Source organism: Castor canadensis, chromosome 3 (genome assembly GCF_047511655.1).
Source record: "Castor canadensis chromosome 3, mCasCan1.hap1v2, whole genome shotgun sequence".
In the NCBI taxonomy this organism is placed as follows: Eukaryota; Metazoa; Chordata; class Mammalia; order Rodentia; family Castoridae; genus Castor; species Castor canadensis.
In genome coordinates, this window is record NC_133388.1 from 33,860,603 (window position 1) to 34,800,663 (window position 940,061).

At 42.6% G+C, this 940,061-nt stretch overlaps 3 protein-coding genes, 2 long non-coding RNA genes and 1 pseudogene across 22 annotated transcripts; 3 read left to right on the forward strand and 3 right to left on the reverse strand.

Moving 5' to 3' along the window:
- Positions 1-2,800: 2,800 nt before the first annotated feature.
- LOC141421531 (uncharacterized) lies at positions 2,801-6,961 on the reverse strand. Its single transcript, XM_074067620.1, has 2 exons — positions 5,050-6,961; positions 2,801-4,259 (listed from the first exon to the last, which is right to left on the reverse strand). Exons 1-2 carry the CDS (start codon positions 6,548-6,550, stop codon positions 3,628-3,630), a joined length of 2,133 nt encoding a protein of 710 aa, XP_073923721.1. The 5' UTR covers positions 6,551-6,961; the 3' UTR covers positions 2,801-3,627.
- Positions 6,962-44,724: 37,763 nt separating this feature from the next.
- Positions 44,725-303,162, forward strand: Dpf3 (double PHD fingers 3). Of its 4 annotated transcripts, none has more exons than XR_012446106.1 (11): positions 44,725-44,779; positions 147,901-148,061; positions 166,595-166,702; positions 185,665-185,792; positions 192,914-193,009; positions 209,406-209,484; positions 229,110-229,247; positions 250,254-250,382; positions 253,096-254,480; positions 261,467-262,115; positions 291,823-291,935. XR_012446106.1 is itself a non-coding variant. In XM_074067621.1 (11 exons), the coding sequence occupies exons 1-10, from the start codon at positions 44,748-44,750 to the stop codon at positions 301,492-301,494; spliced, it is 1,200 nt and encodes a 399-aa protein (XP_073923722.1). In that variant the 5' UTR covers positions 44,725-44,747; the 3' UTR covers position 301,495; positions 301,880-303,162. The 4 variants fall into 4 exon arrangements, 2 of the variants coding, with proteins under 2 accessions (XP_073923722.1, XP_073923723.1); XM_074067621.1 differs by lacking the exons at positions 253,096-254,480; positions 261,467-262,115 and adding exons at positions 301,279-301,495; positions 301,880-303,162; XM_074067622.1 differs by lacking the exons at positions 253,096-254,480; positions 261,467-262,115 and adding exons at positions 301,279-301,360; positions 301,880-303,162.
- Positions 103,231-106,407, forward strand: LOC141421532 (uncharacterized). Its single transcript, XR_012446104.1, has 2 exons — positions 103,231-104,008; positions 104,322-106,407. It is a non-coding gene; the product is annotated as an uncharacterized lncRNA (long non-coding RNA).
- Positions 303,163-359,528: 56,366 nt separating the features above from the next.
- On the reverse strand, positions 359,529-922,318 carry Rgs6 (regulator of G protein signaling 6). Of its 15 annotated transcripts, none has more exons than XM_074067626.1 (21): positions 922,026-922,318; positions 897,424-897,527; positions 546,749-546,817; positions 544,014-544,113; positions 464,242-464,292; positions 460,810-460,916; positions 459,232-459,283; positions 453,225-453,289; positions 449,476-449,552; positions 447,177-447,258; positions 445,681-445,755; positions 443,282-443,374; positions 442,189-442,250; positions 424,768-424,878; positions 411,542-411,667; positions 403,947-404,133; positions 386,360-386,449; positions 382,707-382,760; positions 371,650-371,716; positions 363,457-363,625; positions 359,529-362,934 (listed from the first exon to the last, which is right to left on the reverse strand). In XM_074067626.1, the coding sequence occupies exons 2-21, from the start codon at positions 897,505-897,507 to the stop codon at positions 362,871-362,873; spliced, it is 1,785 nt and encodes a 594-aa protein (XP_073923727.1). In that variant the 5' UTR covers positions 897,508-897,527; positions 922,026-922,318; the 3' UTR covers positions 359,529-362,870. The 15 variants fall into 15 exon arrangements, with proteins under 15 accessions (XP_073923727.1, XP_073923724.1, XP_073923726.1 ...); XM_074067623.1 differs by lacking the exon at positions 922,026-922,318 and adding an exon at positions 921,381-921,840; XM_074067625.1 differs by lacking the exon at positions 922,026-922,318 and adding an exon at positions 921,018-921,317.
- LOC141421791 (small nucleolar RNA SNORA51) lies at positions 647,575-647,695 on the forward strand (annotated as a pseudogene).
- On the reverse strand, positions 657,992-663,628 carry LOC141421275 (uncharacterized). Its single transcript, XR_012445884.1, has 3 exons — positions 661,885-663,628; positions 661,342-661,416; positions 657,992-660,840 (listed from the first exon to the last, which is right to left on the reverse strand). It is a non-coding gene; the product is annotated as an uncharacterized lncRNA (long non-coding RNA).
- Positions 922,319-940,061: the final 17,743 nt, after the last annotated feature.

The following is a 940,061-nucleotide window of genomic DNA, read 5'->3' on the forward strand; positions in this document are numbered from 1 at the left end:
TTTTTTCGAGATAGGGTCTCAAGAATTATTTGCTCAGGCTGGCTTTGAATGTTAATCCTCCTGAACTCTGCCTCCTGAGTAGCAAGGATTACAGGAGTGAGCCACTGGTGCCTGGCCCTCCTTTTTCATTTTTGTTTTGAGACAGGGTCTTGAAAATTTGCTCAGGCCTTGAACTTGGGATCCTTCTTCCTCAGCCTCCTGAGTAGCTGGCATTATAGACGTGTATCAGTATACCCCCTCATTCGATATCTTTTTTCACAGACACAATCCAGTGTTCATGTTTAATAATGCTCAGTGAGACACTCCAATGATCTCTAAGGGAGACAATTTGGCAATATATTAGTACTTATCAAAATTTTAAAATGCAAATACCTTTGACCCACAATTACACTGTTAGGAATTTATCCTAAAAATATCTTGCTCATACACAAAATGACTTAGGTAGGATGCACAGATTAAGAATGGGGAAATTAGGGGGTGGGGGAGGGGGGAGGAATGGCCCAAACAATGTATGCACATGTGAATAAATGAATAAAAAGATTAAAAAAATGGGGAAATTAATAAATATTAAAATGGCCAGACTCCAACATTAGAAACAGGAAGTAAAAGCTGAAAAACCAGAACAGCAAGCAACTCTTCCACCACCTTTTCCATGTTAAGTTACAAGAGTAGGAAGACATAAAAGGGCCTTTGAGATGTTAAGAAACTGCAAGGCTCTTTCAATGGGGAGAGAAAACCAGAAGGAAGACTGACAAAGGGAAGGTCCTGAAACTCACCTATTGGCCTTGTGTTATTTTAGAATAATAAACAGCACCCACCTCGGCCACCCAAAAACCACTGTCTCTATGGGTAGGAGTTGCTAGAGCTCCACTTGAGGCTGTGTATTTCCCCAGCTCAGAGCATAGAGAACCCACAAAAGGGTAGCCATCTGAGCTTCTCTCCCACTCCTGCCCTTTTAGCAGGAGGTGCTATTTCTCTGTCCTTTTTTTCTATTTCCCCTTCCTTCTATCCTGTTTGAAATAAATCCTTGTTAAAACTTCCACTGTGTGAGACTTTCCTTGTTGTGAAACACCCTGAAGTTCTTTCTTGTGTGGATCTCTAGTTCCTATGGTTTTGTGGCAAGCTGAGGGAACCCATTCAACCCTTCTCCATTGACACGTGGAACATTGTTTACAATAGCAAAAGTTTGGAAGCAGCCTTTGTTTTCTTTTCTCAGTAGGTTTTTTTTTTTTTTTTTTTGAGCTCAGGGCCTTGCACTTGCTAAGTAGCCCCTCTACCACTTGAGCCACATCTCCAGCCCTGGAAACAGTCTTTTTTTTTTTGGTGGTACTGTGATTTGAACTCAGGGCCTGGTGCTTGTTATGCAGGCACTCTTAACTGCTTGAGGCACTCCACCAGCTCTCCCGGAAGCAATCTTAGTATCTATTAGATTCAGGGCTTTTTTTTGGGGGGGGGTTTGGGTTCTGAACTCAGGGCCTTGAGTTTGCTAGAGTGCATTAGTTTTTTAAAAAGCTGATACATTACTACACAACTTCCTTTTTTGCTAAAGCAGTTGGTCTACTACTTGAGCCATGCCTCCAGTCCAACAACTTCCTTTTTTGTTTGTTTTGCAGTACTGAGGTTTGAACTCAGGGACTACACCTTGAGCCTGTCCACCAGCCCTTTTTTGTGATGGGTTTTTTAGAGATGGGGACTGGTGCACTATTTGCCCCGGGCTGGCTTTGAACTGTGATCCTCCTGATCTCTGCCTCTTGAGTAGCTAGGATTACAGGTGTGAGCCACCAGCACCTGGTCCTGGCTTATTTTTTGAGATAGGGTCTTGCTAACTTTTTGTCTGAACTGGACTCTTCCTCCTATCTCCACCTCTATAGTACCTGGGATTGTAGGAATGAACTACCATGCCCTTGAAATTGTCTATTTCAAGAGGCAACTTGTAGCCAGATGCTGGTGGCTAATGTCTGTGATCCTAGTGATGCATGGATGACACGTGCAGGAATTTCAGGTGCTCAGGGTTTTTGAGCCTGCTCTGAGAATGAAAGCACAGACAGACTCTAACAGCAGAGGTCGGAAAGATTTTATTTGTAGAGAATTTAGTTGGAGAAAAGAGAAGAGAAAGACTGCATATTGGAGAATGCAGGGGGACCCGGAAACAGGTGATCCTGTGGGTCAGGGTGGGGAGTGGGTTTTATAGCCTATTTGCATTGCCTGATGGCAGAGATGCCTTTCAGATGCAAACAGGCGTTTCCTGGGAGGAGAAGTGTCTCCTTGACCACTTATCGCCTTTTGGGACCTCCCGCAGTCCGTCCTTCTGTCCTTCATTCCCCCCTCTCAATGGTCGCCCTAACTTCTGTTAGGAATAGGGACGACGAGGTCTATTCAGTAACTGCTTCCTGCTGACAGGGGGCAATGAAGGGGCCCGCAGCGTCAGGGCTGACCACGAGAGGGGTTGTAAGGGGACCGTGGTAGTAGGTCATTTTCATCTCCACCAGAGGTGTTTGTAGTTTGATGGATTCTAGGCGAGAAGAAACAAACTTGACAAGTAAGTTTAAAATGCAAGGCCCAAACACAAGCAAGGGAATAATGGCAACTATAGGCCCCAGAAAGTGTAGGAACCAAGTCCTGAAGGGAAACCAGGATTTTATTTGTTCCCATAACTGAGTAGAAACCTGAGTTTCAAGAGATCGCTCCTGGAGCCATTTAGCATGTTAGAAAATGTAATCTGCACATTCCTCTACAATGTTTGAAGTGTTATGTTAGGGTCCGAGAATCCTATTCCTCCGAGAGACAGAGAGTCATGCGTGAATGCAATCAACAAAGCAGAGTTTATTGAGCTGGCAAGCCAGGGTCAAGCTCCCACACAGACACACAGGTCCGATTGGGCAGACAAGACCCCGAGCCTCTTTAGGGAAGATCTTATATAGGCCCCTACCGGCCGTTACAGCAAAAGCCCGCACAGTACATAGCCAATGAGTTTGTAACACCACATACATTTCCAGCCTATCCATTTAAGAGTACATTACTTCTTAGCCTATAGATTCAAGGGTCAGTATTCGCGCACACGGTTACATTTAGCAAGCAGGCGGGGCACATCTTGCACGTACTTCTAGTCGTCTTTCGCAATCTGCTCACATTCCTCACATTCCTCACATTCCACCTGCCCCCATCCTCTTTATCTTATCCTGCATGGGGCATCCTGTGCTGGCTTTACTGGTTTCTGCTATGGGGATCTGCTGGGGCAAAGGGCACATCCTTTCATTCCCCCCTTTTCTTTGGGCTATATTGAGGAATCATTCTCAAGGGGATGAAGAGCCTGGTATTGTTGGCGGAGGACCAGAAGTTGGACAGTGTTAATTCGGTTTTTGATGAAAGTCACAAGTCGGTTTAGAATACAAGGTCCTATTGTTAGAGTAGAGACTGATTGTCGCACATGCCGCAAGGTAAAAAGGGCTCCTGGATGATTTGTTTTGTAGAGTCTGACTCCCCAGGATTTACCCAATTCCCAATTTGTCGCCTTTTTTCCTAAATCAGTGAAATTTATCATAATGGGATTACAATTGGGGGGAGTTGGGCATCCCTTATTTATAGGTCTAGGTTGGTGGTATGTAATACCAGATTGAGAGACTCTACCTAACTGAATAAGGTCCCCCTGTTTGGGGGGTGGCCACCATATGTCCCCTGAGCTCTCACAACCCCATGACTTACAATAATAGTCTGCGATTCCTCCATATTTTTTCTGTGGTTGGGTTGGGGAGCAGGGCAGACATAGAAGTAACTTTGGCACAAATCCCATTGTCCCCTGCCAGCGAATAAGGCCCTTAAGTCAAAGTATAATTCTGGGAACCAGGTGCTGGGAGGGGTCACCTTGGAGGTCTGGTTAAGAATGTCTCCTGTGGATACATCTACAATTATCCAGGTCAGGTTAAAAGGTTGATGTGGATTCGTATGCCCCAAGCAAGTGGTGGACAGGGTTAGAAAAAGGAATAAGGTTACCGAGGTCCAGTTTGCTGAAGTTTGAGTTTGAAGGAATTGTCCTTGTGGTGGGACACCCTTCTTGTTGGCAGGAAGTCTTCCTTCACAGCTACCGGGTCCGCCGGTCTGATGTGGGTGTAGTGGACCCAGGTGATAATCCCATTCTAGGAGGGCTGCGGAGCATCTGGGGTGTTTTCGTTTTCCGGAGCATCTCGTATCAGCCGGAGCTTGAGTGGATTTGTGGGATGCTGTCGTGCAGTCCAATTTCCCTGCTCCTCCTGAGGACGTGCCTGTCTCACATGGGAGTGGTGTACCCATGGTGCAATTCCATCATGAGGATGGTGGGGGTAGTAAGCAGTACAACATAAGGTCCTTTCCATCTAGGCTCTAAGGTTTTGGACTGATGCCTTTTAACCCATACCATGTCACCCGGGACTATGCCATGTTCCGGAGTCGGGACCCTCTCAGTAGTATGGTACGCTTGAATTAAGGGCCATATTTGTTGTTGCACCTTAGCTAGAGCCTGTAGCATAGTCAGGTAATTTGGGGCCAGATCACCTAGTCCCGGGCTTAAGGTCCTTTGAATGATGGGGGGTGGAGCCCCATACAGGATCTCAAAGGGGGTTAGCCCGTGGACATAAGGGGAGTTCCGGACTCAGAAGATGGCCAAGGGAAGGAGTGTCACCCAATCACCGCCAGTCTCCAGGGCCAATTTGGCTAAAGTCTCCTTTAGTGTCCTATTCATCCTTTCTACTTGCCCTGAGCTCTGGGGGTTATATTCACAATGTAGTTTCCAATTGGCCCCCATAGCCTGGGCTAGTCCCTGCAGGACTTTACTAACGAAAGCCGGACCGTTATCTGACCCAATTGCCTCAGGCACCCCGTACCTGGGTATGATTTCCTCTAGTAAGGCTTTTGCCACTACCTGACTCGTCTCCCTCTTTGTAGGAAATACCTCCACCCAGCCCGAAAAGGTATCTATGAACACTAGCAAATATTTGTACCCAAACTTCCCTGGTTTCACTTCAGTAAAATCCACTTCCCAGCTTCTTCCCGGGGCCCTCCCCCATTCCCGAATACCTGTGTGGTGCCCCTCCCTTCGTCCTGGTTTCATAGTTGTACAGCTAGCACAATCCTCCACAGTTTGACAGACGGCCGTGGTCTGGTTTGGAAATCGGAGTTGTGCAGATGTCAGCAAGTCTAGCAACTTTCTCCGCCCCAAGTGGGTGGACTTATGTAAGTTAGCTAACAGGAATCGGCCGAGTTTCTGGGGCAGGATTAGCTTGCCTTCCAAGTCGCTTCTCCATTCATCCTCCCTTTTTCTAGTGAGGGAGTGGGCTCTCATCCAAGTGAAATCCTCCGAGGAGTACTCTGGTCGGGGAGGTAGCGAAGGGAGCTCGGGGACAGGCACATCTATAGCCGTGACCATGGAGGGACTCACCATTGCTGCTCTCCTAGCTTCTTTATCCGCCCTGTTGTTACCGACAGCTTCCGGAGTCTTGGCAGACTGATGGCCTGGGACATACATCACTGCCACTGCCTTCGGTTTTTCCACTGCTATCAATAGACGCTGGACTTTGGCCAGGTTATTTAAGCCTTTCCCTTCTGCTGTGCGAAATCCCCTTTTGCGATAGATGGCTCCGTGGACGTGGATGGTACCGAAAGCATAGCGGCTATCGGTGTAGATATTGACTCGTTTTCCTTCTGCCCTTTCCAGGGCCTCGGCCAAGGCAATTAATTCTGCCTTTTGGGCTGAGGTTCCGGGTGGGAGAGCGCTGCTCCATACCATGTTTCCTTCTTGGTCGACCACTGCTGCCCCTGCCCTTCGGACTCCATTTTGGACAAAACTGCTTCCATCAGTGTACCAGTTTAATTTACAGCCAGACAGTGGGGTGTCCTTTAGGTCAACCCGTACCTGGGTAACTTCAGAGAGGAACTCCTTGCAGTCATGGACAGGTGTCTGTAGTTCCGGGTTGGGCAACAGGGTGGCAGGGTTCAGAGTTACGGGATCTGTGAAGGTGATCCAAGGGGAATCCAGCAAGAGCCCCTGGTAGTGGGTGAGCCTGGCATTCGTCATCCATTTCCCAGGGGGTTGTTTAAGGACTCCCTCCACCGGGTGAGGGGCCGTGACCCGGAGGGCCTGTCCAAAGGTTAATTTGTCTGCTTCTCTCACTAACATGGCAACGGCAGCTATGATGTGGAGGCAGGGGGGCCATCCTGATGCTACTGCATCTAATTTCTTGGAAAGATATGCCACGGGTCTCTTCCAGGGACCTAACTGTTGGGTCAGGACTCCTTTGGCTACCCCCTTTTTTTCATCCACAAACAGAGTGAACGATTTTGTGGGGTCTGGTAGGGTCAAGGCAGGGGCCTGGAGAAGGGCGGCCTTTAGCTGGTCAAAGGCCCGCTGTTGTTCCTCTCCCCACCTCCAATCCGGAGCCTCTTTGGTGGCCTCATATAGGGGTCTGGCTATCTCCGCAAATCCCGGAATCCAGAGTCTACAGAACCCTGCGGAGCCCAGGAACTCTCTCACTCCCCTAGTGGATGTGGGGGGTGGAATAATCAAAATAGTCTGTTTCATGGCATCAGTCAGCCATCTTGCCCCATCTGCGATCCGATAACCCAGATATGTCACTGACCTTTCACAGATGTGGGTCTTCTTGGCACTCGCCCGATATCCCAGCTCACCTAACTCCGTTAGCAGGTGTTCAGTAGCCTCGCTGCACTCCTCTTGGGTTTCTGCCGCTAACAGTAAGTCATCAACGTACTGTAGTAGAGTGACTCACAGGTGACTCTGGCGAAAGGGCTCCAGGTCCTGGCTCAGGGCCTCATTAAACAGGGTGGGAGAATTTTTAAATCCTTGTGGCAGTCTGGTCCAAGTGAGCTGTCCGGTCCGGCCCCCATCCTCTTGCCATTCGAATGCAAATAGCGGCTGGCTCATTTCTGACAATGGAATGCTGAAGAAAGCATCTTTCAAATCAAGGGTTGTATACCATACTTGTGAGGGCCGTAGGTGACTGAGCAAGGTATAGGGATTCGGTACAGTGGGATGAATGTCCTCCGCCCGCTCATTTACCTTTCGCAGTCTTGCACAGGCCTATAGTCCCCGCTTCCCGGCTTTTGGACGGGGAGCAGAGGAGTATTCCAGGCAGACCGACAAGGCCGCAGTACTCCTTCCTTTATTAGCCTGCGGATATGAGGGGCTATGCCTCTTCGAGCCTCTTTGGGCATAGGATACTGTTTTACCCGAATGGGAAGAGCGGAAGCCTTCAATTGTATAACTACGGGAGGGAGGTGTTTGGCGAGGCCAATTCCCGCAGTCTCTGCCCAGGCCGTGGGAAACCTTTTTAGCCATTGGGCTATGTCCCCTCCTGGCTCCTGTCAGCTCTCAAACAGTCGATATTCGTCAGCCAATGATAGGGACAGGACGTGTATCGGGCTCCCCTCCCGATCAGTCACAATTATTTCATCTGGTTCAAAATAGATACGGGCCCCTACTTTGGTGAGCAGGTCCCGTCCGAGCAAGGGAGTGGGGCTCTCAGGGACAACCAGGAAGGAGTGTGTGACCTGGTGTTTTCCTAAGTCTACCTTTCTTTTGGTAGTCCATGAGCATAACTGTGTACCCGTGGCCCCCTGAATGACACTTGTTCATTCCTTGTTCAAAGGTCCACATGCCTTGTTTAAGACCGAATACTGGGCGCCGGTATCCACCATGAACCCCATCGGCTTCCCCTCCACACATACAGTTACCCAAGACTCGGGGAGGGGGCCCGAGCCCCGTCTCCCTCAGTCCTCTTCTCCGGCTAGAAGGACTCTGGCCTGCTCCACTGCTCGTTCCCTTTCCCTGTTACCTCCCGGTCTCCTGCCAAACCCTCTTCTTCCTTTTAACTTAGGGCACTCTCTCTTCCAATGCCCAGTCTCCTTACAGTAAAAACAGTGTTCCTTATCCGGGGTCCTGGCGTGGCCCCCTTCCCCGGGTTGGTCCCGGACACCCACTAGAAAAATACGGGCCATTTCTCTTTGTTGCTTTCGGTTCTCCTTAGCCTGGAACTCCCTGTCCTCCTTTCTCAATTTCTCCTGGGCCTCCCTGTCTTCCTTTCTCCGCCTTTCCTCCCTTTCTTCTGGAGTTTCCCTTGCAGTAAAGACCTTCTCTGCTATCTGTAACATTTCCCTAATGGTTATCTCCCCTAAGTTTTCCTGTTTATTGAGTTTTCTCCTAATGTCTGGAGCTGCCTGATTAATGAATGAGAATACCACAGCAGACCGGTGGATCTCCGCCTCGGGGTCATTAGGGGTGTACTGACGGTATGCCTCATAGAGGCACTCTAAGAAACCGGCCAGGCTTTCATTTTCCCCTTGGACAACTGCCTTTACCTTTGCAAAGTTGGTGGGCCTCCTAGCGGCCGCTCGGAGACCTGCCATAAGAGTCTGGCGGTAGATTCGGAGACGCTACCTACCTTCTGCGGTCCCGAAATCCCAATCAGGGCGGCGTAGGGGGAAGGCCTCGTCTATGGCCGGTTGGAGGGTTGTAGGTCTCCCATTGTCCCCCAAGACGTTCTTTCTAGCTTCGTGGAGGATGCGCTCCCGCTCCTCCGTCGTAAAAAGAGTATTGAGCAGCTGGTGACAGTCGTCCCATGTGGGGCGGTGTGTATGCATGACGGACTCCAGGAGATCTATGAGACACTTAGGGTCTTCTGAGAAGGGTGGGTTCTGCGTCCTCCAGTTATATAGATCACTGGAGGAGAAGGGCCAGTACTGAAACTGTTGCCCCCCTCCCGGTCCTCCTTGGCCTACCGTCCGGACTGGAAATGTGGGGACAGTTTCCTCCCCATGTGTTGATGAGGAGGGCCCATCTTCTCCCTCCCTTTCCCATACCCCTCAGGGGCGGAGTCTTCGACCCATTCCTCCTCCGGCCGTTGGTCCTGTTGAGGAGGATGAGGAAATTTCCTCCTCCGGAGAACTGGCCTGACCAGGGGGAGTCACGTATGGGGGCAGCCGATCTTCCTCTACCCCCGCGAGGGATGGGTAAAGGGGGGAACTCTCCGGTAAGACCGGGGGTGGTAAAGAGGGTGTCCTATTTTGAGGACTGGTCAGGGAGGGAAGGGGAGGTTTCTCTTCCTCTTTTATGACCAAGGCAGGCGTGACTGGGGTTTTAGCCCCAGGAGCCGAACTGGAGGGGTGAGTCAGAAAAGCTGTTAACCAAGGGGGGGGTTCCCTGCTAAATCTTCCCAAACCAAAATGTAGGGGACCTGATCTGGGTGGCCTTGATTGCCTGGTCGGAAAACGACAGCCTTGACCTTAGTGATTAGGTCTAGGGAGAGGGAACCTTGAATGGGCCATCCGACTCCGAAGGTGGGCCATTCTGCAGAACAAAGGGTGTCGAACTTACCTTTCTTAATGACCAGACCTGCATTTAATGCCCTTTTTTTGACTTCTGGAAAGTGAGAGAGAATCAAAGACTTTGGGGTTGCTTGTCCCTGTCCCATTGTGGGATGAGAAGCAACCACCAGGAGAGATAGAACAAAAAGGGTGAAAGCAACAATAACTCCACACACACAGAACACTCTCCACCACTTGCTTGGACCGGTCCTTCTGTCACGCTGGTGCGCACCCCATTCAATCTCCTCACCGTCCAATTTGGATATCAGGCCGAAAGGCGTCCACTTGATGGGTGGTCGGTCGACTAGTTCAATTAGTTCTTCACCTGGCGCCAGGATTCCTGAAATGCTCGAGCCCAAATGAGAGGAAAGCCTCTCCCAGCAGGACCTCGTGGTCCCCTTAACGTGATTCCCAGAATGAATCTCCCCGGGGATTGGCCAAATCCCCGCCGCGGCCCAAACGGGAACAATCATCTACCAATTAGTTCCCTCCAAATGAGAATCTCAGACTCTCCCAATGCCTAGGACTTGGAATCACCTCTGCTTTCTCGTGGACGGTCTGCCTTCTCGAAAAAGGGTATCTCGGTGGGACCTCCAAATGTTAGGGTCCGAGAATCCTATTCCTCCGAGAGACAGAGAGTCATGCGTGAATGCAATCAACAAAGCAGAGTTTATTGAGCTGGCAAGCCAGGGTCAAGCTCCCACACAGACACACAGGTCCGATTGGGCAGACAAGACCCCGAGCCTCTTTAGGGAAGATCTTATATAGGCCCCTACCGGCCGTTACAGCAAAAGCCCGCACAGTACATAGCCAATGAGTTTGTAACACCACATACATTTCCAGCCTATCCATTTAAGAGTACATTACTTCTTAGCCTATAGATTCAAGGGTCAGTATTCGCGCACACGGTTACATTTAGCAAGCAGGCGGGGCACATCTTGCACGTACTTCTAGTCGTCTTTCGCAATCTGCTCACATTCCTCACATTCCTCACATTCCACCTGCCCCCATCCTCTTTATCTTATCCTGCATGGGGCATCCTGTGCTGGCTTTACTGGTTTCTGCTATGAGGATCTGCTGGGGCAAAGGGCACATCCTTTCAGTTATATATGTGCAACAGAAAGTATTGGCGATGGCACATAACCCTCCACCCCCTTGCTTGGCCAAAAGAAAATCTAGGGCCAGGCGGTGGTCCATTACCATACAGGCAAGGGACGACAAAGACCTTTGAACATCCTTAATAGCAAGGCCCACCTGGTCTGAGGTGTCCTCTACCACTTTGGTTAGGTTTTTTGCAGTTACATGATTGGCAATCACCCCATAGCTGATTCCAGCAAGGGCTGCAACTAATGCTGTTATCCCTAAAACTATTAAAGTAACCTCCCTTTTATCCCTATGGGAAGCTGTTCCTCTTGTAGTTAGCATTTCTCTTTTCTTCCAAATGGCTGCATGAGCATGCAGGATCAGGAAGGCATACTTAGACTCTGTATAGATGTTGACTCTCTGTTCTTTTGACAGTCTTAGGACTTCTGTTAGGGCCACTAATTCTGCCAATTGAGCACTTGCATTAGGAGAAAGAGGACCTGATTTGAGGATGCCAAATTCTGTCACATTCATGTCACATGCATGCATGCATGTCTGACACCATTCTTGACAAAGGAACTGCCATCAGTGTATAATTCTAGATCTGGGTTTTTTAAGGGCTGATCAGTTAAGTCAGGTCAGGCAGCATAATTTTCAATAAGTACCTCCTCACACGAGTGCTCAGGATTTCCCTCTGCCTCTGGTAGAAGCGATGCAGGATTTAGGCTCTGACAGGTCCTTAAAGTTATTTCTGTCCCTCCCAGAAGCTGGGCCTGGTATTTAAGTAGGTGGCTGTCAGATAGCCAAAGTTCTCCTTTAAAATTCCCCCTAGGTTGTGTGGGGTATAAACCATTAGGAGGTGGTTTAGGATAAGTTTCTGAGCTTCAAGCACTAGAAGTTTTACTGTAGCCATTACTCTGAGGCATCCTGGCCATCCCTTGGCTACCTGATCTAACTCTGCTTAAGTAGCCTACTGGCTGGGGAGTGATGCCCCGGAGCTGAGTCACCACACCCAAGGCCAGTCCTCCCTTTTCATAGACATTTAATTGAAACTTGTCTTGTATTGGGAGACCCAGGGCAGGAGCTGTCATAAGAGCCTTTTTTAACTTGTGGAATGCATTTTCTGACTTGCCATCCCATTCAGTAAAGGGCTGGATATCCTTCTGTGCTTCCTTAAGGACTTGATATAAAGGCCTGGCTAGGTCTGCATATCCCAGGATCCAAATTCTACAGTATCCTATGACCCCCAAAAAGGCCCTCAATTGTTTTAGAGTTTTAGGTAGAGGAAACGTCAGGATTGGATGGATTCTGTCTTCTCCTAGAGACCTCATTTCTTTCTCCAGGACAAGACCTAAATATGTAACCCTAGACTGACACAATTGGGCTTTTTCTTTAGAGATTTTATAACCTCTATCTGCTAAGAAGTTTAGTAAGGACTCAGTGGCTCATGAAATGACAGGCTTATTTGGTTCACAGAGCAAGGGGTCATTTACATATTGTAGCAGAGTAGCTTGTAGATATTGCCAGGTCTTGGGCTAGAGCTAACCCAAAGAGGTGGGGGCTGTCTCTGAATCCCTGGGGGAGGACAGTCCAAGTGACCTGTCCAGACTTTCTTGTGGGGTCCTCAAAGGCAAAGATAGGTTGACTTTTAGGGTGTAAGGGAATGCAAAAAGAAGGCATCTTTTAAATCCAGGACAGAGTAGTAAATAGTACCTGGAGGTATTTGGGCTAAAGGCGTATAGGGATTTGGAACTACAGGGTGGAGAGGCACTCACTACTGCTTCATTGATCAGGCGGAGATCCTGGACTAGCCTCCATTTGTTAGGTCCCTTCCTGACACCGAGAATAGGAGTATTACATGGGCTGGAGCATTCTATTTACGGTCCCTGTCTCTTTAAGTCTTTGATTATGGGAATTAGCCCCTCCTTAACTTCTGGCTTTAAAGGATGTTGTTTTTGATGGGGAAACGAGGAGGGGTCCTTGAGATGAATTAGGACTGGGGCAGCTGTTCGTGCCCGTCCCACAGTGTGTCCATCCGTCCACACCGTGGGTTCTCCTTGTTCCTCTATTAGGGGCAAGCGAAAGTACTCTCCTGGGGGTAAAAGGAGCTGTACCTCCAATTTGGATAGAAGGTCTCACCCTAACAGAGGAGTAGGGGTTTCTGGGACAATTAAAAAGGAGTGACAGAAATGGAAATCTCCCCAGGAGCAGGCTAAAGGCTGAGTGAAATAACGTTCTAGAGGCTGGCCTGATATGCCTCGGACAGTAATTTTCTTGGAGGACCTAGGTCTGGGAGAGAAAGGAATAGCTGAGATGCTGGCTCCAGTATCGATAAGGAGGCTGACCTTGTGCTTTTCAATCGTGAGTAAAACCCGGGGCTCCCCTGCTTTTATGGTGGTCACAGGAGCCTGTATAGGAGGCTCCGGGACCTGTCATTGGGTAGGAGGCTCTGACCTCGGTTCCCCTGGGAACTGGGGACAGTGTGCCTTCCAATATTTTCCTCGACAAATGGGGCAGGGTCCTGGAGGTAGCTTTCTCTGGGGGCACTCCCTTCTAAAATGGCCTGCCTGTCCACATTGAAAACATGTCCTTGGGTTTGGACTTTGCTCTGGAGGAGCCTCTCTGAGCGCTGAGATCAGAGCCTCCTGCCACTTATCCTTTCTCTTTTCCCTTTCCAGGTCCTTCCTTTCTTTTTCTAAGTCCCTGTTATAGTATACAGATGTGGCTACACGGACTAATTGGTCCAGATCTCTGCTCCCTTCAGCCACCAATTTCTGAAGCTTTTTATGGATATCAGGTGCTGACTATGTTAGAAATTTATCTTTTAGGACAATTTCCTCTTCCTGTGACTATGGTATAATGTTGGTATGCTTTTGTAAAGCATCCTTAAGTCTCTGTAGGAAAGCTACTGGAGTTTCTAAGGGTCCTTGCTGTACAGCTATGACTTGGGAGTAATTAAGAGGTTTTACCTTGGCTCTCCTTAGACCCTCAAGAATGCAGTGGATGAAATGGTTATGACTCCATTCATCCTTGTCATTGCCAGGGTCCCACTTAGGGTCATACCTAGGCACTGCCTGATCTCCTGTTGGAATTGGAAATTGAGGCTCCCTTCTAGGTATCCAATGTCTTTGTCTTTCTTCTTCCTCTCCCTCCTCCTGTGAGGGCCCAGTATGAGACAGGCCTGTAGGGCCGCTTTTATCTAAGTGATAATTGTCTCCAGCTGTGACTGCCTGATCTAGAACCTGCTGTTTCTCCAGAGAAGTGAGGGTCTGAGACAGCAATAGCATTACATCTTTCCAGCTCAGTTCAAAGTTTTGGCTGACTTCTCTAAATGCCTGGATGTACTGATCTGGGTTTTCTGTGTAATTTCCTAAATCTTTTTTTATTTCTTTAAGTTCACTCACTCTAAAAGGAACATGTGCTCTGTCCCCTCCAGGAATTAACTGGAGGGGTAGAGTCCTGTGGGATATCATCTAGTGTGTGAGGTGGCTGGGTAAGGGGGAAGGGGGGAGCTGATGGAGCATTAGATGGGTTTTTTTGCTCAAGGGAGTTTGGGGGCTTTTTGCAAAGGGTTACCATGGTCTGGGTATCTAGCCTGCATTTGTTTAGCCATTCTGGGTGGTCTCAGGAAAAAGAACATTTGAACATATGGAACTTCAGTCCACTTTCCCTCCTTTTTACAGAACATATCTAATTGAAGAATGGTATTATAATTAATGCTCCCTCCTTCTGGCCATCTTTTCTCATCTCCCAGAGGATGCTGTGGCCAAGCCTGGGTGCAGTAAAACTTGAGTTGCTTTTGCTGAAGACTTTCTGGATCAAGATCTTTCCAATGTTTTAATAAGCAGGCAAGGAGGGATCCTTCCTGGATCCTTGAGGCTTGATTTCCCATCTAAAAAGGGAAACAAGTTTAAATTGGTCACCTTAACAGAGGTTTCTCCTTTTATCTAAGTGTCCCCAGATGAGGAGAAACTCTAGTGGGAGAGGGCGTCCCGCTCTCCCTTGCTCCTTCCACTGCCACTCGTGGGGAGAGTCGTGGAGGATTTACAGATAGATATCTTAGATGCACCCACCCCCCTGAGATGATCTTTGACCATCTCTCATCTATTTTGACTTGCCTGCTTGCCCTGCGACCCAAGTAGGCCTAGTTCTCCTCTACCAGTTGAACACTTGTAATTAAAAAATAACTCTATCAAAGTAACAAAGAGGGCTTGCATGGCCAAAAGGAGGACCCCTTTAGAGGCATGGATGGGGACTCTTGATGAAGTAGACTTTTGTTCCCCCTATATATCCTGTGAGGCATATATGCTTTCTATGAAAGGAGAGAGAGAGAGAGCATCTGGAGGTTTGCTCAGGTAAGGGGCAAAAACAGAGATCTGAGGTTTTTGCCTTTTAACTGTTTTTTTTTTCTTTCCCTGAGGGCAAGCTGCGAAACCTGTTTAACCAGTTAATCTGATGCTTGACAAAGACAGTTAAGCCTAAATTGGAGATTATCACTTTCTGCTGCCTGTAGGGATTTTTTCCAAACTCCCTGAAGAAAGAAGCTCACTGCTATTTAGAGCAAATGTGGGGAGGGAGACACTCATCCTGAACTGCCTGGGAAAGGGGAAGGAGAGACTGAGGGTTGGGGAAAAAGAGAGTTTCCAGGCTCAATGCATGAGGGATTATTGATCACCCTTGCTGTCCAGGTTGATCCTGCCCAAAGGCAGTACTGGAGCACTGGAAGCAAGAGTTGACCTCCACTCTCGGGCCACAGAAACCATGAAGAAAGCATGAGAGATCTGGTTGTCTGTTTGCCACGGACATGGCTGGGGAGGTCCAAGACTTAGCTGCCTTTGGGGCCTCAGGGTGGGTCAGGAAGTTGCGTCTCCAGCCTTTGGGTGACACTGGGGAGTGCCCTGGCCAGAACACCTTTTGTGGCTTGAAGACAAACTTTCCTTTCCACCTACTGTTCTCGGACCTCCCCTTAAGCTGGTCAGATCTTGAAAGAGAGTCTTGGCGTTTAAGGAGAGGAAAAAGGAAAAAGCCTTGGTGCACTGAAGTCGAGTTCCGCCCACGTAGCATTGGCAGTGCAGTACAAATCCCTGCCTGGCCTCTGAGTTTCCTCAGATTGCCTGCCGTACAGCTGTAGTGGGCTCGGACCTTTTCCTTAGTTTCCCAAGGAAGAAACCCTCCTTAACAAGACAGAGAGAGAGGGAGAAAAGGTCGACCTGAGAGTTCCACCATAGCTAGGCCCTGGTGGGGGAATCTCTCCTGGAAAATATACTCCATCGGAGTGCTGGATGCTCACGGTCACATTCCTAGGCAGTCTTTCCCAGTTTGGTACAACCTATACTGACCTCAAGTGACGGCTGGTCCCTTCGTGCGTCACCAAATATGATGCATGGATGACACGCGCAGGAATTTCAGGTGCTCAGGGTTCTTGAGCCTGCTCTGAATATGAAAGCACAGACAGACTCTAACAGCAGAGGTCAGAAAGATTTTATTTGTAGAGAATTTAGTTGGAGAAAAGAGAAGAGAAAGACTGCATATTGGAGAATGCAGGGAGACCCGGAGACCTGTGATTCCTTGGGTCAGGGTGGGGAGTGGGTTTTATAGCCTGTTTTTGCATTGCCTGAGGGCAGAGGTGCCTTTTAGATGCAAACAGGCGTTTCCTAGGGAGGAGAAGTGTCTCCTTGACCACTTATCACCTTTTGGGATCTCCCGCAGTCCGCAGTCCGTCCTTCAGTCCTTCACTAGCTACTTGGGAGGCTACTTGGACTGGGACCAAGAGAAATAAATTAATGTAGCCATTGCATGGCAGTAGCCCACTGCCTGCACAAATCTCCCATATCACACTCAAAAAAAGCATCCTTCCCTTCGTAATTTGTTAGCGTTTTTTCAGTAGTATCCAAGGAGTGTGAGTGTCTTGGTCACTGGCAATCTTGGTCCAGAATAGTTCTCTAGTCCCTTCCTTCACCTGAATGAAATATCCCACAAAACTCTCCAGATGCCTTTGGATGATTACATTGCAAAGGGAACTTTACCTCCACCTTCTGAATGTTTGATTTGATCTAAGTCTATGCAAGTGAGCTAACTAACAATTTACAGATTAACAGGAGAAAAAGCATACATAATTATTATGTCTGTGTGAGGAGCACATAAAGAAAAAATGAATACCCAGTGCCCATGGTAATCTTATATGCCCTTTTCACAGGGGAGAGGAAAGGGAAGCAGTGCTAGGTGACCTAGGGAGAGTAATTGATTGCTGGAAAGATGAATGGGAACCGTGAGAAGAACAGACACATTCCTGAGACAAAGATCCACCTGGGTGGAATTCTTGACTTTCAGTCTTTACTTCTGTGATATGATTCTGACTTTCCTTGGTTGAGGAAATCACAGGGAAATGATGACAGCAATCATATTCTCTTTTTTTGAATGATGGTTTTTTCAAAATAGGGTCTCATGAACTATTTGCTTGGGGTAGCTTCGAACTGTGATCCTCCTGATCTCTGCCTCCTGAGTAGCTAGGATTACAGGCGTGAGCCACTGGCGCCCAGCCATTATTCCCTTTTTGATGGATTGGATTTTAAATAAATAACAGAACTTCAGAGGAAAACCTTCTCTATCATCTCCTGATTCCCAAGTCCTATCAATTTTAAGTAATTGGCATATCATTTAGAGATTAGGAGTCAGGAACAAAACAGGCAGACAGGGGAAAGGGGCAATCACTAATTTAAGGCTTTACAATAGCCAGGTTCTGGAAATCCTAGCTACTCAGGAGGCAGAGATTGGGAGGATTGTAGTTCGAAGCCAGCCCAGGCAAATAGTTTACAAGACCCTATCTCAAAAAAACCCTTCACAAAAAAAGGGCTGGTGGAGTAGGCCCTGAGTTCAAACTTCAGTGCCACCAAAAAGGAATAAAAAAATAAAAAATAAATAAAGCCACAAAATAAAACAAAGGAAGAGAATTAGTCACCCAAAGTTTTTCACCCCTGTTTCACCATAAAGCAAGTGTTCCAGAATGGGGCAGCAAAACAGGATGACCTAAGACTGACTTACATAGAAGGGGAGGCAAGGGGCAGGAGGAGAAGCAGTTTGAGGACTATTGCTGGAGTTTGAGAACCAGCCCCCTCCAAACTTCATTGTTCATTTAGGACATGACCATAAAAGAAACCAATATTTCAGCATTTGAAATTGGGTAACACCCAACCCTGGTGAATAAAAATTCCTAAGCAAGCTGGACACCTCCAGTGGCTCACCCGTGTAATCCTACCTACTCGGGAGGCAGAGATCAGAAGGGTTGGGGTTTAAAGTCAGCCTGGCATACATTTCTCAAGACCCTATCTCAAAATACCCAACACCAAACAGGGCTGAGAGAGTAGCTCAAGTGGTAAAGCACCTGCCTAGCAAGCATGAGGCCCTGAGTTCAAACCCCAGTACTGCAAAACAAAACAAAATAAATGAACAAACATCCTAAGCACAGCAGAGTCACCAGCAACCCCCTTAGGGTCACTTCTCTTCCCACAGGAGCTTTAATTCTTTTGCTTAATAAATTTTCCTACCTGTATACTCACCCCCCCCAACTTGTCCACGAAGTTGATTCTTTGACCTTGGGAGACATAGAACCAGGATCTCTGCCACTACCTCTGGCTGAACACTTAAAGCCAGCAAGGTTGAATGGAGGCTTTCAGTCCTGCACAAATCTCCCATATCATTATGGCCCCACGCCTTGGGTGAATCCCCTAGACTCAATGTGTTCACCAAACTGTTGCTGATTGACTGTACTACTGTGGTTCTGGAAGAGGGAGTCCTAGGTAATGAGCAAGAATGTTCTATGTACTTGGGTAAACTAGAGAAGTTTCCAAAGATCTTGTTCAAAAAACTGATAACATAAAATGTTGGAAGTCACAAACTCAAGGTTAAGACTTGGGCCTCTAAAATATTGGTGTTAGCTGGCTAGCAGCCTGACTAATTGAACAATTAACAATGTATGCTTAATACAGAAAACTTAAGGAATACAGAAAGCAGAATAGTATAAAGAAAAAAAATCCTCAAACTACTTGGAATAAATCCATCCGTTCAGATAAGCATTGTTAACAGTTGGATGTCTTTCCCCACTCCCCCAAGCATGTGTTTGTTGTTCTTGCTTAAATACTTCTTTAGCACATTTGACAGATATTTATTAAGCATTTGATATGCCCAGACTGTCCTAGGTGCTGGAGATGGCAATGTTTCTTCTTCTTTTTTTTTTTTTTTTTGGTGGTAGTAGGGTTTGAACTCAGGCATCCTCCACCAGCCCTTTTTTTGTGTTGGGTATTTTTGATATAGGGTCTTGCAAACTATTATGTCCAGACTGACCTCCAATCCCCATCCTTCTGATCTCAGCCTCCCAAATAGCTAGGATTACAGATGTGAGCCACTATGCCCAGCTATCATTATTTTGATGCACAAATAATCCTAGTTTGGCTAGCGGAAGACTTTCAAACTGCTTTCTGTGTCCTTTGGACAAGTCTTATCAATCTTTGAACATTCCCTTACTTGCTGGTAAAATATATTTCAGGCTTATCCTGCACTTTCCCTGCTCCAACTCTGGATGAGTCATATCTCTAAGGAGTCCTTGTCCCACTTAATGGAGGTTGGTATCTAGAAGCCAAGATCTGAGCGCTAAGTGTGCTCATTGCAATTAGGGTGTTCTCGTCCCAAGCTCTCAGTGGTTACAGTTGGCAATATACACTCAATACTCCCACACAATGCAACACGTGTTTATGACTGTATTTATTTGTTCATGTGTCTATCCACCCATCCATTAATCTTAAAAAAAACATGAATTCACACCAATGCCTCTCTTTCCAATCCATCACTACAGGGATGATTCTAGTTTTCTCCATTTTCATGTTTGTATTTTCCTTCTCTAATAGTGAAGTTCCCATTATCATAATTTATTCCTTCCTTCCTTCCTTTCTTTATTTTATTTTATTTTTTTGTACTGGGGTTTGAGCTCAGGGTCTACACCTTCAGCCACTCCACTAGCCCTTTTTTTTGCCATGGGTTTTTTTGAGCTAGGGTCTTGTGGGCTGGCTTCCAACTGTGATCCTCTTGATCTCTGCCTCTTGAGTAGCGAGGATTGTGAGCACGAGCCACAGCACCAGACCTCTTCGTTTCCTTGATAAATCCCTTTATCTAGCCAGTTCTTGGCTCTGTTCCCACCCCTGTTCCAAAGCAGGTGCCCATCACACTCCACTCAAGCTCTAAAAACCTGGGCTCCACCTATCACCTATGAGGATGCCCTCCTTGTTCCTCGGGCTCAATGCTCCATGTGGGGATTGAACATTTCTTGCAAAAATGTATTTCAGGTTTTGCACAAGACTGACAAATTCTCTGATTTCGAGGAGCTTACATTCTAAAGGTAGGGGTAAGCTGAGAGCATGGCTTAAGTGGTAGAATGCCTGCCCAGCAAGTGCAAGGCCCTGAGTTCAAACCGCAGTACCACAAAAAAAAAAAAAGAAAGAAAAGATAAAAGTTGGGGGGAAAGGACAAAGAAATGAGTAAGACATTAGGTAATCAGGTAATGAAAAGGGGTGATGTGGTAAGAGGTACCTGGATGCTACTTTGGGTTGAGTTTTGTGTTTGCTCTTCTGACTTTGTGCCTCCCCTCCCCAACCTGCTTTCCACCTTGATTTTTTTTTTTTTTTTTTTGGTGGGAATGGGCTCAGGGCCTTGTGCTTGCTAGACAGGTGACCTCCCACTTGAGCCATGCATCCAGTTCATTTTTGCTCTGGTTCTTTTGGAGATGGGGATCTTGAGAACTATTTGCCCTGGCTGGCCTTGAACCTCAATCCTCCTGATTTCAGCCTCTCAAGTAGCTGGGATTATAGGCATGAGCTACTGCACTGGCTTTCCACCATTTTGGGCCTGCTCTTTGCTTCTACAAAACGCATTACCTTGGTTCCTCCATTGTTGAGTGTAACCATTGGTGAACACTAGCAGTAGTGGGTGGGAGGAGAGAGAAATGAGGATTTTGTTTCTCCCTCCTTACTCTGGGATATGTTTTCTGGATGTGGCTCCTCCTCTAGGATCCAGAAATCCATAGTCTCCCTTGCTCCTTCAAGCCTGCTGGTGGTCATGGCTTCCCACCTTTGGTAATCCCTGGGCCTCCCCACGATGGTCTTGCTTCCCTTGGCAGCTTCCTGCACTTGTTAATGGGCCCTTCATTGAAGTTCCCCAAGCTGTCTCTGTTATGTTCTGTTGCAGGAAAGGGCTCTTTGAGGAAATTAACTTTTTTTTTTTGGCAGTACTGAGGTTTGAACTTAGGGCCTCACACTTGCTAGGCAGGTGCTCAGTACTGCTTGAGCCACTCTACCAGCCCTGTTTAGTGATGGCTTTTTTTTGAGATAGGGTCTCTCAAACTATCTGCGTGGGCTGGCTTTGAACCTCGATCCTCCTGACCTCTGCCTTCTAAGTAGCTAGGATTATAGCTGTGAGCCACTAGCACCTGGAGAAATTAATTTTTTTTGTTTAAAAAATTTATTATGAACAATTTTTTAAGGTCAGCATATTTTCTTATATAATACATAGAAGGAAGAGTGATTTTCAAAAATGTAATCTGATTAATTTAGACAGGAAAATATTAGGCCAGGCACTGGTGGCTCAGACCTGTAATCCTAGCTACTGTTGAGCATTTGCAAGCCTGGATTCTTCTTCCAAAAACGGTCTAGACTAGAGAATGAGGGGGCTTGTGGGAAGAATCCCTTGCTATAGCTTCCATGAGGATCGTTCATTTCCTCAAGATAGGAGAACCATCAAAGGATGTTTTTCCTGAGCTTTCTAAACATAAAAAGCAGTAGATAGAAAGAAGGGGAAGGGACCCTCTAGAATAAATGCAGGGGAAAAGTGGAGGCAGGTAATTATTCCAAGTCTTTCTGCTTCCCTGGTTTCTTCTGAATTTAAACATCTGTTTAACACTGATAGGGTTACCTGAAGGGAACATGAGGAAGGGAGTGGAAAGAATTCGGATCAGTCCAGCCCTAGGAAACTATAGAAGGACTTGAAACTGAACTGAATTCCTCAAGAAACTGGTGTGCCTATGTGCCTGGAAGGCTCTTAAAAAAAATCTGATGGAAAGATTGTTCTTGGTTGAGGGGAGGGTACCAGGGACTGTGTTGAACCTTTCTTCCTTTTTTTTTTTTTTTTCCTATACTGGTTTGAACTCAGGGCCTCACTATTGCTAGGCAGGTACTCTTACTGCTTGAGCCACTCCACTAGCCCTTTTTTTTTTTTTGGACTTTTAAAAAAATTTTATTCATATGAATATTTATTTATACATACAATGTTTGGGTCATTTCTCCCCCCCCACCTCCTTCCTTAACCACCCCACCCCCTCCGTCTCCCCCCCACCCCCTCACTTCCAGGCAGAAACTATTTTGCCCTTATTTCTAATTTTGTTGTAGAGAGAGTAGAAGCAATAATAGGAAGGAGCAAGGGTTTTTGCTGGTTGAGATAAGGATAGCTATACAGGGAGTTGACTCACATTAATTTCCTGTGCATGTGTGTTACCTTCTAGGTTAATTCTTCTTGAACTAACCTTTTCTCTAGTTCCTGGTCCCCTTCTTCTATTGGCCTCAGTTGCTTTTAAGGTATTTGCTTTAGTTTCTCTGCGTTAAGGGCAACAAATGCTAACTAATTTTTTAGGTGTCTTACCTATCCTCACCCCTCCCTTGTGTGCTCTCGCTTTTATCACGTGCTCAAAGTCCAATCCTCTTGTTGTGTTTGCCCTTGATCTAATGTCCACATATGAGGGAGAACATACGATTTTTGGTCTTTTGGGCCAGGCTAACCTCACTCAGAATGATGTTCTCCAATTCCATCCATTTACCAGCAAATGATAACATTTCTTTCTTCTTCATGGCTGCATAAAATTCCATTGTGTATAAATACCACATTTTCTCAATCCATTCGTCAGTGGTGGGGCATCTTGGCTGTTTCCATAACTTGGCTATTGTGAATAGTGCCACCAGCCCTTTTTTTGGTGGGTTTTTTTTATTTAGATAGGGTCTCTTGAACTATTTGCCCAGGCTGGCTTCGAGTCTCAATCCTCCTGATCTCTGCCTCCTGACCAGCTAGGATTACATGTGTGAACCACTGGTGCCTGGCTCCACCTTTTAAAAAACATTTCTAAAATTTTATTTTCAGATTAGCATACATTAATACAAAGGGGTTTCATTGTGATAATTCCATACATGCGCACAGTGTAACTTGAACAAGTTCACCCCCTTCATTACATTTCCATTCTCCCTCGTCCTCCCCTCTTCTTTAGGGTCTGGTGGGTTTCATCATGCAGTCTTCATATGTATATAAGCAGTGTGTGCTTCCATCCTCTTTACCCCTCTGTATTCTTTCCTTTCCTACTCCTCCCACTGACCAACCACCTCATTCTAATGGTGGAGGGTTCAGCAAAATAAGGCTCTTTCTATAAATGGCTTCTTCTTACACCTCTGTGGACGGTGTCTAATGGTGGGGTTGGCTCATTTTCAGGAACCAAATAAACATTTGTTCCTGCTAGCCCCACAGTGCTAGTGGCACGGTTGACGAGTTTCAGTGCTGCCCAGTGCTGTGGGAGTCATTAGGGATGCCCCGATAGGGTTCTGTTTGTTGCCAGGGGAGGAGTGGGAGACAGAGAAAGCACAGCTGGGGCTCCCAGCCCTCAGCAGATCATGCAATGCTGGCAGCCAGAGCAGTCATTCTCGGACTTGTGAAGTCAGGCCATAAATTTCAAGAGGAATAAAAGTAGGTGAGATACAGGCGTTGAGTGGGGGAGTAGCTGTGTTACTGTCAGTTTTTAGGTTTCTGAAATTTTGAGGAAGTGAAAGGAACAGGGCAGTACATCGAGAGCGCACTTTGGGAGGTGGTTGCAATTTTCACGATGCCCTACTGAGGAGCAACTAAGCTCTGAACTGCTTTCTTGAACAGTGATTATGCTCTCTGCTGATCAGGAAATGTGTATTGTAGGTGCCACAGATTGGCTGAGGCACTGGGGACATCATGAAAATGAATAGGGTCTGTCACCGTACAATGTATGTGGTGACAAAATCCATTGGTCCCTTCACTAGAAGACCAAACAAGTCTGGAGACATGTCAAGATTGTACCCTGATGGCTGGTTGGCAAAGAATACTGCATTTATATAAAAGCAAGACTGCTACAGAAATAGGTGCCTCCCTTCTTGTTTAAGGCATACTAGAGTATCACAAACCATTTTTGGTGCTGGTTTTAGATGCGGTTGCCTTTGGCTAGATGGATCTGCATTAGTTTGTTAGGATTGCCATAATGAATATAGCAGACTGGGTGGCTGCAAGCAAACAAAACTTATTTTCTCAGTTTGGGAGAGGAGAAATTCAAGATCGGCTGGTTCACAGGTCTACTTTCTTCTGAGGCCTCTCTTCTTGGCTGGAAGATGGACTTTCTTCTGTGTGCATTATTCCTGGTGCTTCTCTTTGTGTTCAAATTCAGTCGAATTGATTTTGGGCTCACCCTAATGACCTCCTTTTAACTTAATCACCTCTTTAAAGACCCTATATCCAAATATAGTCATATTCTGAGGAACTTGGAATTAGTGTTCCCTGAATGGTGGTGGTGGGGGTGTGTGCACAATTCAGCCCATAATACAATAAAGTAAGTAAACACAATGAGAAGACAGAATTGTCACTGCTGGAGAAGGAAGGTATAAATGGAAAAAAAAAAAGTAGACTGGAACTGAGACACTCATCTATATCCATGGATCTCTGAATGTCCTGCTTACTGAGGCAAATGTGTGTCTGTACACGTGTGTAGTCCCTGCCTCTGGCCACTGAGAGGGTTCAGGAGAAGCCATGTCGCAGAAGAGATTAGTACACAGAGTATTCAGATCTTGGTTCCTAAATACTAATTTCTGAAAGGATCCACAGTTTTTGTTACTGTCATTGTTTTCTGAGAAATGACTGATTCCAAGATTAAGGCAGGGAAATTCTTGTTTTTTCTTTTTCTTCTTCTTCTTCTTTTTTTTTTTTTGATGGTACTGGGGTTTGAATTTAGGGCTTCACACTTGTTAGGCAGGCACTCTAACACTTAAACTACTCCACCTGCCCTTTTCTGTGGTGGGTAATTTTGACATAGGGTCTCATGAACTGTTCGCTTGGGCTAGCCTCAAACCTCTGCCTCCTGAGTAGATGATAGGCGTGAACCACCAGCGCCTAGCTAAGGCAGGGAAATTCTTAGATGAGTCTGGAATTTACAGATTGGTGGTCTCCTACTGGCTAGATCTGGGACTATATAAGCATCAGGTGACAGCGATGGATTATAATCCATTGAATCCATACTAGTATACCCAGCTGAGTTAGGAGAGCAGGAAACTTCTGCATATAGTAGAATGAAAATGAATAAATGGAGAAGGGATGCCTGTTAGAAAATCAGTATTTGACAACCATCAAGAAATAACAGCAAAGAGCCAAAGTTTGATGAGGTAAGCATATATAGGTAATTTTACACTATCTCCAAAAATACTGATTAACTACGAAGGGAAAAGATTAACTATACAAGGGAGAAAGCTGCCAGATACCACTTTTAGTCAAACATCAGAGTTAATACTACCAGGAATGACACAGTCTAGATAGAATGCCATCTGAGAAGGACACCGCATCACTCTTGTGATATTTCTGCCAAACAACCCCACAACCTGAATCTAACCAGGAGGAAGTCAGATACACCGGGAACAAGGGTCATTTTCAAAATAACTATAATTTACCAAAGATCAGGAAAGAAAAGGAAAGTTTGAAAGGTTTGAGCCCAGCCTTGGCTACACAGAGAGACTTTGAAAGAAAAGAAAAAGAAAGATTGAGAGAGAAAGAGAGAGGAGGGAGGGAGGGAGAAAGAAGGAAAGAAAGAAAGAAAGAAAGAAGAAAGAAAGAAAGAAAAAGAAAGAAAAGAAAGAAGACTTTGTTGAGGTGATTATCAACATTTTTTTTTTTTATTGTACTGGGCTTTGAACTCAGGGTCTAATGCTTGCTAGGCAGGCACTTGCTAGGCGCCTGGCTCAAAATATTTCTTAATAAGATCTATCATTTACATAATGGCAAAAACCCATATATCATATCAATAGATGCTAAAAAGGCATTTCATAGGATTTATCTCATTATCAACAAAACTCTAAGAAAATAGTAATTGAAAGAAGTTAATATGTCAAAAGTTATTTACCAAAACTAACAGCAAATATTGCCCTTCAGAATGAAACATGAAAACAATTTCCATTAAAATCACCATTATGGCCAGGCACTAGTGGCTCATGCCTGTAATCCTAGCTACTCAGGAGGCAGAGATCAGGAGGATCACAGTTCAAAGCCAGCCCAGGCAAATAGTTCATGAGATCCTATCTTGAAAACTCCATCACAAAAAAGGGCTGGTGGAGTGGCTCAGCTGTAAGAGCACCTGCTAAATGACCCAAACATTGTATGCACATGTGAATAAAAGAAAAAAAAAAAAAGAGCACCTGTTTAGCAAGTGTGAGGTGAGGCCCTGAGTTCAAACCATAGTACTGCCAAAAAAAACCAAGATTTGAATAACAGCAAAGGCATACCATGTTCTTGGATATGGAGATAATAGTTAGAATATTAGCTCCCTACAAAATAAAATATGTCCAATATGTCCTTTTTTTGGTGGTACTCAGGTTTGAACTCTTGGCTTCACGCTTGCTAGGCAGGCCCTCTACATTTGAGCATCACCTTTAGCCACATAAAATATGAACTTAATGCGATTCCACTTAGAGCGCTCATAGATTTTTTTTTCCCCCTATATTAAATACAACTATCTTAAACTTTAAGCAAAGGATATCTGAGATATCATGGGAAAAAATATAAAGACCAGAATTTACTGCTCTAGGAACCATCAGACAGAACAGTGCAACAGAACTGAGATCCAGAATTTTCACATGAGGGGTTAATATACAATAAAGGAGACATTTGAATCCAGTAGTTTAAAGATAGGCTGCCTTTTTTTGTTGTTGTTTTTTTTGTTTTGGTTTTTTTCCCCGGCACTGGGGTTTGAACTCAGGGCCTCATGCTTCCTAAGCAGGAGCTCTTACCACTTGAGCCACTCCCTCAGCAGATAGGCTGCCTTTTATACTTCTTTTCTTTTGGCAATCCTGGGAATTGAACTCAGGGCCTGATGCTTGCTAGGCACAAGCTTTACCACATGAGCCACACCCCCAGTCCTACTTTTTGTTGTAGCCATTTTTCAGATAGAGACTTGCATTTTTCCCCTATGGCTAGCCTTGGACAGTGAACCTTCTACCTATGGCCTCCCATGTAGTTAGGATTACAGACATGAGGCACTGTGCTCTGCTTCTTTTATACTTCTTATATAATGTTGGCTTAACTGGTTATCCAAAGTAAATTTGGACCCTTATCTTACTTCATATATGCAAACAAATCTCAGATAAATGTAAAAAGTAAAATAAATAAGAAAGGTAAATGTAAAAAGTAAAATAAATATCTTGGGCTGGTGGAGTGGGTCAAGTGGTAGAGTGCCTGCCTAGCAAGTGTGAAACCCCACCCCCACCAAAAAAATACATAGCTCCAACAGCCATATGTGAAGAAGGTGAGCTTTCATAGTGGTCAGGACCAGGCCATTGGCAGCACTGTCCTATAACAAGAGAAGGTCAGGCCCCCCCACTGCACTGAACACACCCAGGATGTTTGATTTTGCAAGCTGTTTGTGGGCCCCATCACCCTATGCCCAAACTGCAGAGTATATGTAGCAGTCCAGACTCAGAAAAATGCAAATTAACAATGAAATGTTGCTTTCTAGCCAATAAACTGACAAAAAATTAAGAAACTATAATACCTGTTGCCAGCAGGAAGGTGGAGTAAAATGTGTTTCCATCCATTGCTGGTTGAGTTGTAAAGCAGCTCAGCCTTTTTATGGAAAGCAATCTGGCAATACCTATTAAAATTAAAAATACATATTCCCCTTGACCCTCGAATCCCACTCTTAGGAATCTACCCCATAAACTAAAAGTGCTAATTTGTAAGGACATGTGTGCAAGAATGTTTATTGCAGCATTGTTTGTAGCTGCCAAGAACTGGAAACATGGTGAATGACCATTAATCAGGGAATGGCTGAAAAATTAAAATACATTACTCCATAGAATATTACATGGCCATTAAATGGAATGAATTATAGTCTTACCAGATGTCTGAGACAGATTTGCATCAGATACATGGAAGTGAGAAAAGTAAGATGCAGAATGAGTGTAATGTGATTCCATTATTGTAAAAAGAACAAAAATCTTCCCTGTCTCTGCTGGTATATATGAAAACATAGGTGTGTGTATGATTACAAAGGAATATATGGATATGTGGACACACTCCAGGTTGTTAATGTTCGGGGAGGAGAAGAAAAGAGAACAGTTGCTCATAATAAAAACTGTAAGTAGCCAGGCATTGGTGGCTTATGTCTGTAATCCTAGCTACTTGGGAGGTTGAGATCAGGAGGAACAGGGTTTGAGGCCAGCCTTGGCAAATAGTTTGTGAGACCCTCATCTCCAAAATAACCAGAGCAAAATGGACTGGAAGTGTGCTCAAGTGGTAGAGTGCCTGCTTTGCAAGTACAAAGACCTGAGTTCAAACCCCAGTACTACCAAAAAAAAAAAAAGTAACCAGGTGCATGTGTCACACGCCTGTAATCCTAGCTACTTGGAAAGCTGAGATAAGTTCAAGGCCAGACTAGGCAGATAGTTCATAAGACTGCCTCTCCAAAATGACCAAAGCAGGGTTAGTGGAGTGGTTCAAGTGGGAGAGCACCTGCTAGCAAACATGAAGCCCTGAGTTCAAACCTTAGTAACGCCAAAAAAACCCCTAAAAAATAGAAACCAAAACCAAAACAGCCAGGCTCCTATAATCCTAGCTACTCAGGAGGCAGAGTTCAGGAGGATCCAGGTTCAAAGCCAGTCCAGTCAAATAGTTCGTGAGACTCTATCTTGGAACCCATCATAAAAAAGTGCTGGTGGAGTGGCTCAAGGTGTAGGTGAAAGAAAGAAAGAAAGAAAAAAGTGTACTATGATCCCATTCATGTAAATTATGGGAATGTCTGTGCAGGTGTATGTACACAAGATGGGTATACATTCATGTATCAAAGGATACTCACTTCATAGTTACTGGTTAGTATGGTGAGATTTGATTTTATTTTGATTTTTGACTTTTATTTTCATGATTGTATCTTTATGTTCATTCCAATTCTTTATAATGGGTGTGCATTATTTTTATATCCAAGGGAAAAATGAAGTTATTTTCACTTCAAAAATAAAATAACAGCAAAAAGCAAATAAAGCCTAAACTCGTAATACAAACATGACTCAGTAGAGCACACATTCTTATTTATGGTTGCCTTGAGGGGCTCAGCTTGAAAAGGGCTGGAAAAGGATGAATAAAGGGAACACCGATGGCTCCGAAGTATTACCTTCATTGCATGTTATGGGGCAGTTGGGAAAATGTTTAAAGTCACACCTACATTTGTTATAGGGCATCTTTTTGATGGCTTTGCTGTGTTGGCAGAATTATTTGCTGCTTTTGACAAACTTTAGAAAACTTTAACACAAGGATGACTTGCAAATTCGTGCAGTATTCCATATTAAAAAAAAAACACTTTAAGTAGAAGTTTGGTATTTAGGTACGGATTTTTTTTTTTTTCCTTATGGGCTATGTACTAAACTGTTTTTGAAATTCCCCACTCTCTGTGCTCACCTTGGCAGCCCATATACTAAAATTGAAATTCTCCACCTTCCTGAGATGGGGACCCAGAGGTGGCAGAATGGCCCTAGGAGGAGAAAAAACAGTATGAAGAGAAGGTGAGGAGGCCTCTGCAATGGCTGAGGGACATTGCTCTGTGCTGCCTGCTACTTTGAAGGTATGAGGGTGATGGTGGCAGTACTGGGGTTTGAACTCAAGGCCTCACACTTGCTAGCCGGAGCTCTGCCACTTGAGCCTCTCCACCAGCCCAAGCTATACAGTTTTATTGGGTTAAGGAAAAGATTTCTCCCCTGCTTTCAGTAAGCTAATGGAGATAGGATTATGTGATATTACAAACCAGCATTGCAAGTTTTAGACTCAAGAGTAAAATTCTTTCTGGGTTTTGAATGTCAAGTTATTTGGATCTCAACTTAAAGACCAAGAAACTTGCTGATCCAGTCTGAAGTCAAATGTGCTAGTTAGTTGTGTTTGCATTTACTCAGTTATCCTTTTGCAAAGGTAGAAAGCAATCGTAAAAGTGAGGGTCCTGAGAGCATGTTAACGAGGTGTTAAGAGTTGCTTAAAGGAGCTCATGCCTGTGATCTTAACTACTTGAAGACTGAGAACAGGAGGACTGAGATTCAAGGCCAGCCTATGCAAATAGTTCGTAAGACCCCCATCTCCAAAATAGCCAGAACAAAATAGACTGGAGACGTGGCTCAAGTGGTACAGCATCTGATTTTTGAATGCAAAGCCCTGAGTTCAGACCCTAGTCTCTCCCGCCCCCCAGAAAAAAAAAGTTTACTTAAAGGGCTCATAGGGACAAAGGGCTGTAGAGGTATGCTGGAACCTGGAAAGCACTCTATGTGTGTGTTATTACTATTATTAGTAGTAGTCATTCTTTCTCATTCTTTTCTTTGGTGGACTGGGGTTTGAACTCAGTGCCTCATACTTTCGAGGCAGGCCCTCTTACCACATGATCCACTCTGCCAGCCCTTTTGGTGATTTTTGTTTTGTTTTGTTTTGTTTTTAGATAGGGTCTCATGAACTATTTGCTTGGGCTGGCTTCAAACCAGTATCCTCCTGATCTCTGCCTCCTGAGTACCTAAGATTACAGGCATAAGCCACTGGTGCACAGCTGCTTCTTTCTCATTCTTGCATAGCAAGCACCTTCAAAACTTTATTTTGAAATGGGCTATAATATATTGATGTTATTGATCGAGATTTTGAGATACTGTCTGAATTACTTTGTGTATAATATTTTACACAATACCATGAACTTGAGGGTACTATGTTCTACTTAATGGTAAAATTCAATCAATGGTTATATAATGAAATTTTGGGATTTAATAGGATGTTAATTTTTTTTTTTCAATACTCTGGTGGTTTGAACTCAGGGCTTATACCTTGAACCACTCCACCAGCTCTTTTTTTGTGATAGGGTCTCATGAACTACTTTAAAAATATAAAAATATTTAAAAATGCCTTTGATAGCCGGGTGCTGGTGGCTCACATCTGTAATCCTAGCTACTCAGGAGGCAGAGATCAGGAGGCTCGAGGTTCGAAGCCAGCTCGAGCAAATAATTCGGAGACCCTTTCTGGAAAAAAACCCTTCACAAAAAAGGGTTCAAAGTGCAGGTCCTGAGTTTAAACCCCAGTATGACAAAAAACCCAAAAACCTTTTGATAGTTAAATAAATGTATTTTTATGGACTGGCAGAGTGGCTCAAGAGGTAGAGCGCCTTCTTAACAAGTGTGAGGCCCTACGCTCAACCCCCAGCACCACCAAAAAAAAAAAAGTATTTTTACAATAAAATCAGGTGTTACTTATGCTGTCTTTGATTTATGCAGTATAATACAATTTAGCTGTATGGGATATCCTAGCAGATGTCATCAAGTGTATTTTTTTTAATAATTAAAACTAGGACCTCTCACAATATCAAGCTATGAGGATGAACGACAAGGTTTGGTGTTTTGTTTCATCCTTTTACAGTGTCCTGCTGTTAGTGGCGGGGTGCAGTCTGTGATTAGAAGACTTCCAAATTCTTTGTGTCGCACTGGGAAGAATCCATGGCAGAACACATGGGTGTAAACGGGGTTCCTTAAAAATTAGGGAAGGGAAATACAAAAGGGAGCGTGATAGACTGAGGTGGAAGCTGGAAGCAAAGAGCGTGTGCTTCTTTTCTCCAGGCGCTTTTAAAACTTATGCTGACCTATGGGAAGGGAGGAACCAGGTGACTCCCATCCGATAATCAATGAGTTGGGAGGGGCATGGGTGGCTCTGGGCCAAATAAGGGCAGTCTGAGCCATCCCTGGGTGAGGCATGTGTAACCTACACACATATACAATATTAAGTCATATTTTTTTATGAGTCCCAAACTTTCCCTAATTCTAGCCTGCCTCACGACCACCTAGATGACCTCTATAGTTCTGAGAGCAGTTTCTTCAAATGCTATTACTACCTCTTCTTCTTTCCTTCCCTTCCTAATTTCTGGCTAAGCTATTTGAGCCCACCTACTGGGAGAGCCACCTAGTGTTGGAAGGTCAGGAGCCCTGAAAGTAGGCAGGAGAGAAGACTCCATTCCCCAGCATTAGCTGGGAGCCTGCAGAAGAACCCCCCCTGCTGGGTTCCCAGATTTTCTAAGCACCCTGGTGAGTAATGGCAATTGAGATGTACCCAGCAGATGCAGGAAGTCTGCCCTATCTCCCACCCCTGACCTTGAAGTCAGACCTACTCAAAATAGTCCTCTCCTTCCGGCCTCACATTTAGAAATTTAGAGTATGTTCCAGCCTGCATTGGAGGGTGTCCTGCACCCTTTCCTAAAGGGCTCTGTCTGGGGAACAGATTTGTATCTCTTTCCAGTAGTAGTATGTGCACTTAATGCATTCAAAGAATTTGTTCTCCTTTTATTCTCCTGGGCCTAGAAAGAAGATTGGGTATAATCAGTTGAGTTTTTTTGTATACTGGGGTTTGAGCTCAGTGCCTTGTACTTGCTAAGCAAGTGCTCTACCACCTGAGCCATACCTCCAGTTATTTTTGCTTTAGTTATTTTTCAGGTAGGGTCACGTGTTTTTTTTGCCTAGGCCTGGTCTTGGACCTTCTTCTGAAAATATGTAGCTGAGTTCACAGGTGCAGCTAGTTTATTGACTGAGATAGGGTCTTGCTAATTTTTTGCCTGGGATGGCCTCGAACCAAAATTCTGATTTCACCTCTGAAGTAGCTGGGATTACAGATGTGGGCCATTTTGCCCAGCTATTATCTGAGTTTTCTTGCAATCTGTGCCCTGGGTATCTCTCTGCACAGTGTCTGAGGCATAACTCTGTCTGTGACTTCCAAGCCAAATGAATAGCCATGCAAGCCATCACTCTTCAGTAGGGATAGCTTTTAGAGCTGAGTCAAGTCAAGAGACAAATATAGGCTATAGAACCACATGGTGTTCACATGGAAAGAAGCAGAAAGTATAGACTTCAGGTGCAAAGAGAGTAGCATGGTGCATGCTTTCTCATTGAGGAGGCATGGGGCCTGTCTCTCCAAGTTCTCAAAGCAGGGAGAATGAAGGTTCCAATTATTGCAGGACATTCTAGCAGTCCAGGCACTCCACTCAAAATGGGTCTTTGCATGCTAGGGTTGTTAGGTTTTGATTTTTTTTCTTCCATACCAAACTGGAATAGCCAGAGAATACTTGCTCCCTATATTATTGAATTCAATGAATGTAAGTTTTTGGCACCTGAAGAACTGAGCTGGTAAGCAATTTGAGGTAAATCTGTGTGTTTAATTTTTTTCTTCCCATGTCAATGAAAAGCAGATTTATGCCAAACTGGCTTTGCTTATGCAACAAGGAATGTTTTTTAAGCATAGATGACAAACACATTGAATCTATTTTATGACCCTCCCAATGTGTGGGACTCTGGGCAAGAGGCAAGCCATGCTTCCCACTCCCCACAATATTACAGACAGGGCTGGTGGAATGGCCTAAGTTGTAGAGTGCCTGCCTAGCAAGCGGGAGGCCCCTACTTCAAACCCCAGTACCACCAAAAAATAAAAATTTCAAAAACAACATTGCAGACAGACTCATCAAAGCTCAGTGAGGCAAAGACGACTCACTCTAATGACAGCACACACATGACATTTTGGTTGACCCAGTAGAGCACTGTTTAATTTCAGCCAGGTGACCGAGCCATGGTTCTAACCCAACTGTATCACTCAGAAATAATCTTAAAATCTGAGCAGTCAAGTTTTCCCTTGCTGCGTGGATTTGACAGGTGGTGTATTCATTACACATCAACACCCTGATGTGGCTTTAATCCAAGGCTTTCTGCCAGGGACATAATGCCACCTACTCATTCAATAAACATCTGGAGAATACCTACTCTGTTCAAGACCTGTACCCAAAAAATACTCATGTGTATCATATATATGTTTGTGCTTTTTTAATGTTTCTTGTCTTCCAGGTATCCATGTAGACGCTGATTGGCAGTTTCTTCTAGGGCTTTCTCAATTTTCTGTCCAAGGGTGTCTTCCCACTAAATGACACTAGAGGGTGCTGCATTGCCAGTAACAAATTTAGGCCCAGGAACTCGGTGCACTTGTTCAACTTAGGTTTTACGTGGTTTTGAAGTAAAGAAGATTGGCACAGCTCCACTCTCTCCCAGTGAGACATCAAAAGAGGAGACATTCTCTCAAGATCTAGACATTGGTTTCCATCAAGTCTTTCTCAAAAGCCAGGCTTTCAAGACATCCCTGTCAACAGTGAATAACTAACTAGTAACTATACATCTGGGATGTTATATTTAATCCCATCCCATTTTCTACACCACATCCACATCTAACTCCCTGATAGCCAGAAAGGAAACTTTTGAAAGGACTGGCTCGTTTGGCTCCTTCTAAACCTCAAATGATTTACTACCAGGCCAGGCTGCTCTCCTTTCGCTTTCTATTTGGTCTAATGCCCCTTTCCTCCAACATAGGCCAACTCTCAGCTCCCATTTGGGCCCCAAATTATCTGACTTCTGCTGATTTGGTGGTTTATAATCTGTTAATCCTTGATTGTTCCTTTCACCATTCCTTGTCTTCAGTTCTTTCCCTTCCTGGACCACCTCAACACCAACCAGTACTCAATCTTTCATTCTCTAAGGAGCAGGGAGAAATATTTCTCAAGTGCACCAGTTACTTTTCTTTGTCACCTATGTACCTATCACATGTAACAGCTAAGATGCATACCCCACTTTACAGATACATAAAGTAAGGCTCAGGGTGATGTTACCTGCTGGAGGGTGTGTGCCTTGAAAGTAGTTGGGCTAGGATTTCATTTTAAGGTTTTGTGATTTTGATTTCTTCTGTACCACCTTACTTAGACATTCATATTCTTTGCCAGTGTCAAAATTCTTTCAGTTTGAAACACTTCAGTTTGGAGTTTGAACTCAGAACCTCATCTTTGCTAGGTAAGCGCTCTATCACTTAAGCCACTCCATCAGTCCTTTTTTTGTGTTGGGTATTTTCAAGGTAGGATCTCATGGATTATTTGCCCAGACTGGCTTTGAACTGTGATTTTCTTGATGTCTGCCTCCTGAGTAGCTAGGATTATAGGCATGAGCTACTGGCACTTGGCTGTCCAATGCAATTTTGAAGGAGAAAATAGCCATAGAAATTTCTGGGTTCATAGACTTCTGCATTTGTTATGAATAGAGATAGTAAATAACAGCTTCATTAAGATGTAACTAATATATCATACAATCTTACCACTCAAAGTGTACAGGTGATGGTTTTTAGTACAACAATTTAGTACAGGTATAACCATCACCACAGTCAATTTGGAACATTTTTGTTACTTTTTTTTTTTGGTGGAACTGGTGTTTGAACTCAGGGCTTCCACTTGCAAAGCAGGTGCTCTACTGCTTGAGCCACCAGTCCATTTTGCTCTGGTTATTTTGAAGATGGTCTCAAAAACTATTTGCTTGGGCTGGCCTTGAACAGCAATCCTCTGGATCTCAGCCTCCCAAGTAGCTAGGATTACAAGGGTAAACCACTGGTGACTAGCTCCATTTTTATCACTTAAAGAGAAACCTTGTATCTGTTAGCTGTCACCCTCTTCTTCCCATTCTTATTATTACCACATACCTGCCTCCAGCCCTAAGTGACCGCCAGTGTTCTGTGCCTCTGCATTTCCCTATTCTTGAATGTCATGAGAATGGAGTCATTGGTGCGTGGCCTTGTGGCTCATTTCTTTCACTCAGCATAAGATCTGTCCATGTTGTGGCATATAACAGTACTCCATTCTTTTTTTTTTTTTTGTGGTTCTAGCATTTGAACTCAGGGCTTCCTACTTTTGAGGCACTCTACCACTTGAGTCACACTTCCAGCCCCAATACTCCATTCTTTTTTATGGCTGAGTAATATTGTATGAATATGTAACCTTTTGTTCATCCATTTGTCTGTTGGCTTGTTTGCATCATTTGAATATTACAAATAATGTCACTATGAACAGTCAAGTACAAGTTTCCATGTGGACACATTTTCATTTCTCTTGGATGTATACCTAGGAGTAAACTTCTGGGTCATATGGTAACTCTGTCTAATCATTTATGGAATTGCCTGACTTTTCCAAAACAGACAGGCCATCTTCCCATTACTGCATAGTTTCTGATATAATAATATCTGAAACTGAGGTAATACTTATTACCTAAGGTTTTTTGTTTTGTTTTGTTTTGCTTTGATTTGCTTTGCTATGTTTTAACATGGAGTCTTGCTCTATAGCCCAAGTAGACTTCAAACTCAATTCCTCCTGCCTTAGCCTCTAATGTGCTGGAATTATGGGTGTGGACCAGGCCTGACCCAGGACTTTTTGAGTCTAGCCATCCTAATAGGTGTAGAATAGAGATTTCTTTTTTTGATAGGGTGGGATTTATGTCACTAGATTTAGTTACTTATGTTTTAATCTACTATTTCAACTACCAAACAAGTATTTTTACAGAGCTATGGACAAGAACTTTGGGCAAGAGCCCAAAGTAGCAAGAAACTAACTCAAGATCCATTTAATCCAAATAGGTTTAAATTTAAGTTTTTGAATGGGGAATACAATTTAATATCAGCTTCCTAAAAAGCTTTCTAGAACAATGACAATCTAATGAGCTTATTTGTATCTAGAAAACAGTCTTGGTTTTCAGAATTGACTCCCAACTCTTACAACATAGGACTATGCAAATTTTATCTGTTATACAGGGTTAAAATAGCTTGTGTCATTCTTTGATTGATGAGAATATGAAACCTATGATGGCTCTGGGAATTCAGGTACCGAAAGTTAATTTTCATTGCTTCCTAGTTCTTTAGTAGCCCCAATTCATGGATTTTTGCTTTTCCTCTTGCCAGAACCAATAATGTCCATTTTGGCTCTTTCCCCCCAGGAAGTCCCACCTCACAGACTTCCCCTGCTCCATTCCTCTATTCATTATTTTCTTTGGAGTTCTAGACCTTCTGGATGTGTCTCTATCTCAGAATCCAATGTGGCCTTGGAGAAGTTGTATTCTATTCCCCCCATCCCATCTTAGGTGCTTTAAAATGCACTGGGCCCTCTGTCTTTAGGAACTTTTTCCTCACCTCCTTCTTTTTTTTCTCTCTGGAGTAAAATAAACATGGAACTGAGGTCCTTTTGCAGTTACACAGACCAGAGTTCATCACCTGGAGTGTCAAGAAATAGAAAACTGGCTGATGGTGGCTCAGGCCTGTAATCTTAGCTATTCAGAAGGCAGAAATCATGAGGATCATGGTTCGAAGCCAGCCCCGGGCAAATATTTCACCGACCCTATCTCTAAAAAACCCATCACAAAAAAGGGCTGGTGGAGAGGCTCAAGGTGTAGTCCCTGAGTTCAAAAAGAAAACATTGCTTTAATTGAGCAGGCCTCTGTCTCCCTCTTTGCCAGGGTGTGGGACATTTTAGGTCTTGTGGCTTCTGTCCATCTTTCCTGCTTGTGGATTGTGGACACCTATTTTTATATGGTGGCGTAAATATCTGCAGAACGACAAGACTTAATATGCCCTCCTGTGCTTGGCTTGTACACTTCTGGATGATTCCTGCCTAATGACAGAGCAGAAGCCTGAGGTCATGTAAATGGGGTGAGTGAAGGAAACAGGTGCTTGGAAGTGTCACCACACTTAAAGCAACACCCTGCAGAAGGCCATCTTTGGGGGCACTTGAGATGATCACCTTTGCAGATGAAAAGATTACTCAGGAACTGACCAAGGGGTGCATTTATTTCTCACATGGGTGTATAGTCTTAGGGAATTCTATTCTTCTGTGTCTTGGACAATTCCCATGGTGGAAGTGGCTGGACAGTTTTTTTTTCCCCCTTCTCCAATCTGTCCTCACAGTAGGAGGCCTTGGCAATTGTTTTAATTTAAGATGGAAAACTACCAGAGTTTTATCCATGTGGATGGGCCAGGGGAAGAATAGGCAAATTCAGACTTGGCAGGTTATTTTTTTTAAAAAGTGACATTGCATGAATTCTGCCACCAGTAGCTCTACCAGGAAGAAGAACTGAGGACTACTCATGATGGTCTGGCTTTAGTGGCTGGTCCTCAGAGTGGACTGGGCTTGCTAGGTGTGATTTCAGTGGAGAGAGCTCTTGGGTAAAAATATCCCATATGCTGCCTTTCCTGGTGTCTGAGAATCTATTGAAGCTACTGCTTATTCACAGCTGGGGAGAAAGTGTACGTGTGTGTGTGTGTGTGTGTGTGTTTATGTGTGTGAGCTAAGTATCTCATGAGATTTTTTTTTTTTTTTTTGCAATACTGGGGCTTGAACTCAGGGTCTTCACCTTGAGTCACTCCACCAGCCCAATTTTTTGTGATAGGGTTTTGAGATAGGGTTTCTCTAACTATTTGCCTGGGATGGCTTCAAACCACGATCCTCCTTATCTCTGCCTCCTGAGTGGTCTTGAGATCTTCTTCCTTCTGAACAGTTTAAGGTGTTCCAGAATCTCTTAAGATGCAACTGCCCTTCCGGGCACCAGTGTCTCATTCCTGTAATCCTGTCTATTTGGAAGGCTGAGATGGGTGGGATCATGGTTTGAGGCCAGCTGGGGCAAATACTTTGCCAGATCCCACATCCAAAATAACCAGAGCAAAATGGACGGGAGGTGTGGCTTAAGAGGCAGAGTGCCTTGTTTGTAAACATGAAGCCCTGAGTTCAAACTCCATCCTATCAACCCCTCCACCAAAAAAAAAAAAATGTAACTGCCAAGGAGGAAACTCCCTAAGCCATTTTAGAGCATGTCCTGAAGGAAAGGGGGGGATCTGCAGGATCCCCTCAATGGAAGAGGCCCTCAATGAAAGTGGTGTCCACAGAGACAGGAAAAGCTGGGGGGTAGGGTGGGTTTAAGAGAATCCCAGCCCACTTTGCCATAGCTCCAGGGAAAGAGCTTTATCCCAATGTCACTAGGAGGGGAAGGTGCATTAAGGTCCTCACAGAGGAGGTCCCAGTTTTTCCTTGGCCCCTACTGACTCAGGCCTTAGCCAGGACTTCATGTTTCTTTAGTCAGAGGGACTGACTGATACAAATTCCCCGGAGCATCATCCTGGGCTCCTTCAAGTCCACAGCCAGTGGATCACCAAATCCAACAAGCTCTACTGCCCCGGAAATCTCTGACTCTGCCCTTTATCTTCACCCCCAGGCTTAGCCTTCTTCTAAAGGTTTTCAGACCTGCAGCCCAGCCTGCTCCAGTCTGCAGTCATGCTGCTGCTGGAATGAGCTTTCTGAACAAGCAAAGCAATCCATTTTCACCCCTAGTTAAAAAATCTTTCAGTGTTGGCTGGTTGCCTTCCAGACACAATGCCACATTTCCTAGCATTCACAGCCCCTCCCTTATCTCTACAGCTTTTTCTGTCTCACTGGTCCCCTTGCAAGTACCTTCCTCCCAGAGGGATCCTCTGAAGTCACAATGCCCTCTCCCCCTTTTCCAAAGGTGCAGGCATGCCCTTTCCTTCTCCAGGTCATTCGGGACTCAGTTTAGCATCCCCTCTTCTAAGGGGACAGTGACCTTACCTTCTGGTCTGGTTGGTGCCCAAAGCTTTCCCCTGATCTGATCTCTTTAAAGGTGGAGATTGTCCTTGGTCCTTCTGTAACCCAAGGCCCAACAGTGGGGAATCTATAAATCTTTGCAGTATGAATTAGCTGTTGCTAGGTTATAGTTTGGTCTGGAAGTCCTTTCATCCCTTGACTCATTTTTAAGATCTCCCCAAGCAAGGCCCAAATTAAATGTGAGCTTCATAAAGAATTACTGGCTTCTTCCACTGAAGTCCTTTGACATGTATCACTTCTCCTTTGTTTTGTAATAATGTATTAAAGTGTCCATACCTTGAAGCCTTGACAACTCAAAGAAACAAGTGCACCCAACAAACACTCAAGGATTTGTCCATTGGGATTGTGGGCACCTGGCCAGGAGCAAAGACTGGCTGGGAGACTGCTTTTCCCTTTTCAGTAACATCAAGTAATCTCTCTGCTCGTTTGTAGGATTGGGGCTACTGTCTTTATTCTCTATCCAGATGGATGGGAATTGCTTCTTGAGGGTTGTTTCCATGTCTGGTTTATTTTTATTTCACCACCTGTGCCTAGCACAATGCATCCTTCAGAGATAGCCTCCAGTGGATGAATGAATGAACCGGTGAGCTCAGTGGGAAGCAGCTGGCATTGTTTCACTTGGCTTGCACGTGAGATAGGTTTCACAGGCCTGGGAGGAGCATCTCCCATACTCAGAATGGTTTTTTTTTGGGGGGGGGAGGGGGTATACTGAGGTGTGCTTTGAGATACTGTAAAAAGAGTAAGAACCTCTCTGCTCACATTCCCCAAGGTGAGAGAAAACCAGGTCACTGTTTTGTTTTGTTTTGTTTTGTTTACTAGGGTTTGAACTCAGGGCCTCATGTTCGCTGGGCATGCACTCTACCACTTGAACCATGCCCCCAGTTCATGGGCCACAGTTTTGATGGCCCATTTTTGTCCAAACAATTCCTCTTCAGCTCAGTGCCTAGAACATATGAGGGCTGGTTCTGGGTCTTGGGAAACCAGCTACAGTCAACCACTGACTGAGGCCATGGCTGGCTGTGCTGTGTGGATGAATAGATGGATTGAGGGCAAACTTGTTCTTGTTTTTAATCCTCACAGGTCTTAAAACTCTTCCAGCTCCCAGATCCCCCTAGGAACTGCATTTATTTTGGATGGCTTTTGTGACACACTTCCTTTTGCAAATGGACCCTCTGGCTGTTTGGGAGGCCTGCATCTCCTTCACTCCGCCCTTCTCTCTCTTGTTTAGTTTTATATGATGGTCTGCATGGCTGAGGCAAGAGGATCTCCAGTTCAAGGCCAGCTGGGTCAAAGGTAGCAATCCTACCTTTGAAAAAACAAAAGGGTGTGGCTCAAGTGGTAGAGCGCTTGCCTCTATCAGGCACAAAGGCTTGGGTGCGCAAAGGTGGACATTTGTTATAGAAATGTGTTGTCCCGTTGTCCATCCTCCCCACTTCCTGCTTCTGGGTGGCCATCTCCTCGGAAATTTGACTTTCCCTGGTCACACCCTAAGTGCTTCTTTAGAGGGTTGGCATTTCACGTGTACTTGAACTGGGTCAGGGAGTTTTGTTAACATCAAGGTCAAATCATAGAAAGCTATACAGGATGAGTTATTGTGATTGAGAATGGCCTCACACTTCTTCCCCTGGTTACACACACAATGCTGTACACTGTAATATAACCCAAGCCACATGGGTAATTTAAAATTTCCTAGTAGGTACATTTTTTTTTTTTTTTGCAGTGTTGTTGTTTGAACTGAAGGCCTATACCTTGAGCCACTCCACCAGAACTTTTTTTTATGATGGGTTTTTTTTTGAGATAGGATCACTCAAACTATTTCCTGGGACTGGCTTCAATCCTCCTGAACTCTGCTTCCTGAGTAGCTAGAATTGCAGGCATAAGCCACCTGCAGCAGGCTCCTAGTAGGGACATTTAAAAAAAGTAAAAAGGAACAGGTAAAATCAGTTTTTAAGAACATTTTATTTAGTCAGGTAAATCCAAAATATCATTTCAACGTGTGATCGATGGAAAATCATTGAGATATTTTATCTTCTTTTTTGTACTAAGCCTTGAAATCTGTTTATTTACTTACAGTAAGTCTCAATTAGAACACATTTCAAATGCTCAGTAGTCACCTGAGGCTCATGGCTCCCACATTGGACAGCAGAGGTCAACACTATCCAGCTGATGGTTTTTTTTTGGCAGTACTGGGGTTTGCACTCAGGGCTTCATGCTTGTTAAGCAGGTGCTCTACCACTTGAGCCACTCTGCCAGTCCAACACTATCCAGCTGAGAGGGAGAAGTGATTATTTTGGGTCCACTCTGCCCTCCAAATTAAGCTGCCTAACCAGCTAAAACAAGATAAAAGAGATGAGGTGTGAAGGAGTGTATTCAAATAAATAGATTTCTAAATAGAGCTTTAGAAATGTGATTTTATTTATGTATTTACTCTGGTGCTGGGGATTGAACCCAGAGTCTCACTCATATTAGGCAAGTGCTCTACCAACACTACCCCTAGAAATGTGATTTTAAAGATGTTTTGAGCTGGGCACCAGTGGCTCATACCGGTAATCCTAGCTACTTGGGAGATTGAGATTGGGAGGATGGACGTTGGAGGCCAGCCTGGGCAAATAGTTGTGAAACCTCATTTCCAAAATAACCAGGGCAAAATGGACTGGAGGTGTGGCTTCAGTGGTAGAACACCTGCTTTGCGAAGCATGAAGCCTAGAGTTCAAAACCCAGTCTCACCAAAAACAAAACAACAACAAAATCTTTCAATGATCTATGACCTAAAAAGGAAAGTTAAAATAACAATTCCTTCATGTCTTAGAATTGATAAAAGGTGAATTTAAAAGTCATGTTATTGATAGTTAAAATGACATTCCATCAGGTTACAAAAAGCAAGGCGATTCTAGCTTTAAAAAATTTACTATCTTTGGACTACAGATGTGGCTCAAGTGGTAGAGCACCTGCTTTGCAAGTGTGAAGCCCTGAGTTCAAACTCCAGTCCCATCCAAAAAACAAACAAAAAACAAAACCAAAAACATCCTCTTTTGGACTGGTGGTGGCTCAAGTTGTAGAGCGCCTGCCTAGCAAGTGTGAGGCCCTGAGTTCAAACTCTAACTACCAAAACCACAAAATATTTGCTATCTTTAACTCATTGTTTTCAGTTCAGTCAGTTTTTTTTTCTTTTGAATGGGACTGGGGTTTGAAATCAGGGTTTCCTGCTTGCAAAGCAAGGGCTCTACCACTTAAACCCACCTCCTCCAGTCCCAAATTCAGTCATTATTAAATGTAAGTTATGTTTAAGTTTTGCATTAAAATTTCTCAAAGTAAAGATCTGATTTGCCATTTTTTTCCCCTCTCTCCTCTTTCTCTGCATCAGGGCCTTAATCTAATAAAAGACAGGCACATGTACTTTTTCTTTAATATGTAATCTAAATTTGTCTCTTCTTTTAAATTGCAAACCTTGTTCAGGGCAGCATCGACATTTTCCTACTTTTGCAGGCTGTATATGTTAAAATATGTTGTCCTTTAATTTGAATTGCTGTGCCTTTGATAGAGGTTGCTGGGAATTCTAGCTATGCCTCAGACTCATACTTCTTGTTTCTTTAGTGATGTCAGGCTTATCCCAGGCAAAGTACCTACTTTTGTACCATCCCCTTGATAAATTAATAAGGAAGGGTTCCTTTCAACTTTAACTTAATTTTTTAAACTTTATTGTTATTTTTTTGGAGGCACTGGGGTTTTGAACTCAGGGCCTTATGCTTTCTAGGCAGGCACGATATCACTTGAGCCATTCCACCAGCTAATTTATTTATTAAAAAATGTTTATTATCATATTATTGTTGTTTGGGTACACTGTGACATTTACAAAAGTTCTTTCAATATATCATAGCTGAATTCACCCCCTCCATCATTCTCCTTTATCCCCATTCTCCCTCCCATTCCTGGAATAGTTTCAAACTTTAAATTTAGAAAAGGAGATAACTTTTTCAGACTGTAATGTTGACAAGATGCTATACAGTATACAAAGACATCCATACAACTTGAGTCTGCTAATAAGTAGAGAGAAAGGGTTAAAAAAGTCAAATCTGTGGCAAACACACTGAGTCAGCCTTGTTCTGCTAATCTGTAACTTTAATAGTGTATGAAGTTGAACTCTGAAGTTTCCGGAATGTTTTAAAATTTTATTTTACTTTATTCATTGCCTTGAGAGATGCAAAAGTGAAAAGAAGGATCCTTGAAGAACTGGCAATTTGGCGTCTTTTCCTCCTCTGACACCTCCCCCACGATCTAAGCGATTTGACCTGATTAAACAGCTTTGGGAGAATAGCCAGACTTCTATATGCTTATGAGGCCTCTGCCCTTTTCGTGATTTAGTGTGATTTCATCCGCCCAGAGCTTCCCGGTGCCCCCTGGAAGCTTGACTTCTCAGAAGCCTCCCAATTTTGTCAAGGATTCGCCAGTGAAGAGTTCACACAATTTTGAAACAGACACAGACTCTTTGGATGCCTCAGTCACATCGGATTATTCACTATCAAATTCTTTTCATCGTCTATCTAAGTAGTGAAAGGTGGCGCCAGAATCGCTAGTGCCACTCCCCGAAGGGACTCTGGCAACACCCAGTCCAGGCTCTACAACTTCTGCCTAGTTACTCGCTTTTGTAGTAGCCGAGAGCAGTTTCCAAAAGTCCCCTTAAATATTTCCTACCTGTCAAGCCTATAGGTCAAGCGCCAGGTCCCTCCCAGCTCTCCAGCGTCTGATCATTTCGGAAGTTTCTGCTGAGGGTGGGAACAGAATTGGTGGTAGTGGTGGGTCCGCGCAGAGTACCACCGTGAATTACGTAATGAAAGCCCTGGCTGCAGGAGGGAACGAGCCTGACATTGAGACATTCCTGGGGGAGAAGAGTAGATGTCCTGGAGTCTCCAGGAACAGTGGCAGCTGTTCCAAGAAACCCAGAGAGGAAGGTGGCGGGGATAAAGAAAACACTTCGGGAACAAGAATATTAATAGAGCCGCAGAACCTAGAGCAAACCGCAGGGCACAAGTAACAATTTCTTGGAGCCTTCCAACTTTTGCACTGTAACCCGGGGATTTACCCTGCGGGGGGAGGAGTTTAAAAACGGTGATAGGCAAAGCCAAAAGCTAATGAATGGGATTCAATGATTTGTTAATATGTAAAGATTTCTGCCCGGGAGCGCAAACTCTCTGCAGTTATTTAGAAAAGTAGAGGCTCAAACCAAGGTAGATTACTATCCCGTGTGTCTCCCCTTGCCCCAATCGGAAAAGGAGCTGCTAGCGTGGTACTGCCCCTTTAAGACCTGCTAGCTCTCGGGCTCTACAAAAGGGAGTGACCTCTGGGCTTTGACAGCTCCCCTAATAACTACCACCGCGTAGGCCCCGCCCACATGGCGACCAGCCGCGCCGATTGGTCGGCGGGCCGGTATCCCGTGCTCTGATTGGCCCGCCGCTTCCCCTGAGCGAACCTTTAGAACTCTGAGACAGACAATATTCTGTTACATTGTAGCAAAATGGCGACTGTCATTCACAACCCCCTGAAAGCGTAAGTAAGACTAAAAAATGTACATATTCCGCGTGGTTTCAATATGAAAAAAAAGGCGCCTTCTGCGTGCAGAGCGCTGCCAATGCACGGCGCTTGCAGGCGCCTCCAGCTGCGGCAGGGCTTCTCTCTTTTCTTTCTGCTCTTACTTCTTCATCTTTTTTTTCCCTCCCAGCGCGCAGATACGTCAGGAGATGCAATTAACAAAAAGAAAATTATTACATTTGTGTTCTGCTTAATTGGAGGACCGAGTCGGGGGGTGGGTATAGTAGGTGAGTAAGGCGCTCCAGCGCTCTACATCTTGGAAGGTCGTGGGTAGCTTGGGGACTGCACGATCCCCGGAGTCCCTTGCCTCGCCGGACGGCGAGTGCCGCGCAGGGGACAGCCGAGCCGGGGACCGAGCGCCGGGCTGGGGGCCACCTCGGTGCACTTGGTTGAGCCTAGCGCTCCGGAGCCGGAGGCCCCTGCCCCGCTGTTAGTCCGCCCGGGCGAGCGGAAAGACCGCTGCGGCTCCGGAGTTTGCAGGGCGCTCTCTGCCTTCCGATCTTTCGCAGGGAGTTTGTGCAAACCTTCCGGAGTTGGGAGGACCGCGGGGGGAGCAGCGGGTCCCGCGAGCCCTGGAGCCCAGAGCCCTGGAGCCCAGGTGGTTGCCCCGGGCTTTTCTACCCTGGCAGCCCGGGATCATGAAAGAGCTCCGGGCGGTCGCCGGTGTGTCTGCGTATTTGTGGGCGGACTGGCTATAGTAAATTAACGACTCGGGTTAACTTGAGGTTGATTTGGAGGCAGGGAAGCTGCAGGTCTTAGGAATGGTGTTCTCTCCTGCTCTGGGTGAAAAGCCGAGGCGGGTACAGAGGCGGTTTGGGGCTCCCAGTCCGAGCGGGCAGCGTCTGCTCTCTGCAAGAGCTAGAGGCAGGTGCCTCTGGCCGCCTCGGGGAGACTTTGAGCGGACGCCCAGATCCCGGACAGAGGGGGTCGGGCTGGGCGAGGACTCGCGGGGGCCAGTCGCCGAGTCCGACAGTCAATTCCTGCCTGTCTTCCTTCCTCCTCCTTTTTATCCTGGCTTCCTTCCTTCCTTCCAGTCGGTGGAACTGTTAAGCCGCCAAGTCCGCTGGCGATCGCGGAGCGGGGGGTGGTCTCGGAAAACTAGTGTTGCTCTAAAAGGGGTGCTATTGGCGGGTATGTTGGCGGAAGGTGGCTCCCTGTGTATAGCCGCGCGACGTGGGCTCCGGGTCAGCGCCTGTTGGACCAGGACTTCCCCCGCGGGATGAAAGCTTCTGGGAGGGGGAGGTGCGGATGGGTGTATCGTGACGAATTCTTCGCGGTGTGTGGCGTTGTCCACCCTGGCTCTTTTAACTCTGTGCATCCGCGTCCTAACTAACCCCGGGCTCCTCCGGAATCCGAAAACCAGGATCGCACTGAGGAGCTGCAGGGAGAATTCCTAACGCAAAGAGACACTCAGGGAGAATCCAACGTTTTTGCACCAGCATATCTGCTATCTGCAATAGGGAACGGGGTAGAATGTCCCAGGTCTCGGAGTTTATGTATATACATCGCAGTTAAGAGGACGTTGGAAGCTGAGACTGATCAGAGAGGAGCTCCTGGCTTCACTTCTCGCTCTAAAACGCAGATACACTGCACTTGAACGCCACAGCTTTTCACCCAAGAAAGAAAATGTTTTATGGCAGAATAAATGGGCGTAACTTCGCCTCATCCTTGCTCCGGGTCGCTCGCGCTGCCACACCGCTGATGCTGTTTCTACCGAATCCACAGCAGATTTGCAGTTCCCCCTTTCCAGCCGAAATCTCGGAGCCTGGCTAAGGTCACCTGGTAAACTCAAGTTAGAAGACATGTATTTCACATGTGCGCCGGGGTTCCTTTTGGGAAAGTCCTACCCTTGCTGCCCGGGTTGCTGGCTTACGCACGGACGAACGCAGTATCTCTACGCGCCAGGGTTCCCCTGCTGGTTCCCTTGCTGGTTCCACTTTTTTTTTCTCTTTCTTTTTTGACACCAAAGGGTGCGTGTTGAGGAGGGTGGGGGAAGGGACAGAGAAGCAGGAAGAAGGTAGCCAAATCCCGGCTGGTTAGTGGAATTAGTTATGAATTATACTTGTACTCTGTATAATTAGAGACAGTTGCAATGCATATATTTGTAATTCTGGATTGGCACACACACAAGTCCCGGCCTGCTTTTTCTAGGCGGGAGTTGGGTGGTCATTTATAATTTGCCGCCCTCTTTCTCATCTCAACCTCTTTCCCAGGCGGTACGGGTAAACAATACCCACATCAGCCAAGGTTTCTGCGCCCTGGACGGGGATTTTAAACTCCGTACGGAGGAAAACGCACGTTGTTATTGGGAGCCCACACTACCTACCTTTATTTTTGGAAAAAAAAAACTTGTTTAATAAAACATCTTAATATATTTAATTTGTTTTTAGAAGTTACTGATCAGGAAACAAAACACACGTGAATAAATTATGCATGGAATAAATTAGAACAAAGCGCAGAGACACATCAAGCTGGATGGTGGTGCCTGGAGGAGGGGGCGCGGGGAGAGTGGTTTGGAGAGCTCTGTTTTTATCTTCCTGGGGCCCTCCTGACAATGAATCGGAGTGCAGCGACATTAGCATTTGCTCTGTGTGCGTTTTGGAGTCTCTTTCTCCCCTCCTTTAAAAAAAAAAAAGTCAATATCACTGACGCCCCCTACAGAAACTGGTCACGCAAAGGTTTACCCTAGAATTGGGGGATAAAGTACTTACTGTGCTAGGGAGAAACAAGCAACACCTATGTAGGTAGGGCTCTACCGTCTCTGACTTGGGGCTCCATTTCATTGTGCTAGCTTATTCCATATGGGACATCTGATAATTCAATTAGCTGGGGAGACTGCTTGCCACAATTTGAATCTCTTTGCTCTGGGGTCTTCTTAGGCCCAAGCTCCTGAGCCACACACCCTTTCTTAGCAGTTTGGCTTTCTTCCTGGTTCTTTGATCTCCCCTCATCTCTCTTTTTCCTCCTTGTTTGTCCCCTTCACCCCTTCCTCTCTGAAGCTGACAGCCTGGTTTCTCTCTCTGTTGTTGCCTTTAACATCTTATTACTGCCCAACAGGGTGTTAGAGGCAGAAACAGGAGCTGCCTGGACTGATCAGATCACAAAGGGGACTCGGCAGGTGGCCCCACAACCAAGCAGTCACATCTGGACAAATAGAATTTAAAAGCACCGATGAACATGTATGATGTGTAAATGTGTATTAACACATTATTTAATTTAGCAGCTAGGTTATCTGAGTGAAGATATGTGAGTCCCCTTCATTTTTACATACACAAGCAAATTAGGGCCATATAGGGAAGTGAATACATGTAGGTAAGTCGAATAAATACATATTTGCTAAGGGTCTGTGTAAGTCATATTTTGTATTTTGGTTGATTTCTGTATACTTAGGAAATATAATGCTTTTCCTCTCTCTCTCTCTCTCTCTCTCTCTCTCTCTCTCCCCTCCCCCCTCCCCCCTTTGTAGTACTAGGGGTTGAACTCAGGGCCTTTTGCTTGCTAGGCAGGCACTCTACCATTTGAGCCATGCCCCCTAGCGAAGTTCTGATCTTAATATTCTAGTTTTAGGTAAACTACTTTCCCCCAAATCTTCAAACATCACTTTAAACAACTTACTTTTTGAGTAAGTTATCAGAACTCTGGTTTGTATGCTTTAGCTGGGAATGTCTGCCACCTTCTGCCAGATTTGATTATGCACAGATGTATCTATTATTATAACTGTCTGGTTAGACAAGAATAACTGTTATTATTTAATTAGCCCATCTAAATCAATTAGTTTTACCTTAAGTTAATTACTTATTTATAAAGAATGAAACAAAGTATTTGGTCATGCTTATAACGAAGAACATACATATTTGTAATTATATCAAAACATTCTTGTGAGGGCTGGAGGTGTGGCTCAAGTGGTGGAGCCCTGCCTAGCAACACAAAGCCCTTAGTTAAAACTCCAGTACCACCAAAACAACAAACAAACAAACAAACAACAGCAAAACTGTTGAGGTACTGGGGGTTGAACTCAGGGCCTTCACCTTGAGCCAGTCTGCCAGCCCTATTTGGAGATTTCTCATTTTCCTCTAATTTTCTGGAATCATGCAGGTAGCTGGAATTTGGATGCTTCTGAGAAAAACCATAATATCTGTTTCAGAGCTGTCTGCTCAGATCAATGCAAAAAACAAAATGCTACATTCCGCAATGTTTTGTTTTCAGAATACACCAGAAAAAGAATGGAAACTGAGGCCCATGTTTCATTTTTACAAAGTGCAGCCATGCTGAGCATAGTACTGGTGGGGGATGGGTTGCAAAAAGTTACCAGAATGGAGGCCTGTTTATTATCCCAACCTCTGCAAAGTAACTTTTGTGGTTTTTGAGTGTTTTGAAAGTCACTAGAAGACAGAAATGTAGCCAAATGTGGCAAACCTCTGGCCAAAAAAATCCCACAACCACTGAAATATTTTTTACCCAGCTGCGATTTTCCATCAGGAGTCTTATATAAGCATGACCCTAGTTTTAAATAATCTTTAAATGTGGAGGTATTTAACAAGGAAAGATAAAGAGTGGCCTGGAGGTGGGGAGGGAGAGAGGATGGATGAGTGGATAAAACCAATGTGTGGTCTGGAACTATGAAAAGATGATTGTTTAACTGAAAGACACTGATATTATGACCCATTGCAAATTCCAAAGTTTTCTAGTTGTGTGAGTGGAGAAGAGATGAGGTGTTGCGTTTTTCTCATTTGTTTTTCTTATTGGTCCAGTTATTGGGGTTTCACAGTTTGTCAAACCATGTGGATGAATGGAGCTAGTGTCGTAAAACTGTCACCAAGGGAAGGTTTTGAAGCCTGTGATTTGCATTAGAGTTTTAAAAGCAGTGGTTTGGAGGTGTTGGTGGGGTAGGGAGGTGGGAAAAGACCCAGAGTGTGGAGAATTTCTAGGTTGTGTGTTTGTGAATAGTAGTAAGGTGTGTTGGGGGCGGGGGTTGTTGTTGGTGGGCTAAGCAAGGGACGCTGGGGAGGCTAAGATTCAGGGGCTCTGTGGAAGCTGGGAAGGGTGAGGAGATTATGCTCAGAGCCCTTAATAGTGGGGTTCAAATAGCCTGTATTGAGGCCTCTTCCACCCAGGCCTCAGTTCTGAGCCTGGGGAACAATAATGGCACATGTCTAATCCTCCTTTCACACCTCTCTTTCCCCCTGCATCCTGGGTTGTGGTCATCTCAAGTTGCTGTGAAATGATGATTTTTTTTCTTTTTTGTTATATTCATCTTGAAAATCTGCTGTTTGTGTTATCTGCAGTTGAAACTCCCTATCAAAAAGTTTTTCCTGTCCTTAAACTTTTACCTGCCATGGACATTGGCCCTGTCTCAAACTATCTCTCTTCCATGTGCATTTCTCACCAGAGAAATATTTTTCTCTGGTCTTTTGAAGCTTTGGTGACTTCAAGGTAATAGAGGGGAAGAGGATCAGGGAGAGGAGTCCAGAACTTGATCTCTGCTCTTAGCCCTCTCCCATCTAGTTCTGTGATCTTAGACGTGTAACTTCTCTGGACTTTGCATTCCTTGTCTTTAAAATGAGGAGGATGTATCTTGATTATCAAAATTCCCTTCAAAGTCAAAAATTTCCTGGCTCTTACTGTGGTCAATTAAGACAGGCAGGACAGTTGGCAGCTAGAGTTCTGATTTATTCTTGTTTTTAAAGTGTAGCACGCAAGCACAGTGTTAAGGCTAGAAAATTGCCACATGGTGCTCCCACTTGGAGTTCTAACCTGGATGGAAGTTCTCAGGGCCTAAGGCTGAGGACCAGGTTGTGGGCTGTTTAGAATGTGGGCTTTTCTCTGATTCTTCTTCTTCAGTGCCTTTTTTCTCATTAGCACTGCAACCATAGGCTGAGGAGAGGGGAGCTAGAAGACCAGGTAATGTTTTTATTGTAAAAAATACTGGAATCACTGAGGACATTTTTCTTTTTCTTTTCTTTTTTTTTTTTAGTACTGGGATTTGAACTCATGTTTGCTAGGCAAGTGCTCTACTACTTGACTTAAGCCATAATCTCAGTCCTGTCTTTTTCTTCCTTTAAAAAAAAGTGTTTTTTTTTTTTTCTTTTTGCTGGGCACCAGTGGCTCATGCCTATAATCCTAGTTACTCAGGAGGCAGAGATCAGGAGGATCATGGTTTGAAGCCAGCCTGGGCAAATAATTCAAGAGACCCTATGTTGAAAAAACCCATCACAAGAAAGGGCTGGTGGAGTGGCTCAAGGTGTAGGCCCTGAGTTCAAGCCCCTGTACTGAAAAAAAAAAAAAAAAAAAGAGTGAAAAAAAATTGGCAGGGGTGGGAGGAGTTGGAGAGAGAAGTGGAATCAAGCCTCCAGCCAATCCTCTGAATTTCATTTTGCTATAATCTCTCTGGCCTGCTCCTCTACCATGGCACCTTCCCAGTTCACGTGGAAATAAAGTGCTTATTTTCCTTCCATTTGCATGGCTGCAGGAACCCTGTTCAGTGAGCAGGTGTGGCTGGACTTGTACTGATGTCTCACTGAGCTTCCTGTAGTGCAGCCTCTCTTACTGCTGAGGAAAGACACATTCAATGGAGATACAGGAGTTGGGCTGCACCTATGTGGGCATCAGCAGTGTCTAGACAGGACAGCACTGTGACTGCAGTGCCTCTGCTCTATCAACATGCCCCCAGAGCACCCCAGATTCCACTAGGGGATCATTATCAGGCTCTGACAGTTTTATACAAACCTAAGGCAGGAAGAAGGGATTGCAAAATCCACCAGCAAATGCACAGAAGCCAGTGTGTAAACTTTGAGACTTGAACCAAAAAGAAAAAACAAAACAGTCACTCTAACCTCCAGGAGAGAGAGGCCTCTTCATTTTTTGTTAGAGTAAGATATGCATAATATAAAATGTAGTATTTTACTTTTTTGGCTGTACTAGGGTTTAACTCAGTGCCTCACACTTGCTAGGCTTCTTAGGCATGTGCTCTACCACTTGAGCCACTACACCAGCCCTGTTTTGTATTGAGTTTTTTCCAGCTAGGGTCTCAGGAACTATTTGCTGAGCTGGCTTCAAACTCCATCTGAGTAGCTAGGATTACAGATGTGAACCACAATGGTGCTCAGCAAAATGTAGCATTTTAAAATGTGCAGTTCCAGTGGCATTAAATACCCTTATAATGTTGTACAACTACTATCCATTTCTAGAACTTTTTCCATCATTCCAAGTAGAAACTTTGTATATACTCATTAAACAGTAACTTCCTTGATTGGGGCTGTAGCTAGGTGGCAGAGTGAGTGCTCAGCATGAGCCAGCCCTGAAAAACAAACAAACAAAAACAAAACTAACCAACCAAATAAATACTTCCCTATGCTTCCTGTGTGCTCTGTTAAGCACCATTTTGCTCTCTGCCTCTTTGAATTTGCCTATTCCAAGTACTTCTTAGGAGTGGAATCCTACAGTGTTTGTCCTTGTGTGAATGGCTTGTTTCACTTAGCACAATGTCTTCAAAGATTGTCTACGTTGTAGCATGTATCAGAACTTTATTCAGGGGCAGGCAGAGTGACTCAAGTGGTCTAGTGCTCAGTGCCTGGCAAGCTCCAGGCCCTGATTCCAAAGCCCAGTACTGTGAAAACCAAACCAAAAGCCCTTTTTATGGCCATTGTACGTATAGGCCATATTTTGCTTATCCATTTATCTGTCAATGGACCTTTTGCCTGTTGCAAATAAAGCTGCTATGAACACTTGTCCAAAGAGTACCTTGAGTCCCCATTTTCAATTCTTTCAGGTAGATGTATAGGTTCCCTTCATTTTTGGACTTTTTTAAAACTTAGGGGCTACATTTCTCAATAGTACAGGTGGCCCCCACCTAATAAAACTTAAAATACTGCTAATAGCATTGTAGAATTCAACCTCTCACTCCTCCCTCTATAGCATGTTTTCCTCTCTGTGTGTAAGTATACTGGGAACCTGGAACCCACTTCTCCCATCCCCCATCTACAAGGATTGCCTTACCCCTGTGCCACCTCCCCATGAGGGTGAGGGTTCCTTGGGGGTTTTGGGGTTTGGGTTGGGGTGATAGTTGCCTGGTGAGACTAGGAATGAAGGTTCCCTAGCCAGATGGAGATGTGTTGCTTGGCAGCAGGGGGAGGGAGAGAACACCTGGGATGACAGGACAGCTTTGAGTCAAGAGTGAGTGAGGGAGGCCTGTGGATTTGTACAGTGAGGGGGGAGCATCCTCTTTCTTCTCCCTTGCCCTTCCCCCAGCCCTGTTTACCCCCTGCCCCCAAGGGCTCAAATGAAATAATAAACATGAAAAACATTACAGAAGGCAGAAACTACAAGTAAGTGTAGGTGTTTCTGGGAGAACTAAAAGGTTTCACATGGCCTTTTCGCAGGGTCAATGACACCTAATCTATGAAACATTATCTTAAAGATACTTAACCTATGAAGCATTATTTTAACAGACTAAAACTAAAATAAATGTTTCTGGCTTTATGTCTAATCATTGTTTCTCAGGAAATGCAAACCTTACTCATTCTGCTATGGGTCAATAGCCCTGGATCTCAGTGGGATTTTCCCACTGTCTGGGTTTGAAATAGCTCAGGGGAGGCCTCATTTCATTTCCCCTGGCAGTTTAAGCTGAGTCCACCCACAAGATTAGCATGAGTAGAAGATCAGCTGGTAGCCGGGTATGCTTTCCTGGACGTTGGGCTTGGGCTTGGGTTCTCAGCCAGCTCCTGGCTTCCCCTTCCACCAAGATAACCGAGAAGAGAGAAGGGGTGACAGTTAACTGGAGCTTGGATCTGCTGGTGACCAAAGCTGTTGACATAGGCGGCCAGAGGAAAGTATTCTTTATAGGAGTGTAGACTATGGAGAGCATGTTGGTGGGGTTTAGACCTCCAAATTATCAAGTTCACAGTTGCCAGCCTTGGAAACGCTTCAGATTCAATCTTGCTGCAAAGCAACAACAATCCTTTATTTTACAAAAGCAAATTAAGCAAAAAATAACACGTCCCTATTCCCATGATCCTCAGCTCATGACTCCACAAATCTTAGAGATGAGCCCAGTGAGAACAGTCTCACCCACTTGGGCTTTCAAATATCCCTCATCCTTGTCCTGGTTAATGCTGATTTCCTGCCCCATCAGAACCAAGCAGTACAGTGACTTCGCTGCCTGCATCTAGAAAGTTTCCATCTCCAGAAAGGTCTTTGGTCTGTCTGTTTCTTCTAGATCCTTGCTCTTTGGTAGGGCATAGTAAGTGCTTGTGAACCAGGGACTGACTGCTCCCCTCAGCCTCTTCCAGGGAAACCTCCGTCAGTTGGGGGTCCGTTGGATTGGGAGAGGGGAGGTGGTATGCTGCTGGAGTTGAGGGAGGGTGGGGTGGATGGGGCAGTGGGAGTGGAGAGAATATATTCTCTCCTGCTAATTATTTTCCCTGAGGACTTAGCCAATGCAGAACCATCTATTATCGCGGGAGCGCTCTATGGTGGTTTTGCCTGTGATGAATGCTAAGTGGAAACAAGCAAGAAAAATTAACAGGCTGCTGCTTCTGTCCACCTAATTAAAATGCATATCCAAATGCATAATTCCTATGTTTCCCCATGCACACACTCCCCTTCCAATCCCAATTCTATGAAAGAGAAAAACCACTTCCCCCCAATCATTTCTCCTGATTATATTTTCATCAAGGAAGACTTGGGGTTTCCCTTAGAATAGAGAAGGGCCAAGTCTTCTAACATGTCTAAAATTGCTGTCTTTTGGACTTAAATTGGGCCTACAATTCTGAGATTTCTACCTTCCTTCCTTTCTTCCTTTCTTCTTTCCCTCCCTCCCTCCCTCCCTTCCTTTCATCCTTCCCTTTTCTTTTAAAAAAACAAAACTTTATCTGACTGTAGAAAGAAGAGGAAACAAGGAAGTAAAGAAAGAAAGAAAAGAAGAAAAGAGTTTTCACTATTTTTGCTGACCTTTTACTTTGGTGTTAAAAGTCTGGCTTGGATCAGCCATGGGAATTTTGAAGTTTTATCTCCATTCTGTCTCTTGCCCTCCATTCTTTTCCCTGATTGATGCTGTTTTCCCCAGACCCTTAAACAAACAAACAAACACAACAACAAAACATAGCCCAAGGTTTTGTAGTGAGATTTTAGAAGACAAAGCCTCATCTACCTTTGCAGATCAGATCAAAAGAAAAAAAGTACAGAAGCCTCTGCATTTAGGGACAATATCACACATCATATACCCAAATATGTTTGGAATCAAACAAATAGTACCTCTGCATTCTTATCTTCCCCACTCTTCCTTCACTCAGCCGATCATTTTCTCCTTCTCCAAAGAACAACTGTATTCAGTGATCATAAAATATTTAATAGAACGTGAAACTTAAGTCATTGTTCAATTCACCGTCACAGCCGTCTCTGTCACAGAGCCCCCTCTCCTGGCCAGCCCCTCCTTCCCGAAGCCCCTCATCTGCCCTCCACAGCAGCCCCAGCTGTTGATTTATCAGGGTTGGCCGGCTCAGCAGTGCATGGAGATTGCTTTTAATTAACTCTCTTCATTTTTCCCAATCTTCAGGGAGCAGCAGTCATTAAATGATTTTAATATTTTATCTGGATTTATATCCGCCTTATTTGTTGTTGTTTGACTTCCGCATTTGCTCTTCCTGCATTGCTTCCAGACTGATATATTTATTTGCCCCTTTCCCTGCCCCTAGGACCTTGCCAGAGAAGGGATGATGGATTCCAAAGGTCAGCCTCCCTCAGTGCTTCCCACCTGCCCACTGTTGGCCTGTGTAGTAGTGTGGATTGGAAACTTTGTCTTAGGAACCCTGTCTCACTTGACTCTTGGTGGAAGGAGTTTCTGAGTTTTTCATTAAAAAACCAAAAATAAATTCTGAGTTTTAGAAAGTGTGGCTGGCCTCTTTGCCTCTTTTGTGCTTTCTTGTGTCCAAGGGAGTGGGCTGCCCTGGAGAACTGGATAAAAACTGCTTCCTGGGGTTCACTCTGAGTTGGAGGTCTCTCATTCTCCCCAGTCCAGCCCTATATCATTTAATGGTTTTTATTTTTATGACTTTTTTTTTTGGTGGTGGTGGTGATACTAGGGTTTGAACTCAGGGCCTCATGCTTGCTAGGCAGGGCTTTACACTTGAGCCACTTTCCCAGCCCCCCCCCCTTTTTTTTTTCAGACTTTTTACTGCACCAACCTTTTTTGTGTTGGGTATTTTTGAGATAGGCTCTCTTGATCTATTTGCCTAGGCTGGCTTTGAACTGTGACTCTTGACCTCTGCCGACCGAGTAGCTAGGATTACAGTTGTAAGCCACCAGCACCTGACTTTGTTTTATTTTTCAATAAGAGATAGGCTGTCACTGTAGTGCCCAGGCTGGTCTCAACCTTGGTCAAGTGATCCTCCTGCCTCAGCCTCCTGAGTAGCTGAGACTACAGCTGTATACCACTATTCCTGTCACAGTGGGGTTCTTGGAGCTGCTGCAGGATGCTGGCTTTTAGGTAGGGCTCGGTTCAGGTTTAGCCAAGTCTTCCTGCCACATGTATGTCTTTAGGTATGACTGGGATCTGTACTTGGGAGAATAATTGCTGGTCTGATCTCAGAGAGGAAGTGAAGAGGCAACTAGTACTTTCTCTATGTGAGTGGCTTTCTCCTTCAGTCCCCAGTTCCCTATTTCATGCTCAACCACGCTCCCCACCCCACCTCCCACCTCCCAACCCAGCCCTTCCCCATCCCACCCCTCCCCCCACAGTCATCAGCACAGCTTCCCAGCACCCCTCTGGCCTCCATTGGGCTGCCTAGTTTGCTCAGAGAAATCTGGCAGACAGGCTTATGTGGGGCCTAGTTTTTAGAGCCAATGGGTCCACCCGATACACTTTTGGCATCTTGGTTTGGTGATGTGTCTTCAGGGTTACCTGTCGCTAGGCAACTGCCAAATGAAGTTTGAGCTTGATTTGGGCACTGCAGTGAATTGCCCTGGGTGGCTTGTATCCACATTTAGGGACTTTGATTTGCAGTATTGGCTCTGGGAACAGGAAGCCGGGAAGATATTCTTCCTTGTGTCCTTGGGATAGAGGGTTTAAAAGTCTAGACCACGGTCTGATTGAAGGTGCTTCTTCCTATAACCTTACACTGGGGTGCTGCTCTTCTCCCTTTAGCTCTGCCAGTTCTGAAAATCTGTATGACCCATCTATGTCAGGAACTAAGCTTCATGTAGGAGACAAGTGAGGGGAAAACATGGCTTCTACATTCAGTCTGGTGTTCAGGCTACTCAGTGTTTTTTGGGGTATTTCTCCTTCACCCTTCCTTGGCAGAGACAGACCCTCTTGAGAACCTTATGAAAGTTTCTGGGAGCGGTGGCTCCCATAATCCCAGCTACTTGGGAGGCAGAGGTAGAATGACTGTGGTCTGAGTTTGACTCCAGCAAAAGTGTGAGACCATACTTGAATAACAAACTAATGACGAAAGTATTAGAGTGTGAGAGTGCTTACCTAGCAAATGTGAGGCCCTGAGTTTAAGCCCCCAGTACCACCAACCTCTCCCCTCTGAGAATCTTATGAAGTTCGTTGATCATATCCCTAGGGGGACCAATTGCATCTAGATGCAAATCTCTGCATATGTTTTTGTGGGGTTCACAGTCCCCAAAGAGCTCATCTGTGGATATCCTACAGATATCTCTTCTGGGTGAGAGCCTCAGCAGGAAAGATGGGGATGATGACCTTGTTAGTCTGAAAGGATCTTTGTATCCATTGCACAGCAGTCCCTTCCTATTGTCTCACCAACCTGCTTGTGGTTCTTGTAGGCTGTCTTCCAACTCCAGACTGCCCTAGATGCTTTGGGTACACACCTGCCTTCTCCCCTCTGGACAGTTCAAGAGACCTGTGTAGTCCTTGCTGACCCTCAGATGTTACTTTGGCCCTTGTCCCACAGTCTGAGCATGGAGCATGCTCCTTTTTTTTTTTTTTTTTTTTTTGTACTTTTTTCTTTTTTTTGATGGTACTGGGGCTTGAACTCAGGGCTGCACACTTGCTAGGCTTTGGTAGGCAGGCACTCTATCATGTAGCCACTCCTCCAGTAGAGCATGCACAGAATTACTTGACTGGTTGGTGACAGTGCAAGGCTGTGAAAGGCAGGGACAGAGGCTGCCTGTGCCTTTCTTTCTCGAGGACGTTTAGTTTAGCAGATGTTTAGTAAGTGAGGGAAGAGAGCAGGCAGGTACACTGTTCTGCCCACCTAAATTTGCTTACAGAATTGACATGTTGTTCATCCTCTGACTTAAATGTAGGAGTCTGAGAAAGGCAGTAGACTTTCTTCCCAAAAGTCTTCAATTTCAGGTGTCAGGAAGCAGGCGCAGGTTTGGACTTGCCTGTGGTAAGAGGTGCAGCTGTGATGCGTATGTGGCCACATGTCTCATCCCAGCCTCTTGTGTCTTGACCACTTCAATCTTGTAGATCTAAAAGGCTTGGCTTTCCCCATTTGGTCTTGGGAAGTAAAAGCAAACCGTTTTTGGTTTTCTTTTTCTTTCTGGTACTGGGGTCTGAACTCAGGGCCTACACTTTAAGCCATTCCACTAGTCCTTTTTGGTGATTTTTTTTTTTTTTTTTTTAAGATAAGGTCTCTTGAACTATTTGCCTGGGCTGACTTGGAACCATGATCCTCCTGATTTCTGCCTCTTGAGTAGCTAGGATTACAGGCTTGAGATACCTTGCCCGGCTTGGTTTGCTTTCTTTTAGGGAAGTAGCCTAGGCTTTGTGAATAGGTACTGATGAATCAATCATATGGTGCCTAAAATTTCCTTTAGCCTTACTGGAGAACTTTTTTTTAGTATTTATTTATTTACTTGGTGGCACTGGGCTTTGAACTCAGGGCCTCATGCTGGCTAGGCAGGTGCTCTATCACTTGAGCCACTCTGCCATCCTCCAATCTTTCTGTGTTGGGGGCAGTTTGGAAGAAGATTCAACTTTGGAAAGGCATAGCTCTTTGTCCAGAGGCAGGTGAAGACAGGAGGAGGAGATGGACTCTCAGAGTCAAGTTTTAGTCCAGATCCTGGTCTGCTAGTTCTCCTATGTGGAAAGCCAGAGAAAATGCTGACAATGCACAAAATGTAGGTCTATAGAAACAGAATGTGTAAAAATGTCTGTCAACTTAGAAAGGTCACACTGCACTAACACCTATTCTAGAAGATATGCGATCCCCAGTTCCAGTGCGTAGTTCTTCAGTACGGAGGGTGCACACAGTGCTGTCCAGTTCCCGGTGCTCATTTCCTTTCTGGGAAGCCATCCCAGTATAAGAGATACTTATACATATTCTGTCCTCATTTTATCTAATTACACACATCTCTGGGGGATGGGAAACAGGTTTGGACCATTCAATTTTAGGTCAGTTGTGCACAGGGTAGCTGGGATGAACGCTGATCTATAATGTTCTATGAAATTTGGAAAGCTCCCATACTTCCCTGGCCCAGAGCACACAAGGGGACCTCATTTGCCATCTCAGGGGCTGGAGATCCCTACCAGGGTAAGACTGGTTTGTGAGCCTGGGTTTCAGAACCTTTCTGAGATCTAGCTAGAGCTCGGAGTGATGGCACTCTTGTTTTGTTCTTTTATGATCCGTTGAACAGAGAGGACCCAATGGTATTGGTACCTCTCCTGACGATCATTCATTCTCACCCCTTATCTGTCCGGAGTGTATTCACATTACAGAGTAATACAGAGCCACAGAAGCTCTGATGGATGGAGCAATTGCTATTATTGCCCAGGGTTGCCCTGAGTGCCTGTCTCCTTTGCTCCCCGGATGAGCTGGTCTGGACCACGTGAAGAGTGTTGACCACTCTTTAAAACCCAGAGCCACAGCCTTGGGCAGCCTGATGTCCTGACATCTCTCCCCTGGGCTCCACTGTAGCTTTCCAAATCCCCAGGAAGAAAAAGCCTACTGGTGACCTGTTATTTCTCTGTGGTCCTGTTTCTAATTTCATTTCTTAACTCTGGGCTAAGCTTCCCTAAGGCTCTCTGAGTCCTGGATAGAGAAGTAATCCCCGTAATGCTAATGTCAAGGTGTGTACCTCCAGCCCAGGTTTCCTTCTGACCCCTTGTCCCCTTCATCTGCTCCCCATTAGCGTCTTCCTCCTTTGATAGCACCTGAAGGGGCACAGAAGGAAAGGAAGAGTATTCTGGCTTTGTTCCCAAGGAGGATCCACAGGCTCTCATAGATATGGGAGTTGGGGAGGAGGGAGGAAAAGGACAAAACTTACACAGAACAGAGGGCACTTCTGTGAGAGAAGAAACAGGGTTCTCCTCTGTGGTAAATAACTGCTCCAAATGATTGCTTCAGGCCACACAGGGACTGTGAAGTAGAAGAGAGAAAGCAGAGTCTGCGGCAGGGATGAGAAGGATTCAGGGAGGAGGGGGGCTCTGATTGGCAGTCAGGACATTGGGAACTGGGCAGGCTTGGAAGGGGTAAGGCTGGGGACTTCACACATGGAGGGGAAGGGAACCAAGCCTGTGACTCAGTAGAGGACCCCTGCTTTTCTAGGGGAAGGTCAGGTGGGAAGGAGCAAGGCTGTGGGGGATCAGCAAAGGATTCGACTGGTTGCATGGGAGCATCTAGGGCCAGAGTGCTCCTGGGTTTGGCAGTTAATTCCTGGGAAGAACTCAGACACCTCAGGACCTAAAAGAGGGGCTGAGGGAAGAACAATTCAGTGGGCTGTGATTCTGTGATCTGCAGCAAGGAAGGTTGTTCAACTCCAGCCACTTCCCATCCTAGCAGGCTTGAACTGAGTCCTGGTCCCTGGTGTCCTTTGTTATGTGTACTGGATACTTTCCAGGGCACCTTCGGAGAAGTAGGGGGAGGAGGATATGCCACAGGGCCTGCACTGGTGTGAACCATAATCCTGCTGTCTATGGGGCAGCGCTGTCCAGCCATCAGGGTGGACTTGCATCTTAGGGTAGAATTGCAGGGAAAGCCCATCTGCATTGGATCTAAATGACTTCTTTCCCTTCTATGCTTCAATCCCATTCTTTTCCTTCAGAATAACAACAATCTAGAAATGGTGTGAATAAAACAGTATACAGCCTGCCACTGGTGGCTCACACCTGTAATCTTAGCTACTCAGGAGGCAGAGATTAGGAGGATCATGGTTTGAAGCCAGCCTGGGCAAATAGTTTGGAAGACCCTATCTTGAAAAAACACATCATACACACACACACACACACACACACACACACACACACACACACACACACAAAACAAACAAACAAACAAACAAACAAAAAACCCAAAAAAGGGCTGGTGGAGTAGCTCAAGGTGTAGTCCCTGAGTTCAAACCCCAGTACCACAAAACAAAACAAAACAAAATGAAACAAAACAAAACAGTATATAGACACAATCAACCATGTAGATGTTGACCTTTGAAGCTCCAAGGCTGGTGGCCCAAGGTTGAGTTTTGTGGTTCAGGTGAGAGAGAGGATGAGACACACAATCTTCCTTCCACCTCCAACCACCCCCCCGTGTGCCAGCCACTTCCTGCTAAAAACAGCTAGCTTTCAGGGAGAGCCTGGTGGTACCCAAGTCCTTGGGGGTCTCCAGAGACTCACAGTCTTTGTGAGTTCAGACTCCCAATCCCAGGGAGCAGGAGTGTGTGACCTATGGCTTGGGTGCAGCTGGAGCCAGAGTCTGGTTCAAATCCAACCTTTATGACCTTGGTTAGGAGTCCTAACTTCTGCCTGATTTCCTCATCTGTGAAGTGGGAAGGATAGCTTCTGCCTTTATGGGGTTGTTGGAAGAATTAAATAAGTTAATGTATGTAAAGCCCTTAGAATTGGCAGGTGTTTGCAGTGACTCAGTTTTCTTTTTCTTTTTTGGGGGGTGGGAGAGGGTGGTACTGGGGTTTGAACTCAGGGCCTCGTGCTTGCTAGGCAGGCACTCTACCACTTGATCCACTCTGCCATCCTTGTTTTGTGTTGGGTATTTTTGAGATAGGGTCTTGTGAACTATTTGACTGGGACTGGCTTTGAACTTCGATCCTCCTTATCTTTGCCTCCTCAGTAGCTAGGATTACAGGCATGAGCCACCGGTGCCTGGTTGTGACCCTCGTTTTCCATCTGTAAAATGGAAAGATGTATTAGTTGATATTTCCCCCCATATTGGCGTCTTAAGGAAAATGAGATAAGTAGGAGAAATTCTAATTTTGGTAGAAGAAAGAAGCTCTAGAAATGTAATAAGAACCTGGCATTATTATTATTAATGATAATTTTTTTTACTAGTAGAACAAGCATTCTAGAAGAGTCTTTGAGGATTTATCTAGAGGATGTGTTGTCCTGGAGCCCATTATTACATATGATTTAATTGGTGCTGATATTAGGTCCTTATGAGGAAGAATGAGAACTTCACAGATGCCTTCATGGCACAGACCTGAAACACAGCCCCCAGAGAAGTGACAGTGCTCCCCCACAGAGCTCCTGGCTCCAGCTCCCATGCATTGCTGCCTCCTGCTGCATGGGTGACTCCATCCTTCTGTCCTACAGCTAGAGAAGGGCTTGAAAGTCCCTCAGACCACAGGTGGAGTGTTGGTCTCCCGGGTTGGCCATTGCCAGGGTAGCAGGTCACAGGGTGGCACCTTGCTCCTCCCTGACCCTCCTGTGCTGGCTGGTGTGTGTGTGTGTGTATACAGAATTCCCAGAATACACTTCGGGTAGGCAGGGCCCTGTGCTTGACAAGCTGGCATTCCAAACTCCAGATCTTCCAAACACCAGACCCCTATGTTATTTTTAACTGTCCCAAGTTTTTTCCACGTGGTGTAATTGATGGGATTCAATAGCTCGGTCAGAGAATCTAAACTTCAGCTTGTTTTACATCCCTTGAATGGGCATGTGTCTGATAACCAAGCAGAGAGGCACCCTGTTTTCTGAATTGACTGTTCTAAATCTCCCCGTCCGCCCTTCCCCCCACATGTCCTCAGGGAGAGAGCCAAGCTCAGAGATAACCTGAGCTCCCTGTGTCTGCGGCTCCAGATAGAGGCCAGGGGATCATTGCTTTCTGTGACCTTCTCCCCCCTACCTCTCTTGGAGCCCTGATAGCCAGGAACAAAGCTGCATTTTCACAGAGATAAAAGGAAAGGCATTGAGAAGGCTGGCCCTCCCTCTCTTTCTCTTTCTCCTGGCCCTCTTTTTCAGCTCCCTGTGTCCCCAAGAGGTGAGCCACTTTCTCTTTGTCCTTTGGGGACACTCTCAGAGAGGTGCTCTTATGTAAGAGAGCATGAGATCTTGGGGTGTCCGGTGACGACCATCCTGACAATCAAGACTTTCACTTGCCCATGTGTAGGAGGGCGTGCACCTTCTCACGCTGGCCCATCACGTGCGTCATGACTTTCAACAGCTCGGACCTCACTTTTCTTCATCCATGTCTCTCCAGACAATATACTTGGTGTTTATCCTATATTAATTGAGCATGCACACTTTACCAGCTACTGTGGTCCTAGGGGTACAACAGTAAACAAAACCAATGTGGACCTTGTCTTCATGGATCTTATGGTTCATTTGAGGACACAGTCATGAATCATACAACCGTACACATATATACAGAAAAGTGGGATCTACGTTACGTTGGAAAGTCCAGGAAGACATAAGAGAGTGTAGTAGGGGTAGTGTTTTGGTCAGGTATGTTAAAGGAAAGTTTCCTTGAAATAATTCATGCCAGGCAGTGGAAATTATATGTGCAGGTATCCTGTGGCCTGCTGAAGGATGTGAGGAAGGCCATGTGGTTAGGGCACTAGAGAAGGAGGGAAGCCTGGCTCATCACCTCATAAGAGAGGTCAGGAGAGGCCAGAACATGCAGGGCCTTGATGGGTCATTTTAAGAATTATGAACTTTCTCCTAAAAGCAGTAAGCAGCCCTGGCAGCGTATATGTTAGACAGTGACATGATCCAGTTCATATTCTAAAAATTCCCTCCCAGCTACAGAGAGATTTAGCAATGGAGCCTGGGAAGGACAGGCCAAGTGAGTTCCGGGGAGGTGTTTCTGGGTTAAATGTAGAGTTAAAAGTGAGACACACGCACAAAGGATGAAGTGTTAGACAGAGACGTCTTCTGCTCCAGGCTCTCCTTTTAATGGTGTCCCTCCTCGTGTCCTCCCAGCCTCACTTGGTGGCTTAAGTGAAGGGACACCCCTCCCCATCTTTGGAAGTCCTGGCTGCTGTGGGTCGAGCAGTTGGCCTCCCTCTGGTGTCCCTGCTGCCTGCTCCAGCTCTTCCTTGGGTTTTCAAGTATGATCTGAGGGCACTTATGTTAGGGACACCTGAGACAAAGGAGAGGCAGACTCCTGGCCTTTGCTCCAGACTCCTGGCCTTTGCTCCAGAGCTCTCTGAGGAGGCTATGCAATCTGATTCTTTTCTTTTTGGTACTGAGGTTTGAACTCAGGGCCTCATGCTTTGCTATGCAGGTGCTCTACCACTTGAGTCATTCCATCAGCCCTTTTTTTATGTTGGGTATTTTCGAGATAGGGTCTTGCAAACTATTTGCCTGGGCTGGCTTAAAACTGGATCTTCCTGATCTCTGCCTCCTGAGTAGCTAGGATTACAGGCGTGATTCACTAGCACCTGACTCTGATCTGATTCTTATGCTCAACACTTTGAGTCCCTGGTTCTTCCCAGTCCTGCACATCCAGCTGCAAATGGCAGTGTTTGCTGTGTGGGGACTCTTGGGTGCCAGGTGCTTTGGAGGCTCAGTGGTCTCCTTTGGTCTGCACAATCGTGCAGTTGAGGACACCAGGGCCCTGGCTACTTGTTATCCTAATTGACAGTGACAAGTGTCAGAGTTGGTGGGTGGAAGGGCCTCAAAGCCAGGTGTCCAATTCCAAATACAGCCCACCCTTGTCTTTTCCATCGAGGGATTCAACCAAGTGCAGATAGAAAATATTCAAGAAGAAAAACTTCATTTTTTGAATGCATATGGACTCTTTTTTCTTGTCATTTTCTGAAGTGCACAAGAACAACTATTTACATGGCCTTCACATTGTCTTAGGTATCCTAAGTAAACAGAGATGCTTGAAAGTAAGTGGGAGATGTTTGTAGGTGCTATGCAAACACTATGTCATTTTAGCGTATCCTACTTTACCCTTCTTTCCTTGTTTTTCCAGTACACAGGATAAAAACTGTTGAATACTTACAATTTCCAGATGGTGTTTATGTTTTAAGAAAGATCAGTGCCTTCTTGAGGGTTTATGAGTTACATCAGGGAAAGTGAGCATGCAGGAAGATCCATTACTATTATTATAACTTTCTTTTTCTTTTTCTTTTCCTTTTGCAGTGGGGCTTGAACTCAGGACCTCATGCTGGCTAAGGAGGCACTCTACCCTCTGAGCCACTCTGCCAGCCGTTTTTTGTGTTGGGTATTTTTGAGATAGGGTGTTATAAACTCTTGCCCTTGGCCACCCTCAAACTGGAATCCTCCTGATCACTGCCTTCCCAGTGGCTAGGAGGCATGGTGGCGTGAGCCACCATGTCTAGCTAAGGATGCTCTTGTTCTTATGTCTGTTGAATGAAATACTTGAGAGTAGAAGGGGCAGAGGGGATAGGGAACCTTTCTATCTGCCCTCTCAGATGTCGACTAGAGAGGGAGAAAGACCTTTGACTCATCTGTCCCCAACAGCCCAGCTCTAGGAAGAGCTAGTGCTCCAGGTAGTGGAGCTAGGAAATACCTTAGAGACTGCTGTAGTCTCCCTGTCTGGACACACAGCAGAGGCCCGGCAAGTTCTGTGGTAGCCCTTGGGCCTCCCATAGCGAGTACAGAGTGCAGTGGACCTGGGCTCTGAGTCCTTCTTGTATGTGAGCATCTTCCTCATGCAGCTCAGAGGATCTTGACCCATCTGCAGCATGCAGATACAGGAGACAGAACTATAATAAGCTGGTCAGAGTCCGTGTGATTTAAATGCCAGTATTTGGCCACATAGGCCTTTGCCTTCTTTTTGTGTAAAAGATCCTTAGTGTAGCCCAAAGGGCTCACAGTCTGATTGGATTATAACATGAGACACAGAGGAGACGAGATGGCCACAGGTTGGCCTCCTGTGTGCTGCCTGCTCTGGAAGGCCAGAGGCTCCAAGGCGGATAACACAGTGCTGGTTCACCAAGGTCCTGGAATTTCAGGGAAGGAGGAAATTGGCTTTGCTGGCCAGCAAGAAAGAGGCTGGACTTGGGGGCTTTGGTTGATGGGCAGAAGTTTGGGAGCTGAAGAGAGGGAGTCTGCCTTCTGAAGAGCCCTGCCCACCACCCAGGACTTCATCTTCTTAAGTGGAGTTTCCCACTGTGGAGGCCACTAAGAAGCGGAGAGCACAGTTACTGTTTCTCCAGAAGAAGTCTCTCTGATTGGGGATCAATCAGTAATAGTAATATAAATTGAAGACTGCAAGTCAATAAGATAGAAGTTGACTTTTTTTTTTTTTTTTTTTTGCGCCACTGGGGTTTGAACTCAGGGCCTACATCTTGAGCTACTCCACCAGTCCTTTTTTGTGAAGGGTTTTTCAAGATAGGGCCTCTAGAATTATTTGCCTGGGCTGGCTTTGAACTGTGGTCCTCCTGATCTCTGCCTCTTTTGAGTAGTGGAAATTGTCTTATAAGCCAAGGAAGAGTGCAGTGCTAACCAGGGATGAATCATGAAGCAGAACAGAGTGACAATATTAATGACCATGTAACCAGTGCCGTGTGTGTGTGTGTGTGTGTGTGTGTGTGTGTGTGTGTGTGTGAGGGGCGAGGGGGTGCACTATGCTAGATGATGTTATCTGTCCACGGCAGCCATTTTGGGGGTGGAGGTGCTGAGGAAAGAACCCAGGGCTTTGCACCTGCTGAGCACGCACATTACCACTGAGCTGCCCCCAGCCCTATCCCACTTCTGGCTGCCATTGCTTGAACACCTCTACTTGGCTCAGTTGCTCTGTGGACCCCATACACATTAACCCATGGAATCTTCCTCACACCCTTGGAAGATGGGAGTACCAACTTGCTTTTTAAATGAGGAAATGAAGTGTTTTTCTTTTTGAGACAGGGTCTCCCTATGTAGCTCAGGTTGGCCTTGAACTTGAGATCCTCCTGCCTCAGCCTTTTGATTGCTGGGATTACAGGTGTGTGCAAAGTGGTTTTCATAGAAGAGAAAACTGAGACTCCATAGCAGGCAGAGGTGGAGCCAAGGCATGGAGCTTAGGTTGTTTATTCATTCAAATGAACTTGGGTTTGAAAAGGAACTGTAAGAACACAGTCAGCCCACAGGGGTAGAGAGGAGGCTGGACAGGCAATGAAGGGTCTTGTTATATTTTCTTCACAGTGCATACAGTATCAGAAATTATCTGGTTGTATTTGTTTGTTCACCTGTCTTTTGTCTGCCTTTCCTTTTGGAATTAAGTTCCATGGGATCACAGATCTGGTCCATCTTGGGCAGCCTGCCTTGCTCTTAAACCTCTTAGACGTTGTACTGGCAAACGCTGAGTGAATGAGCGATTTGCCCTGGCTTTAGCCAGCACTCATCATCCAATCTTCCTCCCTCCTCCTGACTGTCCTACTGCCTAGATGTCCTCTCCCAAACTTACATCCTCAAAGCTGCTCTCCTTCGGCTTCCTTGTCATCTTGGCTCCTCCCTTCCTTGGTCCCCACTCACACTTGTCCCAAGTCCTATTGACTTCACTTTGGCCAGGTCTCTGGATTCCATCCCTAACTTTTTGCCTTTTATTCGGTTCACAGGCTGGCTCATGGGAACACTGGCAGGAGCTTCCCAGCCTGCAGTGTTTCTCTCCCATCAGGCCATCTCTCTCCACAGGAGAGCTGTGAGCAGCAGTCAGTTTCATTATACCTTTCATGGCACCTATCAATTATGGAATCCATTGGTCCATCCACCCACCCCTCCACCCATCCATCCATTCATCCATTCATCCATCATCTGCTATTTACTGAGTGCCAACTCTGTACAGCCCTGTGTCAGGTGATGGGTAGAGCGCTGGAAGCACAATTTTTCCTGTGTATCAATCTTTAGTCTTGCAGGAGGAACAGAATAAAGCACCTTGGTCACAGAAGCATTCCAGGCCCTTTTTCTTCATTCGTTCACCAGTTACTTATTGAGCTCTCCCTGTGAGCCAAGCACTACAGGTGCTGGGGCCATGGAAGTTAGTAAAGGAAAATCCCTGCCACTGGGGAGACTGGCAACAATGGCCAGGTACATCGTATGACTGCTAAGGAGGACAATGGAGGGAGGAAAGGGGCACAAGTGTGGGTGTGGCCCCCTAAAGAGTGTGTGCAGAGATGCTGCCCTGTGGCAGATACCTGCACACAGCAGGGAGTGGCCTTCACAGGTACCTGGGGAGCAGCAATACTTGTGCCGAGGCCTCTGGGAGTGCACTCTGGGGAGGGTATGGGGTGCAAAGCTGTGTGTGTGTGAGGGAGTGGGGGTTGAGGGGACAATCTCAGAGAGAACAGCAAGCTCCCTAGCCTGATGCCACCATTCAGCCTCCCATTCTGCCACCTGTCCCTGGACTGTGAACTTGAATCCTTCCTGGCCATAGAATTCTGTGATGCTCTCTGCCAGAATCTCCTCCCCTGATGAACTCTTCCAGTCTCTTCACCCTTCTAGGCCTGAGCCTTCTCCAAGGAGCCACCCTCTCTGCTGGTCTCCAGGTGCTTGCCTAATGTACTTAGAGTGGTGACATCTAGGGAGCAGTGCCCTGTTGGCCACTACATCTGCTTGAGAGAAGGAAAGGTGTCTTATTTATTTATTTTTGGCAGCACTGGGGTTTAAACTCAGGGACTCATGCTTACAAGGCAGGTGCTCTACCACTTGAGCCTCTCCACCAGCGCTTTTTTTGTGTTTGTTGGGTGTTTTAGAGATAGGGTCTCACTATTTGCCCGGGGCTGGCTTTGAACCTCCTGATCTCTGCCTTCTGAGTAGCTAGGATTACAGGTGTGAGCCACTAGTGCCTGGCTAGTCTTAGACATCCCTTAGTCTGCTGGACACAAAGTAGGTGGTTCATTGCATGTCAAAGTAAGTTCCTTTCGAAAACAACTTGCTTTTTTGCCAGATCACTCTAGACAGATGTGGGCAGACATGCACACCCTTTTTCCACACATTGCTTGTTTTTTTTTCTTTTTTAAAGAGTTCTGCAATTCCCAGTGAAAGCAACCGCCTCATGAAATTAATTTGTCACCAGTGCCAGCGTCCCTTGGTTGACTCACAGCCTGAGAAAGAGTTTTTAAACATGTGTTTCTCATCTATGTGCTAATTTCTCTTCCTTTCTCAGTAATCTCTGGCCCTCAGACTTGTGGGTGGCAATCCTGCTCAGGTTGGTGGTACCTACAACTCCTCCTCTGTCCACTCAGCAGAGGTCTCCCAGCTCAGGTCCCTGACTTGGGATAGGTGAGAGGGGGTAAAAATGAAGCTGAGACATTCATTCCTCTTGGAGTTCACTGCAGCATACTTGTCTGAGAAAGGCTTAAGAATCTACGCACATTGTGCATACGTGCACACTTTTGCTGTGAACTGAATGTCTTTAAGGGGATTCTGTGATTTTTCCTTCCCTGATAGGGAAATAAGAATATTTCCAGAAGTTCTAGGATTCATTTATTAAGTTACTAATTCAATATATACTGATCATCCAGCATTATTCTGGGGCCCAGGTATATAGCAGAGAACAAACTGGGCAAAATCCTTGCCTTTGTGGAGCTTTCCTTCTTTGGAGTGGGGCTCCCAGAAGAAAATTTAAGTAGAAAAATCAGATGGTGGTAAATCCATGGTGGAAGCCAGAGCAGGGAGCTGGGACAGGGAGTGTGGGGGACAAGGATTTTGCCCAGTTTGTTCTCTGCTATATACCTGGGCCCCAGAATAATGATGGATGATGAATATATATTGAATTAGTAACTTAAAATAAGGCCAGGTTGGGCCTCATTAAGCCTTGATTTTGAGAGTCAGCTGGGAGAAGAGGAATCAAGGCAGAAGGAATAGTAAGTGCAAAGGTCCTGAGGCAGGTGTGTGGCTGATGTTTTGTAGAAAAGCAAGGAGGCCAGTATGGCTGGAGCAGAGGGAGAGGAGTTTATTTTTAGAGTGGGGAGCCCATCAGAGGGCTGTAACAGCACCACCCTGGCTGCTGAGTTGTAAGTAGGTGGAGGAGGGAGAACAGTACACAGCCAGTGGCTCAGACACAGTGGGAGGAGTAACAGGGTTGGGAGAAGTGGCTGGAGTATTGAATACATATTGGGAGTACAGGTGACAGCATTTGCAAAGGAATTGTGTGAGTGTGACAAGACAGGTATCATGGATGACCCCTAAGCATGTGGCCTAAGCATGTGAGTTGTAGTGTTGATGGGGACCTTGGGGCAGCAGGTGTGTGTGGGCTCAGCTTTGCACTTGGGACGCTTTGGATGCCAATTACACACCCAGGTGAATTGTCCAATAGGCCGGTGCATTTAGGGCCCATGCTTGTGGAGTTTCCACCTAGGGAGATTAGAGCACTGCCCATTGGTGTTTATTGGGGCCCGGGTGCAAACCAGTTGCTACAAAGGCATAGGAAGCTAACTGTGGGGCAATGAACTTTAATTAAACTTTAAAAAAAATTTCTTAAAGCATATTTGGAGTCAATCCAAGAAATGTTTATGAACACCAGTCATTGGCCAACTATCTGTTGACAGTAGTGTGTGTGTGTGTGTGTGTGTGTGTGTGTGTGTGTGTGAGCATGTATGTGTTTGTCGGTACTGGGGTTTGAGCTCAGGGCCTCCTGCTTGAGAGGCCAGGCCTCCAACTCTGCTAGCAGGGGGCTAGGTGTGAAGACTTTCACATAGTAGCACTGAAATGCTTTGCCTTCTGGAGCTGATAGTTGATAGGCAAAAGTGTTCAAAGTTTGCGTTTTTAAAGAATGTTGTTAAGTCCACAACTGGAATAAATAAGACCCGTTATCTTGATGAATAAATTAAAATCTTTACTCCTGGCATTCTATTTTCATTATTGAGATAAATTAAGAGAATTTGAAAATGGTTGTGGTTTTTCCAAAGTGATTTTTTAATTTGTTGCCAAGAAATTCAAATTGGAAGTCCTTGTGCTCCAAGTGTGGGATGAGTGGACTTACCAAACAATGCCGAGAGTCCTCCCACGCTCAGGCATTTGCATAGGAGGTGACTGCTACGTCATTGAGATCATGTAAGATTTCCCTTGTAGGGAAACTTCTACAGTCATGTATACTCGTCCAAATTTACCTCATTCTTCCTCAAAAGTGGGTGAGAAATGTGTACTCAATGTATTGAGAGAGGGCATGTATAACTTTAGGAAAGCTAGGGGTGTGAACTGGTGTTGAGTACAGATAATACTATGCAAATGAATTAAATAAGACAGTTGTAAATTCCAGAGAGTGCAAGTCCTAGGGGAGGAATGTAATGCAGAATCCTACAGGTCTCAGCTCTGAATGCAGTTCACGTAATCACGGTCATAGAAACAGTAATCATTGAGAAAACTGTCTATTCAAAAGCATACACACACACACAGAGGGGAGGAAAGGAGATGGCTAGATAGATTGATAGATACAGATAGATAGCAGACAGATAGATAAATGATAGATCTCAGGTGGGCAGGAGGGGCTGGAGAGGAAGGTGGTGTGTGCATGTGGAGGTAGCTAAATAAAGTGTAGAGCTAAAAAGTCAAGACATAACAGCTAAAAACACATTATTTAGAGATGTGTATGTAGTCTGGATGTCCTGGCTCATGCTTGTAATTCCAGCTCCTTGGAAGGCAGAGATTGGGATGATTGTGATTTGAGACCAGCCTGGACAAAAGTTAGTGAGACACCATTTCAACAAACAAGCTGGGTGTGATGGCGCATGCCTGTCATCTCCAACTATATGGGAGGCATAGGTAGAAAAACTGCTGTCTGAGACCAGCATGGGCAAAAAATGTGACACCCTATCTGAAAAATCACATAAAAGCAAAAAGGGTTGGAGGTGTGGCTTAAGTGGTAGAACATTTGCCTGGTGAGTGGGAGGCCCTGAGTTCAAACCCCAGTGCTGCTCTGAGAAAGAGAGAGAGAATTATATCTAAAAGTAACCTATGAAAGGAACTAGACAGCAGTGGGCCACTGTTTTGTATAATAAACCAATAACACCAAGTATACATTGTTAATAAAAATAAAATGAGCTGAGCACTGGCGCTGGTGGCTCACACCTGTAATCCTAGTCACTCAGGAGGCAGAGATCAAGAGGATTGAGGTTTGAAACCAATCCAGGCAAATAGTTTGTGAGAACCTATCTTGAAAATACCCAACATGTAAAGAAAGAGCTGGCTCAAGTGGTAGAGTGCCTGCCTAGCAAGTGGGAGACCGAGTTTAGACCCCAGTACTGCATTAAAAAAAAAAAAAAAGAAAGACAAAAGCTAATGAAAAAAAAAAGTGAATGGGAAATTTTGTCAGCATGACAGCAGAGGCTATGAAAACTCTGACACCCAGTGGGCCTGACCTGGCGATGCCTGGGTGTGCTCTCCTGCCACCATTTGCCTCCATGGCAGGGCTTCCACCATTTGGTCTTTGCCACCCATGACTTGGGTAACTGGATTGGGGGGGCAATAGTTGGGTCGCCCACTAGTTCTTGGCCTCTGATTATGACTTTCAGTTGGGGAAGCTCCCAAGTGATTCAGGGTTGTCCTAGAGAGTGTCCTGCTACCCCTAAATCTTGAAGGGCTGGGGAGATGACATTTACAGCAGCTCCTTCTCTAGAGTGAAAACTCCCAAAATGGCAGTTTCTACTGGTTCATTGTTGGCTCCCCAGCACCTGGCTCTGTGCCTACCACAAAATGGGTAATTGGCACGTACTGATGTATACCCATCCCACCAGGAAAACTGTTCTGTCTTAGACAGAGCTGACTTTGGACAGAGATGTGTGGGAGCAGACTCTGTGGGGATGGCCTGGGCCAAAGACTCTATCAACAGATGTGACATGTGATTCTAGGAGATGAAGGGGATGGTGTGTGCATGGGAGGACGTGCAGAGAGTAAGTTCAACAGTGATGGTCAAAGGGAAGAGGAGGCCAAGGGTCACCAAAAGCCAGGGACAGAGGCTGCCAGCGAGTGAGGGGCTTAGCTCAGCTTTGGGGAAGTATTGCTTCCTAGCAGGCCTTAAAAGATATTCCTTGGTTTTTGTTTTTAACTATATAGAATGGAAAATTTCAAGCATAATGAATGATGCACCTTCAGAACACTCATCATTCAGCTCATAGCCAGTCTAGTCCCACCTACAGCCTGCCTCTACCTCCCCACACTGGGGATTACCTAGAAATAAACCTCACACACCATTTTGTCTGTAGATATTTCAGTGTGTTTGTACAAAAATAAGGATTAGTAAAAATGTGGTCACAATCTCAGCCAAGTTAACAATAATTACATATCCAGTTAGTGTTAAATATACATCTGTGTATATGGTATTGCTCAACAGTACCTTAAAGATGCTTTGTTTTTATAGAAAGGATGTGTATTTGTTACTAAGAATTCAAGCAACTAGAGTAAAAATATCACCCCGCATCTTTTAGGAGATATCATTTCAGTCACCTCCTCATGCATAGATCTATATAGAAGAGAGTAGAAGTGCTGTCAGAGCTACTTTTTTTTTTTTTTTTTTTTTGCATTACTGGGGATTGAACCTAGGACTTCAGGCATGCTAGCAATACTCCATCACTTGAGCTATGTCCTCAGCCCTTTCATATGTATTTTGTTTTTGATTGGGGATCTTGCTACCTTTGCCCTGGCTGGCCTTGAACTCTTGCTCCTCCTACCTCTGTCTTCTGAATGGCTGGGATTACAGGCAGGCACCACCATGCCCTACTAGAAATAACTTCTCATGTTCAAAGGAATCTCTGAGTAATATCTTAGAGCTGGAAAGGCATCCATGGCTCTTTTGCTTTTGCTTATGGACTGACAACTCCTGGAGGGAGTATCTTAGTCATGTGTATTTATACTGCATGTCCCATCATGGTGCCTGGCACTCAGGTGATCAGGCAATAGCTGTGGTTTGAATTGAAGGGTCCCTTAGGAAACCCATCAATCATCTTAAGAGCTAAGGAGTTGCAAGCACTTGCTGTCTGAGCCCAGCAGGGCACATGTGAGGCTGGAGCCGGGTCCCCTGAGTCTTCTTACTGAGTGTTCTTTCTGCAGCCCAGGGGATTTAGCCATGTCGCAGAGTGCCTCAGTGCGAGTGTGGAGTCACACACACCTGGGCTTGATTCTGCCCTGACTCTTCGAAGCTGTGGGATTTCTCTTCTTCACAGAGTTTAACCCACCTCTAAGGCAGCCGTGAGGATTTCATGACAGGTCCGGCCTACGAAGCTCATTGTACAGTGACTAGCCTGTGCCAGGTGCTGAAGAAGAAATGTGCTTCTGTTCACTGTGCTTGCTGTTGTTATGTGTCTCCATTGCAGCAGGGGTGGTCACAGCATCATTATTTTCTAATTCTGCACCGATGGTCAACTGGAAATCAAAGAACGTCCCCCACCGATCCCCCATCCCACTCAGGTTTCCAGGTGCGGATAGGACCAAGTTTAGAGCTTTGACTTTTGCTTCCTCCCTGGCAGAAGGAAGAAAGGATTATTTTATGCCAGAATCCTTCTCCTGCATTGTGTCAGCCTCTGGTTGGCCATTTGCGTGTGGTGGTCAAGGTTCTTGTCTTCTCTATACATGGTGTAGAGGTACTGACTAACGTGAACTTGGCAAATAGTTATCCTAAGCTCTACAAATAGAAATCCTGGGCAAAGGGCTGGGTGCAAGACGACTGGCCTTCCCTGTCACCCCTTCTGTCTGCTGATTCAGCAGCTCTTCCTGGGCCCTCCTTCAGGCCCCAGGGTCTTCCAGGTCACTAATGGAATCTGCTGGAAGCAAATTAACTCACACACACAAAAAAGCTAACAAATCATCTAGCTGTTGGTATCTGTCCCGGGCCACCTGTGAGTCCTCTCTCCACCTTGGGAGCCTCACTAGCTCTTGTCTGGTTACTGAGGTGTGCAGAGGCAGCGGTGGAGTCCCAGTTTCTCCACTGCACAGCTGTGGCCTGTGAGGTGAGAAGCTGGCCTTGGGGTCTGCTGTGCCCTTGCCTCGTGCATTATTCACATGGCTAGGGTTGGGTTGGCTGGCGACAAGTGGGGGCTGGCAAGAGGGGGCAGATGTGGGGAAACAGTCATGGACTCTTCTTCTCTGGTTAAATGTGTGCTCTTTCCAGAAGACTGGTTTCAGCAGGGCGGGATCCACACTCCTGTGGGTCTGTCCAGTATCCCTTCCTTCCAGACTGCAGCAGGGTTTGGGGGGCCTTCCCAAAGCAAGCTAGGAAATGGCTTTCCTCTTCCTTCACTCCTATGCCTCCCCCAAAGGTACCTCATGGGCTCCTGGGTCGATTGAGAATGCTGTGGCTGGGCGTCTTGAAGGGGTGAGCAGAGAGGAGGGTCCGTGGGAAGGATTTTTGGGGTTGGAGGAACCCACAGCAGCATTCTGTGGAAAAGGAGTGGGGGTCGATGGTGGTTGCCATTGTGCCTTGGTGGAAGGAGTCATAGAGCACGTCCCTTCCATCTGGAGATGGAGTCTTCAGAAGTAGTACTGTCCTGTAGCCATCGCAAAGGACAAGCTCTATGACTGCCCTAACACATAGCCTGGCAGGTGCTTCTTTCTTTCCTTACAGTTCATGCAACTCTTTGGTAGCAGTGGTCAATCTAGATCCTGGAATCTAAGTGTCTGACATTCCCTGCCCAAGAATGGAAGTGACACTTGAGTCCAGGCATCATGCTGCGACTTCACTCATGTCATTAAAACCCCTGAAGGATGAAGTCCCAGCTAACAACACCCTGAAGCTGTCCTTTCTCCTGTCCTGGTGACCCAGGGTGGTACCCAGGGCTGTTGCTTTGATGTAAGTTTATGTATGAACTATACTGACTCAGTAGTACCTTTTGCCCCCACCTCAAGTCCCCACATTTCCTTGGCTAGTGGGTTTCTGAGATTGATATAGTTAAAAGGCTTCCTATGAAATTAAGCTGCATAAAGTAGGTTGAGCCCATGGGACTGGTATGAGGAGGACTGAGGTTTTTTTTTTTGTGGCTGCACTGTGGTTTGAACTCAGGGCTTCATGCTTACTAGGCAGGTGCTTTACACTTGAGTCACTCCACCAGCCCTTTGTTTTTTCGGACTTTTTATTGCACCAACTGTTTTTTGCATTGCGTATTTTCGAGATAGGGTCTCTTGAACTATTTGCCCAGGGTGGCTTGGAACTGCGACCCTCCTGATCTCTGCCTCCTGAGTAGCTAGGATTACATGCATGAGCCACTAATGCCTGACTCTCTTTCTCTTTATTTTATTTTTTTTGTGGAACTGGGTTTGCACTTGCAAAGCAGATGCTCTACCACTTGAGCCACACCTCCAGTCCAGTTTGCTCTGGTTATTTTGGAGATGGGGGAGGGGGTCTCACGAACTATTTGCCCAGGCTGGCCTTGAACCTTAATCCTGATCTCAGCTTCCCAAGTAGCTAGGATTACAGGTGAGCCACTAGTGCCTGGCTGAGGCCTAGGCTATGTGTCTCCCATTGTGTGCCTGGGCTTCCTAGACACAACCCAGGTTGTTTTTCAAAGACCAGTATCCCTGGAAGCATTTCAGTGTTCTAAACAGACCAACGATCCTCCTGCAAACCATGCTGTTTTGTCAGATCACCACTCTGTGCCTCAGTTACTTTTTCTGTAAAATGGGGCTTAATAATTTTCTAGTGTTTCACCAGGGAAATGGCACATGGGAAATCTCTTTGAAGAGAAGGTAAGGATTGGGCTCAGTTCTTAGTTCTTTCATTCTCATTTTTTTCTTTTATTGTCATGACAAATAAAGCATTGGGATTTCATTTTGCTCCTCTCACAGATTAAAAGGTAGAGAGGTAAGTGTAGACCATCCTGCCTTAGTAAACAGAAGTGATCATCCCTGTGAAAGTCAGAGGCAGAGCTGGCAGAAGTTGGGCTCTAGGCCTCCCAGTTTGGTCCCTACCACCCCTCTTGCCTGTTACTTTTTCATATTCTATATCAAAGTCTTGATCATTCTTTCAAGTCCTATGTAGTCTAGGTTCTGATCATCTGGGGACTACACAATTCTTATTAATATTAAAGGTGACAGTTTTCTTACCCTACTTCCCTGCATTTCTAAATCAGACATCGAAAGGAGAGGATAAAAGTAGAATCTATGCCCCCAAAAGGAATGCATTCTGGTTTGTTGCAAATTTGGGTTCCCTCTGGTAGCTTCAAGGATTGTGATGACAAGTGTGAACAGTAACTGATTAGCTGCAGAATTTCTGTGACTATTAGAAGGTTTTGATTTCAGGGCCAGGCTGAAATTGACAATTTGATCCTGCTGCCTAGCTCTGCCAGATATCAGGAATCTAAGAGACTCAGAATGTACATTTACCTATATTTCAGATTCCAAATCACTGATTGGCTGATACCAACTCTATCTGGCTATATTCATGAGAAAAAAAGAGTTGTAAGCACAAACTTTGTAGATATACTGGATTTTCTTTCTTTTTTTGGAGGGGGCAGTACTGGAGTTTGAACTCAGGGCCTACACCTTGAACCTCCACCAGCCCTTTTTTGTGAAGGGTTTTTTTTTGAGATAGGGCACGAACTATTTGCCTGGGCTGGCTTTGAACCACAATCCTCCTGATCTTTGCTTCCTGAGTAGCTAGGATTACAGGCGTGAACCACCAGCACCTGGCTGACATTGGATTTTCTTATTGGCCTCATCACTTCAATCTGGTTTTGACTAAGTGAATTTTCTAAGTGAGTTGCTAGTGGTAGGGGCCCTCGGAGTTTCAGTGTCCATTTCTGAAGCTTCCAAATGAAATTTCTCTAATTAAACACCTAAATGGCCAAAGAAGTTGGTATCATTTAACATTTTCCTCTTTAAGCGAAGAACAAAGCTTTAATAACTGGAGGGAGTCCAGTCTACTGGTTGGTTTTGTGAAAGCCCATGTTTTGGTGATTTGGAGGGTCTGGGGAGTCGGAACCAGAGCTATGCTCAACTTGTAATGGACCGAGGAAGAGAGTGATAGCTCTCCAGTTGAGGTTCTCAGATTATCCTTAAGGAAGTCAGGCCAGGAAGCCTGGCTAGAGTATTATCCAGCTGTAAAGAAGAAAGAAATAATGTCATTTTCAGGAAAATGAATAAAACTGGAGATGATCTTGTTAGGGAATCAGCAAGAGGTAGGAGGGGGAGAAGAGAGGGCAAGGGGAACAGAATATGACCGAAGTACATTGCATGCATGTTTGAAAAGGTCTTAATGAAACCCATATTAAAACATTGCAAGAAAGATTAAAAAAAAAAGGAGCGTATGGAAATATCACAATGAAACTCCCTACATTGTAAATTAATATGTGCTAATAAAAAATGTGGGAAAAGAGAGAAGCCAGAGTTGTGTCTGAGGACTTGGAGGCATGTGTGGGACTTAAGAGTCCTGTCAAATACAGCTTCAGCCTCCTCCTGTGTGTGGGGTTGTTTGAAGATACTGTCTTTAGTGTGGCACATTCCAGGTAAAGTCACCCTAGCATTGACGGTATTGTGACAAAAGTTTGCAATTTGTGTGTGTGTAAAAAGTAGCAAGATGTTTCCAAAAATCTACTAGCTTACTTTGCCCAGGATAGGGACAAATTGCCACAGTTTGGGAAAAATAAGTGATTCTAGCATATATATGTATATTTTCATTTTGTGAATTTAAGCGTTTAAAAAGCCACGCACAGTGCTGGGTGTGGCTCAGTGGTAGAGTGGTAGCCTAGCATGAACAAGGCCCTGGGTTCAAGTCCCAGAGCCAGAGCTACAAGAATTATAAAGCATATAAAACAAGGGTGAAAAAAGTAAGAAGAGTCGGCCCCCTGTTTTCCACGGCTGGGAGGGTTTTGTGCTATCTTTCCAGATACGTTCTGTGCCTTGTAAGCTTGCATATGTGTATGCAAGGCTAAGTTAGAACAGCAGTTGATAATTGAATTGAATTAAAAAACATTAGTTGTAAAGCAATCTCCCTTTTTCTTCTTCTTCTTTAAATTCATTTATTCATATGTACATACATTGTTTGGGCCATTTCTCCCTTCCTTATTTCTTTGACTATTGGTAAATGGAGAGAAATCCCATTCTGATCCTTTAGGAAAACCCTACGAACACTTCAATATCACCAATAATCCTATAATGGTGCACACTGTGTGGGCTCTGTTTAGTGATGCAAACAGTACACAGCATATGGCAAAGAAAGTTATTCGAGTGTTACACCTAACACAGGCTGAAAGCATTCAGTGCAGGAATCGGTGTGTAAGGTAGCCGTGCTACCCAGGCCAGTGGAGAAGAGATTGTGGGGTGTTTTTATGCTTGACTAGAGACACACCACTTTTTTAGGAATCTCACAGCAAAATGTTAAAGGTCTCATAAACATGTAATATGAGAATGTGTGACGTTTATGGCCAAACACAGTGACAGGTGTGGATCCCTTCTTTCAAGATACAAAGACCAGCCAGGCAAATTATCACCACTGTTTACCCGCACAAATCCCACTCCTGCTCCCTTTAGGAAAAGGGGTGGAGGGGGGCGTCTCAAAACAGTTGGCAAATTGGATCCAGGCTATGGTTTTCCTCCTTCCACAGACTTGGTGCTCATCCCACTGGGGAAGGGTCTTGGAGCAGGTGAAGTAGTAGGATCTCTTTCTCTGGTTTCTGTGCCCAGGCCTCCAACCCTGTTTGGTTTGTGACCATCTTAGTGTATGGAACTCAAGGAAGCGGTGAGGGACACCCTCAAGTGGCTTCTTGGCCCCCTTGTCCTTTGCACCACCTTCTCATTTGCTTCTGTAGGTTCATTCTGCTCCTGCAACTTGACTCTCCCTGGAGAACCGGATCTGAGGCCTGGTGCTGGGGCTCCTTTTACCTCCTCCTGGGTCTTCCCTCCAGCTACCTGAGGTACCTCTTAGCAATCTTGGCTCCAAAAGGGAGAATGTTCGCCTTGAGAGAGTCTTTGAAGATTAATTGACATGTGCTGTAGGCTTTGAGGAAGGAGAGAGAGAGAGAGAGAGAGAGAGAGAGAGAGAGAGAGAGAGAGAGAGAGAGAGAACCCTGTCAATTTGCTCTGCTGTTCTCAAAGCTTGCCCTGATTCTAACGGTGCCAGGCCTGGCCAATGGGGACAAGAGAGAAAGCTGTCCTCTCATGGCTGCCTTCCTGGGCATAGTGTTTACCTCCTCATTACTGTTCTGAGAAGGGCGATTGCCCAAATAGGGTAGGAACAGGTCCTCGGGTACACATTTATGCAGTGTAAGTTTTCACTGGAAAAAGGAGTATTTATATCAAAATGATCCTCCCCAGGGAAGTTAGTTTGTGGCCATGGGTGACATTTTCTCATTTGGAAATTGTTCTTTTCTCTCTCTTTTTAAAAAAAGCTTTCTAAGTGTAGGGGCCCAAGTAGTTATAATCTGCTACCTCTCAAAGAAGTCCCTCTGCAGGCCATTTATATGTTAATTTGGTGTGGTTGGGAGAGGAAAAGGATGGTACCTGCTTCAAGATAAGCATTTTCATCTCAATGAACTCTTTGTTAATCAAAGAAATGGAACTGGCAGCCTACTTATTGGAAAGGTCCAGATAATGCAGGTTCTAAGGTGGAGATGGATAAGAAAAAGAAAAGAAATGTTGGCCTGGCACCGGTGACTCACACCTGTAATCCTAGCTATTCAGGAGGCAGAGATCAGGAGGATCATGGTTCGAAGCCGGCCCCAGGGAAATAGTTCTTAGACCCTATTTTGGGGAAAAAAACAAAAATATGATAAAAAAAAAAGGGCTGGCTGGAGTGGCTCCAGCAGTAAGAGCACCTACCTAGCAAGTGTGAGGCCCTGAGTTCAAATTCCGGTGCTGCTCCCAAAAAGAAGTGTTCGTTTAGTTGTCCTGTCATATAGAGGGCAAGGCTAGTGTGCCAAGCCAGGCTGCCATGCTAGGGTCCTCTTCCAGGGCCTTGGATGAGTGTTGGGACGTGAGGAGGGATGGAGGACCCAGGGTAACTTCTTCAACAGGACATTCAAAGAGCATCCTTCATTTTCTGGCATTTGCACTAGCCCTGTGGCACCCGATCCACTTAAAGTCAAGCACTATGAGACTTTTTTCTCAGCACAGGTTTTGTTAATTGAGACCATTGTTCCTCTCTTCTGAATGATATTCCTGGCTTCTTGAAAAATCCAAAGATCTGGCAATGCTGAATGTTCCTTCTACCAGGGTGACCACCAGGACCTGCTGCTACTCCTTTACAGAGCAGTGGGATTGCCACTTTCTGCTTCACCAACTTGGGCAAATGTTGACTTCTCACCTGTTTGGAAAGTTAATAAGAAGGAAGAGTGTTAATTTAGAAGCACATGTGTGAGTATGCATGGGTGAGTGCACCCAAGCACCAGGATTCAGACCCAGAGGGGATTAACCTTATAAAAAGGTCATCCCTCAGCAGGTTGAACAACAGATTTTCGAAGAGTTAATCTTGGGGTGAGGCGAGGAGAATAAGATTATCATGACACACTATTAAAGATATTTGTGACCTGTATCAAAAAATGGAATGCCTCTCTCTGGCATGCACATAGCTTTCATTCGAGTGTAGTGATTGGAGAGAGGCTAGAGACCTGTATTTCTGCCTCTGTGATGTCTTGGACAGGGCCTGGGACATCCAGGAGCTTGATCAATATGTGACAATAACCAGCATGGGCTTGCTGATGGACTCAACTCTGAGACTTAGAGGACCAGTTTCTCTTCTCCCTTTTCTAGTTTGCTCCTTAACTATAGCAAGTATTGCAATCTCAAATCCCCAGAGGGCCAGGCAGGCCATGCATTCAAGTAAATGGGCATCTGGATGAAAGAAGTAGAATCGGGGGTGGAGGGGGAGGGAACTGTGGTAAACTGGGAAGTTCCTGTTGGCCCAGCAAGATGTCCAAGTTCAACTCCAGTCAATTTTTACATGGGAAGGGGAGCCCAGGGTTGCCAGGGCTCCTGATTCTCCATCAGGAGTTTGAAATTGGAATTTGCATATGACCAGTCAACTTTAAATGTAAGGAATTGACTTTTCAAAAATCATAGTATAGACCAAAGGAAACAAACCCTAGGGGCATATTAACCCATAGCCTTAGGTTTGCAATCTCTGGGATAAGGTTTTCTCTGCTTTGCTGAGTCCGGGGCACAAGGAGGAAGGAGCTGTTGGGATGCAGGATGCTGTGAAGACTAGGGTGGGCTGTGAAACTTGGACCACACCATCACTAGCCTAAATTGGCAGATCTGGACCCTGCAGACTTCAGTTAGGAGAGCTGCAAGGCCTGGGAGGAATTGTGTATTCAGAAAGGTAGGCAAATCCAGGGAAGGCAGCTGAGGGGAAAGGGTACAGGTTGTGAGTGGAAGCTGCGTGGGCAGCAGGGTGCAGAGGTCAGGGAGGCAACTGGGGCAGCCCAGGGGGCAGGAGAGGACTGGAATGAGCTGGCACGGATCCTGGAGGTGAGCCTGTTTGCCTTCTGACCTTATATGGCCTAATAGGTATATGAACTCCCTTGCCAGCTATGCTTAGAGGAAAAGCATCACAGCCACTAGGAGAAGCCCTGTGCATTGGGCATCTGTGAGGCTAAGCACAAAACTTAGTCTTACAGTTAAGAATCTAAGCCTGTCATACATGGAGAGAGACAGCAGCATCTCTCAGAGGAGAAGATAAGTTTTGGTTTAGACAACTTGGGTTTGAATCTCACCCCTTGTCACTTACCAGCTTGCTGCTCGGCCAAGTTACTAACCACCCTTGTTTTTTGGCATTTGAACTTGGAGCCTTGTGCTTGCTAGGCAGGAGCTCTACCACTTGAGCCACACCCCCAGCCCCTTTTTTTGTTTAGTTATTTTTCAGGTAGGGTTGTGCGTTTTTGTCCAGGCTGGTCTCAGACCCCATCTTCCTAGTGACGCCTCCTTCATAGTTGTGATAAGCCACACACCTGGCTTATCAGTTGAGATGGGGGGTGGCTCTCGCTGACTTTTTGCCCAGGCTGGCCTTGAACTGCAATCCTCCTGAACTCCACTTTTGGTGTGGCTTGGGATTACAGTTGTGAGCTATGGTGTTTGGACTTTTATTTATCCCATTGTGTGTGTGTGTGTGTGTGTGTGCGCGCGCATGATGGCTGGCTTGTTTGGGGATAGTAATTGTTCCTACTTTGTAGGGTTTTTGTGAGGATTAAGTGAAAATGAGTACCGCAATGTATGGGGAGTGCTTAGTTCAGAACCTGGCACATAGCAAGTGCTCATACTGATCTCATTACTATGAGACAAGCAGTATCCTTGTGGTTAAGGATAACTTGTGGTTAAGCACAAAATCCATTGTCTCAACAGAGAGCTGACAACAAATGCAGTAAAAGCTCACCACCTTCTCCCCACCCCCATTGCAAACCTGTTCCTAAACACAGACTCGGGCTGGAAGTGTTGCTCAAGGGTTACAGTGCCTGCTTTGTGAATGTGAAGCTCTGAGTTCAAACCCCAGTCCCACCAAAACCAAGCAACAAAAAGTAAACATGGACTCTTCAGCCAGAGGTCCTGTTTTCCAGGAGAGCAGCAGACATTGTACTCACCTGAATAAGGGTCATCTGCAGAGCCTGGGTAAGCCAGTTTGTTTGGCTCTGGTTCTCCCTATATTACATAATGGCCATTTTTCATTCAGTTAACAAATACTCACTGAGCAAATACTATGTTCCAAGCACCTAGATGGGGTTTTAGAGATGTTGAACACAGTAAGACAAGGTGTGAGCCTTTAGGTGCTAAATCTAACATATAGGCAATAACAGAGATGCCCAAATAGAATGGCTAAATAAGACAGGGGTCTACTTATCTCTCAAGTGAGTCCCAGGGCAACCACACAAGGCTGGAAAGCAGATTCCCCCCCGCCCCCCCGTTTTGCAGCTCTATGCCTGTGTTTCAGGATGTGAGAAGAGGTAGAAGTTTGTCATTAAGTACGTTCTACTCACATCCTTTTGGCTGGAATTAGTCACATGGCTATATCTAGCTGCAAGGGATGCTGGGACATGTAGTCTGGAGCAGATGGCCATGTGCTTAGGTGAAATTGGGGGTAGAATTTATCATAAACAGGAAGGGGAGGAATTAGCAGGTCATGCTTCAAGTAGACAGAGAAACAAATCAACACTCATAGGACAACTGAATCCTTAAGTAGAGAAAAATGTGGCCCTCATAAAAACTTGGACTTTAGAATCAGACTTCTGAGTTCAAATCCCAGCTCTGTCACTTATGTTTGGTACCCTCCCTGCAGAGTGGATGTGAGGATTGAATGAGTTTAGCTAAGAAAAGCTCTTAGGATATGGTCTGGCCCAGAGTAAATAGTTCAGAAGTATAAGCCATTACCCTTGGGCAGTAAGAGTAGGAGGTGTTGTAGAAGGTCAGTTGACTCCAGGAGATCTGGGGACTCTCTCACCCACTCACCACCGTCCTCAGTTTTACAGCATCCTGCAGGCCTTCTCTCTGTGCATTGAACCATTGGCGCTTCTTATAGTGGGGAATGTTACTGAAAATTAAACCAGGCCATCTGAAGGGGCTGGTGTTCTGAAAAACAAAAACATAGAGCCCCTTTGGGTTTGCCTAGACTGGAACTTGGGGAGCAAGCTAGGGAGGATTTTTAGGGTTCAGCTCAGTTTCCTATAGCTTGAATCAGAGCAAATGAATTTAGTCAATGGTCTATAGGCCTTTGACTTAAGTGTCTAGAAATCGTTTAAAAACTCTGCCCCTTAGCTAAATAAAAGGGAGAATTTTAATCTTGAGGAAAGATCTGGTGGGCTTTCTAGGGCCCCTTCAGCAAGAAGAAAAACACGGAAAAGCTGCCCCCAGGTGCTGTGCTGACAAGAGTTGGGGTGTCTTCTTACAGGGAGCTTGGTGTCCTATGATATGCAGAAAGTATCACATTTTCAAGCTTCTGCAGGTGTCATGTGGACACAGAACTTTCCTTGTTTTAGATCAAGAACTTTAACTTTTCTTGGTGACTCATGCAGTGGATGGATTTTAATAGAAAAAGAAATACTTTGGAAATGGTTTCCCACCAACTTTCTGCCCCATCACATCTCTCAGGGTCTGAGGAATTTTAATCCCTTTCTTCCCAGGTCTTTGAATTGAGCTTCCCACTACTCTAGAGAGGAGTGTTGGGTACCACGTTGTACCTCATTACTTCTCTATCAAAGTTTTCCAGCTGGGTCTTTACCGTTCTTTCTCATCACTGGCCTCAATCTTAAATTCTCCTTTTCTTGTTTTTGGTGGTACTGACGTTTTGAGCTCAGGGCCTCACGCTTGTTAGGCAGGCGCTAACCACTTGAGCCACTAACCACTTGAGCCACTCTGCCAGCCCTTATTCTCCTTTTTCTTAAGCAGGGCTTAAGAAGAGGGTTCGGGCAGCTGTGGGAGCTGGTTCAAGTTGGACTTGAACTTGAAGGCCTTGGAGGCCTCCAGTGAGGTCTGGCATTACCCCTGCACTAGGTTTTATGGGTAGTCATCAAACTGCTTGTCACAAAGTGTCATGTGCATAGTCACAGCGCCTGTTACCATGCCATCCATGGTGCGTTGTGAATTAATGTTTAAAAAATAGATCCTATAATGTTCTTGTGCTCATAATTATTTTAGTGTGTTTGTGTTTGTGTATATGTGTGTATGAGAAGTGTGAATTTGTTAAGTGTGAGCATTTATAATGTGCCTTAAATGTTGTTGTCCTGCTCTGTATTCCTCGTGTGTCAATCACCTGGTATTTTCCCTTCCAGTTCCAATGAAGGGAGCGTGGCTGAGTCTCAGGGGACAGGGGTAGGTGGGTGTCAGGAATGTTTGCTCTTACAATTTACTCTGTTGGGTAGAAACATCAGTGAGAACACGACATTGCCTTTCAGCCTTCGAAAACCTAATATCCAGGCACAGACAGAGCCTGTGTGGTCCTCATCACCTGTCAACCACTCAGTGTTTTATACATCCCAGTACCCCTCCTCTCTGGCGTAGTACCTGCACATTGCAGGGACTTAACATTTGTTAGGAAACAATGTAGTATAAAGCTTAAGAACACAGACCCTGGAGCCAGACTGCCTAGCTCCTTCTTAGCTGTATGACTTTACTTGCCCTCCCTGGGACTGAGGCCTAGACCGAACAGTGGGGATGATACCAACTCCTACTTTAAAGATGGGGACTGCATGGGTTAATGTATGTGGGCTCTTAGAGAAATGCTTGGCATCTGCTTAGGCTTTAGCTGTTCTTAAGTTATTAACGACTAAATGGAGATTCAAGCTTGTCTGAGGTGTTGGAGCCTTGTGGGGATCTTCTCTGTCTCTGGCTATCATTTGTCATCATGGATCAGATCTCCTCCTGTCTCTCCTTGGGAAAACAGATTTGATTTCCACATTAAACAATTATGTATTTTTCTCTCATCCCAAACAATTTTTTAAAAGGAAAACAATACCCAATAACCCAGGTGATTTTGAAGCCATCCTGAGCCATACTGCAGGGGGTGGTATGTACAACTACCTGAGGCAGAGGCTGTATGTACATGTAGATTTCAGAAACCACTTTTTTTCCCAAAGAAAATGTCAGTTCCTGATTCCTTTTCATCTCTTCTCACAAAATGCTGTTCCTCCATGCTTTGTGTCTTCAGGAGAGAGCTCCTGGAATACATCAGATGAAAATCTCTCCAAGAGATGATGTTTTCCTTAACCATGTTTATTTTTGTTTCTTCGTTTATTATTTTAATGTGTTTTTTTGTTTATTTGTTTTTTGAGACAGGGTTTTGCTATGTAGCCCAGCCTGGCCTCAAACTTTCAATCCTTCTTTCTCAGCCTCCTGAGTGCTGGGATTATAGGCGTGTAATATCACATCTGGGTCCCTTTTAAGGGTTTAAAAGTTGAGGTATAACATACACACAGAAAAGTGCATGTTCAGCTAGCAAATTCTCAAAGAGTTCAACGTGCTTGCGTCACCATTATTCAGATTAAGAAGCAACACTACAGACCCTATGGAAGCCCAGCTGTGTTCCTTCCAGTTATTCTAACACTCTTTACCCAATCCCCGCCATAGGCAGCTTTCCTGCTTTTAATCTCATTGAGTGGAATCTTCTAGTGTGTCCACTTTATTGTCTGGATTTCCCCTTCAACTCTGATTTTGTGAGATTCATCCATACTGTTAGCTGCAGTTGTAGTATTTCATTGTGTGATATGCCATGATCTGTTTGTTCATTTTGCTTTTGATGGGCACATGGTAGTTTCTAACTGGGAACTTCTGTGAGCAGTACTGCATAGACACATTGATACAAGTCTTTTGGAGACATTGTGTATACCTCTCAGACGTTAATTGCTGGGTTGCTGGGTAGGCATATGTTTGGTAAGTGCAGCTGTAGGGGTGCCAGTCATCAGCTTGGCTTTGATGAAGGAAATTGTTCTATATCCAGATTTGATTTGGGGTTTAAAGAAAAATCCCATTTTGCTAATTCTATTGAGTTTCCCATTTCTTATACTGTCCACTCCTGCCATAAAAATTCAAATTGCTATAAGTACTTCTTTTTGGAGAGGCTCTCAGAAGACTTTTAGTACTATACTTGAAAGGGAAATTTTAGGATTCCTCTCCCAAGTCCCCTGCCTCACCTTTCCCCGCTGAAGAACAGAAAATATAATCACTGCAAAAGAAGTCTTATCCTTCTTCCCCTACATATACTTATGAATGAAATTTATGGCTTAGGGAATGTGATCTCCTAAGATCTAATGGTTGGATCATTCCACTCAACTTCAATTATACTTGCCTCTCTTTAGGAGCCCACAAAAGTGGGCAAGTGGAGAGTCTAAAGTCCCTCTGTTCAGCCGGGTGCAAGTGGCTCACACCTATAATCCTAGCTATTTGGGAGGCTGAGATTGTGAGACACACGGTTTGAGGCTAGCCTGGGCAAATAGTTTGAAAACCCGATCTCCAAAATAACCAGGGCAAACTGGACTGGAAGTATGGCTCAAGTGGTAGAGCGTCTGCTTTGCAAGTGTGAAACCCTGAGTTCAAAGTCTACTCCCATTCCCCCATCCCCCAAAAAAGTTCTCTGTTGGGCTCTCAATGTTCCCTTGTAAATAGTAGCCACAAGACAAGGTGCTTCAGAAATGCAGAGATAAAGAGCCTTGCTCTCCTGCCCTAGATACTTTATAAATAGTGACCTCTGAGTCTCAGAGGGGCTTTAATTGAATCTGTTAGTTTTGACCTGCCCTCTCTTTCCTGACCCCCAAACAACATCCCTTAGAATAGCAAAAATATCATTTCACACACTGCTCCCCCATAAAAATCTCTGTTGCCAAAGCACTCTTAACCCTGCAGCCTGGGCCAGTTCCTGTTTTATTTTACAGACAGGAAAATGAAGGCTTGCTATTGACTTGACCCAGGAGGACCCTGGAAGAGCTGAAGTTTGGAGGCCGGGCCCATGTCTGGGGATTTGTGTCTCTAGGAGCTGAGAGTCCCTTTTCTAAGGAGAATTTAAAGGATGATGTGTTGGATCAGCTCATCATGAGGTCCTTCTGATGGCTGGTCTTCGCACTTAGCATTTTGTCTGGTTAGAAAGTGATCTTTGGTAAGGATGTATTTGTTATCAACAATTGAAAGTGACTATCCACCAGTAGGGAATGGCCCAATAAAGTTGAAACCTTCATACCATGACTTATAATAGAACCATTAAAAGGATTTTGACAAAGCAGAGTAGAATAAGAAAAGAGGGAGAAGAGTGTATAATATATAATTCCATTTTTGTTAAATGAACTATAGCCACCCACAAAAAACTAAGATGCTAACATCAATGTGTTAGTCAGGTTTCTGTTACTGTAACAAGTACTTTAGATAAATCAACTGATAATGAGGAAAGAGTTCTTTTAGCTCATAATTGGGGAGTTTTCAGCCTATGACCAATTGGTTCTGTTCCTTTGAGCCTGTTGGTGGCACAGTACATTGTGGAGGGAGCATGTGATAGAGGAAACTCATTCATCTCATGGTGGCCGGGTGTGAAAGCGAGGAAGAGGAGGGGGTTGGGAGGCCCAATATCTTCTTTAAGGGCATGCCCTCCAGTGACCTATCTTCCTTCTAGTAGGCCTCTCCTCTTAATTTAGGATCCAAACTATAGCAATGAGCTACCTAGGAAAGCAAGGCTGAGGATGCTTATGTGACAGGGTGGGATATAGGAAATGGCATATGTGACATAATGCTATTTGAATAAATTATGTACACGTAGATATGGATACAAAAAAAGACACATAAATATACATGGATAAATGAAAAAAAAAATCAAACAGATAAAAGTGCCATTCTAGTAAGAACCACCCTGAGCTTGCATGGGTCAGCTAGATTGGCAAAGGCAAAAGTTTAGTCTGGAAGCCTTTATCCTCCAGCTCAGTAATGGTGTAAGGAGAAGGCATTGGTCAGACTGGGTACTGAGCACAGGCACACTGCTGTGCTTGGCAAGCCAATAACCATAATGATCTCTGAAGTACATAGTATGTGCTGACATTCTCATAATTCCTCAAGGTTAGATATTTTTATCCCCATTTGATGGATGAGGAAAAACAAGTACTTAGTCTGTCAAGGCCACATAGTGAGTAGTGCTGAGATTCAAGCTCTGTTTGAGCTCCTGTGCTTTGGTGTCACATCGCTGCCTGGTGATAGCTTGGAGCTGGCTTCCTGGGGTGAACAGGGTTGGCCTGCTAGGGTCTAAGTTGAAACTTCTGCAGGGTCCTCTCTCACAGGTGTGGATTTTGCTCTTAAAAAACTAACCAAGCCACTACCCAGTGACTGTTTCCTGTGTGTCCTTGCTGGCCTCGTTCCTGGTTGTGGATGGCAATGCTTCTGACCTGTGTAAGGGGAGAGGGCTGCTCCGGCCTGTGTTCCCAGGGCATCGGGCTGCACAACAAAATAGGGCATCTTGATGTCCTGCCTCAGGACAGTTGAAAGGTAGATGGCTTGTCAAAAAGGACAGCGTTACTGAGTCTGACGTCTGGTTCCTAACCATTTCACCAGCTTCTCGGTGAGCAGTTGCTTTGGTTTTCACAGGGCTGGCTTTATCTTCCATTTCTGCTCACCATTTTCCCCAGCCCTACTAACCACAAAAGAACTAACAATAGTGGCTTGTTTGGTGGCCCGATAAAGGGACTTCCACACAAATTGCTGAGTGTCTCAGCTAACGTCAAAAATCCCCCAAAGTGAATATTTAAGATAAAAATCAGTTCTGCAAATTGTTGTCACTTGTGGTGACCCTTTCTATTTCCTTTTCCTTGGTTTTCTCATTCATAAGGTGCTAGCCATTAAAAGAATAGCAAGAGATTTGTTAAAGACCAGAAAGACAAGGCCAGTTCTGTGTGTGAGGTTTTGGCTGAAAGTATCAGTGCTGAGGACACTGACAGTAATCATTTTATGAGTAAGTCTGCATTTGCAGCGGGACTGGAGAGACCACTCTTCTACAGGGTGCAATGTTTTAACAGTGGCATTGGTGACTTCCAGGAGCAGGCCAGATTTATAAAGGTTAACTCTACTGCAGAGGGTAGCTGGCTGCAAGGACAGCCTGCCCTGGGCCATCCTGTCTTCTCTGTGGCAGATGGCCGCCATTCCCTTGGTGGGGTTGTGCCAGCTGGCACTGGAGCCCCCGCCTGCTGCCTTCCTTCACTGCCTGTGGAAGTCACCACAGAGCTCAGGAAGGGGACAGAATGATGAGAATGTGTGCAGCAGGCTGTGGTCTCCACTGGAGGATTATGGGCAAGGTCTGCCTGTCCGTGGCCAGCCCTGCTCTCCTCTGCCCACATATTGTAGACTGAGCCTCCTGACCATGGATGAGCTGCCTTTCAGTGCATCTTCCGGAGGGGTCAAGTTCTTTTAAATGAGCCTGTGTAGTCATGGCAATTGTGCCGTCATTATGAACAGTGATCTTATTTTGAGTTCCTTACAGGCTGGGACTGGGTCTCCAGTACCTAGCACAGTACAGTGCCTGGTATGTCGTAGGACCTGGAAGAGATGCTTTCACTGGCATGGAACCTCCTCGAGCTCTCTGTGTGGGCGGCATGAAAAGTAATCATTTAGGAATCAGTTTTCTTTCTTCCTTTGCATTCCTCTGTGAATGATCAAGTGTGGGGTCCGTGGACATTCTCCCCTCCTTATTCCTCTGCCAGTTAAGTCAAGCCCATGGTCCTCACCACCATCCTCTGTTTTGTTTGATTCTGCTTCAGTGAACTGATTGACCAGACTAGGAGAAGAGCCTACATCCTGGCAGCCACTCCAACGAAGACCATAGAGTCTTCTGAGGTCCCTGGACGGTGTGGTGTTCCCAGAGCCAGGGAAGACAAGGACTGAATTCCAGTGAGCTCCCAGGAATGGTTAGCAGGGTATCCTGTAGAGAAAAGGGGGGGGGAATCCATCCAGATGGAATGATAAAAGGAGTGACATCACAGTAGGCATGGCAACCATAGGGTAATCACAATCTCCCCACGAGGTGGTCAGAACCCCAAGGGAAGGCCAAGTTTTGCTGCATTCCTTTTCCCTTTGGGGACAGGCAAAAGCAGCCTCGCATGGAAGAGGGGCTGTTATCCATTGACCAGAGCTGGCCAGGGCCTTGGGCTTTGTCCCTAGATCTGCTTCCCTGCTCTGACAATGTCTCAGGGGTAGTGAGGGCCACCTCAGAGCATTTTCATTCTGTTGCTTTAGTACCCAGGGTGGCCCTGGAGTGGGGTGGGAGAAATCTGTTCATGGAGAGTGAAGTAGAGGTAGGTCAGGAAAGTCTGTCCTCCTCCCTAGGGACTCCGACCCCCTCTGACAAATGCATAGCCATCTCCTTCTCCTCATTCACCGTCCTTGGGTCGAGAATTCAGCCTCAGATGCTGTTGAACTAGCATAACCATGCAAGTTGTGCTCATTTCAAAGTCACTGTGTCCCGAGCTAAAATAGATGAAAGGTACATACCGCAGATGTAAGTGAATGCTGATACCTGGGGACAGCTGGAAATGTTGTCTCAGACAGGTGTATCTTGAACACAGTCCGAGGGTTCAGGTGTCAAGAGTTGAGAAAAGGACATGAGCTGTGGGGCTGGCCTTCCTGTCCACATGTGTGACCATGCCTGCTCAGGTCTGGTCACTAACCATCTACAGGTCAAACCATAGCTGCTGATCTGCCTTCCTGCTACCCTCCCAATTTTATTTACTTATTATTTTTTTGTGGAACTGGGGTTCGAACTCAGGGCTTCATGCTTCCAAAGCAGGCACGCTACTGCTTGAGCCACACCTTTAGTCCATTTTGCTCTGGTTATTTTTGGAGATGAGATCTTGTGAATGACTTGCTCATGCTGCCTTCAAACTTCAACCCTCACGATCTCAGGCTCCCTAGTAGCTAGAGGCTAGAGCTGGATGATCCAGCTCCTACTCTTCAGTAGAGCCCTTTGCTCCAACATTGGTATTGGAGTTGGAACTCAGGGCCTCACACTTGCTAGGCGGGCACTCTACCAGCCCCCTCCCCGCCACTGCCTTTTTGTTGTTGTTGTTGAAGTTATAGCCAGGATTTATTTTAGTATAATGGGATAAAGTAAGGACGAAGTGGGGTGGGGAGAGAAAGAGAGAAACATTTCCTGTTCCCTGTACAGGAAATGGGAGCAAAGACTCCCACCAGCCCTTTTTTATGTTGGGAATTATTTATTTATTTATTTATTTGTGGTACTGGGGTTTGAACTCTGGGCCTCATGTTTGCTAGATAGAAGCTCTACCACTTGAACCACTCTGCCAGTCTGTGTTGGGTATTTTGGAAATGGGGTTTCATGAACTATTTGCCTGGGCTGGCCTTAAACCTTGATCTTCCTGATCTCTGCCTCCTGAGTAACTAGGATTATAGGCCTGAGCCACTGGTGTCCGGCTTATTATTTAATTTTTATTTAGTAAGGTTCACATAGTGTAAAACTCGTTTTTAAAATGTATAACTGAGTGGTTTTGAGTATATTCACAATACTGCACAACTATCATTACAATCTAATTCTTGAATAGTTTCGTCACTCCTAAAGAAATCCCATATTCATTAAGCAGATTCCCCATCCCTTCAACCCCTGGCAACCACTCATTTACTTTCTGTCTCTAAGGACAGAAAATATTCTGGATATTTCATATAAATGAATCATACACTATCTGTGACCCATATGTTGGGTTTTTTTCACTTAGTATGTTTTCAGTGTCCAGCCATGTTGCCCCATGTATCAGTATTCCATTGTTTTTTATGGCTAAATAATATTCTACCATGTGTATATAATGCATTTTATTTATCCATTTTATTTATCCATTCATTGGTTGATGGAGATTTGTGTTATTTCTACTTGCTGGCCATTATGAATAATGCTAGTATGAACATTTGTATACGAGTCTTTGTGTGAACCTGTGTTTTTGGGGAGAGGTTTTTTTTTTTTTGTCTTTTCTTTTTTGGTGCTGGGATCGAACCCAGGGCCTCACGCATGCTAGGCAAGCGCTGTACCACCGAGCTACATCCCAGCCCTGAACCTGTGTTTTCAATTCTCCTGAGTGAAACCTAATTGGAAAATTGTTGAGTCATATGATAATTCTATGTTTAATTTTTGGAGGAACAGCCAAACTCTTTCCCACAGTGGCTGTACCATTTTTTTGTTCTCATCAGTAGTACATACCCTTGCTGGCATTTATGATTTCCATCTTTTTCATTGTACCCATCCTAGTGGGTTTGCAGTGGTATCTCACTGTGGCTTTGGTTTGCATTTCCTTAGTGACTACTGATGGCATGTATCTTTTCATGTGCCTATTGGCCATTTGTATACCTTCTTTGGAGAAACATCTGTTCAGATAGACTGTTTATCTTTTTGTGTTGAGGAATGAGTTTAACTTATCAAGGTTCCTCCCCACCCCTACCCCTGCCCTGTAGCATGGTGTGATTAGTCTATAGAGATGGAGTTTAGTGGATCACTTAAGTGCAGGCTTTAGTCTTTGCCTCTTTCATTGCTCCTCAATGTTCTTGGGCGGGGGTCCCCTTTTCCTTGGCTACTCTTAAATATTTTCTTCTTCCCAGAGAGTCTTGTTCTTTCCCAGCTAACCTCATCGGCATTCATGGCATCTCTCATCATATATATGTTTACTCTTGCATGCATTTATTCAACCTGTAGTTCTCTCTGAAGCTCCATATGTCTACCCAACCAGAACCTGAACATGTTCAAAATTTGGCACATTCCATTGCCAAGCCTTCGCTGCCTCTTGAATTCCCCATCTGGATGAGTGTCACTGTTATCACTGAATCAGCCAAAGGGCGACATCTTGGACTCCTTTCTCTCTCAGGCACATCTGCCCTCTTCCCGCCAACTCTTGTCAACTTGCTCTTTTCAAAAATCCTTTCTAATGTGTCTATAGTTCTTCTCTCCCACTCTTCTTTAGTTCAGGTCTTGGGCATTTTAACAAGACTCCCTAGTTTTTTGTTTTGTTTTTGGGAAGACTTGAGTTTGAAGTTAGGGCTTTATGCTTGTAAGGCAGGCGCTTGAGCCACATTTCCAGTCCATTATTTTGCTCTTTTTTTTTTTTTTTTTTTTTGGAGATGGTGGTCTCTTGAACTATTTGCCTGGGCTGGTCTTGAACCTCTATCTTCTTAATCTCAGCCCTCTGAGTAGCTAGGATTATAGGTATGAGCCACCAGCACCATGCTGATTCCTTAGTTTTGAGTTTGTCTTATCCATCCATACCCTGCTAAAGTGATCCAAAGCTGTCACTGCCATCTTAAACTCCTTCAGTGAAAGAATAAACGTAGGTCTCTTTGTTGAACATACATGTCCTCCTGGATTTGACTTCTGTCTGATTCTCTCTCCAACCTCACATTCCTCTGATCATTCTCCCCCGGTCCCTATTTAACGCCGTAAGGAATTCCTTGCAGTTTCTTGAATGGGTTGTGTTCCCTCAAACTGCCATGTCTTAAATGTCATGAATTGGGATGAGTTTTGTTATGTGGCCAGTGACAGATTTTCAGGGCTGGATTATGGACCTACTGTGGCCCAAATTAAATACTGCCATGGATAGAGACCTTGGTGACTATAGCACAGATGTGGATTTTGATTCAACAATTTATTTATGTGAAAGAGACTCCAAATCAAATAGAAATGAAAGTGCATTTTATTGTATGTATATATACCATATACATTTATATAAGTACATATGTTGCATATATAAACATGTATTTGCATACATATATATATCTTGCCTGCATTCTGAAGGTGATGGATTCTTTTGGAAGCATTCTGACATTACCCATCCATAACCTGGAGTTACTTAAGTTACATTCTGAGTCAAAGCCAACAAGATACATAGTGTGACAAGCATATGTGTGTCTTGGGAGCTGATGGGACAAGTATTTAAGTCAGATTTAGCTCTCCAGGATACCATAGGTATTGACTACTGTGAACACCAGCATCTCATCCTTGTTTGGAATCACCTTTAACCTCTGGGATACCTTATAACTTTTTCTGGGGGTGTTAGTCCCTAGATAGAGAAAATAAATGAAACTGAAAGAGAGGTTCTTGACCCTTTCAATACAATTAATTTTTAAAAAAAATCTTAGATTGCTACTTAGTGTTTTCTCTTTCCCTTCAACTCTTTCACTTAGAAAGCTTGAAGGCCTTCTGACAAGTTGTGCAAACATTCTGGTGTACACCCCTCCCCTTTGCTTGGACTGGCCATTACTGGCACTTGGCCACATTTGCTTCTTCCCTCTCAGCCCACCCTTCGTATACATGCATGCACATATGTGAACACACACACACACACACACACACACACACAGAGCCCACACATGGTCTTCACAGTTCTCTCACACTTTGGTCATTGTATTAAATAGTCTGGAGAAGACAGGTGACATGGGGGAGGGTTGACAGGAAGTAAAGTTGCTGCACGCTCCTGTGGAAGGTGCAGTTCTTTTTGTGCAGTTTCCAGATGGATGGCAAAGCTACAGGACAGATCCACAGTCTTTCTGAGAGGTGGTCGATGCCTGTCTGCTGAGGTTGTGAGTGTGATCCTCTCTGTTCTCAGGAAGAGGGAGTTTACTCCCAGCATACCTTTCTCTTCTCAGGTGTCTTTTCATGACTGTGGTGGAACTCTGTGCCAAAATCCAAGGCTTGTGTTCTTGGCTCAGTGTGGCCCCTGATTGGAGCACAGTTGATGAAACAGGAACGCCTTCCTCTTTCTAAGTCTTAGTTTCCCATGTCTTTTTTTTTTTTTTTGGCAGTACTGGGATTTGAATTCAGAACCTCACACTTGCTAGGCAAGCACTTTATCACTTGAGCCACTCTGCCAGTGCCTTCAGTTTCCCCATTTTACACTGAGGGCTTGGATCACCTGCTCTTTAAGGCCTCTTCCTCTAATCAACTTCCCATGGCCCTGTGATGGCCAAAAAAATCTTAGTCCTTTGGGAAATTGTCAGAAGATACTTAACGTCCTTGTGAGATGAACCCCCAGAATTTATAGCTGGCTGGGCTTTGGCCAGGACCGTGTCTGGTTTATAACGAGAGTTTTCTCCCTTGTAAGAGCTACCAGGCCTTTGTCTGTGGAGGTGGGGTGGTGGGCTTGGTGGGGGCAGATGAAGCAGCAGGGACTCTGACCTGCTTGCTGCCAAGCAAATAGCACAGAGGCTCCCAATCCGCCTCCCCCACCTTGGCTCTTTGAGGTCATCCGCTTGTTGAATTTCTTGTTTGCCTTGCTTCCCCCCACACCCTTTTACAGCTGCTTTGTTCAAGGATTTTACCACCTCCTTTTTCTGTCCCTGGCCCACCTCCAGGTTAAATATCCGAGGACGGCAGCAACCCGAAGATGTCTTTCATGGCTGGCCCTAAATTGGCTACACTCTTGCAGATAGGCGTGAGAGTTATTCACAGGCCAGGTGGTGAGTCAGGTGGTATACTGCTTGCAGTGGGCTTCCACCGTGTTTCCACCCAGAGAGCCCAGGGTAGAGGCCCTAGACTGGCCAGACTCATTGTATGGTTTTAATTCCCAGAAGCAGAATCTCAGAACATTCTGGTAAAGGAGAAAAGCACTTAGGAAGATCAGGATTGAGTAGGAACTGGCAAGAGCAGGGTGATTGGGATTTATTCATTCAAGAAATGTTTTCTCTGTTATCTGTTATGTGAAAGGTCGTTTTACCTAGAAAGTCTTAAATTTGGGTAGCTATCGTTAGTAGAAGTTGGCACTGTGCCGTGTGTTTTAGAAATGGTACAATGGGTGTATCTAACAGTCCCATGCTGCTCCATTCGGTCCTCCCAACAGCCTTGATGAGGTGGTGCATGCTCTCCTCAATCTGCAGGAGAAGAAAGGGTTATTACAGAAGTCCCTCGTTCAAGGTCAGGCAATGAGTGGAGGCACAATTGCGATTTGAAATCAAGTATGATTTCCAATCCCAACCTCTTAATCTCTGTGTCTGTTTCCAAAAGCTGATTTATGGCTTGATCCCACTCAATGACAGTTTCCGTTGGTCTAAAATATAAGGATCAGGCAACTAGATTGCTAATAAACTTCATGTTATTTTCTCAGTGGTCCTCAGCTGATTTTACCCTCAGGAGACATTTGGAAATTCCTGGAGACTTTTTTTTTTTTGGTTATTATAAGTAAGCCTAGTATGCTAATTAGTAGACCATAGGCAGTTGAGTTAATTCAGATTATACTATTTTTTAAATAATGTAGTACTGGATAATGGATAATGACCAGGGATGCTACTAAATGTCCCATAGTGCACAAGACAGCCACCCATGACCCTTCCCTAGCCAAGAATGATCTGGTCCAGAGTGTCACTAGTGCTGAGGTTAAGGAACTCAGATTGAGTTTGAAGGATTATCTTTAGTCTTAAAATTATATTATTGTGACCTTGAGGATATGTCCTTTCTTTCTGGTCAATAAACATTTTTTTATTGACATATAGAATTGTACATACATATGGGGCACAGTGTGATAATTCAATACATGTATACATTTATAATGATCACGACAGCATAATTAGCATTTCTACCCCTTAAACATTAATCACTTCATTGCATTGGGAACCTTGAACTCCTCCCTTCGAGTTCTTTATGAAATATATAATAAGCTGTTGTAAACTGTAGTCACTCTACTGTGCTAAGCATTAGAGTTTATTCCTCCTCTCTAACCGTATTTTGGTGCCCATTATCCAGTCTATCTTCTCTCCCATCCCTCTTCTTAACCTCTAGTGACCATAATTCTGTCATCTATGAATTCAACTCTTTTAGCTGCCACATATGAGCAAGAATAAGCTGTATTGCTCTTTCTATGCCCTCCAAGTCCATCTTTGTGCCACAAATGTAAGTGATCTCTTGTTTAAGAAACAATGGTGTTAAAAAAAAGAAAGTTAGTAAGATTATTGTTGATTCTTCTCTCTCTCTCTCTTTCTTTCTTTTTTTTTTTTTTGTTGTTCTTGTTAAAAAGTTCTTGGCCAGTGCAATCCAAACATCTAGGAATTACTTGCAGTAAGAACACTGCTTAGTAGGGATTAAAGAAGGAAAGGGACTCATGTTGCAAGTAAGGCAGTGACTAAGGTGACTAGTTCTTGGGGTTCCTGGAGTTTGGTTTAACAAAAAAATGCAGAGACTGAAAGCATGGCTCAAGTTGTAGACCACTTGCCTAGCAAGTGCAAAGCTCTGAGTTGAAACCCTAGCAACACACACACACACACTTACTGGCCACTTATGGCCCCGTATTATACCACAGTTTAGGAGAGGTCAAAAGGGATATTGTGCTGGGTCCGATGCACGCAGCTCTAATACCAGCACTTGAGAGGCTGAGAAAGAATTGTGAGCTCAAGACCAACCTGGGTTATGTAGTGAGACCCAGTCTCAAAAACAAAAGTAGTTTTGCTAATCATCTTAATGATTTCCAGAGGACAAAAAGCAAGCAAGTGTCAAATTGGGAACAAGGAAAGCCTGGGAAAAGGTGGTTAAATTTATTTGAAAATATGGCAGATCAAGGGAAAGAAGTATAGATCTGCCATTAAATAACTTATATGACACTTGTAATGCCTCCTGCTTTCTTACTGGTTTCTTATCTTGGGTGAGGGCCCCTTAAGATGGAGTGAGGCAGCCCTCCTGATATCTCCTTTTCCTCTTTCCTTCAGTCCTGTTGAAATTCCTGTTTTGGTGAAGTGCTTCTGGAGCTAGACTGACCCTTTCCATTCCCCTGCATTTTCCACTGAGCAACTGGAATAATCTTGCTAAAACGTAAATCTGATCAGGTCACCCACCTCTGCTCAAAACCTCTCCTCGTTTCCTCATTGCCCAGAGGGTGAAGTCCAAACTCCCTGGCAAGGCATTCTTGGCCTGCCTCTCAGTCTCTGCCCAGCCTTTGCCCTGCACTGCCACTCACCTCATGGTCTGGACAACACACATTTTTCTCAGCACAATTTGCTGACCCACCTCCCTGGAGTCCTTTCTTTTTACCACCTGACAAAACTCAAAATCTGTTAAGGCTAGTCTTCATCATCTCTGCAAGCTGCCCCAGGCCCTGGAGATAAACTCATTTCCTCCTCTCTTCCCCACTGGACTGGGAGCCTGTTGAAAGCAGGGCCTTACTCCGTCTTGGGGACGCCATCCATAGCGTGGTGCTTAGCACAGGGCATAGGGCCAACCATTGTTGAGTAGAAAACATACGGGCAAATGAGGGAAAATTTAAGGTGGAGATAGTAACATTCATCTTTTGTACCACTCATGCTCGTGGCATGAACATGAGACATTTATTGAAGAACTCTGAAAAAACTGGGAGGCTCTACAGATATATGGTATTCATAACTTCTTACCCTCTCTTGGGACCCTTCCCAGCTCTGCGAGCTCTACTCTTTGCTACTTATCTATCTTCCATAAACTCCCCTTTACTCAATAAAAAAGGAAAAAAAAAAGATATTACAAATATTTGGAAAACCTGATGAGAAATCATAGAATTTCCACCATTCTTTTCTTCCTTCCTTCCTTCCTTGTTTATCTTTCTTTTGGTGGAACTGGGGTTTGAACACTTGGCCTCATGCTTGCTATTAAGGCATTCTACCACTTCAGCCACTCTGCAGCCCCCTCTTTTTTTTTTGTGTGTTGGGTATTTTCAAGACAGTCTGGAGAACTGTTTGTCCAGGCTGGCCTTGAACCACAATCCTCCTGATTTCTGCCTCCTGAGTACCTAGCACGTAAGCCACCTGCACCCGACCCTGAGCTGTATTTCTAAAAGAAAGGGGGAGTGACTGTTGAGTTCTGGGAGTTGGTACCCTATGTGGAAAAACTTATGTGGTCAGAAGTTTGCACAATTCAGCAAAAATATACCTTGTTGGTGCAGGACACAAACATGACTTGAATTGTGACTCAGTGGCCTGGACCTGCCCTGGGGCCTCTAATGACAACATATCCTTTTGTCTTCCAAAACTAGAGCTGAAGTCAGAGAGAGCCACGGGTGGCAGGAGGGAGGGGCTGGGTTTTCTTTCTCTTGTGTGTTTCATCTTTCTCCTTTTTCTGATTCCTTTATTTTCGAATATTATTGTTCCAATCACCCCAAATAGAACATGGTACATAAAAGAAAGAAGTAAAGTATTTGCCCTTTGCAAATACTATTGGTATTAACTTTTATGATTGATAGCTGAGAATGCATCTTTACCTCTCTCCCTCCTTCCCTTCCTTCCATTCATCTTCTTTTTGGTAGTTCTGGGGATTGAACCCAGGCCCTCTCACATGCTAACCACCTGCTTTGATCACCAGCTGTGATCTAATCACCAGCTGTGATGCTGTTGAGGGCAGGTGTTATCCTTGTGTACTTTTGTACCCTCTGTAGGTGCCTTGGTGCATAGTAGATGTGCATGAATGTTTGCTAAGTGAATGATTGAGCTCAGTGAGCAAGAGTGAAGCTTACCTCCTGTATCAATATCAATTCTTTGCTCTATCATCTTTCTCTCTCTCTCTCCACTCTCTTTTCTAAGGAGGAATTCTTTCCCCTTTTATCCAGATTAGGATAAAGACAATTTTTCCAGGACCCTCCCTCTGTGCAACCCTCACTGTTGCCCTACATTCTCTGGATAGCATCTGAGAATTCTGAGACATTGAGTCTTGGGGCTCCACGCCTTCACTTTTCAAACTCCTAAAGGTTGCCCAGCCCAGGAAAGGGAGTGCAAGAGTAGGCAGAGTGTAGGGCGGAAGCCTAAAGGATTAATTGGTTAAATTTTATTACAAAGGCTGGTACTATTGTTTACAGGCCATTAAAAACCATTATCATCTTCCCAGGCTGGGCAGACAGTTGTGAGCTGCTTTGATGCATGTCTTAGAGAGATAAGGAAAATATATCCCTTGTTTTGACTTCAGAATTTTTTCTTAGTTTATTATCTGACATGGTATTCAACTTTCTCTCCAAATGTCCCTGATCTCAGACAACTTTTTCAAGTTGTTGGCAGGAAGCTTCAGATTAGAATGCTACACTCTGGGAGTGGGAAGAAACCTCTGAGATAAATGACTGGCCCTAACCTGCCACCTCCCTGTCTCACCCCCACCTTCGTCTGTATTTTTCTTTCATAGCAGAGCAATTCCAGGACACACCAGCTTCTCATGTAATTCGCCCTTATTGATCCCTGAGCAGGGCAGACTTTTCTCATGACCTTCAGTTGATCCTCCCACCTCTATGACCATGGAGAAGACTTCCTAGAGTTCGCCCTGCCCTACTCCAAGTTCCCAGCTCCTTACGTAGTGTCCCCTGAGTACTGTGCCCATAGATGAATGATTCTGCCATCTTCTGGGATAGGTATAGTCCCTTGTGTGGGATGGGCAGATCCCTTGCAGGCCCTTCCCTTACTCACACGCTAGGCAATCTATCTCCCCACGCGCCTAGTTGAGGGTGCGGCTTTCCGTCTGGACAGGTGCAATGGGATGGAGCCTGTGTGCACCCTGTGGTGATCATATTTTTGCCTTGTGCTCTAGTGGGATTTTCTTAAGTCTGAAAAGAAGCCCTCAATCGATGCTGAGCTTACTTTTAGCTGATTGATCAAAGTGTGCTCTGTGAGAGAGCTTGGCAGATACGAGGCACTTGAATGTTTGATGAACAAATGAATGAATGCAAGAAGGGATTAATGTTCCCAGTACCAGGTCGTTCCTTGTGGGTTTGTGTATTCAATTCGGTAAGTATTTTATTTACTAAGTGTCTGTCCCGGGGACGAGTTGATGCTGGGTGGTGGTGGGGGTGGTGGTGCGTGTGTCAAAACGTTGTGTAAATCATGGTTCTTGACATCTGAATGTTTCCGTCCAGAGGGGAGTGAGACCAGTTATAAGACAAAGCAGGAAGGCAAGGCTGACAGTAGAGAAACCAGCCACTTGTTGAGGGAATGTGAAGGACAATAGATACCTCGGAGTGAGGGTATTAGGAGCATTTTGAGGAAATGATTCGGAAGAATTTCAGTGAACAAGGAAGAGATGGGTTAAAGGGCATCCAGGCTGGTGACTGGCAAGGGCAAAGGTATTTAGTCCTGAATGTGTCCTTAGCTTACTAAGATGAGTCCTGGCAGCCCTTGTTCAAAGCCACATCTCCCTCCAGTCAGGGTGGCTCCAAATCCATCTCAGACAACACTGAATAATCCTAGGAATTTTTTCCAGGCGTCCGACCCTGGGGCAAGGCTAGGGGCAGACATTCCTTTCCTCCAGACCTTGCTCGTGGCTGAATTTTTGTTCTCTGTTGAGGTGGGTAGGACAAACTCAGGGGCGCTCCAGAGTTGGTGAAGGTAGATAAGCTTCCAGTGCCAGATCCCTCAACTTTAAGACGACATTTCTCTGGCCCTCCCCCAGCCTTCCCCATTGCCAGGGTGCGAATCCCCCCTTCCCACTGTCATTCCATTTCTGGATGTCCAAATGCATCCCTCCTTCCCCAAGGACCCACTTTCCCTCCAGCTGGAAGGAAGCACACTATTTTTTGGACTTCCAAAGCCTGTTCCTTGCTAAGGACAGGACTAGATACTGGCTCTTACCTATATCTCAGAATGCATGCCAATGGGTGGCTGTCCCATAGATGAAGGGAAGAATGGAGCCCCCCTACTCTGTTTTATTACAAAGATGTATCAATGGAATTTTAATACTTTACATTAAAAAACCCTTACAAGCCCCCTCCCCTGTGATTTTTCCATGTTCTCAAGGTAATCTCTTAGTTATGATCCGGGGAGTGGGAGGAAGCCAAGAAAGAGGATTCTTAATCTTGGGGACCAGGACCAAGTGAGAAAATGCCTTGGAAATGGAACATTCCCCAGGCTCCTCACCACAGTAGTGCTGCAGCCCATATATAACTGTGGGCAAGCTCCCCCTCGCCGCCTGGCTTATCTCTGCCTCACATTCACGGACTCACAGGCCTGGAGTCTCTCTGGATGTTGGCCAAGCCAGTTGGGAATGCATAATAGCTAAGATAGGGGATGGGAGGGGGGTCTGCCATGTCCTTGCATGGTGTAGTGAAGGTCTCCCTTCTCCCCCTTTTCCTCCCTTCTAGCCTTTTCTCTGGCATTAGGAACCAATCTTCCTGATCTCACTAATCTTCAAAAGAAGGGGGGCCCAAATTCCATGCTTGCAGGTGGCAGTGCTAATGATTATGGGTACTCTTTGGAGAGTGGAAGGTTTGGGCAAGCAGACTCAGAGCAAATGGCGTTTAGCTAGCTGCCATTTTGAAACCTCAGCTACAGGGTTTCAAACTTTCCCTACATCCTGCCTTTCCTCCTACTCACTTGCCTTGGGTGACCTAGATGTTGCTGTTGTTGTTTGTCCTGGTAGCCATACAGATGAGCAAAAGGAAAGCCTTTGGAGAGAAGCTTCTAGCCTGGTGGGAGCAAGGGCTTCTGGGAAGTTGGGTGAGAAGTTGCTGGGGATCTGGCGCCTGCACTGGAGGTGTGGATGAGATAGGTGGTGCAGGGTCCTTCTGTCATTGCCCTTGCTCTGGTATTTATTGTCTCTGTGTTGGACCTGTAGCTCCACCCACCCTCCCCTGGCTCCAGTTAGAATCCTTGATTGTTGATAGAACTACAGACCAGTTGTAAAAGGTGTAGCTTCCCTTTTGGGCACTGATGGAGTGGATAGTCTTCATTCTACAGACAAAAGCTCAGTCACTGGCTGGAGTTACAGGGCTTCTTTTTTTCAATTTAATTCAATATCAAGGGATTCTGGACAAAGGCCTAGTTCCCCTTAGGTGAGTGGTGCAGTACTGACTCTTGGAATTGTAGTAAAGTTCAGTGCCTTTGCTTGCTACTTTACAATTTTAAATTAAGTGTGTGTGGCTATACATATGTGTGTGTGTGTTTGTGAGTGTGTGAGCATGGGAGTATGTGTGATTGAGAGCACGTGAGTGTGTGTGTAGCATTTCCTTCATAGTTACAGGCATGGAAGTGGGGCTAGAAGACGGGTTGGCTATGGAAGAAGATACTGGTGATGCACTTAGGATGGTGGGTTGGATTTTTGTGAACTTTTAAATTTGATTTCATGTTTGTTTTTCCCTGAATTAGGTTTTTAGGGCTGCTGTAATGAAGCACCACAAACTCTGTGGCTTCAAGAACAGAACATTATTACCTCATGATTCTTGAGGTCAGAAGTAAAGATGTCGGTCTTGGCTGGGTGGGCTCCTTGAGAGCTGTGAGGAAGAATCTGCTCTATGCCTCTCCCTGCTCCGGGTGGGTTGCTGGCAGTCTGTCATCCATCATCCCATGGAATCATGACCCCAGTTTCTGCCTCTGTCATCATATGGATGCTCATCTGTGTGCAAATTTTCCCTTTTTATAAGATACCAGACATTGGATTGGGCCCACCCCAGTGATCTCATCTTGACTAATTACATCTGCAATGATTCTATTTCCAAAAAAGATCACATTTGGCAATATTAGGGGTTAGGACTTCCATGTATGAATTTTGGGGGGAGGGCACACAATTCAATCTGAGACACTAAACGTGTTTTTTGTTTTTTTTTTTAATTTTATTTTATTAAAAAAAGACTCATTGGGAAAAATTCAAACACTTAGTAGGGGACTAAATGTGAAGAAAAAAGTAAATCTAATTCTTCCCTCTCCTGTGCCTGCACTCTCTGGCCTTCCAATGCACAGTTCCAGTATTGTTTCTTCCCTATGTCTTTCTTGGTCATCTTCTGTAGATAATGCATACATATACTTTTATCTTTTTCCTCCCTTCAAAGACTTGCTTTTCAAATGCCATGTTTGGCATCTTTAAAAAAATTTAACAATATAGCCCAGAGACTATTCTATAGCATCAGATATACATTTGCCTTTTTTTCCTCCCAGTACTTGGGGATGGAACCCAGGGCTTTGCACCTGCTAGGCAAGTGCTCTGCCATTGAGCTACACCCCCAGTAGCTACACCCCCAGTCCTATCTTTAATAGGTACGTGATATTTCATTGTGTGGCTAGATCATGAATTATTTAATTTCACTTCTCTTGGTAGATATTTAGGTGATTTCCAACTTTTGCTGCAATGAAAAAATTTGTATATACGTCTCTCTACTTGTGAATATTAAGTTCTGTAGATATCTTCTTCCTAAAGTTCTTATACAGTATATAAATTGAGTGTATTAAGATATAGTTGTACCCCCACCCAGCACAATAATAAAGGGAAAAAAATAAAATTGCCAAAGGAAAAAAAAGAGAAATAATTGTTATGTTCTTACCATGAATAAATATTTGATATTTCTTCATATTGATCTGTCAGTGTTTACTCTGTCCAATGGTTTATCTTAGAGTGTTGTTTGTTGGTGTAAACTCGTATGTAACAACAATTCTTGCTCAGAGATCTCTATTTTTGATTGTTCTTGCTTGATTATTCCTTAGCATAGATTCCCACAAAGGCATGAAATAATTGGAAAATTGTTAAAGTTCTGGACCATATTGCTAAACTGTATTCTAGCCAGGCAAAGTAGTTCACGTCTATAATCCTAGCTACTTGAGATGACAGATCCCAAGGTGGAGATAGGAGGATTATGGTTTGAGGCCAGCTTGGGCCAGAAGTTATTGAGCCCCTGTCTCAAAGAACATGTATGTTGGTACATTTCTGTAATCCCAGCTACTTGGGAAGTGGAGTTAGGAGGATCGTGGTTCAAGGCTGGTCCAGGCAAAAGTGAAAGACTCGATCTAGAAAATATCGAAAGCAAAAAGGTCTGGGGATGTGGTCCAAGTGGTAGAAACACTTGCCTAGCAAGACAGAGTCCCTGAAGCCAAAGCCCCCGTACCACTGGGTGCCAGTGTTATTACTTGGGAGGCTGAGATCAGGAGGTTGAAGTTCGAGGTCACCTTAGGCAAATAGTTCATGAAACCGCACCTCCAAAATAATCAGAGCAAAAATGGACTGGAGGTGTGGCTCAAGTGGTAGAGCTCCTCCTTTGCAAATAAGAAGCCCCAAGTTCAAACCCCAGTCCCACAAAAACAAAACAAAACAAAACACAAAACCAATCAAACAAAAAATTCAACTGCGGTACCACCAAAAAAATTGTTCTCAAAAAGTTCTTTTAAAACCAACTTTATGGGATGGGATGTAGCTTAATGGTAGAGTGCTTGCCTAGCATGCCCAAGACCCTGTGTTTGGTCTCCAGCACACAAAAAGACTTAAGACACAAAACAAAAAACTACCCCCCCCTTTATCAGCTGGGCACTGGTGGCTTACTCCTGTAATCCTGGCCACTCAGGAGGATCACAGTTCAAAGCCAGCCAGGCAAATAGTTTGCAAGACCCTATCTCAAAAAAACCCATCACAAAAAAGGGTTGGTGGATTGGCTCAAGTGGTAGAGTGCCTGGCTCACAAGCATGAGGCCCTGTGTGCAAACCCCAGTACCACCAAACAAAAACAAAACCAACCAAAAAACCCAACTTTTTAATGGTATAACTTACATTCAGTAGAATGCACTCATTTTAAGTGTGTAGTTCTGAGTTTGACAAGTGTGTGAACCTGTGTTACCTGTGTAACCATAACAGGATACTTTCATTATCCTAAAAATTTCCCTTGTGCCTCTTTGCAGTCAACTCCACGGTTGCCTCAGGCAACCATTGATCTGCTTCCTGTCATCATAGATTAGTGTTGCTGGATCTAAAATTTTATATAAACACAATCCTACAATATGTATGCTTTCTCTACCTCTTTTTTTTTTTTTCTAAGACATCTTTGTTTTGTATGTGTGAGTAGCTTTTTCTTTTTATTACTTGTTACTTTTATTACTGTGGTTGATATGAATAAACTACATTTTTTTATCCATTCACCAGTCGGTGGGTATTTGAGTTGTTCCCAGTTTTGGAATATTATGAATAATGTTACATCAACAATTGTGGATAAGTCTCTTTTTTGGGATATAATTTTTTTTTCTTTTGTGGTACTGTGGGTTGAACTCTGGGCCTTGCACTTGCAAGTCAGGTGCTCTTAACGCCTGAGTCACACCTCCAGCCCTTTTTTGCTCTGGTAATTTTGGACATAGTGTCTTGCTTTTGGTTTTGGTGGTACTGAGGCTTAGCACTTCACGCTTGCTAGGTAGGTAACCTACTGCTTAGTCATGACCCCCGCCCAGGGTTTTGCTTTTTGCCTAGGTTGGCTTAGACTATGAACCTTCTATTTTTAGTGCTTCCTCCTGCCACCTTTTGGTGGAGATTGGTCTCATGAACTTTTTGCCCTGGTGGCCACAAACTGCAGATCCTCCTGATCTCAACTTTGCAGCTTCCGAGGAGTACTAACTAGCACCTGGCTACTCCCCACTTCTCCCCAGTTCTTGGGTAAATACTTAGGAGGGAAACTTCTCAGTCATGAGGCAAGTACATGTTTGTTTGTTGTTTTTTAACAAGCAATTGCCATCGTTTTTCCCAAAGCGGCTGTACATTTCATATTCCCATGAGTGATGCGTGAGCGTTTCGGTTGCCATCATCCTTCGTAGCAGTTGCTATGATCGGTCTTTTGATTTCAGCTATGGTAGTGGGTGTGAGCAGTATTTGCAGTTTTAATTTACATTTCTCTGGAGCCTAGCGACACTAAGCATATTTTCACATCCTTATTGGCTGGCTGTCTTTGTTTGTGAAGGGTCTGTTCTAATCTTTACCCATTATTTTCATTAGGCTGCTTGTTTGCTTAGGACTGAGTTCATAGTGTTCTTTATTTTTCTGGATTCATGTCCTTTGTCATATATGTGTGTACATATGTGTACCAGGCAGGTATTATGTACACTTGTATGCACCATGTGTACATGTACTGTGTACATAGACATACTACGATTACTTTCTCCCTTTCTGTGGCTTTCCTGAACTCATCATCTTTATAGTGTCTAAAAATCATAATAAAATATATAAACATGAAAGGTGCCATTCTTGGGTTGGGGGCGTAGCCCAGTAGTAGACTGATTGTCTACCATGAATGAGGCCCTGGGTTCAATCCTTAGCACTACACTAAAGAAAAGAAAAGCCATTTTCACCTTGGAAATTATATTATTTAGTAACATTAGTAACATTCTCATTATTGTGCAAGCATTACTCCTATCTGTAACAGTGAGTGTGTTTGGAAGAACAGAAACTTACTCTTGGTAAAGCCTGCATTACTTTTTCTGCTTGTAGTTTGTGTGTGTGTGTGTGTGTGTGTGTCCTGGGAATCTTCCCTTATACCAAGGTCATAAAGATTTAACTCTATGTCTTCTTCTGGAAGTCTTATAACTTCAGAATTCACTTTGATTTTAGGGTCCATTTTGAATTATTTTTTATGGAGCTGGAGGTGGGCCTCACACAGTAGAGTACCTGCCTAATAAGCCTGAGTTCAAATCCCAGTATGTCCCTTCCCCCCAAAAAAATTGAGAATGACTTATCTTTTTGGGTATGACATGAAGTAAAAGTCAAAGTTAATTTAATTTAATTTTATTAATTATTATTATTATTATTATTATTTTTGATGGTACTGGGGTTTAAACTCAGTAGGCAGGCACTCTACCACTTGAGCCACTCTGCCAGTCCTAAATTTATTTTTTAATATGGATATCTGGTTAAAATAAACAGTTAAATAAGTAAATGTTAATTATTAATCATTTTTGCAATCCTCTGATTTATGCCATTGCTCTGTAGCTTAGAAATTCCAACTCCTAATCAGCTATCAGGTAAACATTCACCTATATAATTTTTTTTTCTGGTGTTGGGAAAGAACCCAGGGCCTCACACCTACTATGGTAAGTACTGAACTACAGCCCTAACCCCTTTCTACTGAATTTTTAAAGAGTTAACTTAAGCTGTACACCGGTGGCTCACGCCTGTAATCATAGCTTCTCAAGAGGCAGAGATCAGGAGGAGCATGGTTCAAGGCCAGCCTGGGCAAATAATTTGTGAGACCCTATCTTGGAAAAACCTATCACAGTAAAGGGCTGGTGGAGTGGCTCAAGGTGTAGGCCCTGAGTTCAAACCCCAGTTCCACAAAAAAGAAAAAAAAAAATTTAAAAAACAAAAAGCAAACCTCGATCTTTTGGTTCACTCGGTCTTCCATCCAAGTACTAACCAGGCCCGACCATGCTTAGCTTCCGAGATCAGACGAGATTGGGCGAGTTCAGGGTGGTATTGGTTCACCCGGAATATGTTGGATCTATGTAAGAAGAGTTGAGGGTCTATCTTGCCCCTTCCCCATAGTTAATTGAACAGGGAGAGTTTAAGGTATAGTGGGCACATAGAAGTGGAGCGAGGGCAGAGCTGTCATGGGAGAGGAGCTGGAGAGCTTGGATCAGCGGCATGTGGAGGACCCTGTCTCCATGCAGGGGGACAGGAGGTCTGAGGCATGATCTGAATGACGCTGGAGCATCACGTAGTAGGCAGTTCTGATTGGAGAGACTCCAGAGGGAAGAGGACTGACGACAGCTAGCCATGGCAATTTCTAACTTTAAAGAGGGACTGATTGCAGTGAGATTGAGGCTGGGATGAGTGGGCGGTGATGTGGGGGACTACCAGTTCTTGATTTCAGAATGGGTAAAGATGAAAGGAGGAAATGAAGATTGACCTTGAGGTTGAAGCTGAAATGTTGGGTAGAATGTCTCTTTTTAACCAGAAGGAAAGACAACAGGAGCACAAACTGGATTTGAGGGAGATGAAGTTTATTGGTTGGTAGGGTGCTTATCTATGGTCAGGAGGACCTAGGTTCAAACCAGAGAGAGAGAGAGAGAGAGAGAGAGAGAGAGAGAGAGAGAGAAACAGAGCTTGGAGAAAATCTGTGATATTTCTAGAGAGTATAATAATCAGAAAAGTTCATCAGATTTTATTAAAGTATTTTTAAGGTTTTCAGAGTACTTCTGCATACTACTTCTTTTCTCTTTTCATTTATCCCTAGTGTGATAGGCAGGGAAAGTTTTCCACATTTTCATCTTAGAGATGAGGAAGGGGAGGCTCTGCTAGGGCTATGGGGTGACCTGAGTTCTATTCTTTCAGTTAATTGGCATCTGTGGTGTCAAGGGGCGTCATGGGGTAAGATTCCTCTCGGCTTCTACCCTCTTGCTGTACCAGAATGTACTTGGGCTTTCTTATGTGCTTAATGGGTTGATAATATCTGTGCCATTAACCTTCACACAAGGGGGAAGGCCAAATAAAATAACGTAAGAGAAAGAGTGCTGATAAAGACACAGTAGGGTGCAGATGTTGGGCTTGGTAAGCTTACCGTTTTATCACCCTGGGGCTGGGAACCATCTGGCCCTGGGGTGGGCAGCTGAGACCTGGGGCCATGCCTGGCTGTACAGGCTAAACTGCTGGTGAGGTGTGCAGAGTAAGGCTCTCCTGAGGAGTGGGGTGTAATGCAAGGCTTTGGGACCTGGTGGAGCTGCCCAATCAGCTGAGGACCCTAAAGTCAAAGCAGGGAAGTCTAAGAACTCACAGGTACTAGGCGAAACTCTTGGTTTGAATTCAAAGGCCTTGAGACTGAATTTGTTTCACCAGGCCCTGGACCCAGGGTAAGATCCTTGATTTTGCTGAATCTCAGCTTACTTATGTTTGAAATGTCACTCTAAACACCCTGGAAATACGGGAGACTTGCTATGCCTCTCTGTGCCTTTGACAAACACCTGCTCCTTTAAGCAGAAGTTAAGGGAGAGAAGGATTGGAAGATGCAGTATTGCTGACCTTTGGAGGGAAGGACCACAAGCCAATGGCTGCAGGTGGCCTCTGGAGCTGAGAAAGACAAGGAAACAAGATTTTCTCCACAGAGTCTCTGGAAGGAAACAGACACGCCAATACCTTTACCTTAGCCTAGTAAGATTGACTTTGGTCTTGTGGCCTCGAGAATGCTATGTAATACATGTGTGTTGTTTTAGCCACTAAGTTTGTGGCAATTTCTTGTAGCAACTATAAGAAACTGATACAGTGCACCTAAGATCCACCTCTCTGACTGGATGTATGGGTGGTTTCCGGCGTGCGGACGTATCACAACTGCTGAACGTTGGGTTGTTTCCAAGTTGGTTTCATTATGAATCAAGCTGCTGTGAACATTCCTATACAGGTCTTTGTGTGGACATATGTTTTCATTTCTCTTGGGCAAATGCCTGAGAGTGGTTGCTGGGTCACGAGTGCATATTTAACTTTATGAGAACCTGCCAGACAGCTTTCCCAAGTGGCTGTCACATTCAGCATTCCCACCAGCCGTGTGTGAGAGTTATAGTAACTCCGAATCCTCGTCAGCGCTTGGCATTGTCAGCCTTTAATTTTAGCTATACAATGGATGTTTAATAAGTATCTCATCGTGATTTTAATTGCATTTCCCTGATGACTAATGATGTGGCACATTTTTTCATGTGCTTTTTGGCCATCTGTAGCTCATCCTCTGTGAAATGTCTGTTCTATTCTATTCCTTTGCCCATTTGAAAAAATTGGGTCATTTGTCTTATTATTGAGTTTCAGGAGTTCTTTATATATTCTGACTAGACATCCTTTATCAGATATCTGTTTTGCAAATATTTTCTTGCAGTCTGTGGCTTGTGTGTTAATATTCCTATTAGTGCCTTTCAAAGAGCTGACATGTTGATCAAGTCCCACTTAGCAGGTTTTTTCTTTATGACTCATGCGTTTGTGTCCTCGTTAAGACATTTTTGCTTAACCTAAGGTCAAAAGGATTTTCTCCCAAGTTTTCTTCTAGAAGTTTCACAATTTCAGCTCTTTACATTTAGCTTTAAAGATCCATTTTGAGTTTATTTTTATATAATGTGTGAGGTAAGGGGTAAGGTTATTGAAATCGATTTTTTGTAATGTTTCTAATATCAGGGTAATGCTGGCTTTATAAAATGAATTAGTGTTGTTCTAGGTAGTACAGGGAATATAAAGGTAAGAGTCAATCTTTGCTGGAATTTCAAGTGTGCATGCATGCACACACATTCCAGAATTTGGTGAGATTATAAAAGAAGGGCAGATGAACTGCTTTGGGCTTCCAAAGAAGGGACAAGCCATGAGAAACTTCAGAAATGTCTAAGTGAGGGAGGTGACACTAAAGGAAGACATTAGTAGGCCTGTGATGTCCAGTGATAGGGGCACTATTCAAATGACAGTCCACTGAATAGTGCTCCCACCTGGGTAGATAGAAAGAAGTATGGATGGTGCCTGCCTGGAATTGTAAATTAAAGTGATCCTGCTAAAAATGAGTCTGTCACCTGAGACATTATCAGCTGGTAGAGGTGGGGGACGCCGGGTGGGTGGGTAGCAGCGAGTGCATTAGGTTAGATGGGTGGGGGAAATGGGGGGGGCTTCTATTAAGTGCATCACTGTTTTTTCTATGTGTATATGCTTCTGTCTCCCCAAATTCTTAATTAAACTCCCATTGATCACTTCTTCCTTGCATTGCATATGGTGCCTGGAGAGGGGGAAGAAGGGGACACTCAGGGTCTGGAACAACCCAGCATATGTCATGTCATTTAGCCCTCCTCCCAACTCTACAAGAACAACTTCATCATTTTCACTTTGTAGAGTAAAACACGGGTCTCAAAGGGTCAATGCTGCCGGCAAGTGGTGGAGCCGAGACCCGGCCCTGGCCCTGGCTCCACGTGGCCTTGCAGTGACCACCACCTCCCACTGCTGAGGAAGTTTCACTTCTGAGGAAGGCAGGCATATAGACCAGAGAGGCATGGGTGCCAGGGGGAGGTCAGGACTAGATGTTTGTGAGTGGGCTTGTTCTGATTTGGCAAAAGCACTCTGAGCACAGCTGGCCGTGTTGTGGCTGGCTGGCTGTGTGGTCAGCGTTTACAAATCTTCCAGAGGGCCTTTCACTAGAGGGGCTTTAAAAGCTGCAAGCACTCAGCAGTTTCTATCCGTTGGAATTTTCCCTTCCAGATTGAATCCTGTCAGGGTTTTATTGGCTTATGTGTTCCCAGAATGACCCTATATCCCCCTCACCTGAGCAGCATTGATGTGTCACTTGCTATACTTCCTGTCACCAAATGGTTCCAGAAGGAATCTTTGGCAGTCTTATCTTTTGGTCTGTCAGCCCCCTTTCTCTCAAAGCCCGCTCCCTCTGTTTTCTCTAAGAAGTGTAGTGTGGAGCTTATGCCAGGACCTTGTTAGATCTCACATTTGGGGGCTGTCCTCCTTCCTGGCCTCATGGTTTGAACCATACTCAAAAAGCCCTTGAAAAGCAGAGACACTGTGGAGGATCGTGTGTGTCTGGGACACTGAGTACATGGACGGATGTTCCCACTGCCCCTACGATGTCCCCACCCTCCGAGTCCCCCGACCTCTCACTGGGGCTCTTACCCTTAGACCTCTTTCAGTGTAGGGATGTCTTGCCTGCTTGCTGCTGGGCATTTGGCTTCTTGACCTTTGTGTTTGGTCACCATGGGCCCTACCCTACTCCTGCCAGCTCAGGCAAACTGAGCCAGGGCCAAGCCCTGGCCACCCGGACAGCATTACACACTGGTCTCCGTCAGCAGAAAAAGTATCCACCACAAGTTGCATTCTAGAGAGCCCTGTCCCCAGCCCCGCCTGCGAGGCCTCTGTGCCCTGCAGAGCTCTGCCTACCAGGCTGAGCTTGCTCAGTGCCTGCCTGCCTGCCTGCCAGCCACACTTTAGGAATCCTGAAATGCAACTCGGTGGCTCTTGGTGACTTAATGGGAAGTGTTCTGGGTTGGTTCTCCCTGCCTCCACCTCCTTCCCAGTCTTGCCAGGGATGCCTCCAAGCCCCTCCCAGCTCCCAAAATACCAGCCTGCCTCTTGGCCCTGCCAGAGAATGCTTTGCACATTAGCGGGTTTAGCCGTCCCAGTGGCAAGGCATTTAGTAGGCTGCAGAGAGAGGCACATAGATTTCATCCTGGAATTCTTTCCAGCTCCTCGCTATTTTGACAACGTGGGGCAGCACTGTTACCAGGAAAATGCCCTGCCTGTGAGATATTGGGGGTTGGAGGCCTGGGTGGGGGTGGGCAGAAGGCAAAGAGGGGTGTTGGAGCCACAGCAGGGAAGGGACCATGATTGAGGGTCTCTCATTTCACTGCCACTTGTCTTCAGCAGGCCTATCTGGTAGGCCTCCCTTCCGGCCTTCTGGAGCTTACTTGGAATAGATCTCGAATGCTAGCAACTTTTTTCCATAGTTGCCTCAGTGCAGTGCCTTTTGTTTGCAGGGAGGCAAGAGGCTGCAAGACTATCAGAGAGGGCAGGTGCCGGTGGCACACACCTGTAATCCTAGCTACTGAGGAGGCAGAAATTAGGAGGATTGCAGTTTGAAGCCAGCCTAGGCAGATAGTTTGTGAGACCCAATCTTGAAAATACCCGACATAAAACGGCTGGTGGAGTGGCTCAAGAAGTAGAGTGCCTGTTTTGCAAAGAGGTAGCAAGGCAGGCTGTGAGAAACAGCTGCCCAAAATGATCTTGGACTCAGAGGACTTTGTAGTAGCACCTTCTCTGTGCTTTGCAGCTGGCTCTGAAGCAAGTCACCAACTCTCTAAAACTGGGCATTTTCACCTGCAGGCTGGGACTGGTTTACCCTTCCTACCTCCATATAGGAAGGACCTCTTGAGGAACTCATAAGAGACAATTTAGGGACTCAAGGTGTGGCTCAAGGAGTAGAGTGCTTGCTTTGTAAGCACGAAGCCCTGAGTTCAAATCCCTGATTCTGCCCCCCCCCAAATAAACAATTTATGTGGAAGTGTTTGGTGAAGTGTCAAATGACAAACATTTGTATTCCTGTGAGCTCCTGGAAGGCAGAGACTATGTCTTGCATATCTGTGAGTTCCTCTACAATGTCTGGTTTGTTGGATAGGAAATAAATTATGGTGACTTTGTGGAACTTTCAAATTTGTCCCATTGGTGACCAGTGTGGTGAAGATTATCAAAGGTCTGGTGAATTAGTTTGTGAGGGCTGCTTCAATAAAGTAGCACAGACTATGTAGGTTAAATAACAGGACTTTATTCTGTCACATTCTGGAGGCTAAATGTCTCCAGACTTCTGGGTTCCTTTTGAGGGCCCCTCTCCCAGTTTTTGGTGCTTTTGTGGCAATATGACCTTCCTTGTCTTGCAGAAGCATCACCCTGACCTCTGCCCTCCTCTGCATGTGATATTTTCCCCGTGTGCATTCCTGTGAGTCCGAATTTCCCTTTTTTTATAAGGATACCAGTCATTCCTGAATTTTTTGGGAGGGTCTTTGTCTCTTACAGTTAGTTTTATCTTTTTCCCTGATAACTCTTGTGAAGTACAGTCAGTCTATTTGTGTTTTGGACCCAAATAGTACCTGCTCCTATCCACTTCTTTCCTGTGCCCCTTTGTTCCTTCAAACTGCAGATGTAAGATCCCCCATGGTGAGAATAAGGTTCCCACTCTCCCCCCTTTCCCTTCTTTTGCCACCCACTTTGTCCTTCCATTGCATATCACTGACAGGGGAACCTCCATCTGTGTGTGTCCCCATTTGTCCTGGGTACTGACACATTAGCCAGCATGTTCTGAGTTAGAGAGGTCCAGAGCTGGTGTGTTGCCTGACCATTGGGCTGGTGATGGCATGGGTAGCATAGAGGTAGCTTGGCATCCTGCCCTCTGTATTTGAGGCTTCCTTGCTGCCCATTTGCATCCTCCTCATGACATGAATCTAGTAAGAGATGAATATGGATGAAGGCATTTATTTGTCACCCTTTAGTAATAAGAAGGCATCTATGCAATTCTTAGTATGTACCAGGCATGAAGCTAAGTCCTTTCATTCCTTTTCTCATTCATTCTTCTCAATAATCCTAAGAATTAGTTACTTTCACTATTTCACCTTTCAGATGGGCAAAGTTTTGAACAAAAAATACTCAGTCACTCAGCTAGTAAAAGACTGACACACGTGTGTCTTAACCTCCAGTTCCACTCCCTATCCACAGGACACCTCAGAGCTTGGGACAGTGGCCCACTTGCATCAGAATTACTTAGAGAATTTTGTTAAAAGCCAGATTCCTGGGTCTCTTCCCCAATCTACTGAGTCACAAGGGAGTGACTGGCCACACACACAGGGCTGAGACCTATTGCCTGCAAGGAAGGGCTCCTCCCAGTGCCACCTTCCCTCCCTGTTCCACCCAGGCTGTTGAGAACCTGTCATTTGCCACACAGGACTCTGAACTGAAGGCATGGGTGACCTGATCCCCATCTTTTCCAGGCCTCCTTGTTTCCTTGCTGTAGTGGCCTGGGAGCTGTGGTGGAGGGCAGGTGATCAGGACTGCACCTGGTATGGAGGGAAGGGTGGCATGTGTAGCCTGCTGACCTGCTGACGTCTCACCTCTCCCTAGAGCCTGTGCCCTTCCCCCATTTTTCTGGCCTAAGGTCCTAGGTGGGGAGGAACCCAACCTGGTGCCTGTCGGCAGCAGCCAGAGCAGGGTGGGACAGGGTGGGACAGGCCTGAGTCCTGAGATGATGTGGAAATGTCCCTGTGATTATACAAGAGTGAATATTCCAGAGTGAAACTCTAGGGGTTCTTGGCAGAAGCAGGGGCTCCTTCCTGATGGTGTCCACTGAGAACTACGTACCTTCTTCTTCCCTGGTTTGTGGTCCTCTGCCCTCATTCTACCTTCCTCACCTTTACTCTCTCCTGCTCCTGTAGTTCCATTTGGAATCTCATCAGGAAAAAAGAAATCATGCCAAAAATAAAACATGCATCTCCTCACCCTCACTCAGTCCATTCTACCAACTTTAAAAGAAATCCAAAAGAACAAGTGCTGTTGTCTGTTTACTAACTGGACAGAGGTTACTTGCTCACTCGTGAGCTTTAAGTTCTGTTGCATGGAGCTCCTGCCCCATCTCTTTTCTGAGATACATAAACACATTATGCTAGACTTAGTCATCACAGGCTCTTAGGTGCTGGGACCCTGGAGTTAGGATATGGTCCAGCGAAGACAGGAAGCTGCTACATCCCCAGTGTCAGGTGCTCAGTGATTATTTATTGACTGAATATTAGAGCTGAAAGGCATCACCAAGTTAATCTTGTCTAGAAGGACCAGATGAGCATACAGATGTACAAAATAGTAAACCAACTTTGTGAGTGCTTTAGTCTATTTTCTGTTGCTAGCAACGTAATACCAGAAACTGGGTAAGTTATAAAGAAGAGAGGTTTATTTTGACTTACAGTTCTCATCCATAGTCAAGGGACTGCATGTGGGGATGACTTTCTAGTTGTGGGGATGACTGTCTAGTCCTGAGACAGTGCCGGGTATCACGAGAGGGACGGAACATGCGCGCATACGAGTGTGTGCACGTGTGTGTGTGTCCTCTGGTCTTTCTCCCTTTAAGTATAAAGACTCCAGTATTCATTCATGGAGGCTGCACTATTGATAACCTTTTCTAATCCTGATCACCTCTCAAAGGCCTTTCTTGTAAACAACAAAGTTGGATCATTTCCATCCTTTTAATACTTTGCAATGACAAGAAACTCCAATATGAGCTTCAGAGGGGACAAACCATAACACTGAGTTTGCACAGAGGTATGCGGTGGGTTTGGGGCTAGAACTTAACTAGTAGAATTGATCCTGTATACCCAAGTGTGCCAAACGGTGAGCTGTGGCTTCTGGAAACAGACGTGCTCACACAGGTCAAGAGGCCTCTGACTGGTTCCCTGGTAGAAGAAGCCATTTGGAGCCTTCTGTCTGGGTCCATGTCCTTGGATTTGGATAGAATTAGCAAGCTGTTTTTTCCCCTCCCAGTTAGGCAGCATTCCTGAAAATGCTGGCGTGGGTTTCCAGGCTGACATTCTAAACACTACCTCATTCTAAGAGTAAATGGTGAACCATTCTCACACACTATTAAAATTTTAACTTGGAAACATGTCCTTAGTGCACACATTTTACTAGGCATTTCGTATCCTGCATGGTGAGCTGGATTTTAGAGCTTCTGTGCAGGTTCCATTATGAACCCCACTTACAGAACTGCAGCCAGGACTGGTGGGATTTACTCAGCTTTGTGCCTTTACTATTTGAGTTCAAATGTCTTGTTTGTTTTAAGATACTCAGCTCATACTCAAACATCTCCCCCACTCCTTCACAAGGCTGCAGTGGGGAATGGTGGAGCAAAATTAAAGTCCTTAAAGAGATCATCAGTGAGCTAGTCCTAAATTTCTGCCACCCTCAGCTTTGACTCTTACTCTACTTCTGAGTTTTTCCCCTCCAGGCTTTGAATTGTGTTTGATCCTCCCCTTTCCTGATGATTCTCACTCCATCTCTGACCTTTATCCCTTTCCTAACTCCCACCATCTCCCTTACCCCACCTCTGGGCTTATCTCTCCCATCCCTGAGGTCAGTGTGAGGGTGACCCTCAGTGAGAGAGTGAAGGCATTTGCTTCTCACATTACTTGGCTTTTTTTTTCTTTTTTTTTGAGCTGAAAGCTTAGTGACTTGTTTTCTAGGTGTTGTCAAGAGGTCTACAGCACTCCTCCCCCTCCCCGACAAAACTAGCCAAGCCAAAGGGGCAAAGTGTGCTGGAGTCAACAGCATTCACCCTTTTTAACAGTAGTGGTAGTGGTAGTAGAAATAATGCCATTATTAAACCTCTGTATGTATCAAATACACTTCTAGGCATGTTCACGGGTTAATTTGTCAAATGTTCACAATAATCATTGTAGACAAGTATTTCACTCATTATTTTAAGACTCGGAAAACAGGAGCAAATATCTTAAGGAGTTTCCCCAAAGGCATGCAGTTAGTGAGTGGGGCAATTGCAGAATGACTAAGCGACACAAGGCCATTTAGATTCTGTTCTGAATAGGTGAAAGGTTTGCTTCTAGATCCTTGCATGTGCAATTTGTGGGGCTGCTTGGTGGGTTTAGTGTGGTTTTATAAAATGCCCAAGGTCAGACAAAACTTGCTTCCTTCATTGTGCCAGGTAGGCCAGCCCCTCTCTTGGGCCATTCGAGAAACAATCCTGGGCAATTTTCAGGGTGAGGTGTGTGTGTGTGTGTGTGGGACTGTCATGAGGAAGGGAGGGACAGAGATGAGGTTCCCAGGAGCAGACAAACAACTGATGCTAAATTGCTCCCTGAGCTTACTGTGTTTCAAGAAATATTTCAGCACCGGGTGATATGGGGACTAAAAAGAGAACATTCTATTCCAAGCTTCCAAGAGCTTGCAACTTAAAGAGACTGACTAAATGAACTCTGTTCTATGTAGACAGGCAAAGTGGGGGAGAGGGGCAGGAAGAGGAGAATTTAAGGGAGAGAATGACACAAAAGCCTGTCCAAGTTTAGGTATCATTTGGTTGTACTTTTATTAGGTGCCTTCCATGTTTCTGAAATAGTGTTTGTTGCAAGAATTGGCTTTCTTCTTCCCCAGTGGGGGAAAAAAAAATTGCAATGCAAAGTATTTTTCTAACACTGAATTTTCAGGACTTAATTTTGTTATTACTAGAGCTATTGAGTGCGGAGGTGCTTTGAGTCTTTTAAAGCCCTTTGCGGACTTAAAGGTGAAAGGTGGAGCCACTGGAGTGTATGTGGAGAGAGAGTAGAGGGTAAGGGACTGGGCTGGTTTTTTACTTAGTTCCTACCAGCCAGGGGACTTTCCTGGAAAGAACTAAATGCATGAGTAGAGTCAAAGTTTACAGAAGATAAAGGAGTGTGATGAAGACTGAGAAGCATTGGTTGAGCAGAAGTGGCCACTTGGTTTGGCAAGGAGGCAATGAGTAACTGATGGAAAGTGGCTATGGTTAGATGGCAGGGTCTGTTGTGTATTTAAGGAGTTTTCAGTGCTAGATGTAAGGAGTGAGGTTAGAGCATCCCTAGATCTAAATAGGATCTGGATGATTTAAGGAGACTGCCAACTGTCATGTAGTCCCTGTGTCAGTGTGTAGCTGGGATAAAAGGAGGTGAGGAGTGTGGAGGCTTGGGAAAGAAGGAAGAGTCCCTGCCTGACTTTTAGAAGAGGCAGTACCTGTGGGACCATATTTCAAAAGGAGGTGTCCCTGTTGAGAGAAGTCAGCTCTTTTCCTTAGAAGCTAGAGACATGTTGGAAAACATGGTCCAGTTTTCACAGGCCCACCATTGTGAGGCCTGGCGAGGAAGGCCCTTTGTGGCCCTTGCATGCAACTCCTGTGCCTCTTCCCTGCCTGGAAATGGCAACCTTCAGTTCAGCTTAGGAGCAGCAGGTTTTCCCTGTCCTGGATCTTGGCCTTTGGAGGCAGGTCTGACCCAGGCAAGGCTACACCCAGAATTCAGAAGCCTGTGTGTCTCCACAGCTGGTAGGACTCCTTTGTTTTCCCTATGAGGACACCAAGGTGGAGAGGAAAGTGGTGTTGGTTTGTTATTTCTCTCAGTTCCTGCTCAAAACCTCACATGTGGCAGACATGGAGCACACATCTTTTGACTCAATCAAGGAGACAGCTAGTTAGTGACAGTGATCTGGGAATTCAGATATTCTGATTGCTTGTCACTGTCTTGTCCATTCTACCACCCAGAGTCCTGCAAATTTTATACCGAAATCCCTGGAAACTCGGTTCGCTGGAGTAGTGAAAAGGAATTTCTTTATTTTAGGAATGGATTCACCCAGTAGAATCAGATTTACGTAGCTTCGAGGGTTTCCTCTGTGCCATACCCTAGAAACGACATGCCTACCCTGGCATTTCTTCATGTCCTTTACATCTTCCCATACTTTCTGCCTCTTTTGTGAAAAATAAATACAACCTCTCAACCCCTTCCCCCAATACTCAATCAGTTCCAGAGAAAAAGAAGGCCTTGTGTTTAAATAATCTCATGCAAAGCAAAATCCCACCCGCCTATTAATGTGAGTGGGGACTGACTTAGGCAACTTTCAGTCTTTATTTAGAGATTTGGTGGCTTGTTGTTGTTTTTGTTGTTGTTTGTTTCTTGTGGGATGGTCTCCACTATGCCAATGTTCACAAATGCTCGCTATCGCTTCTCCTAGGGTAATTAGAGGTTGGCATAATGTACCTATTGTTCTGTTCCACAAAGAGGCACTGTCATAGAACGCTAGGCTGGGCTGGGGGCGGGGGCTGTGCAGAGAGGATCTGGAAGTGGGAGATTTTGTCTGTATTTGTGTGGTGTGTGTATCCTGGATGGCCATGCTGCTATTCCCTTTGGGTTCCTGTCCACTATGCCCTACTTCTCAAGTGTTGGTCCCCCATTGTCTTCTCTAGGTTCCTGTTTTTGGCTTCTTTACACCCTTCCCTCCTGGTTTTATCATGGAGGGCTGAGTATGGTGATTTTAACCTTAGATGTGGAGCTAGGGTGTTGACGGAAGTACTTAAAATTCTTTCAGTAAACTTATTTGCCTAGTATGACAGGCTCAAGGACTCATGCGTTGCAGATGACTTCAGAGGTCATGCAGGTCAACTCCTTTCACCGGATGTGCTGCGTTTCTCAGTTGAGTCGTTCAGAGCCTTTGTAGGACATGATACCTGCTAGGACATACTGGGTAGAGTAGGCATTTATTCATTTGCTTATTGCTCAGTCATTGGGCGACAAGGTGCTGAACTAGATGGCCAACCTATAGCATTCCTGCCCTGTGGGTCTTCCACTTCCACGGCTATTCTAGCAGGTAAAGGTTTGCAGGGGTTGTGTCCTCATGTCCCTACCGAATCCACAACTGGGAGACGTACTGGGCTTGTCTCTTATAGCTAGCGATTAGCCATGACTGGGTCTTCCTGGCCACATGCCAGCCATCACTAGGCAACACATTGTGTATTTTTTGTAGTGAGATCTCTTAGACTGAGCTCTCCCCTGCAGGTTTTTATGGTACCTCCTGTATCTCATTTCTCCCCTTCCCCAGATTCTTCTGCACTGGCGCTAGTTATCATGCTTGGAAATGTTTTTGACTCCAGCCATAAGCAATTTTTTTTTTTTTAACCCAGCACCATTGGCATCTGAATGAGATGGCCACTTATGTCACTATCAGCTTCAGAAGCTGTGGCCTTCATCCCTTGCCCTGAGACAGAGAGGCAGTGGCATGCTTCATTGAAGCCTGGGACACAGAGATCACTTCCTTGGAAGGAGGGGACATGCCTTTTCTGTGCTTGGGAGGGTCTGCCTCCTGTGCTGCCTGGAAAGCCTGAAAAGTAAATGCTCTGCGAAAATGGTTTGTTCTTTGCTCTGAAGCTCACATTTAACTGGCAGTCCTGTATTTGGTTGTCAACCTTAGGATCCCCTACCCAGTATGAGAGTGAGTATGGAGTGCTGAGGCCCTGAAGGGTGCTTTGAGAATTCTCCATGGCTAAGGTATCAAACAGAGGCAGGCTAGAAGCCCAAAGATCAAAGATCTCTGCCGTTTGTGGTCTTTGGAGAAGTTACCATGGAGGAATGGCACTTACATGAGCCGAGAGAAAAGAATGGTCTTTAGCCTTGCTTCTTACCCAGTCTGTATCTGAAAATACAGCCTGTAAAATAAACAAATGCATTCGCTTTGTATATATCTTAAAAAGAATCCAAATTCTTTCCTCCTAGTAAGTTAAAACAAATGCCCAGGGCAGAAAGTCCATGTACTCAGAGACATGTGTCCTAGGCCTGGGGTAGTGTGGGGGTGTGTACCCGAGTTGGGTGCTTACCTGAGGGGCTGGGGCAAACTGTCTTTGCTCCCATTCCCAGGAACTGTTTCTGAGCAGCCATAGCTATAGGCTTCACAAGTACAGGGTGTGGGCACTGGGTTGGGCCCTGGAAATCAGCTGATTTGAGAACTAGACACTCACAGAACTTATCACCTGTGAGGGGTTTCACTTTAGAGACCAGGAAACTGAGGCCCAGAAAACTTTTAGTGGTGGGCTTCAAGGCCCCAATGCAGCAGAGCAGGGTAAGAACCTGGGTGTTCTGGCTCCCAGCTTTACTGTGACTCTGCATCCATGAGTTTTATTGCCTCTGGAGGGCAGAGACCATGAGTCCCAATGTTTCTGTGGTGTCTTGGGGACTGGTGATAGCCCTATACACCCAGCTGTCCTTTCATTGGTATTTGTGTGCCCACACTCAAAGGCTGCCATTTGTTAGAGCTAGCTTTACTACTCAGCAGGAATTTATTTCCTGTAGCTCACCCTGTGCTTGTGTTTCCTTGGCTCTGAGATTTAGCCACCCCGAAGGTGGCTACCTCACAGGGTAGCATCAGCCATGAAGGATGGCCACCTAAGAAGTTAGCACAGTAGGCCCTCCCTATCCATGGGTTTCACACCTGTGGATTCACCCAACTGTGGATGAAATATGTTCTGAAAGAAGCTTACATAATGTTTCTTGTTCTTACTCCCTCAATGGTATAGTGTAACAGCCATTTGCAGAGCGTTTATATCGTATTAGGTATTACAAGTTACCTAGACGTGAGTTAAGTGTACTTACTGGAGGATGTGTACAGATTCTGTACAAACACTGTGCCATTTCACATGAGGGACTTGAGCACCTGCAGATTTTGGTGTCCAAGGAGGTACTGAGAATGACTGTGCTTCTTACAACCTCTTGGCAGCAACCCTTCTTTGATATTCTTGGAAAAAATGTGTGTGCAGTAATTTTAATTTCTCCCATGGTCATTTGCCTGTAGTCTGTTGCTGTATGGAGACCCAAGATGCAGATTTGTGTTTTGTACCTGTGTCCAGGGCAGCATTCCCAAGAATGATGGATTGGGTCCAGGTGCCACTCATTATGGGGCTGATTTCCTGCTCTGTCCCCACTGGACACCATATCCTGGGAAGAGACAGTTGTAGCCCTCTGGTTTTGGTACCGCTGCTTGGAAATCCCTGGCAGTATTTTTCTGCTTGGGACTTGGGGATGCTACACAGAGATAACAAAAGGAGCAGACATAACCTCTGTGAATGAATTCATAGGATGGTTCTGTGCAAATCACCAGTCATAGTGATGCCTTCAGCCAGGTGACTGAGGGAACAGGCCTTATCTCGGGGCTGCCCCTTGTCTCACTGCTACTGGGCTTTATTTTTTTTCTCAGGTTTTTGGGCCAATTAGTATTTCCTACCAGCCACCTCGGATTCCACACACTCTTGTTTTGTGACCAGAGCCTAATGGACACATTTGTGCAGTTATTCCAAGTCCAGACATTGACACACACCCTGCCTGCATCTTCTGCAGCCTTTATTGTTTCTGTGGCTGCTGCCTAGATCTGAGTGGATGCCAGGGATAGAAGAAATAGGGGCTGCTTTCCAGGGCCTGCTGTCCATCAGCTGCAGCCTGTGATTGCCAGGAATGGTTTCTCCTTGTGTTGGATTATGGGGTGATTGTGTAAGTACCCTGGTTTGCGAGGGAGGAGAGAAGCAACTGGGTGAGTAGCTTCTCCCCCCAGAGGGCCATCCCTCACTATTTCAAAGACCAAAGTGATACAGAGGTCTCTGGTTATCTCCTTTCCCATATTATCAAAGTGGTCTCCGACTTCAGTGGCCTGAGATTTTAATTCTTTAGTGTGTCATGTCTATTTGTATGTAGGCTTAACTCACAGGTAAATAGTTGCCTATCTGTCCATCCATTAATTAGTCCATACATTCATCCATTGACTCATCTGTTCATACTTCTATCCATGCATTCCATAGGGGATGGAAACATGTACTTAAAGGGACCAGGCAGGTAAAGTAAATCAGGAAAATGAGCTTGGTAAATACGATAGGGAGTGGTGGAGACTGCGGCAAGATGGAGAATGCAGTTCAGTGAGCAGCCATCGACAGCATTCCCTGGTTCAGATTTCCTCTAAGGTTGATGTGTAACATCTGATAGCCACAGTGACCCATCTTTATTTCTAAAGTGTTTGAGTTCAAGAAGTCTAGAAGTGTTTGCATGGAGCCCCTGTGCCCTACCCCAGTCTCTGAAGACTCTGTTAGTGAAATCAAACATTGCAAGGCATGTCAGTCAGGAAAGTTGCAAGTGGCAGAACCTCACAGTGTTTCAGCACAGGAGGAAAGTGTGGGCCCCCATAACTAAAAGTTTGCGAGAATATCGGCTTCACTCTTGCCTAGGTCTAGGGACTTATCTAGATCATCTTGACACCAGCATCTCTCTTGTCTTTCACCTCCACTTTCCTTTATGTTGGCTGACTTTGCAGGCAGGCCTACTTCACAGGTACCTCTCAGCAACCTCAGCCATATATTTTTGTCTGCTTTTTCATACCTGGAGAAAGAAATTGCCTATCCTCCTTAAGTTTCAGGAGGACTCCAAGTTGCTTGCCTCAGCCCATGAGGCTGGGGAGGTGGTTTTCTCCTTGGTCAGTGGTGCTCACGAGCCTGTCTCTGAAGTTGGGGGTAGAGCGGCATTGATTTTGCATAGCTGATGCTGAAGGAACGTTGTCTTCAGAGAAGATGGAGGTATTGTTACCAGGAGGAGGTGGAATGGTAGCTGGCTAGGCAGACAACCCATGGGCACCACTGGGAGGGTAGCTAAGGATGGAAGGATTGGGCTCATAGAAATATACTGTGAGGTAAGACCCAGAACTTGGAGCAGGGCCAGAGCTGTCCATTCTTTCAGCCCCGTTCCCCACCCCTGCTTGAGTAGGGGGCACTTTGACATCTTCTGTCCAGCCTCATCACTCACAGAGTGAGGACAGCAAACTGCACAGCAGGCCCAGGCTGTCTCTCCCTGCTTCTCACGCACTCCCAAGATGTATGGGTCTGCTGGAGAGGGCAGTAACCCAAGAGGGAGTACTTGGAGTACTCTGCGAACCTCCAACCTATTATGCCAAGAAGTCAGACTTCTTTTTTAATGGCACCAGGCCTGGGCTCAGAACTTGACTACACAGATCCCGTGAATTGCTCCAGGCAGGACCTCGGACCATGGAAGAGCCATGGAATTTGGATCCTCTGACTTCCCAAGCTGAGGGGAAGCTGCTGAAGGTCCATCAACCAGGCTGTGTTCGCAACATGTGATAGCCCCTGGTGCAGCCCAGTGAAGACCCCGAGTTCTTATGAACTCTGGTCTCAGAGAAGCAGTTGTGTAGGTGTCAGGTCTGCCCTTAGTCCTGTGTGATCCTCAGTACCAGAAATACTAGCTCTTTTCAGTTAGACTGAGAATGACTTTTTCTCTCTATTAAGGATAATTGTAGTTATTTCCTACCTTTGTTTTTCTTGAACTGGGATGCAGAATATTTTTCTTAAAAAGGAAAGGTAGCAAAAGCAGAAAATAAAGATCATAAGAGCATATATTATAAAAACACTAGAAACTATGAAAAAAGTAAAACTCTGCTTAGAGAGCAAGTAAAATTGTTGACGGTGGAGAGTACCCAAGAGCCTTCACACCTTGTCTTATTTGTTATAATAACCCAGTGAGAAGACATGGTAGTTTTCTTTTAATATCCGTTTCACAGATGTAAACATAGAAATTAAGAGAACAGGAAGGTCTTCCAGTATTGAGAAAGCTGAATCTAGAACTCAGAACTCTAAATACCTAGTCTAGTTTTAATCACTGCACCTTACGTTATAGTTTTATGTGAAACTTTTTCACTTTCAAAACTTGATGGAAACGAATGTTAACTAGAAAGAAAATGAACTTTGAGGTAACTGGTTACCTAATCTAAAAGTATCTTGATAGAATTGGGCAATCGTATTTAATTTCAGCTTTCTAGCACATGCTGTTCATTAATTCAGTTTTGTTGATCCCATACTTTGTTCATGAAACGTCTATTGTGCAACGTGCCAGGCTCTATATTGGCTGTTGAGGATGCAGAGATGAAAGGGACACTGGTTCCTGCCTGGATCTGTTAGTTTTGCTTTTTACTGAAACACTCCAAAGTGTATTGACTTCACATGGCAACCACGTATTTTGCTTACTGTTCTGTGGGCTGGTGATTGGATCGGGCTCAGTTAGGTGGTTCTTCTGGTCTTGGCTGGGCTCCCTTAGGTGTCTATAGGCAGCTACTGAGCAGATTGTAGGCTGGCTGTACTAGAATAGCTTCAGCCAGAATAGCTTACCTCTGTTCCACATCTCTGCTCATTCCCCAAAAGGTTGGTCTATGATTGTTTTCAGGCCAGGACCTAGGTAGGGTTCCAGAAAAGCAGGGCACAAGCTCAAAGGCCTCTTGAGGCTTGGCCTTGGGACTGACATAACCTTACTTCCGCTCTAGTCTATTGGCCAAGGCAAGTTGGTGAGTGTGTCTTAGGAGAGTCTCCAGCTGCAAGAAGGCTGGTACTTAGTCTCCCATCCATGTGTGGGGCTTAGTCCTATCCCACCAGGCCTTGCTTCTGTTGTTATTTCTCTATCCCACCTTATCCCACCTGCCTCATTCCTTCCTCTTTTCATGAAATCTGCCTACCCTCTAGGTTCTACCCTCATAAACCTTTCTGGGGGGACTACAGACTCAACTTGACCTCTCAGTTCTTTTTTTTTTGAATTTAAAATTTTTATTTTATTCATATGTGCATACAATGTTTGGGTCATTTCTCCCTCCTTCCCCCACCCCCTCCCTTACCCCGCCTCCCTCCCTACCCCTCGCTACCCGGCAGAAACTATTTTGCCCTTATCTCTAATTTTGTTGAAGAGAGAGTATAAACAATAATAGGAAGGACCAAGGGTTTTTGCTAGTTGAGATAAGGATAGCTATACAGGAGTTGACTCGCATTGCTTTCCTTTGCATGTGTGTTACCTTCTAAATTAATTCTTCTCAAAATAACCTTTTCTCTAGTTCCTGGTCCCCTTCTCCTATTGGCCTCAGTTGCTTTAAAGTATCTGCTTTAGTTTCTCTGTGTTGAGGGCAACAAATGCTATCTAGTTTTTGAAGTGTCTTACCTATCCTCATATCTCCCTTGTGTGTTCTCACTTTATCATGTGCTCAAAGTCTAATCCCCTTGTTGTGTTTGCCCTTGATCTAATGTCTGCATATGAGGGATCCATACGATTTTTGGCCTTTTGGGCCAGGCTAACTTCACTCAGAATGATGTTCTCCAATTCCATCCATTTACCAGCAAATGATAACATTTCATTCTTCTTCATGGCTGCATAAAATTCCATTGTATATAAATACCACATTTTCTTAATCCATTCATCAGTATTGGGGCATCTTGGCTGTTTCTCTCAGTTTTTTTGACTGGCAATAATACTTGCAGGTTGCACTTATCACTCACTGGGACTTGAGTGAAGGGCTAAAGATGCAAAAACTCTGCCTGTCCTCAACAGGGCTGTTTTCTACAAAAATGGGAATAGTAAATGTTATCTGCCTTATGGAATTTTTAGGATTGTATAATTCAAAACATACATAAAACATAGCATGCTATGTGAGACATCGTACACAATCTACAAACCCAACATGCCAAAAGGTTTATGTGACATTTAATCCAAGCTGTAGTCTTAAGAGGCAATTTTTCCTGTTTCCTCTTACAGAGGAGAAAAGGGATGCTCTGGTAATTTCCTAATATTTAATGATTTCCCCAAATCATCAAACTAAATAACAAAGATTGAGACCCAAATTCTAACACATATTTGTTTTTTTTTTTTTCCTTTTTCTTTTATTATTCATATGTGCATACAAGGCTTGGGTCATTTCTCCCCCCTGCCCCCACCCCCTCCCTTACCACCCACTCCGCCCCCCTCCCTCCTCCCCACCACCCCCTCAATACCCAGCAGAAACTATTTTGCCCTTATTTCTAATTTTGTTGTAGAGAGAGTATAAGCAATAATAGGAAGGAACAAGGGTTTTTGCTTTTTGAGATAAGGATAGCTATACAGGGAGTTGACTCACATTGATTTCCTGTGTGTGGGTGTTACCTTCTAGGTTAATTCTTCTTGAACTAACCTTTTCTCTAGTTCCTGTTCCCCTTTTCCTATTGGCCTCAGTTGCTTTTAAGGTATCTGCTTTAGTTTCTCTGCGTTAAGGGCAACAAATGCTAGCTAGTTTTTTAGGTGTCTTACCTATCCTCACCCCTCCCTTGTGTGCTCTCACTTTTATCATGTGCTCATAGTCCAATCCCCTTGTCTAACATATATTTGTAAATGTCACCTGAGATACTTCAATAATGGAATCAAATGAGTCTTGATGTTGTAGTAAAATAAAATCTTTGTTCTGTTGCTCCCTGCCTCAGTTTCTCCATGTTTAAAGTGGGAAGGCAGAAAGATACATGAGGGGAGCTGTTAACTTTAAACTGTAGCCCAAATTTATCACAACACAATTAAAAAGAATAAGCAATTATTTCTCTGAGAAAGACATCTGGGCCAGTAGAGTCTGCGTCTGTGGAGGAGAAGGGCTTGGGCCTCATAGTATCTTCTTTTGGTACTCATTTTCTGAGATCTCTGTTTCTGGGGCCATGTTTTAATAGGATCACATCACCATGATCCTATCAGTAGATCTTCAGTGTCTCTGCAGGGACCCTCAGTCTGCCTTGGATCAAGCAGCCCCTCCAAGTTCTTGTCTTGGACTTGACAGCCTGGTGGTGTTTGCTGCCAGCCAAGTAGCTCATGTCAACCCGGCTAATTTAGAGGTCGGGTCTGACACAACCAAAGTAGCCAAATAACAGGAGCAGTTCATTGGTACCATCTACTAAGCATTTATGGTGTGCTTGGCATTGAGTGAAGGATTCTCCATGCATTTCATTCTTTTTTTGTGTGTGTGTGTGTTACTGAGATTTGAACTCAGGGCCCACACTGTGAGCTACTCCACCAGCCCTTTTTTTGTGATTTTTTTTTTTTTTTTGAGATAAGGTCTCACAAACTATTTGCTTTGGCTGGCTTTGAACTGCCATCCTCCTGAGCTCTTCCTCCTGAGTAGCTAGGATTACAGGAGTGAGCCACTGGCACCTGGCTCTTGTGGACATCTTGATTTAGCCTGGTAAGACTCATTTTGGATTTCTGACCTCAGAACTGTAAGCTTATAAATTAGTGCTGTCTAAATCCATTCGGTTTGTGGTAAGTTGTGATTGCAGTGACAGGAAACCATTTCCACGTGTACTGTGGAGTATTCCAAACTTTCAGCCCATGAAGGTTCAGACTGGGGATGAGGCTTAATGGTAGTAAGGTTGCCTGTCATGCATGAGGCTCTTCCTTGGTGACCAAGTGCCTCTTAAACAAAGGTGACAGATCCTTCACTCATTCTGTGAGGATCTGTGCTATGAGTCAGGTTGCTGCTGGTGAGGATGGTTTTGTACTGAATTATTCACAACCTGAGGCTGTGCTTCTGATCCCTGACTCTTCTGGCTGGACAGCTGACTGGCCAGCTGATGTGGTCAGTGACGACTGAACCAATGGCATTGCTCTTATTTCTTCTGTTCCTGCTCATCTATGTGGACAGAGAAGCCCCTGGAACAGACAGTTTGGAGGCAGTGAATGGAAGGTGGAACCCCACTTCATAGGAACAATAGCTAATGTTTACTGATCATTCATGGTGAGGTTCGCTCATCTGTTCTTGTCAGTGAGCCTAGGAGGATGGTGCTGATTGTCCCCATTTTACAGATGAAGAGAATGACAGCAAGAAAATAAGGAGCCAGGACTCAGACCTGGCTTCCTAATGTCAGGGCCCTACCTCTTCTCTAATGCACTTTGCTGGCCACATGTGGCCAAGTGCCATGAAGTAGGTACCTTTTAAATGTTTCTTGGCCAGATGGATGACTCGGGGGCCAGGAGCCCCTGTATGAATCCCCATTCAGAGGCAGCTGATGTCAGGACCTACTGGTCCCCCCACCTTGCCTGAATTCATGGGCAGGTCCCTCTAGATTCTTGTTGAATTCACCAGTGTTCTCCTTGCTGTGGATCCCCAGGTAAGGAGCCTAAGGAGGTGAGGAGTGCGGGTGGTGATCTTGCAATGTGTCCCTTCCCCCTGGGGCATCCCACCCCATCCTGGATGCTCCAAAGGTCCCAGCTAGTGATCTAGGATGTTGGGCACAGATTTGTTCTTTTCCTTTGTTTCTCTGGATGTGAACCTGTAGAGTGATGCTGGAGATCAAATTAGCCTGCCTGGAAATCACCAGTGCCCTTACTATACTGGTGGCTGGTATGGAGGCTCCCTGCCTTTTGCTTTCCTTTATGTCTCGCTTCTGCGAGAGAGATGAGAATTTACCACCAACCAGCCTCCTGCCTATGATGAATAGAAAGCAAGTGACCTCAGCCCTCTCTTCCCTTCCTCAGTCCCTCTGTCCCCAGGAGTGTCTTGTCAGCTTCAGTGATCTTCTTCACCCAGCCAGTCCATATGGGACAATGTCGCCTTATTAAATTGCCTCACGGCTGCCGAGTGACAGTTTTGGTTTCCTTCCTCTGGAAATCACCCTCAAGTTATGACTTCATTTGCAGCAGTGGTCAGAGCAGGGCAGTTCTATTGATTTTCCTTCTTTTGTTCTTGGTTTCTCTATAAATTAATTGGACCTAATCATGTTTGCCATTCTATATTTGGAGGGGGCATTAAACTTTCGATGTTTAAAGGGAGGCAGAAAGAGTGTTTTTGATTGCAGTGTTCAAGTTCTAGTGCAGAGACTTTAAGCTGACACTCAGTTCTATGTTTCAGCAGTGTTTTTTTTTTCTTTAATTTTAAAGAATTAGAGTGGAGGTGAGGGCAGCTTCAGAGATGTGGCACCATAACACTTGGGGTCACTGGAAACAGTCTGCTTACGTGGCCCCATCCTGTCAGGACACACAGGCGGGGCCACCCTGTGGAGGGGGAGTAGAATGGTGTGTAGGAACAAGCACTTTGCTGCCAGATCCTGGGAGCACTTGGCTACCCCTGGGGAAAACCAACCAGCTGTCATGTGGTTCAGGGTCAGGTGGCTGTGCTGAGCTGGGTCCTCCAGGAGCCCAGGAGAGCCAGACCCAAGTGTGGCCTATTTTGGGTTGTGTGGTGGCAGCTCAGTGGGATGTGTGTGTGTGTGTGTGTGTGTGTGTGTGTGTGTGTGTGTGTGTTTACGCAGGCTTGGAGTACCTCCAAGGTGGCTCCCAACACTAGAAATGTCTTGCTTTTGCCTTTGTCTTCCAAAAAACAAAAGGCAAAAGTGTTTGTTCTTGTGTGGTGCTGAGGAGAAAACATTTAGCTTCAGGAAGGGCTTGAAGAGATCTAGTCCAGCTCTGGGTCCTGCTGCAGGAAGTCCCCCTTTGTGCCACCCTGCTCCTCACCCTCCCCTTCAGAGTTTCCATGTGACTCTCCTGGGCATGGTGTGCAGAGGTCCATGGCTGTGTCATGTTTTGTTGCAATGCTGGTGTGTACCCAAGGACAGGCACACGGCTCTGGCTGGCTCCGCATATCAGCTGCTCAGCTCTGGCTGGGGCTGAACAATGCCATTCCTCTTAGTGTCAGCATGGAGCCCTCCACACCCATTTTCCTTTCCCGCTATTCCACCTGACCTCTGGGTCATAGAAGGCCAGCATCTCTGAGCTTTGTGGCTTTGGTTAAATTCCTTTATCTCTTCGAGCCCCACTTTTCTCATTTGTTCATATCAGAGTAGATGTATGCAAATGGCAGTCCAGGACAGAACCTGCCATGTGGCACTTGTTCAACAGGTGAACTGTGATTACTGAAGCTGTAGTGTTCACTTTGTTTGAACACCATCTGAGGGTCCCCCAACACCTTGCACAGGAGAGGCCTGATCCCAGCCCAGGGGAGCCCCGCACCACACCCCTTGGGCAGACAGGCAGATGTGATCCCTACAGGGCACTGCTCCACCCCCATACTGCCTTAGCATTAGTGAAGGGACTGATAGGACCCAGGAAAGGAGCAGAGGCTGCCAGGGCAGACTTTCAAGTTGCAAATCAACATTTATTTATAGGACTGGGGGGAGACGACAACCCCAAGCAGCCGAAAAGGGCTTGTGGAGGCAGCCATGATGTGCAGTGAGCAAGGAAGGGACAGTAAGTGGTGGATGGACTGGAGGAGGGGGAGGGGCCAGGTGTCATTAGCATGTTGGACAGTCATGGTGTCAGCGGAAAGCAGCAGATTCAAATTAACCAAGGGACCCTTCCAGACTGTGGGCAGGGGTGGGACCTGAGGGCGAGGTCAAGGGAGCGGAAGGTCACTAGGATGGCAGAGTTAGCTATATGGAGAGGGCTGCCCACCTGTATGGAGAGGGCTGCCCAGCAGCAATTGTGACCTAGAGTAGAGTTCAGCCTCCCCACGTGATCCAGCAAGGAGGGGGCTGAGAACTGAGCTTCTATCTCTCTCTCTTGCACCTCTCTGATCTGCTGCTGGCACCTGCCATTGGCCCAGACCACCAGAGCAAAGGGAAGGGGGCAGTGGGTGATCCTATATGGCAGACTGCTGGTGCCTACCAGGAGAAAAAGTCAGAGGAGCCCAGGAAAGGAAGCCAACCAGAGAGGCAGGTGGATGAGGTGGTGGGACCCCGAAGGGAGAACTGAGGCTGGGGACATTTTAGGGATATGTGGGTGAAGAGTTGAGTTACTGAGGGGACCCTACCAGAGGCAATGAAGGTGGATAATTAATGCTGTGGGCTCAGGGAGGCAGAATTGAGAAGGGACTGTAGCCAATTTCTGTGTGATCTTGACAAGCTATGTAATCTCTCTGGTCTCTAAAATGGGAGTGATGAACACAATATTCTGTAACTCACAGAGGGGCGCAGTGACGTCCTCCAGTCCTTAGCAAGTGCAGTGAAAATCCTCATGATAAAGAGCAGATAGAGGCTTTGCATAAAGGAAGTGTTTAAGGCTCCATGGGGATCTTAAGCAATCCATTTATCCAAGTAATTCTTTTGCACCTGCTATGGGCCAGGGACCAGTTTCCAGTACGGGGAGGACATGGGTGAACAAAGTGGACCGTTCTTTCTCCCAGGGAGCTTATGGCTTATGTGTTTATGGGGAAAGATGGAGCAGCATACAAATAAAACAGTTTTTCAGAGTTGGCATAAAAGGCCATCATGGAGAAAGAGCGAATGCTGGAGGCCTGGGAAGGTCCCTCAAAAGAGGTAGGAGTGAGCAGTGGCCTCAGGAGCAGGCTAGTGGCCCGGGAACAATGAGAGGAGAGTGCTGCTGCTGCACAGGCCCTGAGGGGGCTGGTGTTTGTGGGACCGAAGGATGGTTCAGGGGGTGCAGCGTGGAGCTGATGGTGGCTTCTCCCTCTTGGGTTGATGCAATTCTAAGGGGAAAACTCTGAGCAGCAGGACTGGCTCCTGTGCTTGCCCAGTGGCTGTTAGTTATTGGCAACTATTATTATTACTTGAATAAAAATGATTATTGTAGAGAAAAGATAGTGTAACTAAGGGTATAGATGTAATGCAAGTAGTTCCAACCTGTCAATAAAATTACCAGAAGCAGCGTATGGAGAGGTTAAGAGCCCAGAATTTAAACGATCACCTGGTTCAAATCCTAACCTGGTGATGTGCTAAGTGACCTTGGCCAATGGCTTCAGCTCTCTAGATCCCTGTGTCCTCATCCGTGTGGTGGTTGTGGTGTGTGTGTGGGGGGGGGGGGCGACAACAGTGATGGTCCCTTTTCTAGGGTTGTTGTAAAGGTGAGCTACATTCCTATTTATCCACATAGGACAGTACCTGGCCCACAGTGAAGATGACCTGAGTGTCATCCCTGTCACTGAGGATACACCAGCACACACAGAGATATAAGAAAGGATTCTGGTCCCAGCGAACTCACAGCCAGGCCTGGGACACGCATCAGAAGCACCCCAAAGCTGCATAGGAGGCTTGATGAAGTAGTCAGAGGTATCTCAGAGGGCTGGAGTGGGATGGGAAGATTTTGAGGAGAAATGTGAAGACAAGAAAATAAAATTAATACCAACCAGATGTAATGGCATTAGTCAGGAGATGACGGAAACAATGAAATCATCTGCCTGATAGCTTTGTACCTGCGCTTTCTGCACAGCCTTTGAAACTGTCTATACTTGCTCAGGCCCTGCCTCAGCTTCAGGAAGGTTCTTTACCTCTCACGTCTATTATTAAGACCCCCTCCCCCCAAATCCTTTGCCAGCACCTGTGGATCTGGATGGTGTTGAGACCCTTCTACCCTCAATGTTGCCCTAGGGTGAGAGGCAAAGACAGGGTGGACGTCAGAGAGGAAAGGAGCCAGGGAGCAGGGGGCCAGGCGGAGGTGGAGGGCAGCGCTGATGGAATTAACTAGAACCCTGTGCGTCTGGCATCTGGCAGATTCTTTGGGTAAGATAAGTGGAACCCTCTGCAAGATAATTATTAGAGAGCATAAATTCCCCAGATAACCTGTCCTCGGAAGAGATATTGATGACTGTGGGGCATGTGCTGGAGGCTGCTCTCCCCCCACCGTATTGACTCCTGTCTGCAGACCTCCTCTTCCCCCTCCTCTTGCTTCTTTGTTGCTACTTCGCCCATCTCTCCCCCTCCACAGACCACAGCCTTCTGCTCTCATGAGCTCTTCTGGAGCTTTCTTTTTGCTTGCCTTCCAGCTCGCTCTGTGACGGAGGTCCAGAACATAGGATGGCCTCTTGGGTCCCTGTGATCCAGCAGGATTGGTGATAGAGTTGCAGCCCCTGGAGGGAGGAGTTTCCTATCAACAGCCGCAGGTCTTGACCTTTGCTTGGTCCAGGTTCACAGAATGAACACTTACCAAGTATGCACCAGTCAGGATCAGGCGCTGCCAAGGTGGGGACTGTACATTGGCCCAAAGATGGAGAGAATATAGGCCCTGTGCTTAGCGTGGATGGGTAGGTGGTAAGTACCTATAGCACTTCTCTTCCCGTTCAGTCCTTTCTGAAGACCTCTCCTTCTTCAGAGCCTGTGGGCCTCCCAAGGGCCCACACTTAGGCTGAGGTACTGGGGTTTGAACTCAGGGCTTCACACTTGTTAGGCAGCTGTTCTGCCACTTGAGCCATGCCTCCAGCTTGCTAACTTTTCTTTGCCCAGGCTGGCTTTGAACTGCAATCCTCCCAATATCCAATGCCCAAGTAGCTAGGATTACAGCTGTGAGCCACTGTGCCTGACCAGGGCTAATATTCTCTTAAGTATTTGACAAGTTATAGGAAAAGAAGGGGCGATGGGGGTTGGGTATGGGGAAAACGGAGAAGCAGGGTGATCAGAAGTGGCCTTTCCTATCATGTCCTGAACAATTCAGTTCTGGCCCCAGACCTGCACCCTGACTCTTAACCAAGTCAGCTTGTCTTCCTTAGAAGCTGCATACTGCCATCACTGCTCACGACTGTGTGTGTATGTCACCTCATTGTGACCCCAAGCAGCTTGCCAATGGGGTGACCTTATCTGTCAGCCAAGCCAGGCCACTTTTGAGAGGGAAGGGGCAACGATAATGTCACTGGGACCTTGCCGTGGAGCAGGGAGGGTCCTTTCATGTGAACTGAGCCCTGCTCATCAAAGTTCTCTACCTGAGAACTACCTGATGCAGTGAAGTACCAGGTTCCCCGGTGTTTCGCCTTCCTGGTGAAGCATTGGAGTTTGGCCCAGGCACTGACCAGCCTGCAGTTTGGCTCTGCACATATCCTTCATTGGGAGATGGGAGCCTGGGGCCCAGGGAGGTTGAGAGCCTCACTGAAGACTCAGCTGAGGTCGACCTAAGCCCCTTAGGGTGACAGAAAGCAGCACGAGGCTGGGACTTCTGTGAGCCTTGTGTGTTCATTGATCACTTTGGTGGGGGGGGAGGTTGGGGGATGGTGACACAGGAGAGAGAAGGAGACTGTGGGAGAGCCCCTCTTATGCCTGGTATGGAGTGCAGGGAACAAGGAGGCTTTGGTCACCCCAGGGGGAGGGCAACACTCAATTTCCCAGCCCCTCAGAGACAGCCTTGAACTCAACAGGAGGAAATTAAGGCTGGGCCACTGTGGGGAAGGATCGTCTCCCTGCATTGGCCTGCAGTATTCCAGGGAGTCTAGAAAAAAAATTAATTTTCAGTGATGAGGTTTGCTTGCTGTGGTTAACAATAATTATTAAATAGGCAGGGTGAGCTAGTGCTTGCTTTCCTTATTATTAGCTGTATTTATGGGTTTTTTATTAAGATGAACCAAGCTGGGATAATTGGAAAACTATCTGCTTAAGCTATATGACTCTCTCATCTCCTGTTCCTTTTGCTCTCGTTCCTAAGGTGGGGTGTCTGCATTATCCTTGTGCTATAAACCAGGGGCCAGCAAACTGTTCTGATTTGCTTATTTTTGGAGGTGGGATCTCACGATGTATCCCAGGCTGGCCATGATTTTGTGGTCCTCTTGCCTTCAGCCTCCCAAGTGCTGGGATTACAGGTGTTCATCACCATGCCTGGGTAGCACACTTTTTCTGAACAGATCCAGATGTAAATATTTTAGGCTCTTCGGGCCAGGTGGCCCCTGTCAGAAGTACAGGAGTCTCCCTTGTCCTTGAGGTTCCATTCCAAGACTCGCAGCCGATGTCTGAACCCACGGATAGCACTGAACGCTGTGTATACTGTTTTTCCTACACGTATACATATATATCTATGTTAAAGTTTAATTTGTAAATTACGGTGAGCTATTACCAACAATAAATTAGAATAATTCTAACAGGATATTGATACTGTGACAGTCGATCTGATACTTGAGATAGCTACTAAGCTATGGGCTGGTGGACATGGCAGGGGTGTGGGTGGGGCTAGATAAAGGGGAGATTCATGTCCCAGGCCCGATGGGGCAGGATGGCATGAAATTTCATTCCACTTCTCAGAATGGTGTGAAAATTTGGAATTTCCATTGGATATTTTTGGATCATTGACTGTGGGAAGTAAAATAATGGATAAGGGGGAGTATTGTATTCCCTTTAGCCATTGCATCCCCAAAACAGTCATGGACAGTTATTAGTTTCTGTAACCAAACCCATTAGATAAGACCTTACCTATTAGTACAGTGTGTTACCCCTGTACAAATGGAAAAATAATAAATTTAACATTTTTAGAGCAATATGTCTCTTATTTTCTGTAAAATGCTGACTCAACATGGTAAGTTGGGATACTATATTCCAAACTTTTTTTTTTGAGACAGCATCTCACTATGTAGTCCAAGTTGACTTCAAACTGGTGATCCTTCTGCCTCAGTCTCTCCGGTGCTGGGATTATAGGCATGTACCACTGTGCCTGGCTGTTAAGAGTCTCTTGATGAGGTAGAAGAGCTGGGAAGGAAGATGGTAGCAGGAAAAGGTGTGTGAGGAAGGGAGCACTGGGACTTGGAAAAATAGTAATGTGAAGACAGAACAGTCAATTTTAACTTAGGCCAGGCTACCTGATAGTTTTGAGGGCTTACAAATACGTGCTTCCAAGAAAATGGTAGGGTGGAGACAGTTTTCTTAAGGGTCTACCAAGAGAAATTGGGGTGACGCTCAACTTTGTGGCAGGTTAAATGAGACATTGTCCTTCTTTGTTTGGCTGGATGTCCTTAGAAGGGCAGCTGGGGCATGTGGGGCATTGCTCCTGCAGCTGACGTTAACCAGCTCTGACAGGAGGGCAGAGGCCCCCAAGCGAGGTCAGGACCACAAATCCCATCCCGGCAGGTGCCTGATGGGGAGACAGTGCCCTCCGGATGACCTTCAAGTTCCCATTGATTTTCTGTCAAGCCGCTTCCCTGGCCTAGCCTGCCGCTGCCCCTGGCACCACCCGCAGGCTGGGGCTCTGCAGGAGGACATGGATTGGCTCTCGGAGAAGGAATGCAGAGGAGGTGAATTCTGAGAGAGGCCCTTGAAGGGAGGTGGAGTGGGTACACTGGACACTGGCTTTCTTCTGGCGCTGCTGGCTTAGGGGGACTCTTAGTCCTGGCATGTCCCTTTTGGACATAGAGTGACTGGTGTCATCCGTGGCACTGTTTATCTCCTCATCCACAGCCCCTTCTCCAGGTTTTGGGGTGCATGGGTGGCATAATGGGGCCACCAGTGAGATGTACCATGGACTGTGGAATGGGTGGCTAACCTGTCCTGAGTGTGCTGGGCATTTGTCTACCTACATCTTACATCATTTGTTCCATGATAAAGTCTAGCATTTCCATTGCCCAAACCCTAGGTTGGGGACAGGGGATCTGGAGAGACTTGGGCTTGGCCCTTGCAGAGCTTGCAGTGTAGTTGTGTAGAGACAAAGAGAAAAAAACTGATACAAGTAGCTATTATAAGAAGTAAAATAGGATATAAGATAGGAAGGGGTAAGGCACGAGTGGAGTGGGGGAAGGGGTCTACTCTAGATATGGTCAGTCAAAGAAAACTTCTTGAAGAGAAGCCAACCAGAAGATCTGGGAGAAGGGTATGGTAGGTAGAGGAGACAGCATTTGCAAAGGTCCCGAGGCGAAGTCATCATGAATATGGATCCCAGTGGGCAAGAGACAAGATGCACTAGGAAAGGTGAGCCCAGCAAGACAACAGTCTGAGGGCCTGCTGCTGTGGGAAGGAGTTCGGATTTTATTCTCAGGGCAGTGAGAAGATAATGAGGGGATTTAATAGGAGAGAGTGCCATGGTCTGATTTCTGTTTTATTTTATTGATTTATTTGCAGTACTGGGGTTTGAACTCAGGGCCTACACCTTGAACCACTCCACCAGTGTGGGTTTCTTCGAGATAGGGTTTCCTGAACTGTTTACTCAGGCTGGCTTTGAACTGTGATTCTCCTGATCTGCCTCCTGAGTAACTAGGATTGCAGGTGTGAGCCACCAGCGCCCCGCGTTGATTTTTGTTTTAAAAAGGTTGCTGTATAGAGAACTGGCCACAGAAGAACACGTTTGTTGTGGCTGTGTTAAATGCCATATTATTCCCTCTGCTGGGGAGGGTGGCACATGCACCCCCACAGCAAAGGCGGAACTGAGGCTCTGTTTGACCTCTAATCAGATTCTATAGTGATCACACCCAAGGGTCAACATCCGGGTGCTGGGATTTCAGCAGGGACTTACTCTATGAACCAGGAAAACTAAAAATACTTTCTCAGTCAGTGACGTCTCTGTGGTGGGGGCGTGTTTTCTTTCTAGGTATGATCCACCCGAGATAAAGCAGGCTTGGTTTTGTTTCACTTTTGGAAGTTGGTCTCACTCTGTACATTCTTTGGCCTCCAGAGGAGAGGTTTGTTTTGTCATGTCTGGGTGCATTTGAAAGGCAAAGCTTACATATAAGAGGAGCTAAGTGTTTTTTCTCCTGGGGGCACCCTGTTTTCTGGCCCCTCCTCCCCCTATGCACTGGAAGGAATCACACTGCTTTTCTTCTGATTCCTGTCCTTGGTAGCTCCTTGACTTCAACCCTGAGATGCGTATATCATCAGAACACCCAGTGGCAGCTCAGAAATCAGGGCCAGGTTCAATATAAATTCCGTCTTGCTTAGGCAGCTTTGCATAAAAATCCCAGAAATGTCCTCACCAGGGGACATGTGGGAAAAGGAATTTATGGGGTCCACTGTGCTTGAGCATCATTTAAGTCTCGATGGAAGTTTTAGGGTTCAAGTTCTTTATCTAAGGTAGCTTTCACGGGGGATACCCTTGTCCCCATCCCCTTCCTGGGACATTAATGAAGGCAGAGGTCAGAAGTCAGGGTGTTTTCTATACATGCACCTTGACAAGGCCTCTTGGACCTTTTGTTAAGGACAAGGACCTCTGGGGGACTCATCTGCTACAAGTTAGTGCCACCACTTTAATCCATGCCAGCTGCCTAAAAGTCATTTTCCAGCAGGGATGAAACCAGTAGAGTTAAATAAAGTCAGCTAACTGGGCTTTCCAGCTCTGCCATTAAAACATGGTTGCTGAAAAACATGGTGAGGCCCTTTTCCCTTGTAGAATTGGAGCAGCCAGTCTCTTATTTCTCAAAGTCACTGGTAGTCTGATGCCACCCTCAAACTCCAGAATCAGAATCTGCTCCCTAACTGATTTCCTTCACAAAACCAAGTTTGAGACCCACTGCCTAGGCCATTTGGAGAGTGAAGCGATGGCATTCTTTTTTATTCTTTGAGACTATGTAGAACTGTGATCCTCCCTCCTGAGTGTGGGGATTACAGATGTTCATCACCATGCCTGGAGTGCTGGCACTGGGCTTTGAACTCAGGGCCTCACACTTGCTAGGCAGCTACTCTTATCACATGAGCCACTCTGCCAGCCCTGTTTTGTGTTGGGTATTTTCAAGATAGGGTCTTGGAAGCTGTTTCCCCAGGCTAGCTTTGAACCATGATCCTCCTGATCATTGCCTCCTGAGTAGCTAGGATTACAGGCGTGGGCCACTGGAGGCGCCTGGCTTGCTTAGGGGATTTTATTCACCAGGTTGGGTGTTACCCAGTTTTATATGCTGACCAGGTTCCTTTTATGACCACATCCTGAATGAACAATGGGGTTTGGAGGGGGAACCCATGATGGCATTCTTGATAAGCACAGGGGGTGTTTCCCGTGTCAGCAGGAGCTAGGTGTCTCGGGGCAGGTCCCACGTTGCCACAGTGTTCAGGGAACTTCTTATAAGGCTTGGGGCAGGGAATGGTTTTTCTATGGATCCGTAGATGGAGAAAGGAAAATCTCCACAGCTGAAGTGGCAGTTTCTTTTTAAGGGGATGAAGAAATTTGGTGGGATTTGGTGTCATAGGCTATCTGTTTTCGGATACCCAATCCTGTGCTCTGGAGAAGAAGCCAGACACCTTCAGGCACACCCCATGCTCACGTGGAGGACGCATCTCTTATCTGTGATATCCACTGGTTTGCTAGGGACAGCATGGCATGTCAGTCCTTATCAATCACATGCTTCTAATCCCCAGCTCCACTCTGTCCCTGTCCTCAAGACACTCACAATCTAATTGAATGAGGAGACTTCAGGAGGGTGGCAGAGATGGACAGGACTCCAGGAGACAATCAGGTAGCTCCCAGAAGGCAGAGGAGCAAGGCCTTTTGGCAGGACACTTCCTGGAAGAGGCAGGACTTCAGCCAGTCTTGAATTGGCTAAGATCAGCCAGGCTGAGAACAGAAGGCAGGAATTGCAGGTGGGAGGAAGGACATGAGTGAAGTATTTTGTTGGGGTACAGGGGTGGGACCTTCATTTATGCAGGAAGTCAGATGAGGATTGAGGCTTGGTTGATTCATCTATTTGCTCACTCATCATGCAATCCAATATGGCGGGCTCTGTCCAGAGCTTTGAGACAGAGCAGCAAATAAGCCAGATGCAGTCTCTGCATTTAAAGAGATACAGAGAGACGGACAGACACACTCTTTTGTGTTTTCTTCTTTTTTTCTTGCAATACTGGGGATTGAACTCAGGTCCCTTCATGCATCTAGGCAGATGCAGGTGCTCTGCCACTTGAGCCAAATCCCCAGTCTGTTTGCTTTTAATTTGTTTTTTCAGATAGGGTCTTGTGCTTTTTCCCAGGTGGTCTCAGACCGTGATTCTCCTCCACCTGTCTCCTAAGTAGCCAAGTAGCTGGGAAAGTAGGTGTGTACCTCCAAGCCCAGCCCTTGTCTGTTTTCATAGGAGACCTCATCCCATCGTGACAATGCCACCCTCGGTACTCCACCTAATCACCTCCAAAGGCTCCATCTCCAATACCATCACAGTGAGGGTCAGGGCTTGAACACAGGGAGTTTCCATGTGTGGGGTAACACAATTCAGTGTGTAACAAACACTGCACTTGGTTTTCTTTTAAGGGTCTCTTTCAGGAACAGCTCAACTTTGAGGAAAATAAAACAGTTCCCCCATCTTGCCAAATAGTGTCTCCATTTGCCCAGGTGTTACTGAAAGCTAACTGGAAGCCAGAGCTCTCCACGCCCACATTAAACATGTTTAAGTGCAAACAGCAGGAAGTTAGGTGAGCCTTAATGTGTGTCTGTGGGAGGCTGTGGAAGAGTGGGCAACCACGTGAGACTCAGGAAAACCAGGTGTCCAAAGAGAAGAATCTCCCCAGGCAAAGGCGGGACCAGAATCTGGTCCTGGCCAAGGCTTCCCTTTATCTCTTCTTATCTGTTTACATACACAAATAGCAGGCCAAGGTCCTGTTATTGTAGTGAAAGGAGACTTTTTGGCCACATAGTGGGAATGGAGAGAAAGGGACAACTCTCTGAGAAATGAAAGAACTCAGTGGCTGCTGGGATGAAGCCAAGGAAAGGCCCATGGGCAGATGGCACCTGGCCCCCACCAGTAAAAGAATGGAGGCTGGGGAAGGAGGAGGAGGATCCTGGCAGAAGATGAGGAATTTGCTTTGGGACTGTTTTTTTATGAGAGAGGATCTTTCTATGTAGCCCAGGTTTACCTCAAACTCACTATGTAGCCCAGGCTGGCCTCAAACTCAAAATCCTCCTACCTCAGCCACCCAAGTGTTGGGATTACAGGTGTATGCCATCATACCAGGCTGGGCATTATTTGAAATATGGCAGGACACCTGTCCTTGGGTCTGAACAGACAAGCAGAGGGACAGTGAGAACAGGTGTCTTGTTGAACAGTTGGGCCTGAGTGTTAGCTCCCTGAGTGTTATTTCGTGGTAGTGGACAGGAAGCCAGGTTAGCAAGAGCAGGAGATTAAGAAGTGGTGCTGAGCATCCCCGAGGGGGTACACTAGGCTCTGAAAATCACATTTGGAGCCTAGTTGGTAGTCATTTTGGAGAAGTCTCCTTTTTCCTTTTTTGACCTCTGGAATGGGTGTCCCAGAAAGGTCGCTGGCTCCCTCTCTTGGATGGAGCCACAAGGGGCCCCTGCCCCGCTCAGAGACTGCTGGAGCTGAGCCAGGGCTGCTCCAACCACAGGCTGCTCAGAGAGCAGCATTTTGTCCCCCTTGCCTTTCCTGGTTCTGATCACAGCCTGGAGTAGTCTCGGGTCAGTTGCTGATGAGGACATGGCTCTACGCTGACTTGTGCAGCTTCCTCAAGCCTAAGACACCCCTCATCCCCTGGTATCCAACCCTCTAGGTTTGGTATAGACAGGTGATGTCTGAAGCTGGTCCATACCTGACCCAGCCCAAGGTACACTGGCCACAACTCCACAAAATCAGTTATTTGCTGCCAGCCTGTCCCTGTTCCCTCTGCCCCTTGGGACTTTAATGCAAATGTCACTTCTGGGATCCTATCCTTGTGGGATTTTTTTTTTTTTTTTTTTAAGAAATATGGTATTGGAAAGGACATTTGTCCTCTCTCCTGTTTAAATTGCTTTCCACAGGTTTGGGAGAATGAGCCATTGATTTTCTTCTAGCGTGTACAGCAAACCCTGCACAGATTTTGGCTAATTAACTTTTGAAGAAGTGCTGCTTGAATTTATCAAGGAGGTTGAAGTCCTTTTTTCTCCTCCCGTATCTTCAAAAAAGGCTTTTTACTTTTGTTTTGGAATCTTTGCCAACACCTGATCTGTTTAAATGTGACTTCCTTGGAGACAATGGTAGAGGGGTTGTTGGATGTCACCTTTCTGTGGCTTTAGTCTTTAAGACAGTTATTCCAGTCTGCAGAAAGTCTTTTCTGTTTACCTAAGAGAAGTATCAGTCATATAAAGATTACACTGAAAAGTATACATTCCCCCCAGTGTGCCTGTTACTAATTACATTGCATATTATGAAAGTGGAAAGTATTTCAGATGAAATTAATTTTCACCTGGTGTGCTACTTTGTTTGACTTTCTTGTTCTATTTGGTGCGAGGTGCAAATGTTGGCCAACCTCAACTCTTCATTTTCAGCGAGTTCACTTTCTTGTTCTTCTCATCTGGGCCAAAGCTGTTGGAAATGAGTAGCATTACAGGAAAAATTTAATTTGAAATTGTACTCTATATTTCTTTTGTATTGGCTTCCAGAAGTGTATATGGAAGAGACACTGTCTTCTCCAAAAGATGAATTTTAGTAGTTTTCCTTTTCCTTTCTTTTTTCCTTTTGGCAAGCAGAATTTCTGGGTTGGAGTAGTTAACATCTTTTTTGGTGGTTTGTCAAAAAAAGATCATGGTAAACCTCTCTGTCATGTACTCTTGTCAGTTCTCACCAAGGTGGCATGGCAGGCGTAGCCAGTGTGGTTGGTCACTATTTTGTGGAGGGACCTTAGACAGTCTGTGTCATCTTGCCTGGACTGAGCTTCAGATTCTGTCCCAATGAGCCACATTGCCTTAGCAAAAGGAGGCCTTCAAGCTGGTGTGACAGAAATGAACACTGGGTTGAACAAAGTTCTTCATTTTCGATCAGTCTCATGGTTCTTGTTACCAACTTTGATTACATCAATTTATGCGCCATTCTGTTTTATAGCACTTTAATGGGCTTTCATCTCCCCTCCCCAATTCATTTCCAGCTGTGTGACTATTATAATTTGACGATAGTTTGCTTTTGTAACTGGCAAGATACTTTCTGAAAATGCTATAGCTTCCGTGTGAGCGTGAGGATCTTCAGAGGTGACAGAGAAGCAAAGGATCCTCTCCCCCACCCCCAAATGCCTGTCAGCAATTATTTTCAAATGATGCCTCAGAACATCTGGTGGGAAATGATTCTCTCACCAGAAGATATTTGATGCTGGCTCAGTGGCTCACATGGTACTGCACCTGCAAGCATGAGTCCCTGAGTTCAAAACCCCAGTACCCGCCCCCGCCCCCAAGATATTTGCTTAAACCCTTTGGTAGAATTAGATCCATTGATTTAAAAAAGGGGGGGGGGCTAATAGAAAAGTCTATTTAAAAATTTGCTTTTTTAACGAGTGGTAGCAGGCATGTGCAGTAACTGGAACCCTTGTGCATTGCTGGTGATACTGTAAAATGGTTCAGCCACTGTGAAAAACAGTATGGTAGTCTTCCAAAAGTTAAGTATAGAATTTCTATGTGATCCAGCAATTCCATTCCAGTGCATGTATCCCAAAATAAAAATGAAAGCAGGGCTTGAAGAGATATTTGTACACCTATGCTCATAGGAGCATATTTCACTATCATAAAACATAGAAACAACCCGGGTATGCATTGCATGTTGAGTGCATGAGCAAATTGCAGAATATACAACCCATGGAGGAGTACTCAGCCTTAAGAAGGATGGAAGTTCTGACATACACTACAACATAGATGAACCTTGACGATATTGCATGAGTGAACTGTGCTGGCCTCAAAAAGACACATACTGTATGAATAGACTTATGTGAGTGTCATGGTGAATCTTGATTGTTGACTTGATTGGACTGAGAGACGCCCAGGAGATTAGTAAAGCACCTCTGGGTGTGCCCAGTAGGGTGTTTCCAGAGACAATTAGATCATGAAAGGCTCTGACCTAATTGACGGTTTAATCCATTGAGGGATTCAAAATTTGAATTGACTGTGGAAGGTGGAGCCTAGTTGCAAGAAATGAATCACACCTTTAAAGGGTAAATCTTCGCCCTGGCTCCTTCCTGTTACCCCTTTCTTCCTGGTTCTCATAAAGTGAGATCATGGTCCACCATGCCCTTCTACCATGGTGCTTTGCCTCACCATCAGCCCAGCAACAATGGACCAGGCAGCTACGGACTGAAACCTATGAAACTGTGAGGCAAAAGAAATACTTCTCCCCTTAAGTTGTTTTCTCAGGTATTCTGTCACATTGATGAAAAACTGACTAATGCTTCGAAGAGTCAGAGTTATAGAAACAGAAGCGAGAGTGGTGGTTGCCAAGACTAGGAATAGTGGGGAAAGGGAATTATTGTTTAATGGGTATACAGTCAGTTTTGCAAAATGAAAAGAATCTGGAAATGGATGGAGAGATGGTTGCATGACAATGTGAATGTATCTAATAGCCCTGAAGTGCACACTTAAAATGATTAAGATGGTAAATTTTATGTTAGATGTATTGCGCTGCAATTTACAAGGATTGAAAAAAACTCCCAACTTTGCTTTCTTTATTTCTTAAATATTTTGGTTAAGAAAAGCATTATTTTTAACATAGAAACCTCCCCCCCCCTTATATTTTGGCTTCCTCAAATCTACACAGAACCAAAACATAGGGACATTCATGATTCACCTTGCATCAAAATGAGCTACAGCTTCGTTTGCTCCTGTCATCCCTGTGACTCCTCCCCCTCCGTTCCTCTCCTCCACTCCTCCCAAGAGACTTGAGTTTACCAAGTAGAGGTTACGTTATTATTACATTTAGATTTCCTTCTGCACTTAACAGCTTCCACTGTGAGCCTATGCCTTATTTATTAGGTATTTGATCTCATTGATTATACTTTATATTTCATCAATTATATCAGTGTTTTATTTTTGGTCTTTGAGAAGGACCCTGTCCACCACATGTCCAAGGATACCAAAGATTCAGGAACATAAAATTTATAGTGCTTAAGCAGGACACCACCCTGCAAACAAGAAAGATGTATTTGAGTCTTTTGATATTGGGATGGAAATATTTTGCATTCAGATACTATTTTAAATGGTGCTGTTCATATTTTTCATCAAGAAAGATATTTTTTCTTTAACTATATGGTTTTAGAAGATGGGTGTGTGTCCTTCTCCTCCTCCTCCCGCCATAACTGGGTCTATCTTTGCAGAATGTTTTCTTTGTCCTGCCAGGTTTCATTTATGTGGAGTGCTTCTTTTCCCTTGTAGTGGGAATATGGGAGTCTTTGCAGGTTATTTGGGTTTATCTAGAGTGCCTTTGCTAGTGACCTCTGAGAAAAAAGTGTGGCTTATGGTGGGATGTTAAGGACCATGCTGTAGAAGTTTGGGGTCCTGTAGGTTCCTGGCAGAACACGCTTCTTGAGCTGCCTCCCCTCTGGAGTCAGACCTGAAGCTGCCTAGATTGGGGACTGCTCACTTTTACTGATGGTTTGTTTTGGGGCCCTTTGCTCTATGTTAAAGGAGTTTCTAAGTGACCTGGGGGATTTGGACAGGAACTGGAACAGGTAGCCACCTGATGCCGACTTGGCAAGGCTCTTAGTGCTCATGGCAATTCTTCCAGGGAGGACGTTGGGAGACCCCAGTTTGCCCCGGCCTCACTCCTTCACTCTCTTGTCTCCTGGCAGGCTCGGGGACCAGTTCTACAAGGAAGCCATTGAGCACTGCCGGAGTTACAACTCGCGGCTGTGCGCGGAGCGCAGCGTGCGCCTCCCGTTTCTGGACTCGCAGACCGGCGTGGCCCAGAACAACTGCTACATCTGGATGGAGAAGCGGCACCGCGGCCCAGGTGAGCCCTGCCACTGTGCCACGTGCGTGTCCGGCTCCCGGGATGGTGCAAGGACGCCCAGTGTCCAGGAGGCCCTGCCGCAGGGCAGGGTGGGGTCGGGCCAGCGGCACCTGCTGTCCAGAACGCAGCTGCCTCCATAGCTCCTGGCAGGTGTTTGAGAAAAGAGACAAGGGGCCACCGAAGCCGTGGGGCAGGGGGTGAAAGAACGAACTCAGGATATTTGTCCCAAAGAAACCAAGGTGGATACATGAGAGCAATTTTGCACTCTTTACCCTTGGGACTTGGTTACAGGTTGGAAACCTGCAGTCAAATAGGAGTGTGAGGCTAGCTTTGTCACCAAAACTCTGTCCCTTGGGTTCCTCATCTGGAAAATGTTGATAACATTAGGATTTACTATAGAGGGTTTTGTCAGGATTAAATGAAGATATTCATAAAAAGCTCAGGAGTTTAGTGTGTAGTATGTGCTCCAAAAATGCTGGATATTATTGTTGATATTACTGTTAATTTCATTACTACTGCAACTATTATGACAATAGTCTTGTAGGCTTCAGACAACAGAATAAAGATCCATTGTGGAGCTTAGGGAGGCAACTATAGGAACGCAGCTTCTGGCTTTCTATATACATAATTAAGGATTTTTAATTTTGAAAAATTTCATACCCTTGTAAAAATGAAGACAATAGTGAATTGTAGCCTCAACGATGACCAACCAACTCATGGCCAGTTTATTTATTTATTTATTTATTCATTTTTCTTTTATTATTCATATGTGCATACAAGGCTTGGTTCATTTCTCTCCCCTGCCCCCACCCCCTCCCTTACCACCCACTCCGCCCCCTCCCTCTCCCCCCACTCAATACCCAGCAGAAACTATTTTGCCCTTATTTCTAATTTTGTTGTAGAGAGAGTATAAGCAATAATAGGAAGGAACAAGGGTTTTTGCTGGTTGAGATAAGGATAGCTATACAGGGCATTGACTCACATTGATTTCCTGTGCGTGGGTGTTACCTTCTAGGTTAATTCTTTTTGATCTAACCTTTTTTCTAGTTCCTGGTCCCCTTTTCCTATTGGCCTCAGTTACTTTAAGGTATCTGCTTTAGTTTCTCTGCGTTAAGGGCAACAAATGCTAGCTAGTTTTTTAGGTGTCTTACCTATCCTCACCCCTCCCTTGTGTGCTCTCGCTTTTATCATGTGCTCAAAGTCCAATCCCCTTGTTGTGTTTGCCCTTGATCTAATGTCCACATATGAGGGAGAACATATGATTTTTGGTCTTTTGGGTCAGGCTAACCTCACTCAGAATGATGTTCTCCAGTTCCATCCATTTACCAGAGAATGATAACATTTCGTTCTTCTTCATGGCTGCATAAAATTCCATTGTGTATAGATACCACATTTTCTTAATCCATTCGTCAGTGCTGGGGCATCTTGGCTGTTTCCATAACTTGGCTATTGTGAATAGTGCCGCAATAAACATGGATGTGCAGGTGCCTCTGGAGTAACAGTCTTTTGGGTATATCCCCAAGAGTGGTATTGCTGGATCAAATGGTAGATCGATGTCCAGCTTTTTAAGTAGCCTCCAAATTTTTTTCCAGAGTGGTTGTACTAGTCTACATTCCCACCAACAGTGTAAGAGGGTTCCTTTTTCCCCTGCATCCTCGTCATGGCCAGTTTTTATTGTTACTCACCGGCCGCGTTCCTCCCTGACTCCAGATTATTTTGAAGTCAAGCCAGGACAACATATTATTTTGTTTTGTTAGGTATCTCTATATGGCAAGGATTTAAAAACCAAACCAACATATCACTGCTATCTAATTTCAAAGGGACTTTAATAGCACCAAGTTTTAAATTTTATTGCTATTAAATATTTAATATCACCAAATATTTCACTACCCTCTCTGGCTTAAATCAGAATCCAAATAGGATCTCTACACTGCAACTGCTTGAAATGTCTCTTAAACTCAATAGGTTTCTCTTTGCTCTCTCTCTTCTCCTTGCATGTTATTTGTTGAAGAAATGGGGTTGTTTGGACATAGAGTTTCCCAGAGCCTGGATTCAATGACTACATCCTTTGATGTCATTCCTACGAATTGGTAATTAGGTCTAGTGACTTATTCAGGCTCGGTTTTTTGGGCAAGAACAATTCTTAAGTGGTAGAGTGTACTTTTACCAGCCATCATATGGTTCTCTCTCTCTTTTTTCTTTTTTTGGTGGTACTGGGGCTTGAACTCAGGGCCTCATGCTTGCTAGGCAGGTGCTCCACCGCTTGAGCCACTTTGCCAGCTGTTTTTTGTGTTGGGCATTTTTGAGATAGGGTCTGGAGGACTATTTGCCCAAGTTGGCTTCAAACTGAGATCCTCCTGATCTCTGTCTCCTCAGTAGCTAGGATTACAGGTGTGAGCCACCAGTGCCTGACTTGGTTATCTCTTGCTTATTGATGTTTGCAACCCTTGACAATTGTCTAGATTTTTTTATTTCTTTCACTCAAGACTTTGCACTTCCAAAGCGGATGCCCTCTGCTTTACTCTTTGAGCCACACCTCCAGTCCATTTTTCTCATTGTTTTGAAGATGGGGATCTCTTGACCTATTTGCCCAGGCTGGCCTCAAATTTTGATTCTCCCAACCTCAGCCTCCCAAGTAGCTAGGATTATAGGCATGAGCCAGTGATGTCTAGCATTGTCTAGATTCTTATTCCATTGGAAGTTGTGAAAAGGTGGCATTTGATTTGAGACCTTATTATTTCTTCCTTTATTAATTCTATATATTTTGTAAAGAAAAACATCCCTTCATTAAAATTTTGGTTATTATGAAATACAGCTGACATAAAAAGGCAGGATAAATAAATTCTTTTCTCCTTTATTTACCAGCTTTCAAAATAAAGAGTTGGCTTCTGGCATTTTTCAAAGGTGATCCATGATCAACAAACCTTTTTTGCTTGTGTTGCAATACTGGGATTCAAGCCATGCTCCTAGCCTCTTTTTCTTTTTCTTTTCCTGGTAGGGTCTCACATTTTTTGCCTCAACTGGCTTGACCGAAATCTTCCTACCTATTTTTCCTGTGTAGCTGGGGTGACAGGCCTGTGCCACCACACCCAGATTTTTTGTTGAAATGTCTTGCTAACTTTTTGCCCAGGCTGGCCTTCAACTGAGAGCCTATCTATCTCTGCCTCCTGAGTAGCTGGTATTATAGGTATGAGTCATTGTACTTGGCCCAATGCCATCATGGACTCACAGATTTAAATATATTTGTTACAGTTTAATTCATGGCAGCTGTTGTTCTGATTGATGCTTACATTGTCCTGTCATTGGCCAGTAGGGATTTTGAAACATTCTCAGAAGTTTCTGATGGCCTCCTTGTCACCCTAATGTCAGGACAAAACGTTTCAAGCTCACCTGTATGTGCTCTGCCCCAGCCCTGGACAGAGCCATTTGTCTAAAAAACCCTAGTACCTTCCACAGGAAGTGCTATTAGAGACTATAGTCTGTGGTATTCATTGCTTCTGGGTTGGTCATTGCTTTTAGGCCTTTTCAATCAGTGGAACTAAGAAATATGATTTGTTTTTTCTTTTTCTTTAAAGTGAAAATCTATTATGAAATTATACTGATTTTCCCATTCAATTAAGTTACAAGCAATTTGTACTTAACCATCTCCATTTGTATCTCTTCCTTCCCATATCAAAACCCCCTGGATATTAAATGATACCAGTGTACTTACTTCGTTACTTTTCTCCACAATACACACACAATGATATCAGAATAATAATTTTTGTTATTACAATTTTATAATTCTTCTTTCCTTAGTATATACAGTGAAATTACCTTAGGCTGTAGAGTGAAGTTACTCTGTCTTCATGTCACTTGGAATAGTTTTCTCTGTACATAGTTGGATTTATTTATTTCATTTTGATTTTACATTTCAGGGATTTCTGTGTGTGTGTTTCAAAAAATTTCTTCTTTTTTATTTAGAAATTATTATATGCCTACTGGAAACTGCAAGCATAGTACAGAGAGATCCTTTATAGTTTTCATTCCATTTCCTCTAAGATGTACACACATCTCACTATGTCATGCCCAGAAACTGACAGTGGTAAAATGTGTGTGCATAGCTCTGTGCTGTTCTGTCACATATATCATCACAAGATGCAATATTATTTCATCACCACAAAGTTCTCCCTAGAACTACCCCTTTGTAGTAGCCCCAGTGCTCCCTGTCATCATCAAGTCCTGTACCCTCCCCTGTTAAAATACAGCTGTTTGAAGCATTTCCTTTGTACATATTGAGCACTGGAGCAGATAGGGTAATGTGTGCTCCAAACATCTTTATTGCATTTCCTCACAGGTAGACTGGTGACAACTCTTAGTTTTCTTTCATCAGAGAATGTCTTGATTTTTCCTTCATTCCTTTTTTTGTGTGTGTGATGGGGTTTTTTTTGAAATAGGGTCTTGCAAACTATTCGCCCTGGCTGGCTTTGAACCATCTTCCTGATCTCTGCCTCCTGAGTAGTTAGGATTACAGGTGCTGGGTAAATTGAAATTTTTTTTTTTTTGGTGGTCCTGGGGCTTGAACAAAAGGCCCCACGCTTGCATAGGCTTGCTAGGCAGGGGCTCTACCAGTTGAGCCACTCTGCCAGCCCCTTTCCTTCATTCTTGAAGGATATTTCGCTAGATATAAAATTCTGGGTTGAAAGCACTTGAAAAATATTTGCCATTCAAATGGTTTTTCCCTTGCATAAGTAGTAGCATTTCTTTCTCATTGCTTTCAAGATTTCTTTCCTTGTCTTTAGTTTCAGAAATTTATTCTTTGTTTTTGGCTGTGCTGGTGTTATAAACTCAGGGCTTTGCACTTGCTACACAAGCTTTCTAACTGCTAATCCCCTTTTTTGCTTTACTTAGTTTTCCAAAAGCATCTCACTTTTATGCCAGGGCCGGCCTGGACTACCATCCTCTTATTTGTGCTTCCAGTGTAGTTGAGATGACCAGTCTGTGTCACACTGGGCCCAGCTTTGTATTAGCTGAGATGGGATTTCCAAAACTTATAGATGGGAACCACCTATAAGTTCAGAATCTGGCTCAGAAATTTAATTTTTATGTGTCTTGGCATAGATTTCATTGGGTTTATTTTTTATGAAGTTTACTCAGCTTCTTGGACCTGTAAGCTATTTTTTGCCAAGTTTGGGAAATTTTTAGCCATTATTTTTTCAGCCCCTCTCTCCCTCTCTCTTTCTTCTGGGACTCCTGTCCTTTTGCTCCTGTGCTGTTCATTTTGTTCTGTCTGTTTCTCAGATTGTATAAATTCTATTATTCTCTTTAGTTCACTGATTCTTTATTCTGCATTGGGTTAAGAATTATTTTGGGTTTTGTTACTATTTTTTTTCAGTTCTCAAATTTCTATTTGGTTCCTTATATCTTCTGTTTTTTTGCTGAGACATTTTATTTTTCACTTGTTTTATGTGTTCATAATTTTTTCTTGAGACATTTCTATGATGGCTGTTTTAAAATCCTTGTTGGACAGTTCTTACATTTGTGCCTTTTGTCATTTAAGTGAAATCTTTCTGGTTCTTCATATGATGAATGGTTTTGATTGAATCTTGACATTTTGGCTGTTTTGAGATTCTAGCTATTCTTTAAATCTACTATTTTAGCAAACTTTTTGTGATACTATGCTGATGGGGCTGGGGAGTGCTCTTTGTGACTGTAGGATGGATGTGGGAGTCCAGCTTCTTCACTTGATCTCTGTTGACACCCCACTGGGAGATGAGCACCTTGTTGTTGCTGGCTGGAGGCATAAGTTCAGGCTTCCACTTGGCCTCCACTGACACCATGTGGTGTCAGCTTCTCACTTGGCCTTTTCTGATGTGAACCCAGAAAAAGTTCTGGATGCCAGGTTATCTTGTGAGCTCATACTTTTCCTGGTCCTTTTTGGTCTGCACTTATTGTTTTTTTCAGGTTATCAGCTGTTCCCGAATCCACTCCTGGACACATGATGCAAGAACACCCAGGGAGCGCACCATCCTCATGCCCCTCAGGCCCCAGAGTCCCTTGCTGGATGGCCTCATTCCCTTAACCTTTCGGTGTCTTCTTGTGTTTGTGATATGAATAACAGTCCATATATTTAGCTGTACTTACGAAAGAATATGAGAACAGTTATCTACTCTCTGTCTTTCTAGATGCAGGAGTCCATGGGACTGCTTTTTCATTTAGAAAATTTAGCAGCTTAAGTACAGGTTGATCATCCCTTACCTGATTTGTGTGTGTGTGTTTGTGTGTGTGTGTGTTACTGATTATCAAACCCAAGGCTTCATGCATGCTGGGCAAGGCTCTACCACTGAGCTATATCCCTAGCCTGAAAGTCTTAAGATATTGAGTTTCAGATTTTGGAGCATTTTGAATTTTAGATTTTTAGATAAGGAGTGCTTGATTGATAAAGTTTATACATATATTTCAAAACCTAAAAAACTCTTGTGTCTGAAACACTCTGCTCCCTTTCACCAAGTAGTTCTCCAGTTCTCTGCAGACACCAACTGGGTGTCTCACAATTTAACTCAACCTTGACGCTCTATCTGGAGATGTCCTGACACCCCTCAGGTGACAGCCTCAGTCCCACAAGACTGTCCCCACTTCATATGCCAATTGAATGTGCAGATTGTCATTCAACCTGTGCTCTGACCAACTGGCCACCAATTGGGCATTTTCATGATGTCAGCTGTGCTCTGATCAGCTGGCTAGGAATGGGGCTCCTTGGGTTTGATCATTTACGAGAGTGGTTCACAGAACTCAGCAACAACTCACTTCACCAGATTGGTTACCAGTTTATTACAAAGGATAAACCTCAGGAAGAGCCAAATGGCAAGGGTGCATAGGGCAGGGATCTTCCCTCCACTCTCTAGGTACCCCATCCTCCCAGCACTTTCATGTGCTCACTGTGGAAGCTTCATTACATAGGCATGGTTGATTATAGTGATGAATTCAGCCTCCAGTGCCTTTCCTTTTCTTGGAGGTTAAAAGTCAGAGATCTGGGAATGGATCTGAAAGTTCAAGCCCATAATCATGTGTTTGGTTTCCCTAGCAATATTCCCCAATCCTGAGGCTATCCAGAAACTGCCAACCAACAATTATCTTATTAGCATAAAAAGACATCACTTGGAGAGCCCAAGAGTTTTAGGAACTGTAAATCAGGAAAGGGGGATTAAAATAAAACCGTAGAGTTCTTATTAGATATAACAATATCTCACCATCCCATGCAGGTGTTTTTTGATAAAGGATTCCAATCTTTCTTTTTTTTTTTTTCCAGTTTTTCTCTGTTAGTATGATGTTGGCTATGTATTTGTTGTATTTTACCTTTATTTATTTATTTTATTTTTAAATTTTTAAAAATTTCTTTTATTCATATGTGCATACAATGTTTGGGTCATTTCTCTCCCCTTCTCCCTGCCTCCTCCCTTTCCCCCCTCTCTCTCCCCCGCCACCCTCTCGCTACCAGGCAGAAACTATTTTGCCCTTATCTCTAATTTTGTTGAAGAGAGAGTATAAGCAATAATAGGAAGGACCAAGGGTTTTTGCTGGTTGAGATAAGGATAGCTTTACAGGGAGTTGACTCACATTAATTTCCTGTGCATGTGTGTTACCTTCTAGGTTAATTCTTCTCAAACTAACCTTTTCTCTAGTTCCTGGTCCTCTTCTCCTATTGGCCTCTGTCACTTTAAAGTTTCTGCATTAGTTCCTTTGCATTGAGGACATCAAATGCTATCTTGTTTTTTTTTCGGGTTTCTTGCTTATCCTCATACCTCCCTTGTGTGCTCTCTCCTAATCATGTGATCAAAGTCCAATCCCCTTGTGTTTGCCCTTGATTTAAAGTCCGCGTATGAGGGAGAAATGATAAGATTTCATTTTTCTTCATGGCTGAGTAGTATTCCATTGTGTATAAATACCACAGTTTCTTAATCCATTCATTGATAGTTGGACATCTTGGCTGTTTCCATAACTTGGCTATTGTGAATAGTGCTGCAATAAACATGGGTGTGCAAGTGTCTTTGGAGTAACCTGTGTCACATTCCTTAAGGATTCCAATCTTTTGTCTGTCTTTAAATTTCATGCTTAGCCAGGCCCGGTGGCTCAACCCTGTAATCCTAGCTTCTCAGGAGGCAGAGATCAGGAGGATCACAGTTTGAAGCCAGCTGGGCAAATAGTTTGTGAGACCCTATCATGAAAAAACCTATCACAAAAAAAGGGGCTGGTAGAGTGACTCAAGGTGTAGGCCTTGAGTTCAAACCCCAGAATTGCAAATAAATAAATAAATAAATAAATAAAATTTATGCTTAGCAAGCATGAGGCCCTGAGTTCAAACCCCAGTACTACAAAACAAACCAAAACCAAAACAAACTGCTTAGTTTCTCTTATTGAATTTGAATAGTCCCTTATATATCATAGCTACAAAGCCTTTATCTGACATAAGCTTTGCAAATATTTATTCTCAGTCTGTGATTATATTTTAGTTGCCTAACAGTCTCTTTCAAAGAGCAAGAGTTTTAAATTTTGGTGAAATACAATTTATCAATTTGTGCTTTTGTAAACCATACTTTTGGTGTTACATTTTAAGAAATTACTGCCTATTTTTTTTCCTAGAAGTCTTCTAATCTTAGCTTTTATTTAGGCCTGTGCTTTCAAGCAATTTTGTATATGTTGTGAGGTAGGGGTCAGTTTATTTTTGTTCAGATGAATATCCACTTGTTCCAGTATAATTTATTGTAAAGACCACCCTTTCTCCTCCAACAAATTAGATGTCCACATGTATGTGACTCTATTTCTGGACTTTCAATTTTATTTCATTGATTCATTTGTCTATATTTTTACTTTTATCACAATGTCTTAATTATTTTAGTTTATAATACCTTTTGAAATCAGTGGATGTTATTCCTCTAAATTTGTTCTTGGTTGAAATTGTTTTTGACTCATCTGTGTCTTTTGCACCTCTATGTGGATTTTATAGTTTGTTAATTTCTACAGAAAAATCAGCTGGGATTTTGATTGGGATTTGAATCTATAGTTCCATTTAGGGAAGTTGACAGTTCTCACTATTGATTCTTCCAGCCCATGCATACGGCCTTTACCTCTCTGCTTGTTCATATTGTTAATTGTTTCCATCAGTGCTCCTTAGTTTTCAGTGTAGAGATTATCCACACTTTTCCCACATTTATCTCCAAGTATTTATTTATTTTTTTGATGCTGGGGATCAAACCAGGGCTTCATAAATGCTATACGACACTCTACCATGGAACCATACCCCAGCCCAGTACTTAATGTTTTTTCATACTGTTATACATAAGTTTAAAATTTTTTCATTTTCTGATTTTTCTTTGCTACTATGCAGAAATACAATTTATTTTGTATTTTCATCTTGGATCCTTCAGCCTTGCTAAACTTATTAGTCCTAATAGCTTTCTGGAGATTCCATAGTATTTTCTACATAGTAGATCATGTAAGTGAATAAAGTCTTTTCAATATGGATGGCCTTTATTTATTTTACTTGTCTATTACGTTGTCTAGACTGTCTAATACAATATTAGATAAAAGTGGTGAGTGGACAAAAGGGAAGCAGTCATTCTTTTATTAAGTATGGTGCTATCTGTATGTCTGCCTGCCTTCCTTCCTTCCTTCCTTCCTTCCTCCCTCCCTCCCTCCCTGCCTCCTGGCCTCTCTCCCTCCATACCTCCCTCCCTCATGCCTCTCTCTCTCTCTCTTTCTTTTGTTGCTATTCTTTTTTATATTGTGGAATCTCCCTTCTATTTCTAGTTTGAGACTTGTAAAAATCCAGAGTGCATATTTTCTATGTCTAGTGAGATGATCTTTTTTTGTGGTTTGTTCATATGATGAATTATTGATTGGTTTTTGAATTTTAAACTAATATTGCACTTCTAGGAGAAACCCCACTTTGTCATGATGTATTATCCTTTTTCTACATTTTTGGGTTTGTGTTGTTGATGTTTTATTAGCGTTTTTATATCTATCTTTAAAGAAATATTGGTCAGATTGGGGATATAGCTTAGTTGGTGTGCTTGCCTTGCTTGCACAAGACCCTGGATTCAATTCCTAAATAAATAAGCCAGAAATTCCGAGTGACCATTAAATAAAAGAGATATTGGTCTATAGTTTTCTTGTAATGTCTGTTTCTGGTTTGGTGTCAGAATGATGTGGGCCTGGAAGTATTTCTTCCTTTTCAGTTTTCTGGAAGAGTTTATATTGAATTTGTATTACTTCTTCCATAAATATTTTATAGCACTCACCACTGAATCCTGTGTAATTCCTTGTAGGAATGTTTTTAATTAAAATTTTTAGTTTCTTAAGTATACATAGGGCTTTGCAAGTCATCCATTTCATCTTGAATAAACTTTGGTAATTTGTGACTAACAAAAAATTCATCTATTTCATCTAAGTTGTTTAAATTAGTTGTATAAAGTTGTTTATAATATTGTTATATTGTTCTTTAATACATATAGAATCCATGGTGTTGTATCCTTTCATTCCATATATTGGTAATTTGAAATTTCTCTTTTACTTTATCATTCTGAATTGAGGGTTATCCATTTTAATGATCTCAAAGACATAGTGTTTGGTAGAATTGATTTTGTTTTTTTTTTCCTGTTGTCTATTTTATAGTTTTCTGCTCTGACCTGGTTTAATTGGGTCTTCTGTTTCTTATTCTTTTTTTGGTGGGACTGAGGTTTGAACTCAGGGATTCGTACTTACAAAGCAAGTGCTCCACTGCTTGACCCACACCTCCAGTCCATTCTGCTCTGGTTACTTTAGATACGGGGTTGTGCCAACTATTGACTTGAGCTGGCCTCAAACCTCCATCCTTCTGACCTCAGCTTTCCAAGTAGCTAGGACTTCAGTTTCTTTAAGGTAGAAACTGAAGTCATGGATTAGAGACTTCTTTTTGCCTACTGTGTTTTCTAATATAGAAATATCCTCCTCATACTGCTTCATCTTCATTTCACAAATTTTGAGTTTGCATATTTAATTTCATTCAGTTGAATATATTTCTTTTTGGTTCCTTCTTTACCCAGGGAGTATTTAGAAGTATATTGCTTAGTTTTCAAATACTGGAGCATTTTCCAAAGATGTGCTCATTAGTTATTTCTAGTTCAATTTCAAATAGTCTGAGAAAACTTTGTATGACACGAATTTCAAAAAATTTATTGAGGCTTGTTTTTTTTTAATCCCAAAATATATTCTTTCTAGGAAAGTGTTCTCTCTGCTCTAGAAAAGAGTGCTTAGTTTGTTGGTGGTGGTTAGAATATTATGTTTAGGTCAGGTTGGTTGATAGTGTTGTCCAAATCTTACATATCTCACCAGTTTTCTCATATGGCTAGTCTATGAATTATTGAGGAAAATGATTGAAAAAATTTCTGGCAGTACTGGAGTTGAACTCAAGGCCTTGTACTTGCCAGGCAGGTGCTCTGTACCACTTGAGTAACTCTACCAGCTCTTGAATTTTTTTTGTCGGTGTAGGTTTGTGTATTTTACCTTTTAATTTTTGTTTTCAGTGTCTCAAAGCTCTGTTACTAAGAACATAAACAGTTAGGACTATTATGTCCTCTTATTAAATTGATCCCTTTTTCATATGAAATTATTTTTTACTATGAATATTATTTGCTTTGAAATCTACTTGGCTTATTGGTACAGCCACTTTCTCTCTCTCTCTTTCTGTCCTGTCTCTCGCCAGTGCTGAGGTTTGAATTCAGGGTTTTGTACTTGCTAGGCAGGCACTTTACTACTTGAGTCATTCCACCAGCCCCGTCTGCATTGGTTATTTTTAATTTTTTTGATGGCCCTGGTGTTTGAACTCAGGGCCTCATGCTTGCTAGGTAGGTGCTCTTACTGCTTGAGCCACTTTGCCAGCCCATGCGTTGGTTATTTTTGAGATAGGGTCTTGCTTTATGCCAAGGCTGGCCTGAACCATGAGCCTCCTATTTGTGCTTCTCTGTTTAGCTCATTGTGCACCATAGTGTCTAGCCATTGGTTGAGATGGGGTCTTGTGACTTTTTTTGCCTGGATTGGCCTTGAACTGTGCTTCTCTTGATCTTTGCCTCCCAAGTAACTAGTATTACCAGCTTGAGCCACTGTACTTGGCCCTGGCTTAACAACTTCTCTTCCTTCTTCTCCCCTTCCTCCTTCTTTTTTTTGCTTTAGGTATTTTTTGAATAGGGGCTTACATTTTTGCCTGACCTGACCTACAGAGTGGTCCTCCTATGTAGCAGGCACTCACCATCATATTCAGTTTTTATTGATTGAGATGAGGGTCTTTGAACATTTTTGTCTGGGCTGGGCTCCTACTGAAGTCCTCCTTATCTCTATCTGCTGAGTAGCTAGGATTACAGGTGTGAGCTATTATGCCCTGCCTTTCTTAATAGTCTGTTATGTTTATATACTATTATTTATCTAACCAGGTCCTTATAGATGGACACCAGTCTTTTATAGAATAAAATAGGCTAGAATGAACACACGCTTTTGTATTTTTACATGTGACTCTGTGATAGAGATTCTGAGAAATGGAATTGCTAGGTCAATGGGGCAATACCTATGTAGTTTTGGTGGACATGCCAAATTCTTCTAAGTAATGTGCCATTTGCATTCCCACCAGCAGTGCATGAGAATGGTAGATTACATTTCTAACAATGGAGTATTTCAAAAGTACAGTTGGTTGCTTCAAGTCAAATTGAGAACTAGAATTATTTAAAGAGTGGTCCAGGAAGGGGCGTATGCCAGGGATATTGTACAGGTGATTCTTGTACCTGGTGGGTGTCAGACCCAATGACTTGTAAGTTCACATTGTAATCTTATTATACTTCAAACATTTCTCTGAGGAATTTAGAAAGTAAGTCCTGGTCGTTCTCCTGCATCTGCATACATTTTATATGCCTTAGTACAGTATTATTAGGATGTATTTCTCTTTGAGCAGTTCTACTTGGTGAAGTTGGTGATGTGGAAGAAAAAATAAATTCCACAAGACGTGGCTTGGCAGAGGTGGATGGGTGGGTGGCTGGGGGTTCTTTTCCTTGTGGCTTTGGTGTAGGGAGCTGTGAGGACAGGACTCTGGGTGTCAATCCTGGGAATTTAGGTTGGGTAGTGGGTTGGATTTGTGTCTGAGCCTTGGACTAGATTTCTCTTAGGAGCTCTGTGACTTCAGGTTAGTTTCTTAGTCACTGTTAGTCTCCCTGGCCTCAGCCTTAAATGTCTCATGGGGTTGCTGCTAGGATAAGATTAGGGTGAGTGTGAGGCGCTGGCTGTGTATAGAGTAAGATCTCAGTGAATGTCAGCAGCCGCTCCATGCCAGCTTTGAGTTGATAATACCACAAGGCCTTGGGAGCTCCTGGGTTGCAAGAGGCAGGCAGCATTCTGGAGTCGAGGTCTACTTTACCTGGACAGTCTTGGCACAAGGAATAGGGAAATTGAGTCTTACAGTGAGAGAGAAATTCAGGGAGAGCAGCAGGAGGGCAGGCAGGGAAGGACATGGCTGGGAGCCATGACAGAGCAGCAGATAGTGTCCTGGAATGTGGGGGGTCAGGAAGGCTTCACTGAAGAGGTGTCCTTAAAGACAGGGCAGCTCTTAGATTAGCCAAAAGAAGCAGGGAGGGCAGAGCTGGATGGGAATGCCTTGGTGTGGTTGTGAGACAATCTTGCCTACTTTCCAAGTGCTTCCTGGGGTCTTGTGCTCATCCCTGTAGCTTCATAGAGATGAGCCAAATTGGTGTTTTTAGTCACAGTGATGGACACCTATTTTGTGGCAGGCAAACCCTGGAAACATATATGAGTGGGATTCAATCCAGTGCAAAATTCCTTATGCATGAGTTTTTCTTGGTAAACTTCCTTGGTGGTTTCTGGTGTTCTGCCGTTCATATGGTCAGTCTTGGTGAAGAATCCCTCACTTGTGCCATTAGAAACTTATAAATGTGGAGGCTACTAATGACTCATTATGTGACACATAGTAGGGCTGAGATGTGGAAGAGGTCTTTACATGGCACCGATGGCCCAGAGAGGACACTCTCCCCACTCCTGTCTGGGAGGGGTTGGGGCTGGGGACAGATGGTGAACGGGCAGCAGAGTCTGGATTTGCAGTCTCCGCTCCTATACCTGGCTCTGGGCAGGTGCAGGCATACCTCGCCCCCAGTCTCCCCTCTCCAATTCCTTAGCTTCTTGCCTGGCTCTCCTTCTAATCCAGCTGGGCACATGAAATGGAGGGTGAGGATACAGGTGACTTTGGTTGGAATAGAGAGTCGCATAAGTTCAGGAAGGTGGATTTTGATTCAAAATGAGAACAAGGTGCTCTCCTTATCACAAAAGTGTTGGCCAACAGTGGGACAGGCTGTCTTGTGAAGTAATGAGTTTTTCACTGTAGCCGTGGTTCACCAGCAGCTGCAGGCCCACCTCTTTGGGATACTGCAGGGAGAGCCCCGTCCTTGAGTGGAGTTGAACGTCCATGGTTCAAGTCTGTTCGGGGGAAGAGGAACTGGAGTGATCCAGTTCTTTTCTTCCTCACTTCAATGGCTGTTCCTCTCACGTCATTCTTCTCTGTTTTCCATCTCATTTCATCTTCTGAATTCTTCCTAGCTTAGGCTTTGTTTGTCATAGGTACTCAGAGACCCACCTACCAAATTTGGACATATTCAAGATACTTACCTAAAGTTTGCTGACCATTTAGGCTTCAAGGTCATCATTCCCAATTTTTCTATGGAACCAGTTCTCCTGGCAAGTGTGAACAGTCTCTCTCTCTCCTCTCTCTCTCTCCCTCCCTCCCCCCTCCCTTCCTCCACAGGTGTGTATGTCCTTGTCATGCCTATGCTTTCACATAGGCAGTGTGTGGTAACTGGAGTTGCTCCAGGCAACAGGAAAGCAGTTTGCACAATGGTCCATGAATGGAGGGGTAGCCGTGGCCTTGGCTACTAGGGAGGACTGCCCCTCCTTGTCTCCTGCTTCCTGCCACCCCTCCTCCATATCCCCCTTGGCCCCCAGCTCACTCCTCAAGGTTAATTTCCCTGACAGCAGCTGTGCCTCCATCCTCCTCCTCCTTCCTCTACCGTGTACACACAGGCTTTTGAGTTATTCACCTCCTGGTCTAATGAGATAAACAAGATGAGTCTCACGAGGCTCCGCTCTTCTCCCCACAGTGGAACCCCAGGGCTGAATGTGCTGGCCCTATAAAGGAACCCTGATGCCTGTCAGCTTAGTGAGGAGGTCAAGGAAGGGCATGAGGAGCCTCAGGGGAGTTTCCTGGGGGCCATTTACTCGTTGAGACAAGATGGCTTCAAAGTGTAATTCAAAGAGAAGCCTGTTTCCACCCACCCTCAGCGGCATGGGTGGGTGTTGGGGTTGGGGGCCTCCTGCCTCGGAAGCATAGGGTCTTAGACTGCCTGAGCCAGTAACTTGTTAACCAACCTTAGCTTGCTCCTAGGTCTTGGTGTTCCCCATGGCAGCAGCACAGAGGCTGGTGTTACTGATGCCCTGATTTTACAGCTGAGGAGATAGACTCAGACAGGTGCTGGGTATTTTCCAGGCCTCACGAGCTTTCCTCTGCACCATTGGACCTCTCCTGTCTGTGGGAGAAAGAACGAAACATTCAGCGGACATTTAAACTACTTAGGAAAATTGTCTGCCCAGGAGAGTGGGCTGCTGTTGACCCACAAGTGCGGGGACTACAGTCTGAGGGAGGTGTAGGACCTGGACAGGTGTTGACATTTCCCAATTCTTGCCTCTTGGACCTTTTGAGAGCACTGGTCAGGACCAGCTCCTTCTCACTCCCTTGCTGTGGGGTAGGTTGCTGTGGGGCAAGAAGGAAGTGTGGGACCCAGGCCTGTCATGCTTTGGTGGGGTGGGCTGGGCTCTGGGTCCCCACTGCAGTCCCTCTTGGATAGTTTGAATGTGAGGCTCCTAGGCAGGTGCTTCACCACTTGAGCCTTTTTCGCTTGTACTTAGGGCCTTGCGTTTGCCAGGTGCTCTACCACCTCTCGATTGTTTATATCCAGATAAGTGAGTCTCCTGGAGCCAGGACCAGCAGGTAAATGGTTATTCACGTCTTGTATTTCTGAGCGAGGTTCAGCTCTGGTTGGATTTCTTGGATAAGTATTCCTCAATGTGTCTGTCAAGCGCTATGTGCTGTGTGTTGAGGATACTAGAAGTGGATGTGGTTTTGGACATCCTGGATCTTATAAAACCAGCAGGGGAGATCATCAGTAAGCAAGCAACTAATTATAATACCTGAGAAATAAAGGAACCTTGGGATCCTATAGGAAAGGCCATTAAATCAGACGTGGATACATGCAGGCAGTAATAGATGGTACTCAGACGTCCCAGAGCTTCTGTCAGACACTGGAAAAATCTATGAAGTCCTTAGAAAATAGTCGCCCAATACAATCTGCCTCCATTCAGATTAGAGAGGTTTGGCATGAATTTTAGGCATTGGTGCTTTTGAACAGTTCTCCAGGGGATTTCAGTTTTGGCTGGGATAAGAATCACTAATCCTGGGCTGGGTGTGGTGGCTCACGTCTGTTATCCCAGTTACCTGGAAGACAGAGATAGGAAGATTGAGGTTAAGGCCAGCACAGGCAAAGTTAGTGAGACTCTATGTCAAAAAAGTCAGGCATGGTAGCGCATGGTTACAATCCCAGCCACTCAGGAGGCAGAAATAGGAGGATCATGTCCAGTGTGGGTCCTGGGGGAAAGTGCCAGACCTATTTGAAAAACAAACTAAAACAAAGCAGGCTGGGGGAATGGCTCAAGTACAATGCCTAGCAATAGCAAGGCCCAAAATGGGGACTGGTGGGGACAAGTTCTTAGGCATAGTACGTTAGTACTTGGGCCTTGCCTCAGATTCTGGGGGTACGCCATCCCTAGGGGTGACCTGAACATTTGGAAGGGACCCAGGATGAATGTGTCCCTTCAGGAATGATGGACCAGAGAGGACACAATCATGGAACGAGCCACCACAGAAACACTGAGCTATTTGCAGAGGTGCCTTCCCTCAGAGAGTGGTCACAACGGTCACAGCAGGAGTGGCCAAGGCAGGAAGCTGTCACTTCGTTTGGCTCACTTGGTCTTCTATACACTGCTGCAAGCCTGGTCCTCAGAGTCAGGGTGCTCAGAGCCAAGGGACCCTCCCTCTGCAGAGCCCAGGAGGCAGGAGCCCTTCAGGCCCCAGCTGTAATAGTGTCTGAGAATTAAGAGGGGAGGAGGGATCAAGACCTCCACCTTGTCCACAGTCTTGCACCCTGTGAGCTGCTGTGTGAATAAAATGGTGCTTACACGTGAAGCTACATCAGCATTGTGATTCCTTTGTTGCTGGAATCACTGGTTTTGCTTGAGACCCAAGTAAATGAATGAGTAACGTTCACAGGTAAAATTGGAATGTGAGCGGATGGATATGTAGCAATGGGACTTTTATAGATTTACAAAGGCAAAAAAAAAAGTATGAAAGCAGTACCCCTTCTTAACATTTTTTTTTTTTGCGGTACTAGGATTTGAACACAGGGCCTCACATTTGCTAACTTGAGTCCCCATTAACTTTTAAGAGTCCTAAAAGGAAAACAGCAGATACAATAGGTCTTGGGGTTTGCTGAGCCCCATGGTCCTTGGTGAAGGCAGTGACACTCTCACGTGGGGCTGCCTGAATCTGATAGCTGTCATTGTCACTTTTATCCACAGAAGGTAGAGTAGTGACTTTAGAGCAAAGCTGGACCATTTCATTCCTTCACTGAATATTTAGTTGGATTCTTCTATCTGTGGGGCCCAGTTTTGATTCTGAGGATTCTAATAGTGTCAGACAGCAAAGTCCTGGTTACTGGGCTTTTCACTCTGCCAAGGTAGGTGGGTGGGCTTACTGGCTTGTTTGGAGAGACATCAACCTTTTTAGACTGCAAATCACCTCACTGGTTTAAAACACTTTCATCTTCTCCCCTCAGCCTCTTCCCCCCGCCTTTTCTCTGAGAATAGACTCCATCAGTCTGATGTGGAGAGTCCACACCTCTCTAAGGCTGATGGCTGCCACAGATACCAGAGGAGAGTTGTCTGATGAGCAAGAAGACTCCTTGTGGGGTGCTAGGCATGACAATGATGCTAGTGGTGTCAGAAACCAAATATTAATGGAGGCATCCGTTGGGCAACAGTGTGGTTGCCCAAACTGATTAACTGGACCTGGATGGAGGACAGTCACTGGAGGGTCACTGCCTTGGCAGTGCAGTGGTGAGGTTGACTCTGGATAGGCTTCCTTAGGGTTTGAATGTCCCTCTGGTGGTCTCCAGGGGCCAGAGAGAACTGGTTTTGGTGAAGGCTATGGCTTTTTCTGGCATGGCCTTGCTGAACAGCATGGTGGAGCAGTCAGAGCAAAGGTCTGGGCTGTACCATCAGCCAGCTGTGTGACCTTGACCTGTCACTTCACCTCTCTGGGCTTCAGTTTCCTCTCTCTGTGAATGACAGGGCTAGTCAGGTAGTTCGCAAGTCTGCTTGCAGCCTAGAGCCTTGAGTCTTTACGTTGTCTCTGTCCACAGGTCTGGCTCCAGGCCAGCTGTACACATACCCTGCCCGCTGTTGGCGCAAGAAGAGACGATTGCACCCGCCCGAGGATCCGAAGCTGCAGCTGCTGGAGATCAAACCTGGTGAGTGCCCCGGGAGCTGGGCTGGGCCATGGCGGGAGGGCGCAGAGGCCTGTGCCGGCCCAGCACAAGTGGTTGACCTCTCTGTCCACACAGTGGTTTTTCTGGGAGAACAGAGGTGCCCGTACGGCACTCAGAGACTCTCTGTTCCCACCCTGTGTGTAAACATGTCCATGTGTCCTCTGGGCATCTCTAGGGTCCCCTGCCTTCTATTTCTTTGTTTTCCCTCTTTGTTTTTCAGTACTAGGATTTGAACTCAGGGCCTTGCAGTTGCCAGGCAGGCGCTTTACCACTTAAGCCATGCCTCCAGCCCTTTTTTGGTTATTATTCAGGGAGGGTCTTACATTTTTGCCTGGGTCTGGTTTGGGCCACCATCGTCCATCACAAGCTCCTGCATCATGCCCAGCTATTGGTTGAGATGGAGGTCTTAGTAACTTTTTGCCTAGGTTGGTTTCAGACTACAATCTTCCACATCTCTGCCTCCTAGTAAGTAGCTGGGAATACTGTTGTGAGCCACCACTCCTGGCTCTGTCTTCCCTCTTTTGCTACCCCAGGGAAGCAAAGCAAGGAGCCACAGGGACCAGGCTAGGTGACTCCCTTTCTATCAGAGCCCAAGGAATTGCAACAAGTTTGGGTCAGGTGTTACCTTCCTTGCACTTAAGTAAAGACACGTTGTTTGTGTGTCCAAGGAGAGGAGAGTGACCTGGGGCACTTCTCCTCCCTGCCCATGTGAACTTCTGTGCATCCTACTTGGGAAGAGGCCAGTTGTTAAAACTGGAACCTGCCTTGGCTACATGGAAGAGCTGGGGCTCAAACCTTATCCCTAGGGGTTACAGATGCTTTGTGGCTTATCTTGACTCTCCTGTTATTGCACTTCAGGCTACAAGGTTGTCTTCAGACCTGGGTTTTAAGGGGAACTCTATTTTGCAGGGTGTAGGGCTGAGATGTGACTCAGGGTTCAGCAAACAGAATTGAAACATTCCCTCCCAGTGTCATCAAAGCATCTCCAGGCACCTAGCAGTTACCATGCTCCTTTCTTTCCACTGTGACCCCATAGCCTGTGTTCATGCTGCAAATTCTCTACCCATAATGATTGGAAGGTTTGCATGCCCCATTCCTTGGGTGACCCTGCTCTGCCTGTCTGCTTCCACCCAGCTGTCACATGGGCAGCAGTTTTATTTGTGAGGGGCGTGTGGAGGCTAGATTCTTCCAAGTGCTCTCAAATGTCTGTGCACAATATACAGATCCTCACAAATACTCCCGGCTCCAGGTGATGGCTTAGTTGTTCCGCCCCTCCCCCCACCCTGCCCTGCCTTGATGCAGGTTTTAAGAGCTCCAAGTCTCCTAGAGTGACACAAGCCACAAAGATATGGTGCAAGCTACACATGTCACTTTGCATTTTCTAGCCCCAGTACAAAAAGGAAAAAGACAGGGGAAATGAATTTTAAAGAGAGTCCATTTAACCCAACTTGAAAAAAAGTGCTATCATTTCAGCATGTCATTAGTGTAACAATTGTGAATGAGATCTTTCTGTTTTGAATTGCGGTGTGTATTGTGCACTTCTCACGTCTTATTTTGGACGAGCTGTGTTTCAGGTGCTCAATGGGTACCTGTGACTGGTAGTGCTGTATTGGTTAGTATGGTCCTGGGAACTTGGGGAAGAGGCACGTTCACCGAGCTGGAATCTGTATTTTGTCAGAAGTTTGGAGTGCATCTCCAAAACACACCTGAAGTCTGAGAAATTCCGCTTTTGAAGAATTACAGGTAGTTTGGGATTTTGTACATCGCCATGATTTCATTTTTAATTAGTGTATATTTATTGTACAAAGGGATTTCATCATGATTCTTCTATACATCCATAAAATGTACCTTATTACTCTTTTACTCTTTCTTGTCCTTCTCTTCTCCCCCCCAAAAAACCCCCACTTTTTAGTGGGTTTCGTTAAACTATTTTCATATATATATATATAATGTATTTTGATCATATTTATCCCTCATCACCCCTTCCTTTTCCCTATCCTCTTCTACCTTCCTGATAGTCCCCCTTATCGTGTGATAATGCTATTAGTATTATTTTTTGGTGGTATTGTGGTTTGAATTCAGCGCCTTGCACTTACTAGGGAGATGCTTTACCATTTGGGCCATATTCCCAGGGTGCGCCCTGCCCACCACCTTATTTTTGGATAGGTCTCATGTTTTTGCCTGGGGCCAGCTTCTGACCTCCATCCTCCTACCTATGCCTCTCGTGTAGCTGGGATTACAGGTCTGCACCACCACATCTGACTTGTTGGTTGATATGGGATTTTGCTAGCTTTTGCCCATGCTGGTCTTGAACCACAGTCCTTCCAATCTCCCTCCCCACAGAGTAGCTGGGATCACAGGCATGAGCCACTGTGTCTGGCTTATTAATTGTTATTATTATTAATAGATTGCAATGAGAGAAAACATATGGTATTATTTCTCTTTCTGAGCTTGGCTTATCTTGCTGAATATGGTGATCTCCAGCTCCATCCACTTCCCTGCAAATGACATAATTTCATTTTTGTTTGTGGCTGAATGATAGTACATTGTGTATATGTACAGCTTTTCTTTTCATCATCATCTTTTTGTTAGTCATAAATAATTGTTGATATGAACTGCTCCTTTGGGCAGCAAGGATGCCCTCCTTCTTTTTCCCAGCCCCATTGGTTGTGGTTTGGATGGATGGTGTTGATAGTCCCTGGTTTGAACCTGGACCAATTCAGGTCTACCCCATTCACAGCTGAGTTGGCTGTGTGGCCTTTGTGGGAGGTGTGTCTTTGTTTATGTGAATCCTCTGCTGTATTTCCCCATGTGTGGAATAGGCCCAGGGTTACCAGGAATTCAAACAAGTCATGTGCATTTTTAAATTTATTTAATTTTGAGTAGCTAATACAGCCACATGTTTTGTCATTTGAAAGGTAAAAAGGTTATCTTGCATAGTGAAAAATAAGGGCATGTCTCCCAAAAGGCACTCAGTTTTACCAGTTTGTGAGATTCCTTGAAGAAGCAAGCAGTCTTGTGTACACACCAGGATCACATCTGTCTGATTTCTCCTCTTTTCACACAGCATGACCATCCTGGATTTTTCTGTTTCCACTGAAGTATGCACCTTAGATATTGGCCATTCCAATATATAGATTTCCATATTCCTTTTCATAATTACGTAGTATTCCATTGTATGAATGTACCACAGCTTATTTAACCAGCCTGTTTCCAGTTTTTATTTCCAGTTTAATCAGTATGCTGTGAGTGTACATGAGGCTATCTCATATGTGATTTGCTAATTTAAAGGCTTCCATTATAAATATGTGACACTAATTTATATGATTAATCTTTACCATTTATATTTATATAAAAGCTTTTTATATGAAAGCTCTTCATTAAGAACACTTTATATCAGACCAATTGGGTCTTCTGTCATAGAATCAAATACATTTAGCACAGTGCATATCATCAACTCCAATTCCTTGTTTTATTAAGGTCCATATAGGTTAAGGAACTTGCTCAAAGCCGTACAGTAATTCCTTGGATCCAGCAGAGAATCTAGGTCACCTGAGTTCCCTATTCAATGTTTTTCTGCTTCTTCATGCTGCTGGTAGGTATGTTAAAATGAATCCAGAGCTTTACACATATGAGGCAAGTACTCTACCACTTAAGTCACACCTCCAGCCCCTTGGTTAGTATTCTGTTTTTGAGGTAGGGTCTTACTAAATTTGTGCAGGCTGGCCTCAAACTTGTGGTCCTCCTGCTTTTGCCTTCTGAATAGCTGGGATTATAAGTACATGCCACCATGCCTGGCCTAACTTAAATTTTAAAGGTTTTTACTCTTAAAACTTTATGATTGCAAAACTCATATATATATAATTAAAATGCATTGACAGATACTGGGAATTCCTTACATCATAAATGTTAGAAACTCAAATTCAACTAGGCTAAGCAAAACAAATTTGCTCACTTACTTTGGGCATAGTTACCTTGCTCTACCTTTAACTGTTCTCCTCATGGGACTGACAAGGTGTCCACCAGCAGCTCCAGACTCAGCCCAGACCCAGAAAGACAGACCTTCCACAGCTGGGGCAGAGAAGTTCCAGGGAGGGCTGATTGGCGAACTGGGTTTATTATGTCTTTCCCACCAGTTGCTGCCACCCTTGGATGGGACCCCGATCCAATCATCAGCACTGTCATAACAACTGTTTGAACGACACACTCACTTCCAAAGCCCTTTACAAAGCATTTCATTCATGTAACTTACTTGGTCCCACCATAGCCCAGGGTGGTTAGAGAGGGAGAAAAGAGCAACTGTGTTTCTTAGAAATCAGGTTGTGGACAGAGCCAAGGGGAGTTCACTGTGTGATTCTTGCATCTGAGAGCCAACAGATCACTGCTTGTGAGATGGAGGCAAGAGGCTACTTCCTAGCTTTTGCTCCTTCTGTCCACAGGTATTTACTTTGGGTGTCCTGGCCTCCCAGTATTTGTGCCTTGTGTGTGGTTGAATAGGGTGCAGCTGCTTTCATAGTGGCTGCAGACCTGTCCCGTCCTCAGCTGCTGGTGATAGACAAGGGTCGGACAAAGGAGAAGCCAGAACTGGCCACCTTCTGCACACAGTGGCTGTATCTGTGACCATTTGAAAGATTTTCTCTATGTCTGCTTCAAGCTTGAGGCAGAGGTGACTGTACCAGGTTCAGGGGGAAAGACCCAGCTCCAGAGATGCTCAAGGTCCTGGGTATGACATGCTCTAGAGAGACAAACACTGGCCCTTGTGAGGACATGGTTCTCATGGTGCTATGTCCCCAGGTGGGAAGAGCTGAGCTCTGAGTCTGGCTCATGCCTCTAGCCAGCACCTAGCCGCCTGCAGACAGTAAACAGCTCTGGGTGGGAATAAGGATCTTTTCAAATGATCAGGCTCCTCAGATGAACTTGTTCCCCTCTTTGGGTAATAAGACCTACTACGAAGCCTACTAAAAAACTAAAACCAAACTCCAAGCCTCAAAGCATTTGGCTGTTGTTTCCCTATCCTGTTCTGAGTCTCTGTCACTAAGTCCAGCCAGGTGCTCAGGGTGCACCCCACACCAGCCTGTGACTCCAGGTGGTGAGTGAAGATGCCATGGGAGTGTCCTGGGCCCTGGGATAATGAGCCTCAGCCTGGCACCTGGGAGCAGTTAGGGCCCATCTAGAGAATGAGAGAGCATCATCAAGGCTGTCCCTCTTCCCCCAAGCAGCTCAGGTTTGCATTTGAATTTTTCACAATAGCCAAAATCTCAAAAGCACCTTTGTCCAGGCCTCAGCTACAGCATATGTCATCTTTGTGCCAAAGTAGATGGTGGTGCCCCTTCTGGCTGGATGCTTACAAATGATGCCTCTTCTGGGGGTGGGGTGGGGATCTCAGACCCTCTTATGGAGTCCTCACAGGTGTCCCTGTGTCATATGCCCACCTCTCAGTGGCTCTGTCCTCGCCATTCACAAAATACTCTTTCCACCGGAGGGGACCTCCTCCCTTTTCTGGGGTACGTCCACCCTAAGTGTAGGTTGAATTAGACGCTCTTTAAAAATGACCACCTTATTTTTATTTCATTTGAGTTGGGCTCAAGGAGAGTTCAGTGTTTTGGTTGATACTGTTGAGTGTGACTCTGGGTTAAGTCACTGACAGAGCCCCTGAGAACTTCCCAAGCTACCTTCCCAAGGAGAGGAGCAGTGAGGGACATGGGGAGGGAGAAAAGGAGGGAGATGCCTCCTTTTACACATGACAGTGCAATAGGCAGGATGTCTTTGTAGGACACCAGTGAGCAGCCATCAGTATTTCTTAAGCTCATGCCAGTCGGCCTAGAGATTCCGCTAGGAATTTATTTTGCACATTGTTTACAATTTAGTTTTAGATACATATGTATCTAAGTTATAAGTACATAATTGTCTAAATATAAATATAAATAGCTAGCCATTGTGGCATTGTTTAAAACAACAAGGAATGGAAACTACCAGAAGGTCCATTGATGGGAGCCTAATTAAATATCTAGTCCATTCATAAAATGGAATGCTAGTTTGTCTTTTAAAAGAGTGAATAGAAAAAAAAAGTGGAAAGCTGTCTAAGATACATTGCTAAGTGAAAAAAGAAACAAAGGTAAATTGTACACCATTATGTGTAATCCTCTTTGGATAAAACTTATTGAAAATCAATAATCAATTTGCCCATTCTGGCCTGAATGTCTTTCAATTTATGGAAATTAGAAGACTGAGTTTATGTTGAAAGAAAACCAACCCACGGCACCTTCTACCACCAGTCCCCAAGGATGCGCCCTTTTCCCTGTCTTCCCTCCTGGCTGCCTGGGTGGGCACCCCCTGAGCGCTCCTTGGCATCTAAATTTGTCCATGACTGTTGAAGCCCCCTAGAGTTCACCATCAACACACCCTGAGGTGTCCTCACCTCCTTGGAGGAGGGGGGTGTCCCTTGGTGTGTGGGAGACTGAGGGGCACTGCATTGTCTCAAAGTGTGAGTATTCTCCACATCAGGTCTTCCATGGACAGGGAGGAGCTGCCATAGCTGTGTTTCATGCCAGTTCTCAGTTTGTCCTTCCCATCTTCCTTTTTGTCCCTGTCTGAGTCTGGCAGTGAATGGCAGCTTTCAGCAACAAAGGGCAGTGTGTGTGAGGGTTAACACTGGCCCTGAGTCTGCAGAGTTGTCAGGAAACCAGGTCAAGGTAGGAAGGAGGGGACAGTTTCAGGGATCTTGAGTGACTTAAAGAAGGTGAAGACAGGGCTGAAGAGCCATCACTTCCGGCTTAGCCCCTAGTGCACAGAACTCATCTGGGATGAGAAGGCTTGCAGGGGTGGGCAACTGAATGGATCCCGGCTGCCGTTAAGTTGTTCGTTCTGGGTTAAATTATACCCTGATGGAGGGACCTCCCAGTCCTGCTGTCCTCATCCCATCTGTTTCACTGTGACTATGCCATCCCTCCTACGTTTCTTTACTACTTGCTGGAAGGAAAAATGTGTTCGTGGGGTGGGGAGGGGCTGCGAGCTAGGGAGAGCTCTTTTGAGGCTGAAAGCACTCTCGGTGTCCCTGGACCTCTGTGTTTCTCACGCCAAACATCACCCCTCCAATCAGTCTTGAACAAACATCTTCCAACCTCCTGCTTGCCTGGGCAGCTGAAGGACAACACATGCAACATTATTTCTCTCAGCTGACGAACAATTGAGTTCAGTGTTCTCTGCAGCTTGCAATTGGCCACAGAGGCGACGCAAGGTGTTTCACGACTCACACATCACAATTCTTAAAATGCCAAGGCTAGGGCAGGAGTATGAGGCCAGTGAGAGTCCTCCACTAGACCACTACCCCAAGAACTGGGCTCTGTCCTTGAGTGGGGAGTGAGCTGGCAAGCAAGAGAAAGGTAGATGGCGAATGTGCCCTGAAGAGCAGGGCAGATGATAGGCAAAAGCCAGCTGATTAAAAAAAAGGAGGCTTTTATTTATTTATTTTTTTTGAGAGAAAGAGAAAAAGGCTGGGAACAAACTTTTAGTTATGTCCCCTTGGATTAAATGCTCAGATAGTCTGCTTAGAACAATCTTTCAACCCTAGACCGTTGGTCCCTGTGGTCTTGGGAAGATATTATCTTTATTTTAGAAGTTGGGAAACCATGGTGAGGATTAGGAAGTTAATTTCCCAGGGGGCCTTGATGGTGAAGCCAAGAACCCTAAGGGGAACCAGTTAGGACTGACACTTCTTGCTCAAGACTCAACACGCACGTTCATCCTGGTGCTATCAGACCAGATGGGCTTTGAAGGCCCGAGTTCCTCACTGAACTCCCTGACTACCCAGGGCCTGTTATTTCCTTCTGCCTGGGGGCAGCTGGGGAGCAGCTAGCTCTTTGCCTTGCTTGCCCAATTCCAAGGGTGATAGGAGGGAAGGCAGCCCAGAGTAGAGTTCTGGTTCTCTCTCTCTCTCTCTCTCTCTCTCTTCCCCCTTGTTTTTGGCAGTTCCTCAATGACTGGGATGAATGACCAGGATTCCTTCGGCCCCCCATGTTGTTGGGGAAACCCATAGGAGGACCGGATCCCTAAAGGGAACTATAGTTTATGGCACCCAAAAGCAGAGTGGGACATAAGCCAACTAACAAGCCTGTTACAGGGACCCTCAGAGGGATGTCCCCAAGGGGGCGATCCAGACAGAGAGGCCTGAGTCCTGCCTGCCTCACGTGCCTAGGGCACTGTCCCCGCTGTGCTGAACTGCCAGAACTCTACAGATGGGAGCAGGCTGCGGCCAGCTCCCCCAGCTTTTGAAAATCCTGCATCTTAATTCGATCCCTACTGCTTTTGTACATGGCCCACATTTTAATAGTCTCCAGGCTTCTTCCGCCATTTGCTCTCTGATGTTTGGTGTGATTTCTCTTCTCCCCAAGACAGTCACCCCCCTGGCTCCTCCAACACTCTCCTGTCCAGGAACAACTTAAGAAATGCCGTTGTGCCAAGCATGTAGGCTGAGATTGATGAGACTTTCAGCAGGCTCCTGTGCCCCCCAGCCTTCCCTCTCTGCCATGCGCTCTTTTAGACTGATGAGCTAGGTGGGGTGGGCACAAGCTGGGGAGGTGAAGGAAGGGACCTGTGGAGCCTGGAGCCAGGTATGAGCCAGTGGACAGCATGACCTTCTCCCAGCCTGCAGAGGAGTCTGGCTGTGTCCTTCTGAGGAAGAAGGACACTCTGGCTCCCACTCCTGCCTGTCACTGCTTATCTCTCTCTGCACGGGGGGTTGCCTGAGCTTGGTACGGCCGGGAGAATGGATGCCTTCAAGTGCATCAGGGGGAAATGACCGGTCATTTATCTTTTTCCTGCAGTGTCAGAGCCTGCAGCCATCCATCCTGCAGGCCTGCACAGCTGCCTCTTCTGCTCCGGCTAGCCTGATGAGTAGGGCAGCGGGGAAGGCGTGGGCAGGCCCCCAGCCCACTTCATGATGCAGCTGCCTGTGCTCTAGGGACTTGCTCCAGTGGCCTCCCTGCAGTCTCAGGGATGGGGCTTGGGCTCAGCTAATGGAGTCTGGGGGTCCTGGCCATTGCTTGTGCTCTGCAAGGCCCTTGGAGCTTGGGCTGGCAGGGACACAGGCCTGCAGCTGAAAGTGGGCAGGTAAGCCACATGTGGTGGTTTCCACGTCCATGTTTTGTGGTCAGACCTGGCAGAGCCTCATTTAGAATAGGCACTAAAGCCTGAGGAGCCTTGTGGTTCAGCCACTGGCCTTCACCTCTGTCTCTCCCCACTGGCAGCTACCCAGTTTGAGGGCATGGGTCCATCTGCCCTTTCGTCTGCATCCCTAGCAGCCCGTAGGAGCCCTGCGCGTAGTGGATGAACTGTAAAGATTTGTTAAAGGGATGAAGGAAAGAACTGATCTGGTGCTTGATCTCAAGCTTGGAGAATGTACTGAGCTCTCATCACCTCCCTTTCACAGATGAGGGAGACTGAGTTAGGGAGGAGAAGCCTCGAGCACTGAGCTGGCTTCCCATCTAGTTCCCATCCTTGCCAGTGGGCCTGTCCCAGTTCAGCCCTCTGGCTTGTTTTTGACTGTAGGCTGTAGGGCTTTCCCTGTGCCAAACAGCCACACTGTGCAGGAGAAATGCCACTGAAGAGGGATAACAAGGCTCAGGTTCAAGTCCAGACTCTTCCACCTACTGGCTTTGTGATTTAGGGTAATTACCCAGGTGCTCCTGCCTCTATTCTTTAGTGAGATGTCAGTCATGATAGTTATTTTGAGGGTCTGTGGGATGAAGGATTTGTGAGGGGGCACTGCAGGGTAGGCCCAGGGGGTCTCAGCTAAAGCCTCTCCATTCCTAGGTACCAACAATGAGCTCACTGCATGAGGCTCACTGTCCTGCTGGAAAAATGTGCAGTGTCTAGCCTGGAAAGGGAACATGTCCTGCCTCTTTCAAAAGCTGGAGTCTGTCATCTTATACATTGAGGTACCTGGCTTTGAGGCCCACTTTCCCCAGAACTACAGCTTATGTGACCTCATTCCTTGGGTCTTAAAACTCCGCCCTCCAACATCCATTGCCCAGAACACAGAGTTGAACTTGGAGGGCTTCCTTTCTTTTTTTTTTCCTATTCTGGTTGTCTCATGGTGTGCAAGGCCAGGCCCATCTGTCTGAGTCTTTTCTCCTGCCTTGGTGTAGTTTGGCCAACTTGTTCTTAGAGAACCATTCTCTGTGGTCTTACCTGTACAGCTCCACACCATGGCCCCCGTAGTAGTCAGACACCTGACCTCAAAATCAGGCATTACCCAGGGTCACCATGTGTGGAAGCCCCCTTCCCAGGGGACTTGACCCCAGTACACACTGCCCCAGGATGAATCTGACTACGAGAATGTCAGCACCACAAGGACAGTTTTGTCCATATGTTGCGCAGCTCCTTCCTAAGACTAGGCCCATTGGTGGTGGATTCTGTACATATCCCAGTACCTCCTAATTGGCCTCCCCACTTCTGCTGCCACCCTCCCGCAGAGTGATCCTGTTACAGTCCAGGCATCACCATGCCCCTCTTTGCTCAAAACCTCCAGGGGGCTTGCCTTTGCATTCAGAACAGAAGCCAGCACCATTGCTGCTGCCTACACAGCCCTTTAAGGGCCCCCGCCACTCTCTGAGCTGATCTCCCACTAGTCCCCAGCTTACTGTGCTCCAGGCCATTGGGCAAGCTTCAAGGTCCTTGCTTGATGGCTCACTGTCTGGAATGTCTTTGTGTGGCTGTCAGTGCAGTTCTGGTCTCTTCTGTACCAGGTTTGTGCTTTCTTGGCCATATTTAAAAGTGTCACCCACCTTCCTGTCACTCCCATCCTTCAGCTTCCCCGCCTCTGCTCTGTCTTTTTTCCAAAGTACCAATTACCAAATGTCATCAGACTGTAGGTTTTACTTGTTTATTTCCTGTATTGTGTCTCTCCCGTATGGATTGGTTCTCATGAGCGTGAATGTAAGTTCTATGAGGATGGGAATTTTTGTCTCTTTTGTTTACAACTGTGTCCGCAGCACCTAGAACAGAGCCTGGTGCATAGTAAGTACTCAGTCATTATTTGTCAAGTGAATTACTAAAGCAGAGTGTCTTCCACTATGGTTCTGCCATAGTTTTCCCCCAGAGTGGCAGGAGCTTTGCTCACTGTGGCATTGAAATGGGGCCAGTTTTTCAGCTTTGAGCTGTGTCTCGTGCTCTGCCATTTCTATCCATTCCATAGCTCTGAATTCTGCCTCGTTGCCTCTCTGTCCTCCTCTGGCAACACCCATGCTGAGAAAAGTTGGGCGTTACCACGTCTGGTGTCTGGTGGCCTGAGAGTGTCAGAAGGTGAGGAGTCACATATGAATAATAAAAGAAAAATGAAAAAAAAAAAAAAGAAGGTGAGGAGTTTTGGTTTAGGAGCATAAGAAGAGGGAGGTTTGAGAAGGTGAAAGCAAGAGAGCTCATTTTTACTGAGCACATGCTTATGCTAGACACTGTATATCTGTTTTCTTGTTTGACCCATAACAACAGTGGGAAGTGGGGTTTGTTCTCCCAGTTTTATAGATCAGGAGATCAAGGCCAAGTATGTAGTTTAGGGTAATAGCTGAGATTTCACCCGAGAATAGCTTCTGGCACTTGGCCGATGTCTGAATTCCCTTGAGCTACTTATTTTTATTTTTTCCCAGCTTTATTAAGGTACAATTGACAAAAACAAAAACAAACAAAAAACCCCATGCATATAAAGCTGGGTGCTGGTGGCTCACACTTGTAATCCTAACTACATGGGAGACTGAATTGAGAGGGTCAAGGTTCTAGGACAGCCCAGGGGAAAAAAGTGTGTGAGACCCCATCTCAGTGGAGAAAAGTTGGGCCTTGTGACATGGGCCTGTCATCTCAGTGACAGCAGGAAGTGTAAAATAGGAGTATCATGGTCCAGGTGGCCTTGGCAAAAAGTGAGACCTTATCTACAAAATGCCCAGAGCAAAAAGGAGGACTGGAGGTGTGGGTCAAGCAATAGAATACCTGCACAGTAAGCCTGAAGCCCTAAGTTCAAACCTCAGTGCAGCCCACGAAACAACATACACATACATATGTATTTATTTATATTGCCACGTACATATGCATGGTGTTTTTTTTTTTTTTTTTGGTGCTTGGGATTGAACCCAGGGACTTGGACATGCTAGGCAAGTACCACCGAGGTACACCTCCCACCTGCCCTGCATGATGTTTTGATAATATGCAGACATTGTGAAATGATTAAATGAAGGTAAGGAACATACTTATCACCTCACATACTTATCTTTTGTTGTGTGGTGAGAACATTTAAGATCTACTCCCAGCAGTTTTCAAGTCTACAATAAAGTGTAGCCACCATTAGACACACTCATCCTGTCTAACTAAAACTTTGTATTCTTCACCAGCATCCCTCCACCTGTCCTTGGAAATATTTTACCCACTCCGTCCATTTCCACTCCCCTTCCCTTGTCCTGCTAAACGATACGTACTTGGTCTGTGGACCAGCCCAGTGGTGCCTCCTTTGACAGCGTGGGTGTTTTTTCTGTGTCGGGGCTAGGTCCCAATCTCAGATTCTCAGATTCTGGCACCCACCCTTCATGCCTACTTAGGGAGGCGTGAGTAGGCACAGTAGAGGCCATTTGGGGGAATGATCCGTTCCCCACCATGTGACTATTCGGAGATAAGCGGTAACAAGGGCCTGGGTGATGAGTCCTCAAGGTGAACCTCATCTATTTTGAGCTTTATGAATCACAAAGCAGGGAGTCAAATGCAGCCAAGAAAACGGCTCCCATAGGGAATGAACAGAAGGATTCCTGGACCTGCTTCCATCATAGAAAATCAGGTCTCTGTCTCCCCATCTCTTCCCCTATGAAGTGAGAGAGAACAATACCTCTCCCTTCTCCTTCCATGAGCCTGAGAGTCTGATGAGGATAAGTGAAATCGGGATTCCTAAGCTTCTTGCTCCTTGGTGTAAGTTGATGTATAAATCCAAAGATATATGATGAGCTTAACTGCTCAAAATAATAAGTACCCAGAAGAGAAAACTGTACATTTGTATTTTTAAAGAAAAACCAGAGGCAGGTTTAAGAAAAAAAACATCTGAGCACTCACTATCTAGCAGGAGGATTTGTTGCCATTGTCTGTGGGATCTCTCCCTCCCTTTTGCACCATAACTCTATCTCCAGGCCCCTGCATCAGAGGGAGCCCATGATGGATGGATGGATGGATGCGCCTTGTCGTGGTGTTTCACCACAATTTCCCTTGGGGCAGGCTGTCTGTTGGCAGAGCCCAGCCTCCCGAAAGATGGTATCTCTTGCAAACTCGACAGCTAACAGACAGTTCCTCTCTTTGTATATTTCCCCAAAGAAGAACTGTCTTAATCTGTTTTTTATATGGCATATTTTATTATAATCCATATATGACTTGCAGGTTCCCAGACCTCCATCCTGAGCCTCGTAACGAAGGCGAAGGAGTCAGAGGCTCCGTGAGCCTGTGACATCCAAGGCGTTTGCATTTTTAAATGACCTGGGATTTAATTACTCACTGAGCTCCCACGTTGCACTTTCAGACTCATCTCGCCCGCATCCTGTTAATGAGCTCAGTGGCTCCAGCAACCTAGTGGAAGCTTTTCTTTCGGTGCATTGGGTGGCAGGCTTGGGGCACCTGTGTCAAAAGCTTGTGGCTTTGATCTGTACCCAAGTGGATGGCAGCCCTGTCCAGAACCTGGGGAAAAGCTACTGTGCTTCACTAGTGTTATTTTTTCCTTTGCTTTTATTTGTGCATTTTTTTTCTTTAAAAAAAGACTTTCTATGCTTCAATCCTTGTTTGTCTAAGAGGTTTTTTTCTTATTTGGAAACTGATTTGCTTCGGTTTGCACAGAAGCTGTCTCTGGTGTGATGGATCGTGCTGGAAGTCACCCAAGGAGTATCTCTGTTCCCAATTAGAAGTGGAGGCAGAGCTGCTTATGGGAACCCAGGGAGGCGGCTGGCTTGGGTGACAGCTGCTGCCACTCTGGAGAGAGTAACGATCCGTAGGTTTATATCCATGTGTATAAAATCAGGCTAATTTAAAGATGAATTATGTGTGTGTGTGTTTTGGACCATTTTCTTTTAATGTTAAATCTTTGATGGCTCCTGTTGGGTTATGTGATCTCCAAATATGTGTGAGGTACAACGTGAGTACACTTTTAAGGAATTACTAAATCCTGTGTCCAGATGAGCCATTTTAGTATAAAATTGAATCAACGAAATCCCTTAGGTTGCATCAGAAGCATGTCTAGGATGTCCGTTGTGCTGGAGTTTAGAGCTGTCACCCGTTTTCTTCCTTCACTCTGGGACCTACAATGGTTAGGAGGCCGACAAAGCACGCTCTGCCAGGTTGGTCATCCACGCTTTACTCATACTGCTGGTCAGCCAGGCCTTGCCTGTGGGCAGCTAGAATGCTGTTCCTGGAATTGCACTCCCTGGGTGTTAAGTAGGAAACATTAGGAACTATACTTCAGTTTGATCCATGTTTTGGAAGCAAGACTATAATGTAGTGTAATAAACCTGCACTGTCCAATATGGCAGCCGCCAGCCACATGTGGTTCAGTCACTGGAAATGTGACTTGTCTGAGCTGAGACCTGCTGTAAGTGGAATGTATACACCAGACTTTGGGGTCTTATTGTAAAGAAAAGAATGTAAGCGATCACGTCAGTATTTTCCTTATATTGATTTCATGTTGAAATGGTAATGTTTTAGAATTGTTAGGTTGAATAAAATATATTATTAAAATTAGTTGCACCTGCTTCTCTTTGCTTTTTCTTTTTGGTTGTATTGGGGTTTGAACTCAGGGCCTCGTGCTTGCTAGGTAGGTGCTCTACTACTTGAGTCAGTCTGCCAGCCCCTCTTTACTTTTTAAAATGCGGCTACTAGAAAGTTTAAAGTGAAAGAAGTGGCTCACATGGACTGTACAGCTGTAACATTAAAATCAGAACAAGTCAAACTTTGACAATAACCTCCAGCATTTGCAGGGCACTTACAATGTGCCGGCTTCTTGGCGTGTATGATCTTATTTTGAATCCAAGTTTTGAATATAATAATATAATAAAAATTGATAAACTTTACTTTCCACCCTGTTTGTCACAATAGTTCTTTTGGTAGGTCCTTCTGGAGTTTCTTTATGTTATGTATTATCTTGTTTGAGTCTCACACCAAAACTCTGAAATAGATATGGTGGCCAACCCCATTCATCCTATAAGGAAACAGAGACCTAGGTTAAGTAACTAATCTGTGTCCACCTGCTAATAGGCCAGAGTTTGTTTCCAGGGCTGTCTGAAAGCAGAACCTATCTGGGCCAATTAAATATTTTGGCAATTAGGGAGGAATGATGGTACCAGATTTCTCTGTGACCCTGGGAAAGCTTTTCTGTCTTTTTGTGCTTTGCTTTCAGCGTGAAGGGATTGGATCCTAGGCAGCACTGGAGATTCTTTAAGCTCTCTGTATGCAGGAGAGCCCGTTGCAGTTTTTTTTTTTAAATTTTGGTTCCATTTTCCCTATTGGTTCTTACATTGTGTGTACCTGGTGATGTCTGGATAAAGAGGACCAAGAGAATAGACTGAGTGAAGGGGAACACAGCATGAAGGAATATTTGGCAGCGGGGAGGAGGAGGAAGAAGTGGAGGTTCACAGCTGATGGAAAATTCTGTATAGTGTCAATACCGTTGCGAGAGGGTGAACACCATGTGAGATGTTCACACAGAGCAGAGCCAGCACCATGCTGCAAATCACCCTTAGCCTCAGCGGAGATGTGCCTTTCATGCCAAAATTTGATAACTATGGAGAGAGTCAGGGAATGCAATGGAAATACACAAAGGCTTGGAAATGATCTTTCAAGGGAGGACCAAAGAGAGGCAGGTGGTGCCCTTACAGCCTGGTTACCCAGGGGTTTCTGGAGACAGATTGAGTTTAAGATCAGACTTTGCCCTTCACCTGCTGTGTGATGTTAAGCAGGTCCTAACCCTCCCTAAGCTGCACTATCCATATCAAAAAATGGGATAACTGTGTTCTTGGGTATGGTAGGGATTAAGTGACACATAGCAATGGCAGTTGTCACATTTCGTGTGTTTCCCATGTGTCAGGTCCTCTGCCTGTACATAAGTGTATCAAAGCCCAGTCGAAGTCAGTCTGGGCTAGTCATCTACCAATATGATTACAATGAATGGAGTCTTGAAAGATCGTTCGATTGTGTTTTTGTCTTGCTCTGTGGATTTTGGTGAAGTTACTCAACTTCTCTGAGTCTAGGGTGACTCATTTATAAAATGACATTAGTAAATTGATTGATCTATAAAACCCCTTCCAGCCCTAACGTGCTGTGCAGTTCTAGAAACAGGATTTATTTAGTGTTGTGAAGGCTAAGAATATTGAAAAATGAATTTCACATAAACACATATGATTGGTGTAAGTTTGGGGGATGGTGGCCAGCTGTTGTCTTTTGACTGGAGATAGGACATGGGGCAACACACTTGAGTTGTTTGAGGTTAGACATTTGGAAGACTTTTCTGACTTGGGAGAATAATAATATGTCATCAGAGCAGGCTGTGGAGCTGCATGCTCCAAACTCATTAAATCTGACAGTTGACTATTTTTCTGACACTCGTTTTAAATGTAACTTCACAGCACAGGCTTTCCCTGATTCCCTGATCTAAAGTAGCCCCCCACCTTTGTTTTTTCACATTTAAGTCTGTTGTTTTCCTCCATAGCACTTGTGACAGTTCATAATTGTTATCTTTATTTTGCATTTAGCATTTTATGTCTGTCTCTTTAGACTGTAAACTGCCCCAAGGCAGGGCCTATTTTTATTTGGTCACCTCCTGTGTCCCTACTCCTGACACAGTGGTTGCCACACGGCAGGTGCTTAGCAAATATTTATTGAATAAATGGATGGGTATGTTTTGGAGATGGTTCATTTAGTGGTCATGGTTCTTGATTTAGGTGGAAAAAAAAATCCCAAAGCCTTGTCTCTTAAGAGCCTTCAGGTACTATTTCTTCTTCCTTCCTTCTTTTCCTGGGGGCTGGTTACCCATGGGTGCATTTCTTCAGTTTTAATGGGATGCCCAAGCGTGCCTTCCTCATGGATTGGCCAGTCTGTACTGTTTCAGGTGGAGGAGATGGAAGGGTCAGGTAGAATATTTTTGGCATCAGAAGAAAGCTTTTGAAGCAGAGCATGATGGTGCTTTGTAATACCATTTGCCTTTCTAGATCCACTGTTTGTCCTTTCTGCTGCCTCAGGAAATTGACCTTGGTGGGTTGCATCAACCCGGTTCCTGGTTGAGGTTGGCCAATGGGAGAGGGCAGGGTCAAAAGGTGGAGGATGGGAGAAGATAAGTGATTGGGTGATGTGTTGGTTCCCTTGGTTCCCTGGCCTCTGGGCTCCTGTGCTCCAAGCCATAGCTCCTGTTGGGGGCCCTGCTCCGGCACTCTCTCTGGGTACTTGCAAACACTCCCTCTGGAATGGCTTCCCTGGTGTGCCTCATCATTCATTCTTGATTACTTTTATCTTGCCCACACCTCTGTAAATAGTCCCTACCCTAATTTTTCAATTCTCCCACATAAGTGGCCATTTGTTTCCCTTGACTGTCTTCTGGGACACCACTGTGTCATGTTCTTGGCCCTTCTCTCACCTGAGAGAGAATAGGGACCACACATCTAATTGTGGGTATGTATATGGTGGTTGAGAGTTCTGTTCTTATTTTTTAAAAAACTCTCTGTTAGGTTGGGGATTTGGGAGACATCTTGAGGAAGGGGTTCAGCTACTCACTGTGATCTCTCTCAGGAGCAGGGTTGGCTAAGGCTACTTCGTTTGCCCAGCTGGTCAGTGTGTTAATCAGCCTTCCATCACTATAATGAAATACTCGATACAATTAACTTAGAAAGAGAAAAGGTTCACTTTGGCTCACAGTTTTGGGGCTTCCAGTCTGTGATTAGGCAGACCCATTGCTTTGGGCTTCTGGTGTGGGTACCAGATGGCAATGGTGGGGAGTATGTGCTCACCTCATGATCAGGAAGCAAAAGAGGAAGAAGAGGAAGAGACAGAGGTTGTACCGTCCCCTTCAAGGCCATGCCCCCAATGACCTAAGGACCTCCCACTAAGCTCTATCTCTTTAAGGTTCTATTACTCCCAATAGTGCCATCCTGAGGACCAAACTTTTAACACATTGACCTGGGGGGATATTCATCATCTGAATTATAGTAATCAGTGACCTTATGCCTCAGATAGCCGATCAAACTCCTGATGTATTTAGGAAAAAGTGCTCTGCAGCTCCCACTTCACTGATCTGCCCTGGTGTGGGGGCGCTGCAGCTCCTATCCTGCTCATCTTTCCTCTGGACACTGCACACACACACTACTGCCCTGGGGCTGGTGGACATTTATTTTCCCTTCACTTCTTTTCCCTTGGCTTTGAGCTTTCCACTTCCCAGTGAGGTGGTGAGAAGAGCCGCTCTGAGGCTAACGTAACTTTGCATGGAGCAAATCAGAGCTGGGTGGCCATTAAGGCCAAGTGGAGGTCATGAAGATAAGAACAATTGAGGCAAAGGTGGGTGATACACTGCTTGGAAGTGACATGAAAATGAATATTGCTCTGCCTCACAGAAAGCTCTGTGGCTCAGGCATTGTAGTGCTCCTTTGTGGATGGAGAGTCAGGCTCCTTGCTCACCCAGAGTTGCCAGAGAGTGGCAGAAGCAAGGCTGATTGATCCCACATCCACCCAGCACCCTTTCTACTCCACCTCAGTTTTCACTGAGGGCACAGGCAGGGTGCGGTTCTGTCTCTGGGCTTGTGAATTGGACATGGAAGAGCTGCATTCAACTCCAGGAGGAAGTACAGAACCTTTGAGTCTTACCGAGGAGCTCCGGTCCCCGCATATCCTAAAGTCATCCTTCCTGCCCCACTGCTTCTATTGGCCTGACTTGCCTTTCTGGGTTTGTTTTTCAGAAGTGGAACTGCCCCTGAAGAAAGACGGGTTCACCTCAGAGAGCACCACGCTGGAAGCCTTGCTTCGTGGTGAGGGGGTAGAGAAGAAGGTGGACGCCAGAGAGGAGGAGAGCATCCAGGAGACACAGGTACTCCTGCACCTGCTGGGTGCTCCTGTGGCATGGAGCATTGCTGCTGGGCTCTGCATTGCTGCTCAGGGCCAGGGCTGCTCTCAGACAGCCTGTAGCACCACTGCCAGGGTCATTGCTCCCTCCAATTGGGTCCTCTCTCCAACTTCCCTGTATTTTCATTCAAAATGTGTTTACTGAGCCTGCTGCATACCAGGTACTGTGCTAGGTCCTGGGAACAGAACAGACTGACCGTGTCCTTGCTACTGTGGAATGAGCAGTCCATCATCTAGGCTCAAAGCTTGAGTCCCTGCCTCAGCCCTGCTGAGGTTCCTTAGACCGCAACCTGGGCTCCAGCTTGCCTTTCCCAGACTAGATTGCAAGGCCAGCCTAGTTGTCCCACTCCAGGCGGGGATGGTGTTTCTGTCTCTCTGTGCCTCCCCCCATTTGCACTAAAGCCCTCCAACTTGGAACTATAATGGTGGGCCCCTACCATTCCTTATGCACACTCGCCTCAAGTCTCCAGTACCTATTCCTATGTGGGAGGCAATAATGTTAATTAACACTAATATAAAACAACAGCCTTAACAATGAAATATGATTAAATAAGTAAATTATATTAAATTTGTATTGCATATTAAAATTTTATACTTTGTGTCATATACATTATGTATTTCTTAGCTTTATATTCAATTTAACATTTAGTTAAATTCATGAACTTATTAAAAGGCTACTTAAATTAATAAGAACAAGAATACGTTTTTGGTTTGCTTGGTAAGTGCCAGCAGCCTGTGTGTTCTGTAGAGTCAGGGTTCACTATAGTATCCTTGCCCACACAGAGGTGGGCATCAAGACTTTGAGTGAATCAGTGAGCCTGTCCTTCTTCTGCCATTGTTGTGTTAAGATGAACTGCTAGGTCTTTTCCATTTGGTTGCCACCACCTGCATTGTATGTGTTCCCTCCTCTCCGTTCCACAGTTGCAATCCTAGGGGATGTCCTTGTTAGTGCTAACCTTTATCGTCCAGCAGACTTTGGAGTCATCTCAGACTCTTGTCTTCCTCTCACATCTGTCACCCTAACACATCAAGGAACCCTGTCAACTGTGCATCAATGTAAATGCAGGGCTCCGCCTCTTCTCCCCATTTCCCTGCTACTGTGAGGTCCAGACACTGTAGTTGCCTTTTCTTTCTGCATCTCTCTTTGGTGGTACTGGGGTTTGAACTCAGGGCCTCACTCTTGCTAGACAAGCACTGTACCACTCGAACCACACCTCCAGCCCTACAATTGCCTTCTCAGTGGTCTCCCTGCCAACATCTAAGAGCCATTAAAACAATGATTTTATAAAATAGTAATTTTAGGTTCACAGCAAAGCTGAGAGGAAGGTACAGGGGTTCCCATCTGCCCTATTCCCCCATACATACAGTCTCCCCCATTATCAACATTCCCTGCCACTTTTGTTATGATCAGTGAACTACATGGACACATAATTCTCACACAGAATGCACTCGTGGTGTGGTACGTACTAATATGTCCTTTATAGTATTATGCAGATTAGTTTCACTGCCCTAAACCTGCTGTGCTCAGCTCCTCATTGTTCGCCATTCTTATCCATGGCAATGACTGGTCTGTTCATTGCCGCTGTAGGTTTGCTTTTTCCAGGATGTCATACAGTTGGAATCACATAGGTAGCCTTTTCAGATTTGCACAAAGCTTCCTCCATGTCTTTTCATTTCCTTTTAGTGCTAAATATTATTCTGTTGTCTGGATGGAGTACAAGAAGGGTGCTTTTTAAATTAAAGGTTAAGTTGTCTCCTGCCATTCTTGGCTTCAAAGCCCTGCGATGGCCGTTGTTGTATGGAGTGAAAGCAAGGTCCTTCCAGCTCTCTCTGGTGGGACATGGTCCCTTCCTTTGGGCTTCTGCCCTGCCATTTGCTCTGCCTGGGAAGTCCTTCTCCCACATCCATTGGGCTCTCACCCTCGCCTTCTTCAGGGGTTTGTTCTTGTCCCTTCTGTGAGAGGCTCACCCTGAGCGCCGTGTTGAAAGCCAAATACTGTGCTCCACCTGGCCCAGCCCAGTTCTGCACTCTGCTTTTCTAGTGTTCTTATCACCATCTAATGTACTTTGCATTTTATTTATTTGTGGTGTGTGTGTGTGTGTGATACTAGGGTCTTTTTTTTTTTCCTCCATGTTTAAAATTTTTTTTGGTGGTACTGAGACTTGAATGCATGACCTGGGACTTGCTAAATAGATGCTCTACCACTTGAGCCAAACCCCCAGCTCTTTTTGCTTTTGTTATTTTTTAGCTAAGGTCTGACCTTCTTTCCCCCTTGCCACCCTGGACAATAGTCTTTCTACTTATGCCTCTTGCATAGCAGGGATTACAGGCATGTTTTTTCATTGAGGTGGGGGTCTTGCTTCTTCTCCCCCCGCCCTTTTTCTTTTTTTTGTTTTATTTTCAAGACTGGTTTTTAACTATGATCCTCCTGATCTCTGCCTCTCTCTGTAGCTGGGATTACAGGCATAAGCCACCATACCCAGCTGTTTTGTGTTATTGTTATTGTGTTGTGTTGTGTTGTGTTATTGTTTCTTCCGATAGAATATAGAGTCCCCCAAGGGCTCACTCATGTGGCTCAAGCACCCTAACATAGTAAATATTTGTTAGGTGAGTGATGAGTGGACAGGTTCTGATGAGTTGTTCTCTCCTCGTTCTTCTGCTCTCCCACATGTCCTCCTTTGCTACCTTGTGTCCTAAAGAACAGCCCTGCTTAGGCCACTGTGTTGCTAAAAAAAATATACCTTTTGTTTCCCACTAAATAAAATCCAGAACGACACACATGAACTTCCTGGGTCTCCCTTCTCTGCTTGGTGGCTAGTCCCTGGCTTCTTTTTCAGGACCCCTTTTCTTCCTTTGATCCCAGGCCGCCTTTCCTCTGTTTAGGTTGTGTCCTGTACCTGGCCTGCCTTTTCTTCCATTTCCATATGCACAGATTCCACTCTGAGTGTAGGTCAGCCTCAGTACCACCTTCCCTACCAAGCCCTTCCTGGTCTCCCCACAGCCAGAGGGGTACTTATTTGCCTTTGATGTTTAGGACACCTGCTGCTTTCTCCTGCATTGGTGTTTGGGGTGTGTGTGTGTGTGTGTGTGTGTGTGTGTGTGTGTGTGTGTGTGTGTGTGTGTTGCGTGTTGCTAGTCACACATTAACCCTCAGTTTTGGACTTTCAGGGTTTGAAGATAAGGTTTGTCATCTCTATATTACCTGTGAGTATTTTTTGTTTAGTTAGTGTACTTGACAGAGTCGACTCTAAGACAGAACTGCTACCCATAGTCTGGATATGTAGTGGTATGTTTCCTTTTTCCTGTAAAGCTGGAGGTAGGTCCAGTTCATCCCATGGAACTCTGGGCCAGGATATAGGCTATCATCATTGTGTCACTATCATCACCATCAGCCCCTGTGTCAGCTGCATGGCTGTCCCGTGTGGAGTGTGGGGCTGCTAGCTACTGTGTTAGAAGCTGAAATAGGACCATGAGCTAAGCAAGTTTATGTGATTTTGTTAACTTTACACTGTTAAAGTACATATGTAGTAAGTGAGCTATCATTTTTCTTTCTTCTTCATTTATCCATCCATTCATCCATCCATCCATCCATCCACTCACCCATCCACCCATTCATTCATTGATTTGAACAAAATTTAATGAGATCCTTCTCTGAGCAGGCACTGTGTTAGGTGCTGGGGCACAGAGAGACCAAGAAAGACCTGCCCTTTCTATTTATATTCTTGTGTGACATCTTAGACAGAAAAGTAAAACAAATAAAATAATTTCATTTTTGTATAATTTCCATAAGAAGGTGAGGCAGTGTCATAAGAGAGAGAAAGGGTTTGACCTCAATCCTGTACTGAGAAGAGGCGGCAGAGAGAATCCTGGGGAAAGCTTTCTAGTAGAGGAAGAGTGTGTAGGAAGTACTCAGTGTGCAGCTGAGGTAGGTCAGGCCTGGTTAGATTGAGAGAACAGAGAGAAGGTTGGTATGGCTAATGCATGGTACTAGGGAGAGAAGAGCCCGGGGAGAGCCAGACCTCAGAACTCAGACCTCATGGGACATAGAAGTGGCTTTTGGCTTCATGTAAAATGAAAAAGGAAGCCAATGGGAGGATTTTAAACCAGGCACTGAATTTATATTTCATGAATTTCCCTCTGGGCCTGCATGGAGAGGGGACTGGATGCAGGGCCCGCAGTGGAAGGAAAGACGTAGGTTAGAAGATTGGTAGTATTCCTGGCTGGAGATGAAGGACTCTTTAAAAGGGAATTTGCTCTGTCTCTCTTTTGTTTTAAACAGAAGCACAAGCTACTGCTTTCATCACTGTAAAGACTATTTAGAGTAACCTGGGGGGGGTGAAGTTATTTTGAATGTGTTTATTTCCCAGGTGATGTCCTTGGACAGTGACTGCCAGCAGGTTACGGGAGATCAGCTGATTCTTCTTTGGCCCCTGCCCCACCTTTCACACCTAACACTAACTCCCCCTCTGTTTCCTGAGCCCTGGAATGAGCTTTGTATGTTAGGAACTCCTGGCTCCTCCCAAGCTGCATGTTGTGTGGAGAGGCTTCTAGGGTCAGGGACAGCTGTCAGCACATCTGAGGCCTGGGTGTAAACTGGGGGGTTCTTGAATCAGAGGGAGCTGATGAGAAGAGGGAGGGGTAGGACATCAGGGAGAGAAGTCAGTTCACTCATGGACCGTGAGGCCATGTGGTCCTTGGGGTACCAGCTCAGCTGCCTTCACCCATCTTTCACCTGCCAATCCAAGTCCATGTTGTGGGTAATAAACACTATTATCATGAAAAATGATAGTGGAGTCAGAACTGTACGGAGATGCCAGATACAGTGACCTTTAAATTCCAGGCACTTGGAACTTACCGTGATTAAATGACTTGGGAGACCCAGAAAGTACAAGATAGCTGTATGGTCAGCAGCAACAGTCCTAATAACTATACCTTAAACTTACACCACATTTTTTCGCTGAAGGTCGCAGAGCATTTGACCTGTCATTGTCTCTCTTGGTTCCTGCAGGTCAGGAAGCCAAGAGGTTTGCTCTGGACCTGGGCCAGTATTTTCTTGCTGTGGGCTAGGGGAAAAGACTATTTGTCCAGAAGGCAAAACCATTTCTCTTTGTTGGCTAAGGCTGGCCCAGCGTTTCATACGTAAATCAGCTGGTGGTTTCATTAATAAAACTAGTGGAGAAGGCAGAGAAGAAGTCATCAGGACCATTTCAAGTTCTTTAGAAGAATTGGTTATCTGACTGTTGCAGTGGGAGCAGAGCACTGAGGCAGGAAGGCAGTAATTCTCTCCTGGGCTTCCTGCCTTGAGGACAGTCCAGAGCATTGTCCAGGAGGTCACTTGGGCAGTAATGGTGACATCAGATGTCTGTGCAATGTGTGTTCCTTTTTAAGCCTTGTCATAGTCGGTGTGACTGTTATACCATCACCACAAGGTCCTGGAATATGGTTCCTGTCCACCTTTTTAGCTTCATCTTTGCCGTCTCTCCCTGAGCTGCTGAGCTCTGGTCACACCAACTTTCTGCTCCTGGGTAAGACAAAGACCTCTCCTTTCCCCAGGGATTTTGCTCTTTGCCATTCTCTTGGTCATTCTCCATATCTCTCCTCCCTGTTTCTTGTCCTCAACACTCAGGTTAGGTAAAATTTCCTTTGAATACCCTCTTGTAGCACTTTGGACTTGACTTTCACTGTTTTTATAACAGTTGGAATTATGTGGTTATGTATGTTGTTTAAATGTGTCCTTCCTTCACTGGCCTCTAAGGTCTACTTGGAGCCAGGACTGGGGCCATTTCGTATAGTGCTGATATGTAGTCAAGAGTGGATGAATGCTTGTAGATTGAATAAATTTCTATTGTGTAACTGGGGAAACTGAAGCATGAAGAGGTGGTGACACACCCAAGGTCATAAAGACCCCCTGTGTAGGGGCCCAGACATGGGCTTCATCGACTCCTCCCAAGTCCATTCCTTCTTATCTTCCTCTTGTGGTGAGGCTGGGTCCTCTGCCATGACCTTTCATCCTGCCATTAAATCTAGAGGAGCACACCCTACTCCTCTTCTCCTCCTGTAAAGAGTGAAATTCTCAGGCCCTGCACAAAGAGTTTGCCATGAGGTCCCTTGGGTTGAGAGATGTATGGGAACCTGAGTTCATGAACCTGACTTTGCTCTGGTCATGGCTTTGCTGTATGATCTTGAACTTGAAAAACTGTTTTTAGCCTCAATTTCTTCACCCATAAAATGGAAATTGGATTCCATGCTGCCACATGATTCTCAGGGCTGCTGGAAAAGGATAATTTGAATTTATGATTGTTAAGCCCCATTACAAGTCATGGACTGTAATGAGAATCTGTTTTTCTTAAAAAATAATAGATTGTTACTATTATTTTGGTGGGGCTGGGGTTTGAATTCAGGGCATTGCACTTGCAAAGCAGGTATTCTGCTACTTGAGTCATACCTCAAGTCTATTTTTGCTCTGGTTATTTTGGAGGTGGGTGAGGGTCTCATGAATTATTTGCCTGAGCTGGCCTTGAGCTATGATTTCTCCGCCATTCTCAGCCTCTCAAGTAACGAGGATTACCTGTGTGAGCCACTCTTGACAATGGATTATTATGAATGGTGAATGGTACATTTGCATCAGACAAACAGAAATTTACTTGCTTTCATCAAAGAGGGCAGAATTCCAGAATGGAAGGGAAAGGAGAAACATATTTTCATATTTCCCTTTAGGAAAAAGAAAAAATTACATTAAAGAAAGTTTTGATCCAGTGACTTGGCCCTGCCTAGAAAACATCCCTGCTAGAGTTTGCTCTCATTAGAAAACTCTTTTTGGGCAAAAAGAGTTAAAAAAGGTCAGTGTTCTGACCTTGGCTGGAAGAGGCCTACATGCTTGGAAGAGCATTGGTGCCACCCAAACCTCAAACTCCTGGTCAGCATTTTGGAGGCCCAACTTCCCAAGCAGTGGGCACCCTCACTTTGCTAAAAACAATGAAACAGTAATTGTCCCCTGCTGGTTTCCTTTTTTTTTTTTTCCCCCTGCTGGTTTTCTCGTTTGCGTTTGATTTCTCAACTCTCCTATTGATTTTCTTGTCATTTCAGAGGGTTTTGGAAAATGATGAGAATGTAGAAGAAGTGAATGAAGAAGAGGATTTAGAAGAGGATATTCCCAAGCGAAAGAACAGGACCAGAGGACGGGTGAGTTGGAGATGCCATGGGGGAGGATGGCAACTAGGAAGCCTAGGCCGGGCAAGCGATCGATCCCACCTGGATTGACTCCGGGTCCTTCTGCAGCTAGACAGCTAGACAGACACTGCATCCATGGTCTTACCTGGGAGTACTCAGAGGAAAACTCAGAGGAGCTCTGATCCAAGTCACAACCTGGAAGTGTTCAGAGCTGGCAAGAGAGAGGATAGGGGGCAGAAGGCACTCTAAGGGCCTGGATGTCAAGGGAGGGGGAGGGATGGGATTATGCAAAAGGTGGGGGATGAGGAGAGTGTCTGTTGAATCCCTCTGTCATGAAAGAAGGCTGAAAACTTCCTGCCTTCCTGCTCCTGGGATTGCCCCAGAATGCAGGGTCAGGACACCTGCTTTGGGATGCAGTTCCCTAGGCAGGCAGACAATAGGAGCTGGGGAAACAGGGAGGTTGTGGCTGATGGTCCCCAAGAAGGTTTGGTTCTGGGATGGGCAAGGAAAGGATCAGAATTGGGGACTGGCAGAGGGTAACGTATGGTGGTAGGATTAAAGTAAGGGCTGTAAACCAAGCCAGGTGATGCCTTCAGCGTTCAGGTTGCTTCTCCAGAGCCCTCTTGTGGGGCATTCTGTGATCCCCGTCAGGTATCTGCAAGGGCATCAGATGGTAACCAGATGGAGGGGCCCTCCAGGAGTGGACTGTGGCTCCCCACCTGCATGGTCACACTCTTAGGTCTCAGGGTTTGGCTTCTACAGGCTCTAGTCAGGACCCCCAACCCCATGGGTGAGAGGCTAGCTCTGTGAGCCCTGTGGTTTGGGTCCATTACTAATGGTGGCAAGCCCTCTCTACCTTTAGGTTCTCATGCTTTAGTGCACTTTAGTGTCACAGAGAGCATATTGAAGAGTGGATTCCTAGGACCTGTGCTCAGAAATTCTCACTTAGCAGGTCTTCGATAAGACCCCCCTTCTTTAGCAATTATTAATTGTACAATGGAGTTTCATCATGACATTTCCATACATGCATATAATGCACTTTGATCATTTTCACCCTATTATTCTTTCTTATCTCCTCACTTATCTCCTCATCTCCTCTCCCTTACCGCCTTCCCCCACTTTTTTTTTTTTTTACAAGTTTTAATGGCTTTCATTCTTTTCTTTTTTTTTCTGGCAGAACTGGAATTTGAACTCGGGCCTCATGCTTGTTGGGCAGGTGTTCTACCACTTGAGCCACTCCGAAAGCCCTTCATTATTTTATTTGCACACTCGATTGTATTCACTCCCCATCTCCCTCTGATTTCGCCTGTTTAAATTCGTGTCGTCTTTTTTCTTTTTCTTTTTTTTTTAGGTTTAGATTTTGCATGTGAGAGAAAACATGGTATTTGTGTTTCTGAGTCTGGCTTATTTTGCTTAATATTATGGTTTCCAGTTCCGTTCATTTTCCTGCAGATGACATAATTTCATTCTTTCTGGCTGAATAATAATCTGTGTATATACATATAATATTTTCTTTATCCAGTCATTGGTTGATAACTCCTAGGATGATCCTGTAGCTGCCGTTGTGAATAGTGTTGCAATAAACATGGGTATACAGGTATCACTGCTGTATGCTGACTTACATTCCTTTGGATAGATGCCCAGAAGTGGTATAGCAGGATCATATGATAGTTCTAGTTTTAGTTTTTTGAAGAGCCTCCACACTGATTTACATAACAGCTACACTAATTTAGATTCCCACCAACACTGTATAAAGGGTTCCTTTTGCCCCATGTCCTTTCAGCATTTGTTGTTTGTTTTCTTGATTTGCATTTCCTTCATGGCTAAAGATGCTGAACATCTCGTCATGTATTTACTGGCCATTTGTACTTCTTTTGAGATCTGTCTGTTCAGTTCATTTGAACATGTATTAATTGGATTGTTTCCTTTTTTGGCATTTAATTTTTGAGCTCTTTATGTATTTTCAGATATCAATCCCTTGTCCAATGAGTAGTTGGCAAGGATTTTCTCCCATTCTGTAGGCTGTCTCTTCAGGCTGGTAATTGTCTCCTTTGGCATGCAGAATCTCACTTGTCAATTCTTGCTTCTATTGCCTAAGCCAGTGGAGTCCTATTCAGAAGTTGTTGCCTATGCCTATAGGCATATTGATATATAGAATAACTGAACAGGCTGATAAAGAAATCAGAGAAATAATCTCATTCATAATCACCTCAAAAAATTATGGAACTAGGAATAAGCTTAACTAAGGAGGTATAAGATCTCTACAGTGAAAACTATAAAACACCGAAGAAAGAAATTGAAAAAGACACTAGAAGATTGAAAGACCTCCCACGTTCATGGACTGGCAGAATTAATATTATAAAAATTGATATACTGATTTTTGTATGTTTTTTTTGTCCTAGTATTTTACTAAAAATCTGAGAGTTTTTGGGTGGGATCTTTAGGGTCTTTTAAGAATAGAAGAATCATATCATCTAAAAATATGGATAATTTGATTTCTTCCTTTCCTATTTGTATCTCTTTATTTCTTTTTCTTGCCTTATTGCTCTGGCTAAGAATTCAAGCTTTATGTTGAGCAAGAGTGGAGAGAATGGATACCCTTTGTCTTGTTCCTGATTTCAGAGGAAATGCTTTCAGTTTTTCCTCATTTAAAGTGATGTTGGCTGTAGGTTTGTCATCTGTAGTCTTCCTTATGTGAGGTACATTTCTTCTTTTCCTAGTTTCTTCAGAGCTTTTATCACGAAAGAGTGTTGGATTTTGTCAAAGGTCTTTTTCTGCATCTATTGAGATGATCACGTGATCTTATCCTTTGTTCTGTTTATGTGCTGTATTATGTTAATTGGTTCATTTATGTTGAATCATCCTTGAATCCCTGGAATGAAACCAACTTGATCATAGTTTATGAAGACTATAAAAATATTTTAATGTGTCATTGAGTTTAGTTTGCAAGTTTTTATTGAGAATTTTTATATCTATGTTCATCAATGAAATTGGTCTGTAATTTTTTTGTTGTGTCCTTATCTGGTTTTGGTATCAGGTTAATACTGGTCTCATAGAATGATTTTGCTAGCATTCCTTCTCTTTCTATTTTCTGTTTGAGGAGCATTGGTGTCTGATAGACTTCAGAAGTGAATCCATTTTGTCCTGGACTTTTCTTTGTTGAGAGACTCTTTATTACTGCCTCAGTCTCATTGCTTGTTATACATATGTTTAAGTTATTTTATATCTGCTTGGTTTGATTTTGGTAGGCCCCATGTGTCTGGAAATATATCCATTTCTTCTAGCTTTTCCTGTTTTTTTGTAATATAAGTTTTTAAAATATTCCATAGTATTCTCATATGCAGTGAATTTCACTGATATTTGTTGTGACATCCCCTTTTTTCATCTCTTTATTAGTTTGGGTCTTTCTTTCTCTATTTTGGTTAGTTTGGCTAAGGGTTTGTCAATATTTTCAAAGAACCAACTCTTTGCTTCCTTGATTCTTTGTATCATTCTTTTAGACTTAATTTCATTGATCTTTATTATTTCTTTCCATCTCCTACTTTTGGGTTTGACTTGTTCTTATTTTCTAAGACTTTGAGGTATATCATTATATTTATTTGAGATCTCTCTGATTTTTTAATGTTGACAATCACAGCTATAAACTTTTCTGTTAGTATAGGCTTTACTGTGTCCCAAAGTTCTGGTAAGTTGTGTTTTCATTTTCACTTGATTCTAGAAATTTTCTGATTACCCCCTTTATTTCTTTGATGACCCATTGATACACTTAAAAGTCTATTGTTCACTTTCCATGTGTTTGTATATTTTTAGTAGTTTCTCTTTCTGTTCATTTCTAGTTTTATTCCATTGTGTTCTGATAAGATACAGGAAGTTATTTTGATTTTCGTGTATTTGTTAAGACTTGTATTTGTTATGCCCTAAAATATGATCCATTTTGGAGAAAGTTCTGTGGGCTGCTGAGAAGAATGTGTATTCTGTGGCTGTTTGGTGAAATATTCTATAGATGTCTGTTAAATCCACTTAATCTATAGTGTCATGTAATTCTGAGTTTCTTTGCTAATTTTTTTGTCTGGATTTCTCATCTATTGATGAGAGTGGAATATTGAAATTGCTCACTACTATTATGTTGAAGTTGATGTCTGGTTTACATCCAGTAGTGTTTGTTTTATGGGACTGGGTGTGCCAATGTTTGGTGCATGTATGTTTACAAGTATTATAGCCTCTTGATGGATTCTTCCCTTTATCAATATGAAGTGATCATTTTTGTCTGACTAATTTTGACTTGAAGTCAGCTTTGTTACATGTTATAGTTATTTCTGCTTCCTTGCAGGTTTCATTTTCTTGGAATATCTTTTTTCCATCCTTTCATTTTAAGCCTGTGCTTTTCTTTGCCAGTGAGGTATATTTCTTGTAGGTAATAAATGGTTAGGTATTGTTTCTTTAATCCTTTTCTCCAGTCTGTATCTTTTGATCAGAAAATTGCGACTATTAACATTTAGAGTTATTATTGAAAGGTATAGAGTGATTCCTTTTATTTTGCGGTTTTGGTAGCGTCTGATTCTTTTCTAATCCTCACTAGTTTGTCTATCTAGTGAAGTTTATTCTTTCTTGTATTTTCATCTTCTGTGTATAGGATTCCTTTACATATCTTCTGCAGTGCTGGCTTAGTGTCATAAATTCCTTTAGTTTTTGTTTATTATGGAAGACTTTTATTTCTCATTTGATTATAAAGGATACAGTAATCTAGGCTAGCAGTTATTTTCTTCTAGGGCTTGAAATACATCATTCCATGCCCTTCTTGTTTTTAGAGTTTCTGTTTGGAAATGTGCTGTCATTCTGATGGGTTTGTGTTTGCATGTGTGTATTAGTGCTTTGTCTTGAAGCTTTCAATATTCTTTTTTGGTGGTAATGGAGTTTTAACTCAATGCCTCACACTTGCTAGGCAGGTGCTCTACCAATTGAGGGACTCCTCCAATCCTTTTCTGGCTGGGTATTTTTCAAGACAGCATCTTGTGAACTGTTTGCCTGGGCTGGCTTCAAACCACAATCCTCCTGATCTTTACCTCCTGAGTAGCTAGGATTACAGGCATGAGCCACCAGTGCCTGGCTTAGGTTTAGTTTTTTAGTGGTGGCCCAAACATCTTGTTTCACTCACAGTTTCTGATTTTTTTTTCTTATCATTGTCTGAATATTCTAATTCATCTACCTTGTCTTTAAGACCTGATATCCTGTCTTCAACTTGATTCAGTCTATTGGTGAGGCTTTTGACTGAGTTTTTTGTTTGACTTTTTATTTTTTATTTGAATTTTTTTTTTAACTCAGGCCCTTGTGCTTGGTAGGCAAGCACTTGAGCAATGTTTCTAGCCCTTCTTGAGATTTTCATTTCAAGAATTTCAGTTTGATTTTTTTCAGGATTTCTATACCTTTACTGGCTACCTTGTTCATACCCTGCATTGTCTTCTTTATTTTATTCAGTTGTATTCTCTGAATTTGTTGATGTTTATTTGTATTCAGGTGTTTATGTGTGTCCTCTTTAAATTTGTTGAACATTCTTTTTCTTCTTCTTCTTCTTCTTCTTCTTCTTCTTCTTCTTCTTCTTCTTCTTCTTCTTCTCCTCCTCCTCCTCCTCCTCCTCCTCCTCCTCCTCCTCCTCCTCCTCCTCCTCCTCCTCCTCCTCCTCCTCCTCCTCCTCCTCCTCCTCCTCCTCCTCCTCCTCCTCCTCCTCTTCTTCTTCTTCTTCTTCTTCTTCTTCTTCTTCTTCTTCTTCTTCTTCTTCTTCTTCTTCTTCTTCCTCTTCCTCTTCCTCTTCCTCTTCCTCTTCCTCTTCTTCTTCTTCTTCTTCTTCTTCTTCTTCTTCTTCTTTCTTCTTCTTCTTCTTCTTCTTTCTTCTTCTTCTTTTTTTTTTTCATGGTACTGGGGCTTGCTAGACAGGCCCTCTATCACCTGAGCCACTTTGTCAGCCATTTTTGTATTGCTTATTTTTGAGATAGAGTTTTGCTTTATGCCCAGGCCAGCCTGGACCACAACCCTATTTGTAATTCTGGGATGACAAGTAGTATCTCTGCATCCAGCCATTTAAGGAGTTTTTTTTTAGTGGTATTGGGGTTGAACTCAGGGCTTCACCCTTACTAGACAGGTGCTCTACTGCTTGAGTAGCTATTTCCTGGGATGAAGTTTGTGAACTTTTTCTCTTGTGCCCAGGATGGCCTTGAACCATACCACTCTCAATATCTGCCTCCTAAGTAGCTAGGATTACAGTCTAAGCCACCACACCTGGCCTGTTGAACATTCTTATAGTCATTATTTTAAATTCTTTGAGATTTCATCCACTTCACTGTTATTAGAGCCCATTATCGTGGAATTGTTGACTTTAGAAGAGTCAGCTTGCCTTGTTTTTTTTTTTTTTTTCACATTTCTTCTGTTTCTGCAGTAGGATTACACAGTTTTGCTAACCTCCCTTCCACAAATTGGTAGAGTCTGAAAGTACACATCTACAGCCATGCTATTAGTTGAAGGTTTTGATTACCTGTATTTTTTCTGTTGAAATATTCTCAATGTTCAGGCACAACTGGGGGTTGATGTGTAGTTTCTTACCACTGGACAGGGGCATAGCTCAGTAGCCAAACACTTGTACATGTGCCCAGGGCACCAGCACTGCTTTGAGAGAAGTAAACTAGCTGGAATCTCTTGTAGTTCCTAAGTGTATAGTTGGTGCTGTATTTGGGCTGATGGTGGGTCTGGCTAAAGGTCAGCCATCTACTTCAGTGCTGCTTTCACTTTAGAAACTTTCTTTCTTTGTGTATGGAGCCTCTCTGCCACCAGGAGCTTTGAAGTTTGTCAGTTAGGGACGGTTCCCACTTGCTCCTCAGTCCTCTCACCCCATTTTGCCCCCCATGGTTATCAAGCATGCAAGCATAGTGGTCCTCTAGAGGCATTGGAGAGCAGGGGGGAGCAAATAAAACACTGAGTTCTGGGCTGGAAGAGGAGAACTGAGGGGCTCAAGCACTCTGCCTGGATCTCAGAACTTTCTGACCCTGCCCAACAATTAATCAACCTGTTGGAGGGATGAAGATGGTGAAATTGTGTGACCCAGGTGGCTTGGCTAAGAGCTCTCAGTCCCACTGGTAACAACCCTCATGCAGCTGGGAGGTAGAGGCCTAGCATTTTGCTAGTCACAGACTTGGAGCTCTGTTTCTGCAGTGATCCTTGAATAGGACTTACTCCTCATCACAGAGGGTGGGGCCACTGACTACCATGCCCATCAGTGGCCAAGTTCTCCTCTGCTTAAACTCCTCACCCACTCTTATGGCAGTCTTCTACCCAGACACTGTGGCAGGGTGTCACCAGGCTCCTGAGCCATTATTCTTCCTTGTTTTCAGGTCCCCAGAGTAGCTTAGTGTCACACAATAGGCCCCCTCTGAAGTGGCTGTAGCACTCTGAGATATAAAGTGTAGATGAAATCCCTGCACTGGGTTGAAGGTTTGCAGAAAGTATGGACTTATCTTGTAGCTAGGTGTGCCAGTCTGTTGCCAGGGCTGTCTGGCTTACCTTGTGGTTGTGGCTTCAGCTACCCTTCCTCACTGGGGAGCCAGGATTGGCACTGCAGAGTATCTCCTACTTTTTTCTGCCACCTTTCTATTTCTCTGTGCTTTTCAGCTGTTCTTCATCCCCTCCAATGCTCTTCTTTTCATTCTGTCTTCAGAATGTAGTTTCTCCTTTGTTACCCTGTCTCTTCTCATTTATGGAGTCAAACAGAGGAAGCTTCAATCCACCATCTTGCTGTGCCTCCTGGGATAGGACTTCAAACTACATTATAAGCAAGTTCCCAGATGACCATTGCATTAAATCCAGCCCTGCCCACGCTGTGAGCTAAGATGCTTCCATCTGATGACAGGATAACAAGAGCTGGAGTTCTCAATCTGAGCAGGGCAGCTTTGTACTGCTGCCCCCTTACAGAACTGTCAACAACTTCATCAATCACTAATATCCTGATTATTTTGACTAAACTATTCTTTTCTCCTACTTTTTGTTGGTGTATGTGTTTGTTCTATTCCCCAGCCTCCCTGGAGTATTTGAAAGTAAATCTGAGACATTTCACCAAATACCTCAGTATGTATTTATTTCCAGTAGATATTTTCATACTCTATAAAAATAACCATTGTTCCAGTGTCTACTAGCCAGTCCCTTATTAGTTTCCCATGATTTCTCAAAAATGCCTTTCTATGGTTCTTTGTTTGAAACTTAAGTCTCATTTATTCTACAATATATCTCTTTCTCAGTACACCCACTGCACACAGCTTTCCCCCATGTCATTTAATTGTTGAAGAATTTTGGTTGGCTTTTGGAATTTCTCAATTCAAGATATGGTGTCTTCCTTTATCCACTGTATTTCCTGAAAACTGGTACATTTCTACAGTTTTGCTTTCTGTAGCTTTAGTTACCTGCAGTCAACAATAGTCTGAAAATGTTAAATGGAAAATTTGAGAAATAAATAATTCATAAGTTTTAAATCACTTGCTGTTCTTAATAGTGTAACGAAATCTTATGCTCTGTTCTGCCTGGGACATGAACCATCGCCTTGTTGAGTGTATCCACACTGTGTAAGTCACCTGCCTGCTAGTCACTTAGTAGTTGTCTAGATTATCAGGTGAGGATTACACTATTGTAGAGCTTGTCTTCAAGTAACACTTACTTTATTTAATAACATCCCCAAAGTGCAAAAGTAGCAATGCTGGTAGCTAGGTGCTGGTGGCTCACACCTCTAATCCTAGTTACTCTGGAGGCAGAGATCAGGAGGATTGCTGGTCAAAGCTAGCCGGGCAAATAGTTTGTAAAACTCTCTCTTGAAAATACCCAACACAAAAAAGGGCTGGTGGAGTGGCTCAAGTGTATGTGTGTGTGTGTGTGTGTGTGTGTGTGTGTGTGTATCTGCTCATGTGTGTATAAATATTTATTTTGAGGCATGCCTCTTTCCTAGGGGGTGATAATTCTTATTACATTGCCTCAGGTGGTACATACTATCCATTTTTGTCTGCTTTTAGAGGTGCTCCAATTGATCTTTGGATTTGGGTGTTGTCTATCTAATCTCTTCCTCATAAAGTTCCTTATCAAGTTTTCATCTAATAATTTTTACAGTTGTGAATGAGCTTGTCTAACTCATTATTTCATTGAGGGGGCAGTTACAAAACAGTGGCAATCTGTTCTATCGTCAAAGGAGACCTTGCCTTGGCATTCGGAATTTCTGGACTTTTGTGAACTCTCAGAGCTGTATATTTCCCGACTACTTCCATTCTTCCCCACCAAATTTCCTAGAGTAGATTGTGGAAAATGGTCCTGCTTACATTTTCTGCACCCTGACATAAGCGTAGAAGATGGAACTCGGTCATGAGAAGGAAGTGGGCACCTTCTCTGTGAGCATGTCAGCAGTAGCAGCAGCTGCTTCCTGTGCACTTACTGGAAACCAGACAGCATGATGGGCCCGCAGTGGACATTGTGAGGGTGCAGTGACAGCTACTTCATAGAGAGTGATGACTTTGCACTGAGTACTTTACCCTACGTTTTATTTCTTACTGTCCTTTAGAACAGCCACATGTGACTGCTGAACACTTGTCACGTGTAGGCCAAAATGAAATGTCCTATAAACGTAAAATGCACACCAGATTTTGAAGACTTAGTGTGAGAGAAGAAATGCAGACCATTGCATTATTGATTTTTTTATAATGATTAAATTTTAAAATTATAATATTTTAGATATATTGGATTAAATATATGTATTGAAATTAAATGTATCCATCTCTGTTTTAGTGCTAAGGATAGAAGCCAGGATCTTAAGCATGCTGAGCATGTAGTCTACCCCTGAGCTACACCTCCAGCTTCTCCACTCTTGTTTTGAAAGTGTAGTTACTAGAAAATATGAAATGATAAGTATGGTTCATATATTTCTATTGGCTAGAACTTCTTTTGTTTCTATAAGTTGGTATTATTACTCCAAGAATGGTTAAGTAACTTGTTCAGTGTTACTCAACACAGTCAGAACAAAGCCAGGATTTGAATCCAGATCTGTGTTCTTTCTACTGAGTCCTGCCTGGCCCCGTGTCCAGCACGTAGCCAATGCCCAGGTTGTTGAATGAACAACTGAATGTTAAAAAAAAAAAAACATCATCTTTGAGCTTCATGGGAGCTGAGGGGAAGGCCTGAACACAGCAATGGGACTGGATGGAGCCCAGACTAGCTCTGAGTCCACCTGATGTTTGCCAAGCAGCAGCTAGTGACTCCATGTTGTACAGTGACCTGGTAGACAGGTCACTATGCTGGGAGATATGGAAGGACCCAGAGCATGTGGACGAGGCTCTCTGCACTGACTGCTTTACCCACAGCCTCTATTATGGTATATGTCCACAAGTGTTCCTTCCTATCACCTGGGAATTTGTTAGGGATAGAAGCACTCCCCCCACCCCAGTGGACTCGATTAGAGTCTGCATGTGCTCTGATGACACGTGGAGGCAATGAGGATTAAGACAATGATCACAGCAGGCTTTCCCTTATTTGAACCTCCACCCCATGAGTTCATGAGTTCAAATCCTAGCTCCAGCACTTACTATACCTTGGGTGAATTATGAAACCTCTGTGACCTGGGCCAAACTGTATAAGTGCTCTGGGCCTCAGTTCCTTTATTAGTAACTTGAGAATAACAACACACAGTCCATTTTGAGTACTTCTCTTTTTGATTTTGTTGGTGGTACTAGGACTTGCACTTGGGAACCCACACTTGCTAGACAGGTGCTCTACCACTTGAAGCATACACCGGGCATGAATACTTAAGGCTAGATATTTGTAGGAGAGAGTAAGCAAAGGGTTCAGATCTCAGAGTTTTGACAATGCATGGTCCCTGAGGGGTGAAGGAAGTTCAAACCCAAGAATTAATAATTGAGTCTGTGGTAACTTTAGCCTGAGAAATCAGCACTCTTTAAAATCATGAAATTCTTGGGACTCACCCATGTGAGTATTATCAACCAATTAATCAATCAGTATTTACTGATGTATTGTGGGGTAGCCCAGTGCTTCTCAAACTTCAATGTGCATATGAAGCCCCAGAGATTTTGGTAAAGTGCAAATTCTCATGCAGCAGGTCTGGGAGATGGGGGATGAGCTCCTTCCTGTGAATAAGCAACTTAGTTCTGCTGGGCTGAGAACCACACTTTCAATAGCAGGTATGTAGAGCAATGTTCTCTCTTTGGTTCTGGCCTTGGGAATTTCTTACATTCTTAAAATTATGAAAGTCCCTTGGAACTGTTGTTCTGGACTACATTATTGTCTAGTGATGTTTATTTCACCAATGATTTGCTTTGAAATTAAGACAGAAGAAAATTTAAACTTAAGAATACACAAATTGGGCATGATGGTACATGCCTATAATCTCAGCTACTCAGGAGGCAAAGCCAGAGAATTGAGAGTTCAAGGTCATTCTGGGCAAACCCTATCTCAAAAAAAAAATAATATAGATAAAAACAGACTGAAGCGTGGGTCAGTAACAAGCTCGAGACTCTGGGTTCGACTCCTAGTACTGCAAAAACAGAACAAACACAAGAAGACACAAGCTCAAAATGAAATTCACTATGAAAGCCCCATTACGCATCATAGCTCTGGAAAATGCCATTGTACACTTGTGAGAGAATGAGAGTGAAAAGGCAAAAAATAGTTTAGGGGCATTATGAAAATAATTTTGATACTGATCCCAGGCCTGCTATTTGAGAACAACTGGTTTAGAAGAATCAGCCCTTGGTTGGTGACTGTCCTAGTTCAGGGTCTTTTAGTTGTAGGAAACTCAATGGTTTAAGCAAAAATAAGAAGGATTTGAAAAGCTGCTGGGTCATTGCCCCAAACTTCAGTGATCTCTGAAGATCCAAACCATGGGAAGGGCAGGAAGGACTCAGGAGGGAAAGAGTAAGGAACACAGGCCACTTCTGGTCTCTACTTTTCCCTCCTAATGACTTGGCTTTCCTGAACCTCTGTGCACAGGGCCCCATTGCTCCTGAGTTTATGGGTCCCTACAGTTCAGGTGGCTTGTGTGACAGAAGTCACTGCTTTCCAATTCCAAGTCATTGGGGATAGAATCTGAATGTTCCAGCTTGAAGGTAGCATCTGATTGGCCCAGTGGTCAGTTGACTACTCCTGAGCAGCCAATCAGCTGTGGCCAGTGGGGTACCAATCATGGCTGCCATGGCCCCACTGCTCTGTGAAAGGAAAGTAGGCAGTTCTCAAGGACTCAAGATATGTTTCTTTTGGAGAGTCAGCTTCAGAGTTTTCTGTAACAGAGTCTGGAAACCCTGTGTCCTGCTGCTTCTACCGGATCTGTGACTGTAGACATGTCATGGATTCTCTCAGAACCTGTTTCTTCAAATGACAAATAAGAATAATAACACTATTGGCCTCACTTGTAGGGTTATTTATAGAATTACCTGAGCTAACTAACGTCCGTGCAGAGCTCAGTATATGCCCAGCACAGTGTTGAGGGTTAGGGTTTCATAATAATTTTTCAATGCTGTCTTTGTCTGCAAGACAAAAACCAAATTGAGAAGATGCTAAAATCTTTGATACAGTGAGAAGACAGCAGGCTTCTGACCATGCACTAACCAAAGGCAACAGGAATCCAGAGATGAGAGATCAACCCGAGGGGAAAATAATTTCTTGAGCACTTCCTGTGGTCTCAGTGCTGTCCCTGTGGTTTCACACCCTTAACTCCAGCCCTTTTGACAACTCAACTGCAGAGGCGTTGCTGTACCCATTTCATAAATGAGAAAACTTAAAGCTTAGAGAAGTAACTTGCCCAAGACCCATCACTGGTGCTGTGGTCTGGATATGGGTTGAGTGTCCTCCAAGACTTCATGTGCTGAACTGTAATCCCCACTGTCAGGTGTTGAGAGGGTGGAGACTTCATCTGACTATGGTGTGGAGAGGTGGTGCCTTTGGGGAATGCCTAGGATCAGATAAGGTCATCACGCAGCTTCCTTTATTGAATCCCAGAGAGTATATAAGAAGAGGGAGAGAAGCCTTGTGCTGGTGGCTCACTCCTATAATCCTAGCTGTCTGTGATTGGGAAGATTGAGGTTTGAAGCTAGTTCATGAATATAGTTCATGAGACCGCATTTCCAAAATAACCAGAGAAAAATGGATGTGGCTCAAGCAGTAGAGCTTCTGCTTTGCAAGCACGAAGCCCTGAGTTCAAAAAAGAAAAAAAGGAGAGACGTATACATCTCCGTCTCATGTCATGATGCTCTCTGCTGCCTGGGGATTTTGGCAGCAAGAATGCCATCACCAGATAAAGCCCTTAGGCCTTGCACTTCTAGAACCATGAGATGAAATGAACTTTTTTTTCTTATAAAACACCCACCACAGTTGTTTTCCTATAGTGACAAAAAACTAATACGACTAGAGTTTAAATGCATGTCTGTCAGACTTTAAAGCAATGATGTTTTCACTTACCATTGTGGCAAGAGGATGATTTTAGGAAGGGTGGAATGATTAGCAGGGTTGGAGAAGAGATTGGATGTGGATGGACAGTGGAGAGGCTGGCCATGACACTGGTCAATAAAAACAAAGATGTGGCCCGGAGTGGCTAAAGTGGTAGAGCACCTGCCTAGCAAGCGTCGGGCCCTGAGTTTAAGCCCCAGTGCCACAAAACAAAACCAAAACCAAAGACATGGACATAGCCTGAGCCTGGGATGTGGAAGAGGGTTGTGGGTGGCAATGAAAGAATGTGTGAATGAAGGAATGGCCCCAGGCTCCAGTTGTCTCAGTGGCTAGGCAGTCATTCAGGGTAGGTTGGGCTGGCAGGGTCAAGGTAGGACACTGGCTGGTCAGTTCCCTGAGCAGTTCAGGATCAGCTGAGCTCCGGCATAGAAAGGAATTGCAAAACCTGTTATGGCCTTTTAGGGGAGAGATAATTGCATTTGGATACAAAGAATGAAGAACACCAAAAATGATCCCCTCACTGCCTGCCTGATGGATTGATTCATTTCTTTGGCAATCAGTTAAGGGTTGCTTGTGGGGCTGGCTCTGTGCCTGATTCCAAGAATAGTGGTGACTTAAATCGATGAATCTCCACCTCACATGGGTTTGAAAATCCACAAGTAAACCAACACATATATAATTTGGTGCCAGCATTGTGATGAAACAAAGTAGGGTAGAGGAAAGAGAACAAAAAAAAAAAGACAGTATGAGTGGACATCCACTGGGCAGGGAGGGCCTTTTGGATGAGGCCATGATTGCTGTTTGCAGTTGGGGAAACTGAGGCACAGGGAGTGTGGGATCATGTACTCCAACTGGTCAGCCTTACAGCAGGGGAATGCAAGCTTGGCTTTCTGTGGGGCCGCCTCTTCCCCCTGGCAGTGCCCCCAAAGCTTGGCGCTTCAGCTCTACCCAGCTCTTCCTCTTCTCCCTTGAGCTGTTGCTGGTCTCCCACAGCCCCTCCCACATCTGCGGTGGCCTTGTCATTCTGCTTGACTTGCTTTCACTTGCTCAGAAGTAGCTGTGACAGGGCCGTGGGCTGCACACATCAAACTGTCCCTGGCTTCACTGTGGCGACGTGTGTGGGGGGGGGCAGGACAGGAAGGGTGAGCACTTTTGGCATCACAGACCCAACGCCTGTCAGCGCCCTGGGGTGATGGCCAGTGCCCATGGGTCGCTCTTGGTCAGCTCTGGGAGGAAGACTGCTGGCTGTCAATGTGTGGGAGATAGGGACAGGAGGGGATGGAATTTTGTCATTTGTTTTAGAGAGAGACAAGCTGAGGAGGTGGCAGAGGCAGTAGCTTGGCAAGTGGGGTTGGTTGTGAAGAGTGTGTGTTTTGAGATTGTGGGAGAGTACTGCAAATCTAGGATATTCCTCGGTGGGGTTTATGCACTTGTGTGTGTGTGTGTGCACACGCACTCGTGAATCCCAGGCCAGGTCCTAGAACAGCCCCATTTTCCCTCTACCCAGGCTGTTGGCTCTTCTTCTGTCCCCAAAGACCTTAGCTGGCCCTTTCTTTGGCTGGGAGTTGACTGGTACTCATCACCAAAGAATGACCCAGAGGAGGTAGGGTGCCACACACGTGACAGTGTGGGACTAACACAGGTTTAAAAATAAACCTTGTTGCCTTCCTGTAGCCACTGTCCTGGGGGGCAGAGCTGCCAGCAGCCGTAGGGGCTGGTCTCCATTATTTCTGAAGGTGAGTACATCCTTCCGTCCCTGCAAGTTAGCTGGCCCTTCATGGGAGATGCTCACAGGGTGGGGGTATGGAGTCCAGCCTTAGGACATCATCAGAGTTAAGGCTGTAGTCACTGGCTGGAAGTCCAAGGCCAACCACACAGAAAAGCCTCAGTTGAAGCCCACCCCTACTGAGAATTCCAAGCATGGAGGGGGAAGCGGGGCTCCCTTGTGCCTGTGGTTTTGCCTTGGCCCTGGATGCTAGGCCTGGCTGGCTCGTGGGACCCTTGTAGTGTGGGCATTATGGGCACAGGAGCCTGGGGTGACAACTGAAATTGTACTTCCTGCCCTTTAGGGCTTGATCCCAGTTCATTCACAAGCTGATTAGTGGAGGTATGCTGTGTTAGACTTTTTGTCAGTGTGGCAAAATATCTGACTTAAAGGAGGATTTATTTTGGCTCACAGTTTCAGAGATTTCAGTCTGTGGTCGGCTTGCTCCATTGCTGTGGGCCTGTGGTAAGGTAGCATCATGATAGCTAGAGTGTGTTAGAACAACGGGGTTCAGCTCATGGTGGTCAGGAAGCAGGGAGGGGCAGGAGGAAGGGGACAGGGAGAAGATATAACTTTCAAAGGCATTTGCCTCCCCACCCCCTTCCAGTGGCCTACTTCCTCCTGGCAGTCCCCAACTCCCAAAAGTTTCCACCACCTCCCAAAATAGTACCCCTCTCCCCACCGCTGGGCGTCAAGCCTTCGACACATGAGCCCTGGGGGACATTTCATATTCAAAGCATAACTTGGGCTTTTTTAGAAGTCAGACCGTCCTGTGTTCATGTTCTGATTCTGCACTTGTACCATCTCTGTGTCTGCTGCACCGTGTCGCAGAGGGAGCTCTTCCTCTATTGGCCATCACCCTTGGGTAAATTACTTCATCTCTCTGTTGCTTCAGTCCCCCATCTGTAAAACGGGGAGCATAGTGGTACTTTTATCTTGGAGCAGTTGTGAAGACTTAATGAGATGGTCCGGGTGAGTAGCTGTGTGATTTGGGGCAAGTTTCCTAACCTTTCTGGGCCTCTGTTTCCTTGGCTATGAAGTTGGTGTTGGTCCAAAAGCTGTGATGAAGATGGCGTGAGGAGACACAGGCGACCCTCTCAGGGCCTCACAGAGTGCGTGCTCAGAAGCCGAGTATCATAGTAACAAATGCCCTATACCCTTATGTTTCTCCAGGCTCGTGGTTCTGCAGGAGGCAGGAGGAGGCACGACGCCGCCTCTCAGGAAGACCATGACAAACCCTACGTCTGTGACAGTAAGTACAGCCTCCTCTGCCCCTGCTCCTGGCCCCTCCCATGCCTGTGCTTCCTTGGTTGCCTGCCCACCAACTCTTGGACCTCCCCAGACTTGTTTTTGTGCACCTCCACTACGGTCACCCACTCCTCTTGCTGCCGATCAGACTGGGCGTCTGTGCGTGAGCGCCATGTCTGTCGGGGGCCTCTTGCCTTGATGCTGTGATCTTTTGGATGATAGTTGCCTTCTTTGTGGCCTTCCTTGGGCTCTCTATCCTTCACTCTCTCCATCTCTTTTAAGATTCATCCCCTATTTCTTTCTTGATTTCAGAGACTTACGAACAAAAGCATAACTCAAAACCTTCTGACAAAGGTACTTGGCTCTTGTGGCTTTCTATTTGTTTCCCTTTAATTTCCTTTCTCTCTCTCTCCTGTCCTAGTAGGGCAAGTTATGAATCTCTGTATGGCGCTGATTTTCTTTAACAAATGGCCTTCCATCCATCTCCAGCCTTTCTTGCTTGCTTCAGAAACATGTTTTGGACAAGCAACAGCCTGGCTCCTGGGTTAGGGTCTGCAGACAGAGCCGGGGGGATCTGAGGGAGAGGAGTAGAGGCTTTCAGCTTGAAGTCAGCTGGAGACAGCAGTTTTGTCTCTTCTCACTTTCCGGGGCATGGGGCTGTGTGTTCAAAGTCCTTGTCATAGCTGTCTTCTCATCGTAGCAGGCACCCTCTGCTTATTTCATGCTGTGGGTGTCCCTCAAACCACACTCCTGATTATCTTCCCCGTCTTGTCCTCTGAGGTGGCAGAGCCTTGCTACAGGAGTGGCAAGGGGCTGTCATGAGAATGGCCGCAAAATAACTGAGGCAGGACCTGGCATGGGAGTCTCTCTGGACACCATCCGTCTTGCCAGGGTTTATGATCTCTGTGATGGCAGGGAGTCAGGGGAGAGTGGGCACAGGGAGTACTATGGGGGAGCACCTTTCCCCTCTCTCATCACTGGCATCTTTTGATTTCAAAATGTTCTGTGCCCGGTGGGGTGACAGCTGGTTGGTGAACATTTTGCAGAAGAACTCAAACTCCATGACCCCATTTGGCTGCTTAATACACCATGCAGATGACATTCCTGAGAAGACATCTGCAGGTAACCTCACTAACCTCAAGTGACTGTGTTCCAGGATGAGGAGAGAACAGGGCATGGGGAGGTTGCTGCCTCTTGGCAAAGCCAGGAGATGCCTAATTTGGCCTGGGTCTTGCTTCTGGATTGGATTCAGCTTTGTTCTAGCAAGCTAGTGCTTGGGAGACCGGTTGTGGGCTGTTCAGCCCCCACTGAACAGGTTTTCCAGCTGTGTCTGGTTGGAGCAGCCTGTCCATCAAGAATGCCAACAGCTGCTTTGGGACAGGGTGTTGTCATTCTAGCCCCCCTTTAAGAAGCTGTATTTTCATTACGTGATTTTCTGCTGTCATAGATAGTGAGATTAACTTTGCACTCTATCTCTGTATCTTTCATTGGATTCCAGCCAGTAATAGTCCCATATATTCCCAGACATACCCCATGTCCCCTTCGCTCTTGCCTTACTCACCTCTCCACTCTCCTCTTCCCGCCTTTGTCTCTTGACACCTGCCTCTGTGTTGTTGCTATGAAGCGTCCTTGGTGGGCAAGCTCCTGCCTGGCTCTCCTCTTCCTGCACAAAGGCTTGCACTGAGCCCTCTCCTCTAAAGCTTCGTTGGGGGCTCTTAGTGCCCTTTGCTGTTTCCTGATCCCCTCCCCACAAGCTATCTTCCTTCTCTGTTTACCCTGTAGGACTTGGGAGGCTGACATTGACTTTCTGGAAGTCTTGCAGCTGCTTTCTTGGCTCTGCTTGCACATGTGCTGCCTCACTCGGCAGAGCAAGGTCCACTGTAGTTGCCCTTCTCCATTCTGGCTCTCTTAGGACATTGTGTGGCAGCTCAGTGATTAATAGACTTTATTTTTATCTGGTGCCCTTCAGACATGTGATCCCTTGGGATAGAAATGACCTTTGGAGAGGTCATGAGCCCATCCCACCCCCCACCCCTGAACTAGGCAAAGAATGCTTTTAATAATCTCTAACACATCCTAAGTAGAGAGGTGTCTGGTCGCCCTTCTTGAATGTCCCCAGGGATGATTTTACCATGAGCTGCCCTTTTCCCATGATTCCAGCTGTGCGTTGAAATGATTGCTTCTCCCTAATAGGAGCTGGAAGTGTCCTCTCTGACAGGTCCCCTTGTCTTTTGTGCATCTGTGCCCAACAAATAGACACATTCAGCATTATTGTCTAACATCCCTTGTAGACTTGGTGGACCCAGGGTCTCATCTGTTATCTCTGTGCCATCCTGTTCCAATTCCCTTCAGGGTCTACATCTAAGCATAGCACTCCATTGCAAGTAGCAGCGAGGCTAAGTAGCTCAAAAACGACAGATGCTTTTCTTAGTTTGTTTTGTATACAGCTCTTAGCACAACCCACACCTGTAGAGAGTACCCTACTGCCCTGAGCAGTCAGTGCTCATCTGCCCCATGCCAGGGTCTCTCCAGGTGGTGTTCTTCTCTACTTCTGTATTTGATTACCTGGCCTTCCATAAATCACTGTGCATTTGGCCCTATGGAGTCTCAATAAACAGATATAATAATGTGTGACTTCAATATACAAGATTCAATAAAGGCAAATGTAAAAACAGTGCCCAGTAGTTAAATTTCATTCTCCACAGATTTGCAATCCCTGCCATTTTGGTATCATCTGTGGTTTGATTTGCATAATTCTCACTCCATCTTTTGAGTTATTTATGAAAACATTAGGTCACCTTGGACCCCAACACCTCTCTCCGGGTTTATAGGGAGTGGTAATTGCTATTTTTCAGATGCGATTGGGTTTAACCCTTCCTGGTTTGTGTTTCTGCATATGGTTGTCCTGTTGTGGTCCAAGCTTCCCTTTCATGATGGGTGTTGAAAATATCATCTTAGCTGATGGTTTCAGGTGATGATAGCTTGCTTCCTGCCTTTCACTCAGCTATTGAATTTATTCCATCTCAGAAATATTAAATCATCTGAATGTAACTTATTTTTTACGTAGTCTATGGTGTATATGTGAATGCTTCATTTTCCAGCAAGTAACCAGTGTCTCTTAATTATTTTGAAAGTTTACTCGGCTTAAAGAATAAAGTTCTGTTTCATTCTTCATGGTCTCTTGCCTACGGAAAAGTATTCATTGCCCACAAATAAAGCAGTTGCATGGGATTTTGGGAAAGACTATTGGTGTTTGTCAAAATGGGACCTGGACCACTTTCATAGGCATAACCTAATACTTATTAAAATGCAGATCCTAGGGCCTCACACCAGGCCTCCTGCATCGGGATCACAGGGAGTAGGCCTGGGGCCTGAATCTTCTGAGCCCTCTGGCATTTTTTTTTTTTTTTTTAATTTTTATATTTTGGCAGTACTGGGGATTGAACCCAGGGCCTTGCACTTGCTAGGTAAGCACTCTACCACTTGAGCCACACCCCAGTCCTTTTGCTTTTAGTTTGTTTTTCAAATAGGATCTTGTGCTTTTGTCCTGGCCTCCACCTCCCAAGTAGCTGAGATTATAGATGTGCACCACCATGTCTGGCCTCATGGCACTCTTACCTATGCTGGTGTTTGAGAATGACTGGTCCTCTTCATTCAAACTTGAAGGCTTCTGGCTTCTGACTGCTTAGCCTTTTTTATTGTTCCCTGCTCTTTTTGCTTGGAAGTTTGTTTTTTTTTTTTTTTTTTTTGGCTAGGTGAACACTTGAGCCATGTTGTTCCAGCCTTTTTTTGCCTTGGACTACGATCCTTCAGGTCTCTGCCTTCCGGGTAGCAGGGGTTATAGGGTTATAGATGTGAGCCCCTGTACCCGGCTTGCCTGGAAGTTCTTGAGGCCCCAGGATTCTCCAGGCAGATGGCACTGGCTTGCATTGCTGTCGGCCTCTGTAGAATCTTTTCTTGCTATCCTTTTCTACAGTGATAAAACTCAGGAGCCTTGTGTCAAACTCAGTAATGCGGTGCTTGATTTTAATTTACTTAGTAGCTTTCAGTCCTCACAGGATCACTAGCCCATTTTATAGGTGGAATGATTGCAGCACAGGCACGTGATTTGGGGCTCCTGGGGTGCTTTTGCAGTCATTTCAAGAGTTTTTCTTTCCTTTTGCTAACTGCTCCCAGCCCTGAATTGTTCTGTGAGCATCACGGGGCAGACTCCTGATGAGAGACCACTTTTTCACTTTCTTTGCTCAAGGAACATGATGGAAAAGAAGATGGTGCTGCTCGGAGAACATTCTGTCTCTAAGTGTTAGCCACTCGGAGGAGCAAAGGAAGCACCTGTGCTTTTGCTGGGCACAGTGAATGTGACTTGAGAAGTTTTTTTTCTCAGCTTTTTTCTGAATCACAGTGACAATTCCTGGTAATGGCAGCCCGCGCAGAGCACTGCGTCTAACATTTTACATGTATTTATGACATGAAGATCTGTCCACTATTGACGGATGACTTCTAGGTGTCACATTGGCTACTGGAGTCAGATAGTAATTAATAACTGAAGTGGAGTGGAATGGATTCTATGATTTCCAGCCTCTTTGATTTAAATCTATTAAAATCACTGCTCCCACCCCACAGTAGGGCCTTAGGTTGGATTAGTGACAAAAGGCAGGCAAATGTGACTGAGGTCCTCCTTGGAACCTGACTCACCTCTGAGTCACATCCGGTGTTCACATGTCAGGAGGGGTCCCCTCAGCTCTGACTTCCCATCAGTGGGATCTTGGGTCTCCAACACCTTGCCTGTGATGGAAACTGTGACTACACACAAGTGGTTTTCCTTCTAAAACCCCAGTGGGGGTGTCGCTGCATCCAGTGGAGCAATGTCAGAGTCAGGTCTGAGTTGCTTCCTGCTCTGAAATCTTGCTTCCTGGTGGAGGTGTGCTGGAGGGAGAAGGGTTTCAGGCTAAATCAGAGTCCAGTGGTTGTCTCGTCTTGGTTCTGCTCTCAGTGGCAAAGGTACTGCTTCCTCATTTGTCTACGACAGGGCAGCTGGTCTCTGGGGGGCTCTAGTCCTCCCTGATCAGCACCTGTTCCCCGTACTGCAGGCTCCTTTCCTCCCAGGCAACCATTCACAATGAGACTCTTCACCCAGGAGAACCAGCTGTCTCAAGGACAGGAAAAAAGAGGGGATTGGGGGACATCACAGACACTGTACCATGGGCCTAAGGAGCTGTGTGATGGGTGATTGACAGATGCGGCAGCCACACCCCGATCCCACAGCAGTCCCAGGAAATCCACTTGACATCACTCGGCCCCTTTCAAATGACTCTGGTTTCACCCAGACCCGAGCAACAGGGAGAATCGGACAACTATCACAATCTTATTAAAATGTTTTGGAGGGCATGAAGACCCACATTCTGTAAGGCTCATGTGCTCTGCTTCAAACCGCGGAGGAAAAGCCAATAAAGCGGCCTTCAGGCTCACTGCCCTTGTCACTGAAGGGAAGCCGGGCCCATCACTCAGCTGTCTCCGCTGTTGTCTTGCAGGTCCTTGGATGGAGCGATGTGGGGGAGGGCTGGGGAAGGCTTGTGCCCCCGAAACTTGATTTGTGGAGCAGGGCTAGTGGCATGGGATTGGTTCCTGGAGAGAGTACATTTGTTTCAGCAGCCTGGGCCCTTTAAATATGCAAATGCCATTGCATCCTGGACACTGGTCACATGTCTCTGCTGGGGTGGCCAGCAGCAGGGCTGGGAGGGACTCTGGTTTCTTTCTGCTCTACACCCTTGCACCTTCCTACCTCAGCTTCCTTTGCTTCTGCTTCCTGTCCTTAACCACCCTGTGCTCAACACTCTCCTCTTGCCCATTCCCCTCTGATCCTGCCACCAAAGCCAGCCTCTCCTGGCTGTGATCTGCGCCCTCTGCACTTTCTCATCTGTCAGGACCTTGTTCTCACTAGTTGTTATTTGATGCCAGCTTTGTGACAATTGCTACTAAGGTATGGATGACCCATACTAGGGAAGGTGTTTGTATTAACATTTGTAAAAGTTCTTTTTATTTTTGAGAAATAACTATTTTTCCCGTGGAAGTAGCGTTTGTTTATACAGAAGAAGCAGCAACTACACAAAAAGGGAAAGAGGGAAACCTGGGAAACAATGATCCATAATCTTAATCTTCAAAGATTAACATTTAGCAGCTCACATTGTGCTTTCTGTATACTTGCCGGGGTCCGTTCACCCCTTCCCCCGCGCTTTCCCACCCAACAGTATGTGGGGAATATCTTTCCGTGTCGATAATTCCATTTCTATGGCATCATTTTTTAGGACTACATAATATTTCCTGATGTGGACATGGCACAATTTGTGGCTGTGTCCCAATGTGTGCAGTCCATGCTGTGCTCATTAAATGTTTAGACAGTTTAAAATTTATTCACTATTAAATCACAACATTGCAGCTATTTCTTTGCATAATATTTTATTATCTGCTTGAAGCAAAGAGACTAGTGCCAGTCCTGGTGGGCACTAGTCCTGGTGGGGGAGTGTGGTGAGAGAACTGAGGAAGGAGGTGATGCAACTGACTGCGGAGTGAGGTGGTAGATGTCACACTGTGACTGTGCTGCTTGTTATCTGAGACTGAGATGATCCTTTGCTGCTGGGAGTTTGTTTCCTTGGGCATGGTGTGGGGACAGCCCCTAGTGGGGAAAGCGGACTGTGATAATGTCTACAGGAAGGTTTGCACATGGTTCCTGCTTAAGGAATGTTTCTCCCACTTTACCATTGCCTTATTTTTCTCTGATGTTCTTGGAAAGATGAGGCAGATGTCACACAAGGAGGCATTTCATTGGTCACACAGTGAGTGCTGTAGGGACAGGGGAGGAGTGACCAGGGTGACCTCTGGGTCATAGGATGCTTCCTTCAATGCCAGGAAGACCTCAGCTAGCAGATTCAACTGCTCAGTGATGCAGCGGTGTGGGGGTGGGAATGGAGCTATAGGTAATGGGCTTGGAATGGTCTGTGGGCCTCATCTGTATGAGCTGTTTCTCCCTCACAGAAGCACCATGCTTTGGTCAGCTCCATCTTACAGATAAGGAGACTAGGAAAAGAGGGGTTAACTCACTTTCCTAGGGTCATATAGTGAATAAATGGCAGAGCTGGGATTTGGTCCTAGGTATCTCCTTCCCTCCCCTTATCCCCTACAGTCACAGTCACTCACCTCTTTCTAGACTCTATGGGTACCATGTGAATACCTCCACTAGACTCCCTCATACTGTGCAGTAACAGTTTGTCTACTTGTCTGTCTTGTCAGGCTAGACTGTGAGCCTTCTGAAGGCAGGGATTACATCATAGGCCACTGGCACCCCAGCTCTAGCGGCTCCAGATCCGTTGATGAATGGCTGGAGAAGGGAACATGGGGTATCCATGCCAAAAGTAGGGATAGTCAGACTACCTTGGCCAAAGCTGTGTCTTTGGGTAGCAAGACTGGGGTGGGGGTGGGGCAGCGTGTCTGGAATAGGACGGGGATTGCCAGGACGCTAGGCTGAGTTGTTCAGAGGGTGGCTTCGTAGTTGGTGGTGAAGAGTGTCAACCCCAGAGACAGGTCTGGAAAGGTTAATCTGTAGGATTTGGTGGTCAAGGGAGAGAGCCTGAAGCCTAATGTCTGAGAGGAGCCTTTCCTGTCAGCCAGGAGAAGATGAGAAGTCAGGATGATGGTGACAGCAGGAACAGAATGGACAAGGCAAACAAGAAAGGCCTTAGGAAAGAAAAGTTCACAGAACCTGGCAGGTGGCAGACAGGAAGCAGGGGCCAAGAGAGAGGAAAGAGGGGATGGCAACCATGGCACCTGCCATCTTGGATTTGGGTCGTTGAGACATGAAGGGAGGCTTGACTGGTAATTTGAGGCAGTGATGAAACTTTGACATGTAAGTTTGTGGATATGTCAGGGAGGTCTATGGACTGAGGCTATTACCCTTATATGGGTGGCCGGGGCTACGTCAGTGAGGGTGATGAGTCTTATTAGATGACTTGGGACTCACAAATAAAGCCATATTTCTGCCAGTCACCCAGGTCTGGCAGGTACATAGAGATCTTGAGAGAGAGGACAGACAAAATTCCCAAATGGTGGGTCTGCCATGCCTGATGACATTTGAGTCTAGTTTTTGTCTTTTTTCTGGTTACCATCCTCCAAAATGTTGATGATGTATCATTCAAATTATTTTCATTGTAAGAGAGAAAAAGAATTCTATTTTACTCTTTCAAGTAATTAAAGACTTGCTAACATAGAACTCACTAGAATGAGGAGTCAAAGACACTTCCTTAAAAGGGATGATGGTTGGAAGAAGATGGTTCTGGGATCCGGAGCCCAGGATTCAAATCTTTGTTGTGTTGCTTCCTAGTCATGACTTTGAGCATATCACAAAACCTCTCTAAGCCTTGGTTTCTCTGTCAAGTGAGGACAATAGTATGAACCTTTAAGGGTTTCTAAGAGGGTAAATGAGACTTTATAAAAGCAGTTAGCTCACTGCCTGGTTCATAGACACTCTCAATAAATATTTATTGTCTTTATACCAAATCAAAAAAGGCACTTATTTAACACCTCAGCAGAGCCCCTGTTGGCATTCTGTGCACTAGCTGTTGGAGTTTTCAGGGTCTGGGAAAATGGCCTGAAAAAAAACGGAATTAGCAAAATAGCTAGCATTTGCCGCACACAGACTGTATGCCAGGCACCATACCATGCACTCCACCAGAATCACCTCACTTCTCTCAGTGCCCATGTGATGTATGGACTGTGACTATCTCCATTTTACAGACAAAGAGACTTGAGGCTTAGAGAGATGACACTTGCCCAAGGTCACATAGCATATTTGCTGACCCAGGAAGGGTGACCCAGGAGTTTGCTAGTACTCTGTTCCTCTGCCTCTTAGGAGGGTGGGTAAGAGTCCCACTAACATATTGAATGCGTTGGGGCTTCCTGCATTTCTCTGCTGGGGATCCAGAATCAAGTCCTATAGTACTTTGAAATGAAAGGCTGTTGCGTATCTCTGTTCTTCCTGTTATGAACTGGGAGCTACATTCATGTAGAATAAGTTCCTAAAATAAGCAGAATGCCCTCCTTTGATGAAGACGGGACTTACAGGTCCCCTGGAGCTTGAGAGATACTGGGTCTGGCTCACTCCTAAGATAAGGGTTAGTGCCAGCCTCAAGGAATGTGATCAAAAAAATCCGGATGTTATACCCTAGCGCTCCCCCAGTCCAGCCCCTCTGTTTCTATCCAGAAGAATTCAGTTTAAAATAAGAATCAAGGGTAGCCTAAAAGAAGAAATGACAGCATAGGAAGGCAGCTGCAGACCTTGCTTGGTGGGTGGGGAGATGGGCTGGGAGCCTGTATCAGTTTTCTGTCATAGTTGAGGGAATAATAGGTTCTGGAGGTTCATAGGCCTTCCAAGACGTAGAGAGAACAGAGCCATGAGGTGCTAGAATGGAAATGTCTTACAGATCATCTGAGCAACCGCCATATTTTACAGATGGGGAAACCAAGGCCAGGAAGACATGCAATTTGTGTAAGGGTGCATGACATTTTAATATCAGAGCTCAGGTCTTCACTCACTGGGTTGGTGTCTGGGCTTCAAGGACAGAGCCCTGAACTTGCCCACAAGGGGCATCTCATCACCTACACAGGGGCAGCAGAAGCATTGCAGGACCTGGATGAATCATGAAACCTTGACTTCTCTCACTTTGAGTTCTGTGGAGCCACACTGTTGGCTCTTGAGAAAAGCCTGGCCATTTAAATGATTCTAGGGATTGATGAGCCCTGGGCACACAGTCTGACCTGGTGGCTTTTGAGGTCTTTCCTGGTTTTTGTCCCAGTCTGAGTTTGTTTCTGAGAGTTACAGGACATTTCCTACTTTGAGCTGTCCCCTCATCCCCCCTTGGAGAAACTAACTGTAGGCTTTCGTCCACTCCCAGATAGTTCTGCAGGAGGAGAAGGGATGTCGGGAAGGTGTAGGATCCTCCAAACTTCTATGAAGCAGCCTGGTAGGGTGTGATTGTCCCCATAAAAATGGAATCTGTCAGGCCCTGCAGGACGTGGATTCCATTCAGAGGGGCTGAGTGGAGGAGAATTTGATGACAGGATGATTACAGAGGCTCACTCCAAGTAAAAGGGGAGTGGGAAGCCCTCCTCACCCCAGTTTCAAGGAGAAAGGCAAGGATATGTGGTTCACAAAGCCAGGGAGGGTCAGAGCCTCAGAGTTGGGAGCCTCTGCATAGGGCCCAGCACGGGCAGGATGCAAACCCCACTTTGTCTGTCTTCTCACTCTGTTTTGCCACTGCCTCCTTCTGGCCGAACTCTACCAGAAGCATTGGAGGGCACCCTAGGCACTGGGGATAGGTGGGGGACAGGGGTGACAATCTTTCAGTCATATGCTTCAAAGGTGAACAGACCTGGATTTAAGTCTTGGCTCTGCTATTTAGGGAGTTGCTTAAACTTTCTTAGACTCAGTTTCCCCATCTGTAAAATGAGGTCCATGCTTCATTAGCTGTGGTGAGACTGTGTGTGGGATGAAGGTCTGCCTGATTGTCTGAGGGTGTGCTGCCTGCTGATCTGTGTCACAGTTGAGGGAGTCAAGCTGCAGAGAGAAGGGGGTGGTGTCCTCAGGTTTGCATGTCAGTGCCACGGGCAAAGCAGGGAATGAGATGCGGCTGGTGGCTCCCCAGGCCCAGGCTTTGTCTCTTGGACGCTCATCTGTAATTGCTTTCAGTCGCAGCTTTCAGTCTCTGGGAACCACTGGCGCAGATACCCACTGTGTCCTCCAAGTTGGGCTGATGAAAATGTACCAGAGTCATTAAGTTATCAGTAGGGAAGGCGGCCGCTTCTCCCCGGCAGGAAGGATTCTGCTGTCTGTGCAGCAGGCTTTGTTCACACAAACTGCCCGAGGCCCCCTCCTCCTCTGCCTGCTCCCCACCTTGCCCCAGACAAGGGGTGCATGGGGTAGGACTAGGCGGGCAGGGGCGTGCTGGAAATATTCTGGGGCAATATTGCAGGCATGCGGAACTCCAGCCAGGAGGTCTTGAGTGGAGAAGCCAGCTCTGGATAGGGATGTGGGCAAATGCTATTTCTGTAGCTTGACAGATGGATCCGCCCCGGGGGACAGAGAGAGAGGGAGGCAAGCTGGACCTCCCTTATTGTCACAGCCACTGCTCTCCATGCGCACCGTGCCAGGAACACAAAATCCAGGTGCTCGCCTGCCAAGGTGAAAGAAAGGAGCTTAGGCTGTGCACAGGCAGTGCTGACTGGTCCCAGGAGTGATGGCTTCAGAGGTGTGTGATGCAAAGGATTGTGCCCTGGGGAAGGAGTTTGGAGTGGGGAACATGGGGGCCTGGCTTTCTCTGCATGCTTCAGCAGTCTTGGGGCTCAGTCTGATTCCGCATGACAGATATTTCCAGAGTGAGACTGCTGACATGATAAAGGGATAGCAGATGGCTCCAATACTTTATTTTCAGAATGCTTTTTACCCACCTTTTTTTTCCTTGCTACACTACCACCCCAGACTTCAGAGGGGAAATGACTAGATAACCCCGCTTTGGGGTTTATTTTCTTTGCTGAGCACCTTTGATGGCAGTGGTGATGATGACAGCTGACGATGGCTGAGACTTACCGTGAGCTGAGTCCTGTTTTAAATCATTCTCTCATGGCATTCTCACTACGATCAGTAGGCTGAATACAATAAGCCCTGTATTCCAGAGAGGACATGTAGACACAGAGATACATAGGTAGTCAGCGGGAAAGTCAAATTTGAACCCAGCCCATTAGATGGGGCCATGTACCCACTGTAGAACCTGCTTCTCCAAGGGTGGGGTTGGCCAGAAGCATGGCGGAACAGTTGGTCACACTGGAGTAATGATTGCTGAGTGGCTCGCCATTTTAGGTTACTTAACGTGGGAATTCCACTCCCAATTCAGGGTTGTTTGGGACTTCTTGGGTTTATCTTGGTGGCTCTCCTGCTGTCAGTTGGAGTAACTTACCACCAGATCTACACTCCCAGCCACAACAGATTTCCAGGGCCAGCTACATGATTTGTGGGGTCCAGTGCAAAATGAAAACAGGGACCCTTTTTTTTTTTTCATTTTTCTTTTATTATTCATATGTGCATACAAGGCTTGGTTCATTTCTCCCGCCTGCCCCCACCCCCTCCCTTACCACCCACTCCGCCCCCTCCCTCTCCCCCCCCAATACCCAGCAGAAACTATTTTGCCCTTATTTCTAATTTTGTTGTAGAGAGAGTATAAGCAATAATAGGAAGGAACAAGGGTTTTTGCTGGTTGAGATAAGGATAGCTATACAGGGCATTGACTCACATTGATTTCCTGTGCGTGGGTGTTACCTTCTAGGTTAATTCTTTTTGATCTAACCTTTTCTCTAGTACCTGTTCCCCTTTTCCTATTGGCCTCAGTTGCTTTAAGGTATCTGCTTTAGTTTCTCTGCGTTAAGGGCAACAAATGCTAGCTAGTTTTTTAGGTGTCTTACCTATCCTCACCCCTCCCTTGTGTGCTCTCGCTTTTATCATGTGCTCAAAGTCCAATCCCCTTGTTGTGTTTGCCCTTGATCTAATGTCCACATATGAGGGAGAACATACGATTTTTGGTTTTTTGAGCCAGGCTAACCTCACTCAGAATGATGTTCTCCAATTCCATCCATTTACCAGCGAATGATAACATTTCGTTCTTCTTCATGGCTGCATAAAATTCCATTGTGTATAGATACCACATTTTCTTAATCCATTCGTCAGTGGTGGGGCATCTTGGCTGTTTCCATAACTTGGCTATTGTGAATAGTGCCGCAATAAACATGGATGTGCAGGTGCCTCTGGAGTAACAGTCTTTTGGGTATATCCCCAAGAGTGGTATTGCTGGATCAAATGGTAGATCGATGTCCAGCTTTTTAAGTAGCCTCCAAATTTTTTTCCAGAGTGGTTGTACTAGTCTACATTCCCACCAACAGTGTAAGAGGGTTCCTTTTTCCCCGCATCCTCGCCAACACCCGTTGTTGGTGGTGTTGCTGATGACGGCTATTCTAACAGGGGTGAGGTGGAATCTTAGTGTGGTTTTAATTTGCATTTCCTTTATTGCTAGAGATGGTGAGCATTTTTTCATGTGTTTTCCGGCCATTTGAATTTCTTCTTTTGAGAAAGTTCTGTTTAGTTCACTTGCCCATTTCTTTATTGGTTCATTAGTTTTGGGAGAATTTAGTTTTTTAAGTTCCCTGTATATTCTGGTTATCAGTCCTTTGTCTGATGTATAGTTGGCAAATATTTTCTCCCACTCTGTGGGTGTTCTCTTCAGTTTAGAGACCATTTCTTTTGATGAACAGAAGCTTTTTAGTTTTATGAGGTCCCATTTATCTATGCTATCTCTTAGTTGCTGTGCTGCTGGGGTTTCATTGAGAAAGTTCTTACCTATACCTACTAACTCCAGAGTATTTCCTACTCTTTCTTGTATCAACTTAAGAGTTTGTGGTCTGATATTAAGATCCTTGATCCATTTTGAGTTAATCTTGGTATAGGGTGATATACATGGATCTAGTTTCAGTTTTTTGCAGACTGCTAACCAGTTTTCCCAGCAGTTTTTGTTGAAGAGGCTGCTATTTCTCCATCGTATATTTTTAGCTCCTTTGTCAAAGATAAGTTGCTTATAGTTGTGTGGCTTCATATCTGGATCCTCTATTCTGTTCCACTGGTCTTCATGTCAAACAGGGACCCTTGATACATATCAAGCATTTCAAGATGGCATCCATTTCAAGATGGAGGCAGGTCTGAATGCCCAGGTCACATGCCCATGGAGCAGAAGCTGGCCTCCAGGGTTTGGAGTGAAGGATGATAGGGTTAAATATAGGAGGTGAAACAGTGCAGGCATTTCTAGTTTTTCCAAGCCAGCCAAAGCAGGATTTTCAAAGCATTTCTCGCCATCAAGACATAGTAGTCTGGGTTGGGTGCCAGTGGCTCATGCCTGTAATCCTAGCTGCTTGCGAGGCTGAGATTGAAAGGGTCACAGTTCAAGACCAACCCTGGAAAATATTTTGTGAGACCCCCATCTCAAAAGTAACCAGAGCAGAGCAAAATGGACTAGAGATGTGGTTCATGCAGTAAAGCATCTGTAAGCATGCCCTAAGTTCAAACCCCAGTTGTACCAAACAAACAAACAAACATCAACATGTAGCAATCTGATCTGATGCAATTCAACCAAAAAAATCGTGGAAGTCTCAGTCCTCTCCCTTGACCCTATAATGAAGCCATTCAAAGGTCTAGTCTTGGGGTTAGAAACTTTGTTTTGGGGTCAGCATCTGATCCATTAACTCCAGTCTCTCCTTTCTCACCCTGCCTTTCAAACTGTCTTCCTTCCTGCTGCCTCCCTTCACCTTATGACACATTCACAGATCCACCCCAGGAAAGCCCAAGTACTACCCACTCTCCCCTGTCCCAAGGGGTCCCTCCGTCCACCAGCTGCCCTTTTCCTTTTTCCATAGCCAGGCTGGCAGGAGCGATTTCTGGGCTCCATTGCACTTCCTTTTTCCCATAAGTGTACTAGCCCTGTGGTCTTGTCTTGTCCTCCATGAGGTCATGGATACCCATCTCATCGAGGCGACCTCCTAGTTGGAACATGCAGTGGTCTCTTTGTCCCCATCCCTCTTGGTCCTTCTTAGACATCTCACACCATTGTGTCTCTGGGACCAAGTCTACTTGTCTTTAAGATGGGGATTTAGGTTGCTGGGTGTTTGCTTAACACACTTGGAAGAATCCTGGCATATGGCGGCCACTCAGTAATTGGGGGGCAGAGCTGTGACTGCTAGCACCATTGTTGTTGTTGTCCAAAACCTTCCTCCTTTGGCTTATGTTGCTCACTTTTATGTCTTTCTTAGCAAATCACAAAAAGAATCCATTTCTCTTTGTCCAGTAGTCTAAGATACTGGTTTCTTCCACGTTCTGCTCTATGACCACCCTCTTCCTTGACTCAACTTTCCATACCCATAACTTCCAGTGCCACCCTGCCAACTCCCTAGTCCACATCTCTTTCTCAAACTCTGGGAGACTAAAGGCAACACTGGACTGAACTCACTTCCTTTGTCAAATCTGTTTTTTTTAACCCCTGCATCCTTCTAGTCAGTCACCCAAATCAGGGACCTGGGCATCTTCCTTGATTTCCTTAGCTGACATCAAATACCTGTCATAAGTTGTGCCCTGAGCTGGTCACTGGGGATGTAATGTGTGTGGACACACAGGGCCTGCCTTGCTTGCTGTTGGTGGAAGAGATCTGTATTGAAGGATCAGTCCTGGGAAAGTAGAAACCCAGGTCCTGATTTTGATTGTAAAGTCTTCCCTGGGAAAGGATTTTGAAACTTAGATCCAAAGGATGATTAGGTGTTCATTAGGCAAACTGGGGATGGGAGACATGCTAGGTAGAGGGAAGACCATGTATGAAGGCTCTGGCATGGGGAGAAAACTGTTTAAGAAATTAAAAGGCCAGATGGCAGGAAGGAGGAAGGACCTGCTGACAGATGAGGCCAGGCTAGTCTTTCCTGGCTCTTCCCAGCTTTCTTACACACACGCACACACATCCCGTTTCCACCAGATCCTCTCTCTTTAACTCCTCTCCACTCAGCAGTTCTTGTTGTTGCACCCATAGGTGATGAAAATAGCCTTCAAATTTGCCTTCTGCCCTGTCATTTTATGCAGTATTCTAACATGTGAGTCTGATGAAGTTGGTTCTCTTGGTATAATTCTCCCAGGCCCCCATTTTCTCTCTTGTTAGCCTCCCTCACACCCGCCTCAACCTTTCCTTTGCTCCATCTCTCTGGAACTTCTTGAAGCCCCCACTGTGGTGCTGGGTAGATGTGCTCTGAGGCCTGGCATGCCCTGGATTCCTTGGTCCATTGCTGAAGTCTTGCTCACCTCACACACCGCAGCTCAGGGCCTCCTTCTCTGGCAAACTGTATCTCCCAGCTCAAGCCATCTGCTGCCAGCTACTCTTGTGTCTCCTCTTGGCCCCACCTGCTCCTACAGCCACATCTCCTTCCCTTTCTTTGCTTACTGGTGAGTTTCCTCAGTGAGACTGTGACTCCTTGAGGGAGGAATCTGGGGCTTGTTTATCTTTGTCCTTCTGGTGTCACAGGCCTGGGCATATGTTAGGTGTTTAATAAACATTTTGTTGAACATCTAGTGATGAGGAAATGACATTGTTCAAGAGGGCAGCCAAAGATGAAGCGCCGTCCTGAGGACTTTCATAAAGGAGTCTGGTTTCCAGGACCTCCCTGTTCTGTCTGGTTCTGGATCTTCTAATGACCAATCACAAGTCTCAAGCTGAGTCCACTGTTTCTCCTGTTAAACCACCCTTCCCACCACCAGGAGGGCAGGTGGATACAGGGTGGGTGGAGTCAGGCATACTTAGATTCAGTCTTCTCAAACTTTGGGGTACATCAAAGTCACCCATATCCCCTGGTTTAAGCCACACATGGCTAGGTCCCACCCTCAGGGCTTCTGATTCAGCAGGTCTGTGTGGAGCCTGAGAATTTGCTTCTGTAACAAGTTCCAAGGTGATATTGATGCTACTGGTCTAGGGATTACACTTTGAGAATCTCTGTTCTTGCAAAAGGATTTGCTCCAAAAATTATTGCTCCCTATGGTGTTGGGGAAGAAGATAGAGGGAATTTTTTGCTTGGGTTTGACTTTGTAGGTTTTAAGAGCCATTAGTATGAGATTAACGTGGATGGATGGATCAGTTACTACAAGCTCACCTCCACCCCGCTACTTGCCTTTCCTACAAGGTGTTTCTGTTTCATTCATCACCCACTCAATACATAGGCTTTTTAGTAGGTGCATGGCAACAGATGAGTGGAGTTGTTGATGTCAACATGAAAACAATACAAAACTGTCTGGAAGGAAGGCCTTCCAGGAGAGATGCCTGCTTTGAGGATGAGATGCCCATCCTGAAGTTGTCCCCAAACAGGTTTCTAGAGCGTTAGTGGGAAAAGACAACTGGATAGATGGTTAGGTAGGCCAAGTGACCAGTAAGACCTTGAGTTTCTGTGACTAGGGAAAATAGTGATGATTGGCATAAGAAATGGCACAAATGAAATGCTATGGAGTTTATAATGGGCAGATCTGCAGAGGCAGCTGAGTCTCCTTGTGTAAATACTGTATATATTACTACCTTTAAGAGACATGTGTTTCTCATCAGCAGTATGCTTGGTGACTAAATGGGTTTATATGCAATGGCCTCATCTTTTGCTGCTTATTGACCTCAGATCATTTAAAAGGTTAAATGGAAAAAGCCACAAGCAGGCCCAGAGTGTACCTCAGGGGCCTCTTTGGGTACACTTCCTGAGTCACATGGAACTGAGATACATGGCACCATCTTATTCTATGTCTTGCAATATTTATGTGTGTGTGTGTGTGTGAGAGAGAGGGAGAGAGAGAGAGAGCTTGAATTTGACTTAGTTGCTAGGTTACCAACTCATCTTACCTTTTGAAGGAAGCCCAACCAATTGCCAGATTCTGTAGTATGAAGCAAGATGCAAAGTTCCTCTTTCAGAGTGACAAACAAAACTGATGTCCCTTGCCCCTCACTTACCATTTATTGAGTATCTGTTATGTGCTGGATACCTTGTGTATGTGCCTTACACATACTACTTACAATCTTTTTAACCATCCTTCAAGGTAAGTATTATTACCCTCATTTTCAGAGAAAAGGCACAGAAACCTTACATGTCTTGTCCAATTTCACATAACAAAACTCTTCAGTTTATTTTTGGAAGTTGACGTCGTCATACACGTAAATCATAAAACTGAAACCTGATAACAATAGTCCAAAAATTATAGATCTATGTCAAGTCCTAGTACAGGTGCAATATAGCAAATGGAATGCAGCAGTATATCAAATGAATAATATCCTCTGACCAAATGGAGTGCATTTTAGGAATGCAAGAATGGTTCAATAATAGGAAATCAACATAATTCACCATATCCGTAAACTAAAGGAGATGCTTAAAGGGCAGTTGGTAAAATTTTCCTATGATAAAATTTTAAAATAGGAATGAGACCTACTTAAATTTAATAAATTTAAATAAAGGTAATGAGACCTACTTAAATTTAATAAACTTAATAAAGGTAATTTTAATTACCTACAATATTCTAAATGGTAGAATATTACATCTAACTTCTTTAAAATAGGAAATGCTTGAATTTGCTATGTAGAAATATTGTCCTGGTGATTTCAAAATGAATTAGGCTAACATAAAATAGTTCATCTAAGTACAGGAAAGAAGAGATGATGCTATCTATTTTGGCCAATGGTTGTTTTCAAAACAAAACAAGAATCTGGTGGGAAAAGACACCCTATGAGAAGTTGTAAGGGTATTGAGTAAAGTGGCGTGGCAGCTCTTCTCCATAGGGTGAGGTCACATGGCCATTGAAGCTGGGCACCTGGAACTGGAATTTGAACCCAGGTCTGATGTTGGATTTAAGCATTTGTGCTCACTGGCACATGCCATTAATGTCAATACCAGTAGAAGGGAGCTCGCCACCCTCGATCCCCTGCAGAACCCGTCTGACTTTCTCTGCTGAGTTGGGGTAGGATAAGACTGGACAGTTGGGATCACATCATTTTTGTGAAGACCTGAGGCTTCTGCTACCTGCAATCCCATCTCCCAGAAGCTGAGATTTGGGCTGAGTGTGGGGGACCTGTGGGGTGATGGTCTGGCCTTAGGTCATTTAGCCAGCTTTCTGCTCCCCAGGTCCCGAGCAGCCAGCTGATGGAGCTGCCCTCTTTCTTCTTGGCTCCAAGAAGCCATATCCATATTACCTTTGTGTCAAGTTGTCTCAGCTGAGTGGTAGTACTTGTGAGAACACCTTTCAAGATTTGAAGTGTCAAAGTTGCCTGGGGTGCTGAGATCACAAGCTCTTGGTTGGCATATCTGCCAAGGATGCCTTTGCTTAATGGTTTTCATGGTGGAAGTAGAACATGTATTTCTGGGACAAAACACTGGGTGATGAATCAAAAATATCCATATGAAACTTTCCTACTTCATACAGAGTCAACCATGGGGCAGTGGTAAGAGCACTGTAGAGGAATCCAGCAGACCTGGATTCTGGTGGCTCTGCCACAACTGCTGTGTGTCCCAGGCAAGTCACTTAGTGTTGCTGGATCTCATGTGCCTCTTTGGTGTCCTGAGATGTTGGACTGGATGAGCTCCTGGTACCCTTTGTATTCAAAGTTATGGTGATAGTCCCCCTCACCATCTGCCCTGCACAGTTCTAATCCTTTTTGTGGGGGCCAATAAGGTAAGTACTATTATTCGGTTTGTCTGAAGTCCCTGAGGCAGAGTGGTTAAGTGACTTGCCAGGTTCTCACAGCTAGGGGGCAGTAGAGTGCATACACAGCCCTTAACCTCTGTGCTCACCTTTTCCGGCTTTTCTTTACACAGGTCATGTTGTCATAGTGGTGCTGGTCCTGTCGTGGGCAGGAAGGGGTGTTGGAGATGGGAGGCACTTTTCAAGGGAAGTCTGCCTCTGGGGTGGATGGCTGGGGGGGTCTCTGCCTTGGAGACGAGGAGAAGTTACTGACATGGGCACCTCCACCTTTCCTCTCTTTTCTTTTCTAGTCTGCGGCAAGCGCTACAAGAACCGGCCAGGACTCAGTTATCATTATGCTCACACCCACCTAGCCAGCGAGGAGGGGGATGAAGCCCAAGACCAGGAGACCCGGTCCCCACCTAACCACAGAAACGAGAATCACAGACGTGAGTCCTTTTGTGTAAGGTTGGGGCCGTGAGGATTTGGGGTGGTCAGGATGGGGAACATTCCTTTTTCCACCTCTTCTGATGGCAACAGTTGATGGGTCTCAGTGATCTGCTGTGATTTGGCTACCACAGCTCAGCTAACCACGGTGTCTGTGGCTATGCTGAACCATTGGCTTAGGGTGAGCTGCACTGGGTTGGTGTAGCCAGCTCTGGTTCCAGACAGAGGAAGGAAGGAAGGAAACCTTCGGCAGAAGGAGAGGGGCCTTAACTGGCCATCATCAAATCACTCTTTGATTGAGTTCGGTGTAGCCTTTGGGTGTGTTGATTTGGACAGCCAGTCCTAGTGTCTGCATGTCCACTGTGAGCCTTTGTATATTTTTTTCTAAAATTAATACCTAATATATGTTAATCTATTGCTGTAGCTTTGTTATATGGGTCATAATTTGGAGTTCAGGGCTCTCTTGTACCCCAGCCTTAGAGATGCTGCCTGGAGCTCTATATTCTTTGCTTGAGCACTCAAATGGCAGATGGGATTTGGGTAGATTTGTCATTTCGGATGACAGTTGTCTCTGAAGACCCAAAATGATCCTGAAGATTTGTGTTTCCATATGTGCCCTTTCATTCCTTCCTTAACTTCCAATTAAGAATCAGGGAATCAAAAATGAGCTTAGCACATACCATCCTACTTGCCTGTACAGCATCCATTATGTTCTCTGGGTCCAAAAAACTTAACATGAGGTGTGATAATAGAATCTTTTGGTTTGCTTCAAGATATCATGAGTCCGCTTGGTGAGGAGTATTTGTGGACATGCAAAGTGTTTTTTTTTTTTTTATTTTTTTCACAAGATTTGGTAGTAGGTATTCTTAAAGTGAACAACTTAATTCAATTAAAGGGACCAGGCTTTAAAAATACTCAGACTATAGGATTTAAAGATGACTCTTAGGCATTTCAATCAGTTTACCTAAGTTGATCGATGTCAGTTGGGCACTTTCACCAAGTATTTGAAATAATTAACACACCTGTGACCAAGGGCTTTCTTTGGGTTTGTGTGTGGTTCCCCCTGACCATCACCTCACTTCCCCTTGTAACACTGCCTTCTTCATTAGTTTCTCATGGTTGACAGAACACAGTGCTGCAGGCTGGGAGGCTTAAAAAACAGAAATTAATTTTTTTCCCAGTTTTACAGGTTACAAGTCCAAGATCGAGGTGCTGACAGGGTTGGTTTCCTCTGACACCTCTCTCCTTGACTTCCATATGGCTGCCCTCTGGTTACCTCTTCACATGGTTTTTCTCCACTATGCACATGGGCCCTACGGTCTCTGTTTACGTCCGAATTTTCTCTTCTTAAAAAAGTCACCAGTCAGATTGGATGCAGGCCCACCCCAATGGCCTCATTTTGATTTTACTTCTTTAATTACCTGTTTAAAAACCCTATCCCCAAATATAGATATGTTCTGAGGCACTAGAGGTTAAACTTCCACATCGGAATTTGGAGTGGGGGACACAACTCAGCCCTTAACTCTCTTAATTCTTACTCATTCCCAGATTCCAGCCTGTGACAGACCCATGGTTGTTATCTGGGCAGAACTTGAAAAGCAGTGCAGGGAGGTATCTGATAGCTCTTCTCTTCTCTGTGCCAACTCCTGAGTAGCTTTCACTCCGTGATCTCTGTCTTTCCTCTGGGAGAGCTGGCCTTGCCTTTCGGAAAGGAAGATCAACCAACCTGTACCCGGGCAGCTGGTACTTCAATTCCCCAGTCTCTTCTCTTTTCCTTCTCTGGTCTAAGTGGTCAGGAAGTCACAGGAGCTGTTGCTTCCTACCAGGTGGAGGCTGAGACTCTCCTTTGATTTGGGGTGTGATCTGGAAAGGATTTATTAGTGATTGTTGCTCCCTTAAAGTGTTTATAGCTTGGTGTTATTTTCACTTCCCAGTGCTAGCTCCTGTCCTGTGTCTTCAACATCCTGTGTATAGATGTCTTACTCATGCTATAGAGTTTGGAATGCTTCTCTGTGTCTGTGTCTTGTTCCCCGTGCTCCCGTAGCCTCACTATCGTGAATGGTGTGCACGTGTGTGGGGATGTGTGTACATTTGCGTAGTCTTGGCAATAGCAGAGAAGGGTAGACTGCAGATAGTTGCTAAGAAAGCAGCCTTCTCCCCAGCTGTTCCTGCTACCCTCTTTGGGTTGGTTGTTGACTTCTGAGACTGGCACCAGCATATTTTCCTCCATCTACCAAGATTTCCAAACAGGCTTTCATACAGAGGTGTCTTCAGCCTCCACATGCCCTCTCTGTGAGTCCAGGAAGCAGTAAGGACTTGCTTGTAAGGAAGTAGTGCCTATCTTTCCTATTCTTACAGAGCGATGCCTCCTGAGAAATGTCTGCTGCTTGTCCCCATCTCTCTGTGAGCTTGAGGGTGAGCACACTTGCTCTGATGCCTCTCTGTTCCTTTTCCTTTCTCATCCTGCTGATGAGAAACTAGGTTCTTCCCAGAGGACCACTGGACTGGCCAAGGGTAGTAGCTGTGCCTATGCCGATCTGGGGCCTCCTCATGCTAAGAAGGTTCTAGAGCTCTCACAAACACCTTTTTATGACATCTCTTGAGAGTTTCCTGTCTCAGACTCTGTGATCAACCCCAATTTCACAGCAGAAAGATCCTTAATGTCTGGAGAAGCCATCTTCCCCCATCCACAATGTCTTTGGACAAATGCTGAAGCAGCTGCTCTCCCTGGGTTCTGTGCACCACACACATCACTGATTTGCTTGCTGCTCTGAATGTGTGCTCTGTTTCCTCCCACATTCCTCTGGTGAGCAGCCCCCCACCATTTTCCCGTGAGTGCTAATTGCCAGCATCATTAATACCCAGTCATTAGCTGCTCCCACTGTTTGGGGCTTGGGGTGGGCTCCCATCCATCCTGCCCCTAAATGCCATCGGGGCTGCGTGGTGAACTGAATGTGACAGCTCAGCAGCATCCTGAGGTCTCAGCTCTGCAATCCTCCCCCAGCAAAGCTTCAGCAGTGGGGGAGGGAGGCAGGAGAGTTTAATCCAGGAGGCTAATCTGTGGTTCCCCTGGGAGAAGGTCTGGATGCTGTTGAAGTGGAAATGCTGACTTTCCCCCTCTTTCGCAGAGCTGCGGGGTGACCCAAGCTGCTCTAATGCAGAAACAGCTCAGCAGACACTGGAGTGTGCAGGGACATGGGCAGCTAGTTCACACCACCTGCAGCAGTAGAGACCTTTCGACTTTGGTCCTCCTGCTGTCCTTTGCTCTATCCCCTCCAACTGTGTCCTTGGCAGAACTCATGGCTCACCCCCATGCCTGCTGCCACCACTGCTGCTGCTGCAGCAGCTGAAAGGGCAGAGTGGCCTGCTGGAGCCAGCACTAACCTTCCCGTCCCCCAGATGCCGCCCTGAGCTGCCAACTCAGCAATTGACTGTCATTCTTGCTGTCCTCCTGCCCCTCCCAGAGGATGTGTTCTCCCCTTTGTTTCTCTCCTATTCTCACATTTTCTCCCGAGTATCTACTTCTGTGTCCCCTGTAGATCTGTCCTCTTTCTTCTGTGCTGGGGGCTCTCTACCTCAATGACAGGCAGCCTGGGAGTGCCTAGAGCTCACATCCTTTCTGATAAGGTCTTCTTCCCTTGGAGAGTCTTCTTTCTCCTTGCATTTCTCTTGTCATTTTCATCTACTTTCTATAAATACAACTACCCTGTGCACGTGTGCCTGTGTACGCATACCCAGGCATACAGGTATGCATGAATGTAAGGAGGGAGGGTTTAGGGCTCAGGACTCTGAGAGGTACCACACTGTATTGTAAACCCTTAAGGACAACATTAGTAAGCAGGATTAGAATTCAAAATCCCAGTGACACTCTCTCACTTTCAGAAATCTTCTTACTTTTTCTGTACAGTGAGAATCGGGAATGGAACTCATCCATGTGCATGCTAGGCAAGTGCTCTACCACTGAGCTACACCCCCAGCCCTTTACAGATGAGGCTTTCGAGATACTTTTTGAGATGAGGATGGACATTTACAAAGTCCTAGAGTTGGGTGAAAAAGCTGGGTCAATAAATTCAGAGTCATCCATCCATCCATCCCTCCATCCATCCATAATCCATCCACCTGTCTGTTTGGTATCCCTATATTGAATATTAACAATATTGAAACTAGGAAGTACAGATATGAGTAAAATGTGGCTACGTCCCTGAGGAGCTCACAGTCTCAACCGGGAGTGTACAGAGGGTGTATAGACTGTGAAGGCACTAAGGGCTCAGGGCACAGTGTACTTTCAAGGCAGAGGTGCTCTGGGTGTGGCATCCACATCACTTGGTGGGTGACTCATTGGAAACGCAAATTTTCAAGTTCCACTTGCACGTCCCGCTCCTTCCTTTGGCTGTACTGGGGTTTGATCTCAGGGCTTCACGCTTGCTAGGCTGGCGTGCTCTACCACTTGAGCCATGCCCCCAATCCTTTTGCCTTTCCAGTTTGTTTTTCAGATAGCTTCTAGCACTTTTGCCTGGATCAGTCTTGAGCCTCCCATCTTTGCCTCCCATGTAGCTGGGGTGACAGGTATGTTTTTGAGATAGGGGTCATGCTAACTTTTCGCCAGGCTGGTCTGGAACCATGACCCTCCACCTCCCAAACAGCTAGGATTATGGGTGTGCACCACTATGCCCTGCCCTCCACCAGATCTCTTGAATAGAGACTCTGAAGGTAGGACCAGCATGCTTTGATTTAAAATACCCTCTAGGGTATTCTGATGCACCTTAAAGCTTGAGGCTACTGTCACAGATCAAGGGATTTGTGAAGGCTTCACTGAGGACATGACATTCAAGTTGGAAGTTGAGAAGGAGTTTTCAGGAGGAAATGGCCGTCCCATGTTCCAGGAGGGAGCTGGATGGAGCAGGCAAGGAGGTGTTCAGGCAACATTCAGACAGTTGGTAGTAGTTGGGTGTGACAGTGGTATTGAATTCAGGACTCCAGGGGCTACCGGTGGAGGCTGCATTGTCTTCACCCTGAAGAAAATGGGAGCCACAGCAGGAATCACAAGAAGGCCAGAGCAAATGATTTGAAAATAAATTCATTTAGAGTCATTAATTCTTATGTGGTATATCTCTTTTATTTTACAGCATAAATAAATACAACTTGCTCTCAAAAACATACTTAGAGCTCCTAACAGGGAACTATATATATATTTAAATATGGCTCTATAAAATGTATTTCAAGCTTGTTTTTCAGGTCCATGGAATTGAAGTTGGGGTGTCCTTGGTCCCTGATGGTCAGGCCTCTGCGCAGCAGTACAAAGTTAGCCTTTCTGCCTTGAGAGAGTAAAAAACAGGCTCAGCTGTAGTCAGCCTTTGGAGGGCACAGTGTACTCTGCAGAACTGAAAGGGGAGAACCGAATTGATTAAGGGTAATGTCTGCTGATTAGATAATCTGGAAATTAGTCTGATAATGTGCAAATTATCTAAAAGCAGTGCATGATGTCACTGCCACACTGATGGGGAAGATCTAACAGATGTTAGTCTTCTGACATCTCTTGTCCTCTAACATATGGCCCAGGGGTAGCTAGTATGGCTTTAGATGCTAGAGTGAAAATTACCTTTGAAATGTGCTTAAAAAATTTGAATCACTATGAAAGATGCCTAAAAGCTATAAAGCTCACTCTGCCGACCACTTATCAAGCTCGATATGGGGAGTTCAATCTGTTTATTATGAGGGAGACCGGAAGACTCAGATTTGGGGCTCTTTCTGGGGAGTCAGCTACTTCTCTCCTCCCTCCCGAAGAGCAAATTTAGGAACTGGCAACAGATGTTCTTTAGATGAGTTATTATTTAGCTGAACAGTTCACAGGTTACAAAGTAAAGCACCTGGTTCTTGCTCTGGTTCTAGAAGGCACAAGTACATGAAGGTAATTTTCTAGCCTGTGGGTCATCTATACCTTTGACCCCGTGGCTCAGTGAATGACTTTGGAATTGTTCAGTGCAGGGTGTGACTTTTGACCCTGCCACCCTGCCAGTGCTACCGTGAAAATGAGGGTCAGTTGCCCCTTAGTTGCTTCATCTGTAAAACAGAAATGATATTCACACTGACCTCAGGGGTTACCATGAGACTTCAGTGAGATGATGGGGGGGGTGGGTCATCACCATGCTTGCCTATCATGAGTGCTATTGTCCTATTTCTGTCCCATTTGGACCAACAGAGCATGTCTGTGACCACAGATGGCTAATCTGAGTCAGGGACTCCATCTCAGGGGATTTGAGGGGACTTTCCTGTCACTATGAAGCTAACTGCCTAGGATGATTCACAGACATTGGTAGTAACTATTGGAGTCTGAGCTGGCCCCAGCACATCCTTTGCTATATAGGTGAAATCCTGCCTGCCTATTTATTGAGCACTTACTGTATGTGTGTTCAGCTGTATGAATAAATTTAACTGGGACTCCAAAAAGGTATAACATGGTCATTGTCCTTGGAGAACTTCCTGGGTGATTGGAGAGATAAGATGGATGCACAAAACACAGCCAGAGAAAGTGGCAGAATGGAACTCAGCCACAGGTGGCTGTTCTTTATTTGCCATGCCATTTCCCCAGGATTGGGTAGCCACATGTCTCCTGGCTCTTCTCTGATTTCTCTCACATTTTAGACATAATTACCTAGAATGTTCTGCATTGAAGAGTTCTGTATACTGAGCAGTGGTGACGACAATAACACTTGCTGGTATCTCTTGAATGAGGTAGACACAGTGCTAGGCATGCTATGTTTATCTCATTCCTTCCTCACAGTAACCCTATAAGTTAGGTTCTGTCCTTCCTATGGGATACCAAGCTACACACAGAGACCAAGTGATGTGCCCATGGACATGGAGCATGAATGTGAATTCACAAGTCCTGTGCCACTTCTTGGAAAAGCTTACTTATTTAGGTTTTCAATTCTTTCCCCTTCCTTATCAGAAATAGAAGTATTTTGCCCACAGGATTGGAAAGAGGAGGAATGGAATACCAATTCACTTCCAGGCACTTTTCACATATCATCCTCTATAATGGTCACAAGTCTATGAGGCATGTGCTATCATTTTCATTTACAGAGGAGGAAACTGAGGCTCAAAGAGGCTTGAGAAACTTGTCCCAAGTCACACAGCAAGATAGGAAGCTGAGATGGGCATAAGTTGTATGTCATTCAGCTCTGTCAGGAGCATGGACCCCAAGAGATGGATCCCAGGTCAGGCCTGTCTTACTGATATCCCTTAATTTTCACTTAGCCAATTGTCAATATGTTGTTCTACATGAGGCTTTTCAAAAAGATGAAAATATAGACTGCCACAACAGAATTCTGGACTGGGTGGCTTAAGCAACAAAAATTTTTTTCTTGTAGTTCTGGAGATGAAAGTCTAAGGTTGAGGTGCCAGCAGAGTTGGTATCTGGGGAGGGCTCTGTTGGGTTGCAGACAGCCACCTTCTTGCTGTGTCCTCACACAGCCTTTCTTGGTATGTATGTGGGTAGAGAGAAAGGAAAGCAAGCTCCCTGGTGTCTCATGAGGGTATTAATCCCACCATAGTGACCCCTCCCTGCCATGACTCACCAAACCTAATTACCAAAGCTAATCACCTTCCCAAAGGTCCCATTCCAGATAACATCACATTGCGGGGTAGGGCTTCAACATAGGAATTTGGGGATGTGGGGACACACTTCAGTCCCTAGCAGGCACACTTTAAACTTTTGCTGTATATGATGGTTATATGGACCTTACCCCACATTGCAAATTCTCCTTGAGATTTTAACCGGTAAATGAGTTTTACCAGTTAAAAATATTTTTCTATTCAATATTTTTTCCTGTATCTTTCATTCTTATTCTGTATCTCATCACCTTTCTTTCCTCTTCACTGTTTTTGTGAATTTTTTTTTTTTTGGTGGTACTGGGGTTTGAACTCAGAGCCTTGCTCTTTTTTTTTTTTTTTCATTTTCTCCTATCTTTTCTTTTTTTTTTTTTTTAACTTTTATTTTATTCATATGTGCTCACAGCCTCACTCTTGCCAGGCAGGTATTCTACCCTTGAGCCTTCTACCAGCCCGCTTTTTTTTTTTTTTTTTAAATAATGCATTAGCCCTGAAGTGAAAATCCTAGGATTTATCTTTAGCTCTTTGTTTTCCTTCACCATACACATCAGCTTCCCCTTCAAAATATACTGTATGTCTGTCTCCTTATCTTTTTCTCCTTGCCAGCACCAGCTTCTGCCTAAGTGACTACAACTTCCTTATTAATCACCTACCTCTATTCTTGCCTTTTCTAGTCTGTTCTCCATAGAGAAGCACACCTGTGCTCACATGCTTTTATCACTGTGCATACATCCTCATGCCTCACCACAAGGGCCTGTGTTTTGCTTCTTCCAGTGTGGTCAGCAGATTCGGTGTCACTTGGGACCCTGGTTACTAGCTTGTCCAGGTTTGCCCAGTTGTAGTGCTAAAAGTTCTGCCCTTGGAAACCTCTAGGTCATAGGAAAACCTTGGTATTTTGCCACCTTACTGGGAGCTTGTAAGACACATAGGATCTCAGGTCCTATTCTGGTTATATGAATTCTAATCTGAATTTTAATAAGATTGCAAAGTGATTGCATAGCAAAACTTAGGAAGCCCTGACTGATAAGGTTCTGTGTGCTTGGGCCCTGCCAACCTTTCAGACTTGACTTCCCTCAAGTGTGTGGGGTTGTAGGTGCTCATGGTAGGGTAGTAGCTGTGGGACAGCAAATGACCACACTACCTGAGTTCAGAGCTAAGACACTGAACTTACTAACAGTTGGCTTTCGACAAAGCTGCTAACTTCCTTATGCCTTCAGTATCATCTATGTAAAATCAAAACAGTGATAGCTTCTACCTCATGGGCTGTGATGAAGATTACGTAATTCATATGCAGCACAGCATTGACAGAAAATATGTATAACACAAGGTGATATGATTGTCACATGTCCTGCTAATACCATGGGTAATAGTTTAGATCTGGAATGTCCACTGTGAAAGGCCCATGTGTTCAAGGATTAGTCCTCAACTCATCGTGCTATTGGGAGGTGGTGGAACAGTTAGGAGGAGAGGTAGAATGAAGTTAGGTCACTAGGGGTGTGCCCAACCTGACTTCAAGCCTTGGCTGCTTCCTGTCTCTCTCTCTTTGCTTCCAGGTTGCCATGAGGTGAACAGGCTTTCTCTCTCACATGCTCCCACCATGATGTACTGTGCCATTACAGACCCAAAGCAACCAATTGTGGAGTCTCTGAAACTATGAACCAAAAATAAACCTTTCTTCTTTTTAAGTTGACTGTCTCAGGTATTTGTAACAACATGAAAACTTGACGTAACACATCGTGGTTCTCAAGCTTGCAGGTGTGACAGAATCACCTGGAGGGATTGTTGTAACATAGACAACTAGATCCACCCCAGAGTTTCTGATTCAGTAGGTCCAAGGTGGGCCTTGGAATTTGCATTGTTAACAAGTTCCTGGATGACTGCTACCTTAGATAAATCTAGCTTTTGAAGACTAATATTTGGTTAACCTATTTCCTCATAATTCTTTTCCCTTTTGGATCCACTGAGTCAGGTAACTGTCCAGGAGTCATGTTATACTGTTAGGTCTATGGGGTAGGTTTGGTTTTCATTCTTTTCTTTTTTAAAATATATTTTTATTTAAAAAATTGACACATAGTCTGGGTGTGCTGGTGGCTCACACCTGTAATCCTAGCTACTCAGGAGGTAGAGATCAGGAGTATCGCGGTTCAAAACCAGCTGGACAAATAGTTCTCGAGACCCTATCTTGAAAAACCCTTCACAAAAATAGGGCTGGAGGGGTGGCTCAAGGTGAAGGCCCTGAGTTCAAGCCCCAGTACTGCAAAAAAAAAAAAAAAAAAAAAAAGACACATAATAATTGTACCCATTTATAGGGTAGATGTTTCCATACACATATACATTGTGTAATGTTCACATCAGGGTACGAATAACTGTCTCCTCAACCATTTGTCATTTCTTTGTGGTGAGAACATTCAAAGTCCTTTCTTCAAGCTTTTATGAAAAATACAGTATGTTATCTGTATGTGATGTGCTGCTGTGCTCCTGTTTACTAGCCCACCAGAACTTATCTCTCCAGCCTAACCTCTCCTCGTTCCATTCTCTCTCTAGCCTCTAGTGATTTTACTCTTAATTTGTATGAGATAGACTCTTGTTCATACTCCATCTTGTAACAAAAACTTTTTGGCTCCCAGCATCTATTTCCTGGCCTGCTCTGTGGGTGTGTCCCTCTGCCTGGGCCATCTTGCCTGGACTGTGCTGCCCCTTGGTCCCCTGATCTCTTAGCTCTTTCCTAATCTTTAGATCTGAAACATGAGGCTGCCCTTTCCTTTTCTTAAAGACTCTTTTTTTCAGTCTGATGGGCGTAGAAAATGTGGATTGAGTGCAGAGCTGGTGGTGGTAAAGAGAGGTGGAGAGAGGCAGGGCTGAGCAAATCAGGGGTTTGGCTCAGGCTGACCTGGGACTGTGACCCTTCCAATCTCAGCCTCTTGTATAGCTTGAGATGACAGGTGCATACTAATGCATCTATCTGTGGTTGAGATGGGGTCTTGTAAACTTTTAGCTCCGGATGACCTGGAACCGTGTCCTCTTGATCTCCTCAAGCAAGTAGCTAGCCACTGGCACTCAGTCTGACACAGTTATTCTGAAATGAATGTTTTCCTCTTTGACTGACTTCTGGGTGACAGCAACAGGTCGCTATACTAGGACATACACTGACCCATGTGATCTTCCACTGGACAATGGAAATATCTCACTGCACTTTCAAACAGCACTGAGAACATTCGTAAGTTTTCCTTGGTCTCTCCTCATTTTTCTGAACCATCAGTGACAGACCCAGGATTGCTGCCTTAGGCTGGAGTAACCACAGCGCCATGGGCCTTGTAACCTCAAAACTGGTGATGTGATGTCCAAATTCACGGAAAACTGTTACAACTTTTTGTCCAACTGCAAATTTCAACTCTTACTAAATACAAGTGGAGTATCCCTTACCAGAAATGCTTGGAGCAGATTTTAGAATATTTGCATATATATACAAATGAGATATCTTAGGGGGTGGGACTCAAGTCTATATATGAAATTCATTTATGTTTCATACATACATCATATACCTAACCTGGATGTAAATTTTATATAATATTTTAGTGAGCCTGCATTTTTGACTATGACCTGTCACATGAGGTCAGGTGTAGAATTTTCCAGTTATGGTGCTATGTCAGTACTCAAAAAAAGTCTTGGATTTTGGAGCATTTTGGATTTTGGATGTTTGGATTAAGGGTGCTCAACCTGTATGTCCATTGAGATGGTGACATCGATGGGAGCAGATACATGTGTTCTGTTTTTATGGTGATTTTTAGGAGCTAATACAAGGTTGATATCTAAGGTTTAAGTTTAATACTTGATAACAATGGGGGTAAAGGAGACAGGCATATCAATCGGGAAGGCCAACAGCAAGTAGCTAAACACATAGTAAGACAGAGCCTGCTTTCTTACTGGCTATGGTGGGCTGCAGGCGAGGGCCTGAATGGAGCCACCCGAGTGTGGGAAATCTGAATTCCTTCCACTGTGGTTTACCAAGAAACGTCTCAAGGAGAGGATTCCTGTCTCCGGGAGACCCACAGGTTTCCACACTATAGCCTTCTTCCCTGCAATTGCTTCTCCTTCCCACTATTTCTTGTCTCTCTCCCTGATAGGAAAGGGACTAGTGCTTGCAATGCCACAGGACGGGTCACTCAGTACTCAGGACTTTATACCCACTCAGTTCCTCCTTATCTTTAACTTCTTTTTGTCTGGCAGATCTTTTTGTTTCCTCCACAAAAGCTCTGTGCAGATTTGTCCGTGTTTTCATTAAATGCTTATTGTCAGTTCTGGGTGAATGCTGTATGATAGGTGCCAGGAGTGCAGAGATGAAAGGCAGCGCCCCTGCCCTCAGGGAGCTCCTGGCTGATGGGGAAAGAGACACATACACAAATACAAAACAGTGGCGGAAGCCTCCGTCCCTCTGGGTTGACAAAACTTGCTTTCCTGTCTTTTCTTTTATAATCCTCAAATATTATAGGCCTGAAAGGAACCTTAAGTCATCACTTAGCACACCCTCTTTCCTCTGGATAGCCATGGCCTAGGGACCCACCCCACGTACAGAGGCCTCCTCAGAGAAGGCCCCTCTCTTAACTGTTTCTTCATCTTTATTTCTAGTTTCCCTGCAGTACATGCTGCCATTTCAGCTCATTTTGTCTCCTGTTGTCCTTGACAATATGGAGTGTGGCAATTTATCAACCTCATCCGTAAGCTTGAAGACTTATTAAAGCAGCCCTCCGCCTTCTCCGGGCAGACTAATCTCCATGCCTGGGATCATTCTACACCAGCAGCCCCCATCGTTACCCTGCACTCACATTGTCCTCAGTGTTCGGTGGTCAGATGGCACAAGAGGAGTGAGGTCTCTGCCATCGAGGACTCTAGATGGCCTAAAGGTCATGTGGTGAGTGGACCCTGGTGTCCATTTCCCCACTGGGCTCCTGGATCCCAGTTTCTGCACATTTGGGGTATAAGGCATTGTTTGTCTTCTTTCTGGAGCCCTGGGACAGGGCCTGATGGTTGAGAGGTGACCAGCAAACAGCCTGAATGGAATCCCAACACTTTTTTATTCCTTGGATCTACAGGATTTATTTTTTCATCAGTTCTAGGGAAGCAGTGAAGGAAGGTGTCGGGCCTTGGGGATAATTTATATGAGTAAACACGTAAGGAGTAGGTGAGAGAGAGCATGAGAATTAAGGCCATTTATCCAGGCTTTGATGCTCTGCTTGCCCTCTGGTCCAGCCTTCCACACAGTCTTGATCACGCCACTTTTAACCCTCTCCTGGCTCTGCTGCACATTGGGCTGCTTAGATCTCTGCCCAGCTGCCTTCCCTTCCCCAGCCTGCTGCCTGCTCCCCACCCCTCCCACAGCTCTCATTAAAGGCTGGGAGAAGGTAGCGGATGTGGCAGTGGCCTCCAGCTGAGGCCAGCTCACTGATTTTGAAGGAAAGGCACGTTGATTTACGCCCTCCCCATCTCTGAAGCTGCCTCCCCCAGCCTGGCCTGTCCAGTGTGTCTTATGTGGCCAGCCTGGGGCTGCCTTTCCCTGTGCCCTCTGTTCCTCTCCTCCTTTCTTTACTCCATCTTTTAAAGATGTGCTCCACACAAGCAAGTGGCACCGGGCTAGGATGCTTTACACTTGAGAGATGAAGTAATAACAGGTGGCAAGAGCAGAGGCTGCCAGAGCCCAGGATTCCAGTTACCATGGAAACATGTCAGCCGTGGAGGGACATGGGGACTGTCAGCCATGGAGGGGAACAAGTGAGAGAGGCAGAAAGAGGCGCATCTCTTTCTGGAGAACTCTGCTCATGGTCCCCAAATTCCCCAGGGGCTGTACACCCCAAACTATCAGGTTCTAGGAAGCAAAACAAAACAAAACAGCTGCTGACCTGGGGGCTGTGGCTTGGGCTAGCCGGTGGACACTGAGCATGACTGCATCCTTGTCCATGCCAGGCCCTGGCAGGCAGTCCAAGAGTCTGCTCAGAATGTGAGGCCATGCCTTTGTGTGTGTGCCAAGGAGGAGCCTTAACTTCTGGCCTGCTTCCTGTTTCCCCAGGACACCTGGGATGTGGCTCTGGTCTCTGTAGAACTCAGGTGAGGGGCTGCTGGTAGCCAGACTGTTCTGCCCTTCATTCTTTCCATGAGTGTCAGGTACATTGCAGCAAAGATTGCTCTGAAAGGGAGAAAGACAGCCCTGTCTGTGGTAGTTTTATGGAAGATTTGAGGCCTTATTTGCCATAGACACAAGACCTGATTTAACTCACAATTCCCGTAGCACGCACTATTCTCTTCTAGAATGCCTTTGTTTCCCTTTCCTGAGCAGGGTGGTGAGGCTCTTTGAGGCTTGGCTTTTCCTTTTTCTTGCTTTATTTGAATGTTCTCTCCCACATTCTGTTATTTATATATTTATATATTTTTTGTATTTCTTCATGAACTTTGTGCCTGATTTCCATTTTTTCCCCTCTGAGCTGTTTTAGAGTTATCTCTCCAGGTAAATTCCTAAACTCTTAAGGCTCACTTTATTTTCTCGGCAGTTTACTTCTATCTGTTCTATGATCTTAGCCCATGAACATTAATCAGCAGTAAACCAAATCCATCACTGTGGATGCTGCCATTGAGATATCACCTGGGTCTTTGCCCTCCCTGTCATGTTATTCTATAAAGTGGGACTCAATTTCTCATAAGCAGAGTTTCTATTTAAATCCCACTTGCCAGGTCTGGGTGAGTTTCCTATTTATAGTAAAATCCTTTTTATAATGATCTCATATATAGTACCAGGAAATTATTCACGGCTAGGTCAGGCCATAGGCCAATCTAGCCATGGTGTGAGCTGGACTTAGCATCTTTCATGAGTCTCTGGAATTCTCCAGAGAAGTGTTTTCACAGAGTATATGACAATAAATAGGGTCACCAGGATGAATTACTGTGATAGGGACATTAAATTTAAATTCAAAAAGAACTTCTGCTTTTATCAGGCCAATCTCAGCAATTTTTTTTTATCTCTTTGGACTTTGTAAATAACATATTGGGTGAATCAAGTTGACTATAAAGAGATTTATGAAATACTTTATATGCAAGGTATGGCCAGAAAGTGTTTGCCTCTAGACTTCCCGGGAGGCAGAGAAGTGTGATTAGAGACAAAATCTCTGGGGACACAGACAACCATGTATAAATTCTGTCTCTTCCTCTTTATAACTGCGGCCTGGAGTCAACACCTTAATCTCTTTGGATTTCAGATAACCTCATCTGTCACATAGTTCCTACTTCACTAAAGGTCTGTAAGAGTCAAAGAAATACTGTATGTAAAAGCATTCAGTGTAAGCTTTACCACAGTTTTGTAGTGTAGTAGGCACCTGCTTCTTTTCCTTCTCAGCAAGCAGTTGAGCAGAAGGGAGGCGGAGTGGGTAGGTGTGACCTGGCATTCCTTTCTCTCGAGATAATGAGTTATGGTTATATATTTTCCTGTGTGGTTGTTCTGTTAGACTTTTGTCACTGTAGCAAATACCTGAGAGAAACAACTTGAAGAAGAAAAGATTTATTTTGGATCACAGTTTCAGAGGTTTTAGTCCATGCTCACTTGGCTTCATGTTTCTGGGTCTGTGGTAAGGCAGAACATCAGGGTGGAGAAGGCATAGTGGAAGGCATAGTTTCAGAGCTGTGTACCTTATGGTGGCTGATAAGCGTAGACACATACTAGGAAGGGGCCAGGGCCAAGATCTACCCTTTAAAGGCATACCCCCAGTGACCCACTTCTCCAACTAGGCCCCATCTTTCACAGTTCCACCACCTTCCAGTAGGCTATTCAAATTTTAAACCCATTAATGGATTAAACCACTGATGAATTCAGAGTTCTCATGATCCATTCATGTCCTCAAAGTCCCACCTCTGAACACTTGCTGCATTGGAAACATATGAACATTTTTGGGGGATATTTCACATACAGATCATAACATTCTGCCCCTGGCATCCAAAAGGCTCATAGCTAGTCCAGGTTAAAGAATCCTCAAAGTCTTAACAATTCCAACACTGTTCAAAATTTCAAGTCCAAAGACTCCTCTGAGTCTCAAGGCAAACTGTTAGCTGTGAGCCCCTGTGAAAATAAAAATGGAAAAACTAAGTTACATACTTCCAAGATATAATGGCACAGAATACACATTCCAAAATAGAGGACTAGGAGAATAGCAAGGAAGAATCTGACCAAAGTGGGACAGGAATTCAGCAGAGCAAACGTTAAATCCTGGTGGCCCATATCTAACATCAGGGAATGTAGTAGCAGGATGTGATCTTCCAAGGACTTGGATAGTACCACCTATATGGTCTTGTCAGCTGCAGCCCTCATGGCCTGTCTCTTGAGCTGACTTCACTTGTTGCCTGCAGCTTTCCTCAGCAGACATTTCACACTCCTAGCACCTCCAACTTCCTTGAGTCTCCATTGAAACTTGGGCTTCTCCCTCACAACTTCATGTCTTACCTTCTCAGGGCTACATAAAGGGACTCCAACCCTGTCTCACATTGCCTGGCCTCTCAGGCTTTTCTTTGAAATCTGGGTGGAAGCCTCCATGATCCTGTAACTCTCATTCAGTACGCTTGCAGAACCAGCATCACATACATAATGCCAAGGTTGGCTGTCAGCTCAAGCAGTAGCTGGGCCCCTTTGGACCATGGTACAGTGGCCTCTGAGTGCCTGGTGGTTCAACTGGGAAAACACTTCCCTAGGCTGCCCAGTGCACGTAGAGTACCCCAACACTCTGTTCTAAAGGAAAGTCTTTCAAACAGCTTTACATGCTTGACTGTGCAATGACTGGGGTCTCACTGTTTCCTGGGGCCCCAGGCATCTTTCCTATTGCCCCACTGAAAAGTACTTGGTGGTTTCTCCTCCTCTTCCTCCTCCTTCACATGTGGTGTGGGGTTTGAACTCAGGGCCTTGTGCTCACCAGGCAGGTGCTTTACCACTTTAGCCACACCCTCAGTCCTTTTTGGCTTTAGATATTTTTTGAATAGGGTCTTGCATTTATGCTTGGGTGGGCCTGGACCTTGATTCTCCTATTTACTCTTCCTATGTAGCTGGGATGACAGGCATGTGCCCCACGTCCAGCTTTTATTGATTTAGATGAGATCGCATGAACTTTTTGTTCTGGCTGTCCTCGAACTGTGATCCTCCCCATCTCTGCTTCCCAAGTAAGTAAGATTACAGGGATGAGCCACCACACCTGGCGTTGGCTTCTTTTTAATGGCATTAATCTCTTTAACAACCTCAATTTCCTTGGCCCCAACTTTACACATGCTTCTTTTCTGGCCAAATTGCTAGATTTAAAAATCTTTTTCTCTGCTTTTTGTTCTAAATTGTCACTTAAACCTGGCTAAAAGCAGCTGGCAAAAACACACCACAACCTGAATGCTGGGATACCTTAAAATCTTCTCTACCAGATTAATTAGTACATCACCTTTAAACTCACACTCCCACAAAGTCTAGGGCATGAACAATAGGTAGAAAAGTTCTTTGCCACTATGTAACATGAAAGGTTTCTAGACCAGTTCTCAAAAGAGTCCTTCCTCATTCCTATCTGAAACTTCATGGGCATAAACTTACTGCCCACATTCCTATCAGCCTTCTGATCTGAACTCCCACCAGAATTGCTCATTAAACTCTGCTTGCAGCTTTCTAAATTTTCTGTAGCCCATGTCCATGAATCATTTCCAAAGGCTCTGAACCACATTGTCAGTTAGTCACAGCAATGACTACCAAAGTTTTCTGTTGACTTCTGTTGCTATGACAAATACTTGAGAGAAACAAGTTAAGGGAGTAAAGATTTAGTTTGGCTCACAATTTCAGAGGTCTCAGCCTGTGGTCACATGGCTCCGTGTTTCCAGGCCTGTGGAAGGCAAAGCAATATGGTGGAGAGGGCACAGTGGAGCAGAGCTGATCACCTCATGATGGCCAAGAGGCAGAGAAGCGTAATAAGACGGTACCAGTGCTAAGATGTACCCTTCAATGACATACCCTTCAAAGGCACATCCCCAGTGATCCACCTCCTCCAACTAGGCCCTACTTTCCACAGTTCTACCACCTCCTAGTAGTCTACTCAGATTTTTAATTCATCCATGAGTGAAGCCATTGATATAGTCAGAGCCCTTATTATCCAGTCACTTTTCCCAAAGTCCCACCTCTGAACACTGCTTCACTGGGAACCAAGCCTTTCAATACATGAGCCTTATTCAGGGGATACTTCATATCCAAACTAAAACACTCGTGTACACTGTTATTCTTCCAGCAATATTAGGACCCTCAGCTACTCACTCTTGAGTACTCTGAGAGCTGGCCCTGAGTTCAGGTCAGATGACTGACCCCTGCATTTGGACACAGACCAATTCTTCTATTTGAGAAGTTGGTAAATAAACCAAGGGTAGTGAATGACATCCAGGGTGACAGATAATTCTGCCACAGGGGAAGAAAACACTACTCACGGGATGAGGTCCTAGGGGGCATCACTGTGATACCTGTTTGCATCTCTGCCGTCCCTTTCTAATTTATTCATCCCACAAATTGTCAGTAACCATTTCCAGCACGTAAGCAAGGCACATAGGTGATCCAGCAATGGACCTGAAGGAGTCGATCATTTAATGTGGGGAAGAGAGGCAGTGTGCACATTAATCAGTGAGAGAAGGATCATAACAGTGATGTCAGCAGAGTGCCTTCCACATGGTCATTGCTAGCTGGGAATTGAGAGATGTCCTTGGGAAAACCTTCACCCCAGAACCAATCCTAAATTCTAAAGAGTGTTAGAGAACCAGATGCGTGAGCTGTTAGTTCCTCCATGCCATTTACGAAGATGTAAGGATGCTTTGAGTTCATTGCCACAAGAGAGTAGCAACTGAAACAAAAAGGATTTCTTTGAAAATAAAGCAAAGCTGTTTGCTGTCAGTTTCCGTACTGGCCATTGCCAGACCAAAAATGCATTCCTCACCCCTGCTGGCTTGCCATATCACAACTCCAGGGTGTGAAGTGCAATTGTAGCCCTGCCCTCACTTGCTTGGATAGGTACTTTGTATGGCCAACAATCAATACAGATAAATATAATTGGGAATGCTTGCAAGAAACTTTTCTTCAGAGGAATTGAATCCTGCTTATTTAAACAGGATCATTTCTTTTTTCTACTCTTCATTTCTGAAGTTTTAATTTCTTGCAGTACTTGAGTTCTTAGCTCGATAGGATATTCTACCAATGGTTTTTTGTTGGCGAATACTGTGAAAGATTGTCAGGATCTTTAACTTCTTCATTCTCATACAATCACAGGGGACAGGGCATTGGAGATAATAAGATTCTTTGGTTTCTTGGAGATTTTATGAATGGAGAGGAAATCAGATATTACAGGAAATCTCTAAGAAGATAGGAGACAACAGAGGAGGAGACTGGATGCCCTGAGTGTTTTGGGGGGTTAATGTATATGGGATCCTTTGATCACGTTTATGCAGGAAGCTACCTAAGTTGTGATTGATATCTGTGCATTTTACATGTAGTTCATATCAATTGTGAAACTTAGCTTGGGTTTGCTTTCAGCTCCTAAATTTAATAACCACACCTCTAATTTATGTTCACCATTTGAAAGGTTTTCATCTGTCTCATGCTTGTAGTAAGAAATTACTAAAAATAGCAAAGATGGTAATTGGAGAGGACACTCCAAAGGGACACTGGTACTTCTGGAATTGGGCGAAGCACATTTTATAGGCAGTGTAAGATTTTTGCAGGTGTGCTGGGTTTGGGAGACTATCTGTAGAGACATTTGGTATGCCATGCAGCTGTCTTCGAGATCTAGTGGCTGAGGAAAGTCCATACTCAACAGACCAAAGAGGGTGACCAGCTCCTCAGCCTCCCCCAAACAGCCAACACTTTTCTTGCAGAGAATTATTTGCCTCTCTGACGATGGCAATCAATGAGTTAGAAACTGATTAAACAATCCAAGTAGCAACTGATAAATGGATTAACCCTCTGTAATGTAATTCTGCTAGCTTTTGTCTTCCGCCTTCCCCAGGTAAGTTTTCTATTCCTGGAGGCAAAGCAAAGGCATGGAGGAAAGCGAAGGCCAGAGGGAATCATATTAAAGTGGGTGAATCCGTTTATCATTTACTGTCTGGCTGGTATTTCTGCTCACATATCTGCTTCCTTTTACAGATTTGCACCCTGTGAGACCCTGATTAACGTTAGCCAGTGAATAATGAAAGATTGCAGCAGACCTTGGGGATCCTGAGAAGGAAGATTCCCTGGTGGTTAAGGCTGATCCCACAAATGGAAAGACTTCTTTTTCTTTTTAGTCACAATCAGGGAGCATGAATGTGACAGAGAAATGTCCAAATTAGGGAGAGAGAAACACAGGAAAATGGAAGCATTTCTCCCCTGCAAGTAACCTGTCCAAGGCTTTTCAACCAGTCCCTACAAATTGAGAATGATTTGAGTGCTCAAAGACACGAGCTGTTCCCTTAAGGCTTTGTTTTCAAGGTCATGTCCCAAGGTTTTTCTTTGCCTTTGTTTAAGGACTTCAGCAGGGATAGGTTATAGGGTTAGTGTAGTCAGTTACATGTGAGGGTCTTAAGTCTAAACCCAGGCTCACTAACTTACCATTTGACCCATCTCTGGCAGGATTCTGAGCTAAGCATCTAGTAAACCTGATTGCAGTTCTGATTCTAGGCACTTGGGGACTGCAGATTAACTTGTCCTAGTGTTTTTCATGATCTACGAGTCTGGACTTCGGGGTATAGAGGATGAATGAGAACACATACCTGTGTTCCTGTCAAGATGCTCAATAATGTCCCCAAACTTTCTCCTGTGACTTCATGAAAATGACCAGCCACTGATCCATCCTTCCTTCCTCTCTCCCTCCTTCTATCCCTCCCTCTCTTAGGGGCAGGAGGAATATATCCTAAATAAGAACATCTTTCCAAATGCTAGGTCCAGCCATTGGCCATTCTCTCCCTCTAGTCACCCATTCTCTCCCTCTAGTCACCACTGTTTATGGTTTCCATCTGATGTGTGGGTCCTTGGCTTGGAGGGCTGATTAGTTGTACAGGGTTGCAAGAAGTTCACTTGACTAATAATCGTTCAGGATAGTCAGTTCATCTAGAGATGCAATCAGAGGAGCAAGGTGGTTTCTATAAAAGAGTAGAACTGGGGGACATTGCAAAAATCAAACTCTGGAAGAATTGCAAGGCATTAGTAGCATTGAACCAAGAAGGATCAAAAAGAAAATCTTAGTATCACAACTTGGTTGTAACAAAATCGTACGTTCTAAACTTCATATTCTTTCTGGAGTCAATTCTGCTACATTGTGGGAGGAGAAGAAGGGGCAGTAGGAACACATCTCAGCCTAAAATTGGAATTTTTTTTAATGTTTCCACAGCCCAGAAAGGACCAGATGGGACAGTCATTCCCAATAACTACTGTGACTTCTGCTTGGGAGGCTCTAACATGAACAAGAAGAGTGGGCGGCCTGAAGAGCTGGTGTCCTGTGCAGACTGTGGACGCTCTGGTGAGTGTGGCCCCTTCCTGCATTGCGTGCCCACAGACCAGGAAGGCTTCCACTTGCATTTCTCCTGCCATCTCGTGGTGGTGGGGTGGGAAAGTGGAGTGGTGATGACTTTGAGTGGAGAGGGCTTGTGTCTGGCCTTTCTATGGGGTGAACATTACTTTGTGTGTGTTGCTGTGGTCACTAGTGAGATAGAGTAGAAATACCTGGAGACAAAGGCAAAAGGCTTTCTTGTTTGGATGATGCACATGTAACAAAAAGATGTTTGTTCTGTGGAAGTATCTAGGGCAACCTGGGGAGTATGGAAACATGAATATTGGAAAAACAGCCACATCTTGAATTGTGGGAATCAGAGACCTCTGGGTTCCCGGGTGGTGGCATAAGCATGCCACTTCCATTGGCCACTCATCTCATTTTTCATGTGGGACAGAAAAAAGAATACTTACAAATCAAGCAGGCACAAGGACAGGCATTCCTGGGGCTAATCTGGAGTTGACTTGGCTTACTGTTGTCACATTTAACCTATCCACAGACTGAAATAGTAACAATACATTTCCTTCATTCTTCAGATGAGTTCAGGTCTTTGTTGTGGTTTTGGTTTTCAGCTCTAACCAAACCATTTATTTTTGCCTGAACATGGTTCATTGCCGCTACCATTTTCCTATTGTTTTATCTCATAACTAGACTAAAGCAGACAGTAGGGAGGAGAGAGGATTTCAGACTCATCTTTAGTCTTAGCAACTGCTGACTAGTAAGTGAAACATTTGGCTTGGGTGGTTGGTTCCAGCATGAGGAGTCATTTCTCCTACTGCCTTTTCATCCACTATCATTTCCATTATTCCCAAGAGGACAGAGATGACCACATTTTGGTTTGCCATAGTGACTCAGATCTTTCTTGCCAGGTCTACAGATCTTACCTTGAGCCTTTTTATGTTTTGTTGCCAGGATTGTTTAGGGTTCAAGACTTCCTTGAATTGCAAACCAGTAATTGGAAAGGGACTTGGCCTCCATTACACACAGCCCTCAACATTTACCTCTCAAGGGCCCTGCCAGCATGTCCTTTTTGCATAGTTCTGTCAATTAATTTTTAGACCAAACATGATACCTTATGTTGAACTTTTTACTCTACTAGTGCCAACTTCTGAGATGGGGCCCTTGTGATACTGGACTCTGGTTTTTAGATATTTGTAAAGAAAATAAAACAAATGAAATTAAACTCAGTGTTATTTAAGAGCAAGCAATCAGTCAATCTCCACTGCCAGAAGCAAGGTCACATGGTAGAGGGATGCTCTAAGCAGGGTGCACGGACTGCTGTAGGCTTGGATGGGTTAGAGAAAGCAAACTGCTATAATTTCCCCCTTTTCTGTCCTACAAAAGATGGGGTGCTTGAATCTGTTGAATCTGATCTATGAGCATCAGAAGTGGGAAGTTGGTTATTTCTACATCAAGCCTCTTTCCACAACCTTCGTTCAGGTTCTGTCTGCTACGTGCTTCAAGGGTCATTTTACACCAGCCTAGATATTCTCACTGCAATTGCTGATGATTAATTTTGGTGGCTTACTTAGTCAAGGTCTGACTCGGAAGTTCCTGAAATAGTTGATACCTTGGGAAAGCACAGGTGGCATTAGCCCACGGGGTGTGCCTGTTAAGGCAGGTGGGTGGATATTTCTCCGGGGCCTCCCCAAGGTCCTTTCCGAGAAGTATTAGCCTGAAGAGCTGCCTTTTCCTTCCCATCCACCCCATTGCCTCTGTTTCCTGGGAGAAAGTGGGGTGTCTAAAATTGCTACCAGAAGAAGTGCACTACCGCCTTGTGGGGAGGCATCTCGGGACCTGGGAGAGTGTGAGCAAGGTTCAGCCTGAGTTTTACAGATTTCAGGAGACTGTAATTTATTAGGTTTCTTAAAACTCAATTTTTCATCTTCTTAGTGTTGTAAGTTAGATTTGATAATCCAAACTTTCTGGAATAACCAAGATTTGGACATATTTAGTGGTGTGGGGTGTGTGTGTGTGTGTGTGTGTGTGTGTGTGTGTGTGTGTGTGTATACCTACATGTGGAGTATAGATCACAGAAATTTCCTCCAGTGGTTAAAAAAATGAGAAACTCTTTTATTACCTACCACTTATCAGATTTTCCAACTTCTTTTTGCTTTCAGTGCAAATGAACTACATGGTGTCAGGGTAGAATTGAAAGGGTTCTGAAAGAATGGGATTAGAAGCAGGTAAAAATAAAAATAAAATGGATGGAGGTTTAACCACTTGAATGGGTTATCTGACAGTAATACCTTTGTAAAGCTGACTGTCAAAGTGACAGACAAACATTGTTCAGAGGCACATCAATGGAAAACACCAAAGAAATACCAACGAGGCTTAAAACCCACTGAGAAAAACCACTGTGTGGGGCAGGGGAGGGAGTGTGCACATGTCTGTGTGCATGCGGGAGAGAAGGGCGGTCATGCCTGCACCGCTTGCTGTCGGAAGCTGTGGACATAAGTGTTATGGTAGGGATGAGGCCTTTTAGGGGAGGGGGCATCCTCTTCCCTGCAAATGTGTGCTTTGTCTCAAATCCCTGTCACCAGGTGATGTACCTGCTTAGTCCCGTTTGGTGTGACCCTGGTTGATTATCTTGCTCTTAGGAATAACATGTAATGACGTAATGAGAGTATTGATGCTGTCTGTTGCTTAACCCATGTGCTGATATATTCATCATACATGTCAGCTCATTTGGGAGGAGAAGGCAGGAAGGAGAAGGAGGCAGCAGCCGCAGCACGCACCACGGAGGACTTATTCGGTTCCACGTCAGAAAGTGACACCTCAACTTTCCACGGCTTTGATGAGGACGATTTGGAAGAGCCTCGCTCCTGTCGAGGACGCCGCAGTGGCCGGGGCTCACCCACAGCAGATAAAAAGGGCAGTTGCTAAGCCCACGGGACAGATTGTTTGGCCAATTAGCCACCCCCTCTGACTCTGGTCATTGCTCTGTTTCTGATATATATATATATGTATATATATATATGTATATATATATATATATATATATATTTTTTTTTTTTAATGAAAGACAACTTAGATTTTCCCTTTATCCTTGCTTTTTCCTCCCACCTTCCTTGTGCCCCTTACCCCACTATCCCTTTATTTTGGGTATATACAACTGAAGCACAAACTACTGAAACAAAAAACAAAACAACAAAAGAGCAGAGTGAGAGTTCTTCAGAGAGATGGCATCATGATGTGCTATTTATTTTCCCTAGAAATAGGAAGCTAGTCAGATTTTCTCTTTGTTGGGTGGAGGGGATCTTTGTGATATGAGCAGAGTTGAATTCCTCAGTTTTCATATTTATTGGCAAAATGAAGAGAAGAGGAATACTGGTTTGGAAACAGAACCAATAACATTAAAATTATTATTTATATATGCTAGCTATTATTAGAGTCAGACTTTTTTTGGAGAGAGAGAAGGGAAATCAAAGAAATCAAAGTAATATCCTGTTTAGCAGCAGGCCACTGGGGGGGAGAGTTTCCTCAATGGGAGATGACTGCCCCACAGAGCTGGCAGCTCCCCATGGCAGACCCCTCCCCATGTCTCCTCCCTGACCTTTCCATCTTCCTCTCTGCTTGAGAGAAAATGGCAGCAGTCCCAGAGAAGCCTGGCTGCCTATGTCTGGCCTCCCTCCAGCGCCATCCCTGACCAGCAGTGGCCTCTTCCTGGGGCTCCTCCTCCGCTCAGCAGAGCTGCTGTTTCCTCCTTGCTGGCTCATCCACACATTCCTCCTGGTGAAGAGCAACTTCCAAATGCAGGAATGGAATATAAGTGAAAATCAAGGGCTCAGCAATGACAAAGCAACCTGAGGCCGCGCTCACGGAAGGAAGAGTGACACAGTGAATCCCCTCCCCTCACCCCTGTTTAAAAACATCTAACTGCCTATGGATGATCAAGCCTCCTACATTTCTTCTATTTTTTTATAGTGCCTGCCAGGCACTTTGTTTTATGTTTCCAATAGCATCTCCTGAAATAAACCAAAGCAACTCTTGCTCAAGGTCCCGGGGATGGCGACCGTCCACCTCACTGGCAGTCCCAGCAAACAGCTGCGAGGCCTGGCTCAAAAGGTACGTCCTGGCTCGCCTGTCTCACCCAAGGGCAAAACCATCAGAGTTTTGGTTTGTTCGTTTCAGTTTTCTTTGTTTTTCTTTTTCCTTTGGTTCCCCATAGCTTGCTCTTTTATTTTGCTGGATTTCCTCTCCTTAGTGTGGGAGTGGCAACCGGAGTGTCCTCTGCCTGGCCCGTGGTGGCCTGTGTGTGCATGCGTACCCATGTGGGCCTGGGTCTAGGTGTGGGGCTTGAGGCTTGCTTTGGCTATGGGAGGGGCTCTGTGTAGAGAAACTGGCTGGGGAAATGCTTGGCTGACTCTCTGTCCTTTGCCTGAACATAGAAGTGGAGTCCAGGGAATGGAGGTTGGAGTTGGCTGTTGGCCTTGGGTAGGGACAAGGTGTAGCCACGGGGCATTGCATGGCCAGGGTATCAGTTTCGCAGCCAAGGGGATGAGCCCAAGTTAAAGAAGATCCCTGGTTAGGTACAACACTCACTAGGATGATTGGAAGATTCTGAACTCCTATGAAGCGTGGGTCTCCAGCCTCCATGAGAACACAGGCCATGTGACACTGATTGGGTGATCCACATGGCTGCCTAGGCAACAGGCTGCTTGTACAGGTCTGAGGAGATCTGCTGAGACCACCCAGCCTTTGCAAAAACCCCTGAATTAGATGCTCATTGACTTCACACGTCAACCCACCAAAAGCAAAAACATGCAGATTAAACCACAAATGGACCCTTCCTGCTCCCCTGGGAGCCTGAGACAGAAAGGGCTTCCACGCTCTCCTGTTTCAGATGGGCACAAGTGTGCCTGGGCATCGCTTTGGGTTTAGAGAGAGTGAAAGTAACAGCCCCACTCACTGTTCAGGTGCTCTGCCTGATCTCTGCGTGGTCCCATTCCTAGGGACTATGGCATAAGCCTCCAGTGTGGTGGTAGTCCTGCTTGCTCACACGTGTGAATGCCACAACACAGTTGGTTCTAGTAGGTTCCTGCCGAGGGGACACAACCTGCTCTTGTACGTTCCACCTCTTCACTCTGTTTCATTGATTCAGATATTAGATTCATAGCTTATGACTTTCCGTGGTGAAATGTGAGTTTCTTTGTTAATAAAAGTATGTTCAATCCACATGATCATTTGAACTTCGTCTTGGAGTTCATGGTCCTGCAATTATCAATGATAACTTGACTTTGAACTTGGGATTTAAAAAAAAAATCCTAATTAAAACAAATTATTGAAAGGCCACCTAATTTCTGAGTCTAGCTTATGGTTCCAATGAAGAATTTAATACCAGGAAAATATTTCTCTGAGGATGAGTATTGCTTGATTTTTAATCTCTCTTGCTAGGGGTAGAGACGTCCTCACCTCTCTCTGTTGGTATAGCCAATTTGGGCCTAGCGGTGCCACTGAGCATTGCCTGAGCATCTTGTCTCACATTCCTTCTAGAATCTTTCAACAGAAACAGAATTTATATTATTTAAAAAAAAAAGAAATATAAGAAGCCTTTTTTTTTTTGTATGATACTGGGGCTTGAAATCAGGGCCTTGCACTTGCTAGTCAGGTACTCTACCACTTTTTGTTTTAGTTTTTTTTTTTTAAGTAAAGATTCACTTTTATGCTCAGGATAGACTAGACCACGACCCCCCTATTTATGCTCTCCACATTGCTGGGGTGACAGTCATGTACCACTGTGCCCAGCTTTTTATTGGTTGAGATGGGGTCTTGTTAACCATTTGCCCCAGCTGATCTCAAACTGTGATCTCAGCCTCCTGAATAGCTAGGATTACAGACATGAGTCATTGTGCCCAGCTTAGAAGAAACTTTTAAGATGGTCAAGTTCAAATCTGTTACTTTTTAGTTAGGAAAAGTCAATCTGGAGAGGTTAAGTGAGTGAAGTTCAAGAGAGTGAAATAGATATGGCTTTAGATACAAAGAAATGACACTCTGAGGGACAAGGCTGGCTGTCCTGGGATTCCAGCCACCATGACGGTGATGTCATATCTTTATCTCTTTCACTGGAGACCAGTGGTCAATGTGTTCGTATTGTACATTGGTAATTCCCACATCTACCTATGAAATGAATGCTTATATTATCCCCAGTTGACACCCAAATGAAGAGGTCAAGGCTTAGTAATAAGATTAATATGTGTACTCAGGGCTCCACAGATAGTAGAGAGCCAGGTTTTGATCTCTGGCAACCTGATTCTAGAACCCGTTGCCATAGTGCCGCCTGTGCTGTCCCTTGAATGGTCTTTAGTTAAGGAATATATATATGCATATAGCTTGCTGAGTTCCAGTTGACATAAAGGGCACTTATAATGAATATATCTTTAAAAGGGGGCTGAGCTCAGGGCCTTGCACTTGCTATGCAAGCGCTCTACTACTAAAGTCATGCCTTTAGCCCTTTTGGTTTTTTAGGTTATTTTTCAGATAGGGTCTCATGCTTTTTGCCTAGGCCAGCCTGTGATCCTTATCCTCCTACCTATGCCTCTCACATAGCTGGGACTACAGGTATGTACCACTGTACCTGGCTTATTTGTTGAGATAGGGTCTTGCTAATTTTTTGGTTGTCTAGGCTGGTTTTGAACCACAGTCCTCCTGGTCACTGCCTCCCAAGTAGCTGAGATTATAGGCACAAGCCATCATGCTTGGCCCTAAAAGCTAATCTTCTTAAGAGCAATTTCAGTCACTGAAGAATAAGAAGTAAGATACTGTAAGAGAGAATTCTGATCAAGTTCTGTGCAGAATACTGTAGACAACTCACCTTCTAAACCATAATTTCCAAACATCCCAGTGCCTAGAAAGGACAAAGAGAGCTCCTTTTTTTGTGTGTGACTTCAGGAAAATCATGAGCCACCAACTCACCTATCTTTTTGTTTTTGTTTTTGGGTGTTTTTGGTTGGTTTGTTAAATGAATTTCACTACTCAAATTTCAAAATAAAAAGGATATTAGAATCACCAAGAAGAAAATGATCCAATCAGTGTCCTTTTCTTCAGCTCAGAAAAAAACCCACCAGAATGCTTCAGAAATGTCACCTTGTTTTCTGAATCCCAGTCCAAAGATAGAGGACTTCCTAAATTTTCGATATCATCGGACAGTTCCTGAGGGAACTGTTGATGTAAAGGTGACTATTGTTGTGATAGGTGACTGATGTTTTGTCCAACCCAGAATAATGAAATTCTTTATTTCTGTTCCTGACACTATGCAGAGGTCAGGGACTATAATCACTGCAGCACTGGGAATGAGGAATATGCATTTAATTTTTTAAAGGTACTTTAAAGTCAGTAATCCAATTTGCTGCTGGTATTTTAGAGAGAAGAATTTAATAAAAAACCCACAATGTTCACATCAACAGTTCCCTTTAAGTCTTCCTGCTCGTTTTGCATCTCTCTACACACCTAACGGAATGCAGCCTGGTATTGCCTTCACACAGCACTTGAGGGAATGCAAGCTCATTACTCAGGGAGAGTACTAAAGGCTGTTTGGACCTTCTCACTTCACGGTGGAATAAAATTAATTAATTTTATCCCAGTAGCCTTCTGTTACATTGGATGATTATGATCTTGAATGTGTACTTCTAGTTTGAGCAGATTCCTGCATTAGGAATTTTTCCACAGAGGATTTTGTTTAGTCTTTGGAAGTGGAGTGGCTTATGTTGTGTTTTTTTCTGAGTAAGCTATTTTTGATCTGGTGAGTAGAAGCCTAGTGGAAATCAGAAGTTCTAAGTTCTGAACTCGGCTTCCTGTTTGAGTCTGTTGCCACAGAGCTGTGCCTTAGTTTTTCTCCCTAGTTGGTGGACATTTCTTTCCTTGTCATAATATGTAACCAACATTATCTTATGATGGGATTGATGCCACTTAGTCCCATTTTACTGGTGGGGAAGCTGAAGTACAGTTAGGTTAGATGGCTTGACTGAAGTTCCCAGGACAGTAAGTGCTATCTGGGCCTTCTAATACTTTTTTCAGTCTATATCGACTTCCCCAGGGATCACATTTCAAAGGTTTCTTGGTTAAAACTAATAAAGGGCTCTGACATATTTTATTTAAGACTTCATTGGGTTGAAAGGAGGTCTTCAAAAACAAAAATAAAATCAACTGATTACACATTAGAATCCCACTGAGAAGAAGCAATGTCTAGGTTCTCAGGAACTTTCTGAAAGAATGAAGGTTGAGCTTCCTGAATGGTCAGGGTTTGGGTGGTGAGGGATCAGGGAGTGTTTTGGTCACATGCCCAAGTCTTCTAACACCAAAACGTTGTATTATATGACACTGGTGTGGTTACTAAAAGTGATTTGTGACCATCTACTCAAAATAACAATATAGGAAAAATCATTCTGCTTAATTTATTTACAAAATAACAATGAATGATGGAAGACCTGAATTACCAGTAAAAAGCATGGACAGTAAGTTTTCAAATTATCTCAACATTAACTCTATCTCAACATTGGCTCTCAACCAATGACTAAAACTTTTTAAAAATAATTAAATTTTGAAATAATCTCACAGTTACAAAAAACTTACAAAACTAACACAAAGAATTCTCGTACACCCTTCACTCAGATTCTCCAAATAACCACAGTACAATGATCAAAATCAGGAAATTAACATTGAGACAATGCTATAATCTACAGATTTAATTCAAATTCTTCTGATCTAAGATCCAATCCAGGGTCTGCATGTAGTTGTTACATCATCTTAAGGTTCTTTTACTGAAGTTAGTTCCACAATCCACCTTTAGATTTATTTGCCATCTAATTGAGTAGACTACATACACACAAATAGTTCACATGCAAGTGTCGTTTATGTATGATCATTTTCATTGTGGATCACAGGAATCAGGGAGATTTTCTTGGAGGGAGCCATCCAGATCAAAAACCACATGAAAACATTCTTAAATATTGTTCTGTAGCATTTTGTTTCTGCCATTAGTTTTTCTCCTCCAGTGGATGGTGTGTTCCTTGAAGGCAAAAAAGTCACATCACTCATGTCCCCAGACAGTGCCTGACACCACTCAGTTTATTTTTGAAATAAACTGAGAATAGACCAATGCTTCTAAGCTAATTAGTGGAATTTTTATTTACGCTCACTGTATATGTAGTGGTTGCTCAATTATTTTTGTTGACAGAAAAGTTGGAGACATCATCTCTAGACATAGCATCCATTGGTCAAGTCAGAGAGAGAGAGAGGGAGAGCCAGGAGGCAATGAAGTGGTGGTGAGGATGAAGGAGAGGGAATGAGGATGGCAAGACAGTGGTGAGTGAGAGCTGATGGCATGTGGAGGGATGGAAAATTAAGTCTTCTTGGAGAGATTGAGATCAGGAATCTGAGAACATAGTGGGGCATCTTCCATGGCCTGTAGTTGGCCTTGCCAGAGAAAATGAGATAATGGATGTCAAGAATTCAAAGTCAGGGATAACCAGCTATTTTCTAGATGGCTTAAATGGAGCAAAAGAAAAAAAAAAAAAACTGTGTGTGTGTATATGTGTTGGGGGAGTGATGGTCAGGGAGAAAATTTGTGGAAGCTAAAAATGCCTCATGACATGGTTATGAGGCCAGCTAACAAAATGGCAGATGACACCCATCCAGAGGGCTCAGAGATGTTGGAAAGGGACAGAAAGACTCCTAGCAAGGGGCAAAATCATGACCAATGCCTAACAAGAGGACAATTGGCAGGCACTCTGTGGGAAGTCAGAAGACAGGCCACACTGGCTTATCTCTCAAGTGAAGGGGCTAGAGGCAGGTGGGAATATTCAAGAGGAGATGACCAGGAGGAAGAGGAGGGGAGCCAGGTAGGGAACACCAGAGAGGTGAGACTGTGAGATGGGATCTGGTAGAGGGAGAAGAGTGAGAGCAGATGAGGAGGGAAGACTTGGAGTGAGTGGCTATGGGACCCTTCTTAGCCTTTCTTTGAAAGCACAAGTAGATGGATGGAGTCTCAACCTTGAATTAAGTGCACTTAATTCAGGCCTGTGCACCTGGCTAGGGTGTGAAACTTTGGGTACCAGAAGGAGAGATACAGCAGGCAGGGGATTTTCAACTTGGAAGAGACTAAGCTGATCATTTGGTTTTGAACTTGATTCCCACCTTAGTCATTTTCCATTCAGGTCCCTCTTGCCTTAGTCCCTCCCTCCCCAGGGAGCTCAGTGTGATCTGGACTCTATTAGGGTGCCCATCTCTGTCCTCAGGAATTACTTTTGGGGAGAAATGTGAGTGCACTTGCTTTCATTGCCTGCTCTTTATACCAAAGACTCCATGCTAAACATAATTTAGCAGGTTCCATTTCAACTAGAAGCAAAATCTATAGCTGGCTTGTCTCCATCCAGGCTAAAGGACTCACATGGTTTGAAGTGCCACCAGGTTCCAAGGCTTACACTTGGATCACCGTGGCCAGTAGTAGAGACTGGAAGGGACCTGGAAGCATGGTCTCTCTGTGGGCCATTCTGACCCTCTCAGATCACTTGGTGACAAGGTTAGAGGTTTGGGGGTGTGTATGAAGCAGTGTCCTTTTGGCTGTGGACCAAATGGACAACAGGTTGTCTGTGATTGTAACTGGTCCTATACTCATTTCTACTTACATGATGAGCAGACAGATGGCATCATACCGGTCCTTTCTGGGATGTTTTCACTTAGGAAAAGATTCAGTGTGGCTTCCATGTAGAGGAGGAAAAATATTTTTCCTTTGTGAACACCCAGTTTTGCCTGCTGTGCCATCCAGGAATTGAAAATCCAGTTGTATTCTCTGTGTCTTGGGCTGTTCAGTGGCTGACCTGCCCCGTTCCTACCTGGTTTTGTGCTGCAGACATTGGAGGCACCAGGGAGCCCAGCCTGGTTTTCATAACCCATCTTCACAGCTTCATGAGCTTGGTCATTAGTTGGTGGTTTTCTTTTTTTCTTTTCAATTCATTTTATTTTCACCATGCTTTTAATTTTAATCAGTCTTTCTTAGGTAGCTGTTCTGTGTTATTGTTTTTTTGTTTTATCTTTCCTTGCCTTTCCCTCTGCAGTCAATTCTGTCACCTGGGAACTGCACATCCTTCTTCAAGCAAGTCATTCCTAAGAAGGTGAAAAGAACCAGGATGAACACCATCTCCTTCTCCTCCTCCTCCTCCTCTTCCCTTGCCCGGCCCCCTCCTGTGCGTGTGTTTCAGCCTACACTGGAGCCTGGATTGTGGAAAAGCCTCTAGCACGACCACTCAGCTCAGTGAAGTCTCGGGAAAGGCCTAACTTTGTGCAATAAGAAGATTTTTCTTTTTTTCCTTTTTAAAATTCATTACATTTTGTTTAAATGTCTGTGAGAAAATACCCAGATCAGACTGGATTTTGCTCTACAATAGAAATAACTGAACTCAACAAACTGACAAAAAAAAATAGAGTTAACTATTTTATTTATTTCAATATTTAAAAGAAAAAAGTGCTGACATTGCACAGTATTTTTGTTTAAAATACCTTCTACTTCAAAAGTTAAAAGCAATTTTGTGAAGACGTGAAATCAAAAGAATACTTACTGTAAAATAAAGAGTACATATAAACTCTTAAGGAAACACCCCACATTTTTCAAATAAGAAAATAAAGATCAACTGTGCTGTCTCAGGCTTTTTAAAAAGCCATTCATGTATGTGCGTTAGGTATTTTTATTTCTGCGAGTTGGATGTGGTAAGTGAGGAGTAAACATTTTTTTTCTTCAAACGTCTATCGAAAGTGTTGGTGATGTTAAATGGTTTTATGTTAAGACTTGACTGAAATAAATTGGACATAAATAGCAGGGTCTGCACCCCCCCCTGCCCCTCACCCCAGGCAAGCCCCATTGATCTGAACAAGGAGAAGCAGTAGCCTATGTCCCAGCTATGGTGCCTCGTGGGATCTGGTTCTGAAAGGAATTCCATCTAGTGATCGGATGTATTGCTGCAGGTTCAACAGATTCAAACAGAGGCAACTTAGTTTAAAATAACAGTGAAGAAAAAAAAATGCAGCCAAAATTTCAGTATCAGCTGAGATGGTAGTGGTTCCGTTGGCTAACTCCTAGGAGTTGGCCAAAGGAGCCTTCTGCTGAGCTGGCTTTAGGGGCCTGAGGTTCTAGAACTGTCCTCAGGGCTAAGAAGTTGTTGGCCTGAGTGATGGAGACCTCAAGTTGCTTGTGGAGGAGAAGGAAGAAGGCAAATGTTTCAACATGTTCTTTATGGGCATACTAGTGGAAGTGAGTGTCATGGCCAGTGAAATAGAATCTGGCATTGCGTTTGTGGCCTCGCCAAGGAGGTCAGGTGATGGACTGGGCTACTGGGTTCTCCCTCATGGTCCCACTGGGCTGGTCTTTTATACATGCATGCTTTTGCCTTCCCTTATGCTGGATATTCTTGTAGGCAAGGGTCGTTGAGTCAGTGTTACTGATATGTTCCTCCCTAAGAATCTCTTTTGCCTCTGAAAGGACTTCCTACTTGTCCTTTCAGATTTCTCGTTCAAGGTCAGTCCCTGGGATTGGGGATAGGGGGACAGATATATCTCCAAGATTGTCTTTGTATCATTCTGTAGCCCATTTCTGTGACATTTTCTGATAGAAAATGTTCCTTGTCAAAATGCTATTAATTTTAATAATAACCTCTCTCAACCAACTCCCACAAGTTATAATATGTGTAGAATTGTGATAGAGCTTTGCACAATATAGGGTTTGTATGAAGTTTGTATAAGATTCTGTTAAATAAAAGTCTGTTTCCAATGCTGTAAAATTCCTTCACCAACCAACTTCATCCTGCAGGAGTGCCTTTCACACGGACTCCTGGAAGGATTCCGCCCACTTTCCTGCTCAAGATTATTGTTTGATTCAGAAGCATAGAGTAGGACAGCAGTTGCCACTGGCTTGGCTGCCAGATGGTGGCAGGGAAAGTGAACAATGCCCAGGGGTTGGTGTCACCCATCCATCATCACCACCACCACCGTCACCTTACCATGGTGAAACAGATGTATTGAAGACCTGGTTATGTTATAGATTTAACATACCTGTTTAATATTGCTCTCATACCTGTGCCAAGAACAGAAGTTTTGCCAACAATGTGAGATTTAGCATGTGCTTTGGAACAAGATGGGGGTTAATGTTTCCATTGCCTGAAAGGTGCTATTGAGGCAAGTTCTCCAGTCCTGCTGTAAGTCGTAAGCTGGGCCCCTCTGGTAGGTTTTCCTGGCATACAAAATGGACACTCCTGTCTGATGTGTCTTTCAGGTCAGATAGAACAGATTAGCTTGACAGCCCAGGTCTAGCACTCTGAGTACTGCCAGCCCCCATTGGGGCCAGCTGGGGTAGGACGATGACATCACAATGCTAGTTGGGTCTATCATATTCTTTTAGAATATGTGTGTCACATATGACTTTAAACTTAAGCTTCTTAAGCAGTAAAAGGGAAGTCTCCACCCACTGCAGTATAGTACCTTCCTTAGAGTTCCTCCCTTTTTACTGTGATAAAATATACAAAAGATAAAATTTACCGCTTTATTTTCTATGTACAGTTTTGTGGCAAAAGTACATTTATCTTGTTGTGCAGCCATCACTCCCATCCATCTCCATCTTCTGAAACTGAAATTCTGTAACCATTAAGCACTGACTCTCCTTCCTGGCCTCCCCAAGTCCTGGTAACCACCATTCCACTTTCTGTCCCCGTGAACTCAGAGACTCTAGGTGCCTCAAATGAGTGAAATCGTATTTGTCCTTTCGTCACTGGCTTCTTTCATTTAGCATGCTATCTGTAAGGCTCATCTGTTGCAGCATGTGATATTTCCCTACTCCTTCAGACTGAATGATACTTCATTGTAGGCAGAAATTGCACTTTGTTTATTTATTGTCAATGGACACTTGCAGTAAGAAGAAAGTTTTACACATATATTACACATGATTCAAAATTTGAAACATTGGACACAAGTCAGAGGTCACCTAGGGAATTAAATGTCTTTTTCTGGAGAGATGAGATTGCAGGTGAAATTTACTCTGCAATTTACATCCTAGAAAAGGCTCTCTATCTAATGCATATCTTTCCTCATGACCAAGGCTTTCTTCGTAGACACTATCTTTGGGGGATGTTTATGTGGTCAAAGGGTTGCTAGCACGGAGCTGCACTATCAATGTAAGTAACCAAGAATGGAGGAGATCCAGGATAACCACGTCTTCAGTGGCAGGCCATGAGGGCAGGGGCTGCCTTTTTCAGATGCCTGGAGGTGAGCTGTTGGCCACAAATGCGTGTGCTTTATGTCTGTCTGTGGTCACTGACCGTGAGGGAGAGGGAAGTGTGCACGTGAGCTGAGAATGAGAGAGAAAAAGAAATCACTCTCCTTTTCCATAAAGGGTTAGCTCTGGGGTTGTAGTTTAGTAAGTGAAGCAGACAAGGTGTGAGGAAAGGAACAGTGCCAGGGAGATGGAGACCAGCCCTCCGTGCTCAGCCTCAGTTCGCAGACAGACAACAGGGAGTGGTAGGGAGTGTGGAGGCAGACAGTAGCTGTGCTCTGAGTGGGACAGCTACGACTCAGTTTGAGGGATGCTGCATGTTTTTAAGTTGTTGATAGTATGTTAAAAACAAACTCAAGATCAATACTGTGTGGACTAAACTGGATATGACCATATCCTAGACATATTTTGATGATTTTGGGAAAGCTTTCCCTAAGGGCTAGTAGTCTGGGTAAGTTGAAGTTGAGATTGAAATGCTTGTCCCAATCCTTTCCTAAGGGCAGATCCTCATTTTTACCCAGCAATGCATCTACTGGTACCCTGACTTAAAACTGATGTGTGGTGGGGATGGGGTGTTGGGCTGGTCTCTGGATGGAGTGGAGTCATTTTTTTGTAGCACATGGTAAGGATTCAGGATATGGTTCCAGTAAAAACAAAATTTCTGCATCCAGGCCCTTTCTTCTGCATGTACACAAAAGATCTTCCCTTTAAAACTCTGGGTAAATTTGCACACTTTTGTTTTTCATTTCACTTTATTCTTGTTGCAGATCAGCACGTATCAAATCACATTCCTCTATCTGCATTTTCTAAGAGCTCCAAATCACTCCACATGACTAGAAATGAATGAGTTTTATCTATTCCCAAATCAGCACATTCCTCTGATTAAAGTGTGGGGGGGGGGAAGAGAGAGAGAGAGAGAGAGAGAGAGAGAGAGAGATCTATAAATGTGGATTCTTTCAGAATTTTTTTATATTTAAATTTGTCTTTAAAACATTTTATATCTTATATGCATCTTATTCCAGAGGATACTTTGTAAAAGAAATGGACCAACTTGAGTCAGGGCTTTTTTTTTTTTTGTCAGGGCGAGGAAGAGGTTATTCTGAATAAAGAGTTAATTTTCCTTATGATTTATTATGGGAATTGGCAAACTTTTTCTGTAAAAGCCCAGATAGTAAATATCTTAGATTTCGCAGACCAGGCATCTGTTGTAGCTGTTCAACTCTGGGTTTGTAGCATGAAAACTGCCATATACAATATGTGTGTGAATGAGTGTGGCTGTGTAAAAATAAAACTTTATTTACAAAAGTGGGCAGCTGGATTTAGCTCATGGGGATTACTTTTACTGATCCCTGAGTATTATACTGTTAATTTGGGGGCGGGGTTGGGTTGGTGGTAATATTTAGGGCATTTTCTAGGCCTCAGAACTAAGAGAAGAACCTTGCATCACCAGGAGGAGGACTTAAGGTACATTTCATCATTAGTATTACAAGCTTTTTAGGCCACAATACAAAAATGTTTTAGGGCCAAAAAGTCCCACCACAAGGTTTTTGAAAGTTCTCAGTGCTGATCCCAAAACACAATAGTGCAATGTTAACCAAAGTGTCTGAGTAACCAAGCCATACATGGCAGTGACTCCCCAAAGACATGGTAATGAATATCACTAATTTGTAGCAATTGATGTTGTTTTTCAATATGAAAATGGCAAGTGGCTGCTAGGGATGAAGTGAACATAGATATTTGAATTTTGTCTGTATGAGATAAATGATGAATGACATTTAGTGGTCCCCACCTTGACAGGTGTAGAGTTGCTACTAAAAGAGATGGTCTCTTGCTGGAGACCACTGATGCCTGCATGGCTGTGGCTTCCTGACATTGTTAACTATGGGATGTTGGGGATGTTGCTGAGACTCATTCTTCCCCAGATCTCAGATTCTTGTAATTGTATTCCACAACTTCTTACTTCACCTTCTAAAACAGCCCTCGAGACAAAAATTTCCTCCTTGGATGGTGGAGAAAATTTCTGACATCAGACCTACTACTGAATGGAAACCTTACTAATTAAACATGGGATGGTCCTGAAGTGGGACCTGTGAGCTAGGGATACTAGGTGGCAGCAGCCAGGTCAAAAATTATTGAAGAGATGCTTTTCAGCCACTACTAAAGGACACTCAAGTGTCTTAAGAGGGTCAGTGACTTTCAGACCGAAGGGTACTTTTTAGTGATGTTTGTGGCCAAGTTTCCTGAGTTTCTTTCCTGAAAAGAGTAAGTGGTTGGGATCAGCATATAAAGTGTCTGTCCCATTTTCTCCAGGTTCAATTCTGTGTTTACAGCTGAGGTCACTCAGAAGTCAGGTTATCAGGTATAGACTAGGAGGAGAAAGATTGTTCAGAGAAAGGTAGACAATCTCATTCTTTGCATTTTACAGAAGTGTGATTTTACAGCATGCATTCCTTTGTAACATAATTTCTGGTACACTAGAATAGAAAATACTTTAGCATAGACCCAATTGAGCCTAGTATGTTGTCTATGTATGAGCTAGATCTCAAATCCTAGTGGAACCCTAGCAAAGTGCTATTTTTAATAGCAGGTGAAGTTGGGAATAATAAGCAAGGTCTTGGTAGTAATTCTCCAGCCCGATTTATTTATCTATTTACTCTTGCAGTACTAGGGTTTGAATTCATGGCTTTGCACTTGCTCTACCACTTGAGTCACACCAGCAGCCCTTCACACATATTTAATAGTTAACACTGTCATGGTCAAATGGGCTGAAAAAGACCAAAAAAGTGCAGAAAAGACTTTTTCCTAATGATAAAAGTCTTTTTAATGATATGGACTCACCAATATTCAAGCATTTCTCCTGTGTGAAGTTATGGGTGGGGGCTAAATGACCTCTCCAGGTCCTGTCTAGCTCTGTAATGTTTTCAATTACACTTGGGGAACCTGAAAGCATTTGTTTCTAACTCAATACCAGCAAGAGAGGTGACATGGAGAAAATTAGTTCCAAAAACATGTATTTTGGTCACTAATGACAATTACATCTCTAGGCAGGTTCTATTCATCCTGAAGCAATGGCCGAAGCCTTTTGTTGACTACAATTGTCTTGGTAGTGTGAGATACCAGCTGAAAAGTGAATACAGTGTCAAGACATTTTCTTCCAGAGAAACTCCAAGTATATGAAAAAAGAACAGTGAGAAGCAACAGAGGAGGAAGTAAGGCCAAGAGGTCACCAGGTGAATTGGTTCTGCTGTGTTCTACTCCAGGTCTCATCTCACTGGACTCCACCACATCCAGTGTCATCCTTGGGGGGTGAATTTCATAATTGCTCATAGATCTGGGTGTTATTCTTAGCTTTATTTTAGTAGGATGATCTCACAAATATTCATAGTTGTCTACTAGCTGTTCCTCAACTTAGGGGAGGAGAAAGATCTTATTGAAAGACAATGTTAATTATACATACAGTATTCTGCTTGGGAAAAGAAGTGGTCAGCATTCTTTCTAAGTAACTTAAATTATTTAAAAGAGAATTACTATATAAATTTTGTGTGTTTGGTTAAAGAAGTAGCCAGGATTGTGCTACATTTAGTGAGTGAGGTGAACCTTCAGTGGACCAGAACAACAGGAGCTAGGAATGGAAAAACTGGTGGGAGAGAGTGAAGGATGAATTGCTACCATGAACATTGATGCTGGAATTTGTGCTTGGCTGGGTTATGGGCTCAGAGAGACTGTGACTCTTTATAATTTTGAAAAGTTCTCTAGTTAAAATAGATTGTTTTATCTCCACAAATAGCAATCTTATATCCATAATTGAAAATAGATCAATATATTTTGACCACGTGCTGTTACTTTATATTATGACTCTCCTATTATTGGTTGCTTCATGCTACTAATCAATTGATCAATTTATTGAATGCCTTCTGTGTTGCAATGCTGTGTTGCAAGGCTTTGAAGGACATAAAAGAAAAGCAAAGGAAACCTGGAGACAAACTTTAGGGATACTTTCTATGTACTAGCGCTAGTTACCAAGTCTGACTTTTTACACATCAGCTTGTTAAAGCCATACATTAGCCCTTTGGGGTTAAGATTACTATTCCCATTCTATAGAAATGGAAACTGAGGCTCAGGAAGATTGAGTTGAGAAAGGTAGTAACAGCTGGGCAGGTCTGCTTTTTTACCAGTTGAGGATTTTCTGGCTCTAAAATGCTCGCTAGTACATATGACATCTTTTTGCTTTTGAGGAGAGATAGGTGGTTAGCATATTATAAGACCATTTGTAACTAAGTGCCAAGTTGGTGCAAAGTAGGGTGTTAGACAGGTTGATCGGGGGCAGTTACCAGGGCAGGCTGAATTAGTGGGGAAGTCTTCATAGAAAGCTGAATGTAGTTATGGAGGTAGGCTGCTGAAAGCAGAGTGGAAGATAGTTGAGCAGAAGTGCCGAGGGGTGAGCTGGCACAGTAGGTTCAGATAGGAGCCTGGACAGAGTAGAAGGGAGGTCCTGGGCTGTGTGAGGAGCTCCAGGCACGTGACTAGCATCCACATTATGGCGAGGTTTGATTCACAATAGAAAAATTAGGAACATTAGCAAGTAGGGGGCCCGCCATGAGCTTGTGAGCAGGATGGATCTGATGTTTAGGATGGGTAAGGGAGGATGGCCAAACTTGGCCTGACAAGAACTTTGGGTTAATCTCCTCTTCATCATTCAGCTGCCTCTGTCCTGTTGTGGTTGTAGGATCCTAGCCCATGTGGGGAAAAGCAGCAACCAGTATCCCTTCTAGGGGAGTTGGAGCAGAACCCCAGTGCTTCCCATCTTCTGTGTGACATTTGTCCAACTGTGTTCATAATTCTGCAGGTCAAAGCTTGTAGTTAATGATTCCATGGGTATTTCCCACCCACTATTCTTGTGAAAGCAGGCAACTGCTATCACACTACCTACTGGTTTCTAATGTACTTGGTGTACATTCAGAGTGTATATTCAGAGAGGTGGGTTGACCAGTTGGTTCCAGAAAGCTTTGTGTCTAAGCAGCCTCTATCCATTTGGGGATCAAAATCTACGATTATTCTTCTAGTCAAGTTTGAAAAGAATTATTTGGGAAAGTGCCCTTTAGGCCAATGAGTCACTGTGAAGTAAGAAAAAGAGGAAATCAGGCTTAGTTGCTGCTGCGGCCTTTTTTTTGGGTGTAGAAGCACCTTGCAACTTCATTTGTGTAGGCATCTTAGCAAATTTATCTGCTGGAGGAATTGACAATTCCTAAGCTTGCAACCCTGAGTCATTTTCTATCACTTGTTCTCTCTTCCCTTCACCTTATCGATGGCCCTGAGGCTAAAGAGGTGTCTCCATGGGTGAGGAGGGTGGATTGTGAGTCCAAAGAACATAGGCTGGCACTTCCTGACATGCTAAATCAGTGCCATTGCACTCTCAATGTAACCTTCCTAGCAGCCTTGTCAGAAGTTATTGTCCCACTTGAAAGAGTTCAGTGACCTGGCCAAAACTGTGCAGATGTGGTTGGGCCCACCCAGATTCCATGTCTTTTTATTGTTTGCATTGGTGTTTTTGCCATTGTATGTTACTTGCTCAGAATGTTCAGTGCCAGTTATCTTGCCTTAGGTATGGCTAAAAGTGGCAGAGCACAGGACAAAAAGTTTGACAGCATAGAACTGAAACCTACAGTACAATAATACCCATCTTTTCTCTAAGAAAGGGAAAAATAATTGAATATGGGCCTCTGGATCAGTCCCCTCCCCATCACTTATGCAGCAGGCCTTGTACAGATTTCACCAAACACTTGCGTACACCCTCTTTCCTTCTTCTCTCTTCAGACTGTGATGTCTGTATGGAACTGCTACAGCCTGCACTGGACCCTGGGGTCCAGTGTTAACTCTGCATTCAGCACAATGGACTATGTTCTGTATCTGTTTCATGCACCCATCTAAGGTCACCTACATATGGCCTTGAAATTTCACTGAGTGAACACAGAAAACACCCCAGGCCTACCTCTGATGGTGTATTAGGTAAATCATAGGTAGCCTCAGTATTGACTTTGCCCTGCTGAGGTTGTGAAGGTTGACTATAAGAGAAGTTTCTGCCTGCTGATTTGCACAGGGAGAGATCTTGCCACCACCCCCTGCTCCTCCTGCATGAATTTCCAGGAAACTCTCTGCAGATTGCTGCTCTTTTTACCCCCCTGGTCCTTCTGGCCTCTGCTGTGCTAATCACAGTTCATTTCTGCTGCATGCCTCATTTGGTGGAAGAGCACTCTGGGGCTCCTGAAATGTGAAAAGGAAATTAAGAACATGTGGCCAAATGAGTCAACCCACTACCACTGATGAGTGCCTGAGTCTGCTGCCCTCTCTCTGCCCTGGAAAGCCTCTCTGCTACCTCTTCCAGGGATCATGGGGAAATACTTTTCTCCTGGGCTTTTCTCTGGACCAGGTGATGCCTGCTGTTTATTTTAAAGCAGAAAAAGGGAGGCAGGCTCACTGAATGCCAACTACACCCAAGTTATCCCAGGTTCTCTACAACCTTGTGAGCAAGGGATTGGTTCATTTTACAGCTAGGGATCTAAGGTTGAAAAAGGTTAAGTAACTTGCCCAAGATCAGACAAATGCATATGTCTATTTGACTTCAAAGACTGCATTTCTTCTGTTCTGATTTTGCCATTGCCCAGGGAGTGGAACCTTCCTGTGCTTCCTCCCACCCTCCTTAAACCAAGGGTTGTCTGGTCAGTCCTGGTGGGTTAAGCCAATATGAAAATGAGCTTGGGCTCCCCAGCAAGAGCAAATTACTTGGTTGCAGAGCCAGCTGCTCTGGCCAGGCCCATCCATGCCTGGCAACTCTGCAGGCCCATTCCAGGTGACTGTGACCCTGTAAGGAGGGGAGCAAAGAGCCCTTTTTCACTCCTGAAGGATTCTTCTTCTTTCCCCATTTTCATTGCCTTTTAGAACCTCATTTTGGGCCACAGGCATCATTTGGTTGACCTGCTTCAAAAACAATTCAGTCTCCATCTTGGTAAATAATGAATCCAACCTGGTATTAGTCTAGTTATCTTCAAAGTCCCATGAGGCCATTTTGGTACAAAAGTGACATTAAAAACATTACATTCTTGTTTCATACCCCTGTCTTCCTGCCTTACCCTCAGAGCCCAAACTGAAGAGTACTTTATGGGGACCCCTTTCTGTAAACTACCTTGGAGGTGTTTCTTCTGGAAAGTTCTCCCTCCCAGGAGGCTGGGTGCAGAGCAGACAATACTCAATTTGGTTTGGCCTTGTGTTTTTTATATACATTTATCCTCTGGAAGGGAGGGTCGTGGAGGAGTCAGTCAGCTGGCCAAGGTCAGCTTGCTGTCGTGACCGGACAGGAGAAGCAGCAGCCCAGAAGCAGGACTCCAAGATTCCAGAGCCCTGCTCTCCCCATGCTGGGCCTCCCTCCGTCAGGGCCCAGTGCCATATTATGTAAAGATTTGGCAGATCTGGTTAGATTCCCAGTTCTGCTGTCACCATCCTCTGTGACTGTGGACAGGTCACTTCTCCTTTGGGGGCCAAGTTTCCCTCACGTGTTTAAAGAAGGGCGGTCTCCAACGTTGGCTCTGGTTCTGACAGGGTCTGCATTGGTTAAGTAAGGAATCATGAGAATGCTTTCCTGTCCAGGAACTTGTTTGCATTTCAATTGGGGACTTGGGGGAAGTACTGTTTTTAAGCCACTGGAGCAACTTCAGTGTGAAAGTCTGGGGCACTGTCATAGGGTCTCTGGAGAGATGATTCACATCCTCTGTCCACTCACACCACTGACTCCTTCTGACCCCCTGCCTCCATCTTGCCCTGACCGAGAGGGCAGGTGGAGAACCAGATGGATCTGGGGCATCTGGGGGCTGCACACCTGCAGAGAGGCATTGGTCTCTTCCCACCTCTGGCTTCATAGGAGCCAAGTCCCGTTGTCCTCAGGCTACACTCCCTGTGGTGGCTGCAGGTGCTGCCCTGTCCTTGAGTATTGGGTACAGAGGAGAGGCCCTAGGGCTATCCAATGGTGGAGGAAACAGGGACATGGGAAGAGTCATTGCTGAGATCTCAAAGCTTTCCAGGGGCCTGGCTGGCCCTAGTTTCTGGACTCCCAGTTGAGTGCTCTCTTACTCATGGGGATCCCCTTCCAGCCATCTTCTCTATACAGGCCTTCTTTCCTCTTTTGGATTCAGGGCCTTTAAGACATTCCAATTCCTCACCTTTAAGTCTGTGAGGGTGGGGTTTGGCTGTGGCCCTGACCTGGTTTTGTTCAAGGTAATTATGAGAAGGCCTTTAATCCAGGATGCTAGGTTAGCTGTGAGGCTGGGATGAGCTGTTCTCCCTCCTCCCCTCCCTACCCTCTGAGTTCTCAGCTTTCCCTCAGGGACAGCTTAGGGTGTGGATAGGGATGACAAGGTGTGGAGGGGAAGCAGGAGACATCCTGGTTCAGGTGGGCCTTCATCTTCTGGCCCAGCCCCTTGCTCTGGGAGGCCACTAGATGGTCAGAAGCCAAATATCAGAAAGGTATTTTCCACTGCCTGTCTCCTGTGGCCAAGGGGTGTAGTGATTCCCCACATGGATGTTGGACTAAACTGTGGGTTTTCCTTTGCCTCTGCTTGCCCCTTGCTTTGCAACATGAGTCATAGATTGTCTTAAGAGTTAAATGAGGAAGTGTGTTTAAAATGCCTAGCACTTAGGAAGCACCTCATTAAATTGTAGCTACTAGTATTAATAATACTAACACTGTTCTAGGTTAAGAATTTAATCAGAATTCTTGCCATGTGTCCTGAATAAGCAAGGATCAATGTTCTCTTTTCCTGCTTCTTATGCTCATGCTTTTCCCCATTTCTTCTAGCTCCACCTTCTTTGTCTTCATTCTTCCTCTTTTCACTTTCTCTATCTTCTTTGCTCCTGCCATTCTAGAACCTGCAATGATCTTTATTCTTATTCATGATCCAAAATGCAACCAGGTAGTTCACAAATCTGGTGCCATACACCTCATTTTCTGCTTGCTTTGAATTCTGCTTCCTGCCTCCAGGAAGATTCCACAACCCCGGAACCAAAGCCCTCCTGACTGTCAGTGTTCCCATCTTGGACCTTTTCTATTTTTTATCCTTCAGGTTCTTAACTACTATGGCAAGTGAATCAATGAATCTGGAATCACCAAGTGGTTCTTGCTTCGGTGTAAGTTCAGAAATTACAAGTATGTAGATGATGTTTAGAGAAGTGAGTGTAACTAGACCAAAAAAGTTAGAGTATGTGGGAGGAGGACCATGTGGGGTGTGGAGGAGAGAGAATGCAGGAAGGAGATGGAGAATACCAGCCCTTTCAAGTTAGGCTGAAGGATAAGCAAAGGAATTGAACCATCAATGGGTGGGGCTTCTCAGTCAGGAAGAGTGTCTTTAAAAGATGGCAGCTTTTACAGTTTATTTGCAGGCTGGCAGAATGGTTTGTGTGTGTGTGTGTGTGTGTGTGTGTGTGTGTGTGTGAGAGAGAGAGAGAGAGAGAGAGAGAGAGAGAGAGAGAGAATGAGGAGAGAAATGACAGAAACAAAGTTCCAGGGTGAGAAGTTGGGATCCTGGCCCATGTAGGGAATTGACCTTTTGACCTTGGGTAGGAGCTGGGGCAGTTCACTCCTGGCAATGGGACGGAGATAAGTACAGGGTTCAGGTTCAGGGAGCCTGGAGGATGTAGCATGGAGAAATAGGTAGTTTGATTCTGCTTGTCTACATATTCCAACTAAATAGGGAGAGCATGAGAAGGGGATGTGAAGAATGGGAGAATTAAGAGGATGGAGAGACGTGGGAGAATGTTTTGACCAGAGAAATAGAGGGTACCGCTAAGATTTGTGGTCACCAGGTGAGCCAAGACTGGGCAGCAGCACAGCAGTGCATTTTCCTCTGCTTGGAGCATTGGGCTTAACCACAGTTGGGGTAGGTAAGAAAGAGGGAGATATACACAGGAATGTGAATTTAAGGATGGATGGTAGAATCTAAGATGGATACAGGAATATAGTGATGTGAGGAGGTAGAATGTGGGAGATATGTTAGGGTCAGCTGATTAGAGAACCTGGCAAAATTGAAGATTGACGTACCAACTCCTGACATCTGTAAGTTAGGACCAAGCTGGCTAATACTATTACTTTTGATTCTGGCCTAGTATATGCCTCTTAAAATAGTTGAATAGACTCTAAAATAGGAAATGGCAAAAAGCAATGCTCATTCTGGGGCTGTTTAATTCATTCATTGTTTACTTAGGTTGCAAAGATATTCAGTGCTTCATAATAACATGAAGAAAACTATTTTCTAAGTCTATCTTGCATCTTTCTCACTGCAGTTGCATCAGTCCCACAAATAGTGGGGTGGACATTTCTGTTTATTTTTCATAATATAGAAGCAGTATTCTAAGTGCTGTGTTGTTGTGGGGAAGAAGAGTGGATGTTGCTGTCTCAAGCTGCTGCAAGGAAGGTCAGGCCTCTTTGTGTTCTGGCCAACAGAACTGCTCTCAGGAAGACGGCTTGTGTCTGAACTCTGCCCAGTATGAATTGATGTTTTTTGCATCGAACAATCACAGGTCTGTCTGAAACACTTAAGAATATGTTGACAGTGGGCTCTGAGGTGGAGAGAAATACAGACTTTCTGAGAATGGGATCAGAGATATGGAGGTGCCAAAACAAAACCGAGGAATGGAAAACCTTGTCTTTTTTTCTAGGTGTTCTCCAGTTTACAAAGCAGTAACACACACCCTGTTGCCTTGCTCCTCATGATAAGAAGAGAACATGTGTTGGAAAGGATTTCAAAGTCTTCCTGACCAAAGTGGACTCAGGATCAGAGTGGTCAGCATCACAGCATAGCTTGCTGATCTGCAGGAGCCTCCAAATGTGGCCAGAGGACCACTTGCCTAAGAGTCGCCTTAGAACACTTAGCTGAATAAGCAGAACCACCCGTCCTGGGACTGGTGGATTAGAAGCAGCGGGACTAGGGTATCTGCAAGTTTAAAACACTGGTGCTTCTTATGCACTCGGAAGTCCGAAAGCCACTGCATCATCAGAAAGGTCTGGCTATGGACTGGAGAGATGAGAGACAAGTGTCTGACATTTCCATCTAGAAGTCCTTATTCTCTAAAGGAGAATTCCCCATCAAGGCAGAGAAGGAATGAGATGTGCTTGTGATGTGTGTTTGAAGGAGAGCAGAGTGTGGTCTTCAGGAGGGCTAGGAGTTATGGGTAAGAAATGGGCATCATGGCTCTGAACCTAGAAGGCATTGGGTCCTTTGGGTCCGCTCACATGAGACATCACCATCTCCAAAGCAATGTTTGATTTACTGCTTCTAACTGCAAGTTGCCGCCCCTGACAGTGGCAACGGGCTTCTGTGGGAGCCCCCCACCATCTCTCCTGCTGCCATTCTTTAAGGCAGGACCCTGCAGGTACTGATAGCTCTCACTAGGTTTGGAGTCAGGTGGTTCCACTTGGTAGCAGTGCAACTTCAAGCAGGTTCTCCATCTTCCCAGAACTCTGCTTTGGAGAACAGAGAAGGCTTCTTGGAAGTGGGTCATTGACACTGGAACTTGAAGGATGAATAAAAGTCCTGAGAACAGGCAAATGGTAGAAAATGAGAGTTCATTATTCTTTTACTCATATATGCGTTGATGGATTCACTCATTTGATAAAAATTTTTGTTGGATAAGTGAGGAGAGGAGCTAGATGAAAGAAAGGATGAAGACTGAGTGGGTACCCTGGAAAGGGGGAATTTAGAGCCATGCATCTTGACATTAGCTGTACTTGAAGCCCCTTGGGACCTTGTTCAGTTGCAGATTTAGATTCAGTAGGTCTGGGGAGGGCGTTCCTAACAAGCTCCCAGGTGGTGCTCATACTAATGGTCCACGGACCACACTTACTATTGCCAGAGAACAGACAACCTGTGTGACATCTTTGGCTGTGAATGGGTGTTGAGAAAGGACAGAAAGATCTCTGTGTGCAAAAGAGCAGTTTTTTTTTGGGGGGGGCATGGCTCCGTTCCCTCCCTCCCTCCTTTCCTGACAGTACTGGGGTTGAGCTGAACTCAGCCTCTTTGTTTTTGTTTTTGAGATAGGGTCTCAAGCTAACTTTATAAGGCTACCCTTGAACTTCCCTGTCTCCCCTGAGTGGCTGGGATTACAGGCATGTACTGCCCTACCTAACTTGCAATTACTTTTCTGGGTGGCTTCTGAATAAGGTGTAGTGATGGTTGGAGTCAGTGGTGTGGAAGGATATGGATCTAAAAAAGATAGTGGTGACCAGACAGCAAAGAGGCTTACAGTGCTAAGAGTTTACTGTAGGTAGTGAGAAACACAATAATTACTTAAGAATTACCTATTTGTTGATAGAGAAGGAAAAATATTATCCACCATTAAAAAATATCTTTTTTGAAAGGGTATTTCAGATTATTTTTTGTGAAAGCAGAAGTATGTGACTCTAGGAATACCATCTGTCAGGCCATCCACAAAACAAGGCCATTTGATCTGTGGTCCTAGTTGTTTTGAGAGGGCCACTGACTCACAGAAAGGAAAACAGGAGTTATGTATTTATTTGATCAGTGACCTTAAAGTTTGAATCCTTGATTCTCATGCAACGCTGCCAACCTATTAAGCCCAAGGACTCCTAGTTCATAGATACCATGTAGGTTTCTTCTTGTGTGCAGACTCATACAGGGAGGGCTGCCTGCAGGGCTGTATTGAAGGATCTCAAGGTCTTCCAAGTGGGTTGGAAGACAATGCTGAATTGATTAGTGATGTCTGCCATAGTGTGGGATGGAATGGTGGCATATGTGCCGTACATTTAGCTGTCTGTGAAGGGAAGTCAGATTTCTGGTGATATATTCCTAATTCCCCTACAGCCATTCCTCAAAACCAATTTTAGAGCTAGTTGGTGCCTTCATTTCCCTGGTTATGGGTTAGAATTGATCACTACTTATCCAAGGGCTTTGTGAATCTTGCAGTAGTTGTGAGGCTCTTGCCTACATTTATAAAGTACCAGGAAAGGCTCTCCCTCTGCATTACTCTAATATCGATGGTTGTTTTTTTTTTTGAATTGAGTAGACCGAGTAGGCTATGTGTCTTAGGGCATCATTTCTATTAAATCTGAAACCAGATACTGGTAACTGGAAATAGACATTGATTTGCTTTCTCTTGTGCTATCCTATATGTCTAATTTCTCCAGAGGAAAAAAATAAAGCCCACATAAAAATCAACTCCTCTAGCTTTCAAAGTAAACAAGGAGATCAATTCTCATTCATGAATTTGTTGGGTAAATATTTGTTCAGTTGTCAGGAAAAGTTGGGTTAATCACAGATGAAAATTTGGCTAGTGGAAATAGACCTGTCAGTTGGCTTGAATGACCAAAGATACAGGAAGATTACAGACCTGGAACTGCCAGGAGGTTGGGGGTTGGAAGCAAATGCTCAGGTAGTGTAAAGCCAGACGGCACTGGCTTTGATGGCCTTCCATGATGCCCCAGGGAAGTGTCTCCTTTAAGCAGTGTTACTTTGTTTTCTTCTTGTGGAGGGTTGTTGAAGGACATCAGGGACCTCGGGCTGAAGAAGCCTAGTTGTCACTATTGTGATCCTCATTTTCCATTCTCCTGCCATTCCAATTGGGAAAGTGAATTAGTGGCTTGGAAAAATTGGGAGGTGAAAAGAGAAAGGGAAAAGGATTAAAGGTGCCAGTGAACTTTGGACTCTTTTAGGGCCTTGGTAGTGGGTGGTAGAGAGTGGGATTGAGTGCAATAGTCTGGTGACTGTGAAAAGGAGGGCTCTTCTTGTCTGTTCTTTTGTTCTATCCTAAATAAGGAACATTCCTGTACTTTCTCCACTGACTGTGTAGTGAATGTGTCTGGGCTGGTGTGAAATTGGCTTTGGATGCCAGATGTCTTTTATGCTCCTCTCAGTGCTTCACAACATTGCTGGTGAAGGGCAGTCCCTGGGATGACCCTAGGGAAGAACTGGACAACTGGCTGCATGTGAGAATAACTGACCCAGTGAGACTGAGTGGGACTGTGACATGGGGAAGGAGGATGACACCTCCTGCTGCCACCACAGGGCACTGCTGTTGAGGTTCTCAGGAGCTGAAGCCTGGTACTGCCACAGTAGGCTGCTGACCTACTTCCTGCAGCCCCTAGGGTCTCTGCGTGGGCTGGACTGGCTCACTCCTGGGCGACTCTTCCCCAGGGTTTTCCAGGATTAGTACCTGCCAGATGGTGAGGACTTGATGCCCTCCCTGCTTCCTGGGGGATTTTGACAGAGGCATAGAGCACTGAAACCCAAATAGGCCTTAGGGGATGGCTAGTACACCTTTGTGTGGTACAAATAGAAGAAACTGAGGCACAGGAAATTTCAGTGACCTATATCTCCATGACTTAGTAAATGTTTGCATAAAAAGGAAAAACATTATATAGTTAGCAGCTTGAAATAAGGAGCTAAGAGGAGGTTGGACTGCTGTGTTTGGCCATTGTGGAATAAGAGGTAGTGAGTGACTAAGGACTAAGATGTGAAGACCTGGATTCTTGCCCCGTTCCACTGCTTGCTGACTGCCTGAGCCCTTCTGAGCCTCAGTTTCTTTATTTGTAAATTAAGAATATCTGTCTTGCTTACCTCAAAGAATTATTGTGAGGAACCAAATCAAATCAGTGAATATAAAGGTGCTTACCTGGAAGTGGCTGGAGTAATGATTGTTAAGGGATCCAAGCACTACGTTCTTTCTTATTTCTTTTTTGGAGGGCTACTGGGGGGTTGAACTCAGGGCCATGCACTTGCAAGGCCCTTGAGCCATGTCCCCATCCCTTTTTGCTTTAGTTATATTTTGAATAGTCTCCTGCTTATACCCAGGGCAACCTCCCACACAGCTGGGATGACAGGTGCATGCCACCATGACTTGCATAGGTCATAGAAGAAAGTAGTCCAGCTCTTTTCAAAGAGATGAGTAACCCTAAACAAAAGGAAAGTTCAATCAATCCCCTCGGGTTCATAAAATACGAATCAAAAAGGCTTGTCTCCCACAAACCTCCACCATACTGGACCAGTGTTATACTGGCAAAAACTCTTTAATCTGTTGCCAGCTATTAAAAACAGACTGGAATCAAGGGCAATTAAGGTCTCACTGCAGTAGGGGACAGATGGACTTCTGGCATTAGTTGAGATAGGGTCTTACTAACTGTTTGCCCAGGTTGGCCTTGAAACATGATCTTCTTGATCTCTGCCTTCTGAGTAGCTAGGATTATAGGTGTGAGCCACTGAACCCAGCTAAGCACTGCTTTCTTTAGGTCAAAATATTGGCTGTGGATCTTGTTCTGCTCATGTCAGTTTGACTATACTTCCAGGAAGCTGCTGGCTTTCTAATACTGGGGACTAGTTCCAGAAAACCTGATTGGAAAGCTTATTGGAGGTGAGAGACAAGCTCAGGCAAGTGGAAGTAGGGAAGAAAGAATGGGGGTGAGAAAGGAATAAAGGACAAGACCAGAGGCCAATGATGGTGGCTTCTTTGGTGGGGTGGGTCTCCTTAGGTTCACATAGAAACCTAAGGACCCAGAAAACTGAAGGTGGATGCACTAGTGTTTCTATAGATTGTGAAGGGTCACCCCATTTACTTCATATTACTTATCCTTATATCATCCCACTTAATCAGCTGGGCTCCCACTATTAGCTCTTTTAAGAAGATCTATTAAAAATATGCCCTCCATGGAGGAGAGGGAATGATCTAAAAATCCCAAACCCTGCTTCTACCCTTCATTATTTAGCCCAGCACTGGGGCTCACCATGGTTGGGAATGCACACTGGACTCTGCCTATATGGGAGTTATATCAAATGTATGGTTTTTTAGAGTCTTCCATCCAGACCCATTTACTTCTTTGTCACTGTATTAATTAATACTCCCCAACTCAGCAACTGAAAACTACATTTATTATCTCACCATTTCTGAGGGTCAGGGAATGGCTTAGCTGTGTGGGTGGTCTTTCACAGGGCATCTCCTGGGGCTGCAGGAGTTGCTTTCAAGCTCACTCATGTGTGGTTGGTTGGCTGTAGTTCCTGCGAGCTGTTGGATCAGGAGCCTAAATTCTTTGGGCAGAGGCCTCCCTCAGTTCCTTTGCATGCAGACCTTTTCATGGAGGGCAGCAGCTGGCTTCCTCAGATGAGTGATGGGAAAGAGGGAAGGAAGAAATGGAGGGAGGGAGAGAGAGAAAAAGAGAGAGAGATCAAAATGGAAGCCACAATGTCTTTCTAACTTAGCCTCCAGAATTGCATATCATCACGTTCTCCTACTGTGTTTGCTAAAATCATTAAGTCCAGTCTACATTCAAGGATAGGGGAATAACTTCTATCTCCTGGAGAGAGAAGGGGAGAATCAAAAAACTTGTGGGCATTGTTAAAGAGCACCATGGCCAGAGCACTGCTGTCTGGCCTTCACCCATCCTTGCCTTTCAGTCAGTGAGGTGAGCAGTTGCTGCTCCTGCTGCCTTTGGTTTGCCTGAACCTGATCTGGTACTGTGGGAGAAGCCTCTACCAGGACCTGTTGTTGGAGCAGGGCTTAGATACCTAGGACTGAGGAATTTCAATCCAAAATTAAAAAAATGCTTCCAGTGGGACTTGATTCTTCTTGTGGGGAAGATCTTTGGCCATGGAACCTGTACCAAAAATGCCCTTGTAATTAACAAATGGATTTGGATGATACTCCTAACACTCTTTCCCTTGGCACTGCCAAGCTTAAACATGGTGAACAAAGCCTGTGGCAGGACATTGTGTTGAGATCGTCTGCATGCAAATTCTTCTCAAAACAATGGGGAGACCATTCAGCCATCTAGAGAGGGATGAGGGGCCACTGCTCCTAGACACTGCCTTAGTCAGAATCCCCATTGTCTTGTCCAGGGCATCATGTCCCTCTCTTTCTTATCTTACCTCATGACTCACTTGATGGTGGTACCACCCTTTTCCCTTTCTAGGATTCCATCATATGTCTGGTCCAGGTTCTCCTCCTTCCTGGCCATGGGGTTTCTGTCTTTCTCGGTGGCCTCTCTTCTTGTTGCCCCTTATTACCTTATTTTCCATTAGTTAAAATGGAAGCTCTTTAATTTTACTCTGTGGTCTCTCACTGACTATCTCACCAAGTTCCAAAGCTGCTTCTGCCACACAAACCTGATAGTTTCTAGATTTATATCTCCACTCTGATCTTCTCTCCTGAGAGTAGACACATATTTTCTCACTGATTCCTAGATCGCCACTGAATGCTCTATCTACATAACAAATGCCATGTGCCCTAATGGAACTCCAAAAATGCACTTAAATGACAAGGGCATATTCTGAAAGATGTGTCGTTAGGTGATTTCATGGTTGGATAGATATCATAGTTAGTTAAGCTAAGATGACTATGATGATTCTAGGTGTCACAGTCTTCCAGGGCCACCATTGTCTATTCTGTGCATAATCGGCTGAGATGTCATTTTGCAGTATATGACTGCATAGCTTCCATTTCTCTCCTGCCTAACAGGTTTATCATCTACTCTGTGGTCCAACCTAGTAACCTTGGAGTCATTTTTGACTCTTCTCTCTTCTTCACACTCCTGTCCAGGTGAGCATCATGTCCTAGTGATTAATTCTACCTCTTAAATGATTCATACTTTTATTCCCACAATTACCAGGCACTCATTACCCCTCTAAAACATCAGCTCTTTTACAAAGGCCAGATTTTGTCTGTGTTTTTCTTTGCTCAGCACCTACAAATAGTGATCAATAAAAGTTCATTGAATAAATGGATATTGCAACTGGTCACCCTGCCCAGCTGCCTCTACCACATTTACCCTCTGCCCTACCACTGGATACAAGCAAATCAATCCTTGCTCAAAACTTCTGAGGAGTCCTCACTACCACAGAGTCAAATTCAGAACCTTATGCCTGCAGAAGAGACCTGTCACAATCTTTCTGGCATCATCTGCTACCATTCCCTTTTCGCAGGGTTAGAACTCAGGGCTTTGCACTTGCTAGGTAAGTACTCTATGGCTTGAGCCACCCTTCTAGCCCCTAAATTTCTTTGGAAGGAAAAAAAAAACCTACCTCTAAGGTTCTCAGACAACTCAAGAACTTAAACCATTCATGAATTCATCTTCTAATCCATGGAAGGTTGGCAATTAGAGGATCACAGGTAATCAGTGTTGATAATCACTGCTGCTTCCTTCCAGCTACCAACCAATTACAGACATCACAAAACCCTCCTGAACCCATTGAGAATAGAAGGAGACACAGGGAATACAGCTTCTTCTTTGGGTTCACTTTCCTAGAGAAAACCCACAACCTTTCGGTAGGACCCATGACTGTATGTTCCTGATATCCAGAGAGACCTGAAATGCACATCCAGTGTCAAGGATTTGTTTCTGACATTGATGTCAGACTCTAGTCAGGGTGGCCACCTCATCCTATTGAGGGACACACATCATTTTGGCACACGATCACTAACAATCTATAATTCTAGCTAAGAATTTAAAAGAAGAGTCAGCCAAGTTGCTTCTACTGTTGGCCCTCTTCTTTCCTCCCTGCTGTTACTAGAAGGTCAGTGCAGCTACCTTGGTTCTTGCGACTATTGGGGCCTGGGAGAGAAGAATTCAGACAAGACTTGAAATGCAGTGAAGGTGATAGTGAAGTTTATTAAGAAAGGAATACACTCTCAACAAACTGGAAGTGGGTTGTCTCTAGTGTGAGAAGGACAATATTAGATTTTGGAGTTTGAGTATTTATTGAGGTTGCCCATGAGGAATTTTTATCCCTAGGTGTAGCCTACAGGGCTGAGGTCAGGAGTGAGCAACAGGGTCACTAGGCTAGGACAAGTTTACAGAATTACAAGTTACAAATGATTATTGGGCCTACAGAGTATGGTTTGCTCCAGACCTGGTCTTTGTTCTGTTGTTAAAGATCTATTGTGCTTGAATAAAGCCTTTCGTTAATCTTTAGGTGTGTGGGGGACTCAAAAACCTCTTGTGACCTCTTATGGCCTTGATCTTAACAGCAGCTTGTCACCTGTGAGTTGGAAAGTTTTATTTTGTGTATATGTGTGTATGTGGGTGTGTTTGGTGGGACTGAAGTTTGAACTCAGGACTTCGAGCTTGCAAAGCAAGCACTCTACCTCTTGAACCACATCTCCAGTCCATTTTGCTCTGTTAGTTTAGAGATGAGGTATCTCAAACTCTTTGCCCAGGCTGGCCTCAAACTGTCATCTTCCTGATCTCAGTCTCCCAAGTAGTTAGGATTACAGGCAATAGCCACTGGTGCTCAGAAAGTTTAATTACAGTTTTCTTTCTGAGACCTTGTGATCTCTTCCTCCCATGGTCACCTCTAGGGTTTACTTGCTACCTAATATTTTTCCTCACTCAAGGGCTCAAGATGTTGAACATCCTTCATCTTAGGGTCTATTTGCATATCCCCATTGCTTATGGCTAACTGCTATCTACCATCTGTCTGGTGGTATCTTCCTACTGTCATGCACCCAGCTCAATTCAGGTCCAATATTCCCCGTGAAGGAACCTTACCCAAGCCTCTGCCTGCCTGCCAGTCCACGATGGCTCATCTGATCAATTTATTGCATGGGGATGAGTGGAGTGTTGATGAGAAGTGCTTTAGATTTCTAGATTTCTGTGCCTTTCTCTCATGGCCATATTTTTGTTGATATTGGACTAAGACTGGGTTGGTCAACATGGGAAAGTTGACATGAATTCTAAAAGTAATTATTGGCTATTTTCATTTCTTCTTATTTTTCCACATTGGGTTTTATGTGGCAAACTGCAGAAAACTTGTTTGAACTCTCCAAGCAGATAGCCAATTTGAGATCAATAGTATCTCTAAGAATACCATTTATGGGGGTCTTAGATGGACACAGATTCTTGGATAGCAGATTTCAACTCTTTAACTCAATATATTGGAAAACTAGAGCCCAGAGAGGCAAAGTGACTTGTCCAAAGTACTCAGCTGCTGCAAAATATCTCAAGTTGTGGCATTTTTTTTCCATGAAGTAGGGATTTGGGTTTTCTCACTGCTATATTCTCAGTACCTAGAAGAGTGCCTGTCATGTGTATTTTTATTCAACAAATACAGTCAAAGGAATGAATAAATGAATGCATTATCTTTGATCTTTGGCTGCAGTGACTAATTAGAGGCTGTGGAGTTGTTACTATGCCTTGACAGTAATGGGACAGATGTCCAGGCATCTGGACATCTTTCAAGTGCTGTGCCTTGGATCCAACTTGGGCCAATCAAGTAAGCCACATAAATCAAGGTCAAGGCTTCCCCATCCCATTACTTCACTTTAAGAGGACCAATCACAACACCCTCAGGTTTACAGATGAATATAGATCCACTTTGAACCATAATTGACTGTGAAAATGGGGAGTTTCTCCAGCCATTTGAGAACGGCACCATGAGGTCTTAGCTGTTTGGTCCATCAGCAGTGCCTCTGATGTATGAATGTACTTTGTATGGTGTTTATGATAACAATTGGTGCAGCAGCCCCTGTGCTTTGCATGTCATGTGATACTTAGGTGCTGTAGAGCTTCACAGCTTGAGGGGAGGATAAGGGACCTCAGAGGACTTGAACTTGCTGTGAAGTAAAATGTTTTGTTCATGAAAAAGGCAGCCATTTTCAACACCACATGGCTCACATTGTTATTTGTTTTTATGTGTTTTTGTTTGTTTCGTCTTTATACTTTCTACTCTCTTTCTCTTCTTTGTTCTCTTTGAAATACATAAAAATGGTAAGAAGAAAAAGGAGCCATTCAGGTGCCTCTGGAGTGCCATTGTGGTCATCAGTTTGCAGTCTTAACATCAGAAGTAACATCCAGGCAGATAGAGGTAGGCCTGCAGGCCAGTGCAGAAGGCTTACAAAGCAAGGCTTAAGGAAGAATCCGTGAGAAGCAGTGCCTGTTAACATACTTGTCATCATGTATGTGTAAAGAGGTTGGATTCCTGATTGCTCAGAATTGGTTCACCCTTTACAGATTAAGAGTAATGACTCAGAGCTGCCTTCCTTCCACATGATAAGCTAGGTGGAGGAGAGTGAAGGGCGAAAGGAGGAAATGAGAGAGAGAGAGAGAGATAAACTTGAGAATGAATGAATGAATGAATGAATGGATCGGACTGAATGAGTTGCCTTCCCAAAGTAATCTAGTAATATTTTTTCCCACTCCTCAAATTTCTCTTTAGCATGATGATTCAGATTTCACCATACTTTGCATAAACTCTTTAGCTAAAGCTTTACATATATTTGCAATATGTGAATATTAGAAATTTTGTATGTGTTTGGATATAGAGCAGTGTTAGAGATTTGAGCTGAATTGTTTTTTGATGAATGCACATGGAAACTGGTTTTTGGTGCCATTTCAGGTTAGAATTGATACTATGCATTTTATATAGTATGATTTCTCTAAACCAAGCATCAAAGCAAGGAGCATAACTTGAGTTTTGCACTTGCTTGCCTGAGATCCATGGATATTTAGGTTCTCCTTTCCTGAGAAATTAGTTTTTAACAGATCAGCATTGACAAATAAGGTAATAAAATATAATTAGATGTTTATAATTTTTCAATGAATAAATAATAAACCATGCAAGTTCCACAGTTATTTGTATCTATTTTATTTATGTTCTCAGCACATACCAAGAAGATAATTTTTTTTCCGAGACCTCTAATTCAATCAGTGGTGTAGCTTGCCGGCAATAATGAAATAAAAACTTTTAATAAGAATCATAATGTAAAAGAAACACCATAGTAGTTTGTGTATTTGTTTTTGCCCAGGGTTTATTGTAAATGAACTGTGTTTTTCTCTAGAGAGAATAGAGGAATCCAACCTCTTTGTACATAGAGTGAAACTGACTAGTTAATGCCTTCTGTTAGCTTCTAAGTCACAATCATAAGAGTGAGCTGAGTCAACAAAGTATGTTTAGATCCTTACTTCCCCAAAAGGTTGGAAGTATTCATGTGTGTGAGCAGCTATGAATGGGTATGTAGGCAGGTATGAATATGAAGCTAACCCTGGTTTTGTCTGGATATTTATTTGTGTGCCTCCTCACTCACATGTCATGAAATCCCATTTGTCATACCTTGAATATTCTCGGTATCAATACACATGTTCTGTAAAAACCTGGTATGTGTCCTTTGAGTGGCAAGCTAGCAGTTACTGCTTCCGGGTGCCCATCTTTTTTTATTGAACTCAACAGACTGTGGTGCCATAAACACCAGGTATTCCCAGCCTTCTGGTGTATCTTCCCCTGTCTGAGAAGTTTTCCATACTCTGTAGGCTCCCCTTTTCTTCCCAGTGGTTGAAATAACCCCCTGAAACTGAATCCCTAGTGTCTGAAAACCCAGGCCAAGAGTTAGGTCTCCTGCCCAGGATAGCCATAGGTGACATTTCCCATTTCAATGTTTAGGGAGGATGGAGGCCAGTTTTGGAACGGGTTAGGGCTCAGTCATGAATGCCTCTTTATACCAAATTCACTACTAGACCAACTAAATAAGTGGGCCCCCCTGATAACTCAGCTTTGAAATTTCACTTGGTTTTTAATGATCTGGCTAGGATAAGTCACACACACAGCATCACTCTCTAAATTCATTTTGTAATTAGAATCTTATAAATGTTTTGAATCATTGCAGCAGGGGGACCTGGGATAAATTGTCACATTTCAATATATTGGGCTATTTAACTAGCAGTTTAAGTATTCCTTACTTGAAGAAAACTAGAGGTATGAAAAAAATCTAGATTTCCAAACAATATCTCAGAGAATTATGTTATCTTTATGAAAGAGATTAAAGTAGGAATCCTCAAGTAGTGAGTGACTATAAGTGAATAACTTTACTGCAATGCACTTTTTTTTTCTTCCACCCTTCAACTGGAAAGACTGTAGCTGTTCTTCTCTTACTTATACCTTTAGGAATTTGTCTGGGTAAAAATAAGGAGTTCAAAACTTGGAAATGAGCTTCTACCAATTTCCTTGGAAACTTTGCCTTTTGCCTAACAGTGTGCAATTCTAAGTCATTTCCATAGTGTGTAAGAAGTTTGTTCTTGTAGTTTTAGATGGCAACTGATTTTTCCAGTTTGTGGAAAGAGGCAACAGACAGATAACCTGGTATAATGGCACAGGCAGAAGGATTTAATTTGGGGCATAGTTTTAGCACCTGCAGATGACTGCTGGAGTGACTTAACTTTTTGCAACTCCTCCTCCCTGGCTGAGAAGTTGCAATAATATTTTTATCCCCTACTTTCCTCTTGCACTTGAGTGAGGTCCTGAGTTCTGAGCTAGAGCTGAAGCTCCTCTTAATCTCACAAGGAGGCTGGAGGCTGTGTGAGCTTCCTCTGTTCCTCCCGGGTTGAAGGTCTTGTTCTTAAGACAGGAACACAAACAAAGCCCACAGGGTTTTGTTCAAAGACTTCCAATAGGCCTTTCCAAACCCCACTGCCATTCATTGATCCCAAGCTATCTCAGAAGATGTCTTGAGTTCAGCATAGTGTAAGACACCTTGAACACAGAGTTGGCTCTCAACAAATATTTGCAGAGTGTTGCTGGATACATGAAGCACACACACCAGCCCCCTCCCCACACATGCACAGTGGGCTATTGAGTTCTATGTCATTCTCTGGAATGTGCTGACCTTCCTTCCTTGGGAAGAGGGCACACTGCAGAGTGTTAGTATTAGTAAGGCAGCTTTTGCTCTCATCTGTCAACACTTCCACACTCAGGAGCATTATGGAGCAATAACAACTGGAGGACCAGTGGCAGTAACACGACTGACCCTTTCCCTCTTGAAATCTCTTCTCCTGGCTACAGTCACCCCACACTTGTTCAGTTTGCCTCTTGCCTCTCTGGCCATTGTTCTGTTTCCTTTGCCGGTTCTTTATTTCGATCTTCATAAATAATTGATTGAGTTCCTCAAAGTGTAGTCCTAGATCTTTTCCTGTCTTCTCCTTTATTTTTTCCTCTCCCTTTCTCCCCTTGTTCTTCTTTTCCTAAATTCATTAATTCTCATGGTTTCAATTACCACCTATTTAGAAAAAAACTCCTAAATTTCATTCTCTAGTCAGTACCTATTTTTGGACTGTAAATGCCCAAGTTCCATGTGCTGCTTGACATTTCCACTGGAAACCTCATGGTCTTCCGAAATTCAACACGCTCAACACAGAACGAACCTTCCCCTTCTCCACTGGGCCAACACATTCTTTCTCTAGAGTTTCCCATCTGAGCATGTCATCTACTTCATTTCCTGAGTCAGACATTTGGGAATATCTCTGATCACTTTCCCACATTCCCAACATTCAAATAGACAAACTCCTATCATGTATTTATTTGTTTCTCAAATTTCCACTCTGGTCTAACCATCCTTGTCTTTCTCCTTGTAGCTGCATAAGCCTCCTAACCAGTATCCCAGCAAAGATTATTTTTTTCTTATGTATTATTTATTCATTGACAGTATTGAGGTTTGGACACAGGACCTTGTGCTTGCTAGGCAAGTGCTCTATCATTTGAACCACATCTCTAGCTCCTGGTAAAAATTCTTGCATCTCTGTATCCCCCCACCTCAAAGTTCTTTCCTTAGAAGGCCTCCCTTCCCTCCCTTCCTCCTTCCTTCCCTCCTTCCCATTCTTCCTTCCTCATGATTTACATCCTTATTTGTGTTTTCTTATTTTAAAAGATCTTTTCAACTACGTATTTGGAAATAATTATAGCTTCATAGGGAACTGCAAAATGTATTACAGAGAGGTCCCATGTGCCCTTCATCCAAATTTTCCCCAATGGTTAACATCCTACATACCTATAGTACAATATCAAACCAGGAGATTGCCATTGACGCAATCATAGACCTTCTGCAGATTTTCTTGGTTCTGTGTGCTTGCACATGTGCACACACGTGTCTGTGTATAGTTCTATGAAATCTTACCACATATGTAACCACCAGGATACAGAACTACTTCATCCCAAAGATCCTTCATGCTGCAGAATGCTCCTTTATCAGCCCAGTCATTCAGCCTCTACCTTGCTTAAAATCCCTTAATGACTTTAAAGCCCCAAATCCTTAAACAAGGGCTATAAGTGCCTGTGTAGTCTGGCTTCAGCTACCTCTCTGGCTGCCTCCTGCATACTTTAGGCGGCATACATCAAGCCTCAGCTCAATGACCTTTCTCTTCTTTTTAATTTACAAAGCTCTTTCACTGAAGGAGCTGTCTCCCTACTTGGATTCTGCCCCCCTCCTCCGCCCACCCCCAGCTAACTTCCCTTTGTCTGTCAGGGATTGGCTTGGAGCTTTCCTAGGGAAGGTTTTCTTGACATCTCAGATGAGGTTAAGTTCTCCTATTTGTTTTCATTGTCAATTATGCTTTTTCTTCGTGGCACTAATTGCACAATTGTAATAACAGATTTGTGTGGAGTTTATGACTTTGAGGTCCCTCTGGCTCAGCTAGAAGGGGTTAGGGTGTGTTGCTTACTGCTGTATCTTTGTCTGGCAGAGTAGTTAAGTATTTCTTAGCAGGTGCTTAAGAAATACTTGCTGAGTTAATGAACACTTAATGTGAGTTGGCTGGTTGTGGCTGGGGTGTGGCCAGAGGCCAGGGAAGTTACAGTCACCTTTCCCAGATGGATATGTTCTCGATGACCTTGTCTTCATCCTAACAATGGAACCCTGTCAGAGAACCTAGACATTTATGGCCCATGCAACCCAGAGTCCCCAGCTGAAAATTTCTCCCCTGATTCCCACCCCAGACTTCTCTCTGAGAGGCTGGAGAGGGAGCAACCTGGCAAGTGTTCTTCTTAGACAACTTGTCTAAGAAGATATGATATGCTTTTCAGGATATCAGCTGGCTATTCACCCAGGATTTCCAAGTAAAGCTATTTGCCATGGTGTCATCGTGGGAGGGTATGGGAGTCTCTGAGTTGGATGGCACCAGAGAAGCCCTTGAAAAGCTTTTAGATAAGCCCTCTCCTTGATGCTCCCACTTATATTCCTAAGTGTCTCTACCCCACCATCCAGTCATTTCCACCCCCACTCTTATACTCTCAGAGATACCTTGGTATAGTTTGTATTTGTAGAGGCCAAAGTTTACTAGGTCCTTATGCTGATTGAATAGGCAGTATTTCACCCAAATGGACATGATGTGACCACTCTCTGAAGCTTTGAACGGGATGACATGGGGACTTTCTGCTGGGAAGTAGTGCCATGGGGTAGTGGTTCCATGCCACAGCCTATCTGCAGAGCACCCAGGTTTTGTGTACTCTGGGCAGATTCTGATGTCATATTTCTCAGGACTGGGAAACCTGAGAACACTGGCTAGTTTCCCTTCCCTGTCATGTAGATGGCTACGGGTCTTCACATTTTACAGCTCACAGCTGTCTGCTTACCGTTGGTATCTCTGTTCAGGGTGAGTGATGGTTGAGCACATAGTCCAGATCAGCAGGCCAGGCCTCAGGTGTTTCTTTGAGGCTGTGTGCTCTAAGGTCACAGGGTACTATCCTGCCCCGATTTGGCTATTGTTTTGGCAATGATACTTGGGATGGAGGAGTGACAGTTTCTTTTAGGATACACCTGGCTGTTTGTTCTTTCTGCCAGTCCTTCTGATGTCCAAGAGACCGTTCAGGGCTTGGATTTTTGCTAGTCTCTTGCCTGTGAACATGGATATTCTACATAACAGTGCAATGCCACTTACTGCCTTGAGCATATGCCTGGAACCTATGTGAGCCTTTTGACCTCCTCCCCTGTGTTCCAAGGCAGGGCTAACAGGAAGCCCAAGCTCAAAGTAGTTCTTGGGTGTTGCTTCTGGAACTGGGGCTTGGGAGGTAATACTGGTGCCTCTCACAGTGTAACCTTGTTCTCTGTGCTCTGCAATTTCCTTTTCAGCTCTCTCTGATCACCACTTTCTGCTCTCATCAGAGCATATGTAGGGGTGGGAGGATGTGGTTCTCAGGGTAAGGGGATTGAATGGCATCTACACTTGTTCTTGTCCTTGAGGCTCAATCTGACACGACTGGTGGTGATGGTGAGGAGTCTGAATAGGGCTCTATCCAGGCCCCTGTTGGTTTCCCAGCCTCAATCCATGCTGGCACAGATGTGACTTGGATTAATTGTCAAGGGAGACAGTCCGGATCCTCTGGCCCTAATAGTGCTGCTTCTGGCTTCCTTCAGGTCACCCAACCTGCCTGCAGTTCACCTTGAACATGACCGAGGCCGTCAAGACCTACAAGTGGCAGTGCATAGAGTGCAAATCCTGCATCCTCTGTGGGACCTCGGAGAACGATGTGAGTTTGGGGCTTTCCTTGTGGGAGGGGGAACCCAAGGAGCTAGAAGTCCTCTGGGGAGTGAAGAGGAAGGCAGGACTCTTGGCACTCGGTTCCTGGGAAAATGTCGCTTAATTTTTTTCATCTCCACCACTCTTGGGATCCTTGTGCTTTGGGGACCATGGGTACCTTTTATGCTGTGGAGAGAGATGCACAAGTGCCTGGCAGGGGCTGCATTTATGGCCTTTGCTCTTTATCCTGACACTTGCGAACACCTAATCATTAGCCCTCAAAGGTTCAGAGACTGGAGGTGGTAACCATGACACTTATGGTTGGGATGTACTTGGCTGTGTCTACCACATTCCACATCTATGATCTCATTTCACCTACATGTTAAATATGATAAATGCAGAACCTTCAAACACTTTTTGATATGGAAACTTTCAAACATATACAAAAGTAGAGAAAATGAAACTGATATACTCCATCACTAGCTTCAACAATGGTCAATATATGCCCAATCTTGTTTCTTAAATACTATTACTTTCTCCTTCTTAATCCTGGTCATAGTATCATTCTACCTATAAATTTTCATATGTATCTGAAAAAGGCAAGGACTTATTTTTTAAACAAAATATTAATGCAGCTAGAAATCAATAATTCCTTAATATCATCAAATGTCTAATAATGACTCCTATTTTCTCAACTGTCTTAGAAATGTTTTTATTTGAATTAGGAACCAATTAAGGCCCATATATTACAGTTAGTTGATATGTCTTTGAAGTTTCTTTTAATATGCATGAATCTTTCTTTCCATTTCCCCCTAAATTCTGTGTGGAAGTAATCAGATCATTTGTTCAGTAGAGTTCCTATGACTGTATTTTACTGAATGCATCCTTGTGGGGCTGTTTGCTATTTCTCCTTGTCTCTTGTATTTCTTGTAAATTGGAAGTTAAGCTAGAGGCTTGACTTAGGTTATCTCTGTCTTTTCTCTCCCCTCACTGTCTCTATGTCGGTCCCTGTTTCTTTTCTGGAAAGACTGCTTTATAGGTGGTGGTGTATCTTTAATCAGGAGGTCTACAATGCCTGGTGCATCTCTCTTTGTGAGAGTGCATCTATTGATGGTCTTCAGTTAGATCAACTATTTCATTAGGGGTTGCAAAATAGTGCTACTCTTATTTGATAATTACGTCTTTGTTTATTAGCTGGAGTAATTCTATAGAGAGAAACTTGCGTAAGCTCAGGTGTAGATCATATAGAAAAGGCAGGATAAATGCTTGCTTCTTTCGCTTTATCAGTTTTTAAAATAACATGGCAGTTAAAATACTTATTCATGATTAAAAAGAAAACAGTCAAAACAGGAATTATAGGATATCTTCTTAAAAATGAGAAAACATTTATACCTTAGAACTAAAGCCAGAGTCTTTTTTTTTTTTTTGGCAGTACTGGGATTTGAACTCAGGGTCTCATCCTTTCAAGGCAGGTGCTGCACCACTTGAGCCACTCTGCCAGCATATTTTATGTTGGGTATTTTTTAAGATAAGGTCTCATTAACTATTTCCCTTGGGCTGGCTTCGAATCACCTCCTGATCTCTGCCTCCTGAGTAGCTATAATTACAGGTGTGAGCCACTGGCATCTGGCTAACTCTAGAATCTTATTTAATGAGGAAATATTAGGAACCAGATAAGGACACTCACTATACTACTACCGTTATACATTATTCTAGAGATGCTAGCCAGCACCATTAGATAGAAGCGATCAATAAGAAGCATAAGAACAGATAAAATATAGGTTGAGCATTGCTAATCCTAAAATCTAAAATGCTCCAAAAGCTGAAACTTTTTGAGTACCAACATTATATCATAAGTGGAAAATTCTATACCTCAAAACTTTGTTTCATGTGTAAATTGAATAAAATTACCTTCAGGCTATGTATATAAGGCATACATGAAACATAAATGAATTTTGTCTTTATATTTTGGTTTCATCCCCATTATGTGTTTTCATCATGTAAATATAAATATTCTAAAATGTGAAAAAAAAACCCAAATCTGAAAAAAATTGAAAATATGAAACACCTCCGGTCTCAAGCATTTCAAATAAGGGCTACTCAATCTGCAGCTACAGGATATCTGAAGAACCTTCGCGAATCAATGATAGTGCTAGCTCAAGCATAAAAGGTAACAGGTATCAACATATAACTAATAGCCGTCATATACACAAGCAATACCCAGTTAGAAAGCATAATTCCATTTATAATGGAATTATAAATACTTATACATTCCTAAGAAATGCATACAAATGTACTTAACAACAAATTTGCAAAATGTATATGAAGAAAAGTTCTAAAAATGTTTGAAAATATATAAGGAACAAATAGAAAGATGTCCTATGATCTTGGATAGAACAACTCAACACTATAGACATGGCAGTTCTGCCTAAGTTATTTTGCAAGTTTATTTCAGGTCCAATAAAAATATCACAAACTTTTTAATGGAATTAGACAAATTGATACTCCAATTCACATGGAAAAAGAAACATGCAAGAACAACCAAGAAAGTACTATAAATTGTGATGGAAATAGGTGCCACCAGACATTGAAACTTTCTAGGGAAGCCTCTACAGTTGAAAAAGTGTGATACTGAAGCATGAGTAGGCAGATAAACCAGTTGGAATGGAATAGAAAGCCCATAAATAGACCCACCTACATAAGGAAAGACAGTATAGGATAAAGGTTGCATCTAAAATTATTGTGTCAAAGATGGACTTTTAAATGAATGGTGCTAGTACAATGGGGGAGTCACTTGGGAAAAGGCAAAATTAGATTCATATCTCACACTAGACATAAGAACAATGTCCAAATAGACAGGACACCTAAATGTAAAAAAGTTAAGCCATACCAGTACTAGAAGAAAATGTATGAATTACTCTTTAATCTAAATATAAGGAAAGTTTTCTAACTGTGACTCAAAATTTAGAAACATTGAAATAAGCTATTGAAAAATTCGACTCTAAATATTTGCATAGTCAAAAAATGTGATAAAGTCAAAACATTACCTGGGAGAAAGTACTTGCAGCATATACCATAGATAAAGGGCTAATGTCCCTACCTACTAGAGAAAGAACTCTTAAAAATGAGGGACAAAAAAAATGAAGGACAAAGAACCACAAACTTGATAGAAAATGAAAAAAATGTGTAAAGGATGAGTCACAGAAGATATAAAAATGAGTCTTAAACATGTGAAATGAATGTTCAAATGCATTCATAGTTAAACTCAAAACAAAGCAAAGTCCCCATTTTTTTTACCTATCCAATGGGCAAAAATCAAAGGTATGACAATATATTCTGTTGGTGAAACAATGGGGAAATTGGCACCTTTATATATTGTTGGAAGACATATACAGTGGTGTGACCTGTCTGGAGAGAAATAGCAATGCATAATAAAACTACTCTGTACTTAACTTCTGACTCAGCAATCCCATCTATAGGAATCTACCCTGAAAATCCCCCAACACTACAGAAATACAGATGCATAGGGTTATTTATGGTAGCATAATTACAAAATATTGGAAACAACCTCAATATCCACACATAGAAGAATGATTGAATAAACAATGGCACAGCCACACAAAAAAAGTATTATGTGCCTTAAAGAATAAGGACGATATCTATGAATTGATAGGTACTCATTCTATGATATATTGTTAAATGAAAATTCAAAGTAAAGTATAACGTCTACCTATATCATGCTGCCTTTTAAAAAAGAGATGTAAGAAAATTGACATCTATGCACTTGTATAAAAGAAATAAAGAAAGAATAAACTGGAAGTGAATAAAAGAGGTTTTCTATAGGGGTGGGAGGGAATGGGGTACAGGAAGAATGGTGATATGGAAATGAAGTCATATGGAAGGATAAGGGATGCGCATTTCTTTGATAATACCTTCTTGTATAGCTCTGACTTTCAGAATTAAGATAAGGCTGCAAATAACCCCCAAACAGATATATAGTCAACCAGGATGTGGTGAAAACCTTAGATGGAATATAAACAGTAACAAATTAACCTAACTATAATATAAATGAACAACATAACCATACTGAAGAGTGGGAGGAAAAGAACTAGCTTAAGTAATTTTGGAAAAGAGTATTTTTGATGATGAACTAGAAGGTTAAACACAAAAATATCTGCACCAAAAATATTACACTCTAGTTTGTACGTTTGCTTTCATAAGTATATGGATTTGTGATTCTGAGACTACTTTACATGTGTGGTAGGTTTGCACTAATAACTGTATATTGTGACGAATGTAAGGTTTCTCAATGTCAGAAAAAAAGAATAACCTCATAAAGGGGGACGGGACTGGCTAGAGGATATCAGTATGATTTCATGGTTTTTAATGTAACATGTGAAATATATCTAGCTATTTGTGTGTATATACACATTGGATAGATACAGAAATACATTTAGATGTACGCATGTGACCGACACATACATTTAATTCCTAGATCAGTTGCCAACGAGGAATGTTTTCGTCAACTTTGCATTATGACAAAATACCTGAGCTAGGTAATCCATAAACAGAAAAGATTTATTTAGTTCATGGTTCTGGAGGTCCCATTGTTTTGGGTTTCTGTGAGGGCACTTGTTGGCAATGCCAAGGAGTCCCTGTTGGAGTAAACTGCTTAGATCATGAACTAGGAGGCAGAGAGAGAGAGAGAGAGAGAGAGAGAGAGAGAGTGCAGAGGATACCAGGGTCTCATAATCCCTTTCAAGAGTGTGCCTGCAATGTCCTAAGTACCTCCCACTTGGTGCTACCTCCCAAAGGTCCACGGCACCTCCCAGTACTACCACCCTGGGGACCAAGCCTTTAACACATAGACTTCTGGGGAACATTATCCGTATTCAAACCACAGCAAGAACCTGGAAACAAAGAGGATATATAGCATCTAGATATTCCTTTTACCCATTCTCTAAAGAAAGGAACTTGGAGAAATGACTGGTTTCCAGGGCTGGGACACAAAGTGTACAGGATGAGCCTGGATGATCTTGTGGTACCAGAAGGTAAGGCAATGTTCCAAAAATGATAGGGCTTGTCTAAAGGACACAGGAGCCAATCTGAAAGAGTTCCTGGTGGCCAAAACCAGGAAAAATTAAGAAAATAGATAATGTTTTTGGATTATGGCTTAAAAATAAAATAAAAATTCATACTTACATAAAAAATTGAGTTGGTAAAAAAATAAGTAAATTAAAAAGGGAGAAAGTAAGTTCTTCTTTAGAGCAGAATTCTTTAGAACGAAGAGGGAACTCACCATTAGGCAAACGTCATAGGATTGTTATAAGCAAGGACTTAATCCCTACAAAAATCAGTGGGCAAAAGTATGATGGGAAATAAGATATTTGCATAATCTAAAAATATCTTTCCAACAAGATTACTTACTAACATATTGTAAAGGGGAAAATAGTTCTTTTACAGAGGGAAAACTGTCCCCCACTGCTTTAACTGTATAGTCACAACTATATTATTCGTAATGAGACAAACCAGCATCAATGTCCCCTGATGTGTGCCCTGAGAAGGGTATGACATAACTTTAGTGAGATTCTTGCCAAAAACCACGCACACTTCAGTCTTCTTATGAGAAAAGATCCAGCTCAAACTGAGTAACATTTATGAAATCGCTGACTTACACCTTTCATAAGTGTCAAGGTTATGAAAGACAAAGAATCGGAGGAACTGTCACAGATCGAAGGACAATAAAAACACAGGTACGTGCTACATGGGGTCTGAGGAAAATGGCCCTAACTAAGAAAACTGGCGATGTTAAAATAATTTCTGTAGATTAGTTAACAGTGTCTTGCCAATGGTAATTTCCTGATTCATGATTTATTTTGTTGTTCTGGGGATTGAACCAAGGGCTTTAAGCTTTCCAGACACATGCATTGCCACTTAAACCATGCCTCAGCTTTTTTGTTTTTATTTTGTTTTGAGATAGGGCCTTTCTAACCTTTGCCCTGGTTGGCCTCAACCTTGTGATCCTCCTGCCTCTGCCTCCTGAGTAGCTGGGATAACAGGTGTGTGCCACTATGCCTGGATCCTGCTTTATGGTTCTACTATGGTAATGAAAGATGTTAATATCATGGAAAACCAAGTAAAGTGTATACAGAAACTCTCTGTACCATTTTTGCAAATTTTCTTTAAAATTATTTCTAAGCAAATAAAAAATAGTATGATGTCTCCCTAACATCTTCTTAAGGTAACTAAGTTTTTTAAAATTACTGTCTTTATGAACTCATCTTTAAATATATTTTATTTGTTTTAATCCATTACAGTTAAAATGGTCCCATCTTTGGCCAATAGAGACATATTCAAGCTGGAATCTAGTCCTTATGACATGATCCTAATGGCATTTGATGGTTTCCTTGCTTCCTAATATGTAAAGATAGGTGCCAGACCTGGAATTACCTGTTTCTATAAAGACTCCTGGCCCTTTCAGTGGGCAGTGGTGTGTGTGTGTGTGTGTGTGTGTATGTGTGTGTGTGTTACTGGAGTTTGAACTTAGGGCATAATGCTCACTAGTCAGGTACTCTACTACTTCAGCCACTCTGCCAGTCCCTAATGGTCTTTAGAGAACATAATATAGATGCTAGAGGTGCTAAGTTTTATTGTATTTGTCACTGTTTCGAGATATTTCCAATTGACAGAACTATAAAAATTTTGTGTGTTTTAATATGATTTTGTACTAATTCCTCCAATTTATATCTAGGACTAGCTACAGAGTTTTTTAACTTGACCTCCTTGATCTTGCATCTGTATGTTTGTTTAGTCATGTAAAAAAATTCTTGATTCTCAATGATACCAACATAATCACTCATTTGATACACATACAACAATGTCAATATTCTAATTCCAGTATGATCACCCACAATATAATTGCTGAAAAAAATGTGCATATTTGCATTTATTTTTGTCTTTAAGATATATTCTACTAAGGAAGTACAGTCAAATTTCTTATTTTAAAGTCACTAGAAATAGTTTCTGTCTGTGTGGTTATGCTATCAGCTCAATACACAATTATATTCATTTATGTTATTTTTTTGTTTTGTTTGTTTTATGGGAAATATTACAATTTTAATTTTGTTTCCTGTTTATGCAAAACAGTTACTGGTTCTATAATCAAGTCTATAAAGAAATACTATATTCAAGAAAATCTAGCTTCTATCCTTACTCCACATTATTCTTTCACTCTGCTTATGGGTGAACATTTGGAAAAAAATGTGTGGCTTATCTTTCCATTTTGTTTAAATGTAAGCATATGTGTTATACATAGGAATCCATGAGAAAAAAACTAAGATACATATATGTTTTTTTTCCCACCTTTTCCCACTGAATATCTTTAGATTATTCTAGAGCAATCTACAGACATATTCTTCATTCCTACCCACAGCTTCATGGTTCTTCATTAGCTTATTCAACAGTCCCTTATCAGCAGGCATTTAGTTGAATCTGATCCTTGACTTTACAAATAGTGTTAGTGAAGAGTTTTGTTGACATGGCAGAGCCTTAGTGTAGGAGTCAGGGGATGAGTCTAGTGTTGGGAGATTGCTTGGGTATTTGGATCTCTTTTACATGGTCAGAAATTCCCTGTGTACCCCAAGATGAGATTCCCATTTTAGTGACTCTGTAGCATAGGTGGATTCTGGTTCTTGATACATGGGAGTAAGGGGTTTTTAAATTGTGTTTCTCATAGGAGTTAGCATGAGCTGAGGGTTCTTGGTGGTTTCAACAGGCAATTTTTCTGAAAAGCTAATGGAAAAGAAGGGAAAATCGTGCTAGACAATGATCAACTGATGAAAAATGCATTAAAACTCTAGATGTTTGGTTTTCCCTTGGGAAAGTCCAATCCAGAGTTTTCTACCTTCTTGTAGTTCTCATGTCATCACTATAGTAGCGATTGTTAATGTCTTTAGAACATTAGTAATATGGTTTCTAACAAGTTCTCTCCGCTTTCTGTCCCCATCCTAACTTGCTTCTCTTGGTGTTATTGCTAAATCATCTGTGTCATAGTTTACTTCAGTTCTGACATGATGATATAACTTTCGGGGGGGTACACCTCAGTGTACTGGTTGTCATCCTGCTTCCCTGACTGTGCATCTTAATCTCTTTGTTCTCTACCTGTCCCTTAAAGTTGTTGTTCCTCAAGGACCTGTTCTTGGCCTTCCCAGTAACCTCTTTTGGGTCCTTGATCTTTCAGGGAATTCAATGAAAGCTATAGATTTTCTCTTTGCTCGGAAAATGAACAAAATTGTGTATATTATTTCAAGGGGATCAAGGATACCCCTCCATGAGCACACGTTCAAAGACATCTTGCTGCCACACTCTGGGCCTCTTCTCCTAGGACCTTCATTTGCCATCTACTCACCAATGACTTTCAAATCCATACTTTAGGCCCAGATCTCTCTCCTGATCTCTGGCTGCCCCAGACCATCTGTACCAGGTGGTCTGTAGATCTGTGGAACATGTCTACAGCTGAGGTTCCCCCACCCACATGGCTTCACTCTCCTGCCCATGTCTCACTGGTTGGCTGCACTATCTGGCTTGCTGACCAAGCCACAACCCAGACGCCATCTTGGATTTCTACCCTCTCATTCTTCGTATCTAATCAATGACTCATAAGTAGGAGCAAGCCTGTTTCTCTCCCCTCACAAGTTTACTTCAGACCATCATATCTTACCTGTGTTGCTATGGCAGCCTCGTAACTGGTCTCTGGAACCAACCTCTCCTATTATCTCACCTGGGATCCAGCCCTCAGCCTGTGAGGAAGCTTTTGAAATCAAAGGATGCCACTACTTGCTTCTGTCTACATGTACATCATGAAACCCTGAAGAGTTTCCACGGAGTCAATGGATGTTACTGCCTAGTATAGCTGATTCCCATTCCAGATAGAAAGAGTAGAGTTCAGAGGAATTCAATTAAAATTTTAAAATATTTAAAGTACACTAGGCAATCATAGGAGGAAGAGAGAAAGGCATAACATCGGTTTTCTGCTTTTGGAAGCAGTTATTGGCTGTGAGTTCAGAAGAACAAGGAATCCCTATAAGCTTGGATATGAGGTGATAGCCAAAGATGGCTTCTTATGCAAGGTTCTAGAATGGGCTAGGATTTGTGTAGTTTTCAAGGCAAAGGGGGAAATCCCAGGTGTGGGCCAAGTACAAGCCATGTCAGGGGATGATGAGGATTTCAAATGTGGCCTGGAAAAAGGTATTGGGGGGGTAGTCAACCTATGGAAATAAGACTAGAGAACAGATATTGTCCCTAGATAATTGAATTTCTCTCGCCCCACCTCTACCTGCTCTGTATCCCACCAGGACCAGCTACTCTTCTGTGATGACTGTGACCGTGGCTATCACATGTACTGTTTAAATCCCCCAGTGGCTGAGCCCCCAGAAGGTAATGACGATGAGGTCAACAATAACAACAACAACAGCTACTACTTCTACCTCTTATTGAGCCCTCACTATGGTGCAGACCTTGTGCTAAGGGCTTTTCATATCTTGTCTCATTTAATCATCACAACCCTATGAGGTAGGTACAACTACAACCATATTACACATGAAGAAACTGAGGCACAGTTCAACCAGCTGAAATTTCAACTTGAGGGCCAAGGAGCTGTTTCTTAGACATGTGGCTGAGATGGTGGGGAGGTGCGGGCTTCCAGAGAACTAGCCCAGGTCTTGTGAGGCTGGTTAAGAGGCATGACCAAGGAGCAGGGTTCTTTACAACAGTTCATCTGATCAGCTCTGAGCATTTACTTTCTGCTGAGTGACAGTTTCCAGCCATGTCTTCAGGACTTCATGGTCTCTGAATTATGAAAGTCAAAAGGAAATAGGCTTTGTAAGATGTTAGAGCCACTGGGCTGGGGCTCAAGAGTTAGAGGGGCTGCTACTAACGCCATCTTGTCTCTTGTAGGAAGCTGGAGCTGCCACTTATGCTGGGAACTGCTCAAAGAGAAAGCCTCAGCCTTTGGCTGCCAGGCCTAGGGCCCCAGGTCACAGAATGTGACTTGCTGCTGGAGAGGCTAAACCAGAGCCCAGTTCAAATCAGATGGAACCCTTCTCCCACACATCCACACAGACCAACTGTAAGAAAACGAATAGTTACAGAAGGTCATGGACATGTGCAACCAAGAGGGCAAGCTATCTACTTACCTCCCACCCCACATAGGGTACCTCAGCCAGCACTTCCTTGTGTTTACCAGAAGGATCTTGCACTTTTGAAGAACAACCCCGGCCCCAGCCCTGGGGAATCCCTCTCACTTTTACCCTAGCACTACAATTCTCTCACTAATTCCCATTTCAAGGGAAACCATTTTGTGAACACTCATTGATCACGTGTGTATAGTTTGGTGATTTTTTTTTTTAATCTAATATATTCTAAGAAATCGTCACACAGCCTCCTTACTCAGCTTAGACTCTTCATCTTGAACTCTCACCAGAGGAACAAAGTGCCGTGGAGAAGTTGTTGTTTATTACAAGCCTCACTGGAAACTTCTAGGCTTGGATCCTGAAGGCCATCTTGAAGACGGAGCCTTGAAATCTCTTCTTGTTCCTTGGTCTCTGAGAAGAGGAAAACCTCAGCAGTGACATCCACAGCTGGAGTCATCCTGATATACTGAGTTGCCACTTGATGGGGGGTGGGGAAGGACTGAGAGATGGGAGAAAGCATTGGGAATAATACTAAAGTCCTACCATGACCAGGCAGTATCTGTTATTCACCAGGAGAGACTTCGCAAGGGATCAGGCTGGCTCCCTGACATTCGAGCTGAGGCAACCTTGAGGTAGGACAATCCAGTCTAGGGACAGAGGAAGGTGCTCAAGACTGTGCCTCTTAACCCCTCTGGGTGTGGAGGCCTGGCTGAGCTCGCCCTGGTGGGACACAGGCACCAGGAAGGCAAGTGGATGTTCCCCAGTCAAGTGTCCAAAGGTTGGATACAAGAGACTGCAGCTTTGAGAAACCTTTCAGTATTGGCGTGACCTTTGAATTCCTTTCGCAAGCAGTTCCTTCCTTCCATATGGTTATGTTTGCCATTGGCTACTGAGACCTGACTGGAAATTTTAGGATGGAGGAGAGAGGATTGATGTGATTATTTGTGATTAGGTGGCAATGGTTCAGAACCCAGTGCTCATGGGCTGTTCTTATCTCCAATCTCCCCAAAATGAGCTGGACTCTTTTGTGGTTTTTTTTTTTTTTTTCCTCTTTCTCTCTCTCTCTCTCTGTTTTTGTAATGTTTCTAGAAGAAAAAGGTAGGGAGGCCTAGATTCCAAGAACTCTGTTGGAAGACAGCCCTGTGGGCTGGAGTGGATTGGACTGTCTTTGAATCCCAGCAACAGCACAATAACTGACATATTTCTGGAAAAATCATTTGCCCAAAGGGCAGGTCTCGGTGAGCAGGACCCTCACGCATGCTCGGCCTTCGCTCTGTGGTCCAGCAGCTTACAACAAAGGCCTGGGTTATTTTTAGTCCTTTAGCTCCTGAAGAAGCTCTCCTCCCCAACCCTAGACTTGGCTAGTTGGGCCACTTCTGCCCACTGCAGTGTTTGCTCTGAGACTCGGCAGGAGCCTTCCTCCCCCTGGCTAATTGCTCTTGGCTAGTGGAGCCAGGGCAGCTTGGCATGGAGCCAAGCAGTGTGGGTCTTCCCCACTCCTTTGCAGAGTGACCTATGGTGAGAGAATGGGGGTCACTCTCCTGCAGGCCCTGTGGCCTTAGAGTGAGTTACATGCATACATAATTGTCTCATTTAAAGGGCCCTTGTCCAGATGGGGTTTTCATCTTCCTTGTAAGCTGTTTGCTTCTTCCTCCTGGCTACTGAGCCCATCTGGAATCTGAAGTCCAAGGGAGGGTTAGGAGGGGCTCATCCATCACAGAGGGGCACATTTCTTCTCCTGACCACCCTGGCTCTCTCTCCTTACACAAAACCCAACACAGGCTGTCTTCAAAGGCTACTTATTGATTGTGAGATTCATTTAAAATTAATTTTAGAAAAAAATATCCCCCAATTTTTCCAAATGGAAAAGCAAATCTGAAAGCAAAAGTTGTGACTATACAACTTGACAGGTCTCCATTTGGAGCAGGTGCAAATCTGTTCCTCCACAGAAAGCAGATGAAGGGGTGCCATGTTTTCTGTCCAACTATGTCTGCTCTGCTCACAGAGGATGAGGGTGGATGAGCCTTCCAAGCCAAGGTAGGGGGCTGGAGCTTGCCCACAGTGCTGGGGCTGGTCAGCATTCTGGGATGGTATTAGGAAGCCCCCAGGGTTCCTCTCTCAGTTTCATTACTTCTACAGAATGAGCCCAGCCCTTCCTCCCTGGAGGCCTTAGTTTCCCCATCTAGAAAGTGGGACTGCAAAGCAGCTTATGGAGTGGCACTATTGGGGTGCTGTACTCAGACAAAATCTCTAGAGTTACACTTGCCTCCTTCTGTGTTGGAAAAAGGAAAGTGTTGATTAACTTCAAATTGGTCTCTTTCTTTGGGCCCCTGAGAACCAGCTAGAATCATAGAGTACATTTGACCTCTGCCATTGAGGGCAAATCAGTTAACAACCCCAAACCTCAGTTTGCCCACCTGTAAAATGGGATGGTAATACTTGCCCTGCCTATTCCACAGTGACATGGGGGTCTTGAAAAGCATCACGATGCACAAACAACCACTGCAGAGTTCAGCTTGCCTCGGGGGGGGGTACCCCAAATGCTTTTCATGTCTGCTATCTTGTGTGACAAAGTTAGATGCATTCTTGGAATCTCCCTCTGATCAAAGGGGTTTCAAGGGTCAGTCCGCCTGTGGTCAGGATCAATGGGCCAGGGCTGTGACCATGGAGACTGAGACTGGGCATGGGCTGTGGGGAGGTTGGGGATTTACCATAGGAACTTCAGGATGAAGATACTCCCAAACCCCCCTTCTACAAGGCTGACTAGTTTGGTCTGGAGAACTAACTTCTGTCCAGGGCGTAATTCAGGTGAAACACCCACTTTTACATTGGTTTAAATACAGCTCTACCACTTTCTAGCTGGTTGACCTTGGGCAAGTGACTTTGCTTCTCTGAGCCTCATTGCCCACATATGTAAGGTAGGGCAATATGGCCAACCAGGTCACTGCAGGGATTAGAGCAGTGCTGGTGAAGGCCCTGGCTTGTCTCCGATACAATGAAGGTTCCTACTCTGTGGTTGGTAGCTCTTGTCACTTTATGCAGAGGCCACCAAATGAAGATAATGATGCTGTTGTCACCAAGATCAAGTCTCCAGCACAGCCTGGGACAGGCCCTGTCTTCAAGCCCCAGGATGCCAACAGCTGAGAAGTAAGGAGGGAGGGCCTGGCCAATCCTGTTCCCACCAACTGGTGGGTGAACTCGACTCCTTTGTTCTCCACTGTGTGTTACGCTTTTTGGAATCTTACTCCCACCCAAAGGATACTTTGGGTTTTCAGGTGAGCCCAGTTCCACCTTTGTTTCTACCTTTGTTCCACTTCACCTCTATGCCATGGCTACCACAGAGAGGTGAGGCTGTAGGATCCTGACAGGAAGATGGAGTACTTTTTCTTCCTGACATTTTTGAAACACTATTTTTTGGGCCAATAGCAAATCCAGGGTGGGCAACTCTGTGAGGAAGCAGGAGTAAGGCCCCTGCTGGGAGATTGACATCCTGGTCTGCTTCTCAGCCCACACTGACTCATAGTACCTGAGGCAGGAACTAGCATGTCCCAAGGCTCTTCTGTTCTGTTGTTGCCCAAGGGCCAGGTTGGAAGCCCAGGGAGGCTGCGGAGACAAGCTCAGAGCGTGTAGGTAGGTGGGTGAGACACAGAGAGACCAGATTCATTCAGAGCTGGGGAAGATGGCAGGTTTTGCTGTGAGGGAGGGTCTGGATTTCACAGTGAAGGTTTCAGGATCCCCAGAGAGTTCACTTTTATCTTTGATATAGCACGATTCGTTCCAGCTCTCCCCTTAATAAGCGTGGATATTTTAAGGAAGCAAAATGACATGATTGTTATTACTCTTCCTTTGGGGGCAAGTTTAGGGGACCTATGCTCCTCTGTGGTGTTGAAGAACGATCACTGGCAACCTCAGTCTCCAGGATGCAGAGCAGAGGGACAGTGCTTCATTGCTAACCCAGGGCAGTGGTCTGAGACCACCTTGCTGGCCCCAGGCAGCCTTCCAGATGCTTTGGAAGTACTGAGATGACAGTGTCCATCTTTCCTCTCCCACTACCCAAATGCCCACCTCTGATCCTTCTTTGGGAGTCCCAAAGTCACAGCTTAGGGAGAATTTGACTTCCCAGGCCAAAGCCACACTCACACTCCTGCTGAACATGCAGTGTGTCTCAGGCCTGGCTTCTTACAAGAGCAGTGTACTGGTATCTTTTTTTAGTAGGCTGGCATCTCTGGAGAGGGATAAGAAGTCCGGGGAAGTGGAGAAGGGCCAGAGTCCGAGACAGAAGGTGGGACATGGTGGGGGTGGGGGTCTGGTTTCCTTAGGGGAGAAAAATCCAGGAGCTAAGTAACTAGAGGGTGTGGGGGTAGGAATGGAGAATTATCATAACCTCCCCCCGCCCCCTGAGGCCTATGACCTTACATGACAAGATTGTTTAAAAAAGAGAAAAGGGCCAAACCTTTGCCCAGTTCTGGACACTGAGTCAGATCTCCCTTTCTTGAGGCCCCTATTGGTTGGGGACCCTTTAGAGGGCAAGGCAGTCAGTAGCAGCACCCTTCCCAGCTGGAGGTGGGAGGAACCCTCAGGCTCTTGACTGGCTCTCAGTGAATTTTCTCGCTCCCACAGACAAGTGTCCTTCTAACTCTGAGAGAAGCTGATGAGGTCTCTTTGATCTGGACTGGCTGAGTTAGGGGAACAGATGGCAGCAGCCTTAAGGAGCAGAGGAATTCCAGGCAAGACTGCCAGAGAGTTTAAGCTCAGTAGGCCCTGTCCGCAAGCCCCAAATGCCAGCAGCCGGGAAGGGAGGAGGGAGGGCCTGCCCTGTCCTGTCCTCACCACCCGGCGGGGTGGACGTAGCTCCTCTGTCTTTGGAATCCTACTCCCCCACCCCAAGGATGCTTTGGGTTTTCACAGGAGTCCAGTTCCACCTGCATACCAGGTGAAGACTGGGGAGGATGGTAGAAGGACCTGCAAGTCTCCTTACCCAAGCCCAGCCATTTTGGGTCTAATTTCTCTGGAGTCAGAGGAAGGCTCTGTAGTGATCTGTGAGACAGGTTGCTTCCCGTGTTCTGAGCACTCCCAGAACTTGGAGTCAGTATAGTTTTCTACTAAAGGCCATTGCTACCTGCTTTGAATGTGGGAATGGCCAAGCAGGTGGGTTGGTTCAGGGTCTAGGGGCCCTTTAAGAGCCAGGAATTATTTCTAAGGAGGCTGAAGACCCTCTGATCTAGCTGCAGGGAAACTAGAAGGAGAAAGGAGAGGAGGAGAGGAGCACCCTGGGTGTGGGAGGGTGAATAGAGATCCCCCTTTGAGCATCTCAGCAGCTGCTCCTGGGAAGGTTTGGGTGTGAGGGTCCTTCTTCATGCTTCCAGCCCAGGCTGCTGGGGGGAGAGGCCTAAAGGAAGTGCCTTCAGGAAGTCCTGGGGGACTAGGGGCCCTAGTTTGCCAGTTCTGAATCTAGAGAGTCTCCTAGAAGGAACAGAGGACTCCCCAGGTGAAGAGGAAGATTTGAAGGTCAGTGAGTTCTTAGAAAGACCCCTCTCGGTTTTGAGTGAGCCCAGTTGTGTCCCCTCAGCTGACAGACTTGAGGTGACCTCCAGGGCCTGTGAGGTTGTGAGGAATGTCACAGGGTCACAGTACACAGGAATGGCCCTTGCTTCAGCCTCTTATTTCCCTCTGTTTTCTTTGCTCCAATGCCAGCCTCAGGTTGTGGAGCCAGTGGCCTTGAAAGAGGGACTTTCCATAGTTTCCCCTCTTTGGCCCCACCATGAGAAGGGAGCATTCCTGCTGATGGTGACATTTCCCAGGGCAGGCCAGAGGAAGGCAGGACCGGGACTGGCAGGCAGCCAGAATCTTCTTGGACAGAGATATAATTACTATTAATGATCTCTAGCCCAGGCGGCCAGCAAGATGGCCATCCAGATTGGCACCAACCTAGTCTGCAAATAAGCCCTGCTGTGGCTAGGAAGGGACTGCATAGAGGAAGAGGTCCATGTAGAAAATGGGGGGAGAAGGGTGTGAACCCCTGAGGCCTATGCATTTCCTCAGCAACACGACCCTCCAATCCCCTAGCGTATAGTTACACTCATTTCACTCTATTATTTGTATTCATATTAATAACTGATAAGAACAGGGATGTACACACACACACACACACACACACACACACACACACACTGCATGAACTGAAAGGAACCACTGGTGTTGCTCCTGCATGAGTGGGAAGTGCTGGGAGTTGCTAGATGAGACACATCTGTCCCTGAGGTCTTTTGTCACCCAGCAACTCCAGTGCCCATTCCACTGGAGGCTGAGAGGGGGCTTTGAGCTTGGCAAGCCCATGACTCTGGCACCTGTGCATCTCTCCTCTCACTGCCTGCTTCTTCGGGAGAGATGTGTGGCAACAGTTGAGGACTAGAAGAAAGAAAGTCCCAACTTTGCTATCAAAGGGATTCAAAGACTTTATGGCTAGAATTGGGGTTGGGGCTTGTACTGACTTTGTCCTTTCATGCGTATTCCCTGCCCACATTTTCTGTCTTGTTCTCCTGTCTTCGCTCTTCCTGGCACCTCTCCTGCCCTTCCCTCCTGCCATGTTAGATGAATAGTGGGGTGGTAGAAGGAAGAAATGGTGGCATAAAAGAAAATGTTCCTCTGTGCATTTTCAATATGTAGTTGAGAGCCCTAAATTAGACTCTAGAAAAGGCAAAAGACACATTGCTAGATAATATGTGAACCAGAGCATAAAAATCTAGAACGGTTATCTCAGAGCAGAAGAGGGAGAAGCAGGTGGGGCAGGTAAGCAGGGAGTCCTGGCTTGCCAATGTATCTGATGGTCCATGTGGCATTTGAGAAAGCAGGCAGGTAACAGTTTTGCAATAAATGGTCAGAGAGCAATAGATGCTTAGGTAGCATCTGTGCTCCTAAGGCAATGCAAGGGAAGCCAGTCCACCCTAGTTGTCTACCAGTCATCTGCCATAGTTGTCTACTTTGGACGTTTTTTCTCTGAAGACAAATGAACACTTCTCCTGCCCTCTGAGGGTGAGTGCCAGGCAGGGCGGCACTGGCTAAAGCATTTAGCAGGGGCCCATCTATGCACAAAGCAACCTGGTAGGTCTAAAGGAACTGGAAAAAGAGTCCACCATATCCTGGCCTGGCCTTCAGGTTTGTTTTTCAGCGGTAAAATAAATTAAACTCTCCCAAGGAATTCTGACCACATGTCAAGTTTCATGCCACCAGGGAAGGCTTCTGCCTATCCAGGTGTTTGTTTCGGGCACACTGTTCATTGGTAGAAGACTGGCAGGTGAAACCATGTAGCTATTTCCATCCTCTGGAGTTTGGGGAGAAGAGCACAGAAGACCTCAGCCTGCTTGCTTTTGTCTGCCATGGAAGATGCACACCCTCCACATCAGAGTCAGGAGATGATGAAGGAAGGCACCTGGCTGCAGTGTGTTGGGCAGCCAGAGAACCTGCGAATCAATGCTGCCTTTGGGTTACTGCGGTGAAGCGCAGGAAGGTGCACTCAGCAGGGCCTGATCAGGGGTAGAAAGTGACCCACGTAGTCTTGTCCAGTCCCCAATAGAGACTGTGGAGAGGTGGGTGGGGGTGGGGCTCATGAATGGATTGACTGGACTCTCACAGGGATCCCAGTGAGGCTGGCTGTCATGGCTGCTGTGTGTCAGAGGCATTTTCAGCAAACCTCCTCTAGCCAGAGGCTCAGCAGATCCTAGTACAGGCTTCATTGGCCTCGCAGATGTCTACGTTGACAGCATGGGGAACAAACTATTACTTTCATCTCCTGTTTCCTCTGCACATGTCACAGCCAGGTTTTAGTGTTAGCTGTTCCTTCATGAAGCCACACCAGGCTCTCTTGACAGCTAAATGCCTGGCTTGGGGGACGGCATGGATCTGCTGGTCAGCTATGGGCTGGCCTCTGTGGGGAAGGCTCAGGGAGGGCTCTTCTGGGGCCCTGGATAGCACCTGGCACTTAGCAATGGGGACTGTGGAGATCTCTGTGGAGGCTTGGTTGTGAATCTGGTTTAAAAGTGCTTAGGGTTTGAGCCACAGGGCTCATTTGAACAAAACCTCCTTTGAATGGCAGGCTTCCCCCTGTCCTTAGTGCTGGTGGGGGGGGAGAGGGAAAGGCCACCCAATCTGGATCCTATCCAGGCCACACTGTCAGCACTGTTCCCAAGCAGTTGGCAAATAGATCCTGAGCTCATAGGCCCCGGCTCCATGAGGGCTAGAGTTGTGAGTCTGAACATACAATAGGCTGAGCTCTGAGAAGACCCTCTGTGCCCTGTACCCCCAGTGTACTCTGAGTCCTCTTCCTAGCCTGAAGCTGGCCTGCTGGGCAATGGGAATGTAGACCTGAGAAGTGACTGGCCTTTCCATGTCACACAGTCAGTTGATTGAGGACACAAGTTCTCAACCAGCTCTGTACCTTCTTCCCAAATGTGCTTAAAGCACATTTTCAATAACTGATGGCCAAGACATGGAGGGTGTCTGCCATGAAGCCAAAGGAAATTGATTTATCCTCTTCTAGTCACCTAAGCCCCACTGTATCTCTCCTCAGAGAGAAAGCTGCTGCAGTGGCTTTGGTGAAGGCTGACCCTGCCTATGACTCTGGGGTTCTCCTGGATGGGTCTTGGCAGGAGGCCCCTGGCATGGGAAGGTTCCTTGCTTAGGGGAGACTCCATGTGCTGTGAGGAGGCCTATGTCTGCACAGGCTTCTCCAGAGGCATGGAAGCCTTGGGCTTAATCAGGAGCATGACACATTTGGGAAGGAGTGGTGTAATTTTCATTGCCCTGTCCTAGCTGGTGATATGAAGCCTTAGGAATGTACCACCCCTGGATTGCTTGGGGCTACATTTGGGAAGGGGACCCTGGCAGTGTTCCAGTGATTTCCACAACCACTGGGTACCCATTGGTATCTGTTGACCTGTAGATGAGATGCAAACTTCTCCCACATGTGGTGCAAGAGAGAGAAGCCATTCCAGTATGCTATCCCGTTGTCCCCATGCTTTCTTGTATTTTTCCCACCCTCCATCTCCTCCTTCTGAAGCTCTTACTCATAAAAGGATGGCCAAGAGATGTGGCCTCCAGTACTAGAAATGCCTGCAAATGGAGGTTTTCCTTTTATGCCTTTGAAGACTTTTCCTACTGGACCTTGGGACCAACACCACATTGCCTCTTGCTGGCTGAACAACTTAGAGTTTTTGCCTTGAGCTGCAGGACTAAGGCTGACACAGCTCTCATGGGGTTAGAGAAAAGGGCTGCGGATTTGAGAAGCTGTGGGTAATAGTCCGAAGACGATATTTCCATTTGGCTTCTCTAAAAGGCAACCACAGCAACAAACAAGAAGCCCCATTCCTTGCTCCACTAACTCTGTCTTCTTTCAGGTGTGATGTGGTTGCTTGTAGTCTCAGTCTATAAGTGTGCAGGTACCACTCTTGTCCTTTGTCTTCTAGAGATGCTCCTTTCTCCCATGTGTCAATTCCCACTTTTTTGTGTCTCCTACTGTGAAAAGTGCTGTGATATTTCTCCCTTGTCTAAGGGATATATTATGACCTCTTGGTGTTTCAGTATTAGTGATGAGGCTGTGCCACATCTCCCACTAGCCTACAGGGACATGCTGGTTCTGTGACTTTCCAGAGAGCTGACATATTGTGAGTGTCTCCAAGAGAATCTATAGGTTGGAAATAGCCCAGATCTGCATTTGGCTCACTGACCAGAACTTGTCCAGAAGACTGGCAACTGCTCTTCATTCAGAAGTTTGGCTGGAAGGGCTGCCTGTGAGCCAGGCTGCTCCCTCCCCCTGCCTTCCTCCTTCCCTGACTAGGTTCCAGTAGAGGAGCCTTGAAGCGGTCAGGAGCTGTACCTGATGAGTCGACAAACAATATGGGCACTGAGCAGCCTTTAGCTTTGGAACTGCTGGATACCCCAGGCCCTCAGTGGGACCCTCGCCTGTTCATAATGACTGAGTCACAAGCCCCCTGTCTCTTCCTTGCTGTGCTTAGTATCTTGTTCTGTGATTGGTTAGCAGTGTTGACTACCCAGGTAGCAAATCTTTTGTCTGTAATTTAGAGAATGTGTAAACTAATAAAAGGCTTTAAAGCTCTCAGGAACTCTTGGTTATTTTCCCCCAATCTTTAAAACAATTGCAAATGTATAAGTTTATAAATATTAGGGTGTGCCGTGGGACTGTTATGAGTGTGTGCAATTCGGTTTCCAGAAAAGCACCTAGTGCTTACATGTTTGCAAGGAGACTGCAGGAGCAACAAATTTCAGGTCTCGGTTGCTCCCTGGGGATGAAATTCTGACCCCATCATCCACAAGCTCTGGGGAAGCGAAGGTCATGGCAATTTTCATGGGCATAGCAGGCTGTACAATTGCAGGCCTCAACCAAGAACTTCATTTGCGGGAGTGCAGAAACGCTCATTTTCTGGAGACTCCCTCTCACCTGTGATCTTCTGATCACAAGATACTCCGAAGGGAGCGCACTGGCATTTCTGGGAGAGAGATAAGTCTTGGAAGAGGCAGGGAAAACAGTGGAGAAAAGAGAGGCCGAAGGTTCAGGATCTTCTAGAAGCTAGCTGAGCCATATTCCTTCCCTCTTGGGTCAAAGACCACCTTCCATAAAAGACAGTGAGCTGGCAGCACTGGGCAAGGAGCAAGAGGCTTCTCAGAGGATGCGCATGCCCTGAGAGGCCCCAGAATCTGCTTAGTTACAGGCTTAAAGAATAGCTTATGGGTGCAGGACTTCTAGTCTAAGTGGGAATTGGTTTCCTGAGGCTGTAAGTGAAGAGACGGTCTTCTAAAACTAACTAAAATAAATAAATCAATCCTCTACTATGAGCTGGGCACTGGGGACACAGCAGAGAAGACAAAGCTGTGACCTCACGGGCCTAACAATTTTGCCTAGCAGGCAGGCACCAGGTACCAGACAGGCAGTAAAACAGTGGCTAGTGGTCCAGGTCAGGGGTTAGCTAAGGGAGCTGAAGAACAGCCTCAGTCAACATGCTTTTAATAGGAATCTCCTTTTGAGTTTCAGGAAGATGCAGGCAGGTAGGGCAGAGGAGAGACACCAAGTCTGCTTTGCATCCTCCACGGGGAGTAGGCCAAGGAGCCATTCCTGTTTCTGTTCCTCCAGGACCCATTCACCCGCCTCCAGCTTTTGAATTGCTCAGCACAATGTGGCCTATTGTTTAAACAGAGGACTGTCCTCGGCTTCTGCAGACACAGGCCATTGAGCAAGTTGCAGTCTTCCCTGCAGAGGGGGAGTGAGGTCCACATCCAGGGACCAGAGAAGAAAGGCCAGGCCTTCACCCAAAGTGGCCTCAGGTGACAGCTAGTTTCCAATGCTGACAGTGGGTGAGGGTTGGGGACCTAGGCTCAAAGCAAAGTCCAGGAGGAAAAATCATGCAAGCATCTACATGCAGGCTCTCCTCTACGTGGAGGGCTCTGTATATTTCTGCTCCAACCCCAAGGACAGCGGTGTCACATCCCCTCTGCTATGAGCTGAGTGGTATGACCCCCTAAGCCCTTATGTTGAAATCTGTCCCCCAAGTCACTGTACTAGAAGGTGGGGCCTTTGGGAAGTTGCTAAGACATGAAGGCAAAGCCCTTATAGCTGGGATCAGTGGGGTGGAGGCATGGTGGGGATATAACACAGTTCCCCCTCTTTGGTTAGGAGGAAGAATATAGGGAGAAAAGCCACAAGTTCTAGATCTTGTAGTATCTAGCTGGGTGACTTTTGACTTTTATAGATGAGGCTGGAGGTTCAACAAATCCAGCCCTAGATTCAGGCAGGTTTGGGTAAAGAGTTGAGCAGATCAAGGCACATGTGCACACAATTCTCCTGTCCTTCAACACCCAGAGCTGGCTCCAGTCAGCGGCCATCTGGGGCACTTGACAAACCTGTCTTTATGCAGACCCTTGGGAAGGCATGGGGTGGAATGGTGCCAGAGGCTTAGGTCGTTCCAACTCAATTCTACAGAGGCTTAGGATTCCAGGATGGATTTGGGAGATGCCCACAGACCCTGGGGACAGAAGGTTCCTGAGCCCCAACTTTAACTGTAACCATTGGCCAGCATAGCTCTGATTTGATCTGTGTTATATTGGTGGTACTGTTGCTTTAAAAAAACAAAAACAAAACAAAACAAAACAAAAAAAACAATAACAATTTGAAACCACCTTTGGGCTAGATGGTGAGAGGAGTGTCCCCTGAGGCTGCAGAAGGCACTGTGATGATGAAGTAGGCCAGAAGCAAACAGACATAGTCTGTCCAGTCCTCTCCAAGGGGGCCTGACTTCTACCTGAACTTCTTTTGGGGTTTCTCTTATGCAGAGGGGAGGGACACTAATATCATCACCAGGAGGTCTCACTTGGTCCTCTCCTGGTGTCCCTGCAACCCACAGCACTCACTAGCCTCCCAACCCCCACCCTGGCCTACCCTAATGCTCTGCTGTCACAGCTTCGTCATAAGCCTCAGCCCAGCAGGGCCAGAATAAAAGTGTGTCCCCCAAGGCAGGTGGGTTGAGAATGTTCAGGCTAAACTTTAGGTAATTAGCATTGTTAATGCTCGTTCTGTGATATTACAGCTGTGAGCCTCATTAAAGTGTTCTCTAGGGGGAAGCCAGCGAGATTCAGGTGTCAGCCCTGCTCTTCCTGTAAGTGCTGCCTGCCATCTCCAAGCCTCTGCTTGGGAGCTTGGCTCCTTCCCAGACCTTGCTCTGCTCCTGATCCCTGTCTGCTGGCATCTGGGCCAGGCCTGCTTCCCTCACCTGGGGCTCGCTCCTTCCCAACCCTTCTCCAGCGTAGAAAGCTCTGTCACCTGGTTTCTCCCCACCCCTCCACCACCCAAAGAGAAACGTGCTCAGAGCAGAGAGGGCCATGGCTGCTGCTGGCTCTGAAGCAGCTTTGAAAGAAAGGGTTCTCAGCTCTGGGCAGGAACCCGAGCCTGCGCTCTGCAGCATTAGGGCATTGTATCTAGGGCTTGTACCCTCCTTTGCCCTCCAGAAAACCCAAGACCTGCCTGGTGTGTCACCCTTTTGGCTGTATTTTCTGGGCTTGACTGGCATCTGCAACAATGGCCCCTCCTCAGAAAGAAATCCGAGTCCCTCTGGCTTCAATTTCTGGGATTCCTGATTCCTGGGAGGGGAGGCAGGGGACTAACTATTTGCCAAACAGAGAAATATGAGATGTTCTTCAACCCCTAAACCTTGAGGAAAATAATGGCTGCCCCTCTAGGGGCTAAACACAGCCTTAACCCAAAACAGAGAGGGAAAACACAATTCCAGAGCCTCCCTGGGGTCTGGGAGAGTACAGGAGGGGCTGTGGGACCTAGACTGTTAGTTGCCTCTTTTGTGTTTTCTCTAACCCCTAGGTCCTTTCTGTGCACAGAGATGCTCACAGAACTGTTCTGCACCATTTGTGATGGGTGTTTCTTGACCGTCCCATGTGGATGCAGACTTGGAGGATGCGAGAGCTCAGTGTCAACACAAAAGCCTCCAATGGAAGCAGCGGGCTAGCTGAGGGGGAATATCACGTAAACTGGTGACTTTAATTCAGAATGGAGTGACTGACATGTGGGTCCATAGATACACCAGAAGGGAAATCATGTACAGAAGGCTTTCATGCGTGGATGTACTGGCGCAAACTGCGAGGGTGCTTTGGGTCAGATCCCAGCCCCAGGTCTTCCTTGGGCGTGTAGGACTTTGACAGCAGTGATTTGGGCTTTCTGAATAGAGAGGGTAATGCGAGCAAAGGTCCCTATTTATTCTAGGGGCATTGGGCTGGGCTGGGCTGGGCTGGGACCTGTGCCTTGGACACCGATGCCCAGGTTGTACCCCAGATCAATGCAAACTCTCCCATAGAGCCCTGGCTGCCCTGTGACTGCATAGAGGGCTTCTTCTGTAGCTGAGGGTTGATGTCAAGTGGTCTGTTCAAGTCTTTAGCCTGTGAGGAAAATGCCTGAGATCTTGCAGAACCTCGCCTGCCATTTTGTTTGATGTGTAGACTTGGAATAAGTCTAATTAGAACTACACTCCCCTGTTCAACCCTCTGTGCATTCTCCTGAAAGACAGCCCCTTCAACTATCTTCAGATCCTTAACCCTTCCTCTGAATCCTTTTTATGTGGTTTCTTATAATCCTCAGTTCCCAAATGGAACCACTCCATTCTTCCGTTCTGTCTTTTGTCCATATGTTTGAGTTGTGTTCTATCTAGAATGCCACTCCAAGCCCCCAAGCTCCTGTAATCTCTCTCACACACTCTCTCTCCACCTGCAGACATTGGAAAGGCCCTCTCAGCCCTCTCTCCTGTGGAGCCTCTTCTGACTTGCCCAGGGAGCAGTCAATTTTTCCACCATGTTTGGTCTGGACCTCTCTCCCTGCACCTGGTACTCCTTGCACCATTTGTCAAACTTTCTTGCTGGCCTCCCCCATTGGACTGAGCTCTTTCAGGGAACACACTACGTCTGGTTTACTGTTGAATCCCAATTGTTTTATTACACATCGAATAAAAGGACAGTTGGATGGATATGTCAAATGATTGAACAAATGATTGAGTAGGGAATGAATGAATGAAAAATGAGAGGGAATAAAGTGGCCTGGGGAACAAACCACATCTGCCTCACAGACACAGGTCTTTTCCTGTGCGTGGCCTTGGCGCAATCAGTGCAGGGGAAGGCTCCCTTGGACTGGGCAGCAGAGCCTCTACCCATCTCTTTATGCTGGGTCACTACACCCCATTTAAAGTCCAAATCCTTCAAGTCCCACTGAATTATTAAACAGGATCCATTTTAAGTGGGCCACTTGCGTTCTTCTTAAAGGGAATTCACTATGCACTTAAAGAAACAATAAATTATGAAAATGATCTTCATGCGTCTCTGGGGGTGAAAAAAGACCAGCTCTTTCCTTAAAGAGCCTGAAAAAATACATTATTAACTTTGTCCCTAAACAAGCACCCACAGGTTAAAGCTATTTATAGAGAGCACCTAAAGTATAGGGTTTAAAACTGGTGATTTACAAGTACCCTTTGATTTTAAAGGACTAGGTGAGAATGGAGGCCTGCCTCTCTCCAACTGGATCCAACTTTGGAGGGGGGCTGATTGCAACTTCTGGGGCGATCTTTTAGTTGTGTTTTTGTTGTGTCGTAAAATCATTAGCTTTCCTCTCATTGTGCCATTTAAAAAGATACACTGTACTTCTGTACACTTTTAATTATATCTTAAGACCCAAATTATTGCCCTTGGGAATACATTTCCAATTATGTAATGGAAGTCAGTAAGAAAATACTTTCAATTACCAAAAAAAAAAAAAAAATCATTGAACTCTAACATTTGGGGACCCATTTGTTGACTAAAGGGAGGCACTGGGAAAGCTCACCCTGCCTTAGTGCTCATGATGAGAATGCCTGTGCAGGCAGCCTTGCAGCGTGAGGATAACCAGAGAGAAGACTGCCCACGCCACGCACAGGCTGAATGATGGGTGGTGGGCAAAGCTTCAGCTTTCTTAACTGTGAAATGGAGAAGGTGACATCTACTGTAGGGCTGTAGGAAGACGACAGGTGCCTGGTGCTTAGCATCTGATGTTCTTCCTCTCTCGTCCTTCTCTGACCACCTTCTTCTTACCACTTACTGACAGATTTGGTCATAGCTTGGCTCTTGGATGGAAAGTGAAGAAGATTCTGCCCTCAACACTTAAGTTCCTTTAAGAAACTTAGATGGCAGAACAGGAAAGATGGCAGAGAAGAGGAAAGCGTGTGGGCTTAGGAGTCACGGAGACCGGCTTTGCCTCTTTTTTACCTCACCTTGGAGAGAATGAACCTGTCTGCCATCTTGCATCTATGGGACAATTCAATGGGACAACTAAGGAAAGTAGAGTTCTTGGGTTTGTGCTTAGTGCACAGTAAGCTTCCACTGAATAGCACCATTGTCTCTTATTGCTCATGGGAATTGAGGATAATGTGGCAAAGGCTGCAAATGCAGTTAGATGTCATGTTACAAGAGTTCAGTGGGGAGAGGGCTCCACTGGAGACAAAGCTCCACAGAGTGGAGATGGTGTCTGAGCTCACTTGGATATTAAGTGATAGCACATGTGCAGAGAAGAGAAAGGGTGGCTGAAAGTCTAGCCTGGTCCATAGGCAGGAGAGTTTTAGGGATGCAGCAGGAAGGCTTGGGACCAAGTCTGATCTGGAGAGCCTTGAGTGAGGGGTTGGCAGCTTTGGTCAGAAGCAATAGAAAGTCACTGAAGGTCCTGACCAGGCAGTGCTGGGAGACATTTTGGGGGGACCACTGTGTTTGAGGAAGGGTTGCAGGAGGCCCCTGGTTCTCAGGCCAGGATGCTGTCACTTGGACCCTGCTGCCAGGTGATGACTGTGGGAGGCTGGATTTGCCTGGCTATGGCTGACCAGGTACTCAGTGTTGTGGATGAATACACTGCGGGCCACACTCTCTAGGTTAGGCTTAGCTCCATTCTGGGGTTAAAATGAAGGGGCTAGAGGCCACAGCATGCACACTGTCTACAGAGGAACCGAGTGCCTTTCCACCTCCTCCTCCTCCTATCCTTTCCTGTGCTCCTCTTTCATGCAGGCGAAGCAGGTTGGGGAAGGGCTAGAGACAAGTGTGTGGGGGATAGGGGCTATGCAGGAAGCAGGAGTGGAAAGGAGGATGAGGAAAGGCTGGGAAAGCTGGAGTGGCCATGCAGGTGGCCACTTGGCCAACCCTTGTCTCTCCTTTGCTGTTTCCAGCCCAGGACATGAGGAGGTACTGCTGGCATGGCAGAGGAGCTGGACCCAACTTCCTAGACTCAGAACATGGGCATGGATGAGACCCATGGATAGCCATCCTCCAGTCCATGGATGGGCTTCAGGGGTCCTTGAACTTGTCGGTAAACTTCTGTGGGGGGTGTGTGTGTGTGTGTGTGTGTGTGAATATGTATGTGTGTGTGTCTGCCTGGCTTCTACTCAAAGCAATCTGGAACATCTCAAAATCTTAAACACCCCTTGTCAGTGCAACCCTTCACTCTCCAGATGAATAAACTGAGGCCTAGACAGGGAGAGTGGTTCACTGGGTCCCACAACTAGTTAACAGCCACCCATGGCAGAGCAGAAGAGAAGAAGGACATCTGTCAAGAGAGCAGGAGTGCTGGGAGCTGGCCCAGGGCTGGAAACAGAGAGGAGAGAGGGAGGGAAGGAAGGAAGAAAGGAAAGCCCAGAATTGCCTGGGGATTAACCATCTATGTGTTTTGTAGGGACCAGTCTCCACCAGGATACCTGATCCCCTTCTCCAGGTATGGTTCATGTACTTTCCCAGGGTTGGACTGGGCTGGACTGGGCAAGGGGTGTGGGGGTGGGTATTGAAGGCAGTAACAAGCTGACTCTGTGTGTGTGTGTGTGTGCATGAGTGTGTGTGTGTGTGTGGGTGTGTGCATGTGTGTGTAAGATGGAGACATAGAGAGAGAGAGAGAGAGGGAGAGAGAAAGAGAGAGAGACAGAGAAGCACACAGCAGATGGGTAGAGGGAGGCTGAGGGCACTCCAGTAGGGCAAGCCTTCCTTCCCAGCCTTCAGAGGGGAGTTCTCCAGGCTCAGGAAGTCTTTCTGAGACCTCAGGGCTAAGACAGGTGTGGATAGAGCTTAGAGTCTCTGCCAGAATTTTCCTGAGTACTGTTCCAGAAGTATGAACTTGAGGATTGAATGTGTGTTGACTAGCAGGACTTGGAGGCTGGTTTTGGGGCTTGCCATCAAAAATCATTTAGCCCATCCTCAGCCCTCTTTTCCCTCCCTACTCTTGTCATGAGGCCATGATGGTCCTGGAAATCAAAGACTAGCAGCAGGCAGAGCCCTTGGGGACCAGTGACCCAGTGATCCGAAGATCATGCTCTGATGGCTCAGGATCGTCAGATAAATGGGAGTGGGGATGAGAGGCTGACTGTCCCCACACTGTGTCAACCAGAGCAGAGCACTTTCATTGATTAGTGTCCAGCTACAATCTTGTTGGGGAGACTCCCTTGACTAAAACACGATTTCTAGTACCCTGCCTTCCTCCTTGAAATTTTATAGGAGGGAAATGAGGTCCAGACTTGGGAATCCCAGGACTAAGATGTGTCTCAGTTTGGGGCTTCCAACTCCCAGGTCGATCATCTGGTCTCTTCTTTCACCCCAGAATGAGAAGGGTGAGGAGACTGAAGGCCTTAGGAATGGGTGGTTTTTGAGGGAAAGGGAGAGGGAGATGAGGAGTGTCCCCAGAAGGTGGCAGCTCTCCTGCTGGCATAGCATGGAGAAGTCTGCTCCTGTCCTCCCAGAGAGGATCCTGGACATCTGTTCCTACCCAGCAGAGAAAATGCTGCAGGGCTGGGAATGAAAGGAGGCCCCATTTCTTACTCTGGAGGTTTAAGCTCTTTATTTCTTAGCCCAGGGGGTTGGGATGCCTCTGTCCTTGTCATTTTGGTGAGAAGCTGTGGCAAGCCTGTCTCTCTTTCTTCCAAGACTGAGCAGATAAATAAAAGCAGGCTCTAGCCTGCTGAGCTGAGTGCTCTAAGCAGAGGTGGCTTCTGGACAGCTGTGGAAGGCCTCGTTTGCATATATGCAAATGATGTCTTGCTCTTCATTTTCCCAGCATCATCCAGGCAGGTCCAGGTGCTGTTGGAAGAATTCCAGTTCCTGTGCTGAAATCAGCCTTTTGAATGAGGGTTTGGGCTCCTAATGTCAAAAGTCATTTGCTCTTCCCAGTCCCCAATTCAACCCCCCCCCTTCCAGTCATCTTAGCTCTCAAACTTTGGGAACTGGAGCTAAAGAAATGGATTTGGAAACAGCCAGGCAGTCAGAAGGTTCTAGGTGCTGGTCCTGGCTCTGCCATGTTTCAGTTCCTGGCTGAGCCTCCTGACCTCTCTGGACTACAACGCCCCTCATGGGTGAAAAGAGAGGGGTTGACAGTCGTTTCCAGCTCCCACATCTGCAAATGTTTGCATAGTCTGCACCTGTGCATTTGGAATTCTTGGTTGTAAATAACACTCCCCCCAAGGACCCTGAATTGAAATAGAAGGACATGTTAGGAGGACGCAGGACGTCTCAAGGACACTCTTGAGTGGGAATGGGGCAGGTACAGAAGGGGAGGGGAAAGCGGCTGTGGAGATCTGCCTGGTCCCTCCATCTCGCCTCACAGCTTTCTGAGCCCCTGCTTGCTCCTCTCTGAAGACTGGTTTTTCCCTTGCTCTGCAGTGCACATGGTGAAAAATGAATGCCCCACAGCACTCAAACCCAGGAAAAATGACCTATAGACTGAGTTCAAATGTCTGAAGGGGACCGGATTCCAATTTACTGGGAGAGAACAGCTATTAATTCAGCCAGTGTCAGGTGGCCACTTCTGGTCCAATCATTTGTGACCAAGAGGTCAGGGACATGTAGGAGCAGTGTGGCTGCCTGAGGCCCAGAGCCCTGGCTTCTGGAGAGGGCTTCAGTGCTAGGCAGACAGCCAAGGAGCCCGCTACATCCTGCTAGGCTGAATTCTAAGCACAAAGCCTTTATAATAAGGCCTTAGATTGTGCTAAGCATATTTCATCCTATAGTCCACAAACCAACGAATGAGATGCTGTTATGGTCATATTTATTCTCACAAGTGTCCCATGAGGTCAGTTCCACCATTCTATCCATTTTACAGATGGGGAGCCTGAGAACTGCTGAGGCTAAGTCGCTAGTCTAAGGTCATGCAGCTGACGTCAAGCAGAGCTGGAATCCTCACCTGAGTCTCTCTGAGTGTCACATTTATCTTCCTTAAAATAATAACTTCTGTTTAGGAGTACTTTCATGAAGAGTAGGTAATATAAAAATCACAAGTGCTTACCAGAGACCTTGGTGAGTAGTAACCACTTATTTATGAGGAAGTTGCTCTTTGATCTGTCCTTGAAACTCTCTAAAAACTAGAAATTCAGTTTCTTCAGTAGCAGTCAGTTCTACCTCTAGGCAGCTCTATTTAAAAGTACTTTTGTTTCTCGAACTTTTGGACTAGGCTGAAAGTGGACTCTAAGTAACTCCCATCCACTGACCTTAACCACTTGGGGCTTGTAGTCATGACCTCTCAAAAATGCCCCCTTTCTAATCCTCAGAATATGTTATGCTATGTACATGGCAAGGGGAAATTAAAGTTGCTGGTGGAACTAAGTTTCCTAATCAGCTGACCTTAAAAGAAGGAGATGGATTTGGATAATACAGGTGGGTCAAAATAATCACAAAGCTCCATAAAAGATGGAAGAAGGAGGCAGAAGAGTCAGTGTCAGATTGATGGGATATGAGAAGGACTTGACTCGCCACTGCTGGCTTTGGAGATGGAAGGGGCCACAAGCCAAAGAATGCAGGCAACCTCTAGAAGATGGAAAGTCCAAAAACAACAAAAAAAGATTCTTTCCTAGAGCCTCCAGAAATACAACCTTGCTGATGCCTGGCTCTTTGGACCTCTGACCGAAAGATAATAAATGTGTGTTTTTTAAGCCACTTTGTTTATTATAGAACCAATAAAAAAAGGATACAGGGGAATTATAAGTAAATTAGATCCTTGAAACCAATATTCTCTTCCCCTGAGTGTCTTTTCCTCTAGGCTGTATAATCCTGGTTCTTCCAAATACTCCTCACATGAATGTGTCAAAGAGTTCAAGCCATACTAGGAACAAGTTGAGATCTTTAAGTTTGTCAACTAGTGGCTCACTGGTGACTTTCCATGCAATTTAGGCAGTAGAGAATGGATGGAGTCTCACCTGAAGGGTTTGCACCTGCACGATGGTGGTGGCATGGAGCAGAGTAAATGCAGGTATAATTTGTCACATCTCAGGCTCTCTCAACACCCTGCTAAATACCAGAGTAACCTTTAAAGAAGGCAGAAGCCATCAATTAAACAAACAGATCTCTTGATGGAGAATAGAAGTGTAAACACAGGCATGGGCTCATAATTTACTGATGGTAAATCAGCTTTATTCAGTGGGTGGTCTGTTTTCTATCTGCAGTAAAGAAAAAGGAAGGAATCTATCATGACAGTTCAAGGACCTTCCAAATACCAGCATTGCTTATTGGCATCTTCTTCCTGGGTTAAATATTTTTTTTTAACCAAGAGGTTGCATTTTAGTCTGCCTGGGATGATTTAGGCTATGCCTTTGGAAATATAGGGGGATGGATTAGATGACCATTAGAGGGTTTATTGGCCTTTTAATTCCAGAATGCAAGGGTCGTGATTTATGTCTGCATGCTCTCATTCATGATTAAAGCATATATACAGGTTGCTTAATACAAGTAGAAAAATACATGGAACCAGTGTATTTCGTTCCAGTGACCTGAGGATGTGTATGACATACTCAACCAAATTGGGCCAGGGATTAATATTGCTAAGGTCGGGGTGGCCATTTGGGGCACACAAGGGGTAATCTTTCATAAGGGCTCACCATTCTTCCATATCTTAGTTCATCTACAGTGGGCTGGCAGAGAGATGTTATCAGAAAATAAAGTGTACTTAGAATCCTCCCATGAATCATTTATGGAAGACACCATGCTTAGCAAAGACTGTGAAAATGTGACCGTTCAGGGCAACTCAGGCACTATTTTTGGATGGATTTCAGTCATGACTACTAACCACAGAAATGAACCCATACACAATGGAAGGAAGGATTTTAGCCTTGAGGGTGGAAGGGAACATGTGTAGGCAGAGACTGAAATCCCAAGAAGTAGCCTTCACAAGTCACCATGTGGTGGGAGCCATACTGTAAGGGGGCCCTCACCTGAGAAGGGACCATACTTTCTGCACAGGAAGCCTCTGGTTGTATTTGCATATACCCACTATGGACTGGAGGAGGAGAGAGAAACTGAAGAGGCAATTAATTCAACTGGACTGAGGTTTGGCATTTAACTTTTAAATATGTAACAGTTCAGGAAAGAGAGGAAGTGGTTTTCTCTCAGCACAGACAGTGGAAGATGGTGCATGATGCTATCAAGGCTTTTAGGTAACCAACAAAAGTTTTTTAATCCTCACTTTGCCCACACTCAGAATATCAGAACCATGATAGCCTAAAGATAGAGGCCTCTGGAGCCCAAAAAAGGAGAGAATTGGTGCTCACTGGGTCAACTATAAATAGAACTTGTTAAGATCTTTCTAGAAGGTAGGGGAAGCAATCAGCCAACTAAACAATTGTGCAGGAGTATGCCCAAGGGTACAGTCTGACCTAGGCATCTTATTACCCTTACAGTTGATAACTAAGGGGGAAATGTATTCACTTCTCTTAGGTGTGCTTTGATTGCAGCAGGTGCCTGCTGGGAAAGGGCCTGTGGGGGAAGAGGAAGTGGAAGCCTTTGCTTGAGTGTAGGAGGAATCTGCTTTGAATCTGTGCTCTACTAGGTGTGAATTCTTGGACCCTGGAGAGGTCACTTTATGTGTTTTGGGCTCTTCTATAAAGTAAGAGTGAAAACACTTCCCTCACAAGATACTTCTGTGTTGTAAGGATTGGTGGGTGATTTAAAAATTCACACTATTTTGTGGGGACACAGACACTAGATTTTTGACAGTTAGAAGTTCTTTGGTCCTACTTTTACAATCAACCATGTTGGGATCCTAGGAAAGTCATCCCCCTCTGGTAAGCCCTCAGTTTCCTTTAACATAGAATGGAGGGAACACACCTTGCTGATTCCCTGGCTGATTCAGCTTCCAAAATATTCTCCAAGAGGATTTGATTCAGAAGGGGTAAGGTGGGCTCAGAAATTTCTTGTCAAAAGGGGTGTTTGGGAAAACCTGGATTGGATAGGGTGACTAGAACCTATCCATAAAACTTAGAAAGTTGCATTTTAAACCAGCACATTAGGTGATTTATATGGTCAGTTATGTCTGGGAAACACTCTAAATGATCTTTAGGGCCAAAGTGTATGAATAATATGCACTCAGCTAAGATGTCCAGATCTGGCCATACTGTATGTAAAGAATTGAGATTCTTCTATCCAGTTAATAGATGACTGCCACACTACTGCTCCCTAGTCTACCATGCCAGCCTCCTTGGTTCCTTTCTTCTATAGGTTGAAAGATGAATGTCCCCTAAAGGCCCAAGTGTTAAAGACTTGGTCCCCAGCCTTTGGTGCTACTGGGAGGTGGTGGAACCTTTAAGAGGCAGGGCCTAATGGAAGGTCTTTAGATCATTGGCAGGGATGTCCTTGAAAGGGAATGTGGGACTATGGTCTTTTCCTCCTCTTTTCTTCCCTGTCTTGCCACGAGGTAAGTGGCTTTGTTTTGCCACGTGCCCCAGCTATGTTGTGCTGCCTTGTCACAGGCCTAAAAGGATCAGAGTTGACTGATCATGCATTGAAATCTTTACACCTTCTGTCTTCATAAGTTGATTATCTCAGGTATTTGTTAGAATAACCAAAAGGTAATCAACACTTTCCTAGGACTCTGTTACACCTCGGCACAACTTAGTCACTAAAGGCTTGACACTTGACCAGGGTCTTCTCTGTTTGCTATGGTTAGATACATCTTCTCTCTGAGTAGTACCTGTGCCACAGCAGCTATAAAATCCTTAACACTTCATTCAAGTAAGAATCAAGTCTTAGAATGACAGACTATGTGAGAGGAAGCAGAAATCAAGAATAACTCATGAATTTCTTAGTTTTCCCCTGCCTTGGTTTGGTCTTAGTAGCCAACTCCTTTCTGTACTTGGGAGGTAGGCAGGACACCTCATTCCTTCCCAGAATATCTGTGTTACACTCTTGGTTGTATCTCAATACAGAGATTGTGTACTGGCAGTGAGGTCCCTGCCAATGACTATAGCCTCTGATGTCCCCATGACTGCCCACTACCTACAGAGCTCTGCCTGAATCAGAGGATTGGAGGCTCAGCACATCACTCCTGCTAATCACAGCTTGGTGAGTCATTTCACCAGCAAATATTCACTACCACTGCAAACTGTTCTCGGATATTACTGTGGGTAAAATGTAAAGCAAAATCTTTTTAGAGCCACCTCTTTTCTTGTATGTTCCTTGCATAAAAATGCGTGTACTCTAACAAGGTCCAAGGAACTAGCAGTGACAATGTGGCAGTATAGCTTAGGAGTTCCAAAAACAGATTCCAGAATCTAGCTGCTGAGTTTGAATCCTCTTTACCACTTAAGACCTAAAGAAAATTATCCCTTAATATTTCCAAGCCTTTGTTTCCTCATCTGTAAAATCTGGGTAATGAAAGGATGGGGTCAATTTCCCAGGAGCTTTTGTGAGAATTAAGTGAGATTTCACAAGTAAGTATTGAGAACAGTGTCTGCTTATAGAAAGAGCTCAGTAGTAAGTGTTATCTAAAGACAAACTTGTTTGGTAAAGAACCAGGTAGTAAATATCTCAGACTTAATGGATTATGGTTTCTGTCACAACTATTCAACATTGCCACTGTGGTGCAAAAGGAGTTATAGACAAATTTGTAATTGAATGAGTGTAACTGTGTTGTAATAAAACTTTTCAGTAGTCTAGATTTGATCCATGGCTATATTTTGTTGATACTTGTTTTAGAGGAAGACAGGTGTCTCATGGAAAGTCAAGAAAGGCTAACTCACCAGGTCTTCTAGGTATTGGGATATGGTTCAGGGACTGGAAGCTGTATAGGGGCTTTATGACCTGGATAACCTATTGCTTACACAGCAGCAAGAACTCTTGACCTTTGCCATTTTGGAGATCCAACTCCTCTGTTTCCACTTCTGCTACTTCCACTGTCAATGTCCACACTCTTGTTTGTAGACATCTTTTCTTCATCTTGGGACTTCTCTCCAGTCTCTACTTACTCTTACATCTGACCAGTATGCTTCTATTAGCTTCTGCTCCTACAACTGCTTCCTGACTCTGTCCCTGTACAGAGAGAATTCAATTGGTTTGACTAATCCCAGTTGTCCTTGTCTGGGTACAGATTTTTCTCCAGATCCTTTCATAGGCCTCTGACCCATATACAGGTTGGGAACATTGGTTAATCAGTACTGTGGTCAAAGGTAAGGGCCAGGGGGCCAGGGCCTGCTTCTCTTCATCAAGGGGCTGTGGACAGGAGTCCTTTGGAAGGGAGTTGTGTTCTGGCACTTGGCTGCCTTGCACACTCTCCTCCTGGATTAGTTTTCTCGTATCACTTGTAAGACCATCAAGAAGCATCCCATAACACCTCACATTACACTGTCCATTAGTCACTCTCTAAATATTTAACAATATTGAGAGGCAGCTTTGGAGGGTAGGAGGTGACAATCTCTATAGACAGATGCTGACCAAAGGCACTTAACTTTTATGAGTCCCAGTGTTCCCTCTGTAAAAGGAGATAATAGCATTATTTTGTATGATAGTGGCAAAAATTAAACGAGATGAGGTATGTGAAAATTATTGGCACAGGGAAGTGTTCAACAAAACAGTCATTGTTTTCTTGGAAAGAATATGATATTTACTTTTGATGTTGCTAGTAGGATTTTCTGGAACTTTTGTTTTGGTGCTGTAGAATACCCAAGTCCTGAGAATAAGAATGGTGACTAAAATGACCTTATGCCTATCTCTGTAGGGCTTTCTGCATTCATGATGCTTCTGACTGTCTCTGGGGTTGCCTTGTGTGTCCCTTTGAACATTTTCATTGGCCAGGCTGTATCTCTATATGAAGGGTGGCACTGAGTCCGTCTGTGGGGAGGAAATATTGTTTGGTTCTGGAAAAGCAATAGATTCACAGTAGAGGGGAAGATATGGATTTTGAACAATTGAGACTCCTAAAATGTAATTATATAGAGCAACACTATTTTCATTTCTCTTTATTAGTGTATTTTAAAATGTTTTTGTGGAAGAAAATCCTTCTCTCCCCCTAGATATAAAGTCATGCATTCTATGACTTTTCTGCTCATTCTTAGATGACAAAAAGTCCTGCAATCACTTTAAGTCAAAGTTTGAGACAAGCAGTGTCTCAATCCAGAAATCAGAATGCTCAAGTTCATGCAATGTCAGAACTCCCCACCTCAACTGCTAGGGCTACTGCAGGCAGGAAATCTGTGGTTGGTGAAGGTTGGGGTCGGAGGATTTCTTCTCTATTAGTTCCTCTTCCTCTAGCCTCCATTCAGAATTGGGACCCTTTTGGAGTTGGACAGGCAGGGGAGAAGACATGAGAGGGGTAGGCAAACTTTTACTGGAGTGCACCATGGAAAGACCCATCGCCACACTCTTCCCCCACCCTGCCTTGTGCCTCCCTTCTTTGTGGTAGGGAAGTGGTGCAGGCAGTGGAGAAACCAAAGCTTCTCACTGTGACTGCAGGAGAGCCCCTGTGCCTCCATCAAAGAGCGGGAACTCCAGCCCCTCACTGAGGGAGAAAAGAGACAATTGGCACCACAACAAGAACCCTGCAAGGGGTAGCTTATCCAGCCCACCCCTCTCTGAGGAACACTCCTGGAGCTCCAGGAGGAAAAAAACCCCCAAAAACTCAAAACACCAACTACAGGGGCACAAGAGATTAAAACCATAACCAAAACCAACTCCAGACATGTAAATCTCAATGCAGAATGAAACAGCAAGACAACTGCTCTCCATCAAAAGCCAATTCCACCACTAAGGATCCAAATGCCTGTGTAGAGGAAGAGATATCAAATGAGGAATTAAAAAAAACAATAGTAAAAATGATTAATGATCTCAAAGAAGAAACACAAAAGTTAATATTTGACTTAAGAGAGAATGTGAATAAACAATTAAATGAGCTCAAAGAAAATACAAACAAACAGATGAATGAAATTAAGCAGACTATACAGGATATGAAAGACTATCAACAAAGATATGGAAACCCTGAAAAATAGTCAATCTGAAATAAACAACTCAATATACAAATAAATACCACAATCGAAAGCTTGGTGAACAGAGTGGAGCAAGGAATTAGACCAAATAGTAAAAAATCATAAAAAAATGCTAAGAAAACATGAATGGAAAATGCAAGATATCTGAGACATCATGAAAAGACCAAACCTACAAATCATGGATGTAGAAGAAGGAGAGGAGATACAAACTAAAGGCATAGATAACCTGTTCAATAGACTAATAGCAGAAAACTTCCCTAACCTTGAGAAAGAGAGAGTCACCCAGGTGCAGGAAGTTTACAGAACACCAAACCATCAGGACCAAAAGAGGAACAACCCCAGACACATCATAATCAAAATACCCATAGAAGAAAGCAGCACAAGTGAAAAGACAAGTCACATATAAAGGCAAATCCATTAGAATAACAGCAGATTTCTCAACCCAAATTTTAAATGCAATAAGGTCATGGGAAGACATAATCCAGGCCCTGAAAGAAAACAACTGTTAACCCAGACTAGTCTACCCAGCAAAAATATCCTTCCTAATTGAAGGAGAAACTAAAACTTTCCACAACAAGGAAAAACTAAAGGAATTTGTGACCACCAAGCCAGCACTACAGAAGATATTTAAAGGACTTTTACATATAGAAGAAGAAACTAGAGTGAGACAGGTAGACTCAAGAAAAAATAAACCCTTTTGAGCAAGCAGACCAATAAATAAGGAATAGGTAAAACTAGACAACAGGGAACAAAAATGACTGCAAACAACAGGTACTTCTCAATACTAACACTGAATGTAAATGGTCTCAATGCTCGCATCAACAGACATAACAAATTGGATTAAAAAACAAGACTCAACCATAAGTTGAGTCGTATAAGCAACCATAAGTTGCTTATAAGAGATTCATCTAACTGAAAAAATTAAACACTGGCTCAGTGTCAAAGGATGGAAAAAAAGTTTTCCAAGCAAATAGACCCCATAAACAAGCAGGGGTAGCTATACTCATATCTGACAAAGTAGACTGCAAACTAAAATTAATCAGAAGAGGCAATGAGGGTCACTTCATATTAATGAAAGGAAAATTCATCAAGAGGAAATATCAATCCTTAACATATATGCACTAAACACAGGGTACCCATCACATTAAAAAATCTCCAGTGGCCCTAAGAGCACAGATAGACACTAACACAGTGATAGTGGGAGACTTGAATACCCCATGTCACCAATAGATAGATCATCCAGACAAAAGATAAACAAAGAAACTTCAGAGCTTCTATGCACATTAGACCCAATAGACATGGCTGACATCTACAGAGCATTTCACCCAACAACCAGGAAATACACATTCTTTTCTGCAGCTCATGAAACTTTCTCCATAACAGATCATATATTAGGACACAAAGCAAGTCTCAACAAATTCAAGAAAATCTAATTATCCCCTGCATCATATCAGATCACAACAGAATAAAACTAGACCTCAATAACAAAAGAATCCTTAGAAAATACTCAAACACATGGAAACTGAACAATACATTGCTAAACAAAACAAAACAAAACAAAACAATGGGTGACTGAATTCATGAGGGAAGAATTTAAAAAAATTCCTAAAATCCAATGAAAATGAAAATACAACAGACTAGAATCTGTGGGATACAGCAAAGGCTGTGCTAAGGGGAAAGCTTATAAGTGCCTACATTAAAAAACAGAGACATTTCAAACAAACAATCTAATGATGCACCTTAAGCTCCTAGAAAAACAAGAACAAACCAAACCCAAAATCAGAAGGTGGAGAGAAATAACAAAGACCAGGGTTGAGATTAATGAAATTGAAACCAAACAAAATATAGAAAGAATCAATGAAAGAAAAAGTCGGTTCTTTGAAAAGATTAACAAGATCAATAAACCTTTAGCCAACATGACAAAATGGAGGAGGGAAAAGACCCAAATTAATAAAATCAGAGGTGAAAAAGGGGCCATAACCTCAAATACCAACAAGATCCAGAAAATAATTAGAGAGTACTTTGAAAACTTATATTCAAGTAAACTGGAAAATATACATTAAATGGATAAATTTATAGATGCATGCAACCAGCTGAAATTGAATCAAGAAGATATTTAACCACCTAAACAGTCCTATTACATGCAATGAAATTGAAACAATAATAGTCTCCCTATAAGGAAGAGCCAGGACCTGATGGATTCACAGTTGAATTTTACCAAACCTTTAAAGAAGAACTAACACCAAACTTTTCCAGGAAATAAAAAGGGAAGGAACCCTGCCAAACTCATTCTATGAAGCCGCATTATATTCATTCTGAAACCAATAAAGATGTAATAAGAAAAGATAATTATAGACCAGTATCTTTAATGAATATAGATGCAAAAATTCTCAACAAAATACTGGCAAACAGAATTCAACAACACATCAAAAAGATCATACACCATGACCAAGTTGGTTTCATTCCAAGGATGCAAGGATGGTTCAACATAGGTAAGTCCATAAACGTAATACAGTACATAAACGGATACAAGTACAAAACTACATGATCCTCTCAATAGATGCAGAAAAAGCCTTTGACAAAATCCAACATCCTTTCATGATAAAAGCTGTGAGAAACTAGGAATAGAAGGAACGTTCCTCAACATAAGAAAGGGGAACAACTGAAACTGTTCCCCTTAAAGTCAGGAATGAGACAGGGCTGTCCACTTTCTCCACTCCTGTTCAATGTAGTTTTGGAGTTCCTAGTCAGAGCAATAAGACAAGAGCAGGAGATAAAAGGGATTCAAATAGGGAAGGAAGAAGTCAAACTATCCCTATTTGCAGATGACATGATCTTATACCTAAGAGGCCCCAAAAAACTCTACCAAAAAACTACAAGAAATCATAAACTCTTTCAGCAAAGTAGCAGGATACAAAATTAACATACAGAAATTAGTAGCCTTTCTATATACCAAAAAATCCACAGACTGAGAAAGAAATCAGGGAAATAATCCCATTTACAATAGCCTCAAAAATAATAAAGTACCTCAGAACAAATTTAACAAAAGAAACCAAAGACCTTTTCAATGAAAACTATAAACCACTGAAGCGAGAGATTGAAGAAGACTTCAGAAGATGGAAAGAACTTCCATGCTCATGGATTGGTAGAATCAACATTGTGCAAATGGCCAAACTACCAAAAGCAATCTACATGTTCAACACAATCCCTATCAAAATTCCAATGATGTTCTGCACAGAAATAGAAAAAACAATCGTGAAATACATGTGGAAACACAAAAGACGTCGAATAGCTGAAGCAATTCTGAGCAAAAAGTCCAATGCTGGAGGCATCACAATACCCGACTTCAAACTATATTACAAAGCCATAACAATAAAAACAGCATGGTATTGGCACAAAAACAGACAAGAAGACCAATGGATCAGATAGAAGATCCAGACATAAGCCCATGCATCTATAGCCAGTTGATCTTCATCAAAGGAGCCCAAAACACATGATGGAGAAAAGACAGCCTCTTCAACAAATGCTGCTGGGAAAACTGGATATCTACATGCAGAAGACTGAAACTAGATCCCTGTCTTTTGCCCTGTACCAAAATCAATTCAAAGTGGATCAAAGACTTTAATATAAGGCCTGAAACTTTGAAACAGCTCCTAGAAGCAGTAGGAAATGCACTGGAACAGATAGGTATAAGGAATGACTTCTTAAATAGAACTCCAAAGGATTAGCATCTAAGAGAAACAATGAACAAATGGGACTGCATCAAACTAAAGAGCTTCTGCACAGCAAAAGAAACAATCACCAGACTCAAGAGACAGCCCACAGCATGGGAGAAAATCTCTGCCAACTACTTATCTGAAAAGGGTCTAATATCCAGAATCTACAGGGAACTCAAAAAATTCAGCCCCCAAAGAATCAACACCCCAATGAAGAAATGGGCACATGAATTAAACAGGGAATTCTCAAAGGAAGAGGTGTAAGTGGCCAGTAAATACATGAAGAATGTTCAACTTCTTTGGCTATAAAAGAGATGCATATCAAAACAACACTTAGATTTCATCTCACTCTAGTTAGAATGGCCACAATCAAGAGCAATGGCAACAACAAATGCTGGTGAGGATGTTGCAAAACAGGAACCATTATACACTGCTGGTTGAATGCAAATTAGTACAACCATTATGGAAAACAGTATGGAGATTCCTCAGAAAGCTAGAGCTAGAACTGCCATATGATCTAGTGATACCACTCCTGGAAATCTACCCAAAAGAATGTAAAACAGGATACAATAGAGACACCTGATGTTCATTGGAGCACTATTCACAATAGCCAAACTCTGGAAACAACCCAGATGCCCAAGAACTGATGAATGGATCATGAAATTGTGGTATAAATATACACAATAGAATATTACTCAGCCATTGTGTACTTTCATCACAAGGGATGCATGTCAATGACATGTAGTTTGAAGGTAAATGGATGCAATTGGAGGACATCATTAGTTAAGTTTGCCAGGATCAGAAACACAAAAGATGCATGTTTTCTCTCATACATGGAAGATCGATCCAAAGGTAAACATATATACAAAAACAAACAAGGCTATATGCAAACTCAGTTGTAGAACATGTTTGCAACAGTGGAACTACTCAATGGAACTTGGGGAAGGAGAGAAAGGAGAAGAGAACGATAGAGCATCAGTGATATTGCATACCGCAAGAAGTGAAGGTAGAGGATGTAAGAATGTGTATTGAAAGGTGCTGAAAAGTGGGGTGGGGGTAGGAGGTGAAGGGGTAGGGGAGAGTATTCAAAGAGATTGAACAGACCAAAGTAAAGCACACCCACAGAGGGCAAACATTGAGACACCCCTCTGAACGTCAACTCAAATATTAATTATGAAAACCAGGACTGCAAAATAGGTGCAGTGTGTGCAGGGGGCAGGGAACTAGGGGGAGGAGGGAGGGTGAACTGAGGAGATTAAGGTGAGGGTAGATGGCAGATGGACTTCATATACCTGTATGAAACAGAACTAGAAAACCTCTTGCAATTGCTTTAAGTGGGATAGGGAGAGATGATGAGGGCCATGTAACTGATGTACAATATAAGTCTAATTGGAATTGTCACTATGAAACCCCCCACCCCTTTATCATGAATATATGCTAATAAAATTTATTTAAAAAAAAACCTTTTACTGGGGTGCACTATGGAAAGATGGCCTCTGGGCTGCTAGCACTCTTTCTCTCTCATGACCATCTTTCTTGTCTAGAGGCGCACTCTTCCAGTACATTCACAATGTGCTTCCCTAGCTCATGGGAAGTAGATGATTTCAGCTTTCCAGGCAGCTCCTCTCAAATGGCCCGCTGTGATCATACCTCTCTCTTGCACCAGTGACTCACATCTGAGCCAAGGGAAACTCTTGGGTGTCCCTGCTCAGACCTACTCTGAGAGTTTGTAAGTCAGTAACCTCTCTTTCCTTCCACAGTGGGAGCAACCAGTCAGCCTGCCTTTTGGATCTCTAGGTTGGAGTTCAGCACAGGTCCATTGTGTACCTGCATCATGAGGGATATGTGTCAAGTTTTCTGAGCGGTCTTTCTGAAGTCCCTTTTGCAGACTTGAGATGAGAGACAGGCACCTCTTATCACCCTCCTCCACCACCAGGAGGGGTGAGGCTTACTGCACATCAATATTTCTTTTCCAAATAAATCTTCTCCAGAACTCTGTCCATTAATTTCTAAAAGTCAGACTGTTTTCTGGCACAAAAACAGATATTAAGACCAGTGGAACAGACTAGAGGACCCAGATATGAAGCCACACAACTATAACCAACTTGTCTTTGACAAAGGTGCTAAAAATATATGATGGAGAAAAGACAGCCTCTTCAACAAAAACTGCTGGGAAAACTGGTTAGCAGTCTGCAAAAAACTGAAACTAGATCCATGTATATCACCCTATACCAATATTAACTCAAAATGGATCAAGGACCTTAATATCAGACCCCAAACTCTAAAGTTGGTACAGGAAAGAGTAGGAACTACTCTGGAATTAATAGGTATAGGCAAGAACTTTCTCAATGAAACCCCAGCAGCACAGCAACTAAGAGATAGCATAGATAAACAGGACTTCATAAAACTAAAAAGCTTCTGCTCAACAAAAGAAGTGGTCTCTAAATTAAGAGAACACCCACAGAGTGGGAGAAAATATTTGCCAGCTACACATCAGACAAAGGACTGATAACCAGAATATATAAAAAAACCTAAATTCTCCCAAAATTTAATGAACCAATAAAGAAATGGGCACATGAACTAAACAGAACTTTCTCAAAAGAAGAAATTCAAATGGCCAGAAAACACATGAAAAAATGCTCACCATCCCTAGCAATAAAGGAAATGCAAATTAAAAATATACTAAGGTTCCACCTCACCCCTGTTAGAACAGTCATCATTAGCAACACCACTAACAGCAGGTGTTGGTGAGGATGCAGGGAAAAAGGAACCCTTTTACACTGTTGGTGGGAATGTAGACTAGTACAACCACTCTGGAAAAAAATTTGGAGGCTACTTAAAAAGCTGGACATCGATCTACCATTTGATCCAGCAATACCACTCTTGGGGATATACCCAAAAGACTGTTACTCCAGAGGCACCTGCACACCCATGTTTATTGCGGCACTATTCACAATAGCCAAGTTATGGAAACAGCCAAGATGCCCCACCACTGAAGAATGGATCAAGAAAATGTGGTATTTATACACAATGGAATTTTATGCAGCCATGAAGAAGAACAAAATGTTATCATTCACAGGTAAATGGATGGAATTGGAGAACATCATTCTGAGTGAGGTTAGCCTGACCCAAAAGACCAAAAATTGTATGTTCTCCCTCATATGCAGACATTAGATCAAGGGCAAACACAACAAGGGGATTGGACTTTGAGCACATGATAAAAGCGAGAGCACACAAGGGAGGGGTGAGGATAGGTAAGACACCTAAAAAATTAGCTAGCATTTGTTGCCCTTAATGCAGAGAAATTAAAGCAGATACCTTAAAGCAACTGAGGTCAATAGGAAAAGGGGAACAGGTACTAGAGAAAAGGTTAGATCAAAAAGAATTAACCTAGAAGGTAACACACACACACACAGGAAATTAATGTGAGTCAACTCCCTGTATAGCTATCCTTATCTCAACTAGCAAAAACCCTTGGTCCTTCCTATTATTGCTTCTACTCTCTCTTCAGCAAAATTAGAGATAAGGGCAAAATAGTTTCTGCTGGGTATTGAGTTAGGTAAGGGGGGATAAGGGAGGGAGCAAGGGAGGAGGGGTAAGGGAGGGAGTGGGGGGAAGGGAGGGAGAAATGACCCAAACATTGTATGCACCTATGAATAAAATAAAAATTAAAAAAAAAAAGAAAAAAAAAGTCAGACTGTTTTATACTCTCAGTATGGGTGTAGGTGAGAAGCATGAGTTAAATAGTAAGTTTTTATATTGTTCCTTGAAAATTTGTTTCTTCTTCTGGCACCTAAGTCTGGAAGGTCATATCTAGTGTGTCATGGTGCCTTGGGCAAAACTTCCAGCTTCACATCTCATTATGGTATTTGCTTTGGCCTTGATGTAACTGCAGGTGGAGATACAGACAGCCAAGCAATGATCTGATGCTTGTCATACAGGCTACTATGCACCATGCCATGTATTTCTTCTTGTTGATGATGTCTTGGGAACCAGCAAAGCTGGCTGAGATAATCAAAATCTTGTCACTTCTCCCTCTGCCTATCATACAGTGATGGAGAGATGGATGCTCTGGGCCAGAGAACACAGAGAAGATTTCTCAGCCCTCTGTGGGAGAACATTTTCAGATGGAGCTCAGGATATTCACTTTCTTCTTATTGTCTTCCTGATTTCCCCATGGGAAGACTGATTAAGCCTAGGTCTCCTGGAGTCAACTGTAGCTGAATGATAAGAGAATCCTAGGTGTTGCTATTCATCCTGTCTCAACTTTCCAGGCCTCTATTGGTGTTAGCATGGCTGAAGGGAAAATGGAGCTGGAGGGAGAAGCAAGAGTGGAGAGGAGAGGTTACCAACTAGGAATTCACTGAGGATTTCCAGGGTGGAGCTGGCCTGGAAATGCCCATCCCTTCAGAGTAGATGGATTCATTGGATGTAGCTATGGACATGTCACCCACATGTTTTTCACAAGTGGGTGTTTATTCTCCTCTGAAGACATGGCAGCCACTCAGTAATAGTAATAGACTTAGAGTCTACCTGTATCATCCACTTCCAGCACCCATACTGAGTCTCTTGTGCAGGTCATTGGGCATAGTAGGTGCTCTGCAAATGCTGATTGAGTGAGGCGAACAGGCTCATTTAGAAACAGTTGCCAGCAAATCTCATTACATTCAGTTCCATAAAAGCCACAAGTGTTCACTGAGGGCTTTCTAGGTGCCTGGCACCGCATGGAGTCATTACCTAATTATTTTGATCTGAAGCCAATACAGAGATCAAATTTAGTTCTCCAACCAAACCTGGTTTGCTTGTTACAGAGAAAATACTGGAAAAAAAGAAAGAGAAGATGAAAAGATTACACATATCCCACCACAAAGATAATTATTGTTAATATTTTCTTAAATCTCTCTTTGATGCATATATATAATTGAATTCATTTTTACATTCACTCTTGTTTCCTTCACTTCATTTCCAGTATCGTTTTAAAACTTGATCCTAAGCATTATTTTGATTCTTTATATAACATTTTCCCCGTTCATAAAAATAATATATGCTCATCATAGGAAATTGGAAAAATAAGAGTGTAAAGAAGAGGCTAAATGGCATCATAAAATTTCTACCAAGACTTTACTATATTGCCCTCATGTTTTTCCCTATGAATTTATTTGTATGTATTTTACAATATTGGCAACCATATGCCATGTACGGTTATTTCAAATGTAATTTTTATTTTTAGTGAAGTATTACGCTGTGCACAAGGTTAATAAAATGACAATTACAAAAGAGCTTAGGATGAAAAGCAGGCCTGCAGCCTTCCTCCCTCCCTTATCCTCAAGGAAGCTGTTTTTAGTACTTCCGGTATTTTCTTCTGGAGGTTGTTAGTCTGTATGTTACATAACTTGGGTCTACCACTATTTCCTGCTTATCAATGTTAGATCTCATTTGCTAGACTTCCTGCTCTCATGATGGGGCTCTCTGTCTCCACCTCTCCTATGGCTATAATTTCTCTGTTGGTTACTTTTTTGTTTTTTGACACTGGGGATTAAACCCAAGGTCTCTCCCATGCTAGGGTAAGCAAGCACTCTATCACTTGAGTGATGACCCCAGCCCTTTTTGCCTGTTTTTAAAATTTTTTTCAGCACCACAGGGATTTGAACTCAAGGTCTCACACTTTCTAGGCAGGCACTCTTACTGCTTGAGCCACTCCACCAGCTGTTGCTTACTTTTTGTTGTAAGCAACTCACTTTTATCTTTCAATCTTGTTACATCAACTCTATACAGTTATTTTGACTCTTCATTTCATACATGGAGGATACTGACAGCCCCTGTATCTTCTTCCCACATTCCCCAGATCAACTTCTGGTAATGGTACTTTGAGTTTTTCAGTATCAGCATTTATGTGATGTTTGGCAACAATCAAGTTTTCTGCTTCTCATTACATAGGTTCGTCTGGAAAGTTAAGAATCAGTAAACAGCACTTACATCATTGACTCTGTGTCATTATGGTTTGCTCCACTGACACCTGTGCCATCTTGAATAGCTGTTTGGGTTTCATTGTGGGTTTTCTTTGTCTTTTCAAATTCTGTATTTCACATCAACTTTTTCGTCCTATTAGGTATGGCAAGTTTTAAAAATTGTTTCCCAGAGAGTTTTCCTTCCCTCTGGGGTCTTTGTGTGCTCCAGTCTAGTCATAGTATCTGTCATTCTGGTGTTTTGGCTTGGTTCATCTTTTTCATGGTTTTCGTATTTTATTTTTCTGGTTTCTGTTTGGTTGTAGCACATCAAGCAACTCTGAATAACTTGGTGAGCAGGAGGCAAAATGTTTGAGTCCTTGCATCACAACACTTGCTTGTTATGTTCATTAGGTCTACACCTAGGTTTCGGGTAATTTAGTCTTAGAACATTGGAATAATCGTCACCTGCTTATGAGAAACTTGTAGGTCAGCCTGATTCTGATTCCCTTGCAGATGGCTTATGTTCTACTCACTGGAGGTTTTTAGGATTTTATCTTCGTTCATGGTATTCTCAAATTTCACAATAAGGTGTCAAGGACAGGTTTTTTTTCCCTAGTCATTGTGCTAGTCCTCCATGGGTCCTTTTAACCTGTTCTGCTCTGGAAAATCATCTTGTATTATTTCTTTGATAATTTTACAACATAGTGGGGCATAGACTGTTCTGCCTACAGGCATTCAGTTGGCTCTGCAGTTGTCACTTCTGCATCAGATTTCCAACTTGTCCACATCTTTTGAAGGTGGGCCCCTCTTTTTCTTTGCTATCATTTAGTGGCCTCTTGAAGAGAGGTGCACTCCACTGATGTGCCGTCTTTTACTGGCAGTTTCTATATACATTTTATAAAACCTTAAAAAGCTTTATTGAGATAAAGTAAATAAATGCAGCCCCTCTAAGTGTATAGTTCACTGAATTTTAACAAATGCATCACAGTCAAAATGCATAACATTCCCATCATTCCACATATTCCTTCACACCCCTTCCCAGCCAATCCTTGCATCTGCTTCTTTGCCCAACTCCAGACAACTATTATTTTGTTTGTTCCAGGATTTCATATAGATGGAACATGTAGTATGTGTACTTTACATTTGGCTTCTTTTCAGTGTTATAACGTTCTACTATGTTGTTGCATTGTTCCTTTTATTGCTGAGTACTAATCCATCATAGGTAGGTGCTATAATTTGTTTATTCATTTACCTATGGGTTGTCACTTTGGGACTATTAGGAATTGTGATGACTATCCATATTTAAGTACTTTTTACAGATCTACATTTTTATTTCTTTTAGTTAAATACCTAGGAATAAAGTAAATGGGTGTGTGGTAAGAGTATATTTAACTCTGTGACAACATGGCAGACTGTTCTCCTTCCTGCAATAATTGAGACTTCCAGTTGCTCCACATTTTTGCAAAAGTTGGTATTATTTGTCTTTCTAATTCTAGGCATTTAGTGGGTGTACAGTGATATCTCACTGACTTAATTTGCATTTCTCTGTGGTTAGTGATGGTGACTACCTTTTCATGTGACTGTATGCATATCTTCTTTTGTAAAGTGTCTCTTCAAACCTTTTGCCCACTTTTTTTTTTTTTGGCAGTCATGGGGTTTGAACTCAGGGCCTCATGCTTGCTAAGCAGGTGCTCTACCACTTGAGCCAAGCCACCAGTCTTTTTCACATTGATTATTTTTGAGATAGGATCATACTTTATGCCCAGGCCAGCTTGGACCTGTCCTCCTATTTGTGCTTTCCTGTGTAGCTGGGATGACAGGCACTTGCCAGCATACTCAGCCATTGGTTGAGATGTGTCTCATGAATTTTTTTGTCTGGGCTGGCCTGGTATTGTGCTCCTCCCAGTCTCTGCCTTCCAAGTAGCAAGGATTACAGTCATGGGCCACCACACCTGAATTTTATTCACCTTTTAATTGAGTTCCCTTAGTTTTCAGTTGTGAGATTGTTTAATATTTTTGAGTGAGGACTTTCGTCAGATAGTACCTTTGTGTTTTTGAACCCCCACTTACTATCGCACTGCAAGCAATTTTTCATGCAACAACTTTCTTTGAAAATACGTTTGATACTTATTTTTATCATATGGTAATAGTTCTCTTTTTGTTGGACCTTAATGCTTCCTCTTCAGTTTTCTGATTTCTCTAATGTATATCTTCAATGTATATCTTCACACAGAAACCTGGCGTGCTTCATAGGATAGACTCCTAGACGCAAAGCAGCAAAGTCAAAGGGCAGAACATTTTCAGATTTTTTGATATTACTGCTAAACTTCCCAAGAAGTTGACATGACTTTGAAGAACCACTAGCTACAGGTGAAACCTCCCCTTAGCCCACCATTGCCAGCTCTGGATAGCATTAGAATTTTTTAAAATGCCAATTTAATGGGTGGGAACGGTGGCTGGTTTTAAACTGCATTTCTTAAATTATTAGTGTAGTTGAACATTCTTCCAAGTGCTCATTAATTTTTCCTCTTCTGAGAATAGTATATATAGAGAGAGTCTCAAATGGGTATCTCAGGCACGTGGCCCACTCTGCAAAGAAGTTCCAGCAGGTGGAAATGTTTGGTATCAGAATCAGGCTGCAGAGGAATGTGCTGACTGGGGCCAGTCCAGAGCCCTTGCCCAGGACCCTCGCCCAGGACTGTCTGACCATGCACCCCAAACAGTCCTTTCTTCACCCAGACCAACCAGTTTGTGAACGTTCTTATTATTTTCTTTAAAAAACAAGAGGGCAACAAGGAAGGGGTCCCCAAAAGGTAGAAACAGAGGCTTGTCTTCTGAAAGTTAAATTATAATTTTGTTGCCTAACTGTAGCACAACAGTGATAGGCAAGGTCACTAGTCAGGAACAAAGTAGCTCCTGGCTGGTAAGTTTTAATAGCAGCCTCAGTGAAAGAACTGCCAGACTCCTGGTGGGCATGATTTTGCCTACCTGTAATTCCAGCATGTGGGAGTCTACAGCAAGAGGATCACAAGTTTGAGGCCAGGGTGGGCCACAGAGAGAAAACCTGTCTCAAAATAATAATAATAATAATCACCAGACCCATATAATAGGTTTGCCATTTTGTCATTCAGGAGAGAAGGAAGTGATGTGGGTGTTAGTAATCAAAATAAGTGCACAAATGCCCCATGGTTAGGCCTGGGGTATAGCTCAGTGGTATAGCTCTTGCCTAGCATCCAAAAGGCCCCGGGTTTGATCCCCAGCACTACAAAGGCAAAGAAACAAACAAAACAAAACACAAAACAAAAATGAATGCCTCTGAGCCTAATAACCTCAAATTTCTTTGGCTCTTGCAGCAAACTGATCATGTAGAATATCTAACTCCTACAAATGCCCCTCCTACAAATGGTTGGGGTCCAGGAATACCTCACATACTTTCACAATAAGTCCCAACACACAGAGGTCCCCAGGGTGTCCGTCATGAGCTCATTTATGTCTGATAGTCCTTCACAGGCCTTGCTAGGAATCCCAAGGGCATATCCCATGTGTGCTCACAAATGAGGGACATTTTGACAATATTTATGGGAGTTCCTGAATGACTCCATACAAGAGCTCACAGAAAAGTCCTCCCAAGCATTTCTGGGAACTCTTTGGGAGGGTGTCTCACAGAAGATCACAAATGGGAATTCCCTCTAAAGTACGTGATCACATGGCTAGAATTCCTGGGATTCCCAAGGGAGAGCTGTACCTGAGGTCACAAACACGGCATCCTTTCTTTCTTTCCTTTCTTTCTTTCTTCCACCCTTTATTTTATTTCATTCCTCCCTCCCTCCCTCTCTTCTTTCCTTCCTTCCTTCCTTCCTTCCTTTCAACAGGAGCTCTTTATTTACTCAGGCTGACCCAGAACTATCTGTGTAGCCCACAGTGGCCTCAAAATCATGATCCTCCTGCCTCTGCCTCCTAAGTGCTGGGATTATAGTATGTACAACCATGTCTAACACGGCCTCCTCTTTCCAGTGCAGCCACTGTTCTAGCCAGAGGTGCCCTGGGTCCTACAGTTTTCCACTAGACACCTGACCAGGCACTGCTATCTTTTGTTTGTCAAAAATGTTTGCCTTCTTTGAGAACAGAGGATGCATTTGATTCTTTTTCATACTTTCAATACTACTTTCGCAGTGCCTTTCTCAAAGACCTTGCTGTCTCACAGGGAAGATGAGCAAGGCATCAGGCCACAGACAGAGGTGAAGACTAAGAGGTCCTGGGTGAAATGGGCTGCATTGTGTTGGGTACATTGTTTCAGGATGGAGTGAGGCCTAAAGATCACAGAGGGTGAAGACTGTGGAGGCCTTTCTGACCAAACAGCCACATGACCAAAGGATCAGGGTACACTAAGTCATGCAAATAAGGCTAAGTAGAGTCCTGGGTAGCATGGGGATACATGAGGACAAAGGAGTCAGTAGGGGCCAAGTCACAAAGGGCCTGGGTGATGTGATCTGAAATTCAGATTTCATCCTGAAGAGAATTCAGATTGTCTTCTGAACATAGTCGATAAAATTTTAAATCACAATGGGTTCGTATTATCTTAGAAAGAAAATTTTAGCAGTCATAAAGAGTGGAGGGGCCAGAGCAAGTAGGTTAAAGACATCGTCCAGGTAAGCAGTTTTGAGAGCTGAACTAGTGGCAAGATGGAAAGGAGGGAACAGAATGGATGGGAGAGGTATAGAGGTAGACACGCGGGTTTGTCCTTCATGGATGATGAGGATGACACAAAGGGAGAAGAAGGTAAGGATGACTGAGTGTACTTTGAGATGCCACTCAGAACCCCTCAATACTGAAGGACTCCTTCCCCCAGCTTCTGGGAAAATTGTCTTTAGCTAAAGATAGCCATCTTGTTCAAGTTCACACTGCCTTCCTAGAAGGGTACAACTAATGACGGGCCCATATCTGAGTTTAAAAGCTACATATGTGAGCCTTGGCTCCAACTCAAGACCACTCTGAAGGGCCTTCTCAGCTCCAGAATTCCTGAAGGGTTGGTGAAGCCTCATCATAACTCAGCTTCCTCCTCTGTCCAATCCTGCCTTTTCTCTTCCTCCCCATATGTGGCTCTCAAGGGTACTTTCTAATACCATCTCCACTTTCTATGCCCATCTCCATCTCAGAGTCTGTTTCTTGAGAAAACTCACACTTGTAATGCCCATCCTCCTGGCCTGTGAGGAGCATAGATGGTAGGACCGGTCATTCACTGCTATGTGAACTACAAGGAGCTTTGGAATGGATGGGGGGGAAATCATGACTTCAGTTTTGGAAAAGTTGAGTTGAACTTCCTGAGACACTAGAGAGTTGAGACTTGAGTTTAAAAAGTGTGTAGACTCTAAGTAAAGATATGGGAGTGGGTTAGTTGAAGTCTTGAATTGGCCCTATCCCAATAGGAACCATTTTCTTAATTCTTTGAAATGAAAGATCCCTGTATCCCTTTGTCTTGGTCTTTATGTGGAGGTCTTGACTGCCTCTTGAGTTCATTAGGTTTATCCTGGCTTCTAGCTTTATTCACCTACACTCTGACCCTGGGCATGGTTCAACCTCATCCTACAGATGTATCTCAGATCTAGTTTCTCCTATACTTGCCTACTTCATTTTTAATCTTAACCCAACTCCACCAAACCTGGCTTTCCTCCCAGTTTCTGTGGTCTCCTCCCAGTGAGAAGCCTAATCCTGTTGTGTGAATCCATAATGTAATTCTGGGCATTCCAATAGCAAATATTGTTAAGCAAGGCATTGTCAATCCCTGCCTTCCCTGGACTCTTTGCTACAGGTGGTGATGCCTTCAGCCCATGGTTGTATCAGTTGTGGACCCCCTCCACTGTTGGATAGAGTTTTACTCTTGTAAGATCACCCATTTCAGGATCCTGCTGTCTTAACCGTCTTTGAGCATCAACCTATCTTACCTTGGTCCTTTGCACTAGCTATTCTCCCAATCCCTACATTAGAAGCTGGTCTCTTCTTGTCATTCAAGTTGTCATTGAGCTTCAAATGTCAGCTTTTCAGAGAGGACTGACTTCCTCGACCATCCAACCCAAGGTAGCCATGCAGTTCCTTTCTATCGCATCACCCATTTTTGCTTTTCTGTTTAGCACTTATTACTATCTGACATTTTTGTATTAACTTTGTTTCTCTGTCTTCTTGTGGCTAGAATATAAGTGTCTAAAAAAGAGCTTCTTGTGAAAATTATTCACCATTCTGTCCCCAGAATTCAGAATGGTGCCTGGCACTTGTTATGAGTTCAATAAACATTGAACAACTAACATACTAAGTGAATCTGAGTTTTGGCTGCTGTGGATCCTTACTAGATTGAACACCACCAGAGATTGCATCAACTGGAATGAAGTCTGAAGTCCTCATATCCTCTGTCTGAGTTTCCAGCATGCTCTGAAGTACGCCTGCCTGAAATATGACTACGAATGTTACGAGAATCCAGGTTCATCCCCTGCCTCTTGGCCACCAGTTCATTTCAGTGTTTGGATGATAATTTTTTCTCATTTTGTTTTCTCTTGCCTCTGGCTTGATTGGTGGTGATTAGCAGAGGGTGGTCCATTTATGTGAAACACCTGCTTCCCACCTGAGTCCCCATGAGAAGTCAGCTCTGGATCCTGTACAGGAAGCTTGTGGTGTCCTTCATGGTTGAGTGGGCTCCCAGAGTTTTCTCCAGGAGTCAGATCCAAACTGGCACCATATGTGTGGCCACCTGTATAACATTTTGCCAGCAAGGAATTGAACACATCTGCAAGCTTGTGAAAGAGGCCTGGCAGGGGGGACGGGGGCATCATGAAGGATTGGCAGAAAAACTGGCTCAAGAAGAAGGCTGAGCCAGAGTGAAGCACTTTCCACTTTGTGAGTCACGTTGTAATTTAATTGGCCTCTCTTCACTTCTTCATGAAACTAGCAAATGTCAGCTCAGAAGATATCCTTGCATTATTCTCATTTATGCACTCTGAAGAGAGTGGACAAATATGGCTGCGGTTATTTTACCCCAGTCTATGTTGAAAAGTGTGTCCTGGCACAGAAATGTTTCTATGTGTATTAGTCAGAGTTCTCCAGAGAACCAGAATAGAATCTGTCAGTGATGGATAGAAGGAAGGATGGATGGATAAATAGATAGATAGATAGGTAGATGATAGATAGATAGATGACAGTTGAGAAGGGATTTATTATAGGAATAGATTCACACCATCATGGAGGCTGAGAAGTACTTGACGTGTCACTGCAAGTTGGAGAACCAGGGAAGCCAGTAGTGTTGCTCAGTCCAAGTCCAGACACCTGAGAACCAAGGGATGGTGTAAATCATTCTGAAGTTTAAGGCCCTGTAAGCTCTGGGGACTCCTGGCACAAGTTTGACTGTGGAGTCAAAAGGCCAGAGAACATGGAGCTCTGATGTCCGAGGACAGGAGAAGGGTGTCCAAGCTTCAGGAGAGAGAGAATGAATTTGCCTTTCCTCTACCTTTTTGCTTACCTGGGCCGTTAGCTAACTGAATGATGCCCACCTACAATGAGTGAGAATGGATCTTCCTTACAGAGTCCATTGATTTATTGTCAGTCTCTTCAGGAAACATCTTCTGAGACATACCCAGAATAATGGGAGAATCAGAGAAGGCTCCTGAAGAGAGAAGGCTTCTGAGAGCCAAGTCCTAGAAGAGGAGTAGGTTTTAGTCTAGTAGAAGGGAAAGTGTTCCAGGTAAAGGCAGCAGCATATTCAAAGGCTACTAGTGAGAGAAAAAAAAAATTGCTGGGACACTTTGAGTCGTTTCAGTATGTGCAGCATAAGCTCATGAGGAGTGAAAGGGATCAGAGGAGGCATTTCAACACTATCCTGAGAACAACAGGATCTGTGGAAGGATTGAACGGCAGCTTGACAGGATCAGACCTGACATTTCTGAAAGATAATTTGGGCTGCAGAATGCAAAGTGGGTTGGAGAGGAGCTGGACTGCACACAGCAGACCCTGTTGGGTTGTTTGGGTGGGAGCCAGAGATACTCCAGTGTCAGCGGGAAAGGAAGAAGTCGGGATGAAGACATAAGAACAGAATTTGCAGCTGATTGGATGTGGAGATGGATGAGGGGAGAAGCAGGTGAGAACATGCCTTTTTCTTTCTGCAGCCTTTGAAAGTCTGGGTCCACCAAGTGCCCAGAAAGGGCTGGGCAGGAGGATTCATCTCCTGGGGTCTCTGAGGACCCCTCTCCCCTTAAGAAGCTGCCCCTAGAAATGAGACTGCTGTTGAGTCCCTGGGACACGAAGGCCACAGTGAGTAGTGGGCACTGGGTACTGCCCATCCAGGGGTGCAGAATGTTGTTACCTGCCTGTGAAGTAAAGAGAAGTATTTCTGAGCCAGCCAGCCACACAGGACCTCTGGACCCTGCCTCTGAATCTGAGAAAGGGGTTTGTGCTCTGAACCTTCTCACACGGTGCAGGAGCTGCAGGCTGAGGGCTGAGTTTGCCTAACAGATCTTGTTTCCTGATAGTACTGTGTTTGCTGGTGATTTGGGTCCTATCTTGGTTACATAGGAAGCTGAAGAGCTACTTGAAAGAGATTTTATGCATAGATGATACCAACACAGGTTCTGCTTTCTCTGAAAAGCAATTTTAAAGCCACTTCATTTTCCACCTGCATTTGGCTAATAGCTGATTACAGCCACACTAATAACCTTCAAACACTCTCAGGTGCAGCCTTAGCTCTGACAAGATGCGCCTCCCTTCCTCCTTGCCCTACTTCATGCTTCTCTGGGGCAGCAAGGGCAGCAGCTGTGCGTTCCTCCCAGGGCCTGAGTTACTGGCAGGAGAGGCAGATGGCTGTGGGCTCATTCCTGAAGTACCCTTCTGGGGACCATCAGCCCCCGCTCCCAGACTGCCATCCCACTCAGGGCTACAGGTCAGAGCACAAACAATTCCCCATGAATATGGATGCTGAGGATGAAGGCTGATTGCTTCTGTTCTACAGGACAAAGCTACCATCCTGTGTAGGGGTGATATTTTTACTCAGTTACAAGGTCAGGGGAAGGGTGGTCTTCTGAGTCACAAAGCAGGACATTTTAAGATTTGGGATGCTGGCCACTAGGAGAAAGGTGTTACCATCAGGAGAATCTGTGTTTGTTGTACAGTCTTTCCCTTCACTTCTTGCCTTTTGCCCAGTTAAGAGGCTGACTGACCAGAGTGCTGCAGGAGGATTTTTTGCAGTGGCTAAGAATTTGGGTGGATGAGCATCAAAGCAGCTTCCAATTCTAAGGAGCTCACTGGCTTACCCATCCAGAGGCCCTGAACCATTCAGGAGCATCAGTTTGGTGGTCATTAAGGGCTTGGGCTTACTCTCAGATTTCTTTTGGTTGTCAAGCTGGGGTCATGTATTCTCCTGGAGTCAGCCAGTGATCAAGAACCTAGTCAGTTAGATCTAGAGCATAGGAGAGGAGAGGAAAGGAGAGAAGAGGAGAGGAAAGATGAGAAAGAAAGGGAGAGAGAGAGGGAGAGGTGCTTTGGGACCTTGGTATAGATGGAAGGAGTAGCCAGAGATGAGACAAGAATATAGGAGTCCCGACTCGTTCTCATCTTGGTCCTCATTCTCCAGGCTCTCACACCAGACCGTTTGCTTATCCCTCAAAGCCAAAGTGATTACAATACTATGGTTTTGCCCAACTCCCTTTCATCAGAGTTCACTTGACAAATGACTACTTAACATATAAAGGCTCAGCTCCAATATCACCAGTCTTCTATAGTTTCTGTCCCTTTGCCCCCCAGAATTCCTAGAAAATCCCCTTTTCCTAGAAAGCCCTGTTCCTTTGTTCATCTGTCTCACTGTGAACTCTTTTTTGTTTATTTATTTTCAGCCCTGGGGCTTGAACTCAGGGCCTTCATCTTGAAACACTCCACCAGCCCTTCTTGTGATGGGTATTTTCCAGATAGGGTCTCTCGAACTATTTGCCTGGGCTGGCTTTGAACCATGATCCTCTTGATCTCTACTTCCTGAGCAGCTATGATTATAAGTGTGAACCACCAGTGCCCAGCTCACTGTGAACTCTTGAAGGGCTCAGACCATATTTCATTCACCTCTGCGCCCCAACACTAGCACAGAGCCTTGACACATTGTGGGTGCTGAATATAGGTTTGTAGAATTGAACTGAGTGAGTTCTGAAGCCAGTAGGGAGCCATTGGGATGTTTTAAAAGGGAAACAAATAAATTTTGCTAGTTCTGGAGGCTTTTGTCTGGAGTTAGAGGTGTTACTGCAAGTTAGGTCAAGGGCAAGGTCTGGTCTGGATCTCAGCTAAGGCAAGAAGGATGGAGCAAAAGCAAGATTGGCAGGATTTGTTGAGGTGGCTTTGGAGGCTGAAGAAGGAGAGTTAGAGGTTGACTCTCAGGCTCCCACATTAGGAAGTGGGACCCATGGGGTGCCATTAAAGACGGTGTCTCATGCAGGAGGGGGAGTATAGGGGTGTGTCTCAGAAGGTAGAAAGATACTAAGAGAATTTCCTTTCTTGAATTAGTAAAATTAGGATCTTTCAAATATGGAAGCTAAATTCTAATGGTCGCAGCAGGCAGATTGGCTGTTTATATTCGAGGTTGAAGAAAAAAGTAGACAAGCCCTGCATTAGAAACTAGAGTAAAGGAAGGTCAGCTAATGTCAGTCACTTACTGACAGAGGACCAGAGCATTTCAGAGGTCAAGGGCTCTGAGGCCTGGAGGGGGAGCAGAGGCATTTATCATGTACCAATCCAGGACACTCCTGCAGCCTCTGTGCTTTGCTGAAGGTCACCCACACCAGAAGTCTCACCTCTGACTTCTGGCACAAGGTGAGATGTGTTCTGAGTTTTGAAACCAGTGAGCCCATCTGTTGGCTCAGGTTAGATCTCTACTCCTCTGGCTCTTTGTGTGTCCTTCAGACCTGGAAATAGCAGTTCAGCTCTCTGAGGAAGTGGCTTTCTCCTATGGGGACTGTACTGGGCTCCTTCCAAAGACACCAGGACATGTAAGTCACTGTTTGGCTTGAGCAGCCCAACAGATAGGTAGTACTTGTGTACCTGGACCACTGATGTCCCGGTTCAGATGAGTGTGTGGTGTGATCTCACTTCTCCTGGATGCATATTTATTCCATAGATGGGCGGCCACATCCAGCTTCCTTCAGTTTAGACTCTTGATATTTCCTGGGGGCTTTTCAAGCAGTTTCCTGGTCAAGATGTTACAACTCTTGCTGCACTACAGATGAGTGCTTTTCAGAGGTGAAATAAGAAGGCGCTGACAGGAGAGGTGAGAAGGGAGAGAGAGAAAGAGGTCAGAGGTCATCCCTGAGTGGTCTAAGCTACAGGAAAATAGAACCCTGGCTATAGTTAAACAGAGATCTCTGTGCATCTTCTTTGGGAGATTTTGCTCTTGTGTATGGAATTTAGTCACAGAGGACCACCCTTAGCAGGTCACATGTCAGATTTTCCATTTATTTGCTCAGAGAATTTTCTTATAGATATGAATTTCACATGGCCATGGATATAGAACTCTGGGCAAGGGAAAATTACTGATAACATTGTGTCGCTCAGCAGTTAGATATAATAAAGACCATTAGGGGCTTCATTGTCATGGCCAAACAGTATAGCTGCCTGTTACAGCCCCCTGTTGGGGATTTCAGTGCAGATAGGCATGAAAATGACTTCAGTAGACAAAATGGGGGCACAGCCTCATGTGCCTGGGAGCCTTTGTCCACAGCCTCACTGTTTAGACCACATGGATGATTCCAGAAATAAAAGGGAGCTCTCCGAACAGAGGTAAATGCTGTCACAACACCCATGTGTTCGTGTCACCTGGAAGGCAGAAGGCATCTCAGAGCCTCAGGCTCTCAAACTTGAGCCTAATAGTGTACATTAATACTACTAACACTTAATTACTAATATTTATATTACTAATACCTTTAATATCCTCTGAAAGTCATTCATTCTTTGCAAATTTTAAAGAGTAGCAGCAGGTTAGAAGCACTGAGAAGTCAGGAAAGGGCAGTTGATCTGTTGTGCAGAGATCCCACGTTGAAAGTGAGGAAGAACTGGAACAGATGTAACTCAAGCCTCTGCATCTTGGGAACACAGCACAGCTCTCAAAACGTATGTCACAAAACCATATTGTGACACATACTCATTTTGACACCACTTTTGCAAATATTTTGTTCCATACAGCCAAAAGAAACAGACAAAAGGGTTTATGCTTCAAGGAGCTGAAATCACTTTATGTGATTACAATGTTTCATAATTGCTGCTAACAGAACATTGAAGGGACAGCATTATTAAGTCAGAGACCTGGGTCCCTTTGCTACAAATTATTATTTATTTCTAGTACAGATTAAAGGGTGATGTTATTGACTGACTCCTCTGTATGCAGCATTTTGGGGAGAACAGCAAGATCTTGTTTTGTTGAGAACTCTGTAGGTAGGGTGGGTTCCATAGGTGGGAGCCCATCTTTACATGACCAAACACAGAGATAGCTAAACTGGTTTTATAAGAAGCTAGATAGAGGAAATGTCTCCAAAAGAAAAAAACTGAGAATAGAATGTGTGCTATTTTTGGGAAAGGAAAATAAGAAGAGTTTTTTCCTTAATTGTGTTCCTGGAGATTGAAACTTGGTGTGAGTTGGTTCACCTTGAGCTCCATGGAAGAAGCTAATGACTGGAAAACTCAAAAGGATGTCACCACTAGAGTGTTCTGCTAATGAAGCAGTTCTACCAGATGGCTCTTGAAGACAGGGATGGCAGACTCTAGCTGTTTTAGGAGTTCCCAAAGAGATGTAGGAAGGACTAATGGGATGCCAGAGGAGAACAAGGTCAGAGGCAGAAGTCAGCTAGTCTGGGGCTCTGGTCTGTGCTGAGCACTGGAGCTGGCCTTTATTTCTAGAAGTGATGGAGAAGGTTTGGCCCAGCAATACCTGAGGGCAATGTGGATGAAACTGGAAGCAGGCATGTCCTCCCCTCTCTCATCACTGCCTTCCCGCCATCAGTCATGAATTCTCACCTGGAGCCCACTTGTCTCTTTCTGAAGGAACACTGGTTGGATATTTCATCCTTGACAGCCTCAACGCCCTCATCTGTGGACCCCCACATCATATCTCCATAGTCCCCCAGGACATGACTCTAGTTTCCAACTCCCAGCTCTCCCTCCCACTGTTGTTGGAAGTGACCCCAGCATCCACCTAATGATCTGCACAATCCCTAGCTTCCCAGGCCCTTGCCTGCTCTACTCCTACCCACCTGCTCCTCTCCAGTTTAGCCAGCCCATGGCCATCCCCTGTGTGCTCCAAAATTGCTCCTCCTGTGAGTGACTAAGCTCTTAAATGCCCTCCCTTTCTGCCTGTCTTTCCCGGGTGACTTCCCCCATCTGCCAGCTGTGTCCTCGTGCCCTTTCAGACCAGCCCTTATAAAGACTGGCTTCACGTAGTTCTTCCACCCTGATCTGAATCTTCTTCAATTCCCTGAGTCACCAAAAGGCTTTGCATTTCATCATGGCATCTTGTGCACCCATCCCTCCCTCCACCCTCATTGCCAGGCCCTCCCTGATCTTTCTGATCTCTGGATCCCATCTTTCTTCCCCTTCATGCCCGTTCCAGCCCTACACATAACTGCGTGTGTAGTCATGATATCACCTGTTGGTCCCTGAGTAGGTCAGGAGTTTTCATGCCACCTCCATCCCCATTTCCTCCTGGGTAGAATAAGTTGTCCCTTTTGATGTGTATTTTATTTGTGCCTGTGTCCTCTGGCTTGTGTCACCATGGGTTGGTTACATATCTATATCTTATACTCACAGGCAGCTTAGAGAACCAGACCCACTTTTATTTAACTCTGTAAGCCTGGCAGCCAGCACAATGGCTGCCATGTGACCAATCTCATTATTATAAACTTGAACTTCCTGGGACATGCCTTCTGTGAGACTTGCCCCTGGATTATAGTCAGGCTAGCCACTCAGCCCAGCCTCGCTCTTTCCTATGTGTTTCTGGGAAGAAATGCATTCCTGCCTTCTGCCAATTCATCCTTCCTCCTTGCAGTATGGATTGCTGGGTGGTCATTCCTGGTGTGCCGTACATGAGGAAGGGCTATGAAGGGACAGGGGGAAACAGCAGGGACTGGGGAATGTCACAGAACACCGTGTGCATGATCTGGCAGAAGTTTTGTAGGCTCGCCAGCTGGCACAATGAGGGACAGCCAAAGAGAAAGTTCATGTTTTCCTGCCCAAAGCTGAGAATCCTGAGAGCAACCATCAGTCTGAGTGCTAAAGGCTTAGGAAGGAGAAGTGTCAAGGTCACCTCTGCTTTGTGTCTGACCAGGGAGAGGCATTGTGGATGGGGTGTGTGTGTTCTTGTGTGGGTGTTGTAAGCCACTGGGCATGTCTAGATAGCTAATAGCATGCTTCCACGGCAGAGTGGGAAGAAGATCCACTAATCCGATTTGTAATTTATCTTTTGGTTTGATCCCAATGTTTCCCTTTGTTTCTGACTTGATGCATTTATCTGAGGGCTCAGTGAGTTCACCTTGGCAAAGACTTGCATGAATAGAAGCATTTAACTTAATAGATAAGCTCATAGTGTAAGTGTGTGTGTGTGTGTGTGTGTGTGTGTGTGTGCGCGCATGCTGCACACATGTGTGTGCAGTTACTTTAACTCTTAAGTGAGGGCCTCCCTCCCACGAGGGGAACTCAGAATTGTTTGCTGCAGAGCTTGGTTCTGTAAGGACAGCAAGTGGAGAGTCATCAAATTGGGCTGGAGCTGGTTTAGGGAAATTCTGGATGCAGCCAGAGCACAGCTAATAGCCGTTGGTCCCCTTTGTCTTAGAGACTGGAGAAGAGGTAGAGAAGAGGCATTTTTCGGCACTCCCATCAGTCCCCTTCCTCAGGCTCAAAGAAACATGCAGCGTGGAATCCAGTGCTTCCCACCAGCTGGGAATCACCTAGGTCTGCATATTGGAAAGGCAGATTCCTCAGGTCCTCCTCAAACATCTTGCATTGTCACCTCTGAAGATGGGGCAACATTTACCTCAGGTGAGCTCAAACCACACTGCTAATGGTGGCAGGTCCAGGACTAGAGTCTGGGCGTTATGAACATCTAGGGCGTTCCCTCTCACAGCCCAGCTGTGCCTGGGGCTTGTGGCTTTGGGATCGAGGCTCATCCTGAATGCAAGAGAGTGTGTTGAGTGGATTCTGATCCTGCGGACCACTAATCTATCTAATTACATTAGTTTCCTGTAAAGAGGGCTTAAGGGTTTTAATTTCTAGAGTGGGCAGACACAGGTGAAAAGGATCACTTGTTCTGGGATGACCTGGCATCTCCTGACCATGTCGTTGGCACCAGGCAGGATTTCAGGGTTCTCTGCAGCTACTTTCACCCACTTTCTCTACTGACCTGTGCTGTTCTCTTGATGATTTAGAAAAATGGCTTGGATTTCTTCCTGGCCTATAGCTATCTCTGCTGCTCTTCTCCCTCCCTCCTTTCTCTCTCCTTCCTTCTTTTCTCCCTCCCTCCCTTCATTCCTTCCTTTTTTCTGTTTTCTTTTTTTAAAAGCTTTGTTGAAGTATGATTAACATACCATTTAATTTGCTCACTTAAAGTGTATATTAATGCTTTCAGGTACATCCATAGAGTTGTGCAAACATCACCACAATCAACTTTAGGACATTTTTGTCACCCCAAAACGAAACTCTATATCTATTAGTAATGACTTCACTTTCTACCCAATCTCCTTAGCCTTAGGCAACAATTAATCTACTTTCTGTCTCTACAGATTCACCTTCTGGACATTCTAAATAAATTGAATCATACAATATGAGTCTTTTATTACTTGCTTCTTTCACTTAGCATAATGTTTTCATTATTATTGTCCATGTTGTAGCACGAATCAGTATTTCATTCCTTTTTAACGCCAAATAATATTCCATTGTATGGATATACCACATTTATCAGCTGACAGACATGGGTTATTTCCATGTTTTGGCATTATGAATAATATTGCTATGAATACTACTATTAACATTTTTATGTGGCCATATGCTTTCATTTCTCCTAGGTATATTCCTAAGAGTAGAGATACTAGTAGAGTCATATGGTAATATGTTTAAACTTTTGAGGAAACGCCAGATTGCTTTCCAAAGTGGCTGCAGCATTTTATATTTCCACCATTTTGCATTCTATCATTTTTTTTACATTGTGTAAGAGCTCCAGTTTTTCTACTGACACTTGTTTTGATCTTTGTTTTTTTTAACTGTCATCCTAGTGTGAGAAGTGGCATCTTATTGTGGTTTGGTTTGCACTTGTTTGATGTGTTGAACATCTTTTTCTGTGATTGTTGATTATTGTTATGTTTTCTTTGCAGGAATCCTATAGAGATCCTTTGCCAATTTTTAATAGCCTATTTATCTTTTTACTATTGATTTTTAAGAGTTCTCTATGTATTCTAGATATAAGTACTAGTCAGTTATATGATTATCAAATATTTTCTCCCAATCTGGCGTGTGTTTTTCATTTTATTGATGGCATCCTTTGAAGCATAACAGTTTTTCATTTTGATGAAGTCCAATTTATCTATCTTTTTCTTTTTGCTTATGTTTTTGGGATTATCTCTAAGAATTCATGAATGAATTCAAAGATCATGAAGATTTACTCCAACATTTTCTTCCAAGGCTTTTATTGTATGAACTCTTTGATTCGTTTTGAGTTCATTTTTGTATATGGTATAAGGATCCAATTTAATTCTTCAGCTTCAATTTAATTTAGTTGTCCTGGCACATTTGTTGAAAAGACCACTGAGTTGTTTTGGTGCTCTTGTTAAAAATCAACTGACTATGAATGTATGAATTTATTTCTAGATTCCCAATTCTATTCCTTCAACCTTTATGTCTACCCTTATATCATACCACACTGTCTGACTACTGTGGCTTTGTCCTAAGTTTTGAAATTGGAGTATTTCCACTTTTTATGTATACCTTACAGTACACACAACAAAAGAGGCTGAAGTGTGATCTGGTAGGAAGGGTCTGACTAGGGCTGAAGACATAAAAGGCCCATGGGAAGCACAAATGATTGGGAATCAGGGAATCTGGTTTTTAACCCTGGTCCTGTTATTGCTCGGAGTAAACTTCTATAAGTCATTTAATGTTTTGGGGCCTCGATTTCCCATTCTGTAGAATGCAGGTTCTAAGCTAGTTGGTTAATTTTCAACTATATTCTGGAGACATGGAAGAGTCAACTTATAAAAGCCGAGACCCCATGATTTTATAATAAAGTTTTCATACATGTTCACTCACTTGGAATTTAGGAATGGGACATGAGATACACACATGATTCTGGATTGTACTGTCGTGCCAGAGAGCAGTGAAATTACCCAAAACTGCCAAGGTTATGTGTAAAGGACTCAGGTTCTCACTGGCCAAAGATGGGGGCACTTTGGATATCAAGAAGGACAATAAATGTGAGAATCTAAATGCATCAAATATATGTAACTTTGTGACTTCATAAAGCTGCCCTAAAAATGCCCATTATTTGGAATGTCTGGGTTCTGAGATCTCTGAGAGACCCCACGTCATCTCCACTTGGCCTGCTTTTCACAGCTGCCCCACTCTACCTGGATCCCTCTGTCCCTGGGCTCTGTTCCAACACTTTTCTGTCAGTTGCCTTTCATCACTTTTTTTATTCCCTTTTGATCTGTTTGGAGAAGGAATGGGGGAGCTTCAGAGATATTGGTAGGGGTCCACCCACCCAGAGTTGCCCCAAGCCCTGCCTGTGGAGTAAATATGCCTCTCTTTGATAAGCACCATTGCTTAGACAGTGATGTCACCACCACTACCAAAAATCAAGACAGAGAATAATTCCATCACCGAGAACCCTTTCCTTGTGGCCCTTCATAGTTAATCCCTCCCCCTCTCTCAAAATCTGCTATGCACCGTTGCTTCCCTTTGTTTCCAAGTCAGCAGCTTCTGTGAGATGAATAAACCATGCACTCTCTGCAACCTGCAGGTTCTGGGGTCTTGTGCTTTCTCCAACAGGGGCTTGCAGATTCCAGGAGGTTGCAAGATGACTTTTTGATGAAGAAGTGTGGCCAGTGCACCTGAAGGTGCATACCTGGAACTGCACTTCAAGACTTCTTCCAGCTCTCTCTGTTTATCCCCCTCCGGGCCTCAGTTTCTTTCCATACAAAAACAAAATGTACATGAATATGTTGCCTATACCTCTCACAGTGTGCTCTGAGCTAAGTGAGAGAAGCCAGACTCAAAGGTCACTTACTATATGATTTCCTTTATGTGGCTTTCTGAAAAAAAAGGCAAAACTACAGAGTCAGAAAACAGATCAATAACTGTCAGGAACAGAGTGGGGTGGGGAGGGATTAACTATAAAGGGACATGAGGGATCATTTTGGGGTGAGCAAATTGTCCTTTATCTTGATTTTTCATGGGTGTTGTTACATCATTGTGCAAATTTGTCAAAACTAATAACACTATATGTAAAAGGGATGAATTTTACTATAAGGAAATTGTAGGTCAATCAACAAACAACAAAAAATGTTTCATATACACAGTTGGACCTGAAAATCTCAGCGGTCCCTCTCAGTGCTGATATACAGTGACCGTCCTATGAGGGTATGACCATGGGAAGGCATCAGAAAGAGATATCCAGTGTCTTGATTCACTTTAAATTTCTCTCCCTGACCCCCCCACCCTTCCCCAACTCAAAATGATCTTTTCCCATGATGGTAGAAAGAGGAAAAATGGGCTTCATTTGCATGGTTGGCTGTTTAAGGAATGAGGCTTCTGCTGTGGAGGAACATGTGTGTCTCTGTGGATGCCAGACTTTCTCAGGATGGAGGTTTTGCCTAGCAGCCATGAGACCTGTAGGATAAATGGCACACTAGATGGAGAGTGTAGGTCTCTACTGATTCGACTTCCATTCAGGTCTGAAGGAGGGTTATTGATTGAGGTCATCCAAGTGACACAGTGAGGGAACCAGGCCCTCACTGGAAAGAAGAAAGCCAGAGTCTTGTCATAGGCAGAGAGATGCCGCTTCTTGCACAGGCTAACATAGCCTGCAGCCGTCTGCTGGTAGAAAGAGCCAGCACTCAGGGAGGCCAAGCTGCCCGGAGGGGCGGGGGGTTGGGGGGGCGTGTTAGGGTGGGGATGACACCCTGTCCGCCTGGCAGGGGTTTGTATATAGATTCTACCTTCACCCGCTCCAAAGCCTGTCTTAGATATGTCACTAGCTAATACTAAAACTCGTTTCAGGAAACTTATTTTATGCAAGGCACAAGCTAATCCTTCTATATTAGTTTGAAATTCTTCTACCTGTTTTATAAATGAGGAAACAAATGCTTAGACTGAAGGTGTATAGCTCAGTTTCTGCAACCAGGGCTGTTTCTTTGTTTTGTCGGATGAAATAAGCCAGACCTGGCCAGGGCAGCTCCAGGGTTCTGTGGAAGATGAAACAGGAGCAAACCAAATAGAAAGCTGTGTTCTAGACGGAGCTCACTTCGAGCTGCGTCCCCCACCCCAGGCCCCTTTAAATTAACCAGACCCCGAAGCCTCTCCGTGGCCAGGGGGCCTGTCCTTCAGGGTGTGGGGTCTGTGACAGATCCTGTAACGCCCACTGCAGGTGCTAAAGAACTGGAGTCAGGAAAAGGACTGGCAAGCTGCGTGGGAAGTGTTACCGAGGGTCAGGAGTTCCCACAGGTGCTCCTGCTGAGGGGGCAGGCTTTAGGAAAAGCACACCAAGCAGACCTCTGTGGGCCCAGGAGGGGCTGTACCCATCTGAGGACTTGCCTGGGTTTGCAGACTGTCAGATACCAGGAAAAAGTCCTAGGATCAGAGACACCATTAGAGGTCCTGAAGGTTCCTTGAGGTCTGGAACCTATAAACAATTAGAAGCTGGCACAAAGGAAGGGCACACTTAGGCCTATTAGACCAAAAGTCTCCAAAAGGGTGTATGGAGAGAGGAAACAGTGAGGGTGGCTCTCAGATACTCTTGGATGGGCTCAACTCTTTGGGCTGTTATAACTGGTACCCCCAAATTCTCTCCTTTACCCTGGACCTGAAAGTAGATCTCTGTCCTTGGTGGTCTGTAGCATACACAGTGTCAGTTTGATAGATGAAGATTATAGAAATAAGATGGTTGGCTGGGAAGGAGGGACTCTACGTTCCCTAGAGGGTGTGGCCATGGTTGAAGAGAACAGGCCATGACCTCATAGTGGGACCCACTATGTATGGAGGACACAGCGTAGGTGTGACCTTGATCTTGACCTGTCCATCAGGAAATGCTGCTCAAGGAGGTGACCTGTCCAGAATACGACTGAAGACCCAGTCCCATGCCTTGGAAATCATTTTTACCTCTGGGAGCAAAATTTGTGTCACTGAAACATGCTGCTAGGTGCCAGCCTCATCATTAATAGAGGGTCCTTTTGACTTTGTTCTCTTCCTTCTCTCATCAGCCGACTTACAGCCTTCGGAGTCCTGCTGCTTTGGTGTTAGTGGGAAATGAGATTGTTTTGTTACTCAGGAAACTACTGCTTGAGCCACTCCACCAGCCTTGTTACTCAGGAAACTAAGACTCCCTGTAAGGAGCACCGACTGTATGCAGCAGACTTTGATCTTCAGACTTTATTCAAGAGCGTGTCAGAGAAGCTGCTGGGTTTTGCACCTGAACACGGGGACCACTCAGACAAGGACACCATGGCAGCCCTTCAGGGCCTTCAGCCTCTGGTGACACTGATGTTCCAACCTACCTTGATGATCTGGCTTTTCTGAACTGTTAAACATCCTTAGGCGTGAAACGGAAAATGGAAACAGTCTCTCTCTCTCTCTCTCATCTCCTCTCTCATAACAGATGGATCATGGCGGGGTGGGGGGTAGATTTGTTTTTCTAGAAGTAAATCCTGCCCAGTGAACCCCCAAACCAAGAAGTCACACACAGTTGGATTGTAGAGGGTTCAAGTCATTTATTTTTAGATTGCTATTAGCAGGTTTGGTTCTGAATCCCCAAATTCCAGAAAAATAAACTAATGAGAACCACATGCACTATGAGGAGGTCATTCCAATATGTCTGTGATCATGCGGTGACTGGGCATAGAATATAGGACAGGAGCCTTCGGAGTGAGCAGGGCCTCTCCTCCCCAGCACAGCTGATAGCAGTTGGCTCTGAGCCCTTGCTGAGGTTGGGGAGAGGGCCAAGCCCCAGTCATCTGGACCCTGCGCAGTTAGGGCCCTGGGCCCCTTATTGCTACATTTGCTACTTTGCTACTTATGACCCTTGGGTCTTGCCCAGGGGATGCCTTATCACTGGGTGGCACTAATGAGTAGGTTGCTGGCATCTGCTGTTGCCATGGTTACATGAGCACAGGCTTCTTTTCAGATGGTCCTGTGGTGAGTTATTAGTTATTTATTTGGCCACTGTTTGACTTTTCGATGGTCCATATTCATCTCAGCAAGATCCTTTTAGAGGCTGGTGGTACATTCTCTTTCCCCAGGCCAGAGCTTCCCAGCTCCTGGAACTTGCTAGAACATGTTTCTCCACTACATTCTGCAAGGCCCCAAGACCAACAGCCCTCAATTCTTTCTATCTTCTGGGAAGGCTTCTTGGTGGTGGCTTTTGTAGCCCATGCATGTAAAGCAGAAGTGGGGGGATGCATTTTAGGAAAAACATCAGCTTCCTCAATAAACAAGGGGGACACGTCTCCTGGCTCAGTGTCCTGTTGGTGAGGTAGTTTGAACATACCAGGAATCCTGCCAAGAAAAGCCCCCAGAGCACATTCCCATGTGTACAGCTAGTCCAACCAGCAACTCAGAGTTGCAAGAGACCCCGTCAGGGTGCTAGACCAGTACCTGGCCTCTCAGGAGTGGGGAGCCTGGAACACAGGTCCAGCTGACTATACTGGCAGCCGGGCTCCACTTTGTTCCTGCAGTCCAGCCATGTTTTTCCAGGAGAACAGAGATGATGCACCACATTTGGGAAAGGCAGGAAGCTTCACCCAAGCCCTGAGACTTCTAGCTGCTTGGGTTGAGGCCACCTGGGTGCTGCTGGGCATTTAACCAAGCAACCTACCAGTTGTACTTTTCCCATGTAGGGAAGGCTTATTTCAGCCAGATGTTCCATACCTGGTGCCTTGTGTGTCTCACCTGGGTCGGGGGCGGGGCTGGTGGTTGCCTGCTAAGGTTGCCCTGCTGCTTTGGTCATGGGGCTGCCAAAATGACTTTCACTCTGGGAGCTCCCAGGGGAAAGAGTCTTGAGTTCAGAGATCACACTCAGAGGAGTCAGTGGGCTTTTAGGGGGCAGGTAGGGAAGGGGAATTTGCTTTGCTAAGGAATTATCTTCAAACATCTAAAGCTAGTCTAGATTTTTGGCTATGTAGAACAGGGCAATGGGAAGCTGGCCAAGACCTAATTTTCTGCATTTTTGCAGAAGGTGGGGCCACCTTTTTCTACTTCCTTCTTGTAACCTCTTGCTTGATCTACTGAGGAGCAATGTGGTAGTGGTCACAGTACTGAGCCTGTCTCTGTTTTCGGGTGCAGGTGAGGGGTTTATTGCTCTGGGTTTGGATACATCTAAAGTGTCCTTACCTCTGTTGAGCCTTCTGACCCTGCCCTCTCCACTGAATGTCACCAGGGGTATTTGGAAGCCTTCAGCCTGTTCTACCTCAAGGCCACAGTTCACGTAGTTCTGGGCAGTTCCTTTGGGGACCTCTAGGTGAGGCCAATCCTCAAGCCAGCACAAGCTAAGGAGCAGCATACATGAATTTGGGGGAGAATGAGGCACAGAAGTCATGGCCAAGAAGCCAACCCTTCCCTGTCTATATCCTGACTTACGATGCCCTGTATCCCATGGGGAAGGCAGGAGGCAGCCAGGCCCCTTGCCCTGAATAATTGTGGGCCTGGGGGTGCCTATTGCTTGGAACACTCTTGTCACGTATCCAATGCCTCAGTGTCAGCACAACTTGGGGACCCTTGGCAGGGAAGAGCTTCTTTTGGGCCATGTTGGACAAAGTTAGACTGAAATTTTGCTCTGAAAGAGGAGATTTGTTTGAAGAGGAAGGGAGCAAAAAAAAGTAGATTGAGGAGCAGAGCAGCTGAAAGACCCCATAGCTTGGGGTCTTCATTTCATTCATTTACTCATCATGTAGTTATGGCGTGTCTGCAAAGTGCCAGACTTGGTGCTGAGTGTGTGGGAGTGTCCACCAAAAATCTGGGTGCATATGGCCACCTTTGGAGACGCTCCCTAATTTCCACTATTTCCCAAAGAGACAGGAACTACTGCCAGTGAGGGAAACTGAGATATGTGGTCAAGAATTCATCAGGATAAAATCACAACGAAGAATCTTAACATCCACGGTGGCTCCACTGTAAGAGATTGGAGACTGCCTGGGGACAGGGCTGTGCGAAAACAGATGCAGATAGGACTTGGTGGAAAGATGGGTCACATGAAGCACCCAGGATTGCAAATAAGCCTTTGAGCCTTTGGTCACCAGCTGGTGAATTTGCCTGCATGCGTAAAGAAACACCAGGGATTGCTTGTTTCCTTCTCTGTTTTCTGTTTATATACTCTCAAGGGAGATTGTTCACCTGTGGCCAAAAATAAATCAAAGGAGGATCATCATAGCAGGTGGGGGGAGGGGTGGAGTGAATGTCTGAATACAGCTCTGTCCAACAGCTCATGGATGTCACAGTAATAACAATGACAATGATGACACTATTAGCTACCATTTGCTAAGCACCTACTACACATCTGGCACCTGACTTGGTGCTTTACATTGATGACCTCACAGTCAAGTTGGCAAAGAGTCATTTTGACACACATGGAGGGAATACGGGGGGTCTTCTGCAGGTTTTGCTTTCTTCTAGATGATGGGCTTTGTTTAATGGGGTGCTTTGGCTGGGCCCTCAGATCAAAACTGGGAAGGGAAACTTGTGGCCCTGGCCTGTACCTGCCATGGCACACTTTGCCCCAGCTTCAGGCACAATGGAGACAGCCAGAAAGGGGTCTAGCTATGCCTGGCAGGATGCTACCATGTTGGGGGTGGGGGGGTAGTTACTAACCCTGAAATCCAGGGCCCCTCCTAGCTTCCACCTAGGGCTGCCAGAGGGGAGAATCCCAATGGTCCTTGAGTTCATGGTCATGTTTATTTTGAATAAAACATGAGGGAACAAACCAAGGAGCAAGGGTGCAAAACAGGATAAATAAAGAAATAATCATTTTAAAAAGATGTCACCAGAACCTCCATGGTTGTTAAAGAACACGCTCTGTCACGTGCACTGGTGCTTCCTCAACTGCTGGACCCTTAGGACATTTGCAGAACCTGAGGGTGGCCACAGGGCCCATGGGAACCTCTTCTAAAGTTGGTCCTGAAGGGGGTGGAAAGAATTTAAAGTGAGGTTTCATTGGTGCTGAAGACATGGTTTGGACATTTTACATGAGAGCAGTGCCTGGCATTGACCCTAACAGGCCTACTGGGTGGCCACAGAGCGTGGGGCAGGGGGACAGGTGGCAGTGGGGACATGGTGGCTGTAACTATGGTGTGCACCATGGGTGCACCAGAGAGAAGGCAGGGAGGTAATGCATAATACTGAATGTGCCCAGGGTCCCCTTGTCCCTCTTGAGTTTGCCAGGTGTGATCCCCCAGATGGTGGGAGTAGTGAGGATAATAAGAATATAATCTCATGTGACAGCCGGACAGGAACCCCATGAGACGATCTCTCCTGACCGAGTTAGAGACAGGGCCTCTGAGAGAATGAGCGCTGGTGCCCGACTGGACAAAGAACAGAGGCTGTAAACAGGGGCCTCCTCCGGTGGCCTGGCCCCGTGTACTTTCTTATGTTCCCATTCACCCACCACATCTCCCCATCATTGCCCTCCATGGCCCTCACTCTTTCTCCTTCACAGTGACCAAATCTCCCCGCAAGGAAGCTCTGTCGGTGGATGTGGAGCGCCGCCGGCTGCCCGGGTGCTCTGCGGGCTCGGGCCCCGGCCCTGCTGTGGGGACGGTCAGGAGGACTGCATCAGGCCGGTGAGGCGCTTGCCCGCCAGCGACTTTCCCTGCAGAGAAAACAGTGGACAGAGGCACACACAATCACACACACACACACACACACACACACACACACACACACACGCACACACACACACGGACAAAGACAGAGAGCCAGACAGGTGAATTAATTGTTGCATGAACCTCAGAGGCCAAATGACTATCCAACCAACCCGATGACCACCTTGAAATGGAATCTGTTGGTGTGGAGGCCCTAACTGGGGACAGTTGGAGAAGCCAGGACTGCTGGGTAGTCAGTGGGGTGAGGGATGTTTCTGGTACTCTTTTGGGGGTGTAGGAGTTTTACTTACCAAAACCTCAGGTAGAGCATCTCTTAATGCTGTGTGTTATCCCTGATCTTGGTTTTACTCAGGGGAGGAAAAGCTAGATTGGGCGTATTGAGATCAGGGAGGGTGGGTTTCCCCTAAAGTTGGTGGCTAAGATCTGGATTGATTAGAAACCAGGGAATTAATCAGTCTTGGGAATGCTGAGCACATATGAATCCTGCTTGATAGACATGCAGGCTCCTCTTAGTGATGGGTGCTGAGACTGTGAAAGTGGTAAGGGTATTTGCTAAGGCTTGGAGCCACTGCGGGTCCCAGTGCAGGTTGCTCCTACCATTGTCTATGTTTTGACTTCCTTTTTGTGACACCCATGGGCAGAGTTTGATGACTCCACGCTAAGAAGTCTATGAGCTTTTCTCTTACAACCAATGTGGCCGTTCTCAAAAAGCAAAATACAAATTGAACTGTGAGGCTCAGTGCACGAGGCATGTTAGTTGTGGGAGAATCTAATTGTCTACATGCCCCGGAGAGGTGGATGAGAAGTGTCTGATATGAAAGGGGACTTAGGACTGGGAACCAGGAAGAGGGAGAGGGGAGAATGAATGATACTCAGTTGCTCTGCTTATTTCCCTGACACAGGCTGCACCTGTTCCCTGTTCACCATTTTTAGAAATCCATATTGTTGAGCAGGGGTCTAGAGGAGAGCCTAGTTGGACCCAAGTTGATTGATCACTGTGTCTGGGAAAACACTCAAACCCAACTTGCTATTGACAGTGGGTCAGTGACACCATCGCCATCTGCAAAGGGTAGCAGATGATCCCCCGTCAGCAGGGACTGCAGGGTTTGGCAATGAGGTTGCAAGGGCCAGCAGTTCCTCACGTTCATTTCCAAGTGAGGTGCTGGGGCTCATCTTGTTTACTGGGTTTGGCTGTGTGTAAACTGGATGTAATTAAAAAAATTGATCTGGTTGGTGAAGCCTGCTAGGGTACTCAATAAACCTGCTGATTGATGAATTGATGGATAATGGGCATATCTAATAAATGAACAGCCCAGGATTGCATTTAGCTGGATGCAGAATAATTGTGTCATTTAGCTTAAATCTCCATGGTGGGACATGGCCAGCTTGACTGGGAATTCTGATGGCATGGATGTGGCTTGTCCAGAAACAAAATTGCCTTCAGGAGCTGTCAGAAAGTCTGCATCTACCTCCTCTTCTTTTTTCCTTTGTTTCATTTTCCCATTTCACTAATGATACAAAACCTTTTCATTTCTCCCCTATTTTAAAAAAGCAGACATACGTGAACACACATACATGCGTGCACACGCACAATCTCCCCATCAACAACCTTGTCTGAATCTTCAAATAACTAAACTTAGCCCGCAGCAAGGTACATTTATACTTGGCTAAGGATTTTTTTAATCAGTGTCAGTCTTCCAGAATCATTGAACAGGATGGTCACTCCTTTGTCTAGAGCAAGGAAGGTATTATAGTAGCTCTTAGAAGGCAGAGGTTGACTCTCAAGGCCTCCCCTCAACCATGGGTTCAATGGCACAACCCTAGCTGTCATATTCCTGAGTGTCCTTTCTTACATAGAGATTGAGGCATTTGTCATTTCATTGGTTCACTTGGGAATGTGCCTTCTCAATGCAGGCTTGAGGGTTGGAGGTGTGGAGGAGGCCTGGGGATGGCAGACTGTTTGCTCTAGCAAACACAAGGTCCTGGGTTTAAAGTATCAGTACCACCAAAAAAAAAAAAAAATGCCTGAAGGCAAGAAGCATGGACTGTGTGGTATAAGGTCCTTTTCCTGGAAAATGTGAGTCTAAGGGTCTCCTGGTGTGAGAGCTCCCCATCCCTTATCACCCATGTCCATTCTGTTCACATGAAAGGCATTAAAAATTGCACTTTCCTCTTGTGTGCTGCCTATTACCGTAGTCACTACACACCTAATACCAGCTCCTCCCTTTCTTCTCACTCCTCCTATACCAGGGCCTCAAACTACACGTTGTATAGCCAAATATCTATGTTCTGGATTGCCATATGAGGCATTCAGGACTCTGATTTAACCAGAAGATGTGAAAAAAAAAATCACTGAACCTGATTAAAAGTCTGTTGCTAATGAATATGTAAAAAGTCCAGAGACAAAGAAGGTAAGGTTTACCAGTTGCCCAAACTCTCATTATAGCTTCATCCTCATTAATGAGGTCATTTTGGCTGAAGAGGGACTGTGGGTTGAAGGAGGCTGGAGATTTTATTTTTGGAGGATTGTGTGTCTATTTGTTCTAGGTGAATTTGGCCCTGAGGCACCCCCACCTTTAGCCCCTCCCAGGTCTACAGAAGGGACCAGGCTGGGCTTAGAGGAGCTAATTAATCTTCTGCCAAGTCCTGGAGCTCGGCCTCACAGCTTTGACTTCAAGGACCTGTAGCCAGCCTGCAACTGCCCTTCTCCTTCCTTTCTTCCCACTGCTTCTATTTTCCAGGACTTCAGGGCCAAAGAGTTTAGCTGACCAGCCTAGAAGCCACTCCTGGGATCATTCCCAACTTCTCAGCACTGCAGGTGGTGTGGCTTTGCATTTTTGTCTCTCTCCTCACTGCTGAGCTCACACATTTACCAAATGCCAGTTCTTCAGCTAAAGATGGAGGTCGCGAGGGTTCACGATGGCTGGGGAGGCAGCTCAGCCCAGCTGCAATCCACCAGCTACACAGTGACCTCCAGGGTCAGTGAGGGCAGGCTGGGGCTGGAAGGTATTATTCACCCAGGATGCAGGCATGGATGACTGCCTGGGCCAGGGCTTTGGGAAAAGAGAGCCTGCAATTCCACTGGCTCAGCAGCAGTCTGCCTTCTGAAGAGCTGAGGCTCCTGCAGCGTTCAGGGATCAAAGTGAAATCTGAGAGCAGAGACTACCTGTGTTCAGAGATGAGATGCCCCAAAGGATATGCCCCAGGGGCTTGCAGGCAGCTCCTACCCAGAGACAGGAAAGTTCCCATCCACACCCTCCAGTGCTCCCCTCTCTATTCTCCTGCCATTCCTGCCTCCAATTTGTATAATTCTGAAAGAACCACTCAGGAAGGAGATTGGTCCTTCTGCCTGTGCCTGGCACTTGCATAGTTACAGAGGAAACATTTTTTTTTCAGGGTGTGAATGTGTGAGGTTCCTCAGTGCTGGTCAGTTGGGAATGGATCATGGTGCCAAGGAACACAGCCAGCTCAGCCCAAAGCCTTGGCATGGCTGATGAAGCAGCTGAGGGTGGTTGAAAATGCTATTAGCAGGCAGACTTTGTCCAAGTGAAAAAATATACAGTGATTAAGAACTGAGCTGTGGAAGGTACATTCCAGAGACACCAAAGCTTTGCATACAGACAAAGCGCTTTTCACCTTTGAGACATTTGGCAAAGTGTAATGCCACAGAACTTGGGATCCTTCACAATTTCATGGGCCAGGAGCTCAGTGCAGGGTTCACAAACACACATTCAATTCCCACCCTCCACTCTGACTAATCATTTCAGCTCTGAGGCCATCTTGATGGCCAGAAGCCTGGAAGAAGGTGGCCATGGGATCCTTTGTTACCGAAAGGAAATACACAAAAGGAATAGCTCCCTTTTGTGGTGCTTTAAGAAAAGTCAGCGTGCTGCTGGACAGGCTGTGGCTCTCTGCATTGCACTTCCAGCTGTTAACCAACAAAGCATGCACCATCTGGGTTACCAAGAGCTGTCGCCACTTACTTACCTGGGAGACTGATGCTAACCTCATTGGTTGAGAGGAAGGCTGTGGCTCAGAAAGTAGCCCTGGGGGTCAGATGGCATACTGCAGACAGCAGAGCCAATCACTAGGGGCTCAGAGAAGACCCTTTTCAACACTAAGGGAATAAAGACATTTGAGCTGCTGACGGGATTGATTCTCTTGCTGATTTGCCCAGATGACCTAAGACCAAAGTTGTATGTCTGGTGTGCATCAAGTCCAAATCTAGGCTACAAGGAAGACAGAAATCAGCAGTGGTTGCCTCTGCTTAGTGTGACACACAAGCATTTTTCAACCTTGTTAATGAAAAACAGTGTTTTGCTGAATAGGGCTCACTACATGACTTCACTGGGCAAGAAGTGGGAGGCCTCAGAGATGGGTTGTCCTTTCAAGGTCATCTATGAGCAGATGGTGCTCAAGGTCACAGAGGAAATGTATGTGTGGAATTACAGGTTTTGGGGTACTTGCCAAGGAGAGCAGTCAGGAATCCAAGAGCAGAGTGGAAAAGTGAGGGGTCCTGACTAGGGTTTGGCTGGCAGGGGAAAAGCAGAAGACCCGTCTAACTTCATCAGGTGACTCCATGGGAGTACCAACCCTGGAGGAGAAAGGGCTCCTGGTGCCCCTTCTCCACTGAACAAGGCAAAGGAAATATTTAAATAGGGAGGACAAGGAATTCTGTGATCTCTCCTTTCCCAATGATGTTTAAAAGTGGGGGGAAGAGAGTGTCACCTGTTTGGGATGGTTTAGGGGTTTAAGGACCTCTGGAAGGGGTTGGCAGGAAGATCCATACCTAATATAGAATCATTTCAAAACACTTAAAACTCTCTACCACTCACCACTTTCAACTTTGTGAAGCAAGGTAAGGCCCATGAAATGGAAAAACCAGGTAATGGGATGAGTCAAAAACTACACACTGCTAATCTGTGGCAGAGCCAGGGAGAGAGGATGCTTCTCTCTGTCTTACCCTTTGGTGGGGAGTTGGGGCAGAAGCCCTATGGCAAAATTCATACCTGAGGTCTGTATTCCTCCTGGGTCTTCACCAAGCTTTCTGATCTCTCTCAGGGGCTGAAGGGCATTTTATTTAGTTTTAAAATATTCTCTTTATTTGAGGATTTTTTAAAATAAGAAGACATCACAAACATAAAACAACATCCAAACTTAAAAAAAATTTGAGTCATAAGTAAAACTTGAATTAACAAAAACTTCACTGACTGAAAAATTGATAGGCATTCACATACAGTTAAACCTGAATATGTTGAAAAGTAAGAAAGATGATCAAAGTAAAAATCATGGACTTTAAAAGAAACGTTGCATGTACAGTGGTAAAAATGACCAGGTTTTGCCATATGAGTGGTGGGACTATGAATCTGCTCAACAGTCACATCATTTGAAAGCAGTTCCCACAATGGCACTGGACACCTTGCTCCAACACCTACCAGTGATTTGGTTTTTAATTAAAAAATCTGAATTCAGATAAGTTGTCACCAGCAGTCCTAGTTGGATTAATGTAAATGGACCAATCTATATCCTGATCCCCCAGGGCCTCTCTCTTTAAATTTCTTATTCTTCCCCAATGGGGTGGTATCAAGAATCTCATGTATCTCCCTTTTCAAGTATCCTCCTCTTCAAGTCATCGATGCCTTGGTAGCTGCAGGGTGGGGATGGTCTCAACACCAGATGACCACTAAACGGCTATTGTGTGTCAGGCATGTGACAAACACTTGCACGAATGTCCACAACATTCTCATTGCTTAACTCCTATAAACATGCAAGGGAATAGTCTCAGAGCTCAAGTAACTGCCTGAGAGCAGACAGCTTGTCAGTGGAGGGGCTCGACCTCATGAGCTATGCACCCACTTTGCATGTGGCCATGACTACAAAGGGAGGCAGATGGAAATGCTCAGGAACTAGGGACTCCTCCATGCCCACTCATATTGCCCCAGCTCTCTGGGCAGTGAAGGGTAATTTTCTTTACTTTCCTGAGAAAGAAACTTCAGCACTTGAGCCCACATCAGGCAGTTTCTGCTCTGCTAAGGGGCTTCCCCTAGTCACATTTGGGAAATGGAGGTCAGAGGAAAGGCCCCCTTCTGACTGACAAGTCTGGCAAAAGGAGCCTTTGATTACTGTACTGAGCTGGCTTAGTGCATATAGATTTACAGCAGTGGCTGATGGAAAGGCTAAATGAAGCCACCCTTTTGTTTGTGGCCCTGTGTTACAAGTGCCAATGCCTCTGAGATCTTCTGTAATAACCAATCCAGGGAGGTCAGAAACAGGGGTGACATTTACCTAAGGTTGGCCAGGTAGGGTGGCCTTACTGCAATTAGAACGGAACCCATTTCAAGCCATTCTAGGCCAAGTGCCTCATTCAGTGTGTCCCAGACAGGCAGGGGAAGCCCTCCTTTGGTGGTATTCCTGGTCTCTGGCTCCTGCCAGAGCCAACTTCTGCTTGTGAGTTTCAGTGAGTGATGAGAGAGCGTCCTCCATAGCCCTCCAGCTGTACAGGGACAAATCTGGAACCAGGCAGGGATGCTGGGAGTGACAAGGGCTCAGCAGCTGAGCCCTATGTTGGTGGCAGAATGCCCAGGTACAGACCCTCCTTTCCAAGTTGTGCATTTCCTTTTCCCTTGCTACTTTGCATCCCCTGCAGTGGAAATGCCTCCTTTCCTGCTAGATCTCTGATCTTTCCTTCCTCTCCTCCCAACTGAGAAACCCCATGGCCCTTTCTACACTCAGCTTGCAGCAACATCTTGGTGGCCTCAGGAGTGGAGTGGAGGGGGTATTCTGCTTGCAAAGTCCTTCAGTAGCATGTCTGCCTGGGGCCCACACAATGCCCACCCCTTCATCTCTCCTCCTCCTCCTCAAATGTACTTGGGTATCTAAGTTCTGGTGTACTCCAAATTAGGCAAAGGCCAAAGACTCAAGGAAACAGGGACATGACTATGTTGCTATTGGCAACAATTTGATGTGCTTTTTTTCCAACTGAGAAGTTCAAGTAACCCTTGACTATGACTCCAGGGGAATGGACAGCTAGTTTAGTAATTCGGTATCATGGACAAGGCAGCAGAAGAGGGAGTCACTTGCTTGGCAAGAGTGAAGTTCTCCTGGGGACTTCACTCCATCTTCCTTAAAGGCGCTTATCATCTCCTCCCAACATGTTCATCTGCTAAGGCAAAGTCTAGGTCAACTTGCTAACTAGTCCCTCAATCCGCCTCCCAAATGGCATAATGCTTTAGTGAATGTCCCTGTCCACTTGGCTGCTATCAAAGAGCATGGCTCATTTCCCTTTCCTTCCTACCACTAGGAATGCAATTCAGCATTTAGGAGATAGGTATTCCCAGCCTGAAAAAGTGCAACAGGAAACAAGTGAAGCAGCATTTTCAAGAGTTGCCTGAACAGAAACTTGAGTCACTGGAATTCCTATTCACAGAGAACCTTCTTCCTTTCCTGTACCCTGAAGACTTTTTGCAGGGGACAGTGGATGGGAGTTTTCCCACCTTCCTTCTCCCCTGGTGGTCCAGTATGTAGAAATATGAAGCATCTGAATTTCCTGCAGGACTTGGCCCTGGGCCCACAGAGGAAGGGTTATGGAAGACTTTGCTGGGAGAGGAAGCTTAAGGATGCTGCTATTGGATTTGGAAACCTTGGCAAAGAAAGTGGTGCTTCTTGCTCATTCTGCTAGGTAATGGACACCATGAGGAGCAAGTTACAGGTTCAATACCTCAGGATGGTACTTGTGTACTGCCACTAGGACAAGGTACTTATCTCAGCATCATTTCTGAGCCCATCAGCTCTGTTTCTTAGGAAGGAAAAACTAACAGGTACCAAAAAAAATGGTCAGAAAAAGTGGTGACACCAAGAAATAGCTGCCATGGATTGTCCATGGGACCAGAACAGGAGCAGTGGGCAGAGCTGAGGTCACAGGCCAACAGACCATCTCTGCTAGATTTCAGAGCACCTTCTGTGCAGAAGGATCCCCAAGGTTAGAGAGTGTGTGGACGCCGAGATCACTCACCCACTGCTGGAAGGAAGCCACCTCGGGGGTGCAATGCAGCGGCCATTCTGACTCTGCGCCAGCAGCACTAGGCAATTGTGTTTGGGGGAAGGGAAGTGAAGAATAACTTATCCAGCTGAAACCATTTAGACCTGTGGCTTTAGAGGCGCCCCTGCCCAGACACGCACACAGGTGCAGCGGGCATGCAATCCATGCACAGAGGTACATGCAGGGCTGCAGAGCATGGTCACATAATGTACCATACATTAAACATGTGGGCAAGTATCAGGCTGGAGACACATGCACCTGTACACACTATGTGCATGTTCACACAGTAGGCACTCACACAAGCATCTCATGCAAGGTATATAAGCAGCTACTTGATTGGCCATAGATTTGATATCATCTCTCATGAAGCCAAGCTTTGACAAATACCACAAATTGAAAGCGTTTGCCTTGAAATACATACATAAGATTGGATTCTCCCCAGGAAAAAGCCATTTGTTGTCAGTGGAAATGGCCTCTCCACTTCTGTTTCTATAAGTGCTATAAGCAGTAGGATCCTATACCCTGGGGGTCTGACTTATCAAGAGATTCCAAAGCATCCTCTGCCACTTGCTTCTGATTCCTCCAACAACCTTGCTGTGTAATAAGTGGCTGAAAAATAGAAACCTGTTTATCTGGCAGATGGAACAACTGGTCTTGGTGAGGTTGTATTGCTTAGGGTGGTTCCAAGCAGGCAGACAGCTGAGAGGTGAGTTTTTTGGGAGTGAGGTTCTATCATGTGGAGGACTACATTTGAAGGACTGGATTTCACACTTATCTCATGAGTGGAACCATTCCTGGTCTCTGTCTGTAAGCAGCTGGCATCTTACAGTTCCACATCTCAGTAGGAGGCCAAATGGCAGCTTCTGGCAACATATGCAACTTTTTACCTGAGTCTATTACCACTTTCCAGGCTGATAAGGCCTACAGTCCTCAGGGCTTCCTGAGATATACTTAGGGGTCACGAGAAATCAGTCATACAGCAAAAGTTGGCCTTCCGGGTACCACAGTCCACTTCCCAGGAAAATAGAGAAGCCAGCTCTCTGAATCAACTTTAAAATAGGACAATAATAATAGCTATTATATATTGAGTAGTTACCATGCCAGTCATTGTATTAAATGTGCTAGTCATATTATCACAGGAGGTGCTCATTTACTTACACTCAACTGCAAAATAAATACAATGACACCTACTTCACAGAATTTGTTGGAAATTAAATAAGGCAACAAGTGGACAACTAAGCATGGGTTGCAAATAACATCATGTGTTGAAAATAACAGTAAGAGCTACACTCGAGCACACACCCTACAAACAGTGCTCTGAGCACCTTCTGTTTTTTTCCCCCTACTTAATCTTATCTCCCTGTTATGGATGAGAGAACAGAGACTTAGAGAAGTTGCTCATGTCATATAGTAAATGGTAGAAAATGGAGTAGGACCAAAGTCCATCTCAGGCCATGCCCAGCATGATACAGTGTAATATTGTAAGCTCCCAAAAAATGGCAGCTATTGCTGGCATGCCAATGGCTCCCATGTGCAGTAGGCTTTTCTGTGCCCATCAGACATGTGACGGACTTGCCCAGAGTCTCATACCAATAGCAGGTGGACAAATGGGAGCTGTCTGCCTCTAACTCAGCTTACTTCTCTGCATTTCCATGGGTACTAAAAGGATGTTGTTCTCGGGAGGCAAAGAAAGCAGGCCATCTTTAGCAGTGTATGAGAATGTAATTGGGGGACATGTCACATCCGGGTTTTAAACATTTAATTCTGGGCAGTTGATGCAGCTCAGCTACAACCTAGCTCTTTTCTCTTTAGAGACATAGCAGTAAGTACCCAACTAATATCAGGGTAAGGAACAGTCTTGGATGGCTCAGGGCAGCCAGCCACAAAAGGCCAGTCAGGGCCTCTCAAAGACACACTCCTGCTGGAGCAAGGAGTCATCTCTGTAATCCCTGGGGAACCAGGAAATGAAGGGAACCCTGCCACCAAACCTGGATCAAGCTGCTGAAGGGCAAGTTGGGGGCTCTGGTGGCTACCACCCAACTCCTACTCCTTTGTGGTGGTCTTATCCTGGTGCCCTATGGGCCTAGGAATTATTTTAGAAAATCAGGCTGAGGACTAGCAAATAATGGGGTCTAAAGCCATATCATTACCAAGGAAACTTTCATCAAGTATATGACCACTGGATCATGATCACCCACACATGCTAATATTTGACTCTTTTATATATTTAGAATTATGAATGCCCTAGAACCATCCAATATCATCCAGGACAAAATTTGCCTACTACTTTTGCTGTAGATTACAGGGTTGGGTTGGGGTTTGTATGGATGTTACATTTGCACTTCCAAACTCAATCTGCCAGGAGTTCTGGACTTGTTTGACAATCTGTTGGATCTATCGACTGTGTAGAATGGTTCTCCAACTGTGTGAGTAAGTCCCTGGGTCCCTATCTCTTTCTCTTCTCCATCTTTTAGACCCAAGCACCAATTGCACCAGACAGGGTTTTAAAAGGATGTCTGAGAGAACACAGTAAACCATCAGCTTTGACTGGGTTTTCTTTTGCTTTAAAAAATGTCTTATTAAAACTTTGCTGACTTTACTGGGATCACCATGTTTAATGAAGGGCCTCAATGGATTTGAAAGCAAACGATGAAGAAAAGAAAAAAGGCATAAGCTGTAATCACCATAATTATACAATCCCATGACAAGTTGAAAGCAGTCCTGGTGAAGCCTCAGAGAGGAGGGAGTGTCATCTGTGATCAGGTTGGTTCTTAGGACAGCTGAAAAGAATGTGACATGAAAGCCCTTCCTTCCCTTCCCCGGAACTGGGTGAATCCCTAAGGCAGGGCCTACGAGCATGGGAGAACAGCGTGGGCAGTTCATCTTTGGTCTGAGGCCTCTGGGAGTGTGTTCTTCTCCTGGCCTTGTTGAGATGACTTGGTGTCAGCTTGTCCACTCAGACTCTGTAAGTGGCATTGAGTAGAAGGCAAATGGCTTTATCATCTTTTCTGCTTTCAACAACACCCTTTCTGAATGAGAACTACGACAAGCCAGGCTTCCTTCAAGCCAGGTCACTCTGGGCTCCCTGTGCCAATGGGCATCTGTGTCCTCTATTTGCTGACTTCCTTTTAGGCATTCAGGGGAGAGATCCCTGACACCCAGGGCTCAGCTGCTGCAGCAGCAAATGGTGTGTGTGTGTGTGTGATTGAGAGAAACACATACACAGAGATGACATGTGAAGGACAGTAATTCCAATTCTTGACAGTTTTCAGTGTCATCATCTGACTTTTTCTCTCTCAAGGCAGTCTAATCTGAATCTTCTGGATCCTTCTCTTCCAATCTAAACAAAATCCATTATAATCCATTCTCCTTTCCCCTATGTTATTCATAAAACACTGAATGAAATGCATTAAGGTCCATTTAAGACATATTTAATGCAGCATAGAATTCTAGTTGGAAGAGATTATAGAATTCAGCACAGAAACCTATATTCCAATAGCCTTGACCATTTAGCTTCTAAGTGTTAAACCTTGGAGCTCATTGCTTCTTGAGGTGGCATATTCCATTGCTGGGTAGTTGCTACTGCTAGAATTTCTTCAACAGAGACCCTCTCCATATTTTCCACTCGTTTGTTCTAGCTTTGCCATCTAGATCAATCTAGAAGTATCCACTTGTTCTGGAAAACAAATGCAAATAGATCTCATGATAGCTACCAAGTTTGCTTGGAGGCCAGGCATCTTTATCTACTCTCATATCTTCTGATATGGCCTCCATAGTTCCTTTCTCATGCCAGTTATTTTCCTCTAGCTTATTAAAACCCTGGATAAGATGTGGGGCCTTAGCACCAAGACTCAGTGTAGCTTAGAGTAACACAAAGCAGTACAATACTCCTCCACTCTTGGATCATTTCTAGTTTTATTATCATAGACTAAAGTTGCCTCTTTTAAAAAAGTGGTAACATCCTGCTTTTGCTTAAATTAAGCTGGTAGTCAACTACAACCCCCTCCCAATTTTTTTTACTTGAATTACAGAGGCTACAAACACATCCTGTAGTTTTAGATTTGAATTACTTTTAAATAAGTAAATTTTTATCTAGTTGTTTTAACCCATCATCCAGTTGAAAGAGGAGATATTTTTCAAATATCATTCCATTATCTACCAAATGGCCAATACCTTCGAAGTATGTGTCTTGGAATATTATTGGTATGTTTGTGTCTTCATTCAAGACATAAAGAAAGGATGTTGGATAGGTCAAGGCCATTGTGGCCCGTTATCAGAGATCATCTTTCTGGTTGACATAGATTGATTACTTCCCCCTCTCCACAGCTATTAAGCATTGTGAATATCCTTGCATTACCTACATATGGCAAACAAAGAAAGCTTTGGAGGTGGGCAGGGTGAGTCGGAGCAGGAATAGATATTATTTTCAACCTTATGGCACTAATGACACATCACAAAAAATATTTTCTGGAGCAAAGGATGCAAAGCAAGCCCATTCCTATTTGGGACTGTGATTCGGGAGTGTGGAAGACTCACTGCTATTTGGGTCCTCACCCTCGCCTCCCATTTTCTCACCCATTAGGGAGCCACTGAGCCAATCCCCAAGGACCCATCTCTCCTTGGTCTTCTGGAAGACATCGCAATGCTGAAAGGGCCACTGCTCTGAGCTCTTCTCAGCTCCCCAATACTGCCCCATTTAGCCATTCTGCTTCAGAACACCACTTTATGGGTTGTCTCTAAAGATAGACTCATACACACCCACAGTGTTGGGCTTTCCTAAGACTGCTTAGCTGCTTTAACAGAGGGAAGCATCCCTTTGTTTCACCAGGAACTCAGTTGTGGGGAATTTTTAGGGGTGTATGTCTTTCGTCTTAGTTTTCCAGGTCCTTTGACCTTGGGCTGTCTGACCTTTCTTTCAACTCTCTAGTTGGGACAATAGGCAGAGTTGAGTCTCTTCTCCTTGACCTTGTCATTAGCAGTGTTGTCTCCTTCCCAAGACTGCTGTTATAAAGTCTGCAAATGCCTGGGGGCATCTCTCTCGCTCTCTCTGCCCTTCTTTTGTGATGCCCTGCTCTCCTGGCAGGACTGGGGTGGATTTTGTCCTCTGCAGAGGAGGGCATTCTGAGTGGTCTGCCTTTCTTGCTGTTTATCCTGTGCTAGACCCTTATTCACCTTCACCCTCTGCCTTCTCACTGGACAGATGGGAGCCCACGCCATTCCTGTGTGATTGCATTGGGACAGGTGCCTGAATCTGACTGCACCAGTGATAAAGAGCAGGCTGAAATCCCACAACCCCATCAACCACAGCTAAAGTGAGAGCTCCTTCTAGAAGGATGTCTTTCCTGAGTGGGGGTGGGGAGGAGGCAACAAGATGGCACAGGGCTGTAGGTCACCTCCCGAAATAGATCCCCTCCTGGCACATATACACAGTTTGCCCCCAGCCTGCCTTGCCAGGAGACTGGCAGGGACGCGATTTGGATCTGAATCAGTGGCTGTAAACACACAGCTGTGCCTTTCTGCCTCAGAGGAGTTCGGTTTTCAGTTGACTGCGCGGCATACTGGGGTCTGGGGAAAGCAGTTGGGGTGGTGGTGGGAGGAAGCAGGGAGTAACCCCCTCACCTCCCAGAGCCTTCTTCACCTCATGTGTCAGGAGGCTGAATCATGGAGGGATTTTTTTTTTTGAGTGGGCACTCAGTGGGGAGGAATTTTGGGTTGCTTTTGGCCGACAGGCTGAACCATCAGTGGCAGCAGCTGGGCTTCCTCCTTCCAGGAGAAATGGCAGGGTCTGGGGCTGAGTTTCCTCAAAATGACAACCAAATTCTGACCTTTTTGATAAGTAAAAATTTCCTTCCTCCTGTGGCTTGCCATGGAGAATCACTTTGTCATGGTGTCTGTCTGCGTTCTGTGCAGATTCTGTTGTTTCACATTTTATAAAGAATAAATTTTTGCATTTTCATTCTCCAGCTACAAAACTATGACAGTGAATAGGCCTTTCCATTCCTCACAGAGCCAGGATAGAGAGAAGGATTGAGGTGGAAGAAGACTTTGCCTACCACTGGCTGTGATGAGGACAGAACTGTCTGTCACCACCTTTTCCCATTTGTAAGAACGTATAGTGACAGGAACCTTCCCCAGGGAACACAAAGAAAGTGTGGAAGCAGGCAAGACACAGTGATGGCTTCCATAATGATTGCAGTTCATAAGGGCCCTGAGGCCCCTCAGGGTGTGTGTGTGTTGGGGGGGGAGTGTATGTGTGGGTGTGTGTAGGTGTGTGGGTGTAGGGCTGTGGCAGCAGCAACCCAGGGGCCCACTTTTCTGCCCAGCTGACTTTGACCATCCTCCTCCCAACATCCATGGCTGGATATCCAGATCAGAAGGATGGGGACTGCAGAGCTGGCAGAGCTGGCATAGTTGACAAGGCACTGTCATTCATCCTGTTCTTGGTGACCCCTCTATGCTATCCAGCTACTTACAAAGCAGGAGTGTGCTCTGCTCTGCACAACTGAGTGGGCTGGTCCTTTAGGGGAAGGAGTCTATGGCACTCAGTTTCCCTGCTGTGCCTGTCTAGGGCTGGTAAATATTCCCAGTTCCATTCTATCTGTGGTTTATATCCCAGCCTTCAAGGCTGGCCACTCTGAACCAGGTAGCTACTGGTTAGTGAGGCATCTTCCCTCTAATTCTAAGGAATGACTCATACAGGTCCCAGGTCCCAGGTCAGAGGGAAGCACAGACCCAGAGAACACTCCCAGCTGGAAGGGATGATAGAGATTATCTAGTCCAAATCCTTAGACAGAGGGAAGAACCAGGTCTCAGAGAAGGCTCGTGATTTGCCTGAGAACACACAGCTAGCCAGCTGAGGTGGGAGGCAGGAGCCACTGTGCATGGGGGCTGCTGAGGCTAGGGGATTCAGAGTCCCCAGGGACATCCTTGCTGCTCAGGAGAGGCAGATTTTCATGCTTTTCCTCCCAAATATCGGTATGGAAGTCTACCTCCATGTCTAGTTAGGGCAAGAGTTCACTACAGCTGGATGGATGGGGGAGGCTGGCACTCATATCTCTGACCTAGTGGTCCCAGAGGACCCAGAGGGGTCCAAGAACTGTTTGCCATCAAAATTAACCTGTCTAAAAATCTTTAGCTAATTGTCCTTTCTGAAGGCCTGCGAAGATTTTTTGGTGGAGGCCCAGGCCCTCTGGGCTGTGCTGAGTCTAGTTATTTGAAGACTTATTTCACTATGCAACTACTCTCTGTGAAATGCTAAGAAGGGAGGGAGCAACCCCTGGGGAAGGGAGCTTCTGCTTCCAGGTTGATTGCCTTGGATGCCTGTCTTCTCCATCCCTCCTCAGAAGCCTCAGCCTTCCACATCTGGCCAGCACAGTCAGGACCTGGGAGATGGTCTCTTCCTGCAGAGCTGCCCAGAGGTGGTGGTGGAGGGTGAGCTGTTGACCTCAGAGACTGACAGCTGCACCACCTGACTTTCCCCATTGCATTTCTTGGCAGACAAGACAGAAAAGCATGTGCTGAGATGCCCTCAGATTCTGGCCCTCGCTGCTACAGTTCCAAGGAGCACCTTGGCAAAGCTAACTCCCCAGGTTCTCCTAGGAGGTGGATGAGCAACTGGTTCCCATCGTCTTTGTCCTCTGTGGCCTTCTGTGTTTGTTCAGGCACAAGCAACTCCTTTTCCCATATTTGCAGCCCAAGGCTAGAGCCAATGCATCCAGGGAGATAAAGCCAGGGTCACCCAGGGCTGCCATTTCTCCTAACTTAAGTGTCATTATGTTGTGATACTTCCAAGGAACTACACTGGGGCAGAGGACTTTCTCTAGCTTTTCCTCCCTACCTGGGAGTTCATACCAGATGACTTCAGCCACCATCCAAAAAAGGGAAATCACATTGCTGTTGCTGTAGCTTCGTTAAGGGCCCTTTGTTTCCTCTCATCTTCCCTCTAAGCATCTCTCTGGTCCTCCCTGTCAGAGTCAGGCCCTGGGAGACCCCAGCCCAAAGCTTATGGTCAACCCCATGGAATCTGAAGGGTCAAACACTCCTAAGAGAAACCAGGGATGATGAGCCTTTTAGTTCTGGCCACTCTGTGCCCCCATTGCCATCTGTCAACCTCAAAACTAGGAAGATGGCAGACACTGGCAGGCTGGTTGGTACTGAGCAGCTGGGAATGATTTTAGTTGACGTCTCCTTTTCTCCCTGGTCAGTAATGTCCTACAAAGAACCCAAAGGAAGGTGACATAAAGGCAGTCCACAATGACTAGCTAAGCGTTTCCTGCTGAGGATTTCGTATTTTACAACCACAGTGAAAAGAAGCTTCTCAGTGAGCAGGGTTAGGGAAAGATGGGCTCTGGTTCATAAAGGGATCCAGCTTGACCTTACTACAGCCATCTTGGTTATAATTGCCATCTTGAATGCCACATGACCATGGCACACATTCCAAACCCTTAACAAAATCATTAAGATAGACAGCCAAGCTGAATGGTTTCACTCTCTCAGTTTTCCATAGTTAGTGGATATGAGTGGTCTTTTTACATATCTTTCCCAGAAACATGGGAAAGTTATTAAACTCTTCATTTAGTTTGATAGTTTGTAGTCAGAAGCAGATGAAACACTGGTGTACATCTTCTTTAAGAGAAGTTGAACACTTTATGTAGGTAGTGTTCAGAGAATGGATATCAAATTGCAAGGCATATTGGTCAGTTATGTTTGATTAGAATATTGGGTTGTTGAGACCAAAATCTTTGGCTCCAGCTTATGTAGTCTGACAGCCAATACTATTCTATAGCTATGAGCCATGTCCCCCAAACAGTCCTGCTGATGGAGTTGTGGTATCACCCCAAGAGCACAAGGAGCATGGATGGGTCAATGGAAATCTATCTCCAATGCAGGAAGCAAAAAGTTCAAACACACCATCCATTAGAGTCTCCTGTTCATAAAAGAGTAGCAGGGAATTCAGGAACATATTTTTTAAAATTTCAGTGCTTTATCATATAAAAGCCCCAAATCTCAGGAGCTTGGAATATTTTTCTCCTTCTGCATACCCTGATCAACATCTCTGTAAATTCTCTGCACATCAGATGCTTAGAGAGTGGCAGATACTTTCCTGTTCTGCTTTGTTAACAGACCTTGGAGAACCACTGAGCCAACAGCACTTCTGGGATGAAAGACGTCAATAACTGCTCCTTACAGAACTTCATTGAGACCATTCTTACCTTTCCTGATACCTACTTCTCATGAGAAGCAGCCTGAAGATGTTTGGGCATCTACCAGGTTTTCTCTCTTATAGCCTCAACCCATGCAGTTAACCTAAAGGGTCTCAACAGGACTGTCAGAGTTCTGCTTTTCTGCACTTTTCCTGTGCAGCTTGCACGGAAGAGTTCAGGTTGCTTTGACAGTATGCTCTCAGCTTATCAGCTAAATCCCTAAACATCCTCCATCTGCAGCAGTTGGGTCTCAGAAAGAGAGATACCCCAACACTTTCTACCAAACCATGTGTGGCATTTTCTTGGTGTGGGAAGCCACAAGGCCATAGAAAACCAGCTATGAGGATAGACAAGAGGCCAGTGGCCTTGCATTCTGAATATTTTGATTTCTCATGAGGAAAGACCACAGAGAGGGAAGACCCATGAAGAGACAGGTTGAGCACCCATCTCTAATTGGCACCTACTGGAGTTATTATGATGTCTACATCTAGTTAATTCAAAATAATGTTTAAATGCAGTTAAAATGCATCTAGCTATGACAAGCAAATGACTAGGTTGCTTTTAACCCATGATTTTGTGTTAAAGGTATGAAGTAAGGCTACTGATCATATAGTAGTCATATTTTACAAGGACTTTCCTCTCCATAGACATGGGAAAACAATGCAAGTTTGTACCACTGGGTTTCCACTCTTTGGGAAGAGAATGTGGCCAGGTCCATGTGCCTCTTCCCTGGCTGCCATCTTGATACCCTCTGATTTGAGGTTAACAGTGCAGGCTTGATTCCATAAATTCAGGGACTTGTTTTTGATTTGTCAGTGAGTGAGTAGATTAAGTACTTCCTGTACACCAAGCCCTGTTATCAAATTTTGGAGAGACCAACATGGAAAGGGGAGATGGGGGACATTGGTCTATATAGATCGTAGTAGATTGATACAGGATCGCTATTGTGCTCCATAGGAAAGACCCCTCTCTGACTGCCCGTGCCTGTTACGGGACACTGTGTGGGTGTCTACCTCTCTAAGCTGGGTGTGTGCGTGGGTCAGGCCACTTCCCTACAAGTGCAGTGAACTTGAGCCTGTTTCCACTCACTGTCAGAATCAGGGATTGGGGAGCTTGACAAGGCCTCGCCCCTGGGGAGAACAGGGGTGGGGGGGCAGTTCAGGGACTGGGCTACTGCCCTCCTCTCCTGTCATACTATATAAATGAAATTGACAGGGGTCCCTAAGGGAGGTAGGAATTCATGCAGAGGCCACTAACACACACGCCAGCTAGGACCACATCGCCAGAACCCATGCAGCAAGGCCGCTTTCTGCACGCAGCCAAAGTCGCGCACACAGCAACATCAGAGCGCAACCCGCACCAGCGTGACTGAGAGTTCACAGAGGGGAATTTGGATTTTTTATTTTTTCTTTAAGATGAGTGATGGTTGTGAGCCAATTTGTTTCACGGTATGTTCCATGGTCTTGTCCCCAGGCTGCTGCAGAAGATGCACAAACCACTCAGCCCCAAGAGCAGTGGGGTCTTTCCTCCTCATAGCCTTGAGCAGAGCTCACAGGCCCTGGCCTGAGGCTGGGTGGACAGCTGTGCACCTTCTGCAGAGGGGGCCGCTTGATCTTGGGAAATCCATCCCTAGAAGAGAAGCTGCAGACACTCGCAAAAGAAAAGGGGTGAGTTGAGGGGGAAAAGCACTGGATCCCTCCCGCCCCGAAGAAGACAACAACCAAAAAGGACAAAATATATGCATATATATATATATATATATATATACATATATCGAAAAACCAAAACCAAAAGAAATGTTGAGGGGAGAAAACCGACTGAACTTACCACACTGCGAGTGAACTTTTCTAGGGAAGTTCTACGACCTTGCTCACTTTCTGGCTTTAGGAGGGGGGAAAAATAAGGTAGGGAGAAAAATACAGAAAAAAAAAAAAAGTCTTCAGCTTACACATGGTTTCCAAACAGCAGCAAGCCGCAGCTAAAGAACAAAACACAAAAGCCAAATGGGGCGAAAAACAGGAAAAGAGAAGCAGCCAGAGCTGTTGGCAGAGTGGATGGGAGAGACAGAAAACAGAAGCTCAGAAGAAATGGTGCCGCCTCCTTGGAGCAGTGGGGAAAAAGGGGAGCTGTGCCCACAGCCTGGCCTTTACACAGGGCCTCATTTGATAGTTTTGAGCTGCTTGCTCATGGCTTTCCCTTGGTTGTCCCCCTATGCAGGAGCCCCAGGTAGTTGTGGCCAGGAGGCCCCAGGCAGCCATCTGGAGCTCCAAGTGATGACATAGAACAGACTAGCTATGAGGACTGATGGGGTGTGTTTTTGGGGGGGGGCAGTTGTTGGTGGTGGTGATGTTGATGGGATGTCAAGAAGCATCCACTGGGGAGGTGAAGTCCATTAGTTCATCTGCAAGTTTGGGTCAGGACTGTTTTCTCTCTTGAGATTTTTCTGCCCAGAGGACAGTATGCTAACTTTAACTTCCTGTTTGTGTCCTTTGAGTGACAAAGGGTCTGGGGTCTCAGAAGACAATAACATGGGTGTATTCTGACAAAAGATGCTCTCTCAGTACCTAGGCAGGTGACACTCCCAAGGCATACTACTGACATGCACCAGAGGCTTAAGATCCTCCCTGGGGATCTCTTAGCTGAAGTTCCTGTGTCAGGAGCAAGAAAGGCAGAGGCCTTGAATGTTCTCCCAGGCCTACCTGCTCTCTGTAACAGGAGGTAGAGAGGTTTGGGCTGTGTCTGATATTTTCCCTAACTTTTCTACCTGGGAAAGTAGAATTCCATCCCAAAACACCTGCCAACTTATCTTAGAGCCCCGTTATGGGGTCTTGAGGCTGAGACTGGGACACACACATACCCCCAGCAAATAACTGAAACTGGGGAGCTGAAGAAAGCAGCCAGGTGTCTGTGAATCTGCAGGGTGCATTAAAAGCAGAGTGGACAGGCAGAGTGGGCACTTGTCAGAGTGGATCATGTCAGAGGGCCTCCTTGGCAGTTGGAAGCTGGAATAGGAATACGAGGTTGCAGAAGGAGAACACAACACACATGACATGCCACCAGAGTTGGGCTGGCTTTCTCCTCATCAAGGACCTGAAGGACCAATGCCTGACCCTGGAAATCATACCAAGATGGCAGGGCTCAGCTTTAATCCAATGGAGTTGGGGAACATGTGTTTAGCTCAAGTCAGGCCGATCCTAGATCTAACATTCTGTTTTTATTATTCTTGTCCCTTAGCCACTGAGTTGCTGCTCTCAAAGGGCAGCCACTGGCTTGACTTGTTTGCTTCCTCTGCATGGCCCAGGCCTCCATGAGCTCCCTGGAAACTCATCATTGCTGGTACTTAAATTTCTTGGAGTGACCCTCAAAACCCAGCTCACCTACCCCTTGAGAACCTGGTTCTTCAGAGCAATCCTCCTTTCCTCTGAAAACATCAGAAAAGAGGAAGAATGGAGGAAGAAGGATCTGCAGGCTATGCCTCCAGATCCATCAGGGGCTGCACTCAGCAGAAATATGAGGTGGTTCCATATATTTTCCTGCCTGGCACTGTGAACCTCACATACCTTTTATGACCTGGACATGGATAACACGTGGTGGCCCACCCCTGAAATCAGAAGATACTCTAGGCCTACCTGGAGGTGCCGAGTTACAAATCTCATCCATGCCTGGAGACTCTCGGGAAGAAATGGAAGGAAAAGTAGGTTTTGTCACTGTTTTAGAAAACAACTCCTCAATATTGAAAGGGTGTTGCCATCTGTAAGGCTTTCTGCCCCAAGAACATCCCTTAATTTGAGGTCTGGAAGGACAATTGTAATGAACTTCACTCATTAACACTTCCCGGGAAAGCCCTCTGTTCCTTCCCCACTCAAATGACCTTAAGAGTTTTCTTCTTGTTGTGGGATCTGCAAGCTCAGGTGTGTTGTCCCTTTGTGTTCACACCTACAGGAAAACTGCATGGCTTCTGCTTTCACTTCCTCTAGCTATGCCACCAGGCCCAGGTTTGTGAAACTGCTAGAGCCTTGCAATGTCCCCAGACCAGGATCAGTTCAGGTGACTTGAGCCACAAGAAATGGGAAACTTCTTTTGACCTTCTACCATGAGCTCTGGTCTGGAGCTATCAGGAGTCTCTACAACCTCCAGTGCTTGAAGAAGTGGACATCAGAGTCAATTGCAGGCTGTCAGAGCCCTTTCACTGACATCCTCCAGCAAGGAAGTTGGCACAAAGCCAGCTTTCACATTCTCCTCACAGCAGCCACACCTGCCAGAGGGACCCAGGAGCCAACAGAGCTGGGTTTCTGACATTCTGGACCTTCTGGATGCTCTTGTTTCTTTCTCAGACTCTTAGGGTTCTTCTGAGAGCTACCTAGGGGCAGGCAGGCAGGATATAAACCCCTGTCCTAGACTCTGGAGTCCCATTGTACCAACCAGGTATGCAGACAGGATCCTCGCACACAAGGTTGACAATACACAGGGAAGGGTGTGTGGCTGAGAGGCAGCCCAAAAGAGAGCCTGAGGATGGACAACCACATGCTTGGGGACTGGAGTTGGGAGGCTGTGAAGGGAGAAGAAAGGGATGCATGTGCTCCTATGTGATATGGCATGGAAGGTGTGGAATTTGGTGCAAGTCAAGCCACACTTAACCACACATGGGCCTCAGATTGCAGTTGAAAAGTGCAGAGTGTTGGCAGGTATTCTGGAATCATGAGCCCTGTCTCTTGCTTCCCCTTTCCCAGCCCCATGCATCTCCCTGCTCTTACTTACCCACCCCCAAATCCAGCTGAATCCCTGCTTTAGTTGCTTTCATCAACTGCATGCTGAGGGTCCCTAGGCCCACAGATTCATGACTCCAAGGATTGTGGGAGCCATGGCTTAATTTTAAGTGGAGAAGGCAGGAACTGGGATGCAGTTACTTCTTGAAAGAAAAGGGAAACACTGCAGGGCAAGTGAGGGTGGGGAAGGGTGTGTCAAGGAGGGACCAATCCTGGGGATGACTTCAGATACTGCATTGCTCCCTTGAAACGAACAAGGCTTTCTGCCCCATGACAGACTGCCCTGATTCTTGCCTCAGACTCCTCCTCTCTAGGCTGGTGAGGAGAGGTTTGTCGGGAGGAACCTGGATTTTGCAATTAGTTGCTCTCTCTGGTGTCCTGAGATTTGCTGGGGTTACTGCCAGCTCAGCACTCCTGTGCTGAGCCACTGTGGCCATGGTATTTGGTCACACTCCCCTCTCAGTAGGCATAACATGCAGACAGAGGCAATGGGGAGATGGAGGCAGGCTAGATGCCACATCCTTTTGTCCTTGACTAGGGCTGGGGCAGTGACATCCTAACTCTTTCCATTGGAGTGGAGCAGAGAGAGAAGGAAAAGAGGAAAGGAGAAAATAAATAAAACCCAAGGGATGAAATTCTCATTTCACACCAGCAGCAAGCAGCAGCAAGAGTCAACAGTGCTCAGAAAGACAAGCCTGCCCTTCCCAAAGATACCTTTTTCTTGGCCAGCAGCAGGTCCTGGTAAGCATTGGACCGGAGGAAGCGGGCATAGCTGTCACTTTTCATCAGCTTGTAGATGTGCTCCTAGGGAAGGAGGGAAGCAAGGAGACGAGAGAAAGAACTGTCAGCCAAAGCTAGAGGAACTAGCTTTGACCACTTTTTTGGGGGGAAAGAAACAAAGGAACCTAGGTATATTTTTTGTCTGCATTTTTTTTGGCAGTATTGGGGTTTGAACTCCGGGCTTCACACTTGCTAGACAGGTGCTCTACCACTTAAGTCACTCTGCCAGTCCTCAGGTATGGTTTTTGAACCTAGGAAAACTTGTAACATGTTCTACCTCTCCCGCCCACACTCTCAGAAGCACCAAAAAAAAAATTATTTTCTCTCTTAGAGTAAATGGTCCGTGAGGATCACATCCCAAAGGATTTGTTATTGGGTCTAGGTGTCTTGTTGGGGTGCAATAAGAAGAAACAAACTATTGATATTTTCCCCAACAACTTGGAAGAATCCAGGGGCGTTATGATGAGTGAAAATGCCAATCTCTAGGTTATACACTGTGATTCCATTTTTTGGGGGAGGGCAGGACGTGGGACTAGGGTTTGAACTCATGGCTTCATGCTTGTAAAGCAGGCACTCTTCTGCTTGAGCCATGCCTCCAGTCCATTTTGTTCTGGGTGTTTTAGAGTTCAAGAACTGTTTGCCCCAACTGGCCTTGACTGCTATCCTCCCAATCTCTCAGCCTCCCAAGTAGCTAAAATTACAGACTTGAGCCACAAGTGCCTGGCTGTAAAACTTTCTCAAAATGACAACTTATAGAAGTAGAGAGCAGATTAGTGATCACCAAAGGTTAGGGATGGGGGAGGAGGGGAAAGGAGAAAAGGGTGGTTATAAAAGGTGACAGAAAGAATCTTTGTGGTGATAGATGATTCTGTATCTTGACACATCTTACACATACAACGTTATATAGAATTAAGTACATACACACTACACGGGTACAAGTAAAACTGAGAAATCTAAATAACTTAGTGGACTACAGCCATGTCAGTATCATGGTTGTGATACTGTACTGTAGTTGTGCAAGATCTTGCCATGGGGAGTCTGGATAAATAGTACATCTCTATTTTCTTTCTTCCTTTCTTCTTCCCTCCCTCCTTCCCTCTCTCTCCTGCCCTTCCTTCCTTCCTTCCTTCCTTCCTTCCTTCCTTCCTTCCTTCCTTCCTTCCTTCCTTCCTTCCTCCCTCCCTCCCTTCCTCTCTCCCTCCTTCCCTCCCTCCCTCTCTTCCTTCCTTCCTTCCCTTCTTTTACTACTGGGGTTTAAACTCAGGACCTTGTACTTGCTGGGCAGGTGCTTTATCACTTGAGACATGCCCCCCAGCCATTTTTTGCTTTAGTTATTCTTCTGATAGGGTCTTTTGTTTTTGCCTAGGCCAGTCTCAGATGGGGATTTTCCTATCTATTCCTCTCCCACAGCAGAGATAACAGGTACAGGACACCATGTCTAACCTAGTGGTTGAGATGAGGTCTTACTAACTTTAGCTTCAAACCATGATCCTCCTGATCTCTGCCTCCTGAATAGCTGGGATTTCAGATGCAAGCCACCATGCTCAGCCCTCTATATTATTTCTTATAATTGCATGTGAATCTACAAGTACCTTTAAGTAACAGGTTTAATTAAAATATACATTCATATGCAATGATGCAATTGGATCAGTTTGTGCATATTAGATCCATCACCTTGTCCTGGAAGGGGGCTCTTGGCAACCAGATTAGGGAGCACGTGGACAAATATACCAGACCTGAGGGTGACATCCAGGGGGAGCAGGTGTGGTGAGATGGTGCTGCCTCTTCTCTGCAAATGCTCCTAGATGCATCTACATTTTGGCCTTGACAACAGATTTCACCCCTGACTTCCAGCTAAGTTCTACCGGCACATAGTTCCTTCCTAACATCTATTCTCATCAAAGGCAGGAAAGTCTTGGCAGAGAACTTGGTGTTGGAAAAGGATTCTTTATCCATTGAGGTGGAATTCATCTCAGCTGCACAGGACAGCTTGATTGTTCCAAGAGAGGACCTGTTAAGTGGGAGGGTGGGATTGTTAGCAGCTGCTCTTATAAAGGAAGCATCACCCCCATGGTCTCACTGCTCATTCTACGAAGCTGGGCAAAAACCTCAGTGTTCAGCAGGAATGGAGGGCTGGTCAGTGAGGAGGGAGGGCCCGACTGAGAGGCAGGATTTTTGACTGGGAGCCTCTTCCCAGAGTAGGGCATGGAAGGAGGAAGCAAAGACCTCCCCTCAGCTGAGAGGCACATTTTCAAGATGCCTGGTCAGATGAGGCTAGAGCAACAGCCAGGGCTTACCAAGACCTTCTCCCTAGCCAGATTAAAAAAAAAATGAGAGCACAATAGCCATGATAGAAAATCAACCTGGGTGTCTATGAGCTGGGGAATAGATAAAGGAGATGTTACACACACACACACACACACACACACACACACACACACACACACACGCAGGAATACTATTCTGCCTTAAAAGAGAATGGAATCTTGTCATTAACCACAGCATGGATGAATCTATAGGACATTACATCAAGCCAGGCACAAAAAGACAAATGTTGCATGACTTCACTTAAAAACTCATAAAAGCAGAGTGTAGGATGGTGGTTGCCAGGGCTGTGGGGAGCAAGGCAGGGAGGGTAGGGGAAATGTTGGTCAAAGGACAAAACATTTCAGTTAGACAGGAGGAATAAGCTCAAGAGGTCTATTGTATATCAGGGTGTCTAGAGGTCTTAACCATATATTACATACTTGAAAAATTGCCAAGAGTAGATCCTAAGTGTTCTTAACCAAAAGCTAAGCATGTAAGGTGCTATATATGTAAAATTGCTTTATTTAGCCATTCCAAAATGTATATGTATATGAAAACACTGTAAATACATTCAATTTTTACTTATCAGTTGAAATTAATGAAAAACAAAGAAAATGCAAGCAGAAAGTAAGGAATCTTGGGGTCACATGTAGGGCCCCCTCTCCTCCCAAAGAGTTCTGTTTGGGACCAACTTTATTCCTCCTACAACAGCCCAATATTTGCAAAATCAGAGGAGTAACACCTCTCCCCACCATGGGAATGGACTCACTGCAAAAGGAACCAAGCAAAATTAAACAGTGACTTGGTTCTGAGGCTACTTTAATTGTCCAGATGTCTTCTGATTTTACAAACTTATTGTGTAATGTTTTTATGAAAACTTCACACAGAAATCCAGTCCACCTTAGTTTAAGTCTCTTAAGGGTATGTTTACTATTTTTTATGGATGTAGTTTGTCCCTTGTACAGTTGAACATTTACTTGAATTTACATGGTGCCATGGATTATGTGTGTCCCCCAAAGGTTCAGATGCTGGAAGCTTGGTCCCTAGTGTGGCAGTGTATGTTGAGAAGTAATGGACCCTTTAAGGGGGCCTACTGGGAGGTAGTTAGGTTTCTGGGGACAATGCTCTTGGAAAGGATTAATGTAGTTCTTGCAGGATCTTGGTTAGTTCCTGCAGGAGTAAGTTGTTATAAAAAGAGCAAGCCTGGCCTGATTGCCTCTTGCCTTCTGTCTCACCATGCAATCTTTCTCCATACCCTGATGCCATATACTACTGTGATACAGTGGTAGTGATGGAGGTGGGAGCAGTAGGGAGCCTAACCAGAGGCCCAACAAATGGGGCAGTCTGATCTTGGACTTTCAGTCTCCAAAACTATAAGCGAAATAAATTCCTTCACTTTATGAAATACCCAGATTCAGGTATTTTGTTATAGTAACAGACAACACACTAATACACATCGTTTCTTGATTCACTGAAATGCTTATTTGAATTTAATGTTTAGCAAGTTTGCAATCTCCATGCTTACTTTGGCTTATGACTGGATCAAGTTCCTACTCTCTGTAGGGAAGGAGAAGGAGGCTCTCATTCCTCACAAAGGAGTGTAAGCATTTTGGCTCAACTGTCTCTAACAGCCCTAGAGCCCAGACTGAGGGGCGTCATTGGTCTTGGCTTTCATTTGTTGTCTCTTTAAACTGTTCTAACGTTTGAATCTTAAGTACAAATGTTAACCCCAAGTGAAAATGACTCACTGTCTCTTGTGTCAGGCATTGCTTCTGTCTGGCCTGCAGAGCCAGGTGGCTCCTGAATCATTTGGAAAGGTCTGTGCTAACACTTGGACCCTCTCCAAACCGCTGTTCAAAACAATGGTCACTACTTCTTGTTTGGCTTTTCCTAGGAATCTAAATCCCCAGTGTATGTCTCCCAATACCACTCTGCTTCTGTAAGAGGAGTAAGAGAAACTCTCTTAGTCTAGCCTTTCTGGCCTTGGCAACAAATTTTAACCTTGATCCAACTAATTCCTATGGCCTCGTTGTGGGCAGGAAAAGCCTGGTACATTAAAAGCAAGACTTGTCCATGAAATAAAGCAGGATAAAGCACAGGCCTAAACATTTCATGGTGACAATAGTCAGCAAATATTTATTGAGCATCTCCTGTATTGGTGCCATGCACTGAGATTACAGGCTGAACAAGACAAAGAGGACTCTTTGTCACATAGCTTAAATTCTGTAGGCAAGGTGGACTTTGCACCAAGAAGACCATAGCCAATTGAGTTAAGATCTGCAGAGAAGAAGAAGTACATGTGCTGTGAGTGGGTGTGACTTTAGATGGCCTAGACTCCCAAGGGAGGGGAAAGGTAGTCGATGAGCCAGAAAACTCATCAAGGCAGGGAGATTTGAGCAGGCCCAGAGAAATGTGTCTCCCAGTTCTACAGGAGCTGGGAAGGGAGGCCTGGTGTCATGTTGCATCGTCTGATCAACCAGGACAGGAGGGATGATGTGGCAAAGAGGAAAGAGCAGCAGGCATCGATCTACTTTCCTGGCCAGGAGGTGGTGGGTCCAATGGAGCATTTGAGGCACTGCTGTCACAGTCCCTATGTCATATGCCCAACTCCAAAGCCAGCTCTCAAGGCAAGGATGATATGGGGAGAAGGCAGGGAGCAAGAAGAGTATGAGCCATTGGAGGGTGGGTTTCTTGGTGGTCTTACCCTGACAACTCCATCACTAGGCCTTCACCACCATATGACAATCTCAAATCACCTCACAAGGGAATAGAATAGGGGCAGATCCAAGGCTCAGATGTGATAAAAACAGAATCCGAGAAGCTCTGCAGATCTCCTAGCCCCCTTGCAGGACCCATGACTTCAGCCTTCCTCTGACATGGGCCTCCCTTTTCCACAGCCTAGTGATTCGTGACTCCCCTGTCCTGTTCCTCCTCCCCCAAACAAAGAAATGCAGCCTTTGATGCACCCAGTTATAGAACTGTGTTCCTTCCTCCTTTCCAGCTTTGTCTAGGAAACACAAAGACAGTAAACAGGGGGTGGATGAACAGAGCTGCGACTTTTCTGGGAATGAGAATTAAGATCAGACTCAGGGTCTTTGGCCATTTCCCAAATGCAATGAGTTTATCACTGCCAGGGACAGCAAGTGTACAGAGCTCTTGGCAGTGACCTCTACTGATTTATGAGGGGCTCTGGTTTGTTTCCCCTGCTCTGCAGACAACCAGTCTTAAGGGAAATGTATATCCAGAACCTGCAAAGTATGAGGGAGCCGCTGGCAAGACCAGGGAGCCCCCACTGGGAGGGAAGTCCTAAGGGGATGAGGGAAAAGAGGTTTTTGCTTTTCTTCTTTTGCTCTCTTTGTCTTGTCTTCCTCACTCCTTTCCCCTCTTTTCTCCCTCATCATCCTCTTTTTATAAGAGAGATGATTGAGTGGGTTATGAACCAGCAAAACTGCCAGAGGTCACACCTGCATCTGGATCCAGTGGAGAAGCTTCTGCTCCAGGGAGGATGAGGTCAGCTTTCCACATGTTGAGAAAGCCGTGCTACAAGGCCTAAATCACACCAGACACCAGGGGTGGGAGGGACTCACACCCCTGGAGTGGTTGACAGTTGTAATGCAGGATGCCACCCTGAGGCCACACCACCATCATTTTCCCTTCTTGGGCCAGGCTGCTCTGATGATGGGGTGCTCTGCTTGCCTGGGATGCTAAGGCAGAAGCAAAACCAACTGGGATTAGTAGGGTCCAGAGGACACACGTGGGAGCTGGAGGGAGCAAGCAGTACATGCTGTCTCCAAACCACACCTGCTACAAATCAATATTTTGCAGTGAGAGTCCTCATTTGGAAATCTCCTTTCTTTTTAGACAAAACACAGTGACTCGCACATGAGATGGGGAAGGTAATTAGACAAAAGCCTAGGGCCTGGACCACAGCATGCCAGAGCAGCTGAACCACTTAAGAATACCCTTACATCCTCTTCTTTGCTGTGGGCTCCTAAAAACAGCAAAGATCTCATTTCCCAGCTTTAGAACATCCTCCTGGAGTAGGGAACCACTCAGCTGGAGCTGTGCACAGCAGCCAAGAGCCCTTCTTGTGATTTTCAAGTGCCCTATTTTTCTTTTTGCAGGTGTATGTGCCTCATTGTTGCCCTCCATTCCTAAATTTCCTGGAATAACACCCAGACTTTGGGAGCTGTTGGGTTGCTTGTAGTCCCTTGAAGGAAAGGTGGGGGACAGAATGTGATTGCTGCGTTGTGTGGAGTGATGGGAAAGGAAGTAGATTGGGAGCCAAAGGCTTGGATTCAGGTCCCCGCATGGTCCTTTTTAGCCTTGACAATCACATTTTAAATACAGAAATATAAGTGGAAGCACTACAAAGACAATTATACATGCAGAGTAATAACAATAAACTCATGTTGTGACTGCCCTTGTGAGAGATGGCATGTGGATGAGTCAGCAGGCTGGAAGAATCTAGACAAAGGAAGGAAGAAGAAGAAAGGAAGATTGGAGAGCAGAGTTCAATTGCACGACCTTAGTTGTTGGTGCTGTTCACTCTGATGCAGTGTGCAGGGTTGAACAGCCCCATTTTAGAGATGAGATACTAAAACTCTTAACAGCTGAAATGACTTCCTCAAGGAAAGGACAGAGCCACCATCTGAACTCAGGGCATATGCTCTACCCACTTGGATGTTCTGCTTTTCATGGTGCTTGACTTTTCATTGTCCTTAACTTGAGTTTCAAAGGGAATCAGCGTTGCTTGGTTGAGACAAAGTAAGTCCCTCCCTCCGTTTATGGTTGCAAGGATGTGAGGGATCTCCTCTTCAGTTCTAAATCTGAGTCATCGTAGTGGTAGATGTAGCTTCTGGAGAACCCTCTGGAGAACCAGTCAGGACCACCACCATTAGCTATAGTAATTGCAAACACACCTGGTGAACACCGAGGCTTTGGTTTCTTGCCTAACAGCAGATGGCACACAACTTGCCTTCCGTGCTTGAAGGCAGCTGTGAACATCCTTTGGAAACAAGACCTCAACCTGGCAAAGCATTGAGGGCTGAGGGGCTCTTAGGAAGGCATAAGTAGCAAGTCTGTATTCTTGAGTCTCACCTTTCAAGAGACTCAACTATCTTCAACCAGAGGTCTTCAGACCTTAGGCATGGTTAGGTGAAGCCTAGGGAAAGTTAAATTGTTTCCACGTGGGCCTTGTAGGACCCAGTACTGCAGAGAGAAAGGTCTTGAAAAGGATCACAATGTAGTATCTGTTCAGCAAACATAGAAGAGGCAAAGAAAAGATACCACAGCAACATATATCCATGTAAGGAAGATAGATAGGTGTCCTCATGAATGTGGCTTTGGATGAGCATTTTAGGATCATGTGGATAAATGAGGACCTCTCCCCACTGTATTTCCTTGGCCTCTTAAGCAAGACATGGGGATCCCTTGTTTTCATGTAAGCATCATTTCCAACAGGTGTAAGAGTAAATGAACATTTGTCTTTACCTTGCAAAGTATCTTATGGACACACTCAACTGGCCAAAGATCACAGGATTTTCCTGCTGCTCAGTCCCTACTCTTAGATCAGGGTAATTTTAAAGACAGCTTCAAGTATTTCCTTTTACCCAATGCCATAGGTATTAACTTAGAAAATTATTTTCCTTTTCCTCTTCAAGATTATGGGTCTTAGTGCAAGAAATCTATGCTTAGAAGAAACCACAAAGAAATTTTGGAATTTAATTCTCTGATTCCTTCTCTCCAGGAACTCCTACTATGTATGATAATAAACAGAACCAGATCGCAAATGACTGATTTGTTCTTTTCAAAATGTATCCCTCCCTCTACTGTTCATCTTCCTAAAATAAAACCCCCCACAGAATAAAATGAGTACGTTCTGAACCAAGAAGTGCCATGGTTTTCATTATTAAAATAAGTCTGGCACTGGAGTCTACCAGGAAGCATCCTCCAATAGAGGCTTAATACCAGGAAATTTGGTATGGTCTTGTGATACTGGAACATGATATCAGCACTCCATCACTGGAGCAAAGATAAACAGTCTTCACCAGAACTGGGAGAATTCTACTTCTGAGTAATCTGGGGCAAGCATAAGATTATACTCTACTGGTTGAGACAAAACAACTGTTAGAAACCTTACGTTCTTTACTTAAATTGCCCTTAAACATCTGTTTAGGTAATAATAGAAGATTTGACTAGAGGCCTCTTGCTTGCCTCTAAAAGTTGTCTCCACTAGGTGGGTAGAGATAACTTTTTTTGAGGGGTGGTAGTGGGGTTTGAACTCAAGGCCTCACATTTGCTAGGCAGCCCAGTGGTGGGTATCGACTTGATGGTATCTTTTATCACCCAGACCTCATTCTGGCCTTGAGATTGATCTTTTGTCATTCCATGAATTGTTGATGTCTAAGTTGATTGATGAGTAGAGTTCTGGTAACTTAGATTGAGGGTTGCTTAAGGAAACCTATACATCTGTGTTTTTTTTCAGTGTCTAGCATACCTGGCACTTAGCGGGTACTCCAAGTTTTGTTGAAATGTGATACTTAGAAACTTAATTTAACTGGTATTTATTGATTACCTACTTTTTTTCTCCCTAGGGCTCCCCAAAGTTAAAAGTGAAGGGACAAATTGCCTCTTCTCCCCTTTTCAATGATAGGTGTAGCTAAACATGTTATAATTCTAGATTGAGTTGTCAAGAAAATTGTTTTTAAAAACTCCAATAGCATATGCAGCATTACCTTAGTGCTGTAAAGACTTACAAAGGATAAAGAAGACCAAATTCCTGCTCCCATCAAATGACTGTCAAATACAAAGGTCTGGATGTCCCAGACACTCCAGGTACAGAGTAGGTTGGGCATGTCAGCATCACTGCAGGTCAGGAAAGCAGTGGGGCTTGAACACTGAGGAAGGTGAGGTGGGAACCTCTTGAAGAGACTAAACCACACCAATGTGTGTGGTTGGTCCACCTGATTCAACTGTCCATCCATCTATTTGAAGGATAAATTTCCAATCTAACCCAGGCTCAGTGACCATTTGTCTTGTTTGTAAAGAATGATGTACTTCTAGAAAATCTCTATCTAATGGCAAAAAGTCACTCAGGCCTCCTGTTTCTTGTGTAGTTTCCTTCAGCATAGAATTTCATAGCCCATGGGTCAAGTTCTCTCAACTCAAACAAAAGAATGGATGTTCATAAGGTAGATGGATGGGTAGGTGGATAAATGATTGAATGGACTCATGGACACAGTCCTTGGAACATTGTTTAGATCCTCTGAGGCTTTGGAAACTGAAGTGAAGTGGCCTCTGTGCTGCACTATGCTGACTACCCTTTCCCTTTTAGAGCCCATGGAGGCTCTGGAAAGAGACATGTGCCCTAGGAAGAAGCCTTTGGTTCTGAATACTTCCCAGGGCTTAATTATCTCCTCTACACATAGCCAGCAAAGTTTTAGACTGGCAGCTCTGAGATTCGGATCCCTGTCGTGGTTCCGGCCCATTCTGCCTACCAGGGTCTGATTTACCACCTTCCAGCTCAAAGCCTTCATTGTTTTCCTACTGCTTTTGGATGAGGAAGTTCGAGTTCCTTAGATGAACACTAAGACCTTCCACATTTATTTCTTACACACTTCTTATAAGAACAGACATCTTCTCGAGAGAATTTCTTTTTGATATTAGCTTGGAATTATGAGATCCCAGGGAATTCTAAGGCCATTAATTTTGTGACTTCACACTTACAAATATATAGCACTTTTTACTCTTTCAAAGAATTTTCAGGGCTATTAGCCTTTTGGATGTCTCCAAAATCCTTAGCTGGCTGTGGAGATGACACCTTTCTCAATTTACAGATGAGGAAACCGAAGTACAAAAGGTCAGGGTCCTTGCTGGCACCACAAAACAAGGAGGTGACAACACAGATCTTCTGATTTCCTATAGTTGAGAAGAAAGAACTCAATTCTTAGAGTAAACATGTGAGTCCTTTAAAAAAAAAATCATGGCTCATTTTTTCCCTTCCCTCACAAGCCTAAATCTATGAAATTGGAACAACACAGCAAACAGCTGAGGGCTATGGTTACAGCCCACAGACCTTTATGGAAGATTTGGTTTGGGCCGAAATTTTCAAAAAGCCAAATGGACACCTGCACACCCATGTTTATTGTGGCACTATTCACAATAGCTAAGTTATGGAAACAGCCAAGATGCCCCACCACTGACGAATGGATTAAGAAAATGTGGTATCTATACACAATGGAATTTTATGCAGCCATGAAGAAGAACGAAATGTTATCATTTGCTAGTAAATGGATGGAATTGGAGAACATCATTCTGAGTGAGGTTAGCCTGGCCCAAAAGACCAAAAATCGTATGTTCTCCCTCATATGCGGACATTAGATCAAGGGCAAACACAACAATGGGATTGGACTTTGAGCACATGATAAAAGCTTAGCACACAAGGGAGGGGTGAGGATAGGTAAGACACCTAAAAAACTAGCTAGAATTTGTTGCCCTTAACGCAAATAAACTAAAGCAGATACCTTAAAAGCAACTGAGGCCAATAGGAAAAGGGGACCAGGAACTAGAGAAAAGGTTAGATCAAAAAGAATTAACCTAGAAGGTAACACACATGTACAGGAAATCAATGTGAGTCAATGCCCTGTATAGCTATCCTTATCTCAACCAGCAAAAACCCTTGTTCCTTCCTATTATTGCTTATACTCTCTCTACAACAAAATTAGAAATAAGGGCAAAATAGTTTATGCTGGGTATTGAGGGGGTGGGGGGGAGAGGGAGGGGGCGGAGTGGGTGGTAAGGGAGGTGGTGGGGGCAGTGGGGAGAAATGACCCAAGCCTTGTATGCACATATGAATAATAAAATTAAAAAAAAAATCCAAAGTTTTTCAAAAAAAATAAATTAAAAAAAAAAAGCCAAATGGATGAGCAAAATGCAAGTGCAAATTCTGGGGCCATGCTGACAGGGTATCTTGTGAAATATTTCCACAGGAAGCAAACACAGGCAATTGACCTTGCTCTAACAATGCATGTGGTTAAATAAAACACAAAATCAAATCCTCAGAGAGGGGCCAAGCCCACCCTAGTCTCCTCTTCCAGTGAATGCATAAATCTGGCTAGGCCTTTGCTCAGGCTTCTGGCCACCAATATTAGAGCACCTGCTCTTACTTCTGAGAATATTATAAACGCTGTGAGTGTGTGTGTGTGTGTGGGGGGGGGTGTCTGAGAACCATCACTGACTGAGGTAGCCCCAAGAGTTCCTGATCTCAAAGTGGGAGCTCCAAATGTATAAAGGTCACTATCCCTACTTAGAAGATGGGCAAACTGAGGGGGAGAAATTCAAAGGACTTAAATGTACATTTCTAGAAAAAAGCACAGGGCAGAAACAGGAACAGAGCCTGTACCCTGGCTCTGGGCCCTCTTTTAGGAACTCAAGTTTCTCCAGGTCTCAGGGTGACAACCGAGCCCTCGGCCCTCAGTATGAGCAGAGCTGCAGACTCTTGGCCAGCAAGTTGGAAGATCTACATGCAACTCCTTGCTGGCTGTTCATGGGCTGCTACAGATTTTAACCTCCTTTCCTTTCCTGGAAACTTCTGTGCTGGTCTTGGTGCAGACAACTGGTACTGATCAGAAAAGGGAAGGCAGTATGAATACCGTGACACTGACCAACTGCTGCTCTGGAACTTTCAATTCTGACACAAAAATTTTCCCTGAGATTGCTGTATCGGGTGACCACACAAAAATGAAGTCTTTCCTATCTGTCCCATAGAAATGTAAGAATAACCATTCCAAACCCTTTTTTGGAAGGGGAGGCAGGACACAGCCATACTCACTAATTTGTGTGTCTACATTTTTATACTGTAGCTGCTTCTGTTTGGCAGGATTGAATAATTGTGACATAGACCAAATATCTCACAGTGCCTGAAATTTATACTATCTGGCCCATCACAGAAAAAAGTTAGTTTTAAACTTCCCTTTTGGTGTAGCGTAAAAGGCAGAATCACATTATTTGCATAGTCACTCTGTTAATGGACTAAGTTTGTGTCCCCCCCCCCCCCCCCCGCCACCAGAAAAAAATTCATAACGTTGAATGTCTAACCCCCAAGGTGATGGTATTGGAAGTGGGGCCTATGAGAGTTCCTATGAATTGAAATGATATGTCTCACCCACAGGTTTACCCCATGTAGTAAAACCTAGGTCTCCAGCTATTTTGGGAGATTCCAAAAACTTTAAGACTGGGAGGAAGTAGTTCACTGGAGGTGGGTCCTTGGGATTGTCGTCCCTGGTCACTTCTATCTCCCTTTCTCTGCTTCCTGGCATCATGACGTGAGCTGCTCTGCATCACTATGGCCTCTTTGTCATTATGAATTGACAGCTCTGAAACTGTGAGGCAAAATCTCCTCCTTCAAGTTGCTTTTCTTGGGTGTATTCGGTCACAGTGATGCAAAAGCCTGACGGACACAGAAGATAATGAGGTTTAGAGGTCATGAGGATCAAGACCCATGCTGGGATTAGTCTTCTTGTAAAAAGAAGAAGAGCGGCCAGAGTATTCCCTTTCTACTGTCGCGAGAGAACATAGCAAGAAGGTGGCCACTTAGAAGCCGGGAAGAGGAGCCTCATCAGGAACCAAATCTGCTGGCACCTTAAGCTTGTATTTCTCAACTTCTATTACTGTGACAAATACATGCTCACTGTTTAAACCACCCAGTCTGTGAAGTTTTGTTATAATAGCCAATGCAGACCTACCACACACCCATACGTATTAACTGAGGGAAAAAATGATCCATAACTTATAATGGATGATCCCATTTATAATATTTTGACTTTATGGTGGTGCCAAAGCTATATGCCGTCAGTAGAAACTGCACTTTGAACTTTGACTTTTGATCTTTTCCCAGGCTAGTGATGTGACACTTTCTTGTGATACTGGGCAATGGTAGTGAACTGTAGCTCCCAGTCTGCCACGCGATCACGAGGGGAAAGAACCAATATCTAGCGTGCTGTGCAACTAAGCTCAGCTGTTTGGTAGGTTAGGTGAAATAAGGGCATTTTTGACTTACAATATTTTCATCTTGCCATGAATTTATTGGACGGAACCTCACTATAAGTCAATGAGCACCTGTATGCCAAAACAGGAGTTGCCTGTAGGTACATTACATGGAATTATATGAATTTTCCACCAAATATGTTAAACACAGAAGAATAAAAAGGGAATATTAATGGTATTAGGAAAAAATAGTTAATATTTGCCCTATCTCACTATGGGCCAGTCACTGTTAGTTGTTGACATGTTTCATTTTATCTAGTCCCCATTCCATCCCATGTTTAAGTTCCATGGTATCACTGCAGATAAGGAAAGGAAGACTTGGGGAATTTAGGTAACTTGCCCAGGTTACTCTGCTAGTAAGGAGCACCTCGTATACTTATGGTAGAAATACACTTAAGAAGCAATAGGGAGCAGGATGAAATTGGAATGGGGTTTAGGAAGAGTGTTTTATTTGAAGCCATGGGCAACTACATGTAACAGATAATGAGGAAGTTAGACCTAGATCAATCCTTATGCCTACTCTACTTCATGAGATTGCTGTAGAAATAATATATCATGCATTTGGAAGTACGTGAAAATTATTGAGCACAGTACTGATGAAGCCTGGGTATTCAAAACCTTGTTAAGACACAATGTGCTGAGTTTCAAGTTCTACCATCAAGTCTTTCTTGAATTAGAAACATGTGTCCAGAGGGGAGAACTGATTGACTAAACTTTAGTGCCTCCACACAATGGAATACTATGCAACAGTTAAAGGATCAGACAATAGTCATATTGTTGACTGCTCTGTGTCCATGTATGGTAATCCTGAGTAATTAAATGAATAATTATGCTGTTATCCACAGTGTCCTTGAGAACTAGATTCTCAGCATAGAAAAAGCAGGCACTGATTTAAGAAAGAAGAGGTCAAATAAACACTGCCCCCCCATAGTTCTGAATTTGGATTGAAAGTATCAGTAGGAACTCATGAAGTATCTTTATTACAAACAACAATATGTTTCTTAGCTCCATCTATTGAAAAGGCCTAGAAGCAAGGAACAATCCAGGAACAATGAATACACCTAAGTGGCCTCTAAAAACCATTTCCCACTAAGAGGAATCAGAAGTGCTTAGAGAGATGGCTTCTTCCAGGTCTGGCAGACAGCCTGGAACATCTTCATTTCCTTGCTATTTGGACAACATCAAAGACTAATAAGGTCATGTCAGAAGGCTCCCACTAGCCAGAGATGGCACGATCCAAGCATCAAAAAAAACAATACAAAAAATAACTGGATATAGTAGTACATGCCTGTAAACTCAGCTATTCTGGAGGTGGAGACAGGAGGATTGCAGTTTGATGGGACAAAGGTTAGTGAGACTCCATCTCAAAAACAAGCTGGGCATGGGGGTGTGCACATCTGTAATCCAGCTATGCTGGAAGTATCATGGCTTGAGGTAGAAGGATCACAGTTTGAGGCCAGTTCAGGCAAAAATATGGGACCCTATTTAAAAGCAAAAGGACTGGGAGTGTGGCTCAAGTGGTAAAGTGCTTGCCTAGCAAGTGAGAAAGCCTGGAGTTCAATTCCTAGTACTGCAAAACAAAACAACAAACAAACAAAAACCCCATACAAAATAGATTAAAACACAGATCTGCCTGTGTTTCTGCCTGATGGATTCTTTCCTTTTATTTGCTAGTTTTCAACATGATTTCCTATCACTTCCTCTGGTAACCAATTCATTTTTTGTTTTGTTTTTAATATCAGGAAAGAATCAATCACCTATCCACCTTGCTTACATAAACTGTGCTACTACTTAATCAAACAGTAGTTGAGAGAATTTCTCTTTATGGAAGTACTCCAGCTAATAAATGAAGAAAGAATGATAACATGAGAACATTAGCATTTTGTGACCCTAACTAATAGATCTAATCAATAAACACCAATAGTTGCTAAAATCACAAAAAGAGTCAGAGGTTGTGTGCCCTCTGACAAGAGAGTATAACACAATCCATGAAGTAGTTTTGTCCACAAAAATCAAACCTAAATCTGATTAAATATCTAAGTCAAGCAACCAATTTATAAGAAATATAGATGATAAGAGGTCATGTGAAACAGCACCAGAGGGATGCAATCAGAAAAGCCCAGACTGAAAATGTTTCCAGAACAAAGCATCTAATTCCTTCATCAGCTACATTGCATGGAGACGAGGCAGGACAGAACTAAAGGGAAGTTTCATTTAAAAGATACCAAAATGTCAATCTACTGCAACTTGTGCACCTTATTTGGATTCTGATTTTAAATAATGATTTTTTTTTCAAAAGGGCATTTATAAGTTTAAACACTTGCCTGACATTTGGTGATAGGAAGAGATTATTGCTAATTTGTTAAATTGTGATGATGGTATTGTGGTAATGCTAAAACAAAAGGGCCAGTCTCTTATAATCCAGGTTTAAAAAAAAAAAGGAAGTAGAGACACAGATAAAAGGAGATGGTTGAGGTTGGGTAAGGGCTCTTTAAGGTTTGTGGTTCTGCTCTTTCCACTTTTCCATATAGTTTAAGGTTTCCATAATAAAAGATTCAAATAAATCCTTCTTGATGTCGTGCTTAGAGCAGTAATTTGCTAGGTACATCATGGTTCTGACCAGCATCCCTGAGGTTTCATGAATGATGAAGTGAGTTTCATGTTTCAGACTATCCATGGAGGGAACCCCATGGAGCTTCCCCAGCACCTTCTTCACAGGGCTACGTCGATATGGCACTTGGGAGCATATACACAATCATATACAAAAAAAAAAAAGGGAAAAAAAAGAGTTCTTGTGACTCAGATATTTTGCTGCACAGCTGCACATGAAGGACCCATGATGTCATAGGGTAAAGATACTGACTGAGTTTTACCGAATCGAATCTGTCTGGCACAGGCATTTGGTGGAGTTCATGATGAGAGAAGAAATAGGTATGGAGTTAGGTTGTTAGGGGTTTCCATTCTGAAGTTCTGAGCAAATGACAAGGGTCACCGGCTGTGTCCTCATTATTTGCATTGGTGCAGCTACACTGAGTTTCCTAGATTAGATACAATGTCTGCATTGGAGCAAACCACCCCAATTCTCTATCCCACAGGTGAAAGAAATGAGGAGGAGTAAGGTCAAGAAAACAGCAAGCTCTTAAGCCCTGTCACTGAGTGTGGGATGGTGGGAGGAGCTAAAAATTAGGGGACAGGAAGTAAGAAACAAGTCTGATGTCTATCTTTAGAAGTGACATCTCTCAGCCCTTGAGATTAAGCCTGCTGTTTAGGGTGCTTCTGTTCCTTTTGCCAGCCCCCCAAGCATCTGTGAGCATCCCAATTGTGCCTGCAGGGCTGGGAACGCCCCCTGTGGGCTTGCTTTAACCCTGTGGATTGAAGACTTCCCCTCCGCCCTTCAGGGCTCTTCTCACACCATTGAAATGGTCCATTTACTTGTTGGTTTCTCACACGAGTCCATAACCAGGGCCTGGATTAGAAAAGTGCCCCCAAAAATATTAACTGTACAGTTGGAGACCCCCGTGGGAGCAGTGCAGAATGGTGATTGTGAGTGTGGACATTACAATTACATACATGTGTGTGACTGTACCCACTTTATCTATATGGTTTTCAGATTCTACTACTGATCTGTTTCAAGACTTCAGATTTTGGAAAACTTTGAGATTATCTAGGAAAAGATAAAGCATATTCAGATGGACCCCAATTATGGTGGTTGGATTTACGAGTTTTTTTTACTTCCCAATGCTGGTTAATTGGTAGACATTGGATCTTTTCCAAGCCTACCAATAGACAATAAGATCTCAGATGCTGGGCAGTGGCAATGGGCTGCAGGTTCCAATCAGCCATGAGCTCAATAGTGCACTGTGAATGGTAAGCTCTGATAGTATATAATTGCATCTTATGATGGGTTTACCAGGCTGGGTTTACCCAATTCATCTTAAGTTGTGGAGCATCATTAGCTATAAATTTCTGTGTCTATGTAATAATGTAACCTACAAAAAACAATCTTGGAATCATTGTGTACGTATCGAATGTTGTCCATTGATAGACTTACAGATAATAAAACCTAAAACTATAACTATTCATAAGACCTTGAACTTGTGTTAATGGGCTGAGTGGTGAAGTGCACAAAGAACATCTTACGACACACCATTCGAGTGGAGAAGCCAACCTGGGCATCTTCAAATGTGTGTCTCCCTCCATCTTTGACATTCTGACTGGTGATCTCATAGCTGTGAGAATCCAGGTTGATTGCACTTGGGGCTCCTGGAGCCAGAAACTCTTGCCAGATTTCTTCCACCCTTCTAGCCACATCCTGGAGGGGTTGTTTCTTTAGATCTTGAACAGCCAGCCAGAACCTGGAGTGGATGCAGAAAAAATAGTCAGTTTTACCTGGACCCTGTGAGGGTGGTCCCAGGGCTGATGTCACATGAGATTTATTCTGTTCCATTCCCCAGCCTGTCCTGATGCCACACATGGTTCACAAAGACCATGGGGACTGCTGAAAACACAAAGCATGTTTCACTACTATGGAGAACAGAAAAGACATACATGCTAGAAGACCAATGAGCTCCTGCTGACCAGTGAGAGGTCACTCTCCCTGTAGAATTTTTTTTTGGTGGATAATTTTTTATTGGGGTAGAGGCTATCCTGTGCATTATAGGATGTTAAGCAGTAACTTTGGCTTCTACCCACTAGATATCAACAGCACTTCCCATGTTTAACAACCGAAAATGTCCTCAAACATTACCAAATGTTCCATGGGAGGCAAAATCACCCCTGGTTGCGAACTACTGCTCTTGTGCACACTTCTGCTCAATGTGAGTCCCTTTGCCAAGTCTGACTGGGATAATTGGAGGTATCAAAATGAAGAAAAGACCACAGAAGCAGGTAGAATTCTGGAATCATAAAGAATATTTGAACTGGAGTGAAGCAGTCATTCATGTTAGAGATGGATAAATCAAGCTGTTCACAACATTAGTGTGAACATGGTGACAGGCATATACTAGGTGCTCAATAAATGCCCTTTAGGTTGAAGATGGGCTTGTCTGGAACAAAGTTGAAGGGACACATGTGGGGAATCTCTCTACCAAAAGATTCTCCAGGGACTGCCAGAGAGAAAAATCTCCTGCTCACTTCTATTTGCCTCTCCATAATCCCCCAACATCTGCACAGGAGCCCTGTGTGAGCTCTTTCCTGCAGAGAGCTGCAGTTCTCAGGTCCTGAGGATGGTTTCCAAGGCAGCCTTTCAGCAGGACCCAGAGCTGGGCAGCACACTCTGTCCCCTGAGAAGGGGACAGGCCAGTTTCCCCAACAATGAGATAAGAGAACAGGTCCCATGCTGTGTGGTTTCCACAGCCACCAGGAATATCACATGTCTAGTCAATGAAAAGCAAGGACAAAAAAAGCTAAACCATGACACCATGGAAAACGCATTCAATCTGCCATCAAATTTCACCCAAAGTAAGATGTACTTTTTTTTTTAAAGGTTAAGCATTTTTCTGTTGCTGTTCAGAGAAATGTCTTTGGAGCCAAGTGCATGGCCCAAAAGCACCACTCAGTGGCACACTGGGGTAATGCAGCCCCATTTCCACAAGGCTTGTTCTCAGAATTTTAGTCTCCAACTCTTCCTGATTTGCCCCTGGGGTTCTAATGATCTCCTTAGAGGGGTATGCCCATGGCTCCCTCACTGACCCAGGAGAGCCAAGAGAAAGGCATTTGACCGGAAGGATAGGGGGCTCAGTTCTGTCCTCGTCCTGGCTGTGCTGCTATCTTGAATTGTACCTTTCTAGGTGCCTCTTGCCTCATCTGTGAAATGGACAGAAAGTAGGTGTAGCGAGATGCGGCACAGGCCTGAAAAATTTCCTATCCAGACTTCATTCAGCAATGCTTTCAGGCCCCAGGGGGTGGGCGCTGAGGAGACTCAGAGTGGCAGCCACAGTCTCAACATAGCTCAGTTTGACCTCCCAAATTTCAACTCACTCTCCTCCTGACCGTTGTTGCCAGGATGCTTGCTAAGGCCATCAGTCATCTTCTGCTTTTCAACCCTACTCTCCCTGCTTTCTGCTGTAGGTCCTGGGTGCCCATGTTCTTCCGGCTACCACAGAGAAAAAAACCCAGTAGCTATGATTCAGTTGGAGTCCAGAGGACTTTGCAGGATGTGCTGGACAGATGGAGACCCCGCCCTCCCTCAGGGGGTTGCCTCTGAGCCAAGGCTCTGGCTGCAAACTACTTTCTTGGTCAGCACCCTTCCCTGCAATTTCCCATCCAAATGCATGACATGTGGGTGACTTTCTTGCGCCTCCATTAATGTCATGTGGGACGTCATCCTCTGTCATCTCTGTCTCTTGCTCCAGTCTGCTCCGAAGAGGAGCTGCGGACCCCTCTGGGGAGGCTTTGAGGTTCCTGAGACTTCAGGGTCCCTTTGCAGAATTATTTGGGAACCACATTAATGCCACCACTCAGCTGGGTATAGAGAGGTTCTGGAGCCAGTGCTAATGCAAATTTCTTTAACAAATGTAAGGTTTACATAAAAATCAAAAGGTCCTCTCTGTCAGAAAAGAACAAGAGTTTTTTTTTAAAGGCACAAGGAGAAACAAACAACAGGCATATCAGTAGATGGGGATGGTGTTGGAGTGACATCCCTGAACAATGTTCTTTCCCTGCAGACACAGGGATGTGGCCCAGCCTTTTGTTTGCCTTGTTCCTCCTAGGTGACAGCAAAAATGCAGTCACAACAGCGTCCTGACATCCTGTATGTGTTTACCATCATGCTGTGACGGTAAGGAGAACCTTTGTGTCAATTAGAAATGCAGAACAGGCTTTGGTGTGTGTTTGTATCTTCCAGCCCACCCCACCCACAAAGAGCCACAAAAGCTTCTCTCAGCACATCCACTGCGGACTGGTGGCTCAGTGGGGCTCCAGAAGCTTCTGCTCTTATCAAAAGCCTCCAGGTGCCACTCCTTTGAGAACGAGGATGCAGTAGGGCATCAAATGCCAGCAGCAGCATCAAATCCATCCATCCTGCACTAAGCTCCCTCTCCTGGCAGGACACAGGGACTCCTGGGTGCCTGAAGACCACCTGTCTGCCAATCCTTAGAGCTAGTGGTTGCTGCCAATCCTTAAGCAGTGGGAGGCAGCCTGTGTGCTGGTGTTTGATCCGTGTTAATGGCTTAGAAATGAATGCAGGCAGGGAAACTGGCCTTAAGCAAGAGCAGCCAGGCTGGGAAAACACTGGAGCAAAGCCGTGGTGGTGGACTGGTGGTCAGAGCTGTCTCGGGTAGCCTCCTTTCTCCCTGGATGCTGACAAAGAATGGGATTTTCTCCTCTAGGCTGGCTGGAGCATGAGGAACCAGGAGCCATTGATCATTTTCCATCCTGCCAGGAGGAAGCTCCCCCAGTTACCAGCTTACCTATCTTTTCACAAACTAGAATTTTCACGGGTTAGAAAATACAGCTTTGGGTTTGTTCCCAGAGAAAAGCGAACTCCGCAGCAGAATGAAGGGTTTCTGCGCCCTCTGCTGGTCACTCAGGAATTCAGGACAATGGATTAAATTTGATTTTCATCTCCGGTTGGGCTGAAATTTTGCAGGTGTCCACATCTGTAACTACCATAAGTCACCGAAGCTGAGCTCTGTTAACTGGGTAGTGGCCAAAGTGGTTCAGATGGGCAGGGTATTGTGGGAGTCACTCGGTTCCCATTCATCATGTGTTTGGTTGGTGGGGTATCCCACAGGGCCCAATGAACCTTCTGGGGTCTTCCTAGGACTTGGGGCAAATGCTGGAGATGGAGCTTTGAAGGCAAACCTGGCAGCCCCCCTGGGCTCTCTTTTAATTGCTTCTCCCTTCAGCTGACACCATGTGGAACTAGGATCATCAATCTGCAGGTTAGAAGAACAACTACATTCTCTCAGGAGACGTTACAGCTCATAAAAAATGTACGTGGAAAGCTCTTTGTGCAGGTTTTGATTTTTAACTCGTGCCCTGCCATGCAGTAGAGGGTTTGAAGCCAGGGAGGACAAAGATTTGTGTTGGGGGAGGAGAGATGGCAAAACACACAAAGCTGGGAGAAGGATGAAGTCATCAATTTAGTGGCACTTCCTGCTTGAGAATTGTGAGGCTCCCACCTGATTGGTGAGGGACTACATCCATTCCCATGGCACCCAGCTGATGGCTGCCTCATGGGTCCACCCAGGAGCTCTGGACTTGGATCAGGGTGATTAGAAACAGAGAGAGGCAGCCCTGCCCCAGATGGTCATAGCAAAATGTGCTACTGGCCTGCCCACACCCTGTCATCTGTAGATGACAGCCGTCACTCATCTCACAGACACACCTAGAAGAAAATGATCAGAGAGAACTTCCCATGATATTATATCATCATATAATTCTTTCATTAAAAGGCCCAGGGGACACTTTGGGTCTCTTTTGCTCCTCATTTTGAAGCTCTGATGTAAATTCAACCTCTTGGCTACCTCACTGGCACCCCATGTGCTGTGCAGCATGTCAAGATGGAAGTATGCCTTCCACTAGAGAGATGCGAGATCTGCCACAGGAAGACAGATGTGGAGAGGCATTTTGCAGTGTGTCTGGTTGGGTTCTGGCCAGTCTCTCCTCTTTACTCTCCTGTTCTGATTCCAGTATCCTGGGCTCTTGACTGGCCCTGGAGGAAAGGGTTGAGCCCAACACTGCAGATGGGCATTTTCCTCAAGTTATGCCATTACACAATTCCACATCGGGCCATGTGGAGGTTCACCTACCCAGCCTACATGGTCCCTCAGATGACGGGGGAAGTGTGGCGAGCTCTGAATCCTGGGACCTGGGTCATGAAAGATCTGCGGCCAAAACGATGAACAGAGAGGGGAGGGAGGCAACTACTTTGTGATGTGTGACAGAGGTCCTGTGGTTGTTAGTTAAAACTGAGCTTTCCTCTCTGTGTCCAGTTATGCTGAATATGATAAAAGTGGAATTTGGCCTCTAGAAAGAATTTTAGAAGTCTTAGGCGATACTTTCTCTCTCTGCTGTTCTATTTTCTTTTCTTTTTTTCCTCTTTCCTGTCGTGGATCAGAGGGGCCCTCTTTAAGTCTGGATTTATGCATGCATGCTGGGGGTCAGCACATTCCCACACAATCCTGCTTTTTCTTTCATCCCAGATTAAATGTGGCTCTCCTGGCACTAGGCAAGGAGCTGGCAAAGGTGCAAGTGGTAATGGCAGGAGGAAGTGTTGAACACATGCCAGGGATGCACTCTTCAGTGTACTTAGGGGCCCTAAGTGTCGTGTGTATTTCCTGAAACTAGTCTGATTTGATATGTGGCCCTGGTCACATTCTGGCTTTCCAGAATGAATGTCCAAGATTGGGCAAGGTGGCAGCTGAGCATGCTGATGCTCCTCAATCATCACAATGACCAAGACCCTCTAGTCATTCTCCAAACTCTCTGTGAAAGTGCAGGTGGCAGAGGGTTTGAAGTCCACTCAGGGGCTGGGAAATAGTTAGGCAAAGGGACCACTGTGCCACTCCATCTTGGGGACCAAAGGGGAATAGGAATGTAGAGGAGGAGAAGGACTCCTAGATGTGGCTCATGGGGACCATGCTGAGGACAGAAACTGGGACTGAACTGGCCACATGGAGAAGCTACCTAGATGCATTAAGCTGGCCACATAGGGGTTTGCTTCCTACATAGCCTGGGAGGCTGACTAAGCACTGATCTAATGGACAGTATTAGAAATCAAGGCTTCTTTTACAAATACTTCATTACAAATCAAAGCAAAGCTCATTATTTTATTATAAAACAAGGCTTCAGCATAAGGAGAGAACTCTTGCATCACAACCTGAAAATAAAATAATCAACCCTGTCTGGTTTGTAATAGGCCCAGGGATGCTTAGAAGGCATCAATACACAGTTAGTTGGCACCTTTGTATTCTCCCAGGACTTCACGTATGGGACAGTCACACTGCCACCTTAAATACTTAATCTTGATTGTCATCTTAATTGTGTTGAGAAGTGCCTAGGAGATCAGTAGAGCATACCTCTGGTGTGTCTATGAGGGTGTTACCAGGGAGAATTAACTAAGGGGAAAGACCCACCCTGAATGCAGGCAGCACCATCCCCTAGTCTGGGAGCCTAGGTGGAATAACAGGGAAAAAAGGAGAGAGCTCACAGTATAGGCAGTCTCTCCCTCTGCTTCCTGGTTGCCATGATGTGACTGAAACCTAGCTACTCAACTCTGCTAAACCCTCTCTGCCACAAAGGACTGAAACCTTTGAAACCGTGAGCAAAATAAGTCCTTCCTTCCTTAAGGTGTTTCTCTCAGGTATTGGTCACAGCAACGAAAAGTTTGACTAACACATACCCCTTAGCTGATTTAGTCTCTCAGCTTAGAATATTCTTCCTGCTTTCTTTGTCTACAGATATCTTGTGTGTTCTTCAAAGTCTATCTTACCACTTGCCTACTCTGGTTTGCATTGATTTCTCCTCCTCCTTTAAATACCTGCAAAATGGTTTTAAAGTTTACACTTATTTATATCCATTTAGTGATTTAATCATTTCTTGTGTTTGTTTCCTGAAGGAGCTACAAGGTTCTTGCAGGCAAAGATCATGCATCCTGACTGCCTTGCATTCTTCAGTAGACCCTAGTGGGGCTTGATATACCACAGATGTGCCGTAATTGCCACCTGGTTGATGTGTGGAACTTCAAATAAATACATGAATTTTGCACATGAACATTGAAGAAGAAAATCTTTTTCTACAGTAGATACTTGGATTTTTTTAAAAGCAAAACATTAAAAATGAATAAAACTCCTTTTTTAGAAAACGGCATTTAAAAATGAAAATTAACCTAGTCTATAAAAGGGGGGGGGGGAGAGAGAGAGAGAGAAAGAAAGAGAGAAAGAGAAAGAGAAAGAGGTTGATTTTCACCTTACCCATGGAGAAGTCACAGTTTGCTAAGATCACTGAGAGGTCTTAGGTAAGCCAGATTTCCATGAGTCACTCTGGTTCTTTATCTAACACAATAAAAGGCTGAATAAACTCCAATTTTCTCAGTTTTTCGTAAGTCGGAACCCTTTTCCTTTTAATGTATCACCTTTTCTTTCTCACATTGCACCCTACTTTTTGGATTTTTTTTCTCTTATTAAATAGTAATCACAAATACATTTTCCCCACAAAGTATTAGTTAGTTATAGACCAAAAGAAACAATTGAATGTTCTCGCTGGCCTCGGATGAGAGTAACCAGCACATGAAGTTAATAGAACTTTCTCCAAAAGGAAAACACATTTTAATGAGCTTGTGTAATTACATCTCTGGTTATGGAGTGATACTGACTTCGGTCCTTTGAAATTCTAGAATGAGCCCATAGACTCCCTTCTCTTCTGTTTAACCTTTTAGGGCCCTCTGAATCTCTGGGACCAGGAAGAGATCCCATGAACTGCCTCTCTACTCTGAAACGCCATGCTTCTGTGGTTTTACTTAATGAATGGTGTTGTCAAATCCATTTGGCTATTTAATTATTATCGAAGACATGTTTCCAGGTGGTTGAGCAAATGTCATCCAGACCTAAAGAACTAAAAAATACTGGTGTTGGTAGTTGCTATCAGGGTGGTAACAAAATTGCATATTCTAATTTGTTCTCTGTTTTCACTTCAGCCAGATTAGCTGTAATGTGAATTTGGGCCCTAGTCATATTTTATGGAAAAAGGGAGGTGGAGAGACTGATTATGTCAATTCCTTCACACACAATCTGCATAGATTTCAAACCTTTGAGAATTTACCTGAGGTTTTCTGAACTGAATTCCGACTCCAGGAATCGAAGGAACTGGTCCCGCCCCACCTGGTCCTTCAAAATCTCGTCAAAAGAGAAGCCCCATCTTTTTACTCGCTGCTGGCTGGGCTCTTTGCTTTGGTATGAGAGAAAAGAGAAAGTTTGAAAAATGAGCAATACCAGGCAAAAGCCTGTGTCACACTCTCTTCAACAATGTAAGTCCATTTTGCTGCTACCTATTGAAGAGAAACATCTCGCACTTTAGTGACATGCCATAAAACTCGCATAAAGTCCAAATGCAGACTTTTGCACACCAACAGTAACCACAGCAAAAAGTTTCTTTAAAAGAGGGGCATGTGAAAGGACAGTGTTTGGTGAGGGTCACCAGGGTGCCAGTCAAGTGGCTGTTGTTGGTAGGAAATTCACTGCCACCGTTAATTGGGCATCTCTGGACCACAGTTGCCAATTATGGGTCCAACTTTTGACACTGCCATTTTTTTTCTCACTTTTACTACAAGCCAGGATGCTTCATGAATACAATCCTTCATCAAAATACTGTCCCCGACCTCCTGCCCCTTCCTCAATCCATGAAGGAGAAATTAGCATCTGTTTAGAGTTGAGCGAAGTCTATCTGATCAGAAATGCATCGGCTCATCCAGAATAAACCATGTTCACCTGATTAGAAGCAGAATGCCACATTTACTTAATGATTTAATCACCAGGTACAATGCTTATGATAGGCTAGAAGTTGTTCTAAGCATTTTACATCTGTTAATGCACTGAGTCCTTACAACTCTTTGTGAGAAAGGTATTAGTGGCACATGTCTGCAATCCCAGCTACTCAGGAGGTAGAGACAGGAGGATCACGGTCTGAGGCTGGCCCTAGGCAAAAACAAAAGACCCTATTTCCCAAAACACTAAAAGCAAAAGCACTGTGGTATGGCTCAAGTGGGTAGGGAGCTTGCCTAAGTGCTTGCCTCAGTATTGTCAAAAATAAAGGTATTAACATTATTCTCATTTTCCAGAGAGGACACTGAGGCCTAGTGATAATTTGCCTCAGGACACATAGCTAGGAAGTGACAGAGTCTAGAGTCAAATCTAGATGTGTGGCTCCAGAGTTCAGCCTTCACTGTCATGCTTTTCAGTTCATTCGTGCTCTGTGATCTCACATGAAAGAAGGGGGCCGGTCTCATTCTTCTGGTACTGAACCAGGAGAACACTCTTTCAGCTTCTATCTTTCCATGTAAAGTCCACTTGCTATATTAATCCCCCTCACCCTTCATGCGGCAACAGGGTTCTAATTCACAAGTTACATGCTAGAATTAGCATGTAAGATCTGTGGACATGCAGAATTTAGGCCCCGCCCAGAACTGCTGAATCAGAACCTGCAGTTTAACAGGCTCCCTAGATGATTTGTGTCCACATTAACACCTGGGAAACACTGATCTCTCAGTAACTATTTTTCCTCTTTTTGGAAGTAGACACATAGTATATCTCTAACAGCAAGTGAATAAAATCATGGTTTCCTCTTATTATGGAGTTGATATAGTTTCAATATTTATGTTAGAAAATTACTCTCAGTAAAAAGGGGAAGAGAACTTGTGTGTTAGAAGGCTTGGAAAAGCAAATATCTCTAGACCAGCGCTGTCCAAGAGAACTTTCTGCAACGGTGGAGTTCTGCATCTGTGCTCTCCAATATGCCAGTACTCACCATTTGGCTGCTGAGTACTTGAAAAGTGGCTAGCATGGCTGATGGACTGAATTTTACATTTAACTTTGAATCATTAAAGCTTGAATTTAACTAGCTACATGTGGATAACCACTGTATTGGATATATCGTAAGCTATTGAAATCCAACCCTTTCTAAACCGATAGATGTGTAAGTGGCAACAGCCGTGTCTTCTAATTCTAAGATGGTGACTTGGGGATCGGGGAGGCTCTTGCTGTACACCTTTGCATTTCTGGGCACAGCTCAGTAGGATGATGGTGCCAGGCTCTGCCCATCAGGTCAAACAATGGGGAATTTCATGAACGATCTATTCTAAAGGACCAGGCTGAGCCTTTTCCAACAACACATGAAGACAGATACTGGATTCTCTCAAATATAAGCCATAGAACTAATCAAGCCTAATAACTTTCCAGGAGACCAAAATTAATGTTTATGGAGACATTTCACTGGGATTGGGGCTAGCAGCAAATTTAAGCCCCAGAGAGCTTCAGGACATCCTATTTTTCTGCCAGGGTCATGCCCTGACCTAGGATAGACACACTAACTTCTCTTTGCCAGCCAAGGATTTAGGGTTCTACACCAATGGTGCTGGTGACAGCTGTACCCCCATCAGAGGTTGTGCCCCGAAAACTGGGCATGGGAAGTGACTCAGTCTTTGTAGTGACTGTCTCATGGACGTGGACATGGACATGATGAGTCTCACTGGACTCAACGCCAATGTCACCACTTTCTGATATCAAGCAGTGAGTCCACATTCAATCCCTCCAGATTCCTTGTGACAGCAGGAGTGGGAAAAGGGAAATTTGGGGTTAGGCCAGAAATCTTAGGATGTCGGAGAGCAAACTGGGTAGAAGTCAGAGATATCTAGAAAGCTGCAATGTTTCAGCAGAAACTAGGGGGTCTCAAGAGAGAAGATAGCCTGGTGTATTAACTTCTTAGGGTTGTCATAACTCAGTCATAACAAACGGGGTGGCTTAAAACAGCAGAAGTTTATTGTCTCACAATTCTGGGGGCTAGAAATTCAAACTCAAGGTGTTAGCAAGGCCATGCTCTCTCTAAAGGCTTTAGCAAAAAATCTGTTCCATGCCTTTCCCTCAACTTCTGATGTTGCCAGCAATCCTTGGCTTCAGGTGCAGGAATGCCTCACTACCCCTGTTGCACCACGTGTGTCTGTGTCTCTGTTTTCTTTTCTTACAAAGATACCAGTCATATTGGAGTAGGGGCCCACCCTACTCCAGTATGACCTCGTCTTAACTAACTGCATCTACAACTTCCCTGTTTCCATAAAAGGTCAGATTCTGAGGTTCTAGAAAGACACGGACTTGGGGGTGATACTGCTCAGGTATACCTGGGTCCTCCAAACTACCCACTACTCACCATCCTATTCCTACAACTGTATACTCCACATCTGCCCCTCTTTTTTCTAGTATATTTGCCATTGAGATTTTGTTCAGTTAAAAGTTTCTTGGATACAACTTCCATATATATATATAGCTGAGAAAATGTCTAAGTCTTGTGTTAAAGGTGTAGCTTGGCTCCTCTTGGCTACTTATAGTAAATATAACAAGAGATAATGAATTAAAGATAGAATTATTAAGGAACCAAAATCTAAATAAAGTTTTAGAAACATCAATATTGAAAAAAATAAAGGCAAAATGACCTTGCATTAAGATCATTACTTACTGCAACATAAGTAATGTAAGGTCCATTACTATGGATAAACTATCTCAACAAAAGCCAGAAGCTATTCTTCAAGATAATGGAAATCTTACCCTGAAGGGAACTCAGTGGTCACCAGAGCTGCCACTCTTACCACAGGCCCAGAGTGTCATGATCATGGGGAGTTGGGGACAGTACAGTCACCTCTCCAGTTCAGATAGGCCAGGATGTCCTTGCCAAGGGCCTCTAAGGTGGGGTCCTTGAAGAGAGCTGCAGTGTGGGCTGTACCCATCAGGGTCATGTGTATTAGGCTGTCTGAAAGAGCTGCAGCATGGTGCCCCAACCTGGGAAAATGTGAGGCCTCAGCAGAGAGCTGCTGCTGTGGAAATCTCACTGAGCTGTGAGGGGATGTTGATACCAAAGAGGACCTGGAAGGCAGAGCATCAGCCCAAGAAAACCATGCACACACAACTCCAGCCCAAAATGCTGTGGAGGTGGGACAATGGCCTTATTGACTCTAGAAGGCAGAGCATCAAGCCAAAGAGGTTATTCTTTAAAAAAATTTTTTATTAGGATATATTAGTTGTACAGGGGGGATTCATTGTGACAATTCCAAACACGATCACATTGTACATTGGTTAGATCTCCTTTACCATCCCTTCTCCTTGACCCGCTCTCTGCTCCACTTAAAGCAATTGCAAGAGGTTTCATTGTTCTATTTCGTATATGAAGTCCATCAATTATATTCTCTCATCTTAATCTCCTTCATTCACCCTCCCCCCTCGCATAAGTACTCCCCCACTGTACCTATTTTATAGTCCTGTCTTTCATAATTAATTTACAAGTCAATGTTCAAAGAGGTTTCTTGATGTATCCCTGCTGTGATATACTTTACCATGGTCTGTTCAACCCCTTACATTACTCTCCCTTACCCCTTCCCTTCCATCCCCCACTTTTCAACAGCTTTCAATACATATTGTTATATCTCAAAGAGGATTATTCTTAAGTGCTAAGGTTTTAATATTGCTTGCTGTATTATACTTGAACTTTCTTGGGACCCATTGCCCCTTTCTTCTTTCCTATTTCTCTTCTATTGGAATGGAAAAGTCTATCCTATATACCTCTTCCACCATTGTAGTTTGGAAACACTTAACTTGTTAGTTTCACAAGGGGAATTTGCCTCAGGATCAATTTTATCTTGAGTTTTACCTTCAACTGATTTAGATGATAATTAGATGGGACTATGGACTTTAGACTTCAGAGTTGATGCTAGAACAAGACTTTTGGGGCTTTGGGGATGGAATAAATTTATTTTGTATGCTAGAATTCATAAATTTGGGGGAGGGTGAGGAGTGGAATTTTATTTACTGAATGTATCTCCAAAGTTCATATGTTGAAATCCTGACTCCTGATGTGATAGTATTAGGAGGTGAGGCCCTTGGAAGGTAATTACATCATGAGGAATGGGATTAATGTCTTATAAAAGAAACCCTAGAGAGCTCTCTTGACTTTCTGCCATATGGGGACCAAAAATTCTGAACCAGAAATCAGACCCTCACCACACACCAAACTTGATGGTGCCTTGATCTTCCAAAACTATGAGAAATATTTTGTGTGTGTGTGGTACTGGAGTTGAACTCAGGGCCTTGCACTTTCTAGGCATGTACTGTATGACTTTGGCTCCTCTGCCAGCCCCAGAAATAAATTTCTTTTGTTTCTAAGCCATACATAGTCTATGGTATTTTTGTTATAACAGCCTCAATGGATTGAGATAAATTATTAGATGAATTAAGAAAAAATAAAAAGGATAGTTCCTGTAGAGAAAAATAGTCAATGACCCCATCTCAGGGTCAACACTATGAAGAAATAATCACAATTTTATTTACTGTCCCAAGGACAACTATAGGCCTTGAATACTCCAATGGGGAGTGGTCTAGTTATTTATTGCTGTAGAACAAAAACATCTTGAAAACAGAAGCTTAAAATAGCATGTTATGACACACTCTTACTGTCCTACAGGCTTCCCAGGCTCAACTGTGCAGTTTTCACTGTGGTCTCTCATGTAGCAGGAGCTGGAATGCAGCTGCAGGGATGATTGAGGGTTGGACTCAGCTAGACATCCAAAATGGCTCACTCCATGGCAGCTGACTGGGGTTGTCGATCAAGAACTTATTTGAGACTGTCCCCACATGGCTTCCCCAAATGGCTTGGGCATAGCATGGCAGATAAGTTCCAAGAAGGAATGCCTCCAAAACAAATGTTTCAAATAACCAAGGTAGAAGCCATGGGAGTTCTGCATGGTTAGCTCTCAGAATGTCACTTCTGCCACAGTCTGTCTGTCAAATTAGACATCAAGACCTAGATGAAAAGAGATGTCCCTTTTGATACAAAGAGAAGCACATGCAGGCAAAGAGGGAATTCATTGAAGGGGACATATTTGGGGATTGACTGTCATAAGAAAGGAGCTTGGCTAATATCCTGGATTAATAGTTCTTTCTGTGCATGGGCAACACAAGGATGGCCTCTGCCTCTTAGCAGGTCAAGCTGGCTAGGAATGATGCTTGTGGCCAAGCAGGACAAGCCAGGTGCCCTGTAACCATTGGCTTATGTGCCTGATATCCAGCAGAGAGAGAGCTAAACCTGTATGTGGAGAGAGCGAATAGCAACCACAATTCTGCCAGCAAGCTGGGTTTCATTAAACCCCACATTGATTAAAGGCACTACCAGAAACATTTCCCAGAGGCCTCCGAGACACTCTTTGCCAGTGTTTAGACTGAAGAGCATCTATTCCACTGTGTTCTGGAAACTTTTGGCTGATTTTTCCCCAGTGCTAAGCCCTTGCTATCACTGTTTTCTTTCATTAAACTTGATTTATCAAAAGTTTCATGAGATAGGCTTGAGGTATAGTTTGCTCATGCTTAAAAATGGTAGCTTTTTATTTCCCCCTGAATTGCACTTTCTTTTGCTTGGACTTTTGAACCTACTGAGAAGGAGAAGGGATCCAAGAACAATTTTCTCCTACTTAGGGTATTTATGCTATGACATTTTGTCCATTACTCTGTAAAACTGCTGTTGACGTCCTTCACTGGGCTGTCTGCAACCTCCCTATGGCAGACACAGTATGCTCTTTATCTTTATAGAATCCAGATTTTGTCTGTCATGTCCTCTGCCCTGGACATTGTAAAGTTCACTTGGAGCCCTTTGAAAATCCAAAGCCTAACCCAGATTAATATGAATTTCCTGTGGAGTCCCATTTGCTCACACACTTCCTCTCCTTTGTTACACATCTTGACCCATGTTCAATGAGAATCATCCTTCATATGAACTCTCTGGGAGGATGGCAGCCATGACTGAAATCTCAGGGCACTGAGAAGGAAGCGTGCATTGCCCCTCTGACCAGCTGACAACTCAAAAGTCACATACTCAATATTCCTGTTTTTTCTTCTTTTGTTTGTTTGTTTGTTTTTGGCATTGCTGGAGTTTGAACTCAGGGCCTTGAGCTTGCTAGGCAGGTGCTCTACCACTTGAGCCATGCCTCCAACCCTCAATATTCCTGTTTTTTAAAAAAGTGATGGATGAGGGGAATTCAATTATGATATATTGTAAGAACCTTTATAAATGTCACAATGTACCCCGAGCACAACAACAGTATAGAAAATAAGTAAAAAGTAAATCTTTGATCACTGGGTGCTAGAACTTTCCTGGTCTTGCACAGAGGCCTGGTTTCAATCAGCTTCTCCCCTCCCCCTCCTTTTCACTGCTCTTTGTTCTCCCCTCTCAGAACCAGAAAACACACTCATCTCATTTTCTCCTTTGGCACAGTAGAACCCTCTTGTTGTTTGAGTCTGCCAACATCCCTGCTCATAGGGCCTGCTTCCTGCCCCAAGTGACTGAATACCCTTTGCCAAGCAAGGAGGAATTCCAGAGCCGCATGGTAAGATGGCAGGTTTGATTTCCCTTGCTATATTTGTATCCTGAGAATTTCTTGCTCACAACATAGGTCAAAGTAGATTTTGATAAATTTGTGTTGAATTAGACTGAAACTGAGAAAAAAGGTGACCTTTGATTACATTATTTTATTGGTCATCTCCAGCCTTTATTTCAAGGCCAGGAACTATCTCTAGGCCAAAGTGTGATGTTGGCAGTGATCTCACATTCAGTTTCTCTCAACATCAACCGCCAGCCTCTGTTGTGTTGGGAGAAGCAGCAGGGCTTCATTTTCACTTGCATCTATGTAACTCCATTCTGCTTGCAGGTTGGTGGGGTCCTGTACCTAGCTTAGGTTATACATTAGATTAGAGTAGAAGCCCGAACAATAAGTGAGAACTGGACTTCTTGTTGTTAAGAGGATAAAGTGCTGAATAGGTTGGGATAAGCCAGGAGGCCAGGTGATCACCATGTTCTGAAATGGTTCCATGCTTCTTTGCTGACTTAAGAACAAAGGACGGAGTTCATATTATTATGGTGAATTGCACTCATGCACTTATCTCTCCTCCTCTCCCAGATATCAGTAACAAGGCCAAAGAATCACTTGATCATCCATCCTCCATTCAACTGATATTTCTGAGGGCCTACTTGTATGTCAGGCAGAAGTCTAGATGCTAAAATAATTTTAAGTGCTGTTTAAAAGTAAACTTGGGGGAGGGGTGTCATATACAATGGGACGGATGGACAACCACTTCAAATTGGGCAGTCATGGAGAGTTTTTCTTGGGAAGGAACACCAATGCCCTGTGAGACTTGAATGAGAAGGAAAGCTGGTTATGGGGGAAGGATGGTCCAGGAAGAGGAAACCAGCGAGACTTTGAAGTTCAGTGAAGTACTTTTAAAAAATCCTAAACATAGTATGTAGAGATAAAGAAATTTCCTCTTGCAGGTGGTAAGTCTGAGGTATCACAGAAAGGTATGAAGCAGATGAGTCAAACTTGTGTCAAAGCTGATTGAGAGCAACCTATTGGAGCCATCAAAGAAAATAGCTGTGTGCCCCAACAGAAGCCTGGGAAGACAAGCTCTGAGCAATAGGACTGGAAGTAGAGCCTGTTGGTAGACATTAGACAGGGGCAGAAATATGAAACAGGCTCCACATGGCAGAAAAGGTTCGCTAAGCAAAGGGGGTGTTTCCCAGCCAGCTTCTAATATAAGCAATAACACCAGAGGGTCTTGTCTCTGCCAACTTATGGCATATATAGAGAAAGGGAAAAACATCTCAGCAATGCAGGGACACTTCTAGCGACACCCTAGCTCTTCATGGGCTTCAGCAGATCCAACAGGGTTCTCCTAGGATGGATCTCAGAGGGAGAAGAATAGATCTGTTGGGAAGCATCATGGGGACAAACCTGAGGACATTAGAAATCCTACCTGAGCTGAAACAGAGCAGAGCACATGGCTGTAAGGATGTCATGCATCCTTACATGCTCTACCCCGCCCCCCCCAAAGTTCCCAAAGCTTCTGGTCTCACTTGGAAAGACAACCTAATCTTTCAGTCTGTTCTTAGACCCAGAAGGGAACCTGTGCCTGCCCACTAAGTCACACAGGTGAAGCCCACAGCTGCATGAACTGCCCAGGGGAAAGCTGCCAGGGGGAATCATACCAGGGGCTCAAATGGCAGTGCCCCAAACTCTCCTAGAGAGCTTGCTAAAAATGCAGCTGTCCAGAGCCACCACCGGACATCTGTATATTTAATGCCTGTGGTCTAAGAACCACTGACACATGATTGCTGAGTTAGTTCTCTGCAGCTACACAGTCTTCTTAGGCCAAGACTACCTGGAAAGATGAAACAACAAAACAAAAACAACAAAAATCAATGTCCTGTTGCCAGAAACTGTGAGTTCATTGGCCTTGGGTGGGCACTGGTGGTTTTTGTTAATTCCCAGGTGGTCCGAGAATATGGCCAATGTTGAAAGTCCAGACCTCCATTTATACCAATATTCCAAATTGTTGGTAATATGAAGGACTGTTCTGAGCTGTGGTTTGAACAATAAAACGATGATCAGGAAGACCAATCCTGTGATCAACGACCTTTGATGAACAGACTAGATGGCAGAAATAGAGTAGAGATAGGAAAATATGAAGATAGAAAATAGAGGAAAAAATCTTATCATATCTTCACAAGGTTCAGTAGAGTACAGCAGGCTGCTAAGCCAAAAACACAACAAAAAATATGCAGACATTTGGAAATAAAAAACACGGTGTTGACCACCCCTTTCAACACTCAGTAGGGAAAGAAAAACTCATTATAGGATGAAATCACAGAATGGACACTCTTGAAACCCAAGCTGGGGACTCTGAAGAGCAACTCCAGAAATTCTATCATTTTAATATAGAATGAAAAGACCAGGGCTGGAGTGTAGCTCAGTGATAGAGTGCTTGACTAGAAAAAAAAGACTAAAGATGGAAATTATAATTGAGAAAATATAAGAGGTATGGCAGTTCCATTCCAAAGGCCCAGAATTCTTATGAAAGGATTTCCTGGAGAGAAAGGAGAGAGTGGGAAAACAAGAGGCAATAATAAAAAAGAAAGAAGAAAGAAAAGTTAAAGAAAGATTTAACTTCTTGGATCAGAATGGAAAGAGACTACCTCGGTCACATGAGAAATGTAAGTAAAAAGGTAGAACTTCTTGTTTACATATTATTTATTTTTAAGGTGATATTCCAACCAAAATGTTGGAATATATATATGTATATTAATATAAATATATTAAGTGGCCAGGCATTGGTGGTTCACACTTGTAATTCTAGCTACTTGGGAGATTGAGATTGGAAGAATTACAGTTTGAGGCCAGTCTGAGTAAAAAGTTCAGGAGACCTCATCTTAACCAATAGCTGGGCATGGTAGTGCATGCCTGTCATGCCAGCAACATGGGAAGTGTATATAGAAGGATCACAGTCTAATCTAGGCCAGCCTGGGCAAAAAGGAAGATCTTACGTCAAAAATAACCAGAGCAAAAGGGGCTGGCAGCATGCTTAAGTGGCAAAGAGCCTGCCTAGCAAGTGCAAAGCCCTGAGTTCAAACCTCAGTACCACCAAAAAAACCAAAATAAACAAACAAAAAAACACCCCAACATATTATGTGGCCATGTTTGGGAAAGAATTGGATGTGAAGGAAGTGAAGGGAAACATCTAGTTTTAATGTTTTACTATTACTTAATGCTACCAGAGATTGAACTCAAGGCCTCAGCTTGGTAGGCAAGTGTTCTCCACTTGGGCCACACCCCCTAGTCCTTTTGCCTTTAGTTTGTTTATCAGATAGGGTCTTGAGATTTTGCCCAGGTAGACCTTGGACTGTGATTCTCCTGTCTCTGTCTTCCAAGTATCACCTTTTTCTTTTTGGCAGTACTGGGGTTTGAACTCAGGGCCTGGTGCTTGCCAGACAAGTACTCTACCACTTAATCCACATTCCAGTCCTTGACATTTTGAATTAAAACACTTAAAAATAACTATGACTATAATAGAAACTATAGTTTAAAAACGGACCAATACAAAATTTGACTTAGTAAAGCAAAAGTCAGGGAAGGGAAAAAGAAACAAAAAGAAAGAAGGAAACTTAGCAATCATAAAATATCAGGAAACAGATAAATATAAGTAAACTTATATAAGTAAGTAAACTTTATATAAGATAAATATAGTAAACTTTTCTATTCCAATATCCAAAGCAAAACATGTCTCTAAAAAATGGGCAAAGAACACAAGAACCAGCAAGTCACAAAAGAATGAGCACCTAATAACCATGTGAAAAGACTCTAAAGTACATTAATTAAAAAAAATAGAAACTAAACTGAGATTCGTTTTAGCCTGTGAGCTTTGTAAAGTTGAAAAGCTTCTGAATGCTTGGGCTGGCAAGGCTGTGGGGAAAGGGCACTCTGAAACCAAGGGCATGAACAACTGTGCTGTGTTTTTGCTCAAGAGAAATCTGGGCCCATGAGCTACAATTAAAACAGGCTATCATTCCTAGCAATTCTACTTCTAGAAAACTATACTGAAAAATAACTGGACCTGTGTAAGGAATGTTTCTTGAATCTTTGTGTTATAAAAAAAAGAGTCATGACTTAAATATTTATGACCCACAGGTTGGTTAAATACATTTTACTTCCCTCATGCCAGGGATATTATGGAGATAACAAAAGTATGGCTCTAAATCTGTTTATGTGGAAAGATTGTCATGCTAACTAAAAAAACATTGGACTATATCTATATTTGCATATATATACATTTATGCATACCTATATATAATGAACCCAATTATGCTGAAAAGTTGTATATTTTATATGCATAAGAATCTAAAGAGACACTTAATCAGAAGTTCCCAAACTTTCTGAGTTCACGGCCCCCTTAGTATCTCAGGAGCTTTGGTACTCTTGGGCCAAAAGAAATACCTAACACTTTTATCAAGATCAGGACCAATCAACTTAATATTCAGTTATGTCTTAGCAACTTATTGCCATGTGAAATACACATAAACTGAAAGAAAAATAATTTTTAAATTTCATTTATAAGTGGCTCCAGGGTGCACCTATTGGGCACTGCACGTTTTCTCAAACTTTAAAATCAGATTGGACTCTCTGGTTTTCCTATTCCTAGTCCTAGTCCTTGTTCATTTTTGCATAGTATTCACTTTTTATCCTAGCAATTGCTCTGAAAACCTACACGTGCAAAGATGGAACTTCACAGAAAAGGAAGAGGTGTGCTCTGATGTGGACACTGGCCTACCCCAAGCCATAGTTCACACAGTATTTGACACACATGTCAGACATGTCCTTCAGCAATTCACACTCCCTTGTGCTAACACTAGGAGCTACTTGCAGTTCTCTGGGGTACCCTGGTGCAGTTTGGGAACCAGATTATCAGAATATTCAAAGGTTCTTCCTGGAAGATAAGAGTAGGTTGGGGGAAGAGGGGGGTTTCTTCTTCTTCTTTATGCACATCTACAGTTTTTTTTTTTTTTGGTGGTACTGGGGCTTGAACTCAGGGCCTCATGCTTGCTCAAACACTTGAGTCACTCTACCAGCCCTTATGCACATCTAGATGGCGTGAATTTTTTACAGCAAGCATCTATGACTTTTGTTAGTGTTTATAAGGCTTTTCCATTTCAGGGAAAGATGCCAAAAAGAAAGGGAATGTGAGAGTGACAGCTAATGAAAAAAGAAAGAAGTGGTCCACCTGATTGTAGACCACATGAAGCTGTCTGTGTGGCTTTTTCTGTAATTGTGAAAGGTCCCTGTATCCCTCTGGGCTTCGGTTTCTCTGCTATTAAGTCACTACACGTGCCTCCTTCCCAGGGCATGGCTACTGGATGATGGAATCACTGCTGCCAAGTGCTCCAGAAGAGCAGAGGGATGAAAACCACAGCTTTGGTGCTCTTTTCTCAGGTTCCAATCCCAGTGCTGCTGTGGACTGGCTGTGTGACCCTTGGGCAAGTTCATTAACTATGCTGTGCCTCAGTTTCCTCATCTGCTCCATGGTAAGAAGAATAAGCTTTACTTGCTGAGGGGCTTCAATGGAAGGCACTTCCTGTGTGGTGTGGCCAGTACAGAGAAAGTACTGGTAAGCGGTGTTGTTACTGTCTAATATGAAGACAATAAATTGGGCCACAGATTCTTCCCTTCCAGCACTCAGAACTAAGAAATGGTGAGACTGTCCCAGGTGTCAGGCTGTACAAAGGGTCAGAGAGAGTCAGAGGGCAGTCACAAAGGACCCACATTCAAATATAAGGAGGTAGAAACCATGACCAAGAGACTAGAGGTAACTTCAAGGGTTTCTGTCAAATGAAGACACAGAATAAGGTAATCTCCTGACCTCATGGATTCCTGTTTACATCCCTCCCACTCCCAAACCGTAAAACAGTTTTGTTACCTCATCTCTATGTCCCATAGAGTGATGTCATCGCTGATCCAAGGGTTAGATGGTTCTGCTGGCGTAATGAAAGGATCGTATTCCACGTACTGTTCCGTGTAAGCAATTAAACTGCGGGGGGGGGGGGTGGGGGAAGCAGAGCAAAAGTGCCACTAATTTCCTGGAAAAACTTTAACTCTTTCACACAGATACAATAGCAGTTTTCCTAGAGTTGAAAATTAAATGAAAAAATATTCCCACCCCATTTCTGACAAATCAAACTCTTCTCATCCGTCCTTGTCCCCTTCTTGTTATGAAATATGTCAGTTTTCATTTGTTGCAGTCTTAGTAGACATATGCATTTTATGTGGGTTTTTTTGCCAGGTAGTGTTTTACCGGAGCCTTGGTGCATCTCTTCCTGTTGATGCCAGCCTTGCTGATACGCTACTCCAAACCTGCTTGTGTGCCACCCTGCTATGAAGACTAGGGATCTCAGAGGAGACACCACCGTTCCACCAGATGCCTAGCATTCCCCGCTGGCTGACTTCCTTATTGTAAAGGCTTTGAAATCCTAGCAAGCCACAAGGAGTTCATGTACATGTTATTCCAAAAAGTAACTTAGTTTTTTCTAGTTATAATTATATTCAAATAGATCTGAATAGATAATACACACCTGAAGACAGTCAAAACAACCGCATGGCACTTGATTATACTTTTATGTGCAAAAAAGCAAAAGCAATGGCTTTCCTCATATCTTTTCACAGAAACAGGTTTCTTTACCTGCATGTTTCTAAATTGCATACTGTTGTAGCTGCTCTTGACCTGCTGATTTAAGGTAAGGCTTTACTTTCTACTCACTGGCCCCCAAGGCCCCATTCCCTGCTCTCCAGAGAAAGTCCAAATAAATTCATTGAATAGTTTTTGTTAAATCAATGGCCAGTTGTCCTCATTACTCAACCAGATAAAATTATATACTGTTTAGTTTAGAAGCATGCTATTTTTTCAAGTGTTTTAACACCCCTGTTAAAGCGTCTAGTAATTTCTCCCTTCATCTTAAACATACTGCATAATTGATCGGTTCTATCTGTTTTCTCCTGGTAGTTCTTTCCCCACAGCTTTTAGTTGTCTTGCTCCTGTCTGGATCACATGCTCTCTAGGCCTCATGCAAAATCCTCGCCCTGGGACTTTCATCCTTTCTGTGTTGAGCCATGTTTCCTGGATTCCATGTCTGGCTCTTGGTTTTACTCTTTGGTTGTGTTGAAACACATCCTTCAGCAGTTTTCTAACAAAGTATGCATGAGAGCTAATTATTTTCAGTCTTTGTAAGTCAAAAATGCTTTTATTTTTATCTCCATATTTGACTGATAGTACTGGTCCTAGATTGTTAGGTTAAAAATCATTTTCCTTCAGAATTTTGAAGGCATTACTGAACTTTTTGGCACCAGTACGGTTATTGAGAACTTGGGATCCATTTTGACTCTTAGTTTTTTGTTTGTTTTTTTTCTCTCTGTCAACTCAGAACCTTCTCTTTATTGCCATAGTGCTCTGAAATTTCATGATGGCAACTTGCTTGTTGTTTTTCATTCACTGTGCTGGGCTCAATATGTAATAAATGAAAAAAATTTTTCCAGAAATTTTATATTATTTCTTTGCTAGCCTCATATCCTTCTTTCCTCTGTTTTCTTGCTTTGCAATTATTTTTAGTTAAATATTGGGATATATATCTTGAATTGTAAGTCTAATTTTCTCTCCTATTTTTCATCTGCTTGTCTTTTAGTTTGACTATCTTTTGACCTATTTATTTAGATTTATATTTGGGCTGACACTCTTACTGTTCAGAGTATCAAGTTTCTTGTATAGATAAAATAGCTTTTCTTCTTTTTGTGGTACTAAGGTTTGAACTCAGGGCCTCATGCTTGCTAGGCAGGCACTCTACCACTTGAGCCACTCTGCCAGCCCTTTTTTGTGTTGGGTATTTTTGACATAGGGTCTCTTTTTTGAGATATTTGCCTGGGCAGCCTCGAAGTGCGATCCTCCTGATCTCTGCTTCCTGAGAGCTCAGAAAACAGGCATGAATCACTGGCGTCCAGCTATGAAATAACTTCTTACATCTCACTGGATACTTACTATGTATTTTTATTGTAAATTTCTTGTTCATTGCATTGTTTTGAGTTCCTCCAAGTTCCTTTTTTTCTGTTTTTTTTTTTAGGTAAAAATGATGCTCTTTCACACTATGACTTTCCTTGAATATCTGAAAAGTCTTTGGACATCCATTTGTGCTTAAGAGTGAAGTACTGGAACTTCCTTAGCGGGTCAGTGTGTGTGTGGACAGAGCTTGTCAACTGGTTTGTGGTTGGATTGTGGTGTCAGTCTTTTCTCTAGGGCGCAAACGAGGAATCTGGAGCTTTTTTTCTGGGAACATCTATTTTTCTCTAAGCAGGGGTCAGCAAGTTTTTTCTTTAAGGTCTAGGTAGTTAATATTTTAGGATTTATGGGCCACATAGTATCTGTTGCAATTACTCTGCTTTTCTTTGTGGCAGAAGTATAGACTATTCACAAATGAATGTGTATGTGACTGTGTTCCAATAAAACTTCACTTGCAAGAACAGAGAATGGAGTAGGTTTGGTGCACAGGTTGTAGTTTGACAGTCTCTTGCCTGCAAGTGTATATATCTGATTTCTGGAGACCTGACAGAGGGCAGGGGAGGGGCTCAGAACACAATACCCAAAAGTATGGCACCTTGGCATAATGAGCACTTTGAGTTAAAGGAGACTAAAGAACCTCAGTGCAAGGTCTTTCTGACCTCCTGCCTTCCTGTCTCCAACCCTTTTTCCTCCCCTGAAGTGAGTCATAGAAACCAGAATTCCTCTTCTCTAAGGCAGGTCGTACAGCCATAAGCCAAAGGAAGACATACAACCTAGAAAGGCCACCCATTCCCTTCTTCCCTGATGACTCTCATTCTGGAGGAATCCTGCCCTGTACCCAGGAGGAAGGAATGCTACATAGAGAGGCAAAGGAGAATCTGAACAGACAGGCCTTGCTGGTTTCTGTCCTTAGTCTTTTACCATCCAATCATACACATTTCACATGGCTGTCCATTCTTCACAAAACCTAAGCAGAAAAACAACTTTCCCTGGGTCTTTGGGTCTTCTTTCTTGAAGGCTCCATGTCATGTAGAACTTTGATTAAATACATTTGCTGTGCTTTTCTCTTGTTAACCCGTCTTTGTTATAGGAGTGTTGGCCTTGAGCCTTATGGGATGAGTGAGAAAAGGTATCACCCCTTTCCATCCTTGCTGGTCCCATAATTCAGCACATAGAGATTCCACTACTTCTCTTGTTTTCACCTGGCCCCTTATGATATCTGAGGTGCACAAGTTTTGCGGTTACGTGGCTCAGTTTCTCCAGAGATTAATCTGTGCATCTCTTATGGTGGTGGTGAATAGGGAGAGATTGTGTTCTAGATGGGTCAGAGATCGAGGGACCCAAAGTCTCCAGAGGCCAACTTGGCCCATTCTACTGCTGGCAGCCTCTTCCCTTGCTTTGTCATTCATGGCCCCACTGCCTTCAAGAGCCAGGGCCAGCTTCTGTTGGGTAAATGGGCTTACTCAGTTTAACATTTCTGCTCCCAGCACAGGCACACAATGATCTTCACTCTAGCTCCACATAATTTCTTTTTGATTAAATTTCAGGTTTCAGAAAGGTAGAAAATCGTCAGAGCTGGGCATGATGGTTCACACCTGTAATACCTGCATTCTGAAGGCTAAGGCAGAAGGATCATGAGTTCAAGGCCAGCCTGGGCCATGTTAGCAAGGCTGTGTCTCAAAAACAAACAAAAACAAGCCAAAACTCCAGACATTGTAAGAAACCACCTTTGTACTCACTGCCCAATTGAAAAAGTTTAACATTATAAATCAAGAAAAGGGGGCCTGTGGTTATGTTCTCCAATTCCATAGATTTTTCTATCTCAGAAAAATGAGACAGAAACCATTAGTCTGTTAATTTGTTGAGATTATAAGTTCATACCATTTTTATTCTTTGGGGTGGGGGAAGAGAGATGACAAACATGTCCACCATATTGTCTTGGTTGACTTTCAGGGTCAATTAGCTTAATAAAGAAACTGGAAAGACCTTCAGCAGAGGCTCCATCTCATTGCCACTGAGTGTGGGTCACAAGCAGCAGCACAGGTGATACCACTCCTGGGCATATATCCAAAGGAATGTGCTCCAGGATATGACAGAGCCACCTGCATGCCCATGTTTATTACAGCACTATTCACAATAGCCAAGCCTTGGAAACAGTCCAAATGGCCTATAACTGGTGAATGGATTAATAAAATGTGGTAATGTACACAATGGAGTTTTACCCAGCCATAAAGAAGAATGGAATTATGTTGCTGGCAGGTAAATGGATGGAACTGGAGAGCATGATGTTAAGCAAAATAAGTCAGGCTCAAAAACTACCCTTATAGATTAGACTTTGAACATATGATAAAAGCGAGAGCACAAAAGGGAGGGATGAGGATAGGTAAGACACCTAAAAAATTAGCTAGCATTTGTTGCCCTTAACTCAGAGAAACTAAAGCAGATACCTTAAAAGCAACTGAGGCCAATAGGAAAAGGGGACCAGGAACTAGAGAAAAGGTTAGATAAAAAAGAATTAACCTAGAAGGTAACACCCACGCACAGGAAATTAATGTGAGTCAACTCCCTGTATAGCTATCCTTATCTCAACCAGCAAAAACCCTTGTTCCTTCCTATTATTGCTTATACTCTCTCTTCAACAAAATTAGAAATAAGGGCAAAATAGTTTCTGCTGGGTATTGAGGGGGTGGGGGGGAGAGGGAGGGGGGGGAGTGGGTGGTAAGGGAGGGGGTGGGGGCAGGCGGGAGAAATGAACCAAGCCTTGTATGCACATATGAATAATAAAATAATAAAAAAAAAACAAAAAAAACTACCCTTATATGTGGAAGCTAGACCCATAAGATAAATGTACACATAAACACATGTATGATCATATATATATTTAGTGAGCAAGAGGACAATATTGTATTAGTGGGTCTGTTTGAGGGGACTATGGGAAAGAAATGTTAGGGAATGAAAAATATTGAAGCATCCCAGCTATATATAGATATAATATAACTTAATGTGCTGTAAGCTGTTGAATAATAGGGGAGCATGATGATAGTGAAAGAGTAAATAATGGGGGGGCTGATCTGACTAATGTACAATATCTACATGTCTGAAATGCCAAGGTGAGCCCTCCTTGGACTATCAATATCTACTTAAAAAAATGGACAGGAAGGTAAAACAGGTCTTTTCTGGGAGTGGTACCAGTGTGGGGGGGGGGGCGGGTTGCAAAAGAAAGGGTGAATATGGTAGATGTATTCTGTATTCGCTGCATTCATATATGAAAATAGAATAATGAAACCTATTGAAATTGTTCTAAGAAGGGGGGAGGGAGAAGAAGGAGAACTATGGATGGGCTAGTCTAACTAAGGCATATCGTAAGCCCACATGGAGCATCACAATGTATCCCCCTGTACAACTATTATGTGCTAATAAAAAAAAAAGCACAGGCATGCAGACACACAGACCCAAGCCAACAACTACTGAGTCAGAATCTGTATGTTAGTGAAATCCCCAGGTGACTCACATGCACATTAAAGTTTAGAAAAGAATCCCATACTTTATTCCTCAATTTTCTGAGGAGCTCAGGATATACAGTATTTTGTTCATCAAATCAAAATGAACAATTTTGATTTGCTAATTTGGGTTTTTAAAGAAGGATGAAAATTTCCTGTCACCCCAGAGCCTTCTTGCCATCCTAGGCATAGACCCTTATCCAGTGGGCTAGAAGGAGCAGTGGTCCGAGTTGGAAAGCCTTGGTTTTAGTGAGTCATTTAGCTGATCTTTATCAAGTTCATCCTATGTTATAGGATGGGTCTTGTTGAGTACTCAGGACCACTGTGACTAAACAATTGGTAGGCTCTTAAAAAGAATCTTTAAAATCCTCTACAAATATGAAAACCATGATTGAAACCACTATGCCCAGTGGAGGCCAATCCTCTGTCCTGTAAGCCTCCTTCAAGATACACATTTCTGCCAGGCAGGACTTCATTGGTAAGAGCTTTTCAGGCATAGTGTTCAGTAAAGGGGCCCTCAGGAAGAACCCTGGCAGGCAGGAGCAGGTTGCAAGCCAGTCCACAACAGGGAGCCACTCATTTGTCACCTGGGCTGATTTCATTCTTCCCGAAAGAGATGAGGTTTCACATTGTGCTATAACAAATACCACAAGTGTGGTGGCTTAAAATAGCAGAAGTTTGTCCTCAATTCTGGTGACTGTGACTCATTTGGGGATCGATAGCATTGTCAGAATCTGAGATGAGACATACAATTCATGGGCTCCCATCAGCCATGATACCTTTGTCCTGCCTTTGGCTATTACAATGACCTCAGCCTCAGTTGGGTTTGTATCTCAAATAAAAGGCCTCCAGTTGGCAGCCCAAAGCAAAAGCTAGGGCCTCTTTTAACTACTTAGTTACAAGTTATGGGGGAATTTTTATTTTATTTTATTTAAAAAAAAAACTAGAGACAGGTTTTTCTATAGTAGAACATAGGGATGGAAAAACCAAATTTCCTCCCCTTCATCCCCCATCCTTTCTCAGATTTCTGTGAGATAGGCTGGGGGTTTCATTGGATGCCCCTCTGTAGCTTGGTTTTAATTAGAACTTACACATGGCCATACTTACAGCCTGGGAAGGAGGGATCCAGATAGGCAGATCAGGCTCCAGGGATAGGTCCCCAGATGGAGTTCTGAATGAGCTCTGGGGCAAGGGGAGAGCATGGGAGGCTTGGGAAAGGCTGAGATGGGAAACTAGGGAGCTCTCAGGTATCCAGAACAGCTTGAGCCTTTCTCAACTGTTATCATAGTGACACTGGCTCTTCTGTCTCCCTCTTCTATCTTTTAAGGGTTATTGTGATGATTTTGGGTCCACCTGGTTAATCCAGAATGATCTCCCTATTTAAAAATCAACTGGTTAGCAAACTTGACTCTATCTACAGCCTTAATTCTCCTTGCCATGTAGCATAACCTACTCATAGGTTCTGGAGGTTTGGACATGGACATCTGTGAGGGGCCACAATTCTGCTTACTACAAGTGTCACTTGAGAGGAACTGGTGCAGAAGGTAAAAGATACAGTCCTGAGCAGGTGGGTATGGCAGTACACAAAAGGTGTACAAAGGCCTGCATGGATGTTTAGGAAATGGAAGCAACATGTATTGCTTCACTGTCATTGTCACATCCGGTGCAAATTAACTCAAGTGTTCAAAAATCTATGCTTCATCCTCTGCCCTGCTTGCCTTCACACTACATGGAAGACAGAAGACAGCAATGTACATTTTCTTGGAGGTTCCTATGGGTAACTCCAGTGGTTGATCTTCCCAGAGAGAGTTGGAGAGAGCATTTACTCCACAACTGGTGTGGCAAGGGGCTGAAAGGAGGGGAGACAATCCCTTGCACTGGGCAGAGGGAAGGTGGTCTCTTTTTTCTTTGTGCAGAAACAGTGTAAGGCATGAAGGCCAGGACTGCATGTCTTCTTCTTGCTCTTTGTCTTCCATGTGGGCTGCAAGGGCCTTGGGCTTGAGAGCTAGAGCTTCCAAGGGAGGGACACAGAGGACGGAAACAAAAGGTTGGCTACAGTTATGGAAACAGCCAAGATGCCCCCCCACTGACGAATGGATTAAGAAAATGTGGTATCTATACACAATGGAATTTTATGCAGCCATGAAGAAGAACGAAATGTTATCATTCGCTGGTAAATGGATGGAATTGGAGAACATCATTCTGAGTGAGGTTAGCCTGGCCCAAAAGACCAAAAATCGTATGTTCTCCCTTATATGTGGACATTAGATCAAGGGCAAACACAACAATGGGATTAGACTATGAGCACATGATAAAAGCGAGAGCACACAAGGGAGGGGTGAGGATAGGTAAGACACCTAAAAAACTAGCTAGCATTTGTTGCCCTTAACGCAGAGAAACTAAAGCAGATACCTTACATGCAACTGAGGCCAATAGGAAAAGGGGACCAGGAACTAGAGAAAAGGTTAGATCAAAAACAATTAACCTAGAAGGTAACACCCACGCACAGGAAATCAATGTGAGTCAATACCCTGTATAGCTATCCTTATCTCAGCCAGCAAAAACCCTTGTCCCTTCCTGTTATTGCTTATACTCTCTCTACAACAAAATTAGAAATAAGGGCAAAATAGTTTCTGCTGGGTATTGAGGGGGTGGGGGGGGGAGAGGGAGGGGGTGGAGTGGGTGGTAAGGGAGGGGGTGGGGGCAGGGGGGAGAAATGACCCAAGTATTGTATGCACATATGAATAATAAAAGAAAAAAAAAGAGCTCTTAAAAACAATGATAAAAAACAAAAACAAAAGGTTGGCTACACACCAACCTAAGCTTAATTAAGCTTAATTAACTAAGCTTAATGCAGAAATATCGAAAGGCTTTGGGGTTTGCTTCTAGGCTATCCAGTGTCATTTGTAGTGTGAAAGGAGAAGCAAAGAGCAACAGAATCATTTCCCAGGAATATGGTGAACAAACTTGGCTGTGCTGAGCTTATACTAGGTCTCTAAGAAATCTGAGAGAAGCGGGTAGGGATCCTGGGTGTTGAGAAGTCCTCCAAAATGGGTGAGCAGCATAGAGGTGCCACTGGGTTTCTGCCCTGTTCTACCCATCTCCTGGTAATTGCACCCTGTCATGTACACAGGGCTGCCACGGACCTATCTTTAAGCCCTGCTCCTGGCCATGGTTGATTTGTCCAGGAACCAGACATCTTCCCCAACCTAGGTCAATGTGTTCTCTCTCTGGCTTCAGCAGTGGAAGTAACACAGTCATAAATGACGGGGTCGTCTTGTTTCTTAGCACAAGTTTGTAGTGAAAGACACCGAGGCTGTGTGGAACGGGAGCAGGACCACAGCTAGAGAAGGAGACTCAGAAATGCTCAAGGTCCTCACTTCGCATTTCCTGAGCCTAGAGCTCAACTCTGCTGTCCCTCCCTGTGTTCTGGGAGCCAATATATACTCCTTTTTGCTGAACCACGTTGAAGTTGGTTATTTCGCTTGAAATCTAGCTAGTACGCTTGAGAAGAGGAGAAGGTGAAGACAAGTTCATGAAGGCAGCCCTTTGTAGCACTGAGCAGAGAGGCTCCCCATGCACCAAAACGTGTTCTTCCTGGTGGTGCACGGGCACAGAATTAACTGTCTGTTCAGGAGGCCCAAGACAAAGAATAGGCAGGCAGGCAATGAAGGAGGCAGCCATGGTCGATACTCAGTACTATGTGTGTTCAAAGTCAATACTAATGACCACAGAAAGACTTGGGGAAGGGCAGCAAAAGCAAACAGTGAAAACAAAACAGAGGTATATAAAGGGCTTTGCTGGGTGAGCAGTGCATAGCTGCACAAAGCAACAAGGGTCCACAGACAGATAGATGTGCACAGTACAAAAGCAGAACTAGGAGGCAATGGAAAAGAGAAAATAAATGTAAGAAATCTGGAGGAAGTCTGTTGGGAACAGTATTTCTCAGTGAATGCCTCTCAAATTCTTGTCCTTTTATCATGACTCCTACTGATCAGTATCTAATTTCCTTATTTTCAAAAAACAAGTTTATACTCCGTAAGAAGATACTAACCTAGCAATTTCTGGGACCTTGAACTGACTCTTGGGTGTAGGTACAGAGTTAACCGATCTGTCCACATACTCTTGCCTCATTTCCCTATAGTCAGTGGCAAAAATCTACCAGATGCTGTCAAGGGGACACTCTGTGGTCACTCAGACATTTGGTAGACAGTACTCAGCACCTACTGATGTCATTAAATAGCAAACAGCTCTGTGGATCACAGGAAGATGTTAGCACTGAGCTAACAGCAAAGTCAGTTTCTAACTACAGACACCAGTTACGGAGGTGAGGTGGTTATTCATTGGAAATTTTCCCAAGTTAGATTATAATCATGGTCTGTCTTTGATAAACTTGGAGAGGGAGGAAATATTGAAAGGGAGTCTAAGAATGTTTAGTTCGACCTCCTAAAAAATTTGGAAAAATGTTTTAGATTTCGTCCTGTCTTAACAACAACAATAAAAAAAAAAAAGACTGATAATTTTGTGACAAATTATGGGATGTGACAAAAAAGTGTAATAGGTGAGTTGGAGGAAGACGAGAAGCTGTCCAGCATGGGATGAACCGTATTGAGGAAGGAGTGCTGAGACCTCAGTGCGCACAGGTGAAATTTGGCTTGGCTCACAGAGCCAGTAGGGGACAAGGTGAGGAGACACTGACATTGGTAAGTGCCAGGGAAAAGGGACAGTGAGTGTGGCCTGCAGCGATGGAAACCACTATTGAAGGGAGAGTAAGACACAGACTCTAAAGCACTTTGGCATAGTGGCATCATTTCCACTTCAGAAATACAATACAAATTCTCTAAGCTTTTGTGAAGTCAGCACCTCTAAACAGCAGGAAACCCAGAAACCAAAGGTGAAAGAAGGCAAAGAGGAGGGCAGGTTTGCACCCTCCCCCTGGCCCAGTGCAGATTTTAAACTATGATGCACAAAAGAAAACCAGGACAGAAAGGATCTGATGAGAAAGGAGAATGAAAAACAGGGTAGCTTTGGAGAAGGGGAAGAAGAAAAACTTGGTTCCCATTAATTAACTAATTAATTAATTTCCAGATTGGAGAAGGCAGGGAGGAGACAGAATAAAGAACTCCATAATGACAAGGTACCTAGAGAAATTACATCAGCACAGCAACTTGGGATGAGTGAAGGAGCATGAAGGTGAATTAGTCCCTCAGAAAGAAAGTGTATGCCAGGCCTGGTCTCCTGGCCCCTTTCCTTCCACAGGCTACTGATCCTGGATCTCAGTCTGCGTAGAGGCATCCTGGCTAAAATGTTACCTCTGGTCCTTTTCTTTTTCTTTTCTATCAGCTAAGATGGAATGGGAAGAAAGAGAAGCAAGGACCCCATGGTTTCTGGAATCACTTAAAAGCAAAGTTGTAATGACTTCTTTGACCTCCTTTTTCTCTCTCCCCTGAATCTATCATTAGACATGGAGTTCATGGACTTCTATCACCTTAGCAGCTTTTTAATAGAGCCTTAGGGTATCCAGTCCTTGCTGTCTTATCTCATTTCATTAATTACATTTCATGATCACTGAGGGTCAAGGGGCGGAGGAGGAACCAGCATCCAATTTCAGGGAGCAGCAGCAATCTCAGAGATGGGCAAGCAAGATGATGCCTAAAAAAAATCAATTTGGCAGTCATCTGTGACACACAAATGGCTCCTGGTAATGGGGTAAGGATTGAGCCAAGTACAGAAGCAGACATCAAATGAAGCAACTTGATCTCTCTGCATGTGGGCAATGTCACAGTATACCTGGGGCAATTGTGACGTAGCTCTGCATCACTATGGATGGGAACAAGACTCTGGTGGGGAACAGGGCAGAGATGCCCATGGAGATACCAGACAGTTTGGACCTAAAATGCACAGATTTTTGTATTCTCAAAGTTCAAGTGCTGTAAGACTTATGTGAATAAAAATGGGACACCCTTAACTCTTGCAAAAAGGACCTCATTTATTCAGCAACTTCAACTAGCTGGAGAACAAAGATGAGATAAGTGACCAAAGGGGCTATTATGGTTTGGATCATAGATGTCCCTCAAGGCCATGTGTGAAAAGCTTGTCATTGTGTTGGGATGTGGTGGAACCTTTGGGAATGGGGCCCAGAGGAAGGAACTGAGTTCACTCAGGGTGCGCCCTTGAAGGGGATATTGGGACTTCTGCCTGTTTTCCTTTTTCTTTGCTTCCTGGTCACTCCAAGGTGAGTAGCTTTGCTCTACCATGTGTTCATGGGATGTTCTGCCTTGCCACAGGCCTAATATGATGGGGTCAAACAACCATGAACTGAAATCTATGAAACTGTGAGCCAAAATAAATGTTCCCTACTTATAAGTTGATTATTTTTGGTATTTTGTAATAGTAAGGGAAAGTTGGCTAACACAGAGACCCCTCAGTAGAGTGTAGAGGTAAAATCAACTCCATGCAGGGTTAAGTGTGGCTCAAGAGATAGAGTCCTTGCCTAGCAAGTGTGAGGTCCTGAGTTCAAACCCTGGTACCACCAAAAAAAGAAAAGAAAAGAAATTTAAAAAAGAAGCACAGAAGCACACTTCATGGAGAAGGCTTTTCACCCTGGCTTTAGGATCAAGGCTGAGGTATTGGTTATTTGATTTCCTGGTATGGTAAATTGATTTCAATAACTGTCTCTCTTGCCCCAGACTTTGAGTCTACATGGGCTTGTGACTTATTTTATCTCATAAATTGCAGCAGAAATGGCAGAGTGCCAGCTGTGCACTGGAGGTTCTGCATGCTGCCGCTCCCGCAATTCCACTATCCCCAACTGAGCAATATCAAAGCAACCAGCTCGAGGACGAGAGTCCATAGGAAGCATAGGGCAGAAGCCAAGCATGGGAGAGGGCCCAGACAAGATCAGCAGAGTCACCAAGCCAGTCCACAGCTGCACACGGCCATATGGCTGAGCCATGTAACCAGCTGGCACATGGCCATGAGAGAAGTAGTACACCCCTGTATCAGAGTGCCCCCTTGCCATGGTCTCACTTTCTGCAGTTTCGGTTACTCATGGTCAACTGCAGTCTGGAAATATTAAATGGAAAATTCTAGTAATAAACAATTCATGAGCTTTAAATTGGATGCTGTTTTGAGTAGAGTGATGAAATCTTGAGCTGTCCCACGTCTTTTTTTTTTTCATTTTTCTTTTATTATTCATATGTGCATACAAGGCTTGGTTCATTTCTGCCCCCTACCCCCACCCCCTCCCTTACCACCCACTCCGCCCCCTCCCTCTCCCCCCGCCTCAATATGTCCCACATCTTATAGCACTTGACAAACCAACTTTGAGAATACAAAAATCTATGTTTTAGTTGTAAGGTGCCTAGCATCTCTGTGTATTTCCCTGTTCCTCCCAGGGCAATGAACAACATCAAAACAACCAGCTTGATAAGGAGGAACCCCCTTAGCCATGATCACTGTAGGTATCATGCCATGCTGCCTGCACACAGAGTGATCAAGTTGCTTCATTTTATTCTACTTCATTTTATTCTGGACTTGGCTCATCTTTACCCCTTTACTGGGAGCCATTTGTTTGTCACTGCTGACTACCAAATTGACTTTTTAAACTACCACCTGTCTCTGAGATTGATGCTGTCCAGCCAGGACCTGAATCATCCCTTTGTCCAGTGTATCCATGCTGTATACACTACCCGCCATCACTTAGTTGCAGTCTGGTTTTCAGATCAACTGTCATGCATTGCAGTGCTTGTGCTCATGCAACCCTTATTTTACTCAATACTGTCACCAAAGTGCAAGAGTAGTGATGATGGCAATTCAGATGTGCCAAAAAGAAGCCATAAACTGCTTCCTTTAAATGAAAACGTGAAAGTACAAAAAGATACTGAGAGAAACCACATAACATAACATAATATACTGTTACCATTGTTCTGGTTTTTTGTTAATCTCTTACTCGTCAAATTTATAAATAGAACTTTATTCTAGGTATGGATGTATGGGAGAAAAACAGGCATTCAGTACTACCTGCAGTTTCAGGCATCCCCTGGGGGTGTCTTAGAATGAATCCTCTGTGGATAAGGGGAGATTACTGTAGTTTTAAGCCACTGAGTTTTAGGGTGCTTTGGTAGTGAGCCATAGCTAATGGATACATTTGGTCTGCTACAGATTAGAAAGTGATGTTGGCTAGAGAGGAGGCAAGGCTACCAGAGCAAGTGTGTTGACAGGAACCAGAAAGTCACCCCGCTAGTATCTTTTTAGGGACTCGAAGAACATGATGGTCTGGGGCCATGTAAAGAGAGGAAGGCAGATGTGGCACATCCAAAGATTCTGATCACTGAAGAAATTTCTAGCCAAACATAAGAACACTCACTTGACTCATCCAGAAGGATTAACTGAAGTGCAGCACCCTTTCTTTAGGAAGGCAAGTGCATGCACCCTATATAAGAAAGATTTTTAATTTAAAATAGTTAAAATTAAAAAAAAGCTTAAGGTGTTAAGTGGTTATCTGAAAAGCTCATTTGTGTATGCAGGGACTATTCTTTCTGAAGCAAGCATAGGGCAAAATCTTAGACAGGTTTCTGCACTGCTTCCAGGTACAAAAAACAATTTAGCAAATGTAGTTTGGTTGCTATGATGCTGGCATTTTGGGAGCACTTAAACACTGATGGGGACAATGGACAGAAATCTGAAACTGGGATAACCTGAGAAGGCCTGTGCAGAAGAACCAGTTTCCTCATGTGTGTTTTGCCCTTTCCAAAGGTGCCACTTTAGCCATGGCAGAGAGGCATCACAGATTATGGGCTGCAGTGCCAGCCTGCAGGCCTCCATGGGAAAGAGATGGAAAAGAGAGAGAGAGTGGGCAGGAAGAACTGCATTAGTATGAAACTGCCATCTTCAGGGCCAGCCTCCCTCTTGGCCTCCCCTGTGTTCCTCTGAGCACCATACACCAGTTCATTTCATCTCAAGTACATAAATTCAGCTTCTTTCCAAAGTGCCATCAATCACCACCTGGGAAAATAATCATTCCTGGTCACTGTGTGGGTACTGAATGTTCAGGACTGGAGCAAGCTCTCGAGATGCACTAATCCACTGACCTTGGAAGTTAAGCACTGCTACTGTATTCCCCTTCAACAGGCAGAAGCAGAGGCTCAGAGAGATGAAGCAGCTTGTTTCATCTGCTAGAAAACAGGTGGCTGAAGTAGCATTCAAACCTTCGTAGCCGGTTCCAGACCCATCCTCTAAACCCTCTGTTCTGCCCCGTTAGTTTGTAAAGCTTCCTATTCTCTCCCTGCTGGGTCTGGCTGTGCCCGACAACTCCACCCCAAAACTCTAGCTTTTTCAGAACTGGACCATCACAATCATCAGGCCCTGCCCCTCTGTCCCCTCCCCCTCATCAACTCTCAGGGAACTAAGTGAAAAAAAGCCATGAGGACCTTTTCTCAGGGGGATGGGATCCTGACTAATTACCACTTATCACCTGGAGCAGGCCCGGAAACCTGATCTGGGACAGGACTGTGTGGCCTACCTGACAGATCTCAGCTTTCACCTCTGGCTGGCTGCCAGTGCCTACTCCCATAGCAGAGCCACGGACAGACCTGGCTCCTGCTGCTTATCTCCTGCTAACACCTGGCTCCTCTCCCTCCTCCTCCCTATCTGGGAGTTTCCTTGTGGTTCTAATGAAAAGCCTTCGTGTGGTCACATTGAGAAGTTGCCAGTTACTGCTGCCGGGAATAAAAATCCAGCCTCTGCTTGGGTCAGACTCATGGAAGCTTCTAGCTGGGGAATAAGGAGCTGGGCTGGGTAATCCCTCAAGTGTGAGCACCACTCAGCATAATTAGATGCACCAGGTGGGGGTCCACCCAGACAGCAGATAAACAAATAATAGGATGTGCCAGCCCCCATCCCTGCCCCCACCTGGGCCACCTTGGCCTCAGCACACCTGGGAGGTGCCTGCCTACCGCATGCCATCTCAGGCTCTGCCCCTACACTCCCAAGATAAGACAAAATTGATGCGTCGTGGGATGTGAGCTCTCCATTCGGTCTGAGGATCTGAATAGCTGCCAACGGTGTGCCTTCACCAGCACTTCAGAGACCAGACCAGTGCACGTAAAGATTATCCAGAATACAGCTTCCCGGCTCTACCCTGGGACCACTGCCTCCAGTCCCGAGGCTTGAGGCCTGGGAACTCCCATTGTTTAATGCCCTTATTTACCCAGATCATGGGGCTCAGCTCACTGGACCTGGGTACCTAGAACCCAGGAGACAGCACCGCTGTGTGCACTCCCTCCCATGACTGTAACTCTCAGGCACCTTCTAGGGCCAGGCATTTCCCTGGATTGCACACCAAACCTATATCATGCCATGGAAGCCATTTCTGTCCCTGCTTCACACAGCAAGAGGCTTATGGTTCCTCATGGACTATGACATCAGGAGAATTCAGTTATTTTACTCTCAACCATGCTTTTGGAGCAAAGGCAACTACAGTGAGTCCTAAAAAGCACTTTCAGAACCTGGTGCTCTGGTCAGAAACCCCACATGTTAACAACGGGGTAAAAGGGGACTCCAGGACAGCTGGTACCTAAGTGTAAGGAGAGCTCCAGCCATCAGCTCTTTCAGAACCATTAGCATTAGGAAAGGCAGGAACACCAGTTGATTCTTAATGGGGGTGATTTTTCTGCTCCTCTCTGGATCATTTTTGGCTGTCAGAGTAGTGGAGGCAGAGACCACTGGCCCCTGAAGCACAAGGGGTCAGAGATGCTGCTAAATATCCTACCATGCCCAGGACACTATATAAACACAGTGAGCAATGATCTGGTCCAGAGTGTCAATAATGCCAATACTCAAGAATACACACCAAGATAAAATAGCTACAAGATGCCATCAAAAATAAGAGCCCAAAGCCACAAATGTCCTTGGCCCCCTAAGGTAGAGTGCTAATTCAGGCTTTGGATCTGAGGATGGGGTTTTCTTAGCTTCCATTTGACATTATTTACCCAAAAAGATGTGGGCCAGCAGAGAAAGGCTTTCAGCTGGATCATACGAACTGAGCTTAAAGAACTCAGTTTAGCCCTTGATTCTTTCAGAGATTGGTCATCGCTTTAACAGCAGTGTATGGATGGACAAATGTTCAGGTCTGGCTGTCTGATTAGATGTATTCCCCAGGTGGTCTCTTCTATTCACTGTAGAGTTCAAAAACAGACCATTTAGTTGCTAAAATTGAATCTCCCACGAGTTAATGGAGTGGAACCAGCTACTGGTGCTGACTGTTGCTCAAATGCTTCTGCGGAATCCAGGCTAGAGGGGCCAAATATTTTCTTTACAGTTGATCCGATGCATTTCAGTGCTTGATGATGTGTGGTGGCAGAACACCTTCTGAGGATCCAGTCCCCTTCTGTTTAGGTGGCCAGCACCTCAAAGGGCGTGCATAATTTATTTCCCCTATCAAGTGAATCTGAGCATTTTATAGCTGAAAAGGGAGTGATTCCACTTGAATTAATCAGGGAGCTGAAGGCAAAGGTGCATGATGGAGTTTTTAAGGACATTCTTCCCTGATTGACAAGGTCTTGTGGCCACCCTCTGAGAAGTTTTAGCAGCAGAACAGTTCTTGACATCACTCAGGGGAGGCCTGTTCTATTAGCTACACTCACAAAAGCCTCTGTGTGTGTGTGTTTTACACATCAGATTAAGGAGTAACTCCAGTGTAGCAATTGAACACCTATAGTTGTTAGCTATAGCCCTGTAACATTTCTCCCTTGTAAAGTAAGAAGCAAGCAATAAAATTATCCAGGGGGAAACCTACCTTTCAGCCACTTTGGACATTTTCAAACAGTGTCTGTCAATCTGTGCATTCAAAAATGTTATCTGGGGAAAGATAGAACAGGGATATTGAGTCCCAAACAGACTTCTTCTTTCCCCTTCATCTCATGAACCCAACTCCTATATTTCCACCAAGATCCAAACAGTCCTCGGCAAGACTTAATACTACCCTCCTGCTTTGTGCTCCAGCAACCAATTTGCCCTTTTGGAAATGTCTACCACACTTAAGATTCATACTCTACAATTTAGCCTCTGTCATGTGTTTGCCGATACTGTTACCATTTAAGTCTTGATTCCCCGTAATTATTCCCCAAACTTAAAGGCAGCACATAATCCTACAGAGCTTAGCAACAGGATGGACAGGTAACACACGCACCAAAAACACTTGTGTGGAGCAAGCCTGTGTTTCAAGTGGACATCATATCCATGTGCTTGGTATGTTCGACTAGGATCATCAACAGCTATTTCTCTTGTTTCTCTTCCCCACCTAGTAATAAATTTGCTGAGAGAAGGAACCTAGTTTACACCTTTGCCAAACTCATGCCAGCAGCCAGTAATGCATAACGTAAAGAGTAAGTCCTCAAGTTGCCGAATATACTGGTAAATGCGAGAAGAAATAATGGTATCAGCTGTTCTCCGTTGACCATGAAGGAAAGTAATATTCAACCAGATAATGCTGAAGTGGTATTGCAGCATTCTTTATTCTTAAGCTTCCCTTTTGAATCACACCCATCGAGTTGGTAGTCCCAAGCCTGTGTACTCTGGGTGTGCATTACAATTTTAAGGACCATGGGACATGATCCCCTCCCTCTCTAGCTCCCCAGCAGTCAGCCTGGCATCTGGATAACTCATTTACACCCTTCTTTAATAACTGCTGGAGGGACACAGTAGAGAATACTTCCTTTCAGCTTTCCAGGGTGGTTCATACCCAGCACTCATAGGCTCACGTCGCCCACAGCTGGATTCCACTGCGGTTTCCAGAAAATCAAAGTTCACTCAGCCTTCAGAGGTGAACATAAAAATGGTTTTAAATAGGCCATGTCTGCCCATGGGAGTGCAGGAATCAGTTCATTCACCTGTTTCCGGATGTCGTCTTTTGTTGTTCTCCTGATTGGCTGGCTGGGTATGTGCACAGGGCTCTGGGATTCCTCAGTCACGCCATACACTGACTAGAACAAGAAGGAAGAAAATGCATCATGTCTCCTCAGAGTTGAGGGGCAGTTCAGATGTCAGCTAGTCTAACCCCTTATCTGATTCTTCCAATGCCTTTTATGACATCCAGACAAAGGTGACTGGTCTCTGCTTGAATTACTCCAATGGTGGGAACTCTGCCTCTTAAGGCATTTCATTCCACCTTTGGGTTACAACTGTTAGAAAAATCCTTCCTTTTATTGCATTGAAATAGTCTCCTTGTATATATCACTGTTTTTCCTAATATGGTCCAGAGCCCATCTGCAAAGAACCATCTGGGGTACTTGGTAAAGATGCACTTGTGAGCCCCACCTCAGACCTATTGAATCAGAGGGTTGGTGGGTGGGTTTGGGACTCTGCACTTTAATCAAATACCACAGGCAATTCTGAGGCAAAAGAGAGTTCAAGAATGACTGTTGACATGATAAAAGCGAGTGCACACAAGGAAGGTGTGAGGACAGGTAAGACACCTAAAAAACTAGCTAGCATTTGTTGCCCTCAACGCAGAGAAACTAAAGCAGATACCTTAAAGCAACTGAGGCCAATAGGAAAAGGGGAACAGGTACTAGAGAAAAGGTGAGATCAAAAAGAATTAACCTAGAAGGTAACACCCACGCACAGGAAATTAATGTGAGTCAACTCCCTGTATAGCTATCCTTATCTCAACCAGTAAAAACCCTTGTTCCTTCCTATTATTGCTTATACTCTCTCTACAACAAAATTAGAAATAAGGACAAAATAGTTTCTGTTGGGTATTGAGGGGGTGGAGGGAGAGGGAGGGGGCGGAGTGGGTGTTAAGGGAGGGGGTGGGGGCAGGGGGGAAAAATGACCCAAGCCTTGTATGCACATATAAATAATAAAAGAAAAAAAAAAACAAAAAAAATCATTAGTGCCAATACCCCCCCCCCCAAAAAAAAAAAAGAATGTAAAAGATCCCTTTTACACATCCTGCTGGTCAGCAGGGGACAAGTCCATCTGGTACAAATTTGAGATGGCAGTGTTCAGGTTTGCCCCCATTTAAGTTAAACAGCTTTCCTTGTTAAATTTCTTTATCTGTCCACGCTTGGTTCCCCTTTAAGTGGTTCTTAGTGTTATGAACAGACTAAAGACAATCTTTGCTTTGGGAAAGAAACCAAAGCCCTCAAGGACATGTTGTTTGTATTTGAAATCTGCGAAATCAAGACAGGTAGAGATGAGACGCATGCTGCTCTATGTAATTCTGGAATATTAGAATTAGGGGCCCTTAAAAATTAAATAAGGATATTTAAGACAAATAAATATAATATACCGGGCATTATCTCAGTGAAGAGCAGATTCAAGAAGTGTGCATACACACACACACACACACACACACACACACACACACACACACACACACACATGCCAGGTCTCTGTTTCTCTGTCTCCCTTTCAGAACTTGTGGAAATGACTTCATGTCATAGGTTTTGGCCTAAATACAGGTTCACTAAAATATTGTATAAAATTACCTTCAGGCTATTGTATACAATTACTTTTAGGCTATGAGTATAAGGTACTTAGAACACATAAATGAATTTTGTGTTCAGACTTGAGTCCCATTCTAAGATACCTCAATGTGCTTATGAAAATATTCTGAAATCTGAAACATTTCTGATCCCTAGCATTTTGGATAAAGGATTTTCAAATTAATATTTGGAGTACATCCTTGATGTGATGGTAGAGTGGATGTATGGATAGGAATGAAGTTTGAGTGTGGCACCCATGGGTGTGCTATGGCCACTACCCTTTTCAGTAAAGTGAAACACAATTGATCATGGGGTGATTTATATTTGGACAAAATGGTGATGTAAGTGTGGATAATCTAGCTCTACTAAAAATCTCTGTCACTCGTGGGCTTTTCCATTTTGTTCCTTTAGTTTCCTTTCTTCTCTACCACCTCCCCAGAGCCAATGGCTATTTACCCTTCATCTCATTGACCCTGCTTTCATGAAGCTTCTGGGAAGCCCCAGTCTGGCTTAAATATTCTTCTAGAACCATCCATTCTTCCTCTGCTACACTTGTGGCCCTGTGGCCTGTGGCTGGTTTCATTCCCTGCCAGTCTGTGGGCTCCATGAGGACCTGCCACTGAATCCCAGCAGCAAGTACAATGCCTAGCTCACACTCAAAGGTTTCTAGAATTTGTCAATAAAATGATTTCCAAAGATACAATAAGGAAGAATTCAAATAGCAAATTATATTCTGAAGAGTACCAGAAATGGAAGAGCTATTTACATTAAGAATTTTTTGTTCAGCTAAACTAGCGAACCTTTTTAACCTTTTGTGGATTCTTCAAACGTCGACATTTTCTAATATCCATTTCCGTTGTGTTCACACAGCCTGGCTGAGAGCAAAAGAAAATCATATAAATTACAAAGTGAAAATTACTCTTTTAATTGAGTCCAAGGAACACTAATACAACCAACCCTCTTCTTTCCCATTATAGAGAATGCATGATGCTTTTCATTTTCCACCATAGAGTAGCAATATTTGTTCCACCATAGAGTTCCCATACGAAATAGGAAAGCTGATACTATAATAAGGATGGTATGTAGATGGTATAGTGTTCAGTTTCTAAGAACAAACTTGTTATTATTCAAGTGGCAAGATTTCTTTGGGCATGGCTTCTGCTATTTCACATACCTAACTATTTGAAAAGACTCCAATATCAGGAAGCTATGTTTTTGCTTTTGTTTTTGATCCGTTTTGAGGAAGGTTGAAATCGTATTAGTTCACGTTTATTTCCATTACATGAAGGAAATGAAAGATTTGTTTTAATGATACAAAATTAGAAATCCAGTTAAACCTTATTGTTTATGATTTCATATTTGTAAATTCACCTACTTGCTAAAATTTACTTATAACCTCCAACTCAATATTCGCAGAGATTTAAGGATCATTTGTGGACAGCACAGCACACCAGCATGAGTTGCTTCACATGTATGTGCCCAGCTGCAGTTGAACGAGGCAGGACTCTGCCTTCTTATTTCATGCTATAAACCAGTCTATTTAGGGTTATTTAATGCAAAGCTTTCTGTATTTTTGTGCTTCTTGTTGGTGATTATTTTCTGTTTAAATGGTCTTCAGGCAGAGTGCTAAAGAGCTGTCCACTGTTCCCAAGCTCAATGAGGCTATGATGTACCACAGAGAGCATGTGTGTTAGATAAGCTTCATTGTGGCATGACTTATAGTGCTGTTGACTGTAAGCTCATTGTCAATGAATAAACACTATATGTTATTAAATAAGCTATCATTATATGGAAACACATATTAGACAAAGTTATACATTGATCAGTTGACAAAAATGCTGTGACCAGAGGGTCACAGGAACCAAGCTCTGTATTTCCTTGAGGAACAATGCTTCTGTATTCACTAATTCAGTGTTCTCAAATACTTTATAGAACATAACCATGGTGAATAATAACTAACAAGCTATGAAAGAGAGTGTTTTAAAGTTTAGAGTTGGATGACAGTGGAAATGAAAATTGTTGACTTAGGGTCGATAGTTTCTTGGTAGAATTCCTATCCCCCCCATTTCCAATTCCATATTTTCATGGGTGGAGAATTTTTTAAAGATAGAGCTGGCATATATTCCAGAAAATTTACTGAGATTATATAAGTGAATGGCAAAACCAGTCTCTTGAAGCTTAGCAATTATCTTAAGAATGAGACACTTGGTCACTAAAGACAGTCTTTGCTTGAAAAGAAGAAAGAAGAAAATTTGAAAAAAGATACACCCTAAAGAACCAAGCAGAGCTTCCTCACCACTGGCCTGTGGACATCCCAAAAGGCCCGTTCTTGACTATCCAATATTTTCCTTTCTGTCTTGTCCTTTTTTCGATCAATCCTGAAAGAGTAAAGAGAGGAAAAGAGATACTTTTGTTTGTTTCTCCCTCTGGCCCTGCCTCAGCTCTCTGCTCCTGTTCCTAGGAGCTAAGCTGTACCCAAGACTGTTGCCCCCTGCATGGTCCCTTGTCTCTGCAGGTGTACAGCTCCCTCCGGGAAATCTCAGGAACTCCACACAAAAATTTTCACAAGATTACAAACTGCCATACTTACACCACCAACATGGTGGGTCTTGGGGAAGAACAAGAACAAAGCTGTCCATGTGAAGTATTGAGGTATCAATTATTAAGAGCCGAATTATCTATTGACACAACCCCACTTCAAAGTGAATATTGCAAAACAAATTTATAAGAAGGAACATAACCACTGGCTTACCAGTGTTCCATCTCAAATTTGAAAGTTTGCTTTAGATTTAGGGCAGTAGAAATGTCTTCAAAATGCTGCAATTATGTGTTTTGAAAGTCATTTAAACCATCTGGCTTTCTAAAGGCAAAGTAATGGCCCTAGCATGAGATAAGACCCAGAAGGCAAACATCACAGGCCTCAGTTGGGGAAGGCATAAATTTCAGAAGGAAATTACAGGTGACAAAGACAGATTCTTTATGTTCTCATCAGCAACTCAGATAATACACTCCCTCCCACCCCCCAAGCATTACTTCATATTATCTAAGTAAAAAGCAACTTGAATTAATTGCCGTGTAACTTCTGGTTCTCAACTCTCTTGGGAGCACTTTGGTTTACTGGACTGAAATAAACCCATAATCACCCTGTGATTTTAGTGATAATTACTGTGTACTTAAATGGCCCACAATTCTAATGTAATCACAAAGTTAATCAAAAAAGCTAATGGAGAAATACCATATATGCAGGAAGTGACAATCTTCCCTCCCTTTATAACATGTGGTGCTGTTTGATTCCAGAAGAACAAATTTGTGTTCCTCTTTGCTTCTCTGTGGCTTCTGAGTCCACAGGCACAATTCTCCTTCAATCCATCTAAATCCTGTCTCCTCCCCAGCTTCTGCTTCCCCAGATGCCTCCTGTGCAGCTCAGCACCCAATGCCTGGCACCCATCTCCACTTGGGGCAGCTGGGAACACTGGGGTGACCAGCAGGTGGCTGGCTTCAAGGGGAAAGGCAGAGACTGTAGACAGAAGGTGACAGCAATGACAGCATGCAGACCATTGAACTAGATGATCCCGTGCCATTTCAACCATGACCACACCTGTGATTGATGTCCATCCACAACAGTGTCACCCACAAAAGGTGAAAGGGCTCCTCCAAAGCCCCACAGGGCTGCTCACATGTAAGTGGTACCCAGAAAACTGTGCTGGCATTCTCCCTGCTCAGCTTCTGTGTTCTACCCTTCTGTCCCACATTTCCTATTAACACTGGCTAAGCCAGACACCATTATTAGAAAGAACAAGAGATTTCCTGACGACAGTGATTTCATGTCTCAGAATTCAATGGATCTGGTTGATGACCATGTTAGAGTGGAAGGAATTTCTACTATGCATCTGGGAAGGAAAATGGGTGGAAAATTCCTTCTAACTTTTTCCTGTCATCTCCTATCCTTTGGGGAAGAAGAATGACTTAACTTATTGGACTTGAAAGGAGAAACTGAGAAATCTCAGCTAGTCCTTCTGTGTTCCCATGTGTGGATATCTCAGCATATCTGTTCTCTGCATGTAGTAGGCTTACAGGGGTCAGCTGTGCCTGGGTGGGCCTACAGATACCCACGTCTACCCAGGAAGGAAGAGTGAATCTATGACCACAGATCCAAAGCTGAGTGCTTCCATCTAGCTTTTAATTAACAGACTCCAAATGTCTAACTTCTATGCCTTATTTTCCAATTGGTTCTAAACTCCTCCCATGAAGGGAAGAAGGAGGAGGAGTTACTTGTTCTTCCTAATACTCTAATACCTTTACCTATGAAGACAAACTCTCCAGCCCCAATGTTTTCCAAATAAAGAAGAATAATTGGAAATCTGGGCAGGATCCTCCTTGTCTGCTGAAGCATGTGCTTTTGAAATTTTAGAGTCACATTGGTTCCAAAGATGAAACTGGTCCATCCTGACCCTTCTTTCTATTCAGTTGTCCTCCTGAGAGGTGAGAGAAACTAACCTAGCTGGAAACCTCACTTTGCAATCCCTCCCTCACACCATCTCCAAATTCCAGAGAGTCATTTTCTCTCTGAAAGCATTTCTGTTAAGTTCACCTACTTTACTTGTGCTTCTGCTTGCATAAAGATGAATTCCCATTTCCTTGCAAAGGCTCTCTGGAGTCTTGCTAAGTTTTCCTATTGAGAAATGGAAATTGACAAGAAGTCATTAATCATCATAAGTTAACACATCAATATCTATGCTTATTACAAGGCAACCATCCATTTTGGTTATTCTCAACAAAATAGCAAGGCTCTACATTAAATCCCCTGCATGTGAACCCAATTTGAATTTGCACCAGACCCTGTTGTCCAGAGGTGATTAATGTTCGCTTACGCATCCATTAGGTCTGAAGTCTCTGCTTCACCTGATTCTCTCTTCTTGTGTGTTTTATAAAACACAACTCACATAGCACTTGTCATGAAAGCTACTGAAAATGATGGTTTGTACTATTGGGGGAAGGAATGACAGGGGCTTTGCAACCTGTTGGTTTACAAAGCCAAGGATGGATCACTCAAGGACACATCCAGCAGGGAACTGAGAAAGTCACAGGAAAAGAAAGCCAAGAGAACATGGCAGAGAAAGTGGAAGGCAGAGAGTTAGGACTTAAAAGTAGACCAAAGGGAGTGTCTATGTTTGGTATAGCCAGAAAAGGAAAAACCAAAAACAGAAAGACAGAAAAACTATTCAAGATTGCTTTCAGGGCAAAAGTGAAAAAATATTTTCTCTAAATCTGCAGACTTACCTTCCTGAACATTAGGACAATGAGGAGGGGAGTTTGACAGGCCCCCTAATGGTCCTCCTAATTCTGATTAATGCATGGCTGGATCCCACATTATGCTATGTATTTTCATAGAGCTCAGGCCACCACTAATTGATTACCCTCATTAGAGGATTATTAATATAAAAGGAGCTTCAACTGAAGAGCACTGCACATGAACTCACAGCTAATACCAAGGCTTTTCGTGAAAGTATTTCTGAAACCTGTCCCTGTGACTCTTGCACTGTTGATAGGAAGCCAGGCTGATGATGGCTAAGTGTCAATCAACTGGGGAGAGTAATATGAACTACAACACCGTCACACCACAAAGTACTAGGCAGCCATTAAAAATGATAATAAAGATTAATATTACAGACATAGAAAGATTCCTCAGACACTACAGTATTTGTTTGGGGAAAAAAGTAGCCAACACAATAATATTGCTGATATGGCCCTATTTTTTTGTAAAGGAAAATAAATGTAGGTATAGAAAAAAAAAACTTATGGGAGGGGAGAATGACAGGTTTTTCTCTCTCCTTTCTTTTTTGTTTGAATTTTTGTTTTCTACAAAGAGAATACATAACCAGAAAAATGTAATAAAATTAGTGGATTTTGGAAACAAGATGCTTTTTAAGTTTCTAACCATTTTATGCAGAACTTTAACCTGAAAAAAATGTTTTTTTTTTTTTCTTCGGTGCTACGGATCAAACTCATGACCTTGCACCTGCTGGCAAGAGCTCTCCACTGAGCTAGAGCCTAGCTCTATAGGAACATTTTATTATTTGAAGAAACATCGTAATACCATATTCTTTATAAAATACCAGGACAGAACCATTATAGGGCAAGAGAAGAGAACGTCCAATGAAATACGTCATGAGTTGAGCTGCCTTATTTCTGTATAGGATCTTTTCTAACACATAGAAAATGTGAGCAAGGGAGCAGACGGAGGGGCCACAATTCCTCTGCAGCCTGGCTCTTTCTTCAAGGCTGTGATAGGAAGTAAAGCAGTGGTGGCCGAGCTCTTTGCCCTGGGCACACAGAACAGTAGTCTTTGGAAAGAGGGGTGATGAGACTATGGAGGTGTCAGGGCAGACAGGGATAGGACTGAGCTCCCAGGATGCTCAGAGAACAGACCCACCACTGCAAGTTTGGTTGGGAGGATCTTACTCAATATTCCATATTATCTGATGTGTAGATTTAGGCCAGGTCCCAAGTTTCTGGTCAATCTGCATTGCATCCTCCTTTACTCTTCCCCACTTCACAGGTCTGAGGTGCCAGTGGGATCAAAGATGGTGGAGAGCAGGCTCTTACACATTTGCCTTTGGGCAATGGAGAAGGGAGCCATGGTCTGGTTGGCTTGGGCACAGGGACCTGACAGAGGCAAGGCCTGACAGTGTGGGGCCTCATGCTTCTTTTGGAAAACTGAGGCAGGAAAGCGGGAGGGGCATTTGGAGGTGGGTGGGTCTGAGATGCTGTTAATTCTGGACTTTCCAAGGAAGGATTGTTCACCACCCATAACCGTTGCCTCTTGACCCATAGCTGCTGGCTCTCAGTTATTTCATGGCTCAGTGACACTGCCACCAGGCGGTGTGTAGGGAGAAGGAAGTGACCCATATAAAGTTCAGTTTTGAGGAAAGATTCTACAACCAAAAGTTAAGCATTTGTTCTAAATTATCTGTGACTCTTTGCATTCTCTGTGTTTTGGTTCTGGGCTCTTTCAGATGGGACTGGTTATGAATATGCTGGTGAACCTCAAATTCTTGAAGAAACTACATCTTATGAAGGAAGATGGAGGAAGGTAAGAAACTGGGGACAGGACATATCTCTTGTGACATACATTTTATTTTCTGGATTGAATTTTGTTCTGGAATTCAGTCTCTACCCCCAAGCATAGAGTGGGATTACGATGCAAGTTTTAATTTACAAAGTCATTATGCAGCAAATTTGACATATTTCCTTTCAGGAGATATCTGTGAATTTTAACACAGGTATAGATTCCTACAACCACCACCACGACAAGATGGACACAGAATAGTTGCATCATTTCCAACAGTCCCTTGGGCTCTCTCTTTATATTCACACTTTACCACGTTCATAACCACAGCCATTGATCTGCTTTCCCTTGGGATAGCTTTGTCTTTAAGAGAACATCATATCGATGGAATGGCTGATTTAAGAGTGGATTCTTCCACTCAGCATGTTGTCTTTGATCCTCAAATGGTTGTATATATCAACAATTTATTCCTTTTTATAGTAGCATAGTATTCCATTGTATGGATGTACCATGGTTAGTTTTTATCATGGTACTAACTGTTAAAAAGTGTTTCTGGGTTGTTTTTAGCTTTCAGTTTACAAATATAAAGCTAGTGTGGATATGGGCCTTAGGTATTTTTGTGTGCAAATAAATTCTGATTTCTCTGCTTGGTTACATATAATGAGAATATGTTTAATTTAATAAGAAATTGCCTACCTGTTTTCCAGAGTGACTGTACCATTTTGCCTTCCCATCAGCAATCAAGGGATTTCTGGTTGTTCCACCTGCTCATATCACTTGAGCTTGTCAGTACTTTTTATTTTAGCTATCTTAATAGGTGTGCAGTGTTGTCTCACGATGGATTATCACCATGTTTTCCAAATAGCTAATACTGTCGAACATTTTTTCATGTATTTTTTTTGTTGTTACCTTTTTGTCTTCTTTGGTGAAATATCTATTTAAGTTCTTTGCTTTTTGTTTTTGTTTTGTGACAGGGTCTCACCATGTAGCCCAGGCTAGCCTTGAACTCTTAATTCTTCTGCTTTAGTCTGGGATTATAGATGTGTGCCAGCATGCCTAGCTTCCTTTGTCAATTTTTATGTTGAGTTGTTTATTTCTTATTGTTGAGTTTTGAGAGTTATTTATATAAAGATGCAGTTGCATTATCATGGTGATAAGGAGAGAAGCAGAAGAGACTTCCCCTCTACTGTCTGAAAGGGGAATGAAGCTTAAACAGAGCTGCAGTTAGGACATTGCTCACCTCCCAGACCAAGCCCGGGAAGCAATCATACTTACTGCTTCATAATCCGCCAGTTCCAGCCTTGCTTTATTCTGCATGGTCCTCTTACAGAGATAGATGGCTAAGGGGAGAAGAGGAATTGCAACAGGATAAAATCAACAGGGCAGTGGAATCATAAACCCACCCATCCAGCCCTCATCTATTCATACAGCCAGCCCCTACATGCGCTCAGCTCTGTCTGGGGAGGAATACATTTTCTAAGTGGAAGCCATGATACCTGACCTCTAAAAATCTTTCTGTGGGCCAGGATCAGATGAGATTCTGCTAATCCTGACAACTCCTCTTCATCCTCCTCTGCTACATGCCAAACATCCTCCATTCAGAGTGACCTTTCCCAAGAGTGATAAAGTTACCCCTGTGCCCAAAAGCCCTGCATTGAATTCTCAGTGACTTCACAAGAAAGATTGGGATCCTTAGGGTAGAAAATGTGGTTCTTTTTTTCCTTTTTGGTGGTGTGGTCCTGGAGTTTGAACTCAAACTCTTGCACTTACCAGGCAGGTACTCTACCACTTGAGCCACAGCTCCAGCCCAAAATGTGGTTCTTTATGCCCCTATCTCTGTTCATCTTACCACCCGTTTTCCCCCCTCACGTAGACATTATGAGGCCAGCAAACTTTCAGCTTACTCTTTTGCATATGTGGAAGGTCTCTCTCTTCTGTCTGTCTAGAGACATCACACTGATCTCTAAAGACCCAGCCCAGTGTTCCAGATTGCCTCTACGCCGCCTGGACCACATAGCCTAGTTCCCTGCACTGAGCGCCTGTGTTTACTAGACTGCTGCCTGCTTGAGACTCTTAAGGGACAGAGATTGTGTCTTACATAGTTTTAACCTGTCCCTGGAACCCGGGCCTGTCCTGTCAGTTGGAGTGAAAGAGCAATGCAAAGGGAGGATAATGTAGGGCTCTTAGCCCTCAGTAGCCAGGACACCCTTCCTCACACATGACTTCTCCACCCCCTCTCTATCTCTGCTTCTTCAGTGTCTTTCCCAGGGAAGTCAGGAGGTGAATGGTAAGAATGAATAACAGAACGACCAAGAGGGAAAGGCAGAGGACATGTGACTTCCTCCATGGTGGTCTGACAGCTTAACTATGCTAGATATCTCTAAGTCAACTGGATTTGCATCCTGCCTCCACTTGCTCTGAAGAATTTGCTGTTGGAAGCCTATGACTCTGAGGAGTCTTGCAGCTGGCAGTCTGCCCACACTTCCGCTTTCCACAAAGGGTCATTTATGGTAGTTCCCAAATCTGCTATGTCAGGCACACTTGCTATTTTAATGGTGTAAGTTCACTAAGTATTACATATACACATGGTCCCAGACTTTTCGGTTCAACATATTTGACTTTTTCACTTTACAATGGCATGAAAGCCATATATGCATCTGGGAGAAACCATATTTTGAATTTCAAATTTGATCTGTTCTTGGGCTAGGTATGACACCCTCTCTCATGACATGGGCAGTGGCAGTGAGCCACAGCTCCCAGTCAGCCATGCAGTCGCATGAGAAAACAGCTGGTATTCCACAGTGTGTGGGGCTGCTAGCCTGGGGTGTTCAGTGGTTTAGATGGACTTAATGCATTTTTGACTTATGATGTTTTCAACTTACATTGGGATTATCAGGACACAACCCCACCAGAAGTTATGTAGGTTCTGTACCAATGAAATTAATGTGAAAAGAGACAGTTATTTTTATGAAGACTCAGTTGAATGGTTTGGAATGACTTAATTAATAAAGGAGAGTTGGCTAAGGCAATTCTTAACAAATTTGGGACAGGTGAGATAGCTGGAAAAATTAAGAAACAAGTTTAATCTGGGAGAGGGCAATATTCAGGTGACTTCAAAGTGTCTGTAAATTCTCGATGGAATTTAATACCAGAACTGGATGTTTTATTATGGGTGTGGTTTATTTAAGAAAGCAACGCAAGTTCTTGTGGTTCACAGTAAAGAGAAGTCCTGGTTCTACTTCACACATGAAGGGAGTCACATGAACTCCCTTTGCGTATCTTATTCATATGAAGTACTCAAGGTATGTATACATTACTTTTGTTTGAGACAGGGTTTCACTATGTGTCCTAAGTTGGCCTTGAACTCACAATCCTCCTGCCTCAGTCTCCCAAGTGCTGGGGTATGAGCATGAATCACCACACTCAGCAGTGCATTTATCATTTTTAAAATGATGTTCAATTTACCAACTCTTTCAATGAACCAAGGAGCCACGGTTTTGCACTAATTCTGACAAAGGGCTGTCTGCTCTATTACAAGATACCTCCTTCAGCCTCTTTGACCACAGGCAATCTGTGAGATTGAAGGCAACCTCAGGAAGGAAGCCTGGCATGTTACTCCCTACCCACCTCTGGTCTCAATACCTGTAAGCAGTGCAGGCTAGTAGTGGCTACTGCTTCAGCAGAGTCCGGGTCAGATGGTATTTTCTATTGGCAAACTATAAAACTAAGAAACAGCTAGCCCAGATTTGGACTATGGGTGCTATACAGGCAGAATCATCCCAAGAAATTTCCAAGACACTTGTGTCAAAATGGGCCAGCCAAGAAGTGAAGTACTATGTAAGGAGCACAAAGCTGGTGCCACTCCTGATGATCACCAGGTCATGGTCACAGGCTGGCAGCTCACCTCCCTGTAGCTGAGGTCACACATCAGGGAGTCTGTTCACCACACTAGGGAGGAGGGGTGCAGGGGCTTGTCTGCACCACTACGGTGCCTTTGCCAGTGCTCCCTCTAATGTCTATATAACTCAAAAGACTAGAGACCACAATGGTCATTCCTAAAAGACGGCCTCTGGGGAAATTGTCTGAAGCTCAGATGTTGGTTTCTCTTGACTATTTAACTTTTTGCTGAAAAATCTTTGTCTCCTTGCCCTCCCACCTGGCATCCCAACCTTACCCGTGTTTCACTTGGATGAACCCAATCCTACCTCAAGCTCACCACATATCACCCTGACAAAAATGAAATATGTTAAAAAATGTTATAAAGGACACAGATTCCTGTACTATATGTGCAGTTAACATTAAAATACCTTGAAATAGCTGAACCTATTTCAGTGTACATAAAAACTGACCCTTTCCCAAACTTTCTGCCTTTGCTAAGACACCACTGTTTCACTGTCTCCTAAACTAGGGAATATAAGTCACTTACTCCTCTGTTTCCCTCGTACTTTCTAATTGCTTTTTAGAATAACACAATTTGAGCATTGGAAGTAGCCTCAGCAACCATCAAATACAGCCCCTTTTTATAGATGGGAAAACTAAAGGGCAGAGGAGTGAGGTGATTCTCCCAAGGGCTGCATAGTGATTGAGCTGGGATTGGAATTGAGGTCAAGTTCAGACTTTCCCCTATGACATTCACTCACTCACTTATTCATTCATTTACTCATCTTAAAATCTATGGAGCATCTCCTTTGGCCATGAACTGTATCCTGTGCTGAGAATCAGAGTGACAGCAGTGACTGTTCATGCCGAACTCATTGAATGTCAGGCACTGCTCTGGAGACTTTCCAAATGTCCATTTTATACAGTCCTCGTGATAACTCTATGAGGTGGGTTCTGTTATTACTCCCATTTTATAGATGAGGGGATGTTTTCAAGATATTCCTCATGTTGGAGGCCTACAATGGCTACTACCCCCCAAGTGCTGAGTCCACTCAGTTCTCTCTCCTTGACTACCAAGGCTTTATGACCTGTCCCTCCCAACCCATGCATCCTTCTCAATCATTCTCCATCCTCATGGAACTTCTGAGGACTCAAGCCAAATTCTTCTGCCATCATGCCGCGTCTCCTAGCCTGGAATGCTGGGCTGGCAAGACTGTGATCTGGTCAAATGTGTGACACAGAAATGGACAGAAATAAGTTACCAGTAAATGTTGAATGAATGTTCATTTCTGAATCTTGAGCAAGCAAATCATACCTACTGTGATTTCTCAGCTTCAATTTCACCTCCTTCCTGGTGAGAGGACCTTCACAGTAGTAATGATATTATATCCTGCAGTAGTAATAATACCAGCCACCACTGCCATGGTAGTGACAACACCATGCCACTCTTAACTCCTCACTATGTGTCACCCTCTGAACCTTAAGTGCATTTCATTTGATCCCAAGAAAGCAACACTAGAAGACAAGAAATATTATAAATCTTGGAGGTACAGAGAGGTTAGGTAACTTGCCATGATCACATAGCTAGTGGAGCTAGTTGATCCTAGGGCTCAACTGTGCTCTTGGAAAACGGATTTTCTGACTAAAGTACCTCAGAACTATTGTGAGTATTTTTGTATCCTGCACTTTGATTCTCTTTCATACAATGAGATACAGAAATTCAAAATAATTTTGCTTTAACAAGGGCATGAAACCAGCTGTCATTTCTATCCTTGTTCATGCTGTCCACTAAGATTCTGAAAAGAAGAAAATGTGGAGAGAAAGGAAAATGATATCCTGGTGTATAGGTTTGAGATGGTGTAAATATTTTTACTCTTACTTGGGCCAGGTCTCTGGTCTTGCCTCCTCCCACCCTCTGTACTGCCTAACACATCGGATTTCACCTTCACAAGGGCGCAGACTGTACCGTGGAACTGAGCTGTAATTAGTCAAATGATGACTTGGGCCACCTTGGTGGTGCTTGGCCAAATGTGCTCCCACTCTGAGCCCAAAGCCTTGTAGGGCAGCTTGTCATTTTGGGAGTGAGTAGGGGCATGGCCCTTTAAGGGGCCAGAGCAGGTGGCCTACTCTGACAGCTAAGCCAAGATTCTGAGGGCCCTGCTCCTCACAGGAGCCTAGTCCCCAGTTCCACATGAGCGAATGAGTCTTACTAGGTAATGCCTCATTTGCCTTCAATCTCACGACTGTGCCTAGAGGCTGGTCTCCATCCCTCAATAAGCTTCAGAACTATGGCTTATCCCATGTGTCTCCAGGACAGGCCCCTGGAGCCCCATTCCCTGCAGTCTTCCTATTGCCATCAATCCTCCCTTGGGGGAGAAGCTGCAGGGCTCAGAGTGTCTGGGGCCCCATGGGGGCTATGGACTAGACAGCCACCACAGGCTGAAAGGATGTCATGCAAAGGGGAAGGTGCTGCTGTGGCCTTCTGGCATGACATAACAAGTGACCAGGAAAGGATACCAGTGATGGAGCCACTCAGATATGAGTTCAAATTCTACTGTTTACAATGAGTGTCTGTCCATCCCATTCAGGAAAAAACCAGAATCATCGTTAAATATTTACTGAGCACCAACTAAGCCTCAGGCATGTGCTATACATGGGGGGCACGAGAATGCCCAGGTAGACCAGACCCTGCTCTCTTGGGGTTACAGGAAGGAATTCACCTGGGAATTTAGACAAATTTGATTGATGTGTCTTTCTGGGCCTTAAACACAGGGAAAAATATAATTTCTCTGGAGAACTGGCACATAGAAGCATCAGTCTCCACTGAGAGTACGTGGTAGAGGTCTACGAGGTCCCTGTCTGGACAGAGCTAACTCCTTACTTTTCCAGCACCCAATTTTACCCACTTTTTATCTCCCTAGTCCAAGGTGACATCTGTATCCATTTCTGGTTTGTCTCACTTTCCCCCTAACTTCCAACTATCAAAAGCACCAATGGGTTCTTAATAAGTTTTAACAAGCACATGAGAACAGAAAGGGCCAGGGAAAGATGGTTCCTTGATCCAGCCCTCTCTGAACACCTGCCTCTGGAAGGAGCAACCAAAAGTCCCTGTCACATGACATTGCCTTGGGGTTCGTAGTTCTTCAGGCCCCACAGAATGAACACAACGACCACCCTTGATAAAAAACTTTTCTTCCCTTTGCCCTTCTCTGCCAAGGACCGCATCCTTCAGAGTGCTCTGTCTGCCTTCGTCATGTGGAACGGGAAGGTTATTACATGTCAGTGACATCAGAAAGGGCTAATCGGAGTAGACCCACACCCCACCACAGTCACTCAGACACCAAGCTTTTGTCTCTGGCACTCAGGAGTAACAGGAGGTGTGGCCTGTGACTCCAGTTCTCACCATAGTCAGTGTTTTCAGGTTCCCAGCAGTTTGAAGGCCAGAAGTAAGGAGCCTGTGAAAGAGCACAGGGGTCAGGACCTGGGGGCACTCACTCTAGCCTCCCCTGCACCCCATGAGACCCTGCCTCTCTCTTCATCTCCTTCTGGCTGACTCCATACCCAGCTCTTTCCTGTTGTTTAATGAAGTTGAGGCCAGTCAATGTTTTAATCTAGGTGTTGAGCATGAAATCCAAGGCAAGTTAAAGAAATGCAAAAGGGGAACAGGTACTAGAGAAAAGGTTAGATCAAAAAGAATTAACCTAGAAGGTAACACCCACGCACAGGAAATCAATGTGAGTCAATACCCTGTATAGCTATCCTTATCTCAACCAGCAAAAACCCTTGTCCCTTCCTGTTATTGCTTATACTCTCTCTACAACAAAATGAGAAATAAGGGCAAAATAGTTTCTGCTGGGTATTGGGGGGGGGGTAGAGGGAGGGGGCGGAGTGGGTGGTAAGGGAGGGGGTGGGGGCAGGGGGGAGAAATGAACCAAGCCTTGTATGCACATATGAATAATAAAAGAAAAATGAAAAAAAAAAAGAGAAATTTAATTTATGGGGAAAACATTTCTTATCCTGAAACAAGAGAAATCTATAGATTTCAGGTTGGCACAGTGTCTAGGTACACATAGCCTCAGCTCCCTTTTCCCCTTTAACCTGTCTGAAGAACTCTGCTCCCAAACCCGTTGGTTTAGATCTTGACACAACTCCTTCCCATTTCCCCACCCCCAGTTCCCTCTAGGGCAGGATGTGGGAGAAGGGGTGAAAATGGGAGGGGAGGATGAATATGTAGAAAATAGAAGCACTTAAGAATTATGTGTAGGAAGGTCAAGGGTGGTGGCACGATCAAGTTCACCTGCCTCCCAGAGTTACTAAATCCCACATCTCTGAGCTCCTAGTTTTCTCATCTGTAAAATGGCAATATTTATGCCTCCCAAAATTTGTTCTTCAAAATAAATGAAGAAATGTGTGAAAGTGCTATGGTCTGAATATTTGTATCCCCTCCCGGGTTTATATATCAAAATTCTAATCTGGGAGGTGAGGATGTTAGGAGATGGGGCCTTTAGGAGGTGATTAGGTCATAAGTATAGAGCCCTCATGAGTGGGATTAGTGCCTTTATAAGAGGCCTGAAAGAGATCCTTGTCCCTTCCACCATTTGAGGACATGGCTAGAAGGTGAGAGACAGAGTGGGCCCTTACCAGACACCAAACCTCTGGTGCCTTGGCCTTCCCAACCTCCAGAACTGTGAAAGACAAATTTCTGGTGCGTAAAGCTACACAGTTTAAGGTATTCTGTGTTAGCATCCCTAAAGGGCTCAGACAGTACCTCAGTTGTAGGCTCCCTTTGAGGGTCCTTTGCTATTAGCTAAGTGGGTCAACCAGTGAACGGCCCAGATCAATGTTTTCTTGAGTTTCCTAGTGTTGGTGAAGGGAGAGCTTTGCTCCCTTGTGTACACCTTAGTTATTCTAGGTGCATCTCAAGTGAGAAAAAATGATGATAAGCAGAAAAGGTCCTTCAGAAGGAGGAGCCAGCACCTACCTGGAAACGATAAAAGGTGCCATCATCCTTCATGGTGAGAACATGATCTGAGATCGGAAAGATGTAGCCCTGGGCGGCTATAAGGCTTCCCAAGTGTATTGCTTCAACTGCAGGGACAGAGAGAATCAGGAAGTAGATTATTTCACTGAAACATATAATGGGAAAGCAGAGAGGCAACCTGAAGCCAAGTGTCACTACTACCCCCAGGTGACTATGCTGATGATTGCACTTGCTGCTGGCAGGGGTTGGAGGGGAGGTGCAGAGCTGGAAAGGCCATCCTGTGTCTGGGCTCCTCTGAGAACCTGACAGTGCTTCACCTCCCACCCCCAGACATTCCAGAAGAAAGCCAGGTCTAGCTACATGGTTAGGAGCCGGGGCTTTGGCATAGATAAACTTGTATTTAATGGAGTGAGATATTTCACATAAAGCACTTAAGCAGTGTCTGGTACAGAGCAAATACTCAGTAAATGCTGGCAGCCTGATTCATGGTTTTAGTTTCATCCTCTGAAATCATGAGTGTGCAGCCTTGCTGTCTGGAAAGACCTTGGACTCACATTGCATCCCCAATGTGACAGTCCCCTCAGCAAGGAGAAGCGTGTTTCCCCTCCTCTTACTGACAAAGAGCAAAACTTCACTTTCTGAGAAAATTGGAAGGACACTGGGGTGGGCAGTGACATTCCTATAACCAGCCTGTCACTTTGTTACCTTAGCACCAGCCGTGAATACATTCGTGCTTCTCCTAAGCAGAGCTAAGAAGAAAACAAACCTAAGCGCTCCTACCATGCATAAAAAACTTCTGCAAATCTTTTATTAATTAGAAACTAATTTTGGAACATGGAAATTGACAGCCTCAGAGGGTCTCTAACGATCACTAATTTCATAAGCTCTGACTTTTTGAAAGTACTTGGTTTGGCCCTCCCTTGCCACCTTTTCAGGAGGTTGAACAGAATCCAAATGTTTTGGTTACTCCTCTTTGGAAGAAGTGTACATTGCACAGTGGAAAGGGAATGAGAAGAGTTTTATTTCACCTGTTTAGTGAGGACAAGTTTTGCTTTTTAATTTCTAGACAGTGGTCCCTTCGAGTCCCTGGAGGATGGGCTCCAGGACCCCCGGGGATGTCAAAATCTGCAGATGCTCAAGTCCTTATATACAATGGCATTAGTAGCTCCTTATAATCCAAGCATATCCTTCTGTGAAATGCTATGCAAATAGTTGTGATACTGTGTTTTTAGGGAATAATGACAAGAAAAAGGTCTGCCTATGTTCAGTATAGGTGCATGTTTTGCCTGAATACTCGTAATGCAAGGTTAGTTGAATCCATGCACAGATACAGAACGCTGATGGTAAGCTTTAAGAGCCACACGTCTGGTGAGGTTATAGCTCAGTGGTAGAGAGCTTGCCTAGTCTGCCAAGGGTTTGATTCTCAGCACCACAAAATAAGTAAATAAACATGGTTTGTTTATTTATATAATAATATATGGTTATTATAAATAAATAACCATAGTCCAAGAGCTGGGCATGGTGACACATCTCAGCAGTGGGAAGGCAGGAGGATTATGAGTTCAAGACCAACCTGGGCAATATAGTGAGACCTTGTCTCAAAAAGCCAACCTTCCCCACCCCACCCCCCAAAAAAGAAAAATCACAAAAAAGCAAAACAAAAACACCATCCCGTGTCCAGCAAGAAAGGAAGTTTCATTATTTGCAGCTGTTCCCTTCCCTTCCCAGGAGCGGAAGAGCAAATTCAGTGTGAAGGTGACTTTTGTGTCACCAATATGGAGTTAAAACTTATTCATTCTTTGAACAAAAATGTTTTTATTTAGAAATTTAGCATATGGAAAGAAAGAAAGGAGGGAGGGTGATGTTGGACGTACTTGGTTTCCTACGACCTTAGTTTGCCTCATCTGTACTCCTCTGGTTCCTGTGGGCAAATTGTTCTTAGCTTTTCCTCCTCAGCTACTTCTCAGAAGTCCAAACTGGTCCCCACACCTTGCTGTCCTCCCAAGGGCATCAGAGTCGAATAGTTCTTCATAGACATGACATTCCCAATTCCAGGTCTTTCACAGAAACTACTCATGCCAGGGCCAGGGGATTCTCACCTAAGACCAGCTGAGTAACAGTTCTTAGAATAATAATAATGTCACAAATACAATGATTATTTTAGAAGGGTGAAGAAACCAGTGCTCTTAGAGAAATGCCACCATGAGAAACAGTGCTCAAATAAATGTAACTACATGGGCAGGTGCTTATCTGGTCTGGGTGTCACAGGTAGACCATCGGAAGTCCAGGCTGCAAAAGGGAAACACATAAGGTAGTTGATTTGGGTTCTATCCCTTAAAAGGATTAGCATTTGTAGGGTAATCCCTGCAGACTAAGAACTTGACTAGAATTAAGGATTTTTGCTAATTGCCAGAATGGCTAAGATTGTAGAAAGGCCGGGATCACTTCCATGAATGACCTGCTTTTCTGGGACTCAAATTTCTGGCAAGTATATTTGGTTGAACTGTAGGTTGTATTGTTTCACAGTTAACAGTAGATTAACAAGATCAGGTTAAAATACAAGAAGACCTGAGCTGATACACTGATCCCAGCAAGGTTCACAGCTAAAGATCCAACATCTAGGGTGGGCACTCGAAAAAATGCTCAGAAAGCAGGGGCGTTGAAGGCCATTTAATTTGGGGAAAATAATATTCCATCAATAATATCAGAGTTGATCCACATTAGTGGATTTTTATAAATGTAACCTTCAGGTACCAAGAATACCCAGCTAAGCCAAACAAAGGAACGAATGATAAACTCAGAAAAGAAGTAACTAACAGCACATGGAGCATCGCTCTACTCATCTAGAATTTTTGTTTTTCTGGATCCCCCTCCCCCCATTTTCTAATTATACTGTGAAAATAGATTCTCCTGCTTGTTTTCTAATGGGAGGACAGGTTTGAAAACTGTCTTATTGGCCAGGGTTTTGTTGATATTTTTCTGGTAGGGTTTGCCTAATTGAAATGCACAATTAGAGCTGAAGGAAGCATAATTCCTTCACTTCTTGCAGAAGCAGAAAACAGAGGAGTCTTAGCAAATAATTAAACACCTTAATTGTGGATCAGGCAATCTCATTTTAAGAGCTGGCTCTAGAAGGCTGTTCGGTGACAGAGCTACAACTTATCTTTAATTGCTGCTGCTAACGAGAATTCAACTTATTTCCCACACTATTGTATTGAGCTCGTTGACATTCTAAATGGTTGCTCATTTCCTCAAAAGGTGATTTAAATGTGAAGATAGATATTCAGGGGAGAAAATAAATTAATGTTATTTGTAAATAGTGATTCCATATCTTGGAGTTCACATTGTTAAGTTGGTAGGAGAGTCCAGTTCAGAAGTTGGTTATAGGATGTATACTGACAGTAGGGGAGATAAAGGTCAAGGGTAATGTACCTGGGTCCTCTATGGAAAGGTTCTTCATAAGCCACTGCACAATGTCAGTACCTGCAATGACAAAGACAAAGCAGTTTTAACCAAAGATTTCGTGGGTGCTTAGCCATGTGGCAGAAAAAAATGTGTTTGCCTAAAAAAATCCTAATTCCCTTCAGTCTATAGCCTGAGAGCTAGATTAAAATCCAGAATAGAAATTTTCTCTATTTTAACCAACCCTTTCCAGCCACTGGTAATTTCTGTAATTACTATATCATTCTCCCCCCAAAATTCACTTCTGATGACTCAGGTTATAGCTACATTGCTAGGGGGCTTGTGTAAGAGACTTCCTGGGAACACAGATTTCCCCAGGACAGGCAAGGTGAGGCTTTATCATGCCTGGACCCTAGACCATTTCCTGAGGAAGCAGGCCTCTTCAGCATCCTGCCTTTACTGACAGGCCTGATCAATACAGGTGACCTCATAGTGTCTTGCAAAACTCTGTCATCTCTGCTGGCATGGGCCCATCCTGAATCAATGTGCCCCTGTGTCTGTGGAAGAAACTTCTAAGTGTTCACCAAAACCTCTTTCCTCTACCCCTGGGTCTCTGCTTAATTACATTTCCAGGCTCCTCTGCAATTGGGTATAGACTGACTTTTGCCAATGGGATGTGGGTAGAAATGACCTATGTCATTTCCAGACCTGGATCATAAAAACTCCCGGGTGGCACTCCACATCTCCACACCCTTCCCTTCCCCATACGTTAGATGGAGAGGACTCTAGGGAGTCTGGGGGGAGGGCAGAGCTACAATATGGAGGAGCCATGGTTTCACCAGAAAAAAATTAATACTCATTTGGGGCTTTTACTTGATTAAGAAATAAATTTTGTGGGGTTGCTCTTCAGAAACTTGGTGTTTATCTATTTTGGCGTGTAGTATTATTTTAATTAAAACAAAATTGTAAGGGTCAAAAGGACTTTTAGGGCTTAACTACTCCAATCCTATTCAATACATGATTCCCATCATGACAGCTGAACAAGAGGCTTAGAAGAACCCCAGTACCTGGGAACTCACAAGTTTCCCATCAGCTAGCCTGTTCCAGATAAATGGTCCTTGATTCCTCTGAAGAGAAAGTTTATAACTCTCTCGCTTCTTCCCTTTGGTTTTAGTTTTGCCCTCTGGTGACAGAGAAGCAAACCCAAATCCTGACATAACCACTCTGGAAGAGCAGCCTTTCAGACACTTGGACAGAGTCCTTCTATAAACCATCGGCGTCCTCACTCCAGGTGAGATGGGCCTGGATCCTCAGCTATTTCCACACGTGGTATGGCCAAGAACTCCTCACCATTTTAGTCATGGTCCTCTGAATATGTCCCTCCTGGTTTATTTATTTCCCTTTGAAAACAAGGCACTTAGCACCCAGGTTCTAAGAGCAGCACAGTTCATATGGGAGAAGAGTCCGATTTTCTGGAAGGTTCTAATCCTTTGGTCAATCCACCTTTATCATCCAAAGATCTCACTTTATACCAGTGCAGACCATTAAAGGTAGTTGTGTTACTTCAGGTAAAATGTTGATGGAGAACAGCTGAAAGAAATGACATTCCCAGATATCTGCATCCTGCTGTGGATCAGAGGCCTTGGTATGAGATGAGGGGCTGTGTGTGTGCCAGCCACTTCTCTGGGATGGATTCCCAGAGAGGACTAGATATCCTGCAGAAGGCTTCAACAGTGCCCTTTCCCCAGAAATCAAATTTCCCAGGATTTGACCAGTAGCCAGAGTGGGACCAGCATAGGCCAGAGAGCTCACACATTTGGTTTCTGTTCAGCTATGTGGGAGGTGAAGTCACTGCACAGTGGGGCTGCCAGGGCCCCTTCCCTCTTTTCCTGGAATCCCCCCAGGTCCAGCCCCTACTGACAATGCCATTTCCCCTCATTTCAACCTCAAAAGCAGGACTTCTAAGCTTCTCCCTACCCTTGCTCCCGGATGGTGTTTTCTATGAGCCAAACCTTGGATCAAAAACACTCCCTCTCATTCACATTCTTTGGGAAAGCGAGAGTGTGTCCGTGCGCACGCGTGCGTGTGTGTTCATTTCCTCCAAATTACCAAGCTCAACATTTGTCCTAGGAAATGAAGAACAAAGCAGAAATCAAATAAGAACTGTAATCCCAAATTGGGGGTGGGGAGAGACACTAACCTGTTTTTTTCCTCAAAAGAAAAATAGTTCTTTTCTGTGGGTTGCCTGGAAACTGTGAGGTTTCCAGCATCACTCCAGCCCTCTCCAGGGCCACAGGATTATCTTTCTGCTGAGCTTGCTCAGCTATTATTTATCACCTGCCAAGATTGATTACTCACCGTGGGACAATGACAGCCCTTCCTTTCCCCTGTTAATTACTGTCATCATTAATATCCATGTCATTAATTAGTATTCATTCACATTGAAACTCCTTCCTTGCTATCATATCCGCTCCCCCACCCCAATCCCAGCCCCCAGCACTACTGTCTGTGTCTCAACCCCCTTTTGGCCTTAGTCTGTGGCCTCCTTGTTCTCCCCAGCCCACCAGACCTCCTTGAGTTAAAGGATCACATTTAAGCACTTTTCTCATAAAGAAGAGAAAGTCACAAAAGCTCCCTTTCTTTCCCCCTAGCACTATGAGGACCACAGAGCTGGGTTTCTTGTCCCTAGAGTAGCTACCACAATAGTCACTCTATCATCTTGTATGATTGTATTCAGGCCCAGGTGAGGACTGAGCTACCCTGGGTCACTGCACTCAATCTGCAGTGGCAAATTGTCCCTTGCATGCTGTGGGCACTGTTTGGTGGATATAGGAAACACAAGGGACAAGGCTGAGGGACACGTGGATATGCTTGCTGTCATGGGTGTCTGTTACTTCAGGCTTCCTTGGACTGGTCAACTCCAGTCCTGTGGCAGGAAGTGAACCACTGTGTGCTCAGCCCCAGAAACAAGTGAGGAAGGTAAATCTGTCGTAATATTATGTCCTTTAAGAGACCTCCAATTACCACAATGTAGAATCAGAGAAGCAGAGTCTAGTGCTGGCAGGAAGAAGTTTCTTTTCCATTTTCTCTTTCCCAACCTACCAGCAACCCCAATCATTCTTTTGTTCCCACTCTACAAAGAATTTGAAGTGGATTGCTTTCTGTTCTTTCTAAAATTAATCGTTGCTTTTGGTTCCCACTGTTGGATTTGGCTCTTATCTTAGTCAAGCTACCTTGCTGAGGACTTAAAGACAAGATAACACCATAACAGCATAACAAATGCAGGAGAGCCACCCTGTATTTCCAAAGGCCACAAAAACACTTGTTTGAAAGTTGTCTATTTTGAGACTAATTTATTAACATGTATTTCAGGGATATCCATGAAATGATACCAGGGTACGCATAACAAATGCAGGAGAGCCACCCTGTATTTCCAAAGGCCACAAAAACACTTGTTTGAAAGTTGTCTATTTTGAGACTAATTTATTAACATGTATTTCAGGGATATCCATGAAATGATACCAGGGGGTACCCAAACCACCTGTCCATGCACACATGCTTTAGTAGTATAGTTAAGTATATGCTTATTAGATGCAGGTATGCGTTATGTTTCTATATGTGTTATATGTATGTATTTCAGTTATATCTTTTATATATAAACATGTTTATTGAATGTGTATTTGGGATCAATTTAAAAATCCTCTAACAGGGAATTTAATGAATTATGGCTCATTCATGCAATAAATATTTATTGAACACCTACCATGTTAAGTAAAAAAACATAAGAACAGTATATATTATAAACTGACACTTTTGCAACAGAAAATATTTATATTACTATAAATGGGCAAATGTATACAGAAGTGAAGAAGAAAAGCTTTGGAAGTACATTTAAATCGTTAGGTTATCTCGAGCAGAGGAGAGGCATCAAATTATGGAAATTTTCTATGTTTTACACATCTCTATTAGCTGATGTTCATAGAATATTCACATAATATATTGCACTGAGAAAATACTTTTTATTTGAAAGAGTAAGAGGAAAGAATTGGCCTGGGAGAGTCAACTGGAGACAACATGGGAACTTTGGCCTGCCTCTCCTACCCTCAGGCTCTGGGCATTTTCTGCTCTCCAGGGCAGAGAGGAATGAAGGCAGGATTCTCCAGGCTGGTTTTTTTCCCCCTAAGTAGTAAACAGGTGGGGCTCCATCACAAGGCTTGATCATGAGCTGCGAGTTGGTCTTGTTCTCTGGTCATCTGTGGCTCCTGTAGCCTCCCAGTGGACTTTCATAGACACTACGGGGCTGTTCAGCATGGTCCTGGACCAGGAGAGTGACAATCTGCAGCCCTTTCCTGAGTCTGTTTACTTATTTACCTGGGAAGACTAAGCCCCAGTGGTGGTCTGATAAATTCCCATACCGAGTTAGCTCTAGATCAATTCAAACTAGGTGTGAATTAGCACTGATATTCTATATTCAATTTTTCCCTAGATCAGAGGTGCTAATTTAATGATAATAATAATTACTACTGTTATTAGCAATTGAACCAAAATTTTATTGAGCACTTTCTATATTCCAGGCTTTGGAATAATCCTACTATAATAATCCCATGATGTAAATAGATTATTATTATCTCCATTGAGCAGATGAATAGAAAGATATTCTAAGTAGGGTAGTCTTCGCAATTTTAGACCTTTTATACCTGAGTTCTTAAAAAAAAAAAACAAAACAATGAAAAAAATGTAATAATGAAGGCTGGGGATGTGGTTCAGTGGCAAGGTTCTTGCATAGCATGCACAAGGACCTGGATTTGATCCCTAGCCCCACAAAAAAACTACCAATGAGCTGAGAACGCTTAAGAGGAAAAGTTAAACTTGGCTTTGGAGAATGGCATAGTGAAGAGTTGGCAGTCAGAAAGAAACAGGTGGAAAACACAGTGTGATGGAAAGGTTAGTGTCACGGCCAGTAGTATTTGGTCAATGGGTTCTCCAGGCCCGACCTAGTGACGGCAAGAAGGCCCAGTACTTATAAACTTGGACAGACTTGAGTGCAACTCATAGTATGTCACTTATAACTGGAATCCTGGGACGATCCCTACCCCACCACTACCACCACACAATCTCCATTTCTTCATCTGTCAGTTGAGGGCAAATACCACCTTTTTATAGTTAAAGCCAAGATCACACAAAACCTTCTTCACAAAGCCAGCTATGGACTGTTTGTTCACCTGCCTGGTGCCTTCTTTTTTTCATAGAGAAAGAGGACCATAATAATGGGAGCTGTCATGGTGGCTGCCAGGGTTAAAGGAACCACTGTATGTGTCTTGCACATAATATGCACTAATGCACTTAGCTAGTAGAGTGTGTTTCAGAGACCTCATAGTACAGCCGAGTGTCTAACTGAGTCTTCTGCAGGGCTGGGAGAAGCAGCAGACACTTGGAACTCTTTTTCCCTCTTAGGCCTTCTAGAATCTCAAAACATCTTTTGATGCTATTAGGAAGGGGTCTGCTGATGGACAACTTATCAGACGGAAGTGGATACAAAGGAGAGAGCTGCAGCAGGCAAACTTTAGAAGTGTGGCAAGACTCATTGAGAGCCTAGGACCTCTGCCTCTCCAGACGTACATTTGCCAGAAGTGAGGGGAGAAAGTAAGACAGGAGCCCTCATGACGGTGTAGTTCACTTGAGTGTAATGGAGTCTGCATGGTTCTGGGTCTCTGGTCCCTTATCCTGACATCCTCATCTCCCTCCCCTTCTCCTCTTCTGTCATGTGGACCACCTTTCCATTCCCAGAATGTACCATGCTCCATCCTACCACAGGGCATTTGCACACATTATTCTCTGAGCTAGAAACATTGTCTCCCCCTCCCCCCACCGCCAACTTCTACCTCTATCTGACTCCTACATATCCTTTGGCCCCAACTTGACTTGGCCAAGGTCCTTTGGCTTTCACTGCCAGAGAGAGAGGTTCTTTCATTTTTGGAGAACTTATCTCAGCTTGGAATCGGACAGCTACACTGTGATTATTAGATCAGCATCTGTCTCCTTCTCTGTATTAGTTTTCTAGGGCAGCCATAACAAGCACGCCCACCTGGTAGCTCAAACAACAGCTATTCTCTTTCTCACGCTTCTAGAGGCTGGCTGCCTGAGATCAGGGTGTTGGGGACATTGAATCCTTCTGAGGACTGTGAGGAAGACTCTCCAGGCCTCTTGCAGGACGCCAGCCAATGAAGCATCAGGCTGACTTCTGCCTTCATCTTTGAATGGCATTTCTCCTGTGCTCACGTCTCTGTCCAAGCTTCCCCTTTTTATAAGGGGACTAGTCACGGTGGAATAAGGCCCACCATCTTTACCCCAGCTTAACTAATTATATCTACAATGACTTTATTTCCAAATAAGGTCACATTCTGAGGTTCTGGGGAACAGGACTTCAACAGATGAGTTTTGGGGAGAACACAGTTCAACCCTTAACATCCATCCAAAGCCTGCTCTGATGGGGCAGGAGCCCTTGTCCCAGCATGGAGAGGGCACTGGGCATGGAGGTGGGTGCTGATTCATCAGTATTTGAATTCCACTGTATGACCATATATATATAGTCATCGATAAACACATATCCATTTCATTTTAGTTTCTCCTTCTCTTCCCTCTCTCCCCTCCTCCTCCTCCCCTTTCTTCTCTCTTCCCCCTGCCCCTCTATGATAAGCTTCAGCACAAACCAACACCAGATCTCTGATGAACATTTTATAAACATTTTACAACTGATTTAGATGAAAAGTTTAGGGTTTTTTTTTTTTTTAAATCCATTAACCCTGTTTTCTCTTAAAAATCACATCTTTTATTATAAAAAGAAATCTCAATAGAATAATATTATAAAAAGTGTTAGCTAGCAATTCAAACACTCAGTAAATACTGGCTGTCACTCAGAAGAGGACAGCAGAGGTAAAGGTAAGTCTTTGACCCTCCACCTCCAGGAGGACACTGGCCCTCCCACCTTTCTAGCGTGCCTCCTCTACCTGACTTGCTTCCAGCCCGCAGGGAAACACTGCCTTGGACTGACCTTGGTCCAATGTGTGATTTCTGCTTCTTAATGGGGAAGCCTCTGAATTATTCTGCCCTGCTTTTGTACAGATCAGAGGAATTAAATCCAGACACACCCTTTATGATTTTAGACCCAGTGATACCCAAGCCTCCTGACATAGGCAATCCTAAACCAGAGTCTGCCAGAGCCACTTTCCTGGGTCCTGCAAACTGCTTCCTGGCCTCCTGGAGGAGCATGTGACAACTGCACCCCTCAGTGCTCACACAGCAGGACAGACAATGGGCTGCAGGGAAGCCCTGGGCAGGGTTGCTCCCCTAGCCCCAAACATCGGGCTTGGACTCTGCGCCTCCCCATTCCATGAAATTTAAAGCTTCCCTGTGCATTATGAAAAATAATAGGGGCAGGAGACCAGGCGAGGTTATTACCAACTCATAAATCAAGCAGGAGGCGCTGCAGGCTGTGGCGAGGTATCTGAGATGGGCTCCCCTGGTTCGTTATCTCACCCAGGCCCCCACAATTGATTCATAACCTCATAACCCTCCCTCGCCTGAATCCCAAGTCTTATATCTAATTGTCAGCAGCTGAGTACATGATTTGCAAGAGGATGCGGGCAGCAGCAGACGTGGGGGTGGAGGAGAGATTAGTTTTGTCAATCAAAAGCGTCCGGGGCAAGGCGGAGAGCACCCGGGATTTAGCTCAACAATCAGCTTATTAAAGGCAAGGCTGGATATGGCTACATTGATTAGGCCTCAATACAGGGAAATGGAGGCTCACGGCCATGGTGGGCGTAGCTTCTGCTCCCCCGGGGTGACTGTGTTCCACTAAGAGGCAGCAATGAAAAACAAATAAGCAAAGCTGCAGCTTTGGGAGAAAAGTGATCTAATGCCTGGTGCCCAGACGGCCTCATCAGAAGGCATCATGAGTGTTCTCCTGGCTGTTGAGTGTTTCTGGGAGCGCTGGAAGGGACCCGGGGGCTGGTGGGCATGGGGGTTTTATTGCCATCCAGTATTATCTAATGGTTACCTCAGTTGTGCAAATTTGAATCCAAAAAGTGGCGCATGAACATTTTATATTTAAATTAATGGTGGGGAGGGCTGAGGTTTTCTTGAAGGGACCGGGAGGGGAGAGCCGTGAGCTATCCTTTCAGACACCTGGGCCTGGGCTGCAGTCTCTCACCTGGAATCTGTTCATCTAAACCATACCGTTAGAGCAATACGTCTGGTCACACTTCACTGCATGTTCTTGGGTGTCAAGCTACAAGGAGTGCTGGACTCCTCCCCCATCTGGGGACAGAAGGGGTGTGCACAGTAGGGTGTATGAGCAAACCAGGCCCCAAGCCCACTCTGGGAGTTTACCCATCTGCAAAATGGGCCTCAGACTTTGCTGAAGACACTTAGCATGTGTCCCTGGTACCTATATGCCCTGTGTGCTGGTCAGCTTTCTGTCGCGGAGACAAAATACCCAAGATAAACAACTATTGGGAGGAAAGATTTATTTTGGTTCATGGTTTCAGTCCATTGTTGGTTGGCACTATTGTTTTTGAAGTCTGTGGTGAAGCAGAGCTTCATGACTGGAGTGAGTGGTAGAGCACAGCTGCTCACCCCAAGGAGGCCAGGAAAACGTAGAGAAAAAAGAAGGGGCTGATGTACCCCAAATCCCCTTCAAGGGCATGCCCCAGTGATCTAACTTCCTTCCCCTTATCCCTACTTCCCAAAAGTTCTACCACCTTCCAGTGGCCACAGACTGGCATAGGCCATTGGGAGATGCTCAATCCAAACCAAATACCCTCTTCTTTCCCACTTACTACTGATCCACACCCCTCCATCTGCCCAAATTGTACCTGTCCCACAGCTGATTGTCTGGGTGGAGATTTCAACATGTGATTCAGCCTTTCTGTCCATTGACCTCCAGGCCCAAATTGGCCGCAGGCCTCCTGGACCTGCCTGGCTCAGAGATTGTTCTCACTTGGCTCTGTCAAGCTTCTGTGTTTCATTCAACCAGGGCTTTCTCCATCAGCACAGGATCTGTTCCCAGACCCCTTTCGAGTTCTTGAGGAAAAGCATCAAGAGGAAGCTTGAGATCTGTCTTTCTCCCACATGAGTGACCAGGAGGCCAGTAGCCTGGATGTGAACCCAGGTCCCTCCTCTCAGCAGCTTGTGATCTTGGGGAAAGGCATGACCTTTTCAAGCTTCAGCTTCTATAAGATACCTCAGAAACCCAGACTGAGAGGGTAGACGTGGGGATAATGCCTGTAAAATGCTGAGCTCGGTTTGTCCCCCCAGGTATAGCAAATGATTAGTAAATATTGACTTCATTGCTATAGTCCCAGCTGAGACAAGGGGATGCTTGAGCCTAGGAGTTTGAGCCCAGCCTGCTCAACATAGAGAACCCCTGTCTTAAACAGACAGAAACAAACAAACAAATAAGCTAGAGCGGAGAGACTTCAGGTTGTAGAAAGGCTATCTGTTGTCTTCTCAGTGTGGGATGTAGGCCTTTTCCTCTATTCCCACTCTCAACCAGCATGGCTGTTAGTGACACATCCTGCAGTCTCTACAGGAACCGATGTGCTACTGAGTCAGTTTATGGGAAGAGAGCCGGGTCCAGGAATTGGCCAGTTTGCAGCCCCTGTTCCTCCACTGCTGATCCTGGATCCCACCCAACTGCTTCAGTGATGTCTCCCAACCCTGAAGGGCTGGCTGTGCAGGACAGTGGCACACTACCATTGTTTCCCTCCTTACCAGCTTCCAGAGAGAGCCAGCAGCTTCCAGCTGCCCTGGGGTCCACTGCACTTTGCTCCCTCTAGGTCCTCATCTGGCTCTGCTCCCTGAGTGCTGGGAGCAGAGATATGCTCAGAGAGCAGGGGTTATTGATGACCAAGAAATTGAATAGTGGCCAAAATGACAGCAGCTGGCCACAGACTTTATGTCGTGATCCTGCTGAGGGTTGGCAGGGCCCAGTCATCACTAAGAAGCCAGGGCACTGTCCATGAGCCTGGTGGCGACCCAGCTATACTGCACACCCTCTCTGCCCAACTCTTTCCTCCCCAAATCCCTAATTCCATTTCTTCTTTGGGCATTTAGGTATGGGATCAATACTGGCCTTTGAAGGACTTGGGAAAAAAGTGAAGCCAGCCGCTTGAGCCCCAGGGAGTTTTAGTGTCCACATTCAGGCCTCCACCTGGGTCTCCTGTGCTTTCTTTAGGTTGAGTTCTCTGATCAGTTGACCCACCCATGGGGAGAGCAAGGAGTGAGTAGGGGAGGGAGGCAAGGTCTCTGAGGCCTCTTGACTTCTCCAGTCTCTACTCCAGCTCTCCCTCACCCTCTGAGAGTCAGGAGACCTCCCCACCCCCACCCTCAACGCCTGCACACAGCAATCGTTGACAAGCACTCATGCATACCTCAACCCATGCATGCGACACTCAACACTCACACACCTAATTACTTCTGTAATATTTGCCCACCCCTAAAATCCTGGAAATGACAAAGCAGCTCAGACTGAGAACAAAGCTTTGGGAAAGAATTGTTTTTTATTTTCCAAAAATCTCTAAGTACTCAAATCTCAATATCACTCAATGCTTAGATGCTCTGAGTTGCATCTGCTGGGAGTGACCTGGACTGCCTGCTTGCAGGAATTGATAGAGAAAGATCTGAATACTGCCCAGGGAGGAGAAAGAAATCCCCTGTGCAAACAGCCTCCCTTTCTAGATGTCAAATACATTTCCTCTTTCAAGCTTCTAGACGATTTTGGTCCTCTGTGGTTAAGAGGTGGTCTTGTTGCTGAGGCGCAGGAGGCTGGGATGTCAGATGGGAAAAGAAAGAAAAGAGAGAACTCATATGCTATGGTGTCACATCATCAGGCCATGCTGGCAGGGACCCTAAACCCCACATCTGGGGAGAGTGCAGGGAGGGACTATGGACAAGGTCTGGGTGGGCTGAGGATGGTGGAGCAGCCTGCAGGAGAGCAACAGCTAGAGGAAGGTCTAACCTTAGGTCCAATGGGCTTGCAAGGGGGAACAACTATGGGAACCTGGAGAATGGGGTTTCTGTGAGAGAAGGTGGCCAGACAGGAGCTGAAGAACATAACCATTATAAGGCGAAGGCCCACTGGGATGTAAATACTGTGACTTCCCTCTGCTACCCTCCTCCCTGCTGGTGTTACTCTGGAAGGGTGAGTGGAGAGAATCCAGCACAGATGTGGAGAGGCGAAGTCATTCACTGCAGAGGCTGGCCCATAAAATGCTCTTCAAGTGAGTTTTATTATTTAGCATGCCTTGCTTCTGCAAGCCGTCCAACAGAGGGATGGCTCATGCTAAAGCCCCATGGGGGAACAAACTTGATCCATCCAGAGAGCAGGAGGCAGGCTGGGTGACTGGAACCTGGAGTCCCAGGACAGAATGGAGAGGGGACCAGAAAGACAGGTCACACCCTATTAGGTTTAAGAGCAACAGGCAGTCTCTGGAAGGCTTCAAGTGGGGGAAGTTTTGTTTCTATTTTTAAAAGGTTGCTTCAGCTGCTGAGTGGGACCGGATTATAGAGGTTGAGGAGTGGCAGCAGGAGATCAGCGAGCAGCCATTTTTGGTGGGTTAGAGAAGTCTAGTGCTGGCTAGGTTAGGGAACAGTGAGATGAAGAGAAGAGATGGGCGTGGGGCTGCCATGGAGGCAGGGCTCCTGGTCTTCTCCTGGTCCTTGCCCATGGAGGGGAGGCTTGGCATGTGAGAGGAGGAGGAACCCAGGTAGATGATGGGGTTGTAGCTTAGTTTACCAGGTGCACAGAGAGGCTGACTCCAACTGAGCTGGGCAAGTAGGTTGGGGAGGAAACCCAAGTTTGGGTGTTGGTCATGGTTAGTCTGAGACCCATAATGGCCGTTCGTGTGGAGATGTTGAGGTGGCCATTGGAATGTATGACTCTGGATTTTGGGGATGAGGGCAGCCTGGAGCAATGATTTGGAAATACTTGGTGTATAGGAATAGACCACAAGCACTCAGACAGTGAGGCTGGGAGGCACCAGCAGGACCCAGGAGAAAATGCAGAAAGAGAAGAGAGGGGCCTTGGAGTAAAGCCCTTGGTTTATAAACAGCACAGCTGATGGGAGAACCCAAGCCTGTCCTTTCTCAGTCTGGAAAGCCCTCATCACCTGAAGGTACCTGAGCATCACTCTCCTGTAACTTAGCCTGTGATCATGGTGGCCCATTTCCTTCTCTCAGAAGAAAGCAAGAAAAATAACCTCAACGACAGAACCATCAGCCAGGCCCTTCCAGAACCTGCCTACTGTCCCCACCTCTCTTTCCTTGCTTTTTGGCTTGAAAGAGGAAAACCTACACTTAACACAGTGGTAGCATCCTTGGGCTCAGCCCCATGACCAAACCAGACAGACAGCTAAGAACGTGCTGTCTTCTGGTTTATAACAAGTGTGAACTTGCTTTCTAGCTTTGCTATCATGAGATCACTATGACTCCCTGAAGCATTTTGTGCATTTGGGGAGATGGCCCATGGCCCAGCACTGTGGTGTAGATACTGCTTCCCAGGGGACACAGTTATGTAGCCACAGAAGCAATGTCAAACCCCAGATCCCACTGTGTTAGAAAACAGGTGGATTGTCATCAGAACCAGGCATCTTTCTGACATTCAATCCTTTGTCACACAATAAACTCCAGACCAAGAGAAAATGGCTTTTGTTTGGAGAACATGCTGAAAATAGTGCCAAACAGGGAAATCTTGCACCTAGGGAAAATACAGGGTCAGTCTGAAAGTCATCACAAGTTTACTTTTTCTAGTCCCGTTTTCTCTTCCTCACCCCCATCCCAGGTGCTGGCTACTGGATTAGATTTGAAGCAGAAAATAATTAAAGAAATTGCTGAACCTAATAAAGAGAATACAATAGGATCCAAACCATGAGTGGGAGAGCACTGGATGAAGAAACTCTGGTGAAAGGCAGCTGCTGTCAAAGATGACAGGATTTCACTGAATGAAAGAAAACCAAACAAAATGATAAAGTCTGTTGCACTCATTCCTTGGCCTGTCTCTCCACTAATGCAATGGGGGTCCTTAAGGAGAAGAACCCTTTCCTCTTCAGGCCACCTCTGTCCTAAGGCCACACCACAGATTCTCAATAAATGTCTGATGAATATACAGACAGGCAAAATCAATGACTGGCACTTTGGTATCACGAGTAGCTATGCTCCTTTCCCTCACTGACAGTGGTTTTGGTGGGTTGAGTCACTTCAAAGGGTCACTTCTGAATCTTGATAGATAGGTCAGATCGTCAGTGTGGAAAGTTCTCTTGCTCTGTGTGATTGCAGATGTTAATATGTATGTTATAAAACAAGGATCACATACCTACAGCCCTATTTTAAACTAATTGGGACTAGAACTTGGTATTTCCGTAGCCTGCTCTGCCCACCTGATTCCCCTGCTGTATTATGGTGGAATATGACCGAACTCTGAAGGAACGTTAAAAGCCCAGATTAACATGGAGGTTGAATGGCTCAATCTAAAGGCAGAACTAAAGGCTGATGATTGGTCCATCTGAGATAAAAACACTGCTCGCTTTTGAAAACATTTTCTTAGCAGTTGGCCTATCTGTGCTGACTGCCTGTCTAGTCCTCTGGGAGAGCAGCAGAGTAGAGATCCAGATTTGCAATTTATTAAGAGTAGAGTTGTGTATAGTTTTTTTGGGGGGGGAGGGGGGTTGGGATTAGGTCCAGCTACATGTTCCAAAAAAAAAAAAAAGACAAAATAATAGGATAGAAGTGTATTTGGCAAATGAAGTTTGGAGTGGTCCACGGGATGATCAAGAAACCATTCTTTAATATTTCTCTTCCACCATCCTAATGGTTACCTTACATTCCCAAGGTCACTTCTTGGTTGAAAAGGGCTGCTGAAACATCAGCCATTGAATGCCAGCTTCAGGAAGGAAGGGAGGAGAAAGACAGAAGGGCGGAAAGAGTGTCCTTCCCAGTTGATAGCTCCTGTTTAGCACATTTCCCGAAAGTCCTATATTCTTCTTATAAATTATGATTTATAAGATAATAGCTCCCCAAAGATGTCCATGTCCATGTCCTAATCCCTGGAATCACAAATATGCTACTTTACATAGGCAAAGAGATTCTGCAGATGTGATTAAAATCTCAAGAGGGAGAGATTTTCCAGGTGGCCGATGCCATCACAAGGGTTCCTATGAGAGTGAGGTAGGAGGGTCAGAGAAGGTGATGTGATGATAGAAGCAGAGAAGGAAGGGCGAGAAACAGAAATTCTAGATTGTTCCTGGCCTTGCCGACAGAGGAAGGGGCCAGCACGAGCCCAGATCAAAACTTCTCACCTCCAGAAATCTTAGAAACATTGCGACTATTTTAAGCCACTTGATTTGTGGCAATAGGAAACAAATTCACACGTCTAGAGCTGGAAGTCAAGTCATTTGACCACACTGTAGCTAGCTGGGAAAACAGTTTTTTTGTCTGGGGCAATGTTGTCTTCAGCCAAAAATGAGACTTTATTATTCCTAACAAGGGAAGGAAAAATGGATGCTGGGACCTGTAACTGCAGATTGCTTTGCAGACCTATTGTGGGAACCCAAGAGTTGCGACATTTAGGACAGCAGAAATGTATTCTTCTCACCATAGGACTGGTGACACCAGATGGAATTCAAATCCATCTTGAGGAAATATACCTAAGAAGTTGGCATTAAAAAAGCTTTAAAAGTATTTTGGCAATGGAGTCCAAAGGTTTCAAACAATTTTTGTGGCACAACATGCTCTATGTTGCTTATTTTAGCCACAAGTTGCTAATCAGATATGCTGGGCCTCTGGGGTTGGCTGAGCCCAGCTGTGAAGTTTGGAGTCTAAAATAGTGCTTGGAATTTGAGAGCGAGAATTCACTCTGTTATCAGTAAAACTTCTGGTTTCTGGAATTTCTCTGATTAAAGCCAATGCACAGGCAACTGCAGCTCTTATTGTAGCAGAATGTATGATTGTCCTTTAGTGCATTGGGCACCAGAGTGGATGAATTTGTGGGGAAAGGTGGCACCATGAAAGAGAGCCTTGCATCAGACTTGCAGGAGGCCTTGCTTGGCTTGAATTTTTACAAAAAATTTTTCGGCTGTGCTGGGGATTGAACCCAGGACCTCATGCTTATTATGCAAGCACTCTACCACTGAGGCCATGCCCTCAGCCCTTTTGTTTGTATTTTCTTTTTGAGGTAGGGTCTTGCTACCTTTGCCTACCTGGCCTCAAGCACATGATCCTCTGGCCTCTGCCTTCTGAGTAGCTGGGATTATGGTTGTGAATCACCATACCTGGCTTGAGTTGAACCTGGCAGGACCAGTTGGAATTAGCTAGGTAAGGCAAGGTAGCATTCCAAGATGAGAGAACAGCATCTTCAAAGCCACAAAATCATAGGCGTCAATATCAGCTATAACGTTTAGTATTTTCCAGGCACCGTTCCAAAGACTTCACACCTATTAACTCATTTATATGCACAGCCACCTGGTGAAACAGGTACAGCGAATATCCCCATTTTACAGGTGGAGGAAGTGAGGCGGAGTGGTTAGGTGACTTGCCTGAGGTCATATGGCCTGTAGTAAGTGGCAAAACTGGGATTCAAACCCAGGCCTTTTGACACTAGAGTTAATGCTTAGGGTCATTCATTTTGCACAGCCCAGAAATGGCTTGGGAAATGGCAGAGGGTAGGATCAACGAAGCCTAATGTTGGTGAGGTTCCTCTGAATCCAACTGAAGATGCTCTCTTGCCTAAGATAACCTTTCATTAGGCTTTTTCTTGGCTTTCTGGACTATTTTTACCACATGAAGAAGCAGGGTAGCCCGTCCTTGAGCTGCTTACAACAGGGAAGCTATTTCTAGTTTCAATCTATGACCTGTTTCCAAACAGAATCTGGGGACAGGCCACTCCAAAAATAGATAGTGGGAAGATTCTTAGCATCACAGGAAAGTACCTATCATATCTGACTCCATTTCAACCTTCCTATCCTTTCACCACTGAAGTGGTGAGTGACACTCCCTCTCTAGAGCCGGCCACTGTCAGCCATTGGACTGCATTAGGTTGTGATGGTGGAATTTAGTTTAATATTTTCTTCGGTTTTAAGTGACTGTTCCAAGAAGCATGGCCCTAGGGTCAAAGAATTTTGTTAAACAACCAAATTTGTTAACAATTTTTGTTAAACTACTTTAGCAAGGGTAGCATGTCACTTATTTCTTAGGGTTCCGGCTCCCTCTCAGCCAAATCCTCTGGAAGCAGAGGTGATGTAACTGGAGTGAAATGAAGACCTTTCTCTGCTCTGTCTGCATGGAGAGGTGGGGTGGGCAGGAGCAAGGACAAGCTGGGACCTTGAGGGATGCATTATGGGGTTACTGTATTTGGGGGTTATAGTGCTTTCTGATAAGGACTAACAGTTATAAATAGACCTGGCTAAGCAAATGTTCTGGGTCTCCCTTTCCATTCTCCTTTCTCATGGGTGTCTTGTGTTCTTTACTATCTTTTCTCTTGGGTAGTGGTAGCTGTGAAACCATCTTAGGTCTGAGCATTGCATGGGACTTGTCTTCACCCCTGGAAAGTGAAAGGCTACAGCAAAAGTTGTATGTCTCTTTAAATGGCATCCCTTACTTCCTTGGGTTCTGTGAGGTTTTAGGAGCACTAGAATAGAAATTAAGACCAAAGAGAAATGGGAGAAATTAGTAGTACCTATTATGCACTACAAATTTATTACCCCCTTCCCCCCACACCCCACACCCTTCCTTGCGGCTTCACTTGGTAAAACCCTAACTCTCAGTGTAATAGTGTTAGGAGCTGGGACCTTTTGGTTTATGGTGAGAGAAGCGTGGAGCCCCTGTGATGTGGTTGGTATTTTTTATAAGATGAGAAAGAGATTAGAAGACCCTCTTGGCCTGGTGAGGATATAGCAAGAAGTCAGCTGTCTCTAAGCAAGGAAAAGGGGTCCTCTGCAAACCCTGAATCTACAGGCAGCACTTTGATCTTGAACTTCCAAGTCTCTGGAACTATGAGAGACGTCTGTTATTTAAGCCACCCAGTCTATGGTATTCTTGATATAGCAGCCTGAACTAATAACTTATCTAAAATACCATAAAGACACAGAAGGTTGCCTATCGTAATAGCCAAATGAATTACAAAAGACTTCCTTAGCAAGTCACTCATGTTACTCTACAATATTTCCTTCATTTACTTTTGTAATATGATCCATTACTTCAGCTTATGACCAGACTGTCTTTTACTTTGTCAAAATATCTGGGGTTTCCTACATCCAAGGGGCTCTGTCTGCTTGGAATGCATTTGTCCTATGAGGACATCAAGGGGATTTCTCCAATGGACACAATTCTCATGACAGGCTCAACCCCACAAAATCCATTCCAGCATTGTGGGGTATCCCAGCAAGAGCACACCAACACTGCCATATGTTAATTGTTGTGTTTGCTTGTAATTATCATATCTAAAATGCTCAATCATGGCTAGACAGAGAGCAGGATGTTCAGTTAAGAAGCAAAATAAAAATTAGCTGAGAATTGTTCAGGCCAAGTTCAAGCAAAACAGGTAATCTGAAACCAGGGGTAAAACGTAATGCAGAAAACAGAGGTGAAAACCTGAGCGGAAGGTGATAGACAAACCAGTGTTCAAGAGTCAAGGATTACATAGGAGGCTCAGATGCAGTAGAGATGCCAGAATGCCAGTGGAGGGTGCTGGAGATATACCTCAAATATCCACAGGCATAGCAGCAATAATCTCTCTAACCCTATCCTTGTCTTACACCCTCTTTCACACAGTCCACAAGCAGTGGCCTGTACTATGGCAGAAACAATGAGGTACTTATTAAGGTTACAGATTTTTGGGGCTATACAATGAGTCTTAGAATCTGTACTTTTTCCACAGTGCCCCAGAGTGGTTCTGGAGCAGGAGATCTATGGCTCACACTGAAGATTTTGAAGATGCACAGAGCAGGCATTTGGTCTACGTGAAAGAGTGTAACATGCAGCTTCTTTGTTCCATTCTTTTCAACCAGATGGTAAGATCCTTACACACGTATGGCCTTTCCCCTCCAATACATTTCTATAACCTAACAGCAATGTATAGCATAAGTACTTAGTAATCGTTTGCTGTATGCTTGATAAGGTACTTGCACATCTATTGTCTGGGCTGTCACCGGGGCTTCTGACCGTCCCCCCTCCAATCAAATGGAAGAAGGGAAAGGAGAACCAGCAAAGGAAGGACAAGGCTCAGGAGAGAACTAAATTAAGTATAACAGAACAAAGGAATGTTTTCTTTTTTTTTTTATTCATATGTGCATACAAGGCTTGGGTCACTTCTCCCCCCTGCCCCCACCCCCTCCCTTACCACCCACTCCGCCCCCTCCCTCTCCCTTCCACCCCCTCAATACCCAGCAGAAACTATTTTGCCCTTATCTCTAATTTTGTTGAAGAGAGAGTATAAGCAATAATAGGAAGGAACAAGGGTTTTTGCTGGTTGAGATAAGGATAGCTATACAGGGAGCTGACTCACATTAATTTCCTGTGCATGTGTGTGACCTTCTAGGTTAATTCTTTTTGATCTAACCTTTTCTCTAGTTCCTGGTCCCCTTCTCCTATTGGCTTCAGTTGCTTTTAAGGTATCTGCTTTAGTTTCTCTGCGTTAAGGACAACAAATGCTAGCTAATATTTTAGGTGTCTTACCTATCCTCACCCCTCCCTTGTGTGCTCTCGCTTTTATCATGTGCTCAAAGTCCAATCCCCTTGTTGTGTTTGCCCTTGATCTAATGTCCGCATATGAGGGAGAACATACGATTTTTGGTCTTTTGGGCCAGGCTAACCTCACTCAGAATGATGTTCTCCAATTCCATCCATTTACCAGCGAATGATAACATTTTGTTCTTCTTCATGGCTGCATAAAATTCCATTGTGTATAGATACCACATTTTCTTGATCCATTCATCAGTTGTGGAGCATCTTGGCTGTTTCCATAACTTGGCTATTGTGAATAGTGCCACAATAAACATGGGTGTGCAGGCGCCTCTGGAGTAACCTGTGTCACAGTCTTTTGGGTATATCCCCAAGAGTGGTATTGCTGGATCAAATGGTAGATCAATGTTTAGCTTTTTAAGTAGCCTCCAGATTTTTTTCCAGAGTGGTTGTACTAGTTTACAAGGAATGTTTTCTTGATATTTCCTGGGTCCTGTAGACCATAGGCACTAGGTGCCATAGTGGGTCAAAGTCAAATTTCCTACCCTTAAGTATGCTCACAGGTAATGTTTTGTGAGAGACAAAACAAATGATCAAATGACATAGAGGGCCATATGTCATGCAATGGTCAAATAAAAAAAATAACTACTAGGATATTCCTACACACCTGGTGAGAAAAAGCCGGAATGTGCTAGACATGTGCTGGAACCCTCCAAGGGAAGGCTGTTTAATGCAGAGGAGGTGCGGTTTTGCTGAGTAAGACTGAAGCCAGCTCAGCTAGAAACCTTGGTTTGGGAGCACATAGTAAGCTGCTGAGCAGAACACAAAACTGAAAATGTGCGTGCTCACTTCCCGTCTTTCCATGCCTGGCCCCCCCCATCTCTTTTTGCCACTTTTACTCTCAAAAGAGGGTTCTCGATAAGCCACGACATTCTTGGGCTTTTGTGAATGTGAATTGGGAAGAAAGTGGAGAGGGAGGAGGATAAAGAAGGAGGCAGATTTAAGCAACCACTGGAGGGTCTTTACGTTTCCTTTTATTTAGGGCAGATGGCAGAGAAAAGATGGCAGGGGCTGTTACAGGTATAGCTTAGTGTGAGTAACACAATGAGAGAAGGGGAAAGGGTATTTTTAAAGTTTTAGTCTTCTTTTATTTTTAATTGGCTAACAATAGTTGTACATATTTATGGGGCATGAAACGATATTTTGGTACATACTGTGCAATGATTAGAGTAATCGGCATCTCCGTCATCTCAAATATTTATTTTTTCTTTGGCTGTTAAAGAAAAATTACCTGGATATAATGAATCCCTGCCATGAAGTTTGAGAGCTAGATGCACTTTGTGTTTTCTTTCGGTTGCATGGGTGGTTGTCTTTCAACACAGCTCTAGGCCTTTGAATTTGTGTAGCCCATCTATGGCAGGGCCTCCCTGGGCTACTTCTGCCCTATGCCATCTGTGCCCACCTGGAAGCCATGTGAGCATCGTGTTAGTTACTTTTCTCATCACTGTGACTAAATAGCTGACATAAACAACTTCAAGGAGGAAGGATTTATTGTAGCTCATGGCTTCAGAGATTTCAGCTCACAGTCCTTGGCTCTGTTGGTTCTGGGACTGTGGTGAGGCTGAACATCATGGTGGTGGGAGCACCAGGAGGAGGATGTTGTACGCTTCATGGTGGACAGGATGCAGAGAAAGAAGAAGGATGGGGATCTGGTATAATCTTCAATGTGTCCCCGGTGACCCACTTCCTTCAGCTAGGTCCCACTTCCCAACTTCATCACCTTCCAAAATAGTGCCACCAACTGGGGACACAGTTTTCAACACATGAACCTGTGGGAGACATTTCATTTTCAAACCATAACATTCTGTCCCTGGCCCCCAAAGGCTCATGGCATCTCGTAATACAAAGTGTGCTTATTTTATCTCTAAGAGCTCCCAAAGTCTAAACAGTTCCAACATTTTTCAAAAGTCTAAGTTCAAAGTCTCCTCTGAGACTCAAGGTTAACTCTTTGCTGTGAGACCCTGTAAAATCAACAAGAAAACTGCATAGAGTAAACAATCCCATTGCAGAAGGGAGGCATGGGGGCATGGAAAGAAGCCCTGAGACCAAAGCAAGACCAAAACTTAGCAGGGAAAACAATAGATCCTGTTGCTCCACCTCTGCTATCGGGGCACACAGGTTCCTGATGTGAACTCCAACAGGCTTGGGCACCCCTGCCCCTATGGTCTTGCCATTTGCAGCCTACATGGACTCTCAGTTGGGCTGGCTCCACTGAGGTACTTGGCACCTCAGATTCCCTTTCTCTGCTTCCTGTTTTACTTTTTAATGCTCCATGTTATGTCATATCCAGTTCCCTTTAGCTAAAGAAATAGTTTTCTACTTTTTTTCCCCAATGATAAATGACATAGCAATAAGCACGACTTTTCATCTGTCCCATGATTTCCTTAACATAAATCTCTAGAAGTGGAATTTCCGGGTCATTTTTAAGGCTTTGAACATACAGCACAACTGGCCTCCAAACCATGCATGAGGCAAATTCTCCTTCCTGAAGAAGACATGCATGTCCCTTTCCCTATATCTCAATCTGTTCTGCACGTCTGCATTCTTGTTTATGTTTGCCAATATGACTGGGAAAAACAATAGTCCATTTAGAAAAATAATTACTTTTAAAAAACAATAAGTGAGATTCAAAATTTTTTTTAATTCACTTACTGACCATTTGCATTTCTTCTATTGGGTTACTCATATTTTTATATTGATTAACAGGGTCTCAGTAAGTATTAAGGACGTTATACTTTATCTGAAATTCATGTTTATGATCCCTCTCCTCCAAGCTCCAATATGTAAAGTGCCTGCTATAGCTAGGATATGGAATGTCACTCATGAACAAGTATTAAAGGCTAGGTCGCCAGCCTGTGACATAACTGGGAGGTGGTGGAACTTTTATGAAGTGAGAACTACTGGAAGGAAGCTAGGTCAATGTTGGGATACCATTGAAGAAGATATTGGGACACAGGTCTTTTCCTCTTTTTCTCTCTTTGCTTCCTGGCTGCCATGAGGTGAGCAGCCTCTACTGCCCGTGCTCCCACCATGATGAACTGTGCTGCCACTGGCCCAAAGTAACAAGGTCAAGTGACCATGGACTAAACCTGTGAAACAATGAGCCAAAGGGAACTTTTTCTCCTTTTAAGTAAATTATCTCAGGTATTTGTCATAGCAATGGTGAGCTGACTAGCAGAGTACCTTTAGACTAGAAGAGTACCTTTGATGTCATGCTTGTAATGTTGTCAAGAAATTTTAAGTGATATACTTTTATAAGTTTTTATTGAATTCATTTATTCATGTATTCAACAGATACTTAGGGAATTCTTCCTACATGTCAAGCACTGGAGTATAGTGTAGAGCTGAACTCAGAAAGAAGAGTTTGTAAACTAAAATAAGCAAAAACCCAAAACCCATTCCACTTTTCAGAAGGACCAGCCATGTAGGGAAAGTTTTGGTCCCGAGGAAGGCTTACAGTGATGCCACCAGAACTTACATTCCTGGATCTCATGGCATCTTACAATGAGTAAAACCTATATAGATATAATGATGCCAAGAAAATGGTAATGAAAGATTGACTGAGACAGCTTAAAACGACACTCAAGAAACTGTTAATAGCATCTTCCCCTAGCAGCCAAAGAGGAATGATCATCAGTGATATAACTTTTCATTTCATTAGTAAGTTAATTGAGATATTATGTATCCCCTGGGATTCTTTTACAATTCCTCTGAATCAAGGCATCCCAGTGAAGAAGAATTACCCTTCCTTTGTGGGCTGTAACCAAGAAAGGCCCGTAAATGAGGAAATAGCATCTTTGTATGACTGGACCCTGGCTGAACACTTGTCAGATCCGTGAGAGCCACAATGTCCTCAGCTTGTATGAACCCCAAAACTGACTGAGCCCCTGATTATTTATTTGTTCTACTTCTCAGCATTCCATATTTTTAAGTGAAATAGAATAAGTCCCTAGAAAACTCACCCCCCAAATAAATACCCTGCAAAAACACCTTATTCCCTTCCCTTCCTCCCCTCTCCCCCACCTTTTCCCTCTCTCCCTCTTTCTCTCCACACAGTAAGTGAAGTAGGGCAGTGGCCCCAAGGGAGGGGTGCTGAGCTAATGGTACTCCCAGGATGCAGGCTGTAGGGTACACATCCATAGAAAGTTTAAGAACAGTGATAAAGGGTGTCAGCGATGAGTGCGCTCTCCTCTTGGCACCCAACTAATGTTGGGAATGAAATTCAGCCTTGGAGTTTCAAGCCCCCTGCTTGTCTCCTGCTTGCATCCTGTCAGAGGTGAGGGCAGAGGAGATGTAGAGGCCTCTTGAGGGACAGCATCTCACACGGTAAGCTCACGGCTAGGAGAGACAAATCCCTCCTGGTGTGTCAGGTCAGCTTGTGTGGGAGGAAGCAAAGGCATCAGGTCAGAGCTGGGGTTATGCTCTTGGGTGACATCACTTTACTTCTCTGTTCTGGTAGAAGATATTTCAATATTGCCTTTCTGAACTACCAGCAGGGTGTGGTAGCTCACTCCTATAATCCTAGATACTTGGGAGGTGGAGAGTGGAAGGATCACGTTTTGAGGCCAACCCAGCAAAAAGTTCCCACTACCCCATCTCAATCATTAAAAAGTTGGGTGTGGTGGCACAGGCCTGTTACTCCAGATACTCAGGAAGCATAAATAAGAGGATGGGATCCAGGCTGGACTGAACATAAACACAAGATCCTATTCGAAAAGTAGCTAAAAAGGGCAGGGGGCATGGCTCAAGTGGTAGAGCACATGTCTGGCAAGCATAAGGTCCTGAGTTCAAACCCTAGAACTGCCCCCAAATTTAAAAATACAAACTGTCACAGATCCCCTAATTTGACTCCTAGAAAGCTCTGACCATCTGACCCTCTCTTCTCCTCTCAGCCCAGCCCACCGTGCCCCTCAGTTATGCAGTGACCCTCAGTCGTTCCTGCACCTCCTTTCCTTCTCCAGCCCCAACCTTCCAACTGGCAACTTGTGCTATTTACTGTCCTCCTACCTTCCCGGGGAAAAGAGATTCTCCCCAGTTTTAACACCAAATCTCAGCACACCCACAAAATCTAACCACATTCATCTTCTTGGCACAAACAAACTGTTGGCTTAAAGCAGAAGTAACTTGGGGTTGCTTGGGAGTCCTTGCTTCAGGTCGCATTCCTCTCTACCTTATTTTCAAGTTTGTAGAGTGTAATGCACAAAATCACCACATAGGGGCACTGTTGCACTTGAAAGCCACATGGCTTTTGCAGGCAGCTGTTTCCTGTTAATGAAAACTGCAGAAATTCAGGATGGGGGTGATATTGCTTTTTAATTTTGCTTAAGCTAATTATCATTGACATTCTGAATACTGCTTAATTTCTTAGTTCTAGAAGTGCAGATGTGAAGCCTCTTTGATATTCTCCACTACTTGAACCATGTCCCCAACCCTTTTGTTTTTACTTTGTTTTTGAGACAGAGTCTCATTACCTTTATTCCTAGGCAGGTCTCACCTCAAACGCCTCCTGCCTCAGCCTCTTGAGTAGCTGAGATTACAGGTGGATACCACCACACGCCTGACTCAACGACGTGGAACTAAACCAGCAATTCCAGAGTGGAGAAGACTGTAGGCTGGAGGCCTAGCTTCCTGCAAATGTCTGCAGCAGACTCTGACCCCCAAGTCTCCAGCTTCTGGTAATATAGATGGGGTGAATTTGATCAAAGTACATTGTATGCATTTCATAAGCATCACAGTGAAACTCCTCTATGCAAGTAATTTGTGCTAATACAAATTAAAAAGAAAACACCTCAGCCTCTCCCAATATAAAATGGTGCTGATTCTTACTAATATGAACTCCAAGTGTATAACTGCAGGTTCTGTTATTGCACAACAGGTTCTGTACTTAGAGACCCTCAAAGAAAACTGTACCTAAAGAAGGTAATGACCTTTCTGCATTGTGAGAACCCTTTTACCCACCTGTTCACATCACTGACATCACTCATCTGACATCACTTCCTTCATTTGCAAATGGAAATGTTTGGCTAGGCTGCCCAAGTCCATTCTGATTCTGGTAGACACCACCTCTGTCTCTTGTTGGTCTTTCATTTCTGTCTCCCATCTGTAGGTGGCCCAATTTGATCATTCACTAAAACCTAGTCAAAGCCTCTCTTCCCTACCTCTGACCACTTTTGTTCTACTTTCTTCAGCCCAGAATGTCCTTTCTGTCTGTCCACTGCACTTGTAAAGTTTTTATCCTTACTTCAAGTTCCAGGCCAGGGCTGCCCCCCATGGGAAATCTTCCCTGATACCACACATGCACAGTCTCCTTGATCTTTACAGTTTCGTCGTTCTTACTTTTCTTCTCATGTGCCAGGATCTGACTGACCCACCCCACCGGCTCCACAGTGACCAGCACAGAGCAGGAACCAGCAGATGGTCGAGTTAAGAGTCACATTTGCACATACCCTATGCTCATACTGAGCATGTGAGCTGGACTACAATACCAATGCCCAAATGATGGCCTGTGGCCCCTGGTAGCCTCACATGGTCTGTCCCTTACAACTCAGGCAGGCTTATATAGTGGTTAGTGCTCAGACTCGAGGCCAGATGGCCTGCATTCACAGCCTAGTTCTGCCACACTTGTCAGCTGTGGCAACTTAGGCAAGTTTCTAAACTTCTCTGTACCTCCCTTGCTCACCTATACATGACAGATACTGTCATCTGGATGGATGCCATGTAGATAAAGAGTTAGTATTTTGTGCTTAGAAAGTGCCCAGTGATTAAGAAAATGTGGTATTTATACACAATGGAATTTTATGCAGCCATGAAGAAGAACGAAATGTTATCATTCGCTGGTAAATGGATGGAATTGGAGAACATCATTCTGAGTGAGGTTAGCCTGGCTCAAAAGACCAAAAATCGTATGTTCTCCCTCATATGCGGACATTAGATCAAGGGCAAACACAACAAGGGGATTGGACTTTGATCACATGATAAAGCAAGAGCACACAAAGGGAGGGGTGAGGATAGGTAAGACACCTAAAAAATTAACTAGCATTTGTTGCCCTCAACGCAGAGAAACTAAAGCAGATACTTTAAAGCAACTGAAGCCAATAGGAAAAGGGGACCAGGAACTAGAGAAAAGGTGAGATCAAGAATAATTAACCTAGAAGGTAACACACATGCACAGGAAATCAATGTGAGTCAACTCCCTGTAGAGCTATCCTTATCTCAACTAGCAAAAACCCTTGGTCCTTCCTATTATTCCTTATATTCTCTTTTCAACAAAATTAGAGACAAGGGCAGAATAGTTTCTGCTGGGTAGCGAGGGGTAAGGGGGGGTAAGGGAGGGAGCGGGGGGGAGGAATAAAGGAGGGGACAGGGAGAAGGGGGGAGAAAAGACCCAAACATTGTATGCACATATGAATAAAATAAAAATTAAAAATAAAAAGATTAAACACACACACACACACACACACACACATACACACACAAAGAAAGTGCCCAGTGCAGAGCAGATGCTCACTGGATGCTAGCATCAAAAAGTTATTTTTACTATTAGCCATTAAAATAGAAAACCTCAGGACTTCTTGCCAGTTAGCAGGATCTTTCATGGTAAGAGAAAAAGTCCCCTCCTATCTGCTGCTATGCCCATCCACACCTCCTGTTACAATGGCGTCACTGTAGCAGGCTGTTAATGCAATCTTGACAGTGCTCTCTGAGTGGGCTCCAGCTCCGGGGTCTCAGACTTGAACCTTTGCTTGGCAGAGGCCTGGAGTGCATGGGAAACAGATTAACTCACTATCATTTCAGGCTGCCACTGGCCATTTGCTAAATTGCATGATTTGATATGGTGAGTGTCCTCCTGCCCACTCTCGGCGCCAGCCTTGCTTGTTATCTCTATGGTATGATGGCTGCAATTCCCCTGACCACTTGTGACATGCATCCCCTTGGCAGATTTGCCCTTGTTTTCTCTGAGGTCCAAGGTCATTAGAAGAAAGCAAAAGAGATAAAGACAGGTGAGAAGGAACAACTAGGCAGAATGAATATGCTTGAGGTATCTTTCAGGCAGGGAGGTTGAGACTTTCTCTGGCTTAAGGCTGAGTGGAAGATGTGATCTTCCAGTCTTCTCTGACTACACTATGATTTCAGAGAAAACTTATTTCCCCATCTTCCTGATCTTGCTCGAAGTTCCTTCCATCCCTCTCTCAGTTTTGTTTCCTGATAAACATGTTATTTTGAATTAGACACTGGCCCTATGACCACTCCATGGACTTCTCCCATGCTTCTTGGATCTGATGTAATATCTTATGGGCTTTCTGCATGTTTGTCTTTATTGGGGACCAGGGTGGAGAGACAGGCAGGAGAATGGGGACAGCCTCACCTGTCTTCTTGCCTCAGAGAGCTCACTTCCTCCAAGATACCCATAAACCATTTCCATAGTTAGCTCAAGTACAGCCTTTGAGCTCCTGATAAAAAACTGTCAGTATAAAAGAATGTAAAATTATGCAGTCTAATTGCTCCTTGTTACATATGTGGAAACTGAGGCTAAGGGGCAAGAAAAATAATGGCTAACAGCCATGTGGCTCTAATTACCTGTCAGGTGCTGTGCTAAGTGCTTTACACAGAGGAACTCATCTAAGGCTCAGAACAGCTCCATGGGCACACACTACTATTTTATGCATCTTTTGTTGGTAAGGAAACTAAGGCACAGGCTTGTTAGATGGCCAGTTCAAGGCCATCCAGCCAGGGAGGGGCACAATTGGGATGGGAACCCAGAGCCAGTTCCAGAGTCCTTGTTCTTCTCCCGGTGATGCTACCTCCCCAGGAGGGAGCTGTTAGTTATTGTACTGTCAACACAGGGTGCTGAAGGGTCTGGAAGGGGCCCTGGTCTCCAAATCCAGGATCCTTATGTATGGGAAAAAATGATGAGTCCCAAAACTTTCACCTGGCTTTCTGCCCCTTCCTACTTGTGGCCAAACCTTATTTCCATGTGCAGTTACCACGTTCTCCCAAGTTCAGTCAGCCGATGGTCAAGGATAGGAATAATGTGCATGAATAAGTGGAGGCATGGAGACTTGAACCCCCTCTCCCAGGCTTATGAGGGGTCATCTCCCTATCTGCAGTCTTTCAGTAGACTGGGAATGCGTGACAGTGACACAGTCAATACCTCAACAGAGCTTTCCTGTTCTTTCAGAGCCTGGTGCTTACCACACATCTTAGCTAACAGGCAGCAAGCATTCCTGAAACAAGGAACACTGCTGCCCACAATCCCACTTTTCCTTTCATGCAGGGGACACACCAGGAAGCCATGCTGGCACCCACCTGAAGGGTTGGGTCCCTTTGTCTTGCGTGCAACAGCAGCTGTGGCAGCAGCAGTAATAATTGTAGCTCTGACACAGTGGACACTTTCTGAATGCTTGCCACAGGCCACCTGCAGTTCTAAGTATTTTGTATATACAAATTACCCCGTCTGGTCCTCACACCACCATGATGGGTGGTGACCATTACACTAATATTAGACTCATTTTGTAGTTGGGACACTTAGAAATTCAGGCACTGGTCCAAACTTGCATAGTCGGTGTCAGAAGTGGATTGAGAAACCAGATTCTTGTCAAGGCTCATACTCTGCCACTCTGCAGCTGCCTCAGAGCTCAAAGACAGGGGCACTTGTTCCTCCCTGAGTCTGGGGATTGTTTCCTTGTTTGCAGGGGACAGATGCGAAACACAGGTTTTATTTGGCACCAGGGCCTAAGGTGACATGTCGACTGCTCTTTCCTTACAGAGTTGTGGAGCTCCACCAAAAGTCCTGAGACTCTAAACAGATGATTTACGCTTAACTTTTTTTTGAGGTTAAGATAATTAAGTGAAAACACTTTAAGACAATCAAGTTCACTTATAAATCTGATAGTTTATGAGCTTTAGTTTTAATACAAAGTATTAGCATATTTGCCAAACTTTTCCCATTCAGAACTGAGACCAGGTGACAGGAAAAGACCTGTCTTGATGCTCCTTGTCAGGGCTCAGGGTCCACATGCAATAGGAATGTACAGATCAATGTCTCTCAAAATTGAGTCAGGCATGTAGAACTCTGTTTAAGAATAAATTCTCATGGTGATCTGGCATTTATTTGTATTATTTTTATTTCAGCATTGTAAAACTAGGAATAAACTTTATTCTTTTGGGTCTCGTACCATTGTACAAGCTAATGAATGTATTCATAAATACAGAGATGCAGATGAGTAAAACTGAAACTAAGAATTAATTCTTGTAACGGATGACACTTTGCTGACACCGAATTGCTAATGTGCTTCTGAGAGTGAACCATAGTTACTTTCCATTTTTTTAAGTCAGAAACAACAGTGATGTTAAATTTTTAAATTATCAGCCATTAGGCCAGAAGTACTTCAAGTTCCTTTATAAGCAAACCAAAGCCCAAATGTAAACAGTGAAACAAAACTAGAGATTTTACCAATCACAAACCTTCACCTAACTTCTAAGGAGGAACTTTTCCCTCTAACCAATCAGTATTTCCTTGTGTTAGTTCCACAGTCAGCCTCTCAAAGCTTGCTATCAACGCTGCTGGGTGGTGCTCTCTCAACCTCTTCTGGTCCTGATTTATGAATTCCTTAATGTTCCGTCTTATTTAAATTCATTTGTATTAAAGTCACTCTATCTGAAGTCTCCTTTAACAGTGGAAAAAAAGGATTAATGTATGCATATCACTTTATTAACTTCAATCTTTTGACCCTGAAAAAGAAGGAGCCCTCCTTGGGGGCCTCCGTTATTATTATTTTAAAAGAATGTACTAGGTTTTACAGAAGTGAGCCAAGTGTACCCTAACCTATGTGACTTATCCCAGCAAAACGAGCCATTTTGGGCTGGCGTTATAGCTCAAGTGGTAGAGCACTGCCTAGCAAATACAAGGCCCTGAGTTCAAATCCAAGTACCACCACCGCCAAAAAAAAATAGAGTCATTTTGTGTTTTATGCTCCGTTTTATGCTGCTGAATTATTCCAAGTTGGTATGTACCAAGATGAAACCTAAAGAAAACACCTGCCAGCAAGGTGAGTTGGGTACTATAGGACCAGGACCCAGTTACGACTTAATTCTCCAATCACTTTTATTCTTCCAAATTTCTGTAAAACTTCTATTTGTTCAGCCTACCATGACTTCACTGAGTAGAAATCAATTACCTAATATGCCCCTTTCTGTTCTTTATCATTATTTATCATTAGATTGTGACACTTAACATAGAATGTGACTCTGATATACTATGCCGTTTCAATGAAGGCAAATTGATATAATAGCTACTCTCAGAAACTAAACTCTTGTTCTAAAAATTGTCATTTAACTGTGAACTACCATGGCAAATGAGAAGTTTTACTGCTGTACTTGGCGACAGGCCAACACAGTATAAAAGGAGGACAAGATGAATGTTGTCAATCAAAAGACTGCCAGATATACCGTATAAAGACTTAAAGATGTCATTTTGATGATGACTAAGTTACCAACAGGACTGAGAACCCACTGAAGTCTCATACTGATACCTGGCTAAAATGTGGTCCTCTAGATGATACAGACACATGATTGTCATTAACATTGAAAAGATTACCACATAAGTTGACAAAAACTATCATTAAAGACACAAAATTTGAAAAATTAGCAGAATTTACAGATCACATCATCTAAGAACCACCAGGGATTTTTTTATAAATCGACCCAATTTGATCTAAAACTGCTTGGTTTGAGATCAAAAGATATGGCTTTGCCAACTGTATTGGAATAATAAAAAAGGACTCTCAAAAATTCCTTTAAATAGTAAGTGGTTTGAGATGATTAGTAAGCATGAATCAGTTTGCTGAAAATTGATCTAAACACAACTTTTTTGGAGTACTCATTTCATGTAGAGCAAGTGGAACAACTCTAGTTTTGGAGGCTGCCTGGAATCAGAAAACAAAGTAAGCTGGGAGGTTTAGTGCTGGCTACACTCACTGTTCCATATCTGGGGATCCTTGTAGTGCGTGGTCTACCTCCCTATCCAATGTGGACTGCAACCAATGTCACAGTAAGAATGAAGCATGCCTTAGCAAAGAACAATGTGGTCGTGCTCTTGATCTGTGGAGAGGCCATGAGATGGTGCAGCCCAAATGCAATGAGCTATCTCCCTTGTGCTTCAACTGCTGGGGAGATCTTTAGTGTCATTGCATTGGAAAGGTCACAGCATCTGTGTTTCACACAAGGTTGAGTCTAGAGGACAGTAATGTTTCCTAAGAAAGAGGGCTTAACAGGCTCTCCCAACACACACACACACACACACACACTACTCATCAGAAAGGAGGAACCAAGGCTTTCCACAAACATCAATAAATAAAGACTCAATACTGGAAGATGATTCTCTGAACAAGTGTACAAGCAAAGACTGAGAATTAGCTGTGAGGGTCCAGGAGCAAAAGAAAAAATAAGGTAGGCCCCCTAGCAATGGTGGTGTGGGGTAAAGGTCTACGAGACATGCAGGAGAGGACACAAATCACCCCAGAGCTGTGTTAAATAAAGGTGGTCACCAGCTTTTAAGAGAGAAAGACCTGAGGACTTGCATTAAAATCTACCACACAACAGGACATGATTCAATATAAATCAATACAATTAATTATGAACAGCATGTAACAACATCAATACAGCTATAGACAACTGTGTATAGTTTTACCACAAGATTCAGTTTTAGTTATTTTCATGAAGCCTGAGTTACGGTTACATTCTGCTCTATGAACTACATGGACTCATCTAACTGTTGAAATCAAGGATGGACACACAACACACCAGTGGGCAAAATCAAGCTGCAGCTGTGCCTGCCCTCTCTCCTCCTTCCCAAACAGACTTCCCTCTGAGACTGTTGCCTGAGACCAACATGAAGTTGGTGCAGAGGGTGAATCTTGTGAATCTTGGCTCCAAATACTAAGATGAATGCACCTATATTGATGCACATTAAACACAAGGAAAGCAAAGACATTATCAGGAAAGGATAAAATTGGAACTTGTCACCATACATGTAGACTTTTCCATCTTTAGAAAAAATCTGATAGCTAGTGGCAGAAATAAGCACCCCACTCAGAGCTTATACTCCCTCCATAAACAAGTGACAACTTTTGGAAGCCCCACAGCCTCTGCAAAGTTCCAGTCCCTGGTCACTAACACACATATGCAACTGCCACCACCTTAGTTTTCAGAGCAATAAACATCCAGACATACACAACAAACTACTTATTTGATGTTTTTCTAAACACTGGTTCCTTATTTCCTCTTTTGCAGTTAATAGTGTTTCTTTCAGGCCATTAGGTAATCTTTTTTAAACACCTGCTTTGCTTCCCCCCCAATCAATTGTCTGTAGTAGCAACATTGAAATCTAGATCCACAGGTCTCCAACAGCCCTGGAGAGGGCTAGTTGGGAAAAAAGAAAGTCAAAGGATCATTCTGTATGAACAACAACAGCTGAGGGAGTGACCAAAATTAGAGGTGAAAGCTGATTCTATTTCAAGATATAGAATTAAATCCCATCACCAGAAGATGTCCCTGTTCCCTGCGATTCCTCCAGCTAAGGGAGTAGGTAAGTAGACTTAATTTGAATGCAGATGTGGTGGTTTGGGTTTGGGCTTTCCCAAACCTCGGATCACTGAGAGTGCAAATGAACGTTTGTGTGATGACACCAGGCTGCAGGGGTAAGAGGTGCTCACTGTTTATTCACATTTGCATATACACATATATAAAAACTGCATAGTTGTTTAGCCAATCCCTCAGCAGCCAACCTCAGTGGATAGAACTGCTTTCGGAAGAAGGAAGTTAAAGCTTCCATGACTGCCTAGGGTGACACTGGTAAGTATTGGTGGAGTCACACTCAACCCAGTTATGAAAGGAAGTTAGTTACTCTTTGCTTTTCTTGTTACTGTCCTTTCCAAGGTTTAAATAGCTAGCTAAACGCAAGGGATTGTTATTATTACTTAATGGTCACTTTGGAGTAGACTGTTCAATCAATTTCTAGGAGAAAAGCAAAGATGGAAATAAGGCCATCTCCTTATCTTTCACCTCAGCTCAGAATTTTTGGGATCACAAGAGTGGATGTGGAAGGCAGCAAAGACATTGCAGGGATAAATTGCAGCCTCCTGGCCAGATGTCACCTAGCCCCTGTCTTACAGTCACACTCTAGTGACCTGACCTCATAGAGATGCCAACGATTTTGGAACATCTGTGATTGGCAAGGACTTTTTCCCCTTACACTAATCTTAAAATCAGTTTCCTTGCAACCTTGTATTGCTGAGTTCTGCCTTCTTCAACTCCTGTGAGTCCCTTTAAGATTTTCTTGTCTCCAGAGTCCCTGTTTGCTTTTATGGTTTCTCATCTTGATGAATTTTCTAGGCTTACCAGTCTGCTGAGCACTCTCCCAGGTAGAAACTGATTTGCCACTGTTTTATCATAGATGTCTCATGTATAGACAGACAGCACTTCTGATGAGTGAGTGCTTACTATGTCAGGATGCCAGAGGACCATCACTTTTCTCTGTGCAGACACTGTAATGCCACCCGTGGCAACACATGTGGCAGGTCTGTTCTTTGCTTTTACTTTGGGCAATATTTAGCATGTGATAGATTAGCTTTGTGAAACTTTATTACATAGTGTTTGCTTTCATTTGCCCCTCCCTCCATTTGAGGTCATTTTAAAGTCTGTCATTTGGCTTCTTTGTCATGATTGACCTATGGGGCCACCCAGAGAGAATCCTGAGGTATGCAGGGTTATCTGGGGGGTTTCTGCATTTCTGCCAGCAGCTCTTATCATGGTTGGCACCAGAAATACTGGCAACAGGGGTTACCCTGAGAGGTGAAGAGCTATTCACAGGAGCTGGAATCTGAAGTCTAGAGGCAGGGCTAGTTCAAGATAAAAGGACCATTCTGGGTCTGGTTCCCTCCAGAGCATATCAGAGAAATGCCATCAAATGTCTCCTTCATAGTAAGGGCTTAGCCTTTGCTTACACCCTAGTGCAGAGAACCTTCTTGCAATATTGATTCTTTATGGATACTGTGGAAAGCTTTCCTCCATCTACATGCTCTGTGCTATAGCTGTTTCTGATGTCTTTCTAAATTAGTGCAGCATGTATGTACATACAGTCATGCATCACTTAACAGTGATGTGTTCTGAGAATGGCACCGTTAGGCAATTTCATTTTTTGCACATACATCATAGAGTGTGTTTATGTGAAGGGACACAGTGAACAAAACAAGTTTACATAGGGCAAAAAAGAAAGTGATGAATTAAGAGATGCAGCAAACATGAGCTTTTTGAGACTCTGAGTAACATGCATACTTTTTTATAGTAAACTTTTATTATTATTATTTCATTGTTCCCTCAATCAATATGAAGTGATCATTTTTGTTTCTTCCTTTTTTGATAGTTTGAACTCAGGGGGCCTCATACTTGCTATGCAGGCACCTACCACTTAAGTCATGGCCCCAGCAACACTTTTTTTTTTTTCTTTTCTTTTCTTTTCTTTTTTTTTCAGGTATTGTCTCAAGTTTTTGTCCTGGGCTGGCCTTAGACCATGATCCTCCTACCTACAGCCTCCCTTATAGTTGGAACCACAGACATGAACCACTGTGCTCAGCTTATTGACTGAGATGGGGTGTTACTTTTTTTTGCCCAGGCTGGCTTTGAGTTGCAATGCTCTCTGTATTCCCTCACCCCCAGTAGGTGGGTTTACAGGTGTGAGCCACTATACATGGCTCTTTGTCTCTTCTGACTAATTTTGGTTTGAAGTTTGCTTTGTTAAATATGACTATAGCTACTCTTGCTTGCTTTGGGGCTCTATTTGCTTGGAATATCTTTTTCTGTCCTTTTCCTTTAAGCCTGTGTTTGTCTTTGCCAGTAAGTTTTATTTCTTGTAGTAAACAAATGGTTGAGTCTTGTTTTTTAATACAACCTGCCAGTCTGTGTTTTTTTTAACTTTTATTAGCATATACTAGTTCTACAGGCGGATACATTGTGGTATTTACATATGTGCTTACAATATAGCTTAGTTAGATTCAACTTCTCCATTGTTTTCTCTCATTCTCCCTCGCCCTCTTAGAAAAATTTCAACAGGCTTCATTATTCTATTTTTCACATATGAATACAAAATACATCCACCTTTTGTCCTCATTCACCCTCTGTTCAAGCCCTCCCCCATCCCCTGGTACCCACCCCAGGAAAAGACCTGTTTTACCTTCCTGTCTTTCATTTGTAAAAGTGTATATTGATAGTCCAAGGGGGTTTTGCCTTGGCAGTTCAGACATTTGTATATTGTGCTTTAAGCAGATTACTCCCTGTTACTTGCCCTTTATCCCCTGCTCCCCTACCATTCACCAGCTTACAGTGCATTACATTATATTCCTGTATAAATGGGATGTTTTAATATTTTTCATTCTCTTAACATTCTCCATTGTCTTTCCTTCTCCTGCCTCACTTAGTCCCCTCAGACAAACCCACTAATACAATCTTGTTCTCTCTGTCAGTATGTATATAAATATAGATATATGAATAAAAGTATGTGTTTATGTGTACATTTATAGGTGTAGCTTCCCCATATAGGAGGAAAAGCATATGAACTTTGACCTTTTTTAGCCTGGCTAAACATCACCTATGTTTAAATTATGTTGCAAACAACATAATTTCATTCTTTTTTGATTGGAGAATTAAGGCCATTAACAGGGTTATTATTGAAAGGCATATAGTGATTCCCACCATTTTGTTGTTTTTGTAGTACTTGATTCTGTCCTAATCCACATTTGCTTGTTTACTTGTCTACTGAGATTTAGTATTTCCTGTACTTTCATGGTTGTGTTTATCTTTCTCTTCTGTGGGTAGGATTCCTTTAACTATCTTCTGCAATGCTCATGTAATGATCATGAATTCTGTTGGTTTTTCTTCATCGTGGAAGGTTTTTACTTTTCCTTCAATTATGAAGAATAATTTTGCTGAATACAATAACTGAGGTTGACAGTTTTTTTCTTCCAGGACTTGAAGTACATCATTCTATACCCCCCTTGCTTTGAGAGTTTCTGTTGAGAAATCTGTTACTCTTCCAATGAGTTTTCCTTTACGTGTAACTTGGCATTTCTCTCTTGCAGCTTTCAATTCTTTACTTGATTGTATTAACTGAAGGGGGGTGCTGTTTCTTGTGCTCCCTCCCTTGCCGGAGCGAGGTTTTCTCTCTTGCTCCTTGGTTATTACTGGATCTAACTGGGCTTAATTGGAGGTGACTGAAGATTTTAGAAAAGATATGGGATAAACAGACAGAAAGAAATTTGGGGGCAAGTGTGTTGTATGCTCGGCTGGAGACATACAACCCTCATTTCTTCTTTTTCTCTATCTTGATTCTTTAAGTCCTACTCCTTGCAGTTCTTTAAAACCTTGCTTCTCAAGTGTTCTTTAAAATCTTGCTTAAAACCTCTTTTCTTTAAACAGGGTGGAGACATAGGGGAGGGGAGTGACATTGTAACAGGAGAAACCTGCGTTCCTACTTCTCTGAACACAGCTTAGGAGACACAGCTGTTCTGCCTTTTTGTGTTTCATGGTGGAGGGCTGTGCCTATCTTGGCTTGCAGGTAAAAGCAATTAACTGCATCTTGCCTTGCTTGTGTCCAGTTCTCATAGGCTTTAATCCACTCCCCACAATTAACTAAAATGATATGGAGAAGTTCTTTTTCGGTCTTGTTTGGTGTTCTAAAGCCTCCTTTACCTGGATGACTATCTCTTTCCCAAGATTTGGGGTTTTCTGCTATTACATTACTGAATGTTTTTAATGCCTTTAGCTTGCATCCTGTCTCCTTCTATGCCCATCATTCGTAGGTTTGATCTTTTAATGGTGTCCCAGAAGTCTTTGTTCTGTTCCTACTTTTTTTCCCTTATCATTGTCTGAATATTCTAATTCATCTTTCTTTTCTTCAAGCATTGATAGTCTGTCTTCTACTTGATTTAGTCTATTGCAAGGTTTTTTTTCTTTTATTAATGTGTGCATACAATGTTTGGGTCTTTTCTCCCCCCTACCCCCTTGCTACCAGGCAGAAACTATTTTGCCCTTATCTCTAATTTTGTTGAAGAGAGAGTATAAGCAATAATAGGAAGGAACAAGGGTTTTTGCCAGTTGAGATAAGGATAGCTATACAGGGAGTTGACTCGCATTGCTTTCCTGTACATATGTGTTACATTCTAAATTAATTCTTCTCAAACTAACTTTTTCTCTAGTTCCTGGTCCCCTTCTCCTATTGGCCTCTGTTGCTTTAAAGTATCTGCATTAGTTTCTCTGCATTGAGGGCAACAAATGCTATCTTGTTTTTTAGGTGTCTTACCTATCCTCATACCTCCCTTGTGTGCTGTTGATTTATCATGTGATCAAAGTCCAGTTCCCTTGTTGTGTTTACCCTTGATCTAAAGTCCGAATATGAGGGAGAACATACGATTTTTGGTCTTGTGAGCCTGGCTAACCTCGCTCAGAATGATGTTCTCCAGTTCCATCCATTTACTTGCGAATGATAAGATTTCATTCTTCTTCGTGGCTGCATAAAATTCCATTGTGTATAAATACCACATTTTCTTAATCCATTCATCAGTAGTGGGGCATCTTGGCTGTTTCCATAACTTTTGCCAAGGCTTTTAACTGACTTATTTTATTTGACTTATTGAGCTTTTAATTTCCAGAAATTCAATTGGATTTTTTTTCAGGATTTCCATATCTTTATTGAATTCTTTTTTCATGTCCTGCATGGTCTTCCTTATTTCATTTAGCTGTTTGTCTTCTCTGGGAGTTCATTTGTGTCTTCTTTAATTTTGTGAATCATTATTATAACTATTCTTTTGATTTTTTTTTGTCAGAGATTTCATCCACTTCATGATCATTAGAGTCTGTTATTGTGGTGGTGTTGACTTTTGGAGGAGTCATGTTGCCTTGTTTTATCATAGTTCTTATGTTTGTGCATTGGGATTTATATATCTGAGGGCCAGTCATTGGTTGGAGGTTTTAATCACTTGCAGTCTTTCAGTTGACATATTCTCCATATTCAGGAGAGTCATGGGAAGGTTGATGTGTGGCTTCTCACCATTGGACAGGGGCACAGTTCAGTAGCCAAACATTCTCCCATGTGCTCAAGGCACCACCCTGTGTTCCAGCACACTTGGAGAGAAGAAAACTAGCTGGAGTCTCTTGAAATTCCAAGTGTACATGTAGGTACCATATGTGGGTCAAGGGCAGAGTTAGTTGAGTCAATTGTCCACTTAAGTGCTACTTTCACTTTAGAAGCTTCTCTTCTTTGTGTCCTGGGAGCCACTTTTGGCCACAAAGATCTTTGCAGACTGTGGGTCAGACAGTATCCCACTTGCTCCATAACCCTCCCTCCCCCCCAATTTGGGGGAGAACTGAGGGATTCAGGAGCTCTACTTAGGTCTCAGCACTTTCAGACTCCACACACCAGTTAACCACCATGTGGGAAGGAGGAGGCTGGGAAAATCTCATGATCTATGGAACTAGGGCTTGGAGTTCAAAGTCTTCATCAGTAACAAATCACACATAGTTAGGATGTGGAGAATGAGCACTCTGGCAGCCATTGGCTAGGAGCTCTGTTTCCACAGTAATCCTCAGGTGATGGTTATGTTTCCTTGCCAGAGAGAAGGTGGGGGCCACCAAATACTCTGCCTTTCACTGCCCTAACTCCCTACTGTTGAAACTTCTCAGCAGTTCAAGGAGGAGGAGGAGGAGAAGGAAGAGGAGGAGGAGAAGGAGGAGGAGGAGGAGGAAGACCTCACTCATGGCTGTCTCCTACCCACTGTGGCAGGGTATCTCCAGGCTCCCTGAGCCATCACTGTAGCTTGTTTTCAGGTACCCAGAGTATCTTAGTCTCACACAATAGGTCCCCTCTCAAGATGGCACCTGGTAGCACTCTGAGATATGGGGAGTGACAAAATGTATTTCTCCTCTAGTGTTAGCCTGCCCTGCAGGAGAAGTCACTCTTACACCAAATCCTTACATTGGGTTTAAGGCTTGTGGGAAGTTTGGACTTGCCTAGAAGCTGGGTCTGCCAGTTTGTCACAAGTTATTTGGCTACCTTGTGGTTGTGAATTGAGCTCTCCACTCCATATCCCCACGTAGTGGGATTGGAGCTGTAGACTATTTCCTTCTTTTCTCTGTTGCCTTTCTGTTTCTCTGTGCTTTTCAGATGTCCTGTCACCTCTTTTTCATGATTTGTGATACTCTTTCTCCCTCCCTCCCTCCCTCACTCTCTCTATCTCTCTCTCTCTCTCTCTCTCTCTCTCTCTCTCATTCATGGAGTCAAATGGAGGAAGTTTCTAATCTGCCATCTTGCCTGCCTCCCTCACATGTTTTCTAATGTCAACTACTACAACCATTCAACCTCTTGAGGTCATAAGTAGCTCTGCACCCTCCTGGTTCATTCATGACAAATATATTTATTCTATTTGTCTCTATAGAAACACCATATTTCTCCACCCTGGTCTGAGCCCCATGAGGCTATTCTGGATAGACTGGACCCTTATCTTCTGGTTTCTGGTTGGGTTCATCTAATAACTCTTGCTGCTCTGCACCAAGAGGTGGCAGAGCAGCAAGAGTGGGATTGGCTCACTTCCTGTTCTGTACCATGGGTTACCTGGGGTAACCCACTGAGAGCCACCATTCTCATTGCTTCTGTTATGTGTTCCTTCCCCCCAAAATTACTCTTATCAAGTCCCAGCTTATCCATCTCTGTTACTTCTCCCATATTCTACCCATACTTTTCAAAATAGACTTTTTAATTAAAATATCCTCAAATATCTTTAGTGAAGCCATCTGCTTCCTCTGAGAACTTCACAGATATATAATTCTTCTTGCCACTCCAAGTCAAACTGCTCATTGTAGTGGTGGTTGTTGTCAGGATATTTCCTAACACTCCAGTCTTTCTCAGGGTTTGTCTATCTAAAAATTATTTTTTCTGACTTGGATATTTATGTTTATTTCTGCTTATCCTTCTTGCTCTATTATGTGCATCCTTTTAAAAATTCAGCTCTTCAGAAACTTTTCTGTGTTGTTTTTAAAATTTATTTAGATAATGTTTCTTCATTGTTAGAAACATTTGAAAACCCCAAACTGCCATAGACACTCATTTGGAAGAGACCTGGAAGGTTGCTTTGTCTAACTCTTTTCATTCTATGCCTTCTCCCTTGGGCAACATCTCACATATATCAAATCATTTGTATATTTCCAGAACAATGTCATTATGATACCTTATAAAGGATGGAGTGTGTTGCAACAACAAGGCTGTGAACGACTGACCTCAACAACTGACAATGATGCTCCCACATGCTTCAAAGCTCTTCAGTAGAATAAGCCAGGGCTCAGAAAGCTTAAGAGACTGAGTCAAAAATTATTCTTGAAGAATTAATGCAACATGAAGCAGACAAAGGAACTTTTGTTGACACATCTGTCCACTTCTCTCCAGAAAACACATTATAGCTTATTTTTACACCAGGGATTTGTGTTCATGACAGTATTTTAAAGAATTAGACATTTTCTATCTTAAAGATAAGAGAGGACTGATTCTCACATTTCTTTAGCTTACTAGTACTTGATAAAGTGAACACTTACAACATCAAAATAGTGAAACCAGTCAAAACTTTTATCAGCAGCAACTAAACCAGAAAAAGAACAGAACCTAATGTCACATACTTCTAAAACCAGCAGTCAAGGAAATTGTGCAGAGAAGCAGCAGAGAGCCTGAACCTTGAACTGCCACCCTGACCCCTCCCTACTTCCCAAAAGCAGCCTGGCAGCCTGTGAGCAGTATGATGGGGAAGCCTTCCCTGTGGGTTTGAAAGGAGAGAATTTTATCTCTATATGGAGAAATGGACAGGCATGCCAGGGAGAAGTGAAGGAAGAAGGTATGTGAAGGATGGGCTGATTTTCAGGGAAGGAAATGAATATATAGGATCGTCTCATTTTCATAAGAGTGAGTTTGGTTATCTCTAGTCTGCCAGACTTCTTATATATATGCATGGAAAGAATTCAAACATAGAAATAATACTGAACAATTACAAAGCTTATGGTTAAGGGACAGAATTAGCACAATGTCAAAGTAGTCTTTTTTCTCCCTCTCTGTAAGAACTGTTATGGGTGAGAATTTTATCTGCTGAGTCCACAGTTTAAAAGCTATCGCCCTGTCAGAAACTTGGATGAACCTTGCACAAAGTAGATTCTAAATAAATACTGACTGAATGGCTGAAAGAAAAGGCACTGTAAAAATTGGGAGGTTGGAGATAGAAAATGGGAGACAGAGCATTAATACCTTCTACTTTCATAGCACTGAATTGATTGATACTACATTAAATGGAAGCATTAACTAACAAAAGTATAACACCAGTGATTTTTACAGTATCTTTTGTTAATGCATATTTGAGGAAACAGTGTGTGGGATAGTAAAGAATATTTCTATGAGGGCCAGAATTCCTCTAAGCTAACAGAGTTGGTTCAGTTAGCTTTACTTCTGTATCTAAGTAAAATTGATCTGAATATATATTTTTGAATTAAAAAGGCATTAGAGTATGATTCTATTCTATAGTCTATCAATCTAACCAGCTTATTTCTCTCATATACAGTATATGTATATATTTATTTATTTATGTATATGTATATACACACATGCAGGTACACATATTATTTGAAGGATTTTGAAGGGATGTTTACCTAATGCCTAACACTATTTTTGATGCTGGGATTTGGGATTTGGGATTTGGAAGATGATTTTACTTTTTTCTTTATGCTGAATTCTTTAAAATGAGCATGCTTCATCTTTTATAGAAGGAATAACACAACTTTTCATTAAAATTGGTTTATTTTGAATGAAGAAGTAGTGAAAGTAGATCCTGGCATATCATATTAAAGTTACAGACTGGAAATATCCAAATAATTTAATTTTTAAAAAGAAATAATGTATTATAGTTATTGAATGTTTCTTTGCTTAATTGCAAAAGTTGTCTTAATCCAACTCACCATCTCTCCCTCTTTTCCTCCCTCCTTCCCTCTTCTTTCTTCTTAAAGAACACTGTCATGGAGATTCCTGGTTCACGTCTATTTTAGACCAATCATGGGACCTTATTGTAGTTAAGATGACTCCATTTTTAGGGACCTAGCTATTGGCCATTAAGGCTCTTCTGTAATTTATAGAGTAATTCTAAAGTGAATTCCACTGAATAATACATTTCTAGCCTTGTCTTTTTTCCTTTTCCTTTCTCAACTATGGATAAGGTAAACTGAAAGAATCAGATTGCCAGAAAGGGTTAGACTGTAGGTTACATATGTTTGTCTACATGCTTTACAAGTGTGAGTGAATAACCAAACACTAGGCACCAAATACTGCCTTGTCTTCTAAAAATGACATGTATTTTCAAAATCATCACATTATCAAAAGAAAAATGTCTTTAATGTCTGTGTCTTATTATTTTAACAGGAGGTATTACAGGTACAGAGGGGAAAGGAATGAATTAAAGATTCAGGGGACTTGGGCTCCATTCTTTGTGTGTACTGCTGGACAGCACACCTGACTTCTCTACAACTTAGTTCATTCTCTGAAAACAAAAGGATTAGCCTACACCCCTGGTTGTAGACCAGGTTGCACATCAAAATCACCTAGGGAACTTAACTAACCAAGCAGTTATGCTTTGGCCCCACCTCAAAAACCTCCGTGGGGCTTGGGCACAAGAAATGCTTCTCAGGTACAGTCAGGGACGGGAACCACTGAGCTACTTTATTACCAATATACCTTTATTCCCTAATTCCATTTTACGTCACAGAACTTCTCACTTCAGTCCTGGCTTCCCAACACTCTGAGAAAAGTAGGAGCCAAAATGCGTCAGATCTTAGATGTGAAGTGGGTGGCTTGCGGTTCTCAGGTACAAGGCAGAGAACACCCTCTCTACCTCAACAGATGAACCAGGGATTGTGCGACATCAGACTCTTTATTTCCTCAGCATGGAATGTGGAGTGTGGTATTATCTTCAGAAGCCTATCACTTTTTATTTGATTTGGCCAGCCAGTGAGTCTCTTCTTACCTCTACTTGCTCTAATTGTGGTGGTGAAGGTTTGCATTACTGCCAGATGGACTTGTAATGTTATCAGCTGCTGTTTTTCAACCTTTGCCAATTGGCAAAGGGAATTCTAAACATTTCCTTATATCTCCAGAAGCACAGGGAACTTGGACCCAAGAGGCAAGGGTGGGATTTGGCAAAGAGTTGTGTAGAAGGCTTGTGCACCCCTTCTCCATGGCAGCCAGGCTCTCTGGATGGCTTGTAGAGTGTCAAAGTGGTTAGACTGAACCATGTTCCCCAGAGCCCCTTTCCTGAATATTAGAGTGGACATGAGAGATGTTTATGTGTGAGAATGGAAAGATGGAAGGGCAGGAACAGTCATTTTGTAGCTCAAGTTGGGACAGCAACTGCCCTACCTTCCCCTGGATTTGCCTCCAGCTTCTCTGACTCCTTGGCCTGTCATGTTTTTATCTGTGTGATGATGGAAGCCAGAGTTCTCTGCAGAAAAACTATGCAAACAAGGGAGGCAGTGAGAACTGGTCCTAGTTTGTCCTGTTCTTCGTACTTCATGTCTACCTCCCTTTGCTGTCTTCCTGCCTGCCCTATGGACTTCAAGCTCCAATATCACACAATCAGATTTGAAGACATTAGCCTTACAGAGACTGCTTAAACAGCAACCACAATGGCACAAGGTTGTTGCCCTGTGACAAATGCATGTTGTCAAACTCAAAGGCAAGTTGAGGCACACTGACTGTGAGATAAAAGCTTATTCAAGTGGAAGTGAGGAATCATGGAATCTAGTGGGCCAGAACAAATACTCTGGTTTTATAGATTAAAAGGAGCAAGAAGACGCTTACAGCAAAACTATTGTTAAGATGACATTGGTCAACAAGAACAGCACAGGTCATTGATTGGTTGCTACTCATTTTATGTTGTTCATTCCAGGTGAGAATTGTGATAAGCAGGAGCAAGGATTCTCCAATTTATTTACTACTCTAATGGCATCAGTACACCCACAAGGAACTAAGCTGAAATGATTAAAAGTTAATTAATTAGATCATAAGACCTCGGAATCCAGGAGGACAGGACTGGTGTCCTGCAACCCAGGTTTGCCAGGCCTCATAGGGGTTTGAGGATGCATGTGCTTGTGTGTGCACCCATCCACCCACACACCCACCCATACACACTTCTATATCTGCTTTTCTGCTCAAGCCCTCACAGATGCAGTGACCTTTTGAAATTCCTATGTAATTATGTCATCCTCATTTAAAACCTCCAATGGTTTTCCTACTGCTTCAAGACCAAAGTCCTATCATACCCCTCTGCCCTTTCTGTGCTCTGGCTACCACAATCACCTCTTGTTCCCTTGTCCTACTGCTATACTTTCTTTCACAAACAGGGTTTTAAACATGGTGTTCTCTCAGCCTGGATCTCTCTTTTTAGCCATCTTTACGCAGCTAATACCAACTCATCTTTCCTATCTTAGCTTATAGGTTACCTTTGTCAAAGTCTCCTCTGGTAATCTCTTATTCCCTCTCCTCTGAATTACATTGCACACTTTATTGTTCATTCATTTGTGATTTCTTGTCTAATTTTTCTTTTCTAAGCTTCAGGAGAGTAGAGAGGACTGGCAATTCCTGCTCTCCACTGTGTTTTCCCTATACCAGTACCTTCCTTGCTAGGCAGTTAACTTTTCTTCTTAGCACAGGAAATATAAGTTGAATAAGTGGATAAATAAAAGAGGCTGGATGGGGCAAAGACATGGAGGAGGAGCAGTAGGGAACAACTGAGGTATGCGAAGTAAAGGAGTTGTAGGATTTATATCTCACTCCCTGAAGGCTTGGGAATCCATCAGCTCCCATGGGCAAAGCCAATCTTGGCAGCACCCAGTTAGGCTCGGTGTCTTTCCCCAGGAAGAGATTAGGAAGCACCAACTCATGTAAAATGCATGCCTGATGAGAGACAGACTCCCCTTTACCTTGGCCAATTATTGCTAATGACTTTTCAAATTCACGACAGCTGTTATTCTTAACTATTGAAGCAATCACAATATAGCATTCAACTTTTGTCTTAAAGTTTGAATTTCTTTAAAGTAAAAGTAGCATTTGGAAATGCAGCATTCCCTTCAGAATAAATTAGTATCTGTGGAAGAGAAAAACAGTTAACACATTCGTGAATTATGGTTAAATTTTCACCTTTCCCAGCATAACTTAAATAAGCATTCTGTGCTGACTTTAGTTGATTGACTTTAGTGCTTGTGTTTGCCAAGGTAGGTCTGAATTTCTCTCTGCTCCCAGCCTAGGGGCCTCCTAAGCCATGGTATAATCCTGGGGAATGAAGTTTGATTGGAAGGTTCTAGATGATCGATGCTTATCTGTGGATTGAGAAGGGAGTAGTCAGTGATCTGAGAGGATCAGGTGGCTGCATCTCAGCCCTGGAGTAAGAACCAAAAAACCTGACTTGAGTTCCAGATTCCGCCTCTCCCTAGGCTTGAGACCTTGGAGAGCTCACCTCCCCAGCTTCTCTGAGTTCCCATGCCTTGCATGTCAAATGAATTCATTGGACCATAAGATCACAAAGGACATTTAAACTCTAGTATACTGTAATTCTGAAATTACCCTTCCTGGCAAATGGTCTTTATTAGACAAATGCAGTGACTTTAGGGAAGACCAGTGTCATAGCTAAATTTAGGAAATTGCTACTTATTCTAGCTTTCCTGAAACATTTCTCCTCTTGATCATTTTCTTTTTCTTATCATTTTCCCTCTGAACATTTCCTGCACAAACATTTTTAAATCTGAGGATAATGTTTTTGGGTTTCATTTCATATGATAATTACGATTTACAATTAAAACTTTTTATAACTGTGCCAGTGTTCTCTTTCTCCCCATCGGATCTTTCCTTCACATCTATACTTAGGACTTTTGTAGATGCCGCTGTGGCATCGCATGTAAAAGGCTCCACTATCTGGTAATGATGAGAGCTCTTTTTACTCTTGTTGTATTTTGTCTATTTTAAAGATCCATTTATTTTTAAGGATTTTCTTCCTCCAGTTTTCAACACTTTGCTGTTCTTACCATCTGTTGTTGAGTCTTTAACTATACACATCTGCTTTATTCAGCCTTGAACCCTAACTTTAAGCTATAGCTTGACTTTTATAGTTAAGTTTAGGATATGTGATGGAATCAGAAAAATTTATGAAAATTAATTCAAGACTCATTAATTAACATGGCTCCAAGATTTTTATTCACATGGGATAGACTTCACCTTCATTAATTTACAAAAGCATTCAAACTTGAATATTAACTATCCAAATACTTTATTGTGGTTTTCCTCTCAGTCTTGAACATTTTTTTTCCTCTGAATGACTGAAAAAAACCTCAAATAGCCAAGGGTAATTACTGTGGCTCTTGGGAGGTAAATGATTGCATCACTCGGATGTTACTGCTCATAACAATTACTTCCCAAATGTTCCCTGGACCATGTGTCAGGCCTGGAGATTGGGTGATGAATCAAAGGAGATGCAGCTCGTTCTTGGATACTGGAAGGACCTTTATAAAGTTTCTGCAGTGTCACTGGGGAAAGGCTTGATGAATTTATTCAGGTGGTTTTCCTTCCCCACTGTCACCAGTGTGAGTCCTTGAAGCAGCCAGTGTACCTTGTATCTACTCCCTTGTGAGTGACTCAGAAGAAACAAATGACTGAGTCAGTCCTTGGCATATGAGCCTCAAAATAAAGCAGTTTAGTGAGGAAGGGAGGCAAAAGAAAGAAGGAAAAGAAGCTGATGGTGGTGGGGCCGAGAAGAAGTCACCGTGAAGGTACCCTGCCACACATGTGATAAAACAAAGATTTGGGCATCCAGGACAGAGATTTTTAGTCCTCCACTTCTTAAGGGAAATATAGGGAGCCAGAAGAGTCTCACATCTCTACCCCAGGCCCACAATCTGCATTTCCAGCCTGACATAGAAGAATTCATGAGTCTAGTACATGAGTCTGTGATACTCAGTGAAGTACCCTGCAGGTAGAAAAGGTAAGTTGAATATTTTATGTGCTTCCAAAAAAAGTTCCAATGAAGTACATGATATAACAATAATAGCCCTACTGCTAGGACCAATCACCGGAACCACTCACACTATACAGCTCTTACCATGAGGCAGGCACCATTTCATACATTTCTTAAACACATTAACTCATTCAGCTCTCCCAATAATGACATGAAGTGAGTACTACTTTTATTCGTAGCTCTAATTTATAGATGAGGAAACTGAGGCACAAACAGGTTAACTGAAGTGGTCAAGGCATGCAGCCAGTAGTGATTAGACTTCACATTCTAGCTTAGAGAGTATAGCTCCAGAGCCCAAACTTAAGAGTCCTTAGGGACAGGACCAAAATGATGCAGTAGGGACCAAAGTGAAGTGGCCAGGTAAGAATGAAACTACATATGGGATATGATCCTTGGGAAATGATCAAATGCTCTGGCCCAGGTGCAGAAGAGCTGCCCACCTTTCTAGCTTGAGATCACATGTACCCTATTCCCACAAGCTCTGAGGAAATGGAGACTTGTAAAAAAAAAATGAAGTTTATTCACAGAAGAATAAAGTTAAAATTCCTTCACACCTGTGCCTGAGAACTGTACTAGTTATGACATTGCTGTAGAAAGTAATAGGTGTAGGTTACAAATGCCAAATCATGGAGACCAACAAGAAGCACAGTCTAATGACCTCATCAGCAAGAGATCTATGATCATTTGTAGGTCATCTCTGCCTTGTTTAATATATACATATGTATGTATATTTCTCCCTTATGAATTATTTAAATTAGAAAATATATACTCCTTGTAAAAATGTGAACTATAATTAAGGTGAGTAAATTAGTAAATAAGAGACCTCAAATGCCATTTCTCATGTTATAGTTTGAATTGCATCTGCTCAAAAATTCACATGGGGAGGTTGTAATCCCAGTACCTCAGAATGTGGCTGCATTTGGAGATGGGGTCTTCAAAGAGGCAAATAGGTTAAAATGAGGCTATTAGGGTGGGCCTGAACCCAGTACAACTGGTATGTCCATAAGAAGAGGAAATTTAGACAACAGCCCCAAACGGAAGGAAGATGACATGGAGATAACAGAGAGAAGACAGCCAGCTATAATCCAAGGACAGAGGCCTCAGAAGAAGCAAACCCTGTCCATACTTTTTTTAAAAAATGTACTTCAATCCTATTCACGCCCCCATCACTCTCTCTTTTTCTCCTCCCCTCCCCCTTTACATTCATGTCTTCTTTTGTTTGTTTGAGACAGAGTCTCTCTCTGGGTTGGCCTTCAACTCATGATCCTTTTGCCAAGGCTTCCAGAGTGCTGGGATTACAGGCATGAACCACCATATCTAGCTTCTGTCAGTACTTTGAGCTCTTTCTTCCAGTCTCCAGAAGGGTGAGAAAATAAATTTCTGTTGTTTAAACCACCAAGTCTGTGGTCCTTTGCCATGACAATGCTAGGAAACTGATATACCATCTCTGACCTTTCCTGCCCCCAGAGGTCTCCACTGAGCAGACTTTGTTCATACCTACATTTGGGGGAGAGAGGAAAGAAAGGATATCAGAGAGATAGATATATTCCTACTTTCTTTAAATTTTAAAACTCTATACAAACATATTCATATATGTGCATTAAGCTATTATAATTCACTATTTTAAGTGTTTGGTGAATGTTAACTATATACAATTGTGTACTATTTTCCATTTTGTTTTATTTTATTTTATTTTATTTTTATATATTTTTTCTTTCATTTACTTATTTTTTATTTTTACTCTTATCTTTATTCTTTTCATTTTTTATTTTCAATCTTCGCTCTGTCTCTCTAATGCCTTTCCAGCTTACAGTTGATTAGTACACTGTCTCTCTCTATTTATATCTTTGAAACTTGTTTTGTTTGTTTCTTTGTTTTGTTTTTTTTCCTTTCTACTTATTTGTTTTTCCTTTTTCTTTTAACTTCTTGGCTTTCCATCCCCTCTCACCCTTCCATTCTAAATATCATTAGTGCTATTATTATAAGACAGAAAATACTTAATTGCACAGGGACAATAACACCACCAAGGGCAATGATGGGAAGACAGAAAAAACAGGGAAACCATTTTCCCCACAGCAAAAAATTAGTACAGGAATCAGAGGGGAATGAAGAAAACAGGTACTCAGATCCAGACTCGAACAAAATGAAGATAAACTATGCCAAAGAACCCAATGAGGCCCACAAGAATAATTTAAAAGAAGACATACTACAGGTACTCAATGAGAATTTTATAGAGATGATACTGAATATGGTCAACAAAAATGTACAGGAGGCACTCAAGAAATTCCAAGACAACAAAAATAAATAGAGAATTTGAAAAAGCAAAAGAAGAAATAAAGGAAACCATAGAAGCACTGTATAAATACCAAAGTGAAACAGAGAACACGATTAATAAAAAGATAAATGAACTCAGGACAAAAATAGACAACATTAAAGAGGAAACCACCCAGGATATGGAAAACCTCAGAAAAAAGAACGAAAAAGAACTGCAAAACAAAATGGAAGGTCAATCCAGCAGAATAGAACAAACAGAAGACAGAATCTCAGAACTTGAAGATGAAATGGTAATAAAAGGAAAAACCGAAGAACTATTAATTAAACAACTCAAGACCTGTGAAAAGAAAATGCAAGAACTCACTCCATCACAAGACCAAACTTGAGAATCATGGGCATCGAAGAAGGAGAAGAGGTGCAAGCGAAGGGAATGCATAATCTATTCAACAAAATAATAACAGAAAATTTCCTAAATCTAGAGAAAGATATTCCCATACAGATGCAAGAGGCCTCCAGGACACCAAACAGACTAGATCAAAATAGAACTACCCCATGACATATCATCATTAAAACAACAAGTTCAAAACTAGGGAAAGAATATTGAAGGCTGTAAGAGAGAAAAAACAAATAACATACAAAGGTAAACCCATCAAAATCACAGCAGACTTCTCAACAGAAACATTAAAAGCAAGAAGAGCATGGGGTAAGATCTTCCGGGCACTGAATGAAAATAACTTCAACCCGAGGATACTCTACCTGGTAAAACGATCATTCAAAATAGATGGAGCAATAAAAGTCTTCCATGATAAGCAGAAACTAAAACAATATGTGACCACAAAGCCACCACTACAAAAGATTCTGCAAGGGATTCTGCACACAGAAAGTGAAACCCAACTTAACCGTGAAAAGACAGGCAGCACCAAACCACAGGAAAAGAAAAAGCAAGAGAGTAGAGAGTAACCTCAACTTAGGTACATACAATCAAACCTTCAAACAACTAAGACAACTAAATGACAGGAATCACCACATACCTATCAGTACTAACACTTAATGTTAACGGACTTAATTCACCCATCAAAAGGCACCGCTTGACGAAATGGATTAAAAAGGAAGATCCAACAATTTGTTGCTTACAGGAGACCCATCTCACTGACAGAAATAAGCATAGGCTTAGGATGAAAGTCTGGAAGAAGATTTACCAAGCCAATGGCCCCCAAAAACAGGCAGGAGTAGCAATACTTATCTCTGACAAAGTAGACTTCAAACCTACATTGATCAAACGAGATAAAGAAGGACATTCCATACTAATAAAAGGGGAAATAGACCAAAAGGAAATAATAATCATCAATCTGTATGCACCCAATGTCAACGCACCCAATTTCATCAAACATACCCTGAAAGACCTAAAAACATATATTAATTCCAACACAGTGTTTGTGGGAGACTTTAACATCCCATTATCATTAATAGATAGGTCATCCAAACAAAAAAATCAATAAAGAAATCCAAGATCTAAAATATACAATAGATCAAATGGACTCTACTTGATGTCTACAGAACATTTCATCCAACTTCTACGCAATATACATTCTTCTCAGCAGCCTATGGAACCTTCTCCAAAATAGATCATATCCTAGGGCACAAAACAAGCCTCAGCAAATATAAGAAAATAGAAATTATACCATGCATACTATCTGATCACAATGCAATAAAACTAGAACTCAACAACAAAGGTAAAGACAAAAACATGCAAACAGCTGGAAACTAAATAACTCATTACTTAATGAACAATGGTCATTGATGAAATAAAAGAGGAAATTAAAAAGTTCCTGGAAGTGAATGAAAATGAAAACACAACCTACCGGAACCTATGGGACACAGCAAAGGCAGTCCTGAGAGGAAAGTTTATAGCCATGAGTGCATATATTAAAAAGACTGAAAGATCCCAAATCAATGACCTAATGATACATCTCAAACTCCTAGAAAAACAAGAACAAGCAAATCCCAAAACAAATAGGAGAGAAATAATAAAAATAAGAGCTGAAATCAACAAAATAGAAACCAAAAAAACCATACAAAGAATTAATGAAACAAAAAGTTGGTTCTTTGAAAAAATAAACAAGATCGACAGACCCCTGGCAAACCTGACTAAAATGAGGAGAGAAAAAACCCAAATTAGTAGAATCAGGAATGCAAAAGGGGAGATAACAACAAACACCATGGAAGTCCAGGAAATCATCAGAGACTACTTTGAGAACCTATATTCAAATAAATTTGAAAATCTTAAAGAAATGGACAGATTTCTAGATACATATGATCATCCAAAACTGAACCAAGAGGATATCAATAGAATAGATCTATAACACAAAATGAAATTGAAGCAGCAATCAAGAGTCTCCCCAAAAAGAAAAGTCCAGGACCTGATGGATTTTCTGCTGAAATCTATCAGATCTTTAAAGAAGAACTGATACCAACCCTTCTTAAACTGTTCCACAAAATAGAAAGGGGAGGAAAACTGCCAAACACATTTTATGAAGCCAGTATTACACTTATCCTAAAACCAGGCAAAGACACCTCCAAAAAGGAGAACTATAGGCCAATCGCCTTAATGAACATTGATGTAAAAATCCTCAACAAAATAATGGCAAACCAAATTCAACAACACATCAAAAAGATTATTCACCATGACCAAGTAGGCTTCATCTCAGGAATGCAGGGGTAGTTCAACATACAAAAATCAATAAATGTAATAAACCACATTAACAGAAGCAAAGACAAAAACCACTTGATCATCTCAATAGATGCAGAAAAAGCCTTTGATAAGATCCAACACCATTTCATGATAAAAGCTCTAAGAAAACTAGGAATAGAAGGAAAGTACCTCAACATTATAAAAGCTATATATGACAAACCTACAGCCAGCATTATACTTAACAGAGAAAAACTGAAACCATTCTCTCTAAAATCAGGAACCAGACAAGGATGCCCACTATCTCCACTCCTATTCAACATAGTACTGGAATTCCTAGCCAGAGCAATTAGGCAAAAAGAAGGAATAAAAGGAATACAAATAGGTAAAGAAACTGTCAAAATATCCCTATTTGCAGACAACATGATCCTATACCTTAAAGATCCAAAAAATTCTACTCAGAAGGTTCTAGACATCATCAATAGCTACAGCAAGGTAGCAGGATATAAAATCGACATAGAAAAATCATTAGCATTGCTATACACTAATAATGAACAAACTGAAGAAGAATGTATGAAAACAATTCCATTTACAATACCCTCAAAAAAAATCAAATACCTAAGTATAAACCTAACAAAAGATGTGAATGACCTCTACAAGGAAAACTATAAACTTCTGAAGAATGAGATTGAGGAAGACTATAGGAAGTGGAGAGATCTCCCCTGCTCACAGATTGGTAGAATCAACATAGTAAAAACGTCTATACTCCCAAAAGTAATCTACATGTTTAATGTAATTCCCATCAAAATTCCAATGACATTCATTAAAGAGATTGAAAAATCTATCATTAAATTTATATGGAAACACAAGAGGCAACAAATAGCCAAGGCAATACTCAGTCAAAAGAACAATGCTGGAGGTATCACAATACCTGACTTCAAACTATATTACAAAGCAATAACAATAAAAACAGCATGGTACTGGCACAAAAACAGACATGAAGACCAGTGGAACAGAATAGAGGACCCAGATATGAAACCACATGACTATAAACAACTTGTCTTTGACAAAAGCGCTAAAAATATACGATGGAGAAATAGCAGCCTCTTCAACAAAAACTGCTGGGAAAACTGGTTAGCAGTCTGCAAAAACTGAAACTAGATCCATTTATATCACCCTATACCAATATTAACTCAAAATGGATCAAGGATCTTAATATCAGACCACAAACTCTAAAGTTGATACAGGAAAGAGTAGGAAATACTCTGGAGTTAGTAAGTATAGGTAAGAACTTTCTCAACGGAACCCCAGCAGCACAGCAACTAAGAGATAGCATAGATAAATGGGACTTCATAAAACTAAAGAGCTTCTGTTCATCAAAAGAAATGGTCTCTCAACTGAAGAGAACACCCACAGAGTGGGAGAAAATATTTGCCAGCTACACATCAGACAAAGGACTGATAACCAGAATATATAGGGAACTTAAACTAAATTCTCCCAAAACCAATGAACCAATAAGGAAATGCGCAAGTGAACTAAACAGAACTTTCTCAAAAGAGGAAATTCAAATGGCCAAAAAACACATGAAAAAATGCTCACCATCTCTAGCAATAAAGGAAATGCAAATTAAAACCACACTAAGATTCCACCTCACCCCTGTTAGAATAGCCATCATTAGCAACACCACCACCAACAGGTGTTGGCAAGGATGTGGGGAAAAAGGAACCCTCTTACACTGCTGGTGGGAATGTAAACTAGTACAACCACTCTGGAAAAAAATTTGGAGGCTACTTAAAAAGCTAAACATTGATCTACCATATGATCCAGCAATACCACTCTTGGGGATATACCCAAAAGAATTACTCCAGAGGCACCTGCACACCCATGTTTATTGCGGCACTATTCACAATAGCCAAGTTATGGAAACAGCCAAGATGCCCCACTACTGATGAATGGATCAAGAAAATGTGGTATCTATACACAATGGAATTTTATGCAGCCATGAAGAAGAACGAAATGTTATCATTCGCTGGTAAATGGATGGAATTGGAGAACATCATTCTGAGTGAGGTTAGCCTGGCCCAAAAGACCAAAAATCGTATGTTCTCCCTCATATGTGGACATTAGATCAAGGGCAAACACAACAATGGGATTGGACTTTGAGCACATGATAAAAGCGAGAGCACACAAGGAAGGGGTGAGGATAGGTAAGACACCTAAAAAATTAGCTAGCATTTGTTGCCCTTAACACAGAGAAACTAAAGCAGATACCTTATAAGCAACTGAGGCCAATAGGAGAAGGGGAACAGGAACTAGAGAAAAGGTTAGATCAAAAAGAATTAACCTAGAAGGTAACACCCACGCACAGGAAATCAATGTGAGTCAATGCCCTGTATAGCTATCCTTATCTCAACCAGCAAAAACCCTTGTCCCTTCCTGTTATTGCTTATACTCTCTCTACAACAAAATTAGAGATAAGGGCAAAATAGTTTCTGCTGGGTATTGAGGGGGTGGGGGGGAGAGGGAGGGGGTGGATTGGGTGGTAAGGGAGGGTGTGGGGGCAGGGGGGATAAATGACCCAAGCATTGTATGCACATATGAATAATAAAACAATAAAATAAATAAATAAACCCAAAAAAGTTGTGTAACTAGCATCATGATCAAGATATGACAGCCCTTTCAACTTACTACAGATTTTTCAACTGTGCCCTTCACTGTTGATCCTCTTCTCACCCACCACCACCTCCAGCCCTTCTCCCCAGACAGCCATTGGCCTGTTTCCTGTCACCATGGTTTTCCCTTTTCTTGAATTTCAAATAAATGAAATGTTGGCTGGATTTTTGAGATAGTTTTTAAGTACAAAAGCAATACTCTTACCCCCTTTACCTTATACAATTATAACTTTTTATGTATAGGGATGTAAAAATGAAATGCAGAATAGAATGGCATGGTGAAGAGAGCATGGGACAAGGATTAGACAAACTTGTGTTCAAGCCCTAGCTCTGCCACTGGTCACATAGCAGACATCAGACTCCTCTGTAAGATGTGGGAGCCACCACCCACCCTCTGGGATCATTGTGAGAAAGCATTGCTGATTCTGCTCTATGAATGGTGGGTCTGTTCTCTTTGCAGTCATGACCCGTGAGGACTTAAAATCAGTTCCTGCAGAAATGAGGCAGTTCATTCGTATTTACTGCTCACCAAGACACTGTGTGTGCCCCAAGAACCCCAGGCCATACTGGGATTCAAAAAATAGTGCCCAAACTAAACCCTCCAGTTTGGGGTTTTAAAACAGGCCAATTTTGAAACAAAAATTAAGTTATTTTCTTTCCTCATTATACCTATGTATGGGAGTGACAGGTGGAGACCCTCTTGAGCCTAGGTCAGGAATGACCCAGACACTGAGTTCCTGGATTGTAGGGAATACTTCATATGGTTCTATCCCAGAGGTAGACCCCAGTGGGAGTCAGTTCATCTCCTGTAAGGGACTCTAACTTTCCGAATGATGATGCTGGAGGTGGTAACTAGGACCAAGTAAGTAGCGCTTGTTTAGCAAATGCTCTATGCCAGGCTTGGGGGCATTTCCACGCATCTTTGTGACAGCTCTGTGTAGTAGGTTCTAGCATCCTTATTGCACAGAAGAGGAGGCAGGCCACACATCTGATGCTCAATACAAGCGGAGAAGGATCTTAGCCCTTTAGTGGAGGCCTACGCTGAGCTCCTGTGCCTATCAGTGTGGCCTTGTCCTTTTGCTCAGACTTTGCTTATGCATAAATTCTTGCCAAATGCCCTGGGAAAATTCCCCAGAAATTATTTCCTATAAAAATAGGTTGCCATTAGATCAAATTCAGCAAATATTTTCAGATGGGAGGACATGAGACAAGATGATGAGGGATACAGTCAAAGTCAGCACCAGGACTAGAAACAGGAGAGAGGCAGCCCTGGTTGCCTAAGTGCCAACTTTCTTCCTTTGATCCAAGTCCTGCACATGCTGGTGACTCTGAGTAAGAAAACCTCAGGGGCAATCCTCTTATGAGGGGAACCCTCATCCAAAAGCATGAAATTCCAAAAGTTGCCAAGCTCCTTGGCAAGAACATGTTCTCTTCCAGAATATTCAAGGACAGCTTCTGGGTGACAAAATGAAAGGTCAGCTTATGATAGATGCTTTTTTCCACCCTCATTCATTGCTAAACTCCACCAGATTGAAAATAGATTTGGGCTTGTTTATAAGATAAAGTGCAGTTCAGCAAATAGGCTGCCTTTCGCACATCTCCCATAGGAATTCTTTGTCCAGTGTTATGCAGATGATCAAAGCCAAGTCTAAAACCAGGAGCAAGAAGTGGGAGAGGGTATCTTCCATGGGGTTTCAGAACCAGTCATGCTGACAAATGTCCCAGCTCCATCATTGGCCAGCCCATTGTCTCCCATAACCTTAACTTCACCTTTATCAAAAGGGTCCCCCACATATCTATGCTTTCACATTATTGTTTGGAGTTTCCAAAAAAAATCCCACATATTAAGTACCAATTAACCAGTAATGAACTCCCAGGAACATTGATTTCTCGCTCTCTGATATGTGTTTAAGGAATACACCCAATTGTCTGATTGCTGTTGCAAGAATTCTTTCACAGGAAACACCCAGGTTCAGCTACTGACAGCTGACAACCTCCCAAAACGTGCCCACTGTCTGATCACCCTGTTTAAAGCAGCGATCTTCAAAAACTTTGCTTTCTGTGTGATACATAAAAGAAATTGGAAAAATGAGGCTCCCTCTGAACATATTTTTAATACAACATCTAAACATTTAAAATTACATTGAAATAGCTACAAGGGATGTAATTTCAAATGCAATATATTTTATAACCAAGCTTTAAATATATATTTGACAAAATTATGGAGACTCAAATCAGTATGGAAAATGACTGCTGTAAAAACTACATAGCAAGCAAAGTGTTGTTCCCAGGCAGACCAGGTGTAGGAAAGATAATATGTAGAAGTTAAAAATATATATTCTAACCATCAAACCCCTTTGTACAATTAATATATACTGAGTCTAAAAAAGAGAGAAGAAATTTAACTGACACTAAACCCCAAACCAACTACAATGAAAAACTATATATTCTACTTAAAAATATCCAAACCCAAACCATGGCCCCCAGGTTTTAAAGTTCATTGCTTAGGACTCCTCCTCCTTTAGACCGTCAGCTTTCTAGATTTTCCCCAACACCCAGGAGAACTGAGCAGTAGAGAGGGTTACAGAGCGTAATGATGTATTTGACACCTAGACCATATCATTTTTAACACCCTCTCTTTATTGACAATAGTCAATAAGTGAACTTAAATAAAACTGAAACAAATGATATTGCTAAAAAATATAATGTCTCATTTCATGAGTTTTACTCTTTTGCAGTTCTAGGGGTTGACCTCAGGGCCTCAGGCTTGCTAGGCAAGCACTCTACCACTTAAGTCATGCCCCCCCCCCCCGCCCCGTCCTTTTCATTTTTGTTTTTTCAGATAGTGTCTTGAGCTTCTGCCTGGGTTCACCTTGGAGTGTCACCCTCCTGTGTTACCCTCCTACCTCCAAGTAGGAGTACACTCAAGTAGCTGGTACAGAAGTGCGCCACCATGCTTGGTTTGGTTTTTTTGTTTGTTTGATTTTTAAAATAGGGTCTCACTAGCTTCAGGCTAGCCTTGAACCTTGATCCTCCATCTCTACCTTCTTGGTACCTGGGATTAAATGTAACATCACCCTTGCCTGTCTTCAGAATCTTGATCCTACTGCCTCAGTCTCCTGAGTCACTGGGATCGCAAGCCTGAACCACGATGCCCAGATATTTTTTAAACCAAAAAAATAAAACAAGAAAAATAAAATTCAACTTAAAAGTATTTATAAAATTCAATAACTAATTTGAACTGAAATTCATATTTACCAGACAAAAATATTATGCCCTACAGTTTTCACTGTTTTAAATTTCAAATACAAATAGAAACTCCAGGTGGCCACAGAGAATGACAGAATTGAAATAACTTACATTTTATTTCTTCGTCTCTACAATACTGTGCTCAGTGTATATTTTTTGCTCCATCTACCACTGGGGTTTGAGATATGGGCTGGGCCCAATTCTAAACCATTAGGCACTGGCTCTTAGGATAAGTGCATACTGCCGAGCACATTGGGAGTCCCTGTTGGTTTTCTGAGTTAATGTCTCAGTAGAATATGATGTTGTGAAGGAGAAGTAATTAAAATATGATATTTTGAACTCTATATATATATTATTATAACTCAAGAGTAGCTTCATCAATTTAGACTTTGTAGGCCAAGATAATTTGGGAGGGAGGAATATATTAAAACCAACATTGTTTAGAATGGCACGGTGTAACATAAAGAGACCAGCTTTCATCCAGTTTTATTATTCTCTATAGGCAGTCTCCCCTTTTCTTTTCAGTGTCTACATTTGGGGTGGACAGCTTCCATAGCTCTGCCCTTGGTTTGTAGAGGAGGATCAATGGCCATCCTTGAGAAGAGTAAAATGGAAGGAATTGGGTGTGAGAACTTGGTACTGAAGATGAAACTCTCTGTTCTTTTCCTTCTCAGTCTTGTTTGAGGTTGGACCAATATTCCATAGAGAGAGTATACCAGGAATATTGCTTGTTTATGGCTGTTAATAAATAGAAGAGCTGGATAATGACTGGGAGGGATCAGATGGATCATGTTGCAGGGTTGTTTACAGAAGTTTGGCATGTGAGTAATACAGGGCATCCAAAGTAATAAAAACTGTTTGGAAATGCCTAAGTTTGAATGGCTTTCAATGTTCTCCTGTCTACTAAAAGCCAAAGTTAATTTTGAGTCAAGGTATAATCCCAAATCACAGAAAAGTCCAATTCATCTTTTAAAAGTGAGTATGTTCAGTTAGCACCACCTCATGATATACCTTTATTTTATATTCCTTTAAAATCAATTTCTCTCTACTTCATCCTCCATCATGTGCATGTGTATACAACTTTTACATGGGTGTAGTTGCAATGTACGCAAATATATAGTCACAACTACTGAAAAACTTTCATTATGAAATGTATCATAAATATAATATATATATATAAAGTTATAAAGGGCAGATATATTTAAAATGAAAATAAAATGATCACTCATGTTCCCATTGTCCATAAAAGAAAGAAAACAGTGTGAATACCTTTGAACTCCTCCTTTGTGCCTCCACCCCCTTAGTATTTCTTATTTCTCCACTTTCCCTACAGGAGCTGGCCCTTCCATCCAAGTTTGGATTTTTGCCACTTAACCAATATGTAAGAACCCTTAAATAACAAATTGCTTAATTTTGCCTGATTTTGAACTTTCTTCAAATGGGATTATGACATATTCTGTAGTTTGCTTATTTTTCCCTCCCTATTAAGTTTTTTAATTGTGCCCTTGCTAAAGAATGTAGTTAATTGACTTTCACAGCTGTATGGAAGTCTACTGCTTGCTCCTTCCATTCCTGAGCCCAAGGCCATGCCCAAGTTATTCCAGGTGTTTGGAACATGAGCAGTGATGCTAAGATGAGTGTCTTTGAGTACTTGCAAAATGACTTCTCTAGTCTGTAATGTATTCCTAGTAATGGAGATGCCAAATCATAAAATATGTATGAGTTCCACTTGGATAGGCACTGTCACAATGTTTTCCAATGTGGTTTGCCAATTCACACCCCCACCAGCACTAGATCAGCAATTCCTTTGCGTTGCATGTTTGTGCACACTCAGCATGGTCAGAGTCCTTGACTTTTCATAATTTGGTGAACTGAAATTTTATAGGCTTAATTTGCACATCTGTGATTATTAATGACATTGAGTAACTGTTATATGTATATTGGCCATTTATATTTCCTCTCTATGCTCATGGTTTTGCCCATTTTTCTACAATGCTGTTTGTTATTTTCTTAGTCTTTAGGAGTATTTCACACATGCATGATCCCAATGCTTGTTAAAGTGTGTCACAAATATCTTCTCCCAGTTTGCAGCCTCTTTTCACTTTGTTTATGCTATCTTTCCATCAACATACTTCCAACATCCTCTTATTTCTTTAAAAATATTAAATATATGAAATTGTTGATATTTACTAGTTTTGACCTAAAAGATGGCAATTTCCTATGACCTGACCTAGTCATTATTCTGTAATCTGAATAAAATTCTAATTTCTGCAGTCTTTATCGGTTGGATTCTGCTGTCTGTACTTTCTTCTGACTTTCATCATGCTGTTTTGTTTTTTTGTGTTTCTAGTGATTTTTTTTTCTGGAAAATTTTGAGGTCCAGCTTTATCTGATACCACTGTCTCCAGTAGAACAGAGTGACAAAAAACACCTGCACAAGGAGCTAAGCAGAAAATTAATGGTCTCCATGTTCACAATCTTGGCACAGACTCCCTGCTAGCAGTGTGAGTTTGTTAACATCTCCCCTGAGCAACCCATCCAACCACTTCACTGTGTAGAATTCAGTGATCCTGCAGTAGACTCATCCACCACTCACTGTGACAGACATGGTGTCCTCTCTAGTGTCCTTATCCTTTCTTTAAGAAAGACACAGCAAGTCTGGTCAGTTATAATATATCTGAATTTCATTCTCATCTCAAATGTTATCTCACCCCAAAACACAATGTTTTTTGTAGAAATATTTAAAAATAAACCTCATGGTACAATTAGTGGGTTGCATGGTGTACTTTTACTTTTAATAAATGAGCTGTCTTTTCCATCCTTCATTCCACTTAACATTTCTTCTCAAAGGGGAAAAGAAATCAAACAAGGAAAAATGAATTAATGTGACATTTAGAGTAAGACTTTAATGACACAAAGGCCAAAAACATCAGAGTTATGCCTTTTGCTTTTGCAATTATAACCTGACAGCATTTCAGGATAAAATGAACCTCATAAGGAGAAAGTAAAAATGCATACATTTAGAGAAAATGTGCTATAGTGGAGTTAGATTTGTTAAGACAACCAAAGCAGAATCGGTATTTAATTAAGCATACCTGTTTTCAGAATTGGCCCTGTAGGAGTCACACCCTTCATTTAATCAATATCAGTTGTGCTACAAATGTTTTTGGAACTCATATTTGAAAAGAAACCTAAGCTCATTTTTAAGATCAATTAGAAAACTACCTTCATATACTCAGAGTTAAACCTTCTTGAAATTAAAATTGGGTATTTCTCTATTTGGTTACAGACCCTATACACCAAACTGACTTCAAATCACTGCCATAAGGGAAAGTTACTTTTTAAATGTGAAATATTATATATACAGAAAGAATATACTCCCTGCCCCTTAAACAGTAATCACTTCCCATCATAAATTATTTAATATAGTTGTTACACCTCAGTGTCATTTTTAGACTTGACATAAATTATTTGAAAACCAGTTCCACCCATCACCTTTTACTTATCTAAGATTTCCCCTCCCCAGTGTGAGTGGTTGTGATACAGCCTGTTTGTATCTCATCTCACTGACCCCAATCCCAACACATCCTACAGCTGCTGACCAGGGTAAAATCTGTTGATCAAAACCAGAGTCATATAAATAAGTCCCATTCCCCATTCAAGAATGTTTTAAGAACGCTTTACTTAAACTATCCAATCTGCCAACCCCACAGAGAAACCTAAGGGACAATTCCCATGGGCCACAATCCTACAGGTGTCTTCTCCTCTCCCTCCCTCCCTTTCTTTCTCCTTCTCTCTTTTCTCTTTCTCCTTCCTACCTGTTGGTTGAGTTCTCTGCTGCCTGTACACTTCCTGTTGGCCTCCTGTTAATTCATCTAACCTCTCTGGGATCTGTGAGTAATAAATTTCTTCTGTCTTCATGAATTTTGGCTTCACTTTCTCATTGCATCTCACCTGACTTAACACACCCAAACCTAACTTTCCTCCTCTCGAAGTCTCTCCTACAGAGTGACTCTCTTGGCTTTTCTCAACAGGAAGACCTCAAGATCAAATTAGAAAGAACCATAACAATCAAATCCTAACGTTTCTATACTTTCCTTGTCACTTTTATAACCTAAATTTATAACTCTGAACTACTGTACCACAGCTCCTGAATTTTATACAAGTGGAATTATAAGTATATATATCCTTTAGCTTTTGCCTTCTTTTGTTCAACATAATCTTTGTGAAATACATTTAAGGCAGGGACAGGAAAACTATGGCTTGCCACCTGTTTTATAAACACAGTTTTATAGGAATATAGTCATGTCCAATACACGTACATGTTCTCAATGGCTGCTTTTGTATTTCAGTTGTAGAGCTAAGTAATTGCAACAGGGACTATATGACTTGCAAAGCTTAAAGTATTTGCAAAGAGGTTTGCCAGTATTTGTCTTAGATATGTTACTTGTTTCAAGTTGCTAATATTTTGTTTAAAATTTTTGTATAATATTTTGTTTAAAATTTTTGCATTTATTTTCAAGAAAAGACTCTGGGCTATAATTTTCTTGTAATTATTTGTCTTCACCATCATAAAATGAGTTGGGGGGTGTATTCTCACCATATCAATGTAAAATTGGTATTATTTCTGCCTTGAAATCTTTAATGGAAATCACCTAGGAAGCCAACTGGGACTATAGTTTTGTTTGTGGAGTATTTTTAAAGTATGAATTTAATTCCTTTTAAAAGGTATACTTCAATTAAAAATTCTTCATATGTTAGTTTTGGTAATTTGTGTTTCAAGAAATTTGTATATTTAATTTAAACATTTAAGTTTGTTAGCACAAGGATATTTTTGTTATGCATACAATTTTAGATTGACAATTGTTTTCTTTTAGTCCATTGTCTTTCAGCTTCCATTGTTTCTCAAGAAAACTCAATTGTTGATCTTGTGAAGTTTGAGCTTTCTTTTTTTCTTCTTTTCATCTTTTCAATCTTTATCTTTGACTTTCCATAATTTCTCTGCTAGGTATCTAGGTGTGTATTTTTTTTCTGCTTGAGAATTTTTGGTCTTCCTGACTGTGTGGATTGTTATATGTCATTAGTTTTACAAAGAGTCTCATTAGGTTGGGCACCAGTGGCTCAAACTTCTAATCCTAGCTATTCAGGAAGTAGAGATCAGGAGGATCTCAGTTTGAAGTCAGCTGGGCAAAAGAGTTCATGTGACCCCATTTCAACCCATGACTGGACACAGTGTTGTATGTTGTACACCTGTCATCCCAGCTATGCAGAGAAGCACAAGCACAAATAGGAGGATCATGGTCCAGGCCAGCCTGGGCATAAAGTGAGACCCTATCTCAAAACAAAAAATGCCACAAGGTCTGGTAGTGTGGCTTGATTAGTACAGCCCCTGACTAGTAAGTTTAGTAAGTGTGAAGCCTTGAGTTCAACCCCCAGTACTGCCAAAGGAAGACATTGTTCCTGTCTTATCCCCTGCTCTCTTCAAAACATAAAGATCCACTCAACATTTGTTTAATCTCTTCATATCTCCTATGTCTTTTACCCATTCTTTCAATTTTTTTTTTCTGGCACTGGCGTTTGAACTCAGGACCTCACATTTGCTACACAGGCACTCTACCACTTGAGCCATTCCACCAGTCCTCTTTCAATTTTTCATGCTTTTGACTGTCTTTATTCTGGGTTCTCTTTTTCATGAATTATCTTCCAGTAAGAATAATTCTTTTAAAAAGTATTTTTCTGCTCTATTAATTCTGTTTTTAGAACCATGTGCTGAGCTTTTAGTCCTTTCTATTTAATCTATCTAGTTCTAGAATTTGCATTAAAAATCTTATATGAGGCTTTTTTTTTTATGACTTGCAGCTCTCTGCTGAAATCTCCCTTTTTGTCTTCTACTTCACTGAACTCAGCTATGATAGTTATTTTAAATTCAGTGTCTGACAATTTCAGCTTCTGGAGCTCCACTGAATTTGTTTCTGTTGCCTCTGTCTCTACTAGTTCCCATTCATGTTAGCTTGTCTCTAGGTGTCTGGTTATCTTGAATCATATGCTGACTTCCTATGTGGAAATTCACTGGTAGAGGTAATTTGATGGCTATAACAGAATTACCTTCTCTCAGAAAGTATTCTTATTTGATTCTTCCAACTGCCCGGGGACACTAAAACTCTTGGATCACTTTTTACCAGTGTCAAGAATTTAGAGTTTTCTGGCCAACGCCAATAACTAGAAGCTGGCCTTTAGTATGCATGAAGGTTGGGTATTTTTGCTTCACTGTTACTCTCAGGCTGCGGCCATTCACAGTCTTAATACAAAGTGTGAACTTCTCAGGGTATCCATCTTCTGTGGTCCTCAATCTCCATTTTTTTTTTTTTGTGGTACTGGGGCTTGAACTCAGGGCCTACATCTTGAGCCACTCCACCAGCCTTTTTTTTGTGTGATGGTTTTTTTTCAAGATAGGATCTTGTGGAACTATTTGCCTGGGCTGGCTTCGAACTGTGATCCTCCTGATGTCTGCCTCCTCAGTAGCTAGGATTACAGGCATGAGCCACTGGTGCCTGACTTCAATCTCCAATTTTTGATAGCTTCCTTCCATAATGTTGTTAAAAGTACTGCTGATTCACCACATCCTCGCCAGCATTTATTGTTATTATCACCTTTGATTATGGTCATTCTAACTGGGGTGAGATGAAATCTAAGTGTTTTGATTTGCGTCTCTTTTATAACCAGGGAAGTTGAACACTTCTTCATGCATTTACTGGCCATTTGTTCCTCTTCCTTTGAGAATTCCTGTTGAATTCATGTGCCCATTTCTTCATTGGGGGAGTTGATTCTTTGGGGACTGAGTTTTTTTTAATTCCCTATAGATTCTGGATATTAGACCATTATCAGATGAGTAACTGGCAAAGATTTTCGCCCATGCTGTGGGCTGTCTCTTGAGTCTGGTGACTATTTCCTTTGCTGTACAGAAGCTCTTTAGTTTGATGCAGTCCCATTTGTTCATTGCTTCTAAGAGAAACAATTGAGTTCTGTTCAGGAAGTCATTCCTATACCTATCACCTCTGGTGCATTTCCTACTGCTTCCTGGAATTGTTTCAAAGTTTCAGGCCTTATATTAAGGTCTTTGATCCACTTGAGTTGATTTTGGCACAACATAAAAGATAGGGATCTAGTTTCAGTCTTCTACATGTGGATATCCAGTTTTCCCAGCAGCATTTGTTAAGAGGCTGTCTTTTCTCCATCATGTGTTTTGGGCTTCTTTGTTGAAGATCAGTTGGCTGTAGCTGTGTGGGTTTACATCTGGATCTTATACACTGCTGGTGTGAATACAAATTAGTACAACCACTATGGAAAGCAGTATGGAGATTCCTCAAAAAGCTATAGACAGAACTGCCATATGATCCCGTGATACCACTCCTGGGCGTCTACCCAAAGGAACATAAGACAGGATACAGTAGAGACACCTGTACACTGATATTCATTGCAGCACTAGTCACAATAGCCAAGCTTTAGAAACAACCCAGGTGCCCTACAATTGAGGAATGGATCAAGAAATTGTGGCATATAATGGAGTATTACTCAGCCATAAGGAATAATGACATGTGGTTTGAAGGTAAATGGATGCAATTGGAGGACATCATGTTAAGTGAAGGAAGCCAGGCTCAGAAACACAAAGACCACATGTTTTCTCTCATATGTAGAAGGTAGATCCCAAAATAAACATATACACAAAAATAAGCATGATCATATACAAACTCAGATGTAGAACATGTTTGTAACAGTGGAACTACTCTATGGAACTCGGGGAAAGAGGGAAAGGAAAAGAAAATGATAGAGCATCAGTAATACTGCATAACGCAGTGTGAAGGTAGAGGATGTGTATTGAAAGCTGTTGAAAAATGGGGGGGATTGGGAGGTAAAGGGGTAAGGGAGAGTAATGGAAGGGGTTGAACAGACCAGAGCAAAGAACACTCACAGTGGGCACGCATTGAGACAGCCCTTTGAACATCAACTTAAATATTAATAACAAAAATCAGAACTGTAAAATATGCACAGGTGTGTGGGGGGATACTAGTGGGAGGGGGAAGGTAAATAAAGGAGATTAAGGTAAGTGTATGTGGTTGATGGACTTCACACACCTATTGAAACAGACCTAAGAAACCTCTTGCAATTGCTTTAAGAGGGGTGGGGAGGAGGGTGAGGGGGAGAGACAATGGGGGCAATGTAAATAATGTACAATCAAGTCTAATTGGAATTGTCACAATGAATCCCCCAGATAATGAATATATCTTAATAAAAATTTGCTATAAAAAGAAGTACTGCTGAGCTTTGAACCCTGGAAGCCAGGATTATATCAATGGATTTTCATATTATCGTGGGGTTTGTTCTAGTCATTCTTCATTCCCTTGTTACCTCTCCAATCAGGTTGATTTCCACAGGCCTTTATAATTGTTCTCATCCAGACAATTGATCCAATTTGTTATTCTGTTCTTCCCTAAGGCAGGAATCTCCAAATGAATTTGACTATATGTGTGTGTGTATATATATATATATATATATATATATACATATATGTATGTGTATCAATGTGTTTATGGATTTATGGCCTTGCTTTTGTGAAGGATAGCTCAGACAAGCTCTAGAAGTCTTAAAAAGTTCTTATCAGGGCCAAGTACAGTGGTTCATGCCTGTAATCCCAGCTATGTGGGAAGCATAGGTAGGAGGACCATGGTCTGAGGCCAGCCTGGGAAAAAAGCTTGAGATCCTATCTGAAAAAAGAAATAACTGAAGTAAAATGTGCTGTGAGCATGACTCAAGTGGTAGAGCAGCTGCCTTGCAAGTGTTAGGCCTTGAGTTCAAACCCCAGTACTGCAAAAAACAAAAAATAAACCTTACCAGTGAGAAAATGAAATATTCAAAGTGATGGAAGCATTTTGTAAATAAACATGTCATTCCTCAAAGAGTATATTTGAATATTACGTACAAATAAATTACAGTATGCTAATTAAAATTAATTGTATTTTATATACTCAATTGATTTGTCACAAATGTAGGATAATACGGTTACTCAGAATATCTGAAAGGTACTTTAAACTACATTAAGACCTGCCTGGCCAATGAAATTTATGTTATAATATTATTAAACAATTTAAGCTGACTACTCATTGAATAAGATTATACTACATAAGTTCATGTCAAGGCAACTTGCTTTCGAATTTAACATTATAATTTATAGTTTTCTACTAAAGCATTGGAAGAAAACTATTTGTGAACTTTTACTCATTTCTTTCTTCAATTACTGAAAAAAAACAAAACCAAAACCAAAAACCCTGTTATTTCCTCTATACTACAATGTTTTTTGTGCAATTTGGGCACTGTGTTAGCTTTTTATGGCTGCTGTGACAAATCACCACAAACTTTGTGGCGCAAATTCATTCTCTCACAGTTCTAGATCCCAGAATTCTGAAATTGGCTTCAATGGGCCAAAATCAAGGTGTTGGCGCAGACACGCTGCCTCGGGAGGCTCCAGGGGAGCTTCTGGCACTTTTTAGCTTGTGGTCACATCACTACAACCTCTGCCTCTGAGGTCATATGACTTTTCCTCTTCTGTTTGCGTTAAATATTTCTCTGATTATCTTTTATAGGGACACAAAGGATTGACTTTAGGACCTAACCCAAGAATCCAGGATAATCTTCCCACTAAAGAGCTTTATGTTAGCCACAGGTGATGGGGAATTATCCTGATTAAGGCTGCTTTTCAGCATAAGGTAACGTTTATAGGTTTTAAGAATTGGGATATAGGGTCTTCGGGAGTTATGACTCAGCTGACTACAGGAACTGCACAAACTGCCCCTGTGTTGAATCATTTCTTAGTTCCTTTTCCTTTCAGCAACATAGAAGCAGAAGGAAAGGAACAAGGGTAAGAATGTTGACTAATCGTGGCTAATTCTCAGGTTTGTCCAACCTGGTCCTCGCGTTTTCTGATCTGGGAATCCCATGGCAGAAGAGAAACATCTAGAGGAAGAGGGAACAGCATGAGCTTCAGACAGGCTTCAGGACATATGCTGTGAAGAGTCTCAGAGGGTCAGAGCCAGAACGGGCCACAGATAACGTTTAATCCAGATGAGGAAACTGAGGCCCCAAGAGGCTGGTGACCAGCTCAAGGTCCCCCAGCTAGCTTGTAGCCCTAGAATCTTTCTCCCAAACTGTACTGCCAAGAAGTGATATGGAAAATACTTTAAAATATTTATTTCAACATATGGCATCAAAAATAAATTTTAGGCTATGAAAAGAGATAGAAATGTATATGTGTTGAGATAAGCAAAATAAACATACCTATATATCTCAGGATATATCTGGGATATATCCTGAAAATTATTCATATAATAAAAATTCATAAGGAAGAGCTATGTGGGTATAATTTTAAGCACATTCATTACTCTGTCCATTGACTATGAGAAAGAGGAAGAACTGAGACTAATGAATTGCAATATCAGGGAGACAAGCAAGTTTCAGTTCATTGAAAGGAAGAAGTTTTCAAAGGTCAAAGTTGTTCAAAGATGGAATGAGAGGTGATGACATTTGTCACTGGAGGTTATTAAAACAGAGGCTGGAGAGTGCCTGCCAGGGGTCATACTGATTCCAAATTGAGATAGGCTGTAGAGGCAATTTGGAAAGATGCTGAAAATAGAGCTTTCTGAATCCAGGCTCATGAAGATGTCCTGGGATTTGTATTTTTAATAAGCTATGCAAGTAATTCTCCCGGTCAGGGGAATGCACCAGACACCTTTAAGGAAGTTGTAATCCAACAGTCTGTAACTTTCTGATGAGGTAATGGGAACAGTTAGCAATGGCAGTCAGGAATCCAGACTCTAGCTTTGGTTCAGTCTCTAACAAGCTGTGTGATTTTTTAGCACATTGTCATGTCTCTGGGACTCATTTTTTCTGTCTGCAAAAATAAGTGAGACTAGATGTATCTTATGATTCTTACATGCTACAAATTTGTGTTTCTGAGGTGGCCTGGAAGAAATTACTCTCCAAAGTCCCTGGAAAATTCTTCAGGACATTCAGGTGATGGAGAATTATCCTGGAATGACTATGTATGACAGCTGGGCAAGGCTGTGCAAGCTGGCTTCTTGCCTGGAGTTGGCAGGCATTCTGCCCAGGACATGTCTATCTCATCCAGGGCAGGTGGGGAATGCATAGAGCTGCATGCTGGAAGTTGAAAAGTAAGAAACCTCACCACTGTGGCTTCATCTATTATCTCTGTTATCTACTTACCATTCAGAAAGGAAGGTCTGAGGAAACTGATCTGCTCTAAAAGAGAGTGGCAGGGTGACCATGAGGTGCCCTTCCTGTGGGTACCATCTTGCTCAGAAATCTCAAGTCTCTGGAAGATGAGATGGCATGATGAGGATTTTTCACTTCTTATGAATGAGCCATCCCTCACCAAAGCCACTGATTCTTGGCCTTTGGTCTAATATTGGATTTTCCTTGCTACCCTACTTCCTTCTCTTTCCAATTCTCTATCTGTTTTCCCTTAGGACATTTGTTTGCTAAGCTTCATACCTTTCAGCTCTTAATTTTTCACTTTGTGAGAGAGGGATTATGTTCTAATGGCTATCTCTTGTCTTCTATCTTCTCCTAAATACATCCATTCTCTATCTTTATCCATTTCCTCCTGGAAGATTTCACCAGCAGACCCTCAGCATCATAGTGTTGGTCTTCACCTACTTGCCTTCTTCCACCAAAACTACCTTCGTTTATCTGAGCAATAGATGGATGGTTGTTGTCTGGCAATGCATAAGATAGACACCATATCGGTTAAGCTGGCCTCAGGTTTATCAATCATTATTTATTTTCAGTGTTAACTAAGGAACAGAGGTCCCAGTACAGAAGGGTAAAAGCTACTTCCCCAGCTGTTGCTATTGGAAGGGAAACCCCAATGTTAATGATAAAAAAAAATCTAAAAATGTTTGGGGAGGTGCCTGCTGGTTTTGAAGGGAGACTGATTGTTTCACTAATAGTTGGGAGGCTGGATGGAAGCTATTGTGCTGAAGGAAAGGTTAAAGTGTAGATTGGTTACTGCTCTATGCAGACATGGCCTCTGTTGGTGCCATGGTGTAGTAAAAGTGTCTACATATGCATGGACTTCCACCTTGGCTTTGGTATCTTTGGTTGTGGTGATCTGGATTTTCTCTGTATGTAGTACTCTACTGTTGAAGCGGAACAAAGAGTTCTTGTGATATGATCCTAAATTATTTCTCCAGAAGAGGTTGGTGGGGTAAAGAGGTTGGGTCCAGTGTGTTGGTTCGGGCATTCTGCTGTCTGAACATAGTGTTCAGGGTGTTGGTTACAATTATGGTTCCATCTGACAACATTGCAGTTGAAGTCTGTATTTTGAGTTGTGACTTCTGAGTACTCATTGTTGCATAGAAGTCCTTGTGTGCTGACTGGTTTTTTGAGTGAATTTCCAGTGTTCCAATGGCTGACTCTTCCCTGTGCCATAGCAGGTACTGGTTGAGTACCATGTAAATGTATCATGAAGAGGTTGAGCAAGCATGGGATTTATCTTCTGTCTTAGGGTTTGACTGGGCTTAGGTTCCACCTCAACACCAGTCTGAGCTGTGCTGGCAGTGTTAGACAGTAGACATCAAGCTAGTGATTGCCTATGTACAGATAAATATGATGCAAAATGCATTCCAGCTAGATGGAAAGTCTGCTGAGAGCTTGTTTGGAGGTTCTAGCAGGGGAGCGCAGCTACTCGTATACCCTTGACCGAAGAACGGTCCTCCTCTATCGGGGATGGTCGTCCTCTTCGACCGAGCGCGCAGCTTCGGGAGGGACGCACATGGAGCGGTGAGGGAGGAAGGGGACACCCGCCTAGCCAGCCAGATCAGCCGAATCAACCCTGGCGATCAATGGGGTGACAGATGTCGCAGCCAGATCGCCCTCACATCCATCCAGCTAGATGGAAAGTCTGCTGATGTTACTAGTTTCTGAGCCTTTTAGGACTCTATCATATAGATAAAGTTGTTGCTTAGCTTTCACTGCTGACAAGGATTGGTTAAGTTGTCTCAGGGCTGTTGTTATATGCTACTCACCTGTTTGCTTTTCAGATCCCCAAATTTCACTGCTACTGTCTCCTGTGTTGGGAAACAATTCTCCATGAGTCTCTCATAAAGCCACACATCTTGAGTGAGACCTTGCCTGCTTTTTGTGTTGGATTTTCTTTTTAAAGATATTTAGTCCAAGGATATTTATTTTCCATGGTTTAGCATTATAATATAGTCCTCCCATTTGAGATCATATCTTTAGAATAAAATCCTTTACTGTAACTTTTGTGGGATATCAGAAGAGAAAAAAATAAATGAATGTATCCAATCCATAATATTAACCTGAATCTCATTTTTAATGAGTTACTCTCTACCCTATATCTTGTTGTGAAGAGCTATCAATTCTATGTTCTGCTTTTCCATTAATGTCTTGAATTCTACCACTACTGTTCTTTCACAGTGACCCCTAAAGGCAGAGAACCTACCATTTACTACTGTGTGACCTTGGAAGAGTTACTTAAGCTATTGAATTAGTAGTTTACACTATCAAAATATGGAGCTAACAATAGTTCCAGCCTCATAGGAGTTCTTGTGAGGAGTCACTGATATGTTGATAAAAAACCATGGTTTCAGTTGATACTATGGCTGTTGTGAATATGGCCTTCCTTTTTTCCTGCTGAGTCTCTCTCACCTAGAGACTCCCTATATAGTCTCCATACTCCCTACTTATTTTTTCACCCACTTCATACCTGTGATTTCCCTCTGATCTAAAACCTCTGATGGCAGTCCTACCTTTGGGATAAGGTCTACAAGACAAAGTTCCTTAGTAATCTGTTATCAAGGTTAAGTCTCATATCCTTCTGACTTGAGTGGCTGCTCTGCCAATGTGCTCCTCTCCTAACATATACACATGCCACACACAAACGTATTTAGAATTCCAACCACATGAACAAGCTCATCTTTACTGAAACTTGACATGTTAGGCCTGTGAAAATTTTATTTTCTCTATCTGGAATGATCTTCCTTGGATTTTTACTCAGAAGGCCCGCTTCTAGAATTACTTAATGAGGTAGATCATTATAATAATGGCCTCTCATGCATCGTATCTCTATGTCGGTGTGACATTGCGACTCCTACATCAGGAGGTAGACTTGGTTTTTGCATCCTCTTCAATCTAGGTTTGGTCTTGTGATTTGCTTTGAAGGACAGAATGCATTGCATGAATTCTGGAGCCTCAGCATTTCTTTCACCCTCTTCTTGGAAACCTGAGACCTTTTGGCTGTGGCAAGCCGAGTCTATCCTACTGAGTGCTATGAGGTGACATGGAGGAGAACTGAGGCTTCAGCTAAGAGTAAGCCACACCACCAAACAAATGAGTGAGATCATCACAGACCCTCCAGTCTCAACAGAACCATCAGATGATTGTGACATCATGGGAACTGTCTAGATCATCAATTCACAGAATTAGGATCATGTGAAATGAAAAAATCATTGTAGTTTTAAGTCATTATGGTGTGTGGTGGTTTGTTATACTAACCAGCCAATTGACAGACTTCCTCAGAAAAATGTTCTTGACATAGCAAAGAAAAATTTGCAATACTCTTCCTAGGTTCAAATAGCACTTTGTCCATTCTTCTATCATAACACATAGCTCATTAAGTTATGGGTCTGTGTCTGTTTCTCTCACTAAATTAATACCATCAAAGAGCAGAGGTTAAGCTTTTGTTCATATTTCTATCTCCTGTGACTACTCCAGTGCCGAGAGCACAGGAACCTGAATGTTTGTCTCTCAGATTTTATATTCACAAGCTCTGGAAACCATTTCATTTGCCTTCTGAAACTCATAGTCAATAACAAGTAAAATCAGTTCAGATTTCCTTCACCTTCTTATTCTTCCCCAATGCTCCTACTTCCCTGTAGCCTTCTTAAGTCCTGCCCATGCCCATGTACCTCGGGGTTTGACAACAGATAAGTGACTCTCCTTATTTCTCATGACTTCTTTCATACTATCTTAATTTCCTTCCACAGAAAAAGCTCAGCTTGACTCCATGACATCAGATTAAGCCATCTACACTTCTTGTTGTGAAAGTCAGCTACTGATCCCTGGCCTCTGCCTCTCATTCCATAAAGATCTTAACCACATATAAATGGTCCCAAGTAGTGACTAATATCCATGTGAATCAATCTTCCAGTATCATGGCCTCTTTGTTCCTCTTTGTTCTCTCTTCCAATGATCTTGTCCTCCATCCTACCTCAGTCACGTGTTAAATGGTCATATCATGACCATCATGTCACCACCAACAATCGCAAACTTTCCGTGCTCTCAATTTCAGACATTCCACTATCCACTCACTCCCTTTTGTATTTCCAGCTCCCTTATTCTTGCCTTAACTTCAGCATTCCTTTATCATTGAATTATAATTTCCCACATTCATCTTCATGGTTCTTCACCCCATCTTATGTTCTCACTTTTTTTCTGTCACACTTCAATGGCCAATCATTTTAGTAACTTTCTTGCTGGCATCTTGATTAATCATATTCTCACACTTGCTACAGCATCATGTCCAACTTTCTACCTGATACATGCCCAAATTCACAACTCTAAATGTGGCTGGAGAAAGAATTCTCTTTAAATTCATAAATATTAATAATCCTAAGAGAGTCCTTAATGCTACCTAGCAGTAATTTTCCTGGTCCCATCACTTCATTGTTCTATTTGATGACTTTTAATCTCTTCTCAAACCTTCAACATCTCTACCCCATTTGCTCCCCAAATTTCTAAGAGAATAGAGACAATTAGGAGAGAACTTCTACACACTCCTACCACCTCCCATCCCTACATTTCCTGTGCTATTTTATGAATAAATTAGATAGGTAAGACACCTAAAAAATTAGCTAGCATTTGTTGCCCTTAATGCAGAGAAACTAAAGCAGATACCTTAAAAGCAACTGAGGCCAATAGGAAAAGGGGACCAGGAACTAGAGAAAAAGTTAGATCAAAAAGAATTAACCTAGAAGGTAACACCCACGCACAGGAAATCAATGTGAGTCAACTCCCTGTATAGCTATCCTTATCTCAACCAGCAAAAACCCTTGTTCCTTCCTATTATTGCTTATACTCTCTCTACAACAAAATTAGAAATAAGGGCACAATAGTTTCTGCTGGGTATTGAGGGGGTGGGGGGAGAGGGAGGGGGCAGAGTGGGTGGTAAGGGAGGGGGTGGGGGCAGGGGGGAGAAATGAACCAAGCCTTGTATGCACATATGAATAATAAAAGAAAAAAAAGAAAAAAAAAGAATCAGAAGAAAAAAGAAAAATGAATAAATTACACATTTTTCTAAAGCTACCCATCTATGTACATGTTAGAGTCAATCTTCTCTTACCCACTCACTGATCTCAATCTTTGAATTTTCTCCTGTACCATTTCCCTCTCTATTGAGTCTTCTATCGTCATAAAAACAGACTGTCATTTTCATATTATTAAAAAACCTACATGTTCTAAAATTGTACCTTCTAAATACCACTACATTTCTTTTTATTATAGGAAAACTCCTTCAAAAATGAATTGTACTCACTACCTCAAATCACTTTCCTCCCATTCTGACTTGAACTCACCAAGACTTTTTATCACCAATATTTCATGAGATGTGCATTTGTCAAGGCCAGCAACAAATTCAATGGCACTAAACTCAATGGTCAATTCTCAGCCCTTAGTTTATTTGAATATTAGCCTGTTTTACAAAGTAGACCACTCCATTCTTCCTTCAAACAGCTTCTAGGAAATTTGACTCTCAAGTCCTATCCTCAGGTAGTAAGAAATACTCTGGAAAATAAAAGCATGGGGAACAACGTCCTAAATAGAACTCCGATAGCTTAGTAGCTAAGAGAAAAAATGAACAAATGGGACTGTATCAAACTAAAAAGCTTCTTCATAGCAAAAGAAGCAATCACTAATCTTAAGAGACTGCCCACAGAATGGGAGAAAATCTTTGCCACCTATTCATATAATAAAAGACTAATATCTGGAATCTACAGGGAACTCAAAAAACTCAGCCCCCAAAGAATCAATACCCCAGTGAAGAAATGGGCACATGAATTGAATAGGGAATTTTCAAAGGAAGAGGTACAAATGACCAATAAATACATGAAGAAGTATTCAACATCCCTGCTCTAAAAAAGCATTACAAAATAACACTACACTACAAAATGACAATTAGAATGGCCATCTTCAAGATCAACAACAACCAATGCTGATGAGGATGCAGTGAAACAGGAACCCTTAAACACTGTAGGTGGGAATGCAAATTAGTACAACCATAATGGAAAGCAGTATGGAGAGTCCTCAAAAAGCTAAAGATAGAACTGCTCCTGGGCATATATCCAAAGGCATGTAAGTCAGGATACAGAAGAAATGCTTGCACACCAATGTTTATCGCAGCACTGTTCACCATAGCCAACCTATGAAAACAACCCAGATGACTGGATCAAGAAAATGTGGTATATACATATACAATGGAATTTTACTTAGTCACAAGGAAGAATGACACGATGTGGTTTGAAAGTAAATGGATGCAATTGGAGGACATCAGGTTAATTGAAGTGAGTTGTGTTTAGGAAGATAAAGGTCACATATTTTCTCTCACATGTGGAAGATAAACATATATACAAAAACAAACATGATCATATACAAATGCATATGTAGAACATGTTTGTAATAGTGGAACTACTCTATGGAACTTGGAGAAGGAGGGAAAGGAAAAGGGAATGATAGAGTTTCAACCATATCATAATGCATGACATCTGTGAAGGGAGAGGACACAAGGGTATGTATTGAAAGCTGTTGAAAACTGGGGGTGGGAGGAAAGGAGTAAGGGAGAGCAATGGAAGGGGTTGAACTGGACCGAAGTAAAGTATACTCACAATGGGGACACATCAAGAAACCCCTTTGAACATCAACTTGGAAATTAATAATGAAAGACAGGACCATAAAATAGGTACAGCATATGTGGAGTTACTCGTAGAAGAGGAGACGTTGAACGAAAGAGATTAAAGTGAGGGAATATGGTTGATGGACATCATATACTTATATGAAGTAGAACAATGAAACCTCTTACAATTGCTTCAAGTGGGTGGGAGGGGGAGAGATGGTGGGGATGGTCTAACCAATGTACAATGTAAGCCTATTTGGAATTGTAACAATGAACCTCCACACACAAAGAATATATCATAATAAAAAAAAGAAAAGAAGTCCTATTCTTCTGATTTTCTTGTCTTTAGCAATTTCTTTTCAATTTCCTTTGCTGTAAGTCCTTCTCTTGCTGACCTGTATATACTGGATATCCCAAGTTTTAGGCCTTGGACTATTCATGAGCTCACGAATCCCACAGTTCTAAATACCATTTATATGCTGATTATTTCCATCCCCAGCTGAGACACTCCCTTAAAATCTAGATCCACATACCCAAATGCTTACTTATCATTTCCAATTGAATGTCTAATAGGGTCTCTAAAACTTAACCTGTCTAAAATTGATCTTTGGATTTCTCACTTTCCAGCTAAACAACAAACAAGAAAATCCCTTGTTCCCTCACAATCTTCCTCATTAAGCTAATTAATGTCAACTCCAGTCTTCTAGTTGCTCAAGCCAAAAGTGTGTAATCATCATCATTGATTTCTTTCTTTCTTTTAATTCTGCCTCCTTGCTATCCCCAAATACTGTCTATTCTTAAACTTGAACTTGAATCTTACATGTCTAATGCCAACAACCAAGTTTGAAAATAGTTGAAGCTATTTTTATAATAGCTTCCTATCTGGCACTTAAGTCCCTCCCCATCCCTGAATCTTCTGGACACAACAGATTGATCTTGTTGAAAAGGAAGTCAGAGCATGTCAACCCATGCATGTTGCCTTATAATGACTGAGAGGCCAAATGATCTAACTCACCATCAACACTGACTTCTTCCCTACTCCTCTTCTTCACTCTACTCTAGCCACTGTGGCTCCCTCCGCAGTTCCACAGTATACCGGGAACTCTCCTGCCCTGGGGCTATAGCAGTGGCCATCTAGAGCGCTTTGTTCCTCAGTATTGATTTCACTCACTCCCTCATCTCTATTCCATCTTTATTCAGAAACCACAGCACCAAGGACTTCTTCCTAGATTACTTTTTCCAAAATCACAACACTCTAAAATTTTCTATCTCATTTTCAGATTTAATTTTTCTCCTTGGCTTTTGTCACTATCTAAAATTCTAAAAATTTTCCTTAATATTGTGTATTGTGTTTTTTTCTAGAATATAAATTCTGTGGGAATAGAAATTTTTATGTTTCATTTACTTTTGAATCCTAATTGCCCAACAATGCTTAGAAAATAATAAACACCTACCAAATATCTAAATGAGTAAATATGTAAATAACCAAGTGTATTGAAAAAGAACAAGAGGAAACTTTTAGAAATAAAAAATAATTGAAATAAAACACTTAGCTAGATAAAAAAATTATTTTTTAGAGAACACAATATCAACTGAAGAGAAAAAGGGATGTACTTTATGGTTCATTTTGTGAGTCTGGCAAAAATTTGATACGAAAACCAGCAACAGATGTAAGAAAAACAATAGACTAATCTTGTCCATGAAAACAGGTAAAAAAAATTTCTGAGCCAGGCATGGTGGCATATACCTGTAATTCCAGCACTAGGGAGGCTGAGGCAGGAGAGTTCAGGCCACCTGACAGACATAGCAAGATCCTATATCAAAACAAAATTCTGAACATATATCAAACAAAATCCAGAAATGTATGAAAAGTAATATATCATATCAAGATATCATATCTAATACATATGTAAAATTCTGTTTAGATACATTTCAAAATCAGAGAACATGAACAATACAACTTCCAAATTTATTTGGTACTTGTTAAAGTCTGAATGTCTGTGGTTCTTGAAAATTTGTATACTGAAATCGAATTCCCAATATGATGTAGACTTTGGGAGGTAACTCATGAGGCTGACCCAATGAATGCAGTTAGTACCCTTATACAAAGAGACCAGAGAGCTATGCCCCATGTGAAGATAGAACCAGATGTTGGAAGTCCGCTGGAAGACGATTCTCACCAGAAGCTGGCTGGTCGGTTCTCTGATCTAGACTTTCAACCTCCAGAACCATGAGAAATAAATTCTGACATTTTAAGCCACCTAATACCTTGTTGAAGCAGCCCAAAGTGACCAAGACAGTATTTGAGTTCAAACAGTGACTGTATGAATACTTCAGCTGAGTTTACTTTTTTAGTTAACATATAATGACATTGACTCTGTGTGTGTGTGTGTGTGTGTGTGTGTGTGTGTGCTGTTTTATGAAGTGCAACTCATATAGACACATGTCACTATCACCATGGCCAGGATACAGAATAGCTTTATTGCCTCATAAAACCCCCTCCTCCTCTCCCTTGGCATCACACTCCACCCCCACCCCAAATTTCCAATGCCTGGTGACAATTGTTCTGTTCTCCATCACCAGAGTTTTTTGTTTTTGAATGCAATGTAAACAGAATCAGAGAGTATGTAATCTTTTGGGACTGGCTTTTCTTTCATTGAGGAAAATGGCACTGAGTTTAGTCCAAGTTTCTGAGTGTATCAATATCTCACTCTATTTTTTTATACCTGCTGAGTACAGATAAACCAGACTTCATTTATGTATTTACCCACTGAAGGACATTGGGTTGTTTCTAGTGTATGGAGATTATAAATAAAGTTGCTACAGACACTTGCATATGAGTTTTTGTGTGAACACAAGTTTTCATTTTTCTTAGGTAAATACCTAAGAATAGGATTATTTGGTCATATGGTGAGCAGTGTTTAACTCTATAAGAAACTGCCAAACTGTTGTTCTAAGTGGCTAACCATTGTGCATTCTGTCAGCAATATGCAAAAGTCCTGATTACCCCAAATCACCACCAGCACTTGGTATTGTAGGATTTTTTTTTAATCTTAGCCATTCTAAATGGTGCTTAGTAGAAACTAAGTCCTGTTGGTTGCTGAGTTTTAGAAAGCAAATGGTCAAACATTAAGAATGAGTGAATCGTCTAAACTTTAACTTATTTGCTTATTTGTTTGGATAGTAAGGTTGTAAAACCATGAAGAACAGCAATGAATTAATTAACATAAAATAGATTTTGGACAGGAAGGGAGATTCAATCTACTATGTACCCAAAGGACTTTAAAATACTGATCATATGTTATTCTAAGGCAAGGTAGGTACAGAGGGGTGTTATATTATTATTTTTGAAACTATATCCATGTGTTTAATATATTTCACAATCAATTTGAGAGAAATATGTTTAAGCACATAAAACACAGAAATGGAATACAAAGCAGTATTTTTAAACTACTTTTTCAAGAGCTCAAGTATAGTGAACTAGAACTTAAAAGCATTTTGTAGAACTTGTACATAAGACTTTCTTAAAATATAAAGGTTTCCTTAAAAGCCATTTAAGCTTACCCAAGTGTGGTAGCATAATCCCAGAACTTGGGAGGTTGAGGCAGGAGGATTAAGAGTTCGAGGCTAGCCTGGGCTATAGAGGTAGAACCTGTCTCAAAAAAACCAAGAACCAAACCAAAAAACCTGTTTATATTGAATTTCTTTAGTATTTCTGTGTTTATTTACATCCCAAAGTGCTAATTTCTAATGTGTTCATTTATTAAAGGGTTTATTTATTCCCAGAGGCCTCAACCTACACACACTTGAAAGATGGTCATAGCAAGATCATTCTTAATGATTGGCAAAGAGTAGTTTCTTCCTGGAAACCACCACCAGAATGGGAGTTGATGTAAGAGACACACCGAAAGTTTCATTTTTACTATTCACAGATGCCTGACACCCCCATGTCACAATCTAGATTATACAACTCTTCAGTCATGGTTCCAGTTATCACTGAGATCTTGTAAGGAGTACATTACCTGTGACGACACTGGGGATTTTGGAGAGAAAGCTCTTGACTGTTCTGATGGGCACACCCCCTGTCTTGTCATCTTGCATCTTTGTGATGATGTCTTCGATCTAAAAGAAGTTAAAGAAAAGAAGTGTTGTTTTCTCCAACAAATTAGTAGCAAATGGTGCCCTTAAAAACAGTCTAAGTGTGCAACATGGGTGCTAACAGCAGAGATGCTAGGGTGTCAATAATGATAATATCTGTTTCTGCTATGGATCAAGTGCTGGATGTGTAGAAGTCATAGGTACTAAAGGCCTTAAGGCATGTTCTATAAGAACCACCCCCCAACCAGTTCAACAAGGTACGAAGGGAGAAATACATTAGGATTCTTGATGGGAATCCAATATGTAATTCAGTATGTATGTGACAAACTTTTCCTCTTACCCAAATAGGGGGGATATATATATGGGTTGAACCATAGGAAATTACCATATTCAAATCCCTCAAAATGACAATTTCTTGTGGGTAAACCTAAAATGTTAACATATGCTAACTATTAAGAAGTTCAGGCAGGGCTGCCTTTGGGTCCAGAGAAGGGCCCATCCAGTTACATGGCAGACAAAAGACTGTAAATCAAGACATGGGAAGCCCTGATCTGGAGACGTTAGAAAAAGGCCTCAGTGGTTGTGAATGGTGATGTGAGGATGAAGGTGGTCAAGATCAGGATACTCTCCGTTTGAACTGGAGAAGACCCCACTATCAGGAGAAAGCCTATGGTGGGCTGTGGGCTGAAGCCTGGAGCCAGATGACATCTTATTGGTGAAAACAGAACAAGGAATGGGGATAAATTGACAAGAATGTAAGTGCCTAAATTGATAAGACAATTTGTAGCTAAGGATTTATAAACCAGATGTAATTTTCTGGGCAAATATCTTCAGAATGGGATACAGAAAATTTTGTAACAATGACACAGATCTTTTTTGGGGGAGGAAAGGGGAGCAACTGGAGAAGGGGAGAAGAGAATATGCAGTATTATCATGTTTTGTTCCTTTATCTGATAGAAGTGTCTTCAAAATGCCAGAATGGATTCTGATTCCTCAATGAAGTCATATTATCTTAAGACTAGAAATTTAAACGGAAACTCATCTAGATTAACATACTGCAATTTGAGGTTAAGTGATTTTTCTCAAAGACATAACTAATAACTAGTTTGATGGAAATACACATCCTCTTAGATAAAAAGATCATCACCAAAATATATTTAGAATTATTTATGTCCTAGGTACTATTTAGGTACTATGTATAAATATTATACATACTTTATCTGCTTAGAACTCATAATTACTTTATAAAATAGATTCTACTATTATCTTCATTTTTTCAGATAAAGAAACTAAGATTTTGTAAGGTGTGTCAACTAGGGTAGAGTGCATTAAGTTATAAAAGTAAATAACCCCTACAATGTCAGTGGCTTACCACAACCATGTTTGCTTCTCTCTCATGCTACCTATCTATGGCAGATCAGCTGGGGACTCTGGTCATTGTAGTTACTTTGTGGACTGGGCTGATGGACCAGTCACTGTCTTATGTTGTTGGCAACTGTGCCAGAGTGACAAGCAAGGATTCTGTAAAGCCACTCACTGGGTATTAAATGGTACAGCCTGGAAGTTATATATAACATTTTTGTGCACAATAATTTGCTCAGAACTAGTTATATGGTATCACGTAATCACAGATGAACCAGAGGACTCAGTCCCTGGGTAGAGGAGAAGAAACTGAACATCTGTGATCAACAACAATAATGACTACAATGATTAAGCAATCTTTACAACCATCACAAGGTCACATAGCTACTCAGTGGTGGAGCCAAGTTTAAACTCAGTCACAGATTCCACAGCTCAGGTTTCTAACCCCTGAGTTATTCTGCTTCCCAATAAGATTCCTAGAAAATCAGCCAAGCACACAAATCATTCTTCCCTGGATATTTGTGTTTGCCTGAAATGTGCAGCCCCTCAGATGATGGGATGAGTGTCAGCCTCCGAAGACCTGTATTCTGTTAAATTACAGCATAAAAAAGAATGTAATCCACATTCACATTATCCACTGTCTCTTAAACTCAACCTAACAATTGAGTGGTTTGAGTATTACTTATCAATAGCCAAAGAGAACTATTCCTAGAAAAATGATCACATTTTCAAAGTAATCTATGCTGTTGATCTAATGTATTATTTGAAATCAGAAGTATCAGTTATGTTGATGGTTTCTACAAAATGGCCAGAAAATAATTGAGAATTGGAGGGAAGCCAATAATTCAATTCACTAAGACCTCTGAGTAAGTATTAGATGGTAATAATTTCTAGTCTCCGCTGCTGTGGACTGGATTTGAAAGCCTGGCTGTACAGAGGAATTCTCCTTGACTCCTTTCTTTGTGGCCCAGTTTAGTTGCTTCACTGCACAACTGTAAAGTAAAGTAAAGAGGAATCCCTATCTTTTTATGTTGGTCCATAACAGGGATATGGTCAATCCCTCACCTGATCATTAAGGGCACAACACTCCAGGAGTAGTTTACAGCATCAGAGATGTGGAAGGAAGAATTACTGGTCCCAACTCCTGACTCCTCTATAGTATTAATAAATGCTGTAATGTTGCCCTGGCCTCTAGGTGGGCAGAGGATCCACCCCTTGACCTTTGGGCGTGGCTGTATGACCTGTCTGGCTGCTGGGATGTTACAGAATGTGATATGAGCAGAGGCTCATGATGTACCTGTGTGGTTGTGTTTAGCCTCTTCATTTGTCCCGTTGCCTCTGCCATGAGAAGAACATGTCTTAGCTCCTGTTCGAAGGAAGATGAGAAGATTCTGCAGCAAACAAGCTTGAACCCATAGCTAGATCATCCAAACCTCAGCTGACCTGCTCACTCAGGAGTGAGAAACCACTAAATGTGGGGCGGTTTGCTCTACAGCAAATTTAAAATATAATGGGACTCAAATGACAAAAATGCATTTATCAAAAATTGATGAAGCCACAATGAATACTTGGCTTCAATGAATCAATTATAATTGCTGTGTCTTTGGGTCCAGCCATTTTTAAGAATGTGGAAATTCAATCTGTACCATTCACCTTCTACTTAAAAACTCTTAGGGACTGCACAATCTTAGAATGCTTACTCCTTGTTGTTTCAGACAAATCTTTGACAATTATATTTTTCTGAGCAAGGTCCACTACAATACCAGCTAATAATACTGTCTCTGAAATTCCTTGTCATACTTTTTGGAGAATACCCAAGAGTTTACAAGTAGGCTCCTACGAGCTTATAAAAATAATAACAAGCATTTTCAAATATATATTTTATGACCAATACTGCCCTTGATATTTTAAATGGTCTAATTTTTTTCTTTAGTCTTATAAGTTATTTAATAAAGAAGATGCTTAACTCAATACCCATGAAGGTTAAGTGATTTATCTAAAGCCACAGAGCTAATAAGTGGCAAAGCCAGGATTCCAACCCAAGTCTGCCTGACTCCAATGTATAATCATGCTTAACCAAATCTAAAGTTCATCTTCCACTTCTCAGATTTTCAGAAAACATAGGCTATACCCTTCTGTGAGCTGCGTGACTCTCAGGTACCGTAAGATCCTGAAAGTACCAGGAGCGTGAATCCAGTGAGTAGCCCAGGGCCTGGCAGATCCCTTACTTCTTCCAGTGCTGTATACCTATGTTCATGCTTTGCTTTCTGAGGATGTGGGGCACTTTCTAGCACAGCCTGGTGTCACCCTATACAACCCATTAAATCTTAACCTGAACTTGGCTCCTAACAAAAGCTTTTACTCCCAGTGCCACCTGAGGGCTCCAAACATTTTTAAAAAAATTTCCACTTCTAGTATCTTCCTTCCTTTCTTCCTCCCTCCCTCCCCCCCCACCTGATCATGAAGGGCACAACAGTGTTGTTCCCTCCCTCCCTCCTTCCTTCCCTCCTTCCCTCCCTCCTTCCTTCCTTCCTTCCTTCCTTCCCTCCTTCCCTCCCTCCTTCCTTCCTTCCTTCCTTCCTTCCTTCCTTCCTTCCTTCCTTCCTTCCTTCCTTCCTTCCTCTTCCCTACCCTCCATACCCTCCCTCCCTCCCTCCAGGGCTTCATGCATCTACTTTTAAAGTCAAACCTGTTCTTTTGCTTTTAGTATTTTTCCATATATGGTCTTGTGCTAACTTTTCCCAGAGTGGTATATATACAGCCTTTTATTTCTTTCCTTAGATTTAAATCCTTTTGCAGGCAAAAACTCTACCTGGGTTTTCATTTTCACTTTGTTAGCTGACATTTGTTGAGTATTTACTCTGGACCAGGCACAGTTCTAAGAGCTTCAGCTCTATATAGACTCACTTAGTTCTCACAGGAGGTAGACTTTTATATTCTCATTTCATAGACAAGGGAGTTACGATTCATCTCAGCCAGTGCCTGCCCACATCCTCTTCATGCACAAGGCACTTAATGCCATTTGCGTTGAAGGAGACATTTAGCACAGTCCTAAAGGGATAGAGTAGGATGCAGAGAATCAATCCAGACTGGCTGATTCTCAACTGTCTCAGGATTGATTTCTGCCCAGTGGCCACACTGTCTTGCTGTTCAGGGTTCTCTCTAGTACCATGGATTTGGTTGGCTCTATCTTCTACTGGCAGACCACATCTCCTGGGCTGGGGCTGGGGAGATGGGAAAGTATATATTTATATTTTCTTGATTGTTCACTCCCTTCTAACTTTTGATACCTTTTGTTCCTAGGAAAGAATAAAACGAAGCTCTGTGTCATTACGGAACATGTTGGGACCTAAGTGTCATTGTGTCAATCAATAAGCAGGTTGCTGTTACTGACAGCCAAGTGAAGCAGAGAAACCAGTTGGTCAGGTTGGCTTGTTCTGCCTGGATGGGCCTCAACAATCAGGATGCCCTACTCTAAGGAACTCAGAGCTTAGCACTGCCACACAGGTAAAACACTCTTGCAAACAGCAGGAAAATGGAAACCATTCTACCATGCTGTGGAATTTCTTCTACTTGAGAAATATTACTGAAAAGGTAAACACAATTCACTGAAATAGACCATGGGGATGAGAGATGAGTGAGGAGAAGCAATCCTCTCTAGATGAAAGCCACGATGAAGTAGCAGGAGAACACTAAACTGAGGCCCAGAGAGACCTGCCAGCCTCAGCTTCACTATCACACTGTGTTGACCTTGGGCAAGTTATGTAACTTCTTGGAACGTCACTTTCCTCATCTCTGCAGTGATAGATATTTCTGCTAAACTGAGATTTCTAGTTTGAAAATATGAGTGGGTTCTCTGACTCAACAAATGCAAAACTTTGCCTGTGAGGAAAGAACAGGACAGGCCTGTGAACTCTTCTCCACATGGCCCATCTGCCTAGGTGGATTCATTCAGAACACATCTCCCGATAAGAGGTGTGAGCTGGGAAAGGGTGTTGAGCAGGACTGGGGAGTTTGTGATGTTTTTAGAAACTACATGGAAGAGATGGCATCAGAAGCCAGAGACATGATCCAAAGAGGCCCTGGCCCTGTTCCTTCTTGGCTGGCCCAGTCCTGATCTTCTCTGCCTGTAAGGATGACACTCCTAACAGAAATGACAAAGAGCCTATATTAGTATTGTTTGTGCAAATTAATGATCCAATGAACTAATTTATTTAGCTCACTCAAGATTTCCTCAATGGAGAATTTAAAATTTTCAAGTATAGGCAAATCATGGTGCAATTATTTTAAAAATATACATAACTTCAGCAAAGGAAGCAGAGGGTGCCTCCAGCATGAGGGTCTTTTTGTATGTGTATTTCACCTCGACTTTGCAATCATTTCTCTATTTCTAATGTCACTTCAGCTTCTACATTTCATTAGAGACCCTTCCTGCTCTGGTGTCTGTGAATGAGTGAAAGTGATTTTGTGGACACCCTATTGTTAGGCCAGAGGCAGGAATCTGAGCTGGCCAATGATAATGACATTTCTTAACCTAAAATGTACATTCTTCACCGTGCATGCTCTGTGCCATGTCTCCCAGAAGATCAAGCCATTTCTCTTGTTTTCTTTTTAAAAACACAACCCATGGCTATTCCCAACTTTTAAATGTATCCAGGTTCACTTATCTCATTAGTGAGCATTCACTGAGTACCTAGAAAATGCCAGGCCTTGAGTTAGTTTCTACAGTTACAAAAGCAGGTAGACGAATCTGTTATCCTCTATCATGGGCTACTGCACTGCGGAATGATTCAGAGGTCTAGGTCATTGTTAAGGATGTGCGGGAGGTGTGGTTCAAGTGATAGAGTGACTGCCTAGCAAGCATGAAGTCCTGAGTTCAAACCCCTCTACCACCAAAGAAAGAGAGAGAGAGAGAGAGAGAGAGAGAGAGAATGGATTTAATGAATTTTAACAATATTCAAGAAAGAGGTTCACAGGCACCTAAGTACCAGTTGAGCATGGAGTCAGCTCCCCAGTGAATTATACCTGAGATGACCCAAGGGCCTGCGAGGGCAGATGGGCAAAACACCATTATTTGCTGTGTGGTTATGGTTTTAATATTGCTATATGTAGTACTTCATAAATTCCTTTTATGGCAAAACTTTTCTGCCATTTAACTGAAAAGCAGGAGAAACACCATTCTAGGGCAGTGATCAAATAGCTTGTTGATTATACTTTAGGGAGTCCAGCTTTCCCCTGAGTTTGACTGGAATAGCCAAGCCTTAGAAGGCCTCGGCTTTCTAGTATGAGAATCCATTGCAGCTCTGAAAGATGAAGGGAGCAGGTCTCTCAGGCTGGCCATGGACTGAGGGATTTCTGACTACAGAAGGCCAGTTGCAGTGCAAATGAGGGCAATGGACACTGGCCAATGAAACATTGCAGCAACCTCAGAAGGCCTAAAATCCCCTCATTATCATCTCCTCAAATAACCTGAATTTGAATGCGTCATCTGTTTCTTGTTGGGAACCATCCCCTCTTTACAGAACAGCATGCTGATATTTAGAGAGGGTAAATTGTTCAAAGCCACAAGAGACTGTTGAATAAATGAGATTATTGGTATAAAAGCCAGGCAGGGTTGCTCCAGAGTTGGCTGCCTGGATCTCTACACCAGCTGGTCAGAGCATGTGGAGAGGCTGGTGGGGGTCAGGGTTCACCTAAGGCTTTAGCTGAGTGGTAGAGGATGCAGAAAGTAAGGCTATCTCATGTGCACAGAAATTTAATACACAGTATGGCAGGCAGAAAAATGCTCCTTCCCAATGTCCTAATCCCTGGAATCTGAGAATATGTTACCTTACATGGCAAAGGGGACTTTGTGCATGTGGCTAAGTTTAATGACTGTGAGATGGGAGATTCTCCTGGATTACTCAGGCAAGCCTAGTCTACTCACAGGAGTTCTTGACAGCAGAGGATTCTCCCAGTTGTCATTGGTTAGAGAGAGAAGTGATGGTGCAAAAAGGGTCAGAGACACAGGACCCAAAAGGGGCCAACAGCCAAGCAATGTAGTCAACCTTTGGAAAGGAAAGGAAACAGCTTCTCGTTCAGAGCTCCTAGAAAGAAACTCACTGGGTCTGCTAGCCCAGTGAGACTTGTTTCAGATTTCTGACCATCAGAACTGTGAGGTAATAAATTTTATTATTAAACTTTATTTTAAGCCATTAGACTTGTTATAATTTGTTACAGTCTCAGTAGGCAACAAATACATTCCGTGACATCCCCTCATACTAGTAAGTATTTGACTAATCAACATTTTGCATTGTTCCCAAAACAGACTGGGCAAAACAGACTGTTCTCCTCTTGGGCAGAAGGAGACTTAGGAGACTTCCCTGCACTGCTCTCTGTTCCTTCTAAACTATGTATTTAATGGCCAACTAGGAATTGTGACGGTCTCCTTGGAGAAGATGTCAGGGAGGATGACAGGTAAGATGCTTGTCCATAACCCAAAATAATTGCTTCTCTGGCATTTCAATGCTTCCTTTTTGGTCTACCTGGGACCAATTAGGTGTTGGCTCAGAGGTTATTTCCAGAAGCTTCTTAAATGGGTCAGAGTAGCCCATTAATTAACTCCAGCATCACATTTGACACAGGTAAAAACAAAGATCCTCATATTTCTCATCTCACACTTTACATAGCCACATTTTCCAACCTATCACACCAGAGAGAAGTATATATGAAATGCCACATAGCCTAAATAATTCAGCCAATTCCATAAAAGTGTTCCAAGTTTGAACATGAAGCCCTTTTTTGCTGAATTTCCACAGAAATACTCAAGTCCTAAGATATGTATTACCTTCACTTTACTGCTGCAGAGAGGTCAGTAGCTTTGTTTTCAAAGAAAAAAAATAAGGCTATCCACCATTCTGGAATATTACTATAATTTCTTCATGGGGAAGAGCAGGGAGCATAAAACATTGTCCTTCCTCTGACCCCAAGGACCCAATGGACTCTGGAATCATTTACCCTTCTTGGCTCACTTCCTTTCTAACCCTTTCTTAACACCTTCCCCCACCCCAAACTGACCAACTGAACCAATGCAACTGCAGCAAATTTAAGGACTTGGGATAATTTATGCAAATTATCTCATCAAAAACCTGCTGTGGTTCCCTATAGCTAAAAAATAATGCAGAGTCTCCTAGTATGGAATTCAAGGTCCTCTATCTTTTGGCACCAAACTATCTTTCCAGCATCAATTCTCCTTTTCTGCCCCCAAGCCTTTTTGCCTCTGGACTCATCCATCTTCCTTGCTTTCTCCCTTGCTCCTCATGCAATTCATCCTCCCACTGCAAAACCACTCAGATCCTTGTCATGCTTCCAGGCTCTGCTCAAAAGCTACCTCCTCTAGGAGGACCCCCCACCCCCCACCGGTATTTCCAACACATGTGTCCACACCTATATGAATGTCTATATTTTTTGTTCCCTCTTTCAATTCTAAGGATGTGAGGCAAGAACCAGTGTTTCTCCCTCTGCTCCAATGGTAAGTGCTTTTTCCTGCTTCTGCTGGGGGCAGGTTTCATCTTCTCTACCTCTGAGGTTCTATCTCTTTGCCTTGGAATGGGACTTTCTTTTTTGATAATGCATTTTATTTTACCAAATATACATATTTATTATTGTTGTACTAGGGGTACATTGTGACATTTGCAAAAGTGCTTACAACATATCATAGTTGAATTCTCCCCCTCCATCATTCTCCTTTGTCCCCTTTCCCCCCATTCCTGGAATAATTTCAACAGTTCTCATTTTTTCATTTATAAACATGTGTACATAATATTTCTACCATACTCACCCTCCTACACCCTTTTCTTAAATCCTCCCATCCTCCCACTGGTACTAACCCCCCAGACAGGACCTGTTTTGCCTTCTTGTTCTCTGTTTTTGAAAAAAAAAAAAGACATTTTTAAATGAAACACAGGGTGTTTCATTATGACATTTCCGTGTATATACTATTGTAACTCAGATTGGTTCATCCTCTCTGTTGGAATGGGACTTTCCAGAAGAAGACACAGTTTGCTTATCTGAAGTGTTAGTCCTCTGCAATAGGCTGCCTTGAATGGAAACAGAGAACACAGAGTGTCATACTAATTCCTTTACACAAATTTCAGAGACACCCTTTGCAGTCTCCCAGAGTTCCTGGAGAAGAGCATTTCTACATGGAACAAGAAGAGCCAGAATGAAGCTCCCTCTGCATTTGGAAAAGCCCTAAGAAGCTTAAAGAGGTAAAAAGAAAAAGATTTGTGTCCAAGACCATGTCACCCCTGCATTTTCTCTTTCCTTTTACTCTGTGTGCCACTCTTCCAACTCCATCCTCGGGGCTCCCCAAAGCCAATGCCTGTGTTCTCTAGCACCAAATTATGCTGAAGAGAGTCCAAGGTGGCACTCCTTTGTGCCAGTCATCTGCCTGGAGTGGTTGGTGGCTACCACCCTTCCCTCTCAAGTGTGGCCCCTGCTGGCTTCTCCTTAGCACAGCTGGCTGTGATTCTGGGCATTTGGGGTTCCTCCTGCCCCTCCCACACTTGTTCTGAGTAACCCCAATCTTTTCAAGGTTCCCCAGGAGACCCACTGCTCCTGGTTGTCCCATTTCCCTGTCTCTGGGGTGTTCTCTTTAGCTTCATCATTCTTCATATCTGATGTCCCAGACTGCTCCAGTGAACACAGAAAGTCACACTCCAGGAAGGAGAGAGACTGAGATAAATTACAATGTGAAGATGTCCTCTGCCAGCCCCCAATTCTATATGGCAAAATCAGGTAGAACTGAGTAAGTACCAAGGACGGCCCTGAAGGGGAGACAGGAGAATTATCACTTATGCCAATCATTCAAGCACTTGCTTACGTGCTAGGGGCTGGGAAAGCAGACAGGCAGGGCCTTTCCCTGGACACTGCTTTCAGCAGAGACGCCCCTTGGGGATTTTAAGTGAGCCTAAGGAAGCAGGGGGGTGTAGGTATGGAAGTGCAGTAGTGTGGTGACAAGGCTGACTTCAGATAATGCCTTCCAGAGCTACTGTCCAGCAGAACATGAGCTCCCACTGGACCCCCACAGGGGAGGCCCAGGACAACCCTGCCTTATGCAGCCCCTGGGAGAGCAGCAAAGATCCCTTTTTCAGTTCTGTGTTGCATGCCTCTCCTGCTGATAGTTAATGCTTCTGAACACACCAGCCCCTGCTCTGCTGCTTCTAAGACACCAGAGTGCCATTCCTGCTCTGTAGCAGGAACCCAGAGCCCTCTGAGGGTTTTGTTGATCCTGCCCCTCCGGGTGTTCCTGCACTATCCCCTTAACCAGAGGCTGCTGGAGGCAGTCTTTCTGAATTGGCTGCTCTCTCCCCTGTCTGACTCTCCAGCTCAGGAATGATGATGACTTTGCTATTGCAAAATATCTTAGGTTGGGAGATTTATAAGCAAGAGCAATTTACCACTCAAAGTTATGGAGGCTGGGAAGTCTAAGACCAAGCTACTGGCAGATGGCCTCAGAGGGCAACCAGGCTCCCTTGGACTTTTATTGTGAGAGCACTAATGCTATTCATAAGGGCAGATTGTCTAAGCAGATGAGTAGCAATGGAAGATTCTGCTGCTCCCTCAAAGAGGGTGATTGGACCTTGCTCTGTGCAGTTTCTCCCTCAGCCTCAGAGGGCAGCAGCTGGGACTGGAGAGCCACACTTTCCAAATAGGTGTCACCAAAAGTCACTCCTGATCTGACAAGTCCTGCTGTATATAGGCTTCCAACTATATAGAAAAGCAGTATTTCATTACCTCGGCATTAACTCTGGGCTTTCCAGGGCAGCCTTACCTTTATCGCCTGTGGTGGTTTGGCTATGGTTAGAGTGTTCCGTAAAGGCTCATGTGTTGGAAGCTTGGTCCTCAGTCAGTGTGGTGGTGTTGAGAGGTGGGGCCTACTGGAAGGAAATTAGGTCATTGAGGGCATCAGAAAGGGATTAACATGGTTCTTGTGGGCTCTCAGGTTCTTGTGGGTTATTATGGAAAGAGTAAGCTCGGCCTCCCAATACTCTCTGTGATCTCTCTTATATGTCACCAGCCATGTGATACCATATGCCTCGAAGTTCTCACCAGAACTGGCATCATGTTCTTAAGTCTCCAAAACAATGAGCTAAATAAAACTTTGCTTTATATGCAACCCAGCCCCAAGCATTTTGTTATAGCAACAGAAAAGCTATGAACATACTGCCTTATATGCCAAGTTTCACTATATGGCAAGATAAGCAGTAGGAGTTTCTTGCTCACAGGCAGCAGCTTGGCAAGGGGAGGCCCATGTCTGCCTGGAGGAAGGATGAATCCAAGAAAAGATGTTTTAAATTTCCAAGTCCTTTGCCTCCTTCTCTTGAAATCATGAATTGAAAGAGAAACTTATTTTTCATCCCCAAGAAAATGAGGTTTAATAAAGAATGTATCTGCCTGATTTAATTCTAATACAATCTGACTAAGAAGGAGGCTGAGCAATGCCAAGAATCATTTGATAGACTGTGGGCTACACACTCAGTCTCAGTGGGATAAATACCTATATCAGAAAATAAATTGCACCCCCCCAGGAAGAGTGGCAGGGTCATTTGCCAATTACTTCTGTTAATCTCACAGATTAAGTGGGGCTTTTGTAGCTTGTTTCTCTGCAGCTCTTCTGCAATTGGAAGGCAAGCAAGCATGAGGTGGGGCATGAAGAACAGCGAGGCAGAGGCTTGGATAACCAGAACCTGGCTGTCTGGATGCCACCTAAGGGGATGATGGCCCGGGGCCCTGCCACCTACTGGTCATTAATCTGGCCAAGTCACCTAACTTGTTAAGTTTAGGTGGGTATTCTGCCATCTACCCATGTAAGTCACCAAGAGGAATGGCAGAGAAAGAGAAAGGTGGGTTTTGGAGGTCAGAATCAGAAGGTGGGGAGGAGAGATACAAATTTAAAAAAAAAAACACTGGATTTGAAACACTGACTACAGTAGTTTGGAAGATAGGTGGATTTTCCCCCTGACTTCAGGAGAAAGGCTTTTACAGAGGACTAAAATACTAGGGGAAAGGGTTTGGGATAGGTAAACAGATGGTGAGGCTAGGATCCATTGTGGAGCCCATATTTTGTGTAACTTCCACAATGGTGGTTCTGTCTGCTTTGCAGGAAACTTCTTGTTGAATTGGCGATATTCTTATTACAACTTTATGAATGAATCTCCTTTGTATGGGTTGAATTGTGTTGCCCCAAATCCATACATTGGTGTCCTAAATCCCATTACCTTAGGATGGGTCCTTATTTGGAGATGGGGGTCTTTCCAGAGGTAACCATGGTAAAGTGAGGTCATTAGTGTGAGCCCTAATTCAATATGACTGGTGGCTTCAAGAAGGGAAAATTTCAACCCGGAGACAGACGTGAATACAGGAGGGATGATGTAAAGACACAGGGAGAAGCTGTCTATTTCACAGCCTAAGAGAGAGGTGTGAAATAGATCCAAATCCTGAGGAGGAACCAGCCCAATAACACAGGATCCTGGACTTCCTAGCCTCCTGAACTGTCAGTCAGTCTCTGTTGCTCAGGCTACCCAGCTGGTGACATTTTGTTATGGCAGGCCTAGCAAACCATTACACTCCTGAAATGACATTACGGACTGTAGGAATTAATCTTTTCATGTATTTCTGCCTAATGAATAATGAAAACTATTTCCTCTCACCTTCCTTTCTGTCCCATCTCTCTTTCCCTCTTCTCCTGCCTCTCCCTACACACACACACACATACGCACGCATACACATTCTCTCTCAGGAGATGATGGCTATTTCTACCTTAGAGAGTGTTACATGTGCTAACTTGACTAATTTGACTTCCTCCACATTGCCCACTTCCCAGTGAGCCACGTGGCATAGTGCTTCAAAGCTCGCTCTGGTTTTCTGAAAGCCAACACTATATCTAATGGCAGGGGATAGGAACAAATACTGTATTCATAGACTAGAGCCAACCAGGGGGTCATATCTGAGGGTGGGATGAAGGTCTCACCTCATAAAGCTCCCAGAGTGGTTCCTTGCATGTGGTTCTGACCCCTGCTAGGTTACAAGGACATCTCGTCACCTCTGAGGCTCTTGGTGTCTTCATGAATGAATTGGATGAGGACCACCATAGAAAAAAATTTTTGTGGAAAATGTTTAAGACAGACATCCCTATTTCCCTGAAATCCAAGTGTCTTGGTGAGAGCTATTTGGGTTTCTGAGTATTTCCGGATCAATCCTCCCCAGCACTCCTACTCCTTCCTGTCACAACGTAAATGAATGGGATGGGTTGGAGAATCAAGGGAGGGGAAGGCAGGAGCACAGAACTGTGACTTGCCTGCCCCATGGCCTTACTCTCCCAGCTGCCAGCTTCCCCAGGTTGCTATACAGCTCTGGTGAGACATATATGAAAAATATTTAAGGAGCTGGCAGGGCTTTACTTAGTCGGGCTCCCAGGCCCACTTGCCTTTGCAGAGCAATGGGGGGTTCTGCATGAGCATCAGGCCAGGGTCCTGAGCTCCCTCAAATGCTACATGCTAGCTTCAGACCTCCAGGGGCATTCAAAGTCCAGGAAGGTAGGAGGCAGAGGGAGATGAAGAAGGACCTGCCCTTGTGATAATGCATGTGCCACAGAGAAAGAGGGACCTCCTTGCTTTGATAACAACTTCTGACAGCTAAAAAGCCTTTGCCAACAGGTGGCTCACTCAGCTGGTGGCTGTTTAGCAGGTGATTGCTTCCCTGGCAGAGGGGAATGAGTGGCCTGGGGGATGGTGATAACAAAGGTACTGGCTTCCCAGAAGCCACGGGCATAGTGAAGAGGGTCCTTTTCTGACTTCTCTAGCACCCAGTGTGGGAGCTCTGGTGGGACCCAGACCAAAGCACTTCAGGGCTTGGTCCCCAACAACAGCTGCAGATGGTGCCCAGGTCCAGTGCTGCAGTGAAAAGTTGATTTTGACAGTGGAATGCACCAGTGAGGGAAGTACAGCAGGACAGAGGGAAGAAGCTGCTTGGAGTTGTGAGCATTTCCAGAAGCAGGTGTGACAATGACCTCTGTTAGATCCCAGGGATGTATCAATCTAGGATGCCCCTCACTTTGTCTTTTCCCAAGCTCTGTTCTGCCCCAAGATTTGGGTTGGCAGGAGCTGACTGCCTTTCGGATTCTGTTCATAATCTAAGTGCTCAGATAGAAACTGTCAACAAAGCACCTTTATTCTTTAAGCATAGCCTGCATCCGAGTTGTGATTGATGAGGTAGGGGTGAGACTCTGACCTGAGATTCACATAGGGTGGAGCCCTATGGCCCAAGAGGTAGTCTAGTCACTCACAGTGAGATTATGGGGGTGAGAAGTGCATTTCTGTGTCCTTGCAAAGGTGTTCATACCATGGTGTGTGTATATGGGAGAGTTTTGAAACCATAAGTTACCACACAAAAGTCAGCTCTGCCACTATTAGATACATAACCTTGGATGAATCCCAGTGCCTCTATTTCCTTCTGCAAGATGTAAGACACTGGTGCCTTCTAAAATCCTCTCCACCTCTCACAGTCTCCCACGGTTCCCTCCTCCAAATGCTGCTTGCCCTCTCTGGAGGACTGTGTGGGGTGCCATTTCCCTAAGGAAGGCTTTCCTCAGGTGCTCATGTCTCTTGCTACAGCCTCTGTTCTCCCGCCAACAGGAGACGAGGGAAGCGCACCTGAAAGGTGAGTCCAGGTAGAGGAATAGTGAGGAATTGGTCCTGGCTTCTTCTTCCAAGGAGCAGAAAGTCTCGCTCATCTCTGCTCCCTCTCTCAGGGTAAAAGGATCCCAGATCTTGCCCTACTGGACAAGACTGTAGTTTTGGCACTGAGAGAGGAAGTGTGCCTTCACCCTGGGGTTCCAAATCATGGCATACTGTGGCACTGTTTCCCACATTCTCCCATGGGCCAATGGGCAATAAAGGTGACATTCCAATCTCCATCTGCCTCACTTCTCTTTCATTCTCTCTCACATTGAGTCCAAGTCCAGATGGGAACCAGGGGTGTTATTAAATGAATTCTCTAAAATCCCAGTGATAACCCTTGAGTTCACAGCATGAAGGCAAACCTACTGCTTGGATCGAAATATGGCCAACTCTGTCTTTTTTGGCAAAGCTTTCAGGACTCTACAAACCACCCTTCTACTTTGTACCATCTGGAGCCTGTAGGAGCTTAGTTCAAGTTCTTCTCAAGGAGACATGGTTCTGGCAACAACCCATGGTGTTTGTCAGACAGTTTCCTTAGCCAAGATGGAGCTCAGGGGCCACAGATTACCTCCCAAGAAACTCGGGATAAATTGTGTCCAGCCAGAATCCCTCTGGTTAAATAATTCATGGGCTGCCTTTGGATGTGTAAACACAGCTCTGTCTAATGCAGGCTGACAGGCAGTTTCACGCATCATTTAACTCTTTGCATTGCCCAGAGATTAGATAATCAGAATAATTTCACATTTGTAAACTGCTTTTTTCTCTATGAAATAAAATATGGCCAACCTGAACTACATAGGAAGTGTTTGTGTGGTTAGTCCATGAAGAAAACTAAAACCAAGCATTTATTGCCATAGCAAATTGGGCACACCTTCCCTTCCTCTCCTGCAGGCAGAGTCCGAGGCCAATGTGAGGTTTCACTTGAACCCTGCTCCAAAGAGTGTGCCTGGCGGGTGCTGGTGGCTCACGCTTATAATCCTAGTGACTCAGGAGGCAGAGATCAGGAGGACCGCAGTTCAATGCCAGCCTGGGCAAATAGTTTGTGAGACCCTATCTCAAAAAAACCCTTCACAAAAAAGGGCTGGAGAGTGGCTCAAGGTGAAGGTCCTGACTTCAAGCCCCAGTACCACAAAAAAAAAAAAAAAAGAAAAAGAAAGAAAAAGAAAAATGAATGTGTCTGGAAGCACTTAAAGAAATGAAGAAATGCAGGAGGGGGGGAAGAGGAAGAAGAAAGAAAAGGAAAAAAAAAGAAAGAAAGAGAGAGAAAAGTAAAGGAAGAGAGAGAAAGAATGGTAATAACAAAAGAAAGTTAACAGTACATCTTGACCCTGGAATCTTGATTTGAAAAGAACCTGGAAATGCAGCCCCTGCCTGACACCCAGGGATGGCATGGTGGGTTGTGCTCCCCAGGACATTCATACACAGCAAATATTTCTTTGAATTCAACCCTCTATAATAAAAACCTAGCTGGGCATTTCCAAATTACAAAGCAAAGGGTATGAATCCCTTAAGATTATGCAATCTGTTGGCGTGCATTTATTCCCAGGTTACAAATGAAATCTTAATACTTTTTTGGGAGGTGGCTTTGGGGCTCAAATCCAGAGACTTGTGCCTGGTAGTTAGTGCTCCGCCACTAAGCTGCATCCCCAGCCCTACATATGAAATCTTGATGCCTGGCCACTTCTTTATCAAACTGCTATATTCAATAAGGAGCAAAGTAGCTCAGTTTTTTTGACCAACAGGGTAGTTTCAAGCCTGGTGACGATTTATGACAGCAGGACAATGCAAGGGCAATGGGAAAACACAGCAGGTTGGCCCACATCCAGCCTCAAGTCTTCCTGACCTCCCCCCTTAGCCAGGCAACTTTCTTTGTGATCCTAGCGGGAATCCTGGGTAAGTCTGCTGTCTTGTCCCTCTGCAGATGACCTTCCAGATGGGCTCAGTGGATTGCCCTTGCTGGCCTGGGCCAGCAGCCCTATCTGCTTGTTAATGATTGACTAATTAATTAGGGCAGACCACTGAGCTTTGGAAAGAGTACAGAATGACAGAAAGTTGCATCTTCTCTGGGAAAGTGAGGAACATTGGAAATTTTAAATGTCATCTCAAAGAAACTCTGCAGGTGTAGATGGGATGGAACCCATAGCACCCCCATCTTGCTAGAGTCCCTAGGTCCCATGCAGAACTTACAGTGAGAGAGTTTGCAATTCATTCTGACAAGCATGCAATATTAAGCTTAGATGTGGGCCCTGTGGATCTGAAATTAAATACCCTGTTGCTAACATGGATTCTAAAATCCCACTTAGCTGCAATTTATGAAAAGTTAATGCCCTTCAGAGCCAAACTCAGAGAGACATGTGGTAAAAACCTTCAACTTTCAACCTGCCAAGAACTCATTGGCACAAAGGTGGGGAGTATGTGATCACAGGTTACTGGGCCTCCTGTGGCTCCCCACTTTTTCCAGCTGCCTAGTATCATTGCCAAACGGGTCCCCCAAATTCACATATTAGAAACTTAATTATGAAACAGTATTAGAAGGTGGCGCCTAAAAAGAGGTGATCAGGTCATGAGGACAGCGGCCTCTTACGTGAATTAATGTTCTTATTGTGGAAGTGGGCTAGTTACTGTGAGAGCAGCTCAGAAAGCAAGGCCGCCTCTTGTGCTTCCTCTTCTGCATGTATGGGTTGCCCTTTTGCTTTGGTGCCATGGTATGACACAGCAGGAGGCTCTTACCAGATGCCACACCGTGTCACTAGACTTCCCAGCTCCAGAACCATTAGCTAAATAAATGACTTTGCTTCATAAATTTCCCAGTGTGTGGTATTCTGTGATAGTAGAGAAAGCAGACTGAGACAAGTGTTGAGGGTTTTGCTGCTCAAGGGGAGTCACATGATTCTCCAGCACTTCTCCCACATGTACAGTCCACTGCTTACAACTGAGGGGTGCAGCAAGGGGTGCCCAAGTCATAGGTGCTCAGGAAGATGAGGCAGGCTCCTTTGAAGAAGTGCTGCTCTGTTTATGATGCCACCCTAACATCCACTGACTTGAGTATTACACACACTCAGGAGCTCTTAAAACACACATTTAGGGCATCCATTATCATGTACAAAGATTGGCCACTGAGGGCAGAAGCAGACCGGTATGGTTGAAACCATCCTTCCAGGTGGAGATCTGGAAGATCTGTGCAAGCCTCCCGACACTGGAGAATCATTTGCACCTACTCTACCAGTCCCTCACTAACACTGACTGCAAACCTCCCGTGGCAAGATATTGTGGAGAACATAAGAGGTTAGCAGCCCAGGAATTGTCACTCCACTCAGAAGTTATGCTGACCTCAAAATTCTTTGCTAGAGAAGGGCAGTAGCCAGAAGTGGTGAGAAGGGCTGCTCCGTGAAGCAGTTCTCAAGGCCCCATTTAGGGGACAATCTGTGTGTCCCTTCCTTCTCAGGTACCAGGTTTTCCTTCTTTGTACCCCACATTCTCACTTCCCTCATTCTGGCTCCCTCCCGCCTTCGAGTCCCTCGCTCAGAAGCTCCGCCAGCCCTCTTCTTTCCAGATTGCGTTTCTATGCTTACAGGCTTTGTCATCCTGCTGTTGACAAATCAGTCTATGCTGGGCCCCGTAATTCCAGGACCCTCTATTTTTCTTGATCCTTACCAAATGCAAGTGACCATGTGTTGCTAACTAGTTAGAACTTATGCTCCAATTCTGTCAGGATCTTCTAGATAGATAGTACCAGTTGAAGCCTGCTCAAGACAGTACCCACTGGGGGTTGCAGTATAGACTTTGATCAGTAGGCCCACTAACCTATGTTTTCCATGAACTCTCCCAGTGTGTCCCCTGGCACATCCACCTGGTCCCAGAAGACCAGGCATGAGGGAGGTTGGAAGTTTTAATGGTTTATTGTTCCTTGTTAAGATTTCACCAAATTACCATTAACTCATTAATGGTAGAAAGCACCATGGAACACATGTGTGTGTGTGTGTGTGAGAGAGAGAGAGAGAGAGAGAGAGAGAGAGAGAGAGAGAGAGAGACAGAGAGAGAGAGAGAGAGAGACAAGCAAGTTTGCTAAGTTTTTAATATATTGTTTGAGAATAGAGAGGCATAAAATATCTCCATGTTTTGTTACTTCTTATACCTCACAGCAGGCCCTTAGGCCTTCCGGAGTCCCCTGTTGTTTGGGGTATGTAGGACTGGTCCTCATCCCCGTTTTTACTCTTCCTTGGCATTCTATATACAGTTGGACAATGTGACCATGCTCTCGTTATTTGAGTCATGGTTTCATCTCCCTATTAATTTGTACAGACCCTAAAGGTAGGGACAATTTCTTGTTCTTTGAATATACCAGGTGCTTGATACTCTTCCAAAAAATATTTGTTGCCTTCCTATTGCGTATTGGGTGCTTTCAAGGCTGCCTGACTTTAATCCAGACAGCACCTGTGATTGTTAAATTTATGTGTCAACTTGACTACGTTATGGGATGCTCAGATCGCTGGCAAAGCATTATTTCTGGGTGGTCTGTGTGGGTGTTTCTGGAAAAGAGAGCATTTAGGTCCACAGACTAATTAAAGGAGATCACCCTCACCAATGCGGACAGGCATTGTTCAATCCATTGATGGCCCAGATAGAACAAAAGTGGAGGAACCATGAATTTTCTCTTCTCCTGGAGCTGGGACATCAGTCTTCCCCTGACCTTGCATATTGGATTTCCAGGTTCTCTGGTCTTCTGATATTGGGACTTAGACCAGGGTATCCCTAGTTCTTAGGCCTTTGGCCTTAGACTAGGAGTTACACCACCAGCTCTCCTGCTTCTCCAGCTTAAAGATGGCAATTATCATGGAACTTTTTGGCCTTCATAATTCCATAATAAATCTCTATCTCAGCTATCTATCTATCTATCTATCTATCTATCTATCTATCTGTCTGTCTATCTATCTATCTATCTCCTATTGATTCTGTTTCACTGGGGAGCCCTGACTAACATAGCACATAGCATCTCTGCAAGGTAGTTATTCCCATTTTATAGGTGGTGCTTTTGGAAGTAATAAAACATCTCCAGTGATAAATTACTGCTAAGTGACAGTTTGGAGGGACAGAGCCCTGCTATTTGAGGTCCAAGGCTGGTAGGTAATAGTGCTTTGGAAAGAAGCTCTATTCTTTTTAATCTTATTTCAATTATACCAAGTACTTAGATTTGATTCTAAATAAAAAGTATTACTTCTATAACAGGGAAAGAAGTGTGCCTGACTGGTGAGGTACACTGTTCTCTCCTACTTAATTATGCTTAAGGAAGCCAGATGTTTAAATTATTCATGTATTAAAAAGAAAATTAAAAACAGATAGCAAAGTGCAATTTTTTGCCTTATTAAGTTGCAATGGTTAAGTGTACCTTACTTTAATTGTAGGGGAAAGAATGGGAGGGCATTTACATGTGATTGACAGGCCTGTCTCTATGATTGTCTTGTGTAGCTCTGATCACACACTGGGACAGGGGATTAGGAACTTTTCTATTCTGCAGGGAAGGAAAGTGGCCCAGAGTTTGTTCTAGGTCAAGTAGGTGTAGAACTTGAACTGGAGTCTAAATTAACTTGAAATTAACTTTTTGAAGAGGTAGTACATATACATGGTTCAGATAGAAAAGGGAGTACATTAAAAACTACCTTGTACCACTAACCCCAGCCATTCACATCTCAAAAGGCACCCATCATTATTAGTTTTTAGGTAGTCTTTTGGTATTATTTTATTCCTGCACTTTATATAATAAATTCTAATGATAATAGCAATACCCACTATTTTACAGCAATGGTGGCATACCCCAGCATATGCTCAGCAAGTTGTTTTCTTAGACACCATAGCCTTCACGGACATAGGAATCATTTGCGTAAGTTGAAAGGATCTTTGTGGTCATGGGTCTACCTTGATCATCATTCGGTGGTTTGTAATCTTTTGCCCTCATGAATGGTGTGGCCAAGAATATTCTTACATATACATCATTCACACAAGTGCAAAACCACACAACTGCACAGAAGTGCAATGTGGAAGTGCAAAATTCCTTGAAGTGGAATTTCTGAGTCAGAAGATAAGTGCAAACTACATTTCAATAAAGACTGGCAACGTGTTCCTAACAAACATTTTACCCATTTATGATCCTACCAAAACTACACAAGGGTACCTTATTTCCCTACAATGTTTCCAACAGTGTGAGATTAAATGTTTTGATCTGTCTCAATCTGAAATCTGCAAGCTTAAAAAAAATCAGCATCTTTCAATAGTCTCAATGTACATTTCTCTATTTTGGGTGAGATTGGGCATTTTTCCAATGCTTTAGCATCATGTGTATTCCTTTTTGGAAAATTCCTATTTATGGTTTTTGCCCTTTTTATTTCCATCAGGTTGTTTTTTATTTCAAGAGATTTTTAATATGTTAAGAAAAGTAGATTCTGATTTGTAAACTGTTTCTCAGTATGCCATTTTTCTTTTACTTTTTTATTGTGCTGGGGGTACATAGTGGCATTTACAAAAGTCCTTGCAATATATCAAATACATCATACTTTGATTTTGTTACTATGGTATTTCTATAATACGGAAATGCTTTTTTACAGTATATATAATAACTCATTAGCTAGGCATGGTGGCTCACACCTCTAATCCTAGCTACTTGGGAGGTAGCAATCAGGAGGATCTTTGATGTTTTCTTTAAGTTGCTTGAGTTCAAAACATTTGTTTTTCCACTCACCTATAGTAAGTGTTCTACCTTAACTATTAGTGTTCCAGTTCTTTTTCTCCTCTCATATGACAGTTTCTTTGTCTGATAGTATGTTATAGTCTTCTATGCTGGTTCCTTCTTTTATTGCCACTTCCACGGAATGTGGAGGATTTTTGATGCAGGTATTTGGAAGAAATGGGGTAAGAGTCAGGATGTTGCTGTGAGTTGGTAAAATTTTGATTCACTATTAAATCTTATTACAAAGGGTTTTGTGTTTATGAGTTATTTTAGTCACTGCAGATTCTCAAGCAATAGGCCACAGCAATGCATGACCAACTGGCTGCTTCCTACACATGCAGTATGACATTTCCTGTTCCATTTCTCTTGCTGCTATGTGGTTGGTGCCAGGCAGGGTCCAGGGATGCTCCTGCCACTTTCCAAACACAGGACTGTTGGGTTCATCCTTCAGAGTGTGCCTACTCTGGAGTACAAATGTGGGAGGCATGTTTTTTTGTTCAGTTTGTCAAAATCTACAGCGAGGTCATAGTCTCTTCTCTCAGCTCTTGCTGACCTCCTGCTCCGCTGCATTTGGCCAGCCCTACATCAGATATTGGGGCTCATGGATGTGAAATCTACCAGCTTTCTTAAAAGTGAAACTTATGCTTTTCTCTCATTTTTCTATTTTATGATTTTCAAGAGGAAAAGGAGAAGAGCTGCCTTCTGATGACACTTTAAAGTTTAAAATACACTTTGCTGTTTTTACTACATCCAAACAACTTTCCACTTTAGCATTTAGAATAGCTGTTTTGCAAATCAACATAACATGGGACTGGAGTCAAAATAAACTGAATTAAATATTATTGCCCTTTGTGTCTCTAAGAGTGCCAGGAAGCAGTTGACTAGAATCATTAGGTGAGGTAGCGGGGGCCTTTGACAATACAAATAGAAAAGGCCAGCATGCACATTTCATCACTCACAGGCCCATGAAGAAGCTCTCTAGGATGTGAAATCACTGACCTTGAAGAAAAAATTGATTTAATTCTGGAAGAACACTGACGAGGGAACAAGTCAAAAAGGGATCAGAATGGATGAATCCAGACAGAGCAAATTAGAACCCTTTGGCCTTGGTTGTTATATATTTCATAAATATTCCCTTGATCTGTGAGTCTTGAATAACTTTATTAATAATAATAGTATATTATTAATAATAAATAATATTAATAATAATATCACCAATTTAGTGATTATGGGACTAATCCTGTGCCAAATGCCTTCCAAATCTCTATGCAATAGTTATTAGTTCCAGTTATAACTGAGACATAGAAAGGTTATCTAACTAGCTCAAGGTCACATAGCCAGTTAGTGTAACAGCCAGAGCTAGAACCCAGGTCTGCCTGACTTTCATATCTTTCACTTCACTCACTATAAGCGATCAGTTATCCAACTTACACTACCATGTTGATGGAATTACATTCTAATTTTAAAAGTAACACCGACCTGAATGTCACATGTATGATATATATCTCAATTATCTATAACAAGGGAATAGCTTATGTACTCCTAACAAGGGTCACTTACAAAGTGTAGTCTTGCTGATTGACTGGGCCATGCATTTGTCTATCAGAACAACAAAAGACAGAAGACTAGCCAATCCAATGAGGTACTATTATTTTTCTTGTGTAATTAGTACTCTAAGAGCAGCCAGTCACAAGCCACACCTGCCTGAGAAAGTCATCAACCACCTGGACTTCCTTGATTTTCTTCTTTCACCATCCCTACCTGTGTAAATTTCCTTTTCATAGTCAGTGCGTGGCTGTCACCTATCTAGAAAGTGAATCTTCTTTTCATGAAGGAAGAAGAGGAACAGTAGCAGGTAAATGGAAAAGAGGCTTTACCTATTTGAGGGGGAGAGAAGCTTTCTCCAGAGAATTCTAGCTGGATTTCACTGGACAGACCAGAGTTTAATGGCTATAGCACACAAGTCACAAGGAAGGCTAGGGATTTAAGGTCTCTGGCCTCTGTGCTGGAAGCAGACAAGGTAGAGGGGGTTCTACCCAAAGAGTTCAGTGAGCCAATCAGTTGGTCCTGCCACACATGTCTGGGAAGAACTTATTTTTATGAGCAAGTGATGCAAGGCATTTATTCTTCCCAGTGGTTTGGTCCTGGACCAGTTACCCCACCTCTCAGGATCTTGGTTATTCATCTGGGAAAGTGGAGCTAATAACTGCACAGGGATGGGTGAGAATTTAAGGAGCTGAATCTATAAAGTCACCTATCATGGTGCCCAGCACATAAACACTAGCTTGTAAATCTCACTGTGAGGTACAGTAACATTCCAATCTGTCAAAACTCTTAATTAATTTAGGAGTATCAAACACTCTCACTAAAAATAAAGGATTCCCCAGAAACATGTGAGGGATTTAATTTGTCAACACTGAATTATACTTCTCTACAGGGCAGCTATTATTCTGTTCATCTACAGATTTCATGATTTATTCAACATTCCAACTCCTGACTAAACATTCAGCAGGTGATATACTTCCAATTTACTGCTGGGAGCATTTAAGGAAAACCAACAAAAATTCCTTGCACAACATTCCCCAGTTAAAAAGAAAGAGCTGGTGTAAACATTATTTCAAGTGTCTGCGATGGAAACATATTTACATTTCCAGCTTCTGTGATTTCTCTACCTTCTCCTGAATTGCCAGACCTGCTTCCCTGCTGTGCAGAAGGCCCGTGGTGATTACAGTGGAGAAATTTCATCTTGTTTTGTGTTTCTCATCTCTCCAGCTCATATTTGAATATATGTTTGACTCTTCTTTCAGAAAAGTGAATTTGATAAGTTACTAAGGGCATCCAGATATGATCACCATATGTAAATAGTTTCTACCAAAAAACATATAGGCTGTGACTTGGAAAGCAGCAGGGCAGGAGGAGGGGAGACGTCAGGCTGAGGAGGCATAGAGCCTAAATCAAGAACTCACATAATTTCTGTTATGTGTTTCCAAATACACAACTGGTCTTGTGAAACTTCAAATGCACAGAAATTCCCATGTGAGGTATACGCTTCCTATAAGCCACTTTATCTCTCAGTTTTATGTAGCTAGGAGCAAGTACCATCTGAGGAAACTTAAGGCAAAGCACAGTAAATTTATTCCTCTTTTTTTTTTGGTAGTACTGGGATTTGAACTCAGGGCCTCATGCATGCTAGGCAGGTGCTCTGTCACTTGAGCCACTCTGCCAGCCTCTTTTTTGCTTTAGATATTTTTCAGGTAGAGTCTTGTGTTTTTGGCCCGAGCTGGCTTGGACTTTGATTCCCCCACTTACATTTCCTGCATAGCTGGGATAACAGACATACATAACCATATCTGGCTTATTTTTTGAGATGGGGGTCTCAATAACCTTTTGCCTGTGCTGGCCTTAAACCATGATCCTCCTGATCTCCATCTCCTGAGAGGTGGACTGACAGGTGTGAGGCACTGTGCCAACTGAATGCATCTTTTTAAAAGGAAGAGCAGTATGACAGAGTGGCAAAATTACTAAACTCAGAATCAGAGGGCCTGGGTTCAGGCTTTGTCCCTGCCACTATGTGCCACTATGTGCCACTATGTGTCACTATGGCCAACACTACTGTGATTCATCCATCAGGCTTCTCGGCGCTCTTCCCCCTCACCACCAGCAGAAAGCCTGGCAATTTTCAGTCTGATATGAGGCATATGAAGAAGTGTGCAAACCTGACGAAGTTTAGTGTTCCTGAGAAAAGGAATATTTCGGGTGAGGGTGACACTGCTCCTTCCCACATTGCTTCTTCTCTTAACCATGGTCCTGTGCCTGGAGACAAAACAGCCATCCCGTACCAATGAAGGAAAAGCCAAGCGAAGGGCAGATAGGAGCCATGACAACGTGAGCTGTCCAATCTTGAGGCTGGAGGCTGCCTCCAATCTCCCTTTAGGAAGCTTCCACCCCAGCCAATATAGATGGCAGAAGGTGTACTTTCTGCAAATGATGGGGTGACTCTGGAAGTTACTTTAATTCCTGCTCCATAAAGCGAAGATGCAAGCAGCACACCCAAACTCAACGCTGGGACTCTTGAATTCAGCAATCCATAAAATGTTCTTTGTTAACTCTTAAGTTCAGAGACAAGGGAACTCAAGCCTAGAGAAAATGTTTGGTGGCTTTATTTAGTAGGGAAAGAAGAATGTGAGGTGATTCTACACCAAATCTGCCTCAATTGTGCTTAGATGAATGGCGGCAAAATGATGTCTTTTGTGAACTGCAAGATTTTATGTTCTTCTAATTCCTTTAGCTTTCTTTGTTATTTGCCTCAGTTTATCATCTCCATTCTTTCTCCCTCTCTCTGTCCCTCACGCACATACTCTAGCACCTTTTTATGCATCATGGTGTTGGTAATTCTTCCTTTATTTTTCTTTGCAGTATTGGGTTTTGAACTCAAGGCTTTGTTCTTGCTAGGCAGGCACTCTACTGCTTGAGCACAATCCAGCCCTTTTTGCTCTGGTTATTTTGGAGATAAGATCTCACTTTTTGCCCAAGATAGCCTGGACTGTGATCTTCCTATTTTAAACTTGCCATAGTTGCTGAGAAGATAGGCATGTACCACCATGGCTAGCTTTTTTTCTGTTGAGATGGGGTCTTGTGAACTTTTTTTGCCTAGGCTGGCCTGGAACAGCAATCGTCCTGATTTCAGTCTCCCAAGTAGCTGGGCTTACAGACATGAGTCACTGGTACGCAGCAGTTTGTTTTTGATTTTTCCTTGTGTTGCCTTTGAAATAACTTGGGAACCCTAGGTGCAGAACTGGAAGAGTCATGTTGATTAAGCATCCTCTCTCAATCCTATTACTTGGCTCCCTGATTTCAGGGGTAAAAGAGAAATAGCCATTTAGCCAATCAGAAGGGACCATCCTGAGAGACTTATGAGAGAACTGCAACCAGAAGTTTCAGAGTAAAACTACCTGTCCCCATGGACTTAAGGTTATAAAGGAAAGAGGAAGAAAAAGGAGAAAGGAAAAGAAAGAGAAGCAAGCAATCTTTCTGAGGACCTGCTAGGTGACAGGCTGCGACTACTTGGAACTGTGGCCTGGGGGGTGTCAAGGGCATGTGACCTGTGCAGCTGCACAGTGTGGGACCTGAAGAGCCCTATGGTTGCTTTAATGCCCTACTGCTGTTTGCCTTGAAGTCATTTTCAACATTTGAATAAGGACTCCTGTGTTTCATTATGCACTGGGCCCTGCAAATTAGGTGGCATCTCCTGACTGTGGCATTTGAATCATTTCAATGCATTAACTCCCCTGGGAAGGGAGATGGCATAATCTTATCCCCAAATGAAGAAATTGAGGCACAAGGTATTGATGAAGGCTGCCCAGATGGACCACATGCAGAAAGGGAGGGGCAGAGCTAAAATTCAAGTCATTCCAACTGCAAGGTCATTCTGTATTAATTCAAGTTTCCCTTAGATAGAATGGCTGAATTCTGCCAATGTCTGGAAAGCAGAAATGTGTGGCTCCAAAAAAGTATTCTTTAAAGAAAAGAATGTTAGTAGTGCTAATGTTTCTTCATAAAATGATGAGTGATAACAAGACTATATGGGAATTTATTCTATGAATAAATGTACCCACTTATTCAATGGGTTTATTTATCCCAAAGCTATGAAAAATATCTGTCAGGAAAAATTAGGAATGAATGCCAAAACATATGGGCCAGCCAAACTAAGAAACTATAAATTTATGGAGATGCTTAATTCTGAACCTCAGAGTGATGTCCCCTGCAGAAACTCTGCAGGGATCCATTCTTGCACAGTGTGAGCATCGCATGTTAACCAAGAACTGTTGCTTCTTTTTCAATTACTAGAAATCCAAGGGCTGGAGTTTTATGCTGGGGCTTCTTCAGATTCTGCCTAAAATAAATGAAGAAATTGATCTTGACCCTTGTAGTCTTTTGATTTAGCAAGGGGGCTGGGAACAGAACTCTTTGCAATTTCCTACTGCATCCACTGAAGGTCATTCTTCCTTTTCCCATCAGAAGTGACAGCTTCCATTTGTCACTGCTCTAAAACCAAGCCAGAGTTTTGTATGCAAATTAAGTGTGTATATCAATGACTGTAATAAAGCCTAACAGTGGTCTTTTTGAGTGACGATGAATGGAATGCTTTGAAGATGTGGCATAGCCCAGAGATGCTTTTCATCATCATCATAGAAACAAGGAGGATAGAGACAAACCACATGAACAATGCAAGGGAAATTGCCAGATCACCAGGAAATGCATTTCCTGGGCTTGGCTATAATAAGTTTATGCTGGATTCATTTGAGTGAGAAAAATAGAACAGCTACAATAGTGTTTTCTTCCCCATTAAAAAAGGAGGGGGGAGCTCTTGTGACCTTCAGTAGTAGGATTATCCCACTGTAATGTATGTATATTAAACATTAACAGTCTTACCAGGTTACTCTCCCAGGTCAAATTGTATTAGCATTTAGTTTTGACTTTGGTTTTTGCTGGTGAATTGTTTAAGTAATGTAAGAATCTGAGGTTCTATGATAAAAATCACATAGTCACATAATGGAAGTTATTAAGGGCTTTTGAAGATTTGCAATAGCAGGAGCAGTTGTACATTAGTCTCTTCATCTCTGTTCTGCTTTCATTAAAATGTTTTGTGGAGCAAAGGGCTACTTCTTTTGTGGTATGATTCAGAGCAAGGCTCAAAAAGCTTTAGGTTTTTTTGTAGGAGGTTAGAACTAAAAAGATGGCCTACCTTTCTCTCTCCACACCTTAGCTAGAGTGATTGCACAAGCCCTCCCTTACTTTCTAGAATGACTCTTAAGAACAAAGCTGCCAGGTGGCTGGGACACAGAAGGATTCAATTTCCTTACTCTGATTAGAAGGATGCCCACTGTAACTTGTAGGAACTGGGAAGTAGTTGTCTGATTCTTTTCAACATTATCCTGACAATTCTGAATTCTCAAATATGATTTCTGACCACCATGGGAAAAACCAGAGTGGGACCAGCCCTTGGAGGAGTCTGGATTGTCACCATGCCCTCAAGCCTGTGTCTTGAGAGGTTGGGAGGAAGCTAGCTATGGGAGGGAGTTGTGTGTGTGTGTAAATTATGCATACCAATTTGAAGGTAGACAGCAGTGTCGCCATGGTGTAACTCCAGTCTTCTCTGCAGAATCTGCAAGCAGAGAGTCTGAGAAAAGGCAGCCCATGCAAATTAATCACCCCACTGAATGTTGCCAAGACTTGGTTGAAAAGAAGTTGGGGAATAGAGACATTTAGTTTCATTTCTTCCACTGCTTGTCCCCAATAACTAAGCTAACAGCACACATTAGCTTCATTCCTCCTGACTAAACAGAAAATAAAGAAAACCACTCTAAGGAATGGGTAGATGCGTTGGAGCAAATGTTAAGAACCACTCCAGAAAGATGAAACTCAGTGTGTTATACCCAGGTGGTCTCTTAAAATGAACAGTTTAACCTTTTGCTTCCTACAGCACAGAGGAAAGAGACAACCCTTCCCTGAGACTTGCTGTTGCTGCTGCCACCATCACTGCTGTAGCTCTGGTGTCCAACTGGGAAGAGAAAGGACCCAGCAGCTTTGGAGCAGCAGTCCTAGACCTTCACTAGATCTTGCACCTGGCTCTGCTCAGTAGTGCACAAGAGCTGTGGGACATGGGAGGGGGGTAGGGAAGAAGATGCTGAAGAAGCATCAATAATGGATGACTAACATGCCGGGAGAGCTGGGGAAGGAAAGGAGGGAGAGGTAGGAGGAGAGAGAAGCTGTGCTCCCAAAGAGCTGGCATGGTCACTGTGCACCTGCAAAACTCAGCTTATATTGATGTTGGGGCAAAGGAAATGAGAAGGAATGTGGAAAGTGCCTTGAAAGAAGGGTTGGGAGGAAGTAGCAGCTACATAATACACTACCCCACACTTATCTCAGTTACAGGACACTCTCTGAGCTTAGTGCTGGTCATACCACTGAGACCAACCATGGAAACAATGTGGATGGACTATGATCACAGGTGCTCTCTGACTTGAGTTTGACCAGAGATGTGTCTGTTGTCCTCATCATGAGTGATTTCCTCCTAAGCATGAAAGAAATAACCTCTTTGGAAGGGTACACAGTTTAAAAGGGTTTGCTGCTGCTTTCAATGCTTGTGTTCTTTCAGATACATGAATTAATAATAAAACCATTTTTATCAAGTAAGCAACCTAAAGTTCACAAGATTGCCCGAGGACTAGGTTAAGGGAACTTTTCTTTTTTTTTTTTTTTTTTATTATTCATATGTGCATACAAGGCTTGGTTCATTTCTCCCCCCTGCCCCCACCCCCTCCCTTACCACCCACTCCACCCCTTCCTGCTCCCCCCCTCAATACCCAGCAGAAACTATTTTGCCCTTATCTCTAATTTTGTTGTAGAGAGAGTATAAGTAATAATAGGAAGGAACAAGGGGTTTTGCTGGTTGAGATAAGGATAGCTATACAGGGCATTGACTCACATTGATTTCCTGTGTGTGGGTGTTACCTTCTAGGTTAATTCCTTTTGATCTAACCTTTTCTCTAGTTCCTGGTCCCCTTTTCCTATTGGCCTCAGTTGCTTTAAGGTATCTGCTTTAGTTTCTCTGCGTTAAGGGCAACAAATGCTAGCTAGTTTTTTAGGTGTCTTACCTATCCTCACCCCTCTGAGGGAACTTTTCTAAAGCAAGTGCAGATATACGACTACCAACTTCAAAACTTAGACAAGCCCATAGTGAAGGTCAATTTGTGAGTCGTCTCCTGATGAGACACAAGAGTACCCACTTATTCACTAGTCCATTTAATCATTCATGCATTGGATGGACATTTATTGGAAGCCGAATGCATGCCCACCAGTGTACTAGACTTCAGGGCACTAGATTTAGAGTCATGATTACAAATTCTGCTTCCTGGGCTGTACACAATTTCCTCCTGTCATGGCTTAAAGGCTAAGGAGGGAAGAAACCTAGGTTCCCACATCCACTTGCTGCTATCCCATCCTCGCTCCTGCTCCTGAGATTGTTGGTAAAGAGATGGCAGCAGGCTTGTGACATGCCCCCGCCACCCTCCCAGAATAGCCCCAGCTGAATCTTTGGTGAACCACTGTGAACACATAACACAAGATACAGAGAAGCTAAATGTAGGAGTGTAAAATCAAGAGGACATGATATTCCCCACTAGACAAAAGCAATTGCACATTATGAAGAAGCCAAACCTTGATACTAAGGTTACTGACTCTATTATCCTTGTTGAGGGAGGCTTTTTAGAGAAGTTAAGTCTAAAAGGCATAAAATGACTTGATATATATCAATTCATCTAGATTGGAGAACTGATGGAGGCTTACAGGTCCTGAGTTCTTTGGCTGCAAGTCGCTTTTCCCTTTCCATTTCATTCCCTTTATTTCAATTTAAAGGTAGATATTACACCTCTTTCTGCCTTGTGTTCAGATTGCTGAACATGAAAGTGTAGATGTGGATCTCTTATCAGCTTCATTTGTATTTATTATTCATGGATAAGAGCTCTGTAGGAGAATCTGCATTTTGTTTGAGCAGATGTTTACTTGGAGTTTAAATAGATTTGAACAGATCTTCATATTAATTAATTAATAATTAAGCAGCAATCTTTTGAACATTTGCCATGTGCAAGTAGAATTCTGAGCACCACTGAGTGATTGGTCAAACACACTGCCTTCTGGGAGCTTAGAGAATTTTAAGGGACTATTGAAGACAAAGATAACAAATAACTCCCAAACAGGATAAAAAGTAGGAAGAGACATTGGAGAAGAACTCAAAATTCAGAGGAGGCAAAGACAAAGTGATCAGGAGCTTTGGAAAAAAGTGGATTTGAGTTGAGTTTGGACAACAGATGTGTTTGTGGTATCATGGTGCCTGGAACACATGCATACTAGATTCATATTTGGTGTTAAGAAGCATTCTTCTTAAAGTCAAGGATAATATAAAGACATCCCCATCCTTTATTCAATGTTGTTCTGAAGTTCACCTAAAACAATCAAGAGCAAGATATATAAGGATTACAAATGCTGAGAACAAGGAAGTAAAGTGATCATATTTAGCGATGATCTGATTATATACCTAGAAAACTACTAGCAATAAAAAGGTATTGCATCAGGTGCCTAAGCAAAGTTCATATCTAGAAATTCTCTGCCTTAATATTTGTAAATTACAACTTGTTAGGAAATCTCAAAGGAAGAAAAGACTATTACTTAAATACATAGGAATAAATGTAATTGAGACATGTAAGAGCTATATAAACTGAATGTTAAAATACCATTCAGGGTGATAAAGACCTTTAAAGAAATGACATACATATCACAATTTTGATCAGAAAGCTCAATACTGTAATAATTCAATTGTCTTTAATTTAGTATATCAATTTTCAATAACCTCAAAATAGCAAGGGAATTGTTTTTCATGGAATTGAAGACAAGATGATTCTAAAGTTTATTTGGAAAACAAAAACAAGCCAAGAATATGAAAAAAGATACAAATATAGATAATAGCAAGAATTATAATGCATTTTAGACTGGGTGTGGTAGATCAAGCCTGTAATCCTAGCTATTTAGGAGGCTGAGGTCAGAAGAATTGTGTTTTGATGCCAGCCCAGGCAAAAATTTTGCAAGACCCCATCTAAACCAATGGCTAGGCACTATGGCCTGTGCTTGTCATGAGGGAGCACAAATAGGAGGACCATGGTCCAGGCTGGCCTAGGCATAAAATGAGACCCTGTCTCAAAATAACCACACAAAAAGGGCTGATGGAGTAGCTCAACTGGTAGAGTGCCTGCCTTGCAAGTGTGACACCCTGAGTTCAATTCCCACTATTGTAAGGAAAAAACTCACATAGTATATATATATATATAATAAAAACATTCTTATGTTAGTACATGAAGACACAGATCCAATAGTGTCTGTTAATATCTGAAAAAGATGACACTGCATTGCTTACTAGGAGAAAAAATGAATTATTGTCAAGCAGGTAATCAACTGAAAAAACAATGTTATGGGTTTTTGTCTCATACCTTATGTCAGCATAAATTCCAGATGAATCAAAGACTTAAATTAAAATATTAAACTATTAAAAACCAGACAAAAGCATCAGAAGAACTTTTTACAATTATAAAGTAGAGAAAATCCTTCTGTGTATAACTTAAAACCCAGAACCCATAAAAGAAAATAAATTTGACATCATAAAAAAAATTAAGATCTGGGCAGCAAAACCTACTATAAACAAATTCAAATGGTAAGTGACAAATTTCAACTCCATATATCATAGAAAAAGGCCTAACTTACTTAATATAGAAAAAGATTCCTCAAATCAATAAAGTAAAGGCCAGAAATAAAAAAAGATTTTTAGCCTATGGAAAGAGATTGGCCCTCACTTCTAAGATGATGAATAAAATAAAACCGTGGTGACTTGACAATATTTTTACTTGTCCTCTTGGTCAAGATCTGAAGGTTTGATGACAGCTGGCTTGATGAAAATGTAGGGAACATTGCCTACGGTTGTTTAAATTGGAATGAATTCTATGGATAGCAATTAACAATGTTTATTAAAATCTAAGTGTGCATAGTCTTGGTCTCAGACTCCTAACTTGTAAGAATTTACTTCTCCAGAACTGAGATGACTCTTGGTCAAGAAAATTTACTAATTTTGGGACAAAAGAGGAGAAAGCAAATATCTATTAACTGGGAGGAAGGTAGATAGATTAGCCTGCATTTGCACTTGTACTATAGACAGTGCAGCTGTTAAAAAAGAGTAAGGTATTGCTCCATGCACTGGCACAGAACTGTTCTAGGTACCTCCTATTTTATCATCTGGTAAAAGAAGGCTCCCTTGCCCAAAATAGAGCAAGACAATTGAAGACATGACACTAGACAAATGGGACAGTTTATTGGTCACATAGACTTGCAGTCTGGGAAAGGCACTGCTCAGTATCCAGCTGTATAGGGGATGTGCTCCTGAGCAGAATGAACCAGAGAAGCTGTGAGAGGTAGGCTTAGTAGTAACAAGTGGATAAGAAGGCTGTGGTTGGCTTATTTGAATAACTTCATGGCTGACAGGTAAATCAAGGACTGAGTAGGGTCTACCTGGTCCAGTTGGTACAGAAATTCTCCAAGTGGGGAGTTCTCATTTTTGTTGCACGTCTGGCAACAGTAAGGGAACTTATGGTTAGGCCTTTACAGCTATAAAATGTCAAGAAGAAATTTTAGGTCCTACCATACAGGATGACTTCTTAGTACGTGAGAGAAGAGGTATAGGATGCTATTATATGCTACTTTCAGATGAAAGGAGAATATTTATGCTAATATATACAGAATGTCTCTAGAATGAGAGACAAACACTAGCATTAATGAACTTTCATAGGAAAAAGAACTGGTTGAGTGGATTACTGGGGTGAAAAAGAGTCAACTTTTGCTGTGAAGTATATTATTTACATATACCCATGAATAAATATGTAATTTATATTTCTTAAAAATAGCCTATGTTGAATTAGCTGACATAGTCAAGAAATCATGGAAGAATAAAAGGGAAAATGGTGGTTTTTACTTTGCATTAATTGTGTGACACAAGACAGAGGGATAAGTAAAAGAAGAAGAATAGAAAAGGAAAAGATTGTATTGGCCTTAGATGAGTCTACCATAAAAACTGAGCTCAGGAAGGTGTGGGTGGCAGCATGTGTGTGTGTGTGTGTGTGTGTGTGTGTGTGTGTGTGTGTGTGTGTGTTCAGGACCAGTTACAGTGTAGGTTTTTGATGTTTTCCAAAAGGAGAATGAGCTTTAAAAGTTTGAGAAACATTGGGAGGAAAGAAAAGGGTTAGTGGTAGGAACGACAGGACTTTGTCCTCAGTTCTTTCTTTATTGACAACTACCTTTTGCATTGTGCTTTCCATTTTACACAGATGTTTTATAGCTGTGTTTTTGGAGTTTACTGCTTGCAAGAGTTGACATTGTAGCCATACTTCTTAGCCTCAAGTCTTGTGTCTGATGCCTTATTGGCTCCCTGTGACACTCCATTTACTGAAAGCAGCTTTAAACGATAGTCAACAACTAAAGTTAGACCACAAAAATCCAGGTGCTGGCCAAATAAACCCCAAACTCACTATTTCCCTCAAATGCATTTTGTCAAATTGAGGTAAGCTAAGATGAAATGCCTTTGCTGTACTGGATCAGACAGGCCAGGAAATTACACTGTCTTCCTTCCACTTGCTTCCTGTCTGGGTTTACACATTCTCCTCGCCCAGACCATAGAATCTACCTAACTTTTACCTTCCAGTTCATTTCAGACTCACAATCAAATTAACCTTTCTGAGCCTCAGATTTTATTTTTTTATCTGTAAATTGGATATCATATATCTTCTTCAGGTCTTGTGGGAATAGAATAGAATGTATGTTATTGTACTTTTTCTAATCAATTGACAGTGCCAGAAAAAGTCAACAAAGGCATAAAAAGAAGTCTGAAAAACACCATTAATACATCAAATGTTCCTTTCAAGTTCACATGATATTGTGACCAGGATGGATCATATGCTACAAAAAGCTAGTTTCTGATTGTACAAATTTAGATTATTGACATGAAGGATCTAATGAGCAAATTAAACTCAGAGTAAGCAGAAGAAAGGAAATAGTAAAAAGGAGGAATGCTTAAAACAGAACATATACAAATAGAGAAAAATCATTTAAACCAAAAGCTAAAACTTTAAAAAAAGATCAATAAAATTGATAAATCTTTATTAGACTAATTAAGAAAAAAGAGAGAAGACAGATTACTGATGTCAGGGATGTGAAAAGGGACACAGTTTGGATTCTGTAATCATTAAAAAGATATCAGGCTGAATGGATATGTAGAAATGGCCAACAACTCAATCAATATCATTAGCCATCTGAGAAATGCAAATGAAAACCAGGAGGAAATTCTACTTCACACTCATTAGGAGGCTATAACAGAAAAGACAAATAATAACAAGTATTATCAAGGCTGCAGAGAAATTGTAACCTGCATATATTTCTGGTGGGAATGCAAAATGGTGCAGTGATTTGGAAAAACAATCCCAAAAGCTCAAGCATAGAACTACCTTGTGACCCAGCAAATTCCACTCTTAGGTAGAAATGCAAGAGAAATGAAAACATATGTCTATTTAAAAACCTAGAACATGAATGTTCATAGCAACAGATGAACCTTAAAAACATTATGCAAAGTGAAAGAAGCTGGTCACAAAAGATCACATATTTATTCTACTTGTGTATGAGTTCAGAGGAGGCAAATCTACAGAGACAGAGCATAGATGAGAGGTAGAACAAGGCTAGGTAAAAGTAGAAAAGGGGCGTGGCCACTCGTATGGGTACAAGGGTTCCTTGCCAGGGAAATAGAAATGTTTTAAAATTGAACGCTGTAAAAAAATACAATAAAATTGAGTGCTGTGATTACTGTACAATGGAGTTATACTAAAAAGGCAATGAATTGTATATGTTAAATGGATGAATTGTGCAGTGTATACATTATAGCTCAATAAGTATGTTACTCAAAGAGCCTAAATAAAACCAGAAAAAAAGGTTATATGGAAATATGTTGATGAAAGGAACTTAACTCATAAATATCCCGCAAAGAATACTTCCAGAGTAGGTGGGTTCACTGGCAAATTCTACTAAGTTTTTAAGGAAGAAAATAGCAAAATCCTCCACAAAATTTTCCACTAACAGAGAAGGGAACATTTCCTAACTCATTTTAAAAGACTAGTGTGAACTGCACATAAGAAATAAACAAATTTATTATAAGAACATTTATGACAAATAGCCTCATAAACAGATACAGAAGTCATCAGCAAAATACTTAAAAGTCAAATGGATGAATTCATGAAAAGAATAATATATCATGACCAAATGAGTTTTATCCTAGAAATAAAACATTGCTTAACATTCTAAAATTAATCAATATGACTCAAAATATTAATAGATTAAAAGGAGAAAAATATGGTTATTTAAATAGATGCAGAAAAAACACTTTTCTAAGAGAAAAAAAAACTCATTGTAGTACTCTAGTAAATTGGTTTTATTATACTATTGTAGATACTGATTAATGTTGAATACAAAAAGGTCAAACAATGTGTTAAAGTGTATTTTACAAAGCTATACAAAACAAAAGACATAAATAAAGAGGAGCAAACTAGGGAACCTAGCTGAAAAATAAAATTCTATGACAATACTCTTCAAAAAGTCTTAAAAATAATTGACCAATATAATGTCTAAAAATAATATTTCTAATAGCATTCAAAATATTCAACACTTAATAATAAATTTAATTCAGAAGGTACAAGACTTATATCCTGAAATCTATAAAACACTGCTGAGAGAAGTTAGAGAAGACTTTAGTCAATGAAGAGGTATACCATGTTTAAAGATTCGAGGACTCAACACTATTAAGCTATTGGTTCTTAGATTTACCTAAAGACTCAGTAGATCCCAATTGAAATTTCGGATGATGTTTTGTAGAAATTGATTAGTTGCTTCTAAATTTTTATAGAAATGCAAAGGACCCAGAATAGACAAAACATTCCTGAAATAGGACAACAAAGATGGAGAAATTATTCTACCTGATTTCAAGAAACAGCAGGATAAAATTGAAACATCCAATGTAGAAGTACATATATTTGCGCGCACACACACACACACACACACACACACACACACACACACATATGCAAATCAATTTCAACCCAGATGCCAAAGCAATTCAACAGAGAAAGGAAAGCCTTTTTAACAAATAGTGCTGGAATTATTGGAAAAAAGAAAAATACTTTGAATTCCCTACTCATTATTATATACAAAAAATTAATTCAAAATGAACCATAGCTAAAAGTATAAATATTCTGGAAGAAAATACAAGACAATATCTTTGTGACTTTGGGGAAGGCAAGATATCTTAAAACACAGAAATCAATAACCATAAAAGAAAAATATTTATAAATTGAACTTCAAAATTTAAAACTAATCATCTAAAGACAACCTCAATAAAATAAATCAAATTGGAAGAAATATTCACCAGACTTACATCTTTTTTTTATTGTTGTGTTGGGGGTACTTTATGGCATTTATAAAGTTGTTACAATATATCCTAGTTGAATTCACCCCCTCCACCATTCTCCTTTATCCACCCCCCATTCCTGGAGTAGTTTCAACAGGTCTCAATGTTCCATTTACATACACGGTATTTGCACTATATTAACCCTCCTACACCCTTTCCCCACCTCCTCCCCTCTCCCACTGCTACCAACCCCCCAGAGAGAACCTGTTCTGCCCTCTTGTTCTCCAACTTTGTGAAAGAAAAAAAAGCAACATTTTTGTTTGTTTAAGATAGCTATACAGGGAATTTCCTTGTGATATTTCCATGTATATATGAATTATAACCAGAATTGGTTCATGTCCTCTGTATTTCTCCCTTCTATCTTTGTCCCTCCAGACTTACAGCTTACAAAGTACTTGTTTCCAGAACATATCAAGGACTTCTACAACTGAACAACAAAAAGACAAGTAATGAAATATTTTATTTTGGCTGTACTGGTATTTGAACTCAGGGCTTTGTACTTGCTAGGCAGGTTCTCTGCTACTTGGGCCATACCTCCAGTCCTTTTGGCTCTGGTTATTTTGGAGATAGGGTCTCATTTTTTTCCCCCAGGCTGGCCTGGACTCTAATTATGGTGTCCTGCCATTTACTGCTTGGACACTAAGAAAGCAAAGGACTCAGTTCTACTGTGAGCACAGTTTTTGCAAATGAGGTCTGATTGTTGACTATGTATCAACTTGACTGGACCAAAGGTGCCCAGATATTTGGTCAAACATATTCTGAGTGTGTCTGTGAGCATGTTTCTGCCTGAGAAACATTTGAATTGGTAGACTGAATAAAGCAGATCACCCTCTCCATTGTGGGTTTTGGCAATAACCACTGTAAGATCCCATCAGATGCTTGAATAAAACAAAAAAGCTGATCCTTCCAAAGGTAAGGGAGATCTTCCCTGCCTTCAGATGCAGCTGAAATATCAGCTCTTCCTGAGTTCAGAGTTGATTGACCTTTGCACTGACTCTCCTTATTCTTGGCCCTCAGACTCAGACTAGAGCCATACCACCAGCTCTCCTAGGTGTCCAGCTTGCAGACTCACATCGCAGATATTGGGATTTGTCAGCCTCTGTCACTTCACAAGACAACGCCTCACAATAAGTCTCTCTTCACACACACACACATACAACATATAGGATATCTATGCATACCACATATGATATGTGTACATATATATATATATCACACATATGATAATGTAAAGAATATGTATCTATTAATGTATGATGCATAATAGGGATATATTATCTATATACACATGGTAGTCCTTATTTATCTGTGTTTATGGTTTTAGTTACTCTGTGGGAAGCTACAGTCCAAAACCATTAAAAGGAAAATTCTAAAAGTAAACAATTCATAAGTTTTCAATTACATGCCATTTGAGAAGCACGATGAAATCTTGCACCATCCTGCTCCCTCCTGCCTACGATCTAAATCATCTTTGTATCCATGCTGTATACACTACCCACTCATCAGTCACATGGTAGCCGTCTAGGATGTGAGATCGACTGTTACCACATGGCAGTGCTTGTGTTCAAGTCACCCTTCTATTACTTAAGAATAGCCCCAAAGTCAAGAGTAGTTGGTACTGGCAATTCAGACACAGCGAAGAGAAGCCATAGTGCTTCTTCTCAGTGACAAAGTGACAATTCTTGACTTAATGAGGAAAGGAAAAAAAATCATATGGTGAGTTTGCTGAGATATACAGAAAGATATATCTTCCACCTGTGACACTGTGAAGAAGAAGAATAAGTGCTTGCTAGTTTTGCTGCTGTACTTCTACCTGCAGAAGTTACGGCCACAGTGTGTGAGGAGTGCTCACTCACCTCACTTCATCTCAGCACATAGCTGACCATTTATCATCCCGTATCACCACAGGAAGGGTGAGTTCAGCACAGTAAGATATTCTGAGAGAGAGATTACATTCATGTAACTTTTATTATGGTGTACTGTTATGATTGCCACTGTTTCATCATTAGTTATTGTTAATCTCTTACCTATTTTATAAATTAAACTTTATCATGTGTGCATATAGGAAAAAACGTAATATTGCCGGGCACTGGTAGCTCACGCCTGTAATCCCAGCTACTCAGGAGGCAGAGATTGGGAGTATCACGGTTTGAAGCCAGCTCAGGCAAATAGTTTGCGGGACCTTATCTCGAAAAAACCCTTCACAAAAATAGGGCTGGTGGAGTGGCTCGAGGTGTAGGCCTTGAGTTCAAACCTCAGTGTCGTAAAAAAAAAAAAAAAAAACCAAACCCATAATATCTACAGTGTCCAGTACTGTCTGTGGTTTCAGGCATGCACTGTGGTCTTGGAACATGCCCCCAGTTCCAAGGGAGAAAGGTGGCTACTGTCTGAATATGGGTGTGTTTACTGTATATCCAACTGGCTTTGTTTCTCTGGAGAGCCCTAATGCATTATGGAAGGTGTCTGTTCTGGTTGGATGCAGCCTGAGAGCAGACAGGACCTTTACATGAATTACACAAAGTGCGTCTTGTGGAGAAGCTGAGCATGGGTTGGATGCCAGGTCCCACTTGTCCCCTTTGCTGGATACTATCATGTGGCCACAGTCTGCACATCCGTCAGTAGAGGGCCTGCAGTAGCCCAGGCCAGGGATTGGCAAATGAGAGTCTATGGGCCAAATCCAGCCTGCTACCTGTTTCTCCAAATAAGCTTATGGGAAACAGCTATGCCCACTCATTTACCATTGTCTGTTGCCCTACAGCAGCAGAGGTAAGAAGTCACCATAGAGACCATATGGATCACAAAGCCGGGAATGGCTACTGTCTGCACTTTACAGAAAAAGTTGACTGACCTCGGCTTGCCTGTGTCCAATATCCTTTTTCCTTAGGTCCATACCACTGGGTGCAGAATATACAACTTAAATGTTGGAAGTGTGCTTTGGGCCACATGGTCAGAATTTGCTTATAAACACAACACAATGTTTATCTATTAACTCTAAGAATTCATGGGATTCTATTTCTATTTAAGAGAGAGCAGAAGGAAGGAAGGAGAGAAAAAGACAGAGGAAGAGGGGGAGGCAAACAGGGAAGGGAGAAGAGAGAGAGAGAGGGAGCAAGAAAACAACACAACACTTTAGTCCACCAGAAGAAACATCAAAGACCTCGGCTCCATCCCCATCAGTTCTACCATTTTTGCAAATGGACCTCATTTGTTGCTTTACAGCTTTCCATGCTGCCTCACTCATCAGCATGCAGAGGGGTCATGAGTAGTAATCAGGGATGGAAACACAATATTCTTTGACTTGCTACATGACAGTGGCTTAGAATGAGCCACAACAGATGGATGGGGTCTCTGATGGGAATATCTAGTAAGAAATCACCCTTTGATGTGACTTTATGCAAGTTTTTCCTTTAGAGTTTCTTTAAGAGGTATAAAAGAAACTGATAACCCCAAAACGGTGGCTTGTTTCTTTCCTTTTATTTACTTATTTTTTTTCTTGGCAAAGGAGAAATTAAAAAGGACTTAAACTGTGACACATACAGAATAACCACAGTAAAAATATCACTAGGGAAAAAATCAGAACCTCCAAGGATGAGAAAGAGCATCTCATCTGAGACTGACAGTGGTTCACAAAGCAACGAGTTCAGGAAGGCCTTCTCTGCTCTTAATCCAGAAGCTGTGTGGTCTCTGTGGCATGTATGTGGGCCAGGAAGCACTAGCCTCTTCCCAGTTCAGGAGGTGAGGAGACTTTCAACTCCTCCTGACCCTTTACAAAGAAATCTCTCAAGAACAGGAGAGTCCCTCTGCCTGGTAGAGTGGGCTGGAATGCAGCTGCTAAGCAGCTACAAATTGGCAGGGTGCTGGTGTCTCATGCTCATAATCCTAGCTCTTAGGAGGCAGAGATGAGGAAGATCGTTTTTTGACGCCAGCCAGGGCAAAAAGTTAGACCCTTTCTCAAAAATTCCCAGCACAAAAAAGGGCTGCTGGAGTGGCTGAAGTGATAGAGCACCAGCCTGGGCAAGCATGAGGCCCTGAGTTCAAACCCCAGTACCACCAAGGGTTTAAAAAAAAGAAGCTACAAGTTAATAACATCTTGTTTTACATCCAGAAAGCTTTGGGTTCAGCCCATCCTACAGAAGACGAGTATTTGATGCAGGTTTGGAAATAGCCTGTAGAGGGCACTGTTAAAACATTCTGATGGGGGAAAATGTAAGGGAAAGACAGGGTTCTCTTATTAGCAAGACCAACTCATGGCCTTTTACTTTGCAGATACGGGTGATTCTAAGTCGTTGGGACTTCGCAGCCATTTTTAATGCCATCCTTCCACTTGTCTTGCTCAGTCTCCCTCCTGTCTATCTGGTCTCCCCTTTCCTTGGCAGTGGGAGATGTGGCTGTCACTTCTGTCTGTGTGTGATCAGAGAAAGTGAAGTGTTGTGACATCCTAGAAGCAGGCTCCTGCCACTGTGCCAGAAGACAGGAGATCAGAACAGATGACAACAGCTAGAGGTGTCAAAGCTATGCTTGTGACCTGAATATAAACTTTCTAAATACAATGCTTGATGTCCTGGTACAGACTAACTTTACTCCATGCTGAAAGGGAAGAGCAATAAACCTGGGAAGACATAGGTCTTGGTGGGAGGGTTCTTTGCCCATGGTCTGTATGCTGAGGTCAGTGAGAAGCTCATGCAGCTTGGTTGGTAGCAGTGGGTTGCATGAATTACTATGTTCATGTCTCTAGGCTTGAGCCTGAGAAATCTAGTACATAACACCAGATTTATAAACCCATCAGTATGTGTGGATGTGTGTGTGCACAAAAACATCTGTACATACATATGTACATTTATGTGCAAGTATTTCAGGATTAATAATGGAACCCACTTTGAGGCCTGAGTTGTGAAAAATGACCAGTTCTAAAGAAGAAATAAACATCACTTGCTTTTATAGCTTTCCACTGTGCACAGTACTTTACCAAGTATACAGGTGTGTTCAATAAATATTACCAGTAGACTCAATCTTGACTTTTTTTTCTTTTTCTTGCTATGGTGAAGTGATGAAGTCCTAAAACAAACTCTTTCTTAGAGCAAGAATTTTAGCCAGCCTTGCCCTTCTTGTCCTTAGAAAAGCTAACGTGCTCCATTTTCTTAGGCCTATCTGTGTAGCTTCTCAGAAAGCTTGCCTTACTCTTCTCAACTCCACAACTACTTTTCAACACTGGCTTTGTACAAAGAACTCTATTAGACTCTGTGAGGTTACAGAGATGAGGAAGATACAGAGCAAGCCCTTGAGAACTTCAGAGTCAATGGGAAGAAAAGCCATTCAGACCACCTGTGATACAAAGCAGACCAGAGGCTGTGTGAGAGGAGAACTTCAGAAGCATTAGGAAAAGAACAATTAACTCTTATCAGGGAGTGAAGGAGGGGGATTGGAAACCAGATGTGGGGAATTAATAGGATTTCCTTAAGTGAGAAGAGAAAAAGTACACTTTGGCTAAAATGACAGCATGGGGACACAGGATATAGCTGCCACTATGTCTTGCCTGCTGAACTCATGGAATGACAAGTGGGTGGAGGCTGACATGGGGAGGTCACTGAGGAACACAGACACATCTGGGTCTGAACATAATAGCGTAGGGAATGAGGAGTTGCTAAAGTGGATCTTGGGGTATCAGTGAGCAACTTTAGCTGTCTCCTGGCTAAGGCATGTGGCAGGGTGAGCTAGAAAGGAGCGAAGAGGGGCTCCCTGGCCATTTAGCAAGAGCAGAGGCTGGAAGAGCATTTATCCCAACTGCTCTTCTATAGCCATCTCCCTTGAGGTCAAGACTCCTCAGATTCTTGCAGAGTAAACAGCAGGCCTGAGATTTAGAGTTTTCTCCCCTTTGCACATGTTTGGTGGCTATAAACAATCCAGCCATCATGAAGTTCCCTATGATGAGTTCAGTTGCCTTTAATTAACGACTGTGAGGATTCGCCAAGATAGGTGCAAATTGAACGCCTCTTAGAAGTGCCCTTAATGAGGTCCACTTCTAGTTAAGCATATTTTCTTCCTGCCATGACTAGCCCCCTTGCTTCTGCAGCAACGGAGGCATCACTGATCTACCAGCAACATAAAGACTCTTCATACTAACCCCCAAAGCTGTCAACTAGAAGAGGGGACCTGGAGGCAGAGAACTTTTTAAAGTTGAGAATTTACTTACCAAGGATCAGTTCAAAGGGACTTCCATAACACCCTAAGCTGAAGCTGTAGAGAGGAAAGGAGTTGGGGGAGAGGGTAAGAGGGTCAGCAGGACTTGGAATGAACACTGCTACCTGCTAGGTTTGAAGTTAACAGGGAATGAGGGTAAATAGTTTTGAGAATGGGGAACTGCCTGGAAAGCTAGTGGCAGAACTGGGTGGTAGCGCCGAAATGCTGAGCAGAGTTTCTGTGGTGTATTGGGCATCAGGCTCCAGCTCTGAGATCAGTCAAATCTCAGCTTTCATCTGGCTGCAGAATTCTTGGCAAGGAAATCTCTTACCTCCTCATTTTACGACATTGATCTTCCTAGGATTGTTCTTAGTCCTTATTTGTGATTTTCCACACCAAAATGAACTTTTTATTCTTTTTTGAGTGAAAAGTTCTATCTGTCTTGATGGTGAAGAGTAAACACATTTTAAATGCCAATTCTCTTCATGCTTTTTTTTTTTTTTAAATCCAGCCTGAGGAGTGACAGGCAAAACAACATCTCTGACAGAGAGCAACCAGTAACTTTCAGCAAATGTATTCATTAGGGCCATGTTTATACTTCTTGTCATCTATGAGACATCTGCCTAAATACATTTTGGGGTAGAGAACGTCATAACCATCTGTCCTCACGAAATAATGTACCACTTAAGTTCTAGAAGCACATGAGAAGAATGGTGGGCTTGTTTTCTGTGGGAAGACAGATGTGAGAACTGAGGTTTACTGTTTTCTGTCAGAAGATGGATCTGGTGTATTAAGCTTGGGCTAAGTCTTACCTCTGACACTGGTAGCAGAGAGGCCTCAGGCAAGTCACCTCTGTTTCAGCATTTATGAAAGTGAAATGATAACTGCCTCCCAGGATGCATATGAATGCATAACACAATATTGAGCACTGAGCAATTAAACAATAATGTCCTCAGAAGTTTTTGCTAAGGGTAGAGGTGGGGGATATTGTTTAGCTGTGTTTCCTAGCAAGCAGCCTGGCATTCTTGCTTCTGTGAAATGGGTGATTCATCAATAGACTAGGTTCTGAGCATTGTCATCTTGGCAATGAGCTTTCATTACCATGGGGTGGAGAGCAAAGGAGGGAGGGAGAAAAAAATGAGAGCGGGAGTAAGGAGAGATGGAGAGAGGGAGAAAGAAAGGGAGAGACAGAGAGAGACACAAAGAGAGAGAGAGGGAGAGAGAGAGAATGAACATGGGAGCAAAAGAAAAATGAACAGGCTGAGTATGCATGTTAAAAGATCTGAGATCTGGCCTCAGTCACCACTTTTCAGATCAAGCGTGTAGAGTGCAAACCCCAGACAGTAAGGGAAATACAAAGAAGAGGGCCTTCCTTCACTGCACAAAAGCAGTTTCCTGAGCTGCTGACTATAAGGTAACACCAATTCCTTGGGAGAGTTAAAAGCTGGTACTAGAAAACACAGCTGATCCCTTCTAGTTTACTGGATATACATTGATGATCTTCATTTCAGAATATAGGTTAAGTGGCCCAACAGAGTCATGTGCCAACATTCATGCCATTTCTAAAAAGGAGACCTCAGATATTGATATTTATAAACATTTAGGCCAAAAGGACCATATCCAAGTCTTACTATCCAGACTCAGGTAACTCAGAGTGAGCATGGCCAGGAAAATTGCCTCCCTTTAAAGCTTCTGTCTTAGCAAGACGTTTCTGGCAGGGTGAGACATCCATGACAAGTCTGAGTCCACCTTCCAAGAGTCAACCCACTGGCTGGTGTTCTTGCCCATGCTTCTTATAACACCCAGCCCTAACATGCCTGACCTACATCTCAACCTCAATCCCTTACTTCATTCTCCAAATCTCTTTGGCTGGAAACCCTCACTGTTAACCACCAATATGTACTAGACTTGCCCTTTCAGCTCAACACACATCCGGTTTCTTCAGATTATGACCTTGACTTCCCTCAAGCATCTTTCCACATCAGCTTGGTAGACTCTGGCAGACCACTTGGGTTCTTAGGTCCTAACAGCACAATCCCTGCTGTCTCTGGGACAACCCCTTAGCCATCCTCTACCTACTGGAGGTTACCCTGGTTAAATATAAAGTTTGTTTTTAGCACTGGGTCCCTGTCTTTCAATAGGAGAGTGAATTTCAGCATTATGGTATTATTTAAGAAGACAAGATACCAGAATGATGAGGAGAATCTGAAAAGTAAAAACTGAGTCCTTTCATACACCTCTTATGGGACAATTTTTGACATAAAATTATACATATGTAATATTCCTATGATGGCTTCACCAGTGAAGTATAGCATATACATTTAAGAAGAAATAATGCCAATCATTCTCAAACTCTTCCAAATAATTGAAGAGGGGGGAGCACTTCTAAACTCACTCTGTAAGTCAGCATTATCCTGATTCCAAGTCCAGACAAAAGTACTACAAGCAAAGAAAACTGCAGAGCAATGTCCCTGGTGAACATAGATGCAAAAGTTCTAACAAAGCACTAGCAAGCCAAGTTTAGCAGCATATTAAAAGTATTATACACCATGACCAAATGGGATTTATCTCTGAGATACAATGAAGGTTTGATGTATGCAAATTAATTAAAGTGATCCACCCCATTAACAAAAATCAAGGACAAAATCACACAATTATCTTGATAGACACAGTAAAAATATGTGACAAAATTCAGTACCACTTCATGATTATAAAAAAATTCCTCTCAACAAACTAGGTATAGAAGAAATTTACCTCAACATAAAAATCCCACACAAGACAAGCTTACTGCTAATATCATAATCCATTGTGAACATTTAAAGCTTTTTCTTTACGATTAAGAGCAAGACAAGGATGTCCACTCTTGTCATTTGTATTCAACATAGTACTGGGAGTCTTCTCCAGAGCAATTAGGCAGGAAAAAGAAATAAAAGGCATTCAAATCACAAAGGAAGGAGTAAAACTATCTCTGTTTGCAGATGACATAATTTTATAACCCTAAAGACTCAACAAAAAATATTAGAACTCAGAAACAAGATCAGTAAAATTGCTGGCTATAAAAGCAACAAAATATGGCTGCATTTCTATACATTAACAACAAACTACCTGAAAAACAAATTAAGAAAAAAAGTCTATTACAATAGCATAAAGATAATAATAAGGAATGAACCAAGGAGGTGAAAGACCTACACACTAAAAACTACAGAACTGTAAAAGAAGACACAAAGAAATGGAAAGACATTTGGTGTTCATAGACTGGGTGTCTTAATGTTGTTAAAATGTCCATACTACTCAAAGCTATTTTCAAATTCACTGTGATTCCCTTTCAAATCCCAATGGCATTGTTCATGGAAATAGAAAAAAAAAATCCTAAAATTCATACAGAACCACTAAAAAACCTTAGAAACCAAAGCAATCTTGAGAAAGAATAAATTTGGGAGCATCATATTTCCTGATTTCAAAATACATAGCAAAGAGGTAGTCATCAATATGGCACTGGCATAAAGACAAACAGATCATTGGGACAGAATAGACTGCTAAGAAGCAAACCCATGTGTTATGGTCAACTTGTTTGCAACAAGAGTGGCAAAAACACAAAATGGAGAAAGTATAGTCTCTTCAACAAATGATGCTGGGAAAACCAATAAAATTGAAACAAGATCTCGCACAACACATAAAATCAACTCAAAGTGAATTAAAGACTTAAACCTAAGATCTGAAATCATAAAGCTCCCAGGAGAAAACATAGGGGAAAAGATTTATGGCATGCCTTTGGCAAGATTTCTTGAATTTGAGACCAAAAGTGCAGGCAGCAAAAGTAAAAGTCAAAGGGAACTATATCAAATGGGAAAACTTCTGCACAGCAAAGGAAACAATAGAATGAAAATGCAATCTATACAAAGTAGAAAATAGTTGCAAACCATGTATCTAATAAGGGGTTTATAATAAAAAAAAATAAGGAACACTGAGTGTGGTGGTATACATCTATAATCCCAGCACTCAGGAATGTGAGGCAGGAGGATCTCAAGTTCAAGGCCAACGTGGTAACTAGAGAAAAGGTTAGATCAAAAAGAATTAACCTAGAAGGTAACACCCACGCACAGGAAATCAATGTGAGTCAATGCCCTATATAGCTATCCTTATCTCAACCAGCAAAAACCCTTGTTCCTTCCTATTATTGCTTATACTCTCTCTACAACAAAATTAGAAATAAGGGCAAAATAGTTTCTGCTGGGTATTGGGGGGGAGAGGGAGGGGGCGGAGTGGGTGGTAAGGGAGGGGGTGGGGGCAGGGGGGAGAAATGAACCAAGCCTTGTATGCACATATGAATAATAAAATAAAAATAATAAAAAAAAAGGCCAACCTGGGCTACAAATCGAGAAAAAAAGAAAGTAACTCTTACAACTCAATAGCAACAAAACAATCCAACTTAAAAATGGGCAAAAGATTTAAGTAGACATTTCTCAAAAGAAGACACAGAAATGGGTAGCAGTTATGTGACAAAGCATTCAACCTCACTAATCATGAGGGAAATGCAAGTTAAAACCACAATGAGATGTCACCTCACACCTGTTAGGGTGGCTATTATTTGAAAGAAGGAAGGAAGGAAGGAAGGAAAGAGAGAGAAAGAGAAAGAAAGAAGAAAAGAAAGAAAGAAAGAAGAAAAGAAAGAAAGAGAAAGAAAGAAAAAGGTGAGTGTTCCCAAGGATGTAGAGAAATTGGAACTCTTGTACTCTGTTGGTGGGAGTATAAAATGGTGTAGGTGCTATGGAAAACAGTATGAAGTTTCCTCAAAAAGTCAAAAATGGAACTGTCAGAGGATCCAGCAGTCCCACTCTGGGCACATATCCAAGAAAAGTAAAGTCAGGCTCTGGAAGAGAGGTCTGCACCTCCAAGTACATTGTAACATCATTCACAATATCCATAATGCGGAAACAACCTAAGTGCCCACTGACGGATAAAGAAAATGTAGCATATATGCACAATAGACTAGTTTTCAGCTTTAAAAAAGAAGGAAATCCCCCATACTGCACAACATGGATGAGCCTGGAGGACATTACACTAAGTCAAACAGTCATGGGAGACAAATACTACATGTCCCATTTTTATATGAAGCTTCTACAATAGTCAAAGTCACAGAAGCAGAAAGTAGAAATGTAGCTGCAGGGGTTGGGTAAGGGAGACATGCAAAGCAGTTGTTTGGCAGGGATAAAGTTTCAGTTACGCAAGGTGAGTGAGTTCTAGAGATTGGCTGTACGACATAGTAATGAAAATCAGCAATACTGTATGGTACACTTACAAATTTTGTCAAGAGGGCTAGAGGCATGGCTTTAAGTAGCAGAGCACCCACCTTGCAAGTAGAAGGCCCTGAGCTCAAACCCTAACATCACCAAAAAAATTTTTTTTGGTAAGAAGGTAGATCTCATGTTATGTGTTCTTACTACACAAATAAATTAATGAGCAGAAAAAATAAAAGGATACATGGAAACTTCTGGAGGTGATGGGGATACTTATTGTCTTGATTGTGGTAATTGTATCACAGATGTTTGCCTATGTCCAAACTCAACAAATGTGCACACTAAATATACATCATTACTTGTATATCAACTACACTTTAATAAAGTTATTCAAATATATTTGTTATCCTATCAGATAAACAGACATATCTGCCTGTGTTTTAAACCAGGGGTAGCCGAGGTGGGGTAGAAGAGGTGGCTGCCACTACTCTCTATTTCCATCCTGTCTTTCAACCCCTCTCCTGGAAGGCTACACTTGGGAATACCAACTCTGTTAGAGTCAAATATTAAAGGACTTCTGACAATTTGGGCATTGGAAATGGTTTTAGGAACTCTATCACCTAAAAAGGGTAACACATTGATTATCTGCACAATTGCCCCCAAATTAACTGATGCTAATCTGGTACTTAGACACCAAGAAGCAGATGGAGTCAGAAGGACAGGGATGTCTGGTGAGAGAAGTGGTGAGCTCGGGGACAACAGAGCCATCACCTACTCTCTTGGGGGTTATCATATCTCTACATTAAAGAGTGTACAAAGGTCTATACCGCAAACAGTACAGTATCCTAGCAATTTCTTTTACTGATATTCTGGAAGTTTCCCCCATCTTTTTCTCTTTTGTTCAAGTCTGGCATGCATAAATAATCCAATGTATAATAATCTTTAAAACTCATGAAAAGTCTAGAAATGTTGCATAAGTGATAACTTTATAGTAGCCAAAGTGATTTATTTTTAAATATAGATAAGATCATGTCACTCTTGCTTTAAATCTTACCATGGCTTCCCTTCAGTTTGATAAAACCCACATTTCTCATAGTGGGCTGCAAAGCCATGTAGGATCTGACTTCTTTCCACCTTTCTACAACCCATGCTTGTCATCCTCCAACCATTCTGATCTTTATTCTATTTCTGGAGCAACCCAAGCTCATTCCTGTCATGGGGACTTTGCACTGTGTTCCCCCTCCTGGAGTGGGATTCTACCAGATTTCACACTCCCGCCTCCTTCCCATTCTCCTCCTCACAGAGGAGTTGGTTACCTGGCCAGTCATCCTTTATCATTTTATCTTACTACCCTCTTTATTTTCTTTACTGAATTTGTCACTCTAGTTGTAGAAACTCAATGTTATCTGAATCCATGATAAGGAAAATGTGGCCAGTTCTCAGATGGCTCTCAATGGTTTCTCTTGCCTAAGAATCTTGTTTGATTTCTTACTTTGTAGCTTGCTGCATGTCTTACTTCTGCATTAACACACCACAACTATCTCTGTATTAACAGCAACCAATAACTTTCAGGAAATGCAGTCATTAGGACCTTGTTTACACTTCTTGTCATCAACTAAACATCTGTTTAAAGAGGTTTTCCGGGTAGAGAAAAACATAACCATCTGTCCTCATGCGATAATTTACTCTACTTATGTGTTGTAAGTATGTGAGAACTGCGGCCTTATATTTTCTGTTGGAAGAGGGTTTTGTGGAGTCAGATGACCCAAACTGAATCTTACCTTTGACCCTTTGTTGCAGAGAGATCTTGCGTAAGTCACCTCTTCCTCTGCATTTTAAAAGAGAAATAACAACGACCTCCCAGGTTGAATGTGAATATATAAGTTCCCTGGCATTGGGCATTGAGAAATTAAATTACAATTTATTTATTTGCTTTTATCTGTCTCTTGTCACTACATTGTAATCTCCAAGGCAGCAAGACCATCCCTCTCTTCATTCCTGTGTCTCATGGTGCAAGGAATAAAGCCTGGTGAATCATTGGTGCCCACTACATTTGTTCAGTAAGCACATTAGCAGTTGGTTTTCCATATTGTTGTGTGGGATAAATACATCATTGCCACTTCAAATGTGAACAGTCCAAGGTTATAAGGGGTTAGTCATTGTGGTATAGCTGAGACTTCACTCTCAGGCATATAATCTCTGTACCATGACCTGGAGGGGATTAGGGACAGTAAACTCTATCTATGATTTCAAGGGCCATTCATGCTACCTCTTTGTAGGGTCTCAGTTTGAAAACAAGCTTTTTTCATTGTTTTCTGTCTCCATTCCCTTCTACTTAAGAAACCAGTTCATCTATTGTAACGTTTGCTGTAATGCTTCAACCCTTTGGTTCCAAATTTATCCTTTGTGCCCAGCCCTACAGAAGGAATAATAGCTGTTTCTTTTTGTAAAGAAATACAGGTAAATATCTTTAATGTTTAGATTGAAGGGCATTGGGGATGGAGCTGACTTCACAATCCCTTCAAATAATGTAGGCTAAGATTCTTGTTAATCACTTTTATGGGCACTAAACACAGTACCCTCTAGCAACAGGATCACCAAGTCAGTGAAACGTGTCTAGTCCTCACTAATGCTGTCTTGCTCTGAGAATCCTGTGTGACTTCTTGCTTTGCTACATACACCTTCCTTTGCGCATTAACCCCTTCTGATTTTTCTATTCTTTTGCCTTTTTTCCTTCTCTAGTTTTTGTTTCTATACTTAATATAAACCATGACAACTTCCATCCTTTCTCTTTCTTTCTCATTCTCATTTCTTTACCTGTGAATCAACACCCTATCACCATACCACCCTTCTGTTATTTGCATCAATGTCCTTTTTCATCAACAGAGGCCCTTTGGCCCTTTATAGATCTATTTTTGGCCCATTAATGGTTCATCCATTAATGGTCCCCATCTCCCCCAACCTTAGACATAACTCCTCTTTAGAGACTTGGGTGGCTTTGTAATGTGTCAACTTGGGCAGACTCAATTATATTTCTCAGAGTTCCATGTCCTGTGTGTTTCTCACTAGAGTGAGCCATGGGAGACCCTGATGGGAGGGAGGGAGGGAGGGAGGATTTGGAGGGCAGAAGTGACACAGCAGACATCTGTAGACCACACAGGTTGTTGCTTATCTTCTAGCTCATCATAATGGGAGGCAACCTAGAACACTCACACCTTCCCTCAGATCCTTTTCCAGTTACTGCAACTCCTGGGCCAGTCATGCATTCAGCTCCCTGATTAATGATACCAGTTTTTCATCCAGGACACTCATCAAGATCAGAGCCACTGACATAGGCTTTAGCTTCTGCTAGAAATTTCCAGCTTGTCCCTATCTCCCTATTTTACATCTGTTATGCGCTAAACATTTATGTCCCTGCAAAATTCCTATGTCGAAGTCCTAAGCCCCAATATGATTGTATTTGGAAATAGGAGTATTAACAAAAGTAATTAAGGTTAAATGAGGTTGTAAGATGAGGCCTCAATCCAATAGAATAAGTATCCTCTGAGAAGAGACACCAGAAAGCTTGTCCTCTCTCCACATGTGCACAGAGAAGAGGTGATGTGAATACATGGTGAGAAGGTAACTGCCTTATGGGCCAGGAAGAAAGGCTTTATTGGAAACGGAACCTGCCTACAGAACCTTGATCTTGGGTTTTTCAGCTTCCAGAGCTGTAAGAAAATAAATTTATGTTGTTTAAGCACCAGTCAATGGTATTTTGTTATGGCAGCCTGAACAGACTAAGTTAACATCCATCTTCCCTTCCTGACTTCCTATCCTATAGATTCCAGCATCAGATACAAAGTCAACAGCTCCACAGAGACTGTAACTAGCTCCCATAATTGTGCATGGTTAAATTCTTGTAATGATATATTTACGGATTTACTGATTTACGAGTACATAAGACATGTAAGTATACCCACACATACTCACACCTTTTAGTGAAGTTTGATTATAAAGATGTTAAAACAGGCATCAGATCATGTGAAATACGTCACAACCCCAGAGGTCCCCTAAGTAATAAAAACAGCAGACAAAAACCCTTCTTTCTGCCAATATCTGTAGGAAACCAAGCCCAAGTCCAGGCAAGGTAAAGTTAATTACGTCTGCTCATGACATCGCTTTCAGCTTGTGTGGGGTGGGGTGGGGTGGGGTGGGAAGGTGGGCGATGTGCTAAGCATGCACTCTACAACTGAGCTACATCCTTAGGTTCCCATCTCTTTTATATTCTCTTCTCATCCTCCTCCTCAAACCTCTCACCATGAGTCTATAAGTCAACGTGTCCATTTTGCTTCACTTCCTATCAAAATTAAATTGCTTCTAGACAAGATGTGCCATGTGGACATTCTTGTTTTGACAATACTGAATTACTGAATGTCACTTAGAGATTTACAATATTTGTTTGTATGGTAATGGAGACACCAACTGACTTTCAGACACCGAAATCAGACCCTTACAGGCTGGAATAAACATTTTGTTTTTCTCTGCCTCAGTCTGTTTTCAAAGCACATTGTCATTTATCCTTTCTTTTGCTGGACTGAGCTAAAGAAGCACGTGGGTCATACAACTAGGGTATTAGGAGTGGGAAGATTGGGCAGAAAAGGCATTAAAAAGGCAAGAAATGGATGTTTGAGTCTTCGGAAGCTTGCAGTGAGGATCAACAGAAATGGCAATTCTACCTCCAAACAAAACCATCATACTTGACAAAGAAGTGTTTTTAATTATAATGTGTAAGTAAATTCTTTTGCCAGATCATTTTGACATGCCCAAGTTGATGCTATTTTGTGGCACTTGTTGTAACCAGGGTGACACAATTTTACTATGATGTGTGTGAGGGCAAGTTTTCCATTGAAGGAAATGAATGTGTTCTTGTAAGTTAAGCCACAAAGTGGTTAATTCTGAGCAAGGGAACAAGGTAAGCTGTATTCCTTGCCCACTACTGCTATAACAAATTATCACAAACTTAGTAAATTAAAGCACCGTATTTATTATTTTACTGGGGGTCAGAAGTCCAAAGTGGTTGTCAGGGCTGAGTTGCTTTAAGAATTTCTGGAAGAAATCAATTTCTTTGCTTTTTCAAGCACTAAAGGATTCCTGCATTCTTTGGCTTTTGGCCCCACATCACTCCAACCTCTACTTCCAACACTACAACTCCTTTTCGGACTCCAACCCTCCTGCCATCTCCTTACTGATTACATGGGGTCTACCCAGATAATCCTGGATAATATTCCTATTTTAACTTATTAAAATAGTAAAGTCTCTTTTGCCATGTAAGGCAACATAGACATAGGTGTGGCCATTCAGACATGGGTGTCATAGGAAGGGGCATTATTCTGTTCATTGCCTAAGCCTTGGCCCTGAGCGAAGGAACCAATTCCTGGAGCTTGTGGGTACATTCTCAGAGGGATAAGAGAACTGGAGTTGGGTGGACTTGAGTCAGGAATGGGGTTAAGCTGCACTGATCATGTCACTTTGGCAGGAACAGAACCCCAAGGCTTGGACATGGTACTCTATGGTCTGTGAGCCCATGGGTGTGCATCTGACTCCCAGCCTCACTTGACCTGAGAGATGGTGGCAGAACATGTTCTTATCTCTTAGGTCAGAGCAGAAGGCTGTTTCTGAGTCAGTAAGGACTGATGCTAGAACCTCTCCTAATGCACTGTCCTGGTCATTGCAGGATGCCTAGAACAAAATAACTATGTCATTCAGCCCTAACTAGGTGTGGCATGGAATGGAATGAGCCTTCCCTCAAGTGGGGATGATCTGGGCATAGCCACCAACTAAGGACTATCCTCACCAGGCATTAGCACAATTTCATCATGCTCACTAGCAGTAACGGCTTCAAATCATTGTATACTTGGTCAGAGAATAGCTGCCTGTGTGCAGTCTGCACAATTCCATATACACTTCTAGCAAAATTTCACTCAAATCTGAACATCACAGTGTCAAGGACATCTTTCGTACATTTCCTTTCATTGATAGCCTTTGCAAATGGATTCAGCCACATACATCTGCCATACTTAACATTTTCAAGACTGTTCTCAGCCACTCAAAGCTATCCTTTGAGCAACCCAGAGGTGACATTTCCTAGGCATTCTTCAGGCCTTCCCCAGGGGATAAAGGTTACCATGAGAGATTATACTTGAGACATTAAAAACCATTAACTGAAACTAATGCCATCATAAGGTAGGAACATTTATCAGCTGCTGGAAACAGTATTTCCTCTCACCTTTTATTACTTTCCATCTTAATAGGGCCCTTGCACTATTCAACAGCTTATCGATGCTGGCAGCACAGTGTCGTTTATTTCCTGTGTATATACCACTTGCTGCCCCTGCTGTCTATACTCATGCTGTGTTAGCTGTTGACCCAATTTAATGCCTGGCTGGAAACTTTCCTCTCCGTTGTGATGAAAGGGGAATAAGGAGAGAAAAGAGGTAATTCAATGACTTGCATATGTATAATTCTTTGATGAAAGGAAGAGAGGTAGTGGGTGGGGCAAGCTGTCTAATAAGCCATACTCTTACGATTTCATTTTAGGCTCGAGTTTCTGACCTACAATCCAGGCTTTCAAAGCTTGAGTCACCTTTCTCGAGTCACTTTAGAAGGCTCACTTCCAATTACAGGTGACCTCATACAGCTCCAAGTCAATTTTGTTGAAGCCATATTTCAACTCTAGAGCCACGATTTTATCTCTAGTTTACCTAACTCCCTGGCGGTACTCTTTGGGCATAATTTCCAAATTTGAAAGAGAAAAAAGACTGGGGTGAATAATGTCTTTGGTGGGGGGAGGATAACGAGGGGCAGGGGGTAGGAGTTGCATATCAGACAACATGATGTATATCATCCTAGCAGTTTGGTGTTGGAGTGAAGGCAAGGCATTTCCACACATCAGCCTTTCTCTTTGTTGAGTTCATTCCCTGTAGAATTGGAGAGTCACAGAGAGATAGGGACTGTTCTTTTATAGGGGAGGAAACAAAGGTTGAGAGCCGTTCAGGTTTGTCCATAGACACTCAGCAGTTTGCAGAAGAAAAACTGAAACCCACATCTCTAGATTATCAGGCAAGTGCTGCTTCCATGTACAAGCCGGGCATCAATTCTGCCATGTCTGAGTGACTTCAGCTGCACTGAGTATGATGATACGATGTCAGTCTTGGTGGCTAAGGTCAGGTGACCCTCCTTTCTCCTGAGACTGGAGTGCTAACCCCCACACTTAGCTGATTTATCACCAACAGTGGTTTTTGAAACTGGGTGAGAGTTTGTGGCAAGCAGAATAATGACCTCCTCCTCCCCCAAACACATCTACATCCTAACTTTACTCTTGGAACCTGTGAATGTGTCAGGTCACACGAGGAAATTAAGGTCACACAGAATTAAGGTTGATAATCAGCTGTTCCTAGAGTAGAAACACTGTCCTGGATCATCCAGGTTCCAATGTCATCATAAGACTCCTTAAAAGAGGAAGAAGGAGGAAAAAAGGTCAGAGTGATGCTAGATGAGAAGGAGTCAACTCACAGTTGCTAGTTTTGAAGAGGGAAGGGGACAGAGAGCCAAAGTACAGTGGCAGCCTTTAATATCTGGAAAAGGCAAGAAACAGATTCTCCCTAGAACCCTCCAAAAGGAACCAACTTGTCGATAATCTTGATTTTGGCCCACTGAGAACTATGTCAGGTTCTCAAACCTATAGACTGAAAAAGAAAAAACTTGCATTATTATAAGCCACTACATTTTATTTTTCAGTGCTGGTATAGAATTGAGGGCTTCACACAGGCTAAACACATGTCTACTACTGAGCTCTACCCTCAGGCTAGCAAGTCACTAAGTTTGTGGTCATTTGTCACAGCAACATAGAAGACTAATGCAAAGCTGAAATGACTAATCATGCACATCAACTCATCACAGGTTAAAATGCTATGATCTTATCTGGAAACGGGCCACCATTCCCACATTGGCTCCTTTGTTTACTGACCCAGGATGATCCTGGTTACATGTGAAATGCAGGACACAGGGACAGCAGTATTTCACTCTCTCCTGCCCCTAGGTTCCTAAGCATACTGTCAGGCTCTTGCTGCCTCTCTAGCACCTCAACAGCCTGGATGAAAAACATGGGGTCTCCAATCTCAACATTTTCATCTTTTTTAACTCCATCACCCAGCACAATGCCTGGCATCAGTATTCGTTCACAAGTCTTCATGGAACTACAGTGTGTGCCTAAAGGGAATGCTCTATCTTCTGCATTTCCCACAGAAATAGGTACACAGGACATGAAAAAAAAGAATTCTTTCTAATTTGGGGTGCATTCAAGAGTATTTTTATGAATGTGGCATGGTGGCACACACTGGTAATCCCAGCTCTTAGGAGGCTGAGGCAGGAAAATTGTGAATTCAAATCCAGCCTGGGTTACATAGCAAGACCCTGTCTCAAAAAACCAAAAACAAGAGTTTTCTGTGGTCAAAGGATGGCTTGGGCAAAGTATATCTTCATGAAAGGTAGAAAATCATGGCTTTGATGTGTTATAAAGTCTTTAATGAGTCTTCTTTCCCAGCTGACCAGCAATGAATGAAGATGTATATTAAGACCTGGTTGACAGACAGCGGTAGAAATCCAAACTATTGTTTTTAGAGTGGAACAGCTTATCACAGCAGCATAATATATTCTCTTTCTCTGAAAGCCTGGCACAAGATTGGTCACTGAAACTGCCTTTGTTCAAGACTCAACTGATGCCACCAACCAAGTCAAAATGTGTAGTCACTGTGTGTGTCTGGTTGCATGTTAATTGTGGCAGTGTCCTCAGGTGACATCCAAAAGGCTGGACAGTTGACAATGAACAAAGCATCATGGTTTCTGCCAGTTGTCCTTTCTCCTACCCTTTCCCATGGGCAGTTCCTGGGATGGTGCCATTTTATTTCCTTTCTCTTTATTTTTCTCTCTGCCCTAGAGGATTCCATTTGTTCTGGCTGTCACCCAGGCTTATTCCTTCTATGGACCGATGCTGTGGGCACCATTTTAGGTGATGGCTGAATGCCAGACAAGTTGCACATGAGCTGAAATCTTGCAAACAGGAGCATTTTGGATGCAAAGAGGAGCCTGTGGCATAAGGGAGCCTGATCAAAACTGTCCCCATTTGTCAAGGCGTCCTCTGTGAGTCCCTCCCCCAGGGAAACTCTTCAGATTTCTGCCAAATGGTTCTCTGCACAGCACTCGATTTATAACTTTTTTGGCATGTCTCATACATTGCTAGGAATTCTAGCTTTTTGTTTTTTCTCTCCTTCAAACTGTAAACTCCCAAGGATAGGACATATACACCCTGATGCCTTTTTATCCTCTAATTTCCTGAAGATTACTTTGTATAGTAGGGACTGAGTCATATCTGATGCATTAAATTAAAGCTATACAGCACTCCATTGAGATAGTTTGTGTGTATGTATACATGTGTACAGAGAAAAAGGGAGTAGTTATTTCTAATGGTTTTCTCTGTAGGATTAAGAAGTACCCCTCAGAAAGGAGAAAACATCCCATCCTATCATGTAATATCAGTGTAGCATCATATGTTAAAATAATAAGCATTTTTCAAAATCTTATACTTATGGGGAAATCAATTCTTGCTAAAATGTGATCATTGTAATATTAAAACAGGTCAGGTCTGAGTTTCCTATCATTTAAAATCTTAAGGAGCAAGAACACAGTCATTGATTCATTGATGAGTCCTTAAGATTAAAACCATTAAAAAAAAACAAAAAAGATTTAAGACATTTTCCCACATCTCCAAGGCTGGAGGCTGGATTTCTAGGATGTAGAATGATGCTTCATTTCCCATTTTACACACTTTTCTCTAATCTTATGTGATAAACAATGGCTTCTCAACATCAACCAAGCCAAGCTGGACCCAACCTTATGCATGTATCTTAATGTCCATTCTTTTATTTAAGACAGCTTTTCAACAGTCCACAGAGTCCTAAGGCTTCTCATATCTTTCTATTATTTCTTGATGGCCTGTAATATCCTCTGTGTTAACTTTACTGCATGGAGGCAACTATTGATTAGAGGGACAATGGGTGAACATGTATGTACACAATGGTAGTGGCATGTGCTGTGGAACAACAGGAGCTATTTTCTTATAACTGCTTTATCAAGCAACAGACTTTATTTTTTTTATTTTTTATTTTTTTATTTTTTTTCTTTTATTATATGTGCATACAAGGCTTGGTTCATTTCTCCCCCCTGCCCCCACCCCCTCCCTTACCACCCACTCCGCCCCCTCCCTCTCCCACCCCCAACCCCCTCAATACCCAGCAGAAACTATTTTGCCCTTATTTCTAATTTTGTTGTAGAGAGAGTATAAGCAATAATAGGAAGGAACAAGGGTTTTTGCTGGTTGACATAAGGATAGCTATACAGGGCATTGACTCACATTGATTTCCTGTGCGTGTGTGTTACCTTCTAGGTTAATTCTTTTTGATCTAACCTTTTCTCTAGTTCCTGTTCCCCTTTTCCTATTGGCCTCAGTTGCTTTAAGGTATCTGCTTTAGTTTCTCTGCGTTAAGGGCAACAAATGCTAGCTAGTTTTTTAGGTGTCTTACCTATCCTCACCCCTTCCTTGTGTGCTCTCGCTTTTATCATGTGTTCATAGTCCAATCCCCTTGTTGTGTTTACCCTTGATCTAATGTCCACATATGAGGGAGAACATACGATTTTTGGTCTTTTGGGCCAGGCTAACCTCACTCAGAATGATGTTCTCCAGTTCAATCCATTTACCAGTGAATGATAACATTTTGTTCTTCTTCATGGCTGCATAGAATTCCATTGTGTATAGATACCACATTTTCTTAATCCATTCGTCAGTGGTGGGGCATCTTGGCTGTTTCCATAACTTGGCTATTGTGAATAGTGCCGCAATAAACATGGATGTGCAGGTGCCTCTGGAGTAACAGTCTTTTGGGTATATCCCCAAGAGTGGTATTGCTGGATCAAATGGTAGATCAATGTCCAGCTTTTTAAGTAGCCTCCAAATTTTTTTCCAGAGTGGTTGTACTAGTCTACATTCCCACCAACAGTGTAAGAGGGTTCCTTTTTCCCCGCATCCTCGCCAATACCTGTTGTTGGTGGTGAGCAACAGACTTTAAACTAAGAGAGAACTCAGAGTTCAATGTAGCTTGTCTTTAGTTGAACCAACGAAACATATTGAGAGCCAACTGAGTGTAGAACAAAGTATCTAGAGCCATGAAAAGACAAATTGAGAAAAAGAAAACTTTGAGGCTGGATGTGGTGTCTCACACCCATAAATCCAGGTACTTGGAAGGCAGAAATTGGGAGGATCATGGTTCGAGGCCAGCCTGGGCAAAAAGTTAGTGAGACCTCCATCTCAACTAATAGCTGGGTATGATGACATGTGCTTGTCATCCCAGCTATATGGGAAGTATAAATAGGAAAATCATGATCCAGACTGGCCCAGGCAACAATGTACAATCCTAGCCCCAAAATAGCTAAAGCAAAAAGGGCTTAAGTGGTAAAGTGCATGTCTAGTAAGCACAAGGCCCTGAGTTTAATCCCTAGCACCAATTTTCCCCCACCCTGCAAAAAAAGCCAAACCAACCAAACAAAAGAGTCTTTGCTCTGATCTGCAAAGAGCTTATGCCTTTGATACACATTCAGAAGGTAGCAGCACAAACTAAACAGCAGGTTGTTTTGTTTAACTCAATGGACCAAATGATACAATTCTCGAAGTAGAAAGAGTGGAAAGATGAGTAATTGTCTACCAATGTCCCTATTTTACAAATAGAAAAACTAAGGACCAAAGAGATGACACCCACACCCACATCCCAAGAGCACATATCCGGGAAATTCATCCCTTGGGATTTTGTATCATGAAATCAGTCCTGGTAATCATGGACTATTAATTTCCAAAATAATCTCAGAAATCAGAGGCAAACTTCCTCTCCTGACAAGCGTTCTTCAACTATTTCCTGAACTGAGCTCATTTTCTATGTGTGATCATGGAAAATTGACCAGCACCATGGAGGGGATCTGAAAAGAGCTGAGAGGCTTGCACTTTCAGCCCTAAGATTGAATATTTCATTCATTAATGTTCGTTGAGCATTTACTATGTGCCATGGCCTGGGAGAAGTACTTAGACACTACACAGACAGAAGCCACACCCTCAAGCAGCTTACCTTCTATTAGAGGTGGACGACAAATAAGATATATAGCAAATCAGATGATATGTAGTGCTATGGAGAAAAATAAAGCAGGTACAGAGAATAAGGAATATTGGGTGGGTGGGGGAAAGAGAAGGAGTAAGATTTCTAAGTAGAATAGGCAAGGATGTTTCATTGCAAAGATATTTTAGCAAAGACATGCAGTTTCCTGAGGCAAGATTGTCCAAGTAGATCAAATAGCAAGTGCAAAGGTCCTGGCTATTCAAGAGACAGCCAGAAAGCTGAAGCAGCTAAAGTAGAGTGAACAAGTAACAGGAGACAAGGACAGTGAGGTAATGCAGCTGGAAAAAAGATTGCAGCTCCTATAAGGAAATGAAATGGGATTTCTCAACCAATGGGAATCCAGTCACCAGATGGGTCTAGCTTACCCTCCTGTGAATTGGGAATTGACTTTCAGGAAGAAAGGGCACAAGAAGGGAGTATAGGATATCACAAGGATCAGGAGAGATGCTGGTGGCTTTGAACAGGGTGGGAATAACAAAGGGGATAACTTTTGAGTATATTTTAAAAGTGAAGCCAATAGATTTTGTTGGATAAAAAGTAGGATGCAAGAGAAATACAAGAGAAGTAGAACCGCACTGACACATTTGACAAGAGCACAAGGGACAATGACACTATCATTTACTGAAATGGAGAAGCCTGATGAAGGGGACAAGATCATGTCTAATTATCAGCCGTGTATCATTGGGCAAGTCACTTTGACTCTCTGTACCTCAGTTTCCCTAGTGCATTTGATAATATCTATTGACATGATAGATTTGTAAGATTCTTGTTAGGCTTATTAACAATGTATCACCTAACACATTGTGATATCACCTAATGTATCACCTAACACATTGAACTAAGTTCAATGTGTTAGGTGATACATTTCCTTGGTATTAAAGTATATAAATTGAAAGTTCTTGTCTTAGTCCATTTTGGTTGCTGTAGTGGAATCTCACAGACTGGGTAATCTATATTGAAAAGAAATGGATTTCTCACCTTTCTGGGGGCTGGAAAGTTCAATACTAAGGTGAGGACCTTTTGGGTGGGTCATCCAATGGTGGAGGGATGAGAGCGACAGTATCAGAGGGAGAGGACCAAATTGTTCCTTTAAGGAACTCATTCCTACAATCACAATATTAATCCATTCACTCCACCCTGGAGACCTTCTCTCTCATTCAGACCCACTTCCCAACACTGTTGCACTGAGCAGCAGGTTTCCAACACATGAACCTTGGGAGACACATTCAAACCCCAGAAATTGGTAGAGCAGGGCAGGATTCTGCCCCAACTGTTCTACCTCCGGGGCTCCCCCCCCCAGGCTTTCTTTCTCACAGACGGTCCCTGCGAGCTTTCTGGATGACTCACCCCTACAGTCTGTGCAGTCACGAGTAACCTACTGGTGAATGAAATCCTGGTCGGGCAGAGAATGAGGATCTCTTGGGCTTTGCACATCATGCAGCCTGCTGCTCGGTGACTTGTGTTGGAGAGTGGGAGGAAGAACGTCACGTAGGGTACATGTCATCCCTCTTGGGTGGAGATGCCACCCAGGAGAGAAAGTTCACTGCCTATCAAACCGAGTGTGGAGGTTTAAAAAAACTGCTATGGAATTTCAAAGAAAATTTAAAAACAGCACAGAAGAGGGAAACAGGAGAACCGAGAACTCTCAACACCGTACCTTAGGAAAAACTCATACGCAGGCATCGGCTTATTGTTCTCAAGTTTCTTAAGCCAGCAAGCGAGGGCCTCTCGAGGGGACCAGTGGTGTTCTGTCTGGAAAGACAAGCTCCCCCAGGCTATTTTGAATGAGTGCTTCCTACACTGTGCTGGATGCAAGAATAATAGCCTACCAGACAATAAATGAAATATAAATACTTTAGAAACCATTTGTAGAACAATCATTTATGGAACAATGTGTGGTGGGGGGCAGTTGGGAGATGATGATGCTTAAAAGGCAAATCCATTCATTCTGATAAGTTTTCTTTTTGTTTGTTTGGTTTTTATGAAACAGGGTTTTACTATGTAGCCCAGGCTGGCCTTAACTCATGATCCTCCTGGCCCCACATCCTTAGTGCTGGGATTTCAGGTGTGCACCTGATACATGTTCTAAGGCACTGCACGTGTGCACGTGAGTGTGTGAACATGTGCTTGCTGTACCATCAGTGAGTCATGTTCTATGCTCTAGGGCAGAAATTAATGGCTAGGAGGACAAAAATACTTTTTTATTTTTATATTAAGAGTCACTAAGACAGTGGGCAGAAAGAAGAATTCCCTGTGAGGAATAGTCTAACAATAGAAATCTTTCATTCTTCTTCAAGTTCAGGTCATTAGATTTTTTTCTCTGGTTTTTTTTTGTAAAACATTTTCTCCATGGAGTTGGAATGACAAAAAATATATATATTTATTACTAATGCTTACGATGGTTTTCACCTTTCCCTATGTCACATCAGTGCCTGTGTTGTTCAGCTTTCTGTGACTATAACAAATGCCTGAGATAATCAATTTATAAAGAAAAAGGGTTTATGTTGTCTCATGATTTTAGAGGTTCTAGTCCATGATCAGGCAGCCCCATGGCTTTTAGCCTCTGGTGGCAAAGGCATGGAACTCGTGATGGAGCAAGACTGCTCACCTTGTAGTCCACAAACAAGGAGGAAAAGACTAGATCAGCCCTTCCCCCATGACTCCCTTTGAGGACATGCCTCCTGTGACCTACAGACCCCCACTTGAGTTTCCACATCCCCTGCCTATAGTACCAACCTAGGGATGAAGATTTTAATGCATGGGCTTTTGGCTATAGCAGCACCCAACCACAAGCTCTTCTTTCTGTTCTCCTTGCTGTGACCTTGAGCCTGGAGTCCAGCTTTGAAAAATGCAACTGTTCTCTGGCAGAGTCAATGAAGAAGTTACTTGTCTGTAAGGAGCAAGACAGCAAATTGGCTTTGCGGGCCATGCAATCTCTGTCACAGCCACTCCACTCTGCTGTTGTAGTGTGAAAGTAATGACAGATAATATGTACATAAAGAAGGAGCATGACTACATTCAACAAAACTTTATTTGTAGACACTGAAATTTGAATTTCACATAATTTTCATCTTGCATGAAATAGTCTTTTTGATATTTTTCAACCATTTAAAAATGTGAAAATCATGTTCTGCTCATGGACAGTATAAACACAAGAGGCAGACTGGACTTTAGTGACCTCCAGTGCTAAGTTCTGGGGTAAACGAGACTTGGCTGAGCCTGGAAGGGAAATGGCTCCTGTCTTAGCCTTGAGCCCTAGACAGAAACACCAGTGCTTCACATCTCCCAACCTGCTACACCTGGGAAGAAACCCAGCAATAGCTACCAGCTAGTTCTGAGTTCTAAATTATGAGATCAAAAGAGATATCCTCAAATTGCTCCCCAAAGCCATGATACCTCTTCAAAAAGTGATCATAAAGTGAATGTCTTCCCTCTAGCCCTTCTCAATTCATATTTCTTCACAGTTGCCTGAAGTACCCAAAACACATGAACTGTTCTAGGTTTGGAGAAAGTGGCACAGTATTAAGAACTTTAGATAATGTCTTAGTCTACTTTCTCAGGTACAGAATACCTGAGACTGGGTAATTTATAGGGAACAGAGATTCGTTTCTTATACTTCTGGAGGTGGGCAAATCCAAGAGTGTGGCACCATCAAGTGATTTCTTTCTGACTGCGGGTCTCACCTGGCAAGGTACAAATGAGACCCAGAGAGCTCATTGTTACATAATAAGCCACTCCAGCTACTCATGAGGGTAGAGCCCACTTGGCCTAATCCCTTCTTCAAGGCCCCTATCTTTTCATACTGATACAGTGGCAATTAAATGTCAGCATAAGTTTTGGAGGAAACATTCAAGCCATAGCAGGTAACAAGTAAGGCATGTACTGGTTAATGGTGGTGGTTAGCTCTGCTACAGCATGCACTGACAGGTAATGTCTAGGGTCTCTTCTCTTAAAAGTGGAAGAACTACAAAGTTACTTGACCATTAGAATATGCAAAAGTGACACTGCTTAGGAGACTAGCAGTCTGTGCATTCTTTCTCCTCTTCAGGGAAGCTAGCTGTCATAAAGAAATCTGACTACTCTAAGACTGCCATGTGTGGGTGCTCCCATAGACAGTTCTACTTAGGACACCTTCCAGTTTCCCCACCCAGGTGCCAGGCATGGGAGTGAAGCCACCATCTTGAACCGTCCAGTTGATCCATCTACTAGCTGAAACCATTGAGAGGCTTCAAATGCTGCCACAAGGAACAAAAGAATTTCCTAGCTGAGCTCCATGGTAATTCTTGATCCATAAACTTGTGAGATATAGAGATGGGGTAGGCAGGTAGGCAGGTAGGAAGGGAGGAATCCAAGCAAAGGGTAGTGTGGTACAGTACAGCATCTTGCTTCACAACAATCCTGGTGTTATGGTTGACCCACTTCTTAACTTTCTTGATCTACTTGGTACTGTAACTAACTATCCCCAGTGGGGCCTTTCCCCAACTTAAAGATTATCCAGAGGCCTCATCTACATCTCATTATAATTGTGGTTTGATGCATGCACCTCCCTCAAATCACCATCTAGGCTCTAAGGACACCTTATTAGGTACAGCCAGTCTTCATCCCTTGGTTCCTGGAAAAGCTCTCCCATTGCTAAAGACACTCTGCAATTATGTATATAAAATTACCATGTCTAACTTCCTACATCCAATAAAGGTGCCAAAGATCTGAGAACTTGTAGCACTCAGGTGCTTGCTTGGGCTGCTGGCCTTCATCCTATCTGGAGGATGTACTTCCTTGGCATTTACTTTTGCTTCAACATACCTGGTTCTGCTAAAAGTTGTCTGTGTGTTTGCCCCTGAATTCTTTTTTCAGTGAGAACAAAAGCCCACCATTCATCTCTGCTGACAATATGATGTTAAAAGGTTTGCTACTTTAAAACATTAAATTTGGGGGTAGTTTGTTATATGGCATTAACAGAACAACAAGTAGAAAGAGATGCACATTCAGTCTGTCTCCCACAAAAAGTGATATGACTGAAATTTGGAGAAGGCCAATAAGGGTTGGAATAGCTGGGAAAGCTAAAGAAGGAAAGGAGCTGGAGGCTGGGTAGAATAGGAAAGGTAGGCTTTGTCCAGGAATCCTGGGAAGGGCAGGAGAGTGGATGGAATGGAGCTCCAGACTGGGGGGGGGAAGTATGTGTGTGTTAAAGGTGGGGTACCAGCAAGAAGGGGGAGAGGAAAATGACTCCCAACAAGAAAAACTATTGTGGTGATACAAGGAAAGCCAGTTTGGCTCTTGGTGAACCTCAAGTTCTTTTGGGCAACTTGGTAGCTTTCAGTAGTTAGCAGCAAATAGTGATGGAAATGATAGTAAGAAGATGGTTGTTAAAAGCCCTACCAGTAGCAACTTCACTCTAAATGGGATGAGATCGAATGGTATGTCACATAGCAATGAGCAAGCACAGTCTTACATCCTGTCTGTAGCTCCTGAGAGCTCTCTGCCCTGGAGTACACTGACCAGCACCTGGCAGGAGATCACCCTGACCTATGTCTGATCCAGGTGTTAGGATTCTCCATGAAGCAGAGGGAGAGAGACAGACACAGGCTCAATGGGCTTGGACATGAAACACTTCTCTGCTGATGGTATTGGTTGGCTTGCCTGTTTTCTGATACCTCCTTCATGCAAGGATGCTGAGTCCCATCCATGCCAACATCCCTAACCAACCACATACATTAAACACCACTAATTTAATCCATTCCTATATGATTTCTGAATTAGGACTTTTCACATGCACTTAGCTGACCCTGAAGTCTTCATACTGAGTATCTATAAAATGAACTCCCAAAATTCTAATAAGACAGCAACCCTTAGTTCCATTCTCCCACACTGATAGAAGCTTATATGTGATCATCTTGATTTATCAGAAGATCCCTTAAGCCCCTCCTCCAGCTTCCTCCTGGCAAGCATCAGGAAGAGGTACATCAAATTCATCCATGATAGTTGTCAAGGGCCAGAATGCAGCATTGAGAAATTCTTGAAAACACATCAAATGCTCTTGGAGCTGACAGACGGAATAACTGAGATGTTATTATGGTAAATGGATGACACAAACTAGCAGCAACATTAGCAAAACTAGAATTGACTCTGCTCTCTGAGTCTCCTTGGGAAAGACCCAGCATAGCAAACTTGAAATTTCTCTTGAGCTTCAGGATTCCAAGTGGTAGACTAACTTATTTTTAGATGCTTGAATTGCTTTCATACCTGGTAAGTGTCCTCTAATTTCTGTGCATAATGACAGAAGACTTGGAGAAACCTTTTGTGAAAAATCCACAAGAGTTTTTAGAAATAGTGATTCAGGAACAAAGTTTCAGGCTGACCTAATTTTACTTGGTAAGACTTTTGTGCATGAGAGCTTTCCTCTCTCTTGGATAGTAAGCTGTACTTTAAAGTAATGAAATACAAACTTTTAATTTCTGATAGAGTGGCTTTTACACTCTACCCACCAGTAAACTCTGAGAGTGAACACAAGGCTACAAAGTCTACTTTTTAGAGATACCTACTCTTGCAGACACACTGACATAATTAACACTGGGAAGTACCGCTAATTCCTGAAGTTAAAATATTTCTTATATTTTATGTTTTATGGAGACCAGTCAGAGCCACTGAGATTCCAACAGCATTCAAAAGCCCTTACTGCATACAAACAAATATAGATTCAGGTCTCTGAAATACAGAGTCCTGGAGATGAATATTTCTCATAACTCATTTGGTGGGAAAACCTGAGCTGAATATATGTAAGGCTACTTAAGAGGTTGACCTTCCTTATCCCATGGAGAGTGACTATATACACATTTCACTGTCAAAATGTTAATGAAATAGATTTCTGGTTGCCTACTCCAGACTCTGCATGAGTGTCAGTATGTAATATATGCATAGTATGACCTTTCCAAAATTAGACACTGAGTTACAGAATATATCTGACCCCAAGAATTTTAGGTAAGGGACTAGATGCTTGTACCCATATCAGAAAAGAAACACTTGGTGTTTTGATCCATTAGGGCTGCCCTAACAAGACACCAAAGACTGGGTGGCTGGCAAACAGACTTTTATTTCTCATAGTCCAGCAGGTGGGCATCTGGTGAGGCCTACTCTGGTCAATAGATGACTGTTCTGTCTCTGTGTCTTCAGATGGTAGAAGGGCTCTATCAGACATCTCAGGAGGGCCTGGATCCCATTTATGAGGACGTCCTAGCCACTTTCAAAGCCCCCATCTCCTAATACATAACCTCAGAGGTTAGGATTAAAACAAGTAAATTTTAACCTACTCTTAGACCCCAGCAGTGGGAGTACAGGAGAGAGCAGAGCCCAGAGAGGATGAATAAAGGAGTGCTGAGGTCAAGGCTGTAGTGCCCAGTGTTTACAAGGCTGGAGCCTAATCTCCAGGCAGAGATAAGGCTGTGTATTCTGGAGGGTCTGCAGAGCAGTACTTTCAAAGGCCAAGTTGATACTAATTGACTTTCAAAATGTTCTAATGACCTTTAAATAGATTCTCTTAGAGGATGATAAAATGAACTTTTATTTTCATTTGAACTTTCTATGGACCATCAATTATACAGTTAAACAAATCACAAAGTATAAATAAGTTGGCTCGGAAACCATGAAGGGGAAAATTACAGACATGCCTTGTAGTGAAGTCTTCTTGGAATCTTCTCTGTTTGAGAGCTGGTCCTATCCCAGCTCCCGGGGCTATCAGCTGGTAACCACCAAGGTAGGCCCCGAGTCCGGGCTGCAGGTCCTCCCCACCCTGATGAAGGAAATCAGAGTTGCTTTCAGGAGACAGAGTCTCTTCTTTTAAGGTTGCAAATGCTAAGGACTGGATTAGACTGGAGTTGCCCCAGTTTTTTGAGGTCGCCACAGGGTGAGCTCATGGAGAAGACAGAGACTTGAAGACATGGACCCCTGGATCTAGCTGGGGCTAGCAGACCCTTGGCAATCTGCTATGAGATCCAAAAGAAAAAAATCTGTTTTCACTGTCACTTAGGCTAGTTTGAGTCAGCTTCAGTCATAATAAAAGAAAATTTCACAGGTGATTTGTTCTAGAAACCTCTTAAATTTGGAGATTACATAGTTTCCAGAAGTGTCACCTTTAAGAAGAGAAAACTTTTTAAAGACTTCTTCCTTCTTGTTATGGACTAACTTATGCTTCTCTCCAAAATTCATATGCTGCAGCCATAACTCCCAAGGTGATGGTATTTGAAGATAGGACCTTCAGGGAAGAAACTAGGGTGAAATGAGATCCTAAGGGAGATCCTATTCCAATAGGACTGGAATCATAGGAGGAGGAAGACACCATGCACTTTCTTTCCCTCTCCCCAAGCACACAGGGAAGTCACATGAGAACATGGGAGAGGGCAGTGATCTGGAAGCCAGGAAGGCAGACCTCAAAAGCTCAACTCTGGAGACAACTTGATCTTGAGTATCCAGGCTCCAGAAGTGTGGGAAAATTCATTTCTGTTGTCTAAACAATCTAGTCTGTGTTGTTTTGCTACGGAAGCCCCAGTTGACAAATACATCTCTATAAAGTTTCTGAGGGAGCCAACTCCATAATTTGTCATATTGTGAGGGTCACTTTTCATCCTGCCTTCTCTACTACTCTCCAAAAGAAAAGTCTGTGATGAAGATGAGCAGGAAACAGGAACCTGCTTTCCAAAAACTGGAACTACTAGAAGCTATTAGTGACTCTAACACAATAAAAAAAGCAGTCCAAGATGTTTTCATTTAATTTCTTCATAGTTTCTATGAAACATGAGCTTATATTGACCTAGCAACTTTATTTGAAATCACCATGACTGATGATAAAAATCAAAGTATAGCTTTGAACTCTTAGGTATCATGACTCAAAATTATCTTTAGAATTGATTCATCTTTTATACTAATCAACCAAGAAGATTTGCTTTAATTCAATTGTAAGAGAAAATATTTTCCAGTGATTTTGACTTTTGTTCACAAAAGACTTCAACTTTGAACAAGAAACATCTTCCAAGCTGGATGTGTTAGCTTATACCTGTAATCCCAGCAGTTTATAAGGTGGAGATCAGAAGGATCAAGGCTTTGAGGCTAGTAGGACAGGGGAGAATTAGTGAGACCCTATCTCAATCAATAGCTGGGCATTGTGGTGCATGCCTGTCACCCCAGCTATATGAGAAGCATAGGTAGGAGGATTGTAGTCTGAGGCTGCCTGAACAGAAAAACATGAGATCCTACCTGAAAAATAACTAAAGCAAAAAAGTGCTAAGGGCATGGCTCAAGTGGAAGAGTACATACGTAGCCCAGAGTTCAAACCTCAACACTGCCAAAAAAAAAGAGCATCTTCAAAAAACTAAGATGGCAGAAAAACCTCCTATTTGTACTAGAATCTCTAGAAGCTCATCAAATAATACTTTATTGTTATATGGGTTTGGTAACTGGCTTATTGAATGGAAGGTCACTTTTCTGTTATCACCATCTTTGACAAGTTCTGTTGGATCACCAATCCCACAGCTAGATAACATCTCAGGAAGACCTCATAGTTTTTCAATCATTTTCACTTATAAGAATAGACTTACTTGTGGACACTAAGGCTCACTCATTGCTTAAAGGTCTAGTGGTCTCATAGCAAAATTTCAATCTCATATCCAATTCAAAGCTTCTCCCTTCCTCCCCATCTTGCGTGGCCTAGTGGGGAGTGGATCCATAGCTTTTCCTTTTACTTCCCCCACCTCTTCTATTGCTCTTCCCCATTTCCCTGCTGCCACAGCACCTCCAGGGTCAACAGAGGAGAAAGCAGCATCAGTGAGTTGGGGACTGAATATGTTTGTTTGTTTGTTTGTTTTTTTAAATACAAGTTGGTGATTATTGTAATTCTCCCTTGGCTACTAAACTCTCTGTGCCAGGCAAGTAGTCCCATACTGGTGCTTCATGGGGTGCATTGTTAGGTTTTGACTGGCTTTTGTGACATCCACCCCTACCCTCCACACATACCGCCTCCTCCAGCATACAGTTCACAGTCCTCATTGCCTGGTTCACTTCTTCCCAAAATGCCTTTTTTTTGGAAAAGGAAGCAGCAATAATTGCTCAAGCTCTGCCTTTCCCAAGCAATGTTGCTTGGTCCAATAAATACATACATGAACAGTGAAAGGTGAGCTTGCTAATTGATGAACACCTTCCTTGTCTCTCTTCTATGAGCTGATTTAGAACTTTGCATCCATCATATCATCTGTGTTGGGAGCAGGCACCAGCCTCCATATCCACAACCCCCAAATCTATCCAGGGCAGTGAGTAATTTTCCATTGCTGCCATAAATCCAGTCTCAGATTACAGCCCTTTTCTCTGGACTGCAGTGAGGATTCGTGCACTCCTCTCTGCCCTTCCCATGGCAGGGTAGGGGAACACCCCCAGCACCCTTTACAAGGATCTTTGCCTAGATGACTGTCTACAATCTCCTGCTCAATCACTAGTCATCTCCAAGGTAGGCCAGATTGTAGTGGGGGCTGATAGTCACTTGACTAATTTTGACATCTTTCATCTAATACTCCATATCCATGTTTAGCAGAACATTTTAGACATTTTAGAGCATTAGTTAATCATCATTTACTTTCAACTTTTGAGTATCAGTGTCTTCTGATAATTGGGAAAGTCCATTTAACAGCTTCCCTTCAGATTGTGTTCCTCGAAAATTAGCAACTTGGTGCTGAAAACATCTCACCAAACTCAGCACATCTTTTGACAGCAGTGGACCTTGACAAAAATACCTACTTGATAGAGATTCTACTCTAATAGCAATGACTGTGACAACCAAATAATGAAACCCACCAATCGTACTTCGTATGTTTAAAGGGATACTTGGGACAAACCTTTGCTATAAAACTGTTTACTGATCAAAACATACAGCCATGTGAACACGTAAATGAAATATCCATGAGTTTTTACTTGATTAAAGAGCGCTTGGACAGATACTGTGGGTAAGCTACTTGCTAGAAGAGTATTTTGGAAGATTCATGACCTTTGAAGTTGTTTTAGTTAGGTGTTTGGGACTGTTGTTCAGTGAGCATTTTTCCTGTCAGTGGCTTGATTGCAGAGTACAACAGTAACCATATGCTACACTTCTATCCTACTACAGTGTTGGTCGCTAGCATTCTCCTAAGTATTCTCCCAATGATCCCCTTGTAGAATATCATCAGCCTCATAAGACATATTGTTGAATGTACCACAGGATGTTACAGAATAGAACCTAGTAAATTGGGTGTCTATGTTGCAAAGCAGGAAATATAATGCAAGAAGTAAGGCAATAGGGAATAGCAGGGAGTACAGCAGTGGGGAATAAAATCACATGCTACACTAAAAACTAAAAACTACCAGTTTTTATTTATTGCTAGGGCCAATAAGCTTTGACATGCAGCTGCAATATTAGTTAATCCTCTGATTTTTAAGCAAAATTTAAGAATTTAATCATTGTGAAATCTATTGATTTTTAAAATGCTCAATCAGGGGCTAGGGGCATAGCTCAAGTGGTAGAGTGTCGACCTGACACCCCTGAGGTCCTGAGTTCAAACCCCGGTACTGCTAAAAATAAAATAACAAAATGTCAAATCAAATGTTTTTAGACATTAAGCCAAAACCAAACAAAACCCCTACAAATGCTGACATCTGTGGGCTGCCAGTTTCATAGCCTTCTATGAAGCCAATATAGTGGTTATATGAATCAGCGTCCTCTCCACGCAGAGTTTAAGAACTGTCTCCTTCAGTTAATGTACTAAGAAGGAGAATATTTTTCCTGAGTTCCTAGTTTGTTGTTGATCTCAGAAGCACTGTAATTAAAGACAATGACACAGCTTCCATTTTCTCCTTGGCTGGTAGAAAGCATTCCCAGCAAACATATAGATCTGCACAACCTCCTGACTCCATCTTATATCACCTCCCACCATTCCTTTCTTGTCTACTTTTAATTTCTATCATTTTGCTGTATTTTATGCAAACTCACAGTCTACTTTAAATCCTCTTTGGAACAGAGGATAATTGATCTTCATAGCAAACTTTGTGAAATAGACAGTATTGCCGAACTGTCTTAATAATAAATCAAGTGTGAAGACCCAACCTATCTCTTCTGGCTTCAAGTCAAGTGCTCCATTAACTATTAATAGAAACAGTGTCGGGGGTTGGAAGTGTAGATCTCATGCTTAGTATGCATGAGAACCTGAGTTCAATACCTGACCACCACCACCCACCCCAGAAAAAATCAATAAAACCAAAATTAATACAGTGACATAGCAAAAAATTCAAACTCAATGCAACCCAGGCTTAGATGCAGTAGAAGTTGGAGAGGACATACCCAAAGCCACTACATTGCGAAGTGGCACAGTTCCCTTTGGCACAGTGTGATCACAGTGCAAACGATGCCCCTGGATGTGCAGGAGAGCAAGTCCCTTCTGAAGACATTAGCATCTACCCTGCTTTCAACAACAAATTTATGGCCTAGACCTGTCACTGGCACCCAGTTTGAGAACTGGGACAGAGAATCTGGCCAAATACAATAAATGCACACAAAGGAGCCCTGATTCAAGTTCGCCTTGTTCCGATGAAGTGGGGGGCCCTGTAGCAAGTCTTGGATTGGATTACCTTGCTGTACATGGTCTGGTCTCTAAAATCTGGGCTGTAGGATAGCTTTGTGGGAGAGTACAGAGAAATTCAATGAAATTCTTTGAATTTTTCTGTAATCAAATCCCTAGAGAGCTCCAAAATGAATCTGCTGTGTACAAAACTCTGTTCTTTGCCTCAAATTGAATTATAGTGTGGTTCCAATGTATTTGGATTAAATTATAACTGTATAAGAGCACAGGATGTTCCCAGGTCTTAAGGAATTTGTTGCTCAGATTCACTGTTGCTCTTATTCTTGTTTTCTCATAAATAATGCTACAGCTGTGGGTTAAGCCTGTTTAAGCAGCAGAACCCTTTTCTTCTGAGCACTTCATGGAACTCTGGTACTCGGTGGCCAGGTGATGTAGAGAAGAGAGCTGTTGAAAAGGCACTTCAACCTCCCCTTTCTCTTGGATAATGGCCAACTGGTGGCCAACTGTCAGGGTTCTTCAGCTATTGTCTTATAATTGAGCTTTAATGGGATCCAAATGTTTAGGGAAAACTCTAAAGTAGTTTTGAAGACTCTTAGGACTCCAAAGAACATGGTTCAAAAACTACTCCTTTTAAGAACATATTGTCAATCTAATAATTGTCTGGATGATCATCTACCAGGGACATTACAGTATCATCAGAACAAATTAAAAATACAGTGCCAGCTAATTCTGGTTTCCACAGCAACTTCTATCGTCACTGGCAAAACACCCACTGAAGTTGACAACATCTTTGTGTGAAAGTGTTTTAAGAGCTCCTCTGGCAGGTGCTGACCCATCCTGATGGTGTGTTCTGGAGGTGCACATGAATGTTTCAGAGGATTGCTATAAGCCTTGCTCCAGTCCCAATACCAGTAAGCTAACACTTGTTATTCAAATGAAATTGTAAAACTGAATAAACAGCATTATTCTGTTTACTAAGAACAAGTGTTGATTTTTATTATTTAAACTTTAAACCACTTAATATGTGTCAAAAGAAGCTGCAATTTTCTAAAATCATTCTTACCAGACATAGCAGATCTTTAGTAATGAAATAATTATGGTAGCTACAAGACCCCTAGCATTTTAGTATCTATCCTGGGGTAGGAACAGGGACTGTGGAAGGGACAAGTCTCATTCATGCACTACCAAGCAGCAGATGGGACTCTACACGTGAAAAGGGACATGGCATAGGACACCGTAGGTCCAAGCAGACTATCAAACAAAAGGTCTAGCTAGGCATTGTAATATTGTGACACGCACCTTGTCTTGGCTCTGTTTTCCTGGGCCAGTTTTCCTTCTTGAGTAGACAAGTTTCACACTTCTTTTTCCTTTTTGGTGGTACTAGGGTTTGAACTCAGGGCCTCATGCTTACTAGGCAGGCATTCTACCACTTGACCACATCCCTAACCAAATTCACACTTCTAACTACTTTCCTTAACCACTCTGGACCACTGTGTACCCACCCTAATCACCCTGACAATCAAGGACAACCTCTCTGCCCAGAGCCAAAAGGAATTGTGTAAATTAGCCAGTGCTAAATTTGCTTCACCTGTCTCCCTCTTTCTTTCTAATGATGGTGCTTGTCCACCATGCCCCTCTCCCTTCATCTCGTGACCCACTCAGTGCTTCCCTGAATGACTCTGTATAGCCAACTGTGTTCTCCCTAGGGAACTGGCCTATGGTTTGGGGCAAATATCCCCCAAAGGCCCATGAGTCAAAGGCCTGGTCCCCAGTCAGCGGTACTAAGGAGAGATGGTAGAACCTTTAAGAGGTAGGCATAGTGGAGGTCTCCTGATTACTGGGGGCATGACCTTGAAGGGAAAGTTGGGACCCCAGTGACTTCCTTTCTTTCACATCTGGGCCATGGGATGAATGGTTTTATTGTGCACTGATGCCATCCTGCATTGTATTATGTCAGGCCCAAAAGCAATGTGGCCATCCAATTGTGGACTGCAGCCTCCAAAACTGTGAGCCAAAAATAAACCTTTTCTTTTTATAAGCTAATTATCTCAGGTATCTGTTACAGTAATGGAAAGCTGACTAACCCCAGCTATGAGCAACAAAACTCTTTTAGGTTTCTACATCTGGCCTCATCATACCTCTCTCAAGCAAATATGACTAACACTAATCTAACCTTTCCCAATAAAGAAATCTAAGACTAACTGTAGGTGATGCTAGAAGGAATGTGAAGAAAGTGTGAGCTACTGCTAAGGTGTCAAGGGGCCCAGATTCTGTTTGGGGCTCAGAAAATGATACCCTAATATGTGGTACTTTGATATAGAGAGCTGGAAAAATAGTCTTAAAATCAAGGTCTCTCTGACAAAACCCTACTTCCTGTCCCTTTCATCTGGATCTTCTCCCTCTCCTGCAGACACAGAGAAGGACTTACTCTGAAGTTCTCTTATCTCCCTAAGACTGGTCCCACTGAAGAGAATATAATTACCTTCTGTCACCTTCCTAAAATCTCATTACCTATATAAAAGAAGAGAGAAATGTAGCCACACCTGGGTGGACTCTTGTCACAAGACAATGTATGTCTCTTAAGACTCATTCAAATTCTAAAGAAAATCATTTTCAAGTTCATTCCTGTCTCCCAGGTTCATTCATTCAAATACTGACTATCCCTCAAAATTGCTTACATGTCCCCCCAACCCCCATGAATTTGAGTTTGCCAGCATGTGAACCTTATTTGGTAATGATGCTCTGGTGACTTCCTTGTGCAAGTGAATGAATTCATGCATCTTTTCTCCTTTTCCTCTGTCTGCTCTCAGTTCATTTCATAGAGGGCAGGGAAATTTTCCCTTCACCCCTAACACCCTCTGAGACACAGAGCTCCATGGGGGCTGGGTGTTCTCTGGGCAACAAAGGACTTGTGCCTTTTATCTGTGGCTCCACCAGAGACTTGTCGTTTAGGACATGAAGTAATTGGTCTTCTCTTTGATTTGTTCTTCCTTGTGCATAAGGTAGTAGAAGCTCAAATATAAGGACAGTCATTTAAGGCTGCTGGCTGACATTGTATATGGAGAAGTAACTAGCCAGAGCTGGGGTAGGGACAGGGACTGTGGAAGGGAGAACTCTCATTCACACACTACTAAGCAGCAGATGGGGCTCTACACATGAAAAGGGCATAGGACACCTAGGTCCATGAAGACTATCAAAAGATCTAGCTGGGCATGGTATCACACACTTGCAATCCCAGCACTCTAAAGGACAGGCAAGAGAATTGCAAGTTCGAGGCCAGCCTGAGCTACATAGTGAGACCCTGTTTCAAAAAACATAAAAACAAACATCAACAAATAAAGGCCTAGACCTAACAGTGTTGAAGACATGCTAGTTATAAAATGTGATGACTTCAGTGAATGTGCATTCTCATTATCCAGCAAAAGTTCCACAATTAACCCTACACAGCAGAGAGAAGATGACTGGCACAGGGTTGTTCCATTGGTACTTTTTAAAAGACAATACTTATGAATCAAACTACAAATAAATTTTATCTACCATAAACAAAACTCAAAAATTACTTCAGGTAATATTGGACTTTTGAAAATATTCAAGAGCTCATGAAATTAAATGATCCGCTTGTAAAGTATTTGAATGTGTTGATTTGACAGAGAAGTCTTTTTTCACACCAATAATGTAATCAAAACATCATCTAAATAAATTCTATCATCATGATAGAATTTTGCTGTCACCCAACGTGATAGCGAAGTCCATAACAGAATGCCACATGGGGTGCCCTGGGATGGCAGGAAGCCCGGCTCGGCTAGACCCGCATTCATCAAGACAGGCTAGCCTCTGCTGGGGTGACAAACATGCCACACATCTTAGGAGTATAACGCAATAAGGTTTATCACTTGGCTATATGACATATCTAGTATGTGTTGGCCAGTGCTCAGCCTTGTAATGCTCTCTCGAAAGTCAGTTGACCAAGCAGTCACCACTTACAAACCATTCTTGAAACGCACTGCATTCCACTACCCAAACAAGTGTCACACTCAGCTGCACTAGCCACATCCAGCTTCAAGGAAGGAGATGGGGAAGGAAAATCCTATGCAGGGGTAAGCACACTATAGTCCCCAGGCCAGTCGCCTGTGTTTGTAATAAAGTTTTATTGGAACATAGTCATGCCCTTTTGTTTACATATCTTCTATGGGTCCTTCTGCCATAGTGTTGAGTAGTTATGATGGAAACTATCTGTAGTTCATAAGCCCAAAATATTTACTATCTGATCCTTTAAGAAAAAATTGAAAGACCTCTACCCTACTGTATTCATTGGTTTTCACTGGGTTATGTTGTAGTAGCAAGCAATCTCCCATTCCCAGGGACTTACAAAATCAAAGGTTTATCTCTCATTTACATTACGAAGTGGCAGCCAGGCTGTGGCCCTGGCTATGGGTCTTCCCTATTGTAATATGGTCTCCTTGTGGCAGAACATGGGCCAATCACAGGAGGGCTTTTATAGCTGAAACATGGGAGGATAACCACATCACTTCTCACATTTTACTGTCCAGAGTCACATCATCGCATACACAAGTGTACTCCCCCACAGCACGCCTGATTACGTGCAGGGCACATGATACTCTTAGGAAAAAACACATGGGGACAATAACACCATTCTCCATTTTTGTTCCACTGACTGAGCAGTGTAGATGACACGATGCCTTAAAAAGTAGCCCGGGTGTGCTACAGTCTGCTTAGTTCTGAGAAGGAATAATAATAATAATAAAAACAGGGTTAAAAGTTAGTGAACTGTGGATCTAGAGAGTTATTGCACCTCTCCGAACATTTTGTAGAGACCTTCTCTATAAAATGAGGTGACTGGATTGCATCATTTTCAGCCTTCTTTTTATGTCAGTGCATCTTGGTCATCACCCTCTCTCCCCCACTGGCTAGTGCTCTACTTTGATTAATTCTAGACTGAGGACATACATTCAGCCAGAAACATATTCATCAACCATAAGCCACTGTTTACTCTATCTGAAGGTAATTTTGAGAAAAGTGTGAATGACAGTTCTTCTCTACTGGGACTGCTAATTAACACAGATTTGTGCACAGGCTAACAAGAAGATGAAGGCAGGTATGCAGGTTTTGAGGCAGTGTTTCAAGAATTACAGACTCCTAAATATATACCACAGATCAATATAATGGGATTAGCATTAACCTCAGTCTGTATGTCTGTCTAATTTATGGCTGTCTTGTTTACTTCTGTGAACACTTAATACATAGTTGATGTTTGCTAATTATTTTTCAAGTTATCTGATAGAAGGAATTGTATGTGCTGAAATGTTTTTATTATTATTTTTTTTTTATTCATCTATTTTGCAGGGCCGAAGATTGAATCCAGGGCCTGGCACATGCTAGGCAAGCACTCTTCTGTTGAGCTATGCCCCCAGCTTTGTAATGCTTTTAAATCTTTTTTTTTTTTTGTCTTTTCTGTCAATCAAGCCCACGCATACATTTGAAAACGAATGGTGGGCATGTGCATGAGTGAGTCATATTACATGTTCAGTTTACAGATAATGCTTGATTTCCTTGCAGCACTTCCTTAACCCTCCAGGGAAATCTGGTCCATGGATTCTGATCCTTGGACCAAAGAAACACAAGCATATCCTGTATCTTCTAGTATAAAACTCAATGCAGCACGTTCCTCTCAGTTCAGTTTGGTCTTCAATCCAGTAACACTGCTCATCCAGAGAGTAAGCAATATTTGAGAAATTGGGCTTAATTTTCCCTACCGTCATCAGGTTTCCCATTAGAGACAATAATCAATCAGGAAAAAGCATAAGGTCATAAAATACCTAATTGTTAAATAAGTCTGCCGTTCAAATCTTCAGACAACCTAGTTGAGGCAAAATGAATAAATGATTGAGTTCATGCACTTACAAACTATGTTCTTTTTTTCTATATGTGCTCATATTTGAATGTATCATCCATTCTTTTTTTTTTTTTCTGGTGGTACTGGGGTTTGAACTCAGGGCCTTCCCCTTGAGCCACTCTGCCAGCCCCTTTTTTGGGATGGGTTTTTTCAAGATAGAGTCTTGTGAACTATTTGCCCAGGCTGGCTTTGAACTGGGATCTTCCTGATCTCTGCCTCCTGAGAAGCTAGGATTACAGGTGTGAGCCACTGGTGCCCAGCCATTCTTCTCTTTTCTGTTTGTCTGTTTTTGGCAGTACTAGGAGTTGAATTTAGGGCCTCATGCTTGCTAGGCATGAGCAACATGCCAGCACGATCATCCATTCTTTTTTTTTAAATTTATTTTATTTTTGAAGCATATGTTAATAACCCAAGGGGATTTCACTGTGATGATTCCATACATGTGGAATCATATTATATCCATTATATTTCCACTCTTAATTTTCGCTGTGTATCAGGATCAACTTGTCAAAACTTTTTCTTTTTTTTTTGGTGGTACTGGGGTTTGAACTCAGGATTTTGTACTTGCAAAGCAGACACTCTACTGCTTGAGCCAAACCTGCATTGAGCAGTCCATTTTGCTCTGGTTATTTTTGGAGATGGGGTTTTCTTGAACTATTTGCCCAGGCTGGCCTTGAATTGTGATCCTCCCAATATCAGCCTCTGAAGTAGCTGAGATGACAGGTATGAGCCACCAGCACCTAGCACAAGTATCTTCTCTTAAATGGACTGTGAAGCTTTTGATAGATACAACTGCCAACAGATCCTTCATTCCATTGACCCTGCAGGGTGAATATATAAATGAGAGGCAGGTTAGTCCTTTGTCAGAGTTCATTAGATTTTTTTTAGTCCACTTCACCTGCTTGTAACAGAGTACCACAGGCTGGGTAGTTCATGAAGAAGATAATTTGACTAGTGGTTCTGGAAGCTGGGAAATCCAAGATCAAGCAGTGCACCTGGTGGGGGCTTTCTGGCTGTGTTGTAACATGGCAGAAAGTACCACATGGTGAAAGTCAGAGCACAAGGATGCCGAACTTGCTTTGATAACAATCTGCTCTTGTGAAACTAGCCCAGACTCATGATAACTAACCCACTTCCTCAATAACAATACCAACCTACTCATGAGGCAGAGCCCTCATGACCTAATCACACCTCCTAACACTGGGGATTAGGCTTACAACATATGAACACTGAGGGACACATTTGAAGTACAGCAGAAACGATGACATTCATGTATGCCACCCACAAAATATGAACATAGGAAACCAAAACTTGCTGCCTCAACTATGCCTCTTTCGCATAAAGATTATTTTGAGCAATTGAATACAGAGGAGAAGTTCTGAGAAGTTCCCTTTTGTGAGAAAAATTCAAGTCTTTAAAGGAAATCTCCATTTGGAAGATTATCTCCTTACCTGGAAGTGAAGGATGACTAGAGAGTTTTATTACCAGAGAAGACCTGGACTTAAATCAACCTGCTTCTGTTGTAGAGCCTCAGCCTTCTGTCTTTTTTTTTTCTTTTATTCATAGGTGCATACAATGTTTGGGTCATTTCTTCCCCCTTCCTCCTGCCCCTTCCTTTCCCCCCACCTCCTCCCTCTCCCCGCCCCACCCCCTTGCTACCAAGCAGAAACTATTTTGCCCTTAAATCTAATTTTGTTGAAGAGAGAGTATAAGCAATAATAGGAAAGACCAAGGGTTTTTGCTAGTTGAGATATGGATAGCTATACAGAGAGTTGACACACATTGATTTCCTGTGTATGTGTGTTACTTTCTAAATTAATTCTTCTCAAACTAACCTTTTCTCTAGTTCCTGGTCCCCTTCTACTGGCCTCTTGTCGCTTTACAATTTCTGCATTAGTTCCTTTGCATTGAGGACATCAAATGCTATCTTGGTATATTTTTGGGAGGGGGGTTTCTTGCCTATCCTCATACCTCCCTTGTGTGCTCTTGCCTCATCATGTGATCAAAGTCCAATCCCCTTGTTGTGTTTTCCCTTGATCTAAAGTCCACATATGAGGGAGAACATACATTTTTGGTCTTCCAGGTCTGGCTAATCTCGCTCAGGATGATGTTCTCCAGTTCCATCCATTTACCTGCGAATAAGATTTCATTCTTCTTTATGGCTGAGTAGTATTCCATTGTGTATAAATACCACATTTTCTTAATCCATTCATCAATAGTGGGGCATCTTGGCTGTTTCCATAACTTGGCTGTTGTGAATAGTGCAAGTGCCTTTGGAGGAACCTGTGTCGCACTCCTTTGGGTATATCCCCAAGAGTGGTATTACTGGATCATATGGCAGATCTATGTTTAGAATTTTAAGAAGCCTCCAAATTTTTTTCCAGAGTGGTTGTACTAGTTTACATTCCCACCAGCAGTGTAAGAGGGTTCCTTTTTTCCCACATCCTCGACAACACCTGTTGTTAGTGGTGTTGCTAATGATGGCTATTCTAACAGTGGTGAGGTGGAATCTTAGTGTGGTTTTAATTTGCATTTCTTTTATTGCTAGGGATGGTGAGCATTTTTTCCATGTGTTTTTGGACATTTGAATTTCTTCTTTTGAGAAAGTTCTGTTTAGTTCACTTGCCCATTTCTTTATTGGTTCATTAATTTTGGGAGAATTTAGTTTTTTGAGTTCCCTATATATTCTGGTTATCAGTTCTTTGTCCGATGTGTAGCTGGCAAATATTTTCTCCCACTCTGTGGGTGTTCTCTTCAGTTGAGAGACCATTTCTTTTGATGAACAGAAGCTTTTTAGTTTTATGAAGTCCCATTTATCTATAGTATCTCTTAGTTGCTGTGCTGCTGGGGTTCCATTGAGAAAGTCCTTGCCTATAGCTATTAATTCTAGAGTATTTCCTACTCTTTCCTGTACCAACTTTAGAGTTTGGGGTCTAATATTAAGATCCTTGATCCATTTTGAGTTAATATTGGTATAGGGTGATATACATGGATCTAGTTTCAGTTTTTTTGCTTGCTGCTAACCAGTTTTCCCAGCAGTTTTTGTTGAAGAGGCTGCTATTTCTCCAACGTATATTTTTAGCTCCTTTGTCAAAGACAAGTTGGTTATAGTTGTGTGGCTTCATATCTGGGTCCTCTATTCTGTTCCACTGGTCTTCATGTCTGTTTTTGTGCCAGTACCATGCTGTTTTTATTGCTATTGCTTTACCTCCAGCATTGTTCTTTTTGCTGAGTATTGCCTTGTCAGCCTTCTGTCTTAAGTGTGCCTTTCCCTACACCCTTCTTTACTCTGTTCCAGAAAACCATAATATAGAACGCTGGAATCCAAGACAACTTTTAAGATCTGCACTAGGGATTTGCTCATTTCTCTGGGTAATCTCCCAGAGAATGCATACAGGAGACATCTGTGATAGTAAATTTTTGTTTTTTTCTCTTGTTAATCTGCCTTTTGTTTCAGGTAGTCCTAACTAAGAACTCATGAATGGTGAAGAAAATTCATTTTCCTCCCTGCAGAAGTAAGTTTTACCAGGATAAAGTGTTGAGTTATAGTTGGAAATCTAATGAGCATAAAATTAGAGGTAGAGAGAGTCGATCCTCATGGCAAAAGAAGTTGGACAAAGATCCAAGATTCAGGACAGCACAGTGGAGCCGTGCTCCTAACTCTCAAACTGTGCCTTAAAACTCACCCAAGGATCTTGCAAATGCAGGTTGTGACTCAGCAGGTCTGGATCAGGGCCTTTCTACAGGTGTCAGTGGTCCAAAGACTGGGCTTTACACAGCAAGGGCAAAGAATTAACAGAAGAGCAAATTAATTTTTCCCTTAGATTCAATTGTAATACCTTGATTTGATGCAAGGAAAAGCAACCAAAGAACTGTAAGAATAGGTTTCTTGAAATACCTGCCCTGGCCTAACATAGCAGTTTTCCAACTGTTTGGGGTTTTACAATTTTTTAGGTCTATTTTATTTTTGCAGTGCTGGGGATTGAACCAGGGCCTTATGCATGCCAGGCAAATGCTCTACACTAAGCCACATTCCCTAGTTTGTACAATCTAAGTAAGGACCTCAAAGATCTTTTTTGTTTGTTTGGGTTATATTTAGTGCTACCCATTGTACATGGAATTAAAACTGAAGAATTCAAAGTATGCATTTCTTAATTTATTTAAAAGTAACAATAAACTCATTTATGTATTAATAGAAATAGAATGTTGTAATGAATTATAACTATTTATCCAAACCCAAAATGCATGAGGAGACTGGCACTGTTTTAGATTCCTTGCAAATCTTTTCACTAGCTGGCTTTAGTGTACCATAGCTGGATTTTTCATATCTACTTCCACACTCTATTTTATTATGTGTCATGTGGTGTGTGGAAAACTCCATCTTCTACTTATGAAAGGCAAATGATGTCTGGGTAATGTTATAAAAATTATTGGACCTTATAGAACCTCTGAGAAAGTCTCAGGGACTCTTGGGGGCCCCAGGATCATATTTTGAGAATTGTTGGCCAAAGAAGGGATAAAAATAAAGATGGTTTTCATTGACATATATAATGGTGTGCTTACTCTATCTTCAATGACTGTCTCCCTACTGTTGTGAAGTCACTGCTCTGGGGGTCAAACTAGACCTTAGCTGCTGGCATTGACTTCCCTTCTCTCCCCTCACATGCCTTAGGAATGAGTGTTGGAAGCCAGTTCTATTTTCCTGAAGATCAGTGATTGTATCAGATCAAGGTTTCAGAAAAACCCGATTTAAAAAATAAAAAAATTCAATAATGTGATGAGGGCATAGTGAAGTTTGGGGGTGGGAGGATGGCAGAAGAACTGCCTTGGAAGTATTTGGTTACTACAGAGCATATCTTAATCAGATACTTGGGTAAGGTGTGCTTTAGGAAACAGAAAGAGGAAATGTGAGTCATAACTCAGACATCTAGGGAGCTCACATTTGGTTTGGGAAAAAAGTGTTAGAAAGCCATCATGTGCTACATCTTGTGAAGAACTGTAACATATTAGATAAATTCATAGAAGACAGAAAGATGCTGAGATTTTTAGGGCAAGTCTTCATGGAAGCAGTTATTCTAGGTTTTTAGAGAGGCACAGACATGGGGGTAGGAGGCAGAGATTGGGGCAGAGGGTGCACGTGGCCTACTGGATACCCAGAGGGGATCATTTAAGACACTCTCGTCTATTTGGAAAAATTACGTTTAGAAATGATCTTACAATAAAGCAAATAATAATAGAGGCCAGAAAAGAACAGCAAATTTTTAATTAAAAAGCATCTATTAAGTTTGTATATAGATTCAAAACAGTTAATATTAATTATTATAGCACAAAAGGGAAAAAATAATGGACTAATAATATTTTAATTCAATTGAAGTATTTCTTTTAATAAGATAAACCCTTCCAAAGTTAGATAAGTTTTACACACAGAACTGCAACACTGGAAGCTCTGCTTCTTCATTCTTCCAGCTATGTTATTGCTGTTGATTTTAAACTTAGTCTTTAAACACAGGGCTAGGTAGCATCAACAGGCTTATAGATATGAACTGTGTACCATCAGAAAATTCAATGCTGTCAACCCTCAGGAGTTTACATCCATAGTGTATCACTGAATCACATGTGGGGATCCAATGGGTATAGCCGCAGTTCTGTGAATTAATTTCTAAGTAGAATACAATGTTTATAAAGGGTAAGTTATAAATATGCTACTTTGATTATTATTATTGTTAAGACTCAACAATCATTACAGGGGTTGTTTAGAACTACCAACGAAAGAGCTTTCTGGGGAGGCGTTTCAGTATCGCTGATCATCAACAACACTGATGACAAGACACAGGCACTGCCCCTAGAATATGGTACTGTGGCATCGTCAATATTTTAAGTTGATGTTAATTTGAAGAATAGCATGTGCAGGCGGTATTTTCTGATCTTCTCCTAAAGCAGCTCATAAGACCCTCATGTGACAGGTGGCCTCCCCATCCCTGAGGAAAAGAGCATCCTTATCTTGGAAGATACAGAGAAGCAAGGAGGAATCAGCATATCCGCAGGCCTTGCTGTGACTTCCTCAGGTTACTACTCTTGGCTCATACTTTTTCTACATCTCATCCCATTTCTCTATGATGTCCCACTCTTCGTCAAACCTAGCACAAAAAACACTCAGGTTTAACTTTTTCTTCTGTTACTGGAGTCTTAGGTCAGAGGACAGAACCTGGAGATCCCAATGAATCAGGACCAGACACTGGTCTTGTCTGCTCTGAAAGCAAACAAAAGTAATGGTGAAAAGGCAGGAAAGGATTTTAATCAATTAAAATGGCTGTATTAGGAAGATGGAGGAAAACAGGAAATCAAGCATGTCAGCCCATCTTTGGGGGTAGTGACATGAGCTCCCAAATTACATGAGGAAGGGTCAGGAGTGTGTGTGGGGGTATTCCTAGTTAATTAGTCTTGGTCTGGATGATCATTAACTCAGGATCAGTCAGACCAACCCTTGTTGAGATAAGAAAGTCATGAAGGGGGCCACTCTTGTCATAGATGTTTATCTCTCAGCCCCATTGTTCCAGGAATCCAATCTGACTGGAGAAGAGAATGACTCAGAGCAAAGAAGACAGATGCAATATGGAGGCAGAGATGCCAAGTTCTTGTACTGACCCACAGGACATTTGCAGGCCTAAGAATCACTACTTTTAGAAAAAGCAGCATTTAAGGCCTTGCTATACTTCTGTCATTTCCTTATGAAGATTCCCATGTCACATACACTCATATTCAATACATCTGTTTGCTTTTCCCTTGTTTGCCTGTCTTTTGTTACAGGGTCCAGTCAATGAAACTAAGATCACTAGTAGAAAAAGAGACTTTTCCTTCTCTACACTGACATCATTTAGAATTGCTGGAACATGGTGATAATGGAAAGACAGCCAACTTTAACTGTATTTTACTGTGGTTTTAAAACTTTCCAGACAGTGTTCCCATATTTATTGCACCTGGGGCTAGTGGTACCTATGCTTCATCTTGGTTTACCACCATGTTTCCCTTGAAAGTGGGAGAAAGGATAACCCTTCAAGTGATGAATGTGAAGTGCAGGCATGGGGACGCTTACTCTAGGTCCAGTACCAGCACCATTTTTGTCTCCAGTTGCTTTGTAATTTATAGGCTCCTGGGACTGGGGAAGGAGCCAGTGATTGTGGTAGGCAGGTTATTCTCCTTGCAGAACTTCTACTGGAAGGCAAATGGCATGACCTTTGGAGATAAGGAAAGGTGAGAAACACAGGCCAAGGAATAGACAATGTCATAAGGCATTGAGTGATACCATCACCATGGCAACAGATAGCCTGGGCAAACAAAAGTGAAACTTATTTGATCAATGAGAGGTAGGTAGGGTGGATACCTTAGAAAAGTAACAAAAGTCTGAAACAGAACTTCCTCAAATTAAAACAAAAAAAAAATAGCAAAAACAAAAACACCAAAAAACATTGGACAAGTGCTGGGTATTCTCATGGATTTCCTACTGATGACCTTCCTTGCCTTACATTCCAGCTCTGTCCTGTCCCCATGCTATGGGTGTCAGTGTCTGCCAGTATCTCTCACAAAATAAACAGCCTTCAGGGGCCCAGCGAGCTCCATATGTTTAGCTGTTCCTAGTGTAGACTGTGGGGACTTTTCCAACTAGCTAAATATATCTGCAGTTCTATCTTCTAGATATAATTAGAGTCACTGATGCAGGCCAACACAAATATTGAGGAATAAAATTCAAAATAAAGCTGCAATAAACCTTTGGAGAACAGAGCAGCATTTCTGGTCCCTGCACTCTGGGTTGTTATTTCTCAGACAGGAGTGAATTGTATTCTCTTTATAGCTTGGGTGCTAGAACTTAAAAGTCACGTTGTCTCAGACTGAACAGCTGAATCAGTGACACCAGGTACCAGGGTTAAGAAGGTGGAGAGAAAAGGTGCTTTTCTGAGAGAATGGAGAACATGTTTAAATGCCCTCTTCCTCACATGAATTGAAAGGAATAAGGCTGGTTTCCCATGAACAATGCTGTTAGATGCCAATGGAGAGGAGAGAGTTTACCTGGCTGAAAAGGAAATAAGCTCTCACCCGAGTGCTTTAAGTCTTTATTACTGGCAAAAAGCTGTGGGAAGAGTTGGAAGGCACTGAGTATGAGAGGCAAGGATGCAGCAGAGAGCCTCAAATGAATGGCATCATCACATGTAACGAGCCTTTGTTTAGAGAAGTGTCATCCTTTTCCTCCCCTGTCATGCCTTTCAATTGTGTCTGTCACACTGCATTATCCACAAAGCTGCTGGGGATGTTCAAATACAGGGTGGCTACAAAGGTCAAGATGCAAGAACTGAGATTTGCTTGAATAATATCTGTAGAAAAAACTATGTCCTAGGTGAATACCAAACAAGGAGCAATTAACTTCACTTTTTATACCTTATATCTAAGTCTCTTTATCCCAAATAGTGAAACTCAGAAGTTTAACCATTTCCCATGACAGTGGCCAGAAATGAATAACTCATCATTAAGGGGGTACATTCTGCTTTGAAACCCACAACTACAATTCACCCCTCAAACAGTTGTGACTACTTCTGCCTTGTTTGTTTTCTAGAAGTAGTCAGTTCCACACAAATATACTCATATATATTACAAAAATTATTCCTGTGACTTTTAAAAAAATTTTTATAGTTTTATTATTCATATGTGCATACAATGCTTGGGTCATTTCTCCCCCCTGCCCCCACCCCCTCCTTTACCACCCACTCCGCCACCTCCCTCTCCCCCCCACCCCTTCGATACCCACCAGAAACTATTTTGACCTTATCTCTAATTTTGTTGAAGAGAGAGTATAAGCAATAATAGGAAGGAACAAGGGGTTTTGCTGGTTGAGATAAGGATAGCTATACAGGGAGTTGACTCACATTAATTTCCTGTGCATGGGTGTTACCTTCTAGGTTAATTCTTTTTGATCTAACCTTTTCTCTAGTTCCTGGTCCCCTTCTCCTATTGGCCTCAGTTGCTTTTAAGGTATCTGCTTTAGTTTCTCTGTGTTAAGGGCAACAAATGCTAGCTAAATTTTTAGGTATCTTATCTATCCTCATCCCTCCCTTGTGTGCTCTCGCTTTTATCAGGTGCTCAAAATCCAATCCCATTGTTGTGTTTGCCCTTGATCTAATGTCCGCATATGAGGGAGAACATACGATTTTTGGTCTTTTGGGCCAGGCTAACCTCACTCAGAATGATGTTCTCCAATTCCACCCATTTACCAGAGAATGATAACCTTTCGTTCTTCTTCATTGCTGCATAAAATTCCATTGTGTATAGATACCACATTTTCTTGATCCACTCGTCAGTAGTGGGGCATCTTGGTTGTTTCCATAACTTGGCTATTATGAATAGTGCTGCAATAAACATGGGTGTGCAGGTGCCTCTGGAGTAACCTGTGTCACAGTCTTTTGGGTATATCCCCAAGAGTGGTATTGCTGGATCAAATGGTAGATCAATGTTTAGCTTTTTAAGTAGCCTCCAAATTTTTTTCCAGAGTGGTTGTACTAGTCTACATTCCCACCAACAGTGTAAGAGAGTTCCTTTTTCCCTGCATCCTCGCCAACACCTGTTGGTGGTGGTGTTGCTGATGATGGCTATTCTAACAGGGGTGAGGTGGAATCTTAGTGTGGTTTTAATTTGCATTTCCTTTATTGCTAGAGATGGTGAGCATTTTTTCATGTGTTTTTTGGCCATTTGAATTTCTTCTTTTGAGAAAGTTCTGTTTAGTTCACTTGCCCATTTCTTTATTGGTTCATTGGTTTTGGGAGAATTTAGTTTTTTAAGTTCCCTATATATTCTGGTTATCAGTCCTTTGTCCGACGTGTAGCTGGCAAATATTTTCTCCCACTCTGTGGGTGTTCTCTTCAGTTTAGAGACCATTTCTTTTGCTGAGCAGAAGCTTTTTAGTTTTATGAAGTCCCATTTATCTATGCTATCTCTTAGTTGCTGTGCTGCTGGGGTTCTGTTGAGAAAGTTCTTACCTATACCTACTAACTCCAGAGTATTTCCTACTCTTTCCTGTATCAACTTTAGAGTTTGTGGTCTGATATTAAGATCCTTGATCCATTTTGAGTTAATATTGGTAAGGGTGATATACATGGATCTAGTTTCAGTTTTTTGCAGACTGCTAACCAGTTTTCCCAGCAGTTTTTGTTGAAGAGGCTGCTTTTTCTCCATCATATATTTTTAGCGCCTTTGTCAAAGACAAGTTGGTTATAGTTGTGTGGCTTCATATCTGGGTCCTCTATTCTGTTCCACTGGTCTTCATGTCTGTTTTTGTGTCAGTACCATGCTGTTTTTATCATTATTGCTTTGTAATATAGTTTGAAATCAGGTATCGTGATACCTCCAGCATTGTTCTTTTGACTGAGTATTGCCTTGGCTATTTGTGGCCTCTTATGTTTCCATATAAATTTAACGGTCGATTTTTCAATCTCTTTAATGAATGCCATTGGAATTTTGATGGGAATTGCATTAAACATGTAGATTACTTTGGGGAGTATCGACATTTTTACTATGTTGATTCTACCAACCCATGAGCATGAGTGATCTCTCCACTTTCTATAGTCTTCCTCAATCTCTTTCTTCAAAAGTTTATAGTTTTCCTTGTAGAGGTTGTTCACATCTTTTGTTAGGTTTACACCTAGGTATTTGATTTTTTTTGAGGCTATTGTAAAAGGAATTGTTTTCATATATTCTTTTTTATTTTGTTCATTATTAGTGTATAGAAATGTTAATGATTTTTCTATGTTGATTTTATATCCTGCTACCTTGCTGTAGCTATTGATGATGTCTAGAACCTTCTGAGTAGAGTTTTTTGGGTCTTTAAGGTATAGGATCATGTCGTCTGCAAATAGGGATATTTTGACAGTTTCTTTACCTATTTGTATTCCTTTTATTCCTTCTTCTTGCCTAATTGCTCTGGCTAGGAATTCCAGTACTATGTTGAATAGGAGTGGAGATAGTGGGCATCCTTGTCTGGTTCCTGATTTTACAGGGAATGGTTTCAGTTTTTCTCTGTTAAGTATAATGCTGGCTGTTGTCATATATAGCTTTTATAATGTTGAGATACTTTCCTTCTATTCCTAGTTTTCTTAGAGCTTTTATCATGAAATGGTGTTGGATCTTATCAAAGGCTTTTTCTGCATCTATTGAGATGATCAAGTGGTTTTTGTCTTTGCTTCTGTTAATGTGGTTTATTACGTTTATTGATTTTCGTATGTTGAACCACCCCTGCATTCCTGGGATGAAGCCTACTTGGTCATGGTGAATGATCTTTTTGATGTGTTGTTGAATTCGGTTTTGCCAATACTTTGTTGCAGATTTTTGCATCAATGTTCTTTAAGGAGATAGGCCTAGTTCTCCTTTTTGGAGGTGTCTTTGCCTTGTTTTGGGATAAGTGTGATACTGGCTTCATAAAATGTGTTAGGCAGTTTTCCTTCCCTTTCTATTTTGTGGAACAGTTTAAGGAGGGTTGGTGTCAGTTCTTCTTTAAAGGTCTGATAGAATTCAGCAGAGAATCCATCAGGTTGTGGACTTTTCTTTTTGGGGAGACTCTTGATTGCTGTTTCAATTTCGTTTTGTGTTATAGATCTATTCAGGTGATTAATTTCCTCTTGGTTCAGTTTTGGATGATCATATGTATCTAGAAATCTGTCCATTTCTTTAAGATTTTTGAATTTATTTGAATATAGGTTCTCAAAGTAGTCTTTGATGATTTCCTGGACTTCCATGGTGTTTGTTGTTATCTCCCCTTTAGCATTCCTGATTCTACTAATTTGGGTTTTTGCTTTCCTCATTTTAGTCAGGTTTGCCAGGGGTCTGTCGATCTTGTTAAATTTTTCAAAGAACCAACTTTTTTTTCATTAATTCTTTGTATGTTTTTTTTTGGTTTCTATTTCGTTGATTTCAGCTCTTATTTTTATTATTTCTCTCCTATTTGTTTTGGGATTTGCTTGTTCTTGTTTTTCTAGGAGTTTGAGATGTATCATTAGGTCATTGATTTGGGATCTTTCAGTTTTTACTATATGCACTCATGGCTATAAACTTTCCTCTCAGGACTGCCTTTGCTGTGTCTCATAGGTTCCGGTAGGTTGTGTTTTCATTTTCATTCACTTCCAGGAACTTTTTAATTTCCTCTTTTATTTCATCAATGACCATTGTTCATTAAGTAATGAGTTATTTAGTTTCCAGCTGTTTGCATGTTTTTTGTCTTTACTTTTGTTGTTGAGTTCTAGTTTTATTGCATGGTGATCAGATAGTATGCATGGTATAATTTCTATTTTCTTATATTTGCTGAGGCTTGTTTTGTGCCCTAGGATATGATCTATTTTGGAGAAGGTTCAATGGGCTGCTGAGAAGAATGTATATTGTGTAGAAGTTGGATGAAATGTTCTGTAGACATCAAATAGGTCCATTTGATCTATTGTATATTTTAGATCTTGGATTTCTTTATTGATTTTTTGTTTGGATGACCTATCTATTAATGATAATGGGGTGTTAAAGTCTCCCACAACCACTGTGTTGGCGTTAATATATGCTTTTAGGTCTTTCAGGGTATGTTTGATGAAATTGGGTGTGTTGACATTGGGTGCATATAGGTCCATAATTATTATTTTCTTTTAGTCTATTTCCCCTGTTATTAGTATGGAATGTTCTTCTTTATCTCGTTTGATCAATGTAGGTTTGAAATCTACTTTGTCACAGATAAATATTGCTACTTCTGCCTGTTTTCGGGGGCCATTGGCTTGGTAAATCTTCTTCCAGCCTTTTATCCTAAGCCTATGCTTATTTCTATCAGTGAGATGGATCTCCTATAAGCAACAAATTGTTGGATCTTCCTTTTTAATCCATTTCATCAAGTGGTGCCTTTTGATGGGTGAATTAATTCCGTTAACATTAAGTGTTAGTACTGATAGGTATGTGGTGATTTCTGTCATTTAGTTGTCTTAGTTGTTTGAAGGTTTGATTGTGTGTATCTAAGTTGAGGTTACTCTCTACTGTCTTGATTTTTCTTTTCCTGTGGTTTGGTGCTGCCTGTCTTTTCACTGTTAAGTTGGGTTTCACTTTCTGTGTGCAGAGTCCCTTGCAGCATCTTTTGTAGTGGTGGCTTTGTGGTCACATATTGTTTTAGTTTCTGCTTATCATGGAAGACTTTTATTGCTCCATCTATTTTGAATGATAGTTTTGCTGTGTAGAGTATCCTGGGGTTGAAGTTATTTTCATTCAATGCCTGGAAGATCTCACCCCACGCTCTTCTTGCTTTTAATGTTTCTGTTGAGAAGTCTGCTGTGATTTTGATGGGTTTACCTTTGTATGTTACTTGTTTTTTCTCTCTTACAGCCTTCAATATTCTTTCCTTAGTTTCTGAACTTGTTGTTTTAATGATGATATGTTGTGGAGTAGTTCTATTTTGATCTGGTCTGTTTGGTGTCCTGGAGGCCTCTTGCATTTGTATGGGAATATCTTTCTGTAGATTTGGGAAATTTTCCAATATTATTTTGTTGAATAGATTATGCATTCCCTTCGCTTGCACCTCTTTTCCTTCTTCAATGCCCATGATTCTCAAGTTTGGCCTTTTGATGGAGTTGGTGAGTTCTTACATTTTCTTTTCACAGGTCTTGAGTTGTTTAATTAATAGTTCTTCAGTTTTTCCTTTAATTACCATTTCATCTTTGAGTTCTGAGATTCTGTCTTCTGTTTGTTCTTCTGCTGGATTGGCCTTCCATTTTGTTTTCCTATTCTGTTTTGTTCTTTTTTCTGAGGTTTTCCATATCCTGGGTGGTTTCCTCTTTAATGTTGTCTATTTTTGTCCTGAGTTCATTTATCTGTTTATTAATCATGTTCTCTGTTTCACTTTGGTGTATATACAGTGATTCTATGGTTTCCTTTATTTCTTCTTTTGCTTTTTCAAGTTCTCTATTTTTGTTGTCTTGGAATTTCTTGAGTGTCTCTTGTACATTTTGGTTGACCCTATCCAGTATCATCTCTATAAAATTCTCATTGAGTACCAGTAGTATGTCTTCTTTTAAATTATTCTTGTGGGCTTCATTGGGTTCTTTGGCATAGTTTATCTTCATTTTGTTGGAGTCTGGATCTGAGTATCTGTTTTCTTCATTTCCCTCTGGTTCCTGTACTAATTTTTTGCTGTGGGGAAACTGGTTTCCCTGTTTTTTCTGTCTTCTCATCATTGCCCTTGATATTGTTATTGTGCCTGTACTGTGTGCAATTAAGTACTTTCTGGCTTGTAATAACAGCACTAGTGATATTTAGAATGGAAGGGTGAGAGGGGATGGAAAACAAAGAAGTTAAAGGAAAAGGGAAAAACAAATAATCAAGTAGAAAAAAAACAAAACAAAGAAACAAACAAAAAAGTTTCAAAGATATAAGTAGGGAGAGACAGTGTACTAATCAACTGTAAGCTGAAAAGCTACTAGAGAGACAGAGGATTGAAAATAAAAAATAAAAAGAGTAAAGATAAGAATAAAAATTAAAAAATAAGTAAATGAAAGAAAAATATATATAAAATAAAATAAAACAAAATAAAAAGTAAAAAATAAAAACCTCCAAGTTCAAATGCAATGAAATTTCAGTCTTAATAATTTTGGTGTTTGTCCCTCAGCCTCCAGTCCTGGAGATGGTGCCTCAGATGTTGTTCTGTAGTTGTCTCATCAAAGGGGAGACATAAAGTAGAACAAAACTGCACACACACACACACAAACCCACAAAGTGTCCCAAGTTCAAATGCAATACAGTTTCCCTAAGTTTTTCAGCATGCAGGTGTAGCTTGGTTGTTTTCTCATCAAAGGTAGGGAGAAAAAGAAAAAAAAGAGTCTGGAGACAGTTCTGAGAATGGTATCTGCAGCTGTGGCTTGCCTGCCTGCTGCTGTCAACCTGCTGTTGCTGGCGGCATTATTCATGCAGATCTCAGGTGTGAGCTTAACACTCACCTGGCCCCGCAGGCTTTGTTTACTCAGAGTTCTGTGTGTGATGCCATTGCTACAAGCTTTCCCCTTTCCAAGCACACTGGGGGAGGTGACACTGCATCCGCTTTCTCAGGCCTGTGTGTTTATTTACAGTTCACGTGGGAAGTGGGTCTTCCCCCATCTCCTGTGGAGTTTTCCTCCCACAGCCGCTTTTACAAGCTTTCCTGCTCCTGATTGCTGGGTGTGTGCTCTGCTCCTGCTGATCGGTGTGTTTGTTTACAGCTCACGTGGGAAGTGGGTCTTCCCTCCTCTCCTGTGGAGTTTTCCTCCCTCCGCCACTCTCACAAGCTTTCCCGCTCCTGGTTGCTGGGTGCTCCCGCCCTCTCCAGCCAGGCCCAGCTTGTTTATTTACAGTTCCGGGAAGGATTTCCCTCCCCCCTCTTTGGTGCTCAGGGCACCCCACCCTCTTTCCCACGTGTCTTTATTGTTCTTATTGCTTATTACTCAGTTTCTCTTTTTTCCCTGGGTGGGGATTGGTCTGTCCAGTGGGCTATGCTGATCTGGCCCAGGGTTGTCTGTGGAAGTACCATGTACCATTTAGCTCACCTTGTCTGCGTCTTCCCAAGCCGTCTGGGCACAGGCGACTGGAGGCGGCCTGGGGGCCCTCCTGGTTTCTCCGTTTAACATGAAGTGGAGATTCTCTGCACAGGCTGGAGGTGTGGAGTGGTCAAAGTTTTGCCTCTTCCTGATGGCCTTGCCTGCAAGGTGTGTCTCCAGCGTTTCTCCAAGATTTCATTGTAGGAGGCACGCTTTCTGCTTCCTCCTTCTAGCCACCATCTTGGAATCACATTTCTTTCTTTTCTTCTGCTATATTATTCCTTAATAGTAACATACTGATTAAAAATGGTAGAAAATGCCAGTATTACTAATCTTCAGCCTAATTAGAAAAGTGTAATCATCATTGAGCACATTTAGTTATGAAATTAAAAATCATGTAGAAAGTGTACAGACCCACTCAGAGCCCCAAGAGTTGGCATAAAAATTATTTAAAAGTGAAATATTTGAGATACAGAAGACATAAAAGGCTTTCCTTACAAATGGAAAACGACCACCCCACCTTCTCCAATGCAGCTGGCATTAACCCCTGCCATGGTTTGAATGTCCCCTCCAAACCTCAAGTTGGAATTTAATTGCCATAATGATATTAGAGGTGGGCCTTCAAGAGGTGATTAGGTCATAAGGGTTCTGCCTTAGATCAATGACTATCACAGGGACAGGTTAGTTGTGGAGATCATAGAATTGCTGTAAATTTGAACCTGCTATGGTTTGAGTGTGCCCCCAAGGAATTGTGGGCTGGAGGCTTGTTCCCAATATGGTACTATTTGGAAGTGGTGGTGGAACCTTGAAGATTTAGGATGCAGTGAACAGCAATGAGAGTTCATTGGAGAGGTGTCCTCAGTGAAGTGAGCTAGATCTTGTGAGGATGATTTGTCATAAAAAGAGTTTACCCCACCCAATTGGCTCCTTCTGCATGTGATTGGTTTCCTCTCTGCTTTTCCACTATGTTGTGATAGCCCAGGATTCCTCACTACAGATTGAACCAATGGGACCACACCCAAACTTGGACTTTTCTAACAGATGCTTAAAAGCTGCTTTGCTGAGGAGTATTGACTCCTTTCTTGAGCCCACAAATTAACTAAATGCAGGAGAAGAGTTTGGCATACCTTTTTCCAGTTTTATATCTGTGTTCCTTGTAAGATATTCACTTTGCAGCCACCTGGGAATCAGGGAAGGTTAGGAGAGATGGAGAAAACAAGAAGGATAGAGAAAACTTCCCCCAAGGAAAGCAACAGCAGAGACCCATAGAACAGACCACCTACCAGACAACAATGTCTTGTTTATCTGTCTAGTGATGACAATGGTAACAGCTCCAGAATCCCTCCAAAAACAAGAACTGACACAATGATCCACAGGAGCATTCCTGTGACCAGGACTGCTCAATAATTATGTATATCTCTCTTCCCTTGCCCCTGATTCTCTAGTTAAACTTACAGCTCATGTCTGTACCCTGAAGATGATGGCTGAAGAAGGGCTGAGTGCTTCCTATGGTGTGTCTTGGGCTTCATAATAAATTTCCTTTCTCTGTGCCTTTACCATGTCTTTGTGGAATCCCTGGAGTTTGGGCCTGTGGTAAACTTGTTTAAAGTACACTCTATGCATCTACGAAACTTTTACTCTGCAACTCCTGAAAAATAAAGAAAATGGACTAATACAGCTCCTCCTCTTGTCATGTACACCAGTCTCTCACCTTCCCACACACACCCCATTTCATGAATGCTTGCCTGCCTTTCCACCATGTTATGACGCAGCACAGAACCCCTTGCCAGGCACTGGCACCAGGCTCTTGAACTTCCAAGGTTTCAGAACCATGAGCCACATAAACTTCTATTGTTTATAAATGTCTCAGTTAGAGGTGCTCTGTTTTAATAGCAAAAAACAGATTAAGGTGACCCCTATCCAAGAGAGTTTCCTGAAAATTCAGCTGCCACGGTGACATAGTGTCCCTGTCATTAGTATCAAAAAGCCCAACAGAACCTTCATATTTTCTTATGTAAGCCTGAGCCTGCTCCCTCTCTATCTTTGCTGAGTTTGTAATAAACTTTTATAGCTAGCTATGAAAGTGAGTTCATTACATGCAGCCCTCCCCTGCATGTGTAAATAAACTTTTCTTCTGCTAATCTGTCTATTGTCAGTTAATTTGCAGCCCCCTTCCCTTCCTTAACTGGTCCTAAGTTGGGAGAAGAAAAAGGTTTCCTTCCCAGCAAAAGCAAAACAAAATTTTGAAATGAAGTAAGTCATAATTTGATATTCTAGCACACATCATCCATCAAGTTTCTGAATTCAGAAACTGTATAAAGTTGGCAAGTGAATATCATTATCTTATTAGTTGTATTAAATGGTATGGCTGCAATGAGACAGGCACTCTAAAATGCTTTTAGTGGACTGGAAATTGGCACTATTTCCTGGAAAGCAATTTTCAATATGTGTCAAGAATTTTAACAGTGTTCATGCCTTTGGGCATGAAAACCTCATTTCTTGGCATCATAGGAGACAATTAAAGATATGCTCTCAAATATTTATTTGAATAGCCACCCAACACACTATATATTCCTTATTTATAAGAACAAAACTTACAAATAACTTAAATATCTGATAATAAAGCCAGTTAAATAAAATGTCAAGGGGTAAAATTAAACCTCAAAATTGTGATCTGATGTTTGATTATATATGCTTGGAAAAGAATATAGAAAGAAATACCTTAAATGCAAATAGTTATTTTCTCTAACATAAAGAATTACAGGTGATTTTTTTTTTTTATAGACTAAGAGGGGATTAGGGGTGGGCGGGGGAAGAAAGACCAAGCCATAGGTTACAGACCAAAAGTACCTTAAACTACCTATGGAGCCAGTTAGGAAACATTGTCTAAGAGCTGGATCAAGAGACAGAGGGAGTTTAAAGCATTTTCAAAAATAAAGCATGCCTTTATTGACAAAAATAAAGGGGAATTGGGGGGATTTTGGTCAATAGGCAGGTGAACTTGTTGACATCCATATTGGATCAACATGGTTGCAATTCCCATTGTATACATAAAATTCCACACCAGGCTTTTCCTTTACCTGCTTTATATACTGAATGTAGCAAAGGCATACTTTTAATGGTTGGAATTAACCACAAATTGGCATTGAATGGGTTCAACCTGCAAGTCTTTACACCACGATTAAATATATTATAGAAATTTCTGTTGCAAACCACAAAAACAATATTTTTTTCAAGTTTTTTTCTATTCATATGTGCATACAATGTTTGGGTCATTTCTCCCCACTTCCTTCCCCTTTACCACTCCCCCCTTACCCCTCGCTACCTGGCAGAAACTATTTTGCCCTTATCTCTAATTTTGTTGAAGAGAGAGTATAAGCAATAATAGGAAGGACCAAGGGTTTTTGCTGGTTGAGATAAGGATAGCTATACAGGGAGTTGACTCACATTGCTTTCCTGTACATGTGTGTTTCCTTCTAAGTTAATTCTTCTCAAACTAAACTTTTCTCTAGTTCCTGGTCCCCTTCTCCTATTGGCCTCAGCAGTTTTAAAGTATCTGCATTAAAAAAAACATTTTAATAAGAAAAGGAAATGAAATTCAAAACTCAACTCTCAAACTATCAGACAACCTTTCAAACATGGAAAGTGCTGGAACCCCAAACTCTCAGTATATTCTATGCAAGCTTAAATATTTACTATTTCTAATTTTAATGAGTAACTTAAAAATTCCCTAAGTAATTTTCTATCACAATAAATTTATATTGACATAATTAATAATGAGGCTAAAAACTTAACCAATAGCAATAGCTACAAAAATGACTGGCATTTTCATAACCTATGAGTCACTTGAAAGCATCATACCGCAGCTCAGTTTCAGTACTGTTTGCCATGAGTAAAATTGATTGCTATGCAAATGAAAGTCACATCCAATAGCCAAGAACCATAATCAGAGCTACATTTAAACATTAGACTTGCATTTCAAATTCCCCAGGTGGACACTTTCACTGTCCAATTTGCCATTTGCTGTCATTGGTGGGAGAGGAGAGGAATGAGATGAGGATCAAGACTAGAGTTCTAACCAGGTTAAGGGTAAAGGCAGAAAATCATACTTATTCAAAGGATTGCCTGAAATGGAAAATCCAATATTTTCATGAAAATGCAGAGATATTGGGAGAGAGACTAGGAGAGCACATAAAGTTTGTATCTTCCCAAAGTGATCTGTTTTACATAAAACACTCCAGAGGCATGAGGGAGCTTTAATGTGTATATGTAGTCATGTGAAGGCATCTTTCTGTTTCCAATTCATATGTGGAACACCCTGAGTGGAAATCTGTACAGTGGTATTGGTGAGCCTTTGCAAGATCCAGAGTTAATGCTTCCAGAGGTGGCATCACTAAAGTGTGTCTGAGTCTCTACCAGAAAGCTCATTAAATAGGGTAAAGTTATTTTAGAAGTTCATTTTCCACTACGTTAAGATTCCACCTCACTCCTGTTAGAATGGCTATCATCAAGACCACAAACAACAACAAATATTGGTGATGTGGGGAAAAAGGAACCTTCACACACTGTTGGTGGGAATGTAATTAGTACAACCACTATGGAAAACAGTATGGAGATGCCTCAAAAAACTAAAAATAGAACTGCTATATGATCCAGCAATACCACCCGTAGGGCTATACCCTAAGGAATGTAAGTCAGGTTACAATAAAGATGCCTGTATATCCATGTTTGTTACACCATTATTAACAATAGCCAAGCTCTGGATGCCCCACAATTGATGAATGGATTAAGAAAATTTGGTATTTATGTACAAGAGAATTTTATTTAGCCATAAAGAAGAATGAAATTTTGTCATTTACAGGTAAATGGATGGAACTGGAGAGCATCATCTTAAGCAAAGTTAGCCAGGTTAGGAAAGATAAAGGCCACATGTTTTCTCTCACATGTGGAATTGTGGCATGGGGGCCCAATACAAATATACACACACACACACACACACATATATATATACATATATATATATACATACACACATATGTATGTGTGTATATACATATACATACACAATATATATATATATATACACACACACACACAGAATATGTACCCAAAAGGGACTGGTAGAGGAGGAAAAGAAGAAAAGAAAGATAACAAATAATATTGAAATATATCACATCTGTGTAGGAACAACACACAAGGAAACACACTAAAACTGTTAAATAGCACAGGATGGGGGAAAAGGACAAGGAAATATTGTGGAGGGGGGTTTCATTGACTTAAGTACAATGATGCACATGTATAATGCCAAGGCAAAATTCTCACTGAACAATGAACAGACGCCTAAACAACAAAGGACAAGAATGAAAAACAGGTCATGCTAAGGGGAGGGCATTATAGGAGAGGGATGGTAAAAGAAGGAAGAAAGGTGAATATGGTGTACTTCCTATACAAGAATGAATATAGAATTTTTTAACCTGTTGAAATCACCATAAGAAGGGGACTAACATAGAAAGAAGAAAAATGGAGATGGTGAAGTAATTTGGGCTATAATACATATACACATGGAAATGTCACAAGGAAACTCCTTGTATAGCTATCTTAAACAAAAATGTCTCTTTTAAAAAACGAAGGACCAGAAGATAAAAACAGGTCATGTTGGGAGCTTGGTACCAGTAGGAGGGAGGAAGATATAAAGAAAGAGTGAAGTAGGTTGAATATAGTGGAAATATTATATACTCCTATATGAAAATGGAAAAATGAGACCTGTTGAAACTATTCTAAGAATGGGAGGAGGGGGAACAAAGGAGAATGATGGAGGGGGTGAATTTAACTAAGATATATTGTAAGCACTTTTATAAATGTCACAATGTACTCCCAGCACCACAAGCATATAATAAAAATAAAATTTAAAAAGTCCCCTTTCAATAATGAAATAAGGGATATGAAAGATGGGTGGATCAGTTTAGAAACCTTAAGGTTTACATGAAGATGGTCTAGGGCTTGGTTAGTCTCACAAATGCTTTCAAAGGAAGGCTGATGTCTGGAAGTGCATTTAGCCCTGTATCCTACCACTTCCTCCAGGACTGAATAGCAAGCACTCTAATGCTGCCACCAGACCACTATGTCAAGATGCTCCTGGAGTGCCTCAAAGCACAGATGAGAGCCTCTGTAAGTCTATGGGACAGGCTGTATGAGTGTTCAGTATAGTGTATGAATTCCCTTGTTAATAAATGTTTCTATGTATTGCAGAACCAGGTCTGAGTCTGGTTTTCATGAGCACTAGGGGGCTGGTGGACTGATGGTATAGAGAGACTTAGGGAGCTCATGCCTGTCTCTCTGATTGGAGATACCTGAGAGTCATCAACAAGAACTGCTGATTGACTTAGGTTGCTCCTCAACACCTGCTCCTCCCCCCCACCCACAGGTTCACTCTAAGACCACCCAGCTATAAGAAAACAAGATGATGTGGAAGAGAAAAAAATGCTTAAGTTCTGTTGCTGACATGCTAATAGCCATAGTTTTCTAGTTTGCCAGAATACAAACCATGGTACAGGCCCAATGGTTAAGGGAAGGAGCACATGCTGCCTGGCCCTGGGATAGCACTCAAGAGCAAGTAGTCTGGAAACCTAGGTTCTAGTTTACCTCTCACAATTACTTAGCCAGTACCTTAGCTTCCATTTTATGGATGGCCTTGTCCTTTTGCCGTGCAGTAATGGAGCTCACATGAGAACAGCAGGGGAAGCCCAATACATTATAAAATCCAACATGTACATCTCATGCCAGGGTGATAAACACTGAATACTTACTATGTGCAGACTCCATGCTAGATTACATACATCAGGGGGTTCAAAAGAAAGCAGAGGCTTGCGTCTATAAAAAGACTTCTACAAGAATGTGCATAGCAGCTTTGTTCATTGTAACTTGAAAGTGGAAACAGTCTGGGTGAAAATGGCTAAGTGAGTGGGTAAACACATTGTGGTATGCCCATACGGTGGAATACTACACAGCATGAAGATGACTATACATTACTAAAATAGGTACAGATACAAAAAAAGAGACGAATTTTAAAAGTGTGCTGTGTGAAAGAGGCTTATGCAAAATAGTATATATTCTATGCATTTCCATGAAGTATAAACTGCATGATTCTAGAACTGCATAAGGCTCTGGAATAGACTAAACTAATCCACGCTGAAAAACTCAGAACACTGGTTGCCTCTCTCTGTGAGGGCAGGGTGGGAAGAAGCACTAGCACCAACATTCTGGGTGAAATAAAGTCTGTAACTTGGTTAGGGATTGGCATTACATGGGTGTCAAAACTGACTGAATGGAAAACTTAAAAATTTGTGTATGCTGCTTTAGATAAATCTTACCTTAAAATATATTGAGTGCTAATTAATGGTATGCATGCTGAAGTGTTTAGTGATGAAATGTACTGAATTTTTCAACTTAAAATATCAAAAAAAGATGGAGAGGGAGATGGATATATGCATAGTGTTAAAGCAAACAGCAAAACGTTGACTGTAAAATGTAGGTGACAGGTACATGGGTATTCACTCTGTGATTACTTTAGACTTTTCAGTTTGCTTGAAAATGACCTTAATAATATGTTGGGAAGGTCCCTAACCACTCTCTCTTTCATTTTGCCAAGCAATTTTGAGATATTGTGTGATAAACACAGCTGCTGAAAGAACACATTTTTCAATGCATCATGAAAATTGCATTGTCTATAAATCTTGCTAGCTATCTTTAATTATTGAAGAAGGTACAAAACTCTCTAGTAGTAAGTATCTCCATCTGATTTGGGATAAGATTTTATTTTAATGGCCTTTAAGATAATTTAAGGTCACCTCGTTCTTACTGTGTTCTTACACTAACTGGATAGAAAGATAAGGGAAAGTAAACCTACCCCATTATACCCCAGTCCAGGCCCTGTACCTGCTCTGTATTGTGAATGGGAAGATATGAAGTGGGAAAAATGAGATTTAGAGGAAATTCCACTTTCTATTGTAAGAAATATAGAACATATTCTAGAATTTACATATCCCCATAGAAAAAGTATATCTGATAAGCAATGCTAGGTACTGTGTTAAAATTTTGTGAGTTATTCACACAATTCTGTAATTTAAAAAGTATGCACAATACACATATAATCCCACCAATGAGCTATTAGCAACTAGTAAATTGACAGGCTGTAGTGGAGCCATATAATCATATTTTGGGCTTGGGGTTGTAAAAGGCAATTGCTGAGCCCAGGTGTTTCTTCTTAGACACCAAATGCAGGTGGTGGTTACCAGATAAATGATGTTACCTTTGGGTGCAGCATTGCAAATGGAAATAAATGCAGTCTAAATGATAACGGAAATAGAAATTGTGCATGATTCATGTGCCTGCAGAGATCAGCTTCAAATATATTTAAAATGGGACAAATTGTTCATCAAGGTTTATGTCAATTATGCCAGACAAAGGCCCTCCACATTCTTACCTCTCTGTGTGTCATCAGCGCTAGTCTACTCCTAACCAGGCTGGCTCTTTAAGAAGCGGTAGGGAGATACATTTCTCTAGAGTTTTCACTTGATTTTCATTTTGACTCTGATTATCTCAGATTTCCCTGCCCTCTTCTGCCTCACCAAGCTGAGATTGTGGTGGTACGGTCCTCAGGGCCAGGCAGACCTGGGATGGAGTGTCTCCCATCCAACATACATCTGTATCACCTGCCCCCTCCTACCTTGTGCCACATACCGTTCCAGGTGCTGGGGTACGGGAGTGAATAAAGCAAAGTGTACATTCTAACAGGAGAAGTAGACCATAAGCAAGTACCTAAGCGGACACCGTGACAAATGGTGATAGCTGCCAGGGAAAGCCAATAACCAAGCTTGCACAACTGCACAATGTCAAATAATACCTTCTATCAGGCAGAGATGGGCTTGACATTAGGGTACCTCCACACGAATTTGGAAATGAAATAATAAAATTTTTCTGTAGAGCTTATAATCATAAACCAACAATAGTGGACCCAAAAAGTATGAGGCAAAGTAAGATTACAGCTTATTGAAAGCCCAGGATTAACATGTCCAAAGAAAGGACTGTATCATCCCAACTGGGTGATGGTCAGGGCTAATAGTTTGGAACTCAATGTCCCCCAAATGCCCATGGTTAAAGGTTTGGCCCCCAGCCTTTAAGATCTTTAGGAGGTGGAACTAGGGGGAAGTTTTAGATCACTGGAGGTGATCCCTTGAAGAAGAAGTTGGGATCTCAGTCTCTTCCTCTTTATTTCCTTTGCTCCTCAGCTGCCATGAGGTGAGCAACTTGGCTCCCTGTTGTGATGTGTGGTCTCACTTCAGGCCCCAAAGCAGTGGGGCCGAACAACCATGACCAGAACCTTGGAAACCAAGTCAAAGTGAAACTGTCCTTGTTTTAAGTTATTTTGTTACAGTTACAGAAAATTGACTAACATAGTCAGTGTTGGAGACTCTGCAAGCAAAACTGAGAGAGGTTGGGACTGGTGGTGCCCTCTCACTCCACCCCATGGTGAGCCTCACAGTGGGCTGGTCATTGCTGAAGCCACGACCCTCACAGATCTGTGACCCTGTGGGTAAGGTCCCCTACCTCTCTCGACCTGTACTATTTCATACTCATAGTAACCTCTGCTCTTAATTTACGTTTGCATATAACCTTGACATCAGATAAAACTCACTGGGCAGAGAACATTAAGTATCCTTTTTTCTGTCTCACTGCAAAATAACCAGCTGGCATTCCTGTTCTATACATCAGTCCCTCGTGAGTGAGGTTAGTTCTCCTAGGTGATTACCCACTCACACCTTGAGTTATACAATCAGAATTTTGAACCTAACACAGTTGAGAAGATTGAGAGAATTAAAGGCAATGCATGCCAAGGTTTTTTTAGGCTTTTCTTTTTGGTGGGACTCAGAGCCTCATGCTTGCTAGGCAGGGGCTCTACCACCTGAGCCACTCTGTTAGCCCCTTTCGGTGTTGGGTATTTTCAAGATAGGGTCTTGCAAACTATTTTCTGGGTCTGGCTTTGAAACACAATCCTCCTAATCTCTGCTTCCTGAGTAGCTAGGATTACAGGCATGAGCCACCAGCGCCTGGCCATGTCAAGTTTTTATCAAGACACAGAGCATGGCAAATGTTCAATAAGAGACATAAGCCACAGAACACCATGAGGATTTGGTTCTCATCCCTCTGGGCAGTGGGTGACCATGCTCTCAAGCATAACACGACCCTACCTCTCTGTTCCTGAATTCGCCTGAAGTAGAGACACCACCTGAATGCTGGGGTTGGAGTTTTCCTGTTCCAAGAGTGCTTGGAAAAACAAGTAGCCACTCTGCCTCTCATAGCCCCTTCCTCATAGCATCCTCAAGCTATGAATTACCCCTTCCACTCTTCATGGGCAGAGGAGGTCACACTACTGCCCTCCATGCTGGGCAGTTTCCAGTCTGTCTCCCACGGGCTTGAGACCCTATTTCTCCCACCTGAGAAACCACCACAGTGGGTACCATGCTTCCCCTGCATTTGCTGTGGACGTGGGTTTATACCCAGCTCTGCCAAACACATGCGAGAAAGGTTAACAGAAAACAGTAGGGTAAGCATGGCACTAGAGCAAGTCTGCAAAGGATCAACCCAGATCCTTGGATGTGGATTTAAATCCAAGTGACATTTCATTTGCAGAGCCTGCAGACGTTGCTGATCTCACTTCATTTTTAATACAGTTTCCACATTTTAAAACCATTTGTAAAGTCCAACAAGCCTGTGTTCCATAAACAATTTACCCACCTGAGACATGCCTGCATTCTCTCCTTGTGAAGGTAAATACAGAGGCAAGATTTGGCAGAGAATCGATGCTCAAGGTCAAGTGGATAACAGAGGCCAGCTAAGTTCATCCCCCAAGACATAGCCAAACCTCCATCCTCCACCTTCATTCTAAGTAGCTGTTCACTTTATTGCCTAGACAAATTCAATGATAGGGGACACATACAAAGGCAGAGAGGCTAGCATCACAAACAGTGTGCTCAGGACTCTGGAGTGTGACAGTATGAAGAACTTGACAGTTGTGGATAAAGAACTTTTGGGGTCTGCTCCCTCTCCCAGTCCCACTGGCATTGGGTCCAGGCCTCCAAGCCATTCCAGGCTAGAGCTCATTCAAGCTATAGAATAGGGACTCCTCGGTGTCCAGTCAGTCCTCACACCACCTCAGACAACTTCTATTCACATCTCTCTGGGGCTTGGTGTCCCAGGAAGCGGACAGGCTGCACATACTACCAGCTGTGGTCTTGATCAGGATCTCTGTGCTCAGTGGATGCTGTTTTCTGGCACCTTCAGTTCTGCTCCAGTGTCTCTTCTTTCTCTGCTCCTCTCTTTGCCTCCTCCCATTCAGTCTTCCTCCCTCTACTGACGCCCTCTAGACATTCTCCATTGTGCTTGCTGAAGCTCTTGGCCCATGGTCAATGAAATCCCCAGCCTTCTTACCCTAGCCTCAAGGCAGACCTGTGTCTTCCCTAAAGATACTTCTTCCACATTAGACTTTCAGGTGGAAGGTACTCAAGCTGCCGAATTCCAGGTGTCAGGGAATAAAGGTAAGGATGTCTGTTTAGGCATGCACAAGCACACCTGTAATCTGAACCACTAGGGAGGCGGAGACAGGAGGAACACCTGGGCTTGAGGCCAGTCTGGGCAAAAGCTTGAGAGCCTATCTGAAAAAAACTAACTAAAAGCAAAAAGATCAGGGGTGTGACTCAAGTAGTAGAGGGCCTGGATAGCAAGTATGAGGCTCTGAGTTTAATCCCCAGTACCATTAAAAAAAAAAGTTCATTTAGTTTCTGTATGCATTACTTCCTGACCAATCTATTTAATTAGAAACCTGAGAGTAGATGAAAGAGACTGAGTCAAGAAGAGAGACTTTCCTCAAAAAAAGCAGTGTGTGCAAAGGGCCCTGTGGCAGGAGCCTCTAGCACCTACCTAACATCCAACCAAACTTACTCTTTATACACCTTCTCCAGTCTTTCACTACCTTCTTAATCACAACTCCTTACTCATAAAGGACTATAGAACCTGGATCACAGTCTTCTCCTACCTATTCAGCCCCAAGTCAGTGTAGAGGAACCCTCCAGAAATGGGTTCTGGGTGATCTTGATCATCACCCTCAGGCCCCTCTCAGTCATGCATGCCCATTGGGCATATTCTGGTGTTGTTGACACTGAACACTGCACTCCAATCAGACTCTTCTTGCCTGATTATGGTAACAGCTTCCCATCTGGTCTCTCTCTTCTACCCTTGTCCTCCTATTGCCCATTCCCCCAGAGCCTCTAAAATGTCCCTTATAAAAGGTAGGTCAAATCATGTCACTTCTGTGTTTCCAATTCCCTGCTCAATGGCTACCTCAGAGTGAATTCCAGAGAACTTATGAAGACTTTTGATTCCTGTCCAACTTTATTTCCCCCTTACTCCCCCAAACCACAGGCTCTGGCATTGGGATCTTTGTGCACACCATCTTTGTTTCCTGGAATTCTTTCTTCCTCATGTCTTCTTGGCTCACTTCCTTCATTCCTCCAGCATTCCATTGAAATAGCACTTATCAGTCTCTCATCCTACCCCAACCCTGTCTGGCCCTACCACTCTCCATGGTCTAACTCAGCTTTATTTTTTGCATAACACTTTCCCCACAGACCTGCTGCTTGTTTTCTTTGTTGACCTGTTTGCATATCAGCTGATGCCTCCTCCCTCTAAAGAATGTGAGCCCTGAGGGGCAGGGCATTGTCTATTGCATTCACAGCTCCATCTCTTGCAACTAAGCCAGTACTCAGCTCCAAGTTACTGCTTAGTAAATAACTGTTACTTGAGTAAATAAATGGGCTCCAATATATCACACTGTCTCATTCTTTTACTCCCACCAACTCTACTCTTTGACTTCATGGAAACTGTCAGTTCTTTGATAGTTAAATGAAACCACAATGACAGTAATTTAAAATTAATGTGGTACTTAGTTCAGTGCTCAACACAGGCATTGTTCATTCATTATTTATTTTAACCTATGTGGTTGATACTCTTATTATCACCATTCACCCTTGGGGAGTTAACTTCTCAGTTCAGCAGTGACCCCAATGGACATCATCCAATCATCCCCTTAACAGCAGCTCCAACATGTCACCTTTATACTTCAGTGTCCCACCCTGAAAACCCCTCCAATCTATAATCAATTCAGTGGATCACCTTCTCTGCTCTTTTCTGCTAGATACTTAGCTCTGCTGAACTGAGTAGGGAAATAATCGAATACCATGCAAACTGGCTCTAAGTTCACAGTCTCCATGACAGTTTAATGGGTCATGGTGATAGGCTATGGTACCCAGTAAATCAATCAAATACTAATTTAAGTGTTGCTGTGAATATATTTTGTTGATAGGGCTAGAAGCTATAATCAACTGACTTTAAATAAAAGAGACATTCTTAATATTGTAGGTGGGCTGATCCCAATCCACTGGAAGGCCTTAAAAGCAAAACTGGTTTCCCTAAGGAAGAAATTATGCCTCAAGACTACAGCATCAGCTTCTGCCTGAATTTCCAGCTTGAGGCCTCTGTTGGAGACCGTAGACTTGCCATTCCTCAAAATCGAGTGAGAAAATTCCTTGAAATAAACCTGTATACATAATACGTGTTTGTATATGTAATATAAATGTGCTATGTACAGACACACTCATTCTTCCTTCTTGTGCTCCAGAGAAGCCTGACTGAACCAGTCTCCAATCTTCATGGGGACCTCAATATCTCTTAGTCATTCTTTTCATTGTCCCTGGTCATCTATATCTCTCATTCCTCAAACCCTTACTAGCTCTTCAAGTTCCCACTCTGTCCTCCTCTCTTTTGCAACTGACTTTGTTTTCAATTTCACAAACACAATTATGGCTGCTAGGTATGAATTCCTTCAAATTTCAATCTCATATGTAAGTAAATCTCTCTCTGCTTATAGTTGTCTTTGCTCTTTCTCTTAACAATGGTCATAAGTCCCAGAGGGACAACCATAGTCCCCATGAAACATTCCCTCTCTCCCTACCACAGGAGAAGATGCTAGGACCAACCAGAATGAAAATGGACACTAGTTATTTTGCCCATCCTCATCCCTTCCTTTGGAAGAATCTCTCTTTTCATTTTCATTTGGTTCTCCAGAGGCTGCTGACTTGATACTCTAATCCCAGGCCCCTCAGATGATAAGTGGCTCAGGGTAAGTCATACCTACAGCATATATTACATGCCTTATACAAGCAACTGTCCTATGGGATTGGCATCAGATGTATCTTAGGCTAAGTAGGGCTCTTCCCCAGTACTGTTTAGCATTGATAATGGAGGAATGATTCTTATTCTTCATGCATCACTTTAGCAGTAAGGCTATAATTTGAGATCTTCCAATGGCCGTATAAATCAGACAGACCATCAAAAATATGAGGTCAACAAACAGGCAAAAGTGGGGAGGAAGAGAAGATACTGTTTGAGCACCAGGAATCTCTGGAGGGAGTTTTATCCCAAGAGCTCCCAGGTGATTGAGTCAGTACATTTATGCATCTTAAGTTAATTTGTGCATTTCTCACTTGCATACCATACTCCTAACTGTAATAGGAACAAATTTCCCAGAAATATGGACTCGGGACCTTAAGTGACTCTACCAGTCATCTGGGAAGAGCAGAGGTCAGAATCAATCCCCAGACATGCCGCCTATTTAACAGCATGGAGAAGAGCTCTGCTGTGGCCACGGTCCCCACAAATACTTGAGGGTAAACTCCATAGGAGGCACAAGCCTGTCATGGGCAGCCCAAGCCTGAGGGAACCACATGGTTACCAGGTATCCAGTGAGCACCAGGGACATGATTTTCCCCACTAGGGTCAAGATCTGCTTGATTAAGGAGACATGGGGACAGAGGCTGGTCCTTGAGATTCATTAGTGTGTGTGCATGTGTGTGGGGGTGGGCGGGTGACCCTCGGGAGTTGAGTTCATGGAAGTGACTATTAAGAATTCAGCATAAAAGTATACAGATGTTTTAACTCAAAATTGCTCATAGATTATGACAGTTTGAGAAGAACTTACATTACTATAGTTTTATAAGATGTTACCATTGGTAAAAAATTGGACAGGATTATTTCTAACAAATGTGTCTATTATGATCTCACATGTGAATATGGGGCCATCCATATTCACAATCACCTGTGTGGCAGGCACCTCACTGGGGAGGAGAGAAAGCTCATGAACCAACCATCATGAAGACAAGTATCCTGGGATTACAGAGGGAAACTATTTTGTATGAGGGTGCTAGGGAGAGAGAGTGTTTGAGCTGAATCTTGTTGGATAAGCAGGATTCTTCTAGGGAGAACCAGGAGGTAACAATACATCAAGTAACTGCAGGAATGAATATAAAACACAACAGTAGATTGCCATGTTCAGCAATTTCTTCCTTATCTTGTTAGAAGGGAGTTGATGGAGGATTGTAATCAGAAGAATGGCATAGGTTGGTATTTGAGAAAGATAATTCTGATAGTTTGGAGGAAAAAGAGAAAGGTGAGGTCAGAGGCAGGAAGAAGATCCAGTAGGAAGTTGTTTTAATAATCTGAGTGATAGAAAATGACCTTGAATGTGGGAATAGTAGGACTGAGAAGAATAGACAGGATGAGGAACTGAGCAAAGAGGTAGTCCAGGGAGAGTAAAAAGACAAGAAAGACTGAAGGATAATTTGATGGTTGTTGGTGCCAACAACCTGGAAAAGATAGAACCATGTCTTCTTTTCCAGTTTTCTTCTCCTACAGCTACTCCTTATTTCTATGATAGTTTGATTATTTTCAGCTTATGATGTTGCACAAGTGACATGTGTCAGCAAACAATGTACTTAAAATTCTGAATACTGACCTTCCTAAGGATCAGTGAGGACTGAGGACTTGTGAGGCTAAGCAGGAGCATTCAGCCATGTAAACAGGAGGGCAAATAACCTTTACTCCTCAGTGTACTGTGTTGCTAAGCTATGATGTTCAGTAGGTTAGGTATAGAAAATGCATTTTCAACTCATGATATTTTCAACTTAGGATTGGTTTCACTGTATGTAACCTCCTCATAAATCAAGGAGCATCTGTAGTTTGTTGGGAAGGAGCTCCAAAGCCTTAAAAAAAAAAAACTAGTCATTAAAATGAAGAAAGGAATGAATGAAGGTTCTCTCTAAACCCCTACAGTGAAAACAGAGTGAGATAAGATTCATTTTATGGCTATTTGATTGGACGTGTGAATTCTAATATTAAGACACAGAATTTTCATGTTATAAATCACTTTATAAACACTACTGCAAGAATCATTTCCTTTGAAATAAGTGCTACTGATGTAAGTGAAGAGAAGTGGATGGAGGCTGTATGGATATTTGGTTGGTCTGATTAATTTGCTGTAGTCCATAATAAACATCTGAAACTTTAAAAAAAATCAACTAGGGATCCTGTTAAGAATTCTGATTGAGAGCTCTACTGCTTCTACTTATCAAACTCCTAATCAACTGATGCCACTGTCGATGGACCACACTTTAAGAAGCAGATTCTATGAGATTTGTACACGACAACAGTAACAGCTTTTAATCCTCCAATCATGGTATAAAACCATGGCTAATAAAAAAACTCCTATTTTTCTCCAAAAGATCCATCTGTACAGACACATTCTGTCATGTGTCATACTTTAGCCAGTCAGAAGTCAAAGGAAATCACATTCCTAATCTGATACACTTTGATATGCTGTCTAGATTCTGGAGCCTTAACATCTGATAAAATATGCTTAACAAGAATATGCCGATTAAACTGCTCGCTTAAAAAACCTCTACTTTGGGAGGGCAAATTATAGCTTGCTTTAGGAACTGCTAACTGTCTAATTAAAAATGGTTTCAGTGGTGTTTCTAGTTTTTTCCCTTTGAAATTTCAGAGAATGAGGTTGATTACCTTTGGGGGAGAGGGAGGGCATTGGCTATAGAATTGGATTTTTATTTATTCTTGGTTTTCCAGAACAAAGTGAAAAGTGCAAATTACATCTAATACCCTGGACTCTGTAGAATTTGCTTTTAAGCAAGAAAACTTGACTCTCCAAAGGAACTACTTCTTCAGAGAATTCAAGATTAGCTATAACAGCAGCAAAAAAATCCCAAATATTAATGTATACAAGACAGAAATTCATATTATGGAATGAGTCTAAGTATCTATTAGTGGGCACTTTAGCAAATAAAATACATACATAAATATTACAAAATACTGGATGCCAGTAAACATGATAAAATACATGTAATTAATTGAAATATATAAGATATATTAAGTGAGGAAATCAGATGTGATTATATCACATAAAGTACAGTTATATTGAATGAAATAGTAAGTACAGAATATTTGGTTAGATGTCTTTGGTAGTGGTATTATAGGTCTTATTTTTTTCTTTTTTTCCAAAGGGAATAGTTTTTAACAAATCTAATTTATAACCAGCCCACATCAAACTCAGGCCCCTTACACAGATCCACAAACTAATTCTGAAATTGCAAAAACCATTTGCTAGAAAATGTCATTTTCATTTGCTAGACAAAATGTAAACATACAGGCTCAGCCTAACAGGAGTCTTGTGTCATTAGTGGGGTATAATCTTATTAGATTCATTAAACATGCCTTTAATTAAGGCTCTTTTACTAAATATGGTACAAGATCTTAATGAGTGAATAGGGAAAAGCTGGAGACTTTCCAGCCAAGGCAGGTAACTTCAAATGTTTGGTGAAGAAACAAATATTTTGTGGGCAGTTCTAACAGATCTCAGGCTGTGAGAGCTGAATTCTTTAGCGTCTCTTTCATCCATTTGTTGCACACACGAAGCCACTTTCTCCTTGCTCTGGCTGGGTGATAGGCGGGGCCACTTTACAGAGTTGCAGGCTGGGTGGTTTAGGCTCAGACTGAGGTTCTTAACTTGGAGTCCACAGATTACGGATTTATGAATTCCCAGAAACTAAATTTTATGTACTGATTTTAACATAAAACAAGATTTTATGTACTGATGTACATGCATTTGTAAAAAACAGGTTCTAGGCCTTTCAACAGCTTCTCAAAGCATGAAGTAGCCTAGAAAAATTTTGAATTACTGATGTACAACTTTTCAGAACAGAAATAAAATGGAGCATATCCATGATTCTTAGATGTATAGTACAAAGTTCAAGGATTATTTTATATAGCCAACTCAGATACACATAATTAAATAGGGCCACACAAAGGAAGAAAACCCAAACCACTTAAATGCAAAAAAAAAAAAAAAGTTTTTTCTCTTGTTGCAAATTTGATCTCCCTTCCCCCTATAACTTGTTTCAGCTATTGAGGGCAAAAATCCTAACAATAAATACAAGCTGAATGATTTCTCAGTACTTTGTCATCAAATGCTGTGATGTCTTCCCCTGGCCCCTACTTTGCCTCTTTGCCCCTCTTGAAGGTATCTTGAGTGGTGGTTCTCAAACTTGAGTTAGCTTAGGAGGAATACTACGTGCTTGTCAGGCAATATCTGGGCACCATCCCCAGAAGTCTAAGGGCTTTCTTAGCTTCTGGGATGGTTCTGATGCAGGTGATCTTTCCACCATTGTGGGGTAAAAACCACCTCAATGGTATCTTTCTTTTCATTGCAACCCTCCCTGCCATGAGTTGAAGCAATTGCTGTTTTCTTTTGGAGTAAACCACTTCCCTTGTTGTCCCTGGACTGAGACTCATCTAGCTGTCTAAAAGGATCTGGTCTTTTATTAGAGTAGGTGGTGTCACCCTGGCTTGGCCATTTCAGTCAAACTTCCCAAATTACATCCTCATGAATGGCTTTTAAATGGGTCGCATCCCCCAACCACCAATATGTGCTTAAAATAGAGACACCATTTAACATGCTGGTTAGAAGTTGAGCACAAATAGATTTCTGTGCAACCTTATCACTGACAGGGACTAATGACGGTAATGAATGAAAACTTTAATACCATCCATTAGTGATGATGATCAGAGGTGTGATCAAGACCCAGCTAATGAATCTGCTAATTGAACTTCAATGCTGCATTATAGTTTAGTTTGAAATCATTACAAGAATCTCTTTAAAAGACAAGTTACCTACAAGACAATGTCAAGGCCAAGTTCATTAGGCTGTTTCCTCAGTGTCTTACGCAATAAAAACTGGCAAGAGTAGCTCAGAGGTTTTCTTTGTAGGGCTGAGAGTGTGAGCTTTTGTTTTCCAACCTCATTGTGAAGTCTAATGAGAAAATTTCATCAACTGAATTCTTGAAGGAGGAGTCTTAACAGAATTTTAAAGAGTTTTAATGAGCATGCAGTTAATCCTCATTCATTTGGGTTCTACAAACACAAAATTTATTCTAATTTGTTCAGGAACCACAATAAAGTTGAACTTTATGATACAAAGAAAGGGCCTTTTAAAGTAAATTAATGAAACTGTTCAGGACGTATTTAACCATAATGAGAACTAAGTTTTGAAACTGAAGATCATTTAATTGAGATGACTTGTTCATGGCTATCCCCATACTAAACAAAGTAAGCTCTTAAAGCTTCTATCTTCCAGAGCAGAACTTTCATCCTACTGATTATCATGGATAAGATCTCCATCAGTCAGAAGTAATCAATAAATATTAATGACTTAGCTGTATCCCAGATGTTCTGCAAAGATACTAGGTGTCATAAAGTTTACAAACTGAATCTGACTTTTTGCTTTTGCAAAGTCACTCTATTTTCCTGTGATTGGTATCATTCCAGTTATGTCCATCACAGCACCCTTCACCTGAATTGCAGCTTGTCAAATTAATCCTGACTTACAGTGGTGAGGGTTTGGGCATCAGGCTGACTTTATGAGGACAGGAACTGGCTTTATTCCACTCTGAATTCTATCTTGGATACTCCTGGGCAGAGCAAATGTCACTGCTGAAATCTTACATAATGAAAATGTAACACTCATGTCATCTGTGGCTGTATCAAGGATTCAAGTAGATGTTAAGAAGTACCACAGAGGGAGATTTCTAAAAGACTAGGATGACTCAGAAGGTGCCATTTACCTAGAGAGTTCCCTGGCCTGGCCCCTGGGCCTCATCCTCACAGACTCACAGACCTGGTTTGTTATAAGCAGAACAGATCCATGACCTGGAGGTAAGGATAAAGGATTCAGAGTACTTAAACTTGTAGATACTAATTCATGAAATCTTATATATAAATCCCTTAACTGGCAATCTGATGACAGGACTCCTATTAGTAGATGAGTTCCTATCACTGTCATAAATTTTATGGGAAATTGAATCTAACCAGCAAATTGCTCAGTGATCATGAAAGTAGAATAGCCTAATTAGTAATAAATTTTGATGGCAAAATCTACAATAGGGATAAAATGGACTTGTTATTTGCTTACTTCCTACCCAAATATTTTCTGTTTCCTCTCAGCATGTCATCCCCAAAGAGATGCAGATCAAATAGGTTTAACAGAATTGACCCCTATCCCAAGGAGGACCCTACTGGCTTATGCCAATCAGCATACAGCATTGCTCTGGTCAAGCTGATTGGATAGAGGGTGTTACAGGATCTAAATTGGCCCAACCAGAGAAGCTCAGGAATTTTTACTTTTTCTAGGGAAAATAGATGCTTTCTACATTGGTGCTACTTTTTCATCTTATTACCTGTTCATGATTATGTTTAGCCAAATGGAAGAGTAAATTTAAACTGAACAATGGTTTAAATAAATTAGGATCCTTTTTCCTTTCCATTAAATAACAAGGAGTAAAGTAGTAAGTGAATGCTGTCATTTGTGCAGGAGTTAAAAATGTCAGATCTAAGGACCTAGTAGTTTTCCTGGCTGTTCCCTCATGAGTATGAGATGACCTCTGTAGTTCCAGAGACAATGACTGCATCTACACAGTAAGAAAGAGGAAAATACAGGAAAGAAGAACAACACTTAGAATTCCAAAACATTTTTTGTTTTAGAAATAACCGGCAGACTTACAGTTATGCTTCATTGAATATGTCACATGGCCACCCCTATATGCTAGGGAGTTTGGGAAATGCAATATTTTAGTTGGTCACTGCAAAAACAGATGTTCCTGTTAGGAAGAAGAGTAAGATACAAATTGTGAGTTTTGGCGTGTAAAGTATTATAATACTAGGAGCAGAAGAAATACTTTTCCAAGGTATGGCTTTATGATTAGCTCTCTGGGACATACTGGGATCTAACTTCCAATATTTGGATAGAAGCAATGAAGGAGTCATAGGAGTGAATGGTAAGGAATTAACATCCTCCAAGGAGTGAGGCAAAGTCTTTAAAGGATCTTCAGATAGTTGTATGTCCTTCACAGGAGAAGGGCTGCTTATGTTGACAAGGAAGATTTAGTGAGGTGTGGAACCTTGGGTGTATGGGTCCCTCGAATCCTCCCAATGTCTCCATGCCAATTCTCAGATTCCCATTCTTTTCCTTCCAATACCCCAGCTTTCACTTAAAGAACCATTTCCTTGATAATCTCTTATATCAAGGAAATGTTATGTAAGAAACACAATCTATTTCAAGCAGGCTCAGCAGAAAGGGATGAGTAAAGAATAGTAGGTACCTCAGAGAATCTCGGGGTGGGGGGTCCTGGGAACCAGCCGTGGATGTTACAGATCCACCAACAACCAGATAGAAACTAAACAAACAAAAACAACAACCCTCAGTTATATCACAGGCGGATATCGATATCCATTACGTGACACCAACCTCCCTTGGTTCTAGATCCCAGAAAGTTCTTTACAACCACCACAAAAGAACCAAAACACTGTAGAAATATCCACCACAGTCACTGTACATGAATGAGGAAGAGTACAGCCTCGTTGCTCTTGGCAAACACCTGGTAAGCAGGAAGAAAGCCATCTTTGGGTTAAGGCTGATAGGAAGGCTGAGCACAAGTAGAAACTGAATTCTTGAGATATCGTTGAGCTGCTGGATCTAAGTAACCAAAAAACCCATTCTACCTTGGATGTCCCTAGTTTTTAGTAAGGTGAATGAGGAAATACATTATTATGTATGCCACTTGAATTTGGGTGTCTAATGTTTGCAACTCATAGTCCCAATTGATTTAGGAGATATATCTATCATGCTGACATACAGGTCATACCTTGGAGCTGGGGCATTCTTTTCCCTGCAAAGTACTTAAAAGAGCACTGCCTTCTTGTGGCTTATTGGATTTTCATTCTGTCCCATGGGGTGCTTGTCCTCAAACTTTAATTAGCATCGGAACAACTGGGGCTTGTTCAGCTGGAAGAAGACACATAGAGCCTGCCTAATACTATATAAAAAATCATTCCAGATGGAGTGAAGATTTAAATGTACATGAACAATAAAAATGGAAATGTATGCAATCTTGAAGGTTAAACAAGATGGGAGACCTTAAATCACAAAAGGGAGACAGACATTTGATTGTTTAAAATATATGGCAGATATCCAAATCATAAAACGAACAAGTAATTAAATGGGATAATACTTACAGAACATATGACAAAAGGTTGACATTCATAAAATGCAAAATTTCTACAACTGCGGAGAAAAAAAGCTACTTAATAGGAACAGTTCCACGAGCAAAGACTGCATTTAATGTACGATAAGTGCGAGAAAATATGACTGACCTCACTAAGAGTTGGCAGAAAAGGAAATATTATTCACAAATATTTAAAAACTGATAACCTTTAGTGATTAAGCACATGAGAGTGACATACCTTGCTGGTGGAAAAAAGCAGGCAATCCTTATTATCTGTGGGTTCTATATTTATAAATTTTCCTACTCCCACAAATGTACTGGCAAACCCAAAATCAACTCTTGAAGTAGTTTTGTGATCATTTGGGATCTTTTTTTGGGGTGGTACTGGGGGTTTGAACTCAGGGCTTTACACTTGCTAGGTAGGTGCTCTACAGCTTGAACCACACCCTAGTCCTTTTTGCTCTGGTTATTTTGAAGATAAAGTTTCACTTTTTGCCCAGGAGAATTGCCTGGATGGTGATCCTCCTATTTTATGCTTCCTGCCATTGCTGGGATGACAGGCATGCACCATCACATCCAGCTTTTTTTTTTGTTTTTCATTGAGATGGGGTCTCCGCCCAGGCTGGCCTGGAGCTACAGTCCTCTGGATGGCAGCTTCCCACATAGTTTGATATGACAGGTACATACCACCAGGCCTACCTATTGGTTAAGATGGAGGTCTCACAAAGTTTTTGCCTGGGTTGGCCTTGAACCATGGCCTTCCCAATCGCAGCCTCCCAAGTAGCTAGGATTATAGACATGAGCTGCTGACACCCGCCTTTTTCTTTTTGCTGGTGTTTCACTGTTTGCAAATGGACCCCAAGCCTGTGGCTGAAATGCTGAGTGTCCCAAAGCACAAGAAGTCTGTATGGTACCTATGGATAAAACAGGTGCATTAGATAAGCTTTGGTCAGGTATGAAGCATATTACTGTTGACCAGGAGTTCAATATTAGTGAATTTACATGTATAATAACTGTCTTTAAGCAGAAACCCTCATAAAACAAGATGTTATATTGATGTTTGAAGAAAATGCTGTGACCAGAAACTTACAGGGACCTACCCCTGGATCTCTTTTGGAGCAGATCATTAAATGATACAGTATTTGATACTTTAATGTTCAAGATGATTTTGTAAGATAGAACTAAGCAGAATGATGATAACTGACTGTAATTTGCCTCAAGCTTTTAGGAAGGTAATATTATAATATTTAAAAACTTAAGTCATTTCTTTAACCTAAAATACCATCTTTACTAACTTATGCCTCCAAAGTAAAGACTCTATTTGTAATGGCAATGAAATAATCATCTACTTCAAGGCTGAAGACACAAAAATCAGAGTAACTAAGGTAATCACTGGCTTTTACAACATGCCATTCTAGAACATTGACACAGTACCTAGAAATGTTCAGTCACTGCCCAAACCTGAAGGAACTAACTCCATCCTGCCTTTCTCTGATTAATTCTCTCCCATAGTCACTTGGATTCTGGGACCAGTGAACCTTGCAGATAGATCACCCCATACTGGGACTGCCCCCCTCAAGTGGGAACAATCACCCTATGAAGAAAACTGAAGCTGAAGTAATTATCTAATGATGGAAACTGAATTGCCCCCTCAGGAGATAACATGTAGAACCACACATGACATAATGATCAATCAGACAGCAGGTTGACTAAGACTGCTAACCTATGTGTATCTCTTCCCCCAGTGCAGTTCTTCCCCTATTTAACCCCAAAGCTCATATTCAGTGTAAGAGGTACTCAAATTGTTTTTGCTGAAAAGCACTGACTCCTTACTTGGGTACATAAATTAACTGAAAACAGGAGAAAGTTGTTATCCATGCTTCCGTTTTGTATCTACCTTTGCTCTAAGCCATTCTCTTTGCAGTCACCTTGCAATCACCTTGGATTCCAGAAAGGACAGAACTGATAACATCTTATGACAAGGGACTGAAGCTTCCCATAAGGAGCAGTGGAGACTTGTAGGACAGACAGTCCCCTCCACCACCACCACCAAATGAGGACAATTACCTACAACGATGAGGCTGCACCCTGAAGTAGGAGCACTCATCTTATGGGAACCAGATACCTCGGCAATAACATCTTCTCCAGAACCCCTCTGGGAACACTTGGACTGATAATAGGTCAACTAGAACACACCTGAGACTGGGACTGTTTATGCAAATCTTTGTCTCCTGCCCCCAGTTCTTTTGTCTACTTAAACCTGTAACTCATGTCTATATCCTGAAGATGGCTGAGGATGAGCTGACTGCTTACTCTGCCTCTTCCCACAGCATGTCCCACGTCATGTCATAAGCCTCCTTTTTCTGCCTTCCCCATGCCTCTTTATTTGGCATTTAGGGATGCAGGGCCAGACCTGGCATATGGAATCTCAAGATTTTGGGCCTTGGGTCCAAAACTCTGGTTTCATCAGGACCCACGAAGACAGGGCTGAAGATGCTTGTTCCCCTTTATCTTCCCAGTGTACATATATTGAATACAATTCCTTTCATGCTTTGCACCATTGCTTTTCCTGCTTGCTTTTGGGGGTGAGTGGCTGGACCTGGTATGTTGAAACTTCCTGAAGTGAGGCTTTCTTTAGCTTAGGACTCCAGCAATAACTCCATTTATGAACATTTGTACAAGTGCAGAAAGTGAGATGAAGAGCTATCCACCAAGTGGCTAGTACCATTACTTCAGGGTAGAAGAAAAGAGCACTCAGGTAAGGGTGACTTTTCTTTTAATGTATTTACATTCCTGGTGATAATACAGCATATTATTTTCACTTTCAGAAAATTAAAGAGAAACTATAAAAAAAAAAGAAGGTTCAGTTGATTATAAACAAAAAGCAGATTCTTTAATTCTTTTAGTAGAACTGGGGTTTGAACTCAGGGCCTACACCTTGAGCTGCTCCACCAGCCCTTTTATGTGATGGATTTTTTTCAAGATAGGGTCTCCTTGTGGGGGAAAGAGTGGGGGCGGGGGGGCAGGGAAGAGAAATGACCCAAACAATGTATGCGCATGTGAATAAATGAATAATAATAATAAAAAAGATAGGGTCTTTTGAACTATTTGTCCGGGTTAACTTTGAACCACAATCTACCTGATCTCTGCCTCCTGAGTAGCTAGTATTACAGGCGTGAGCCACCAGCACACGGCGAAAAGCAGATTCTTTGAGCCCACTCCACGTGTTTTCAGTGCTAGTGTGGTGAAGCCCCAGAACTGCATTTGCAGGCTCCCCAGGAGACTCAGGTAGGTGGTCATCTCATCATCTCATTGCAGTGTGAGAAACCCATCTCTGGGCTGACACTGCCTTCTATGAGGCGTTCCTCCCTTGGGGACACAGCTGATGAGCCCTTTATAGCTGAATGCAAACTTCATCCCATTCTTCTCCATGAGCTCACTCCCTATCACCTTGATTGGAGTTTTGTGTGTTGTCAAACTCTTCAACCATGTGTTGGTTGAAAATCTGAACCTTTTCCACCCCAGATGGTTAATGGCCAGCCATTGTAAGTAGATTTTACCTTATTTAATCCTTGGGGAGCACCTTGCTTTTCCTTTCTTTGTGTTGTTAGAGGGAGTGATCTGTTGCCAGCCTTGCAAACCAATGATTTTGTCAGTTTCCTTCAAAGGTTCTTATTAAAAGAAGAAACCACACCCACGGTGTGCTTTTTTTGCCCATTGCTGAAAAAAAGGACTTGGTTATCTTTATTCTAAGGTCAAAGTAAAAATTATGTTTCTTATCAAAGGGAGAAGAAAGCAGAAAGGGAAAGAAGGAAGGAGGGAAGGGGGAGAGAGAGAGAGAGAGAGAGAGAGAGAGAGAGAGAGAGAGAGAGAGAAAGAGAGAGAGAGAGAGAGAGAGAGAGAGAGAGAGAGAGAGAGAGAGAAACACATGTGCCTCAGTGCTTTACAAGGCTGACTAGCTCTTTACTATTATTTCTACAGGTTCATTATTTCACCAGGACCATTCCTAGTCAGCAAGTATCATTTTGAACTTATAGTAATTACTGTTTCCTTAACATCAAAATTGTGAGATCTGCAATTTAATGTACACACATTTATATTTTCCTCTCCATGTTAGTGCAATGCTCTTTAAATATCTTATTACATTTCACATTTAAAAAGCTTGGAAAGAAGCTTCCCTTATATGGTAGGATTCTGCTCAATGGCAAGATTGATAATTCCTTATGTTGGGGCTATGCCATATGTTTGTTTTGCTGTCACTACAATAACTAATAGGAGTTAGGATAAATGTCATTGCTTGGATGAATAAGTCTGTGATGCCACGACACATTTGCATTTATAGAAAGCATAATCTGACAATTAAACATTGTACAATATCCAGTAAAGCTAGCCAGATCAAAGGCTGTTCCTTGCTATAGGTGTGGCATGTGACTTCTTCCCAACTCAAGCTCTCTGAAACGAAAATGTCACCTCCATGGGACAGGCCACACTTGTAGTCTATACAGTTCTCAAAAAAGAATTTGGTCTCACTGGATAAAATGTGTACCTCCATGAATTGCCATGGATCTTTTGATGGTGGAATGGATAGTTTGGTGGGAGAAGTCTTATGCATAGCATATGAGGATAGTGATTCTTTGTAGTAAGCTGTTTCCCAGAACACAAAAGGGTGTGAGGATTTCTTAATTATAACTGTTTGCCAGGAGCACAGGGCTCAGGGGAAGTTTAACACAAGCAGAGGTTAAGAAAAATTTCTGCTTACGTTAAAACTGCTGCTGTTTTTTAAAAAAAAAACCCTCATTGACTAACCATTGACTAACTTTAGACAAACAGATGCTGATTTACCAGGACTTTGATAATAATCTCAAAGTCTACCCTTCCACATTGGGTCTCAAGATGTTGTTGACGACCTAGAGACAAAGACAGGAGGATCACAGGTCAAGGCCAGCCCAGGCAAAAGTGCGAGACCCTATCTGAGAAACAAACTAAAAGCCAAAGTACCAGGGATGTGGCTCAAGTGGTAGAGCACTTGCCAAGCAAGTAGGAGGCCCTGAGTTCAACTCCTAGTACCACCAAAAGAGAAAATTGGGGATGAACCAAATGTCCTTGGGAAGAAAGGCCTATTTTCCCATCAGACAGTGCTGTTACCTGGGGCCTTTCATAGGCCAGCAGCATGGAAGAATGACATAATACAGTATAATTTGAGATGAGAAAAAACAAAAAAGAGTGTGTGACTTAACTAAGTAAACAGTGTGGCTTCAGGGAATCTCTCCACCCATTTCAGAAGTTCCCAGGAGTAACATCAAAGAAATTCATAGAAAGTCTTGAGAGATCAACCTTTCCATTCATGGCTTCCATTGGAGGAATACATAGCAGCGTATAAGTAATGTTAAGAATTGGGAAAGTAGCCCAAAGATACTAATAAGACTATTTTTCTCTCAAGGAGAATCCTACTTAACTATAGACCTCACAGGTAAGGTCTAAAAATTAATATGACAAAATATAAAATAATCCAGAATGTTTAGGAAAACCTGGTCCCCATGTATGAGGTCTGGCCACTAAAGATAAAAGGTCTTTAAATAAAGAGGCAAGTAGGATTGCACAAAGTGCAATTTATTAGGGACTTCCAGACAAAAGTGAGCCTTGGGGGCACCAAGTTAGGAGTATCTTTGCATCCAAAGACAGGAGGAAAGGGTTTATGTATGCTAAGCTGGACAAAAGTGGTCTATAGCCAACCAGAATTCACTCAGGCTTTGTCAAGAACAGAAAACATCAGTTAAGAAATAGCCTGGACCTCAATGGCCAGCATGAAATGCTTGGTACCTAACTTGACTTTGCTTGTCCTGTTTGGTTTAGGATGTGTGCCAGGACTACCTGCTGTAAAAGATGAAAGTTATGACCAAGATGGCTGTAGCCATGTCAAGGCAGACCACTACACAGGGGATGCTGGTCTCACTAGCATTGGTCTCCTCTCCACCCTTCCACTTTGCTCCTTTATCTGGTAATGGAGTATAATAAGAACAAAGACTTGATTGGGGACAAACGGTCAGGTACCTGTGTGTGGTACTGCTTTTGTATATTCTCTTTCCTCTCAAGTTGATGTGAAAGATCAAAAAATGCCCTGTACCTCTCTTGAAGTGCAGGATACAAGTTCACATCTCTTAGAACCAGTCCTATCCCACCAATGGGGAAGTTTTGCAAACCTAAAAAGGGGTTTACTTTGGGGTTTTCTATCTAACAAAAGGACTAGAAGATCACTCCTACATGGATGATACTAATTTGGGGCTTTCCTTGTATCTTCCAAAATTCACGACAGTGATAATAACATAACTGGGAAACAAATGTTAATGAGGCAGAAAGGGGAAAGATGTCATAGAAAACAAAAACACAAAACTGTAATAATTTATTAAATCTCTGATGTTTTACTGGAGAATCTCCAAATGTAACACGAGTGCCAATTTTTAAAGACCTCAACCATATTCAGCTACCCACAGCATCTATTTACAGTTCCTCCTGACAAACTCATTGCCTGTACTGCCCAATAAATCACAACACAATCTGCTTCCAGTTTTCCTAATACCCTCCTCTCTGACAAATTGTTGGTGGCTAATACAGGCAAGTCAGCAAGGTCAGCCCGGCTCAAGTGAGTCTGACTAGGTTAAGTTATCAATACAAATGCAAGAATAGACAGTCATGAGTATTGCCCTGTCCCAAAAGCATTGCCCACTGATTCATGTCTTAGATGTCTTAGAAATCTTGGTGCTGAGTCCTCAAAATGAACAGAGAGGGACTGGTGTATAACTGAAGAGTCAGAAGGGTTGTTGGTTTTTTTAGTTCTGGCCTTTCTAAGGTACCCCAAGATTTGTGGCTCCGAGCCCTCTTCCCTAGGGATATTTGTTCTACATTAGTTTCTTTGGTGATGATTTTCAATATTTGGAAGTTCAACTTGAGATAAAATCTAGCTGCCCACCATACCACCTCTCTCAGGCAATGGTAAAGTAGAATTCCCTACAGTGAATTTATTGGTCATGTCTACTTTCAAATTTTAGTTTCCCATAGCCTCACTGCCTGAAACTCTGATCCTTTTTTAAATTTTATTTTCTAAGGCTTGCTGTACTAATTAACATGACTCTTAATTCCACAAAGTTAAAGATGGAAAGAATGGTAGCTGAGTCCTCTTCTTCGTTTCAAACTCCAGGTCAGGCTGGCAAACCTGAAGTTTCCTAAATTTAGAAGTCATATGGAAATGGAGTTTTTCCCATGTGCAGTTTGTATCTCTGGACTATTCTAAGATGACTCCTGGGTTTGGGGTCACTGTGTGTCTTGGGAACTTAACATCATGTATCATGTTACAGGCTGTCTTAGTCAGTCTCTCCCTTCCAGCAGAATCCTTCTCATCAGCTTTAAACCTGCCCAAATACCTCCCTGCTAACATGAGTATTTCTTAGTCCTCACACCCGTGTTCCTTAAGCTACTGTGCTATCATTTCTTCACAGCTAAAGCATCCATCCATACCAGCATGTCAATTTCCTCACTTCTCTCTCACTTCTTAACCCAGCAGTTTGAATTTTAGTCCCTGACTATCCTAAAACAGGCCACTAATAAGCTCTGCATCTCTATATCCACAATACAAGTTCAGTCCTCTTTATGCTTGATATTTTAGCAATATTTAACACTTTTGATCACTTCTTCTTCCTCAAAACTCTTTCCTTGGCTTCTGTGATACCTGTAAATCCAGGTTTTCCTCCTGTTTTTCTAAAGTGAAGGTTTGTCTCTATATCCTTCCTGAATAAGTCCAGGTTGTAGCTGAGTGTCAATGTCTGCCTGTTTACATAGATAGACTTGTCTGAATTTCTTTGATATGTTTAGCATTTTCTTAGGAAATTTGAAGTCTTGCTCCCCCAGACTTCAAAGCAAAGGGTAAAATAGAAGGTTCTGATTTTGAAAACCAATTAAAAATGTGACATTGACCACTTTTGATCAATATTTTAATATTAAGCATCTTGATTGGTAATATGGATACATACAGATAAACGTTAGTTATTAGTCATTCAAATAGCACTCTCTGAAAGTCACCCGTTCTAAGATGGTAGGGAAAAAAACCAGCTGAGGGAGGATAGAGGGGGTGTCAGTCAACAGTTCTGGAAGAATTTGGGGAATTAAGACAAAATAGGACATTGGTCTTCAAAGGGCTACAGGACTCATTTTCTAGGATATTGGATGCAGTGTCTTAGAAGTGTTCCCTCTGTCCCCACTGAACATTCTCATTGAGATGGAGTTTCATCAAAATTCAATCTATTATCAGGACAAAGACCTGAAGTGGCAACGTCACATCAGTCCCCCAGACTTGAAATGACTCAAAAACAAAGCATCCTTCTTTCTTTCAAATGAAATAAAATTATTTCCCTCAATGATTTCCACCTTAATGTACTCCTAGTATGGTATCATGCCCTTCACTAACTAGACACAAAAGGTGGTAAACCTTGGATGTATTTGAGGGCAAAATGAAGGTAAATGGAGCTCAAAAACGTGTGAATTCAGAAACAGATAGGAAGAGGGCACTAGAGATACTTTGGCATTTCCCTTCCTCTGAATAACTTGCTTCTTCCATACAAAGAATGGTGGCCTCAATCTGCTGATGGCTGTCACTAATGCAAGAATCCTCAACCAACACACAGGCCAACCAAGCTATTAAACAGTTTGCTAGATCATTTTCTCCATCCATTAATATTCCAACTGTAAAGGAAAAACTGATTCAAGGATAACTTGTTTTTTTACCCCTGTCAAGATAAGAGGCCCATGTAGCCTTTGTGGATCTGGGAAATACATAGGATACTTTACCCTATATTATATCACCTAGTCAGAAACCCAAGTGCTCTTTCTCCGTTCATGCTGTCCCATGACATGTCTATTACTTTATTTCCAAGTAGATGAAATAGTAACAAAATAAGAACAAATATGTACACTCTTAGGTTCACATCTCTTGGATACAGTTCTTAAAATTCCAGGTTGCAAGTGACAGAAAATCCAAGTGATTTAAATGAAAAGGGAATATTTGGGTTGAATGACTGAGTTGAGGGAGAGCTGGTTAAATGTAGCTTCATGGAATAGCCCACCCAGTGTCTCCAGGACATGACTAAATGACTAATCAGTCACTCTCTCAATCAGTCAATCTCTTTCTCTCCCTCTCTCCCTACCTCTTCTGCCCTGTATTCAGAGGTCTCCATGCTCCAAGGGTCTCACACCTCATCTCCTGCCTGTAACAGCAAGCCTAGCACATATTATGCTCAAGCCTGGAAGGGAAAAAAAAAAAAAAACAAGTTTCTCTCCCTTGAAAATTAGTCTTTAGTAGGCACCAGAGGCTTACACCTGTAATCCTAGCTACTAGGGAGGCTGAAATTAAAAGAATCATGGTTCAAGGCCATTCTGAGCAAAAAAGTTTGCAAGACCCCATCTTAACAGAAAAAGCTAGCTGTTGTGGTATACAAGTGTCATCCCAGCTACAGCAGGAAGCATAAACAAGTGGATCAAGGTCCAGGCCAGTCTGGACAAAAGGCAAAACTATCTACAAAATAACCAGAGCAGCCAGGAGCTGGTGGCTCACTTCTGTAATCCTAGCTACTCAGGAGGCAGTGATCAGGAAGATTGTGGTTTGAAGCCAGCCTGGGCAAACAGTTCCACAAGATCCTATCTCGAAAAAAAGCCTTCCAAGAAAGGGCCGGTGGAGGGGCTCAAGGTACAGGCCCTAAGTGCAACCCCAATACAGCAATCAGTCAGTCAATCAATCAATCAATCAATAAATAACAAGAGCATGAAGGACTGGAGGCTCATCTCAAGCAATAGAGTGCCTGCCTAACAATCATGAAAAACTCTTGAGTCCTAACCTAGTAGCACCAGAGCAGGGGGAATTAGTCTTCAGAGTGAGTCTGGTAGGCTCAGATTGTGTTAAATTCCCTGTTCTGAAGCAATCACAGAATCTTGGAGGATGAGGTTAGCTGATTATCTAAGTAATCTCTAGGACTAAAGGTAGAACCAATCTCAACTAAACCAGATGGAATGAGTGAAAGAGAGATGATTTCAGAAACAGAAATTTTAGCCTTAAACACACAGCCCTCACTGGGTTCCAGGCACTTCTAAGCAATTGAGATGTATTCCTTCAGTTTCTCAATTAACAGTCTTAGGAGGTAGGAATTATTATTCCCTGCTAGTAAACAATGAACTTGATTGCTTAATAACCTTGCCCAAAGTCTCACACACAATGCATTATTTTTGTCAGGAAGAGGAAAAATGCCTAGCATGTGGCAAAACCAAGAAATGCCCAGGATCAAGGGTAAGATGTTCTGGGAATCAGAGAAGTAACAGAATCAGAAATGGAGTCATGGAAGCTAAAACCTGAAGGAGGGGTAAGTCAGGGTAAGGTGAGTGGTTGACAGGAGTGGAGGTAAAGGTGTTAGACAAAGGTGTGTGGGAAGATAAATATGAGTCAGAAAACAAGGGACCTTGCAATCCACATAACCAAATTAAACTTTATCTTGAGGGCAACAGTGGGAGATCTCATTCAGGATGCTTGACAGAGCTTCAGTTTATGTGGACAGCGTGTATGCAGGGATGGACAGGATTGAATGCAGGTACCCAGGTTACAGGGTGACATTGCTCTGAGTCTTTACCTTGCCCGTGTCTAATGCCTAGTTTCTAATAACCTCATGTACCTAAAAATTATCACAACCATTAGCATTGTATATCTGAATGTGTGAATATATAATATGTAACTGAATATTTATTGACACATACATGTGTTTATTATTTAGCTCTTTAGGGAATAATCATATTTGTCATTTCTGTGAAATAAAAAAAGTAGCTTATAATACAGTCTATGTGGAATAATTACAACTTTTAAAAAGATAATATACATGTAGAAAAAGATATAGAAGATTAATGGTAATTATGTCTAGGAATAGGTCTTTTTTCTTTTTCTTTACTTAAAAATAAACACATATTACTCCTGTAATAAATTTAAGAGTTAACTTAAAACTGTTTCATAAGTTACAAAGGCAATACATGCTAATTATAATAAATTCAGACAGTAAGCAAGCATACACAGTAAAGCAAGAAGAAACCCTGCTTTAGCAAATGCTAGCAACACTCGAGCAAATTCTATTCCTTTCTCAAGAGGAAAAGTAACTATTACTAATGGTTTCATGTGTATCCTTCCAAATAAATCCACGTGGGAATACATGTTTTGCACATATATACAAATAAACTATTGTACAAAGACAGATAAAGTGTGTGTGTGTGTGTGTGTGTGAATTCCTAAAGGGAGGTACACACTGAAATACTGCTCTAAGATTTGTTTCCTCCAGGTAACAAAATACTATGTCCATCTTTCCATGTGAGTTCATAAAGATATTTCTCATTATTTTAGCTGCTGTACAATCCTCCAGTGCAGCAGCACAGTACAATTGATTTACCTGGTCTATTATTGATGGATATTTGTTTCCAACATTTTCTTATTAAAAACAGTACTGCAATGAAGCCCCTTGAGTTTACGTATACCTTTTGTACAGGATGATACAAAAGGATATAGGCAGGATATATAACCTTTTGTGCAGGGAGGATGTAGGATTAATTTCTAGGAGTAGAATCACTGGGCCAAAGGGTGTCTACATTTTGAATTATGATAGATACTACCAAACTGCCTCTCTATAGACAAGTCCAATTTATAGTCCAGTCCTGTTCCACCATATTCTCATCAACTCTGGATATTACCTGTTTAATTTTGGTCAGTGGGTAAGCGATCAGTATTTCATTCTACAAAGCACACTTTGTAAAATATTGTTCAGTAACTATTTTGGGGTTTTTGAGCATTGGCCTGTAATCTATCTTATTTCAAATATTTTAATAGTCATTCCAAAATACTTATTACCACTGGAAACCATTCATACGGTCACTTCTTTGCCTTAAAAGCACAATCATCTGAATTAATGTTCAGTTTATTAATTAAGGATCTGAACTGGTAGCATCGTCTAGGACTGAAGAAAAGAAACACAAAAGTATAGCAAGAGTATATGGTGACCTATGAGCTGGTGTTTGGAACAAAATCCTGCCAAGTTTAGGGCTGACTTTCAAGGGAGAACATGAAAGAAATATGTATCGTCATCTTGGAGAGTTTTAAAGGCTCCCTTTACAAATGGCTGGCTGGCTCATTGCATAATCCCAGGAAAGAGCTCCAGATGAACTGTTTTGTATTCACTGCATGGCACAGCCCTGCAGGAGGGAGGGGAGATGCATTCAAGAGATGCTTGGGAATTTGCATGGAAGAGAAGAAACCATGATGGGAACAAGAGGAGCATCTTGGTAGTGAATATGAGTGAATGAGAGGAGATGGATCAGTTCCCAGAAGAGGGACAATGGCAACATATGCACCAAACATTGTCCAGTGTGGGCTTTTCCTCTCAGAGGAAGCTTTACTCTGCATACAGATTACACTAGGAAGAAGATTTAGAGAACCTGTTCTGGATCTCTGTAGTTCTGCCTCTGCTCTGTCCTCTTTGTGCTCACCAGTGGTCTAAAGATGGATGCTGCCGAACCATCATGAAGAATCAAAGAGGCCAGGCAGGAAGACCCAGTCCAGAGTCCACGGTAAGTAAACTTCACTGCTCAGAGCAGTCCATTTGATCTCACAGCAAGGAGTGGAAGGCTTGGTGGTACACCCTCTGGATATGAGCATAGCTCTATGTTGCAGGTAATGGAACTGGCTATGATCTGAACATGTGTGTCCTGCAAACTCTATGTCAAAATCCTAACTCCCAAGTGATAGTGATAGGAGGTGGGGCTTTTGTGGAGTATTTAGACCATGGGGACAGTGACCACTGCAAGGGAACTAGTGCCCTTAAAAAGAGACCTAAGGGAAAATCCCTCATCCCCATCCCTATGTGAATACTCAGCAAGGAGGAGCTATCTTTGAGGAAGAAGGCCCTGATCAGACATAGATAAAGTATCTGCCTTGATCTTAGACTTTCTCTTACTGAGAAATAAAGTTCTCTTATTTAAAAATCACCTAGTTTCTGGCATTTTGTTATAGCAGCCCAAACTAAGATATCCCTCTTTTACAAAGGTTAAAACTGAGACTCAGTGAGGTTTAGTAATCTGCCTAAGGTTACCCGGCTTCTATAGTAGGCAGCCTCTAGAATGGCCCCCATGGGTGCCTACCTCCAGGAATTCTTGCCTGTGCAATCCCTCCCAATAAGTGTGGGGTACATTTAGTGACTTGCTTCTAAGGAATAAAGCAAAATAGAATGGAGGCATGCCACTTATAGGATTAGGTTATTAAAACAATATAACTTCAAGTTTCTATTTAAGAAGATGAAAAAGCTTTGGAAAAAGCAGTGACAGTTGTATAACACTGTGAACATACGTAAAGGCATTGAACTGTACACTTAAAAATGGTTGAAGTAGAAAATCCTATGTTGCCTTAGTGAGCTATTCATTGCTGTGACCAGAGAACAACTTAAAGGAAGGAAGGACTTATTTGGGCTCACAATTTCAGGACTGTCAAAAGTCCATCATGAAGGGGAGGGCATGGCAGAACAGAGAAGTTCACATCATGGTGGCCAGGAAGCAGAGAAAAGGAAATACAGGACAATCTATAGCTCCCAATGATACACCTCAGGGAACTGCTTCCTCCAAGTCAGCCCCATCTCCTACCTTTAACCACTTGCCAATAATGCCGTCGTGTTATGGGCCCATCAAGGGCCCATCAAGGGACTAATCCATTCATTCGGTCAGAGCCCTCAGGATCTAATTGTGTCTAGAAATGCCATCACAGACACCAGAGGTGTGCTTTACTCATCTCAATCCAGTCAATTTGATGATTAGCTTAACCATTATATATGTTCTATGTACACATCTTTTCCCACAAAAAAATGTTTTAAAAAATTTAACCACCCCCTCAAACAAAAACATTTGTATTTTCCATTTTGGAACTTTCTCTGAAATTACTCTCTGGGGAAAGGGAGCCAGCTACTGGGGTGTGAGTAACTTTTCAGAGAGGTCTAGGCGGCAAGTAATTGATGTCTCCAGCCAATACCCATGGAGGACCTGAGGTCTGCCAATAGCCACATGAGTTACTTTGGAGGTGGATCCTCCCTGAGTCAAGCTTTGAGATGATAACTGCAGTGTCGGGACCAAGCCTGAGTTGGAGGTAACCCAGTGATGCCACTTCCAGACTCTTGACCCACAGAAGCTGTAAGATGATAACTTAAATTGCTAAATTTGGGGATATTTTGATATACAGCAGTTAATTGACAACTATTAACTGATTTATAAATCCTTTTTTTGTCATTATACTGAAATGCACAAGGTTTTGTGACTTTATGAAGAAAAGACATTTATTTTGGTTCATGGTTCTGGTCCAAGGGTGAGGGGCTGTATCTGGTGATGGCCTTCTTGCTGACAGAATTCCAAGGTGGTTCAGGGCATCACTTGGTGAGTGACAGGTAGCATGCATGTGTAGGTATGTCTGGGTCTGTCTGGTCTCATTCCCTCTTCTTATAAACCCACCAGGTTCAATCCTGGGGGACCCGCCCCTAAAGACTCGTCTAATCACTTGCCAAAAGCCTCACCTTTAAACACTAAATTTCCATCCTCTTACAACCTCATAATGAGAATTAAATTTCAATACCATAGCAACTGGCAAAGCTGGGATTAAAATCCAATTTTGGTGTCTCTGTAGTATAGGGTCTTAACTCATTTATTTCCTTGCTCATTCATTCAGCTATATGCTTGTGCCTGCAGACATGGTAGACACTATGCTTGACACAACACATAGAGAGGGGTACGTGAACAGTCTAGTTTTTCCAAACAAACAGGATCCACTCTCCATCCCTCCTAGCCATCATCATGGGACAGACTTGCTGTTCAAGCAGAGGAGACTACTGCACCTTACCTGCTTCCATGATTGCCTTTCTGTTATAACACCTGCCCTTCCCCTCGGGTGTGTATCCCCGTCCCTGTGGAAAAACAGCCTTTCTAAAGTGGTCTTGCTGATTCTGAGTTTGGCTACAGAATTAGGAGATTCCGATATTTTTAAATGTTCTATCAAACACAAGGCACAGATTGGCTATATCAGTTCTTTTTGAAGCCCCCTACATAAAAGGTTAAGGAATGCAGCTCAGATGCAGAGATGGCCCCTTGCAAGATGGGCTCAGCAGGTCCACGATGGAATCTGGAAGGCAGAGGAACTTCTCATTCTCAAGGACTACTTCTTTCCAAGAAGATTTTGTATCCTCTTCTAACTGTGCATTTGGAGCAATGTCTGGTGCTATGATTTGGATGGACCCCAAAGGTTTGTAAGTAAAGGCTTGGTCCTCAGGGTGGTGGTATCAGGAGGTGCTGTGGACCTTTAAGAGGTGGGGCCCAGTGAGAGGTCCTTAGGTTAGTGCGGATGTGCCTTTGAAAGGGACTGTGGGACCCTGCCTTCCCCCCCACCTTCTGGCTCAACATATGAGCACTTGCTCTGACATACCTTCCTACCATGATACCCGCACTAGAGGCCCAAATGGAGTCACCTGATCTCACACTTGAACCTTCAGAACTGTGAGCTGAAATGATCCTGTCTTTACTTCATAAGAAGCCTGTGTCAGGTGTCTTGTGATGGTGATTCAGATCTGACCAACACAATCATTTGGGTATTATTACTCTCCAGTCGATGAAGATGACTTACTTCAGTACAGATGGTTCCTGATGACTTGACTTACAATTTTTTGGCATTATGGTGATGCAAAAATGATACACATTTTTGTGTATCAAAAATGATACATTCAGTGGAAACTGTAGTTGAGATTTTGAGTTTTGAACTTTCCCCAGGATAGCAATATGCAGTTGGATACTCTCTTTCCACTCTAGGCAGCAGCAGCAAACTGCCTGTCACTCAACATGGGATCACAAGGGAACATCCGATACTCTACAGCGTGCTGTGTTGCTAAGTAGGATGTGTGGTAGGTTAAGTGTAGAAAAATGCATTTTCAACTTGTAATAGGTTTATAAGGACATAACCCCATTGTAAGTTGAGGAACATCTGTATTTCCTAATTTTTATAAATATACACATGCCAAGACAAGAAAGACTTGAAGTATGTGATTTCTGAAATTTTCTCAGCTAGCTAGCCATGTTACTGCTTCATCATAGAAGAGATAGACAACTGATTTAGACTTAAATCCAAATCTGTCCAGATTTTTTAACCAGTATTAAAAGACAACACTGTTCTGGCTCTAAAGATTTTTTTACCAGTCAGGAACTGAGTACTATTGCTTTTTACTTTGTATGGGTATTTAGTAGAGTCCAGGTCAAGGGCAGGCAATATTTTTTTTCTGTGAAGGGCAAGTCAGTACATATTTTAGGCTTTGATGTTTAAGTGTTTCTGCTTCAACTATTCAACTGTGTCATAATGTCAAGAAAGGCAGTGACAGCAGACATTACATAAATGAGTGGGTGTGTCTGTGCTCCACAGCACTTTATTTAGAAAGAGATGGCAGGTAACATTTGAACCGTGTGCTCTCACTTGCCAGCTTCCAGGCTTGACTCTTTTACTCTTCCTCCCTGGGTTTATTTGGTAGGTAGGGATAGTGACAGGGTGTTAAAATTCTTGTGGATTATCTTAGAGTATTGACACCTGACAATTGTAACAACTCAAGCTTCAGATAACTACTGTTGAATGGGGAAAGTCAAATTCAGTGTCAAGTACTGAGGGGAATGTGGTATTAGGCAGAATTTCCAAGTTTTCTCCAGCTTACATTGCAATTATTCCCCAAGTCTGACATTCTTATTGGACTGTAAGCTTTTCAAAGACTGGGAAATCTTAATTGCAGCTGTGTCCAGTGTTTGGCTATTCAGAAGCTGCTCAATAAACACTAGTTGAAGAAACACATAGCAACATGTGACAAGTCATTAGTTGCCTGAATAGGCAATTAACTTTCAACAGTCCTCATTTGAACAGGAAGTGAGTGCAAGATTCTTTTCTCTATTTATTAAGACCCATAGTACCATAGTGGCAACCCGCCCCTGGTTCTCAGTTGTTGACATTTCCCTGTGAAAGCTCACTGTGGCCTGATCCTCAGAGGGCAAGCAATGCGTACTCAAGTCAATAAGGAGGCTCTAGTGTCTTATGTTATTCTGGTTACTCCCAACATACTTTATTATTTATTTTGGTAAAGCACATTCAGGAGAAAATACCTCCTTTTAGGCACTGACCTTCCCACACACCCTCTCTCCACACACCCCTACCCGGCCACATACCCTTGGTCCATTTCTTGAGAAGTGTCTAAGTAGGAAGGCATCTCAAGGCAAGGGACCCAAAGAGAACCCAACTCTCCCATGTGGTATGTTAGTCTTAGGTTCCATACATGAATCAAATACCTGGAGAAATTTTTGTGAAGAGCCTGGGATACCCCCCAAAGATCTGGTGCTTTCAAGGTGAGGGAGGTGTGGAGTGATCTTTCACAGTGAACTAGGGTCAGGTGTGCAGGACTGTCCACCACAATCAGAGGAGGACTTTCTGGAAAATCCCCCATCCCACCTCCTCTGCTGTCCCTTAGTTCATCTTTAAGGGAAGACAAAGCTTATTTCACAGTCTGGCTAAGAAATCTCAAGTGTGAAATCCCTGGAAGAAGTAAAGAATGGACAAATGAAGTGAATTAAAGTGGAGATCAAGGCAAGCTATCAAAGCTTTCATTGATGTGGCTGTGAGGCAGGAAAGAGCAAAGAGGTAGAGAAAGATGTCAAGGAAAGAGACAGAGAGGCAGGAAGAGCTTATGAGTGAAATGACTAACATGCAACTCGCAGCTCAGCCTAAAGCCAGCTCTGCCAAGTAGGCAACCTGAATCAAACAGCATCTCTCAGGCTTCCAATTTCCAATCTTAAGAAAGCAGCAATTGATGTTGAAAACATCAATTGATGTTGATTTCCTCATTAGAGAAATCAAAGAAACTTCCACAAAGCAATGGCCACCTAGAATTTCCTAATTTCCCAAACAAAATGCATTAATTAAATCACTTTAGAGAATTAAACAAATCAAATGTGCATCCGCTGAAAAAGAAAAGTGTGGAAATATTTAATTCTGAGCACCAGGAGCTTTCTGTTAGCCTTTGCAGGCCACACGGCCTCTGTCATAACTATGGTGCTAGACTGAGAGAGTAGCCAGAAACAAACTGTAAACAAATGAGTTAGGCTATGATCCAATAAATATTTTTTTTCTTTTGGCAGTACTGGCATTTGAACTCAGGGCCTTACGCTTGCTAGGCAGGTGCTCTACTTGAGCCCACACCTCCAGTCCTTTGTGTTTTCGTTATTTTTCAGATAGGGTCTTGTGTTTTTGACTGGGCTGGCCTCAGACAACGATCCTCCTACCTATGTTTCCCATGTAGCTGGGACCTCAGGCAGCTTGTTTGTTCAGATGGGGTGTCCCTAAAATTTGTCCTCCCCCAAGACTGGCCTACAACTTTGATCCTCCCAATCTGCTCTTCCTAAGTAGCTGGGATCATAGGCATGTACTATTGCACCCAAACCTAATAAAACTTTGTGTTCATATACACACACAATAAAACTTTGTGTTCATATACACACACAATAAAACTTTGTGTATATCTATACTCTCAGACAGTGAGCCAGATGTGGTCCATGGGCATAGTTTGCTGGCCTCTGGCTTACGTCATGTGAAAGGGAAGACGCACATTCCATCCTTCAGACTTTACAAATGATTTGGTTCTAAAGTCAGTAAAAATGACCCTCAGAATTATTCTTAGACTCTAGAATTGCCTGTGGGAACAGCCAGCTACTGAGGGAACAGCATACCCCATCTCCCATACCAAGTTCCTCCTAAGTAATTCACTGTCTGACAGCCTAAGAGTTCCAGCTGCTTAAACCATCTCTCGTGTGGATAGTTTCTCATAACTGAAATGCAAGTGAGATAGGAAGGCAGTGTTTACAAAGACCCTGAGCAATGCATAGGCTCCTTTGAAATAATCTTCCTTAAATCTCCTGGATCTTCACCATTGTTTTAGATTACTTGCATTGCAATGGTGCTTAAATACATACAAGGCTATCCCAACTAGATGCAGAATGCTTTTGCTTTTATAGCTCTTCTCAATTCTGAAAGTGAAATAAATGTGAAGAGTAAATATAAAACCGACACCAGTTGACTGTATTAAAGTAGTGCAAATAATGCAATGGATGATGGACTTTTGCTGCGATGCTTGTAATGTAATAACGTAATATAGTTATGCTGGAGATTAATAGCATTGCTTGCAATGTAACAATGTCAGTAACTGTTGTGGCCCCAAATGACTGTGAAACATCATCCCGCCATACCTGGGCCTTCACCCAGCATATACACATCATTTACAAATCAGTTCTCCCATCTTTCCCCTTCATTGGCCTGGGCAATGTCACACTCACTCATAGAATTGAGCAGAAACAGAATAGTAGATTGTGGAGAATATGTATTGGTCTCCTGCTTCCAAAGGGAAGCTAAAGTCACCCCAGGAGTGCACTTGAGCACGCCAGTCTGAGAACTGCTGCTATAGACACTGAGTTACTCAGTCCTCGTTATGTTTCTAAAGTGACTTCTGTCCTCCCATAAACCTCTGTAGCATTTATTGTTTTCACCAGTAGGTGACACTCAGCTTTTCCCACCAAGTACTCCTTTCCCCTTTCTCACTCTTGTCTTTGGATCAGCTTTGAATATACTTTGTTCTTTCGTACTACATCGGTCCGTGGTTCCTTTGTACCAGAAAATGAGGCAGGGGGACTCTTCTCTGGAGGCTCAAATTCTAACCTGAGTGATACATGAATGACTTCAGGAAAGTCGCTTATCTTCTCTGAGCCTCAGTTTGTAAACTACCGCATTTAATGCCAAGGCTCTGTCCAGCTCTTACATTCTCCATTGCTATGAGCTAAAAGAGAGGGAACTAAATTAAAGCAGAATGTTCTTATTCAATGTTCTTATATGGAGAGACAAATAAAGAATATTACCCGAGTGGGAACCCCATAAGTATGTGGTTATTTAAAGAGAAATATCAAGGCAGAAGACAGTGCAACTAAAGGACCCCAGAGATGATTTAATCTACTATCCTTATTTTATAAGTTAATTTATTTGAATGCCTGTTTGTGGGCTGAGCCTTATGCAAGACCTTAGAGATTAATTCAAACACAACAAAGTACTTAATCTTGTGGAGAGTAGATTATAGTGAAGGGGACTGAAATAAGACAGCAAACAATTAAAACATAATATATGATGTGTGTGAATATACAGACACAGACACACGCACACGGCTATGGCTACTTTAGCAATGCTGATGGGCACTGAACACAGATGGAGATGGTGAAGGGGTGACCCATTGGGTTTGGGTGAATACTAACTCATTTCCAGTTGACAGCTGTCAACAGGCAATTTGGGGCCTAAGAGATCATCTTTTGATTTTTCAAGAGAAGCAGGATTTTAGATTTTTGAATAAAAATTACTTTTAAATGGTTACATTTCATTTAAACTTTTTAAAGCACAATTGAATAGCTTATTTAGGCTGTATGTTGCTCCCATGGGTCCCTCTGCACTTGTCCCACTGGAACTTTTCTTCACATTTGCAGAGCACTCACCCACCCATCCGTCACAGGATGGGGGAACTGTGTGGACCCAGCAGCCCTGCCTGAAGCAAGCATTTGTAGTGAAATAGAGATAGGTACTCTGCCTTGGGTGTTTGAATCAAACAATCAAAGAATGTTTGGAATTGGGGGAAATGGAGAAGGGGCTGCTGAACATTTCTTCTGATTAAACAATCCCTCATTGCTCCAACAAGGTGTCAGAATGTACCTCATGAACTGAAGTAACAGGTCTCTCGGGAATTTACAGAGTTCATAAACATTTGCCAAATTTAGCTTCATGTTTCTTAGCAGTAAGCCACTACTTCAGCCCTGGGAAACTTGCATTTCATAGCAGAGCAGGCAGTTTTCAGGGAAACAGAAGCCCAGGCTGAGAGAAGCAGAATGTAAGCCATAGCTCCAATTTTCCAAGAAAATTAAACTTTGACATGCACTTGACAGGTACATGAAAAATGAGCACCAAGCACTTGGAGGGAAGTTGCTGTGGCATTCTGGGAGGAGTGGAGGAATGTCATGTGGTGGCAGAGATTCTGGGTGCCCCTCCTTTGTAAACCACAGATACTCCAGAGATGGCTCAGCTTCTTTCCTCCCACCCCACAGGGGACAGGCAATAGCATTAATCAGCCTCTGCCTAATTACCAGCTAACTAATTAGTGGGGAGGAGTGCTCCCAGGTCCCTGCTGTTTAATAATTAATCCATAACTGGTTAATCTGACAACCCCTTCTCTCTATCTTCTAGCAAAAATCCACTGTAAGCTCTATCCACCAGACATGCAGGATAGAAACTTGGGTTTCTTCAATCTTTTTCATCTCTACCCACAAGCACTTACCAAACACTGTCAAGTCTGCCTTCTCAATGTATCTCAGACCTGTTCTCCTGCTATGGTTTGGATCTTGAATGTCCTCCAGACTTGGTCCCCAGGGTAATGCTATTGGGAGGTATTGGACTCTTTGAGAAGTAGAGTCTTCTATCGTTGAGGATGTGCCTCTGAGGAGGGATGTGGGGGCTCTGGCTTGTTCAGTCTTTCTCTTTTGCTTCTTGCCCCTGAGGGCAAGCAGTTTTGTGTTACCACACATGCCTGCCACATGAGCCTTGCCACAGGCTCAAACCACCAAGACCAACCAGTCATGGGCTGGAACCTTACAAACTGTGAGGCAAAGTAAATCTTTTCTCTCTGTAAGCTATTTAAGGTATTTTGTTATAGTGATGAGAAGCTGTCTGACATACCTCCCCTTCGTATCTCTGTTTTTCCTTTGTTTAGGCTCTCTCCATACTAGGCCTCAACTAGTGAACTGGTCCTCCATCTATCACCTATCCTTCCTTCAACCCAGCCTCTCTTCTGCTCCCAAAAGTATCTATAAGAACCAGGCTATGATATGTGATTCTCCTGCTTAAAACCCTTACCCAAATCCCCACTGCTCCCCTCCCCACAAAAAAAAAAATCAGTTCAAAATCTTTTGTGTGGTCTTCAGGGCCACACACCTGGTAGAATAGTACCTGTCCTTAACTTTACCACTTCAAAGGCCACACAGTGAAGAGGACAACTTCCTGTGACCCTATACACCAAAATAAACGGCTAACAGCAGAGTAACTTGATTACCTGCTAGTCAAGAAGAAGCCTGTAAAAAAAGATCTCCTAGTTCTCCTCCCCCACACCTCCCACCACCCTACTTGATGCTTGGATTCATGGATTGTTCCTTTCCTCTCCAGTTCTTCCTCTGTACTCTTCATGTTTCCCCTTCCCGGCTGTTTCTTCTGGGTCTCTCTTGGTGATTCCTCTTTTCTTCTCTTCCCTTGGAGGACCCAGCAGTTCTTGGTCCTCTTTCTCTCTCTACACTCATGTTCTTGGAAATCTCATCTGGTCCCATGGCTTTAAAGACCTTCTAGACTCTGACAGCTTAGAAATATATATCATAACCCCAGTATTTCCTTAAGCCCCAGCCTTGAATATCCAGTAACCCACTTAATATCTTCACTAAGAGATAGATCAAACTCAGTATTTGAAGACAACAGCCAACTTGTTTATCCCACCCTAAACTCCAACTCTCTTCTTCTTCAAGTTGTATTTATTATTTGTAGATATCCCAATAAATAGCATTGACATTCATCTAACTACTAAACACCATCACAGGTATTTAATAAATATTAATAAATTAACTAAAATTGGAACTTGACTTACCTCCTTTCTTTCCTAGCTCACAACATCAGGTCCAGCAACAACTGTGAATGAACTCTGCCTTCAAAATACAAGATCTGACCACCTATCACCACTGCTTCTGCTAACCCCCAATCTAAGTCAGTCCTATCTTTCACTTGGATTTGTCCAGTAGCGTCTCACTGGTGTTCCTATCCTATACCTGTCTTGCCCGATTAGCATCTACCCTTCATTGCATGTGGGAACCAGATGGTCACCATAAAGCATAAATCAGATCATGTCCCTTGTCTGCACAAATCTCTTTCCATAACAAACCATTGCCTGCATGCTTTGGCCCCTGCCTGTACCTATGATCTCACTTCCTACCATTCTTTCCTTTATTCCATGATTTCCAGCTGCAATGGCCTCTTGCTTGTTGCTTGTTGTTGACAGTCAGCTTTATTGGTATTCTACCCAGCACTATATGTCGTCTACCAAAGTTCACATCAGGCTTCTGCCAGGATGTCACTATTTTCGAGAGGCCATCCTTGACCACCCAGTCTGCCCACTTCAAACACTATCCTTGTTCCCCCTAATTTTGTGTCTTTCTATAGCACTTATTCCTAGAAATAAAATATATTTGATTTCATGTTCACTGACAGTTTCCTTCATGAGATGATCAACACAAGAGGTCAAGGATCTTTGAATTGAAGTACCTGGCATAAAACAGTGCTCAGTAAATGTGTGCTGAATGAATGAATGGAAGGCCATTCCTACCGTAGCACTCAGTCCTTGCTGATACCTGCACTGCATAGGGAGAATAAGGTACCCTTACATTACAGGGAGCAATGGCTACCAATGGAAGATTTCCAAGGCCTAGCCTATTACCACAGCAGGGCCCAGTGGCAGAGCAAACAGCAGCCAAGGATCTCTGCTATGGCCACATGAAACCGGTGCTTACACTGATGAAACTACTGGGAAGTTCTGTCAAGTAAGCATGTCTATTTGGAGACAATACTAGAAGGCAGTTGAACTTGAAATGTTGTGAGACAGCCAGTTCCAATTAAAGGCCCTCCTGGTGAAGAGGACAAAATAAACCTGAGAGAGTGAACGAGAGAAAGAAAACTATGTTCTACAGGAGATACCCTTTATTTTTTTGCCTTTTATTTATTGTGGAGCTTAAAGCACAGAGCCTCTAAGAGCAGAGAGGTGCTAATTAGATGTTTTAAGGGAGGAATGGAGAAGGATGTCTAGAGACTGGCAAAGCATGAGTGCTAAGGAAGAGCAGCAAATCCCCTCTGCCCTTCTGCTGGAGAGCGAGAGGGGAATTCTTCCTCCTAACCTTCTAGCAGAGTGAGCTTCTGGAAGGAGGATGAGGATGAAGCTCAGAGCTCGAAAGTCAGGAATGCATCTTGCTACAGATTTCCTAGGCAAGTCAGTTACCTCCATGCAAGTCATTTTTCTCACATGCTAAGTGATGGCTTCGTTTTTTTTTTTAACCACCTTATTTCCTCTTCTAAAAGATTTGTTACAACTATACGCAGAGATGATGACCCCACCTAATCTAATTGACAAGTTAATAAAGATGGGGAGGAGCTATGCAAATAGTGAACAAAGTGGTAGTGGTACAGCAAATACCAGGAAAAGAATTATCTAAAGTCTCCAGATTCAGTATCATGTGATTGTACCTGAAGCTCATTAGATCAATGTCTATTAATTGTTCAGTAACCAGATGTGCAGGTCACTGTGCTATCAAAGGTACCAATGAAATCAGACCTACTTTCATGGAACTGAGAATTGACTGGAGGAGTTAGGAGTCAATGAGCAAAATGACCAATGTGCACGTCTGCTCATGGACCAGCACTCAGTGCTGTAACATACAACAGAGAAGCCTGATCCTGTCTAGGTGCTCAGGGAGGATGATGCATGGGAAGGAGCACATGAGCGAGTTCTTGAGAGTAGGCAGGGCCAGCCCAGGTTGGTGTGCACAAAGGGATGCCCATGCAAGGACCTGGGGGTGGGCTGAGGAGGGGGAGAATAGGGGAGGGAGCATGCAGGTTCCAGAAAGGAAAGTGACCAGAAAGGTCAGTGTGCATGCTTCTGAACATAGGGGGGGAGGGGTGATGGAATGACCATGAGGCTGGAGAAGGTGCTGGGGCGTAGCCACACTGTAATGGCCCCTCAGTTACAGGAAGTTCACCCATCTTGTCTCTTCCCTCCCTTTCCCCTCTCTTCCTGTATCACTTTGTGATCTCTCCCTCTTGTGTACCTTCCAACCGTAATGACATTTCTGATCATGTTGTGATGTAGCCAGAAGCACCTCACCAGAGCCAAGCATGTGCTAGTGCTTGATCTTGGACTTCCAAAACTGTGAGCTACATAAACCTCTTTCCTTCAGATAATCCTGGCTTTAGATATTTTGTTACAGCAACAGGAAATAGAACAAGATGTACATTAATAAATACTATTTATCTCATTATTTTTTGACACGACTTTAAACTTTGCATCTTAATCCTAACACCCCGGGAAGTCATGAAGGGTTTTAAGCAAGGGAATCACATGGTTCATTTTCCCCTTGAAAAGATACTGAGTCATTCACTTGGAATAATATTGACCACTTTGAAATATAGGAGTGAGCAAGGCTTTTTATAAAAAATAAGCAAAAGATAACAAGCCCAGTGAGAAAATAAATATATTCTTCAGAGTGAGAGGGAATCTGTGTCCACCGATACACAGTAGTGATCTGACAAGCTCACTACACAGGACAACACTCATTTCTATTTCCAGGGACTTAGAAAGATTCCAAAAGAACTAATGTGAGAATTGAACAGTTAGCAGAGAGAGGTGGTCATGAAATTCTGCCTGCTAACAGTGTGTTCTGTGTCCAGTGGGCTGCTCAGTTAGTTCTAGGACTGGGCTCATATTAGCAGAACTAAACCGTACATCCCAAATTCTCAGCACCTACACTGCGTCCCCCTGGATTCTCTTGCGCACACTTCTAGAAGTCTCTAGGCTTCTGCCACGTGTGTGCACAAAGACATCTCACCCTAGGAAGCCCCACAAGAGTGCCCAGGCTGCATCTTGCTGAAGCATGGGGAGAATCGGGGTCTGGGGCATCACGCCTGGGCTCCTCCTGTGCCGCTGGAATACTCCATGATCCTGAGAAGCCAGCATTAGGCAGCCTCTTCCTGTGCCATGGTCACTTCAGAAAGTCCTGTGAGCAGGCACCCTCCAATGTTGTCTCTTTCCTAATTCCCCCTCCCTATACCCATCTGGATTCGTAGAGCCAGACCATGGGGAAACAGTCCCTATCCTTAAAGAAATGAGTGACCGAACACTAAAATTGTCAGTAGAGTGAAGTGGAATGTTTTCTTTTCCAGTTTGAGAGAGAAACTGCCCATTCCATTGAGTTCCTTATTCTAGTCCAAGGAAAAGAGGCTCAATGAGGAACCACGAGGCTGCCAGGCCCCAGCAGTACAGATAGACCTGGGGCAATGAGTGGGCAGAAGGGAGAACTCCTTAGGGCACCTCCAGAAGGGAGAGGCACACAGGTTGGTTGGGAAAAAGGGATAAAGAAGACTCTTTAAGATGGATGGGCTGTTTGGTAAAGTTTAGGGGAAAAATTGAGTGTTTAAATAGGAAGGATGTTTGCACAGAATAAGAAAATTAAAGAGGAATAGGCAGAGGGTTATTGACGAGTGTGGGTCTGCATTTTTATGAATGAGATTCCACATCCCATGTAGCAACTGGACACACAGCCCTGGCTTATGCTTAAGTTACCAGAAGATGCCCAAGGCTAAGGACAATCCTGAATTTTGGACATATCTCAGCTGTGCACCATTTTTTTTCTCCCTAGAAAGACCAATTATACCAAAACCAAAGAAAGAAAGAAAGAAAAGGGGAGGGAGCAATTAGCACTAATAAATTCAGCAACAAGTCAGCAAATGAGGAATTAGGAAGGAAAACTGTAAGTTAAAAGATCTTATAATTAATGGCCAAAAACCCCCACAAATCAATCTGAGTTTTTTCATAAGAAGGCAGACGAAATGGACATTATAAAAGTTGAGGGGTCATCTATAGGACAATGACTTCAAGAAAAACTTGACATCTAAGGAAGACTGAGTTGGCTGAATGGTCAAATGACCATTGATTATTGACCATTGACCATCTACTTACTCCTAGGTGTGTCCATAATTAAAAATCACTTCGTTCTCAATGCCCAATGCCCTACTATGTTAGTGAGCTTCTGGTTGTAGCCCCAGAGTCCAGTTCCTTCTCTAAACTTAGAGAATCTGTCAGTCTTATTGTTCATTGTCTCTGCCTTTGTGGCTTTCATCAACATGCACAGTTATATATTAATTTACCTGATTACTTTAATATGTATAGAAAGTCTTTCTTTCTTCTCTTGTTGATGTTACTAACAACCAGTATGAGGTCTGACATACTGGAAGTGTAGTAGGAAGATAAATAAATAAATAGACTGCCTACTTTGACATTCAGACATTCTGTCTGGAATTGTGCCTTAAATGTAAATCAAGTCTTCATTCACACTCACTTGTTGAAGTATTGCTCATGGCTACTTTCAGATTCTACAGCAGAAGAGTAGTTACAACAGTTACAACAGAGGTCATATAGTCCACAAAATCTCACATATTAACTATCTAGACTTACATAGAAACGTTTGTGGACCCCTGTTTTAGACCATCAGTCTCACTGTGATTAAAATTACCCTGCTGTTGTTATCCCTCAGGGTTTCAGTGAATAATGACCCAATCCCTCTGATGTAAAACACACAGTTTTCCACTGGAGAGAAAAAGATTGCATAATAAATTTCTCTGCTAGATAACAGTCTTCTCACTATGGCTCAGAGCAAGTTCTCTTTTCACAATTAATCACAGAATTTTAAGGCTTGTCTGTGTCATGAGAGATTAAATCAGCCCTTGAAAAGTGCTGCTCTTGCATCATCCTAAGCAGAAAGTTTTCAACACTTTCAGTCAACAGGACCAGGGAAATGAAAGCTGTGTCATAACACAGAGCGATGGGCATGACAGAATGGTAGTGACAAAATTATTCCAAATTGCATGCATTTGAATGCAATCTCACAAAAATGTGAGTGTGAGTTGCTAAAGGCTGAGTGGAATCCTCAAAATGAAGACAGCTGTTGAGATTAAATAGTGGGATTTTTGTTTTCTTTTCCCACGTTTTCTTTTATAATGATGATAACAGCCGAGCACAGCACAAGGCACTTTGCATTTTCTAGATGTTATCTCATGTGATCTTCATGGTGACCCTAAGAGAGAGGTACAGTGTATTCTCAACATTTGCAGGAGTTAGGCTCCACGAAGCCTTTGCAAACAGTGAGTGAGCGCACTCACCACTCCTAGGGAAAATACAGAGCTAGGTTCCTGAAAGCCTCTGATCATACTGTTTCCATTAGCCAGTAAATGCCTAACCTCGTTTTACATGTGTTTCTGTTTAAAGATTGTTTGCTTAATATGTATTGTTGGTTCACCACAGTAACTCATGGCCAACCACACTGCAATTCACACCTGGATGAAGCTTATGACGCGCGTGGATTTCCTTCATCAGCAACACCCGTCTGCTTATGCTTAGCACTTGGTACTATGCTTAGGCCACTTTCTACAGTAAAATTAGCAGTCAGTAAAAAACACACAAAAAAATGTAAAAGACATGGTATTTCAAGTACACCCTGAAAAGAACCCTTGTTTAAGAGTATGAAGGCTGACACAAGCTGAGCGTTACCTTGTTTGACTTCAACTAGAAACAAACACATGGAGTGTTTCAAAGTTTTCTCTTCTCTATACACGTCTGCAAATGAGGACAAAAGCACTGTGAGTATTGATTTTGACATTACAAACAAATTTTAGTAAGCAGTGAATTCACAAATATGTACTCTGTGGATAATGAGGACTGGTCTGTCTTATCTTCCCATTTAGTAGGAAATCTTTGAAGAAAGGAAAAGAAAAATGGGGAAAGGAAGAACGGGGTTGGGGTTGCTGGGGCCAGCGTACACTTGTCAGACCAAAGAGAATATTAGTGGTATTTAAAATCAGGTAGTCCTTTCTAGGGCTGAATTTACATTTGACTGAGATTTTAAGCCTGTTCCTGGTTTCTTTACCTACTGTCAAAACAAAAAAAGGCTGCAAATCTGTGCATATATGTATGCACTCAAGACTGCTGCCAACTTTGACGGACTCTAACCTAAGGAACGGAGCCATATTTTTATGGCAGAGCTAACAACCAACTAGTACTAACAGTCCACCTGTGTGTCCTGAGCGCTCAGGGTAGTAAGTCAGCACAGCCCACTCAGAGCCTCATGTTAGAAATATCTTTGAAAAAAACCACATCTTTGTGCCAACAAAGTTTTGCTCTTGTAATTATACACAGAGAGAAGCGATTAAAGCTATATTCAGGGGTATTCTATAAGGCAGTGTTCACTCACAGACGTTTGATAACAATTATGGATTTTAAAACATCTATATGCACATTTGCATAAACTAGAATCTTTGCTTAGGCAAATAAGTTTCATAAACTATTTATAGTGGTTTCACATTTCTCAAAGGCTTTGAAAGCTTTCCTGTTCATTCTTTCTTTCTTAAGGCATTTGCTCTGGTTATAAAACAGAAAATCCAAATGGCCATTTTGTGGCCTTTCATTCAGGAGGAAACTGACCTTCCTTTCACCTGCATATATGTGCTCATTACATCAGCCTTTCTGCATCTGAACACAGTCCTCTCCAGGGCTCAAAAGAAGTTCTGTTGCCCCAGAGACAGACGTTATTCCTGTGCATTTATGCAATTAGAACCCCCAACTGCTTCCACTGACTCAGAGAAGCTGGGCCACATGTAATCGGCATCTATTTAAATAGCGCTTATTGCCATAGTAGCTAGGCACTTGGACAGCCTGCTATTTTTGCAAGAAAATGGGAAAACAATGTAGATGAAATCAAAACAGGTCAGCACTAAAGCCTATGTGATCATCTTCCTTGGCAGACAGAACCAGAGGGTTCAAATCAGGTCAAAATATCCCCAGTAAAAGGCATCAGTCATCTGGAATGTTTTTGTTAACCCAGACAAAAATAGGTCACTTTAGCTCACTCAAAGTTGGCCAATTAGACTAAAGTTCTTATGTAGTAAGAAATAAAGGGAGTAGATACTTAGCAAGAAGATCTTTTGGCTCCCAAAGGAAGCAAACCAAATTCCTGGAGAAGATATGAGCACATCAAAGCCCTTCTGCTAAAGGCACTACACAGGCTCATGTTAGGGTGCTTGGTGACTACCTCACAGCACTTGTATGAATCTACACCAAGTCCCCGAAAAATACACTTAGGAAGAACATGGGTCAGGAGGCTAGATAGATTTGGTTTATGTTGGGGAGGATTCCTGGCTCCATCAGTTTCAGCAAGAGAGAAATGAGATCAGAGATGACTGCTTTGTTACATGACAGGACAAGACTGGTTGGTGTGACAGACACCTCCTGTCATAAGCTTTGAAATCAAAAGTATTGGGCTCCAATCATTGCTTTACACAGAAGTGGCACAAATGTGGGAAAGTCAATTAGAGACTCAATTCCTCCACTTATATAAAAGAGATAATGACACTCAGTGGATTGTTTTAGTGATCAATGACATATGTTTGGAAGATGGTTGAGATACCAGAAAATTATGTGTGAATGATGTTTTTCATTATTTATAATTACTGCAATCTTGTTCATGGGGTTCATTTATATCTCCTTCACAATCTAGTCCAAATAATTCACAGGATACACTAATTAACCACAACCTATCTTTCAGTTGTAGAATTGTAATTTTGTAGCACTAAATAAACAAATGCAGTATCAAATAAATTTGTTATTCAGAGAACTTAGGCACACTCATTATTGTAATCAAACATTTGCTATGAAAGCACTTTAATAGGATTTAACTTGGCAAAAATAAAGCAAGTCATTTATAGAAATGCTCAGATAGGACCATACATATAAATATGGTTAATCTAATTTCACATTTTGTAAGCAATACTTTTTGCCAGTAGGATAAAAGCAAATAATAAACTTTGCCAAATGTCAGAAAAGCAAATTGGACATGTTTATATCTATTACAAAAGACCCAGGCATAATAATATATAAAGGACATGTCCAAGTCCCCCTCTCCTGCCTTTTGTTTCAAACAAAGCATTTCTATACCAGAAATACTTGGGGTAGGTACAGAAATGATTATGGTGTACTTGTAGCTATTACATAATCAATATATCATATATTTAAGGGAAATCACAAATTAACTATAAACTCAGTGACCCTTAACAAAGATATTATTTTAATGGCATCCCATAAATGCTTTGCTGGGTTGAGATTTCCACCCTACCCCCTGTCTGTTTGTCTGTCTATTGTCTCTGTATCTCTCTCACTCTGTGTTTAAATAAGATACTTTTGTTATATGAATAGGCAATAACCAAACACCAGTGCTTTTATTGTACTAAATAACTTAAAGAAGGCATTTGTACCCTCACACTCTTTAAATTATGTCATTCACTTATTCAATAAACATTTGTAGAGAGCACTAAGGAAGATTAAGAAAAAACGAGGTCCATTCCTTCTGGTAAGATGCTCCATGAAGAAGCAACAACTGACAGAACCCCTTTATACCATTCAGCTAGAATGTTTACCCTGAGTCGAGCACACAAGCAACTACCTGTTCTGAGATGAGTAACTGCCATTCCTCCTCCCTCCCAAGGCACACACAGCCACAAGAGGCAACTCAGATTCAGACAAGGAAAAAGAATTCCTCCCATCTAAGATACAAGCATACTTGCTGTGATATTCAGTTTCTGTTCTTCTTTGTTTTCAAACTTCTCTCACCAATATGTTTCCCCACTTGGTGTATACCCCCTCCCTGCTTCTACGTTTTGCATACTATTCATATCCTTTCGGTTGCACTGTCTCCCCCCTCCATTGTAAATTGTTGTACTATTTATGTACCAAATCAGAACTGTGCATCCTACTTGGGGGTTGAAGATTAATAATTGTTCTCAGTGAATAAATGATAAAAGCCACTGCAGAACTAGACAGATATAAAAATGTACCTGCAATTATGCCCATATTATTATGATAATTTATAGACCTACAATATAAGTACGAGGCCAGACCCAGAGTCTATTAATCACACAAATTATACAAGAGCTACCCTTGATCTTGGATCTACATGCAGGAGAGACAAAGAAATATTGTGAAGGTAAAAGAGAGGCCTGCAAGGCCAGAAGCACTTCAGCCAGGTCTGAGCATTACAATGCAATTATCTAAGCCAGCCTTTCTTTGTCCCAGTAGAAATAGAGAACAACCATTCAATATGTTATTTCTTGCAGTACTTAACAAGACCTCATTTTAAAGTGACATGAAGCAAGACTGTTCTCCTACATCAAAAAGAAGATTGTTGAACCTGTAATTAATAGCATATCTGAAGGCCAGGAAGAATGTATTTCAAAAACCATAGCCACATTGCACATATATGTTTGATCTCTTTGGTTTCTCTCAAATGTTTTGGGGAGCCTGTCACAGGATAGTTGCTTAGGTTCTAGTCCACGGAAGTGGACCGATGCTACATTATTCTTTCTTTCACTCACATATGACCTGAACAAGAGAAAGTAGGGGAGGAAATCATCAATGACTAGACTACATGTTTTTCCAAAGGGTGTCATGATACATTTTGTAGTTTTACTAACTCTCGGTCATTATAACTTTTAACCAAAAACAGTCATTGGCATATTTCCCTGCACCAGATTTTCACTCTTACATGCTAGAAAATTGCTTCTGACTTATCTAAAATAGTGTGTTCACTTCCTTGATTTATTTCTAGCTTCTTGGAAAACATGATCCATTTTTAATTTGCTCTAAAAAACTGCACAAGTTTCCACTTGATTTTCGGTATGGACAGACATTCCTATTGATGGTTTTCCAGAATGTGCTGCCCACCATCTCCGTTTCAGAGAATTCAATAGCCACAGTGCTGTTGAGCACCAACCTAGCATTTCAAATTGCATTTTGTTGGAGTTAATAAATAATATATAATATAAGCTGTAGATTTTCTTAGGGAAAAGACATTAAACCTGATTTCATCATGGAGAGAATAATTTTCATCTCTGAATTGTGAAAATCCAAACTTACCATAATGCAAAGCAAGGAGTAGGAAGCAACAAATATAAGCAACTTTCCTTTCCTTTCTTTGTGGTAGGTCAGTCCCTCAGTTCATTGTCCATGTGTTGTGTGCACATATTCACACACTCATTACTGGTAATCTTTATTTATTTATTTATTTTTTGGTGGTACTGGGGTTTGAACTCAGGGCTTCATACTTGCTTGGCAAGTGCTCTACCACTTGATCCATACTCCATCCCTGATAATCATTTGTATTACTATCACCACAGATTTGTTTAATAAATACAAACTGTTAGTAACTCACATTTGATGTAATCTGAGTTACTCTTAAACCCTATTTTAGGCACACAGAAGACACAACCCTGAAACCAAAATAAAAGAAAAACAAGACTATACTGTTACTAGGACTACCAAAGAAACAGCTGGCTATTTACTGCTCAAAGTTATAAAGACCATGTTTTACCACATCATGTAGGTACCACTCTCAAGAAAATACCCACTAAGTCTGGCTGAAGATGTTTTGCTCATACAATGCAGAGAGCGTGTAACACATCCTATTGAAGAGACCAGCTTAGTCCGACAAACTATATTCCGTGGGACACACAGATTCCCAGATCCCTCAACCTGGAGGCTCAAACCACAGCAGTGTTGATACTGTTTTTTATTCTCCAACAGTAGACACATTCAAGTAATAAGCAATTTGCTCTCCTGCAGAGTTCTGAACAACAGTAAAAAATGAATGTCCTGTCAGCTGCTACAGTCGGGAAGGACCCGGCTTTGAACAGTCTGTCCAGCTATTATGAGAATCTGAATCAAAATACTAGTTAATGAAGCCTTACTTGTCCCTGTGACATAATAACCACCTAGCCAAAAAAAAAAAAATACATTTCATCTGCTACTCAGCTAGTTTCAAAGGTCAAGGATGGGAAATCCCATTTTCTGCACTAAGCTAACCAAAAGTCCCAACAATAGCTTTTTATGATGTGAGTTTCAATTAATGGGGACAAGTAAAGCCAACTACTTTAATTAAAGCAACATTGTAGAGACACTAAAAGGATGTATTACAATGTTAAGCTCCCATTTCCACCCTCTGCTTAGGCTTTCCAAAATAAAGAGAGCACCTGAATACAAATAGATGCAGAGAATTATAACAGGGCTTCCTTCTACTGTGGTTATTGTGGCTATGCAAGGCACATGGGATGAGTTTTAAGCTTTTTAAAATGGAGAATAAACAGAAATACACCTGAACTGAATAGATTTGGGGGATTTTTTGAGACAGAATTTCCCATGATGTCCAATTGAGTCCATAATGACTTGAGACTCAGCTATCTTAAGGGGAGTAAGAAAGACTATGTAGCATAAAGACTAAGATTGAAGTTGCCCTTACTGATCTTCTGTGAAGTTTGAAGTGAGCTATCATTCCTCATTCTATTCAATTAAACAAACATTGATTGAGCAGCTCTTATATTTAATTCAAACAACAGCTGCTCTATGGTAAAGTGCCTTTGTCTAGTCCAACTTAAAATTTCTTTCTTTTTTATTTCTTTTATTCATATGTGCATACAATGTTTGGGTCATTTCTCCCCCCTTCCCCCCCCCCGCCTCCTCCCTTTCCCTCTGCCCCTTCCTTCTCCCCCCCCCCACCCCCTCACTACCAGGCAGAAACTATTTTGCCCTTAACTCTAATTTTGTCAAAGAGAGAGTAAAAGCAATAATAGGAAGGAACAAGGGTTTTTGCTAGTTGAGATAAGGATAGTTATACAGGGAGTTGACTTGCATTGCTTTCCTGTGCATGTGTGTTACCTTCTAAATTAATTCTTCTCAAACTAACCTTTTCTCTAGTTCCTGGTCCCCTTTTCCTATTGGCCTCTGTCGCTTTAAAGTTTCTGCATTAGTTTCTCTTCATTGAGGGCAACAAGTGCTATCTAGTTTTTTAGGTGTCTTACCTATCCTCATACCTCCCTAGTGTGCTCTCACTTTATCATGTGATCAAAGTCCAATCCCCTTGTTGTGTTTTCCCTTGATCTAATGTCGGCATATGAGGGAGAACATACGATTTTTGGTCTTCTGAGCCTGGCTAACCTCGCTCAGAATGATGTTCTCCAGTTCCATCCATTTACTTGCGAATGATACTCAAAATTTCTGGTTGCTAAGATTTCATTTGCTTGGGGACACCTCTGCCAACTTTAGCATTAAGGTCAAAATGGTGACTCAGTTGTGTGTAGAGACAGAAAACTCCGGTTTCAACAGATGTCAGCAGTCCTTGACATCATACAAATAATGGAAAAGAAAGAAACTTGGTGCTATAGTTTAGATCTTGAATGGTCTCCAAAGGCCCATTTGTTAAAGGTTTGGTCCTACTGGGAGAGTGTGGAACCTTTTAGAGATGGGTCCTAGTAAAAGGTTCTTAGGTCATAGGGGTATGCTCCTGAGGGGATTGCAGTATCCTGGCCCCTTTCTCCCTCTCCTTCTCTCTCCCTCTCTCTTACCTTCCCTTCTCTCCCTTCCTTTCCCCTTCCCCTTCTCTTCTTTCTTTTTTGGTTGATTTTGTTTTGTTGGTGGTACTGGGGATTGAACTCTTGGCCTCCTGCTCTTGAACCATACTCCAGTCATTTTTTTGCTTTTTTTTGTTTATTTTTTAGATGGGGCCTGTGCTTTTGCCCAGGCTGCCCTGGGACTGTGATCCTCTTGCCTCCACCTCCTGAGTAGCTGGATTACAGGAAAGTCCCACCAAGCCTGGCCCCCTCTTTCTATTTTGTTTTCTGGCCATGAGATGAGATGCAAAGTTTGCTCATCACCATCACAGGTCTAAAAGCAATGGAGCCACCCAATCTTGGACTAAAACTTCTAAAACCATGAGCCAAAGTTACCATGAGCCAAAATAAATTATTTTTCTTTATAAAAGAACAGTCTCAGGAATTTAGTTATAATGATGGAATGCTGACTAACACACTTGGTTTATAATTCTCCCACCAGTAAACACTCAAACTTCCTCCTTAAACTCCTGTTTTCCATCTGTAATCCTAAACATTCAAGTAATTATCAGCAGTGATAATCTACAGAAGTAGCAAATCAGAAAGCAGCTGACACACAGACAAGTTGTGTTCTGACAGTGATGTTGGGCCCTAGGTGATCCTTAGACTGCAGTGCTCCAACTTTAATGTGCATTAGAATCATCCGGAAGTCTTGTTAAATGCTGATTGCTACCCTGCTCCCCTGAAGTCTTGGGATGGGACCCAAGAATATGCCTAACACATTCCAGCTGATGGCAATCCCGCAAGTTCAGGGACCACACTTTGAGAATCAGTTACAATGAGCTGACTCAATGCCCAATAATTTAAAAGCCTAGCTCTTCTGAGCATGGATTTAAAAGTATGGTGGGGGAAGCCTAAATCACACAAAATTGATGCTGGTTTTGTGTTCTCTGCTTCCTGTGTGACCATGCCTTGCTTGTATGTAGTAGGTGCTCAGACAAGGCTCACCTTCCCTGGTCCCACTATACTGTTGCTAATCAGCAGAGCTGTGGCCTACACCTGTTGAGAATGTCTATTGTTTTAGTAGTCAAGAGACCTGCCAGGGACTTACCAGGTGCTCAGTACTATTGTAAACTGAGCAGTGCTTGCCAGCCCAGAATGGCTGGGTAGAAACTGTCAAAATACAAAATCTAGTCTAATAGCTGTCTTTAGCCAAGCCAGCTGAATTTTAGGAATCCCATCAGGCCCCACCAAATGTATGCTAAAATGGTTGAGCATACATTTTAGCCATAGAAAAGGAATAAACTTGCATAGCAGGAAAAAAAGATCTGTTTGTAATTTTTGGAATAGTCTGTTCCAGCACTGGGACTCATTTGTCTATTTTTGCTTCTCAAAGCAGTTTCTCACTTTTCTAAAGAAACAGTCTGGGAATAGATTTGTTTTGTAATTTTCTAATTATTTGTATAACTGAGCTTCTCTTAGCTTTCATCAAAGTGGGAATATAAACTGGATCCTATGTGATAAAATGTGACACAGTCTAGAGACTGTATCTATGGAAATTAACAAACCCAAGGGAGGAACTTTCCCCAACACCAGGTAATATTAACTTAAAAAAATTCTGAGCGTGACCCTGGCGGCTCACACCCATAATCCTAGCTACTTGGGAGGCAGTGTACAAGGAGGACTGCAGTTTCAGCCCAGACCAGGCAAAAAGTTTGCAAGACCCCATCTCAGCAGCTGGGTGTGGTGGTAAACGCCTGTCCTCCCCTACTGCAGGAAGCGTAAATAGGAGAATCATGGTACAGGATGGCCCAGGTGAAAAAACAAGACCCTATCTCAAAATAACCAACACAAAAGGGGATGGGAAAATGGCTCAAATGGTAGAGCAACTGCCTAGCAAGTGTGAAGTCTTGAATTTAAACCCCAGAACCTACACCCCGCCACCGCCCCCAAAAATTCTGCAGTAATACCTGAGATACCATGACCCTGCAATTTAAGCAACTGTTCACTAGGTGGCAGTAATGCATCAGCACCACCTTGCCTGGCAAAATTATTTCACTTTCTTTTTATTCAATATGAGGATTTGTCATGAAATATTTTGTGTATAGTAGATAGCAAGCTAGAAACCAAGACTAGAAAAACAAACTCACCTTCCCCCAACTTTATCACAAGTATTTTTTGTTAAAATAAATGTCAATGAACAATAAAGATAAATTGTGAAGATATTTTAGTGCAGTTCTTAAAAGAAGAAACTGGAACTCAGTGAAGTCTGGAGCTGCACAGTGTAGGAGGAGGAGGTCAGGGCTGGGTGGCCTCTGGTGATATGGCTATTCTCAGCACCAGAGCTGTCTGAGGGTGGAATAGGTGCTCCTTCTGCAGGAGGTTGGATTCTTTGCATGGAGGAAGCACCCTGGGTTGGTCACAAGCTTGGCCTCCTTAGTGAGCTGTGAATTAGCATCCCCTAAGGGTCCCACCTTACTTCTGCAGGGCTTCCTCCCACAGAGGAAGGCCATTTCCCAGCCCCTGATGGGCTGGGGCTGAACTGTTTTCTGCAGCACCTGGGCTGAAAGGTGGAGCCAGGGAGAAGTGATAGGATTCATGAGTATCCGCTAGTGGCTACTGGCTCTTTTGGTGATTTGGCCCAAGTAAAAAAAAGGAGAGTGAGGAGGTCTGTGCCATGTCTTGGAGTGGGCAGGGGCTGGGCAGCCATGCTGTAGACAAATGTCCAGAGGGTCAGATAGCTTAGTGTGTGGTGAAGGCTGCAATGGCCATAACTGGAGTCCACTTGTGAGTGAAGGAAATGGAAATATTTCCCCAATCTATGTCCATTCAGAGATTGGTTTCCAGTAAGACAGAACAACCAGCAGACCAGGCAGGTGCAGCAGCTCAAGCAGTGAGTCAGGGAGGAAATGGATTCACAATGATGGGGCAAAAAGTGGAGGAAGAGGCTCAGCCGCTGTCCCCAAAGGACTTGCTGGTGCATGGCTGGTGTAATGAGGAAAGCTCTAGAAGGAAACACAGCTGGTCCTTGAGTCTGTGGGCTCCATATCTAAGGATTCAATAAAGCTAAGATAAAAATCTTTTAAAATTGCATCTGTAATGAACATGAATCTTTTCTTCCTTGTCATTATTTTCTGAACACAATTATTTATATAATGTTTATATTACATAGAAGTAACTAGAGATGATTTCATGTGTATGAGAAGCTATATACAAACACAGGCCTTTTCATAAAAGGGACTGGAGCATTGAGAGATTTTGGTGTCCTTGGGGGATCCTGGAATTAAATCCCCATGGATACTGGAGGTGACTGTATTTTCATTTGCATTTTTTCTTAACATATAACAGAAGGAAGAAACTGTGGGCTTTTCTTAGTAGTCATTGTAGGATTTTCCCTTATCACTAGAATTGGTAATGCACAACTAAGCTATTATTGACATAGTTTTAAGATGATGAGAGCTGAAAGGCCACTTAAAAATTGCCCTGCATAGCCTTTTTATTTTATAAATAAGAAAATAGAACCCAGGAGATCCTGTAGTAGGCCCAGTGTCAATGATTCTGTATTGTGTTAGAGCAAGAAACAACAAAGCAGACCAAAAATCTTTCATTTTCTTAAATCTTTCCCTCTGTCCCTTTATTTGGGTCTTTTTTCTTTTCTTTCTTGTTCTGTTTTGTTCGTGACGCTGGGGAAGGACCTTCAGCATGCTAGGCAAACACTCCACTCCTGAGCTTACATCCCCAGCTTACGTGGGTTTTAAAAAAAAAATCATTATTTCCATATCATCTTGCCCTGAATCTAGACATAGTAGCATTGCACGTCCTGTGGGCTCTGTCCAGCACTCTGTTCTTCAGGACAAGCCACCCACTTATCTTCGTTATAAATGAGCCTCTCTGACCTCCCTGTGCTCAGATGCCTTCTGGACAGAAGACTAGAACACATGGGGTATAAAGCCCTATCTGTGTGCCTATGGGACTTGTGATACTAATCTTTAGATATAAATCCAAGAAACACAGTGCCTATGTCCAGCTTATGTCCATAAAAAGATATGTATAGGACATTCACAGTAGTTTCATCCAAAAGAACCAAAAATTAGTAAATAACCCAAATTTCTGCTCACAGGTAAATAGATAAATAAATAATGGTTTATTCATGCTATGAATGTATATTTTGCATTAAAACAGAATAAAATACATGCAACAACTTGCATAAATTTCATAAAAGTAATGTTGAGGTGGGAAAGCCAGATATAAAAGAGCTTCATATCATAAGACCTCATGTATGCCAAGTTCAAGAACAGGCAAAATGAAGCAAAGGTGATAGATAACGGCCCGAATAATGAATAATGGTTATCTTGGGGAGATGCTGACTGGATGCATAAGGGATCCTTCTGAGTTGTGAAATGTTCTATATCTTGATCTAAGTAAAGGTTATATAGGGGTGTGTGTGTGTGTGTGTGTGTGTGTGTGTGTGTGTGTGAAAAAGTTTGATAAGCCATAAAATTAGTACACTTTATGTTTTTAGCCTATTTTAGCTTAAAATAATCTTTCTTTCTACTCAGGCAGATTCCAAAATTTTCTTTAACTCATCACTGTTCACAACAGACCCGAGTTTGCTCTTTCCCAGCTTCCTCCCGCTCTCCCTCCCTTCCTTCTGTCTGAATTCTCAGAAGTCTTCAGGATTACTCTGTTCTTTCTCGGCAGCAAAGGAAGGGAAGTCTGTGATGTGGGTAAAGGCAGGTCTGTGGAAACAGGATACAGGAAAGTGGTTCCTTGACATGTCCTTAGCTGGCTCTGTGTGCAGACTGGAGGCCTCACCCCTTTTGGTGGCATCTATTCCTATGGTCTTCCTCCTGCTTTGAAGGCACCAGGACAGGTCTGCAGGTCCCATCTTGGCAAACAAGTTGAGGAGAATTCTACTCTCCATTTCTGTGGAAACCCTCCAAAGTACATGGAGAAGCAGGTCCTATGTCATTTTCTTAGTGGGGTGTAAAAAAGGGACAGTATATCACATCCTTGGGTTCCTCTGAGAGTCATGCTTCTTCTCACCCCCAGAAAAACTGCTTGAAAACAATGGATTTGCCTTGCTGTTATAGGACCCAAGCAAATTGCACCTCATTCTAATCAAAGTGTGAGTGGGAAGAATTTTCACAGAGAGCTCCGGCTCCTTATGAGATGAGCCACCTGAAATTATTGTCTTCATTTTCAACTGAGAACTCTTCCACGAGATTCCACAGTCCTGAGATGGGGTGGTAGAGGAGCTAGAAGGGCATCTCTAAGTGATACTTCATGGCATCAAGACACAGACACATTCTCTCAAACTCCATGGGCTGAGAGTCCATTTGTTACGGGATTGAAGAAGAGTGGGGACCAAACTGTCCATTCTCTGAGCTTCCTCCACTCTTTCCCCTCTCTCCTCCCGTCTCTCTTCCTTACACCTGCCCTTCCCTGAACACTGCTATAGTCTTTCAGTTATACTCAGAAAGCACAGACCAGCAACCAGGCACTGTGCTGGCCCTCGGAATCTGTGACATTTCAGCACAGTCCCCACCGTTGGGGAACTTCTACTCTAGTGTCGTCAACTGGAGTATTGATGACGATGTGTCATCCCAAATCACTGTTCTTCAGGGGAGTGTTCAGTCTCCTAGGCCACTAGATGAATAATGTATATTCCTCCATCTTGACATTTTCCATAGGACCAGCCCTATACCATAGCACCCAATAAAGTTTTGTTGAACATAACAATGAATGAGGCGAGTCATTACAGACACCATAGGTTACAACTCCGCACTTTGCCTCTAGTAAAAGCTAAAGTTGATTGCTGGCACAGAAGTCATGAAACATAAATAGGACTGAAATTGAAAAGTCATAGTGAGTCTAGACTCATCTCCTCTGGCCTTATTTTACTTTCTCTTTCCTCTGCTGGGATAATTAACCCAAATACAAGAGTTCTACATCATGTCATAAAATGGCAAACAGAAGGAGAGAATTAATGATCCAGGGTTGGGGAGGATGGAGAAGAGTTTTGGGAAGGGAGACTTCGGGTGAACACAGAGAAATTGTAGAAACACATTCAGTAATCTCAGGAACAAAGTTCTGTGTAGTGACTGCCTGGTCCTTGCCTCTTAGCACAGTGCCTCCGCCAGGGCAGTGGGAGCAGCACCCCAGCAGGCAAATCAATACGTTAACACATCCCAAGGAGAACGCACCTGCCTGGGAGCCGAAGGCTCAATTTTCCACCAGACTGCCTGCCTTCCTGTCCAGCAGTGCAATGTCCTGTAGCCCTCCCCGTCTCAAAGCTGTTGGGAAAAATACTTGATTGTCTGCTCCACAGGACCTGCTCCAGTAAAACTACCAGCCACTAAAACTGCCACCTCCTGATGTCACTGTGACCCTCAGACTCATAGCCATGCTGGGTCACCTGAAGCCGAATCAGGTGGTAAGTCCCTCCTGATCTGTGAGTAGTTGGGAAAGCTGAGTAGGAAGGGTAAAGATCAGGATCCAAGCTGCCTTTTCAGCCTGTGCACACTGACCAGGTCCACTTCAGGTGTGATGAGATATTTGGGTAAGTGATATTTTCAGGAACTCCCAAGAAGTGGATTATACCCATATATGGGTATATGGGTATATGGGTATAATCCACTGGGGAGCTTCAAACAAAAATAATATTTTCTGAGCCCCTCTTCCCAAGTTTATTCCCAGACATTCTGCCTTATGGCCGGGAGGCTCAGAGTCAGTTTTCAAGACATGCAGGAGACCCGGGTGTTTGGTTTGACATCAGACTACAGAACAGTCCTGCCCAGCCTGGCCTCAAGAAAACCTAGGCTTGCAGTAGCACATGGAGCTGCAGCACCTTCTCCCAGAGAAGCCAGCAGGCTACCCCCCTGCCATCCTGTACAATGGGGCCAGGACACTCTTTGACAGCATAGAAGCTGTGGCCCTCCCTGCAGAAGGAAAAGTGTGTTTTCCTCTTACGGTTCGCTTGAGTATTCTTTCAATCACTCTGAGGTCAGGAAATCCTGGAGGCTGAGGCCCAATTATCAAGAAGCTATGAAAGAGAGAAATATGAAGTGCTTTTGAAAGACAAGTAAATCTTTCATCTTTGTAGAGCCACAGCCATTTAAAAAAAGAGAGAGAGGATAATTCAACTATTCTATTGGGGGAAGGGAAAAGAGAGTTCCAGTAGGTTATTTTTAGCCAAAGATCATAGGATCATTCAGCATTTTAAAATAAAATTCACAAGTTAGACCCAAAGCCCAGGTAGGATAACTCCTGTTCAAATGTCCATCATCCATTCAAGTGACAAGATTAATGGAAGGGAATGGAACAAGTGTGTCATGAAAAACCATGTCATGTTACGATGGCTTTCTTCCTGAATGCACATTTTATTATTTATTATTATTTTTTTTCTTTTATTCATATGTGCATACAATGTTTGGGTCATTTCTCCACTCCCCCCCACCCCCTCCCTCTCCTCGCCTCGCTACCAGGTAGAAACTATTTTGCCCTTCTCTCTAATTTTGTTGAAGAGAGAGTATCAGCAATAATAGGAAGGAACAAGGGTTTTTGCTAGTTGAGATAAGGATAGCTATACAGGGAGTTGACTCGCATTGCTTTCTTATACATATGTGTTACATTCTAAATAAATTCTTCTCGAACTAACCTTTTCTCTAGTTCTTGGTCCCCTTCTTCTATTGGCCTCTGTCACTTTAAAGTTTCTGCATTAGTTCCTTTGCATTGAGGACATCAAATGCTGTCTTGGTTTTTTTTGGGTTTCTTGCCTATCCTCATACCTCCCTTGTGTGCTCTCAACTTATCATGTGATCAAAGTCCAATCTCCTTGTTGTGTTTACCCTTGATCTGATGTCCACATATGAGGGAGAACATATGATTTTTGGTCTTCTGGGCCTGGCTAACCTCGCTCAGAATGATGTTCTCCAGTTCCATCCATTTACCTGCAAATGATAAGATTTCATTCTTCCTCATGGCTGAGTAGTATTCCATTGTGTGCAAATACCACATTTTCTTAATCCATTCATCGATAGTGGGACATCTTAGCTGTTTCCAAAACTTGGCTATTGTGAATAGTGCTGCAATAAACATGGGTGTACAAGTGCCTTTGGAGTAACCTGTGCCGCATTCCTTTGGGTATATCCCCAAGAGTGGTATTGCTGGATCATATGGCAGATCTATGTTTAGATTTTTAAGAAGCTTCCAAATTTTTTTTCAGAGTGATTGTACTAGTTTGCACTGAATGCACATTTACCGGTATCCTTGGCAAGAAACAGCATAGGGACAGGATCTCAATGCTGCCATTGTCACTGAGGTCCTGCGGAAACAATTCTGCCACCAGGATGGGTCACAGCATAGGCTCTCATGAGCCAGAAAAGTACCCAGGGGAAAGCGAGCTGAGTGGACTTTTCTGGGGGAGTCGGATGAACCCCTAAGCAGCAGGCTGCCTCCACCTTGGCAGAAGTAGCCTTCTGAACCAGATAATTCTTTTGTGGGCAGATGTCGTGTATGCTGTAGGATGTTAGCAATAGCCAGCCTCTACCTACTGATACCAGAACCCTCTGTCCAAGGTGCGCCAACCCCAAATGCCAACCCCCCAATATTGTGACGACATTGCAAAATGGAGTCTAGAAATTATAAGTCAGCCCTGGTGGAGAGACACTGGACGTCAGCTCACTTTTTCCTGTTGAAAAGTCACCATAGCTCAGCCTACTTTATTTTTCTTCAGAAGCTCTTATTGTCCCCAATAGATGATACACTGGTTGAGCATCCCTACCCCCCAAGCCCCAAATCTGAAATGCTCCTCAAAAAGTCTCAGAGTTTGGAGCATTCCAGAGTTTTGGATGAAAGATTTTTGACTGGTAAAGTCTATGCAAATATTCTGAAATCTGAAACACTTCTGGTCCTGAACATTGTTTTTTCCCCTTCCTTCTTTCCTCCCTCTCTCCTTTCCTTCCTCTCCCTCTCCCATTCTGGCAGTATTGAGGTTTGAACTTAGGTTCTTATGCTTGCTAGGTAGGCATTCACCACTTGAGCCACGCCCTAGCCTTTTTTTGCTTATATATATATATATATTTTTTTTTAAATAGGATCTCATACTTTTTGCTTGGGGCCAGACTCAGCCTTTGATCCTCCTGTCTCCCAGTAGCTAGGATTATATAGGCTGGCTTGTTGATTGCTACCTTTTTGCCTAGGCTGACCTAAAACTGCAATCTTCCCAATCTCCACCTCCCCAGTAGATGGGATTACAGATGTGTACCACCATATCCACCCTTGGGCATTGTTTTCTCTCTAGCCCCCAACACTAAACAGGTCCTCAAATGGAGTGACTCTGATTTGGTTACTGCTATCATGGCAGTTCCTGGCACATGGTTGGCACTCATTAAAAATCCACTAAGCCTGTGAAAGTGGCTTGAGGGCATGTTGCTAGGTTTAAATCTAAACTGCTAACTCACTACATATTTTTACAAAGGAAAGTTTTGGGCTGGAGGCATGACTCCAGTGGTAGAGCACCTGCCTGGCAAGCACAAAGCCCTGAGTACTGCCAAAAAAATTAAAATAGACAAGTAAAGCTTTAAAATGTAATAAATTTCACAATTGATGGTAACTGCAAACTATTAGAGCACACTCAAGAGAATTCTACCCGAGTTACACTCACACATGTCGGGGAGAATCCCTCAGTGCTATGTTTCCCCAAACTGCAGGTTGTGTCTCTTTAGTAGGTAATGAGGTCAGCTTTGACGGTCACAACCGTCATTCTTGTTAGTGGAAAGGAATGGAATGGATTGTAATACAGCAGAGTATATCATGTACACACTGAGAGTACATGCTGTTTTAGGCTTTTATATGTACTTATGTCTCTATTAATATAATATGTATTATTTATATATTATAGGTACACATATGTAAGTGTGTACACTAGTTCTCCATGGCATAAAAATAAACTTTAAGAGCCACCATGTAATTTTGTAGTTCTCCAAATGACAACTAAGTACCAAGCACTAGGTCCAGGGGTTGTGAATATAACATTCCATGGGCCCTCTCCCCTGGAAGGTACCACCAGCTTCCACAAAACCTCTATGACATCATCCCAGGAGCACTGCTGAGTGAGGGTCTGTGGAAACTGGAAAGATTCAAATGCATCTGAAATCATCTCAGTTCTTGATTTTGGCAACTAGCACAGCCATGAGGAAGGGAATGAATGATTTCCTTAGAAGCCCCACCCTGTGGCTGAGCCATTTTTGTCCATCTGAGCAGCCTGAATCTCTATGAAGCTTCCCTGTTCCCAGGTGTGAGCCAGGTCCAGAATCACAAAGCACAACACCTTAGGAAATAGCCAGGCCCTGTGGCAAGCATGTGTAACAGCCCAGCTTGGGAAGCCAGAGGGCCTGGGTTAGAATTTGAAGAGCTGCAAGCAGGTTACTTAACAACTCCACAAAATAATCTACTAATAGTACCAGTCACATAGGATTAAGTGAGAAAATCTATAAAAAACACTTGATTCAGTATGAAAGGTCAGGAGAGATGAATTCATGTTTTGTGCTATTATTTACTATTTCCTGTTCTTTACCACTAAAGACAATAGTGAAGCCAAGGTGTGCTATGGTCCATGATGCTTTACCATAGAAACCAGACAGAAGACAAGTGGCTCCCTGCTTTCCTCCTTCAGAAGGAAATTGTCATCCACCTTCTTTAAAAAATATCTAAGTAAAGATGCCCACAGATGTTTTAGGTCAGAAGTGAAGGAAAATTAAGATTTGGTGAAACCTCTAATCTTTTCTACACTTTGATGGGCCCCCAAGTCAGGAAGAACTGGCCTATCGCTGGTACAGGGTGACTGGAAAAGTGTCAAGGACTCTTCTGCATCACATCCATCTAGAGTGGAAGCTGTCATTCTTCTCTATAAGGAGCAGCTGAAAGACAGAAGAGACAGTGCTGAAACCTGTGTGCTCACGCACATACACATGCACGGATGTGCTCAGGCCCAGCATCCTTACGTATGTGCATATGTGCATGTTTAATGTGCACCAGCCTCTGGGCTTCCCTTTCTTCGTTTTTCCTCTTCAGTGTGTGCGCGTGCATCTATATATGTATACGAGTCTATTTAAGAAAAATATTGAGGTTTAAACAAGCCAGTGCTTTAGTAATTTAGTTCTATGTGTAATTTAAATTAAAAAGCAAAAACTATCTGATTTCCTAATTTAAAATGCCTCAATATAGGGAATTCTGATGAAGGGTTTAATTAATGGCTCTGTTACTGGGGACAATCTGAATATACCCAGAAATCAGACACACACCCAATATACTCATCCACCTTAAGAACATCTCACATGTCTAGATCCACGGGGGAGATATGTAAATCCCTCCTACTAATGCCCTAGAGGCTGGTCTTTGAGGGTCTTATTACCTATACTAGATACAACAGACTGTTTCTGATTGGCCTGTTCTGCATAATGAGAATAAATATATGAATAGAGAAGTATATAATCATACTCCCTGTGATAACAAAGATTTGTTTCTGTCATTTTAACTTGTATAATTAAGGTATAGAAATTAATGTTAGCCTAAATAAATTACAGATATTCAAATGACAGCAAAAAATGGAGTCAAGGCCGAGCATGATGATCCCTGCCTATAATCCCAGCTACTCAGGAGGCAGAGATTGGGAGAGTTCACAGCTCAAGGCCAGTCTGGGCAAAAATTTAGTGGTCCCTCTAACTCAGTCATTGAGCTGGATGTGGTGGTATGTGCCTGTGGTCCCAGCAATGCAGGAGGCCACAGGTAGGAAGATCACAGTCCAGGCAGACCCTAGTGAAAAATGCGAGAACCTACATGAAAAGCAACGAATGTAAAAAACAGGTCTGAGGACATGGCTCAAATGGTAGAGTGCCTGCCTAGTAAGCACAAGACCCTGAGCTCAAACCCCAGTACCGTGAAAAAAAATAGGCTTACCTTTACATCTTTCAATTTGGTTTTCACAGAGATTGCTCAAATCCGTGAACAACCCTCACCCATTCACAGAAGAACTGGTGGTTTTCACCTCTTAACCTTGCTACTACTTAGAAGTGAAGGAGAGTGCAAGAAGAAAAGGGTGAAAAGATAGAGAGGGAAATTGACAAAACATGTAGGGTGAATGCCCATATTCACCACAATTGCTGGCCAACATTTGTGATTTCTAAAACTTCCACACGACTTCACTGACACCACTTGCCAGTTCTTTACACCTTGGTCTTCATTGACTACTTTGGATATTAGAGCTACGATATGACCATTTTGGTGAATAGAATCTACTGGTTTAAAAAAAGGAATGCTGGGCACCGGTAGCTCACGCGTGTAATCCTAGCTACTCAGGAGGCAGAGATCAGAAGAATCGCAGTTTAAAACCAGCCTGGGTAAATAGTTCATGAGACCCTATCTCAAGAAACCCTTCACAAAAATGGGCTGGTGGAGTGGCTCAAGGTGAAGGCCCTGAGTACAAACCCTGGTACTGCAAAAAAAAAAAAAAAAAAAAAAAGGTATACATTTTAGGTATACAATGTTCTTCAAATGCTGTGTGAGCGTATGTATCATCCCGGGAAAGCCAACTGCTGTCACAATTTCTAAATCTCAGTGGCTTAATGAAGATAAACTTTTGATTTCTTGTATATATGTACCAATCTAAACTGGTTACTTCTTGCAACAGCTCCCATGGGTGGCTCTCTTCCTATTTAGTAGCCCTGTCATCAAACTGAGTGGTGTTTCTTAAATGTTAGTTTGCATTGTATACCTGGCAGTCTTGCTCAAAGGCAGATTCTGATACCTTTGGGCTAGGGTAAAGACAGAGATTTTGCAATTTTTAATGAGCTGTTAGGTGATCCCCATCTGCCTCTGGATACTCTCCATCCATAGGCAGAGGAAGAAAGGGCACACAGGTAGATGACTGTGTAGGCAAGAACAAGTCACTTCCTCCAATATCCCATTGGTCAGTCTTAATCACATGGCCATAGCTAACTGCAAAGGATACTGGGCATGATAGTCTAGCAAAGTGTCCAAGAAGAAAAAGTTTTATTAATAGCCATTCTGCCACAGTAAGAAAAAAGCAATAAACTAAAGAGAATTTAGACATCTAAATCATTAATCCTTCCTTTTCGTAAGCCTGAGTCAAATTTATTTAGGAGCAAGAGGCATAAACTCCCATAAGTAAGCCATTGTTTCTGTTGAAACTCTACAGCCACAGTCTAAAGTAGTCATTGTAAATTCTCAAAGTCATCATAAAACAACAGACCATAAACATGGATTTCTTAAGCAAGTCGTACATAAGGGATTGTCTAAGGTTTCCTTTCTAGAGATTAGGTAAGTAAATTTCTTCTTGGAATACATCTGTATTGTAATTCAGCAGAGCTTATATTAACACCTAATAGCAGATTGTTCACTGTTTGGATCCAAAATAGTATTCTTAGTCTTTATGCCATGACTCTACTAAAACAAATTAATTCAGAAAGATAAATGTGATTTCCAAACTACAGGGAGAGGCAGGAAGAGAGTCAGCGTCATGGATTAGATTCTGGCTTCTCCAAAGACTAACAGCTTCTCCAGAGGTGACTACTAGTACAAGATAATTTTACTTTCTGTGCCTGGTATACATTGATTCAGAATCGGTGATGGTAGTGTCAATGGCAACGGGGCACTACCTTCCTGCTGCAGGGAAAATCACATGTGAACAGAAAAGAGAGACATTTGGAGGGCATTTAGCCAGGAGAGGGTGAGAGACCAAATCAATTACAAACATCGCCATACAGAGAAAGCACTCTAGGGCAAGAAGGGCCCCTGCCTGGGACCCCATGCTCTCCAGGGCTCTAGTTCCTCCTCCTCACAGGACAAGGAGCTGTGGTGAATAGGAAGAGGTGGGGGTGTAGGGGGAGGGGGGAAGGAATGCCCTAGCAGAGCCATACCTCCCCCTTCCAGACCAGCACTGCCCAGTAGAATGTTCTGGAAGCCAATTGCAAGCTGAATATAGAATTTTTAAAAAGCTGTTGGTAGCTACATAAGGAAGTAAGAAAGAAACAGGTCAAATTCATTAAACAATGTATTTTATTGAGCTCAGCACATCCCAAACACTACCATTCCAGCACACAGTCCATGTAAAATTATTGAGATATTTTGCATCATTTATTTTTAATATTTAGTCTTCACAGGGTCACTTCCCAGCAAGTGCTCCCTGGTCAGCACATGTCTGTCCAGCCGCATAGCAGTTGCAGACCATTCTATGGGGCACAGGACACTGGGATTCCCTGTCCACTGCAGGGCCTGAGTGAGAGATATGGGACCAAGAGTGGGAAAAGGAGGAGACTGGAATGCAGGCTCTCTCCTGGCCACAGGCACTGGCTCCAACCCTGCAAGCTTCCAAGGATTCTAAGTGCCAATCTGGCTGCACATTTGTCAAGGTTGGAAGAGAGAATACATTTATTTTGCTGGCTTGATGTATATCTTTAAAATATTTAGTCATATACTATTTGGATCTCTAGTTATAGCTTGATCAAATCTCATAAATATTAAGCAGGGGGTTGCTTTAAACATCTGGTTAAAAAAAACCAAAATGTCTGGGAGTGGTTCACTCCTGTGATCCTAGCTCCTTGGAAAGCTGAGATTATGAGGAACGAGGTTCCAAGCCAGCCTGGGCAAATAGTTCTAGAGACTCCACCTCCAAAATAACAAGAGCAAAATGGACTGGAGGTGTGGCTCAAGGGGTAGAGCACCTGCTTTGCAAGTATGAAGCCCTGAATTCAAATCCCAGTCCCACCAAAAAAAATTTTGGTTAAAACAGTAACAATTTTAACTATCAACAGAATCTGTACTCATTCAGGGGAGAGGAGGCTCTCTCAGTCTGATTTCAAAACAAATGAGTAGGTAACACAGACAACTGTGAGGCCCCAGGAAGCCCTCTGTATGATGGCTCCCTGCATTTCCCATGGCCATACTATGCCTCTGCACCTGATTGTTATGGGTCCAATGGGTAAATGCTATAAAGTTTCAGATGAGTGCCTCAGAAGTCTCAGGCTAAAACTATTACTGGATATTTTTAGGCCATAGAGATTCAGTGTTGCAGTTAAATTACACCCTTGTGTTTTCGTTTTGTAACTAGAACAAGTGGTAGCATATAATAGGTGTTCAATAAATATTTCTGAGTAAATTGTCCTAAATACTTTGGGATCTTATACAAAAAGCTACCAACTACAGGGACTGCAGATACTGCTAATGGAGCTCAGACACTGGCAAGCATGTTGGCTGCATCTCTTTCTGAATATTACAAATGTTATCAATTGAGAAAAAGTATAAAAGGGTTAACTCTTATTAGCTGTTAATAAGAGCTGATATCTAGGAAGTTTATGCTGCTATAAACATGTGGGTTTTAGAGTAATCAAAATAAGTCTTTAATGGTTGGGAAACACGGTGCTCTGAGGTCTTCCAGGGTCTCTACCACCACTGCTCGGCACCACTGGGTTAACTCAGGCACAGCAGGCCTTTGAGGCAGGTGCTGCAGTGGGGCCAGAGTCTGATCAATGCCCGCTGTTCGAGCTGCTCATTACCCTTGCACCCCTGGCTGTTTAACGTTATCTATTACAGTCCACACGTTCTGACCCATTTCTTCTGGTGTTAATGTTTTAGTTTATCCACAGTTTACAAATGGCCCTCCTTTCATGTTCGGTGTTAATTAGATTTTTGAAATAAGGATGTTATTTTAGCACTGAGATGCCCTGAAGTTTTGACAATAATAATCACGGGTGTGGTAAGAAAGAGTAAAGCAAGAAGATCAAAAGGTATTGCGTGGCATACAGCAAATGTTCCTCCTCAGGGTACTGTCAGGAAAAGGACAGACTACGGCGTTCCACTGTGGACACAGTGTGGTGTCTCCAGTGAGGCCTGCCTGTTGCTGTTTGTATCCTGTGCAATACCAGCCTCCTAACTGTAGGGGGTGCTGTGACTTACTGGTAACTAATAGAATAGCAACTTGCTCCTAACAGAATGTGACAAAGGTGGAGGGTGACATGTCCCCTTTGTGATGACATTATATATGATTGCACCATCCATCCAGTCAGCAGAATCTCCTTACTGAATTGGATGAAGCAAGTTGCCCTTGAGTGTAGCTCCAGTAGAGGACTCCATGGAGCCATGCTCAGACTTCTGACCCAGACAATGGGGAGACCACGAAAGTGTGTTGTTTTAATCTTCTACATTTGTAGTGATTTGCTACACAGAAATAGCTAGCTAAATATGGTTTTGTTTAAAATGTAAAAATATGTATGTATCCACATATAGTCACATACAAATTTGTGTATGTGCAAAAATTTTTGACACTAATAACAAATTAGATCTTACTTTTTTTTTTTTTTTTTTTGGAGACAGGATCTCCCTGGATAGCCCAGGTTGCCTTGAACTTGCTGCAATTCTCCTGCCTCACAGTGTTGGGATTACAGGCTTACACTTCCATGCCTGGCTTTCTCTTAATTCTTAAGAGAAAGAGATTCAGGTTTAGGGGGAAAGAAGGAAGATTTTTACTTTGCTTTTTGGACTATTTTAGTTTTTATGTCATGTTCACGTTTTATAAATTAAACATAATCTAGCTTAAATGTACATTAGGTTTGAAACCATTTTGTTCCACATAACATAATCAATCTAGGAATGCATTTTGCTCTTCAGAACTGCAATCTTGTCTTTATAACTAGAATAAGATTGTTAACACACATGAATCCATGTGCTTTTCCAGAAAGGGGTCCTAAGAGGCAGGCCTTGCTGCCTTTGCAGATAGGATCACAGGTAGAAGAGGACAGGTGTCAAGTCTGGGGAGCAAGTGCTGGCATTCACCTCTTGCTTTTCAGATGACCGCTTTGAACCCCCACTTGACCTCTGAACTTCCATTCCGAGGACAGGCAGCAGAAGCCAAAGGTCCACAGAGCCAAGGCTTAGACCTCGAGGAGGCATCAATTCAGCATCTGTCATCTGCCCCATCAGGCTTGAAGTAGCCAGGACAGGGAGCTCAGGGAGAGGGACCATGACTGTATTTTCTTTTAGACCACTAGACCTAATAAATAAATAAGCCCTCTCCCTTTAAAAAAAAATACCTGGTATTTGAAAAATGACTTACTCATTTGAAATTGAAGTAGGTTAAATTACTGAACCTAAAACAATGCCCACCTGGGAAAAACACTCACAAAATGAGATGAACAAATGAATGAATGAAAATTAAGGTAGGCCAGCTACATACAAGTCCTCAAAAATCACCATGAAAATTTAGGTAGAGAAAACACTTACGATAAGTTAAATACACTTGGCAAGGAAAAAAATAGAATGTTTAGTGTCTAGAGGTTGGTCATTTCCCTCCAACAGCTGTGTTGTGCCTGTTTGAAATCAATAGGATTTAGAAAAGTATTTTCCCCCTTACAGCACTTTGAAGTTGTGAGATGAGCCCAGTCCTATGATTATTCTTTGCCTTCAAACAATAAATGTCTCCAATGCTTGCTCACTTAGATTTCATAAACTTCCCTCCATCGCTGGTCTATTGCTGAAGTGTCACACAGACAGGCTTCAGTGGTTCAACTGGCTACCTAGTGTCACCATGCAATGAGATCTCCCTCATCAAAACTTTCCTGAATCCGTAAGTTCCCGAGTATGGGAAACTACAGAATTCCTCCCTCCCTCCCTCCCTCCCTCCTTCCCTCCTGTCGCTCATAAATGCACTAGCCTGTATTCAGGATTAACTATGAAAAAAATAAATACACAGAAAAAGGAGCACACAGATATAACAAAACTTGGAAGTCCTTTAGTTTCTACTTAACTGTGTTTTTGAAAGTATGAAATACTTTAGAAGAAACAAAAGTGCAAAGGAAGTGCAGATTTTGAAGGCAGGAGGGTAATGGAAGCAGCAGAGAAAAGGGCCTCCTTAGGTCCTAAGTAAAAATAAGTAAGGCATAGTGGATTAGCCTGCCTTCCTTTCAAAAATGGGATGACAGGGAAGGTCTGTATTGAAGGAAGTGGATTGGGAAAGACAACTTTTACAACACTCAGATAATATTGGTTAGCTCTAATATTGCTTAGAATATGTTACTTAAGCTGTGTTAGTAAAATCAACAAGAGTGGACATTTATTTGAAGGGATTTTTGAGAGTCTGTGACAACTTTTTTTTAATCAGAGCAGAAATTGCCTGAAAGGGTTTTATTTGTATAGCAGCATATCAGCAGACAGTGGACCTGTTCTGGATTACAGAGTCCTGGAGAACCAGGCACAAAGAAGAATGATTCTGAGTAGAAACACTGCCAGGAAGAGGCAATACTGGCATTTGGCTGCCGGATTTTCTCAAACACACAGCATGTCCCAACACATTTGCTCTTTTCAGTAGTATTTGCAAAATATAGGGAGCTGGCATTTGTAAATACAACACTTGGGTGGTAAAATGCCCAAGCACAAACCAAGGTATAAAACTCCATGTAACATATTTTGCCAGAGTAAACTACCAGACCACAACAAATAAAAGCAGGGTCTGTAAAGGAAACCTAGCAGTGCTCTTTTGCAGTAAGAGCAAGGAGGAAAGTCTTGGCTATGAAACAGCTAAGGGGATGGGCGAACACTGCTCATCACATGCCAGGCCACACAAAGAGCTAATGCTGTACACCACTGCTCCTCTCAGTGACGCACCTACTCATCTGCCCTCTTCCTCCTCCTCACACTCTCCTCTACAAAAGTGAATCCACCTGTTGGGCAGGTGTTATCTGGACAGCCTTCCTTGTATCCTCCAAGCTTGGCTAAAGACACCGCTGGACATCTGCTAACCACTGCAATAGGCGTTATGCAGACGTTGCTGTGCCTGAGTCTAACTCACGTTCTACACTTGGTGAGCATCTCAAAGCAAGAGCCTTGAATTCTTTGCTTTTCTGTCCCCAACAGGTTCCTGGCTCCTTGTTGCAACTCAGGAAGTATTAGCTGAGCTGCTTCTGAAGTGTGTGCCCCATAGACAGAAGAGGAGGAACCACGTGAGTTCTCACATTCCTGGTCTCATTTCAGCCCTGGCTGGCTGCAGAGTTATGTCTGCTTAAGAGGTGTGCAATTTTACCCTGAATTTACAAATAGAAAATAAATGATGATAATCACAGTCATATACCACCTTGTCAAGTTGCAGAAAAAATAACTTTAAGTAGTACCTCTGTTCAAATTCTGGATAAGATTATGGTTATAAATTTAAGTCAATCATTACCTATTCTTCTACTAGTTATCAGCATCCATCCCAAGAGGCATACCAGGAAAGAAGGAGGGAGGGAGAAGAAAGGAAGGAACGAAGGAAGGAAGGAAAGAAGGGAAGGAGGGAGAGAGGGATGGAGGGCGGGCTCATGAAATTTCCTACTTCTGATAAAAGAACACTGATGTTGAGTTACATAGCTGTACCCTGTCACTTCATCACAGTCTAACCATGAGCTACTGGCTTTATCTTTCTGGGGTGAAATTTACTCGTTATGAAATAGAAAGTGATTCCTATATCAAAAGATTTTATGTTGAGGATTCCATAAGATGATTCTGTAAGATGTCAGGTGCACAGATCTCCACCCATTGCATTCCAGGTCCCTTTCTCTTTCTCCTCTGAGTCCCACTATCTCTCTGTGCCCTACCCTGGGGCTGCTCAGGCAGGGCTGCATTCATCCTAAGAACAGGCAGATGAAATATTCCACCTGAGTTTTACTTGACACAGAAGCAAAACAAACAACCTGCAAATCAAAGACTTCGTTTCCTTTTTACCACTGCAGAGTAATAGAGTTCTGAAGCCCTGTGCCTGGAAGACAGAAATGCCTGCCCTCTCTTGGGCTCTCCCTTTGGCTCTCATAAGAAAATCTCTTTGAATAAACCAAAACAAAATGCTACAAACTAAAAGGAAATCTTCAGCCAAGGGGGGGGGTATTGTGGACTGGTAGAGGCAGGTTTAAATAATCAATTTGCTGACCAAACTAGGTCCCTTTAAAAAAAAAAAAAAAACCTTGCTAGGTGATGAACCACCAAAAAAAAAAAAAAAAAAAAAACAAACAAACAAAAAAAAAAAAACTGGTATTTTCATCTTATCTACCTCCTTTTTTGCACTCATCACTTTTGCCCCACTCCCTGCCTAAGGCTGATAGCCCAAGCATCCAATGACACTTGAGCAGATATATTCTCTATAGCCACTACTATTCCATAGCAGGAATTTCAAAGCTTCTACAATCACATTTTTGCTAATAAAACCCAGTATCTTTGGTCTGGATTTTCTCCCCATCCCCAAGCTTCCCAGCCTTCTAGGTCTTACTATTAATGCATTTATTTTCAATGGCTCAAACCCAGTGCTCACCAGTGTCACATGCTGCTGAGAGTACTGCACCTGCCACGACATTTTGGTTGCTAGTAGGTTCATATTCTCCATCATCGGTTGACTTTGACAGGTTGGTTGAGCTCACTGCATCTCACTGACTGCAGTCACTCTCTTTTGTCATCTCCTTCTAGCTCTAGTGTGGGAACCATTATAGTTTCAATTTCCCACAGAGAAGGCTCTAGTGTGGATGCAAGGGTTTTGAAGGTGAGGCAGACAGAGATTAGAAAATAGCAAAGCTTAGTAAGTATTAGTAAATAGTAGGCATCACTGTCATACAATTGCCTGCCATCTGTCCTCACTGTGTGGACAATCTCCTTGGCTGGTCTCTGTCCCACCCTCTAGGTATTACATGACTTAAGTCCATATAATTCTTATTTCTTACCCCTCTCTCCCTATTCCCCAGACATCATAAAACTTCTCCTAACTCACCTTGCTGAATGATTTCACATTATTGCTATGCTGAAACATCTTCTAGAAAATTCAGCAGGGACTAGAGATAGGGCAGAATCTACTGTCACACCCTAAAAAGCCTGTCAAAGACATTTTCCTAAATAAAGAACTGAAATGAATCCAAACCCTTCTCTGGAATGAGTAAAAGAAGCATGATCAGTTCTTTTTGTTTTTCTCATAAAGCACTTTTCCCTGCTGCACTAATTAGGCATTTTATGCTAGTTAATGTAAATTAAAAATGCCACATGCATACAAGTACAAATTGTGGGCTGTATCACAGTCACAGTTTTGATTTTTGAAATTTTGATAAAGAATTCATCTTACTTAAATTCCATAGCAGAATTCTGCTTTGTTATTAATCTTTCCCTTAAGTATATTATAAAAACACAGTGGGAATAGATAAGAGGAAGAACAAAAGAGATGAAATGATTTGAAGTCAAATAGCCTGGATAGAATCTCTTGTGTACTGTGGGTTTCCCACAGAACTTAAGAACAAGAAGAAAACAGAAGCTCCATTCTGCAGTATAAAAAAGAACTCAAATTTAGTTTTTCTCATCTGTTATCCAGCACATTAGCTGGTAGATATGGTCAAATAGGTTAATTCAATCAAGGCTGGCCATGAATGAAATTCTATGTGAAGGTATTGCTACTCAGTACTCCTGGAGTTTGGCTAATTGCTAGGTTGTAGAAGGAGTGCCCATAACATATCCAGAAATGTCGTACAATCAGAGTATTTCAATAATGACTTCATTACAGGGTCTGAGCCTACAGCTCATGATACCTGTGAGGAAGATCTGACCCTGCTTTCTCCAAGACTGGCTCAGGGTCAGAATTGAGGAACAGGTACCATGAGAGAGAAAGAGGTTCACACAGCATATTTCATTGTCCACTGTGATATTTACAACACTTCCTTTAAGCAAGGAAGGTTTATAATCACTGCCATCACCTCCCCTTTCTTTGACATTCTTGAATCCTTGGACCCTGCAAATGCTGCAAAATGGCTATATTAGTTTGCTTGGACAGCTACGACAAAAGACCACAAACTGTGTGGCTTTAACAACAGAAGTTTATTTTCTCACAGTCCTGCAGGCTGGAGGTCCAAGATCAAAGTGTTGGCAGAGTTGGTTTTGCCTAAGCTCTCTCTCCTTTGTTTGCAGATGGCTGCCTTCTTTATATGTCTTCTTATGGTCTTTCCTCTGGATGGGCATATCCCTGGGGTCTCTCTGTATGTCCAAATTCCTTCTTATAAAATACCAGTCATACTGGATTAGGGCCCATCCCAAGGGTCTCATTGGAACTTTAACTTAATCACTTCTTAAAAGACCCTATTTCTAAATACAGTCACATTCTGAGGTTCTAGGACTTCAACATATGAATTGTGGGGAGGGGCATGATTCAGTTCATAACAATGGCCAAGGTAAATAATTCACAGATGGACCCGAGTTTTTCTCTATTTGACATCGTTTCCTGTCACATACAAATAAATAACAGGAAAAAACACATGAACCAAATAGCAGTCTTCTAGGTTATTTGAGACTTTTATATATTTAATGGTTCCCAATTTCATAGTTTGACTGGATTATGAGGGGTAGAAGTAGCTATAATTTTACCTTTGTCAAAACACACTGGGTTTTAAAATAACTTCTACTCACCCAAATTCAGTGTGTTTCAAGGTATGATGTGGACATCTCCAGTTATCCAGAGAAAGGTTGAGATTCTATCTGAGCTTTTGGTTCAATTGAACAACATTTACCATTTGTTAAAAACCTATTTCACAGGCATTATTGAATTCTCTGATACAAAGTTAAATAAGTCTTAGTGTATACCCACAAATTAGTTTATAACCTAATGGGTAAAAGATACATGCATCAAGAATATAGTTATATGTTATAATTTAATATGATAAAAGTAGTTTTGATAAGGGTAATTTTAGAAAGAACCTTAAACTGAATTTTAAATCTTGAACTTAGTAAAACTGGTCAACTTTATAGAAATTTGCCAACTTGCAAGTTGACACTGCATGATTACATTAATGATACCTTCTTCCAACCCTACCTCATTATTAAGAGAATAGTGATTTCTCCACATTTAAATTTGGTTTTCATGCTTGAAAATATAGTAAGGACTCTGGTGAAGACTACACTTCTGAGACATGAGAGGGACTTTTTCTCCATGTAGTGATCTGAGGATATCATCAGGAACCCTAGAAAAAAGGAATCACAAGGGTATGGTGAACACTGGCAATATCACAAAGCCCACGCACAGAGGACCCTTCTCAGAGCCAGCACATAACTTGGAAATCCAAGGCAACTGAATAATACAAACCTGACTGAGGAAACCATCCCATTTAGAGATTGCCTTGGCATCAAATAGCCAAGAAGGGACCCATGTTCAACTCATTGGACAGTAGCAGACATGTGATACTGACCAAGAGGCAAAGTTCTTTGAGATTCTTCTTACCCATCTTTTGCCTCTTCCATTATTCCTCTTCTCCAGCTGCCCCATTCACTCCTGAAGTTCACACCCTCCCTCCAAGGCCACCCTACAGCAGCCCACTCTTTGGCATGCCTCTCTGGGAAAAGCTTGTATTTTTCAGTTTTTTTCTTTTCTCATAGGTGTCCTCAATGGTGAAACAGCATTTAGGAACACTGCCTCAGGATGGTTCACTTTACATCTTAGAGCCTCAGTCTCTTTGTATGTCAAATAGGATTAATTCCTCTTATGGAAAGTGGACCTCAGATAGGCACTGATCTAAGTACTGAATATGTATTGGTTCATCCATCTTCTACACAGCCATGATGTCAGTGCTATTACTCTGCTTTGTGTTCAATGAAGGAAGAATCACGGACAGATTAAGGCCACACAGAGTGACAGGGGCAGAGCTAGGTTTGAACCCAGGCAGAATGGAACTGACTCTTGCTATTGCCTACAATGTAATACTGAAAAGTCTGTAAAAAGTCTGTAAGATACCACACACCTTAGGTTCCCTAATTACTTGTCATCTGTTAGGACTTTTATGTAATTTGGTAAACAAATTCATCCAGTAGCTCATTGGCTGCTATTATTACTCCTCTTATGTAAGAGGAGTGCATGTTTACAGAAATTATTTTAAACACTACTTTGTTTGACCAAGTACCTCTAGTGATGAGAGAGATATCAAGTACCAGGAGACGACAAATATAATTTTGGGCAGATGGCAGGTGGAGGAGGGGGTTGTTGGGTCTTGATATAGTCCTTAAAATAGGCCATAATTACCCAAGTGGAAGGACATCACTTCTGAAGCTCTCAAAAAGACTGGTTGTTATTGAAAGGATTGAATTTTATCCTTTCAAAAACTATGTTAAAGTTCTAACCCCCTACACCTCATTTATTTGGAAGTCAGGGTCTTTTCAGAAGTAAAATGGGGTCAGTAGAGTGGCCCTAGCTCAATATAACTGACAGTCTTGACAAAAGAGGACATTTGAACAAAAACACACAGAGGGAAGATGACATCAATATGTAGGGAGCTGAACATCTACAACACGGGGGGTGGGGGGGGGGGCTGGAACGGGTCCTGCCTTCAGAGCCCTGAGAAGGAACCAACCTTGCCAGCACCTTGATCTTGACTTCCCACATCGAGAACTATGAAAAAATAAATCTCCATTACTTAAGCCACTCAGGCTGTGCCATTTCCTCACAACAGCCTAAGCAATCTAATACACTAGTCAAGAGAAAAAGGTGTCCTTGGGGTACCAGGCCGCCAAGAAAGCAAAACATTGGAAAAGAGGGTGGTGGTGCTGCGTGTTCACATTCACTTAAGCCAATGTTAGGAATGATAATCTCCCACCCATACAACTTCCATGTGCATTTTCTTAAAATATTTTTTGACACGTTGCCTGCCAGTCCAAAAATCTCCAGCAGCTCTCCCACTGCCTCAAGGTAAAACTTCAAATTCCTACCAAGTGGTCCTGAAAATATCTGATAATTTAGAAGCCAGAGGACAAACATGTTCTCTGAGCAGCACACTGCCACAGAACTGTGGCAGGGAAACTGGAACCTCCTCTTCAGAGCGAGGAGGCAATGCTTACTCATACACACCACCTGGCCTGCTCATGGTGGCCAAGGGACAAGCTGCAACATGTTATATGCAATAGACATGCCTCAGTTTCAAGTGAAACTAAGGAATCTGCTGGCCAGATGTCCTGGAGGTCTGACATGGAATCATTTGCCTCCAGTTCCCAGGGGTCCACTTGGGGCTGAATACTGAATGCCACAATGCAATGCCTACTTAAATTGCATTTTTCCTTTCTGCCGGTGCATAGTATTCACATGGTTTTTTTTTTTTTCTTAAGGAATCCAGAGAGTTCATTACAGATGTTAATCTAATTCAGCACTTCCTAGATGAGAGCTAAAGGGTGTTATCATCCTGGGTTTGGGAAATCAAGTCACTTTCACAAGAGGAGAAGACTAAGAAGGAACATCTTCCTTTCCAATCAGACCCAATGGCTACTCTGATGATTACAACACACTAAAAGCCAGTCTTGGTTTCAAGTCTGCCAGTTTCTGACCATTTCAGTCTTGGTAGCATAAGAACTCCACTCTGTTTTCCTGCATGCTGAGCACTTAGCCTGAAGAAACTGACCAAAAAGCAGGCTCTGGAATCAGCCTCAGAGTCCCCAGGGGTGGCATCCCTAATATAAGCATGTCATCCTGTTAATGATAGCCTGTGGACATGACCCACACTGTCCAAGCTCCTGTCTTGAACTTTCCTTGCTGGAGCAGTAGATCCTACCTAATTTTCTGGAAAGCTCCCTATCTTCCCTGGTCCTTGCCATCAATCTAACCATTAAGAGCCACATCCCGTCCCTGAATACTCATCAACCTATCAATAAACATCCCCTCCCCCACCCCAAACTCCTGCCACCATCATGCTAGACCTCAAGTGAGAAAACATACTTCTGCTTTTAACCCTCAGTGGTCACCACTGTTTGGATGACCTTTACTGACCAGTCCCTCTGGACACTGCCTTACCGATGCAAATTGGAATTGCTGAGGGAGAAATCCCAGATGCTCAGGTTGCGCTCCAGATAGATTACAGGTGGACTCAAGTCTGGGTGCTTTTTTTAAAGGCCCAAATGGATTCTGAAGTACACCTGAGTCTGTGCCAACTGTTGTAGACCTGTTCTCACTGGCCCGGGCTGCACCCAGGTAGGCAACAACCCCAGGAAATAATCCTGAAGTCAGGATGATGTGGTCCCTCGCTGCTTCCATAGCTGTGATGACTCAATCAGCTGATATTAGAAGGGGACATTGCCAATGGTTGGGCATTTACCACTACGTGTGGAAAATGGGTCTGCGTTTCATGCTCCATTCAAACATGGCCTATGGGAATACTACTTGGGAATTCGAAAACTCATCATAAACTTAAAGAAACCAAATAGCCAATAATTACATCTGGAAATCAGAGCAGAGCTCTATCACAGCCTGGCTTACTACCTTGGGCTTGATGACACCTCAGGGATGGGCCACTTCTCCTGAAGAGACACAATTTCATTGAATAACTGCATATGATATTATTAATCTACACTGTGGGTGAATACTTCAGGAAGGCACATTCTGGGTGGGAGGCTGAATGAGCTGACCTTTAAGGCTTTCTTCAGTTCTGGCAAGTCTTTGATTCCAGGTGACAAGCCCTCGGGGTTCTAGAGAGTGGTGGGAAGGAAATGATCTGCTGTTTGCCTCAGCCACTGTTTTGCTCCTCAGAACTCAAACTAGCCAGGGAATGGGAGGCCCTGCTGTTCAGACAGTGACACAGGTTGGATTTGGCATCGCTACAAGATCTGAGCCCAGAAAGCTGGGGTTGTGACTGAATGTGACAGCCAGGGAGACTGTGTGGATTGGGGAGGGGGGCTGCACTGAGGGGAAGAATACGCCTCTCTTCCTGTTTCACTGGCATCCCAGAAAGCCTGCAATGAAGCCTGCAGGTTGGACCCTGTAATGATGACATGGGTACTTCACTCTGGACCATCTTCACATGAGGGCCAGAGTTGAGTGTGGATACCATTACTGCCTACCAGTATTGTGTCTCCCCTGCTTGAAAACTATTTTCCTTAGCGTGCTGCTTGGGAATATGGTCATGCCATTCTAACTCATCACATTCCCCTGTGAGAACCAGCGTCACCAGGAAAGCTGATGGAAAGAGATGTGGAGTTTTCCCAATCACAGCAACTAGATGCTTAGCTAGAGCTAAGCATCTGCAAGAAAAAAAAAAAATAAAGGCAAGGCAGAAGAAACACCTAGTATCATTTATCTACTTAGAAAGGAAAGATTTGGAAATTTGAGTTTGCCGGTTTAATAGCAAATTAATTACAAATTGCTTTCATGTTAGTTGGCTGGAGCCTGATGTCAAGACCCAAGTCAGACATCTGCTGCCCCTGTAGCCTGCTTAGCACCATGTGGGAAGATGAAACTTTGTGAACACAATGACTCCCCTTACCCAGATCAAATGGTCCCCAAATGTCCCATCGATAACAAGAGGAGTTAACTAGGCTGCACAAAGTGGGTCAGCATTCATCTAAACAAGGTCACCAGTGAAAAGGTGGTAATCCGCTGCCTTCTTCCACCACTGTTTACACTGCTTTATGAGACTTGCCCAGTCCACCTTCTTCTTGATGGTCTGTTTGAAACTCTAGTTACCAGGGAATACAAGGCTAAGCAACCCTGTAACACAACCGATCCATCCTATACCAGAGGTTACCAAACTGTACTCCAAAAGGAATCCTCAAAGACTGATTCAGAGAGACCACATGGGCTTCAATGAGGTGCAGGGTTTCTCAAAAAAACAGCTAATGACATTTGAAGTGGGTGTAATTTCTCACTGCCTGGGACTGTCCCCACTCATTATGGGACCTTTACAGCTCTGGCTCCCACCCTGAAGACCAGTGGTGCTCCCCAGTGATTAGAGAACTCTAACTATGCTTCCATCCCCTTCTGAAAGGCCCAGGGTGAGGGGTCAATCATGCCCCTGGTAGAGAATACCTGAACACCATCCCTGCTCTGTATCTTGTTTGTATATACTTTCTGCTAGTTGTTTTGTAAACAACTAGAGTTGTTACAACTGCATGTAAACCATTGCTCCAGAAACCCTATGACAGAGTTGATTTCCCTGGTCTCATTTGGTGGCTGGTATAATTGCTCCAGTGATTCAGAACATACTGCACTCTGGAACAAGCTAGTGTCATCCCTGGACAATTTGTTGGGAAGTTGAACTTTAGGTTCCTTTAAATTTATCTCCTAGGAATTCCACTTGCTGGACTTGAATTTGACTTCTAAAGGCCACAAAAAAGTTTTCAGCCTCTTCCACGTAGCTTCCCTTTAAATATGAAGAAAGTTGCCTTATGCTTCCCCTCACTTCAGCAAATAGCCCAATGCAACCTCTCTTGGACAGTTTCATGTTTTCAGAATATGTCTCTGTGTCTCAGTCACTTTGTGTTGTCTTTGATAATCACAAAATCTCATCAAGTAAGCCTAGGTTCCCACTTGATGGAAGAAGTTAAGCAATCAACTCACATCTATAGAAAAGTAAAGTGCCCAGACCATATTTGTTTGCAAGACCATGTTTCTTTCATTACAAGTCAGTGGTTACCACACAGAATTCCCAGAATTAGCCAGGCAGTTTTGCTTTAAAAATAGAAATACATAGATCCTAAAACTGATTTCAAGAATCACAGCCAGATCATGGGGTCAGCACTGGAAAACTGCTGCCTCGGATGATTTTGATTATTTGTTTGGGGAGACAGGATCTCACCACATAGGGCAAAGCTGGCCTCAAACCTGCGATTCTACTGCCTCTGCTTCCCAACTGCTGAGAACACAGGTATGCACCAGCAGGCCTGGCTCTTGTGTGATAGTTAGCCTCGACTTCTGGTTTCTCCATTGGTGGTGGTGGGAATGAAAATCAAAACTCTTTCTATTATGTGTGCTCCAAGTGTGGCCTGATCAGTATACTTCAGAATAGATCCACTGGCCCCCTTACACACAAAGCCTGAGCCTGCCCAATCTCCTGTAAGAGTGTCGCCCACACACAGGGCTACAACCTCTCTCCTGGTGCAGAGAATTCAACATGGCTGCTATCTCTGATTTTATCCCTCCAGCTTCTTCTTTACCATACTAGTCTTCCTGAAGTGCATCTCTTGAAGGCAATTAAAATTACACAGTGCCCTGATTTCAATCCTCCTGCAACCATGCCGAATATTTTCCACTTTTAAAAAATTAAGTTTTAATTAATTTTTTTCATCAAAACATCAGTCCTGCTGATACTGTCAGGAAGGTCTGAGGAAGTAATTACGCGCACAATCTGTTTTTGACACACTTCATTCTCCATCGGGACACTCTTCCATCTACTTTACTTCATTAAAACTTCCCTGTTGCCATAGGCAGGCTTGTCTTAGTTACCATAATAGAGACAAAGAACCAGACTCCCTCCTTTGGCACATAGCAGTGGCACCCTGTGCCTTGACTGGACCCTGTTAGACACTCAGACTACACAGGTGGGTCCTCCTCCTGCTGGTTCACTTTATTTGATCATTGGCCATGCAGATAAAAGGACCAGTCTCCAGGTCCATGAGGGCATTGTAGAGACTAACATTTACTCTTCTTGAAACTTCTGTCCCATTCCAACACAAAGAGAAGAAATACGTGAAACTCTCTGATTTTCTGAAGATAAAGTTGATAAAGATGATTTATAACTATCAAAAGAACAAAAATTCTTTCTGTTTTGGTATTTGGCATCCAATGCGCATATTTTTCATATGGCTTTAACGTCTCTTGTTAGTTTTCTAGGGCTACCAAGACAAATTGCCATAAACTGGGTGGCTTACAACAGCAGATATTTACTCTCCCATGGTTTTAGCAGCCCCTAGAAGTCCAAAATCAAATTTTCAACAGGGTCACACTCCCTCTGAAGACTGTGGTAAAGAATCCTTCCATGCTCCCTCCAGCTACTGATGGCTCCTGGCACTCTTTGGTTTATAGATGACTAACTCGTCTTCTGCCTCTGCATCTTCACATAGTTTTCTTCCCTCTGTCTCTATGTCCTGTCCTCTCCTTATAACACTATCAGGTGACATTCTGAGGTTCAGGCGGATATGAATTTGGAGAGGTCCAAGTGTACTCTTCTTGATACTGTACTTGGAGATAGTATCAAGTATCAATTGGAGGTAGTGTCCATAGCCAGGAACAGAAAGATGGAGATCTTTGCAGTTTACTCATTCAGGGATAAAGCAGAAATACCTCTGGATAGGACCATCTAGACATGGTTGTTTTGATTTGGTTGTGGGCAGACGTGAATTTGGGAAGGGCACTATTCAACCAACTGCCCTCCTTCTGATACTTTCCATAGTGATATCGGAGGCCTAAAATAAACCACAAAACCCAACTGAGGAGATTTGAACATACCAATAACCTACATTTTGAGACATATTAGCCCATAATTTATATACTAGAACCAGAAAATTATTATGAATCATTTTATCACTTAGTAAAATTACCCCTAACCCATGCATAACACTGAAGTGCTACCTCTCCTTTTGATCTTTATTTATTAAGTCTGATTTTATATTCTTCCCTGAAAATTTGTTCAATGTTCAAAACAATGGGCTTCAGAAATTTGGGTTCCACAAGAGTTTGGTCCCAAACTTTCTTTTAACCTATATTCCCTCTATTCATGACCTTCTTAGTCATGAAATTGCAGCCACTCCACTGCTACTGAATACAATTTCCACTCCTGTTTTAACCTGCTTCTTCCACCTAGAATGCTCATTGTTTTCTTCTCCCCAATTTTAATCCCATGTGATGTTTTAAAATATGTTCACCAATTCAACTTTCCTCTCATCAAAAGGTAGACCCTATCTCTTTCCTCTTAAATATAGCTGGCTAGTGATTCACTTCTAATGAGTAGAATGCCGCAGAAGTGTTGGTCAGTGCCTTTTGAAACTAGATCATAAGAGGTGATACAATCTCTGCCTGGCTGTCATGCTATGCTTGTGATACTCACCTTGGGCCACAGTCACCATGCTCTGAAGAAGTCAAGCAACTACATAGAAAGGACACAAGTGAGTGTTCTAATCCCAACCACAGTTCAGGTTTCTCCAATGGCCAGCATCTAATGTGGCCACATGAGTGATCAAGATTTCTGGTGACCCTCTCCCCACCCAGCCTTTGAACTACCCCAACTGATACCAAGTGGAGTACAGTGGAGCTGTCCATACCATGACCTGCCAAAATTTCAGACTTCATGAGCAACCTTTTTTTAAAATTTTTATTGTTTTATTATTCATATGTGCATACAATGCTTGGGTCATTTCTCCCCCCTGCCCCCACCCCCTCCCTTACCACCCACTCCGCCCCCTCCCTCTTCCCCCCACTCCCTCAATACCCGGCAGAAACCATTTTGCTCTTATCTCTAATTTTGTTGAAGACAGAGTATAAGCAATGCTAGGAAGGAACAAGGGTTTTTGCTTCTTATACAATGTGAAAAAATCAGAATGGTATACCTCCAGCCATCTTGACCTTCCAAAGTTTCATTCATTCTTTAGACAATGTAACAAAAGCCAACTTTATGAATCCAGACCATACTTCAAATTCAACACGTACTAGGTAAAACTCAGATTTTTCTCAAAATCTTATTTTATCCCAGCTTTCTTTCTCAGCGAATGGCACCACCATTCATCCTACAAAGCCAGCCAGAACCCTGGAGTTCATGTTAATATCCTTCCCTCCACACGTCCAACAAATACCAAGTCTGATTGCTTCTTCCTGTTCTGTTGCTTTAGAATTCATCCACTTATCCTGTTCTTCATGATGTCCACCTAAGTTACTGTCATTTTTGCCTAGATGCAATATTGCCACAACTGTTCTAGGTTCTATTCTACTCCAGTGGCACTAGAACAATCTTGGCAAACCATGGGAGTTCCTGGAACCTTTCCTGCATGAAACCCATCAACGACTTCCCACCATTCTTAGAATGAAATCTCAAATCCTTAAAGTGGATACAAAGTCCAGCATGACCAGCCTCCACCACCCTCTCCAGATTCATCTCACCCTGTCCTCTCCCTTGTTTTCTGGGCCCCAGCACCAAGGCCTTCAACACTCTTTCAGTTGTCCCATGCACCCCCTAACCACAGGTCATTGGCATGAATTCTCTGTCCACCTGCTATATAATTATGTACCCCGTCTCTTGACAAAATAACTTTGCTTCTCATCTTACAATATCCCCTTAAAAATCACCTCTTCAGAGAAGCCCTTTGTCCCTAGACAGATAATTCCCCTACTGTACCTCTCATATCATCCACTACACTAGTAATTTTACATTTTTTGAATGATCATAAGATTCATGAATATTTCCTCTACTAGACTCGAGGAAATGGGTCTTCCTTTGCACTTCGCTTTATTCCCAGTTCATAGTCATATGGTGTGTGCAACATTAAATATTAGCTGGGTGAATGACCATTTCTGCTCTATCTTTATTTCTTTATCTTTGTTTTTTGCAATGCTATGGGTCAAACTCAGGGACTCATGAATGCTGATAAGCACTCTACCACTGAGTCACGCTCCCAGCCCTCTCCTCCTTTATCTTTAAATCTAGCAGAAGACTTTGCTCCAAACAGATTTTCACTAAATTATGAATGAATGGAGAATGCTGTTTCAAATCATCCCAATCAAGACTTGCAGCATATAAGTCTTAGAAGAGAAAAAGTTGACCTGCAAGGTTTAAAAACACAATCATCTTTCAACTATTGATCCATGAACTCATGAAAGAGAAGTTTCTCCTAGGGATATGGTCAAGTATGTTGGAGAAAGTGGTTTAAAACATTAGATATAACTTTTCAAACTTTTTCTTTAGGAGATAACATCTTTTGTTTTGTTTTTGGCAATTATAAGCCCCAAAGTTTGTTAGGTAGGGACTATTTGAAAACAAGAATAAATAAAAAGAACTGGAAAAGACAGTAGTTTTATGAATTCATGCAATTCAGAAAAATTTATGGTTGCATTTTTTGCTGTGTTTGAGAGTAAAGGTTTTCTAGACTAACCGGGAAGCACGATAACTCTGTAAACACGGAATGGTCATGCGGCATCATTGATTCAAGATTCAGGAATAATTTTCCCAGTCTTGCCAATTTCTCAACAAATAGTTTGAAATTCCTCAAAGCTGAGTCCAGTTGTTTCTTCAATTTCTTTGGTAGTCTTTACGCTCATCTCTGAAAGATGTATATGACTGAGCTGCCCCTCACTGCACAGGTGACAACTTGGTTCTAATGTGGTGGCAATGAAACAAAGTTTTATTAACTTGAAGACAAATATGTTACTAAAGACTATCTTTCTATTACTTTTTGTTAGATACAGTGTTGAGAGAAAATTGTGGTTTCATAATTTAAACAAACCATCAATAGAAGTTGAAATGAATTTAAAACTTGGATGAAAACATTGTAATTATTAGGTATTGGACTTCAGAAGAAAGGTCTACAAGAGCCTAAGTGAATATTCTCTTAGCTCAGAAACCACAAGCCAGTTTGCTGAAGCATTGATTGCTTTTATCTTGACATTAATTGCTCCCTAAAAGATGTTAATCATATTGGCAAAATGGGCCATTTTAGATCTCATGACCCCCAACGCCCATAATCTTTAATTTCCTGCTTCAACAGCAAAAGGCTGGTAGTCTCTTATGTCCAATTCTACAACAGAAATTAATGCTATTTAGTCAACAACCAATCAAACAAAAAGACAAATGAAGGGTAGGGAGGAAAAAATAGAGCTGGAAAAAGACAGTTGTCTTCTTTATCCAGGAGTCCCCCCTCCTTTTCTGATGTAACTCCTATGATCTTTGAGAGATTTCCCTGTTTCTTGCACAGTTGCCACTGATGTCAATAGAAGCTTTGCTATAAGTCAGAGAAATGAGAAATGATCCCTAAGAATATTAATTAGTATCTACCTGAGATTGAGTTTGGCTCTTATTTAAAGGGACAAGCAGACTTCAAGATTCCTTAGTTTATGGGCCTCTCTTGAAGCACAATAGAACTCTGACACCATCTGCCCATCACCTGATCTCACCTGCCACTGCTAAATAAAGACTTATCTGGGTAAATAAAGAAGAGAACAGAACCATTGTTTAACAGTTAATATTGTAAATCACTTCTTAAGGAATAAAACATGTACTAGGTTATACTATGGGTCCATTACTACAAAGACTTGCACCCCAGGTCCCTAACTGACCATCAGCAATCTGCTGAGGTCTCCTTCTCCCCAAACCAGCTGGAATGCCAATGCCCTTGATTCCTTCTGACTTACATCAGAAAAATGCAAGAAACAGATGGAAGTGATCTCAGAGACCCTTGGGACTTCCTCTGAGTGATTTTCATGCAGGCTTAGTGAAGCAATGATGCAGAGAAGGGAACTGCATCTATATTTTTATTTTAATCACTGAAGAGTTTTCATTTATAATTCATAGCTACTTAGACTGCTTGGGATGCCTTATTAAAAAGGATGCCTTTTTTTTTTTTACATCTTTATGACCACAGGAAAGAGAAATGTTTTAAATGGGGTATAAGAATAAATTGTTACCAAAATAGAAGCTGGTGCACATTAATTATAGTGCTATCCAACCAGTATTTATAAAATCATCATCACCAGCCTATGAAGAGAGAAACATACAACTTTTTCTTAAGCCAATACAATAACAGGATTTTAAAAAAATCAACTCAGCAACATAAGAGCAACTATCTAATGACTACTAAATATATCAATTCTTTCACAGAAAGTCCTCGATGACTAGTTCCCCAAAGTAGGGAAGTAAATTAATAGGGTTTAAGAGGGAGATATTAGAATAGAAAAAGTTACTATATTTAATGAATGCAATTATCAAGAATTCAGCATGATCCTAGATACTTTGAGCAAATTTTTAATAAAGAATTTGAATTTAATGTAAAAATCTATAATCTAGGAATATAATCTAAGAAACCATAAAGAACATGGGTACCTAAGATTATTTCTGGCACTAAAGTCCTATGAGAGACCATACAGGTATGTGTCCAGGGTTGATACCACATCCTAGAGGATCCCAAGTAAGGACACAGACAACAGAAAGTGATGGGCTTTTAAAGGGAACAAAAAAGATCATATCTCTGGGGAGTATTAAGAAGTCAACAGGAGGCCAGGTATATTGGTATATGCTTGTAATCCAAGCTACTCAGAAGGTGGAGGTAGAAGAATCAGTCTAAGACTGGCACAGGCAAAGTTAGCGCAAGAGTCTATCTAAAAAGCAAACTAAAAGCAAAAGGACTGGGGTATGGCTCAGGTAGTAGAGCACTTGTTAGGAAGTGCAAGCCCCTGACTTCAATCCCAAATACTGGAAAAAAAAAAAAAAGTCTCAGAAGTTGAGGGATGTGGTTGGCCTCATGTCCTTCCTCACTGTCGAGAAGAGGATAGGCTCAAGGAGAACCACTGGGATGATAACTTTGAGGCTTGCTAGAGATGGATTTCTCTCTGCAACTTTAGAGAACTTCAGCCATTGCCCAGAGAATCAACTCCTAGAAGAGGCAAGGGAGCTCTGAATTGTCCCCACATTGCTCACTGGGGCTCTGCAGCTGGCCAGGTGCCCACCAGGGAGAGAGGATGGAGAACTTTTGCTATAGAAGAACTGGACAGAGCTAGCACCTCTGCTGCTATTTGCAGAGAACCTGGGGGAGCTAAGGGGCACATTACTAAAAGCCAGTACTTGGGGTGTTAGAATCCCCATGAAGCCTTGGGTTCTTGGGTCAAAGAGGCAAAATGGAGATTGGGCACTATGGACCCTGCTAACCCTCTTCAGCTGGAGGTTGCTTTCTCCCTATGCCACTTGTCATAAGTACTGGATGAGAGAGTGACCCCAGAAACCCCAGTTTTTAATCAATAATGCAGACTCAGAGTCTCCTCGTGCCTACTTAAAATGTAAATAGAGAATGACTCAGACTTTGCTCTCACAAAACTTACTGTCTGACTAAGAAAATATGGCACAAACCCATAAACGGCAAAGGAATGTTCAAATATAATTGACAAGGACTGCTGCATATTTTATATGGAAAGAGATGAATGACCAAACAGCTCTCCCACCAAAAGCAGTAGGATCAAATCCATGTGGTGAAAGAACGAAGGAGATGGCCCACTACAAATATCCTCAAAATCCTGTGCCTGGCTCCCCACATTTCAGGGTGAAGAACCAGCCTGTCCAAAAGTTCAGCTGAAACCTCTCAGGCCAAGGCAAGAAACCAGCACAAAAAGCCCCTTCAGAAAGGTAGAAACCCAGGGTGACCTCAGATACTGGCTCCATGCTGGCTGACGCATCAAGGGTGCTTTGCCTTGGGTATGTGTCTTGAAAACCCTGCCTTATTCTATAGGAGACCTCTGTTGACATTCATAATGGTGTTTTTGTTATGCTTTTTCACATCATTCTGAGGTTTTCACTTCCAACACTCACAGCCATCAATCCTTCCTTCCATCTTAACTGGGCCATTGAAAATGGAGGAAGCAGTGTGGTTCACCAAGCCAGGGGGTAAAGTCCGAAGTCCTCACTCTGATTCTGTTACCATCTCCCAAACAACTAACATCTGATGTCAATTCTGTCTCCGTGACACTCGAGCTTCTTGGAAAATGGTGCTAGTAATACTACAGTCAGGGCTTTGATGAAAAACTGCTAATTAAAAGCACTTCTCAACTACAATGAGTTTATATATAAAAGCTAAAATAGCAATAGGAGTATAGCTCTTTTCCTCCTATGAATTATCTAGCCCAATGGTGAAGTCTGTCTGCCTTCTACAAAGACTATAAACACTTCAGGGAGCATCTTAGCACAGAGGTGAGATGACCGATAGTAAATAATCACACTGGCTAATTCCTTGAAGAAACTTTAGGACCTTTTAAACTTGGACTTGAGGAGAGAATTTCTCACCTTTACTTTGGAATGACTTGGTGGCATTTACACTAGTTTCCTTAACAAGTCTCATAGAATTGAAACTGAAAGCCATGTGGGGAAAAAGAAAGCTTGAACATTTTTTATGTGATTTAAAAATTGCTATTTAAATATGCAAGTGTAGGCACAGAATACCAAGTGGTAAGAAAAAAATCTGCCTGAATTATGTGATATATTTTCGTAATAAATGCTAAAGATTTATGTATTCTGGATTCTAATAACTTATTAAACATTTTTGTCCTCTTGATGCTTTTTCTTTTCTTTTTACCATGGATTTCCCTAGTTCCACGGATGATAGGAAGAAAATATAAATAAGCCTTTGGCGTTTACCTGAAACTCTGTCTATAAACAACCTTACTTGTATTTTAATGCTCAGTGAAGACAGAGTTCTTTCTTTGCTATCTGCTTATTAAGTTCAAACACCAAAATAATCCTGTCTCCTACATAAGCAAATATTACCATGACATGTAAATTAATAGTGAATCATATGGCCATGGAGTCTTTAAGTTGCTTGAGTAGAAGAGAATTTATGACAGGTAACAAGCAAAGCCACACAGTAGAACAAGTGACTGATTTAGACAGGGTCATGTTTGCAAGCCACAGAAGTTCTGTCTGTCTACCCTAGGCAGAAAAGGGTCTTATTGGAAGAAACTTCAAAAATAGAGAATATATAGAAGTGGTAGAAAGCTAAGCAGAAACCAAGAATAGTGGGGGCAGCAGATCTTGCAGGAGCTCTCTTAGACATACCCACCCAGGGGTCATCAACACTGCTGCTTTGAAACTTTTCCCAGGCATGCTCTGCTCTCTGCAAGACTCCTCTCAGATCCAAGTGTACAGTGAGAGCATATGATTAGCCACACCTAAACCAAGTGACCTTGCTCTGAGATGGAAGGTCTCTCTTTCCAAAATCTCAAAAAGAACTAAAAAGAAGAGGAAAGAAGAAGAGAGGGGAGAGGAGGGTCACGCAAGGAAGGGAAGGGAAAAGAAGGGAAGAAAGGTACTAACTGTGGTGAAGTTCCTATGAGGGGAGGCAAAGACAATTCCATCAGAGGAGTGAAGAAGACACTAGCCCTCCCCCTTAGCATGCTCATGATAGCCATTTCTACGAATCTGCTGGAGAAGTGCCCAGCTTCTACATCCCTGCAGGTGTCCTGGTCAATTTTACACTTGCATTCTGCTTTTCAGTAACAGGTGATGTAGGCTCTCTTCTCATTCAGGCCTTTCCCTTTTGAGGAATACATATTTGTGCCTCATTATTGAGAATAAACTTTATGCACAGCGTTTTACAATATGTGTGAGATTGTGATTCATGATAAGAATTCTGTATTGGGTCTTGTCCCTGGAATCTCCACAGCAGTAAGTGTCTTTCTGCACACTAAGAGTATAACTGATGGCTGGAGACTGGTTAGCAGAGGAACCAACCATGTGACTAGTGGGCTGGAACTTTCAGTTCTGCTTATTACCTCTGGGGAGGGGAAGAGGACCTGAGAGTGAACCTCTGATGGCCAGGGATTTAATCAGTCGTGCCTCTGTAATAAAGCTTCCTGAAAAGCCCAAAGGATGGCTTCTGAGAGATTCCCAGCCAGTGAGTAACACATGCATATGTCAAGAGAGTGTTACACCCCAGTTCCCTGGGGTTAGAAGCTCCTGTGTTCAAGAACCCTCCCAAACTTTACCCTACGTGTCTCTTCATCTGACTGCTCATCTGTTTCCTCTAAAATATCCTTTGTAATAAATGAGCAATAGTAAGCAAAGTGTTTCTCTGAGCTCTGTGAGGCACTCTAGCAAATTAATCAAACTCACTGGGGAGTCATGAAACTCCTAATTTGTATCTGGCTGTTTAAAAGTACAGCTCATAAACTGCAACTTGCCAATTGTCATTTGAAGTGCGGGCAGTGAAGTGGGACTAAGCCCTTAACATGGGAGATCTAAGACTATATCTAGGTTGATTGTGACAAAATTGAACGAAATTATATTAAGTGATATGTGAACTAAACTGTCTTCCCTATTTCTTATAGACTAAGAACCCTAATATCTACCATATCAGGATAACAGAAAGGATTTTATGAATTATCAGCTATATAAAACCCTGACCACAAATGTGAATGTGGGAGATAATCCGGAAGCCAGTGAAAAACCAGCTGGATGCCCCATGGTTGTGCCTCAGTTTGTAGTGTTTGAGAATTTGTAGATCCTCTAAAGTTTTGGAATGTCTCTTACTAACAATCCAAGTGGCAATCAATCCTTTGTTGAAAAATCTGTGGGGTTGGGGATAGGCAGAGAAAGGGACACTGAGACAAGGTTGGATGTTAAAATGAGAGAAGTAACATCTAGGGTGTCCTCTTTTCATTTCACTTAGAAGTGACAGGGGCAATATGTTTCAGGTTAGTAGACCCTGAAGTTAGTATGCAAGGGAACAGTTATGTTCATGATAACATGTAATAAATGTGTCATACATTGAGCAGTCAAGGTGATGGGCAGCCTACTTTAGAGGAGAGAGTAAAAATGTTCAAAGATTGCTCCCCAGAAAAAGCTTGATGAATTTATTTCCATATATCAGTTCTCTCAGTTTAAATTACAGAAATAATTGTTGAATACTTTCCATAAACCACATATTCACTCTATGTTGGAAATAATGACTTTCTCAGTCAGTAGTTGCCATTCCTTCTTTGTCATTACCTATAGAGTGTGTCTTCTTTGGAGAGAGAACAAGGTATAACTCATCAGGCGAAAGGTTGTGTCAATTCACTGCATTCATGACTTGTGCAGGTGAGGTTACTCAGACAAGAGGGGGAGGCAGCTCCAGCAAAGAGGTTCAGAAAGCTTTTCTTTAAGGAAAATGGTAACTATCAGGCATATACTGCAACAAATTTCATTGCATTTGATCTCACATAAACATCACTGTCCAAATTAAACACCTAGGAGCAATAAGATAACTGAGGTCATGCAAAAAGGGCCTAAGTATTTCCTCCACTCTTCTTCCCCTCCCACTCAGTATGCTCCTCTTCCTATTTCAACATTAGGTATAAGCTTAAACACTTTAGACAACCAACTATTCAGAAAAATAGATTTGTTATTTTAATAATATTACTAAAATCTAAAATGGCATCGTGTACCCATCTGCTGTAAACCTTGCAATTATGCATTTTCTTCTCCTTCCTGACCATCAGTATCATCCACCAGTCCACCTACCCCCCAAAAAATGTCAAGAGAAGGGGAGGAAAGACAAGCTTGATAGGAAAAAAACAAGAGTATTAGGTTGCTCAGAATACAATTTTGTTAACTATTCCATACCTCTTTGTCATACAATGCCAGCTTTTAAAGTGGGAACAAATTTATAGTATTAAATATGGCAGACATGCCAGAAAGTAGAGGATACAGAGGAGGGATAAAGGGAATTCAGAGAAGTTGAGAGCTGGAAGGGAGCTTTGTGGTTATTTAATTCCAACCTCACATTTCACAGCTGAGGAAAGTGAACTCCTGTGTCTTTATGGAAACCCCACAGTTAGCAGCCAATTAGAGCATGAACTGCAGCTAGATTCAAGTGAGTCTCTGCCCCATAGGCCAGGCTGTACTTCAAAACACCTTGAAGTTTATCATAAAAAGTACTTAAGGCCAAGGTTTCTATGATGGTGTATTAAATGCCATGAAGAGAAGCCCAAGACATTGACTCTGCCCTAGTTTCTGGCAAACTAGAGTGGTAATAGTGATTTAAGCACTACATATGTGCAAGAAATTAGGAGAAAAAATTAAGCCATTTTTAAGCCATTTGTGAAAGTTTTTTTATGGTTAAATTTGTCTGGATTAAGTGATATCCATGAAGCTATTAAAACATTACTTTCTATAATGTGATGTTGTTTCTGGAGGAGACTAGCATCTGAATCAGTGGAGTGGGTAAAGAAGATCTCCCTTCACCAATGAAAGCTGGTGAACCAGTATCATCCAATCTGTGGAAAGCTAGCAGGAATACAACCAAACGTTGGACAAAGGGCAAATTCAGCCTCTCTCTACAGCTGTGCCATCCATTTCCTTTTACCCTTGGAACTTAGAGCTCCTCGTTCATGGACTTACACCACTGGCTGCCCTGATTCTTAGGCCTTCATACTGAATTATGATCACCAACTTTCCTGGTTCTCCAGCTTGCAGACTACAGACCATGGTTCTTCCCAATATCCACAATCATGTAAGCCAATTCCCATAATAAATCTTCTCTTACAAATCTACATATATCCTACAGTTTCAATTTCTCTGGAAATTGACAAAACACATTTTAAATGGACCATTCCTGCCTCAATATCTGTGCCCCAATATGTAATTAATGACCATATTTGTACACAAAGAACCAAAGAAAATGGAATTGCCTTTGTAGGAGGCAATGTAGCCTGGATCATGTTGAAGTGTTAGAATGTGATGCCAGGCATCTTGAGTACAACTAAGTATTGTCTTTAGGGAAAGGAACGGTCAACACTATTTCTAATAGATTAGACCATTTCTAACTGATTAGGTAATACATATGAGAAGAGAGTTATGGAGTAACTAGAGATAAAAGACTCAGTGGATTTGGGAGTATGTGTGTATAGAAGCACTTATCTTACCAGAGATGGCCAATACATTCAGAGGTAATTGGGTATAGGAGGAAATTACCAGACAGCTTCAATGGATAGGCCCTCTAGTCAAAAATGGCGATGGAAGAAAATCATGGCAATACTAAAAAGGTTAAAGCCAAGGGGGTGGACACAAGTGATTAGGACATATGTAAAGTGGAATGATTTAGCCAAGAAAAGACTAGCTGCTAGGGATGGCAAGTGGGCTCCATCTTCAATGATAAATTCAGTCCATTGAAAATAATTGCCTAGAGTTCTGGGTAAAGATACCAGAAGCCACATCCATGAGGTCTAGACCATAACATTACCAGTAAGGACACAGAGACTGAATTTGAAAGATGTTTCTAGAAAGCACCAATACGATTTGTTCCCCAATCATATGGGTGTGCATCCCTTGCTTTGAGAGATGAGTGAACTGCTTGCTATAATATAACAACTTGCTCATGGCAGGAGATAATCAGAGAAAACAGAGGAAGCACACAAATTCAGGGACATACCTGATAGGAGAGGAATGGGCAATATTAGTTATTTCCCCTCCAAGCAGATTTGATGGTCCCCTAAATAAAATGTCTTCTTATCCTCTGAATGGAGAAAAGGCACATGAGTAAGGTATGGGATTTTTAAAAGAAGGGGCCATTGTAAGCCAGAGGATAGTAACCAAGTCTGGGAAAGGAAAAATCTAATTACTGCTGTATAAAAGAGAAACAGGAAGCATTAAAATACTTCATTGTTTACCATTGTCAACATTTACTGATTTTCCTCATAGAAGCCTCAATGTGCTCCTTATAGTATTCCCTTTCTTGTGCATAGCAAAGGGTACCTAGTAGGATTCTGTGCTCTTTCAGGTCCTTAATGTTAAGGCAGGAGCTGAGTAACTAGAGTACATCTCAAAATCCATAAAACATAAAACAACAGATTACAGAGAAAAAAATTAAAGTATTGGAAATGTGGAGGAGTAGGGAAGGAATAAAGAACAGGAAAAAAAAAAAAAAACAACCCACCACCAGTGATCCTGAAACTCAAAGATGAAAAAAAATGCAGTAAGCATAAGAGCTGAAAAGGAATCTGCAAGGTGACATGAGGACAGATCAATGGTATCCACTACCTAATAAGAGATGAACACACTCCTGCTTCTGCACATCTCCTTGGTCCTCTAGGTTCATTCTTCTAAGAGGAAGCTATCCCAGTGCATTAAACATCAGTCACATTTTAAGGGAACACCACAAAACTATGGCCTTGAAAATAAACTATAAGCACATAAATGCCACCTGAGCACATCTCCTTTAGTTCAGTGACAAACACCTTTTTACTGAATTTGCTGTATGAGAAAACTACAGCCAGAGACACTAAGATCAATGAAGTCAAGTCTCTAACCTCAGAGTTTGTCAAAAGCTGATGGTACAGGCCATGTCTGGTAGAGAAAAAACTACAAACAAGATATGTCTGGCATGTAAACCGATGATGTGAGATTTGCTAACCAAACTAAGAGAATATTTAACCACAGCCATAGTCAAGTGTTTCTTGATAACGGCTGAATTTCTTAATCATCCATAGAAAAAAGAGAGTGCTACATGAAAATGAAGATGCGAATGATTGATGCAAACCACAAATGTAAAAAATACATACAAAGTGAGGGATCATTATTCTTTGGACTGATTCTATCCATGGGATCCCCCACAAACACCAAACTCTAAGGATGCTCAGGTCCCTTGTACAAAATGGTGCACTACTTGCATATAACATACACATATCCTCCATTGTACTTCTCTAGACTGCTTGTAATTCCTAATACCCAAAACATTATAATCCTGTATTGTTTAGAGAAAAGTGGTGAGAAAAAGTACATGTTCAGTACAGATGGAAATGCTTCCAAATATTTTCAAGCTGCAATTGGTTGAATCTTTGGATGTGAAACCCATGGATATAGAGGACCCATTTTATACACACACACACACACACACACCAGATGCTTAATTAAAAGTGACTGGATAAGTACATAAATTCAATAAATAAATAAATAAAACCTGTTGCTCAGATCCAATAGGTAAGACAAGTTAGTAAGCAAATAAATTACAAGATGATGTCTAAAAGGTTGCAGTATTTCTATGTAAAAAGTTCTGTAGAATATGGACAAGAGCATAACCAATTCTGAATAAGAGTTTGGGTTAGACTCTTATTCAGACCCTCTAGAGTGGGTCTTGAAGATTGCCTTGTATTTTACTATTCATTAAAGAACTTATCATACTTCATAATTACAATTCAAACTTCCATAGAGTGCAGCACAATGGTAGGTTCATAGTAAGAACTCAAAATTAATCGATGATCTTAAATCTATAAAAACAGTTTTCTTTAACGTATGGTATAAGAAGTAGAGGGAAGAGCTAAAATAATGGGGGAGAAGGTGGTTCAACTCTTAACACTTGAAAATTGCTTCTCTATTTAATTCACCAAAACTGTACCTTAAATCATTCAGTCTATCCTAATTAACTCCCCAGAGAATTACTATCAAGGCACAGTTAGTTGGCTGTTGCCTGAGGCCAAACTCCAAGCTAGCTCTGGGATGTAGGAGGGATACAAAAGTTTCTTTGCACTTGAGGATTTCAGTTACATAGTAACCTTGGGCAAGAAAGAAGGGGATAAAATTATCTTAAAAAGATGACTATTGAACAAAGGGACATATAGAATTTTACAGCACAGGTTTGTCACTGGCAGCTTGTGAGAAAATGTCCCTTACAAAATAAAACTCCAGATATGGGAGCAGTAAGGAATTTTAAATATTTGAATGGACAATAATCATCTCCCCATGATTTTCTTTATGCTGCCAGTGTAGAATAGAAAACCCTAAAATGAAGACTCTAGCAAGAACTCCCAAAGGAACTTTCAAGCTAGGTCTGTTGAGAGAGTGATACTAAAAATCCACAGTCAGACAGTAGAACATTCCAGAAGCCAGCAAAAGATGACCAAGTTGCTGGGCTGAGATTCTGGCCCCAAAGAACAGCCTGGGAACAAAGAAAACAGGCAAAATTTGAAAGGTCTGAGTCCTGGTCAGATGAGCAGAATGTGAAGGCGGAGAAGGCAGTAATGGAGACAGTCCAGTTTAGAGAAACAGAAGTTTGAACTCTCTCCAAGGCAGAGCTGAGCAGGTGTGAGAGCCCAGAGGATCAGGGAAGAGGCAGTGAATGGGAGAAGATGCCCTCAGGAGCATCCTCCATCACCATCCTGCTCCCTTCCATACACATCGATACAACCTTTTATCTTAGTCATCCATTTATGTATCTGGCATGTGCACATCAGCTTTCTTAGGTGCAATATGAGCATAGACACACTGCCATTTTCCAAGCAAATAATAGGAAACCAGTTCCTTTTAGAATTCCATCCATTGTGCATAAAGTACAGGCCAACTTGTCAGCAGAGGACAGTGTACTGGATGAAAGATGGTCACATATTCCTTGTCATGACCCTAGTCGTATATAAAAAAAATCTATCTGTCTTTGTCCTTATTTCCCATTCTAGGCACACAGCTTCAAACCCCACTGGAAATTCCTGATCGGATGCTTAGATTATTTACAATGGACTCCTTTGGGATACATCTGAGTTTATGTAATCAAAGTGACTCAAGATGGGCCCTTAGATCTTTTCTAGCCACACATGTAATTGGAAGGTTGGAATCTTAACCAATTTCCTAACCTGTGGGGAGAGAAGAGACTGGAGATTGAGTTAGTCATCAAGGTCAATGATTTTAATCAATTGAGCCTAGGTGAGGAAGCCTGGGTGAATACTGATGAACAAGGGAATTCGAGCACTTTCCTGATTGGCAAGCACACTGACATAGCGGGAGGGTGATACACCCTGACTCCACAGGGCAGCAGCTCCCATACTCAGGACCCCTTTCAGTCATCACATTATGTCCCTTTTCATTGGGTTGTTTTTATATTCTTTATAATAAACTATACTTAAATAAAGCACTTCCTTGAAGTCTGTCATTCTGCTGGATAACCAAATTTGAGGAAAGGCCAAGGAACCCCAAAATTTGTAGTCACCTGGGCAGAAGTTTGAGTAACTTGAGAAGCCGAGAAAGAGAGAGAGAGAGAGAGAGCAAGCGAGTGAGCCCAACATCTTCAGCCAAGTGGAGCCCCCAGAAACCCCAGTGCCAGCTGCTATCTGACTGCAGGAGAGATGTCAAGTACCCTGAAGACCACCCCAGTGAAACCTGTGACCCTCCATGATTGCATCATGAACCAGTAAGTGTTGAAGGAGTCTGCTATGCAGCTGTCAAGACAGCATGAGTCAGTTGGAGACAAGCATCTTTCTTTAAGAACAAGGTAAAATTAACTAAGCAGGCAACATTTCATTGTCAGTTCTAAAATGTGTTTGTCCAGAGAAATTCTGGGAGTCATATTAAGAGCATCAATAAATAACCACTGCTCCGAGCATTTGTGGGATAAACAGGAGGCCAGTCATTCTGCTTCTGTGTCCTGCTTGGGCTGATATGGAGCTGAGCAGATGCATCCACATGCTTTGTGGGATCTTGGGACAGCAGACAGGCCTTTTCTACTTCCTACCAACAAAACCACATGTTTCTAAGTGTTCCTCAACTCATTTCCTACCATCCATCAATTAGTGGTAAACTTCTCCAACTGTACCCATGCTGGCACTTGTGTTCATAAATCAAATATGTATTTAATTAGGCCCTTCATCAGAGACTCCAAGTGCATAAGGGTATTTAATGTTTTTAAACATCCCACAATTGAGTTTGGCAGCAAAAACTACACACAATCAAATGCTATCTTGTTGCCAGCTTCAACAAACGCAATGAGATGTGTCAGCAACACTTAATAAAATTGAATATTAATAGTGTACATTGAGCACTCATTTAGGTTGAGAACAGAAATGAAAACATGGGCTCAGTACAACTGTATTTTATATTCTATTGCAGACTTTGGCCAATAATATACTTAAGTTTGATTAAATATCATAAATATACTACATTTATGCAATCAAGCTACTTTGAGCTAGATTGCCATAATTCATAAAATTTATTTTAATCTAAAATGGCTCCAAGCCTTTAATCTTACTACTTCTCCCCCCATAAATACTTTATAATTAGATATAGTCATAAGCACTTCTGTAATTGTGTCTTTAAAAACTCCTGCTTGCTATTTTTTTTGGAAGGGGGTGGGTGGAATAGGCAAAACCAGGAAACAGCCCAGATGTCATCCGATGGATAAAGTTAACCAAACTGGCACAGCCATACCATAGAAAACTACTAAGCAACAAAAAGGAAAAAGTATTATGCATGAAATAACTTGGATGAATCTTGAAGCAAATACACTGAGGGAAAAAGGCTAAATAATGTATGATTTCATTTATGTAGCATTTTAAAAATGATAAATTATAGAAACAGAAAATAGATAAGTAGTCACAGGTAGTTGCCAGGGGTAGGGGTGGGAAGGTAGCCATAAAGAAGAAACTCAAAGGATCCTTGTGTTAACAGAACTGTTCTGAACATTGGCTGTGCCCACGTTAATATCCTGGTTATGATACTGTGCTATAATTTTGCAAGATGGTACAACTGGGGAAATAGGGCAAATGCTATTACTGGAACCCTCTGTAGTGTTTCTCATAACTGACTGTGAATCTTATTTAATTTTTTAAAAAATCCCAGTTAATTGTGTCCTGCTCTAGAATTCTGCTGAAACTTTAGTTGAATACATCTTTTATATTATGTTAAAATTTTAAAACAATAATGGGTTCTACTCAAACACACCATTATTTCCCCAAGTAATGAAACCCAGCTTAAGAATGATTCCTTGTTTTCAAACCACACTTTAAGAAAAAGATCAAACAATTAAATGTCAAAATGTATTCCAGTTATACTTGGGTGATATAATTTATAATTTAAAAACTGAAGATAAATTTTAGTGTAGTAAACAAAATGCTCCTTTACATGTTAATTTCAAAGTAAGGCGAACAGTTCCTGCATTTTTTAGTACCAGTGCTATTTTGGCTCACCATTCTCAAGGTAGTTAGTATGTCAGTGATTTTATATCTAAAGTAATTTTTCTCTTTTTTTTATCACTCTATCATTTTAATTTTAAACCACATTCTCAAGATGCTCATCTGGGAAGCCCCTAGAGTTCATGGCAGTCTCTTTAAACAAACAAAAACATAACAGTACAGGACATTTTGAGAACACAATTTTAAATACTGTTTTTTTGTCTTGGGGACTTTTTTTTTTTTTTTAACAAAACCTAAAACAAAAAATTAAGAATTCAGCCTTTTCTGTCCCAAGTAATACATGATACACAGGTCCCTCCCACCTCACCCCCAACTCCTCCTCAGTGTTCCACTCATGGGATAGGCTGAGAGGCAGGTAAGAAATGATGGAGTGTGAAGTCAGGGATGGGGGTTAAATGGAATAGTGGTGGTGAGGGGCTCATTTTATACATTATTTATCCCTCTAAAAGACAAGCAAGCAAATAAAAGCTTTTTCCTTACTGACTCAGATGAATAATTCCAGCCAGGCCAAAAACCTGGTCAAAACATCCTCATAGAACTAGCTACATCCATTCAACCACTTCCATTGCCTTCATTTAAAGACAGTTAACAAGCAAACTTAAGAACACAATTATTTCCTAGTTTGTTAGTAAGAATTCTTTAAATAGCACGCACTCAAAAAGTCTGAAGAAATTCAAAGGTGTCAGTTGACCAAATATATGGTGAGAACAAAATGGTCATGATTGTGAAATTGTGCTCCCAAAGACTAGCCAGCAGGCAAAAGCAACTAGTGTGTCTCTTTGATGGAAAACAAGGATCATCCTTTAACCAAAGGCACTATGTCAGCAGAGAGAACCCTCAAGAAGACATGAGACAGCTATGACTAGAGATGGCAAATCTAATGTGACAATTCACTGTGCTCTGGGGCTGGAACCAGGAGGCTTCCGGTGGAGCTGCACTCTACACTGATCCCCACAGGGGCTTCCTCCATCACCCCCCCTACCATCACTGCCCTCAGAGTTATGGGCCACTTCATGGCAAAGGACTGTACGAGTAAGTCAACCAACACCAACTGACAACCCTTTTCTGGCAAACCTGCCAGGAAAGTTAGTCCCTACTTGCTGAAGACAAAGTAGCACATGAGGAAAATGAAGTCTTCCATCTTTGAAGAGAAAAGCTGAGAGGAAGAAAATTCCCTGCCCCAAACTTCTCAGAAGTGGGGGGATGTAGTTTCATCTATTTGTTTGCTACACTTGGGCTGACCACTGTCTATCCTACTTAAAAGGGTGGATAGACTAGGAGGCATGGAACACTGGCAAGGTGACGAGCAGCATGTGCTCAGAGCAGCACTCTTGCCATTGTGAAAACCCAACCTGATACATCAAACTGATGAGTTAGCATCTTTTCCACACTGTGAAGGAAGCATAATGCACAGGGTGTTCACGTGACTGAGGTTGCCCACAGTCTGGAAAGCTTAGTGCCTGGAAAGATAAAATCTCCTTCCATGCCTCCCTTTGCAGCCAGACAACGCTAGCTTCCAGGTGCAATGAAGGACTCAGTGGCAGGGTACCAACAAGGACTTCCTTCTGGAGACATCTGGAAGGCGTGGCAGGAGCACTTCCTACTTCTGTTGTAAGCATTTGGAATCTAGAGGGAGTTGACATATTTGATATTTGTTGACTAGTAGAAGAGAACCTTTGAAAAAGATTATGGTTAAGAATCTTTGGAAAATGTCAACTGGTGTCTCTCCATTATACAAGACTGCCTCATCCTTGTCCCCAGGGCTGACACCTCTTCCCACCTCATTTGATAACTTTGGCCTTTACACAGCTGAGTATGGGAAAAGGGCAGTGGGGTAAAGGTTGGGAACAATGCTTAAGCCTCAGTTCAATACTTAATTCCCAACATCTGTGTTGTCACCCGAACTGCTCCAAACATGTAAATTGAGCAAGAAAAAAAAGAGATCTTTCTAAAGTGAACAGTATTAAGGAGAAATAAACAATTTATAACTCAACAATTATACCAAAAATTTACCTTTATTTATCTATTGCTATAATTTCCAGTTACTGCAAATGCTTTTTGATTTCTATTTTAAAGAATCCAGATTTTTATCACTAGTGAGGGATTGCTTAAAATCTCGGGTAAACTGTACATGGGTTAAATTATATTTTGAATTCCTAGGATGCACTTGCTATTTGGAGGCAGCCTATGGTGATTTGTCTTGTGCAGGATTCTTGAGAATCCCACTGCAAAGCCCTTAATTGAAATATAGATTTTCACATAATAAGTCTTTGCCTGGAATCACAGGCTCGTGTATAGCCATGCTTTCCTGAATACTGTGTTCATTATTAGGAAAAACTTTGATTAAGCCTATCTTTGTCTGTAAAGGTTGGCGGCAAGCTGCACAGGGCAGGTAAAATTGTTGAGAGTTTATGAGATGAACAATGCAGCTGCAGACACAGTGACATTTTATAACGAATATCAAAAGCTCACATGGAATAAACAGCATAATAAATAAAGCAAAGGAGACTCTATCGTCATTATTATACAGTAAATGGACAAAGTTCCATGCTCAGGCTGGAGGAGACCATAAAGCATCTGCCACCTAGTTTTCCAATTCAGGTCTCTAGTCAGCAGTTTGGAGATAAACTTTAAGAGAATGAGAAATGCTGTGATTTTGTATATTGTGTCATGGGTTGAGATTTGGGGGTCAATCTGGTCATTCCCCAAGGAAACTATGCTCTTGCCAGTTTGGAATAAACTTAGTCCTTGAGCAAACCAGAGACATGGACATCTGTTAGAGCCCATCAGGGAACATTTCTATCTCCATGTTTTCCACCTGAGACTTCTGAATGGTTTTCAAAGTTTTGAGGAATATTTGTTTCTCAGTAAAGACAGATTTTCATGAAAGGTTTTTGTGCAGGTAACATTTTGGAAAATCCAAGACGGTGGAGATATGGTCCCAGTCCTCCGACATTGCTAGTTGACTGAGACTGTCTGATATGAATACATGGGATACTCCAGATGGACTCTGTTGTCCAGAACCTCCAAGTAAACAGACTGAGAAAAGAGACTCAGGAGATTAAAGAGCAAGATATTCTTGCAGAGCAGTCAGCAGTTCACTGTGGCCACTCTGCTGTCTGGTGCTTCCATGAGACAGCAGGCAGCAATAAACTCTCACCACCTCCCACCTTCTCTTGGAATGATGTTTCCAATACATAGGTCAGGTAGCACAATACAGTGTGGGGCACTCAGAGTATGATCCCTAATGGAGTTCAAGTGTGCATCTACACAAGTGAGCCTTCAGCCTAACTAGGTGTGCCTGAAGAGAGAGCATTCCTTTAATGTAGACAGGTCTATAATGGAAACCAACAGTACCTTCTCCCCTGTCCTATTCCCACTGAGCTATAAAATGGTTAGTTACACAAGTCCCCCAAGGCTATAGAGTGGAGTACAGTCTGTCAGCGGGTTGGCAATACAGGTAAAGCATCTTATGCAAGAAAAGTATGGCTGTGTTTGCCAGCTCTGGTTTCACTACAGGAAGATAAATTGCTGAGTGAGCAATTCCACAGTGCTGTGGAGTCAGTACTAATCTCAGCAACAGAGAAGGTTTGAGTTAATGGTGCAGGAGAGGGTGGGGAGGGAGTCCGCTGTGATGGTGTGTTGGAAAACAGAACTTAGGACTCTGAAGGAGGACCACAGGCTAAAAAGAGCTGGGTCAGGAATCTTGAGACATAAGTTCCAACCAAAGACGTAAGGTCTTTCTCATACCTAACTGGCTATGGGAGCTAAGCAATGCGCCTTTGAAGAACCTTTCAACTCAGCTATTGTTAATGAAGAGAAAATTGCCATAGAATAAAATGAACACATCTCTCTCGGGTGTTCCATTTGATGAATTTTGACAACTGCGTACACAAATGTAAACACCCCACCAAACAAGATACAGATTTTCAATAGAGAGAGCTCTCCTGTGCCGCTTTGGAATCAGTCCTCAATTCATGGAACAGTGAAGCATATAGGACATCCATGGGAAATTCATTCACAAGCATCAATGACTTTTCAAATACATGGTAAATTTCGTAACATCTTGCCCTCAATAAAACAGCACTGGAACAAGAGGCCCATGGAAAACTATTGCTGACTTTTGTTTCCAACCACTGGGGTATGATTTCATACAGTCAAATGACAGTTTTAAAAACAAAACAAACAAACAAAAACACCCTCCTAAACCTCTTCATTGCCAGTTTGTGACCATGGTCCAAGTAACTGCCCTTGAACTATGTTAAAAAGCTCAGCCGGTCTCCCACCTAGATATTCTCCAGTTTGGATGTCTTCTTCCTAGCTTCAAACGTTGCTCTTTCCCTTCTTTGTTACACTTGTTTTCTTTTAGGAAAACTGAAAGAAAAGCATTTGGACCCCTCAAACTACCCCCAAATTAATCTCATCTCTCTGTAGCATTAGTTTGCTCCAACCATGTATCCTCCAACTTGTATGTGTGCCAGAAACTTTACCACATGATACAAAAGTAGATAATCTCTCTCAAGAAAACATGCATTGAATCAAAAGAATGGCTTTCCGTCTTTTAGAAAATTCCACTGAAACTTGTGCAAAATAATAAACTTTAGGGTAACCTTTAGAGAAGCATTCTGGATAATCAGTTGTTTTCTAGATAAAAAATTCTTTAAGCACCAAAGCCACTTGTATTTTTTTAGCATTTTCAAATTCAAGTATAAGAGGCAGGACATTTTCCTGCATCGCCGAATAGTCTGCTGTAAGAGAAATTAACCGTATCTGGATGTCTCCTGGTCATTAGGAAATTCATTGCCATGCACGCCTGTCACACAAGGCAATGCCTCAGGATGCCTTAGGTATGGTGGTGTCCCAGGCTCTGACCCTGAACTGATCTCAGAAAGACATCTTTGAATCCTGGCTCTATCATCCTGCCTCAGGCTGTCAGAAAGTGTGTGTCACAGCTGCTGAGAGCAGAATTTTTCCTTCCACCTACTACTCTGTTTCTATTCAGACAACCAGGTGCATGTACATGGTGTCCTTCACATTGGTATAATTCAAATATAAATAGTAAAGAATAAAACCCCATTGGGAGCAAAGGGAGCAAGTTTTTTTTCTTTTATTTATATGTGCATACAATGTTTGGGTCATTTCTCCCCCCTTTTTCCCGCCCCCTCCCCCTCCCCCCCACTCCCTCGCTACCAGGCAGAAACTATTTTGCCCTTATTTCTAATTTTGATGTAGAGAGAGTATAAGCAACAATAGGAAGGACCAAGGGTTTTTGCTAGTTGAGATAAGGATAGCTATACAGGGAGTTGACTTGCATTGCTTTCCTGTGTTTTTTCTTTTTGATAAAAGAGAGAAGAATATTCTGGACAGTAACTGAACAGAAAGCTTCTATATTTCTCACACACTTGCAGTTCACGGATTCCCTCCCATTGCAGCCTAGAGAGAAGTCAGTGCTCACCAGAGGCTGCTGAAGGCCTATTTGAAAAAAAAAACAACAAAAAACTCTAGGCCACATGCTTGCTAGGCAGGCACTCTACCACTTGAGCTACTCCACCAGCCCTGTTTTGTGTTGGGTATTTTCAAGATACGATCTATAAACTGTTTGCCTGGGGGGCTGGCTTTGAACCCTGATCTTCCTGATCTCTGCCTCCTGAGTAGCTAGGATTACAGGAGTGAGCCACCAGTGCATGGCTAAAGGCCTGTTTTTGAAATGGGAATAAGGGTGGGGCCCAGTACTTGCAGTAAGGAAATTAATGAGTATAACAGGACCAGAAAAAGGAGTAGCCAGCACCTAGAAATACCAGTGGTGACAGTGCCATACTTTCAAACATTTCTACACAGAGACTCAAAGCTCTTGAGTATTAATTGATACATCCTCAGAGCTGGAAATAGCCAGTTGCAGTGGGGATCATGGATCCCATCAGGTCATAGGATAGAGAAGCAGAATCCAGAACAATGAGGGAAGGAGAAGGCAGAGGCCCTTCTCTTCCTACCACAGAGCAACCATTGCATTCCTTTGGAACATAAATCAGGTTACATCGCTTCCCTGATCTGAAACATCTTCCATGACCTTCCAGAGTACCCAGAGCTAAATGCAGATGCTATGCCATGACCCACATAAAAAGGACCCCATGTCATGGGCATCCCTCTTCTTCCCCCCTCCTCACCCATACTCTAGGTCTCTGGCATTTCTGCCCTTTCAACACACTAGGGCCTTTCTTAAATACTCTGGTGATCACATAACCACATCATACTACTTTATACTTTTAATAGTACCTACTTAGTAGTAGGTACTATACTCTTAATAGTATCCTTATACTCTTAATAGTATCTACTGTATGTATAAATATCTCAGAGATATTTAATGGTCTCTTCCAGAGTTTCTACTAGGGGTGATTTCCCCCCAAGGTGACACTTGACTATGACTGTGGGGTAGGATGGGGAAGACTACCAGCGTTCTGAAGGTAGAGACCAGCAATGCTATTAAACATCCTACAGTGCACAGGACTATTTCCCACAACAAAGAATTGCCCAACTGAAGTATCAATAGTGACATGGCAGACACCCCTGGCATAGAATGTAAGCTCTGTAGGGCTGACACGGTCAGGGTTGTATCTGACACCTAGTAAAAGTTCATCAACACATGTTAACTAAGGAAGTCACTCTTATCCCAGGATTTCCCATTGCATTGATGGGGACTGTCTGGTGTCATCACTAGATGATCCTATCTCAGTATCTGTGTGTTGCAGGACATATGTGTGTTTATGGGTCTCTATATCAAATAGGAATGTAAGTACAGCCTGTCACCCTGTATTGTCTGTCACCAAGTAATCCTTTTGATGTCATTACAAATTCAGAAGTTCAAAGGTTCCTATCAGGTAAGCAGCTCTGTAGATGGGAATATAGAACCTGTACCCTTGGTTGGCAAACTGGGTAAAGACTGGCCCTTACGACCAATAGGAGAAGGGGATCAGGAACTAAAGGAAAGGTTAGTTCGAGAGGAATTAACTTAGAAGGTAACACACATGTACAGGAAAGTAATGCGAGTCAACTCCCTGTATAGCTATCCTTATCTCAACTAGCAAAAACCCTTGGTCCTTCCTATTATTGCTTATACTCTCTCTTCAACAAAATTAGAGATAAGGGCAAAATAGTTTCTGCCTGGTAGTGAGGGGGTGGGGAGGAAAGGGAGGGAATGGGGAAGTGTCGGGGGGAAGGGGGCAGAAATAACCCAAACATTGTATGCACATATGAATAAAAGAAATAAAAAAAAAAAAGACTGGCCCTTATGAGACAGTGAACCAAAAGGAATTACTCAATCTGGTGGGACACGAGTGACAAATGGGCTTAGTAAAACAAGATGTGGTAGTTTTATATCATGTCAACCTGCAAGGCTGGCACTGTGTCTTTCAGACTTCCCTCTCCTGCCTGAGTCTGGAGTACATTGGACCCCAAGAGGTATTCAGGTGTGAATTGTGGGTAAGAAACAAGCAGCCACTTTAGTCTTCTGCATTTGACAGTTGGTGCAGGATGCTGGTCTTTTGCAGCTCTAGAATTTTATCTGTTATCCGCTGGCTCACCAGCAGGTTTCAGGGCAGCAGACAGGCCTGTCTAGCCCTTTCCCTCTCTTCCCATCCTCTGACTCAGCGAGATCCATACCTAGATCCATGGGCAGTCAGCTTCTCATGCAGATGGCTTGAATGCAGTGAGGGACCAGAAAAAATTCACTGCTACCTCCTGGATTCCAGCTTATCTGCTTGGCTTCTAGTTTGTGTTTGCTTTGTGCCCACTGTTCTTGCTGACCTACCAGGTCCCAGTATCAGACACATGCTACTGCCTTCCATGGACTGTTTAACCAGAGCCCACAACTGCATTCAGTCAAATCCAGACAATAAGTCCTATAAAAATAATCTAAATAGTTCTTCATTTCTGATCAAACCCTGGCTGAGACACTAGGGTTAATGATTTGATAGTCTGCAGATATCCTCCAACATGCTGAGACCTGTTCCACATCAACAAGATTGAGATCCAGGTGGATCTTAGGTATGCATTTTAGCATGCAGCTGCATTCAATCTTGACTCCAGATAATCAGCAAATGGTCTGTGAAGTCAGATAAAGCCCTCATGCGTAGGTAGTCCTATAGTGGTGACTCTACATATTCCCTGGTGATGTTCTTGTTTCCCTCTATCATAATCACTTGTCCCATAAGGAGATCACCCTGCCACTCTGACATTCACTGAAAAGCCCTTGGATCACTTGGCATGGGTGACTTTACGATGTTTCCTGATCGTCACCCAAATAATTAAAGTTACTTTGAAAAACAACCTTCAATAAGAGGGGGAGGTTCTGTCTGCGCCAAACCTCTGGAACTAATTCTTATTTGGGGACTGTAACTTCATTTAAATATTTTTGCATATGTATTTATAAGCTTGTCACAGAGTCCATTTCAATAAATATTCTGCTGAGTAACTTCTGCATCATTTTTTCACTGTTGAAACAGAGCAATGCTGGCATACTGCATTCCAAGGAAGAATTTTCATTATTTGGCCTCTTACCCATTTAGCTTGACCACATTACAAAAAAGACAGGAGTAAATGACCTTAGCAGAATCTGACAGCTTTTGAAGGCCAATTAGCCAGGCAAGGGTCACAAGATACAAACCACGATGGGTTTTGGTGACTGGCCTAGCAATGGCTTTCAGCAGGTAACGACTCAGAGCTCAGATGTGCAGTGGTACCAGGGTGACAGCCAAGGATATGGCAGCAGGGGAAAAACTCAATCCACAGACCAACCCCATGTAAATGTTGGAGGATGGCAGTGAGTGACAGGAGGGGGAAGGTGATGCACAGAGTAAAACAAGGATGGAAACTAACAAGATTGGTATGTGCAGGCATATTTGTATCATGCACATCCCTCTCTGTCTCTTACACACGTACAAACACACACGCACATTCAATCACTTAGACAATCACTGTGCCTAAGTAAGGGATGAAAATGTGAGACTGTGTGACCACAGCCCGAACTGGCTGCTCTTTTCTATCAATAGTCCACAGACAGGTCTGATTATCTCTGGGTACAAACCTTCTTCATTCCCTTATAATAGCCACCCCCACAGGTCCTATGGATACATGTGACTTGAAGGACTTCCATCTTTTTCTAATTTAGACAGAGTAATGATGCTACAATTGTTTCAAGGAGTTGTGTTTGATTGTGTTATTGGTCCCAATTCTCTATGCCTCTCAGAAGTCACGGCCTTGCCATAACCTTGTTATAAGTCATTTGACTTTGCGCTTAGCCATGTGACTTAGCAGTGACAGCATACCAGCATACCAGTTCCAAGCGCATGTGAAGAACATGCCCTGCATAGCCCATTGGCCCAAGGTAGATGCAAGGCCTGTAGAACACAGCCAACCCAGTTACCCCACTGTGGCACCTGAAGCCCAATAATCCAGCAGAGCCCAGCCAACCCCCCAGCATCCCACGTACGCATGATCAACAAGGACTGCCTCTAGCTTGATAGTGGTTGTTACATAGCAGTGGCAAACTGTAAGAATGACAGGTCCTTTTATAAAACAAAATCTCATGAAAAAACCCTATAAATAAATCAGATAATAGCAGAGCTACTCCAGTTGAAGTAAGATGTAAGTCCTTGAGGTCCCTTGTCTCCACTCATTGTAAGGGTTTCTGGGGCCCAGGCATACACCACAGCTTGAAAGATAATAGCGCACTAGATCAAGAAATATAAGTCCTGTGTTTGAATCCATCCTATCACCCTTTAGTCACTGTGAGACACAGTTCCCTCCGATTTGAGGGAAAGAGAATTAATACTTACCAACTTGTGTCTGAGGTAGATCAAATCAGATGATATAGAAACATAGAGGACACTCTAATATATGCTACTATTTCTACCAACTCTACAACCAGAAGTGTCCAGAAAACAATTTTTTTCTGCAGTTTGATTGTATTATTATACATATACATGTATATAAAAACACACACATGTATGTATACAGTCAGTTTAATCCCTTTGTGTGTTTGCTATGCTCACAGTAACAATAATTGATCTATAGAGTCTGGGCCCAGGCAAAGCAAGGGAGGGAAACTCACAGTTGGCAAGCAAGACCAGGCTTTGGGATCCAACCTTTGGGGTTGGAGTTGAAACTACTTAGCAGTTTGGTTGGCAAGTCATTTAGTTTCTGTGACCTCAGTGTTCTCATCTGTAAATGGTGATGATATTACCCATGCATAGGACGATTGGAAAGACTAACTAAAATAATGTGCATAAAATGATTAATACAGTTCCTAAAGACCAAATAAATAATTACTACTATAATTATCATTGGGTGTTTGACTATTTCATGCCCATTATTTTTCCCTAAGGGAACTATTACAATTTCTGTGACATGACAGACCTTCTAATTTAAGAACTGGAGCTCTAGAACTGAGCAGTGAGGTTTAGAATCCTGCATTGCTACCAGTCAGCAGCTCTGGGACCTTGAGCTTTCTGTTGAACCTCTTAACCTCTGGTGTAGAAGTTAAGTCCCTCCCTGGAAGACTTGTGGCTTCGTAGCAGCGTGCATCAAAACAGATTACTATAACCACTAGCAATGAGTGGCTTGAGAGAAATGCAAACATCAATGCTATAGGAGCAAAGAGAAGGAGCAACTGACTTCCATGGAGTGTTCTGGAGAGAGTGGGGTGCTGCTGCGGTGGCAGGGCGGGGGGGCCTCCTATCCCATCTGTTGTTGAGAGCACAGCGCTTCTTACCAATTGACATGGTAAATGCCACCATCTGCCCATCGTGACAAGAACCATCAGAATAAACCTCGTACATTGTACAGCCCTATTTCTCTAAGACCCAGAGCCCTGCTAGTGGATTCTGGCCCAACAGAGGGATTATACCAAAGAGCCAAACAGCTCGGTAGCCAAGGAGGAAAGCAAAACAGAAACTGGCAGTAGAGAGCAACCTATCCAGCTCTTTCCCATTTTTAGTTCAGAAATATCCTGCACCTGGATCACCTGCCAGATCTCACTGGCTGAGGACACCAGCTCTGCCATTTTTTACGAGCACACAATAATTTACACAAATGGTCTGAGAGTGATTCTCTGCAGATGTTTTTGAGCCCACACTAAAAGGCTTTTTGAGGCTTCTTCGAGTCATACACTCCCTAGTGCCTGCTACTGGCCGCACACATACAAGTATGGAGCTCCTGGGGTCTTCTTTATAGGTAGAGGAAAGGGCATTCATTAAAGCCCTATTTGGGGTGGTATGACAAATAATCAAGATTTTTTTGAGGTTCTGTTATGTTCTAGAAATTTTCTAGGCCTTTAAACACGTATATGTTCAAATTGTATTTTAACACTGTAAATGTGAATTGAGTATATGGACCATCCTGATTTCCCATTTGAAATTCTGTTGGGTTTGTAATTTGGAAATGCAAATGATATAAAAACATGGTGAATCCTACTGGGAGCAATACTAGCTTAGTATTAGTTACCATTTCCCTCCCATATGGAATGGCCACTCACCAGTTAAATTTGTTTCTGATTGCCCTGGAAGGAAAACAGCAAGAACATCCATCCACTCCTGAGATGGTATCTGTCAGCACTTTCCTGCCTTTTCTCCATGTAAGGAGAGTTGGATGTAATTTACTTTAGCTAAAAAGAATTGATTTCTTTTTACAGTAACTGGTGGAAAAGAAAATGTGACTCAGTGAAGGCAAAAAAGGGACAGAGAGGCAGGGCAGAAGGAAGAGAAGGCTTACAGACTATTACAAATCTAAGCCCTCCTCCCAAAGGGCCCTGTCAACCAAGGTGGTCAAAAAGCAAAGGAAGATTAGAGAGGGTCCTGATAGTCCAGCACAGGAGTTTGGATTTGATCTGGGGGATAAAGAAAAACCAATGGTTTCTGGAAAGAAGAGCTTTAGGGCTTGAGTTGGTTAGTGTGTGCAGATGATTTGAGAAGGGTAGAGGTCAGGCAAGTGAGGGGACTGCTGGACAGGAACAGATGGAGATCTGGCTCTGTTTCTTCATTATCAAGGTTCAGGCTTTCCCTTTGCATAGTGGTTGTTACGCTTATTAGGACCAACACACCAAAGGTTGTAAAGTCCCTAAGAAGAATTTTACTCAGGAAATGCACAAGAATGTAGTAAATGCTGCCATGAGTGAAGAGGAGACGCAATCTGCTCCAATGCTCAATAAGCTAATTGCTAAGAGGGGAGGGGAAATGCAGGGAAGTAGAAATGACTGCCTCCCTCCCACGAGACCTTTAAGCAGGGTAGACTCCTTCCCAAGACAGTCAATCATAACACTCTTCCATGTTTCCTTCCATTCCCCTGTTACGTGTGTGTGCTTGCTGGAGAAAAGAGGCCCTCAGAGCACGTAGACCACAGTGTCCATCACAATGAGAAGAGAGTTCTGCCAAAACACTTTACAAATAAAAAATGTGCCTATTTCCATCGATCCACATTTTAATAGCAGGGTAATTCTGAGTAACGTACTCTAAGTGTGGCAAACCTCCTTGGGTATAAACTAAGGATGCTGACAATACTTTGCCAGGTGGTGAGGATGAAATAAGAACATGTATGCAAAGTAGCTAATGATGACTGGAACGTAGCAAGTCACTTGTGAATGGTGACAGCTATATGAGACTGAACAAAAGAACTCCACAGTGAAAGCATCACTCCTCATATTTTAAGAATGGAGAATTCACAGTACTCTTCAGAAAATAAAATGCATTCTGTGTCAGGAAGTTTTCTGGCTAACAAGTCCATCTTTGTTATACTTAGTGGTGAGGCAGAATGTCATGGCAGAGGGAATCCAGGACTGGCAGTCACAGATATACCAGCTCATGGTCTAAGTCTCAAGGAACCTGTGTGGAATTGATAAAAATCATTTCTCTCTTGCCTTCCTTTGCCACATATCAAGTCCTCTGTGTGTAATTTCAGTATGTGATAGCATTGTAAGATGGGTCAGACAGGAAAGGGTCAGCTAAATATTTTTAAAGCATTTAAAACACAATATAAATTTCTTTGCTTTCTGAAGAAATAAATAAAGCAAATATCCTGAAAGGACCCAAAACTATTTCTGTCTCAGATCACACTTACTTCTGCATCATCCCTGTCTTGCCCTGGGTAAGAAAAAAAAATTGATAAATATAATCTGTTAGTTTAGAAGCCAATTGTTTTCATTCCTTCTCATAATTAAATTTATAAATTTTTGCCCTAGCTCCAAAAATGCTACACTTCTCAAGTTCAAAGTTTCATGATCATCATTTTAAAAACTGAGGAATTCTGAGGACATGGCAAAGTAGTAGCTACATACATTTTTGGATCTGCCCAAATCCCCACATACAAAGCAGACAGAGCAATGAAATACAAAAACCAAAGGTTTACAGACAACATCAAGGTGACAAGGTCTAACCCACAAACAGTAAAAGGCAAGCAGGTAAGGACAAACTATCAATTACAGGATTACCTGACCCCTAACCCCAGGACAAGTGACCACACTGGAGAGAAACTACAGGGAAAAGACCCAAAACTGAGCAAAACAAAGATGAGAAAAGAGAAGATATCAGTGGGAAAGGAAAAAACGAGCTAGGAAATTTCACACAGCAACATGAAAACAAAGAAAGATCTGTGGAGTTAGAAAAAGCTATTTGAACAAAATCTCTTTCTGAAACTTCAGGAGAATGACCAACAGAAAAGCATAGAAATCAAATTCCTGATGTACAAGGAAAAACAGGAGAAAGAAGAATAGAATATCTCTACAGACAAGGACAGCACATCAGGAAAACTGATTCCCAAATCAGATCACAACCTAACAGCTGATTTCCAATTTTGCCAAAAGACACTAAGAAAATGTACTAGATATGAAAAAATACCACAAATCAAAACCAGACAAAAATCACAAATAAGGTGATAGAATTTAGGAGAGAATCACAAATATGAGAGAATCATATTTAGAAATAAAGGATTAACAGTCCAAACTTAAAAGTAAATAAAACACTAAATAGTCCTTCAGATAAAAAGAAGATGGAAATTTCTAGAAAGCAAAGGAAATAATGAAAGAAAAGTATCAAGGAAAGTAAGAAATTCTGAAGACAGGCAAGGAAGATGCAACAGAAGAAGAACAGAAGTCTGAAGAAGAGGAACAAAGAGTAAAGCAATAGGTTTCCTTTGAAGTTGTCCCCAAAGGAGGACCCAGCCATTGTCTTGACTGATTCCATTTTGTTCCTCTGGCCTGTTTGTTCTCTCTCAGTCCTTCATAGCTTATCTCAAAATCTAGAAACAACAAGCCCTGCAGGCCTACACCCTCCAACAGGAACCAAGACTGATGCCCAGGCAGGAGGAACAATGATCTCTTGACAGAAACTGAATTGCCCCCTCAAGCAATAGCAATTTCCTGTCAGGAGCAGGACCCTGCAGAACCAGATCTGAGGTAATAATCAATGAGCCCACTGTTTAGTCAATACTAATTGACTTATGAGTACCTATTATCCCCCACCCTAATTCTTCCCCTATATAATTCTAAAACTCTTGTCAGTACCCTTTAAGGAAGGGTTTAGGGTGCTTATTCCTGTTCCTTCCCATATACCCATATGGAATAAATTCATTCTTGCTTCACTGCCACTCATCTCTTTGGTTTATTGAGATAGTAGGTAACTGAATCTGGTCTACTGGGACTTCCAGAGTCAGGTCTCTGTTCTAGGACTCCAGTAACAGTTACATAACAAATTATTTAAAAACCTATAATTTAAAAAATTCCTGAAATATAGAGAGGTTACAGACTATATGCTAACATGTAATTTAAAAAAGAAACTACATATGTGAAATAACAACTAAGAATTCCAGACATCAACTTATATTCTAATAAAATGACAAGACTTTAAGCAAACAAACCCCTTTGGCTTTCTAGGCAAAAGGGACTGTGACTGATAAGGAAGAGAACAGTGACTTGTCAGAATTTGATAGTGTCTTATGTCAGAAGGAAATGATCTAATATATTCAGGGTGCTTAAGGAAATAAAATATAAACCAAGGGTTTTATATCCAGCAAACTGAACCTCAGGTTGAACACAAACTATGTTCAACATGCATGAACTCCTGTTATCCCTTCCTAAGACATCTGGTAGATAACCGAATAACCAATAAATCATGGATATAAAGATGCTGGTGAGCTTTATGTGTAGAAAACTAAGAACTGACACTAAATGAGAGCCAAGTGAACTACAGTGTCACTGTGATGCCTGCCGTAACAGAATAGGCATGACCATAAAATACTAGAGGAAAACGGGGACAGTATATGCATCATTTATTGACTCTTTACGAATTATAATTGGTGGTAGTAGTAATAACTTCATGTGTAAATGAGAACTAAGATATTCTAATCTAGCATCCTCTATGTCTTAGAGAACCAAGATTCTTGGGGTACAAAGAAGGAGATACAGATGCTACATAGAAGAGGCTGAACCCCTGTAGACCTAAATCAGAAATATCAGTATAAACTTATGAGATATTTTAACCTTGAATGCATTTCAGAATGTATCCAATTATAAAAATATAGAAATATGTTACATATATACATAGCTACAGAAAAAGATATGGATATACATACATACATACACACACATATACGCATGCATACATATGTATTTCCTAGCTTTGTCCATGGAAAAGACTCAGGAAAAAGGACTAAGCCAATAGTCATGAGAATCTAGTTTGTGATTTTGATTTAATCTTCCATTAAAAGAAGTAAGTGTTTCTTGGAGAAATGTTTGACTTTTGGTCTGAGGCAAGTAATACACAAAATCAGCCTGAAATTTCAAAAAAAGAAAGACTCAGAGTTCTAGAGTCATACCAAAAGAATCAAAAGGGGTCAAGTTGAAGAGGTTCCCACAAAACAAAAATCTGAACTTCAATAAGGATAGGATTTGCCATGGTTGATACTTTTCTAGTAGGTTTAAACTTAATAGCTCATAATATTAAAAAGTTAGTCCCCTTTTGAACATGACAAGGAAACAATTCAGTATCTTACAAACTAAATAAGAGGAAATATGAGTATTTGACCTGCTTTTCATTTATGAAATCTATAACTAAATAGCCAAATAGAGATTTAAATTTATTCTACATACTTTTTCAGCTAATAAATGAAGATTAAATGATAAAATAGTACCCATGTGCACCTCCCAACAGATGTAAGTATTCAACATCAAAAAACAGAGAAAGCTAAAAAAATCATGGAAAAAAATCCTCATGAAAAAAATGCACTTCAATCCAGTCTTAGCAAAAGGATGGGGCTTGGCTCTGTCAACACCCCTAGATTCAGTTGCCAATATGGAGCTAGTACAGAGAAATGCATTAAACTGCATCATGAGAATACAACAGGCAAATTCACACTCTGGGAAACTCGAACAGGTCAAACAGTTCAGGTTTTTCAACAGATTCATTATATGAAAAAGAAAAACAGTCAGTAAATATGTAGATTGCAGGGCAAAATTTATATCAAATTTGAGAAGATACCAACTTTGATATCATTGAGAAGACTAAACTATGGTGTCAAACAATGAGCAGTCCAAAAACAAAACTATAGACAAACAAAGGAATAATTAATCTATAACTCAAGACAGTAGTAATTTTGGAAGGAGGAAGGAGTTGTGGTTGGAATGAGACACACAGAGGAACTCCTGAAGTGATTGGCCGAGTTCTATTTTTTGACATAGATAGTGGCTACAAAAGGGTCTGCCTCATAATAGTTCATAGAAAGCCAGTGGATTTCAAAACCAGCATGCATGGGAATCCTCTGATGGACCTGTTAAAACATGCTCCCAGCTGTGTAATTTCTGACTTAGTGAGTCTCCAATGGAACTCAAGCACTGACTTCTTTAGCAAGTTCCAGAGGGATGCTGGTGCTCATCTGGGACCACACTTTGAGAATCTGTGCATTAGGCTATCCTTGTCTTGGGTTGTTTTTTCAGTCTTTGTTTTTCAATAAAAAGATTAAGTGAATTAACATATGAATGGGTGGGTAGATGGACAGACGGGTGGGTGAGTGGGTGGATAGGTGGGTTAGTGCTTGGATGGATGGATGGATGGATGGATGGACAGACAGATGAATGGGTGAGGGTATGGGCAGATGGATGAAAAATTAAATAGACAGGCAGATTAGTAGAATCAAGAAGGCAAGTTCTTATCAACATCACGAGAAGACTGCCTAACCATTCATATACACATGGTTTCTCTTCGTTCACTGAAGTGCTATACGATTAATTTATATATCTGTTAGATAGCCCTCTGTGACCTCTGGATCCCTTTCTCTCAACCACTGAGAGGTTCTCAGTTCCAAAGGAAAGTTGGAATGTACTTGGAGCCCACACTGAACTCATCTGATAATGGTTTATTGATAAGGTCAGGCAACACATGAGGTTTTTTTTTTTTTCTCATAGGAAAGATATTTTATGCACAAAGCCTACACCTGGATATCTCTCCACAACTTTGTACTTTTCTTTTCAAAGAACAATTTACTCTACTGTGTCGTATGACAGAGGTTCTCTCCAGAAGATTGCTATGAGACTATTTAAAAAGGTAAATTCTGGTCATACAAATTATGAACTAAATAAGTGTTTCTAGTCTCGATATTTATTCTTAGACCAAAGTAAAAAGCAAAGTGCACCTGAAAATCAAGAGCAAAGAATAGAAATGTGGTGTGTGTTCAAATATCAGAGACTGAACTTTAATCATTTAAAGTTTAGGAATATTTCCTAGATAGAAAAAAAAAAGTAAATAAAATAGCAAAGTCTAAAATATAACAGAAAGAGCAAAATTCCTAGAATTTCAAGAAAACCAAACCTTGGCTATCCAAATAGCAAAGGGTATCCACAAGATTTATCTTGCTAATAAATTCAATTCCACAAATGTTTATATGCTTGCTGTATGAAAAATACAAAAATGAATAGGACATGATCCCTTCCTTCAAGATGTTAAACTTGAAGAAGAAAACTATTCAAGTTTTTTAGCTATAAGACCAGGCAAAACAGGAGTGGTGATATAAGGAAGGTATAAATAAAATTTACTTGGGTGAAAAAGAGAGGTATTTGATTTATTAGAGACAAAAAAAAAAAAAATCCATCGGCCTGTCCCACTGGTAGAAAAGTCATGTATGAGTTACAGACAGGGCTTTGTACAGCCCTAATTTCCTCCCATGTCACTGGCTGATGCCTAATATTTAGTCCATGGAGCTTCATACTCAACATCAGGCCTTGATTCCTACAGGGCCAATACAATTCTCTAATAGCCTAGCTGTCTTTCATGATTTAGCATGGTGATTCATGAACTAGGGACCAAGGACATTCCCTCAGGCACGGTAATTTTCTATTGACTCTTAAAAGCTTATGTGTTTTATTTAAATAATAATCTTTAAAAATCCTGATAAAAGCATCATCTCTGTGCCCACAGCACAGGCCTAACCCGACAGCTGGTTTAAAATGCAGAATCTCAGGCACCATCCCAGTACCTGAGTATTTTAATGAGACCCCAGCTGATTCATCTCACACTAAAATTTGAAAGGCACTGCATTACATGCCCTCTTATAACCAAGTACGGCCAAGCAACTTCAGTGTTGCATTTGGGTTTATTATTCTCATGCTACCAAGTGGTGTCATGTTAATTACTATAGGCTAAAGCAAAAAGAACAGCAAGCAATTGTGATGCATGCCTGTAATCCATCCCAGCTATTCAGAAGGTGGAGGCAGCAGTATCACGAGTTCAAAGGAAGCCTGGAAGGAGACAGATGTCCTGGCAGTGTGGCTGAACTGCTAGAGTGTTTGCCAAGACAGAGAGATGATAGATAGATAGAGATAGATATAGATAGATATAGATAGATGATAGATAGATAGATAGATAGATAGATAGATAGATAGATAGATGATAGATAGATGATAGATAGATAGATATAGATAGATAGATAGATAGATAGATAGATAGATAGATAGATGATAGATAGATAGATAGATGATAGATAGATAGATAGATGATAGATAGATGATAGATAGATAGATATAGATAGATAGATAGATAGATAGATAGATGATAGATAGATAGATAGATAGATAGATGATAGATAGATGATAGATAGATAGATAGATAGATGATAGATAGATAGATAGATGATAGATAGATGATAGATAGATAGATAGATAGATGATAGATAGATGATAGATAGATGATAGATAGATAGATAGATAGATAGATGATAGATAGATAGATGATAGATAGATAGATAGATAGATGATAGATAGATATAGATAGATAGATAGATAGATGATAGATAGATAGATATAGATAGATAGATAGATGATAGATAGATAGATAGATGATAGATAGATAGATAGATAGATGATAGATAGATAGATGATAGATAGATAGATGATAGATAGATAGATAGATAGATAGATATAGATAGATAGATAGATAGATAGATGATAGATAGATAGATATAGATAGATAGATAGATGATAGATAGATAGATGATAGATAGATAGATAGATAGATGATAGATAGATGATAGATAGATGATAGATAGATAGATGATAGATAGATAGATAGATAGATGATAGATAGATAGATAGATGATAGATAGATAGATAGATAGATGATAGATAGATAGATAGATAGATGATAGATAGATAGATAGATGATAGATAGATAGATGATAGATAGATAGATAGATAGATGATAGATAGATAGATGATAGATAGATAGATGATAGATAGATAGATGATTGATAGATAGATAGATAGATGATAGATAGATAGATGATAGATAGATAGATGATAGATAGATAGATAGATGGATGATAGATAGATAGATGATAGATAGATAGATAGATGGATGATAGATAGATAGATAGATAGATGATAGATAGATAGATGATAGATAGATAGATAGATGATAGATAGATAGATGATAGATAGATGATAGATAGATAGATGATAGATAGATGAAAGACAGGAACAAGATGAACTTGATAGCTAAATGATGTCTTTCATGCTAAAGAATGGTTGAAGAGTGTCACTGCCCACACACCATGTAATTGAAGGGTTTGTAGTCACCCAAACAGAGAAACTGGGGGAGAATTGAGACATGAAAGGCCATGGAGGTCTTAAGAAGTCTGGATGTAGTTTTAGTAAAAAGAGTATCACCAACTGAACAGACAAATCTCCAAAGAAGTAAGGAACAATAAATAGGTGGAAATTCTCAGCGTCCTTGGCCATGAGAGAAATGTAAATTAAAAAGACATTGAGATTCTCCAGTCAGAATGAGCATCCTCAATAACACACACAAAACAAATACTGGTGAGAATGCTGGAAAAGGGAACCCTTATCCACTGTTGGTGGGAATGTAAATTAGTACAAACACTATGGAAAGCAGTTTGGAGGGTCCTCTAAAAACTAAAAATAGAGCTACCATACAACCTAGTGACACCACTCCTGGGCATATATCCAAAGGAATGTAAGTCAGGATATGACAGAGCCACCTGCATGCCCATGTTTATTACAGCACTACTCACAATAGCCAAGCCTTGGAAACAGCCCAGATGCCCTAAAACTGATGAATATATTAAGAAAATGTGGCATATATACACAATGAAGTATTACATAAAGAAGAATGAAATTATATTGTTTGCAGGTAAATGGATTGATCTGGAGACCCTCGTGTTAAGTGAAGTAAGCCAGGTTCAGACACACAAAGGTCACATCTTACCTCATATGCAGAAGGTAGATCTATGAGATAAACGTGTGTGTGTGTGTATATACAATTTTATAAATATACACACACACATAGAGAGAGAGAGGGAGGGAGGGAGGACATGACTGTGGGTCTGTCTGAACAGAGGGGGTTAATCTGATTAAAGTACAATCTATACACATGTGAACTAGCATGGCAAAACCACTTTGAACAGTCAATAGACACTTAAAAAATGAAGGATGGCAAGGTAAAACAGGTCATATTCTGGGGTGGGTACCACCAGGAGAGAGGAGGGTGAAGGAAAGCACATATGGTGGATGTACTTTGTATATGTGCATGAAAATAGAACACTGAAACTTGTTAAAGTTGTCCTGAGAAGGGGGGACAGGAGGATAAGTGAGAATGATGGAAAGGTGAATCTCATTAAGGTACATTGTAAACACATATGGAAATATCACAATGAAACCCCCTGTACAACTAATAGATGCTAATAAAAATGTAAAAAACATCTGGAGCACAAGAAAAGGAGCACCACCTATCATTTAGGTTAATGCTGCTACTTTGAAATTCTGAAGTTTTCCTGTAATTTTAAAATTGGCTCTGTTCAAGTTCTAGTTTAATCTTTTAAAATTCATACATGCATAAAAGGTATAAGCAAGCAGTCAGTTTATAAGCAGCTTAGTTTTTTTTTTACATATTTAAGTAACAGTATAATGAAACTATAAATCAACACCCAAATTCTTAAGAGTACTTTCTACTTAAATGGAAATATCAGATTTGAGAAACACTAGCATGATAGGAATCATGGATCAGGATCCCTTTGGACAGAGAGGAAAGGACACGCAAGAACATCCTGGAAGCCTGAGTCCCCAGCAGCACTTGGGGGGAGGGGGAGCAGAACAATTGGGACCTGCCTGTGGGAGCAAAAGAAAAAGCTGTCACTCTGCATCTGACCTGGAATGACAGAGGAGAGCAACTGTAAAGTCAAGGTGCAAAGTCACTGTTCCTCCCATATCACTTGAAAAAGCAAAATAAAAATGAGATTAAGAGAGATTCAATACAATTTCTGGAGAAATGTCTACATAGAAAATAACAAGAAGAAGAAGAAGAAATAGCTTTACTGTACACTAGGCGTTCTTCTTAGCTCTTTTCTCACGTTAACCTTTTAAAATTATTTATTTATGTGTTTGGATGTATGTATTTATGTGTTTTTGAGACAAGGTCAATGTAGCCCAAGGCTGGCCTTGAACTGGGATCCTCCTGTTTTAACTTCCCAAGTGCTAGGATTACAGGCATGTACTAGCATACCCAGTCATTCACTGTTTAACTCAATAACATAAGACCAAGTCAATCATTTGGTGAATTATAAAAATGGCCACAATCCTCCTGTCATAGGTGGCACTTGTTTCTCCATTTCTTGCATCTGGGTTGGCCTTAAAGGCCTGCTGTGACCAATGGAATGTGGTAAAAGTGACGACGTGACATTTCTGAGTCTAAGCTGCAAGTGACCTTGCATGCTTCTAGCACATTCCCAGAAGCCCTGTCTCCACCAGGGAACAAATCCACAAACTCTTCAGTTTGTGGGGGAAAAAAAATCCTTAACAATTTGATTTTTCTCTCCTTGATTTTCTGTCATGTTTATTACAAGGAAAGTCTTCTAATATGTTTTGTTCTAAGTTGTTGCATAAACCAAAATGTAAAGTTCAAGAGAACAAGAAAGTAGTAGCAGCTGCCTTAATGACTAATGTTGACTAGAGTTAGTGATGATACACTTTATTCCCAAAAGATGTAAAGTGAGCAGGTGTTAAATGCTTTCAAGACAAAACAAAGTTGTAACTCTCTGAGAGACATTTGTCAATTAACTAGACTTAACCATTCCACAATGTACATATCCGTATACTTTAATGCATGTTGTGTGTGATACATGTAACTTTGTTAATGAAAAACAAAAGTTAAGTTTTAAAAAGAAAGGAAAAAAGTGGACTGACTTTTGCTGCTATTGAGAGAAAAGAAGACAACGAAAACTGGTTGTTTTCTTCCTTTGCTTTCAAGAAGTTGGATAAAATTGCACAAAAGGTATTAAGTTGCATAGATAAGACAGTAATTTTCCACCAAAACATTAATTTAAAAATCATTTCAAAGTGCTGAGGATTTGCTTTGCCTCCTAAGTGCTACTTAACTGCAGTGGGTGCCGTATTTGACACTCGGATGCTGAGATTGCCGTATGGAGACATTTCAGAGATGATGCAAGCGCAGGTTCTCGTGGGGAGGGATGGCTGAGAATGACTGCAACAACTGTGAAGGGCTCCACTGGCAGCCACTGCCCCACAAGGAAGGCCTCGCTGACCACAAGGAAGATGGGGCGAGTGCCAAGAAAGGCCTGTTGTAAATAATGCAGCAATCCAATTCTTCTGAAGATACTTTGTACACAGTGTTCAGTGCTGAGCAGTGAGCCAAATCTGTGGTTCTTCTCGTGGGCTTTATGACAATCTTGTGATCTGAATTTTCTGCAACGTTTGCAACTTTAAATACTCTGTTCAAATGATGGACCTAAGTCAGACCTTGTGATTTCATGAACAGGGAGACTTTTAGGAAAAAAATAAGGCTGCCAACTTACAGCCAACAAAGGTATTTAAAGGAATGAAGAGGTCTTTAAAAGTTGATTGTATTTTGCTTCATGAAAAGTCTTCTACATTGGCCTGGAGGTGTGGCTCGAGCAGTAGAGCACCTGCTTTGCAAGTGTGAAGCTCTGAATTAAAATCCCAGTCCCACCAAAAAACAAAAGAAAAAAAATCCTTCAAGCTTAAAAAATCTCCTACATTGTTTTATTTTCTTGTTTTCCTGTTTATCTGTGAAATGTCATCAGGAACTGTCACTGATCTTAAGACCAAGGGAAAGTTCTTTATTGTCAAGCATGCTGCACTAAAACCTGGACTCCACTGTCATAACTACATGACCTATGCTTCAGAGCCTCGACGTCCTAAAAAGTAGGAACATTAATATTTACTTTGTCAAGTTCTATGATTAAAAGAAAGTATTCAAAACTGTTAGCCCAGTGGTGGAACCACAAGTAAAGTCTGTGAAAAAACCCTTCTTTCACCAGCTTAATGTTGGAATTTGGAGCTCTCCAATTCTTAGGCTTTTTAGTATTCATTTCAGTTATTTACTCATACTTCCTATCCAAATACTCATGTTGTTTATGTAAACATGTTTTGATAAAGATTTTGAAAAGCCTTGTATACACATATGAATAATAAAACAATAAAAAAGAAAAAGAACATTAAAAAAAAAGAAAGAAAAAAGAATGGCATCAGCTACTAAGTTAAGAAGGATCTATCCCAACTTACACAGGGAGCCTTTATGAAAGCAGAATTTCACCAGTGAGCCCGCATTCCAAAGACAGAGCTGCCATGCACGTCCATAGACAGACACATGGACAGACTTGCTGTTCCTCTGCCAGAATCAGGTGACAAGGGAAAACGCTTCCTATGCAGGAGCGGGAACATTACCACAGAAAAAATGACAACCATTCCCCACAAATGCTCCTTTGCAGCTCACCTGTCTTCACCCTGAGAACTCCAAGGTTTGTCAGAGCTTAGAGGCCGACCCAACTATGCAGTTGGAGGCCAGGTGGCTAAGAGGTGGATGGAAGAAAGTACTAGTCTGTTCCAGCTGCCATAACTAAGTATCACAGTCTGTGTGACTTGACAGAGATTTCTTTTCTTATAGTTCCAGAAGTTTTAAATTCAAGACTAGGTGCCAGCATGGTTGCATTCTGGTAAGGTCTTTCTTCTTGGCTCATAGATGGCTACCTTCTCACTGCTTCTTTAGGTGTTGCGAAGAGAGGGCTTCCTTGTAGGGCATCATTCTATCATTAGCACCATACTCTCATGACTTTATCTAAAGCTAGCTATCTCCCAAAGGTCCCATTTCCAAATCACATCACACTGGACTAACATTAGAACTTCAACACATGAATTTTGGGGACACATAACTCATTCCATAACTGAAAGGGTGCATGGGTACACAAAATGCACCCAAAGGGTCACTGGGTAAAGCCTGGCCTCCCGTTCCAAAGGACACCCTTTTCTTAGGCAGCAAGCCCTGTGCCTTGAAGAAACACAAAGGATCACAGCAAACAGTCTAGACTCAGAGGCCTAGGAAGAAGAGCAAAGGGTCTCCTGTCAGCTAAAGCACAGAACTCTTTTAGTGCTTGAAATCCTAAAACATCCACCTATTTTGAGCACTTGTTCTATGCCACACATACTGTTCTAGCAGTAGGGTTCAGAAGTGAACCAGCCAAAACCTCCTTTGAAGTGGTGGGCCCCAAATCATGGCAGATGCTCAAAGTGGAAATGATTAACGAGTAGAAGAATCTCTCAGGAGACCTTGTCATCTATTGATACAATCAAACTAAAGCAGCCATGGTCAGATCTGGCCTCAGGTCAGAAGGATCTGTGAGTACCAGTCAACAAATGCTAATGCCTGGGTCCCATCTCCCAGAGACTTTGATGTAATTGGTTGAGAGCAGAATCCAGACATTGAGACACACAGAGGAGGGGATATTACCTGAGTTGTTTACAGATAGATTCATTTAGTAAATAATTTTTTCTGAGATAGGATTTTGCTAGGAAGTCCAGGCTTGGTCTAGAATTCTTAATCCTCCTGCCTCTGCCTCCAAAGTTGCTGGGATTATGGATATGACCCACCATGCCTAGCTCTAGTGAACAACTATTTAAAGACTAACTTTGAAATTCATTTAGAGAACAGATATTTATAGGGTGAGCTGGGAAATGATGAGAAGAAAGCAAGAGCTTACTATGGTAGCCTTTTAGATATTTTCAACTAAATACTACAGAGGTGCTTCAAATTTAAGTTCAAAACTGAATTCATGGTTCTTACTTCCCTCTCCTCATAATCTCTTTGTATATTCTTAGCCACTCTGCTGTCCAAAGTAAAAATCTGGAAATCACCCTCCTTTTCCACCAAACCTGGCCATCTCCAACTCCCTCTCTGCTATACCCCTCTCTTTCTTTGCCATTCCTGTCCTGCAAGCCCCTAGAGCCTATCCTTGCTCTTCTGTGTAACATTCTCAGCCAATTTCCCTGCCTCTAAAGGCTGCTCCAGGAGCCACCTTCTGCCTGCTCAAGGTGCCAAATCCATAACACCAACCCACTGAAGATCTTTTCAGAGGTCCCTGTCACCAGCAGCATAACACGAGCTTTCCACGTGCTGTGCTGGCTGTGCCTCTGAGATAAGAGTTCAAGACATGCTTGTTAGGGAGTTTTCAAACACCCATCTCCTACCCTGCCATCCCATCCCCACAAAGTACCCCACAGTCAAGAAATGGAGAGAGAGAGGCCCAAAGGACAGGTCTGCCTGACACATTATCACTACAAGACTTGCTCTCAAACATGACCTTCATTCCTGGTGAGTTCAGCTGGTAGCTGGAAGACTCTAGTTAAACTGAACAGCTAGGAACACACTGAGAAGCTCATTTCCAACTTCGCTCAGAGGAATACTCCACTACTCACCAGTTATACAACCTGCAGTACATTACCGACCGAACCTATCTTGGGCTCCATGCATTCAGGTATATAGTAGGGAAGTGAGAAATATATTCTTCTAAGTATGGATATACCAACACTTGACATTACATGTGCTCAACAAGGTGGACCATGGCTACTCCTATCATTGCCACTCCTGCCAATTTCATAAGGAGGAATATGCCCAAAGACAATCCTAGCCAAAGCCCCAAGGGCAGAGTGGAGGAGAGTCTCTTGCAAGACTAGTGGCATCTGTCTCAACTTTTTCTAGCGCATGAACAACTCCTGCCCTACCTACTAAACCAGTCAAGTGGAAGAACAAGTCTCCAAAGAAAGAAGGCTCCACGCCACCTCTATCATACACTCACTACAGCACTATCTTTAAATATTTAAATTTATGTCATGCTCATAGTTAACAATCACAAATCCATCATACAACTGGGTTTAATATAATTAAATAATTGCTTCATATCCCAAATCCCATAGCTAATGTAATAATTATAAACACTTACCTATATTTCCTTCCCATCTTTTCTTCTCCCTATGCATGTTGACATCGTTTTGAGCACAATGAACTATCCTACCTTCCAATAATTTGAGCATTTTTCAGATTACTCCACAGTCCTCCACATCACTTGGTTGCCATATAGCATTCTCTTAGGGAAATGTTTTTAGTTCATGTAAGCATGCCCCTACTGTGGATGGACATACACAGTATTCTTTACTTCTGACTAGCATAAATAGGACTACAATGAACAATTACCAAGCATATTGATTGCTATGGTTTGACTATGCTCTATGTCCCCAAGGACACAATTGGTCCTCAGTGTGGCAACGTTGGGAGATGGGACCTTTAGAGCTGGAGCACTAATGGGAGGGTCTTAGGTCATTGAGATATAACACTGGAATGAATCATAGGACCCCAGCCAATCTGGCTTCCCATTTTGGCTGTGATCTCTTCCTGCTACACATTCTCCTGCCATGACACGCCGAGGTCCTCACCAGAGCTGAACAGGTATTGGCATCGTGCCTCTGAACCCCCAGAACTGTGAGCCAAACAGACCTCTTTTCTTCATGTGTAGCCTGCCTTAGGTATTCTGTTATAGTAACAAAAAGCAGAGTAATACATGGAGTTTTTCCATGTAATTTTAGTCTGAACTATTTCCTAAAATCCAATTTCTAGAAGTTGATCTGCATCAAAAAGAATGGACATTTTGATGGACTTGAATTTATATTGTTAAATTGTTTTATAAATACTATCGACTCATTTTGTTTAAAGAATATAGTGCTTCTTCTGCATTAATATCCACTTGATTCTCAGTCATTTTCTAAATAACCTACACTGTCTGCTCTGTTCTGGATCTCTGTCATAGAGGTTCATATCTACCCACTTGCTGCACTAGGACCTTCTACACTGGCCCAGGATTCCCTATAAAAAGTTGCCCATTAGGAGTTCCGGAGGGTCCCTTTTCCTCTTTGCAGTGCTATCTCCTGGGTGTGATATTAAAATATGCCTCCAAGCCAATGGGCTAGTCCATTTTAAGTAAGGAAAGATTTGAAGTCCATGACAGCTTGACTTGTACTCCGATTAATAAGAGAATTGTGTGCTTTTTTTAATTCTAAAAAATGTTTTCTAATACTAGTGATGTATAAGAGCATTATATCATCAGCATTGGCAGCACTTTGAACATAGAATTGATGAAAACGATGTGCTATGAAGTAAAGTTTGAAATGATTAGTGTTTTATCTGTATGCCCACTGACCCCACTAAACTCACTCTTCTGAGTAAGAATCAATCATATTTTTCTCTATGGCATCAGTCTCAATAAAGACGGGCAAAAATGAAGCATAAAATGAGGGGAAAGAAAAAAAGAGGAGAAAAGTAAGAAAAGAAGTAAAAGAAGCAGGGGAGGCAGGAGGAAATGGAGGCAAAACCAATTATGAGCTAGAGGCACAGGTATGAACACTGCACTGCAAGTAGGTAGCTTCAGACAAAAAGATTCCAAGACCTGGTAGGATTAAGGATGTAACTCAACCTCTCACTGCACAACTATTTTGGTAGCAATGCCTTTTATTCATGAAAAAAAACAAAAGATTGTGTTTGTGAAGATTATACTGAATACTTTAAATACCCACTTCCCACCACATAACTGGGTGAAAGTAGAAAGACAGTTAATGCTGGGCCATTCCTATGCTCCCCCATGGTATCCCAGACCCAGGACCCAGGCAGTCCAGGGCAACTGCAGGGAGCCCCTGCCACATATCCACAGCACTACTTCCCTTTCAGAGGACAGAGAGAAAGGACAGGGGGTTTATCAGCTCAGCCTAGAAGCCAGGTACATGCAAATGAAGTGACAGCATTATAATATCAAGGCATCAGAGGGATCCCAATCCCAAATCTGACGATAATTGGGGAGGTTCGGAGGTTCAGAGGACTCAAGGAGGACTTGCAGGAGGGCAGGGGTCCTGAAGCAGCTGATGAGGCTGTGGGTGCCTTGGGAGGAGAGAGAGGACTTAGGTCTAGGTCACGGGCTAGGTCACAAGTACTAGGGCACTATAGCAGCCCTCCCATCCTTGGATTTGAAAAGGTTTGTATGGTCCAGCGTGTTGTTTTAGAACTTGTGTTGTTTGGGTCAGGGAGAGGAATAAGCCACCCAACATAACTGCCACCAGGCATCAGTGAGCTGACCAGCACATCAGTGTCCTTGACCATGCATTCCTGCTTCCCAGGTTTTTCTGAGTCTCTGTCTACTACACTTTGCTTGGCTGATGTTCTGGGCTAAGAACTGGCCCCTGACTCCACAGAGCCACAATCCAGGGAAGGAAACAGACTATGCAGAGCCAGGGTGACAGGCACAAGAACTGTGGGTGCTGAGAACAAGAGAGACATCCTGTCTGGGCAGATGAGATGACTTCCCACAGAAGCCACCAGCTGGGCTGCATCCGGGGGTGAGTGGGAGTGAGCCAGGCAGAGTGGGAAGAAAGGGTGTTCCAGGTAGCAGCAGCAATGCAGGCCAAGGCGTAGAATGGTGAAAACTAGCAGTTTACAGCAAAAAGACACCGCCTCTTTTCCACTTCTTCATTCTTGGTCTGTTCGCTAATTATGGCTTTCCAGAGTTATAGCAACCCAGGAACCTCTGGAGATCCCAAAGGAATCTAAAACTGGCTGTATTGCCCTTCATTCCCACGAAACAATGACAAAGATGAAAAGTCACCATATGGCACTTTGAGATGGACTTAACTGTGTCCCTATATTCCTGGCACAAAGAATGACACGCTGTTAATAAAATCAATTCTGATCCTATTTATTCTGGAATACAATGTTCTTTTCTCAGTCTCTAACAAGAAGAGAGGACCACATATAGAGAGTAAAATGGCACACCACAGCTCAGGACTGTTTTGATTCCAGCTTAAGGCTGTTGCATGTTTAGTTTCTTCTGTTTATCAAATACTAACATAAAAAGGAACTTTAAAAAAAAGTTAATGTCTACTTATTTCTTGTTCTGAAAGGGGCAACAAAAAGGACAGAAAGCTGAAGATGTCACCTCACTCACTGCCATGCTTCAAATGCATAAAGAGATCCTCTCCTAAACCATGGTGGAAGCTCTAAGCATCCTGGGCCTGCTGCCTGCTACACACAGCAGCATTCTTGCCCTCTGTTTCTCTTTCTGGCCAACTTCTCATGGTCCTTTCAGTTTCCAAGAAGGGAAGGCAGTGACTGGGGTGGCTTATCTCCAAAGACGGTGCCTAATGAGCCTTGCCTCTATCACACTCTTATGGATCTGCCCCCTTTATCTGTGTATCCTGAAAAAGAGAAAGACATGACTTGCAAGGCCAGCTCAAGAGACACTATGCAACTTCCCACTTGATCTTGTGGATCATCCAGCTTTAGAACCGAGCCACCAACTTTGAAGCTCAAACTACACAGACAGGCCATGTGCAGTACCTTCAGTGGGAACCCCCAGCCAGGCTCAGACAACGCACAGAACCATGGGTTCCATCACACAGCAAGACTGAAGCAGAAGAGGGATGGGAAGCAAAGAAAAAGGCCAATCTGAAAGAGGAGAGCCTCGCTCCACTCCCTGCAGCAACATGGTAACAGATAAGGAGGTTTGCAGCCCACCCTCTCACCTGAAGTTTTGCATTTTGTTTTTTTGTTTTTAGTGTAGGTGTCAATTACATCAGGCCCCTGTTCCTAAGATAAAATCAAAATATGCATGTTCTGTGAATATCTACAGAATTAATAAGCCTGATTTCAAAGGTGTTTTCCTTAATAATTTTCAAGGTTAGCTTGCCTCTAATGGCATCCTTTACCTAGCAAGGTCAGTGGCCACATTCATTGATAAGGACGATGTACAGCATTTCCTGTTATCCTATCTTAATTGCAGAACTAGATGACATAGAGTGTGGTGTGTCCATTTTCCTGGTGATGGCATTTATTTTTGTATTTGATGCCTGACAGCTAGCTCTTGTTACAATATACAATAAGCTGATGATTGGCAGTCATTTGCCCAATCAGCACTCCCTTCCAGGCTTGGTTCTTTGTTGAAGCACTCCACTTTGCTTGAAATCTCAATGTGTCAGCTTCATACCCAACTTTCTAAGCTTTCCCTAGAACTAGTGCAGCTGTGTGACACCGCAATAGCCACTTAAAGGGATAAAGAGAGCAGCAAGTCTGCTGGGGAGAGCTGATGAAACTTTGGCTGTCCTGACAAAGAGAGGGAGCTATGGCTAGGACCATTTCATATTGCCTCTCAGAAAACCTGCAGTCACGGCAGCCATTTTGCAGCTATGAGGCAATAAACACAAGGATGAAAGCTAACACATTAGCAAGAGCGGAGCAGAAAGCACCAAAGAATCTGGATATGTTATGGCATTGCCAGCAGCTGAACTGCCTACGTTAACATTTGTCATGTGAGAAAAAGCAACCGTATGGTTTAATATCACCATTCATGGCATTTTGTATTACCTAAAGCCAAAAGCATCTCTGCTTGCTAGCCCTAAATCATTCGTTAAAACCTCATAAGCTCTTGTAATAGTGAGCTCAATTACAATTGCTCAAATGTAATTTTTCAGACCACACAGCAAGTCATGACACTTCTATCCACTTCAACCACTCATTTAGACAAGTGGCATGCTCCCATTGAGGACCTGTCCTTCAGAAAGCCTGCCAAGGGGAGCCAGCTACTGGCAACTGACAGTCAAAAACATATCAGATGAGCAAGCACTGGGCTTCCAAAAGCACAATAGTTAAGAAAACGACCAGAACGATTTGTAGGAGGCATTCTCCCCTTCCTCTCTTGTGCTAGCAATGACATTCCCTCCTTTGGAAAATAATAGTAGAAACAACTGTTGTAGTTATCAAACATCTCAGCTTAGCATTTAATCACCCACAAAACCCCATTTTCAGCTCTCTCACTCCTCCACGGTTATCAGAATCCCATAATTAAGGCATAATGAAAATAAACAATGTCACAGAGAAGAAGAGTGGTTAAAGGCAAGACAAATGTTCCCAAAGATAGCAGCACAGCCAGTTGGAATCGCCGAGGAGTTCTGTTTGTGCGTGTGTTGGTGGTAGTGATTAAAAAGACAATCTGCAGCTAAGTGAAGTATTTAGAGGACAAATTGACTCTTGATGAACAATAAATTAACTTAGCGAATACACACTGAGATCAAGCAAGCATGCTTGCATGGAAGCCTCCTAAGAAAACACCCCAAAATCAAAGAAAAGAAAGCCCTTTGTCTCTGAAAAACTAAAATCCAGGTGACCAATAATTTACCAATTTCTCTTCTCTCCTAAAATTTTTACCTTAGTTTCTTCCAAAATGATTTGGGATGCAAAACAATGCATATAAAAATACAAAAAGAAAGCCCTTTGTTTAAAAAGCCACCATAAAACTATACCAAATGTACTTAAGATCTTCCAGCCATGGCAGCTGGGCAGGAAATTTAGATGGGAGATTCCTAGTAGCCATGGCAAAAAAAGAAACTTTGTAGTCTCAGCAGTGTTTGCACTGACCACAGCAATACAGAAAGAAAAGCCACAAGTGTTCACCAACCTGACAGTGGATTGATATAATGGAATGTGATTTTGATGTTAGAATTAACAAATAGGAGCAACGTAAATCAAAAAGTGTCAAGTGATAGAAAGCAAACTGTAGAGTAATGCTTACAGGATAATACTCCTATCATTTTATTATGCAAAGCAACACTACATATAGCTGTTTCAAAGCATGCATGGAAAGAAAACATCAAATTGAAGACAATGATTGTCTTTGGTGGGGAAAGGGGAATGGGGTTGAGAGGGATGCACAAAGGGCTTCACTCAGAGCTGTAATGTTCTACATTTCTGAGGCTGGATGGTGGTTTATATAGATTCTTCACACACACATACTTTCTGATTGCCCTAAGAATTTCATTAAAAAAAAAAAAAAACCCAAAGTCTGAGAAATTGCCATAAGGGACCTAAGGAGACCGGGAGACCTGAGCACTCAATGTAATATGGGAACCACAACAGAATCCTGAAAAGGAGAAAAGGACATTAGGCAGTACCAGGGTTTGAAATCAGGACTAGTTCTTGTTACAGAGGCACTGCACCACTTGAGGCAAGCATCCAGACCCCCAAAAAAGGACATTAGGGTCAAGCACCAGTGATTCATGCCTGTAATTCTAGCTACTTGGGAAGCAGAGATCAGGAGGATCACAATTCAAGGTTATCCTAGACATACACTTCACAAGACCCCATCTCAACCAGTGGTTGGACACAGTGTGGGAGTTTATCATTCCACGTGACACAGGAAGCTGACATTAAGAGGATGATGGTTCCAGGCCAGCCCCAGCAAAAAATTTGTGAGACTCCCCACTCTGAATGGATAAAACTGGGTGTGGCAACATGCACCTGTAATCCTAGCAATGGCAGGAAGCATAAAATGGAAGGATCATGCTCTAGAACTGCCTAGGCAAAAAGTGATACTGACTCAAAAGTAACCAGAGCCAACTGGGCTGTAAGTGTTGCTCAAGCAGGAGACCATGGCCTAGCAAGTTCAAAGCCCTAAGTTCAAATCCTGACACTGAAAAAAGAAGAGTAAAAGGAAGAGAAAAGAAAAAAAGGCATTAGGTAAAAACTAAGGACATATGAAAAACTACAGACTTCAGTTGATAATAATGTATCAATATTCATTTATTCTAACAAGTGCATCTTATTGTAGCAGTAATATGTTAATACTAGGAGCAACTGAGTGCAGGTTTATGGGATCTCTTTTCACTATCATCATTTTTCACTAAGTCACCTTCATAGGATCAAGAAGTTTTTCTGTAGAGCAGTGAATATGGATGATGACTGGGTACTAGATATCTCAAACAGCTAGAAAAAAGAATTTTGAGTATTTTCGCCCTAAAGAAATACTAAATGTTTGAAAAGACATTTAACTCGCTTTAAGCATTACACAAGGTATAGTCGTGGAAGCGTCACATGGTACCCTATTGATATATATGTGTTTATGTTTTATATGTCAATTGAAAAATTAAGAAGAAAATAAGTCCACTTTTAAAAATAAGTAGCACAAAAACCATTCTTCATGTGGTGTTTCTCACGGCCATCCTTCCAAAGAACTGTAGCAAGCACCTCAACGCAGTGCAGGCCTCCTACAGGGAACTAAGACAAGATGGTTGGAGTGTGCTGGGCTTTCAATGACCTGACTTATTCTAAAAATGAGTTTAGACAGCAGTGAGTTAATAACACCCCTGGATTGCTGAATTCCCTCCAACGTCAGGGGGCTCCAGTTGTGAAGTCAGAGTGGAATGCATCCACCTATGAAAAATACAGAATGCATTTAATTATTTCATTCTAGTAATTTTTTCCCACTAAAAGTTCCCATCAAATAGAAAAGAAACAGGTCAGGCAAACAGCTCTTTAAATTTAAGAGTGATTTCTCAGCTAAGAAAAACAAGTTGCACAGAGCTGATACTCTTCATATCCCTAATAGGAATGAGCCATTGTCAGCTAATTAACCCAGTTTTGATCACCAGGAAACCAAAACACAATGCACAGGAATGCACACTCAGACCATCTGATGTCAACTTCCTTCTTTCAGCAATATTTACATAAATGTACACTAATGGATCATGCCATTTATTAATTGCCTTTCCAGCAGTTATTTTCCACCCATGTAATATTATTCCAGAAAAATAGGAAAGTTTCCTGCAAGTTCATGGGACACAATTTAATTTGGTCATGTATGTGATGATGGCCATACCGAACAATGGTGGTTTGTTGGTTTGTTTGTTTGTTTATTGGGTAGAGAGGAGACTTTTACTTTTGGCCAAGAATAGAAGAGAAAGGAGGTAAATATCTTCTCAACCCCCGAGGACTGGACGGTTACAGATCTAGAGTAAAATAAATAAGGGGAGTTACAGGCTCTTAAGAGGGAGGAATAATCACATCTTTCCTGGGGATGGACTGGGATTTCCCAGGAACGTGGCAGTTACCTATATTTGCTCCTTTTATGGTTCTTTCCAGTCATCACCATGGGAATTGTCAACAGTCACACTGTTGGAGGGTGTGTCATTTAGCATTTAAATAGGATTATAATGAAAGTAAAACTTGTTGTGAGATCAAATGAGTGCTTTTTAATCTTCAATTTCATTTTCATTTCCTGAATTTTTTTTTTTTTGTGTGTGATACTGGAGTTTGAACTCAGGGCCTACACCTTCAGCCACTCTTTCAGCCCTTTATTGTGAAGTGTTTTTTCGAGATAGGGTCTTAAGAACTACCTGCCCAGGCTGACTTTGAACTGTGATTCTCTCTGCCTCCTGAGTAGCTAGGATTACATGTTCAGTCCCTGAATGCTTTCTTTGTGCTAAACACTGCTCTGGGCACCAGGAAGTCAATGGCAAGCCAGTCATGATTCTTGTCCTCCTGGAGATTAATTCTAATCACAGAACCATAAACACTCACATGAATAGGATAACCTCAATGAGTACTAAGTGCTGCAAAGAGAATGCAAAGGTCAATGAGACAGTGTCCCTAGAGCTAGGACTGGGCCACTTTAGATTGGGTGGCAGGGAAGACCCTCCTATGACATCTAAAGCAGAGTCACCAGTGCCGCTCTGGCAGAGAGCATGAGCCCAAACCACAAGCTCCTCCCCACCACTCCCTAGCTGATGTACTATGTGTTCCCACCTGGCCACTGTTCCTGCCACTAGGAGCCATTAGGCCTATTTGCTCCCTAAGGATCTTAGCAATAAATCCAAAGAACAAATGGGAATAGCAGAAACTTTAGACACCCCAAATTTGGAATGGAAACCTTGCAATTTGTTTCAAGGGATTTTGGATGGATGATTAAAATTTATAGTTTCTAATTAGGAAGAACTATCGTTGGTTCATGTGCGGGCCTTTTAAAAACAATCAGTTTTATGCCTCAGGAGGCAGAAATTGAGAGGATCACAGTTTGAGGTAAGCTGAGGTGAAAAAAAATAGTTAGCAAAACCTCATCTCAACAAACCAGATAAACATGGTGGTTTACATCTATATTCTCAGCTACATGGAGGTGTAGGTAGAAGTATAGTGATCTAAGATCTTATCTGAAAAGTAATGAAAGCAAAGAAGGGCTGGAGGTGTAGCTCAAGGGGTAGGGCAGTTGCCTAGCAAGCACAAGGCCCTAAATTCAAATCCTAGTACTGCCAAAAATCAGTTTTAATAATATGAAGAGTTTATAAGCTAATCCAAAAAATTCAGAACATCACCAATATTTACCTATGTGCTTACCTCACCCCCCACCATAATCACTGTCCTGAATTATGTGTGTGTTTCCTTCTTTGTAGAAATAATAGTATATTTTGAAGTTTACCTGGTTCCAAATTTTCCTGAAAAGGGCATCACACTGTTCTTCTGGAGCCTCCTTTTCCCATCAGCCATTGCTAAGGTTCAGCCATGTCCTGTGAGCCTAGAGTTTATCATTTATGGTTTTTCATAATATTCCATTACACTCCACATTTTTAATGTATTTCACCTTAGCTGATGGAGACAAAAATACTCATAGAAAGATATTCCAAGTCAATATTTTACAATTATGGTCCTAAAATCATGGTAATAATCTTAATGCTTAAAGGGAAAATATATGAATTTCAGTATTCAAGTAACTGTTTTGGGGGCCTTGCTCTTTAGCTACAACTATTGAGATACCATTTAACTGATCAGAAACTGAATCAAGATGAAAACTTTGTTTTTACTTTCCTGTTAGACTTTTACTTCATTATTTCACATTTTTAAGAACCAGTTCATTAAGACTGTTTTCCTGCCATTTAATTGCAAAGGCACTGGTCAGCTTCAGATGTGTCCCAGTGTTCTTTCAAACAAACCCTGTACATCTCCTTGTGGATGTAGTTTCTAGGGGGAAGAGCGGGAACCAGAAGATGGCAAGGCTCCAAGAATAGAAAATCCACCAACAAAACGTGATGGTTCAAATAAGTTGCAAAAGTAATCTCACAGGGTTCAGAGGAGAATTGAACAGGCCAATGAAGAAGAACAAAATGTTATCATTCGCTGGTAAATGGATGGAATTGGAGAACATCATTCTGAGTGAGGTTAGCCTGGCCCAAAAGACCAAAAATCGTATGTTCTCGCTCATATGCGGACATTAGATCAAGGGCAAACACAACAAGAGGATTGGACTCTGATCACATGATAAAGCGAGAGCACACAAGGGAGATATGAGGATAGGTAAGACACCTAAAAAATTAGCTATCATTTGTTGCCCTTAACGCAGAGAAACTAAAGCAGATACCTTAAAAGCAACTGAGGCCAACAGGAGAAGGGGACCAGGAACTAGAGAAAAGGTTAGATCAAAAAGAATTAGCCTAGAAGGTAACACACATGCACAGGAAATCAATGTGAGTCAACTCCCTGTATAGCTATCCTTATCTCAACCAGCAAAAACCCTTGTTCCTTCCTATTATTCCTTATACTCTCTCTTCAACAAAATTAGAGATAAGGGCAAAATAGTTTCTGCCGGGTATCCAGAGGGTGGGGGGAGAGGGAGGGGGCGGGGGGATAAGGGAGGGGGTGGGGGCAGGAGGGAGAAATGACCCAAGCATTGTATGCACATATGAATAATAAAACAATAAAAATTAAAAAAAAAACAAAAAGAATTGAACAGGCCATGTGTGATACACTAGAGGAGAGTAAAAAGAGAAGACACAGGGGCAAAGAGGAGAGAAAGCCTTAAGAACAAGTGAAATAATCAGTGGTCATTTTCAAGATTATGCACTGGCAACACCCAACCTAAGTACAATATCTTAAGAAGTTACTTTTCTTTTGGAAGTCAGGAGACAGTTATCAATGCAAAGAACCCCCACAGCCAGGTGGTCATGAATTCAAAATGACAAAGTCAGATATTATAAGAGAAAAAGTCCATGGCCTTGAGCCCAATGGAGGACCCTGGAGGCCTCCAAGCCAAAGCCCATGAGACCCACGAGAGTTGGGAGCACCACTTCATCTCCACCGCCCGGCCTTGTCAGCAGGCCACAGGAACAGAAAGTGATCGTCACTGTTGCATCCCTGGATGCCCACAGGGCTTAATTGGCATCTTTTCCAAGGCAGCATTTAGTGAATTTTATTCCTGAGATGTTTTCTAAATGACTAGCATGTCTCTAAGGGAAAAGGGCAGAAGTAAACACCACAGCCTTGGCCTCCTCAGCAAGAAGAGGAGGGAGAAGTTGAATATGATGGAGTCCAGGGAAGGCAAGCTTTCCTCACTACTGAGATGAAGCCATGATAAATGCTGGGAATCTGCAAATTTCTCCCTTGTGGGTGTCATCTTAACTCTGCCTGTTGGACACAGCCTCCATTTCCATTTTCTCAGACATAATCTGTGTTAGCTGAGGCAATGACAGAGCAGAGCCCTGTGTCATACCTGTGGCCAGGTGCTCAGGGCCTCTAGCCTCTAGACTGAGGCCCAACCTGGTAGGGGCAGAACATGCTTGTTGATATCTCTGCTTTGCCATTTAACACTGAGGAATTCTGGGCAAGTTTCTTGCCCTCTCTGGGCAACAATTTCTTTACATTAAGGGCATAATAATGACTTCATGACAAAAATAAAATATCTAAGTAGCTTCCATGCAGAAGGCAAGAAATAAATGTTAATACTTTTTCCCTTTTGCTTTCTTGATTCTCTTACTGCTGCAAACATAACAACTCCCATATACCACTCATAGGGAACATCTGCTGAGCTGTGAGGAAGAGAGTTTTTCCAAATGAAACATGTAGCAGGTCATTTCCATAGGTTTATGCTGCTGATGAGCATAATTTTCCAAGGTAGGGAATTCCTTACATGGATTTCTGCAGAAACTAACCAGTGGTGTGGGGCTGGGGGCATGGCTCAATGGGTAGAGTACCTGTTTAGCAAGTGCAAGGCCCCAAATTCAAACCCCGGTACCACTAAAGTAAATAAGTAATCAGTGGTGTGCTAGAGGATTTACAATGAAACATCATGTGCACAAATGAATTATCCTTCTAGAAAGAGTTTCCACCTGGTCAGATGTGTTAAAGATTATTCAGCTTAGCTCATTATCTCCAAACAACTCAGGGTTCAGTGAGATGAACAGCATGATGCTATATACTGAGCTAGTGAAAATTAATTTGGGTCTCAGGTTTTACAAGAGTGAGTGTGTGTGTGTGTGTGTGTGTGTGTGTGTGTGTGCGTGCACATGCAAGTTTGAGCAGAAGAAAAAATAAGTGAGCTTTGAGCAGACACATGCATGTCTGAGAGACCTCATATACCTCCCACTGACTGCTAATGACAAGAGCAGGACTGGATGATCCATGCAGCAACCAGCAAAATCACTGGTCCTTGTGACCAGTGAGAATGACCTGTTTCTTATCTGAGGTGAGGGGAATCATAGGACCTGATCTGGCACTTCAATTTCTTTATTTTTACAAATGAGGCACCCAGAGCTCATTTCTCAAACCTGGGCAATGGAGCTAGGACTTGCAGAACATCCTTGGTTATCTAGCTTGCTGAAATCAGAAAAATTCTAGGATCATATCCATATCAAACCACTGTGCTTTTAGCAGCAAATAAATACGAGGGCTAGCATACAATCCTGTCCTCTCATGCACACACAATCAACCACAAATGGATCACAGCTTAAAATGAACACGAGGTCTGAAACTGTAAGTAAACGCAGAGGGAAAAATTCACGACACTGGCCTGGGCAATAATTTCTTGGATATGACCCCAAAAGCAACAAGAGCAAAAGAGATGAATGAAATTGTATCAAACTAAAAAGCTTCTGCCCAACAAAGGAAGCAATCGACAGTGTAATGACAACTTATGGAATGGGAGAAAACAGTTGCAAACTGTACCTCTGATAAACACAAAACATAAAGTTTGATATATAATCTGGCAATAAGAATTATAACAGGTATGAGATGATGTCTCATTGTACTTCTAATTTGTATTCCCCTGATAATTAGTGAAGGTGACCATTTTCTTATGTATCTGCTGGCCATTTGCTTGTCTTCTTTTGAGAAATGTCTATTTGGGGCTCTCACCCACTTTTTAATAGGGTTCTTTGTTTCCTGAGTTGCTTCAGTTACTTCTGTAATAAATACAATATGAAATGGAACAAGTAAAACCAATGCTATAAGTTAAAACCCTAGTGAGAAGAGAAAGTTGAACACTCAGGTTCAGAAGAGTAAAGTAACATTAGACTGGGGCCTCGTGGCGGGGCGGCGGTGGGGGGGGGGCGTTGCTGGTAGAGGGAGCTGGAGGTGGGGCTCAAGTGATAGAGTGCTTGTCTGGCATGCTAGAGGTCCTGAGTTCAATTCCCAACATTATAAAAAGCCTGGTAGAGTGAGATTTGAAAATTTTGAAACCGGCCTTGAGAATCTGAAAAAAATTAAAGGGATAAAGACAGACAATGCTGTGCCATAGCTGAGACTGAATGACTTACTACTACAAAGATGTCAATTCTCCCATGAATTAGATAAAAAATTAATGTAATTTAAATACAAATTCCCCTGTGATCATCCTTGAAACTTTACAAAATATTGAACATTTATTTGAAAGAATAATCATTCAAGAAGAGATCGAAACAGTTTCTTGAAAAAGGAGATAACAGGTGTGCTTGTTCTGTTAGATGTAAGTATGTATCCTTACTTATCCTTACTGACAGATGTAAGTATTCAAGACACTAAGAAACTGCCATTGACAAAGACAGGTAGATTAAAAGAACAAAATTACAGGGCTTCAAAACAGAACTAATTATGTAGGAGCATTTAACAAATATTGAAAGTGACATTTCAACATTAGTTTCCAACAGTTTGGTATTTTTGGCATGAGAAGAGCTTTGCAGGCTCACACCATCAAAGCCAGAAACAACTCGGAAAATACTGATAGGTAGCACTTGTGAAGGGAAGGAAACAAAAACCAAACTAAGGTTAAAGGACGAATGGAAAACTAAGGAGAATATTTGCACAACTACAAAAAAATAGGCAAAAATTGGTAGCCTCACTATATACAAAGCTAATAGGGATCAACAAGAAAAAGCACCAAAAAAATGAGCAAAATTATGACAACAGAGAGAGTTAATACAGATATGGAAAGGTACTCAACTTCACCACTACCTAATTACAAATCAACTCTAAGGTCGTATCCACCTTAGTGACAAAAGCCAAAAGGACTGCAAATGACCACCACTGTGAGGTTCTGGGATAAGGACATTCTCATGTTCTCTTGCAAGAATGTACATTGGTAAAATTCTCCTGTGGGATACTTAGACTAGCCAGTCATCCCTCAAGGACTCTCAGGGAACTGGCTCTGTGACCACTGCAGACCCCAAATTCTCCCTTACAGAAGATGGCACATTATTTACAAACAGCCTACGCACCTTTCCATAAATGTTAAATAATGTCTAAGTCAAGTATAAAACCCAACACAATGGAAATGCCATGTAAATAATTACCATGCTGTATTGTTTAAGGAATAACAAGAAAAAAGTCTGTATGTGTTTAGTACAGATATGTATGCATATATATATATATATAAATTAATAAATATAAAAATTGAATATATACTATATATATGAGAATATAATATAAATATATACATATAAATTATCTGTAGTCAAATTTTATATATTTATAATATGTATACATCTTTTAAGCCAGCAATCTCTCTTCTAAGAATAAATCTCAAATAAAAGGATATTTATTGCAGTGTTAATTAGATTATTGAAAAACTGGAAATAAATGTCAAATAAACACTTGGTTAAGTAAGTAATGGGACATTCATGCAATGATGTTATGTAACTATTAAAAACTACACTGAATAGGTCAAGTGAAAATTGAGATTTATTAATGGAAAAATAAAACGAATTGGGTCAGCACTAAAGTTTATGTGAGAACGACAAGACAATGCTCTCCCTTTAGCGTGGTGCACTGGCGGTTAAGATGCCTTTCGAGGCTGTACAAAGGACCCACCTCCAGATTGCTCTAGCAGGGGCCAGTTGCCCCTTCACTGGTGGCATTATAAAAAGGAGGCGCAGGATACAAATGCCGTAAAGAAACCTGAAGTCACCCATAGTCTACCCAGGCCAGCTTGGAGGACAGGCCTAAGTGAAACTTTGGGAGCAGTTTGTTCTCTAAAAAAATGGAAAAAAGATTTAGAATTTGAAGGAAAGTTTTGAGGACTGCATCAGAGTTAAGAGGAAGCATGTGTTGAGGGAACTCTGGGCCCTGATGACATCCCATTTTTCCCTCTGACAATGGATCAGGTTTTGGTGCTCTTCCGCCAGCCCATCAGCCTGTTCTCACCCTGTGGCTACCATGTGGAGGACAACCCAGGCACCCAGCTGTGAGAAATGTTGGGGGTGTGCAGGCTGCAGTGGGACTTGAACCTCTAGCAGCCCATGGGTGCATAGGGAAATGTCTTCAAGGGAACGTGCCAGCCTTTGACAAGATGTTAGCAACAGCTATCACCTCTAGGGGTGGGATCATAGGTCATTTCCTCCTCTTTCTTTATTGTCCCTTTATCTTGAACATGTATTAGGTTTATAATAAATAGCAATCCATTCTTTTTGTGGGAAAGACAAGATGGATTCTATCATGGGAAAGACAAGACGTGAAAGAGCCCCATTTGGGTCCCATCTTCATCTTACATCTGTTCACCTCTCAGCCTTGACCCATACACAGCCACTGTACAAGCCCTAAGTACAGGTTATATCATATTCACTATCTTTGGGGTACACCAATAGGAAACTGACTCTTTACACCGGGAACAAATAATTAAATCATATTTCATAATAAATACCCTTTTGAGCATAACATCACAAGCCTTGGTTTAGCTTTTAACACCAAGGAAAGGGTAGACAATTTTCTTTATGATAATAATCTCCAACTGGAGAAATTAGACAGAATAAGTAACCAGAAATTATATTTGCACATTCTTTTTACCCACAATAAAAAACAAAATGAAGGCAATCTACTATGGAGATACAGGCTTAAAGAACATGAAAAATTTCTAGAGACAATGGTGAACAAAAGATTATTTGCATTACAAAAAAGATCCTTATTTTACTACAACATTTCTTGTAGAGGTAATTCATTTAAAAGTATGTTTTCATGTCAGTAAGAATGGAAGCTAATGAAATCACAAGTATTGTCAGTTGAACATGAATCAGAAATAGGAATAAAGTTCTCTGAAATTATCAAATAACTTAAAGGGAAAACAGAATATGACTTATAAATGCAACCCCTGTTGCTGACTATCTACTAGAGAGGTAAATAGTGTTTTAAACTCTCTAGTCTGTGAGATTAGCTAGAAAGAAATGAAAGATGCTAGAAAACTGGGGAGAAACAGGTTCTCCACTGGTACAACTTCAAAAATGAACATAATTTATGTTAATGAAGATTTCCACGGAAAATCTGAATATTTCAACAATAGTGATTTGTGTTAAATTGTTCTAAAAGTACTAACTTCCAGTTTAAAGAAATGCTCACTTTTATACTACCACTTTTCTCTCTGTTATGGTGGGAAGAATGTTCTCTGGTCTACCCACAAGCTGTCAATCATTCCTCTGCAAATATCTTGATTTAACTTCTGCAGTCTTCTGGAAACAAACATCTTAAAGGATTTCAACAGGTACTTCCTGAATTCAGAGGATGCTTAGATCTGACTTATGAATAAAACCATAGGACAAAAAAATTAATGCCAACAAACACTGAAGCTGGGTTGGTTAGTATGTGACAGACACTTGGTTTGATTTAAATACTTAGCTCCCAATATGCTTTTGAAATAGAGAACATCCAATAACAGCAATTTTATCAATAATATATTTAAGATTGCTAACAATAAATGTTTCCTTCATGCCAGTGTATTAGTTAGCTTTCTGTTACTATGACAAAATCCCTGAGGTTATAAAGACAAGATCAGGCAGTTCCATTGGTTTAGAGTCTAATGAGGTCAGCAGATGGTTATGGCAGGTGCACACATCAGAGCAAGTGACCTGACGTGTGAGGTCACTCATAAATCATGAGCCAGGAAGTAGAGAGGGAGTGGAGCAGGGTCTCACAATTCCCATTAGGGGCATGCCCCCAAAGACCTCACACTAGGCCCCACCTCTTAAAGGTCCACAGCACTTCCCAATACTGCTAACCCTTGGGACAAAAACCATTCATTATGGACCTCTGGTCCACCCTTAGATTCCATCTAGACCATAGCAGTCCATCAGTATTCTAAGCATTTATGTACATTATACTCATTTTATCCTCACAATAATGCTTTGAGATGCCAATACTATTTTAATCATTCCTCACCATTTTGAAGTATTTTTGAGATTATTACAAAAACACAGAGATAAAGTATATAACAAACTACCAGAGGAAGGAGCATGATGAAAAAATTATCATTCAAAAGAATACAAGGAAAAGAAAAGAAACAGAATAGAAAGTATGAAATAAAAGAGATATGTCCCAATGGATCAAGAATTACAATAAATATAAATAAAAGGATTAGATGACCCACTTAAATATCAAACATTGTCATCCTGATTTTTCACAGAAAACAAGAGAGGAAAGAGGTGGAGAAAGGGAGGGAGGGAAGGAAGGAAACAGTGAATGTTAAAGCTATATAGGGTCATTTGGGTGTGTGCTGCAGGGAAGAGGACCAACCAAGGAAGAAATACAGAAATCTGCATTTTCCAAGAGTGTGAACAACTAAAGTATTCCACCTTAGCCTTCGCCCTTAAGACTTGGAATCAAATGAAAGCTGATTCATACGCTTTATGAGGTCCCATTTATCTATGCTATCTCTTAGTTGTTGTGCTGCTGGAGTTTCGTTGAGAAAGTTCTTACCTATACCTACTAACTCCAGAGTATTTCCTACTCTTTCTTGTATCAACTTAAGAGTTTGGGGTCTGATATTAAGATCCTTGATCCATTTTGAGTTAATCTTGGTATAGGGTGATATACATGGATCTAGTTTCAGTTTTTTGCAGACTGCTAACCAGTTTTCCTAGCAGTTTTTGTTGAAGAGACTGCTATTTATCCATGGTATATTTTTAGCTCCTTTGTTAAAGACAAGTTGGTTATAGTTGTATGGCTTCATATCTGGGTCCTCTATTCTGTTCCACTGGTCTTCATGTCTGTTTTTGTGCCAGTACCATGCTGTTTTTATTGTTATTGCTTTGTAATAGAGTTTGAAGTCAGGTATCGTGATACCTCCAGCATTGTTCTTTTGACTGAGTATTGCCTTGGCTATTCGTGGCCTCTTGTGTTTCCATATAAATTTCACAGTAGATTTTTCAATCTCTTTAATGAATGTCATTGGAATTTTGATGGGAATTGCATTGAACATGTAGATTACTTTTGGGAGTATTGACATTTTTACTATGTTGATTCTACCAATCCATGAGCATGGGAGATCTCTCCACTTTCTATAGTCTTCCTCAATCTCTTTCTTCAGAAGTGTATAGTTTTCCTTGTAGAGCTCTTTCACATCTTTTGTTAGGTTTACACCTAGGTATTTGATTTTTTTTGAGGCTATTGTAAATGGAATTGTTTTCATACATTCTTTTTCCGTTTGCTCATTGTTAGTGTATAGAAATGCTAATGATTTTTCTATGTTGATTTTATATCCTGCTACCTTGCTATAGCTATTGATGATGTCTAGAAGCTTCTGAGTAGAGTTTTTTGGGTCTTGAAGGTAGAGGATTATGTCGTCTGCAAATAGGGATATTTTGACAGTTTCTTTACCTATTTGTATTCCTTTTATTCCTTCTTCTTGCCTAATTGCTCTGGCTAGGAGTTCCAGTACTATGTTGAATAGGAGTGGAGATAGTGGGCATCCTTGTCTGGTTCCTGATTTTAGAGGGAATGGTTTCAGTTTTTCTCCATTAAATATAATGCTGGCTATAGGTTTGTCATATATAGCTTTTATAATGTTGAGGAACTTTCCTTCTATTCCTAGTTTTCTTAGAGCTTTTATCATGAAATGGTGTTGGATCTTATCAAAGGCTTTTTCTGCATCTATTGAGATGATCAAGTGGTTTTTGTCTTTGCTTCTGTTAATGTGGTTTATTACGTTTATTGATTTTCGTATGTTGAACCACCCCTGCATCCTTGGGATGAAGCCTACTTGGTCGTGGTGAATAATCTTTTTGATGTGTTGCTGAATTCGGTTTGCCATTATTTTGTTGAGGATTTTTGCATCAATGTTCATTAAGGAGATTGGCCTATAGATCTCCTTTTTGGAGGTGTCTTTGCCTGGTTTTGGGATAAGTGTAATACTGGCTTCATAAAATGTGTTTGGCAGTTTTCCTTCCCTTTCTATTTTGTGGAACAGTTTAAGGAGGGTTGGTATCAGTTCTTTAAAGGTCTGATAGAATTCAGCAGAGAATCTATCAGGTCCTGGACTTTTCTTTTTGGGGAGACTCTTGATTGCTGCTTCAATTTCATTTTGTGTTATAGATCTATTCAGGTGATTAATTTCCTCTTGGTTCAGTTTTGGATGATCATATGTATCTAGAAATCTGTCCATTTCTTTAAGATTTTCAAATTTATTTGAATATAGGTTCTCAAAGTAGTCTCTGATGATTTCCTGGACTTCCATGGTGTTTGCTGTTATCTCCCCTTTTGCATTCCTGATTCTACTAATTTGGGTTTTTTCTCTCCTCATTTTAGTCAGGTTTGCCAGGGGTCTCAGGTATTTTCTTATAGTGCAGATGAAGACAACACTAGAGCAGTGCTTCTTTTTCTTTAACATGCATGTGAATCGTCAGGGTATTTTATTAAAAGGCAGATTCTGAGTCAGCAGGTGGGAAGGGACCCATGATTCTGTACTGTCAGCAGGTGATAATGACATAACTGGTCCCTGAAGACCATTTCAGTAGCAAAATAATAGAGTTTACATGTTAAACACAGACTTAATTTCTTCACGAGACTAATAAATACAGTGACTATAATCCAGAGAAGGATAGTGACTATAATCCAGAGAAGGATAGTGACACATCTAAATACAAGTCCAAACATTCAAAGTTTTGAAAACACAGTTTTTTTTGTTGGTTTAATTTTGTAAGCCAGTGCCAAGATTCAATAGGAGGCAAGATGTTACCTTAACTAATATAAGACTGTCCTAGACTTTATTTCAGTGTGAATATTTATATCTCATTGCAGAAATATTAGGGTTTTCTTTTTTAAAAGTACTATACCAGACTCTGCTAAAATTATTTTCCTAAAATGCCCAAACTCTTGAATTCCAAAATATATCCATCCCAGAGATTTCAGATAAGGGACCATAAATTAATAGTCTACTTCTTCCATTCTTTGATTCATCAGAGCTTTTGTGACCTTTTAAAAAACATTTGTCACTAATGTCGCAGTAAGAATGCTGGGAGCAGAGGAAAAAAATACAATTACTCAGTAGTATCATCATTATTCAGTCTCAAAAACTGTTTTCTTTCTCAGGAAATTAAGTACTTAAATGAAATCCCAAGCCCGTTACTCACTTGGGATTTTCTTTCTGTGACCATGAGACAAAATAACACTGACCTAATTTCAGCTTTGAAGTGGATGGTCGTTGAGCACACACTAGGAAGACATCTTCCCTGGAGATGCCCCTCTTTGGAAAGCAATAGATGCTGAATAAGCTTTAAAGCACCTAAAAATCTTTTGACAAGCTTAAATCAAATACATCTGCATAAAATGTAAGTTGCAGTAAAGTGCCAGCATCATGTGTATTTAAAGAAAATAATTTCAGTGAACCCCAAATTGCTGGATGCCGAGCCTGAAGTAGTAACACACAGAGCTCAACAGAGAGATTAAAAACCTTGAGGACTTTCCCAAACTGTCACCTGCCTTTGTTCTCTCTCTAAGAGAGAGAACAAGGCAAAATCGCCAGTGACCTGCTCCCTCCCACAGTCAAACCTCACCTCTTCAGAGATAAGAGTGGTCACATTGCATTGCTATTTTTATTTCTTCTGAGATCCTGGACCATTCTATGGAGAATTTTTTTTTTTTTTGGCAGTACTGGGGTTTGAACTCAAGACCTTGCTCTTACTAGGCAAGCACTCTACCACATAAGCTATGCCTATAGCCCTTTTTGCTTTTTGTCATTTTTCAGATAGGTTCTCACATTTTTGCACAGGCTGGCCGTGGACTGCAATCTTCCTACCTGTGGTAGTTATAGACGTGCACCACCATATTGGGCTTGATCATTGAGATGGGGGTCTTGCTAAATTTTTGCCTCTGCCTCCCAAGTAGCTGGGATTATAGTCATGAGCAACTGTGCCCAATCTCTAGTCTATATTTCTTTGAGGATCAGGCTTACAAATTCCATTCTTTCTTGCATTACTGGTTTTTATCAAATGGAGTGCAGGTTAAGATTTGTGGACCTGTCAGGATCTCTAATTCCAGAACAATGGGCAGCAACTGCTTTCTGAAAGAATTTCAGAGTGCTTTCTACATTAGTGGATGTTTGAGGCTGATGATCCACCATCCCATAACTCTTAATATGACTGTTGGTTTACTGTAGCTTAATTAGCACAGTTCTACTCAGTGTTTAATTTAACCATGTTTGTCTCCCTTATAAAAACTTTGTATTGGTTTGTTCTTCTTGTCAGCATCACAACAAAACTCAAAAGTTTGTTTTGTTAAAAATTTATGAACCTACATTGATAATCATGCTCACTCAAAGTACATAATATATATTAGGGTTTACTCATAGTGTACATTCTGTGGGTGTAGACATGTGTAGAATGACATATAACCACCATTCTAGTATATGAGAGAGTCATTTTATTGCCTTAAAATACTTTGTGTTCTTCCTACTCATTCCAGCTTCCTCTCATCAACCCCTGGCAATCACTGGTCCATCAGTTTAGTCTTTTCCAGAATGTCAATATTTGGAATAATACAGTATATAGCTTTTGCAGATTGACTTCTTTCATTTATTGATATGCATTTAAAGTTTCTTCCATGACTTATCATGGATTGATATTTTGGGGATTTTTTAGCACTGAGTAATATTCAGTTGTCTTGTTGTATCACAGTTAATGTATTCATTCACCTACTGAAGGACATCTTGGTGGCTTCCAACTTTTGTCTCATATGAATTATAAAGCTGTTATAAACAAAAAAAAAAAAAAAAACTCAAAAGTCATTGATGTCATCAGACTGCTTATTTTCACACTTTTACAAAGCCTGTCTCCAACATGGAATTTCCAAACGGACCATTTAGAGAGTGGCTCAAGTGATAGAGTGCTTTGCCTACCAAGCATAAGGCCCTGAGCTCAACCCCACCCAAAAAAATAGAATAGAGAAAATAGGGAAATTGGAAACCAAAATAAAACCAATGCTAGATGCTGAGATAACATTTGCAAAGTGTGCCAGCTGGATAGTTAATAAAAGTGCTAATTATCATATTTTAGTTTCAATTCAGCTGGCTTCACTTCTAGACAACATATGTTAAATTTTTCCCTAAAAACACAATGTATATGAAAAGACTTAGGCTGGGTGTGTGGCTCACTCCTGCAATCCCAGCTACTTGGGAGGTGGAGATCAGGAGGATAGCCATTTGAGGCCAGCTAGGACAAAAAAGTTCAAGAGATCTCATGTCAGGCAATGACTGGGTATGATGGGGCATGCCTACCATCCCAAGCTATGTGGAGAAGCACAAATAGGAAGGTCATGGTCCAGGTAGGCCTAGGGAATAGAGTAAGTTTCTATCTTAAAAATAATCAATGCAAAAAGGTCTGGGGGGCATGGATAAAGGGATAGAGCACCTGCCTAGCAAGTGTAAAGCCCTGGGTTCAACCCCAGTACCACCAAAAAAAGAAAGAAAATACTTCAAGTAGTTTTTCAATAAAGATGAAATGAATATGACTAGTGTAATAGTTCTAGTCAGTCATGTCCAAGACATTATATAACAAAGACAAAATTCATTTGTCCCCAGGCACCAGTGGCTCACGCCTGGAATCCTAGCCACTCAGGAGGCAGAGATCAGGAGAATCATGGTTTGAAGCCAATCTGAGCAAATAGTTTGTGAGACCCGATCTCAAAAAAAAAATCACAAAAAAGAGCTGGCAGGGTGGCTTAAGGTATAGACACTGGTTTGAAACCCCAGTACCAAAAAAGAAAAAAAAGATTCACTTGTCATATTAAATATGCTTGTATGTTTATATAAACACTCTTTACCCCTGCCCAATCACTGATGAGAACATTTTTATATTTCCACAGCAAGGTTTTCTTTAATTCCCTAATGCTTCAAGAAAAATGTACATGACAAATCTATAATGGAGAGAGTTTGTGTGCTATTCTCTTAACAACCCAATAGATGACATCTCTCTAATGACTGCTCATGTGTGATATGACAAAGCTGCTTTTGTTGTGCCAACCAAGACCTTATCTTCCAGGTTTATCTCCTTAAATGAGGCTTGATGGCCCAACTGAAATGACAGCCTTGCAATTCTCACCTGCCACAAAGCAGTGACACTCTGGGATCTAATGATCACAGAGTATTCAATTCTGCTTCTCACTCATCTCCTTTTATGGCTGAAGACACAGAAATAGTTGACTAATTTTAATGACTTACCCAAGAATATCAGTGGAAATATCCTGGTACAAAATGAATTGAAGTCAAACTGAAAAAATACATTTTTCTCCCAGCATGCAGCAAAAGCAAGTAATTTTTAAATGCCTTTTTTGAAATTAAACTTAAGAAATGCTGCCAACTTTTTATTTCCAAGGTATTTCTAGCTTATTTCCTCTAGTGCCCCAACTTCAGGGACTTGACATCTATGGTGTCTAAATGCTACTGACCACGTCTTCATGTACCATCTTCTTCAGCATCTTCTTTACTCAGCGTGTTGCCACCCAGGAATCTTCCTCTTGGATCTGTCCCCAGTCCATCTCTGCCCAACGCTACTACCCATCACTCAGTTGGCAAAACTACTATCATGATGGAATGTAATCGTTCTTGGATTTTCTCCCTATCCATCCTGGACAAAAACAACTACATTGGTTGGTTTTGCTTTAAGACGTGACACTAATATCAAAGGACTTTCAAATCTGCTCAGCAATCTTAATTCCTTGGACAATTTACACTACTCTTGGTAGAAAACTATTTTACACTTCCACCCCTTCCTCATACTCATCTGATGACCTTGATTCTCATTTTTCTTAGAAAACCAAAGCAAACAAAGACAATCACAGTATCTTCCTACAACCACATACATACATTATCTGCACTAATCTAGAACATGCAAGGTCTGGGCTCCAGCTGATATGGTCAGCTCACCACTTAGTATCCTATCTGCCATCCCCACTTGTCTACTTAAGGAGGAATCCCTCTGCTGATTCCTTTGTCTCTACTAAATAATACAATTGCTTTCAGGTATATTACAGTAACTACCACCTTAATAATGAATTTTTCTGACTTCATATCTACCACATAGCTATCCGCCCCCACCTCCCACCTCATAGCAAAGAACTCTCAAATATATTCTTCCTGTTTTCTCATCTTTCATTCTTACCTGAACCAATTCTAATTAGGCCCTTGGCTCCCACCCAACCACTGATCCTGATGTAAATGTCACAATGATCTCCGTGCAGCCACTTTCAGTGTTCAAGACTCAAAGTCATCAGCCTTTTAGTAGCATCCTCATAGTTACTTACACCTCCCTCTTTCTTGGCACATTCTTCATGAAGATTTGGGATGTGTCACTGAGCCTGAGTGTCCTCCTGTTCTCAATGGTTGTTCCTTTTCAGTCCCTTTTCTTGGTTCCTATTCAGCTTTTCAACCTCTAAATATTGACAGTACCCAAGGACCCAGTCCTCAGACATCTCTTCTCTTACTACATTCATTCCCTTAGGAATCTCACTCAATTTCATGGACTTAAATCCACTTATCCATTGAATATCTGCTTTAATTCTCCAGGCCTTTCCTTTCTTCTAGATTCTTATATGCCATGGCTGCTTTCATTTGTATAGGTACAGCACCTTAAATATATTCCTCATCAGAAAAACACATTAGTCACTCAGATGCTCTGGCCAAAGTCTGCATCAAATCAGCAGAGCCTAACAGCAGTACTTCAAATATATTCCTGAATCCACCACTCATAACACCACTTATTAACTGCTTCAAAACTCCTATATCTCCTAATCCTAGTCTCGTACCCAAGTCTCTCTTTTTATTCTCTTGCCTTCTACAGACTACTCCAAGGTCATCCTTTAAAATATGAAGCTGATCACTGTCCTCCCCCATCCCAAACCCTGATGGCTTCCCATCAGAAACAGAGTAGGCCCTATTTGTAGAGTCTGTGCACATCCTCCAGTCCACTTGAAATCACCTCTGGATCACTTTTAATACCTATTACACTGTAAGCACATGCAAATAGTTGCTGTACTGTAGTGTTTACAGAATAACAACTGGGGGGAATCTCTCCATGTTTTTTACAGATAGATTTTTTTCCAAATATTTTTGATCTGAGGCCAGACATGAATGCTGCAGATATGGAGGGCTGTTCACATGGCTTTCCCAACGTGTTCTTCCCCAGGGTGTTCACGTGGCTTTTCTTCCTCACTTCCTTTCATTACTTATTCACATGACCCCTTCTCCAAAAGGCCTTTCCTGCCTCTCTAACGTCATGTACCTGCCAGTCACTCTCTCTTTTCCCTGTGTTGTCATCTCCCCAGCACTTGTCACTGATGTCACCTTGTGCCTTTGCTTGTTTATGATCCAGCTTCCTACTAAAATGTAAGGTTTGGGAAGTCAGAGACTCTTTTACTCCTTGCAGGATTTAGAGCTGTGCCTGGTTTTACCAGATATCCAATAAATGTTTGTTGAATGAATTTCCAATTAAGGAATGAATGAATTACCCAGCTAACCAATATTAGCAATGAATAGGCAGAGTCAGGCAAGTTTTTCCCACAAAACAAAAAGACAAAGAACAATTTTGGTTAATACCTGCCATCACAGCAAATCTGTACATTTACAAATATTTTCATTCCATTTCCTGTATAGATGATAATATAGAAAGATTAATAGAGACCAGTCATAACTGAGTTATAGAGGAGTCTTCTTACCCCTCCCCAATTTCAGATTAATGATATTAGGCATCTATAGGATAATTAACTGAAAATATTAAATGCTTGCAGGGATACTTTGAAAAATTGTCATCGGAGTCTCAGGGAAAAACATTTTAAAAAGTTATTTTTCCCAGTTGAAACTAGGGTTTTAGGAACACACTTAAAAGCTCCATCTCATGATATAACTGTCTTCTCTTTTGCTCAGTAATAAATGCAGCTGAAATGCAGTCTAGAGAAGAGGCTGGTTCTTTCTTCATTAAGCAAATGTATCTTCTCTGCCCTATTAAAATGGAAAGCTGAATGTAAGGACACTTCTTTGATCCCTATAATCAGAATAGTTTAGGCTACTTTAGATATACCAAAAATTCCTTATCAACAAAATCTCAACAAGGAATATTGCTCGAGATATTTGTCTAGGCCAGGCAGAGTTGCACACACTTGTAATCCTAGCTGCTCAGAAGATAGGTGGCAGGAGGATCCTGAGTTTGAGGCCAACCTAGAAAAAGTTAATGAGACTTTGTGTCATTACAAAATACCCCACAAGGGCTGGAATGTGGCTCAAGTGTTAGAGCACGTGCCTAGTAAGCATGGGGCCCAGAGTTTAATCATCAGTAATTCAAAAAGGGAAAAAAAAAAACACGTCTAATATTGGCTTGTCAGAGGCAACTAGAGGCTCAGAACCAGCCAAAGAGGAACCTACAAAAGAGTTTTGGAGTACATGCCTTTTTTCATATACACTGCCCTCATAGGAACACACCAATGAGGTGTTCCTCAGCTGTAGAAAGAGGCTGTCACAGAAGCAGCCAGGACATCCATCAGTTTGTGGAGATGCCTTCTGAGAATGTATGATTTTAAAAAATTTGATCTGTATTTAACAACTATCCTTTTCACCTACTCATAGGAAGCATGCACTAGCTTTTAAAGCTTTCATTTTCATTTGCTCACATTTCATTGGCCAAAACAAGTCACATGACTCCTACCTCCCTTCAAAGGAGGAGGGTGAAGGGCAGAACACTTGCAGCCCTTGTGACTGCCACGTTCCCTATACAGAGCTGTGAGTAACTTTTACAGGATTGCAGGACAACGCATGTCCTTTTTTACTTCCTAGGTGATCTCTGTCCTACCCAGTCCCACGTTTGAACACAGATGGCCACCAGTGGATAGTCCTGCATCTCTGGAAAGAAAGGAAAGGAAGAATTTGTGTTTTAAAAAACTAAAGGCAAATTTTAACAATGCTATATTTCCTTGCTGTTCTACCAATAGCAACCAAAAGTTTCCATTGCCAATGCATAAAATTTATCCGAGAATAAAACTCCAGTAAGCAAAACCTGATGCTGATGCTTGCTTGGCAATGCTTCCCAATTTGCAGGCACTTGATGTAAGATCTTTCTTGGCTGTAACCCAGGTTTAACTGCACCCAATCTATTTGGATAAAAACAAGCTGTGACCTCAGATGATTTCAACCTCAGCAAAATGACCCAGAAACCAGAAGAACAAGATAAGATTAATGAATAGCTAAAAAGAAAGTTTGTGTCCATCTAGAGATTTGTACCTGATTGACGAAGTACTCTTCAGAAGCAAATGACAGATGTGGCAGATAGGATGAAAGTGAGGAATGTTGTAGTATTCAGCCATTTATAAGTCAGGTTTCATAAAAGCAGATGAGCTGTAGTTAAAAAAAATATATTGGAGGCTGGGCACAGGGGACAGGAATATTAAAAAAGATAATTCATTTTAGAAATGCACAGCAAATGAATGAATGACTCAATACCTACAGGGAAATTATTTATATATCATACAAAATTGCATTAAGCTGTCACATTCTACCCAGACCTGTAGACATCAGCACTCTCCTGACTCTTGATTCCTGTAAGAGTAGTCTTTCAGTCACCAAGACCTCATGGAAAGGCTTTAGTGACTGCACCTGCCGGAGTTCTGGCTCAGTGTCCCCTCAAGGCTTAGGGTCTGATAGGGAAGGGAGGTCTTAGGCATGTGATCACCCACACCTCATCCTTCATGGAGACACATGGAAAATGGGTAAGTCAGGCAAACCAGGGAGCGGCTGACAGATAACAATACACACTATAGCAGAGGTGTTAAGTCTGTTCCAATCACCATAACACAATACCCTATACTGCATGGCTGACCAACAGAAATTAATTTCCTCACAGTTCTGGAGTCGGGAAAGTTCAAGATCAAGATCCCACAGGACTTGGTTTCTAGTGTGCCCTTCCTTCTTGACTTGCAGACAGCAAACTTCTGACTGAGTCCTCATATGATCTCTCCTCTGTGCTCACATTGTGGGAGGAGGGGTTGAGGAGAGAGAGCTCTTATTATAAGGCCAAAAATCTTATCATGACAACCCCACACCCCCATCAGGACCCATGTGATCCCAATTAATTCCTGAATGCCCCACTTCCAAATGCTATCACATTGGAGGTTGGAACTTCAACACAATGGGGGCAGGGGACACAAGCTTTCAGTCCATAACAAGAGGTAACACATGCTGTGACTGAGTGATAATGAAACAGACCTCCCTCTGAAGCTCATGTTCAAAACATAGTACTATCACGCTTAAAGTATAATATGGTACCTGCTTCACACGCCAGGGTATTTTACAGTAAAATGAGAATGTCTTTATGGGACCCATCACATGACAAGTTCTTACCATACTCTCTCCCAAACAATATCCCCACTCTTCTTTCCAATTAAAACCTTCTAAGTTGCATGAGGAGAACGTTAAATGGTGAAGTAGACACATATATACGAGGCTTCCAAATGCAGGTATTGGAAAAGCTAGAAAACTAGCATACTGCTCTGATTTCCCTGGGAAAATCAGTGGAAAGTACGAGTCAGGTCTCAAACAATGCTGTGCTTGTATCCATGCAACCACTGTTGGGTTGAGAAGCAATTTGTTGAGCCACTCACTAGCTATGGAAACATAAGAAAGTGACTCAATATCTCTGAAATTCAGTTTCTTCATCTGTCAAGTCAGAGTAAGTCATCATTAGTTATATCTTCTTTTCTCAAGTTTTGTGATACTCTTCAACAACACTTTAAAAATACTTTTTTATATCTGCCCTATAGAGAGGGTTTTCTAAAGAATAAATGAATTAATGGATGTAAAAATGTTTTTGATGATGATATGATTTTAGAATGTTGTCATCATCTCATGTCCAAAGAGGGAGCCCTCAAACCTAAGCAACCCTTGGGACACTGGAGAGTATGGATGAGCATACACACCTATCAAGAGAGAACCACCTCAGTACGTACACCCAATGGCCAGCTCTTTCATTGCATCACCTTAAAGACAACTTTCTAAAGTTGGTTATTCTAACACAAGTTTGTAAGAGCCTTGTTGAAGTTTCAACAAGAATTGAGTACAATCACCCCTCCTCAAGCCAATACCGGTACACTAGAAATACTTACATGGAAATAACAAGCAAATGAAATCATGAACTAACAATATGATAACCAGCATCCCATGGAATAAGCAAACCTTGGCACCATAGCAGATTCACTGGCAGTCACTCATACATGTCACACTGGCCTCCTGGCATGCAGAGATGGTGTGATCTAGAAGTACAACCCAATGCAATGGGAGCTGTTCCTTCAGGAGTACTGGCAAGTGTGGCGCTGATCCTGCATTAACTGCTGAGACAAATGGAAGTCCTACAAAGAGTGACATTTTCATTTTTTGAGAACCTGAAGAGGTCCTAGGTAGCAGGTTGTTTCTTAAACTGTTGACATTGGACCAACTGTGTGCAGTAAGTAGCATAAAATGACCTTTGATGGGCCCAGGAATGAAACATTTGGAAGTCATTCAAGAATAACTCACTAAGTCAAGGCTGCTAGTTGATGAGCTAAAATGAGAACACCTAAGAGAGAAAAAGGTGCCAGTAGAACAAAACATGCTGGGAGAAGGATCTCAGTCGTTGAGTGCTGTAATTGGAAATGGTTTCAAGTGATACATTTTGCATGTACTAGTACTTCACCTGGAGCAAAGGCACTTGGGAATTCCCAGATGGGAACTGAGCAAGAGTGGAACCACAGACCTTCTAGTCCTCTTCCTCTAGCAGCTACAGATACAAACTGGAATATATGCTTGATACATCCCACAGAATAGATAGAAATGTGCCTATACAAACATTCATTCTGAAAAGGATTGTCTTTACATATTGTGTTAGCTTTCCATAATTGTGTCAAAATACCTGAGAAAAACAACTTAAAAGGAAGAAAGGTTTATTTTGGCTCACAGATTAGAAGCATCAGTCCATGGTCATTGGGCTCTGTCGCTTTTTGGCCCGGAGTGAGGCAGAACATCATACAAAAGTATATGGCAGAGGCACTTGTTCATCTCATGGCAGCCAGGAAACAAAGGAAGAGAAAGTGGAAGGGAGTGGGGTCCCCATATTCCTTTCAAGGGTATGCTCCCAATGACCTAACTTCCTCCCACTAGGCCCCACCTTCTAAAGATTTCACCATTTCCTAATAGTGCCACAGACTGATAACCAAGCTTTTAGCACATGGACCTTTGGGGGACATTTAAGCTCCAAACAGTAACGTACACAAAGGATATATGTACAATGCCTGTACATACAATAACATTGCTTTTACTACATGTACCACGAGAGGGGTATATGACCGATGGTGATTATGAGGTTTTCATGGCAAAATGCTGACACAACAGCATTGTGATGTTTCCTTGGCAGGCTATCATCTGTTCACACATGGAGATAAAACTTAAGAGCATACTGTGTTTCATGTAGACATGAACAGCTGCATTACAGATGGTTGTAGATATATAAAAACATGAACACAGTTAAAAATACATAGGCCAAAGGCCAAGATTTCATGTTAAAGTCCTAATTTGGGGGGTAAGAAAAGTATCCACTGAATATGTTTTTTAGATATGTACAGAAATATTTCCATCCACTTGTACATGAGTTTAGAAATGATTCTCAAGGCTACATGAAAATCATTGCCAACTAAAGCTATTATTTTAGGGCCAAATAAGAAGCAAAATATTACACACTTGATTTTTTTGCAAACTCAGTTTTTAATAAGAAATTCTCTATATACAGTTTTCTCAAAAAGAAAAATCAATCCATCTTAAAAACAAAATCAAGAGAACTGAGTCTATGACAGGTAATTAAATACTTTTAGCTTTATTTTTGGGTATCTATAGGGATAGATACCCAAAGAACATTACTTATATGTAAGTAAAGTTCAACACTTTAACTACACAAAAAGCCAAATACACAGAGGCACCATATGACTTCAAATATCAACACACTGAATTAGACATCTATTGCTTTGGCTGCCCAGCAGTTCCCTAGACCCTTATCTGGGACAGATACCCCCCACCTCTTTTTATGAGAAAACTACTCCTTTCTCCATCCTTACCATGAAGTACCTTTTGTGTACCTTTTGTACACAGTTAACTGATCCCAAGTCAGTCATGTAGCTAAAAGCAAGCCAGGGCCTTCCTAGGGTTATGCAGTCCTGAGCTAGGACAGGCTATCTACTCACTTTCCAGTGTGGCCAAAGGCTACATCTGTCACTAAGCAGAAGGCAGTCAGGGGATGCTTCGTGTTGACAGGGATAGAGGCTTGGGGTCCTGACTGTTGAGCGGTCCCTGGGTCCCAAATGCACCTGCCCCGCTTTTTGTTACACTACCCAACGAGTTCTCCTCTGCCTGCTTGGGGTGCTGTCCTCTCCCTGGCAGCCCAAAGTGTCTCAAATAGTCAAAAGCAGAGATAAAGGAAACTCACACATGCAAGCCTAAAAGCAAACACTTGCTTTTACAAATCTCTAGCATGAGACACACTGTACAAAACACCAGGCAGCCAGGGCCATGTTTAGAGATCAGTGCACACGAGGCTCCACAGGAGTGAGGTGGATTTTGCTAGGTGATTAAAGGTTATTTCTTGGTGAGGAGAGAAAGTCATCCCAGATTAGGAAAGCATGCCAGTACAGAGATGAAAGAATGTCACTCCACATGCTGGTCAACTTCCCCAGTTCTAGGAGATTGTTGGTGTCACACCATGCACAGAGCTGAGGATAAACAGAGCAAAGGTGTGACTCCCTATGTGACTGTGTGACTTGATGGAGGTTTCTTAACGTCTCTGAACTTCACATTCTCTTATGTACCTTGTAGGATTATGATGAGGCAGTGTTCTCCAAAGGGATCCAAGAACCATGAGCAGCTACAAGATGACTGTGCAGGTTTCTGGGCTCACGCCCAGACCTTTAGATCAAAGTCTGCATTGTCAAAAAACAAACCCAACACTTCCCTGGTGTTTCTGAAGATCTACAAACGTCAGCATAAGAACAAGGGTGCCAAACACAATTGCTAGCCATACTTTCATTGAATGACTACTACTTACTATTCAACAACAAGCACCCCCTCTTCTAAAAGAAAATCCTCAAAGGCTGCTGAACTTGAAATAAGAGGCAAAAGAATTGTTCAAAACAACACAAACTTTCTACTGCAGAAATGAGAAGTGTTATCAGTGTCAGGCTCACTTAAGCTTATGCTTGTTATGGAGATTTCTCTCATTGAGAGCAGTGACTCCCAGCCTTGACTACACATTAGCATCACTTGGGAAGCTTTTAAAACTCCCCATGTTCAAAGCTGCGCCCCAGACAAATGAGTCTCTGAGATGGGATCCAGACATTTGTATTTTTAAAAAGTTCCCAAGTGCTTCATTGTGCAGCCAGGTTTTACCATATCTAGCAAGTGTGGGAAAAGAATGTCAACTACATGCAGTACGATAACTGGGAGAAATATTTGGGTGTCATTAAATTAAGCAGGCATGGTAAATTACTGCTTTTTAGTCTTTAAATGTGAAGAAAATCAAATCTTTATTTCCTACTTTTTTCCTATGAGGTAGATAACTTTTAGTCTATTAGAAGATTTATACCCACAAAACTGGAAAGAATTCATGCCTGTAAATAAACAGTAGGTGCAGATGTGAATACTGGGATCTTTGCTACTCTGATGGTGGGTGGATAAACTGGTACAACTACTTCAGAAAGCACTTTCGCATGTCTTGTGAAAGTGAACCATCATAGGTGCTCATCTACCTACTGATAAATGCACAAGGGAAACCTCAGCCCATACATACAGGAAACTTGAATACTTACAAGCAGATCTGGTCATAGAAGGAAGACACAGAAATGCCTAAATGTCTGAAGATAATGTAAATTATGGACAAACTGCAGTATAATCACAAGTCAAAATATTGCACAGCAGTGGCACCATGGATGACTGAGCAAAACAGCAAATTTTGAGACTGTATGCGAGAGCCTCATTTCATCTGTGGTTTTGCTTCCTACAGTTTCAGTTACCAACAGTCAACCGTGGTCTAAAAATATGAAGTGGAAGTTTCCAGAAATAAGCAAGTCATAAGTTTAAAATAACTTTTGTGACAGTATATGGGTAGAACTGTTCTATCATATTAGTATTAGCGATTGTTGTTAATCTGCTACTTCATCTAAATTATAAATTAAATGTTATCATATGTATGTATGTACAGGAAAAACATAGTCCACGTAGAGTTCAGTATTATCTGCAGTTTCAGCCATCTGTGGAACAACTTGGCAGGTATCCCCCCGCCCAGGGACAGGGGGTACTATTATTTAAACCAAGGATGTTACTTCTTCATGAAGTCCAAAGCCATGTAAAATGAAACACTGCATCGCTCAACCACACAGGTAGAGAAAGAAGGATAAAGCAACCGGACAAACACTGCTCAGGACAAGGGAATGTGTTCATAAGTTGCCATTTAAATATAATTAAAGTAAAATGCCACACAGGGACAGTTGGTGGTTTGTCATGAATCAATAATTGTGATTACTCTAATTATGCAGATTAGAGTTGCAAAGATGGAGAGAAAAAAAAAAAACCTATCAGTCAAGACAACAGAATCCAATAGCAAGGAGAAGAAAATTCAAGGGACCTGAAAGGAATAGGAGGTCTCAGCGGGCCCCAACCCCCTTGTTGGAGAAACCAGTACCAAACATCCCATGTAGATAAGATAAGCAATGCGGCAGGGCTCAGTTAGGGCATATAGAATGTGGGGAATGTGAGCGGGGGGTACATGCAAGATGTGAAGTACGTGCAAGATGTGAGGTACGCGCAAGATGTGCTCTGCCTGCTTGCCCAATGTTGATAACGAAAATATGCACGCCACCGCGGTCTATATAAGATTTCCCCTAAAGAGGCTCAGGGTCGTGTTTTCCTAACCGGTCCTGCGTGTCCGTGTGGGAGCTCGACCCTGGCTAGCCAGCCCAATAAATTCTGCTTTGTTGATTGCATTCACGCCTGGCTCTCTGTCTCTCGGGGGAATAGGATTCCGGGTCCTAACATTTGGAGGTCCCACCGAGATTTCATTTTCTCGAGAGACAGAACCTGCCTGCGAGAAAGCAGGGGCGATCCCAAGTCCTAGGCGTTGGGAGGGGATCCCAGACCCTCATTTGGAGGAACTTGAGTGTTCCATTTGGGCCGCGGCGGGGATTCGGCCAATCCCCAGGGAGATTCATTCTGGGAATCTCGCAAGGAGGACCACAGGGTCCTATTGGGAGAGGCTTTCCTCTCATTTGGGCTCGAGCATTTTAGGAACCCTGGCGCCAGGTGAAGAACTAATTGAGCTAGTCGACCGACCACCCGTCAAGTGGACGCCTTTCGGCCTGATATCCCAGTTGGACGGTGAGGAGGTTGAATGGGGTGCGCACCAGTGTGAGAGAAGGACTGGTCCGAGCGAGTGCTGGAGAGTGTTGTGTGTGTGTGGAATTATTGTTGCCTTTACCCTTTTTGTTCTATCTCTCTTGGTGTTTGAGTCTCCTTCCACAATGGGACAGGGACAAACAACCCCAAAGTCTCTGATCCTTTCTCACTTTCCAGAAGTTAAAGAAAGGGCCTTAAATGCGGGTCTGGTCATCAAGAAAGGTAAGTTCGACACCTTTTGTTCTGCAGAGTGGCCCACCTTTGGAGTCGGGTGGCCCATTCAAGGTTCCCTCTCCCTAGACCTGATCACTAAGGTTAAAGCAGTCATTTTTCAGCCAGACAATCGAGGCCATCCAGACCAAGTTCCTTACATTTTGGTTTGGGAGGATCTGGTGAGGAACCCTCCCCCTTGGTTAACAGTTTTTCTGACCCACCCCTCCAGTTCGGCCCCCGGGGCTAAAACCCCAGTCACGCCCGCCTTGGTCATAAAGGAGGAGGAAAAACTTCCTCTTCCCACCTTGACCGGTCCTCAAATTAGGGCATCTCCTTCACCATCTCCGGTCTTACCAGAGAGTTCCCCCCTTTACCCATCCCTCACAGGGGCAGAGGAAGATTGGCCGCCTCCATACGTGACTCCCCCTGGCCAAGCCAGTGCCCCGGAGGAGGAAATTTCCTCATCCTCCTCAACAGGACTGGCAGCAGGAGGAGGAATGGGTCGAAGACTTCGCCCCCGAGGGATCCGGGAAAGGGAGGGGGAAGACGGGCCCCCCTCATCAACACAGGGGGAGGAAACTGTCCCTACACTTCCAGTCCGGATGGTGGGCCAAGGGGGACCGGGAGGAGGGCAACAGTTTCAGTACTGGCCCTTCTCCTCCAGTGATCTATATAACTGGAGGACGCAGAACCCGCCCTTTTCTGAAGACCCCAAGTGTCTCATAGATCTCTTGGAGTCCATCATGCATACACACCGTCCCACTTGGGATGACTGTCATCAGCTGCTCAATACTCTTTTTACGACGGAGGAACGAGAGCGCATCCTCAACGAAGCGAGGAAGAACGTCTTGGGGGATAATGGGAGACCCACAACTCTCCAACCAACCATAGACGAGGCTTTTCCCCTACGCCGCCCTGATTGGGATTTCGGGACCGCAGAAGGTAGGGAGCGTCTTCGGATCTACCGCCAGACTCTTATGGCCGGTCTCCGAGCGGCCGCCAGAAGGCCCACCAATTTTGCAAAAGTGAAAGCAGTCGTTCAAAGGGAAAACGAAAGCCCAGCCGGTTTCTTAGAGCGCCTCTATGAGGCATACCGTCAGTACACCCCTATTGACCCTGAGGCGGACCTCCACCGGTCTGCTGTGGTACTCTCATTCATTAATCAGGCAGCTCCAGACATTAGGAGAAAACTCAATAAACAGGAAAACTTAGGGGAGATGACTATAAGGGAAATGCTGCAGGTAGCGGAAAAGGTCTTTACCGCTAGGGAAACTCCAGAAGAAAGGGAGGAAAGACAGAGAAAGGAAGACAGGGAGGCCCCGGAGAAATTGAGAAAGGAGGACCGGGAGTTCCAGGCTAAGGAAAACCGAAAGCAACAGAGAGAAATGGCTCGTATTTTCCTAGCGGGTGTCCGGGACCAACCCAGGGGAGGGGGCCATGCCAGGACCCCGGATAAGGAACACTGTTTTTACTGTAAGGAAACGGGGCATTGGAAGAGAGAATGTCCTAAGTTAAAGGGAAGAAGAGGGTTTGGAAGGAGACCGGGGGAAAACAGGGAAAGGGAACGAGCAGTAGAGCAGGCCAGAGTCCTCCTAGCCGGAGAAGAGGACTGAAGGAGACGGGGCTCAGACCCCCTCCCTGAGTCCTGGGTAACAATGCATGTGGAGGGGAAGCCGATGGGGTTCATGGTGGATACCGGCGCCCAATATTCGGTTTTAAACAAGGCACATGGACCTTTGAACAAGGCACGAACAAGTGTTGTTCAGGGGGCCACCGGTACGCAGTTATGTACATGGACTACCAAAAGAAAGGTGAACTTAGGAAAACACCAGGTCACACACTCCTTCTTGGTCGTCCCTGAGAGCCCCGCTCCCCTGCTCGGACGGGACCTACTCACCAAAATAGGGGCCCATATCCATTTTGAACCAGATGGAATAATTGTGACTGATCGAGAAGGGAGCCCGATTCATGTCTTGTCCCTATCATTGGCTGACGAGCATCGTCTGTTTGAGAGTCAACAGGAACCAGGAGGGGACATGACTCATTGGGTAAAAAGATTTCCCACGGCCTGGGCAGAGACTGCGGGAACCGGCCTCGCCAAACACCTCCCGCCCGTAGTTATACAATTGAAGGCTTCTGCTCTCCCCATTCGGGTGAAACAGTATCCTATGCCTGAGGAGGCCCGAAGAGGCATAGCCCCTCATATCCACAGGCTAATAAACGAAGGAGTACTGCGGCCTTGTCAGTCTGCCTGGAATACTCCTCTGCTCCCCGTCCGAAAGCCGGGAAGCGGGGACTATAGGCCTGTGCAAGACCTACGAAAGGTAAACGAGCGGACGGAGGACATTCATCCCACCGTTCCAAATCCCTATACCTTGCTCAGCCACCTACCCCCCTCGCAAGTATGGTATACAACCCTTGATTTGAAAGATGCTTTCTTCAGCATTCCATTGTCAGAAATTAGTCAGCCGCTATTTGCTTTCGAATGGCAAGAAGATGGGGGCCAATCTGGACAGCTCACTTGGACCAGACTGCCGCAAGGATTTAAAAACTCTCCCACCCTGTTTAATGAGGCCCTGAGCCAGGACCTGGAACCTTTTCGTCGGAGCCACCCACGAGTCACTCTATTACAGTATGTTGATGACTTACTGTTAGCGGCAGAAACCCGAGAGGAGTGCATCAAGGCTACTGAACACCTGCTAACGGAATTAGGTGAGCTGGGGTATCGGGCAAGTGCCAAGAAAACTCACATCTGTAAAAGGTCAGTGACATATTTGGGTTATCGGATTGCAGATGGGGCAAGATGGCTGACTGATGCCATGAAACAGACTATTCTGGCTATCCCATCCCCGACATCCACTAGGGGGGTGAGAGAATTCCTGGGCTCCGCGGGGTTCTGTAGACTCTGGATTCCAGGATTTGCGGAAATAGCCAGACCCCTATATGAGGCCACCAAAGAAGCTCCAGATTGGAGTTGGGGAGAGAGAGAACAACAGGCCTTTGATCAGCTAAAAGACGCTCTTTTGCAGGCCCCTGCCTTAGCCTTGCCAGATCCTACAAGACCATTCACTCTGTTTGTAGATGAGAAAAAGGGGGTAGCCAAAGGAGTCTTGACCCAACAGCTAGGTCCCTGGAAGAGACCAGTGGCATACTTTTCCAAGAAATTAGACGCAGTAGCGGCAGGATGGCCCCCCTGCCTCCGCATCATAGCGGCCATTGCCGTGCTGGTGAGAGAAGCCGATAAACTAACCTTTGGACAGGCCCTCTGGGTAACGGCCCCTCACCAGGTGGAGGGAATCCTTAAACAACCCCCTGGGAAATGGATGACGAATGCCAGGCTCACCCACTACCAGGGGCTCTTGTTGGATTCCCCTCGGATCACATTCACAGATCCCGTAATCCTGAACCCTGCCACCTTGTTGCCTAACCCGGAACTGCAGACACCTGTCCATAACTGCAAAGAATTCCTCTCCGAAGTTACACAGGTACGGGCTAAAGGATACCCCCCTGTCTGGCTGCAAATTAAACTGGTACACGGATGGAAGCAGTTTTTTCCAAGATGGAGCCTGAAGGGCAGGGGCAGCTGTAGTCGACCAAGAAGGAAATACGGTATGGAGCAGCGCCCTCCCACCCGGAACATCAGCCCAAAAAGCGGAATTAATTGCCTTGGCAGAGGCCCTGGAGAGGGTAAAAGGAAAGCGAGTCAATATCTACACCGATAGCCGCTATGCTTTCGGTACCATCCATGTCCACGGGGCCATCTATCGCGAAAGGATTCCGCACAGCAGAAGGAAAACATCTAAAGAACCTAGCCGAAGTCCAGCGTCTATTAATGGCAGTGGAAAAACCGAAGGCAGTGGCAGTGATGTATGTCCCAGGCCACCAGTCTGCCAAGACGCCGGAAGCTGTCGGTAACAACAGAGCAGATCAAGAAGCAAAGAGAGTAGCAATGGTGAGTCCTCCCATGGAGACAGGGCAACCTTCCACGGTTGCGGCGATAGACGTGCCGGTCCCAGAGCTCCCTCCGCTACCGCCCCGACCAGTATACTCCACAGAGGATTTCACTTGGATGAGAGCCCACTCCCCCTTTAGAGAAGGGGAAGACGGATGGAAAAGCGACTTGGAAGGCAAGTTAATTCTGGCTGAAAAACTCGGACGATTCCTGTTGGCTAACTTACATAAGTCCACCCATTTGGGGCGGAGAAAATTACTAGACTTGTTGACATCTGCGCAGCTCCGATTTCCGAACCAGACCATAGCAGTCCGCCAAATTGTGGAAGATTGTGCCAGCTGCACAATCATGAAACCAGGACGAAGGGAGGGGCACCATACAGGTACTCGGGAACGGGGGAGGGCTCCGGGAAGAAGTTGGGAAGTGGATTTTACTGAGGTAAAACCGGGAAAGTTTGGGTACAAATATTTGCTGGTATTCATAGATACCTTTTCAGGCTGGGTGGAGGCTTTTCCTACAAAGAAGGAGACGAGTCAGGTAGTGGCAAAGGCTTTGCTAGAGGAAATCATACCCAGATATGGGGTGCCCGAGGCAATTGGGTCAGATAACGGTCTGGCTTTTGTTAGTAAAGTCCTGCAGGGACTAGCCCAGACTATGGGGGCCAATTGGAAGCTACATTGTGAATATAACCCCCAGAGCTCAGGGCAAGTAGAAAGGATGAATAGGACACTAAAGGAGACTTTAGCCAAATTGGCCCTGGAGACTGGCGGTGATTGGGTGACGCTCCTTCCCTTGGCCATCTTCCGAGTCCGGAACTCCCCCTATGTCCATGGGCTAACTCCCTTTGAGATCCTGTATGGGGCTCCACCCCCCATCATTCAGAGGACCTTAAGCCCAGAACTAGGTGATCTGGCCCCAAATTACCTGACCATGTTGCAGGCTTTAGCTAAAGTGCAACAACGGATTTGGCCCTTAATTCAAGCATACCACGCTGTTAAGAGGGACCCGGCTCCGGAACATGGCATAGTCCCGGGTGACATGGTATGGGTTAAAAGGCATCAGTCCAAAACCCTAGAGCCTAGATGGAAAGGACCTTATGTTGTACTGTTTACTACCCCTACCGCCCTCAAGGTCGACGGGATTGCAGCATGGGTACACCATTCCCATGTAAGACGGGCTCACCCTCCGGAGAAAAAAACAGGAAAATTGGTCCGCACGGAAGCATCCAACAAACCCACTCAAGCTCCGGCTGATACGGGATGCTCCGAAAAACGAGAACACTCCAGATGCTCCGCAGCCCTCCTAGAATGGGATTATCACCTGGGTCCACTACACCCACATCAGACCGGCAGATCCGGTAGCTATGAAGAAAGGCTTCCTGCCAACAAGAAGGGTGTCCCACCACAAGGAAAATTTTTTCAAACTCAAACTTCATACTGGACCTCGGTAACTTTATTCCTTTTTCTAACCCTGTCCACCACTTGCTGGGGGCATACAAATCCACATCAACCTTTTAACCTGACCTGGATGATTGTAGATGTATCCACAGAAGACATTCTTAACCAGACCTCCAAGGTGACCCCTCCCAGCACCTGGTTCCCAGAATTATACTTTGACTTAAGGGCCTTATTCACTGGCAGGGGACAATGGGATTTGCGCCAAAGTTACTTCTATGTCTGCCCCGCTCCCCAACCCAACCACAGAAAAAAATGTGGAGGAATCGCAGACTATTATTGTAAGTCATGGGGTTGTGAGAGCTCAGGGGATATATGGTGGCCACCCCCCAAACAGGGGGACCTTATTCAATTAAGTAGAGTCTCTCAATCTGGCATTACATACCACCAACCTAGACCTATAAATAAGGGATGCCCAACTCCCCCCAATTGTAATCCCATTATGATAAATTTCACTGATTTAGGAAAAAAGGCAACGAATTGGGAATTGGGTAAATCCTGGGGAGTCAGACTCTACAAAACAAATCATCCAGGAGCCCTTTTTACTTTGCGGCGTGTGCAACAACCAGTCTCTACTCTAACAATAGGCCCTAATAAGGTACTTAGGCCACCCTATGTAAAGCCACCTCCCCGACCTTCCACAGCTCATCACCTTCCCTCAACCGTAGCCCGGGCTAATGTTACAACTCCAAGACCATCAGAAACCAGCCCTCCCCTGGTGAGGCCCAGTCTCATGACCGCATCTAAAGACCCCCTCTGGGAGCTAGTGGGTGCTGCCTTCCTGACGTTAAACCACACCAACCCTAACATGACTAACTCCTGTTGGTTATGTTATGATGTGAGGCCCCCATTCTATGAGGCAATAGGGCTAAACACCACTCACGATACCTCATCTGAGGAAAACCCTACTCAATGTTCCTGGGGAGACCGTAAGAGAGGTCTGACCATACAGCAGGTAAGCGGCCAAGGAACCTGCTTAGGAAAAGTGCCAAAGAACAGACGGGACTTATGTACTGTTATTAACGCCAGTTCTACCTGGGAAAATGCTATTAAATGGGTAATTCCAAAGGACAATGGGTGGTGGCTATGCTTGCGGTCTGGACTCACCCCGTGCCTATCAACTAAGGTGTTTAACAGCTCTAAAGAATTCTGTGTTATAGTGGCTGTACTGCCCTGCATCCTCTATCATTCGGAAGAGAGTCTATATTCATACTGGAATACAAAAATGGTTGAAAAAAGGAAAAAGAGAGAATCTATTTCCACAGTAACTATTGCTACCCTACTCAGCCTAGGGTTAGCGGGAGCAGGAACCGGCATAGCTTCTTTGGCCACCCAGCAGAAAGGGATGTCTTCGCTGCGTGCAGCCATAGACGAAGATATAGAGAGAATAGAAACCTCCATTAGCCACCTAGAAAAATCCCTCACTTCCCTGTCTGAGGTAGTACTTCAAAACCGACGAGGTCTGGACTTGTTGTTCCTCCAAAAGGGGGGACTATGTGTTGCTCTAAGGGAAGAATGTTGTTTTTACGCTGACCATACCGGAGTTGTTCGTGACTCCATGTCTAAACTTCGAAAGAGCCTGGAACAAAGAAAACGAGAAAGAGAGGCCGGGGAAAGCTGGTTCGAGTCTTGGTTTAACCAGTCCCCATGGTTGGCTACCCTTTTATCTGCATTGGCAGGGCCAATAATAATCATAATCATCCTATTACTTGCTACCATAGGACCCTGGATTCTAAACCGACTTATGACTTTTGTCAAAAGTCGAATTAATACTATCCAACTTCTGGTCCTCCGCCAACAATATCAGGCTCTTCATCCCCTTGAGAATGATTCCTCAATTTAGGCCATAAGAAAAGGGGGGAATGAAAGGAATAGGAGGTCTCAGCGGGCCCCAACCCCCTTGTTGGAGAAACCAGTACCAAACATCCCATGTAGATAAGATAAGCAATGCGGCAGGGCTCAGTTAGGGCATATAGAATGTGGGGAATGTGAGCGGGGGGTACATGCAAGATGTGAAGTACGTGCAAGATGTGAGGTACGCGCAAGATGTGCTCTGCCTGCTTGCCCAATGTTGATAACGAAAATATGCACGCCACCGCGGTCTATATAAGATTTCCCCTAAAGAGGCTCAGGGTCGTGTTTTCCTAACCGGTCCTGCGTGTCCGTGTGGGAGCTCGACCCTGGCTAGCCAGCCCAATAAACTCTGCTTTGTTGATTGCATTCATGCCTGGCTCTCTGTCTCTCAGGGGAATAGGATTCCGGGTCCTAACAGGACCTTCAATGATTCTACTTAAAGTCTTCCAGGTCCCATCCCATTTTAGAAACAAGGAAAGTCACAAGGGTCAAAACAAGGTAGAGAACTGTTATCTCAGAGCACAGTGGCTCCTTACCCTGAGAGCAAATGGTAATGAAAGAAGAGAAAAAATTCCCAAGTAATAACCCCCGCAATCTAATTTCTAATTTGACAATTCCCAGCTTTATAAGGACTATATTCTCCTTATATTTCTATAAGAAATTAACATCTAATCTCTGACACAGAGGAAATCATCTCGTAGGATAGGTATCAATGACCCATATTGCTGATCGGGAGTGAAGGGTTATTTATAGTAGGATACCCTCATCCCAAAGATAAGTGGTTATGGAAATTTTTATTTTCCTCTTTTCATCTCTACTCTTTTGATATAAAATTTATCTGAACTATTTTGTCTTATCTCAATTTCCTCCTTTTAAAACCAAGTGACAGGCTTAGCCCTTTTGCATTACAAACTTCTGAAAATATGTTTTGACTTTCAGGAAGCATTTGAATACATAAGCGTAAGGTCAGCAATTCTGACAGGCAGCAGCCAGATAGAGAACAGATTTGTTTAGCATTTGAGTCAGCAGGTCCTTTTAAGATCAATTTCATAGAGGAATTCAGAAGAGAATCTCTCTCCTCATACAACCAGGCTCTTATTAATTTGAAGACAGTGTTCCAGCTTTACCAAAAATAAGTTCTTAAACTCCTACTTGGGCTGACATAAAATGAAAACAGAAAACAGGTTTGCCTGCAGAAACATCATACCCATTAGCAGTGAGCAAGTATGCATGATTTAGGGGAAGGAGATCTAAAATCCCCTGGGGACCCTCCTAAATAAAATGGAGATTCCTAAACCCTTCTCCCCTCCCCCAGGCTCATTCAGAAACTGGAGTTTGGATCAGGAAGCTGCATTCTTCACAAGCAATTCAGGCCATTCTGACACAACAGAGCCCTGAATCACACTTGACAGAATCACTGGTCTAGAGCTCACAATAGAAGTCTGAAGGATGCACTGAAAGAACCACTGGGGGTCTGACATGCTAACCACTGGGCTCTATCAATACCTTCACAAACTGCTATTCTTGTTCTTAGCTCCTGATGCTTGAATTTAGGTAAAGCAGTAACAAATGAGTTTTTTTTTTTTTTTTTTCAAAATCCAGTAGGAAAAATCACCCATGCTGGGGAATCTAGTTCATTGAGATCTTAGGACACTCACACAGAAAGGAATCTGACCACCCCTGTCCCTGTTTTCAGTCCCTGTGTTGGCATGGGCCTGTCTCCCATCAACCAGCAAGCACCAACTAGAACAGGCTTCTCCTCACCAGAGCAATAGACAGGGGAGCAGTCCCTTACTAAGTTGTTTTGTCTATGAGTTTCATAGAGGTTTCTACCCAGTACAGTATGAAAAGTGGGGGCAGGGAGGGGGTACAGAGCAGCTATCACACATGTCCATTCTAGTCATATATTAATAAACTCTTTTATAGGTTTCTGATAGAGCAGAACATTAATATTTTTATGATTTGAATAAGAAATGTCCCCCACAGACTCATGTGTTGACTGCTTGGTCCCCAAATGATGGTGCTATTTTGGGAGGCTATGAAAACTTTGGGAGATGGGGCCTAGCTCCAGGAAGTAGGTCATGAGGGCTTATCTTTGAAGGTGATTCTGAGCCCCCAGTACCCTTCCCTTATTTCTACTTTCTACAACACCATATACTCCCCACCATGATGGACTGAAATCATGAGTCAAGATAATAATTCTTCCCTTTAAGTTGTTCTGTCACGTGTTTGATCACAGTGACGGTGAAAGTCACTAATGCAAAGATGTTTTAGAGTAAGTATCAAACATACCAAAGCATCTCTTATCAGCGATTGCAATAAGGTTACAGTGATATTTGTTTAAAAGGTATATACCAGGAGATTAAAAAGTAAAATGTGCCTCTGGCTTAGACATAGATTTCTCTTTCAAGTCTTGAGTGCTGGAAAAGCTTGTGATACTCAGAGCCCATCTTTGTCAGTCCCTGCCTGCCTTCCTAACCAGCCCCCCACCTTTGCACAGGTATCCAGCAGACCTCCTTTTGCCACCAACCATAGCTTCCACTAGAGGAAAGGAGGCCATCCCACTACAACTTCTTTCTCTACAGACCAGAATCCATGAGGCAGGAAGGGCTACATAGAGAAGAAAGAAGGTCAACAGAATCATTTTTTTTTTGGTGAGGCCACTTTGTGTCACTGAGTTGGAAAAAAATCAGTAATCTTAGTTCTCAGTGACTTAGTGATAAGAACAGAATTTATAGCTCACATACTAAAAACCATAACAGTATCACTTGATAATACCTTTATCTCAAAGTTTTCAATTTTATGGGATTTTACAGTAGAAAAATGTCACAGCAATGAAACTTTTCCTTCTTTTTACTAGGAAATGACTGAAACCTTTGATTAGGACAAATGACCTGTGTCCTTCCCACCTCCACAAACAGCCCATCCCCAAGACCCCTGATTTTTAAGTTTCTTTCATAAATTCAGACTTTAAAAAAATATATTTTAGTTTTAAATACTAAGTCATTTAATTGTCATTCTAGCTTCTCCATACTAACATTTTTTTTTTACATCACTAATTACCTCCTGACAGTTTTTGCTTTTTCAATTTTCAGTGCTGTTTTTCCATGTGCAAAAGATCCATGGCTATGGTAATTTCCTGAGGGATTATAACTTTTGCCATTATAAACTATCTCCCTTTGTCCACCTTATTCATTTTGCCTTGGAATTGTCTCATGATAATTTTGCCAGCCTTATTTTCTGTCTGCTTGCACTTACCTAGAATTGGTGTCATTTATTTATTGTCAAATCCAGTGCCATTCTGTTCAGGTATTTTTCTTGAAAACAACATGAAAGAGGTTGGGGATGTAAATCAGTGGTTGAGTGTTTGTCTGACATGTACAAGCCCTGGGTTTGATCCCCAGTACTGCAAAAAAAAAAAAAAAAAAAAAAAAACACCCAACAACAACAAAAACCATAGAGGCAGGTTTTTCCCTTTTTCCTACAATGTAGACTATGTCTTCTAATAGGCCAAGCTACCGAAATTTTGCTAGTGTAATTGCTTATCACAATATCTTATAGATGATGTGTTCATCTTTGTTGGTCTTTTCAATTTCAAAACATGTATATGGATATTTTTAAAAAGAAATTAAACAAGAACATAAGAGTGAAAAGTATGTGCTGCCTCACTCCCAAGAGTTGATATGAAATTGAACAATTTATATTGATGCCCTGCTATGAGAGAAAAGGACTGAAAGGTACCGTGTCCTTGCTCCCTTTGTCTCCTTCATGTATATAATCTTGTGTTTTTGTTGTTGTTGTTATTGTTGTTTTTGTGGCACTGGAGTTTGAACTCAGGGCCCTCACACTGGCTAGGCAGGTATTTTTAACACTTGAGCCACCCTGTCAGCCTTTTTTTTTTTTTTGTGGTGGGTTTTTTTCTTGATAGAAAAACTGGTTTTGACCAATGAAACTCCTGAGCTCTGCCTCCTGAGTAGCTAGGATTACAGATGTGAGCCACCAACTCGTGTATATGACCTTTATTTGCTAGCTTAATCATGCAGTCATATTTCTAAACCTCTATCCATTTTTCTATACTAAAGAGTATCATTAAACTATCCATTATAACATAAGAGGAAATATATGCCCCATACTTCATTCCACCTTCTAGCCCTTTCTCTCTCTCATATTTTATAAACTATTCCATTTTGCAAGTTCAAGTTTTAGGGCATTTCATTTTGTTCAGTAAATATAATTTATCCTCCATGCTTTACAGATAGTTATGAAAATATTCCTAATATTATAATTAGGTAAATATTTTTACCTAATTATTTTACCTTTAATAGATCAGTTAAAGGAGAGATTTCCCTTTGTCACTATACCAGTTCCTAGCATCAAGTTACAGTATATTCTTTTTTCTTATATATCATTACTCAGAATTCTGTTGTATTTTAGTGTACTTCATATTAAAGTAGAATTTCCTTTGCAATCTTTTTGTTTTTCTAAGAATTTCTAATTGCCTTTCTTTTTATTTGTTGTCAAAAGAAGCATGTCTTTACTGTAGCAGGATCATATAGTGGCCTGCTTTGGGCGGATCTACTGTTAGTTTTTTGTTTGCTTTTTAGTGTCACTGTTTTGTTTTTAATTGTTACATTTTATACTTCCTAAAAATACTTTTTTTTAATACAGCAAATCTTCAAAAAATATTTAGAGACTCTGCATGGTAGATAAAATTGCTAGTCCTTTCTTGTCTGAAAAATAGGATGAGTCAATAGAAGACGTCCCATTTAGAGTTTCATGAACAGAAACCAATCATCAAATGGGGCAGATGACTGTGAGAGGACCTCAGATGCAAAGCTTTAACTATATTCAACCTTGTCCATCAAGGCAATCCTGGGGGCAGATGCTGCAGCCAGCCATGCTGTGTGGGCTGTTAGGCAGTGGGCAGATACTTCCAAATCCATTTGTTTGCTTCTGCCTGATTGCTCCTGACTCATCCACTTACCCACTTTCTACTAGAAGGACCTTGATGCATTTACAGAAGATTAGATCTGTTTTCATCACAGGAAACAAAAAGGTAAATAGGATAAGGGGCTAATACCATTTTTCTGAGCTTTCCCAATTCCCTGACCTATGGCTGGAAGCCTTCCTTCATTTTGAACCTAATGCCCAAAGTAGAGGCAAGGAAAGCTTTAGGCCAATGCTATAACCAGTTCTTCTGAGTTCCAAATGGTGGCAGTTACCAAATTAATTTCCTTAAACTTGCTATTTCCCACTTCTTTATTCTTCCTATTATGACTTGGAGATTTTTTTCCAAGGCTTATTGGGAAAACCATTCTATTTATTTTTAAGAATGAATCATGAAAGCAGGAGTTAAAGAATCATCTTTGTCTTGAAATTAGAACCACCCAACACAAAATGTTCCTTCACTCATGTCTTTTTCTTCTCTCCTCTGATTTTCTATTATGGCTGCAATTTCAAATCTCCCTGAATTAACTCTAAGAAATGATCTATAAATAATAAAAGTAATATTAGTCTATCAATATTTAATGAGTAGGCAGCATAAAATGCAATAGTTGCATAGAATTTAGAAGATGGATGGGGTTAGAATTTATCCCTGGTTAGTGAGATTAGAAAGGATTTTATGATTTTTTTTTTTTTTTAGTTCTTCCGTACTTTTAATTACTACAATTTCCATTTGTTGTTGGTTAAGTTAAAAAAGCTTAACAAATAGAATAGGAACAATTATGGCTTGGTCTATTATTTTAGAGATTATGAAATCAATTTTATATCTCTATGTCCTCTGGTTATGAAGAAAAATCTGCACAAAAGGAAAAATATTCCTGTAGCAAAGGGCAGTCTCCACTGGGAGACAGCTAGCCTGGTATTTCCCACTGATAAGAGCACTGATTGCCTGGAAACTTCTAAACACCTGATGGAAAGCAGTCCAAGCATAAATCTCTTTGATTCAAAAGGAAAATCAGCCCACAAAACCCCCTCATTTCATACTGTGGCATGATTTGTCTCTCTTTTTGCTGAATTGCAAAGGGAGACAAAGCAGTAGGGCATCCAGGAAATTGTAAAGGAAAATAGGTACTTTCCACTGAAAGGACATGAGCAGGAGGTAGCATAGACTTTCCCACTTTTGCCAGACAAAAGACTTGAAAGGCTTTTGATATTTGGAAAAGTGAGTTAAGGACCTCATTGATTCAGATAATCCTAGAAAAATCCTAAGAAAAAACATGTGGTTCTGAGACCTGATGGAAATTCAGAGTTAAAGCACCATTTGTTAACTCTGTTAAAGTGAAAACACTTGAAGATGGGTAATAATTTAGTTTTCACTTAAACTAGAACACATGTGACTATCTGTGCAGAAGTATGGCTACATAGGACAAGTCTGAATCAGCTTTCTCTCTGGCCTGGTTCACTCTGCCTGGGGAATCATGGTTTGATAGAACCTGAGCTCTTCACCCAGGTGCCATGTGATAGCCAAGTTTACTGATGGGCATTATATATGAAGGCAATGCCTCCCCTTGAAGTTTGCAAATTCAAACCATGATATAAAGGTCAAACGTGGCATCTGAAAAAATTCATCCACCAAGATTAATGCCACATCTGTTAGTATCATCTCGAGTAACTCCAGACTGACCATCCTATAAGAAGTGAATCTTACTCCACTCTGTCAATCATTACTCAGTGGTCACTTAACTGGCTACCTAATGGATACAGTGGATCTTAATGATGGAATTAATCAATGGTAGTGGCTAGAATAGGACACATTATCAGCTTTACTTATTAGTTGTTTGACCTTCAATGTCTTCACCTGTAAAGATAGGATAATACCTCCCAGGTTTGTTCAGATAACTCAACAAAGTAATACACATGAAGCCTGTAATGCAGAGTTTCCTCACAGTAAGCACTCATTAAATAATTTTTATTATTTGTTACTCTTTCCAGAAACAACATAGTTTAATCATGGGCTTCTTTGGTGTACCAACCCAAAGCCACTAGGATGAATTTCCAGATTCCAGATTATAACCCTAATGTTATAATTTCATGTAAAGAGCTACCTACCCAAATTTCATGCAGAAAGAAAATAGAGATTATTTGGATGTACATTAGTCCTGCTGCATTTTTTAGCCATTCGACCATCTACCAAATAAGGAGGAATAAAAGTGAATAAGAGTGCTACAACGTGGAGTCAGTTTTTACTTTTTGTCAACATTGGAAAGCCATGAGTTGCTCAGTACAGCTGACAAATAATTGTAGCCTTAACAGAAGGCAATACATATCTTGCCATATCTGAACTCAAAGATCCCTACCTTATATGATATTTGCCCAAAAGTCCCCATGTTATCAGCTAGATAATTGTGAAGTGATAATAGTACCTGAAAAGTATAGCCATTGAGGCACAACTGCTTTAGTGGGGAATGTGAGAAGAGGAGAGGAGGAGAAGGAACTGTCCTCAGGCAACACCACCTTTCTATCACCTCTTTCTACATTCCTTACTTTAAAGGAATTAAAAACTGGGCCCTAAGCCCCAATTTGAATCCTAGATAGACTCTGCCTAACTGATGTCATCCCAAGCCATGTAGATGCTGCAAAATTAGAGAATTTCAGAAATAAAATGTTTCCGTTTATTAAACCTAAGATTAAAAATAGACACTTATGTGAATTTTTAAAGCCATAAAAATAAAATAAAATAAAATGAGGTGTGTATATGTGTCATGTCTGAAAATCAAAACTGAAATCTTGACATTAAAGTCATGTGGGGTACAAATAAACCCAAAACTCAAGAAGTAAATCTTTCCCAAACACTAATCTGTCAATTTGGGGGATCAAGATATTTCTTGGAGAAAAATGCTGATTTTGATACTTTGTCCTTCACAGCCAAGAATGGATATTCAGTGCAAATCTAGTTGACAGGACTTCCAATGACTTGACTATTGCTAAAATGTTTGGAACCTGAATCCCCAGATCCCTATGTCCACCCCCCTGCCCACCACACGCATACACTCACACAGGTATCCAGACCACATATTGTAGAAAATGCCCTAAAACCAGGGCACCAAGAATTAAGAAGATAGCATTTGCTTTAGTTTGTTAGAGCAGCAAGAAACCTGAGAACACATCAAGAGTCTTCTCTGCCAACTCGTTTCTATCCTGGTCTCTGAAAACTCCAGATGATATGACCAACTCTTCCCTATTATAATATAATATAATAATAAGAAACTACGGAAAAATAACAGCCTTCAGGTAAAACAGTGTAAAGAAAAAGCAACAAAAGATAGTACAGTGAGAACCAAAGAAACTCCTAAAAAGTAGAAGGGGAAGGCAAAGACTCCACAAATAAACACAGCATAAAATATAAAACTAGAAGATGATGGAGGCTCCAAAGCAGGGATCAAGGTCTGGAAGCAGAAGTGAGAACAAGTAAGAACAGGATGGATAAAGGTTGCCAGATGACCAGTGTCCTTGGAGTTGTGTAGCATGGCAGCCTTGACTGCAATGCAAAGAGTGAAGGAGGAACAGATTCTCAGTGTGTTTCAAGGGAAAGTCTAGGGATTACAACATAAGTCAAAGTAGGTAAGACCCGGTGCATAGACCAAACCCCTAAAAAGAAAGCTCAAGATAATATTAGCTTGGCTATATGAGAAGAGCTTCATCATGAACTATTTTATCTGCAGTCTTCCTGTCCCCTCCTGTTCCACTCACTTCAGTTTCCTTTGTATGCAAGTTGTGCATTTCTGTAACTTTGAGTAGGCAGCACCTTCCATCTAGAAAACATTTCCTCCCCTGGGATTCTGGACTTCTTTCGATTCAGTTCATGTTTTCTCTCCTCTAGGAAGACCTTCCTCATCTCCTTTGCCAATACCAACCCTATGTCCCTATGGTACACACTCCTGTCACAGCATCTACTGTACATATGTGTCCATCTCTTTTTGGTGACCACATTGTGAACTACCTGATAGTCTAGCCCATCTCTATATTCCATGGACCTAATATAATGGATTAGGCAGTTGGCAAATCACTGAGACATGCAGTGTTCTGACATTGTTCTCACCCTTTGAAGACAGTGTAAGACAAAATACTTGACTCACGAAGCCATGAACATACAAATAAGAAAACATCAGGCAGAGATGAACCATAAAGAACAGTAAAGCCAGATAAAGGATTGAGTGGAAAAGTAAGAAGGAAGCTGTTGGACGGAGTTGTCAGAAAGGCCCCTCAGAAGATCACATTTGAGCAGTAACTCAAGAAACATAGATAAGCTCAGAAAAAAATATGGAGAAAATGTTGATTCCAGGATTTCTCCTTAGGAAATTTGTGTGTTTGGAAATATCTTGCCATAATAGTTTGATGTAGAAGATGGCATAGGACTTCCAGAGGCCTGGCTCCAAATGGTGGAGAGGATCTGGCCTTCTCCTGGAACACAGTGGGAAGAAGACAAAGGAAGGGGACCAGGGAGAAAGGGGAAAGGAGGGAAGCCCAGCAGTAGGGGCTAGGACACTCTGTGACTCTTGCCCCAACTGTCAGTGAAGTCTCTGAATCCATGAAATGCTTGGTGGGCACACAGAGAATCACAGAGTACACATGGCTATAAGAGCCCAATTGTTGGGAAGATACTGGCTAGACTCAGCACAGGTAGGTGAGATTCATCATGGGCAGGTGAGCAGACAAGCCAACCCTGCCCAGCAGCTTCTACAAGTATTCTTAAGTGGAATCACTATATCAGCTTAATTTTGATCCTTAGAATGCAGCCCTGAGTTATCCTTAATGAGCTATGATTTAATGGTACACCATCTGTGCCAGAAACTTCTCACGATGTACAATTAAACTTTGACTACAAATAATAAGTAATATCTGCTGTTTACCTTCAAAGCACTCTACATATGTTACCTCTTTTCTATACAAGATACTTGAAAGGTTCTAAGAAAAATGGGGTTCTTTTTTTCTTTTCTGAATACTTTTATTATCTTTTTGAAACAGCATAAGATAATAGGGAGTTTCATTGTGGTGATTCCATACTATGTACTTTGAACAGGTTCACCCTCTCCATTATGTTCTTTTCCCCCCTTTTTCAAACAGTATTTAATGGATTTCATTATACTGTCTTCCAAAATCTACAGTAGCATACTTCAATTCTCTTCATCCCTCAGTATCTTTTCCTTCTTCCTTCCCCCTCCTTCTGATCCCCCCTAGACCATCTCCCTTTCACATTTATGTCCCATTATCATCATTGTCATCATCGTCATCATCATTTTAGGTTCCAGAAATAATCAGGATCATGCAATATTTGGCTTTATGAGCTTGACTTATTTAACTCAACATGATGGTCTCCATTTCCATACATTTCCCTGTAAAATGACATAATTTCACTTTTCTTTTTTTTATAATAAATTTTTATTAGGATATATTCATTATATGGGAGGGATTCGTAGTGACAATTCCAATTAGACTTATATTGCACATTATTTACATTGCCCCCATCGTCTCTCCCCCTCAATCCCCTCCCCACCCCCACTTAAAGCAATGGCAAGAGCTTTCTTAGTTCTGTTTCATATAGATATATGAAGTCCATCTGCCATATACCCTTCCTTCACCCTCCCCTTTCCCACTAGTACCCCACACACACTCATGCACTGTACCTATTTTACAGTCCTGATTTTCATTATTATTATATATATTATGTTATATATATATATATTCGTTATTATTATTATACATATTGATGTTCAAAGGAGTATTTTAATGTATGCCCACTATGGGTGTCCTTTACTTTGGTCTTATTCAACCCCTTCCATCAATCTTCCTTACTCCTTTACCTACCACCCTCCGTTTTTCAACAGCATTCAATACACATATCCTTATATCCTCTAAATTCACGTTATGTTATGTGACATTACTGATGCTCTATCGTTGTTTTTTCCTTTCCCTTCCCCCCCAAGTTCCATAGAGTAGTTCCACTGTCCAAATAGGGAAGGAAGAAGTCAAACTATCCCTATGTGCAGATAACATGATCCTATACCTAAGAGACTCCAAAAACTCTACCAAAAAAAACTATTAGAAATCATAAACTGTTTTGGCAAAGAAGCAGGATACAAAATTAGCATATGGAAATCAGTAGCCTTTCTATATAGCAACAATGCACAGACTGAGAAAAAAAATCAGGGACACAATATCATTTACAATAGCCTCAAAAACAATAAAGTATCTTGGAATAAATTTAATGAAAGAAACCAAAGACCTTTTTAGTGAAAACTATAAACCACTGAAGAGAGAAATCAAAGAAGACATCAGAAGATGGAAAGAACTTCCATGCTCATGGACTGGTAGAATCAACACTGTGAAAGTGGCCATACTACCAAAAGCAATCTACATGGTCAACAAAATCCCTATCAAAATTCCAATGACATTCTGCACAGAAATAATAAAAGCAATCATGAAATACATATGGAAACAAAAAAGGCCTCGAATAGCCAAAGAAATTCTGAGCAAAAAGCTCAATGCTGGCGGTATCACAATACCTGACTTCAAATTACACTACAGAGCCACAACAATAAAAACAGCATGATATTGGCACAAAATCAGACAGGAAGACCAATGGATCAGAACAGAGGATTCAGACATAAACCCACACATCTATAGTCAACTGATCTTCAACAAAGGAGCCCCAAAAAAATGATAAGAAAAGACAGCCTCTTCAACAAATGATGCTGGGAAAACTGGATATCCACATGTAGAAAACCGAAACTAGATCCCTGTTTTTCATCCTGTACAAAAATCAAGTCAAAGTCAATCAAAGACCTTAATATAAGGCTTGAAACTTTGAAACACCACCAGGAAGCAGTAAGAAATACACTGGAACAGATAGGTATAGGGAACAACTTCCTAAACAGAACTCAAAAGGCTCAGCATCTAAGAGAAACAATGCATCAAACTAAAGAGCTTCTGCACAGCAAAGGAAACAGTCACCAGACTCAAGAGACAGCCCACAGAATGGGAGAAAATCTTTGCCAGCTACTCATCTGATAAGGGACTAATATCCAGAATCTACAGGGAACTCAAAAACTCAGCCCCCAAAGAATCAACTCCCCAATGAAGAAATGGGCATATGAATTAAACAGGGAATTCTCAAATGAAGAGGAACAAATGGCCAGTAAATACATGAAGAATTGTTCAACTTCCCTGGTTATAAAAGAGATGCAGATCAAAACAACACTTAGATTTCACCTCATCCCAGTTAGAATGGCCACAATCAATGGTAATAACAACAACAAATTCTGGTGAGGATGTGGCAAAGCAGGTCCCTTAGACCCTGATGGTTGTACTAATGCAAGTTAGTACAACCACTATGGAAAGCAGTATGGAGCTTCCCCAAAAACCTAGAGCTAGAACTGCCACATGATCCAGTGATAACACTCCTGGGCATCTACCCAAAGGAATATAAAACAGGATACAGTAGAGACACCTGTCCACCGATGTTCATTGCAACACTATTCACAATAACCAAGCTTTGGAAACAACCTACAACTGATGAATGGATCAAGAAATTGTGGTATGTATACACAATGGACTTTTACTTAGCCATAAGGAATAATGACATGTGGTTTGAAGGAAAATGGATGCAATTGGAGGACATCATGTTAAGTGAAGTAAACCAGGATCAGAAATACAAAAGCTACATGTTTTCTCTCATATGTGGAAGATAAATCCAAAGATAAACATGTACACAAAAACAAGCATGATCACATACAAACTCAGATCTAGAGCATATTTTTAACTTGGAAAAATGGGGTTCTGATAAGTCAACTCCCCAAGATCACACAAAATTCAAATTCTGATTTTCCTGAATCTAAAGCTATGATCTTTCTTCAATCACTGCCCAAAGTAAGTCATCTGGCCCAGGACCAAAGTATCAGAAAAGGGTTTAAAAAAACCAACAGGATAATTATGGTTTGGACAAGAGGGAACAGAAGTTAGATTGGTCAGAAACCCAAGGGTAATATCCTGTGATGTTGCTCCATCACCATCACCACCTGGGCCATATCTCTATCTCTTTTCTCCTTTCCCTCCACCTTCCTGTCCAATCACTATGCTCAATCTGGCTCTTCTTTGGTTTCCTTTCTATCTCTCCAATATATTCACTTTCTTCCTTTTGCTGTTTCTCCTCTTGGGCATACTCCTTCCAATGAACTTTACAGTTACCTCCTTTGCATTATCCAAGTGACTCAAAAGTTGACCCTTAGGGAGACCCTCTCCAGTGTCCATTCACTAAAGAACACCACTCTCAAGTCATTCTCTACCATAATCTTCTGCTTACCTCTCATCAAAAACATATATTTATTTCTTCCTACCATCCCTGCTCCTTTAGACACAAACCAGAACATGTGCTATTGCACCCACACAAAAATGCCTCACTTCCTACTCTCTCCCCAGTGGCTGGAATAGTGCTTGGCACAAGTGGATGCTCAACAACTAGTAGAATTTATACTTTCTGAAGAGAAAATATGCAAGGTGATCCTGGATCATCTTGTAATGCAAGCAAGGAAAGAAATGCTCAACAAACAAACACAATGATAGGGGTACGTCAAAGGAACACAGGGACCAATGAACAATTTCCCAAGGGCCAAAGCTAGAAAAGTTGAAAAAAAAGTTTTATTGTATAACTTAAAGAATAAAAATGAATTTCCATAAGCCCAAATTGATATAAATAAATGATTGAATAAATAAATGAGGAAGAGACAGACCCCCCCCATGCAAAATATTTCCAATTAATTTGTATAAATACTCTGTTAGGGAGTGGAACGTAACTTCTTACTCTTTCAAGCATGGGCATCACATGGAGAATTACTTCCAAAGAGTACAGCATGAGACAAAGGGGTGTAAAAGACATCTGAAAAACTCTACTGTTGCCAGATGATCATGGTCAACATCAACAATAAGTAATGTTACAGTATATACCCTTGGTAGGCTATGATGAAAGGCACCATACCAAAGATACACAACACCAGTATAATCATGAGAAAAATATTAAAAATTCATTTGGAGACATTCCACAAAATACCTCTATATTATTCCTCAAAACCATCAAGGTCATCAAAAACCAAGGAAAAGCTGGAAGTCCAAGATCAGGGTGCTGGCATGATCAGATTCTGCTCAGGGTCCTCTTCCTGGCACACACAGCCACAGTACTGCCATGGGTTCACATGGCCACTTCTGAGTATGTTCATGTGCATATGTGGAGAGATGGGGGGCATAGGCAAAGAAGGAGGAATAAAAGGGGAGAGGGTGAAACAAGCATACAGTCCCTAGTCAGACCACAGCCCTACCCATACGATCTCATCTAATTGCCTCTCAAAGATCCATTTTCAAATACTGTCACATTAGGGTTAAAGCTTCAACATAGGGGCTTTAGGGGGACACAAGCATTCAGTCCACAATGATAACCATTGTGAAATATGCCTAGAGGATTATCAATAATAAAGAACTTTTTCTAAATACACTTGACCAGAGCCTTATTTCATTTGGGGGAAGGACATTTCTGCTATTCCAGCCTCATGTAGTCTTCCTATCTCATCTAAGGAGGCTTTTAAAAAGAGAGCAAGCTCTGAAACTCTTGTGAAGAGCACAGCTTAAGAACATAGGCCCACTGAAAGACTGATATTTAATCATAAGATTATAGAATGCGTCCCCTTCCACAGTTAAGCACCAGGCCTTATCAGTACAGTGAAAATTAAGTAGATTATTGCTGAAAGAACTGTAAGACACAAACTCTACCCACCTTAGAGAATCCCAAAGACAATAGGGAGACTAAAAAATAAAGACACTAGGTGGGCATATGAAAGTTAAAAGAACATCTAGATGGAAATATTAATATTTGATGGAACCTAAGTATAGGAATAGAAAAGGAGAGAAATAACTAACATTATACAAGTTTGACAAAATAAAAGTTTCAGCGTGCCAGAACCTATATATGTGTGTGTGTGTATACATATATATGTACACATATATATATAGTTTTTAATGTTATCTCTCTATATATATCATAAATCAGAGAAAATCTGTAACAGAAAGCTAAGAAAGTATTAACAGCTTTAATATATAAACAGCAAAACACTAGCTGAAAGGAAAATTTCCAGTATCCTAATACAAAAAAAGAAAAGGGATAAGCACAAATAAGTCACTGATGCAGAACAATTAATGCAAATGGAATATTGATCAGCCTGTGTAATAACTGACAAAGTATAAATCAAAATGCAATGTAATCTTTACCTATCAAATTAATGAAAAAATTAAAATACCCCTAAAGAACCAGAGCAATGTAACAAATACTGTCACTCATTTTCCAAAAGTGCTTGGCAAAGGGCAGAAAAAATTCTAAAAGTCCATTCATGTCCACACCCCCTATCTGATCTAGAAATTTCATTCTCAACAATCTAGTTGAAGGAAATAGCATATTTTAAAGAGTGTATTAAAATATTTCTACAAAGATGCTCATAGACCTATGCTTATAATAACCTTCCCAAATAGAAATGTGAAATATGGTTGTTTGGTTAAATAAGATATGGTATAGCCATGTGATAGGACAATATGTAGCTACTGAAAAATCATTGAAGACTTAACCTGGAAAGGAATTCATATATAAGACCTGATGATTGTAGAGTAAATGGAGCTATATACAGAGAATATTTATAGAATGCATTCAAAGTTATGTTGAACACAGATGCCTTACAAAATATAAAGGAAGTCCTCTAAAATGTGCAGTCATTAAACAGGTTGAACAGATTACAGAATTATATATAGGTTTTAGTATACACATTTATAGGTCTCATAATTAGGAAAATACTAAAGGAAATTTCTTCACCATTAAAGTTCTGAGAACAGGAAAAGGGTAAACAATAAATTCCTTCAGATTTTATAGTCCCAAAAATATGCTACTATTATCTCCATTCTAGAACCATTTTACTTTTTTTGTAATGTAGCAATACTTCTACTGACAGTCATAGAAGAAGACATGAAATCCATCCTAATATAATAGTCTTTTCACTGTCATATGCTGACAGAAATAAAATCTGTTCTTCCTAGAAGGTGATGTAAGCAAGATGGTGGAATAAGAAGTCCAAATATTCTTCCACAGAGACAATGACTTACCAGCACCATAAAATCCAAAATGCCTCAATTAGACCTCCAGTAACCATTAAGAGGTCACAGGTCCCCCCTTGCTTGGTCCCCCAGGGAAGAACAAAGCCAAGAACAGTAGAATTGAAACAGATAACCGAAGTCACTGTATTTTGTCTTTGTTACTCTCTCCCCCCAGCATGCCTGAGGCCCTGGTTTCTCGCTTGCCTGGCTGGGAGTTCTGACAGGAATGCTGACCAGCTTTGGATCCCTGCAGGTTACAGGCTACAAAGGTGGCCTCTTGCTTACCAGAAAATTTGCAGTATTGCAAAACAACACCAGTTGGAGCAGGAAATTACAAACTCTTGAAATACTGATGAATTTCTCTGGAAAGTTAGACATACAAGCTGAGAGAAGACACATGTCCAGAAAAGACTGGAAAGAATCTCAGACTCTCTCTCACCAGCTGGGTAGCAAAGGTCTTCCCGTGTATGAGGATAAATTCTCAAATTCATCTGTTGAAGCCTTAACCCTCAATGTGATGGTATTTTAAAGTGGGGTCTCTGGGAGGTAATTATGGTCAGATGAGATCATATGGGTAGGACCCTGGTCTGACTAGAGGCTTTTGAGCAAGTCCATAGAGATTTGGAAAGCTGTGTGCTTTTTCAAATGTCCAAATTATAGTGATTTTTAAAAAGCAAGGAATATGAAGAAACAAGGAAACATGGCCCAACCAAAGGAATAAATTTCCAAAAGTAATCAGCATTGCAGTCTATTGTGTTAGCTGACAAAGAATTCAAAATAGCCATCTAAACAAACACTATAAGCTAAAAGAGTACATGAATAAATAAAAATCAGAATGAAAAATTAACAAAAGAGACTATCAACAAAAATGATAAGAAAAAGGGACATGAATAAAATAAAAATTTAAAAAAAAAGAAAGAAAAAGGGACAAACTGAATTCTGGAACTGAAAGAATATAATAACTAAATAGAAAAACCCACTAAAGGGGCTCAATAACAGACTTCATTGACAGGAAATAGGATCAGTGAACTTAAACACAGGTCATTTGAAACTTTCCAGTCAGAGGAACAAAAATAGTAAAACATTATCGAACAAGTCACTGTATACATTATGAGAATCCTAGAAAGGGAATATAAAACCAGCAGAGAACTTATTTGAAAAACCAATAACCAAGAACAGCATTAGACAAATGTAGAAAAAATATGGACATCCAAATTGAAGCTCAACCAGTTCCAACCAGAAAAACCCAAAAAGTCTACATTGAGGCACATTATAATCCAACTGTCAAGATCAAAGACAAAGAGAATCTGGAAAATAGTTAGGGGAAAACAGACTTGTTTTGTACCAGGAAGTGTCCATAAGGTAATCAGCCAATTTCTCAGCAGAAACCTTATTGGCCAGAAGAAAGTAGGATAATGCATTCAAAGTGCTAAAAGAAAAAATGTTAACCAAGAAAATGTCCAGCAAAACTGTCCTTCAAAACTGAAGAAAAAATAATGGGTTTTTCCAGGTGAACAAAAGGGAGTTTTCCACCATTAGACATACAGAAATGTTAAAGGGAGGCCTTCAAATTGATATTGAGGATGCTCAATATCAATATGATAAAGCTCTCCAGAAAAGGCAAACACATAGATAAATGTAAAATCTGGTAATACTTGTTGATAGTGCATAAAATACTTTTAATTCTAGCATAGAATTTAGGAATAAAAGCTTAATATATTTGTAAAATTGTCTAAATGCATACACAATATGAAAAGGTAATTTGTGAGACTGATAACATAAAATTGGAAGGTGGACATAAAGAACAGAGTTTTGTTTGTGATTAAAGTTATTAGTTTAAAATAACTAATAATACCCACGCAGCTACAAAGAAAATATCGATATAAGATATACAGAATGAAAGCATGCCACTTTATAAAAAATGTAATGAAACACAAAGGCAGGTAGCAAGAAAGGAAAAGAGGGACAAAATTAATACAACACATACAGGAAAAAGTAATGTAAGTCCTCTGATCAGCAATTGCTTACATGTAAATGAATTAAATTCCCCAATCAAAACAGAATGACTGAGTAGGAAAAAAAAGTCTACACTTTTCTTAGTGTGTACAATGACACATGTAGACTAAATGTAAAAGGATAGAAAAAAAAGATATTCCATGCAAATAGTAACTACAAGAGAGCAGGGTTGGCTATACTAATATCAGACAAACTAAGTTTAAGTAAAAAACAATCACACACACAAAATGGACATTATGATGAAATGATCAATTTACAAGGAGATAAAATAATTATAAATACATATGTCTCTACCATCAGGTAACCTAAATTATAAAAGCAAACACTGGCAGAACTGCAGGGAAAAATAGAAATACAGTAATACACAGAACAGAACAGACAGAACATCAATAAGGAAACAGGGAACTTCAGAATAAGACTATGCAAAATGAAAAATTTCTAGCAGTCTATTGCATAACATATGCATACAGCTAACATTGTACTGTACATTTCAAGTAGTTAAGATGGTAAATGTTATATTTTTGTCACAATAACAAAAGACAAATGTATAAAAATATCCAGTTTTATTGCTAGTTGAAGCCATGCCAATTATAATGCTGAAAATACTGAGTATTATTTTGTCATTCCACTTAGCAAAGAAAACTAATCAGTAATGGCAGTTGTGAATTAATTAACCATTGCTTATTCCACATACATATTGCTATAATTCTTTTGGAAAGCAATTTTCAATAAATAAAAAAACCCTTTAATAATAGTTTCTGCATCTATTCTCTGATGAATTCTTTTCTCTTTTTCCGATTCCTATCTATTTATTCCTTCAGTAATGCCTACAACTTTATAAACATCTTATTTATTGCAAAGGCCTGAATGTACATACAACTGAGTATTGAAAATGATTCTCTTTCAATGATAGGTGGGAACTTTATCCTCCATATCCATTCATCACATGGCTCCATAGATTATCTTGAGTGGGTAGAATAACATTCCTTAAAGAACACAGAAGTCATCACAAAATGTTCAGAAGGGAACTCTGTCTCAGTATTTGCAAAACAAAAGTTTTCCAGAAAGAGATTATTCCTTGGGTGAACATACTTTCTTTAAAAATTGCATTTACTTGGCCAGTGTTTTAAGTTATTCAGCAGATATTTATAATTACAAGGTAACATTGTATGTCTTCTATCCTGTGGTAGCTAATCTCAAACCTAGAAAGTTTTGTTGCTAAAGGTCTCTTTTTTTCCTTTCAGCATTCTCCATTCAATATGTAACTGCTATTTAGGCCCCAAAGCCACATACACTACAAATGGATTCAATTAAATCTTACCTTATTTATAGACTATCATTGATCTGTTTTACTCAGAAATAAGCTAAGTGATTGGTGAGAAAAAAATTACTCTGCTTTTGACTATAGAGCCTATTATCCAGGGAACTTAATATCTACTGCATTCTCCCTACCCCTTTCACCATTAAGATAATATATTATTAAGGTAAGATGTGTCCAATTAAATTATAATGTCTTGAAAAAAGTATTTCTGTTCTATTCTTACATATTATGCATAGTTTATACCATGGTTAAAAGACCTCTGAAGATGTCATAAAAAGCCCAAATCATTATCAAACAGAAAAAAAAATCTCCAATGATTAAATCATTCCAGTAATCATCCAACTTGATCATTTAACTTTTTCTAATTATAAGAACTGTGACTGAGATACATAAAACATAATGTACAAACCCAATACCATAACCAACAATGCCTATGATATGACCAACACTGACATTGATCAAACAACACTTGCTTTTCTTATGTACTATATTTTCCAGACTTTTATTTTTTCAAACGTTTATTTCCTTATCTTTCAAATGTTTTCTGAAAGTTCTTTAATCCATCTGACAGTCTTTGTCTTTTAATTCCAGTAGTTAGTCCATTTACATGTAATGTAATTACTGAACTATTTGTGTTTACATAAAATATTCTATGAAATGACTTTGTTCCAATGTTCAAAATTTCCTCCTTTATTCTGTTGTTTATTTTTTATTTTTAGCTTGTTGACATGAACATTGTATAGTCTCTTCCTGTTCTTTTAGGGAATTATTCTAAAAATTACAATATGTGTCATTAGCTTATTAAAGACTAATATTGATATTTCTTCTTCCCAAACAATGCAAAGACTTTAAAATCTTTATCTTTTTAACTCCCTCCAATATGACAAGGGAGTGGTAGGGTAAGAATCAATGAGAATAGATATCTGGCCTCCTGGAGGAAGAAATGCAAATTTCATCACTACTTAAACCTCAGCCTGCATAATTTAAATATGACACCCAGAATTCACCTTCGGTTCTTTAATGATCTGGTTTTCATCATGGAAAGAAAAAGCCCTGGACTTTCTTTTCCTTATATTTTATTTTATTTTATGGTACTGGGTTTTGAACTCAGGGCCTCATGCTTGGTAGGCAGCCACTCTATCACTCAAACCAATCCATCAGCCCCTTCTCTCCAGTTTGAAGGCACAAGAACGTCAGTGTTTTCTTACCCAAAGATCTTTTCTCCATTCAAAGAAAAGGGAAGCAATGCTTCTCATCACATGTAGATATGGGATTCTTCCACAAAGGATTGCCTTGAAGCTGATTATCTCATCATATCATTTTTATAACTCATATTAGTGAGTAACCAGGAATTGGGAGACACATTCCTACCATATCCACAGTGGGCTCAGTTCCTATTCCTACAGCAAGGAGAGCACTGTGGGCACCGCACATGGACTGTACAAGAGGCAGATCCTCTCTGTAAGGAAGTAACTTCAGAAGTCAGCAGGATAAGCCCACAGAACTTGGATAGAAGTTCACATCAGTGGGTATCAGGTGGTCTTAACACCTTCATGACCTAGAAACTCAGTGGCTAAATCATATTTAGAGGACACGGAGTCTGATATATCAAAATACAGTAAGAGCTACAGTTTTTTAATGTGACAAGAGGAATCAATTATTGATGTCTAAGTGACATCAATAACAAGGCACTGATATGTATAATTCTTGTGAAATCTGTAGTCCTTGGGTGACAAGGATTATGCAGTTGCTGTTGCATCTGAAACAATATAACAGGCCTCCAGGATAGAGATCAGCTGCAGACACTGCCATAGGAGAAAGACAAACTGGCTCCCATTACAAGTGACACTCAATAGTATTTATGTGTACACTGTGACTTACAAGCAATGCTGGTGACCAATGCGTGTTATCTATCCCCTGTTCCCTATTTCTGATGTAAGGAAATTCTTAACAAAATACAACCTTACCTAACTCATTGGTGATACCCAAACAATAAGAGTTAGCTAATGTGTTCTGAAATGCTGCTTTTGACTCTATTTGTGTTACATTTCAGTTACAACTTGACCTATAGAGAAGGAACCATCAGAAAGACTTCAAGAAGACTATATGACATTTATTCACTAAATGGTTAAAAACAACAAAAAGAGAACCAACTCGTGATGATTCTTAAAGTAAAGCTTCAGAGGAATTCACTAAAGCCAAAGAAGCACCACATCTTCTCTAGTTACTTCAGCTACAACTAAGACTCCCACACCCACAAGGGGAGCACAGACACAACCTTAGAATGCATCTCTGTGCTAACTGAGAAAAAACTGCATTGGCAATATGTTTCAGGAGGATGCATGTCCTCTGAAAGCATATTATGAGGACATTTATTTTAAGGTTTATTCACTGAACTTTGAAAAGTAATAGTTGCACACTATTATCACAGCAGACATAAAAGTCACTACCCACAGTGTTTTGAATGTTTAAATCAGTTCCTTTTTGGAGATAACTATAAATGTATTGGCTAACAGAGAAGAGTGACAAAGGATTACCTTCTGAGCTCTGCTAGTTTCTTGCTGTCTTTCTTTAAATTGATGCATAAAAATGAAACATATTTGGGATACTGTGTGATGTTTCAATACAGGTACACATTGTGTAATGTTCAAATGTGGGTAAACAGATCTACCTCCTCATTTATCAATTCCTTATGGTGAAAACACTCATAATTCTTTCTTGTAGCTTTTTGGAAATAAACAGTACTGTTCAGTAGCCCATTGTACAATAGGACATAAAGACTTATGCTATCTAAGGATAACTTAGTGCCCATTTGTCTCGAGAGCTTTCTCATGAGCTCTGCTCTCCGGACCTAACTGGGGGTGACTGGAGATGCAGAAAGAACGACAGAAGACAGACATGCAGAAAGTTGGGGCCAGGTGTGCTAGGTGTTCAGATAGAGACAAACAACAGCTCCATTGCTTCTTTTCTTCTCTATTCCATTAAGGTCGTACTCCTTTACAATTCTTTAAAGCCTTGCTTCTTTTCTATTCTTTAAAGTCTCTTTCCTTAGAATCGCACTGTCCCATGTTTTCTCTTTAGCTTTCTTTAAGCCTTGGTCCTCAGACTTGCACTGTCTTATGTTGTTTCTTTAGCTTTCTTAAAGCTTCGGTGCTCAGATTTGCAGACAAACAATAGCAGCCGTGTCTAAAAACTGCAGTATAACTCTTAGAATCTTGGTCCTTAGACTGGCACTGTTCCATGTTCTCTTCAGCTTTTCTTTAGCTTAGCTTTTCTAAAGCCTATGTATAAAGTTCTTGGTGCAGACTTTCACTGTTCCATGTTCCCTTTAATCTCCAGCATAACTCAGCATCATTCTCCCAGCAGCCTCACAAGCAGCCCACAGCCATCCAATCAAAATCCCATCAATTCCCCATCAAAAAACCTTCCATGAATCAACCTCACATCCTCCTTCAGCGAGTCTTTTATATCCAGTAGTAAAAGTGAGTCTTTTATATCCAGCAGTAAACAAGGAGATAGAGCAACAGTTCGTGGGGAAGGGTGTGACATTGTAACAAGAGAAACCTGCATTCCTACTTCTTTGAATGTAAACAACTTAGGAAAAGCAGCTGTGCTGCATTTTGCCTTCCCGCTCTCTACTCAGCCTGTAGATTATTGAGCACAACTGTTCTTATGTCAATTTCTCTTAGACTTCTCATAATCCACTCCCCACACCCATTGACCAACATTTCCCCATCTCCCTCCCCCATGTTTACCCCAGCCTCTGTTGACTACTGTTCCCTCACCTTCTATGAGAGCAACCTTATTAGATTGCATGGAGTGAGATCATACAGTTTTTGTTTTTCCGTGCATGGCTTATATCACGTAACGTAATGACCTCTAGTTCCATCCAAGCTGTTGCAAATAATAGGATTTCATCCTTTTGGTGGCTGGTTAGTACTCACTGTAGACATGTGCCACATTTTCTTTATCCATTTATCAGTTGATGGACACAAGTTGTTTCCATTTCTTGGCTACTGTGAATAGTGCTGCAAGAAACATGGGAGTGCAGGTGCCTCTTTGCCATGCTGATTCCATTTCCTTTGGATATATATCTGGTAGTGGGAATGCTGGGTCCTATGTTAGTTCTTCTTTTAAGGAATTTCCATGCTGCTTTCCATAATGTCTGTCCAAAGTGACACGCCACCAACAGTGTGTAAGAATGTCCTTTCTTTCCCATCCTTCCCAGCACTTGTTGTCTTTTGCCATTTTGATAACCATTCTAATTGGAGTGAGGTGATATCTCATGTGGTTTTGATTTGCATTTCCCTAATGTTTAGTATTTTTAACATACTTGGTGACCATTTATGTCTTCTTTTAAGAAATGTCTATTTAGGACTATTGTCCATTTTTAATACATTATTTTGTATATTAACCCTTTGTCAGAGGTACAATTTGCAAACATTTTCTCCTGGTCTGTGGGTTGTCTCTTCACTCTGTCGATTATTTCCTTTGCTGTACACTTTTTAGCTTGATGTAATCCCATTTGTCTGCTTTTGCTTTTGTGTTCTGTGCTTTTGGGTTCTTCCTCCAAAAATCTTTGCCCATTTCAATGTCCTGAAGCATTTTGCCTGCTTTCTTCTTGTAGTTTCAGGCCTCACATTTAAGTCTTTAATCCATTTTGAGTTGGTTTTTGTATGTTGTGAGTAATAGAATCCAGTCTCATTCTTCTGCATATGAATATCTAATTTTCCAGCACTATTTTTGAAGAAATTGTCCTTTTTCCCAATGCATCTTCTTAGCACCTGTGTCAAGATTATTTGGCAGCAGATATTTGAATTTACTTGTAGACTTCCAATTCAGTTTCATTGATCCATATATCTGCTTTTATGCAATAGCATACTGTTTTGATCAGTATAGCTTTGTAGTAGATTTTAAAGTCAGGTAATGTGATGCCTCCTGTTTTGTTCATTTTGCTCAAATTGCTTTGGCTATTAGAGAAAGAAAGAGAGAGAGTGTTTCTGCAGAAATTTTAGGATTGATTTTTCTAATTCTGTAATAAATGCCATTGATGCTTTGATAGAGATTGCATTGAATCTGTAGATTGCCTTAGGTAGTGTGACATTAACCATGCTGATTCTTCCAGGCTATGAACATAAGATTTTCCATTCTTGTGTATCCTTTTCAACTTCTTTCATCAGTGTTTATACTTTTCACTGTAGAGATCATTCATCTTTTTGGTTAAATGTATTCATGGGTGTTTTATTTTTGGTAGTTATTACAAGTGGGATTGCTTTCTTAACATCTTTTTCAGATAACTCACTATTAGTGCATAGCAACACTACTGGTTTTTGTATGTCAATCTTTTATCCTGCAACACTGAATTCATTTATTCATTCCAGTAGGTTTTTAATGGGGTCTTTGGTGTCTTCTATGCCACTGACAAACAGTGACAGCTTGATTTCCTCTTTTGCAATTTGGGTGTCCTTTATTTCTTTCTCTTGCCTAATGCTCTGGCTAGCATCTATAGTACCATGTTGAATAAAAGTGGTGAGAGTGACATCCTTTTCTTTGTCCAGAGCTTTTCATTTTTTTCTGTTCAGCATGATGTCATCTGTGTACTTGTTATACATGACCTTGGTTGTGTTGAGGTATATATCTTCCATACCCTTGCTTATCTTTTTAGTTTCTGCTAATTACTGAAACTGCTATTCATGAAGTCTACAATTAGCTACAAATATAGGGAGAGGGTTTCTAAAAACCAGGCAGCAATTCCAATGTGAACAAGTAAAACACATCCCTTCAGCATCCAGGAGAGTACAGAGGTGTGGCTAGCAAAATAGGTTCCATAGGGGAGTGGTGAAAAAAGAGAATGATTTCCAGCCAGATATGAGGTAATGCTTTTGGAAGAGCTGAGGGGCCAGGAATTAAAGAACAGCCTGCCCACCCACACAACTCTGCAAGGCTGGCCTTGTCCTCTGACAGTGTAAATCCAATGTCAACATCAGAAAGAGCCAGTGGCACAGATATATAATCACTTAGTGCAGCAACAGTCCCCAAACCAAAGCAAGGAGCACATGTGGCATTCATATCCTAAAGCAATTAATCACACTCCAAGAATTAACTAACAAAATCCCAGCAGAAGATAGGTGATCTCACTAAAGAAACAACTGTGTAAAAGGAATGAAATAAAGAATGTTTCATCCTTCAAATTGGCATCCATCCCCATCTGTAGAAAAGGTGACAAGTATAATGTAGCCATTGAGGTTTACATGGAATGATGAAGAAAAACAATTGGCTAACATATTTTGGAGTAGACAGATCTGTGCTCTGACTTACATATAGCTTTCACAGTAGCTTTCGGTCCTACCTTGACCTCCAGGGTCAATCTCTTCAGAACTGTCTATCTTATATCATTGGTCATCTGTCACTAGGCTGCATCAGTAGTAGTAAAATCACTTCCTGTATGGGACTTCCAATGGCAGAGTGTGGACAGGTTCAGGTAGCACACAGTTGACGGTATACTGAGTCACATGGTCAATGCCATGAACACTTTTAAAGGCCTACAGAGTCTTTGAACTTAATTGCAAAACTAGTGTGCATGTATAAATATGCACATATACTCAGTAAGGTATGAAATAAGAGACAAAGGGGCACTCTTGACCCTAACTTCCACTATCTCCTTTCCTTTCTTCCAATATGTACATGCACACACATAATAATAATAATAATAATAATAATAATAATTCTTCCTGCCTTCCCATTGCATTCAGGGAAAAAATCTCAAATCCTGACCACGATATGGCCCACAAGGCCCTGAAGGATGAGGCTCTGTCCATTTCCTTTTCAGTTTCTTGTTTTTCTCCAGACATTCAGACATCCTCTCCTACCTTGAGACTTTTCTCTCTTTCTAGAAACTCTAGTCTAGATCTGTGACTGTTTAGACTTTTTTCTCTGATTCAAGCCTTATAAACACATACTCCTCCATCAAGAGTCTCCTGAACTTTCCATCTATAATAACCCCACTCCACCACCTGCTCTATTCCACCCCTTCACTGTGTTACTTTCTCTGTAAGCTGTATACTACCTGACATGTGTGTACCTGTTTGTTGTGTCATAGGAAAAGAGAAAAACAATCAGTACCAGAAACAGAACCACAAAGCCAAATTAATTGCTCACTATAGTGAGAGAGGGTTATGCTGACCAAAGAGTTCTTTCTTCCAAATAGAACAGATTCATAGAGTTTTTAAAGGCGTGGAGTTCTGTGGTTGGTGGATGTTCAGAGGCACAGGTAGACTGACATTAGATGGTATCCAGGTAAGTCTGTTATTGATTGGTTGGCATTCAGAGGCCTATGTGCTGGACAATGTCCACCCTGATTGGCTAACTTTCTGAAGTAAGAATATGACATAGTCAGTTTTAAAACCAGCCTTCACTAAGACAAGCCACTGACCAAATTAATAGATTTAAACTTGGCTCCCATGGCTACTTGTAACCATGAATACAAAACCATGAGACCTTTCCCAAGTGTATGGGGACTTTTTAGTCTACTATTCTCTGAAAGTTCAATTCCATGCAAGCAGGTTGATATATTTTAGTCACCCTACTTCCCCAGTACTTACTACCGTATCTGGCACACTCATTGTTGAATAAATAAATTAATTACTTTGCTGTATTACTTATAGTGAGGGCTTTATTTTAGGGTTTGCTACTTTATCCTCACAGCATAATATATTGCTTAAGAATATGGCTTTATAGTCATACAGTCCTGGTTTTGAATTGTAGCTTTGTCAAGAATGAGCTTATAGCCTTCCCATACCTCCATTTCATTATTTGAAAGAAAGGGGGAAACAAAGAATAACAGTATCTACCTCCCAAGGCCCCTCTAAGGATTACTGAAATATAGCCCAATTCCTGGAATATGTCTTCTATAATATTAATTACATTGTTATTACTCTGAGAGTTTTTGAAAGACTCTAAGAAGACATTTTGGACCATAAAACAGGATGGTCAGACTTGTTTCTATGGAAAAGCACAGAGAAAATTCTGAAGTGAACATCTTTAAAAGGTGTTCCTGACCCTAAATCCTCCATCCCCTTTCCTCCAGCCCTCCCTTAGCCACACCTCCCATTACCACCCAGACTTGTGCCTCCTTCAACCTCTTGAACAGGTCATTCACTCTTGACATCCCAACAGTAAACCTTCCATGCCTGGAGATATGTTAACTGAGCTAAATTAAATCACTTTCTCCTAAAAGAAACACTGTTTATGAAATGCATATGTTGATCTGTTTATGTGACCTATCAAATAGTAGCAATCTAAAACTCAGAGACACAGGACAAATAAGTTTTGAAAAGGAAATTCAGATACTGGTTTGGTTTGTTGAGGGAAGAGGGCTTTAAGGGCCTAGAGGTTCAAGGGAAAGTCCATCTACTCTGCTGTTTTACCAAAGTCTGCTTCTGGAACAAAGTATAGTTTTCCAGGCCTATTTAGATTTAACTTACTTTCTCTCAAACATGCAAACATAGACCGTATACAAAAACATGTAGAGTCTCATCCAGCATCTCTATCCCTAGCTTCGGGCAATCAAAATCCCTACTACTACCTTTTGTGTGTGTGTGTGTGTGTGTGTGTGTGTGTGTGTGTGTGTGTGTGTGTGTGGCTGGTGTGCATGCATGTGAGTGCGCCAAGCTCCCACTACGCTGACATTTTCTTGTTGTCCTCTTTTCACCTACTACTACCTTTTAATTGGGTTTATGGGCACAAAGAATCGTCAGGCTGAGTATTTATTCCTTTGCAACTATCTGAAGACAGCCCAGAGCTGAGGGCATCTGCTCATACTAATATGAACTGTATTCCCTCTGTATGATATCACTTCGCATTGCCTGAATTTTGTTGTATTCTTGTCCCTGGATCTCATTAATACAGACACATTAAACTGCACTCTGCATCAACCATAACAGAGAGCCCAGGACAACCTGTGAGCAGATGGACCTGCCCCTCAGTTATCTCTGCTACACTGGGAAAGCTGCCTCAGTCCCCCACCCTGCTTTGTTTATTTATACCCATCTTGTGGGACTGTCCTGGCAGTTCAACTTAGAAATCATATGCACAGAAGAGAAATACACAGGAGTACAGAGTACTTTAACCCTTCCAGAGCTTGGTACAAATCTGTAAGTGATGCCTGGAGGAATTTCAGAGGAAACTGCAGGGATACATGTTGTCTTGTAAGACAGAACATATTCAGGAATGCCACACAAGGAACCCACTTGACACAGGCAGGCAACTCCTTTCAAGTTTCAGAGTTTGGTCAAAAAATGAAAACCTTCCAGAAGGATTCCTGTAGCCCTCCTGTGGATTTGACCTAAGTAAAGAAAGCACCAGCCATGCATCTGAATTCTGTGTGCACAATTAATGTCACCCTAGGCCTCTCAGTTCTCCATGGGAGTGAAGACATTTGTTACTACTCTGAGAAGGCACCACCTGGCAGTCACTACCAGAAATGACAGTGGGCAATTACAAAGCCTCTCAACTTCTCTTGGCTGTTTTTTATTTGTTCAACATTTATAGAGTCCTTACAATATGCCAGAGATAGAGCTCAGTGCTAAATGTACTAAGTAGAATAAAAAATTCAGTGGCAGCTCTCAGTATCTCATTGTCAATAGAACTTTTGAACAAAGAAGATGATAGAAAAAATAAGGTGTGGTAGCTTACACCTGTAACTCAGCTACTTAGGAGGCAGAGATCAGGAGAACTGTGATTTGAGGCCAGTCAGAGCAAAAAGTGAGTGATTTCTCCCCCTCCAAACACAAGTCAGGCATGATTGTGAGCACCTGTCCTCCAAGCTATACCAGAGGCATATTGTAGGGGGATCTACTCAAGAAGTATAGGTAGAAAGATTGTGTTAAAGGCCAATCCTGGGCAAAAACATGAGACCCTACCTGAAAAATAACCAAAGTGAAAAAGGACTAAAGGTATAGCTCAGATGGGTACAGTGACTGTCTACCAAGTGAGAGGCTCTTAGTTCAAACCCCAGTACCACTGAAAAAGAAAGAAGACCAAGTTCATGCTCTAACTTGGACCATGCCATTAGCTATTTAACCTCCCTCTCTGAAATCTCTCCCTAACTAAGGGAGAATTATTTGTGAACAAATGGACTTCTTTCCACCTTATTGCTCCTGCCTTTATCATCCCTCTCCCCAACTGCAGCAGCCCAGGTCTTTTTCCATTTTTAAAATGAAATGTCTTGCTCAGTTTTCTCCTGAGGGATCTGAACTTAGGGGTGGCATAGCATTCTTCTTCTCTTCTGCTTTGGAAGTTTCTCCTTTCATTCTTCTGCTTTCCTCTCCTTCCTTTCCTTCTACTAAGAAGCAGATAGGTAAGGGACAGCAGATTACAATACAAGGGGAACATTCTAGCCCCACTGGGCTCCCAGAATTACCCCTTGACATTCTGAACATCTCGGAATTCTTATTTCAGAATTTCCTGTGGCACATTCTAGTGAATGACTACTTTTAATCCCTGAGGGTGGATTTGATGTAGGGAAATAGTTGAATTTTAAATGGAGTCTCTATTGATGACTCAGATGGGCAGCTGGACTGGGTTCATGCCATTCTGAGTCCACAAATGAGGTGAAGCTATTAAAAAAGAAAATTGACTTTCTCGGGTAGCTGGGAGGCAATTTAGAAAAAGGAGTTCCACCAAATGTGTTTTGAGCCCTGGCAAGCTCTAGTGAAATAAGCTTATGTCTCCAAGAGCGTTACTTAGAAAGTTGGAATTATTTGGATGTGTAAGTTTTCTCAGCACATAGGAACATATGTGAAAATGTACTAAGGAGGTTCACAGGAATGGCAAGTTGTTGAAAAAGACTAGAAGGACCATGGGTGTTCAGAGGATGGCCAAGTATATCCTTTGCGTTTAGGATTGGCCTCCAACAGGCAGAATAACCCTTTCTAATGGAGTGTGGAGGTTAGAAGTACAGATGGACACAGATGAAGGTTGAAGAAGAGGTGGGGTCTGAGTTGGAGCACAAAGCAAGAGTGAGTTGAGGGGAAGAAATATAAAAACCTGCTCACCATGTGAGCACAGAAACACTGTCTCACTTATGTGATACATTTGAGTGTAGTCAAAGGTTATCACAGGAGGGAAGACAGATAACAAAAGCGGGAGACCTTTAAAGGAAGTATGGACCAAGTCTAAAAGATCTGGACTAGCATTGTAAAACACGTTGACTTTTCCCCATTGGTGGTAGGAAGCATGAATGAATTACAATACAGTAGTGAGAGATAAAAGCCAGGTCTTAGTCATTCTTAACAGAAGGACAGAAGAAGATTAGGCTAGTGGCTAGGAGGAGTCTATGGCTTCCACAGGACCTGAATTCAAATCCTGGCTTAGCCACTTCCTGGGTCAGTGAATAACCTAAGGAAAGTCTGTTTCCTCCTCTGTAAAGTGGTATTAGTAATTGTCATAGTGTCACGAAGGTCTTATGAGTATTCAATGTGAGACATCAGGTGCTCAAATGATAGCTTCTAGATCCCAGCATTTTGGTGGTCTTGTACTGGTGACAGGAGAGAGGCTAGAGCTGAGAGCATGAAGGAGTCAGCAGCGGGAATTCTAGAGTGAATAGCAAAGTGTTCAGCCAGGTAAGGGCTTCTTTTCCATGAAGGCAGTGGAAAGGAAGAGCTAGCTGTCACAAATATCTCAAAGGAAGGTCAAAGAGGTTTGGCAATTACATAAGGAAAGGGTAGGGAAGGGTTAGAGTCCAGGTGTGGATCTGGGGCTCTTGGGGAGAGTGGTGCCATTAGCACAGAGGTGGGGAGGGAAAACAAGACACAGAAGGAGAAAGGCTGAAGCTGACTGCTCACTCCTCACTTCCTTGCTCTCTGCAATACCCCTCCTTAGACAGGCTTTCCTGACCAGCCCCTGCCTATATGGTCACTTCCGCCTTCAGCATATCACTCCAGGACACAGCCTGTGTTTGTTTACTGATGTGTCCCTCTAAGAGGGATGGCTGTGTGTCCTTTACTACACTTCCCTGTATCAAAAACAGCGCCTAGCACACAGTAGGTGTTGATAAATATCAGTTACTGTTATTAAAATACTTTAAACAAAAGACTGGCATATGAAACATGTCCAATAAATATTAGCATTTTTTGGTGAATATCTCCAAAAACTACTAAGAAGAGAAAAGTGGCCAGGAAGTGCTGAGCTTTGGAGAACAGTCACAGTGACTCGCCAGAGAAGAATTAACAGAGCAGCCAGGGACACAGAGATTAGAAAACTGCCCTTCCTTTGGGCAGAGAAGAGAGATGAGACCTGCCAATCAGAGAGGCCACACCTCAGACATGGAGCCTTAGGCTTGTTCAAGGAATAGGACAGAAACAAAAAGGACGCAAAACCAGTTCATCCTGGGACAAGCAAGCGTCATGAAAAGGGAAGAATGGGTATTTTCTCGCAAAGGAAAAGGAAGGTATGTGAGTTGAACAAGTTTCTGACTGTAAAAATTGACCCACAATGACATATTTGGCTCAATCCTTCCTTTTCCTTTTGTCAAACTGTTCAGAAACCCAGATTCTGGCAGAGTTCACAGAGCTCACTTAGCTGGGAGACCAAACATCAGGTCAATTAGCAGCTTCATAATTGACTGCTCCAGATAGACTGGAATAGCAAGATCAGCTCGTCCAGAAAATGTGCCTACTATGCATTGAGAAAATTCTTGGCAAAGTCATTGACACAACTTCCTAGTGACACAGGTCTATCTATGCAGCTGGTAGATCAGAAGTTCTGCCATTTCTCAACCTCTCACAGGTAGGTTAGAGCTCAAAGAAATATGGCTGCCCAAGCACCTCCTCTCAGGTAGCAATCAGGTAACAGGTGGCATTCTAGAACAATCTTAAAAGCACTGAGCAAAAATTTCCAAGGCTGTCTTTCAATCCAAATTAAGATGCTGCTAATTTAGATTGTGAACAAGGATGATCGGTGGTAACGTACCCTAGAGTCTGTCCTCAACTATTAAATGAGATTAAAATGTCAGCCAATTCAGCCCTAATAAAAATATATATAATAACCCCTGACTCTATCTTTAGAGAGGTCTAACTTAATTTCAGAGTATGAGCAAATAACCAAGAGAAGATATGAGAATCCACCTCTCCAGCCTTCTATAAGCCACATGCATGCCAATATGTCCTTAAAACATATTGGAGTAGACCTGGGAGTAAGATACACTTCTCCCACATCTCACCCACATGAAAAACAATGGGTCACTATTAATTCCCTGCAGACCTTCCTTGCTCAGAAGGAAATGCCGAGGGCTCACCCATGTCCCTTTTACAAATGTTGAGAGATTCCCCAAACCACTGCTTTCCAGACTTCTCTTAAGTTTAAATCCATGGAGGATAGCAAATTCTCTTCAGAGGTACAAATACATTATTCTGTCTTAAAATTACCTGGTGAGACTAATGTAGTTTTGTTTTGGGTTTGAGTACTGAAACTGCATTTAGAAGGTGGCCTTTCATTGCAGGAAGACAATGAGCTAAAAAAGACACACACCACACATACCTGCTAAAGCACCTGGAAATATCAGATATCATGTTTTTCAATTCATGGCTGAACTTGCAATAAAGAAGGAGAAATTACAAGGTGTCAGAAACAAAGCAACAACTAAAAACCAGAAGTAAATATAGGAATCCACTGGGTATATCTGCCTGTAGAGAGTAAGGCGGTCACAGGGAAGGGAAAGGAGAGGGATTGGAATGGATCCAGATCCAGAAGAAGTAAGGCTGCCTACCATAGGTTGGGAAGGCTGAAAAGGCTGCTATCCAAAGTGAAGTCCCTTAAAGAGCAGGAATCTCACAGGAGAGAGGCTCGAAAACATCTCTTACCAGCTCAGATTGCAGGCCTGCCTCTGTTTGTCTGTAGGGAAGGAGAAAAAAAGCCTTTCTTACAAAATTTAAACCCAGGCCTCTGCCTCTGGAACATTTGGGCAGGGCGGGGGGTACAAATTTTTAGACTTCCCACACAGTCCAGAAATGTCCAACCTGAGAAAGTAATAGGAAAATTGGTCCTGGGCCAATGATGGGTAGGGAAAGCTGGAGCTCAATTCCCACAATCTCCAAGGAAAAGATAAACTCTAAGCCACAGATTCCAGAAGCACACTAGCCAGGAGGATGCAGCCCCCAGGACTGGAAGTAACAGAACAATTTGAAAGAGAATGTAATCCAGTATGTTTACAATGAGAAAAAAGCTACTCTTCTCACAGGCTGAAACCACATTTGATAAAAGTCAACATTTATTCATAATTTGTAAAGAGAATGAAATAAATAAGAAAACATTCCTAACAAATCTAGGAATAAAAGGACATTTTCTTAACCTAATAAAAGGCACACAACCAACAACCTACAGAAGGCATCATTCTCGATGGTTCACTATTATGATCTCTTGTTTAAAAGCCAGGAATAAATCAAGAAAGGTCACTAACATGACTTTGTTAGTGTTCTGTGGAAGGGCCTAATAGCAAATGCTTTAGGCTTTGCCAACTATGTAGTTTCTGTTGCAACTATTTAACTTTTCTCTGTAATACAAAAGGAGCCATAGACAACATGGCAGTTGCTGTGTTTCAGTAAAACTTCATTCACAAAAATAAAAGGTGAAGTCGAAGTTAAGGCAGTGTATTAAGAAAAATAAGTGAAAGACACATGATTCTTAAAAAGACCTCTCTTTTTTTGTGAGGGAGGGGAGGTGGTACTGGAATTTGAACTAAGGGCCTCACTCTTATTAGGCAGATGCTCTACTGCTTGAGCTAAGCCCCTTGCCCAAGGCCTCCCATTACCAAAAGATTATATATCTGCATAATTTGTAAGAGTATCTACAGCTAAACCATGAAAATTAGTGAAAGTTCAATAGGACATAAAAAAACAAATAGCATTTCTAGTCATCAACAATAACAGGACAAAATAAATAAAAAGGTGCCATTGACATAAGGATTGTGGAATACTTAGGAAAACATTTAACAAAGGTAAGAAATGTAGGCAAAAATTATAAAATTCTACTGAAAGACTTGAAAAAGAACTGAATAAATATGGTTATGCCATGGTTGTGGATAAGAGGGCAAATCTACCTGCAAAGCATCAAAGATCAATCACAGTAGTATACCAAGAAACACTAATTAAACCAATGAGATGCAATTCCATGCCAAAAATTAAAAATCTGATAAACCAAGAGGATACAGGAAACAGTAGCTGCTTTTGGAAGTTTAGTTACAATGTTTTGGGGACCAGCTTGGACATGTCCACTAAATTGAAGACTTTTGTATTTTTAGAACCTAGCACTTTCTCCTCCAGGTGCTTCTCTACACAATCTCTAGAATGTGTTCCTAAAAATACATGTCACAGATATTTCTGCATCATTAGTAAATAGCAAGGAAGTATAGCCATTTTAACCTTCTCTCAGGTGAAAAGATGAGCAAACAGATTTCTTCATACACTGGAATACTACAGAGCAGTAAAAATGATTCAACATGAAGATTTCTCAAAAACAACATAGGAAGGATGCTTATAATACAAAACAGCTTGCACAAATTTTTTTAATTTCCCCCAAAAGGCCAATATATAACTATAGATGGAAGGATTGGAGGAGGGATATGGGTTTGGTGGCAGAGTAGGATTTTAGAAATATCTAAATCAATTGCTTAGCTGGGTACCAGTAGCTCACACCTGTAATCCTAGCTACTTAAGCTGAGATTGGGAGGATTGTGGTTGGAAGCCAGTGTGGGCAAAAAAGTTCACACAACCCTATCTCAATTGAAAAAAGGTGGATCAGGTGGGTGTATGCCTGTCATCTCAATGATGACAGGAAGCTTAAAATAAAAGGATCATGGTTCAGGCCGGCCTGGGGAAAAAAGTGAGATCTTATCTCAAAAATAACCAGAAATAAAAGGACTGGAGACATGGCTTATATGGTAAAGCACCTACCTAGCAAGTGCAAAGCCTTAAGTTCAAACCCCAGTATCACCAAAAAAAATTGCTTTTCTTCTAAGGAATAAGCAGGGGGAAAAAGAAACATGAAAGAACATGTACAAAGAAATACAGAAAATGTTAGCGTCTGCTTACTGTTGGTGCTGGGAACACTCCTGTCATGAAACATCCCACAGTGTTCTGCAGGTTTGAAATATGTCAGCATGGGAAACAGTATTTCAAATAGAGATCACATTTGGAACCAAAGTGCACAAGTGTCATGACAATGACATGACAAAGGACACACTGCACAAAACCAGGGCCCCTGCCCTGGTTGCCACCTCAGGTGCTGGGACTCTCCACTCCTTCCCTAACCAAAGCCTTCCGCAATGAACGCACATTTGCCAGGCTCCAGAATATTGACAAAATGTGCCCCATGCTCTGAGGGTGACTTAAAAAGGATTCCAGAAACGTTTAGGGCAAGAGCAACATCAGTGAAGCATCAAAGAATTTCACCTATCTCAAGGTCACTATTTGAAGAGAGAAAAATCCATTTATTTTAAGTCTGATTTTTCTCTAATTCAACAGCCGCACCTCAAGTCCCTCCCCCGCCCCCTCCCTGTGACTGATCCCCTATCAGGGTAGAGGTACATGCTGAGAAGGCTGCAGGAGTGGACGCTGGGGCCAGTGTTATAAATTACATCACATCCATAGACAGGATGCCACTGTACACAAGGCTCACAGGGCCCTTGTAAATTATTGCAGATCCTCGCCTCAACCAAGGGGGATTTGCCTAGGTATTTTGCTCAGAAAATGGAAAACTTGTTAATCAAACACTGAACCCCGTGGGCCAGCAGAAAGGAAACACTTTTCACAGTACAATCAGGCCCAGCGGCTACAATGAGGCCAGAGCACACACCTGGGAAGCGCAGCGCAGCATAGACTGAGGGTGTCATGAGCACAGCCTCCGTCTCCCCCACCCCGTCCTGATTTCCGAGTCTGCACACCCTCACATGCAGTAAGAATGAGGAGAAAAGCCTGAAAGTTCGCATCCCCCTCTACAGACAAAAATTTCATTGTCAACTGTGAGTCCAGCCAACAAAGCCTTCGTTGTATTTACAACATACATTGCAATACACTCAACAAAGCACATTTGCTCATGAATATTTATTTATTTCATGATTAGTTATGGAATACCCACTATGGCCAAGAGCCAAAGCAGTATATACCTGTTCTCATCCAGTCTGTGGTAAATTAACTACATTGTTGCTAAAGAAAGGCAAGCTGCTTCTAAAAAGACTTTAATCACCACCCCCACACACACATTATTTGTGGATAGATTAATCTTCCTACATTACCTGTTAAAGCTGCAAGATTACCCATGCTGTCTATAAATGGCCACACACTGAGGTTGTTGTGTTTGTGGTTCCTAGAGATAAGGACTGATAAAGTGGAGTCATTAACATGTCATTGACTTTACTAAAGAATATAAGTGCTATAGCTTATATTGATTATAATGATTAATGATGCTCACTGGACTAAACCCTAGAAATAATTGGTAAGTTGTATTCTACCATGTACTGTTAAGTACTTTCTATTAATAAGCTCATTTTAATCTTCTCAACAACCTAGCTAATGAGTGACTGAGGCACAATTCAAATTTGGGTAGAAGCTCTTCCCCTCTACACAAAGTTGCCTGAGAGTCTTCTAGAGTTTAGTTCTGGGCTGTCCCAGCAAAGGGTCATGTGTTGAAGTCCTGGTCCCTAGCTCATGGTATTGGGAGGTAGTGGAACCTTTAAGAGGTGGAGCCTTTTGGAAGGAAGTCATTCTTGACTGGGAGCACATTCTTGAAGGAGAGACTGTGACCATGGCCCCTCTTCTTCCTCTGTTTCCCAGCTGCCACGAGGTAAACACACCACCATGTGCTCCTGCCATGATGTACCATGCTGCCACAGGTCCAAAGCAACAGGGCCAAGTAACTGTAAATTGAAACCTTTAAAACTACAAGCCAAAAAACCCTTTCCTTCTTTTAAGTTTATTACTTCAGTAATCAACTTAATGTCTATCACAGTGATGAAGAGCTGGTCAACACAGAAATAGATCAAAAAAGATTGAGGGAAAACCTTAACTCCTAAAGTCCTAAACGAAGATGTTATCTCTAAGGAAATGTGGGTGCATAGGCATTGCTCATAGTATCTGTTTTAATGAACTGTTTATAATAGAAAGAAATTGAAAGAGCCTAAAACTCCAATGATAGACCAAGTAAGGTCTCAAAATAAGTTATTTTTTATATCATCATAAAATAAGCCATTAAAATACATAGGAAAAAGAATACATATTGCCAGAGGAAATGCTCATGATATTCTTTAAAGTGGAAATAGCAATGTAAAAAGTCACACAACTTATAACTATGTGTCATCTTCCTTTTTGAAAAGAAACCCCAGGGAGAGGAGGAAAAGGGGACAAGAAAATGGGGTGAATATGATCAAAGCCCATTATATACATGTGTGAAAATTTCACAGCAAAATCCATTATTTTTGACAATTAATAAATGCTAATAATAAAATTTTAAAAACAAAAATAACCCATTTTATGTAAGGAAATCTAGCTGAATGAAAAATACAACAAAACATTCATAATATTTATCTCTGAGTGGTCATATTGCAGGTGATTTTAATCTATAAACTTTAGCTTGTCTGAAATTTTAAAATGTTCTCTACAGAGCCAAGAGCCAACCAAAAACCAACTAAATGACGAGTGTCAGTTAAATCAATTCTATCCAAAGTTAATAGCAAAGATGATTTTAATAACACTTAGCTCACAGTTATTATTGGTCCCTGGTCAATGGAAGGTTTGAGCATACATTTCTAACACATGCATAGTTACTTCAAAGTTACATACATTCTCTAACTTTATACACATTTTTAAATTTCATAAAAACAATTTTTTTTGGTGAAGCTGTGGTTTGAACTCAGGGCTTCACACTTACAAAGCAGGTGTTCTACCACCTGAGCCACACCTCCAGTCCATTTTGTTCTGGTTATTTTGGAGATACAATCTCGTGAACTATTTGCCCAGGCTGATCTCAAACCAGGATCCTCCCAATCTCAGCTTCCCAAGTAGTTAGGGTTACAAGCATAAGCCACTGGTGCCTGGCCATAAAAGTAATTATTAAAATAGAAGTTTCAATATTTTATTTTCATATCTTAATGGATCATCATCCCTAGACCTTGAGTGTAATAGACATAAACACACTGTGTCACCACAGTACAGAAAACAGTACATTAAATAGCCCCAAAACAAGTGGGTGCCACCATTGGACAGACAAGGCAAACTTCCCAGGGAAACCTACAAAGCTGAAATGAGGCTCAAGAGTGAGAGTGCCCTCAACAAATGACACAGACATACAGATAGTTTAACAGATACTCATTTATTCTAAACTCCTGGGTTTTGTTTGATTTCTAGAATTGCCTTCCAATCTGTATTCCACTCATATAACCTAATTGAAAGGGACACCTTGAACAAAATGGAAGCAGGAAAGGAAGGGCAGATGGTTTTCCTGTTGTCAGGAAATGGTCACAAAGGGTTTGAAATGACATCACGGGGGCGAGGGTTTCATTTAGAAATCTCTATCAGGCCTTAGGATTGAAAGTAGGTCCTGAAAAGGTAGAGAGGGAACCCTTTGAAAAAAGGACAGATGATTCTCTGGCAAAAGGGGAAAAGCAGATTTTAAGAAATTAGAAAGGTGACCAGGGACAGAGTCCTGTTTGACCACACTGGGATTATGAGAAAGCCAAGAACTGAGGTTATTTGCTAAAACTGAAGCAGCCATGAAAGGGAGGAAAAGGTTCTGTCAGCAATTAAGAGGTGTGGCAAGGGAATCAATATGGTGTGTGTGTGTGTGTGCATGTGCATGTGTGTAGTTGTACATACACACAAAAAAAACCCATGCCTTTTGGTGAAAGTACTTTTTCAAAACAATATAAATCACTCAAAGTCCAGTTCAAGGCCACCCCAGGCAAAAAGTTAGTGAGACCCCATCTCAACAAATAAGCAAGGTATGGCAGCACACATCTGTAATCCAAAATACTCAGGAGCTAAGTATGGTGGCTCATGTGTACAATCCCAACTACACAAGCAAGAAGCATGGTAGAAAGGATCTCAGTTTGAGCCCAGCCCAAGAAAAATAACACCAGATCATCTCTGAAAAGCAAAAAAGGGCTCAAGTGGGAGAGTTCTTGCTAGAAATCATAAGGCCCTAAGTTCAAACCCCAGTACCATGAGAGGAAAAAAAAAAATCACTCAAAGTCAACTTCTGGAATACACTTTTGGTTTTCTCCACATTAAAGTGGTCTTAGCCTGAAAGGCTCCTATCTTTGTATATAAATCTATTTCAAGATAATGTGCAGAAGTTGTGGGGCATGGGGTTCAATGTAAAACACATGTGTGAACTTCTCTCAAGGTGATCACATGATAGAGTAAGAGGCAAAGGTCACCAAGGGAATATAAATATCTTATAAGGCCCTGGAACACTTGGAAATTAATTTTATCAGCAGGAAGAAGTTTGTACCTCAATGAGAAGAATGAACAGAGGGGAAAAAACCCCCAAGAGACCCAAGAAGAGAACAACAGAGCAGAGGTATAGCCATACACTGTACACTGGTTCTCACATTCCTGGATCTCACACAAGTAGGAATGCAGCAGAACCTGGTAACTTTCAGGCATGCTGCTACCACTTGGGTTGGTTCTTCCAGACTGTGGAGAGTGGAGTGCATAAGCACAGCTGTATCAAATAAACTGCAGGCTGAAGTTTGGCATGGCCCCAGCCAGAGAAGTGGGCAAGATGTAGTACCGCTGTTTTTCCTAAGATGTTTATGTTCAGAGGGAAGCAGTCACAAGTTCCTCCTGTTTGCAAGGATTACAATGTCACCTCCTCCCCTGAGAAGTGCTGCTCCACCTTGTTTTGCCCCTATATATAATAAACTTACTGGAGGTGGAGGGGCTGTTGTGTGCCTCCATCCAAGCGCCCAACCTACCTGGCCCCAGATTTCTACATGTTCTTGTCTTCTGTCTTTTGTCCTTTCTGCATCACCTATCATCCCCAGTTAGGTTTCTAGGACAAGCTCATGCAGGACACAAGAGGTGGCACAAGAACAGGGACCTGAAAGAGAGGTGACACCTGGACAGGTACCTAACTATGGGGGAACTTGAAGCCTGAGATGAGGAGACACTCTCCGAGAAGTGCGCATGTAAAATATAATAGAAAAGAAGTGAGGTGAGGGGGAGAGTGAATTGAATACAGGCAGGTGTAAAAACATGGGCCAGGGTGAGCCTAATGACTGAGAGCTCTATATACAGGCTTTAAAAGCTATGCTAAAGATTAGAGGAACCAGTGTCAGGTCACTTCAGCTTATGCAGTGTTTAGATTTTGTGCAGAACATTTGCTTGTGGTTCTCTGAGGAGGGCACTGTATATTTAGAAACATGGAACAAGGTAGGGGATGGCCTGAAGGTGCAGTTTACTGATGAGGAGCCAAAATGCATGAAGAGGCAGTATCTCTTGAAGGAACAAAATATTGCAGGCAGCAGAGCCACTGAGCCATCAGTCCTACCTTATAAGTATAAGTTTTCACATAAAATTAGAATTCAGTCCAAAGATGATTTGGACTCTGATTTAGTGTCAGATGAGGAGGGTCAGAAGGATGTTCTGGCCCATCGAGCTCTGGGAACCATGTATTTTGGGTACCCAGGCTAAGAGACTTCCTGCTCTTACTAAGAGTCCCCAACAGGCTGCCTTGTAGGCAAGGAGTAGATAACAGCTAGGTATCTCGGGGGCCATCACTGGACCACTGACTGGTGCCAATGGGCCCAGGACTTGACTCCCCGAGATATGCCCTTGGTGTCAGAGGGGAGGAATGGGATTTGCAGAACACAGCACCACTGCCAGGAACAGGCAGGCCCAACAGGGATTGAGTTATGGTGGGTGCCGGCAGAGCCGTGGTGTCAGACCCACCTCCTAAAAGAGCTCAGCCCTGGCCAGGCCCGGCCCCCTTCCCACGTCACTGCCGAGGGAGCACTCTGGCAATTGCTGGTGTGAACCTGCCTCTATCCCTGTTTTGTGAGACATTTGCACTCACATTCTAATCTCTGTGGCCCACTCACTGACAGTAATGCCCGGGCAGATAACCTAGTCTCTAGGCTTGCTTTGGGCTGGCCCAAGCAAATGCCACACCTGCAGAAGCTGCCCAAGTCATGCTTTGTACCATCAAAATGCTTCAACCTTGCATAGGCAATTTATATCTATGCCTCTGCACACACTGGTGAAGCCACTAAGCATGTCACTGCTCATTGTCTGGCTATGTGGGGTGGAGGGCATGCTTGTGTTTTTCCTGAAGGTGAAGAACTCCCAGTGTGGGTACCATTGTGGTTTATCAAGCCTCATGAACCCTCTGGTTGGTAAATGAGGAGGCTAAAACTAGAAGACTCGTCCCGAGGTAGGGAGCCATTGAGGCTGACTCCTCTGCCAACCAGAAGGCAGCCAAGGAAATGGGACAGTGAGCCACTCACCTCGGGTCAAATTAAGAAACTAATGGACATGACAACAATGGTAACCGGTAGCCTGGGGATGACTGGGTATCCTATAGCCACATTGCTGGCAGCATTGGTCATAATTACAATACAAGTGGGTGTTGTCCAGGGCAAGGCATACTGGACTTTCGTGCCTAGCCAGCCAATGATGCATCCTATCACTTTGGTAGAGCCACCCTGTATCTATCTTTACTGATGATACAGTGCACATGCGGGGGTCATTTGTCAGGACTTTTGGTGCCTCAATATAGTGACTATAGCTTTATAGGTAAAGCTCATCTTATGGGCTCATTTACTGTAGACTTATAGCTATTAAGGCAACAAATGCTGGCCATGCAAAGGCTTATGACAATGCTTCTCCAGCTAATATTGCAAACACTATCCTGGATGAATTCAAGGGTTTCAATCCATTTAACTTGCTAAAGCACTTCTTCTGGTACTGTTTAACTATTTTCTTGTTTTTTCAGTTGGATACCACACAGTGCGAAGAAAACTCCTTGGATTAGGGGATGGGCTTCATCAGGACCATTTAAGAAATAAAAAAAGGGAAGATATGGAAAGTGGAGTACATAAGCACAGCTGTATCAAATAAACTGCAGGCTTGAGTTGGCACAGTCCCAGCCAGAGAAGTGGGCAAGATGCAATACAGCTGCTTTTCCTAAGATGTTTACGTTCAGAGAGAAGGGATCACAGGTTCCTCCTATTCCCAAGAATTACAATGTCACGCCCCCTCCCCCAAGAACTGCTGCTCCACCTCATTTTGCCACTGTATATAATAAACTCGCTGGAGGTGGAGGGGGCTCTTGTGTGTCTCCAGCTGAGCTCCCAGCCTACCTGGCCCCAGCTTTGTGCATGTTCTGTCTTCTGTCTTTTATCCTGTCTGCATCTCCTGTCTCCCCCAGTTAGGTTTCTAGGACAACCTCATGCAAGATGTGAGACCAAAGGAAAAGGAGGATAAGCCTAGATTTAGACTTCTTCAGCCAGTGAACCAAATAGACAACAAAATTCTTCAAAGGAGAAAAAAACATCAATTCATTCAACCAATATTCCTATATCACCTGCCATTGCTCACTTTGTGTTGCTGTAAGAAAATACTTGGGGCAGGGTTAACTTAGAAAAAAAGGCTCATTTGGCTCATGACTGGTGGCTGGAAAACCCAAACAACACGGCTTCAGTAGACAACAGAGGCCCCTGACTGCTTCATGATGTGGCAGAAAGAAAGAAAGGTAAACACAAGGGGCCAAGCATCTGAGAGGCCTCGATTTATAACAACCCACTCTCAAGAAAACTCACTACTGCAAGATCCAGTTTGCTCCTTGAGACCAGTATTAATCAACACAGAAAGGTGGAGCCCCAAGACCTAATTACCTTCTAGTAGGCCTTGCCTCTTAAAGGTCCTTCAACCTCAACACCAGCACACTGAGTACCAAGTAAGAGATACACTCAGATCATACCAAACCATAGCAACACCTGTGTTCCAGACTGAGTGCTAAATGCTGGGGAGAGAGAAACCACTGGTTTTTTTTTTTAGATTCCTTACCTTTTTCTGTGTAGGAAACTACTCCAAAACTCAGTGGCTGAGAAAAACAGACATTTATTATCACATAGTTTGTTAGGGTCAGTAATCCTGAGAATCCATGAGCTCTAGCTCAGGGGATCTGTGTTAGGCTGCCCAGGTTAATGATGGCTAGGATTGCCATACTCATGGAGCATTGGCCATGATTTATTACAATAAAGGATACAAAGCAAAACCAGCACTTTTGCCCTTTGCTGGACAGAGAAGCAAGAACAAGTTTCCAAGAGTCCTCTCCCCATGGAGTCACACAACATGGGCTTCATGCCCCTGGCATGAAGTTATGACAAAATGTGGGAAATGTTATCTACTAGGGAACCTTGTTACAGACTTGGTGCCCCAGGTTTATGTTGGGGACTGCTCATGCATACCCTCTGCCTGGAACCTACTCCAGATTCAAGACTCCCAGATGGAAAGCATAAACAATTTTGTTTACTTTGCAGGCACACTGACTACTCCTATCCATTAGGGCATGATGGGAACCCTCCCTCCAAGTCCGAATTCCTAGATGTGAACCAAGAACCAATCTTACAAGCAGAACTTTCTAAGGATAGCAGTCTCAGGCCTCCAATGGCAGTTCTTTTCTTCACAGTATCATATGAGGTTTGCCAAGCAATATATGAAGGTCATATGAATCCTGGACTGGGATTGGAAAGCATGGTTCTTGGCTGGAAGTTCTTTACCATATGAGCCACTGCAAGGCTGCCTGAATGTCCTTCACATGTGACAGCTGTCTTTTCCCACAGTGAGTGATCCAAGAATGAGATGCTCAAAATGGAAGTTGTAGTCTTGAATACACTGATCTCCAGAGATTAGATGGTCTGTGCCATATGCTACTGTACACAGACCATCCCTAGTACAGTGTGGGAGAGGGAGGGGATTACCCACGCTGCAAACCCCAGGAATAGGGGACTATCTAGGAGGGTGACTCCACAGTCACCCTTTTGCTCCCAATGACTTATATCCCTTCTACATGCAACACACAACTAGGTCCTCCCCTAGTACCCAAAAACCTTACTCCATTGTATCTTCAGCTCCAAGTTCAGATCCTCAGTCTCTAAATTAGGTCTATATGTCATCCTGAGTACTGCTTAGGTGACCTAGCTGAATTCCTACCCCACCTTAATCTTGTTTATCTTTGAGGACAAGATGTCTATAGGACAGAAGTCCCTCTTCAGGTGGCCTAACCAAAACTGGTTGAATCTAAGATGGCTATGCAAGTGAGGCCAGACAACCTCTAACTTCAGTAGAATCTCATCTGCATGCTAAATGACACACCTTCCAGTGCCATGACAATTGACAATTGCCATGGTGATGACTGGAAAGAACCATAAAAGAAGTGAAGAGAGGTAGCACTTAATTCCCAGAAAAATCTCTGCCCATTCCCAGAAGACATGAATATTCCTTTACTGGTCTGTCCCTCCACACCTCATCTCACGTACTCTATATTTATACCTCCTGGCCCCCAAAGGTTGAGAAGTTGATCTGTGAGTTTATCTCTCACTCTTATATTCTCTTCTAAGAATAGAAGTACCAACTGCTGCTCAGTTGGTACTTGGTCTAATTATTAGCTCCACATTTCATGTAGGAAAAGAGATCGGGCTAGTCTTGAACTTGCTATGCAGTCTAGGTGGCTTCAAACTCTCCATCCTGCCTCAGCTTCCTAAATGCTGGATTGACAGGGGCACACTGTGACACCCAGCTCTGACTTTTTTTTATTAAATTGTTTTGCCTTCAGTAACTGGCTTTTTAAAAATTTTAATATAAGCAACAGGAAAAAGAAATCAGAAGTAATTTCCAACATCCTGGCTAGAAATCTCCTTAACTGTGTTACCCCGTTCAGGTACACGTTCTACTTTCCACATTATCAAAGGCAACAGTGTTGTTAATTTGATTTTTTTTTTTGCCACAACAGAACAAAGATTCTCCTTTTTCCAGTTTCCAATAGAGTTTTTTCATTTTCCTTTAAGCTTTCACAGGCAGCCTCCTTAATGTCCAAGCTTCAATGAACAGCATTTACCTACACGTTACCTACATGGTATCAATCTTTACTGTTTTCACAGTACCTTGTTCAAAGCCACTATTGCATTTTAGGTTTCTGTTACATCAGCACCCCACTTCTAGTAACAAAACCTGTGTTAGCAGTCTACTGATGTGTAATAAATTACCCCCAAACTGGGATCTTAAAACAACAAGAATTTACTGTCTCCCATAGCTTCTGAGGTCAGGAATTGAGAGCTGATTGGACCAGTGATTTTGGTTGTGGTCTCCCACCAGACTGATGGCAGGGCCTACTGACATCTGAAGACTCAGCAAGGTGGGGACCAGCAGCCAGGCTCACTGACATCGCTGTTGGCCAGCGTCCGGTTTGTATTAGCCATTGCAACATAAGCCTCTCTCCTACAATGCCTGATTGTCTTCACAACACAGCAGCTGGCTTTCCAGGAGGAAGTTTCCAGGATGAAAACCTCAGTCATTTAAAACTTCATCTTGAAAATGACCCATGGTCATTTCTGACATCTTCTATTTGTCAAGGACATGAATGCAGGGGGGTGAGGGACATGTTAGTAGATGTGGCCACATTTCCTACCCAGAAGTCTAACAGAACGATAGACATCAACCACAATAAAATAATAGGAGCCACAGCAAACGTATGGAGCAGTCAACGCCAGCTTACCCTGAAAGGGAGAGCATTGTTGCCACAAGAAGGTTTAATTTAGGGCCTAAGGGAGCCAGGGCTTTCTCACTCACACAAAAGAGCCTCCATGGGTGAAAGGTCACCTCACCATGCATTTCTTTCTATTCTACCCGCCGGGTAAATTTTACAGCCTCAAAGCTCTTCCCCAGGGCAAATATGGAATGATTTAATGTAATACCAATATTTTGGAGGACACATTACCTTTCAACCCATGATTCAAAAGCATAACGGTAGATGACGGGTATGCTGCTTGGAAATGCCTTATCTAAAGGTCAAACTTCACTTAAAAAAAATAGCAAATAAGTTTTAAAAAAATACCCACATATGGGTAACAAACACAGGAGTAGAATACTTGCCCTTAATTTGGCAAAGCCTACAACTGTTCAGCACAGAAGTGATTATTTAAATAAGAAGGAAGGAGAAAAGACAGGGAGAAAGAAATGCTCACCAAAGGACCCTCAATCAGAAACAGATGAAAGACCAGACATGAAATAGATCAGGCCAGGACTCAGATACACTAAAAGCCGTTTTTTCTTTCTCATTATGAGTGATACAATCTTATTACAAAGCTCTGTAAAGTGTAAAGAAGCAAAAGAAAGAAAAGCAAACCTACCCATCACCCCAAATAACAGGAATAACCACCAATTGGCTTATGGACTCTTTCCTTTTAGGCTGCTGAATGAATAAGTGGAGGGGGGAGGGGAAAAAGGAGGAAGGGAGAGACATGTGTAATTTGGGAAATACATAATTTTGAAATTGACTATGATTTTTATGAATAAAAAATTAACACATAAAATTAACATAAAATTTTTAATCTGTATATTATGAAAAGATAAGGATGGAAAATAAAATTTATATTTCTTTTACTCAGGGAAAAACATTGTTTACTACTATTAACGTGTGCTATTTTTCTTACAGACATTTTAAAGTGCAAATATGTGTCACTAATTTGAAAGTACAAAAGGTATGTCACCGAACTTTTTTTTTATTCATCTTCTTGTGGTAGTAGGGGTTGAACTTTGTGGTTTGCACTTGCTAGGCAGGTAGGCTGCCACTTGAACTGCTTCACCAGCCCTTTTTGTGTTGATTATTTTGAGATGGGGTCTCACTTTATGCCTGGGCTGGCCTGGACTGCAGTCCTCCTATTTGTGCTTCCACTCAGGGTTGAGATGACAGACAAACACCACCATGCCTAGCCATTGGTTGAGATGGGGGTCTCACAAACTGTACCCTCCCCCCGCCACACACACAGGCTGGTCTCAACTGTGATCCTCCTGATCTCTGCCTTATGAGTAGCTAGGATTACAGGTTTGAGTCACTGTGCACAGCCTTACAGCAGAACTTGCTTAGCCACTACCTTATTGGGGGTTTTTTTGGCAGTACTGGGGTTTGAACTCAGGGCCTCACACTTGCTAAGCAGGTGCTTGAACACTTGAGCCACTCCACCAACAACCACTAGCCTATTAATAAGCATTTATGCTGCCCCTCATTTCCACGCTTGCCAGCAATTACGCCTTACCTTATCTTTACACACCTGTATAGTATCTTCCCAAGACAAACTTCTAGACTTAGATTTTTCTATGTCAAAAGACAATTACTTTTTTTGAGGGCTGGGGATGTAGCTCAGTGGTAGAGGGCTTACCTAGCATGTGCAAGGAAAGCACTAGGTTTGCTCCCTGGCACTGCCAAATTTAAAAAAAGGTATTTACATTTTTAAAATGTATGCATCTGGCACATATCCTACCATAAATGTTATCCCAGTGTTCACTTGTCTTGAGAGTATAAAAATGTCTTCTGCCACCACCACCTTCATCATTACTGAGTACTAGCAAGTCTTCTTTCACCTTTGCCAGTATACTGAGCAAGTAGTAGTCTTGATGTGCATTTCTTTCATTCCTATTACTGTAATATATTTTCAAATATTTAAAGATTGCTTGAATTTCTTCATTGTGAATTATGCATCTTGGTTTTTGATTTTGGTTTTTATGAGGTGTTCACTGTTTTCATATTGGTTTGTAAGTGCCCACCACAAATGCACCATTCATTCACATTGCCCAGTAGCAAAGTCTTAGCAGAGCATAACTAAGAATTCACGGAGTCGCCTGGAGACCCAAGGGTTACTCATCACTGCTCCTGCATGGTGGGAAGAATTCTCCACTGGTGTCTTATCTGCCTTGGTCTCTTTGTCATCGTGTGAAGGAGCATCCTGAGGACAGGGGCCATGCCGGTATCCAGGCAAGCAGATGGTTGATTTGGACTAATGGCCAAAATGGATAAAATGTATCTACTTTATCTTTATCTTCAGCCTCTCCAACAGCTAGGCAGGTTATGGACCAGGACACCAACCTCTCCAATGTTCTCTCAGCACTAACATGGATTTGGATGAACTAGTCCCTGAAGCTTTGCTCCCCCAGGGACTCCATCTTTCATCTTACCAGCCTGCAATCCATTGGGATGAGGAAGGGCCTGTGAACGCTGGTTCACAGGTTCACAGGTGTTCCACATGGTAAGGCAAGAACTGCCACTGCTGGTCCTGAGGGCATTCTGTGGGTGGCACAGCTAATTCCAGACCCCAGAGAACTGCCCGGGAACCTTGACCACCAGCAGAGTGGCCTATAAAACTAATGACCACTCAAAAATGAAGCAACAAGCACACCCATGACCTTATCAACACCAAAGAAACATCGAAGCCACAAAGTGGAAGACTAACCAAGAATTTGACATTGGAGTGTTTATCGTTCCTCTTTGAGAAGCCAACCCTGCAAGAGGAAAATGTCAGCAAGCAAGTCGCAATCCAGGGACACCTGCACAGAGCATGAGAGGTCACCTCCCCAGGGTCAGAGGCCACTGGGTTTATTTTTTTTCCTGGTTTTTACTGTTTTGGTAATATGAATTGAAAGAAGAAATATTAATACCACATGGGGAGACCTCCAGCCAAAGAAATCTGAAATTTTTTTTTCCCTTTTTTGTTCATTTTGGATGCTGGTGCTAAACTTCCAAGTGTCATAACTTAAAAAGAAGTATTTTGCCTTCTTTATTTATTTCTAGGATGAGGGCAGGATAATAGTTTTGATTTCCTTTTTATTAGCATATTATAGTTATACAGGGGGTACATTGTGACATTTACATGAGTGCTTATGATCTATCTTAATTATATCCACCCTCTCTTTCTCCTTTATCCCCCTGTCACCATTTCTTATAAATTATGTGATTCTCTTTGAAAATGTACAATAAGAAGTTCCACAAAGAGACAATTGTTACCCTTCAAATAAAAATAAAAGAATTCACAGAGCTAATAAATGGTTGAACCAAATTCAAGTTTGCCTGAATCTGAAATTCAGGCATTTCCATAGTGGTGATGTTCCCATTTTGGTAAGGCATACAACCAGTCAACACATAAGAGAGATTATTTAAACAAGGGAGCAGTGGCAGTGCCCCTATGCTGATGGCCCTTCAAAACTGAAAGCAGTTATTCCCAGAAACTCCCAACACCCACATCTTACCTCATGCCAAAAATTTCAGGCATAGTCTTTTTGAGGATGAAAGGTGATTCCAACAGGCAGCAAACTTTAAGGAACCTGATAGCATTTTAATGCCCAGATTTGAATGCAGCTGGTTCCTAGCCCTCTGCTGTCAACCTTCACCTGCCCTAGGTTGAATAGTTTACCCAGTTCAAGCTCTATATGAAGGCAGCCTGCTGCACCCTATGACTGGATGATGTGAGAGCAAAACCACCCCTTCCTGTAGTCCCTACCTGTTTCCACTGTTGTATCAGAATACCACAGTCTGCATCATTTATAATATAAGTTTACTTGGCTCACAGTTCTGAAGGCTGAGAAGTCCAAGAGCACAGTGTCAGCATGTGTGTGGGCCTCCATGCTGCATTGTAACATGGTGGAAGTGTAGGCAAATACAAATGAGTCAAAGAGAAGGAGTGCGGACCACCAGAACCAACTCCCAAGATAATGGTATTAACCCATGAGTACTGTTATTAGCGATCTCATCTCTTAATACCATCACACTAGCAATTAAATTTCAATATGAATTTTGGAGGGAACATTCAAACCATAGTGCCTCAACTCAGGAACTGAGTTTCAGAGTTCCATTGAGTGGGATTAGGCCCTGTGACTGCAACCTATCTTCTTGTCAGAATCCTGCTTCCTCCTCTTCCCCCACAGTGTCCATTCTAAGAGAGACCCTAGTAATGTCCCACACGTCACTATCAGAGACTATAACCTGAGGGAACCCAATCTGTATCATGTACTCTATGAACTTTCCCTACAATAAGAAAATTCCATTAAAAAGAATAGATCAAGAAAAATCTTCCTCAAAGCTCTTCCATATAACCGAAAGTAAGTAATCAAAGTGTGTCAAAAGAAATTCAATTATTGTTTAATAGACACAGAGTTTCTGTTTGGGGTGATGAAAATTTTGGAAATGGGAGTGGTGAAGTTTGCAAAAATTGTGAATGCATTGAAATGATTTAAAGTGGCAAATTTTAATATACACAGCAATAATTTTTAAATTAGTAAAATACCAAAACCATTGAATTGGATACCTTACAAAGGAGAACTGTATGGTATGTGAGTGATAGCTCAATAAAGATGCTTGAAAAATCCTTTCAGTGTAGTATAATGATATAATAGTCAGCAAACGAGTCTAATTGTAAAGCTCCTAGACACCATCAACACCTGTACAAGATAGCAGGATATAAAATCAACATAGAAAAATCATTAGCATTTCTATACACTAATAATGAACAAACTGAGAAAGAATATATGAAAACAATTCCACTTACAATAGCCTTAAAAAAAATCAAATACCTAGGTGTAAATTTAACAAAGGATGTGAATGACCTCTACAAGGAAAACTTCTGAAGAAAGAGACTGAGGAAGACTTATAGAAAGTGGAGAGATCTCCCATGCTCATGGATTGGTAAAATCAACATAGTAAAAATGTCTATATTCCCAAAAGCAATCTACATGTTTAATGCAATTCCCATCAAAATCCCAATGACATTCATCAAAGAGATTGAAAAATCAACTGTTAAATTTATTTGGAAACAGAAGAGGACACGAATAGCCAAGGCAATACTCAGTAAAAAGAACAACACTGGAGGCATCACAATACCTGACTTCAAACTATATTACAAAGCAATAACAATAAGAACAGCATGGTACTGGCACAAAAACAGTTATGAAGACCAGTGGAACAGAATAGAGGACCCAGATATGAAGCCACACAACTATAACCAACTTGTCTTCGACAAAGGCGCTAAAAATATACAATGGAGAAAAGACAGACTCTTCAACAAAAACTGCTGGGAAAACTGGTTAGCAGTCTGCAAAAAACTGAAACTAGATCCATGTTTATCACCCTATACCAACATTAACTCAAAATGGATCAAGGATCTTAATAGCAGACCCCAAACTCTAAAGTTGGTACAGGAAAGAGTAGGAAATACTCTGGAATTAATAGGTATATAAATATATTAATATATTGTTAATATATTAATAGGTATATAAATACTCTGGAATTAATAGGTATATTCAACCTATTAATGGGTATAGGAACCCCAGCAGCTCAGCAACTAAGAGATAGCATAAATAAATGGGACTTCATAAAACTAAAGATCTTCTGCTCAGCAAAAGAAATGGTCTCTAAACTGAAGAGACCACCCACAGAGTGGGAGAAAATATTTTCCAGCTACACATCAGACAAAGGACTGATAACTAGAATATATAGGGAACTCAAAAAACTAAATTCCCCCAAAATTAATGAACCAATAAAGAAATGGGCAAGTGAACTAAACAGAACTTTCTCAAAAGAAGAAATTCAAATGGCCAAAAAACATAAACATAAATGCCATAAATGAAATGCAAATTAAAACCACACTAAGATTCCACTTCACCCCTGTTAAAATAGCCATCATTAGCAACACCACTAACAACAGGTGTTGGTGCGGATGCGGGGAAAAAGGAACCCTCTTACACTGCTGGTGGGAATGTAAACTAGTACAACCACTCTGGAAAAAAATTTGGAGGCTTCTTAAAAACCTAAACATAGATCTACCATATGATCCAGCAATACCACTCTTAGGGATAAACCCAAAAGAATGTGACACAGGTTACTCCAGAGACACCTGCACACCATGTTTATTGCAGCACTATTCACAATAGCCAAGTTATGGAAACAGTCAAGATGCTGCACAACTGATGACTGGATTAAGAAAATGTGGTATTTACATACAATGGAATTTTATGCAGCCATGAAGAAGAACGAAATCTTATCATTTGCAAGTAAATGGATGGAATTAGAGAACATCATTCTAAGTGAGGTTAGCCTGGTCCAAAAGACCAAAGATCATATGTTCTCCCTCATATGTGGACATTAGATCAAGGGCAAACACAACAAGGGGATTGGACTTTGATCCCATGATAAAGCGAGAGCACATAAGGGAGGTATGACGATAGGTAAGACACCTAAAAAAACTAGACAGCATTTGTTGCCCTCAATGCAGAGAAACTAAAGCAGATACCTTAAAAGCAACTGAGGCCAATAGGAGAAGGGGACCAGGAACTAGAGAAAAGGTTAGATCAAAAAGAATTAACCTAGAAGGTAACACACATGCACAGGAAATCAATGTGAGTCAATGCCCTGTATAGCTATTCTTATCTCAACCAGCAAAACCCCTTGTTCCTTCCTATTATTGCTTATACTCTCTCTACAACAAAATTAGAGATAAGGGTAAAATAGTTTCTGCCTGGTAGCAAGAGGATGGGGGGGAGAGGGAGGGGGGCAAGGGGAAGGGGAGGGACATTACCCAAACATTGTAAGCACATATGAAGAAAAAAAAAGGGATGGCAAATTGGTTGACAATGAAAAAAACAAAATAAAACAAAACAAACAAACAAACAAAAGAGTCTAATTGTAGTCCTGGCTCTATGAATCCACAGAATAATGATAATATTTTTAAGCCCTCATCAAAGGTTCTTTCACTCATTGTCTCATTCCCCAAAATACAGAAACAAAATGCTTATTGACTTGTACTTTATGTATCTTTGGTCAGCAGAAACTTGGGATTTATACTCTGAGTGGTACAGGGAAAAGCAGCAGCAATTTCTTGGGCTGGCTCCCAGGGTTAAGAATATTTAAAGACTACTTGAGGGCTAAGATATTGACAACGTCACTAAGTTCAGTTTTGCAGTAGTACAAGTGTTCAATTTCACTGAAGTGCAAGTTCACACATATAGAAAACCACCATGAAGCTAGACAACAGACTGATTTCTAAAAAAAACAAAAAAAGACCCAACAAGCCTATATATAAAAACAAGCACAGTCATCTTTTAATACCAATGGGAGAAATGGAGCCAGAGCCCCCAGGGAGTCCAAAATCCAAGTATGATCAAATCCTATATTTATAGGATCATATTTGCATCTAAACTATGCACATCCTCCCATATACATTAAATTATCTCTAGATTACTTACAATACCTAAAACAATGTAAATGCATTGCAAATAGCTGTTACACTGTATTGCTCAGGGAATGATTATAAGGAAGAAAGCCTGTACATTTCCAATATAGGTGCAATGTTTTTCAAATATTTTCCATCTGAGGTTGGTTGAATAAGCAGATGCAAAACCTGCAGGAATGGAGGGCAGGCTGTTTGCACCAAAGGCAGCAGAGGCTGCTGCCTTGCAGCAGGTGACGTGAAATCTACCTCCCCACAAACACCCCCTGGAGGATTTGGCAAGTGCTTCCCTTCTGCAAGTTCCTCTTCCATCACCATCATCTCTGTCTCCTGGAGCCCAAGAGTTTCTACTTTTTTGTTGCTGTTGTTGAAAAGTTGCCAAGGTTCTTGCCTCCATGTGTACCTTCCCCTAACAAGAGACCTCCATTCAATAAAGGCCAAACCTCCGATAAGAGCAACAGTCGTTTAAAGTCTGTGGTTTCTGCTTCTGGGGCTTCACAATCAATGCACTTCCAGAAACCAACCTGATATTATACAAAGCTTAGACAATGAAGTGCTTAAGAATGAAAGAAAATACTACTGTCAAAAATGCCACCCAAAGATGAATTGAAAAAATTTGGAGTTGAAAAATCTGACCTTCACCCCCAAATCTGTCATTAATAAGCTGAGTGACCCAAGTTAATTCATCAACCTCTCTGAATCCCAGTTCCTTTATCTGCAATATGGATTTAATGATAATACTTAGGCTTCCCATCTTAGAAATTGTTGTGAGGTCAAATGAGATTAAAACATGCCTAAATACTTCAAAGACTTCAGTTATGACCAATGGGAAAGAGTGCTACAACACTTCCAATCTCTAAAGAACTCCAGACAGCCCAGTTTAAGGTCATTGAGGTGCAATATAACTGTTTAAGTATACAGGTAGAAAGAGAATTCCACTGGAGGAAATATTAATTCAAGTCACCTCTCCTTGTATCCATTTTATAATCCATTTGAGACAGAAAGATTATGCTGTGGAAGCCAGAAATCAAGGGAAGGAAAATACGAGTTAGAAAATGTCTTTAGCTTCGTGTGATGAAATCTTTTTCATCTAAAACTCTGGAGTTTGTTTGGTTTGCTGTTTTGTTGAGGTTTGCTGTTGTCATTGCAGTGCTGTGGGTTGTGGCATGTGTGTGTGTGTGTTTCTAAGATCATTTATTATCTTAGAAAGCACTGGTATAAAATATTCATTTCCTTTTAGGACTTGGACATACATACTTTTTTTTCTAGAAAAGGCTCTGGAGAGAACTGAATTTTCACAGCACTGTGCAGCAATTCTCCAATGGATTTTTAAAGAATTCTGTGCAGTAAGATAACAATCAACGCACTGACTTCATATCCCACAAATGATCAAGCTTTGAAAATTTCAAAATCAGGCACTTATTTTTTTTTTCCACTGAATGAAGCCTCAATTGGGGCTCCTATGTATTCCAAATTTAGCAGGACCATGGTGACTGGAAGCAGTTGCTTAACAACCGCACAGACTCATGTGTGACCTCACAGGTTGCCAGAGGAGGCCACCAGCAGAGCCAAAGCAGAATCAATTCAGACACAAACAACTGACCACAAAGCAAAATGAATCCTGAAATCTAGACCAGAAGAACTAAATGATGTTTCTCTTTGGACTTGCTTTTCCTTTAGGAGAACTTCGGGGAGAAATCAGAATATACTCTAACTCCAAATCACCTGTGCTATTCAGGCATTGAAAAACTAATCAACTTTAAAGACAAACACAAATTTCAACCTTTGGCTCCTTCTCTCCTTTCAATATCAAACTCCTCATAGCCACACACTAACCAGCTCTCAGAGGTCACCATCCCCAGGAGTGTGTGATCACCAAACCCTAGGGCCTTTCCTAAGAGCAGTCAGCCCTCGGAATCCATGGGTTCTGAATCCACAAATTCAACCAGCCAAGGACGAAAAATAGTCCAAAACTTACACATGTTCTGAATATACACAGACCTTTCTTTTTCTATATTACTGAGTCTTATAAGTAATCTACAGATGGTTTAAAGTACACAGGACACATGCACAGAGTACATGCAAATACTATGCCATTTTATATAAGGGACTTGAGCAGCCATGAATTTTGGTATCCATGGGGGGCCTAGGAGCAATCCCCCATGGGTGCTGATGACTGTACTTCTTGATCCTCCTGTGGCCTGAAACACTCCTACCCATGCCTTTACCTGGAAACAGCTCCTCCCCTTGATTTCTCTGATACAATATACCATCCTGGCACTCTGCCTACCCACTCTCCACTTTCCAACCTCTTGTCTCTCTCCTAGTTAATTAAACCCCCTGTATCCTCTTCTGGAGATCTTCTGCTACCCACCATCTGTCAGGGTTCTGAGTTCTTACATAGCTCTCGGCCACATGTCAATGACAGTTCCTAGCCAACTCCTTCTTGAAGATGAAACCCCCATCTCCATTGCATATTTACAATTTCTCCTACTCAGTCCTTCATATCCAAGATGGAACCCACAGCCTTTCCCACTCCCAACTTTCCAAGTATTATTATTCACCCCATCTCTTTCCTACAAAACCCATCTTTCTATCCCACCTACATTACAAGCTTCCAAGTTCCAGAGATGGCTCAGGACATCCTTCACATCCCCTTCTTCCTTTGCATCCGCCATCATGCAAAGATACTACAATGACTTCTCAAGTGAATGCTTGCTGGCTAGATCTCCTGACTCAAAAATTCTGCACAGTAATACCAATACTTCCACTTGAAGTAATGTGTGAGTTACAACACTGTTCAAAAACTTTGCTGCTTCTTTTTAAGTCCAGGCTCCTAATCCTAACATCTAAGATTCTCCAAATCCAGTTTTATCTCTGCTAACACCCTAAAAGGTCACAATGTTCAGATGAGTTTCAATTCCCAGCTGTTTTCCTAAACTCTCCTTGAGTTTCTTACTTCACCTAAAAGAGTCTTTTGATCCCTACCCTGCCCATGTTCACCAGTGAAAAGTTAAAGCTTTCTTCAATAACTAGTTCCAGCTACTTCCACAGTGAAACTTACTTGATTTCTCCTGCCAAAAATGCCTTTGTATGCATTTTGCACCATTCTTGGAGCATTTTTACCATCATCTGCAACAATGAAACATTCATTTTAGCTTCTCCTTTAGATGACAAGCCTTGTAAGGGGAGGGGCCATGGATAATGATTTTTTTGGAAAAAAAAAAAATGAACCTTGAAACCAAAATAATCAGGATGTGTTTTCACTGCACTGGCTAAATAACAGAATCTCCTGTTTCTAATGCTCTCATCTGTAAAAAAAAGAACCTGTGGTAATTTCTGAACTGATGGCTTATCTCAAGGGTCAGCAAACTATGGCTGGTAGGCCAAACTGGGATCACTAGCCATTTTTATAAATAGTTTTATTGGCATACACCATTTGCATTCACTTATGTCCTGTGTATTACTGTTTACAAATGACAATTATACAGTGGGGAGCTTCAGTAGAGACCACTGTACTAGGCTCACTAGGACTAAAGTATTCGCAGGGGATTGGTTCCAGGACCCTTCAGATACCAAAATCCAGGTTTCTCAGATACAAAAAGAAGTCTGTGTTCAATACAGATGTATCTATCATAGACCTAACTGCATTTTCAATCCACAACTGTTTCAATCTGCAGATTCAGAACTTGTGATGCAGAAGGCCAACTGTATTTATTATCTGGTCCCTTGCTAAAAAAAAAAAAAAAAGAAGAAGAAAGAAAGAAAGATAGAAAGAGACCCCTCCTTTAGCTCCATTTCACTTGCCTTTTAGAAGGAGAGATAGTATTAAAAAAAAAAATCCAGGCTTCTCTTCATCTGCGATCCCAAAGAGAACTAGGTTTATGAATTAGGTACACACAGGTAGAAATGAGATGTGGTCATCTCACTGCTCACTGGTGTCAAGAACAATCACAGAACAAGAGTCTTCAACTGCAGCTGTGCCTGGTGCCCTTTCTCCAAAATCAGGACAGTAGAGAAGCAGTCGCAGTCATGGTGACTTTCTAATCACAGCTTCCCAGTGGCAGGACAGCACCCACAGAGGTGCACCCTGACCTTGGTTCTATGTTGTTCTGGAAATCTTTCCCTTCCAGTGGTTTTATAAGCACCTAATTCCCAGTATGAAACCCATTCAATTTATGTCTAAGTTTGTATGTCTTATGCTAATCCCTAACTGACATAGAGCCAAGTTATAAATATCTACTTGAGTTACTGAGAGATAAATTAGTGATGTATATAGAAGGGTTTTCTCATTAGTAGAGCTATTGTTATCTATACATCTTTATTCACCCCCATACTCTGACTCTCAACCTCTGATGTGGTACAGTGCCCTCCATTCCTGAAATGTGAGTGTTCCCAGAGCACGGCCCCTGGCTCTCTCCCGCTCACTCTGCTTGAGAAGTCACATCTCTCCTTCTGGCTTCCATAACTATACCCGTCAACAGTTGACCTGCTTTAGGACATACGCATTTCTTTCAGCAGTGCTAGGGGTTGAATTCAGGGCTTCGTGCATTCTAGGTAAGTGTTCTACTACCAGCCCTTTTCTCACTGATTATTTTTAAGATAGGGTCTCACTTTATTCCTGGGCCTGCCTGAAACACTATTTGTGCTCCCCCACGTAGCTGGGATGACATACATGCGCCACCATGCCCAGTCATCAGCTGAGATGGGGCCTCATGAATTTTTTGGCCCAGGTTGGCCTCAAACAGTAATCCTCCCAATCTTCACATTCTGAGTAGCCTTGAACCACTGCACCCAGCCCAACAGGGGCTTTTTGAGAAGTTGATGAAAGCTAACCATCCAGAACAATGCACATGCATTACAATGTTAGCATTCTGAAGATCATGGCCTTCTGAATTTTATCTATGTACTTTAAGCTACAAAACCCTGGTCTCATAAACCCAGAATGTCCAGACCTATAACTCAAGCCATACGATCCTCATGAGGTAAAGGCTAATGCAATGCAGCTGCCCACTGGATTTCCCACAGGCAACTCAAACTCAGCATGTCCACATGGGAATTTTACCTTCCACCGCTCCTCTTTCCCAGTTATTTATCACACCAGTGAGTGGTTCGGCCACCGTCCTAAGACCTAAGCATCATTCAGACATCTCTTCTTCCTTCCTCATAGACAATTAATTGCCAGGTCCTGACAATTTTGCATCCATGGTCACTTTTGAATTGATCTACCTCCCCATCATAGGTGTCAGTAATTGACCATCCAGTCACCACCACCTCTCACTGAGACTGCTGCAGAGGCCACCGAATGCCCTCTCCTTTTCCACTCTGTCTTCTCTGGTCCATTTCCTGGAACTTAGAACATACACATCTAATTTAATCCTGTCCTCTCTCTGTGTAAAAACTAACAACTTTATGTCATTATCACCATTCAGCCTTTGCTAAGCTCCCACTTGACATGGCCACACAATCCGGCCATCAAGTTACCAATTCCCAGAACTAGCACTAGCATGTCACTTACCAAGCAGCACATGCTGATCCCTCTCCTACTAACCTTCCTTATCATCATTTTATGTTCTCCTGGACCTCTTTCCTGTACACACCCAACACCTTCCTCCTCACCAACTCCTCATCCTTCAGTTCTTAGCTTAGATGTCATTTAATTCCCTTACTCAGTAAACATCCATTGAGCTAGAACAATAAAGACAGTCTCAATCCCTGTCCTGACAAATCTCAGCTCTATGGAGACATTAGATCAATAATGACAAATCTAATGACCTTTCAGTTGCCCCAGGTCCCAACCCCAGACTGAGTCAGGATCCCCCTCCTGGGGGAATCACATTTGTAATCATCTAACTCTACCCACTGTTGGCCACAGGACTCCCACAATGACTGAGCTGTCCATTCCGTATAGGTAGGACTGTGTCTTGCCTGTCCTTTTATTTATTACTTGCAATGGATCTGGCACCCAGGATGTGCTTAATAAATCCCCACTGGGTAATGAAATTTCAGTGAATGAATACTAGCAGAACAAATCAGCACTGCTTAGGAGTGACCTTTAAGGGGAGTACAGTTGGGGGAAACAATTGTTAGGGGAGAGGAGAGTCCTCACTGTTTGCTTGTCTGTGCTCTACAAGTGCTCCAAATCATAGGTGACATGGTTTTAACCAGAACCTGACTCACTGCCTGGATTTCACATTCAGCAGCAATTCCCCAGGAGCCCTTCTTGCCTTCAGGATAAATATCATCTGCATACTCAACAGTGTAACTAATTAGAGAGACCCCAGTGACTCTGAAGAGCCCAGGAGGCCAATCACCAAGCTGTGCCCTTGGTCACTGGAACCTAAACAACACAGAAGGCAGGTAAGCACAGGGGACTTTGCCACCAGGAGAGGCCCAGGAGCTCAGCCAAGTTCCACCCCAGGAGCTTTGTTCCAAATTTCCCGCTAGGCCAGCCCTGAATCTGTGTGTGTAAACTAGAGCCACGTTTCTTAATATGTGTGAAACTGGAAAGGGATGGGAAGAGGCAAAGAAAAGCCCAAGCAGTAAATAGGTGTTTCTTTATGGCAGTCTGTATAAATGGTGGTAAGACTTTCCTGAGTACATAATAATACAAGTGAGAATTTACAGGTATCTGCTATGCATCAGGTTCTAATCTCCTGACATGCATGAAATCATTTAATTCTCTCCACGCCCCTCTGAGGTAAGCACCATCATTATCTCCATTTATAGATTAGAAGACAGAGGCTCAGGGAGACGAAGGAGCCTCCCAGTGGCTGCACCCCAGCCAGTAAGTGACACGGCAGGATGCAAACACAGCAGTCTACCTGAGAGCCCTGATCTGCAACTCTCCACTTAGATCCTCAGGAGGGAGGGGCAATACCCCCACCTCCACCCTGCCAGGGTTCCAGTCTCCAGTGCCCACGACATCAAACAGGACTGGAAGACATCGTCTGTGTTAGGGCAGCCTATCTGTTCATTCAATTATTGCTGGGTAGTACCTGGTGTTGCCAGACCTTCTTTTGGAAAACAAGAAACTCAGATTTTTCTTTTTAAGGGGATGAGAAAAGGGAAGGATTACCAAGAGACATGGTAACCATGGCTGAAACCAGCTTATGAGAGAGGGGAGGGTTGGACAGGAAGGAGAGTCGGGGTTCTGTTTGCTGTACTGAGTTCCTCCTGATACAGCAGATGCACAGAGACCTGCAAGAACTCTGCACTGCTCACAGTGGTGGTGGCTAGCAGTCTCAGACTGAGGTACTGTTAGGACCACGCTCCGGCTGCAGGCTCTGCCCATGCCTGGCTTCTGGAAGTGCCTTGGCTTGTGGCAGTGTGCCTCTGTCTTCACATGGTGTTCTCCCTGTACTTATCAGTGCCCAACTTTACTTGCTTAGAAGGACACCAGTTATCCTGGAATAGGAGCCTACCCTACTCCAGAATAACCTCATCCTAACTAATAATACCTATAGCAATCATATTTCCAAATAAGATCACATTCTGGTGTCTTGGGATTAGAATGTCAACATATGGATTTGAGGGGCAGGAGACACAGTTCAACCCATAACAAAATTTTAAACGATAGTTTCATTTCACTCAAGATCAGGATCCCTAAGAACAGAATTAAGGCATGTCATCATTTACCTTTGAAAAACTACTGTATTCAAAGGCTCATGCAAGTCCTACAGGAAATACAAAGTGAATTAGATCCCAACTCTCAAGGGTCTTCCAATGGAGCTGGAAGGAAAAGACACCTGCACAGAAATTATCCTATGATATATAACTAGGTTGTGATTGACTCAAGAGCAGTATAAGTAACCATAAGAATCAAACAAGAGGAGAGGATTCACTTTGTAAAAATCAGGAATTGATCCTTAGATAATATTTGACCACAGTACTGAGGGAGGCCCAGAATTTGGACATATGGAGACTTGGGGTGGGGCAGAGCAAGGAGACATTCTAAGTAGATAGAGCAGGTTGAACAAAGAAGAAAGAAGGAAAAGCACAAGATTTTTGGGATGAGGTCTGGGCATGTGTAAAGTGGAGTCACAAGAGAAGACTAACTGCAGTTTGGGGTCAGTTCATAGAACCCTTAACTGTAGGATAAGGAGTTCAGATATAAATTGTTAGGCAACTGGGAGTAATTTGGGTGACCAATAAAAATATTTCTTCTATCCTAGTGTCTAAGATGACTTGCAACTCTACTTTCTCCCTGTCAGAGACCTTCTTTCCATATGATTGTCCTAGAGAAAAGTTCAAGATAAGATGTACCAGGGGTCTTAACATCCCATCATCATATAACTCTGGGTTGGGAAATCCTTGGGTTAGACTCACTGGGCCTATCGGCCCCAGTGTTATCTTAGATTCTAATGTTGTCAACTCTGGCTTTGACAATCAAGATCTGCCACTCATGCTGCCCCCATTGATTAAGCATATACCTCAAAGTTCATTGTGTAATGACTTTGTAAGACTCAGACAATGGAAAATCAAGGTCAAGGTCAAATTCTGCTGCTTGGAAGCTGTATAACCCAGGATAAGCACCTTGACTTTTTGGTGTTTCAGCTTTGTCATGTATAAAATAGAGACAATAACAATGTCTACAATATCTTGTAGACATACGATCCAATAGCATTGCTATGAAGACCAAATGAAATAACATAAGGCACCTTAGCAGTATGGCTGGAACATGTAGGTGATCAGGAGATTGTAACTGTTAATTTCACCATTTTATTACTGTTATTAGTATAAAATTATGGGTCTACCATCCATTAATTCACCTAGACTCTCTACGAACACGAGGGATAATGAGTTTCATCTAAAAGCCACTCTCTTAAAAAAAAATATTTTGTCAAGATGTGTGCTGCTCATGGCAGCTAAGATGTGTTGCCATGGCCACAGCAAAGCAGTAGTTCCAATTAAAGAACACAAATTCCAGTGACTTAAGAGACAGAAAGGAAAGGGACAAGTTCCACAACCAAATGAAGTTTTGCCTTATAGTTCGGGGATTATTTTTTTAATTCCAGGAATCTAGCAAGTACTGTTAAACAAAAAACTTTTCTCTTTCATTCTCTGTGATTGCAAAGGCAACATCTCTTAAAGAAAAAGGATCAGACTGGCAGAGTGGCTCAAGTGGTAGAGTGTCTGCCTTGCAAGCGTGAGACCCTGAGTTCAAACCCTAGTACCTCCATAAACAAAAGGGGGGGCATTTTCATCATAAACAATGTCATCAACTTAAACACCACAGAAGTCCTCTCTATGAAAGGCTTCGAACAAATCAGTAGAAAAGACAAACACCCTTACAGGATAGTGGAGAAAGAACATAAATGAGAAATTCAGAACTATGGATGACAAATATGCATAAGATAAATGTTTATCTTCATGGATAATTTTAATGTGATTTAAAAAATGATGAAGTTTGTTTTACCTACTAAATTAGTGAAGAGTAAAGATAAAGAGTCTTCATTATAAAAGGTAAAGGTGAAATAACTCAGCCCTGTCATATCTACCTGAGAAATAAGACTTGCTATACTTATCAACCTGCAATACCATCAAAGCTTTAGAATGCACTTGTTATTCTAATTCTAGGAATTTATCCTAAGGAAATACCCACTGATATATATATATATAAATAATGAGCACTTAAGGCTTGGCTTTAAAATTCAAATTTGCAGCTCAAGTTTGTAAGTACAAAGCCCTGAATTCAAACCCAGTCCCACCAAAAAAAAAAAAAAAAAAAAAAACCTCAAACAAATTTAAATTTTGACTAACTAGCCAACTAACCTTAGACAAATTAGTGGTCTATTCTGGATCTCAGTTTCTGCATATGTAAAATAGAAAGAATGAGACCTACATTTCATAGTGTGAGTGGGAATTGGCAAGAAAGTACATAAAATAAACAAAGAAATGCACCAAGCACAGAGAAAGGCCTCAAACTATTAGCTATTACTATACTCTGGCTCAGAAAATTGTGATACATTGGTGAAGTAGAATTCTATCTAGCCATAGGGGGAAAAATATCCTAGAGAAAAGGAGTCAAACTGCAACCCTGCCCGTGGGCCACAGTTGGCCCACCAGTTTTCATTGATAAAGTTTTATTGGAACATAGCTGTGCCCATTTATTTATATATTGCCTGCAGCTGCTTTTGCATTACAATGGCAGACTTGAGCAGTTGAAACAGACAGTATGTCTCACAAAGTCTAAAGCAGTTACTACCTGGCCCTTTACAGAAAAAGTTTTCCAGCCCCTGATCTAGAGGAATACCAAGCATCATGAGGAAATATTCCCAATCTATTGATTGAGTTTCCCACAATTAAGTGTCTAAGTCTCTATTTTAATTAAATTATATACACAGACAAAAGCATGGCAGTAGATACTTCAAAAGTTAACATGAGTTTAAGCAAGGGTGGTGGCACATTTTATTCCTTTCTTTGTGCTTATGTACAGTTTCTGAGTTTTTAGCAATATTAATGACAAGCCGTTTCTAGAATAAGAAAAAAATAAAGAAACTAAAAAGGCAAGAAACTGGTTTCACTGAGACACAACAGACAACACATTAGTGGTAAAGCAAAACGAAAAGTATTTTTAATTGCTAAGAGAAGTATGGATTAGAATTCTTGTCTTTGTTTTCCTCTCATCTTCTCTCAGAGACAGAAATGTAAGGGGAAGGAAGAAAGCGAGGAACGTGATAACAGAATTGCTACATGCTGTGGAGAACAGCCAAGATCAATAATTCCTGAACTAAATAACTCAGTGTAGCTTAGAGACAACAACCAATCGTTAAGCTTCAGAGTCGCACAATCTAGCCAATGTAAGGCACAAAATCTCATCTGAGAAAGGTAACAGGAGATGTCTCAAGGATGCTTCGTTAACAGGTCTGTCCACCAAGCATTTATTTTTTGGTGCCAAGCATTTACAAATATCACAGGAAAATGAACACAAAGTGTTAACATAGACCGTCCTGGGCCACATAACAATATTTTAGTCAGTAGCAGACCATATGTGCAATGGTGGTTTCAGGAGATTATTGTGTGCAAATCCTTCTCACCTATTGATGTGATCCTTGTAAGTTGTAAGAGCAATGCAATAATCACATTTGCGATGATATAGGTGTGAACAAACTCACCGTGCAGCCAGTCATCTGGAAGTCCAGCATGTACAATTACAGACAGCACGTAATCCTTGATAGTGAATGATTGCGCAGCTGGCTTATCCTGTACTATACTTTTTATAACTACTTTAGAATGCACTTCTCCTTATAACAGCTTACCGTATGACAGACTGCCATGTCGTGCTGGCGGACAGCAGCCTCATGCTCCCTGGGTTTGCTGTCTCCTGAAAGCACCAAGAGCCATGGCAAGTGAGTGAGCATCTAGGTTTCTGTAAGTACACTCTGTGATGTTCCTATCGCCAACCAAATTGCCTGATGATCCATTTTGCAGAATCTATCCCTGACATTAAGTGATTCGTGACCACAAAAAATAAAAATGTTTACTTAACATAGAGGGGTGAGGAATCAGGTTGGGTTTTCATTCTGATGCAAACTGGGTGAATGCTGTTACACCAATCCCTGGATCCCAAGGGAGGAAAGTTTTGGGAGGACAAACACAGGGTTATGTTCTACCAGTGTGGTAAGTGAAGAGGATTCAGATACCAGGTTCTGTTGGCAGCTCAATACAGGGATTTGGAGTTTGGACAGAGGGTAGCAATTTGGGGATCCCCAAATCAGCACACAGAGAGGAAGAGACTTCCCTGAGTAGCTTATGGAGGAGAAAGGGGCTTAGGAGTCATGGGGGGTGGGCGAGAACACTATTTCAGGAATGACTGTGAAGGCATGTGTAGAGATTGGGACCAAACGCAGACAAAGTGCTTGTTCAATGTGCCCAAGCATAACCTTCTCCAGTACTGAAAATTTGCTGTTTCGATAAATACCCTGCGCGGCTGTGAGCAGCAGTCCTAATTAACGGTGTGCTCTTGTGACCCAAGCAGCAGGCTCTGCGTGATACGATGCATTTCCCTACATTCACAGCCTTTCCTGATAGCACAGGCATCTGCCCTTCCTCAATCGAAGCCACGTGTCCAGAGGAAGCAGGAATGGGAGCGTGTTTGGGTCTGGTTTGGTTTGGGGCTGACACTCAGGCTATAGATGTAGACATGGAAGAGACAGGGCTTTGGCAGTACACTGCATCCAACGTAGCCATGATTTTAAAAGTAGCACTCAAAATCCCTATGGTGTGAAATTGGTCTTTGGAAGTCAGTGGTGGCCAGCATTGAGGAGAAACTTAACCACCATAATGCCAGAACTATCGCATAGTGTTCTGCTGAGATCTGTTTGAGTGACAGGCTCGACCCTGAAAGCCTGGTCCTGCCTCATGGAGAAGCCATAGGAAGCAGTGTACAGAATGCCAGAACCCAGGTGAGAAGGTCTGGCTCCGATGCTAAGAGCTGGTTAGCCCCAGCCAAGTGTCTTAACCTCTCTGAACCACGGTCATTTACAAAGCAGAAATAGATAAGATTTCCCTTTGGGATTTCACAAAACTTTTATGATCATAATACAGTCTTCCTTGGCACCTATTATAGGGGATTGTTTCCTAGACCCTATGGGATATAAAAACCCTGTATGCTCAAGTCCCTTATACAAAATGTCATAATACTTCCATAGAACACACATACACACACATATGTCCTATGTGTATATGCTTTGATTCATCTATAGATTACTTACAATTCGTTATTACTTATAATTACTTATAATTACTTATAATTCGTTATTAACGAATACAATGTAAGTAGTTGTTACACTGCATTGTGTAAGGAATCACGACAAACAAGACTTTGCCCATGCTCAGTACAGATGCAGGTTTTTTTACTGAGTATTTTTTATTTGAGGTTGGTCAGCTCCTCAAATTCAGAGGAAAACTGAGGCACGGGACTGTAAAAAAGGAGTGAATATTATTATATAGCTGAGTATGGTGGTGCAGGCCTGTAATCCCAGCACTTGAGAGGCAGAGGCAGAAGAATCACAAGTTCGAAGTCAATCTGGGCTTCATAGTGAGACCCTGTCTCAAAAATAAATTAATTATTATCACTGAACACTAACTCAGTGCCTTTTGCTGATCAGGATACAGCTACCCTGTGATGCACAGAAAGGACCAGAAATAAGCAGCTTCCCAGCTTCTCACCTGCAGAGGAGCCCTAGGCACTGTTCACCCACCGCCAGCCCCTTTCCTTGCACATAGGGTGGGAATAATAACAACTGTGGAACAGTGCTGTCGGTGTAAGCAATTCCAATGCCCAAAGCCCTGGCCCAGTGCCTGGCCCAATGTGGATCCTGCTGAAATGAGAGCCACTTGGCCACTGCGCCTAAAACAGAGGCAGTTAGCCAGCAGGTGGCACGTATTCCTTCTGGGGACATCTTAGTACACACAGTCCAACACTTCCAGCGGCTCCATATGCTCTTTTTTATTTAAAAGGCAAACAAGCAAAAAGCTCATCAACAATGCACTGCATAGCGCTGTGACCCCTTCTTGAGGGAGGGAGGCATGCTGGTGAAGAGACATGTGGATTTACTACTGTGCCCTGGCTTCAAAGTGGCCTCGTGTACTCATTCCCTGGCTAGACCTTCCGTGGCTCCCGGCAATGGGTCAGAACTACATGGGATCGCTGGGTCCTGCAACCAGTGAAACACTGTCCCAACAAGAACCTTTGCAGATGCTTTCTCAGTCTCTTCCAAATCCCCTAAAACAAGCTGCAGACTTCTCTGTAAAAGCCAGTGAGTAAATATTTTAGGCTTTGCTCTTCATAGGGACAGTCTCTGTCACAACCACTTCACTCCCTGGTAGCTCAAAAAAGGCATAGATAATTCATAAACAAATGGTGCAGCTATGTTTCAATAAAATTTGATATATGAACACTGAAATTTGAATTTCACATGATTCTCACACATGAAATATTGCTCCCCCTCCCTCCCTCTCTTCCCCCCCCATCTTTTAAAGCATTTCAAAATGGAAAAACCACTCTGATCTTGAAGGTTGTAAAACTGGCATGGGGACAGGCAAGTACTGTGCTAACAATTGTCCTAAGGTTGTAAGATGTCACTGGCCACTTATTTTTCCCAACTATTGACCTCTCCTTCCCAGGAATGCAGTAGAGTTTAGTGATAGTAATAACTCAGGATAAGGAAGGAAAAGTTCCCTCTGCACTCACTTCCTGACAGTTAGGTTTTATCATCTGCTTCCTTGGCTAGCTCCTTGAAGGGGAGTCTTGAGTCTTGGTAGAATCCAGAGTCATACTCCCTTGGCAGTTCCCTCTCATTCTTGCTCCTTTGGTTGCCCCTGTGCAGTCAGTGAGACTGGCACATGCTTCTCCAGCTAAGTGTATGTTGTCGAGTGGTCTCTTTCATTGTTTGCAAAACTATATAGTCTATTGAATTGGCTGGGCAGCCGTGAGAAAAAATGCTTATTAACATATTTCAATATCATAATTTTATATATTTCAAAATATAATTGAAGGCACGGTCCTGTAAGGAAGCCATGCATACTGGATGGGCTGCAGTAGACAAAACTTCCCTTCATTCCTTGTGAATGCATCAGCTTGGCCATTTCTCATTGGTGGCACGTGCTTATTTCTGTCCTGAGTGGTGGGCACCCAGTGAGCAAGGAGTCAGTTCTGTAATGAAGAGCACCTCCCATGCTCACTGCCAATCTCTGAAATTCTCTTTTCTGCCGTCCCATGGACTTTGCTGAAACAAATGAATATACTACACTGTTTACTTTGCCATCAATCTACCGTGACAAATACAAGAAGGAAAACCAAAATGTCAGCTATAAAAAAAAGACAAAATTCCAAATTGATTTTCCTTTCTAAGATAGACAGTGTGGTAGGTAGAACAGTGACCCTCCAAAGGTGTCCACATCCTAATGTGATGCTGGATCCTGAGCATCCATCAGCCTCAAAACCTGTGCTACATCACCTTATATGCAAAAGGGACTTGGCAGGTATGACTAAGTTAAAGACTTCAAGATGGAGAAACTGTCCTGGCTGGTTTCCCTGCGATCACATGGAGGAGGCAGGGGGTGGTGAAAGAGGGGTGCAGAGGCTGAAGTGATGGCCGGGGAGAGGGGTGTTGGGATGCAGGCAGTCTTTAGAAGCTAGAAAAGGAAGAACTGGATTTTCCCCTGGAGCCTCCAGAGGGCAGGCAGTGTTGCCAAATCAGGTCAGACTTCTGACCTTCAGAACAAGAAGGGAATAAATTTCTTTCATTTTAAGCTACTGCTTTGATTGCAGTTTGTTACAGCAGCCACAGGAAACTCATACCTGCAGCTGGTGAAAATGTTTCAGATAAAGAGAAAACACAGTTTCCAGTAAGTCAGTCACTGGCTCTCATTACACCTAACCCCAAAGAAGAAACCTCTACTCTTTCATACAGGATCTCTGAACTCCAAAACCACTGATGGTTGAAATCAGAATGAGGTATAATGGAAGGTTGAAAGGGGGAAGTGGGCAGTTAGAGAACACTGTAGTCATATACAAAAACGTTACCCAAGAGGGCTGCAGAGGACGAGATAGAAATGGAATGTGTCTTTATTTATAGCAAAGCCTGCCTTCCCTCTCAAGTATGTGACAGAAGAGCTGTTTTAAAGTTTTATTCTTCAAACTTGGCTGCAGAACTTGGCTTCTTCTCAGAACTGTGCTTTTGTATTTAGTTTTAAAATATAAGAAGCAACCCCATGGTTAAATTGTAGGCAGAGGTGGTACAGGCAGGAAAAATGCTGTGGGGAATGGAACGAGCTGAAATGTTATTCTGATTTAGTTAGTTGCTTAAGAAAAACAAATAGAGGATAAAATAGCAAATGGCCTGGACAGGTTCCAAGTTGAAGATTTCTGAATACCCTGGCATTGACAATACTCCCTGGCAAAGGGTGGTACTGCTACAAAAGTAGGCAGACATTAAGATGGGGACTTGGTTTCAAGGTAGAGAGGAAAGAAAACATTGCCCCTTACTGTCAGGAATTCCCTCAGTCATTTTCTGTGGGTCAGTGACACAAAACTTTTACAGCAACCTGGGAAATCCAGTCTATGGGAATAGAAACCAATGCTAACCTTCTCAAAAATAATATAGACTAGGAGTTATGACTCCTTGTGACCTAAGAATTCTACATTTTTCTATTAATAACAAGTAAGAAGCTAATTAAATTATGGTATGTTAGCCATTTAACAGAGCACTATGCAATCTCTAAAACTGATGATGACAAGATAGCCAGATTAATACTGAGGAGACAGATGAAAGAGAAACAACCAGTACACATTCTAATAACCACTTAGTATATTACATATACACTGGTACAAATTAAAAGATGAGAGGAAACGGATCAGAATGTGCATGTGGTCATATCTATGTGGTAGCAATACTTGAGAAGTTTTCCCTCTACTGTATGCTTTGCTTTTTTTGAAATTGAATAATTGCTTTTAAAAATTGAAAAATAAGATAATTTTTTTAAAGAAAAGGAAAACAAAAGCCAGTCAGTAGAAAGCTCAGTTTTACCAAAGTCTTACTGTATGAGTTTGAGAACTAACATCGATTATGCTTTCTAGCTTTGCAGACCTCATATGAAGGATGAGGCTGTATTCCCGTTACATTCATCTCCTATGTGGGGTACAGACCATCCCCAACTTAACAGTGATTTATGACTTTTGAGTTTTTGATGGTAAAAAGAATACATTTGGTAGAAACCATACTGTTTTGAGTTTTGACCTTTTCTGAAGCAATACTTGTGATGGTGGGCAGCTCCCAGCCAGTCGTATGCTCAGACAGGAAACAGCTGATCTCTACAGGGTATAGGGCTGGGATGTTTGCTTGGTGGGTTAGCTGTATTAAATGCATTTCTGACTTACTGTATTTCCGACTTATGATGGGGTTATTGGAGCATATGTTATGGGGAACACAACCCCATCATCAGCTTAGGAGTATCTGTATTGTTAATATATAATTTATTGTAAATGTACCTCACCTTTGTTCACAACACTCTATTACCTGGAATCATTTCTTGGCTCTTTTCCAATGGGTCTACCTTTTTTTATTTTCCTTTCTTTACTTTCTTTCATGTGTGTGTGTGTGTGTGTGTGTGTGTGTGTGTTTTGAAACACAGAGGTAGATATGGGAAGAAGGTCATTGTGGGATGGAGGAAAAATGGGACACCAAGGAATGATACAAGCCAAGAAAACACCAGGAATTCCTGAAGCCACAAAAAGGTAGGAAGAGGAAAATGAAAACCAGTTGGTAGAAAGCTCAGTTTTACCAGTCTTACTGTATGAGTTTGAGAACTAAAAACTAAAAACCTTCCGTGGGAGATGAGACTCCTCAGTGGGATATTGACCCTTTAACACCTTAATTTCAGGTTTCTAGCTTCCAGAACTGGGAGAATAAATTTCTATTGCTCTGAGCCACACAGTTTGTGGTGATTCACTGCAGTACCCTAGGAAACTAATTCAGAAACATTCAGAGATGTCATGTTGACAGATAGATATAAGCTAACTTCCTGCATGTTTTCTTGACCAAAAAGGTCTCTAGAGCCAGATAAGATTTCTTCCAGGTAGTGTCTTTTCAGATCTATTTCATATTAGAGTTGCTTTTCAGGATATATTCCCCCTTCATGGAGTTTTACAAAGATAGGTTGGGGTAATTAACTGTCATTCTGTGACTGTGGTGACATGCTTCAGTGTCATTTTCCTCCTGCTACTTACCCTAGTGACTGGCATCACCAGTCACCTGGGCTCAAATCTTGACCATAAGCCTCAAATCCTTCTCTCTTCTCCCCAATCTTAAATTAATCACATCAGTCCTGTTTTTTAAATGTGCTGAAAGTTTTCAGCACTCTTCATCTGTACCACTATCACCCTAAACCAATAAAATACTCAGGAAATGGCTTTTCTAAAGCACTTTAAGACCAACTGAGTAAGGGCAAAATAGTTTCTGCTGGGTATTGAGGGGTGGGGGAGAGGGAGGGGGTGGAGTGGGTGGTAAGGGAGGGGGTGGGGGCAGGGGGGAGAAATGAACCAAGCCTTGTATGCACATATGAATAATAAAAGAAAAATGAAAAAAAAAAAAAAGACCAACTGAGGCTATATGAGCCAACCCATCTTCTTTCAAAGACCATGTTCTAAACTTCTATTATTGGTAATAACTAGCCCTTTTGGAATAACCCTCCTTCTGAGAGCAACTAGAAAGATAAAAAATATTTTGGTAAATATGTTTGAAGGTACTGGAGAGCTACCAAGGGAGTAAGAATTTATTCCCATGATCTGAAAGGAGAAAACTAAGACAGTGAGCCCATCAGTTGGAGATGCTTTTTATTCTCAAATGGCATTGCTAATTTCTTTCTTTCTCTTTCCTTTTTTAATTTATTTTAGAAAAGTTCTGCTCTTTATGGTAATTTCTTAAGCAAAAGGCACAATTGGGAAGTTGAACAAAGCCTTAGCAGTCCCATGAATCTCAAGGAACAGAAATGGCAGGTCAGAGTCCACTAAGGGGTAGGGGCCTAACTGAACACCAGGGCTTGGGTTGGAACCAGAGAACTTCCAATAAAAAATAAAGTTGAGCCAGCCCAAATGAAAACTAAAGACCAGCTACAAATAGGATATGCTTAGATTAAGGAAATGTGCTCCTATTTTAACTGACTGACATTAAAAAAAAAACAAAAACACCTAAATTCTTTCAGGAGTAAGACAATATTCCTACAGAGCTTTAAATTATCTCTCCAATATTAATTGTATAAACAATGTCCAGAACTTAACTAGAAATAGAGAACAAAAGAAGAAGAAAGAAGTAGCTGATAGAGGCAGTCTGGCAAGTGATAAGGATTTTAAAGTATCAGACATAGACTTTAACTATGATTTATATGTTTAATAAATTAAGTGATAAAATAGAGAATTTTGGCAAGAAACTAAAAAACTATAAAGAAGAATTAAATGGAAATTTTAGAACTTACAAAAGCAATAACCAAGTCTGTAAATCCAAAGGAATGGACTTACCCACAGATTATCTAAGCTGTTGAAGAAAGAATTAGTGAACTAGAGGTATGTCCATAGAAAATACCCATATTGAAGCACAAAACAATAAACTGAACACAGAAAGAAGCATAAGAAACAGTTGAGGAAAAATTTCACAACATATGAAGAGTCCCAAGAAGAGAGAAAGAGAAAACTAGATATAAACAGTACCTAAAGACTTAATGCCCCAGAAATTTTTAAGCACCAATCAAATACAAGACACCTTATGAGCAGTAAGGAGAATAAATAAAGTCACAACTCACAGTAAAATGACAAAAACTAAAGCAAATGATATCTGAAAAGCAGCCAAAGGGGAAAAAACAGATTACATTCAAAAGAGCAACAAATAAACATCAAACCTCCTAACATAAATAATGAACACCAAGAGACAATGAATTATCAAAGTATGGAAAGAAATAGCGATGATCTGAAATTATATATCTAGAGAAAACACCCTTCAAAACTTGAAGATGAAACAAAGACATTTTAAACACATGAAAACTGTAAGAATTATCTTCAGCAGATCTACACAAAAGAAAATATTAAAAGTGGTTCTTCAAACAAAAGAAAAATTATCCCAGATGTAAGCAGAGAGGCAGAAAATAATAAAGGGCAAAGGGAAGGATAATTTCTGAGAAAATCTACATAGCCATCCTATTTAACAAGTAAAACAAAAAAATATTTAAAAGGGGGAAAAAGGGAATAAAGGAGAAAGATGGAGGGGGTGAATCTAAGTTATATCGTAAGCTCTTATGTAAATGTCACAGTCTATCTTCTGTACAAGTATAATATGCTAATAAAAAATATCAAAAAATTATTTTAAAATGACAACATCTTATAGGGTTTAAAGAAAAGAACATTTGCCCTGACCATATCCCCAAATGTCAGTAGCCATCTTCCTTTTCAAAGCAATGACTACATCTTCCAGAACAGAAATTCAATAAACTAACTGTGGCATCACCCCAAATAGGAATTCTATCTCACCATAATTATTTAATTCCTTTTCTTTCAATGGATATTTGGTTCATTTCCAGTCTTTGGATATGACTTACCACAGAGTGATCAATATTCTTTTGGAGTGTGGGTCTATGTCTACATCTATATCTTTCCATATGTTTTCTATCCCCTCGCTGGAATACAGTTTTAGTACTGAGAGTGCTGACCCATTTTCTGCCCATGCTTATCCATTTTCATCTTGATTTCTATTGGCAAAGTAACAGTTTTTTAATTTTTTTTCCTCTTCTATTTTTTTTAAATTTTTATTTTATTCATATGTGCATACAATGTTTGGGTCATTTCTCCCCCCTTCCCCCACCCCCTCCCTTACCCCACCTCCCGCCCCCTTCCTCTTCCCCCACTCCCTCAATACCCGGCAGAAACTATTTTACCCTTATCTCTAATTTTGTTGTAGAGAGAGTATAAGCAATAATAGGAAGGAACAAGGGGTTTTGCTGGTTGAGATAAGGATAGCTACACAGGGCATTGACTCACATTGATTTCCTGTGCATGTGTGTTACCTTCTAGGTTAATTCTTCTTGAACTAACCTTTTCTCTAGTTCCTGGTCTCCTTTTCCTATTGGCCTCAGTTGCTTTTAAGGTATCTGCTTTAGTTTCTCTGTGTTAAGGGCAACAAATGCTAGCTAGTTTTTTAGGTGTCTTACCTATCCTCACCCCTCCCTTGTGTGCTCTCGCTTTTATCATGTGCTCATAGTCCAATCCCCTTGTTGTGTTTGCCCTTGATCTAATGTCCACATATGAGGGAGAACATACGATTTTCGGTCTTTTGGGCCAGGCTAACCTCACTCAGAATGACGTTCTCCAATTCCATCCATTTACCAGCGAATGATAACATTTCGTTCTTCTTCATGGCTGCATAAAATTCCATTGTGTATAGATACCACATTTTCTTAATCCATTCATCAGTAGTGGGGCATCTTGGCGTAACAATTTTTTTAAATGAGCCTCCTATTCTCCCATGATTTTACAACTTATTTATTTTCCTTTCAAAGATAACTATTAGCTTTTCATTTTTCTTGTTCGAAATCGTGCCAATAGGGAATTTACACTATGGCCATTCAGGTTCCTTGTAGCATAAGAACATTGCAAGGGAGCATGGGGAGTTTAACAACCTGCCCAAATGCAAAATCTTAGACTCTTTGAAATGAAATGAGGAAAGAATGGAAAGATGAAATGAATCCTTAAGTACACCAAAGGCTTTTCAAATTAGAAATCTATACTCATGAAAACACATCATATTAAACCACACTGAGCTATTCCCCCACACTAAAAATACCACTACACCAGTACCACTGGTCTGGGACTTGCCTTCCCACCTGTCTCCTGCCAACCAAGATAATGCAATGGGAAGCTTTTCTTCCAGCAAGCATAATCCTGGGAAGAAAGGAAAACAGAACAGTTTTTTCCTAAGGCAATAAAAAAAAAAACTTTCAAAATTTTAATGAAAGGAATCTTAAAATGCATCCTGAACGATTAAGTTAGTTACCCCAAATACTTTCTGAAGTTAGTCCTTGGGGGTGTTATTTAAAGTTAAGAAAAAAAGAGTGAAAGAAAACAAACTTTAAATGTTCAAGACTAAAAAAGTCTTTGTTGTAACATTCTGACTTGTTTTTAAAGTTTTGTCTGAGTTGACTTTGCAAAGGAAACTAAAAAGTAAGCAAAGAAGGCTAAGAAAGAACAAACAGACCCATTTATTGGTATAACATGTAAATTTATTTTTGATTATGAAAGACCTAGAATGCAATAATTGAAGAATATTTTTAAGGTTACTCAGCCTAGTTAACCCTTCACTTTGCCAATGACAGAACTGGACTTAACAAAAAGGAGAAATATTTCTTCATAAATAAACTTGAGCTGGTGGTGCAGCCAAAATATATGCCCAGATATCTTGGTCCTGTTACATACTCTGTCCATGGCCCTCTCCTTTTACCTACAGGCAGAGAGGAGATCGCCAGGAGTTGTACAAGTATTTGGTTCAAAACTTTGTCACAAGAGATTTTCTGAGAACTCACAGGCACAGCCTACTGAAACAACCTCTGTTCATTTGCCCTCATTACCTCAAATTCTTTCTACATTTTATCAGTCACCATGTCCTATTGATTCTACCTTCTGAACATCTTTTGACCATATCCCCTTCGTCTATACTACCACTAAACTATCATTTGTCCTCACCAAATTCCTGTAAAATCTCCAAACTGTTTTCCTGCCTAGAGTCCTACCATTTTTTGTATCACTTCCACACTGAACAACTTCCACCATGAGCCTCCACATTGGCTTCCTTACCTCAAATCCCATTCTTCACACTGAACTTATAACTTCTCTCCTTCAACTCTTTTTATGGAGAATAAAAGAGGACTTTGATGGTTTCCCTTTGCTATTGGGATAATCCTTCAGGAGTCAGTGTCTTATCAATAAACAGCACACATAATACAGGACAGTTCGAGGAAGACTGACCAAGTATAAAGAGGTAACAGGGTGTGGAAGAACCATAAAGGAACTCTCAGAAATGCCTGGCTAGTGAAATAGAACTGTGCAGCTGATGCCTTCTATAATGGTCCACAATCACTTCTGGATTCCCCCAAATCCTGGTATTCATACCTTGGTGTTAACCTCTAACTTTGGGTGAGAACTGGACATGGTGACTTGTTTCTAACAAGTCCACAATTAGTTATAAAAGACTGAGACTCCTCTATTACTAACCCACAGAAACATTTCAAAACACTTAGTTTTGAAGTAAGTTGTTACACAGCCATAGATAACTAAAACAAAGCGGACCACCCCAAGGTCTAAAAGTATGAGTAGAGGAAAGGGAAAGGTATCAGGACCCAGGAATAGGAGATCATTCTGTCTTGGGAGGATCAATGACTTCCAAGACAAGGGACATAGCCAGTGCAAGACGTCACAGAAAGAATCAAAGAAAGAACTTCCTGACTTGACTATTCTTTCTCTCCTTTCTCCCCTGGGATCTTACTGACCAAACTCAACTGGAAGCCAGAGGTCACAAAAGCCCTATACATGTGATCCAAATATCTCAGCCTTCTGGGCCAGATAATAGCATGTAGCGGGTAGAACCTGTTTGTAGAGGCACAAAAGATACCTGTATAAGACCCAAACTCTTGACATTACACATTAGGTCCTTCATGATCTGGCTCTCATCTGCCTATCCAGCTATGTCTTAAGCCTTCATCACAGAAACCCAGATCTATGAAAACAGCCACCTGAACTGTCCAGAATTTAGTACATAACATCACAACTCTGCTGCTTTACATGTGCTCAACCTTCAGCCTCTTATATTTTTTCTCCCTTTCTCTACCAGGTTAATTCCTGTTCATCTTTCAAGAATGAAGGCAGGAGCCAAATGCTCCGGATGTCGTCTATGACATCCTCCTCCTCCTCTTGGTATACACTGTGTGACCCTCAGCTTGCCTCCACCAACACTGAAACTGTCTAGTTTCTCACCTTTCCCCCATTGGCTAGAGGGCTCATCAAAGACTCAGTCATCATCTTGCATGCCTAACTCACATCTCACAGTGTCTGGCACACAAATGACAATCAATATATATGCTGGTTAAATGGTTTTTAATCCTCGTTATGCCTTGGTCGCCAGGATTTGCAGACTCCCATACCACATTGTGCTGTCTTCTATGAATTTTAAAACAGCTTATCCCTGTCTCCCTTCAAAGCTCTGCCTTTGCCAGGCTAGATTTTTCCTTCCTGCTGTATATTACTGCCTACGAAACTGAAATAGCACTGTGTTTACTTTCTGGAAGTATGCCTAAACCAGCTTCTGCCTGGGATTTCAAGGGTCCTTGATCTTTAGAGAAGGTGACCTTGGAGGTATTACAGCAACATAAAGACAAGAATCAAATTCCAGCCTTGGAAAAGGAGTCAATAACTGAAAACTAACAGGTGAAGGAAGCCATCAATGACAAAACCATATAACCACCCTCTGCTGTACAAGAATGTTGGCCTTTTCTTCTTCCTCTAAAAGCCTTAATTCTCCAGTGACAGTATGTATTACTGACAGTATAGCACTGCTATACTGTTCCTGAAGTCTATATAACATATAATTATAATTGTACAAATGTCCTAAATGTTTTTAGCAAACTAAAGAAACAAGTCACCAAGAAGATATCTTATATATTAAATAATCATTACAATTACCATTTTCTTCTGATGCCTGACTAAATTCGGTTTAATCTCAGTCTAGTTATCTATGATTGTCTAAAATATTTCCAGAAACATTCAAAAGACCTTTAAATATGCATGCACATTGACAGCATTATTTTGATATCAGAAATCAACTTCTGAAAGGCTAAAACTTAATAGACTTCAAAATCTTTGCAGAAAGGTCTCAAGCAATCTCTTCACTTTACAAGACGAAAGAATGCCTAAGTGTCATTAAGTTAGTGGCGGTACACGGCATTCATATTTTATTCTTTAATCTCTCTTCCATGGGACACTAAATATATTCTTTTGTGTTAAAAGTATTTTGTAATTGAGACAGGATGAGGGAAAGAAAGAAGGAGAAAGACAAAAGAAAGAGTCAAGAAGATGAAGTTCCCCATTCAAAGACCCAAAGCAGTAAGAACCAAAGCTGAAATCAGCTACTCGGAGCCCTAAGCTCCCTGTTTGGCATCTTCTATCACAAGATGAAGATCTTTCTAACCAAGTTAGTAGGGCCAAGTTAAGCTACAATTTTCTCTGTCTACCCACCATATAGGAGCTCAAAGTTCTACCAAATCAAACTACCAATCCAATTGGAAATTCTTCTAGAGATATTGTGTGATGGTTAATTTTGACTGCCAACCTGACTGGATGGAGAGATGCCCAGAAGTGAAGTAAAGCAGCTCTGGGTGTGTCTATGAGATCATGAGGGCGCTGCCCTGGTTGGTGGTTTAATCCATTAGTGTAATTGTGCAACATGAAGCCTCATTGGAGGAAGTGGATCACTGGGGTGTGCATTTGAAGGGGATATCCCGGCCCTGGCCTCTTCTTGTTTCTCCTCTTTGCTTCCTGTCTGCCATAAGGTGAATGGCTTTCCTCCACCATGTTCTTCCTACAGGTTTCTGTCTTTCCATAAGCCTAAAAGCGATGGAATCACCAGACTATGACTCAAACCTCTGAAACCCTGAGCCAAAATAAGTCTTTTCTTCTTTAAATTATTTCTCTTGGGTATTTGTCACAGCAATGAAGTCTGACTAACATACATTATTAACAATACTCAGAGAAAATCAAACAAGATCCAAAGCAGTCTGTTCTTCCTCTAAAAAAATTTACCTACTTATAAAAGAGAGTGAGTCTTTTTGAAAATATTAACCAGAAAAATAAGAGTGCCAGTGAGTAGAGTGAAACATCAGCATGACAAATGTAAGAAATTAATCTATGTCAAGTCCTGAGGACAAACATGAAAGTCATAGATCTGACACATGATATTTTCATTGGTTTAACTTTGTCAGTGACTACTGAGATCCAGCAATGTGGTTAATGATAGTTTGGGGCTGATAACATGGTGGTACCAGTGGCTGGGGCAATAAGACTTCTTGCACATAGTCATGGCTTCAGCAGAAATTGCTGGAGAACCTTAAGCGTTCCTTCAGTTTTTTTCATCTATAAAATAAGATGTTGGCTAGAAATCTGTAAGATAAAGCTAGCACAATGCCTCAATTCTAACATTATGACAAGTACTTAGTTCTTCTAAACGTTGAGAGACGTACAAATATTTATGAAATAAACAAAATCAATCTCAAAACACCAACTTCCCCGTGACTTTATAACATACTATACTTGGATATTATAAAGGACACTAGAAGGATTTTTTTCAGTTTATTTGGTCACCAAATTCTCCTGAGAACATATTAAAACTCAGATTCTAAGGACTCAGCAGAGATCTATTCTATAAAAATATCTTGGGGTGGTGGGGTCCTATGAGTATTGGTGCTTTTAGAAAGCACTCCTAAGTGATCTGACATGCAGCTAGGTTCAGATACTACTGCTACCTTGGATAATTCAATGACCCATGGTCCTTGGGATCCAAGAGCATAGAAAAGGCTAACAGGTCTGAGTCTTAATGAATAATTAAGGTTTTCTTTTAAATAGATCCTTAATGTGACCAATACATTTTTTATACACACCTCCAGTCCAAAATGTGAATATGAAGGATGAAAAACTAAATTAGAAAGTCTGCTCAAGTCAATAAATAAATCATACCTTGAGAAAGTACAACTTTTCACAATTAATGACATGAAAACATAAAAAGAAAATGGGGAATAATCTGAACGGTGTGGGTTTATAAAACCCGCCCATTGTTACTCACATGTCAGAAGAGTGCCATCTGAAATGCTATTTAAAAGTCACAACAAGCATCACTAACAACAGTGCCTTGTATATTTCCAAAGAGCTAGAAGAAAGGATTTTGAATGTTTTACCACAAAGAAATGATAAATGTTTGAGATGAAGAATATGCTAATTGCTCTGATCTGATCATTACACAATACACAAACATCAAAAAAAACCATACATGTGACAATTAAATATGAAATCACATTATAAACATAATCATCCCACTTATTACTCAGACGTTTGCCCAGATCCCTCTATGTCTCTAGAGTTAGCATTTTAAATGTTACCATCTGAATCAACACAACACAGCCTAAGCAAAAATTTCACACTGAAAACGTCTGTGACAACAGAAAGAAACAAACAAGAGGGAAAAAAACTGAAAGCACAATTTTCTAAACTATAAATTTTAGTGGTAGATATGTAAGAAAAGGTTTGTTTTTAAGGCTGCAACCTTGAATAAGTGATCACAGAAAGGAACTTCCATAGAAAATACTGGGCATTAATCTGGCCTTCAAGATTCCCTTCATTGACCATATCCCACAGTGACTAAGATCTTGGGTGGAGTCAAAGGCTGGGCTACTGCACAGGAAGTAGAAAATTCGTGTGCTTATCCCATGGTTCAAGTATACACATGGCTTAAGTAAGTCAACATAGATTTAAAATGGTTTTAGCACCCAGACCCGCACTTTGCAATGAGGGTGCATTCTTTCTTTCTAACAGATTGAACAGGTTCAAGTAATTGCTTTTAGAACAATTAATATCACAAATTACACAAGCACATACTCCTATGCAAACATGTCACAAGGAAGCAAGATGCATTTCTTCTGCTAGTAGTCATTTCTCTAAAAAACCACAATATATGTTTATTTCTAAATTAAACAAGAGAGGGAGAGGGAACAGGGGAAAGGGGAGAGAAGAGAAGAAAAGCGATGAGATGAGATGAGACAAGACGAGACAAGATCTTTCTTCCCATCTGAAAAGTAAAACCCAAGTTCTCACAAATGTTAATGAAGTTTTTCCCTGCAACATAATAGCAAACACTGTAGTAGAAAGGCGTTCGGATTGTATGACCCTTATATTTCCTGTTAACCTTTAATAATCCATGGATTTACAACCCCTGAGTAATATAAAATATTGGTACTGTTTTTTTTTTCTGTCTTAAAAAGGCAACTTACTGTAAAAGTTACTTTGGTCAACTTATTAACAGCACCAATATTTATATATCTTATAATTTATTTGTTCTCCAAGTGTCACCGTCACTATAAGACCTACAGATGAAAGAAGAAATATTAGGGAAGACATTATGGGTCAGGTGGTATTCAAGATGCTCCATTCGTTTTATCTCAATGGATTTTTATAATAACCTTCCATTTTTTTTCTTTTCTTCTTTCTTCTTTTTCTTTTTGTAGATGAAAAAAATTGGGACTTATAAAAGTTAAATACTTTTTTTTTTTTTGGGATACTGGGGTTTGAACTCAGAGTCTCACACTTGCTAGGCAGGCACTCTACCACTTGAGGCACTCCACCAGTCCCACAGAAGCTAAGTAGATAGCACAAAGTCACACTGCTGGGTTGTTGTGGAGTTGGAATTTTAACATAGGCTCAACTCCAAATTCCTATTCCTGCTAGCCTGGCATAAGGTTATCCCAGTTTGGAGTGGAGGAAATAACAATAAATGTATTTCTCTTATTCTATATGCTTCATTGATTGCTGCATTCCACAAATCTACAGTTTATTACAAATCTATAGTTTCTTTATTAGAAATGGGTTATCCCATACTACTCTTGCAAAGCAAAGAATTATAGAATTTTATATTCAAAGTAAGAATAATATAAGAGTTCTATTTTTACAAGAAAAGAGACAAAATTATCCAGGAATATCTAGAGCAACATTGTCCCTATGGTGAACATAGATTGAACCACAGAGTTACAGAATGCACAGAGCCTAGCAGACAATTCAAATATCTCTAACTCATTTCCTTTATGTAACATCATTTGGCTAAATTCTCATAAACATGCAAAGTAACTGTAACCTCAAATTCAACACGTGCAAAAATAAACATATTTCCTTGCTTTAATACATAGTCTTCTAAATGTTCCTATTTGAATGAATAGCACCAATGTCTTTCTATCACAGGTCAAAAACCTAGGCATCTTCAAACCTCTAACTGCTTAATTCCATAGCCATTCAGTTTTAAGTCATTATTAATTCAGACTCTTTACTCACTCTTCTTAGTCCCTTCCCATTCTAAAGGACACTGCCCCATCCAGACACAGAACTACCCTCTCAGGAGCCTCCATCTCATCTTGACACCAATCCATTTGACACCCTGGGAAAAGACTCTTAATTCCAAACCGACAGTGATTTCACAACTCTGGGTATACACGTTTCATAGTCAAAATGCCTATATTCTGAACTGTGTCTCCACCTCGGCTCTCTTCCCACAATGTTACCTCTCTGTTTACTCCCTGTAAGTCACCCTCTGCCCACGTAGATGGGGCCTGGTGGCTCCGCGCCTTGGCTGAACAGAGCTCATCGCAAGCAACGCCCTTCCCCTCTGCTTTCCTCACACTGTCACCCTATTCCTTTGGAACCAAGCTCAGAGACCACTCGTCCACGAGCCCACCCTCACCTCTAAAGCGAGGGAATTCACCTCCCCCTCTGAGATTACATAATTCTTTCCTTGCACGTCTGTTTTGGCAATTAACACTCACGCTCTGTAACAGCTATTTGTGTATAGCTATGCCTCCCACAGCTGGACTTAGACACGCCGCCATCTCTTCCCCAGCATCTAGCCCCTACCTGGTACGCTGCGAGTTCAAAGAACTCCCAATGAACAGCTCTAGCACCACACTGTGAAGGCCTTCTCCTTAAAGAAGAGCAACCACCATCCGCATTGCCTCACACTTGTGAGTTTGAACAAAACACAACTACGTAAAACGTTTCTGGTGTTGAGTTCCAAGTTTTCAAGCTTCCTAAAATCTTAGAATTGGACAATCCAAGGAATAGAAGAAAAATTCTCATTTATCTGTCAAGGCAGTTTAAGCAGAAAACATTTGTCCCGTTGTCACCCATCCATCAGCCCTTACACAGAACGTGACACACAGAGGCATCTTGCCCAGTGTCTAATGAGACATCTTACTTTGCAGTAGACTATCATGTTGGGAGAGCTCTCCTCTGGATCAGTGGTCCCCACTGCTCTCTGATCCCCGGAGCCCTGAGCCATCCTGGGTGTCTTCTTTCACACTACAAACAGAAACAAGTACACCATTAAGTCATGAAGGTAGTAGAGTTTTTACAAAGCTCCGAAAAGGAAAGAACTCAGGGCCTCACACTTGCTAAGCCAGGTTCTTTACCACTTGAGCCTCTCCCCAGCTCTTTTTGCCTTAGTTATTTTTCAGATAGTCTGTGGTTTTGTCTAAGTTATCCTGGATCATGACCCTCCTACCTATGCCTCCTGCATAGCTGGGATTCCAGACGCACACCTCCCAGCTTGTTTGTTGAGATGGGGTCTCACTAATGTTTTGCCAGGGCTGTCCTCCCAATCTCTGCCTTCTAAATAGCTGAGATTTCAGGCATGTGCCATACCAGAAGAACTAAATATCTTTTGACAGTTTTCGTGAAAACAAAACATGATATAGTTTCTTATCTTTCATCACGAATTTAAAATAAATTTTTAGCTCTAGGGGTAAGTGGTACAGTGCCAATCTAGCAAGTGTGAGGCCCTGAGTTCAAACTCCAGTATTACCAAAAACAAATAAAAAAAAAACTGATTTTTTTAAAGCCAGGGTATGGTGGTGGTTTTACCAAGCATGTTCATTCTTCTAATCCCAACCTAACATGTTCTTAATTTCCATCCTGAAGTCACAAACCCTTGGAGTGAGTATATGCCATTCTTAATAATCTTAATCTCAAGGCAGATAAGCCAATCATTTGGAGGTTGATTTTGCCTTGCCAATTATAGAAATGTAAACCAAGATACCAAGGAGACATCAGTGTATAACCACAAAAATGGCTGTAATAATAAAAAATAAAAATTCAAATACCAAGTGTCGACAAGGACAGGAGACATAAGAACCTCTGCACGTTGTTGGCAGAAGTGTAAAATGCTACAGTCACAGCAGAAAGCAGTCAGTGGTTCCTTTTACCATGTGGTCGATGACCAAAACTGAAAAGAAATACTCAAATACCTGTACTCAAATGCAGATGGCTATTCACAGTAGCCAAAAGCTGAACAACCAGATGTCCATTGGCGGATGAGTGGATAAACAAAACACGTATAATCCACACAGTGGAATAGTACTCAGTCATAAAAAGGAATGAATTTCCAATGCACACTACAATGTGCAGGAATCTTAAAGATATTATGTTAAGTGAAAGAAGCCAGACAGAAAGAGGTTATGTAAAATATCCATAATAAGGAAATCCAGAGAAGAAAACAGATTGGTAGTGGCCAGCAGCTGAGGAAGCAAGCATTCTGGTGAGACAGAGGGTTTCCTTCGGGGATGGTGGAAATACTTGAAACTACGAAGAGGCAAAGGTTGTAGACTACTGTGGATGCAACAAATGCCACTGAGTTAGATACTTTAAAGAGGGTTGATTTTATGGTATGTGAATTTCACCTCAATTAAGAAAAATGAATGTGTTGAATTTGGCTTTTTTTAAACCCTGGAGAGATGATGGTGAGATCACAAGCATATGGAATTTTTGAGTAATGAAGCAAGCTCACTTCTTGGCCTAACACTCTACTTGCTGTGTGACCTTGAGCAAGTTAAACAACCCAACATATGGAGTGCCTGCTGTATGTTCAGAACCATGCGAAGGAAACTTCAGCAGGGAGACGTGAGTTGCACAGGGTCCCTTGAAGGCAAGGGTTGAACAGACTGAGAGAGGGCGTGCAGTGGGAAGTCATAGAGCCCTCTGCAGATGTGTCTCCAATCCAACAGTCTGCCCACCTTATTTGCACAATTTCCTTAGGCTTCTCATCAAAGAATTTATACATACCACACTTACCCTCCCTGCCCCCAGAAAAAAAAAAATAAGGCCATTCAATTGGAAATAAAAATTCAGGACACATTCTATTATAAAAAGTTGGTATCAAAGATTATCCCATAAGAATAAATTTGGGTGGGAATGGGGGAAGAGACAGGAATTTGTAATTTATGCTACAAATCTAATTCCCGCCCCCCAAAATATCCCATTTGAATGACAGTGCCTGCTTTCTTCATCATTTATGAATTAGAATGCATTTTTAAATTGGATCACATGAAGGGGTAAATGGAAGGATTCTATTACCTGCATTCGTGTTCTATCAGTCATTCTATGAACAGAGTTCTACATGGAAACACTGGTTATTATTCTAGCCAGTGCCTTTGAAAGTGAAATGAATAGAACACTTCCATTTTTCAGCAGCTACTTACTTCCCTGGTTCCTTTGCTTTAATACAGAATACACAGCATGAAAAAAACAGAAAGAAAGAAAACCCAGAGTCCATGAATGTGTGTCTGTTTATCTGTGTAATGTGACCCCTTTGTGTCCTCATTGCTTTATTTTAAAAGAGCCTGTCCCCTCCCACCTAGAAAACTGTTGTAAAGGCAAGGTTGGAAATGACCTAGAAATGGCGTCTCGGGCCTCCTACCAACAGCTGAGGATGCAGAACCCAGGCTGTGCACTGCTAAGGGGAAGCAGAGGGCTCTGTCAGGAATTTGAGTGAGTGGTGTCTAGTTTTCACTGGAAAAGCTGTGGTTTTCAGTACCTCTATCAACTTGTTTTGAAACTCTGGCAAGCTGTTTAATTTTTCTGTATCTAGAAAGAATCTTCTAAAATAGTCACATAGCTACCTTCTAGTCTACATGTCACCAAGTGTGAGAACTGAATTCAAAAATCTCTGTAGGTAAGGATTTTCTAATGAAGTTCACTGACTACAATGCCCAGCTCGGGAAATTAGAAAACCTGATCTTCATTCATTACCATATGATGCAAACAGTTCTTTTCTTTCAATTTCTTCCACTCTCTTTCTAATTTTACTCTTTAATTATTTTTAGTATACATTAGTAACAGTGGGGCTTTTATTGTGATAATTCCAGAGCTACATAGAGAACCCTGATCAAATTCACCTCTCCATTACATTCCTTTACCACCACCTACTTATTGATTGATTGATTGATTGATTGATTTTTGAGACAGGGTCTCTCTACCTAGCCCAGGCTGGCCTCAAACTCATGATCTTCTTGCCTCCGCCTCCCATGTGTTGGTATTACAGGAATGCATCACCTTAACAGGCCAAAATAGTTCTTTTAAATGAAGTACAATGGAAATAAATAGATATGTCTTAAATTTCATAATAGAGAAAAACAGAGCCTTCTTCACTGTATGTACAGATATGCCACATATATACTCACAGTAAATAATCCAGGGACTTTTATTGTAATGTCTGAAGAACATAAAATTTTTTCTGAAAACACATAACTGCACTTCAATAGAAACAAAGCATGTTAATGATATTATTTTCCCATGACTCACAGTAAACAAAAGGAAACTGGAATTGTGCTCAGACTATGTGGTTCATAATCTCCAAGAAGAGACAATATAGCTTTGCAGCTCCACGTTGGCCTCCATCATCACACAGAACCACATCTGAATCCAAGCTCCAACACTTGCGAGCTGTGTGATCTTGGGAAAGTTACTGCACCTCTCTGTGTCTTTGTCTTCTTATCGCTCACAAACCACTATGCCAGCATAGTGGAAAGACCTCTGACCGTGGAGCCCTTTGTTCCCCTGCTCTGCAGCTAACTGTCAGAACCAGGCCCGCTGGACATTAGCTACAAACCCAACATCCTTCCAGCTCTTCCAGCTCGGAGGCAGAACCACAGTTCTAACTTTTCCCCAAGGACTCCTGCCAGAATGTTCCATGCCACCTCTCTTTCATCATCACTGCCTACACGCTGGCCCATCTCCCCTCCTGAAGGCGGTGCTCACACTGAACATGTCACACAATGACAGAGTGCAGGGGCAGAGCATCCCATCTCATGAGGTGATTTGTAATGCCAGTTGCCAGGTTCCGGGGTCTCGACTAGTACTCTTCGTGCAAATATCCTGTGGCTCCCTGCTGGGCCTGTGAACATCCAACAAATCAGACACAGGGGCTCTCCTGCCCGGGAAGGGTGGCAGATGTGTCCACAGCAAGGACTTTGCAATGTGTGGGTTCTCAATTCTGATGGTCCAGAGCAGGAAGAGGTGACAACTGAGATTGCAGTGGAGAGACGACGAGGACCTGGGGAGGCAGGGTTTGCCACGCCAGCCTAGGTGACAGCATGCGTGTACACGCACGCACACAACACACACACACAGAGGCAGAGATAGTTGAGGCCCAACAAGTAGCTCAGCTCTGTTCCAGATGCTCCAGAAGGAAAAGACCAAGAAGAGGATCCCATCTCAAAACTCAAGGTTTATCAGGAAGACGGTTCTGCACAGGCAGGCACTTTGACAGTGGGCTTTTCACCCCTTTACCCCTGATACCTAGAACTGAGTCTGGCACCCAGTTGTAGTAAATGATGGAAAGGATAAGATTCCACCAAGACACAGTATGCAATCTGAACAGTCATCTGCATAACACACCTTTGAAAGTACCCAACAGACCAAGGCCTACACATGGAGTTCACATAAAGATTTTCCCCAGGGAAATAAGTATTCAATTTTTTGGGTGGTATAGGGATTTGAGTTCAAGACCACTGCACCTGCTAGGTAGGCACTCTAGTCCTTGAGCCACTCCTCCAGCCCTTACATTGCCTTTAATAACTTGCTATAACAAATAACTGCTGTCTTTTGTATAATTCCAGCCCTATGCAGCTGGCGAAACCTAGAGGCCAGCAGAAAACAATTCTGAGCACAGAAGAAAGGGAAGAACCCACCAATGTAGAAAAGGAGGGAGCTTTGAATCACAACCCAGAGCTGGCCTCACTGGGCAGTTTTTGGTGATTGATTCACCACCCCAAACTTCCAGCATTTCACCTGGAAGCTGAGAACACCAGTACCGAGCACAGTTGGATAAGCCATGTAAAACACCCTACACGAGGTGATTACAGAAACCCACTATCACCTTGTTCTAGTCTAGCATTTGGCAGAGTGCAATTCCCATCTCCACCCCATCCCCACCCCAATCTTAGATGTTCTGACTCCAGGCATTTACCCTCAAACCTTCAGCAATCTAATGACAGTCTTGGGACATCCTGATGCCCAGCTAAGAGGACAACTATAATTACATCACAATGTCACAAAAGTCATCACCACATGCAGCTAAAAGCCTTAGGCATCAGGCCTGCCACTCTTAGTGCTCAGCCCTCAAAACTCTACTCAGGGAATGTCACCTAGGAGAAGTAATCAACCCTGACTGTGACAGAGTCTGAATATTGACAATCCCCAACAAGAACTTCAATTCCTGTTATTTCCTCTCCTCTACATTCTATCAAACTTGCATTCTTTGCCTTGTCCCATTGAAACCAATGGATTCTTTTTGACATCAGCAATGTTAAGCAGTCCAGCAAAAAATTTACAAAATGTGTGCTAGCTCAGTAGTACAAGCTTGTTTATTTAGCTCTAATCTGAGTGAGTGGGCAGGAACCGCAAGGGAAAAGAAGGAAAAACAGTGGCTCTAAAGAACAAATAACTCGTTCTGTTACAGCAATCTGCCAACTTGACATTTTCTATACACTCCAAGTTCAAAGGCTCAATGGCAGACTGATTGTCTGTTTCAGGTACTGCACCAAAGTCTTCACAAAGTGATACTGCTGAACTTCTGAAGGCCAAGTCGGGTGGCACTGCCAGGCACTCAGTGTTTTACTGGGATATAATAACGTGTTCATTCAGGACTTCAGACAGAATTCAGTGGTTCCCAAAAGTAAGTCTAAAGACCTGAACCAGACTAGCAGTCTCAGACTAACCTGGAGGTGAATCAAAATACACAAATTCTTAGTTCCCACGCTCTAGAAATTTTGATTGGGTAGGCCTAGGATGGTCCCTAGAGTTATGGAATCCCAAGTGGTTTGGAAGCATAGCCAGGTTTGGAAACCACGGCCCTTGATTCTGCTCACCTGATCCCTTCATCTCATCCCACGATGCCTAATGTGCTGAGGTGAGGTGAGGTGAGGCTCCCTTAATTTCCCTAGTATTAAGGCAGAAACTCAATGTAATAGAGAAAGCAAGAATCCTGGGGTCAAAGGAAAGGCCCTCTATCCCATCCATGTGGTTTAAGTGCAGTGTAACCCCAAGCACTTGGTTTGCTCATCTATGAAATGAACAAATATGAATGACCTCAGCCTCGTCTGCTCATTAGAATCCCCTGGCAGCTTGACAAGCAACCACACCAGGTGGATGATATTAGTTCTACTCTACAGATGAGAAAATTGAGCCTCAGGAACATAGCTAACTTGCCCAAAGTAACACAAACTCGCCCAGGAACCTAAAATCCCAGTACCAGACTAAATCCAATGCCACAGTCTTTCTAACATGTCAGTCTTGGTCTCCGGTGAAGTCACCTACAGAAGGTATCTACCACTCAACGTAGTAGGTCTTCAACTAATCTATGTCCTTCATTATATTTCCTAGTTTATCAGCAAAGTTGCCTGCTCCATACCAGTCCTACTTCAAGATATATAATGCAATACAGTCTTCTCTGAGCTGCCTCAACTTCCCAACAGCCTAAACAAATTAGCCAAGCAAAGTTGCTTTTAAAGATCTTAAACTCCAAGGTAGGAGGGAGAGGTGGAAAGTTCACCGCATATCAGGCCCCTCTTGGTCCTGCACCACAATCACTTCAAGAGCTACCGGAAGTCCTGGTCCACCCAGGAGTCCTCCACCAAGGCTCTGAACTCCCTGCCACTCTGGATGTCCCCAGCCACCTGCCAATTCCCATAGATTCTTCCGCCCTTTGCATTCTTAGAGTGTAAATAGCATGCCCACAATGTCCTTCCGCCTGCTCTCTGAACTTTGACCTTCTGTGGCCTTAATGGAAACCTATCTTCCCCTGAGGATATCCCTCCTCTGCAGCCCAGTTGACTGCACCTCATGTATCTCATGACTAGGAAGTAAGGGAGGCATTCTCTTGACTCTCCATTGCTGCCTCAAATGTCTTCCCTCCCTTCTTCCTACACAAATCTCTGCTCTTGTGACATGACGACCATCTTTCTACCCACTGGCACTGCAGTTGTCCTCCTCCCTCCTACTTAAGCATAGTCATTGTCTGAAGACTTTAGCCTCTAGCTCTTAGAGGGTTTCTTCTCCATCTCTAACCCCTTCATCATTCTCGCTGACTTGAACATGAGAGTCAAAGACCCACAGGAAGGGTTGGTTTCTTAGTTCTCCACCTGAACCTATATTTCCTCCTCAGCTGCCATCTCACATGACCACATTCTCAACCTTGTCATCACCTGTGATTGTCCCACCTCCAATCCCAATACAAGAGATCCCCCACTTTGCCCACCTTCCACTTTCCAGCTCATGTACCCTACCTTCACTACAAACAGTATTCAAACTTACACATTCAACCCACAATTTTTGACTACTGATAGCAACTTATCCCTTCACCTTCATTGTTTTCACTCTATGGCACCATTGCTATAATCGCTTATAATCACTCCCTAGCAAATACCCTCTGCTCCCACAATGCTTCCTTCTGTGTCTACTGTCCTGACAAAACCCTATCACTGAGGGTACCCAAATAACACCAACATAAAGTTCACATCCAAACAGATGAACACTTTGGAGTGGGGAGGAAGTCACACAACCAGCCTGACTAGCTATATTTAAAATTCATGACCACAGCTTTAAATAAGTAGTCAGCACTGCCTGCCAACCCAAAAATGTTTGACTGCCAACTTTGCTTTTGCCCTTTCTGAATTGGCTTTATCACCTTCTTCTTGCCCAAACATAACACATTAAGTCTCAGCTGAAACCTCACTTCAAAATTTACTAAAGTAATGGAAGCCACCAAAGGGTAAATCCCTTATCTTCAGACAGCCTCAGCTGAGCCACCATGGTCTCAATCTTTCCTTTTCTTAAAGGGGAAAATGGTGTTGCACTTACCAAAGGAAGGTCTTCCATTTTTGCTCTTAAAGAATGACTCAAGTGGTAGAGTGCTTGCCTAGCAAATGTGAAGCCCTGAATTCAAACCCCAATACCAACAACAACCAAAATGTTCTTACAGAACATTTCTGCTCACTTACACCCTCCCACCACACATACAAATCCAGTCAAAATGTCTCTAAAAGCAAACTCCCTAAGGAAGAGGGAGACCTAAAGGGAAGAGAGAAACAAAAGCAAAGACTAACTCAAAGCCTCTGGCACCTACAGCAACAGAAAACATTAAACACAGACCAACTCCTCACCAGACCAAATAAAACCTCACACAAAGTCCTGTTTACCTCAATTCCTATCGCCTAGTTCCATATGTGTGGCTTTCAAGGAAAAAACCACAAACCAGGAGAAAAGGCAAGGAAAACACTTCCTAAAGAAACAGCATTCATCAGAACCAGACTCAGCTATGTCACAGATGTGGGATAACCTATGCCATTGACACAAAAATTGAAATAACAATGACTGAAAATGTTAAGGGTTCTAATAGAAACACTACACAGTAGGATAAGCAGAGAGACAGGAACTCTTTCAAAAAAAAAACTCCTTTACAAAGGAAATGCTAAAACTCAAAATCACTGTAACAAATGAAGAATGCTTCCCCTGGGCTCATCAGCACACTGAAATGGCCAAGAAAAAAAATCAGTGAGCTTGAAGGTCAATAGAACATTCCCAGAGAGCAAAAGAATCAGAGTGAATTAAGAAAAATAAAACAGAACATTTAAGAACTGTGACAGTACCAAAAGGCATAAGTACAATCAGAATTCCAGGGCAATAAAGAAAAGAGAGAAGAAATATTTACTTGAAGCAATCATAGTGGAGAACTTTTGAAATTTAATGACATACAACAAACCACAGGTCCAGGAAAATTAGAACACAACAATCAAGAAAGACAAAAAGAAAAAGGTGGAGGGAGGGGAGGGAAGGGAAGGGAAGGAAAGGAAGAAAGGAAAAAAGGATCATACCTAGACAAACCACATTCAAACAACAGAAAACCAAAGACAAAGAAAAATCCTGAAAGAAGCTAGATCCTTACCTGTGGAAGTACAAAGATAAGAATTACAGAAAATGTCTCATCAGACAACTAAGAGTACAGAATGAAACACTTAAAATGTTGAAAGAAAAGAAAAACTCCCACTAAGAATTCTACATCTAGTGAAATTATCCTTCGAAAGTAGAGACAAATAGACATTCTCAAATCAGCAAAAACAGGAAATTCATCACTAGCAGACCTGCCATGCAAGAAATTTTGAAAGAAGTCCTTCACACAGAGGGAAATTGCATAAATCAGAAGCTGAGATCTATGAAAAATAAAAAGAGCAAATATCAGACAGAAGAAATGAAGGTAAAATAAAAATCTTCAGCACAGCATGGTGGTCCTTGGGAGGCTGAGGCAGGAGGATCTCAACTTGAAGACCAACTTGGACTATACAGGAAGACCCTGCCTCAAAAGCAATAACCACAAAAAACTACCTTGTATTTTTCTTATTCTTCTTTTAACATTTTTATTAGTATATAATAGTTGCACAGAGGGTTTCATTGTGTCATTTCAATATTATTTTTCTTATTCTTGATTCATCTGAAAGAAACAAATGAGGCTGGGGATATGGCTCAAGTGATAAAGCGCCTGCCTAGCAAGTACAAGGTACTAAGTTCAAGCTCCAATACTCGCCCCCCCCCCAAAAAAAGAAATGAATAGACCTTTTTGAAAATGTTCATTGGACAGAAAAAAATTTGAGATTAGTGTATCAATGCCTACCACAGGAACTCTGCAATGGTCCTTGATATTCAACTAGTCCAAAAGGTCAGTAAACCAGAGCCCACGGGACCCTCGCCTGCTGCCTATTTTTCTATGGCCTGTGTCCAAGGAATGGTTCTTACATATTCAGATGGTTAAAAAATGTTGAAAGAGAATAGTTATTTAACAACACATGAGAATTTATAAAATTCAAGTTTGTGTCCATAAATAAAGCTTTATAAACGGCCATTTGTTTGCTTACTATTTGTGACTGCCTCCACAATACAAAAGCAGAATTTAAAACTTCCAACAGCTAATGTATGCACAAAGCTCAAAATATCTACCATGTAGTCTTTTGCATAAAAAATGTTCCTATCCAAACAGCACTTTATTTTTCAGAGGATGACACTGAGGCCTGGGGAGGTCACGTTATATTCTAATGTCACTCTCTGCTGCTTAGTAACAGAAACAGCATCAGAACTTGGGTCTTGGGATGTCAAATGCTTCTCATCTTGTATTTGGTAAATATCAGATTATGGTGGTAGTTTGTAATACCACTGACTGTAGAGGCTACAGAAGTAACATGTTATTATTCTCCTTTCACATGAAAGACCGTATGACTGCTAGAGAAGAAGTAGGAGTGACAGAGAAGCTTTGCCAATTTTTATACACAAGAAGGGGATGACTAAGAGATAAAGAGGATGACATGTTCCCAGGGGACCCAAGAAGAAAAGCACTCCTATTGGCTTTTCCTTTAAAAAAAAAAATGTCAGCTTTATTCTTGGGATTTCATTGCTTTTTCATTTTTTAAGAACAGGTTAAGTCAGTGTGTTTATGCCTTAAAACTAAGCATTTAAATGTAATACAGAGTGCACTTTTTCTATGACTCTACTATGCACTTACTTGGAGCAGGGCTTTTCCTTCTTCTTGAGATAGCAAAACCTAACCATGGAAAAATCTATTCAGAAAGCTCATCAGCCAGAAGCAATGTAAGTCATAGAAATAACAATTGAATAGGTTCCTGGGGGTTGTTTTACAGTTTTACTCACACCATATAGATGGAACAGCATTGCATGTACAAAAAATAGTACGATTAGAATGTACCACTTTCTATAATGAGGTTCTACCTTGTAACAGACCAACCCTCAAGACCAACTAGAAAAGCTGCATAAAATATAAAAAGAAAAGCTTCCAAGGCAATGAAGACATATGGGAGCAAGATCCAAAAGAAAAGAGAAGAACAGAGGTAAGGACAGTCCACATAACTATTGCTTTTGACATTTTGCCAAATTCAACATCTATTCATGAAAATATTCATAGGAAATTTTGAATGTTAGTGAACTTAGTTGATCTGATAAAGGATATTTGCAAAATACTTACAACAACCATAATATCTAATAGTCAAAATTTAAAACTTTCCCCCGAGACATACACTGAAATCCCAGCACTTGAGAGGCTGAGACAGGAGGATTGGGAGTTCCTCAGCCTAGCTACATAGGGAGACTCTGTCTCAAAAAATTTTCCCACTGGCGGGCTGGAGGTGTGGCTTAAGTGGTAGAGTACCTGTTTTGGAAGTGTGAAACCGTGAGTTCAAACTCCAGTTCCACCAAAAAAAAAAAAAAATCCCATTGAAATTAGAAATAAAACAAGGATGCACACTATCACCATTTTTATTCATCATTATATTAGAGATCTTAGCCAATGCAACAGGCAAGAAAAAGAAATAAAAGTCACAATGATTAGGGAAAAAGAAATAAAAATCATTCTGCAAGTAATTTAATTGTGTTCATGGAAAAATCCATGAAAATCTATGCAGAACTATTATAATTGAAAACTGAATTTACAAGGTCATTGTATACAAGGTCAATATATAAAACTCAATTTTATGTCTACATATCAACAATAAATAATCATAAAATGGAATGTTTAGTTTTTAAATTTTTATCATACATTAATTGTACAAAGGGATTTCTCATCATAATATTTATAACTTGCACATAATGTAATTTGATCAAGTTCACCCCATGTATGAAAATGACATGTTTTTAAAAAGATATCATTTATAGGATTTTTGTTGTTGCTTTGTTGATACTGGGGTTTGAACTCAGGTCTTCATTCTTGCTAGGCAGGCATTCTACCACTTGAGCCACTCCACCAGCCCAAAAGAAATCATTTATAATAGCATTAAATAACTTTAAATACTAGCAATGTATCTTTTAAAAGATGCACAATACCTAGGCTGGGGACATGACTCAAATGGTAGAGCACCTGCCTAGCAAGCACAAAGCCCTGAGTTCAAACTCCTGAATCATATAGGAAGATACAAAAATACTAACAAATGAAAGACCTAAATATATGGAGGGGTATGCCATATTAACAGCTGAAACAGTCAACATGGTAATGACAATAATTTACTCCCCATTTGGGCTAGAGAGTTAATACAATCTCAATCAAAGTCCCTCCAAGAGATGATTTTAAAATTGATACAGTAATGCAAATGATTAAGAATAAACTATTCTTAAGTAAGAACAAAGCTGGAGGACATATACTACTGGATACCAAGACTTATAAGTCAAGTTATTATAAGAAATAGAAAACAGAGCAGACTAGAAAGCAGTGAAAAAGAAGAGAAATTTTTAATGAGTAGTGATGGATTAATTGGATATCCATATGGGAAATAAAATAAATATGGATGTCTTTCTCATCTCATAGACAAAAATCAAGCCCAGGCAGATTTGACATAAAGATAAAAGGCAAAACAATGGGGCTCCTAGTATTTAAAATAGAGTAGCTTCATGACCTTGAAATAGGCAAAAATATCTTCAGCAGGCACAGGAAAAATAACCAGAAGAGATTGATAAACTGGATATTTAAAGTAACATTCACCTAATTCATCAAAAGAAAGTGAAAGGCAGGCCACAGAAATGAGAAAAGGTACTTCAAATACATATCACAAAAAAGTATCTGTATTTGGAATTTGTTTTTAAATAGAAGAATCCTGAGGCTGGATGTATAACTCAGTGGTAGAACACATGTGTAAGGCCCTGGGTTCAATCCCTAGTACTGGTAACAGAACTAAAAGGAAAGAGAAGAATTCTACAATTCTGTAAGATAGACAAGTAGAAAAATAGTTAATAAACTTGAACAGGCACTGCAAAATACAAATGGAAGCGGAGGGGGGACCCAAAATTCCTCACATTTTTCCTTTCTGAACTGGGTCTGGACTGGCTCCCATTCTGCCATCAACAAGGTGGTGATTTGAAAATTCATCATCAACAAATGCATCTGTGGAGTGGGCTTCAAGAAGAGTGCCCTGTACAGCAAAGAGATCCTGAAAATTGCCATGAAGGAGAGATGGGGGATCCCGATGAGCTCATTGATAACAGGCTCAACAAAGTTGCCTGGGTGAAAGTAAGCAGCCTCCTGTATCATATCTCTCTGCCATTGTGTGGAAGACAGAATGGGATGAAGATTCACCAAACAAGTTCTGTACTTTGGTAACCTATGCCCCTGTGACCACGTCCAAAACTCTACAGTCACTGAGGTTGAGAACTAACTATTGATCATTAAATAAAGTTATTAAAGTTGACAAAAACATTAAAAAGGCACAACTTCACTAAACACCAGAGAAACACAAATTGAAACAACTGACACCACTACGTACACAATAAAATGTCTAAAGTTCGAAAGTTTGATGATCCTAAGTCTTGTCAAGGACGTAAAGAGACAGAAACACTTGTGAACTGTTGATAGGAGCATAACTTGGTACAACCACTTAGGGAAACTCTTTGTAATGGCCAACTAAACCTGAATATATGAATATTTTAATATTCAGCAATTTGGTGTTAGGTGTATACCAAACAGAAATGCCATGAAAACACATTAAAAAAATGTCTATTCATAAAATGCCTAAATTGGAAATATTCCAAATGTCCATCAATGATAGATGAATATATGTTTGTGGAATATCACAAAGTAGAATTCTGTACAGCACTAAAAACAAAAAAAACTACTGCTACCCATCACAATATGAATGAATCTATTCAACAACATTGTACATAAGAAGCCAGGAAGAAAGAGTACAGACACATGTACTCTCATACATAATATATATATATTTCCAAAATGAGAATGGAATGGCATCAGAAATAAACTTAGGGTTACCACTGGGGCCATAAGTATGTGTACTTATTGGGAGGACACTTGAGATTGCTTTTCAGAGAAAGGTAATATTCTGCCTCTTGATCTGGGAGAAATACTTTGTTTGCTATTTGAAAATTAATTTAGCAGTGATTTGTTTACCTTTTTGCAAAACTATTACACTTTGATAGAATTCTAAGTTTAGAAGAGTGTAAATAAATCAAATCTGGGAAAAAGATCTAGCATCTCTGGCTCTCACATGGCACTTGAGTCATTTCATATAGAGCAGCACAGAAGTGACACAAGGTCAGGGTTACACTTACAGGGTGGTGAAGGCTAAGAGGTGTCCATTACCACAATGTGCACTTGCCCCTGTGTTTGTGTAGTAGGTACAGCCAAGAAGCAATAATCATTGAAGGAACAAACTAGTGAAATTGAGACTGACAAAGGAATGCTTCCCAGCATCTTCCAAGCTTTCCAACTCTTACAAAGTATTTCAGAATTCCCACACTGGGTGAAATTCTTTGCCTGTGTTAATAACTGTCTACTGCCCAGACAATAAAATCCAAAGTCCTTCGGCCCATCTAGAAGATTGAGGTTGTCAGTGTTTCTGGTTGCCTACTCTATTCTCCTGTCAAATTTGTTTCTCCTGGTAAATAAGGATGGACTGTGACCTCTCCTGGTCAGAGTGTGTCTTATCACCAACACACAGCTAGACCAACCTAAACAAGTGACTCATCAGCACCAAAGTTCTTCCCTTAGACTGAGATGCGAACACAGGAAGAAGGAAGAGCCCTTTCTTCCCTGGCAGGTGACTGTGTTGGAAGGATAGAAGGGTAGGGGTATTAGTGACCATTTTTTTCTGTTCTTTAGTGTCACAGAAGGAAGTCAAGAAGACCAGATGTCAAGTAAGAGTATTGATAAGACCCTGGATCCAATCATGCCTGAATTCTCAGATATAAAATTAGATACATTTATTGACTGATTGATTGATTGAAATGTTTAGATTTTTGTCTGAGCTCAGTTGGGGTGTTGTTGGATTTGGGGGATGGGAGAAGTCTACAAACAAAAGAACCCTGAATCACCACCATAACCAGTTTGATTCTCATGTATTTGTAGCATTCAATTCCCTCTATAGACTGGCCCCCAATTTACATTTCCACTCTTGTCAATCACTGTTCATCTTCATACATCCAACAGCATAGCCAATCTCAACTACAGAAAACTTTCCCCAGCCAAGAATTGGCAAGTTCACCTTAAACCAGTCTATTTTTAAACACATTTTTGATAGTCTACTGGTCATTCCTGTTGAGGAGTATTAGGAAATATATATAACTGGGGATCAGAAACAAATCTTTAGAAGTGGGAGAGGGGTTATATGAGCAGATGGCGGACAAGGGAAGTGGCTTCTGTAGAGAAGCTTTGAAAGCTAAAGGAAGCCAAAAAACTAAGAACCTAGAACTGACAACATATGTTTTGGTGTGATGCTAAAACTCTATGCATTGGGGTGCAATATTAGGGGAATTCCTAACCAATCATGCCAAGTAAGTTCAATAAAGCTCATCCAATGATTTGAGCTGCAGGGAGACCCAGGTATCAGCAGTCAGGCCCTTTCAGTCTGAAAAGTACAGAGCATTTGGACAGAGCCTGACACAGAGAAGGAAATGTGCCTGGGAATTGTGTGTTGACTATAACAAAGCAAAACCTCAAACAAGCATTTCTCTGCAGGTGAGGGAGCTCTTGGGAGACTGTGAGACATAACTGGGGATTTGCTGGCACAGCTCTAACACCATAAGGTGAGGACTCCATGTCTACTTTCCTTTTCTCATTTTACTTTCTGGAAATGTAACAAACATGCATTAAATGGTTTTACTCACAACCAAGATTTCCCCATCCCTGTTTTCATTTAAGTTTTAAGTTCAACAATCTGAATTTGTCCTGCCAGTGGATTTCTCCTAAGGACCTGGCTCTCAGCAACAGGGTATTCTGTATTCTCTGCACACTTTTTGCACTTTGTCACTTCTATCCTTTATTTATACTGAAGTGCCACCCCTGTGCCCTGGTCCCATTCCTATAGAATCCCTCCATCCTCCAAGGTCCAATTCATGCACTCAACCTCAGTGGGCAGAACCCTCTCCCCCACTCCATGTTTGTGCCTTGCTCACCATACTCTGTTTCTCTTTTTTCTTTGGCAACATTTTAAGTTTCTTGAACACTGCAACTATATCTGTCTAGCCATTATCCAGAGGACGATCTTTGGTTGTGGGACTCACTGTCTGATACAGACAAGAAGCAGGGAAGGGGAACAGAGAGTGCAGGCCAATTTTGAAATGGGGTGGCAAACCTCCCTAAGCCAATGAAGAACTGACTGTTCATCCCAGAGGTTGTTTCCAGGCACCCCCTTTCAGAAATGCCCAAAAGGCAATCATGATTTCCCAGCCCAACTCTGCAAATGGGAAGAACGCCCATCAATAGGGTAAATCTGCTTTGTCTCTGGCCCAGACCCCCAACTACAGGCAGAAACCAGCAGCCAGGTCCCTAAACTACCTGTTGAACTAAAAATCAAAGTGCCTTCCCCTAAAAAAAAAAATCTAAAATACAATCAATACATTTTTTCTTTGTGAATGCACCATTCTATTTTGACCAGCTGCTGAATCAGTCTTTGTGTTGGGATGTATGGTCAGCAAAATAATGACATCTTCCTGCTTGGTTTGGAATCTGAATACAGTAGCTGTTACATGGCAGTTTAAGGGAGTTTTTTAAGTTGTCCTTTTTCTAGAGAGGTCATAAACATAAGAAATGGCCATCACAAATACATAAAGCACAGCCAGTTCAAACAAGGGCTTCTCTTGGATTGGGTGATACAGAACTACATTCTGTTTTTCAAACAACAATAGGGTTTTCTGAGAAGCACATACCCTCTGCTTTAATGCAGTCATCATCTGTCCCTAATGCCTTCTCATCCCTGAAGTCAGTACCAGATAACATCCATCATCACTTATTGGTGGCAGTTTTGCCCTTAGGAAAAAAAAAAAAGTTACTGGGTACCATGTTCCTGGAGAAAAGGTGTCAGAAGACCCCAAGTTTTAAGAAAACTAAGTATGAATATATTTCTTTCTGGGAGTGAAAACTTTCTATATGCTTAACATAAAGCATGTTTAAGGAAAAATTATAACTTGTTACCTTTGTGAAAGAAACCCTACTTGTTTCCCTCATTTGCTTTATCTAATTGGTCCTACTAAGTGCTAGAGTTTGCATCACACTTATTAAAGCTTTTCCCTTCCTTCCTTTATCCTACAAATCATTCTTAATTACTATGAACCATTGCACAAAAGATGCTGAAGTCATAACAGGGAATAAGACAGAGTCCTGGCCCTCCCGGAATGTATATTCTAGTGGAAGGACATAGACAATATGTAAAGGAAGACATATAGTACAATGTCATGGTGATAAAACTATTGAGAAAAATAGATCAGGTAAGACAATAAACAACAAGTATGAGTGGGAGCTACCACTTTAGTTAAAGTGGTCTGGGATGACTCTGATTATGAAGATTTTATTATAGCTATTTTTTGAGTTTTGTTTTCTGTGCTGGGAATTGAAACCCAAGACCTCAAGTATAGAAAGTATGAGATCTGCCACTGAGCTATACCCACTGCCCCCTATAGTAGTTCTTACTTTTAAACTTTAATTGATTGAATGTCTAATTTTTTTGGCAGTACTGGGGAGTAAAGTCAGGGCCTTGCTCTTGCTAGGTAGGTGTTTTACCACTTGAGCCACTCCCTCAGCCCTTTATGTGTTGGTTTCTGTTTTGTTTTGAGATTGGGTCTCACTTTATGCCCAGGCCAGCCTCACCACGATCCTCCTATTTGTGCTTCCCCAAGTAGCTGGATGGCATCCAGCCATTGGTTGAGATGAAAGTTCGTGAATTTTCGCCTAGGCTGACCTCGAACCAGGGGCCTCAGATCTCCACCTCCTGAATAGCTAGGGTTACAGGCTTGAGCTACCATGACTGGTCTGAAAAAATATACTGTTATTCTTCTTCGCCTATGAAATTTCTTCCTGTTTCTCAAGGCCTGTCTCTTACACATCTGATGATAGAATATTCTCTCTGAACTAAATTGTACTATACTTTCTACTTTTGTTGCTATTTGCTACTGAATCTGACTTACAAACTTCCATGCCATCTTTTCTAAGCAGTCACTTACCAACCTTTATTGTTAATCTACTTATTTATATCATCTGTAAAAGATAATTGAAATTATTTCAAGGGTAGGGTCTCTGTTTATCCCACACCTGGTGACATATCAAAGATACTCAAGACTTGGAGTCAGATACAATCTGAGTTTAAACCAGACATGATGATACTGGGATCATTTGAGTCCAGGAGTTTAAGACCAGCCTAGGCAGCACAGCAAAACTATATCTCAAAAAAACCCTCTGAGTTTAAATCTGCATTTCTTCACTCAATAACTATCTCACTTAGGAGCAAACTGGCCAGACTTCATTTTCAGCTACAGTTTTCTCATCTGTAAACAGATGGAAGTAATAACACCTAACTCCTGTTAAAAGCTCTGACCTACAATAACCTTTACAGAAGCTGATCGTTAGCTTGTAATATCAGCTGCCACCACATGACAGACCCACAGCTTTGTGGGCTGGGCAATTTTGCATTTAGACAGACAATTTTTATCAAGTATTTACTGTGTGTATGGCTTTGTGCTGGACATGGAGATAAAAGGATGGCCACAAACAAAAACAAACAATCCACCATGGGAGAAAAACTTCCATATATAATTACAAACTTGAATAACTATCTCACTATATCATTGAAATAGAGGCCTATCACTATAGATCAGAAGTAGATCTAACCGAGTAAAATTATGCAAGCAATAAGATGACAGTTATAACCACTCATAGCTTGCACCTGCATCTGGGCTAATCCATGCATGTGTCCCTATACCAGCCCAGGCATCCATACAAACCCTAATCCATCCTTTCTCCCATTTACTGGCACCTACAGTTGTCACTTTGCAAGTCAATAACTCAGTCACATTTACCAAACTCCTATCACATATCTATGATAGAGAGTTGTGTTCCCGGCATGGGTCACAATCTGGATACACCTTTTGCTATCACAAAGATCTACCCATCTCTACCCTCTCCCACTTAGGCATCTGGGCCACTTGCTTTCTACAAGTCTCCTCAAATTCCAGTGTTAGAACTATGGAGCAGGACTCTTTCATGTGCTAGACTGATAGAGCAAGTATCAGATCAGGAATAAGGAAAACCAAAAAAAGGAACCATCACTCTGAACTACCTGTCAACTTCCCAGCAGGCTCACTGTCAAAATTATAAGACAACAGATGCTCTGGTGTGGCAGCTCCACCTTCTCTAGCTATTTAGGCTTCTTCTGCCTATGTCTATATTCAATCCTGTGTCTTCATACTCAGGAAATAGAGGGCTTTTTCCCTTATTTTGTAGGCGTGGAAGTTGAGGTTCAGAAACACAATTAACTGGGTCATAGGAGCCTGTGATGCTACTTTAAGATAAATGATAATGGTTCTGTGTGGCCTCAGGACCAGCAGTGAGTGCAACACCAGTGTCTTGAGGGTTTCCAGTGGATTCTGCTGCTGGTTCACACTCATACAGGAGACTTCATCTCAGTAGGTTTTACATAATGTATGCTTTCACTTGAGCACCAAAGCAACCTCTTGGGAAGGGCAGTTACTTGTGAATAAGGAACAACTCCCATGCCAAAATTGGAAAGCAGCTTTCTCCTTGGATGGTTTTGCCAAAGTATTTGGGAAAGTAGATACGTCTCCACAACAACTAACATTAACAGCCACGATTAAAGGACTACCTGATTTGTTCACAGTCCCAGATTTACCTATTTTTAAGGTTTCTATATTTGGGTGTGCCTTATATTTCTAACCTAAGTATAAGCAAAGGATTAATTTTCTGTTCAATGAGCAGCCACACAGGATGAGCAAAAACTCTAAGCGAGCTACTAGAGCCAGCTGGAATGTCAGCTCTCAAAAGCATGCATTCATTGTCAGTAGAGGGAAGAGAAAAACACCTCCCTTCAGGATCGGGCAGGCCTAGCTCTGGTTTTTGCTGCTGCCACTTATTAGCTGTTTATGCTGGGTCATTTGTTTCTCTGAGTCCTGGTTTCCTCGGTCATACAGGGATCTATCTCATGAGTAGTCATGGGGCTTTAATGAAATCAGTCTTCCTTTTGGTGGGAGAAGTTACAGCAGAGGATAGCATTGTCAGTTTACTTGTTGCTTTGGAAATTAAGGCAATTATTAGTGGACTTCCTCTGCCCCTTTTTGAAATACAGTCAGTCTTCAGGATCCGTGGAGGGTTAGTTTGCACAGATACCAAAATTCTGGATACTCGTGCCCCTTGTGTAAAATGGCATAGCATTTGCGTCAAACCTACACACATTTTCATTTACCTTATATCATCTCTTTTTACTTACGATAACTAACACAAAGCAATGTTGTGTGAATACTGGTCATGATATATTGTTTAGGGAATGATGACAGGAAAGAAAGTTTGTACCTGCTCAGGGCAAACAATTTTTTTCCAAATTATTTTAACCTGCTGTGGGTTCAGGGGCCAGCTGTGGAACCTACAGAAATGGAGAGCTAACTGTATGTGGTAGAAAATGAGTTGCCTCTTCCAGGCCCCAGGGGACAGTGAGGCGATTACTAAGCTTCATGTTCTCTGACATCTCAGGCAGGTACTCCTAGTCATTACTGTTAACTCAGTGGGTTTGATGATCATTTTAGCTGCCTACTTGTAGGCATTTTTACTTCCCTTGCAGTTTGAAGAACTAGATTTCATGACTAATAATTACTCTTATTCCAAACTTCGTGGTCCCAAATTCTGGATGATTCTTCTCTTCTGACTAGCTCAGAAAGTTTTCCCCATGGAGAAAACTGGCATTGATTCAACTGACGTCTCCTGAGTAACTATTGGCAGGTACATTGCTGGGAACTGGGTCGATGGATTAAAAAAAAAAAAAAAAAGTGAAACAGAGTTTTTGGCCCCAATTTGGTGCTTACCCATAGTTCTCCTGTGGTCAGGAGACCAGCAGAAGCAGCCTCCTCTGGGGGCTTGTTAGAAATGTAAATTCTCAGGCCCTCTCCAGGTGGAGGAATCAGAGATGCTCTGGGGGTGAGACCCAGCTGTCTGTCTGAATAATCCCTCTTCAAACAAAGATCACCCTCATCAAATGTCAAAGCAACACATGTGTCATTAGCTTATTGAGCTAAATCTAAAAGTGTCATCTGTCCTTCAAGGAAACCAGTAGCTAAAGGCCACAGGGGTAGTTGATGGAAAATTGTAACCAGCACTCAAATCGCTCCCCACATGGCCAATGTTCTTTTCTACTTTTTTTCTGTTGTTTTACTACCTTCATCTGATGGGAAGACCCACATATTACCAGCCCAAAATGCGACTATTAGTTGTCAAAGAGAAGTGAAATAGCCTACTTTGAGAATAAAGACCACTAACAATAATTAAAATCTGATCTATTTAAAACCATCCAGTCAACTAGAAGTCATTTCTCAAAACTTTAACACATATACAAATTCTATTTATAAGAGTTGAAAAACTGGGCGGTGGGGGGAGGGGGAGAGGTAGACTGTAACTAGTCTTACATCTGGAGGAATGTAGTCTGAAGAACTGTTAATAGTGGTTCACCATCTGTGGAGATTTACAGATAGTCTTTTTTTTTTTCTTTGTATTCTCCTGAATTGTTCCCAATAAACAAACATTACTTTTATAATCAAGACAAAATGAAACTGTTTTTGGAAATGTTATATCCATATCACTCACCATGAAGGTTTATTTTGTATTTCTATTTCTTTCCATACAGCAGGACACTGTCTGGGTAGTAATTATTTATATCATGCCATATGTTACAATGAAGAGGAAGTTCAGTAAATCTATTCCTTCTAGCTGGCCCTGAAAAATGAAGAGGTTAAATGTATTCCTAGGCTCAAAGCACAAAGAATTAAGACAAGCTGTGAAGCTAAAGGGAAAAAAAAAAAATCCCACCATTGAGATCTATGAGACCATCTCTTTTGAAAAACGTTTATGTGACACACAGCTCCCTAACTCCCTAGTGTTTAACCCCTGGCACAAAATGGAATGTTCACAAATTCCTGCCAAAGTCTTTAGAGTTCAAGGATAAAATGCATGTGAGAAGATCAGAGAGATAAGAAACAGAGTGATCCTGCTTTCACATAAAATTCTCTCCCGGTGGGACAATAAGACATTCAAAATTACTGGCAACTTCTACTGTCAAAAGTATCCTCAGAATTGTTTTCTTTCTCAAGAAATGTTTGCTCACTTGAAAATATTTATGTTGGATATCTTATTCCACAAATCTAAAATAATCAAGTCTCATTTAAAGAGACATTTCTGCCACAAAAAGCATTGTTGTAATGTTACATTTGATAACACAAATTGATGGCTTTAATGAAAACCTGGTATTGTTTTTAACTGAAATGCTCAACAATATAAATTCAATGAATGTTAATTGAAATTCCTTAAGCAAAAACAGGAAGTAAAGTTAAGAACTGACAGAATGAAAATGGCAAAAGGCAACACCAGAAGCTATCTCCTTCACTAAAATATCTCACAATAGCTGGCATCTCTAGAATCTGCAGGCTCTTTCTGGAAAGGACAAGTTATTGGAAATAGACTCTATGCGGGGTGTAGTACACAGGATCACCATATTTTCACAACAACTTAGCTTTAATAGTAGCATCAGAGAGCTCAGAATTTACATCTTGTTTTTCCCAGTTCATTATGCAAGATTTGGCTTACAAAGGTGTGAGTCCAAAGAGTCTCTAATTTCCCTCAACCCTCTCCTTTCTGTCACAGTCTTGCCCATTTATTAATTACAAAATTAATAAATTAAGAATAAGAATATACAACTGGCAGAAAGTTTCCCACCAACGGCCCAGTTCCAACTCAATGTTAATTACCCAACTGCCTGTGAAAATTGTTCTAGGAGAGCCTTGTTGTGGATATGTTGAATGTAACAGTTTCATTGCAGTCTGACCATTTTTGACAGATCACACACACACAAATGTGTAGCCCATCCCTAAGACCATTCTGATACTTGCAAGCCCAGGTCTTATCTTCCATCTCCTACGTTTCTGGAGAGAAAAGGTGTGCTGTTTCTTGGGTTTACCCTCAACCTGTTTCTGCAATTTTACTTTGAGGCTCTAAGAGATATTGATCAGAACTTACCTGCAGATCCAACTCTAAGCATTGGCTAATTCTGGGGGAACTATTCCAAGCCAAAAACAAAACTCATAACATCTTCAATTTGTAGTAGAGAAATGCCACTTGTCTCAACGACAGAAAGGAAGTAACATTCCCACTGTATCAATTTTTTTAAATGAAATACAGCAGCTTTCGTTGTGAACGAAATTAAATTTTCTGGGTCACTTTCCCTGCCTTGCTGGGCCACTTTCTACGCAGCCTGACAGTGAATGTGAACGCGATCCCTACACATAACCAGTCTACTTAATCTGTCAAAGTGGATACCTACCTAGGCGGTTCCCAGATAACAGACCTCACCACCTGCGCGTGCCTTCCACACCTAGCTGCGGAGCCTTGCTTGCTTCTCTTGCAAACCACAAATGGGCGAGCTTATTCAGAGCAAAAGTTGATGAATGTCTGCTATTGAGGTGCGCTGGCCATACCTGGGATCGCAAAACCGGCTGCCTTGGAAGTACCTCAAAGCACCTTGATTCTGCACTGTTGTCCTGGTCGGTGAGCGAGCGCTTCACACTCAGGAACCAGGAATAGGATTCCAATGCAGACCCGCACCCATCCCACACAAGTCCGCACGCCAGCTTGCCTAACCACTTATGTAAGCTCGCTTGCCTTCCACGGGTCCCAAACTGCAGGCGCACCCCGGCACCTGTCACGCATCTGAAATGGACAAGCACCCACACCTGGGAGATGCAAGCGACGCATATGAATGGGGAGGGAGGTGCTGTTCCAAACCATCCCCACCCCACCCCCATTTGTTTCTTGCTCGTTTTTGTCACAACTACAATTACCTTAGCAACCAAAGAATTGCTCGACTCTCCCAGCTTCTGAGTATCTCCTAAAGCCAAGCTTGCGCCAGGTTCATAAGAAAGCTAGAGAAGCCCAGGGAACCGGGAACTCGCCACCTCTGGGGGGCGGAGGGGAAGTCTAGTCCGTCTCCACCGTGCTGCTCTCCGAGCTGTCGCCGTGTCTCTTGGAGTTGCAGTGGTGGCGAGCGCAGGGACTCAGCGAGCTGAGAGCGCAGCCCCGGGCCCGCGAGGAGGCGCGGCGGGTCGCATGGTGCCCAGGGCGCGGGGCGCTCGGTGTCTCCAGTGCGCTCGGGGCCGGCCTGGCACTCGCCCCTCGCCTGCTTCTTCAGGAGGTCGGTCTTCCCCCTCGGTCCCACGCGGGGGGGAAACCCGTGCCCGGGCGGAGCTCTTGCTGCCTAGCAGGGCCGAGCGCCAGGAGCTGCCCCAAGTCGCGAAGCCGCTGCGCTCCGCTCCGCTGGCCGCGAGCTGCAGCAGCGGCGCCCGCTGTCGGGTGCCAAGCGGAGCTGCAGCCCCGAGCCCCGCGCACCTGGGCGCCCGCACCTGGTCCCCGCCCGCGCCGTGCAGGGAGGGGCTGGGGCGGGGCTGCCGCACCTGTGCGCGTCCCAAGGGCGCCGCCCACCGGCTCACCTGTGCGCAGCGCCGCGGAAGGTGCAGAGCCGCATTTACCCGACAGAGAGACAATCGTGAAGTTCCTGGCACTTTTAGCAGTCACCGAGAAAACCCAGAGACAGGATTGACTTGGCGAAGGCTCCTTTGATCACTTCTTCGCTGGCCTGGAAACGTAAGTGGCGTCAAGGTGACAAGCATGCCTTGAATTCTCCAAAGATTTGAATCCCTCACTAAAGTGTAGCTGGCGCCCTCTAAATTAAAATGAGCCACTGTGATCGTCACTTTTATTTATTCAACATTTACACCACACGCCGTATTTGGAACACATTCACATTGTGTTTCTATCTCGAAAACACCACAAAAGAAAAACTATGCAAATATCCTTGGAAAAGAAGTAAAGGTTAAACACAAAATGAGAAAGCATAACTTGAACGGACCCCTTTAATGTGGGAGTTTTTTTGAAATCTTATGTTTAAAGATTTAGGGTGCTAAGGGTGGAGGTAGGACAAGATCCTTGGGGCCTGAATGATAATCGTTGGATTTGTGCACTGTATCCATGTTATCAATATGAAGAATAAATTAGAAATGTATTCTCCAACTGTATTTATGTCACTAGGAAAAAAAATACTTGAAATTACCGAAAGACCTTCAAGGATGAATGAACTGGACTCCCTTCATTCACGTGGGTCCAGAGATTGAAATCTGCAGTTTCCTTCCCAATGTACATCTTCATCAGCACTTCATTTCAAATGCATGAATATGTAAATCGTGAAGAAACATCAGAGAGATGCAAATTGAGAGAAATGCAAGTAACTGTCCTGTATTCTTTTTAACATGTCAAGACTATTAAAGTCAAGATTGCTCCAGCAGGGAATACCCTGGAAGCAATAGGTATAGGCAAGGGCTTCCTCAGTAGAACTCCAGCAACCCAGCAACTAAGAGAAAGGATAGACAAATGGGACTACATGAAATTAAAAAGCCTCTGCACAACAAAAGAATTGGTTTCTAAACTGAACAGACCACGCACAGAGTGGGAGAAAATATTTGCCAACTATACATCAGATAAAGGACTGATAATCAGAATATACAGGGAGCTCAAAAAACTAAACTCCCCCAAATCAATAAACCAATAAAGAAATGAGCAATTGAACTAAACAGAATTCTTTCAAAGGAAAAAGTCCAAATGGCCAAAAAACACATGAAAAAATGCTTACCATCCCTGGCCATAAAGGAAATGCAAATCAAAACCACAGTAAGAACATCGATCTACCATTTGATCCAGCAATACCACTCTTGGGGATATACCCAAAAGACTGTTACTCCAGAGGCACCTGCACATCCATGTTTATTGCGGCACTATTCACAATAGCCAAGTTATGGAAACAGCCAAGATGCCCCAGCACTGACGAATGGATTAAGAAAATGTGGTATCTATACACAATGGAATTTTATGCAGCCATGAAGAAGAACGAAATGTTATCATTCGCTGGTAAATGGATGGAATTGGAGAACATCATTCTGAGTGAGGTTAGCCTGGCTCAAAAAACCAAAAATCGTATGTTCTCCCTCATATGTGGACATTACATCAAGGGCAAACACAACAAGGGGATTGGACTATGAGCACATGACAAAAGCGAGAGCACATAAGGGAGGGGTGAGGATAGGTAAGACACCTAAAAAATTAGCTAGCATTTGTTGCCCTTAACGCAGAGAAACTAAAGCAGATACCTTAAAGCAACTGAGGCCAATAGGAAAAGGGGAACAGGTACTAGAGAAAAGGTTAGATCAAAAAGAATTAACCTAGAAGGTAACACCCACGCACAGGAAATCAATGTGAGTCAATGCCCTGTATAGCTATCCTTATCTCAACCAGCAAAACCCCTTGTTCCTTCCTATTATTGCTTATAGTCTCTCTACAACAAAATTAGAAATAAGGGCAAAATAGTTTCTGCTGGGTATTGGGGGGGGAGAGGGAGGGGGCGGAGTGGGTGGTAAGGGAGGGGGTGGGTGCAGGGGGGAGAAATGAACCAAGCCTTGTATGCACATATGAATAATAAAAGAAAAATGAAAAAAAAAAGAATGAAATTAAAATAATTAGCAGAAGAAAAAAAAAACAAAAACCACAGTAAGATTCCATCTCATCCCTGTTAGAATAGCTACCATCAAAAACGCCACCAACAACAAATGTTGGTGAAGATGTAGGGAAAAAGGAACCCTCATCCACTGCTGGTGGGAATGTAAGTTAGTACAACTGCTTTGGAAAACAATATGGAGGTTTCTTTAAAAACTAAACATAGATAGATCTGCCATACGATCTGGCAATACCACTCCTAGGGATATACCTGAAGGAATGTGAGTCAGGTTACAACAAAGGCACCTGCACACCCATGTTTATTGCGGCACTATTCACAATAGCCAAGCTACGGAAACAGCCAAAGTGCCCCACCACTGATGAATGGACTAAGAAAATGTGGTATTTATACACCATAGAATTTTACTCAGCCACAAAGTAGAATGCAATTTTGTCATTCACAAGTAAATCAGTGGAACTGGAGAACATCATCTTAAGCAAAGTTAGCCAGGCTCAGAAGACCAAAAATTGCATGCGGGTTATAGACCTAAAACAAATGCAGTATTATTGAACGCGGTTATACACTAAAGGGAGAACGTGCACGGGAGGAATAGGGAAAGGAAAGGAAAACTAAAACTTAAATGTGGTTGATGTGCTCACAGTAGAGGAGTGAATATAGTAATCTTAAAGTGGCTGAGGCCACTATGAGAAGGGGACCAGGAAGTAGTAGTAAAGAGGTCTAGTAGAGATGAACCAGTGTGGGTTGCAATACACAAGTGCATGGAAGCAATGCAAGGAATCTCTCTGTATAGCTATCTTTATCTCAAACTAGCAAAAATGCTATTTCTTTCTTATTATCTTTTATGTTTTTTTTTCAACAAAATCAGAGAACAAGAAGGTGGAACAGGTTCTGCCTCGAAGGGGAGGAGTAGCCCAAACAACATATACACATATAAGTAAATATAAAAATGATAAAATTAAAAAATCAAAATGAAAAAAGAAAGACTGCTCCAGATTGAGGCTAAGGGAAAGACAGATAAATGCAGCAGGTAATCTTTAATGGATCCAAGACATGTAATCGACCCTAATGGCACAATCAGTGTAATCTCAATAGAGCATGTAGATTGGAGGAATGTGATGAGGTTGTCATTACTTTCCTGATGTAGAGATTCTACTGTAGTCATACAGAAGAGTGTCGGGTTTGTAGGAAGGACACACTGAAGTATAGAGTAAAGAACAGGCATAGTTCGGATACCAATGTGCCCCCAAGGCATGTTGAAGGGTTAGTGGCCAGCTTGTGTTCCTATTGCAGGTGGGGGACCATTTAGGAGGTGGAGCCTAGTGGAAGAAAGTTAGGTCATGGGGGGAGGTTATGCCTTTGAAGGGGATATTGGGAACCTGACTACTTCTGCTTTATTTGCTTCTGGGTGCTTTTAGCTGGACAGTCCCCCTCACAGTTCCTGCCATTATGAACAAACCATGGGCCCAAGAAACCATGAACTGAAACCTCTAAAACTATGAGCTGAAATATACCTTTCCTCTTTTTAAGTTATTCATCTCAGGTATGTTGTCACAGCAAAGGAAAAGTAACACTAGGGCATCAGCACCTTACTTTTAGCTGGTTTAGCAATGTTAACACCTGAGCAAAGGGGAAAGAGAGCTCTTTGTACCACTTGTGTAATTTTAAAAAATGATTTCAAAATAAAAGGTTAAGACATTAATTATTCTCTTTACCAAAACAAACAATGATATCAACAAAAACATCCCTCTTCAAAAGCTTTCACCATGGGTTTCCTTTAAGAGTCACTCAATGTTAGCTGTAGTGAAAATATGATTTGATCTGTACCTACCACCTTGGGCATATATACAATAATTGAGATTTAGCCTAGCTGTCCATTTATCCACCAGCAATTACTTATTAAGGGCATGCTGCATACAAGAATCTCTCCTTCAATTCACCTACAATATAAAATGAAATCTATTTGTAGGTAAAATCCTGAATTTTCTGATTACTTTATTATCAAGTGACGTAGGGCAGGAAGGTGTGTGATAGAACTGATTGTGGTATAACTCTGGAATTGTGTGGCAAATTGAGCAGAAGAATAGAAATGAGTTTGCAACTTAGTGTCTACTAACTGCACTGACAGGTGAAGGTAGAAAAATTTTATTAGTGTTGGTTGGTGTCTTCGGAGTATCTTATCACTGCAGGTTTGGGGAGGATAATGAGTTTGGGTAACAGGTGGCCCATTTTCCAGGACTGGTATTCGTGACAACAAATGCTACTTAACAGCAAACCTCTACATTTTTTTTCCTTTTCACATTTGTGTAGTCTTTTTCTTTTCCTAAGAGGTAAGGACTGTGTTCTTTCTGTCCGGGCAGTAAAAAGAGAAAAGATTTTGGGTCCATTTTTCCTTGTATTAAGTCTTGAAAGGAAATCAGTGTTCTAGCTGGACCTGGTAGCTCAAGCCTGAATTCCTAGCTACTTGGGAGACTGAGATGTAGAAGATCTCAGTTCCAGGCCAGCCTGGGCAAAAAAGTTTGACACCCCCACCCCCCATTATCAGTGGGAAAAAAAATCTTGGTGTGGTGGTGTGCACCAGCTATCCCATCAATGGTGGGAAGCATAATACAGGAGGATCAAGGTCCAGGCTTGCCTGGGCAAAAAGTGAGACCTATCTCAAAAATAATCAGAGCAAAAAGGGGTAGAGGCATGGCTCAAGTGGTAGAACTCTGCCTCAAAAGCATGAAGCCCTGAGTTCAAATCCCAGTATTGACAGAGAAGAAAAAAGAAGTGTTCTTAAAGGTATTTTAGACAAGGGTCTTCCCAAAGAGTGGTTCAAAGCCAGGTGTGGTGGCACATGCCTGTAATCCCAGCTACTGGCCAGGCAAAGGCAGGAGGATGATGAGTCAGAGGGCACCCTGGGCAAAGTGACACACTATCTCAAAAACAAGAAATACAAATAAAAGGGTTGGGTGTATGGCTTAAGTAGTAAAGCACTTTTTGAGCAAGGTCCTGGGTTCAATTTCTAGATCTACATTAAAAAAAAGTGGTGAGAAGGCCACAGACTTGTCACATGAGTTGCCAATGGTAGGGGGTTGCTTGCTGAAAACTAGCAATAAAGATTCTTGAGCCCCACACCTCAGAACTGGGAACTGGGGATCTACTTCTGAAGAAGAATTTACAAACCCCAGCTGTGGGGTGTGGTGCGTGGGGTGCTTCCTTCACAGAATGCACTGATGACTCACTCTCCTTCTTGGGAGGGGCTGTGGCAGGCAAGCTGGTAACAGCATGAAGTGGATTTTTTCCTCTTTCCAATGTCAGCACTTGGTCTATGGTTTTGAAAACCACATGTCTGGGGATGGTCGTGTTTATATCACAGTGCTGGAATGTCTATGTTTTGAGACTTGGAAGTAATGCTATGTCAGAGTGGAATGCTTGTTTACAAATTCACAAAGCTTAAAAATCTGGATGCAGGGATCTGTGTGTGTACAACCAATACAAATGGGAAAAGTTTTACATCAACAATAACAAACATTTTAAAAGCTAACAAGGCCCAAAATAACCACGGAATGCTGTGTACAGCAACTGTTTGGACCAGATTGTTTTACTTGGGCACCTTCTAGCCCCATTTTAAGCACTATAGCTCTGGATTTTGTGGTCAGAATTGTCACAGAATGAGCAGCAACTTGTGTGATGTGACTTGAGGGTTAGACAGGTTCCCTCCATCAGAAGTGTCTATCCCTCTTCCTCCCCCCCTGCTTATTGCTGGATCCCCACATGTTTAGTTTTCATTCTGGGTACACTTTTATTACTCTCTTTGGGTGAGGGATCAATGAAATGCAGTATTTAATAACTTGCCACTAAAATATATTCACTTAAAGTGAAATTATATAGCAGATATTCCAAATAAAATATTGAAACAAAAAAGTTTAACTTGACATTCCAAAGGAGGAAGAAGAGGAGAAGGACAAAAGGAGGAGGAGGAGTTGAAATATGAATAGCAAATAGCCAAATAAGATTTTCACCATGACTAGCATATTGTAGACACTCAAAAAATGTTTGTGGAAGGTATGAATGGATCAATAGCAAAGGCAATATTGGCCCCCCATCTGTTATTTATGTACTCAGAAACCTTGTGAAGGGGCGAGATATTTGTTATTGATTTCCATTAAAAACCCCAATTCTCCATATATTAGCCTCAGTGGCTTCATTCACACCATTCCACTCTCTTTTCAAATGTTATCTCCTTAGAGACCTTTCCTATTTTCAAAAAAAAAAAAGATATTCAATCTCATGGATCCCCACAATTGATCGCAGTCAGTTACAGGCACATTTGGTTAGATGCATGGTAAATCAGCAGAGAATGTACTTCAACAAGGATTCAAATATATAAGTTACAGACTATCAAAAATTCTGGAAATATAAGACCACATGTAGCCCAAAAAGCTAAGGGTACTAAAACCAAACACATAACATCCCCTGTAAAGCATGACAACACTTTTTTCTTAAAGAGAGCCGTGTTTTAGTCAATTCAAGTCCTTTTGTGGGTATGTAAGAACCAGAACTCAACTCAGGGTATGTTCAGTTCTCTTCTGAGTCCTCTGTTGGCTAATTCTTCATTGACATTCTAAAGAACATAAAAGTGAAATTCATAATACAATTTGGAATCAGGAAGTGCAATGCTTTCAAGTTTCTTTTTCCTTCTCAAGATTGCATTGGCTATTCAGAATCTTCTTGGTTCTATGTGAATTTTGTAAGTATTTTCTGTTTTTTTGAAATGTACCATTGGAATTTTGATGGTGATTGCTGTGGGTGGCAGGGACAATTTGCCACTGTAAGTTCTTCCAGGCATGGACACAGATATCTTTCCAATTATTTGAGCGTTCAGTTTCTATCAATGTTTTTATAATTTTTGGTATATAAATCTTTCACCCCTTGAGTTAAATTTATTCCTAAGTATTTTATTATTTTTGCTATTATCATAAATTGGATGATTCATTGGTTTATTTTTCAGATCATCATTGGTGTAAAGAAATGCCACTGATTTTTGTATGTTGATTTCATAAGCTACAGTCATCAAAACAGTATGGAACTAGGAAAAAACTGTCACATGGACTAATGGAACAGAATAGAAAGCATATAAATAATATATAGCCAACTAATTTTTGACAAGGACTCCAAGAAAACACAATGGAAAAGAATAATGTCTTTAATAAATGCTGCTGGGAGAACTGGATATCCACGTTCAGGAATGAAGTTGAAGCCTTGGCAACATATACAAACACCAACTCAAAGTGGACAAAACCCTTAATGCAAGACATGAAGCCATAAAACTCCTGGAGGAAAGCATATGGGGAAAGCCCCTTGACATTAGCCTAGGTAATGATGGATATTTGGGTTTTTTTTGGTTTGTTTGTTTTTAAGCTATCACATCAAAAGTCAGGCAACTAGGCCAAGCATGGTGTCACATGTCCTTAATTCTAGTTACTTGGGAGGCAGAGATCCAGAGGATTGTGGTTTGAGGCCAACCCAGACAATCAATAGTCGGGCATTGATGTGTGCCTGTCATCCCAGCTACAATGGAAATATAAAGAGGAGAATCATGATCTAGGCCAGCTCAGGCATAAATACAAGACCCTATCCCCAAAACAACTAAAAGTAAAGAAAGGAGCTGGGGGCTGGCTCAAGTGATACAGCACATGCTTATCAAGCAAAAGACCCTGCACTCAAAACCCCAGTACCACATAAAAATCAGGCAACAAAAGCAAAAATAAACAGGTGAGAACTACATTAAACAACAAAGCTTCTGCACAGTAAAGAAAACAAGAGAGTAAAGAGCCCTCACAATGGAAGAAAACATTTGCAAATCATATATCTGTAAAAAGCCAGTATTCAAAAACATATAAGAAGTCAAAAAAAGGCAGGGGGGACTCAACAGCAAGAAAACAAAACCCAATTTAAAAGCAAGTGAAGTACCTGAATAGACATTTCTCAAAAGAAAACATACAAACAGCCAACAGGTGTATAAACAAATGCTCACCATCACTGTCACCAGGAAAATGCAAATGAAAACCACAATGAGACATACCTCACCCCAGTTGGAATGGCTATTATTACAACCAGTGATAGCAAGTGTTGGCAAGGATATGAAGAAACAGAAACCTTGCACACTGCTGGTGGGAATGTAAATTATTACTGCCATTATGGAAAACAGGATAGAGATTACTCATAAAATTAAAAGTATGACCCTGTGGAGGTTACCTACCCAAAGGAAATGACTCAGTATGTCAAGGTGAGATGTGTGCTCTTCTGTTCATTCACAGTAGCCAATGTATAGAAACAACTTAGTGTCACAGATGAAGAAACTGGGATTCACACACACACACACAAGTGTTGTCAAGCTTTTTAAAGTGTGATTGTCACTAGTGACAACTGAGATGAAACTGGAAAATGTTATGCTAAGTGAAATAACCAGAAATAGAAAAATATTGAGTGAAATCTAGGAAAAAGTCAAGCTCATAAAAACAGAGTAAAATAGTGGCTAACAGATGGGGAAGGGATGCAAATGGGGAGATGTAGGTCCCAGGACACAAAACTGCAGTTATTTAGGATGAATAAATCTAGAGATCTAATATGCAGCATGAATGTAGTTAATAACATTGTATCATACACTGGAACTTGCTATGAAACTACATTTTAGATTCTCTTATCACAAACACAAAAAAGGTAACTATGGTAAGTGATAGATATGTTAATTTTCTTGACTACAGTAATCATCTTATTATGTATATCAAAATGTCATCATGTACACCTAAATATAGATGGTAAAAAACATTTTAAAGCCAGGTATGATGCATACATCTGTAATCCAAGACTCAGGAGGAAGAGGCAGGAGGATGGTGAGTTTAAGGCCAGCCTGTGATGCATAGTGAGATCTTGTACCAAAATACAAAAAAAAAAAAAAAAAAGAAGAAGAAGCAATGAAGAAGGACAAAATATATTGTCAGATTATGAATGTCAGGGGGTTACTGAAGGCCTTTCTGATAAGATGATATTGGAACAGTGACTTGCATGAAGACGTATAGGACCTGAAGCTTTGGCAAAGCTCCAAAGTGAAGCAAGTTTGTGATGTTCAGAGAACAGCAGACTACACAGGGCATAAAAAGTAGAGGTGATGAAGGCAGAGAAACACCTGGGGTTCAGATCAGACAAGGCCTCAGTGGCCATGATAGTCTTTGGATATTAAACGTGATGGAAGGCTGCTGGGAAAGAGGAGATTTAAACTGGAGAATAACAATAGTATTATTTCAATTCTAGCTCTCATGCTGCTATGTTTAGATTCTACTGTAGGGGAGAAGACAGCAAGAATTGTGGCTGTCTGAGGAATCCAGCATGCAAGAGAGGGATGTTTCAGCTCCGATTACAGGAATAGAGATGAAAGTAATGAGAAATGGCTTGAGTTCATGATCAAATTTAGTTGATGGAATGAGATTGTGTGAGAGACAAGTCAGAGATGACTCCAAGCTTAAAACCTTGGAGAAATGACAGCGCCATTGACTAAGGTGGAAAACAACCCTCCACCTAGGGCCTCACCAGATCTGACATCTCCACTGGGAAACCGTATATTTATTTCAGTTCTTTGAAAGTGATCAAAGATGGAGCTATAAAATTGATGGGATTTAAAGCCATGGAACTTAGAGAATTTCCTGTGGCAGTGATTTTGTTAAAGCAAAATAGGATGAAAAACCTCAATGAAATCCTCCAATTATTTGATATGTATGAAATTACACACAGGCGCACAGACACAGATGACGTGATACAAGCCCACTTATTCTCCCACTAAAAATCACTGTTCTAGTCCCTCTTAAGAGTCATCAAGCTAAGGAATCAGGAACTGATTTTTTTCAAAAAGAAATTCTATTTTGCATAACTGAGCTTCGCAACCTTTGACCAACACCTCCCTATTTTTCCCCATCCCTTGGCCTCTGGTAACCACCATCTGATTCTCTGCTTTGGACTTTGACATGTCAGGTTGCACATAAAAATGAGATCACAGTGTTTGTATTTCTATGTCTGGCTGGCTTCGTTTAGTATAATGTCCACCAGGTTCGTCCAAGTTGGTTTAAGTAACAGAATCTCTGTTTCAAGGATGAATCATATCTCATTGGCTGAAGGAAACATACCATGTTTTCCTTATCCATCCATCATTCATGAGCACTTAATTTGTTCCCTAGTATGAACAACGATGTAGAGAACATGAAAGCACTCTTTATCATCTCTTTAACATACTGATTTCACATTCTTTGGGTATATACTTAGAAGAGATAACTGGGTCATAATTTTTAAAACTCTTTTTAATTTTTTAAGGACCTTCCATATTGTCTGTCATAATAGCTATGCCAATTTATATTCCCACCAAAAGTGAGTACAGACTCTTCTTACTTCACATCCTTGCCAACACTTCCTTTCTTCTGCTGATTTGACAATAGCCATTCTAACTGAGGTGAGGAGTATCCCATTGTGGTTTTATTTTGCATTTCCTTGATAATAGTGATGTTGAACATTTTTTCATATACCTATTGGCCATTATTATGCCTCTTTTGAGAGGTGTCCATACATAAACTTTGCCCATTTTTTAAGTTGGATTATTGTTTTCTTGCTATTGAGTTGAGTTCCTTATATATTTTGGATGCTATGAGAAAATTTTCAAATATTGTCTCCTTACTCTGTTGATTGTGTCCTTTATGGTACAATCACATTTGATGCAATCACATTTGTCTACTTTTGCTTTTGTTGCCTATGCTTTCTGTGTGGGAGGGTACAAATCCAAAAACCCATTGCCTAGGAACTGATGCATTTTGACCCAAATTCCAGCAAGACATAGTGTTTCCATTAGATTTAACATACACACGAGCAGGCAGTTAGCATTTAATATACCCTAAAAGAAATACTTATTCCAAGGATGCTTGCCCCAAGTAGATTTTTTTTTTTTGCAAGAAAGAATTATAAGAAAGATTTCTGCATTTTTCAGTTAACACAAAATGCTCTCTTATTCCTTCTCTCTATTTTGACCTGTTTTTCAAATAAAGTATTTCATGCCTCTTTCTCTTCAGTGGACCTCAGCTAAACCACACCACCAGCCCTGTTCAGCAGCCCCTCCTTCACCTGTTCAGTTTTGGGGTTTTCCTTCAATCTTCACCCTTCACTCGGTTGAAACTATGACTCAATTTATAAATAATATGATTATTCCATAGCAAAATGGGAACACAACAGGGACCAAAAGTAGATCACTTGGTAGATTCCTTGATCTAGATGATGCTGCCACTGAGCTGTCTTGCAAATGTTAACCGTTAGTACAGATTAATCAGTACCCCAGGTTCATTTCAAGTCTATGGGCAAAGAATCTCAAAGCTGTACACCTGAATTAACAGGTATTATGGATTTGGGTAGGACAGTGAGTTTATGAAAGGGCTGGCTAGCTGTGTAATGTTTCCAGCTTGTCTGCACATCTTAAACCCCACTCATTTCACCAATGAAAAATGATTTCAAATGTGCATCTTGTGGTACTTCTTGCATCCTCCAACATTAATTGGAGATATAGTTGAAGCTGCATTTGAGAACATTCTCTCGCCCCTAGCACACACATGTAGACTTTAAATAGGAGTCTCTATGGCTTCCTAGGCTACTCCTGGAATAGGCATTCCTGTTTAGGGGATTATAGATCTTAACTGGCTACTTATCTGCCCGTTATGCTTAACACACGTACACACATTTACATCTTGTTGACAAGCATGTTTGAATGCAGTTTTCTCATTCCTAGAGATCTGCTGAATTGAAAACTCTGGAAATGGGAGCTAAAACCCAGCACTCCAACAAACTCTGGGAGCAATTCAGGTCACTCTGAATTGTGAGTTTGAGGACTCCTGTGGGAGAGAGCAAGGGTAGGAGGATCTGCCCTGACCCCCATGGAACTTCCTCCAGAAAAGCATGGACAAGCCAAGGGAAGAAACAACTCTATTCTTCTCCTCTTCTGAGGCTGGGTCTGCGTCGGAAGCTGTGGAAATCTGGGAGCTAACATGACCATCCACCCTGTTTTAGAGACCCCATACCCCTGCAGGCACGTGACCACAAAGGAAGTAGGTCTCTTCTACTTATCTCATCGTTTACTGCAGACTGTATATGGTTTCGTTGGAAGTGTCACTTTCTTGGGAAAGAGAAAAGACATTCACTAAACATGAAGAGGAGAGTTTGAATACTTTAAATGCACCTGCCTAGAAGTGACAGCTGCTTTGTACCATCAGCTGTATTACAAGCAAATCTTTCTCATAGTAATCCAATTCCCTGTGTTTACCATACATCGAGTTTGCTTTTCTTTTAAATGTACATCTTAGAATACAATAAAATCATATTATCCCTAAAAAATTGAATAATGGACTAAAAGTGAGGATTACAAACCAATCCCCCTGGAAATTACTAGAGTGGTTAAGTTTGAGGATGATAGATTGTTTAACAGGACTGCAAACCAAGAATGAAAACTATTCTATGTAATGGAAAAAGAGCAAGGTTTTAAAAAACGTACACACATAAATATTTATACTGGGGGGAGTATTTTTAAATAGAAGACCTTTTCTTTTAACTACTGTATCAACCCAAATGGGAACACCAAATTATTTTGGGGTAAACTAATCTCTGCATCTCTTTACTCTTAATTAATGAAGTAAAGAATTTCAGCCACAAAATTCCAGTCCTAATAAACTATAAATTTCATTTTCTTGGAGGGGGTGGTCTCTAAAGCTAGATAGAATTATGAGAATAATCTATTCACTAATTCCATCCTAGGGTCAAGATTTAACAACTGATTTATTGTAGCAATTGGAAGCAAGCCTATAAATGGTGAGTGCTGCCTTTAATTTCACTGTGACAGTAAATATAAGCAGTGTTTTCCAAATGAGATAAACTCAGACTGAAAAACCTAAGAGCCAGCATTATGAAAATGTACAATTGCAGGGTTTTTCCAAGTCAGCCTTATATTCAATTGGCGAGCAAACACCAACATGGAAGTGAGAAGTCCTAGATGAAAACACTGGCCCTAGATGAAAACAGCAGAGTCCCTGCTGCTTGTATTACATATGAAGAAAGAGGCCTAGAGATAATCTCAAAATGATCCAAGATTGTTGTACAGAAAGATGACAGCTGAACAGAATCCATTTCTCCCAGTTCCAGCCCTGTGGAGAGCTAATGGTTCTTTTTTAAGTGTTTGCTGTTTGATTTGCATTTCTTTCCCAAATGAAGAACAATCAGGACTTAAGTAATTCTAGAAGAAGGAGGTGGGCTACCTGAAGGTCTGTAGCCTAGCTGGTGACATCTAGCCCTGAGAACTCCCAGGGTCAGAAAGTAAACCAGGTGCTCCCCATCTCCCTAAACACTCTGCTGCTTGACTTTAGAGACGTTTCATTGCTCGGTACTGCAGGCTTCATGAGTAAACAGTGTGGTAAAAATCTTTTCCCTGTCACCTGCTGTATGTATATTTTAATAAGTAATGACAGAAGAGAATATGTGACATTGGCCAGGCTCTCTGTGATGAGATCTATCATGAGGCCCATGAGACCCCCCCACACACACACAGAGAGAACTGGTGTGCTCTGATGGTATTGGAGGCCCATATATCATCACCCCACCACCATCTCCACACTACCAAAGCTGGCAGGACGATCCGTTGAGTTAGGAGACACAGTTAAGTCATTGCCACCATTTAAGTGGTCCTAATACCAGAAGTTAACTGTACCCAAGATCTTTAACCATCATCATGAGTATAATCCCAAAATGATGGCCTATGGTATCCTGTTTGTGATCACCTGTTTTCAGCCACACTTCTGCTTAGCCAGGTAATTCACTTCCTTAGCTTACCCCTCCCTCTGCACACTCTGAGCTATGTGTTCTCAAGTGGTACTCACCTGAGAAAGCAACTGAGAAGCTTCTTGAAATGCTTGTCCCCAGGTTGCACACCCAGGGATTCTGATCCAGAGATTCTGACACATGTCCTAGGAATCTGGATTATGAAACCCCACTGCACTGCCCTCTGCAGCCAGCCAAGTGAGACTCAGACAAGCCTCCTCACTGGGCCAGCAGGTACCTCTGTGGTCCACTCTGCACACTTACCCCCGCCTCCATTACCCTGTGTATTCAGTCCTTTCATGGAGCCACTTGGCCTGCCCCCGAGGGAACCTGCATCTTAGAATCTCTGTCTCCAAGTGTGGCTGGGCTCAGCCTCTGGAGAATCCCCAGCACAACACTGTCTCCCAGGCCTGTAGCTCCACACTGCAAATCCGCACTTGAAATCAGGCTAATTTTCTTTCCACCCTCAAAACACAAAGGACTCATTTCCCTTTCTTTTTGGGGCGATGAAACTGACTTGCCTCGAGGAAACTGTTATAAAACACACAGGCCTATTTACTAAAATTTCTTGAGGACAGCGTCTTCCTCAGCCTGTAAACACAAAGAATAAGCCATTCCATCAGCTGGGGCCTTTTGGTTGTGGTAATGTAAACTCAGTCAGCGATAAAGAGATTTCTTGGCCTGTGTGTGTGACTGCAAGTGCCAGCCCCAGGCCAGGCCCAGAGTCTGGCTCAATTTAGCACCTCTCCATCTGCCTTCTTGTGTATTTTCAGACTCTCTCCTCTGCCTTTCACGGCATAAGCAGCACTCAACCCCATGTGGATATACCACCCAAAGAGAGAGGCATGTTTGCCATAGCACCAAACACAAGCACCCCGAGATCACACCTGGTCAGAACATTTTAGTCTCACACTATGTTACTCTGCTAGGGTTATCCTGACAAATACCACAGACTCGATGGCTTAAGTGACACTCACTTCTCACAGTTTGAGAGGTTGAAGTCTGAACTTAAGGTGTTGGTAAGTCTGGCTTCTCCCAAGGCCTTTCCACTTGGCTTTCAGATGGTACTTTCTGTGTCCTCACATGGTCTTGACTAACTCTAGCATGAGCACCCCTGGTATATCTCTCTGTATCCATATTTCTTCTTTCTTATAAGGACACCAGTATGATACCAGTAAGCCTCACTTTTACTTAATTCCTCTTTAAAGGCCCTGTCTCCAAATATAGTCACTTTCTGATGTACTGGGTATTGAGGCTTCAACAGAGAAGGACGCAATTCAGCCCTCTGAACAACACTTGCAGAACGTGCTGAGTTGGCTTAATCCCACCTAAAGCTAGAAGCGGATGAAAGTCCTCAATAACCCAGGCTATGTGAGGTGACGTGGCCATTGGGCCCCATTCGGATGGGATACTGGTAGTTGCACAATGGCTGAAGCCATTACTGGTGGCTCAGAATTCCCTCAGGGTATTCACAGGCATCTCTGACTACAAGCAGCAGAAACGTGGGACAACTGAAATCTCCACATGAACGTGGGTGAAGGAGCCGTGAGTGATAATGGAAAGGGGAGGGTGTAAACCTAACAAGAAAAGTGTTTACCTGACAGGCAAGTGGCTCTCTTCTACCGAGTAGAATTTCAAAGTTTATTCCAGATAAAAGTTGCTTCACATTTAATTTGTTCCATTCCTTAAGTAAATTAGTATCAATTTAAAAATCTATAGGTGTCTACTGGCAGTGTTGTGAATGTTCCCTCCAAAGTTCATGTTGAAATGCAGTTGCTGTTTTGATGCTACTAAGAGGTAGAGCCTGTAAAGTGTGATTAATCATAAGGGCTCTGCCGTCAAGAATGGATTAAGGCCATTATCTCAGAATTGAGTTAGTTATTACAGGGGTGCGCTCCTAATACAAGGATGAATTCAGCCCTCACCTGGGTGTGTGTGTGTGTGTGTGTGTGTGTCTGTGTGTGTCTCACACATGCTCACTTGTCCTTTCACCATGTTACAATGCAGCATGAAGTCCCCTGCCAGATGTTGGCATGGTCTCTTCTTAGCCTCCAGGACTGTAAGCCAAATCAACTTCAATTGTTTATAAATTACCCCAACTGTGATGTGCTGTTACATTAGCAGAAAATCAATTAAGACACTATTCTTAAAGAGGTAGTCTTTGTGAGCATAAAACTATGCTCAAGGAGAACAGATACAAGTAAAATACTTTTAACCATGAAAACAGTGTGTTTGTCTAGGTATTTTTCCCGTAGAGAAATTGGTGCCATATTATTTTTAAGAAAGCACCTCTTTTTAAATGGGGGGAAGGGTTAAGCACCTACAAACAAAAAAAGGAGTTCTTTCAAAAGAAACCAAGTGGTGAAATGAAATAAGCACTCAGCAGCAAGGAGAGACCTAAGTGAGTTTAAGACTTTAAGGATAAGCAAAAGAGGGGATAAAAAGTTAAGACCAATTAGTGCTTGAAGGGATTCTGCATAGAATACAAGCTCACCAGGGTCCATGAAAGCTCTCCAAGAAATAGCAAGGAAAGGAAAGTGAACCTGGAAATGGTGGTTGGCCCAGGTTCCCTTATAATGCTATGATACTATGATGCTGTTATGATCCCAGCAACTGTTTCCAGGGTCAGGGACTGATGCAGTAGAGGACACAGAAATGAGCAATAGCACAAAGAGCCACTCACCTGGCTTCTCTTCCGAGACACAGGAAAGGCCAGTGCCTCTTCTTGCACTGGACATTATTTAGTTGAGACATGATGCCTGTAACTTAGCAGTCAGCTGGCCTGAGGACAAAATGCATCCCCTACGGAGAGCAGAAGGGAGTCTCAGAGAAGCAAAGTTAGAGCACATCTACCTCTGAGCCTGCCCTGACACTGTGCTTCAGCTACTTAGGTAAAGAATTCCCAAAGCCGACGTCAGCTGAAGTCAGGATTTTGAATTCCTTGCCACAGAAAACTTGCCTCAGAAAACCACCAGTGAACTTTTGAAAACCATGAATTCTAATAATTAATGTTCTAGCAGTGAATTAGATAATCCATCTTAATTATCGGTTAGGATGCTTTGGGGTGCAAATATAGAATACACAACCAAACAAATAAAAAGAAAAGCCTTTAAACCATAAGGGTATTTATCTTGCTTAACAAGAAGCAGGGAAGAAAGTACTTCAGGGCTATCCATACGGATAAGACTCCAAATCTATGGGTGATAACATCAAAAAAGAGGAAAGGAAGGAATGGCGTTTCTTTCTGTATATCTCTCCCTTCTGCAACAATGAAAAATCTTGTACTATGCACAATTTAATATATGCCAAGAAAATACAAAATGAAAACTGATCTCAGCAGCCTCACATCTCACTTCTTCTTAAGCCTCATCGGACAGTACGAGATGGGTCACATCACCACCCTCCCTCTAAGCAAGCACCTGGCTTTCCCAAGGCCTTATGGGGCTGACTCTGCCAGGATTCCGAATGTGGGAGGGGAATGAGGGCTGGACAGCACATCGCATTGGCTCAGTCAAATCCCTGGTCCGGTTTCCTCCAACCCAACTTATGACCATATCTCTGAGGGACACCAGGAAACTCTTCCAGCAGGAAATGTATTACAGCATATGAGTACCAAATGTTATTTAATGAAAAGCTGGACATTGAATTCTTTGGACAATCCATGAGCTTGTTGTTTGCTGTTAGATCATTACCAAGTCCTCTTGATGGACCAGAATTAGAGGAGGTAAGAGGGTGCCCTCCCACAGAGGAACCGTACATGTTCAAAGTCATGGCTTGCTAAATGGGTCAACAGACAGCAATGTGACCCTTGAAATACCTGAATTACAACTGAATTTTTTCTTGTGCTTTTCCTTCTCTAGTACTCAACGATGCGCTTTCAAAAATAAAAACAATGTTTTCTGAGTTTGTTCGATAGCTAGAGCTTTCCATGGATATATGGGGTCTAGTCCAGGGCATTTTCCTACCAGTGTATTTTTCATGGAAGTGGAAAAGATGGAAAAGAAAGTGACAATTAATTAAGCAACTATTATATGGCAGAGGGTGTGCACGGACTTACCCTATTCAATTCCACTCAAGAACAGAGGAG

Excerpts from the sequence above, each read along its gene's own strand:
- LOC141421531 (XM_074067620.1), bottom strand. The coding sequence starts at position 6,550 with ATGAAACAGACTATTTTGATTATTCCACCCCCCACATCCACTAGGGGA. Across the intron at positions 4,260-5,049 it reads AAGGGAGGGGCACCACACAG|GCACGTCCTCAGGAGGAGCA; the intron begins GTATTCGGGAAT and ends CATGTGAGACAG.
- Dpf3 (XM_074067621.1), top strand. The coding sequence starts at position 44,748 with ATGGCGACTGTCATTCACAACCCCCTGAAAGC. Across the intron at positions 166,703-185,664 it reads GCTGCTGGAGATCAAACCTG|AAGTGGAACTGCCCCTGAAG; the intron begins GTGAGTGCCCCG and ends TTTGTTTTTCAG. Across the intron at positions 209,485-229,109 it reads CAAACCCTACGTCTGTGACA|TCTGCGGCAAGCGCTACAAG; the intron begins GTAAGTACAGCC and ends TTTCTTTTCTAG.
- Rgs6 (XM_074067626.1), bottom strand. The coding sequence starts at position 897,507 with ATGGCTCAGGGCTCCGGGGATCAGAGAGCAGTGGGGACCACTGATCCA. Across the intron at positions 546,818-897,423 it reads ACATGATAGTCTACTGCAAA|GAGCTAAGACATGTTCTTCT; the intron begins GTAAGATGTCTC and ends TCCTTCGAACAG. Across the intron at positions 363,626-371,649 it reads TGGCTTCCTTCCAGCAGTGG|GGAAAGTCGCTGGCGGGCAA; the intron begins GTGAGTGATCTC and ends TTTTCTCTGCAG.